The sequence below is a fragment of the Canis aureus genome, chromosome 13 (assembly GCF_053574225.1).
Source record: "Canis aureus isolate CA01 chromosome 13, VMU_Caureus_v.1.0, whole genome shotgun sequence".
In the NCBI taxonomy this organism is placed as follows: Eukaryota; Metazoa; Chordata; class Mammalia; order Carnivora; family Canidae; genus Canis; species Canis aureus.
The window spans coordinates 16,358,905-17,487,530 of record NC_135623.1 but is presented as its reverse complement, the minus strand read 5'-3'; the positions used below and the strand labels follow the sequence as shown (position 1 = coordinate 17,487,530).

Sequence of the window (1,128,626 nt, the reverse complement as noted above, 5' to 3'; positions counted from 1 at the left end):
TTCCATGAGCTAAAATCAAGTTTTAATATTGTCCAAAAATGACTCGTACCATTCCTTTATCTTATTAGCTTTTTGGCATATTAAGTAATAAGGTAATTTCTCATGGTACAGTATTTATGTAAGAATCATATTTCTCGCCATGCAGATCACTTACAGAAGTGTCTGTTAACAGGAGAGAATGATGCATAATCGGCACTTAAGATTAAAATAGACTTGAGAACATAAAAGTGTTCCTTCAATTAAAGGAGTAGCATTTCTTCAGTCTCCTCTTTTTTGTTTCTGCGGCAGGATGAAAACTGGCTTAAAATCACCCAACCCCAGGTTAATTACAGGAAGGTTTCCCTGTGCAAGTCCGGCTTAATCTGCTAGTGGTTCAAATGCAAAGTAGACTCACATGCCACTCCAGGATACCATGTAATTATCTTAAACAGTTTCCACCAAAGTCCTTGAGGTTTAAAAGATTATTTCTAGAAAGAGCACTAGCATTTATTACTGTTCTGCTATGCCAGGCACTATACGTTTAGCGTTTGGTCCTTCGGCAAAATCAGTTAAGAGTATCCTCCTTTTACATAGAGCAAAAAGAGACTCAGAGAGATTTGTTATCTTGTGCAAGCAGGTAGGTGGTAAAAATGGAATTCAAACCCAGATCCGCCTGACCCCAAAGCCCCTAGTTATACCACCCTGGCTATGAGCCAATTCTATCATAATTAGAACCAAAACCGTTACCAAATGGTCCTTACTTCAATTAAAGGTAGAGATGAGTCCTGTTATGTAAGGGACAAGGGAAATAACATTAATGCTTTGTACCTGGGGCTAATCCCCAAATCTTTAATGGAAAAACAGATCCAGTAACAGTGGTTTATACGCAAATTGGCAAGGAAAAACTAAAAATGAGAGTTTTTAAATACTGATGAGCAACAGCTTTTAAAAATGAAAATTTCGTTGACAAGTCTATTCAAACCACCAAAAGTCAATAAGGTAGAAAGGAACTGATGATAGAACCGTAAGGTAAGAAATGCTTACAAGCCAACTCAGCCACCCTCAGAGCTGGCCCTCCAAGTCTCCCTAAGAGATGAAGGTGTCCTGTGAACACTAGCACCACGATGAGAGCTCCTTTTCCTACCCGTATTGCCTCTGAATCCTTAGAACATTCCTAGGAGGCACATAGTATAATCCCTATTTTACATCTGAAAAAATAGGCTCAGAGATATTAAGTACCTTGCCCAAGATTTTACAGCATGTCGCAGACCTGGAATTTATACCCAGGTTGTCACTGCAATGTCTTTCCACTAAACCACACTGATGGCCTTTCAGTGTGATACCACCACTTGTCGCACAGCCACCTACCTGTGAGGTACGGCAGGCTGAGGGTGGAGACCCAGCCTAAGCCTTGTCTACACCTGAATCCCTACCCTGGACATCTGCCACATGCCAGGCGCTGAGTTAGGGAGCACAGCGATAAGCAAACATATTCAACACTTTTTTCTGCCACCTATTTTGTGCAGTGGATTGTGACAGGAAACAAACAGGCAAAGGGAAGGACATTTAGACTTTTGTTATAAAGACAAGATATATGAAACAATTAGGTAGCCATGCCAGGTAGTTTCTGTGCTGTAAAGAGAATTACAGGAAATTTTGAAAATTTGTGTGGAGTGAAACAGTATTTTGGTAGCCAGGAAGGAAAGAAGGTGTAGCCTGGTGGAAGGAGAATATGCTTGAGGGAAAGAAAGTTCTAGGTCTGGATCCCTGGGTTACTCATTTAATGTCTCTGAGATTTGTGATCAGATAAAGAAGGATTAGAGGTAAAATATGTCAAGTTCCTGGCACTTGATGAGGAATACATTTGACCCTTGAACAACACGAGGCCTGTGGCACTGACCACCACATAGTCAACAATCCACATATAATTCTTGACTCCCCCAAAACTTGAGTACTAACAGCCTGCTGTTGACCAGAAGCCTTACCAATAACACACAGTTAACACGTATTTTGTATGTTGTACGTGTTATATACTCTATCCTTATAGTAAAATAAGCTGGAGAAAAGACGATGTTATTAAGAAAATCATAAGGAAAAGAAAACATATTCACAGTGCTATAAAAAAATCCGTGTATAGATGGACGCTCACAGTTCAAACTTCTGCTGTCTATGGGTCAACGGGGGTAGGAATTCAACTGTAGCCAGAAAGATTCCCAGAGGAAAGGCGCTTGGGCCAGACCCTCTGGCAGGGGAAGTGGGTTTGGCGGGTGCCGATGGATGGATGGATGGATGGATGATGGATGGATGGATGGAAAGAGCACAGAAAGCCTCAGGAGGGGGGAAATAGTAGGATGAAGGGAGAGCGAGCACTGGGAAATCTCACTCGGCCTCATGGAATTAGAGCAATTCTCTTGAAATACGACAGCAACTCCAGCCACATGCCATCGGGGCTCTGACTGCCGCTTGGCAACACAGGCCCTGTGCACACCCCTCCCCCACCCCGGGTGCCTGGCCACCGCAGTGACCTTCTCACCTCACCTTCAAGGATGTCCCTTTCCCGGCGGCCGGCGAGGGTCCTTGAGAGAGAGGGACCATGCGGGCCCTGGGTGGTTGGCGTTTAGAGGCTACTGTCTCCGTGAATTCTCCTTTTCACAGACCACCCAGTGCAGGTGGCTGAGGCCGGGCTGCAGTCCTGTGCGGAGAGCTGCAAAGGAGGGCCTGGGGGAGCTGCCCCCAGCAGGGGCTCAGTGGGCCAGGTGGCCGGCGGAGACACCAGGGCAGAGGAAGAGGGCACCCCCAAGCCCTCCCCATCTTAGCTGTGGGCACAAGAAAGACTCATAAGTTCTGACTCAAGACAAGAAAGGGATCCAATTGGACCATTTGTAAAGGGCAGCCCTCCCCCGTTTGTCACCCAGTTGGCCTGTCTTGCCTGCTCAGCTAGCTGGGGAACACCCTTGGGAGCTCCTTCCATCCCCGCATTTGAATCTTTGGGAGAAAAAGGACTTTGGGGTCCCCGACCCCATCCCTGGTGACTAGCTCCTTATTCTATCCTACAAACATTAGGATTCCTCTCCTTAAAATGCCCTTCCCCTCCTCCCCCCCAACCCCAGGCCCTTTGTCACTCAAAACACACATGAACACTTGCACAGTCCACATGGCCAATCCTGCTTGTTCAGCTCATGATTCACAGCCTCCTGAGAACTTTCCCTGACCTCAGGCTGGGTTAGGGATTCCTGGACAATCCCATATCCCTCTCCTTTCCTGTCTCACAGCACACTTCACACACCACATTTGTACTGCTGCGTGCATGCCTCCCTGGGGATGGAGGAATCAGATGCAGTGCCTGCCTTGGAAGAGCTCAAACACAAGCAGAGCATTGAAGAACAAGAACAAAGCTAGAGGGTGTTTGGGGAGCACAGGGAAAAAAGACAGTCAAGTGTAACTTTGGCAGGGGAGGGTGAGATTGAGGTGTAATAAGAAAGGCATCCTAGAGATGTTTAGGAATCGGCTTTGCCTTGAAGGATCAATCAGACTTGGACAGCCGGCCACCGGGGCAAGGTCAGGAGCGTCACAACGGGAGCCATGAACGTGACCCAGGACCAGGATTCAGAATCCTCAGCCTTCCCCATGACTTACTGTGTGACACTGGACAAGTCAATACACCTCACTGGGCCTCAGTTTCCCAGAAGTTAAGGGAAGGTGTTGGACTAGATGGTTCCTGATGGTCTTGCTCCTGCTTTCTGCTAGACTTTCATTTTCCTTATGTTTTTCTTTGATTCAGCAAATATTTATTGACCACCTCCTCTATGGCATTAAGGATACAATGAGGGGACAAAAGAGATGTTTGTATACAGCGGGGGATGAATGCTGTTAAAGTCAAGTACAGGCTGCTCTGACAGTAACAGGGACACCTGCCTGTCTGAGGACAAGGAATGCCCTGCTTCTGTGGCATTTGAGTTGAGGTCCGAAGGATGAGGGGGCATGTTGCCTCCTAGGCAGAGGGGAAGAGCACGGAGGGCCAGAGGTGGAGAGGAGGCTCAGCAGCAAGGAGCCAGTGAAGGCGCTAGGGCCGGGCTGGGAGTGGTAGCAGGAACCCGATACCCCAGGGCCTCACTGCAGAAAGGACTTTGATCTGTACCTTAAGAGTAATGGGAAGGACCTGCATTCCAGCCAATGGATCAGCTTTTCTCAGCCTCAGTTTACTCATCTATAGACTAGCAATGATAAAGTTCCCAATTCATATGGTACTGAAAGAATCAAATGCATTAATGTGTTAAGTGATTAAAGCCCAACCTGGCAAATAGCAATACAAATGTTTGCTATCATCATCATCATCATCATCATCATCATCATCCCGTCATTATTCATCTGGCTAATTCTCACACATTCCTCAAAGTTCAGCATGGAAGCCACCTCCTCTGAAGCTCCTTCCCTAACTTCCTTTTTTTTTTTTTTAAGATTTTATTTATTTATTCATGAGACACACACAGAGAGAGAGAGAGAGAAAGAGAGAGAGAGATGCAGAGACACAGGCAGAGGGAGAAGCAGGCTCCATGCGGGGAGCCCGATGTGGGACTTGATCCCGGATCCCCAGGACCACGCCCTGGGCCTAAGGGAGGCACTAAACCGCTGAGCCCCCCCCCCCCCCCCCCCCCGGCTCCCTCCTTCCCTAACTTCCTAGATCGGATAATGCACCACTCCCCTGGGTGCCCAAAGTTTCTGTGCTCCCCTGCCTCAGCCTGCAGAGTCGTTTGCTGCTTACATCTCTGCCTTCACCCCTAAACTGTAAGCTCCTTGGGCAAGGGCTGTGACCTATTTGTCAGCACAAGATTGGGCACAAAAAGAACGTCAGTGAAGGTGCTCAACTGCGGTGGGCGGAATGAATAATGCCCCCCAAGATGTCCACGTACTGATCTTGGACCTTGGGGTATGTTACCTTATTACATGATAAACATGACTTTGCAAATATGCGCGGAAGTTAAGGATCCTAAAATGGAGAGATTATCCTGAATTACCTACGTGAGCCCAATACGATCACAAGGGCAGCCAGAGGATCAGTCAGTAGTAGGAGATGCAAAAGGTTGGGCCCAGGAGCCCAGGAAGGTGGTTGCAGGGGGTTTCTGCAAGCTGAAAGGGGTAAGGACCTCCAGAATCCTAAGAGAATAAATTGGTGTTGTTTTAAGCCACTCAGTTTGTAGTAATTTGCTACAGCAGCAGTAGGAAATTAATGTCCCAGCCAAGCGCAAAGCAGGGATTAGAGAAGGAATACTTGTGGGAGAGCCGATGCCCAACCCAGGCACTCCCCGCACCCCTTGCCCCAGTCAGAGCCAGGGTGCTGTCTGGGTGGCCCCTGGGCCCGCCCGCAACGTGGCTTCCAGAAGCACGATGCCACCGCCATGGGAATCCCACCCCTAGGATCTCATGACCTGGTGGGTGGACAAAGGGGGATCAGGGGACTGTTTTCCAGGTTCCAGAGGATCGAGGCTGGAGTATGAAGTATAGTAATGGAAGGAACACTGGCCAGGAGACCTGGCCTCAATTCCCAGCTCTGCCACCAATTTCTTGTGTGATTTTGAACGAATTACATATTCCAGACCTGCTCTTTCTCTGCTGTTCCACATCCCAATCCGTGCAGGGAAACCCAGCGGGCTTCTTAAAAACCCCACCCCTTTCCCCCAACCACCCAGTCACCAAACTGATTCTTACCTCTTGAATATTTCTCAAATCCATCCCCTTCCCCCCCTCCCCGCAGCCGCTCTCCTAGTGTGAGCTCCATCAGGGCTCAGAGACCGAGCTGGGCCCCTCCTGCGCCTGTGGGTTCTGGCACTAACCCCACAGGAGACCCCCTCCTCAGCCCCTGCACCCCTCCCGTCCCCTCAGTCAGAATGAGCTAAAATATCCATCTGACCAATCCCTTCGAAGCCTAAATCCCCAGAGGGGAGCCCCGTCACCCAGGGGACTCAGTCCGGATGCCCCAGCACAACTTCAAGGCCCTGTACCACAGAGGCTCTGCCTGCTAATGAGCCTCATCCCCTCCCCTTCCTGCCCGCAGGTCCGGGTCTACCTGCGCAAAACTGTCCTTATGAACTCTCTCCTTCCTTCCTAACAGAACCCTAATTTTATTAGGCAACAAAACGCCTAGCTTCGACACGTCCTCCAGGCTTCCTGGCAGTTGGAGGTGGTCACGTCTCACAGCTCCAGCCAAGGAGATGTAGCAAGTCCCTGGTGAGGCTCCCAGGGAAGCGCTTTAAAGGAGAGCAAGCTCAGCGGACATTGTTTTCCCCTTGCCATCATCCCCCTACACCTCTTCTTTCTTCCCCCTCGGAATGCTGATGTGATGTCTGGAGCTGCAGGGGCCATGTGGCAACTATGAAGGCAACAGCCAATAACCATAGATGGCAGATTAGAAACATATGGGGCACCTAGGTCCTTAGTGGCATCTCTAAACTGCTGCAGCAGCCCTGGATTATCTGCCCTGCACTTCTTATTACACAAGAAAAACTATTTGCCTTACTGCAGAGTTTCCCAACCAGTGAGCAAATTTGTTTTTTTTTTTTTTTTTTTTTTTTGGCTGGGTACAGTATACTTTATTGATGGTACATGACAAGGCAGGGCTCCCCAAGCACCTCCCCTTCCTCTGGGTCTAGGATGTAAGGTGGAGGTCAGGAGATTCTCAGTGTGTTGGGGGATTAAGTTGGGGCAGGGACTCCCCAGCAGCTGAGGGCCTCTCTCTTCCTCTTGTTCTTGCTGGGACTGGTGGTCCAGGAGGCTCTTACTCCTTGGAGGCCATGTGGACCATGAGGTCCACCACCCGGTTGCTGTAGCCGAATTCATCGTCATACCAGGAAATGAGCTTGACGAAGTGGTCATTGAGGGCAATGCCAGCTCCAGCGTCGAAGGTGGAAGAGTGGGTGTCACTGTTGAAGTCACAGGAGACAACCTGGTCCTCAGTGTAGCCCAGGATGCCCTTGAGGGGGCCTTCCAATGCCTGCTTCACTACCTTCTTGATGTCATCATATTTGGCAGCTTTCTCCAGGCGGCATGTCAGATCCACAACTGACACATTGGGAGTGGGGACACGGAAGGCCATGCCAGTGAGCTTCCCGTTCAGCTCAGGGATGACCTTGCCCACAGCCTTGGCGGTGCCAGTGGAAGCAGGGATGTTGTTCTGGGCAGCCCCTTGGCCATCGCCACAGCTTCCCAGAGGGGCCGTCCACGGTCTTCTGGGTGGCAGTGATGGCGTGGACGGTGGTCATGAGGCCCTCCACAATGCCAAAGTTGTCATGGATGACTTTGGCCAGAGGAGCCAAGCAGTTGGTGGTGCAGGAGGCATTGCTGACAATCTTGAGGGAGTTGTCATACTTCTCGTGGTTCACGCCCATCACAAACATGGGGGCATCAGCAGAAGGAGCAGAGATGATGACCCTCTTGGCCCCGCCCTTCAAGTGAGCCCCCAGCCTTCTCCATGGTAGTGAAGATCCCAGTGGACTCCACAACATACTCAGCACCAGCATCACCCCATTTGATGTTGGCAGGATCTCGCTCCTGGAAGATGGAGATGGACTTCCCGTTGATGACAAGTTTCCCGTTCTCAGCCTTGACTGTGCCGTGAATTTGCCGTGGGCCGAATCCTACTGGAACATGTACACCATGTAGTTGAGATCAATGAAGAGGTCATTGATGGCAACAAGATCCACTTTGCCAGAGTTAAAAGCAGCCCTGGTGACCAGGCGCCCAATACGGCCAAATCCGTTCACTCCGACCTGCACCATTGTGTCTCGGGGACGCAGCTGGCCCTGCACCAGAGGGGGCGGCTGTCTGCGAACGGGGAGGAGCAGAGAGCCAGCGCGAACTTTTATTGATGTACTCATTCTAGTTCCTCAACACTCTGGGCAGCCGAGTGAGGCCCTGGGCTGTTAGAGCGCCCAAGCTGTTTGCTCTGGCCCTAGACAGCCTGTCCCTCTACCCTATTGTGACATATATTTTTGTATGTTTGTCACTATGTGGGAAAGGATAGACGACTTTGCCTCACTGATTTAAGTTTGATTATGACCCTGTCTGACTGGTCATTGCCTGCGCCTCTCAACCTGACAACACTGATGAGACCATGTTGGTCTTCAGACCCACCCCAGATGTCCGATGCCTCTGCAAATGCCTGCTGTTGGGGCAGCCTGGGTGGCTCAGCAGTTGAGCACCTGCCTTTGGCCCAGGGTGTGATCCTGGAGACCCGGGATTGAGTCCCACATCGGGTTCCCTGCAGGGAGCCTGCTGCTCCCTCTGCCTGTGTCTCTGCCTCTCTGTGTGTGTCTCTCATGAATAAGTAGATAAAATCTTTTTTAAAAATGCCTGCTGTCCCCACTTCTAGGAGTTCCATCCCCACCTGTCTCCGTAGTGTCATTGCCATGCATCTCAGGGCTCCCCATCGGGGCACTGGCCTATTTTTAGCCCCTGATGCTCCTTGTGGCCCCAATTCCCACCACATCGCTGACTGGAATATCTCAGCGTCTTTGCTCACCTCCAGATCTGTAGGGCTCATTTCTCTCTCACTTGCTCACTCTCACTCTCACTCATCACTAGGATGCACCCTCCCTTTCTCTTATCCCCCTTAGCTAGGAAAGATTCAGGCCTGCCACAGAGTTGCTTAGACCCCTAGTGACTCTTTGGATTTGCCAGGGTGGGGGTAGGTCACAGTGGGCTAAGAAGGGCCCACCCGGCGCCTTTTGTCTCCAAGCCTGTTTGCTAGCCTGGTCCCCTGTGCCACCCCCCTCCTCACTTACAGTGATGTCTTCTCTTGCCACCCTGTGGTCCTTAGTGTAACCTGGCTGCCAGTGGCCCATCCCCATGATCTCGATGCCCATCAGATATGCTTACATATGTCTGAAGCTCAAATAGGAACCGTCCAAGTTCTCACCCATGGAGTCCATGTGGACCAGGGATGTAGCTAGGCCCTGGAAAGGCATGGGATGTATGTGGAATCCTGAGCCTCCTGCCACAGAATGAATGATTACAGTATCTAGGCCTCAGTTTCCCCTTTTGTGATCTCAGCTCCACCATGCTGACTCCAGAAGGAACCCCAGGGGAAGGCTGGAGGCCCCAGAATATACAGAACCAGTCTAGGAGCGAGAGGAGGGGGAGCAGTGTGGGGGAGAGGAAGTTTTCATCAGGTGCTGAGCTTTCACTGCCAAAAAATTTCCCACAAACAAACCCACCCCAGCAAAGGAAGCTACTGTCGGCTGGCACACTGCAGAAAAGAAGGCGGGCACGAGGCCTCATTAATCCAGCAACTGTGGGATCAGTTGCAGATACCCCCAGCCCACCCACTTCTCACCATCTGCTGCTGCTGCCGCCGAGCCGAAGGCGGGCGGCTCTGGTGGGAGTCCAGCCTGCAACCAGCAGAGGGCCTGGGCCTAGCCCCAGGCACATGTTCCCTCAGGGCCAGCTCGGAACGCCCCCCCCATGCACGAAGGTATGTCCTGACCCCCCAGAGACTTCTGTTTTGGAAGCAACTGAGGGAGAGGCCCCAGCGCCCTGACCGAGCACTATGCAAACACACGACTAAAGGACATTGACAGAGAACCCACCGTGTGCCAGGCGCATTCCTCACTCCCATCGTCCCCCAAACCACGCTGAGACTCGCTCCAAAACCAGTCCGACGGAGCCTGGATGATGTCAGTATGCACAGAGGCGAGCCCTCCAGTATCCCGCTTCTCCATTCCTCAGCCTTGGCTTCTCCTTCCACCTCGTTACTCCCTTCTGGTTGCACCTCGGGCCTTACCACCTTCTGTTTCAAGCTCCTCTCCCGCTCCCTCTGTCAACCCCCTGGGACCCTCAGGTCCCCTTTCCCTGTCTCCCCTCCCACTCCCCCATCCCACTGTCCTCACTTCCCTTCGACCCAGGGTCAACTCAACGGTCAAACATCTAGGTCCTTTGGTGCATTCTCGCTGTCCTCGCCAGCCCTCACCCACCGCACCGTCGAGCTCTCCGGCTACTCTCACCTGCTCCTTCACACCTGAACAGACCAGAGGAAGGCACCTGCTAACGCTGATCACGCTTCCTCTAAATTAGGGACCACCAGCCTCAGGGCCTGAAATTGCCTCAAGGAGCACTGTTTCCCTAGTTCGTTTTCTCTCCCTCTCTCCTAGATGGCACTTTCCTGCTCTCTCCTCCTTCTTCAAACTTCCAATAGCCCCACCTTCATCTTCATTCTCAAGCAAAGACTTTGCTTCCTATCCTACCTTTCTGCCACTCCTCAGTGTCTTCCTCATCTCTTTGACCTCTAAATGTTGAAGGCTGAGTTCTTAGGCCTTTTCTCTAACTACATTCACTCCCCAAGATCATTCATCCAGAGTTTTGGCTTTTAGTATATTAATATTCGGATGACTCCCAAATGTATTTCCAGCCGATCTCTGCCCAGAACTTGGGAGCCATATACACTATTGCCAAGTTGACATCTCCACCTAATTGTATAAAGGGCATCTCATACTTAACATAATTTAAAAAATAGCTTTTTACTCTCCCATCCACCCAACCTGCTCCCTTCCCCATTTTAGCAAATGGCAACCTGTTCTGCCAGTCATTCAAGCCCCAAGCCCTGCAGTGACACTAACTCCATTTGCTTTTCTTCCGTCCTTTAGAAAGTCTCCCCATCATACAGAGATTGGTATCTGTTTTGGTCACTATCACAACCTTAGCTCCTGAAAGAATGGCCTTTAGTAGGTGTTCAAAAAATTTTTGCTAAATAGATGAATAACTAAATTACTTTAATTGAGTGTCTTGGATACCAAAGTATTCATCCATATGTTCATTTAATAAAATAATTAGATTAGGTAAAGGCTGGGAAGAAAGATGTTGTGGGAGAAAATAACAGAGGGGTTCTATTTCCCGTAGAGGTCTTTTCCCTCAGAAAATGATTTTGAAATGGGACTTGAAGGAGTCATTATGGAAGAGCCAAGCAAAGGACATCAATGCAAAGGCCTGATGAGTTTAAGGGGATCTAGGAAATAACAGATGGCCAGAGGGGTGAGAGAAAGAACAGGGAAGAGACAGAGGTACCAGCAGACACTGGATTACTGAGCAGGGCTGGATCAGTAGGCTTTTGCAGACCCTAGTAAGGAATGTGGATTTTAATTCCAAGGTCACTGAGTTCACTTGTCAACTTCCTAAATAAAAAATGTAGAGTAATGTAGAGACCTGAGGATTTGGCTCCCTGTTCTATCAGGCTTACAGTATGTGACCCCTAGCAAGTATCTCTCCCTTTCTGAACTCCACATCTATAATCTAGGGATAACTATTTCTGACCTGCTTACCTTGTACCATTGTCTTCAGATTCAAGTGAGATTAGCCAGGGACCTTCAGAGGTGTCATTACCAGAGCTTAGGGGACATTTAAACCAGATTGTTAAAGACGTGGACTAAGCAAAATGGAAAGCTGGGAATGGTTTGCATTTAAAGACGTTAAGTATGGTTAAAGTCAGCAAGGGCTATTTAGCTATGGTATAAGTTAAAAGGTATTTCCTAGCAATGCCTGAGGCATTCCAGCCAAGTTCCTGGCATTTGAGAGACAAGTTGAGAAGTGACCTGCTGACAGAAAAGATCCTGGAGTCCCCGATTGAGTCTCACATCGGGCTCCCTGCATGGAGCCTGCTTCTCCCTCTGCCTGTGTCTCTGCCTCTCTCTGGGTCTCTCATGAATAAGTAAATAAAATCTTTAAAAAAAATTTTTTTAAATTAAAAAAAAAAAAAGAAAAGTAAGTACCTGGAGGTGAGAACTCCATCCTCTTGAGGCCTCCTCATCAGGGCTCCCTTTGCCTACCCCCACTCTCACCCTCCTCCCTCTGCTAGGCTTGCACGCCTCATCTCTGCTCAGGGAGAGTTCATATAAGCCAAACGCCACTGTAGCCACTGCTATCTGGAGGTCAGGACATCCCCAGAGGAATTACAAAAGGAGTAAGACATCTGAGTCAGGCTGACCACGTGCCTTGGTGACCTAAGAGCCAGGCTAGGGTTCCAAGCCAGCACCGGCCGGGCAGAGCGGTAGCTACAGGCAGCACATCTCCTCCTGCATTTTCAGACAGTTGCCTACAGCTGCTCAAGGGGAGCTGAAGCAGGTCAGGGAAGAGGAGAGACTTCCACTGCTAACGTGGCCAGGCCAGGCCCTGGCATGGGGTCCTCAGAGCTTGGAGCAGAGGTAATAAAAACAACTGCTTTTTCACGAGTACCAACCAGGAGCCTAAGGCTTTAATACATTTTCTATGATCCTCCTAACACCTCTTTGAAGTACATATATTTTCCCATTTACAGGTAAGGAATCAGAGGTGCAGAGGAGCCCTGTAAGCTTTCCAGCATCTACGGCTTGGCCATGGGGAAGGGGGTCTGTCTGGCTCCAAAGCTCATGAACTCTTTCCACAAAGTCTCACTACCTCTTCCATGGGCATCTAACTTGTCCCTCCTTTCATAGAACCAGAGGGAAGGGACATCTAAGGCACCTTGGCCCCTTACAGGTGGAAATTTAAGAATAGTTATCTTGTCAGATTGTTGGAAGAATTTCAGGGACTTAGAACTCAGGCAAGCACATAGCAAGAGCCTAGTACAGGTTGGTCCTAGTCATCGTTGTGTAATTTGAGCCAGTTTCCATTTGCTCCTTCGTCATTCCTAATAATTCCTAATGTGCTGCATGGCTGTTCTTCTCCTGGTCCTACTCCCCATACACGCAACAGCTCTCCCCTAAGGCAAGACACGGACACTTTGGAAAGAGCGGGGATTTGGGTCAGACCTAAGTTCATATCCCCACTGTATCACTTACTGATCTAACAATAGTTGGCTTCCTTTTCTAATAAAATGTAAACAAAAATATCAACCCCAATGGGTTGTCATGAGGGTTAAATGTGAAAATAAATGTAAACACACCTAATAAATAACAAATGTTGTTTTTGTTGTGATGATCTTAGGGCCTGTGTCAGATCATCCCTCCTAGATGAAAAGGTCCTCATGGCAATGACTTGGCTTCTTATGAATATAGACTCCCTCACCTCAGCATCTAGTAGATGCTTAAGAAATGTTTGTCGGGGGGCCTGGGTGACTCAGTCAGTTAAGCATCTGCCTTTAGCTCAGGTCCATCCCAGGGTCCTAGGATCAAGCCCCGCATCAGTCTCCCTGCTCTGCGGGATCCTGCTTCTCCCTCTCCCTCTGCAGCTCCCCCTACTTGTGCTCTCTCTCTCTCTTAAATAAATAAACAAAATTAAAAAAAAGAAAAAGAAAAATGTTTGTCAATGAATATAGAGTTTTGTTAATAATTTCTTGAAAGACCCTGATATACAAGGTGGGTAGCACAGACACACCAAACCAAACTTGACCCACCCTCCCTGAAACCAGCATCCAGTTATCATCATCCTTATACACATCAGTAATTAGGCACATTATAAAAATCCCTCAAAGTAACTTCCCTCCCAGCTGTCCCTCAGGCTGCAATGAGACAATAGAGATCTGACATCTTCATCACATAATTGTTAAAACAACCTTCTTGAGTTGCCATTTTTAAATATTTCCCTAACTTAGCTGGAGTTGGGTTGAATTACAGGAAGAATGTGGGCTTCAGTTAGGTTGAGTTGGATTTAGGGAAGGGGGAGCAGATAACTGGGTCTCTTTCACTTGCCAAAGGACTTTTGCTGGCCAGAAAACTCCCAAGTAAGACTGGGCCAGTCCAATAAGGCAAGTGACACAAAAGAAACTTGGAAAGAAAAAGAAGGTCATGGAGCAAGAGTTTGAGAAGTCCTCACTTCAACTAAAAAATCCTTCAATGTCTCTCCAGGGCCTCAGAACACAGGCCAAGATGCTTAGCCTGGCATTCAAGACTTCTAGGATCTGGCCACACCTCCAATCTCTGCCACCTTGTGCTCCACCCCCCAACTCCTGACCACCATGTGCCCATTGACTTCAAGGACATCAGGGCTCTTCCAGACTTTTTCTCTTGACCAGGGTCCAATTTTATTTCTTTTTCCTATACAGTGGCCTAAAGTGGTCTAGTCTATCTGTGAATAAATATTTATTGGGGGCTTATTATGCACCCAACATGGTTCTAGACGCAGAGGAAAAAGCAGGTAACAGAACAGGTAAAATTTCCTGGCCTCCAGGAAGAAACAGACAATACAAATGACCACATAAATAAACAATACAGTCTTTTATTTTTTTTTAAGATTTTATTTATTTATTCATGATAGACATAGAGAGAGAGAGAGAGAGAGAGAGAGACAGGCAGAAAGAGAAGCAGGCTCCATGCCAGGAGCCTGACGCGGGACTTGATCCCGGGACTCCAGGATCGCGCCCTGGGCCAAAGGCAGGTGCTAAACCACTGAGCCATCAGGGATCCCCTAATATAGTCTTTTAAATGCTGTGATAATTGCTTATCATATTAGTTCCTCTTCCCTTTTTGCTAGAACTGGTAAGTGAAGGTGCCAAAACAAAATTTGTGCTTGATTCAATGTGTAGTTTTTGAAACATCTTTGATATTCTAAAGACTCACAGAAGCACCCTGTACCCTCTCTAACCATTGCACTGAGATCCATTAACCAATATTTACAGTACATTATATTGTCCTTTGGATTAGATAGGGAGTTGCTAGAAGGCAAGAACAGAGGTTGATTCACACAACGGCATTGGAGACTATCTGCTGAATGAATGAGGGAAAGATTGTGCCAACCCTAAGCTGTCCATCCACTGACCCCCTAGTCATAAACCTTTGATTCTTTTCTATGAACGTTCTGCTACCCTTGCAGTGATCCTGTCCTGGTCTCTAAAGTGGTCTACTGGGGATAAAATCTCGTGAGCTGAGATCCCTGATGACATGATAGCATCCCAGAAGCAAGCATGGCATTTTCCAGCCCAACTCCATAAAAATAATGCTTGCAAACATCATCATCTAGTGAGCACCTTGTATTGCCAGGTGCCATGCTAGGCCTTTGACATAGAACATCTTTTTAATAAGTAAAAAGTTCTCCTTGGTAATCCTCCCAGTGCCAATAACCGTGAGAAATACATGGAAATTACTAGCTGCTATCAATATTACTGTGTCTAAAACTACCGTTTTCCCCTGCATTAGAACAATCTGAACATTGTTAGGCAAAGACATCTAAGCAATTTTAAAATTATTTGAGTCATGACAAAGAGACTCACAACTGAAATATTTACCTTTCAATTTCAGGTGAGGATGTTCCCAGAGATGGAAGATGTGACAAGTTCCCACATCGTGTGAGCATCAGAGAAAAGTTCCCCTGACAAGTCACATGCAGAGATGGGAACCTCTGATTAAGGAGAGGATTAATTTTATCTTCCAAGTATTTCTGCCAGGGAAATACTCTAAGATTTGTAGAATGGTGAGGCTTGAAGGGTCCTTTGAGGTCTCCCGCTCCACCTCTGTGCCTTATGAATGGGGAAACCGAAACACATCCTAATTGTTCAGACTGCTCCCTTACGTTCCCTTTTCCGATCCCTTCACCACGTGAGATTCATTGTATGAACAAATGAATACAAATGAGGAGGATGTTTGAATTTTGGTTCATCCTTTCATTTGCTCAACAAATACTGAGTATTCACTACTTGCCAGACACTGTCCTAGGCACTGGCAATATAGCAGTAGACAAAGCAGAGAAAAATCTCTACCCTCGTGGAGTTTACATTCTAGAGAAGGGAGGTGAATACTAAAAATACATACATAAATATGTGAATTACACAGGCTGCTAAATGGTCTTAAAAGCTAGAGAGAGGAATACTGCAACAAAGTGATAAGCCGGACCAGTAGGGGAGGAGGGTGGAGACTTAATCGGGATGGTCAGACAAGGCCTCACTTAGAAAGAGATAGAAGCAAAGAAGGGAGCCATGTGGATATTCCATGGTCAAAATCCAGATGGAAAGAATAGCAAATGTAGAGGGCTGGAGTGCCCGAAGAATCCTGAGGCCAACGTGCCTGGAGCACAGTGAGCAAAGTGTGAGATTTTGGACATGAGTCCAAAGACATAATAGGGGACTGGGGAGGCGTGCGCCATAGCTCAAAGGTCCTGTGCCAACCTGTGCTGGTTTCCTCTCATATTCATCCTTCCCCATACTGCTTGCTCCCTTGCCCTCTGGCTTCTGGTTGGGTTTGGCCAAAGGGAGGCACTAGTAGGAGATTAGTGAGGGAGGGAATACAAGCTAAGTATATCTTTCATTGTCTCTGTTTCAAGTGGTGTATCTAGCAGAGACCACAACTCCCCAGGGCTCCGGCTCCCTCCAGACAGGCCTACCAAGGTTTGGGCTCCAGTGGGACAGCTCCAGCCTTTGGGCTCTAGCAACATGGCCTCCTCCTTTTATTCCTCTATCCCTAGGGGAAGGAGCAGCTGCTGCAGTTGCTAATTTCAGAGTTGCCTCACCTTTTTGGTTGCTCTTTCAGCTCTTCTAACACCTTTGTAACTAACTCCCTGTATTAAATGTTCTCCACTAGATTACCTGGTGTGAGTTGTGTTTTGCCAGCTGCACCAATTGATACAGGCGCCATAAGCCTCTGTAAGACTTGAGCTTTTACTCTAAGTGAAATGACACCATTGGAGGGTTCAAGCAGAGGTTCATGAAGGGCCTTGAAAGCCTGGACAAGGCATCTGTGTTTCCATAAGTATTTCTTGAATTGAAGACCCTTGAACCAAAGTTACACAAAATATGTGATGGAACAGACCCTTGGTCCTTGCTTCTCTGCTCTCTACTCACAGCTCAATAAATGGCACGGAGGATCCAGAAATTTCAAAGACAAGGGAAATCATTTGCATACTCTTAAGCAGTTTTCCACAGGACTCCAACTCTTTGAAGACCTTTGGGGGTCAGGAGGGGAGATGACACTATGCAAAGGAAGACTTTTATCTGGTTGATTTCCCAGGAGCGCTGGCAGAGATGGAGAAGAAAAGCTAATCCTTAGGAAACCCTTGCAGTATCCTAGGCACCCTGCCAGGCAATTTCACATCTAATGGCTCATTTAATCCTACAAGGACACTACTCAGTGGATATTATTATCTTTATTTTGCAAACAGTTTCTGAGTTTCAGAGTGGTTAGGTAACTAGTCTAAGGTCACACATCCTCCTTCTCCACTGACAAGTGGATCAAGGATCAATCCAAACCCCCTGAGGTGGCCTTCAAGGCAATGGAATGAGAGTTCTTTGGACAAAATCACTGGACAAGAGACCAGGTCTTTGGCCTAAAATTCATTTGCCCCTCCGAATCTCAATTTCCTCATCTATAAACTAGGAATAGTATCAATGAAATCCATTTCAAAGGATGGCTTTGAGAGTTAAAATAAGCAGCTGTATGATAAGAACTATGCACATTTTAAGCTCTATATCAAAAGTTCTTAATTTGAGGTTCAGGCCTGAGCTTTGAGGCCCATGAACCCCTTGAAGGTGATACTGAAATGTGTATGTATAGGCATAGATCTGCTGATGCCGCAAAAAATGTGACTTTCCTTGCACCTCTTTTATAGGTAAGCATTCTCCTGTGTGGCTGGTGATTCCATTACTTATTTTTTTTAAATATTTTATTTATTTATTCATGAGAGAGAGAAGCAGAGACACAGGCAGAGGGAGAAGCAGGCTCCATGCAGGGAGCCCGATGTGGGACTCGATCCCAGATCTCCAGGATCACGCCCTGGGCTGAAGGCAGGCACTAAAGCACTGAACCGCCCATGGATCCCCCTGATTCCATTATTTAAAAGCTTTTCTATACTACATGGCTCCCAAATGTAAACCAACTGACTACTATGTTGACAATGTACTCCGAATAATTCTAGGATAATTTTGATTCCATGTGATTTTTTGCCTCACAGACTATCTTTAGAGTCCAACGCCTACATAAGAAGTGACTCCTCTGTATTGTGGAAGGAAGGTCTGTGACTCCCAGCAACAGATTCTCAGAGGAGAAGGTAACCCAAAGTTGGTTGGAAAGCACCATTCTAGACAAATTTTGCAAGTATTACAATGTTAATAATGATCATACTATGGTTTTTGTCTTTACATATACATTTATTGAGCACCTATTCCGGGTCAGATATAATTCAAGAATGAATTAGAGAAATCCATGCCCACAAGGCTCATAGTGCTGTGAGGATAACAAATCATATGTAGCTGGCAGGTCTCTTGGAGGAGATGGGATATGAGTTGGATCCTAAAGAAAGGTGGGAACCTTAACAGATGAAGATAGCAGGAGAGCCTGCCCAGTAGAAGGGATGTCTTGAGAAAAGACATGGAGTAAAGAAGGTGGCAGGCTGGCTTAGAGAACCAGGTGCAACTGGAGTACCAGCCGAGATGTGGACTATGCAGGAAGGAGGCAGAAGTACTTTTGGAGAGAGAAGTAGGGCCTGGCTACGAGACCTTCCATGTCAGCCAGGCCACAAACTCTCCTCTCTGTCCCAATATCCACAATTAATTCAGCCCTTTCTCTTCCCCAGCATCCATTCCAGGGCTGAATACCTGTGATGCTTTGGGAGAGGAAGACACTTAATTCAGGTAAGAGCAAGATCGACTTGGTGTCTAGTCCTGATTCATTGACTATCCAGCTGTGTGATCTTGGGCAAGACTCTTCCTCTCTCTGAACCTCAGCCTCTTCATGTATAAAATGAAAATAGTCATGCTCCTTCTGCCAATAGTACCCAATAGGGTGTTTGGCATTTACTGGGAGCTTACCTCATGTTAGTTGAATTGGGCTCTTGGAGGGCATCAAATGAGGTAGTAAATGGTCAAGATATTAGGAAGAAAGATCAAAGATAGCCTCAAAGTCTTGTGTAATTGTGGTCACTGACCTTGAGCAGCTCTCACTCCATCCAGAGGCAGCAGACTCAGCTGCTCCTGTCACACCAAGCTCCCTCTGCAGCAAAGGAGACAAGAGAGAAAGTCATCCGTCGCCTGGGCTGAGCCAGACGTTGGAAATCTCCCAATGCATGCTAATGCCATCGACCCTTGCTGAGATGTGCAAGGTTTTCAAATAGGCTTATTTGACTCTGATTCACCTCTGGAGAAAAGAAAGGTTACATTATTGATATGAAGAAATACCAGGAACAAAATCCTCCAAACAACAATTCTCCTCAGGCTTCAACTTGCACAACTTCTACTTAAGTTTAAGTGATAGGCCCTTCTTAGAGAAGCCATCATGCCAACATCTCCTCACTTGATTATCTAACAAATGCTCACTGTCAGCAGACCATGAGCCAGACTCTGGGAGCATCAGGAGAACACAGAGCAGATGCTATGTTAAAGAAGCTCCTGCATCCCCTGGGTGGCTCGGTGGTTGAGCATCTGCCTTTGGCTCATGTTGTGATCCCAGGGTCCTGGGATCGAGTCCCGCATCAGGCTCCCCCCTCTGTCTATATCTCTGCCTCTGTGTGTGTGTGTGTGTTTCTCATGAATAAGTAAATAAAATCTTTTTTTAAAAATGAAAAACAAAGAAACTCCTGATCCAGGGGCAAGAAAGGAGCAAAACCATAGATCCAGACAACTGCACACAGTAAGATGTGATAGACCATAGGGCAGAGGAGTCCAGACTGCTGTGGGAGCCAGAGAAGGGAGCACTCTGGTAGGCAAGGCCAGAGAGGTTTTGAAGACAGCAGGCCCTGTACAGACTAAGTCCAGCTGCAGCCCAGGTGCTCCTTTTCACAACACCTGCTCTCACCAACTACAACACCATGCTGATGACTTTCAGCTTTTCATCTGCACCAGGCCATCTCATGCATTCACATCCATGATGAGGTATGTAAAAATAAAGTTCGGGAACTAATAAATTAAGCCCTTTCCTGGAAGATGATTCAGATAAGGTCTCACAGGGCAATGCTAGAACGAGTAGGAATTCATTAGAGAACATGTCCAAGGACTCTGTGTGGCATGTGGGTAGAAAGGAAAGCATATGCAAGGGATGGTATGGAGTTTAATGTAACTAGAGCATAAGGTAAGTGTGGGGGAAGGTGGGATTTGAGGCTGGGCACAGGGACAAGGTGGCCAAGGGTCTTGGATGCCAGGCTAAGGAGTTAGGACTGCATCTTGTATGTGATGGGGAGCCCTTCATGGGTTGTAAGCAGAGTAATGGCTTGGTCAACCACCATGACTCTGGGGTCCTTGAAGTAAGTTCAGAGGAGGCCAGGCTTCTACAAACTGTGGAGAGAAAGCTGAAATCTAATCCATAGGCAAGAAAGTGCATTCCAGATCCCAGGAGAGCCTCAGCCAAAGAGCAATCCCTCTCCCTCCTAGCCCACAAGGGACCAAGGACTTCCCACGGTCACCCTGATGGCCTTTGAAATCTCTAGCATTTCTCCCCTACCTTCCTAAACCATCACCTTTCAGCAGACTCTGCACCAAGGACAGATTTGATGGTGAGCAAATGGCCCCCTAGAGAAAGAAAATGCTTGTTTCTTCAGCAGGAAAGGCTGTTGGGGTTTTTTGTTATCATTATTATTTTTTTTCTCTGAGCCAAACAAGTGACAGGACATAATAATATCATTTATTCTAACTTGCTCTTGCAAATCAGAACTTTTTAATATTTTCCTTTCAAATGAAAATGCCATTTATCATTATCAAATGAAGTGCTAATGAAAACAACATGTATAAGAAACACATTCTCAGAGCCGAGCATGATGGAGCACCTTGTCAGCAGTCCATAGTCGCGCCGTTAATTTGATTTCTGCCAAAAATCACTTAAGTGAGACTTGGAGATTTTTTTTTTCTCAATGCTCCAGGCCCTTCTACTGAGGCCTGTTTATTCCCCTCTCCTGAGTAGGCTCTGAAATCCCAAGCCAGTTTTAATCTGACTTTTAAGGGAACTCCCATTGATTGCATGAGGGATGTGTGTGCGTGTGAGGGAGCATGGGGGGCTATGCTCGCCTGTCTGCGTGTTACTGCACATTTCTTCCAGCCAAAACAGATGTGGCCGGTAGACTTTGGCCGTGTCCTTGTTTAGGTATGTGTGTGTGTGTGTACTGTGGTCTGGGTGTGCCTCGGTAGATGATTACGTGTTTGTGTCCTTAAGCCATGAGGACAGTAATTATGTCTATTTGTTCCCCACTGTAGGCCCAGCATCTGGCCTACTGCCTGGCACATGGTAGGCACTCAATAAATATTTGTTAAATGAATGTTAAGTGAATATGTCTGCATGTCTTCATGAGGCATGTGTTTTTGTCTGCATGGGTTCATATCTGTGTTTCTATTTACATGTGTGGGACCTTCGGGGTAGGAATTATCCTTGCATTTAGAGCTTTGTACAGTGCCTGGCACATGGGAGACATTCAGCAAATGTTTGTAGAATGAATGTGTCTATGGGTTTCCATACATTTTTTAAAAATTGAGGTGAAATTTGCATCACATAAAACTAACCATTTTGACTGTACTGTTCGCTGGCACTTAGTACATTCACAATGTTGTGCAGCTATCACCTCCATCTGGTTCCAAAATTGCCTCGTTGCCCCAAAAAGAAACCTCGTACCTGTTAAGAAGGCACCACACATTTCCCCTCCCTCCAGTCCCTGGCAACCACTTATCTGCTGTCTCTATGGATTTACCTATTTCGGATACTTCATATAAATGGAATCATACAATGTGTGACTTTTTGTGTCTGGCTCCTTTCACTTAGCCCCATATTTTCAAGGTTCTCCATATATGTCTTTATACTTATGTGTACCTAAGTCTTTGAGTGTGTATTTATGTGTGGGATAGTTGGCACCAGTGCTATGTCCCCAGGACCTAACCTAAGACCTCACAAAGAATAGCTGAGCAAGGAGGAAAACCTCTTTTGCTGTTTCTCCACCCTCATCCCTGCCTGACACCTCTGAGCCTTTGCATAAGCTGTTCCTCAGCCCAGATCACCTTTCCTCACCCCAGCCTTTGCTGTTTCTGGGCTAACTCTGAATGATTTCTTGGCAATCTTTCCAAGCATTATCTACTCCAGGCAGCCTTTCTCTATGCCAGTCTGGGTTACAAAACCCTCCTCTGGACTCCCACCCTCCTGTGCTTTCTCTTGTCACTGCCTTGCCCCACAATGTAGTCATTCATAATCAACTCATCTCTCTCCCAACTGTCATGGGTTCCTAAGGGTAGGGGCTGTATTGTCTTCATCTTTGCCGTGCCAGTGCTTAGCATGATGTTTAGCTTAGAGTGAGTATCCCATAAGTGTTGCTTAAAAAAATGAATGAATTTTAAATAAAAGACATTCCATGTAGAGAGAACAAACTGTGCAAAAGCCCTGAGGCATGAGAGAGTACATTCATTTTTTAAAACGACAGCAGTTTGGTATGATGTGAAGACTAATGTGTGTGGATGAGGTGGAAAGTGAGAGTTTAAACAGAAAGCAAGAAGTAGAAATGGGCCCATCACAAACCACCCTGAAGACAACAGGAAGCCCTGGAAGGGTGTAAGCAAGGGCACGGCATCATCCAATTTATGGGCTGGAATGATTCGTCTAGCTACTTGGTGCAGAATGGTTGGGCTTGACCAGGATGGAAAGGGTGGACCATTTAGGAGAGGACTGCAGAAGTCTAGGTAAGTGATGAGGGTGCCTTAGTCCAGGGTTGTGGCAGTGGAGTTGGAGCCAAAGACTTGAGCAGTGCTCAACAAAGCCAAGTCTGTGACCTGGGGCTAATCCACGAGCTATCACAGTCCGCAATGAGAGAAGTACAGCGGCGCCTTGCTCCGAGGCACACGAGCCTCCGTGAGAACTGAGAGTCACAGCGACGCCCCTGCCCGTCGCCCCCATGCCTAACCAGCCGGGGAGCACTGGGATCCCAAGAGCGGCGCGGAGGGGGCCGGGGAGCACCGACTCGGCAGCCAGACTGCCCAGGACTGAACCCTGGTTCCGCCACTTCCTACCGTGGGACCTACAGGACCTACAGTCCTTGACTGTGACGACATATGCCCTTCCGGGCCTGCTTCCCTGGTTATTGTGAGAACTAGATGACTCACACGTCAAATGTTGAGACTGGTGCTTGGCACATGGCGAGAGTTCCCTGTGTTCCCCGTTTCGGCCACTGTCATGTTGGTTGCTTCTACTTCCTAGGTACCTAGCTCCTGCACAAAGAGCCTCTCTCTCCACTCCTGGTAGCACTGCCCAGTCTAGGCCACAGACACAGCAACAACCTCCTCCCCAGTGGCTTCCCTGTCATGCTTTGGGCCACCCATGACTACACTCTGGCCACAGAATGCTATTTCTGAACCATGAATCTGGCCATGTCACTTCCGGCTTAAAACTCATCAGTGGCTGTCCATCGTCCCCAGGATGAGGCCCACGCTCACAGACATAACTCAGGAGGCCCTCCATGGGTCTTTCCGGCCCCCCACAGCCTCAGACTTCGCCACCAGGGCCTTCGCCCTCCCCATGCCAGCCGCATGAGCCTCCCTCCGCTCCCCAGGTGGCCTTTGCATATTCTGCTCCCTCTGCTTGGGCCAATGTACCCCACTCTTCTACTTTCTTTAAGGCTCAGCTCAGTAGTTGCTCTTCCGGAGATGCCAGCCCTGATTCCCCAGGCAGGATTAGGAGCACATGTTCTGGGTTCCCACAAGGCCTGTGCTTCATCGACATAGCACTGACCACACGGTATCGCCTTTACGTATCTGCCCCCCTGACTGTGAGCTCCTCCAGGGCAGACCCTAGGCCGTACCCATCTGTGTAGATGCTGGAAAAACCCATAAGAAATGGGATTGAATTGGAACCAGCCCAATATTGCATTTTAAGAGCCAGAAAGCAGAATAAAGTGGCTAGATCCAACTTCTCTAGGAGAGGCTCATGCGTGGGCAAGGGGAGCATGAGATGTTCTTTTCTCACACCGTCCTCTTCCTGCTGCCAACCCCCTCCTAGCCGTGTGAGTCTCGTGAGTTGACTCCATATGGGATGGGCTTGGCAGTGGCTGCCTGGCTGGGTGCCCACCACCCGTGGGCGCCCAGGAAACACTTGCTGAAGGGAGCTGAGCACCACCAAGTAGTCCAGCTCTGCGATTCCTGCTGTGGGGCCTCAGAGACAGGAGTAGGTGGTGAACAGAAGGTGAGCAACCTGAATCTACAATATCTCTGGACCTCGGTCCTCTCTATGAAATGAAGTCAATAATCCTTACCTAAATTGTTGTCATGGGGAGACCATGAGATCACAGATGTGGGGACGTAGCGAGTGCTTTTTACTCCTGTCTGACCCTTGTTAACTTTCGTGACATCACCAGGTGAAAAGAGTGAGGAAAAGCACAACTTCAGGTAGGATCCCACTTTGGTGCAGCATAGATAGGGAGGTTCTCTGCAAATGTATGATATCTTCTGAGGACCTGGCTTGTTTTTAAAAACTCTCATGGGAGGTGAACCTGGGCACTGATTTACAATGTTTGGGAAGCAGAGATAAGCAGTTCAAGAAACACAGGATTGTGTGTATATGAAAGGGAAGTAAACTGAGATACCCTACTGCCAACAAGAGCTGACGTCTATAAACTACTTATTACTGACAGAGACTGTAGTAAGAGCTATATGTGTATAATCATATTTATGCTTCATAATAGCCCTATGAGGAAGGTATAATTATTATTATTCCCACTTTACTGATGAGAAAACTAAGTCCAAGGAAGTTAAGAAATTTGTCCAAGGACCCATCAACTCAGAGCCAAGATATGAACCCAAAGCCGTCTGATTCCCAAACCCTTGCTCTTTCCATCCTGTGCTGGATGTTGTCATTGATCTTTGACTCTATAACTGTTGTTCTAAATTCTCCCGGGCATCCGTAGAGCTAGAAACCTGAGAACTACATTTCTCAGGCTACCATGCCTACTGGGTTCCAGTCTGGGTCTGCAACTGGAAAGCACACGTGGGCCTTAAGAAGGCCAGGAGAAATTGATGTCATTTGTGCTTTCCCAGTATGGACTCTTGGGTTGTAGGAACTGAAGCAGCATCAGTTCCAGGAATGCCAGAGGGGTGAGGCCGCCACTCTCCCTCTTTTACTTCTCTAGATGAAGAGCAGTGATGGCTTCCTCTCAGTACTGGTTTCTGGGGAGCACATCTTTTATTTCTTCTTTTGCTCTCCAGCCCATCCAATAGCTTTACAACAAAGTCTCTCTGCTTAAAATATCTAGAGGGGTTTGCTTCTCGGCCAGACACTGGCTGACACAGTATTGTTCTTTCTCCTGCTTCAATCAAAGGCAATAGCCAATTCTAGGATCAAAGGTGTCTGCCAAAGCAGGCTGAGGGCAAGGCTGAGGCCTCTGCTGGATACTGGAGATCTATCAGGGAAACTGAGGCAAGCTTCCATTGGGCCAACAACAACAAAGGACGATATGGGTTAGAGTGCTCCCAGCAAGTATCCAACATGCTAGGCTTGGGCTCAGGGCCTAATTCCAAAATCCACCCACACCTAAGGCTGAGCCCGAAAGCTATCCCACCGGCATCAAGAGGGCTCAGGACTTGAGTGATGTGAGAGAAGCTGGGGCTCGCCTCTCAGGCTAGGGGATGCAAAGCCAACCTTCTGCATGCCTCCCCTACCCCTAGAAACCCATCTACTTTGTGTTGACTATTGTCTTCTCGTGAGAGCTTAACTGCAAACAAACTGGAAATTTGACAAACCTGAGTCTCCATTCTTTACCAGCTAGTCCTGTTAGTCACTTAGCCACTCCACTCAGCCCACGGTCTCCTTGTTTATAAAAGGGGGGCTGTCATGTCCACTGCACAAGTGTGAGGACTGAGTAAGATAATGTATGTAACGTACATTGGGGCCCAACTCCCGGCCCATTGCAGAGGCTTAATAACTATGCATTCCCGCTTTCCCCGCTTCCTAATCATAAGCTCCCTTGTTTAGTTATTGAACATATCCTGTATGTGTGTCTCTCAAGCTCCATTATAAGGTCTGGAAAAGTAAAAACCATGTCATAATCTTTGCCTTAGTCAGAGCATCTAGTTCATTTAAAATAATAATTTGCTTTTAATAATAAATAAACCTTCATGTTCTCAAAAAATAAAAAAGAAGATGGGAAAATAGAAATGAGGCTTCTCTATTCGGCCTGAATATGGGGCATTGAACAAAACTGCAACTTTAGAAGCTGCTCAATTTATTTTAGTATAATTCAATCCTCTTTCCCCACTTTTTTGCTTCCTTCTTTCCCTTCCTTTTCCCCCACAAAATATTTATTTTCCAAGCCTGGAGATGAAGATAGAGGGTCTAGGCATTACCCGAAGAAGTCCAGATTCTAAGGTAGGAGACATGTTGTAAACAGGTGACACCCACGGGTCCCACGGCAAAGACCAGTGCCATGACAAAGGAAAGCACAGTGGTGTGTAGGCCTAAGAGGATGCTCCCTGTTCTGCGCTGGTCTTAACCGCAAAGTGGAAAGGATGATGTGCAGGTGCAGGAGTGGGAAGACACAGCAAAGGAGTCGGGCCAACTGCAGTGAGAGTCCTCTCAGCTCTGTGGCCCAGAGTAATTCATGCACCCTCTACAGAACTCAGTTTCCTCTTCCGTGAAGTGGAGTAATAACATCTGGGGGACAAAGTTGTCATGAGGTTGATGGTAATATAGAAAGGACTGGTCATGAAGTAGGCGTCAATAGGTATCGGGTCCCTCCCACCATTACTGTGACAGTGGCCTTTCCTGAAGGGAAAGGAGCTCAAAGTTAAGGGTGTGTCTTCCTCTTGAGGACACTTTGCTGGCTTCTGCATGTGGAATGTTTCCCCACGTTCCCACTGGGTCGCCCTTCTGAGCAGGGCTTACTGCTAATTACAAAACAAAAGACCATGAATAATGAAGAATCCAGTCCCTGCCCCCATTCCAACACACACACATCCCTGAGCTTAGAACCAGCCAGAACAGGCCAAGAGGCTCTCTGGATTTCAACAAGCCCTTCTCAGCTCGCATCTCCACAACACAACACGGGAGGAAACCAACCCTGACTTTCTTTCTCCCTCTTCAAACTAAACAAGTCCCCGAACTTGTCAAACATAGATGCAAAATTATGAAAAACAATCATAAGTGAAAATTCCAGTTATTAAAATGTATGGGGACTAATTATTGATCTGATGATATGCTGAATAAAAAGAGACAGACACGCTTGGATAAACGGAAATCTTTTAGTCATTAATATACATGTGTTTGTTTTTCCTTGTCTACACTGGAAGCTGCAGTAGGGCTGTATTGTCTAACAAATTAGAGGGGGTGACAATGTGTGATGTGTGATGTCTGCTCAGACTTATTAATTTCTGCCAAACTAAAACAAGGGCTGCCTCCCCACCGCGGGCCACAGGACTGGGTCATGCAGATATGAGTGCCATTAGGAAGACTCTACCCGGGGAAGCTGTATGCTGGCCTGAAGTTGTTTCGCACGGACGAGGTACTGCTGGCCTGTAACTGGGCCCTGGCAGCAATGGAGCACTCCAGGAGGGCTGCTCTTGGCTCTGCGCCCGGAAGGGTGGCCTCCCCACATGCCACTCCCTCGCCTTCCCCAGGGCCAGGCCTTGCGTCCTTCACGTGGCACCACTGCAACCCCATTCCAAAACGATCGCCACTCTTCTGAGCCTTGGTTGTCCCTTCTACAACCTGGGTTGTCTGGTGTCAGAGCCCCAGAATGACGGTGAAGAGCTGACAACCCAAAGTCAGGAGATGCTGCGTTCTAACTGGGAGGTCCCGAGCTGTGTAGCTTCTCTGAGCCTGTTTCATCAGGTAAATGGGAAAACAACACTCATGGGAACCCCTGTGACTATGAGGATCGAATAAGATACCACGTGACAAGCACTTAGTCGGAGCTGGGCTACAGAGCAGATCTTCAATAACTCGTTCACTATTGTTGTTATTATTGTCTTGCTCACAGTTAAATAAAATCACATGAAGCGTGCAGAAGCAATAAACACAATGTGTCCTCAAAATATTTTCTCAAATAAAAATATATATATATATTTTCAAATAAAAAGAAACTGGCTCTGAGGTCATTCCCTGCATTCGGGGCAGTCTCTCACGCTCTCTCTCTTCAGACTCCTGCAAGAAACTTGGGTTGGCGGCTTTAGCCTCAGGGTGTGTTTGGAACAGGCTTCAGTGTCTCTGCTCGTGTGTGCAGTGCTCAGCCCGCAATGCCACCCGGCACCCCCTGCCCACCTCCCAGTGTAGACCCCTCTGGGAGGCCTCCTGGAGCGGCCCCTACAGCCGCCTCTGGCACCCTGAGTTCCAGCTGCTATGCAGGTGTCCATCTCCCACACCTGAGTGTGGAGGCCTGGAGGGCAGCATCCGCGTCTTTCCCAGCTCTGGCCCCAGGGCTGAGCAGCAGGCCCAGTCCAAGAAGATGAACACAGAAGCTAATGTTTGCTCTGGGCCTGGCTCTGGGCTAACCGATTCACAGTCTCACTAAATCTCACAGTACCTAGTAAGGTAAGAAGCAGCACAGTTACAGAGGCTCAGGGACATCAAGTCCCTTGCCCAACGTCCTATCTCCAGGGGTGGGGGATCCTGACAGACTGGGGCCTGTCTTCTCCAGGGCTTTAGTCAGCTGGGTTGGGGAAAGGAGAGCAGGTGGTCGAACGGGGCGATGCTTGGGGAGGGCAGGGCAAGATCCGTTCACTTGCTGAGGACGGAATGCTGAGGGGGAGGGATGGAGGGAGGGGTGGGTAGTGGTGCTGTCATCAGAAACGTGGGCTGCAGCGTCGTCAGCACCGTGGACGGACGTGATTTCATGTAGGCAGCATACGAGGTACCAGGTCCCACTCAGGCCTCACAGCAACTTGTGAGAAGGCATTCTCGTCCAACCCTTCAGTGGAGGACAATGTGGCTAATGTGGCTAATGTCCACTAGCCTGCAAATAGCTTATTTGGGACAATTACATTGAAAATGACTCAAATCTTATAAAAGAAACATTTTTCATTTTTAAACCATGATATATGTGCCCCAGCTACTCAGTCCCTCCCCCCGACTGAAGCCGGGGTGTCTTGTGTCCCCACTTTTGCCTCAAAGTCACAAGCCCAGCACCCTGGGAACAACTGTCAGTCTAAAGTGTTCCCCTGGCACGTCTCCCCGCAAGTTTACCAACCAGAACTGGGAAGCACCCAGGAGGTGTCAAAGGGGGCGGGCAGCTCAGCGTCCCCTCACCCATGCACCCAAACTTCCGAAGTGCACAGTCCAGTGCTCTTGGCTCCCTGGCAGTCCCAGCCCACGGCCTGCAGTGTCAGGCTCCCCAGCCCTTGGAGCCCCGGCCCCTGGAGAGCTATCAGAATTGGGTAAATGCAGCTGTTCTTTTGAAGGAGTAAGTTGAGGGCACTTATCAAATCAACTTCCTAATGAATCTTTTCAGGTCTGGATGGAAGCTGTTCTGTTACTATGGAACTTGGCTTGATTTGGAAATTAATGTGGTAATTCACAGCCACTCCACCAGGCAAGAAGATGGAAAGGGAAGGAGAGAGAGCGAGGTGAGGGAGACCCGGGGCAGCAGCCTGGTGCATCCGGAGAGCTGGGCCGCACGTGCTGGGAGCGGGCACACAGCACACCACAGAGAAGCATTCCTCCCAGCAGGCCCGCAGTCAACATCCAGGCCCTCGCCTCTTTAGGGATGATTGGACGATGATAGATTCGATAGATAAATGATCGTGATGATGAGAGAGAGAGAGAGAGAGAGGCAGACTTGTATTGCTCCCAGGATTTGCTTCATATTCCAGGACGCACTTCCCAGGACCGCTACCTCTGCTATGTCCCTACATCACCAACACCATTATTTACTGTATATTTTTCTTAACATTTATTCACTTTTTATCTTAAATTTTATATCACTCTTATAGATGGTAAATAGAATATAAATATAATACATACCATATAAATAACTATAACGTATCTATAATACACAAATCAATGTAACATTACATAAATGTAAAATGAGTTACATTGAAAACAAAAGCTTAATTATTGCATTCTGGAGAGGCCCTTGCCTGCTGGAGGTTCCGAGTCTGACGTCTCACCCCATTTGGGAAGAAACAACTGTTCTAAAGACTTTCAAGACATAGTGGTGCAAAGTCAAGGTGTACACACCTCTTGGAATCCACTTTCTCGGTCTATCAACCAGTGCTATTTAATGCTATCAACTTGACAGTTTATCTAACAAACGTTTACACAGCGTATACTATGTGTCGGAGGCCTTTCTAAAAGTTCTTTTAAAAATTAACTCATGGGCAGCCTGGGTGGCTCAGTGGTTTAGCACCACCTTGATCCCAGAGCATGATCCTGGAGACCCAGGATCGAGTCCCGCGTCCGGCTCCCTGCATGGAGCCTGCTTCTCTCTCTGCCTGTGTCTCTCTCTGTCTCTCATAAATAAATAAATAAATAAAATCTTTTAAAAAATAAAAATGAACTCATTCTCCATTTAATTTGTATCATAACCTCATAACCTTGTGTGGTATAGCACTACTTCCATTTTAGAGAAGGGAAACTGAGGCACAGAGAGGTTCAGTAACTTGCTAAAGGTCACCTCAAACTCTTACTCTCACCTAAGGTCATGCGCGCGTTGGTGAGTCAGAGCATCCCAGAGCCTCCAGCCGCTGATTCTTCAGCCCGGGCCCAGGCAGCAGTGACACCTGTAGGTGCCCCCAGCAGGCCATGCCTCCAGGCCCCTCTGTGCCCTCCATCTGACTGCGAGTCTGATTCTACGGCTCGTGGATGCTCATCCAAAGAACTTCCAGAAGGAAAGGAGGGAGTGGGGTTTTTTGTTTGGGTTTTGCTGTTTTTGTTTTTTGTTTTTTTTAATAAAAAAAGTATAACCAAAGCTTCTGAACTGCTGCTTTTCTCTGCTAACTATTCTTAAAAAAAAAAAAAAAAAAAAAAAGATTGTATTTATTTATTTATTCGTGAGAGACACAGGCAGAGGGAGAAGCAGGCTCCATGTAGGGAGCCCGACGTAGGACTCGATCCCAGGTCTCCAGGATCAGGCCCTGGGCCGAAGGCAGGCACTAAACCGCTACACCACCCCACCCCCCACCCCGGGCTGCCCTCTGCTAACTATTCTTAAAAGAAATCTCTGAACAGTGCTCGGAGAACCAGATCAGGGCTACATTGGAGATCAGGTGGCTGAATCTGAGGGAGGCAGAAGGTTCCCTCGGCACAGGGAGCAGCGGTGGAGGCACCTGGAGCCTGTGGAGAGATGAGGGGCTGTCTGTGAGGGCTCCTGCGACCAACTGCCTCTATTAGTGCCGCCAGGTGCCCTCAAGGGGCCCACAGCAGCCGTTCCACCCCAGGGAGCCCATGCCCTGTTTGACCCGGGGTGTAAGACGGGCTGCGGCCCTCACCGCAGCCTGGAGTGGGTGACAGGAGCCCGGCATCACCATTATGATAATCACAGGGTAGCAGAGGCAATATTTTGGAAATGGTCAATGCATTATTTTCTTTGGCTTCTCCAAGTACACGAGCCTTGCCCAGTCTGACTAATGAGAAGTTGAGAATCTTCCAGAAGGAATTCCAAGAGAAAGATGAGGTAATATGTAGATACTGACACTTTAAAAAAATAGCCAAAATTGTATCCTGGCTGGCACCAAAAGCTATATTTTTCCCCACTAACTCAGTGGAGGACAGAGAGAAAGGAGGCTCAAAGGAAGGCTAGCTCATCAGTTGAAAAAATAATGCAATCTTGCCGCAGAGTCAGGTGAGAACACAGGTTAAATGTGAGCCCCTCCTAGGATACTGCACAGTGGCTGAGCGCTTCCTTTGGGTCGGCCCCTGCCCTTGCCAAGTGTTTTACACTCATGGCCTCGCGTAACCTTCTGAATAGTCCTGGAGTTGGTGCCATTATTACCCCCATTTTATGGATGAGGAAAGGGAGGAAGGATAAATAACTCGACCAAGCTAGACATCCAGGAGGTAGAGCAGAGGTCCGAAGCCTTGGTGCCTTTCTCTAGATGCAGCATTTGTCCCCAAGGAGCTGCCCCTCCCCTTAGCCACCCCGACTCCCCAGAATACACCAGAACACACGTAAGAGAATCTATCCCCAAGACCAACATACTTGGGCTCGTGTCAGTCTAGGACTCACCCCGGGACCCTCCAGGTAGGAATCTCTGTCCAGCTCCTCACAGACACCAGAGCACATAAAGACAGTCAAGGCCATTGAAAACGCAGAGGCCCCACACGGGGGGGAGGTAGACTTGGGGCGTCTGCCTCCCCTGGTAGCGCCTCAGACCTTAGACCAGGAGTCTGCTCCCACGGTCAGGTTCTGGATCTGCAAGTCCTATAAGTCACAAATCCCAATCCTCACCAGGGGCCAATGCCTGACTCGTGCACCCGGCCCCTCAGTGAGCCCCTCAGCGGTCAGAGGCTCCAAGCACCCACAGCCCCAACCTCCCAACTCCGGTCACATGACAATCACCACCTCCCTCTCCCCAGGGTGCAGCTCAAAGGTCAAGCAGGACCTGGCCTTCCCTCTGACTCCATGGCCATCAGGGAAGGCCCACCTTACCTTCCATCTCTCCCCTGCCCTGTGCCCTCCAGACAGCCTCAGCAGAGGGCCGAGGCCACGGCCACCCGCAGGCCCCATCCCTGGGGCACCCAGAGCGCTGCCCTCGCCTCAGCCTTGGGCCTGGAGGGCGGCTGTGCTACTGCTTCCTGCCTGGCCTTCAACGGGAAGTTAGCCTCTCTGTACCTCAGCGGCCACATCTGCTACACAGAGCCTCTGAGGCTTAGTACCTTCTCTCCCCTCTGCCTAGAAAATCCTTCCTCTCCTTGATCTCTCTAACTCCTAGGTCTTCTCTAGACTCCACTCATGTTATTAGACCACTTTGGGAGTCTTTCCCCACCTTCCATTTTTAAACTCCTATCCCAAGCTGGACTGCCTTCCTCCATAATGATAATAATTGTTTTATTAAGCACTTACCACATGCCAGGCACTGTTTAAAGCACCTTACGTGTGTTGATAAATTTAGTCCTCACAATAATTCCGCTAGGTGGATGCTATTATTGTCCTTATTTTACAGAGAAAGAAACTGAGAACTACAGTAAAATGAATTATTCTAGGTTCCTTGGCAAGTAAGTGTCAGAGCTGGAATTCAGACTCTTGCATGGTTCTCATGGGTGATGGAAGGTGTGACGAGGCCTGAGGAGGGCTGCCTTGACCATTTTCTGTTTTGACACATGATCGCATTTCAGGGAGGCCCATGCAAAGTTTTTAGCCAAATTGCATCTTTTTTTCCAAACAATTTTATTCCTCAGTGATGACTCCAGATCTATCCTCCTGGGCAAACTCCTGACATTGTAATTCTTCTATCTGTTGCCACTGTTTTAGTTGCCCACAACTCACTCCAGAACAAAAGTCACCGTGTGGGGGCATCAGGGCATGGTGGAGTTATGAGAAAACTCAGAGTCAACATCTGACACTCTGTGCGACTTTCAGCAAGTTTCTTCTGTGATCTGAGCTAGTGCCTCACCTGAAGAATAGAGGTACAATACCAATCTCAGAGATTTAGAGAGGCTCAAATAAAATAGTGGACATCAAAGCCCTGGGCAAGCAAGAGGTAACTCAGTCAACAGCTGCGCAGCAGTGCCAGGCACTGCTGCTGTCAAGGTGACATTTGCACTGGAGTTATTTCTCAGACCAGCACTTCCTGAAGGAGTCTGTCTCTAGTTATGAAACCATCACATTGCTTGTCATGTCAGGACCTCAGCATCCTCACTGACAGGGACCCACCTACTCACTGCAGTCCTCTCTTCTCTCCCCTCTGCCCCCATCTGGGTCAAAGGGTAGCCCCCACCAGTCCCTCCCCTTCTCTGGGCCTTCCTCCTCCTCTCTAAAATAAGGAGCTGGGGTCCCGTGGGTCTCCAGGCCCTGCCAGGTGGCCATCAATGATTGTATGGTTTGTAAGGCCTTCGCTGAGTGGAACTCTCTCTTGTTTGCTGAAGTCAGGGGTGGGCAGGAAGATGAGCCCACACACCCAAGAGGACATTCAGAGTTGACTACACATGTCTTCACTGAAACTGAAGCACTAAGTTTTAGTCCCTGGCCACATCAAACACCTCAAGTCCCCTTCACCTCCGCTAAGACCACACCTCCCTTTGGCTGGGAGTTCCCCTCCATCCCTGGTTTTCCTGGCCAGTCCTTACATCACCTTTAAAACTCAGAGTAGAAGCTCCCTCCTCCCTAACCCATCTATTTTTGCAGTCAATGCTCTAGAATATAATTTATTGATTTGAACATCTGTTCCCCCACCCTGTCCCTCAAGGGCAGGGACTGTATTCTGTATACTGGGTCCCCAGGCCTTACGTCAGCATGAGGCATGAGGCTCATAGCAGGTGCTCAGTTGCTATTGGATGGATTGAATTGGATGTGGTTTAAAGTTACCTGCTGAGGTCCCGGTATCCGGAAATGGCAGGGCTAGCACCGGCACCCAGATCTGGGGGTGCCAAGTCCAGCATGCCTCATCTCCCTGCAGTGACCAGGAATGGCATCAGAGGACACCTGCTGTGAGGTGACGGGTGTCCAGATAGCTGCTTTCACTGTCCTTCCACCAGGCAGGGGAGGACCTGCGGCACAGGTGGTCTCCGGGAGCCTGACTGCCTGAGAACGGTCCTCAGGACGCCCCAGGACGCTGTCCACACTGGCATAGCTGCCCACCTTGTTTCCTTCCCTTTTCCCCTCTCAGCCTCCACCTGCCCAACCCCTGGCTTTCTAGAGATGGAAGTCAAGCCACCCTGTCCCCCTTCTGCTCCCTTTCCCCAGACCTCTGTAAATATAGTGGGAACCTGGCTTTTTGAATGAGGTGGGAGGACACAAAGAGAGCCACCTCCCCCCGTGCCTGTCGAGTGCCCAGTTCATATTCCTCCTGCGACTGTATCTAAATTTGCAAACCGTCACCCCGCGCCCCACCATCATGTGTCATCTTTTATGCATGGCCACCTCTGCCGTGCTGCTCGGCCAGTTGCTACGCAACCGACAACGGCGCCGCAGGGGCCTGACATTAGTGAAAGCAAATTGACCAGAGGAGCCCTCATCCTGCATGCAAAGCAGCCAGGGCCTCCCCAAGCCACCCTCTTTCTATCCAGGGCCAGACCCTTGGACCACAGCCTCGGCGGCCTAAGCTGCAGACACTGGTGCTCCAACACCTCCAGAAAAGGCCAGACCCTGGCAAATGACAACAGCCACCTCCAAAGGGAAAGGAGGGGCCAGTGTGCCTTCAGGCTCTAAAATTCTGAACTCCTGGTGGGATGGACACTGGCTGCTGCAGGAAAGGAGAAGAAGATTCCTACTCATTGAGCACTTACTATATACTAGGCACAGTGAGAACAGTACAATGCAAAAAGCTCTAACTTCCTGGATTCCAGCCCAGCTCCACCATTTCTCAGCTGTGTGTTGTGCATGCAAATCACTTATTGGGACTGAGACCAAGCCACTGAAGGAAGCTGTCTTTAGACATCTTGGAAAGCAATAAAAGGCAAGATAATGGGCTGGAAGGAGAAGGCCAGGAGAGCAGCAGGGGTGAGAAGATGAGAGAAAGGAAGGAGGGCAGCAGCATGCCTTGCCCACCTAGTATTGAAGGCTTCTGAGCTTCCTGTTGGGAGGAACAGAGGAAATTAGAAGCTGGATGTTCTGGTCCCCCTTTCTGCTCAGCCCCTCCTGGCTCCCACCCCTTAGAACTGACCTCATGATTTGTCACTTGACTGTACATCATTTTGCACTGATGGTGATGGGGGTCGCAACAAGTTATGCTGGAGAGAGGAAGGGTGTTAGTGATTAGAACTGGCCTTAAATCCTCAAATCCTGGCTCTCATCTTTCCAGACTATGCAACTGCAGCAAGTTACTTCTGTCTTTTGAATTTCTATTTTTCAATCTGTAAAATAGGCATGATGATACCTATCACACAGGCTTAAATGACTGACATATGTTATGCTCCTAACAGAAAATCACTAAATGCCACTCTTCTCCCCCAAACTCTTCAGTGGCTCTGAATTGTCAGAGAAGCCTGCTTCTCTGGGACCACCTGGCCCCCACTCACCCCCTCCCAGCGTCACCTACCTGCACCTCTGCACATTTTCTCAAATGCTGATTTTTCCCAGAGGACCCAGAAAAAAATAAAATAAAGTATGAATTTTTAAAGTTTCAATAGACAAACCTACCTCATGAGATCATCTCCTAATCTACTGAAATTTCCTAGTGGAAGAAGGAGCAGGAAACCAAGGAGTAACCATCCCTTCTTCAGTGGTGGATCTGAGAACTTTCTTAAACTTCATGACGAGATATCTTGAAGCTCATTCATCTTTTGAGAAATGCTGTTCTGTGGCTCCTGAAGCCTCAGTGTACCTCGCACACTGAGGATGAATATGCCCTGAGGAAGGGCACAGGGACATCTAAGACAGCATAGCTCAGTGATTTACTGGACGCCAAGCATGGTTCGGGTGTCATAACAATGTCTTGGTCTTGACCAGTGTTTAACATCTCATAGCCATTAATTAACTAATTCACAACCTCTTGTTAATTAGAAAATATCTTTTCTTTTCATACCAATCAGTAAGGTAGATATTACCCCCACTTGCTTAGGGGGAAACTGAGTCTCAAAAAAATGACATGCACAAGATCAAGATCATACAGTTGTTTGATGATGGTAAACTGGAGCAGGTATGGTTTTACATGAAAATGGGCTAAGAGGCTCTAATGTATGGACTTTGTCTATATCATCATGAAGTTAACACTCAAGAGTGATTTGCCCATTTTAAAAACCCACAAGTTACTGGGGAAAGCCATTTATGTCTTCCTTATAAGGACAGAGACTTTACCACATCCAGAGAGAGGCAGTAGGGGGGGTATAGAGAGCACTAGCCCAGCTGCATGTCCCTGGGCAAATTACTCCATTCCTTTGTGCCCAAATTTCGTCTCTCTGAAATGGAAGGTAAGGTTACCTACCCCTCCCCAATGCTATTCCGAAGGGTAAAATGAAACAGATATCAAAGTGCTAAACTGTGAGGTCTTGGTACATGTTAGTATCCCCTCAGAAGGGATATTTCTCAGAACCAGGGGTCTACAACCTGTGTCTAATATATGCATTTTCTTTAATTATTCAATGTTGAGAGCTGTGTTGTCGTTGTTGTTTAAAAGGAGACATGTCAATTGTATTGCCTTTGTGTTGTATTGAAAAGCATTTCTTCATCATTTGGACTAATTTCCAAACAAATTAAAAACTGTTGTAGCAGTCAAGCTCTGACTGCTTCATCTATTAGATTCAGAAGACGGCAAATTTCTTAAAACACAGATATAAACAATTCTGGTAACATGATCTGATTTTATAATTAATTCTCTGCCCGGAAAGGCAAAAGTTCTCCTTCTTACTTTCTTTGCCCTCAAGTTCCTGACTGTTCTCCCACTTCTGGCAGACTCTTGACTAAGAAAAAGCAGATTCTGTTACCTGGGACTCTGCTGCATGCAAAAGCATAAATCTTTTCTCAAATGTCCTTTGATCATAGAAATGGCCAGGGTAGAAGAAGCTGAGTTCCTTTACGATCTGACCATATTGGTTCTTCCCACAGTGCAGCCATGGTGAACACATCTCCATCAGGGCAAAGCTGCTCTGGTTGGCAGCCCATAGAAGCCCCACCCTGTAACAGCCTGTGGGGCAGACTTGCCCTAGGGATACTCAAGATCTAATAGAGGTATGAGGCTGGAACAGGAGGGGCAAACATGTATGCAAGGAGTTATTTAAATAGCAAGAGGGTTGGCTGGCCTAAGCCCCTTGTAGACATACTAAAACGGGTCCAGGGTCTAGTCTCTGACCAAGATTAGCACTCAGTCTAGAGCCAAGTTTATGATTCAGTATATAACCAAGATCAGACCTTAAGCTGGGATCAAGGTCAGGGCTCAAGTTGTGATCAAGATCAAGGCCCAGACTATGACCAGGATTAGGGATCAGTCTGTGGCCAAGATTAGAGCTCAAATGAGACCTGAGTTCCAGGACTGGTCTCTGACCAGGGCCAGGCTGACTTATGGTCAGGATCATGGCTCAGTTTGTGACAAGTCAGTGGGATTCATAAATGATTAGAGCTGGTCTCTGCTCATGGATTTCATAGTCTGGTAAAGGAGATAAGTAAACTGAATTCCTCTACCAACTGTAAAGAGTTAGATGGAGGGTAACATGAAACAATCATAACAGAAGGAAAGGTTTGATTGTTCTACCTGGGAGCCAGGGAATACCTTCTAGAGAGGTGATGCTCGAACTGTGTCCAGAAGAATCTAATCAGCTTCATTTCAATGCACTTTTTAAAAATGCTGTTTTCAGCATGTGGCCTCATTTGCTTTGCAACTCTCCAATTTCCCTCCAACACTCTGTGTTGTATGTAATGTTTGTTTTGAGGGACACCCTTCCTCTTCCTCTGGCCAAAAAAGTCCTAAGGAACACAGTTTTTTTCAAATTCAGTACTTCCCATTATTTCCTGTACACCATTCAGGTGCTCTATCTGGCCCTGACATTAACTTCCACATACTTTTGTCTCTTTGGTTTGGTTTGATGCACTGTGCAGGAATCTATTTACTCCTTTGTACCATGAATCTTCATCTTGCATCATGAAAGTAAGAACCTTTTCCGTAGGTTTTGATCCAACAGCCCTCAGAGGAGCAGAATGGTGAAGACAGGGCAGCCCGGGTGGCTCCGCGGTTTAGCGCCGCCTACGGTCCAGGGTGTGATCCTGGAGACCCGGGATTGAGTCCCACATCGGGCTCCCTGCATGGAGCCTGCTTCTCCCTCTGCCTGTGTCTCTGCCCCGCCCCCTCTCTCGCTCATGAATAAATTTAAAAATAAATAAAATAAAAAATAAAAATAAAGAATGGTGAAGACAGTGAAATCTAGGAACCCAGGTGAGGTCTATAGCCTCAGGCAAATCACCCAATCACTCTGAGCTTCAGTTTCCTCATCTGTTAAATGAGGCTGAAGCATGCCTTGCCCATATTGAAGGACATTTTGGATGCCCAGTGAGAGAACAGATATAAAAGTGTTCTGGAGATGGTAAGGATTACAATAAATCTCTCATGAATGAATGAGACAGAAGTTCATTTCTGCTTCAGGGGGTTGGTTGATCTTCACTGGAATCCTAGAAAGTAGGATCCATGGTCCTCTGTATCTGTTCATAGCCCAGGTATGTGGGGAGGGGATAATGTGTGTTTCTGAGACATTGCTTTGGGGCATGAGAGCAGTTCGAATGTCCATTTGTATGTCAATGTATGTACCCATGTATGTGTCCTAGATTTGCTTCTTCAGAGCTGACTCTGTGGTGAGGATTTATGTACAAGTGATTAAGGAAATGTTTCCTGAAGAAATCAATAATGGAGTAGGAAAAGCAGGACAGCAAAGAAAGGAGATAAACAAGGGTGTGATCTCAAATAAAAGTCTTACAGAGAGTAGATTTTAGCCTGATCCTGCAGGGGAACTCTGGAGTGTAAGTTGTCCCAACTTAAGAGTGGAGCTGTGCTTTCATTCTCTTCCGTCCAATAAGTCTGAGTCTCCAAATGACCAAGAAACCCCTTCATGACCCCACCAAGCCTCATCACTCACATGGCCCCCTTACTTTACCCCAGCCAAGAATTTTCTGGGTATGGGGATCATAATGGGGTTCTGGGATGCCCTTACACTTCTAATAGCTCAATAGGGAAGACAGTGATATGACAGGAAAATTAAGGAGTTTGTGGGAATAGAGATAAATATGTAACTCTGTCAGAGTTCAATGAAGACTTCCCAGGGAGATGAATGTGAAGGATATTGATGGGGAAGTAAAGAGTGATCCTGATAGGATTTGCAGTATGGGTAGGAAGTGAGATGTGCATTTGGCAGAGATTTGGCAGAGAGTGGCCAGAAACTAAATATTTGTAGAATGAGTAAATGAATGAATGATAATACAGGTATTACACAGTCTGGGTTTTAGAACTCAAAAGCCTTGATTCCTATCTCCTCTGCTTACTCCTCCAACAAGTCATTTAACCACACTGAGCCATAGTTTTTTCATTTAGAAAATGGAGATAATAAGAATATCTGGGACAATGAATACAAAAAATACTTTGTCTGCTGGAAGCTTCAGCTCAAAAATTAATATTCATTCATTCATTCAAATAATATTTTGGGGTTCCTATGCTAGGCCATGTGCTAGAAATCAACCTACACAAATAGGAATTAGATGAGGACTCTACTTGTAGGTGAGGAGGAGACTATTCTGGGGAAGAAATTAGGAGACAGAGAAGACAAGTTTAGCTCATAATGAGATAAGGTGCTGTAATCAAAATTTGGGAGCTCAGAGATAGCTTGACTGTCATCTAATGATGAAGTTTTCCCCAAAAAAGTAAATTTGTATAATTGTGCCTTGAAGAATGAGTGGCGTTTTGCCAGATGAAGATGAAGTCAGGGTAGAGGTAACATATATGAAGACACAGGCATGAAAGAGAAGTGTGTTTAGGCCATCAGGACTGGTCTCCATGGCACAGTGTATACAGGATGGTGTCGAGATATGAAAGGGATGGGGTAAGTCCCTAGAGGTCAAGTAATACAGGAGGAATCGGAGTTCTTCTCTGGCATGAGAGTTGCAGTGGCATTAAGATGAGAATAGGTGAGCAAAGCCTGTTTGGGTCCCAGGAAGAATAATTGTGGGAACCCATACCTTAAGAAATGGAAAAGGACCTTCACAATCATTACCACCAACACACAACTACTCCACCACCACCGCCAAGCTCCAGCAATCTCTCCTTCAGACAGTTATCCATTATGGAAATACCTGCTCAATATGGTTCCTTTTGAAAATGGGCTCCTACATCATGAGAGTCATTACACACCATCTCCCAATGAGCTTTGTTTGGTTATTATAATTGTGTTTCTATTGGCAGGGTATAAGATGAAACACCTTCTAATTAGCCCTGAACATCCCCCTGAAGAGGTCTTTACCAGTTATCTATTGCTGTGTAACAAACCATCCAAAACTTAGCATCTTAACACAACAGTTTATTTAGTTCACAATCCTGTAGGTTGGCAATTTAGACTCTCCTCAGGTGGGCAATTCTCCTGCTGGTCTTGACTGGACTCATTCATTTGTCTGTGTATAGCTGCAGGTCAGGTAGGAAACTCTGTTCCTGGGGGCTAGCTGGCTGTCAGCTGAGGGTAATGGGGTCAACTGAGCCACGTCATCCAGCAGGCTAGCCTGGATTTGGTCATATTGGTAGTAGTCTCTGTTTTAACGATAGCAAGAGAGGAATCTATAAGGCCTCCTGAAACCTAGACTCAGAATTCATCCAATATTATTCTATTCTGTTGACCAAAACAAGACATAAGCCAGTCTGAAATGCACTCAACGGGAGAATTTACCAAGTATTATGGCCATTTTTGCAAACTGCCCTATGATTTATGAATTTTTTTCTATAATCCTGGCATATGCAAGGAAGAAAGAATGAGCATTCCAAAGAAAGTTTTTGTTCTTTTTATTAAATTATTCTCTATAACCATAACATATGCTGAAAGCATGGTTAACTCCCTGTTATCTATTCATCATTACATAATATTATTACAGGTCTCCCCCACTATCTGAAAGTAGACCTGCCCTTATGAAAACCTTTGTAAGCCAAAATGCCATAAAACAAAGAAGCAATTACCATTAATTTATATGGAAAAAAAATTTAGCATTCCCAGACCGCAAAAAATAACCTCTCTTAGGCTTTTCTGATATCTTAACACATCTTGTTAAAGGATGCAGAAAATAAATTGAGATAAAGCACAGATGCTCACACAGCTCAAAGTATGGTGGTGAGGTGCTGAGTGTAGTTTCCAAGAAGGAGCTTGGCATTGCCACTCTGACTGCTCGATGCATGCTGCCTGTATAATGGCTTGCTGCAGAACAAAAGCTAAAAATTATTTTCACTTTTTGCCTTTATTCATGAAAGCAAAGATCCTCTTTGGATTTTTTTGTTGTTGCTACCAAAAACAAGTACTAATATAAGTCTTTCATAAAAGCAAAGTGGCCTGATGCAAACTTTTGAAAAGCTAGGGGATACCTGTATTATTTGAGCACCTCCTATGTGCCAAAGACCACTCAAAAGACAGTGGAAAAGATACGCACAGCACTTGTTCCCATGGAGTTCACAGTCCATTATGGAAAACATCTTAAACAGGTAATTATAGTATTTTGATAAGTATTATGTCTAAAGTTTTATAGCTTTATTAATCTGGTCCTTTATGATTTTTGTCATTGGAATCTTGACTTTTAAAGCCTCCCATGACCACCAAATTAATAAATATTCACTTGCCCAAATGGGCTTTTGAAAGAAGGAAGTTGCACCCCTGCCTAGAGGCCCTCTTAACTTGGGTCTTCAGTGAGCAAACCTGGGCCCAGCCAGAAGGCTAAGACCAAAAGAGGGGAGCCCCTACTTCATTTCCAGACCCAGGTCCTGGCCCCTCCTGAAAGAGACTGGTGCTATGCTCCCTTCCCATTGAGTTGCCTCCCCAGGTGGACACCATTAGAGGGAGAGTAGAGGACCTATTTCAATCAGCCTAGACTTGATGTCAACCCAACTCCAGGCTGTTTCCTGTTACTGGAAGGCCTTTTGGGCCCCTCTCACAGGTGTTTTAATGCGCAACCTGATTGATAACTGGACCCCTCAAAAGCATTTTACTGGATTTCACTCAAGCATATTTATACATACTTGCATACTCAAAATAACTATAGATGATAGTTTTATGTATTTTTCCTTTTTTTCCATTTAACAATGTTTTAGGCTTTCCTTTAAATTCTAGTTAGTTAACATATAGTGTAATACTGGTTTCAGGAGGAGAATTAAGTGATTGATCATTTATATATAACACCCACTGCTCATCACAAGTGCCCTCCTTAATACCCATCACTCATATAGCCCATCTCCCTCCATCCACCCTCAGTTTGATCTATAAAGATCAACTATAAAGTTGAGTCTCTTATTATTTGCTTCCCTTTTTTTTTCCCTTTCCCCTATCTTCATCTGTTTTGTTTCTTAAATTCCATATGTGAGTGAAATAATATGGTATTTGTCTTTTTCTGACCAACTTATTTCACTTAGCATAATATACTCAAGCTCCATTGTAAATGACAAAATTTCATTCTTTTTGATGGCTAATATTCCATTATATATATTATATATAACATGTATTTTATATATATGTATATATATACAAACACACATACATACATAGATATAGGTATAAATTTTTTTTTAATTTATTTATGATAGTCACAGAGAGAGAGAGAGAGAGGCAGAGACACAGGCAGAGGGAGAAGCAGGCTCCATGCACCAGGAGCCTGACGTGGGATTCGATCCTGGGTCTCCAGGATCGCACCCTGGGCCAAAGGCAGGCGCCAAACCGCTGCGCCACCCAGGGATCCCAGATATAGGTATAGATCACATCTTCTTTATCCATTCATCCACCAGGGGATATTTGGACTCTTCCCATAACTTGGCTATTGTTGATAACGCTGCTATAAACATCAGGGAGCATGTGCCCCTTTGAATCCGTATCTTTGTATCCTTTAGGTAAATACCTAGTAATGCAATTGCTGGGTCATAGTGTCTTTCTATTTTTAACTTTCTGAGGAGCCTCCATACTGTTTTCCAGAGTGGTTGCACCAGTTTGCATTCCCACCAACAGTGAAAGAGGGTTCCCCTTTCTCCACAACCTCATGAACATCTGTTGTTTTCTGTGTTGTTCGTTTTAGTCATTCCTGTTGTTTTCTGTGTTGTTCATTTTAGTCATTCTGATAGATGTGCAGTGGTATTTCGTTGTGGTTTTGATGTGTATTTCCCTGATGATGAGTGATGTTGAGCATCTTTTCATGTGTCTGTTCATCATTTGATGTCTTCTTTGGGAAAATGTCTATTCATGTCTTCTACCCATTTCTTTACTGGATTATTTATTTTTTAGGTGTTAAATTTAATAAGTTCTTTGTAGATTTTGGATACTAACCCTTTATCAGATATGTCTTTTGCAAATTTCTTCTCCCATTCAGCAGGTTGCCTTTTAGTTTTGTTGATTGTTTCCTTTGCCGTGCAGAAGCTTTTTATCTTGATGAAGTCCCAATAGTTTATTTTTGCTTTTGTTTCCCTTGCTTCTGGAGACATGTTTATTTTTTTTAAGATTTTATTTACTTATTCATAGAGACACACACACAGAGAGAGAGAGAGAGAGAGAGAGAGGCAGAGACACAGGCAGAGGGAGAAGCAGGCTCCATGCAGGGAGCCTGATGTGGGACTCGATCCCGAGTCTCCAGGATCACACCCCAGGCTGCAGGCGGCACTAAACCGCTGCACCACCGGGGCTGCCCAGGCGACATGTTTAGTAAGAAGTTGCTACAGCTAATATCAAAGAGGTTGATGCCTATATTTTCCTCTAGGACTTTGATGATTTCTGGTGTCACATTTAGGTCTTTTATGCATTTTGAACTTATTTGTGTATATGGTAAGGAAGTGGTCCAGTTTCATTCTTCTGCTTGTTGCTGTCCAGTTTCCCCAACACCATCTGTTGAAGAGATTGTCTTTTTTTCATTGGATATTTTTTCCTGCTTTGTTGAAGACTAGTTGACCATATAGTTGTTTTTCCATTTAACAATGTATTATGCTTTTTAATAACTCTACTCTGAGGGATATAGAATGAATACACAAATATTTTCATGGAATTTCATAGCATTTCATGGAAGCTATAAGAAGGCCCTCTTCATTCATCTGTCTGTTCAATAAGTAGTGTCTCCAATGTGCTAGGCCCCTTTCTAGATGACCATTTCTGTATCCTAGGATATGAGACCATCTGGCCATCTCACACTGGACTTTTTTGTCTTTACAGATGAATTTCCTAGGGTTCATCCAGTCTATTGTTTGTCAGTCTTTTTTCCATTATTGCATACCTATAAAATCTTTCTGAACATTTTTTCTCTTAATCACTACCCAGACAAATTTTAATTCCAGTTATACTATGTATCTGCTTTTATACTCTGTGTATTTCTCTGTTTTATACATTAAAAAAAGATGGGCAGCCCGGGTGGCTCAGCGGTTGAGCGCCGCCTTCAACCAAGGGCCTGATCCTGGAGTCCCAGGATCAAGTCCCACATCAGGCTCCCTGCATGGAGCCTGCTTCTCCCTCTGCCTGTGTCTCTGCCTCTCTCTGTGTGTGTCTCTCATGAATAAATAAATAAATCTTTTTTAAAAAGAGTAACCTTTTTTCAACCTCCAAGAACTACTTTTCACTCTCTGTGGATAATATGATCCTCTTTGAGAAGACTTTTCATTTCATAGTTGAGGAGACTGGCACCAGTCAGGGGAAGAGATTGCCTCAAGATTACTTAGTTCAGACCCACGGAGTCCAAAACAGATCCCAGGGTCCCTGGTCCTTCATTCCACACTGTCTCAAACATACCCATGGAGGCAACTGTTACCCCTTAACTCACCATCACCCCTGTCTTTGCTTCCTCAACTCAGGGCTCCAGCCCAACTCAGGCCTCAACTTTCTAAAAGTGAAATTGTCTGCACCTAAGGATCTGGGTGCTTCCTAGACTCAGCCATGGACCAGTCCATTAGGAAGCTCAAAGGGTCAGCTGGGGCTTCCCTCACAGAGGCCAGCATAAAGGGATAAGCATTGCTCGGCTCAAGTCTTCACCATGGGCCCACCGATCACACCACAGCTTCCTTGGAGGTTCAGCCCATCACCTTTTCCGAATGCAAGACAAGCATAAAAATACTGCAGCAATGAACCAAAAAAAAAAAAAAATCAACTTGGAAATAATTAAACAGCGAGGCAGCCACCCATAATGATATTCTGCAGCACACTTTGGGGACAGTTTGCTGCAAAAGCACCAGAGCACTCCGGTTGTTTAATTAACATTGAAACGGCAGTTCCACAAGAACTAAAAACCCTGTTAATTTATGTGTCTCTTAATGATGCTCATTTAAATACTGTCAACTTTCCCTCGGTTTAATATTCATGATTTTGAGTCATTAAAACACCATGATCAGCTGGGGAGGGGGGGGTGTCTCTCTCATATACCCAGAAACACAAACTGTCTGAAGACAACAATTTCCAAATTCCTACCTTTTTACCCCTCTCCCCAAAGGTTCAGCCTCTTAGAGAAGCTACAAACGAGCTGGGGTGTGTTCAGAGCTGTGGACAGTACAGAGGGAAGGGAGTGTTTAGTGTAGTTTATGACCTACTGCCCATCTTCCCTCAGAACCAAAGGGTCCTCTCTCATTTTCAGCAGTCACACAGCTGGGAGCTCAGCTGGCAAATGCTAGTTCTTGATATGCACCAAGAGGCCAGGCTCCAAACCATAGAGTGTTGAAATGTTTCAATCAAAGCTGGGAGACACAAGTTACCCTGAAATGTATTTCCAAAAGAGAGAGACTTTTGGGTCAGAATAAGATGCTGATGAGGTAAGGAGGCATACATAAGGTTTAGAAGGGACTGTGGATGCCCTTGTAAGAAACACACAGAGGTCAACGCAGGGCCCCAGTCAGGAGCTACACACGCACAACATAAGCTATGGGTTAGCCCACAGAGAAACCCATGCCCAACATGCACAGATACAGAGACACATGCAAAGTCTATGAAAGCATGTGGAAATCAACAAGGAGATTCAAGTCAATCCAACTCAGGATTACCAAGCTCTGACAGTAGCCCATGTGCTATGTGGAGGTCTGAATTTTCCAAACTGGCCAAGTAGGGAAAACAGAGATAGACAAATGAATGGGCAGTGACCAAGAGTCATTCACCATGATAAGAAGAACCAGGATAGATGAAGATGGGAGGGTGCTGGAAGCACAGAGAAGGGGACACATGGGTGGAAAGTGGGTCTGGCACCAGAACCCCAGGCTAGTACTTAGTAGGTACTTCCTAAATTTTAGCCCCCATCTCTTTACAAGATCTCTCTCTCTGTGAAACTACTTCACAACACTGGATCCTGTTTTCAATGAACTAAAAAAGTATGGGGGTAAGTCAAATCTACCAGCATTATATATATATATATATATATATATATATATATATATATATATATATATCCTTAAGGATATATAGAAAGGACCACAGTAAGTATCATGAGAGCTGACTGGAGCAGGAGACCAAACACTGACTTCAAGGCTATCCAGAGCAGGGTTCCTTTTACTGTCCTCAGGACCCTGGGCAAAGTCAGTCAATAAATATGAGTCTAGTTCCTCATCTGCAAAACAGAGATAATAGTCCCCAATACCATTCTTATTGAAGATATCTGTTAATAGGTGTGTCTTCCCACTGGAATGTGAACTATCTGAGGGCAGGAGCAATGTCGGATTTATCTCTGTATTTTTAGAGTGTGGCACATAGTAGGACTATATATATGTTGAACTGAACTAAACTGTTAAATTTACCAGGATGTCATAATGAATAAATGAAATAAAGTATATAAAGAGAAATCAGTCATGCTCAATAAATTACCTGAGACCAAGGAGAGAATCAAGAAAGACCTCAAGAGTTTGAATTTAAAATGGATCTTGGGGCAGCCCCGGTGGCTCAGCAGTTTAGCGCCACCTTCAGCCCCGGGGTGTGATCCTGGAGACCCGGGATCGAGTCCCACGTCGGGCTCCCTGCATGGAGCCTGCTTCTCCCTCTGCCTGTGTCTCTGCCTCTCTCTCTCTCTGTCTCTGTCTCTCTCTGTCTCTCTCTCTCTGTGTCTCTCATGAAAAAATAAATAAAATAAAATAAAATAAAATAAAATAAAATAAAATAAAATGGATCTTGAAGGGTGGTATGAGGTGAGCCAAAAAGAAAAATGTCTTCAGCTTCAGGAGCAGAGTGCAGAGTCGGACCACAGAAGCCCAGCCCTGCCTGTCTCCTCTTCCCCACACCTAGTTCTCCCCACAGACATCCCTGCACATATCATGCTCTCTCACAACCCTCTTTCCATCCTCCTAATAATCTGTTCTCCTTCAATCAGCCAGCCTACTCCTACCTAGGCTTCAAGAACTGGTTCTGCAGTCACTTTTTCCAGGAAGCCTCCCGATTGCCAACCTTGTTCTGGTGTCTTCTCCTCCTCACCTCCCCTTTTCCCAGATAACATCTCTTCTCCTGTCAAGCCTCAGCTTCCATGTGACCTCCTCCAGGAGGCCTTTCCTGATCCCCCTCAGGCTGGGCGAGTCCTCCTCTGTCTTCCCTGGATGTTTCTCCTAGGAGCCTAGCTGGTTGTGGGTTGAGAGGGAAGGTACTCAGTGGTCAGAGGTAACACTATGGAGAGGGAGAGAGTCCTCTGGGGAGCCTGCTCCTTTTCAGCCCACCTCACTCCCAGGGACAGCTCTGAGAGGCCCTGCCCCAGCACTGTGTGGGCTTTGCCAGAGGAGCGAAGCCGCCAGAGCAGCAACGCCTTCCTCCTGACCTTCTGCCTCTGCAGGTTCCCGTGACTCACTGATGGAAAACATCCACCCCTTCTGGGCCTCTTCCTTATTTCATCACTTTAATAAATTAAGAACAGATTGAAAAGCAGGAAACATTGTCTCCCGGGCCCCAGCACCCACATTCCAACTCAATTACAGGATTTGTTTTTCGGGTCTGGCCAGAGGCAGCTGGGATGTGGCAGAAAAAGGGAGAGAAAGCGTTTGAACCAAGAGGCCAGAGAAGGTGATTCTGAGCCCAGCTCAGTCTCTGACGAGTGACCTCAGGCCTGTCCATTCACCTCTCTGAGGCTCCTCATCTGCATCTGGAAAGTGGGGATCACAATGACACATCCCTCATCCCTCCCAAGGTGGGAGCAGCACGGCAGATGAGACAGGGAGTGTAAAACTGCTTTGTAAATGGTGAAGTCCTAGACCTTCTGAGAAATAGATTCCTGCCAATTCTCTTGGTTAAAGCTAACATGGCACCAGGCCTCCTCCCTCCTAAAACCTCAGCTCTAGGAGTTTGAACTGAAACTCCTGAATTCCTTTAGGACAAGTCTCCATTCTCTCACTCCTGGGAATCAGCACCAGGAAGAGGGACTATGGATTTTTAAATCATATATAGTCAACTGTTGTTCTTGCTGTTTTCTATTGACGTCCAGAGTGCTGTGTTGGAAAAAAGGGGTGGGGGGTGGGGAGTGAGTCTCAATGGGAGCTGGGAGACAGCTTTGCTCCTGACTGCACTACTTGCTTGATTTCTTGCCAATTGCGTCACTTGCCAAACTGGTTTGCAGTTTCGGTTTCTCCACGTATAAAATGAGGGCAGAGGGGGGAATGAGTTAATAATCCTTGTCTTGATAACCTCAGAGGGTGGCGATTAAGATCAAATTAGACCTTTTACAAGCTGTAAAGCTCTATACAAATGTAAACTGCTGTTAAAAGGATATTAATAATTCAATTATTATAATAGTGACTAAGTGGTGATGAAGAAAAAGAATATTCTAGCTAGATGATAATGTCTCTTCCAGGAAAGAGAGTTGCATTGCTTTTCTTGATCACCTCTCCTGAGTTTCTTATAATCTATGGCAGTGGAAGTTCTTCTTTCTCTAACCCAATTATCTCACGCTTTAGGTTAAGCCATTCTCATTTTCTGCTCTCACTTGGAAAGGAAGTTTTCCTTTCCGAAAACTTCCACCCAGTTTAAGACCATTCATAAGACACTCGTCTTCCTTCTAATATGTCATCTGAGGAGACCACATTGGAGGAAAGTGGTAAATTCCGTTTGGGAAAGGTGGGTCAGAGGTGTATGTAGATCTTTCAACTGAGATGCACAAGAGGCTAGCTGTAAATAAAGTCTAGAGGTTCGACAGAGTGCTCTGTGCTGAAAATAGTGATTTAGGAGACCTCAAAATAAAAGTGGCAGCTGAATAGCTTCAATCTTATTAAACTACTCTCCATTTCCTGGCCATGCCATCCACTCTCATACCTCCCCATCTTGGCTCCTGCTCTCTGCCTAAAATGTCCTCTTCACTTTATCTGCCCGTGAGATCCTATCCTCACCTCCAGAGAAGCCCTAACATTGCTAGAGATTTCACTCACCCTTCAACAAAATGTTGCAAGGTAGCTTTTATGTTCCACGCACTGCACAAGCTGCTTTGCTAACTCCGTCCTCCATAGTTCTCGCAGCACCACCGTAAGGATCATCATCTTATATTACAGATGGAAAACTAACTAACCTGTCTAAAGCCATGCAGATGGTTCACGGTATAACTGTGATTCAAACCTACGTCCTCGGATAAAAATTCCAGGGAGATTATTGCTACAAGATTCCACCAGCTACTTCTGCAATAGAAGAAGATGTAAGGCAGGGATGCGTTAGCTTCCAATTCTAAGACTGAGACTCAGACTCAGATGGCAGTAGGGCCTGATTTTAGGACAGTCACTTTGTCTTGGGGTTGAACTGCTCAGGCAAATCAGCAGACCACCGCCAGGGCCCCCCTTTGCTTCAGGAGGGCTCTCCAGAGGTTGACACCCGCCCCCCGGAGCTCTCCGTGGTACTGACATGACTTGCATCCACCAGCCCTAAAAGCCTGACACATTCTCCCTATGGACACCACGGAGGTTTGTTAAGACTGGTACTCAGGTACTTCCCAAGCCCCCCATCTCCAACTTTTAACTTTGTTTTTCCCTATGCTAGATACTCCCCTCTCACATACCTGGTGAGTTCCTCATCATCCTTCAATACTTGGCTCCCATTGGCTTCCCAAAGTGAAGAAGCCACATTAGCTTTTCAGAAAGGATTCTTGGATACCTGCTATGTATCAGACACTGTGGTGATGACTTTCATAGGCAATATCTCTTATTACATACTAACATGCTATGTGGCTTACTTGCATTTTGTATTTACTATTTATTGTCTGTCTTCCACCAAAAGGCCCACAAGAGCAAGGATTATTGTCTGTCCACTGATTTATTCCTAGCAACTAAAGAAGTGCCTGGCACACAGTAAGTGGGCAATAAATAATTGTTGAATGGTTAAATGAATCACAGTTGTTCGTAATATAACATATTATATATATATATATATATATATATATATATATATATATAGCATTCAGAGAGCATTATGATTGTATTTTTATATAAGGGCTTTGGCAAAATGACTTCCTCTGGGCACTGAGAGAACTGAAATGTCAGAGTCAACCCGGACAGAGACCAGAGCTGGTTATGAGGGTTTGGGAAAATGATGTGCCATTGTTCACCTCACAACTAAATATCAAGAAGAATATATAGCCTTTGGTATTGAGACTCTCAGTTTTTAAAAAGGAGAACTGAGGCCAAGAGAAGGGAAGGGACCCCAACTTGCCAGTCACAAAATCTTTTAAGGAGTTTACTATGATGGGAATAGGATGCATTGCATGAGTTCTATTCCTATTCATGTGATCCAATATATCCTGGCATCAGAGCTCAACCTGAAATCATAGGTTCAGTGTCTTCACAGAGACATCTCAATCGAACAGGGCTCAAGTTTGTGTCTAGGATCAGAGTTCAGTCTGTGGCTCCAAATCAAGTAAACCATTAAATTAAATGATACACACAAAATACTTGTACCAATACTCGATCTCACTTGCTGAGATCTTTAATAATCAGTCCCTCTTCCCCCAGATTAAATGGAATTCTACACAATTTTAAATTATCACTTATTAACCCTCTTCTTTCCTGGGCTCCTTTCTCTTTTAAGTAGCCCCTCTGGAGGTGCCTGCATTAGGAAGGATCTGGAAAACTATGACAGGAATTTTGTTTTGTTTTGTTTTTTTAATAATAAATTTATTTTTTATTGGTGTTCAATTTGCCAACATACAGAATAACTCCCAGTGCTCATCCCGTCAAGTGCCTCCCTCAGTGCCCGTCACCCATTCACCCCCACTCCCCGCCCTCCTCTCCTTCCACCACCCCTAGTATGTTTCCCAGAGTTAGGAGTCTTTATGTTCTGTCTCCCTTTCTGATATTTCCCACACATTTCTTCTCCCTTCCCTTATATTCCCTTTCACTATTATTTATATTCCTCAAATGAATGAGAACATATAATGTTTGTCCTTCTCCAATTGACTTATTTCACTCAGCATAATACCCTCCAGTTCCATCCACGTTGAAGCAAATGGTGGGTATTTGTCATTTCTAATGGCTGAGTAATATTCCATTGTATACATAAACCACATCTTCTTTACCCATTCATTTTTTGATGGACACTGAGGCTCCTTCCAGTTTGGCTATTGTGGACATTGCTGCTAGAAACATCGGGGTGCAAGTGTATGACAGGAATTTTGGATTTTGTTTTAAAGATTATGAGGGGTAGAAGAGTCAGGGACAGATTCCAGGAATCTTGGCCTCTTCATTACTGTCCTCCATTCTGTCTACTAACCCTGCGATAGCCTGCCCTGCAAATCCCATACTACCAAGGCCTGGAGCTAGACCCACATTTTCTTTAAAAGGTCCTCCTTTCCTGCCTCTCCGAGAACTTCTACTTGTAGGCAAGATGGAGTAGTAGAGAAGGGACTTATCTTGATGTCTGAAACAGCCAAAAAGAAAAAAACAGACGAAAGATATGAAATAATGGTTGTTTTCAAGACAGTTTATGTCAGCAACAAAAGACAAAGACCCCTGAGAACAAGACACAAGCAAGATGGACCTGACAATTTCTCCAGCTTGCTGCATTGAGAAAGATGCTAGACTTCAGAAACAAAGACATTACATAGATACTATGATTATATTCCTTAGGTTCAAAAAGATTAAATAAAGTCATAGAAGATACCAAAAAAGGCTAAAATTTTAAACTTCTAAAGGTGAAAACTGAGATGAAAATACGTTGGGTTGGATTAAAGGCAGATTAGACTCTGCAAAAAAAATACACAGTGAACCTGAAAACTAGAATAGAAACTAGTTAAAATGAAACACAGGAAACAAAAAGGAATTTAAAAATTAAAAGATCATCAATGATCTATGGGACAACTTCATTCAGCCTGATATATGTGATAATTAAGAATAATTAGAGTCCATGAAGGAGGGGGGAGGACAGAAAAAATTATTTGAAGAAATAATGCCTGAAACTTTTTTCAAATTTGATGAAAACTGTAAACTCAATGAACCCCAAACACAAGAAAGATGAAGGAAACTACACCAAGACACACTATAACCAGATTTCTCAAAATTAGTAATAAAAGAAAATCTTAAAAGAAATCATAGAAAAAAAGTTATGCACAGAGGAACAAAGATAAAGTAAAAATAGATTTCTCATCAGAAACAATTTAAGCCAAAGACATAAAGATGGAGAAGCATCTTTAAAATATAGAAAGCAAACTGTCAACCCAGAAGTCTATACAGAGTCAAAAATGTCTTTCAAAGGAGAAAGCAAAAGAAATTTTTTTCAAACACAAAGAAGCTGAAAGAATTCATCACCAGCAAAACAGCCCTATAAGAAATGTTACAGGAAGGGTTTCAGTCAGAAGGAAAATGAAACCAGATAGGAATAGAAATCCTCACAATGGAATAAAAAATACCAGAAATGGCAACTGCATGGGTAAATGTACAAGATTTTTTAAATTATTGTTTAAAGATCTTTAAAAAACAATTGACTTCAGTGGGTACAGAGTTTCAGTTTTACAAGATGAAATGAGTTATGGAGAAGGATGGGGATGGTTGCACAGCATTATGAATGTGTTTAATACCACCGAGCTGTACACTTAAAAATGGTTAAGATGGCTAATTTTATGTTATGTATATTTTACCACAATAAAAAAACATTTAAAAAAATCATTGTTTAAACAAAAATAATAACAACGTATTGAGGAATTTATAAGTAAAATGCATGGCAAAGTTAGCATAAATGTCAGGAAAGGAGAAATGGAAGTATATACTTTTTTAAAAAAGTCTTATACTCTATTTGAAGTGCTTTAATCTCACTTGAAGGTAATGCAATATTAAAGATGCATACTGTAAATCCTAAGGCAACCACTAAAATTACCAAAGAGTTAATAAGCCAGCAAAAGAGTTAAGATGGAATCATGAAAAAATACTGTCCATCCAAAAGAGGAGGGGGTAAACCTACCCCACTCCACTGCAATAATTACGTAAAACGTAAGCGGCTCCCTGCCTCCCTGGGCCTGTTGAAATGACCATCTGAAGAGCACTCATCTCTCCGATCTGGATTCAATTCTCAAAGCCATCTCTGAAGAAGATAGATCACAGTTATTGTCTCCTACCACAGATTAGGAAACTGAGACCTCCTCTGGGAAAGTGACTTGCTCAGGTCAACAGCAAGTTAGCAAATGAATCACCAGCCTCCTCCAACCCAAGTTGAAGCTGCTTTTACCCAGCCCTAAAACAGACTCCTCCCTTCAGAAACTCATTTATTCCCATCTACCCCCACTCTTCTCTGTCTCTCTCTCTCCCTCAAAAGAAGAAATACAATTTGGCATGAATTAATGATGAGCCTGCCTGGCCAATTACCAGGGCTAAGTGCTCTCCTGCTGGGAGCGGCTCCCACAAAGCACTAAGTGATGTGGGCCTAGCTGAGCTCCCCCCACCCCACCCCCTGGCCCAGCTAGGCCTAGCGCCCTCCTGGGTCCAGGCTTAGAGGAAGCAGCTTTCCAATTAGCTCTTGCCAGACAGACTGGCTTCTCTACACAGCAAATTGGGTTACAGAGCTCTCCTCCAGCTGGCCTCCTTGTCTGGTCCCACTCGCCCCAGCAAAGAGGGAGCTAATCAACTGTGAAGCCAGGCCTGCAGTTTTGAGGCATCCATGGAGGGAGGTCCTGCAGACCTTAGCCCCATCCCACTAAGGTGGCATTACAGAGCTGAGTAGATGGGCCCTGTACCAGCCAGATTATGGCCTCAGAGCCCTAGAATCAAGGCTTCTGAGCTAAACTGAGAAAACCATGCTCAAAGAACCCCAGGTCCTGTACTTCCCCACACACACACTTATCGCCACCCCCAGTAATAACACAGCGAGTTAGGGCTGCCCCTTGTGCCATCACCGGGCTTTTCTATTTATTTCTTTTCTAACACTTCAGTGATAGCCGGATGTCATTTGAATTTGGAGTTAAACCTGAAGTGAGGGGAGCCTGGGACCTCATGGTGACCTGACGCGGATCCTGTGTTCCCTCTTTCTGGGCCAGCCACAGGGCTCTGACAAGGAGGGCCTGTCCTGCTCTGCTACTCCCTCTAGTGGCCATTGCCACAGCACAGGGCCAGCTCTCCCCCTCAGAGAGTGAAAAAACAGGGCCAGCACTCCACAGTTTCAGCAGTAATTTCAGAGAATTGTCACACTTGGTCCTCACAATGACTTTGTAAAGTATACTGAGCAAGGGTTGTGGTTCCCATTTTAGAGATCAGGAAACAAGTTTGGACTGTTGAGGAGAAAGCTCAGAGCCACTGGGAAGCAGGGTTGGTCCTGAAGTCCAGGTCTCTCTCCAACCCATGGCTGTACTGGGAGTGCTCTCAGCTCTCAGCTCCCTTTCCCTGACAGTGTATTTTATTTACCCTGTAAGCCTGAAGGTTGGGCATGCCCTTCTTATAGACTGTAACCCTAACCCTTATACCACATGCACACTGCAGTTAGACTCTGAGCAGCAGAGAAGGGTCCTAGTACCATGCACCCATCTAGCCATCCTAGCAGCCAGCCAGCCAACACGTGCTTGTAAGCACCTATCATGATCCAGGTATCCTTAGAGAGCCCACAGGCTTCTTGAGAAAATAAACGGATAATGCTTTGTGCAGGTGCCACAGAGCCTGGGATGTGCATAGGGCAGGCCCCTGGCCCAGAGGAGAGCTGACACCTGAACCAACCAGAAGAGCCTGTAGAGTTTACCAGGCAAAGATGGAGGGGTGGGCAGGTGGAGAATATTTCAAGCAGAAGAAACCGCAAGTCACAAGGCGTATTCATGAAACTTTTCAGTCTGGCTATAGCCTGGAGCCTATACAGAGAAGCATGGCATGGGGCTGAGATGCAGCAGGGTCGGAGCATGAGGCTCCCTGCATGCCCAGCTGCACAGGTCAAGGCTTTGTCCAAGTGAGCTCACTATGAGGCAGTGGCTGCAATCCCACAGCTAGATAGGTTTATAGCCAAATGTTCTTATACCCATCAGGGAGCAGAGCAGAGACAGGGCCTCTGGGGAGTGAGCAGCTGGTGATGCTGAAAAGAGTCTGCCAGGAGAATTCAGCTGCAAACACTTCCCATTCCCAAGAGGTCAAGAGGCCCTGTTGTTCCTCCCTAGTGGAAGCCCTGAGATCACACTGTCATCCATAATTCAGTCAACAAACACTCACTGGGCCTTCTGTCTGCGCCAGACTCTGAGTTAAGCTCCAGGGGCATAGAAATAAAAAGACATGGTTCCTGCCCTTGAGGGATGCACAGTCCTGGGGGAAAGGGAGCCAGAGGGGAAGAGACTGGGAAATTATCACAGTGCAGTGGGAGGCGGGCACAGAGGGGAAGAGCAAATCTTGTAGGGGAGCCAAAGGGGAGGGGGGATTTGAGCTAGGTTTTAGAGGGCGGGTAAGCCCTCGCCATGTGGGGACGGGCAGTGTAGGAAGCAGGAGTAGTGTGTGAAGCATAAAGTCATAAAGGGGCTTTGAGGAGCAAGGAGAAGCCGGAAGAAGCAGGCAATGGCTGTATGGTGAGCTGCCCGGTCAGACCACCAGCACCTGGTTTGGCCAGGCCGAAGGGCTGGGGCTCTCCCGGGTCAGGTTCGGGTGGCTGAGGCCAAGCGCTGGGGCAGAAGCATTAGCTCCGAGAGGCAGTGCCGAGGCACAATTGGCAGGGCCAGGAAACTGACTGACTATGGAAGAAAGATTCATTTGCATCTTGCTCTTTTATTTATTTTTTTAAAATCAGACTTTACATAGGGCTTGAACTCATGACCCCCGAGATCAAGACCTGAGCTGAGAGCAAGAGTCAGACACTCAACCGACTGAGCCACCCACATGCCCCGTATCTTACTCTTCTAAATTGCCAGGCTCTGCTAGGGGAGGCCCTGCTGCTGGGCATATGTGAGTGTTCAATAAGCTGAGGTAAGTGAGCCCCCCTGGTTCACACCCCCCCACACACCCACACCCACACCCAGTAAACACGAAATCAACACTCAGTAAGGATGTGCTATAGCTGACTCTCTACACGACTCAACGACTAGGGAAGTGAATGAGTAATGAGTGAACAAATGGTGAAGGAACTGGTGAGCCGCGGGCCCCCACAGGCAGCACCAACGTGGCCCACGCCTCTAGGCCTTGCCCGAGGTGCTGGCTAGGGGGGATGTGCTGCTCAGGGGGGCAGGGGTGGCGGGGGCAGTACATTTCAGGGGCGGCCTTGGAGCTTGGGGTCCAGCTGACCCTCTCTCACCTCCATCCTTTTGTCTGGTGTCAGGAGAGGGAGGAGCGACAGGTCAGCACCTGACTCTGGGAGCTTCCATCTGTACAATACAGGTTTGGGCTTGGCTGTCCAATCCTCACTGTGCAAACCTCAGTAAGTCAGAAGACAGCCCGTGGGAAATAGAAGAAAGTGACATCACTTATTTCTAGGATGCACATGCACCGTGCAAGGAACATTATATCCATTATCTCGTTAAATATAGCAATCCTGAAAAGAAGGGAGTTTTATTGCCATTTTACCAATTAGGAAACCGAGGCAGAGGGAGAGTGTGTAACTTTTCTTAAGCCATCAAATATCTAGGGTACATCAACTTATGGATAATTAAAGCATTAAATAGCATTATAGAAAATTGGAAAAACAGGAAAAACGCTTACGATTTTATCATCCTAACATAGCAGCTAGTATTTCACGTAGCTCTGTATATTTGGTACACGTTTGAGATTTTATTATTCATAAAGTTTTGTCTTACTCCTTTCCTTATTTAACACTGTAACATAAGAATTTTTCCAGGTTACTATGTCACCTTCAGAAGCACTATTTTTCTGCAGACTGTCAAATCAGGTGTAAACACCAGATTTTATTTAATTATTTCCCATGGTTAGGTATGTAAATTGCTTTGAATCATTTGATACTATAATCGATCTTTTCTTTTATTTAGAATGGTCTTCTCACAGCAGACTCCCAGAAACAGAGATACCAGGTCAGAGGGTGTGAGCACTTGGAAGGCTTCTGATACCTGCCGTAAATAACTTTCTCCTGGGGTCTCTCTACTTCCCTCCCCGTGTCTGGATGCCTTCCTTATCTCCCTCTCCCTCTCTCTCTCTCATCCGCTTTCCCAAACCCGACACCTCCCTGACCCTCAGTCCTTCCTGGGACCCTCCTCTGTTAACCTCATGAGCTGGAGATAAAATGATTTGGGCATCCTAGTAGAGGGCTTGAGGTTATACAGCATAGTGGTCATACAGCTCGCCTTTCACAGCAGACCACGTGGCTTTGAAGCCCGGATCTGCCGCTGAGCTGTGTGACCTTGGGCAAGTCACTTAACCTCTCTGTACTTCAGTGTCTTTATCTGCAAAGCAAGAGGGATGAAAATAACAGCGGCCCCTTTGGGTCGTAGATGAAGCTTTAAGGAGTGATTTTGTGCAGAAAGCACCGTGAAAGCTGTGGTTGGTATAAAGGTGATGTCTGATCTGGGAGGGGGCCCTAGCAGAAAAGGTTTCTGGGTTCCTTCCTCTGGGGTTGCCCCGGGGAAGGGCCGCTAGCCAGGTCCCGACAAAAGCGCTCTCTGTGGGAACACCTCCTGGAGCTCCAGGCAGTGGCCACCCCTGCCGCCCGCAGCTGCAAGTACAGGCCCGAGCCTCTCTGCCTCCCTCTGCCGCTCCGCCCTCTGGCTGCTGGGGCCCATCGGATCCCTTTCCATCAGGCTGCCTAACTGACCGGAAAATGCAAACGCATCCCTAACCGCGCGCAACTGCCCCCCTCCCAGCCCTCTCCCCCTTCCGGGAAGGGCCGCAGCGCCAGCCTGACGAGCAGCACTTAATTCTTTATTGAAAACCATTAACCGGAGTTCAGTTCTCTGAGCCCCAGTTTCAAATTACCCACAGGAAACGCCAGGCCCAGAGAGTGGCTTTCAAGGGCAGAGCCATCTCCTCTAAGAGACTGGCTCCAGGACCCTGACTGTGGGGACTTTTTTGAGAGAAAGTGACAACAACCACAACAACCACAACAGCAGCAACAGCCATCGCTTCAACTCCTAGACACACACCTGAGAGCTAATGAGGCACGCTGCCCCCCCCCCCACCCTGCCGTCTCCCTCCTTCTCCCCCTCTGCAGAGGAGCCCAGCACAGTCAGGCTGGCAGTACTATCACCCCAAGATGGATGAGAAAGCTGATGGCCTTGGGGTCACAGGCAGGCAGGGCTGAACCCCACCTGAGCCCCATGAGCCTCCTGTCAGGGCACTTCATGGGCCACCCACAGTGGGGCCTGGCCTGTAGCAGGCACAGCAGGGAGACAGGTGAAGAAGACTAGACTGAGCCCTTGACCCAACCAACTCCTGACTGTGAGGGAAGGCTTGCAAAAGAGCCTAGTCTAGGACCTCAGAGCTCTGCCCTGGCCTGCCACTAGTTGCCTGGCCCATTGTGTGGTTAATCAGTTTTCTGGGAAATATGGACACACATGAGGAACTGAAGAAAATATATCCTCAATCCTCTTTTTTTTTTAAGATTTTATTTATTTATTCATGAGAGACGCAGAGAGAGAGAGGCAGAGACACAGAGAAGTAGGCTCCATGCAGGGAGCCCGATGCAGGACTCGATCCTGGGACCCTGGGATCACACCCTGAGCCAAAGGCAGACGCCCAACCGCTGAGCCACCCAGGCATCCCTCCTCAATCCTCTTTATCAAGATTTCAAAACAATCTGAAAGAAACGTCATTCATTCATTCATTCATGCATTCATTCATTTTGAATTGCTTACAGTCACCTACATGTCAGGCACTGAGAAAAGTACTTTACAAATAGTACTCATTGACTCCTCCAAACTGCCTTTGGAGGTAGGTAACACTGTGCTCACTGACCAATGAGGAAAGTGGGCTCATGGAGTTCAGGTAACTCACCCATGATTAAGTATCAGTGATAAGATCTGAATCCAAGTCAGCCTAACTCTGTTTTTTTGCTCCTTTTTTATTACCATTACAGTCACAGTTCTACAAACAGTGCACCGTAATCCCATGAGAGCACAGAGAGACCAAAGACCTATGTGGGCCTCCAGGAAGGTTTTCTAGAAGTGGTGGCACCTGAGTTGAAGGATGAGCGAGACTTGGCCAAATGGAAAAGACAGGGGAGAAAGTTCCATGAAGGGGCAAGAGCACAGGCCAGGGCCAGTGACTACTGAAGGATGCAGCACATTGAGGCAGGTCAGGAATGGCTAAGCCATCGGAATAGAGCACAGATGGTAAAAGGGACAGAGATGGAAGTTGTCAAATGACTTGGCAGTTGAGGCAAACTGGGTAAGAATTTTTATCTAAGAACAAAGAGCTTTCTGCTTCTGCTTCTGGACCCCTTCTCCCAGTAGACTGAGAAGCAGCTCAACTAGAGGGCTGGGTGCTGGGTTAGGGTCAGAGCTTTGGCCTCGAAGGCCAGGAGCATGCTTCTCAGGGGCTGTGCAATTTACCACCTCTCCAAATCTCAGAAGGGGAACCTCTCTACAAAGTGGCCACTAATACCCACTTCCCAGCACTTCACATTCCTGTATCTGATAATAATTTGAAAATAATAAAAGAATTGGATTTTATTCTAACTTACTTGATTATACAAATGTGGATGCTGGGGCTCAGAGGAATTAATAACCTGCCTATGGACAGACATATCCAGAAAATGCTTGATCTGAAATTTGATTCATATCTTGTAGATTCCTCTGCCTACTGTCACTTCCACCCACAGGCCCTAGTTTAGCCCTCTGGCACCTGGTGCTAGAAGCCTGCTCCTCTGCCCACAATGCCCCTTTGGATGGATGAAGACAACAGCTGTGTCCCAAAATCTCTACTTCCCAGCCCAGAGCTCCCAGATCTGCACAATAGGATTTACCAACCCTCAACATGGTTGAGCTGTCCTTAAGAAAGACACAGGAAAGAACAAACAATAGGAGGAGCTCCCTAGTGCCCTGACCAGATGTGAAACATGCCCTGCCTCAGGACCAGCAGCCAGGATAGCAGCAAACTCCCCATGGAAAACAACAGTCACAGCCTATTTGCTTTCCCCAGTCCATAAACTACCACAGCCAAGCTGGACACCAGCTTTGAAACCCAGGAGACCTGTCTCCACCTAAAACTTGTCTCTTCTCTGCCCCAGATGATCCTTATTTGAGCGGGATCCATTTTCTTGGCCACCTTGCTGAATGCGGCATACACTCATTCCAGAAAATGCTGACCTCTGCTCCAGGCCGCCTTGTCGGCAGTTTCCCAGACATGGCTCGACTGTTTATTTATTTATTTTTGTGTTAGCAAAGAGGAGAAAATCACATCAGCCTAAAATGAATACTAATGAAATGCCTTCGTTAGCTTCCTTTGTGATAAGAATAAAAAATCGGATTTCCGCAGAATTGCAAGCCATATATTTCTTTCCCCCCAACCTTTTTTTTTTTTTTTTTTTTTTTTTGCCCTTTCCTCTGATAGGAAGATTATGGACAGCCAAGAAGGAGAGTAAAGTCATTTCATAAAAAATATCTGCATTTTTAAGGGCGCCTTTGTTGCAGAGGGACGTGGCAGTGCAATTTCTCCAAACCCACTTTTCTCAGCCTGTAAAGCAAATGTACCTATTTGTCCTCTGCTGCAACAATGCCAGCTGCATTCAATCAACTGAGAAGCTGCAAGCCATAAACCTTCTTCCCCAGCTAGGGGGGTGGGGTGGGGGGGAGGGAGCAAGCAAGAGAGGAGGCACGCCATAAAAATTCATCAGAATAATGTAGGGATGAGACGCGCTCCGATCGCCAGCAAGCAATCAACCAATCACTCATCCCGTGGCATTTACAGCACGTCTCATTCCCCTGTTCCTTAAGGACAATTGATTTTTCCTGATTCCATTAGCATAACGGCGTGGAAAATGTCTGCAGTGCAATATTTCTGGAAAGTTCCAACAAGTAGGCTGGGCACTGGAGTGTGACCATCTCCATAAAGCTTCCCCAGGCTCTGCGGCAGACACCATCATAGCCGCAGCAAAAGGCCCAGAGAGAATGGTGCAGCTTCCAAAACTTGGGGGCCAAGGGCACCTCAGGGGTATCAAAGCAGGTAATTGGCCCCAATATGAAACCCTTCAATTTCTCATTCATTCCTGGACACAGAAGCACTCTTTTCTGCAAGACAGTGTACAGTGGAATGGTAAGGAACAAGCAAAACCCACCCAGCCCAGGAGGGGCCACGTCACAGATCCTGGGTCCATTTGTGGCCTTCCAAAGCTCCTGGATTTAGGAGCTGAGAAAACAACACTTGATGTGATTACTTCTTTGTGTGTGAACAGGAGGCTGCAGGAGTGGGTACCCAGGAGCCATTATTCTGCTACTCTGTCTGCTGGGTCTCCACCAAAATAGCATGTGCAGGAGGAGGGAATGTGAGGAGTTAGGGGCTGTGCAGATCTGAATTCAAATCCTAGGTCTCCATTTTATTTGGTGTGTCACCATGGGGGCACAGTTAATTGGCATCTTTGATCCTCTTTCATAAAATTTCTCTTTATGAAGCCTGAGGACCTCATTACCTTACAAGTTATTGGGAGAATTAAAGGAGAATATGTAAAAAAGCACCTAGCATGGTGCTGATGCATAGTGACTATTCAGCAAATCAAATTCTCCTTCTTTTCTCTACCCCCAAATTTCAATTCCCCTCTGTGCACCAGCAACACAGTTCTCACGGAGTCAGCCTTAGCTGGTGAGGAGATAAACCTTTCAGTGCCAAAAGGAAACATGCAAAACCCAGAGTATTTCCATCTACTCTTGCAAGTGAGATGAAAACCTGGCTATGCCTTTTAGAAGAGCTTGGGGAGTCTCTTTCTTCTTACTCAGTCTCCTGAGTCAGCCCCTAGCCCTCTCTCTCACTCCTTCCTTTATTCTCACATTGCACCAGAGGGACCTTTCTGCTCTCTCCAAGATTCAGTTAATGCTGGGTCTCCTCCAGGAAGCCTTCTTTGACCCACAACTTCTGCACACATCTCACTCTATTGTGATTATCTGTGTCCATGTCTTCTCCATCCCAGATGGTAGGTTCCCTAAGGGCAGTTTTCCAGTTCTGCGTCTCTGTCACCTCTCACCGCACCTGATACTTAGTAGATGTTTTGGCTGATGTTTATTGAAAAACCAACTTAAAAGGCAGTGCTGATCTCTTTGGCTAAGACTCTTAAGCTTATTTCAGGGTTTGTAGGCTGTTTGGATGCTGGCCATGGTCCTGAATCCTTAAGTACCGAGGAGAGAAAAAAGAAGTAATAAAGAAACCTCGAGTGTGGTGAAAATAATACACATTCATTCAGATAACTTCTAAACAGACAGTGTTTGCAGAGCAGAAGGAGGGCAGGGATTCTAGGGAGTTAAGTTCCAGTTCTATCTATGCTGTGAATACTCAGCTCGAGGCACAAAACCTTTCTGGATCTCCATTTTTCTCATCTGTCCAATGGGAATTTGACCTTCCCGTATCAGGAGATTGTTCTAAGGACTACAAAGATGGTGTCTGTGAATTTATTTGTAATATTTCTTAAAACACCATCCATGAAGGACCTCTGAGCTTCCTTCCAGCTCATACAGTGCTCACTGACTGAGAGTTACCTACACTGACCATCTCCACTCCCTTACTTCCAATTTGCTCCTCAGCCCACTCCTGTGTGGCTTCCTGACCCATAACTCTGACAAAACATCTCTCAATAATGACTTCATGCTGCTAAACCCATTAACATCTCCCAGTTCTTACTATACCTGCTCTCCTAGGACCATGTGTCTTGCTTTCAAGCACTTATCTTACTATGTAATTATACATTCATTTGTTGACTTTTTTATTAATGTTCACTCCCCAACTAGACTGTAAACTCCATGAGGTTAGGAATTTCATCTATTTTTGTTCAACATGGCACTCCCAGATCCTGATATGATGTTTATGGGGAGCAGCCTCCCCCCCACCCATGAAATAGCAGGAGGGCAGGCAATGTGCCCAGAGCAGACCTGACCTTTCCAGCCCTGACTTAAACACCAACAGATGGCCTGGGATCTCTCTGTAAGTCCCTGAGTCAACCCCTCAATGCCAGAGTGTCTGCTTGACGCAGTCTGGGGCTCTGAGGAGGCCTCTACCCTCTTGAGAAGGATGGAGGGCATGATGATGATTGGCATGGTGCCCAGCAGCATGAGTACAGAGTCATCAAGAGGTAAGTATTATGGGATAAGATCTGGGGGACCATTGAGCCCAGATGCTTTGCTGTGTACAGAATGAAAACGAAGACCAGAGAATAAACGTGATCTAAGATCTCACATTGAGTCAAAGTACTCCACAGTCCAGAAAAAGCAAGGGGCAGAAAGTGTGATCTCTCAGATCCCCTGGGCCCTCTGTTCTAGGCCACCATGACCCCTGGGCTTTCCTCTATCAAAAGATATGGTAACATAAGTTGTCATTGTCTGTTCACATGTCTGCCTCCCCCCCCCAAGGGTAAAGATAGTGTCTGGTTAATCTTTGTATTTTCAGAACCTAGTTCAGTACATGATACATTTCTACTTATTATTCATTATCTTGAATAAACCAATGTTTCTTGAATAAACACGGAATGGTAAAAATATTGGAAGAGTGAGTATTGAGGTATAAGAAGGCTGACTTGGGAACCAGCTCAGATCCCCACACAGCCTCAGAGCCCCACCAGCTCAAGAGCACAGGAATAAGGGATGGTCAGTCTCAGGCCTGGATGGTCCCCAAATCCAGACTTGAGCTCCTTGGTGAAATCCCTGACATAGATCTGCAACTGAGTTCCTGCTGAATTTCTAGCCTGTTCATCCAAGAAAATCAGAGCCATCCCATAACCTCCTGAGAATGACAGAACTTCAGTTTATTATTCATCTTTAAAGGTAACACAAAGCACAAAATAATATCTGCACTTGAAAGCCAAGGAAATTGAAGTTCTTTCATCCATTCCATAAAGATACAGAAACAAAGGCTTTGCCATCAGAAGCCCCAGCTATGAATTCCAGCTTCTCCACTTATATCTGTATACCCCGAGTCTACAGTGTGGATTTGTGAGGACAGACAAGACATCAGCTTTGCCTTCATGGAGCTTATAATCTAGTAATAAGAAAAAGACATGTCTATAAAAATTGTAACGCCAGGTAGAATGTGATTAAAAGCTCCCAAAGAGATGATAGAGGAGGCTCACAGTCAACTGGGAAGAAAGTCTTATGGAGATAATAGCTTCTCATCTGAGTCTTGAAAGATGTGGGGGTTTTTAAGGGCAAGTAAAGAACATTTCTAGTAACAGAGGAAGCAGGAGAGGGCGGAGCATGTTCTTGGAATGGGAAGTAAGCATGTTTGACTGGGGGTTTAAGGAATATATGGAATATCAGTGGGAGCTGAAGCTGTAAAAGGAAGTTGGGCCAGAGTAAATAGAGACTTGAATGCCATTCAAGAAGTGAAAGAATTTATCCAAGTACACACAGAGTCAGTGTGGGATCTATGATTGAACTCCAGGACCCTTTGCCTTTACCACTTTGCCTTCATCTTCAACACAAGTAATGGCACAGCAGTTGACAGGGGCAGGGGACTGTCCTGAAAATGAAAAAATAAATAATCAGAATTAGCGTGACTGGCTGTAGGGCAGGGACTTAGAGTCTCTGACAAAGACAAGTGTGAATTATAGGATTAAAGCTAGGAAATACATTCTTCCCCACATCTCTACAAGTGGCATATTCTACTTATCAAAGCCAGGTTTAGAATAGCTAACTCCTATGAATGAATATAAGTCTTTGCCATGGGCACATCATGTTGGCACATTTAGTGCCAATTAAACATCCACATGGAAAATTTTTTCTTCAAAAATATGTACCTCTACTAAGACTTTTCAGGGCAAAGGTAAAGATGAATTTCAGGCCACTCACAAGTTCTAAATTATCACAAATTACGAGTTTGTTAGTAGAAAGAAGATGAAATTGGAGCCTGGTTGATTTGGGGGAAATTGCACAATTTTGGAATGTTCTGTCAGAATGTTCCAGCATGTCTCAGGCTTTAACAAACTGATTCATTACAATGGCACCATGGGCTCAGCCAGTTCCAGGTCAAACATTGCCTAGCAATGTGATCCTGAGACTTTTGCTCCACCTCCGGGGCCCATCCAATATTGTGAGGATAAAATAAATCAGACAATGAGATACAAAGGTCTCACTGGGGGAAACTAAAGTAGTTCCAGGGTTCACATGGTTGGGAGGGGAGCTCCAGCTCAGGAATTCAAAAGCCAAGTGGGAATGGGGGTGCAGTGTTGGTCCCAGGCTCTCAGCTACTTCCTGCTCCGTCCTCAAGCTATGACTGAGGATAAGGGTAGAGCCTGAATGTATCTAGCTTTGGAGGAATCTGAGTTAGGAGAAAAAGCTGAAAGTTTGCCAGAGTCTGATGCTCAACCTCTTAGGAAGGCACACACCTAATCATGGGAGAGCAGTACCAAACTCTTCTACATCCTTCAAAACCCTGCTTAGACTTCACTGGCTCTAAGATGCTTTCCATGTTCTGTTCCCTAGTTTGTATTAATCCTTTTCTCTGCCATTCTATTGTGACATCTTTCTTACTGCCAGTTTATATGTCTAACTCCTCCTGTTCCAGAGTGAGAGGTTCTGTGAAGGCACAGACCCACATCAGAGGCATCCTTCAGTCCCCAGGGCCTGGCAAAGAGGCCTGCTCAAGTATAAACTCAGGAGCTGCTCGCTGAACTGGATAACAGAGAGGCACATCCAAAAAGAACTGCAGTGACGTGAGAAGTGTAGGGGTGTATGTGTAGAAGAGGTGCTTCCTGGAAGAGGAACATGAGAGACAGAAAGCCTTGTTCGGGGGTTCAGGGAAATGAGGTCAGACTCTAACTTTGCCCTTTGAGGGGAGCAGAGGTCATTTCTAGGACTGAACTGCGTCTCTTACCTACACCAGAGAATGTTCAAAGAATGTCCAAAACCACCTTCATAGCCTCTAGGTTGAACCTTCCCTAATAGGGTCCATCAGCAATTAGTGTGTTTTTCTAAAGAAATTAAACTATTTAGAAGCAATCTTACGCTGATAAAATACCGTTGGAAACTTACATAAAAAATGACAGCACACCCTTTGCAGAGAGGTCCTCAAATATTGAATTGAGACTATTGTCTGGGCACAGTGTTCTTTATGGCCATCTGAGGGATCTAACCCTGTCCATATCCTGGCCAAAGTGAAAGTCAAATTGTAAGGTGGTAAGCCCTCTGCCCCAGCCATACTCCTCTCCTCACTCTTCACCAAACAGTTCATACCCCTGTGCCTTTGTAGAAGCTGTTCCCTCTGAAAGAAAATCTCTTCCCATTCCCCCAACTCGACATCATCTGCCTAACCAGCCCCAAATATAAGATTTGGTACACATTAGAAACTGTCTCAATTCAGGTTTCCCCAGAAGCAGATTCTAAAACAAGGATTCAAGTGCAAGTAGTATCTTTGGAAAATGGTTTCAGGAAACACTAGAAGGGATATTGGGAAGTGAGATAGGGAAAAGAAGGTACCAATAAAGGGTGTATTTTTTTTTTATTAGTTTCAGCGGTAGACTTTAGTGATTCATCAGTTGCATATAACACCCAGTGCTCATTACATCAAGTGCCTCCTTAATGCCCATCAACCAAATACCCCTTCCTCCTACCTGCCTCTCCTCCAGCAACCCTCCATTTTTTTTCCTAGAGCTCAATGTCTCTTATGATTTGCCTCCCTCTCAATTTTCATTTTATTCTATTTTTCCTTCCCTTCCCTGATGTTTATCTGTTTTGTTTCTTAAATTCCATATATGAGGAGATCCCTGGGTGGCTTAGCGGTTTGGTGCCTGCCTTTGGCCCAGGGTGCGATCCTGGAGTCCCTGGATCAAGTCCCACGTCGGGCTCCTGCGTGGAGCCTGCTTTTCCCTCTGCCTGTGTCTCTGCCTCTCTCTCTCCCTCTCTCTCTGTCTATCATAAATAAATAAAATCTTTTTTAAAAAATTCCACATATGAGTGAATGCATATGGTATTTGTCTTTCTCTGACTGATTTATTTCATTTAGCATAAACCCTCTAGTTTCACCCATGTCCTTGCAAATGGCAAGATTTCATTCTTTTGATGGCTAATATTCCATTGTATATAAATACACACCTTCTGGGATCCCTGGGTGGCGCAGCGGTTTGGCGCCTGCCTTTGGCCCAGGGCGCGATCCTGGAGATCTGGGATCAAATCCCACGTCAGGCTCCCCGTGCATGGAGCCTGCTTCTCCCTCTGCCTATGTCTCTGCCTCTCTGTGTGTGTGTGTGTGTGTGTGTGTGACTATCATAAATAAATTTAAAAAAATACACACCTTCTAATCTATTCATCTGTCGATAGACATCTAGATTCCCTCCATATTGTGGCTATTGTGGACACTGCTGCTATGAACATTGGGGTGCAGGTGCTCCTCCAAATCACTATGCTTATATCTTAAGGATGCATTTTTAAGCAAGTTATCTCCATGAGTAAGTAGAACATGATTGCAGGAGCCAATGTAGAACTTCTGTCTCAGAATATGCCACCTGAGGGGTGAGGGAGCTGGGGTATTTATCCACCAGCTGCCATTACTTACTGTCTGAGAGCTGCTCTGTATGTTAACACCCTCATTTTTCTGGCCTGCCCCTTGTGCTCAGAAATAGTAAGTGCTGGGGGCATGTGTGTGGCCCCTGACAGCATCCGCTTAGACACTTATCAATTTTGCTAAATGAATGATTGACAAACAGCTGAATAATGATAATAATACTAATGTTTATAATAATCAAATAATAATTGCTAATATTTTGCTATGTGTTAGGCACAGTCTAAGTACTTTATACACATTTTCTTCAACCAGCCAACAACCCTATAAGGTAAGCTATTAGTATGTACATTTTACAGATGAGAAAACAGAAGCACTAAGAGCTATAACTTACCCACAGTCGGGTAGCTAATAATTGACAGAACCAGGATTGAATCTTGACATTGTGGCATGTAGGTGCCCCATTCACTCTATCTGCACAATCCGGCTACAAAAAAACTCCAACTCAGAGCCTGGGCTAGGGCTCAGGTTAAAACCCAGCTCCTCCACCACCAGCTGTGCAGCCTTTAGCAAGTCACTTCACTCATTCAAGCCTCAGTTTGCTCATCTGAAACATGATGATCACAGTCCCTACCCTAAAGGATTGTGATGAGCATGATGGCAAGCCCAACACATAGTAGGGGCTCAAGGACAGGCAGTTTCACATTCTTTGTTATGAAGAAGTACACTATACATCTCCATTAGGGTAAAAAAATCTCAGTGTTCACTTTAGTTCCAAGCCCTGGAGGCCTTTAGCAGGGCTGACAACTTCTTCTGGAGGATGGTAAATATTTGTCTATTTCAGAGGCAGCATTTATCTTCTAAGGCGCTCGTGCCAGTCCCCGTGCAGACAAGCAACTTGTTTATTTATTACCCTAATAACAAATAGATTGTCAGGCCCGGAGGCTCCACATGTGCCAGTTAAGTGTGGGCCTGCTTCAAGCCCCAGCCGTCCACATCCTGGCCCATCCTGTGGGGCCTGTGGAACTGGGGTGGGGGGCCACCAGGGACCTGGCTCCTTCCATGCCCTACCTTTTGCTTTTTCACTTGTTCTTTCCAAAAACTTCCTTTATAGAGCCTACACTATGAAGCCTTGCCCTGGGCTGGTCCTGGGCTGCAGGGAAGAACTACACACAGCCGTTGTCTTCAAAGGGCTTACAGTCCAGAGAGAGGGAGAGATGATTATACGAATAATGATAGAGATACTAGTGGTAGCAGCAAATACTCTGTGCCAGGTGCTGTGCAAAGCACTTTATCAACGACTATTATTGGTAATGCTATTATTATCCCCATTTTACTGGTAAGGAAACTGAGGTCCTGAGAGGCTAAGGGATTTGCCCAAGATCACCTCTCTAAAAATCATTACAGTACAGAGCAGTGGTAGATACAAAAAAAAAACTACATAATAGTTATATGATAATAATACTTACACATTTTGGTGATAACCACATGGCCTCTCAGCTATTCCTCCCACATGCCATGCACATCCTGCCTCGGGGCCTTTATTTATATTGCTGTTTCTTCTTCCTAGAACTGTCTTCCCCCAGATATCCACCTCACTCATTTCCTTCAAATGTTTGTTCAAAAATAACCTTTTTAGTGAGGCCCTCCACATTTATAGTTGCAGCCCCCCACTTCGACTCTCCCTATTCCCTTCGCTTAATTAGTCTCCAGAACATTTACCACACTACCTGTCTTGCTACATATTTTACTTTTGTTTATGTCCACCTCTGTCCACTAGAATGTACCTCCACAGGCAGGGGTTTTCTGTCTTTTTCCCTGCTGCATTGATAGTATGCAGAAGAGGACTGGCAGGCAGGAGGTGATCAGTCTGTTGAATGACTGAATTACACCTTATAATTTGAAGATAGCACCTGTGCAGCCTGCCCCTGCACTGCTGGTCTCCCTCACGGTCCTGTCTCTGGCTCTCCTTCCTGGTGTCATTGGCACATTCTCCGTAGGCAGTTTTACCCCCTCCCATGGCTTCAGATTCTTCCTTCCTCTGAGGACTCTTGGATCTTTATTTCTAGACCAAAGCCCACTCCTGAGCTCACCTGTATAGGAGGCAATCTGGAGCACATCAATACCTGGGCCCACCTAAGTCAGAGTTCAAAGCAGATCTCACTACCTTCTACTCAAATGCACCTCTCCTCCTGGCACCATCCCCCAGTCACCCAAACTAGGATCCTGAGCATCAACCTCAACTCCCCCTTCCCTTCACTCCACAATCAAAGATACCAAGTCCTCAGAAGCATTTCTTGGCTACCCCTTTCTCTTTCACCACCTTAATTTAGGCCATTATCATACAAGGACTATGGCTTCAGCCTCCTTCCAGGTCCCACCGCAAGTCCCTCCCTAGGAAACCATGCTCTATGGTATGCTTAAAACACTAATATGCCCATGCAACTTCACTGTTCCATATTCTTCAGCGACTCTCCATTGCACGGTGATGAAGACCGAAGCGATAACCTGTATTTACCTTCTCAGCTTCATCACTGACCCTGCCTCTCCTCATTCTCCACACACATCATGCTGTTTCACACTTCCATGCCTGTGCTTGGGCAGCTCCTTCTACCTGAAATGTCTCTGCTCCTCTCCTCTGCATGAAAAACTCCTCCTCACCCTTCACAATCCAACTTAAATATCACCTTCATCATGCAGCCTCCTCTGAGGGAAAAGGAAGGAGCATTGTGAGGACGTGGATACAAGAAAGGATGAGGCCAGTTTAGGGAATAGTGACTCTTAGAGTTTCCGGGATCCTCTGTCAGACCCGGGTTCCTGGAGCTCCCGTAGGTTATGAGATTATACTGGCTTCAGGGGCAGGGGGGTTTGATTGCTCATGGCTAGGGTCTCACCACAACCCCCAACATACACTTGTACTAACTGGGATCCCAAGGAGTTTGTGTCAAAAGGTGCCTGAGATGTGGGGACTACCAACCACATGACACACTCCAGAAAAGACCTTCTAGATGCCTGAGGTATTACGCCAGGTTTTCACCACAGAGGTGAGGGCCCCAGCCCTGATATTTACAGATGGCTGGAGGCAGAGTGCTATGGTAGCTAACATACCTCTAGGCTCTAACAGAAACCTTTGAGCTAGGCTGCCTGGCTGCTCTGCTACATCTTACCTCCAAAACCTTGCACAAGTTACAAAAGTATTCTTTGCTTCAGTTTCCCCATCTATAAAATAGATGTTAATGTCTGCCCCCACCCCAAGGAAGGGTCACACTTTCCCATGTACTCAGACCCGGTCGTCTTGAAGGGAAGGCATTTGTTATTTCCGGAGAGCATGGCCTCCAAAGCCACTGCTCACAACTCTTCATGAAGTCAAGACCTGTGAGGTATCTGGGGTGTTTGTGTAGTGGAAAAGGATGAAGTGGGGCCCATTCCCTATGACAGGCTTTTCATGGTAAAATTAGAAATATAACAACTAGCTTGACAATCTGGAGCCTTCTGCTATGTCCAGTATTAACTATTCACTCACTGGACCGTTGGAGGTCTAAGGGTCCTGGGGAAAAGGCCAAGACAGCTATTGTCAAACAATATAAAAATATTTCAATATTTTGGCAATCAATCTGGGTTCTATTGGTGTAGTTCAGCCATTATACCTAGACACACCAATGAAGAAGACCCAATGCCTTGTCTTCCAGTTCAGTGGCCAGTGGGGAACTAAGGGATCAAGCAGAGAGGTCAACGTCAGTTACTACCCAATGAGACAAGAGCTGTAAAAGGACCACACACAAAGGATGATAGGAGTCCCATGAAGGAGGGCCTGGGCTGTTTAGGGAAGGGAAAGTATTCTGGTTAGTCTTTGGAGTTGGGGTCAGGCAGCTGAAGGGGAATCAGTACTGCAGCCAATGAGAGCAATCAGGGCAAAGGCATGGACCTGGGAATGTGTGGAGCATGTTGAAGGACTGGGGCCAGCAGGGAATGTGGGAAACAATGTGGAAGGAACAGGCAGGGCTTCAACCTCAAAGGGTAAGAATCATACCCCCAACCAACAAGCCTGATGTTTTATTCAGTGAGCAGAGGAAAGCCAAAAGTGTTTCTTAGGTGAGTGACATGACAAGAAAGACAATTCTGGTTTTAGTGTGGATACTGAGCTAAAGAGGCATGGAGGCCAAGTAGAGGCTGTGGCAGGCTCCAGGTCAGGGAGGATAAGGGCAGGTCAGGGAGGTGAGTGGCTGGTGGTATGAGAGCTGGAGGGTGAGTGGAAAGCACCGTCTCAGAAGAACATCAGCCACATTAGGCCAGAGTTGGCCAACAGGAATGGTTCAGCTTCTGGAATGAGGAAAACTTTAACCTCGAAGGCATTTGAGAGCAAGGGGAACATAATAAGTAAGAAGTTTCATCCTCATGTGTTTAGCCAACAAATGAGAAAATTATTGGTGGGTCCCCACAGTACAGCTCCCAGGCCATTGTTACTTATCGGAGTCACCCACCATAAGCCTTCAGGCCTTGAAAAGAAAGGGAGAAGTAGCTCCAACTCACTGCAGAAGGTTCAATCACTATCTTTCAACAAAGGACTCTACAGGTCAGAGTAATTCTTCGGAGCCCCTGGATGATCATTCAACCCATCAGAGAAGAGCAGCAAAGTGTGGAATCCAAAGGCTATTGTTTGAGGCTGAGCTGTGGAAAGATTTCTGGGTCAGGAGTCCTGCTGCTGACACTAATTAGCTGTGTGACCTTGGGAAAGTCAGTCACCTGCCTCTTAGCCTCAGTTTCCCCACTTTAGAGGAGGACTATTCTGCACTTCACCTGAGGATAGCACTTCTGCTCTCAACCCACCTTCAGCTCTGTGGTATCAAGCCAGCGACCCAACACCTCAGCTGGCACACAAGAGCAACCATTTATTAAGCACCTACTGGGTGCCAAACTCTGTAAAGGAACTACACACACACACACACACACACACACACAATGTGGACAGACTATCATATCACCACTTTAGAAATAAGAAAATAAGACTTAAGAGAGGTTCAATCTTGTTCAAGATCAAGGGCAGACTTGGGCTTTACACATGGATATTTCAAACGCTAACATCCACAAGTTTTCTGCAAGGTTATGCAGACTCCTGAGTATGAAAATTCAAATGGGACTCAGAAGGACTCGAGATTCCTGGTCACAGTCAGCAAACTGGAGGGACTTCCACCCCCTCAGTGCTTGCTCTCCCTCTCTAGAATATACACAAACCATCTGAAATGATACACTAACCTTCTGCCCTCTCATCCTTTAAAATGAGTCTTCTACTTCCCAGGGGAAATGAAAATACAATTATGACCCCATCTCACCGTTCTTAGAGTTCAGACTTTAGTCTCATTCAGACCTGTCACTTACTACTGTGTGGCCTCGGGCAGGTTGCTTAACCCCTCTGAGCCTGGGGCTCCTCACATGTAAAGTAAGAACAGTGACAATTACCTCCTCCTCATAGGTTTATAGCTAATACATATAGGGCATTAAGTCTGAGTCTTACCCACAATACGGTTCAATACTACTACCGTCCACAGCACAGATTCTGGAGCCAGACTGGCTGTATTCCAGTTCTGGTTCCACTATTGAGTGACTTTGGACAAGTTACTTAAACCTCTCTTTAGTTCAATTTTTTCATCTGTAAAATGGGACTCTGATAGGACCCACCTCATAAATGGCTGTGAATATTAAACAAGTTACTTTGTGAAAAATGCTTGGAAAACTTCAGACTCATCATCAACACTCAGTAAGTGTTGCCTGTTATTACAGATAACCGTCACCATCTACTGTAACAAAAGAAACCCCTTTACAAGATGCACTGAGTATATCCGGCACCCTGTAAGAAATCATTAGAACACGAGAACTTTGGTGAGTGGAGAAGGAAAAAAAGGGCCAGGTAATCAATTGAGATCATCAGGGTTTAAGGGCCAGGAATTCATGGCAAGGTGCTGGCTAAGATAGAATGAGCAACTTTCTCTCTCTCTCTCTCTCTCTCTCTCTCTCTCTCTTTCAATTGTTGTAAGAATAAAATAGGATGATGACATATGACAGAGATTGCCTAGCTCTTTACCGACCCCACGTCTCCTTCTTCATGAGCACACGGCTAGAATACACTTTTCAGTCTCCCACCCTTATGAGAAGCCATACTCCAGCAAATGGAATGTGAGTAGAAGTGACATGTGCCACTTTCTGACCTGGCGCATGAAAACCTCCATCCTCCATGTTCATTCCCCCTTCTACTGCCACACACTGAACCTGATAGACCCACAATATGTAAGGAGCCTGGATCTCTGACTCATCAGTTGGGGGAAAGCTCCCTATCCATCAGGAACACCCACCCTGGACTTTACCCAAGAATGAAATAACTCCTATAGCATCTAACCCCATATGCTTTCATGGATTTGTTTGTTATGGCAGCTAGTGATACTTTAACACATGCTAATGTTTGTAAAGAGCTTAATTCAGTACCTGGAACATGATGAGCACTCAGTTTATGGTAGCCAAGAATTCAGGAGACCAGAAAGCCCAACAATGTTTCAGAACATACAATATCAATGTTTACATTGATTCCAGAAAACAAGTCTTTTGTTCTCTTTTTGAAACCCACAAAAGCACAGAGAGGCACACCTATGGATCTCCGTAAAATGGAATAAATAATCCCCATCTGACAGAGTGACTCTGAAAAATAAAGGAAATAATTATAACTACTATTTTGTCAAGATACTGCGCATCAGGCATTTAACTGCACTATCTTCTTTCTCCCAAGTACACCAAATACCCCTATTTTACAGATGAAGAAACTGAGGCGAGGAGGTTAATAGCTTGCCCAAACCACACAGGTAGTCAAGAGGCAACCAAGCGAGGACTGACTCAGAGCCAGAATCCTTAACCACTGGCCTTCCTCAGGTGAAGGGACACCCTCCAGAGCCCATCTCAGGCTGACTGGCTCTACATAAGGAATTCAGCCAACAAGGGAGGACGTTAGGTCTGGGGTCACAAAGGCTGATAAATTGAGTCTTTCTTCAGGATTTGGGGTCTTACTGGCTCAGTCCATCTCTCCGGGTCAGCCCCATCCTCAGCTCCTGGGACATGGCCAGCTGCTGCCAGACCAGCATTGGTGCAGCACATAAAGCACTGAAAAGAAAATAGAAGAAAATAGCTCAGTAGCAAGGAGGAGGCAACTTATCACCCCATTCCTTTCCACCCGATGCCTGGACTCCCAGGAGGCAGCCGGAGGTTGGACCCTGGCTCTCCCCCAAGGTCACCTTCACAACAGTTCCACCAGGGCTCCGGCTGGCAGCTCCCGCCAACACCGGGCCGTGATGGATTACTGCTCGCTCTGGCTACTGTTCACTGCACAATCCAATCTAGGAGACACACATATTTCTCAATTCAGGGACTTCTTTTATTTTATGAAAAATCAGCCAGTTGCTCAGGCATGAGTGGCTGGGCTTGGCAAGTGCTGGATTTTGTGAGACTCCTCTAGTCTCGTTGCCTTCCTGAATTCTCGTCCCTCTACCCTAGTCTGCCTCTTACCCACTCTTGGCTCTATAAAGGGTAGAAGGAAGAGCACAGGTTTGGGAGTCAGTCCTGAGTTAAAGCCCCACTTCTGCCACATGTTCCCTGTGAACCTCCGCTTATTCATGCATAAAGTGATGGTGATACTACCAACACCCCAGAGTTATTATAGGGAATAAATGAGTCATGAGTGTGGAGTTCCTGGCACCATAAATAGCTCACCTGTACCTCCCACACACAGGAACTCATTTGGTTTCCTCTTCTCTATCTCCATTCTTCTTACTCACTTGCTCCTCATTCTCTCTGTCCTCTGCATTCCCTCCTTCCTTCCTCCTTCAGTCTTCTCTGCTTCACTTCACTATAGTTCATGTCAATCTTCAAACTTCCAGAGAATGTCCCAGACTGCTCTGTGTTAAAAGTCAGAGCAATTACTACTACAGGCCTCTCTGAACTACACTTGTTCTTGTCTACCTTTACCTGGACAACCATGCTCTACCCTGTGTTGTGATTAGGACATAATTCTTATGACTCAGGCAACAGTGATTCTGAGACTGACTTCTGGGAAGGCTGATTCCAACATACCCATAGGATCCTTTATCATTATTCTTTTAAATTCTAGTGAATCATTATTCCCAGCTCTTTACCTGCTCTTTATACTTAACCCTTCTGATTTGAATACAGTACCCCCATTAGCTCAAAGACAGAGGAAAGTATTCTCTTGTTGGAAATGACCAGGAGGGTTGGCTGGGTGGCTCAGCAGTTGAGCGTCTGCCTTCGCCTCAGAGTGTGATCCTGGAGTTCTGAGATCGGATCTCACCTCAGGCTCCCCATGAGGAGCCTGTTTCTCCCTCTGCCTGTGTCTCTGTCTCTCTCTTTGTGCCTCTCATGAATAAATAAATAAAATCTTTTTAAAAAGAGAGAGACAGGAGTGACCAGGAGATTATCTTTGTAGAACTGGGTAAAAGCAAAATAGCAGCCCGACCTATCCCATGAGTTCAAGTTCCTCACCACTTCATGGGTCATTTGAGTCATCTAGATGATGAACTTCTAAATGGGCAGAAAATCAAGAATATGGGCTATATTAAAATCAAAGCTGCATTAGTGCCATAAGAGAAGATAAAAATTTAGCAAAGTCTTATAAGACATCCCTTATAAGGGTCTCCTTTTGCCAATACCAGCTTAAGAGTTGGAAGAGATTGGTCTTTCAAGTTAAAAGAGACCAGAAACTCTGATCCAGACACCCACACTCTAGACACTGGCACCAGCAGCCAGAAGGGAGTCAGAGGCTTTGGGTGCCTGATTCACCTATCATGTCAACACCAGAACACAGCATCTTCCCAAATATCCTTGACTTCTCAAGTGGACTTTCCTCACTCTGACACCTGGCTATTCTTCAAGCACCATCAAATCCACTTTCCTTTCTTCATCCAAATGTCTCTGCCTTAATCAGAGCCCTAATCTCTCACCTGGGTCCTCACCAGCCTCCCTCCTGCTCCTTCAGACCACCCCCCCGCCTCCACCCCCATTCTCTCTGCACAGTGATGGTGATCTTTCCAAAATGCAAACCTGACCTCTATCCTTGAAACTCTCCAATAACTACCACTGTTCTCAGGCTCGTATTACTGCTTAGAAGAGCAAATATGTTCTATAAAGGGCCAGGTTATAAATATTTTAGGCTTTGCAGTTTGTATGTACTCCGCTACACTCAGCTGTGCCACTGTAGCAAAAGCAGCCATTGACAATAAGGTAAGCAAATGTGTGTGGCATGTTTCAATACAATTCCATTTATAAAAATAGGCAGTCATTGACATTTGAGTGGCACAGTTGGTTAAGCATCTGACTTTTGGTTTTGGCTCGGGTCGTGATCTCAGGGTTGTGAGATCAAGCCCCACATTGGACTTCATACTCAGTGCAGAGCCTATATTCTCTTGGGATTTCTCTTAGGATTCTCTCTCTCTCTCTCTCTCTCTCTCTGCCCCTCCTGCTTATGCTCTTTGTCTCTGTGACTGCTCATTATCTAAGGTAAATAAATAAATCTAAAAGAAAGAAAGAAGAAAGAAAGAAAGCCAGACTTGTCCAGCAAGACATTGTGTGCAAACCTCTGAGATTTACACCAAAGCCCTTGAGTGACTTGGCCACTGCCTCAGAGAAGTTAGCCTCTCACCAAGTAATGACGTTTGCTTTACAATGCAGCCATGCAATACGATTCACTTCCCTCAAGCAGGCTGTGTTTTCTTAAGCCCTCATGCCTCTACTTATGCTGTTCATTATGCTTATGACTTTACGTTACTAGTTCCTACTCATCTTAGAAGACTTGGCTCAGTCTTTGAAGAGAAATTGGTCATGTGCATCAAAATTTGAAACACGTGTTTCTGTCTGACTCCACAATTCAACTTCTAAGAATTTATCCCACAACCAACTCCCCAAAAGTGTTCAAAGACATACCGATAAATATGTTAATTGTGGTATATTGCTTAGAGTATTGAAATAGATCGGAAAACAAAACAAAAAATAACTAATTAATTAAAATAATTAATTTAAAAAATAAAATAAGTTGGAAATACCTAAGTGTTCATCAATAGGGGAATAACTAAATTATGTTATACACATATAATTAATAGTATGCTGGCATTGAAAATAATGGAGTAGATCCAGATGTTCTGATAGGAAATTATTTTCAAGATATATTAAGAAAGCAAAATGCTTGGATTATGTATGACATAATCCAATTTCTGTAAAAGAGGATATATATACACAAATGCTTGATAATGTGTAGAGCATCCGAAATGATACACAAGAAATGTAACAGTGCTACCTCTGGCGAATGGAACTGCAGTTGAAGGATTGAAGCCGGGCTGCCAGATATGGTTGTAAAACCTGTGCACTGTGCAAGCCCAGGTGGAGCCACATGCCTAAGCCACAATGGCATTGGTGTGCCCTGGAGTTGTGCAATACAGCAGCAGTTCTGATTTTGGAGAAGATAAACCATTTATTAGCTACTACTAATAATAACCTTTAATCCTATTTGAATTTTTATGACACCAAAGCCTGAAGCCTGAGAGTCAATCCTAGATTTGAAGACTATGCTGCCACTGTTTACTGCTCACTGAGGTATCAGTCTTTTGAGGAGAAAAAAAAAACTACTTTATTTACAGTACAATGTGAATGGTGACATCAAAGACAAGAGTATCAGATAGAGAGAGAACACAGATTAACCTGACTTGGAGCTGGATCTTGCCAGAGAAAAAAGCAAGGAAGGGTATTTAAGCCAAAAGGAACAGCAAGTACAAAAGCACTAATGGGCTAAAAAAACGTTGCACTTTCATGTGTTCAGAGTAATATATGTATATATGTATACATACAGATTGAACACAGTTCAACACAGTTCTTCAGACCTACTGTGCGCCAAAATCATGTTGGATAAGTCATGGTCTCTGAACAAGTGCAGTCAAGGCCAGCTCTCCAGAATTGGACACATCATGACCTTCTGTGATTCCAGTGCTCTTGAACAGGAAAATGAGAGCAAGTTCAGATTCCCTCAACATAAGGTAAAAATGTTGTTGGCATCCTGTAGGTGAGAGGCAAGAGATGACTTGCCTGATAGGCAAGTAGGGACAGTGAGAGAAGCTTCGTGAAAAAGCTGATACATAGTGTATGAAGGATGAAGAGGATTTTGACAGGCAGAGATGGAGCAGAGTAGGGCAGAAGAGGGCAACATTTTAAGCAAAAGAAAGGAAATAAGAGAGCTCAGGACATGCGCAGGTTGCTGGAGCATAGAGCCACATGAGAGAAAGTTATAGATGAAGTGAGTGGGATTGGTTGGCTAAATGGAGAGGGCTTTGAGCATGAGGCCAAGGATGCTGGCCTGTTTCCACACTGTTGGTAGAGTCTGGGTTTCCAGCTGACATTCTCAGAAGCCGAGGGTTATTATCCAGGACATTAAGTGGCTAATGGGCCCATCCCTGTGCCCTGTGCAGCCTGGAGCACAAATGTTTTCCAAATGCTGTTTTTATCTCTTGGCAACAGTGAGGCCAAGCCCTCTGAGCTAAAAGCCCTGTATTTGCTGTGGTCTATTCTCCTCTCTACTGCCCATGGCCTAAAGCCCTGAGAATTGTCTCTTCATCATCACCACCCCACACCAGCCCCAGTCCAGCCTAGCCCTTCCCCGGAAACAAAGCCAAGCCTACACCTGCTGTCTCTGACCTCATTTCTTCCCCACTAATTGACCAGGCACGGTAATAGCAGGCAGCAGGAGGACTAGTCCCTGATGGATGCAAAGCTCAGGAGAGAGCCTCAATTATTAATCCTGCACCAGCTGCTGGAGCCAACAGGCCTCCTGGGTGCCCAGAAGAGTAGCCTGGTCCCAGGTGGGGAGGGGGTCAGAGGTGGGGGTGGGGGTGGCTGAGTAATACTCAGCAGCTCCTAGGCCACATCTGGAGCCCTGAGGCAACGAAAACTGATGCCCGTCCTGACCTCCTGACCGAGTGGTAGATCTGCCGGCCAACCTGGTGATACCAAGAGACGAGCACTTCCCTCTGCTCGTCTGTGGCTGATGCCCTTCCTGATGCCTCCCCTTTCCAAACAGATCCTCAGGACAGAATCAGAGGGAAACAGCAGAGACTTTTTCCAACCGTCTTAACCAGGCCCAAGACTTGTGCCTCCCAAGTATCCTCTCCATGGCTCAAGTCTCCTTCCAATAGTTCAGAATATGTTCTTCCCAGGGCACTGGGGGTGGAGACACAAAAATAGCTCCTCTACCTTTGCCTGCCCCAGCGGTACCCAAACTCCATGGCTAACCTACCCAATCTCACCTCCTCCAGAAAGTCTTTCCTGACTACTTCTGCCCTCCCTTGCACAGTTCTCATCTGAATTCCTTTTATTTTGAGCCACCCTATGGAGTCCACATGATTATAAGCTGTTTCTCAGTGTTCTTTTATGGCCTTGAGCCAGTTGCTGTATCCCTATAAACTCTTCAAGAGCAGAGCTCTAGGTCCTCTCTTTGCTTGTGGGAAAGGGAAAAGGCATGAAATTGGGAGCCACAAAAACAGAGTTCAAGTCTGGTCTCTGCCGCTAACAAGCTGCATAACGTCAGGGAAGCTGCCCAACGCCTCTGAGCCTCAGGTTCTCAATCTGCAAAATGGAGAAAATAATAATTCCAGCCTCCTGGGTAAATTGTGATGGGCCACTGGGGCTGTGATTTCCACACTTCCTAACCAGGAGCTCCACCTATCCCACTGGGCCCACTCCCCCGACTCCCTCAAACTGTGTGTGCTCTCCAAAAAGCCTCTTTTTTATAATTAAAAATTATATAAAACAATGTGTATATTAATGATTTATTGTGCCTACCATGCTGCAAATGTCACTTTTAGTGGCGTGTTCTAACCAAGGTGGGTTCCACATTCAACAAAGGAATGCATAATAACAATACCTCTTAAAATGAAGGTCCCTGATAGAAAGGCCAGGAGCCAGACATGACCCTGAGATACCTTTTAGAACTCATTAGGCAACAAGAAAGTACTGAGGGGTGTGGGAGTCAATGCAGCCATCCAGAAGCAGCCCAGGTGCCACAGTCATCAGACATGGGTTCAAATCCTGCCTCTCATTTGAAAACTGTCATTTTTTCTCTGAACTTAGGCTTCCCCATCTGGGGGGTAATCCTACTTTGAAGGAGTAGTAAAAAGAAGCAAAATGATCTCTGTAAAATGCCTGGCACATAGTGAATACTCAATGGACAGTAGCTACAGGATTTGGTTTTTGGGGGGGTTTCTTTAGTCAGCTTTTTCAGGTACAATTTACACAGCATAAAATTCACCAATTTTTTATGTATAATTCAATGAGTTTTGACAAGTGTGTCTACTCATGTATCACAACCACAATCATGAACAGAACGTTTCATCACCCTTTCCATAGCACTTCGCTCAAGCCCCCTCTCAGTTGATACCCTCCTCCCACTCATGGCCCCTAGCAACCACTGATCTGATTTCTGTCCCTACAGTTTTTCTTTTCTAAAACTTCATATAAATAGCATAACAAATTATGCTGCCTTTTGTCTTCTTTCATTTAGCATAATACATTTGAGATTCATCCATGTCATCAAATATATCAATAGTTCATTCCTTTTTATTGATGAGTAGTTTTCCATTGTATGGGTATGCCACAATTTGATTATCTTTTCACCAGTTTGATGGACATTTGGGTCGTTTCTATATTTTGGCTATTAAGAATAAGGCTGCTATATTTTCTTACACTATATACAAAGATAAACTCAAAATGGATGAAAGACCTAAATGTGAGACAGGAATCCATCAAAATCCTAGAGGAGAACACAGGCAACAACCTCATCAACTTTGGCCATAGCAACTTCTTGCTAGACATGTTTACAAAGGCAAAGGAGACAAAAGCAAATATGAAATATTAGGACTTCATCAAGATAGAAAGCTTCTGCACAGCAAAGGAAACAATCAACAAAACTAAAAGGCAACCTCTGCAATGGGAGAAGATGTTTGCAAATAACATATCAGATAAAGGACTAGTATTCAAGATGTATAAAGAACTTATCAAACTCAACACTCAAATAATTCAGTCAAGAAATGGGCAGAAGATATAGACAGATATTTCTCCAAAGAGGACCTACACATGAAAAAAATGTTCCACATCACTTGCCATCAGGGAAATAGAAATCAAAACCACAATGGGATACCACCTCATACCTCTTGGAGTGGTTAAAATTAGAAAGACAGGAAACAACAAATGTTTGAGAGGATGCAGAGAAAGGGGACCCCTCTCACACTGTTGGTGGGAACGCAAGCTGGTACTGCCACTCTGGAAAACAGTATGGAGGTTCCTCAAAAGTTAAAAAAATAGAGCTTCACTATGACCTAGTAATTGCACTACTGATTATTTACCCTAAAGATACAAATGTGTTGATCCAAAGGGGCACCTGCACCCCAATGTTTATAGCAGCAACATCCACAATAGCCAAACTGCGGAAAGAGCCAAGATGTCCATCAAGAGATGAATGGATGAAGAAGATAGATAGATATAGATAGATAGATGATGATGATGATAGATAGATAGATAGATAGATAGATGATAGATAGATAGATAGATAGATATAGATAGATAGATAGATATAGATATAGATATAGATATAGATATAGATATAGATATAGATAATGGAATATTACTCAGCCATCAGAAAGGATGAATACTTACCATTTATATGACCTGGGTCATAAAACTGAACTGAAGGATATTATGTTGAGCAAAATAAGTCAGTCAGAGAAAGACATTATCATATGGTTTCACTCATATGTGGAATATAAGAAACTGTGCAGAGGATCATAGGGTAGGAAGGGAGAACTGAATGGGAATTCACCAGAGAGGGAGAAAAATCATGAGACTCTTAGGAGACAAACTGAGGGTTGCTAGAGGGGAGGTAGGTGGGGGAACGGGGTAACTGGGTGATGAGCATTAAGGAGGGCAAGTGATGTGTTGAGCACTGGGTGTTATACCCAACTGATGAATTACTGAACGCTATATCTGAAACTGATGATACACTCTATGTTGATAAATTGAATTTAAATCTAAAAAAAGAATAAAGCTGTTAAAAACATTGGCTATGAAAGCCGTAGTTATCATTTATTATGGAATCATAGAAAATCAGAGCTGGGCAGGACCTCAGAGATCACCAAGTCTAGCACCTTCATCCTGAACGTAAAGAAGATGAGGCTCAGTAAGAGTAAATTTCATAGTTTAGCTCCTTGTTACTCAAAATGTGGTCCATGAGTTGACAGCATCAGTGTTACCTAAGAGTTCATTTAGAAATGCAGAATCCCAGGCCCTAACCCAGACTTTCTGCGACAGAATCTGCATCTAAGTTTGAGAAGCACTGGTCTAACAGGCAAGAGATGAATATAGAATGAGTACTAAGGCATCTGATTCCTGGGCCAGAGCTGCATCCCCCAAGTCACAATGATTGGCAATGGGGGTGGTGGGCAATGAGGGTACAAGGTTTCAGATTCTGGAAAGTCCTTCTACTCTGGGATGGGTCTGGCTAAGGACAAAGCTACAGCTGCCTCTTGGGGCCATGGGGCCCTTTGGTGCCTGGGTCAGCTTGGGTTCCAGAGGTCCTGGGCTCCCTAATTAAAAAGTATAATCATTTATTTAGGTACCAAATCTGTTAGAATTAATGAAAGTGTGATCTAGGTTGAGGGAAACAGAAGAGAGCAAAAGAGTCTTGGGTGGGGATTTCAGAGCCCAGAAGTACTCAATAAACTCATCTCCTGCAAACACACCTTAGTAGTATGATTATGTCTTTTAAACAGATATGGGGGATCCCTAGGTGGCTCAGCGGTTTAGCACCTGCCTTCGGCCCAGGGTGTGATCCTGGAGTCCTGGGATCGAGTCCCACATCCAGCTCCCTGCGTGGAGCCTGCTTCTCCCTCTGCCTGTGTCTCTGCCTCTCTTTCTGTGTGTCCCTCATGAATAAATAAGTAAAATCTTTAAAAATAAATAAATAAATAACCAGATATGCATGAGCATAATGAGCACCCCTTCCCTTAAACAGCTAAAGGAAATAATAATAATAATAGTAATGAAATTACATAATAATATTTTACAATATTATTAAGTAATAACTATAAATTGTTTACAGTTTTAACAAATTATAAAACAGTCTTCTCATTCATTCATGGGTGATAATTTCATGTTGGTAAATTTAGAAGTAAAAATAATTTTACTAGTGATGAAATTTTCCTTTATTCTATGATTGGCTATTACAGGGTATTTCCCAGTTAGGAAAGAAGCACCAAATGTGGTTCAAGATGAACAATCAGCTAGCAAGTCTAGGGCCCTGTACTCTAAAGGAGATCTCATCATTGAGCTTCAGATGCTTTTTGAATGTCTATGATGTTCTGCTAACTGAAAGCAGTGGGTAGGCAGCCTCCAATGAATCCTTGCTCTCCAGAAGCTTATTGTCTAATATGGGGGGGGGGGAGAAGGGCAGGGGGAACAGGATAAAGCTAAGACATACATAAATAACCGTACAAGGCAATCTGCCCATGATGAGTGAGTGGTACCAAATGTCAGTATTTCTGTAGCTCAGATGAAGGCAGGATCTCTGTGGCTGTAACGGGTATGCAATACTTCCAGGATGAAGTAAGACTCAGCAAGACATTAAAAGAAAGAAAAGGGGGGATCCCTGGGTGGCGCAGCGGTTTGGCGCCTGCCTTTGGCCCAGGGCGCGATCCTGGAGACCCGGGATCGAGTCCCACGTCGGGCTCCCTGTGCATGGAGCCTGCTTCTCCCTCTGACTCTGTCTCTGCCTCTCTCTCTCTCTTTCTCTCTCTGTATGACTATCATAAATAAATTTAAAAAAAAATTAAAAAAAAAAAGAAAGAAAAGGGGGAGAATGCATCAGAAAAAGAGAACAGCTTGAACAGAAGAGCGGAGGTGGGAAAGAGACATACTGCAAACAGTCCTTGTATGGCTGGAGTACATAGTAGAGGAAGACAATGTTGAGAGATGAGCCCAGACATGAAATTGGGGCCAGCAATCAAGCCAGGCTAGGAAAGCAGGATTTAATCCAAAAACAACAGGAGTCAGTGAAGAGTTTTATAAAGGTGACTGAAAAAGTCAGATTTGTAACTTAACCTTGAGAAAATTAGAGACCCATAACATATTAAATCCAGGAAAAAAACACTTTGTTTACATAGTCACAATCACATGGTCATTTTAGAAGTACAGATTCCCAGGCCTCATTCCTGGCCTCAGTAATTAAAGTCTCTGAAGTGAGGCCAGGGAATCTGCTTTAGTTAAAAATAATGATTTTGGGCAGCCTGGGTGGCTCAGCAGTTTAGCGCTGCCTTCAGCCCAGGGCGTGATCCTGAAGACCCAGGATCGAGTCCCACGTCAGGCTCCCTGCGTGGAGCCTGCTTCTCCCTCTGCCTGTGTCTCTGCCTCTCAATCTGTCTCTGTGTCTCTTATGAATAAATAAATTAAATCTTTTTTTAAATGATGATTTTGGTTTTATTTAAGAACTTTGGCTTTAAGCCTCTCACTTTCTAGAAGAGGAAACTAAGGTTTAAATGGCAAATGAATTTCCCAAAGATCATACAACCACTAAGTGGCAGAGCCAAGACTGCCAGATTCCAAAGACCTTCCAGGACTCCTCCCTCATCAGATTGATTTGGGGTTTATTTTATTTTATTTTATTTTATTTTATTTATTTATTTTATTTTACAAACCCCTATGTAGCACTAGATGCTGTCTCTTTTAGACATATACAGTCGAACTATCCTACCATAGCCTCCCCAGGAGGAAACTTTCTTGTACTTTCTCTCACCTTTCTCCGCTGGCTGCCCTCCAACCTCCCCTCCTACCCAGACCACTCAACACAGATCAGCAAAGGCCAGTTTGGATTAGTCTTCAGAAGACCTTCTTGTTGCTATATAGAAAACTAATGCCTCGCAGCATCTTCTAGACCCTGGTGATGGGTAGATTAGGTGTAGAGAAAGGAGGAGTCAGTTTAATTGCATTTCACATTGTGGAGCACAGAGACCTCATTAAGGGTCAAAATTTGCAAAAATAATGATAACTTTTCCTGTGCAAAACTCCTTGGCCTGACCTGCCCTCCAGCCCGACAGTTGGAACTCACTCCCACAGCTAGGCTGGTAGCTATGAGCGGTTGGGGGCACACATGGAATCATACCTCCTAATAAGTCAAGATCCAAAATACAGAATCAAGATTTAAATAATAATATCCAACCCTTATACAGCATTTACTCTATGCTAGGGACTCTTTGAAATGCTTTATATTTTTAGCTATTATAACAACTCTTTGAGGTAATTACCAATTATTACTCCCACTTTATAGTTGAGGAAATAAAGACCCAAAGAAGTTGAATGACAGGCCCTGAGTCTTCAGGCTGGTAAGTGGTCAAGCTGGGAACCAAATACAGGCAGTCTGTCTCCAGAGCCCATGCTCCTAATCATAATCCTAAACCCACTGTGTGCCAAGCCCTGTGCTGGAAACTGAATATAAAGATGAGCCAGAACCAGCATTAGGAGAGCTCACAGTCTACTGGAGGGAGGTAATGACTAACAAAGACAGTAACAACATAGTTTGATAAGGGCTGAGACAGAGAGAAGCCCAGGAATCTAGAAGCCCAGAGAAGAGCTGCACGCCCCGCCCCCCAATCCAGCCTGGAGATGAGGGAAGCATCCTGAAAGAAGGGGTGCCTGAACTGCCTCTGGAAGATAATCATCTGGCAATAATTGCTCCCCAGGAGGCAGGCATTAGCGTTTCCTGTGCCTGGACCAGCTCTGGTCCTGATAATCCCTTCCCCTCCTAATTGGATCTGTATGCTTCACACCCAGATTCTGCCCCTGATGAGAGAAGACTCAGCCAAGCTCTGCTTCCTGGATTCTGTATATTCAACTCCCATTAAAGCCTCCAGTTTAACAATCTCCCAAACTTCCATGGCCACAGTGTGGAAGAGATTCTTTTCAGTAAATCTGCTAACAAAACACAATTCAATTATGTCCCCAAACCCCAAAATAGATTGATTTTCTTATTCTCTCTTCTTTAGCATCTTCATGGGGAAGGGAACACACATGGGGACCGGTATAATCCAGCCACTAGAGAGTTTTAGCAAAGGAGGGACATGAGCAGAGGAGACAATAACCCCTAAGGTCCTGCCTGCATAATGGGGAGAATAGTCCTCAAATGAGATTAGGAGCAAAGAAAAGCATGTCTTGGCTGAGACAGCCTGAGCAGCTGAAAGCTTCCCAAGGAGTGTTACAGCTGTTCCAGTCTCCCATCTGGAACTCCTTGAATAAAGAAAAAGGTACAAGTGGCTCTGTTTATTAGTTTTTGGGGGCAACTCATGTGGGTGAGACCTCCAACCCATTTTTGGGAAAGAGATTTTATCAAGCACCACCAGGGCTAACTAAGTACTGAATGAATGGGCAAAAAAAGCCAATACTACTCCCCAAGGCAAGAGGGAAGTCCAAAAGAATGATTTTGGCCTGTCTTCCAAACTGACTTGTATGAAGACAGAGCTCTGGGCACTCGAAAACTGGGGGCTGGCTGGAAAGGAAGAAGGGAGGGTGACTCTGAGGTTATACTGAGATTCAGCCTCTGAGCTCATCACTTTTTGAGTCTCGGTTTTCACATCTGTGAGATGCGGCTAATCATCTGTGATAGGCTTATCCCTGTAGGCCCATCTCACAGAGCTGTTGAGGGAATTAGATGGGATAATGGCTGCGAATGTGCTTTGTAAATGGTTTCAAGGTACAAATGTGAGTTTACAGTAACAATGTCAGTTTGCCTTCTACTCAATCACTGGTCCCCAACCAGGAATATAGTCACACTTTTTGTTTGTTTATGCCCATCATTTTATTATTATGGGTATCTTTCACTTTATACCATTTCTGTAAGGTAGATGGAACATAAGTATCATCTCATTCCATAGACAAGAAAGCAGGGTCCCAGAGAGGTGACTCAACTATCATCCAGGACTTGTTTTCTATACAGGAGGAATAATAACAACATATATATTGCTTTATTACTTTATAATTAACTAAGCATTTATGCTTAGATGTTTCTTCTGATCATCCCCATAACCCTGAAAAAGGGCAAAGTAGCCCCTTCCTATATTTTGTAATGGAACAACTGATGCTCTTTGGGGGTTTGGGGGTTTTTTTTAAAGATTTTATTTATTTATTCATGATAGATACACAAAGAGAGGCAGAGACACAGGCAGAGGGAGAAGCAGGCTCCTTACAAAGAGCCCAATGTGGGACTCACTCCCGGGACCAGGATCACATCCTGAGCTAAAGGCAGACACTCAACTGCTGAGCCACCCAGGCATCCTAACTAATGCTCTTTCAAGAGGGAGTAGCAAGCCAATGCCACATAGCCAGAGACAGAGCCAGAACTGGAACCTAGCCCTTCAAATTCCAGATTCAGTGCTTGCTTCTCTCTATTGTTCCATCTTAAGCCTCTCCAAAGCAGAAATTCCTTCTAGTCATTGTTTCAGAATGGGGTATTGCTTCTCAGCCTTTGGCTAAGATCAACTGTGATTTCAAAGTGGGGAAAGGGATTTTGACATATGGTACCTGACCTTGGTTGACCTTGACCGTTTCAGACATGGTCTTTTGAACTTTGAGTATGCTACTGTATATAATGAGTGCCCTCTCCTTTGCTATGGCATGAGCCCCCACCTAAATTCTATCTCTGTGACACTTGAATGCACCTACCCATTTCCATGTTCCTCTTTCTATTAGTTTGGAAAACTCAGGGCAGGGACCCTTGTCTTACATGCCCTGAGTCCCCAGTGACTACATATAAAAGCCTACCATAAATGGCTTTATAATACTGAACAAATCCCTCATTTCTGTTCATTTCAGATTCACTATCTATAAATTAAGGAGTGGGGGGTGATAACCTCCAAGTTTCTTCCAGTATTAAAATTGTTTGATTCCATTCTTCTGAATGGAATTAAAGTCATACTCACCCTCCAGCACCAGTTTGGCTAATCTCCCACAAGCCTTTGGGGCCCCTTCCTTTACTGAAGTAATCACCATCTGTGCCACTCACCTGTCCTTAGTCCATGCCACCTTGTCTATTACCTGTTCCTGAGTACCTATACCTTTTGCCACACATTAGAGGGTGTAGATTATTTCCCTGGTTGGATTGCAATTTGTGACAGGAGCCCAGTACTACTCTTCTGTTTTTGCCCCTTCTTATGCTAAGTGCAGCCCTTTGTTAACTACAATAATCTTACGAAGGTAAAAGTGTATTTGGCATTATGATATGATTGCTATTGAATGTATTTGACTATGGAGGAATATAAAGAACATGCATCCACCCATCTGTTCAAAATTTTTTCCAGATACTGGAGCACCTGGGTGGCTCAGTCAGTTAAGCGTCTGCCTTCAGCTCAGGTCATGATCCTAGGGTCCTGGGATCAAGCCCTGCATTGGTCTTCCTGCTCAGCATGGGGCCTGCCTCTCCTTCTCCCTCTGCCTGCCATTCCCCTTGCTTGTTCTCTCTCTCTCTCTCTCTCTGTCAGATAAATAAATAAATAAAATCTTTTTAAAAATTGTTTTCTAGACACTAAGATAGTTCCAGAGGAAAACAAAGTTTAACAAGACATGGCCTCTTCCCTCAAAGGCTTCTCTGATTACAAGACTATCCTAGTGAAAAGAGCACTGAATTTAGAGTCAGAACTTGGGCTTGAATCTGAGTTCTATTCTTGTGTGGCTTTGGGTCAAGTCATTTTAACACTTTGAAGACCAATTTCTTTTATTTATAATGAGGGAGCTGGATGAGGCCATACATCCCAGCTAGGCCAGTTTAGGATTCCATGAATATAAGAAAATTAATGGCATCTTTTAAAACTCGAGTGGATCTGTGGGGGCGGGGAGAATACTTAGTTAACTTCTGAGTGGCTGCTGTCAAGCATAGGAGTAGGAAAGTGCACCCTGCCTAGAGTGGAGACTCTGTCCTTAAATAGCGGATCTCCTAAGCACCACTGGGCCCTGGCCTGCCTGTGTCCTTTATTGAGGCCGGAGGGCAGAGGCTGTTTCAGCACCGCGGATAGCTCCACCGCGGCGCCCGCCTCCATGGCCTGGAGCCTAAACAGGCCTTTCCACCACCAACCAGATGTTCCTGCTTTCTCAGCCAGCTTAAGGCTAAAACAAACCTTTTCAACTAGGGTTTATCAGAGTTTCTAAATTACATACTGGGAAGAAATTTAATTGGTTTAATTAAGAAAGTTTATTTCATGGTAATTCAGTTTTGTTATGCTGCAAGACTTAATGTGTCCTCTGGTGGGAGCGTCTGTTATAAATATTCATTGCCTCACTCAAATACCCTCTCCTGGCCCTAATCTCCCTTCCTTACCCCATAGAGTTTGAAAATGTGTCTGAAGAATATTGAGGAAAGTGAGGCCTTCCTGAGCAAGGACACCAGGCCAAGCCAAGGTCAACTGAATTCAGTGAGAAAGGCACTGAAGATCAGAACCAAAAGAGATTTTAGAAATATAGTGTACCACTCCTCTGTTTTATATGTACAGAAACTGAGGTCTGGGGGAGAAAGGGCAGGTCACACGCTTAGCTATTGGCAGAGTTAAAACTAGGGACCAAATCTCCTGACCTCCAATCCACTGCTCTTATCACCCACATTCCAAATTCAGGCTATTTTTAAGCTAACTCTGGAGATCATCTGGTCAATTTTCTTACATACAGAGAAGGAACCTAAGGCCTAGACAGAGAGATGGCTTGCCCTAAGCCACATACTGGCCCATCTACCTCCTTCCCACAGCAGAATTCCCCAAACCCTGAGAATCATGCAATTTCTGTTGGATTCCCTCCAGTGAAAAGCAGCTCAGTGTTATATTTGTACAACTATGCTAGCTGTAGTAAGGGGGTAAAATTGATTGGACATCGCCCTTCGTTGAGGAAGTGTACAGTCCAGTTGGGCAAGGGAGATAAAATGAAAGTAAGAAGCAAAGTGGCAGTAATAAGCACCCCTTATGCACTGCTCAAACACAGTCCTCACAATTCCTCTAATGTGTCCAGTATTTCATGCTTTTGTGCCTTTGTACTTGGATATCCTTCACCAATGCAACCATCTTATCAACTCCCACTCATTCTTCATGACCTCAAAAGCCATCCCAACCCCTCTCCTGATACACACAACCATAACTGAGCCCCTCTGTCCACACCCCAATATACTCTACCATTTTATCTCATGGCATTTATCATACAAATCCTATCTCACAGCATTTACTTGTCTGTTTCCTCACCAGGGTAAGCTCCTTGGAATCACCAGTGATTGTCTGGCAAAAGAGCATTGTCTGGCAAAAACTAGAAGCTCACCAACATTTTTTCAATAACTGCTACCAATAGCCCTTTTCCTGCTGAGTATCAGGCTGCCCTAACAAACTCACAGTCTGAAGCCATAACTTTTCAGGGACTTTTAGTTATTAGAACAGTCTTATTTGAGCTCTTTAGAGCTTTTTTTCTAATCCTTATGTTTTTTCTTATTCCTTTTTTAAAGATTTTATTTATTTATTTATTCATGAGAGACAGAGAGAGAGAGAGAGAGAGAGAGAGGCAGAGACACAGGCAGAGGGAGAAGCAGGCTCCATGCAGGGAGCCTGACGTGGGACTCAATCCCGGGTCTCCAGGATCATGCCCTGGGCTGAAGGTGGCGCTAAACCACTGAGCCACCGGGGCTGCCCTTTTTTCTTATTCTTATATTTGATTCAAATCTCTTGTTACTCCACCTCTGTCATTCCCTGCCCTATACCCCACCATCCCTAACTCTGTTCAACCATCTACCTCTTGTTGTAGGGGGCAGAGTATGCTCTCACTCACCTCCTCCTCGTTCTACTGCTCTGGTGTTGGGGTGCAAGGAGGAAAGAAAGAGGTAGTGGACTCTTAGTGTGAAAGCTTATAGTGAGGTAGTCCTCTACTAATTGTGCCTTAGCTTTAGCCACTGACCTGGTTTATTACCTGTGCAATCCTTGTGGAATTGAGTAGTCTCCCCTAACCTCCACAGATGAGGGCCCTCCCTAAGAAGCTCTCCTATGCACTGGTCCCCCTGAGATTTGCTTCATCATTGGCTGACACCACCATCGCCCCTCATCATGGTCTCACAACTCAATCCCCTGATGCCTCTCACTAATGAGGTCCCTAATCTTATCTAATCTCTATGGGCCTCCACTCAGAGGACTGTAAGCACATTTGAGGACTGACTGATATAGGGGGCCTGTCCTTGCTTCTTTTGTCTGGCCAAACCACCACCCACCTCTCCTCTGCTCTTCTGCTGCTACACCAGAGCAGGCCAGGTGGTTAAATGGAGAAACAAAATGTCAGTCTATTCTTTCCTTGGGGCCTTGCCTTGGGGAGGGGAAATCCTTTGTCTCCTCCAGGGGAATGGGTGGGGGGAGGTAACAGCTTTTCCCTCTCTTCTGGTGGGGAGGGGGGTCAGAGTAGGACTTGTTTTATAAACCAGGAGTCTCAGCCAACAGTGGCCCTGACTCCCCACCAGTCTCCTTAAAATGTGGGAACTTGGTATCTTTTTTTTAAATCATGAACTTCAGTTGTCAATTCCTGGAAGAAAAAAAGGATCCATTCTGCACCTTAGTCTCTCCTGCACACAATTTCCTGGAATTGAGGCTAGCATAGAGAGATTCAGAAAAGAGTAGCTTCCAGGGGTCATCAGGGGAAACTTCCTGAAGGGAACAGTCTGAAGCTGAATCTTAAATACTAGACAGAATTAGAATTTCTGGGGGAAATAAAGGGTAGTTTGGGCATGCAGAAGAGGAAAAGGAATAGTTATAACATTTTACAGAACATGGTCCAGTGCTCTGCCCTCAATAAATAACATGGACCCTCAATAAATAACATGAATTAAACTGATCCATTCACAGCTAGAAGTTTCCTCTGGAAAAAAATTAAACTGCAGGAACTTTGCAGCCAGACAGACTGAATTCAGATCACCACACTCCCTTTCATTTGGCATCTTTAGTAAGTCATTGTTCTCTCTTAGTCTCTATTTCTTCATCTGGAAGAAAAGGGGGGATAACAAAACCATTTAGAGGATTGTTATGAGGATTAACAAGGTGCATGAAACCCTGGAGCTGAGAAAATGCCATGTGTCCTCCAAATAGGTTTAGTTTCCTCCTGCAAACATAGCTTGACTTCATTTTTGAGGAGCCATGAGACTGAATTCTGGCCGATGGAATGTGGATAAAAGTGAAGCTTACCACTTCTAACTTTGGCCCTAAATCCACCATGCATCTTCCATGCTTTTCTCACCCCTGTCAGTTAGGCTGAAAGGGAAAGACTCCAAGAAAATAAAGTTAGAAAAGAGCTGCTCTCAAGAGCCTCCTGGCCAACCTCTGACTATGGTGGGTAAGAATAAACCTGTGTTGCTTAATCCACTGAGCTTTTAAGGTTGTGTGTTCCAGCAGTATTTTTCTTTTAAGATTTTATTTATTATGAGAGACACACAGAGAAAGAGAAGCAGAGACACAGGTAGAGGGAGAAGCAGGCTCCATGCAAGGAGCCTGATGTAGGACTCAATCCTGGGACCCCAGGATCTCACCCTGAGCTAAAGGCAGATGCTTAACCGCTGAGCCACCCAGGCATCCCAGCAGCAAGTACTAATACCTCAACTAACACATACATAGAAAGTGCTTGGTAGACATTGGCCACTATTATTAATAATATTTTCATATCACTCTTCAGTTTACAAGCACTTTTTATTTCTCCATGCAATTTATCTTCATGATGCCCTCATGAATGGGGTACGGAGAATAAAGAGTACTGCTCCATTTTATAAGTGGGGAATCAGACCCAGTCCTGCTGGTGAATGGAAGTATCCACCAATCACACACAAGCAAAGAAGTCATGTGACCAAGACCAAAACAGTTATATTTGGCTCAAATCCCTCTTACCCTGCCTGATCCTGGACAATTGTTTTGCTGGCTCACGTAACCAGCATCAGCCCCCCAGGTATCTGTCCAGGCCAGAGGATGATAGTGATGTTAGGGTCACTCGAAGGATACAAAAAGCTAGTAATTCCCGACAAGCCTTGTACATAGGCAGACAGACCAGATGCCAGACACTGAAGTTGGATGTGGTGGTACCACCATTGGTTCAGAAGACCACATGCCACCATGGAAGGAACTAGGAGATGTGGATTCTAGTTCTGGCTCTGCCACCATCTTGCTGAGTGACTTTGGGTAAGTCATTGTGTATCTCAATACCACAGCTGTGAGTCAAAATCTATAAGGTAACATCAGGACTTAGGAGTTAGCCTTGCCTCAGAGGTCAGGAGACCCCATGAGTACAAGGTGGGCAGACCTTGGTAATCTCCTCAGAGGCCAGCTGAGAATGAGCCAACTCCATCTCTCACCTCCAGCCCATGCAGCTGCTCATGCTTCAAAACTCCAGTCAAAAGGCATCTGTCACCAAAACAAGTGGCCCAGCATTCCAGCGGGGAGCAAGAGCTGGGAACAAATGTTATTTTCTCTAAACAATTGTTTCCAACTGCAATTCTCTTTCCAGAGTGGCATTATTATTATTATTATTATTATTATTATTATTCACTGATTAGGTTGAGACACATAAATATTTCTGATGTACAGATAACAAATACCTCTATCTGAGGGAATCAACTGCCCTCAGACTGCGAACCCTGGTGAATCACTACGTGCCAGGGCTGGAGGGATCTTAGAAGCAGAAATTGTAATGTGAGATCCCATGAGGGGAGGCACTTGCAAAAAGCCACATATAGATCAGAGACAGGGCCAAGATGAGAATTCAGGTTATCTTGTCCCTGAGAGAAGTGTCTAACTATTTATTAATATGAATATTGTCATTACTATTGTTATTTAGAAGAGACCTAGGTTTGAATCCTGACTCTCCATTCACTAGCCATATGCCCCTTCTCCTCAATTTTCTCTGCAAAATGGGTCAATAATTGCCATTACCTGGGAAAGATCAAATGAAAAAAATAAATGCAAAGTTCCTGGCCTTTAGTAAGCAACTGGTCCTTCTTAATAAACATTTAAAAATAGGTGGGAAAATTCCCAGAAGAAAAAAAAAATGGCATTGTAGTTAAAAGCACAGATATGGAGCTGGATTGCGAGGGTTTGCACCTGGCTCTACTATTTATTAGCTGTGTGCCCTTCAGCAAGCTACTTAACTCTTGGGGCCTCAGTTTCCATTGTCTTCCAAATGGGTATCATGATGGCAGTGGTGATAGTATATATATCATAAGTTTAGAGACGCACACAGGAAGTACTGTGGAAGTGTTAGCAACTATTATTTCCAATTTTGCCTTACTCCTGTTTGGCTTTTGAAGATTTTTCACATCAACTTCCCATCATGACCCAGAAATGGGGAGCGGGCAAAAATTATTTTACCCACTTGACAGAGGAGATGAGACTCAGAGAGGCCTAGAGGCTTGCCCAGGCCACACAGTCAGGAGGTGGCAGCTGAGACTTGAACTCAAGGTTCAGCTATGAGTCCTGAGCCCTTCCCCACCCCCAGACAACAGCTGGCCCAAGCCACAGAGCAGAGTGAGGATGAGGCTCTACTTCTACCTCTCAGACCCCCACCTCAGTTCTGTGCCAGGCCCCCACCACGGCTGAGAGTAGGCCAAGGGAACGTATGAACTAAGGAGGTGAGTGAGAACAGATACCGCCACCCCACTGGCTTCTAAAATGAGCAGGGGAAGGAGAGGGCAGTAATTTTAACTGGATTGATTGTACCTATAGGGCTATTAACTTAATGTCTCCAACTTGGTTAGGAGCAAAGCCAAGCCCAGTGCCTGCAGCCTGCTGCCTCTGGGGCCAAGGAGATTAGAAAGAAGAGAGGGGTCACCTCAGAGGAGGCCAGGGTGGGCTGGGATGAGGATGAAACAAGACAGGAGGAACTCATGCTCAGGATTATGCACATGGCTCTCTAAACTGTGCACTCTGGCCACCTCATTGCTGAGAAAGGTCCACAGACTGAGGATCAGGACCCCTGTGTTCAAGTCCTGGCTTTGCTACTTGCCAGACAATTAGCTGGTTTTACCACTTCCCAGAACTGGGGGGTGTCCGTCCCTATGTGCAAGGGTTGAAGAAAGGTGCTGAATTCTCTCGGCAGATAGCAGCCTCTAGTGACCATCTGTTCTGCAAATAGGGAGACCTGCTTTCCACTCCCTCCCAAGGTCAAGGCAGGTTGAGCTCACCATCCTCCTGCATACCCACTCCCCTCCATAGCCCAGCCTCTTACACTTAGTGCAGCCCCCACACTCTTGCACAGGCTGCTCCTCCCTCCCTGCTTTCACCCTAATTCACTAAAACCCTCCCCTTCTCACCCCTGACTATTGCAGTCTTCTGCTTCTACTTCTCTAACCACCAAGCTCCTCCTTGTACCACCACAGAACACACATGGCCCAGTCTTGCCCCTAAATCATTTTCTGTTTGCTAGCCTTGGCTCTCAAGCAAGAAGAGTATTATAGACTGAATTATATTCCTCTAAAATTCGTATGTTGTAGTCCCAGCCCCCAGTGTGACTGTGTTTGGAGATATGACCTTTGAGGAGATAATGATATTAAATGAGGTCATAAGGATGGGGCCCTAACCTAATAGGACTGGTGTCCTTATAGAAGAAGGGATACCAGGAGTGTTCAAGCACATAGGAAAGGCCATGGGAGGACACAGCAAGAAGGTGGCCATCGGCAAACCAGGAAATGAGGCCTCACCAGAAACTAACCTCACTATCACCTTGATCTTAGTCTTGCAGCCTCCATAACTGTGAGAAAGTAAATAAATGCCTGTTGCTTTAGTCATCCAATCTATGTATTCTGTGGCAGCCCTTACAGACTAATATAGAGGGCATCTGTCACATTTTGTTTGTGACCTTGGATGGTCACTTCCTTTCTCCAAGGCTATTTCTGCAGCTGATAAAAGGAGTCAGCTCTGCTGAGAGAAATTCGGGACTGTCTTTACAGAGAAGATGATGGTCAAAATTGAGTAGATGCTGGCAGGATGGGTGAAATCCAGCAGAAAGAGGGTGCCCAGCAGTTCCACAGAGGCTTGAAACAGCCCATCCTGAATAGCCAGGTGAGGTTTGGTCTGAAAGAGTCATAAGTGATGAAGCTGAAGTGGGCAGGGCAGGACATAGGGGCTCTGCTTAGCCAATTAAAGGGCGGTATAGGAGGGCAGAAAGAAGCTACCAAAGAGTCCTGAGCAGGACAGTGGCATGATCCAGCATGATTTGCATTTTTTTAATTTTATTTATTCATGAGAGACACACACACAGAGAGGCAGAGACACAGGCAGAGGGAGAAGCAGGCTCCACGCAGGGAGCCTGATGTGGGACTCGATCCCGGGACTCCGGGATCACTCCCTGAGCCAAAGGCAGACGCTCAACTGCTGAGCCACCCAGGCGCCCCATGATTTGCATTTTAGAAGGATTGCTTGGCTGGTATATGGAATCTGGATTAGACATGTAGAAAAGAGGCTGATGTCAGCCTCCTGACATGGGTAATGTTCTACAACAGTACAACAGGAGGAAGGGCAGTGTGGGTGATCGCAGGAGAATGAATGGACTACATGTGATGCTTGTTGGGATGCAGGGCCGGGGAAGGATGCTGACCCATTCTCCATGTGGGCAGCTGCAGCACGAGCCTGACCTAAGGTGGAGAGGAGCCTGTGGAGGTGCTTCTGCACATTGTAGGAGGGGCTGTTGTCCACCCCAGCAACCAGCAAAATGTTAGGTATGTGACGTGAGTTTGGTAAATCCTAGCTCAATAAATAAGTGTAAAGAAACAAAATGGTAAAGTTATCCCCTTGGCTACACCCTTGGCAAAGAATGGCGATCCTGGTCATGAAACTGGAAATCCCCCTAATTACCTCTTTGACCTTCTGGACCAGCCACATCCTATCAGGACCAGAACCAGAACTCAGATCTCCCTAGTTAGGGAGGATGGGAATACTCAATACTTCATTTAATCCCTGCGATGAACATCCTAGGTGGAAAGAACAGCCCCATTTTAGAGACGAGGAAACTGGGGCTTGGAGGGATTCAGCAACTGGCCCAAAGCCAATGGGCCAGACTTCCTCACTCCATCCCACAGCTTCTTGTTTCCTTGAAGGCTCTGAACTCTTCACCTTTGATAGAGAACAAGAACAAATTCCTGGAAGTGATCTGCTGCACCTTTTGGCTGGAAAATATTTCTTTGAAAAAATATCCTGTCATCTTCTTCTTTTTTCTTCATATTTCAGAGTCTTGGGCCACAGCTTTTAACTTAATCTGCTGGAAAATATAGCCTGGCCATGTATCCTGTCACTCTGATCTGAGGCACAGCTCTCAACCACAAATGATTTCCACTTCTCATTAAGAAGATTCATTCATCACATCCTATCCAGGGCCTCGTTGTTCTTCCCTGAAACATATAATTAGAATAAAATTAGAAACCCAGAGTATCAGAACTTCCTCTGGCCTGTCCCCTTACTGTTAGATGGGAAAACTGAAGCCCAGAGAGGGGAAGGGACCAGCCCAGAGTCACACAACCATGAACCTCAGTCTCCCAGCTCGGCATTCAGTTTTCTTCCCTCAGCTCTTGTACACACTAAAGGAAGTCAGAAACCAGCAGGTTACTCCTGCGGATCAATTCACTGTCTCCTTTGAGATGGATTTCATGTGGTTTGATTCCTGAGGTTCTGAGCTGTCCACTGAACTCTCCTTCCACTCACTTGCTTCTGAAACCAAGATCTGTGTAGCAGAACCACATGCTCACACTATGGTGTAAAGAGCCCAAAGAACAAGAAAAGGTGAGCTGAAAGGGAGTTGGGGCAGTTGGGAAAAAAAAAAAAAAAAGACAGGAGCCAAAGATAACACACACACACACACACACACACACACACACACACAATTGCATCCACCTCTCGAAACATCTATTCTTGCCAGGCACTGTGCTAGACAAGATGCACTAATTTCCTCATTTAATCCCCAGGTCAACCCTACAGGGTGAAGACAACTAATGTTCCCATTTTTGGATGGGGGAGATGGGGTAACTGGCTGATGAACATTAAGAAGGGAGTTTGTAATGAGCAGCAGGTGTTATACGCAACTGATGAATCACTAAATTCTACTCCTGAAACTAATAATACACTATAGTTAACTAACTTGGATTTAAATTTTTAAAAATATATATTCCTGGGGCACCTGGGTGGCTCAGTTGGCTACACATCTGCCTTGGGCTCAGGTCATGATCCCAGAGTCCTGGGATCAAGCTCCATGTCCCGCTCCCTGCTCAGTGAGGAATCCTCTTCTCCCTCTCCCTCTCTCTCTCTCTGTCAAATAAAGAAAATATTTTAAAATACATACATATATGTATATGTACAATATACATATATATTCCTATTTTTAAAATGAGCAAATTGAGGCTCAGAGAGGCTAAAGTAACTTGTCCAAGGTCATGGTGCTGCCAGCAGCGGAAGGAATCACGGTCTATCTGATCCCAAGTACAGCACTCGGTGTGTTGCACCTAGCTCTCCTCGTGCACAGGCTTTGTGCCCAGGTTTTTCCCCTCTGTGGGCCTCAGTGGCCCTCTGTGTAAAATGAAACAAGCATGCCCCCACCGTTGCAGAGATCTATGGAAAAATACGACAAGAGGAACAACCAAAAGGCAGTGAGGGAGCACTGCGCCCCTCTGCTCACAAGGCCATCAACGGGAAACTCTGCTCATCAGAGTAGAGGCAGGAGTTTGCACATTTCATTACCATTCTCCACCCCACCTTCCACTTCAGTCTGACTCAGCCTTTCAGAGATTGCTCTTTGGCTCCTTGAAATGTTCCCCACCAAGGGCAGGGCTTCTGATGGGCTTCTCCTGCCCTACACTTGACCTCTGGACTCTTGAGGCCCTCGCTGCCAACCCAGCAGTGGGTTCACACCCTCCTTTTCTGCCAGGGGAGGCCAGGAAAGAGAAGGGAAGAGCCTGGAAAGCCTGGTCTCTCCCACATGCCCTGCAAAGGGGACCAAGTCACCACTATGTCAGGTACTATAAATTCAGTTATTCAAGTGTCTGCCCTGTGCTAGACCCTACGTAGGGACAGAGAAATACAAAGCCACAAAGGAAGTTAACCTAGTTGAGCCTCAGTTTCCTCTTCTGTAAAATGGAGATAAACCTCTTCATTTAATCCACACACAACCCTATGAAATAAATATAATTGTTTATCCTGTGGAAGTTCTGCCCAGATCATAAGAAATGCTCGGTAGACAGACCTATTATATTACAAAGAGTCCTGCCCTCAGAGAGCTCCCAGCTTGGTGAGGGAAGCAGGTTGTGCACCCAATAATATGTGCTTCCATTCATTGAACAACTCTCTTTTCCAGGAATTGCAGGTACAGTATTTCTCTCACAGAACCCTACCAATCCTAGCATCCCTTCATTTGATACCCAAGGAAACTGAGGCACCTAAAAAAGGCAATTTGCTTCAGGTCACCTAGCTAGGAATTTCACCCCAAGATTCCAAGTGTCTCTTCTTGGCTCACCCTGTTTCAAATCAGGCTTCGGGAAGCTCTGGAGCTGGGATCCCTGGGTGGCTCAGCAGCTGAGCATCTGCCTTTGGCCCAGGGTGTGATCCCGGGGTCCTGAGATCGAGTCCCGCATTCAGCTCCCTGCATGGAGCCTGCTTCTCCCTCTGCCTGTGTCTCTGCCTCTCTCTCTCTCTTTCTCTCTCTCTCTCTGTGTGTGTGTGTGTGTGTGTCATGAATAAATAAATAAAATCTTTTTTTTTTTTAAAGGAAGCTCTGGAGTTGAGTTCCAGGCCAGAGTCTGTATCATCCAGCAGTAGCCCTCTTGGAGGAAGGAGATTAACAGCTAGAAGAAACAAAGCCCAAAGGAACCCCCAGGTAGCCCACTCAGGACTGACCCAGAATGCCTGACAAGAGAGGCTCCAGGTACAAGGGCAGGGATGGGGGCAAAATGCCCACGGAACCTTGTGGAGCTTTGAGAAGGAACCATTGGGAAGGGCCAGTATTCCTCCCTGCATGACCTAAGGGAGGGACTGGCAAAAGGCAGAAGGAGGCTGGGGACATAGCCCAGGCAGCAGAGGATGAAGCCCCATCTGATGCCTGTGGAGATAGAGAGGAGAGGACAGCCCATCACCAGGCATCCACAGGACCCCATCTGCATCCTCAACCCCATGGGGAATACAAGAAAGATGCCTGAAGCCCAGCTCTCCTGGGGGCTTCACTTTCCTTCATGGAGAAAGCCTGACCATGGGAGAAAAGAATAATCTTCATAACAACTCCATAAGGCAGTAGTTTTCATCATTCATGATTGTAAGATGAGGAAACAAAGCCTCAGAGAGGAGAAGCAATTCACGCAGGTCAATCTGTCCCCACCCTGAGCCCTTCTAGCTCTTCCCCTCTGACTCATGTCCCTTGGCCCCTCCTTCTCCAGTTCCTCTCAAGTTTAGAGGAGAGGGACACGTGGGTCTCCACCACAGAGGCCTCAGGACTGGTTGCATGGCATACACTTCTAAAGCTTTTTATAGGGACGCCTGAGTGGCTCATTGGTTGAGAGTCTGCCTTTGGCTCAGGGCGTGATCCCAGAGTCCTGGGATCGAGTCCCACATCATGTTCCCCGTAGGGAGCCTGCTTCTCCCTCTGCCTCTCTCTATCTCTCGTGAATAAATAAATAAAATCTTTTACAAAAAAAAATTTAATGAAGCTTTCTATAAATACTGATCCCCAGGTCCTGTTATAAAGTTTCTGATTTGGGTGGTTTGGACAGGGCCCAGGAATCTGCATCTTTAAATAAATGCCACAACAATTTCTGATTTGCAGTGGTGGCTACAAATGACACTCTTGAGATGTTCTTGACCTCCTTGACCTCCATCCCAAGGCCCAGTGAGGAGTGTGGAAAAGTCACCCCCACAGCATGAGCTGAGAGAGCTTCATATCTGTCACATAAGGGTTTTCCCTGAAGTCGGCAAGAACTCAGATTTATTCATTCTCTGGGTCACTCACCCTAAGATACTGAGATTCTATGATTCTGGGATTTTGTCCTCAGATCTGGTGAAGCAAGAGATGGAGGTAGACCTTGCAGATTCCTGATAAGGAGCAAAGAGGAGGCAGGCAACAACAGTGATAGCTATCATATATTAAGTGCCAGGTCCGTTACACAGATTATTACATTTAACTCCAACTACGCTATGGGTATTATTTTCACTCCCATTTTATAGATGAGAAATTTGAAACCCAGAGTTATTATGTGGCTTGCTCAAAATTAGCTTAAAAAGGACAAAGCCAGGATTGAGTTCATGTTGTCTCCAATGTGAAAATCTGAAACCTCTCCTGCCACTGCCGCTGAAAAGCCATAATACCAGCACCATGTAATTCAGGAAATGCCAAAAAGTTCCTCAGCTCTAATCCTTCTCCCCCTTTGCCAGTTACAAGTATTTGGCGTTCCTTTCAATTAACATTATAATTCTTGGAGCCCAAGTCCACTTCTGTTCAAGTGCATATGTACCAGGGAGAGAGGTAAGTACTCCAAGCCAGTGGCTCTCTAAGTGTGGTCCCTGAACCATCATCACCTGGGACCTTTCTAAAAATGCATATTCTAGGGCACCTGGGTGGCTCTGTCAGTTAAGCATATGACTCTTGATCTCCACTCAGGTCTTGATCTCAGAGTCATGGGTTCAAGCCTTGCATTTGGGTTCCAAACTAAGCATGGAGACTACAACTTAAAAAAAAAAAAAAAAAAAAAAAGCACATTCTAAGGCCACACTGCAGACCTACAGTTATGGGTTGAATTGTGTTTCCCTCAATTTCATCTGTTGAAGTCCTAACTCCCAGTACTCAGAATGTGACTATATTTGAAGACAGGGTCTTTAAAGAGGTAATTAAGCTTAAGTGAGGTCACTGAAGTAGGCCCTAATCCAATACAACTAGTGTCTATAGAAGAAGAGATTAGGACACACACACACACACACACAGGATGAAGACCATGTGAAGACACAGAAGAAGACAGCCAAGGAGAGAGGCCTTTAGAAGAAACCTACCCAACCCTATGAACACCTTGATCTCAGATTTCTAGCCTCTAGAAGTGTAAGGAAATAAATCTCTGTCGTCTAAGCCACCCCAGTCGGTGGTACTTCATTATGGCAGCTCTAACTGCTAATACACCTACTAAATCAGAAATTCTAGGACCTAGCAGTTTGTGTTCTAACAAGCCCTCTAGGTGATTCTGAGTACACTAAAGTGTGAGAACCACTGCTCTAAGCCATAATCAGACATGTATACTTCTTTGTTGCTGGAATGTGTGAATATAAGCCTGATCTGGCTTCAGCTATGATTCTAGCCTGGTGGGGCCAGCCTGCCTGAGAGACTAAAGTCAAATGCAGTGGGAAGCAAAGGTGAAACATGGCGTGGAAGAGTGAGAGTGACAGCCAGCAGAGATGGGATGACATAGATGACAGTGTTCAAGTCCATAGAGGCCTCTATGGATCCTCTAGGATAACCCAGGCCAGTTCACTCTCCAGTTTTGACAATTAAAAGTTACCTTTGTCAGCTTCACGTCTGTAAATAGAGTGTACACCCCCAACAGGTTAGACACGGTTCATTTTCCTTACGTGCTCCAAAGCACTAGGCACCAGGATCAGGGAATACAGGTGTCTTCTAAGCAACTATTACTTGACAAACTCTCATGGAGTCACCACTCGTCCCCATCCTCACGGCCATAGCTGAGTGCTGGCCTCATAAACCCTCATCCAGATCACTGCAACAACCCCTAACTGGTCTACATCCAACCTCTCATCCTCCCACCCACCCCCCTCCGCCTGACTCTTCAAAAGAGCCTTGCTATGTCCCTCTGTTGCCTCTGCCTTATCCTCCTATGCAATCCCATTCACCCTTCAAATCCAGCTCCAGTCTCTCATCCTCCCCAGGTGACTTTCCTCACTCCCTGTGTCCCACCGCCCAGGCTCAGTGGACCTCTCCTCCCTCAGCACTGTGGGAGAGGTAACATTTGTTGAGTGCTCACTATGTGCCAGGCTCTCTGTAAGACTTTACAATCATTACCTCTTTGAATCCTCACAACCACGGATGATCATTTTCCCCATTTTAGAGATGAAACACAGAAGACTAGGTGACTTGCCCAAGATCACACTGCTACTAAGTAGCAAAGTTAGGATTTTAAACAATGAAGACTGGCTCTAGAGTCCTCACTCTTAATTGTGACACAATACTACCTCCACATACTCTCATTTCTGTTCTTTTACCAGGTAAGAATTTCTCCTGTGGCAAGCTTTTTAAGTATAAACTCAGTATGATGTGATGCTTTCATTAGAGAGCACAATTTACAGTGAACATACCACAGTGGAGAGGAAGAGTCTGTTACTGGGGAACTAGTAAGAGGCATGGTGGAGGCTGGAGATGGCAGTGTCTGATGTCTTTAGGATGCCTTAGCAAGGCTTGACCCTCTGTTCTCCAATAGTGGATGGTTAAGGTGAATGGAAGGTGAGAGAAGCCTACCCTAGTGACAGTGCTGGAGGGACAGCAAAAGAAAGAATATTCCTCTTGAGCCAAAGCATGGGGATGTGTAAGTCTGGATTTGCTCTGTGATGTTCAGGTTTTATAGTCATACACTTATAGCTGTAAAAGCACCTTTATCATTGACATTCCTGAAGGAAAAATCACTTTGTTATGGCGAGTCTGCAACTATCCAGCCCTTAACTTGCTTTGCCCCATTGACGCAATTGTCTCTATAATTCCATTCCTTATAACATAATATTTCTTAGGAATGCAACTTCTGCATCCTAATAGAACAAGGTACATGACTGGTGTCTGTTGGGATGTCTGTCCCCCCTGATTGAGCACCTTGAGGGTGAGACTGTGTCAGCTCTATTGCTGGACTTTAGAGCACAGACAACGTGCCCAATGGCTGTTTGCTGTGTGCTGCCTCTGCCAACACCCACCATCCCTCCTGAGAACACACCCTTTATTTCTCTTCTCTGTCATATCTTTTGGCAAATATAACATCATCAGCTGGTCTGACTACCCTGATCTGTCTCCTGCAAGCAGCTTGGCTCATTGCAAACCAGGATTGCCCATAGCCCATATTCACATGAAACCACAATACACACCATCACACGCTGCCATCATTACCATTACAAGGCTTTTAGCGGCCTAAGAGACCTGGGTTCAAACTCCAGCTCTACTACTCCCCAGCCCAGAGATCTTGGGCCAGTCATGCAGCTTCTCTTAGCCTCAGTTTCTTCATCAGAAAAATGGAGATAATAAAATGCTACATGCACACAGTTATCAGGAAGATTAAATGAGATAATGTATAAAGACTGGTATAGGACCTGACATATAAGCATTACACAGATGAAGGTTGTTGTTTACACTGTCTTTTCCTCACAAAAGTCCTGAGAAAGAAGCAGAGATGGTCCTGGTATTAATTTACAGAAGAGGAAACTGAGGAACAGGAAGCTTAAGTGGTGAACCCTGGGTCACACAGACCCTACCAGCTCCCTTCCTGCTTCCATACCCATTGGGTTCCAAAAGCCTACTCAAGGAAGCAAACAGTACCGTGAGGGAACGGCAAATGGCTTTTGTGGTGGTCTAGAATTAGGATGAGCCAGTTAAGTCTGCAGACTTTGGCTCTGGGAACTGAACCCACCCTTTGCTTCAATTTCCCTCAAAAAGCCTGAGACCACATTAGCCATGGGATAGTGACCTCCTGCTCCAGCCACTCACAGTCCTGCACCAAGAGGTGTGAGCACTGGGCCCTACCTTTTACTCCACAGATCAGCAGGTGTGCAACTTTGGGATAATCACATCCCCTCTCTGAGCCTCAATTCCCTCATTTTTCTCCCTCCAGGGATAATAACATTTGATCTATAAAGTCATTCAAGAACCCAACAAACTATTGCATATAAAGTACCTAACACAGAACACAAAACCTGGTCCACATGGTGTGGACAGAAGCTGTTTGATGATGATGGTCATGGTGATGCTGGTAGTGATGATATAAAATCTCTCTCCTCAGCAAAATGGGTACAAGGACTCAGTAAGATTTAAGGCCCACCTGAATAAACACTGGGCATGTATATCCTGGTAGGTCAGGTGATGCTATTGGAATTCAGGGTGAATACAGGTGCCACCGGATATGATTGTGCCCCAAGTCTGCCTTGCCTTCACCTCTCTCCTTCAAGTTGCTGAGTAAAGAAAGAACTAAGAAAAGGAATGGCTCAGTTAACGCTGATTTTTTAAATGCATCTTATGCCCCAAACCCAGAGCTGAGAACTGGGCTGGGCCATGGGGAAGGCTCCTTCATTTGCACAAGCTGGACACTGCTAGTCAGAACCTACACAGGCTGCCAGGGACGACCCTGAGACATTTTCAGGGGATCCATGAGGTCAAAATTCTTTTTGTAATATATTTAAAAGGTTTGATATTATTTTTTTTACTCTCGTGTCATGAGTATACAGTGGAGTTTGTCAGAGTGCATGATATAAGATATAAGAGACTGAACCCAGAAGTAGGTATGGGAACTCAGCTGTCTTCTTTTAAGCCAGACATTAGCGAGATTTACAAAAACTTAAACAATGTCATTCTTCTCATTTTATTTGTCCCAAAAAATACAGTTATATTTCATTTAAACTATATAATTTAAATTAACACATAATGAGTTTGTTATTGCATTTGAAATGAATTAATAAATAAAATGGTTACATTTTTGTTTTAATTTCTATAGTAAATATCTATACCTCTAGCTCACATAAATTAAAAGTCTTTGGGATCTTGAGACTAAACTGTTTGATAACCACTGCCTCAGACAGACTCTGTTGCATGTGCACCAGGGACCTGAACAAGAAAACCTGCAATAGCATTATCTTAGCAAAATATCTGCAATGGCAAAAACTGGAGGAACTCAAATGCTCACAAACAGGAAAATAATAAAATAAATTATGATATAGTCACCCAGTGGAATATTGTATATCATTGAAAATAAATGAATTATAGCTTTAAAAGACAAAGGAGGGGGATCCCTGGGTGGCTCAGTGGTTTTGCACCTGCCTTCGGCCTAGGGCATGGTCCTAGAGACCCGGGATCGAGTCCCACATCGGGCTCCCTGCATGGAGCCTGCTTCTTTCTCCCTCTGCCTGTGTCTCTGCCTCTGTCTCTCTCTGTGTCTGTCATGAATAAATAAATAAAACCTTTAAAAAAAATAAAAGACAAAGGATATTTCTAAGATTTATTTTTATTTACATTTAGTAAAATCAAAGCATGACAGAGAGAACCTACTTTATGATATCATTCTATAAAGCTCAAAAACAAACTAGAAACTAATAATGCATATTTAGGGAAATACACATATGTGATAAAACTTTTTTAAGCAAGAAAATTATAAATACATAATCCACCCCCTTAGATGGAGCGTGAAGGCTGAGATGAAGGAGGGACACACACAAAATGAACACAAATCTGAACTGTTCTTGCTCACAAAGTTTATGTTCCAATTTTTAGGTTGGATGGTGGCTGATGGGGAGCCATTTTATTAAGATGCTTCATAATTATACATATGGTACATTCTCTTTTACTATATATTGAATGTAATATTAAAAATAATGTAACATGTAGTACCAGACTGTAACACCTAGTACCATTTCCCATTAAAAAGAAAAGGAGGCAACAGGCAAGCTGCATTTTAAACTAGGAACCTATTGAAGCCCCTTCCACCCCAAGCTCTTGTGGAAATGGCTGTTTGCAGGTCTGAGACAGGAAATGTATGAAATGGAACATCTTGTCATCGGAGAAAGCAGGGCAGCTAGCAGAGACTACCGAGGTCACTGTCAAAAGGATTCAGGAGCTAAGGTGAAGAGGTTCCTGTTAACCAAAGATGGGATGGGACCGTTTGAGCACCAGCAAAGATAAAAACTGAAATGTACTGAAACACATCATACTTATTTAAATCCACGAGTTCATAATGACACATAATCATCTCATTGGTCACCTTTGGGTAACGCCAAGGAACCAACTCATCATTTTAAAAACTGAATATAAATGGAAAGACTCGGGATCCCTGGGTGGCACAGCGGTTTGGCGCCTGCCTTTGGCCCAGGGCGTGATCCTGGAGACCCGGGATCGAATCCCACGTCGGGCTCCCGGTGCATGGAGCCCGCTTCTCCCTCTGCCTGTGTCTCTGCCTCTCTCTCTCTCTCTCTCTCTCTCTCTCTCTGTGTGTGACTATCATAAATAAATAAAAATTTAAAAAAAAAAATAAAATAAAAAAATAAATGGAAAGACTCAAGCACTTATCCTGCATTTCCTGTACCTTGGCATATCCAAATAGTTAATGAGAGGATGGTATTCTTTATAGGGAGTCCAGCTAAAGAACAAATAGAAGGTGATAAAACTAGAACATCACTGTTTTACAAACTCTGAAGAAGCTGTTGATCTAGGTAATGATGCTGGATGGCTGCTAACAACCAAAAGAGACATTATGATTAGACTTTTGTGTGCAAATGAAGATAAAATTTCACCCACCACCTCTGAACTGTTCTTGCTCACAAAGAAAAGCTGATGAGGGCTCTCGATTTAACCACTGATATCCAGGAAATACAAGGTCAGATAAATATATTAAGTGACACCATGGGATGCAGCAGTCAGCAAAGTCCAGATGTGGGCAACAGGAGAAACAACCCAGTTTCTTCAACAAATGTATAGCTGAAGAAAAATAAGAGGAGAGGGTATTCTACAGATTAGAAGAGACTTAAAAGACACCAATAGCCAATTACAGGATATGGAACTTATTTGAATTCTGAGTCAAAGTGTAAAAGAAATTAAATTATGAATTAACCTAGGAAATTTGAACACTATGTATTTGGTGATATTAAGGAATTTTTTGTTATTTTATTAAGTATGTAATGACATTATAGTTATGTATTTTTTCCATTTTTTATTGTGGAAAAATACATATGACATAAAATTTACCATCTTAACCATTTTTAACACAGTAGTATTAAACACATTCATAATGTTGTGCAACCATCACCACTGCCCGTCTCCATAACTCCTTCCATCTTATAAGACTGAAATTCTCTACCCCTATTAAACAATTAACTCCCCATCCTCCCTCCTCCCCAGCCCCTGGCAACCACCATTCTACTTTCTGTCTCTATGATTTTGATTAAGTACCTCATATAAGTGGAACTATATAGTGTTTGTCTTTTTGGACTGGCTTATTTCTATACTTAGGTATTTTAATGCATCCTTAAATGTATACACATGATGACATGCTGCCTAGACTTTTCTTGAAAATAATCTGGGAGCACGGTAGGATGGAGAGAGTGGGCAGGAGTAAATGAAACAAGATAGGCCATGGGTTGACAACTGTTGAAGCTTGGTGATAGGTACATGGGAGTTCATTATTCTCTCAAATATCCTTCTACTTTTGTAAGAGTTTATCATAAAACTTCTTTCAAAGAGCAAAGGCAAAATAAAAATCTTTCCAAGCAACAAAGAAAGATAATAAAGAAGCAGGAAGAGGTTACAATCATTTGGGTGGAGGATGGTGATCCCATTAAGAGAGCATGAGAAACCATTGGGGTGGAATGATGATGAGTTGAGATTTGCACGTATTGACTTTGAGATGCCATACCCCCTCATTTAAACATCCATCACAAATCAGTGCATCTTGGAAAGAGCATATCGGGGTCATTTAAGAAAAACTTCAAAATGAAGCAAGCAAACCATTTCCAACACTACCATGGAGAGCTCCATCCTTTATGCTTCCTATGCAGGAAAGTCAGTGTTTCTCTCCTCCCTAGGTTTCCCGGCCATAAGTTAGTTCCGTATCTCGGACAGCTTCCCCAGTCCTGTGGTGACTGAAATGCGACTCAGTATTTGGTACCTTGGACACCATCAAAGAAGGGAGGAGACCTTGGCAGGGGGACCAGGAAGGCTTTTCAGAGTAAACAATTCACCTCACCTGACAGAGAGAAACTGAGGCTCAGAGAGAGCTGAAGTTGCCCACCAAACAGAGCTCCTTCATGTTACAGCCACCAGTAGAGCTCAGAGCTGAGAGTTCTCAGCTGAGAGGGACTGGGCCAAGGAGGCAAAAGATAAGTAGCATCTTAAGCTCTGAACCTACTGAAGCCTTGTTCACCCCAAGTCCTCTGGTCACCCTATGGAAAATCCGCAGCCCCTAGCAATACTGAACAATTCAAGTCTAGGAGAAGTGAGATCTATGGGACATCAACACTTGCAACTCTCTCCATCTCCCATCCCTAAACCTCAGCACCTACAAAATGGGGCCCCTCCTCCTGACCTCACACTGAGGAGCCCCCACCATCCATCCAGGCACCCAGGCAGAAACCAAAGGGACCTAACTGATGATATGTCCAATCCCCCACACCTCACAAGATCCATCAATTATTTACTGAGCACCTGCCATGTGCCAGGCACCCTTCTATTGTTGAGAACATGTCAATAAACAAAACAGATGAAATCCCTGCCCTTGTGGAGCTTACACTGTAGTAGAGGGAGACAGACAATAACCATAACAAGTAAGTTAATGATGTGGCATATTAGAAAGTAGAGGTAGTAGGGACTGGGGTGCTGGGTGGGAAGCAGTCCATCACTAAGACCATATCTGTATCCTCCCTGCCCTGGTCCAGGCCTTCTCTTCTCTCTCTTGGACCACCATAGCAGCCTCCACTCTGCCCTCCCTCCCTCACCTGGCCCCTAGTTATCCATCCTAGAGTCAAGCTCATCTTCCTCAGTCCCAGATCTGATCATTGCCACTCCCTTTGTAAAACCCTCTTATTACAAATCCCTCCAGGACCTGGACCTGTACAGTGCCTGCCTGCTCAGCTTCATTACCATGCACCACTCTGCCCTCCAACCACACGAGGGGACACGCCATCCCTGCCCCTCCTGCAGAAACATCAGCCCCCACTAGGTCCTAAGTTCTACAACAACCATCCTCAGACCGTTTTCCTTTTGCTAATGAATCCTACCCCAAGATGGCCTGGGAGCTCTGGGTTTCCAGAGGCCGCAGAAGATCAAAAACCACAGCCTCTGCCTTATGTTGGGCTTCTAGAAACAGACTCTAAAGTAAGGAGTCATTTCATGAAGAAGGCTTACTGGGGAGTGCTCTCTGGTGTCACACCTGTAACTGGGCAGAGGGACAAGATGACCCATAAAGAATTGCAACTAATCCCACAGAAGAGCTTTGAAGCTGGGATGACCCCTCGGAATTGTCCCAAATTAAGGAAAGCGGATTGAGCTTGCATATCCATCCCTCCATCAGCCAGTCATTAGCCAGAACAATCATCAAGATGAAGCATGCGCTGGAATAAAGCAGTTCTTGGGCAGCCCCGGTGGCGCAGTGGTTTAGCGCCACCTGCAGCCCCGGGCGTGATCCCGGAGACCCTGGATCGAGTCCCACGTTGGGGCCTGCTTCTCCCTCTGCCTGTGTCTCTGCCTCTCATTCTCTCTCTGTGTCTCTATGAATAAGTAAATAAAATCTTAAAAAAAAAAAAAAAGGAATAAAGCAGTTCTTGTAGCCAAGGACAATCTCCAGTGAGGCATCAGCAACCAACACTCCCAGCAGCAAGCGGGTGTCGACTCCAGGAAGGGGCTCTGGGCACAGTACCACAGTATCCACTACAACCCCTACCAGACCTGAGTTTGAGACTTGCTTCTGTCAATACTAGCTGAATGGCCTTTGTGGAGATAAAAGTAGGGTCTGCTGCTCCCTGAAGGTTGAGAGTCTTAAATAAGAGAATTCTCTGAAAAAAAAAAAAAGAGAGAGAGAGAGAATTCTCTGGATAAAAATGGCAGTTTGAACTCTAATGCTTATTTTTTCTCCTTCTCTATACCTCCTCCCCTAAAAATGACAGTGGAAAGGAGAAGATATAAACCCAGAGGATAGGAAGAAAGGAAAAGGAGTCATTAATGGATGAGAGAGTTCAACAGATTTCTTTAAGATTGAAAGGGGATAGAGGAGTGAGTAGTACTTATTTGGCAGAATGCTGGAACCCACAACATAACCTAAGCTCTCATGCTCCACCACCACCCAATGAGGATGTTCAGAACAGCCACACTCACCATTCTCCATACAAACTTTATGGGCTAGATACCCTTGTCTGGCAGGATGTTCCTGAAAATGCCCCTTTACATCTCCTCTAGTTAATCTGTCTGCCTTCCCAGAAACAATTGCTTATTCCCAAACCTGTTTATGCCAGTTATTCTTTCTTTTGTAATTATGTGATTCAATTTAATATTAATAAACCAATAAAATATGATTGTAAAAAGGGAGTTGTTTCTTGAAAACTAAGTTGAAATACTCAGGGAAGGCAGATTGTTATAAAAAATGTTCAGATGAGTTACAGACAAGCAATTGTAACAGATTGGGAGGAAATTATATAAATCTAGAAGGAATCTGTATTCAGATCATTCCATAAGTTCCTGATCTATAAAATAAGCTGAACCAGGAAATGATAGACAATGCTTTATGCACTGAGGTTTGTGCAAGAAAGACCTTATAGAATTCCAGTTAACAGACCCATACTCAAAGAAAGGGGAGGAGGCATCTGTAGGTTTTAAGTTAAAATAAAATGTTTACAATGTCTTTCATTTTTTAATGATTTCTCATTTGAAATAATTTTGTCAATGAAAAACTTGCACTAGTTTCTACTGACCTAGACAAGACCTGTAAAAGATGTATCAATGAGGTGGGAAGGCGCTGGGGGTGGTGGTGGTAAGAGATGAAATCTGTCCTCACTAATCTGCCCTGAAAATCTGCCTGGGGAACAGTTAGACTCGCAGCCCTCTTCCCTACTTTATAGAGAATGTGGCTATAGTGACCCCCTAGAACTTCACTACGTTCCAGGCTAAGAGTTTTATGTATATGAACTCAACAGGCCATAGGCTAATATTCTTATTAGGTCTAGTTCACGGTTGGAAACTGAGGCACAGAGAGATTAAGTGACTTGTCCGAGGTCATATAGCTACTCAGTGGCAGAGCTGGGATTCAAACCCAGATCGTCTAGCTCCAGAATCCATCCTCTTAACCATACCCATTCTCTTTCTTAACCACATCCATCCTGCTCTACTGCAGAAACAGAGCAGTGCCAGAGGAAAAACCTCACCTTGTTAATAATGATGACCAAAAGACCAGGCCCTGCCTAGCCCACCTGAAGAGAAACTGAGCCATCTGCCTTCACAGCACACCCAATGTCAGGCAACTTCCTGGACACTTATCCTTAACTATGGACGAAAGCCTAGGAACACTGAACATCAGAGAACCCTTGATTGGTGAAGAGGGACACAGAGCCAAAGTTAGACCAATAAACTAGCCAAACCAACAGAGAAACCGAAGGAGACGGAGATAAGTGAGCGCACAGGAGGGGGAAGACACTAAGTAATAAAGTCCGAGAGATAAATAAAGAGGCTGTATCTGTGTTGGGGTGGGGGGAGGAGAGAGGCAGAGAACAAGTAAGAACTCATGTAAATTTAAAAATAAAATATCTGAAATAAAAAATTCAATGGAAGAATCAAGACATAAATTCAAGGAAATAATCTAGAGAGTAGAACAGAAAGATAAGACCAAGGGAAAAAGAAAAGAGACCTGGAAGATCAATCCTAGAGGCTCGGGATCCACCTCCTTGGAGTTCCAGAGAGGACACAGAGAGAAGCAATTATTAAAGAAATTCTTTGTTTTGGGATCCCTGGGTGGTGCAGTGGTTAAGTGCCTGCCTTTGGCCCAGGGCGCGATCCTGGAGACCCGGGATCGAATCCCACGTCGGGCTTCCAGTGTGTGGAGCCTGCTTCTCCCTCTGCCTGTGCCTCTGACTCTCTCTCTCTCTCTGTGTGACTATCATAAATAGATAAAATAAATAAAAAAAAAAGAAAAGAAAGAAATTCTTTGTTTTAAATTTCGTGGCACTGAAGGACCCAAGTCTCCAGGTTGAAAAGACCCATCTGGGCCCTGGCACAATGAATGACAAAAGTCACCAATATGTCACATGGGTTTAGAAATTCCAGAATTCCAAGGACAAAAAGAAAATCCTAAAATACTGAAAGAGAACAGTTACATACAAAGAGAAATCACAAGGCATGAGACTTCTGAAGGGTAATAGGTGCAGAAGACAGTGGAGCAGAACACGGACACTCTAAAGGAGAATCCTTTCCAACCCAGAATTCTCTGCCTCGCTGAATCACTGACCAAGTACAAGGGTAGGATATAGATTAAGTCCACATACATGAAAATGTCCCACCTCTGGCCAATTTCTTAGGAAGCAACTGGAGTTTCCAAAGGCAGAGAGTAAGGAGACAGAGGACGAAGAAACAGGGAGTGGGAGAAAGCGCTGGAGAGGAGAGCTGCTGCGGACAGCTGGGCGCTGCGGTGGTCTAGAGGGTACACCCCTGGGAGAATGACGGGATTTTTGTGGGGGAAGAGAAGTGGAGGCAGTTCTGACAGAGCTTTTGGGGAAATAAAGAGCCACGTTTTCCGAAGAGGAATGCGGATGGCTGAGTTACCTAAAAATAGTGCTCCGGGCACCCCGGGCAGGAGGGCGGGGCTGCGACCCCGCTGATTCCTGGATTCCAGCGGGAGGGCGAAGGAAGTCTGAAGGTGGGAAGGTAGGAGAGAGCGGTATAAGCTCGTGAATTATGTAATTATGTAGGTAAACATCAGAAAATACAAATTAAAAAGCTAAACTCGCAGCTGCTACCCGGGTGCGGAGCTGGGAGGCGGCCTGAGCGAGCAGCGTCTGGCCATTTTTCAATAAAAGCCTTTGGATTTGCATCTGGCCCGAGCCCCAGATTGCGCGGAGCACTTTCACGTGTGAGGCTCCCCGGCTTCCTCGGGCCGCTCCCTCCAGGGGCGGGAACCAGCCGCCGGGGCCGCGACCCCTCAAGGTCACAGGAGGCCTGACCCCCCCGCGCGCCCGCTGAGCCGCCGCAGCGCGGTCCCCACCCACGGACCGAGCCCGGAGGCTCGCTCCCAGCCCCGCCGCCGCAGCCCGGCCCTCCCAGCGCGGCCACGCGGGCGGGGGGCGCTGCCGGACTCGGGCCGCCGGCCCCTGGGCGCCCGCCGCGTCCACACGGTCCTGGGGAGGACGCGCCGGAGGCAGAGCCGCGCGCGGTGCAGCAGCGCCCCCTGCCGGACGCCGGGTGCCCTGCGCCCTCAGCCCTGTGGCCTTGCGCCCCTGCGCCCTGCGCCCTGCTCCCTGGGCCCTGAGCCCTGCTCCCTGCGCTCCTGCGCCCTGCTCCCTGCGCCCTGAGCCCCGCTCCCTGCGCCCTGTGCCCTGCCCCCTACGCCCTGCTCCCTGCTCCCTGCTCCTTGCTCCCTGCTCCCTGCACCCCGCTCCTTGCTCCCTGCTCCCTGAGCCCTGCGCCCTGCTCCTTGCTCCCTGCTCCCTACGCCCTGCTCCCTGCACCCCTGCGCCCTGCTCCCTGCGGCCCTGCAGCTCTGCACCGCGCTGGACAAGGCTTGGGCCCCGGCCCACGCGGCAATCCGGGAGGCTGCGACCCGGGCTGGCGCCCTCGGGGGGCGGCCAGTGGCCCGGCAGCGCCGCAATCACGGAGGCATCATCCTAAAACCAGGGGACGCGCCGGCCGCCGGAGCCTCCTCCTTGGACGGACACTAGAACTAGAGGGGGCCGACGGTCGGCCCGAGGTCACACAGCACGTCTCGTACTCCCGGACCCGGACCCAGACGTCCTGCGGACCCTCCCGGGGGCCCGGACCTCCTGGTTTCCACAGCCCCTTGAACGGGCCTCTTGGCCTTCGGGAAAGAGCAGGGGACAAAGGGAGTTCAGTCCCGCCCTGGACGACCTTGGGAGGGGCCTCCGCCCTCTGCCGGGGCTTGGGTCAGGCCTCGGGTATGACCCCCCGGGTCCGCCCTGGGGCGTCTGACCCCCGGAGTCCTCCCCGCGCCCAGTCCCCGGGGCGGCCGCGCCTCTCAGCCGCTCACCCTGGGCCCAGGGCGGCCGCGGCTGACCCCTGCTGGCCCGGCCCAGGGGGGCCCCACGCCCCGACCGCGGCCCCCGTGGCCCCGACGCGACCCCGCGTGGCTGCGCCCGCCGGCCTGGTGAGCCCAGCCGCCCAGCGGGGAGCCTCAGGCGCGGGAGCCCGGGAGCCCACGGGGACTGGGGGAGCCCACGGGGACTGGGCGGCCTGACACCCTTCGCAGACGCAGGTTCCAGATGAGGAGAGGCCTAGGCTGTGCCTCCAGTTCCTCAGGAGGCGACCCGGGGGGGAGAGGGGGGGTTGTTAAGAGCCTTGAGTCCAGAGCCCCACTGCCCGGGTTTAAGTGGCTCCTGTGGCCCTCCTCAGCTGTGTGACCTTGCATAAGTCACCAAAACTCTGTCTCCATTTTTGCCTCCAGAATTGGGACAATACACCTTATGTATCTGAACCCGTTTAGCCACACAGCCACCTATTCTGAAGTAGGTACGGTTATCCCCGTTTAACAGTGAAGCACAGAAAGGCTAAGTAACTGAGCCAAGGTCACACAGAAAAGAGGCGGCGGAGCGAGGACAGAAATCCAGGTTGTCTAGCTCAGAGGTCACTGCACTCAACTGCCATACTACCCTGGGGTGATAGCAGCACCCGCCTTACAGTATCGTGGTGAGGATTTTATGAGCCGATATATGTAAAGCACTCAGAACGGTGCCTGGCACGTGGCAAGCCCACGTCATGGTTACCGTGATTGTTTGCTGAACACCTACTGTGTGCGAGCACAGTACTAGACACCTGGGCGACAGCAGGGCACAGGCTGACCCCACCACTGCCCTCATGAGGCTGCCAGCCTAGAGGAGACATGGGACAAGCCTGAGGATCATGCAAGGTACTGAGAGGATTCCAGGCCAGAGGGTGGCCCAGACCCAAACAGAGCCACTGACCCTGGGGCTGGCAGAGGAAAGTGCTAGAGGCAGGAGTCCAGGACACAGAGATCCCTCTCCTTTTTTAAAATTGTATTTATTTATTCATGAGAGACGCAGAGACATGGGCAGAGGGAGAAGCAGGCTCCTCGAAGGGGGAGCCCAATGAAGGACTCGATCCCAGGACCCGGGATCACGACCTAAGCCAGAGGCAGATGCTCAACCACTGAGCCACCTAGGGGCCCCAGACCCAGATCCCAGAGTAGGAAACAAACACGTCGAGCCAGGGCTGAGAAAAACGCTCAGATGGGCTGAGCCCGGGAGGTGAGGTATCAGCCGGGCACAGGTGAGATGGGGTAAGGGCTCCCCGATGGCAGCCCTGGCCTCCTACCTGCCTGGCGGTCCTCAAGTCCTCGCCTCCGAAGTCCAGGAATCACCTGCAGGTTGGTTTTGATTCACAGACAAGTCCTCTTGGTCCAGAGTCCCACTCCCACGGCGCAGAGGAAAGCTTTGCTCTGTGACAGCTGAAGGGAAGGGGGCTCCCTCGGGAGGCAGAGGACCGAACCCCTTTCAGAGGTTGCAGGGAGCTCGTCGAGGGCATCCCGGTGCAGGGAGGGCAGTGGGACAGGCCGGCTTTTCTGCTTCTGCCCACTGATGAAACTGCTCTTTCACAATGCCCGTGCTGGTGCCTCGTGGAGGCCTAAGTGGACCCGTGTCCCCTGCTGCCAACCTGTTTCATCAGAATGCTTTCCCACTGGCTGCAGATTGCAGCAGCTTGTAGGAGGGGACAGGGGTTAGGGGTGATGCTAGGGCTCAGGACCCTCTGAGAACTGGCAGGACTTCCAAGGGAGGAGAAAGGAGCAGCATTTGGTCTCTTACGTCAGCCCTTAGTAGGTACTTTACCTTTAGGGCTGATCTACCTTTAATCCTCATCGCAGCCTGGCCAGGTAAAGATGGTAGTTGTTATTCCCTGTTTCCTATGGGACAGAACCAAGACTCCTGAGGTGGCATCACTTACCCAAGGTCACAGGGCTGACCAAATGCAGAGGCGAGTTGAAGTCTAGTCAGGGTGACCCCAAAAGGGGAATCTTGCCCACCACATTCCTGCACTTTCTTAGAGAAACCCGGCTGGGAGGGGGGGGCTGTGAGGACAGCAGGTCATGGGGAGGGAAGAGACCAGGGAGGAGGGGTTTAGGCCTGGTGGCAAAGGCAGAGAAAGGCAGGTTAGCCTCAGTGTCTCCCCCAAGGTCTCCGTTTTCTCCCCCAGGCCACACAAAATCAGCTTGGCTGGGGCCTCCCTCCTCTGCAGGGTATTTTTAAAACCACCCACCTCTAAACTCCTCTGTTCCTGTGCTTTAAAGTTCCTCTGAAAAGTTAGAATAAATTTGTCTGTCTTTTCTCCCAGACAAATGCAGAGGAGGAAAACAAAAAGAACACGTATTTTATTAGCGCAAATTTCGGACAATGACACCTCCAATCGTCATTTTATGGCACGATGATATACAGTAATTAGGTGTCAGGAGTAATCCATGGCCACAAGAATAGAGGCATCTCTGCAAAGAAATAAAGAAAGAAAGAAAGAAAGAAAGAAAGAAAGAAAGAAAGAAAGAAAGAAAGAAAGAAAGAAAGAAAGAAAAGAAAAAAAAGGAAAGAAAAGAACCACTCTTTCCTCCCAGAAGGAAATCTGAGCAGCTGGGAGAGGGAGAGGCGGGAACCAGAGCCTGCAAAAAGCAGCTCACAGCTGCCCATGGGGCTTAGGGGGAGCCAGGCCAGAGCAGCTTGGGGTGCCCCTAAGGGAGTGACAAGAGGGTCACAAGGAAGACTGATTGGAATCTCTATTTAGCACTTTTCTTTGTCGGCCCCAGGTCAGTGGCTGCATTTGGTTCTGGGCCACCCTGTGGCCTGGGACCCTGATTCTCAGAGCACCCTACATATTTCTCAGGCTTGTTCAATGTCTCTCCCCCTGGCTCTGACACCCCTCTGCAGCTGAGTGACCTGGACAAAGATCTTTTCCTCTCTGGAAGGCACGTCGTGGATCCACCAGGGCTCGGAGTCCTCCTGGCAGGTTTCCTGGGGAGTGGAGCTGGAGTTCGGCCTGAGGACGTGGGTGCGGATGGGCACAGAAAAGCAGGAAAGACGTTCCTGACTGTGAAGCTGGCCCCCGCAAAGGTGTGGAAGGAGGAAACCTGCCTTAAAGACCCTCTTAGGGGAGGCATGTCTGGGTGTCTCAGTGGTTGAGACATCTACCTTTGGCTCAGGCCATGATCCCAGGGTCCTGGGATCGAATTCCACATTAGACTCCCTACGGAAAATCTGCTTCTACTTCTGCCTCTCTCTGTGTCTCTCATGAATAAATAAATAAAATCTTAAAAAAAAAAAAAAAAAAAGACTGTCTTAGGGGAGAATTGTTTTTAAGACTGCATCATTTGCAAGCATTACCAATCTTATCTTTAATTTCTAGGAGATAAAATGCTAGGCTTTTATTTTTATTTTCCTCTGGAAAACACTACCCAGAGGGTTCTTTGTGTCTGATGACCTGGGCTCAATTCGTCCCTACTACTTTCTCCAAGCAAGTGACCTCTTAGTGTCAAGTTTCCTCATCTACAGAAGCGGATAATTACATCTGAGGCTATTGTGAAGATTACATGGGGGCAGTCCAGGTGGCTCAGTGGTTTAGCGCCGCCTTCAGGCCAGGGTGTGATCCTGGAGACCCGGGATCGAGTCCCACATCAGGCTCCCAGCAGGGAGCCTGCTTCTCCCTCTGCCTGGGTCTCTCATGAATAAATAAAAATCTTTAAGAAGAAGAAGAGGAGGAAGAGGACGAAGAGGAAGAAGAAGATTACATGAGATAGGGACGCCTGGGTGGCTCAGTGGTTGAGCATCTGCCTTCGGCCCAGGGCATGATCCCAGGGTCCTGGGATGGAGTCTCCCATCAGGCTCCCTGCATGGAGCCAGCTTCTCCCTCTTCCTGTCTCTCTCTCTCTCCCTGCTTCTCATGAATGAATGAATAAGTCTTTAAAAAAAAAAATTACATGAGATAATATAACCAAGTCCTAATCCAGGGCCTGGAATGATCTTCCCTCAGATCTTAACAGGGCTGACTTCTCCTCATCACCCTTCAGATCTCAGATGCAACCCCCTCAGGATGGCCTTCCCTGACCACCCAACCCAGAGATGGTGTTCCAGTCCCTTCCAAGGTGAAGCCACAATCTGAAATCACCCTATTTATCACTTGCCTCTTGTCTCTCTTCCCCATGAGAATGTGATTCCTGAGGATCCTCTTCTATCTTGTCTGCAACTAGAGTGTCTCCTAACACATGAGAGGTACTCAATTAAATTCTTGTTGTTTAAATGAAAGAATATGGAACACAGTAGATCTTAATAAATCCTCACCCCCTTCACTTTGCTCTTGCCTCTCTCCTTTAGCCGGGACTCTAACGATACAAGGAGTGAAGCAGAGCAGTCCAGTCCAGAGGGGAAACCATTCAGATCCCAAGGCTTGACATCCCCTTGACAGTACAACCTCAGCCTGTACTTTCTTGGGTTAACCTGAGGCATCCAGACAGTGTCTTGCCTTAAGTTACAGTTATAAATGACAAAGCCAGAACTGGCCCCAGCAAGACCAGCCACGAGCTTAAGCTTTCTTTTTTTTTTTTTTTTTTTAAGATCTTATTTATTTATTCATGAGAGACAGAGAGAGAGACAGAGACACAGGCAGAGGGAGAAGCAGGCTCCATGCAGGGGCCTGATGTGAGACTCGATCCCGGGACTCCAGGATCACGCCCTGGGCCAAAGGCAGCGGCTAAACCGCTGAGCCACACAGGGATCCCCCAAGCTTAAGCTTTCAATACTGTATGCCTCTTTGAACTAATGTTTTTGAACCAAGAACAGTTCTAGGTAATTCACATATACTCTATTTTGTTCTTAGTCTTTTAAAAAAATTTTAAGCTTCATTGTGGTATGATTGAAAGATAAAATCGTAATATATTTAACGTGTACAATATACACATACATTGTGAAAGGATTCACTCCAAATTCACTTACCACATCCATACTTCCATGTTTCACTTTGGGGAGGGGTGTGAAAACACACAACGAGATATCACCTTACACCTGCCGGGATGGCTCTTATCAAAAAGATGAGAGCTAAATGCTAATGAAGATGTGGAAGAAAGGGAAAGCTTGTACACTGTTGGTAGGAAGGTAAACTAGCGCAGCCACTATGGAAAACAAGAAAACAAGATTCCTCAAGAAATTAATGATAGAACTTCCATATGACCCAGCAATTCTACTTCTGGGTATATATCCAGAGGATACAAAATCATTATCTCAAAGAGATATTCTGTTCCATTGATCTATGTTTCTGTTTTTAATGTCAATACTATACTGTTTTAATTATGATAGCTTTGTAATATAGTTTGAAATCAGGAAGTGATGCCTCTAGCTTTGTTGTTCTCAAGATAGCTTTGGCTATTCAGGGTATTTTTCTGTGGTTCCATATGAATTTTAGGATTGTTTATTTTCCGTTTCTGGCAAAAATGCCATTGGAATTTTGATAGACATTTCATTGAATCTGTAGATCACTTTGAGTAGTGTGGACATTTTAACAATATTAATTCTTCCTATCCCGGAACACCAAATATCTTTCCCTTTATCATGCCTTTAATTTCTTTCATCAATGTTTTATATGTTCAGTACATGGATTTTTCACTTCCTTGGTTTAATTTATTACTAAGAAAAAAAATAATTTATTACTAAGTATTTCATTCTTTTTGATGCTATTGTAAATGGGATTATTTTCTTAATTGTTCTTTCTGAAGGTTCATTGTCAGTGTGTAGAAACACAACTAATTTTTTAATATTAATTTTGTATCCTGAAACTTTACTGAATTTGTTAGTTTTAGTTTCAACAATTTTTCAGTGTAGTTTCTGTATATAATATCACATCATCTGCAAGCAGAGACAATTTTACTTCTTCCTTTCTGATTTGGATGACATTTATTTCTTTTTCTTAATTACTTGCTCTGACTAGGACTTCCAGTACTATGTTGGATAAAAGTGTTAAGAAAGTGCATCCTTGTTTTATTCCTGACCCTAGAGAAAAAGTGTTTAGCTTTTCAGCATTGAGTATGGTGTTATCTGTGGGCTTGCCAAATACGGCTTTTATTATGTTAAGGTAAATCCCAATTATACCTAATTTGTTGAGAGTTTTTATGAGATTATCATATGATTTTATCCTTCATTTGTTAATGTGACATATCACATTTATTGATTTGCAGGTGTCAAACCATCCTTGCATCCATGGAATAAATCCCACCTGATTATGGTGTGTGATCCTTTTTTTCTATTTTTAAGATTTTATTTATTACTTGAAAGAGAGAGCAGAGAGAGAGAGAAAGCACATGATGGGGGAGGGGCAGAGGGAGAGGGAGAAGCAGACTCCCCGCTGAGCAGGAAGTCTAATGTGGGGCTCAATCCCAAGACCCCAGGATCATGACCTGAGCTAAAGGCAGGCACTTAACCAACTGAGCCATGCAGGTGCCCCTGGTGTATGATCCTTTTAATACACTGTCAAATTCAGTTCACTAACATTTTGCTGGAGATTTTTGCATCTATGTTAATCAAAGATATTGGCCTGTAATTTTCTTTTCTTGTAGTGTCCTGTCTGGCTTTAGAATCTGCATAATTCTGGCCCCATAAAATGAGTTTGGAAATGTTCTCTCCTATTCTTTCTTTTGGAAAGTTTGAGTAGTATTGGTATATATTCTTCTTTGAATGTTTGGTAGAAATCCCCAGCGAAGCTATCTTGTCCTGAACTTCTCTTTTTGGGATATTTTTTTTTTTTTTTTTTTTTTTTTTTTTTTTTTTTTTTAGGCTATGAGTGTGCTTTTTTTTTTTTTTTTTTTTTATTGGTGTTCAATTTACTAACATACAGAATAACACCCAGTGCCCGTCACCCATTCACTCCCACCCCCCGCCCTCCTCCCCTTCTACCACCCCTAGTTCGTTTCCCAGAGTTAGCAGTCTTTATGTTCTGTCTCCCTTTCTGATATTTCCCACACATTTCTTCTCCCTTCCCTTATTTTCCCTTTCACTATTATTTATATTCCCCAAATGAATGAGAACATATAATGTTTGTCCTTCTCCGACTGACTTACTTCACTCAGCATAATACCCTCCAGTTCCATCCACGTTGAAGCAAATGGTGGGTATTTGTCATTTCTAATAGCTGAGTAATATTCCATTGTATACATAAACCACATCTTCTTTATCCATTCATCTTTCGTTGGACACCGAGGCTCCTTCCACAGTTTGGCTATCGTGGCCATTGCTGCTAGAAACATCGGGGTGCAGGTGTCCCAGCGTTTCATTGCATTTGTATCTTTGGGGTAAATCCCCAACAGTGCAATTGCTGGGTCGTAGGGCAGGTATATTTTTAACTGTTTGAGGAACCTCCACACAGTTTTCCAGAGTGGCTGCACCAGTTCACATTCCCACCAACAGTGTAAGAGGGTTCCCTTTTCTCCACATCCTCTCCAACATTTGTTGTTTCCTGCCTTGTTAATTTTTCCCATTCTCACTGGTGTGAGGTGGTATCGCATTGTGGTTTTGATTTGTATTTCCCTGATGGCAAGTGATGCAGAGCATTTTCTCATGTGCATGTTGGCCATGTCTATGTCTTCTTCTGTGAGATTTCTGTTCATGTCTTTTGCCCATTTCATGATTGGATTGTTTGTTTCTTTGGTGTTGAGTTTAAGAAGTTCTTTATAGATCTTGGAAACTAGCCCTTTATCTGATATGTCATTTGCAAATATCTTCTCCCATTCTGTAGGTTGTCTTTGAGTTTTGTTGACTGTATCCTTTGCTGTGCAAAAGCTTCTTATCTTGATGAAGTCCCAATAGTTCATTTTTGCTTTTGTTTCTTTTGCCTTCGTGGATGTATCTTGCAAGAAGTTACTATGGCCGAGTTCAAAAAGGGTGTTGCCTGTGTTCTTCTCTAGGATTTTGATGGAATCTTGTCTCACATTTAGATCTTTCATCCATTTTGAGTTTATCTTTGTGTATGGTGAAAGAGAGTGGTCTAGTTTCATTCTTCTGCATGTGGATGTCCAATTTTCCCAGCACCATTTATTGAAGAGACTGTCTTTCTTCCAATGGATAGTCTTTCCTCCTTTATCGAATATTAGTTGCCCATACAGTTCAGGGTCCACTTCTGGATTCTCTATTCTGTTCCACTGATCGATGTGTCTGTTTTTGTGCCAGTACCACACTGTCTTGATGACCACAGCTTTGTAGTACAACCTGAAATCTGGCATTGTGATGCCCCCAGCTATGGTTTTCTTTTTTAAAATTCCCCTGGCTATTCGGGGTCTTTTCTGATTCCACACAAATCTTAAAATAATTTGTTCTAACTCTCTGAAGAAAGTCCATGGTATTTTGATAGGGATTGCATTAAACGTGTATATTGCCCTGGGTAACATTGACATTTTCACAATATTAATTCTGCCAATCCATGAGCATGGAATATTTTTCCGTCTCTTTGTGTCTTCCTCAATTTCTTTCAGAAGTGTTCTATAGTTTTGAGGGTATAGATCCTTTACATCTTTGGTGAGGTTTATTCCTAGGTATCTTATGCTTTTGGGTGCAATTGTAAATGGGATTGACTCCTTAATTTCTCTTTCTTCAGTCTCATTGTTAGTGTATAGAAATGCCACTGACTTCTGGGCATTGATTTTGTATCCTGCCACGCTACCGAATTGCTGTATGAGTTCTAGCAATCTTGGGGTGGAGACTTTTGGGTTTTCTATGTAGAGTATCATGTCATCGGCGAAGAGGGAGAGTTTGACTTCTTCTTTGCCAATTTGAATGCCTTTAATGTCTTTTTGTTGTCTGATTGCTGAGGCTAGGACTTCCAGTACTATGTTGAATAGCAGTGGTGAGAGTGGACATCCCTGTCTTGTTCCTGATCTTAGGGGAAAGGCTCCCAGTGCTTCCCCATTGAGAATGATATTTGCTGTGGGCTTTTCATAGATGGCTTTTAAGATGTCGAGGAATGTTCCCTCTATCCCTACACTCTGAAGAGTTTTGATCAGGAATGGATGCTGTATTTTGTCAAATGCTTTCTCTGCATCCAATGAGAGGATCATATGGTTCTTGGTTTTTCTCTTGCTGATATGATGAATCACATTGATTGTTTTACGGGTGTTGAACCAGCCTTGTGTCCCAGGGATAAATCCTACTTGGTCATGGTGAATAATTTTCTTAATGTACTGTTGGATCCTATTGGCCAGTATCTTGTTGAGAATTTTTGCATCCATGTTCATCAGGGATATTGGTCTGTAATTCTCCTTTTTGGCGGGGTCTTTGTCTGGCTTTGGAATTAAGGTGATGCTGGCTTCATAGAACGAATTTGGAAGTACTCCATCTCTTTCTATCTTTCCAAACAGCTTTAGGAGAATAGGTATGATTTCTTCTTTAAACGTTTGATAAAATTCTCCTGGGAAGCCATCTGGCCCTGGACTCTTGTGTCTTGGGAGGTTTTTGATGACTGCTTCAATTTCCTCCCTGGTTATTGGCCTGTTCAGGTTTTCTATTTCTTCCTGTTCCAGTTTTGGTAGTTTGTGGCTTTCCAGGAATGCGTCCATTTCTTCTAGATTGCCTAATTTATTGGCGTATAGCTGTTCATAATATGTTTTTAAAATCGTTTGTATTTCCTTGGTGTTGGTAGTGATCTCTCCTTTCTCATTCATGATTTTATTAATTTGAGTCTTCTCTCTCTTCTTTTTAATAAGGCTGGCTAATGGTTTATCTATCTTATTAATTCTTTCAAAGAACCAACTCCTGGTTCTGTTGATCTGTTCCACAGTTCTTCTGGTCTCGATTTCGTTGAGTTCTGCTCGAATCTTTATTAGCTCCCTTCTTCTCTTGGGTGTAGGATCTATTTGCTGTTTTTTCTCTAGCTCCTTTATGTGTAAGGTTAGCTTTTGTATTTGAGTTCTTTCCAGTTTTTGAATGGATGCTTGTATTGCGATGTATTTCCCCCTTAGGACTGCTTTTGCTGCATCCCAAAGATTTTGAACGGTTGTATCTTCATTCTCATTAGTTTCCATGAATCTTTTTAATTCTTCCTTAATTTCCTGGTTGACCCTTTTATCTTTTAGCAGGATGGTCCTTAACCTCCATGTGTTTGAGGTCCTTCCAAACTTCTTGTTGTGATTTAGTTCTAATTTCAAGGCATTATGGTCCGAGAATATGCAGGGGACAATCCCAATCTTTTGGTATCGGTTCAGACCCGATTTGTGACCCAATATGTGGTCTATTCTGGAGAAAGTTCCATGTGCGCTTGAGAAGAATGTGTATTCAGTTGAGTTTGGATGTAAAGTTCTGTAGATATCTGTGAAATCCATCTGGTCCAGTGTATCATTTAAAGCTCTCGTTTCTTTGGAGATGTTTTGCTTAGAAGACCTATCGAGTATAGAAAGAGCTAGATTGAAGTCACCAAGTATAAGTGTATTATTATCTAAGTATTTCTTCACTTTGGTTAATAATTGATTTATATATTTGGCAGCTCCCACATTTGGAGCATATATATTGAGGATTGTTAAGTCCTCTTGTTGAATAGATCCTTTAAGTATGATATAGTGTCCCTCTTCATCTCTCACTACAGTCTTTGGGGTAAATTTTAGTTTATCTGATATAAGGATGGCTACCCCTGCTTTCTTTTGAGGACCATTCGAATGGTAAATGGTTCTCCAACCTTTTATTTTCAGGCTGTAGGTGTCCTTCTGTCTAAAATGAGTCTCTTGTAGACAGCAAATAGATGGGTCCTGCTTTTTTATCCAGTCTGAAACCCTGCGCCTTTTGATGGGGTCATTAAGCCCGTTCACATTCAGAGTTACTATTGAGAGATATGAGTTTAGTGTCATCATGATATCTATTCAGTCTTTGTTTTTGTGGACTGTTCCACTGAACTTCTTCTTAAAGGGGAATTTTAAGAGGCCCCCTTAAAATTTCTTGCAGAGCTGGTTTGGAGGTCACATATTCTTTTAGTTGCTGCCTGTCTTGGAAGCTCATTATCTCTCCTTCCATTTTGAATGAGAGCCTTGCTGGATAAAGTATTCTTGGTTGCATGTTCTTCTCCTTTAGGACCCTGAATATATCCTGCCAGCCCTTTCTGGCCTGCCAGGTCTCTGTGGAGAGGTCTGCTGTTACCCTAATACTCCTCCCCATAAAAGTCAGGGATTTCTTGTCTCTTGCTGCTTTAAGGATCTTCTCCTTATCTTTGGAATTTGCAAGCTTCACAATTAAATGTCGAGGTGTTGAACGGTTTTTATTGATTTTAGGGGGGGATCTCTCTATTTCCTGGATCTGAATGCCTGTTTCCCTTCCCAGATTAGGAAAGTTTTCAGCTAGAATTTGTTCAAATACATATTCTGGCCCTCTGTCCCTTTCGGCGCCCTCGGGAACCCCAATTAAACGTAGGTTTTTCTTCCTCAGGCTGTCGTTTATTTCCCTTAATCTATCTTCATGGTCTTTTAATTGTTTGTCTCTTTTTTCCTCAGTTTCCCTCTTTGCTGTCAACTTGTCTTCTAGGTCACTCACTCGTTCTTCCACCTCGTTAACCCTCGTCGTTAGGACTTCTAGTTTGGATTGCATCTCATTCAATTGGTTTTTAATTTCTGCCTGATTAGCTCTAAATTCTGCAGTCATGAAGTCTCTTGAGTCCTTTATACTTTTTTCTAGAGCCACCAGTAGCTGTATAATAGTGCTTCTGAATTGGCTTTCTGACATTGAATTGTAATCCAGATTTTGTAACTCTGTGGGAGAGAGGACTGTTTCTGATTCTTTCTTTTGAGGTGAGGTTTTCCTTCTAGTCATTTTGCTCAGTGCAGAGTGGCCAAAAGCAAGTTGTATTGGGAAAAAGAGAAAAAGAGAGGAGAGAAAGAAGGAAAGAAAAGAGAAAGAGAAAAAAAAAGGGAAGAAAAAGAAAAAAAACGAAAAAGAAAAAAAAAAAAAGAAGAAGAAAAAGAGAAAGAAAAAGAAAGGAGAAAAAAAGGGGGTGGGGGAAGGAAACAAATCAAAAAGCAAAACAAAACAAAAACAAAAACAAAAACAAAAACAAAAACAAAAACAAACAAACAAAAAAAGAACCACCGGGGAGTATCTTCTGATTCTGTGTTCTTTAAGTCCCTTGGCTTCTCCTGGAAGTTGTCAGTCTAGCTGGTGTTCTGGGGGAGGGGCCTGTTGTGCTGATTTTCAGGTGTTAGCAGTTGGGGGAGCTGCTGTGCCCCTGCCTGGTGCAGGGCTCAGTGGGGGTTGTTTACCCCGTGAGGCCGCAGGAGGAACAGCCCCAGTGGCGGGGCAGCTCTGGAAACCTGGATTCAGCTCCGGCAGGAACTCCGTCTGCAGGGCCTGGAGGCTCTGGGGCGGGGCCGCCGATCTGCTCAGCTGGGGCAGGAGCGTCCTCGCTGTCCTGGGCCCTCCCGGCCTCTGCCTGTCCCGGGGGAGGCGGGATCCTGGGCTGTGTCCCGGCGCCCTGTGCTCCGGAGCCTGCGCTGGTGGATTCGCGCTCCCGGGCCGCGCAACCCCCTCCGCGGAGCTGCCGCCCGAGCCCCTCCGAGCTGCTCCTGGAACCGCGCAGCCCCCTCCGCACGGAGCCTCTTCGTCTGCCCGAGCCCCTCCGAGCTGCTCCCGGGGCCGCGCAGCCCCCTCCGCGGAGCCGCCCCCGAGCCCCTTCAGCTGCTCCGGGTCCCGCCGGGTCCCGCCGTGCGCGCTGCAGCCCTTAGGGAGCTCGGCGCACTCTCCTAGGCGCGCAGTTGCTGTTACTGTCCCCGGGAGCCCGAGGGCCTCCTCGCCCTCCTGGTCCTGCTCCAACTCCCCGCGAGCCCCTTTCCGCCCGGGAAGGTCGGTGCAGCTCCTGCTCCTCCGGGACGGGGCTCTCCTGTCCTGGGGACACTCGCCCCGGCCTCAGCCCGGCTCCTCGCGGGGCCCCTCCCCCTTGGAGGCCTTTTGTTTCTTTATTTCTTTTTCCCCGTCTTCCTACCTTGATAGATGCGCGAACTCTTCTCACTGTAGCATTCCAGCTGGTCTCTCTTTGAATCTCAGGCCGAATTCATAGATTTTCAGGATAATTTGAAGGTTTTCTAGGTAGTTTGGTGGAGACAGGTGATTTGGAGACCCTACTCCTCCGCCATCTTGCTCCTCCCCCCGGATATTTTTGATTATTGATTCAATCTCCTACTAGTAATTGATCTGTTCAGATTTTCCATTTCTTCATAATTGAGTCTTGGTAGGTTGTGTGTTTCTAGGAATTTATCCATTTCTTCTAGATGATCTAATTTGTTGATGTATAATTGTTCATAATAGTTTTTTAGAATCCTTAGTATTTCTGTTATCAGTTGTAACTGATAATACAGTTGTAACTGTAATTTGCAATTCTCTAATAGGAGATTTAGCATCTTTTCATATGCTTATTTGTCATCTGTATATCTCCTTTGATGAGATGTCTGTTCATATCTTTTGCCCATTTTTTATCTCTGTTGTTCACTTGCTTATTGTCAAGTTTTAAGAGTCCTTTAAAAAAAAAAAAAAGAGTTCTTTGTATATTTTGGATAACAGTCCTTTATCAGATGTAACTTTTACAAATATTTTCTCCTCTATATGGCTTGTCTTCTCATTCTCTTAATGGTGTCATCACTGGCAGAAGTTTTTAATTTTAATGAAGTCTAGTTTATCAATTATTTATTTCACGGGTTGTTCCTTTGGAGTTTTATCTAAAAAATCATCACCATACCCAAGATCATCTATATTTTTTTCCTTTGTTTCCTTCTAAGAGTTTAATAGTTTTGTATTTTGCATCTGTTAACCACTTTGAGTTAATTTTTGTGAAATATTTAAGGTCTGTGTCTAGATCATTTTTTTGTATGTGGATGTCCAGTTGTTCCGGCACCATTTGTTAAAGAGATTATCTTTTCTCCACCGTACTGCCTTTGCTCTTCTGTGAAAAATCCATTGACCATATTTAAGTGGATTAATTTCTGGGCTCTCTATTCTGTTCAATTGATCTATTTGTCAATACCTCACTAGATTCTGTAGCTTTATAATAAGTCTTGAATTTGGTTAGTCTCCCCCAACTTAGTTCTTCCCTTCAATATTTTTCTGGATATTCTAGATCTTTGCCTATCCATAAAGAAGTTATGATCAGTTTGTTGACATCCACAAAATAACTTGTGTTTTGGGAAGATTGTGTTTAATCTATAGATCAAGTTAGGAAGAATTTAAATATTGAGTCTTCCTGTTCATAAACATGGAATATCTCTCCATTTATTTTGTTCTTCTTTGATTTCTCTCATCAAAGATTATAGTTATCCTCATTTAGATTTATATGTAAGTATTTCACTTGGGGTTGCTAATGTAAATGGTAATGTGTTTTTTATTTCAAACATCACTTGTTGGTTACTGGTATGTAGGAAAGTGATTGGCTTTTGTATATTAATCTTATAATCTACAACCTTACTATATAATTGCTTACTAGTTCCAGGAGCTTTACGTCGATTCTTTAGATTTTCTACACAGATGATCATGTCATCTGTTTTTATATCTCCTCTCTAAATATGTTACTTTTATTTCCTTTTCTTGTCTTATTGCATTAGTTAAGACTTCCACTGTGATGTTGAAAAGGAGTGGTAAGAAGGGACATCCTTGCTTTGTTCCTAATCTTAGCAGGAAAGCTTCTCGTTTCTCACATTAAGTATGATGTTAGCTGTAGGTTTTTGTAGAAGCTCTTTATTAAATCAAGGAAGTTTCCCTCTAGTCCTAGTTTGCTGAGAGCTTTTATTATGAATGTTAGATTTTGCCATATGCTTTTTCTGCAACTGTTGATATGATCATGTAATTTTTCTGATTTGATATGTTGATATTAGGGATTATATTAATTGATTTTTTGAGTGTTGAACCAGCCTTGCATACCTGGGACAAATCCCACCTAGTTGTAGTGTATACAAATCCCTCAACATATTAAAAACATTTTTATTACGAAAACTTTTTTAAATACACAAAAATAAGGAGTATAGTAAACCTGCGTACCTAACTCCCAGGGTCATCAGATACCAACCTCTGGCCAGTCTAGATTCATCTACATACCTACCTGTTCACCCTCTCTCCAACCCTTGTTGTTTTTTAAAATCAATTTCCATTCATTTAATCCCTAAGTATTTCAACATGTATCTAAAAAATAAGAATTCTTTCTCTATTTTAAACAAATACCCTTAACCAACCTTACAATTTTAGCAATTTATTAGTATCATTAAAAATGCAATCAGCAAACAAATATCTTTAAGTAAACTTTTTTACTGATGTATAAAATACATACAGAAAATGCACTAATTATAAGTGTACCACTTGATGAATTTTTCCAAAGCCCCTGCCTGTGTAACCAGTTCTGAGATCAAAATGCAGAACATGACAACACTCCAAAAGCCTCTGTGACCACAGAGTAATGGCCCTGTTCTTCAAACACTTAGGTTTTTCAGGGACACAGTCAAGCAAGAATAGAGCCAGTCCTATGGCTCTATGACCAGAGCACTCAGAACAATGATTTCAGATGGAAGCAACATAACCAATACCTCAATTACTTCTCCCATTGGTTAAGTACTCCTTGTGCTATTTAGTCCTCACCTTGACCTTGTGAGGTAGGGACAAGAGACAGTTCATTAATTCTGCCATTTTATCGAGAAGCTGACGTTTGGGGAAGTGGCATGATATGCCCAGAGTCACACGGGTAGTTAATACTCAGTAGAGAAAAACAAAGGAACTCATATGTGCCAGGTGCTTTGTACAGTTTCATCATGTAAATCTCACAGCAGCCCAGAGAGATTTGGTAAAATGCCCGGTAATTTCACAGCTAGTTAATGGAAGAAGCTGGGATCTGAATACAGGTCTCCCAGAGCCTAAAAGCCAGTGCCACCCCCGCTCCCTGGGGCCATGCCTTCTCTAGAGCCTGAGGCTGAGCCTCACCCACAGTCACTGAGCACACCCCAGTGACTGTGTCCCTTCAGTTCACTTCTACGCAGTCACTGAGCAGTGACAACTCTGCTCAGACCTGCACAAGCGGATTCCCAGTGTCCAGCACCAGGCCTTTACCCCGCGCTGAGATCTGTGGACCTGAAGAAATTCCCACTGAAGCCCCAGAGGCAGGCAGAAAGTCATGGAGAAGAGAGTGTCCAGTATACCATCCATCTGATGCCCTCCCTTCCCTCTTTATTTCTCCTCCTCCTCTCCCCTCTCTATTCCCCTCTCCCTCCCTCCACCATTCTGTCCTTCCCTCTCCTCCTCCCTCCCCTCCATCCCACAGCCACCCCAACCCACCACACCTATTGACAAATTTCCTGATCCTCAGTGTCTTCAACAAGCGAGTGGGAGAAGGGGAATGTAATTAGAAGTCGAGCCTTAGAAAAGAAAGACTAGGAGAAAGGTGGAAATTAAAGTGGCTCCCACACCAGGGAGTTGGTGCTGCCTCCCAGCTCAGTGTCAGCAGGGAGGCCACTCTGGACAATGTCATTCTCCCTATTGCTTATCACCAGCAACCTGTGACTGGCCCTACTAAAAATTAGCAGGGAGAAAACAGGAAGAAAATCAGGTGTGGGAGTGGGCCCGAGGTGTGTGAGTAATAGCACTTAATTTTAGCCACCTCCAATTTTGCATCTTGTCATCACATGCGATTTCTTCTTCCCTCCCCTCCTCCTCCCCAGCTGAACAATGACTTCCCCATTAGCAGCTCATTCTGGCCTTATCATATAATAGATCTGTGGTCTGCACACTCCTCTCACAGGAAACCCCGAATCAGGCAATGCTGTGAAATGGAGGAAAGGGAGATGCAGTGTGCTTCCCGCCTTTAGCTCTGTGACCCTCAGGAAGCTACTTAGAATCTGTGGGAATCAGTTTCCTCATCTCTAAAGTGGGGATAGATAGCAGCTACCTCATAAGCTTGATGGAGATTAAAGAAATTGATATGTTTAGAACACCCATAGTGCCAGGCACACACGAAGTGCTCAATAAACACTTGCTAATATGATGAGCAGCATCTGCCTCCTGGGATTGCAGAGCTGCTCTAAGGTTTCACTCGGGTCACAACTGCAACTCACCCTTCATGCTTCTGGGTCTTACAGGTGCTGCTTGCCCAACGCACTCTTCTCTTTCTCCTTTTGGAGATTCTTCTGCACCTTCAAAACCAGTTCAAATGTCACCTCCTCTGTGAAGACTTTCCGCCTCCTCGGATGATCCCTCCTTTGCTCTGTAGCCCTGGCATGTGGTGCAGAACCTTTGCACGAGGAAACTGAAGGGCTCTGTGAGCCCAGGACGTTTTTAGTATCTGCTCAGCCACTTCCAGGGGCAGGTCATCACTACATTCCCTGTGTGGAGCTTAAATATGAAGCCCCGGAGGACAGGCACTGGTTCGTGATTCATCAGCTAACATTCCAGCACAGATAGTTACTGAGGACTTATATGGGCTAAGGACTAAGGACTGAGCCTTTTTACATTTTAATCTATAGTGGAAGTATTTCTAGGCCAGGAAATAGTCTGTACCACAATATTCCAAACCTAGAAAAGACAGATGTCCGGTAGAAAACAGGACCCACATGCCAGGGCTACACAGAGCAAAGAGGGACAAAGGATCTTTGTTCTACTCAGCCCAGCTTCTAAGTCTGTGGACACAAAGAGAGAGAAGGAAAATACAGAAATACAGTACACCTAAGCCAGATTAAACCCAGCTGCCACCAGTGGGGATAAAAACCAGCATTTATAGAGCGCCCACTGGTTGTTGGAACTTTGCATTCCTTATTTCATGCCATCCCTTTAAGGCAGGGACCATTACTTGCTCCCCAATAAAAAATCTGATGCTCAGAGCAGTGAAATGACTTTGCCAGCCTCGCAGGCAAAAGTGCCAGATCTGAGACAGAAGCCCAGTTGTGTCTCAGGGAAGGACGTGGGCCTTTCTCTCTGCAGGGCTGCTCCAAACACGTGACTGGGGGCCATCCCCTAATCTCCCATCCCTTGGGTTGACTCAGCTGCTCACTGACTTTCCTGCCTTACTCTCAGGACACATTCCTGTCCCAAGCGTAGTCATGAGCTCACCATTACTCAGAGCTCAGCTGTCCACATACCTTCTGACTTTGCAACAGAAAAAAACAAAATGCATTCCATATATTCAAAGCCCTGTGTCGCTCACACCACCTCTAACACACAGGTGCTGGAGCAAATTCCCACAGACGTGGTCACGAGGGACCAGTGAGACGCTGCGTTCAGCCATAAGGTTGACAACATATAATGGAAGATGGATGCTAAATTTCATCGCTATGAAATTCAAGTTAAAAAGGTGACATCAATATATATTAGCCTTTTATCTCCGGCTCTGCTGCTAAAGAATCACCACCTCCTTCGGCCTCTTTCCATTTTTTGGAATTGCATCCAACCTGAAAAACCTCTCTGGAACCTCCACGCCGGCTCAGATCTCTAAGGCCTTCCGCCTGTTCTAAAAATAACGGCACGTAGAGCCCACCTCCGCCCAGCTCACAGCATCTGCCTGCCACCCACCTGAGCGGGAAGGATTTCATGCAGCTGCAAAGATGTTTGCTGTTTAGATGGCAACTCGGGTAGGATCCATTAGTACCTAAACATCTTTCAGTGGGAAGCCTCCTGCTCCAAAGATCGGCGGGACTGCATGGTGCCAGAACCTGCTTTTTTATTTTTTATTTACATACAGCAAATGTGCGGTGTACACGGCCTTGCAAACAAGCGCGAACCCCGGGACCCGCTAGTGCATGTGATGGCCCTGGCCTCGCGGTCCTGCCAGCTAGAAGGCCATCCCAGGGACCGGGGATGAGGAATCCCCAGGTCCCCAGCCTCTTCTCCCGGTCCCTGGGGAGGCTCAGGATTTCTGTTCAGGGGCATCCAGAGCTTTCCAGCTGCCAGCCCCAGCCGGGCCAACCAGGGGCTGCTCTTGAGTCCCCCGCCCCCACTCCTGCTGCCCTCACTCATGTGGGCCCTGGGCCAGACCGAGGAAGAGACCTGGGGACTGCAGTTCCCGTCCCAACTCTGCCAGTTGATGGCTGTGTGACCTTGGGGAGGCGACTTATCCTCCATGAACCTCTGCTTCTTTTGGGTATCCACTGGCCTCCAAATGCCCTAACTTTCATTTGTGGGTTTCTACGAAGCACCAATGCCATTGTCCTTAGGAGCTCAGGATGAGTGCTTGCTGGAGGGCTGGGTTGAAAGACTGTCTTAAGTCCCTGCTCAGAAGTGCTTCCCTCCTCTGCAGACAGATGGCTGAGTTCAGTTACTGCCCCTCCAGGACACCCTTCCCAGAGCCCTTGTCTTGTTCAAGTCCTTAATATTGGGGTCCTGAGGCTGAAGTTTTCTTTACTGGAGTCTCCCCCAGAATGTCAGGGCACCTCTGTGAAGACTGGAATCTTAGTGAGCCATCCTGACGCCGACGTCAGCGCCAACACCTACCCCGAGAGCTGCAGCCAACAGATGCGCCCAGGCCCTGGTCTGAGTGTGTTACGTGTAGCATCTCATTTAATCTTTAGTGTATCCGTGTGAATAGGCATCTGCGTTTTGCACATGAGAAAACTGAGGCCTAGAGGAAGGACCAGCTACCTCCCTCTGAGGGAATGAAGGCAGGCATCCTGGAGGAGGTGGTCTGGAAGCTCACACTTGCCAGATAGAGAAGTGATGAGCCTTCCATTTGCCTCTCTCTCCTGACCCCCCACTATCTCTGTAACCTAGTTTATGAGGTTGTTTTTAAAATTCAGATCCCAGGATGTGAACCAAACTCTGGCAGAAGCAAAGGCTCTTATCTATGTGCCCATTTATTTATCTTGTGAGTGCAAACTGAATATACAGTCTCTTGCAGTGAAATTTTTTTTTTAAGATTTTATTTATTTATTCATAGATACAGAGAGAGAGAGAGGCAGAGACACAGACAGAGGGAGAAGCAGGCATCATACAGAGAGCCTGACGTGGGACTCGATCCAGGGTCTCCAGGATCACGCCCTGGGCTGCAGGCGGCGCTAAACCGCTGCGCCACCAGGGCTGCCCTCTTGCAGTGAAATTTAAGCATAAATCACAGAAGTTTCCTTGACAAGGAACAGACTATATTCCTACTTCCACTGAAGCAAAATCTGCCCTCTCCTGAGGGGGTGCCCTGGACCATCAGGCCCCATTCTGCTGAGCTGGGGGCCGCATTGTGGACAGGGAGAAGCAGCCTGCCCCACCTGGCAGCCGCGTTGAGAGGGGAGAGAGGGGTGGCACAGGTGTGGACAAGAGGGGACAGAGAGCCCCCCTTCCTGCTGTCCGGGGAAGGACCTGGGCCCTCTGGCATGAGAGGCCTGGGCTGCACACAGGATGGAGTCCCCGGCCCCCAGTCAGAGCAATGCCATCAGCTCCAGCTAGGGGCCCCGAGCTTGTTGCGGGGGAGGGGGGTGCAGGGACTGAGCCACAGCGGCATGATCACGGCAGGCTGTCTTATACCCCCTCCTGCTAACAGCTGAGTTTGGGGCTCCCAATGGGGCAGTCCTGGGCCTGCATGTTGGGGACACTGTGACCCAGTTGCAGGGCTAGAGAAGGCTACGAGAAAGAACGGATGCAGATGGCAGATAATAAGGCAAGGATGGGAAGGATGTTCTATCAGGAAGGTTCCCACCTGCCTTCTCATCTGCCCCAAACTGCTAGCTGCCAAGTTAGATAAAACATGACGTCTCAGCGGTTTACGCAATAGAAGATCTGCTCCTGCTCACACTCCTGGCTGGACCACCTTTCCGGCGCTCATCAGGGCCTCGGCTCCTCCTGGAGGCTCAGCCCACGGTCGGCAGTAGGCCTCGGCATCCTGTCCTTTCAGTCAGGAAAGGGAGACGGAAGGAAGGACGTGGAGAGTTCCGTGGGAGCTTTCCTAGCGGGGCCTGCAGGGGCCTGCATCACTTCCACTCACCACCTGGGCCAGAGCTCACCGTGGCCTCACCCAACTGCAGGGGGGCTGCAAGGCCAGTCTGTGTGCCCAGGAGGGGCGGGATCAAGCCAGTGGTTGTCACCTCAGATCAGCTCACAGAATCGCAGACCTTAGAATCATAGCCCCATAGAATGTTAGGACCATGAATTCAGAGAGTCTTAAAAATGTGAAGTCATAGAACTTTCAGGCTCCACGACCATGGAATCTTGGAGAGCAGCTGGTGTGGAAAAGTCCATCTCCTCCATCCCCTCCTCTGTTACGTGGGGTGGGGCACATTTCCACGACTCCCTACCTCCTCCGCACCCACCACACTAACCATAGCAATCGCAGTGCTAGCAGTGGTTGCAGAAAGGGACGTGGTGCCTACTATGTGCCTGGCACTTTTCTAAGCACTTTGAATATTTCAATTCATTCACCCTTGAGGTAAAACTGTTATTCCCAATTAACAGATGAGAAAACCAAGGCAGACAGGTTAAGGAATAAACCTGCGGCCAGGCAGCTAGTAAGCATTCAATAAATATTTGTTGGCGTGGACGGGTTGAACCGGTGCAGATCACTGACCACGTCAGACTTCTCGTTGCATCTCTCGATTACAAAGGAGAAAGATGGTACGTTTGGGGGACATCACTGAAATAGAAAAGAGACTCACAGAAGATAGAGAACAACTCACTTTGTTGTTTGCTCCCCAAACTCCTGAAATGAACTCCCCATCACAATGGGGAGATTGGAGGCCTCATTAATTTCCGGGAAGGGGTTGGAAGCCAGTTTGAAGCAGGAGCTGTGGTAGGGCCTCTCTCCCGCTCACTGAGGAGGCCTTTCTGTTCCATCTAATTAACAATAAACCAGACGCCCCGACACAATCCGCTTCTACATCTGTAACACGCTGACAATCTAAAAATGCCAGCCTCCTCCTTGCGTGTCAGCTAAATGTCACTGGCGACATTTGATGCAATTCAGAGATGAAAGTAAATCCAATATTATCACTGACTAAATAACCACAGGTCCAATCGGGGGGCCCCAGGCCCCAGAGCAGGATGGGGAGAGGAAGCGGCAACCCGCAAAGCAGAGGAGACAGCTCCTTCCAAGATGAGCCACCCCCAGCTGCCCAGGGCCTGGAAGCTCCAGCTCGCTGGCCCTCTCTACTTGGGAGGAGCGGGACCTACAGCCCCCAACGCCAGCTGGTTAGGCCACGGGGACGTCGCTGAGCCACAGCTTCCCACCTGCTCGGGGAGCAGCGCAAAGCACCGCCCGTGGGAAAGGACGGGTGCCGGCCTGATGCTCAGCAGCTCACTCATCAGACCCCGCTTACTGAGCAGCTCCGTGTGGCAGGCAAAGCTCTAGACCCTGGGGACACAGCAACCTTTTAACCAGCCACCCTCTCACTGGACCGTAAGCCACGTGAAGGCCAGCGCCAGCCCTCTCGGCTCATCTTTGAATCTTTTTTTTTTTTTTTTTTAAGATTTTACTTATTCATGAGAGACACAGGCAGAGAGAAGCAGGCTCCATGCAGGGAGCCCGACGTGAGACTCGATCCCAGGACCCCGGGATCACACCCTGAGCTGAAGGCAGATGCTCAACCACTGAGCCACGCAGACGCCCTCTGGCTCACCTTTGACTCCCACCTAGGTGCTCAATCAATATGTGTGAAATGAATGCATGCATAAATGAAATGTCTCCTTGTTTGGCTCCCCGCTAGCTTGGGAGCTTCTTGGGGGGTGATGCCGTCTGCAGGGGCAGGTATGGATTACCCCCTGGGGCCCACTTCCCGGCAGAGCCATGCCAACCTTGATGCAAAGTGTACCAGTTCTCACCACGTGAAACCCTTCTTGGTGGCACCCAACACCAAAAACACCTTGACCAGGGCATCAAACTGAACGTCACCAATGACTGGTAGACCGACATCCAGTGCCCCCTGAGGTGTCCTTGAGAAGGACACAACATCGCTTACGCGGTGTTCCAGCCACTGGTGCAGCATCTGAATCTAATTTCAAAGGAACATCAGACAAACCCAAAATGAGAAACATTCTATTAAAAAAGGAGCACGGGGCAGGGGCAGACTGTCTTCAAAAATGTCATTGACACAAAAGACAAAGGAACGCTGAGACAGCAGTCCAAGTTACAGAAGACCAAAGGGATGTGACAATTAAATACAACGTGTGGCCATCTGCAGGAGAAGATGCTGTGAGGAACATTACTGGGTCAACTGACAAAATTGAAATACGGTCAGAATTGATGAAATTATTAGTGTTAGTTTCCCACCGCTGCTATAACAAATAATCACGGATCTCATGCCTCAAAGCAACACAAGTCTATTTAGGCTGTGCACCCCCCGGGGGGGCTGCGGGTTCTGCCCACGCAGTCAACAACCCATATGAGCATTTTATCAACAGTGAAGTTACTGGGATTGCTAACTGTCCGGCGCCTATGCAAGAAAACATCCTTACCCTTCAAGACTCCACGCGGAAGTATTCGTCTGCTTACTCATGACAGAGGAAGCCCCTTCACTTCTGCGACCTGAGGGTGGGGAGGGGCCCAGCGGTCACAGGCCGGCTCCCCTGGTGGCCAGGAGGCCCCCTGGAGGGCAGCAGCTCCAGACCGGCCGCCCTCTGTGCCCGACACCGGGAGCCACCGCGGGCCCTTCTCGCCCACCTGGGGGGGGGGGTCACCCACCCGGGGCCAGCGCCCGGAGGAACCGGGGAGTGGGCGCTGCGGCCTTGGCCCCGCGCTGCCCCCCCCAGGCCCGGCCCGCCGCTCGGCCGCGCTCACGCGGTCCCCCGGTGCCAGGACGGGGCACAGGCCGGGCCCAGCGGCGGAGGCAGGTGCGCGGGCAGCTCGGGGCGCAGCGGGCCGGGGCCGAGCGGCCGCAGCGGCAGGACGGGCCGCACAGGCTGCCCCGAAGCACTCGGCGGGGACAGGGGGCCGCGTGTACGCAACACCTCAGGGGTCGGAGCAGTCCCGGGGGATACGCCAATGTGGCCGGGACCGCAGGTGCTGCTCCAACGCAGGACGTGGTCCTTCTACAGAATTTGAGACTCTTCTGCAGACTTGAAGTAATTTCCAAATTAAGTATGTGTTGTGTGCCTCTGTGCGTGTGTGCATGTGTGTGTCCGCGTGTGCACGTATCTGCCTCTGTGGGTGTGTACGTGTGTGCCCACGTGTGTACGTGTGTGCCCGTGTGTGTACATGTGTGTGTGCCCGCATGTGTACGTATGTGCATGTGTGTACATGTGTGCCTTTGTGTGTGTGTCCCTCTGTGCGTGTGTACATGTGCGAGCCCTCGTGCGTACGTGTGTCCTCACGTCTGTACATATGTGCCTCTGTGTGTGTACGTGTGCCTTTGTGCATGTGTGTGTCCCTGTGTGTGTCCATGTGTGCGAGCCCGTGTGTACATGTGTGTGTGCCCGCATGTGTACGTATGTGCATGTGTGTACATGTGTGCCTTTGTGTGTGTGTCCCTCTGTGCGTGTGTACATGTGCGAGCCCTCGTGCGTACGTGTGTCCTCACGTCTGTACATATGTGCCTCTGTGTGTGTACGTGTGCCTTTGTGCATGTGTGTGTCCCTGTGTGTGTCCATGTGTGCGAGCCCGTGTGTACGTGTGTGTGTGCCCGCATGTGTACGTATGTGCATGTGTGTACATGTGTGCCTTTGTGTGTGTGTCCCTCTGTGCGTGTGTACATGTGCGAGCCCTCGTGCGTACGTGTGTCCTCACGTCTGTACATATGTGCCTCTGTGTGTGTACGTGTGCCTTTGTGCATGTGTGTGTCCCTGTGTGTGTCCATGTGTGCGAGCCCGTGTGTACATGTGTGTGTGCCCGCATGTGTACGTATGTGCATGTGTGTACATGTGTGCCTTTGTGTGTGTGTCCCTCTGTGCGTGTGTACATGTGCGAGCCCTCGTGCGTACGTGTGTCCTCACGTCTGTACATATGTGCCTCTGTGTGTGTACGTGTGCCTTTGTGCATGTGTGTGTCCCTGTGTGTGTCCATGTGTGCGAGCCCGTGTGTACGTGTGTGTGTGCCCGCATGTGTACGTATGTGCATGTGTGTACATGTGTGCCTTTGTGTGTGTGTCCCTCTGTGCGTGTGTACATGTGCGAGCCCTCGTGCGTACGTGTGTCCTCACGTCTGTACATATGTGCCTCTGTGTGTGTACGTGTGCCTTTGTGCATGTGTGTGTCCCTGTGTGTGTCCATGTGTGCGAGCCCGTGTGTACGTGTGTGTGCCCGCATGTGTACGTATGTGGTTGTATGTGTGTACGTGTGTGCCTCTGTGCGTATGTATGTGTGTCCCTCTGTGCGTGTGTCCATGTGTGTGAGCCCACGTGTGTCCGTGTGTGTCCGTGCGTGTGCCCCCGCATGTCCGTGTGCCCGCCCGTGCGTGTGCTCGCCTGTGTCCGTGTGCCCGCCCGCGTGTCCGTGCGTGTGCCCGCGCCCGCACCCCGTGCTCAGCGCCGCAGCCGCGGGGCCGCGCTGAGAGGCTTCCTGCGTGGGCTCCCCGCGGCCGGGACCCGGGAGGGAGGAAGCCCCGCGCCCCCCGCGCCCCCGGCGGCCCCCCTCCCCGCTCCGCCCGCCCCTTTCTCCGCATCGGATTCCTTGCCAGCTTGCGCCCGTTATTAAGCACCTGCTGTATGCGGGCCCAGCGTGCCTGGCGGCTCGGCGCTTGGGCGTCTGCCTCCACCAGGTCGTGAGCCCAGGGCCCTGGGAGGGAGCCCCGCACCCCTCCGGCGCCGGGGGCAGCCGCTGCTCCCTCTCCCCTGCCACTCCCCGCGCTCATACGCGCGCTCTTTCTGTCAAGTAAATACATAAAATCTTTCGAAAATAAAAAGTTGTGAATCAAGAGCTCAGAGAGGTTGTGACTCGGAGAGCCCGCTGGAGCTGGGCTTTACCTCCTGCCTGAAGCGGGCCCTTCCCGCCCGCGGCCCCGCCTCGCCCCCTAGGACTGGCTCGGGGGTCAGTGGGTGGCTAAGCACCCCGTGGTGCGGGGCTCTCTGCCAGGCGCGGGGAACGCAGCCAACCCCACCCCTCCTCCCAGAGCGTGTGACTTGGCCAGAGACAGAGCCAGGGCCGCGGGGCAGCAAGGGCCCGGGGGTCAGAGCCCGGGGTCTGAGCCTGGAACCCTGGCGGGGGTGCAAGCAGGGCAGGAATCCTCCCTCAGAGGGGGGGTCCCGGGTGACGGGTCTGTGGACGCTCTGCTTTTTAGCCGAGTCTCTGCTGCCCTCTAGTGGGAGCTGCGGAGATAACAGGAGGGAACAGAAGCGGGGCTCTGGGCGGAGGGGTGGGGTCCGCGTCAACTCTGAGCCTCTTCTCAGCCGTGGGGCCGGCCAGATGGCCCCCAGACTCCCAGATGGAGAGGTCTGGGTTTGAAGCTGCAGCAGGACAGGGGTCAGGCCGCTTCACCAAGAGAGACGCTCAACTTTTCTCGGGCCATACATTGAGCCCCCAAATTAACCCCAGATGGAGTCCCGCAAAGACTAAGTACTATGACAAAGGTCACAGACGAGTCCTGACCTTGAGAGACTAAACCCACACGAGGACCCCACCACTCTCCTCATCTGCTCCCCAGTTTTAAACACTGCCTTATCAGAAATTAAATTATATCCATTTACAATTAAATAAGCTGTATAGGTGATGTATAAGGTGATGCATACTGAAAATCTATTACTTCATAATTATGTTATGACATCCGGCTACTCTCCATGCTCTCGAGGTGACTTAAATCTACAGAATCTGTACAGCACAAATACTACATAATGGCATGCGACTGCACGTCACTCCCCAACTCCCCTACGTATTCGGGGATCTCACATTAGTAGCCTGAAATTAGCCATTAATTTAGTGAGAGGATTTATACCACAGAAATCGGCAACACTACAAATTCAGGCTTGAGTTACTGTTTTGTTAATTGTCTAGACCAGGAATCCACAAACCACAGCCAACATGCTGCTTTTGTATGGTGACCTGAGAATGATTTTACATTTCAAAACTGTTTTTAAAAGACTTAACACTGAAGAACATGCAACAGAGACCATATGAGGCTCACAAAGCCTAAAATACTTACTATCTGGCCCTTTACAAAATGAGTTTGCTAATCTCCGGCCTAGACTAAGAAAGTGAGGGGGAAATGTTAATAATGCAGCTTATAAACATGTCAGATCTGTAGCTGTTATGTCATAAATCACACAGAATATTGAGGAAATATTTTTCCAGCATCTGAAAATTATTATCCTATGCACAAAAAAGTCATTCACGGGCAGCCCCCGTGGCCCAGCGGTTTGGCGCCACCTTCGGCCCGGGATGTGATCCTGGAGACCCGGGATCGAGTTCCACATTGGTCTCTCTGCCTGGAGCCTGCTTCTCCCTCTGCCTGTATCTATGCCTGCCTCTCTCTCTCTCTCTCTCTGTCATGAATAAATAAATAAATAAATAAATAAATAAATCTTTTTTTAAAAAAAGTCATTCACATCATTGACAAGGAAGTGACATTTCATGCAAACTGGGGCAGCCACTCTGGAAAACAGTACGGAGGTGCCCCAAAGAGTTGAAAATAGAACTACCCTATGACCCAGCAATTGCACTATTAGGTACTTACCCAAAAGATACTGATTTGAAGGGGTACATGCATGCCAGTGTTTATAGCAGCATTATCAACAATAGCCAAATTATGGAAAGAGCCCAAATGTCCATCTACGGATAAATGGATGAAGAAAATGTAGTATATGTGTGTGTGTGTGTGTGTATATACATTTTCTTCATCCATTTATACACACACACACACACATATAATGGAATATTATTTGACCATAAAAAAGAATGAACTCTTGCAATTTGCAACAATGTGGATGGAGGTAGAAAGTATTACATTCAGCAAAGTAAGTCAGAGAAAGACAAATACCATATGATTTATTCATATGCGGAATTAAAGAAACAAAACAGATGAACATAGTGGGGGAGGGAGAGAGGCAAACCAAAAAAGAGATTCTTAACTATAGAGAATAAACGGGTTGTTGGAGGGGAGGTGGGCAGGGGGGATGGACTAAATGGGCGATTAAGGAAGACACTTGTTATGATGAGCACTGGGTGTCACATGTAAGTGATGAATCACTGAATTCTACTCCTGAAACCAATATTCCACTATATATTAACTAACTGGAATTTAAATAAAAACTTGAAATAAAAAAAAATGTAAGATTCCAAAATATGCAGTACTGAAGCTGATAGAGGTTTAAATTTAATGACTCTAACTTATATGAGGTTTGAGAAACAGCTTTACAGAAGAACATGTATCAGAGTTAATGGCAATTAATCTATATGGGGACAAAAAGCAGATTGGAACGCAACTCCTTGACAAATTGTGGCTAAATCAACAACTATCAGTTAATTACAGATATAAGAGCTTGGCAAAAATCAGTGCAGTATTCTGTGAGAATCAATTGACTAGATAGAATTTATAATAAAAAATATTGCATTTGTTATTACTGCAAATTGTGTTACTCATATCAGTAAAATGTGTAAATTTGTAATAAAAAATATTGCATTTGTTATTACTGCAAATTGTGTTACTCATATCAGTAAAATGTGTAAGGAACTTATGGATGCACACATGTGCACACATTTTTGGAGAGCTGGTTGTTAAAAATTTGCCAGCATACCACTGCCCGCAACCTTCAAATATTCAAAGTAACAGCTCTATCCCTCATTCTAAAAGTCTGGGGTTTGGGCGCCCGGTTGGCTCAGCGGTTGAGCATCTGCCTTCGGCTCAGGGCATGATCCCAGGGTCCTGGGATCGAGTCCCACATTGGGTTCCCCACAGGGAGCCTGCTTCTCCCTCTGCCCATGTCTCCACCTCTCTGTGTGTCTCTCATGAATAAATAAATAAAATATTTTTAAAATAAGGTACAGAAAAAGACTGGGGTTGCCAACCTCTACCAACACCCTCCCCTTCACCACCACTATGGGCCTTTTTCTGGGACCCTCACCTTTTAGAATTTGGAGGCTTGGTTTGTCTTATTTTTGCTCCTACACTTTCCATCTCTGTCTCTGCCCCACCTTTCAAAATATCTCTTCAGCTTTGCCTCATAACCTCTCAATCGATTTTTTTTTCATTTATGGACTCAGATATTTAACACCCAGCAGTTTTTTTCTTTCCTGATAATTCTTCTTATGGCATCTTGTTCTTTAGTGGGTTCAATAGCTTCTCTTGATTCTCTGAAAATGTTCGTGATAGCATGCTGGATTTTTAAAAATTTTTTACCTCCCTATCTGGTCTCCGTTTCTGCCACATGGCTTTTATCTGTTCATTTGTTTTATTTTATTTTGTTTTGTCTCTGTCTTTTCTACTAGATGCCCTCCTTGGCCGTCTGATGGTCCTTTCCTGTGTCCATGTGAGGCATTACTAAAAAGAAGACAAGCCTCCTTAATGAAATGGCTGATTCCCAAACTAGGGCAGAGGAAGTAATAGATGAGTCCAGAATATCTCTTTGTGACAGAAAGTGCTCAAAGAATGACATAATGATGGACACAAGAGCCAGCAGGAAGGGGCTCCCAGTGGATAAATCTAGACCTGAGCATAATATGCACACACAGCATAACATATTGAGCATAATATTTCAGAATATACATACATATAGTAACTGATTGAAATAAAATCCAGGAGACCACATTCATAAAGTTTATAAATAAACATAGGGCAAGAAGGAAAAGCTCTCCTTATACTAGAAAATAAACTAATAAACATAAAAAGGAACGATGGCGTCAGAAAATAACCGTCAAGGGCACGTGAGTGGCTCAGTCAGTTAAGTGTCCCTCTCTTGGTTTCAGCTTAGGTCTCGATCTCAGGGTCGTGAGATCCAGCTGGGTGTGGGGCTCCTTGCTGGGCGTGGAAGCTACTTAAGATTCTCTCTCTCTCTCCCTGTTCCTTCTCTTCCCCCTTCGAGAGCATGTGCTCTCTCTAAAGAAAAAAAGAATTAACCCCAGTTAACATTACGATAATTGATTCAGTCAAGAATAATCAATGATTTGAGAACTGGTGGATGATAGATACGAATTAATTACAAAGGAAAACACAGTAACTTGACACTTGAAGATGCTCAGCGACTCCTCGCTAAGCAGGTGATCAATGTTAACCTCACTGGCAATGGGATAAACAGAGGTCAGCGCCTCCGGACACGGGCACTAACAACATCATTGCGTGATCGTCCTGCTAACAGTGCCTAACGCAGGAGGGAACATCAGACATGCTGAGGGACATTTTGCAAAATACCTGTCCTCTACTCTTGAAAAAACGTCCACATCATGAAGGCAAAGAAAGACTGAGGAACTGCTTCAGATTAAAGAAGCCTAAAGAGACATGACAACTAAATGTGACACATGATCTGAGATTTTCTGCTCTAAAGGACATTATTGGCACAGTTGGCTAAATCTGAATAAGGTCTGTAGATATAATAGCCCTGAATCAATGTTGTTAAGTTCAATGTTAAAAAGAATGTCCTCAGTATTGAGAAACACACACTGAATTATTCAGGGGCAAAGGGGCATCATGTTCAGGAAAATAATAATAATAATAATAATAATGATGATGATGATGATGAAGAAGAAGAAGAAGAAGAAGAAGAAGAAGAAGAAGACGACAAATACGAAGACGAAGAAGAAGTCATCAATTTTAGGGGAATTTGGTGAAAAGTAGAACAAGAATTCTTGCAATTTTTTTCTAAGTCTGAATTAGGCCAAAAAACAAAAAAGAAAAAAAAAACAGCAACCAACAATTAAAAGAAAAAATTAAAAAGCTGATCGGGCGCTGAGGGCAGTAGGTGGGTTGTTGACCGTCGGCCTGGGGGAGGCCCTGCTGGGCCCTCCCGTTAGGCGGCGCCCCTCTTCCGAGCTCCGCCTGGGGTGTCTGCCGGGTTGCCAGGTGCCAGGAGCTGAGCGGGTGGGGAAAGGAGTGTCGTGCTGGGGACGCTGGACCCGGCCTTCCCGCCGTGGGCGCCGCGCCCCGGGCAGAGAGCCCCTCCAAAGAATAACCCTCTAGTCCTCTGCCTGGTGGGGAGGAAGCCGGGGAGTCTAGCCGCTCAGGGTTTTCAGCCCCACCTGCTCCTGGAAGGGCCTGGCCTTTCGGGGCTCCCGCGGCAAATCCGGCTGCGGGTGTAGACCCGCTGGGGTCAAGACGCCGCTTCCCGGTCTGTGCCCCGACGTCGGTGCTCTACTCCCAGCCTCCAAACGCTGCCGCCATCTCCTCTCCTGTTCTCTGTCCCTGTGGCTTTAAATATTTTGATAACACCTCCCGCTGTCACTTTAGTGGCGTTTTGGGGAAGAAACCTGTCTCTCACGGGAAGTCCTTTGTTGCCGGCTCTCGCCTCTCCGCAGCCACCACGGATTCCCGGCGCAATTGCACGATACGCTCAAGCACGCGAACGAGTTAAACGTCGCGCAGCCACGTCCACGGCGGGGGGGGGGGATGCTCGTGGATTCCCGAGGAGGGCCGGGGCGGGGAGGGGGGCACCGACACCGACACCGACACCGACACCGACACCGACACCGACGCGGGGGCGCAGACGCCGCTCGGCGGGCGCGTCCTTAAGCTTCGGGCCCCGCGGCGCGCGGATCAGAGCGGGAGGGCGCGGGGCGCGGGGCGCGGGGCGGGGCCCGGGTTGCGGGGCGCGGGGGCGCGGGGTGCGGGGCCGGGGCGCGGGGCCCGGGGCCCGGGGTGCGGGAGGCAGCGAGGCCGCGCCGCCCAGGTCGCCAGCCTGCAGGGGCGGCGGCGCGCGCGGGCCGAGGTCAGCGTAGACGCGGGCGGAGCCAAGTCCGCGGCTGGGAGCCCCCCCGCGCCCGCGCCCGCGCCCGCCGCGCCCCCGCGGAGCAGCGCCGACCTGGGGCCGCGCGGGGGCAGCAGAGGACAGGCGGAGAGAACGGCGAGGGCGAGGGCGCCGGGGGGAGGGGCGGGCGCAGATGGGCGGGGCCCGGCAGCCGGGAGCCCCCCCGGGGCGCGGGGAACCCGCGCGGAGCGAGCGGAGGCGGGGCGGGCGGCCCGGAGCCGCGCGGGGAGGGAGGCACAGGCGCGGGGCGCCCGCCCACACCCCCGAGATCGAGGGCACCCACTGCGGCCCGGGCGGTGAGGTGGGCAGCACGGGCACGGCTCGGGCCGGAGCGGGCAGGGCTGCGGCGTGGGGCGCCCTGTGCCCTGTGTGCCCACCAGCCTCCCGGGGGCGGTCACGGGGGGGCGGCCAAGCGCTTGGCGCAGCGGGGTGCGGAGACCCGGGGGCACGGGCTCGGGGGGCTGCGGGGCTGAGCGCGGGCCCGGGCGGCGAAGGCAGCGTCGCGATCCAGAATCCGTCCGGTCCCTTCCTCTCCCCGCCCTGCCACCTCGGCGGGGACGCAAAGTGCCTGCTCAGCCCCAGCTGCCCAAACCCGGTCCCCCGTTTCCCGCTGAGCGCAGCCCGAGGGCAGGCCCCGCGTCAGCACCGCGTTTGCTCTCAAGCAACTTCCCCCCCCGCCCCCTTCATCTGCAAAATGGGGTGACCGGCAATCCCAATCCGCTCTTCCCTGACAGGAGGGGCGGCGGGTGCGGTGAGGTGCCGGCGCAGGGCAGTCCCAGCAAGGACTCTGTTACTGTTTCTGAAAGAGGAATGATAATGTGCTCAGAATTATTTCAGAGTAAAAGAAAGGATGTGCGCCCCAGTGCCTCCAACACAGCAAATACCGGGGAAAGGAGACTTAAACCAGATCTCCGGTCAGGCTTTGTACAGTCGGACGCAGACACGCACCCGGGTACGGGTTGGTCTTTCAGCCAACACTAACTGGGGCACAAGGCCCCTCCCACCCGCAAGCGAGCATCTCAAGAGGCAGGTGGGTGTACACGGGTGGGATGATGAGGTCTTTGTAGGGAAGTGAGCTTTGGGGCCTCCTGGTCAGGCCCTGCCCAGCTGTGCCCACTAAGAGTGAACATGCCCCAGTTCGCACCACCCTCACCTCTTGCCTCACTTCCAGCAGGTGACCCCAGACCCTGCATCACAGTCAGCTGTGACCCCCACTTCCCCTTCACCAGGTGCCAGCATCCTCTACAGCATCCTTGCCCCCCCTTCTGTTCCTCCTGCCCAAAGCCACACCCCAGCTCCTCAGCCTCCTGGCCCCTTCCACCAGCATTTAGCCTTGCCCCCCACCCCTCACCTCCACCCCCCCCTCCCTGCACCAACAGGCTTTGCTTCCTCCGGTATTTCCAAATAAGATCACATTCTGAGGTTCTAGATGAACGTGAGTTTGGGGAGGATACTATGTAACACAGTATATTTAAAATCAGGAGAGCTCACACAGATATGTGCTTTACCACTTTTAAGAAAACCAGATGTAAAAAGAAAAAAAAAAAGAAAACCAGATGTGACCCCACATCACCCTGCACCCCAGGCCCCCACATGATGATGAGCAGCCAGGGCTGAGAAGCGGGGAACCCTGCCACAGGCCCTTCTGAAGGCGTCTGACAACCGCAGAGCAGGCCAGGACTACAGAGAGCCTGCACACTCATCTTCCTTAAAACCAGTGGTGACTTGCTGCCAGAGGAAGAAGCAAAGTGGCACGTGTATGCAACTTTTAGAGAGGCAACAGCTCCCAGCCCCAGCACGTCTCTCATTCACATCGCCTACCTGGTCCCGGGCAGGATTTTCATCTGGGGCCTGCCTATACAGTAATGACATGTTTATGCGACCATATGCTCTGGGTACAGCAGTCACTCTCCGTACCCCACTCACTGCCCTTTTTCCTACCATTCCTGCCCACCTTCCAACTGCCAGCACATGCGCTGCTTTACCTAAGGGCCTCCTCTGGCTACTAGAGCTTCGGGCCCTGCGGTCTCACCCTCACTCCCCTCACCCCCCCACACACACACACACGCACATGCTAGCCTTCAACCACTGACCAACAGAAGTTGGGGTATGAACACCCACATGTTCTCCACTGGAATTTCCAGAGTGTCTCTGTGCAATGACACTGCAGCTGCTCACTGTGGTAACAGGTTCAGTGTCACCCTTAGGTGGCCTCTCTCACTTCTCCTCCCTCCTGGGGATCACCTTTCTGGGATCACCTGTCAGATAAGGTATAAGGTATTTGCACAAGAGCACTTATCTCAGGACTTGCTTCTGGAGGAACCTAGGTTTGAGGACAGAGACATGGCCTGTTTGCCCTACTCATCTCTCCAGCCACAGCACAGAGCACAGTGAATGAGTACATCATAAAGAATGTTTATTATTCGTCCTTTATTCAGGAGTATGTCATCTTGCTCCACTCTAGGCCTGGCCTGGGTTAGGTGCTGGAATACAGTGATGAAAGGATCCACTGTGTCTCCTGCCATCCTGGAGCTTCCAGTCCAGGGAAGACTGACTTTTAAGGAAATAGACTTCTGCCCCTCCTAGAAGCTTGGCCCCGGGAATACTCAGGAATGTAAAAAGGTGGGGAAACAGCACAAGCTAGCAAAGAATGAGAACTAAAATGAGTGGGCTGATCTTTCATTCACCTGGCAAATACCCACTGACCATTTCTTCAGGCTCTCTTGGCAGAGGTGCAAACATGTCAACAGGCCAATGGAACACCAAGAAGTCAATGTTCCCACAGGAACACAAAGACTGTGGCAGCACCAAGAAGGGGCTAATTCAGCCTGGCAGGGCCAGGAGGACTCCCTGGAGGAGGTGTTGCTTGAGCTGAGTCTTGAGGTACAGGAAGGCATTTGCAAGATCTGGAAAGGAAAGAGCATTCTAGACAAAAGAAATTGCATGTAGAAAGGGAGAGAGGTATGAAGATGGGTCAGCTTGGGGAACCACAACGGACTGGGTGTGGGTGGGACAAAGGAGAGGGCTCAGAATGGAGGAGGAGCAGGCAGGGGCTAGAATATGAAGGAGTATCTGGGCTAGTTTGGGGCATTCACACCTCATTGACACTCAGTTTTCTCCTCAGTGGAATGAAAATGTTGAGGCTCTTGTAAAGATAAAATGTATTAATGTAGGAGCAGATCTGGCATTTATACAACATCTGGCATTTCATTGGCCCTCAGGGAACAGCAGCTACTTTATCCTGAGAATGAATGGTAGGAAGTCACTGCAGGATTTGAAACCATGCAATGGTACGGTTGGCTTAGAGCCTTGGGAGACGCCATGAAGAGGTTGCTGTGGTCAAAAGAGGTCACCTGGATGGTTTCCAGGCATGCCAATAGTTTCTTATGTCTCTCTGCCTGAGAACTTTCTCTGGTATTGGAAAGAATCACATCAAGGGCAGACCAGAAAGGCAGAAGAGTTAATGCCCTAGGAGCAACCCTCTCCCAAGAAGGGTTGGGAGTCAGTGGATAAAACCTTCCACTTCTAGCCCACTGTGGGGCACTTCCAAGGAATGTGCATTACTGCCTCTCAAAGGGTCCCAGCTGGGTTGAGCTTTAAGTGGTGCCAAAGGTAACCCACTCATTAGCATATCTTTTATTAGTTTTTCTCCATTTCCTATCTCATTTCTGCACTCTCTCATCTCCTAAGTTAACTGCTTACACCCAAATTCTTGTCTCAAGATCTACTCTTGGGGAAACCCAAACTAAGCAGGTGGTGACAGAAATGACCCCTGGAAAGCAGACCTCAGGAAGGAATTCTAGAATTAAATTACTAGCCAGCTAGATGGCAAAAAGAATCCCATTTCTTCTGGGAAGTGGGATGCTTTCATAGCAGCACAGTTAATGACTCTGGCCTATGATGAACTGGGCAGATATAGAAGTGGAAAAGGAACCAACAACCATGGAATAGGTCCAGCTCTTAAAAGCAAGGGAAACAACGATAATTATAAGGATTATAGAGTTGATTAGGTTGTGCTACCTTGAAGAAAGAGGATCTGTCAGGCTGTTAAGTCCACCATTGACCCAGGACACATTGTGAAAACTAGAAGGTCTTCATGGCACAATTTAAAGAGACATTCATCTCGTGCAGCAGGAGGGCAAACTGTGCTGAAAATCAGCCCAAGATTTGATTGTAACCGTGACTAAGTTACAAAAGAGACTGAATTCACAGCTCCAGTAAGTCCTGGGCTAAAGTCACAGTCCTAGTAGAACAGAAGTGGGACCCTGGGACGTGGGATTCAAACTTGAGAACATATCTTCCTGAGCCCCGTCGTTTGGCACAAATGCCTCCCCTTATCCTCATAGAGAGGAGTAGCCACCCATTGCCAGAAGACCATTCAAAGTCCTCCCCAAGGAAAATGTCTTTCAAAGCAATAGTTGCCCTCTTGCCTCCCCCACCCACTCCACCACCCAGGACATGTAGGCCAACATCTATGGTCTGATCTCAGTATGGTTTGATGGGGGATGTACTGTCCCCTACATGGGAAATAGCAGATTATTCATCACCAGAGGTACAGGAACTAACTACTACATGCCAGGAGGAACAAGATTATATATAGGAATGTATCCTGAGGGTGCTGGGCCAAGAATAGGGTGGGGAAAGAATATAAGGCTCAATAGGAAGTAGTTTATCAAAATAGGTGTTCCTTCACTCAATATTTCACATCCTTGAATGCAAGGACGTTCAAAGTCAGTCTTAACACATTGCTAGAGTGGTTCCTTGAAGCTTGGAGATGACAGTAGCCTACAGTAAATGAGATAGAAATACCGTAACTGCCTTGGCAGAGTAGTATGGAAGAGGTCAGAAAGTTCAGAGAAGTGGGCATGCTGGAATGGATTTAGGATGCAAGACCAGACAGCCACCAACTAAGTTCTATAAGAGGGCTAGAGAACACTCACTTCACCATGCACTAGGGAATTACAAGGAATGCATTATAAAAAAACAAAAAACAAAAAACCTCAGGGTTGACTTTCCTCTATAAGCCAAGTAATGGTAAAGATGCAGGTATGGAACTGGGCCCACTGGTGTCAATTGAAGAAGGAATACTGAACTATCAGAGGTCATGTAGTGGCACTTAAACATCAGAAGCAAGGCGGGTGAATGAACAACAAAACTGGAATGGTAATCAGAGATCCTGACCCACAGTGCCATGTGGTAATGGCTACTTCCAGATGACGGGCAGCCATCGAGAGTGTTGACTTATAAACCAAAAATGTATCAAGAGCATGGAAGCAGAAAACAGATAACCAGTTCCCACAATGGAAAATCATGATCCCTTGCCTAGTTTCTAGACTTGAGCCAATTCTCAGACCCAGAGTCCAGTAATTGAAGGAGAAGCCAGGTCCCCTTGAGGAAGCACCAAGAAACCCCACAACAAGTATATACAATATATATTATCATCTACTCCAAAAAAAACCTATAACCAGGGATCCCTGGGTGGCGCAGCAGTTTGGCGCCTGCCTTTGGCCCAGGGCGTGATCCTGGAGACCGGGGATCGAATCCCACGTCGGGCTCCCGGTGCATGGAGCCTGCTTCTCCTTCTGCCTCTCTCTCTCTCTCTCTCTCTCTCTGTGTGTGTGTGTGTGTGTGTGTGTGTGTGACTATCATAAATAAATAAAAATTTTTTAAAAAAACCTATAACCAGTTACCAGACTATTAACATACTGAAGAAAAGGGAACATCCAACTCTTGAGGGCTATTGAATCACACACCTGACCTTCTTACCAGAAATCTCAACATGCAATCAGGACTCCTTTGTCGGATTGAGGTTATATGAAGGTCAGATGATACAAGGAGTTTTGGCCCAAGGCCATCTTACATGGAATCCATCCTATGGGAAAAGGTATAGTGAGAGCTCCTGAAACTTCCCCCATGCAGGACAGGAGAAGGAATTAGAAGTAGTGCATGAGTAGGATGACAGAAATTAGTGCCAGCATCAATGAATTAAAGAATGCAGGGATGGTGATTTTTACAATGTTCCTCTCTAATTTACCACTATATTCCCTGCAAAAAAAAAAAAAAAAAAATCATGGTGGACAATAGTGGGCCACCAGAAACTTAACCAAGTGGCAGATCCAGCCACAGCAGTTATGCCACCTATGGTATCTCACTAGAATCAATCAACACTTGGTATAGAGCTATTGATGCAGCAAATGTATTCTTTTCAACAGCCATTGAAAAGGAAGATCAAAAGGAGTTCCGAGTTCTCATTTCACATTCACCTCAGGTGAACAGCAAAATACATTGATCATCTTGCCCCAGAGCTATGATTATCCTCCTTTCTGTCTCAGCATAATCTAAGGAACATTGGTCATTCTGACATTTCCACAGAACATCATTATACTAAAGACGGTAATCAGATCTCGGGAGCAGAAGTACTCTATCTACCTTGGAAAGAAACAAGTGTACCAGAGAGTAGGAGGTTAATCCTACAAAGATTAAGGGGCCTGCCATATCAGCAACAACTTTTAGTAGTCTGATGGCATAGGGCATTCTAGGACATTCCATCACCTCAAAGTGAAGGCTAAGTTATTGCACCTTTTATCTCCCATAACTAAGAAAAGGATATAGCCCCTTGCAGGTCCTTTGGATTTTTGATACATTTAGTTTTAGTGTTTTCATCCATTGATCGGGTGACTTAGAAGACCACATTTTAAGAGGGCTCTGCCGCTGGTTTGGTTGGTTGTAAAAACTGTGCAATAAACTCAATGGTGTTAGAGGTAGCCATGGTAGATAGGAGACCACCTGGAATCTCTGACAAGCCCTCAAATAAGAGTTTCAGCGTAGACTTCTAGAATTCTGGAGTAATGCTGTTCACATTTCTGCAGCAGAGAAGTATTTACCATTCAAAGACAAGCTCTTGGATTGCTACTGAACACCTGACCTAGAACATTAGATGACCTGCAACCAGAGATGCTTATCAAGAGCCAGCTATTATCAGATCCAAACAATTCTATCATACAATACTGTAAATGGTACATTTTGCATTGAGCTTGAGAAGGTCCAGAAGGCACAAATCAGGGGCCCAAAATCAATGTCTCCTATATCTGTTGCATTGTAGTGTTTCCATCAGTTTCACCTATGGCTTCTTTTTTTTTTTTTTTCACCTATGGCTTCTTAGGAGGTTTACAACAAGCAGCTGATACAAAGGAGAAAAGCCTGGGCCTGATTCGTAGACGTGTAGACTCAAAATGTTTGTACAAGTAGAAAATGGACTTCTTCATTGTAACCCAGGTGAGTCCAAGACATGGGAGTGAGAAGAAACCCACTTATTGGGGAGAGCTTCAAATAGTATATGTAGTCATCAATTTTGTGGGGTAGGGAGAGATAAGGCTATATATAGACTCCTGGGAAGTGGGAAAAGGTTTGTATGGATAGTCAGGGGCCTGGAGGAAAGAAAACTGGAAGATCTGAAACAAAGAGGCTTGAAGAAGAGGCATTTAGATCAACTTATGGGAGTGGTCATGAAGTGCGAAAGTATTTGTGTCACATGTAATATTCCTCAGAGATCCACTGAACAACCAGGTCAATAGAATAACTCATCTAATGGGTGTAGTCAAACTATCTTTGGCCATCCCAGGAATTACACAATAGGCCCATGAATTATCTTGTCAGAGTGGCAAAGAGGGATGCTGTGCATGGTTCAATGTCATGGGCTCTCTCTTACCATGGCTGCTCTACCTACGACCACTCTGGAATAACAATCTCGAATTTCTATAGGGTACTGTGTCCCACAAGTCAACATACATGGGCCCAGGAGCCAGAGCTTAAAGTAAGATTGGCTCCTTTGCCACCAATGCTATAACCCACTTGGGAATTCTGTACTTCAGCCTTCCCCATAAATTCAGTCTCATCATTAGGGATTCTGAGGTTCAGGGATGAAATGTTTTTATTAAAGGGTACCATAAGTGCTCCAGTTAACCCTAAAGCTATGATTGTATTTTGGTTCCTTTGTATCTTTCATTTTTGGACCTCCAGGCAAAAAAAAAAAAAAAAGGGATTTATACTAGCAGGAATAACTAACCCTGATTATCATAAGGAAACAGAAGTGTGGCTATATAATGGGGGCAGGAAGGAGTTTGTCTGGAATTTGGTGCCTCCATGACAGGTGATAACAAAACAAAACAAAACAGTTGGCAGTAGTGGCCTTACAAGAACAAGGTAACTAGGGTTGAAGGTATTATACTGTCAACCCTAATTTCAATTTAGGGTTGAAAGTCTGGGTCATCCCCCAGGGCAAGCAATCTAGACCAGCAGACGTTCTGAATGAGGCTGAGCAAATGGGAAATCCTGAATGGTTGGAAGATGATAAATTATAATTACAGCCTCAGAATCAACTATAGTAGTGAGCGCTGTAGTTTGTCCCACTAATCCTCCTGTTGTAAATCTTTTTTTTTTAAGAGAATCAGTGACAGAACAGAGTGCCCGTAATGTAGTGACAGATTGGATCCTAGCAGTGCAAAGGGAAACTGTAGCAAATTCTGTACATGCCTCACCTGCGTCCTTATGTTTTATTTCTTTTTTAAAAAAAAGATTTTATTCATTTATTTGAGAGAGAGTGAGACAGATCAGAGGGGGAGAGGCAAACTCGCTGCCTGCCGAACGGAGAACCTGACACCAGGCTCAATCCCAGGATCCTGGGATCATGACCTAAGCTGAAGGCGATGCCTAACCGACTAAGCCACCAGGCACCCTCCCCTTATGTTTAAAAACATCTCTTCTAAAAAGCATATGACCATATTTTTTTCAATCCCATCTGATAATTTCTACCTTTAACTGATATGTTTAGTCCATTACATCTTGGTGAATTCTGATATGCCTGAATTAATTTCTAACATCTTTTGGGGGGCTTCCTATATTTACTGCTTTGTTAATCCTTTTGTTTTCTCCTCTGTTACCTTCTAATAGATTATTTTTATGCCTTTTTCCTCTAATTGTTTTAAAATTATACTCTGTTTCTATTCTTAGAGCTATTATCAAAATTTTAATACAAATATTTGACCCAACAATGTCTAAAGTTAAAGAATATCTTTACCCTCCTTCATATAAAACAATGACAAATCTTTATCTCCAGTCACCCCCCTCTCCATATATGTTAACTTTTTAAAAAATTAATTAATTTATTTAAGAGAAGGAGAGCATGGCAGCAGGACAGAGGGAGGAGAGAGAAACCCAAGCAGACTCTGCGCTGAGCACAGAACCTATATCAACAGGACTCAGCCTCAACCCTGAGATCATGACCTGAGCCAAACCAAGAGTTTGATGCTTAAATGACTGCACCACCCAGGTGCCCCAATCTTGACCTTATTCTTGAATGCTGGTTTACCTCTGAATAAAATCTTAATAGATATTTATTTTCTCTAGGCACCTTCACATTATAATACCACGGTCCACCAACTTCTACTGTGGCTGTTGATAAGTCTAGAGTTATTCTAATTATTACCCTCTGCGGTTAATTTCTTTATTCTGTTAATTTTAAGATGTTATCTTTATTTTTAGGGTTCTTCAGTTTCACTTCAATGTTTATGCATACATTCAGTTTTGTTTATCCTTTTTGAGATTTTTTTTTTAAGATTTTATTTATTTATTCACGAGAGACAAAGATAGAGAGAGGCAGAGACACAGGCAGAGGGAGAAACAGGCTCCATGCAGGGGGCTGGATGCGGGACTCGATCCTGGGACTCCGGGATCGCGGCCCGAGCTAAAGGCAGACACTCAACCACTGAGCCACCCAGGCATCCCTCCTTTTTGAGATATTTAGGCTTCCTGCACCTGAAGACTTCTGTCTTTGATAAATTCTGGAAAATTCTTATTCAAAATTGCTTTACATATTGTCTCTTTCTTCATTCTATTTTCATCTTCTGGAACTTTTATTAGATGTTGAACTCTCTCTTTTATCCTCCATGTTTCTTAACCTGTTTTCCATTTCTGTGTCTATGTTTACATTCTGGGTAATTAACTCGGATCTACTAGCTCACTAATTCTCTCTTCAGCTGTGTCTAATGCGATATTTAGTCTGCTCACTGAGATTTTAATTTGATTACATTTTTCATTTCTCTAAGTTCTATTGAGTTCTTTCCCAAGACTGCTTCTTGTGATTTCATAGTATGTTGTTCTTTTCTTCATGGTGCTGAGCAGATGTGGAGATATTCCCTACCAGATGATATGCTCCATGAGGGCAGAGCCTTATCTGTGCTTCAATCAATTACAGTCAATATTAATTTTGATGCTCAAATTATTTCTTTTTGGGCCAGAGGAAGCCCATACTAAATTTTATGCTTTTTCACAGACTCCTTTACTTTTTTAATAGCGTAAATATTTTCTAGTTAAGAAAGTGTCCCAAGTGCATCTTCTACATTCCCAGCCTGTGACCTGGAATTGGCTACTTTTATAGAGACCTCTAATTCTCCAAAATACCAAGGTGAGGGAATGATATTTAGAGATAAATTTTGGGTGATAGGAATGCTCTTTGTTCTAGATTGTCATTGGTTCTAGGCCTTTTCATTGGACAGAATGAATACATTTGAATTCTTTAAAAACCTTAAGTTTATAGTGACATTTCCAATGTAAGTTAACATTATTGGAATTTTGGCTAACTTATTTGATTTCTTAATAACCTTATGGATACACAATTCACATACAATAAAAGAAACTCTTCTGGGGACACAAGTGTGAAATATCCAACACCCTAAAATATTCCCTCATGCTTCTTTACAGTTGATCTCTTTTCCTACAACTCTCAACAACTACTGATCTGCTTTTTGTCAATTCAGTTTTGCCTTTTCTAGAACTTTATGTAAGTGGAATCACATGACATATAGTTTTTCATGCTTTCCTTCTTAACATATTTTAGATACATCCATATTTTTGCATGTATTAATATTGCACCCATTTTTGTTGCTGAATTAGTGTTACAGCATATGGATATACCACATCTGTTTATCCTCTCACCAGTTGATGGGGATTTGGGTTGTTTTCAACTTTTAGCTGTTATGAATAAAGCTGTTATAAACCTTTCAGTACAAGTCTTTATGTGGACATTTGTTTTTATCTCTCTTGAATAAAAACCTAAGAGTGGGATTCAGGAAAATATGATACATGTGTGTTTGATTTTATTAGATACTGACAAACTATATCTAAGAAGTAGTTGAACTATTTTGCATTCCCACCACCAATGAAAGTTCTAATTACTCCACAAGCTTGTCAATACTTGATGTTATCACCCTTTTTTGCTTTAGTCAGTCTAGTGGTTAGATACTGGCATCTCACTGTAGTTTTCATTTGCATTTCCCCGATGATAGTGATATTGAGCGTTTGTGTACAGATCCTCTGATTTTATAATTTTCTCTTGCACCAAAAATCTTGATTATTAACCACTATTCACTTCAAATGATGTATTTCTTTCTATCTTTTCCATCATTGTTAGTTGCTTGATGAAAATTCAATAATTCATGGTAAGCAGAAAAGTAGGAAACAGAGGGTTTGGGAATCTAGCAGCCAAATGGAGACCTTGAACCATAAATTTCACGCTGAATGATCTTGAGCAAGTCCTTTAAACTCCCCAGGCCTCAGTCTCAGATTTTCAAAATGGAGATTGCCATCATTAACAAGCAGTAATTGTTATTATTATTATTATTATTATTATTAACTATGATTTATTAAGCAATTTCTATGTGCCAAGCTTTATGCTGTGTATTATTTATATAATAAGTAAGTGTGTTTGTATTATGAAAGCACTTAGAACAGTACCTAAAACATAAAAAAGTCTATATTAGTATTAGCAGTGTATTTTTTACATTTACTTTTATTGCAGTATGCATAAATTTTACCATTTTAACTATTTTAAGTGGTATTAAGTTCATTCATTTAAATGGCATTGAGTTCATTAAGTGGATATCAGGTTTAACGGTATTAAGTAAATTCACATTGCTGTGCAAACACCACCACTATTTGTCTCCAGAGTTTTTTCATCATCTCATACTGAAATTCGGGACCCATTAAACACTAACTCCCACAATCCCCATTCATCACTCCTCTCAGCTCTTGGTAACCACTGTTCTACTTTATGTCTCTGTGAATTCTGCTTTATGTTCTACTTTATGTCTCTAAGTACCTCATATAAGTGGAAAACAGACAATGTTTATCATTTCGTATCTGGCTCATTTCACTTGGTATAATGTTTCTAAGGTTCATCCATGTTGTAGCTTATATCAGAATTTCATTTCTGTTTAAGATTTCCCTGCTTATTTTCTTTCTGGTTGTTCTGTCTGTCATTTAAAGTGAAATATAGTTTCCAGCTATTACTGTATAATTGCTTCACTCTCAGATTCTATCAATTTTGCTACATATATTTTGAAGATCTGCTACTAGGTATATAAATAGATTTATCATCATCATCATTATCATCATCATTTAATCCTCACAGCACACTATGAGGTAAGACCATTATTATTCCCTTTATGCAGATGAGGAAAATAAGGCTTAAAGAAATTACATAGTCTGGGTCAACATATAGCCTAATAATATTTTGTAACAATGCATTTATCACCATTGGACATAGCAATTGTACCCACACCTAACTCTGAGTATTGGCAATTACTGGGAAATAATTAAGTATTTAGCTTGCCTTTCCTATTCAAACAGTATGGCAAATTGCATGAGGAAAGGTTTTTTTCTTACAAAGGAATTTCAACTAGAAAATGTTAATGTAATGATTAAACTAGAAAAAACACTTTTTTGCAACCCCTCATGGAATATTCATAATGATGAACAATGGATGCCAAGTGTCAAATAACATTTGACAAAAGCTTGGTGTGTAAAGCTGAAACAAACAACTGTAAAATTTGTATGGAACCAGAAAAGACACCAAATAGCCAAAGGAATCATGAAAAAGAAAACTGAAGCTGGAGGCATCACAATTCTGGACATCAAGCTGTATTACAAAGCTGTAATCATCAAGACAGTGTGGTACTGGCACAAAAACAGGCACATTCGATCAATGGAACAAAATACAGAACCCAGAAATGAACCCACCACTCTACAGTCAACTAATCTTCAACAAAGCAGGAAATAATATCCAATGGAAAAAAGAGTCTCTTCAACAAATGGTGCAGGGAAAATTGGACAGCCACAGGCAGAAGAATGAAGCTGGACCATTTTCTTACACTGTACACAAAAATAAGTTCAAAATGCATGAGAGACCTAAATGTGAGTCAGGAAACCATCAAAATCCTAGAGGAGAACACAGGAATACAAATACAACACCAGAATTATAAGAAAGTATAGCAACTTCTTGCTAGACACACTTCAAAGACAAGGGAAACATGTAAAAATGAACTATTGGGATGTCATCAGGATAAAAAGCATTTGCATAGCAAGAGAAACAGTCAACAAAACTAAGAGGCAACTCACCAAATGGTGATATTTGCAATTTTTTATCAGATAAAGGGCTAGTATCCAAAATCTATAAAGAATTTATAAACTCAGCACCCAAAAAAACAAATACAGTCAAGAAATGGGCAGAAGACATAAACAGATATTTCTCCAAAGAAGACATAAGTGGCCAACAGACACATGAAAAAGTGCTCAACATCACTGAGCATCAGGGAAATATAAATTAAAACTACAGTGAGATACCGCCTCACACCACTCAGGATGGCTAAAGTTAACAACTCAGGGAACAACAGATGTTGGCAAGGATGCTGAGAAAGGGGAATCCTCTTGCACTGTTGGTGGGAATGCAAACTGGAGCAGCCACTCTGCAAAACAGTATGGAATTTCCTCAAAAAGTTAAAAATAGAATGCCCTATGACCCAGCAAGTGCACTACTAGGTATTTATCCAAAGAATAAAAACATAGTGATTCAAAGGGGTACATGTACTCCAATGTTTATAGCAGCAATGTCCACAATTGGCAAAAATGGAAAGAGCCCAGATGTCCATTGACAGATGAATGGGTAAAGAAGATATATAATAATGGAGTATATATAATGGAATATTATGCAGCCATCAAAAGAATGAAATCTTGCCATTTGCAATGATATGGATAGAACTAGAAGGTATTATGCTAAACAAAGTAAGTCAGTCAGAGAAAGACAAATATCATATGATTTCACTCATATATGGATTTTAAGAAACAAAACAGATGAATATAGAGGAAGGGAAAGCAAAATAAAATAAAATGAAAACAGAGAGGCAGGCAAACCATAAGAGACTTCTTTTTTTTTTTTTTAATTTATTCACTCATAGAGGCACAGAGAGAGAGAGAGGCAGAGACACAGGCAGAGGGAGAAGCAGGCTCCATGCAGGGAGCCCGACGTGAGACTCGATCCTGGGTCTCCAGGATCATGCCCTGGGCTGCAGGTGGTGCTAAACCGCTGTGCCACGGGGGCTGCCCACCATAAGAGACTTCTAACTCTAGGAAACAAACTGAGGGTTGCTGGAGGGGAAGTGGGGGGGGGGATGGGATATCTGGGTGATGGGCATTAAGGTGGCACTTGATTTAATGACCACTGGATGTGATATGCAACCAATGAACCACTGGATTCTACCCCTGTAACTAGTGATACAGTATATGTCAACTAAACTGAATTTAAATTTTTTAAAAAGCTGAAAATCCTCAACTGTAAGAAAACAACCCAATTTCTCTAAATGGGCAAAATATTTGAATAAACGTTTCAGCAGAGCTGAATGGATGGAAAACAAATACATGAAAATGTCCTTAAGATCATTAGCCAATAGGTAAATGCAAATCAAAACCACAGTAAGAAGGGCACCTGTTTGCTCAGTCAGTAAAGCATGTGACTGTTGATCTTGGGGTTGTAAGTTCATGCCCCACGTTGGGTACGGAGATTATTTAAAAAGTAAAATCTTAAAAAAAAAAAAAAAAAACACCACAGCACTGCTATTAAAATGACTTTTAGGGACACTTGGGTGGTTTAGTGATTGAGCGTCTGCTTTCGGATCAGGGCGTGATCCTGGGGTCCTGAGATCAAGTCCTGCATTGGGCTCCCTGCAGAGAGCCCGCTTCTCCCTCTGCCTGTCTCTCTCTCTCTCTCTCTCTCTGTCTCTCATGAATATATAAATAAAATCTTTAAAAAAATAAAATAAAATAAAATGACTTTTAAAAAGAAAGAGCTAGACAAACAAGTGCACTAATATGGCAACTCTCATGTTGCTGGTGAGAATGTAAAATGGCATAGTTCCTCTGGAAAACAGGCGATATCTCCTAAAGTTAAACAATTACCATATGACTTGGCAATCATACTCCCATGTACTTTACCCTGGACAGATGAAAACTTGTGATCACACAAAAGCCTGTTCATGAATGTTCATAGCAGCTCCATCCATAATCACCACAACCAAAACCAACCCAAATGTCTTTCAACAGTGAGTGGATTAACAAAAACTGTGGTGCATCTGTGTAGTTGAGTATTATGCAGCAACAAATTGGAATGAACTATTGGCACTTGCAACAATTTGGATGAATCTCAAAGGCATCCTGAGTGAAAGAAGCCAGTTGCAAAAGGCTACATACTATCTGGTTTCATTTATGTAACATTCTGGAAAAGAAGAAACTACAGATAACAGGTCAGTGGTTGCCAGGGGTTAAGGGTTGATTGATTATAAAAGACCAACACAAGGAAGTTTTGTGGAGTGATAGAGATGATCTGAATCCTGATTGTGATAGCAATAAATAAATCTGTACCCGTGTTCCCACTTTTAGAAAAGTCGAGTGTACTGCATATAAACACAAAGAATGATAAAGTAACCATTTGTGATATATATGTATATCTAAACATATTTTATACATATATGTGCATATGGCATACACACATTCAGGTGCACACAAAATGTAAACTCAACAATCGCCGGGAGGATTGTTCAGAAATTTGCCCACTAACAAAAAGTTTTCGAGGTGAGTAGTATCTTATCTCTGAGATTGTTTAGAATTGCTGGGCTAAGGCCATCATCTAAAAAGCAGACCAGAGTATCTGGGTGGAGCAATCAATTAACCAACTCTTGGTTTCAGCTCAGTTTTTTTTTTTTTCCTTTTTTTTAAATTTAAATTCCATTAGCCAACATATAGTACATTATTAGTTTCAGCTCGATTCTTGACCTCAGGGACCTGAGATTGACTCCGGTGTCTGGCTCCGCACTCAGCGTGGAATCTGCTTAAGATTCTCTCTGCCCCTCCCCCATTCTAAAATAAAGAAGTCTTTTTTCTTTTTCTTTTTTTTTTTAAGATTTTATTTATTTATTTGAGAGAGAGAGCACAAGCAGGGGGAGAGTCAGAGGGGGAGGGAGAAGCAGACTCCCCGATGAGCAGGGAGCCTGAGGCAGGGCTCAATCCCAGGAATCATGACCTGAGCTGAAGGCAGATGCTTAACCCACCAAGCCACCCAGGTGCCCCTTAAATAAATCTTTTCTAAAAATAAATTTAAAAATAAAAAGCAGATCAACTTGTAGTCAGTATTATTACTGTTTATAATTCTCTACAAACAATGGATCCTCTCATTGTTTCTTCATAAAAGGATGGCCCCACCACCCTTTTCTTTTTAACATTAATACTGTATTAGATATGGTGTTTTGTAAGAACGTGTCTCTTATTTTATATTTTTGAAAGATTTTATTTATTTATTCATGAGAGACACACAGAGAGGCAGAGACACAGGCAGAGGAAGAAGCAGGCTCCCCTCAGGGAACCTGATACGGGACTTGATCCCAGAATCTGGATCACGACCTGAGCCAAAGGCATACACTCAACCACTGAGCCACTCAGGTGCCCCATCTCATATTTTAGAGATGCAAACTGAGGTATTTCACACTGGAGTTTCACAATGCCTATAATTTGCCTTTAATTCTTCAAAGAAAAAACTGGGTGACACAAATGTGGCAAAACATTAATTGTTAAAACTATATGATGGATACATAAAATTTATTATACTCTTCTCTCAACTTTCTTATATGCTTGAAAATTTTCAAAATAAATGGTTTTCAATTTTTAAAAAAACGTATCAGGGATGCCTGGGTGCCACAGGGGTTGAGCGTCTGCCTTTGGCTCAGTGCGTGATCCCAGAATCTGGGATCTCGTGAATAAATAAATAAAATCCTAAAAATAAATAAATAAATGAAAATTAAAAATGTATCAGAAAATCCCAGAAATATTGCATCTTTAGTGCATAAGCCAGTGAACCGTCAATCCAGTAAGACCTCACAGCCCTATCATGTACATCCTGAGATGAATTTGAATCAAAGAAAGCTTGAAGCATCTCAGTGTTCCTTGGAAAAGAAAATGGAAAAGCCTGTAACATTCTTTATAAAGCTTCTAACCTAAAATGCTAAAACAAAGACTATTCAGGGCTGAAATGGCCAAACATTCACCTACACCGAAAGCTTGGTTTTCCAGCAGGCAGGCTTTATTCTCTGCAGAAGCCTCTGCAGAGAGACATCAATTCCCTCTTTTCAAATCAATGTGACTTGGGTGTCAGTCTTGCAAATAGTAGTCTTGTCACATTCTTAACCTATGGGGCTAGGTCATAAAGGGCCTTCCAGCTTTTACTTTGTTCACTGGAACATCTGCTCTTGGAACTTTGAGTCAGCATGCAAGAGGTCTGACACTCTTAGGCCGCCATGAGGGAAGGACTACAGGTAGGTGCCCCAATCAGTGGTCCAGCAGAGCCCGGCCTTCCAGCCACCCATGCAAAGGCACCAGACATGTGACTGAAGCTGTCACCCTCCAGACAACACATCCACCAGCTGGATACCACCAGGAGATCACCATCAACACTGTATGGAACAAAAGACCAACGCAGCCATGCCATGCCCCAATTCCTGACCTCCCAGTGTCATAAGATAACAAGATGGTTATTGTTTAAGTCACTAAATTTTGGGGTCATTTGCATGTAGCAATATTAATAGTAACAATTTTAGTGGGGCCTGAAACTTTAAGAAAAAGAAGCCACTTGACCATGTGCACAAAGTGCAAGAACTTGAGAGGGACCTGTATAGGTAAGGAGCCTTTTATTTTTTTCTTAAGACTTTATTTTAGATTTACACAAAAATTAAGACGACACTACAAAGAGTTCCCATGTACCCCATACTCACTTTTGTCTATTATTAACATTTTCGAGTGCTGCATATGTTACAATTGACAAACCAATATAGATACATTCACATTAACTAAAGTCCATTTTTCATTCAGATCTCCATTCCAGTAGTTTTGAGGGAGTTTTTTTTTTCTGTTTTATTTTAATCACCGTGTGTTCATCATGACAAGTACACTCCTTAATCACTTATTTCACCCATCCCCTCCCCACCTCACCATCAGTTTGTTCTCTATAGTTAAGAGTCTGTTTCTTGGTTTGCTGCTCTTTCTCATTTGCAAATGTCTCCTCCGATTCCATACATTGCCTTTGTTGATTGTTTCCTTCACTGTGCAGAAGCATTTTTTTAAAATAAAGCCCAATAGTTTGGGCACATGGGTGGCTCAGTGGTTGAGCATCTGCCTTTGGCTCAGATAGTAATCCTGGAGTCCTGGGATTGAGTCTCCCTCTGCCTATGTCTCTGCCTTTCTCTTTGTGTCTCTCATGAGTAAAGAAATAAAATCTTTTTTAAGGGGGATCCCTGGGTGGCTCAGCAGTTTAGCACCTGCCTTTGGCCCAGGGCGTGATCCTGGAGTCCCGGGATCCGGTCTCGCGTTGGGCTTCTGGCATGGAGCCTGCTTCTCCCTCCTCCTGTGTCTCTGCCTCTCTTTCTCTCTATGTCTATCATAAATAAATAAATAAATAATAAATAAATAAATAAATAAATAAATAAATAAATAAATCTTTTTTTTTAAGTCCCAGTAGTCTATTTTTGCTTTTGCTACTCTTGCCTCAGGGAACTTATTTAGAAAAAAAGTTGCTACAGCTGATGCCAGACAGATTGCTGCCTGTGCTCTCTTCTAGGATTTTTATGGTTTCGGGTCTCATGTTTAGGTCTTTAATCCATTTTAAATTTATTTTATGTGTGTGGTCTAAGAAAGCAGTTCAGTTTTATTCTTTTTTACATTGCTGTCCGGTTTTCCCAACACCATTTGCTGAAGATACTGTCTTTTTACCATTGGGTATTCTTTCCTGCTTTGTCATAGATTAGTTGACCATACAATTGTGGAGTTACTTCTGGATTTTCTCTTCTTTTTGGATTGATTTATGCGTCTTATTTTTGTGCCAGAACCATACTGTTTTGATTACTACAGCTTTGTAATACAACTTGAAGTCTGAAATTATAACTCCTCCAGCTTTTCTTTCCTTTTCTTTTCAGGATTGCTTTGGCTATGCAGGGTCTAAAGACTAAAGAACCACTAAAATGGTTCCATACAAAATTTAGCATTGTGGGTAGACTGGGTGGCTCAGCAGTTTAGTGCTGCCTTCAGCCCAGGGCATGACCCTGGAGTCCCGGGATCAAGTCCCACATCTGGCTCCCTACATGGAGCCTGCTTCTCCCTCTGCCTGAGTCTCTGCCTCTCTCTCTCTCTCTTATGAATAAATAAATAAAATCTTAAAAATATATTTTAGGATTTTTTTTCCTTCTGTGAAAAATCCTGTTGATATTTTGATAGGGGTTGCATTAAATGTGTAGATTGCATTGGGTAGTATAGGCATTTTAACGTTTGTTCTTCCAACCCATGAGCATAGAATGTCTTTCCATTTCTTTGTGTCATCTTCAATTTCTTTCATCAGTGTTTTGTAATTATCAGAGTACAGATCTTTCAGCTGTTCAGTTAGGTTTATTCCTAGGCACCTTATAATTTTTAGTGCAATTGTAAATGGAATTATTTTTTTAAATTTCTCTTTCTGCTACTTCATTGTTTATGTATAGATATGCAACAGATTTCTGTAGATTGATTTTGTATCCTGTGATTTCTGGGGTATCAGTTCTAGCAGTTCATTGGTGGAGTCTTCCTGATTTTCTATATATAATATCATATCATCTACAAAGAGTGAGAGTTTTACTTCTTCCTTACTGAGCTGGATGCCCTTTATTTCTTTTTCTTGTCTGATTGCTGTGGCCAGGAATTCCAGTACTATGTTGAATAGAAGTGATGAGAGTGGACATCCTTGTTTTGTTTCTGACTTTAGGGGAAAGATTCTCAGTTTTTCCCCTCGAGGATGATGTTAGCGGTGGGTTTTTCATATGTGGCCTTTATTACATTGAGGTATGTTCCCTCTAAACCTACTTTTTAGAAAGATTGTATTTATTTATTTATTTATTTATTTATTTATTTATTTATTTGAGAGAGAGATTGCAGGGGACAGGTGGGGGGCAGAAATGGGAGGAGAGAGAGGCAGACTACCTGCTGAGAAGGGAACCCCACATGAGACTCAATCCCAGGACTTTGAGGTCATGACCAGAGCCAAAGGCAGATGCTTAATGGACTAAGCCACCTAGGTACCTCAAACCTCCGTTTGGGTCTTTATCATGAATGGATGTTGTACTTTGTCCAATGTTTTTTCTGCATCCATTGAAATTATCATATGGTTCTTATCCTTTCTTTTATTGATTTGGTGTATGATGCTGACTGATTTGCAAAGCCTGAACCACCCTTGCAGCCTAGGAATAAATCCCACTTGACTGTGATAAATCAGTTTTTAATGCATTGTTGGATTCAGTTGGCTAAAATTTTGTTGAGGATTTTTGCATTTATGTTCATCAGAGATGTTGGCTAGTAGCTCTCTTTTTTCATGGTGTCTTTAACTGGTTTTGGTATCAGAGTAATGCTGTCCTCCTAAAATGAATTTGGAAGTTTTCCCTCCTTTTCGATTTTTTAAAATAATTTAAGAATAGGTATTAACTCTTCTTTAGATATTTGGTGGAATTTGCCTGTGAAGCTGTCTTCTCCTGGACTTTTGTTTGTTGAGAGTTTTTTTATTACTGATTCAATTTCTTTGCTGGTAGTTGGTCTGTTCAAATTTTGTATTTCTTCCTGTTTCATTTTGTAGGTTATATTTTTAGGATATTCTCCATTTCTTCAAGGTCATCCAATTTGTTGGCATATAGTTTTTCATAACCTTCTCTGATAATGTATCTCTGGTGCTTGTTGTTATTTCTCCTCTCTCATTTGTAACTTTATTTATTTGGATCTTTCTCTTTTTTTCTTTAGGAATCTGGCTAAAGGTCTATCAATATTTTGATTTTTTTCAGAGAAACAGCTTCTGGATTCATTGATCTATTTGGGTTTTTTGTTTGTTTCTATATCATTTATTTGTTTTAATCTTTATTATTTCCTTACTTATACTGGTTTTAGGCTTTGTTTTTCTTTTTCTAGCTCCTTTAGGTGTAAGGTTAGATGGTTTATTTGAGACTTTTCTTGCTTCTTTAGGTAGGCCTGTGTTGCTGTAAACTTCCCTGTTAGAACCACTTTTGATGGGACACCTGGGTGGCTCAGTGGCTGAGTGTCTGGCTTCGGCTCAAGACGTGATTCTGGGATCCGGGATCAAGTCCCATATCCGGCTTCCTGCATCGAGCCTGCTTCTCCCTCTGCCTACGTCTCTGCCTCTGTCTGTCTGTCTGTCTGTCTCTCTCTCTCTGTCTCTCATGAATAAATAAAATAAAATCTTTAAAATAAAAGGTGGGGGGGGAGGGGCGCCCGGGTGGCTCAGCAGTTTAGCGCGGCTTTCAGCCCAGGGCCTGATCCTGGAGACCCGAGATCAAGTCCCATGTCAGGCTTCCTGCATGCAGCCTGCTTCTCCCTCTGCCTGTGTCTCTGCCTCTCTCTCTGTGTGTGCGTCTCTCTGTGTCTCTCATGAATAAATAAATAAAATATTTAAACAATTTTTAAAAATAAATAAAATAAAAAAGAACCACTTTTGCTGCATCCCAAAGGCTTTAAAAGTTGTGTTTCCATTTCCATTTGTTTCCATGTCTTTTTAATTTCTTCTTTTTTTTCTTGGTTGACCCAACTAGCATGCTATTTAACCTCCATGCATTTGGGGTCTTTCCAGATGTTTTCTTGTGGTTGACTTCTTTTTTTTTTTTTAATTGTTTATTTATTTATTTATTTATTTATTTATTTATTTATTTATTTATGATAGTCACAGAGAGAGAGAGAGGTGGAGACACAGGCAGAGGGAGAAGCAAGCTCCATGCACCGGGAGCCCGACGTGGGATTCAATCCCGGGTCTCCAGGATCGCGCCCTGGGCCAAAGGCAGGCGCCAAACCGCTGCGCCACCCAGGGATCCCCCTTGTGGTTGACTTCTTATTTCATAACACCAGAGTCAGGGGCAGCCCGGGTGGCTCAGTGGTTTAGCTCCGCCTTCAGCCCAGGGTCTGATCCTGGAGACCCAGGATCCAGTCCCATGTCAGGCTCCCTGTGTGGAGCCTGCTTCTCCCTCTGCCTATGTCTCTGCCTGTCGCTGTATCTTTCATGAATAAAAAAGTAAGATTTTTTTTAAAAGCAACATAGCACTGGAGTCAGAAAAGAGGCATGGGGATCCCTGGGTGGTGCAGCAGTTTAGCGCCTGCCTTTGGCCCAGGGTGCGATCCTGGAGACCTGGGATCAAATCCCACGTCGGGCTTCCTGCATGGTGCCTGCTTCTCCCTCTGCCTATGTCTCTGCCTCTCTCTCTCTCTCTGTGTGTGACTATCATGAATAAATAAATAAAATCTAAAAAAAAAATACTATTAAAAAAAAAAGAAAGAAAAGAGGCATGGCATGACTTTGATCTTTTTAAATTTGTGGAGGCCTATTTTATGTCCTAATATGTGATCTATATTGGAGAATGTTCCATGCACACTTGAAAAAAAAATGTGTATTCTGATGTATTTGGATGGGATGTTCTGAATGCATCTGTTAAATCTCTCTGGTCCAGTGTGTTATTCAAAGCCATTGTTTCCTTGTTGATATTCTATTTAGATGATCTGTCCATTGATATAAGTGGGGTGTTTAAGTCCCCTACTATTTTTTGTATTACTATTGATTAGCTCCTTTATGTTTGTTATTAACAGTTTTATATCTTTGGGGCTCCCGTGGTGGGTGCATAAATATTTATAATTGTTATATCTTTTTTTTTTTTTAATTTTTATTTATTTATGATAGTCACACACAGAGAGAGAGAGAGAGAGAGAGGCAGAGACATAGGCAGAGGGAGAAGCAGGCTCCATGCACCGGGAGCCCGACGTGGGATTCGATCCTGGGTCTCCAGGATCGCGCCCTGGGCCAAAGGCAGGCGCCAAACCGCTGAGCCACCCAGGGATCCCAATTGTTATATCTTTTTGTTGGATTGTCCTTTTTATTATTATATAGTGTCCTCATTTGTCTCTTGTTACAGTGTTTGTTTTAAAGGCAATTTTGTCTAAGAATTGCTACTCTAGCTTTCTTTTGACACCATTTGCATGATAAATGTTTCTCCATTCCTCTCACTTTCAGTGGCAGGTATTTGTAGGTCTAAATTAGTCTCTTGTAGGCAGCATATAGATGGGTCCTGTTATTTTATCCATTCTGTCATCCTATGTCTTTTGGAGTATTTAGTCCATTTACACACAAAGCAATTATTGGTAGATAGGTATTTACTGTCGTTTTATTATTTGTTTTGTGGTTGTTTCAGATGATTTTCCCTGATCCCTTCTTGTCTTTCTTTCATGGTTTGTTGGTTTTCTTTAGTGGTTTTGATTCGTGGTTACCATTAGGTTTATATATATAGAACACCATCTGCATATAGCAGTCTAGATTAAGTTGATGGACATTTAAGTTTAAACTATTCTTTATTCCTCTCCTCATGTTTTTGGTATATGATGTCATATTTTACATCTTTTATATTGTGAGTTCCTTGACTGATTTTTTTTTTACAGAAATATTCATTGTTACTGCTTTTTTGTTTCCTACCTTCATACTATCATTTTTGGTCTTTCTTTTCCACCCAAAGGGTCCCCTTTAATATTTCTTGCAGGATTGGTTTAGTGGTCATTGAGTCCTTTAGTTTTAGTTTGTCTGGGAAACTCTTTATCTCTCCTTCTATTCTGAATGATAACCTTGCTGGATAGAGTATCCTTAGCTGCAGGTTCTTCCCATTCACCATTCCTTTCTGGCTTAGAAAGTTTCTGCTGGAAAACCCACTGAGAGCCTTATGGGATTTCCTTTGTATGTAACTGTTTTCCTTTATCTTGGCGCTTTTAATATTTTTTCTTTATAACTATATTTTGGGTTTTTCTTTTTAGATTTTACTTATTTATTCATGAGAGATACACAGAGAGAGGCAGAAACATAGCCAGAGGGAGAATCAGGCTCCTTGCAGGGAGCCTGACATAGGACTTGATCTCAGGACCAGGATCACGCCCTGAGCTGAAGGCAGACGCTCAACTGCTGAGCCACCCAGGTGTCCCTATATTTTGGGTTTTAGTTACAATATGTCCTGGTGGTTCTCCGTGCCTCCTGGATCTAGATATCTGCTTCTTTCTACAGATTAGGGAATTTTTCAGCCATTATTTCATTTCTTCAAATAAATACTCTGGCCCTTTTTCTCTCTTCTTCGTCTTCTGGGACTCCTCAACACAAATCTTGTTATGTTTGATGGAGTCACTGAATTTCCTAAATCTATTCTCACTTTGTATAATTTTTTCTCTTTCATTCAGCTTGATTAGTTTCCATTGCTCTGTCTCCTAGGTCATTAATTCTTTCCTCTGCTTTTCTAGGCTGCTGTTCATTCCACTAAGCATGTTTCTCATTTCATTTATTCAGCCTTTTACCTCTGCTATGTTGTCCCTTATCTCTATGTTAATGGTCTCACTGATGTTCTCCACTCTTTTCTCAAGTCCAGTGAGTATCCTTATGATCACTGCTTTAAATTCTCCATCAGGCGGGTGCTTGGCTGGCTCAGACAATAGATCATGTGGCTCCTGAATTCAGGGTTGTAAGTTCAAGCCCCACATTGAGTGTAGAGATTATTTAAAATAAAATCTTTGGGGTGCCAGGGTGGCTCAGTCAGTTGAGCAGCCAACTCTCAGTTTTGGTTCAAGTCATGATCTTGGGGTCCTGGGATTTAGCCCCAAGTCAGGCTCTGTGCTCAGTGGGGAGTCTACTTCAGGATTCTCTCTCTCCCTCTGCCCACCCCAAACTCTCTCTTGCTCTCTCAAATAAATAAATAAATAAATAAATAAATAAATAAATAAATCTTTTTAAAAAAAATAAATAAAATAAAATATTAGGGCCTCTGGGTGGCTCATTCAGTTAAGTAGTCCAACTTGATCTCAGCTCAGGTCTTGATATCAGGGTCATGAGTTCAAGTCACATACTGAGTGTGGGGCCTACTTAAAATAAATAAATTCATTTTAAGAATAAAAAAAATTAAAATAGGGATCTCTGGGTGGCTCAGCAGTTTAGTGCTTGCCTTTGGCCCAGGGCATGATCCTGGAGTCGCGAGATCGAGTCCCACATCAAGGTCCCTTCCTGGAGCCTGCTTCTCCCTTTGCCTGTGTCTCTGCCTCTCTCTGTGTGTGTCTCTCATGAATAAATAAAATCTTGAAAAAATTTAAAATAAAATCTTAAAAACATAAAAATAAAAAAAATAAATTCTCCATTCAGATATGTTACTTAATTCTGTTTTGCTTAGATCTCCAGCTGTGGCCTTGTCCTATTCTTTCATTTGAGACAGATTCCTCTGTCTTCTCATTTTGTCTAAGTCTCTGTGCTTGCATTAGGAAAAGTCAGCTATGTCTCCTGTTCCTTTTTTCTTTTAAAACATTTTATTTATTTATTCATAGAGACACAGAGAGAGAGAGATGCAGAGACACAGGCAGAGGGAGAAGCAGGCTCCATGCAGGGAGCCTGATGTGGGACTCGATCCCAGATCTCCGGGATCACAGCCTGGACTGAAGGTGGCGCCAAACCCACTGAGTCACCAGGGCTGCCCTATGTCTCCTGTTCCTGAGGTTAACAGCCTTCTCAAGAAGAGGTCTTGTAGTGCCCTGTAGCATGTCCTCTGTTCCACAGGTTCTCCAATGTGTGCTGCATGCACTCTGCTGTTGTGTCCTGGCCACTTTTTTCTTCAGGCCAGGGGTCTGTTGCAGTTCTCTTTGACTGTTGTACACAGTGTTTGGTCCTTGGCCTGTGTGTGGCACATTATCACTAGGTGTGCTCTTGTCTGCTTGTGAAATACTACCTGTTGCCACTGCCACCAGAACCAAGGCCTCACAAAACTTCCAGGTCAGGAGATGTGGTGTTGGCAGGGTTTGGGCCAGTCTTCTGCTTCAGGGGGCCCTGCCGTACTGGGCCAAGGCAAGTAAAACTGGGAAAGGTGGTTCTTCTGAAGCATGGGGTGCAGGGCTTGGTGTAAGCAAGTTAGGTAGCGAGTGTTGGTGCTGCTTTGTTAATGCTGAGGGGCAGGGAAGGGAAATGGTGCCAGCTAGTTCCTTTGTTCCCAGAGGGGTCTTTTCATGACAGCTGCCTCTTGGGGCCATGCTCTGAGATGAGCAACTAACCTCTCCACTGTGTATTCCAGGCACTCTTGAAATCACTGTTTCCAAGCTGTATGTCCACAGGCTGTTTGTTCTGCCTTTTCTTCAAGAGCAAGAACGGCCTCCAGGCTCTCCTAGAGCCAAGCACACTGACCTTTAAAACTTGAGACTTTAAGCCCTGCTGGTTGCAAGAACTCATGAAATTCAGGCCCTCTTGCTTTCCAAGCCAACTGCTATGGGGATTTGTTTTCCCCCTGTACTCCTCTGTGTGCTAGTTTGGCTTTTGCCTTTCTCTGTGACCATGGCTCCCTCCCCGGGGCAGCAGCCACTCTCCCTGTGTCTCCCAAGCTGCATCTCTACACTTCCTACCTTCCTTGATGTGGCCTCTTGTATTTGTGGGAAGAGGTAAGCCTAGGGTCCTCCTACCCCACCACCATCTTACTCTCCAAGTGAAGAGTCTTGAACTTTAAGTTTCATTGTTGTCACTGGGCCTTGGGACAAGTGAGGATGGTCCTCAAAATAGAAGAAAAAGGTAAGGCTTTCCAAGCAGGACTTACATGGGCAAAGATGCAGGAAAGTGCATGGTCTGTTAGGTGACTCTGAGGAGCTCAGAGGGCATGGTGAGGTGGGGATGGACCAGCGGGGAAAGGGCAGAAAGCCACTGAAGCTAAAGCCTTAGGAAGTAGAGAGCAGAGGAAGTTTGAAAGGGACGTGCACGGTGGGGACCCCTGAGGTTTAAGCTTCATTGGTGACACAGTAAAGCCAGAGACAGGCTGCCCAGGGTCCTGCTTCAGGACAATGACCTTCACAGGGGGCAAAATGTTAAGAGAATGATTTTCAGAGACCAGGCTTCCTGGAATGAACTGGAAAGGTGAGATGTAGAACTTCAATAATCTGGGGTCTCAACAACCCCCTACTCCCAGGCCTGTGGCCTCCACTAAAGAAGTCCTTTGTCCAGTGTGAGGAAAGGGTTGGGCCACTTCATACCTCTCAAGGCCCTGCTGCCACCCACATGCTGATTCTTTCTACCCTTTGGTGTCCACACCTAGAAGCCCCATAAGTTTCTCAAATTCTGTATGTTGAACACTGACATTCTTTCCTCACCTTCCAATCTTGTCTTTGCTCCAGGGGCCCATAACTCTGTTACCCACAAAGGGTCAAGAAGCCCAGATACCTGGTGATTATCCACAAGCCCTCCTCTTGGTTTCCTCCCCCCAGGATTCACTGGATCAAGGGTCGAGGGTCTGGCTCCCAAGAGTTCTTGAAGTCAGCCCTTTCTGTCCCTGTCCCTGTTCCCACTGCTCATTTTTTGGTGCTACCATCTTCATGACTCCTCCTTAAATGGGTTTGGCATCCCCTTAATAATGTATCCTGTCCAAATGCAGGTCTCAGCAGCACTCTGTCCTGGCCCCCAGTCCTCTCACTCTGAAACCCAGGCCCCTTACCGCGGAGCGTGAGGTTCCCCTGGATCTGATCTCTGACTTCTGTCCAACATCACAACCTGTCCCCACCTCCTCCTTCTCCACCTGCTCTTCCGCCACCAACTTCTTGCCATAGATCACAATGCTGCCCTCACCGGTGTCCTCAGGACTCAGCTGCCACCTCCCCTCCTCTGGGAAGCATTTCCAGGACCCACTCTCTCCCATCTGCTGATCCTTCTGTGGCCTGTTGCTCAGGGCAGGGCACCCGCTATAACTTGAGAGATGTTAGAGGATTTATGAGGGGAATTTGCTCCAGTCACTCGAGCCCTCTGACCTGGTTACTCCTCTGTGACAGGGGACCATACCCACACCAGTGTCTGAGCATTACAGTGAATCAGGCACTGAGCTAAAAGCACTGTATGCATCTCTCCGTCAGTCCTCACAGCAGCTGAGGCGAGGTGCCCTAACTCCCCTGTCCCTGGGCGGCCTCCTGGCCTGTTTAGCTGCTTCCCTCCACCTGCCCATACACACGCACTGTGAAGTTTGCAGGCGGAGAGCCGGTGCCTGTGTCCCATCTCATGTCTCCCAGGCCCCTAGAAGTGGGTTTGGCACACACTAAGTACTTAGTAAACACTTGCTGACTGAAGTAATAATCTGTGAATGAATAAAGCACCAGAACAGAGCCGGGATCCCAGCTCTGGTTTCTTTTTCCCCCACTGAGCAGGAGCCTGTGCGGAATGTGCTGTGTACGGAGCCTGGTATACAGTAGGTACTCAGAAGTGTGTAGCTGCTGCTGTTGCTACGGAGGAGGAGGAGGAGGAGGAGGAGGAGGAGGAGGAGGAGGAGGAGGAGGAGGAGGAGGCAGAAAGGAAGTTTTAATGACTACAATAGTCCCAGCTCCCCACCGTCACCCAGGCCCAGGTCCTCCCAGTATCCAGGCCGGGGCAGCTCCCGGGACTTGGCGGAAGGTTGGAGAGAACGTGGGCCCTGGCGACGAGGAGGAAACCCCCACCCACCGAGGAGGGGCGCTGCCGCGCGGCCTCGCACGCCTGGAATCCCCGGGCTGCTCCGCCACGGAGGCGCCCACAGGCCAGACCCGCTCTCACCACGGCCGCCTAACAACTGGCCTGAGCGTCCTGGGTTCGGATTCTGACTCCTCCGAACCCGAATACCAACCCTGGGTCGTCGCTGTCGGTCTCAGCCTCAGTCTCCCTGACGGCGCAGTGGGCGCTGCGGTCGGGCCTGTGCGGTGCCCGGCTTCAGCAGGCGTCAGGGGTGGGGCCGGCAGCCCCGGGGTTCCAAGGCGGGTCTGGGCCGCGGGGGGCACAGGGCGGGGGCAGCGGGACTCCCCAGTCCTTGTGCGCTCAAGCCAAGCTGGGGCAGCAGCTTCCCCTCTGAGCCGCAGGGCGCACGGAGGGGGTGCTGCGGGGCCCCCACCCAGCCGGGGCAGGAGCAGGAAGTCCACCAGGACAGTGCAGAGGAAAGGGGGTCTGGGATCCCCGGAGGGTTGGACAAGTCCACAGACCACTCCGGACCTCAGTCTCCTCCCTTGTAAAATGGACCGAATGACGAGCGAGTCCCTGGATATTCCGGGTTTGCGCTGAGGGTGAAGTACTCCTCTTGAACTCTAGGAAGCTCGGGTGTCGGGTGGGGGCTGCGCCCTCAGGCCCACCCCTGGGGCCCGCGTCAGCACCTGCAGGAGACCTGGGGCTCCGGGGGACTGCGTGAGGGTCCCTCCTGCAACCAGGAGCCCAGCGTGGGCTCGGGTCCCCTCGGACGGGGACGGGCGGAGGCCAGGACGGCGCGGCTGGAAGCTGGGCGAGCGGGGCCGCGGGGGCGCGGCGGGCAGCGTGGGAAGGGCGAGAAAGCCCAGCTTCCAGAAGCTCCAGCGCTTCTCTAGCCTTCCTCTTTTTTTTCCTACAAACTCTTCCCTCTTCGTTCTCCACTCTCCCCTTTTCCTTTCTACCTTCTTTCCCTCTCGCGCCCCTTCTCTGTTGCCCCCCATTTTCTTCTCTCGCTGCTTCTCCCCCACCTCCGGCTCATCGTCACCCTCGCACTTTATAACCAAACAGCCAAACCCCTTTCCAATTAAAGTGGAATTAGGCAACTCAATCAAATTAGTTCCCTATTAAAGCCCTTCTTTATTAAACCGTTTTCTTGTCCTGCTATTAAGTTTCACCGCCTGGCGGAACCCGAGCCGCCCCGAAGTTTACTTTGGGAAGTCGCCGGCCGACGAGGGGAGGGAGCGCCGCGTCTCCTGGAGAGGGGGGCGGGGGGGGGGCCGGGGGAGGGTCGGCGGGAGCCTCGACGGCGCCCCGCGGGGGGGGGGGGGGACCGGCTGCAGATCACCTGCCTCGGGCGAGCGCGGCGCCCCTCCGCCCCAGGCCGCCAGCCCCCGTCGGGCCGCCTCGGGCCGCAGCTCGGGGCAGGGGAGCGCGGCGCGCCCCCGGGCTGCGTCCAAATCTGCGGCCCGCGGAGAAGGGGCCCGGGCGCTCGGGGTCGGGGCCGCCCGCGCCGCGGAGCCTGGGTCCTGGTCGCGCGGGGGCGGGGGCGGGGGGCGCGGGGCCCCGGCTCCGGACCCCAAGCGCGCCCGACGGGACAGCGACGCCGCTCCAAGCCGGCCGCCCGAGGAGCGGGACGGGATTCGGGGCTGTTGTCTTAGAAAATAACATTTATTTCTAGCTCCTGTCTATGCGAAGGGAAACACGAAGCAGCCGCTCCGCGCGGCCGGCCCTGGGCCCGGCGGCTGCGGCCTCCGGCTCTGCTCCACCGCCGGGCGCGCGGCCGCAGGCGAGAGCGCGGGGGCAGGATTGTCCCGAGTTCACAATATATTTAAACTATAAAACCTGATAAGTACAATGCGCGCATAGTCTACTGTTTTCCATTTTGTCCTTTTTTTTGCTTGTTTTTTCAATATTTTTCACGTTAATACCGAGATCACCTACAGATTACAATTAATAACTTAGAATTCCATTTTATAACATTATACACTGGCTTGTATATATATATGTATAGATTATATATAGATTTATACATATATAAAAAGTCACACTGCACCAAGGAAACCCATGCTTATTGGCATAAGCAACAAAGAGAGCGACAAATACCGCAACGAGGAAAGTGCACCTTAGAACTTGTTTCCTTTTTTTTCTTACATTTGATATCGATATATAATGTGTCCCAAAGACTCGACTCAGTGCCAAGAGATTTATACATCCTAAATTTATATTTGTTAGAGCGAATATTTTTTTAAAAAAAAATTTAATAAGGAGAGGGAGACAGAGGACAGACTGCGGAGCATCCTGCGCGGCGCGGCCCCTGCGGCCTCCCTGGCCGCCTCCCCGGGCTGCAGGCGCCTGGCGGGGCGGCGGGTGACCCCGGGCCGCGCCCCTCTGACTTCGCCCGCCGGCCCCCTTCCGCTCAGCCCTCCACCCACCTTCCGAAGCGAGACCCGAGACCGACAGCCGCCCTTGGGCAGAGGCCGCAGGGCGCCCGGGGGGGGGGGGCGCCTACTGCTTCTCGGGGGCGCCGTTGACCATCGGGCCGTACAGGCCGCCGCCGTAGCTGGGCTCCTTGTGCACCGCCGCGGCGGCCGAGCGGTCGCGCATGAGGTCGCTGAAGGCGTAGTCCACGGGCGGCCGGAAGCCGAGCGTGGGCACCAGGCCGGCGGTGGAGTAGGGCGCCATGAAGGCCAGGCCGCGGCTGTGCGCCGCCGCCGCCGAGTAGGCCAGGCGCAGGGGGCTGAGGCCGAGCGGCGCGCCCAGCGGGTAGGCGCCCGCGTCGGCGCCGAAGTGGCTGGCGTTGGGCTGCAGCGGCGAGAAGGCCGAGCGGCTGCTCAGCGAGCCCAGCGCCCCCGGCGCCACGGCCCCGGCCAGCAGAGGTCTGTGGTGCGGCGGGGCGGCGGGCGCGGCCTGCAGGGGCGCGGGCAGCCCGGGGCCCCCGGCGGCGGCGTCCACGCGGCCCGGCCACGCGTCGTCCGCTGCCACCGCGGCCTTGTCCGGGGGCGCGGCGGGGCCGAGGCCGGCCGCCACGCCCCCGCGGTGGTGGTTCAGCACCTGCTCGATGGCCTGCACCACGTCGCCGCCGCAGCCCTGCAGCACCAGCTCCAGGACGCCCCGCCGGTGGCCCGGGAAGACGCGCGTCAAGATGTCCAGCGGCGTCCGCTGCCGGGGACCCGGGCCCGCGGGCAGCCCGGGGGCGGGGGCCGCCTCGGCCTCCTCCTTGTCGGCCTCGGAGCCGGACTCGGAGCCCAGAGGGCTGGCGGAGCCCGGGCTGTCCTCCTCGCCACCGCCTGCCGGGCCTGCGCTGCCCGGGCAGCTCCCCGCTGCCTCCTTGGAGGCCCGGGCCAGGGGCGACCCCGAGAAGGACTCGCCGTCTCCGTTCTCCGAGCCTGAGCCCGGCCGCACCTCCGGGGAGGACGTCCCAGGGCCCGAGTCCGCGCCGTCGGGCGACAGGGGCTTCCCCGCTGGCGGCTGCGGGCTGCCGGGGCGGCCGGTCGGAAGCAGCGTCTTGGGGAACAGCTCAAACTTCTGTAACTTGGCTTCTAGGAGGGGAGACAAGGGGATGTGAGGAGCGATTGCGGTGGGGAGGTGACGGCGCCCCCAGCACATCAGCCCCGTGGACCCCAGTTCCCTCTCCGAGCCCGATGACCCTCATTCACTGGGCTCCAGCTCCTCCCCCCCTTTTTTTTCTCCAGCAACTCTCTGACCGGCTACACCGGGTCTCACTTCCGCTACCCCGCAGGGCACACTCTCTCCGTACCCAGAGCCCCAACCGCCTGTGCCCTGTAAATTCAATGTCCAGGTCCCCTCTTGCACATCTGTACCCCCAACACCCCCAGCCTTATTCCCCCTTCCTAGTGGCTGCCCTGACCTGGACAAGTGGCCCGGCCCAGAGTTCAAGCAGGAGACAATACAACTTCCACCTCAGCCACCTACTGCACAGAGGACCCCACTCTGCACCGGCATTCCCAAGAGCGAACCCCGCCCTCGGCGCCCTCGGGCCCTGGGCCGCGGAGCTGGTTAGGGAGGGCGCCTTCGGTATCTAAGCGCTCCCAAGCCTTTCTGCCGGCAGAAATAGAGCCCTTATTTCTAAGCCACCCTTTGCGAAATTAAAACCTAAGTTCTTCACTCCCAAGATGAGGGCTGAGAGGGCCCCCAATGGCCCCAGCCTTAATTTCCCCGCTCCCTAGAAAAACTCGGCAGTTTCTTGAAGGTGGCGCCAGGCAGGGAGTAGGGGGTTCGAAGAGTGGGGGGATGGAGGGACGCGAGAGAGCTCCTGGTCTTGAGAAACCCGGGACGAGCGGGGAAAGCTGGACCGAAGGAGCGGGCGCCGCAGGCGGTTGCCCGGGGAGCAGGAGCAACTTGGGAGAAGGAAGAGGTGCCCTGATCCCTAGAGAAAGGGGTGCGGGCCGGGGGCACTGGGAGAGGGCCGGCCTCTCAAGAGGGCTGGGAAGGAGCCCGGGAGGCGGCCGGCGGCAAGGAGCAGAACCGGGGGGAAGGTCTCCGCGCGGGGAGACAGCGCAGTGCGCAGGCGGGGCCCTCGCGGTTACATCGGGGCCCGCGGGGACAGGGGAGAGCGGGGCTAATTCTTCAGAAAGGGGAGAAAGAGTTTGTGTGTTTGCGCCCCGAACCGGGGCCTGGGTGCGCGGCGAGCTCTCCGCGGTGGGGCGCGCGGAAAGGGGCCTCGGGTCCGAGGACCAGGACGCGCCCCGGCCCCCCCGACCCCCGACCCCCCCCCCCCCCCGCCAGGCCGGGCCTCCGCTCACCTGAGCTCCCCGCGCCCGCCGCGCCGCCTCCGGTCCCCGCGGGCGCCGCGGCCCCGGGCCCCCCGCCGTCGGCGGCGCACACGGAGCCGAAGACCTCGTAGGCGGGCCGCGGCGGGATGATGCCGTTGGCGGCGGCGAGCGCCAGGCCCTCGGCCGTGCCGTAGAGCAGCTGCAGCTCGCGCGCCTCGTTCTCCTCCTGCGCCTGCTGCCTGCGCAGCGCCACCTGCGCCGCCATGACGCGCTGGCGCTCGGCGATGAGCGTGCACTTGGCGCACAGGCAGTCCTTCCAGCGGCAGTAGCGCTTGTGGCCCTTGAGCGCCGACACCACGCCGTGGTTGCGGCAGCGCGCGCACTTGGGCGTCCGCGGGTACTTCTCGGCCGCGCGCAGCAGCAGCGGCGGCGCCCGGAGCAGGCCGCCCGCCACGCTCACCGGGAGCGACGCGGCCGCCGCCGCCGCCGCCGCCACCGACGCCACCGACGCCACCGGCGGCCCCGGCGCTGTCGCCGCCGCCGAGCCTGCGCCCGGCACGCTCGGCAGCTCGGAGCGCAGCTCCATGGCGGGGCCTGGCGTGCACGGCGCTGGGAAGGAGCGGAGGCCTGCGGCGAGCGGCGCCCGGGGCCACGCGGCTCGGCCAGGGAGGCGGGCGCGGGCCAGTGGGCGCCGAGCGGCTGGAAGCAGGTTCCTCCGGATCCCCCACCCGGTTCCCACCAGAGCGCTTCTTCTTAGGTCTGATTTACGCGCTGAGTCTAAGATTTCGTTTGGATCAGCGGTTCCGCTAGAAAAAAAATAAATAAAGAGACATATAAAGTTTGAGAAGTCACTGGTTCAGGTGGATATAACGAGGGTTTGAAAAGGAAAATATTGTCCCCCAAAGTTTAGCTTAATTGGGGTGAGACGGGTGGAGAGAAATGCTTGTCTGATGGGACTCGCATTAGAAGGAAAATTTGACCCAACAGAGTGACACCAAGGGCAAAACAGGAAAAATTCGAGGCGAAGTGACGTTTTGTGGAAAGGCTAGGAGGAGAGACCTATCAAAGCGCGCAAGGCACAGAGTTCGGGGGCTGGGTCTGAAGTTTTTACTTTGGGGGGGGGGAGCAGGAGAGTCAGACAAATCAGGAACAGAAAGAACAGCTCTAGGAGACAGTGAAGGCCGATAGCAAAACAAACACCTCAGGAGCAAAGTCAGGCCGCGGGGCCCCAGGGACCCGTGGAAATGCGGGGGCTACACGCGTCACGGTGCGGGCCTCCGGGGAGTTGGACAGAAGAGGAATGTGCAGAGGAGGTCGAGCAGGCCTGGGGAGGGCAGGGAAAACTAGGCCGAAGCCGCGGGGTCGGGGCGAGCCTGCGGCCGGGGCAACCCAGAGAAAACAGCTGATGCGGATGTCTGGGTCTCGGGGTCCACGTGGGGGGGAGAGAAGTGCCTGGGAAAGAAAAAAACATAAACCCCGCAGGCAAAGGTGGGGGACGGGGTTGGAGTAAAGGCCGCGGCACGACTTCAGCCCTGGGGCGCCGGGGCGGTCGGAAGGAGGGCGCCTTGGGAAGAGGCAGGTATTACTAGGAGGGAGGCGGTCGGCTTTGGCTTCTCCTCCGGGTTTAGGGGCAGCCTCGGCAGACACGCCCTCCCCAACCTGGGGTCTCCGCGGACCCTACTTGCTGCGGAATCTGGCGTTCTGGTCGCGGGCTGGCCCAGGAGACCTCCACGAGGCCGGCGCGTCGCCCCCGCGCTGGCTGCGGAGCCCCACCTGCGCCGCGGCCCAGCAGGCCCAGCCCGAGCCGCGCCCGCCGCCCCGGGGCCTGTCCCCGCGCCCCGCGCCCCGCGCCCCGTCCCTGGCTCAGCTGCCTCTGCGCCCAGGCCCCCGGGGCCGCGAAGCCCCTCGGCCGCCCCCCGCGCTCCGCTACCTGCTGGCGCGGGTCCTCCTCGCCGGCGCTGCGCACGCCTCCCGCTGCCCCGGCTGCCCGGGTCCCTGCCGGCCACGTCACCCTCCTGCGGCCACCATGCCCGCACTTCCGACCCCTCGGGACGCCGCGCAGCCCGGCCCTCCGTCGGAAACCCGAGCCGGCCCGGCTGGGGACGGGTGGCTGCCGCCCGCGACCCGGCCTCGCCGCGCGGCGTCCCCTCGCGGAGCGCGCAGCACCCTGCGCACAGCCGCGCCCCGGCCGCCGGCGCTGCCCGACTCTCAGGGAGCCGCGCGCCCGCTCTATTGTTGCTCCTCAGGGCTCCATTAGACAGACGGGGACAACAATGTGGCGCCTGCCATTGGCCAGGGGACGCAGGCGGCGCTCTGATTGGCCGCGCCCGCGCCCGGGGAGCCCCGCGTTCTGCAGCGGCCGAAAGATTCGAAACTCCAAAAGCTGCGCCGAGCGCCGGGGCGGGGCGGGGGGGCGCCGGGAGGAGCGCGGCAAATAGCGAGCGAGCGGTTCCGAGCGCCGGCAGCGTGCGGCCTGCGCCCAATTGCGGCGGCCGGCGCGCGTGTCCCGGGCCGCGCGTGCCCCGCTCCTGGGCCGCGCTGGGCTGCGCCGCCCTCCGGGGCCGGGGCGCTGGCAGGCCGAGTGTCCCCAGGGGCCCTGGTGGCCGGGGGCGGGATAGGGGCAGGTGACAATTCAATTAGGGCGACGGGGGGGGGGGAAGGGGGAAGGGGGCTGGGGGGGGAAGGAGGGCAGATGGCATAAATGCCAAGAGGCCGGTTCCTTCCTCCTCCCGGCGGCTCGGGTGCGCTCCCACGTCCGGCGCGCCTGGGGCGGTGGGGGCCGTGCTCCCTCCCGGTTGCTTCCTCCTGCCTCCTTTCAAATACGGGCCCTTCACTTAAAAATGTCCGATAGGCTAGGGCACCAGGAAGGGTAAGTGTGTGCCTTGCGAGGATTCTTGCTCTTAAAGAGGGGCCGTGGGAGCGCGGAGGGGCGCTTCCCGGCGGCCCTGGCTCCCCGCGCCCGCATCTTCCCTCCCCGCCCCTAACCCCGTCCCTCGGCCCCTCTTGCTCCGTCCTCGCCTCCGCAGCACCTCGATTTCTCGTAGGCGGGGGGGGGGGGGGGGGGAGGATTCTTTCTGTCGGTGTTATTCCGAATTAACGAAAAGTTTAGTTCTCGTTTTTAAACGAAAGTAAAGCGTGGCCTCTCTGTCTCCCCAGATCCTCTTGAACGCAGGATGCGCGTCCGTCTGTCCGTCCTTCCGGGCCTGAGACGAGGTCGCCACGGACCCCCAGGACTAGTTGTAACTTTCGCCTTCCTCTCCCGCACTGACGTCACGGCCCCAGGAACAGTCCGACCTGCAGAGGAGGTAACAGGTTCTGCATTTCGTTGCCCTTTCGAAAGGCAACATCTGGAATTAACACTGCGGTCCTCGCGCAGGGCCACCTTGCCTTCTCCAGTTGTCACCCCCGTGCCTTTTCTGGCCTTTCCTCGCCCAGTGTGCCCTCGCTCCCATTTCTTATTCTCCACTCTTCTCTTTCCTTCAGAGTACAGAAAATTTGCTTAATTAGTGCGGAAAATGAGGTTTCCCGTCGCTCTCCGTCACTCCCGCCCCCGCGTTTCACTGATGCTTGGAGAACTTTCTCGGGGCCCCGGGCCCGGCCTGCGCCGCGGGGCGCGGAGGTACTGGGCGCGCAGACCCGGCCCAGGGCCCTCGGGGCGCAGCCCCCGCCCTCGCCAGCCCAGCCTCGACCCGGTGGAGGGGCCTGGCGAAAGCTCCCGGAAGGCTGCCCAGGCCCAAGGCTGCCCAGGCCCGCGCCGCCCCGCCGCCGTCTGACGGCCACGTCACCAGGCCCGCGCTCCTAGAAAACTGCGCTCGCTGGAGCCGGGCGGGAGCGTGGGAGAGGACAAGGGTCAGCCCCGCGGGCCGCGCGTGGGGTGACGTCGGGGAGGGGTGCGGGGCACTGTGCGCTGCGGGGCGGAGGCCGGACCCCACCTGCCGACGCCCTGAGGTCCTGGGGCGAGGGACCCTGTTGACGGGCGGCCGCGGGGGCGGGAGAGCTGGGCTGGATCCCGCGCCCGCTAGGCGCCCTCTCCCGGGGCAACACTGGACAGGCTCTTCCAGAAATCATTTTAACCCCCCAACGAATGAACGATCGGAACCTGCCTGGCCTTCGGAGGGCTGCGGCCCAGACACGCCTTTTCTCGCTTGCGGCCGGGCCGCTGTGGGGCCCCGCGACTTCGGGGTGAACCTGGGGGAGTCAAGGTCCAGCCACGGGGCCTTGAGAACCCCACGCTGTCCCGCGCGTGTTTGAGGAGCCCCCTGTCCTTGGGGCAGGACACGCCTGGAACCCAGCCTGGCCCGAGGGCGGGCGCCTCCCCCGGCGGCTCGGGGGTCCCCGCGCGCAGCTCGGCAAGTCCCCGGCCTCCAGCCGTCCTGGGGCCCCGGGGCTGGGGCTCGGGGGCGCTGTGGCCTGGGTGGGGGGACGCGGCGTGAGCAGCCGCGTGGAGGCCCCTGCCCCCAGACCTCCGCAGGCCGCCCTGGCTTGGTCCTGATGCGCACCCAGGTCCCCAAGGGGAGCAGACCAGGAGGGGGGTGTCTGCAGGGCGCCCAGTCTGCGTCCTACACACACGGTGCAGCGGCTTCACACCTGGACACACAACCCGCACGTTGAGCTCCGTCCTCTGGAGTCCGGGATCCAACTCCCGCCTACACGCGGCGCCCCAGGGGGTGTGCGCACCTCCGCCGCCGCCCCAGCGCGAGAGGCCCCGGCAGGAGGCTGGGCTCGCAGGGCCCCACCGCCAGCCCCTCCGGGGTCCTGCGCCCACGCGCGGGCCTCCGCTGCTCCCCGAGCCCGTCCGGGCCAGGGCCGCAGGCTGGACCCTGGGCAAACGCAGCCAGACTCCCGGGCCGAGCGCGGCGGAGCCCCCGACGGCGCCCCGACGCCCCGCCAGCTCGGCATCCTCCCGTGCGGGCGCCGGGCCCAGAGGGGCTCCCCGCAGCGGCGCCCACCTCCAGCTCGCCGAGGGCTGCCCCGCCCCGGCCGGGCAAGGGCGGGTGTGGGGAGCTGGAGCCCCAGGGCGAGGCTGGGGGCGGGGGGTGCCGGGGGGGGGGGATGCGGGGGGGGGGGCGCCGGGGCCCCGAGAGGCGCTGACTTTTGCGCTGTTTGCCGGCGGGCTCGGAGCGAGCAGACGCCATCTGCTTGCCGGCTGCGGCGCGGCCCGTTTAATTACCCTCCCGGCGGCCTAATAGAGATGATATTAAACTAAATCTTTCTGACATTAAAAGTAATTATCCCCAAACCGGCGGCTCCGGGTCGGAACCGCCCCTCCCCTCCGCAGCCCTCCCCGGCCGCCCCGGATTCCGTTAGTGGGGCTGAGCTCCTTCCCGGGCGGGGGAGGGGGGGGGAAGGAGTCTACGCAGGCCGCCCGTCCGCTGCTTCCCCGCGGCCGCGCGGACGGCCCACGTGTGCACGCACCGCCCACGGCAACGGGTGGCCCTCCGGGTCCTCCAGCCTCGTTCCCGGAGCTGCGCCGGCCGCGCCCCCGGGGCCCAGCCAGGGATCCGCGGGCCCCCGCCCCGCGAGCGAGTCCCGTTGCCACCGCACAGGTGCGAACGCGGCCCCGGGCCGGGAGGAGCCGCCCCCGCCAGCGGTCGGGCCGCGCGGGATCCGGGCCGCAGCCTCCGGCCGTCGGCTCCCCGCGCGGGAGGGGCCCGCAGCCCGGCCGGCGGGTGCGAGGGCGCGGGAGCCCCTGCCGCAGCCCCCGCCCCAGCCCCAGTCCCCGCCCCAGCCCCCGCCCGCCGCCGCTCTCGGGACCCAGCCCGGGGCCGCCAGGCTCCCCGCCCCGCGCGCAGCCCTGCGCCCTGCGCACCGACGTGCTCCGCGTTTGAGCGCCGTCTGTGTGCCCCTGTCCCGCTAAGCGCCTGCTGTGTGCCCTGCGGCGCGGGCCCGGGGAGCTGCGACCGCCACGTCTTAGAGGCGAGTCCTCCGAGCTTCAGCGAGGCCACCCAGCTAGCCCGGGGTCACAGGGCTGCTGAGCGTCGAGGAAGATGGGAACCCGGACTTGGGGTTCTCCTCTCCTCCTGTTCCATCGGGCAGGGTCAGTCCTAGGGGCTTTCGGTCGGTTCGATTCCATTCAATTGATCGATCATTCGCGGAAGCACCGAGAGGGGTCTTTCATTAATTTCATTCCTGTCGGGCACCTCGTAAGTGGCAGCGCCTGAGGCCCAGGAGAGCTCATTGACCAACTAGGGACCCAGTCACCCAGCCTGACCTCGCGGTGAGAAACAGGAGTGAGGTGCGAGGGAAGGGAGGGATCCCCGAGGTGAGACGCTAAGTTTCCCAAGAGGAAACATATTATTAGCGTGTTGTGATAAAACATTTTGGACAGTTTAGCAAAGTACATTTGGAATTTTTCTCTGAATATGTACCTTTACAAAAATATGCTTTCTGTTACTTGCTCTTTTATATACAAACCCGAAAAACATCTTTTTCATATTAATCAAGACATCTACATAACCTTTAAAAATCGCTTAATATTTCAGTGTATGGATGTACATTAATTTATTTAGCCAATTTCCTCTTGAGAGGTATTTTGTTTGTTTCCAATTTTTGCTACAATAAACATTACTACATTGAACATTCTTTGTGAATTTGTCTAATGATTTCCTTAGGATAAATTCTTAGAAGTAAGATTGGTCAGAGGCTTTTTTCTTTTCTTTTTTATTTTTAAGGCTTTTGATAGCTACTTGTCAAATAGCCCTCAGGAAAGGTTGAGTCAACGACCACACTCAACAGTAGTGCATCTTACTGTTCTTTTTATTCTTTGACAATTCAGGCAGGAAAAAAATCTTTTGTCATTGTAATTTGCATTTCCTTAGGTATTTCTTAATTTTTTCTTTCTGTGTTGTCACTTGTGTTTTAAAAAAATCTGTATATATTGTTTTTTTTCTCATAAAGCTTCTCCTTTCTTTAATTTGTAATAGCTGTTTATATATTAAAGACAGTAGCATCCTCTTATTTTTAACATATGATGCATTCTCCTTTTTTTTTTGTTTTACCCAGTTTTTATACGGAAATGTTAAAAAATTTTACATAACCAAATTTGTCATTTTTTTCTTTATAGATTCTATTTACAGTATTATACTTACCAAGAGTTTTTCAAATTCAACTTTTCTGAGCACATTCACCTATAGGTTATATTAGCCCCTTCTCATTATTTACATTGATATCTTAAGTTCATTTGAAATTAATTTTGGTGGAAAGTGTGAAGTGAGTTTGTAACTTAATTTTTCCCCAAAAGATTAGGCCGTCATCACAGCTCTACTTAATGATCCACCCTTTCCCCCCACTGACCATATGCTATAATATACTAAATTCTCAGTTGGCATTAGGTCATTTCATCACTTTCTCTTCTAAGGAGGGATTTACTTTTGCACCAGCCTTACTCAAAAATTATTGTAGTCCTGTAATGTTTGGAGGGCAAGCATCTTTCTGAATCTTGATTCTTCTTTTTCAAAATCCTCTTGGCTATTTTGGAAAGACAGTCTTCTGAAAAAAATATTTTAGAATTTTAAAAGCTGATTCCAAAGGGAAAGTAAAAATTTAAAAACCCGTTGGAAATTTTATTTAACTACTTTTAGAAATTAATTCGAAGGAGATTATATATCTTTACAATATGGGATATTTCCATCTAGGACGCAGTGTGACTTTCATTTATTCACAGACTTCTATGTCCCTTTGTAAATTTTGTCATTTTGTTCCTATAGTTGTTTCTTAAGCACATTCTCTGGTATTTTATGTGTCTATTATAAACAGAATCTTTTTGCCCATCTTTTCACAATGTCTAAGTGGTAAGGACAGGAGCACAAGAAAGTTACTGATCATAGTATATTTACTTATCTGGAGCCCAGTCTGCTTGCTGAGCCATTTTAGATGAAGTTTCCCGGAGCTGAGTTTGGAAGGACCTGGAATTGACCCGGCGGAGGAAGGAACAGAGGGGCGAGTCTGCGCATCCGGAACGGTGCAAGGGCCCAAACGGCTTGCGGGCCTCCTAGTTTGGGGGACCACGTGCCCCGCAGGGTGGTCTCTGCACTTTCCCTCCCGTGGTCTCCGTCTTCGCCAAAGGGCTTCGCAGAGAGGGATTCCGGGCTCCGCCCAGGCGCCGCGACCCGGAGCCTCCCAGCGCTGCGTGACCCTGGCCGAGTCGCCTGCCCCGGGATCGGATCGGAGCTCGGCAGCGGCCGGGGGGTGGGGGTGGGGGTGGGGGTGGGGGTGGGATACGACGAGGTGAAGGGGCGCGCGCCGGGCCCGCAGCCCGTAACCCCAGGCCCCCAGCGGAACGCAGACGGGCCTGGAGGGGGAGGCCTAGCCGCTCGGCCGCGCCCCCCGCCCACCTCCTGCCCGCCCGCCTCGGCCTGCCCTCCCCTCCCGGCGGGTCGGGGTCGGGGTCGGGGTCGGGGTCCGGGTCGGGGGCGGGGGGGGGGGGGTGCTGACTCGGAGGCGTCCTCTGCCACCCGCAGGGCGGGTGCGGCCCGCAGCCCCGGAGGCCCTCAGGGGCGGCCCCGGCGCCTCCCACTCAGCCTGTAGGAGCAGCGCTCGCCCCCCGCCCCCCCATTTCCTGGCCAAGCCGTGGCCCTCGCGCCCCTGCGTCTGCCCTGAGGCCACAGCCTCGCGTCTTCCCGCACAGCTCCCGCCGGAGGGAACGGGGACGCGGGAGGCAGTGACTCCGGGCCCAGGCAGCCCTGGCGGGCTCGGGGAGCCTCCTTTCTCCCTTCTGAGCGCGAACAGCTCCCCTGTGCCCCTCGGACTGTACTCTCACCGCCCGGCAAGGGTCTCCCACCATCGCTCCTGTCTCCCTAGCGCCCTTGTCCCCGGGCCTGGCCGCCACTCCGAAAACTGCCCCGGCAGGCGTCCCGCATTTGTCGCATTCCCTCCTATGTCAGATGGAAGGAAAAAGAATGCTCTCCTGGGGTCACTGTGAGGGTTCAGCAACACAACTCATGGGAAGTCCCTCTCAGTGTCTGACATGTAGTAAACACTCAGGTATCCTGGGTATTGCTACTTGTTAGCCAGGAGCTGAATGAGTGATTTCTCTTTGCCTTCACTCCAGAGGGGAGAACTATTCTTCCCAGTACCCTTTTGCCTCCTTGAGAAGAAGGACTGGGGAGCTGGGAGTGGATGACAGGAGGTGACTTCTGCTCTTGAACTGTAATCTGCAAAGTCCCTCCAGAATCAGAATTCTTTTTTTAAAAAAAATATTTTATTTATTTATTCATGAGAGACACACACAGAGAGAGGCAGAGACACAGGCAGAGGGAGAAGCAGGCTCCATGCAGGGAGCCTGACATGGGACTCGAACCCAGGACTCCAGGATCATGCCCTGGGTTGAAGGCAGGCGCTAAACCACTGAGCCACCCAGGGATCCCCTAGAATCAGAATTCTGATGGACTGTCGTGGTTCAGAGACCTCTGGCAGGCGTGGGGCCATCTCCTAGGTCTGGCGCCTTTCCTAGGTCGCCTGGCTCTCTCCCACCACCCTTTTCAGTGGCTCCGTTAATCAGAACATGTTTGTGATAAAGTGTAAAGTGATATTGTGCCAGTAAGAAAGGAGCATCACAGCCCAGAGCCCACCCCCAGGCTCTGGAGGCAGCAACCCCGCCTCTGCTCAGGGCCTCTGCTAGTTTTGGCCCACCATAGCCCTGCTGGTTCCTGTGGGACTCCCCGGAGGCAGGGGCTGGGTTCTTAGCCCCCATGGTACAGTACTTTCATGCCAGAGAATAGGGCCTTTCCCTTTGTGTCCAAGCCCTCCCGTACCATGTACAAAACGTAGAAGATGCACCATTTTTTATATCAGGCACCTGAGGCATGTAGGTGATGCTGCACATGCTACTTCATTGGTGCTTGGTGTGGCTGAAGGGAAGCCAGAAGGGAGCCTTGCTCAAGTCATTTCACTGCTCTGGGTCTCAGTTTCTCCATCTGTGGAATGAGGAGAGGTAGACCTGCTGCATCTGGAAATGCTCTGAGATGAGAAAAGGACCACGCATACCCAGGCAGGAAGATGATGATTCACATGAGGGATGTTCCATCTGGCTGGGGCCTTGGCAGTCTGCTCTGGGAACACAGCAAAGTTCCGGCCTCCAAACCTGATTTCCTTTATATGTGTTTTCACTAGACACCTCCCCTCCCCCCGCCGCCCCGCAACACAGGGAAGATTCAGCAAGACTCTCCTTGCTGCTAACTCTTCAGAAAAATACTATGCCTCTGTTTACCAATGTGTGTCCAAGGAAGGCAGACAACATTTCCAGGGCCCCGGAGACCTCAGCTCATTCATCCTATAGGATGCCTACATTTTCTAACTCTGATCCCAGATTGTCAGGCTTGGGCAGTGCCATTTATTACAGAATGGACTCTGGCTGCAGCCCCTTGGGGGGGGGGGTTCATCTCTCCCAGAAGTCTGTCCAACTGCCCGAACTGGCTCCTGGAAATTCTGGGCCAACGGTAGAGGCTGGGAATCCAGCCTAAGTGATGAGTAGGTGAGTCAAAACGGACCCTTTAATGCACATCTAATGAAGTGCATGATGGGAAGAAAAAAAAAAAGATTTGCTTTGGTGAGACAGGGTATGTTCTATAGTAGTTAGGAGACTTTGGGCAAATGATTTAAGCTCCCTAAGACTATGAAACAGGGATAGTATGTTCCATCTCAGAGGGCAGTTGTGTAGTTCACTCATTCATGGGACATTTCCTGTCTGTGCTCTGTGGGGGGGGGGGGGGGGCAGCAGACCTGTCAGCGTCCACAGAGGGAGCCCTCTGAGCCAGTCAGCACCGTGACAGGCTAAGTGCTCTGCTCTGCGAGGGGCCGCCACAGGGACTGGAGGAGGCTCCCAGCCTGGCCCGGGTCCCTGAGGCTTTCTGGGGAAGTAGCGGGTGGAGCCTGAACGCTGGGGTCCCAACACCTGCATTTGAATCCTGGCTCCTCAGTTTACTGCCTGCCGGACCTTGGGCAGGTTACCTAACCTTTGGTCCTCAGTCTGCTCACCAATAAAGTGGGGAGACTAAGAACTCCTGCTTCACACGCTGATCGGGGCTGAAGAGCTTCCTGCCTGGCCCTCCACCGACACACCCGCTCACTGTAGGGCCCACAGCTATTTGTCACCACTCGAGTGCAGGGCCAGGTCCCAGGGGAGGACAGGACATCGGCTCAGACGGACTCGGACCTTACCCTCCTGGACTTGCACCTCAGGCAAAATCTGAGCTGAGTCTCAAGTTGCCTCCCACCTAAGGAGAGTTCCAGAGGAGGGGGGGTGCGGAGGAACGGACTCAGGGGCTGCTGACATTTCCCGGGCAAGCAGGCAGGGAAAGTGCAGGGAGACGCAGGGGCCTCCTGGGGCAGTGGGAGGAGGCGAGGGGCGTTCAGGCCCCCCTGGGGGGGGGGGTTACCATTACCACGTTCTCTCCCCTGTGGCTTAGGCTGAGCCTCGGGCCCAGGTCAGGCGGAACCTCAGCTCCTCCCTACTAGCTGGGTGTCTCCGGACAGGGACATCCTCTGAGCCTCAGTCTCCCTCCCTGTGAACAAGGGCACTAGCGGCAGCGACCGAGAGCGGCGTGCAGGTGCCCGTGCAGGGCTCGCCGGGGCTCAGCACGGGTTCCCTTACCCTCCTCTCTCCCCGGCAGGTCCAGTCGGCTTTGTTCCGGCTCCGGTGCACCAAGGCGCAGTGGCCGTGGGCCGCGGGACGGCGCGACCAGGCCGGGCCCCGGAACGCGGAGGATTGCGCCCCCGCCTCTGCCGTCGGCTTCCCCAGCGAGCGGCGTGAGACGGCAGCGACCACCTGCACACACGCACCGTTCCTCGTTCAGGCGTGTGCTGACTGGGTACCAGTCATTCTGCTGGGCCTGAGGATGAGGAGGGACTTTGGGGGGGCCGCAGTCTCCGGGGGGGGGGCGGGGGAACACGTGAGCTGGGAGGCATGATTCACGGTGGTCCAGCGCGACCGAAGGGCGGCGAGGAAGGGTCCTACCCTAACCTGGAGGTAGGGAGGGTGTCGCGATGGTCAGGGAAACCGCTTAGGAGGACCTGAAGTGTCAAAGTGAAGGGCGGAGGGGTAGGGGTCTGGTGGCAACAGAGGGGAGAGTGTCCAAGGCCAGAGGGGATGCAAAGCTGATGCTTTCAGAAAACTGCAGGTGATTCAGGATGTGTGTTGAGGGCATGGCTGGAGGTAGGTGGGAAGGGGTGTAGGGGCCAGATGACGGGAGTCTTAAATGCAGGCTGAGTTTGGGTTTTATTTGGAGGGCAATGAAGGGTATGGAGGGTACGGAGGCATGGCTGTGGCTTGGTGAGGCAGGTGTTAGAGAGCTCTTTCTGGCAGCTGTGTGGAGACTGGTCCCGAAGAGAGGGACTGAAGAAAGGGAGATCAGTTAGGATGTGGTTTCATAATCCAGGTGAGAGACCACAAAGGTGGTCTTCCGAGGGAAAAAACGCGGGTGGGATAACGGATGAAGGAGGAAGGAATGGACTTTGGAGATGTCAAAGAGGTAGAAGCTATAGGATCCTTCTTAAATAATGCATGTGCTTAAAAACAAAAGGCATTGCCTAAAACCTGGAGAGGAGTTATTTTGGAGAGCTGAATTTTCTATGGAAATGGGGCTTTACCCATTTTTGTAACCATCAACATTTTAAAAATGTTATTATTGTGATTATTGGAAATGCCTTGGTAAAAGGTCATACTTTCATGGAAGGTGGCATTGCATTGACATAAACAGCGGGAGCTTTAGAGTCAAAGGCCTGGGCCCCAAACTCTGTTCTGTTCCTTATTAGCTGTGGTGCTTGGGCAAGTCACACTTCACCTCTTTGAGCCTGTTGCTTCCAAATGGGGTCAAGATCACCGATTGGACAGGGTTGTTGTGGGGTTACATGTGGTAAGGTATGTGATGCTCTGAGCACAGTCCTGGGTACACCCTGAGTGCTCAGCAAGTTAGCCTCCTCCCCTCTCCTTCCCATGATGGCCCGGACGTAGCCTCTGGACGCTGTAACAGTGACACTTGGTGCAAGGTTCTCGAACCATCCCTGCAGGGCCCCAGGGTAGGACTCCTGGACTGCTGGCATTTTCACATTTCCTGTGTCCTTCTCCATAAGTGGCCACTTGTCACTGTCATCACCCACACTTTCTTTTCCTTTTATAATCCCGGGTGAGTTTGTAGACCAGAGAATAGCTAACTGCTTTATACGTTAACTGATGTCTAAATGTTAGTTTATTTAATCTTCACAACCTTATCAACCAAGTACTATAATTATCTCCATTTTCTAGCCCAAGAGTGGAGGCACAAGAAGGCGAAGTGGCTTCCTGAGGGCACACTGCTGGTAAGCGCAGGACCCAGGGAACATGGCTCCAGAGGTTATGCTCTTAGCCACACATTATATCACCTCTCAAAACTGAGAACCACAACTAATAGTGTGCAAACTAGGAGTTAATAGAATGAAGACTGGAGAGGAAGTCTCTTTTATTGCTTTTCCTTTCAGGCCACACTTTCAAAATATAGCTGGGAGGAGCTGTAAGGCCAGGGGGTTGCTAGGGGTCATCTTCCAAAGCAGATCGAGATGAGGGAGAAGCACTAAATGCAGACGGAGGTTCAAGGCAAGAAAGCCCAACAGTTGTATCTCCCCCGCTCTGGGGTTTGCAGCTTTCCTTTAGATAAAAATGTGGCTTGATGAAAAGAAGAACGGGCAGATTCAACTTCCCAAATGGTCTGGTGGTGTTTGCATGAGGTACATGGTGGTTCTGAATTTTCTGGCATCGATACTGCCCACTGAGAATCTGATGAATACAGATTTTTCCTTCCAGAAAATTACATTTAATTTTTCATACACAGTTGTGGAGGATGCCAAGGTCCATTCTCGGACATGAAATTTAGAGATTCTTTATGGAAGAGCTGTGAACCTGGAAATCAGCACCTAGGGCTCGAGTCTGGACTCTTCTACTGACAATCTGTGTGACTTCAGGCAAGCACTGCCTTTGAGCTCCATGTACAAAAATGGAATGATCATCTCTGCCCTGCCTTCCTCACTGCAGTGGGCTGTGAGGATAAGTGTGGAAGGTGTAGAAACTGCAAAATGCTATCTGAATGTTATCAGGACACTGAGGTTCAGAGAGGTCACTTACCTTGAGGTCGCACAGCTATTAAGTGGCAGAACCAAGGTTCAAACTGGAAGACACGGAAGTCTCTAGTGTGTGTGTGTGTGTGTGTGTGTGTGTGTGTGTGTGAGAGAGAGAGAGAGAGAGAGAGATATCTCCCTCCAAGAATTTTTAAAAAGACCAAATGAAAAAAAAAAAAAAGACCAAATGAAGTAATGCAGGTGACAGGGTCACCAGACTCTGACGTGTGATGTTTATGTGATTACTCCTGAATTTAGGGTCCATGTCCCATCCACCTGTGGGATCTGCGACTGGGTGGATGAGGGGCTGGGAGGGATGGAGGAGGAGTGTTAATCAGTGATGCTGCTCATGGAGACAACTAAGTCAGTTCCTCTTCCCCATCCAAATGAATGACATCTGTGCCTTTGGGGAAATCTGTCAGAGCTCTGCAACATCTTTAAAACCTATCCCTTGGACCAGCGTACTCAGGTCAGTATGTGTAGCTTTGGGAGTAGCAATTTTAATGCAGCTGCAAACCTATTTTATGTGTCTAATGTCACCAAATAAAACTTATAAAAGCCTAAATCCCGTTCTCCTACATTAAAAAAGAAAGATTCCATAAGATATTCTCATCCAATTCAGACTTTGGATGCTTACAATTCAGAGATCAACACCTGTGTGTCCCAAAAAACTAGCGGTGCCAAAAAATGGCAACACTGCAAATCAGAAAGTGCCTTAAACCTTCAAGCTCATGCTCCAAACACAACTAATAATCTAAGAAACACAAAGGAATGAGCCGGAGCGGGGGTGAGGATGACAAGGAGCCCTGGAGCATCACGGCAAACAGCTGGGCCCAAGAACACGGGGCTTGGTTCTGAATGGCTCCCTGCGCCTGGTGGCTGGGATGGAAAGCCCGGGGAAGTGTGAGGGCAGGAGGAAAAACTGTCGAAGGACGAAGGACGAAGGACGTTGCTATTTCTATGGTCGCAGAAGTTACTTAATAACGTCTTCTCTTGTGATAGCAAGTTACTTAATGTTTTTCTTAGAACCTAACTTTATGCAAGTCGCTTTAACTTTGTGTTTGTAAGAAAAAGTCCCAAACTGCTTTGGCCTCCTGTTCTGGAGCTTGGGAGACCAGAATGACGTCACTGTACAGTGATAATTAGCAGAGGCCTTTCCCAGCAATGGGGGCTGATGGGCTGGTGTTACATGAGACTGACCTAGGAGAATCTCTCAAGACCTGGTTGAAAAAGGGTGTATAAATTTCATACACATTCAAGAAGCATTTAATAACTTTTACGAAATCGGGTGCAGAGTAAAGTCTGTATTACTGGAATACAGAAGTGAGGATGACAAGTCAGAACACTAGGATGAAGTCAAACCCAGATCGATGAAACAGGTTAACCAGGAAAGAAAATTCAGAGTCCTGTCTCTCCAACTGCCACCCACTCTTGCTGCTGTTCCCGAGTATGGCCTGGGTTCAGAGCTAGAGCATTTGCTCAGCAGCTACAGAACAAGGTCTACCTGAAAAAAGAAGAGCCGGTGCCCTCGTGCATCCACAGCATTGGAAATGACGGTCTTTGGGGCCATCGGTTAGGAAGGTAGGAGTGGAGCTGGGGAGGGAGTACTCAGGTTGAACTCCCCCCACAGTGGGTGTCTTATCCTTTCAGCCTCCCTGGGAGACCTCTGGAGCCAGAGAAGGCCTGCACTGAAGCAGATGTAGCACAATCTTTTAGGAACACATCTCGTAGGAGAGCGTGTTCGGGGATGTCCCTGGTTGGAGCATCAAAGAAGAGACACAGGAGTAATTTTCCTGGCCAAAATCCAATAGCCACTTCCAGAGAAAGGGAAACTGACCAGCCATATCTTAGGCTTCAGTTAGAGTCTACTGAAAAACCCTTGAATTGGGCCAGGGGAAGAAACCCAGAACTTAGAGTGTACACTGAACAAATACAAAATGTCAAAATCCAAAAACCACACCTGGGACAGAGACCACAGGTGACATAAAACCAGATATGGAGAGACATTCCAAGACTAAAAAGTCATTGGCTGTGAAGGCATAAACAGTGCTTTCAGGAACTAAACTTCAAACCCCAAATCCACAGAAAAACAAAAATCCCCAAATTATTTTATGTAGGTTCAAGCAACATATGTCTTCTGAGCTGAGCCCCCAGGTTTGCCCTCTTAAATATATGAAGTCAGAATTTTCAGCCATAGGATGAAATCTCTTTCATTCGAAATGGGAATCTAGTATCTAGTACTAAAGCGTTAAAAGAATAAAATAGTGGGGCAAGGTTTTAGACCGGGACTCAGAGTCCATGGGTGACTGATCAGATTTTGGTAATGGATGACAAGGTGCTTAAAATACCAAGTCACAAGGTCCAAACACATGATGGAGCAGGAGAGGATTGTGTGCAGTATATACAGTTGGACCAGCAACCTGGGAGCTGGTATCCATGAGATTTTAAGTGCCCAAATTCAAACCTAACAGCAGCTTCTTGCAGCTGGGCCAGATACCAAAGTCCTGGTACTGGCCTCTTCACACTATCTTAACATTCACAAAATGTGCTTCGACAGTTTTCCACGCTGCACTGGGACAGCAAATACCTCCTAGATGGACCCAGGAGACTCAAGGCAGCAGCAGTAAACCAGTATCTTGCATATATGTCAAATGCGGTCCTCAAAGCTTGTGAGCTTATGTCTTAGGTAAAGAAGTCAGAAAGTACCAACAAAAATGATATGCTTTTTTTCCTACAACAATGTTTAATCTCCATGCTGAGAAGTCCCATTTGACTTTTTCCCCCATGCCTTTTAAAATTAGGTGACAAAGTAGAAATCCAGTCATGAAAATAAAAAGGCAGAGGTGTATGAGCCCTGGCTCAATGAGACATATCAAATACATAGCATCCTGGTGTCACAGGGCAGAGAGAACTGTCCTAGACAGTGTGGGGGAACGATGGGCACTGCAGAGGTAAAAATTCTACTTCGTGATCACTCACACGTGAACAGTGCATTAGTCATTGAACAAGGGTGAGGTGAGGGGTACGGGAGGGTGGCACAGTTGTAATTCTCTATGAGGGCTGGGAACATATACTCGTGAATGGGAAATTTTAAGTAGCTATGTTTATTATTACTTTTTTCCAGCAATCTTGCAAGAGGCAGAAGTGTGACATTGAGTTGAGTGAGACGAGCGTGTAGGTGGGTTGGCTGAGGAGCCCTTCTCTTGATGCAGGCCTCTGGCTTGTCAAGGAATGGCTGGTTCCACTGCTGGGCCATGTTTACTCTTTTGCTTCAAGGAAAAGGGTTTCTTGAGGGAACAACTTTACCTCCAATAAAGATTTATTTGGGTCCAGCTGGGTTACCTGAAAGGAAAGAAAACATATTTAAAAGACTGGAACCAGCCCTCTTTTCTCCACATGGTGTTCAGGTCCTACCTGTGCACACTGACTCTCAGCCTGCTACGCAGTGGCATGAGCACTTCCAAATCTATTATCTGTCTGATATTCCGGTAAACCTGTGACACAGGTGGTGCTATTTCCATCTTCTAACCGAGGAACCCGGGGCTCAGGGAGGTCAGGTCTCATAGTTTAGTGGAAGAACTAGTATTTGACCATAGGCAGGCAGAGCTTGAGGACACCGGGCCTCTTCCTGGGCTGGTGGAAAGTCCATGCCTCCTGCATAGCACAGCTTGGCTGACAGAACAGGAGCTCCTTAGGAAAGGGTACTCACTGGCTGAACAACCGATTGGCATTCTTGGGGACCTCTGCTTGGTTAGCTCCTGAGAGCATGGAGAGACTTTTCTGCTCGGTAGGAAAAGAACTAAGTCTTGGGGGCTGATCTTCTGGCTACACTTTCCTGTGGTAAACTGGACAATGCCTACTGTACCATGTCCAAAGATGAATATCCTCTCCTGAGGAGAATCTCCCTAGGAAGGCATATCGTAATCTCCTCGTTGGCAGGGTGGGAGGATATTTTAGTTTTAAAAAAGGAGTCAATACCATAATAAGATTGTATAGCTTAGAAATAAAAACCCCTCATTATTTAATAATATGAGCTATAGAGAGTAAAGCTAGACAAAATCTTGGCTCAGATGGGATACGTTAGTCATACAGGAATCCTAATGTAGGTTTATGATCTCTTAGGCCAGGGGCAAGGATAGACAATTTAGGAATCGGAGAGTGAGAGAAAGAAACAGTTTTCCTATTTATCAGAAGGGAGTATGAATTTTAAGAAGTTGAGAAATACTAGTTTAGTGGAAGGGACAGTGGGCTCTGCAACCAGAAAAACCCCGGTTTAAATTACAGCTGTGTTGGCTATTAGCTTTGTGGCTTTGGAATTAATATCAACCATGTAGGACTGATGTGAGGATTAAATGAGAAAAAAATATACAATTAGCACAGTGTCTGGCACAGAGCAGGTGTTCAATGATGTCTACTGTGTATGTGAGTAACTAAGGATGGACAGACACACAGATAAGTGGACAAGTCTGCATGTTGTGTGATGAGAGGCTGAGTAGCCTGCCTTGTGAGATACAGGGGCTCTGGGCCTGTGGTCCACAGAGAATATAGCATCTGAGGTTTGCAATCTTGTCCTCTGCTCAACTCAAGCCACACTTAATGAGATGGCTCTGCTGTCTTCTAGTCAAGGGAGATGGGGGCCCTGGGAGGACTAGAGTCACAAGCAGGCTGGAGAGCTGGAGGAGGAACACTATCTTGACTGTATCCAGATGGAAACCTGGTATGCCCAGGAGGGTCATTAAGGAGACACATCAACCTCCAGAATCCCTCTCTGCTTGTAAGGAACCCAGAGCAAAGCAGCTCTACTGATATCTTTTGGGCTCTGGGCAGATGGGCAGGCAAGGCGGTGGGGAGGGCCCAGCCTGCTGTCTGTCTTCCAATGCACTGGGGGGGAAGCTGCTGGCAAATGTTTACCCACTTCCCCAATTAATGTACAATATTGTGCTGTCTCTTGTCAACAGAGCCTCTGCTTCAGACTCATTGGTATTTTCTGTCCAGCTGCTTCTGCTATTGTTCTTAATTAACATGCCAGAGCTCTTCCGGCATCTTCTACTTTGTTATTTGTGGTTTGTAAATATGATGTTTGTTGGGAGAAACCATCATCATAATAGTGCCAGAGCAGTGCATACCGGCAGAAAAATACACTATGAAGCACTATGAAGCTGGGAGGCTGGAGCCTCAGGCCCAAATTACACCTTGCCTAAGCTGTCCACACACAAGGTTAGAGATTCAGAAAACATACCCACTTTGTACATGAGAAAAGTGTGTCCAAGGAAAGTTAAGTGATTTTTTCTGTCACTTTGGGCTAGACAGTTGGGACTTGAAAAGGAGGAAACTAAAGTTTCTTGAATGCCTATGACATGCCAAGGATTTCACGTTATTTGATTCCCGTAACAATCATGCAAGGTAGGTAGAGGTGGCAAAATTGAGGCTCAAAGTTGTTGCCACTGGTTGAAGCCATGTGGTTAATAGGGTCTGTCTGTACAGTATAATGGTTAAAATGACTGAAGCAAACTTACATTCAAATCCCTGTTCTCACTATACTACCTCTAGACCTTGAAGAGGTTCTGTAACCAGAGAGCCTACACTTTCCCATCTCTAAGATGAGACTAATCAGTTTCTTCTTCGTAGGTCAGTGTGATGGTAAATGGAGAGCTGGTAAAGCTTCTGGCACAATACCCAAGCCAGTACATGTTCATTCAACGGTAGCCACTACTGGCTGCAATGTTGTCTTGGAGAGGGGTCCTGGTCTAACTTCACAGCTGGAGCTCTTTCCCAGAAGCCTCTTGGAGCTCAGGCCTGCAGGCTGCCCTGCTGCCCTGCTAGGGTAATGCCTCAGTTACTAGAGATTCCCTTGCATAGCTTCAGTGCGCTGAACCACTTCACAGCAACCATGACTGTTTGGGGGCTGTTCCTTCTGGTACCCCAGATCAGAAGTAATCTTTTTCTTCTTTGATGGTCATTTCAGACAGGAATTTCAAAGTGAACAAGGACAATCTCTGCTTCCACTCTTTTTTTGCCTGGCATGGAAAAAAAGACTGTGGGGATCCTAGGGGGATAGGTGGCCATGCTGTGGAACCATCCTGCAGTGCTCTGGGTCCCATGCAAGAGGGAACTGAGAAGTGGTGGTGGTGGTTGCTGCTATAGGGAAAGGGGTATCTGAAGGACTGCCACGTAGATCAGACTCATGTGCAGCGCCTGTGGGCAGGGCTGGGACTGGTGCAGTAAAATCCCAGGGAAGCAGAATTCAGCTGACCAGAAAGAACTTTTTAATAAAGGAGCAGCTGCTGGGTGTGCTGCTGGGCTACTTTCTTCTTCCTCCTGTTCTTTGTTTTCTTCTTGTTCCCAACCATCATCATAGCAGCAACTACTATTTACTGAGTACCTACCATGTGGCCGGAACCAGGCTAAGTACTTTCTCTATAGCACCTTAACTAGTCCTCAGAAAAGCCAAGTGGAGTAGGTATTATTACTGCCATGGTACAGCATTATCAGACCAACGTGCAGACAGAGTAAGATTTTGCACTCAAGTCTTCGACTCCAAAGCTCATGCTAACCAGAGTGCTTCTGGCTAACCTGTCAGCAGACTACCTTGTGACAGGGGAGGAGGAGGGAGAGTGGATACAGTGAGTGCATTCTCTGTTGTCCCTAGAAGCATTCATATAAGGGCATTTTTGAGACGATGATGAAGATAACGGTAATGCTAACCTGTATTTAGCATTTATTTTGTACCAGGCATATTCCAAGCATTTTATATTTACAAAATAATGTGATTCACATGATGTACCTGAGGTACAATTATTATTCCCATTTTACAGATAAGATAACTGATCCATGGAACACACCAAGTAAGGTGTGTTCACCCAAGGTCTCAAAGCTACTCAGGACAAAGCCAGAATGTGAATCTAGCTTTGCCATCCATATGCTGAACTGCTACTCTAGCGGCCAGGGGTGTGGCTCAGGGTAGGATCCACCCACAGAGAAAAGGTGGATGAGATGCCCCTGAGGGTCTTTCTAACCAAGCTTCCAAGAGATAAGATCTTCACTTTAAGAATGGCAAAAGATCAAGGGTCAGGAAAAAAAATCCTGAAATGTTTATAAAATACGAATACAAAAACCCAATCTGAGCTTGTACTCTGCCATTTACTCGGGACTTTACTGAATTATTGACTCTCTAAATCAACAGAGAAACCCACCCTTTGGGACTCCGTGGGAGAGAAGGCGTATTCTCAGATAAGAGGTATGGCCTGACTTTGCTTAGAAAAGGAAGGTCAATCACCTTGACATTTTATTCATTATACTTGGGAAACTTGGATGATATATCTTCTTATTAAATTAATATTTTGGAAATTTGGCTTTGTAAAACTTGTTTACATTAGAAAAAATGGTACAGGGATCCCTGGATGGCTCAGCAGTTAAGTGCCTGCCTTCGGCCCAGGGTGTGATTCTGGAGACCCGCGATCGAGTCCCGCATCGGGCTCCCTGCATGGAGCCTGCTTCTCCCTCTGCCTGTGTCTCTGCCTCTCTCTCTCTCTGTGTCTCTCATGAATAAATAAATAAAATCTTTAAAAAAAAAAAAAGGTACAAATAGAGCTATTCTTTCCGAGATCAATTTTCTCAGCAGTCTGAACTTTCATATACATCTTATTTCTATTACTTCCTTTGTAAAAAAAAGTCTAACATTGCTGCTAAGAAAAATGTGACTCAGCGTGACAGAGTCTCATCCTAGGCCATACCAAAGAGAGTCCCAGGATGCTAGGGGGAGAAAGTTCCTTGAATGCCAAAGTCCAATCCCTTCATTTCACAGGTTGCCTACCTAAGGCTCAGAGAAGTCAAGTGACTTGGCCCAGGTCACACAGTTAAAGAGAAAGATGTAGTCCTGTACCCTAGACTTTCTGACTTTCAAACAGACTCTCTGACTTCTGTTTTGGGATTCTTTCTAGCCATACCATTCTGCCTCTCACTTAAAAAAAATACCTGAACATAAATATAATACTACCATTGGACAGAGGACTACCTGAGAGCAGCAGCTGAGTGATACTAAAAATAATAGTAGCAGCAATACATGCATAGTGCTTTATAGTTTGCAACATATTTATACAAATATTAACTCACAGTCATATAGCATAGATATTATTATCAGTCCTTGTTATTTTACTTAATTTTGCTGAAGTAATGCTTTTATTTTGAAACTGAAGGGGCGCCTGGGTGACTCAGCAGTTGAGTGTCTGCCTTTGGCTCAGGGCGTGATCCAGTCCCACATCAGGATCCTTGTATGGAGTCTGCTTTCCCCTCTGCCTGTGTTGTCTCTGCCTCTCATGAATAAATGAATAAAATCTTAAAAAAAAAAGGAAACTGAATAAAGTTAAGTTTGGTAGTCCAATATTTTCACATTTAGGAAAAAATTCTAGGTTCAACAAATGGTACTGGAACAACTGAACACTGACATGCAAAAAAAAAAAAAAAAGGAGCTAGATGCAGACCTTACACGCTTCCCAAAAATTAACTCAAAATGGATTATAGACTTAAAAGGTATAACACAAAACTATAAAATTCCTAGAAGATAACATAGGACAAAACCTAGATGACCTTGAAATGGCTTTGATTTTTTAAGATACAACACCAAAGGCACAATCCACAAAAGAAATAATTGATAAAGCTGGACTTCATTAAAATTAAAAACTTCTGCAAAACACACTGTCAAGAGAACAAGAAGACAAGCCATAGACTGGGGAAAAATATTTGCAAAAGACATATCTGATGAAGAATGATTATCCAAAATATACAAAGAATTCTGAAAACTCAACAATAAGAAAAGGAACAATCCAATTAAAAAAAGGGTCAGAAACCTTAAAGATACCTTATCAAAGGAGATCTGCTGCAGACGGCAAATAAATATATGATAATATGCCCTACCACATCATGTGCTATCAGGGAAATCCAAATTAAGGTAGCAATGAGGTGCCACTACACGCCTATTAGTATGGCCATCATCTAGAACACTAACACCAAATGCTGGTAAGGATGTGGATCAACAGAACTATCATTCACTGGTGGTGGGAAGACAAAATGGCACAGTACTCTGGAAGACAGGTGGTATTTTACAAAACTAACCATATTCTTACTGTATAATCCAGTAATCAAGCTCCAAAGGAGCTGAAAACTTAGGTCCACACAAAAATCTGCACACACAAAAAAGGTTTTTAGCACCTTTATTCATAATTGCCCCAAACCTGGAAGCATCCAATATGTCCTACAGTAGGTAAACAGATAAATGAACTGTGGTGCATCCAGACCATGGAATATTATTCAACACTAAAAAAAATGAGCTATTAAAGCATGAAAATACATGGAAGAATCTTAAATGCTAAATGGAAGAAGCCAATCTGAAAAGATTACATATTGTGATTCCAACTATATGACATTCTGGAAAAGGCAAAACTATGGAGGCAGTAAAAAGATCACTAGTTCTAGGGGCTGGAGTGGGGAAAGGTGTAGAATTGGGAAGCAATAGACCACCAGTGGTTTCTCACATGTATTCTTGTTTTTAGAGTAAAATTTGCATTTCAGAAAATTCCAGCATCTCCAAGGAGAGAACAGCTCTGTTCTCTTATTTTCTGTAGTATTTGACTGTTCCCCTCTGGGCAGGCACCACCACCACTTTCTAGACTGTGCTGTGTGCTGGCAGCACTGTGAGCAGAGGGAGCCTTGCACAGCCCTCAGAGCAACCCTTTGCTACACTGGTGGAAAACTTAAAATCTTTTTGTAGCTCTGTGTAAACACTAGAATCTCATCTATACCCCTACTTCCTCCTTTTCCCTCCCACAGATGTGAAAGACAAGGAGGCCCCATCATCTACAACAGACAGACCACACAGCCTCTGCAAGCACTTACTCCCCTTTCAGCCCTCAGCAAGCTCTCCCTCCTCCATTTTCCTTTGTACTAATAGCTAAGGCTGTATATTATCTGATGCTGTCAGGATGCAAAGGGCCAGAATGTATAGGTTCTAGTTCTGGCTCTAATAGTGTCATTTTTCTTTTCTGAGCTTTAATTTTTCCATTTTTAAAAATGTGGGGGTTAATGTATCAATGGGGTCAATTGGGCCGCAACTGGGATTTGTAAATAGAACCACCTGGGTTCAATGATCCAGCTCTTGGCCACATCAGTAAAATGCTTAGAGCTCCAGCTTCCTTCTCTACTGGGTGAAAAGGTTGTTATGGGGATTAAAGTAGCCATGCCAGAGCCTCAACACGGCAGCTACCATGATTCAATGTCTTATTTATGTCTTAGTATGGTGTGGGCTCCCCAGTGACCTAGGGAGAGAGACTTGGGTTGAATTCCATAGCTAAAACCTCCTAACTCTCTGATGACCATGCATAAGTTACTTAATTTTCTGGTTCATTGTTTATTTATAATATTGAGACATTTTTGCCATCCAGAGTTGTGACGATTTAATAAGGTGAGGCTTATAACCATGAAGCACTTCATACTCCTGCTTCCACAGAGACTCTGGGATGCTCTCCCTGTCACACAGGGTGAGACGAAGACCTACCTATCTGATTGGTGAGTTTGGGTGAAGAATTAAGCTCAGCCCCTCCCTTTCCCTTTTCTGGAGCCAAACCTGCTTCTCCAGTTGTATACCAAAGTCTGCATAGGCAAATCTGTCTAATTTAGGGGCAAAGAATATCAGTAAGCCCCCTGGCTGCAGATCCCAAACCGCAATCTCTGATCAACTTTTCCAGTAACAAAAGTGATATTTGTATTCCCTCTGAGTCCTATGTCTCTCTTTCAGCTGGTCTTATGTCTTTCAATTAGTCCTGAACTAGTTAAAGTGAAGAGGTGTAATTTAAATGACACTTAAAACCCCAAATACCCCCATAGCACTAACCAAGTGCTTAATAATTATGATTTGATGTAACCTGATGTAAGGGTCACAACTTTTTTTTTTTTCTCAAAGTCTATTCAGCCGTGATGAGAAGATGAGAGTCACCCAGTCAGGGCATTAATCAGTCCTAAATACATTTCCCACCCATAAAGCCACAACAAAGCTTATTCATAAAGTCATGCTTCTTTAAACAAGTTATCTGAACACAGAATGAATGTGCTCACAAACTTCCTTCTGAAGGATGTGTACATAACAATGACTATTGTGTTACAGCTCTCAGACCACTTTCACATACATTATCTAAACCTCAGAGCTATTCTAAGAGATTGGAGTAATTTATCCTCACTTTAACAGATGAGAACATCAAACCTCAAACAAGGACATTACTTAGGGTCACACAGCTAGGAATTGGTAGAGCTTGCATTTGAACCCACATCTTCTCACTTCAAATCCTGAGCTTTCTATCCTAGGAGGCAGCACAAAGGCTGCTTATGTAAGTTCCCAAGTTACACTGAAGTTGAATATACATATCTGCTTTTGCATCTGTTCAAAATTAGTATTTACTTTGAGCATGGTGGAACAACTAATCTTTTTTTTTTTTTAAGATTTTATTTATTTGACAGAGAGAGAAAATACACAAGCAGGGGGAGCAGCAGGCAGAGGGGGAGGGAGAAGCAGGCTCCTCACTGAGGAAGGAGCCTGGAGTTGGGGCTCGATCCCAGGATCCTGGGATCATGACCCGAGCCAAAGGCAGACACTTAACTGACTGAGCCACCCAGGTGCCCCAGTTTGTTTGTTTTTAAAGATTTATTTATTTTGGAGAGAGAGAGAGAGAAAGAGAGAGAGAGAGAGAACACGCAGGAGGGGAGAGGCAGAGGGAGAGGGAGAGAGAGAATCTCAAGCTGACTCCCTGCTGAGTCTGCCGAATGGAGACACCTGTGTGGGGCTTGATCCCATGACACAGAGATCATGACCTGAACTGAAATCAAGAGGTGGATGCTTAAGCCACCTAGGTGCCCCACAACTAATCTTACTGGTATGCTAGGACTAATCCATTCTGTTAGTTACTGAATTTAAACAAATGCATTTTAATTACCACAAGTTTAAAAAATATTAATGTCATCACTACCAAAAAAGTTACCATTTTTTTTTTTTGGCATTTTATAAGTGCCACATGCTATACTAGTTCTACATATTATCTAATTAAATTGTCTTAACAATCCCATGAGAGAAGTACTCCTATTATTCCTATGTTATACATGAATTCTCTGAGGTCAAAAGCAGTTAAGGGATTTGTCCAGCATTACACAGGTGGAAAAGATAAGGCTAGAATTTGCACCCAGGTTTGTGAACTTCTAGCCTATATCTGATGCAACCCTCTTCATTGCCTCTTAACCTCTGATCCTACTTCTAAACAGAAAACAGTTCATGTTCCCTTGAACATTAAAAAAGCATGCACTCTGCAGCTGTACCATAGCTCATGTTCCTGTTGTGGTATGAGCTTTATTGTTTCCCACAGGAACTTTATTCCTGTCAACTTGGTCCTAATGGTTAATTGTCCATTTTCTTTTGTTGAGTTGAGAATCCCTAAAGAGGCCAGTTACACCCACAAAGTGTCAGAGGGAGAACTTAAGAACTGATCTGCTGGTCATATGCTGATCAGGGTATGAAGAGGCTTTGGTAACTATAAAGTCTTTTGCAAACATAAGGGGTTACACCTCCTCCTCCTCCTCCTCCTCCTCCTCCTCCTCCTCCTCCTCCTCAAGCACAGCAATGCCAGTTTTAGTTCCTAGCAACTTCTCCTCTACATTTGCTGTAGGTAGTAATGCAACCTCCAAAGAAACTTTCAATCTGGAAGGGTCTCTCTATGGGACTAGATAGCTGATTTCCATCCCAGTTTCCTGTGTAGTTTGTGGACCAATATGTCTCCTTGGATCACAGGAAAGAAATAGCACTGGGGCAAGAGTTTCTAGAAAACAGTGACAGATGCTCCTCTTTTCATTATTAAACTGTGGTAGAATAATTTGTGTGCTACAGAGTGAGGCTGGGTAGGCTGCTGTAGTGCGAAGAATAGGGTCCTAACTAGACATTTTCTTTCCTTGAGTTTCTTTTTTAGATGGGAAGAAGGGAGAATGAAAGAAAAGTTAAAGGAAGAACAAAGGGAGAGAAGACTAACGTGGCAAAGGGATAAAAATTGTATCTGGTAGGCTGCCCTATGTGTTCTTTGGTTTATCACGTTATAATAATGGTGACAGTTAACCAACTGTTTTTTGCAAGCTTACGAGGTGCTAACTCTAAGTGGTTCATAAGCACTACACAGCCCTGTGAGGGAGGTGCAATAACTCCACTTTGAAAATGAGACACCGGGGACGCCTGAGTGGCTCAGTGGTTGAGTGTCTGCCTTCGGCTCGGGACGTGATCCCAGTTCCCCGCGGGGAGCCCGCTTCTCCCTCTGCCTGTGACTCTGCCTTGCTCTCTGTCTCTCATGAATACATAAATAAAATCTTTAAAAAAATGAGACATCGAAGCTCAGAGAGACTGTATACCTTGCCTAAGACTGCAGGGGCAGGAAGGCACAGAACAAGGATCTAAACTAGGTCTGGCTCCGGAGTCTGTGTTCTTAACCACCTCCCCGGGGAGTATTAGCTGGACAGTCAGATACTACAGTATTTATTATAAGTCTCTTGCTTGGAAGGACCATCCCCTTCATGTAACTGAAGCACATAGCTCCCCATAACAGTGTATTACAGGTATTTGGGCAAATTTCTAGCTCCTCAATGATCTGAAACCCAGTGATTATTAGAACTGGAGGGGATTTTTAGAAGTTATCTCTGTAACAGATGGGGAGAGCAAAGTCCAGTGAGGGAAAAGAACTTACCCTAGATTACTTAGCATTCATGGCAGATGTAGGGCCAAATCTAGATTTTTCATTCCCTTTAGGGAATGATGTAGGGCCAAATCTAGATTTTTCATCCCCTTTCATTCAGCCTTTAGGCAGGCTGTTTAATGAGGACACCAACTCTATAAAGTGTTACTAATGTCAAAATGGCTTCAACCTCGGTATATTGTCAGGGAGGCCCTGAATACCAAACAAAAGATGTGACCTTCTCCTTGCCCTGGTATCCTTGATAGTGGCTTTGGTCACTATACTCTTAAACAACAATGTTGGGGGCAGGGGGGAAGGCCCAGAGAGAACAGAGGCTTCTATCGAGATGGGTGGTGTGGGGGTGGGAAGGAAGCCTCTTCTTGGATCACAGAAGATCCAAGTGTGCATGCAGAGTGAATGTAAAAAGCAGAAAGAGAGTAAAAGAATAGAGAGCATAACAAGAATGAGGAAAAGCATGTTTCCTTATTCTGGGATGACAGTTCCCAAGATTAGTCCCTCTTGGGCTCTAGAAGACATGATTTCAAGTAAATAAAAGGAAGTCCCACTTTACAGAATGGTTCACAAGCTCACTGTCCCTGAACGCTGAATAAATGGGGGGTAGGCAAATTAATGAATGAGGATTCCATAGTATGGCAAGAGAAATCTAGTGCAGATTAGCCCCACTGGTGTGCCAGGTTGTAGGTGTGCCAGGATGCTAGCATCCTCATCCCCTAGGGCAACGAGAGTCCTCAGGGCTGGGTTGCTTCTAACCCTGAGCAGCTTAGTGTGGTTACTGCAATGAGGCACACAGACATTTTCAACATTATTTGTAAAAGGCTGGAAGCACTGGTCTGGGGACATGCCTCACTTTCAGAGGCTGATATCATGGAAGGTAGCCAGGTATAAACAGTTCCTAGGATGCCTCTGATAAAAGACTGGTCCATAACGAATGCTACCACTATGTTTGGGGAGAAACCTGTTAACCGGCCAGGTTCAGAACTGTTACCTCATAAAAACCTGAAAAACCCTAATGACTGCCCAACAGTTTCACCACTAGGCCTTTAAGTGCCAATTAGGGAGGCAGTAAGAAAATGCCTTGGTGGGATCTGAATTCTAGTTCTGCATGTACGCTCTGGGGCAGTCATTTAACCTCCAGAAGACCCAAATTTCTCAACTGCAAGCTGGTGACAACATCATCCAATACCTAATAGCTTTTCCCTCTTTCCCTCTGGGTCTTTCACACTATCACCTGAGAGAGATGAACACAATGTCTGGTCCTGCCTCTCTCCTACTTAAAATTCTGACATGACTCCCTACCACAACAGCAGAGTCCCCCTTTTGCTTTGGCCTCATTCTCCCAATGTGCAAATGGATGGTGTTTCTGGCAAGGCTTCTAGCACATCCATAATGGAAGACATGGCTGGAAAGACAGTTTGGAGACGGATCATGAAGGGTTTAGTTTAAACTTTTCTCCCTGGCTTGAGGGATCTAGAGTGGCATGCTCGGCATGCTCTTCAGGCAGAGTAGCTGGGGGAAAGTAAGCATTTTGAATGCATTTTAGTACTCAAGCAGGGCCACATGAGTTGGTGTGTGCGCAATTCTGCACGCAAACGCCGCTCAAGAGCTGGAGCTTTGAACAGGAGTTAAAAGAGTTGAGTCCCTAACGACATACAAAAGACTTGCCGGTGTGATTTATTCTGATGTATTTACTTATCCAATTACCAAAACAGCAGGAGATCATTAAATTTTCTAGTTACCAGATGCAGCACGTTCAATATCTTAAATGTTACCAAGGCTCTCTCTGAGCTATTTTGATATTACATTTCATCTGCCCAAAAGCTTATGAAACTGGAAGGCAAGAATCATGAACAGAACAGGTGTTTTCTTTGAAGGTTGGTCCAGCAGGCACCTGTACAATACCAAACTTATACCAGTAGCTCCCAAACTCTCTCCTGGGCTTGAGGAAAAGTACCCTGATGCGAAGCACAAGCATTTAGGACAGAACACGCTAAGGAAGTGGTCCCTGAAGGTGGCTGGGGCTATGCACCTCACCTAGCCAGGCTTTCTTCATGCTAATTTCCTGTCAGTTCGGTCCTCGTGTCCACAGGAGCTCAAGGCTCAGGGCTCAGAGCAGAGGAGGGGAGAAAGGAACAAGCACCCTTTGAGAGACTGCAAACCTGGCTCCTCACTCTAGCACACGGCTCCTAACTACCTGTGGGATCTTGGGCAAGTCACTTTTCCTCCTCTGAGTCTCCTTCTGTTAAGTAAGGATGTTGAATCTGATGCACCACTTAGATACCTGCTAGGAGCATTTACGCAGCTTGTCTTCCACTGTGCTTTACACGAATGTCTCCAGGATAAGGCTGAGCAAGTTAAAGACAGGAACTGTGTGTTTTCCTGTTTTTGTAGTTTCTAGCAAAGAACCTGGTACATTCTATGCTCTCAATAAATGCTTGTTGAATAAATGATCAAACCAGAAATGGACATCATGCAACATTGAAAAATACAGAGCAAAAATTTATTAGCAACATTTGTAAAGTTAAGTGGCAAAACAGATGTTTATTTTCTTTTGAAAAACTACATCAAATAAGTGGTATCTGGGCCTGTATGTTTTAAAAGGGTGGTGGTATTGGCCCCAACATTCTTTCTTTAAATTCTATCCCCTCACAGACCTTATGCTTTAACCAGTTAGACCAGTTTGTTATTTCCAAATACGTCTGGTGCTTCTCCTCTCTGAACCTTTGCTTATGCTGTTTCCTCTACTGGACTGTCCTTCCTTCCTAGTTCCATCTACCCTTTAAGGCTCATCTCAAATGCCACTTCATCTACAAAACCAGGTGACAGAGTGACAGAGCCTAAATTAATCTCATTTTCCGGTTCCTTGTAAGAGAGTTAATTACAAGTGACATCTTCTCCCATCACTGGCGATGGATGTTCCTGGAACACAAGGGCCATATACGTTCATTGTGGGGCCTAGTCTACACATGCTCTGTGTGTGGCCAGTCCCCAGCTGCTTGCACAAATACCTCTGTTTCACCTCAGACTCCTCAGACGTGGTGGCTGCCAACATCTGTTTGCACACCTAAGGTCAGTCAGTGTTTGAATTGAAGTGTAGATACTGGCAATGTGGACCCAGTCCTTTGTTAAACCAGCACTACTGTACTTTGATCAGGCGAGGCTACCTGCTTCTGGAGGATCTAACTCAAAGGATCAGCTGCAGTCTCACACTGAGTTATCTGTCTGCTGTGCCTCCCAGGTTTGTCTATGAGTCTTTCTCTCCAGGCAGGTTGGATTCTGAGGGCATAAAATAAGGACTGGCTGTCTATCCTCAGGGCCTACTGTATTGCTGGAACCGGTGTGAACTCAGCAAATGTTTGTTGAAAGACTGACCTACTGCATGACGGAGTGGAGGCTCCCCACTCCTCCTGGAGCCCCAACCAGTCCAAAGAAAGGGAGTCAAGAGTTGTATTCCCAGGCCCGCCTGCCCTAGCCTCACTAGGACAGCAGGCAGAACTCGTCAGTGACACCATTAACAGGTCACCCTAGTAGGCCCCCTGGCTCTGGACCCCTCTGGCCCTTGCTTCAGTCAGTTGTGCTGCACAGACACAGAGACGGGCAATAAGTTTGCATCAGTTGCCCTTTCAGAAGGGACAGATATTTCCCTGTCTATTTAAACTGCTGTTGGAATTGGCTAATTAGAAGGATTTAAAAAATCTTAATAGTCTAAACAGAGAAAACTGGTTCTGAATTATTAAGCAACATTTCCAATGCATCTGAATAACCTTAAGTGACTTAGCTGCCACCTGATCCTAAGCTCTGGCTCAGATAAATAAATGTGAAATATTGTCAAAGCCCCAGCTTATAGGAGCCTCCAGCTACAGTAAATAAAAGCTTAAGTCCCCATAAACTGCCTGGGACAGAGACATTCTCACATAAAAGGAGAGAAGATGATCTTAAATAAAGCCATTAAGACCAGAAAGCCAGTGGTTTTTGTTCTAGTTTTCAGAATAGTGCTGTCAACGGGGCAGGTATTATCTACATGCAGGTCATTTAATCATAGAGTCACATAGTATCAGAATGGGAAGAAGATTCAGAAAGCACTTATTTTAACCTTTTTATATTTCAGATGAAGAAAATAAGACCCAGAGAAGTATGTCCCTTGCTTGAAATCATACAACAAATGGCTGGAAGAACTGAAATACTGCCTTGGACGCCTGGTTCCCAGCTTAGTTCCCTTCCCTGCCTATCACACTCTTCTAAGAATGTCCTGCTGGAGATGTCAAAATGAGAGGCTGGCAACTGGCTGTTAACACCTGAAAATTTTAACCAGATGAGTGACTTCTGGAGCTTAAATTCCAGAGACTCCATGGTTCCCCCCAAGACTCTGGAGTTCTCTTCCATGACGATGCAGCAGGAGGGGCAGGGAGAAACCTGGAGGTGGCGGGAGAGACCTGGGATGAGGGAGGGCAGGAACAGGTGAGGGTGAATGTCACTATATGGTGGCCTTCTATTGCCTCTGCTCAAGCCACAGAGCTACCGTGAGTTTCTGCCTGGTGAGATGGAAAATACAAAAGCGAAAACCAAATAAAAACAGTGGATGCATGAATGGACAGGAATACTTTATTTCTTTTCATTTATTTACTAAACAAATATTTCCTGAGTGTTTCCTAGTGTCGGAATCTGCGATAGGCATTGGGACACAACAGCGAACAAGGCACCACCTCCATCCTCAAGGAATGGAGAACCCGGGACAGGATGCAGGCAGGAAATGGGCCCACTGCAATTCTGACCAGGGGAGGGCTCGGACAGGGAACTGGTGCAGTGGCGGGGACACAAGGGTGGCAGGCACCTTGGTCCTAGGGGGTCAATCAGCTCTCCCTGTCTTCCTTGGGTCATTCGAATGTGCGCAACTGCTCCCTACAGTCGAATTAACCATTTTTCTGATTTCTACTTTTATACATAATAATTCACTATTGTTGCCCACTGTGTGCCAAGCACAATGCAAGGGAATACTCAGATAAACGAGACACAATCTCAAATAATTTGATGTGTATAGCTCTTTTTTTGTTTAAAAAAACATACACCTTATCTTCATGACTATGTAAATTTGGGCCCAGCATTTCTGCTTTGGTATCTTTTGGTTTTCCTAAGCCATGATCAAGTTCCTTTCCTTCTCTGTATCTTGAGTGCTTCATTCATAAAATAGGGTTTTTTTCTAGTTCTCACAGTCTAAGAGAGGCATGAGGAAAGCCTGTTCATACAAGGCTCTTACATTAGAGCCAACCAGAGGAAGGAAAGTAAAATAAATATGGAAGTGGCAAAGGAGTCCTCAGGTTTGGGATTCAGCTACAGGTATACAGGTATTAAACCTGAAGCCTTGATGTCCTGCTGCTAGGAAAAGAGTAGGGTGTGGTCAGGGTGCAGTAGGCTGGGGCTAGGCTGCGGCCAGGCCAGGCTAGGACCAGAGCTGGCACTGCAGTGAGACCGGCGGGCGGGGGTGGGATTTGGCATGTTGGTGCAGGTGCTAACACACTCTGGAACTCCAGCACTGGCTTTGAAAATTACAAGGAGTGTCTATAAAAGGTTAATCTGCACATATACACGTTTGCAGTTGTTTGTATTTACAATGGGGTTATTATACAGACTTTAAGTGAGTAAAGCATGTCTGCAGAAGCACCTGGAATATTGAGCACAGAACTAATGATTTTTTATTTATGGCCATATGAAATCAGATTGGATTGTATGTAAAGCCTTCAAAAGTTTATTTGATTTCTGATAACGCAATTCTGAATGGTATGGTGTTTTATAAACCCCTTATAAAATTAACTTCTGGAGCAAAGTAAATAATTTTTTAAATGCTTAAATACATCAACATACCTGTACATAATCAGTAATAGTCACTCCATTTTATGTTTGCATGGTATGGGGAAAGGACCTGAGTTATGGGAATTAAATATTGGTACTGATATTTATTGTGCAACCCTGAAAAATTTAAGCTAAGCTTCCACGTCTTTACCTGTAAAATGGGAATAATATCTATCTTTCAGAGAATATACTTGATTGTGCACATAATGGCATAAAAATAAATGGTTTTTATTCATTGTCCTCACTCCCTACCACTCCAACTCCTTTGTAATGAGTAGAAAGGGCAATAGCAGATTTTGTGAAGGCTCTTAATTCCATTCAGTTTCCATGAAATGGCTATAATTTAAAAACATATTTTAAAAACTCCTTTGTGTATTTCTTTAATCTGGTCAGGAACATAAATGATGGGTTTTCTTTTCTTTTCTTTTTTTTTTTTTGATGGGTTTTCTTATATAATAACATTGGTTCTCTCAGTACCTCTGTGGGTTAGCAAAAACCTTTCCTCTGCTTGCCATCAACTTCATCATAATAGCTTAGATACACTGAGCACTTACTACATGCTGGTGGTTTATAAGTATCAGTTCATTTCATTTTTACAACAGCCCAGTGAAGTAGGTACTATCATCCTTATAGGTGAGGAAACTGAGCTCTATAGAGGTTAGGAAATTTGCCCAAGATTGAAGAGTTAGGAAATGGCAGAGTTGAGATTCAGTGTGGGAGGCCAGAATCCAATCTTTTAAACACTACTCTCTACTGTCTATTGCTCATCTCCTTCAAATCCACTCCAGTCACTGTCAGGGGAATTTTCTGGTGTTGAGCCAGTCTCACCAGTTTAAATCTCAATCCTCTGTTAGCACCACCAAGACTTTCTCCTGGTACCTGAGACTCAACAAATCTGTCTCAAGTGAAATCTGCTTCCTTATCTGTCTTCCTTCATTTCTCTACATGGTAAGTACCATCTTTCTTATCATTCAGGCTGGGAACCTCTAAGTTTCCTCTGACAACTCCTTCTCTACCCCACCACAGACATAATTTGACAATCACCAAGTCCCACTGATTGTTCCTTTTTCCTGATTCTGCTGCCTTTTCTTCATCCCTACTGATGCCATCTTAGTTAAGATTTCCATAGCCTATTGTCTTGTCGACTGTAATAGTCCTATCTGGTCTCCTTTTTCCAGGGTCTCCCTACTCTAATCCTTCTTGATAAAAATAACCCACAAGTTTTAGACAATAAGGAAAAGGTAAAAATATGAAATCAAAAGACCACTGCTCTGAAACTTATTAGCTATGTCAATTTGTGTCAGCCACGTGGCAATTGCAATCCTAAATTCTCATCTTTATTACAAGGGTTAACACTTAACTAGTTCAAATTACCACTAGACTTGTTTTTATGAGGGCAAGAATTTTATCTAGCCTATTCACTACCATATCCCCAATATCTTATGCATAAGAGGTGCTCAAATATTTGCTAGATTAATACATAGAAGACTCTTCAGTTATTTTTTCATCTCCTATCTCAATCCTTCCATGCCCAACTTCATATCCTAAATTCCATCACAGAAAACTCTATCCTTATTCCCTGGTAACCACTAATTTATTTTTCATCCTTACAATTTTGTCAATTCAAGAATGTTGTATAAATGGAATCATACAGTATGTGCAATCTTTTGAGATTACCTTTTTCCACTCAGCATAATGCTTTTGAGATCTATCCAGATTTTTTCATCATGTATCAAGCGTTCACTCCTTCTCATTGCTATTCCGTTTTAAAAATACTTGTTCAAACCCTGTTTCTTCTGCAAAGCTTTACTGATCTCCCAGTAGAACTAAAGCCTCTACTATTCCTTGGGTTCCCATTATATCTGGCATAGACTATCATAACATTTTTAACCTTTGAATATCTTTGTTTATGTATTAGGGCTTTTGGTCCCATTTTGTATCTTTAGTGCCTAACAAGTACCTGGTAAAACTAAGTATGTATTAAATGTTTATCAACTAACTTAGAAGTTAGAGGTAAAAGTATATTTGAATATGGCAAAATGCTATGCAAGTGTTCCTAAAAGGCTACAGAGCCCATATTAAATTGGTCTTCATGATTCCATAGATTCTGATATTTGTAAATTCACCTACTCATTAACCTTCATTTCTAACTCTGAAATCCACACTTGCAGTACTTTCATGGTCATGTGAGAACACATTTAGAGTGGTGAAAAATTCAGTTGCCTGGTACCCATGTTCCCATCTGAGGTCGAATGAGGCAATACTCTACTTTATTGTTTCAGCTCTCATAGTGTAAACAAATGTCCTTCTTGTGGTAGATTTAGTGTCATGGTTTTTGCATTTTTGTGTGTGTGGTTTGTGTGTGTGTGTGTGTGTGTGATTTTGCTGTTTCAAATGCCCCCAAGCATACTACTAAAGTGCTGTCTGGTGTTCCCAAATTTAAGAAGGTTGTGATATGCCTTATGGGAGAAAATGTGTGTGCTAGATAAACTTCGTTCAGGCATAAGTTATAGTATTGCTGGCCATGAGTGCAATGTTAATGAAGCCTTATACACTAACTAAAATGTCTTTAAACAGAAACACACATAAAACAAAGTTATGTATTGATTGGTTGATGAAAACTTGTACCCAGAAACTCACAGGAACTTAACCAAGTATTTCCTTTAGAAGCAATATTGAGTATTTGCTAACTCAGTGTTTGTGGCAACTTTATACAATATAACTACTGTGAAAAATGAAAACTGTACTTCTCAGTTCTAAAACTATCAGTTCCCTATAGCCTAAAGAATGAAGTAAATTTTTTAACCTCAGGTACAGTGCTCACCTGTACAACTGACACAGACCTTTTTGTTCAAGCAAAATAGTGTATTCTTCTTCATGCTGTGCCTAAGTTGGCAGGATGTGTTGTCTCTTGTGCCTGCTAGGGTGATTTCTTGTTTTATCTCCCCTACCAGACTTGGCCTTCTAGACCAAGACCATGTCATCATCATTATCACACCCAACAAAGTGTGCCATCCCTACATCCTTTTCTCCAGCCTATATCAACTCACATCTTGGTGAGTCCTTACTCTAGGCCTGTGCAAGCCCATGCCAGAAATGGAGGTGCAAAGGCAAACAAGATGCAGTACAGCTATTGCCCTAAATGAGCTTACCCTAGAAGAGAACTCTGACATAAATGAGGTAAAAAATCTCCAGAGGAAATAAGCCTATCTCTCACCCTAGGAAAAATGCCATAGACTCATTCAGGAATGTTTCCGACTATGAAAGAAATCTGCTAGTTTAGTAAAACAGAAGTCAGATAATTAAACTCTAGATAATGCTAGTTGAACACAACTCTCAAACTATTGCTATTAGGCCTATAAGGCACAGTGTTTGATATCCTTACTTGAAAGCTAGTAGTTTCCAGTTAATATTGGACAAAGGTTCTTTGTCCTCTTGAAACCAAAACATGAAAGAAAAAATAAGGATAGAAAGAAGGTGGGTAGGGAGAGAAATAATCAACATTATTATCATACCAGTTACTATTATTATATTCATACACTGTGGTAAATGTTATATGTATTAAACATTTTACATTCATTCTTTTATTTAATGTTCACAATAGCCCTTTGAAGTAGGTATTGTTTTTTTTTTTTTTTTTTTTTTAATGTGAGAATCCATTGAAAGCCTTAAGGGATTTCTTTTCTTTTTTTTTTTTTTAAATTTTTATTTATTTATGGTAGTCACAGAGAGAGAGAGAGAGAGAGAGAGAGGCAGAAACATAGGCAGAGGGAGAAGCAGGCTCCATGCACCGGGAGCCCGACGTGGGATTCGATCCTGGTCTCCAGGATCGCGCCCTGGGCCAAAGGCAGGCGCCAAACCGCTGCGCCACCCAGGGATCCCCTGAAGTAGGTATTGTTATTCCCATTTTTACCAAGGGAATAAGTAATCTAAGATCACTCAATGAAAAGCTGATCCAGAATTCAAGGCCAGGTCCATTTGACTCTATAGCCGGTATGTGCTTTTATTTCAGGCTACAATGCCTCTGAAATGTGATTGAAAAGAAGACGTAGTATTAAATAAATCATCTTTACAGTGTTGATTTATATTTGCTTATAAAACAAGCAAGGAAAAATAAATACCAACAACTCCTCCTTTATTTAAGTAGCTAGTTTGAAGAAAGTATTTTCCCTCTGCAGTGAGGGCAAGTGGCTGAAGCCTGAAGGACAACTGCAGGACCACTGCAGATTTGGGAGCAAGTTTACATGGAGTATGTTGGCACTCTAGAACTAGGAGATGACCATCTCGAGGGACTGTGCTTTCCTCGGGTTCTCTTGAAGATCCCCTTTGAAAATACAGGATTAACTGGTGCTTGTTAGTACAGCTGACCCTTGAACAACATGGTTTGAATTCAGCAGGTCCACCTACATGCAGTTTTTTGGATAAATATAATTTATTACTGTCGATGCATCTTCTCCTTAATAAGATTTTCTTTTTTTCTAGCTTTCTTTATTGCAATAAAACAGCATATAATACATATAACATATGAAATATGTGTTAATTGACTGTTGATATTGTTGGTAAGGCTTCTAGTCAACAGTAGTCTATTAGTACATAAGTTTTCAGGGAGGTAAAAGTTATATGTGGATTTTTGACTGCACAGAGGGTTGGTGTCCCTAACCCCCATATTATTCAAGGATCAGCTGTATTCTTCTGAAGGTTACTTTTATCCTTCATTAAAGGACTAAGTACTGTTACAAGTTAAAGTAAAAGACAAAGTCAAATGCTCTAAGCTTCCCACTTTCAGAATTCCACCTACATATCCAGTAGTAAACCCCAGAAATGAATTTGAGATGTGAATACCTTAAAAATTAAAATTATAAGAAAATAATAAAATTATATGTGTGGAGAAGGGTTAATACAGCAGACCTGACAGCTATTCTTTTTTTTCTTCTTTTTTTTTCCCCTGACAGCTATTCTTTTGAAAGGTTGGTCCTTGGCTGGCATTTGGGAACCTGGGTTTAGAGAGGCTTCTCACCATTCCCAGAACTGGTAAGGGTGGCTCACTATGCCTAAATTGTTTGGGCAAACAATGTAATTTATGCTGAACACCTGCTTTCCTCCTGGGATTCTGGAATTTTGGGACATGCCACTGTACAGGGTACATACATGATCAGTTCCCAACTAAAACCCAAACCGCCAAACCCAAAGCGCCAAACCGCTGCGCCACCCAAGGATCCCCAGCCATTTCTTCAGCTTAGCTGTTGTCACCTCTGTTGTTGCAATAGCAAGGTATTGCTCCTTCCCTATCATCCCTTGCATTCCAGCAGGGATCTTCTCTAACAATTTTAGTATTAGCTCTGTAAATGCTAAAAGTATTGCTACAGGGATGCCTGGGTGGCTCAGCAGTTAAGCGTCTGCCTTTGGCTCAGGGAGTGATCCTGGAGTCCTGGGATTGAGTCCCACATCGGGCTCCCTGCATGGGGAGGGATCCCTCTCTGCCTGTGTCTCTGCCTCTCTCTCTCCCTCTCTCCCCCTCTCATGAATAAATAAATAAATAAATAAATTAATTAATTAAAAAAATAAAAGTATTGCTACATGTTTGAATAAATTTGCAATTAGAAAAGGGTGGGCAGGAATTTAAAAAAATTATAGTCTTGTGGCTATTGTATCTAGATATCTGGTAAAAACAGAAATAAAACATTATATGCTTCCAATTTCATCCCAACTAAAGAAAGCTGCAAATTGTGTTAGCAGAACATAATTTTTGTGACTTTGCCACTGGTGAGTGGGTTAAAATATAAACTCCAAGTACTGAAAAAGGAACAAGTCTCCAGAATTAACGATTTTTGCTTTTGAAGCCTCTAGAAAAAGGGAGATAACATGGTAAGGAGAGGCAATCTCCAGATAGGGACACACCTTGGGGGACGCCTGGGTGGCTCAGCGGTTGAGTGTCTGCCTTTGGCTCAGGGCATGATCCTGGGGTCCTGGGATTGAGTCCTGCATGGGGCTCCCTGCATGGAGCCTGCCTCTCCCTCTGCCTGTGCCTCTGCCTCTCTCTCTGTGTCTCTCTCATGAACAAATAAATACAATCTTAAAAAAAAAAAAAAAAAAGAGAGCCACACTTTGGGGTTTTTAAAAAAAATAGTTTTTAGTTTGCCAATGATCTTATAAAATCAGATCTCTGATCTTTAGAGACTGATGATCTTCCTGTGTGGTATGCATATTTTTTAGTATGTAAATTTGGACAATAACAAAAGGGCTTAGGAAAGTGCTGCATGTTACTTGAATTTAGAACACTGCTGCTGCCTGGTCCTTCAGCACCTTGGCTTTGCTGCTGCTGAAGAAAAGTTCCTGGCTTCATTTGGAATCCTAAATCCATAGATCGTAATTGTCTAGACCTGACTCTAAACAAAAACCTAACGCTACCTGTTGTAAGCTGTTTTAGCATCAGAAGGTGCTGTGCTGAACTGAAAGCAAGCATAAACTCAATGACCAGGACTTTGAGTCTGGAATTGTAGATTTAGGACACTCTCTGTGGGGCCTGAAATTCTGAAGACATCATGAGCATTATCTGTACTATCTGGGTCACATACAAATGCCTGTAGGAAAGGATTTGTTTTTTGATAGGATCATATAAAATCAAGCTCTGATTTGGCTTATATTTGGAATAGAGACCGACTATATTCCTAATTTGTGATTCCTGCCAAAAGCTGTAAATTGGGGGAGGGCACGCAAGGAGTGTGACTCCTCTGCCCATTCTTGACAGACTGTGGACTCTTAACTTCTACCTTTGGGGGAATGTCTCATTGCTGTTGACTTGTGTTCAACTTCCCAGTTTAGTTGCAGTTTGCAACAAAAGACTAATAAATAGCTTGACTCTACTTTTCTCACCTTTCTCCTGGTGTACACACCCTAGAAAGACAATCTGATAATTAAATGCTGCTATTCCCAAAAAGGGATTGATCATCCCTCGTGAATGTCAATGTTAAAAGGATAGTTTTAAAGGCAGGAAGGAACAATGTCAATGTTATTGACATTCATGAGGCAGATGAACTGGTATTATGGACAAGCAAATCTATTTGAGACTGTGAAACCAAGGGCTGAATTAAACTATCTGGAATGACAGAGAACTCATGGGTGGGAGGTACTGCACTGGGCCTAATGCATGTCCTGCTTGGGGTGCTCTAACACTTAATTATAAATTTTGTTTCTGGGGGTACCAGGTATCCCCCTGGGATTGTACTTCTTGTGTGTACCCTGATATCATGACACTGCCTGAGCCCTGTAAGATGTTCAGAGGTCAGCTTCAACTTAGCCAGAATTCTGCTATACCTGAGTTGATGACATGGGCCATGTGAAAACATGGTTAATACAGAAACTTAAGGAGGAAGCCACCTTGCTTTCTAAGATGGACTTTAATGGTTAAGGGGATTTGTTTTAGCTGGCGAAGTCCAGGATCCCTAAAAAGCATAAATGGGCTCCATACTGGAGGCTGCTTTTATTCTGCATGTAGGGTCCTATTGATTCTAATTTTTTTGTAAAGATGCCTTGGTCAAGAGTCAAGGGGATGACATATATAGAAAAGAGTTAACGTAAGCAAGTCTGACTGATATTCTTTGAAAGTCTTGTTTACAAGGTTGGTCTTGGGTTGGCATGTGGCAACACGGTTTTCAGGAGGGTTCCCAACATTCTCAGAACTAGTAAGTGTGATTCAATAAACCTAAACTGTGTAAACTACAGTTTGTGTTGAATGCCTACTTTCCTTCCGGGATTCTGGAATTTCGGTAACTAGACAGAGGGTATCTGCCTTTGTGATCAGGTTTCAATAAAAACCCTTGCTATGCAGTCCGTAGTAAGCTTCCTTGCTTGACTATACTTCACATGTGTTGTCTCAAATCAATGGGGAAATTAAGTTCATTCTGTGTGACTCTCCTGGGATAAGACTCTTGGAAGCTTTTGCCTGCTTTTCCCTGGACTTCTCCCCATGTGCCTTTCCTCTTTGCTGATTTGGTTGTATCCTTTTGCTGTAGTAAATCATAGCCATGAGTATGACTACATGTTAGTTTTGTGAGTCCTCCTAGGAAGTCATCAAACCTGGAGGCAGTCCTGGGATCCCCTCTGACACATTATATGAAAAAGTTTTCTGTTTAGGATAAAAGCATAGACTTTGGAAGTTCAATCATAATTATGTCCGTTACTTGGCATGTGACCTTGGAAATATTACTTATGGTCTCTTATCCCCAGTTGTTCTACTTGTAAAATGGGGCTATAGGGCTTGTACAAAGATTTTTTTTTTTTAAGATTTTACTTATTTATTCATGAGACACACACACAGAGAGAGAGAGATAGACAGAGAGAGAGAGAGAGAGAGAGAGACAGGCAGACGGAGAAGCAGGCTCTATGCAGGGAGCCTGATGTGGGACTCGATCCCGTGACTCCAGGATCACGCCCTGGACCGCAAGCAGACACTCTACCGCTGAGCCACCAGGCGTCTCCAAATAAAGATTAAATGAGAGAATGTTTCCCAAAGCATTTGGTAGAATATTAATAACTGTTAATTCCTGTCTGACCGAGAGCTGGAAAAGGCTGTTAAGAACTGTAGAGGTCACCAAATCAGCCCCCAAAATTTCAAAGAAAACTTTCACATTAGGAAGCCACCCACTTTTTGAAGGCTCAGACCCAATTCATCTTGAAACTAAGCAGGAAACTGTACGAACACATTTCACTGCGAACCTCTTTGGTGTTTAGTCGTATCTCCCTGCAATCTCAATAAGAGGATTCTGCTTTGTGGCAAGAGTAACATGGAGGAAGGGGGAGAGAACATGCTCCCTTAAAGGAAAATATGCTGAAAGTGAGATGGTGTGGTTTCATCCTACAGACAGGGCCTCGCCCAGAGGCATGTCCAACCGGTGAGCCATGTTATTTCTTCCAAGCACAAAGTCTACACATTTTAAAGCACCGTATGTCCTGAGCATCTACCGTGTGTTGTGTTCTTGCCCTCAAATCACCTTTTAACTCTACAACCACCTCAAACACAGCTATTATTATCTGCCTTATAAAGGTGAAGGAACAAGCTTAGAGAGGTTGTGTGCCTCGCCCAAGGTCCACCTGGACCTTGGCAGGACCTTACCTGGACCTTGGTAACTGGTTCTTTATATAACTGTGCTGTTTCCCTGTCATGACTGCCAATACTCAAAACACATTTTTCCTGCACTATGGGGACTAAATAGTGGATTTCCTTCTAAGGAAGAGTCTGTTATAACACAAGTGACAAAATGCAGGTCACCCTCATATTAGGAATGAAGAATGCGTATCAAAACTTATTTTTTAAAGGCTAGAAACAGGGCAAAAGCAGTGACTTGCTGGAAAGGGATAAAAGAAACTCAGCATTACCAAATCAAGCAGCATGGGCCTCTGCCATTTACCAAGTGTTTTCATTATCACTTTTATCTTATCATCACAATATATTAGTGAGGACACATGACATTATCCTCACTTGAAAGATGAAGTAACTGAAATTTAGCAAAGTGATATAATGTACTCAATGTAACTCAGCAAATAGATGGAGATGCCAGCATTATCTCTCTGACTCCAAGTACAGATGCACTAGGAGAAACTATGGAACTATTTATCAAAATAGCTCAGGTGTTAGCAGACCATGTATTAGCATCTCTCTAATCTTCCCCTGCTTGGCTGCATTTTTATCAATCTCATTTTAAGTACTGCAACAACCCTTGACTATTCTTCTGGCTTCAGTCTTTCTTCATGTTGATTCATCTTTCCAGGCTACCAGTACAATATAATGGAAAGAATCAGCACCTTCATACTCAATTTCTACTTCCTGGCTATGTGATCTTGGACAAAACACTTAACTAAGAAGCTTCAGTTCTTGTATCTGTAAAGTGGGAATAATATTTGCCTGATATAACAGCTTTTGGATGTGGGTTTGAAATCTGCTTCTTCATGCCTTTTGTTTGTTCAACTATAAACTAAAGACAATACCAATTTCACAAGTTGGTTGTAAGGATTCAATTAGATGACACTTGTAAAGGGCACAGCATAATTGCCTAATCCACAGTGGGAATTCAATAAATGGTAGATAGCCTAAGGGTTGTCAGTAAGGTGGGAGCTGGAAGGAGGGAAGGAAGACTGCTATGAGTTGGTCAGAAAAGGCCTCAATGAAAAGGCAACATTTGAACAGAGACTTGAAGGAAGTAAGGGCATGAGCAATGCAGATTCCTAGAGGAAGAAAGTGCAAGTGCAAGGTTCTGAAGTGAGAAAATGTTTTGTTGTCTTTTACAAATAGCAAGGATGCCAAGGTGACTGGAAAAGATTAAATAAGGTCAGAGAAATAGCAGGGAGTCACATCAGGGTGGCCTTTCCAAAGCTCAGAACTAGACGGGGAACCATCACAGGGTATTGAGAAAAGAAGTGATATGATTTGCCTTATATGCTTTTAAAAAGTCTCTCTGTTTTTTAGAAAAAGGGACTGAAGCGGTAGGGGGCTGCATGGGTGGAGGCAGAGTGGTCAGTTAAGATACCACTGTAATAATCTGGACAAGAGATTATAGTGGCTTGGCCTAGGGTTAGTGGTAACTGTATATATGACATTTAAGGCCATAAGACTGAATGAGATCCCCTAGATAATGAGGGTAGCAAGGGAAGAGATCAGAGGACTGACATTTATTGAGCACCTACAATGTGCCAGGCAATGTGAATTTATAAAATATGAAATAATGTATGGGTAATTATTCTTACTATGATGATAACTGTGATGACCATGACCATGTCATTACCTTGTTCAACAAATTTACATGAAATAAAGCCAAGCTCCTTTGCCTGGTAGTCTAGGTTTTATACAGTTTTTGTTCCTAGAACTTTACTATATAAATTCAATTTTTTGATTAATTTAGTCTGCACTCCCCTACCCAGCCATGCCTTGTGCATTCCAACATTAGCTTCTTTCCTCAAGCTGTCCTGGCTGCTGGAGAATGTTCTCCCCTTATCAGTTCAACAAAAATCCTATTCATCTCAAAGTTTTGTTTATCTGCTACCTTCTGTACAAAGCCTTTTCTCATTATCCAGGTCCGGGATCTTGGTCAACACTGATTTCTATTACCCTTTTTATTTGAATACTCTTAGAACCCACTACATGAACTGCAGTATGAAGATTATTTTTGTATGAAAAGCCAGGGTATTCTCAAAGGCAAAGACCATACCTTACTCCTTGGCACTTAGCACAGTGCCTAGAAAAATAAAAGTTTGTTGGTAAACAGTATGAAATACAATTAAGGGTACACTTTACCTATATCTGGCTGTGACTTTGTAATAGGAATTACAAAGACAACATGAAGAAATCAAAGATGAAATCTTTCTAAGGTTCATTTACACATTTACAGTATTTTTCTAGATGATAAACTACCTCACTCATTTATTCCTTCCTTGGAATAAATCAAGGGGCATGATGGCATAGGGATTAGGAACACAGACTCCAGAGTCACACACTTAAATCTGTATCTGGTTCTGATATTTACTTAACCATTCTCTCTCTCTCTCTCTTTTTTTTTTACTTAACCTCTTTTGTGCCTGAGTTTCCTATCTCAGTGAAGAAAGGATGAATACTTACCTTTAGAATAGTTTTTGTTTGCTTATTGTTTTAATTAAACTCAATTTAGTTAACATATAGTGTATTATTAGTTTCAGAGGTAGAATTTAGTGATTCACCAGTTGCACATAATACCCAGTGTTCATTACATCAAGTGCCACCTTAATGCCCATCACCCAGTTATCCCATCCCCCCACCCCCATCAAGTCTCAGTTGTTTCCTAGAATTCAGTGTTTCTTATGGTTTGCCTCCCTCTCTGCTTTCATCTCACATAACACACTGAGAAAAGTACCTAATACAGCAAACCCTCAATAAATACTGTTATTAAAAAAATTTTATTCTGAATATTTGGTTTTTGGATAGTCATCATGATCATCATCACCTTTCATACTTAGACAGTTATCTCACAGTTTACAAAACACTTTTCTATACATTGCCTTATTTGAGTCATGCTATGGTCCTGGGAGAGGCAGAATTTATTGCTAACTTACAGAGAAGAAAACTGAGATTTAAAGAGGGGGTGTGCCTTGTTCAAGATTGCACAGCTAATCTTTTGATTCCCAGTTCCTTCCTCTATATCACTGCTTTCCCTCTATTCCATCTCAATGGTTTCAACAATAGAGACACTTAAAAAAACTATGAGTTTTCAGACTGATGTAATGTGTAAGGCATTGTTAAGGTACAGGATGCTTCATTTCATTACTTAAAAACAAAGCTTAAAATTTAGAAAATACATTTCTTAAACAAAATGAATAACCTGAAGAAATAGAAGACACCCTTGCTAAAAATATTTCCCCCCTTTAATTAGACTAATATACCAGATTAGAGTTTCATATACAGACCTATTTAAGAAGCAGGTATATTATTCTTTTAAATCTTTTGTTACTTAGTTTCTTTTTTTTATTATTTTTATTATTTTTTTATTTTTTTTTTTACTTTTTTTTTTTTTTTTTTTTTTTTTACTTAGTTTCTTTTGTTGTAAATATTATGTAAACAGTTTACCAGATGACTTCAACCTATAAACTCAAATGTTGTGTGGTCAAAATATTTCAGAAACATCTTTCCTTAGGACATCATTTTTGAAAATAAAGCAGTTGAGAGGTTTGGGCTCTAGTCCTCTGTGGTCATCAATTGCATGTATGTTCTCAAGCAAGCCATGTCACCACCTCAGGCCCTCACTTTCTCCATATGTTGACTGACACTAATACTGCCTGCCTTGCTACCTCCCCAAGCTGACAAGGAAAAGACAGATAATTCTGTGACTGCATTTTGCACTTCAGTAAGATCTCTTGATTTCTTTCATTTTAGCAGTCTTTTGTAGCTTAATGGTGAGAAGCATGTGGTGGGGAAGTAATGGGAGAAAGGGAGAAGAACTGAGCAGGAAGTGGAGATGATGTGAGATTGTGTATGCTTTGGTAAGGAGTATGGACTGGCAGCCGTTAGAACGACTTTTAAGCAGGAAAGAGATAAGATATCATCAAATCTGTGTTTCAGAAAAATAACTCAAGAGTCAGTGGGGAGGATCGATGGGAGATACAGTAGACACGACTGGAGTCAGGGGGAAGAAGTCATAGGTTTAATCTGGACTATGAAGATTTGAGTAGTGGGGACTGGGGGTGGGGGTTAGTGGGGAAGGTGGGGAGAGGAGAGGAAAATAACAGATTTGAGAGAAGTTTAGAGGCAGACTGATATTGTGACCAACTGGATATTACTTGTGTTCCATTTCACAATCATTGTCCTTATTCTCTAAATCTTGATCATTTAGGGATACTGGAAAGCCTCAAATAATTAGATATGGTGATATTAAAATACCTGAAAGGAATGGAGCAAGCTCAGCAGTAGTAACTTTAACATGTATCTCACTGATTAGATGCTTCATCTTGCTTTATCTTGAAAACAAAGCTTTTAAGATATAGGTAGTTCAATGGCATTAAAGTTTTTCATTCTGATTCTTTTCTTTCTCTTTTTTAATCAGACAGTCTAATATAAATTGAAAATCAATCCCACTGTAATATTAGAGGCATTAACATATGAAAGTCATTGAAATACAGAATATTTTAAAAATTGGTGCTTGGAGCTGCAATTTATTGCATTTACTATGTAGTCTCTAATGTTGATTTTCTAGTTTTATTGTCCTATAGCTCTATTTTTAAAGTGGAGCTCTGTAATCTATTAGACTTTTAAAAGTAGTCAGTGCTCTTAAAAAGCAATGGCCAAAGAAAACCTGGGTTTTAGTGTTGGCTCTGCTATTGATCACTAAATTTTATCATGCTTTGATTTTTCCATCTGTAAAATGACAGCATTGGCCTTGATGTTTCTGAGATTCATTGGGCAAATACATCAATGATTCCAATGATACATTATTTTGTCTGGTTTAGAGTTCACTGCTGCTATGCTTTCTTTAGCAAGAAGCCTTTCTCACCTCTTTGGCTTCTCTCCACTTGAGATAATTATAGCAGATACTGTTTATTATGTGGTAGGGACATAGTAGCCTACATACACTCATTTCATTCTTACCACACACAACTCTTGGAGCTAGGTATTACTATTTTTCTTTCAAAGAGAGAAAGGTGAAGAAATAAACATTCAGCACAGCCAAGTAAGTTGTCCAATGTCATACAGCAGGTATAGAGTGGACCTCAGATATGGACCTCTCAAAGAGAGAAAGGTGAAGAAATAAACATTCAGCACAGCCAAGTAAGTTGTCCAATGTCATACAGCAAGTATGGAGTTAGACCTCAGATATAGGTCTAACTACAACCAATACTTTTATTTTAACTGTGCTATTGTTTCTACTCACCTAACATTTCTCTGTACAAGTCTCAGGTCATATTCATTTCCTTTATAATGCCTTCCTTACCACTGCAGGCTGAAATTACCTGTCCTTCCCACAGTGGGTTTGTTTGTTTGTTTGTTTATTTATTTATTTATTTATTTATTTATTTATTTATTTATTTTAATTTATGATAGTCACACTGAGAGAGAGAGAGAGAGAGAGAGAGAGAGGCAGTGACACAGGCAGAGGGAGAAGCAGGCTCCATAAACTGGGAGCCCGACGTGGGATTCGATCCCGGGTCTCCAGGATCATGCCCTGGGCCAAAGGCAGGCGCCAAACCGCTGCGCCACCCAGGGATCCCAGTGGGTATAATTTATAATGCTATTTGCTTTAGATATATTTTCACTAGAATGTGAACTCTTCAAGGTCAGTAACAATTTCTTTTATTTCTGTATCATTAGCGTCTGGAATGGAGGTTGGCAAAGTGGCTGCTCAGCAAATGTTTTGTCATATGGAAGAACCAATATATGAATGAAATGCAAATTAAACTACTTCTATTTCCTTATGGTGGCAAATAAGATATCTTTGTGTTATTGATAAAGTCAAACATCATCCAGCAGTAGTTTGTGGATACAGAGTATAAGTTCTATAAGGGCAGGAATTAAGTCATTTTCCTCAGCACTGTGTTCCCATTGCTGAGCTTAGTGTTTCATGTAATGAAGGTGGATGGGTGACAGAGGAAGGAATTTGCATACTCCACATTGTAAGGCTTTCCCACCAGTTAATTTAAACAAACATTTACTGAGGGCCTTTCACTCTGAAAAACCCTGTGAGAAGCCTGTTTATACATTTACTTTAAATCTTTTTTTTTTTAATTTTTATTTATTTATGATAGTCACAGAGAGAGAGAGAGAGGCAGAGACACAGGCAGAGGGAGAAGCAGGCTCCATGCACCGGGAGCCCAACGTGGGATTCGATCCCGGGTCTCCAGGATCGCGCCCTGGGCCAAAGGCAGGCGCCAAACCGCTGCGCCACCCAGGGATCCCATACATTTACTTTAAACATTAGAGAGGGCAACCCAGGTGGCTCAGCCTTCAGCCCAGGGTGTGATCCTGGAGACCCAGGATTGAGTTTCACGTCAGGCTCCCTGCATGGAACCTGCTTCTTCCTCTACCTGTGTCTCTGCCTCTCTCTCTCTCTCTCTCTGTGTGTGTCTCTCACGAATAAAACAAAAAGCAAAAAAACAAAAAAACACATTAGAGGGAGGAAGAAAAAAATGATAAGTATAGTTATGGGGGGGGGACTAGAAAGTAGGAGAAAAATACAAATACATTCATTACTTTGTTTTAGAATATAAAATTTCTGATAGTGTATTTGGGAATGCATGCATGTTTGTCGTTGGGGGCGTCAAATTTTTAGATCTGGAAGAAGAAATGTTCTCGGGGGAAGGATGAGGGCTGTGTAATCACATAGGTGACAAGGCACACAGGGCATTCACTAGTCCTGAAGCTAATCTGCCATTACCATCCTCCCTCCCTCCTGCTCTCCAGTCATGTTATGAACAGAAGACAACACTTTCCAGCTTCAGGTGGAGCTCCTCTGTGTGATGTTGACAGGAGTAGGCAAAAGAAGGAAAACAGAGGAGGCAGGAAAGGGTAAGAGTTGTGGGATAACAAGATGAGGAGGGAAGGCTGGAAAGAAAGGAGGAGAATAAAAAGGATAAAACAGGATTGGAAAGGAGAATGGTAGGAAGAAGAAGGGAAAAAGGAAGACCAGGGGATACTGACTACCTTACACTGAATGGCATTGGGCAAATGTCCAGTAGGTTCAAAGGGGAACTGGAAAGCTGGCAGAGGCCCCTTATTCTGACTCGTAGTCAGGGGGAGTATCAGTAGGGGTTAGGATCATTCCTCAACTTTAGGACTCAACTACCTCGCTACCAACTACCTCACAATACCCAAGTAAGCAAAGGGGTCACTGATGTTCACATGGCTCTAACACATCTAAAGCTCTGGTAGTGAATATTATTTTTCTTGGTAACTTTGATTAGCAAAATAGACAGCAAAACAGCAACAACAACAACAACAACAACAACAATCAAATAACTTGATATTCCTAGCACTTCGACAATCAGCTTTTCTGGGGAAGGCTTGTGTTGCTGCTATTTTGGTTGTCCTACAGTGCTCAGTTCAGCGGTATACCCACCAGACATTTAGTAAATAGTTGGACAGCTGGGAAATCTTAACATGAAGTATTGTTTTGATTGGGGAGTGGGGGTGCAGAAAAACGTTTACCAGGTCCTATGGTGAGAAATCAGTCTCTGCTTTGTAGAGAAAAGGCTGAAGACACAATAAGACTCCTGGAGTTAAGTCTTATGTTATTTGTTATTAAAGAGGCGAGGTATTAAGATGTGCTTTTTAACAGTCTTTAGTTTGGTTGTAATTTAAGATGACTTTTACAAATTAGATCCTAATCCTTGCAGACACAGATGGCTGTTACAGAATAGCCTTGCAAAAACACTAGTCGTTTGACTTGAAAGAGCATTCAGAAAAGGATGAAGGGCCATTAACTCTCACCCTACCCCTGGCTCTAGGAGGTCTAATGAGTCCTGGGTGGGCTTCCTGGGTTTAGATCTTGTCTGGAATCTGGGTGGGCCTAGGGTATCTATTCTCTTTTGGAATAACTTCTCTAGTTCACTCTGGAATCAGAGATTCAGAATCAGACTGGAGATCATTAATACTTGACAACAGTAACTAAATGCTAATGTGTGAGGTACCATGCTGGGAACTTCAGGGGAGGTAGACATGAACATGATATGGACAGCCTTTGCAAAAAATTATAGAACAGGATAAGTGCTATGAGAGAGGAATGTACAAACTGCAATGGGTTCATAGGTAAGGAGCCTGGGAGAGGGGAGGGCTTCTCAGAGGGGATGACATTTGCACCAGGCATTAAAAGATGAGGTCAAACAGGCCAGGAAGAGTGGGGAGGGTGGATACTCAAGAAGGAAGAGTATCCTTCTGGGGGTGCAGAAAAACGTTTACCAACGTTACCTTGAATATTGAACAATATTCAAGAGCACAGAGGCATGAGAGTCTCTTGAGTCTTCCATGGCTAGTGAGCAATCTCATACCTTCTGGTGATGGAAATAAGAGATGCTGAACTTAAGGTGGAAAGGTAGGTATGGACCAGATTGGGAAGAGTTTTTGAAAGTATTCTAAGGGGTCTATCCTTATCTTAGGGCTATAAGGAGCTATTAATGAATTTTTAAACAAGAATGGGAATGATCAGAATAGGGTTTTAGAAAAATCACTGTGCACATAATATCAAAGTTGACCAAGGACCATAAATGGACCTGTGATGGATATTGGGAAGCTCTGAATTCCTCCTAGATAAATAAGCCTCTGGTTAGACTTTTCCTCTGGGGAAATGGGCCAAACTTGATCTAAATTGGCCCTGGGCTAGGGTTTGAGGTAGAAATGGGATCAGGTGTTAAAGGGACATTGGGAGAAGAGACTGGTAACCAGATCGAATAGTGAATGATTGAGATCTAAATCAAGAGTACATTTTTGGGGCAGCCCGGGTGGCTCAGTGGTTTAGTGTTGCCTTCAGCCCAAGGCATGATCCTGGAGACCTGGGATCAAGTCCCACGTCAGGCTCCCTGCATGGAGCCTGCTTCTCCCTTTGCCTGTGTCTCTGCCTCTCTCTGTGTGTCTCTCATGAATAAATAAATAATTTTTTTTTTTTTAAAAGTACATTTTCTCTGAGACTAGGTGATTGACCTTCCGTTTAGGGCAAATCCACAGTTAACAAAATCTGTACTGAAAAGGCTGAGTCCTTAGTCAGTAAAACTCAAGGCAGCAGGTAGCAGGCCCAACAACCTTCTGCATTTCACTTCACAGTTCTCTTGCTTATTTATAACAGCAGCTTTGTACAGTCTACATTTCTACCTTGTGGGAAGACGTCATTAACACTGATCATAAAATCTAGCTAATTTTGAGATTGTTCCCCCACCTGATCCCCAGTAATCAGGTTTAAAAATTAATTTAAAAGAAAATAAAGTTTAGTTTTAAAAGCCAGTAAGGTCCTTAGACTATTTCTTCTAGTACTTTCATTTTCAAATGAAAGGCCCAGAAGAATACCTTAAAACCAAAGGTTGGGATCTTAGAAGTTCTCATCACAAGGGAAAAAAAACAACCTGTAACTATGTATGATGATGGATATTAGCTAGACTTATTGTGGTGATCATTTCACAATGTTCACAAATACTGAATCATTATGTTGTATACCTGAAAGTAATATAAAGTTATATGTTAATAACACTTAAATTTAACAAACAAAAAAACCAAGAGTCGGGAGAGACTAAGTAGTCCAAAGTTTTATAAGTTCTTTAAGAGAGATGTTCATCATAGAACATAAGTATGAGACTCAGGCCGACCTTGATCCCTTTGATAGTGGTTCTATCCTAAGTGTTTACATATTTAGAGTTTAACTTCAGTGTCAGAATTAAAGTAGTTTTTTTACCTGGCCATGCAGTACACAGAGCATGTACATACATGCATGTTCCCTAGTACATATTTGTGTGTGGTATATATGAACAAAGAAAAACTGCTTGGAGCAGTAAGTGGGGCTAGTGAGAGAGGAGCAATGTCCAGCACTTGTGGTTATTCTAGTTTCCTTGGCTTAGACATAAGTAGCAGGATCCTCATCCCACCTAGGGATTTTGTGGCTGAGGGGTAGAGCTAAACATATACCACTGGTTTCTGTCTCTACTCTGTAAATCTGACAGCCACTGTGAGGGACTAAGATGACTCTTAATCAAATTCTTGGTTTTGTGTTTTATTTTTTATTTATTTTAAAAAGATTTTATTTATTTATTCATGAGAGACACAGAGAGAGAGAGGCAGAGACATACGTAGAGAGAGAAGCAGGCTCCATGCAGGGAGTCCAACGTGGGACTTGATCCTGGGACTCCAGGATCATGTCCTGGGCCGAAGGCAGGTGCTCAACCACTGAGCCACCCAGGCATCCCTAGGTTTTGTGTTTTAGATTAAGTCTAAGTTACTAGACTTCATATTATTACATCAAAATGGAATCACAGAATATTAAGATTTACTGTAGATCTTAGAGGTAAGCTAGTTTAAGCTCCATCCCATTTAAAGTAGGAACACCAGGAATGAATCCTTCTCCATAAATATCCAGTATTGCTGAAAAGGGATCATTTAGCAATGCTTGGTTATCTCCAATGACAGTAAAACTACCACTTCATGACACAAGATATTCATTCCCTACTTAGAAAGTGCTTTCTTATATTGGGCCAAAACTGCCTCCTGTAACTTTCAAATCATTGGTCCCAATTCTGTCCTTGGAACATCGCAAAAGAATATCCCATTTTTTTTTCACGGCAGACCTTCAAGTAGCTGAAGATAACAGTCATGTCTCCCATGGCATTTCCATCTCTAGAGGAAATGTTCTTTGAATGATATATAATTCCCAGTTCCCTCATCTTCCTACTAGCCCTGCTCTAGACATGCTCTTTTTTTTCTTTAGGCTTCAGCATGGAGTCTACAGACTCTTTCAAGGTGAGATTATTTTAGTACACAGTTGAATAGGACCATTAAGTTATCCTCTTGTTGGGATTATCCTCAAAAAATTCAGCTAGCATTTTGTTAGCAGCCACAAGACAATAATGTATATTCAGCCTAATTCAATGATAACCTCTAATAATACATGGTCTATTTCAAATGTAATTAATTCTCTAAGTCTAATGTGGGAATCTCGCTATCTCTGAATATTTCTGTAAAATTTCTATAGGTTCATTTTTGTCTAATGTTTTAGTATTTTAAGGTTTTCTTGAATCTGATTTTCTCATAATCCATAAATCTGATAAGGTCTTCGTGTAAGTTCCAATAAGCATGGTGAGTAATAAAGGACTAAATACAGAACCTCTTGGTTTCCTTTAGGGAGAGGATAATCACTTAGTCAACACTTTCTGGATACTACCATTTAATCAGCAATGAAACTACCTAACTATAGATTTATATCTCTACTTTGTCCCAGGATACTATTAGAGACTATCAAATACCTTGCTGAAATACAGATAAGCATAGAATATAGGTCATCCTTTGTGACTTTACAGGATAGTAAGAACTATCAAATCACAAAATACTCTTGGTTTAGCATGACTTAGTGAACCTATATAATCACTGACCCTGATTGAACTGTTAAGTTGTTAAGCACACAATTTTCAGATCTACTCTAAGGTATATAGAGATGAGATTTTGGGAAAACCTAAATAGATGCTGGAATAGGGGAAACAGCTAGGAAGGAAGAAAGACTTAGTACTTAATTTCTTACATAGGCTCCTGGGCACATGTTTGTTGGCCTGGGAAGACATACCTTCTTCAAAGGCTGAGGAGAGAATGGTGTGCAGAACAAAGTACTCCTAGGGCTTGTAGCATGCTGTACCATGGGACTTTTCTTAGACTACTTTGTCTAGCCCTAATGATAGGATATTTCCCAATGGACACATTTCCTAAAACAGGCACGTGAACTTACGTCTCTCCTAGGAAAGGTACTGAGTAACTTGAACTCGTCCCATGGAAATCCTTTGGAAGCAACAAAATCAAAGACAATCTGGAGCTTATTGCTGGCCAGGAATCGCCGCTCAAGGAACTCGCCACTGGGGGTCCGGATCCGCAGTTTGCTCACGGGTTCAGCATTTTCTTCCTTTGGCTCTGGAGGCAGGGCCTGCTCTAAGGAGAGCCGGATGGCCTAAAGAGGGCAAAAACCAAGTGTCAAAGTGTGTGATAGGACTGTAGGGAACGGGACAGGGAGAGAATCGAATAAACTCATCAAAAAGTTACTATCCATTTATTATCCAAGCTTGATGCTTGACAATAGAAGCAAGTTTTCATTTTCTTAATATTGATCTAGTAAGCAATTAAAGTAAGTCCCACCTTGATGACATGTATTATTAAATTGACAAGTAATCACATAGAAAAGAAATATAATTAATTGTTTTCTATTGAAGGGTTCAGGTGTTTGTGATTGAGGGAACAGGTATCAAATACCCAATTGCTTCCTATATATATAGTCTTATATTCTCATTTTTTATATGGAGAAATTGAGACCCAGAAATGGAGACATAAGAAATATAATCTAAAAATCAGAAGGATAGGAAGTTAGACCAGTTACTTTTGCCTGTCTGTCCGTCTGTCCTTCCTTCTCTCTCTCTCTTTCTTAGATAGCATGAGTTTATTTATCTAATATTGGTGTTCTGGTCAGCAATGAGTTTCAGGTGAATATTTTAAAATATTAAGCTATTTTAGTAGCACTGTCATATATTAATAACCCAATGACTAGATGAACTTGTGTATATCAAAATTAAATTTCAGTTGTACTGGAATTCTCTACACTGTACTATAGTTATTTGTCTAATGTCTGACTTTCCCACTTGTTTGCAACCTCCGTAAGAGTGTGTAAACATGTCTTACTTCTTATTTCAAGAGTAGTGCATAGCACAGAATAGATGCTCAATATGTACTTGGTAAGAGAAGGAATAAACTAACAAGTTAACTGAAATAACATGCAAAAATGCTTTAGTATGGTGTTAAGCCCACAGGAGGTGCTAAATAAATGGTAAAATAATCTGACTTTCATGGGCTTTTCTCCTAGTAGCCAAGAACTGATCAATTCCTTTCTTTGAGGTCTGATTTCCTCCAGCATCAATTTTCAGATTAATTTTCTACATACATGTTTCCTTAAGGGCTAACCAAGAGTTGCTTCTAGGGACAAAACATCTCTGTGGATTAGTTATATACATTTTCTAAACTATTAAGTGGGATCATTTTATTATTTTTGAAAAGATTTATTTATTTTAGAGAGAGAAATGGAGTGCAGAAGCAGGAGGGGCAGAGGGTGAGGGAGAATCTTAAGTAGCCCTGAGGTCAGTGTGGAGGTGGGCACAGGGCTCAATCTCATGACCCTGAGATCACAACCTGAGCTGAAACTAAGAGTTGGATGCTTAACCAACTGAGCCACTCAGTAGGCATCCCTCATTTGACTATCCTAACACTGTGGTTCTTTAAAACTGTGTTTCTGATGGCCAACAGACACATGAAAAGATGCTTACCATTACTTACCCAGGGAAATACAAATCAAAACTACAATGAGATACCACTTCACATCTGTCAGAATGGCTAAAATCAACAACACAAGAAACAACAGGTGTTGGCGAGGACGTGGAAAAAAAGGAAACTTCCTGCACTGTTGGTCGGAATGTAAGCTGGTGCGGCCACTCCAAAAAACAGTATGGAGGAGGTTCCTCAAAAATAGAACTACCCTACAATCCAGCAATTGTACTGCTAGATATTTACCCAAAGAATACAAGAACACTAAACTAATTCAAAGGGATACACTCATCTCTACATTTTTTATAGCAGCATTATTTATAATAGCTAAGATACGGAAATAGCCCACGTATCCATCAATTGATAAACAGATAAAGAAGAGGTGGCATATATATACAATGGAATATTAGTCATAAGAAAGAATGAAATCTTGCCATTTGCAACGACATAGATGGAACTACAGGGTATAGTGCTAAGTGAAATAAGTCAGAGAAAGACAAATATCATGTGACCTCATCCATATGTGTTTAAGAAATAAATGAGCAAAGGGAAAAAAACAAGGGAGAATGAGAGACAAACCAAGAAACAGACGCTTAATTACAGAGAACAAACTGATGGTCACCAGAGGGGAGCTAGGCAGGGAGATGGGTGAAATAGGTGATGGGGATTAAGGAGTGCACTTGTGATGAGCACTAGGTGATGTATGGAACTGCTGAATCACTATATTGTACACCTGAAACTAATATAACACTGTATGTTAACTGGAATTAAAATGAAAACTTAAAAAAAAACCTATATCTTTGAGATTAAATTTTTTTCCTGATTATAGAAATAATATATATAATCATTGCAAAAATAAGTGATAAGCACAGCATTACAATTCATTTCCGGATGCACCATCAAGGGATAGCCCCTGCTATCATTTGAGTGTTTACACTCACTAATTTTTTAAATCGTTTTTAAGTGTACAATTTAGTGGCAATAAGTATATTCCACACAATGTTATGTTACTATCACCACCAATTATTTCTAAAACTTTGTCATCACCACACTCTCCATCAATTTCTCATGCATGTTTTTATATAAACATATATTTTAAACTTTTTTTTGCAAAATTTCCATCAGTGTTACATTGTACAAAGCTTTATCTTTTGTCAAGTCATGTATTTTGCCATTGTTTTCAAGTTTTTACTGAAATATAACATGCATATGAGATAGTGTGCATAGTACAGTGCATTGAGATAGTGTGCAATAATGCACAACTTGATAAGTTTCTCAAAAGTGAACATAAAAGTGGCACCCTGATCAAGCATCTCAGAAGCCCTTTTGTCTCCTTCCTAAAAATTATTTTCCTCAAAGTTAATCACTATCCTGACTTCTAGTACTGCAGTTTAAAAAAACTTCAATAATTAAACGTGATGAATGGCTAGTAAATAGGCCTTGGTATGACAGACAGAGGTTCAAATCTTGCTATTAGGCATATGACAGTCTTCACGAACTTCAGTTATCCCATATAAGAAAAAGGGGCAATAATACCTTCCTCACAAAGGTTTTCGTATAAAATGCAGTAAATGTTTATAAGTAAATGTACTTATCAAGTGCTGACACATGGCAGCATTCAGTTGTGCCTAGCATGGAACCTCAGGATGTAATACTGTGCTCAACAGATGACAGTTGTTGTTGGTGTTATCATTATCATTACTATAATCCCTCTGCACCTACTCTAAATCAGAACTTAATGTGATATTTCCTGGTTTCTTCTCCTGTTCTCCCTTTAATCCACCTGTCTGCTTGCTTTCTATTTTGACATTTCCCTGCACGGTATAACAACAGATGCTACATTATTGTCTGAACTGAACCAATTATACTACAGAAGAATAAACAACAGTAGCTCATTACCCCACTCATTGTGCAGACAATATCTGCTTCCTCAATGCACCCAGTCTCTAGGGCTTTTCCCCAGAATGAAAACAGACCTTAGATATCCCACACCAGTGGTCTCAATGTGGAAAACAATGAAGGAATATTAGGTAAGTTGGCAACCTTGGGATCTGAGGACTCAAGTTTTACTAGCAAAAAAGAACACATCAGTAGCTCAGTTTCAAATATACTGGCTAAAAACAAAGGCTTCATGTAAGTAAATATTGTTACAAAACGACATAAAGGACACCCATACTTGAATAGCAGTCATAGTAAACACCATTGTTAAGCTTCAATTTGGTTTGCTCAACAAATATAACTTTTTATTTGCATTATTTTAGGTTTGTAGCAAAACAAGGAAACCTAGTATAAGTTGGAAATATAAATTGATCTTGGACATTTTGTCTTACTAAAAAATATGAATACTCAGAGCATTCATGTCTGAGGGATGAGAAATGGGGACTTATTTGAAGTGAAATTTGGTAGTAAAGATAGACACCCAGAAAAGGCAGTTTCTACATAGTTATGATTTTTTAAACAGGAAAAATAATATATACGTATACCAGTCTCTTAAAAATAAAAATCAAGGACTGACTTAATTTACACATATACATATACAAATTTACACATATACATATACACATACATAAGTACATGCATGCACACAGTATCTTTTAGGGTTCTTTGGGTACCCACCAAATAACAGTTTATAGCTAGTTAAAGCAGAGTTTAAAATAGGCTAACAGTCATTAATTCCATGAATTCTTACGGAGCACCTCCTATGTGCCAGGCATTGTTCTAAATGATAAGAAAATATCAGTGAACAAAATAGATTAAAAGAATTCTGCTTATATGGAGCCTGTATTTTTTTTATTCATTCATTCATTCATTCATTTATTTATTTATTTATTTATTTATTTATTTATTTATTTATTTATTTATTTTTTGAGCCTGTATTTTAGAAGGGTGGAAGAAAGACAACAAATACACACATAGGAAAATGTATAGTTTGTCACAAAGTAACGAGTGCTATGGAGAGAATACAGGGAGGCTGGTAGAAAGGAAGGAGGGGTACAACTTTAAACTCTGTAAGCCTTGGGGCGCCTGGGCGGCTCAGTTTGGTTAAACCTCTGACTCTTGGTTTTGGCTCAGGTCATGATCTCATGCGTGGTGAGACAGAACCTGGCGATGAGCCCCACGATGAGCCCTGCATTGAGCCCAGCCCTGAGCGGTGAGTCTGCATGATATTCTTTTCTTCTGCGCCTCCCGCAGGGTACACATGCTCTCCCCACTCCTCTCTCTAAAATAAATAAATCTTAAAAAAAAAAACCCAAATAAACCAACTGTGTAAGCCTCAATGTGCAACAACTATGCCAGTGAGCAAAGACCTAAAAGAGAGGGAGTCACAAGGACATTCAGATCAGAGAGAAGTATCACAGACAGAAGTCACAGTAACTGCCAAGCCCTGGTACCTGAAGCAGAAGATCAGGGGAAGAGGGGGATGGAGTTGGTTAAAGAGGAATCAAAGGAGAGGGGTGAATAAATCATACATGGCTTTGAGTAGCCTCTGTAATGATTTTTCCCCCATTTTAGAATTGAGATATAATTTATATGCAGTAAAACCCATCCCTCTAAATGTATAGTTGTGAGTTTTGATGAATGCATATATTTACATAACCATCATCAATCACGATAAAGAACAGTTCTATCACCCCCCCCCGAAACACACACACACACACACACACACACACAAACACACACACACAAGCAATTCCCTCATTTCTAGCCCCTGGCAACTTCCAACCTGTTTTCCGTCCCTAGTTTTACCTTTTCTAGAATGTTATATAAATACAGTCATAAACATCATATAAGTGGCTTCCTTCATTTAGTATAATGTATTTGAAATTCATCTATGATGTTGATTATATGAGTAGTTTCTTATTTATTGCCAAGTGGTATTCCCATTGTATAGATATTATCAGTTTGATTACTCCTTCTCCAGCTGGGGGACACTTAAGTTGTTTCCAGTTTTTGGTAGTACAAATAAAGCTATTATAAATATTTATGCACAGATTTTTGTGTGAACATAAATTTTATTACTTTATTTCACCCGTGTAAATATCTAGGTGTCTGACTGCTGGGTCATATGGTACATGTATGTTTAACTTTAAAACAAAGTGCCAAATTATTTTCCAAAGTGGACTTGCTATCTTAATGACTATCATCATTAATATATGAGTTCCAGTTGTTCTTCACCTTTACCAGTAATTTTTTCTTTCAAAAAGCCATCTAATTGGTGTGTATCTATTGTGGTTTTAATTTGCATTTCCCTAATGACTAATAATGTTGAGCATCTTTTCATGTGCTTATTTGCCCTTGTGTATATCTTCTTTGATGAAGCGTCTGTTTAAATATTTTGTCCATCTAGAAACTTGGGTTATTTGTTTTTTTATTGAATGTTGATAGTTCATTATGTATTCTAGACAGTAGGTATGTGATTTTCTCTCAGTCTGTGCCTTGTCTTCAATTTCTTAACAGTGTCTTTGAACAGTAGAAGTTCTTAATTTTGATTTAGTCTAATTTAGATACTTGTTATTTTGCAGATTGTGCTTCTGGTGTTAGGTCTAAGAAATCTTAGCTTAACTTAAGATAATGAAGATTTTTTTCCCTAGTTTTCTTCTAGGTCTTTAATAGTTGTAGGTCTACGACCTGTTTGGAGTTAATTTTTGCATATGATGCAAGAAATGGACTGGGAAGGTTTTTTAGAAATTGTTCTGTGTTTTTGCATTTTTTTACATATGAACATTCAATAGTTGCAGCATTACTTGTTGAAAGATTATCCTTTTTCCATTGACTTGCCTTTACACCTTTGTCAAAAATCAACTGACCATATGTGTGAGTCTATTTCTGGACTATTCTGTCTCACTGAAATATGGGTCTGTTCTTTTGCCAATTCCCACACTGTCTTGAATATACTGTCTTGAACCCTGGTAGTCTTCCAATTTTGTTCTTTTTCAAAATTGTTTTGGCTTTTACAGTTCTATTGCCTATTCATATCAATTTTAGAATCACTTTTGTCAATTTCTTTTTAAAAATCCTGCAGAGGGGATCCCTGGGTGGCGCAGCGGTTTAGCGCCTGCCTTTGGGCCAGGGCGCGATCCTGGAGACCTGGGATCGAATCCCACATCGGGTTCCCGGTGCATGGAGCCTGCTTCTCCCTCTGCCTATGTCTCTGCCTCTCTCTCTCTCTCACTGTGTGCCTATCATAAATAAATAAAATAAAAAAAAAATTAAAAAAAAAGTAAAACTCTAAAAAAATAAAAATAAAAAAAATAAAAAAAATAAAAATCCTGCAGATGTTGATTAGAATCACTGTAAAGGTTTTGGCTTTTATTTTGAGATATGAAGCTATTGTGGGTTTTTGAAGTAACATGATGTGCCAATTGTTTTTTAAAAAGGATTTATTAAAAGACATACAGGAGGGATCCCTGGGTGGCGCAGCGGTTCGGCGCCTGCCTTTGGCCCGGGGCGCGATCCTGGAGACCCGGGATCGAATACCACGTCGGGCTCCCGGTGCATGGAGCCTGCTTCTCTCTCTGCCTATGTCTCTGCCTCTCTCTCTCTCTCTCTCTCTCTCTCTGTGTGACTATCATAAAAAGAAAAAAATTTAAAAGACATACAGGAAAGGCAAAAATGGAGGCACCAAGTCAAGCTGGGAGGCTACTAAAGTAATCCAGGTAACAGATAATGGTGGCTTGCAAAAGGATGGTAATGGTGGAGTTAGTGAGTAGCATCTGAATTGTGTAAGTATTTTGAAGGTAGAACCAATAGGATTTGCCCATAAAATATGGATATGAAAAAGAGAAGTCAAGGATGATTCCATGGTTTTTGGTTCAAATAACTAGAAAGTTTTCAACCTATTAAAATAGGGAAGACTGCAGGAGGAGCACCTTTGAGTGGGGAGGGTAAGATCAATTGTTCAATTTAAGACATGTTAAGTTTGCGCTATTAAACACCTACGGGGAGATGATGGGCTAGCAATGAAATATTCAAGTCTGGAGTTCAGGGAAAGGGAGGAGCTGGAGATGTAAGTTTGGGAGCCAAATGTACAGATAGTAATTTAGTCATGATACTCTGTGATCATCAAAGGAGCAGAATGGATCCTATATGAGAACAGTTGGTCAGACCCAATCTTGCAACCATTCTGTGTTCCTGGCAACCAATCATCCATCTAGAGAATATGGATTGCTTACAACAAACATAGCCTCACTGGTGGATAAAGTAAATCAAGGCAAATAGTCATAACCAAAATTCAGACATAGGCCTTTTGGGCTGCTTCTGGGATATAAAGAACAGTCTGTAGATTGGTATTGGATACCACGAAACTAGAATTTCTAGTCTATTTTAATAGTTCATGAAGACAACAGGAGAATACTCCAAAGTGAAACTATTTAAGAAATTGTGGATATATGGTCTCTATAGTTATAATAAGGTGTATTCCAGTATTGGCACCTACCATATTAAGTTGTAGAGATTCAAAAAAATAATGTCAAAGGACAGAGTTTAGCACAAATTAATTGCTTAATAGCTACTGATGATGATGATGGCAGGGATGATTACCTTTGTGGCTCATAGAGTGGTGTTATCATTGTGTGACAGGAAGTAAAAACACAAATTATAAGGAGAAGTTTTTTACTTTAATAATCTATTCATGTTCCCACCTTCATTCTTCCAGTTTGGGATAATAGAAAGTATACCAGTAGAAGATCTGGTTCTGCTTTTACCAGGCAAATGTTAGGTAAGAATTTTAAAATAGGCTTTTTAAATCCTGCTGTGATCTGATTTCTTCATCTGTAAGATGGTAATGATACTATATCAAGTGAGTTTTATAGGATGGTTGTGAAGATCAAATCAGAAAACTAAAGGGAAGTACCAAGGCTTGTAATTCCATGCTCTTCTCTTCTCTCATTTAATGGTCTTTTAAGATTATTTAACATTATCTATTTGAGGAGGCACCAAGATGTAAAAGAAAACAACTTTGGGCAGATAGGCAAACATGTAACCTTTTTCTTTTTTGTGGGAACCAGCAGCAAAAGGGAATAGCTTTGTGCCTATTCTATCCCATTTGTGAGTCTCCAAACCTTGGCCCTTTTAACCTTATCTAATTACTAGACGGGGTTCTACATTTGTCCGTTTACTATTCCCTGAAGAAGCCCTGTGCCTTTCTCCCTTTATTCATATTATCCAGCCATCCTACTATTCATGACTCCATCCAAACTGCTCTTCTACTTTACTGTTAATCATAAAATTCTTACCAATCTTCCAAAGCCTCTTCCCTCTGTGAAATCTTTCTCATTGCCTTCCTCGTCAGAAATCATCTTCATCCAAATATTGTCAACACTCTGTGCTACTTTAATGGTTTTTATAACACATAGGATCCTATCCTATAGTTATTTTGTATCCATCTACCCTCCTATATTAGACAGTGACCTTCCTGAGGGCAGGGGCTATGTCACATACAATATAGTATCTATAGTACATGATTCAGTGATTTGCACATTGAAGGAGATTAACAAAATATCTGCAAATATTGACTCATTAAAAGACCCAGGAGTCCATAATCTTAGCTGAAACCTCTACTTACCAAAAATTTGGTGGCAAAACAATATTCAGTAAAGATTTCTTTTCTTTTTTTCAGTAAAGATTTCTTAAAGAATATGTAGCTCATGTATTTTTTAAAAAGATTTTATTTGTTTATTCATGAGAGAGAGACAGACAGAGAGAAAGAGAGAAAGGCAAAGACACAGGCAGAGGGAGAAGCAGGCTGCATGCAGGGAGCCTGATGTGGGACTTGATCCTGGGTCTCCAGAATTAGGCCCTGGGCAGAAGGTGACGCTAAACCACTGAGCCACCGAGGCTGCCCTCATGTATTTCTCTAAGTTTCCATAAAATCTGTGCTTTAACCTGGACTACCAAAAAATATATTATTTGGGTCTTTCCAGAGATGCTTTTATTAAACTGTTCTTTGGCCTTATGACTTTGAATTATATAAAGCTATAAGAAGCTGTTATACATGACTCCCTTTTGCTATTATAGCTATAAGATATACTTGGGGCTAGTATTCACCATATTGTACAATTTCCTCTTGAAGGAGAAACACAAGAAAGAAACATTGCTTTAAGGTCTCAGCACTTGAAAAATCTCACCTTTAGAAAGAATGGCCTTTATCTGATGTTACAGATAAAGTGAAACATATAAACAGTCATTTTAGCCCAAGAGAAGTATAGAAGAAATTTTGTGGTCCATTTTGAGCAAATGTACAGAATCCTATTACATGCATTTGGTTGGGTGTGCTGGATTGTCTGTTGTCAAAATGCTAATCTTACTTTTGTCTTTATTTTCCTTTAACCTGATTATAATATCTTTTCTCTCCCTTTTAAGCCATTTGAACTGTACATCTTTATGTAAATTACTTGAAACTCATTTTGGAAAGAACAAGTAAATATATAAATTAGTAAAATACTGGAGTTTTTTGTCCTTCGTTTTTCCTTCAGAATAGTTTTAAAGCCTTTCTCCTTATCATGGTCAAGGACAAGATCAAAATGTTTTCCTAGATTTACTGATTTCACTACAACAGTCACCACACAGCAAAATCAGACCAACCATTAAGGAATTTCCCTGTAACCAAGGTGATTTGACTATTCAATACTTCATCTTTCCAAAGGATTTTGAAGTACTAGAGATAATTAAAATAATAAAACCATTCTTATTTCTTATTTCTCAATACAATTACATGGGTTAGGATTTCTGGTTAGAAGGAAAGACAGTATTATTGTGAAAAGTCAGGTGACCAAGCTTGTAGTCCAGATTATGTGTCCAACCAGTTTGGTGACCATAAGCAAACTGTATAATCTTCCTGAGTCTCAATTTCTTCAGAGGTTGCACAATACCAGCTTTCCCAAAACTGTCTGTTATACATGAGTATGCTGAAATATGTTAATTAGTGTTCCATGAAAAAAAAGGTCAAGTAAGTTTGGATAAGACTTAATTAAATTAAGATATACAGAAGATAGGTTCTTAATGGTAAGATTTATAAGAGCCTTTAATTGTGACTCTCTGGGGAAGTGTGGGTAGAATATGGAGCATTACCTGAACTTGGTTTTTTGGGAGCACAGCAATGGATAAGTGCAGTAATAACTAGTGGTAAATTCCCTACCTCTGTGCTCCACCCTCTCATGTTTACAGCTGGAACATATATATTGAGGTATGCTAAAGGATGTTTATGGGGTCTTCTATGAGAGGAAGAAATCATCAGAAGAAAATACACGTACTATCAAGCTCTAGATCCAAAACATGCAGCTATTTGTGTACACTTGACCTTTATTAAGTATACGGTTGAAGATAAACCACTGAGAGCATGTGCATTGTGAAAGAGCATGAAAGAATGAGAGTCCTAAATTTTTAAACCATATTTCTTGAAATAGCCTAAGAGCATAGTGACAAATTTGTCTCTTAACTTTTATGAAAATCTGCAAACATGATCCTATAGATATATAGAATGATATATGACCTTGTTCACAGAATGAATTTTTCATTCACTCATCTTGTTTTTCCATTTTTATGTGTGACTTCCCAATGAGTTTCAGTTTTCTCTCTCATAAAGAGAAGTCTCTAATCTTGTAGCTTGTTTTAATAGTCAGTGACTAAGCATATGCACAGAAGCTAGAAAAGTACTTGATACACAGAAGATACTCAATAAAAATATTCCCTACCTTCCATTATTGAGAGTCTTCAGTGTACAGAGACTAGGGTTTGTCAGGCATAGTATCTGGTTCAATAATAAGTTTGAACACGAATAAAGTTTGATTTCCAAACCATGAAATATTACACATCTTTTAAGACCTATCACTTTTTCTATAGTGTGGTCTGTTTCTAAAAGTTGTAAAAGATTTTACTTTGCCAATGAATTCTCTAAGTATTATGTTTTACTTCTATGTCATTTGGCAGTTTTTCCTTGGTTTGCTGTTACTTGTAGACATGTACCTTCCCTACAAGATGCAATCTCTTCTTGTAGGCAAAAACTATCTTATCTGTTTCTCTCTCAGTGCCTAGCATAGTTTTTGTTCAAAAAATATTTACTGAATAAGTCCAAGCTGACATCCTCTGACTGGGAATGATGACTAATGGAGTTTTCCTCAGCTAACGTGAGGGCCCTCAGGCCTTTCCATCAGTTGTTAGATGGTTTTCTCTTTCTATATGTGAAATTTGCTATTAGTCCCACGTCTAGAAAAAGTTCTAAAAGTCTTTTTTTGTGAAACCATCCTAGGAAGCTGTTTGACACCCCTTCTCTTTGTTCCCACTGCACTTTAGGCTAGTGATTTGTACTCCTGGTGGGGATGATCCACATCTGTACCCTATCCCCTAACAGATTTTGGGATATACTAAGTATTCAAAAAACTATTTGCAAGATGAGTGAATGAAAAATGCTCTCTATTGTTATGAACATGACATGAACTTGGGGGGAAAAATAAACCATGTTAAATGGATGTCCCATATTTAGGGGCCCAGTGCAAGATGTCACAGAAGTAACTCAGTTTCTTCCAGTAGGGTAAATGAAGACTGGGAAAGGGCAGAAAATACAATCTTTGTATTCTTGGGATGAGACACTATCCAGGGAGGATGGGAGCACTGGTCATGCAAGAAGAGAGAAAAGGAATTGAAAAGAATAGAAAAGCATGAATCTTCCTCAGAGCATGAAGCATTCTTTTAAGGAGAGGTCAGATCTTCCATTTTAAAATGAGTCTGGAAAAGGTGGAAAGAAGTAAGAAATACTAACAGCCTCAGTATCCAATGCCGTGGAAATAAACCTAGCTTTTGAATAACTTTACTTGAAATTACGCCCTACCTCACGTTCCTCTTCTTGTTCTTTGCGAATCTGCTCCAAACGAAACTGCTCTGCCATCTCTCGTTCATGAGCTTCCCTCTGCCAATGAAAGAGGAAGGGAGCCAGCACTCAATAAACAACGGTTTACTTAGAAAGGAGGAAAAAGAGAGCCCACCCCCAGCACTGTGGTACCAGAAGTGTTTCTCTCTGAAAATAGTGGAAATGGAAGCAACAATCAAGCACATCTCTCTAATCATGTCAAGTACCCATACTAATACCATGGTAGCTCTGCGTCGTGCGGCAGCCAAGATCCTTCAGAAGACCTTTTTCTGGTCTCTTTTGCTGAGTTAACTGTTCTACACCACATTGTGAGCCTTCTTTTGAGGACAGAAACTAGCTTATTCGTTACCTCCTCCTTCAATGCCCAACAGAGAAGCAGGTACTCAAGAAGTATTAAATAAGTCAGTGGTTCTCAGTGTTCTCGATCCTGAGTGCACAGAAGGAATCGCCTGAAAAACTTTTTTTTTTTTTAAGATTTCATTTAGAGAGAGCGAGAGAGAGAGCGAGAGAGAGCGCATGAGTGGGGAAGGGGCAGAGGGAGAGGAAGAAGCAGACTCCCCACGGAGCAGGGAGCCTGCTGCGGAGCTTGATTCCAGGATGACTTGAGCCCAAGACAGACACTTAACGAACTGAGCCACCCAGGCACACCACTTGAAGAACTTTTTAAAGTTCAAACTTTTTATTTTTATTTTTTAGATTTTATTTATTTATTTTTATTATTTATTTATTTATTATTATTTTATATTATTATATTATTATTTATTATTTATTCATGAGACACAGAGAGAGAGAGAGAGAGAGAGAGAGAGAGAGAGGCAGAGACACAGGCTCCATGCAGGGAGCCCGACACGGGACTCGATCCCAGGTCTCCAGGATCAGGCCCTGGACTGAAGGCGGCACTAAACTGCTGAGCCACCCGGGCTGTCCAAGTTCAAACTTTTATAAGTTTGCTAGGTTTTTACCACAGACTGATTAAAAAACAAGGAAAATAATTATTAGGTCTATTTTTGTTTTTATTTCTTGATTCTTAAAAAACTTGTTATCAAAATGAACAAGGGTAGAGGGGTACCTGGGTGGCTCAGATGGTTAAATATCTGACTTCAGCTTGAGTCATGATCTCTGGGTCCTGGGATTGAGCCCCACAAAAGATGTATTTTGTGCATTTCTATTTACATTAGCATTTGCCTAATTCATTACTCTGAATTCTTTCTCACACTCAATATCCAAGTTTGCACACAGTGGCCACTTAATAGTTCATTTGGCCATGACTGATCTCTACTTGATATATAATGTCTATTTTTTAAGTCGCTGAGGAGAGGTAATGGGGGGATTAGCAGATCTGTGTTTAAGTCTAACCCCAGCCAGTGGCAAGCTGTGTGTTCTTGGATAAGAAGTGAGAAGAAGTCCAGTTCTCCTCCCTCTTCCTCTCCCCATGCTCATGCTCTCTCTCTCTATCCTTCCATTTCAAATGAATAAATAAAATCTCTCTCTCTAAAAAAAAAATCGAAAATAAAAAAACAACAACAAAAAACCAAGGGTAAAATTATATTCTGTTAATTGAATCTAGCTTCCTCCATTGCAAACCAAACATTCTTAGGGATCAAACTGGTAAAAGGGCTGGCACTTAAATAATGAAAGACTATTTCGGGTTGTGTTTTTTATCTTAGAAGTCCTTTGACCAAACCTACCTTTGCTCTGTCAGCCTCGAGTGAAAGGCGATAGGCCTCATCTTGCTCTCTCTTCACATTTTCTCTGGCTTCACGTTCATCCTTAAAAGAAAAGATTCAAATATTTTACTATATTACTATATTTTACTATATTACTTTTTTTTAATGGAAGAAAACAATGATAATTCCCTTCTGTGAATTTATTAGAATTAAATAAGGCATTTCTAAAGTATATAGGTTAGAAATAAGCAAACAAGCCAAGAAGAACAGCACAGTAGATAGTGAAATAAGAATGTCTGAAGCCTAGCTCTACCTCATAAACTGTGACCTTGGGCAAGTTATTTCACCTTTTTGGATCTCAGTTTCTTTGACCGTAAAATAGAAATAGTATTTGTTTCAGAGAGTTGTTATAAGAATTAAATGCAATAATATAGAAACTGTTTTTCAAAACACCTGACAGTTTATATTCACAATGATGAGCTCCCTTCCCCTTTTCTCCTGATTTTTCTAAGATAAACTTGGAGACTGTCACCACTGGGGCTAAGACTGGGTGATGAGTAAAGGATAGCCTGTGGTCAGCATAAGAAGCTGAAAGAAAAATGCCCTGGTTAATTATAGTCTATATCACATCACTAATGCTTGGTTATTGAACTAAGTCTTCCCCGCAACACTCACACTCATGAAGTATGGAAGACTTAGCAGTTATCGAAGTTGATGATCTTTTAAAACATGTTTAGCTTCTGAGGTGATTATGTCATCCATCTACATTTAAACTATTACTGCATATGAAATTATTCATTCAACTACCAGAATTTCTCATTTGTTAAATTCTGAAGTATAGACATGTACTTAAATTTAATAAATAGTCGTATCTGTTGACATTAGAATATAGGTTCCCTTGGGCCTATATTCAGCTGAGTAAATCACATAAATTCATCAATATTTGACTGTTCTGGATCTCTAAAAAAGGAAATTTCATATGGTTTTACTTAACACTTTCTAATTTTTTGACTTTCTAATTCAGTATATATTTAGGTGCTCTCATTGATTCGTATTCAAGACTAGCTTTCTCTCTGAAGCCTCAATCTCCTTTTAGTTTCAGAGACTCAACTAATTCCAAAATCTTTAATATAAATAGCTACATTTATTAATTCTCAGTCTTTCAAATAAAAAATAAGGAAGAATTATAAGTTGCTGGCATAAAGCTAATTGCTATACTCTCTCTGGTGAAAGGACAGGCTAGGTGAATTCTATGGTGGAACACAGACAGTATCAGGAACAATATTTAACCTAACTGAGAGACCACTCAGGCTGCTAAGCATTCAAGGATAATTTGCATGTCTTATAATATTACACATGAATCAAAATGGGTTTTAAAAACTTCTATCTGGAGACTTCTACTAAGCCATTAGTATTTATATCTTAGAGAAACAGAAACATTTACCTTTAAATATATTTTCACTAATTCCAGCTAGGTATTTCCCACTTTGGTATATACATTAGGTTTTACTATGACCAGATACCATCAACCTGATAAGATGTATTTTGTGCATTTCTATTTACATTAGCATTTGCCTAATTCATTACTCTGAATTCTTTCTCACACTCAATATCCAAGTTTGCACACAGTGGCCACTTAATAGTTCATTTGGCCATGACTGATCTCTACTTGATATATAATGTCTATTTTTTAAGTCGCTGAGGAGAGGTAATGGGGGGATTAGCAGATCTGTGTTTAAGTCTAACCCCAGCCAGTGGCAAGCTGTGTGTTCTTGGATAAATAATGTCTCCCTTTTCAGTCACTTATTAAATTAAAGGATTGAGTTTCTAGGATTTTATGCCCCTGTGGACAAGTCTATCTTTCCAAATTCAGAAATCCCTAATACAATCAGTATAACCTACGGGAGTAATCTTATCTTTCTATAAATGGAGAAATACTTAGGATGTCTAATTTTATTTTATATTATTTTCTTGACCCCATTCCTCCAGATTAGTTTGGTTTCTCTTGTAACATTCTGTACTTTCCCTTTACAACATTTATCACAATTGCAATTAATTAATTATCATATAATTATTAACTTAATATGACATCCCCTCCATGACACTGTGAGCATCATAAAGACAGGGACCTTGTCTATATTACACACCTCTATATTCCAAATGTTTCACACATTGCCTAGTTTTGGGGAGGTGTTTAATAAGCATTTGTTGAATAAGTAGTCTTTCCAGGCATAAAATATTTGTTGTCTGCAGTAAAAATTAAGGAGGAAGAAGACAGCTCATCCACAAAGCAGCCCCATCTGAGTCAATGAAATCGACTGGCTGGGCAGAAATGACATGTTATGACACTATGTACACACAACAAAGGGACCTTCTAAAAGCTACCACAGCTGGAAGCCCTTTGAACACAAATATAGTTGATAATAAAAGCACTCTAAGTAAATAGGTCTGTTTTAAAACAGACTGTTGCAGATATGAAAGGCCATTAAGTACAGGGATCTCTGCCACAAAATGTGGCACCTGTTGTGAGAGGACTTCCTGAACCAGCTAACTTGCTTCCTCCCCTTTTATATTAGCATCACACTAGCACTAAGGATATCGAGGCATAGTTTACTATGGGAAGACACAGATAATCCTGTTTGGATCACCATCATTATTTTTTGTTGTCTACTAACTTAGCATGAAGAATTCAGTGTTCAAGTTTTGCATTATTTTCCTTTTGTTCCTTACATAATGTCACTTTCTACCTGGAATAGTTTCTGCTCCATCATCTCTATCATTAAAAATCCTATTAGCTTTTCATACACTTTTAGAAATATAAGAGACCAACATGTACAAAAGAGTTACTATATAGATGGAGAAACTGAAATCATATGAGGATAAAGGATTTATCCTTTATGATACAAGACTACCCAGAGCTTAGACTTGAAGCCAGGTCTCCTGATAGCTTCTTCTCCCTTTCCTGCTACAATGCAATACTCTTGCCCTTGTTCACAGCCCTCCCTGACTATCACAGACAGAAGGGCTGGCTCAGAAATGTGGCTCAGGATGCATTTTCCTAAACTTATGGTCAGAGCTGGAAAGTTATCTATGGGCTAACTCTTGGCAGTACAGTATAAGTGTAATTGGAGCCTGGGAATAGGATGCAAAGGGAGAGGGGGAGAAAGCTTATTTTAAGAAATGATGGCCAAAAGTGTTCTGAATTTGATAAAAACTAAAAAGCCACAGATCTAAGAATCGAAATGAACATTGGGTGAAAAACAAAACAAAACAACATGAAGAAAGGTACACCCAAGCACATCATAACTACATTGCATAAAATTAATACCAAAAAGAAAAATCTTAAAAGAAACCAGAGAAAAGACATCATATGTCTAGGGGAATAAATTAAGAATGAAAGCAGACTTCTCAGAAACAGTACAAGTGGAGCAACATTTTTAAAGCACCAAAAGAAACCAATGTGTCGACTAAGAATTCTATACTCAGTAAAAATATCCTTCAATTGAAGATCAAATAAAGACTTTTTCAGATACACAAAGGGCAAAGAATTAATCACCAACATGTGTACTATATTAAAAGGTAAAGGAAGTCCTTCACGTAGAAGGAAAATAATACCAACCAGATGGAAATCTGGATCTACACAAAGAAGTGGAAATAGGAGCTTTGCAGGTAAATTAAGAGACTTTTTTTTTCTTTTTTACTATTTAAATCTCTTTAAGAAACAATTGAGTGTATACCAATGCATTTTTTTTTAAAGAAACAGAAGACCCCATTCTAAAATTCATACAGAAACTCAAAGGACCCCAAATAGCCAAAACAATCTTGAAAAAGAACAAAATCGGAGGGCTCACATTTTTTGATTTCCAAACTTACTATAAAGTTATAGTAATCAAAATATCGTAGTACTTTATCCATTTTTACATACAGTGGAATATTACCCAGACACACAAAAGAATAAGATCTTCCCATCTGCAACAACATGGATGAACCAGATGGTATACTGCTAAATGAAGTAAGTTAGACAGAGAAAAGACAAATACCACATGACTTCCCTCATATGTGGAATCTAAAAAAACAAAACAAACTAATAAGAGACCAAAAAACCCAGACTTGAGTACAGAAAACAAACTGTTTGCTAATGGGGAGGGGTAGGTAGAGGAGATGGGTGAAATAGATAAAGGGGATTAAGAATAGACTTACTGTGATGAACACTGAGTAATATATAGAATTACTGAATCATTATATTTGTATACCTGAAACTGATATAACAATGTACGTTAATTATACTTCAAATAACAATAGTAATAATAATAAAAACCATTATAGTACTGGCAGAAGGATAGATATTTAGACCAATGGAATACAAGAGAGAGCCCAGAAATAAACTCTCACATACAAGACAAACTTATTTTTGACAAGGTTGTCAAGACCAAAGGAGAAAGGACAGTCTTTTCAATTGAATGGTGCTGGGAACACTACAAAAGAATGAAGTTGGGCCTTCACTTTCCACCATTTAAAAAACTCAACTCAAAATGGACCAAAGACCTAAATTTAAGAGTTGAAACTATAAAACTTTTATAAGAAAATATAGGTGAAAATCTTCATGACCTTGGATTAGGCAACGATTTCTTCAGTATGACAATGAAAGCATAGGCAATACAAAGAAATAGGTAAGTTAGGCATCATCAAAATTAAAAACTTTTGTGCATCAAAAGACACTACCAAAAGAGTGAAAAGGCTATTCACAGAATGGAAGAAAATATTTGCAAATCATTTATCTGATAAGAGTTTAATATCTATAGGGTAACTGGGTGATGGGCATTAAGGTGGGCACACTTAAAGTGTAAGATGGACACTGGGTATTATGCTATATGTTGGCAAATTGAATTTAAATAAAAACAACAAAAGCGTTTAATATCTGGAATTCCTACAAGTTAACAATAAAAATGAACAATCCAATTTAAAAAATGGGCAAAGGACTTGAAAAGACATTTCTCGAAAGAAGATTTATATAAATGCCAGTAAGTACATATTCATAGCAGCACTGTTCACACTAGCCACAAGTGAAACAACCCAAGTGTCTATCAACAGATGAATGGATACACAAAATGTGGTATAAATATACAATGGAGTATTATTCAGCCATAAAAGGAAGGAAGTTCTGACACATACTACCACATGGATAAACCTTAAAGATATCATCCTAAGTAAAAGAAGTCAGACAGAAAAGGACAACTATTGTATGTCTCCACTTACATGAGGTACTTAGAGTAGGTAGATTCATAGAAATAAAGTAAATCAGAAATTACCAGGGACTGAAGGGAGCAGAATGGATAGTTATTGCTTATTATACTGTCTAGATCTCTAATTCAATGGTGAATAGAAGTGATATGAGCAGACATTTCTGCCTTTTTTTCCAATTTTAGCAAAAAAACATTCAGTCTTTCACTAGTAAGAAAAATGTTAGCTTGTAGGTTTTTTTTTTAATAGGTGTTCTTTATCAGGTTTTACTCTATTCCTATTTTATCAAAAGTTTCCATTAGGAATGGATTAGCTTTTGCCTGATGCTTTTTCTACATCCACTGAGATTATCATATGTGAATCACATTAATTGATTTTCAAATATAAGGCCAGAAAAGGAAATAAAAGAGATCTAGAATGGAAAGGAAGACGTACAACTCTTTATCACAAATAAAATGATTAGAGATATGGAAAATTATACAGATTTTACCCAAAAACTATTAGAACTAATAAGTGATTTTGGTAAGGTTGTGGGATAAAAAATTAATATACAACAAGCAACTGCATTTCCATACACTAGCAAAAAACAATCACAACTTATAATTTTAAAGTTATCACTTTAATAGCATAAAATATGTGACTTACTTAGCGAGAAATTTGACAAAAAGATATACACTTCAAATTATAAAATATTGCTGAGAGAAATTAAACCTAAATATGCGGAGAAATAAATAATTTTCATAGATTAGAAAAGTCGATATTGTTATAGGTCAATTTTCTTCAAATGATGTACAGATTTAATGCAATTCTAATAAAAATACTGGCATCTTTTTTTTGGTAGAAATTGACACACTGATAAAATTCATATGGCAATGCACAGGACCTAGAATAAGCCAAAACAATTATGAAAAGAAGAGAGTTAGAGGACTTTCACTACTTGATTTCACAACTTATTATAAAGCTAAAGTAATTGTGTGTGGTATTCATATTAAGATAGACAAAAATAACCACTGGAACAGAACAGAGTCCAGATAGAGACCTATGCATATACGATCAACGGATTCTTGACAAAGATGTAAAGGCAATTCAATGTAAAGAATACTCTTTGCAATCAATAGTGGTATAACTACTGGATATCCATGTCCCCCTCCACTCCCACGCCCCCTCCCCAAGAGAACTTCAATCCATACTTTATACTCTATATAAAATTTAACTCAAATAGATCACAGACCTTAGTATAAAAATCTAATGCTAGGAGAGCCTGGGTGGCTCAGTTGGTTAAGCATCTGTCTTCAGCTCAGGTCATGATCCTGGGATCCTGGGATCCTGGGATCAAGCCCCACATGGGGCTCCCTGCTTTGTGGAGAGCCTGCTTACAGGAAAAAACAGTGACCTTGACTTCGGGAGAGATTTCTTACATATGACTCAAAAGAACGAGAGATTAAGAAAAAAATCTAAATTGGACTTCATCAAAATGAAAAACTTCTGCTTTCCTAAAGAGAGTTGAAAATGATAATGAAACAGCTTTAGTAGAATAGGTATGGTTTCTTCTTTAAACGTTTGATAGAATTCCCCAGGGAAGCCATCTTGCCCTGGACTTCTGTGTCTTGGGAGGTTTTTGATGACTGCTTCAATTTCCTCCCTGGTTATTGGCCTGTTCAGGTTTTCTATTTCTTCCTGTTCCAGTTTTGGTAGTTTGTGGCTTTCCAGGAATGCGTCCATTTCTTCTAGATTGCCTAATTTATTGGCATATAGCTGTTCATAATATGTTTTTATTTTTTTTTAATTTTTTAAAATTTTTATTTATTTATGATAGTCACCCACAGAGAGAGAGAGAGAGAGAGAGAGAGAAAGAGAGAGACATAGGCAGAGGGAGAAGCAGGCTCCATGCACTAGGATCGATGTGGGACTCGATCCCGGGTCTCCAGGATCGCACCCTGGGCCAAAGGCAGGCGCCAAACCGCTGCGCCACCCAGGGATCCCTATAATATGTTTTTAAAATCGTTTGTATTTCCTTGGTGTTGGTAGTGATCTCTCCTTTCTCATTCATGATTGTATTAATTTGAGTCTTCTCTCTCTTCTTTTTAATAAGGCTGGCTAATGGTTTATCTATCTTATTCTTTCAAAGAACCAACTCCTGGTTTTGTTGATCTGTTCCACGAATTCTTCTCGATTTCATTGAGTTCTGCTCGAATCTTTATTAACTCTCTTCTTCTGCTGGGTGTAGGATCTATTTGCTGTTTTTCTCTAGCTCCTTTAGGTGTAAGGTTAGCTTTTGTATATGAGTTCTTTCCCGTTTTTGGATGGATGCTTGTATTGCGATGTATTTCCCCCTCAGGACTGCTTTTGCTGCATCCCAAAGATTTTGAACAGTTCTATCTTCATTCTCATTAGTTTCCATGAATCTTTTTAATTCTTCCTTAATTTCCTGGCTGACCCTTTCATCTTTTAGCAAGATGGTCCTTAACCTCCACGTGTTTGAAGTCCTTCCAAACTTCTTGTTGTGATTTAGTTCCAATTTCAAGGCATTATGGTCTAAGAATATGCAGGGGACGATCCCAATCTTTTGATATCGGTTCAGACCTGATTTGTGACCCAGTATGTGGTCTATTCTGGAGAAAGTTCCATGTGCACTTGAGAAGAATGTGTATTCAGTTGAGTTTGGATGTAAAGTTCTGTAGATATCTGTGAAATCCATCTGGTCTGGTGTATCATTTAAAGCTCTCGTTTCTTTGGAGATGTTGTGTTTAGAAGACCTATCGAGTGTAGAAAGCGCTAGATAACGAAAATTAAGCCACAAACTGGGAGAAAAATCCTTGCAAGTTACTTATCAAATAAAGAACTGGTATCTAGAACATATAAAGAACTCAAAATACAAAAATAACAAAGAATCCAATTTACAAAGTAAGCAAAAATTTGCAGACACCACCATAAAGACATATGGACAGCAAGGAAGCACATGAAAAGCTCAATCTCATTAATCACTAGGAAAATACAAATTAAAACTACAATGAAGCACTACTATATACATATTAGAATGTCATAAATTTAAAAAGATTAACCATACCTAGGGTTAACAAGGATGTAGAGTACTGGAACTCTCATACACTCATCATGCGAGTATAAAATGGTGTAACCACTTTGGAAAACACTTCTGTTCCTTAAAAAATTAAGCATATATTACTGTATAATCTAGTCATTCTAGATCTAGGTGGTTACCCAAAACAAATGAGAGCATACATAAAAATTTGATTACAACTGTTCATAATAGCTTTATTTGTAATAGTTCCAAACTAGGAAATAATCCAAATGTCTGTCAACAGGTGAATGGATTTTAAAAAAATGTGAAAAAATATGTATACTGCTGAAAGCAGAAGTAAGTGCTTTCATTGAGCCATGCTTGTACAGAGCAGACAATTACTGGAACCTCTGTCATAATGTAATGATTTCTCTTCATAGGATTTCAGAGAGTGAGAGGCAGTTACCTGGTAAACACAAATAGCCATCATATTATTCAGTGGCTACTGGAGGAAAGACTTGTCCTATATATTAGTAGTCCATTTTAGGATCCAGGATAGCTAACAATAAATGAAGCATTTGGGTCTGTTGGAATATTGCTATTCAGTATGGGTGAATATTCAAGCATTCTGTGTGTGTGTGAGAGATGAGCTAATCAGAAAGAAAAGTATACTGTATTTGAGCTATTTTGCTGTTTAAAAACTTGTCTTAAGGCATTTATGCAAAATTTAAAAATCAATTGTTAAATTATTTTTAAAGGTAGCATTGTTAATATTGCTGGATGGTGGTTGCACAGCATTGTGAATACAATGAATGCCACACATTATAATAATGAACTATATGTTTTATGAATTCTACTTATATTAAAAAATTATTAGAACCAAAAAAAATTTCTGCATATCCGTATGGTGGAATATTACTAAGCAATTAAATGGAATGAATTATTGATACATGCAACAACATAGATGAATCTCAAATAATTAGGTGAAATGAAAGAAGCCACACTAAAGAGCATATACTGTATGATACAATTTTTAAATAAAACTTGCAAAGATGAAAACAAATCCATAGTAACAGAAAGATCAGTGGTTGCATGGGACTTGGAAGGTTGGCAGGGAGATACAGGAAGAAGGGATTACAAAGGCATATGAGGAAACTTTCGAGAGTGATAGATATGAATATGTTCACTATTTTGATTGTAGTATGTATTGCATGAGTATATATACATGTCAGAAACTTTCAAGTTGTATACTTTTTATAGTTTCAGTTTATTGTGTATCAATTATACTTCAATATAGTTTTCAAAAATAAATTATTAATAATACTAAAAAATTAATGGATGGATTAAACAGCAGTTTGGACACAGGTAAAGAGAGAATTAATGAATTGGAAGTGAGAAAAATCACCTTAATTGCAACACAGAGAGATACAGAGAAATAAAATATGATAGAGACATTAAGAGTCACAGAGGATATAATCAGTGTCTAATATGCATCTGCTAGGAATTCTAGAAGAGAGTAATATAGAGAAGGGAGCAGGGATCCCTGGGTGGCGCAGCGGTTTGGCGCCTGCCTTTGGCCCAGGGCGCGATCCTGGAGACCCGGGATCGAATCCCACATCGGGCTCCCGGTGCATGGAGCCTGCTTCTCCCTCTGCCTGTGTCTCTGCCTCTCTCTCTCTCTCTCTGTGACTATCATGAATAAATAAATAAAATCTTTAAAAAAAAAAAAAAAAGAAGGGAGCAATACTCAAAGAGATAATGTTTTTGAATTTTCTAGTATAATATTAAGTGGGTAAAGACCATTTCAAACGGTAACCTCTAGTTCTATAGAAACTACTAAACTAAATAAACATATCAATTGGTTGAAGTCACCATGGTCAAAGAATAGAGCTGTGAATGCCACCTCACCTGAAAAACATCAGTTCTGATTCTTGATTCTGCTAATCCAATGATAAGACTTTGAACGACTGGGTTGTAGTAACAGAAGTATCAGTTAAAACCTCACCAAAGTGTGATTCAATGACAAGCAGCACTGAAAACAATTGGAAGCCTGTCAGAAACGCAGAATCTTGGGCCCCATTCCAGATTGATGAAAACAGAACATAAGTTTTAATAAGATCTCCAGGTGGTTCCTATGCACAATTAATTTGAAAAGCACTGTTTAGAAAGACCGTATCTGTTTTCAGGGCATCTCAGAGAAAGCAAAGATCTCTTTGCTTAAAAGTAATATATCTAATAATGCTTAAGTGACCAGTAGTTGGGATATTTTTTTGCTTTCAGGAAAGCCATAAATGGTAGAAGTTCATACATATGGTACAGAAGAATGCTTAAATACTAGGATTTGGACTTAATCTATTAGAGCCAGGGAGTTTGGGAGAAAAGACCCATGCTCTTGAATAGAGATCCCACAATAGGTTCCCAAGAGGTCATGTAGACTGCTCACATGTCCATTGAGAGCATACACTCTGAGAGAGAGAAAAATGTATCTCCTTTTCCATTAGATGGAAGTCCAGCCCCATTACATGGTAAGTCCAGCTAAATGTTCTGGAGATTTTTTTGGTGTGTGTGTATATGTAACGGAAATGATGTAATGGTCTCTGATAAAATCTACTACACTTGGTTGCCACTTCTCTAGTTAGGATTCCTTCCTGAAAGTAGATAAGACAGGAAGAGAAAGCTTATTTTCAATCATAGGTGAACAAATTATGGTCTTAGAGCTAAAGCTGGCCTGTGGCCTGGTTTTGAAAACAAATGTCTTACTGCGGCACAGTCATGATCATTTGTTTATGTATTATGTATGACTCCTTTTGTGCTACAATAGCACAGTTGAGTAGTTGTGACAGAGAGTATATGGCCCCAAAAGCTAAAAATATTTATTACTTGACCCTTCACAGGAAAAATTTGCTGACCCTTTGAAATCATTACAAATGCTGATTTCAGCTTTTAAACTTTTAGGAAGTAGGGAATAAAACTCTGATGAGATTTAAAGTTCATGGGAATCTAAGGAAAGCTTCAGAAAAAGGAATGAACAGATAGAAAGAGCCATAACCTGGCTCTGACATTAGGGTTAAAGATTTAAAGTCAAAGGTTTTGCAGCTACATTTTTCAAATTTTTCATAGGCTAATTAAGAAGGTCTTGAAAGTGATTTCAAACTATGGATAAAAATAATTTGATTAAACATAAGAATGCAAGAGAATTATATACTTAGATTTCTAGAAAAAGTGGAGTGATACTTTCTAACTCCAGACACATTTGAACAAATCATCTGTCTTGGAGGCTTAGGTATAGAATTTTTTTTTTTTGTGAACCACTTGGCTTAGTTTCAGGAAATGACTGTTGAACATCTACCACAAGTAATACATTGGACCAGGTACTGTGGGAAAGAGAAAGATGTGATACCAGTCCTTATGTTAAAGAATGTTTTTAATTTGATCTGAAAGAAAGGCACAAAGGATTTTTGTTGTTATTTTAATGGACATTCTGTAGTTATCTACTGCTATTATCAAATCTCTATTGTTGAAAGCACAGTATCAGTAAAAAAATTATCTTTCTAGAATCAAAATCATATTACAACACTCTTCTAACTTCTAATGATTTCCCCACATCTTCAGGATAAAGTTTAAATTCTTAGCATAGCTGACCTCACATACTTTATCAGCTTCATTGCCTACATCTCCTTTCCACATATCCTATGCTCTAGCCATATAGAGCCCTGAACAGACCAGGCTTTTGCATGCCTCCCTGCCTTTATACATCCTTTATCCTTGGCCTAGAATACTCTTCTTTGGGCAAAATCACACTTGTCTTTCAGGCCCACCTTAAGTGTCCAGGTATTCACCTTGTACTCCCTCCACCCCCAGCACTGGGTAGAATGGCTTCACTTTTGTGTTCTATTCACATCATAGTTTTATGGTTATATACTTACATATTTGTCTCTCCCACTACCCTGTGAGCATTTAGAGGTCAAGGATACTGTTTTATTAATCTCTGATTTTTTTTGAGCATACATTAATCCCACCAAGTTGGCACTTGGTAGATAATACTAGTAGTTAACATTTAGTGAATGCTTACTAAATGCCAGGTACTTTTTTTTTTTTTTTTTTGCCAGGTACTTTTTAAATTAGTTTGTGTATTATTTGTTTTCATCCTCAAGTATATTCAGGGAAGGAACAAAGAAAGGAGGCAATTACACATGTAACAAGAAAGTAAGGGAACTAAGTTACCTGCTCTAGAAAGTATCATGGATCTCAGAAGTGTCAATAGCCTTTGCAAGCTAAATGCTCTTGTTTTACTTTTCTCTTGCTTCCATTACAGTTATTACCTCTATCTTGGGTTCTGAGACTTAAAAGATGGTTAGAAGCTTTGAAAGTAATGATAATAGGCAGGAATGGGAGGAAGAAAAATAGCTCTACTGAGGAAAATGGTCCTTGTGAAGGGTGCTAGATTATTCCAGGACTATCCTCTGTAACATAATCTGTATGAATGACAAGTTTCTTTTCAGGGCAATCTTCATGCTCATGATTGGGCACAGTGCCTGGCACAGAGCAATTATTCAACAAATACAGACTGACTGAGCTGGGAGAACAATTAACTGACTCCTTCAAGTCACTAAAACAAGCCAGGCAATTCTGTAGATTCGGCAATCTCAAAAAGGGAAAAAGTAAAATAATTCAAATATATAATAATTTAAAGACAGGTTTTCATAACCTGCCTCTAAAGCCAAATTGATATTTTATTTTCTAAGTACCTGGTTGGTATGACAACCAAGGAAGTAGAGAATTTAGTAATTAGATTATTTTTAAGGGGACTAATTCATTAGGCACCAGAAAGTAAGAATGCGCCTCAATTTCTTCTTCAATGTTTGGGAGGTGAAAGCCTTTTCTTTCTTCTTCTTCTTTTTCTTTCTTTTTTTTTTTTTTAAACTTCATCTTATGATCTAATTGGAATAGACCTGGAGTTCAGATATTTAAGATCTTATTTTTGAAAATTTCTTAGGCCATAGAATATTCTGAGAATCTTGCTTGCAAAATAAGATTTTAATCCGTATCTTCTATTTTTAAAGTTTCAGAGTTAGACATTTCTCCAAAGAATATATACAAATGGCCAGAAGCCCATGAAAAGATGCTCAATGTGATCAGTCAGTGAAATTCAAATCAAAACCACAATGCGATACCACCTCACATCCACTAGAATGTCTATTATTTAAAAGGGGGGGCAGGTAGGGAGGGAGGAATAATAATCCAAATGTCCACCAACAGATGAATGGATAAACAAAGCATGGTATATCTAGACAATGAAATATTATGCAGCCATTAAAATAAAAAATAAACCTGAAGTACTGACATATGGCACAGTGTGGAGGAACCGAAGTGAAAGAAACCAGACCAAAAAAAAATCTCACACTGTATGATTCTGTTGGTATGAAATATCTACAATAGACAAATCCATAGTGACAGAAAGTAGAATGGTTATTGCCAGTGGCTTCTGGAGGAGGGGGCAAAGGGTTTGTGGGAGCAACTGCTTAATGGGTAGAGGGTAATGAAAATGTTTCAGACCTAGATGGAGGTTGCACAACATTGGGAATGTACAAAATACCACTGAATTGTACACTTTAAAATGGTTAATTTTGGGGTGCCTGGCTGGCTCAGTCAGTAAAGCATGAGACTCTTGATATCAGGGTCTGGAGTTTGAGCCCCATGTTGGGTGTAGAGATCACTTAAATAAAACTTTAAAGAAAGTTAAATAGGGGCAGCTGGGTGGATCAGTCCCTTAAATGTCTGCCTTTGGCTGAGGTCATGATCCTGGGGTCCTGGAATGGAGCCCCACATCAGGATCCCTGCTCAGCAAGGAGCCTGCTTCTTCCTCTGCCCCTCCGCTGCTCATGCTTTCTTTCCCCCCACCTCTCTCTCAAATAAAAATAAAGTCTTTAGAAAACTTTAAAAAGTTGGATAAAATAGCTAATTCTATGTTATGTGAAAGTTGCCTAAAAAAACCCCTCAAGTATCAAAATTACAGAAGGAAGTGACATGACCCAAGAACTAAATAACAACAAAACTCTCTACAGTGGAAAAAGAGAGAGAATATTTTTATTTTTCTGCACCTGCAGTATAAATGATGAAAGCACTGCTTGAAAAGATGCATTAAATTGGCATTCAAAAGGAGTGCTGCCTGACAGCACTGGCTCCATGGTGTACTGCAGCCAAGACACTCATTTTCCAACCAAACAACTTGGATTATAGTCCTCATTCCATCATGATGGCAGAGTACTACAAGGAAAAGGTCATAGGCTTAAAGTACAGAATTGGTTTGAATTCTAGGTTTGCCACTTAAATTTCTGTGTCTGGCTAAGTTCCTTGATTTCTTTCAACACTCATCAATTATATATTTAAAATGGGAGAAATACCTCCTAGCTAGATTATGGAAAGGATGAAATGAAATGATGCATACATATCACCTAGTATAGTATCTGGGACTACAGTGAGCATTTGATGTTATCCTAGTAATCATCACGATCACCATCATAATCACCCTCATAATATCAATCCTGTTCCTTCTAATAACCAGATGTATAACCTTAGTCCAAACAGTTGAATTTCTCTGAGTTTCTTCTAAGAACTGCTTGGGGAGGACCTGGGGCAAATCATCACTCATTAATAGCATCATTTTTTGGGCAGCCCAGGTGGCTCAGCAGTTTAGCACTGCCTTCAGCCCAGGGCATGGTCCTGGAGATCGGGGATCAAGTCCCATGTCAGGCTCCCTGCATGAAGCCTGCTTTTCCCTCTGCTTGTGTCTCTGCCTCTCTCTCCTCTCTGTATATTCTCATGAATAAATAAATAAAATCTTAAAAAAATAGCATCATTTTTCTATGGGTCGACAATGGTAGAGGAGGGAAGGCAGAGAAAGGCTCATAAACAATTATATAAACATAAGCCTCAGGTCTCTGAAGCATTTTTCCATTGTTCCTGGTAACTGCTATACTTCATCCAAGTCACTGCCTATGTACTAGGGCTCTGATAAGTGTCCTAGTGCCAAAAATAAGAACGTGAGTGGTCCTAAGCATAAGTTACGCAACATATGTAATTTAGAAGAAAAGCTTACACTAAACTGTAAAAATACATTTCAGAGGTCTAACAAAATTCTAATTATTCTCATGACTACTTTGATTTTTCTGAAATGTCAGATATCAGAAAGATACCTCTCTCAAGATATATTTTTCCTGTTTATCATATCATATTTAACAATTATCATATTGTTAATGGAATCAGGAATGACTTAGAAGGCCCAATTCACTCCATGAGAAGAACGAATGCCTTAAAAAAAATAAAAATAAAAAATAAATAAAAGAATTTCTAGGTTGTAGGCCTAATTTATCACTGTGGTTTCCATTCTGTAAAACACCCTCATTTCCTTGTTACTCAAAGCTACCATTAACTAAGTATTTGCAAAGGAAAATGTAGTATTAATGAATATTCCCCACCTATATTTTTACCTAAGACTTCTAATCCTTTAAAGTCTTATATTCCAAAGTTTAAGAAGTACTTTCATATGTGATACTCACAATAATTAAGTTAGCCAGGAAGGGACTTTTATACTCATTTAGAGATGAGGGAACTAAGAAAGCTGAAGTGATTTTTCCCAGGGTCACACAGCTTATTAGAATATCGGCTTCCTGGCACCTCATCTATAGATTTCTGTGCCATTTCACTTCTCTTCAATCTATATGGTTAACGTGTTTCTCTCCTCTAAATTTTCTTCCTTCCAAATATTGTGAATATAGTCCTTCAGTTGGCATAGGAGACAGACATGGGATGATTTTCCGGGGAATAAACTGTTTACCTTTGCTGAATGACTTGAATAATAAGAAAAACAAATACAGGCTTAACTTATTTTATTACCAACAGACTCTCCATAGAGAAGAGCAAGATAGGAAGAAATAGATATGTACCTCCAGAGCCTTGTATTATCCTTTAGAGTTGGTCATCATCTACTCACATGTTTATTTCTCTCTTCAGACCTTATGCAAATTAAAGAGACTTTTCCTTGTTATTTCTGTATCCCTAGTCATAAACAGTGCCTGGTACTTTGTACAACCTTTAAAACTCAATGGTGAATGAGAATTTGGCTCTACAGACATCTGTATTGTAAGTTTATATTTGTTAGACTGACTTGCCTGTAAAATAATTAATGAACTGCTAATGCTCAAAAACAGTAAAATAAGGATTATGGCAAACTTGACACTCAACATTCTTTCAGATTACATTCTTGAAAGAATAGGTTTGGTACCTATTATAAAAGACTGAGTCTAAATGTTAGACTCACTGGTTATTTTTTAAACTTTAAGGATCGAAAGTTTTAAACAGAGAAATTTTAAGACAGTCCATTATAGGACTATGAAAACAGAGAGATGAATTCACAAGTAGCAAGTAACTTCCAATTCCTAACTGAGATGGTTTTGCTTTGCTAGAATGTAAGTCTCTGGAATTTCCGGTGGAGATGTTTAGAAAAGATTCTTTTTCATTTGGATAAAAGTGGTATGTGGGAGTGAGCTGAAAAGCTGGATTTAAGACTGGTTTGGTAATTTCTTTAGTGGCAGGATTTCAAAGGATGGACTGAGTCTCAGTGTCTGCTTTACAGGAAGTGGGCTAACTTGTGAGAGTTTATATGTTAAGGCTAAACCAATCCAGAGAGAATCTACATATCTGTTTGGTAATTTATAGAATGAAACCTACACATTTTTCAAGCATGATGCCTTAGTTTAGACTCCTGCCATCTCTTACTTACACCACAGCATTAGCCTCAACAGGTCTCCTAACCTCTAGTTCCTCCCCATAAAATTCATCATTCACGTATTCATTCATCCATTTATACATTTATAAAATACTTATGCACACCTACTATATGTTGGGCTTTGTGTTAGGGACTAGAAACAAGATGAGTAGGACGTAGTTTCCTTCTTTCATTAGATGTAGGAGATAGATATATAAACTTGGAAAGGAAGGCAATATAGATGAAGGCCTATTTTGAGTTAGTCATTTTATAATATGCTGTTTCTTTTACCCCTACAATGGGGTATAATTATTTCCATTCAACATACGGGGAAATTGAGACTCAAAATGGCTACATAATCTGCCAATGTGAGGGACTGAATCTGGTTTTATATTTAGGTCTATCTGCTTCTAAAGGCCATGTTCTTTTCCCTAAACCAATGGTTCTCAAATTTTAAGATATACAAAATCACTTGTTATATAGAGCAAACTTGTGAAAACACAGATTTTCTGGCCCAACTGCAGAGATTTTGATTAAGTTTAGCACAGAAGCTCAAAAATCTATTGTAACAAATATGTGCTCAATGGATCACACTTTGAAAAGTAAGTACTATACCTCAAAAAGAAAACAAAATAACATCAAGATAAGTAAAGATACCAACATAAAGATACCAACAAAGTGATGAGCAAATAGCATAGTCATCAGAATTAGTTTTTTAAATTCCAAATCTAGTCATGTCAACTTCCTGCTTAAAAAAATGATAAATACTCCACTGCCCACAGTTTAAAGTTAAAATTCTATAGCGGAGCATAGAAGTACCTTCAACATGTGGCCCTAATGCACATTTTCAGCTTCTTCTCTCCTCCCTTCCATCTTTTTTTTCTTTTTAAAGATTATTTATTTATTTATTTATTTATTTATTTATTTATTTATTTGAGTCAGAGACAGAGACAGAGAGAGAGAGAGGCAGAGACACAGGCAGAGGGAAAAGCAGGCTCCATGCAGGGAGCCCGACGTGGGACTCAATCCCGGGACCCCAGGATCATGCCCTGGGCTGAAGGGGGTGCTAAACCGCTGAGTCACCAGGGCTGCCCAAAGAGAGAGAGAGTGCCTGAGTGGCAGGGCAAGCACAGAGGAAGAAGGAGAGACAAACTTCTTGCTGAGGAAGGAGCCCACCATGGGGCTCGATCCCAAGACCCTGGGATCATGACCTGAGCCAAAGGCAGATGCTTAACCAACTGAGCCACTCAGGTATTCTTCCTCTCTTCCATCTTGACTTACTAAATTACTCTTCATTTTCCACATCCCAAGCCATTTTACAACCCCAAGTTGTATCATATGTCCACATTTTTAGTCCGAATGATTACTTCCTACTCATTATACCAACCTCGGTTTATGTTATTACAGAAAATATTTCATAAGTATTTATTAGATGCCAGGTAGTACTCTAAACACTTTACATGTATCAATGGATTTAATCCTATCAAGTAACTACTAATTAAGGAAATTGAGGTACAGAGATTTAAGAGATTTTTCTCAATGTTATACAACTGCTTTGTGGGAGAGCTGGGATTTGAATTTAGGCACCATAAACTCTTTTTCTTAAAAAAGATTATTTATTTATTTATTCATAGAGACACAGAGAGAGAGAGAGAGAGAGAGAGGTAGAGACAGAGGCAGAGGGAGAAGCAGGCACCATGCAGAGAGCCTGACGTGGGACTCCATCCAGGGTCTCCAGGATCACACCCTAGGCTGCAGGCGGCACTAAACTGCTGCACCACTGGGGCTGCCCGCACCATAAACTCTTAATGACTAATTTATAGTTGCCGCTCATGAGACAATGAGATATTCTCAGGCAAGGACTTTCTTTTAGTTACCTAGGGCCTAAAACGGTATCTCTCTTCAGATTCTTTTAATCTACTCTTGTCTCTTATTAACCCCGAATGAACTTTCTTCTGTTCCACTTGTATGTGAAATAAGTCTCCTTGTTTTGAACCTAATTATTGTTCTCTAATTGCTTTAGGTACTAAGGTTTCATTTTTAGAGGTGACAAGCTCTCTGAGGGCAGAAACTGTGTCTCCCAGTGTAGCTTGGTATATGGCAGGCACTGAAAGAATTTTTATTGTACTGAAATGCAGAGCAAGCATTTTGCCAGCTAACCCATGTTCAGTGATTAAAGAGAATGCACATGAATGGGGAATGGTTAGTTCCTCCAAAGTGGAATGAGGGAGTAAGGGGGCAGGTATCTGTTAGTTCTTTTGATAGAAGGCTGTCATCATGAAAGGGTTCTTAGTCATATAAAGGACTGGTCTCCATGGTTGGGTGGTTCTGACTTACAAAAAAGATATTCTGCAATTCAGTCTTCTAGTAAATAGTAATTAGATAGCTACAGCTGTACATTTAAATTGATATTTGGGTTAAAAAGCTATATAGAGGGATCCCTTGGTAGCGCAGCAGTTTAGCGCCTGCCTTTGGCCCAGGGCGCGATCCTGGAGACCTGGGATCGAATCCCACGTTGGGCTCCCAGTGCATGGAGCCTGCTTCTCTCTCTGCCTGTGTCTCTGCCTCTCTCTCTCTCTGTGTGTGACTATCATAAATAAATTAAAAAAAAATTAAAAAAAAAAAAAGCTATATAGAAGTTTTTACCTTCTTCCCAGGTAAGAGATGTTCATAAACACTTTGGATTGCTTGCAAAGCTGAATTTTTCTATTGCTCTGCATGAATAAACTAGTTCAGGACTACAAAGTGTATGTTCTTTGTCTCAGTTACACCTGGAATATACGTAGTGAACAGACTCCCTAGGTTGTATTCTTTGCACTTTACATACAGTTATTCTAGTTCATCTTTTCCTAGGGGTAAACCGTCTTTACAATGCTAAAGTGGGAAAATAAAATTATACATATGCATATTAAGAACTTTATGAGAAAGGATTTAAAGAATATTTTTTTCTAGCAAAGTACATAGGATAATGTTTAAATTTTATTTTAAAGATTTATTTATTTATTTGAGAAAGAGTGCACAAGCAGGAGGAGGGGGAGAGGGAGAAAAATCCCTAAGCTGATTCCCTGCTGGGCATGAAGCCTGATGTGGTGCTGGATCCCAGGACCCAAGATCATGACCTGAGCTGAAATCAAGAACTGGATGCCTAACTGACCAGCCACCCAGGCGCCCCAAAGGATAATTTATTTTAAAAGGAAAATATGTAAATTGGTGCAGCCAATGGAAAACAGTAGGGAGGGTTCTCAAATAATTTAAAAAATATAACTACCATATGATTCAGCAATTCCACTTTGGGGTATTTATCTGAAGAAAACAAAAATACTAACTCAAAAACACATATGTACCCTCATGTTCATTGCACATTATTGACAATAGCCAAGATATATAAACAACCTAAGTGTCCATTGACAGATGAATGGATAAAGAAAATGGAGTATAAATATACAAAGGAATACTACTCAGCCATAAAAAAGAATGAAATCTTGCCATTTGTGACAATACTGATGGACGCTGAGGGCATTATGCTAAGTGAAATAAGTCAGACAGAGACAAATACTGTATGATCTCACTTATACGTGGAATCTAAACAAACAAACAAAAAAACCAAGGTCATACATACTGGTGGTTGCCAGAGGTGGGGTTGGTTGAAATGGGTAAAGGTGGTCAAAGGGTACAAATTTCTAGTTATGAAAAAAATAAGTCATGGGGATATAATATACAGCATAGCAACTACAGTAACAATACTATATTGCATATGTTAAAGTTACTAGGAGAGTAAATCCTAAAAGTTGCCATCACAAAAAAAATTCTATAATTATGTATGGTGAAAGATGTTAACTAGACTTATTATGGTGATCATTTCACAGTATACACATACATTGGATCATTATGTTCTACAACTAAAAATAATATAATGTTGTATGTCAATTATATCTCAATTTAAAAAGAGGGAAATGTTATTTATTTTTAAAGATTTTATTTATTCCACAGAGAGAGAGAGTGTGTGCACAAGCAGGGGGAGAGGAAGAAGCAGGTTCACAGCTGAGCAGGAAGCCCCAATGTGGGTCTTGATCCAAGAACTCTGGGATTATGATCTGAGCTGAAGGCAGATGCTTAATCAACTGATCCACCCAGGTACCCCAAAGGAAAATGTTATTTAAAAATAAAAGGCTACAATTCCAAATCATTTGAAGATCTTTCCTCCCAACATCCCACACACCTACTGGATGTCCTATTAAAAGAGAAATATTTAGGGATCCCTGGGTGGCGCAGCGGTTTGGCACCTGCCTTTGGCCCAGGGCGCGATCCTGGAGACCCGGGATCGAATCCCACATCGGGCTCCCGGTGCATGGAGCCTGCTTCTCCCTCTGCCTATGTCTCTGCCTCTCTCTCTCTCTCTGTGACTATCATAAAATAAAAAAATAAAAATAAAAAAAATAAAAAAAATAAAAGAGAAATATTTAATTCAATTAAGAGAAAATAACATTAAAAAGAGAAAAAATAATAACAAAAGGCCTGATTTTATAAGTGATTTTGGGCAAATAACTTCTATAACTCTTAAATTTCCTTAACTGTAGAATGAAATTAAGATTAAATGTTTTGTAAAATTCCTTTCAGCTCAGCAATAGATAATGTTATTTATATACTTATTAAATACTAGGTACCAGTACCTGCCTTACATGTATTATCTTATTTAATTTTCCAAACATGCCTATCAGGTAGGTACTATTATCATCCTATTTTATACAAGTGATTATAAACTGACTCAATAGGTCAGAGGCTTAGGAACATACATTTTAAGCAAACTCTTCAGGTAATAGTGATGCTAGTAGCCACTGCCCCATAATTTGAGAATAGCTTGCCGACTCCAATGGCTGCAGTCTATATTGGTAAAGTTAGTACAATCCCAACTGCTGTGTATAAAGTAAGATTTTTTTCCCCCCAATTTGTATCTGGCTTGGTAAAGTCAATTAATGCTCTGGGCCAGTTTCCTTTTCTGTGAAATGGGTTTAATAATACCTACCTTGAAGAATTTATAGAAGGAATGCAAATGGCCTGGTCCTATACTTAAGAGTAGAGATTCAATAAATGTTAGCTTATTATCACAAGCATCCAAACATTAGTAATACAATAAAAAGAACAATGAACAAACTATAAACTTTTGCTGAAGCCCATTTTATAATTATTTCTATGGGCTGTTTATTTTCCTCACTTTTAATATTATTTTTGTAAGTAAATATACTACAAAATGGATTATTTTTGGTATATAGTTCTATAAGTTTTATTTTTATATATTTTAAAAGATTTTATTTATTTATTCATGAGAGACACACAGAGAGAGGCAGAGACATAGGCAGAGAGAAAGCAGGCTCCTTGTGGGGAGCCTGACTCGAGACTTGATCCCAGGACCCCTGGATCACGACCTGAGCCAAAGGCAGATGCTCAACCACTGAGCCACCAGGTGCCCCAAGTTCTGTAAGTTTTAACATATGTATAGATGCACGTAACCACCACCAAAATAGGATACAGAACAGTTCCATTATTGCCCCCAAAATCCCTGGAGCTATTCCTTTGTAGTCATAATCTCTTCTGAGTTCTAACTCCTAGCAATCCTGATTGGTTCTCCATTCCAATAGTTTTTGTCTTTTCAAAAATATCAAACAATGGAACTATGTAGTATGTAAGTTTAAAGGCTGACTTCTTTTATTAAGCAGAATGCCTTTGTAATACTTTCAAGTTGTTTACATACCAATAGTTTGTTCCTTTTTATTCCACAGTAATATTCCATTGTGTGGATGTAACACAGTATATTTATCCATTTACCCACTGAAGGTCAATGGAAGGATAATGAAGGACATTTGAATTGTTTCCAGCTTTGGCAATTATGAACAGAGCTTTTATGAACATTCATAACATTGGTGTGAACAACCGAAGTTCACTTTTCTAGAGTTAATACCTAGGGTTATTAACTCTAGTTGCTGGATTATGTGTTAAGTGCATGGTCAACTTTCTGAGGAAAGTTCAAACTTTTTTCTGAGTGGCTGAACCATTTTGTATTCCCAACAGCAAATGAATAAGAATTTACATTCTCTCTTCTAACTCAGTGGTAATAAGCATTCCTAGTCTAAGTCTCCAAAGTTGTACAAAGCTGTGATGAGTATTTTAGTATACAAGCAGTGACTGACTTCAATGAAGCAACATTGCATAGTTAAGAATTCCAAAAGCAAATCCCCTATTAAAATAGTTCTCTCTAGTCTGCTAAAATTTTCTCTAGGATGTTTTCCTGTATATGTCCAGACACTGAAACACATACATAAACTCCCATACACATATACCTCTGACAATAACAAAACTTTTTAAGTGCCGAGAATCATTTTTTCTTTGCCTCAACTAACTTTGGTATGCTTTATGGTAAAAAATGGTCTGCAAAGGTAAGTATTAATAGGAAATAGGGTATATATGGTTATGGTTGATTTGAAATATCTAATCTGAAATTCGAATCTTTCTGCCTAATTAACCAAGTAGTCCCACTTAATTATAAAATGTGTCTCCTTTGATGATGATGCAATCTTCCAAACTAACAATCTATTGGAAAAGTATCCTTTCTTCTAGAAGACACTTCTTCACAACTTTACCTGCTTACAATGATGCTAATTTTAAACTTATTCAGCTTAAAAGAATTTCCCCTGGTGCAGCCTTTCTAACTCTGATAGGCAGATTTAACAACCTATATATACCTCCATCATGGGAATCACATCATTATACTGGAATCCTTAATTTGCATGTCACTGAATATCTAAGCACTATGTCATCCGTGTAACCATTAGTGCTTAGCATAATGTGGACATATAGCAGGCCCTTAATAAAAACGTGTTGGTTTAGAGACCAAACAAATGAATTAATGGTGTTTTATCTGGTGAACATCTATGTATCATCCTTTAAGGCTTAAATGTTTCTTCCTCTAAGGCATCTTCTTTGTGTCACCTAGGTACCTTGTACTTATTGCCATTGCTATGTTTTCATACTATATTGCAATTCCCTGTTTGCTGCCATGACAGGTAATTAGATATCTGCCCAGTGGGAAAGAAAAATTCACAAGGAATACGCCTTTCTCTAAAGATAAGAGTTTAGGTAGTATCATATTTAAGACAGGAAGTCTCTTTTGAATCTTTTTAAAGGATTTGCCTTAGGAGAGTTTCAGTTAACATTTTCTTTGGATGTCTGTCAGGCTTATGACAATGGGAAGGTCTCAATGGCCACTTAAGAACACTTTAGAAAAAGTAGAAGGCTTTAATTTTTATTTGGAGAACACTAAGACAGATACTTCTAAAACAATGCTACACAAAAGAAAATACAATAACTAGATATATCCCCCCCACCAAACTAGCTAATATTGCATAACTAGAAAAACAAACATACTTTGTTAGACTCTACTTTTACCAAAAACAAAAAGTCGACAGGCTGGGCCAGCTGTTTAACAATGAGTGCCTTTACAGTAATAAATGTTGACAGCCCAAATCAAAAAAGAATGCATTACTGAGATATCATCAATTGTGTTCTGTCATTACAAGGCAGCTCCACCCAGTCTAAGCTTGTCAAAAAGTGTTACTGTAATCCATGAAGAAGTCTCTACCTCAGGCAAAGGAAAGAAAAAATGTGAAGGGCTGGCTCAGAACAGGTGTGTTGAATTGTAATGCCAATGTTGAGTCATAAATCTCTTTACATTAGTTTCATATATGACAAATTATTAACTTCTGTGAGGTGTCAAGCATGGCTGAACAAATCCATCAGCAAGCACTTTAAGAGCAACAAATGTAAATAAATAGGGTGTGGATATAACTTTTTAACAGTGAGCATTATTCCATGCACAAGAGTAGACAGTTATGACAAATTTTCTTCTTCTATTCAAGTGAATATGGTATTTGGGAATCTAGAAATGTCTGACCTACTCTTCAGGTCAGCCTACTCTGATTCTACCTAATGTTTGTAAGAGCATTGCTTCAATTTATCCTACAAATCTTTAATGTAAATGTAACTCAGCTTTACAAGGGATCATGATGTATGAAAAGCATGTAAGTATGTGTTCTGTTTTTTAAACAGTTGTGGGACTTTGGGCAAACTATGTATAACGACTATATGCCTCAGTTTTCTCTTCAATAAAATAGGAATAATAACTATTCCACAAGGCTATCATGAAAACTAAAAAGTGATTATTGGCAGGAAGTATCTAACATAGTGCTTGCTTGGCACTAGCAGATAGATACTCAACACATTCTAGCTTTCTTTTTCAAGGTACTTCAGCTGTCATCCTTGCTTCCCTAAGAGGTAATAGCTTGGAATTTAATATAGAGTAAAAAACTGCTCAGGATTAAAGCTCATGAAAGCAAAGGTGGAATCTTTTTCACTTTATGTCAGTTTCCACTAGTTTCCGGCAAGTACTGAGCCCAATAATGCAGAACTCATGTTACCACCCATGGCAAACTCTCACTTCTCAGCTCGAAAGTACTGAACAGTCACGTATGTCATTAGTATTTTGTTTTTTTTTTATTATGGTAAAATATACATAATATACAGTTTACTATTTAAGTGTACAATTTAGTGGCAATTTAGTGGCATTCAGTGTTGTGCAAACCGTTACTCTATTTCCATAACTTCACCTCAAACAGAAACTTTTATACCCATCGAGCAGTAACTCTCCAACCTGCCTCATACCTCGTCTCTGGTAAGTGCTAATCAACTTGCATTTCTTATAAATTGATCTATTCAAGATATGTAAGTAGATTGATAAAAATTTGACCTTTTGCATCTGGCATCTTTCATTTCAAGGTCTTCAAAGTTTGTCCATGTCGCAGCATGTATCAATACTTCAATCCTTATTGTAGACTGAACAATATTCTTTGTATGGCTATAACACATTTTTAATCTATTTATCTGCTGATGTGTCCATCAGCATATGTCCATAGCCAATTGGAATGTTTCCACCTTTGGGTTATTGTGAATAATGCTACAATGAACATTTGAGAACAAGTGTCTGAGTCTCTGTTTTTATTTCTTTTGAGTATTTATACCTGGAAGTAGATTGCTGGGTAATGTGGTAAATCTATGTTAAACTTTTTGAGGAATCTTCAAACTGTTTTCCACAGTGTCTGCACCACTTTACATTCTAATCAGCAATGTACAAGGGTTCTACTTTCTCCACATCCTTGTCAATTTGTGTTAATTTCCATTCTTTTTGGTAATAGCCATCCTAGTAGATTTGAAGTGGTATCTTCTTGTGATTTTGATCTGCATCTCCCTAATTACTAATGATGTTGAGCATCTTTTTTTTTTTTTTTTTTTTTGGTGCTTGTTCGCCATCTGAGTATTTTCAGAGAAATGTATACTCAAGCTTTTTGCCCGTTTTTGAATTGTGCTATTTGGCTTTTGTTGTTCAATTGTGGAAGTTCTTTATATATTTTGGATATTAAACCCTTTTCATATATGATTTGCAAGTATTTTCTTCCATTCTGTAGGTTTCTTTTCACTTTCTCAGTGTCATTTGAAGCACAAACGTTTTTAATATTTTTTCTCCCAGTTTTTATTTAAATTTGATCTAGTTAACATAAAATGAGTTTTAAGTATAGAATTTAGTAATTCATCACTTACATACAACTCTCAGTGCTCATAGCAACAAGTGCCCACTTTAATCCCCATCACCTATTTATTAACCCATCGCCCCACCCACTTCCCCTCCTATAAGCATCAGTTTATTCTCTATAGTTAAGAGTCTGTTTCTTGGTCTGCCCCTCTCTTTTTGTCCCTTTTGTTCATTTGTTTTGTTTCTTAAATTCCATTAGTGAAATCATATGGTATTTGTCTTTCTCTGACTTACTATGCTTAGCATAATACTCTCAAGCTCCTCAATCATCATTGCAAATGACAAGATTTCATTCTTTTTTAATGGCTGAGTAATACTCCATTGCATATATATGTGTGTGTATATATATATATATATATATATATATATATATATACACTCATCATAACATCACTTGTGTATGCCCATCACTTATTTAGCCCATCCTCCCACGACCTCTCTTCCAGAAATCCTCAGTTTTAAGAGTCTCTTTTTTAAAAACTTTATTTGAGAAAGAGAGAGAGCTAGAGTGCATGCACGTGAGAGTGCACATGAGTGTGGGGGAGGAGCAAAGGGAGAGGGAGAAGCAGACCTCCCACTGAGCAGGGAGCCCAACAGGGTGCTTGATCCCAGGATCCTAGAATCACAACCTAAGCTGAAGGCAGATGCTTAACCAATTGAGCCACCTAGTTGCTCCAGTTAAGAGTCTCTCATGGTTTGCCTCCCTCTGTTTTTATCTTTTTAAATTTTTTCTTCCCTTCCCCTATGTTCATCTGTTTTATTTCTTAAATTCTACATATAAGTGAAATTATATGGTATTTGTCTTTCTCTGCTTCACTTATTTCATTTAGCACAAAACAATGATCTTGCCATATCATTACAATGGCAAGATTTCATTCTTTTTGATGGCTGAGTAATATTCGTGTGTGTGTGTACGTACACCCTCCACATCTTTATCTGTTTATCAGTTGATGGACATTTGGACTCTCCATAATTTGGCTATTGTTGGTCATGAGAGAGGAGAAATAACACCACAAAAATATAAACAATCATAAGACAGTATTATGAAAATTTATATGGCAACAAATTGGACAACCTGGAAGATATGGATAAATTTCTAGAAACATATAAACTACCAAAACTGAAACAGGAAGAAATAGAAAACTTGAACAGACTGATAACCAGCAAAGAAATTAAATGAGTAACCAAAAATCTCCCAACAAAAGTCCAGGGCTAGATGGCTTCACAGGGGGAATTCTAGCAAACTTTTTTTATTTTTATTTTTATTTTTTTTAAGAGAGAGAATGTGTGCATGCAAGGGAGGGGCAGAGGGAGAGGGAGAGAGAATCTCAAGTAGGATCCACAATGAGCGTGGAGTCCAACCCAAGGCTTCATCTCATTACCTAGAGTTCCCTACCCAAGCTAAAATCAAGAGTTGGATGCTTAACCTAATGCACCACTACCAAACATTTAAAGAAAATTAGTATCTGTTCTTCTCAAACTATACTGAAAAACAGAAATGGAAGGAAAACTTCCAAACTCATTCTATGAGGCCAACATTATCCTGATACCACCAAATCCAAACAAAGACTCCATTAAAGAAAAGAACTATAGGCCAATATCTCCAATGAATATGGATGCAAAAATCCTCAATAAAATACTAGCAAATCTAATCCAATAATAAATTAAAAGAATCATTCACTGCAATCAAGTGGGATTTACTTCTGGGCTGCAAGGATGGTTCAATATTTGGAAATCAATCAATGTGATATGCCACATTAATAAAAGGATAAGAACCAGATGTTCCTCTCAATATATGCACAAAAAATATTTGACAAAGTACAGCATACATTCATACAAAAACCTTCAACAAAGTAGGGTTAGAGGGAACATAGATCAACCTAATTAAGGCCGTATATGAAAAACCCACAGCTAATATCATTCTCAATATGGGGAAAACTGAGAGCATTTCCTTTACAGTCAGGAACAAAACAGGGATGTCCACTCTCATCACTTCTATTTAACATAGTACTGGAAGTCCTTAGCCTCAGCAATTAGACAACAAAAAGAGAAAAAAGGCATCCAAATCAGCAAGGAAGAAGTGAAACTTTCACTATTTGCAGATGACATGATACTCTATATATATAACTCAAAAGATTTCACCAAAAAATGCTAGAACTGATACACAAATTCAGTAAAGTTGCAGGATACAAAATCAATGTACAGAAATCTGTTGCAATTCCAGTAGGGTTTTAATTTTTATGATGCCTAACTTCCCAACTTACTTGTTTTTTTCTTATGTTATCTGTGCTTTTGGTGTCATATTTAAGAAACCATTGTCAAATCCAAGGTCATGAAGTTTTTTCTCTGTGTTGTATTCTAAGAGTTTCATAGTTTTAGGTCTTAAATTTAGGTCTTTGATCCATTTTGAGTTAATGTTTGTATACAGTGCTACATATGGGTTCAACTTCACTCTTGTATCTGAGTATCCAGTTTTCCCAGCACCACTTCTTGACGAGACTATTCCTTCATCATGAATGGTCTTAGTGCCTTTGTTGAAAACCAACTGACTATACATATGAGAGTATATTTCTGGGCTCTCTTTTTTATTCCATTGGTCTTTATGTCTATCTTCATGCTAGTAACACAGTGCTTTGATACTATAGGTTGTTGGTAAGTTTTGAAATCATGAGGTGTGAATCTATTAACTTTGTTCTTCTTTTTCAAGATTGTTTTGGCTATTCAGGGTTCCTTGTAGTTCCATATGAATTTTAAAATAGGTTTTTCTTTTTCTGCAAAAAATGCCTTTGGGATTTTGATAAGGACTGCACTGCATCTATGGATAGCACTGGATAGTGTTGTCATCTAAACATTATTAAGTCTTCCAATCCCTTGAAGAGGGAAGTATTTCCATTTATTTGGGTCTTCTTAATCTCTTTCAGCAATATTTAGTAATTTTCAGCATACAAGACTTGGGCCTCCTTGGTTAAATGTATTTCTAAGTATTTTGTTATTCTTGATGCTATCATAAGTTAAATTATTTTCTAAATTTCCTTTTTAAATCCTCCTGGCTAGTGTATATAAATGCAACGGATTTTTACTTTTTATATCCTGTAACTTTGCAAAAATGTGTTCATCAGCTCTAACAGTTTATTTGTGTGGAATATTTAGGGTTTTCAACATGTAAGATCATATTATCTTTTTTTTAAGATTTTATTTATTTATTTATTTATTTATTTATTTATTTATTTATTTATGAGAGAGAGAGAGAGAGAGGCAAAGACACAGGCAGAAAGAAGCAGCCTCCATGCAGGGAGCCTGATGCAGGACTTATCCCCGGACTCCAGGATCACGCCCTGGGCGGAAGGTGGCACTAAACCACTGAGCCACCCAGGGATCCCCTGATCCAGTTCCTTTCCAGTTTGGATGCCTTTTATTTATCTTACTTAATTGTGTGTGTGTGTGTGTGTGTGTGTGTGTGTGTGTTTGTGATTGGTTTATTTCACTTAACATAATGTTTTCAAGATTTATCTGAGATTACAGTGTCTATCAGAACTTCATTCCTTTTTATGACTGAATAGCATTCCATTGTATGCATATGCCAGCTGGTTTGTGTGTGTGTGTTTACCCATTTGTTCCTTTATATACATTTGTGTTGTTTCCATCTCTTGGCTATTATGAGTAATGTTGCTTTAAATCATACATAGATTTTTTTCTTAAAGATTTCACTTAAATTCCAGGTAGTTAACTTACAGTGTAATATTAATTTCAGGTGTACATTACAGTGATTCAACAATTCCATACAATACCTGGTGCCTATCACAACAAGTGCACTCCTGAATTCCTATCACCTATTAAACCAATCCCCTGCCCATCTTCCCTGTGGTAATTATCAGTTTGTTCTCTGTAGTTAAGAGTTTGTGTCTTGGTTTGTCTCTCTCTCTCTCTCTCTCTTTTCCCTTTGCTCATTTGTTTCATTTCTTAAATTCCACATATGCATAAAATCACAAGGTATTTGTCTTTCTCTGACTGATTTATTTACTTAGCATAATACTCTCAAGTTCCATTCATGCTGTTGCAAATGGCAAGATTTCACTCTTTTTTATGGTTGAGTAATAATAAAATAGTAATAAAAATTAATAAAATAATTATAATTATGGTTGAATAATAAAAAGTATATATATATACACACATATATATACACACATACCACCTCTTTTATAAATCCATTCATCAATTGATAGCTTCCATTTCTTAGCTATTATAAAAAATTCTGTTGTATAAACATAGGTATGCATGTATCCCTTTGAATTACTGTTTTTGTATTCTTTGGGTAAATAGCCAACAGTGCAATTGCTGGGTCATAGGGTAATTCTAGTTTAAAACTTTTGAGGAACCTCCATACTGTTTTCCACAGTGGCTGTACCAGTTTGCATTCCTACCAACAGTGCAAGAGGGTTCCTTTTGTTCCACATCCTTGCCAACACCTGTTGTTTCTTTGTTGATTTAAGCGATTCTGACAGATGTGAGGTGATATCTCATTGTAGTCATGATTTGTATTTTCCTGATGATCAGTGATGATGAGCATCTTTTCATGTGTCTGTTAGCCATTTGTATGTCTTTGGAAAAATGTCTATTCATGTCTTCTGCCCACTTTTTAATTGGATTATTCATTTTTGGGGTGTTGAGTTTGGTAAGTTTTTAAATATATTTTGGATACACACCCTTTATTGGATATGTCATTTGCAAATATCTTCTCCCATTCCATAGGTTGCCTTTTAGTTTTGTTGATTGTTTCCTTTGCTCTGCAAAAGCTTTTTATTTTGATGAAATCCCAATAGTTTATTTCTGCTTTTGTTTCCCTTGCCTCAGGAGATACATCTAGAAACAAGTTGCTACACATGCACAGATTTTTGTATGGACCTATCTTTTCACTTCTCTTAGATATATGACTATCAGTGAAACTGCTGGATCATATGTTAACTATGTTTAATCATTTGAGGAACTGCTATACTGTTTCCTAAAGCAACTGCTCCATCTTATATTCCCGCCAGCAGTCTATGAGGGTTCAGATTTCTCCATATTTTCACTAACACTTGGTATCTTTTGATTCTGGCCACTGCAGTTTGTGTGAGGTAGTATCATCTCATTGTGGTTTTAATATGCATTTGCTTGGTCACTGATGATGCAGAATATAATTTCATGTGCTTATACGGCCATTTGTCTATCTCCCATAAAGAAATATCTTTTCAGATCCTTTGCCCAATTTTTAATGGGCTAATTTGTCTTTTTATTATTGAGTTGTAAGAATTCTTTATATATTCGAGATATGTAAGTCCTTTATCAAATATGATTTGCAAAGATTTTCTCCCAATCTGTGAGTTGTCCCTTCACTTTCTGGTGTCCTTTGATGTACCGTTAGTTTGTCATCAGTACTGATTCTACTTCATCTTTTTAAGTATAATTCAAAGTTTGCAAAATAATCATTAAAAACTTATCTTGTCATATATATTTCTCATTGATAAACAGAATGAACAGTGATGACTACTTCTACCTTGTATACATACAAACAGCAATATGCCAAGAACTGATTCTTAATTTGTACATCTTAGTGGTTTAATCTAACTGTAAAGCAGCATAACATGCACAACGTGGTCATTGCTCCTCCACAAACCATGCTATTGCCATTGCATGCTACTCAACAGTATAAGTTGAGAAAGTACTCAGGAAACTTTATGGCTGAAATTACAAGTTTCTTGGCAGCAGTGGTTTTGTTTTGTTTTGTTTTTCCTCCCCCTCAAGGAGTGCAATTTGTAAACAATTTCTCATCTGCAGTTTGGTCACTTCTCTGCCTTGCATGGTAAGATTTTTTTTTAGTGGTATTATTTTTCTCTTGATCTGAAAAAAACTATTGATTTAATAAAAAGATAGGTCATTGGTCTTTATTTAATAATGAAACAGAAGCTCTCAAGGCTTCATACTTTTATAAAAAATTTCAGAAACAGAGGCACTAGGGGTAAATGCATTGCTGCTTCTATACAATTAACTTTCATTTCTCGATCAAAAAAAATTTTTTTATGACAGCCAGTATGAAATCATTACAATCAGAGTCAGTTGCCCTGGCATCTTCTATTCTAGGACTGGAGTTCTCTAAATTATGTTTACATTAATGTTGAATTAGTGTAGCAGTGAATCACTGATTTATAATTTTTTAAATATTATTTTCATCATTACTTTTATGCTTCAATGAATCACATTTTAGCCATGATCAATTTGGGGGAATTAAGAAAATAATATAGCTAATTTAAGCAAGGAAAAATTAATATGGACTTAACAATAATATGTGAATGATATAAAAGTTCAGAAGCCAAAGTAAACTGCCCTAGTTAAATGAATTTGTCTAAATAAAACATCCAATGCAATGTTTGTTGTACATGAACAGTCTAATAAATTGTAACAGATATGATGAATGAAATGCGATTTGGAGGGACATCACAATTTATTTTACATTTCAAAATGTGAAATAAATGTTGACAAAATTTATTACATTGCTTGTTCATACCTAACTGCCTGGAATCCTTGGTAGATAGCTAAGTATTCTGGTAAACTAGGAATCACACGGAGAAATACCTATGGCTGGAATGTAGCAGGAGCCTAAAGAATGGCTATTATTATTATCTTCATTCTCACCTGTTTTACTTGCCTCATAGCTTGCATTGGAGAATACTAGAGCCCTTCTATGTGCTCTAGGTCAAGTTGCCTATATAGCATGTCTAGTTCATTCTGACTGGGTGCTCCCATGGCTTTATCTACTTGATTACTTCACAGATTATACTGGAACTGCTGTGCTGTAAGCCCAATGGCCCTATCTATCTTGCACACAGCTGTGGTATTGGTGTTTTACATAGTGTCTAGTCCATAGGAAAAGATCAATAAATATTTAAGAAATGAATATAGAAATCAAGATGAGAGAAATTATTATCTTCTGTGATTCGGGACTAACTATGGAGAAAAAACACTTGATAAAGAATCCTTTCTAAAATATTTATACACCCAACGCCGGAATACCTAAATATAGAAAACAAATATTAGCAGACCTAAGAGGGAGAAAGAGACAGCAATACAATAATAATAGGGGCTTTAATATCCCAATTTCATCAATGGATATATCATCCAGACAGAAAATCAATGAGGAAACATTTGAATAAAATGATGTATTGGACAGAGTGGACTTAACAAACATATACAGAACATTTCATTCCAAAGCAACAGAATACACATTTGTCTAGAGCACATAAGGAACACTGTCCAGGATAGTTAGGGCACCACAAAAATATCTTAATAAATTTAAGAAGACTGAAATCATATCAAGCATCTTTTCCAACCAAAATGGTATGAAACTAGAAATCAATTACAAGACGACAACTGGAATATTCACAAATATGTGGAACTTAACATGCTCTTGAATAACCAATGGGTTAAGGAAGAAGTAAAAAAAATACCTTGGGACAAATGAAAATGTAAATATAACATACAACACTTATGGGACACTGCCAATACAGTTGTAAGTGAGAAGCTTGTAAGGCTTACTAAATGCCTACATCAAGAAATAAAGATCTCAAATAAACGATCTAACTTTACATCTCAAGGAACTAGAAAAAGAAGAACAAAATCCAAAGTTAGCAGAAGGAAAGAAATGATAAAGATCAGAGCAGAAAGGATTGGAAACTAAAAGACAATAGAAAAGATCAGTGTGACTACATTTATCATGGTGAACACTGAATAATATACAGAATTACTGAATCAATGTTGTACACCTGAAACTAATACAACATTTTATGTCAATTATATTTCAATAAGAAGTAAAGTTTGAAAAGATTGAAAAGATCAATGAAACTAAGCTGATTTTTAAAAAAAGATAAACAAAATTGACAAGCCTTTATCTAGACTGACCAAGAAAAAAAAAAGACTTGAATAAAATCAGAAATGCAAGAGATGTTACAATTGAAAGCACAGAAATACAAAGGATCATAAAAGACTATTATGAACAATTATATGCCAGTACACAAATAGATCATTTAAGAAGAAATGGATAAAGCCCCTGAAACTTGATAACCAGAGGTTTCTGGATTACTAAAGAAAATATGGCATATGAAAATAACTGAATCTATTTACATGTTAGAAAGTATCTATTGTTTGGAACCAGGCTGTAAGCAAAAACAGATCATAAATGTTTTGATTCTAAACAAGCTACCATCACGTAGTGCCAATATTTGCCAATAAGCCTACATTGTAGCAAAGTACCTCTGTCCCTAAAACTGAGCCCAGTGCTATATATTTGATAGATCCTCAATAAACACTTAAAAAACCAAACTAATACCATTAATGAAAATGCCTGTGAATAAAGTGATAAGCAGTTTTGCCAAAACAAAAGGCTCATATAATACATACTTCCTGATTAGAAATAGAACAATTATTGATATAAAGATCCATTCTGGGCCATTAAAGAATGACTCAGAGTATGAATATGTTTGGGCTTGATTTTATTTATTAAAAACTTTCTTATAGGATGGGCATCTCTGGTGGCACTAATGATGTAATCATTTAAGTGATGAAAGTAACTGAACCAAAGTAAAGTTTATATAAATTCAGGCCTAGGAAGCCATCCTCCAAGTCTGTTCATGAATTTGATTTTCATTGCAAGCTTAAGATAAAGTATTACTTGAAATTTTTTTGAAGAGTAAAGGCAAATTCACAATTACAAGGGACAGTGTTTCTTGTCACATATTCAGCAGATACCAAATCTATTATGATCCATGCATAGGCCAAAACAAGTCTTTGAACCTATAAAAGCTTTTTTTAGGAACCTTACTTATGAACTAAATGTTAACTTTCATGAAGACACTCTAAAAACAAAGAGAAATCCTTACCTCTTGCCGTTAAATTTCAATAAAAATTTCAATTATATGGAGCCTTGGATTTTCCCTGTAACCCTCATATTAAATTTTGTGCTCAGTATTAAAGGAATTAAAGTCAATTTTCTTTACCAATGAATTATGAGGAACACAAATTAAGATGAAAGAATGAACTGGGAATATGCATGCAAATATTGTGCATTCATATTATTATACAGCATAATCTGTAAATCTAGTACTAATGAGACTCAAGATTTAAATGGCTGAAGAATGTGTTTAGTGACTTATTGTCAATCAATGCCTCTATTCCAGGATAAACATAATCTTGAATGGCAACACACCTATTATTACAAATTCCTAAGTAAGTACAGTACTTCATTATTTCAAAATGTCACTGTCAATTTATAGAGTAACAGATAAACATCTTTCCATCATATACCTGATTACCTTTTCTTTAGAGTAAATGAAACACTGACTATTAAGGAAAATCACAAACATCATTTTTCCAGCAATAAAAGAAACTTAGTGTGTATTTAAACTCTAAACTAGTTATAGCACTTCAAATTTTCATATTTGTTAATGTGGACACATCAGGTTTTATACCACTGCAATCAAGAACTTTTTTCAAGTAACATTTTTCATGTGAATTCTTCCAAGTATTAAATATTCAATCATCTACTATACATTTACTGAGTGCCTACTTTGTCCTAGGTACACTGATAGGAGATAAATGTTATAAATGTGAATGTGATACAACTCAGACTCTTAACAAACTCACAGAATAATAGAAGAAAGAGACAAGCAAATATGGTAAAACACAATAATTCTACTTTATATTTGTCTACATGTTTTCCATTTGCAATAGCTAATGGGTATTGTATTGAAAACACTCAATATAGCTGGAAACTTTTCATCATTGCTCAGCAAACTTTTCCTATTTGTCTATGAAAAACATTTTTCAACTAAAAATATTAGAAAGGACAATTTAAGAAATACCTGTGAATTGAGCATCTCAAATTAACAAATGCTAACATATGTTTCATATTTTATCTTTAGACTGTTCTTTAGACTGTTCTCCAAATCCAGAAGTTTTTTACCTGATAAAGCACTAATAATTACTTGAGATTATCATAGGTCCTACTGGCCATGTGATCTTGGGTAAATTAACTTAACTCTTTTGAGTCTCAGTTTTCTCACCTGAAAAGGGAAGATAATAGTACCAATCTGTGCTAGGCTATCTCCCATTTGCCCCCTCAGTATCCAAGCTCTATCTAGCTTTTTGCCTGGGTAAGTTCTCTTGCCTTGCAGCTTTTGGTTGGGTTACCTAGGTAGTATTGGCAGAAGATCAGAGTATGGAAGGAAAGTAAATCTATTCTCTGGTTTCCTCCCTAGCAGGTCACCAAGGGCTGACTATATCCCTCTATCAGATATAGTCTTCTCGATTTACCACCCTCCACGGCCTTTAGGCCTACAGGTGGTAATGGCTCTGTTTAGCCCTAAAGTCTGTACTACCCATTGCTGACTTCCATAAACCTTGCCCTTACCTTTACAAACAGTTCTCTTATTAAACTGTTCCAAATGACCCAGTTTGAAAGTGCCACGTGTTTTCTGCCAGAACTCTGTGTGACTCATATACAACCTCTTGGGGTTATTTTGATACTACAAGAGATAATATATGTAAAGTACTTAGCTTGACGCTTAGCACACTATAAATATTCAATAAGTGTTGACTACTATTGTCATGATCAATATTGCTGTTATTATTTTATTTGAGGTTCTACACTCATGCCATCTATACCAACTGAATATACTCAGGACACTGAGAAATTCAGAATTCTGGAGACCTTTTACTAATTCTCACAGCACTTCAAAAATGTAAAATGTGTCTATCACTAATCAACCTCAATATTTAAAAAGAGTAAGAGGATCTTGAAAGTGAGTGAAAAACCACATAGTGCACAGGATTTCCTGGACTGTCGTTTCTTTTGTAAATATGCTTCAGAATTCATTTCCTGCAAATTGACCTCCTGCCACTACTCCAAATCTAGCAAAGTATAAATGTCCATAAAGTTAAACAAATTGTTGGGTCTTGGGGTCATGAAAAGAATGGACTGAAAGGTAAACTCAATGGCATAAAAGTCCTTGGTTAATCTGGAAATGCATCTTCATTTTCTTTATTTATCAATCATTACATAGGCAAGCATCTCCATTTGACAAATAATTTCATCAAAATCCTATTAAAGGTCTACTTAACCTTTCATCTTACCTCATCCTTTATATCTTCCTGTTGTTGGGCGGTGAAGATCTCCATTGCAGCCATGAGTCTCATCATTAACTCATCCACTGTTGTGTTACCTAGCAACACATGGAGATCGCCAAACTTTACATTAGTAATGTTATTATAAAATGGAAAGTCATTCTAGAATTGATCAGCAAGGAATAACTATAGTCTAATAAAAATGACAGAGTACTATGCTAATACCCAGTTAAAATATTTTCATATTTTCCTTGAAAAGTTTCATATGTTCACTGTGAAAGAGTAAACCAGTATATAGGCAGTTGAAATTTCAAACACAGTATACTTGAAGGAACCATCTGTTAACGAGAAAGATTTTCAGCTCAAAAAGAAGAATGGCCAAGTATTGGAAATCAAAGTTCTTTTAAGTTATAGAAACATATCTACTTGAAAATACTAGCAACAGCTACCATTTTTTTATATGCCAGTAAGTAGGCTAACTGCTTTACATATATTATCTTATTAAACCTGTACAATAATTCTTTGAAGGTATCATGATCTTGAGTTTAAAGAGAGGGAAAAGGAGGCTTTAAGAACTGGAGTAGCGTGTGCAATCAAGATCAGGCTTTTGATTAAGTGGTGGGACCAGAATTTGAAACCAAATGAGTCTAACTCAAAAGCCTGTTCTCTTTTGCCACCTCAATATACTGTTTATTTAGAATTATTTCCTATAATTAAAAATTCCTTGATGAAGTGGACAGTAATTTATTTACTGAAAAAAACTGAGTTCTTTTTGTGCCCAATTGGTATTTTTCTCTTTCAGCTGCTTCCAAATGACTATGCTATAAACTTTATAAGAGAATATTCAGTGTTTAAAAAAGTTTTAATTTTAATTCCAGTTAGTTCCCATAATGTTATATTAGTTTTATGAAAGTATTAAAATGTCTGGTTTTCCTTAATGCTATCTTATTCCTTGTCTAAGGCCATAACAAACATTTATGCCATTTCCTGAGTGTATTTTCCTGTTACTTGCTTTGAATACATCTACAACAGAGAAACCCATAAAGATACATAAAGATATAGCGATTCTTCTTTCAAGATTATTGGCAAAAAGCCCGTCTTTCTCCAGGGCCTGAGAAGAGCTCTTCCTATCCCATTGATCAAATAGGACAACAAGTAGCAAGCATCTTTGTTGGTGTTATTCTGGAGTAGAGCTGGACTAACATGATCTTTCAATGGTCCTTTTCTCAATTTTCCTTATGACCACTGGCAGCATGGCAGGGAGCATCTGTGGTCCTTATCAAAAAAATTCAGTCACATCGGTACTACTGTCCCAATAAATGAGCTAGAGAACAAATATTATCTTGGTGTGATATCATGGTACTGAAAAAGCAGAACTGGTTTTGTAGTCATAGTTTTTAGTTCTGCTACCTACAAACCATATGATTTAGTACCTAAAAATTGCCTAGCATGTGACAAGGGCTTAATAAATATTCACTTAGTAAATGAATAAATAAGTGGATGAGTGACTGACTATAGCTCTCTAAGGATTGATTCTCTTATCGGTAAAATAAAAATAACACTACCTCTGTATATAGTACACATGATCGCTGGCAGTTATTATGAATAGATACAACAAATGGCAAAAAGTTTAGCAGTACCTTCAATATAGAGTTTGATAATGGGCAAATTGTTGAGTTTCTCTTTCTCATTTGCAAACTGTAGTGACTAAGACTCAAAGCATGGGATATGAATTCTTTATTCTTTATGGAGGATACTAGAAAGGTGGTTACATACTGGCCATTCATTTTCAGGCTTAAGCCAATGCTTATCAACTATGCTTCAGTGCTAACAGTCAGGACTCACTACCAAACTGGACAAGACAGAGGAAAGGTACCAGTTAACGCAGGTCCAGACAAGTTTTTTTCTCTAACCTATTGCAGTGGTTTTCAAACTTCTGTTTTCAGAACTTGTTTACACTCTTAACAACTACTGAGATCCTCAAATAAGTTTTGTGGGTTATTATTATCAACATTTACTGTGTTAAAGATTAAAGCTGAAATACTTAAAACGTATTTATCAATTCATTAAAAGTAACAATGATAAAACCATTACATGTTTATATAAATATCATATTTTTATGAAAAATGGCTTTATGCTCCAAATGAAAACATTTAGTGAGAAGAATGGTATAGTTTCAACATTTTTGCAATTTTTTTAAACGTCTGCTTAATAGAACATAACTGGATTCTTATATCTACTTCTATGTTAAACTAGTTACAATATGTTGTCTTATGACTTAGCTGAAATTTATCAAGCAAGCCTGCCCTTAAACAGACATATAATTGAAAAAGGGAGGAGTATTTTAATAAATAATATAGTACACATGATCGCATTTGATAAACTCAAATGGACAAGAGGAAGTTTCTTCAAGTATGTGAGGAATTTGAAACTATTGAACTTTCTGTACTTTGTTATATTAAGATACACTGACCTATCTCACTCTTTGAATGGATCTTTTACCTATGCAGGACTTTATAATATCATGCGCTGGTCATGTGGAAAATACTGGTTTATTGACTTATGCATTTATCTTCAATGCTGACATAACTAATTATACGATACAAAAAAAATCGTATATTTGTAACATTACAACTGATCTCATCAGAAAATTATTTAAGCTGTCAATCTTACAGTGGAAGATATAACATTTTGCTTAAATGCTCAAAAAATAATTTTTAAAATTGCACATTATGGAAGTAAAGAATATGACAGTAGTATAGTTTGGACATGACTTTGATTTGTGTGAAGGTGCCAGTAGTTTTACACAACATTGATTTTGTGCCATCAGTGCAAATGTCAACACAGTAAAAATAAATAAATAATAAATAAATAAAAATGCAAAAACAGAAGAGCCTTATTACCATTATGAAAATAATAATTTGACCTCATGGATCCAATGAAATGGTCTAGAGGACCTCCAGAATCTTGGACCACTTTGAAAACCACTTTATTATATTGCCTCTGATGGGGGAAAACAGGAATGAAGTATTATACATTTACCTTATGTATGCAATTCATTTCCCCAGCAGAGTATCTTTAGCATTGTTTATGAAACTCAATGCTCTAGGGATAGAGCAAACATAAAATACCAGAGGTTTTATTTTGAGTTTTAAAGACACTAGTATTTACACTCATTCCTCCATCATATTATCTACTATAGAACTTTTGACTTAAATAGGGGTAAAAATAAAGTATCTCAAACAGAAGCTTCAGCTCAGGGCACTTGAAACATCTTTTTCCCTGGGGCAAAGAAAGTTATACTGTTTTCAATTTAAGCTTGCTATTAATAAGGTAATATTTTAAAATAATCCTTGGGGTATATCAGTAGCAGTAAAAAAAAAATCATTCACCTTTTTTGTTTGTAAAGAATATTCAATGTGATTAAATTCATAGGCATCCTATAGCTTCGCACCTTAGCATTGCATCCTAGACACAGACTCACACAATTAAGGGGAAACAACTACCACTGCATGAACAATTAATTTGCAATATCTAGTCACTGGCTTTTCTAGATAACTAAAGATAAGCATTTCTTTCAACAAATCAACATTACAGCAAGAAATCAATATATGAATAAGAAATGTCATGTCTGATAACTGATTATGGCTTAATTACTAGTTTAGAGAATTTAGCAATTCTGAACTTTTAACATGATTATGCTCTGTCCCAAGGGCTGTTATTTTATTAAGAAATTTCTGTTACATTTTTATGCAGCATATTTCATTTTTCATAGATTCTATACTTTTTGAAGCTGTTCTTTAGGATATTCTATGTTTTAAAATACAAAGATGCTCACTCATATAGAGAATTACTGTCAACTTTGATGGTAAATATTATAAGGTTATCACATACACAAGAAGACACTTCTCCTCTTGTGACATGTACTTTACCTTGTATAACATTTAACACTTCGTTAGATGATCGCTTTCCCATAATAATCAGAAAAAGTGGAAACTGATCTGTTTTTTGAGTCCGGATGGTTTGTGCAACAACACTGCCAAAGTGTCTATTGCACATTGTCAGAAATCTAAAATGAGACAAAAGCCAAAGTAAATTTCATTTCAGAGTTTAATAAATTTACTAGTACCCCGACAAAAAACTCACTTTATTATTATGTTAATAATAATTAGATAGCCTGTCTAATATCAATATATAAAATCTTGCTAGGCTGAGTTTTCAACTACATCTTAAATGATATAGAAGCGACTATCATATAGAAAAGCAGGCAGCATGCCCTAACTGCCATCTGGGGCTGAAAGCATAGGTTCGTAGTCTTAAAACATTGCAAGGTATACTGACCTAATATATGAGAAAAACAAAAAAACTGAATTTTAAGGGGAAAGAGTTTCTTAAATGGACAAATGTTGTATGGTACAAAGTTAAATCGACTGACAGCATCCTAAACGGGATTTAGCAACATTTTCACAAGTCTTTAGAATCATGAATTGTACTTTAGAATTGTGTTTTCTCCAGTAGTAGCAGGTCTCCTGGTTTCATACTTAACATGGGATAAAAATAATAATTCTAAGCTTTTGACCAAAAAAAGCTCAGAGATATTAGCATACTGAAGTCTAGCATTAGTATTCTTAACACGATCTGGAATAAATGAAAAAACTGATAAAGCTTTTCTCTTCTATTAGAGGACTGTTTGAAATTAGCATTTCTTTCAAGAGAAAAGGGTAGCTTATGATATGTTTTCAGATCTGATGGTAAAAAGTAAATGTCATAATAATAATGAATTATGAAAGACCAAATGCAAATATAGAATGCTTTAATAAGATCCAATTTAATAAAGTCTGTAAAAATAATGGACTTTTAATAACACAGGTCACAAAAGGCAAAACAGTGGAAATTCTGGGGACTAGCCACTGGTACTGGCTTATTAATTCTTAATTATGTTCATGAAAGGCAACTTAAATCGTGTGTTTTCTTATGCCTTATGATAATATTTTAGGTAACAACTCCTCTGAAATGTATGTTCTAGCTGATGAGCAAAATCCTGTTGTCACATGCATTAGAAGGTAAATCTATTTGAAAAGACAAACGGCATTAAAATGTCATGTGCTCATATTCATTTGATATCCAAATTCAAAACAGAATCAAACCTCTTAATTTTTAAAGCCAATATATCTCTTGTCTATAGAAATTCATTCCAGAAATTTAGGCTGAATCCTCCACAAAACCCATGCTGTGACTACAGAAAGCAGACCATGTTAAGGGCCACTAGAACTGCCAGCAAGAGTGTCAAGACAAGTTAGCACCATCGCAATAAGTTCATCGGGAAGCAGTTTCATATTTACATTTAGAGCAGCAATAACCAGACCTCATGGCAATTTGAAATGACAAGACCCTAAGAAATCCATTGTTGGCCATGAAATATCATTGCTCCCATGAAAATTCATATCTTCACATTCCAGAACTATTATGCGATAAAAGGTGCTCAAGCAGCCTAAGTCTCAGGTACCAAATTTCACACCCGTATAAGCTTTAATTCATCAATAGGGATGCGTAGATCAGGACACTGGAAAGTTAGGATCTCATTTTTCTTTCTGCTTTTTAAAATATTTGAAGTCAGTCCTGACCTGATTTGATCACTGGCAACCTCTGAATGTAAACATATCAAAAAACAGTTGGAATGTCATTCCCTACAAAAAGGAGAAAATAAGTCCTTGTTGCTTTCACACCAATGGATTAAGTGGGTATCACACAGTAGATGTCTGTCATAGCAGTAGTCTCACAAGTGATATTAAATACTACCTAAACAGGATACCCCAAAAAAAGGAAGGGAGGAAAGAAGTCAGGAATAAGGAAAGAGAGAAAAGGAAGGAAAGAAAGAAAGAGGCAGGCAGGCTGGCTAGCTTTGTGGTTTAAAGAATTCAATTTCAAGATAATTTTGCCTGGAAATTGTGTACTTTCCAAATAGTCTTTTTATGAAAATGAGTTAGAAGGGAAAATTATTATGAAAATATAGGTATCTTATTGGGTTTGAATTAATATACAACAACATTTCAGAACTTCACAAAATATATTCAAGAGAGACACAGCCTTCAAAAGCACATTAGCTGTTCAATTAACTATAAAAAAACAACAAAGTGATCAGTTTTCTACCAGGTATTGGCAACTCATTCTGACGTTTTGGAAGTAGTTGAGAAATACACAGGGATCCCGCAGCCAGTTGATGCTTTCTAGTGGCCTTCACAAACGATTTGTTCTAATCAAAGAGAGACTTTGTTAAAATTTTAATTAATCTAATTAATCTAAGATCTGAATCATGTTTACTTTGAGATTTTCAAATTACAATCATTGAGAGCCTGTAGGGCTAGTGGACAGCCCCAAATTACAAAATTCCAAATTGTTAGTTCTTGCATTACAATTTATAAGAACTTTAAAACACAAATATTAGATCTTTCTCATGGCTGGGGGGGCTCTGCTTCTTCCTCTCAACATCATTCATAGCACAAAGTTACCATTCACAGCACACTGCAAAAATCCAGTTCAAAACACTAGCACAAAAACAGACCAGGGAAAAATAAATTGTTTCAAGAAAAAAAAATGTGGTTCTCATAATTGCAGAATTTTCTTCTTTTTTAAAGAGATAGAAGTGTGCCGGTGCATCTAATGGCAGCACCAAACTTGTCAGCCTAACTGCATATAGTGTTCATTAGAGTCAGGTGTCATGAAGGGATAAATGGTATCTGCAGCAACAGGATTCCTGCAATCTCAAAACCAAAGGGGGAAGCAATGGCAAGCATTTTTTCTTCTGTGGCAAGAAGAAATGGCTTTGTTTTTTAATTATAAAAGTTTAAATAAATGAAGCAACCTATTCATCATATATCTATTTGAGGAGAGGGAATAAGTTGACAAATAAATCCCCAAAACCAAAAGCTAAAGTGATAGATTTGAAAAGATGAAGAACAAATGCCCTTACTGACAGGGTAAAATGAAGTGGAGGAAGAGAGTTATGGAGGAAGGAGGAAAGGTTGAGAAAAAGAATGAAGAGAGAACAGTTAATCACAAATCAGGTACAATAAAGCAACTCATTTGTCCCTGGGGGCTTGGTGCTGGTGGCGGTGGGGTTAGTGAGTGAGAAGTCTCAAACTTCTGCCTTGCTCAAGAAGCAAAATATAATTAGTAGCACATATTCACCAATTATTGTTATTAGAAATCTAATATTAGAAAGATACAATTTTATCTTTTAATCTAAAGTTTGGAGAGAAAAAAAGCAGAACATCTAATGGCTAGCATATATTAATCATTAGTAAAATTTTTAGTCTCTGAAGTATAGATCTTTTCTATCTTGCTAATGGAAACCAGGATTACTAATAAATCAGATATGGGAAAAAGTAATCTCATTTTAATTCAAAACAGGATATAATTTAGTTTCTTTCAAGGTCATAATTAAACGAGTCACTGACTTTTACTAAATTGTACTCCAACATAAAATATATACTAAAAGAAATAGCAAATTAGAGAGAGAGTGGTAAACTCTGCAAACATTTACTGATTACCTATAGCATACCAGGTAATGTAAAAGGAGGCATATCTAATAGAAAGTGGAAGCCAAAAATTGCTAATGACTCTCTGTGAAGCTGCTGCTTCTTTTTTTGTTCTGTGAAGCTTCTTGAATTATTACACTTCAATATGACCTCCAAAGAAGTGTCACATGTAAAATGGGCGTAACACTTATCTTTAAAACCCTTATTCTCAGGGCACCTGGGTGGTTCAGCGGTTGAGAGTCTGCCTTCGGTTCAGGGCATGATCTTGTGGTCCCAGATCGAGTCCTGCATCAGGCTCCTTGCGAGGAGCCTGATTTTCCCTCTGCCTATATCTCCGCCAATCTCTGTCTCTCATGAATAAGTAAATAAAATCTTAAAAAAAATAAAAAAAAATAAAAAACCCAACCCATATTCTTGTAAGATACTAAAAGTACTCAGAATTATGCTCAAAATATGGTATTTCCTGAACAATGGTACCTATTTTATTATTAATTGCATAATGCCATTTAAGATTTTTTTTAAGATTTATTTATGATAGACATATATATAAGTTTTTAAATTTTTTTTTTATTTATTTATGATAGTTAGACACACACACAGAGAGAGAGAGAGAGAGAGAGAGAGAGAGGCAGAGGCAGAGGGAGAAGCAGGCTTCATGCACCGGGAGCCCGACGTGGGATTCAATCCCAGGTCTCCAGGATTGCGCCCTGGGCCAAAGGCAGGCGCTAAACCGCTGCGCCACCCAGGGATCCCGATAGACATATATATAGAGAGAGGCAGAAACACAGGAGGAGGGAGAAGCAGGCTCCATGCCTGGGAGCCTGACATGGGACTTGATCCTGGGACTCCAGGATCATGCTCTGGGCCAAAGGCGGGTGCTAAACCGCTGGGCCACCCAGGGATCCCCTGACATTTAAGATTTTTATCACAACTATTCTCAGGATTAAAATTATAGCTTATATCTATGGGCCAACACTGAAAGATATTTTACATAGTTAAGAATTGTTGACTAAAAAAAAAAGTCACTGGTTTTATTTCGCTTTAGAGAATGAAAGGGCAATTATTAATATCTGGAAAATAAGAAAATATGTGGTGCTGTAGCTGTGTGATACTACAAAACTTTAATTAGAAGTGGATATTAGAGACACAATACAGTTATATAGCTAAATGTAACCAGAATCTGATTTTCCAAACTTACTCATCTTTAATAGAAAAATGAAGTAAAAAAAAAAAGATATAGGGCAGCCCGAGTGACTCAGCGGTTTAGCGACGCCTTCAGCCCAGGGTGTGATCCATCTCTCTCTCATGAATAAATAAATAAAAATTAAAAAAAAAAAGATATAGAACTAAAATAATTTTTTTTTAATTAAGAAGGCTCTTCCCTTTAGAAGAAATCAAACTAGCAGTTTTTGCTATAGTAATAATCCTCGTTACTTATACATATTAATTTGTGTGTCTAGGGTTTTTTTTTTTAAAGATTTTATTTATTCATGAGAGAGAGAGAGAGAGAGAAAGAGATAGAGAGAGAGAGAGAGAGAGGAAGAGACACAGGCAAAGGGAGAAGCAGGCTCCATGCAGGGAGCCTGATGTGGGACTCGATCCTGGGTCTCCAGGATCAGGCCCTGGGCTGAAAGTGGCGCTAAACCCCTGAGCCACCCAGGCTGCCCCGTTTTTTGTTTTTTTTTTTTTTAATCTCAGTAGAAAAACCAGAACATAAGATAGAGAAAGGACCATTGAGATCATTTACTTATCTAGCCAAAACACAATTCTCCTTTCCTCCTCTTTTCCCTTTAATAGGAAAATTAAAGCCAAGGTTCTTTAATGTGTGAAGTGACACTTGTCAAGTTACTAGCACTGTCAAGCATACCAAAATCAGACCAACCAGAGCATTTTTGTCTCCTAATGCAACATAATTTCTGCCAGTCTGCAATGCCTAGCCTGTTGTTCAGCTCATTTCTGGATTCCCATTGGGAATGACCTTCAGCATCCCTGACACATGCCCTTTTGTCCTTTGAGGGTGGCTTTGATTTTTAGAAATAGTCTTATGTCTGATTCAAACTGAGTAAGGGAAACAAGGTATGTGGACTAAGCTAGGGGACATTGACTATAAAGGCAGTGATCTTCAAGCTTTAATGGCTTAGGAATCACCTAGGAAGTTAAAAAGAATTTTTTTAAACATTTATTCTTTTATCTATTTATTTTGAGAGAAAGTACGAGAGAGCAAGTGCACCAGCACATGAGCAGGAAAGGCAGAGGGAGAGAGAATTTGAAGCAGATTCTGCACTGAGTGCGGAGTCCAACATGGGGCTGGATCCCATTACCCTGAGATCATGACCAGAGAAGAAACCAAGAGTTGGTCGCTTACCCAACTGCACCACCCAGGCATCCCTAGGGAGTTTATTCTAAAAGGCAAGTTCCTCAGCCTCATCCCTCTGAGATTCTGATTCAGCAGATCTGGGGAAAAGCCCAGGAAACTGCCTGTTTTAATAAGTTGCCAACCCACACCAGGTGATTTTGGTGTGATTAATGGACCACACTGAGAAACACTGCTTTCAGGACACAGAACTGCTTTCCTTCTAAGGCTTTTTTTGTAATCTGTCTTGGAATGCAGTTCTTTTAGAAGCTGTCCCCAGGGACGGAAGCCTGGGTGGCTCAGCAGTTGAGTGTCTGCATTCGGCCCAAGGTGTGATCCTGGAGTCCTGGGATCAAGTCCTGCATCGGGCTTCCTGCATGGAACCTGCTTCTTCCTCTGCCTGCGTCTCTGCCTGTGTCTCTGCCTCTCTCTCTCTCTCTCTGTGTCTCTCATGAATAGATAAATAAACAATCTTAAAAAAAAAAAAATCTCTCTCCCACCTCCTCTCCACCAACCCTCAGTGTGTCCTCTAGTTAAGAGTCGGCTTTATGGTCCTCCCTCACTGCCCCCACCTTGTTCATCTGTTAAAGAATGTACACATACTCTTAACCTAGCACTCCTGCGTGTAGGAATTTAGTCTAGATATATTTTCATTTGAGTAATCATCCTGTGTACTGTTACCATAGAATTGCAATAGCAGGATCTTATTAAATAAATTATAGTATCTTATGGCACTTAAAGGAATAATATTAAGCCACAAAATAGAAAGAGTTCTTTAGGGATCCCTGGGTGGCGCAGCAGTTTGGCGCCTGCCTTTGGCCCAGGGTGCGATCCTGGAGACCCGGGATCAAATCCCACATCGGGCTCCCGGTGCATGGAGCCTGCTTCTCCCTCTGCCTAGGTCTCTGCCTCTCTCTCTGTGACTATCATAAAAAATAAAAAAAAGAAAGAGTTCTTTATGAACTGATACTGAATATCTTTAACAGATGTTAGTGGAAAAGCAGGGTGTTGAATAGTGTTTACCATTTGTGTAAAATGGGGGAAAATAAGAATATATTAGCTTGTTTATATATAAAATAATCTCTGGATGAAGAAATAAAAAACTTATAATAGTGCCTCTGAGGAGGTGGGGTAAATATGAGACTTTCTTTTCATACCTTTTTATGCCTTTTGAGTTTTGATTAATGTGGATATATTAGCCAATCATGAAATAAATATCGAATTTGAAAGACAGTAAGTCCCTTACAAAAATAAAGAAAATTTTCACGTAATATCCATAAACATTTTTTAAAATTAAAATTTAATTAATTAATATACACTGTATTATTAGTTTCAGAGGAAGAGTTCAGTGATTAATCGGTTGCATATAACAACCAGTGCTCATTACATTCAGTGCCTTCCTTAATGCCCTTCACCCAGATACCCCATCCCCCTGCCCCCTCTCCTCCAGCAACCCTCTGATTCCAATGATTAAGAGCCTCTTATGGTTGGTCTCTATTTCCGCCCCCCTTCCTCTATGCTTCTGTTTTGTTTCTTAAATTCCACATGAGTGGATTCATTTGATAACTGTCTTCCTCTGATTGACTTATTTCACTTAGCATAATGACCTCTAGTGTCATCACATCATTGCAAATGGCAAGATTTCAATTTTTTGATGGCTGAGTAATATTCCATTATGTGTATGTGTGTGTGTCTTCTTTATCCATTCATCTGCCAATGGGCATCTGGGCTCTTTCCATATTTGTCTACTGTGGACATTGCTGCTATAAACACTGGGGAGCAGGTGGCCTTATGGATCACTACATTTATATCTTTGGGGTATATACCTAGTAGTGCAATTGCTGGGTTGTAGGGTGCCTTTATTTTTAACTTTTTGAGGAACCTCCGCACTGTTTTCCAGAGTGGCTATACCTGTTTGCAACCCCACCAACATTGTAAGAGAGTTTCCCTTTCACTGCATCCTTGCCAATATTTGTTAACAGCTTCCTGACTTACTCATTTTAGCCATTTTAACTAGTGTGAGGTAGTATCTCATTGTGGTTTTGATTTCTATTTCCTGATGCCGAGTGATGCTGAACATTTTATGTGTCTGTTGGTCATTTGTATGTCTTTAGAGAAATGTCTGTTCATTATGTCTTCTGCCCATTTCTTGACTGGATTATTTGTTCTTTGAATGTTGAGTTTGATAAGTTCTTTATAAATCTTGGATACTAACCCTTATCTGATAAAACATTTGCAAATATCTTCTCCCATTCTGTAGATTGTCTTTTGATTTTGCTGTTTCCTTTGCTGTGCAAAAACTTTCTATGTTGCCGAAGTCCCAATAGCTCATTTTTGCCTTTGTTTCCCTTGCCTTTGGAGATGTATCAAGCCAGAAGTTGATGTGGCCAAGGTCAAAGCGGTTGCTGCCTATGTTCTCTTCTAAGATTTTGTTGCATTGCTGTCTCACATCTAGGTCTTTTATCCATTTTTAGTCTATTTTTGTGTATGGTGTATGAAAATGGTCTAGTTTCACTCTTCTGCATGTGGCTGTCCAATTTCCCAACACCATTTGTTAAAGAAACTGTCTTTTTCCCATTGGATATTCTTTCCCACTTTGTCAAAGATTAATTCCCCACAGAGCTGAGGGTCCATTTCTGGGTTCTCTATTTTTTTTTTTTTGAAGATTTCATTTATTTATTCACAACACACACACACACACACACACACACACACACACAGAGAGAGAAAGAGAGAGAGACTCTCTCCATGCAGGGAGCCCGATGTGGGACTTGATCTTGGGTCTCCAGGATTATGCCCTAGGCCGAAGGTGGCGCTAAACTACTGAACTACCCGGGCTGCCCCTGGGTTCTCTATTCTGTTCCACTGATCCATGTGCCTGTTTTTGTGTCAGTATTATACTGTCTTAATGATTCCAGCTCTGTAATATAGCTCGAAGTCTAGCATTATAATGCTACCAGTTTTGGTTTTCTTTTTCAATTTTCCTTTGGTTATTCGAAGTCTTCTCTGGTTCTATACAAATTTTTTTTTTTTTAAGATTTTATTCATTTATTATGAGAGCCACAGAGACATAGGCAGAGGGAGAAGTAGACTCCATCCTGGACCCAGGGATCATGTGCTAAATTGATGGAATATGCTCAACTGCTGAGCCACCCAGGCATCCCTGGTTCCATACAAATTTTAGGATTATTTGTTCCAGCTCTCTGAAAACTGTGGATGGTATTTTGATAGGGATTGCACTGAATGTATAGATTGCTCTGGGAAGCACAGACATTTTAACAATATTTGTTCTTCCAATCCATGAGCAAGGAATATTTTGCCATCTCTGTGTCTTCCTCAATTTCTTTCATTAGTGTTCTATAGCTTTCAGAATATAGATCCTTTACCTCTTTGGTTAGGTTTATTCCTAGGTATCATATGGATTTTGGTGCAATTGTAAATGGGATCGATTCCTTAATTTCTCTCTCTTCTGTCTCGTTAGTGTAGAGAAATGCAACTGACTTTTGTGCATTCATTTTATATCCCGCCACTTTGTTGAATTCCTTTATGAGTTCTAGCAATTTTGGTGTGGAGTCTTTTGGATTTTCCACATAGAGTATCACAATTCCATAAACTTTTCTTTTTTTAAGATTTTATTTATTTATTCATGAGAGAGAGAGAGAGAGAGAGAGAGAGAGAGAGGCAGAGACACAGGCAGTGGGAGAAGCAGGCTCCTCAAAGGGAGCCCGATGAGGAACTTGATCTCAGGACCCCAGGATCATGACACCTGAGCCAAAGGCAGATGCTCAATCACTGAGCACCCAGGCGTCCCCAAATCCATAAACTTTTAACACAATGTTAATCACATTTGTCTATTTCTTTATTAGTCTTTTGTTCAAATATATTTTTTCCTTTTTGTGGTAATCACTGCAGAAATGAATATAATCTTTTAGCCTTCCATGCAATAGTAATGAACTGGCATGTTACTTAGGTGTTTGAATAACATTCCATTCAGTAGATGTATATGTTACTATAATCATAACTATTCACCTATAGCTAGATTTTTCTTATTTATTTATTTTTAAAGATTTTATTTATGTATTCATGAGAGACATAGAAAGAGAGGCAGAGACACAGGCAGAGGGAGAAGCAGGCTCCCTGCAGGGAGTCCAGTGCAGAACTTGATTCCAGGACCCCGGGATCATGACCTGAGCCAAAGGCAGATGCTCAACCACTGAGCAACCCAGGTGCTCCTCCAGCTAAATTTTTCTTTGTAGTTTTTCATCATTATAAATAATACTGGGGTAACTAACCTGAAGTATTTCCTTAAGATAAAAAGTCTGTACAGTGGAATTACAAGGTAAAAAGGTAGAATCATTTAATGACTATTGATCTGTGTTATCAATATGTATCAATCATTTCCTAAAAGGATGGTATAATGTCTCTCCATGAAAATGCAAATACTGTATGAAGTTTAGAACACAGCCAAACTAAAGGCAAATTTAAGAAAACAGGTGAGAGTTTGGGAAGATTTAATCTAAAAATCATCTCTCACATGTCTGAGGCTTATTAGACTTCCCAGTAAGAGTAAACTGTTAACTTGTCTCAATTGATTAGTAGTCAGGGTTTAAAAATTTCAATTAACTTCTTAATTTATCTTCTTATTGTCACCTACAAATCACTCAAGTGAAAAGGCTTTGAGGCACTGACAATTTAATGACTGTAGGGTCATTATTTATACTAATTTTTTGTAAGGACAATAATCATAAATAGATAACTGGCTCTCTTTTTCTTATCACCCTAAGAACATATTCATTTATTTTAAGTAGCCCATATAAATCTTAGTTGGGAGGAGTAACAGAACATATCTAATCCAATCTCTTATCAAATGTAAAAATTCCTCCTCTAGCCATGTAAAGAGAATATTCATTTTCCAGGGGTTGCATAAGAGAACAAATGTATGCTAAATGATAGATAATATTTCTTCTGTGTTTTGCCTTTAACAATCAATCAATATTTAGGAGGGCCTACTAAATATAAGACAAGATAAGATATGGTTTCTGTCTTTAAGATACTAAGGATATTTTGGGTTTGGTAAATAAAGGCCCATAAATAGGAAACATAATCTGGTATTTAAGTGGGGTCTGGATTTAATGGTTTACATGAAGTGTTGGAGAGTTCAGAGAATGGAATGGCGGCCTAGAAGTCAGGGAGAATTTTGTGTTCCATGATGGTATTCCTGGACAGCTATTAGAAGGAGAGGAATCATCTCTTATTCACCTCCGCATTCCTAGCACCTAGTGACTAATTTATTTGTTACATGAATAAGCAATTCACCTTTATCTCTACTATAACAATGTTGACCATATGACTTTTCTTTTCCTCTTCCAACTACTTCTGAAATCAATTTAATTAAGATGCTGTGAATTATCATGATCTCTAAAGTCTCTTCCACTGTGCTTCTATCACCATAGGTCATTTGGACCCTCAAAATAAGCAGGTGTTGGTCCACAAGTTCATGACTTGAAGCTTCCCTCCTGAGCATACTGCAATTTTTACATAATTTCATCCTGTCACCACCCACTGACTGAAAATGTGACTTTAAAAGAGGTGTAAAATATTCAAACATTAACATATTAGGGGCACCTCGGTGGCTCTCAATTCATTAAGCACCAGACTCTTGGTTTTGGATCAGGTCATGATCTCATGGGTCGTGGGATCAAGTTCTGCACTGGACTCTGTGCTTGCGTGGAGTAGTCTGCTTAAGATTCTTTCTCTTCTGCTACCCCTTCCTCCATTCTCCCTCTCAAACAAATAAATAAAATCTTAAAAAATTAACATATTAAGAAAAATAGTAATTATTGCAAGCAGCATAATTCTGTAGGAAGAACAGACTTAGACATCAAATAAGCCCAATTTTGTCACTTACTAGTTGTTTCTTTGGATAACTTAATTATTCTGAGCCTTAGCTTTCTCATATATAAAATGAAGATAATGATACCTATTTTTAGAACTGGTCTGAAGATTACTTAATATTCTTTTTTTCCCCTTTTATATGCTTCAGAATCAAAATCAGTTTTTTCTTTAATCAACTCCCCTGGTCCCCAAAATTAAGGATATGGCAAAATGTTTTTCCTTTCTTTTCTTTTCTTTTTTTCTTTCTTTCTTTAAAGATTTACTTATTTATTTGTGATAGACATAGAGAGAGAGAGAGAGAGAGGCAGAGACACAGGAGGAGGGAGAAGCAGGCTCCATGCCTGGGAGCCGGACGTGGGACTCGATCCCGGGACTCCAGGATCGCGCCCTGGGCCAAAGGCTGGCGCCAAACCGCTGAACCACCCAGGGATCCCCTGGCAAAATGTTTCTTAAAAGAAACTGTAACAGCAGTACAGTACAGCAGTACAGACTCACATCACTAAACAAGGAGTTTGCTTAGCACCATGCTTGGCATTATATTATTTTGCTTTATAACTTCTACAGTATATTTCAGTATCCTTGTAACATAATATCATGCCTTATTCTAGGGTAGAGATTTGAAGATACATTTTTTTCATATTGTCATGTTCCCTGAATTTTTCCTCCACTGTCAATGTTCCGAAAGAAGCCAACCAACTCTGAAATAAATGATGCTCAAAATTATTTTATATAATAATAAAATCACAGAGTCTCCATTGACATTTATACATAATTTCTTTATGTATTTGATTTCTTAAAAAGCTTTTATTTAAATTCCAGTTAACGTATAGTGTAATATTAGTTTCAGGTGTACTATATAGTGATTCTATACTTCCATACAATATCTGATGCTCATCACAAAAGTGCACTCCTTAATCCCCATCACCTATTTAACCCATCTCCCCATCCACCTCCATCCTAAGGGATAAAAAAGATTGGGAGAGTATAAGCAGAAATCTCATAAACAGCAGGAAAATAAAAGATAAATGACCAACAGTCCAATATATTAGCATTTCAGTCACCCATTAAAGCTTCCAAATAGGATACAATTACAATCCAGTACTTGACAAAGACTCACTTGAGATAGCTGATGTCTGACAAAGAGAGTTGAATGGATAGGTTGGCTACATAGGATTTTCCTATGTAAGTTCTATACTGGCTATGAATAAGATCATCAAAAAGGAATATTTAAGGACCATATCACCTAAGTTCCCTAAAAAAATTACCATTACTGAAAAAAGATATTTAATACAAAGCCCTCTGCTTTTACAGAGGATTAATATAAGAAACATCTATTTAAATTTAAAATAATCTGTCATATGCAAAACAATAGAAAAGAATTATCTATTTTATTTCTTAAATGACTCAGATAATCATGCAAAAAACTCTCTCTTGAACTCAGTGCCAGGAAATCTTGAGATGAACTGTTAATTTTTTTTATTAGTTGATAAGAACTATAAATGGTAAACTGTAAGCTCTAGGGTATAGTATCTGACACATAGTAGAAACTCAATAAATATATATTGGATGGATAGATGAATAAATGAGGATATGCCTATCACATTTCCTTTTTCTCCTAAGCTGCCAGAATTATAGAGCTGAAATTGGTGTTTATGTACAAAACTTGAGTCAACCCAGGAGTTTATAAATGTTTAATGGATAGATATGTTACTGGACAAAGAAATGGACAGGTTGTAGAATAAATGGGACAGTAAAAAGCTAGAATGAATGATGATAAAATGACTATTATCTGAGGAATCTGCATCCCTAAAGATAAGTAAATACCATAAGTTTTAAAAAGTACAGATCAGTAAACTTGACCTCAGTCCTCTACAAAAGCTAGAAAAGTCACTTAGACAAATGGCTTATGAATACTTAGAATACTGTAGTGATGACTAGGAGTCAACATGGGTTATTAAGAACACAATAAGCCTAACTATGAGGTTACCAGGTTGAGAACTCATGAACACTCCTTAAGCTTCAACTATCTGAACTTGACTAAGAAGTGACGAAGTGTCTTAAAGTATCCTTCCTTCAGGGTAAGATTCAGAAATGCAGGCTAAGTTGGATAAATTCTCTGTCACTGAAAAACTGAACCTATAGACCACTACCAAACTGACAGTAGTCTCAAACAGCTTACCATTTGGCTTTGTCAACATTTTCATAAATATCTGAGATAAAGAAATCAAATATACATATATAGATAAAATGCACTAAGCACTTACTCTGTGCCAGACTTTTCAAAAATCAATTATCCCACTTATTTCTAACAACTCTAAGGGATGTTGTTTTTAATCTCCATGTTCCAATACAGAAACTGCAACTTAGAGGAGTTAAGCAACTTGCCCAATGTCACTATGGTGGCCTACTGGCATAGCTAAAATTCCAATCCTAGTTTGATAAATCCAAATTAATTCAAACTTAACCATTATGCTATTCTGCATTTTTATATTAACAAGTATATATATATATAACAAGTAGTTACTGAGAATTGCAGTAAGAAACAAAGCTAGGAAGATTGATGTATTTTTGCCTTTAGGAATCCTATGTTCTAGTGTAAGAATTAGCAAGCAAAATTTTAATAATCAAAAGTAATGACTTATTATGAAAAGTTCTAAGAGAGTTCTATGAAAGAGAATGATGGTGAAGAAGCTTTCTCTAAAGTTTTAATAGGACTTTTTGAAGAGTAGATATTTAACACTGAGACCAGAAGAAAGAAAATTAAGAGTCACTTCTATCAAATGACTTCTGTTTTCTCGGCTAGTGAGGATAGCTGAGAAAGGGAGAAGTGAGGGACATGAGATGTTTAATGAAAGAGTAGTAGTATGAAATAGCCATCTTATTTGGAGAAAGAAAAACTAGAGAATCACAGTAGGCTTGCTCAGTATTATTGTGTACTTGCTTGAAGTTGTGTTTACTTAGGAAAAATATTAGTGTGAGTGTTTCTAGCAGTGTTCAAATGCAAGGGCATAAGCATAGAGAAGGTGAATAGTTGGGTTCAAAAAACTGAGTGCAATGGAGGGAGACGGAATGACAGAATTTAAGATATTCCAAGGAAGTGATAATGATGGACTTTGAAATCTAAATAGGACAAAGAGAGAATATAAGCAAGTAAGATAGGGATAGGAAGTGTTGGTCAGGTGCTTGAAATAAAAATATCTGAGGTGAGGGATCCCTGGGTGGCGCAGCGGTTTGGCGCCTGCCTTTGGCCCAGGGCGCGATCCTGGAGACCTGGGATCAAATCCCACGTCGGGCTCCTGGTGCATGGAGCCTGCTTCTCCCTCTGCCTGTGTCTCTGCCTCTCTCTCTCTCTCTCTCTCCCTGTGTGACTATCATAAATAAATAAAAATTAAAAAAAAATAAAAAATATTTGAGGTGATAAAGTTTCTCTTGATGACCACATCTAAGTATAGTAAATAAGAAAAAAAATTTCTAGAGTTAGATATTTCTAGGTACAGAAAAGATTATCAAGAATGATAACAGTAGAAATGTTAGGAGTTACAACATCATTTATGAGTGATAACTCTTGGGAGAGTTAATAGAATCTGAACTTCAAAAGATACTATCAGTCAACTACATTAGTACAGAATGGTAGAGATCTAGTTTAGTAACAACCCAGCCCATTCTCAGCAGCCTCATCTCTGAAAAACTGGTAGCGGGTTTTAGTTGACTACCTCAGTTGAGTAGGAGTCAATAATACAATTACAGAATAGAATTGAGCATAGCATGAGATAAACCTGCTCTGGAGCAATATTCTTGATTTTGGGCACCTTTAGAATGGGCTGGGTCTAGATATCCTAGCATATAAGGAACAATGGAAATAAACATACTTTGTAAGGAAAGGCAAGAAAAATAGGGCAAACAAGAAAGCTGTGGTTAAACTGAGAATGGACCGTAATGCAGAAGTGAAGTTAGGTTTATTAATTCCCAAGCTAGGCTTATTGATTCAAAACTAGAACCAAGAGGGAGAAAGTTGCAGAAGCCCTGTAGAGGAAGAAGCACTGTAGCAAATACCTTTTCTAGCTTTTAGAGTAGCTCAAAAATATACTACCTTTTGAAGTGTTAATTTCTTTGTCCCTGGTAGTATTCAGGTAGCAACTGTAGTAACATCAGGTAAACACATTATGAGGACAAATGCCTGCATGGCTAAAAACTGGATGTTGAGAATACCTCTAACCTGCAACTCTAAGATTTAGTGAATCCCTTGTTTATTTGTTCCTTGAGTAAAAGGCCCATGTGTTATATTTCTCTTGTAACCCCACAAGGCTTTGCACACAGTTATTCAGTACATTTTTATTGTTAAATAATCCAGTCTGACAAGGTCATGGGATAAGAAGCATTATGAAGCAGAAAAGCATAGGTTGATCTGGGATTTACCTCTAGTATAACCATTTACATGACCTTGAGTAAATTACAGAACCTCGCTGAGCCAAAAATAGTTTCCACATATGTGGTATTGGACCTTTGCTATTTACCATGCAGAATTACTGTAGTTAAATGAGGTAATGTATATACAGTGAGGATTAAATGAGTTCGTATATAGAGTTGGGCATATCGTAGATACTTTAATGGTTGTAGTTATTATGTATTTTGATTTTAAATATTTCTTAATTTTTATTTTTTAAAGATTTTCTTTATCTATTTGACAGAGAGCGAGTACAAGCAGGGGGAGTGGCAGGCAGAGGGAGAGGGAGAGGGAGAAGCAGGCTCTGTGCTAAGCAGTAAGCAGGGAGCCCAACATGGGGCTCGATCCCAGGGTCCTGAGCCGAAGGCAGACGCCCAACTGGCTTGAGCCACCCAGCTGCCCTGTGTTTTAATTTTTAAAGAGCAGTAATGATAGGCTTGTTCTTAGCTACTGATACTCTCTCAGTAGAAGCTCCTGTCAAAAATGGCATGAGCTTGGAGAACAGTTCTAAGGGTAAGGAAGTTAACTTTATTGGTGAAAGAGGCAGAAAATGATTGTGGCTTCTTAGCTACACTACACTAATGCCACTCTGACTAAACTATTACAAACAGGTAAGGGCAGTATGCTATAATCTACTTACATACTTTACTAACATTTAGTTTAAAAACGAAATCTTGCTGACTTCTCATTTTTCTATTGAAAACAATTGTGTCCAAGTCATCAGAAAGAGAATTTTAGAGATCGAGATACAGCAATCAAAGCTTTTTATTTTTCATATAAACTTGCTTCATTCTTTCCTTAGTTGAGATGTATAAAAAAGAACATTAAAGAGGACTTTCTTGGCTGATCATGTGTTGAGGAAAAGATACACAGAAGGAGACTGTTTAGGATGATTCTTGAAATTCTTGCTGTGGCTACAGACTGAGCCAATAGAAGATAAATTAACAGAAGGCTTTTTACCAAAATCCCTAAGATTAATAATATAAAACTATTTTGTCACTTTATTACTATAATGCAATCAAGTTCAGAGACACAAAACATGTTTGAGGAAAGGATACCAAATATTTCCTAATAAATTACCCAAACACATAGGAAACAGGATTTCATCTGACTCCCCAGTTCCAGACTAATAGTTATTTCCTTTTTCAATTTTTTGGTGGCACATTTAGCCAATAGATCATTAAGAAAATTGGGCACCAAAACCTCTTTGGAGTATCTATGTAGACTGACAGGCAAATACTGGAAAAATGTCAGAGGAACTAGTTTCCAGAGCTGGTTTTATACAACTGAACTAACATGTTTCTTTTATAATTTTTCTGAGTGTATTACTATCAGTATTTATGGAAGATGAGAACTGTGCTACTGATTTAAGTGGAATAGATGAGATGACTAGTAAAAACTCTTCAGAAACAACCACAAATATAAAAATTATTAATACTAACAAAGCAGTTAAGAAAATAAATAAATCTCTTGAAATCTTTTCAATTTCAGGCAAGACGAAAGGCAAAAGCGATAATGAAGTATATTACTTAAATCTGGTATTTCATTTTGGAGATGTCTTATTTTTAGAATTTGTTTCATTAGACATCTCATGTTTTTTATTCTATATAAACACTATATGAACAGAGGTATTTTACTTCTGGCAGTCATATTTACTTGAATCTGTATACTCTAAAATACTAGGATAACCAACTACTGGGAGTGAATATTTGCACAGAACCGTATATGAGTTCAGTCACAGAACAGGAAAGAATTTGGCATCAGAGCACAAAGGCTTGGCATTAAGCTGAAACTTGGAGTTCTTGAAAAGGCAATGATTCATTTAATTCTGTGACTCTTACAATCAAGATACTTCAAATATTCAAAACACAAAGGATTTAGCAGAAAGGCCAAAGAGAACACCATGAGAGTAACAAGAAAGATTTAGTGCATGAGAAAAATAAGATTTTTAAAAAACTTACAATGTTGTTCTTTTGGACTGTCTTGCCAACAGTTATCACCTTTGTATTGTTCTTTTCTAAAATAGTTTTCACACAGACTGTGAAAACACATAGAAAACTGTATCTGAGTTAAATGCACATTTCCTTAATAGCAATAATTAGATTAATGTCATGGAAAAATATACAGCTTGATTCAGATATAATGTCACCAGGCTGTTATGATTGTAGTACAAGGTAGTACTGTGGGAAGTATCCAAATCGGTAAAAAAGATTTCCAAAGTAGTCACTTAAAAATACCCAAAAAGAAAATTTTTAAAAGGATAATCTATTTTAAAAAGAGTGAAGTATTATAAACTGTTTAGCCATCATCTATACACAAACTGGCTGGTTCTCAATCATGAGAGGCCATCACCTTTTATCTTCCTCTCTTTCCCTTCCTTTCAGTACTGTTAGAGAACTATTCACAAGTGCACCCTTGGACAATGCTGAGCAGTAATTATGACTTGCTGACAAAGAGATATGAACAATTACTGAGCCCATTTTGAAACCTTACACTAATAAAGTCATTAGATGCTGCCCTTGCCATGATCCTTCTAAAAGCTTCTGAAGTTACAAGAACACACGGCATTGTTTGCAGGGACAATTGCTGCTGGCAGAACGCAAACCTTGAGTTAAACCAGGCTGCAAATTGATCTTGACATTCTGTTAAGACCGCCACTAAAAATCAAAAGCAGAGGAGAAAAGGAGAAAATGAGTGGGTAGGATGTAATCATGGAACAGGAGGGGTTCCTCCTCACCTTCTCTCCTCCCTCTTCACAAAACAAACCAGGGAGAAAATGACAAACTCTCCTGGTGTTTTGGAACCTTTATTTTAAAGCATTAATTAAGCCCTTGACCTGGGATGTTTAGGATGGCAATACATTTCCTTTAAAAGTACTGGAAGGAAAACGTAGCACAAAGGGAATAAAGCAGATTGGGAAAAATTATATGGAAATCTGGCATGAAGGCTCTTATGAAGTCTTGGTTCCCTGACCACAACATGTCCATCTGTTTTCCCAGCTACTTCTGCAGAATCCCTATCTGCTCTGAGGGAAGCAGCTGGAAATTAACACTCCTTGTGTATCCCACCCAGACCCCACACCTGGGCTATATTTGCTGGATCAAATGGAGGTGTAGGGTTAGAGTAACATGGTCATCTAGGCTTCAGCCAGGCATGAAGCACTGAGTAGTTTGGAATTAAGGGTATGCCACTGTGAATATGGCTAATTACTGAGATGGAAAGTGCAGGTGAAGACAGCCTACTGATAATAAGAGCTTTAAGTCAATTAACTCTTGCCAAAGATTAAGTAATGTGGAAAACTATCACTTGAATATTAAGGCTAACAAGTACCTGTCAGCATAGCAGCAGCAGTTTACAGTGATCTGAAATACCGCACCCAGGGGCATTAAGTTCAAAAGCTAGTATTAACAGGCAATAGAATTCTGTGAACATTGGTACTAACTGCAGAGGAAAAATTTAATACAACACTGTATATGTTACATGTGCAACCTGTGTAATTGTCAGCAATTCCCAGGTAACTGCAGCTACTCAGAACACTACTTAGAAATAGTGGGCAGTGTCCAATTTAGTACTTTGTAGCATGCATGCTTTAATACTCTGTAGCATGTGCTAAGCATTGCACCTCAGAAACTTACATATAAACAGCTTACAGCTGGCTGATGACCTCAGTTGGCACTATCATAGTCAAATTCAATGTTTAAGTTTTTTAGAATTAAATCATCTAAGCCAGTACCTATACCAGCTGGAGATATTTGCCTTGTGGGTCCTCCTGGTCAGAACAAGAGATATCCATTAATCCACTTAGTATTGGTTAATATTGGTGGTTTACTGTGCCACATGTTATGTAGCTTTGCTTGATGAAGCAACTACAGCCAAAACTCACAGCTTCACACCAAGGGCACTCAAGTGCCGATGTTCCATGCAACCAAAGATGTGCAAATAACTCTAAAAGAGGGAAGCAAATTAATGCTTATTGTGCTAGTGCTTTATATAGTACTGTCTATATTTAATTCAAATGGTGCCCAAATGGAACTTGCCTGGCTCTTTGGCATAATTCATCATGTAGCCAGGCTAGCACGCTGGTCTAATGGACATGTTTCCTTTAATCAGCACCATCACCATAGCACAGGCAACAATATTCTAAAGTGCTCCAGGAACAACAGAAGACAGAGTACCTAGTCTGGACATTGTTCACTTTATAAGGAAAATGAAGGCTTTTGCTTGATCAATCCTATTAATGGGTATGGGGGAAGATCACACATTTACAGTACAGCAACATTTCCTTTTTTTTTTTAAAGATTTTTATTATTTATTCATGAGAGAGAGAGAGAGAGAGAGGCAGAGACACAGGCAGAGAGAGAAGCAGGCTCCATGAGGGAGCCTGATGTGGGACTCGATCCCAGGGCCCCAGGATCACGCCCTGAGCTGAAGGCAGGCGTTCAACCACTGAGCCACCCAGGGAACTCCTACAGCAGCATTTCCATGCACTTTCCACTACCCAAGCTCGTCACCCTCATTATTAGTAAGACTAGTAGAGATTATTTATTAATATAACACTGACTTTTTCAAAGGCACTGTGTAATACACTGAGATTACAGACATAGCTCCTTTAGGGAGCTGACAACCTAATAGGGAGACAGACAATAACCATACAGCATAATAAGTTCCATCAATACAAGTTAGTCTATGGACATTATGGGAGTGCAAAGAAAGGGCATTTTTCCCTCAGACTGAGAGGCAAGAGGATGATGGACAAAGGCAAAGCTTCCTAGAGGTGATACCTGTCCTGAATTTTAATAAATTATTCTTTTATAACATAAGCATTTATTCACTAGAAATATATTGTCCTTAAATATATTTTTACTGTATTACTTAAATCCATGATAGTTTTCAACACGTTTCTGGATCCAAAAGAGTATTTGATCTCTGCTCCATTGTCTGCTTGTAAGCATATGCCAATACTGGGATGAATCATTAACAAAACAACTTGAGATCTGTCCATCCCTACTGGTTGACCTGACTCCTCAATCTGGTTCAGACCAGATCCTTCTATTTTTTTTTCTCTCCTCCACAATTATGTAAACCATTGATCCTTCATTTCTAAGTATGAGGTTTAAAAACCAATATTCTTTTATAAAAATAGAAAATATCTGCAACTAGGAATGCTGTGAATATAAAAATCTCTCTCTAAAAAAAAAAAGCAAAACTTCTAATTTCATTTTTCCATGTGTCATTTCTTTCAAGTCCTTCCTTGGCCCACCCAGGTAGAGTAATTCCCTATGAATTTCATCTGTACTCCCAAAGCACCCTGCACGTACTTCATATTACATATTAGCTCTATGTCTGTCTTCCTACTAGACTATGAGTATTTTGAACATTAAGTACTGTATCTTTTTCATCTTCTCATCCTCAGTGCAAAGCAGCATTCCTGGTTCATATGAAATATTCAGTAAATGTTTACTCAATGAATAAACATGAAGGAAATATACATTTCTTAAGATACTCTTTTAGGCACTTTCAGAAGTGATTTGCAGGATCTCCTTGTTTACTATTATCTGTTTTTAGCTTTTTCATTTACAAGTATATCCTACTGTTTCTTTCAGAGTCATTGTTCAGATGAATATTTAGGAAATTATACCTTCTAGCACTTCTTAAGACTAACGAGGGCTTACTGCCTACTGCTTTAAGAAAGAATGGACCTGAATTCCAATCAGACATGGCGGCCAACAAGACTGTACAGAGTTTTACAGGAAAGAAACCTCCATTTGGATGTATAATACTGAGATTATAAACACATTCTTTGGTGGAATTGGATCCATACATTCATTTACCAAATGCTTATTTTCTTTCTTCTAGCAATTTGCAAATTTAAAGTGCTTTATTGAATGAGACAAATAACATGAATAAGCCTTTCCAGAAGACCACAATTTAGTGAGGGAGATGATAGGTACCTAATCATTACTGCTAAAATCTGATGTCTCAATTCATATTTGGAATGTTTCAAGAAATTATTCTATCCCATTTTATTTTTTTGTTCTAATACTTTTTAAAAATATTTTTAATTTAAATTCAATCTGCCAACATATAGTATAACACCCAGTGCTCATCACATCAAGTGCCCTCCTCAGTGCCCATCACTCAGTTACCCCATCCCCCCACACCCTCCCCTTCTGCAACCCTTTGTTTCCCAGAGTTAGGAGTCTCTTGTGGTTTGTCTTCCTCTCTAATTTTTCCCCACTCAGTTTCCCTCCTTTACCTCACCTCCCTTTCACTATTTCTCATATTCCACATATGAGTGAAACCATATGATGATTGTCTTTCTCCACATAATCTATTATATATAGGCTGGTCAACTTAAGTATTGAACTTAGAAAGTTATTAGAATCACTTCAGAGGTGGGAAATCCATATCAACATCACAGCAGTGTACAACAGTGACATTCTATAGACATCTGTCAGATCAGGAAATTTAACCTTATAACCACAACTGACCTTCACATTCTGATAACTTTACCAAAGCACTCACTTAAGTTCAGTATCCTTCACTTATCTTATGTTAGATTCACAGTAAACTGAAGAGGACTAATGTTTCTGTAGGTTTAACAGAGTGTTTCTGAAGCAAAAGCAAATTTGCTTGGCAAGTTCCTCCCCATCTTGGGTACCAATGTTCCCAGCTATCGTGTCAGGGGGTAGTCCCAGAAAACCACTAAGGAGTCACCCCGACTAACCAGCTTACAGGCTCAGGATTTTTAAGACTGGTTGATCAGTATGAACTAGAACAGCCAGATAATGGGACCAGGCAAGCCATCCACCAGGAATTTATTTCCAAACTTTTACATTTGCCATAAGAAAATCACAATTAAAAGGAAACCCACAGCAATAATCTTGTTGGTGATGCCTAGAAATCTCTTCTATATTTTCATATATTAATCTGTCATATTTAACTCTCTGGTAATATGCAAATGATGGCACAGCAACTTTTGAAATATAGCTCACTGACCAATAAATATTAGTGCAGCAATCTTCTACTGAATTGAGAGTGAAAGTTTGAGGTTTTGTTACTTAGTGTTAATAGCATCAAATGGATAATGCAGTAAATTTTTATGACAAACACCTTTGGATAAAATGTGCTGCTAAAAAAATCTAAGTAAGATCACAAAGAAACTCAATTAGACAATATATTTAGATGAATCTATGATGAGTGGCCAGAAAATTGTTGCTAAGCTAATCCTTTTTTGGACAATAAATCAGCCTAGTTTATTAAAATTTTCTTACAGTTTAATATGTCAAAAGGAAATCCACTTTTACTCTTTTTTAGGAATATCCCATTCCAATGAATTTTTATCTTGTGTATGTAAAATGTGTACTTTTCATTTGCTTTAACAATAATAATGAGCTGTACATGAAAACCATCTACATAATTCTGTTGCTTCATAGAAATAATTGTAACACCTTAACTTAAAATAGTTTTCAATTTGTAATGGGTAGAATTTGATTTTGAGGAAGGATTGCCAAGTATCTTAAATTCCAGAAATCGTAACATTCTCTTTCTCACCTTGGTGCTGTTTCTTGTTCCTATAAATATTTATTAAAGCAAATTCCTAGATGTTTCTATTTTCAGTCTTTAATTTCTTTTCATTTTCATGAATGTAATAATAATAATGAGAAGCCATATTTTTGTAAATGCAGATTAAAATAGCCTATCATACCTCATAGTCAGTCCTGCAATCCATTGAGGAATAGCTCTTAAAGCCTTAAACAAGGCCTTTATTTTGTGTTTTAAAAAAAGTGTCATAAGGAGTTAATAGGACACAGCTGTACTGGCTCTTTCTAATAAGCAGCTTCTGTCGCTTTGGTCACCACAGGTGTCTCTGTAACCTGCAAACTCTTATTACTAGTGTATCAAAGTTGTGCTACTTAACAGACTTCTTTAGTATAACATAACAAAGCAATTACATGGCTGTTGATTGCCAGTCATAAAAAAAAACCCTCAAACACTATTTTTCAAAAGAAACTACACTGCAATTTTTTGTCATTGTAAAATAAAAGGAACTAAGGAATTAAATGGAGGAAAGAACAAAATAACAGCAGGTAGCCTGCTGAACTTAGCCACTACAGATGGTTTAGAAATAGTGTTTCCTTCTCCATCAAGTTGTGGATAAAAGGAAAGGAGGAGATTCCTTACTGCCAGTGAATGGCAAAAGATTTAGCCAAGTCTCCAGTCTATGTATTTTGCCTCATGAAAGACCTTCGATGCTGCATTTTTATCTGTTTTTGGCACTGCTTTTCATCACCTTTAACTGAGTGTGAATAATAACCTGATTTAATTTAAACAAATACAGGTGCTAAAGGTTCTTTATTTATGTATAACAGGGAACATTTCCAAGGCAGAACGAAGTCATCCTGTGAAATTTCCTAACCATTTGCTTAAAGAAATGAAGTATTAGATGAAAAAATTGCTTCAACATTCTTTTGCTTCACAATAAAGGGAAGCATCATCTTTCTTTTCAGGTTTAGATTACATAAAACAAAGTCTAAATGATCAGCAAAAGTTCAGTGAGCTAAAAAATAATAATAAAAAAACAAATCAGATTATTTCTAATTGTTCCATGTTCATTTAAATAAATTAGCTAACTACAATAGGCTTGCCTTGAAATGAATTAATTTAATCTCCCTGTTCATAAACCAGCAGCCTGTGATTATTATTGTGTTAACACACCCAAAGTAACATCATTGGATGTTATGGCGACATGTGTAATTAAACATGATGAAATGTATTTCAGATGGGAAATTCAAATAGGCAAAATATGAAGAATTATTCATCAGTTATAGATATTATGATTAACAAATTAAGTAAATTTATCCTGACAGCGAGGAAAAGGATTGTTTTTCCTACCAAGAATATGGATGTGTGCAAAAGAATGGGTGCAATAAAGCGATTACATCAATTAGTATATGCTAGAGTTAAGCTATTACCAACTCCATGGACTAGTCCAGAGTGTCCTGCCTTCTTCACTGGAATTATTAAAAAATAAACTCACTACTAAGACTGTATGTTAGACTTGCCTTGCTTTTTCTGAAGATTATTAAAAATACAGATTTCCTCTAATAACTCAACAACATAGGAGAACATTAGAATATTCAGTACATAGAAATGTACCATACCAGTTTTACTGCAAAAAGATGAAAACAATGTACTTTGGTTTTGTTTTTGGGTTATTCTTAGATTTAGAAATCTTTTATAAATTAAGGTATATTTTCACACTGTAAATAACTGCACATGTTAGCTTCAACAAATAGCTTTTATATAATTACATGTAATGGTAGAGAATTTAATGCTGAGGATGAAAATGTTAATGATGATAAGAAACCAAATACAATGATAACTTTTTAAAAAAACTAGAAACCCAACTTACAACTTGTGAACAACAGTATTACCTTGCTCTGTTGGTGTCCTTTGTCAGATCCCAAGCCCAGGTTATAAAATTTTGACTCAGATAAGAGACAATAGATTCAGCACAAAGCATTTGTGAGCAGAACACGTTGGTTAATACACTTTCATCATGGTGGAGGTAGATAGCAAGAAGCTTTCTCTGAAAAGAGGAGAAAAGACTGATGAATTAAAATATCCAATAACATAAGATTTCTTGAATTTTGGAAAGGCATAATTGGTCAATATAAATAACAAAGACAAAATCACATGCTACTCCCTAAAAGAGTTCCTGACACTTGGGGAGTTCCTAAAGCATTTACTAAGATGAATAAATTTGGCTTCCTTATACTTCCTTATACTAAAGAGTCTAGGATAATTACATTGTTTTAGAGGCCACTGTCAAGATTCCTGTTAACATGTGCAAGCCTATCTCAAGCAGAATATGCCACAGAAATCCATTTTCTTTAAATAAAATGGATTTACAATTCTTCATATTAAAGCATACTTTAGAAAGGGAAAATTAATTTTGAACTATTCAACTTTGTACATAGAAAAAAATACTGATTAAGATTGGTTGCCAAAATCTCTCTTAATGTATTTTTCGTTTTTAATCTGAACACGGGAAGTCTCTTCTACTTGAAAGGAAAAGGTCTGAAATGAAGTTGTGTTTTACTTCCACAGGTAATTTCAAAGTCCTTAATGTGTTCTCATATTAAAGTCCTTGTGTAAGATCATGTAACAGCTAACTGCCAATGGAAGGATGGTAGAAAATAGTTCACTTCACATGAATTCTTTCTAGTCTATATTTCAGAAAATGTCCCTGTGGTTTCTCATACTGAGAATTATTCCTTCCCCTTTGCTTGATAAACTTCCTTTCAAGAAATGGCATTTACTCTCTTAAAATAGTGTCCTCTGTCATACTTGTATGGTCAATAAAATAATTGAAACTAAAAACTGAAATTGAGCAACACAATTTGCAACATGTCAGCTTTAACAACAATAATGACCACGATGATTAAAGAGAGTTTATATTGTTATTGACTAACTTCTTGGTGCTACCTTGTAGAAGAGCGGAGTTTAAGAACAGTCAGTTGCAGGAAATGGAAAGATAAAATTTTATGGTAAATACAATGTACACACCAAAATGTGAAATTCTGGCAAAGGAAAATTTTAAAGAAGCTTAGGGTCTTTCCCTTCATATTAAATAAGGATGTAATGATAATGAAAAATTCAGTGTGGGATACCAAAAAAAAAAGTAGGCCATTTACAGAAAAATATAAGGTTCATATTGATGAAAGAATATTGAAATTTGATGCTTAGAATTATACTGATAAATAACTCAAATTATAAAAATAATAAAAAGGTAATCATTTAAAATATTTTCTTCAAAGGTAAATTCTGTACTAGATGAGGGTAGCCAACGGTATATAGGTAGATTAGGATTCTAAAAGCATCTACTATGAATAGGAGGCAGTTAGTTACATACCCATTATCTACTTTAATTCCCAGAATAAGCCCATAAAGTAGTTTATGCTCTAACTTTATGAGCATACGAGGAAACTGAGGTTTAGAAAGCAGACTGACTTGTCCTAAATTCTACCACAACTAGTAAGTAAGCAGTACAGTTGGGATGGGAACCTGGATTGACTGACTCCAAGCTTCGTATTCCTTCCTTGATACTACAGCAGTAGTAGAAAATCAACCATCAAGGCTTGGAGCTCTCATAGAATGTGAAGATGCCAGACTGGCCACTGTTCATATAGGAGTGCTTCTAGGGCCTCAGAGACAACAAGCAATGGGAATAAGGACAGAATTCCTGAAGTAGAAGTAGAAGTAGCTTAATTACTCCAACAGTAGCTGTTTCCATGTTTCAATTAATTTAATCCTTCATTTGACAAGCATTTGTTGAAATGCGGTGTCAGGTCCAGTAGGAAGCAATAGTGATAAAATGTGAGCAAGACAGACTCAAGATCTCTTCATCCAATGTAGATGTCTGTAGGTAAGCCAGAAGCTGGCTTCTAGGAAGTTTGTAATCAGATACATAGTTGAAGAGATACTTATCTGGTAAATTCCTACTCATCCTTTAAGTCTCAAAGCAAATGCCTCTATGCAACCTTCCCTGACTCCCTTAGGCAGAGTTAAGAGCTTCCTTTTCTGTGCCTCTATCTCCTCCCAATTAGTATCATCATTGTTTACCAGTTTCCCCTCTAGACAAAGTCTCTCAAGGGTGAGACTGAGTCTCTTTCAGTCTTCTTTGCATCCCTAAAAGCCAGCATAGGTCTCAGCATGTTTGATGAAAGAAACATGAATGCTGATTATCCACCCCCTAGCAAAAAAGACACCAAATGGCAGCAGCATGCCAAACCACTTTCAGTAAAAGAATCTAGAAATCTGCAGCTTTGGGGAAAGGAACGTGAACCTGGCAGCACTAACAAATTCAGAGCTCCTCTTCTTAGGAGCTCTCGAGCTGAATAGACAGAGGGATGTCAACCTCTAATTCTGCTTGATCGTATCTCAGCAACTACATTTAATGAGACACTGGGAACAAGAGAGCTGTCCACTTTTAAATCAGCATATTTCTAACCAGACAATGGCAATGGCTAAATCTTTAAAATGCCCATTTCTCTCAAGAATGCTGCAATGGAACATTTAGACTTTGGGAAAGAGATTAGCGATTTACATTGCTATCTCACTGATTTAATTTAAATGCTCTTCCAAACCAAACACACATGTGCCGAAGAGGCTACTAAGAAACCCAACATGCAGAGTTCCCTCTAAGTGCAGCCGACAGTGTTGACTGAAACTAAACTTGGAAATCCAGGGCACTAATGCACAATATCAAGCAATAAAACAGCATCTCTTTGGCAATATTTAATTTAAAAAAGAAGAAAGAGGCAGGCGAAGATCAGGCACTGTCTGTTTTGGAGGATCAACCGTTCTGCATTTCAAAGCATTGGTCCCTGCAATATCCAGGTTACTGTGCTAGAATCTCGACTATTATATCGCAGTTGTGAGAGGGAGGGCAAAGATGTGTTTACTCAGTGATTAGGCCCTTAGAATAAGCCTCTAGCTCCTAGAGAGACAGCTCACTACTTATTCATTTGGGCCAATTCACAAAGCCTAGGAAGATTAAACATCCATGCTGAGAAGACAAGCGAATGCAGACGGTGAAAAAGAAATAAAAATTCTTTAAAAACTCTGAGATGACTTCATTATTTTTCCACAAGGAAACTTTAGGAAAGTGTTTAGTTAGAGAAAAACCCACATTGACCTCTCTCTAAACCCTTAATCTTTCCTTTGTGGTGGCATTGCTTTGTGGTAAGCGACTGGCTCGCCTCGCCCCTCTTTTCACTGGAAGCTGAGAGAAAAAAGGCTCTGGAGAAACAGTTTTCGTTCCAGGGACACAAACCCCTGACACTGTTTAAACATGAGATGCCAGGAAAACACACTTAAAAAAAATTCTCACTTTAAGCTCTAAACTGTGAGAAAGGGGATGATAAAGAGAGTAATCAGAAGAGAATCTTCAGGCTGGGGGGACTCCCATACTAGCTTTGAAAAGGGAAATGGAATAATCTTAAAATGATCTTTTCTCTCTAACCTATTAAGCTTTCAATAAAAAAATTTTCTTCTGCTTTTTTATGGTAGTAATAAGTAAAATATAAAACTCTTAATAATATGAAAATACTACTAAATTTGGGCTACATAAATTCTTTGATTAGATTATAGGAACAGCTAAATGAGCCTCAGACTCACATTCTGATTATTTTATTGAGCTCAATTAAACACAGGCCCAAATAGTGAGAATTGAGTTCAGCATATCAGAAAATAGTTTTTGTGAAGCAAAAGCATCTAGTATAGGGGAAAAGCAGGAAAAAATGTTTTGTTTTCCATTACTATAACCATTTTTCCCTTTGGCCCATTAATAATTTAGTTCAATAACATTTACAGAGCGCTGATTTGTTAGTCACTGAGAACATAAAGATCAATAAAACAAAGTTTCCTTGTCCTCAAAGAGTTGGGGTGGTGGTGTCGGTATATGGGGAAGCAAAAATTTAATTGCAGTACCACATGACAAGTGACAAGATTAGGACATTAAATTTTTTTTTTGTCTTTATATTTGGCAGAGAGGTTTTAAGTCTGGTAGACAAAGGCAAGCAGCCCAGCTACACTCTCCTCAGCCTCCCTCTTTGTGATCCAGGTTTTGGTAACATATTGTAGAGATAAAAAAGCTCTGTGATAAATCCAGTTTTGCATTACCAGCTGCGTGACCATGGGGCAAGATGGGTGTTTGTTTCAAGAACTGTAGATAAGCAGGTAATGTGCCTACTTTACAACACCTGGCCCATAGTAAGTGCTGAATGAAATGTAGTGGTTAGAGTGAAGATTCCAGAACTATCCATGCAAAATAAAGGTTTTGAAAGCAATTTCAAGAGAAATGATAGCCATGAAAATATATTAAAGATTATGAAGTTCTTTCATTTCTACTAGCAATAGTGTTTGGGATGCTAAACTTGTCCCTGCCTTCCGGGCCTCACTAATCTTCACATTCAAATCCAAGAGCTAAGGTACTAAGTTGATGCTTAGGAAATGCCATGCTGACACCAGCCAATGTGACTTGGCCTTGAGTTACAGTAGCTATTGTATTTAGACACTTAGCATTGCAGAATCATAGAACATCAGAGATGAAGAAATGAGCTAAGTCTCAAAATAAGCCAAGCAGAGCAGACACTCAGAAAATATTTGCTGATGGACTGAAAAGGAAGTTTTCTTGTTTCTTTTTGAGTACCAGAACATCCATAATCTGTGTTTTCAATAATTTATGGTTGATAGGATAATTTCTATAAATGGTGGTTCATAAATTTTTCAGTAAAATTTTGGTTTTTGGTGATTTTAAAATTTTTCAGTTTAAAATACATTAAAAACAAAATAATTTCCTTTATATAAATTGGGACCTGACTTTATTTCTGTTTTCTTCCTTTTTTTTATCATGATTATCATCACCATCATTACCAGAATCACATCACTATTTTTTGTTTTTGTTTTAAGTTTGGGAATGGTTTATGAATACAAAGACCCGATACACTGATACAACAATAAACACTCAGTTATCCTCTATCTAGATTTATCATTTACTAACATTTTGCCATATTTGTTCTATCATTCATCGTATGCTTCCTACCCTGAAACATTTAAAGTTGCACACCTCTTGACACCTCCACCTTAAATACTGCAGGGACTGTCTCCTAAGACACAAGAACATTTCCTTACACAACCATACTATTTTTATCATGCCTCAGACATTTAATATTATTACAATATCATCTGATATAAAGTCCAAATTCAAATATCCCCAACCACCTCAAAATGTCCCTTACAGTGTCTTATTTATTGTCTTAAAACCAGGCTCCAATTAGGATCATTCCAGTACACTGCTCACTTCTATAATCCTATTCCTATATATGAACGTTCATAGACCTAGCCCAGCATCCAACCATGACTCAACGTAAGTACAAGGTGAGAATAGAGGCAGGGCAGCATGAAGCCATGCCACCTGGTTCAAATTCCTGCTTTGCCATCTCCTAGCTATGTGACCTTGGAAAAACTACTTCATTTTTTTGTGCTTTGGAAGCCAGGTAGCTCTGGAGGTCAAAAGTTCAACGTTCTGTCTAGGTAGGAGTGGTAACTTCAGTGTTAGTATAGAGGTGGTCTAGGGTCTAAGCACACACACTGATTGGCTGCTTCTTTATGAAGGGAATATTTGAGCTAAATTTTAAAAGCAGGATATAGTAACTAACTTATCTTTGATTTGAGCTAAATTTTAAAATTAGATGACAGTGAAAAAAAGAAGAATGAAAAAGAGAAGAAGCAAAGAGAAAAGTTTGGTAATGCCCAGTAATGTCAGTAGCCTGATATGTTCAAAAAACTCCAAGCTAGTAAGTTTTAAAGAGTGAAGAATCAGTGTAGATTGATTTGTGGAAAGAACTGTTGACACTCTGGAGTTTTGGCTCCAAAGCTGAATTCAGGGACCGATAGGCAGCAACGAATTGGAGAAGTTCTAAAAGGAGACAGCCAGATATTGAAGGTGAGGTGATGCCAGGATGATGTCTTTTTCCTCTCACTTCCTGAAGGAAATGTTGGGATAGCACTCTGAAATCTTAAGGATGCAAATGTCGTTGAGCCTCATGTAAAAATAATTCTCATATGAAAGTCACAGGTTAAACAAACATAAAAAGCCTAAAGTAAAACCAAACTCTCTTCATAAAATAAGCTGACAAATGTTCATTGGGTACAGAGCTTTATCAGTTTTCATTGTTCAGACTGTAATACTCAGGTCATAAAATATTTTTGAGGAAAATAACATGTGACTAAAGTTTTTACAAATAAGGAAATTAGAAGTTCAAGTGATGGGCTACTACAGCTAACTGGAGAGAGGCAGGCAAGCTTTTGGGGAGGCTGGGAGAGGGATTATGGCAGAGGCAAGAAAGTAGGCAGTTTCAGGCCAGATCAAAGATCTCATCCCATTGGTTTTCCAAGTGAACACCTAGAAGCAGTACCAAGGACTAGAAAAGCAGCCTCATAAGAATGCAGGCAGGATTTTTTTGATCTTCTCTTCTGAGAGGAATAACACTACCCTGGTTAACCACTGGCCTGTTAAACAGGTAGAAGAACATGGTACGCACTTTGAAAGGCAATGGTACACAAACACTTCCTTGTCCTAATTTCAGACTGCTGAGGAAGAGAGAAAGGATCCATACATAGCCTATTGATCTCATCATTTCCATACTTCAGGGGGTGGGGGAACCACAGCAATAAAGAACTGGAGATAAATTAACAGTAATTTTTAATTTAAAATATATTGATAATAATCACAAGAATTCTAATGATTTTGAACATGTCCACCCACAAATTAAGCATATAGAATTGTAGTAGCTTTTAACTACTCATTTAATAGGAATGGTGGAAACTTAATCGTCACTAAATATTTCCCACATCTTCCTTAATGAGGAAATCTCTTACATATTTTTTTTAAGGTGGATTAATGGCTGATTGAAATAAAGAACACATTTCTCAGCCTCCATTTAAACAAATGTGGCTCTGTAACCAAGTTCTGGTTAATGTAAGCAGAAGTGCTGGTTCAATCCCCTGTAGTCATCCAGAATCATGACATAGCCTGAACTGTACCACACAGGAGAGCAAATGATAAAAGGAACCTGAATTTCTGACTCTGTAATACTACCATACCAGGCCTGGACAGACTACCTCTGAACTTCTTGAAGAGAATAGAGAAATTAACTTCTATTTCATTTAAGCTACTATTAATTTTTATTTTTGTGTTACAAGAACCAAACCCAATCTTAACTCTTACAATAGACTATTAGAAATCCTTAGTCAGGGATGCCTGGGTGGCTATGTGGTTGAGTGTCTGCCTTTGGCTCAGGGGGTGATCCTGGGGTCCTGGGACTGAGTCCTGCATCGGGCTTCCCGCAGGGAGCTTGCTTCTCCCTCTGCCTATGTCTCTGCCTCTCTATGTGTCTCTCATGAATAAATAAATAAAATCTTAAAAAAAAAAAAGAAATCCTTAGACATACATAAAAATGCTAGTGCATGGAACTGTACTATTAACCCAGAAGATCTAAAGAAAAGACATACAGTTATGGACTTGTTTGTGGCCCATAAGACACTCACAGCTTCCAATGGGCCCTGAATTACACTATAAAGGACTGTAAGTAACACTGGCCTAATGCAAATGACCTCACCGGCCATTCAGAAAGTTCCATCTTGTACATCTGGTTGGTGAGAAGAGAGGAGGGGACCCTGTTTTTGAAAGGCCAAGTAGGCATGAAGGCAAAAGAAGACACAGAGAAGGGAGAGTACGTGGTCCACTCCATTTAACCCATAGAGGATAGCCTACTGGGATTTGTAAAAGTGAAGTATACATCTATCTGAAATGCTCTGTGTGCCATGTTACATATATCTGAAACCCAGGATGGTTGAAGTCATAGCAGGTGGTTGGTCTATGTATTTTGCATTTTTTATAATCTATGTACACACATTATTTTTATAACACAAAAGGAGATATACACACTGTTACACATCTCACTTTTTTCACTTCACAGAGTATCTTGAACATCTTTCCACATTAACATATGTAAAGTGGCTTCATTCTTTTAAATTGTCAAATAGTATTCCACTGTGTGAATGATATTTAAAGTATTTCCAATTTGATATTATAAACCATGCTATAAGAAGTATCATTGTAATTATCTTATTTCTCATATGCTTAGGTACACATGCAAAACATTTTTGCTATTATGATATGTGAAAATAAAGTATTAGTGTAATTTTAATCTGTATTTCTTGTATTATGGAAGATACAAAGCATCTTTTCATATTTTCTGTGAAGTACCTGCTTGTACTGCTTACCTATAATGGGTTGCTGTCTTACTGATTTCTGGAGTTCTTCATAATTGTATTTGCTAGAAAAATTTAAGTTTCCAATATCTTTAATACAGATACCATGCACTACTTAACATCAGAAATACTTTTGTAAATATAATTCCTTAAAAGACTGTAAATGACAGTTTTTATATAGAAATATAAAATCAATAGTTTCTATTGAAATGCTCCATAAAAGAAAGTCCAGAACACATTAGCACAGGTCTACGTCAGAAGCAGAAGCAGAATTGTTCTCTTCAGTTTTGTTAGGCACTTCAAGGAGGGTGTGGGAGAATCAGGATACTAGAAAATACATAGGTATAAAAAGGTACACAAAAGCTAACAGGCTGTGAATTCAGGAGGCAAAAAGTTTGTGAACTACATTGTGCTATTACTATACTATGATTTTCTAGCCAGTGCCGGACATTCCAAAATTATAACATACATAAATGTATACAGTTGTTCAGTCTCACTGCCACGAATTTCTCCCCTCTAATCTATCCTATAAACTACTACCACATTGCTTATATCTATGGTACAGGTCTGACAGTGTCACTTTCTTCAAAAACTTTCCAAAGCTAACCACTGACTAGGAACAACAAAAATCTTTAGCTGGGGGATCCCTGGGTGGTGCAGCGGTTTGGCGCCTGCCTTTGGCCCAGGGCGCGATCCTGGAGACCCGGGATCGAATCCCACGTCGGGCTCCCGGTGCATGGAGCCTGCTTCTCCCTCTGCCTGTGTCTCTGCCTCTCTCTCTCTCTGTATGACTATCATAAATAAACAAAAATAAATGAAAAACAAAAAAAATCTTTAGCTGGACTTCAGGGATTTCCATAATGAAGGTAGACCCTGTCTACTTCTTTACTTTTCAGCCCTATCCTTTACTGCTCCATTACAAGTACCATACATACCAATTCAACAGCCTATTCTTCTCTAACATGTGTATCTGAATAACTTAGTTATTGTTAATGTAAGGGCTCATTTTCCAAGGTGGGTTAATTGCCAAGATATTTTTAGCTCCATTTCAGAGAAAGTAAAATGGAGGCTTACACAGCTCAGTCAGTCTCAGGCCTAGTTTCCAATCCAAATTTGCTTGATTTATTCAATGTCCACCTACTTATAAGCAATCTTAAGATGTCTCACATACATTTCAAAGATGTTTTACATATGTTAATTTCTTGTTAAACAATCTTGTGGGGTATTACAACACAAATTTTCAAATGCAGAAATTGATGATCAGAGGAGAAGAGTAATCTGGTTAACAGGACATAGCTAGTAAACGAAAAGCCGGAACTCAAATATAAGAATTTTGATTAGTACGCTTTGTACCATACCTCTTTATTTTTAACATTTAAGATTAGATATGAAACAGATTTCTTGAATTTAAAACTGAAATACTATAGAGATCTACCTTAGCTTTTAATCCTTTTAAAACAAGTAATATGAATAACAAATACATTCTAGGGCCAGGAAAGGTCCTTTGGGAGAAATGATACAAATATAGATAAAGCCCATAAATGGAAATCAGCCTTGCTTTTGATATTTTAATAAATTTCACCTATAATGCTTTTCAAATATGCTTAAATTGTTTTCAAAAAGATGGTAAGTAGTAGTACATGGATATTTTTTTAAATTTATTTATGATAGGCACACAGTGAGAGAGAGAGGCAGAGACACAGGCAGAGGGAGAAGCAGGCTCCATGCACCAGGAGCCCGACGTGGGATTTGATCCCGGGTCTCCGGATGGCACCCTGGGCCAAAGGCAGGCGCTAAACCGCTGTGCCACCCAGGGATCCCAAGTAGTAGTACATTGAGAAGAATGTTTTACAAAGCAGCATATCTTAAAAGTAATTTATTAAATTTTTAACTAATTAAAAATCATTTAACTATGGACACTAAAAATTTTTAGAATTTTAATCAGGAGGTTGTGATATAACTCAGGAGAATTAGAGGCAAATTCAAAATATGGTGCTAACAATATACTGTTTAGTGGGAACATCTCATTATAGAACAGCATATTTGATATGGTTTAATTTATATAAAACATGTCAACTTTTTTACTGATATACATATTTGGAGATTTTTAAAAAATCACATTTAAAAGTAAAATAACATTTAATAGTGATTATTTTCAGGCTTCAGATTATGTGGTAACTTGTTTTTTACTTTAAATGGACCTACATTATTTTCTTTTTTTTACAACAAATAATTTATTTGTAGAATGGACATACTTAACAAAGTATATTAGCATCATTGTTCTTATCTCCCACGTATGCAGGATGCTGTCATAGCTGTCATATAAAATTACTCTGGAGACAATGTCTGCCTTTAAGGAATTTAAATTGAAAAGAAAACAAAGACAAGATGAACAGATTGGGCATATTCTCTAAAGCACAAATAAGTTTGTCTCTTTTTTTTTGGATAATGGAGGGCTAGAACTCAATCACTATAGCTATGGCTTCAGATTTGTGTAGAACTTATTTTTCTTAAAAAATATAGATCAGTGATATTAGATTTCTTTTTAACATGATAAAGTAGAAACAACACTATTTTAAAATAACCTGATATTAAAAAGTAAATGTAAATAAAACTGATGGCAAATATTGTTAAAGCAAAGAACTTAGTGCTATATAAATGCTCATAGTGGTTCTCAAAATTCCTTTCTGGAACTGTTCTTAGAATTAGTTCATGAATTGCATGAATAAATCAGTTTTGTTATTTTACAAACATGTCTCAAATTAGTCTAAAACTGCTTCACAGCACATTAGCCATGATGCTGGGTGCATTTATGGATAGCATCCTAATTTAATCCTCAAAAAAACCATATTATTATCTCCCTTTTTTTTTTTTTTTTTTTTTTTTTTTTTGTCCTGAGATTAGAAATAGGCTGATTACTTGTTTGGGGCCACAGAGTTACTGAGTGAGAATTTAAGAATTAAGCACTGCTTTCCTTAACTTACATGTAATATTTGGAAACATCACTAAGTCTGAAATCAAGATTTAAGGAAATATAACAGGATTACTGATATCAAAGCCGAGTCTCCCAAGGGGATGCTAGGAAAGGAACAATCCTTCACATGGGAGATAAACCCTGGCACTGAGATTTTTATTGCTGTTGATTTTTAGTTACTACAAATGTCTAATCATTCTGTAAGTGTACTTTTTGTTTTGTACAGAATTCAAAGGTAGCAAGAATGAGAGGTGGGGAAGCTAGAAGGAGAAAAAGAGTCTGTTAAGAAACTCCTAGGGAATCATGGTGTGGCCGGTGCTAATGCTTTTGCAACCTTAATTACAGTGACTAACCATTGGCTCTCACTTATCTAAAGATGAAATACAAGCTTTATTCAATAAATATCTCTTAAATGACAGGTAATGCCAGAGAATGCCAGCCCCTTCCATGCCTTGGCCCCTGCTGATCTTCCCAGCCTCATGCCTTGCAATCCAACTCTCTATCTTGCATTTTTACTCTTGATCTTAATTTTTTGGTTGTAGTTCTCTCATTTTAATCTTGCCTTTGCTTTTGACCTTTTTTTTTTCTGTTTAGAATTCTGCTATTTGGCTAAGTGTGACTCATAAGATTCAGTTCAGATACACCTTCTCAAGAAATCTCCCTAAACTTTCTAAGGTAGATGAAGTACCTTTCTTCTTTGCTTCTACAGCATAGTATACTATATGAATCTGTTGCTTTATCTTTCCCCATTAGACTATGAGCATCTCAAGGGCAAGGAAGCTCTATTATTGCAGGTCCTTAGCAATTGTTGATAAATATTTACAGCCCTCAACTGAGTGAACATGAGAGGAGACATAAAACTGATGGACCAGTTGCCAGAAGTCAAAACTCTGTCACAATACACTTAAACACAAGACCTTAGAATACCTGTTTTATTGAAGTTGGAGCTCTGCTTTGGACAGTGTTTTAAATTCCTCATGAAAAAGGAAGAAAGAACTATGGGCACTCTCATCACCAAGTGCTCTCAAACAAAATCAGTTTGAAGCAGTTTTCATTAAGATGGATTGAATGTGGCATCGTGAGAAACACTTTATCAAATGTAGTGTTTTACTTAGTGATTAACTATATACCAGTTGATGAAGCTCCCCAAATCCTTTGTAATCCCACCACTCCAATAAACATTTAATGAGTATATAAGTTCAAAAAGCCTAGCAGAGGATTTAAACCTTCAATCTTGTTTTTATTTACTCTTGGAACTCAATTTCTCACTTCAAGTGAAGAATGCTGGTGCTTGAGGCTCATCTGTTGCCCTGGTAAAATTAATGTGCCTCCCACAGTTTAAATTAAACATGTGATATTTAAGATGAAAGAAATTTAGTCAGAATGCCACAGTATTGGTCACACTTGCTTTTCAAATATGTGAACAACAGCAAACTGTTTTCTTAAAAATGATTCACTCACAAGTTTTAAAAAATAATATTGAAAAAGATTTGCTTTAACTCTCTAATGTGAAATCTGAAAAGGAGAAATGAAACTTCTTTTCCATAACTGAATCCTGCAGTATAGTAGTTACTGTTGAAAACTGAAATATAGTGATACAATGTAAATCATACTTACTTGTGTTAGAGTTGGGCTCTTATTTGGACTCTAGTACTTACTACTGATGTGCTTTTGGTTAAGTTGTGTTGTGTTTCTGAGCTTCCCATCTATACAATGGGAATATTGGTATTATATGTCCCTAAGTTCAAATGAGATACATATAGGAAAAATGCTCTATAAACCATACAGCACCATACAGATCTGTAGTAGTAGTACTATTTCTATGCATACATAGTTCTAATTAAAAGGGCACACACAAATATATAAGGACATATATATATATATATATATAAATGGACATATATAAATATAAGTATGTAAAGAACATATATGTATGTATCTTGGCTGATGGTCATAATAAATGTAACTGCTTAGATTTAATTCTGAATAATTTATCCACCATCTGGATAAGTTTTACTTAAGTTTACAGTAATGTAAATAATGCATGAACTGTTGTTCTTTGACTTGTAAAGAGAAATGAAAAAAAAAGTCTTGGACAAGGGGAAAAAGATAAAAACAATTTAGGAGTCCAAAGAGGTCAATGGATTTCGGTACAAATCTAACATGAAGCAAAACATTTAATTACATGAACCAATGACTTTCATTTGTTAAAATACTCAGACCCTCATCAAAGGCAAACAACCGTTTCATTAGAAATATCTACAAGTTAAATAAGCAGGAATTTATTCTCCTCTGGGGATCATCAAATGCCAATTTATTATATAACACAGTAAAAGTTCTTTTGTCTATTATATACTGTATATTTACACAAGTTTCTTCATTTAAAGTTATAATATTTAAGGTATACATAATATATCTTACGGTAGCTTTTTAAATGGGATTTAAAAGATATCTATGGGGATCCCTGGGTGGCGCAGCAGTTTGGCGCCTGCCTTTGGCCCAGGGAGCGATCCTGGAGACCCGGGATCGAATCCCACGTCGGGCTCCCGGTGCATGGGGCCTGCTTCTCCCTCTGCCTGTGTCTCTGCCTCTCTCTCTCTCTGTGTGACTATCATAAATAAATAAAAATTAAAAAGAAAAAATAATAAAAAATAAAAGATATCTATTCCTATTTGGGAGCTATAGTTTAAGTCACAAAGTCCCTAACATTTTCCAATTACTTCAACTACTTTCAACTATATTTATGTCAAATAGAGGATTGTTTAAATATCGTAGCATGGTCATACAAGGAGAGATTCTATAACCATTAGAGTCCTGTTTTAATGAAGTAGCCAGTATTACTTACAAAGCAGTCTTACAAAAGAATTTTGACCTGAATATAATAAAGCTTTTAGACCTACTATCCACTTCTCAGGAAATACAGAGATAGAAGAAGAAGTTAAATAATACCACAAGGAAGCAATTATACAGATCCAGAATTTAGAACAGTATAAAATAGCCATCTAGATTATTTCTTCACAAAGCAAATGTTATGGGGGCGCGGGAAGGCAGGGAGGATGGGTGCTTGTTTAAAAGGGATTTAAGAAATCTAACCATCACATGGTGCCTGAGTGGATCAGTCGGTTAAGGGTCAGACTCTTGATTTTGGCTCAGGTCATGATCTCAGGGTTGTGAGACTGAGCCCCACAATGGGCTCTTCCCCCAAAGTCTTCTTGAGATTCTCTCTCTCCCTCTGCCCCTCCCTCCAACATGCTCTCTCACACACTCTTTCTCTCAAAATAAATAAATCCTAAAAAAAAAAAAAAAAAATCTAACAGCCAAATATAATTTGTGATCCTTGAGTAGACTGTGGTTTCAAAAAAATAGTTAAAAAGACATTTTGGAGACAGCTGGTATATGAATATGTCAATATGACAGCTGAATATGTACTGGATATTAGATGATATTAGAGAATTACTGTTAATTTTGTTACATGTGATGTTTTGTTACAAATAGATGTTTTTAGGTGTATGATATGTAATTTAACAAAAATATTGAATATAAAAAGATATTCTAGATATTTTCATGCAGTTTTAAGTTTTAATCATTTCAAAAATTTAACTGCTACAAACTTTAAAAAATCACGAGAAACTTTTTTTATATTTATTTTTATATATTTCAAATGATAGATTTTATATTTATTTTCTGTTCCTGTCAATGTGTGCCATTTTCAGTTAGAGAAGAACTAAAACAAAAATTTGTCATAAAAAACTAATTCATCAAAATCACAAACCTAAGTAAGGGTAAAAAATGTAAATAATCACATTTCAAATGCTACTCTTTTATAAATGTGTGGCAGTTAAACTTTTAAGTTAAGGCTTTTATCTCCATTAAAACTTTGGGATGCCTGCAAATAGAAGAAGCAAATATGGCAAAGTTATTAGTTATTTAATCTAGGGATATGGGATTTAGGTGTTTATTGTAATATTCTTTTTACTTTTCCTGTATTGAAAATTGTTTTACTACAAGGTTAAATATTATAAAATATAATTAAGCAAATGACCATGTGATATTAAAAGATGAAAATAAACTATCTTAACAGGTTTATAACATGACTCAGTAATATTAAATATACATAGAAACATTCATCAAATACATTTAAAAATATGGAAAGAATGAGTATGTATCATACTTTTAATTGTTAATCTGTGTTAGAATATTTTCTTTTTGCTTTTCAGTATTTTCCATAAACCTGCATTTTGGAAACTATAAACATATATTATTGTAAATACTTATTCAAAAATAACATCCATTTTATATAAATTTAATAATTAAAAAATAGATTAGCACAGCATTTGTAATGGGCAATTCCACTATTCTTGTGGTAAAAAACTATTTGTGTTTCTTATTTCACTTTATTAAACTGTTATTATTGCTCTAAGTTTGATCACTGATTATTGTCAATTTTTAAAATTTGCTTAAAATCAAATTTTCTTTATGCCAGAGTTTAAGATAAACTGGAAACTAGAAATTTCAGAGGCATCCTTGCATTTTATTCTCAAAATTCCTTGCCCTCTTCAATTCAAATAACTTTCCCTCTACTTACTTCATCTACACACTATTTCTTCCTTCCCACTCTTTTATCCTTTATTCATTAGAGTATTTAGTATGTATAGGGATGTAAGGTACACAGTCACTGCCAAAAAGAAAATCAAATCTCTTCAGAAGACTTGTATATAGAGAATAGAAAATGATAAGCAATATGTTATATGTAACAGTAAGACAAGCAGAGGGTATTATTAAAAGTACTAAGGGGTAGGCACAATAGTGAGGATAGTGGGAGAGTCAGGGATAGTTAAGTTTCAGAGGAAGAGTAGAAGGTAACCAGGTAAAGGGCAGAATGAAGGCATTCCTTATAGCAGAGAAGCATGAACAAAGAGTAAGATTATGGGGAAACACAAATGGAACATCATTGCTAGATTTATTAAGTGTAAAATAGGGAATGGGAAGAGCTAAAACTGTGCAGATAAGGTAGGAGCCAGATTATTAAGGTCTCTACTACTGGGTCAACATATAAACAAAGTGATTACTTAGAATCTTCTTGGTGAAAATGGACCTTCTGAATTCTTGCTATAAATGCCAATCTATTTGACTTCAAGATCACAATGCCCATTTCTATATTTTTGCTGTTGAAAGTGACTTTTGAGATAAAAATATTGCAGTTATTAAATATATCCTATTAGCTGGAATCATTTTGGGAAAAGACTGAAAGACAAATCCTTTACCAAGACCCTGTCAATCAGGTAACTGAAAAGAACATACTCATGTAGCCTAGTCCCTTCTAAGCATGTCTACTTTTTGTTCCCCTATAAAAAACTCCTGTTTCAGAGTCTGACAGGGCCATCTATAAGAGCCAGCAACACCCTATTGCTCCTCTGAAATGGGCATCTTGGTGAAGATTAGGCTGGTAGATGAACCACAAACAAAATCAAGTCTTCAATCTGAAAAAACGAGAAAACATTAAGCATTGCCTAAGGCCTGGTGGTAAACCTATGGGATGCACTTTTTAATCAGAAAAGATAAAACTGCACTTACATCTCTGGCTTTCACATAGAAGGCCTCTTGAAAAGCAGCTTCTAATGAGCCAATAAAAAATACAGGATGGCAGTCACCATATCTATAGGAAAAATTATGTCTATTAATTTAAATACATTTCAAATTGCCTCAAAGTTTCACAAGTCTAATTAGCATCTTTTAAGTAAATGTTGGGACTAATGTCTCTTAAGTATAAACCAAACATCAAACATTCTTTTAAAGGTTTGGGAATGAGCTTCATTAGTTCATAGAGTTCTTCTTGGCCTATATTGATAATGTTAGAATATTGTAATTTTAAGAACATCTAGCAAATGGACTTATTAATAAGTGCTACAAAACACCATGCCATTTATAAGTAGGAATTCCTGGTTATCTACTTTCCTAAGATTTTCCTTACAGTAAACTTAACTTTTCATTTTATTAGTTTATTTATTCTGGAAGTCTAACAGAGAGGGAAAAACTTATATCTTTTGCAAAGTTTCCAAATTATATTACATTGGAAACCAGAACTAAAGAGAAATATCATTTACAAAACAAAAATTTAGGGTTAAAAATTTAAATCTTCTTTACTTAAACACCTTATAAGAATCTCTAATGCATATAAAACATTTCAATTAGACTCTTAAGAATAACAGTTCAAAAACAAAAATTAAAAGAAAAAATTCACTTACATTTAAAATTTTAAAATTATTTTTATATTTAATATTTTAAAGGATATTTTACTTATCCTAGGATATACCAAAAATTAGCATCTTATAACCTAGTCCCTTTGGGAATATAGGGACTCATAAATTATATATTGATATATATTATTAATATATTAATTAGTATCCATTTATTTTATTTCTATAAAGATATAGAGATAAGATGAATACATCTCTGAAGTGGCATAAATGGCTTACTAGTTATCCACATTGAATAATATGTGTTAAACTACCAGGACTATATAAACTGATAAATGTATCCTTTGAATACTTTACAGAGAAATTAAAGACAATCTATAATTAAAATTGCCCCATAAAAATTACAGTAGCATTAAAAAACATCAGTTTTATGTAGTTAATGTCCTAACCCTACCTTGAAGAAAACTCTGCTGTAAATTGTAATAAGGCATCTCCTTCATTTTCTGCGTTTTCTGGCACTAAAAAACAAACAAAAGAAAAAACAAAAACAAAAAAAACAAAACAAATAGACACAAAAAACAAACCACATAACATCTAATCCCACATATAAGAAATATATTTAATCAATAAAGAGAAAATAAAATTAAATTTTAACTTCTGTGATATATTTGAGGAGACATTTTAACTTGACATACATTAGAAGATCACATAAAACCTTAAAAAGGAACCTTGAAAAAATTCCAAGCTCATAAATTTTGGAAAGCCAACTGACACAATCCGGCTAAGCATTTCAAATGTGTCAGTAATCAATTAGGATTCCAGTGTTTTCTTAAAATGACATCTTGTGATTAAATTATATAAGAAAGGATCTCAAATTCTTTTAACAATCTTATTTATAAGGAAGATGGTCAATTTTAAGTAAATATCACATCTGTTTGTGCCCAAGGGAATTCCCTGATTTCACTGAGTAAATGAGCCATTTAAGGATTTATTTTAATGGTAATTTTGCATATAGTATCACTTGTGATTATATATCATGTAAAGTTAAAAAGAAGGGGATGGCACATTTAGTTTACCCTTTTTTTCCTTCCAAAGGTGGGACCAGTGAATGGAAAAATGATATTATTCTTAAAACTGATATCTCCACTAAGATGTGGGGAAACAAGTACAGTCATAGAAGATATAGTTATTTGTTACCCACCTCAAGGTTTAAAGTAAAGAAACTCATAATAATTACATATGTGAAACATAAGTTACTCATTCCCTTGCATTTTTAATGAATTTTACATAAGCATTGGGAATTGTCGAGCTTAATAAAACCAAAACTAAAGAGGCTGTGGTTCTAATGAATAATGTGTCTACTTGTTATATTTTCTCTCTTCAAACCTGGAAAGTCAATAAGAGATTTTTAAGTTCATTGTTCTTCATAAGTTTCTGCAGTAGGAAGTAGAATTATAGTGCTAGACCCAAAGAGCTATTAATACTCACTCATTGGAGATTTTCTCAGGGCAGAAGATGCCATGCCGAATACATCTCCATCATCCACTCCAAATTCGGAAGCATCTTCAAAATCATCTCCATCGCTATCACTAACCATATGAACATCGGTGCTTTGCTATTTAAGAAAAGTCCTGATTAGTTTTATATTGACTTTAGGAAATCAAATTCCAAAATATAAGTTATGTAATCACAACGGGATATAAGTATTATAATAATTTTATTAAATAAGAATCCATTTGCTAGAGTAAATTTTTCATTTTAAGGCTATGTATGGGGATCGCTGGGTGCCTCAGCGGTTTAGCACCTGCCTTCGGCCCAGGGCATGATCCTGGAGACCCAGGATCGAGTTCCACATCAGGCTCCCTGCATGGAGCCTGCTTCTCCCTCTGCCTGTGTCTCTGCTTCTCTCTCTCTCTCTCTCTCTCTGTATCTCTCATGAATAAATAAATTTTAAAAAATCTTAAAAAAAAAAAAGAAATTAAGGCTTATGTATATTTCTAAACTTGCTGTGATAACCCTAAACCAGGTTGGAACCTGAAGGAAAATGAAGAATGCTTACAAACTCAATGAAGACAGCGATTTTTGTCTGTTTTATCCCCAGAAATAGTGTACAATTAAGTGCTCATAAATGTGGAGATGGTTATAATCAGAGAGGTCAAAGACAAAGCAAGCTATAAGAGTCTTTTAAAAAGCTCACAGTAATCTCTATTTCAAACTTGCCACATCCTTACTGCAAGCGTTCTCAAATTTTTCATTAGTGGAATATGGTACACTATTCTGAGTGTTATTGGAGATAATATGAAATATACTATATAAAAAGCTCTTTGTAAAGTGCAGGCTATTAAATATGAGATGTGCTTCTATTCAATAAATATTTGTTGAGAATTTACTACATGCTGGGCACTGATAAACATGTTCTGTTTAGGGATGCCTGGGTGGCTCAGTGGTTGAGCATCTGCCTTTGGCTCAGGGCGGTCCCGGGATCGAGTCCCATATTGGGCTCCTTGCATGGAGCCTGCTTCTCTTGTCTCTGCCTCTCTCTCTGCCTCTCTCTGTGTGTCTCTCATGAATAAATAAATAAAATCTTGAAAAACAATAACAAAACATATTCTGTTTATTTTGTTTTCAGCAACATCAGTTGAGATTTAAAGTATTACAATTAAAAACACCAACTTCAAAATATGAACTAAGCTGCTAATCTCTAGGTAAGAATGGAATTTCAAAAATACTGAGATCTAAAACATCCAAACTGTGAATACTGACAAATATTTATGTCTTGGATGAAAAGGGGGTCTCAGCAAGATATCTGGCTAAAAGCCTATCTGTACTATGTTCAATACATAAAGACTGTTTAATAAATGACATTTCTATCTTTTAAAATACAGCATTATGTACTTAAGCTACGAAAATGGGGAAACTATTTGATTCTGGCCTATGAAGAAGAGCCTACCTTAGAGATAAATATTTGCCAGAAAAGCATTAAGAGAAACTTAGAAAAAAAAAAAAAAAAAAAGAGAGAGAGAGAAACTTAGAATCAAAGACTCCTAAAACTTGGCTAAAGGGATGTTAGAGGTTGGCTAGTCATAAAATCATAGATTTTTAAACTAGAAGGGATTTTAAAGATCTTCTTATCAATGGTTTTCAAATTTCTTTTCACAGGGTTACCGCTTTCCCATGGCCCCACGGCAAAATATTATGTAAAATTACAATAGACATGTGCATAAAATAGACAAAAGTAAGGCCACTCTAGTTGATGCAGGGAGAGGGAGTCTAATGTTCCTGGGCTTGGCCTTTTCTTTCTCATATCTCTTTGATAGTTGGGTACTTCAGAAAGTCTCAGGACACTATGGAACAATTTTTAAATCTACTGATCTAGCAAGTCTTAACAGCTCCAAATGAAGAAGCCAAGATATTTACTCCATTTGACTCAGCTTAGCATTTCCTCTTTGGGCATAACCAAGCACTGATGTCCAGAATTGCAACATTTTCTCTCTTATCTGAAAGTCTTCCTATTGGTTTGAGTAGAGAAGATAACAAAAAAATACTTATTGGATGAGTGAAAATGAATGGTCCTTGCCCTAAGCAGTCTATCTGCTATTCTGACTATACCACTATATCTCACAGACACCTTGTTTCTACTTATGATGCTAATCTAAGTGTTTTGCTTTATAGGGCACAGTGCTCCTCCTAATTTCAGCAACTTAACAGCTTAAAAATTCAAAAGCCCCTTCTTATTTCAAAGTAGTAAGGGAGCCTCCTCTATAAAACAACACATTTATTAGGATCACTTCTGTGCTTGAATTCCCTCTGTGTTTCAGGCACGCGTATATCTGGAGCATGAAGTTCCCTGAACATTGAGGCTCAGTTTCTTGAACAGGTAAGGTGCAGGATCTAAGAGGTACACTATATGCTCTTGTAGGATACTTAGCCAGGTTCACAGGCTGGTGGAAAGAAACAAAAGTCCAGTATGATGAACCTTGTCACGTTTGCTATCAGCTAAGCTCTCATCTCAGCCTTCATTGGTCTTGCCTAACACTCACTTTTCCCTTCAAGAGGCATCAGGTTAAAAGAAGGGTTGGAAGACAGACATCTTTTTTTCTCACTCTTTTACCTTACTCCTCCACATTGAAACTCCTCCTAATCCAGTCTTCCATCAAATAATAGCCCCTTTCCATAACAAAATAATTTCATACTATACTAGGATAGTGATTTTAATCTGTGCCTATGTGACCAATTATTCATTTTGTCTTCATAAAGTGTAGAATTCCCAAGTCTCTTAAGATCCAGAAAGCAAAATCCTACACAGGGAGTTATCTAAAAAGCCTACACAGGGAGTTATCTAAAAAGCCAATTTTGTTGAAAAAAGTATATTTCAAATATGAATTATTGAAGTATCTGCAAGAATGAGCTACTTAATTATGTATAAGGAACTCCCAATCTCTTCACATTTTCTTATCAGCCATCTAACAGGTTAGGAAAGCTTTTTCTAAAAAATGAGATAAACAATCATTTTTTCATTAGTGTTTGCTGATGAGAATATATAATCTCTTGGTTCAGCCATGGCAGCCTTAAAACTCTTTGAATCCAGAGAATTTATTTATTCAGAATTTGAAAAACAGCTAAAAAAATTCATGATTCTATTTTGGCTGTTTATCGGTATTCATTTATTCCCATTATCATTTAACAAACATTTACAAACCCCTAGTAAATGCCACATTGCCTGGAAAGATATAGTCTATACTTTCTTAAGGTGCACTCTATAATATTTATATATATACACACATATATGATATATAAATAATATTATAATACCTAATGATAAGTGTCATGACAGGTAAGTTTCAAGGAGAGTATTTAATTTTAATGCACAGGAAATGGGAAAAATCAGAGGAAACTTCCTAGAGGAGGAAGAACCAAACTGTTTGAGACAAAATTTAGACTCCTTATATACTTGGCACTAAGGCAAGCTTGTAAGTGAAGCAGATGTTCCTTTCACCAATTATATCAAAGCACCAGGTTAAAAGCTAGGGATACAGAGATAAAACATGGTTCAGGCTTTCATGAAATTTCCACTCTAAAGGAAGACATAAAAATATCCTTATTTGAATAGTCAAAAGGAAAGGGTCACAAAAATCACAATGTATCATTTGCGAGTTTCAAAGAATAGCAGGTCCCTCAGTGATTAAAATGAGCAGTTTTTGGCTTGGGTTGACAGTGATCATTACTATGGATGAGAAAATAGGTTTCTGGGGGGAGATATGGTAAGTTCAATTTTGTGCAGAGTTAGTCTGCAATGGGCCTTCAAATGAAAATGTTCAGAAGTAACTCGATTACCATTTAGTTTGTCTCACCAAGTTTTAAAAACTGAAATACAGATTTTTGGCAATTATCCATGTTCAATTTCATTTTATTAGGTATAAGATCCTTTGCTCTGTTCACAGTCATATTCCTGGTACTTAGATCAGTACTAGGCATAGAGGGGCATGCAATCAGAATATAATGAATGAAAACTGAATGAATCTTTTCTGCCACTTAAATCAAAACCTAGGTATCATTCTTATCTCTTCCTTTTCTCTCCTCCCACAAATCCTATCAGTCACCAGGCCTACTGATTTTACCTCCAAAATACTTCTTGAACCCATATCCTTCTCTAGTTTTACAAATGATGTTCTAGTTGGACATCCCATTATCCTTTAATTGAGCTAGTACAATAGATTCATATTTGATTTCTCTGCCTCCAATCTGCTTCCCTTACACCTAGCCTCTACACAGCAGCCAAAACTGTCTTCTCTGAACTGCGTATTTGGGGAAAGAAAATCATTTCTCACTTACAAGCCTTCTATGGCTGCCCAGAATTCAAGTTCCCAACTTGACCTGTAAGACCTATTCACCTTCAATCTTATCTCTTATGTTTGTCTCCCACTTTATTTGCATAAACACCAACCTACAGTCATCTCTGTGTATACTGCATCAGATCATGTTGTTTCCTTTGAATGTTTCTTCATTTGGTTGACTATGCCTCATTCTTTATAATTTGATTTGGATAAAAATTCCTCTAGTCTTTCTTCCCCCTCCTCCTCCCTCAACTTGTTCCTCATCCTCTTCCTCCTCCCCTTCTTCTACTTTTTGTTTTTTTAATATTTACTCACCAATATTTATTTTGTGGCCAGTATATGCCAGGTACTACACTAGGTGTTAGGGCTACAGAGGTACATAAGGCAGATATAGCTTTTGCTTGCAAACATTCTTGAATGTTATGCCTCCAACCTCCACTTTTGTGCTCCCGTAGTATCTTGTACTTGCCTCGATTTTTTCACTATATAATATAAAATTACCAGGTATATTCATCTGACTAGCACACAGTGAACATTCAAAAGATGTTTCCTTAACCGAAGTTATTAACTAACTAACTAGTGTCTATTACATTTGAAGTTTTTTTTTTTTATTCTTGGGGTACTCCCCCCTCTTCCACTATCAACTGAGGAGTTGACAATTCTCCAGAGGCCTGGGTCCATGGGTCCTTACTCTGTCCCACCCAGGCAGCTGGAAAAAGAAGAGGAACGTATTTAGCTAGGTACTGAGATATGGAAAGATCATTAAAAGGGGGCTGGGGAGTAAGGGAAGGCTGGGAAAGTAAGAAAAAATGGCGAATTATAAAAAAAATGTAGTTGCAGGACCAGAAGGAAGATGTAAGAACCAAAATTCCCCTAGGTAGAGGACACATAACTATAAGCCATAAAATTCAAAGCTTAAATTTAATTACTGGTCTCAAAAGTCTTCTTCCTAACTTGAGGCTTAAGACAATCAATAGAAAAATGGTAATTGTCCTGAAACCTGAAATCATGTAGAAGGGTTAAAACTGGAAAAAAAAAAGCAGAACCACTGGGTGGAAGCTACAAGGACACATGTTCCAGTTTAATATATGAACGATATCAAGACCTATAGCTGTTCAACAATTGGAACTGGTTGCCTTGTTACAGGAAATCAAATATAGGAATATTTTGAGAGGATATTTGAGTGAGGTCTTTCAGCATACAGACTGTGGTCCTAATGACAGGTACCTAGAAGACATTAAATGTTTAAATGAATGAGGGATAAATAGTGGAAGTGGAATAGAAGAGTGGAAATAAAATTTTAAAAATCCCTTCCAGTTGGATAATTTTATGACAGCATAAAAGCCTGAGTCACCCTTGTCCATTTCTCACCAGTCCCCTGAAAAGGTGATTTTTACAGTCAGGGAAGGAAAAATAATGGTTTCATTCCAAAAGTCATATTTTAAGATGCTCCCAAGACTGTTGCTCTTTTAGTTTATCAAAGCCTCACTAACCCCACTCTACTTTGACTAACCTAAAGAATGTGCTGCCTCATAAACACTATTTATTATTGTATGACATTGACTTTTTTCCTCTTTTTTTTTTTTTTTTCCTGACAGGACCCCCAAATAACACATGTAATAGTGAGAGTGAGAGAAGGAAATAAAATGAAGTGAAACAGGTATATGTCATCTTTCAAAGGAAAGAGCTAAAAATTTTGGGTGGAGCAAGTTGGCCACCATTTAACATAGTGGATTTATCCGTAAGAGGGTTGAAGCATAACCTACTTTAGTATTAAAAACATACCAAGCACTAGAAAGAAATATTTCAATAAATTATTTCTGGTAATTTCTGCCAAGCAGTGACTCTCAGTATCATGTTTCCTTTCATGAGGATTAGTGAGATAAAATGCTAAATAAAATGGTGTGGGTTCCTTAAAGGAAATTAACATTTTTAGAGGCCCAAGAAAACACTTACAGTAATATTTGTAGCAGGAGAAAACCCTTCCTTCTATGTGGATTTCTAAGATATGTTAAAAACCAGAGTTGCAGATTATCATTTTCACAGGATGATCATGGACCAGAATGTGACTTATGTAGTCTCACTTTTCTTTCACCTATTTAAGTGATATAAATATATATTCAGAGGATGGCTAAGAGGTCCTGTAGCAGTTTCCATAATGAATGTCCCAAATACACATTTTAAACAAAAATTCGCAACCATATTTTGTATAGAACGTAAATGGAAAAAAATTTCTTGGATTAGCCCAACCTTTTGAATATCTGGATCATCCTTTAGCCTGAAAAACACTGAGATAAATAACGTTTTTCTGTGCTATTTAGTTATGACCTTTTTGACATGTGCTTTTTAAGCCACAGTGATGACTATTCTTAGCACATAGTAGGAGCTCAATAAATGTTTTTTAAACAGATAAATTATAATATCCAAGCTATCTTTCCCACTCCCTTATAATCAAAGGCATAGTTGGACACAAAGTGTTATTTGTAGCCATGGAAAAGATATTGCCTTTTAACATTGTTCAGACCACAAAGACACATACAGGTACATCCCATACACAAACATGTTCAATCTTATCTTCCCCCTCTTCTCTATTCCTATAGCACTCTATGTGCTATCACTGCTCTTATTACATTTTGCCATTATTATTAGTTTACTTGTCTATCATCTTTGACTTTGAGCACTTTGGTAAATACATTGTTATTCATCCTTGTTACTTAGTATCAAGCACAATACCTGGCTAATAGACTGGGCTCCAACTCAATGAGTTAAAGAACCTTCAGGATCGGTCTTAATAAATGTACTCAACTATAGAGTAGGCAACGAAGAAAATCCTTTTGTCAACCTGTCAATTCTAAGTAAAATTCATTTCTATCAATCCACCTGAATTCTGTCTGTTGAAACATGAAACTTAGAGACCAAGAAGGAGCACATTAGCAATAAACTCGCATGAAAAGTTTCTGCCTTCAAGAATTTACTGAGATTTTATTCACGCTACATTAACTTTATCTATTCATTGCTGTGGCAGATAAAAAAAGAATAGGAAATGGGCAGGTAGTAGAAGACAGGCCTTCTATTCACCAGAAAGCTTGGCAAACAGGCTTACCTCTTCGGACTGCTCCCGGGTCTGCAAAGGTGAAGATCTTCTGCCCACTGTAAGCCGATGGCAGGGATAAGACAGTCCTGATTCAGCAAGACACATCTGCAAAAAGAATCCACCATTTGCAAACAAAATGAGGCCAGGTCTCACAAAAGACCCTTTTGATATTTTCTAGATTTTTTTTTTTTTTAAGATTTTATTTATGTGAGTGAGAGAAAGAGAGATAGTATGAGCAGGGGCAGAGAGAAGCAGACTCCCTGCTGAGCAGGGAACCAGCCTGGTGCTGTGTTCCATCCCAGGACGCTAGGATCATGACTTGAACCAAAGACGCTTAACTGACTGATCCACCCAGCTGCCCCTTTATAAAATAAAACTTTTATTAAGTTTTAATTTATAGTTCTTTATTCTAGTTAGAAATATCTTAAACATGCCAAATAAAAATCCACATTTTCAAACCACAAGATGTTAATACATTCAACAAAAATTTATATTATCTTATTGCTGTGAATTTACAGAGTAATAATCCAGGTCCATTTTGATTAGATGATTGAAATAACCTTCCTAGGTTAAACTTTCTAGACATCACAAATCCCTTATAATAATGTAAACGAAATAACTTTTCTCTAAAAGATGAACTTGAAAACTTCACTCTTTCAGGACTTGCACTTCTTTATGGACTTCCTGATGGGGAATGATTTCTTTTTGTAGATAGAAATCTGGACTTTGACTGATTGTTGGCAGTGAAACAGACCTGGATCTTGACCCTGACCTTGATGGAGATCTTTATCCTTTTATAGAACCAGCCCTAGATCCTCTGTGTTAAGCTGATTTTGTTGGTCGAGGAGATCCTGATCTTGACCTTTCTCCCTGCTCCTGCTACATGAGTGTGAGTATCGCCTACCTCTGGATCTTAAATATGATCTAGACTGCAACCTGCTTCCCCTCTGCTGACTGTAATGATGACAATCATAAGCATGATGTCCTTTTTTGCCACACTTATCACTGGGACCAAATGAATGTTGGGCAAGTGGTCTATTTTCAAAATCAGATCTCCAAAGCATGCCTGTTGATAATTCAACTCTCATTCTGGAACCACAAATCACCTTCCCATCCAGATCTTGCACTGCATCTTCTGCATGTGTTGGATCTTCAAATTCCACAAAGGGAAATCCTGGAGGATTTTTCACAATCCACACAGTTCTTAAAGGACCGTAATAACTGAAAGCCCTTTTTAACTCTCTTCTGCTGACACCAGTTCCCAGATTACCAACATATACCTTGGTTTTCTCCTCCATACCACCTGTAAGGTGATATGATGTCTGGTTTGCTCACAGTGCCCAGGGAGTACGTAATACAAAGGCTGTAACACCAACTCAGTTGCCAATGTCCTGGCAGCCGTTTTTATTTTAATTCCAGCATAGTCAATATATACAGTGTTATATTAGTTTCAGGTGTACAATACGGTAATTCAACAATTCCACACATCACCCAGTGCTTATCATAATAAGTGCACTCCTTAATCCCCATCACCTATTTCACCCATCCCCCTAGTCCACCTCCCCTCTGATAACCATCAGTTTGTTCTCTATTGTTAAGAGTCTGTTTCTTGGTTTGTCTACTTTTTCTTCCTTTGCTCACTTGCTTCGAAAATTCCACATATGAGTGAAATCATATGGTATGTCTTTCAGTGACTGACTTATTTCATTTAGCATATATCCTCTAGCTCCATCCATATTGTAAAGCAAATGGCAAGATTTCATTTTTTAGGACTGAATAATAATTATATATATAATAGTTATATATATATATATTTCATCTATATATGAAATAGTTATAAACCTCTTCTTTACCCATTCATCAGTTGATGGACACTTGGGTTACTTCCATAATTTGGCTATTGTAAATAATGCTGCTGTAAACATTGGGATGCATGTATCCCTTCGAATTAGTATTTCTGTATTCTTTGGGCAAATACCCCATAGTGCAATTGCTGGATGGCAGTTTTAAGTTTTTGAGGGAATTTCATACTGTTTTCCAGACTAGCTGCAGCAGTTTGCATTCCCACCAAGAGTGCAAGAGTTCCCTTTCTCCACATCCTCACCAACACTTGTTTCTTGTGTTTTAGATTTTAGTCATTCTGACAGGTGTGAGATAATATATCATTGTGGTTTTCGTTTGCATTTCCCTGTGATGAGTGATGTTGAGCATCTTTTCAGGTGTCTCTTGGTGATCTGCATGTCTTCTTTGGAGAAATGTCTGTTCATGACTTCAGTCCATTTTTTAGTTGGATAATTTGTTTTGGGGTGTTGAGTTGTATTAAGTTCTTTAAATATTTTGAATACTAACCCTTTATTGGATATGTCATTTGCAAATATCTTATCCCCTTCAGTAGGCTGCTTTTTAATTTTGTTGATTATTTCCTTTGCTGTGGAGAAGCTTTTTATTTTGATGTAGTCCCAATAGTTTATTTTTAGTCAAGGTTATTTTTCATAAGACAAAAGACTAGTGCTCCAGGAAACTGTAAGAGGCCTAAAATAAAGCTAATCATGTATATCTCCACACCCTCACCTACCACCAGTGTGTCTGTTACTTTTCCAATTAGAATAATACTTCAGCTTACGAATTCCCAGGACAGTACTCTAATAAATCTTTTTTGGAGGGTACCCTAGAGTAGTGTTTGCTGAAGGCATTAAAAAGAAAAGTTTCTACAGATGGTAACAATGTCATTTATGATTTAATAATATTGATACATAATATCAGATTCTTACAGCTTATTAATCTATAATATATGTAAAACACCTAGCACAGTATCTGGCACACAAACATTGAGCTAATTCAGTTAATTTTTATTACCATTATGATATAAAATATTACCCAAAGAATCTGCCTAGTTTAGCCAACACAATTAAGGCCAAATATATTTACTCCTACAGAAGTTTTTAGTGGGTCATATATTAAATAACTAATTTGAGGTTTAAATTAAATTTGGGAAAATGTGAGCAAATATGAGTACATGTCACTTTTGTCTACCTAGAGGAATTAAAACAATATTAAATAGCCAAAAGAGGGTGTTTTTCTTTGGTGTTCATGAAATGACACATTTGTGTATTTAATGTAATGATGATATCAAGTTTCTTTTATTATTATTAGAAATAAAATAGGTTTTCCATTAGCACACTGAAAACATTCACTGGCAACTTGTGGGGAAGTGTGAATTAAACTGATTTATGAGGAAGCCCAAATTTCTGTAAATTCACAGATACTAACCAAGGACACAACAGTGGGTTGGTCATAACTACAATTCAAAAGTGTTATAATCAAGCTAATTACCTGAAGACAAATATAGGAATGAAAAATGCAAATGCCACAGATACACAGGTATCTTCAAATCATGTGATATGTGTGCTATCATATAGATTATAATGATAAAAATCATTTGCTTTTGATTATTTTTCCTTTAGTCTGGTTAGAGGTTTTTAATTTTTTTTTAAATTGGGGTAAAGTATGCATACCTTTGCTATTTTAATAATTTTATCTTATTTATGTTTTAAAGTAATCTCTATGTCCAGTGTAGGACTCAATCTCAGCACCCTGTAATCAAGAGTCCCATGCTCTACTGACTGAGCCAGCCAGGTGCAAAACTGTACCACGTCAGTCATATTTATTAACATTTGTCACAATTGGCTCAATTTATTTTATTTCAGTACAAACAAATACAATGGAATATTACTCAGCCATTAGAAACAACAAATACCCACCATTTGCTTCAATGTGGATGGAACTGGAGGGTATTATGCTGAGTGAAGTAAGTCAATCGGAGAAGGACAAACATTATATGTTCTCATTCATTTGGGGAATATAAATAATAGTGAAAGGGAATATAAGGGAAGGGAGAAGAAATGTGTGGGAAATATCAGAAAGGAAGACAGAACATAAAGACTCCTAACTCTGGGAAACGAACTGGGGGTGGTGGAAGGGGAGGAGGGCGGGGGGTGGGGGTGAATGGGTGACCGGCACTGAGGGGAGCACTTGATGGGATGAGCACTGGGTGTTATTCTGTATGTTGGTAAATTGAACACCAATAAAAAATAAATTTATTTAAAAAAAAACACCATAACATAAAAAAAAGCTAATTTAGATAAGAAGCACAGGCTAAATTTCAAGTCATGTTACTTTCACAATATTCTTCATTAAAAAAAGTCTTCCTCCCCCACCCTAAAATCCTCTGGTAATGAAACAGTAATGATGGTAAATGTCACTGATAGTAAGAAGCAGTTTAGTGTAATGGAAAGGGACTTGGATGAGGAGCCAAAGAAATCTCAATTCTCAAGTATTGCCCAGCCTTCTGAACTTGGGGAAGTCATTTCTCTATTCTAAGCCAGAATTCTCCATTTATTGAGGCGAGTAATCCCTGCCTTAACTACCTCAATGGACTTTTCAAAGGGTTAAATGTATTAAAAGTAAGTAAAAGCTGGCTTCGAAACTGTACTGAACAGGTACAAGACCTTTTGTCATTCCAATGATCATTATTTTTAGGACCTGGGAAGAAAAAATGGGCTTGCCTCCATAATAAGAGGAAACTGAGTCACTATATACCCAGTGTGGATTAAATAGTAGTCTATCCTAAAGGAACATATATACCAATCAGAGAGACAAAAGATGCACATAGGAACAGGCACAGAAAAAGGAATACAAGGGAGTAAAGATGGGGCTCTATCTCCACCAGGCAGTCTCTGTAGGGCTTTTCCCTTTTCCCTTGGAAGGGAAAAGTTACTCAGAGAGTGATTTCAATAATTTAGGGCTAACGTAAATGTTTGATGGGACTCATAACCTAAATTTACACAAAAGATGTGAAGTCAGAAGGCTGAGGTTCCAGGGTGGCTGAATCATTCAATTGTCCAATGACTATGGGCAAATTTCTGTATTTCAGTCTTATTTAGAGAGAGAATGGTGTAATAGAACCTGTACTCAATTCACAAAATAGGGTAATACAATCTGTTCTTTCTCACAGAGTTGGTATGAACAACCAGTGAGATTGAGATAATGTATATGAAACCAAATGGTTATATAATTGAAAAGGATCGATACTATCATTTGGGTATTTATTTTGCAAGGAAATGGAAAAAAAGATTAAGGTTGCAGGTCTGTTTGACTTTATAGTTGAAAAATGTTACCTTAAAAAATTTAGATTTGCATACATTATGTTAGTTAATTAACCTAAACATAATGGTAATCTCTCAATCACAAGATTGCTTTAACCTAATCTAATGAAGAACTGTGACTCATTTGCAAAATCTATTTCAAGGCTTTATTCAGTTTTTTCCTGGCCACATTAGACTGTAATTCTCTGACATTCCATCATTGCAGATGCAGAAATTCAAAACAGGCTCACAAATTCAAAATGAAGCCAAGCCAAAATTCCTTTATTAATTAATTCTATACCTTTAAATAAATATAGCATATCTGAGGGTATAATCTGAATGCTTAGGGATAGGGAAAGGTTGGGATACAAGAATTTTCATGTCTAAAAATCCCACTGGCTATTATATATATAATACATATGTTATATAACATATATAGGTTTAATTAAACTATTATATATGTAAATACATATATAAAATAGGGATTATATATATGAATGTATATATATGTAAAAATGGCTTATGTTGTTGAAAAGCATGAGAGTTATTTGTTTATTTATAAAGATTTTGGTTTTTTTAAGAGTAATTTAAGGTTTACAACAAAATTGAGACGAGAGTAGAGATTCCTCCTATACTCCCTGCCTCCAAACAGGCATAGTCTCTCCCATTACCAATATCACTCACCTGGATGGTGTTTTTGTTTTTTTTTTTTTTTTTTTACCAAGGATAAACCTACATTGACACATTGTAATTATTCAAAGTCTATAGTTTACATTAGGGTTCACTCTTGGTGTTGTATATTTTATGTGTTTGGAAAAAGTTATAATGGCATTTATCCATTATCCATTTACCCATAATACCATACAGAGTATTTTCACCACCCTAAAAATCCCCTGTGCTCTGACTATTCATTTCCACCTCCCCCCACTGCCCTTGGCAACCACTGATCTTTTTCCTGTCTCCATAGTTTTGCCTTTTCCAGAATGTCATTCCAAATTGGTCTCTTTCAATTAGTAATATGCATTTAAAGTTCATCCATGTCTTTTCATGCTTAAAATCTCATTTCCTCCTAGTATTGAATGATATGTCTGGATGTACCACAGTTTGTTTAGCCATTCATCTATTGAATGATTTCTTGGTTGCTTCCAGGTTATGGCAATCACAAATAAAGCTTCTAAAAAACATCCGTGTATAGGGTTTTGTGGGGAACTAAGTTTACAGTTCTTTGGGGTAAACAGCAAAAAGCACAATCACTAATTCATATGGTAAGAGTATGTTAAGCTTTCTAAAAATCACCAAAATGTATTCCAAAATGTCCATAACATTTTGTATCCTTACCAATAGTGAATGAGAGCTCCTATTGCTCCACATTCTCACCAGCATTTGGTGGTGTCAGTGGTCTGTATTTTAGTCATTTAATGGATGTTTTTCATTTGTTTGTTTGTTTTAAGTGTGTGGGGTGGGTGGGGGCAGAGGAAGAGAGACATAATCTTTTTCTTTTAAAATTTTATTTATTTATTTGAGAGAGACAGAGAGAGTACAAGCAAGGGGAGGAGCACAGGCAGAGGGAGAGAGATAATCAGACTTCCCACTGAGCAAGGAGCCCATGGAGGGCTTGATCCCAGGACCCTGAGATCATGACCTGAACTGAAATCAGATGCTTAACAGGTGCCCCAGGCCCCAGGAAAGAGAGAATCTTAAGCAGGCTCCATGTCCTGATGTTGGGCCTCGACCTCACAACCCTCAGATCATGACCTGAGCCAAAAACAAGAGTTGGATGCTCGAAGGACTGAGCCACCCAGGCACCTCTTAAACTACCCTTAATAGGTAGTTTTAAAATTTACATTTCCCTGATGACATATTATGTGGAGTATCTTTTCATATGTAATTTGCCATCTGTGTATCTTCTTTGGTAAGATGTCTGTTAAGGTTTGGCTCATTTTTTTAATTGGGTTGTTCATTTTCTTGTTGAGTATTAAGAGCTCCTTGTCTATTTTATTTTTTTAAGATTTTATTTATTTATTTATTTATTTATTTATTTATTTATTTATGAGAGAGAGAGAGAGAGAGAGAGAGAGAGAGAGGCAGAGACACAGGCAGAGGGAGAAGTAGGCTCCATGCAGGGAGCCTGACGTGGGACTCGATCCTGGGTCTCTAGGATTAGGCCCTGGGCTGAAGGCGGCGCTAAACCGCTGAGCCACCCGGGCTGCCCTCCTTGTCTATTTTAGATAAAAGTTCCTTCTCAGATGTATCTTTTACAGATATTTTCTACCAGCAAGGACTTCTAAAGTCTGAATGTCTTAAGTTCAAATTCACTTCTGTTAGTTATTTTTCTATTATTTACTTCAACCAATATTTCATATCTCAAACCTTGGTTTCTTATTCTATAAAATTGGAAATTACCTTTCCTAAAAGGCTTTCTATAAGATGGCTTAAACGAGAATAGATTTGCCAAATAGTCAGGACACCTGCACTCCAATGTTTATAGCAGCAATGTTCACAATAGCCAAACTGTGGAAGGAGCCTCGGTGTCCATCGAAAGATGAATGGATAAAGAAGATGTGGTCTATACATATAGTGGAATATTACTCAGCCATTAGAAACGACAAATACTCACAATTTGCTTCAACGTGGATGGACCTGGAGGGTATTATGCTGAGTGAAGTAAGTCAATCGGAGAAGGACAAACATTGTATGGTCTCATTCATTTGGGAAATATAAAAATTAGTCAACGGGATTATAGGGGAAAGGAGAGAAAATGAGTGGGAAATATCAGAGAGGGTGACAAAACATCAGAGACACCTAACTCTGGGAAATGAACAAGGGTTAGTGGAAGGCGAGGTGGATGAGGGGTTGGGGTGACTGGGTGATGGGCACTGAGGGGGGCACTTGATGGGACAAGCACTGGGTGTTATAATATATGTTGGCAAATTGAACTCCAATAAAAAAAACATACAAAGAAAAAAAAGATTTGCCAAATAGTATATATCCCATTACTTAGTGAATACTCTTAAGGTCTATTTTTTTTTTTTTTCTGTAAGAAAGTATTTAGTATTTTCTTAGAAACATATTAACGATGCCAATGATTCTCAAAATGTGGTTTATAGACACAGGGTTCTTGAAATCCTTTTAGGGGTTCCACAAGATCAAAATAATTTTTGTAATAATATTTAGATGGTATTTGATTTTTTTAACTGTTTTTGCTCTAATAGAAAAAAAAAAGAAAAAGCAATGATAGGCAAAACTGCTGGTACCTTAGCACAAATCAAGGCAGTGACACCAAACTGTGTGAAAGTCTCCACTGCTGTGTACTTACTGTAAAAATGCCAGTTTAACTTAAGAATGCTCCTGCTGAATCAGTAGAAAATTTTGCTTTCAAGTAGACTTGACCTCTTTGAATGGGAATGACAAATGGGAAGTATGCATAAAACTCCTGCTGCATGACAAAGTATGATGGTTGTATTGAGGAAGAAGCACTTGTGTAATTGTTTGACTTGTGTGCTGAACTTTTTTCATGGAATACTATTATTACTGAAATGATTGGCAAGCAAACTATGGTTATTTGGTTTAGGTATTTGACAGGATTCTTCCAAAATGAATTAAGCCTGTTACTTCAAGGAACAGGTCTGAGAGTATTGACTACCCATGACAAAATTTGAGTTTTTAAGTAAAAATTAAAATTTTGGAAAACTTATCAGCCGCCATTAATGGAACAGCTTCCTAATGCTTAAAGACGTTTTATTTTCTTTTTAAAGGTTTCATTTTTAAGTAATCTCTATATCCAACACAGAGCTTGAACCTACAATCCTGAGATCAATAGTCACATGCTCCACCTACTGAACAAGCCTGGCACCTTCTTAAAGACTTTTCTGATGAGATCAGTGGTGATATTAACGGGTTATTTATTTTTTTTTTTTTTAGTATCATATAATGGAATAGGTCAGTATTAGAAAATCTGCATAACTCAGAGGACCAAGATGCTCCAAATGAACAACGCATGCATGATGTTATAAAATTATGCACTGGTAAAGGATCTAGTTAAAGTGCAAGCTGGGACGCCTGGGTGGCTCAGCGGTTGAGCATCTGCCTTGGGCTCGGGTCATGATCCCAGGGTCCTGGGATCGAGTCCACATCTGGCTCCCTGTATGGCGCCTACTTCTCCCTCTGCCTGTGTCTCTGCCTCTCTCTCTCTGCATCTCTCATGAATAAATAAATAAAATCTTAAAAAAATAAATAAGCAAAGTGCAAGATGGATCAATGGATCTTACTGTAACAAAGAACAAAAAGAATATTGATATCGCTGCAGATTCCACATCAAAACTAACATTAGGAAACTATCACTTTGAGTTCTGGTTTAGAGTCAAAGAATAATATCCACAATGATCTGAAAAGACTATTAAAATACTCCTCCTGAAAAAAAAAAAAAAATACTCCTCCTGGGCAGCATGGGTGGCTCAGCGGTTTAGCACCGCCTTCGGCCTAGAGTGTGATACTGGAGACCCAGGATCCAGTCCCATGTCAGGCACACTGCATGGAGCCTACTTTTTCCTCTGCCTGTGTCTCTGCCACTCTTTCTCTGTCTCTATAATGAATAAAGAAATAAAATCTTAAAAAAAAAAAATTCCTCCCTGAGAGCAATCCACATGAATGACCTCTCAGATCCCTTCCAGCTCTTATGAACTACAATCTTAATGCATTACTAAGAAGATTCAGTTCAGTCACCTCCAGGATCCTTGCCCTGCATGTGATACGCTTAGTAAAACAACCTAAAAATTATATAACTATAGCTTTACTATTTATATCTTTTAAAAATCAGCTTGTAAAACACAATTCCCTTGTGTTTAAAAAATATTAATAAGAGAATTTTTTAAAACCATATTTCAAGCTTGTCAACATCTTGACAAGGCAGCAGCATAAGTAGTTCCATCTAGGTCTGAGAGTCTTGCAAGGAATCAGCATTGAATACAATCATCATAGTACAATGAAGATACACACATACATATCACTGAGTATTGTTTTATTGAGATATAACTGACTTACAAGAAACTATACATGTTTTGAAATATGTAATTTGATATACTTTGGAATATATAAAAAATACCCATGAAATCACTCATGGTTTTAAAAATATTTTAATAATAATTGCTATTATTGAGAGCTTAATGTATATTGGTATTATTGGCATTATTTGTGCTTTATATACATTATTCCATATTGTCACAATAACCCTCCTTGATAGGTATTATTATAACCCCCATTTTAAAGATAAGGATATTGAACCTTACACAGATTAAGAAGCATGCCCAAGGTCACACAGCTACTAAGTTGTGAGTCAAAATTCAAACTCAGAGAGTTTTATCTCAGGCATTTAGAAAGAATTTAGTCAAACACTATTAAGGCCCTACTATATGTTGTCTGAGGGACTGATCAACAAAAATTACTTTCTGTGGCATAGTCAAAACAGCTTCTCCTGGATACCATTAATTTGTCAGGTACCATATTTTAAGTACTTTATATAATATATGTCTACCATACATGACAATCCTGCAAATTAAAGATAAACATGTTTGCATAGATCACAAAACAGCGTTGGGGTAGGGGGTAGAATAATTTGTCTAAGATTAATCAACCTCTAAGTGGCAAACCAGATTTTATTCCAAAAGCCATGGAGTTTTAACTATATCACATTTCTGACCAACGGAAAGCTTTTTATGAATAAGAAGCCCTGAAGATGACTGCTGGATCACCCCTCTAAAATATTCAGATGCTCACTGTTCAGCTAGACAGATTAAGGTAGTTGGAAGCCAAACTGAATCATGAGGCTGAAGTTTCATTTAATGCCAACCAGAGTGCAAATCAAAAAAGCTTATTTATTCACAATTCAAGCTTTTTTGTTTTTTTTTTTAAATCACTTATGTGCTAGAAATGTCACAGAGCTTTAATTTGTGGCAGGTTGAAGCAAGCTTATTAAGAATGTTAGTTACCAAGTGCACATCCACTTGTCTGGACTAGCCCACTGCCACATTCTTGTAGCAGGGTTAAATAGCAGTTTAGTCACTTCATAAAAAAAAAAAAAAGCACACTGTTAAAAAGGAAGTGGCTAATAATAATCTGGAACCAATAGGATGGAATATTATAAGAGATGTAGAGGTCAAGATCAATTATCTACAAAACTCCTCTATAAACAGCTCAAAAACTGTTCTCTCCCTGGTCTTGCTATATTAGCATCCTCAACTGATTTGGCAAGTTGGTAAGATTTAATAAAATAAAACCTAACAGTAACAAATTCTGAGGCTTTCTGCTGTGTATAAAAACAAGAATGATATCATGCAAGCCAAGTTGAAAGAAACAAGGATGGCTGCTATAGATGGCTTCATTTTAGACTCATAAAGTATTAGAGTTGGAAGGGTCTTTGAATTCATCAATTGCTGATATCCCAACAAGGAGACTACAGGCCTTTTTTTTTTTTTTTTTTTTTAAAAGAAGGCACCATACCCAGTGTGGAACCCAATATGGGGCTTGAACTCACACGAGATCAAGAGTTGGATGTTTAACCAACTTAGCCACCCAAGCACCCCAGAGACCACAGATCTTTAAGTCTTAGCTGAGGTAAGTGCTACTGCCATGCTATTTCTATCAAGCATCCCTCGTTCCATTCAAAGCTACTAATGGGACTCTCCTGAGAGTTTATCACCAGCCTACTTCTATCACCAGAATCTTCTATCAGTAGCCCATCATCTCCAGTAGATTCTAAATGAAATTTAGTTTCTTCTCATAAGAAGACCGAGTTTAATACTACTATTTAAGGGGAGAAACTGAGATGTAGAGAGTTAAAGTTGTTTGCCCCAAGTCACACCATCAGGATGGCTAGTATCAAAAAGACAAAAAATAACAAGTGTTGGCAAGGAAGTGGAAAAAAGGGAATTCTTGTGCATTGTTGATGAGAAAGCAAATTAGTACAGCTACTATGGAAAACAGTTCCTAAAAAAGAAAAGAAAAGAAAAGAAAAAGAAATGGAAAGGAAAAAGAAAAGAAAAGAAAAAAAGAAAAGAAAAGAAAAGACTAAAAATAGAAATATCTTATGATCCAGTCACTCCACTTCTGGATATTTACTCAAAGAAAATGAAAACACTAATTTGCGAAGACATATGTACCCCAGTATTTACTGCAGCATTATTTACAATAGCTAAGATATGGAAGCAACCTAAGGGTTAATCAATAAGTGGATGGATCAAGGAGATATGGTAAATATACGTACAATGGAATATTACTCAGTCATAAAATAGAATGAAATCTTGCCATTTGTGACATAAATGGGCCTAGAGGGTATACACTAAATGAAATAAATCAGAGAAAGACAAATACCATATGCTTTCATTTATATGTGGAATCTAAAAAACAAAACAAAGGAACAAACAACAATAAAGAAAAACAACTCATAGAGAACAAACTAGTGGTTGCCAGAGGAGAGGGGAGCAGGGAGATGGCTAAAATAGATGAAGAGGATAGGAGGTACAAACCTTAAGTTATAAAATAAGTAAATCATGGGGATGAAAAGTACAGCATAGGAATATAGTCAATAATACTGTAATAATTTTGTATGGTGACAGACAGTAACTACACTTACGGTATTTTGAAATGTATATAATGGTACACCTGAAACTAATATAATATTAAATGTCTATCATACTTCAATTAAAAATTTAAAAAAAAGAAAAAATGGATTTCAAATAAATAATGATTTGAGACTCATCTTTGAGGGAATGATTGTCAAAATAAATAGCATTTCCTAATGCAGTGATACACAGAAATGTCCTAGTGAAGCAACGTATTTGTGGCATTCTTGGATATCCACACTTAACTGTAAGCTGCATATGCTACGCATCTTCTTGGGTCCTCAGTGAACAGTTGCAGAGGATAATTTTCAATTAAAAAAAACAACTGCATTATATTTTATTTATTTAGGTTCCATTTAACCAATAGTTAGTGTCATAAGTTACTTGTGAATATTCCTAAGATGTAAACTGTAGCTTTGACAAGTTGTAAATTCTACGTGACATGTTTAATCTAAACTGTCTTTTTGTATAAAGAATACATTTATTGAAAGTTTCAAAATATTTTTAAAGATTTTATTTATTTATTTATTCATGAGAGACACAGAGAGGCAGAGACATAGGCAGAGGGAGAAGTAGGCTCTTCACAGGGAGCCTGATGCTGGACTCAATCCCTGAACTGGGATCACGCCCTGAGCCGCAGACAGAGGCTCAACCACTGAGCCACCCAGGTGTTCCTCAAAATATTTTTAAAAATGTGTTGAAAACAAGGAGAATCACCTGATGCTACTTTGCTGTGTTATAATTGCCTATCTTCATATTTCCCTCCACTTATCCAGCATTCTGTCTAGCATTCTGTCAAGGAGAGGTTGCTCAACATTAATTTTTTTTTTTTTAAGTCTTCTACTGCATCCCAGTTCCTAAAACCAGAGTATACCATTAAGAGATGAAAATTTGGGATGCCTGGGTGGCTCAGCAGTTAGGCACCTGCCTTTGGCTCAGGTAGTGAACCTGGTATCTGGGATCGAGTTCCGCATCAGGTTTCCTGAGAGGGAACCTGCTTCTCCCTCTGCCTGTGTCTCTGCCTCTCTCTCTCTCTCAGTCTGTGTCTTTCATGAATGAATAAATAAATCTTAAAAAAAAAAAAGGGAGAGGGAGAAAGATGAAAATTCGTCCATTGCACAAAATTAATAAAATTTCTAAAAAGATGTACTTTTATAAAACTAAATAGACAGTAACATTCTTGCATTTTAGTATATGATTCTAGTAAGTATACTAGACGAGCTTCTGACGTACTTCAGAATACTATTACTTCTGAGCATTGTTATATAAGAATATAGCCCTGTTAGTCTAGCAGAACACTGCCTACTGGCACAATTTCTCCCATACCTATTTAGCAAGAATGATCAGGTTTACCTCTATAAAGATACTAGCTCAGGCAGGTAGACTAGTTACTATTTGAAAGACAGCTTTAAGCCAAAGAAGCTATTTCAATTGAATCAAGAGTTCTAATTGAAAGTCTGCTATTTTGCACAGGGGCAGATAATCCATGCTGTGAATTAAATGGCACTTGTTTCTCAGTACCGATCTCTACAGCTGTTATTTAATTGCTTATGAGCACCCTCTGGTGGAGGGCAGAAAAAAAGAACCTATTAAAAAAAAACCCCAGTGCTTCTAATCCACGGGATGGGTGAGGGGAAAGAAAGCAATTTGAAACGTGTAGATTTCTCTTGAACTTGTCCTTCTTCCCATACTTACTTTTAATTCAGAACTAGTTGCTGAGAAAGTTATATGAACCATATAGTTACCCAGAGTCTATAATAACTTAATTATTCAATAAACATTTATTAAGTTCCCAATATTGTGTCCCTTGGATACAGATAACCTAGCCTTGGATCCTGGCTTTGATATTTAATACATTTTCCAAGGAAGTTGCTTGACCTCATAAGACCCAACTTTCCTCATCCAAGTAATGGGAATAATATCTTAATTGACAGCATTAAAAAGGTGATAAGTGGATAAGTGCTAAGCATAGGGGGCTTAATTTTGCAACTAAAACAAAAAGCACATACCCTTCATCTTTGGCTTTTTGTCAGAAGGAAGGTTTATCTCATATATAGGTGTTTTCAGATGCAATGCCCAATTATTTGTCTTTAAGAATTTAAGCCTAGATGACAGTATTGGTATCAGATTAGTGTTTAATAGCACCTTATGTCAACTACATTTAACTTAATTGATATGTGTTCTGAAACATACTACACAGGACAGACTAATATAGTAGTTAAACTTCCACACCAAAGGTATCCATAGGATGTTGACCAACACTTAATAAAATATTTTCTCCCTAGGTGAACAAACTAAGTTTATTTATGGGTTTCTTATCTATTCTCAAGACCTTGTATGACATTCTTCTAAGTATCACTCAGTGAGGAGTATGTTTGTTTAGATATATTTCGACTCTGAGTGCACCTAAGAGCCCATCCCTGACATTCACTACCTGTTTACAACTGAGATTTTTATAAGGATATTTTACAAGGGGTGTCCAAAAGTGGAAACTTGCTACAGGTTTCCCATTTAATTCCTATGAGATTAACTTAACTGAGATTGAGGGAGAGGAAAACAGCCTGCAGGGAGAGGCAGGGAGTGGGGTGAAGAGGAGAAGAGGGAGAGGAAAGGGGTGTTCCTATCTGCTGCAGTGACTTTGGGAGCCTAGTTAAGCCTACTAAGGACTTTCAACTTAAATACATTTAACCAGCCTGTAAGCTTCTCTTCTTTTGTCATCACCATTAAAGCAAATCAAGTATTGTTCTTTTATGTCTTAAGGCTGCCTGATATCCTTTTATGACTTTCTCCCATCAATGCTGCCTATGATATGATTCCATGTGTACAAAAATATCGGAGGGCTAATACATTGAAAGAACACTGTACTTAGATAAAATGATGTGGATTAAAATTCTAACTCTGCCTCTGTTTATTGTGTGACCTTGATTAACTCTCTTCTTTTAGTTTTACCACTTGTTTAAAAAAAAAAAGACTAGGTGATTTCTAAGTTCTGTTATCTCAGTCTGAACAAATTTTTCAAGGCCACTGCCTACTCATCTTCCAGCTATTATCTCTACTTTTTTGTACTGTATACACATATGTTTGCTCAATGAACCAAAAATTATGCCTTGTACTTACCTACTCCTAGGCTTTTGTTCATGCTATTACTCCTGCCTGGGTCCCTTCCCCTACCCCATTCTTTTCTGTTTCATAGGTCTATTAGGATCATATGGGAAAAGTAAGTGAAAGCACTTTAAACCTCAGCTCAAACTCATCCTGAAAGCCCCTATAACCTCCCAATATCAAAATTTTCTCTGTTCTCTAAAATACCTGGTAACTTTTTTTTCTTTTTTTCTTTTTAAAATTTTTAAAGTAAGTTCTATATCTAGGGTGTTTATATCTAGACACCTAGGGTGTCTATATCTAGGGTGTCTGCTCAATCAGTTAAGCATCTGCCTTCAGCCCAGGTCATGATCCCAGGGTCCTGGAACTGAACCCCACATCAGGTTCCCTGCTCAGCGGGAAGCCTGCTTCTCCCTCTCCCTTAGCCTGCCACAGCCCCTGCTTGTGCTCTCTCTTTCTCACTCTCAAATAAAGAAAATCTTTAAAAAAATAAAGTAAGCTCTATGCCCAATGTGGAACTTGAACCCACAACCTTGAGATTAAGAGTCAGATGGTCCACTAACTGAGCCAGCCAGGTGCCCTAAAAAAACACTGGTATCTTTCAGTAGTCAATTTTACCTCATGAAACTTGGACAAATCTTCCAGAAATAAACATTGTTTAGTCAGCCAGTTCCTGAGGGGAGGACCAGAATCCCAGGTGAGAGCTGAGTAGAAGGAGGCAGTGGGAATTTTAAAAACAGGGAGGGATAGGTCAGGGTCTGGGATAATGTAGTAAAAGCTTGGCCCAGTAACTGGACCTGACTGAAAGAAGGGCCAAATATCTAGGAATCAAAACTCTGTTATCCTACAACTGTAGAAGGCAGTCCAGGCCTTAAGCCCTTTCTGTCACCGAGGAAGAGGCAGCTGTAGGGCAGCAATACTGTTTCAATGGGTACAATGGATTGGGGGATCTGCTGTTGTAGGAGGCTAAAGGGACAGAAAGTGTCCTAACGAATAAGGAAGGAAGGAATTCACCCCCCAAAATGCACTCCCATGTCTCCTGAATCATTTACACCTGTGACAAGGAAGTTTCTGGGGAAATCTCTGTCACGATAAGACAATTTCTTTGACTGTGATTATGAACTTGCACTTCAAAGTCACACTGCCAGTATTTGAAATCCTGGCTCTGATGACTAATAGCTGTATGACTTTAGATAACTCAATTTCCTCCTCTGTAAGATTTCTAAGTCACAGATTGTTGTGAGGATTAAAGTGTGTGTATCATATATACATATGGTAGGGATTTTGCCATATAACTCTTGGGAGTAGACGGAAAGTACTAAACTTGTCTTAAGTAGAGTATGAAATGCACTTCATTCACTCACTAGTAGTTATCGAACATCCATGGGGAAATCAGCTGAGTGCTAGGGATACAGCCAATGTATCCCTTTTGATGAAGTTCATAGCCATTGGTTTGTGACTAAAGTATACATGTTAGTTAGCTCTATTTTATCTTGCTTTATCTAATTTCTGTTATCCTCACTGAGAATGTACCTGACATAGTTTGCCAAGAACCATTCCACAGAAAAAAAAAATGAAGATTTTTTTACCGAAGATCATAAAGCTAATAAATATAGCACAGTCAGGACTAACATGTTGACTCCTACCTAACCTTTTAAATTTTTTTTTAATGACATCACCTCCATTTTAAAGGCGAAGCAACCTGGTTAGCTTGTTAAGCCTCTAATTTATTGGGTGTGGGAACATGGTGAAATTAAATTATGAAAAAAAATTTACAAGTCTCATTAGATCAACTGAAATCATAACTCTATTTCAAGGCATAGAAAGGCAATGAAAGAAATAGAGACCAGTATAGGTTGCAAAATCTCAACTATTTTTTGTATAGTTAGCTTCTATAGCCTGGACATTTGTAAAGAAAAATCATACTTTAATTCTTCTACACTTCTCAAGTCAGGCAACATAGTCATTATGTCATTTGAATTACTTTGTAAGTAAGTTAAAGTATACTTTAAAAATACTACTGTAAAAGAAAATGACAATGGCTGGTGCTTAGAGAGCAGACTGGAAAAAGGCTTATAAAATCTTTCTCTCAAGAAATATAGTACATTTATACTTCTCTTAGGAAGTATATGTAGCAGTGCTGATATGGTGACTTGCAGTTTCATATGGGTCAGTCTAATACTCTGAACACTTTTCAAAGTAACTGAAAACCAAACTTTCAAACATTAATTGTGAAAGTATTTTTTCCCAGAAGATAATGTAATTTTCTATACAATACTTGAGATTTCACACCATAATGGCTTACTAAAACAAGAAGCATGAAAAAGAAAAACTTCTGTTACTCAAACTACCTGAAAAGAATCCACATGTTAAAATAAAAACAAATTCTTGTCTTCCAACAATTTATATTTTGTGATAATTATTATTGTTGTTATTGTTTAATTAGGCTTATGAAAATATCTCTTGAAAGGTATTTAGCAGTTTATGTTAAATGGGTAAAAAAAAATCTATCTTGGGTGCAGTGTGTTCAGGTTATAAAAGCGCCAGTGCTTATTTTATCTCTCTACAAAGTGTTGCTGAGATAATTACTGCTGACAGCTTTATTCAAGGTTCATTTCACTTTTTCTGCTATTTTTCTCTGGTTAGAAGTTCAACAGAGCCCATGGGAAGCCACACCCCTCACACCTGTTAGGCTTCTTCATGTTACGGAGGGCCAGTATGGACATGTCACTTCAAATTAGCATTGTACCAGGGCGCTAACTGTGACAATTACTTATCACAGGTTTAACTAAAAAAAAAAAAAAAAAAAAAAAAAAAAAAAAAAAAAAGTTTCTAATTCAACCACAAAAACAGTGTCACAGAATGTAATTTAAACCTGTAAAAGCAGGTTGCATAAAGAACATTCAGAGAGCTGCAGAAAAGGTTCCCAGGGTCGAGCTTTGTGCTGTGAATTATGCAGGAATGCTCTGCAACTGAACATTTCCTTTAAAACAAAACCAAATAAAAAAAGTAAATAGGGAAGAGCCAGCAATTATACTTTAACAGTGGGCCTAAGTTTTCTTCATGGTTCTCTCTCAAGCTTGAAAATGTGATTCATTTTGTTGATTCTTTTGTGTCATGTAACTAATTCAATACTGAAATTTCCAGTTAAAATAAAGCAGCTACTTCCAGATTTACCAAAGAAAAAACACAGCTTTAAAACCAGGTATGAAAAAAAAAAATAAAAATAAAAAAATAAAAAATAAAACCAGGTATGAAGGAAGTATTCTCTCCAGTATGGTTTTTTTTTTCCCACTTATAAACCAGAAAATTATCATTAGAGAGAGTAGACATTCATGCAAAAAGGAAAAGGAAAAACCTCACACTCTTAAATGTGTTTTAAGCTAGTTATTATAAGCCTCTCTGTTTCAAGTGCAAAATAATCTCAGAATTATGCCACCTCTGAAAGACCTGGGATGGTTGGAGATGGTTAATATGGACTGCTGTGAGGCTAATTGTGGATCTTGAGTTAATTACTCTCTCCTGATAAGGGATTTTAAAAATAAATAAAATGGTCTTTTACTCCATTTTTATTTCAATTTGTATTCAAGGGAACACTGAATGATAATGACTAAACTCTGGATATTTCACTGTTTGCTGCCTTTATTTAGATGAAGATCCAGAAAGTCTAGGAAATAAACATGTCCATATCATAATCAATGTTAATATACACTAACTAAATAACAACGAATGGATCTGTATTGGTCACAACATATGAGATTTGATTAACAAATAAATGCCTAGTGTCCATTACCTGGTCAAAGTTAAAAGTAATTCGGCATTGTTTCACAAACACAAATATATACACCAACAACTTGGCTGAAAGATATAAGCCTGAGCTTGTAGAAACTATCTTAGAAACAGAATCTAGAAGTATTAAATACTCATGAAAAGCAAAGGACAAAATAATGACACTGAGGAGGAATTTTGAAGAAAGTAATTGCTTGTTTGCAGAAAACTACATTCATTGATGAATCCATTGTAATTTTGGCATAGCAATATAATTTCAGCATCTTAATAATTCCACAAAATTTTAAAACCATCATATATAAATAAAACCATCCATCCGCATTACAAATGCAAAATTTTTCCCAAGCCAAAATACAGAAGGGGTAACTTATGAAAAAATACTCTCAAGGTATTTTTCTTCATTTTCTTAACATTTGGAAAGTCATTTATTAACCAAAGCATAAATGAAATATTGATTATAAGAATCTAGGATCTTATCAAGACAATAAAGTCTTTTGCTTTATTCTATAATCATAATGTATTCACAGAGAATGAAGACAAAACCTTTGGTTAGAAGGTGCTTTTACCTCAAGCTGGCTGCTCATTTTAAGTTTGATAAAGAGGTTCTGTTAGTGGAAAAAACTCATCATTTTAGAAAGCTACAGTACTTTTTTAAAAAAAATTATGCATTTATTTGAGAGAAAGAAAGAGAGAGAGGGCGCAAGCAAGGGGCAGAGGGGGAAGCAGGCTCCCACTGAGCAGGGAGCCTGATGCAGGCTCAATCCCAGGACCCCAGGATCTGACCTGAGCTGAAGGTGGACATTAACCAATTGAGCTACCCAGGTGCCCCTACGGTGTTAATCAGTGGTGACTTCAGCTCATCATAATGACAGAATCTTCAAATATGCAGGGATATATCTCAAGCCTGCTTTGCATGCATAAAGAGTACTAACCAGCCATTTGGCTCATGTCTAGTCAATAGTGGGATGCCATTTACCCCACAACACTGGGAAACTCTTTGGACAGAAAACATAGGAGCTCTGGATATTCTTCCAGCAGCATCTAATTCCTTGGCAAAACACAGGCAGTTATGCTAACAGCTTTGGTCGCAAGCACGTGGACATAGTGCTGCTGTGCATCTTGTTGAGGCTTTTCCTCCTGGGAAAATTAGAGTCTGAATACAAAGTTAGGCACAGCACCATAAATGGGTGCTATCTAGAAACTAGAAAAAAAGAATTTCACCTTGCTGGTTAATCTATGCTTGGCCTATCCCAGTCACATGATTCTCCTCTGCTCAACTCCTACGCCCTTATTGTGAATGTTGAGAATTCTTGGTTTGTGTTTCAACTTTGCCTATGTCTCTGTTTAGGTATTTGACCCTAAGGCCCCTAAAGGAACAACCTGAATCTTAAGAGTCTCAGTTTTAACCTGCATAGTGCTTAGCAGGTTGCTCTGATAGAACTGCCATATAATAAATGTCTATTACTTTAATTTAAAGGATTACTTTGCTTACTTTTCTTGTCAGGGTAAAATATGAAAGATACTTATAATTTTCTAGAGAAACAGGTAATCTGCCTAGAAGGAAAAAGCGTGGAAGCCACTCCAAAGTGAGATAAGAAACACTAAAAAGTATTATCAGAGTGCTGATAGATCTCTGGGTCTGAGTGAAAAGCATTAAGGCCCAAAAGGATTCTGACATAGATAGCAGGTTAAATTTAATTTAGTAACCGATGACCTGAAACCACCAATCAAAATAAGCAAAATAAAGACCATTCAAATTCAACATCAACATAATTTGAATGAACTTAAACATTTTCATTTTTTTGATAAAGCATACTAGTTTCTTTCATATTTAATGTTCCTGTATAGTTATCTTTGCATTCTAATGTATTTCATCCCTATGGATTTCATGGGAATTAGAGTATTCAAATATCACCTTTTTTTGTTTTGTTTTTTAAAGATTTTATTTATTTATTTGAGACAGAGAGTGCTCTCTCTCTCTGTTGAGTGCATGTGGGTGCTCCAGAGAGCATGAACAGGGAGCAGGGGCAGAGGGGAGGAGGGGCAGAGGGAGAGGGAGAGGGAGAAGCAGACTTCCTGCTGAGCAGGGAGCCCAATGAAGGCCTCCATCCTGAGGACCTGAGGATCATGAAGCAGACACTTAACCATCTAAGCCACCCACACACCCCTCAAATGTCATTTCAACTCTACTTCGTAAAATATGATGGCTCCCAAATTTATGACAATGCATAAAATAGCTAATAAAAATGTTTTCAGATAGGTATAGAAACTATCTAGTAGTATATGCTATACATAAAAATACCCAGCTACCCCATGGCCCCACCTTATAAAGGGCACGTGATATAATGAACAGGTATTATATAAGACTGATGAATCACTGACCTCTACCTATGAAACCAGTAATACATTATATGTTAATTAATCTAATTTAAATAAAAGTTAAAAATGCCCCCCAAAACCCCAATATATTGTAAATTACAACTCACCTAGGAGTAATAATATATCAGCATTATTTTACTATCTTATTTTTTTAGGACTTAAACTGATAAATATAAGAAGCACTAAATTCTCTAAATCTCTCTAGATATGTGTGCATATGTTTGTTACTCGTTCACTAGGTTCTTGTATGTACACACACATACCCCAAGAATAATCTTTTGTATTAAAAATTGGGAAAATCCTCAAATCCAATACTTTTTCAAAAATATTTTTACTTATGACAAAATAATGTTTTATTCCTACGTCAAGCATGCTTTTGACGGCAAATTCATATCTGCAGCACTTACTTGTGTCAATGCCAAAAAAGTATGTGCTAAAGTGCTAACTCTTTAAAATAGGCAGTAGTCATTTTTGTGTGCTAATTACAAGCCTTATTTTCCAAATACTAATCAATCTATAACTTTGAGCTGAATAAACTTACTGAAAAGTACTACAGTAGAGAAAAATAAAAGAACCTTAATGTGAGTATAACAAAACTTTTTAGTGAACTAATTCATTTTTAGTGAAATTTTTTCCAGAAGTGAGGAATAAATCATTTTATACATTATTTTGATCAACATATAGTAACGTCAAAAACATTTCTTCAAAGCAAAATAAAATACCTGGAGATATCTCAGCAAAGTGGGAGCAAGAAATGATGAGAAGGAAAGCTTTATGTTTTGAAGAACACTAGTAAGGTTGCTGTTTGGGAGCTGCATATTATTTGAAATTTACATATTTTTTTTTAGTTGATTAATTTCATTTGCTAAAGACACATTAGAAGTGTACAGAATCAAAGAATTCTAGAATTAGGGGAAATCTTGGAGTTGGGGGTGGGAAAGATGATGTAGAGAAAGTAAGAGGATTCTAATATTTTTCAGGCACCTACTATGTACCAGGCACTTTAAATTCCTCCCCAACTTCCCATTAACACAGGGAGCTATAAGGTTGGTATTATTACCTCTGTTTCAGGAAACAGAAGTCCCGAGAGATTTATTACCCTTGGTGGGACTGAGATTTAATTCTAACTCAAGTTGTTCTAAGTCTAGAATATATATCTGTTCACCCATATGAAAGAAACTAATGTTTATTTAACCAGGCAATTAATATTCATTAACACATTCCATCCTAAAGTTGCTAATATTCCCATATGACTGAGGAAACAGAGACTTAGTAAAACTAATAAATCTGTCTAAAGCTACTTTAGGTTGGCCCCATGTATATTTTCTAATATAACTCATTTGTCTGTTAGAGAAACCAAAGTCCATATGAGTTACATGACTTGCCCAAGGTTGAACAGATGGCAAGTTCAGAGGAGAGATTATAAACTGGGCCTATTTGCTTCAATGTATCATACTTTTTTCCCTACACTTTGTCATTCAAGACACACACATTTCATCACCGCCTATTCTAAGAGCCTCCTAAATGATGTCCTATGAAATCTTCCCCAGCTAAAATGACACTCAAACTTATTTGACATAATAATGACATCACTCAAACGTTTCCAATTTCCTAACATTAAAACTTTTACTCAGTTATAGCCTGGGAGGAAAAAATACTATGCTATAACCAGTCTTGGGTGAAGTCTATTTAGGAAAGGAGGATACAAAATTACCCTCTTGTTTTGCCAACCCAGAAGGCATCCACTAAGGTGGGTTCCTAGGGGCTTAAGAATAAGTAGGCTGCCACTGGGACACCCAAAGATAGCTAGAGGCAAATGGCAGTGATCAACTCTAGCAGAGTGGGTGTCCTTGTGGATTCTGTGAGGAGAAGGGAATATGGCTCCTCTGGGGAACCTCTGATAGTACAGCTATCTATATCTGGAGGTAGGGGTAGTCACAGTTGGGACCAAATGAGAGGCAGCCTGGAGTTTCTTGTAGATTCTATCTTTATTTCTCAAGTCCTCTTCTATGACTTCATCATCTTAGACTTCGTAACTCCATATGGTATGCTACTCTACACTCTAGGCTCATTAATATCATCTTCAACATCATGACCCTGCTCCTCTTACCATCTCCTAACTACACTGAGTTTGTATTGAGATTCATTCCCTCAGAGCCTAAAATATCAGTTAGCTCAAGAGATATACCAAGCCCGAAACAACTCCTACCAAGTAAAAAGCACTTGAAGACTTTGCTAAATGATACTTTCACTTTCACCGGCATTTGAGGGACAACGTTCCATTTTGATTGTACTTTAGAAATTTTCAGGAATTTTGGCTCAGGTTGAAAAATTTCTCACAGATCAGAAGATAAATGGTATTGCAGTGGTATAGCTAAACAGAAAGGTCATATGGTTCCATAGGAGGCATTCTGGTAGTCAAGTCAGAAGAACTGGATTCTAGACTAGAACTCTACAACTTTATTACTTTCTAGTGTTCCTGGCCATCTATTTACCTCTCTGAATCTCAGTTTCTGCCTGAAGTGCCATGTAGTAAGCAGATATGCAATAAAAAAAAAAAAAAAGACTATCAAGCTGATCTTGATGACACAGTAAGAACTCTAACTAGCCAAAGTCAAATGCATTATAGCTCCTCCCTCTACACAGTGCAGCTGACCACAGTCCTAACAAGAATAATAGAAGGAATCCACTATACAACATGAATTTCACGTCTTTTCACTTTATTTATTTTTTTAAGTCTTTTCACTTTAAAGTCTAACCATTCCTCATTTCTTCTAGTCACTCTTCTCTAATCACTAATCACTCTATCACTAAATATCAAGTATGTGTCTACACATACTTGAGGGGTCCACAAACAAGTAGTAAAATGTACTTACACATAGGAAGTGTAAATAACTAATTACCAATGTGGTTAAGTCCCCTAAAAGAACAAGAGGAGGAAATGCCTTACTTTGCCTGAAGACTTCAAGGGAAAATGTCACAAAAGAGTGCCAGCTGAATCTTTAAAGGATAATTTGATTAAGGAGCAGGCCATGAGGCATGCAAGCACCTTAGAAGAAGAAAAGGAAGTAACATAAGCAATGGCAAAATGGCAAGAAAGGAGACAATACATCTAAGAAACAAGTAATTTAGTGCTGTTGGAGGGCAGATAAAAAAAAAACAAAATAGTGAGACATACAGGTAGAAGGGCATAAGTCCAATCATGAAGAGTCATATATGTCCCATTAAGGAGCATAGACATTATCCTATAGGCATTTGAAACCCCAGAGAGATTTGACACAAGGGAATAACATGATGCAAATGCATTTCACAGAAATAATTACACTGTAGAAGGGAAGTTGGACTGGGAGATATAAGAGAAGGAGACCTGAAACAGGGAAATGAGAAAATCATGAGAACCTAAATAAGAGAGGCAGAGACACAGGCAGAGGGAAAAGCAGGCTCCGTGCAGGAGCCCGACATGGGACTCGATCCCAGGTCTCCAGGATCAGGCCCTGGGCTGAAGGCGGCACTAAATCACTGAGGCACCCGGGCTGCCCCCCCCCCCTTTTTTAAGATGTTACTTATTTATTCATGGGGGGGGGGGACTTAGTTTAAAGTGGAAATATTCACTTAAGTAAAATATAAAATCACAACTGTGGTAAATACAATGAAAAACTGGCCTTGATGAAGAAATGACTGAGTTGGAAGAATGAGTAAGAATTATAAAGCACAGATCTTGGGGAGTATGACTGTTTCAGGTAGAGAGAACATTTGCAAAGGCCCAATGATGGTACATTAGAAGAACTCACAGATGATCAGTGTAGTTAAAAAACAAGGGACAGTATAACAAGACAACACTAAAGAAGTAAGCAGAAATCAGACTATGCAGGGTAGGTTATGCTAATGATTCTTGTCTTTATTTGGGATTTAAACAGAGAGACTACTTGAGCATATATGTTTGGTTGTTTGTTTTAAAGAATTATCCTGATGTAGTATGAAGCGCAGACTTGAAGAGAAGTGAGAGTGGATACGAGAGCCCAATCTGTAGGCTTTTGCAATAATCCAGATTCAAGAAGTTGGTATCTTGTATTTGGGTGGTGGTGGTAGGGATGGATAGAATTGAATGTATGTGAAAGATATATAATGCTAAAATTATGTATCTCTCATGGAATCAGGGAACTTTAGAAGGGGACCAGGTATGGCTGGGGAAAAATACAAATTTAGTTTTGGATATATAGAATTTAAGGTACTATGGTTAATTCTAAGAGATGATAAAAAGGCTTTTCTGGAACTGACGTGGGAGGACTGGCTAGAAATATAAATTTGTTAATCACCATTACATGGATGTTAATTTAAGCAAGCTATAGGCATGATGAAATGCCTAAAGAGAACATACAAAATGAGCACATGGAACTATGCCTTAACGATCTCAAATATTTAATGACTGGGTAGAGAGAAGGATGAACTTCCAAAAGAGACAGAAAAGAGCAGAGGCAGGGGAAAAACCAAGAGAGTATGGTATCTTGGGAGGCAAGAGAAGAGCATTTCAGAAAGGAGGAATTTTCAACAGGATCTAACACAGCTGAGAAGTAGTACTGAAAATAGCCCAGCAGTGGAAACTACTGAAATGCCTGTCCCATTAATAGTAAAACAGATGAATAATGTGGAACATCCACATAATGGAGTATTGTAAAGCAATAAAAATGAATCAAATATAGCTACATATAAGAATATGAATGAATTTCATAAACATAACATTAAAAGAAGGAAGAAAGGAAAGGAGAAATCAAAGAATGAATAAAGGAGACAAACAGTATATGCTATACGATTCCATTTATATATGTTAAAAACCAGACAAAACTAATTTAGGGTCTTATTTTTGGATGAAGGGGACCTGAGAGGGCCTTCTGGAATGCTGCAAATGTTCTCTTCCTTAATCTGGATGCTGAATACATGAAAGTATTTACTTTGCAAAAATGCATCAGACTGTACATTTATGATTTGCATAATTTCCCAAATGAATGTATTTCACTTAAAAGGTTTGATTTTTTTTGTCTTAACACTGTTAAGAAATCAAGTATAGCTACAATGAGGATTGAGAGGCTAAGTTGGTTTAGCAACATGGCAGTGAATGGTACCTAAAGAAAAGCTATTTCAGTGAAGAAATGGGTTGAAGGTGAGAGTGGTGTGAGGAGAGGAATCAGTGGAACAGAAAAAAAATGGAGATGGTAAATAAAGATAACTCTTTTTGAATTTTGGCTGCAAAGAGTTGGAGAAAAAGTAGTAGTTAAAGTTAGGCAGGATTTGTTTTTATATGTATATGTATATTTGTTTTTATGGTGTGTATAAGTGTGTTTCTTTGATGAGAGGTTTTTATATGTATATTTGTTTTTATGGTTTTTGTTTTTATGTTTCTTTGATGAGAGGTTTTTGTGCACAAATGTGGATAGAACATCCAGTACAATGAGATTAGTTAAAATATTGAAAGAGATCACTGATAATGTATAGTTTTGAGAAGACAAATGGGAATGGGGTACAGAGCACAGGTAAAGAAATGATCTTATACTCAGCCTACATTAGAAACAAGGTTTTCTGACTTCTAAATTCAGTGCTCTTTTTCTATACATAGTTACCTGATTTAAGTATGTGGAATTAGGCTACTGGCAATATTCTAATGTTCAGTATAAACGAGCTTCCAAGTTTTAATCCTGTCTCTGTGGACTTGGACAAGTTTTTAAATAACTAGCCATAGTATCTTCCATGTTTAAAATGGAAATGGCATTTAATATCATTTCTGGAGTTTTATGGATCAACTGGTAAACCCTCAGCTTTAGAGGTGAAAAGTCTAGAATGATATCCTCTCCTTGAATGTTAAAAGCTTGTTAGTAAATAAAGTTGTCAATGGTCTACAGATCAATGAATCTAAAATAAAGAAAAGGAGAACCGGTAAATGTGATACACACAGTGGTCATGCTTCACAGTAAATTATAGAAAGATCTAGTTTCCATTTTCTACCTCATATTCCATAAAAGTAGAATTACTGACACAAACATGGCATGCTCATCTATGAACTGTTCCACAGTGAACATTTATACCATGGTGAAGAACACAGGTGGCAGGCTTTCACACATGTCCTGTCATTCATCTACTTCTGCTATTACGAGAGGCATACAAAGTGGTAAGGCTATGAACTCTATTTTACTTGGGTTCAAATACCACTGCCACTTATTAATTACGATGTCATATGAATATGCCTCAGTTTGTTCACGTGTAAAATGGGACAAATAATAAATTCCACCTCCAATGGTAGTTAGAAAGATTGAGTTATATTATTATATACATTGCTAAGACTACTTTGTGCACTGTACTTTTATAGTACTATCTATTGCTATTATTATGCCCAGACAGATCTAAGATGAGCTTAAGGCAAAGGGACTAATCTAATTGGACAAAACAGATTCTTTAAGGAAAATATCTGAACGTTCATAATAGGTGAAGTTGGAGAACTGTGTAGGGAAGAAAAAATAAGAACTTCCTGGGGGGATGCCTACGTGGCTCAGTGATTGAGCATCTGCCTGCTGCTCAGGGCATGGTCCTGGAATCCCCGGACCGAATCCCACATCAGGCTTCCTGCAGGAGCCTGCTTCTCCTTCCTCTGCCTATGTCTCTGACTCTTTTTGTGTGTCTCTCATGAATAAATAAATAAATACAATATTAAAAAAAAAAGAACTTGAGATTCAGGGTTCATAAGGAAATCCCTTATGGTACAGTGTAAAGAGGTAGCCTTTTAGAGTCAAACCTAGGCCAGGATCTTTCTACCAGTTCTTCTCTGTGCATTGTTACACAAGTCACTAAATCACTCTGAGTTCAGTTCTTTCATGTATAAATAAGCAATAACATCTACCTTTCAGGACTGATTACTGGGAATATTAGGGATAAAACATAAAAAGTACCAGCAAGGTGCTTAAACAAAGTAAGATAAATGGATATTGTTCCTGTTATTACTGTTTTCGTTAACAACAAAAAAAATAATAATTATAGAGGTGAAAAGAAATGGCTGTATTTCATCTAGACTTTTTTTTTAATTTCTTAGCAGTCAAGCACAAATGTACTCCATTTTTAGCTATAACAATTTTTTTTATTATTATTAAGTAATCTCAATGCCCAAAATGGAGATTGAACTCACAACTCTGAGATTAAGAGTTGTATGCTCTACTGACTGAGCCAGCGAGGTATCCCAGTTGTAACATTTTTTATTAATAACTAAACTTCAATCTTTGAAAGTTATTTTAAATGTTCTTACTGCAAAATGGTAATTTTCATTAAATTATTTTTGAATTTATAATCATCTGAAAATCGATAAACATCACGATGAAACTTCTGCTTCTGAATTCAGGGAACAATAATCATGTTAATAAAAAGAAACAATTCCCTGAACATGATAACCATTTTTAAACATGGAATCATTACATTTTCTGAGAAACTGTTTATACCCTTCTTCCCTATCTTATAGTTCTTATTTTTCTGGTTTGTTTGTTTGTTTGTTTTTTGTTTTAGTAAAATTTAAGCTGACAGGGCAGCCCAGGTGGCTCAGTGGTTTAGCGCTACCTTCAGCCCAGGGCATGATCCTGGAGACCCAGGATCAAGTCCCACATTCGGCTTCCTGCATGGAGCCTGCTTCTCCCTCTGCCTATGTCTCTGTCTCTCATGAATAAATAAAAAAAAATTTTTTTTTTAATTTCAGCTGACATTTATCAGTTTTAAAACATTGTGAGGATGATATGATCCTAAAGACTTTCTTAGTGCATAACGAAATTTTGAGAGTGATTTCCCAGTGGAAATCACTAACCACAGCACAGAAAAGCATATCATATAATAATACAATTCTTATAAATCTCTCTTCCCTTTTATTTAATATATCAAAGCAGATGATTGATTAAGCTAACTGTAAAACAGTAAGAAATGCAATGAACACCATGTGGTAACACATTGTTAATAAAGGTCTACTAAATATCATTTGAAAATGTCATATTTATTTGTCACTAGTCTGAAGCTTACCCTTTTTTGTCTGAATTACAAATATTTGAATTTTATGACAGTCGAGTTTACATCTGCTCTAAATGAGATTGAAAGGTTAGAAACAAGTAACACAAATCAGATCTCCAGCTCTTCAATTGCACAATCCAATATTACCAATTAGATGTTTTAGGCCAAATTTTTCTTCTAAGTCCTCATCCATGTGCTATCCATATGCTTGTTCACCTAGCATGGTTCACTAGCAATTTACAAATCAGGGAATACATCTCTTCTTTTTCATCTCTTCAGATTCTCTAGTTACTTACTTCTATATTCAACTCATTCAGCTTGCTTCCTGTTTACTGGAAAATTACATTTTCATTTTAGGGGTAAGATGTAAATGCTTAATACCTTCTTTCAGATTTGCATGGTTTAATTCAGGTTAGTGTTCCTGCTTCTTGGTGTTTTTTGTTTCTTTGGTTTTGCCTCTTTTCAATAACATCAACTACAGAGACAGTGGCTTCAGCTCTCACAGCTTCTCATACTTATCCGTTGTTACTAGAGTTTTCCTTCTTCTAGAATTAAGACTATTAACTCTCTTAGCTTCCAGAGTCTATGGAAAAAACATGGCTTCTTAGGACATCTATGTTCTTACCAAGTAAGATTCTATTTTCTCCAGTGATTCCTTGATCTGCCCACCCCTTACCCATACCACCACTCTCTATCATCACAGTGTTGTCTTCTGAACTTGAAGCAATTTATATAAGCTGCTATTCATAACACATTCATTTTTAATTATTCCACTGCTGAGAATACTGAAAAGAAAGTAAAATAACCCTGACACTATCCAAATATAGCTCTTTGCTTCTAAAACAGCAAGATGTTGAGGCAATGGTTTCAGAATTATTATTTTTTTTTAATTTTTTTTTAAATTTATTTATGATAGTCACAGAGAGAGAGAGAGAGAGAGAGAGGCAGAGACATAGGCAGAGGGAGAAGCAGGCTCCATGTACCGGGAGCCCGACGTGGGACTCGATCCCGGGTCTCCAGGATCGCGCCCTGGGCCAAAGGCAGGTGCCAAATCGCTGTGCCACCCAGGGATCCCGAGGCAATGGTTTTAAAATGAGAAAATGATACACAGAAATGAAAGATAACTTCTAAACTTTGAGATGGAACAGCTAGCATGGTTCACCAACAACTTAGAAGTCACTTGCATTTATTTACTTAGCAAGGCCTAACTATATCATCACTAATAGTTTAAAATATCCAAATTAATTTGTTACATATAGTTGGAAAACACATATTGGTTCTTTAAAGTTTTATTTGTAGCATCAGTCCTGTATTTTCTAACCTGTCATAATTAATTCCATCCCCTTGCACTTTGAAATCTCCACAATAATAAGAACTTTATCAGGCTGGTGTTGGTATGAAGTGGCACAGCAAACTGAAATCCCACCGGGAGCAGTCCACAGACTTCCCTTCTAAGCAGCAGAAAGCTGTTATCATTTTCTGAATTACAGGAACTATAAAAGGACACTCTACTCAAGCTGCCGCTGAATGTCACCTGAAAAGCAATCACAAAAGGGCTCTGTCTTGGCTTATCTCTGAGCTCTGTCACTACGGCAACCAGCAGGGAATAAGTATCTGTGGGTCTATGAATTTCAGAATCCCATAAAAGCCAGGGCTAAAAAGGCATGTGCAGCCTCTCAGAGATTGACTGCATTAATACATTAGCAAATACTGTGAAACACTGGATAAATGTCAGCAATTATGGAAAAAGCGTCTAATAACGATATTCGTTGCCTGTCAAAACCCCGTGAGGTTTGATATGTAACTGCCACTCAAAGCTGTCTGTAATTTTATCTCTTTTATACATCTGAATCCACAGCATTCAAATTTGTACTTTGAAAGTAATAAACTGTAAAGCAGTTCATTCCGTGTTGATCACAACTGTCAACAAACATAAAATAAAAGAACAAAAAGATTTCATTGACTGTGGGAACAATCAGTACCAACAATCTCTTGTAGATATTTATAAAAAAAAAAAACCCTATTATACATGTAGAATATTAAACAATGTCATGATGTGGGCTAGCAACTGATACGACTATTGATTAAGTGACCTTGAACTCAAAAAGCTACTTATCATGCATAAATTTTCATTTTAATCCTTCTCTTTCTGTTTGAAAATTTAAAGGAATTTAGCCAATTGAACACAGTTGCAAACAGCCTTTTTCTTTGCACATTAAAAAATGCCATGGAATCTCTACTAGCTCTGAAACAGGTTACAATACTCTCTTCACTACCTTTCTCAAACAGAGAATTATAGGCAACTGATTGTTTAAAACCCAAGAGTCTAAAAGCACAACTTAACAAGCTGGGAATGCCATTCTCCAGATTCATATTTCTATTGCTCAAGAAAATGACTTATTAAGGAATCTCATCACATATGTTACAGCTGTTCAAATGCAATAGACAGCATGTTAACTTGCAAACACAAATGCCAGAGATTAAGTAGTGCACATATGTATTATAAACAACCTTCCGTTTCTCAGTTATAGAATAGGGTCAAGTACAAGGGTTCCAGTAAGATCTTTCTTAGTAACAGAGGAAAAGAGCTTGGTTTCTTGAAAAAGAGCAGGGAACCTCTGAAGAAAAGTAGTAATATGTATTAGAATACTAGGCTAGCAAGTTTTATTGCAGTTTAGAGCCAATCACTTGACTTTCCAGAATTACATTTAATATAAATACAAGAAACATTTACTGTTTACTTTGTACCAGGGGTTATGCTAGGCACTTGAGACACAAAGATGAATAAAATCTGCCTCCTGCCCTCACAGAGTTCATAGTCTTATAGAGAAAGGTTTTTGTAAACATAGAAGTTATTTACAACTACTCTAGAGCTAGTTAGAAGGAAAAAGTGGTTTGGAGTAACAGTAAGGAAAATCTACAGTAATACCAACTGTATTCTTCTGTACACTATTTCTATAAAAAATTATTTACTTATAATCTAGGGACTTGGCTCAAATGAGATCATGTATATGAGATATGCTTTGTAAACTAAAAATCTCTATGTAAGTATCTCTTAATATGTTTACCTAGTACTATACTAAGTAACTATGGGTAGCAAAATAGAGTATTGTTGCACATTCCCTGCCACATTAATCATATGGCTCCTATGCAAGAACACATATAAAACCAAAGTGCTACAGTGAATATCTAAAATTCAATTATACTCAGAGGCACATAAATGCGAATCTAATAAAAGAAAATAAAGACAAATTTTGTTTCTCTGTTTCTGCCTTTTATTGAATAATTGTTAACACTTCAAACCAGTATTACTTCAATTCTGGAAAAAATTTGACTGGATATTTAAAAATTGAAACTATTTTGGGAAACATGGAACATATAATAGCATGGTACAAGATTAAGTACATGGCATCAGGGAGGGAACAGATTTGGAGTTGAACACTGGTTCTGCATTTTGCCTTCTCATTTATCAGTTATAGTTTTAAATCAACATACTCATCATAATCCACTATTAAAAAATAAAACAGACACTCGAGTGGGGTCAGTGAGCTAAACGACTAACTCTTGATTTCAGGTCAGGTCACAATCCCAGGGTTGTGAGATCGAGCCCTGTGTCGAGCTCTGCATAGGGCATGAGCCTGCTTAACATTCTCTCTCTCTCTCTCTCCCCTCTTCCTTTGCCCCTCTCCCACCATTCCCTTCCCCTCTCAAAAAAAAAAAAAAAAATTACTTAGGAAAAAAACACTTATTGAGGCCCAGTCACCTGTAATAAAATGTACTCATTTTAAGTGTACAGTTCAAGGAGTTTTGACATATATACAAACTATTGTAACCACCACCACAATTGAAATACCAAAAATATCTATCACTTCCCAAAATTCCCTTGTATTATTATTTAGTTGTTAAGACTTCTTTATATAACCTGGATGCAGGGCCTTTGCCAAATATATGTTTTGCAAATATTTTATCCTAGTCTTTGACTGCTGTTCCTTTTATTCCTAAATTTTATCTACTGAAGAGCAAAAGCTGCAAACTGTGATGAGGTCAGCTAACCTTTTTCTTTTATGGTGAGGGATTCTAGTGTTCTAAGAAATTTTTGCCTACCCTCAGGCCTTAAAAGATTTTCTGTATTTTCTTCTACCAGTTTTACAGTTTAACTTTTGCATTTAGATCTATGATCCATTTCAAGGTAATTCTTGTGTATGGCAAAAAAAAAAATTTTTTTTCTTGTGTATGGTTGAAGCTGTCCTTACTGAAATCACCGTTTGTTTTAAAGAAGACCATCCTTTCTCCATTGCACTATTTTGGTATCTTTGTACAAAACTGATTGATGACACAGACACACCCACACCCACAGATAAAGACCTATTCCTGAATGCTTTATTTTATCCATTGATCTATATGACTATCTTTACACAAATACTACGTATCACATTGTCTTGAGTACCGCATTCTTTTGGAAATCAGGCAATGTAAGTTCTCCAACTTTGTTCTTTTTCAAAACTGCTTTAGGAATCCTAGGTCCTTCATATTTCTATATAAATTTTAGAATTGACTTGCCAATTTCTTCCCCAAAAAAGCTATTGAGATTCTGATTGGGAATGCATTAAATTCACAGATTAGTGTGGGGAGAAAAACCACCTTATTTAGGTCCAATCTACGACCATGAAATTCTCCACTTCTAGGACCTTATAGGCATAACTCATCTTATTGTGCTTCATTTTATTGCACTTAACAGATAATTCTGGGGTGTTTTTTGTTGCTGGTGGTGGTGGGTTTTTTTTTTTTTTTAATTTTTTTTAACAAATGAAGGTTTGTGGTAATTCTTCAGTGAGCAAGTCTACTGATGCCATTTTTCCAATAATAGTTTCTCACTTTTTGTCTCTGTTGCATTTTGGTAATTCTTGCAGTATTTCCAACTTTTCCATTATTATTATCATTGTTAGGGTTATATATGATCAGTGATCTTTGATGTTACAATTGTAATTGTTTTAGGGGACCATGAACCACACCCTAATAAGACAGTGAACTTAAATGTTATGTATATTCTGATTGCTCTACCAATCAGCCTTTCCCTATCTCTCTTGTTCTCCACAGGCTTCCCTATTCTGAGACACAATATTGAAATTACACCAATTAATAATCCTACAATGGGCCCTGAATGTTCAAGTGAAAGCAAGAGTTCCATGTTTCTCACTTTAAATTAAAAGCTACAAATGATTAAGCTTAGTAAGGAAGACATGTTGAAAGCCAAGATAGATTGAAAACTATGCCTCTTGCGCCAGTTAGCCAAGTTGTGAATGCAAAGGGACAATTCTTGAAGGAAACTAAAAATGTTACTCCAGTGAACACATGGTGAATGATAGGAAGTGAAACAGCCTTATTGCTGATATGGTGAAAGTTTGAGTGGTCCAGATGAAAGATCACACTAGCGACAACATTCCCTGAAGTCAAAACCTAACCCAGAGCAAGACCCTAACTCTCTTCAATTCTGTGAAGACTAAGAGAGGCGAAGAAGCTGCAGAAGAAAAATTTGAAGTCAGCATAAGTGAGTTTGTGAGGCTGAAGGAAAGAAGCCATCTCCATAAAATGAAATTGCAAGGTGAAGCAGCAAGTGCTGATGTAGAAACTGCAACAGATTATCTAGAAGCTCTAGCTAAAATAATTAATGAAGGAAGATGCACTAAACAAGATTTTCAATGTAAACTAAACAGCCTTTTATTGGAAGAAGATGCCATCTAAGTCTTTCATAGCTAGAGAGGAGAAGTCAATGCTTGGCTGTAAAGCTTGTGCAATGGACAGGCTGAGTCTTGCAAGAGGCTAATGCAGCTGGTGACTTTAAGTTGAAGTCCATGCTCCTTTACCCTTCTGAAAATCTTAGGGCCCTTAGGAATTACACTAAATCTTCTCTGTCTGTGCTCTTTAAATCAAACAAAGCCTACATGAGAGCACATCTGTTAACAACATGGTTTACTGAGTATTTATTTTAAGCCCACTGTTGAGACCTGCTGCTCAGAAAAAAAAAAGATTTCTTTCAAAATACTACTGGCTCATTGACAATGTTCCTGGCCACCTAAGAGCTCTGATGGAGATGTACAAGAGTAATGTCCTTTTCATGCCTGCTAACACAGCATCTATTCTGTAGCCCATGGGTCAAGAATTTCTTTTGACTTTCAAGTTTTATCATCTAAGAAATCCATTTTGTAAGGCTATTGCTGCCACAAATAGTGATTCATCTGAGAGATCTAGGCAAAACAGATTAAGTACGTTCTGGAAAGAATTAACCATTCTAGAAACCATTAAGAGCATTCCTGATTCATGAAGAAGTCAAAATATCAACATGAACAAGAGCTTGGAAAAAGTTGATTCCAAACCTCATGGAAGACTGAGGGGTTCAAGACTTCAGTGGAGGAAGGAGAAACTGCAGATGGGGTGGAAAGAGCAAGAGAACTAGAATTAGAATTGGAGTCTGAAATTGTGACTGAATGGCTACAATCTGATGATAAAACTTGAACAGATGAGGAGCTGCTTTTTATGGATGAACAAGAAAATGGTATCTTGAGAAGGAATCAACTGGTGAAGATGATATGAAGATTGTTAAAATGACAACAAAAGATTTAGAATACTACATAAACTTATCTAATAAAGCAACAGCATGATTTGAGAGGATTCACTCCAATTTTGAAAGAAGTTCTACTGTGGATAAAATGCTATCTAACAGTATGGCATGATATAAAGAGATCATCCATGAAAGAAAGACTCAATCAGTATACATCAAATTTTATTGTCTTATTTTAACCAATTGCCACAGCCACCTCAATCTTCTGCAACCACCAATCAGCTGTCATTGAAATCAAGGCAAGATCCTCCACCAGCAAAAAGATTATAACTTACTGAAAGCTCACATGATGGTTAGCATCTTTCAGTAATAAAGTATTTTTAAATTAAGGTATGTACATTGATTTTTAGACAAAATGCTATTGCACACATAACAGACTACCGTATGACATAAATAAACTTTCATGTGCAATAGGAAACAAAAAATTCATTTGACTCACTTTATTGCAATATTTGTTTTACTGCTGTGGTTTGGAACCAAACCTACAATATCTCCAAGATCTTACATATATTTAGTTAGATTTATCGGTAAATATTTCATGTTTTGGGGTGGAATCATGAATAGTATAATATTTCAAAAACTCTATTTATAAAATTTTATTTGGTGCTATATAGTAATTTTAGTGTTTTTTGTTTGTTTTGGTATATTAATATTATAGGCTCTCCTTGTTAACTTCACTTGAAACATTTAGTAGCTTTTTTTGTTGATTATATTGGACATACAAAAAAACAAACTACTAAACACTGTGTATAAGAATAAAGATAACATATAAATTACAAATTCCATATATTACAAAATATGCTATTTAATTTTGTTTTGGTTAGATATGATATACTTGATTGCAGTCCTCTAAAATTTATTAAGACTTGGTCAAGTTGGTTAAAAGTGTTGCTCAAATCTTCTATACCCTTATCTGTCATCTTCCTGTAATGGCTGAGAAAGGAATGTGAAATCTCTAGGTATAATTGTGAACCTGTCATTCTTTTGGTCTTGTCAGTTTTTATTTTATTCATTTTGAAACTATTGTTACGTGAATACATATTCAAGATTGTTATATCTTCTTGAACTGCCCTTTCAATCACTATGAAATTTCTCTTTTTAGTCCTGGTAATATTTTTTATGCTGTACTTTGATTTTTTTTTTTTTAAGATTTTATTTATTCATGAGAGACAGAGACAGAGACAGAGACAGAGACAGAGACAGAGACAGAAAGAGGCAGAACATAGGCAGAGGGAGAAGCAGGATCCATGAAGGGAGCCCAACGTGGGACTCAATCCTGGATCACGCCCTAAGCCGAAGGCGGTGCTAAAACTGCTGAGACACCAGGGCTGCCCTGTACTTTGATGTTAATCTAGTCATTATAGCTTATGTTAGTGTTTACAAATATTTTCCCATTTCATTTATGTCTAACTTATTACTGTCACATTTAAAGTATGTTTCTTATAGACAATATAGTTAGTTGAGTCTTGCTTTTTAACACTCAGTTTGATAATCTTTTGCCCTTTAATGTACAGACCATTTATATTTACTGTAATTATAATGTGGTTGGATTTAAATCTTTCATCTTGCTATTTGTTTTGTACATATCCCATTTTTTTCCTTTTTCCTAACTTATTCTGGAAAATGTTTTTAGAGTTCTTTTATCTCTCTTAATAGTTTATTAACTACATTTTTTGTTTTTTTATTAGTTGCTCTAAATATACAATATGCATCTTTAGTATAATAGACTATCTTCAATTTATTATATCACTTCATGTATAAGAAGTAACCCTACAACAGTACAATTCTATTCTGTCTTTCATGCTATTGTCATATATTTTATTTCTACATATATCCAAAAGTCAATTAACATTTTTTCTTTAAATAGTTATCTTTTAAAGAAATGAAAAACAGAAGGAAAAATGTCTTTTATATGAAACCACATTTTAGCATTCTGGTGTCATCTTCCTCTTGCCTAAAGAATTTCCCTCAATATTTTTTTATAGTGCAAGTTTGCTAGCACCAAATTCTCTCAGTTTTTATTTTTAAAAAAGTATTTTTCCTTCAGTTTTGAAAGATTATTTTCACCTGATATATAATTTAAGTTGTCATTTTTTTAAACTTTCAGTACTTTAAAAATGTCATCCCACTGCTTTTTGGTTTGCACTGTTTCTGATGAGAAATCTGAAGAGTCTATATTTGTTTTTTTATTCTTTCTGCCTTGAAATTTATTTCTCTTTATCACTTGTTTTCAGCAATTTGATAATGATATTCCTTAGTGTAGAAATCTTTGTGTTTCCTCTTAATGGAGTTCGTTGAGCTTTTTGGATCTAAAAATTTTATAGTTTCCATTAACTATGGAAAAACTTGAGAGATTATTTCCTGAAGTATTTTTTTGTCTTGACCTCCTTCCCCGATCTTTTCTCTCCCTTTAGGATTTCAATTGCATGTATGTTAGACTGCTTGATTTTGCCTTAGAGGTCACTGACACTTTGTTCATTCATTGTCTTTTTTTCTCTCTGTGCTTCAATTTAGATAGTTTCTATTGTTACATATTAAGTTCACTGGTCTTTCCTTTGGCAGTTTGTAATCTGCCATTAAGCCATCCAGTGAAACTGTCATTTCAGGTATTATATTATCTCTAGAATGATGTTATTCCATTTTATATATTCTTTATATATTCTCCCCTCCTCAGTAAGTTCATGTTTTTAAATCCTTGAGCATATTCATAATATTTATAATAGCTGAAGTCCCTATGTACTAATTTCATTATCTAAGTCACTTCTAGATCTATTTCTTTTGACTAATTTCTCTCCTGATTGTGGGTTAGGTTTCCCTGTTGTTTATATGTATAGTTAACTTTTGACTGGTTCTGGACTCTGTTTCTTAGTGGCAGTTATTTGTTAATCAACTTGTTCCTTTTGAAGGTTGTTTTTAAGTGTATAAAACTTCAGTCTTAGAGTAGTCTTTACCCTATGGCTTGTTTATTCACTCTATTAAGGAGTGACACTTCTGGTGGGTAATTCCTGAATGCCCCACGTATACAGTCACTGAGTTGTCTCTATGATGGCTGGTGGGAACTCAAACTATTCCCAGTTCTGTGTGAGCTCTGAGATTTGTTTGCCTTACAGTTCTCAGTTGTTCTTTTTCCTAGAAGTTGTTCTTTGTCCAGCCTCCTGGAATTTCACCCTATGCATGCACAGATTGGTATTCAGCTAAATACCAGAGGTATAACACTATGTAGATTCCTAGATGTTTTTCCTTTGCAAGTACTCTACCTTGCAAAAAGTCTAGCTGTCTTGACTTCCCTAAACACATTGTCTCTTCAAACTCAATAAAATATGCAGGTTCTGGTTAGTTTCTTCTTCCTATTCTGGGATCCAGATATTGCCTCCAGGCAGAATGTAGGTCCATAGGGCTCATTTGTTTCTTTCTTCAGAGTCCAGCACTACCTGTTGTCTAACATCTGAAAATAGTTATATCACATATTTTATCCAGTCTTTTAGTTGTTTATAGAAGGAAGAATATTTTCATAGCAGTTACCTTTCCATGGGCAGAAGCAGTAGTCTACAGGTTTGGGATTTTAATAGACTGAAATTAAGATTCATAGCATCAGATCATATAGTGCTTGTAAATTTCCTGTTGGGGGTTGTCTTGCTTCCATGTGTTTGCCCTAATATGTCCCTTGAATGTTTCATCTACCCTCCCGAATTTCTCACTCTCTCTGTTCAGGGTATAGACCATTTCACAACTTTTCATTCCTTTTAAAATTAAACTTTCTTCTGCTTTCAAAGCTTTTCTTTCTGGCTGTTTAGTCTTTGCCTGTGTTATTTGTAAAAGACTCTATATGTTAAAAAACAAAAAAAGACTCTATATGTTGACAAGGGGGCAATGAACGCTCTGAAGCTATGGAGACTCACCACCATTAGAAGCAACATTATCTATAGATTGCCTAAATTTGTCAGACCTAGGACAGGTCAACAAAGTAATTTAAATAGCATAAAAATGACCCTGAAGCTACCCAAAGAATGCTTCTGATTCTGCATGCGTATGTGATATAAAGAAGGTGCTTACTCAAGGGAAAAGGAGTTAATGTTTGTTGAATGCCTACTAAATACCAGACATTACACCAGGGGTTGGCAAACTTTTTCTGTAAAGGTCCAAACAGTAGATATTTTAGGCTCTGTGGCCATGTGGTTTTGTTGCAACCACATATCCCTGTGTAGGATGAGTAAAAGAAGCTATATACAAATGAGTGTGACTGTGTTCCAATAAATCATTATTTATAAAAATAGATGTTGAGTGGGATTTGGGCTGACAGTTATAATTGCCAAACCCTGCATTACACTATGTGCTTTACCTGCTAGGTAAAACCATATGAAATTGTTAATATTCAACCATTTTGTTCTTAAAAAGTGGCAATTTCATATGTTTCAACCTGTTATGTTAATACATTTAATCTTCACAATAGACTTTCAAGCATGTCAATATCATCCTCATTTTGCAGATGAGGAAACAAAAATTCGTATCTTAAGTAACTTACCCAAATAATAGCAATATGGGGATTCAATGAACTTGGGTTGCCTTGCTCTGACACACACACATGCACACACTGGTACAAATCAGCTTGGTGTCATCCTGGCCCCCCCTTCCCCAACTATGTTATTCTATTTGTCACTAAAGAAAATATTGAGTTTTGATAATTTAATTTTTATTAGAAAGAAAATAAACCCAATTCTCAGTTTATCAAGTTATTATAATCATATAAAGTCATTGTTTAGTTGTTGTCATAGATGTCAACTTAGTGGAGCTTTGAATAATTCAAATGAGTGACTGTATAAAACACTATGTTTAATCCTTATAGGTCATACAAAGATGAGGAAGACAGTTCTTACTCTCAATTTTTAGAATTTATAAAAGAGAGGAACACAAGAATATAAATTAAAATGCAATCATATATCCCTTTCTCTGGGAAGTCATTTTCTCACCACTTGTGTCAGCAAAACTGGTTGCTCCCTCTTCAATGATCCCTCTGTATTTACATAAACTTTAATTGTCATCACTTATACATTTGTCTCACACTGTTATTTTGCAATCCCTAAGGAATGAACCTGAAGAACAGGACTTTATTCTTGCAACTTTCAGTGCCAGCATGGTTACTGGCCTATAAAAGTTCTACAAATGTCAAGTGAATGAACAGATAGATGGATTTAAAAAACAGTAACAGCCAAAGGTTAACTATGTCAGATATTATCTAGTATTGACTACTTTAATCTTCTAAATAAACTTTGGAGTAACTGTATTTATAACTACTGACTCCATCTTCACAACACCTCTAGGAGTAATTATCTGTATTCTATAGTTACAGAGATTGACACCCAGAGATGTTAATTGTTTGTGGTTATTCAGAGCCAAGTGAGAGAAATGAAGGAAGGAAAGAACAAAATGAGGAAAAATTAAAATAACTTATAGAGAAAAACAGAGGGGCACCTGGGTGGCTCAGTCAGTTAAGTGTCCAACTCCTGGTTTCAGCTCAGGTCGTGATCTCATAGGTTATGGGATCGAGCCCTGTGTCAGGCTTTGTGCTAGGCAGGGAGTCTGCTTGGAGGTTCTCTCCCTCTATCATCCCTCTCTCCCATGCATGTATGCCCTCTCTCTCAAATAAATAAATAAATCTTTAAAAAATTAGACCAGAAATATAAACTAATTTCTAAGAAGGGTTGGAGAAGGTGGCATGGGAAGAGGCATAAGCAGTTTTTTAAAGAAAAGTCTCGGAGGAAGGAAATAATTGTTGTAGGTATTCCAGGTGGAGGGAACAGTATGATTAACAGGTACAGAGTAGGAAAGAACGTCATGTATATTTCAGTAGCAAAAAATGAGTAGTTAGCATAAGCTGAGATATATGTTATCATATTCAATCATTTATTCAAGAAATATTTATTGAGCATTTTTCTGTGCCTATATGGGAAAATAAACCTGGAAGAGAAATTTCAGAGCAAAGAATGAAGGGGTTTGAGTACCAGCGTAAAAATCTGCACATAAATCAACAAGTATTGGGCTGCCATTGAAGATAAGTAAGCAAGGCTGAATGTGATTCATTCTGTACTTCAGAAATGTTAATTCTGCAACAATGGATGGAATGACATAAAGAGGCTTATGAGTTTACTTAGTAGGTAACTACAGTGTAGTAAGTATGTAGTAACTGTGAGAGTCTATTCTGACAGCAGCTCCTATAAAGTGGAGGGGAGGGATCCAGTGGCAAGGGAGTGTTCATCATTTGACACCTGCCAAATCTAGTCCATCAGGGAGAAGTTACATAAGAAAATGGTTCCTATCAGAAGGATCAAAGTCAATAACATATCTACATTCACAAATTCTTTTAAAACTACAAAAAGGAAGGAGGAGTGTGTGTGGTTTTTACTTTATGTTATTAAAAATCATTGTGTAATGATTCTGCTTACAAATGATCTCATTTTCAACATGAAAGTATTTAATAAGCAGCTTTGTGATTCCTAACACATGCTTAAAGAACTGATTCTAAAATTTCTAATTTCTCAAGAGGCACCTGGGTGGCTCAGTTAGTTGAGTGTCAGACCCTGATTTTGGTCCAGGTTATGATCTCAAGGTCCTCAGACTGAGCCCTACATCAGGCTCTACACTCAATAGGGGGTCTGCTTGAAGATTCTCTCTCCTTCTGCTCCTCCCCCTGCTTGCTCTCTCTTTCTCTCCCTCAAGTAAATAAATCTTAAAAAAATAAAAATAAAATTCTTCATTTCTTAAATTCTGAGTTAGCAGTCCTTTAGCCAATGATGGAACCACAGAAGTCCACTAATAAACTCAAAAGAAAAAAAGGCACACAATAAAAAAGTATTAAACCTGAAGGATTAAATTATATTCACAGCCACTACTGTGCCACCTCTATCTCACCCAGCTCCATCTGAAGGAGAAGGGGGGTAAGTAAGTCTCCCATAAAGCAGAATGCCTGCAAATCCACCAGTGCTAAAGCACTGAGGAAGCAACTGGATATAAAAGCTGCTAGCAAGAATGTACTCTCTATTGGAGGGGCGAAGAAACCTAATTGTTACAGGCCTGGTACTGTGGTATTCAGTGAAATTAGAAGTTATCAGAAGTCTGCTGAACTTTCTGATTCGCAAACTTCCTTTCCAGTGGCTGGTGTAATAAATTACTCAGGACTTCAAAACGGATCTGTGCCTCTGGAGTGCAGGTATTGGTGGTTTGCAGGAAGCAAGTGAAGCCTATCTGGTGGGCCTTTCTGAAAACATCAATGGGTGTGCTATCCATGCCAAATGTGTAACAATTATGCCAAAAGCTAGTATGCTGCACATACGGAGAATGTGCTTAAGAATACACTATGATGGAAAACATTTCATTCTTTAATAAATAGAATTTCTCTTCTTCCTGTTATTGTTAATTGAGAATGTTACAAAGGTTTTTCCATCGGGTCAAAAGATACCTAAGCATATGACTGCAAGTGGAAAAATAGGGGACACAAATCAGGTATTGGCAGTTTTTCCATTTTCATTTGTGTGTGAATTTTTAATATAAATGCAGGGACATAAAGCATTAATGCAAGTCAAAATATTTCAGTAAACAAGTTTCAGCAGTTCAACTTTATAACAAGAATGATAAATAAACCTGTTAAATTTTTCTGCACAATGCAAACATTTGGATTTTTTTTAAACAAGTAAACTTCGTATTGATGGCTTAACTAAATGGTGTCTGTAGCATTTTTATCATACAGTAGATCCTTTCCATTCACTATACTTTTCTGAGTTGTCCTACATGCAAGTACATGTTTTTACTGTTGTCTTTCTGTGCCATTCCTATAAGTTTTCTATTAAAATACATTAAACTATTAAAAAATTAAAAACAAAAACAGAAGGACTTTTCTTCCTTTCTATAAGTATTATTAAAACTTGGAATTTTAAAACCTACATATATTCAAATTGTCTGCATTATAATAAATGAGGTGTCTAGGCATAATTCAGTGTTAAAATTATTTCTACTCTCTGGAAACCAAGAGCGTCCTTGTTAAAGTGTAAAATGAGATTTCGCCTACTTGCAACTCCTTGTTCTCACAGCTGAACTGTCACAGCATGAAAACATTCCCCTACTGGTGCAGCTTTAGATACCTATTTCCCTGGTGAAAGAGTGCAAAAGGAACTGAAAGAGTTATTGACAATTCATACAGTATCCCATACCCCATTAGAGTACAACTACAAGCAAAGAAAATATTTCAACTCTGAAGGGAGATGGGACAACAATGTTTTAAATGATTGTTGGCTTCACTGAGAAGCATTGAAAATGTCAAAAGAGTGTAGTCTATCAAGTTGGTAAGAGACTCAAGATTATTCAAGAATCTAATTATAAGAAGTCTATTTCTTTGTCCTGTTTGCTAAGTCAAAGGTTAATGAGAGTACGCTAAAGAAAACATCTCCTGTGTTATTGCAAAAAATTTCTCATGCAACATAAAAATGTAAATGAAGAAAGCATTTTAATCTAGTTCTCTCCATTAACTTTTTAAAAAATAGCTTTTGAGGTATAATTTACATTCCATAAAATTTACTCATTTTTAAGTGTTCAATGATTTTTATCAAATTCAGAGTTATGCAACCTCGTCACAATCTAATTTTAGAACACTTGCATCATCTCAAATCCATTAAATTCTTGATCTAAGATATTCCCATAAATTCATGGAAGCCACCAGTATCTAAAGTTACTATATATTCAAAGCCACACAAATATCTGCAATTGAGCAGGAAAAGTGCAAACTAACCTCACTTTTAATGACCTTTATAATCAATCCTCTACTCTGGCACTGGGAAGAAGATGTTCAGGTGCTTTCTCTGAAAGTTAAACCATTCTAAGTATTAAGTTATGGCACACTGTCTTGGAAAGAAATTAATTATATTTTTGTTGGTAACACATTTCAGGCTGTTTACACAGCTGACATTTCTCAGCTGTACCCAATTCATGCCCTAAGCTGTGAGGACGATCTTGTTTTGTAGCAGATGCCTCCACTTGAGTGATTTAAATAAGTAAAAAACACCAGTGCCTGCAACAATATAGATTACAAGCACCAGATTTATGAGTTTTTATAATCCTAATGAAAGAAAGGTTTCATGACATTTCTTTGGCTGGGATCTCCTTAGAAGACTACAGTTATAAGCCATTTTTGCCAAAACCTAAATACTGGAGCTAGTGGATCTGCTATGGCACCAGTTAAAGGCAGCCTGGCCCTAAACATCTTTGTTGTATCAAATCATGCAGCTCAAGGCAACATCCTGCCAATGTGGCAACATTTGCTCTGGGGAGGTGTGGGCAGGCATCACTTCACAGGTTCTGGGACAAGGTGCAAATATGAATAATGAGGCAAAAAGAATCAAGTCTCTTAATGGAGATTCCCGCTTGTGTTAGCTGTGACTTAGATACAGTACCAGGCAGTATTATAGTCTCGAATATGGTGAGTTTAAGCTGCTTTCCATATTCTCCTATAGGGAATGAAATTCCATTAGAACTCTGGTAAAAAATTAAATGTTCTAACAATCATTAAAACATGGGCCTCATAAAAGACTGTCAACTCAGTTTAATTTTTTAACACCTAAAACGTATAAGGCACAATGCTGCAAAAGAATTCAGCACTGAATTTTTCACTAAGTTTACTTATCACTCTTGGAACTTGCATCTGAAAAGCTTATTTCAATCTGGCATCTTCAAGTATGGGGTCTCAAAGCTTTTGAAACCCTATGAAGTCTCACATTTCTGGACTAAATCACCTTATGTTCTTAAAATTATTTTTGCTTTAAACCTTGTATTATAGGAAATTTCAAATATATACAAAAGTTGAGAAAACAGTATAATAAATTGAATTTACACATCATCCAGCTTTGACAATTATCAACACATGGCTAATATGGATTTGCCTATCTACTTACTGTACCAATTCCACATGTTATTTTTTTCCACAAGTTATTCTGAAGCAAATCTCAAATTCCATTTCATTTATATAACCCAGCCAATTCTTGTATGTGATACTTACGTGAGCTAGTATTATGTTAATATTAATTGTAATAGTGACTCATTTATTGAGTGTCTACTATGAGCCAGGTACAATATATACATGTTATGTGTATATATATATACATAAACACTAATCATCCACATAACAGTACTGCAAATTAGTGAGATAACTAAAGCTCAGAGATTTTAAATGACATGCTCAGATCTTATTTTCTTCTATTAATGTTATTATTTCTTGTAGCAGATTATTAGACAATGCTAAGAACATTTCTGGTTTCTCCACGTCTCCCCAGATAAACAGAAGGCTATCATTTATGAACATTATTCTTATTTTTGTAAAAATAAATGTAGCACATTTTCTGTCACATGTGTAAAGTTTTTTCCAACAGGGAAAAAAAAAAATCCAAACTAAAACCAACAACCACAGCCCTGCCAGTTAGCCATGGACAACCAGCCAATAATCCTAATGATTTACTATATCAACATTAAGATCAGTTGCTTAGAAATAAATGTGCCTATACATAAATAATTTTTTTCCTGAAAGGTTCACTTAAAAAAAAAATGTTCCTCTATCTTCTGATTATTTTTAAAGTTTTATAACCTATAATGCATTTTCCAAAAGCACAGTGTTTAAATCGTGGAGTAATTTAGACACAGATATCATCTACATAAATTGTTTAAAAATGTTTCTATCTTCCATAAAATGTATCACAGTTATGCTGAAAGAGAATGAGTAATTATTATCCAGATAGAAACATAGTATTTACTAGAAAATACAAAAAGGTAATTCACTTCTTAGCTATAATCGTATGTGGGTGTTTATTATTAAAAGGTGTTCACAAAGTCTCAATTTCTTTTTAGCCCTATTTATTACAAACAGTGGACTTAATGTCAACATTCTTGAAACATTCTCAATTTTTCCTTTTTTTTTTTTTTCTTTTAAAGGGTATCTAGTTAGAAAAAGATTATGGGTAAAAGTGGCCAAAATATAATTTCAGCTGGCCTCCTTATATGATAAAATTATTCTTTCTTGGAAAAGAATAATCACTGCAAACAGAGAAGAGATAGGAAAGGTTTCAAAATTTATAATAGGATAATCATTGTAAATAGATTTAACAATAGGTAAATATGACAGACTAAATCTTTTCTCTAGCTTTTAATGGTGATGAAAATTATGGGTATATTTAAGAAGAGCCATTAATATTTCTGTAAAAATTAACTTTTTAAAAAGGTATCAACTATGGGAAATGTAGTTTTAAAATTAAATCTAATGATTAGGTTGATTTTGAGACATTTATAATTTAGGGAAAAAAATTTTGTCCTTGGGATATTTCACTAGGAACGTCTAAATATATTCTTCCCATCAAGGAAAAAAATTAAGTGAAAGCAAGCAATATCAAACTCCTGATATTGATACTACATTATTACCAAAAGAATGTTGATATACTTGGTTTATGATATCTGCTTTGCAAGTGATTTCAAATTATCACAACTCCTTATTTTCACATTATTTGATTTATAAGGTTCTTTCAATGGAGCATTCAACACATTTGATTCTGCTTATTATCAGAGCCAATTAGACTGAAAGTGGCAAAAGAGAGAAGAGAATAAAAAACTGATAACTCAACTGTCACTTACCGAGTCATCTGTGGCAGAAGTTGGCCAGCCCTCCCATAATTGATGGCGAACGGGGATACTCGTAAGGTCATACACATTTCTCTTTACCTACACAAAGAAAAAGCACAATTAAAATAAGGTTTCCATATGACTTAGGATCATTGCCACTTACATGATGTATTTCCTTTTCCTTTTCTCTTCTGGATTTGAAACCAAAATTTGAAACTCGGAAAACAAAAGTCAGAAAAATTTTGTGAAAAATTCTAAACCAAATTTGAAAGCAGAGATCCTCAATGAAGGCTAGATGAAATGAAGGTTCAAGAAACATCTCCCTCTACCGATTGTTTTTATATTCCGGGATGACTTTAAGCTTCTTTTCAGTCAGAAATCTTTAGGTACACAGTTCATCTATGATAGACTATAATTATAAATGTTAATAATCTATTAAGTTTTTAAATGACTCAAGATGTGCAATAAACAAAAGATGTACCTCAAGTTTCTATGTGGGAGAGAGAGAAGATGGTAGTTTTTGTTTGTTTTGTTTCATTTTTTGGAGAGGGCAGGAGGAAAAGCCTGAAACTATATTATTTGCTGTAAGTTTCAAAGATATAAAAACTTAATAAAGCAGCACAAGATTATTTCTTTGATATTACTCTAAATTAAAAATTATTTCAACAGATTATTAGCTAAAAACCATCTGTTAACATACTATTTAGGCTCTTCCTGAAAATAGAGTAATGATACCTTTCAAAATACTGTTAAAGATGAAAAACTACTACTCTCAACCAGCAACATTATACCTTTCATTTTAAAAGGACAGGAGGCAAGTAATTTCTCCAAATAAAGTGTTGGAAGGTTAAACTCTATGTTACCCAGTAATTAAGAGGTGTCATATCTGTCTTCAGCTTTACTTATAAATAGGATACAGAAATTCTATTTCATTCTGAATGTACAAATTTTAAAAAATAATAAGTCCTATGAATTGAGAGATCACTCATCTTAAACTAACTCTTCCGGTTAGTTACAGGATTACCCTTGACTGTAACAAGTAAAGCTAATATTGAAATGTTGCACATAATCCGTTCTATGATGCCACTTCGATATGGAAAACAAGCAGTATTCATTCATGTTTTAAAAATGCAGAATCCTAAAGTATCATGTTGTCCAATTACAGCATCTTGTATCACATTACTGTTTATTAGACATAAACACATCTAAGTTATCCTTCCAGTGAAACAGAGATATATATTCACTGTGGAAAAGGAAAAGAAGAAAAGAAAAGAAAGAAAAGAAAAGAAAAGAAAAGAAAAGAAAAGAAAAGAAAAGAAAAGAAAAGAAAAGAAAAAAGAAAACAAAACAAAACATGGAACTCAATCTATTTTTTATCTCTAATGTACACCTGTGAAAAAAGACTAAGTAAGTGAGAACTGAGGAGCTTGGGGGCATGGCTTGATCCCCACTCAATTCAAACAAACAGCTTTTCTTCAGAGGGTCTTAGCAAGGGCCAGTCTACCATGCAGTATTTTGTTTATGGTCAGTTTTATTAAGTTTGGAAATTTTCATTAATTATTACCAACTCAACAATTTAACCAAATGCAGCGGGCAAACTTCTGACCACTTCCACTAGCCAAACTACTCTGTCATGCTAAACACTAGTGCTCTTAAGGAGAAAAGTGTTCCATAAACTCAAAGCATTATATTAATAAAAGAAAGGGAAAGGTCAGAAAAGGGAGTATGAGGAGACTTTAGGTCTCAACAAAAAAATTCCCTTCTTAAAGTTATTTTTGAATTATGTTGTCAAGATATACCCAAGCTTCATCGGCTATTTTTTGGGGTGAAAAAAGAAAGGCAAGACAAATATTTACATCTGTTAGAAAGGTGGCAAGCCTACCCCAGCCTTGAAGAGTATATACAAATACTATGGGTTGGGTATATAAACAAATAACTCTGGAGTGGGATTCTTTAAATTCCACCTTAATTCCAAAACACAACAATATGGTATTATGAAATAAACAGTATTTTTCTTCTTCCATTAACTCATCTGCAACTGCACTGAATTGAATAACATTCCTGTGCTATTCTAAGCCTGAAAAGCATGTTCTGGCTATAGTGTTATGTTGGTATAAAGCACAACGCCAGACTGATGTGCTGAACAAAAGTGATCAAAGTTAGAGTAATGTTAGCCATTGCACAAGTATTTGGCTTCATTGTTCTTCCCAGAATGACATCTGTTAAGCAACTTGTCATAGAATAAACTGGTTAATGGGGACAGAACTTGGCTGAGACAGTACAACGTAAAGCATATTAGGCAAAGCAATTGGCTAATGTTGGATTGTTCCAATGGAAAAACTAAATTGACAGTTTCTGAGATTAAGTGAAAAGAATCGTGTGTTAAACCACAATCACTAAACAATTTAGGTGAAAACAAACTAGTCTTTCAAAAATAATTCTACATTTTATCAATGCTGTAACCATAGGCATATTTTACCATCATATGAAAGACAGATAAGTGACACAATAGCAAAAGTACAAAATGAGTGATGGTTTTACTGATGGAGATATTCAAATTCCATTATCTTCATTGACAGTTTTACTTAATTAAAATTTTACGTCACAATCTTGCAGAGAAGGAAAAAATCCCAAATGTACACAAAAGTAAAAATGATTCTTTTAAAAAATTAGTATTGTAGGAAACCTGAATAACAAAATATAGCTGTGTATAAAATGATGCAGATGAATTTAAGGTCATCATGAATCAAATGAAGAATAAAGAGAGGGAAGAAGGAAGGAGAAACAGAAAGAAGACTGAGATGCTGGGAGGAGAAAGGTAGGATTAAAGGGAAGAAAGAAGGCGAAAGGGGCTGGGCAGGAAGAGAGAGAAACTGAGAGACTGATTTCAGAGATTTGACAGTACTTAAGAGACAGAAAGAACACACACACAGGCTAGTATGTTGTAGCTGGCATGCCCAGCTGCCATTATTGTGCTACTTCTGATGGAGTTTTATCTTCAGAGATTTGTGTTAAACTCCAGTTAAGGACAAGTGGCACTTCATAGGGTAACATTTCCTAAGGGCCTTTTTGTCTTACACATTTTCTTTGATCAGCATTGGTTCAATATCATGCTGAATCTTTCAACTCTGGTTATGCATTAAGCTCTAAATCTATGAGATTTCAGGCTGCTAAACTATGCAAATGTTTCAATTAGTTCTGAAGAAATTTAATAAATGCTTTGATTACCAGTGAACAATAAAGTTATGTTGCAAACTATACTGTATATGGATCAAGCATTCTAGATTAACAACAGACTTTTCAGTTTGTTTTGTAGATTTTCTAAAAGATTAGTTTCAATTCTTCCCATTGCTTCAGATGAGACCATTATTTGTGACTAAGACAAAAAATCATATTAATTTGAAATAGTATAGGATTAATATTACTAATTTATTTGCTTTTTATAATTAATAAACATCTGTTTATTACACTATAATTAACGTAAAAAGCTAAGCAATGCTCTCTACTTCAAACCTCATATTTCCTTATGTGGAATTTTCAGTGATAAACACAGCACTGGGGAAAAGACCATTTTATTATGACCTGTTCAGTATAAAATTATATAAATAAGATCTTCATCTCCAATAAAGGTTTCTTTTAAGTTCCATAAATTTTCAAATGATTTTATTTTTTAAGTTAAATTTTACCAGAATTTCTTGGAAAAAAATTCTTAGGAAGTTATGTTCAAAAGCTAAAAGCTAAATTTTGAGGTTCAGATTAGCCTCAAATGAGTTGTTTATAGCTATTCAAAATGAAATATATATATAAAAAAACTTAGTAGAAACTTGTTAGCCTTAATAAAATCATTCTTTGCATGCTAAATGATTATCAAACTACTGAAAAACATTTCAGGGAACTTTAAATGTCATTTCAGTATTATCCAAGTGAAAGCAGATTCTGACAGTAGAAAAGGCACAAGGTTTGAGGTATTATGGAATAATGAGAGGAGAAACTAGATTTGTAGGCCTAATTTTGCCCTGCTGTTTTGGTGGGCAAGTTGGTGGAATCTCTCTGAGGCTTAATTTATTCAGTATTAGAAGAGCATAAAACAAGATCACTTCTGATTTTCAAAATTCTAAAATTCTATGATACTATTGGAGTTAATCATAGAAACAGGAAAAGAAGAGCTAACTGTAACAAGCAAGTAATGTGGGCAAGTTTATAATCATTTAATGTTAGAACATGGAAGAAAAATAGTAGAGTTAATACATCAAAAAGGAAAATTGCAAATAATTTCAGATAAGAAATACAGATTTGTAATGAGCATTAGGTGAATTTTTTTCTTAGATGAGAAAAGTCTTAGCTTTTGCTTTTTATTACACTAAAAAGTCTAAATTTTTTTAAAAGGCTAAATAACAGTTTCCTCTCATGAGTTCTCATTTAAAAATAAAGCTGGTCATGTTGGTTTCTCAAATAACTATTCCATCAACCAAATGTTATCAGTGAGGCTATGGTTTTGCCAGAATACTATTAGCTAAGTGATACAGTTGTAAAGTTCTATTAATTTATGTCAACATCTTTAAAATTTTTGAAATCTGGCTCAGGGCTCTTCATATATCAAACATCTTAATATAGCAAAAAAAAAAAAAAAAAAAGAAACAAAATACTTAATTATCATGGGATTAGAATAGCTATCAGTTTATGAGCATTCTAATTCCTAAATTTTCTGAATTAAGAATACTATGGCAAATTACAACCCTTACTCAAAAGCATCCTGAAACAGACATCTATCTTATTCTCTTACCAATCTTAGAAGAAAAAGGCCTTTGGTCCTATTAGAACCTGAGCTTATCCAAATTTTAATTATATCAAACTCTGAACTCCAAGTACTTCACACTATCAAATGATGCTCTGGCTAGGAGTTTGCTAAATAATAACTGCACTGAACAAATAAGTTTTTGTGTGGGGGTGTTTAAATCAAAATAAGGCATACAGACTAGGCTTCCTTCCAGTTTCCTAGCAATCTTTGGTGTTCTGAAAGGCTTATAGTTAAGAAACCAATCATTCCTGATCCAGACTGGGTTTTGAACACATACTTCATATCTAAGGACTTTCCTTTTTCTTCTTCTTTTTTAAACATATTATATACTCACTGCACTTGCAGATGGATTTGTTTTACTAAGATGCAAGTTAAAACCCTTCTAAAAATCCTTCCTGAACAAAAACACTTGAAACCGGATGGTGCAAGGGGAATGAGAAGGTGGCATCAGTAATCAAATGTTAATTAGCAAGCTTTTTTCCCTCTTCCCTCAGGGCTGGCCTGTGTTGGAGAATTCAAATCAGAAATCAATGCTCCAAGTGTTTAACTATTACTTCTTCTCATTAACCATTTAAAAGACTCAGCAATTCTCTCCTCATAAAAACAGTAACTCAAGACATTTCTTTTTCTCAAATACCATCTTTCCAGAAAACAATGAAGATGTTGTTTGAAGAAAACTATAAAACTGAAGTTGCTTTCAATCAGGCTTTGAACTGACTGTATTCTGCTCTTTAAAACATCTTTTGGCTCTAACTGAATTCTTCATTCCAACAACTGTAACTAAGTTTTGTTCTGTATACCATCCTTAAAAAACTTATTCCACCTCTTACTTGTCAGTAAAGAAGTTTGACAATTGGCATTTTAAGAGATTACTGGGAATGATGACAATAAAGCTAATCAAATATGGAAATGCATTTGAGTGCATATACTTGGAAATGGACTTTAGCAATCCTGAAAACCTGCCAAGGATAAGATTTAATACTGTCATTAGAAACATGAACTAATGATCATAAATTTATTAAAATAAATTCGTATCTTTATCTAAAGGTTAAGCCTAGATTTTAAAAGAGAATTCCTACCGTGCTAGGAAAATGCCTATAGATGAGTAAGGCTGAGTATATTTCACAAATGGAAAGATGCTGAATTTGAAGAGCTTTCTGGAAAAAGATGTTTAGAGAAATTATGCAGTTGCAGAAGTTGAAACCATAAACAACAATAGAATAATTATTTTTCTACAACACGGTTCTCAGAGTGTGGTACCTGGAGTAAAGTATTAATATTTTCTGAAAACTAAAAATGAAAATTTGGAAGACCTGTCCCAGTCCTAGTGTGTTGGAAACTCTGGAGCCTAGCATTCTGTGTTTTAATGAGCTCTTTTGATAATTCTTACTATGCCAAAGTTTAAGAAGCACTGTTTTAGGATGTATGAATCATAGGCTTTTCCAGGTAAGTATGCCTCTCTAGTATATTCATTCTAAAGTTCTTTGAATTTGTGCCTAATGTAGACAATCATTTTTGAGAATAAACGTGATTAATAATGATTTGTTACTGAAATTCTAGACATGCTATAATTTTATTTGAATGACAAAGTGATCATTGTTAGTTTAAGAAATTAATGAGATACCCGACTACCTCTTTACTACAGACTTTATAGCACTGAAATAACTGAGACATTATCATTGAAAATCTGTGTTATTCTTCTGTTTTTCTGTCTTAAGCTTAAGTGCGATTGCTTTCCGGCTATACTATATATTTGGGCAATACAGTAAAACTCCAAATCCACAATAAATGATCTATTGGTCACAATAAAAAAACAAACTTGGAAGATATCTGTATCCATCAGCTGAATTGGAAAATATTCCTAAACATCAGAGAACCATGCTTGAAACAAATGAAAAGCTAAACAGTTTTTTGTTTTGTTTTGTTTTTTTGTCACTCTCTTAGGCAAGCTGGAACAAGACCCAAAGGAAAAATAGCAAGAGGTTAACCTCATTATCAGTCAGTCAAGACCTTGTCCTACAGGGCGATATCTCCTATCTATACTTTATGGAAACAGTAAGAGAGCAAAGTTTTTCCAACTATTTAATGGTCTAATAGATACAAATGTTTTTTAATATCTTCAATGAATATATCAGGTTCCTCAAAATATGCTCTTAAAGTTTCGCTTTTAAAATAAAGTAAATCAATTGATTTAAAATTACTTCCACAACAGAAAATACCAATTAAGTCGAGTCAATCTTAGAAATAACTGAAACAATCATAAGAACATTTTTAGGAGTTTTACTTTAACTTAACCATTTTATAAGGTTCAATTTTATGTATTACTTCAGAGGTTATGTAAATTGAGAAAAACCTGTACATCAGAAATGTTTTGATTTTTAAGTCTGAATTTTAGCAGACAATCTGATATGTCAGAAGCAGTTAATGTATAAGTTAATCTCAAGGATATAATATGTGTAAAACCAAATATTTAAATACAAGGATATTCATTGCACCTTATCTATCATCAGACATATACAAAATTGGCACAATTAATATTCAATAGTAGTATAATTAAATAAATAATTAAATAAACAAAATATCCTTCGTCCATTATGCTGATGTAGAACCAGAGTCAGCAAAGCACAGCCCAGAGGCCAAATTTAGTCTGTTATATTTGTAAATAAAGTTGTATTAGAACACCATCACTTCCATTTGTTTATATATGATCTGTGGCTACTTCTGAACTACCATGATGGCAGAGCTGAGTAGTTGTAACAGAGGTTGTATGGCCTGCAAAGCCTAAGATATTTATTATTCAGCCCTTTACAGCAAAAGTTTGCTGTTCTTGATGTAGAAGAATATTTACTAACATTAAAAGTTGGTACATATTAGGGACTCCTGGGTGCCTCAGTGCATGATCCCGGGTCCAGGGATCAAGTCCTGCACTGGGCTCCCTTAGAGGAGCCTGCTTCTCCCTCTGTCTACGTCTCAGCCTCTCTGTGTCTCTCGTGAATAAATAAAATCTTAAAAAGAAAAAGTACATATTAAAGAAAAACCAGGTTACAAAATTATGTACATTTCTTCTTGTTATTAAATTACATCTATATATACATATACTTATGTGTATATTATATTATATATTATGTATGTGTGCATACAGAAAAAAGATATATAGTAGAGATAAAATTTGTTCCCTCTGTATCATGGGGTTATGACACATTTTTATTTTCTTTTTATCTTTTCTACATTTTTATTCTGTAATAAGAATTTTGTTTTGTTTTTATTCAAAGTAAACACATGCCCTTTGAGTCAGACAGAACAACCTAGTTTTCATTTCAGCTGTGCTACTAATTATAAGTAACCCTGAACAAAGGAAAGGGGAAGGAAAGAGAAGCAAGTGAACATTTACTGAGTATCTTCTATAAATCAAGAACTAGGCTTTATGTTAACATATCATCCTCACAAACAACATTTACATATTATCTTCATTTTACAAATTGGAGCTCAAGGACAGTAAATAATTTACCTGAGGTGACGTGACTCCAGTTAATAAAAGGTGAGATAAGGATTTAATTTAGTTCTCTGAAATTCTAAGTCTTACTTACTCTGAATGAGACCAAGAGAACCTTTTCACACCTGTTGTACTGCACCAGGCAATGCAGAGCAAGTTACAAACAGTAGATTTTTAAGTGTGTACTTTTAAGTACTATAGATGAATGACAACACAAATTTTTAAGTGTGTACTTTTAAGTACTATAGAGGAATGACAACTGCCAGATCAAGTAGCAACTTGTTATTGTTTCAACAATTGAATGTGGCCTTCACAGTAAGAGGGCAGTTCCTGGTGTCACACACAGCTGGGGAAGAAATAGCAAGATAAAAAATTTTCAAGGAAAATAAATCAAAGCAAAAGGAGAACTGTTAAAACAGTAAATAAACTATAAAGTGAGAGGTAGCAAAGGCTCTTTCTCTTATAAACTTTTGCTCAAAGCCTTCTGAGTTTCCACCCTATGCTAATGTAAGAGTTCTGCCTAGAACAAAAGAATATGAAGACATTCACACTATGGGCCTGCTTCTTCTACTTTGCCAATATACAGTATATTATGCCCTACCTTATTCTACTTTTTCTTCTCTCAACAGTTGGGCACTCTTGCCAACCCCTCTTTTATGCTTTTGATTTGAACAAGTGAAAATATGGTCAAGAATTTGTTTTAGTTACAACCTCTACAGGTTTTAATGTAAAATTGTAGGGCAATGCCATTAATCTATCCTACCAATTTTTTTTTTATAGAATTGCATTTTCTTTTAAATTTTTATCCCTCTCTCTCTCTCTCTCTCTCTCACACACACACACACACACATACACACAGAAATTAAACTACTTGCCCAAATGTCATTCAGTTAGTCTAAATCAGAATGATAATGCAGATTTTTAAAGTTCTTAATTCATTTATTCTTTCCTTAAAAAAAAAATTTTTTTTTTAAAGAAAAGATCATTCCTTCTATAGCAAACTTCCTTCTATAGCAAACTTCAAATTTATAATGCTGCCAATCATACTGTTTTGGGCAAAGACCCATCTTTACATTTCGATAAAGACTGTGTATCTTTTATCCATTCTGGTAGCACCACACTGATGCTCAGACATGATGTTTATGTTTGCTTTGCTGCTTTCTGTTGCCCATCCAGGCCTTTGCCTTTCTCTGAGATGCTGAAAAAAGTGGTGGGAACCATCAGCAATGGAAGCTCGGTCTATAATCAGGTCTCTTATAATTTTATCTTTTCTTGTTAACAAAAAAATGCAAAAAACAAAGACAACAAAAGGACTTAGTGTTGGGGTCTGCCATGAATACTAAAGTGGCCTGGGGGTGTGGCTCATCAAGTGAAAATAAACCATTCAAGTCATCCACATCAAGGAGAAAGTTTGGGAACACTAGGCCAGTGTTTGCATTTGGGGCCCTGGAGTCAGGAGAGTTACATTTCCCTTCACTCTGCTTAACCAAGACACCAGAGACAACCTATTTAACCTCTCTCCTTCCCAAAATATTAAGTAATCTCCTCCAAAGAGAGTAGCCCTGAGTGATATTTAGAAGTGCGTCCAATTAGGTTTTCCTATTCTAACTTGCTACTTTCCAAGATCAGCTTTCAGTATTACTCTCTTCAAGAGATATATGGGAGGGCAGGGAGGATATCTTAAGGAAAGTAGCTGCCTTGACTAAGAGCAAAATTGTAATAAGAGGATGGACACCATAATCACATATCTTGTTAATTTTAGATGAATGAGATAGAGTTGGAAACTTGTTCCAAATGACAATTTAATTAAAACTTATCAAAATGAATTGACACTATAAACTAAAGTCTAATACTGGACACCAAACCCTAATAAGGACTGATGCTGCCAATGCTCAGAAGCTCTATACAACTGGGTTTTAATTAAGGCAGTTATAATCCCAACCCAAAGACTTCACTGTTAAGGCTGGCTCTGAAATGTAAATATAGCCATTTTATAAAGAAAATAACAGGAAAACCCTAGCATTCCACTTAATGTATTAAGACCAGAAAATGTTTTTTAAAAATCATGATTCATTAAATAAGCAGGCATTCTAAATAAACTGTCTGAAGTCTCCCGTTTTTTTTAAAAAATTACTCCTATTTATTCATTAACAAAGCTATTCCTTAGCTCATCCCTGCCATAACCTACTCTATTCAAAACCATATGGGAAAGGACATTAAAAAACCGCCACAAACCATGGACTTCTGGTATTAGTGCTACACACTGCATACCCCTATTCATTATTCTACCTCCCTTGTTTAATCTATCATTAAGATTCAGTGACCCTACACTAAATTTAAAGCAGATCCTTCCTTCCTCCCATGCCTAAATTCACATACTTTTCTAGTTGGGGATGCCCTCAAGTATTAACAACTCTACGGGGTTTCTCTAATCTCAGCTCTGAACTATGTCATGCTATAGAACCAAGAAATTGCTGTTTTACATCTCTAACTATGGAGGCTTCCATATAAAAGGACCATATAATTTACTTAATAAGATAAAGGGGGAAAAATCACCATTTAATAAGTATTTTTTTTCATTGTATATGGTAAAAGAGGTGCATGGAGACACTGTCATATGCTATGTTGTCTTACAAGTTAATAATACCTAGAGGCATTACTTCAACTGTATTCATCACAGACTCAAGAGTTGTAAATAATGGTGAAAAATGTCAGGTTGACTATCCTAATGAATGGAAAAACAAAGGAAAAAAAGAACAAATTGATTTAAATATATAGTTGATAAAACAACCATTTGGGGGGTAAGAGATTTCAAGAAACTAGCAAGGTAGTATCTCTAGAAAATACTAAACTTCATTTTCAGATTATAAACAAAAAATCCAACGTACAATGTGGCAAAATAAAGGGTAAGGAGTTGTGTGTATGATGCTCTACCAGTGCTAACAGAACTTTCTGTGATATAGAAATGTTCCGTATCTGTGCTGTCCAAAAGGGTGGCCACTAGTCCTATGCGACTACTGAGCATTTAAAACACAGCTAGCTAATGTAATTCATTAAGGAACATAATTTTAAACTTTATTTAATTTTAATCAATTTAAATTTAAATTGCCACATGTGGGTAGTACTTACCCTATTGAACAGTATATTAAGACTACTTAAGGAAGTAGAGAACACAGAACAACGTAAAAACATACCACTGATTAAATATATACTTCATCTCATTCTCATTTCCTTATAGTCCTTGTGACATAAAAACAGAAATAATGTGCTAAATTAACTTTTCACACAAATACTTTTGTCTTGTTAATGATGTTAAAGTAGCCTAGTAAGTATCAACAGGAACTATCTGCTTTACTATTCTGAAATTGAAGGAACAGTGATAGAATAAACATACATAATACCTTACTTGAAAAAAAGAAAGCAGTAATGGGCTATATTATAATCATTAAATATCCAAGGTAGTCAAATATTTAGATAAAAATGTAAATTTGATTAAATAGCTGCCACAATATTTAGGTCTATTATTCATTTATTCATTCACAAAATGGTTACCTGGGAACAATAACAATGATTTAGATATTACTACAACAAATCATGCTAACTGTACATCTGGCAGTTTTTCATTTAAGAGAGTGATGATTCAAAATTAATTACTTCTTTTGGGGCCAAGATTTCTTTTTTTTTTTTTTTCAATTTTATTTATTATTTTTATTTTATTTATGATAGTCACAGAAAGAGAGAGAGAGAGAGAGAGAGGCAGAGACACAGGCAGAGGGAGAAGCAGGCTCCATGCACCGGGAGCCCGATGTGGGATTCGATCCCGGGTCTCCAGGATCGCGCCCCGGGCCAAAGGCAGGCGCCAAACCACTGCGCCACCCAGGGATCCCTGGGGCCAAGATTTCTAAAGCATTCATAGAAGCAGAACTGGAAAGAGACAGATATAATAGATGCTCTAACCATTACCAGTCTCAAACTCAATTCCTTATTGATTCAATACATTCTTACTGAGCATCTACTACTTCAGTGATTGTAATACAGCAAAGAAAGTGCTGGTTGAACAAGATACAGACCTCTATACTCCCTTGAGGAACTGCATCTGTTTGGTAAGAAAATATGTGAGAATAACTATAATATACTTGTTATAGAATTCTTTTAAAGGTAAATAAAAGGACTGAATAAATGAATTTTAAAAACGCAATGGGACCAGAGAAGAGAGTTAAGAATGAAATATGAAACATTTCTCCTCCTATAAAAAAGCAGATCATCTTTTTATTAATGCTAAAAATTAGGGTGACATTAAAAAAATAATTTTAAAGAAAGCACATAATTTACTTCTAACAAAGTATTTGGAGAATTTCTCAATGTATTTTATAACAACAGATAAACCTATTCTAAGTTTAACAAATACATTCATTAAGTGCTAATAATTCATGAGCATTCATAAAGCTGTACAGCCAGTCAAAAAATATCTACTGAGTGTCAATAATGAGGAAGGTACTATTTTGTAGTAGCGACTAAGAGACAAAGTATCTGCCTTCACGGAGTTTAAATTCACTCTATAATATGTATATGGCAGGTGGGGGTGGGCAGTAAGGAAGGAGACGGAAAAGAAATAAGTAAATACATAAACATGATCATTTCATATTAAGTTTTATGAAGGATGATATTAGCCTCCTACAAGTCATTCTCTATTTTAGATTAATTGAATCTTGAATGAGAAGGAACATATCCCAGAAAGAGTATTCCAGGCATTGAAACATGAAATGCAAAGGTACTATCAGGTGCTTTAGATACACATATATACTCTTGAATTCTTACTCTTAAGTTCAATGCAGCTTTTATTCTTTTTTTTTTTTTTTTAACAGAAAAAGCAACTGAGGATTCGAACTCTTAATAAGTAGCAGAAACAGGATTCAGAAGGAAATGTATGGGGCTGAGGCACTTTCTCTTTTTCACTGCACCATGATACTTCTCCCAAAACTAGAACTAGAAAAGTCTATTCTTTATCATTAGCTTATTACTGCCCCCTTCTACATCCCTTGCCAAAGAAATGTTACCCACACAGTTCTCTTACTTGGCTAACTCTTCCTTCACAGGTTGGGTCATGCATTAATTCAACTAGACTAAATAATCATAAATCCCAAATTACTGTCAGGTACAAATTAATAAAGTTTATTATACTAAAAGCTAAATTCAAAGGGATATTTCAGAGATTCTGATCAAAGATACCCCGTCTTCAAACACAGTTGGGTGTTGTTTGTACATTTTTGCTCAAATGAATAGATATTGTCATGCATTCCAAAATAAATGGCAAGTGCATTTGATCATATTTTATTTTTTGTCATGTTTCACTGCATTATGCCAGTACTTAATAAATTTGAGGATATCTATTCTTGAAAATTGTGGCAGGTTGGCAATCACATCCAATGAAAGCCAGTTATTTCAGAACATCATTCTCTGATACCCCAACACTACCACACCTTCTAAATTGAAAAGGATGATGGGAACAGCTGTTGCTAAAGCACAGTTAGACAGACCTCTATCATCTTGTGTATTTAAAAGTAAATCTCGTAAACTTCCTATACCTGTATATGTTTATGGTTCTCTCATTCATCCATTTAACCAAGATTCTTGAGCACTTCTGAGGTTCTAGCCTCTGATAGTCACGACAGCAGCTTTTTCAAATCCAAATGTTCAGAGCAGCCAGATAGTTCACAAAATGTGTCAAATGTAATGGGCAAATGGCATTTACCTTTAGTTTTGAGGGAGCAATACTGGGGTCTTGAGGACTATGGCAAACTGGAGAGCATGCCTCATCCGATGAGGCAGCTGCTACTCCAGAACAGCTGATTGTTACAGAAAATCTGAGGTTCAATGTTGCCAGAATTGTCTCATTCTTTGAGAGAAGTCAGAAGCCAGGAATCCTGTTTTGTTTGTTTTTTAAATATTAAGTCTCCTAACTTTTAAATGGCAACCAGTTCAAATTTAAAACTCTCGGACCAAACAAAAAAGTCTTGCAGTTGGCCAGTTTGCAACCTCTGCAGGAGAGATACAAAGATAGATAAAGACACAATATTCTTGCCTTCAGGGAAGTGACTGCCCTGTGATATTTATCCCTAGAAACAAATATTCATGGTACAGTGTGATAATTATTATGATAAAGATATCAATAAAGTATTCAGAGCACAGAGAGAAGACATAAACAGCTACAGCTACCATTTATTGAGTGCCAGGGCACTTTGATCTACACATTTTGCATATGTTACGACAGTTCAAGCTCACATCAATCCTGTGGGTACAGAAAGGGCTTAATATGTGCTTGAGCTGGATTTGAACCCTGTTTTTTGCAACTTCAAAAACCTGCGGGTTTTTCCCTACCATATCACACTACACATTGCTCCAAATAAAAGTCTTAGTTTCTGAAGATCAGTCATATAAAATATCTGAAAAATAAAACTAATACTTTTGCACCCAATTCATTTCAGAAAATAGAAAAAATTTTAGATATTCTTTCCAATTTAATAATCATCCTGGCAAATACTTATACAGCACATATTCAAGATGTAAGCTTTAGACATCAACACTTGAGCTGTAGTACATCTTTGTATTGTGAAGTTTTATTAAAAATGCTGAGATCCCAGAGGGTTAAAGAACTGTATTTACTCAATATGCAATAAATTTATGGATCTGATTAATTTAGCAGACATTCAAATAGCACTTACTATGGCCGAGCACTATCCTAAGCACTTTTACAGATATTAACTATTTTCATAAATTTTCTTTTTTTAAAAAAAAACACTTTAGGGACACCTGGGTGACTCAGTTGGTTATGTGTCCAACTCTTGGTTTCAGTTCAGCCCATGATCTTGTGGTCAAAGAATCTGAAGAATCAGATTCTTTCTCCCTCTCCCTCTTCCATGCCACCCCCCCCCCACCACTCCCTGCCCTCTAAAAAGTAAATAAATAAAAATCTTTAAAAATGTATTGAGGTATGACTAAAATAAAAAAAGTTGTATATATTTAAACAACTTGATAAACTGGAGACAAGTACACACCCATGAAAACATCACAATCTAAGCCATAAACCTATCCCTTACCTCCAGAAGTTTTCTTCTAACCTATTTATTCTCATTATTACTATTATTATTTGGTGATAAGAACACTTAATGTCTATCTTTTCAGCAAAGTTTTAAGTATACAATTTAGTACTATTACTACAGCCACTATACTTTGCAATATATCTCTATGATTTACTCATCTAACTGAAACTCTGTACCCTTTCACAAATACTTTCTCATTTCCTCCTTCTCCCTAACATCTTGCAACACCATCCTACTTCCTGCTTCTATGAATTTGACTATTTTTTTAAGATTTTATAAAAAAAAAAAGATTTTATTTATTTATTCATGAGAGACACAGAGAGAGAGAGACAGAGACAGAGACAGAGACACAGGCAGAGGGAGAAGCAAGCTCCATGCAGGGAGCCTGATGTGGGACTTGATCCTGGGTCTCCAGGATCAGGCCCCGGGCTGAAGGCGGCCCTAAACCACCGAGCCACCCAGGATGCCCCAAATTTGACATTTTAGATTCCTCATATAAGTGGTATCATGTAGTATTTGTCCTTCTGTGCCTATTTCACTTAGCATAATGTCTTCTAACTTCATCCATGTTGTTGCAAATGGCAAGATTTCCTTTTTTTAAGGCTGAATAGTATTCTACTATGTATATAAATCATATTTTTGTTACCCATTCATCTGTAGATGAGGCATCTGAGACACAGAGAGGATATGTAACTTAATCAGGATCACATAATAATAAGTGCCTCTCTATATTCCATTCTGTGATACACATGAAAAAGCAATAAATTATACACTACAATATATACTTTGTTTATAGTAAAACTGTGAATCAAGTGTTTCAGCATGGTTATAGTTCAACCATTACTATATGCACATTAACTAATCACTTTGTAATTCAATAAATACCAAAGTCACTTGGTTTGGAAATGTAATACTATCAAGGTAAATCAATACATGCAGAAAAATGCCTAATTTCACTAGTAATTAAGAAAATGCAAATTGAAAAAATATCATTCACACCTTTCAAATGGGAAACAACTAAAAATACTAATATAATCCAGCACTGGTGTAATATACATGCTCACACAGCTAGCTGGTGGGTGAAGAAGGTAAAGCTTTTCTGAGCAGGTGAATTTGGCCATATCTATCAAAATAAAATGAATGTACTTTTCAACCTAGCCATTCCATCTCTGGTAGCTATCTAAGAGAAAACCATACAACTCACAAAAAGGGGCTGTCATGTTTTTATTTTTTTAAGGCTTCTGAGATCCTGAGACATTTACAATGGAAATATTATTTATATACTTTCTGAGTAATTAAGAAATAGTAACTACTACTATGATGACAAAACTGTTGTTACACTTTTCAATGTCAACTTGAGTATACATAATTATTTCATTTTATTTCATATTACTAAGTTTAGAAAAGTATGAATTGTGAAACATATCTAGGCCAGATATGTAAACTACAAAAGGAAAATATTTGTGTTTGGGGGATAATTTAAAACTAGCTGATATAGCCACTACACATTCAAAATTAACACTTGATGTCAGGGCTTTCCCCTGCTCCAGGCAGGTTTAAACCCACCTGTGCCACCCTTAAGATACCCCACAATCTAAAAACTGCATCAGTTAAAAAAAAAAATTAAAAAAAAAAAACAAAACTGCATCAGGAATTTCCCCAATCTCTCATAAGTACAAACAGCATTAGCCTCATAGGCAAGTGTATAGGGACTGAGTAACCAGGCAACAGTACACTATTGAAACCACAATGTCATTTTTTCTTTAACTCTAGGGTCAAGTAATGCCAAGCATATATCTGAGGGCAGGTTCATTAGTGTTTGACTACAGTACTTTAGGGAATCCTTTTTTCCTCTATCTTACACATTTCACAAAACACCATTTTTATGAGTAAAAACACAAGGAAGAAGGCAAGAACTGGACACTCTGATAAAGTAAAACTAGTTGCTTTTTAAAAAATATATTTTCCTATACCAGATTGTTTTATCTACCAAATATGATCATTAACACAAAGTACATTGTTTTGTAACTGCTAAATGTGGCAATCAAATTACTGAGGAAAAGGAAGCTAGGTCCTTTTTTTAAAAAGGTGGTCATTTTGAATTTCAACTTCACACATTTTGAATTTTGAATTCATTCATTTGAATTCATTCATTTTGAATTTCAACTTCATTTCTTCATTCAATTGTTAAATGTCATATAATTTATAGTATCCCTATTAGAGGCATTATTTCCACTTTACAGAGAAAGATGACACCTGAGAATTTGCCCAATTTATATACTTGCTCCTCTATGCAGATACTTAAACAATAAAAATGTAACATTTCCAAAACTAAACTATTATCATGCCCAGTCCTCCCTCTTTTAATAAATGGCACTACCATTCAGTCAGGTCAAAAATTTAGGCATCATCTTTCATTTTCCCCTTAATCTCACTATTCATTCCTTTTAATTCATAACCAAAACTTTTAGACTATCATTGTCTCTCACCCGGAGGAGTACAATAACTACCTCAAAAGTCTAGGTGCTTTCACTTTTGCCTTCTGCAATCCATTTGACACACAGTAGCAAAAACAGTATTTAAAAAAAAACTTAACTAGATCATGTAATTTTTCTACTTAAAACCTCTAAAAGCATCCCACTGCACTTAAGATGACTTGGTCCCCACTTCTCCAAATTAAGAACTAATAATCCTCTCATCCACCAAGTTATTTGTTTAAAGATGAATTATGTGACCCAAGCTGGGCCAGTTAAATCAGTATCAGGAATTCTACTATAACTATAAGAGAGGCAAATTTCATGAAAACTACTAAATTAGCAGCATAAACTCAGTAGCTTACTACATAAACTACTTTATGTAGTAGCCACCGTATCAGCACTTGGGAAGATATGGACTGAAAATAAAGATAGTTAAAAGAAGATGGAAGCAAAAGATAGCACTTTATACTGATTTGTGCTAGATATATCACTTGTGTTTATTCATTATTCAAGCATTAAAAACTTACTATATGTCAAGTACTATGCTGGGAAGACCCTGACAAGACTTGAAAGTAAAAGAAACTTTTTTCTAGGTATATCAGAAACAGAAAAACGGTATTTCCCTAAAACACAGTTACTTTCATGCTTCTGTGCTTTTTCTCTTGTCCACTTGGAAAATTCTTACCCATTTTTAAACGTCCACCTCAAATATTACCTCCTGAGAAGGCCTTTTTTTTAACATATAGGTAAAGCCAATCCAGTCCCTACAATCTTTAATAGACTTCTGTTACAGGACTTACTAAGTCATCTGTAATAAACATGGGTTTATCTCAGAAGTCCACATGCAAAAAAAAAAAAAGTCTACATGCAAATTATCCTTGTGCTGTAAGCTATTAGCATAGTGCTTATCAAATGGTAAGAGTGCTATGAATATCTGTTGGACGTAGAGGTCCATATTTCTTTTACATAGGGATAGCTTTATACAAATGATTCAAATGTAAGATATTACATTATTAGGTATCCAAAAAGTTATAAACAAAGAACTAAGAGGAAAAAGCCATTTTATCTTCATGGAAGATAAAAGAAAGCTTTACAGAGGTGACATCTTTGAGCATGGACTTTAAAAACTTCCTAGATATGGACATGGAATGTAAAAGCAGTCAGAGGAGAAGAGAGCATGAATAAGGAAAGGTGCAAGAAGTTGCAGAAGTGTGTGTCTAAGAATGCAGGGCAGTTCTGAGTGGTTGAAGATTCTGGTAATTACGAGGAACAAGGGTGAAGTTGGCTGTTTTTAGTTCATAGCAACACTCAGACATGAAAAGAATAATTTTTAAACATTTTTTTAAAAGAATAATTTTATTACTCTGTAGATATTTAGGATATGGAATTAAGTACCTAATGATGTTGAATTAGACTTTAACTTGCCTCAGAACACTGTATGATATAGTACAGACAAGTAAGTAAGACATACCTACTACTCTCCTCCCGAAGCTTACAACAAAAAAAGAGCAATGGACACAATGATAAACAATTTTTATTCAATCCAAACCTTAATACATCTTAAAATATTAAAAATCTGTATTCAGTGCTGAGTAAGTATTAAACATTGTGTTAAGAGCTCTAAATGTACTAAGAAAGTTAATTTTTTATAGCAAACCACTGAGATATGTCCTCTTTGCAGAGATGAAGAAAATGAGGCATGGAGAGGCTAAATAGCCTCGCAAGATCAGATTTAGTAAGTGGTAGATCTAGCATAAAGTGTCTCCTCACAAAGATAAAGAGAGTGAGTTTGAGTGAGATTTTCTTAAAGGCAGCAAAATTTTGTTGTAGTTTTTGAACTAGGTGCTTGGGTTACGCCAGGGAATAAAATAGGCATGGTTTTACTCCCATGAAGCATATATTCTAATGGGAAAGACAAGTAAGCAAAAACATAATTACAATTTGTGACCAGTCCTATGAAGGAAATAAACTGAGTTTAATGACGGAAACCAACAAAGTAGTGGAGACCTAGTTAGACTGGAAAATGGTGGCAGAGAAAGTCTTTCTAGGATGACACTGACGATGAGACCCAAACAATGGGAGCCATTCATACAAAAGATGTTCCAGATTGAAGAGTAAGTAAGAGGTAGGCAAGAGCCTTATGCACTTAAGTAAAGGAGGCAAAGTGTAATTCTCAGCAAATTCTATCTTATTTCTATCAGTTATATTTCAATTTAGTATTACCTAAAGCACACTTTAACCAATTAATAAAAGCACAACACTGTGCAGTTAAAATGTAAAGCACATAGTAGGTAAACTAAATTAAAATATTGGTAATTGTTATACATTTCCACATAGATTTGTATGTCACAGATATTCTAAATGCAAATACTAAAAAATAAAATAGTTTCTGTACAAGCATTTAAGTAGAGTCTTAATGACACATGTTGACAGTTAATACATTTAATAACAACATCATACAGACTGACAATATATACTATTTCTGGTAAATTACCTAAACATGAGTAAATCCTGGAGCCTAAAACTTACACCTTTGCTTTACAATAAGTAATATTTTGCCTTGAGATAAAATCTAGCTGAAAAGGAAAACCACTTTTACTATGATGTATCTAGTATACATAGTAGGTGCTCACTAAAAGAAATAATTTTTGTTTCATATTTAATTAATTACAGATACAAACTTAGGAGATCTTAAAAGATTAAAATAATGGTTTCCAAGTTGAAGAAATATTAAGCTCTGATAGTGTATATAATGAACTGATAACAGGAACAGCTAATTAATGTTTTGTAAAACTAGCATTCAAGTGTTACTGACAGTTTTATCACTAAATATTAATTATAATTTTTTAAAGTTTGTTTCTTTTTATCCTTCAGATAAAATTTGTATTATAGAAAGGATACCTTCAAACAAGTCATAATGCTCTATCATGTCATTAAGGAAACACTTTGAAAATCCATCACAGATTTTAAGTACTTTAGAACCAAAAGTACCCATGAAATCATCTAGGAAAAACAACTACTCAATGCAGTATTCTCCAAAACAAAAATCTCTCACACATATTTGGAATTTTGAGAGAATTTCTATCCCTCCACAAGATGCTCATATCAACTTAAAGTACTTCTGATTTTCCCATTCTTATATTTAGAACGCTTAAGCACAGAATTTATATGAACCAATTATATGCAGTCTACTGGAAGTTATTCTATATGGTAACTTGAAGAGTTCCTTCTATAAACTTTATGATCATGTAATATCGATCACTGATGCTGTATTCAGAATTCTAATTATTTTTATAAAATAAAAAGTTAGTTGTGTGCTTCATTTCTACCAAAATTTGTGATGACCTTAACTTGGGAAAATAAAAAGTAGTTAATTTTTTTCATGTTTTGATTTATTACAAATTTCAAATGCTTATTAATCTGGAAATGATCCGACAATATTCTGGAACACATACACACTTGACAACAAATACTAGCACACTATAAATTTTTAACCCAAACAGGAATCTCCCATTTTTTAGAATAGCTTCTATCTCTTAACTTTTCCATAGAATAAGCAAGGTTTTATTAAAATGTCACCCCTGTGACATTTTGAACCAAGTATCTTCAGTATCTGCAATGCACAATTTTCATACAGCAAAAAATTTCAACGTGCAACTGAGTAGCTGATACTGAAAGATGTACCTCTAGAGATAGAGTGCACTTGCACCTAATTAGAACTGTTTGAAATTTTTCGCACTTTCAATAAAATCAACAAATATGCATGTTGTGTAATGTCATTTTCTGTGTCTTGATTTTACCATCAAAATATTTAACCTATTGTGTAAAGTGAGAGCAGAACTTCAGAAATAAAAAAATGTGGGTGATTAGCCTACTTACCTCTTTGGGTACAAGAAGGAACCTGTTACCTATTCAATACATACTGGTACATCTCAGCCTTTTTTTTTAAGTAAGCTCTATGTCCAACATGGGGCCCAAACTCATGACCCCAAGATCAAGAGTTGCATGTTCTACTGCTGAGCCAGCCAGGTGCTCCCATCTCAGCCTTTTGAAAGGAATCTAAAGTACTGTATGTAACACCATAACTATGATGTATAGAATATAAAAACTGTTTATTTTCTTCAAAATTTAAAGGAAATTAAAAATGGTTTTGAGTTTAGATGGCAATAGATGGCACATGGAATGGCCAGAAAGCACATCATTTTTTAAAAAAACTTACATGATTATAGGGGATATTTTAGAAAAAATAAAATATTCAAATAATTTTTAACATTATTTTTAAATTTCATTTGATATGTCATTTTTTATAAAACTGACAGTAATATTATTAGAAAAAATATTTCAAGTTGTTTTAATACAGTAATTTTTAGTAATATTTGAAGTTCCAAGACATATTTTCGTTTGTAGGCATTTATATCATCTATGACTAGAGAGAATTAATCAGTTAGTTACCTCTTATAATGTGAAAGGAAATCTTTCAGCTAATTTGAGATAGTTCACACTACTGGCTTCCAACTTGGAAACTGAAAGGTGAGTCAGTCAGTTAAGCAATGGATGCCAAAAACTTAGTAGGCAGCAAAATCATAGCAGGAGTAGCTTAACAAGGTGATAATGGACAGAAATGCCATCCTTACTGTGCTATTGAAACATCTGTGTTTAATAGCCTTGATTTCCAATAGACACTTTTTTGGGTTCAAACTCTAAAGCAGAAAGAAAATTGCAGACCATGACAATGGGCCATTTCTGATCTTGGTCTCAAAAAATACACTAGATTCTGAAATTCAGTCTCTCCCAGCAGGAGTCAGACAGTAGAGGAATAAGGCAGCCGATATATTCAATCACTTATTTATTCATTAATTCTGCAAAGTGTATTCCTATCATAGGACAGGCATTGAGGCAGAAATGACTGAAGGAATTCACAATCTACTGTGGGTTAGAGAAACACAATGAGTAATGGCTGGTAAATTGGTTCTCCTAAAACAAAAAGCCATGATTTGGAGAGTTTGCCAATTTACATGGTGTAAATACTCCAATTGAGGCCAATTTCAAACTATCAACAATTTATCAGGTTCACAAAATTCCTGAGTATCTAGCAATCAGCTTTCTTGCACTGACAGTAGTTAGCTCCAGCACTATACAACTAATGACTTCAAACAAAATTTTGCAGTTAAATCCAATAAGTGCTATAACAGATGCATGTTAAGCACTATGGTTAGAACAGCTGAATAGAATTCAATTTCAACACATGCTTTTTCTCCTACATTCTTTTTCCCCTTTACTGTTTAAAGTATTCTGTTCAGTTCTGTAGAGAACATAAAGATCAGTAGGACATAGCCTCTCTCTCCTCAAAGAGCTGAACAATGAACTAGGACAAGTATATAAATGAGCAGATGAGGCACAGTATCACTAAGTGGCATATAAGGGCAAAATGAAGTAGTAAGGAAATGTTACATTTTTAACAGGACAAAGAACTGTAGAAGATTTCCTGAAGGATATGTCAGCTGAGTATGGCCTTTCTTCCTGAAATTTATAGGGAGAACAGTATAAAGAGAAGTGATCAAACAGAGGAAGAGTTAAACCTTTTAAAATATAGTGATACATGTTCAGAGACAAATAATATCACTTAGTAAAGTCAGAGGTAAAGAGTATTTTAGTTATTAAAGTTATATTCACCTTTACTGTCTCATTTTCATTTGCATAATTAAATAATACCTGTTAGGCAAGTAATATTACCACTGCTAATCTTCCAGATGAGGAAAGAGTCTATATAGTGAGACGAAGGAGGGTAAGGTAGGCTTACTTCTCTGAAGAGGCCATGTGAATGGATTACAGATTTAGGAAATGAAATAAATAAATCATACAATGGCGAAAAAAACAATGACTTTATTGGGGACTCTTATAATCTGCATTAGTACCTATATTTATTTATATATTTTTCAAACATTTTTATTTTTTTTAAGTAATCTCTATACCCAACACAGGGCTTGAACCCACAACTCCAAGATCAAGAGTCACATGCACTACTGACTGAGCCAACCAGGTGCCCCGTATCTCTATTTATATAGCAGGAAGAGTGACTACACTCATCAAGTCCTACAGTCACATCCTCATCAAGACCATTGTTGGATCCCTGGGTGGCGCAGCGGTTTAGCGCCTGCCTTTGGCCCAGGGCGCAATCCTGGAGACCCGGGATCGAATCCCATGTCAGGCTCCCGGTGCATGGAGCCTGCTTCTCCCTCTGCCTGTGTCTCTGCCTCTCTCTCTCACTGTGTGCCTATCATAAATAAAGAAAAAATTAAAAAAAAAGACCATTGTATCCCACAGCTTCAGGAGGTGCCATTTTCAACCTACACAGCCATATGCAACAGGACTGACACTAGCAGATGTTATAAGAATACCTAAACAAATTAAAAGCAGGGGCTTGATTAGGTATTTGTACACCCATGTTCACAGCATCATTATTCACAATAGCCAAAAAGTGTAAGCAACCTGAATGTCCCATCAACAGATGAATGGATAAATAAAATGTGGTATATACAATATTATTTAGCCTTAAAAAGTAAATTCCAAAAAATGTTATGACATGAGGGCATTATGCTAAGTGAAATAAGCCCATCACAAAAGGTCAAATACTAACCCATTTATGTGAGGTACCTAGAGTAGTCAAATTCATAGAGACAGAAAGTAAAATAGCAGCTGGGGTAGAGAGAAGATTGGGAGTTACCGTCTAAAGAGTATGGAGTCACACTGTGGGAAGATGAAAACATTTCATATTTTCATGAAAGATAATGTTATCATGTTATCTCATGTTATCATTAGAGATAATGTGTACAAAAACAAACTTGTATACATATAAATAAGAAGATTTAAATTGACTTTCTTAATTTATTAAACACTCGGAATACACATGAAGATCTATGTTTAAATCACATTATATTTCTCATTATGTAAAATTTTATGCTTATAATACATGTAAATAAACAATTATTAAAGATATTTAATATTTTAAATGCATTGTGTTGCATAACTGGTAGGTTATGTAAAAAACAAAACAAAGCAAAACAACAAATAAAACCGTGTACTCATTAGCAGCCATACCAGTGGTTCCCCTTTCTTCCACCATGTGTTCCTGGCAAACACTTACCTACTTCTTAATTTTTTAAAATAGACTTAACTTTTTTTAGCATAGCTTTAGATTCACAATAAATTTGAGCAGAAGGTACAGAGATTTCTCATATATTCCTTGCCCCCACAAATGCATGCCTTCTCTATTAGCAACATCCCCACCAAAGTAGTCTATTTATTACAATGGATTAACCTACATTGACTGACGCATGATCACCCAAAGTCTATAATTTATATTAAGATTCACTCTTGCTATTATAAATTCTGTGAGTCTGAATGACATGTATCTACCATTACAGTAGAGAGTAGTTTCACTACTAATCTATCTTTTGTCTCTATACATTTGCCTATTCTAGGCATTTCATATAAATGGAATCATTTAATGTGTGGCTTTCTGTGTATGGCTTCTTTCACTTAGCATAATTTTGAGATTCATCTATGTTGTAGCATATATCAGTACTGCATTCCTTTTTTATGACTGAATAATATTCCATTTATGGATATACCATATTTTGTTTATTCATACATCAGATATGTTGGTGGATGTTTGGACTGTTTTTATATTTTAACTAATAAGAATAATGCTTCAGTGAATACTCACATACACACTTTTGTGTGAACATGTTTTCAATTCTTTTGGTACATGCCTACAAGCAGAATTACTAGGTCATATGGTAACAACTTTTTTAGCTTTTGCAGGAACTGCCAAACTGTCTTCCAAAGCTACTGCATCATTTTGCATTCCCGCCAGCAATATCTGAGGGTTCTAATTTTTCAACATCTTATCAACATTTGTTATTGTCATCTTTTTTTATGCTAGCCATCCTAGTGATATGAAATGCTATCTCATTCTGGTTTTGGTTTGCAATTCCCTAATGACGAAAGACGTTGAGCAACTTTTCATGTGCATACTGTATCTTCTCTTGAGAAATATCCATTCAAATCCTTTACCCATTTTTAAATCAGGTTATTTGTTTTTTCATTGTTGCGTTTTAAGAATTTTTTATATATCCCATATACAAGTTTCTTACCAATAAGTGATATAGAAATATATTCCTCCATTCTGTATTTTCTTCACTTCACTGATGATATCCTTTGAGGCATAAAGGTTTTCTCATTTTTATGAAGTCCAATTTTGTTGCTTGTCTTTTTGATACCATATCTAAGGAAACCATCACCTAACCCAAGGTCACAAGGACTTATTCCTATGTTTTCTTCTACAAGTTTTATAGTTTTAGCTTTTATATTTAGGTCTTTGAACCAACGGATTAATTTTTACATATGATGTGAAAGAGTAGTACAATTTTCTTTTTCATGTAGATATCCAGTTGTCTCATCACCTTATGCTGAAAACACTATTCTTTCCATATTTAACTGTCATGGCAACCTCGCTGAAAATTAATTGACCTTGAGTGTAAAGGATTTATTTCTGGACTTCCAATTCGGTTCTACGGATCTACAGGTGTATCCTTATGGTGGTGGTACCTTTATAGTCTTGATATTCTCATAGAATTTTAATTCACTTACCACAGGTAAAACTAATGGCACTAATATCATTTACTTTTATGTAACTCAACATTTAAAAATCTTATGTATTAGAAAGGCTTGCTAGTTTATGCAATTCACCTTTAAAGTCTTCTTACATCATATGTATTCAAGGTTAAAGTCTACTTTAAGATAAAAATATAATTCTTTATTATTCGAAAAAAAATTTCAATTCTAAACATTCAAACACCCTGACAAGAGAGGCCTCTATTTCAACCTTGAACATCTTGAATAACACCTTAACTATTAAAGGGATATCTACATTCCAGAGTGACTGATACATACACATATATACACATATCTATACACTGTGACCACCTATTGACCAGTTTTGTCTCTCCCCCATCTCCACTTCACATACAAGGTTCAACTGAACATATGAAATTTCTAAATTCACATGTAACGATCAAATTTTAGAAGCAGGAAACACCCCTGAAACCATTTCCGATTTGTCATAAATGACCCAGATCCAGAGTAGTTAAATGAATTGCCCAAACTCATATAGCTAAGAAAGCAAAATATCAGATATTAGAATCCAGGTTTCCCAATTTCTTTTCAACTACTAGATGGTGACTCATGTAAATATTTGCTCATTCAACATTTATACAATGCTAGGTACTACATTTAGTGCTATAAATATGAAGATTAAATGACTGAGATCCTACCCTCAAGAAGCCTACCACAAGAAGGAAAATAAACACAAAACAAAAGGATAGACATGCTGCAATAGAAGTATACAGCAGGTTCAATGGGACGTAGGGATTTTACACATACTTTAAAGTACCAAGACATTTTACATTTTCACCAGCAAAAAGTTTGAGTCTCTGCAGTTATGCATCATAAAAAAGTCAAACAAATTCAAAAGAAATACCAAGCCACTCAGGGCCAGATGATCTTGCAGCATGTTAACAGTAGAAGATTAGAACTCAGATTCCCTACACCATAGTATAATGATCTTTCCACTATCACATGCTAACTAATTGTCACCTGAGAAATAGTTTCATTAAAATCTGTGATTGCAACTCATAGATTCAGAAAACAATTTTTAAAAACCAGTTATAACTTCACTTACAAAGAAAACACCAGGAAATAACTTGGCAGATATAACAACTTAAGGATGACATAAATCTATTTTAAAGTTGGAATTTGTGGTGCCTGGGTAGCTCAGTGGTTGAGCATCTGCCTTCTGCTCAAGTCGCAATCCTTGGGTGCTGGGATTGAGTCTCAGACCAGGCTCCCTGTGGGAAGCCTGCTTTTCCTTCTGCCTGTGTCCCTCATGAACAAATTTTGAAATCTTAAAAAATAATAATAAAGTTGGAATTTTATTTTGTACTTTTTGTGCAATCCATCTCATTTTTAACAAGTGAGAATTTATATAGCCAAATCAGAGAGATCCTCTCATAACCTCTTCAAAAAAGTATCTATTTATGTCAATGTTAATACTTGAAATGCTTGAAATATTCAGAAATACTTGAATAACTTCACTTTTGCAAATGCCTTCATGTACAAATAATCTCAATGAGTTATAGATTCTTTTTTAATTCAGGCATTCATTAAGCTTAATTGATTAATTAAGTGGTAGGTCCAGAAATAAAGAGATGAATCTGATACTTTTCCTGTTCTTAAGGTGCTCTTAGTCTAACAAGGGAAAAAAATAAGTAAACTGATAACTGCAAATGAGTGTGGCAAATGCTAAGTCAGATATGTATTCACAGGGAGAGGAGAAGTTCAGGAAAGAGAAAATAACCAAAAATTTAACTACCCAGATTGAATACCCACTTGCCCCAATATCTGACTTCCAATTACTTTTGGCAGGTCCAACAAATCAATTTGTCTCCTTCATAGGACGAAGACTGCCCATACGTGAGGTCATTCAAAAAGAATATATTAAAAACCATCATTGTCTCTAAAGCTAGTTCCTGGAAATCTAGAATAACTTCTGAGCAACGGAGGATATACATATCAATAACAAAGATGACTAATTTGAAGGCATGGATATTCATTTAAATTTATGACATGTAAGCATGTTAATATATCAATCACTTTTAGAGTCATGCTCTACATATTGCTCCATTCATTATATATAAACATTATGGTTACAGTATTTGAAATTACAATTACCAACAGAAATTAGGGCTTATAAGACATTTTATATATTTCTGAAATTTCAAATTCCAAGCAAAGTGATCCATGTGCATATCTGTTATCAGCAACAAAGATTTTTACCCAACAAAATAGCAGCTTTAAAAACACCTTAATTAAAAAATAAATAAATAAATAAAATAAAAAAATAAAAACACCTTAATTAAAATTCCCTTGTTTGCAACGTGAAGCATAAGAGAAATAACTCCCAATTCAACAGAAATGAACTGATGTTTAACTGATATTTTATTATAGTAATAATTATTATTAGGCATTACAAACATACCTCTTAGTGGGAAATACTTTTTTTTAGGCAAATGCAGGCATGTAAATAAATGTAAAGTGCTTTTGATAAAAGGATATGAAAAGCACTAGAAAAAAATGGCAACAGCATAATTTGAATTTAACAATATACAATCTATAACTTTAATGTTCCTGAAATGCAATTTTTATAAAGTTGTTAACAAGAATCAGAAATGCACTATCTCATTCATTACTGTTTTTATTTAATATTATTTTGATAATTTTTCTTTCATAATGATTATAGGATCTCTTCTATATTAACTGCACTATCATAAATGTGATAACAATATACTTGCAAAAGAATTATGACAAGTATTAAATCGATGAAACAGAAAAAAATCAAAAAATGGAAGGAGGATGAGAAAGTCAACTATAAGACAAGATTTCAATTTATCTGAAATAAAGCTGTAGTTTGGAATATAAATCTTTAACTTTCTTATTATGTTGTTAGGAGTTTCCAATGGTGCCATCTTGGACAGACATCCACTGGACTAATATTTAGAACAGGCTTATTTAGCTCTATCAGAGAAAAGAGAATTACATAAGTGGATAGAAATTAATGCTCTGGAAATGTGACATAAAAGGTCTAGCGGGTATGTAAAAATCCTAAAGCTGTGTATCTTTAAAATCTATAAAACAGAAGGTTCAGTCTCTTTTATAATATGGTTTCTCTCTTTCTAGCTACCTGCTTTTCCTTTTTTAACTACCTATGTGCAAAGCAAAGCAAACTTTATCAATATTATTAAATATTCTCCTCACGGACAACTTGAAAAAAAACTCAGAGTATATCAAATAAGAAGTCATGGTACTCTCTAACATGATCTCTAACATTGAAACAAAAACTACTGATGCAGGACAGAATCTTATTTAGAACATTTTCTTGTCCTCTCACTCCACTGGCTAATCCTGGGCTTTCTCTGGAATCTATCTTATGTTGCACTTCAAAAATACATACTTAAGATTTACACTTTCCCAAATGGAGGTTATTTAATCCTAAATATCAACCTCCCACACACACACACACACACAAATATAAGCCCCACTGTCCTTTGTACAGTCTTTGTTTTAAAGGGAGAAAATATTTTCTTGGATAACCACAGTCATTTCAGTAGCTTAACTAGAAGGTTCCTCTCTCATCTTCTAGAACTGGTCAAATCAAATTTATTTCTTCACTGTTTTGTTTTCTTTTTTTTAAGTCTCTACATCAACCCCAACAAACATCCGGCTTTTATTCTTATGCCTTCAATTACTTTCAATTTGTGGGCATTTGACTTTCCTGGCATAAAGTTTCTAGGAAATTATTCTATAATCAGTATGTAGAAAAGCTGTAGCCAAACAGAAAAATATTCCTTCCTTGACTTGATCTACCTGGATACCATACCTCTGGACAACCCAGGCTAAAACTGCTGGCATTTAAAAAAATTCTATTTTGTACTCCAAGTGCAAATCTAATTTGTTTTCCACTGTCACTCATAGGACTTTCCCAGCATTACTCTTTTCCAAAGTACCTTCTTCCTTCATTTCCTTCATCCCTTTCCATCAAGTGTTCATGTTCAGTATTATTTTTCCCCCTGCTCTCCCTCCACCCCCATGCATAAGCTGTAAAATAGATGTAAAGCTTGGTGTAAGTCCAAAAATTTTATGATCAAAATACATACTTAGCAAATTGTTTGGCTAAATCTTTCATGTATGATGAAAGATTATTACCACAATTCATTAGCAAATTATAGACTTTGAAATGTAGGCAGACAAATATTTGGCCCTGTATCAATCAATTTGGACCAGCTGGGTAGAAATTCACACAATCCCAGGAAACCCGGGAAGTGAGGTGCTCTTTCATTTTTCATTCACTTGAAACATTAAAGAAAAATTATCATTCTATAAAAATGTCCACTTCTCAAGATTTTAGCAGAGCCATTTTAGATTGAGTTTTATTTTCAGTCGATTAATACTTTAGTGACCAATAAACTGATCATTTTTCTTGCAATCAATTGCAGGAAGAACAGTGCCTGTGTATATTATAGACACCTTAATATTTGACCATTATACTCCCGTTTAAAAGCTTAATATTGAATAATGGTTCTGTTGCCCTAAATACACTAAATCAGCTTGGAGACTAATTTTGCAGTTATTCACAATAAATATCATTAACATTCCTTCTCTGAGCCTTTCTAGCCTAGTAAGGTGACCCTGTACAAAGATTCTGATTGATCCTATGTCTGCCTGTTTTGGTTAAGCTACAAGGCTGTATATGGGGACAGCTGCACTTTGGGAGCAACTTAAAACAAATTTCATCTTAGTGGCATCTAATCCAGTGCTTGGTACAAGACGCATGGAAAAGTCAGTGTCAAAATTAAACAATGCCGGCTTTGCAATGAACAGATGCTTTTGCCTTGCAGCTGTAAAAACCTTAAAACAATCCAGTACTCTACTGTCTGGTCACGCAATGATTACAAAGCAAGGAATACATTTTGTCATTTATAAAAAATGTTTGCTACAAGCTTTTAAAGTCTTTTCTTTTAAAAATATTTTTTTAAAAAAGGAATGTATTGAGAGTAATAATAAGGCAATATAACTCTAAACTGAGTTATAGGGTTTTTAAGTTTTATTTTTCCATACTAAGTATGTTTGAAAAAGAACTCCTTGACTAGGCAATATTAAGTTATACCCAAAACACATTAGACAAAAGAAAAATGATCATAAACAGATGTTGTAAGGGGTTATGACCAAATAATCTTTGATATATAAGGATAAACATGTAAATAATTTTCAACATGCAGGCCTTAATATACCTTGACTCAATCTAGGTTATGTTTATGAGCACTCTACATTCACTTACCCATCCTTTCATTTAGTTCTCTCTCTCTCTCTTTTTTCCCTCTCTTTGCTGGGGATGGTTCAGGAAAAGAATGAGGTTATTATTCTTATTTTATGGCTGGAGGATACTTAAATGTTAAAATATTTCTCAGCTTAAGTAACATCATACCTATCAAGTCTATAAAAAAAAATTGTAGCCTTTTCCAACCCTCCCCTACAGGACACATGGTCTCTGGCATTCAGGAATCTAGGGTTAATATTTTAATACTGAAATAAACTCTTCTGCATGAGGAGAAAGGCTCCAACTACTATGCCTATGAAACCAAAGAATCAGCCCTACCTAAGTAAGTGCACCATCATGGTCAATCCATGTCTGCTAACTGAAGTTCTAGACTTAAAGGTAGTTTTTTATGGTACCTACAAGAAAGAGAATCTACTAGTCTTACCTTCAGTTTAAACAGTCCACTGCAAAAAAAAAAAATTTTTTTTTCAGTAAGTTTTCCTAATCATTCATATTTTTTCTAGAAATCCTTTTCTCCCAAAGGATATCAATTCATTAATACCTCATTGCTTATAAATTTCATTATATGTTTTGTTGGTTGAAGGTTTGGGGATTCCCTTTATGTTCTTCCCCACCTCAAAATTTATATTTCAATGAATGAAGCCCAAAGTAATGACATTAATAGCAAATGAATCTAATTTTATTTTAAATATCACAGAAGGCATGTTATGCTACCCTCTTTATTAAAAGTCTTTGAAAAATAAAACTTAAAATGTTTTTGTAGTTGTTCTTACATTACTACATTTTATTTCCTAAGAATGTAATTAACATACGTTGATATATAAGTGCTTATTAGTGCTTCATGCCTTTTAAAGTATAAATTTCTAGACATTCATTTAAAGAGATGGGCCAAACTTAGAAACAGTCTTCTCTATGAATTGTTAACAATTATCTTTAAGTTATATCTTATTGGCATAATTTTATTATATTCTTTGCTAATAACTATAATAAAATGAACTTGAATTACAGTGTTAAGCACACCCTCAAACAAAAGTAGACTATTGCAACAAAATGTATCACAAGAATTAAACTTAAAAGTATAAAAACATACAAAATTACTGACATGCCCTAGGTGTGATCCTTTGTATCTTAACCCACATTGCTTAGAAGAATTCATTATTTTACAGTGTCCATATTCCAAATTACAATTGTACATAAACAGCTTGAAGGATAAGAATAACTATAAATTCACACAAATTCGGTTTGCTCTATTTTCTTGTTATGTCATTACAATTTTGGTTAACAATCAGAATTATGCTAACAAGAACTATGTGAAAATATTTTGTCTGGAAGTGTATTCTAATTTAAGGTTATTAATTATACAATTCCATTCACATTTAATCGACTTTAATATACTATATATTTTTATGGGACTGGGTAGAAATTTGCAAAAATGGTTGGCTCAAATAAATGGTTCTCTATTAAGTGCATTTTATCCTTTTGGGTTCACTCAGTAACAGCAATATATTTTTAAAGTATATATTTTACTCAAAAAATACATAAGTAAGTCACAAACCAAAAGCTAACAGATGTGTGACTTCTAATTAGTTATAATAATCTCTGCTTCAATGCCATTAGAATGAGCCTTTCTTTTCTTTTGAAAACTAAAAAAGCTTTCCTTTGAATTTTAAACTGTCAGGGTGCTTCAAAGTCAATGTACAAAATCTGCTTTGATTAAAATTTTAGACATCTACAGTGATAACTTTATGAAAGGAAAATATTAAATTATAATTATCCTAAACAGACACAGTCTTGTGAAACTAACCCTACATTCATGTTAAAACACAAAGAGTTGAATATAATGAATTTGATTCATCCTCGGACACAAAGCTTCACCACAGTAAACTCAGTCAACTGTTGCTCTTGCGCCTATATTCATGGTGCTTAAATAGCGCACTTTAAAACAAAAAAAACTCCAATTGGCTTTTCATATATCCACCCTCCCCAAAAATAACGCACTTGAAAAACTCAAATGATATGAAAGGCTTCAAGGCCTCTTTTCTCCCTTTCATAGCCCTTTTTTTTATTTCTGTTTGCAGTAATCTGCCTTTCTCTTTCTCTTTCTCATTGCTACAGAGCAAGCGAGGAGGCTCAGAGCTTTGAAAAGGGGGCTCAGTGTGTAATGGGTCCACTAGAATTAATTTACTTGCACCAAATCCATTGAGCACAGAGGGGTTTTTTTCCTCTTCTCTCTCTCTGTCTCTCTCTCTCTCTTCTCAAATCATTTGGAGTCGAACGCAGCCCCCAGCCTTTGTAATTCTAGTAAAGCACTTAAAGTGCACAGTAGGTGTTCATGAGGACCATCTGGTCAAAAGCAAAACAAGCTGCTGATTTTGCCTTTGAATAGAATGAAGCAAGTGTGAATTAGTCTCTTCAATTAGCACTATTACAACCTGTCAAGTGCATATTGTAAAACAGGATTATTACAGTATTGGTCACCAGTGCAATTATTTACTCTCTGCCTTTTCTTGCATATAAAAATGTCTTATGTTTATTAGTTTCTGATAACTGAACATAATTTCTCTTAGCTCAGACATTTCAAAACTACCAACACACAAATCACAGATTATGAAAGCTAAGATGATGTTAGGATACACATATCTTAAGTAACAAAGGACTAAAGCATTGCCCTTAATTCTTAATAAAATTTCATTGTTTCTATCCTCTTGAAAAGTAGGTGAAGAAATAGACCTAAAATGGGGGGAAAATTTTCCCATAGAGATTATTCTAAAATAGTTTTGGAGAGAGAAGAAGACTTGTCAGCTCCAATTGCATGGTAAATATTACTTAAACTTATTTCCTAAGGGGATGATTTATTAAGAATCACAGGTAACCTCAATATTTATTAGACAGTCATTAGGAATTTGATCACTTAAAGTGGTATGACTTCAACAGATTATAAAATGCAACTTGAAACCAATAATATACATGCATATTTAAAAGAAACTTGTAATCTCCTTTTCTAAAAGCTGAATAAAGGCTTCATGGCCCAATTGCTTAAGAAATTATATCTCATTCTTGCTAAGATGTCATTTGTGATTTCAAATTGTAAAAAATCAAACTATGATATATGCTAATTAAAATGGGTTCATTGTAATTGAGTTTATACATGCCATTTACCGTGAAGTAAATTTATAAACCACTTAAACTTTTAATTAAATAAGCACACAATTTAATTTACCCTCTTGCATACGCATATTCTCAGCTACTCTACTCTTCAATTCTGTGCCAGCACCCCCCCAAACTGGAAAACAAACAAACAAACAAACAAAAAACAACTATACTTAAAACATTTACAGAAAGGTCATGTTAGTTAAGTAGTTATAGTCAACCCAATACCAGAAAATTGCTTATTATTACAATCAGTAAAAAAACAAAAAACAAAACCCCAAAACTACATATTTAATACTGTTAATGGTCTCCAGCATCAGAGAATGGTTTGAAATATGCTAATCAAGTAAATTCAGAAAGTATCAAGTAGAAAAACAGGCACAAAAACCTAACAAAAGTTTCAAATTTGCAGAATCAAAACTAGCCTCATAATTTCACAATTATTTAGCCAAGATTATTTTTAAAGACTGGTCTGATTTATGTATTTAGTTCACTTCTTGTTGCTAATTCAAACTATTAGCTTCTCACTTGACAATCACTAGTAACAGTAGTGAAATATTTTACTATTCTATGCAAGATATATCTTTATAGGTCATCAATTTTTCCCTTTCATTCCCCTTAAGAACTAAATCAACATTAATAAGAACAGTGAGAATTCTAGAGTAAAGCGAAACTTGGAAGAGGATTTAAATAATTCCAATAGCTATTCATCATGCTTCTCGCCATAACAGATAAGTAATACTCCATGATTCCATACCAAGAATGCTTAGGTTTCTTATCATTGTTATTCTGGGTCATGTGTGTATTCCTTAAGTTTGTATGACACCTGCAAATAAAAGTGGGTATTTTGCCTAAAAGAAGCTTTTGCAATAGTAATATGGACAACAAAGAATTAGTTTCCAAGAAAAGTTGGCTTGATTTCAGGGATTCATATCCTTTTCCACACCTGGGTTTAGGATTTTACAGTAGGCAAATCAATCTTTTTTTCCCTTAATTTAACCAATCCCAAGTGCATTTGTAATCACAGATCTTAATAGTATTAGACAGTATTACTAGAATCTGTATGATTAACTGTTTAAAAATCTGAATTCTCAATGAAGAAAATTCAGTAAAATAAGGTAAACTCACTTAAATTTTCAAAGAAATTCACGGTTTTAAAGTGTGGCAAGTAACTACTTCAGGACCCAAAATGGTGGAAAGACAGATTGTCACAAATAATTGTCATATTACCTGATAATTTCACAAACTATTTGTTGAAATGGAAAATGAGAAAGGATTTTTATTCTCATGACTACTTGCAACTTTCCAGTCTGACCTTTTTTATACTATTACTGCCTTTTCTTCAAATAGAAAGATAATGTAAGTGGAATGATTTGTAAAGAGCTTAAAATACCCCTCAATATCTAACTAGCTTAAATTAAAATCCAGGGCACCCAAAGGACATAAGTCATGCATTGTGAGGCAAGAGACCACAGAGCCAGAATGAACAAACACTTGCACAAGTATCGGTTTATCACCACTAACTTGCATGAACATATGGTCAATGAAGAGTTTATTTGAAATTCAAACTGCATCTAAGTTCTATTTTCTAATTCAATATTTAAAAAAGTGTATTTTGTCTAGTTAAAAGCTGAAATCATCATGTCTTTTTCAACCCTATTTAATGGAAATTTCTCTTTGAGGGAAAAATATTACAAAAGCTTTTTTTATATACACAAGACTTTCAAAATTTAAAAATACCAAAAAATGGGCTGATTTTTCACCTATAACAAAATAGTAATTCCTACCCTGGAAAAAAATCAGGGGTTATTTTCTTCTTTTCCCTCATATATTGGTCAGAATTCATTCTTGGAACTATTAAACAATACTGAAAAGAGACTTCTAAAACTGATGACAGAAATTAATTTATAATTTAGGATATATGGAATCATTAAGCTTCCACATTAATAGCAAAAATTCTAACATTTATAAAATCATACTGCAAAATCATATCAACATTGTATTTTTATTGTGTTGCAAACTGACTTTCAATCATACAACAAAAAAGGCATATACTTGAGTGTCACTGTGGGTTGCATGGCTGTAGCATAAGAGCATCTATTCCTCCTGAGTCATTCCCTTGGTCTCCAAATATTCCAGAGGTTGAAGAAGAAAAATCTTAGGATTAGGCTTACAGAGTGTGATCCTAGGCCCAGAGATTATAATACATATTCTTTTTTCTAAATTGTACAGAATAAAAGGGTCTACAAGCACCTGTCTCACAAAAAGCACTGATACTAGAAATCGCATTTATTTTGTCCTGGCACCTAGCATTTCAAAATATTATTTTTAAATTAATTAATTTAAAAGGGGGTGGGGGGAGAAAAAGAAGAAACCAAACTCTTGTGAAGAAATATATAAGAATATCTATCTCTACAAAAATATTTCTGGGACATTTGAAAAAGGTTTACTGTTTACAAGTCCTTGAAGCTTAAAATATATTTGATAATCTAAATAGCAGGCCATGGAGAACAGTTTCAGCCAACTGTGGCGCACAATGGCACATTTACAGAATTTTAAATATTTCTTTTAATAATTGATGTAGTCATTTTGAATCATTCTGCATAGGATATCAGGTGTGAGCAGATTGCATTAACGCTGCTTAAACATTTCAACTTGTCAGTATGGCCAACTCGATTTCGGAAATATTTGCAGTATTTTCCCATCGAAACAGTAATAAAGGCAAAATAAATATATGCCACTACTTTATAATCACCGAACATTAATGAATATTTTATGTCTTTTTAAATCTCCCTGTTTAATTTAAAAGGGTGAAATTAAGTCTCCTCCCTGCAATATGCCAATTATCTGTAAATCAAACAATAACTTGGCCATTATGCTCCTTTTTGTTAATATAAGAGAAGCTAATTTGAAAACACCGAATGACATTTTGACTATCAGTTTAATAGTCCTTTCTGCCCTCTTGTGGGAGAAAGTTGAAACACACTCAAACTATAGAAATGTTCAAAAAAACTGTAGAAAAAAATAGAAATTTTGGTTATAAAATTTCAATCAGAAAGAAAAATAAAACAGTGTATATTTATCCATCATGCATTATATTAGTCTTCAATTCAAAAAAGTAAATCAACAACAGAATGAAATTTATTTTGTATTATTTTTGCTTTTCTTGATTAAAATGGAGTTGTTACAAAAATAAATTTCCTTAATTACATCCAGTATATAATTTAAATTTTACTACCATGAAGTTACCAGAATAAATATGCAATAGAGTCATAGTTAAGCATTATTTCTAATGTAAAAACAACAATGATTCTCCAAGGAATTAAAAATTTAGAGACTAGAACACCCATTATAGAGGTTAAAATGAAATGGCAATCAATATGTTTAAAATCCTGGGGAAAAAATAACTCAAACTTACGATTCAAACTTGGGGCCAAGAAAAATATTAAAGATTTTAATTACTAATCAACAAACTATTCAAGTGATAAAGAGAGAAAATAAACTTCAAACAATGAGCTACTTATGCCAAATTCAGAAGTTGAAATTCATTGACAAAACATCCAAAAAGGAAACCATTAATATTCTAACCACTACCAAAACAATTCATATATGTCTGAAAAATGACTGGGTGAAATCAACTCATTCTTTCAATATGATATTAATAATTATCTTAAGCGATGTAGTCCAGGAAAAAATTTCTGAAATAATTCAAGTTAAGCATAATTAATTATCTTTATAAAAATTAGACAAACAATTGTTTTCACAACTAATAAGAGGTAATGTGTCATAATCATCATTTCAGTGTTTCTAAACATAAGTACTGTCAAAGCCTTATACATTTTTCTGCCATGGAGATAAACTACTGGCTTTCAAGTGGGTGGGGCCACAGGCAAAAAGGTACCTTAACTCTCTTGGGGGCAGTTCATTTTTGAAACAGTGGCCCTGGTTGGCCACACTGAGGAAAATATTGACACTATAAATAGACTCTTCTCAGATATTCCAAGCTAAAGACTGACAGTCTCCAAAAGCACCTCACGAATATTGCCTAACATTGGGATTGAGCTACTTAAGAAAATCCTCCTGAAACTCCTTTTGGAAAAAAGACAGGGTACACAATATAAATAATATATTTGAGAGCAACCTTTCAAATAAAATATAAACATGTTCGAAAATGCATGCTGTCAACAATTTCCAAATTAATATTTTGAATCATTACTAAAAAAACCATAAAATATATTATATAACAATGAGTTATTTTTAAGCAAGTTTTCAAGTTGACTATTTTAAGAGTTATCAAGAGCTCCCATTTACAACATCTATCTTTCTAGGTCAAGTCATTTAATATATCTACAGTAATCATTGATGCTCCAGTTAATTAAAATTAAGAACCCAATAATGAAACATAAAGAGAGTTTCCAACTAGAACAGATAAGCCCTCTTTAACAGGGTCAACATTAGCTATAATGAGCTACCTTTATTCCTTAGCTGTGAGACATAACTCACCTCTTGAATAGTACTGCTTCCTGAGAAGTTCAGGTTGTACTCCCGCTGGACTTCTCGGTGGGTGATGATCAGCATGAAGTTTTGATTTAATGACTCCTGCAGGGCACTGAAAGGGTTGAAAGAAAAACAAGGAACTCTGAGATGAACATGTTCTAGCTTGCTTTACAGCTAGCTGCAAAAACCCCAGGAGTACCATAACCTCCACACAGGCATGTCCGGGCCCAATGTTATCATCTTTGCAGCTCCTAAAGGCAAGAGAACATGCTGAGAGCAACCAAGGGGAGCTAATCTGTTAACTCTTTCTCTACCAAGGTGTTTTTAAACTTCAATTCTAAACATTTTGCATACATAAGAATTTTCTAGAAGATATATGCTATTGTCTAAGTATTTCCTCCAAGAGAATCAAATTTTTCAATTATATAAAATTCCAAATATGTTACTAAGATGCATATTCAAAGGCTTTAGTTCAAATCCAAGTGAAATGGTTTTAGAAGAACAGAAATATAAAACTCATGAATGTTGTATTAGATTAGAAATATGGTTTTAGTAAAAATTCAGAAGATACTGACATCTACTGAACTTTAATTGCTATATCAAAATTACTTCAAAATGTCTGTGCTTTCACTTAGGAATCAGATATACATAGAATTTAGAAATTGGGGAATTAAGAGCAACATTAACCAAAAAATGTTAGAAAGGTATCAGAACCATGAAGAGTAAATGAAATTAAGCACATAAACTAAGAAACCTAAGTCATAGTTCTATTTGTTTATGACAATATTAATTTGTTTAAGCATTATCAACACTGAAAATAAAAATCTGCCTCTATTCTGTATGAATAATCTATACTGGCAGCCTTGAGTATAATTGTGCCATGCTTATGGAATTGGGAAAACAATTTCAGTATGGTATACAGTTCTAGCCTCCGTTACTCCTCCTTTGCTATTCTGTAACCATGTGATAAACATACATAAGATTAGGATTAGGCAGTTAATCTGTCTGTCCCGTTGTCTCCTATGGAGTTCCTAGATTAATTACAGACTAAAAATACCTAGGAAACAGCAATACATAGCATGAAATATTATTGATCAAAATCAAAGGAAATGATACCAAATTAAAAGAGTTTAAGTAGGATTCTTTGTCACTGTATCCTTAGCACTTAAGCATAATGCCTGTCACAGTGTAGATAAATATTTATTGAACAATGAATAAATTGTAAATTTCCAGAAAAAGTCTTATTCATCTTTGTATTTCACAAAGCAATACTGCTTTCTGGAAAACTACTAGGGGATTAAGATTTTGATTTTGATTCATGTAGTTATCACATTAAGTCAATGTCTGCATTATTCCATGTGCGAAAGAAACCAACCCAAATAAATGCATAGATTCTGTCCATTAAAAACTTCTCAGTCTAAGAAGGGTAGACAGATACATAAATAGCCAAAGTAAAATGTAATAGGTACAAAAAAAAAAAAAAAATAGGTAGGAACAGGTTGGGTGGGGCGGCGGGGGGGGGGGAGATAATGAAAACTGAGAAGGAAGCACTTAACTGTCTCAGTGAAAGAGGGAAATGGTTAGGGAAAGCTTCAGAGGAGAAGAAAGATATAAGTTGAAATATAAAGGATAAGTAGGACCTTTGTGTTTGTCATTTGTAAGGCATGAAATTTTTGCTTCATTTGGGAAAGAGAGAAGGGTCGCACTTTTTAGACAAGGAAATAATAAGTAGAACAACACAGGACATTCATTCACTCAGTTGACATGTATTTATTGAGCACCTATCTAGGTTCTAACTGCCAGGGATACAGTAGTGAACAAGAAAAACATGATCCCTGCTTTCATGTAATTTACATTCCACTAAAGGAGACAGAAAATAACCAAATAAATGTTTTTTAGAGAATACTAAGTGTTGTGAAGGAAATAAAACAGATTACAATTAAAAAGTAACAGAGGGGCAGGATGAAGGGAATTATTTTCAACATAATAGTTAGGGAAGGCATCTCTGAGGAAGTGCCATTTAAGTTGAGGCTGGTATGATAAGAAAGAGATAGCAGCAGTCTGAGCATGTAGGTCCTTACAGACCATAGTAAAGAACTTGATATTTATAGTAATTGCAAGGGGAAACCACTGGAGGTTTTACGCAGGGAAATAGTTAAGAACTGACTTACGTTTACATGTATACAATATTATTCTGGCTGCCTGGGCTATGGTGAATAAAATGTAAAGGCAGGGAGAGTTAGGAGACTTAGGAGGCTAGTCCCAGCAAGAAGTGGTGACTTGAACTACTAGGGGCAAAGAGGGTGAAGAGCTGTCAGGTTCAGATGTCTTTTAGAGGTAGAAGCCAGACAAATTACTAATGAAATGAGAGAAAACATATTCCCAAGTTTCTGGTCTAAGCAAATGGAAGGAGGGAATTACATTTAACAAGGAAAACTGGGGTAAGAACAGGTTGGGTGGGGAAACTAAGAGTGAAGTTTTGGATATATTAAGTTTAAGATGCCTATTAGACATCTAAAAAGAGATCTCACGTACAGTTGTACACAGGTGATGGTCAACGAAGCCAGCTTACAGCAGAATTCATAGCACAAAGACCGTATTTAGATTTTGTGGGTGAAAGAAATAACCTAGAGAAATACATTGCTTAGAGAAAAGGAGAGAGGCCGGGATGGAGTCCTACACATTCCAATCATTTGAAATCAAGCAGAAGAGTCAGAGCAAAGGAGAATGATAAATGGTCAGTGAGTTAAGAGAAAGATCAAGAAAGTCTAGTAACTAGACTGCAGTAATTGTTTCGATTAGGAGGGCATGAGCAATTATGTCAAGTGATGTTGAGACATCAAATGCACTAAGGTCAGAAAAATCACATTTTCAGGAAATTGTGAAAAGTTCATTATGACTGCATGAGAAGAGAGTAATGAGGCTCAAATAGTAGGTTGGGTCAATGTTCAATATCTGTATATTAAGTTAATTTAGGGTCAAAGCGGCAAGTAACAGAAAGCCTACTTGGAGTTTCAAGGCCTTTCACAGGTAGACCTACTTCCCAACTATTCTCTAAAATTTGACTTTTGCTCTAGAGCTTGGCTAACTTCTACTTCTCATGACAGAAACATCACATCATACTCAATTCAATTTCTGTTCATGTTGTTCTCATCTTCCACAGCTACCCCACCAATACTACACAGCTTTCAGGCCAACTCATGGTCTACCATTTTTATTTATTTTAGACTCTCTCTTCTCTGAATTTCTCTATCATATAATTCATTTAATACTTAGTTATAGTATATTCTGTACAGTTTGCTTTGTTTCATGTGTAGAAGTCCTTAATTCAAGACTATTAGCCTTTTGAGGATAAATATCTTATTACTCATCAGTATTTCCCTTGGCAACTAGCATATTAAAAAGTGATATAACTGAATCCTATAAACAGTTATAGAATAGTTTTGCAAAAAAAAAAAAAAGAATAGTTTTGCATGTTCTGAACTGCATATATATGGAACTACTAATTCTCATTTTTTGAGTCTGTGAAGTGCCACTTTATTCACAAAATGTGGATCAGAAAAGTTATGTAATTGCCCAAGGTCATGCAGCTACAAAAAGATGAAATCCAGTTTCTAAACTATCTTTAATTCCATGTTCTTTACACATCAGTATCCTACCTCCCAAAATGGCTAAGCTGCTTTGGAGATACAAAGATGAAGAGTTCACAATTAATTCTTTCTATAATTATTTGATTCTATTATTTGTAACAGTCAAGATAGACTATTCAGAATTTAAAAGACACCTGAGGACTGTGAAGAAAGACAGAACTTTGAAGTAATTTGAAGGATGAACAGTAATTTAACAAGTAGATATGCAGAATGATTTCAGGCACAGACCAATTTGAGCAGAGATGGAGACCAGAGAATATAGAGAAAAGTGTAGAAAGCAATGAGGAAGAAGTATAAGAAGATGTGAAGAAAGGTTTGTAAAAAAGAAAACTTAAAAAAAAAAAAAGAAAAGAAAACTTTAAAAAATTAAAGACCACCAGTATGGGAGCTTGAAAAGCAAGGCTCAGAATTCTGCAAGTCTTGATTATTATATAGATCTTCCTTTATCTTTACATGTGAATCTACATACATCATTAATACTTTTAGTGCTTGCCTTTACACAATTGCTTAGGTATGTTTCTGATTTTGACTGGCAGACTTGTGCAATAACTTTGCAAAAAGGTTTGCCAGGACCAGTATTAACTGTCAGACTACTTTGGAAGAACATCACTTTTGGGGCATCTGGGTGGCCCAGCTGGTTAAGCGTCCAACTCTTGATTTCAGCTCAGGTACATTACAGAATTTACTGTAAATTCTCAGTTTCCTCTTCAGGAAAAGGATAATAATCCTTCATAGAACTATGAATACTAAATTTTAGAAAGCCAAGTGGGAATTTGCATTGCATGTTAGTTTTAAGTGGTTTCTCATAGAACTTACTGGAAACAGAATACTTTTGAGGGGTACCCATGCTTTAAAATCTTACAATGATAATGAAACATTAATAAAAGGATCTATGGGTGTTTCTGTGGCAGTAATTTTTCATGTTTTAATTCCATTCCTCCACAAGAGTTCATAAAGAATAAAACTTTTTTGATGCATTGAACACAATTGTATGTAATGCCTAATACTATCCAGACTCACTCACAATGTTCTTTTTTATACAGGTCTTGCTTGGAATTGATATAGTGTAGTCATGCTCCTTGTGAGAATTGTTCATCTGGAAGAGTAAGCTGAGGGTACTACCTGTGACCTCAGACTCCAGCCTGACTCATTCACTTAGCAATTAACAATGATGACTAGCCCTTAATGAGTTCTACTACGTATCAGGCATTAAGAACTTCACGTCAACTTTATGAAGTTAGGATTATCATTCTTCATTTTATGGAAGAGAAAACTGATGTTACTCTACTTGCCTAATGACACATACAAAATACACAAAATAAGTAAAAGTGATCCAGGTCTAACTCAAGATTTGTCCTCCAAGTCCTGGGGAAGGGAACCCAGTAAAATCACAGTTCTGCCTTCACTGAATTTATTGAGAGATTGGCAGACAAACTTACAACTCATCTTTAATACTGTTTGCTAAGAACTCTAATAACCACTTCTCCTAAGATGCTAAGGAAATAAAGAAGAAGAATTCCTAAATTTAACCACAGTGGCTTCCCACAGAGGCTGGCATGTGAACTGAGCAAGTTTTGTTTCTTGGTTTTCTCAAAGGGTTTGGGGAGGTGGGGATTGAAATAGGGCTAAAAGCTGTAAAGAATTTACTGTGGTGATTGGCATAATTTGCAAAGGCTTTATTGCTAAAATATTATCTAGGCAACTGATTCTAGCTATAACTCAGCAGAATGAAGTGAGTCCTCACCTTAGCTGTTGCACCTAGGAGCAATTTTCTAAGTGTCTTCTAATGGTTGATTAGGATAGTTAGCCTCAGTTAATTCACCTTCAAGCAGCTTCTCTTTTACCTTCAAAATGCAAAGTCATTCATGCTACTTCAACTTTTGACCTTTAGAGTGGCTCTGAGGATGACTGCCAACCAAAGTGGGTAGGTGAGAAATAACATGAAACGATTTTTTTAATAGTATGTTTTCTCTTCAATTAGAGGTAGAAGGATAGGTATAGGCAAATGTACAACCTTCTGGAAAACAATTTGAATTTTCACCCAAAGCAAGAAATGGTTTCAATAGAACATCTATTCTCATTGTAAAGTTTTAAATTTTTTATTCATCATGATTTTCCTTTCGGTTAAAAATATTTGCATTTACCAACAAGAAGATGATTTCGTTTCTATAAACAGACAAAGGCTCTTAAAACTTACCATTACCCTACCTTCAAACTCAGAGTGAAATTAATGTTTAAACCATAATAAGAATCACATACACTGTTCCAAGCTTTAAGCTAGTGGCTATTTGGCAAGCCCGGGTGGCTCAGCGGTTTAGCGCCGCCCTCAGCCCAGGGCGTGATCCTGGAGACCCAGGATCAAGTCCCACGTCGGGCTCCCTGCATGGAGCCTGCTTCTCCCTCTGCCTGTGTCTCTGCGTCTCTCTCAATCTGTCTCTCTCATGAATAAATAAATAAAATCTTTAAAAAAAAAAAAAAGCTAGTGACTATTTGCAAAAAAAATACAATACAGTATAATACAATGAACATTAACATTTTTAAGCAATTAGTAGACATAGTGCATGATATTTTCATATATACCATCTCATAATTCCCCTAGCCAGCTTCTTCATTTTAAAATTGGTAGGCAGAAGGGGAGTCTCGGTTGCAGGGGGCGGAGGGGGGTGCGGGGCAAATGCCTGGGTGGTTTAGTCAGTTGAACTTCTGAGTCTTGATTTCGGGTCAGGTCATGGTCTTGGGGTTGCAGGATCAAGCCCCGCATCAGGCTCCACACTCAGCACAGAATCTGCTTGGGATTCTCTCTCTCTCTGTCCTTCCCCTCACTCACATTCTCTCCCTCTAAATAAATAAATAAGATACTTAAAATTGGTGGGGAGGATACAAGAGCAGGAACTATAGCAAGGAAGCAGGCAGGCAGGCAAGCTGGCTGGCCACTCAAAATTCTCAGTATTATAACGAAGCATTAATATTGAAGTCACCAATGCAATTCTAGAAACAGTTCCAGTAGAACATCTTTTCTCTGCTTTCTTTTTTGTCCACAAGTCTTACACTTCTAGTGACCTTTCATTAGCAGAATGTCCACCTCTGCCTGGGAAGATTCTATTCCAATTTAACTATGAACATTTATCAGATAGAGAAGCCATCTATAAAATACCTGTGTTCTAATAAGTGCCAATTTCATTTTAATTCACTGGGTTGGTTTAACATATTTTTATATTACTCTCCAGTTTTTTTTATAAGGGGAAAATAACATATAGCAAATTTTAACACATAGGCCCCAGTAAATAAATTTGAAGCCACATTTTATCTTAAGATTTATTTATTTATTCATGAGAGACACACAGAGAGACAGGCAGAGACATAGGCAGAGAGAGAAGCAGGCTTCCTGAGGGGTGCCTGATGTGAGAATCAATCCCAAGATCCTGGGATCATGACGTGAGCCAGAGGCAGACATTCAACCACTGAGCCACCCAGGCGCCCTGAAGCTACATGCGAACATAAAAAGCCATAAATTACTAGACTTTGTGATCAGGTATTGATAAAAGTAACATTTTGAAATAATGAAGTATAACAGTCTAACTCAGTCTTGAGTTTATTTCACATTGAGAGAATACTTTAGTGATCCACTTATGCAGAAAGCACATGGCTATTTAATATGTATGATGCAGTGACTTTTCAAGGTTAACTTAAAGCTGCATTATGGTAATGAAACAATCTTTTGAGCATCATGTAGCTATATACCTATTGTTAATTCCTGATTAAAATGAGGAATGGCTTTCTTCCTGCCAAATAGCAGGCCCATTTCATAGGGTAGCACAAAAGTAGGCAAAGTATCTTGCATCAAGAATAATAGTAATTTTTTTTTTTTTTTTGGAGAATAATAGTAATTTAAGGATTTCCTTTCCAGCAATTCCTTGAATCAAGAATCCTCTCTTAAATTCTTAGGCTACCAAAAGATTTGGCCAGGCTACACTATAGCCTAACTATTAAAATAGTTACCAGTTCTAAGGGAAACACTGTTTATACTTTATAGTATAAATTCATCAAGATTAAACAACGAAACTAGGAAGCACAACAAATTCAGACTGAGGTTTCAGGAATCTTATGCCCTGAATGTCTGTGTCCCACCCTTCCTCCCCCACACCCCACTTCCACTAAATTCACAAACCAAAAGCCCTATCCCCACTGTGATGGTATTTGCAGGTAGGGCCTTTAGAAAGTAAGTTTAGAAAAATCATGAGGGTGGGGCCCGTAATGTAATTAGTGTCCTTAAAGCAAGAGAGATAAGAGCTTTTTCTCTCTCTGCCAAGTGAGGACACAGCAAGAAGGCAACCACCTGTAAGCTCTCTCCAGGAACCAAATCTGCCAGTACCTTGATCTTGAACTTCCCAGCTTCAGAACTGTGAGAAATAAGTATCTGGTTTAAGCCACCCAGTCTATGGTATTTTGTTATAGCAGCCTAAGCTGACTAATATAAGGGCTTTTTAGAGTTTCCGCATTCATAGTAGCATGTAAACAGCTGCTATCAATTGAACACAAGCTTCTACATGGATATGAACCATATATATAATATTTTATATTTTAATATTTATATATTTTGATATATTAATTTTAACATTTATATGATATATAAGTGGATGATATATCCAAATTTTAATATTTATATTAAATCATATTAATATTTATATATAATATATAATGGATATGATATATCCAAATTTTGTATATATATATGTATTATACATATATATCTCCAAATTAAAATCTCACTCATTAAAATCCATGGTAGAAAACAACATGCTTTTGTCAAAACTCATATAACTGGGAGAAACAAGAAATATGCATTTTTGGTTGGGGTATGGGCAAAATGGGTTAAAGGGAGTAAGAGACACAGGCATCCAGTTATGTAATGAAAAACAGAAATAAAAAGAACAGTGTAAGGAACATAGTCATCGATATTGTAATAGCATTGTATGGTGACAGATTGCAGCTACACTTCAGGGGAGCACAACATAATGTATAAACTTATGGAATCACTATACTGCACACCCTGAAACTAATGTAACATCCTGTATCAACTACACTCAAATAAAATTTTTTTTAATTGTAAATAAATTTGTAAAAAACAACTGTGCACTTATTGTATGTAAATTATCTCTATAAAAAATATAAACCATAAAAATATACTTGAACAATCTGATAATTACCATTCTTAAAATTAAATGGGTCCCAATTTTTTTTAAAGATTTTTAAAATTTATTTGAGATAGGGAGAGACAACATGAGTGGGAGGGGGCGGGGGGGGGGGAGTGCAGAAGGAAAAGCAGGCTCCCTGCTGAGCAGGGAATCCAACAAGGTGCTCAATCCCAGAACAGCAGGATCATGACCCAAGGGGATGGCAGATGCTTAACCAACTGAGCCACCCAGCCATCCCTGGGTCCCATATTCTTAATTTCAAAAATACAACATGTTTTTTTAATCAATGTAAATGGAAACCATGGATTTGTTGCCACTGCTAGTTAATAATACTGTATGTCCAGTGACACATGGTTTGTTGACAGTGAAATCAAACTTCTCAAATCAATGTTGTGTATGTACTTACATACACACCACTACAGGTATCAAAAATATCTCCTGTTTCATTCCTGCTATGTATGCTATTTCTTTTCTTGTAATAGATATTTAAAACAAAAATATCATTGTAAAATAATAGGCTTAAGGGGTTCATTTCCAGTAGATTTTATTTCTTAAAATATGATCTGAATTTGAAACAAAAACAGTAATTTCTTTCAAATTACTGTGAGTTTTTATTAGAAAAATGTAAATAATAATCTTGGAATATGCTATTGCATTTCCACTAATATTTTATATCTTTCCAAAAGGTCTCTTTTTTGTTTCTGGGAATATTTTATAACCTACAATGATCTTTTTATCCTTTCAGATATATCAAGATTTTAAATTAAAAAGCATCACACATGGCAATTTAAATTTCCATTCTAAACTTAAAGAGTCATATGAGCTCTTGTCAACAAAAGACCAAATTTACTATAATTATGGATTATTTACACTAAAACAAAATAAGAAATCAATATGTAAATGTAATGTTTGTTGTAGCTAATGCAGGCAGCAATGACAGATTAGGTTCAAATAGCAATCAGTTTGGAAATCTGGCACATATGTAAATGAGTTAGGGACTTGATGTTTACATTTGACTGTATTTCATTCAGGATTTTTAAATTATCTCAGGAACACCATAAAAATAAAATGTTAATCTTTCAACTATAAATACAACTTGAGCCCTCATCGTAACTGAAGCTAGGATTTGCTCCTGTCCAGCTAAACTAACATGATACTAATAACTCTGAGCTACAGATTACATCATTCTTAATTAACACTCTGCTACAGTTGTTAACATCCTCCAAGACACATCATGTTATCATCACCACAAGTTTTGTAACAATCTTAAAACCACGTTTAACGAAGGCTGGCCTCTTACTCTGCAGCTACTTTTAATTGCTTTTTTTGCTGGCAATTAAATATGTCTAGATAAACAAACATTTGGTTTCACATAATTTTAATAACATTTTTCATGATAATTTCAAGTTCAGGTGTCTTTATGTCTATAATTACTGTTTATCAATATAGTGATATACTGGATACAGCAAACTGTATTAACCAAAGTATATAAGATTAATCAAAATGTGGTAATTAGTGGTGATAGTGATATATTGTGATCTATCAAGTAGTTTATAGCAAAACTGTCAAAACATAATTCTAGCCATGTAGACAAAATGGAAAAAAGCAAAAAAAATTACGTTTACAGATGTATTGATTTTTGTTTCATGAATTAGTGACCAAGACTCTGACTCTTCATTAAATCAACTATAGAGAATACCTGCAATTCCTTTTCAAAGTGTGATGTTAACAAGCTAATCTCAGTAGTCACCAACCTATCAATAGTCAGTAAACTGTATAAATGGGTTTGGTACATCAATCCAATTAGATGTGTTGGGAACTCCATCAATGCTTTAATTGGAGACAAGTTTCTTCTTTCATTCAGGATGCATAACTTCAGGGAAATATCCTCTTCTTAAAATGAGCCACTTTTCAGTAACCCCTTATTAAGAAACATTTACAAACCTATATTTCCTAATTTTACTTTTATAAACTCTAATAATGATACTTGCTAGAATTAAATTCAACTTGAACAGAGTCACAATAATGTGCCAGAAACATTGCTTACATTCATTTATTCTCGAAAAATGATGAGTTAAAGAATGATATATCAAGCAGCACCTGGATGGCTCAGTAACTGAGCATCTGCCTTTGGCTTAGGTTGTGATCCCAGGGTCCTGGGATGGAATCCCGCATTGGGCTCCCCATAGGGAGCCTGCTTCTCCCTCTGCATATATCTCTGCCTCTCTCTCTGTCTCTCATGAATTTAAAAAAAAAAAAAAAGATATATCAAATAGATATCAATTATAATGATTACAATACTAGTAAAATATTTTTACAGGTAACTATCCTTTGTAAAAACAACAACAAAAAAGTTATTTTGTAAAACATTTTGGAAGAAAAAATTAATTGATTCATTCAGAACATTTACTTACATACATGAAGTTTTCAGAAAACTGTCACATATAGGCCATTTAAAGTCTCTCTCTCTCTCTCTACTACACTGCTAAAATCTCATGAATGCTTATCAATAAAAAGCCACCATGATGAAGACATACTCAGGGGCACCCAGCTGGCTCAGTCACTTAAACATCTGCCTTCAGCTCAGGTCATGACCCATAGTCCTGGGATCAAGCCCCACTCATCTGGCTCCCCCTCAGAAGGCAGACTGCTCAGAAGACAGTTTCTCCCTCGCTGGTGCTCTCTAAAGTGCTCTCTTAAATGAAGAAATAAAATCTATAGATAGATAGATAGATAGATAGATAGATAGATAGATAGATAGAAAACACACTCCTAGAACACCATTTCAAATGACATCTCTCAGCAAATTATTTAAAAGTTAAATTCTATTGTGTTTCTTTTTCCTAGTTGAAAATAAAAATACTTAGCCAAAAAACTCCCCCATTGAAAGCTGTTTGTCTCTTCCTAAAAGAGCTGCATCACTTTGTCTTATCCATTTAAAGGATTTTTTGAATGTCTACTTTACGTGTGAATTAGGTTGAAATGAGACTCTATGTTGAGGATCATACTCACTCTAACCTTTCGAACAGTGTTCAGAAGCACTACAAAGAATGTTTTGGAGTTAAGAATTCTATGACAGCCAAGTCCTGGCTCATCCATTAACTAGCCCTGTGACCTGCCCAATGCTCACATGTGCTCTTTTTTTTTTTTTTTTTTTAATTTATTATTTATGATAGTCACAGAGAGAGAGAGAGAGAGAGAGGCAGAGACACAGGCAGAGGGAGAAGCAGGCTCCATGCATCGGGAGCCCGACGTGGGATTTGATCCCGGGTCTCCAGGATCGCGCCCTTGGCCAAAGACAGGCGCCAAACCGCTGCGCCACCCAGGGATCCCCTCACATGTGCTCTTATTTAATCACATTACTTCTCTCCAAAGCCCTAGTAGGCCAAAATTATCAACCTGAACATTCTGGGTAAAGAAGCCAAGGCCTAGACTATTTAAGTTCTCCTTTCTGTACCTTAGTTCTTCCAATCATAAAATGGGACTGGATTAGATGATTGCTTTAGCTCCTTCCAAAGAGGATATTCTTGAGCTTTCCTCTCATTCTAAGTCAGAGCTCTTGTAGATGTGACTCTTCTTGTACTAAGGAAATATACCAAAAACAGAAATAGTAGGATACATCCCAAGAGTGAGAAACATTACAAGAAGTAAAATTGTGCAGAGATTGTTAGGTGTTGGGGAAATAGAAGTAGGATGAGAGTTATTTGGAGGCATTCTCGGAATGTCCTTCAAATAATTGAATCCCACAAATTATCTTTCTTAGTTTGGGTAATGGAGGTAGATGAGTGTCTAGGAAGGTCTCAGTACTGGGTGGGAAAGACTGGAATGAGAAAGAAAAAAGGGGGATCCCTGGGTGGCTCAGTGGTTTGACGCCTGCCTTTGGCCCAGAGTGCGATCCTGGAGTCCTGGGATCGAGTGCCGCGTCGGGCTCCTGGCATGGAGCCTGCTTCTTCCTCTGCCTGTGTCTCTGCCTCTCTCTGTCTGTCTCTCTATCATAAATAAATAAATCTTTTTAAAAAAGAGAGAGAAAGAAAAAGGTATATGATGTTTACATGAGTATCAATACACCTCTTAACTAGAACCAAGGCTAGGAGCACAGGTGGATACTTATTACCACAACTGCTGGATGGTTACAAGGAGCTAGAGACAGAAGAGGAATACTTCAATCCTTCCCTTATCATACCATGCCTAATGGGTATGGTGAAGCACATATCAAATGTGGCGTTAGAGACGTCAAGGATCCTGAGAAGAATGTTTCATCTGCTTTTCTTCAAACTTCTGCCTATGCACATAAGGAGTATACTACTTCTGCCCACGCCACTTCTTCACACAAAGGATGTCTTAGTAAGAAAATTTACAGCATTTCCCCCTAATCTAAACTTGTTTCTCCCAGAGAAAAGACAAGAGACTACTGCAATTATTCACAAGGTCACACTGTACTAGGTTACGCTTCACAGAAGGCAGAGACTAAAAACCAGCAGCTTCTCTTTCACTTTTTACAGCCTAGTGCACTGAATTCCCTCCCACTTCTTATCCTCTGTGGTAGATACATCTGAACAAAGCTTGTCATTCATTCCTACTGTGACTGGGTTGGTGATGCAAGGCCTACTGTACCAGGCCATCAGGTTCTGAAGACCCAGTCATAACTTTTTCTATAGGCTACCTGAGTATGTGGGTCCTAAGATTTAGATTTGCAGTGAAAGGTAAAAGACTCTACCCAGGATTCAAGTCTAAACCACATGTTCTATTGGATGCTTGTCTGGCCATTAAAGCAGTTTTGTTTTCTAATTTAAATACTAATTTTTATGAGTATAGTCCACTGATTAGAACCCTAGAGGAAAGGAAGAATGAGTGGCACCACAGACGCCTAAGAATCTAGAAGAATCTCTATTTTCTTGTAGTATCTGAAGCCCAAGCAGAGGAGCGACCTGCCTATCTATGGTCTTATGGTGATTCTGTGACACAGCTGGGGCTACAACTCAGACATCTTGACTCATTACTCCTTAGTTCCTTCCACAGCACCCAATGGAAAATATAATACCCTACTCCTGACCATCACCTGCTTTCCCACCAATGGTTTTTCCAAGGATAAAAAAAAAAAAAAAAGTGAGCCATATATATTAACACCAGTAGTATATTCAACTCACAAGAGTCCAAATTAGCACCCTGGACTTACCCTTGCTTATACAATAGCAATTAATTCAAAGATATAGTTAACAGCAACTTCATGACTCAGACACAAGAAGACCATATGCTTGAATGCATGACCAGAGCTCAAAAACACCTTCACAGAAGTCATTAAAATATTAACAGGAGCCATCCTCCCAGTATAAAAGGTCAAAGTTCAATAGCAAGACTCAATTACTAACTGTAAAAGGGACAACTATATAAAGGATACCTTGTTCTGTCACCTTTCCATAAAATGAAGAAAATTCATATAACTAAACTGGCAGACATTTTCATCACTTATTAGAACAAGATCAAAGCAAGCTGAAAAGACGACCTTATTACCAAGACATTCTCTAAGACCTTTTCTAGCAAGTGATCACTAGTAAGACCAAATTCAAAAATATACAACCTTCTCCAATTATATTTATTAATGACCTGAAAGCTTCACCACTATTTCCCTTACCTACAATACTTTTTCTTCTGCTCTTCACTTGAATGGCTTCTCAACCATTCACATTTCAGCTTAAACAGCACATCTTCAGAAAGGCTCTTCCTGAGCTTACAACCTACAGTCACCACTCAATTCTTATCATGTCACTCTATTTCAGTTTTCTAGAAAGCATTTATTACCACCTTATATTTTTTCTTATTTTTTAAATAATTTGTTGCCTGTCGCCCCACCTCTACATATACTATATTGTAAACCCCATGAAAGCAGGTACTGTGTCACCTTGTTCCTCACTGTATCCCTAGTACAATCCCTAGAACAATAACTTAATTGTATCCCTAGTACAATCCCTAGAACAATAACTTAACACACTGTAAGACAGTACTCAATTGACATCTAGTAAATAAGTGAATAACTGATATCCTGCAGGAATAACATGATGGGTGGACTCTCAATTTATCTGAAAAATATTTTATGATAAATTTAACAGTTAGTAAAACAACCAACAACCAATGGAGAGACTATGGATGCATGGAGCAAAAATCACATTCCTCAATTAGTCATGAAACTTTTCATATTCTTTACAACAAGGACTTGTTGTTAAGGGCCTTTTATGGGACTCCTGGTGGTCTCAGTGGTTGAGCGTCTGCCTTCGGTTCAGGGCGTGATCCTGGAGTCCTGGGATTGAGTCCCATATTGGGCTCCTTGCATGGAGCCTGTTTCTCCTGTCTCTGCCTCTCTCTCTCTCTGCCTCTCTCTGTGTTTCTCATGTTTAAATAAATAAAAATCTTAAAAATAAAAAAAGGCCTTGTACATACATGTTACTTCATGAGCTGAGGGGGATACTCATTAATAATGTTCTTGCTAGGGATGCCTGAGTGGCTCAGCAGTCGAGCGTCTGCCTTTGGCTAAGGGCGTGATCCTGGTCCTGGGATCGAGTCCCACACTGAGCTCCCTGCACGGAGCCTGCTTCTCCCTTTGCCTGTATCTCTGCCTCTCTCTGTGTATCTCTTATGAATAAATAAAATCTTAAAAAAAAAAAAAAAAAAAGAATGTTCTTGCTTTTCACAGCTCAAGATCTGGCTGAAGAAGATAGCCAACCAGAAATAATACTAAGGAAACTAGTCTCAGAGAGGAAAAATGTTGTCTGACACCAAACTGTAGGGCAAATACAGAATGACTAGCCTATGTGTTCTATTAAGCCAGAGTTCCTTCCATTATTCCATATTTTGATGAGAAAAACCATGAGGAACATCGGACAAAAATAAGGCTAACCTCATGCCAAGAAGTGAAGATTGTCTAGTTCATTACATTTATGAGACATTTTTAAGATCTGTTCCCCAAATATGTAATCTCTGTTCTGCATGATGCTTCATATCCCACCACTAAAACTTGACTCCTTAGCTATGGTCTTTAAGAGGCAAGTATCTTTAGGAATGTGTCATTTTACAATATTTATTCTACAAATATTTCTAAGTACCTAGTATGTTTTAAGCACTCTTTTAGCTGCCAAGGATACAGCAATGAACAACAACAACAAAAAAGTCCCTGATTTCTTGTAACTTTACACTGTGATGAGGAAGACGGACAAGAAATATAATATGAATATACTGAATGTATATGAATGTAATGTATTGCAATGATAAAGAAAGATAAAGGAAGAAAGTAAGACAGAGGGATATTTTAGACAGGAGGATCAAGAAAAGCCTCTCTGAGGATATGATATTTGAGTAGAGGACTACTCCAGTAGAAATGACCGAGTTGATTACTGGTGGAAGATGATTCCAGGCAGGGGAATAGGCGAATGCTCTGAAGTAGAATCACACTTAGAATTTTTAAAGAAAAGTTAAGTAGGCCAGTGTAGCTGGCAAGCTATGCGCCAGAAGGAGAGTAATAAGAGATGAAACGAAGAGGAAGGTCAGAATAAGATGATGCAAATTCTTTAGAGGTCAGAGTAAGGAACCTGGATTCTATTCTAAGTATGATGAAAAGCTACTTGAGGGGTTTGAGTAGGGTAGAAACACAATCAAGTCATGTTTTGCCAAAAAGAGCTATTGGTTCATTTAAATCTTAGTAACAGGGCAGCCCAGGCGACTCAGCGGTTTAGCGCTGCCTTCAGCCCAGGGTGTGATCCTGGACACAGGGGATTGAGTCCCACATCGGGCTCCCTGCATGGAGCCTGCTTCTCCCTCTGCCCGTGTCTCTGCCTCTCTCTGTGTCTCTCATGAATAAATAAATAAAATCTTAAAATCAATCAATCAATCAATCTTAGTAACACCATTTGAATTTGGAGATGCCATTTGAAGGTGGTGGATTAGAGACAGGGAAAAAAAGAGATCATTACATGGTAAAACTGAGAGGGGGCAAAGAAAAGTTTGCTTATTTTTATTATCTCTGGTTACAAGTTGAGATAATTTTTTCTTATACTACCTTTTTCTGGTTTTGGTATCAAGATTCTATGAGCACTATAACATAAGATAGACAGCAATCCCTCTGGGAAGAATGTATTTAAGATTGGACTATCCTATTTCATGAAGATTTAGTAAGACTTCATCATGGAAATTCTCTAGGGTAAGAGAGGAGGAAGGAATGATATTACTCAGCCATTAGAAACGACAAATACCCACCATTTGCTTTGACGTGGATGGAACTGGAGGGTATTATGCTGAGTGAAATAAATCAATCAGAGAAGGACAAACATTATATGGTCTCATTTATTTGGGGAATATAAAAAATAGTGAAAGGGAATAAAGGGAAAAGGAGAAAAAAAGAGTAGGAAATATCAGAAAGGGAGACAGAACATGAGAGACTCCTAACTCTGGGAAACAAACTAGGGGTGGTAGAAGAGGAGGTGGGAGGGGGGTGGGGGTGACTGGGTGATGGGCACTGAGGGGGGCTTTTGGTGGGATGAGCACTGGGTGTTATTCTATATGTTGGCAAATTGAACACCAATAAAAAAAAATTTATTTAAAAAAAGGAATGGTATATCAAATTTCTGACTGTTAATTCAGTTTCTTTAATGGTTATCATTTTTTCAGGTTATACTAATTTTAGTACTTTTTATATGGAACTCTCCATTTCATCTAAATTTCAGATTTTTATTGGCATAAAGATATATATTTTATTATTATATATATTTTTGTTTTCAAACAATGTATTAGTTTCCCTTTTGTGTAATATTAATTTAATAGTTATTTTATTAATTAAGAAATCTCTTCTGAATCTACAGCTAAGTCCCCTTATACATACTTGATATTTTTCTTATTTTTTCCTGGTTTGACTTTCCAAGCAAAGAGTTATTGCTGTTGATTACCTCTATCAATAATTTCTGCGATTTTATCTTTCTTTCCTTCTATTTCCTTCTGACTTACTCTGCTACTTCTCTAATTCCTTAAGTTGAATAACAATTCAATTGTTTTCTATCTTTTCTGTCTTCCAATTAGTGGACTTAGATTACACATTTCCTTCTAAATACCACTTTTTCAAAGTTTTAGTATCTAGCACTCTCGTTTACATTCACTTCTAAATATATCTAGTAGTTGCTATTATGATTTCGTTTTGACCCATAATTTTTATTTATTTATTTATTTTTAAAGATTTTTTTTTTTTTAATTTATGATAGTCACACAGAGAGAGAGAGAGAGAGAGAGAGGCAGAGACACAGGCAGACGGAGAAGCAGGCTCCACGCAGGGAGCCCGATGTGGGATTCGATCCCGGGTCTCCAGGATCGCGCCCTGGGCCAAAGGCAGGCGCTAAACCGCTGCGCCACCCAGGGATCCCCTGACCCATAATTTTTAAATAAATTATTTGTAGTATCCAAATATATGGAGAATCTCAAAGATATCTTTTACTTACTTCACCTCTAATTTTAATGCATAATGGTCAGAGAATAAGGTCAGTACAATAGTGATTCTTTGATACTGGCTTTGAGTTCTAGTACATAGCCAATTTTCATCAGTATTCCATTTGTGTTTAACTCAAGCTATTCAAATCTTCCATAGCCTGCAAAGATATATTTCTTAATTCATTAGTTTCTGAAAGATGTTTGTATATGATTGTGGTTGATCTCGTTCTCCTTATAATTCTGTCAATTTTGCTGGTTTGTGCATACAAGTTCACAACTGTCCTATCTTCCTGATAAACTGGCCCTCATTGCTATTTGCCTTAAATTCAATTTTATGTGATAGTAATATTGCTACACATTCTTTTAACTAATATTTGGGTAGAATATCATTTTCTGACCCTTTATTTTCCCTTTTCTATGCCATTTCTTCAAAAGATGATTCTCTAGTAAACAACATACAGTGGACAATTCTTAAAATCCTATTTGAGAGCTTTTATCTTTAATAGCAGAGTTTAATATTTACTGAGATTTTAATATACTTGATTTTTTTTCTGCTATCATATTTTCTGTTCTATACTCTCCTTGTTTTCCAGAGCTTCTTTTTTCATACTATTGCTTGCTAATGTATTAACTAAGTTTTCCCATTCTCTTTTTTCTTCTAGAAGTATTCAGGTTATTTTTCTTTACCATTATTCCTTTTAGTTAAAATATTTAGTCTGTATTAGAAAAAACATAAATCTAAAAAAAGAAAAAGAAAAAACATAAATCTTAGTATAAAGTTAATCAGAATCTCTAGCATTCTTCAAGTAAGAACCTAAATGAACTCCCAATAACTACTCTTTCTCGGTCACACTACCCTGAACTTAGTTTCCTAATCTGCAAAATGTGGTTAATAATATTTATGGTTTACTGTGAGAATATAATAATATATATGAAGGACTTGGCAAAACGCTTGTCTTCATAAATGGTAATCATTTTGTCACTGTCATTGACCAGACACTTTAACTTCATATTTCTTTAACATTCTTATTCTTGTAACTATTACCTATCTTCTATTTCAGTATTATATGTAATTTTTACTTTGTTGCCAACTTTTACTGTAATAGCTCTAAAATTAGGAACCCAGAAATTTTGTCCATTTCCTTCAATCTTCTATCTTTCCTACTGTCCCTAAATCTGCTAGCTAACTTCATTTCAAATATTTAATTCCTGGACTCTACTCTGTCTCTCTCTGCTATGGACTGAACTGCGTTTTCCCCTTTCCCAACCAGAATTCTTATGTTGAAGCCCTAATACTCAATATAACTATTTGGAGACAGTCTTTAAGAAGTAAGGAGGGGGCAGCCCCGGTGGCGTAGCGGTTTAGTGCCGCCTACAGCCCGGGGTGTGATCCTGCAGACTCGGGATCGAGTCCGACATCGGGCTTCCTGCAGGGAGCCTGCTTCTCCCTCTGCCTGTGTCTCTGCCTCTCTCTTCGCTCTCTCTGAATGAATAAATAAATAAATCTTAAAAAAAAAAAAAAAAGAAGTAAGGAGGGATGCCTGGATGGCTCAGCGGTTGAGTGTCTGCCTTCAGCTCAGGTCCTGATCCCCAGATACGGGATCGAGTCCTGCATCAGGCTCCTCACGGGGAGCCTGCTGCTCCCTCTGCCCGTGTCTCTGCCTCTCTCTGTGTGTCTATCATGAATAAATAAATAAAATCTTTTAAAAAGAAGAAGAAGAAGGAGGAGGAGGAGGAGGAGGAGGAGGAGGAGGAGGAGGAGGAGGAGGAGGAGAAGAAAGATTAAATGAGATCATAAGGGTGGGGTCCTAATCCGACAGAAATGGTGTCTTTATAAGAAGAGGAAGAAAGACCAGAACTCACTTGCTCAATCCCACACACCTGCTATCTTCTTTCTCTCTATCTCAGCCATGTGAAGACACTGCAAGAAGGCAGTTGTCTGCAAGCCAGGAAAAAAGCCTTTCCAAAAACCAAACCTTGCTGGAAACTTAATCTTGAAACTTCCAGCCTCAAGAATTGTGAGAAATAAATGTCTGTGATTTAAGCCACCCAGTCTATGGTATTTTGTTACAGTAGCTCAAGCTAAGCCACTACTGTACCCTTTTTGGCCAATAGCTCTTTTTTGGTTTTACTTTTTCAAATTTTCCCTATCAGCTGTCTCTTTCTCCTAATATTTTTAATTCTCCAGTCTCTTGTCCCTACTCATTCCTCAACTTCTTCCCTTCACAGTCAACTTTTCTGAAATAACAGTAACTCCAATTCCTCATTTCTCCCATATCCCTTAACATCTACTATAATCTGGTTCTCATGCTTATCTACCAAAAATAATCTCAACAAAGTCATCAATTAATATGCCAAACTCAATGACCTTTCAAGTAATTATCATTCTGGTGGAATACACTGACTATTTTGCACCACTGTATACTTGAGACCAAAAATATAGGCCCTAGTACAGATTTCTAAGGATTTTCTCACTTCTAGACATACGACTTTGAATTACATATGGACATACACACCAGTGAAAAGCTCCACTGGCAACTAGGTCATGTGGGTTGATAAACAGATATTTGTGTCATCTATACATATTTGTTTATGATAGACAGAGAGAGAGAGAGAGAGAGAGAGACAGAGACACAGGCAGAGGGAGAAGCAGGCTCCATGCCGGGAGCCCGACACGGGACTCCGATCCTGGGACTCCAGGATCCCGCCCTGGGCGAAAGGCAGGTGCCAAACCGCTGAGCCACCCAGGGATCCCCATCTATACATATTTGGAAAATGAAGTACTAAGAGTAGATATAAGGGAGAAGTTACAGTAGGAGAGACTGCTGAGAACAGGACTCTGAGGAACACCAACTTTTACAGCATATGAAAAAAGTAGCTTACTGAATGAATCAACCTAAGTGGTACAGAGAACACTAAAAGTGATATCTACACAAAATTTCTATAAAGAGACAAATTAAGATAAAGCCTAATACTTTTAATGAATAGGTTATAAGCTACTTGAGGACAGAGCTTATTTGTATTCAGTATGTAATCAATAAATCTTTGATAGACTAAATCTTATAATATGAAACACGTATAATTAACATGTTTTCTCTCTTTGCTAATTTTACTATGACTTATAGTTTAAAGTTTTGCCATTGAGGTACTGTTTCACCTATTAATTAGTGAAATGTGATTTATTAAAAGGTGTTTTTAAGTGATTTTCAACTGTCCTAAAGGTTGATTAAAAAGACTGTTCTTATATTCTCAGAAAGCTTGATACTCCATTTTCTGAAAAACACACTGTAAAATAATTCTAAATGTAATTATAGACATGCATATCATAGTTTTCTGCTCTTAGTGTTTTCTTTTTTCAGAAATTGTAAATATAAAAAAAGACTCAATTATCAGGCACCCCCTAGTGGCAGTAAAATAAAGAAAAAAAATTTTTAAAGGACAGGGTTTAAAATGTAGTGTTCTCTAGATATACAATTCTCCCCAAACTTTGAGGATAAAATGGTTTGTCAGTAAACAATTTAAAAGCATGCTATTTTATATCTACATTTTACTAAATGATTAAATATACACAGAAAAAAAGTAAATCATACACTAAAATTTCATGAATATTCCTGAGAATTACAGTAAGTAAAATAATGTATATAAATGGCCTTCTTCAAAGAGTATATAACAATTACAAGATTGAAAAAAATCTTTCTGGGATCCCTGGGTGGTGCAGTGGTTTGGCGCCTGTCTTTGGCCCAGGGCGCGATCCTGGAGACCCGGGATCGAATCCCACGTCGGGCTCCCAGTGCATGGAGCCTGCTTCTCCCTCTGCCTGTGTCTCTGCCTCTCTCTCTCTCTCTCTGTGACTATCATAAATAAATAAAAATTTTAAAAAAATCTTTCTAAATAACTGCCTCCAAAAGAGGAGGCATCTTTAGAGTAAAGTCTTGTAAATTTCTGTTGTGAATCCAAAAGCTATACTAGATGGAGAGTCACATGCAGACTTTAGAGTCAGAAGTATTTACTATTGGCCTTGAATGATCCAAAACTCTTTTAGACACCTCAATTTCCTCATTTATAAAACAGACACATCAAAATCAACCTTCATCCTTGCAGGGTTATTCTAAGAATCAAATAACAGTTGAATAAAAAGGATTACTAATGGTATTTATTAGCATAAACAAATCATTTTAATTATTGTGCTTTGTAATTTATACCACTCCTGCTACTGAATTTTTACAACCACTTTGACACTAAAAACAATGCTTCCCATTTTATAATAAATGAAACACCTAGGGTCCCTGTTAAACCAAGGGAGTAATCCAGGATTTTTCTCATTATACTTATACCTTGGCATCCTTTGTCTGGAGAGATATATTATAATCATAATACTTTACTGACTTGGTTATAATAAATTTTGTTTAGGAGTGACACTATAATACCAGTGTTGTCTAGTTCATTTAGAAAAGATAGATACTTAATAATGAAAAAAACCTAATGTTTGCCAATGCACTGGAATTGCAATGGCAGAATCCAGCAGCAGGACCTCATCGTAGTTCTGCACTGCAGCTAACAAGCAGGTTATTATCCAACTCCCCTCCATTTTCCAGGATACGTTGACTCATCTCAGAGAAAAATAAGCAATAAAACCAATTAAACATCAAACCAACCCCACCTAAATAAAATATATCATTTCTTCAAAATCCCTAAATTTGAGATGAAGAAAGGGATGGGATATGTGTATGTATGTGTGTGTGTATACATATATGTGTACACACATACGTATATATATTTCAGTAGGACATTGTTTTTAGATTCTACTATATGGTTAAGATGTTGAAAATTTATTTTCATTTGTTGAAACAAAAACTTAAAAAGCACAAGTTAAAAATAATTATAACCATTAGCATTTAAGGTTCTGCATGGATTTTGTCTCCCATGAAATCAAAATTCAGATATACATCACCCAAAAAAAAAGGGAAAATGATCCCTAGTTTTATAGAAAAATATATTAAATTGATACACTAAAAGAAAAACAACTTGGATTTTAGTTAGTTTTTAATAAAATGTGCATTAACATGATTTTTCATTAAGGGGAATTTCTACATGTCCCTTCTTCCCTTTTATGTCTTCTGTTTGGCTTTAAATTTTTGGTCTTACTGTTCCAACAAAGAGAACATAATCAATTTAACTTGGTAAAAATCCATTAAGCCAGGCTGGAAAATGGTGGCAAAGTAGAAGGACCCTAGGCTTGCCTTATCCCAGAAACACAACTAGATAATCATCAAATCATCCTAAATACCCCAGAAATTCATCTGAAAACAACTGGCAGAACAAACTGCTTTGGTACAAGCCAAATTTAATTTTTTTGCTACTATTTACCTGTAATGTCATGATCTATAATAAGAAATACACATTTGGTCTTCCCCACACAAGAGCTCCCTAAAACCCTTGGAATATTCTAAATGATAAGAGTGATTTAGGTGACAGGAGCAAGGAGCTTTTTATCTGTGACAAGCCCCTTTTAGCCACACCTGAGTTTGTTAATGAGTTCATGACTTTGAGAAAAAAACCCTCAGGATAGGGGAGGGAGGGACTGGTTGCCAGGGAAAGCAAGCAAGAGATTAGAGGGTTGGAGCTTTCAGTTACCTGCATTCTCCCTGCCTCCACATTTGTAGGGAGGGCAGAGGGGCGGGAGGTTGAGTTAATCATTAGTAGCCAATAATTTAGTTAATTGTGCCTATGTAATAAAGCCTCTATAAAAAACCCTAGCTGAAAGGTTTTGAAGAGCTTCCAAGTTGGTGAACAAGAATGCATCTATGTGCTGGGAGGGTGGCACACCCCCAAACTTTATAGGGACAGAAGTTCTGTGCTCAAGACACTTTCAGATCTTGTCCTATAGATCTGTTCATCTGGCTGCTCATTTATATTCCTTACAATATGTTTTGTAATACAATGGTTAATAGTAAGTAGAGTACTTTCCTGAGTTCTGTGAGCTCTTCTAGCAAATCATCAAACCCAAGAAGGGGTTTGTGGGAACATCCAATGTATATAGCCAGTTGTTCAGAAGCACAGGAGACAATCTACACTTGAAATGGTGTCTGATGTGGGAGCAGTCTTATGGAACTAAGCCCTGAATTTATGGGATTATATGCTATCTTCAGGTAGACAGTATCAGAATTTATTTAAATTGTAGAACATCAAGCTGGTATTGAAGAATTGCCTGATGTTGGGAAAAAGAACCCAACACATTTGGTAGTCAGAAGTGTTCTGTGAGCAGTGTAGTAGAGAAAAAAAAACAACAAAACAACAAACAGGATTTTTTCCCCCTTCTACTACATAATGATAAAGATACTTGATATGTGGTAGGAAAAGTTTGACAATTTCCCAAGTTAAGGCACACAGATCTCTCTACTACACAAAATCATCAAGTAGTATTAAAAGAGGTAAATGTGTATAAAAGCTATGAAATTCTAAAAACAACTTAAACATAGTTCTGGAATAATATTGTACTCAAAAAAATTATTACTCTATCACCAGCATCATTTACTTTAGATTAATTTGCCTCACCCAGCAATGTCATATATAATTTAATGTTAAAATCATTTAATCATTCTATAAATGTCCTGAGGTTCACTGTGAATGAAAAAAAGAACGAGATACTTTATTCCAAAAAGAGATAAAATCTTAATAAAAATGTATCAGTGCCTTTCAAGCTTTAACCTGCAGTGCCTAATGAATTTTCCTCAAACGTATGCCTTCTTTAGCCATGGGAGAAGCTTGAGTTCCATTTACTCAATCTCTTCCTTCCAACATTAATTAGTCTTTCCCCTTCAAACAAAACAGTACCATTTTTGACTATTTTTTCCATAATGGAGTTTTGCTAAAGATTTTCTTTGTAAAAAAAATTCCACCACTGAAATCAAACTATCCAAACCAAATAATCTGAAATTTTATATAGTTAATAGTTGTTGGTAAATTAAAGCTTCAAGATTTTTATTTGATCTCATTTTGGTATTTACATACAGCTTAAAGCAACTTAACAATCAAGCTTTTCATTTCAGATTCCCAGGAAAAAGTAAACACCTTACCCAGCATGACTAGATGATGAAGGTGGTGGCAAGTCTGGTGTAAGGACATAAAGACTGTTGTTTTTTGGCAAATGTAGCGATTTTAAGACCGTCTGAAAAAGAAAAATTAAAAACAAAAAAATGACTGCTGATTGTACATTATTCATTTTTTCCCTAAAGTTCTTAAGTTTTTTCAATATTGTAGTTCACTTTTTGAAAACTTTGACAATTTCCTAAGCAGAATATTGTAGAACTAATGAAAGCAAGTAACTTATTTCTCCTATATATATATCATAAATAAGCATAAATATGAACATTAAAAATAAAACATATTCTTTAGCTCATGATGAGAGATAAATAGATAACACAGTTAAGAATCACTAATTTCTTCATTGAAGAAGTATATCCTTGAAACTAATATGCACTTTGTGCCAGGATCATTAGAGCAAAAAATAGCAATGTAGGTTTTTTTTTTTTTTTTTTTTTTTGCAATGTAGGTTTTCAGAGATCATAAGACCTAGAAAAGATCATAGTGAGTACCTCAACCCAATGACTTTATACATGAGGAGATGAAGCCTGAAAAGGAAAGTAACTTGGATGAGGTCTCTAGTAAGTATTACCTAGGTCACTCAACTTTTACTCCAAAGAAAACTCTTATTCCAGAGAATTTTTTTTTTGTTAAAATGATTCATCCAGGGTGAATAAACTACCCTTGGGGTATATCAAAACTACATCTTGAAAACCATACAAAAATTCAGTAAATTTTGTGGCTGTAAAATTCCTGCATACCTTTCAAACTTCTAACTCGATGGTAAATACTAACATAGTTCAAACCTTTTTTTTAAGCTGGGGTAGAGCCCAACAATGGGGCCCAAACTCATGACCCTGAGATCAAGACCTGAGCTAAGATCAAGAACTAAACAATATCTGACTGTACCACCCAGGCGCCCCTCAAACTTTTTTTGACAGAAAAATGCATTAAGAAACACATTTTACATCTTTATATCATAATCCAGGACATACATATTTATTCAATAGATATTTACTGACCCACCTACTCTGTGCCAGGACTACTCCACACACTGTGGATATAGTGGTGAACAGAATAGTTTAAATCTCCTAATCTTATATAGAGCTTTATTTTAGTAGGATTAATAAAGTTATCTAAATAGCTGAATATTAAAAAGTGATGATTTTTTGGACTAAAGATAGATCAGGGAAGGAGGGGTGATAAATATGGAGGTGGGAAGTTATGTCATTTTAAACTTGGTGATCAGGCGAGAGCTCACTTGAAGAATGTGACATTTGAGTAAAGACTTAAAGGGTGATGAAACAAATCATGAGACTATACAGATAAAGAATATTTCAGGCAAAGGAAATACAACCAGCACAAAATGTGCTTAAAGAACAACAAGAAGTCCATTGTCACTGAAGTCAAATGAGCACTGGCAGAGATAGGTCAGAGAGAGAACATTCATGGTAGGGACAAGAAATGTGTTGAGCTACAAGCTCTGACTTTTACTCTGAATGAAATGAGAAATTATTAGAGTAACATGATTAGATTCACATTTAAAAAGAATCACTTTGTCAGCTATGTTGAAAACAGATGGAAAGGGACTGGCAGAGGAGGGCAGAAGCACAGAGAAGGCTAATGGAATATACTAAGATAAGGGTGATAATGGCTTATGTCTGTGTGATGCAAAATAAAAGTGATGCAGTAAAAGTGATGCAAATAGCTGGATTCTAGATATATTTTGAAGACAATGCCAAAAGAATTTCTTGACACACTGGATATAGGTTATGAGAGAAAGGAGTTGGTAATGGTCCTAAAGATTTTAGACTGAACAACTGGAAGGATTAAGTTACTATCAATTAAAATGGGAAAGACAGGATAAGGACTTCCATTTCAGGCAGGTAATACACATTTTGAAATGTGTATTAGGCATTTAAGTGGAGAAAATAAGCAGCTGGATATATCAATCTGGAATTCAGGGAACAAGTCCAGGGTGGAGATATAAAGATATAAAATTGTGCATATAGGTACACTTAAAAGTCATTACGCTGGATAAGATCACCACTGAATTTAGTAATGTGGTCACTTCACTGGTGACTTTGACAAGAACACTAGCAGTTCTCTGTTTAGACAGGACTCAGGAGACATGGGGAGAAATGGATTAGAGATAAGAAATATAAACAACTCTTTAGGGAAAGTTTTGTTATGAAGAGGACTAGAGGAATGGAGTGACTGCTGGAAGGGGAAGCAGGATCAAGAGAAAAATGGAAGAAATAACATCATATTTGTTGTTACACTCTAGAGGTAATAATCTATTAAAGGAAAATATTGATGATACAGGAAACACAGGGAAGAATTAAGAGTAAAGTTCTTGAGTAGGCCAGAGGAGATAAAGAATATAATCCAAAGCAAACATGGAGGGTTGGTCTTTGAAAAGAGACTGGATAGGCCATTTAGAGTAACAAAAGAAGAGTATGTATATAAAATGCAGTTAAATAAACAGAGACCAAGGTGGGAGCTTATAGAAATTTTCCTGTATTGCCTTTATTTTGTTAGTGAAACAAAACAGGAAGTCAAGTTATCAGCTGAGAGTGACAATGAGGGAGAGGTGCTTTAAAGGTTTGAAGAGACGATAAGTGTAACATAACCATTTAGGAGTGTGGATAAACCAGGTAAATACAGTGATTGCCTAGCAACATTAAAGGACTCTCTAAAGATCATAATTATGAATTTAAAGATACACCAACACCATAATTTTATATTTCTACAGCCATATTTAGCTGTAAGGCACAGAACAGGTGGAGTTGGATTTATCAAAAAAAAGGATTTTTTTTTTGTCATTCAGGATCCATAAAGCAAGAGTTGAGACTATGCACAAGAAAGTGAGTATAATGATTAACTGTGGGATTTAATCCACTGTAAGGAATAGAGGACATGAAGGAGGTAGTGGCATGAACAGATGGCAGAAACAATGGATTGGGAAGATTGGAGGCCTAGATATGTGGAGGCCGAGAAAAATCAAGGCCATTCCACCTCAAGTTTAGCATTAGCACAAGTACAGCCATCTTAGGTCCCTGTGAATAAGAGCTGAACTTTATAGGAAAAACTGCAGAATGTCCTCAATGTCCTTGCAGGGAATCCCACATCAGAAAGACAACAGAATCCACACCCGTGATAGAAAGTCCCATATTAGAATGAGAACAGAGCTCAATGCCCTTGAAAGCCCCATATCAAAATGTAAACAGAACTTGAGAAATTCCTCCATCCCTTCTGAAAATCCCCTAGACCAGCCTATAAAAAACCCAGCTGTAACCCACTTCAGGGTCCAAGTTCCTGCTCCGCTGTGTCACTTCACTTCGGGGTCCAAGTCCCTGCTCCGCTGTGTCCGGTATACTTGGACCCAAGCTCGAGCTTGCAAATAAACCCTTGTGCGCTTGCATTGGTGTCGGCTCCTTGGTGGTTTCTCGGATTCGCAATCTTGGGCACAACAGATAGTGTTGAAGGATTGGTGAAGTCAAGATGCCAAAGAAAATGAGCTAGAAAGATAAGAAATGGTAAACAAGAAACGGAAGCCTGAAATTAAGATTTGAGAATTATAATTAAATGATAGAACCATGGGAAGATATAGCTGATACAGAGTGAAGAAAAAGATTTCTGTAGGAAAGAAATTCAAGAAACTAAGCCAAGGTATTAGAAGTACCACTTACAAAGATTTTAAACTAAGAATTAAGACCGCAATTATAGACCAGGACTTAAAAATCATCAGGAAATGAGGGAAGATGACCTCAATAAGTAGGTGATGACCTTTTGACATGAAATTCAAAGCTACAGATCTTTAGAGAGGAAGAAGGACTGATAAAGGTCTGGAAGTGGAAGAGATGTACAATAAGGATACATATTTTAACAGATAGTCCAGTGGTATGATAGCTGCTAAAGAAAAGCAATTAACACAGAGAAGCCTATAGAGAAACAACGTCCTCCAGAAGACAGGTTTTAATCAAAGGAAGATGGTGAAGCGAGCATGCAGGGAAAAGGCTGACAACAGAAGGAATTTGGCTAGTGATAAAATTAGTTCCACAGAAGTAGCGAACAGATTTCAGGTATTGTAGATGAAAAAGGATAGAGACAGAGATGGCCTGTGCAGAAACTATGGAAATTCGAGTGAGGGTGATATGAGAAACTTCAACTCCTTGCAGTGACTGGTATAAACAGTGGGCAAAGATGTAATCAAATCAGTCCTGGTTTAATCAAATAATAATGTCAAGGCTGATAGTGTTGGAATGCAAGGTGTAGTAAATATCTAGGAATCTCTGTTAACCCCGCAGATGGAAGTAGAGACAGGGGCTGATCTCACCCAAGCACAGAGTATGAGGAACTCATTCTTGATCCCCCCACAAGAAGGTCCATCTTACTAGGTACACAGTCTTACTTCAAGGACATTGGGACTTAGTATGACCCATATTAGCTATATGTTAAATAAAATACTTAACCTTATTACTTGCAATATACTCTGACATCTTCTATTTCTTCTTTTTTCTTAATGCTGGCTACAACCCACTCAGTTCACTACACAACCTATTAATGGTTTGTAATTCATGATCTACAAAAATACTGTAGTGGGCTTTACTCATAACTTCACCTTTAAGTTCCGAATCTTTTTTTTTTTAAGTCCCGAATCTTTATGTCAATGTGTATAAGCCTTTTTGAAACTGATCTGTGTTACCTCTACAGAGTTACAAGTTAACATGCAAACAAAACACACACACATATATATACATAGAAAAATTATTTTTACCTTTCTATTTTTCATTATTTTACTTGGTGGATTACTGATAAATGTTTACTCTTACCACTTGGCCAAATCACTACTGTTCTTTTGCCATGCCACCACCCAAAGATTTTCCACTAAATCTCCCCCAAATCACATACAGTGTGACTTTCTTTAAGTCATTCATTCATTCATTCTACAAACATTTACTCCAATTCATGGAGATTGCTGGGATGGGAACCTAATTTTACACAGAAGCCTGTTAGAAAAAGTAATGTTTAAACTGAAATTTGAAGGATGAAATAGAGCCATCCATGTGAAGAACTGGAGGTAAATCGTTCCAAGCAGTTGAAGGTACAGGTAGACTTGGGTCTATTAGAAAAATTAAAAAGGGGTTTCTATGGTTGCATCATGGAGAGTGAGGGTAAGAAAGGCTGAAGATGAGGTTGTAGAGGTGAACAGTGGGTAAATAATAAAATGCTTTTTGAATGATGGTGAGTAGCTTGAATTTTATTCAAAGTGCAACAAAACACAGGAGAGTGATATAATTCAATTTATGTGCTTTTTTAAAAGACCATTCTGGCTGCTTGTGGAGAATGTAAGGATGAACCCAAGAAAGGAAGCTGGAAAACAATGATGAAGCTGTTACACTGGTATGGACAAAAGATGCTAATGGCCTTGATTAGGCAGCACAATAAAAATACTGAAAAGTGGCTATAGTTGAGATATATTTGGAGATAGAAGCTATAGGACTTACCAAAGGATTAGGTGTTGTTTGAAATGGGAAAAGACGGGATGCCCGTATTTTTGGATTCAGCAGTGGCTATACAGTGCTACTGTTTATTGGGAAGAAACTGGTAGAGAAATGGCATGGGAAGGAAAACCAAGAGGTCCATTTTAAACATGCTAACTTAAAGATGTCATAAGGCATACAAGTACAAAAGTGAATTACCAATTTGGATACATGAAGTATACAGAGTATACAGAGTATACACAGAAGTATAACCTGGAAATACAAATTTTGGAGCAATCAGAAAATTAATGGCATTGGAATAGCAGAAATCACCTTAGGAAAAGAGTACACAGAAATAAGTGACTGAAAATATTGTTGGTAACAAAAGACTATGTTTAAATATTAGAACAGATAGCTTTAAGAACATTTTCAAAATAATTGCCCTTTTTTTCACAAACTATTGAAAATGCCATGTACGACTGATTCATATCCACTGGTTTCTCAATAAATGAACAAATAAATGATATATTTCTGCCAAGGTTGTTGATTACTCAGGTAGCATTTCTTTTTATTTTTTAATCTATGTTTCAATTACAACAGCCATGTAGCCCCATGGGTCAGCAAACTATGCCTATGGGACAAATCTAGCCCATTGCCTATTTTTATATGGCCTTATGAATTAAGGATGACTTTTACATCTTTAAATGGTGGGGAAAAAAATCAAAAGAAGAGTATTTCACAATACGTGAAATTCTATAAAATTCAAATTTCTGTGTCTATCAATAAAGATGTATTGGAACACAGTCATGGCTCACTCTTTCACATATGGCCTATGGGTCCTTTCACGCTACCACAGCAGAACTGAGTAACTACAATGGAGACTATATTTTGCACACCTAAAATATTTACAACCTGGTTCTATATAGAAAAAGTCTTCTGACCTCTAAAATAGTACATCACTAACTTGTAGCTTAATTTATAAATCTCTTGCAAACATGAAATTCATTTAAATATCTTATTGAAATACTCCAAACATCTCCACAAACCAAATGAACTCACATATAAATATTTATAAGCACAATATCTACCAGAAGTAATTGACAAAGAACTGAACCAAAAGTTGAAGATTCTAAATTTATGCCTAGATATTTAAATATCAAGTTAATAACCATATAAAGATTGTGTAAGTATCTGATAACTATTTGCATTTCAAACACATAAAACTTTAGAGTTCTTTCATTTCTTTCCATCCTTCCCCTCTCTCTCTGTCAAGACAAAGAAAGAGCATGTGAAATATTTAATACCTGAGGCTGCTACTGGGTCCTCGAGAATAGCAGCTACTGCTTTATAATTGCAACACTTTATGAAAATTCTGAAGTACAATTCATTCTGTGCCCTTGCCACTACCAGTAAACAAAGATTCTACCATTAAATTTTCCAAGTTAAAAAGAATGTCTTATTATTATCTTTTTTCCATAATCAATATCTGCCATACATACACATTGTGGATGACTTCTTTCAGGCCAGTAAGTAATTGTTCAGTAAATTACTATTCTAGGGCACTTACTGACATCCTATGAGGTTTGATAAAAAAAGTAAAAGTTCTCAAAAGAGTGCCAAACTAACTCCTATATAACAGAAATAGGAAAAACATGGCATATAGTGTTTTCATTTATATACCTAGCTAATTCAAAACTATTGCTGGTTTACCACGAAAATGTTTTAACTTGAAGAACAGTTTGTTGATTCTTTAAACTAAGTTACTATTACCAAAATCCACTTGTCATATGCAACAAAACTAATAAAAACCAATTTTTATATATTGTTTATTCAACTGCATGACCTAATTTTCTTTTATTTCTAGGCAATTAAGAAACTCACACTGTCTTCCACATCTCCGGTCTTCCAGCCTTTCAACAGCATTTTAGACACAGGAATCTGAAGTTCATTTTCTAGAATCTGTTTAATCTCTCCTGTATAAATACGAAAAGACAATGTTACTAATAAAATAACACAATCAACATTTGTCCATATCCATGGCTACTAATATTAGGCATATGGTACACAGTCAATGACATATGTCTGATGAATAAATAAGAAAATTTTCCATAGTCCAAACTTCAAATCTTGAACTAAATGTTGCCCCTTTGAAGGACTCCAGTTTTAAGATTAATTATGAAAAAGACTCTACAATTAATTAACTAGTTAATTGCATAGCTTTTTAAAAGAAACAGATACCAGGGAATGGGGGTTTGAATATAAACAAATATTTTAAATCAATCAACTGACGATACGACTATATGCTCAGCATATGGTAGGAATAGCAGGTAAAGTATAAAACTTGAACTGGTATAGTATAAGCAAAGCAGATTGTGGAATGAAAATTTGGGTTGAAGTCTTATTTTAAAGAAATTAAATATCTATTCTTAGTTTTTGTATCATAAAGTGGATAATAATATTGCCTTTCTTAACTATTTCCAGGGTCTAAGGATAAAAGGAAATAATATCCGTGAAAGCAGCTGAAAAAATAAAGCCAACGTATATAATCTAGAAGACAATCTAAATTTTGTTAAAAAGACAAGCAACCGAATTTCAGAAAAGAAAAAAAAACTGTGTTGGATAAATAAAGCTTTAAGAAAAGAGATAAGACTTAAACCCAGCCAAACCAAAAGTTATTCTATTCAGTGAAGACAAAAGACTTAAAGGTAAAAGGCAAAAATGAACATGATGCTAACGAAAAACAGTGAGGAATCAAAATCTTCCCAGTACTCCACAAATTATTTTTCATAAATCAAGTCTACTTACAAATCAATCAGCTGGGCGCCTGGGCAGCTCATTGGTTAAGTGTCTGCCTTTGGCTCAGGTCATGATCCCAAGGTCTTGGGATAGAGCCCTGCATCGGGCTCCCTGTTCAGTGGGGAGTCTGCTCCTCCCTCTCCTGCTTCCCCTACTTGTCCTCTCTCTCTGTCAAATAAAATCTTTTTAAAAATATATAAGTAAATTAATTAATTAATTTCTGGAACTACAGTATATTAGATCAGATGAATCAGAATGTATAAGTATTGCATATATCTACTTTTATTAGGTTGTTGCTAGTCTATATTCTTTTTTAAGATTTTGTTTATTTTTAGAGAGAGCATGTGCAGAAAGAAGGGGAGAGGGAGATGGAGAGAATCTCAAGCAGACTCATGCCAAGCGCGACATGGGGCCCAATCTCACAACCCTGAGATCATGACCTGAGTCGAAATTAAGAGTTGGACACTTAACCAACAGAGCCACTGAGGCGCCCCTTGTCTACAATTTTAGATTAACATATAATTCAACCCCATTTTACAATAAGTGGTTGAATACTGATAAAACTGATTATATTATATACTAAAAGAGGAAAAATAACCCCACATTGACAAAGGAAAAGAAGGGGGGAAAAACTTATGCTACCCAAGTACTATGGAAACACAGTTGCCAAAGTAGGTACCGCCACAAACACTTCACTGCCTTAGTGACACAGTCTTACCTCCCCAAAGAAAATTCTTATCTGAGCACTTCTGAGAGTGATTAATAGATTTTACAAGCACAAATTTGTATCAACCTTGACCTTCAAAAATGTCATTGCTGACAAAGTAATGTTCTGTTTGTGGAAATGGTAGAATAATAAGCCATATTTTTATATCAAATACATACAAATATTGCCTTTTCGTTTATGGCTAAGGTTGGTATTTCTGGAACTGTACTTGTCTAGAACTAAGCTTATGCTCTTGAGAGTCTGCCCAGTGTTTTCCTCTTAGAATCTGATCTTCACTTGACACCTTCTACTTAGATTCTTGGAGACACTCTTAGCATTCATAACCTAAAAGAAGTTTCTTAAAGAAATACAAAAAGAGATTTTAAGTTGAAGTTGCAGTTACTCTTTGCAGCAAGCTTCGGTAACATATAAAACAGTCTAATTCTACAGGTAGAGAGGAATAGAAAACAAAACCAGAATCTTGATAGCAACCTGAGTTCCTCATATTTTAAAAATTTATTTTCTGTTGGTTTCAATTTCTTCTTCTGTAAAGTGGGGATAGTATTAGTGCCAACACTTCATTGAGTTGCTACATTGAATCACATAAGGCATGGTAAATATTCTATATTAATATGTGTCTAATACACAAGGGACTCAAAAATGTTGGTTATTTTGATTTGTGTTAACTAAGGTAATACACACATAAATGTCTAGCACAGAATGTAACCAGTATAGATTCTAAAAACAGTAGTTATTGTTTCAGGAATATCCAAAATAATCTAGGTCAGTGAAGTACTAGAATGCAGCAAGTTTTAGAGCCAGTATTTGTATATGGGTCTGCATGACACCAAAAATCTTAGCCCAAGATAACACAAGCATGCTAGTATGTTACTTGGGAAAATGTGAAGATATGCAGATGTCATCAAGAACAGTCCACTGAATGTGCAAACCATTTATCTGATAAGGAGTTAATATCCAAAATATATAAAGAACTCACAACACAATAGCAAAACACACACACACACACACAATCCAATTAAAAATGGGCAGGGGTGCCTGGGTGGTTCAGTTGTTTTAAGCGTCTGGCTCTTGATTTCACCTGAGGTTATGATCTCAGGGTCCTGGGACTGAGCCCCATGTTGGGCTCTGAACTCAGCAGGAATCTGTTTAAGGATTCTTTCCTTCTTTCTCTGTCCCTTCCCTTATTCTCTCTCATTCTCTAAAATAAATAAGTAAATCTTTAAAAAAAAGGTGGGGGGGCAAAGGACTTGAATAGATATTTTTCCAAAGAAGATATACAAATGGCCAACAGATAAATGAAAAGGTACTCGGCATCACTATTAGGGAAATACAAGTCAAAACCACAATGAGATATCACCTTGTGCCTATTAGAATGGCTACTACTAATATGTTGAGAGATAACAAATGCTGGCAAAGATGTGAAGAAAAGGGAACCCTTGTGCACTGCTGGTAGAATTGTAAGTTAGTACAACCACTAGGGAAAACAGAATGGAGGGTCCTCAAAAAATTAAAAACAGAACTACCATATGATCCAGCAATATATCCAAGGAAACAAAAACACTATGTCAAAGAGATATCTGTGCTCTCATGTTCATAGCAGCATTATTTACAACAGCCGAAATATGGAAGTAACTTAAATGTCCATTGATGGCTGAATGAATGAAAAAGTTGTAATATATGTATACACTTCAATTTTATTCGGACATAAAAAAAGGAAATCTTGCCATTTTTTTGACAACATGAACAAACCTTGAGGGTATTATGCTAAGTGAAAAAAGTCAGAAAAGTATTTATACTTGTATAAATAAATATAATACAATAATATATATTATATAATTTATATAAACATTATATTTTATCTCACTTTTATGTAGATCTAAAAAAAAAAGCACACAGAAAAAGAGCTCAGACTTTTTAGTAAACACAAGTGGGGAGTTGGGAATTGGATGAAGGTGCTCAAAACTTCCAGTTATAATATAAATAAGTACTGGGGGGACGCCTGAGTGGCTCAGCAGTAGGGCATCTGTCTTCGGCTGAGAGGGTGATCCTGGGGTCCCAGGATGGAGTCCCATATCAGGCTCCAAGTGAAGCCTGCCTCTCCCTCTGCCTATGTCTCTGCCTCTCTATCTCTCTGTGTCTCTCATGAATAAATAAATAAAATAAATAAGTACTGGGGATAAAATATATAACATGATAACAATTAACAATACTATATGGTATATTTTAGAGTTGTTAAGAGTAAATCCTAAGAGTTCCCATCACAAAGAGAAAACTTTTTTTTTTTGTATTTATATTGGATGATGCATGGTAACTAAACTTATTGTGGTCATCACTTTACAATATATGCAAGTCAAGTCATTACACTGTGCACTTTAAAAGTATACAGTGTTGCATATCAATTACATCTCAATAAAACTGCAAAAAGATTCCACTGACTCCAATAGGATATTTTTTTTAAAACCCAACTTAGATAATTTACATATAATAAAATTCACTCTAAGTTTTGACAAATATATACACCACTGTAACACTACCACAATTAAGATAAAAAACATTTCTTATATCACGAAAGGTACTCATACCCCTTCAAAACAAAAACCTTCTCCCATCTAACCACTGATCTTTCTTCTCATTCTAAAGATTAGTTCTGTCTGTTATCTTTTATGTCTGGGTTCATTTGCTCTGCATAATGTTTTTGACATTCATCTACACTGTTATCTATCTATACCAATAACCAGTACTTTCTCATTGTTTAGTAGTATTTCATTATATTGTAAAGTAGGCAGCTTCTGAAATGCCTTCCAATGCTCCCCACCCTCGTGGTATTCATGTCCTTTGTAATTCCCGCCCCCATGAGTGTAAGTTATATCAAGTTACTTCTAATGAGAATATAACAATGGTGATGGGATGTGACTTTGGAGATAGGTTACAAGACCATGGTTTCCATCTTGCTAGCACACTCTCTCTTGACCTTTACTTGTTCTCTGATGATACCAACTGCCTTGTAAACTGGTATATGGAGATGCAAATAGTAAGGAACAGAGGGCAGCCTCCACCCAAGAGTGAGTGAAGAGCTGAATCTCTTGGCTGAACAGCTCACATGGAAATGAATCTTGTCAGCAACCACATCAGTGATCTCAAAAGTGTATACTTCCGTAGTTGAGCCTTGAGATGACATATTGATTGCAGCTGGTAAGAGAACGGCTAAGCCATGCCTGGATTCCTTATCTACATAAACTGTGAGATAACAAATGTTTTCTTAAATCACTAAATTTTGAGTCATTTGTTACACAAGAACAAATAAAATACATATGGATATTGCACAATTCATTTATACATTTACCAGCTGATGAACATCTGCGGTGTTTCTATGTTTTCCCTACAGCAAATAAATCTACTATGAACACTGTGTAAACTCTTTCATAAATATGTGTTGATTTCTCTTGAATAAATATCTAAGAATGGAACTGCTAGACTGTATGATTAACTTTGCTTTACAAACTGCCAAATTGTTTTTCCAAGTGATTATACCATCATGCATTCCACCAAAATTCCAGAGGTTACATATCACTATTAACAAAAAGAATTTTCTTTTTAATTTTCACCATTCCAGTGGGTGTAGTTTCTCACTGTGTATTCCCTGATGATTAATAATAAGTAATAACACTGAGAATCTTTTTGTGCGCTTAAAGGCTATTTGCATATCTTCTACAAAGCATTGAATAGATGTGTTACAAGTGGACCTTGCATTGTTCTTGATCTCAAGAGGGAAGAATTTAGTCTTTAATTATAAAGTATTATATTAGTTGTATGTTCCTCAGCAAAGTGCTTTATGAGGTTGACAAAGTTTCCCTCTATTCTTACTAGTTATGAATTTAGGATTTTTTTTACACAAGAATGGGTATTAAGTGCTTTTTTGCTCCACCTACTGAAATATCAGATGAATTTTCTCATTTATTGTTCTAATACGGTGAATTACAAGAACAAATTATAGGCTGTTAAACATGCTTTGCATTCCTGGATAAACTTGCTTGACCATGAGGTATATTATATACACATGTATTTTATTATATTTTACTAAATTCAACTTGCATTTTTTTTTTTTTTTTTAAGATTTGAGAGTGAGCAAGAGAGCACATGAGCGAGAGTAGGGGGCAGAGGGACAGAGACACATAGATTCCACAGAGCAGAGAGCCCAACTCGGGGCTTGATCTCATGAACCTGAGATCGTGACCTGAGCAGAAATCAAGAGTCAGATCTTAATTTGACTGAGTGACCCAGGCACCCCAACCTGCAAATATTTTGTAAAGGATTTCTGCCTCTAATTGTTAGAAATACTGGTCTGTAGTTTTCTTTTCCTGTAATGTCTTTGTCTGGTTTTAGTATTAGAGTAATGCTGGTTTCATGAAATGAATAAGGAAATACTTTATCTTGTCTCTATGAATGATTGCTAGTCTTTCTTCCTTAAATATTAGACAGGCTTTACCAATGAAGCCATTTAATAATATTGGGTTTGGTTTCTGGGAAGGTTTTTGGGCAAGTTTTTGATTGTCAATTCAATTTATATATTTGATGCATACCTATACAGATTTTTAATTTTTCTTCTGTCAGCTATAATTTGTACCTTTAACATAATTTTCATAGCTTCTTAAAGTTTGATATATCTTTTAAATTTACTGACATAAATTTGTTCCTGATGTTGCCTTATAGCCCATTTAATGTCTATAGGTTCCTTTCATTTCCAATATGAATAACTCGTGCTTTCTTTCTTTTGTTCTTATTAATAGTAGCAAATGAATTATCAACTTTATTCATCTTCTCAAAAAAAGCTGTTTTATTTTGTTCATTTTCTCTACTATATATCCATTTTCTGCTTTATTGATTTCTGTTTGCATCTATACACATGTATAATTTGCTTCCTTCTATAGCTACTTTGGAATTATATTTGTGCTTTTAAAAAATTAACAGCCTTATCATTGACATGAAATAAGCTGCACACATTTAAAATCTACAATCTCATAAGTTTTGACAAATATATCCAAAAAGTGAAATTCATCCTAATCAAGGTTGTAAATTCACCCCCTTCAGGTTTTTTTTTTTTTTTTTTAACGCTCCCTGGTAATTCCTCTACACTATCCTTACTTCATCCTCAGAGAACTGCTTTGATTTCTTTAACTATGACTTAGTTAGAATTATCTATGATTTTATATAAATGGAATTGCAGAATACATCTGTTCAATTTGGCTTCTTTCACTCAAACTAATCTGAGATTCTCCCACATTGTTATATGTAACAACAGTCCAGTTCTTTTATTACTAAGTAGTATTACATTGTATAAATATGCAAAAATGTGTTTATCCATCCAATGGTTTATGGGCATTTGGGGTTTTTTACGGTTTGGTGTTTTTACAAATAAATTGCCATGAACACGTTTTGATAGATATGCTTTCATTTCTCTTGAGTAAATACCTAGAAGATGACTGGACACTGTATAATAACTTTGTGGGAAACTGCCAAACTCTTTTCTAAAGTGGTTTCTATTGTGAAATCTTCAAATTTACTAATCTTTTCTTTTTCACTGTCTAAACTGTTAATCCCATCTGGTAAATTTTTCATCTCACACATCATGGTCTTCTTCTCTGGACACTCAATTTGGGTCATTTTAACATTTAACATTTTTTTCAATGACTCATAATTTTAAAACTTTCCTCTTTTTTATTTTTATAATTACAATATACATTTGTTTAAAGTAACACATTTGCAGCTCAAATTGCTCTAAATTGCATGTTTCATGTTTACCCAACTTCTTAAAAATATTTGTAGGACAGCTGCAACCACAGATTTCAAATCCATGATTATTTCTTTTCCCATTCTTCTCCTTACCAAATAACTTCCTTCAGATATGGTTCAAGAAATAATTTGTCCTCTTCATATTTTGTCCTCTGCTCTGTAGGCAATATCTGCTGCCTCAAAGTCAGGGCCAGTGCTCTCTTAATGCGAAACATCCTGTTATAAAGGTTCTCAAGAAGCCTTCTTATGGCCTCTTTCACATCATCATTCTCATATACCATCTTGCATTAAACCCCAATTTATTGAACTCTGCCACCAAGGCAACCACAGGCCTGTTCACATTTTTTACCCTTTTCCTCTCTTTTAAATGTAAGTATGAGAGTTATAAAAACTATTTTAATGTCCTTACTTGCTAATTCCTTGTTTTTTTTTTTTTTTTTGAAGATTTTATTTATTCATGAGAGACACAGAGAGAAGCAGTACATAGAGGGAGAAGCAGGCTCCTTGTGGGGAGCCTGATGTGGGACTCGATCCCTAGACCTGGGACCATGCCCTGAGTCAAAGGCAGATGCTCAACCACTGAGCCACCCAGGCATCCCTTTACTTGCTAATTCCAAAATTTATGTCAATTTTAATTGTTTTTTGATTTCTCTCTTCATTATGGGCTAAGTTTTTCTGCATCTTTGAATGCCTGGCAATTTTTATCAGATGCCAGACACTACAAATTTTACACTGATGAGTACTAAATGTTTTTTTATTCCTATAAATATACTTTGGTTTTGTTCTAAGATGCAGGTAAGTTACTTGGAAAGTTCATTGTGCTTGGGTCTTGCTATTAAGATGTCAGTGAGTATCATCCAAGTAGCAATGAATCTAAAGCTAATTATTCCCCATTACCAAGGCAAAAAAGCCTTGCATACTCTATCCAAGCTTCATGAATTATGAGGTTTTCCTATCTAGTTTGTAAGCACAGATACTGTTCCTAATAGTATTCTTTCTAAGCATTTTTGGTGGTTTATTTAACTATTTTAGGAGTAACAGTAAATCTTATAAATATAAGTGGAAGGAGGGGAGGGGATACTTTTCCCATTTCTTTTTTTTTTTTTAAACATTCAAGTTTATTTTTTTTTTATAAATTTTTATTTATTTATGATAGTCACACAGAGAGAGGGAGAGAGAGGCAGAGACACAGGCAGAGGGAGAAGCAGGCTCCATGCACCGGGAGCCCGACGTGGGATTCGATCCTGAGTCTCCAGGATTGTGCCCTGGGCCAAAGGCAGGCGCCAAACCGCTGCGCCACCCAGGGATCCCTACTTTTCCCATTTCTTAGTGGAAGTGTTGATCATTGCTTTTAAAACTTTCTTCTTTTATAATTAAGAATTTGAACCATAAATGTCCCTCTCAATACCACTCTGTCAGCATCAAATGTTGGTATGCCATGTTTCCATTTTAATTTAGTTCAAAATATTTTGATTTCTTTTGTGATTCCTTCTTTGACCTATGGTTTATTTATAAATATGTTGTTTAATTTCCAAATATATCAGGATTTTCCAGACTCTTGATTTGTTAATTCCACTATTGTCAGAGAACATACCACACATGATTTTTTAACCGGCTGAGTATATTTTTTGCCTTAATGAATGCACCAACCGCCCATGAAAAGAATATGTATTTTGCTGGGATTATGAGTAGTCTACATACTTCAAATAGGTCAAATTGGTTGTTGATATATTGTTCATATTTGCTATTGTTCTGAACATTTACTATGAGAAAGGAGTGCTATAATCTCCATTTACCACTGTGGATTTTTCCATTTCTCGTTTCAGTTCTATTAGATTTTGTTTCATATACTTTCAAACTGTTATTAGACCTATACACATTTATGATACTATGTGTTTTTGATGACTGTGATGAGTTGCCATCTTCATCACAAAATGTCTCCATTTGGACTTAATGATATTGTCTAGTCTACCTCATTTAATATTGTAATACAATAACATGTTACTAACATTTCATACCCTGGTTAGTATTTTCCTATATATATTTTAATATTATACTTTATATTTAAACTGAGTTTCTTGTGCATATATATTTGGTTTTCCTTTTTTATCCAGTCTCACAATCTCTACCTCCTAATAAGAATGTGAGATAGGGGTGCTGGGGTGGCTCAGTTGGTTGAGCATTCAACTCTTGGCTTCTGCTCAGGTCATGACCTCTGGGTCGAGAGACTGAGCTGTGTTGGGCTCCTATCTTGGTACAGAGTCTGCTTGGGAGTCTTTCCCTCTTCCTTTCCCGAAGATTCTGCCTCTCCCCAGATGTGCATGCACATGTGCATACTCTCTCTAAAATAAGTGAATAAAATCTAAAAAAAAAAAAAAAAAAAGAGATATTTATATTAATTATAGCTATGGTCCTATTATTTTCTATTCATCCTCTTATTTTTCATGGTCGCTTTCTACCTTCATTTGAATTTATTATTTTTAGGTTTTCCATTTCATTTTAGCCCTTGACTTAATAACTATAATCTGCATTTCAATGTTTTCAGTGATTGCTCTTGGGTTTACAATTTGAATTTTTATTTATTTTTTAAGTACACTCCACGCCCAGTGGGGAGCCCAACACAGGGTTTGAACTCATGACTCTGAGATCAAGAGTCAGACGCTTAACCGAGTCACCCAAGTGCCCCAATATGCATTTTTAACTTCACACAGTCTGCTTTCAAATAATATAGGACTTGTCTTACAAAAGTATACTCATATTCTCCTTTCCTATTCTTTGTGGTATTGTTTTCATACATTTACTTCTATCTAAATCATAAACCCAATATACTGCAATTACTTTCACTTTTCAAATGTCAATCTTTTTTAAAAATTGAAAATAAAAAAAAGTTTCATATGTACCCAAATATTTACAATGTCTGGTGTTCTTCATTTATTTGTGTTCATCTAATTTTCCACCTGTTGTTTTTTTTTCAACCTAAGGAACTTCCTCTAACATTTCTTGTAACTTTTGAGGGAAAAATTATTTAAGTCTTCATTTCTGAAAGATACTTTTGTTGGATATAGCATTAATATTTTATTTCTTTAGCACTTAAAACTATCACTGATTATCTCCGGGCTTGCACCACTGATAAGAAGTCTACAGTCATTATTTTTAAGTGTTTTCCTATGTGCAATGTGTCTGTTTTCTCACCTCTACTTTAAAATTTTTTGTACTACTCATTTTTAGCAATTTTATTATGATATGCCTTGATATGGTTTCCTTTGAGTTACTCGTGATGGAGTCACAAGTTGCTTATATTTGTGAGTATATATTTTTCATGAAATTTGGGTATTTTTCTGTTATTTCTTTTAAATTTCCCCCTTTCTAACTAGTCCCTCTAGTTTAGGAACTTTAACCACACATACATTAGACTACTCTCTATGTACCCCAAGAGTCACTCACACAACATTCCACACCCACCCCTACTCCTACACACAACAAAAACACAAATAGAAAATATTTTTTTGCTGTGTGTACTTCACTTTGCAATTTTTTATTGCTATGTCTTCAAGTTCATTGATCTTTTCTTCACCAGTATCTAACCTCTCAACTCCTTTTGGGTAAATTTTCTTTTTTGCAGATGTTATATTTTAATTCTGGGATCTCCATTTGGACAATTTTCAGTATTTTTCATTTCTTTCCTCATTGCATTCTAGATTTCCTTTAAACTCTTAAGAATAGTTATAAAATTGCTTTTAAATCTTCATCTCCTAATTCTATCATTTTTGCCATTGATGTACTTTTATTTTCAAATTTTTCTTCAGGTTATGGGTTACATTTGGCTACTTCTCATGTCTACTAGTTTTTGACTAAATATCATTCATTATGAAAATTACATCAATGAGTGTCTATATTTAGTGGTTTGCCTTTGAAGAGTGTAGAAGTTTATTCTGACAGGCCTTCAATTTTTACACATATCAGATTGATCCTTTTTAGACTCCTTTACAACACTTTTTAGGGTAGATCTAAAGCAGCAATTCTCAAAAGTATAGTTCACAGACTCCAGGGATTTCTTGAGACTGATTGTACAGAAATAATGCTAAGTAAAACTGCTGGTACTCTACCACAAATCAAAGTAGTGATGCTAAGGAGCACCTGGGTGACTTAGTTGGTTAAGTGTCTGACACTGGATTTTGCCTCAGGTCATGATTTCAGGGTCATGAGTTCAAGCCCCATGTCAGGCTCCTCACGCAGTGCAGAGTCTGCTTGAGATTTTCTTTCTCCCTCTCCCTCTGCTCCTTCCTTCACTTGCATGATCTCTAAATAAATAAAATCTTTAAAAAAAAAAAAGAAAAGTAGGGACACCCAGTGGCACAGTCAGTTAAACATCCAACTCTTGGTTTTGGTTCAGATTGTGATCTTAGGGTCATGAGATTGAGCCCTATGTTGGGCTCCATGTTCCACCCACTGTCTGCTTAACAACTCTCTTCCTCTGCCCTTGCTCCCTGCTCTTGCTCTCTCTCAAAATAAATAAATAATAAAAAATTAAAAGTAGTGATGCTAAGCTGAACTAGTAGACATTGTAGTCACTGTATTGTATCCTTAACCACAAAATACTTGCATTTAAAAAAAGCCATGAAATAACAAAAAATATTTTTTATTAAATCTTGGTGCTTTTAATATTATGTATGATGAAATTGGAAGTACTCATAAGGCATTTCTGCTACATACTAAAGTAAATGGTTTTTCTGAGGAAAAGGACATGTTTACAGTGTGAACCAAACTTTTTTCACAGAACACCATTTTTACTTAAGCAAATGACATCATGCCATGTTATTCAGACTTGACATTTTCTTAAAAAGGAAAAAAGTAAGCCCATCAATTCAAGGAAAACAAATGACAATTTTCTGTCAATGACAAAATTTGAGCGTTCAAACTAAATTGCAAATTTTTAAAAAATTTGTATGTATCATTATGAGCTCTACAACTTCCCCATACTTAAAATACTTTTCTGTGAGATCAGTGATATTAACAAATGTGATTTACTGATATAATGCCATCTACTAATACTTGGTTGGTCTAAGTGAACCAATATTTTCCAAATGACTATTTCATAGATTTTAGAAAATCATAGATTTTAGAAAATCATACAATCATACATAAAACTGAATATTCCAGTGAATTTTAATACAACAATACCAAAATTCTGCTGATGTGGTTTCAGATTTTACATTGCCACTAACCTTTAAGAAATTATCACTCCCCAGGTTTTGGTTGTAGTAGCAAATAAGAATATCAAGTAAAGCAATAAGAATATTATCTGAAAAGGCTATTATGATACTTCTCTTTTCTCTAATTATACATCGGTGACACCATTTTCTTCACATACTCCAATAGAAATATTGCAACAGAATGAATAAAGTAGCAGATCTAAGAATCAAGCTGTCTTCTATAATAAGTAGACATTGAAAATTTTCAAAAAATGTAAAACAATGCTCCCTTTTTGGGAAAATTAATTATTTTTCATGAAGAATTATATTTATATCAACATGTAATGACTTCTCTTTTGTTATTTACTAATTATTCAATATTTTTTAAATTTCTCAGTTTTAATTACTAACACAGAAAATATTCCTCTGGAGCCTCTACTAACTGTCCTATATGTTTAACAGTGTCTCCTCTGGCTAGAAGGAAATTAATAGTCTCCTAACCTTACCCGTGAGCTCAAGGAATTGTTCAACTTAGTGCAGATTACTATTCAGCTGAAGATTTGAGGGGAGCACAATCCAGACTCCTGGAGTTTTACTCCTGCAGCTCTCTTCTCTCTAATATTCTGCCCAGAAGACTCCAGTCATCTCAGCATCATGGATCTCTGAGCTTTTTTTTTTTTCCCCCATCTCAACAAGACTGTTAGGTACTGCTTGAGTTCCCTTTCTGTAAACAATGGTCTAGAAATTTCCTTTACGCAGAAATCAGAGGAAACTATTGAGCTGACCTATTTATTTCCCATTATGCAGGGATCATAGCCCTATTACATTGCCTGTTGTCCAATACCTAAAGATAGTTGTTTCATATATTTTGTCCAGTGTTATGGGTACTTTCAGTGGGCACCACACCAGTTATTCCTCCAGGGGCAGAAATAGAAATTCTTATAATTTTTATTTCTCAAAGTTACTGCCAACAAAAATCCCAATGTTTTCGTAGGTTTGAAAAAAGTTTCATAAAAACTAACCAGAGGTGTAACTCATGAAAGCATATTCAGCTATTATTAGGCATATTAATTCTGCTTTACAAATTAGTGCTTACCTTTACATTGGAAATTATGATTTGTATTCATGTGGTTTTATATTAACATGAACCATAAATTATTTCATCTAATAATTTGTTCTATACATCAATAAGGATTTTACAAATACTGCTACAAGTACAATTATCTTTACTTTTTTTAAAGATTTATTTATTCATGAAAGAGAGGGAGAGACATAGACAGAGGGAGAAGCAGGCTCCTTGCAGGGAGCCAGATGTGGGGACTCGATCCCAGGACTCTGGGATCACACCCTGAGCCGAAGGCAGCCGCTCAACCGCTGAGCCACCCAAAGCATCCCATTTTCTTTTTTAAAAAGATTGATTTATTTGAGAGAGTGACACATACACACAACATGAGAGTGGGGGGAAGGTCAGTAGAAGGAGGAGAGATTCTCAAGCAGGCTCCCTGCTGAGCACAGAGCCTAATGCAGAGCTCAATCCCAGGACCCTAAGAATAAGATCATGACCTGAACCAAAATCAAGAGTCAAACACTCAACTGACTGAGCCACCTAGGCACTGCATTTTGTTTTTTTTTTGTTTTAACAGCAACATTTCTCTAGTTTTCCAGTTTCTGTGAAAACAAAGCTAAAAAAAAAAAAAAAAAAAAAGGAAAGAAAAAAAAGACTACCTCAAACATTAGTCAGCAATCAGTCTAAACAGATTTTGGCCTGGTCAACAGAGAAATAATTGGCAAGAGGTCATTTAGTCTGCTGCACTATAATAAACTATAAATAGATTTATAAACACTTTATTTGCCATTTAAATACCTAATAAACAGATATTTTATATAGTTGTTTTTATCTTCCTTCAGATTCCAAAGTTTTAACAAATATACTGTCTACAGAATTTACTTTCTTTCAAGGTCATTTGGAAGGAATATGTAGTTTTAAACCTTATAATTTGTAAAGGCAACTAAATATGGGAGGAAGAAAAAGTGGATTCTATCAATACAAAACAAATTAAAACATGGTTGTTAATACATTCCGATTATTTCCTCTTACATAGGAAAATGTGTAGTGAAAATTGGATACTGGGACTGTATTAACAATATCCAAGTAGAATACAGCATATTTTTGCAATGCTATGATCACTAGGATAAAAAGCATTATCCCAGTTTGATCACTAAGTAACTATTATTAAAGTAAATTATAGGCCTTCTCTGGGCCTCAAATTCCACATTAATTTTTTAAAAAGCTATGAATACATTTCATATTAATGACACTTGTAATGCTACCTGTTGCCATTTATTAAAGTTGAAAAATGACAACACAAGGTGGCGCCAAAAAGTTAAAACTGCCCCCAAAGGAAAAATGATTAGCCTGTTTCAGTAGACACAATAAGGAAATCAAACCCATCACCCAAAAGAAACAAAAATATCTGATAATGTCAGATAAACAAAAATGTCTGATAATAAATCACATTTTTCCCAAGCACAATCCTCAAAACTTAATATCTTTCCCCTTTATTTCCGTGGTATTTTTGTAAGTCAGAAATCTTTTAGTAATTCCAATCACTTCATTATTTCAAACATTTTAAGCTATTATGCCTACAAATATTCACTCGAACTATGAAAGCTATTATTTTGAGGAAAATCAGATTAAGATTCTGTATCAGAAGAAGAAGCACATTAGACTTTTAAGACTAGAAAGAACCCATCTCAGAGGCTGTTTAAAACTGCTCTGATGGGCAGACCGGGTGGCTCAGTGGTTTAGTGCCACCTTTGGCCCAGGTCATGATCCTGGAGACCCATGATCAAGTCCCACGTCAGGCTCCCTGCATGGAGCTTGCTTCTCGCCCTGCCTGTGTCTCTGCTTCTCTCTCTCTCTCATAAATAAATAAAATCTTAAAAAAATAAATAAATAAATAAAACTGCTTTGAAATATGACTTCCCCAAGAACAAGTAGGACTTTAATGGCAAAGACTACAAGGCAATGCTCCATTGCTTCTCCCTCTATACCACATTCTGTCCTCACAGATTCAAAGATGCAGTTCCTGCATAACTTGCTGCTCAAACATATAAATCTGAACAAAAATATCATTAATATAACAAATATAATTATCAAAATAATAATAGACATATGGATATTTAGGGGTTCTGAGACAAAAGGATCTAGAAAATGCTGCTCATCTTTACGAGGTTACTTATACTGTGTCACTGCGTCCTACAAGAACTTGAAATTACACCTAATAATGCATATAAACACTCTATCAGACTACTTTAAAAGCTAATGTTGTGTCTGTGAGATTAAAAGGCATAAGTCCTTATTTTCCCGCAAACATCAATGTTCCCTGAATGTTGAAAGAAACCTAAAGGTTATAATTAATAAGAAAGAGATGTATTTAAAATAAGTTTCTGGGACACCTGGGGAGCTCAGTGGTTGAGTGTCTGCCTTTGGCTCAGGGTGTGACCCCAGGGTCCTGAGATCAAGTCCCATGTCAGGCTCCCTGCAGGGAGCCTGCTTCTCCTTCTGCCTATGTCTCTGCCTCTCTCTGTGTGTCTCTCATTAATAAATAAATAAAATCTTTTAAAAAAATAAAATAAGTTTTTAGGGAGCAAAATTTCTAGTCATCTATGAAGCATACTGGTCAATAAGGATTATCAAGTAATTTTCATGTGACTATTTGCTATTTACCTCTCTGCTTCTTGTACTATAGAGCCTTTGCCTGAATAAAGACACTCTGTGTTTGCCATTCATACAAGAAAATTGTTTTAGGTTTAGTGGAAAACAGACTGGACTGAACATCAAAAGACATTCACCGTCTATTGTGGGGTCTACTAACTACTATGGGACCACAGCAGAGCAGCCTCCTGAGTTTTAAGTTTTCGTATCTGTAAAATAAAAAGCAGCTAAACTAAATGGCCTCTAAGGGCTTCCAGATCTAAAACCTCATATCCATGTTGTTTCTATTAAGTGTAAGGCATTAAGTTTAGCACTCTGAAGAATCCAAAAGCTGAATAAATCATAATGGAAAGGGATCCCTAATTACAAGCATAAAAGGAAAAGCTACAAAGAAGTTCAATAACATCAAAATAAAAAACTTCCTTCTCTCCAAAAGCACAATAAAATAAAAATGTAAATTGGGAAAAGATCTACAAAACAGATAATGAAATGATAATCTCATTTATTGTCTTATAAATAAAAATTTTTAAGTCCATAGAAACATATAAACTCACATATAAAAGAGCCAATAAACCTGGTGAATTATTAACTCATTAGTAGTGAAAGAATGGTGAATTGAAATCAAAAGATATCATTTATTTCCAAACTAGCAAAGCTCTTTTTTTTCTTTTCACCACTATCCATGTCCAGAACATACCCATCACCCCAAACTGTAACTCTGTGCCCATTAAACAATAACTCCCCATTCCAACCCCACCCCACCCCACCACCGGTAACCACTATTCTACTTGTTAGAATTTGACTATTATCAGTACTTCCTGTAAGTGGAATAATACATATTTGTCCTTTCGTGTTTGGCTTACTTCATTTAGCATGTCTTCAATTGTCATCCATGTTGTAGAATACTGCAAAATTTCATTCATTTTTAAGGCTGAATATCTTATTGCATGTATATATCACATTTTGTCTATCCATTTATCAACCAATGGTCCCTTGGGATGCTTTTGCTTTTTATTTATTTTTTTTTTAATATTTGAGAGGGAGTGTGAGAGAGAGCAAGCACATTGCGTGAGGGGAAGGGGCAGAGGGAGAGAATCTCAGATTCCCCACAGAGCAGAGCCCAACAAAGGGCTTGATCACACGATCATGACCTGAGCAAAGTCAAGAGTCAGATGCCTAACTGACTAAACCACCCAAGCATCCTAGGATGTTTCTACTTCTTGTGTTCTTCTGTAAATGTCCCTGGTTTTATTTCTTTTGGGTATATACTCAGAAGTGGGATTAATATATTATATTGTAAATCCATGTTTAATTTTTCAAGGAGTCGCCATACCGTTTCCTCGGTGGCTTCATCATTTTATACTCCTACCAGCAATGAACAAGGGTTCCAAATTCTCCATGTCCTTACCAACTCTTGTTTTTCCCTACTGTTTTGATAATAATAATCCTGATAGGTGTGAAGTGGTATCTCATTTTGATTTTGATTTGCATTTCCCTAATGATTCACGATGTTCAACCTATTTTCATGTGCTTGCTGGTCATCTGTACATCTTCTTGGGAGAAATCTCTACAAGTCCTTTGCCTATTTCTTTCTGTTTTCATTTTTATTTATTCCTAACTTAATTTTTTATTAAATTTTTTATTTAAATTCAATTTAATTAACATATACTACATTATTAGTTTCAGGGGTAGAATCCAGTGGTTCATCAGTTGCATACAACACCCAATGCTCATTACTTCAAGTGCTCTCCTTAATGCCCATTACCCAATTGTTCCATCCCCCCATCTACCTTCCCTCCAGCAACCCTCTGTTTGTTTCCCAGAGTTAAGAGTCTTATGGTTGGTCTCCCTCTCTGTTTTCATGTTATTTTATTTTGCCTTCGCTTTCCTTATGTTCATCTGCTTTGTCTTAAGTTTCACATATGAGTGAATGCATAATGGTATTTGTCTTTCTCTGACTTATTTCATTTAGCATAATATCCTCTAGTTCCATCCATATCGTTGCAAATGGTGAGATTTCATTCTTTTTGATGGCTGAGTAATATTCCATTATATATACACATTATATATATACAATTGTATATACATTGTGTATACACACACACACACACACACACACCTTCTTTATCCATTCATCTATCAGTGGACATCTGGGCTCTTTCCATATTTTGGCTATTGTGGAAACTACTGCTATAAACACTGGGTTGCATGTGCCCCTTTGAATCTCTGTATTTGTAACCTTTAGACAAATACCTAATAATGTAATCACTAGGTCATAGAATAGCTCTATTTAAAACTTTTTGAGAAACCTTCATACTGTTTTCCAGAGGGCTGCACCAGTTTGAATTCCCATCAACAGTGTAAGAAGGTTCCCTTTCTCCACATCCTCACTAACATCTATTGTTTCCTAAGTTGTTCATTTTGGCTATTCGGACAGGTGTGAAGTGGTATCTCACTGTGGTTTTGATTTTTATTTCCCTGATGCCAAGTGATGCTGAGCATTGGCCAGCTGGCCATTTCAATGTCTTCTTTCGAGAAATGCCTATTTACGTCTTCTGCCCATTTCTTGACTGGATCTGTTTTTCTTGGGTGTTGAGTCTGAAAAATTCTTTATAGATTTTGGATACTAGCCTTTTACCTGATAAGACATTTGCACATATCTTCTCCCATTCCATAGGTTGCCTTTTAGTTTTGTTGACTGTTTCCTTTGCCATGCAAAAGCTTTTTATCTTGATAAGGCCCCAATAGTTCATTTTTTATTTTGTTTCTCTTGCCTTTGGAGATGTGTCTAGAAAAAAGAAAAGCTGCTGCAGCCAATGTCAAAGAGATTTGCTACCAGCATTCTTCTCTAGGATTTTGATGGTTTTCTCACATTTCGGTCTTTCATCCATTTTGAGTTTATTCTTGCATATGAAGTAATAAAGTGGCCCAGTTTCATTCTTTTACATGTTACTGTCCAGTTTCCCCAACACCATTTGTTGATGAGACTTTTTTCCATTTGACATTCTTTCCTCTGTTGAAGATTAGTTGACCATAGAGTTAATAAGGGTCCATTTCTGGGTTCTCTATCTGTTCCACAGACCCGTGTGTCTATTTTTGTGCCAGTCCCATACTATCTTGATGATCACAGCTTTGTAATACACCTTTAAGTCTGAAATTGTGATGCCTCCAGTTCTGGTTTTCTTTTCCAACATTCCTTTGGCTAATTGAGGTCTTTTTCTTTTTCGGACTCCATACAAATTTAAGGATTGTTTGTTCCAGCTCTATAAAAAATGTCTATGGTGTTTTGATAAAGATTGCACTGAATGTGTAGTTTGCTTTGAGTAGCATAGACATTTTAACAAAAAATATTTGTTTTTCCAATCCATGAGTATGAACTGTTTTTCCATTTCTGTCTTCCTTGATTTATTGTATAAGTGTTCTACAGTTTTCAGAGCATAGATCCTTTTACCTCTCTGGTTAGGTTTATTCCTAGGTATCTTATGGCTTTTGGCACAATTGTAAATCAGATCAATTCCTTGATTTCTCTTTCTTCTGCCTCATTGTTAGTGTACAGAAATACAACTGACTTCTGTACACTGATTTTGTATCTTGCCACTTTGTTGAATTCCTGTATCAATTCTAGCAATTTTGGGGTGGAGTCTTTGCCTATTTTTTTAAATTATTTTTTATTGAGATATAATTGACCTATAACATCGTGTAAGTTTAAGGTGTACATGTATGATTTGACACATCTGTATACTGCAATTTGATTATCATTGTAACAACTCTATCAGGTCACAATTACTTCTTTTTTTGTGGTGGGAACAATTTTAATTGGATTGTTTGTGGATTTTATTGTTGGTGAGCTGTAGTTCTTTATATATTCCAGATACTAATCCCTTATCAGATATATGATTTGGAAGTATTTTCTACCATTTTGTAGGTTGCCCTTTCATTCTGTAGATATGATCCTTGATTCACACAAGTTTTTAATTTTCATGAAGTCCAGTTCACTTACTCCTTTTGTTTCTGTGTTTTTGGTATCACATATAAGAAATTATTGCCAAACCCAAAGTCATGAAGCTTTTTGTTACAAGAGTTTTAGAGTTTGAGCTCTTTTTGTTTAGGCCTTTGAGTTTTGTTTCAATATCACACACTGTTGTCAAGAGTATAAACCATAAGACTTCTCTAATGAATAATTTGGTGGAATATGCCTAAAACATGGAAATGGTTGTGCCCTCTCAGGTAGACTTGCACCTCTAGACATCTATATTAAGAAAAATAATCACAGAGGTTCAACAAAATTCACTGAAACATATTATAGTGAAAGATCAGGAATGGGAGGGAACTCAAACAGCAGGAAAAAAGTGATCCAACCAATATATCATTGTTCAGGCTTTAAAAATTGTACTTCAGGAGTATTTTAAAGTATGGAAAATGATCATGATATAATGCTACAAGTAAAAAAAAGTTGATTATGAAGCATCAATTTTATAAAATATAAATTTATACAATAGACATAGAATGAAACTGGAAATAAATGCAACAAAATGTTAACTGCAGTTAAACAGAATTATTGACTATTACTTTTCATATTTTTGTGTTTCATAAATATTTTACTGTAACACTGGAAATGAAGTTTTTATAAACAGAGAGAAACAATTTCTATCTCAGGACTCAATAAACAAAGGGTGAACTAAGCAACTAATATCTATTGAAAGGCTTTCTCTTAAGTGCCAGATTTTAATCGTGTATATTGAGTGGCATAGGGAACTTGTTACAGATTTTAAGAAAATCTAGTAAAGAACTGAATGGGAAACAAAGAAGATAAAATCTATTAGCAGAGGATATTAAAAGAGAAGACAAGAAATAGTGAATAAAAGCATAAACAGTCTATGTTGATAATGGAAAACATGGTAAGTACATGTTACTTTTTTTTTCACTGACGACAATTTATTATAATCTGTTGGCAGCACACAGACAGATAATAAAACCAGAACTATGTTTCCATAGAAGTGGATGATGATATGTAGCCATTCTATGGGAACTGTGTGCATTTAATCATCATCAGGTTTTAGATTTTTTATTTTCTTCTTGTGCCGCTTAATTTCTTTCTGCAGACGCTCAATCTCCTTTATATGATGACTGATCACATCTTCATGGTGTTTCTTCAAGGCTGCCAGTTGTTCTCTAGTGCGTGCTCGGAAGTATCGTTCCTCTTCAGCTTGCTCTTTCTTTCCAAAGGCCCCACCTGCCTCCCGGATCGAGCCTGTGGAGCCCGGGTCCTCTGACCATTCGGAGCCGAAGCCTCGGGTTTGCAGGGCCCTAACACCCCCACATGCCCAGCCACACCCGCTGTGCACCCCAAGTACATAAATTTTTTTTAAGTTATAGGGAATAAAGTTTATTTTGGCAGATAGTGTTAAACAAAATTAAAGTTGCATACATTAGTAACATAACTCAACATCCTTAATTTGGTATAAGTGTGACATTTTCCTGTTTTCCTGTGTTCTGCTAAATCACCATAACCTAAACTGCTTTATAAAACTGATACGCTGAAATTTAGCTATACTGTTTTCGCTTACGCTCTGATTCCAAACAAAACTTTTCATAAGCTTCTTCTATCTCTGGGTCCATCTCATCATCAATATCATCCAAGTATGGACCACCAGCCCCTGATAAATCTGTCCCATTTTCTTCATAATCTGGAAAAAAGTCTTCTCTTTCAAGTAACTCTTGATATTTCTCTTGGTAATCTGGATCAGCCGCGGTGAAAGGAACACCATCAGAGGTATAAAATGTTGGTTCATTCATAAAATAGTTAGGATCATTTTCCGGTGTTGCTTCTCTGTATGTTGAAGTTGCATGGACTCTACCCCAGTTACTTGACCGGAGTTCTACAAGCTTCAAGAGCATCTGTTTCACATCTCTGCTGCAATTTGCATCTACGACAACATTTTCAATTCTCTGAATAATTTCTTCCATATCATTCTTTCCTTTCTCCTTCCAGGCATCTTCCAAAACTGACCCTGTCAACTTCAGTAATTTTACCGCACAAATTAAGTTGTCATCCATAGGATTAGAAAAGAGGGCATTCAGCAACTCCTGAAGACCAACCTGAAGAATATCTGCTCTTGTAACCTGTCCATTTGTTCCCTTGATCTCCAGGTTAAGGTAATGTTCTCCCAGGAAGAGGACAAACGCGTGGAATAGTTTCCGAGTCACTTCGTCCCCTTTTGCAGCTTGATCTTTAACTTCATATTCAGTTAGACATCTTTGAAGCAGCAACTGGTGAAAGTTGCCACTCTGTGGGCTAATTGTCAGATGATGGGACAGGTAATTACAGAGGCGAGCTCCCATGTAAGAGAAATTTGGGATAGATGTGGCCTGTTGATAGATGAGTTCTACAAGTTCTTGCAAAGCATCATCTGTTGTAACCCAGCCATTCAGGGTCTCTGCAAACTGTTCAATTTAATATTTTTTTTATGATTTACAAAGCTTTTTTAATTGTATTATTTGAGATCATATACATGACAACCCAGAAAAAGGAAGATGCTTTTTCCATTCTGCCAAAAAGAAGCTAGGGTCCAGGAATGTTAGATGTTCAAAGAAATACACTTAAAATTTAAAAGGATTCAAATCGAGGCTAACAGACTTGGAAGTCTCTCTTTTTATCTGTGCTATACTTTCTTTTAATTTAGGTAGAGACCCAGCAGGGCCCTAATCACAGTACAACAATCAGTAGTACACTTCTTCCTTTTAAGAGTAAAAGGAAGTCATCTAGGCTTCTACCATTGACCACCCACGTGAGGGGTACATGAGTCCACTGGGGTTTTCTCTGGGGCTGGAGGCACAGAAACAGTGGGCATGGTATTAGGGAGTGGCCCCAGGTAAATACTGACACTGTGGATGAGATTCTATCAAAATGTCTTCAAAAGTGTTCCTACTATTTTGCTTTCCTAACGGCAATATATGAAAGTTCCTTCCATCCTTGCCAGGCCTTGGTATTTAGTCTTTTAAATTTAGCCATTCTAACAAGTGTTTAGTTGTATCTCATTATGATTTTAGTTTGCGTTTCCCTAAAAACTAATGGTATTAAACACCTTTTCACATGATGCTTTCTACCTATAGTTTCTTAAAGTTTCTGTTAGAATCTCTTGCCCATTTTTTATTGAGTATTCTTTCTTAAGATTGAGTTTTGAGAATTCTTTAGATATTCTGGATACAAGTCCCTTATAAAGGGTGTGTTTTGCAAATACTTTCTCCAAGCCTTCTGCTTATCTTTACATTGTCTTAAGAATGAATGTCTTCCAGGGTGCCTGGGTGGTTCAGTCAGTTAAGAGTCCAACTCTCAGTTTCAGCTCAGGCCATGATCTCAGGATGGTGAGATTGCACTGTGTGTGCATCAGGTTCCGAAATCAGCACAGTCTGCTTGAGATTCTCTGCCTCTCCCTCAGTCCCTCCCCCTGCTTGCATGCTCTCTTTTCTCTCAAATAATAAAATCTTTTTTTAAAAAAATATGAAGGTTTTTCAAAGAGCAGTATATATAAATTTTGATGAAGTTCAGTATTTCAATTTTTCTTTTATAGTTTGTACTTTTTGTGTCCTATTTGGGGAAGAAACAAACCATCTTTGCCTATAACCCAAGGTCACAAATATTTTCTTTCACAAATTCCACAGTTTCATCTCTTACACTTAGGTTTGTGAATTATTTGGTGTTTATTTTTTTTTTAATTTTTATTTATTTATGATAGTCACACAGAGAGAGAGAGAGAGAGAGGCAGAGAAACAGGCAGAGGGAGAAGCAGGCTCCATGCACTGGGAGCCCAATGTGGGATTCGATCCCGGGTCTCCAGGATCATGCCCTGGGCCAAAGGCCAGCGCTAAACCGCTGCGCCACCCAGGGATCCCTATTTGGTGTTTATTTTGGTATGTGGTGGAAGGGTTAAGCTGCTACCACTATTGCTGCTACTTTTGTTTGTTTTGTACTTTTGTTTTTTGTATTTTTTCATTTGGATGTCCAATTATGCATTTGGAAGTCCATTTGTTGAAAAGACTATCCCCACAGAGTTGAATTAACTGGGCAAGTTGTAAAAAGCTGACCAGGTAAATGTAGGGTCTATTTCTCGATTCCCTACACTGTCTCAATGACCTACCTGTCTATCTTTCTTTGCAAAAAAAATAAAGATATTGCCATGGCTACTGTCTTAAAATCAGTCTTAATGTGGTATGGAGACATCCAAGTTTCTTCTTTCTCAAATTGTTTTAACTATTCTATACCATTTGCATTTTAAGTATTAGAATCAACCCATCAATATATTTTATTTTTAAAAAATTGGAATTTTTATTAGTATTATACTGATTTTATAGAGTAATGTGAGAAAAAGAGACATTTTAACAATATTGAGACTTACAATTCATTAATATAATACTCTGCTTAGTTTTTAAATTTGTCTTGTTTGCATATTTATTGCTAAATTTATCTCTAAGTCTTTTAAATGACACTGTAAAAAAGTATTTTTTTAATTTTAGTTTCCAACTGTTCATTGCAGTGTAAAGAAATATCATTGATTTTTGTATATTGACTTTGTATCTTATAAGTCTGCTAAATTCAATTATTCCTAGTAGCTTTTTTGTAGATTCTTGGGGCCTTTCTACATTGATTATTCTGTCATTTTTGAATGACAATGTTGCTTTGAATAACAATGTTAACAGAAGTGGTAGGAGTGAACATTCTTGCTTGTTCTCAATCTTAGGGTGAAAAGATTCAATCTTTTTACCATTAGTATTCTAGGTGTAGAATTTTTATAAATTTTTTTTATCAGGTTGAAGAATCTACTTTTATTTCCAATTTTGGAATTTTGGACACTGAATTTTGTTAAATGTTTTCTATATCTGTTGAAATAATCATCTGGTTTTTATTTTTTAACCTGTTGATAAGGTACATGAAATTTTTTTCAATCACAGGAGTGACATGATTATATTTATTTTTTTGTGAGATAGAGTAATACCAATCACCATCTCACTGTGAGACTCTGAAACATCATGAAAAAGTAGTTCCAAAAACTAATATAAGGTTACACTAAAGGAAATGACATGCCTCTGGGGTGCCTGGGTAACTCAGTCAGTTAAACATCTGACTATGGCTCGGGTCATGATCTCAAGGTTCTGGGATCAAGCCCCATGTTGGGCTTCACACTCAGCAGGGAATCTGCCTCTCCCCCTGCTCCTCCTCTCCTCTGCTTATGTTCTCTCTCTCTCTCTCTCTCTCTCTCTCTCTCTCTAAGTAAATAAATAAAATCTTTTTAAAAAGTGACATGCTTCAATCAAGGAAGAAGATAGATCAACTATGGTCTCTCAACCCAAGGTGGGCACTCATGTAAGTGTCACACTGTATGTGCAGCAATGACCTTCTAAAATGAATCACAGTTCTAAAATAGAAAAGTTATCTGAAAGTGATGTCTCAGCAAATATGACTAAGAATAACTAGCATCTATAGTATGCATTTTTCAGTTTTATTAAGATATAATTATTAGTTCAAGGTGTACAACATAATGATTTGATCTACATGTATATTACAAAATAAGCAGCACAACATAAAGTCTAGTTAATATCACTTACCTCAGTTATAATATTTTTTCTTGTGATGAAAACTTTTAAAAGCTACTCTCTTGCAAATATAAATACAACATTGTTAACTATAGTCACCATAATTTATACACTGCATTCCCATACAGTATGTATTTTAATTTCAATACAACTCTATGCAATGGTTGAATGAACTAAAGATGTTTAGCCTGAAGAAATGAGAGAAAAAACAGTACTGTCTTTTAATAGCTGAAGAATTGTCGAGAAAATACATTTAACTTGTAAAATCTGTCTCTGAAATAAGAGTGAGGTCAAAGGAATGGAGCTTACAGGTGGCAACTCAAAATAAGGAAAAACATACAACTGATACTTCTTTTTTTGTATGTGGTCGGTGTATAAAATTTTTTATTTATAAAATTTCATAGTTGCTGGACAATTGAAGTAACGTCTTAAAATTAATAAGTTCCATTGCTAAAAGTATTTAAGCATGCGCTAGAAGACCCTAAGACAAATACATGGAAAATAATGCTTAATTTGTGGCCACTTGTACTAGACAGTTTTTACAGATCCCTCCACAATCATTAATCTCCATGAATCAGTAAGTTGCTTATTTTCTTTTGTCAGTTCTCACAACTATAAAGTGGGGATATAGTTTTTGGCTATCTCAAGGTAATGTGAAAATAGTAGGTCAAAGAGTATAAAAGGGCAGAGGCAGGAACTAAGATAGGATCACGGGAAGGAAGCATAGCATGAACCGGTCACTAGTGGAAAAGAAGAGGTTCCACTGAAGTGAATTGTTCAACTAGCTGGACTGTAACCCCAACTTCCTGCTCAAGACTGCAATATACCTCATTATTCCACCAGATACCCCATTATCATTCCTGCTTCCATGCTTTCCTTGCCTAGAATAAACTCACCAACTATGTTCACATACCATATTTTGGTTCATATTTCATAAGTTGGTCCCTTTGAAATCTTTTCTGATTACCCTCATAATCCTATTTATTCCCTTCCCATACTCTCAAGACACCAGTTAAAGCTGAATCTTTCTTTTCAATATTCCTATACCACTACCTACTTCATAACAGAAATAATTATTTAATTGGAAAGATCATGAGTTCTAGATTCAGTTTAAAACTGAATTTGTAATTTAGGAATTCTCCGAGCTTCAGTTTATTTGTCTTTGGAACAGGGATAATAATGACTGCCTCACGGTATTATTTTAAGTGTTGTATAAGAACCTAGTACTGTGAGAAGAGTGGCTGATGTACAATAAGTAATATGGTTATATGTATGTGTGTGTGTCTGTATTTAAAAATGAACAAATGAGTGAGTGAACGAATAGATAAAAGCCCTTATTTTCCACATCTACATTTCCCTCTTTAAAGTTTAAGACAGGGGATCCCTGGCTGGCCCAGCGGTTTGGCGCCTGCCTTTGGCCCAGGGCACGATCCTGGAGACCCGGGATCGAATCCCACGTCGGACTCCCGGTGCAAGGAGCCTGCTTCTCCCTCTGCCTATGTCTCTGCTTATGTCTCTGCCTCTCTCTCTCTCTCTCTCTCTCAGTGTGACTATCATAAAATTAAATAAATAAATAAATAAATAAATAAATAAATAAATAAATAAAGTTTAAGACAATGGAGTATTCTGGGATGAGGATTCCCTTATTTTATGCATAATCTGAAAACTTAGCATAATATTAAACCCAAAGTAATCAACAAACATCCATAATAAAATTATTCTGATTACACAAAAGTCTTTTGGGATTTATGTCTTAATTTTCAGCAGTAATTGCTAAATATGAGACTTTAAGAAAGTAAAGTGTTATTTACTGTTAGAGCCATCACTATGTGTTTTATTCCTTTAAAAAGGAAAAAAAGTCATCTGAGAGACTTTCGAAGGAAGATAATAGGGAATTATCAAAGGAAGAGAAGACTGAAAGATAAATGGCACAAAATAGTATGTTAGAAAACATAAATATATGCTTCTGATCTTTTGACTTGAAGATAAGACAACAGAAAAATGACATGAATGATAAAAGTAGTTGAGGGGGAAAACTATTTTTATTTTTTTAAAGACTATTTATTTACTCATAGAGGACACAGAGAAAGAAAGAGAGGCACAGACACAGGCAGAGGAAGAAGCAGGCTCCATGCAGAGAGCCTGACATGGGACTCGATCCAGGGTCTCCAGGATCATGCCTTAGGCTGCAGGCGGCGCTAAACCGCTGCACCACTGGGTCTACCCGGGAAAACTATTTTTAAATAAAACTTAAAGACTTTATAAAATGGCAACCTTACACTCTATACCAAACTGCTAACAGCAGAGACTTAAGAATGAGAAAAAAGAAAAATACTCCTCTATTTAAAAAAAATTTTTTTTTTACTGAAAATATATTACCTAGAAATGTGAAACTAAGTTAAAGATACATTTCTAATGCATAAATATAAGTAAACTATGCACAATAAGGCCCAATTTGAGATGCTGCTTACTTAGATATTGAAATGATCTTACAGATAATTTGGGGAGTGCACAATTGTTGTCACGGAGACCATAAACATCAATTTGCGGATGGAAATTATTTAATTTTTTAATTATCCTCTTGTCTTTTCATGCTCACAACATATAAGGCAAACAAGATTGCTATTCTTTCTCTTTTCACATGCATTAATAACAAACAAAAAACCCTCACTTATATGGTGTTTATTGTTCATAAAGGGTGTCTGAGCGCAGAGAAGTAAAGGCATGTGCCAGAAATTACACAATCTGAGTTTTAGAGTCAAGACTGGAAAGAAGTTCATAGATTCCAGGAAAAAAAAAACTGATTTGAAATAATTTAAACTACTTTTTAGGCTCAAAATGGACTTGCTAAATGCTTTAACTCTTTCCATACTCAATCTGATTCATTTAAACTAAAATGCCATCCAATATAATAAAAGCAGCTTTAAGAAAGTAGATTAAAAATGGAAAAGAAAATGAAGCAAAGGTTAAACTAATGACAGACCTATTTTCCTCTTTTCCATTTCAGAAATGAAAATAAGGCTATGTTTTGCTGACAGTACTGATTCAACAAAGTTTATTGAACAAATATCTGTATGTTAGGTTAAATCCAGTGCTAGATCTTATAGGCATAGAAAGACACAATAATTCCTACCTTCAAGATCATACTACTTCACACTAGATAGTATTTTATAGAAGAATCAAGGTCTTAAAATAATTATTTAAATTTATTTAAGAAAACCTAGAAGGATTTTATAATAAAATAAAACTGTAGAAATAAACAAATAAATAACATACTAAAAATATTAACAGACCAATACAATTACCACTAGGTGTCACTATGATATAAAGTTGGTGGCTGCCTTTATACATTGTTGAGTCTTCCTGATAATAACATGAAAAACTATCTTATTTAGCATCTTTTTGCATTTTAATATTTATAAATACACAGAAAAATTAGTATTTATCCAACTCCGTAACTTGGTCTATATATAAAAAATATTTAACAATTATATTGCAGGTCACATAAACTTTACTGAGTGTATTTTTTAATTTTCCTATGATAAATATTTTAATATACATACAAACATATAGATACGCTCATTTATTGATCCATTTATTTTCTCAACAGATACTGCTCTGTGCTAAGCACTGTGCTTGGAGAATTTATAGAAGAATAAGACCTAGTCTGTGAGTTTGAGAAGTTAACATTCACAAAGAAATTCCGAAACACAAAGAAAGAATAAGATGTTTTAAAATAAATGAATGAATCAACTTAGGCCCATGGAGGTTAGGAAAAGTGGAAAGGATAGATATTTACATGGAACATTAAAAGATGATTATGAGTTTTCTAGAAAAACTAAAATAAGGAAGGGCAAATCAAATAGAATATAAGAAATAAGGAATCACTGAAAGATGTAAAAGATTTATATTCTAGATACAGCACTATAGGACAACTATGTAGAATACAGACTAGAGGAATATAGAAACAAAGAATAGAAATTCAAGGAATTATCTTAATAATTCATTAAAGAAATTAGCTCCTGAACTATAACTGAGGTCATAAAAATGAAGGATTCAGTGATATTGTTATAAAACTAATAGAACTTAATCAATCAAATGCAGTGAAAGAAGAAAAAAATCTTCCATCAAGTCCCAAATATTCCTACACACAACTTCTACAGTGATGCATATTAACAAATTTAACAGTGAATACAGAGAAGATGCATGACATGATTCTCTGGCATGCAATTCATCATAACAGAATAACTATAATCTAGAACAAATAAAAAACTAGAATTAGAAGAAAGAAGAGAAGCTGTGTATCTGTATCCAAAAACAGTATCTGTATATAATTTCTTTTGAATCACATTTTATTTACAATATGTTTGCAACTATTTTAATTGTTACTTGTTTTCAATCAGAATGATAACTTGACTTTCTACTCTGCCATTCTTGGGCACAAGTCTGCTTTTACAATGAATTATAAAGCCAACATATTAACAAATATGATATCTGGAAATTCTATCACATGTTTTTACAACAAAGCTTTAAAGCAGTTTCCTAGACTACCCTCCAAACTCAGATAAAATTAAAGTGTAACATTAACGTATATAAAGAAGCATTTCTGATCACCATTTCTGAAATAAGCAGAGATTTCACTCCAACTGCATGAGCCAATGAAAAGGGTGGTTCAAGTAATCCAATTACTTCCACCATATACCAAATATTCCATCAACAAAAAGAATCAGGTCACTTTGAAATGAGACCTAGTTAATTACTCAGCCACATGCTACATAATATCAATTTAAACTTACTTATTATAATACTTCTTTCCAGTTTTTTTTAAAACAGATACAAATCTGGGATAATTTTAAGTAAAAGAAAAAGTGTGATATGACACTGAATTCTTTCCTCTATAATAAATATATTCATCACTAAACTAGGAAAGTAAAAGCCAGTAAAATGCTATATAAAGGGTTCCCTACTAATACACCAAGGTGCCTTAGCAATATTATTGAAAATCTATATGAACAATAAGCAGAGTCAATTCTAATTACTATTGTAAAGATAAATAAAACTATTATTCAAATATCAGTAGAGAGTTTTGGTAATTTTAGGATTATATATACATTTTAAATATCAACAAAGAGAAAATTATATATATATTAAAAAAAAGAACCAAGCATATTTTGGAGCTAAAGAATATAATAACTGAAAAGTCATTAAAAGAGCTCAACAACAGACTTAACCAGAAGAAAGACTATGTGAACTTGAAGACAAGTCATTTGTAATTATCCAATCAGAAAAGAGAAAAAAGAAAAAAAATGCAAGAGAAAGAGTGAAAAAAGACAGAAGATAAATGACCAATATGTGCATTATGGGAGTTGCAGAAAATAAGACCAGACAAAGGGGCAGAAGGTTTATCTGAAGAAATATGGCTGAACACTTCCTAAATCTGGGGTAGGAAACAGAGATGCAGATTCATGAGGCATAAAGGATCCAAAAAATAATAAATCCTAAAAAGTCCATATCCAAAAAAAAACCATTAAATTCAAATTGTCAAATTAAAAGACAAAAAGGAATTTGAAAGCAACAAGAGCAAAGCTCATCACATAAAGGAAGCCCCCAGTATCAGCAGATTTCTTTTTTTTTAATTTTCTTTTTTTAATTTTTATTTATTTATGATAATCAGAGAGAGAGAGAGAGGCAGAGACACAGGCAGAGGGAGAAGCAGGCTCCATGCACCAGGAGCCTGACGTGGGATTCGATCCCGGGTCTCCAGGATTGTGCCCTGGGCCAAAGGCAGGCGCCAAACCACTGAGCCACCCAGGGATCCCCATATCAGCAGATTTCTAACTGAAACTCTGCAGCAGAGGGGGTAGGATGACACATAAAAGTGCTGAAAAAAAAAAAAACTGCCAAAATGAATACTATGTTCAGCAAAACTGTTCTTCATATATTAAGGAGAAATAAAGACTTTCCCCATTTAAACAAAAACCAAGAAAGCCCAACCCTGGACCTGCCTTATAAGAAATGCTAAAGAGAGTACTCCAGTCATAACAAGAGGATACTAAATAGCAACACAGGAGTATAAAGCTGTTAATGGTAAACATATAGACAATTATAAACACCCAAACAAGTATAAAATACTGTAACAACAGTGATTAAACACTTAATCTGATATAGAGGTTATAAGACAAAAGCATATAAAATAAGTATAATTATAAAATATCAATAGTACATAATACAAAAAGATGTAATTTGTGACATCAATAACAAAGGGAGGGGATGAAGACTAGTTTTATATATGACTGAAATTATCAGGTTAAAACAGATTATTAAAACTATAAGATGCTTTATGTAAGCCCCATGGTAACCACAAAGAAAACAGCTAGAGAAGATTAGAACATACAAAGAAAACTTCTATCTTTATAGAAGATAAACAAAAGAAAATGAGAACAAGAATAAAGCATGACACTAAAAAAAAAAAAAAAAAACAACAAAGAGAAAGAGGAAACAAAAGCTACAAAGACAAAGGAAATAATCAACAAAATGGCAATAGTAAGTCCTTTCCTATCAGTAATTATTTTAAATGTAAATGGATAAAACTCCCCTAACAAGAGACACACTAGCTGGATTTATTTTATTTTTTTAAGATTTATTTATTTATTTATTTATTTATTTATTTATTTATTTATTTATTTATGATAGACATAGAGAGAGAGAGAGGCAGAGACACAGGCAGAGGGAGAAGCAGGCTTCATGCTGGAAGCCCGACATGGGACTCGATCCCGGGACTCCAGGTCCAGGATCGCACCCTGGGCCAAAGGCAGGCTCTAAACCACTGAGCCACCCAGGGATCCCCGCTGAATGGATTTAAAAAGAAAATTTCAACTATATGGTATCTACAAGAGATTCACTTGAGATTCATGTACACATATGATGAAAGTGAAAGGACAGAAAAAAAATATTATATGCAAATAGTAACCGAAAGAAAGCATGGTGGCCGTAACTACATTGACTAAATAGACCATAAATCAAAACTGTCACAAGAGACATAGGACATTATTTAATGATAAACGAGTCAATTTACCAGGAAGATACAACCAACAATTATACACATATGCACCCAAATCAAAGCACCCAATATATGAAGCAAACAATGTCAGAGCTGAGGGGAGAAATGCACAACAACACAACAGTAGTTGTGTTTCAATAATGGGTGAAACTTACAGAAAATCAATAAGCAAACACAGGGCTTGAACAATATCATAGACCAAATGGATCTAACAGACATACACAAAACATTACACTGAAGAGCAGCAAAATACACATATTTCTCAAGCACACATGGAACATTCTCCAGGGTAGACACCACGTTAGACTATAAATGAGTCTTAATAAATTTAAGAAGAAAGAAGCAGAAGGAAAACCACTATTGATTTTTAGTTTCATTATACTGTGGTAGGAAAACATTCTTGATATCATTTCAGTCTTAAGTCTGTCAAGACTTGTTTGTGACCTAGCACACCTGGGTGGCTCAATTGGTTAAGAATCCCGCTCTTGATTTCCGCTCAGGGCATGATCTCAGGGTCATGAAATCAAGCCTTGCATTCAGCTCCATGCTCAGCAGGGAGTCTGCTCGAGATTCTCTCCCCCTCCCACTCCCTCCATGCATGCTCTTTCTCAAATAAATAAATAAATCTTTAAAAAAAAAAGATATGTCATCTATCTTGGAAAAATCACAGATATGTGGCGATTAAACAACTTATGCCTGAACAACCAAAAGATCAAAGAAAAAAATCAAGAGAAAAATTTAAAAATATCTGGAGACAAATGCAGACAAAAACACAACATACCAAAATTTCAGAGATGTAAGAAAAATAGCAAAGTTTATAGCAGTAAGTGTATACATTTAAAAAAGAGAGAATAATATGAAAGATCTAATAAACAACTTCACATCTCAAGTTAACTAAAAAAGAGGAACAAGCTAAGCCCAGAGGGAGGAAATAATAAAAGATTAGAGCAGAAATGAAAAGAGAATAGAAAAACAACTTTTCAAAAAATCAGCAAAACTGATTGATATTAGAAAAGATAAAGAAAAGTGATAAACTTTTAGCCTAAACTAAAAAAAAAAAGAAGACTCAAGTAAAATCAGAAAGGAAAAAGGAGGCCTTACAACTATGTCACAGAAATCAATATGAATAGACTACTATAAACAATTATATGCCAACAAATGGTATAACCTAGTAGAAATGGGTAAATTCATAGAAATATATAATCTACAAAGACTGAATCCAAAGAAACAGAAAATCTAAACAAATCTGTAACTAGTAAAGAGATTGAATCAGTAATCAAAAGCCTCCCAACAAAGAAAAATTCAGCACCAGATAGTTTCAAGAGTTCTATCAGGGATCCCTGAGTGGGGCAGCAGTTTGGCGCCTGCCTTTGGCCCAGGGCGCGATCCTGGAGACCCAGGATCGAATCTCACGTCGGGCTCCCGGTTCATGGAGCCTGCTTCTCCCTCTGCCTATGTCTCTGCCTCTCTCTCTCTCTCTCTCTCTCTCTCTCTGTGTGTGTGACTATCATAAATAATAAATAAAAGAAAAAAAATTTAAATAAAAAAGAGTTCTATCAAACATCTAAAGAAAAATTAATGTCACTCTTTCTTAAACTCACCTCAAAAATTAGAGTAGAGAATACTTCCAAATTCATTTTGTGAAGTTAACAGTACCCTGATGTCAAAGTCAGACAATGGCACTACACGAACAAGAACAAAAACTATAAGCCAATATCCCTGATGAACATGGATTCAAAAATCCTCAATATTAGAAAACCAAATTTAATAGCACATTAGAAGAATCATATACCATAACCAAATGAAATGTATGCATGTGAAGCAAAAAGAGCTTAACACGTGGAAATCAATGTGATACACCATATTAACAAAATGAAGGGAAAAATATTACATGATCATCTCAATAGAAGCAGAAAAAGCATCTGACAAAATTCAAACCATTTCCTGATAAAAATATGCAAACTGCAAACAGAAGAAAATTACTACAACATAATAAAGGCCATATATGAAACGTCCATAGCTAATATCACACCCAATGGTGAAAACTAGAATCTTTTCCTCTAAAGATCATGAACAATGCAAGAATACCCACTGTTGCCACTTGTATTCAACAGAGTATATGAAATCCTAGCCAGAGCAATTTATGCAATAAAAAGAAATAAAAGACATCCAAATCAGAAAGCAAGAAATAAAATTATCTATGCTTCCAGATGATATTACATGTAGAAAACCCTAATGATTGCATTTAAAAAAACAAAAACTCTGCTAGAACTAATAAGCAAATTTAGGAAAGTTACAAGATATAAAATTAACATACAATAACTAGTTATATTTCTCTTTACTAACAATAAATAATCTAACAAGGAAATTAATAAAACAATCTCATCTACAATACTATCAAAACGAATAAAAATACACAAGAATAAACTTAACCAAGGAAGCAAAAGATCTGTACAATGAAAACAACAAAACGATGCTAAAAGAAAGTAAAGAAGAAACAAATAAATGAAAAGACATCACATGTTCTTGGATTGAAAGATTTAATATTGGTAAAATATCCATGCCATCCAAAGCAACCTACAGATTCAATGTCATCCCTATCAAAATCCCAATGGCATCTTCGCGGACATTTTTGCAGAAAAATGTGTTAAAATTCATATGGAATCACTAAAGACCCTATTATAGCCAAAATAATCTGAGAAAGAAAACTGTAGTTGGGGGCCTCATATCCCGAATTTAAAACATGTTACAAAGTAATAAGATAGTAGGTACTGGCATAAAGAAAAATATATAGACAGAATAACAAGCCCAGAAATTAATCCATGCATATAGGTCAAATGACTTGACAAGAGTGCCAAATCTACACAATGGGGGAAGATAGTCTTTTTAACAAATGGTGCACAGAAAACACCATGGATATCTAATGCAAAAGAGTGAAATTGGACCTTTAGCTTATTCCATATTCAGAAATTAACTCAAAATGGGTTAAAGATTTAAATATAAGATCTGAAACTATAAAACTCATTAAAGAAAATATAAAGCAAAAGCTTCGTAACATTAGTCTTGGCAATGACTTCATGGATATGAGACCAGAGGCAAAGACAACAAAAGTAAAAATAGATAAGTGGGACTAGATTTTTGTGCAGCAAAGGAAACAACCAACAAGATTGTAAAGAAAATAACTGCAAAGTATGTATCTTAAAAGGAACTGGTATTCAAAATATATAAAGAAATCCTACAATTCAAAAGCAAAAAAGTAAATATTCTGACTTAAAGATAGGCAAAGACCTTGAATAAGCATTTCACTAAAGAAGATATACAAAAACCAACAGGTATATGAGAAGATAATCAACATCACTAATTATCATGCAAATCCAAACCAAAACCATAATGAGATATCACCTCATACCTGTTAAGAAGGCCATTATAAATCAAAAACAAAACAGAAAATAGTAAGTGTTGACAGGATGTGGAGAAATTAGAACCTTATGCATTTTATATTGGTAGGAATGTATATCCATTGGATATTCACTATATCCAAGAGGTGAAAAAAACCTAAATATCCACAGAGGGGTGAATGAATAAAGAAAATGTAGTATATGCATAAAATGGATTATTACTCATTAGAAGAGGAAAATCCTATAATAGGGATCCCTGGGTGGCTCAGCGGTTTAGCGCTTGCCTTTGGCCCAGGGCGCGATCCTGGAGTCCCAAGATCTATTCCCACAGCGGGCTCCCAGCATGGAGCCTGCTTCTCCCTCCTTCTGTGTCTCTGCCTCTCTCTCTCTCTGTGTGTCTATCTCTATCATAAATAAATAAATAAATCTTAAAAAAAAAAAAAAAGGAAAAGAAAAAAGAAAATCCTATAATATTCTACACAGGGATGAAACTTGAGGATATCATACTAAGTGAAATAAGCCAAACACAGAAGGACAAACACTGTATGATTCCACCTATATGATATATTTAAAGTAGTCCAACTCATCTCAGATGAGTAGAATGTAGAATGATGATTGCCAGGGGCTGGCAAAAGGGGAAAATGGGGAGTTGTCATCCAATGGATACAAAGTTTCAATTATACAAGATGAAAATCTTCTAGAGATCTGCTGTCCAACAATGTACATATAGTTAACAAAACTATATTGTACATTTAAAAATTTGTTAAAAGGATAGGTATCATATTATGTACTTTTTTACCACAATTTTTTTTTAAAAAGGAGTTAATAGGAGAATATATGGGAGGCATGGAACTGAGCATGGGAAAAAATGGACTAAAGAAATTTGGGCAAAGGAAGGTACATTATAAATGCCTTGAGTGGGCTCATAACCTATTCAAGGAACTGAAACAAGTCCAAAACAACTTAGGCATGGTGAACAAGGGCAAAAGTGGTAACAGATGAAAACCAGAAATGTAGCAGGGACCTGATCAAGCAGGGCTTACAGGCCATGGTAAAAGATTTTCATTTTATCCTAAACCAATGGAAAGTTTCTAAATGCCTTTTAAGTAAGGGAATAACAATCTGATTCGTGTTTGAGAATGATCAATCTTTTAACAGTTTTGCTTTTCTCTACAGCATACTTCTTCTCTTTCTTTTCTCACAATCCTGAGATCAAGACCTGAGCTGAGATCAAGAGTTGGATGCTTCTTAACCTACTGAGCTACCCAAGTGCTCCTGTAGTGTACCTCAATTAATAAATTAAATAAAATTAGGAAAGAATCTTCCTAATAAAACAAAGGCAAAATTTTCAGAAATATCTGGAATTTAGATTTATAAGTCAAATAATCTGAATCAAATTTCATTCAACACAGTTTCTCTATAGAAATCTGGTAAAATCTGTCCAATAATGGCAGGCATACACTTTTTTTTCAAAGTTTCCTTTGAAAGGACAATATTGAAAAACTTATACAACTAGGTAGGAGAAGAAGTAATGAAAACATGTCTTATTTCTGATCTCTCATTAACCACAGTATGAAAAATTAATGAATTTCAGCTATAAAGTCCAATAAGCAATATACTTAAAAGTTTGATTTGCATCTGCCCTAAAACAGCATCTTATACCATTCAAGTGGAACAAAAGAATTATTCTTAAACTTGCCTCAGTAACAACACAGTATTTTAAAATGCAGTATAATTATCTGTATGGAAAATATCAGTTTCAATTGTCTTTTCTCCCTTCTTATTGGCATTCAACTCAAAAGAAAAGAATATAAAGAAATGTTTACCTAATAAATTCTCTATTTATGAAGGCTTTATACTAGGAAAAACCTTACCAACAGTACAGCTGTCTTCAAGTACCACATCAACATTTCTGTCCCTGTACTCAACCCTGAAGTCCAGCATCCGAGGTTGCCTTTCTACAATTTGCCTAGATGGCATTACAGGTCGAAATGCTGAAGAGGAAGAAGGAGCAGGAGCTGAAGCTGGGTGACTTGGATCAAATGCAGGTCCTGGTATAGTTTCACCTCCATAGTCACTGAAATATTGACATAAAAAGAAAGATTATCATCAACCAAATCCTTATAGATTACCACTAAGGACCCATTCCATACTTGGCTTGTGTTGGTCTTCCAATCAAATTTACCTACCTGTGCATCAAAGCCTAACTAAAGTTTTACTTCCTCCATAAAATCTTTCCTAGTGACTGAAAGCTACATTACTCTCCCTCCCAACCTTGCCTTCCTATGTCTATTGACAGTATCATACATATCATCTATCATTTAATCAGGTTTTTGCTTTATGATGTTAGTAAAACATTAATTTCTGTTAATTAAGAACAGTGTCTTCTACATTCACTAATGAAAGTGAATTCATTCACTAATGAATGCTCACTGAAGCATTATCTGATTAACTCTACTTTCCACAAAACTCAGAAATTTACCATCCTTAAACCTCTATTCTTTTTTTCTTTTTATAAAACAGAGGCAACATCTATCCAAAACCATCTTCTAATTAGCTTTACATTATGGATTATGAATTTCCTTTCCAGTACCTTCAATATCTCCTGAATTATTCTTCTGAATACAACAGCCTCCTAACTAATCTCTCTGAACGTACCCTTGCTCCTGTGCATGTCATTCCATACCACTACAAAAATGAAATTATAGAAATATCTTCATATCATTTTCTTCAATATTCCCCTCTTCTTCATACAGAACTACATGTAAGTCTCTATATGATCCAAAGCCTACCTACCTTCCTATCCTTAGCTTGTGCTAGGCTATCTCCTCCAATCTCTCTATGCTTCCAGGCACAACAAGCTTTCATTTCTTCCATCTCACCTTGATCCTTCCCATTTCATAGCGGAACACAGACTATTCCTTCTAAGACTATTCTTTCTCATCTCATCCCAATATTCCAACTTTCTTCTAGCTAATTATATTCACACTTCATATCTCAGATTGAATGTTTTTCAACTCAGTGCATGTTTTACTACCTCAGACTGGTTCTAATTCCTCATCACTACCAATTATAATTGGTATTAATCATTTGATATTTAAGACTCCAGGAGAATATAAGTTCTACAAGGTCAAAGTTCACATTTGTGGTTTTCTTTTTTAAAGATTTTATTTATTTATTCATGAGAGAAAGAGGCAGAAACAGAGGCAGAGGGAGAAGCAGGCTCTATGCAGGGAGACTCATTTGGGACTCAATCCCGGGACTGTGGAATCACGACCCAAGCCAAAGGCAGATGCTCAACCACTGAGCCACCCAGGCGTCCCCACGTTTATGTTTTTAATGGCTGTATACTCTGCCTGGAGCTCAAGATTTTATAGAGAAAGCACTTAAATATTTAACAAGCTAAAGAGTAAAGGAATAATTATTAAAGAACTTGGGTTTTCTCTCAATTTATCATATATAGTCACTCCTCCCCCCCGCCCCCTCACTAGGAGGAATAAGGAAGAAGAGAACCAAAGGAATGCTTCCATTGAAACATTATTATTGTATATATGTTCCACCACCACCAAAACTACTAGCTGAGTTTTAAAATACCCCTAAATCTGTGGGAAAAGAACAGATTAGGAACCCGAACAGGAACAATAAAAAGAATGACCAAAAACACACAAATAAGCACTATTCATACAATGAACCAAGAAAAAATATTTACCTTTACTTCACACTACTGCTCTGATTAGTGCTTACCAAATTTATATTAAAAAGTTGATTTAGTGAGTTGTGATCATCTTTTAAAGAAGAGGATATGATAGGACAGGATAGGATAAGATACAAATGATCAGTACATGGTACTTAATAGTTAAGATCAAGTATTGTTTCCTAAAACTTTTGATTCTGATACATTCTTGCATATGTGTTTGGATTCCATGTATTTCTAATTGTAGGTCATAGCCAAAAAAGTATGAAAATAACGAGTTCAGACACTCTAATAATCACTGATCCAAAGACAAAAAAACCTACACTTTCTCCTAGCTGTTAGATTCAAGAAAAGTTATCTTAAAAGTAAGACATGGAAAAGAAAACGTCCAAGCAGGAAACATCACTGTTGGAATCCAAAGTGAGCTCCTAAGTATCTATGAACAGAATATGCGCAATGATATTTCAGATCTCTAAATTTTGTCACTTCTCAGAAGCTCGGAAATATAGCTAAAGTTAATAGGCTGGTCCCTGACTTAATGTTTTCTTAACCCCGAATTCATCCTTCTGTGGTCTATTCTATGATGCAGATTCTGCAAAATTCTATTTGTCCTTTGGCATATGTTTCCCCAATAGATTCTGCAAATAGGATACTAGATAGAGATAGATTGTTAGGAGGAGAGAAGGAAAGCTTTCCTTCTTCCTATTCACATATATTTCTATTAGTATCATACAGCAGCTTTCAGTCTCCTGCTTTTTTCAGCGTTCATATAACCAGCTTCCTGACAATCCCTCAGACACAGACAGCAGCTAGACTGTATGCCTTCTAAAGTGGCCTGATCCTCATTCAGGTCCAAGGGGCTGCTTGGAGCTCTGAAGTTCTATTAATCCCTTTGATCTGGACCTAAGAGTGGTAACTTCCTGAAGCAGTTATACAGAGGTTACTTCAGTTTTACTTTTTTTGCTCCACACCTGTGTAACCAATCCTACATTAAACTTGAAATACCCAATTTTTGGGAGGTGGGTGGGGGGGTGGGTAATGGAGGTATCCCAGAAAGAGGATTCAGGAATTAGTTTGATTATGTCCTTGACCTTCAATACACTGATGAGCTACTTGCTAATGGAAAATGGGATACCAGTGATCATGCACTAGCATAATGATTAAATCATCACTTATAATTCATTATGAACACATACCTATTAAAACAAGTGCCTAAGGGGACAAATGGCTATTTGACTTGGCCCTTATGGTAGTCATAATGACAGTAAAGACTATGAGCTGGCTGCTTTTGACTCTAATGGAACGCTTAACAGAAGAAAATGACACACTTAGGGTTATCAACTTTCAGTTTAAGCCATGATAAGAAAGCTTCTGAAGTAGCACTTTCTGATTTCCTGTCTCCCAGGTATGATCCTACTGAGAATCACATGCAAATTTAACTTTTCAGCTTGCAGCATTACAGTGAAAGTTGAGTATATATACTTTCTAAGTATCTTTTGTGAAAATTACAGCACTGTTTTAGGAGGAGTGGTATTCTACAACGTGGAATGGGGATATCCAAGTGGACTCAGATGAAGGCAACAATCTTGAACCCATGGAGTTCCTGTGAACCTTCTTTGTAAGCAGAAACAACTCCTTATTCCATGACTAAAGTTATCCTCCTCTTGCTCGAAAACTGATAATGCTCTTACTAAGATCATTGCCTTGAAAAGGAATGCCTATTGTCAAAACCTACCCAAACCATTTCTTATTGCCTCTAAAATCAGATCTAGGCATTCTCCAAGAGAGTAAATACAATGTCTTAACTCAGAGAAGGTTATTTCCAAAAATAATTATTTTGATAAAGAGATAAATTTATCTTTTGATAAAAATATTTTGATAAATTATACCAGCAAAATCCTAGGGAATATGTAAGAAAATGAATTTGAAGTGAATTTGACCAAAAGAGTTTTGATACAGCCAAATATATAACATGTTTGCTTAAGCAGCTGTAAGTACCTCTAATAGTTTGCTTATCGACTGAATGAAACTTAAGTTCCAAAGGAGTCTACATTTAATGAGGATGAAATACCCAAACTTTCCTGGCAAAGTATAGAGGAAATCCAGATGCTTAGAAAAATAAGAATGCTCAAGTGGATTTACCATATACAATCCAAACATACATATACTCTCCTACTACATCATCCATGAGGTCACAAAGGACATTGCACTAAAGTATTACAAAATACATTAGTAAGAGGAGTTTGCATTCTTAAAAAAACTGTAGCAGTTGTCTTCCATGGGTTGGGAATAACATGAGGAGATGACACCACTGAATAAATCTCCTTAATGAGCATGGTATCCCAAAGTGCTGAGGTCAAATGGCAGAATTTAGTAAGAAAAAGATGGAAGCAATTACATTAATGGACAGCACAGACAAAAAGTGACAATCAGAAGATTTCAACCTACAGAGATCTTTAGAAATGGGCCATAATTATTATTTTTTCCCAAGGGTGGGGGAAAGTAAGCAGTGAGGGAGAGGGGCAGAGAAAGAGGGAGAAAGAGAATCATAAGCAGGCTCCATGCCCAGCCCCACTGGGGGCTCAATTTCACAATCCTGAGATCACAACCTGAGCTGAAATCAAGAGTCAAATGCTGGAACGCCTGGGTGGCTCAGTAGTTGAGCATCTGCCTTTGGCTCAGGTCGTGATCCCAGGGGTCCAGAATCGGGTCCTACCTCCAGCTCCCCACAGGGAGCCTGCTTCTCTCTTTGCCTATGTCTCTCCCTCTCTCTCTGTATCTCTTACGAATAAATAAGTAAAATCTTAAAAAGAGAGAGAGAGAGAGTCAAATGAGCCACCCAGGAGCCCCAGAACATAATTATTTCTAAGAAACCAACTTAAAAGTCAGTTGATAAAAATATTACTTGATCTAAAAACATTAGACCCCTAGACCTGATAGCCTAAAACCTAATGTCTGTAACCACAATGGAGAGTCATAGTCACTCTCAGTTTCCAAACATTAACTGTTTCACGGACATAGAGCTCCTGATCCCCACAAAGACAATACAACAGAGCCACACATGTAGCACTTTCTGAAGTAGTAGTAGCCCCCATGTATATTGGAAACTTTCTTCTAAGACTTGCCCTAGGAGGCTGCAGTCATTAACTAGGGTGTCTGTATACTGATAAAAGGAAAATATCTAAATTTTTAGGAGATTACTAGATGCTAACTCTAATTCCTGGGGATATAAAAGTAGAAGACTGTGGTGGTAAAATGAAGTTTGGGCCCAAATCCATTCATACTATGTTCAAACAATCTGTCAACCTACCCTACAATTTATTTTCTAGATTCTAAATGTATAATTCAAAGAGACATACTTCAGTAACTGGCAGACAACATACTGGCTTCCTGATCCATATAGTTAGGATTGCTATGCAGGAAAGGTTAGTAACAGGAAGACACTGATCTCACATATACTTTTTTTCTCTATGTTAATTTGCAGTCACCAAGACAACCATTTTAATTTTACCCAGCAGGGCAAACAATTCACTGTCTTTTTCAGAAGATTATGTCAACTCTCCCACTCTTTAGCATTAACAATCTAGCCTAGAGAAGTCTTGATCAACTAGACATTCCACAAAACAACATTACATTGATAACAATGTGAACTGATCCTGAAAAGCAAAAGTAGCAAGTACTTGGACACATGTATGACAGAGATTAGAAGATACATGCCACAAAAATGCAGGGACCCGCTACCTTGGTAAGTACTCAGAAGTAAGTCAGGGTAAAAGGCCAGTTGCTATTATCTTGCACTTTCTGTCAATAATAAGAGATAACTGGGCAGCCGGGTGGCTTAGTGGTTTAGCGCCCCCCCTTTGGCCCAGGGTATGGTTCTGGAGACCCAGGATCGAGTCGCATGTTGGGCTCCTTGCATGAAGCCTGCTTCTCCCTCTGCCTGTGTCTCTGCCTCTCTCTGTGCCTCTCATGAATAAACAAATAAAAATTTTAAAAAAATAATAAGAAATAACTAAGTTAAATGAGGAAGAAAAGATGTGGACTGGGAAAGGAAAATATGGTTGTGTATACCTGTTCACACCAACCAAAAACAAACTGCTGAAGCATTACAGCCCCTAAACAAAGATATTTCAGAAAGACAGTAGTGAAAGAAAAGTCTCCTAATAGGGAGAACTTGGGATCGTACCACAAGTTACCTTTTCATTTAGAGAAATTGCCTGAGGTACAAATCTATATTGAACCATGGACAGGTTGGTCAGCTGATCAAGACTTGGAAAGAATAAAAGAAAAATTAGGTGGACAAGAAAGTCTGGGTAAAAGATTAGAAAATGGGACTTTCAGAATGGACACAAAATGTGAATATATGCTTCTGAAAGGAATGCTGCCTACAGGCTATCCACTGGAGAAAAAAAAAAAAAGGCTCTCAATGTGAATAACATGATATTGTTCTGTTGATGTCAGTCAGCTTTTCTCCCTTACTCCCTTAGGACTATCAATGCATTAATGTATAATGTGGCCATGCCAATAGGAGTGGAAATTAGACAAAGGCACAACATCAGTTTCTCCTCAAGTCTGAATCTGGCTAGGGAAACTACTGAGCATCTAAACTGCAAACAACAGTCTAAACTGAGCCCCCAATATGACATCATTCCTTGGGGGTCTGGTAATAGATCATTTCTATCACAGAAAAAGAAGCAATTTGTTCTCCCTTAAAATGACACTTTTCTGGGGGATCCCTGGGTGGCTCAGTAGTTTAGCGCCTGCCTTTGGCCCAGGGCGCGATCCTGGAGTCCTGGGATCGAGTCCTGCGTCGGGCTCCCGGCATGGAGCCTGCCTCTCCCTCTGCCTGTGCCTCTGCCTCTCTCTCTCTCTCTATCATAAATAAATAAAATCTTTAAAAAAAATGACACTTTTCTGAATATGAAATGGACTTCCCTGACAGCAATGCTTCTGCCAGCACCACCATTCATGTATTAATCTAAGGCTTTCCTACACAACACTGGTTCTAACCAAGAAACTCATTTCACAGCAAAAGAAGTGTAGTGCTGGTAATATTCATATACACTGTCACCCAGAAGCACCTAGCTTGTTAGAACAGTAGAATGTCCTGCTAAAGACAGCTGGGAGACAACACTCAAAACTTGGCCCTCCACCTTAAAGGATGTTGTATATGCTTTGTATCAGTAACCAAAACACTGTGATATTTCTCATATTGCCAGAAAACATAGGTATGAGAACTAAGTGATAATAGTGGTTTCTCTTACTATGCCGAATAACTTAACAGAATTTTTGCTTCCTGCTACTTTGGGCTTTGGTGATTCAGAGATCACAGTTCCCAGGAATGTAATGTTTCCACAATACTTTCACAGAATTAGAACCTGAGAATGCCACTTGGCCATTTTGTACTCTTCATATTACTGAATCAACTAATGAAATAAGGGGATACAAAGTGAGGTGGGAGGTCCTGATTACCAAGAAAAAACTGGGTTGCTGCTATACAATGGACTATTTCTGGGGTATAGAAAACTATAGCCAAATAACAAAAGCAAGTCAACTGAGGATCCTGACTGTTAGGATGAATATTTGAGATGTCCCACCAAGTAAAGAAACTTGACTGAGTTGCTGGCAAAGGGAATATAAAGAGTGAAAGAAGAAACTGGCAAATACTAACCATGGCCTTATGACCAATAACAGTAACAAAAATGTAGCAGCACACGAGTGTGTGCACAGACACACACAAAATTTTCTTCTTACAGTTTTACATACTAATGTTATTTTATCAACATCAGTGACCTAGCAGTGACATTACTATAACAATAACATCCACTTTGTTTTAGCATCAGCCACTGATGTTAGCTTCTGGCTTCTTTCAATTATTTCAAAAAAGCCTCTGCATCCTGTAGAGGTACCAGTATCAGCTGAGCAGGGGCCATGTTGCCAGAGTCCTTCCTTTGGGCTTCAAAATCCTGCTAATTTCAATCTCTCCCAATCACTTTCCCTTTTTCCCCTAATACCAGGAGTGACTTCTTGCCCTTTACTGGTTAGCAGGGGGCTCTCCCAGACAGATCTGTCCTAGAGCAGGCTTCCTGGAGTACCCTGAACTTAGTCCACACAGTCCCGGCTGTGCCCACCCTACTCAGGGATGCTGCAACTGTAAATCTGCTCTTGCCTTATGCTCCTTTCCTCAGTCACAGCAGGACCACCCCACCCACAGGTGGGTCTGGTGATCCAGCTGTTTCCTGAAGTCATTATATCTGAATTGTTTCTGTATTCCCTTTTTGCTTCTTTCAACCTGCTCCACATCTTGGAACTGATTCCCTATATGAAATTCCCTGTGTTTGAAACACCTTCGTGCACTTTTTTTCTTCTTTACCAAACTCTAACTCAAGGAGACAGTTTAACATTTCTAATCATAGCAGGCTATTTGGTGTGTTGTCAGCCAGAGAGAATTTTTTAGTTTTCACTCGAGAATTTTCTTATTGGCTATAATTACTCTATTTCAAGATAAATAATAAATAATAAATTTACATTAGAGTTTTTCACTAGCAATCCAAAGAGAGAGAGAGAGAGAGAGAGAGAGAGAGAGAGAAAGAAAGACTATAGTTAATGATCCTATAAATTTTGACTAATGTTCAATAGTATCCATTAAGTACAAAGATATCCAAAACTTCTGACTCCAAAAAAAGTATTTTTAAAAAAAAAAAAAAAAAAAAAAAAAAAAAAAGTATTTTTAAGACTATGTCTATGAAGACACATTCTATAATTTGATCTATTCACTATTGTTTTCTAGTTAATAATTAAATAGACACTGATTGGTAAAGGAAGCTCTATGGAGAAATCTGTTTTAGATCTAAACCTCAACTAAAGGAGTGTTTTTATCCTCACTCAACTTTCCTCTACAAACCACACATGTCCTTGGAAGGCAACGGACAAAGCACACTAAACAAGAACTCTGTACATGTTTATTTCAGTTTTTAAAAATCCATCCCCAGGAAAAATTTCTAGGTACAAAAACAACAAAACAAAAACACACATGTGTCTTAAAGATAAACTTGTCTTTAGAAAAAAATCAGGGCAGCCCCAGTGGCGCAGCGGTTTAGCGCCGCCTGCAGCCCAAGGTGTGATCCTGGAGCTCTGGATCAAGTCCCACGTTGGGCTCTCTGTATGATGCCTGCTTCTCCTCTCTCTCTCTCTCTCTCTCTCTCTCTCTCTCTGAATAAATAAATAAAATCTTAAAAAAAAAAAATCAGATTCTTGGGGATCCCTGGGTGGCTCAGCAGTTTAGCGTCTGCCTTCGGCCTACATCATGATCCCTGTGAGGAGCCTGCTTCTCCCTCTGCCTGTGTCTCTGCCTCACTCTCTTTCTCTCTCTCTGTTTCTCATGAATAAATATATAAAATCTTAAAAAAAAAAAAAAAGAATCAGATTCTTAAATGAGCATCAGAGAAGACAATAAATAGAAACTAATTGGCCAAAATGGATATTTTCTATATTAGAAACCTTAGCACTTACATATTTTGAAAACATAATGGTCAATAAGTGAAAAAATGTCTAGTCTTCTCTAGGTTTTCTCAATGAATTAAACAATGGACAAAGAAACATACACTGTATCATCTGGGTCAAAAAAATAAATATGGGCAGCCCGGGTGGCTCAGCAGTTTAGCACCGCCTTCAGCCCAGGGCCTGATCCTGGAGACCCAGGATTGAGCCCCATGTCAGGAGCCCCATGTCAGGCTCCCTGCGTGGAGCCTGCTTCTCCCTCTGCCTGTCTCTGCCTCTCTCTCTCTCTCTCTCTCTCTCATTAATAAATACATAAAATCTTTTAAAAATTAAATAGAGGGATCCCTGGGTGGCGCAGCGGTTTGGCGCCTGCCTTTGGCCCAGGACGCGATCCTGGAGACCCGGGATCGAGTCCCACATCGGGCTTCTGGTGCATAGAGCCTGCTTCTCCCTCTGCCTGTGTCTTTGCCTCCCTCTCTCTCTGTGTGACTATCATAAATAAAAATTAAAAAAAAATAAAAATTAAAATTAAAAAAAATTAAATAAATAAATAAATAAATAAATAAATAAATAAATAAATAAATAAATAGGAGTTGACAGATACTACCCACTTAGTCAATGAGGAAAATTATACTACTGATTCATAAAATTCTTAGGAAACATAGCATGTCCTGCCTATTAACACAGGTAATTCATTAGCACTTTCTTCTAACAATAACTATTTCCAAAAATAATGTTTAAATGGCTCTGGACAATAAGATGGACAATAAAATATTACACCAAGATGTAAATAAATATGCACATACTTGATGTTTTATGACTGAATGGCTTACACTTATGACAGCATAAGCAATACAGTTTATGAATGTGTTGTATTAGCAGCATATTGTCTAATAAAATAAGCCTTGGACCAAGGTTGAGGCAGAAGACTCGCTTATATTCCTGACTCCATCAACACATGCTGTACCATCTGGGCCAAGTCACTTCATCCCTTATTCTCTAAACCTGTAAAGTGAGGGATAATAATATCTGGCTTTACTTACCTTTACTAAATAAGTAACTAAAAACAAAACTATGGGAGAAAGATCTTATACACACGTATTAAATTCCAACTTTTTTATCCAAGGGAAAAAATCTTTTTAAAAAGGTGGGACATGGCTAGTTTGCAGACCTTGAATAGGGCAGAGCGGTATCAGAGAAAAAGCATGGCTTTTAAAAGAAGACAATCCAGACTTTATCATCTACTACACTTGTGACTGTGGGCAAATCTATGTTAACTCTCTAACTTTCGGTTTCCTCACTATGAAATATGAAACTCTTAAGGGTTACACTAAGTATTAAGTGATGAAAATATGTCAGTTACTTAGCACAGTGCCTTAAGCATTTAAAATTGTTAGCTTTTTTGCTTTGGACTTCATGGGCACATTAAAAATCATATTCCCACTTTTGAATTCACACAAAAAACTGATTTCAAGAAAAGCTATAAAGCACAGGGATTGGGCTCTTCTCCCTCCAAAAATAATTCATATTTAAAAAACTTGTTGGTAGCTCTTTCCCTATCGAAGTATGAACTGACAAATTAAGAGTCAGTTGCATTCACAGACTATATTACAAAAGTCAAATTAAAAAACAAAAATCTTTTAACTACCTACGCATGCCATTCCTACTATTAAGTCTTCCACTTTCAGTAGAAGCAAATGAGCAAAGAGCCCTCTTTCATTTTCCCCTAGTTAAGAGGAATTTTCAGTTATGTCAAATCCACAGTGATTTCAAAGCTAAAGAACAAAGTCAGGAAAGGAGAGAGTTGAAGACTATTACTAGATACAACTGATTTTCTTCTGTGCACATATGATTCATTCCTTTCATTAATAAACAAGCAAATAAAACAAAAACTCACTCTGACAAAAGGTAAACCCCAAATATTATAGTATTAGAAATCAGTTTAGTGCTGAATCTCTACTTAGAAAATATATTAATCGAAATGTATCACTAGTGACAGGAGAGATGCAATGTTTCCAGGGATAAGGGAATTTCTACAGTTCACCAATAGCAAAATATTAATTTTAAGATATATCCACTATGTGCTCAGAAACCCAGCAGCTGAATCCACAAGGATTTAACAAGCAAAAATTTTGGCACAAAAGTGAAATAACATTTACTCAAGAATAAAACTGGAACCATATTTAGAAGTCTAAAACTTCCTAAACCAAGAAAAAAATGATCATGAAGGAAGTTCTGGTAATCACCTGGTTTGCTTTCTAGACAAGGGTTTCAGTAAAACTGAATGCTTCGGACCCGCCCCCCCACCCCCCAAAAAAAAAAAGGTACAGACTCTGGAAATCAGCCACATTTACTCTGGATGAAACTCTGATAGTGTTTTAAAAATGGTGGGGAACAGGTCTATTAATTACTAAGGGTAGTATAAGTACCAAAGAGAATTTGCTTCATTTCTAAATATACACAGTTTCCTATAAAGTACAGTCCATTTTGCAGTTCATGGTGAATTTTTTTATGGTTTTGCAACAGCACTTTTCTTCCTCTCCAAAACAACCTCAGTCCTAGTCTACTGTTTCTGTTTGCCTCATCTGCACTTAGCAGATCATGCTTCAGTGACTTAGAAATCCTAGCCACTAAAATTCAAGCCAAAGTTTGAATTGGGGGGGTGGGGGTGGGGATCAAGTAATTAAACTATACTTGGAAGGGAGAATGGTTTTACCTCCTATGACTTTATAGTGTCCTCTTTTAATCCAAACCAGTCTCCAATTTTAAGGAAAGAAAGGTGAGGAAAAGTTATTTCTAATTTAAGGAATTATTTTGTAACTTGTAGTTCTCTTGGCATCATCTGCCAATTTTACCTTCCGGCAATGACACAAAACCATGAAGCCCATTCCACATGTTAACAATGGATTCTTCAGGCGAAATGGCTCAGTGCTCTGGGAGGTTTCATCAATTAAGTACTTATTCAAATTCTTGCAAATTATCATGTACTTAATTTAAAAACCAAAAGTGAAGAAAAAAAGAATGTAGTAAGGTTGGAGAGAACTCCTGGATAGGTAGATGATAACCATGCTCTACAGCTACTGAGATTCAGTACCTCCCATTTTATGAATTAGAAGATGCCCTTGACCAATAAAAAAAATTTTTTTAAAAAGATGTCCTTGAAAAACAGTATCACTCATTCTGAAATAACATTATATAGTTAAAAGTTGGAAACTTTAGGAAATTGATATAACAAAAATGTCTAAAAGAACAATAACTATATTAATGAGCTTCTATACCAAAGATCAAATACCCTGTCAAAAAATTAAACAAAAAAATTAACAATTATTTATTTTTGCTTGGCTAAATTCTCATCCTTACCATTAAGCACCTTATAACTAACATACCTTTGTAGAATGCCATTTTCCTGGGGTATTACACCATTGATAGCTGCCTGCAAACAAAAAAAACAGGGAAAGCCATTTAAAAAAAAAAACAGAAAAATGCTCAGTGATGGGTGAGGTGGAGAACACTGTACAGGGAAATAAGTGTACTTTGAAAAATCAAATTTAAATGAAATACTGTTTCCTTAATAATACAAAATATTCTCTAAAATGTTTCTCTATTTGGTATAATAAAACTGTATTTTAGAAAACTAAAACCAAACCAAACAAACAAAAAACATGCATTTGGTATATAATATCTCCAAATCTTGAGTCATAAAAAGCTTAATTCCACAGTCCTCATTCAAGCAAAACACCCACAAAAACCAATGCTTAAGAATGTCAGAACAAGTAAAATCAGTACCTTAAAGTAATATTTTTAACATTATTTCCTTCTTCAGATTGAGAGGAGTGAGACATAAAATCACAAATGAAAAATTCCAATAAGAATGTAAAAATTAGCTCAGGAATTAAATTCATTCTTTCATGTTATAATTATTATTCTTAGTAAAAATAACATTTAGAAGGAAAAAACGTAGAGGCAAAAACTGTTTGAGAACACAGTACCATGATTGTACCAGGTTATAAAAGGAGGCAGGAACATCACTGGGGAAGTTTCCTTATATAAAACATTTCTGAAGTTGGTCTCTAAGCTAACCAGTCACCAGTTACTTAGAACATAGCACAGAAATGACATGATACCAACATTTTTGCAGGCTACTAAGCAAGCAGGTTGCAACATCCTAGATTATGGGCAGTTTACTGCAGGGTAACAAAGATTCTCTGAAGGAAAAAACTTTGCCTTTCCAACTTTGCCTCTGCATCATAACAACTTCTTCCCTCCCCTTGTCCATCCAAGTCCACATCAAAATGAAAACAGAAAAGAAAAAAACAGTAACATTTCAAAGCTTTATCAGCTGTCTAGAAATCAATTCCCAAAAAAAGAGTATTTTGTGAGACATTAACTTAAATATTTGCCAAAAGAGGGTCAAGTTTACATGTTATTCTGTTGAATGGAAATAAAGTAGAGTGTAAGATTTTGAGAGTTGTAATGCTTCACTGGTAAAAAACAAAGAAATCCACAGATTAATATAGACAGTGAATTCCATAGAACCCTGACAACTCTGGAGGTTCATAAATCCTTTGAGTCAAACAAATGCTAAAATGGGTCTTCAAAGCCACAAATTCAATGGAAGCATCCCTGCTTATTGCCAGGTCAATTATCCTTTTTCTTTTGACGGCATTGGTTCCACATACAAATATCTCCTTTGCTAAAAAAAAAAAAAAAAAAGAGAGAGAGAGAAAGAGAGGAAAAAGAAAGAAAGAAGAAAGAAAGAAAGAAAGAAAGAAATAAAGAAAGAAAGAAAGAAAGACAGAAAGAAAGACAGAAAGAAAGAGAAGGAAGGAAGGAAGGAAGGAAGGAAGGAAGGAAGGAAGGAAGGAAGGAAGGAAGGAAGGAAAGAAAGAGAAAGAAAGAAAGAAAGAAAGAAAGAAAGAAAGAAAGAAAGAAAGAAAGAAAGAAAGAAAGAAAGAAAATAGTAAAAGAATTTTCAATGGTGTTGGAAAAGAAACAAAATACCACAGTTTGGAAAGATTTTGTTCAAATTTTCACTCGGGAATGCCAAGGTAGAATAGAAAGAATACTAAGGATTTACAAAGTCCAAAATTTGAATCTAGACTCTCCCACTTATTATTTATGACCTTAATATGTTCTATACTCACTGAACCTCTTTGAACCTCAGATTCCGCATCTGTAATAATGAGCTAATACTATATCCTTAGCCAAAATGGGCTTGTCTTTTTGTTCCTCAAAAGCATCAAGTTCTATTTCTTAGGTCTTCTGAAGATACTTTGTTTATTTGAAATGCCCTTTCCTCATTTCTTGTCTGGCTAAATTTTAATCATAGATACACTTTTTCAAAGAATTCTTCTTGCATCAACCCCCATCTACGTAGGCTCACTCTCACATAGAACCTTGTGCTTTTCCCTCAAGGTAATTGATAATTACTTATTTGGTTTTATGTCTGCCCCTCTCCATAGGATGTAGGCTATGTGACAGACCAGACAATAACAATTTTGTTCATTACTTTATCCCTGTTGCGTAGCACAGCACAGACACTAAATGGCAATTGATAACTTGTTAAGCTAATGATGCTAGAGGAGTACAAAAAACAAAAACAGGGGTGTCTGAGTGGCTCAGTTGGTTAAGTAACCAACTCTTTTTTTTTTTTTTAAGATTTATTTATTTATTCATGAGAGATACAGAGAGAGAGGCAGACACACAGGCAGAGGGAGAAGCAGGCTCCTCACAGGGAGCCTGGGGTGGGACTCAATCCTGGATCCTGGGATTATGACCTGAACTGAAGGCAGACACAAAACTGCTGAGCCACCCGGCATCCCAAGCAACCAATTCTTGACTTCCACTAAGGTAATGATCTACGGGTCCAGGAATCGATCCCCAGGTTGGGCTCTGTGCTCAGATGGGAGTCTGCTTAAGGATTCTCTCTCCCCCTCTCCCTCTGCTCCTCCCTGCCAAAGTAAAAAATAAACAAATCTTTTAAAAAACAAATACAAAAACAAAAGCCGCTTAGTCAAGACCTGACCAAGGCTCGGAAAACTTTCTAGATGCAATAATGTTTCAACTAAGACTGAAGGATAAGCACACGTGCCTAGGTGGCTCAGTCAGATGAGCACTGGACTCCTGGTTTTTGCTCACGTCATAAGATAGAGCCCCCATGAAGGACTCCCATGGTCAGCAGAGTCTGCTTGAAAATTCTCTCCCTATGCCGCTCCCCCAACTTGTGCACATGTGCACACATTTTCTCTCTCTCTCAAATAAATAAATCTTAAAAAACAAAAAGACTGAAGGTTAAGTGAAAAGTAGCAAGATGGGATAGGAGGCAATACTATGCAAAAGGAACAGTGCAACACTTCTACTTTCATTTTCTTAGTCTTTAGATCATTTTAAATAATGTATTTGTTTTGGGTAGAAAGTCCCTGACCTCAACCTATTTTGTACATAAAAATATAAAATGTAATCCAGAATGAAGGTACAATAAAAGTATAATTTGCTAAAGGAATATAGAATAGGAAGACAGATTTTTGTGAGGATTAAGGGAAGTTTCAGAAAAGAGATGGAATTTGATCTGGACACTGAACAATGAGTGGATATAGAAGCAAAGGAAAATTTCAGATGAGTTCAATTTTGAACAAGTTAACATCAAAGTGACAGTAGGATATCATTTGTTTACCTAACAAATATATATTGGGGAATGGAGATATACTAATGGATGTAACATGGCTTGCCTTCTAGCAGGAACAAAAATATATTCAACAACTAATTTTACTATACACAGCTCAGGTTATATCCAATTGGAGACAAAAAGTAATTTAAAAATGTAGAGCTAGGTTAAGTAAAGCAATATATGTTTAAAGGCAAATAAAAGCGGCCCTAAAAATATTTTAATTTCCTACCCCTATAAGCTGTCTTTGGTGAAGAGAAGTGAGACAGAGATTAGAGTCTTGGGGAATTCATACATATAATAAACAGGAGAGAAAGCTAAAGACTAAAAGAAAAATAGAAGGGTTAGATATGAGAGAAAAGACCAGGAGTATGTCACAGAAGGGGCAAATAAGGTACTATAAGGAAGGATTAGACAAAACTGAAAAATGTGAAAATAGTCTCATATTATGAGGCCTGAGAAAAGATTATTAGACATATTTTTAAAGTTTTTATAAGGGAACCCTGGGTGGCACAGCGGTTTAGCGCCTGCCTTTGGCCCAGGGCGCGATCCTGGAGACCCGGGATCGAATCCCACGTCGGGCTCCCGGTGCATGGAGCCTGCTTCTCCCTCTCCTTCTGCCTATGTCTCTGCCTCTCTCTCTCTCTCTCTCTGTATGACTATCATAAATAAATTAAAAAATTAAAAAAAAAAAGTTTTTATAAAAATTAAATTATAAAAAGCTAAGAAATACATGGGAAATAAAGCAGGTATAACTAACTCTTGAAACAGTGTGAAAGTATAAAAATAGGAATATCAGTATAATGCTCATTATTCTCAGTATAATACACATTAGTTAAAACAGACCATCATTTTCCAGACTTCACTGACTACATCACAGCATTACGATTAGTTTTGGTTTTTTTTTAAGGTTTTTTACTTATTTATTTGAGACAGAGAGTGAGCAAAACAGAGAGCACAAGTTGGGGGGGGGGTGTGAAGGACTCCCTGCTGAGCAGAAAGCCCAATGTGGGGCTCAATCTCAGGATTCTTGGATCATTACCTGAGCTTAAGTCAGACGCTTAGCAGACTGAACCAGCTAGGTGCCCCATGTCACTAGCTTTATTCTTATTAGCAGCCTCCACACCTGGCCAATTTCTAAATGACTGACTGTAGACCAGTAAAACTAAATACTTAATACATTTAATTTATAAGAATTTATAAACAAATAGAAAAAGAAAATATTTAGAATTTTGTGAAAATAGAAATGATAAATACATTTTCATTATACACACACACACACACTCAAAAAAATCATATATATTATGAGTTGTTAAAGTTTAGGCAACTCTACTTATTCCACATGTTTGGAAAGCCTGTAAACTAGGATCATAATAATTTTTGTAAAACTGGCTTTTTTTGAGAGAGAGAGGGTAGAGGAGCAGAGAGAGGGGGAGAGAGGGAATCCAAAGCAGGCTCCACTCCCAGTGCACAGCCTGACACAGGGCTCGATCTCACAACCCTGAAAGCATGCATGGCCTGAGCCAAAATCAAGAGTTAAAAGACACTTAAAAAAAATAAAATAAAATAAATAAAATAAAATAAAAGACACTTAACTGAGCCATCCAAGTGCCCTTGTAATTAATATTGGTTTCATTGTGCCCATTATCCATTTTTTTCATCTCCTGAAAATACTTAAAATATAGAAAAATACTTTCAAAATTAGTATACTTTTGTTCAAGTTGAAATTATTACTCTATGGTATGTCGGAGTCAAATTATTTTCAAAATACACTTTGGACCCACAAAGTATAGTATTTTAGCATTAACGACCTGATCTTGCCATCAAGAGAATTCTTCCAACAAACCCAGACTTCCTTTCCTTCAATCATACTGATCCTTTATATAGAATATCCTCTTTTCACCAGTTCAAATTCATTCATTCTTTTATTCATTGAGCATAGTGTTTTAGGACCAGAGGGGATATAAAAATGGTAAGACATATTCCTCCCAGTTATAGAAACAACTAATTATAATGTGAAATACAATATGGGATCATGAAGGAAGGAATGCCTATTGTTGCCTAATGGAGCTGAAGACCCAGATGTGAATCATTTTCTTCAAGAAAATTTAACTGATTCATACTACCTTTTTCTCAATATTTTTTTAAAGTTTTTACTTAAATTCCAGTTAGTTAACATACAGTGTAATATTAGCTTCAGGTATACAATTTAGTGATTCAACACTTACATACAACATCCAGTGCTCATTGCAAGTGTACTCCCTAATCCCTATCACCTATTTAAGACATCCCCCCATCCATCTCCCCTCTAGTAACAATCAGTTTCTTCTCTACACTTAAGAGTCTGCCTCTGGGATTACTTTAAAAGTCTCAATGATTTTCCATTGTGTTGTACTTACACAGCACTCATGCATCTCATTCATTTGAATATTTCATTCATTCATTCATTCATTCATTCATTCATTCCAACATTAACTCATCCAACAAATATTTAGTTACTCACCTGAAACTATTCTGGGTACTGAGGAAACAACAAAAGTAGTAGATTTAAGTGTCCACACTAAATTCACAAAATCATCCTCCTCTTGTGTTTTCGCTCTGAGTAGGGTCAATAAGAAGTTGTGTAATTCTGTAGCATCAGCTAGGTGTCCTATAATTTAACTCAATTCTGACACTATCTACCTAGAGATAGCATCAGATCCCACAAATTAAGGGCTCAATCCCACAAGCCTACTCCCCCTTCAGATGCTAATCAGAATTTCAGGCTACTATCTGTGCTTCTGACCTACTGGCTATAAATCAGGGGTCCCCATAACACTCTCTTCAATTTAATTAATTTGCTAGAGTGGCTCAAAGAACTCAGGAAAAAAATTTACTTATTAGATTACTGGTTTATTATAAAAGGATGTAACTCAGGAATAGCAAGATGAAAGAGCTGCCTAGAGAATAGTATGTGAGAAGGCATGCTGAGCTTCTATGCTCTCTCTGGGCACACTTCTCCTCCCCACATCTTCATGTATTCTCTGGAAACTTCCCAACCTGTACTACTGGGATTTTTATGGAGGCTTCATTACATAGGCATGATCAATCACTAATTCAATCTCTAGTCCTTCTCTCCTTCCTGGAGGATGGGGAGTAGGAATGATCCTTCCAAGCTTCTAATCATGGCTTGGTCTTTCTGGTAGTCACCCCATCCTGAAGCTATCCAGGAGCCCAAAGTCTCCTCAATAGAACAAAAGACATTCCTATCACCCAGTAAATTCCAAGGGATTTAGGAGTTCTATGTCAGGACCAGAGTCAAAAACCAAATATTATAACAAAAGATACCACTAGATTCTTATCACTTAAGAAATTATAAGGGTTCTAGAAGCTCCTGTGCCTGGAACTGGGGGACAGAGACCAATATATCTTGTTTCTATTATTTCACAGACATCATTAGTATTATGTTAATCAAATGAGCTATAAGAAAATGGTCCATTTTGGGATGAAACTTTCTCAGCTACACAAGTGACATACCGAAGAAAGAAAAGCAGCAGATTTAAGTGTCCGCAGTAGAGTTGTAAAGAAAGATTATGAGATTATGGTGGGAAGCCAATGAGGCCTCAAAAAGATGCTTAACACCATTTTCTCCTCTTTCTTTCTAGGCAGAAAGAAAAATCTTTTTTTTTTTTCTCATAAATAAATGACTTTCTGTAAGTATCTGTAGCAGACTGTTTCCAATAATCTACTATATTTAAATTCTTCTATACATTCTTTCAAATTCCTACTTTCCAAATATGTTAATCATTATAACCCTTTTCTAAGCCTTCTTCAAGTACTCTACTGTATGACTCAAAAGGTGATGACTCTTCCTTCAATTACTATAAACTTCAATAGAGGAATATATAAGGTACTATATGAAGGCAAAAGAGTGGAAGTAATTTGTCAGGGAAAAAAAGCTGGAAGGAGTGAGATTTGAACCAAGTGTTAAAGCAGGGCACTTCTAGGGGAAAAAGCTGAGTAAGAGCACTCAGGGAGAAAAAAAAGGGGGGGTATTTTTGGTAAGTCTGTTCAGGAAGTAGAAAGCAGTTTTGTGTGGCTTCAGCAAACGTTTGGGTCAGGAAGTAGTGAGGAGCTAGTTGGAAAGGTAAGCAAGAGTTAGATTATGAAAAGCAGTATAAATACAGGCATTTAAAGTTTTACTTAACCTGAAGATAATGGGCAGGCAACTGCTGCAACTGAAATTTGCCCTTCAGGAACACCATTTTGGTCAGCACTGTGAAATACGAATTGAAAAGAGAAAATTGTTGAGAATGATGCCCAGGCTTCTGGCTTGGGTGACTGAATAGACTGTTCCTGCTCCAGTCCTCCCAATCATCACAACTGGCAAGCAATTCCAAAGATTCCATAGCTCAAGTCAAAATTATATAGTCGTCAATCCTTTCCCTCACATTCCATGCCTGACCTATGAGAAATTCCTTATTCTCCTCCAAAATGTAAAATCTGACCAATCTTTTCTATTACTACCTTAGTTTAAACCATCATCTTTCCTCTGGGTTGGTATTTCAATAGTCTCCAAACTGGTCTCCTTGCTTCTATGTTTGCCCCACTTGCTAACTGCCTGTTCACACAGAAGCCAGCATGATGCTTACAAATGTCAAGTCAAACAAAACCCTTTCCCTTTTCCCATATCAAGAGAACAAAGGTCAAAAATTTCATTCTGACCTTATGAGACTACATTAGCTGGCTCTAGCTCCTTCTCTGACATCATCATCATCATCTGCTATTCCTGAGGTTCATTCATTTACTCTAGTTGCTCTAATTTCCTTAAAATTTCTTGAACAAGGTGAACTATGTTCCTACATTAAACCCCTTATACTTATTTCTTCCCTCTGTCTGCAATGCTCTTTTTTTAGATATCCACATATCTCACTCCTTCACTTCAGTAAGGTTTCTACCCAAAGGTCATCTCAGAGAGATGTTCCCTAGCCATTCTATCTAAAAGAGAACCCCTCTAGCTATGACATTGTATCTAACAAATTATTCATGTATCTTCTTATTTGTTATATGTCTTCCCTCGCCAGAATGTGAGATCCAAATGACTATTTTGTTCACTGATATGTCCTCAACACCAACAACACTGCCTGGTCCCTAGGTAGTATGAGTTAACATACAGAATACATGAATAAATAAATGGAGCATGAGCAAAAGGACAGGCTGGTGAGGACAGTAGGATCTGAAGCCTTCAATTTTAGGTATGTTGATTCTAAAGTATACATGGGACATTCATATAGAGATGTCCAATAGACTGTAAAGAATCTAAAATGTGTGAGTTCAAGATACTAACTTTAGAGTCATGAGTCATCTACTTTAAAAGTATTTGGAGGGTAGCCCCGGTGGCACAGCGGTTTAGCGCTGCCTGCAGCCTAGGGCGTGATCCTGGAGACCCTGGATCGAGTCCCACATCAGGCTCCTTGCATGGAGCCTGCTTCTCCCTCTGCCTGTGTCTCTGCCTCTCTCTCTCTCTCTCTCTCTCTCTCTATGAATTAAAAAAAAAAAAAAGTATTTGGAAAGGGGCACCTGGGTGGCTCAATTAAGTGTCTGACTCTTGATTTTGGTTCAGGTCATGATCTCAGGGTCATGAAATCGAGTCCCATATCAGGCTCTGCACTGGGAGTGGAGCCAGCTTAAGATTCTCTCTGAAATTCTCCCTTTATTCCTCTCCACCCCCGAATGCTCTTTCTAAAGAAAGAAAGAGGGATCCCTGGGTGGCGCAGTGGTTTGGCGCCTGCCTTTGGCCCAGGGCGCGATCCTGGAGACCCGGGATCGAATCCCACGTCGGGCTCCCGGTGCATGGAGCCTGCTTCTCCCTCTGCCTGTGTCTCAGCCTCTCTCTCTCTGTGTGTTTGACTATCATAAATAAATAAAAATTAAAAAAAAAAATAATAAAGAAAGAAAAAAAAAGAGAGAGAGAGAGAAGAAAGAAAGAAAGAAAGAAAGAAAGAAAGATGAAAGAAGAAAAGAAAAGAAAGAAAAGAAAAGAAAAGAAAAGAAAAGAAAAGAAAAGAAAAGAAAAGAAAGAATTAATTTGGAAAAAAACAAAACTCCCAATTGACCCAGCAGTCTCACTTCTGGGTATGTATCCAAAATAATTGAAAGCAGGTTCTCAAAGAGATGTTTGTATATTGATATTCATAGCGGCATGATTCACAATAGCCAAGCGGTGGAAGTAACCCAGATGCCCATCAATAGCAATGGATAAAGAAAATGTAGTATAAAAAAAAAAAAAAAAAAAAAAAAAGAAAATGTAGTATATACATACAATGAAATAGCATTCAGCTTCAAAAAAGGAAGTATCATCGCAGGCTATAACATGAATAAATCTTGAGGACATTACGGTAAGTGAAATAAGCCCCCAAAAATGTCAAACTTAAATAATGACAAATACTGTATGATTCTACTCATATGAAGTACCTAGGATAGTGAAATTTGTAGAAACAAAAAGTAGAATGGAAGTTATTACCAGGAGCTAGAAGGAGGGAAAAAAGGTAAAGTTGTAGATTAGTAGGTATAGAGTTTCAGTTTGGCAAGACGAAAACATTCTGGAGATCTATTTCACAACAATGTTAATGTATTTACACTATTGAATTGTATACTTAAAAATGATTAAGATAATATATTTTGTATTTAAACCATATTTTATATTTATTTATTTTTTTTATATTTTATATTTAAAATCATATTTTTAAAGCCTTTGCAAAAGTCTCAGGAACAGATTAAGTTTACCTGAAATGAAGGATAGTGTGAACAAAGAAAAAAGCCTCGTGATGGAACCTTTAGAATTTCAACATTTAAGGAGTATTTAGGAAAAATGAAATCAGAGAAAAATACAACAGAACTATCAGAGAAGTAGGAGAAGATATATATAGACATCTGAGCCTCATACAAATCTCAGTTACAGTTACATATACACATTAACCAAATTTTTAATACTGAGGTTGGCCCTTAGGGAATTCAACAACTATGAGGATCTACAGTCATCAATAGAAAATGGATAAAAAGGAGATGGTATACAAACATTAATTTTTACATATTATTTTTATATATTTTCTAAGCAAAAAAAAACTACAATAACAATTCATGTTCAATTCTCTCTAATCTATAACCTACCACAATTTAACGGGGTCAACTATGGGATTTTTTTTTAATTCAGAATTTTAATTATGTACATAAATAGCAACATGAGAACCAGGAGCTCTAATGCTGGACATTATCTCTAGGTGAAAGGATTTCCGATTAGTCCACTGGTAGTATGGCATCACCCAAGATAACAAAGAAGCCTGGTATAGTTTTTCCTGAAGAAGAAAGCCAATTTACTACATTCAGTACTGACTTCTCTGCCATTTTTCTGTAGAAAATGCATGGAGTTTCCAATGTTTACCTATAACTGATTAAAATGGGCAGAGCATGGAGCATTCTACTTATTTCCAGGTGAATTCTTCACATTTCCTGGCTTTTGAAAGTTCTCCTTCTACAAATCTTCTACGACTATGTATCCTCGTAAACCCCAGTCATATAATTTCCCCCCACTGACCTGGACAAATACGATGGCTTGTTGCGGATAATTAAGAGAGGCAGCTAGTCCCATGAACCCAGGTGGATACACCAGCTTCTTTATTTTTGACCCTCTAGCCAAAAGAAGTCCAACAATGCCAGCGAAACCAGTAACACCAAGTCTTGGAAAAAAGCCAGGAGGTGCATTTTGGAGATACTCATAGCTGTCTAACCCCCATTGAACTAAGCTCTGCATCTCGGGCTTTGTTTGTGAGTACATTTCCTGACACCAACTTGTATATGGCTCGCAGTAATGTCGGAGATGTGAAATGCTTTCTTCAAGCTGGGTCCTTGCTCCTCCACATATTTAGATTGACCCTCAGGAACCGAGTAGAGTGAAAGCTCATTAACCTTCACAGAAGTTTTGAGGTGAGTCCCTTTTAGGTGATGCATAGACTTTAAAGGTGAGCAGACTGGCTGGCCCCACAGACCTCTGAATTACCTTGAACATGTTGCTGACAGAGGTGGCTCTGGCTAACTATGGGATGTTCTATGCCTTGTAGTCTGGCAGATCTGTGTTCAAATCCTAGTTCTATCAAGAGTTTATGACCTGTGTGACTTTGGCCATGTTAATTTGACTACTCTAAGATTTAGTATCCCCATCTACAAAATGTAGTAATACCAACTTAACTCACAAGGTTATTTTAAGGATTAAATGAGATAATACAACAAAGTACTCTACAAATGTTAGCCACCATAATTATTCATCATATGAATATTTCATCATATATTGTTTTTGTTTTAGTCTATTTTGTTATGTACTATATATCACTGGTACATAAACACAAGCTTCATGCTGGGCTAGAAAGACAGATATATTGAAGTCCTGCTCCCAGTAATTCAAATTCAGGTGATCTAGAATGGGGTCCAGGTTTTTTCTTCCCCCCTCACAAGCTCAAGTGATTCTTAAGCACAGCCAGGTTTGGGAACAACTATAAATATTTTAGAGACCTATATAAAATATTTTATTCTGATATTACATATACAATCTATTAATTCCTTCTAAACCATTCATTATTTCATAAGTCACTTAAAGGCATAAATAGCTATAGGCACAGAAGTTATCTAAAAGCATAGATCCTTCAGAAACTCATGTTATTAAATATACCCAAAGTAAGGATGAAGGCTCTTAAGCCAGAAAGCCATTGTTTCCTAGCTCTATCATTTACTAGTTATGCATCATTTAATAGTTATGCAGGGGATCCCTGGGTGGCTCAGCAGTTTGGTGCCTGCCTATGGCCGAGGGCGCGATCTTGGAGTCCCGGGATCAAGTCCCGCGTTGCGCTCCTGGCATGGAGTCTGATTCTCCCTCTGCCTGTATCTCTGCCTCTCTCTCTATCATAAATAAATAAATCTTTTTAAAAAAATAGTTATGCAATCTCGAGAAAGTTCTCTCTGTCTCAGTTTTCTCATCAGTAAAATCGGAGTGATAACCCTCCTTTGTTCATTGGGAGTCTATGAAACTTATTAACACAAACTAAGTACTTAAATGGTATATGATAAATAATAAAATACTCAATGAAGCTGAACTGCTTTTATTCTAACATTTGTCATACCAAGAGTTTTACACTTTTTTTAAAATTCCAGTATAATTAATGTACAGTGTTATATTAGTTTCAGGTGTACAATACGGGTGATTCAACATTCTATATATTACTCAGTGCACATCACAGTAAATATACTCTTAATCCCCCAACCCACCTTCCCTCTGACAAATTACCAGTTTATTCTCTATATTTAATAGTCTGCTTTTTTCTTTTTGTTGTTGTTGTTGTTTCTTAAATTCTACAATAAGTAAAATCATATGGTATTTGTCTTTCTCTGACTTCACTTAGCATCATGTCCTCTAGGTACATCCATGTTTGTCATACCAAGATTTATTCTTGTTTAAAATCACAAATAATTTTTAATCACAAAATTTTGAAAGGAATGGACACTTAAAAAATAGAAATTTTTCCACTCATAATATTTACCTATTGCAGACAACTTATTTCTGGAGATGTCTGCTCTTTTCACTATTTAAATAATGGTCTACAGTATCATCAAAATATTCTATCATTTACAGATAAGATGTCGAAACATCTTAGAAGTAGAAAAGTGAATAGTTTAACAGCCCTATAATCCTAAACTTAAATTTTTAACCTGTTTTTTCTAAATCAATCTATTACTGTTTATTTTTGTAATAGAAAAGAATTATAATTGGCAACCCTAAAAGAGCTCCTAACAGCTAAATATTTAGTTTTAATAAGTAAAACAATTTAAGAAATGTAACTATTCCACAATCTGTTTTTTAGTCAAATGCAAAAAATGTTCACCAAGTCCTTCCAAGTAGGTATCACTATCAAAATAGCTCAACATGCAGTATCAGGACTCATACAGACCAAATCAAAGACAAATACAAGGCAGACCCTAAGATTAATAATGGTACCTGAGAGATTTACCCTCGTCAAACAAATATCTATGGATAAAAAACCAAATAGCAAACTGGGAAAACCATATAGCTAAGATCGAAAGTAACTGGCAATTAAGATCTCATTTACTAAAAGCAAAAATGAGGAAAGGTGGTTTCTGTGACAGTCACTTACTTCCCTTCTCCAAATTCTCTATCCATCCTAAGGAAACATGGTGGTACTTAGACTTTGGTTAGTGTCACATAAAGACCTACTACAGGGATTCCTGCCTTTGGCCCAGGGCGCGATCCTGGAGACCCGGGATCGAATCCCGCGTCGGGCTCCCGGTGCATGGAGCCTGCTTCTCCCTCTGCCTGTGTCTCTGCCTCTCTCTCTCTCACTGTGTGCCTATCATGAATAAATAAAAATTAAAAAAAAAAAAAAGAATGGGATCCCTGGGTGGCGCAGCAGTTTGGCGCCTGCCTGTAAGAATACATTAAGCAGGAGAGGGCTACGTTCTTGGTCATTTCTCATGCATGCAAGGAGCAGCGTGATGTTCACTGGTTCGAGAAGATCAGCAACATCATTAAGCAGTTCAAGCTGAGCTGCAGTAAATTAGCCGCTTCTTTCCAGAGCATGGAAGTTCGAAATTCTAAGTTCGCGGCCTTCATCGACATCTTCACCTCAAACACGTACGTAATGGTGGTTATGTCAAACCTATTGGTGGTTATGTCAAACCGTCGATCCCTTCCGCAGCTACTCTGATCAACATTCACAATGCCAGGAAACACTTTGAGAAGCTAGAGGGAGTGGATGGCCCCAAGCACAGCCTCCTGATGCGTTGAATATTGCCAAATGCTCTTTCTGAAGATGCTCAATTGCCTTCCCCACCCCCACGTTTTTGTTTTTTTTTAATATTCATAATGTCGTGTACTTAAAAGTGGGCTTTGAAATGTGTGCTGCTTACTACCTTCCACCTTTCTTCCCTACTCCCCGCCCCCCCGACTTTAAACCTATTTACTCAGTTATCCAGTAGAGCTTCGGGATAGCCTTTCTGAAAAGTTGGTATGGTGCAACACTAAAGTAGGTGGTGTGTGTGTGTGTGTGTGTGTGTGTGTGTGTGTGTGTGTTCTGATGACCTGGTTATAATAGATACACACATTAAAGCCTTTACAGTCTCTTCCTGTATTCCTTACAAGATTGCAAAGATGGAATGTTACTATTTTATCAGCAAGGTATTAAAATGCATTTATAAATCCTTCTTGGCTTCAATCATGAATAAACATTTGCTGCTAGCAATTAAAAAAAACAAAAAAACCTGGGTGGCTCAGTAGGTTAAGCATCTGCCTTCAGCTCAGGTTGTGAATCTGGGGTCCTAGGATGGGGCCCCGTATCAGGCTCCCTGCTGAGCTTCTCCCTCTCCCTGCTGCTCCCCCTGCTTGTGCTCTCTGTCACATAAACAAAATCTTTAAAACTTTTTTTAAAAAAGAATACATGAAAATGGCTGAATACAGAAAGTGTCTCTATCTCAATAAATGACAACACCATTCTTCCAGTTGATCCAGTCAAAAACCTTGGTGTTATCCTTGACTCCCTCTTTGCCATTTATTCACCAATTCTGATAGCTGAAATGTTAAAACACATTCAGAATTTGATCACATTGCACTGTTGCCATTCTAAGCCTCCATCTTCTCTCTCCCCTACTATTTCAATAGCCTCCTATTTCCTTGTTTTGCCCCTGCTTATCTTTCATGTATTCTCATTAGAGTGGCCATAATGAAGCTATTAAAATGTAAGTCAGGCCATGTCAATCTTCTACTCAAAATCTTCCACTTTTTACTCAGATAAAAAGACAACATCCTTAGTATGTCTTATTTCTGCCTCTCTCCTGTATTATCTAACTTCACCTCCTCTTCCTTTGGTGAGCCACTCCTGTCTTCTTAATGTTCCAGAAAAATGGAAGCCTGATTTCCCACTTCAAGGTATTTGTGGTACTATTCCCCCTGCTAGAAATGGCCTTGTCCCCAGATACATGGTGCATTTGCTAACTTCCTCCTCTAGATCTTCATTCAATTGTTACCCGCCCACCTTTTTCTAGAGAACTATAGAACCTCACCCAACATACTTTTATCTTCCTTGCCTATTTTTTCCCTTAGAAATGATCACCTTCTGACACACACTATTACTTATTTATATCATTTATTGTCTGTCTCCTCCTATGAAAATATAAGCACCATGAAGACTGAGATTCTTACTTGTTTGGTTCACTGCTATATTCCTACCACTGAGAAGAAAGCTTTGCATATAATAAATGCTCAATAAATATCTTCTGGTGAATTTATTAATGAGTGTTAAGTGAATTAATCTTCATTAAATGTCTTTCTGGACTTAGAAGAATGAAGAGGGAAAAAGCATCTGTTATGTGCAAGAAATTACGTAAAATAATTACACATCATTACATGTTTCATTTAATCCTTACTCCATGAAGCAATCATAATGAAGAAATGACATTCTGTGAGATTAAGTGGTTTATCCAAGATCATACAGAGTAACATTCAAACTCAGGCCTCTCTGATTCCTAGAATTCCCAATCTTTTCACCACAAAGCAATTTAGGGGACTTTTTCCTTGACAATAACATAGAGAAAAGAGTACACCTTGTGTTTCAGATGAACACAGTATAAATTTCTGTACTATACTAACAATACTAATATTTACTAACAATGCTAATATCCTTGGATCACTACCTCTATTTTGGAAACTGAGAATACATCTTTGATCTGTGTCTGTATGGGTGAAGGGAAGGTGTTGGCTGGGGTGAGCAGTTGTGGGTGAGGGGAGGAGTTTGACTACTACCATCAATATGATCATTCCTAGAAATGAACTACATTAAATTCCTGAGGCTATTCCAGACTAGAGCTATCCAACAGAACTTTCAGCAATGATGGAAATATTTTATATCTGCATTGGATAATACACTAACCACTAGTCTCATATGGCTACTGATCACTTGAAGTACAGCCAGTGTGACCTAGGAACTGAATTACAATTTAATGATTAGCATAATTATTAAATTAATCATTTAATTTAAATTCAAATACCCATATAAGGGTAGTAACATCTATACTGGATGTATCTATATACACTGTTCTAGACTCTCCATTCCACTTCAGCCATCTCCTTTACGTCACTCACTAGCTCACTTGTAATACTTTGATCCACTTCAGATGATGACACTGCATATAGGGCAAAGTTCTTTTCCCAAAACTGTCCCAAAGGAAAAAGGAAATTATTCTATAGTTGAGTCCTTACAACTATTTTATTTTTGAAGAAAAAAAAGCTGTTCACAAGACATAGGATCTAAAACAACTTCAGGCTATACTAGTTTTGGATACTGAAAACATTCCCTGATGAAATCAGTTTAAAAAGATGGCAAAGAAGTTCAGCACAGATCTCCTAAATTTTATTTTAGTGGTGAGGGATGGGGGGAGAGGAGGAGATAATAATTTCACAATTAGAACTTTAGATGCCATTATAAACAAGCCTATTAAAGATTAGGTTTGAAAGGGTTTCACTGTAGAGCTCAAGAATAGCAAATGAGTTCTTGTGACTTGAGATTAAAATTCCCAGGAAAAGTGCCACATCCAGGTTTTTAAAATGCTCTACAAACCACTTAAAAATTTAATATCAGGGCAGCCCAGGTGGCTCAGCAGTTTAGCGCCTGCCTTCGGCCCAAGGCGTAATCCTAGAGTCCCAGGATAGAGTCCCACATCAGGCTTCCTGCATGGAGCCTGATCCTCCCTCTGCCAGTGTCTCTGCCTCCCCCACCCCCCTCTCTCTCAAGAATAAATAAATAAATAAAACCTTAAAAAAAATTAAAGATCATGTACTCTGAAAAACTGACTTACTTTGGTAATGAGGAAAACACCCATGTTTTAAAATGCATGTGAAGGGTCTGAATAATGTTTCATGAAGCAAGTATAAAAAAAGGATACTCTAAGGCAATATTTTATATTATATAATTTAAAATCTGTACATATAATTTAAGAAGCTAAGCTTAATAGCTATTTCTTCTACAAGCTTAAAAAAAAGTTTATGTATCCAGGCTGTTCAAAAATATTTTCATTATCTTGTCATTGAGAACCATCTTACATTTAGACATGTACAATAAATTCTTATTTTTATTTTAAAAGCAGCTAGATTCCAGCCAGTAGTCACAAGGTCCAATTCAAGTCTCTCTTCATCCCCCAAGCATTCTCAATCATTTTCACTCTCTTAATTTTTATTGCCTAAACCTACTTAAAAACACTTAGTTTATACATATTATATTTTATCTTATAGTATTTATGCTTTTTTCCCTCATCTATGTGGTTTTTTTTTTAATCCTCAGAGTCTAAGCTCACACAGGCAAGAGCCATGAATTACTTCTTTGCCATTCACCATAGCACTTAGAGCTGAGTGATTTCTAGGAGACAGAGGAAAGGTATGGATCTAGTGCTTCAAAAATCTAAGGAATGACAAAACAAAATTGCCCTCAATCTACTATACAATAGATTTGCAGGACAATAACCTCAAGGTCAATAAATTTGAGCAACTCGTACAAGATCAGCACTACTAAAATGCAGGTTCTTTCCAATTCTGAATTGTTGATCCTTTACTGATTACCATGAGTGAGTGATGGTAAGTAATATATAAGTAAGTCCTCATGTTACTCGAAAAGTACATCTCCCCGAGGATGGGAGGAAGTGACACGAACTGAGGGACATGTCTCTTGGCGTCTCACTCTCAGGGTGACTGACTTTACTGACTGACTTTACTGACTGATTACTTTCCAATTCTGAATTGTTGATCCTTTACTGACTGATTACCATCTGGTATGCACAATGTTAAAAAATTATAACACCTTCCCCACACTACTACCCTCACCCCCTCCTCCACTCTTCTTACTGCCGCCACCAGATGGTATGAAAGGCAGAAGAAAGGAAGATGGAGAAGGAAAGATAGTAATAGTTACTGGCAGTGAAGAACATATGTGTGTCCAGGGCACACAATTTCATGGTAAATTCATTAGTGTCCACTTTGGAAATGTCTTGGGTACTAATAAATAGATAACATAGATTAATATTAAATAGATTAATATTTCTACTCAGAAAAGAATCATAATTAACAGAAGATAAGGGATCACAAATAATTAAGGTCTATCCATAAGCAGTATGAATCATTTCATTTATTATCCTGCCACACCAATAAAGGGAAAAGGTTCCAGGCTGCTGAGAACCAAAAATTGAGTAAATCCAAATCTTTTCTTCAGTGCTTAACATCAGGGGACAGGAACAAAATATATAGAGAACATAGTATAGCAATTAATAATTCCAATTCTAGAGCCACAGACTTAAGTTCAGATAAGAGGTCTATCATTGACAAAATGTGTCATTTTAGACAAGTTAATATACAAAATGGAAGGTGATAATAATACTTATTTTTAGAATGGTTTTGAGAATTAATAAGAAAAATGGCTACCAACTACTTAGGATAAGACCTAACGTATGGAAAGTAGCCAATATGCTTATTTTTTATTTGAAGTAGGAGAGGCTGAGGTTTTCCGTTTGGTTTTGATGCTCTGGGCAAAGCAATTTCAGGTAATAAGAGTGTTAGACTGGACGTCAGGAGACTTGAATTTATGCCCTGGCTTTCTCAATAACTTTTCTTTGACCTTGGCCAATTTCCTCATCTCCTTGGGCCTTTATGTTACCAAATCTGTAAATATAAAGGGGCTGGGTTAAATAATCTTGTATTATTCAGCATTCTCCAGAGAAACAGAACTAACATGGTATGTGTGGTATGTATATGTTTACAGAGGAAAAGAAGAAAGGAATTGATTTTAAGGAATTGGCTAATCCAATTAGGGAGGCTGGTTAAGTCCAAAATCTACAGGGTGGGTCAGACGGCTGAAAACCTAGGGATGAACCAATGTTACAGTTCATGTATGAAAGCCATATACAAAAGAATTCCCCCTTGCTCAGGAAGAGTCAATCTTTTGTTCTAGTAGGCCTTCAACTATTTGGACAAGGCCCACCCACATTATAAAGGGCAGCTTGCTTTACTCAAAGTTTACCTGTATCAGGAAAGAGGTCAAGGTGTTGGATATAAAAGAATGAACAAAAAGAGTCATAGCCACTGAAACTATAAAACTCCTAGGGAAAAAGATAGAGTAAAAGCTTTGTGAGACTGGATCTGGCAATGATTTCCCAGCTATCAGACCAAAAATATCAGCAAAAAAGTCCAAAAGGGGGGACAGAGGGGAAGGATACATGAAACTAAAATTTCTGTGCATCAAAGGACACAATCAACATAGTGAAAAGACAACCTATAAAATGGGAGATAGTACTTGCAAATCATACCCCTGATCCTACAACTTGGTAACAAAAGATCAAATAATTCAATTTAAAATTGGCAAAGGACTTAAACATACATTCCTCCAAAGATGATCTACTAATGGCCAATGAGCAAATGAAAAGACTCTCAACATCACTCACTACCCATCACAGAAATGCCCATCAAAATTGCAATGAGAAAGAAAAAAAAAAAAACTGCAATGAGATACTTCACACCCATTAGGATGGCTACTACAAAAATTAATTAATTAATTAATTAATTAATTGAATTTTAAAAAGTGTTGGCAAGGATTTGGAAATATTGGAGCCCTTATGCCCTGCTGATGGGACTATAAGATAGTGTAACCACTGTGAAAAACACTAAGGACAGTCCTCAAAAATTAAAAATAGAACATATGATTCAATGATTCCAATTCTGGATATACATCCAAAAGAATTGAAAGTTAGGCCTCAAAAAGATACTTGCACACGTTTCTCAGCAGCACCTTTTGCCACAAACAAGAGGTGGAGGCAACTCAATCACCACTGATAAATGAATGGATAAGGAAAATGTATTACATACATACAATGGATTATTATTCAGCCTCAGAAAGGAAAGAAATACTGTCACAGTCTGCAACATGGATAAACCTGGAGAACATTATGCTAAATAAAATAAACAAGTCACAAAGAAATACTGTATGAATCCACTTATCTGAGGTATCTAAAATAGTCAAATTCATAGCAACAGAAAGTAGAATGGTGGTTATCAGGCAGGGTCAGGATGGGTGGAGTGGTGGAGGGGGAGATAATTGTTAATCAGTATAAAGTTTCAGTTTTACAAGATGAGAAAGTTCTGGAGATGTGTTTCATAACAACGTGAATACTTGTAACACTGTTGAACTATATACTTAAAAATGGTTAAGATGATACATTTTGTTATGTGTGTTTTATCACAATAAAACAAAATGCATTTAAAAAAAGATTTCTGAGGCTCCTGGGTGACTCCGTGTTTGAGCATCTGCCTTTGACTGAGGTCGTGATCCTGGGGTCCTGGGATTGAGTCCTACATCAGGTTCCCCGTGGGGAACTTGCTTCTCCCTCTGCCTATGTCTCTGCCTCTCTCTGTGTCTCTCATGTATAAATAAATAAAATCTTTTTAAAAAAATGATTTCTGCCAAGAAAGGATGAAAGAAAGGGAAAGAGGATTAAAATAAATATTCTGAGAGCAGTTTCCTTCCTGAAATGTCAATAATGTATAAATTTTAAACACTTACATTAGCAGATTCTTATATTGGTTAATTGATAGTATTTTTTAATACCGGGTTCTTGTCAAAAGCAGGTAAAAAACAATTAGTAATGAATACATGATAGACCACTTAACTATAAAGGCTAACTGCTCCTTACTTTGAATAGGTCTCCAATAATCCTTCTGTGATTTCTAATATTCCTCAGCACTCTTAAAATTTCTCTCATACCAGACACCTGGGTGGCTCAGTTGGTTAAGTGTCTGGCTTCAGCTTATGTCATGATCTCAATGTTAGGTTCCCTGCTCAGAGGGGAGTCTCCTTCTCCCTAGTCCTCTGCCCCTCTCCCCATGCTCTTGCTCTCACTCTCTCAAATAAATAAATGAATAAATATATGAAATGTTACAGGTAATAAATAAGCAATAAACATATAAATAAATATGTCATCAGTTTCCAACAAGGAAAAGTAACCAATACCAGAATCAATAGAGGGACTTCAATAAGGAAAATTACTTTAAGAATATTGGAAGAACTAAAGTAGTTGAAAACATTATGCTAAGTGAAAGAAGGCTGACACAAAAGGTTAAATAGTGTATAATTCCTTTTATATAATATATCCACAACAGGAAAATCCAGAGAGACAGAAAGCAGATTAAAGGTTACCAGGGTGTGGAAGGAGTGGGGAAAGTGAATGGGGAAGAATTACTTCATGAGTCTGGGTGTTCTCACTGGGTAATGAAAAAGTTTTGAAACCAGAGTAAGCTGGCAAATACACCACACTGGGAATATACTAAAGACCAATGAATTGTGCACTTTTACATGGTTAATAACATGTTAATTCTACTTCAATTTTTTTTTAAAAAGTCTATGTGAGGCAACCTAGCAATAAGCAACAAAAGGAAGTCCCTACTACCCCAACAAGAGTTGAGAGACCAAAGAAGAAAATAATTTAATACAGTCTATAAGCCAAGGCTACCCAGTAAGAATGGAGACCATGGAGAGAGGCTGCCCAGGGAGAGATGGAACTCTGGAAGGAGCCAGAAACAACAAGAAATTGAATCACTAACCGAAGACTCCAAAGAAATAGGAAGAGAAGAGTAGAAATAGCCTAGTATCTCACTCTCCAATCTCTTCACACTGCCTGTCATAAGATGATGGCTGAAAGTCAGATGGCAAGAGAGCTTTGGGGGAACTAAAAAGCATATACGGGTAGCTTATATGGGTGTATATATATACCCATATATATATATGGGTATATATATGTAGCTTATATGGGTCAGCCTCTTAACTCAGAACAGAGCAAGAGACAGCTGGGAAATTGGCAAATGATGAGTACAACCATAAACTAAACTAAGCAATACAGAATAAAAAAAACACAGTGCTATGACAGAAATATCTGTGATCAAGAAAAACCCTCTGAAGAGGTTAAATATTTGTTTATTCATGAGAGACACAGAAAGAGAGGCAGAGACATAGGTAGAGGGAAAAGCAGGCTTCCCATGCATCTCAGTCAGTTAACACATCTGCCTTCTGCTCAGGTCATGATCTCAGGGTCCTGGGATTGGGCCACAAGCCAGGCTCCCTACTCAGCAAGGAATCTGCTTCTCCCTCTTCCTCTCCTGTTCCCCCTGCTTGTGCTCTCACTCTCTCTTTCTGTCAAATAAATAAATAAACAAATAATAAAATAAAATAAAATAAAATAAAATACAGGAAAGGGAAAAATAGATGTTTCAAACAAACTAACCTGGAAGAGTTTGCCCCCATGAGATCTGCACAAGTTCAAACTCTATATACTATAGTAGAAGGAAAATAATCCCAAATTGAAAACAGAAATGAAAAAAGGAAGAAAATGGGAGGAAATGTAGGTAAATCTAAATGAAAACTGACTGCATAAAACAATGGTAACAGTAATTTATGATGTTTAAAATTTTTCTACAAAACTAAAGTACCTAATAATAAACAGTATATAAGATGAGAGGAATATAAATGGAAAATAAATAGTTCTTAAGATCCTTACAATGTATTAATATTAGAATTTGAGGAGTCAAATATCCATTGTCTAATTTCCAAAGAAATTACCAGAAGATTTTTAAAGACTATATAATTACCAAATGGGAAGAGGAAAGGGATATGAAGGAGTAACAAATATAACCAATGTAACAGAAGGAGGAAAACAGAACATTTAACAAGTGGAATGACCACAAGGCACATCACATTATTTATTTTGCCCTACGTATATGAGTAATTACATTAAATCTGGATGTTGAAAATGATAAACTTGAAAACCAAAGATTAAATGGGTTGAAGATGACTCATCAACCAGCTGTATGTTATTATTAAGAGATACATTAAAATATAAGGACACAGAAAGGTTAACTATAAAGGGTAAAAAGAGATATACCAAGAAAACACTAGCCAAAAGAAAGCTGGTATACCTATATTAATATTAAACAAAACAGAATATAAAGCCAAAAATTACTAGAGAATAATATAATAAGGGAAAAGGTTCAATCTGCTAGGAAGTTATAATAATTCTATATTTGCATATATCTAATAATATAGCCTAGAATGAACAAATAACATTATCCATAAAAATTAACAAATACACAATCTTTACTGGAGGTTTTAATATATCATGTTCAGTAATTGATAGAACAAGCAAACAAAAATAAGTTAAGATTTAGAAGATCTGAACAACGTAAAATATTTGATCCAATAGACATATAAATACTATACCCAAGAATTACAAAGTGAACATACTTCTAAAAACACAGAAAATAAATAAATTGGACCACAAATTAGGTCATTTTTTTAAAGATTTTATTTATTTATTCATGAGAGACACAGAGAGAGAGAGAGAGAAAGAAAGAGAGAGAGAGAGAGAGAGAGAGAGGCAGAGACACAGGCAGAGGAGGAAGCAGGCTCCATGCAGGGAGCCTGATGTGGGACTCCATCCCAGGTCTCCATGATCAGGCCCTGGGCTGAAGGCGGCGCTAAACCGCTGAGTCACCCGGGCTTGCCCACAAATTAGGTCATTAAGCAATGTATTAGTTATCCACTTTATAATAAATTAGTACAAAATAAGCAGTTTAAAATAATAAATGCTGATCATCTCATAGTTTCTATTGATCAGCAACTTAGGCATAGCTTAGCTGGGATCTCTGCTTCATGGTCTCTCACAGACTGCAACTGATGTGTCTACCAGAGTTGGGATCTCATCCAAAGGTTCAACTACAGAAGAATTTCCCCATTTACAGGCTCATTTATTTGGTTTTAGGCATGAATCCATTACTTTTGGGCTGTTGGAGTTCTTTGCCACTATTCCTCACCAACACAGTAACTTGCTTCATCAGAGCTAGCAAGGGAGAGAGTTTCTAGCAAGAAGTTAAATCCTATGTAACTTAATCAAAGAAATGATATCTCATCACTACTTTGTTGTACAGACAGTCCCCAAGTTAAGATGCTTTGCTTATAATTTTTTGATTTTATGATGGTGCAGAAGCAATACACATTCAGTAGCAATCGTATTTCAAGCTTTGAATTTTGATCTTTTCCTGAGCTAGTGATATACAGTACAGTACTATCTTGTGAGGCCAGCAGCAGCAATCCACAGCTCCCATTCAGCTATACAATCGCAAGGTTGTGATTACACTTACAACCATTCTGTACACACACAACCATTGTTTTTCATTCACTTTCAGCACAGTATTCAATAAATTACATGAGATATTCAACATTTTACTATAAAATATACTTTGTGTTAGGTGATTTTGCCCAAATGAAGGTTAATCTAAGTTTCTGAGAGTGTTAAGGTAGGCTAGGCTAAGCTATGCTGTTGGGCAGATTAGGTGTATTGAGTGCATTTTCAATTTATGGCATTTTCATCTTACAATATTTGATTGGCACATAAGTCAAGGAAGATCTGTATCATAGTGGTTAAAATTAAGTCACAGATCCCACTCACAAGTGAGGGAAGAGTATTAAACAAGTGCATGAATATGCAGAGCTAGGAATTACCGGAAGCCATCTTAGAATTAGCCTGTCACAGAAAGTATCAATAAGTTGCAAAGGACTGAAATCATACAAAGTGTACTCTCCCAAACTAATATAATACTGTATGTTACCTATGCTGAATTAATTATTCATACTGCTATAATTATAGCACAAAATATTAACATTTAAAAATCATGTTTGAGGGGCAGCCTGGGTGGCTCAGCGGTTTAGCACCGCCTTCTGCCCAGGGTGTGATCCTGGAGACTCAGGATCGAGTCCCACATAGGGCTCCCTGCATGGAGCCTGCTTCTCCCTCTGCCTGTGTCTCTGCCTTTCTCTTTCTCTCTCTCTCTCTCTCTCTGTCTCTCATGAATAAAGAAATAAAATCTTTAAAAAAATGTTTGGAATTTTATACATACACTTATATCCATTAGAATTCTAAATACATCCATGTGAATTGTAAATGAATATTTGTGAATTTGTTTGTTTCCAATCCTGATTAAACTCTCCATGTGTCATGTAATAATGTATTTCTAAAAAATTCTTGACTGATAACTGAAATAACTGAATCTCCTACACATCTGTTCTACTGTCTGTTTCTCTCGGTTTTCAGTAAAATTTTTACTTAGGGCATGCCTTATTATTTTTTACTGAGTAGATCAATGGGAACGAAACACTGAGAAATCTATTTGAGGTTCAACTGATTTTTCCTTCTGGAGGACATCTAGGCAAAAAGATAAATCATCTTATTGTAGTCAGAGATTGAGATGATTCAAAATTGGGCCTCATTTCTTCTGAGTGCTGATCTGCTTAGAGTTTTCCCTTACTCTTTAGGTGTATCCCTACAAGGTACCAAAATGAAACTGGGGTGTTTACCAGAGCTCTTTGAAAGGACCTGACCTGTACTCTCTCTCTCATTCCTCTCATCCCCAACACTGTGAAATTATGTCAATAAGAACTGAATAATAAAACTGAAGTAAAGAACTTTGTAGATGGGTTTAATGTCAGATTAGACTTAATTGAAGAGATAATTAGTGAATATGAGATAAATCATAAGAAAATTATCCAAGTGAAGCATGGAGAGACAAAAGAATGGAATAATGACTAAAAGACACATGGGAAATAGTAAAAGATATGATACATATGTAATTAGATTCCAGACTCAGAAGATAGAGCAAGAAAGACAGAACTTTTATAAAAGGGACAGTACTAATATTTCCTAAAATTGACGGACATCAAAAGCCATATTAAATAAACCCTAAGAACTCCAGACAAGATAAAAAGAAAGCCATACTTAGCACATATTAGCTAAATCGCTGAAAAACATAAGAAATAGTGAAAGGGACCATAAGGGAAGGGGGGAAACTGAGAGGTGAAAAATTAGACAGGAAGAGAGAAACCATGAGAGACTTCTAACTCTAGGAAACAGAGTTGCAGAAGGGGAGGTGTGGGGGGACAGGGTTACTGGGTGATGGGGATTAAAAGAGGGCACACAATGAGATGAGCACTGGGTGTTATACTTTATGCTGGTAAATTGAATTTAAATGAAATTTTTAAAAATCGCTGAAAACCAAAGAAAGAGAAAATCCTAAAAGCAGCCAAAGAGGAAAAGGTTTACCATCTGAGAGCAAAAATAAACTCAACAGCTGCTTTCTTCACAGAAACAGTGGAAGCCAAAAGAAAATGTTTTCAAACTAATAAAAAAAAAAAAATAAACTTTCTTAACCTATAATTCTATTTCCAGGAAAAAATATATATACATATATACTCTTTGTAGAGTATATATGTATATACTCTGCCTTTGGCCCAGGGCGAGATCCTGGAGACCCGGGATCGAGTCCCACATCGGGCTCCCGGTGCATGGAGCCTGCTTCTCCCTCTGCCTGTGTCTCTGCCTCTCTCTCTCTCTCTCTCTCTCTGTGACTATCATAAATAAATAAAAAAATTTTTTTAAAAAAAATTTTTTTAAATAAAATAAAAATGAATTTAGAAAAAAATAAAGTGAGATAAAGACATTTTGAAAACATATTTAAAAAGAGAATTTTTTGTTAATATACTCACACAATAAAACAAAAACTAAAAGATGTTTTTCAAGAAGAGAAATAGCATGAGACGAAAGGAAGAAAATGCACAGAGGAATAAAAAAGCAACAGAAAAGGTATATAGAAAGTAAATCTAAATGCATACTGACATTATAAAACAATAACAATGTCTTATAGGACATAAAATACATACAGAATTAAAACATTTAACAAAATATATAAAACTTAAAAAACAATAAATAGATGTTAAGTGTTGTTCTAATGTCCTTGTTTTGTCTGACAAGTAGTATAACTTTTCACTTATATTAGGTTTTAAAAAATAAGGGGCACATATTTAACCTCTAGCATAAATCATGTTAAGAATAAGGAATATATAATAAACAAATATTGTATATCCTTGGCAGGACACAAGGTTATGGTATAAAAGTTACTCACTTCCCTATACACCAGCAATGAACAATTCTAATTTGAAATTAAAATCCGTATCATCTACATGAGCACCCCAAAAATTATATATTTAGGTCTATATATAACAAAATTCCAGGGTCAGACACTTTAATAATGAATTATACCAAACATTTAAGGCTGAAAACATCAATCTCACATAAACTCCTCCAGAAAAAGAGAGAGCTACATTTCTGAACTTGACCTATGAGTGATGTTGCCAGATAAAATACAGGATGCCAAATTAAATGTGAATTTCAGAAAAGCAATAAATATTTTTAGTATAAATATACATGAGATTTTTATTTACTAAACCCAGCAACCCTGTATGAAACCAGAGAAGCTTCATATCAAAATATGTTAACATTACAAGAAAAGAAAATCATATGCCAGTTTCTCTTACAAACACAGAGGCAAAATTCCTAAATTAAATAAAACATCAGTAAAGTACATCCATAATTAAATGAAAAATAATATATAACACTCAAATTATCAACCAGTGTAATTCACAACATTTACAGAATAAAGGAAGAAATTTTCTATGGCCATTTTCATCTATGCAGGGCAAGTACTTAATAAACCTCAATATCAATTACAATTTCTAAAAGATAATTAGAAAAAAAAGAGTAGAGAGAAATTTCCTTAACTTCATAAAGGGCTGCTACATGAAAACCTACAAGTAACATCACTTTTAGTTTAAACAGTGAAATCTCTGTCTGTAAGATTGGGACTAATTCAAGAACGCTCTCTAGGACCACTTCTTTCAACACTATACCAGCAGTCTGAAGCAGCAAATATGCCAGAAAAAGAAATTCAATGTATTGAAAAAAACTAATGAAAACTTAAAAACACACCATTTATAACACTATCACAAAAGTTTAAGTATCTAGAGACTATCTAATGAAAAAGTATGAGACTATGACAAAAAGAAACAGAAAAGCATACTAAGAGACACTGAAGGTGATAAAAATGAATTGATACTCTGTGTTTGTGGATTTAAAGATTTTACACTGTAAAGACATGATACTTCTCTTTCAGATTCATCTTATCAAATTCATTCTCAAATTCAATATAATCTCAATTACAATTCTGGCAGATTATTTGGTATGAATTGATAACCTGATGATAAATACATATATGAATATGCAAAAATCAAGAACAGCTAAGACAATCTTGGAAAGGACAAAGCTTAAAAATAAACGCCCCCACCAGATTATAAAGACTTTTTAAAAATTTACAGTCTATAAAAAAGGGTAATACTTAAGCAAGGAAAAACAAATAAAGCAATGGAACTGTTAATAGTTGAGAAACAAACTCACACATATAGGAAAACTTCGTTTATGATAAACATAGCACTACAGAGAAGTAAGGAAAGAACAGTCTTTTCAGTAAATTGTAGCAGGTTAAGTGGATATCCATGACAAAAACAAAAAAAAACTTAAACCTATCTCATACAACCACAACAATCAACTCCAGATAAATTACAACTCTAAATATAAAAGACGAAGGCAGTTAAGCTTCTCAAGAAAATGTCTAGAAAACCATCCTCATGAGTTTGGACTAGGCAGAGATTTCTTTAAAACATGAGACACAAAAAGCAAATTCAATAAAGGAAAAGATTAATAAATGGAGCTACATTAAAATTAGTCTTTCCTCCTCGTTAAAGACTCCTTAAGGGAGAAAAAGGCAAGCCTCAGAATGGAAGAAGATACAACAGATACAGCAGAGTTCCTACCCAAAAAACATAGAACTCCTTGCAAATCAACAGGAAAAAGACACATACTCCAATAGAGAACGAAGAGATTTTTTTTAAGATTGTTTATTTATTAATGAGAGACACACAGAGAGAGGCAGACATAGGCAGAGGGAGAAGCAGGCTCCATGCAGGGAGCCTGACGCAGGACTCAATCCTGGGACCCCAGGATCACACCCTGAGCCAAAAGGAGATACTCAACCACTGAGTCACCCACTTAGTCTTGCCCCAAAGACTAAGAAATTTAAATGGGTACTCAGAAGGGAGCACACTCGAATGACCCCTAGTAATCAAGGGAAGTAGAAATTAAAACCACAATGAAATGCCTTTACATGTCCAAGAAAAGGATAAAAATAAAAAGGTGACAATACCGAATACTGGCAAGGATAGAGAGCAACTGGAACTCTCACACTCTGCCCACAGTAACATAAGTCATGTAACCACTTCTGCAAAAGAGGTAGTGTGATAGTCATAATGTGGAAGGGAGAAGAAAAGGAGGTGCACTACTGCAAGAAGCTGTAGTCTAATATGAAGGTGAAAAGCAGAACTTAACCAGTCAGGAAAGGTCTGTTGTTTGGTAGTACAGAATACACACACAAAAAAAGGGTACTATCCTTTAACTACTTATTCACTGAAGCCTCACAATTTGGCTTTCACACTGTAACCTACTACGAAATACCAAAATTGTGTGCTATAAGCCATAAATTGACCCTCAAATAAGCGACCTCTCATTACAGCCTAACCTCAACAGTGCTGACACCATTTGCTGTGTTCCCCAACACATTCCACAAGAGGAAAACAGGCAGGTGTGCCAGGGTAAGTAGGAAACTGAGACTGCTGCTCAGAATTAAAGGCAGTAAAAGGCAACACCCCTTCCCAAAAGTCCATTCCTCTTTCAGAGCATTTTGTACTACTGAGTGGAAACATCAGGAAACCAAGAACCTACCCACACACCCTTCTCTTTTTTCCTATTCCACTTGTTCTAAATCTGGGCAGCTATATTGCATTCTGTAACTGAGCTGTCAATTATTGACAAACCAAGGGCCAGCGTTTCAGTTGTTTAAACCTCATGAGCCAAACTACTCTTGCAAGTGAGTAAAACTCAAAAATGTATCATTTTAAATACAAAAGCATTATTAGTAGCTTGAAAAGAATTACAAGGTTACAAAAGTAATAAAAGTTTGGTCGTTACATTCTGGCATGCATGCACTATCAAAATCTTGGTGCCTTACTATTACGTCCCTTGGTTAGTCAGGTAGGCTGAAAGGAGGTATCTGCATCCACATCATAGAAATTTAAGTTAAACACAGTCTGTTGGGATCCCTGGGTGGGTTAGCGGTTGAGCATCTGCCTTCAGCCCAGGGCATAATCCTGGAGACTCGGGAAGGAGTCCAGCATTGGGCTCCCTGCATGGAGCCTGCTTCTCTTTCTGCCTGTGTCTCTGCCTCCCTCTCTCTCTCTGTGTGTCTCCCATGAATACATAAATAAAATCTTTAAAAAAAATAAAATAAACACAGTCTGTTTAACCTTCTCTTTGGGATCCCAAAGGTGTCATTTAAGACAGAGACTTTTTTTTAAGGTTGTCCTTACAAATTTTCTGCAACAATCATTATATCAATTCAGACTGACCACTAAATAGATCAATTCCAATTTACCAGTTCAGCAACAAGTACATCTTTTATAAAACATTTCCAAGTTTTACCAACTTAAAATTTAAAATCTGAACAAAATTTGTTACTGGTTTATCACATGGATAACCTGTTCTGTAGTGTAGCTTCCTCGTTGGGTTCAAAGTCTCATTTAATAATTCTAACGGCTGCTCATCTCATTTAAAATAAAAATATCTAAACTTTTACTAAAGAAAATATGAAGGAATGGAAAGCTATTCCTGAATGAAAAGACTATTAGAATTATGCCAATTTCTCCCAAGTTACCGTACAAGAGTAAGGAAATTACAATAGTAATACCAATATGCTTTGTGACCTAAACAAAATAGTTCTAAAATCCATCTGGGAGGAAAAAACAGTTGAAAAAAGGTAAAACATTTCTATAAGAGAAGTGTAATAAAAAAACCACCATTTGCCTATCCTATGCAATAAGTATGTATTTACAAAGTTACCTTAAGGAAGGCCACTTGAAGCAAGTTCAAGTACAGATTTCAAAAACCAAAGAAACCCTAATATACAGAAAAATTCAACATATGCTAAAGGTGACATTTTAAGTCAAAGAAAACACAAGAATTGTAAACAAAAAATGTTCCTGTTAAATGAAATTAACAACTGTTTAACTGAGAAAAGGTTAGGTTGCTATTTCACAGTAACAGAGCCTATGTGGATTAAAGAGTTAAATGTGAAGAAGGAGGAGGAGGAGGAGGAGGAAGAGGAGGAGGAGGAGGAGGAGGAGGAGGAGGAGGAGGAGGAGGAGGAGGAGGAGGAGGAGGAGAAGAAGAAGAAGAAGAAGAAGAAGAAGAAGAAGAAGAAGAAGAAGAAGAAGAAGAAGAAGAAACACAGCAGTGCTAGGAGAAATACATGTGTATTTTAATCTGATCTTGTAGTTAAAAAAAGCCCTATATAAGCATACTAACCAAAAAAAATTAAAAAGAAGCGGACAGATTTGGTCACATGAAAATAAAAATTGTGACATACAAGAATGCCATAAATTTAAATGACAAATGACAAAACAGGGGGAAAAAATTAGGTGCACATACATGATTGTTTAAAAAATTCCATGTCGGGCAGCCCGGGTGGCTCAGCGGTTTGGAGCCGCCTTGGCCCGGGGTGTGATCCTGGAGACCCGGGATCAAGTCCCACGTCGGGCTCCCTGCATGGAGCCTGCTTCTCCCTCTGCCTCTGCCTGTGTCTGTGCCTCTCTCTGTGTGTGTCTCTCATGAATAAATAAATTTTTTAAAAAATTAAAAAAAAATTCCATGTCATTACAGGCTGAATTACAGAAATAATTTAAATTTTTTTTAATAACTGAAAAAATGGACATTGGAAACAAACCACAGGAAATAAATATAAATGACCAATTCAACATTTGGGGCAACAAAAATCTCAACCAAAGGAAAAAAAAAAATTAAACAAGATAACATGCTTACTTATCAAACTGCCAAACACTGACATGCATACATGCACATACACAGAATATCGAATGTTGCTAAGAATTCATGAAAAGACTTTCTTACATTTGCAAACAGAGGAAGCCTTTCTGGAGGTTAATTTGATAGACTATCAAAATCATTAGAAAGGGTCAAGGCGAGAGATCCCTTTAAACCAAAAGATCCATTTTCAAGTATGTGGTTTAAGGAAATAATAATAAGAGATTTTTTTACATGATTTTCTACAAATTATTCTCTGTGGAGTTTTTATTATAAAAAATTAGAACAAACCAAATGAAAAACAATGGGAGGCTGGTTAAATACAATAGTCCGTAATAGGATATGGTGAGGCCATTCAAACTCATGCTTTGGAAAAATATTTTATGACATTTAAAAAGAAATATTAAAAATAACTTATAAAAGAATAATTTAGGGGAGAGACTTTTAAAGCCAAATTATTAATTTGGTATTTATTTACAACTAGATGAACTTTTATACTTGTATAACTTGAATTAAAATGAATTCATGACTTTTATGATTGTAAAAAATGGGATAAATTTGAAATATACAATTACATGTGAAATATATTCTCAATTTAAAAACGCAAAACTAGCAACTATCTTCCTCTGTCATTTTTATTTATAAATTTGGGGGGATATTTAAAGGAAGTTTTAAAACATTTTACGTCTGGATAGGATAGGCTATGCTACAATAACAAATAATACCCCAATTTTGGTGTTTAACAAATCAGAAAGTTCATTTCTCACTCATGTAAAACCTGTTGAACATATTCAGGATAGCTATTTTCCATGTGGTGGCTCGGTGAGTCAGGCCACTCCAATATTGTTACTCTACCATATGGACACAGCATTCATCATTGGCTACCAATCAGGAGGAAGGAAGAGAGGAGGGGAAAAAGAGAAAGAAGGGGGAAGGATATCTCCATCTAACCTCAAAAGAGCTAGAAAAATCAACCTGTTAGCCCAGGAAAGAGTAAAGGATTTGGAAATTTATTATAGTATTGTCTTTGCCACAGTGTTCACAGGATCACTACAATCCCAAGATCAGGATGTCAATGTTGTGAAAAAACAGAAGCATATCATTCATTCTCATTCCTCCAAATCCATTCTATGATCCAGTGGCACTTTAGAACTTGGAGTTTCCTAAGCCACTTTCTTTCAATCCATAGTACTTTACACTTAATATTATTGTATCAGTATCTTCCTTGCCTTCCTTCAAGATTCAAATGTCAATTCTTTTGTTAAGTCTTTCCTGACTCTTTTCTTTATCCCTCCTGGGTCCCTCCACAGCAAATACAGGATAAATACGTAGGTGCTTTCAGCATCGAATATAAGCCTCTATTACCCTACTTGTCATACTGTATCATAGATACTGAGGTCTATAACTGCCTTCCAACTACTCTGGAAGCTCTTAAAAGTAAATAATCTGATCCATCTTCCTTTAAACCTATCCCTGGTATAATCTGGGGTTTCCTAAATGTTTGTTGAGCAAAATAATGAATATGATCAGAAGAACACAAAGCCTCCAGGAATAAGAATTATCTCAAATTGTCAGCACTCTCCAGTAGTGTGTTGAATGGAAAGCCAACAAAATTTATGTCAACCTATATAACTTCAAAATGTGACCTTATCTGCCTCTCTCTCGCTCTCTCTGAATGAATAAATAAATAAATCTTAAAAAAAAAATGTGACCTTATTTGGAAATAGGGTCTTCGTAGATATAAGGTAAGGACTGAGATAGTACTGGAAAAATATGAGTCCTAATAAATTTAATAAGTGTATCCTAATCAAAGACAAAAAGTATACACAGAGAAGAAGGCCATGTGAAACTGGAGGTAGATACTGAAGTTACACTGCACAAACCAAAGACCACAAGGAGAAGCTGAAATAGGCAAGAAAGAAAGGATTCTCCCTTAGATTCTTCAAAGAGAGTATGGCCCTGCCAAAAACTTGATTTTGGATTTCTGGCCTCTAATACTGTAAGAGAATAAATTTATCTTGTTTTAAGACAGCAAGTTTGTGGTAAATCGTTACAACAGCCCTAGGAAACTAATATATTTTGTTATTAGAAATATCAATGTGCAGGGAAATATCAGTATGGCAGGGAAAATACAAAGGTAAAATGGGGAAACACATTTCCTCTCAACATATTTGTAAATCCAGTGGAAGCATTATGTGAAGCTTTTAGAGAGGTAGCGACATTAGCAACAGCTGCCTCCACGGTTGTCCCTATTGCCTCCTACTAGAAGGAAATACAGTTGTGGTGACAGGAACAAAAGTGATCATCCATGACACTTCTCAGACTTAGTAACAATTTTGTTACCAAAGTTTTCTGGATTTCTTGACTATCTAGGGTAATATGCACCAGTAGCATCCTTACCATATAGGAGAGATATTTTCTAAAAATCCCAGCTGAACAAGTTTGAAAGCTCAACAAATGTTAAATTTAAGTGTGCAACTGCAGTAATACTAACAAGGAGGTCTCCACACCACTTGCCCCAGTGAGGAAAATCTCAAAACCAAAATTTGACAGCCTATAAACTTGATGAGCATGTTTTGATAGCTGAGGTTTTTTGTCTTTGTTTTTTTTTCAAACTAAGGTTTTCCAAGCTTTCTTTTCTCTCTTTATGCTTCTTCTGAGTGATAACCTTTTTTTTCTGTTTTTAGGGAGTGGTTTCTTCAAATGGAAAAATTTTCTATGTAAAACTGGAAATAGCTATGTCTCTGGTCATGAAGTTCCTATCTTTCATTCTCTTTTGAAACTAAGGTAGGAATTAGAGAGAAATTTAAACCATTTACTCCCCTAGTTTCATTTCTCTCAAAATAGAAGTCAGTACAGGCTTTGAATCTTGGAATCCATTTGAGGGAAAGGACGAGGCAGAAGACAATCCATTCTGGCCTCACCATTTCAAATTGTAAAGTTTCTCTCATAATTATTTCTCCTTTCCCAAATACTGATCCTATATGAAATGCTCATCAAGCCACATTATTCTAACTGGTTTCTCTGCATCTATCCTATACCCTTGCAATCTACAGTCTGTCAAAATGAAACTCTTATAACACTGCTGTCGATGTGTTACATCTCTGCTCAAAAACCTCCCAAATGAAATCATAAAATCAGAGTCACTGGGAAAGATGGGTAAGTGTCAGAAAACATTTAATTCAATCTGCCATTAACTGCATAACTGAGGCCTAGAAAGTTACACTGACTTGCCTAAGAGAGTATACCAAATAAGAGGCAGAGCCAAAACTAGAAATCAGGTTCTCCTATTACCATTCCAATACTGGGAATGAATTTTAAAAATGTCAAGTCACAACAACTCTGAAAACCTGACAGATGCCAGCTTCCCTAACAACAAGTATTTTCTTAGTGTTAAGATTAGATGAAGGTCCATTAACATTTACTGAACACCTAATATGTGTAAGCTCTGACCCTCAAGGGGTTCATAATAGTAAAAGGAATGAAAACAATTAAAATGTAGTTTTAGAGCAGAAACGTGCACAAGGCAAAGAAAAAGCCCTAATTCAGCCAATAAAGGTGCCGTGAAGACTTCCAGCAGGAACTTATACCTTCAAATCTTGAATTAGTAAGTGTAACACATAATGTGGCAAAGAATGAAAGAGCAGAGTAGCTCCCGGTGCATGGAGCCTGCTTCTCCCTCTGCCTATGTCTCTGCCTCTCTCTCTCTCTCTGTGACTATCATAAATAAAAATAAATAAATAAATAAAAATAAAGAACTCGGGATCCCTGGGTGGTGCAGCGGTTTAGCGCCTGCCTTTGGCCCAGGGTGCGATCCTGGAGACTCAGGATCAAATCCCATGTCGGGCTCCCGGTGCATGGAGCCTGCTTCTCCCTCTGCCTATGTCTCTGCCTCTCTCTCTTTGACTATCATAAATAAAAATAAATAAATAAATAAAATAAAGAGCAGAGTAATAAATATGAGGGCATGAGCCATGACAGACAAAAACAGCTACAATTCTGTTTTTCAGTATGACTGGAAAGTAGGGTAGATGTGAGGAGTCATGTAAGGACGAGGAAAGAGAAGTAGGTAGTGTCTAGATTATATGAAGTGCTTTGTATCCATCCTGTCAATGAAAAGAAGCCGTATGACTAGATTTGCTTATTTAGAAAGTTCATTCTGTCAACAGCATGGAGGTTCTAAAGGAAACAAAGTGGACAGCAGAAAGATGGATTAAGTAGGCTCTTATAGTAACCCAAACTGAGACCTAATGGGAGTTTCGTAAAGAACAAGAGAAAGATTTAAGAGAAATCTGCCTCAGAACATTGGAGACAATGCACACTTTAGAAACCAGAAAACCTAAAGTTCATTCCTTATAAGCTCTGTAACTTAGGTCAAATCACCTAACTTCTTTGAGCTTATTTCCCAATGTCTACTATAAAACTGCAACTGTAACAATGGAGCCACATCTAATCACAGTGGTTGCTGAAAGAATTTAATAAGAGTCATGAATATTAGCAAACATACATGATACTGGATAAGTTCATGAGAAGTATTAGTTCTCTTTCCCTGTTTCTTCTCCCTCTTGAGTCAATTAGATAAAAGGACAGGAATTGAAGGATTTTTAAAAAAAGGAATTGTAGGATGGTACCCAGATGCCTCATTAGTCTATCTGGTTAGATCAAGGCATCATTAACCACGAATATAAAAAGAAAGGGAGAATACGTTTGTGGCACATTGTAGTTAAGATACCCGTCGAACATCCAGGTGGATGTGTAATGAATGATTAGAGAGAGAGAGGCTTCAGAAAGAAGTCTGGGCATAAGGGTAAATGGCTTGGTCCTTGGGTACCTTTCTTGAAACCTCAAGTTGTTCATCTCTAAAATGAAGAAAACACCTCATCTGTTTTACGAAATGGGAATAGAATGTATATTAATCTACTATATAAGTTCTTTAAATTATAAAACATTCTAAAATAATGGAACAGCATTATTAAAGTGTAGAAACCCAATTAATAAATAATTACTGAGCATATAACATATCTAAAAATCTCTTGCAAAAGATATGATTAGAGATAAAAATCAAACAAAATAAAGTAAGTTGCACCATCCTAATGGTAAAGTTTACTCTGTGTGGAGATTTTGTCCCTATTATCTATGTTTTGACATTTTTCAAGCTGGAGAAAAGCTGAAAGAGTAACACAATGAGGGGCACCTTGGTGGTTCACTAGTTGTGCATCTGCCTTTGGTTCTGGTCATGATCCCAGGATCCCGGGATCAAGTCCCACGTTGGGCTCCCTGCGGGGAGCCTGCTTCTCCCTCTGCCTGTGTCTCTGCTTCTCTCTCTGTCTCTCATGAATAAATAAATAAAATCTTAAAAAACAAATAACACAATGAACACCAATACGCCTTCACATAGACTCAGTGATTGTTACCTCTTGCCAAATTTACTTTCATTCTTTCTGGTTGTATGCGCTCACCTTTTCTTTTTGCAACATTTGAAAGTAAAGTGTAGACATTATAAAACTCTACCCCAACACTTAATCTGATAAACAAGGACATTTTCCTACATAACCACAATACCATTATGACACTGAAAAATTTTAATATTGACATTATATTGCATGTAGGATATAGTGTGTATCTGAATTTTCCAAATGTACCAACTGTCCCTTTATAAATGTGTATTGGTTTTGTTGTTCTTGCTGTTTCTGTTTTGGATCGAGATCCAGTTAAGGGTCATGCACTGCATTTAGCTCTCTTGTTGCTTGGTGTCCTTTAATCTAGAACTGTTTCCCCAACTTTTTTCCTTCTGTGTGTGTGTGTGTGTGTGCACTACATGTCATTAACAATTTTGAACCAGGTATTTCATACAATAATCCACCATTTGTATTTGTCTGATTATTTCCTCATGATTAGATTCATTTAAACATTTCAGCAAGAATACTACATAAGTGATGCTCTTCTTTATGAAATTATAATATATACATTGATTTTAATATGGAATCTATGTGTTCTAAAAGGCTAGTCAAATCTTTCATTATATAAGTTCAAAGACAACAAATGAAGCATAATTCTATTATCTGACACCCAACAATTTGTTCCAAATATATATCCAATCCGTAAACTCAATTCAGCCATCAGCTTTATGAAATTTGTAGAAAATAGTTGGGGAAAGGGAAATTCCTTTATATTATGTGCCCTTTAAAACTATAAAGTACCTCCCACCACCACCCCCTCAAAAAAAAGAATCAATCATAAAGGCATGCTCAACTCTGCAAACATTTTCCCCTCACTGCAAATATTCTCTGGTGTATTACAACAGGATGATTTTACAAACTGAACCACTGGGCTAAAGCATGCAAATACCATCAGATGGTAAATGTTCCTTTTTTGTTTGTTTGTTTGTTTGTTTGTTTGTTGTTTCCCAAAAAAAAGGTGAAAAATCTATAACTAATATTCAACAACTGTTATCTCTCAAAGCTCTCAACTGTTAAGAAAGTTTTATCCTGAAAAGTCTATGTAACTACAGTTACAGTATAAATGTATACATTGGCATGTATAGGGTTGTAAATAGGAATAAAAATATTTTGGACTCCTTCTGGAAAATAAATGTCACAATCAACTGCTACTATAAATGCTACTGGTTGTGCAAATACAAACATTTTGAAAAACAATCTCTCAGAATGATATATACAAAGGATTTCACTCTATTTTGAAAATTCTTTAAATGTGGTAAATATAAATAATACATGATTATTACTATTAAATACTAACAATTATTTTTAAAGCTATAACAATAAAACTAAATCAAAATCAAATTTATAACAGACAAATCTTTCAGATAGTAAAGTTGGAAGCTGAAGTTTTCAATACTCATTACCAAGGTATAAACAACTGAAATGTTTATTTTTAAAAGACTAAGGGGAATATATTCCAACAACTTAGCTGTACTATCAGCTACTCCTAAAGGCCTCAGTTATTCCTTTTTTGATGTGTTCACAGCACAAAGAAATCTCTACAGCAAACAACTGAAAAGTTTGGCTTGTTATGCTTCATTTTTATAAAAAGGAATATACATCTATTAGCCTGCCCCTTGCTCAATGACGACACATTTTTTTGTTGTTGTTGACACTACACAAGAAAAACAAGGGTGTTCATTGCTATAGTAACTAAATTTCTACTATTATCTTTATACACGAAAACAAAAATCAGGTTGCTACATATTCATGAAAAGTGTCTGCTTACATTAGTTTATATTGGTGACATCAACACCAAGCAAATGGCCACTACAGGATAGCCAATCATATATTACAGGTTCACATACTCCCAAACACTCAAAATACAAAAAACTTTCTGGTATGCGGGAAGTCTGGTATTTGCAGACTTAAGCATGTATTTAAGCATGAGCCTTTTTTCTTTTTTTTTTTTTTTTTTAATTTTTATTTATTTATGATAGTCACACACACAGAGAGAGAGAGAGAGAGAGAGAGGCAGAGACACAGGCAGAGGGAGAAGCAGGCTCCATGCACCGGGAGCCCGATGTGGGATTTGATCCCGGGTCTCCAGGATCGCGCCCTGGGCCAAAGGCAGGCGCTAAACCGCTGCGCCACCCAGGGATCCCTTTTTTTTTCATATTTATATAAATTACTGTAGTTTTATTCAACCAGAATTTCATAAAGCCTTCAACACTACTGGCATAACAACATGAAAAGATGTCAGCAAATATGTATAGGCAACGGAGAAATGGCCTAAGTATTGTTGATCAGATTTTGATAATCCCACAGCACCTTATCCTCTCACAAAAACAGAGAGTGGGGTGTCCTAAGGATGCTCATTACCTGTCAGGTCCTTCTAACAACTATTTCCAGATGGCTGTTTATCCCTCAATACCAGTAGATAATTTGGCAAAATTAGTAATTATTTTTTGTTTTGTTTTGTTTTTGTTTGTTTTTTGTTTTTTTTTTTTAGTAATTTTTAAAAGAGGAGGAAAAAATCTGAACATGTTCTGCTGAAAATGAGTACATTATAAATCAGATTCTATTGACAGCCATCCCTAGATATAGAAAAAAGGGGAAAAAAATTTAATAAAGACTTACCAACTTTAACCAACTTAAAGTCACAAAAGCCTGGATCCTGATTCCCTATACTTCAACACTATGAACACATCCATTCCTCAGAGATATAATTGAACATTTCTATAAATTTAACTGATATTCAAGAAGGGTGATAAGGTCATTTAATGAGGAAGGAATAATCCTTTAAAAATGGTTTTGGAAAAAAAATGGTTTTGGAACAACCAGATATCCATTTGACACAAGGTCATGAACAATAAAAGTTTATAAATTGAACACCAAAATTAAAATCCTGTATTTTTCAAAAGACACCATTAAGAAAATGAAATGGTGAGCCATATACTAGAAAAATTATCTATAATAAATATATTTGACAAAGGACTAGAAAATTTATATATACAAAGAATATATGAAGAACTCCTAATTCAGTGGAATAAGAAAACAACCAATCCACATATGATGCACAAAAGACCTGAATAGATACATCACTGAAGAATATAAATAAGTGGCCTATAAATATATAAAGAAGGTTAGAAGAAATCTTTCTGTGATAATGGAAATGTTCTACATCCTGATGGAGTAGTTATATAGGTGCATAGAACTATCAAAACTCAGGGCACCTGGGTGGCTCAGTTAGTGAAGTATCTGCCTTCGGCTCCAGTCATGATTCCAGGGTCCTGGGATTAAGGCCCACATCAGGCCTTCTGGAGCCTGCTTCTCCCATTGTCCCCCGTTTGCATACTCACTATCTTAAATAAAATAAATAAAATCTTTTTTTAAAAAAATTCATGTAATTATATTTATTTTTTAAAGATTTAATTATTTATTTTAGAGAGAGAAAGAGAGCACATGTGGGAGGGGCAGTAGGAGAGGGAGAGAATCTCAAGCAGATAGGCTAAACTCAGCCATGTTTTTCATTTGTTTCTTTGTCTTTGAGGTAAAAAGATAAGAACCCTAGGTCTTCAAAAACAAAAAAAAGAGAAAAAGATATGAAGTTAACTGAAAAACAACATTTTGAATTAGTCAATCAGGTAAGAAACACAAATACTTGGGAGAGAATGAAAAGTCAAACAGTAAAAGATTTCTTTAAAGAAGTTATTAAGTTCAAAAGAAAAATCCAGCTATGAAGCATAAAATTTTAAGGAGATCAATCAAAAGTGGTAGCTTGGATAAATTAATGATTCCAAAACCCCACTTTGACCATTAGTCTGTTTCCATTCTTCCATCAAACCTTCATACCAGTTGCTAAGCAATAACTGGCTAAGTGCTGGACTATTATACTTCCTGACTGACTAACTAGGAATGCTGGATCATTACAATTCCAGACTAAGTAAGAGATTTGGACTCTTACATTTCCTGACTGACTAGGAATGCAAGGGCCTCATTATACTTTCTAACTTACTTGGAATTCTGAACTTCATTTGATTTACTGACCAAAAGATCCTGTTATACTTTAAGTATAGCAAGTCTTATCACCCTAAATAGGAGTACTGGGTCCAGATACATCAACTGCACTGAACTTCATTATACTCATTCAGAGTACTTACCTCTTTCACACTGACCAGAACCAATACTTCTATTCTAATGTAAAACTCTAGATTTTGAGCTCCTATATCAATGCAGTGCAAAGGGTGAATGACAGACACAAAAAGAACTGAAGGTCTGGGTAATGATTTCTTCAGAACAGTAAGGAACTTTTCCATTGTTTCTTCCTTGTCATGTATTACATGGCTTATCATTTGAGATCGATTGTAAGAGAACACTACTTGCAACCCAAACTAATATAATTTTATATCATTCTTAAGCATGTATTTAAATGTTTCATGTGCTAATGAGAAAATCATTTTTGGATTATGAGTTATCAAATTGAAATGTTACTGATATACCCAAAATATTCATCCACAGGGTCTTAAAAAAAATTAAGTCCCTATTTCTTATTCTGACTTTTAGCATTCTCTCTCTTTTGCTCACTGCATTCTGGCCACATCAGACTTCTACCTCTTCCTCAAACACATGTTGGCCCTCACCTCAAGGCCTTGGCATTTGTTCTTTCCTCTGTCTCTACAGTGCTTTTTCCTCAGATCTCTACATGGTTCACTTTTCATTCGAATAAATAAATTAAGGAGTACACTCATTCTGGAATTATGTATTAGCTTTATAGAACACTATGGCAAGTGGCAGGAAGAGAGATGTTACCAACGCCAGTTATATCTGTCCAAAACCAAAATCTAAATTTGCTACTTAAACATATTAGTGATCACAGCTGATTTTAAGACACGTTGAAATAAATCTGGTTACAATGAGACAAAAATGTCTACTATAGGTTTTCAGAAGCAATTCTATCACTTTTTCCTGCTAAATCTGGACACAATCCTATAAACCTTAAGATACTTCTTGAGGCAGACATTATCAATTGCCTTTGCACACAGTCAAAAAAAAATGAACAGAGTTGGCTTACATCTTAAAACTGTTTGCCATCTCTAGTATAGCAGAATATGAATCTAGAGTCAGAAGACCTGGACTTCAAGTTTTAGCCTTGCAGCAGTGTCAATATAATAATTGTACCAAAAATAAATAAATCAGGAAAGTGGATACACAAAATCCAAAAGACAGCGTAAAGGTAACAGGATCCATGAATTAACAGATCCTAGTGTGCTTGAAGGGTTTTCCAAGTCAAGTCATTAAAGAGTATGAGATGGGGATAGGAAGGGATACTTGAAATTAAGATTAGGAAAGAGGTGGCAGTGACCGGTAATGAAAAAGCTAAAGTCAAAACTATAACAGAATGCCTGAGGCAGTATAAATGTCTGACAGGCTGGGAGGAAAGAAGGATTTGAAATGCTAAGAGATGGCATTCCAAACGAAGAATTTAATAAGACAAAAGTTACAGATACATAAAATTTGGTGGAACTTCCAGGTAAGTAAAGTCAACAGTGGCTGTCTAACCATCAGCCATCCAATATTTCCATCTGTGTCATTATCAATTTATTGACTCTCAAGTCCAAATATACACTCTAACTATGTCCTGTGATTAAACAAAAGAAGAATTCTTTGATATTGCTTTTAAAGTGAGCACACCACCTTGTCAGTAAAGGATACTGGAAGGACACTGCCGAGGAAAAGGCTCTCTCCTGCAGTTTCTAGCTGTAGCACTGGTATTGGCAACATGGGAAGTAAGGACACCCAATGGAGCTCTACCCCAGTTATGAGCCCAGAACACGGTCCGTCTACAAGCATGTACTCTTGGCTTAGTGAAAATCTTTCCACAGCCTTCTCAACTGGAAAACTGTCCAAAGGTTTTCTGTCCACTAATCAGCACCCTGACTTCTTCTGCAAGTCCCTGTGCATAGCTGCCTGTGGCCAAAGGGTTCACACTACGCTGCTCCTTATGCAAGTCCTCCAATCTCCACACTCAGCCTACCTGTGACCAGAGTTCCTAACTCCCTGCAAGCCCACAGCATACCCACACTACTGATTGCTGATATGCTTCCCCATCTTCCACCAGAGGGTGCCAATTACTTACCCAGGTCAGGTCTGGCCTAACAGTGAACTCTACTATTCAATGGCCTGAATTACTTCTCCAAAAAGGTCTTAATCCATTGTAAGTTTGTCCTCTCTTAGGTACTCTCACTTAGCCCCAGAGTACAGTATAGAGTTTTCTCATATCTTATACTTACTCCTTTATCATAGTTAATAATTCATTATATTAAATTTCACTTGTTTAACCTACTGTGTGGTTTTCTATATTCTAATTAAAGCCAGACTATTACACCATCCAAAACAATACCAAACAACAAAGGGGTCATAAAGGTAAACAAAAATCACTCCTTCATCATGACTTGCAGAAAGAGAATATTGAAACTTCAAAATAACTGTGAATAAAAAGAGGAAAACTATCAATTCCCAGTGTGTGGTCTCTCATGTTCCTGGTCCCATCCTTACCCCACAAGACAGGCCCCCAAAATTGAGGGAAATACAACAGAAGAGGAAAGCTAGAGAAGTAGATTACAACTGCTCTAAAACTACTGCCTGAAAATATAAGTTCTATCTGTCTGAAAACATAAAAAAGGTATAAACAGATCAGAGCAAAGATTACAAGGAAGGGACTTATAAAGGCACAATTTAAAAGGATAGGGGCAGTCTAAGAAACACATAGCTACTGCAGAGAGGGGGGAAAAAGGAAAAAGAAAGTAAAAGGATCCCTTTGATAGTTAAGTGGTAAGGGAAAAAGAAGCAAAATGGGAAAATATAATGTCCTACAAGACAAAAGAGAACCATAAAATCAAAGCACTCATTACACCGCTCTTCAACTCCCCCCAAGCCCCAAAACAAACCAACCAAAGACCTGGCTAAAGTACCTGAGCTTTGCTAAATTGACAGAAGAGGGCGCCATTAAGTAAAAATATTGTAATTCATACTATCACCTCAAAAATCAACATACACACACAAAGCAACAAATATATGAGCTACTCAAAAAAAAAAAAATCAGGAAATGACACTTCATACTTCTCTACTGAGAAAAATTTTTCTTCCAAAAAACAACCATGAAGCAGAGAAAAGTTGTAAATGAATGCTCCAAACAATATATTGAAATATACTTAAATAAGCATTTGAGGAACAATCACCTTGAATCAGAAAATTTTAAAACTATGAGCAATAACCAAAAAGGCAGGGTGAAAGGAAAGAAAGCTGATGGCACTCAGGAAAAGGAAAAAAGATATTCTCAGCGATGAAGAATAAAGTCACAAGGTACCCACGGGAAAATATATGCCAACAAAATTTCATGAGGGGCACTGAAGAAAGGCAGGAAAACAACCATGAGAACAAATATAACATAATAAAAAAAGAAAAAAGATGAGAAAGAAAGTAGAAGTAAGTGGAAGAAAGACAAAGCAATAACACTCATATTGTCAAACGCCTAACACAGGAAAACAATGCAACAGAACTAAAACATAAACTATAATATAAGAGGGGTGCCTGGGTGACTCAGTTGGTTGAGCGTCCAACTCTTGATCTCAGCTTGGGTCTTGATCTCAGTGTCATGAATTTGAGCGCTACCCTGGGATCCATGCTAGGTGTGGAGCTTACTTTAAAACATATTAAAAATATGGGACACCTGGGTGGCTCAGCGGTTGAGCATCTGCCTTTGGCTCAGGGCGTGATCCCAGTCCCAGGATCAAGTCCCACATCAGGCTCCCTGCATAGAGCCTGCTTCCTCCTCTCTGCCTATGTCTCTGCCTCTCACGAAATAATAAATAAAATCTTTTTTAAAAAATTTTTAATTTAAAAATAAAAATAAATCTTTAAAAACCCTATGTAAGCTTTGTAAAAATACAGAAAGACATCAATCTATGTATTGAATAAGCTCACTGGCGGCCTGGAGGAAATTAATCCAGAATGACCAACTCTGAGACATAATTTACTAAAACTACTAAATTTCAAATATAAAGATAAAATCCTCACAGCCTCCAGGCAAAGATCAATAACTTAAAAAAGCAAAAGACTAAGACTGGTATCAGTTTCCAAACCAATATACAAAGCAAGACAATGAAGTAGTAGGTTTTTAAAAACACAAAGAACATAGGAACCAAAGATTTTATATGCAGCCAACATTCAAATATATGGATAACATAAAAAAATTTTCAACATGGGGACACCTGGGTGACTCAAAGATTGAGCGTCTGCCTTTGGCCCAGGGTGTGATCCTGGTGTCCCAGGTTCAAGTCCCACACTGGGCTCCCTGCATGGAACCTGCTTCTCCCTCTGTCTGTGTCTCTGCCTCTCTCTCTGTAACTCTCATGAATAAATAAATAAAATCTTTAAAAAAAATTTTTTTTCAACATGTAAGAACTTAGGGAATTCTGCAGTAATCAGCCTTCCTTGAGAAATCTACTAGAGAAAGATTTTCATCCAACTGATGACTAAGAAAACTTTAATGAAAGACCAACTACAGGTATTTTAAGAATATATAAATATACATCACTAAAACAGAAGTGAGATGCAAGGCCAAAGTCTAATGGACAAATTTAAATGTTCTGAAAAAGTATAAAGCAATTTTTAAATGAAAGAAGGAAAACAGAATAAGCATAGTAATTATAATATAGGCAAAAGGTAGGCTTAAATAATACTTAAAAACTGATAAAGCACATAGTAAACAGCTAAAAGGAAAACATGAGACTTAGAGCATTAAAAAGTTCAAGTGTAAAAGTAACTATAAGAACAAACATGTATGCCTTCTTAAATACTAATAATTTAAGGAAAATAACTATAAAAGGAAAGAAAATATATCTCATAGAATGCATAGCAAATACAACAAAGCATGATTACAAAATATTATGACAGCACTAAGACCAAACACAGCAGTCGTATTAGTGAGTATGAATGGACATAACTGTTTAAAAAGATTTCATTTTGACTCATGAAACAAAACTATATGCTAGGGCAGCCCCGGTGGCTCAGTGGTTTAGCGCCACCTTCATTCAGCCTAGGGCCTGGTCCTGGAGACCCAGGATCGAGTCCCACGTCGGGCTCCCTGCATGGAACCTGCTTCTCCCTCTGCCTGTGTCTCTGCCTCTCTCTCTCTCTCTGTGTCTATCATGAATAAATAAAATAAAATTAAAAAAAAAAAACTATATGCTATATACAAGAGATTCATTCAAGACTAACAAAATTACTAATACAAAATTTTTTTAAATCAAGCGAATGGACACAAAAAAAGAGTAGAAGTAGACATCTGATGTTAAATGTAACAAAAGTCATTTTTATTTACAAAGGTCACTTTTTAATGCCTTTTAATGCCACAATTCACAATGAAGATATTATTCTTACGAATACGCATGTGTGGGGTACCTGGGTGGCTCAGTTAGGTTAAGTATCTGACTTTAGTTCAGGTCATGATCTCAAGGTCCTGGGTTTGAGCACTTGAGTCAGGCTCCACGCTCAGCAGGGAGTCTGCTTCTCCCTTGCCTTCTGCCCCTCCCCCCACTCATGCATGCATGCACCCTCTCTCAAATAAATAAATCTTTTTTAAAAAACTGAATATGCATGTGTGAAATAACACAGCAATCAGCTTCATGAGGAAAAACTATAGGTATTTAAAAAGACACAGAGATACACTAATAGGAGACTAGTTAAATACAACACTCTAAATACAAGACAAATCAAGGGGACAAGAAAGGAGATAGAAGATCTTATGGATTATATGTTAAATTCTACATAGTGATAATAAAGAATGCACCTTCTCTCAAGAGCCAATGACACAAACATAAAAATCAATCATATGTTAGGTTACAAAGAAACAATTTTCAGGAAGTAGAAATGTTATAAACAATACTCTCTGAATCTAATACAATGGAATTAGAAGTAACTAACAAGAAAACAGAAAGGACCTTACATCTGAACAATTTAAAACCAACTACTAAACATTTATTGGACAAAGAAAAGATAAAATGAGAAAGACAAGAGCATGCAGAGAAAGACAAAATGTGAGCACTGATTTGCTAGGGTAAGAGTTATACTAGGATGATTAACAAATTGGTAAAGACAGAGAGTGTTAAGGCAAATATAGGAGATCTGCAAGTTCTTACAGGCTTTTGTTTTATGAATACCACCAAGTGTTCATAGTAAAAAAAAATTGGCAGAGTCTTGAGAAAGTCTCTGCTAAGGTACAGAACAAAGGGAGAAGAGTAAGCAGATACTGTGGAAGGGGCACAAAACTCTGTCAGGACGCTTCCATCTCTCTCACAACACAAAAGTCCTAGTCTGAGAGGAGAAGGGCAATAAATATCCTCACCTTAGGGAACTGGTGGTGGATATCCATAGTAACCTGAAAAATAAAAAGAAGGAAAATCCTCTACCCCATGAAGGGGGGCAGGAAAACACACTGGGCTGGGAATTATACCTGGAGAGAGACAGGAGCCCGGAGAAGACCACAAACCCAAGACCCAGGGGATTCAATGCCCACAGAAGACTTATGTATCATCAAAACAGAGAATGCTCTCCAGTCCCCATGACCATTCTAGCTGGCCGAGTAACAAGTAACTTGCAAGAGACATTCTCTCTAAAGCACACCTCAAAGGAAAAACCAAAAGCTGAGAGAACAGTGAAAACCTAAAAAAAAAAAAAAAAAAAAAGTAAAAACTCTCCAGCAAACCAGTCAATATCCTAAACACAGGTATCACAAGAAGAATCTGAAGGCTTTGGGTGTACTGAGCAAAACAAAAGGAGAAATACATCTCAAACCCAATCCAATTCAAAGTTAGATCAACTCAAATACCTCCACAATAGTCTTAGCATAAAGAAAGGCATGCCTATTTCTAGATCTGAGTTTCTACTATCCTATATAAAATGTCCAACTTTCAGCAAAAAACTGTAAAGTATACCAAAAGGCCAGAAAAAGCACACTGGCAACTACAAGCAGTCATCAGACTGCTGTCATCAAATGACAGGGAATATTAAATGACTACTGAATATGTTAAATAGTTAAGTATGTTTAAATGACAGTTAATACGTTTAAGGCTCTAATGGAAAAAACAGATAACATGTAAAACCAGAAGAGTAACTTCAGCAGAGTTGAAACTATGCTAAATGAAAAAAACTGGGGATGAAGAATATCTTCATCAGGCTTATCAGTAGATTGACAAAGTCAAGGAATCAGTGAACTTGCAGATACATATGTAAGAAATTACTAAAACTGAAAGACAGAAAAAAGGGGGGATATAAAAGAGAATCGAAGAGCTACATGACAAAATCAAACTACAGTTACCCTTGGATACAGGAAATAATACAGGAAAGTTAAGAGTCCCAACCTCCCCCCACAGTAAAAAATCCATACAACTTTTGACTCACAAAAACTTATCCATTAATAGCGTACTGGAAGACTTACTAATAACATAAAATCAATTAATACATATTTTGTATGTTCTATGTAGTATATACTATATTCTTACAATAAAGTGAACTAGAGAAAAGAAAATGTTACTAAGAAAGTCATAAGGAAGAGAAAATACATTTACAGTACTGTACTATATTTTAAAAATCCATGAATAAGCAGACCCACACAGTTCAAGCTTGTATTAAGATTCTACTGTATTAAAAAAAAAAAAGACTCTACTGTATTTAATACATACATAGCCAAAAATATAGAAGAGGAAAAAAAAGAATAATAATTTTCAGAACCAACAAACAAGAGCTCAGTTCCATAACATTGTGAATACACTAAATACCACTGAACTGTACATGTTAATATGGTTAATTCTACGTAATATTAATTTAATCTCAAGAAAAAAAAGAAAAAAGAATCTTTAAAATTAGATCCAAGAATGCCAAGCAGAACTACACAAGCTACACACACACACCCTTAGGCAGATCATATTCAAACTGCTGAAAGCAAATACAAAGAGAAAATCTTGAAGGCAGCCAGAGGGGAGGAAAAAGTCATTACAAACAGAAGAACAAATATAAGAAAACAAATGACTTCTCTCCAGAAACCATGCAAACTAGAAAATAACTGAGCGACACAGAATTTTAAACTGCTGAAGGGGAAAAAAACTTGTCAACTCAGAACTCCATACCTACTGAAAGCATCTTTCAAAGATGAAGGAATAAAAACTTTCTCAGAAAAACAAAATACTGTAAGAACTAATTGCCATCAACCTAATCTACAAGAAATATTAAGTAGTTTAGGCAGGAGGAATATGATACCAGACAAAAACTTAAATCTACACAAAGAAAGGAAACCAAATGTAAGTAAAATAAAGTTATTTTCTCCTTACACCTAAAGCAAAAACTGTCACGTTTTGTGTTTATAGCATATATAAAACTAAAGTAATATGACAATAATTATACAAAATTGGGACAGAAGAATTAAAAATACAATGCTGTAGGGCCATCACACCACACATTAAGCAGTATGTCATTATTTAAATGTAGGTTCTGATTGTTTAAAGATTACTTTGTAAAACCTAGGACAACTACTAAAAATAATTTTTGTAAGAAGTATAATGACAGATCAATAGAAGAGAAAATTAGCAGGCAAAATAGTAAGACATATTGACAATAATAAGACATATTGATATTATGCACCTGTCATAATCACATCTGTGATATTCTTTCCAAGAATGCATATGTTCAATGTATTATGAGAAAACATCAGAGAAATCCAAACTCAGAAATGTGCTACAAAATACCTGATTAGTACTCTCCAAAAGTATAATGGTCATGAAACAAAGAACAACTGAGGAATCATCACAGATTGGAGAAGGCCACAGAGACACAAAAATTAAATGCATTATGGATCTTAGATTGGATCTTGAATCAAAAAAAGTGTATGAGTAAAATATCTAGTGATATTCAAATAAGTTCGCTAGTTAATAATATTGTACCAATAGTATAGTAGTACTATTATAATGTTATTGTCCTAAAATTACCAATAGTACTGTACCAGTTAGTTGTACCAATTGTTATCAACTGCACTGTGATTATGTAAGATATCAACATTAACAGAAGTAACAGAAGTTTGATAAAGGGTATCAAGAATCCTAAACTATTCTTCAACTCTTCTATAATGCCTCAACATGTTTAAATAACCCCATGTTCTAAACATGCTGTTATCATTTTATGTTTTAAAAATATTTATCCTCTAGGCATTAAATCAATTGCTAAATAAATAAATAAATAAATAAATAAATAAATAAATCCCAAAATTCAAGCCTAGACTTTATCAGAGTGTTATCAGACTTGCCATATCCCTAAAGTATAGACCTCTGGCTATAGAGACTACTGGCCTCTAGAATTATACATCAATTTTGACATTCAGAAAAAGATAATAAACTTACTGGTTTAAAAAAATGCCAACATGTTAGCAATAATCTGACAATACATTAGAACTACTCAATTATCTTCAAAGATATCTTCTATACAGCTGCTAGCCATAGATTTATTAAAGGCATAGCATAATGCATTTTTCTAGCTATGAGTCACCATGTACACTCATCCATAAAGTCCTTCCTTATATACTCTAGCTGAAAATCATCTTAATTCTTTCAACAATGTTACATATTCTCTTTAAATGTGTGCATGTGTATGCCCACATGTTGGAGTTGGAGCAAACACTAGGTATTAAAAGAGTAGTAGCAGATACAAAAGCTTCAGAGACAAGCATCCCCACTGAGAGAAGAAAGGATTAGAGTTCAGATGAGCCTTAAACGAAGGATAAAATCTGAATGCTCAACAAGGAAAAGGAAAGCTTGGCAAGAAGAATACTTACAATATGTTTGAGCTTCTAGGCTAATTTGGCAGCATGAAGTCATACACACTCTACAATTATGGAAGTTCTTTTATCATGAATAGGCAGGGTTAAACAGTAAGCTTTCAAACATTAAGCTATGAAAGATGGCCCAAATTCTGTAACAGGTATTCAAAGAACAACTCCACTGATCAGTTTCCTATAACTAAACTGGATATAGATAAAACGTAGTTTATCTTAGAGCACCTTGGTATCTGAAAAGTATAGACTGTATTTTCAAGATGTAGAACAGGTATATATTAGAGAGAAATCCATGCATAAGAAAGATAGAAGTATTTGATGATTACATCAAAATATAAAAAATTACTAAAACATCTAATTAAACAAAATACAAACCAAATGGCTATACACAAAAATATATTAGTAAAAGAAAATGAAGTTGCTGAGAGTAGGTCTTAAGCATTCTTACTGCAAAAAAAAAAAATTGTTTTAATTAAAAAAGTTAATAAAAGAAGAAAATGACAACCTGGGGAGAGATAAGTAGAAATATAAAGTTTTATGGGAACATTTTAACTACCTCTTAAATATAGAAGTGTTTATATAAGAACTAAAATTTTGAAGAAATTATGCTATCATTAGGTAGCAAAATTTTTTAAACTGTCAGTATAAAGAATTATGAAAACAGGAATTTTAACTGCCGTATTACTTTTTCTTTTCTAAGCACACACTGATTTATGTCCACTGACCCTTGAAACCAGCAAGAGAAACTGCAAGTCATCACATTTACAGGTGTGCTAACCACCGACTTTGCTGCAATGATGATTTTGTTTAAACCAATTCCAGTAACAGAAATAAATTAGCTAAGTTTCATATAGCAAGGCAACCTGGGGAGAATAAACCCATTTTCAAAATCAAGCTAATCTGTAGGTTACCAAGCTTTATAAAACATCAAGATCAAAGTGTAAACAATTGAACTGAATAATTTTTAAAACAAAACCATCTAAATTTTTATTTTCTTTTAAATATTCTAGCTTAGAGTAGCATAGGCTACCTCTTTCAGAATTAGCATAAAGCTTTTAGCTTAGTTTCACAACAGTGAACTGACTCTTCATGATTTCAATTAAATAGTTTAACTGTGTGTTCTGAAACAAAGGTTATTAGACAAGTATACTAGAAATCAAAAAATAATAAATATTAGCCACAGTTCCAAATTTCATTTAACAGTGGGCACATTATCAATTAACCATCAAATCAGCATACCACCTTTTTACTAGGTCTTAAAAGCCTCTAAATTTATACCTACCATAAGTTTTATAAAAAAGATATTTGGTTCCTACATGGAACTCTAGAACAAAATCATATTTAAAGGAGAAGTAACACAACATGGAGCAAAATCCAATGAAAAAATAAGCAGAAAATCAAGTTGCAGTCAGGGGTAAAAATGTGGACCTCTAACAGTTTTGTTTCAGTAATGTGAACCACTACAAGGTTAGTAAACTGAGAATTTCATGTTTGTAAAAATATGTTTTCCTCTGAAAGGTAGAAAACAATTCTTTCATATCTACTTAATCACACCTTAAATACCAGTAATCTTTTTTATTTTATTTATTTATTTATTTGAGTAAGAGCGAGCAACTGCACGCAAATGAGCAGACAGAGGGCCAGAGGGAGAGGGAGAAGCACACCCCCTCACCCCCTACTGAGCAGGGAGCATGATGCAGAGCTCTATGCCAGGACCCTGAAATCATGACCTGGGAGGAAGGCAGATGCTTAACTGACTGAACCACCCAGGAGCCCCTAAATAGCAGCAGTCTTTCACTGCTTTTAAGTTCTCTCTTAAGATGCAGAACTGATGAAAAACTTCAAATAGATTGGGTCCTGTGAGGAGCTTTCTTTATGATAGCTCAACCAGATTAGTGCAACCAGAAATAAACAGAAGGGGAAAAAAATAGAAGCAATTTATTTGTGAAACATATTACTTAGAAAGCTACAACAGGGATCCCTGGGTGGCGCAGCGGTTTGGCGCCTGCCTTTGGCCCAGGGCGCGAACCTGGAGACCCGGGATCGAATCCCACGTCGGGCTCCCGGTGCATGGAGCCTGCTTCTCCCTCTGCCTGTGTCTCTGCCTCTCTCTCTCTCTCTCTCTCTCTCTCTCTGTGACTTTCATAAATAAATAAATAAAAATAAAAAAAAAAAAAGAAAGCTACAACAGGAGAAAACCATCTAAATGTTGTTAGTGAGATAAGGAAATCAATCATAGTCCTTGAGTATCTTCATTATGACAAATAAGGAAGAGTAACAGCAGTAAGAGTCAGAAGTCTTAACAGCAAGGACTTTTCAAATATGCAAATAATGGAAATTGAAAACAGACTTAAAAATTTAAATGTAGGGGATCCCTGGGTGGCTCAGTGGTTTGGCGCCTGCCTTTGGCCCGGGCGTGATCCTGGAGTCCTGGGATCGAGTCCCGCATTGGGCTCCCTGTGTGGAGCCTGCTTCTCCCTCTGCCTGTATCTCTGCCTCTCTCTCTATGTCTATCATGAATGGATAAATAAAAAAATTTTTTTTTTAATTTAAATGTAGGGATCCCTGGGTGGCGCAGCGGTTTGGCGCCTGCCTTTGGCCCAGGGCGCGATCCTGGAGACCTGGGATCGAATCCCACGTCGGGCTCCCGGTGCATGGAGCCTGCTTCTCCCTCTGCCTATGTCTCTGCCTCTCTCTCTCTCTGTCTAACTATCACAAATAAAAAAAAAAAATTTTTTTTAATGTACTACTAATAAAAGCAATCAAATAAGCGTTTACTAAACAAGTATCAGGTGCCAAGACAAAAATTAATAAGAATCCCTTTCTTCTAGAATTTTAAAATCTACCTGAAAATAATGCATCGGGCAGCCCCAGTGGCGCAGCCTGCAGCCCAGGGCGTGATCCTGGAGACCATAGATCGAGTCCCATGTCTGGCTCTCTGCTTGGAGCCTGCTTCTCCCTCTGCCTGTGTCTCTGCCTCTCTCTCTCTCTCTGCATTTCTATGAATAAATAAATAAAATCTTTAAAAAAAAAAAAAAAAGAAAAAGAAAATAATGCATCAACATATTTTAAAGTACCACTAGGTAACCACAGCAAAAGCTCTTTCATGGGGTGCCTGGTGACTCAGTTAAGTGTCCCAATCTTGGTTTTGAGTCAGATCATGATCTCCCCATTGTGGGATCAAGTCCCACTTCGGGCTCTATATTCAGTGCAGAGTCTGCCTCGGATTCCTTCTCCCTCTCCTCATTCTTGCTGTCTCTCTCTCTCTCCCCCTCCCTTCCTCCCTCTCTCTCTTTCTCTCTAATAAGTAAATAAATAACATCTTTTAAAAAGACAATATGAAATTAGTTGTGAGTGGTAGAAAGAAAATTACAGGAGTAAAGAGAAGATAAACAGACTGGATATGAACCATGACTTTAAAGGTATGAAACATTTTTATGGATTGACAGACAAGGTTTCAGAATCACAGCTTTATTCCTTATCAAATAGATGCACAAGCATGGGCACTTGACTTAACTTTATAGGGCCTCAGTTTCTCATATAAAATAAAACCAATACTTACCTACCCACCTTTCGGAACTGCTTTGAAGATTAAATGAAATAATAATGTAGGTAAACCACTTGACATGATACCTAGCACAAAGTATACCCTCAATAAAAGGACAGAGAGCAAATGTGGGATGGTAGTCAAATTACAAACCAAAAAATGGAAAACTTCTGTAGAACAATGGCCTTATAGTCCCTTAGAAGAAAAACAAAGAGGGCTATAGCAAAAGAGAAATTGATAAAATGAGACATTCCTTCACAATAACTTCGCTTTTGTCATAGCAAGGATTTGTGCAAATATAAGCCAGTGTCTAATGGCCATTGATGAAGGGCAGCACTCAATGCTTGGCTGCTTTCTGATGACAACAGAGACTCATTATATCACTGGCTAAACTAGTTCATTCATAAAACTGCAGGTGTTCATAACACTGTATAAAATAGAAAAGCAGTGCACACTCAAGGAACTCTATAGCCAGATCCTGAGTAGGGTAGTAGAAGAAATTTTTCTAAGGACTTTTAGAATAATCACTAAGATACATTTCTTCAAAAGTGAAAACTGATAGAATGGAAATATCTCAAAGCACCTCAATGAGTCTTAAAATGGGACAAATTATGTGCATGGTAATTTTCCTGGTGTTTGACTCTTCAGTGCTTATCAATGTATTATAAGCTTCTATAAATACAAATATATTACTGAGGACTAGTAATTCAGTAATGATCCAAAAATAGGCTGATTTGTTTCATTTTTGCCTTAGGTTGAAACATGAGGTTAAAGATAAATACAAGCACACTGAATAGAGTCTTTCTTTAGCAAAACAGCTTATGTCAGCACAAGCAGAAAACTAGAGCAGAACTAGAGTGCAAAGTTCAAAACTTATTTCCTAAGAGCACAGAGTACTTAAAATGTAGTATTGACTAGGTTAACGTTTACTTTTACTTTCTTTTCATTTAGCACTGGGTTATCAAGTATATGCCAAATACCTTTCCCTAGATCTCCCAGAGCTTACTGGAAATTTTATTTTATTGAAGGAATTTCATGTATACAGACCTGTGAAGCAACTGGCATACATCTTTGTCCTGCCATTATCTACATCATAAAGTTGCTAAAAAAATTAAACAAAATGGTATGGGTACACATATTTCAAACACAAAATTCTACTAAAATGTTTGCTATATATTCTATTCATAGTTGACTGATTTTTATAGAATCTTAATAGGGATTAGGACATAAATCAATTCTTCATAAGTATTTCATGTATTAAGAGATCTTAATTCATTGGCAATAACCCTTCCTTATATATTCATCTTTCTGTATATAAACTGAAAATACTCATCTGCAAGGAAGGAATCAACTATAATGACATTAATTCTCTCCAAAATACAAGTGTAGGACAAGGTGAAAACCCAAAGACTGAGGTGGATGGAGGCAGGCAGAGTACAACTAGTCTTCATTTCAAGTAAAACCATAGCAGGAGATACCTCCCAATAGAATTAAAGTTCATGTTCTTTTGTTTTCAGAATTTTAGCAAATATAGCCCAACCTACAGTTACCCCAAAATAAACAGTCAACTGGGGAGTATTTAAAACAGGGTTTGGAAGCACTAGTTTGCGAATAGCTATATAATGAAAATAATATGCAGGATAAGGGTAAGTGACTTAATGACTAAAATTCCTGGGACTCCACTATATTTTATTATAGAATACTTTTTACTTGTGTCTAAATCTATAAAATAGCTAAAATACTTGCAATCATTATTTTTCAGGAAGTTATTTCCATTTATGAGTATAACATATATGTTTAAGAGACCAAATAGGTCTTAACAAATTTTCAGTACACTTCTCAAAGTCAGATACCATATACTATTAATTTTTTTAAGCTCACACTGTATCTAGCATAAATTTGGTTACGCTGTAAGCCCTCAATACTGACATAATGAGTTTTTTTTGTTCTTGGGTTTTCTTAAAACCATCACAATCACAACCAGATCACGGTACTTATCTCACATTCCTCTATACTTCTCTAGAACAATGGGCACTTTAAAAACATAGGAGGAGGGCAGCCCAGGTGGTTCAGCGGTTTAGCGTCGCCTTCAGCCCAGGGTGTGATCCTGGAAACCCAGGATCAAGTCCTACGTCAGGCTCCCGGCTTCTCTCTCTGCCTGTGTCTCTGCCTCTCTTTCTGTCTCTCGTGAATAAATAAATACAATATTAAAAAAAAAAAAAAAGGAGGAAAAGTCAAACTGATACATACAGAAAATTTTAAATATAGACATGTCCAAGATCTAAAACTCAAATTATGCAAACTATTCATAAGGTCCGTAAAATAAAGAACAGTGAAAAATCATAATTTAGAAAAAATATAATGCACAAGCAAATATATAAAACACCATTTTAAAAGTTCCATGAACCTAATGAAAAGTTTGAATAATGAGTTATTCAAAATGCTCGTTTCATTTTTTAAAAGCAACAGGATAAAATATTGCATAAAAATAGGACAATGAGAAAATGTATAGAGCAAGACAGCTACACAGCACAGTGTAGCTACACAGCACAGCAAATTTTTGCTGTGAATACAATTTGCAGAGAAAAGCCAACTAGGATATTTATTTCAATTTTTTTTTTAATTTTTATTTATTTATTATAGTCACAGAGAGAGAGAGAGAGAGAGAGAGAGGGAGGCAGAGACATAGGCAGAAGCAGGCTCCATGCACTGGGAGCCCGACGTGGGATTCGATCCCGGGTCTCCAGGATCACACCCTGGGCCAAAGGCAGGCGCTAAACCGCTGCGCCACCCAGGGATCCCTCAATTTTTTTTTTTTTTAATGATAGTCACACACAGAGAGAGAGAGAGAAAGGCAGAGACACAGGCAGAGGGAGAAGCAGGCTCCATGCACTGGGAGCCCGACGTGGGATCCGATCCCGGGTCTCCAGGATCGCGCCCTGGGCCAAAGGCAGGCGCCAAACTGCTGCGCCACCCAGGGATCCCTAGGATATTTATTTCAAAGAAACTTCTGGAATTCATTTAACCCTATCTGGAAAAACTGTCCTTTGCAATACTCTAGATAGAGTAGACTGAGAAAATGGGCAGAACCAACTGATATTTTACCCTTCAAAGCTAATGAACATGTACCAACAGAAAGGACCTTAGGAAAGAATTTACATTACTCCCAAATGGTAATTCTCAGATGAAAGACTATAGTCCATCATTCCAAGCCCACAACCTCACTTAACAATTTTATCTCATATTCCTCTCATCAATATCATGCAAGAGTGGCTTGACGGATTTTTAATCTAAAGCAACAATTTGCATAAGCCTCCCGAAAAGACACCCTAAAACTACACAAACTAAAGTAATGCATTTGCTATTGAAAAAAAAAAACAAAAAACAAAAACATACCTTCAAGACAAGAAACCTGAGGACATTATTCTGAATAAGTTCCTGACACTTGTCACCTCCATATAGAAATCATGTGCATATCATCTATACAATACTTTAATGAAAATATAGCACAATGGATTAGGAAGATGGTGGCACAGTAAGAAGACCCTAGGCCCATCTTGTCCCACAAATACAACTAAGTAACTATGAAATCACCCAAAATACACCAGAAATCGATCCGAAGATTAGGAGAACAAACTCTACAACTAAAGGAAGAAAAGAGGCTACACTAAAGAAAATACAAAGTGCAGAGATGTAGGTCGGAAGACAAACAGATCTTGGCTGCTGCAGTGCAAAGAAGGGCAAAAGATCAGACTAGCACACAGGAGAGCATAAGGGAAAATGAAAAAGCCATTGTAATTGGCTTGGAAAGCGACAAAGCCCAAATTTCGGGAATTCTTACAACCAGCAGGGCTTAAAGCCTGGAGTTTTTAAGGTGTTGACCTTTGCTTTGATCTGGGAGAGCTCAAAGGACACCATGGGCTGCTCTTGAATATAAAGCAGGACAAACAGCCCATGGACATACAGTGTGGAAACAGCGTTCTGAAGAGCACTTGAGGCACATGATAAACCAATAATCTGCTCATCTCAAAGGGGGCAGCATTCACACAGAGACTCCCCAGCCCTGAAACAAAGGAACAGGCTTGTGTCATTTCCTTTCCCCATCCCCTCAGCATGAACACGGGCCACCTGCAGGAACCAGCACAATGCTGACACTCACTACCTAACTTACTTAAACCAAGCCCTGCTTCACATATTCCAGAAGAACCACCATTCCCTATCACACTTGCCTCAGTCCCCAGGGGGCTGGCCCCTCCCCAAGAAAACCCACCCAAACTGCTGCCAACAGGAGTTTTACAAGGCCTTGGTTCCAGTGTTGGCAATGACAGGTCTCCTTTCACAAGCAGACCAGAGTACACCTAGTTAAAACATGCCATATTCAGGCCACAGGCCAAACACTGCCCATACCAGGCAAAGAGAGCCTCTGGAGACAACTGACCTGAAGGATAAAATGGTCAGGACAAAAGGGCAGAGCACACACAGCACCCATGTAGACAATCCCAGAGGCACTAGGCCCTGGGCAACAAGACAGACTACATTGTAGGGCACTAGAGGCCTTCTCCATAAAGCCATTACCCTCAAGGACAGGAGATATTGATGACTTTCCTAAAACATAGAAACAGGCACAGAAACTTAGACAAATGAAAAGGCAGAGGAACTTGTCCTAAATGAAAGAACAGGACAAGGCCACAGCTGGAGATCTAAGAGAAACAGACATAAGTACATGAGTAATGGAGAATTTAAAGCTATGATCATAAGGATGCTCACTGGACTTGAGAAAAAAGTGGCAATTGAAGTCAGTGAGACAATTAACACAAAGATAAAGAATACCATAGCAGAGATAAAGGGTTCAATAAATGAAATGAGAAACACAATTGATGGAATGAACAAGAAGCCAGAAGAAGCAGAAGAATGAATTAATGACCTAGAAGACAGAGTAATGGAAAGTAATTAAGCTGAACAAAAGAGTTAAATTTCAGGTCAAGGTATATCCTAAAGTTTAGCCTTGTTCAGAATTTACTGCATATAAGGGAAGATTATTTCATTCAGAAGAGACTGGTTATTGAAGCAGTGCTGCTAACATCCATTCCCTTTCATACCACCATTTTCATCCCATTTGTTCCCCTTCTCCAATTCTTTGGAAACTTGTGATTGAGGGGATCTTGTTAGTTATTTGTTTTGATTCTCTTCTTGTATGCAGTGGGCACTGGAGTAGAGATTTCTGAAAAAACAGTTTATTTTACCCCACCTTGCCTTTTGTGTTTGATTATAAAAATGATTATAAAAAACAAGAATATACTTAGGGAATCCAAAAACTCCATCAAATGTAATAATGTTCAATTTAAAAAGTCCAGAAGAAAAGAGAAAAGAAGGAGGCAGAGAATCTATTTGAAGAAAAAAACAGCTGAAAACTTTCCCAATCTGGAGAAGGAAACAGATATCCAGATCCAGGAGGCACAGAGAATCCTCACCAAAATCAACAAAAGCAGACCCACAAGACATATTGTAATTAAATTGGCAAAATATACTGATAAAGAAAATAGTAAATGCAACAAAAGAAAACTGTTACATACAATGGAAACTCCATAAATTGTCAGTGGATTTTTCAGAAGATTTCCATATCAGAAAGGAGCAGCATGACATAGTTAAAATGCTGAAGGGAAAAACCTGCAACCAATAATACTCTATAGAGCAAGGCTATCAATCACAATAGAAAGAGATAAAGGGGCAGCCTAGGTGGCTCAGCGGTTTAGCGCTGCCTTCAGCCTAGGGTGTGATCCTGGAGACCTGGGATCCAGTCCCATGCCTGGCTCCCTGCATGGAGTCTGCTTTCTCCCTCTGCCTGTGTCTCTGCCTCTCTCTGCGTGTCTCTCATGAATAAATAAATATGATCTTTAAAAAAAAAAAAGAAAGAAAAAAGAAAGAGAGAGAGAGAAAGAGGTCTCCCAAATGAAAACTAATGGAGTTCATGACCACTAAACTGCCCTGCAAGAAATAATAAAGGGAACCCTGAGTGGAAAGACAAAAACTGACAGCATGAGGGTAGTAAACACAAAAGCTGTAATAATGAATATTTCTGTAAAAAGCCAGTCAAGGAATTCATAAAAGGATGTAATATCTGATACCACATATCTGAAAATGGGGAAGAAAGGAGTAAAGAATGGGTTCAAACTTAAACGACCTTCAACTTAATACAGACTGCTATCTATCTGCACAGGTTGTTATATACAAACCTAATGGTAACCACAAATAAAAAACTATCAGTCTGCAAAGAATAAAGAGAAAGAAATCTGTATGTATCAGAAAACCAGCAAACCATAAAATAAAGACAAGCAAGGATCAGAGAAAATCTTCAGACAACCAAAATACAAGTAATAAAAAGGCAATAATGTCTATCAATAATTACTTTGAATAAATGGACTAAACACTCCAATCAAAAGACACAGGATGACAGAATGGATAAAACAAAGAAGACCCATCTATAGAATGCCTACAAGAGATTCATTTCTGATCAAAAGATCAGACTTAAAGTGAGAAGATGGAGAAACATGCAAATGGCCATCAAAAGAAAGCCAGAGTAGCAATATTTGTATCAAACAAAACAGACTTTAAAAAAAAGACTGTGACAAGAGACAAAGAATACTATATAATAATAAAGAAAACAATCCAACAAGAAGATATTTTTTATGCATCCAACATGGGAGTACCCACATACACAAAACAGTTAATAACAAACATAAAGGAACTAATCAGTAGTAATATAATAACAATAGGGGACTTTAAACCCCAATTACATCAATGGACATATCATCTAAACAAAATACCAACAAAGAAACAGCAGCTCTTAAGGACACACTGAACCTGAGAGACTTAACAGTTACATTCAGAATATTCCCTCCTAAAACAACAGAATACATATTCTTCCAAGTGAACATTCTTCAGACTAGATCACATATTAGGCCACAAAACAAGCCCCAACAAACTTTAAAAGGTTGAAGTCATACCATGCATCTTTTCTGATCACAACACTATGAAACTAGAAGTCAACAAGAAAAAATCTGGAAAGACCACAAGTACAGGGAGGTTAAATAACATGCTACTAAACAAGATGAAATTAAAAAGTACACGGAAACATATGAAAATAAAACACAATGACTCAAAACCTTTGGGATGAAGCAAAGGTGCTTCTAAGAGGAAAGTTGACAGCAATACAGGCCTACCTCAAGAAGCAAGAAAAAAACTCAAATAACCAACCTAACCCTACACCAAAAGAACCTAGGAAAAGAGCAACAAAGAAAACCTAAAACGAGAAGATATAAACAAATAATAAAGATTAAAGCAGAAATAGATGAAGTAGAAACTAAAAAAACAATAAAACAGATCAATGACCAGGAGCTGTTTCTTCGAAAAAAATTAATACAATGGATAAACCTCTACCCAGACATATTAAGAAAAAAGGAAAAAGGATCCAAATAAATAAAATCACAAATGAGAGATAATAACAACAAACACCACAGGAATACAAACAATTATAAGAGAATATTATCAAATACTACATATCAAGAAATTGGACAACCAAGAAGAAATGGATAAATTCTTAAACATATAACCTACCAAAACGGAAATAAGAAGAAATAAAAATTTAAACAGACCAATTACCAGCAATGAAATTGATTCAGTAATCATAAAACTCCCAACAACAAAATTCCAGGACCAGATGGCTTCACAGGTGAATTCTACCAAACATTTCCTTATTTATTTATTTATTGCTAAATAAACATAAATATTTATTTTTAGAATTATTTTATTTAAATTTTAGTTAGCATATAATGCAATATTGGTTTCAGGAGAATTCAGTGATTCATCACTTACACACAACACCCAGTACTCATCACAAGTGCCCTCTTAGATACCCATCATGCATCTAATCCATCCCCTTACCCATCTTCCTCCAACAGCCCTCAGTTTGTTCTCTATTGTTAAGAGTTCCTATGGTTTTTCTCTCTCTCCTTTTTTTTCTTTCCTCTTCCCATATGTTCATCTGTTTTCTTTCTTAAATTCCACGTGAGTGAGATCATATGGTATTTTACCTTTCTCTGACTGACTTACTTCACTTAGCATAATACATTCTAGCTCCATCCACATCATTGCAAACAGCAAGATTTCAATTTTGATGACAGAGTAATATTCCATTGTTTATATACATAAACATATCATATTTTACTTATCCATTCATCAGTCAGTAGACATTGGGCTCTCTCCATAGTTTGGCTATTGTTGATAATGTTACAATAAAGATTAGGGTGCATGTACCCCTTCATATATAGGTATTTGGGTAAATACCTAGTAATGTAATGGCTGAATCATAGGGTAGCTCTATTTTTAACTTTTGAGGAACCTCCACACTGTTTTCCAGAATGGCTGCACCAGTTCGAATTCCCATCAACAGTGCAAGAGGGTTGCCCTTTCTCCGCACCCTCACCAACACCTGTTGTTTCTTGTGTTGTTCATTTTAGTCATTCTGACAAATATGAGGTGGTGTCTCATCGTGGTTTTGATTTGTATTTCCCTGACAATGAGTGGTGTTAGGAATCTTTTCATGGGTGTACTAGCCATCTGGATGCCTTCTTTGGCAAAGAATATAATTTGTTTTTAATTAATTGATTGATTGATTGAGTGATTGAGAGAGGGAGGGGAGAGAGAGAGAGAAAGCATAAGCAGGGAAAGCAGCAACCAGAGGGAGAGGGAGTAGCAGGTTCCCCTCAGAGCAGAGAGACCAATGCAAAGCTCAATCTCAGGATTCTAGGATCATGACCTGAGCTGAACGCAGACACTTAACCGACTGAGCCACCCAGGTGCCCAAGTTTGAAAGTTCTTTACAAATTTCAGATACTAACCCTTTATCACATATGTCATTTGCAAATATCTTCTCCCAGTCCATAGGTTGCCTTTTAGTTTTGGTGACTGTTCCTTCACTGTGCGGAAGCTTTTTATATTGCTGCAGTCCCAACAGTTTATTTTTGCCCCTCTGAAGAACAGTATAGAAGTTCCTTAAAAAGTTAAAATCAGGGCAGCCCAGGTAGCTCAGTGGTTTAGCGCCACCTTCGGCACAGGGCATGATCCTGGAGACCCGGGATTGAGTCCTATGTCAGGCTCCCTGCATGGAGCCTGCTTCTCCCTCTGCCTGTGTCTCTGCCTCTCTCTCTGTGTCCCTCATGAATAAATAAATAAAATCTTAAAAAAAAAAAAAAGTTAAAAGAGAACTACTCTATCATCCAGCAGTGGTACTACTATTTACCCAGAGATACAAAACCCTAATTCAAAGGGATACAAACACCCCCAATGTTTATAGCAGCATTATTGACAATAGCCAAATCATGGAGGCACCCCAACTGTCCATGATTGAGGAATGGAGAGAGAGCAGTAGTATTTACATACAATGGAATATTATTCGGCCATAAAAAAAAGAATGAAATCTTGCCATTTACAACTACATGAATGGAGCTAGAGAGTAAATGCTAAGTGAAATAAGTCAGTCAGAAAAAGACAAATACCATATGATTTAACTCATGTGTAATTTAAGAAACAAAACAAAGGACCAATGGGGGGAAAAAGGAGAGACACACAACGCAAACCAAGAAACAAACTCTTACTGATAAAGAAAAAACTAAAGGTCACTCAGTGGGGAGGTAGGCAGAGGGGATGGATGAAATAGGTGATAGGGATTAAGGAGTGCACTTATCATGATGATCAGCAGATGATTAACATAAAAATTTTAAATATATATATATATTTTTTTTTAAAGATTACAGCAAGGTAAAAACATGGATTTGGAGTTAGGCCATAAAAACAGAAATTTTGACAAGTGGCCAAACATGCCCTATATGAAAAATAAAATAAGGAAGCTCTGGTTTAGTGAAATAGGCCATTTCAAAAACGTATATATTTGATAAGATTTAAATTAGTACAAACATCCTGGAAGGCAATTTACCTATAAATACCCAAAACCTAAATAATATATACATACACACACACACACACACACACACACAATTTGATACAGAAATACACTTATGAACTGAATTTATTCAGTATCTTCTAGGAAAATAATAGGTTAAGTATACAAGGATGAAGGTCTAAGAATATTCCTACAGCAATGTGGATAACAGCAAAATACTGCAAAAATCCTACATGTCTAACAGCATAGCACTGATTGGTAAAATTATTATGCTACAACCACTTCCTGGAATACCATGCAAACATTATGAACATTATAAAGAATGACTAGTCAATTTAATTTGACATTCATGATAGGTTGTTAATTAAAAACTGCAGGTGACAAAATGGTAGAACTACCTCATCTGTATGAAAAAAAATTTTTTTAACTTTAATCACACAATAGACTAGAAAAATGTTCATTACTTGTACAGGCAAAAAATAAAGCTGTTTTATATTTCGAGTAAAAAAGTTAATAGCAGTAAATCTATACAAAACACATAGACAATGGAGAGTTGATTATATAAGTCCATGCACATTTTTTTTTTTGCTATCCACGTATCTAATCTCAGTTCTATTAGCACACATTTCAAGTTTTGACCTTTGAAAATTAACACTTCTTCAAATTGTAATTTAGATTTTTTTAGCATTTCAAAGGCACTGAGGGACACCTGTGTCATCCCAACCCAATCAGTATTCTTCCTATACTGTTAAACAATTTATGTTTAGTTTGCCTTGCAATTTTAAGTAAATTACAATTCTGTGTGTTGGGCTGTGCAAGGACTTGATTTTGAGTTACTGCCTCCCCCCACGGAAAAAACTAAATCACTTCTATAATAAACTCTCTGAAGTAGATATTTTTAAATGTTTTAAAAAATATACAACAGAATGTCACTTCTTTAATGGCCTTAGAGAGGAGTGACATAAGTGAGAGCTCCAGAAGGTAAGGGGAAAACATGAAATAGAATTGTTCTGACATAAGTGAGAGCCTCAGGAAGTGATAGGATTATTCTGACATTTAGACAAGTCTGCATTTTCTCTCCTACCAAGCATCTCCAGCAAAATATTATATGGGAAGAGGATCCTTAATACACAGTAACATGAGAGAACAATTTTAAGAATTATTTAAATTATCTAAAAATTCATAATAATTTAGTAATTTAATAGTGAACTAAATACAAACTTCATGTTAAAGACATTTAGATTTTATTCACTCAGATTACAGTTACAAATCGGCTATGGTATGCTGAATCATCTATAAAGGAATATTAAAGACACTGAGGAGGGATCCCTGGGTGGCGCAGCGGTTTGGCGCCTGCCTTTGGCCCAGGGCGCGATCCTGGAGACCCGGGATCGAATCCCACATCAGGCTCCCAGTGCATGGAGCCTGCTTCTCCCTCTGCCTGTGTCTCTGCCTCTCTCTCTCTCTCTCTCTCTGTGACTATCATAAATAAATTAAAAAAAAATAAAAATAAATAAAAATAAAAATAAAAAAAAATAAAGACACTGAGGAATTAATGAAATTTGATTATTGGTCCAAAAAAAGAAAAAAATTCTTCAAATAACTCAGAGAAAAACAAATATTATATGATCTCATTTATATGTGGAATCCAAAAGAAAATAGAATTCAGAGAAACAGATTAGATTGGTGGTTGCTAGGGATGGGGGAGAGTGAGTAAAGGCGGTTAAAGAATACAAACTTCCAGGTTAAAAAAAAAAAAAAAAACTTCCAGGTATAAAATGAGTACATTCTGGTGATCTAAAGTATAGCAAGTTAACAATACTACATTGTATACTTGAAAACTGCCAACAAAAGAGTAAATCTTAAAAGTTCTTATCACACACAAAAAAGTAACTATGTGAGATGATGGATGTGTTAGCTCACCTTACTATGGTGATCATTTCACAATATATATCAGATTATTATATTATACACCTTAAATTTACACAATGTTATACATATCTCAAAAATGCTGGGAAAAAGAAAAAAGACTAAAAATACTCACCACTAAGTCCCAATTATTTTGCTCAAGCAATGTAATAGCTTCATCAATGTTTTCAATGCCAGTACATGCCTGAAAGCAAAGTAAGAATTTTAGATACAAGTTTGGGAAGGTTAATCTTAAAAAGGTAAATAGCATAATATGTCATTTAAGTTTTAAAAAGGTATATGAATAAAGCCACTAAATGCCTAACACTTCTGAACATTTTACAAATATGGTTTGAAAACTGCTAATTACAAAATAAATATACATTGCACTGAAATAAAAGACAATAAATCAAAGCAATAAAAGAAAGTATGTTTAAATGTTGAGCTTTGGAGCCCAGAATGATCTCAAGATCTCTAATTGCCCAGAACAACTTTTATTAAAAAGTTTCTGATGGAGGGACCGCTTGGTGGCTCAGAGGTGGAGCATCTGCCTTTAGTTCAGAATGTGATCCCAGAGTCCTAGGATCAAGTCCCTCATCGGGCTCCCCACAGGGAGCCTGCCTCTTCCACTGCCTGGATCTCTGCCTCTCTGTGTCTCTCTCATGAATAAAAAAATAAAATCTAAAAAAAAAAAAAAAAAGGTTTCTAATGAGGTTCCACGCTGGGAATGGAGCCTACTTAAAAAAAAAACTTTCCCACAGACAACCATATAAAAAGAACTTCAATCCACGCCTTTCACATTATACAAAGTTTAACTCAAAATAAATAACAGATTTAAAGTAAAATCTAAAACTGTATAAGACTTGTAGATCTGTGCTAATATGGTAATCAATAGACATACATGGCTAGTGAGCCCTTGAAATCTGTCTCAACTGACTTAAGATGAGCTGTGTTAAATACACGAGGGTAGAACTTAGTATAAAAATTAAAGGTAAATACTTATTATTAATTCTTTGTGGCTTCTAGCTGGCTCAGTCAGTAGAGTATGCAATTCTCGATCTCAGGGTCATAAATTTAAGCCCCATACTAGGATAGAGATTACTGAAAATAAAACCTTTAAATATAATAATAATAATTTTCCTATTTAATGTATATTGAGATGACCAATTTGAAAATATTGGCTTAATTAAGCATTTTTATTTTTAACATGGATACTAGAAACTTTTTAATTACATTTATGATTTTCATCTATTTTTAGTACTGAAAACACAGAAAGAAATCTTTCTGAGCTTTAGATACAACAACAAAAACAAAACCCAAAAGATTAATAAAATCAACTTCCTTAAAATTAAGAACTACTGCTCTTTGAAAAAAGGCAAGCTACAGACTGGGAGAAAATATCTGCAAAAACATCTAACAAAGGACTGATAACCACAATATAAGAATAATTCTCAAAACTAATTAAAATAAATAATAGCGAAAGATTTCAACAGAAACTTCCCCAAAGAAGATACACAAATATATATATGAAAAAATACTCAACAGCATTAGTCAACAGGAAAATGTAAAACACAGAGAGAAACGCCACTTCCATACATTACAGTGCTAAACTCCAAAAACTAACAATATCAAGTGATAGTAAAGATGCAGAAAAACAGGATCCCTGGGTGGCTCAGTGGTTTAGTGTCTGCCTTCAGCCCAGGGCGTGATCCTGGAAAGACCCAGGATCAAGTCCCACATCAGGCTCCCTGCATGGAGCCTGCTTCTCCCTCTGCCTGTGTCTCTGCCTCTCTCTCTCTCTGTCTCTCATGAATAAATAAAGTCTTTAAAAAAACTTTATTATTAACCCCAAATTACATATATTTATCTGCTTTTATTTCTCTAGTATCACAATCAAACATTAAGTCAAAGCAATGTTTTCTCATGCATAAATAAATAAAATCTTAAAAAAAAAAGATGCAGAAAACCAGAACTCTCATAGATTGACATATGTGTGACATATACATGTATCTCAAAATTAAATGGTCACTTTGTAAAACAGATTAGCAATTTCTTAGAAAGTTATGACAGTAATCCAACTTCCTAGGTATTTACCTATTCAAAAGAAATTAAAACTTACATTCACATGAAATTATAAATGAATGTCTACAACAGCTTTATTCATAATCATTGAAAACAGAAGACACCCCAAATGTGCTTCAGCTATACATTCATACAACAGATATAAACTTCTCGGCAACAAAAATGAACAAATTACTGATAAAAAAAAATGTGGAGGGGATCCCTGGGTGGCGCAGCAGTTTGGCGCCTGCCTTTGGCCCAGGGCGCGATCCTGGAGACCCGGGATCGAGTCCCACGTCAGGCTCCCGGTGCATGGAGCCTGCTTCTCCCTCTGCCTGTGTCTCTGCCTCTCTCTCTCTCTCTCTCTCTGTATGACTATCATAAATAAAATAAAATAAAATAAAATAAAATAAAATAAAATAAAATAAAATAAAATAAAATAAAATAAAATAAAAATGTGGAGAAATCCTCAAATGCATTATGCTAAGTGAAAGCCAGGCTCAAAAGGACACATACTGTATAATTCCATTTACATGATATTTTAGAAAAGACAAAATTCTAAGAACACATATGAATTATCACCAGAGAGGCTTGGGATAAGAATAAGAGTTGACTACAACTAAGAGGAAAATTGGAGGAATTAAAGGAACAAAATTTGATTCCTGGACACCATAAAAATTCAACAAAGCAAACAAGTAAAACAATAAAAAATGCAATATCCTCATTTTAAGCCAAATGAAAAAAAACAAGGATAATCCAAAGACTCCAAAATACTAATAAAAGCAACTAAGAGCAGTTAAGATAGAGCAGAAGTTGTACAGGAGGAAGAGGAGAGAAAAACTATAGGGGGTACACAGCAAAACATCAGAAAGCACCAACAAAATACACTTCCTCAATGACATCACTCTTTTTCCCCCCTCAGAAAAACATGTAGGAGAGGTAGTTCTGAGAGCCTATCCCCTCCACAGAGACACCAAAAACTGTCAGAATCAAATTTGTCAGAACTCTGGAAATTAGTCAAAGGTTTACATCAATCAAATAAATGCTGAAACATGAAAACGATGACTTCAGAACAGTGGAAAAGCTTCACAGATTTTTATTTCCCTTTCCCACTCTCAGCTGTGTGGCAGTCTTGAATATACTAGTCCACATTCCAACAGTTAAACGAACCCTGGTCCCTGGTTTAGAGGGAGCAGAGCAGACTGTTCTCATAGAATTCGTATTTGTCTGCTGTAACCTGTGCAGGGCTACCTGAAGGACTAATTCAATGCTCTCTCCTTTGTTTTATCAACTTCAAAATCTCCTACAGAAAAATAGCTAAGCAGAGGGCATTCTTCAGAAAAATTCAGTGCCACCTGGAACAAAATATTCCAGTTAAGGCAAACAGGCATGCCAAAAACCTGAAAGAAAAAATGGCAAGAGAGTTTCTTTGGGAAATTAGAACATTAAAAAACACTGGGAATTTAGAAAGCCATGCATGTCTAAGGCAAGAAATCTACTCAGAGAAGATCTGAGAAAACTACTGGCTCATCTCTAGGCTCAGCACAAACAGGAAGAAAAGACAGACTAGTGAACAGCCTAAGTGTTAGAGTGCTCCAACATAGGGCCAGTCTGCAAAGAAAGGATTTTCTTTCTTCTCTTCTTTTCTCTTTTCTTTCTATTTTCTTTTTTACTTCAGATATTCAAGGAAATCTCTCTCATACTACTGGTAGACCATAGCTAAAGAACAAAAGATTTCAGAGACTATTATGTACCAAGTCTGTGTCCCACCCCCCAATCCCCTCCACACACACCAAAATTCCTATGTGGAACCCCTAATCCCCATTGTGATGGTACTGAGGAGGGTGGGGTGCCTTTGGGAGATAATCAGGTTTAAATGAGATCATGAAGGTGGGGCTCTCATAATGGGAGAAGAGACACCAATGGGTGTTTTTTTTTCTCTTTCTCTCTGTGTCCCTCTCTTGCTCCCTGCCACGTGAGAACCAAGGGAGAAAGTGGCCATCTGTAAGTAAGGAGGAGAGTTCTCAGCAGAAACCAATCAAGATGGCAGCATGATCTCAGACTTTCAGCCTTCAGAATTATGAGAAAATAAATCTGTTCTATGTTGTCATGGTAGCCCAAGCAGATTTAGTGACAACGCATCACCAAAAAAATTGCAAAAAGTTTAGAAAAGTTGGTAAACAAGTAACAACCCACAGAAAGCAACAAAGACAAATCATAAGAAGAATCTGATTTCCAGAGTTATCACATTATAATATTTTAAATTTTATTTTAAATTTTTGAAAATTAAAATATTTTTCTTTTCAAAAAGAATATTGTGATATATACTAAGAATTAAGAAAGTATAACCCATTCAGAGGAGAAACTGACAGAAAATGTGAGGAAGAACAGACATCAGACTTACTACACAAGACTTTCAATTTCAATCATCATCTTAAATATTCTCAAAGAGTTCAAAGATTCCACAAAGAGCTAATGGAAACCAAAAAGACGATGTCAACAAATAGAGACTATCAATAAAGAGATACAAATTACTTGAAAAGGAACCAAAGGGAAAAAATCTGGGGCTGAAAAGTACATTAAGTGAAATGAAAATTAACTACAGGGTTTCAATAGCAACTCTGAGGAGGCAGAAGAAAGATAAGAGAACTTGAAGGTAGGTCAAATGCAATTATCCAGTCTGGGGAGCACAAAGGAAAAAAAATTTTTTTTTCACAAAGAAAAATTAATGAAGAAAATGAACAGAGCCAAAGATATGTGAGACCCCACCAAATGTACCAACATATACATAACAGGGAGTTCCAGAAGGAGAAGAAATAAAGGGGCAGAAAGAATATTTGAAGAAATAATGGCTAAAAACTAAATTTGGTAAAAGACAAGAAGCTACATATTCAAAACATTCAACAGATTCCCAAAAGGATAAATGCAAAGGCATCCATACCAAAACACATTACAATCAAGCTACCAAAAGCCAAAAAAGGGGCACCTGGGTGGCTCAGTAGGTTAAGCATCTGCCTTTGGCTCAGGTCATGATCCCAGAGTACTGGGATCTAGACCCACATCTGGCTCCCTGCTTAGCAGGAAGCCTGCTTTTCCCTCTCCCTCTGCCCCCTCCCCACTCTTGCTCGAGTGCTCTCTCTCTCTCTCTCAACTTTCTCAAAAATAAGTAAAATCTTAAAAAAAGGCTAGAAGCAATACCAAACATAAACACGGTTCCATTTTGTTCTCTTGAATTCAGCTTTTCTTCCCAGCTACTTGTCCTACCAACTACAATGACTTAAGCTCACCACCATACAAAGAAGCAGCAGCCACAAACTTCACCAACATCCCTTTCTGATTCCTGGTTACTGACTCTTCTCTCATCTTCCAACTGCCTCAGTCTGGACCTTTACATCCCAACCCTCCCCCCCAGCTTTTTCTTCAGCTGTGTAAAGGATAATCCCTGCAATAAATCATTCATTTCATGCTCAGCTTCCCCAATCTAATTCTAAATGACACAGCGAAACAAAAGTGAAAACAAATAACAAAGGAGTTTTACAGGTCCAACTGTACATGCTGTTTATGCCCCTTCCTGGATACTGAACTCATTTCCCACCTGCTATAAGTACTGGCTGCCAAAAGCTCAAACCTGCACTCTTCTCTGAAGGATTCCCTTTGATTGACAGGAGCTATTGAGCCCAGAAATGCCTGAGAGGTTACCTGACCGACACTTGCCAGGAGTGGTCCCTGGCCAATTTTTAATTGCTGATACAGAGGCTTCCGCACAGCAAAGGAAATAAATCAATAAAACTAAAAGGCAACCTACTGAATGAGAGAAGATATTTTCTACCATAACTTGGTGCTGAATTTTGTCAAAATATCTTCCTCTATTTATTGATATTTGTTTCTCCTCAAACCAATGAATATGGTGAATTCCACTGAGTGACTTTAAAATGATACATCAACCTTACATGTTTCAGATAAATCCATTCAGTCATAATATATTATCTTCTTTCTAGGTCTCTGGATTCAACAGCTAAAATTTTATGTATTTTCATGTCTATGTTCATGAGGATTTTGGTCCATAATTTTCTTTTCCTGTGTCTTTGTCTGAGTTGGGTACAAGGGCATTGTCTTAACCTATTTTCTGAAATAATCTAATAGAACTGGACTTTTTTCTCCTAAACTGACAAAATCCACCAGTGATCTGGGCCTAGAGTTTTCTCAAGGAAAGTTTTTAATAATCAATTTTTAATTGTTATAAATACCAATGTATTTAATATTGATAATACACTCTTCCCAATTGTTGAATGTACTAGCAAAAGCTATTTATAATTCTCTCCTAATGTGCTTTCAGGTCTGGAGGATCCATATTAACGCCCCCACCTTCATTCCTAATTAACTGTGAAAGAGTTATCTTAGGAATAGGAAGAATTATTGTATCATTGGTAATTTGTGAGCTTGTGTGGAGAGGGGGGATTACTGGTCAGCCTATTTAGAATTCTATTAAATATAGAGAATATAGATGGTTACCTGAAGAAAGTGAGATGGGATGAGATGAGCAAAATGGGTAAGGGGAGTGGGAGATACAAGCTTCCAGTTATAGAATGGATAAGTCATGGGACAAAAAGTACAGCATAAGGAATAGAGTCAATGATATAACGGTGTCGTATGGTGACAGTAGCTAATTTGTGGTAAGCATAGCATAATGTATAGAGAAGAAGCACTATAGTGCCCACCTGAAACTAACACTGTGCATCAACTATACTCAAAAAAATTTTTAAGAAAATTCATTAAAGTGGGATCCCTGGGTGGCGCAGCGGTTTGGCGTCTGTCTTTGGCCCAGGGCGCGATCCTGGAGACCCGGGATCGAATCCCACGTCGGGCTCCCGGTGCATGGAGCCTGCTTCTCCCTCTGCCTATGTCTCTGCCCCTCTCTCTCTCTCTCTCTGTGACTATCATAAATAAATAAAAATTAAAAAAAAAAAAAAGAAAAGAAAAGAAAATTCATTAAAGTATATACTTAATGATTTGTGCCCTTTTCAGTATGCAGACTTAAGTAAAAAGGTAATAAAAAAACTCAAGCCTGGGCAGCCTGGGTGGCTCAGCGGTTTAGTGCCACCTTCAGCCCAGGGTGTGATCCTGGAGACCTGGGATCAAGTCCCACGTTGAGCTCTCTGCATGGAGCCTGCTTCTCCCTCTGGCTCTGTCTGTGTGTCTCTCATGAATAAATAAATAAAATCTTTAAAAAAAAAAATTCAAGCCATTTACATAAAATAATTGTGATAAAAATTCTGGTGACTAAAAAATACAAGTGGATGACAAAAAAAACTGTATTTGCTTCCTTATTTTTCTTGTTTTTTATTTCACTCATTTCTGCATTTATCTTTATTTGCCTCTTTCCACTTATTTTACATTTAAGTTGCTTAAGGCAGAAGTTTAGATCAATGGTTTTAAATCCTTTCTCTAAAATAAGCATATACCTCCACATTTACCTTTAATCACTGCTCTTCCTATGTCTCACAAATTTTGATATATGTGCTTTCATTATCATTCCATTCAAAATACTTTCTAGATTTCCTCATAATTTCTTCTTTGGCCTATGCATTATATATGAAATAATGTTATTTAATTTCCAAATATTTAGAGGTTTCCCACACATCTTTTTGTTAATGATTTCTAATTTAATACATTATGGTCAATGAACACATTCTCCCATTATACTTTTAAGTTTGAAGGATCTTTAGATTCTTCATTCTCGATGAAGAATAAAAGAATTAACTCATGAAGATGAAGAACTATCCCATCAATAATCATTTTTTTAAGATTTTATTTTTAAGTAATCCCTACATCCAACATGAGACTTGAACCTACAATCACGAGATCAAGAGTTGCATGTTCTACAAACCTAGCCAGCAGACGTCCCATCATCAGTCATTTCTGTATCATATCAATCCTTTATAATTTATCAAGACTTCTTTGCCCAGTCAATGGTTCATATTGGTAAATGTTTCATTTGCATTAAAATAAAATCTGTATTCTTCCACTGTTGTGGAGTACTTTATAAATTTATAACAAATTAAGATTATTATAATTCAATTAAACCTATTAAATCTACTTATTGAAAATTTTCTTCAAATCTTTTGTATCTTAAATGATCCTATTTATTCTATTAGTCACTAAGCACTAATTCTAGCACTAATTCTAATTCTATTAAGCACTAAGACTGTAGAAATCTCCAGCTATAATTTTGTTGTTTTTTTTTAAAGATTTATTTATTTATTTATTCATGAGAGACACAGAGAGAGAAAGAGAGAGAGGCAGAAACATAGGCAGGGGGAGAAGCAGGCTCCGTGCAAGGAGCCAGACGTGGGACTCGATCCTGGGTCTCCAGCATCAGGCCCTGGGCTTAAGGCGGCGCTAAACCGCTGAGCCACCGGGGCTGCCCTCCAGCTATAATTTTGAATTTGTCTATTTCTGCCTTCAGTTCTGCTCATTTTTCCTTGATATATTGAATATATACAAATGTGGGGTACTATCTTCTAAAAGAATTGACCCTCGTACCATTATGTTTCTTTTCCTTTGGTAATATACCTTATTCTAATGTCTATCTTGTCTGATATTCAAACAGCCACTTAACCTTTCCAATAACTTAATAATATAGTTTTTTGCATACTTTTAACATAATTGTTGCTTTATTTATACAGGGCATTTCTCCTAGATAGCCTAGTCAGGTCTTTTTTATCCAGTCTACAATCTCTGACCTTTTTTTTTTTTTTTTAAGTTTTTATTTATTTATTCATGAGAGACAGAAAAAGGCAGAGACACTGGCAGAAGGAGAAGGAGGCTCCCTGCAGGGAGCCCAATGCAGAACTCGATCCCAGGACCCCAGGATCATGACTTGGGCTGAAGGCAGATGCTCAACCACTGAGCCACCCAGGTGCCACAATCTCTTGCCTTTAAATGGTGTATTTAAAACATTTACATTTAATCAAATATAACTGGGCTTAAGTCTACTATGTTCCTATTTGTTTTCAAAGTATTCTGGTCTGGTAGCCTTTAGTGGTTATTTTGTTTTGTTTTGTGTAATTTTTCCTTTAAATTCAATTTAGTAAAAAAAAAAAAAAATAAATAAATTCAATTTAGTTAACATAGAGTATATTATTAGTTTCAGGGATAGAATTTAGTGATTCATCAGTTGCATACAACACCCAGCATTCATTACTCCAACTACCCTCCTCATTAATACCCATCACCCAATTACCCCACCTCATTCTTTTTGATAACTGAGTAATATTCTTCTGTGTGTGTGTGTGTGTGTGTTCATTTATCCTCTTCATCCATTCATCTGTCAAAGGACATCTGGGCTCTCCATATTTTGGCTATTCTGGAAACTGCTGCTACAAGCACTGGGGTGCATGTGCTCCTTCGAGTCACTATGTTTGTATCCTTTATATAAACACCTAGTAGTGCAATTGCTGGATCATAGGGTAGTTCTATTTTTAACTTTTTGAGGAATCTCCATACTGCTTTCCAGAATGGCTACACCATTTGCATTCCTACCAACAGTGTAAGAGGGTTCCCCTTTCTCTTCATTCTCACCAACATCGATTGTTTCCTGAGTTGTTCATTTTGGCCACTCTGACAGGCGTGAGGCAGTATCTCACTATGGTTTTGATTTGTATTTCCCTGATGCTGAGTGATGTTGAAACTATTTTCAGGTGTCTGCTGGACATTTAAATGTTTTCTTTGGAGAAATGTTTGTTCATGTCTTCTGCCCATTTCTTGACTGGGTTTTTTGGTTTTTGGGTATTGAATTTGTACTCTGAAAACTACAGAACACTTGTGAAAGAAATTGAGGAAGACACAAAGAAATGGAAAAACCTTCCATGCCCATGGATTGGAAGAATAAATATTTTTGTTAAAATGTCTATGCTGGGCAGCCTGGGTGGCTCAGCGGTTTAGCACCACCTTCAGCCCAGGGCCTGATCCTGGAGACCCCGGATCGAGTCCCACGTCCAGCTCCCTGCATGGAGCCTGCTTCTCCCTCTGCCTATGTTTCTGCCTCTCTCTCTTTCTCTCTCTGTGTCTCTCATGAATAAATAAATAAAATCTTAAAAAAAAAAAAAGTCTATGCTACCCAAAGCAATCTACATATTCAATGCAATCCCTATCAAAATACAACCAGTATTTTCCATAGAGCTGTAACAAACAATCCTAAAATCTGTGTGGAACCACAAAGACCCAAATAGTCAAAGTAATGCTGGGGGGAAAAAAAAAAAAAACAAAGCTGGAGGCATCACAAGTCCAGACATCAAGCTGCCTTACAAAGCTATAATCATCAAGATAGCATAGTAGTGGCACAAAAATAGACATACAGATCAATGAAACAGAACCGAGAAACAAGAAATGGACCCTCAACTCTATGATCAACTAATCTCCAACAAAGCAGGAAAGAATGTCCAATGGAAAAAAGTCTCTTCAACAAATGGTGTTGGAAAATTGGACAACAATATGCAGAAGAATGAAATCAGGCCATTTTCTTAAACATACACAAAAATAAACTCATAATGGATATAAGACTCAAATGTGAAACAGGAATCCATCAAAGTCCTAGAGGAGAACACAAGCAGCAACTCCTTTAACCTCAGCTGCAGCAACTTCTTGCTAGACATGTCTCCAAAGGCAAAGGAAACAAAAGCAAAAATGAACTATTAGGACTTAATCAGGATAAAAAAGCTTTTGCACAGCAAAGGAAACAGTCAACGAAACTAATAGGCAACCTACACAATGGGAGACGGTATTTCAAATGACTTATCAGATAAAGGGCTATCTCCAAAAATCTATAAAGAACCTAGCAGTTATTTTTGATTTTGCTATTCTGGCATAGTGTTTGATTGTTCAGGGGTATTTTTATAAATCTGGGACATCCTCCACTTTTATTTACTTGGATGTTATTTCTCCCACATAATCTATTCTCCCTTTTCATAGCTCCTACTTGTCATTTAGCTGCATCTCATTCTAGCCTTCTGTCATCTTTTAAATGCTCTCTCTATAGTTTATTGTAATGATTTGCTCTAACCTACTTCCGATTTCTTTTTCTTAACTATGTAGCTTTCAAATTTACTCATCTATTCGGGTTTTTTTTTTTTCTTTCAGGACTTTCAGATTCTTTTATTTAATTCTTTTATTTATTTTTTAAGTAGGCTCTATGCCCAATGTGGAACTTGAACTCATGACCCTGAGATCAAGAGTTGCATGCTCTACTGACTATGCCAGCCAGGTGCCCCCAGATTCTTTTTAAAATCCATTCTATAACTATCACTATACTCTGTTTCTGCCTTATGAATTCTATTTATTCCCTGTTGCTTTACATATTTTAAACATCTATTTTAAAGTCTCTTTGAAATTGTTATCAATTCTCAAGTCATTGGTTCTTCAGTTTTGGCATCTGCTGACAGTGATTATGGCTTCTCTGTGGCATATAATTTCTGACATTAAGTTAATCTTCAGCAGGATTTATTTTCATGCTATGGGTTTGGTGGTGTCCTTATAAAGTGTTTCTTGCATTTACCTTGGCTGAAACTTTACAACTTTAGGCATTTCATTAGTTCTGGACCAGTTTTTTTTTTTTGTTTTTTTTTTAAGATTGTTTATTTATTTATTTATTTATTTATTTATTCACAAGAAACCGAGAAAGAGAGAGGCAGAGACACAGGCAGAGGGAGAAGCAGGCTCCATGCAGGGAGCCCAATGTGCGACTCGATCCCAGGGCTCTAGGATCACACCCTGAGCCGAAGGCAGATGCCCAACCGCTGAGCCACCCAGGCGTCCCAGTTCTGGACCAGTTCTTACTTGTCTTATTTCTTATTCTTATTTTTAATTTAAATTCAGAGTCTGAAGGGGATCTCTGGGTTGCTCAGCGGTTTGGCGCCTGCCTTCGGCCCAGGGCATGATCCTGGAGTCCTGGGATCAAGTCCCACATCAGGCTCTGTGCATGGAGCCTGCTTCTCCCTCTGCCTGTGTCTCTGCCCCTCTCTCTCTCTCTCGCTCTCTCTCTATCTCTATCTCTCACGAATAAATATTTTTTAAAAAAATTCAGAGTCTTAAACTTTTTATACAATCCTGTAGTTCCAGTTTTTTGAGGATGATGCCTCTTCTACCTATGTTCCTAAGTCAATACCCCCTTTCTTTACCATATCCCTAATAATCCATGGGTAGAATTTTACCAGGTATTATTTGAGACAGACACCAGGGTTTTACCTCTCATTGCTTACACTGGCCTAAGGTCTTATCCTTCAACTCCAGGCATGAGATCAGTGTCCAACAATACTGTATCTATATGAAGTATAAAAGACCATTTGACTTCAGCAACTGGTCATTGCAATGGCAGTGATTTCTGTTTGAGTCCTAGCATCTAAGAATTTTCCTTTCTTGTTTTCTAGCTTGAACGTATATAATCACATATATGATTCACTATTTTTCTTTCCTTTTTATAACAAAATTTCTTGAATATAAAAAGAAAAACATCCCAGACCTTGGTATACTCCTCCACCCACGTTTAACAATTTTATTATTTGCCATATATATTTCAAATCCATTTTTTAAGTGAGAAGAACTTACAGATGATTTAAGTCCCTAATCCTTCTCTATTTTATATCCTTTGCTTCTTCCTTCCCCAACAGTCTGAGAATTACAGCAGCATGTTCTATATTTTTATATTATATATATTAATTCAGATACAAAAGAATACCGTTCTGTGTTTTTAAAGTCTTAAATAAATCTCACCCATATGAATCTATCTTTTAGTACATTTTATAAAAATCAACAGCATATTTTCTGCTGGTAGTCAGCATGTTATCCAGGTGCCAGCCTGAGATTTTGAATATGTAAACTTAATGGGTTGTAAGATATTTACACCTTCAATTTTTCCTAGTTTAACAGGCTTTTCTTACAAATTTTCCTAGTTTAACAGGCTTCAATTTTTCCTAGTTTAACAGGCTTTTCTTACAAATTTTCATTTAGTTTTATGACTACCAGAGTTCAATGAGATTATATCCCCTACTACTCAGCATGGTGCCTAGCACATAGATGTTAAATAAATTAATAAATTAATGAAGAGAAAAAAATGGACTACCTTATGGCCACACCTTTTTGGTTTCACACTATCTTTTCAATGCATGTACTATATTGTCATATCTATACCAGTGCATTAGGTCTGCTTTGACACAACGGGGTCTATTTCAGATGATACATGTATAAAATGAGTATATATTTTCATTTCAAATTTTGAAATTTTAGGGATGCCTGGGTGGTTCAGCAGTTGGGCGCCTGCCTTCAGCTCATGTCGTGATCCTAGGATCCAGGATCAAGTCCTACATCGAGCTCCCTGTGAGGCACCTGCTTCTCCTTTTACCTATGCCTCTGCCTCTCTCTCTCAGTCTGTGTCTCCCATGAATAAATGGATAAATCTTAAAAAAATAAATCTGAAATTTTAGTTTTTTGATTTTTAAAATTCTAAGTTTACAAATGCACTTGGCTCACCTTACTGCCTTACAATTGCTTTCTTCTCTCACCAGTAAGTGACTGGGTGAGAGGAAAATCTTCAATTTTTATACAGCACTAAACTTTTGAAAAATTTAAGTCACTTTAAAAAAAGGCAAGTGGTATGGAGAGAATTTAAACGTTATTATTGTGTATTTCTATTTAATCTCAAGGGTTAATTTTTCTTTTAAAGAAATAATGTCAAAGGTCAAAAGTTTCCTTAGCAACCAGCTAGAGAGACAAATTCCTAACACAACATATTGAAATAGACTTTGTTTAGGTATAAAACTACTTTCTGGTGCACCTGAGTGGCTCAGTGGTTGAGTATCTATCTGCCTTTGGCTCAGGTCATGATCCTAGGGTCCTGGGATTGAGTCCCGCATCAGGTTCCCTAGAGGGAGCCTGCTTTTCCCTCTGCCTATGTCTCTGCCTGCCTGTGTCTCTCATGAATAAATAAATAAAATCTTTAAAAAAAAACACACACACACACACAAGACTTTCTCCCTATATTATTTTTCTCTCATCTTATGTATTTTATATTAAAGTTATATAATTTTATGCTTATCTTACTCATACCATACAAGTACTTTGAGAAGATCCTCAAGGACGTGATGGCCTATGTGACTATCTCAGGCTGGCACATGGACAACATGCTGACTACCAGCAGCAAAACACACAAGTTCAAAGACTAGCAGACCACCAGGAAAAAAGGGAATGTGGCAAGTATGATACTGCTAGATGTGCTGGACTCTATTACCTCTCCCCACGCCCCCTTGGAGTCATCAAGACCACAGAGAAAAAGGCAGTTAATGCTAAAAGTCACCATCTTGACCAGAAAAAAAATGAGAGTGTGACAGCTATTTTAAGCCCTCCAAGACTTGGAGCCTATAAGTACTGTTTACAAAGCAATGAATGTCCACTCTCAAGCACAAGACCATCACTACAAGTTTCAGAAGCATACTCTAGCAATGTGGTAAAGAATGCTGACCTGGGGCACCTGGGTGGCTTGGTCATTTGGATGCCTGCCTTTGGCTCAGGTTGTGATCCCAGGGTTCTGGGATCAAGCCCCATGTCGGGCTCTCCACTCAGTGGGGAGCCTGCTGCTCCCTCTGCTTGTGTACACGTTCTCTCTCTCTCTCTCTTTCTCTCTCTCTCTCTCTCTGTCAAATAAATAAATAAATAAATAAATAAATAAATAAATAAATAAATAAAATAATAAATAAAATCTGAAAAAAAAAAGAATGCTAACTATAGGTATGGCAGGATGGAAAAATATGGCCTAGAACCCATGGATATTACCATGAATGACAAAAGATGTGATTAAATTAAAGGTCTTGAGAGAGGTTTATCCTGGATTATCTGAATGAGCCCTATATGTGATTCTTAAAAGACAGGGGCAGAGGGAGTTTTGAGGTAAACACAATCACAAAAGAAAAAATGATGAGAATACTAAGGCAGAGATTAGAGTTATATGTCTACAAACCAAGAAATGCTGACAGAGAATGGTCCTGGTGACATCATAATTTGAACTTCAGGTATCCAGAATTATGAGGGGAAAAAAATTCTGTTAAGCTACTGAATTTACGGCAATTTGTTACAGTAGCAATAGGAATCTAATACAGTAGTCATATAGTTTAGACAAATATTGAGCAAGACTGACCTAGCCTATATAAAGTCACACAAAATTAGAATTCCTAACCCAAAACTTTAGTTTACAAGGAAATGTCATTTAAATATGGTAGAGATTCGATAGAGAAATTCAAAATGTAAAACTTAGACTCCCTAAATTTTCCATCAATGTTGTAAATACCAGAGAGGTTAAAAAAAAAAAAAATCAATCCAATAAGCACTATTTGCCAATAATGCCAAATAGGAGGAAAATAAACAATTCTGTACATTTATTAGAAGTGACTAAAAAACAAACATTTAACAAGATGTCAAAGTGAACATGTATGGCTTTCCCTGAAAATAACCAGAATTTCCTCAAAGACACATAAATATATATGGACACATACATATATTTCCATCTATTTAGTTCATAATCTCCCACTCAACCAAATCTTTTAACAATAGCACCTATCCCTGGTTAGCATTAACCACAGCTTTAAACAAAAAAAAAGAAAAAAGAAAAAATGATAAAAATAATTGGGGATCCCTGGGTGGCTCAGTGGTTTAGCGCCTGCCTTTGTCCTGGGATCAAGTCCAGCATCGCGCTCCCTGCATCCCTGCATGGAGTCTGCTTCTCCCTCTGCCTCTGTCTCTGCCTCTCTCTCTCTCTTTCTCTCTCTCTGTGTCTCATGAACACATAAATAAAATTTTTAATAATAAAAAAAAGATAAAAATAAGACACCTTTAGAGAAAGGCAGTATATGAGTTGTCATGTATATGAGAAATCCCCCAGATTCACAGTTAATCCTAGGTAAAGACCAAAAAAATAAAATCAATCCCTCCTTGTAGCAAAAGAAAATGCCTTGAGCAGACTGAAGACATGAAGTTCGCCATGGCCTCTAAGTGAGCTCTTACAAATCATACTGGCTTCTACAAATAGTTAAGATCATAGGTAGAAATTTTGAGCTATTCCTATAATCACTTATTTCTTGAAAGCAAAGGCCTTTCTTTTCAAACCCAGACAAAGATTTCATTAGCATCTAGTTCTCTGTATTAAACCCCTTCCTGCTTAAAATGTCTAGAGGTCTATTCATTATCTTTTTTTTTTAAGATTTTATTTATTTATTCATGAGAGACACAGAGAGAGAGAAAGAGAGAAAGGCAGAAAGGCAGAGACACACAGGCAGAGGGAGAAGCAGGCTCCATGCAGGGAGCCTGACGTGGGACTTAATCCTAGGTCTCCAGGATCAGGCCCTGGGCTGACCCCTAAATCACTGAGCCACCCGGGCTGCCCCTGATTTTTACCATATTCTGTTTGAGACAACAAAATGGTCTTCCTTTTCAAAGGACATTAAGTATGTATGAAAAGCTGTATGAAAAGCAAAAGAACCTAAGTATACTAAGTAGTATGCTGTCTTTTAGATTATAATTCTGGTAAAACCATTCCCTCAAGTCCCCCTTTAATTATCACCACCACTACTTCATTTCCTTTCAAAAACAAACTTTTTGTTTTGTAGGCTTTTCTAAAGAAATGAGAATGTCCCAACCACTGTTGTGAAAAACCTCAATGTCCAGCAGGGCAAATATACCTGTAAACAAAACAAAACAAAAAAACTAACAGGATTTACAATATAGCAATCACACCACTAGGTATTTACCCAACAATTACAAAAATACTAATTCAAAGGGATACGTGAACCCTGATGTTTATAGCAGCATGATCAATGATAGCCAAATTATGGAAACAGCCCAAGTGTCTACTGACTGATAAATGAATAAAGATATGGTATACATATACAATGGAATATTACTCTGCCATCAAAAAGAATGAAATCTTGCCATTTGCAATAGAGCTACAGAGTATTGTGCTAAGCAAAATAACTCAATCAGAGAAAAACAAATACCATATGATTTCACCCATATGGGGAATTTAAGTAACAAATGAGCAAAGGGGGAAAAAAGAAAGAGACTAGTAAACGAAGAAACAGTCTCAACTATAGAGAACAAACTGATGGTTACCAGAAGGGAGGTGATTGGGGGATGCGTTAAATAGATGATGGAGATAAAAAAGTGCACTTATTGTGATGAGCACCAGATGTTGTATGGAAGTGTTGAATCACTATATTGTATACCTGAAATTAATATTACACTGTATGTTAACTGAAATTTCAATAAAAACTTCAGAAAAAACCTGTAACAATATGCAAAATGTGTAAAAGAACTTTTAAAAGAGAGTAAATGACTCAGAGAATTAAGGAACTACTTTCCAGAGAAAGTACTCCTTGAATAGGCTTTTGAAAGATAAAATGGGAGTTTTCCACGCAGAAAAAAGGAAGAGAATATTTTGTACAAAGAAAGCATCATCGCCAAAGACATGGATGCATGAAATTATGATATGTTTTGGAGGAAGTGGGTCAAAATCAAGAACTCTCTGCACCACATCTTAGTTTCTAACTCTATTCTCCAATAAAATGAATCAGGGTTCCTTGGGATAATGTCTGACTCTAGGATTGGGGCAGGCAATATAGATTAGCCTGGAACACCCTGCAATGCCAGAAAGCATGTAAGGGTTCAAATACCAAACACACATAATGATAGGGATATGTAAGAGGGATGCAGCAGCTCAATGAAAGACACATTCAAAACTGAATTCAAATTCAGTCAAAACTGAAACATTTGAGCAACAAAATAAATTGTTACTGGAGTATAACCCCAAATATAAAATAAATATCCATGATGACTGATACACATACAAACACACTAAGAAGAGGCAAACCTCCCATGTAGAATTCCAATTAATTTATGTAGATACTCAGCCTTCACAAAGATGGAGCATAATTCCTTACTCCCTAAGTGTGGAATAGGCATAATGACTTCCTTCCAAGAGTACAGTATATAAATGGGAGGGAGGGAAGAACTTTCCAGTAGAAAAACTTAACAAACTTTATTCCAGCCAAGTGGTCAAGGTCAGTATCAACAATGCTAAGTCATACAATGTGAAGAAAATGGTAATCTGTCTCTGTGGTTTTCCTCCCCAAAACCCATTACCCCAGTCTAATCATGAGAAAAACATCAGTCAAATCCCAAGTGAAGAGGAAAAGTACTCTTGAAAACTATCAAAATCATAAAAAACAGGAGATGCTTGAGAAACTATCACAGTAAGAGGAACCTAAGAAACTACATGTAATGCAGTATCCTTTACAAAATCTTTGAACAGAAGAATGTCAAGTAAAAATACTACATATTATATAATATCTAGGTACTAAATGTTCCACTAGCTACATTTATATTGACTTTATATTGACATGTAACAGTTTGACTTTAAAAGCACTTCCTAGTCTGGAAGAAATGCTTCCTGGTTCCAATTAGCTGTTTTTCCCCCTTCAGTATATTGATGACTGAAAAAAAAATGGCTGTGTTCTTTGAGACAAAATTATCTTTAAAAAATCAAGCTGAAAGTTGTTTTGATGAGTTAAATATGTTGTAAATTAATAATGAAAGTTATTTGCTTCCCCTAAGTATTACTCAGGGAACTAAATTATCACTCAAAAGCCCAAGAAACCAATAAAGGCTAAGATTCTAGTCAAATTATTCATAGCCTTTTGAGTCAGACATAGAAGTGTCTGCTACAGGTAGTTTCTTCTCTTTCACCCTAAGACCTAGAGATAAAAAGTTAACTATCAGAACTCAGCAACACACACTCAACTGATATAATTTCCAAACTAGGGAAATAAGACCAAGGGAGAACACTCAAAATTAATCTGGTACTACCAGCATAAAACTCTTACCCATTCAGAACAAACAAGGTTATTTATTGTAAGCCAAGCAATTTACATTATCTCATTAAATCTTCTCAACAAACCTAGAAAGAAAAAGTGGATACCATTATGTCCATCTTAACAATAAGAAGCAAGTTTTAAGGAAGTTAAGACAGCACATTTCATGTTCTGTGTTCTTTACCACAGTTTTTTAAATTACAAGGGGAAATAGTGGCATTGGTATACAAGTCAGATCTGAGAGAGATTTCTATTCACAGCTTACACAAATTGAACCCAATACTATTGCAGCAACCATAAGACTTTCAGGATGCACTATACATAGGTTAGAAACCTGGGTCCAGATTTTATTTTTGATATGGGGTCATATCAAAATATCAAATATCATTTTCATATGGGGTCATAACTGAAGCCACTGCCAAGGATGACATTACCCAAGTAGGGGGCTGAGAATGGAACTTTATTAGTTTCCTGTTACTCCCATAACAAATTATCACAAATCTTAGTAGCTTAAGGTAAAACAAATTTATCTTACAATACTGGAAGCCAGATGTCCTAAAACAGGTGTCAACAGGGCTGCTTTATTTCTGGAGGCTTTGAGAAAACATGTTTACTTGCATCTGCAAGCTACAGGCTTCTGAAGGCTGTCCTCAACCTCTGGCACCTGGTCTTGCTTTACAGACTCTTTTACCTCTCTGCTTTTGTTGTCAAGTCACCTTCTCTCTAAATTTGACCCTCTTGCCAAACCCTTATAAGGACCATTGTGATTATATTGGGCTCAATATATTATATTGGCCAATTATATTATATTGTTCTGATAATGCAGCATAATTTCTCCATCTAAATATCCTTACTTAATCATCTTCAAAGTAGCTTTTGTCATGTACGGAAAATACTGATAAACTCTTGAGATTAAGATATGAACATTACTGGGGGGCTGCTATTCTTCCTATAACAATAACCCTAGGAACATCCAAGATGAAAGACATTTTAAAGGCTTCCTTGTTTATTTTAATAGAACTACCATTCTCCCACTCATTCAGATACAAACTTGAATCATCTTTGAATCACTCCTTACTAACTTCTACTCCCTTTCCTATTCAGTCACCTAATTTTGATCACTCTTTTAGTGATTTTTTTTTGAAATTTGTATCTATTTCCTTCCATGTCACTATACTTGTTTAGATTCTCAATACCAAATATCTGAAATATTATGATAGTGTTATAGTACTGTGTGTTTTGTATTTTCCTCCTTTGGTCCATTTTACCTACTGATATCGGATAAATCTTTGTGAAATCCTGCTTTAGCTATTTCACCTCTTCTATTTAAAAATCTTCCACGGTATTCAAAGCCCTCTAAAGTCTAGCCTCTGCAAACCTATTCCACTTGACTACAGTTAACTTTGTCTCTCAACATATGACATACATTATGAACCCTATAATTCCTATTTTGATTTTCCTATCTGTATTCTTGTCTATCCCTTCCTTCTTTTACCTTATCTTTAAGACTGAGCTATTATTTGTCCATCATTATGTAGCTCTCTTCCTAACTTCTACAGTATTTAGAATATACATAACACTTGACAATTAGTATATGTAACATTATAAACTGTATTTCTATGTATACAGCATGGTGGTTTCAGATGTTGTCTTCTTGATTTTCCCAACCAGATCTCTCACCCTTTAAATTGCCAACTGAGATTATCTTGTTAGAATATTACTAAGCTACTCAATAGGTAGAGATCTTGATTTACCCCCAAGGGGTAATCCAGCTAAATGGAGAAAGAAGCAGAAAAAAGATGGCAGATCTGAAAAAGAGTATGAGGGGGTCTGTGTCCACATTCTTTGAGAGGCAAGGAAACATGGTTTTCATGTGTGTTGTATGACCATCTCTGTGGATAGTTGGAGCTTCAGCCACCATACTAGAAACCCCTTCCTAGAGGATTGCCCAACTGAACAGGAGTACCCTAGCTTCAAGACACTTCAGGATGGAATGCTGGTAATGGGACCTGGGCTATAAAAAGACCTGCATAATATATAAAGTTACTGAGGACCTATCCTACTTTCTGAGGAAAATCTCAAGAGATGAAACTACAATCATAGCTACTACTCAGAGAAGAAAGCAGGGTACATCTTTGGGCCTATCACACCAAAGAGAGGAAGCACCCAGTGAGTTAATTTGGTTTGACAAGATGATAGAAGTAAAGGGATATACAAGTATAATCATATTTGGCTATTCTTTTTCATATATTGTTTTTCTGTTATCACTATTATTGTTAGAGGTGCTGGTAATTATACTGAACCAACGATTATCAAAAGAAACTTAGTATTTTTCAGTGACACAGAAATGAGGCTATCATATTTGCCCCATGGTATGTTGTGGAAAGAATCTGACAAGGTGAGGAGACTCTAAAGTTAGTTTTTATTTACCTAGTGATTTAGAATTAGGAGATAATGGTGCCTGCCACTTGTGAATGGAGCTCTTTTTGGTTTTCCCCTACTCCTCTGATGAGTCTGTCAGAAGGCAAAAAAATTACTACACATTTGTAACCAAGTAATTTAATTTATCCTGGAAAATGTTCCAGATCCACTTGAGAAGAATGTACATTTTGTTGCTCTTAGATGGAATGTTCTGTACTTGTTAGGTCCATCCAGTCTAATGTGTTGTTTAAGGCCAATGTTTATTTATTTTGTCTAGTTTACCCACTGATGGCACAGAGTATTGAAGTCCTCTACTATTATTGCATTGCTATTTTTCCCTTTAGGTCTGTTAATATTTGCTTTATATATTTAGGTGTTCCTATGCTGGGTGCCTAACTATCTACAAATATTATAATCTCTTGCTGGATTGATGGCTTTATCATTATTTAATGACCTTCTTCGTGTCCTCTTAAAGTCTTTGTCTTAGAATCTACTTTAGCTAAGTACAGCAACCCCAGGTTTTTTGTTTGTTTCCATTTGCATGGAATATCTTTTTCTATCTCTTCACTTTCAGTCTCTGTGTGTCCCTAAAGCTGAATTGAGTCTCTTGTAGGAGCATATAATTGGGTCTTGTTTTTGCTCCACTCAGCAACTCTGTTTTTCAAGTGGAGAATTTAGTCCATTTACATTTAAAGTAATTATTAGTATAGACATTGCCATTTTGTTAATTGTCTTCTGGCTATTTTGTAATTCTTTTGTTCCTTTCTTCTTCTCTTGCTCTTTTCCTTTCTGATTTATCTTCTCTAATGGTATACTTAGATACCTTTCTACTTTTTGTGTATCTACTATAAGTTTTTGCTTTCTGGTTACCATGAGGCTTACATAAAACATATTTGTGACAGTCTATTTTAAATTGATAACAACTTAAGTTTGAATACATTCTAGGGTTCTACATTTTTACTCTTTCCCCTACTACATTTTGGTTTTAATGTCACAATTTATCTCTTTACCGTGTGTTTTCCATTTAAAAAAAAAAACTATTATAGCTAGTTTTTACTACTTTTGTCTTTTTAATCTCCATGCTAGATTTATAAATGATTAAACCACTAGTACATGAGATTATCCTGAATGTAACCATATATTTACCTTTACTGGTGAGATTTATACTTTCATATGTTTTCCTGTTACTAATTAACTATCATTTAAGCTTAAAGAAGTTCCTTTAATGTTTGTTGTAAGGCCAATCTATTAATGATGAAATCCTTCAGCTTCTGTTGTCTGAGAAACTCTTTATCTCTTCTTCAAGATATCTCTTCTGAAGAACAGTTGTCCCACTCAGAGTATTACTAGTTGGCAGTTTTTCTTTCACCATTTTGAATATATCATGCCACTCCCTCTGACCTGCAAAGTATCTGCTGAAAAATCTGCTTACAGTCCTATTGGAGGTGGAGGGGGAGGGGCCCTTATATATAACAAGTTCTTTTTCTTTTTACTTTTAAGATTCTCTCCTTATTTTTAATTTTGGCAATTTGATTATTATGCATCTTGGTGTGGGTCTCTTTGGATTATTTTATTTAAACCTTTACGGGATTAATAGATCTGGATGTCTGTTACTTTCCCCAAGTCTGGGAAGTTTTTAGCCACCGTATATTTTTTTTTTTTTTTTCAGATTGATTGATTGATTGATTGGAGACAGAATGAGCAGAGAGGAGGAGCAAAGGGAGAGAGAGAAACAGACTCCCCACTGAGCAGGGAGCCCAATGTGGAGCTCAATCCCAGAACCCAGAGATCACCACCTAAACTGAAAGCAGACATTTAACTGACTAAGCCACCCAGGTGCCCCTATTTTGAACTCTTTATCAGGTAAATCACTTACCTCTGTTTCATTAAGATCTGTTCTAGGGTTATACCATTTTCCTTCATTTGGAATATACTCCTCTGTTCATTTTCCTTGCCTCTCTGGGTTTGTTCCTGTGCATTAGATGAAACAGCTATCCTTTCCAGTCTTGACATAGTGGTCTCACATAGGAGATAAATTTTATCTTTCAACCCTACTCTAGCTCTTAGTTGTCTCTCAAACCTTTATGATTCTCCAAGCACAATTCCTTGTTTTTAGTGGCTCCCCGTAGTTGAAGGTGTGCCAAGAACTGTCAGTATCCTAAAGGGGCAGGATCTCAGCAGCCAGATGTAGACTTATTAGAAGCCAGATACTCAGGCAGCAGCTATTAAAGTGAAAAAATATAACTCTTTCAGGAAAAGACTGGGGGATGGGTATACCTGTCTGCACTGGGGTGATAGCGAGTTAAGAATTGTTTCTTGGCTACCATGCTACTGAACCCATGAACACAAGCCCTGCTGGCCACCAGAGCTAGACTATCATCATATGTCTCCCTGGACACAGCAACAAAAGCTGGGCTGCCAAATGTATGCACAAGTTCCTTTCATGGATCCACTAGCAATATGGTACAAAGAGTAAGTATGAAGATGGCACACACCAACCTCCCCATTCTCTGGAGAGTAACACAGCTGGCTCCTTGATGCATGACAAAATAAAACCCTGGCCCTCAGGCTGCAGAATTATGATAAGCAAATAGATCTCTTTCACAGAAAGTCTAGGCACTTCTGTCTGCTACCTCGATACTGTGCCCTGGAGGATAGCTGGTTAAAAATTTTGTTACAGTGCTGTGTGACTCACGAATGCAAGCCACACTGGCCACCAGAGCCAGGCAATCAAGGGGCATCCTCTGGTCAACTGCTGCAAAAATGTGCCAGATATACATGTGAGCTCCTTTCTGAGATAGTGAAGACCTGGTGCAAGGCAGAGGAAGAGGAGGAAGATTGTGCCTCCCAGCGTCTTTGGTATCTGGAGACCATTGCAGTTGGCCCCTAGATAGGTCCTCAATTAGGTCTTTTTTTTTTTTAAGATTTTATTTATTTATTCATGATAGTCACAGAGAGAGAGAAAGAGAGAGAGAGAGACAGAGAGAGAGAGAGGCAGAGACACAGGCAGAGGGAGAAGCAGGCTCCATGCTGGGAGCCCAACGTGGGATTCGATCCCGGGTCTCCAGGATCGCGCCCTGGGCCAAAGGCAGGCGCCAAACCGCTGCGCCACCCAGGGACCCCTCAATTAGGTCTTAAATTAGAAGACTGCTCCCCAAACTGAAGCTTTTAAGATAAGGAAACAGGGCTCTTTCATGGAAAAAATAGATATGTTTTAGTCTTCTACCTGTGAGCTTGGCCCCAGGACGTTAGCCACAGTGAGTCAACAAAAGCCCTTCAAGAACTGTCTCTGAGTTCACTACAGCCTTTCGGTGGTATGAACACAAGCCTTATTTTCTTTCAAAGCAGGATGTTTTGGGAGCACACCCCTCAGGTGGAAGTCTTAGAAGTTAGGGCACCAGATGTGGGATCCAAGCCCTTTTCTTGTCAGGAAGAAGCTGGGAGTTGTTCTTTCCCTTCCAGGTATGTTGCTAACCAGGGGTTGATTTTTATGGTAAGATTGTGTCTCAGGCTCTCCTAATCTTTTTGAAGTATTTTATTTCATTTACCCAATGAGTAAGAGTCACTCAGCTTGTATCTGGATTTCTTTCAAAGGGAATGTTTCCATATGTAGCTATAGACTTGCGTGTGTCCATGAGAATACGTGAGCTGAGCCTCCTTTGTCACCATCTCAAACTGGCAAACTACATACCAATTCTAACCTTCAGAGGAAAAGATCCCTTCTACAGTTTTGTCTGACATATTGAGGCATATACACACACACACATATACACATATACACATGTATATGGAGAATGGTTCTCAGGGAGCAAGACTCCTTTAATACTTAAAATATTTCTCCATGGACTAATTCTAAAATATTTTTTCTTTCTCCCTACCACACTGCCTCTTAGGAAGAACACTTATAAATCAACAAACTTTCAAACAAAATAAAATAAAACAAAAACAAAAAAACTTTAATTGGTAAATTTCATACATTGTTGGGGGAATTTTTAAATGGTAAACCACTCTGAATAACCATTAGGCACTTTCTTAAATAGTTAATATATTACCTTATGACCCAGCAACTCCACCTCTATTTATTCAAGAGAAATAAAAATCTTCATAAAATGAAATATCCACAAAAAGATTTAACATAAGAATGTTAATATCAGCTTTACATCATAGTCCAAAAAGTAACCAACCCAAATGCCCATCAACAAATGAATAAATGAATTGTGATATATTTATACAAAAGAATATTACTCAGTAGTATAAAAGAATGCATTTCTGATTCATGCATCAACATGGATAAATCTCAAAAAACATTGTGTTCAGTATGAATAAAAAATAAGGAAAACACATATGTTATATAATTCCATATACATGATATTCTAAAGCAACAGAAATAAGAATAGCAATTGCTTCTAGAAGTTGGAGAAATGACAGGAAAGAACATGAGGAAACCTTTTAGGGTGAGAGGAATGTTCTATATCTTAATTGGAGTTATGATTTCATGAATATAGTTTTGTTACAATTTATAAAACTGTACTCCTAAGATCTGTGCATTTTGTTTTATTAAAATATACCTCAATAACCAGAAATAGCACAAAAAAAAAAACCACTAATGAGTGTTATTGTACTTCATGCCTTCACTTATTTATTCAACAAATGTTTATTGAGCATCAACTGTGTTCTAGGTTCAGGAGATACAGTGAATAAAAATATAGAAAAGGGTGCTTTCATTACACATGCATTGTAAAGGTAAAGAAGGTAAGTAGTTTAAATACACATATATTTAACATAATGATAAATTAAGGATTAAAACAGGGAAGGAGGATATGAAACATTGGGAAGGGATTGATATTTCTGATAGATTGGCCAGATAAAACCAACATTAAGAAGATAACTTTGAAGGATGCCTGGGTGACTCAGCTGGCTGGGTGTTCCTTCAGCTCAGGTCAGGATCCCAGAGTCCTACAATCAAGCCCCCATGTCAGTTTCCCCACTCAGCAGGAAGCCTGCTTGTCCCCCTCCGTCTGCCCCTCCCCATCTCTGCTCTTACTCTTTCTCTCTCAAGTAAATATAAGAAGAAGAAAGAAGAAGGAGGAGGAGGAAGTGGAGAAGGAGGAAACAACCTTGGGGCTTGTATGGCTTGGTTCTAGCATATTAGTGAATGTGACATTATGACAATTCTGAGCCTAGGCCTTCAAAGGTACCATGAGTTTCTGCTTGCCCTCTTATATCTGTGTAATCACATCAGATGTGAACCCAGATAATCACTGGGTTATCATTAAGAGGATCATAGAGTGAATATGCATGGAACATATCTGAGCTCCAATCTACACAGGAGATAGTCCAATAAGACCTCTAAAGTGAAGCAAAGCCACCCACAAAAACAGTCTAGATCAGTCAACTCACAACTAATGCCTGAATGAAAGTAAGTAATTGTTCTTTTAAGTAACTGAATTTAGGGCGGTTTGCCGTCCAACAATAGCAACAGTTTGGAATGAAATACAATTTAGGATTTACATTTAAAAAAATACTCTAGCAGGGCACCTGGCTGGCTCAGTCAGAAGAGCTTACAACTCTTGATCTCAGGGTTGTGAATTCAAGCCCCATGCTGAGTATAGAGATTATTTAAATAAGTAAATAAACTTTAGGGGTGCCTGGGTGGCTCAGTCAGTTGAGTGTCTGCCTTCAGCTTGGGTGGTAGTCCCGGGGTACTGGGATGGAGCCCCATGTCAGACTCCCTGCTCAGCAGAGATCCTGCTTCCCCTCTCCCTCTGATGCTCCTCCTGCATGTTCTTTCTCTCTCTCTCTCTCTCTCTCTGTCAAATAAATAAATAAATATTTTTAAGTAAATAAAATTAAAAAATAAAAAATACTCTAGCAGTACTATACAATTGTAAAAAGGAATGAGCAATTTTTCTATATATGACAATTAAGAAACTTCCAGAATACTTTAAGTGAAAAAAAAATAAGCTGTAGAAAAATTTGTGTACTGTACTATCATTTATTTAAGACTATAAGAATATAAAAATACTTTTACTTTTTTCGATGCAAAAATAAACGTTAAGAAAAAAGGAAAAGGCAAAAGGGAAAGAAAATAAGCTAGAATTCTTTGACTATACTTTGATGCATAGATTTCACTTTGTAATCATATAAATACATTATTTTTTTAAGATTTTATATATTTATTCATGAGAGACACAGAGAAAAGGCAGAGATATAGTCAGAGGAAGAGAAGTAGGCTCCTCACAGGGAGCCCGATGTGGGACTTGATCCCAGAACTCCGAGATCACACCCTGAGCAGAAGGCAGATGCTCGACCACTGAGCCACCCAGGCATCCCAAATACGTTATTTAACAACAGCAAAAGATGGTTTAAAGGATTCTCAAAGATAGAGTAACAATGACTAGTAATAGTGACACTGGGCCTGGAGCCTGCTTAATATTCTTTCTCCCTCTCCCTCGGCTCTTTCCCTCCCACCAGAAACAAAAACAAAAACAAAAACAAAAAAATCCTCACATTTAATTAAGCCCTTAGTATTGCTTAGTTGAGAGTTTCCTATCAATCTCACTAAAGCCAACTTTTCAAATCTCCTAGTGGATTTCATTTTAGAGTCTACTATTCCAAATACACAGACGGTCTGACTTATGTTACAAATGGTTCTAATAATAGTCAGTTTATATTTCACTTTTCCCTATTTGAGCAAAGATGAATAGCCAGTTTCCAAACACCTACTAATATTCCCACCAACAAACTAAAAAATTGCATCATAATTAGTATCCTAGAAGCCTTCAGAGTGCTACTTCCTAATCACTTTCCTTTTTCCATTAACTATTATCCTGAATTTTACTTTTTTAATTGTCTTGTTTTTCTTAAGAAAAATCTCTTCCCAGGAATGGGTAAAACAACCATGAAACTTATATATGACTAATAATATTTTGGAAATACAAGACGTATTATTCACTTATTCAATATATTTAATTAAGTACCAATTCTATTGGTACTCAAGCTGTATGTATACGGTCAGAGAAACAGAATAGGAAGTGATGGAGGGAGGAAGGAAGTAGTAGAAAAGAAGAGAGGAAGTAGAAAGAAGAGATAAAGACAGAGCAGTCATGCTAGGAAACTAAAAATAATTCACTTTTATTAAAACAAATTTGTGTGAAAGAAAAAAATTTTAATTAAGAATTGTTATGGAAAATGAAACAGAAGAGTAATAGATGAGTCGTCTCCACATTATAAGAAAATTCAGATATACTCAAGGAATACTCAAAACCAGAGCACTTAGAAGACTGTAACACAACACAGAGCACACTATTACTGTCAGTATTGCAATGGTAAGGACAATATGATTTCAAGAAGGTCACCAGCTTCAGAAAGAGGAGGGAAGGATTGGAGCAACAACATGACAAGTCTTTATCACAGTCCAGGAGGCAGCATATTAGACTAAAGTGTTACCCCCCCTGTATCAGGTTTACCTGGAATGCTTATTAACAATACTGGTTTTTAGACTCGGCCTCACACTACTGAATCAGACTTTCTGAAAGTAGGGCTCTAGTTTACTACCCATCCCAGGTGATTCTTACACTTCTCAAAGCTTGAGAACCACCAGCACAATGAAAAGAAAGCCTTGCCCATCTCCTAATCCCCAGCTGGATATTTTCTGGTAAACCACTTCAACTCAATGCAAAAGTTTTCCCGTTATTAAAAAGGACTACTCGTGTACCTAGCTGGCTCAGTCATAAAGCATGCAACTCTTGATCTCCAGGTCATGAGTTCAAGCCCACGTTGGTGCAGAGGCTTACTTACATACACACACACATACATACCATCTAAGAATGAAAATGAGAGCTAATGAATTATGCTATTTTTTATTTTTACCAAGCATTGTTGTTCTATTATTTTTAACATCACTAGTCTGATCATAACAACCTATATAAATGCTTTTATTGACAATGTATGTATACTAAGACAAATAAAGCACATCTCTACCATTTCCCAAAATAAGCTGCTATATGATTCTGTACTAATGAAATCTACTCACAGGTTGCTCCATGCAAATAAATGCCAAACAGTCCCACAGTGCAAATGCACACACATTTTGTCAAACAGCACATTGATATTAGGAAATACTATCACTCATTGACCCAGTTTCAGTTGTTTTTTTTTTTTTCAGTTTCAGTTTTTAAATAACTTTTCTTTGAAAATTTTTCTTAAAACTTAAAATTTCTTTTAAAAAAATCTCAAGGGCAGCCCCGGTGGCTCAGCGGCTTAGCACTGCCTTCGGCGGCCCAGGGCATGATCCTGGAGACCCGGATAGAGTCCCACATCAGGCTCCCTGCAGGAAGCCTGCTTCTCCCTCTGCCAGTCTCTCTCTCTCTGTGTGTGTGTGTGTCATGAATAAATAAATAAATAAATCTTAAAAAGAAAACTCTAAAAAAATAATAAAATAAAAAATAAAAAAAACTCAAGGGTCACCTGGGTGGCTCAGCGGTTGAGCATCTGCCTTCAGCGCAGGGCGTGATCCTGGAGTCTTGGGATCAAATCCTGCATCAGGCTCCCTGCATGGAGCCTGCTTCTCCCTCTGCCTGTGTCTCTGCCTCTCTCTGTGTCTCTCATGAATAAATAAATAGCGTATTTTTTTAAATCTCAAAATGTAGAAGCCACACCAAAATTGAATTGTATCAATTCAATATCTATCTTTTGTACAAATATCTTCATATAAGGTGTGCATGCATTCAATTCACAAAAATGAACCAGGCACTGTTAGTAAGTTGGGGAACTCAGGTCTTGAAAAGTCTTTATTATTCTGACGTTGCTTTTTCTAAGGCACCTCTAAAAACGCTTATTAATATGCTTCTACCATCTATTAGATCACTTATCACATGGTATTACAGTTGCTGGTTTATGTGCCTCTATCCCCCACTAGACTGTAAATGCCAAAAATGCACAGATCACAGATCATTATGGTCAGTGCATAGCAAATCGCGTGGCACATAGTAAATCAGTCAATTAATAGTTATTGAAAGGATAAATGGATGGATGAATTTCATACAAATGCATTTCTTTTTTTTTTTTTTTTAAGATTTTATTTATTTATTCATGAGAGACACACACACAGAGAGAGAGAGAGAGAGGCAGAGACACAGGCAGAGGAAGAAGCAGGCTCCATGCAGGGAGCCCGACATGGGACTTGATCCCAGGTCTCCAGAATCACACCCTGGCCTGAAGGCGGGCACTAAACTTCTAAGCCACCCAGGGATTCCCCACAAATGCATTTCTTATGCATTCACTGCTCAAATATTTTACACACATTAATTCATAACCCTCTCAACATCTTCACAAGAGAAAGTACTACTGAGGCTAAAAGAGATCATATAGCATAACCAAGTTGCTCATCTACTCATTAGCAGAACCAGAATCTAGAGCCAGAACACCAAAGTGGCTCAATGTTTCCACTACAACCCTGCAAATATCATCAAGATGTTAACACAAAAAAGGAAGAGCATCTGTACCACAGTCTTAGGAAGTCTTGGATTGTTCCCCAGTTTCATCAAGAAGAATAAACTGTCAGCAGCCAAAGTATCAATCAAACTAATCACATTAATATAACTTAAGTTTCTAACAGAAACGCACACCCAATATAGGGAAAGAAGAATCAGTAAGAATCTGTCCATTACTGACCAAAAGCAGTATTATAAAGATAGCTTAAAGATACTAAAATATAGTACTCATAAAACTAATTGCATGAATATCTCATCACTAGAAATAAAGCAAGAGTAATTCCTTTAGACTTACCTCTAAAACAATCCTCTAAAAAGCAATCCAGGTATTTTGTTCTGCTCTGCTTCCTTACTTACCAATCCATATTCTAATAACCAAACTGGTTTCTCAGGTATCCTAATACCAGGAAGAGGATGTGTGAATAATGATTACAAGTACTAAAAAAAAAAAAAAAAAAAAAAAAAAAACAAGTACTGTGGTCAGGGATCCCTGGGTGGCGCAGCGGTTTGGCGCCTGCCTTTGGCCCAGGGCGCGATCCTGGAGACCCGGGATCAAATCCCACATCAGGCTCCCGGTGCATGGAGCCTGCTTCTCCCTCTGCCTATGTCTCTGCCTCTCTCTCTCTGTCTCTCTGTGACTATCATAAATAAATAAAAATTAAAAAAAAAAAAAAAACAACAAGTACTGTGGTCAATATAAAAGTATCTAACCTATTGTAAATTAATATTCTAGTTAACAAATCTGCCTCCTGTGAAGCTGTTACTTCTTGAATCAATTTCCCAGAACATTATCACTGATGGGTAACAGATAAAGATCAAATAATATTCAAGTCTGCAGAACGAAGAACCAACCACGGATCAGGATAAAATGACCAATCTTATTATTTGAGTCACATGTCACAAAAATATCAAAACCTAGCATTTACAACTATGATTCAGTCTTAGCAGAATTTTAAAGTTAGATCTTTTTCTCCATTCACTTTCAAATACACCAGAGAATTTTGCTTATGATACCAAAGGTCTGTAAGTATACAAAATATATAGGCCAGTAAAAAGCATTTTTTATATAAGCAAAATTTCCCCCTAAATAAGCAAATGATAATAAGCAGAGTGAATTACTGCTATTCTCTAATCGTCTACTATCAATTTTTCACACTTAGCCCACTGGCAAACTGCTTTTCCAAAACTACTAAAACTAGGGCTTCAAAACAAAGTCTGAGAGATTTACTTGGGATTTAACCACATTCCATTCTGGTAAATGAGAGAAAAAGCCAAAAGGTAACTTGGATTTTAAGCTTTAAGCTTAAAGTCCCTCATATATGAAGTCCTTTAAAAACACATTTCTTCCTTTTCTGTTCTCTTATGATTCTTTTTTGCATTTAATTCTACTCTGCCTTATACTATTATATGCCTCATTGTGTTATTTATGAATACTTGGGGGGCCCTCAAACATAATGCCAATTTTCTGCCAAGTAACACTTACCAAATTCTAGGCTTCTACAGGTTAGAAAGCTAAAAGTATTAGTAAAAACTAAAAGAGCATAATTTTTGGCAGTCTTACGAGACAAAAATTACACTTCAGGATCAGCATGGGATGAGGCCTCAGAAAACACAACAGGCTCTAAGATAAAATAAAAAGGCAAGACACAAACTAAAAGAAAATATTTATAGTACATATATCGGATGACCCTCAATAGCATTCCCTTGAGAGAAAGAAATCAGATTTAAGACTGCATGGTATATGATTTCATTTACATGAGGTCCAAGAACAAGCAAGCTAATCCACAGTGATAGAAATCAGACCTCTGGTTTCCCGGGAAGCAAGGAGATTGATTAGAAGACACCTTAAAGGGGACACTTGGGGTGCTCAGTCAGTTAAGAGTTTGACTCTTGATTTCAGCTCAGGGTCATGATCTCAGGATTATGAGATAGAGCCCTAAATCAGACTACACGCTTAGTGGAAGTCTGCTTGAGATTCTCTCTCTCCCTCTCCCACTTGCCCTGATCATTCTCTCCCTCCCTCTCTCAAAATAAATAAACAAATCTTTAAAAAAGAACAAAGAGGAGGAGGAAGAGATGATGATGACACCTTGAGGGAACCTTTCTGAGCAATAAAAATGTACTTTGGGGTAATGGAATACTACTCAGCAATATATATATATATATGTATATAATTTTGTTAGTATATATATATTGTTTTTATCATATATATATGAAACACAAAAGAATCACGTTGAGGGAAAGAAGAAAAAAAAAAACCTACATGTTGTAGGACTTCATTTATAGAAGTCCAATAAGAGGCAAAACTAACTTACAATGACATAAATCAGAAATTCCCTATGAGGCATGGGGATTGACTGGAGGAGACATGAAATCTTTCTGGAACAATGGGAATACTGTGTATCTTTGGTAGGGCGATGGTTAAGGGATATACACAGCTATAAAAACATCAAACTGCTTAAGTGTGTGCCACTGAATATGAATTTAAGATAAACATTTTTAAGTTAGAAACATCAAAATAAATGGACTTTTACTTACCAAAAAAACAGAGTAATAAAATTATTAAGGGGGGGAGAGAGTTGATTTCTCTAATGATTTTCATACTTTGCCAAAATGTCCTTACATACCCAACAGTTTAATACTGCATCTAACTCCTTAAAAAATACATATATAGGGAACCCTGGGTGGCGCAGCAGTTTGGCGCCTGCCTTTGGCCCAGGGCGCGATCCTGGAGACCCGGGATCGAATCCCACGTCGGGCTCCCGGTGCATGGAGCCTGCTTCTCCCTCTGCCTGTGTCTCTGCCTCTCTCTCTCTCTCTGTCTCTCTGTTACTATCATAAATAAAAAAAAAAAAAATACATATATAGTAAAAAGGCAAAATAAAGAAATACTCAAATAAACAAAAGCTGAGAAAACTTCTCACCAACAGATCTTTCTTGCATACAAGAAAAAGTTTTTCATGCTGAAGGAAGTGATATCAGATGGAAACTTTAATGTACACAGTGTCAGAAATGCAAATATGTGTGTAAATACAAGACACTTCTTGTTTCTCAGATTCTTTAAAAGATAATTAACTCTTTAAAGCAAAACTAATAGCAATGAGTTGTGGGTTTAGGTTTTTTTTTTTTTTTCCTAAGATTTTATTAATTTCATTCATGAGAGATAGAGAGAAAGGCAGACATAGGCAGAGGGAGAAGCAGAGTCCCTGCAGGGAGCCAATGTGGAACTCGATCCTGGGACCCCAAAATCACGACCTGAGCCAGAGGCAGACACTCAACCAGTGAGCCACCCAGGCATCCCAAAAGCAATGAATTGTGGTGTTTATAACATGGAGAAGTAAAATACATAACAAGAATAAAACAAAGACTGGGATGGAATAAATAGAAGTATACCCTTATACAGTTCTTACACTATTATACATGAAGTGGTACAATTCAAGATAGGGGCAGCCCGGGTGGCTCAGCGGTTTAGTGCTGCTTTCAACCCAGGGCCTGATCCTGGAGACCTGGGATCGAGTCCCATGTTGGGCTCCCTGCATGGGGCCTGCTTCTCCCTCTGTCTGTGTCTCTGCCTCTGTCTCATGAATAAATAAATAAAATCTTTAAAAAATAATAAAATAAAAAATAATTCAAGACAGACTATGGTAAAGTAAGCCATTTTATATTATAATCCCTAGAACAAGAGAAAAAACAAAGAGCTATAGGAGGTATGGCCAAGATGATCTCAGATTTATCTAGGCTGAAACTATATTTCTGAAAATTTCTTCCGAGTGGTAACCATAATTTTAAAAATCTGTGCAAGATTTAGAGGGCAAATGAGAAGCAGCAGGTATTACTGTCCTCAAAAAGTCTAGATATGGCACAAGGTGCTACTGTAGCTCATACAAATTGTCACTGATCTGTTGACTCACTTCACTGACATGGAGGAGGAGATAGGTCCCAAATTTCTTCAGATCTGGACTAATCTTCCTCACAAATACAGATGCAGAAATATATATGTATATATGTGTATATCATACATATTTTATAAAAAGAATAACACATCATGATAAATGACCAAGTAGGATTTCTTCCCATAATGCAGGTGATTTAACATGAGGAAATCAGTACAACTTACCATAATAAAAAAATAATGGAAACAATCTATATGGCTTAGTTGTTAAAGCATGTGACTTAATCATGAATTCAAGCCCCACATTGTTTGCAGAAATGACTATTAAAAAAGTATATGACAATATTAACACTCATTCATGATAAAAAAATTTTTAGCAAATTAGGAATAAAAGAAAATTCCTCAACTTGATGAAAGAAATCTATAAAAAACCTACACTAACACTATACTTAACAGTGAAAGACCAAATAATTTCTTTCTAAAGGTTGGGAACAAGGCAAGAATGTTTGCTGTCACTATTTCAACACCCTATGGGAGATCCTATCCAATGTGATAAAGCAAGAAAAAAAGCTGTTAAATTCTGGGAAAGCAGTAAAGATCTTTTATCAAAGATAAACGACTGTATATAGAACATCCTCTGCATTCTTTAAAAAGAAAACCCTCCTGGGACACCCAGGTGGCTCAGTCAGTTAAACGTCTGCCTTCAGCTCAGGTCGTGATCCCATCCAGAGTCCTCTGTCCCTCTGCCTACTGCTCTCCCTGCTTGTGCTCTTTCTAATAAAATCTTTAAAAAGAAAAAAGAAAACAAAACCTCCCACAGTGATAATAAGGTCACAATATACAAAATAAATATAACAACAGTCTACCACATTCTCAAAAAATTAAATATAAAATTTGCCATTTGATCCAGCAATTTCACTTTTGGGTATATACCCAAAAGAACTAAAAGCAGGAACTCGAATAGATATTTGTACATTCTTTCTTCTTTTTTTTTTTTTTTAAGATTTTATTTATTCATGAGGGACCCACAGAGAGAGAGAGAGAGAGAGAAAGAGAGAGAGAGAGAGGCAGAGACACAGGCAGAGGGAGAAGCAGGCTCCATGCAGGGAGCCTGATGTGGACTGAATCCCAGGTCTCCAGGATCAGGCCCTGGGCTGAAGGCGGGGCTAAACCGCTGAGCCACCCAGGCTGCCCAATATTTATACATTCATATTCACAGCTGCACTATTTGCAAGAGCCAAAGGTAAAAATAACTCAAATGTCCACTGAAAAATATGATTGGATAAACAAAATGTGGTATATGCAAACAACAGATTATTCAGTCTCAAGAAGCTAGGAAATTCTGAAACTACAAACTATGCTATAAATCTTGGGGCACCTGGGTGGCTCAGTGCTTTAGTGTCTGCCTTTGGCTCAGGGCGTGATCCTGGGGTCCGGGAATCGAGTCCCACATCAGGCTCCCTGCATAGAGCCTGCTTCTCCCTCTGCCTGTGCCTCTGCCTCTCTGTGTTTCAAATAAATAAATAAATAAATAAATAAATAAATAAATAAATAAATAAATAAATAAATAAATATCTTTTTTGAAAAAGCAAACACTGATAAACCTTGAGGTCATTAGCCTAAGTAATATAAGCCTAGACACAAAAAGACAAATATTATATGATTGATTTCTATGAGATACCTTGAAGAGTCAAATCCACTGAGATAGAAAGTAGAATGGTGTGGTGGTTGCCAAGGACTAGAAGGAAAGGGCTATGAAGAGCTATTGTTTAATTGGTAGAGTTTTAATTCAAGAAAATCAAAAAATTTGGGGCACCTGGGTGGCTTAGCCAGTTAAGTGTCTGCCTTAGGCTTAGGTCATGATCCAAGGGTCCTGGAACCAAGCTGGACTCCCTGCTGAGCAAGGAATCTGCTTCTCTCTCTCCCTCTGCCCCTCCCCCTACAATCATGTGTGTTCTCTCTCACTCTCTCAAATAAATAAAATCTTTTTTAAAAATGAAAAAATTCTAGAGATAATGGTGGTAATGGCACACAATGTGAATGTACTTGATGCCACTGAATTCTACACTTATAAAAGGTTAAAAAAAATTGGTTATATTTAAACACATTTTTTTAAAAGCCTCCTCTAAAAAAATAAAATAAAATAAAATTTTAAAAAGCCTCCTCTAAATAAATAAATGAATGAATGAATGAATGAATGCCTCCTCTAGGGGCAGCCCAGGTGATTCAGTGGTTTAGTGCCTGCCTTTGGCCTGTGGTGTGATCCTGGAGACCCGGGATCAGGTCCTGCTTCAGGCTCCCTGAATGGAGCCTGCCTCTGTCTCTCATGAATAAATAAATAAATAATATCTTTAAAAAAATAAAAATTAAAAAAAATAAAAGCCTACTGTATGGTTTCTGCATCTAATATTTAAAAACAGGCAGAACTAGGGACGCCTGGGTGGCTCGGTGGTTGAGTGTCTGTCTTCACCTCAGGGCGTGATCCCAGGATCCGGGATGAGACCCACATCAGGCTCCCTACGGGGAGCCTGCTTCTCCCTCTGCCTTTGTCTGCCTTTCTTTCTGTGTCTCTCATGAATAAATAAATATATATTTTTTAAAAAGGCAAAACTAATATACATGTTAGATTCAAAGTACTGAGGTTATTCTAGAGCATCAGAGGATGACTAGAAGAAGGCTTCTGACATTGTACTTCTACTGTTTTTTACCGTTTTCTTAACCTAAGTGTTGGTTTCATGGGTGTATTCATTTTATGTAAGTTCCATGAATCTTTTATGATATGTGTTCCTTGCTATATGAGTGTTATACCACAACATTTTGTTTTTTGTTTTCTTCAATTAAGGATAGATAAGTTGTGATTTTGCTGAGGATCTGGATCATGCTCACAGCTAGACTGGTTTCAGGAGTAAGTCGCCTGGAGTAAGTCTAGTAAGTGAGCCCTGCTGAGAGTCCAATATCCACATTACAGTGTACATTTATTGCATGCTATTTTTCTTTGGTACATACAATTCTCTTGAAATGGTGAAAATAATGTTTCTTTTTTTTTTTCTTCTGTGGTTTCATCTTTTTTTTTTTAATTTATTTTTTATTGGTGTTCAATTTACTAACATACAGAATAACCCCCAGTGCCCGGCACCCATTCACTCCCACCCCCCGCCCTCCTCCCCTTCTACCACCCCTAGTTCGTTTCCCAGAGTTAGCAGTCTTTACGTTCTGTCTCCCTTTCTGATATTTCCCACACATTTCTTCTCCCTTCCCTTATATTCCCTTTCACTATTATTTATATTCCCCAAATGAATGAGAACATATAATGTTTGTCCTTCTCCGACTGACTTACTTCACTCAGCATAATACCCTCCAGTTCCATCCACGTTGAAGCAAATGGTGGGTATCTGTCATTTCTAATAGCTGAGTAATATTCCATTGTATACATAAACCACATCTTCTTTATCCATTCATCTTTCGTTGGACACCGAGGCTCCTTCCACAGTTTGGCGATCATGGCCATTGCTGCTATAAACATCGGGGTGCAGGTGTCCCGGCGTTTCATTGCATTTGTATCTTTGGGGTAAATCCCCAACAGTGCAATTGCTGGGTCGTAGGGCAGGTATATTTTTAACTGTTTGAGGAACCTCCACACAGTTTTCCAGAGTGGCTGCACCAGTTCACATTCCCACCAACAGTGTAAGAGGGTTCCCTTTTCTCCGCATCCCCTCCAACATTTGTTGTTTCCTGCCTTGTTAATTTGCCCCATTCTCACCGGTGTGAGGTGGTATCTCATTGTGGTTTTGATTTGTATTTCCCTGATGGCAAGTGATGCAGAGCATTTTCTCATATGCATGTTGGCCATGTCTATGTCTTCCTCTGTGAGATTTCTGTTCATGTCTTTTGCCCATTTCATGATTGGATTGTTTGTTTCTTTGGTGTTGAGTTTAATAAGTTCTTTATAGATCTTGGAAACTAGCCCTTTATCTGATATGTCATTTGCAAATATCTTCTCCCATTCTGTAGGTTGTCTTTGAGTTTTGTTGACTGTATCCTTTGCTGTGCAAAAGCTTCTTATCTTGATGAAGTCCCAATAGTTCATTTTTGCTTTTGTTTCTTTTGCCTTCGTGGATGTATCTTGCAAGAAGTTACTATGGCCGAGTTCAAAAAGGGTGTTGCCTGTGTTCTTCTCTAGGATTTTGATGGAATCTTGTCTCACGTTTAGATCTTTCATCCATTTTGAGTTTATCTTTGTGTATGGTGAAAGAGAGCGGTCTAGTTTCATTCTTCTGCATGTGGATGTCCAATTTTCCCAGCACCATTTATTGAAGAGACTGTCTTTCTTCCAATGGATAGTCTTTCCTCCTTTATCGAATATTAGTTGCCCATAAAGTTCAGGGTCCACTTCTGGATTCTCTATTCTGTTCCACTGATCTATGTGTCTGTTTTTGTGCCAGTACCACACTGTCTTGATGACCACAGCTTTGTAGTACAACCTGAAATCTGGCATTGTGATACCCCCAGATATGGTTTTCTTTTTTAAAATTCCCCTGGCTATTCGGGGTCTTTTCTGATTCCACACAAATCTTAAAATAATTTGTTCTAACTCTCTGAAGAAACTCCATGGTATTTTGATAGGGATTGCATTAAACGTGTATATTGCCCTGGGTAACATTGACATTTTCACAATATTAATTCTGCCAATCCATGAGCATGGAATATTTTTCCATCTCTTTGTGTCTTCCTCAATTTCTTTCAAAAGTGTTCTATAGTTTTGAGGGTATAGATCCTTTACATCTTTGGTTAGGTTTATTCCTAGGTATCTTATGCTTTTGGGTGCAATTGTAAATGGGATTGACTCCTTAATTTCTCTTTCTTCAGTCTTATTGTTAGTGTATAGAAATGCTACTGACTTCTGGGCATTGATTTTGTATCCTGCCATGCTACCGAATTGCTGTATGAGTTCTAGCAATCTTGGGGTGGAGACTATTGGGTTTTCTATGTAGAGTATCATGTCATCAGCGAAGAGGGAGAGTTTGACTTCTTCTTTGCCAATTTGAATGCCTTTAATGTCTTTTTGTTGTCTGATTGCTGAGGCTAGGACTTCCAGTACTATGTTGAACAGCAGTGGTGAGAGTGGACATCCCTGTCTTGTTCCGGATCTTAGGGGAAAGGCTCCCAGTGCTTCCCCATTGAGAATGATATTTGCTATGGGCTTTTCATAGATGGCTTTTAAGATGTCGAGGAATGTTCCCTCTATCCCTACACTCTGAAGAGTTTTGATCAGGAATGGATGCTGTATTTTGTCAAATGCTTTCTCTGCATCCAATGAGAGGATCATATGGTTCTTGGTTTTTCTCTTGCTGATATGATGAATCACATTGATTGTTTTACGGGTGTTGAACCAGCCTTGTGTCCCAGGGATAAATCCTACTTGGTCATGGTGAATAATTTTCTTAATGTACTGTTGGATCCTACTGGCCAGTATCTTGTTGAGAATTTTTGCATCCATGTTCATCAGGGATATTGGTCTGTAATTCTCCTTTTTGGTGCGGTCTTTGTCTGGTTTTGGAATTAAGGTGATGCTGGCCTCATAGAACGAATTTGGAAGTACTCCATCTCTTTCTATCTTTCCAAACAGCTTTAGGAGAATAGGTATGGTTTCTTCTTTAAACGTTTGATAAAATTCCCCTGGGAAGCCATCTGGCCCTGGACTCTTGTGTCTTGGGAGGTTTTTGATGACTGCTTCAATTTCCTCCCTGGTTATTGGCCTGTTCAGGTTTTCTATTTCTTCCTGTTCCAGTTTTAGTAGTTTGTGGCTTTCCAGGAATGCGTCCATTTCTTCTAGATTGCCTAATTTATTGGCGTATAGCTGTTCATAATATGTTTTTAAAATCGTTTGTATTTCCTTGGTGTTGGTAGTGATCTCTCCTTTCTCATTCATGATTTTATTAATTTGAGTCTTCTCTCTCTTCTTTTTAATAAGGCTGGCTAATGGTTTTTCTATCTTATTAATTCTTTCAAAGAACCAACTCCTGGTTCTGTTGATCTGTTCCACAGTTCTTCTGGTCTCAATTTCGTTGAGTTCTGCTCGAATCTTTATTAACTCCCTTCTTCTCTTGGGTGTAGGATCTATTTGCTGTTTTTTCTCTAGCTCCTTTATGTGTAAGGTTAGCTTTTGTATTTGAGTTCTTTCCAGTTTTTGAATGGATGCTTGTATTGCGATGTATTTCCCCCTTAGGACTGCTTTTGCTGCATCCCAAAGATTTTGAACGGTTGTATCTTCATTCTCATTAGTTTCCATGAATCTTTTTAATTCTCCCTTAATTTCCTGGTTGACCCTTTTATCTTTTAGCAGGATGGTCCTTAACCTCCACGTGTTTGAGGTCCTTCCAAACTTCTTGTTGTGATTTAGTTCTAATCTCAAGGCATTATGGTCTGAGAATATGCAGGGGACAATCGCAATCTTTTGGTATCGGTTCAGACCCGATTTGTGACCCAATATGTGGTCTATTCTGGAGAAAGTTCCATGTGCGCTTGAGAAGAATGTGTATTCAGTTGAGTTTGGATGTAAAGTTCTGTAGATATCTGTGAAATCCATCTGGTCCAGTGTATCATTTAAAGCTCTCGTTACTTTGGAGATGTTGTGCTTAGAAGACCTATCGAGTATAGAAAGAGCTAGATTGAAGTCACCAAGTATAAGTGTATTATTATCTAAGTATTTCTTCACTTTGGTTAATAATTGATTTATATATTTGGCAGCTCCCACATTCGGGGCATATATATTGAGGATTGTTAAGTCCTCTTGTTGAATAGATCCTTTAAGTATGATATAGTGTCCCTCTTCATCTCTCACTACAGTCTTTGGGGTAAATTTTAGTTTATCTGATATAAGGATGGCTACCCCTGCTTTCTTTTGAGGACCATTCGAATGGTAAATGGTTCTCCAACCTTTTATTTTCAGGCTGTAGGTGTCCTTCTGTCTAAAATGAGTCTCTTGTAGACAGCAAATAGATGGGTCCTGCTTTTTTATCCAGTCTGAAACCCTGCGCCTTTTTAGGGGTCATTAAGCCCGTTCACATTCAGAGTTACTATTGAGAGATATGAGTTTAGTGTCATCATGATATCTATTCAGTCCTTGTTTTTGTGGACTGTTCCACTGAACTTCTTCTTAAAGGGGAATTTTAAGAGCCCCCCTTAAAATTTCTTGCAGAGCTGGTTTGGAGGTCACATATTCTTTTAGTTGCTGCCTGTCTTGGAAGCTCTTTATCTCTCCTTCCATTTTGAATGAGAGCCTTGCTGGATAAAGTATCCTTGGTTGCATGTTCTTCTCATTTAGGACCCTGAATATATCCTGCCAGCCCTTTCTGGCCTGCCAGGTCTCTGTGGAGAGGTCTGCTGTTACCCTAATACTCCTCCCCATAAAAGTCAGGGATTTCTTGTCTCTTGCTGCTTTAAGGATCTTCTCTTTATCTTTGGAATTTGCAAGCTTCACTATTAAATGTCGAGGTGTTGAACGGTTTTTATTGATTTTAGGGGGGGATCTCTCTATTTCCTGGATCTGAATGCCTGTTTCCCTTCCCAGATTAGGAAAGTTTTCAGCTAGAATTTGTTCAAATACATATTCTGGCCCTCTGTCCCTTTCGGCGCCCTCGGGAACACCAATTAAACGTAGGTTTTTCTTTCTCAGGCTGTCGTTTATTTCCCTTAATCTATCTTCATGGTCTTTTAATTGTTTGTCTCTTTTTTCCTCAGTTTCCCTCTTTGCTATCAACTTGTCTTCTATGTCACTCACTCATTCTTCCACCTCGTTAACCCTCGTCGTTAGGACTTCTAGTTTGGATTGCATCTCATTCAATTGATTTTTAATTTCTGCCTGATTAGCTCTAAATTCTGCAGTCATGAAGTCTCTTGAGTCCTTTATACTTTTTTTCTAGAGCCACCAGTAGCTGTATAATAGTGCTTCTGAATTGGCTTTCTGACATTGAATTGTAATCCAGATTTTGTAACTCTGTGGGAGAGAGGACTGTTTCTGATTCTTTCTTTTGAGGTGAGGTTTTCCTTCTAGTCATTTTGCTCAGTGCAGAGTGGCCAAAAGCAAGTTGTATTGGAGAGAAAGAAGGAAAGAAAAGAGAAAGAGAAAAAAAACAGGAAGAAAAAAAACGAAAAAAAAAAAAGAAGAAAAAGAGAAAGAAAAAGAAAGGAGAAAAAAAGGGGGTGGGGGAAGGAAACAAATCAAAAAGCAAAACAAAACAAAACAAAAAAAAAAAGAACCACGGGGGAGTATCTTCTGATTCTGTGTACTTTAAGTCCCTTGGCTTCTCCTGGAAGTTGTCAGTCTAGCTGGTGTTCTCGGGGAGGGGCCTGTTGTGCTGACTTTCAGGTGTTAGCAGTTGGGGGAGCTGCTGTGCCCCTGCCTGGTGCAGGGCTCAGTGGGGGTTGTTTACCCCGTGAGGCCGCAGGAGGAACAGCCCCAGTGGCGGGGCCAGCTCTGGAAACCTGGATTCAGCTCCGGCAGGAACTCCGTCTGCAGGGCCTGGAGGCTCTGGGGCGGGGCCGCTGATCTGCTCAGCTCGGGGCAGGAGCGTCCTTGCTGTCCTGGGCCCTCCCGGCCTCTGCCTGTCCTGGGGGGAGGCCGGATCCTGGGCTGTGTCCCGGCGCCCTGTGCTCCGGAGCTTGCGCTGGTGGATTCGCGCTCCCGGGCCGCGCAACCCCCTCCGCGGAGCTGCCGCCCGAGCCCCTCCGAGCTGCTCCTGGAACCGCGCAGCCCCCTCTGCACGGAGCCTCTTCCTCTGCCCGAGCCCCTCCGAGCTGCTCCCGGGGCCGCGCAGCCCCCTCCGCGGAGCCGCCGCCCGAGCCCCTCCGAGCTGCTCCGGGTCCCGCCGTGCGCGCTGCAGCCCTTAGGGAGCTCGGCGCACTCTCCTGGCACGCAGTTGCTCTGTTACTGTCTCAGGGAACCCGAGGGCATCCTCGCCCTCCTGGGTCCTGCTCCAACTCCCTGCGAGCCCCTTTCCGCCCGGGAAGGTTGGTGCAGCTCCTGCTTCTCCGGGACGGGGCTCTCCTGTCCTGGGGACACTCGCCCCGGCCTCAGCCCGGCTCCTCCGGGGCCCCTCCCCCTTGGAGGCCTTTGTTTCTTTATTTCTTTTTCCCCGTCTTCCTACCTTGATAGATGCGCGAACTCTTCTCAGTGTAGCATTCCAGCTGGTCTCTCTTTAAATCTCAGGCCGAATTGATAGATTTTCAGGATAATTTGAAGGTTTTCTAGGTAATTTGGTGGAGACAGGTGATTTGGAGACCCTACTCTTCCGCCATCTTGCTCCTCCCCCCGAAATGGTGAAAAGAATGTTTCTATACCAAAAGTCTCAAAAGGAAAGTCAACCTCTATTAGTGACAGAAGTAAACAGAAAATGAAGAGGTCTAACAAACTAATCTGAAAGTCTCTAAGTATATAGGGAAAAGAATGTCAAGGATCTATAGAGACCTGTTAAAAAGATATTTCTACATGTCAAAGCTATCCCTAGGCCACTTGCTTATAGTCTCAGTTGCATTAACTACTTAGAATAAAAATATTATTCATTAAAAAAAAAAACTGGTCAGGTGTTCTGAATTTAAAAGCTATGAAGGCAAAAAAAAAAAAAAAAAAGAAAAGAAAATCAGTCTTTTATTTTTACTTTGACCAAAACAAGGAATGTTTAACACCATTAGGAAATAATACTCTCAATAATATTCTCATATATATCTAAAACTATCTAATGTAGCACTATAATTAAAATACAAAGTGGGACGCCTCCGTGGCTCAGCAGTTGAGCATCCGTCTTTGGCTCAGGGCATGATCCTGGGGTCCTGGGATCGAGTCCCACATCAGGCTCCCCGCATAGAGCCTGCTTCTCCCTCTGCCTGTGTCTCTGCCTCTCTCTGTGTGTCTCTCATGAAATAAATAAATAAAATCTTAAAAAAATAAAATAAAATACAAAAATTATTCATATATCTTATATGCAGGAAAGCAGAAAGAGTATGCTTAAAACATGCTATTAAGTTCTGACTTGAATTAACAGTATATAAACTTTATCCTGGACATATTTCTTGAGCATGAATTCTACATGTCTTATGAGTGTATGTGAAATAAAAAAATTAATGAGTTGGTAAATGTATATGGGATTAATATCTCTCCAAAAAGAGAAAAAATGGGGTAAATTTTACATACTATATTACATTTTTTTAACAACAAAACTAGAGAACAGATTTCATTATAAGAGCTTACATTCTATTTTATAACCACAAGAGGGAGCAAACACTTAACACATCTTTATGGGAGTTTCATTACATACTAATTTTTACACAAGACTTTTAGAGGACAATAATCAGAAAAAAAAAAAAAACTACCAAAAAGCATTTAATTGAGTGATTGCCATGTTGCTAAGCAGTGTCTGGAAATACTGTGGGTAAAATATATAGCTCCTGCTCCCAGGCATCACAGTACTTCACACAACAAAGTACATCTACAATTTTGTAAAACTCTTTAATAAACATGAACAAATCATACTTGGCTTTTTTTATAGCATTACTGTAAACTGTAATTTCTAAGTATTCAATCTGAATACTTACAGACCAGAAACCACAAATATGATGGAAAAGACTAACCAAATATCAGTTGTTTATATTATATAACTCTAAGAGGCAAATAACATGCATTATGCAATTTATTATACAAAGAATTCATGGTAGGCTCTACAATGCCAATTATCCTCTTCTGAACGGACTCCAATAATATAAGCTACTTCACCATTTTTCATTTACCTCAATCAAAATGTAAGTAAATCAACACTGAGGGGAATTTGAGACTGTAATTAACACGGTATTTCAGGAGAGAGGCATCTTTAAAACGTACTGATGGGGGCATCTGGCTGGCTCAGTGGGTAGAGCAAATGACTGTTGATCTCAGAACTGTAGGCTCAAAGCCCCATGTCAGGTGTTGAGATTACTTAAAAATAAAATCTTTAAAAAGATAAAATCTGATGAATAAAATCATAATACCAACACTGAAAATTCTCAATCACAGCCAATTAATATCATTTGAATACAGCTACTTTTATATGATTTAAAGAAGAATGGATTTCAAGAGGGCATAATGAACAGATAGGTAACCTCAGGAGAGCTCTTCTGATTAATAATTCTCTACAGAAGTATATCTTTATAAAGAAGCAAAGCACAGGGTACAGTCCTTCACAGGAAGGTATATTGGCAGGAAACAATGTGCAGTTAAAAAAAAAAAATCAAGTCTGAATTAAAGCTAAACTGGCTTCACATTTGAGCTTTGCCAACTATTAATCCTGTGACTTTAGGAAAAATAATAATCATCTTGCAAAGCTCTTAAAAGGATTGATAATTATGCAGGTAAATGCCTAAAATAAGAGCTCATATATTAACTGCAATTTAAAGATGAGAACACAAAAGAAAGCCACATGATTTACCCCGGATTAGAAAGTAGAAAACTAGCGAGCCAGAACTTTTTTATTTCTAGGAATACTCCTTATCTTAAAGTCTACTAATTAATTAATATTAATTAATCACACCAACTTTGTTATGATTAGTATCTATATGGTATAGCTTTTCTCATTCTTACATTTCCAACCTAACTGGGCCTTTATATTTCAAATGCCCCTCTTATAAACAATATAGATCAGTTTTTTCTTTTTTAGCCAATCTGACAGTCTCTACTTTTTTTGTTTGTTTGTTTTGGTTTGGGTTTTTTTGCCTTTCTTTAAACAATTCTAATTACAGATGGGAGTCAAGAGGGTGAGAGAAGCAGGTAAAGAGAGTACAGACTGGCTCCTAGAAAGTGATAGCTGAGTCCAAGTCACGCTCTTGGAAGTATAAGTGGGTGAGGTGGGGGTGAGTTCAGGGACCCTTGCTGATGACAGTCTCTACCTTTTGCTCACTGTTTAGTCTATTTACATTTAATTATTCATAGGACTGAGATTGTCTGCCATTTTTTGTTTGTAATCTGTCCCAATTGTTTTTGTTCTGTTATTCTTCATTATCTACATTTTTTAAGCAACTTATCTCCTCTATCAGCTTCTTAACTACAGTTATTCTATTCATTAGTGAGTGTTCTACAAATTATAATATGCATCCTTAATTTATCAGCATACCTTGAGTTAATATTATTACACCCCACATAATGTAAGAACCTTATAAGAAAGTCCATTTATTTTCTTTCAGCTGTTGTCACAGAGTTTACTTCTACATCAGATATAAAGCTCCATAGTGTATTATTTTTTTTACTAGTCAACTGTTCTTTTAGAAATTATGAAAACGGGCACCTGGATGGCAGTCAGTTGAGTGTCCAACTCTTGGTCTCAGCTCAGGTCATAATCTTGGGGTTGTGAGATCAACACCCACCATCCACACTCTGTGGAGTCTGCTTAAAATTCTCTCTCCCTTTCCCTCTGCCCCTCCTGCCTGTGCTCATTCTCTCTCCCTCTCTCTCTCTCTCTCTAGGATAAATAAATCCTGAAAAAAAATTATGAAGAGAAGCATAATTGTTTGTATTTACCCACATATATACCATTTTCAGTGCTTTTCTTCTTCCATAAATCCACATTTCCATCTGGTATCACCTCTCTTCAGCCTAAAGAACTTGCATTAGCATTTCTGAAAGTGTGCAGGTCTGCTGGCAACAAACACTTTGTGTTTTATTTTCTGAAAATGTTTTTCACTTTCACTTTTGAAAGATAATTTTGCTACATATAAAATTCTGGTTTAATTTTTTTCTTTCAGCACTTAAAGATATCATTCCAGTGTCCCCTGTATTTATCCCATTGTTTCTGATGAGAAGTTGATTACCATACTTGTCATTGTTCTCTTCAGACTCTTAAGACTTTTCCTTTTATGTTGGTTTACAGCAATGTTACTGCTGTGTGCCTATGTATGTGTTTCTTAGTATTACTCCTATTTGGTGTCCACAGAGCTTCTTGAATCTGTAAAGTTATGTCTCATACCAACTACCTGCAAAAGTACTGAAAAATCTTGCCAATAATGCCCACACAACCAAGAGGAAAAAACTCTCTGGGGACTTTTTTTTTTTTAAGATTTTATTTATTCATTCGTGACAAACACAGAGGGGAGAGAGAGAAAGGCAGAAATACAGACAGAGGAAGAAGCAGGCTCCATGCAGGGAGCCCGACATGGAACTCGATCCCGGGTCTCCAGGATCATGCCCTGGGCTGAAGGCGGCACTAAACCACTGAGCCATCCAGGCTGCCCAACATTTAATAGAAGGAATGCTAAGAGCACTTCAAAAGAGGGGATAAAAACAGAAAAATTAAAACAATTACCACTATTATTTTGTCATCAATTCATACCAAATCTTAAATCTTAAGGAGATGTCCAATAAATCCTTAGAAGGGAAAGTGTGATTTTTACAATAAATAATGCCAAAAAAATTTTAATAATTTGACTTAGAGATCAGGAATATAATATATATCCCCTAAATCTGGATTTCAATAGAGCAACTGACAAAACTTTTTCTCATTTATTCTTAAAGACAATCCACAGAAATAAAGAATTAGTAGCATCAATAAAGATGCTACTAATCATATAGTATCTTTGCAGCATAAATGCTTTCATCTAATTTTAATTTGCTTCAATTCAATAAAAAATAGTAACCTGATATTTGGCAGGCACTTCATTAGATACTAATAATGAATGTGACACAATTCCAAATCTCAGGACACTCAAAAAGCATTAACAGACTGATGCTTATTTACATACGCAAATGACACAAAGCTAAACTGCTAGTATTCTCATGACAAAATCAGGATTCAAAAACTCAATCATTGGGGATCCCTGGGTGGCTCAGCGGTTTAGAGCCTGCCTCTCTCTGGCCCAGGGCATGATCCTGGGGTCCAGGGATCGAGTCCCACACTGGGCTCCCTGCATGGAGCCTGCTTCTTCTCCCTCTGCCTGTGTCTCTGCCTCTCTCTCTGTCTCTCATGAATAAATAAAATATTTAATAAAAAAAAAAAAAAAGGGATCCCTGGGTGGCGCAGCAGTTTGGCGCCTGCCTTTGGCCCAGGGCGCGATCCTGGAGTCCCGGGATCGAATCCCGCGTCGGGCTCCCGGTGCATGGAGCCTGCTTCTCCCTCTGCCTGTGTCTCTGCCTCTCTCTCTCTCTGTGTGACTATCATAAGTAAATAAAAATTTAAAAAAATTAAAAATAAAATAAAATAAAATATGCTTTCTTTAAAAAAAAAAAAAAAAAAAACTCAATCATTGGGACCCCTGGGTGGCTCAGTGGCTCAGTGGTTGAGCATCACGCCTTTGGCTCAGGGCGTGATCCCAGAGTCCCAGAATCAAGTCCCATATCGGGCTCCCTCAATGGAACCTGCTTTTCCCTCTGCCTGTGTCTCTCTCTGTGTGTCTCTCATGAATAAATTAATAAAATCTTTAAAAAAAAAAAAGTTAAGAAAGACAAATATAAAGTTCTCCACTTAGTTTGAGAAATGCAAATGATTAAATTTAGAATGAGGACATATGTCTTACCTATTTGTATAGCATTTCAAGTTACTACCCATTAAGAAGATGTCAAAACTGTAAGGTGACTGTATTAATAATAATATAATGTAGAAAAATTAAGGGAGAGGCCATTCTGCTCTACTCCAAGCTTCTTTTGGAATAGTGTGTTCACTATCAAGCTCCTCCTCTGAAGTGTGCCATTAATAAGTAAAAACATCCATGACAGAGCAAGCAAGTGATAAAGAGTAATAGAAAGAACTGGAAAATTAGGGCTCAGATAGTAAGAGTTAATGGTAACACAGTTGCCTTCCTGTTGACAGGAAAAAAAATTCTTCACAGGTCTACAGTAAATAAGCTATGAAGAGGTTAACTTTTATTAGCTATTTTAACTGCCTTATGAGGTAGCAATCTCCCAATTACCTAGTATAATGTCTGGCACAGAGCAGGTATTCAATAAATTTTTGTCAAGTAAATATATGAATCAAGACAGTGTCAGGTAATTCGTATTTCTCTGTATTCCTAAATCCTCATACCACAATACATGAAGTCATTCAAGTATGTGTTAGACAAACAAATATCTGGTATACCCTCAGTAACATAGTTACAGATTTAAAGCACTAAGAATTAAAGATGCTGTTCATGTATCAAGCACTATACCAACACCACCAAAACTCATGATATTCCCATCTTCTTTTATCTTAACTTAATTGGACTACAACAGCAATCAGAACAGAGGTATTTCTGAGGAAATGCCTTATTGGACAAGCCCAGAGCATCTCTATCCAGGATTACTAAAGCAAGGGCAGAAAACCAACCAAGATTCAGGACACTACAATTTCATACTTGCCCCAGAGGTAACACACACAGCAGCTGCAACTGTGATGTGTCATGGCCAGGAGGGAATTCCTTGCAGCTATCTTCATTAAGGTTTCCTAAAAACTCAGGAGGAATGCATGTGGAACTGAGTCCCAGAATCAACTATGCATGTCACCATTGCCTTTCCATCAAAGGATGACTCTGTATCCATGTTAAATCAACATACCTTCAAAATCCATCCCCTGGAAATGGCAAGGTTCTGCTACAATCACACACATACACACACATATACACATACATAGAGCACAGATTTTAAAAAAGAATAGCAAAGATTTTAAAATAGTAAAGAAATAGAAATCCTCTAGTAGATATGCCAGGAAACCATGACGACATGGTTTCAATCTTTTTATCTTAGCAAATTAAATTAAAATGCTGGATTATAGGTAGGATTTATGGTCTAACAAAACCTTTAATCCTAACAACAAAAACGTACTTCGTTTGGCATAATCCACATTGTAATTTTACATATTCTCCATGTACATGTAGTAACATACAGTACTCCTCTGTGCTTTTTTTTTTTTAAGTAGGTTCCACACCCAATGTGGAGCCCAAAGAGGGGCTTGAACTCACTACTCTGAGATAAAGACCTGAGCTGATACCAAAAGTCAGATGTTTAACCAAATGAGCCACCCAGGCACCCCAAGTATTTCTCAGTTCTTAAAGCCATATTTAGGGGCACCTGGGTGGCTCAGTCAGTTAAGCTTCTGACTTCAGCTCAGATCCTGGAATTGAGCTCCACATCAGGCTCCCTGCTGAGTGTAGAGTCTGATTGTATCTCTCCATCTCCCTTTGCCCCTACCCCAGCTCATGCTCACTGGCTCACTCTCCCACTTGTGCTCACTCACACTCTCCCAAATTTTTAAAAATAATAAATAAAATCTAAACATACACAAAAAATGACACATCATCAAATTGGCCTTTTGCTTGAAACATCTTTTGTACTTTCTTAGGTTTCTTATTTTGTCAAAATATTGGTTAAGAAAAGAAAAAAAATGGGACGCCTGGGTGGCTCAGAGGTTGAGTGTCTGCCTTCGCCTCAGGGTGTGATCCCGGGGTCTGGGATGGAGTCCCACATCAGGCTCCTTGTGGGGAGGCTGCTTCTCCCTCTGTCTGTATCTCTGCCTCTCTCGCTCTCTCTGTCTCTCAATGAAGAGATAAACAAATCTTTAAAGAAAAAAAAAGAAAGAAAGAAAAAACTGCTGGCACCTCTTTGCCAAAGTAACACTTGCCTTCAGTTAATCAAATTTAACACATAAAGTTAATTTCTGTTAAGTTTATACCTTTTAACTTGGTTAGAAAATTGATTAGTTTTAGGAAACCTTTATTCCAGACAACTGCAAAGACTTTTTACAAATAAAATTTAACTACTTTAAATTTTCCAGAAACAACAAATATGGACAAAAAATTACCAACCATTTTGACAAGAGATTATGACTACATAACATTACTATGATTGCTATGTTATCACTTCCTTGTAATAATCTCATCACCATTCCTCTAATCCTGTAGATCATTAGAACATGAAAATAGTATACCAAAGGTTACAGTTCCCCCAAAGTCATTTTTATTTTGACAGAACATCTTTTGTGGAAAATTTCAAGTATATACAAGATAGTAGATTTATTTTAAAAAAAAAAAAAGATTTTATTTATTTATTCACAAGACACAGAGAGGAAGAGACATAGGCAGAAGGAGAAGCAGCCTCCATGCAGGGAGCCCATGTGGGATTCGATCCTGGATCCCAGGATCACACCCTGAGCGAAAGGCAGACACTCAACCTCTGAGCCACTCAGGCATCCCAAGATAGTAGATTTAATAGTTAAATGAACAGCCTCTTCAACAACTACCAAGTCACAGCCAATAATGTTTCACTCCCCATCAACCCCATCCCCAAAACACCTCCCAGACTGTTCCAAAGTAAATTTCAGGTATCACTTATATTTCAGTGTATATCTCTAAAGGATAAGCATTCCTTTTTTTTAAAACATAACCATTAATCATAATCATAATCACACTTAACAAACGTAATTGTTTAATTCCCATCAAATAGCCAGTTTCCACAAAATATTTACACTACATTATTGCAAAGTAATCACTAAACAATGCTTTCCTCTTCTTTTTTTTTTTAAGATTTTATTTATTTATTCATGATAGAGAGAGAGAGAGGCAGAGGGAGAAGCAGGCTCCATACCGGGAGCCCAACGTGGGACTTGATCCCAGGACTCCAGGATTGTGCCCTGGGCCAAAGGCAGGCGCCAAACTGCTGAGCCACCCAGAGATCCCTGCTTTCCTCTTCTAAAATACGACACAGTTCAAAACAAAGTTCTTGATAACCAGATTTTAAAATAAGAGGAAGTGGGCAGCCCGGGTGGCTCAGCAGTATAGCGCCTGCCTTCGGCCCAGGGCCTAATCCTGGAGACCCAGGATCGAGTCCCATGTCAGGCTCCCTGCATGGAGCCTGCTTCTCCCTCTGCCTGTGTCTCTGCCTCTCTCTCTCCCTGTCTGTGAGACTGTCATGAATAAATAAATAAAATCTTTTAAAAAATAAAAAATAAAGTAAGAAGAGGTGCCTGGGTGGCTCAGTCACTTAAACATCCAACTCTTGATCATTGAGCTCGTGATCTCAATGCTATGCAATCAAGCCCTGTGTCAAGTTCTGTGCTAGGCATGGAGCCTGCTTAAGATTCCCTCTCCCTCTGCCCCTTCCTAAAAAAAAGAAATAAAATAATAAATAAAACAAAGTTCTTGTGTTTCAACCTGGAACCAGCTTGTCTTAGCTGAAATCAATCCTATTTTTTTAACATTTATTTATTTGAGAGAGAGAGAGAATACAAGCAGGAGAGGGAGAGAGAGAATCCCAAGCAGATTCCCTGCTGAGGAAGGAACCCACCTCAGGGCTCAATCTCAGGACCCTGTGATCATGATCTGAGCCAAAGTCAAAAGCTTAACTGACTAAGCCATCTAAGCACCCAATTCTATTATTTTTGTCACATCATTACTTTTGTTTCAAGTCCCACTACTAGACCTTAGGAATAAATCCAAAATTGACAGTACTCCCAGAAAAATGAGACAAAAATACTTGGCATAAATATTACATATACCAACACAATACAGATACTGATAAATGTAAAAGCTTAAAAAAGAAGAAAGAAAGAAAGAAAGAAAGAAAGAAAGAAAGAAAGAAAGAGAAAAGAAAAGAAAAGAAAAGAAAAGAAAAGAAAAGAAAAGAAAAGAAAAGAAGAAAGAAAAGCAGTGGCAGGATAATCTTTTGCTAAAATAATCCTAATAGCAAACCTACTAGTACCTAAGTAATCCTAATAGCAACCCCTGACACATACAACTTCAAAACAGAAGTCCATTCATCCCAGTTTTTCATCTTTTGATCCCTCTATTAGTCTCAGTAAATCTAGGGACACCAGAGAAACGTTTTTTTTCTGTCTTTTTGTGTTTTCACAAAGATACAACAGGATGAAGGAATCAAAAAATAACTGGATGCAGTTTTTTTTAAAAGGCAACCTTAAAAAGTACAGTACTTACTAATTTTTTTCCACTATTATAGTCATAATGATAGAAGAAAGGAAATATGTTCCCCAATGGGAAGAGGGGAGTAGATGACCCAAAGGAAACAAGTCACATCCTTACAATATCTTTGAAATTTCATTTTCTCTTTAAAATTCATGTAAACTCTATATTTACTTCATAGTATTTCTTTTTAGGTTATTCTAGTAAGTTGGTGCTACAAGATGTTGATATTTATTCTTAACTTCGAGCACTTCCTAGCATACCCATTTGAGAAATATACATACATAAGATCACAGACTTGACCTTGGAGTAGAGCAGACTTGAGTTCCAAACCCAGCCTTGTTATGACTACCTATCTCTAGATAATTACTTAACCTCCTTACACGTTTCCACTTATTCATCTTTAAAATGAGAATATTAATAATGACTATCACAAATTAAATGGCATATACCAATTAGATTGAACAATGCAGATAAAACATTGACCATATAGGCCAAAGTATTGCTGAGTAACATTAGTAGTAATTATAATTACCATCTCCAAAACCATTCTGTATAATAAAGGACTGCCTAGTCTCCAGGGTGGTAAGAGCTGTGAAGGATCTAATATTTTACTTACTTAGAAGTTAATGATTTAGCATGTTACAATTTCATGGCTGCTAGAGGAAGACACAAGACTCCTAGGTCAAGAATAAACTACTTGGGATCCCTGGGTGGCTCAGCGGTTTAGCACCTGCTTCGGCCCAGGGCATGATCTTGGGAATCCCAGGATCGAGTCCTGCATCGGGCTCCCTGCATGGAGCCTGCTTCTCCCTCTGCCTGTGCCTCTGCCTCTCTGTGTGTCTCTCATAAGTAGATAAATAAAATCTTAAAATTAATAATAATAATAATAATAATAATAATAATAATGTACTTTATTACTCACAACAATAGCAGTAGCCAGAGTATCAGCAGTTTCTTACATGGGTTCGCAAATCTGATTAGCCACAAGGTGATACATAGTGAGCCAGGTGACATCTGCTCATGCACTACAGGACTGCACTACAGGAGAAGAATCCTGAGAGCATACCCACCCTTTGCTCTGGAGGGAAAAAATATCTTTATCTCCCAGATTGTGAACAAACTTGCCCTTTGATCTGGAAGGAGACATTATCTAGGCTGGTCACAATACAACACCCTTGAAAAGATAGACTGTAACAATTGCTGTCTCTATTCATAAAATGTGATGATATTAGACAAAGAGAATTGTCTCTCACTTCTAAACCATCTTGGCTGCTGACAAAGTTTCTCATGAGTATAGATTCCAATGGCCACTCTGATTAATCTGACTGACAAGTGACTGGGACTAAACCCATTCAATTTGCTTCATACAGCATTTAATTAAAACAGTTATCAACAGGCAGCAGGATGAAGCCAACCTTCAGATCTGATTCAACCATGCTCCTCAGAGTTCCACCCCTGAATAAGCTGAAGAAAATCCCATGAAACATTAGGGTCTACCTCTGAAAGTCTGGTGTCTTTGTCCCTAAAGTTCTCTTTTTTTTTTTTTTTTTTAATTTATTCATGAGAGAGACAGAGAGGCAGAGACATAGGCAGAGGCAGAAGCAGGCTCCCTCTGGAGCCTGATGTGGAACTCGATCCCAGGACCCCAGGATGACCCCTAAGGCAAAGACAGATGCTCAACCACTGGGGCCACCCAGGTGTCCCTGTCCCTAAAGTTCTGTATTAACCTTTCCACTTGGCCCAAGGCATTAATCCAGAACAACAGGATATATTAACAATTATACAGACTCTGCTTCGGCCTATAAGGGCAATTTTATCATCCATAACAATGCTGGTCAGTGAGTTGAGACTAATCTGAATGCTTCCTAGGACCAAGGTGTGTAACTGATCATATCAGCAAAAAGAATCAGGAACAAATTCTGAACCATCTATTCTAACTCAATAACTTCCCTCATAAAGTTAACTGCCTACAGGATGCACATAAATAACAAATCAGTTAAGACTCTGGGAAGCCTCCCTAAAAAATTAAGGATAGTCTCACTTTGGAGAGATCTCCACAGTCCACCGAAGGCTCTAAGATCTACTAGTAGTGCTTTGTTAAATATTCAAGAGGTACAAGAGTCCATATTTTTCGGAAGACCTACATCAACCTGGGAGACAATCTATATCCCAACATGGCCTCCCAGACAGGTGACAGGCCTGGAGTTCCCAAATTCAGTTTGAATAATTAAGTATAGTCTTTGTTTTTGAAAGAACTGAATGAAGGCAGTCAGTCCAAACTATCCTAATTGTGCAGGCCACCAGTAATCCACCCCACAGAATCCCTGAGCAAAGGCTATGGAAGACATGTGGGTAGATGTGAGCAGGTAATGACAGGTGTTTTGCATGGAAGGTATGGGGCAACCCCTGCAGTTTCCAATAGATTTCTCAGTAAAATTAAAGGGAATGATAACCAAATGGTGATCAGAGCTGAGCACTCTAATGGGAGGATGGCAGACCCCAGCAACTACATGCCTGCAATTTTGCAAGAGCTGCATCAGGATGTTTTCCTGGAAACTAAGGAAAGCTTCAAGTGTGGTTCTGAATGTCTCTCCCTTCCCCAAAGCTTCTTCTGAGGTCTAAGGTGTTCCTTCCTAGGTGTCAAGATCGTTGGCTTTCCCTCCACTACCACAAAATTATGTTCCATTCCAGTAGCTATAATTGCAGCTTTTTTCCAATCTTCTCCTACTCATTCATACTTAGGCCTTTCCCCTAGAAATGTCAGTGTGAAATAAGCAAGGGAATTTTTATTAAACCTACAGAAACCCATTAATGGTCCCCATTGGCCCACATGGGCCACTGTAGGGGAACTCAGCAAACAGGGTACTCAACCAGTGGTCATTATCCTTATAATCTAGACCATGTCAAACCAACATGAGAATCCAGGTGGCTAAACGAGAATTAAGTCTGAATCTCAAGGCTACCTCTTGGCATACTGCCACATAAAAGGTGTACCAACAGGCTGGCTCTGTACTGTAGGTAGAAGAAAAAAAAGCTTCATGCCCAGAAATAGTCAGGGTAGAATCTAAATTTGAAGGGATGCCTGGGGTGACACAGTCAGTTAAGTGTTCAGCTCTTGGTTTCAGTTCAGGGCATGATCCCAGGGTCCTGAGATTGAACCTCGTGTTGGGCTCTGCTCTCCACACGGAATATGCTTAGAATTCTCTCTCCCTCTGACCCTCCACCCCTCCTCTCTCTCCCTCTCTTCCTCCTTCTTGCTCTCAAATAAACAAAAAAAAAAAAAAAAAAATCTTATATTAAAAAAAATCTGAATTCGTTTTATATATATATATACATATACATATATACGTATATATACGTGTGTGTGTGTATGTGTGTATATATATAAATATCCTCCCAACCCTTCCATCCCGATTATTGGGTCATGAAGTAAGTGACCAAGATGAGATGATCCCTTTCTGGTCATAGCTGCATTCAGTGGCCTGACTTACTAAGGAAAAAGATGCTTCCATGTTCAACATTTATCCACATACCTGATGTCTGTGGATGCTAGGGAGCATGAAAGATCCCTCAAGCATCTTGATTATCAAGCTCACTGCTGAGTGGCTTTAAAATAAAAAGTTCACCATTGTCAGACTGCAAATGGTCCAGAAAACCCAAAAGCATAACAAAGATTAGTTTCACAGGCCAAAATGTTGTGGCCAGTCAGCTAATTGAACTACAACAGCAACACCATACCCAGAAAAAAAGTATCAACAGCAGTGAGGCAGCACTGATACTTATGAATGGAAGGCCAAAGTTCCAATGTATTAAATTTGCTAAAAGCAAATGTGGATTCTCTCATTATGTGACAGGTCAATTTTTGGCAGAACTCACAAGTAGAGCAATGTTACCCTCTGCATCAGAAATAAATAGTCTTTAAGTCTACACCCATTTTATGATAGCTGATGTGTTATCACATCTAATATGATGGATGGATCCAGACAACAATGATGGCTCTGGGCAGTACAGACTCAATCAGAAGCTTGATTCCAGTGGGCTTCATTAGAGAACAGTCCCTTATTGTGGGCATCTACATGAGTGATCCAGACAGTTTGATCAGCAGCTATAATTTGTTTCCATAGTTCACAGCTTCAAAGAGAGCTGCCTTTAATCTGCCAGTCTATAGTTTCCAAGTGGCAGACCGAATAGCTAGGCCATGGGCAACAAGCCAAGGGGCACTAGAAACACAAGTTTTATGAAGGAGAATACTAGCCAGAGCTATAAGAACAGCCTTGAGTTCTATGCACTGAGAAAGCAATCACCCACTATCAGTCTGCATAGCTGGCACAGAGGCTGAACAGCCCCGGAAGACAACCAGACAAATCAGTTTCGGCTTGGCTAAATCACTGGTGAACCATGCCCAGGTTTAGGAAAAACTATGGATTGAGGACCCCACTGAATCAGTAGCTTTGCTTTAGACAGTGAAATGTGGAATAAAGGTTTCTCCAAAGGAAGGACTGAGCCCTAAGACATCATTAACCTCCATCCTCTCATCTCTCAAACCACAGAAAGTCCTTTGTTTTGTGCACTCAGGGGTTGCAAATTTGCCTCCTTTTGCACTCAAGTGTAGGTGTACATAGGTCTGTAAATGTAGTCTAAAAGAGGCAGAACTTCCTGCCCAGCCGGGACAAATCTTAGTACTAGTTGTTACATTGAGGGGGGAGTCTGACTCTGAATCTGATAGATTGGTGAAAAAAAATTCTGTCTACCAGAGAGGATATTTGAGGGTTGTTAACAGCAAAAACTAGAATATTCAGGCAACTGTGTTTGAACCTCCTTCCTGATACTCAGTCTGTAATCACCTCCCTAATTCTTCCTCATTAAAAGGCAATAAAGTAGAAAGTCACTTAACAATTTGGTCGAGGTGTTCAGTATCAATTCCATGGAGGCCCCTCTAATTCTGTTAACCAGTCCATGAGCCCTCACCCTTTCTCTCCCAAAAAGCCATGTGTCTACCAACATACTATCTTTGTTGCCAAAACTATTAAAGCAGTGAAAGATCTGATATTTTTTACCCTACTTGCAAGCTAACAAATTAGCCTGCCAGTTTCATGGATGCTGGCATAAGACCTAGACTCCTGGGTTGGAGAAAATGAACTTTATGACTCTTGACAATATTCATTGTCAGAATATTAGCATTTTCTTATGTAGTTCCCCAGTCCCATTTCCTACAGTGCAACACAAAGCAGGCCACGTGATACCTACCATGCAATGGATTGCATTAAAAGAGAAACCCAGAGCCTAGAGAACCCAAATCTTTCAAACTGCAAAGAGTATGCATGCCTACCCTTTGCTCTAGAGGGAGACACTACCTCTATCTTCCAAGGCAGCTCACTATACAAACATGCTTGAAAAGAGAGCAGAAAACAAGAGCAGTCAGTGTCTCTGATCACAAGACACACAGAAATCATGGAGAACTGTATCAACAGATCCCAATACGGTCACTGTAGAATTTAGCTGTTAAGAGCCTAGCATAGTACCTGGCACATACAAAACAATCAAAAGCTAGATGCTAATTTTATTACCCACCCACCCCCCATTAAACCTAAAATAAGAACGTTCAATTGTATCTCCACCTCACTTTCACTGCATGTCAAAGGACGCAGCTAAAATTATATTTTAAAAAAACAAACAGGGGATCCCTGGGCAGCTCAGCAGTTTAACGCCTGCCTTTAGCCCAGGGCATGATCACGGAGTCCCGGGATCGAGTCCTACATTGGGCTCCTGCATGGAGCCTGCTTCTCCCTCTGCCTGTGTCTCTGCTTCTGTGTGTGTGTGTGTGTGTGTGTGTGTGTGTGTGTGTGTGTCTCATGAATAAATAAATAAAATCTTTAAAAATAAAAATAATAAAAATTAAAAAAAAAAAAGAAAAACAATTTCAGGGTGCCTGAGTGGCTCAGTTGGTTAAGTGTCTGCTTTCAGCTCAGGTCAGAATCCCAAGGTCCTGGGATTGAGCCCTATGTTGGGCTCTTAGCTCAGTGGGAGCCTGCTTCTCCTCTCTCTGCTGCTCCCTCTGCTTGTGCTTGCTTTCTGTCTCCATCAAATAAATAAAATCTTTCAAAAAAATAAACAAGTTCAACCACTACTTTTCCCTTGGAAGAAAGAAGGTGGATAGCCAAGAGGGCACAAGAGACAAAGCTTTCCTCTCACTAACGTTATACCTCATTAAAGAGTCCAAGAAATTGGGCAGCCCGGGAGGTTCAGCAGTTTAGTGCCGCCTTCAGCCCAGGGCCTGGTCCTGGAGACCTGGGATCGAGTCCCACATCGGGCTCCCTGCATGGAGCCTGCTTCTCCCTCTGCCTGTGTCTCTGTGTGTGTGTGTGTGTGTGTGTGTGTGTGTGTCTCATGAATAAATAAATAAGATCTTTAAAAAAAAGAAAAAAAGTCCAAGACATCAAGGTAAAATGGAGAGGAAAAAACAGGTGGCTAGAACCTAACTCCACCCGCCATTAAGGTACACATAACCTGCAACATTTCTCTTTTCTTACCACAACTTGACATCCCATCCTTTCTACTTCACTTATTCTTCTATAACCACAAATAAGAATAAAGATAGGTACAACAATACTGTTAATGTTCCCAAGCTGCTTCTTAAAATTTTCTCAAACTCACATTAAGGCCAATGACTAATGATTTAATATGGTAAACAATTTTTATTTGAAATTTCTGCCTTAAAAAAGTTTGAAAGTGAAACCAAAATCAAGAGAAGTGTTGATGCAGAGCAATTCAGTAACAACATTCAAATTTCCCTAAGTTATTGACCTCAAGCCCTATATGTTGCCACATCACCTTACTGAGCCCTCTATAAAAGCTCAACAAGAAGGGAGGTGTTATGTACTTCTCTACAAATGGGTCATTTTAAAGTAATAATCTTCAATTCAACAGAACAGCCCAATTTTTATTCTCTCACTAACAGATTTTATTATTCAAAATCATGTCAACAGTAGATGCTTAAAAATACACCTGATCCTTGAAAACCACACATTTTAAGTGTGTGTATCCATATACCAAATTTTTTTCAATACAGTACTGTATATGTATTTTCTATTTTCTTAATAAAATCTTCTCTAGCTTGCTTTATTGTAAAAAAAAACAAACAAAAACAAAATATAACATATAAAATATGTGTTAATTGACTATGTTACCAGTAAGGCTTCCAGTCAACAACAGGCCATTACTGATTAAATGTGAGGGAAGTCCAAATCATGTGTAGACTTTCAAACGTACAGATTGGTGCCCCAAATCCTTGTATTATTCAAGGGTCAACTGTACATGTAAACCTACAATTCTACTCTTTGTAGCTATTATTTTTACCATAACAGCTAATATTCATAATATTCCTCCAAAAATATATTCAATGAGCACCTTTAAAAAAAAAGAGATTTTATTTATTCATGAGAGATTCAGAGAAAGGCAGACACAAAGCAGGCTCCTCACAGGGCGCCCAATGAGGGACTCAATCCTGGGACTCTTCACACCCTGAGCCAAAGGCAGACGCTCAACCATTGAGCTACCCAGGTGTCCCCACTGAGCACCTCTTATAGATATTGCAGGAAAGGATGGTTAAGACCCAGGCAGTTGTTCACTCAAGGAGCTGACATTAGGGGAAAGAAACATGTAAAGTGATTACTAACAAACTGGCATATGACTCAAAAGAAGAGGAGTGCCTGGATGGTGTAGTCGGTTGAGCATCTGATTCTTGGTTTTGGCTCAGGTCGTGATCTTAGGGTCCTGGGATGGAGCCCTGCACCAGGCTCTGTGCTCACCATGGAGTCCACTTGAGATTCTCTTTCCCTCTCCCTCTGCCCCTCCCACTCATGGGTGCTCTCTCTCTAGAAATAAATTAATAAATAATTTTTAAAATGTAAAAAAGACTCAAAGAAGAGAAACATACACAAGAAACATAAGACAAAATGATTAACCCTAAAAACTGGGCACATGGAACTGATCTTATAAGCAAAAGGCAACTAATAGGTTTTAAAAGATAAATGGAAGTTTTCTAAAGGGCACAAAAAATAAGGGTATAAAGACACAGAGCCTGGGATCACCTGGCTGGCTCAGGTGGGATAGCATGCAACTCTTGATCTCGGGGTTATGAGTTTGAGCCCCACATTGGGCATAGGGCATATAATAAAATAATGGGCAGCCCCGGTGGCTTAGAGATTTAGTGCCACCTTCAGCCCAGGGCGTGATCCTGGAGACCTGGGATCGAGTCCCATGTCGGGCTCTCTGCATGGAGCCTTCTTCTCCCTCTGCCTGTCTCTCTCCTCTCTCTCTCTCTGTGTGTCTCTAATAAATAAATTTTTTTAAAGTCTAAAAAAAGATAAGAAAAGAAAAGAAAAGAAAAGAAAAGAAAAGAAAAGAAAAGAAAAGAAAAGAAAAGAAAATAAGCAACGTTCCTAAGTTATAAAAATGAAACAGATCACAAAATTTTTTAAAAATCATAGAAATGGATTAAACTTCTAAAGTCATCTAGATCAGTTGTTCCCATGTGTAGATCTTGGATCAGCAGCAACATAATCCTGGAGTCCCAGAGCAATGCAAAGTTTCAGACACCACCTATAGAATCCATTCAATCAGAAACTTGGGGTGAAAAAAAAAAAAGAAACTTGGGGTGTGGTCCAGCAATCTATGGTTTAACAAGCCTTCCAGGTTATTAACAGATTAAAGTTTGAGGGTCAGCTTACGTGGTTAAGTGTCTGCCTTCGGCTCAGGTCATGATCCCGGGGTCCTGGGATCAAGCCCTGCATCGGGCTCCCTGCTCAGTGGCGAACCCGACTCCCCCTTTCCCACTCTCGCTGCTTATGCTCTCTCTCTCTCTCTCTCTCTCTCTCTCTGTCTAATAAATAAAATCTTTCAAAAACAAACAAATTAAAGCTTGAGAACCAGTAACTCAGATCAGGGTTTTTCAGCACTATTGGACATTTTACGATGGATAATTCTTCATTGTGAAGGGATGTCTTGTGCAGAATGTTTAGCAGCATTCCTGGTATCTACCCACTAAATGCCAGCAGCACTCTCCCAGTTGTGACAGCCAAAAATGTCTCTAGACATTGCCTAATGTCCCCTGGGGAACAGATACTACCTACAGTTGAACACCACTAATCTAGACCAAGAATCAGCAAGCTTTCCTGTAAGGGGCAGGGTAAATATTTTAGGCTTTGCAGGCCATGCAATCAACTAACTACTCAACTTTGCTATTGAAGGCAAAAGTGGCCAGAGACAACATGTAAATAAGTATGCATGACTGTCTTCTAATAAGACTTCACAGGATCCCTGGGTGGCGCAGCGGTTTGGCGCCTGCCTTTGGCCCAGGGCGCGATCCTGGAGACCCGGGATCAAATCCCACGTCGGGCTCCCAGTGCATGGAGCCTGCTTCTCCCTCTGCCTATGTCTCTGCCTCTCTCTCTCTCTCTCTCTGTGTGACTATCATAAATAAATAAAAATTAAAAAAAAAAAAAGACTTCACTGACAAAACCAGGTGGTAATTTGGCCCTCAGGATATAGTTTGCTAATTCCTGATCCAGACGTATTACCTAAATTATAACTGAATGTCCTCAACCCCCTACTGCTGCCATGTGATTGTCCAGATTCTATATGAATACCTGATCTAGTCCAGCCCTGTTTTCAGGTATATATGACTCTAGACAAATCTCCATTTCAGACTAAATAAATCAAACCCAGAAAGGATAAAAGACTTGCTCCGAGAACCAGAACCAAACCAAAACAAAAAAAAAGCAAAAAACTAGAGTTCTAGTCTGCCTAAGGGAAATATTTTAACAACTGCCTCCTATGGAGGTGTACAACCATGTAACATTACTTGTGAAGCACTCAAATGCTCTAGCACTTTGTAATTACTGAAACCTGGAAAGAAAAGTATTTGTTTGGGGGGGGGGGGGGGGGTCTGAAATAACTTTATGGTAAAGGCCCAGACAGGAAGTATTTTAGGCCTGTGCAACATAAAGTCTCTGTCTCAACTACTCATCTCTGTCAGTGTAGCAAAAAAGCAGCCACAGACAATAGATAAATTAAAATGAATAGCTATCACTATATTCCCATAAACCCTCATGTATAAAAACAGGTAGCCAGCTTACAGACTATAGTTTCCTGACCCCTTATCTACAGAGTCTATAAACCTAGTCTGGCAAACAACAGGCATCAACCCAACCACGCTCTTCATTCCCTGGCTTCTGACCATCTGTAAACTTAGAAGCACAGCACTAGACTGGAATGAATGCTAGTCTAGAAACAAAGTGCCAGGCCCACTCTCCCTTCTGGCATGTCTGCTATATGCCAGGTACTGTTAATTCATTTTGTATATAAATTTTATCATTTGGGGAAATTTCTGAATGGTGAGTCTTGTTTTCCTCTAGAAATACAAGCCATCTGACACATTAAGCTAGAAAATAAACACTCATATATGTACCTAGATATAATCTTTGTTTCAAACCAACCTAGGAACTTGGACAAGTCACTTCCTTTTTCTGGTCTCAACTTCCACAAAAGGAAAACTGAGAAGCTGGAAACAGATGATCTCTGAAGTCCCCTGCAGAACAAGTATACATTAAAATTATCAAAAATGAGAATAACTAGGGCTCAGTTGGTTAAGCGTCTGGTCATGATCCCAGGGACCTGCCTCTCTCTGCCACTTCCTCTGTCACTCCCCCTACTTGTGCTCTCTCACTCTGACATACATACATACATACATACATATTTTAATAAAATGAAAATAACTAAAGTTTATTGAACTGTATCTCAGACAACTGTTCTATGTTTTTTTAAGATTTTATTTGTTCATGAGAGAGACAGAGAGAGAGAGAGAGAGAGAGGCAGAGACACGGGCAGAGGGAGAAGCAGGCCCCATGCAAGGAGCCCGACGTGGGACTTTATCCCGGGTCTCCAGGATCACACCCTGGGCCGAAGGCAGCACTAAACCACTGAGCCACCCAGGCTGCCCTCAGACAACTGTTCTAATCACTTTATACGCACTAACTCATTTTTCATATCAGGAAACTGAGGCAGAGGTATGAAATGAGTAGTCAAAGATCACAAGATGTGTGAGTGGCAATGCTGTGGTTTAAATCCAAGCAATCTGACCTAAAAGTCCACGCTCTCAATCACTCCATACTAAACTTTATTCTACATACCAAAACCTTATTTTCCCAATGACTAACAATCCAAACAGGTACACAAAATGCCTCATCCCTCTAATGAAAGTGGAGAAAGGAAAGAAAGGACAAAGACAAGACTATTTTCTGCCACAGTACTCAATCTCTGACTTAAGGTAACCTCCCAGGAAATAAATACGATGTTCCATGGATATTTAGTTTGGTCCCTAAGCCACGACAAACCAAAAAGGATACCTAGCCATGTGGATCAATATCATTTCTACTTGTACAGTCTGGCATCTTTTGTAGAAGATACCTCTTCATGTCAAACTAAAAAAGAAAAAGATTCACAACTTCAATTAGAAGGAAGAAATGTGGGTAGCCCAGGTGGCTCAATGGTTTGGCACCGCCTTTGGCCCAGGGCGTGATCCTGGAGACCAAGGATTGAGTCCCACGTCAGGCTCCCTGCGTGGAACCTGCTTCTCCCTCTGCCTCTGTGTCTCTTAAGAGTAAATAAATAAAATCTTAAAAAAAAAAAAAAAGAAGGAAGAAATGTTATGAAGGAGCAGAAACTACTTTCAAGTGACTTACTGGTAGTGTCATGGAAGAGTCCATGCTTCCAAGAGAAGGTGATAGGCAAAAGAAAACTTAAAAGTCCCATACTGATAATCCAATATATGAAAATGCATAAAGCAATTTAGGCAGTAAAGGTATTATTAGCTTGAAAGACCAGAAGAAGAAAACAAAGGCACAACTGTGTCATCCAGGAAACATAACTGAAAGTAACATCAAAATCAAAGCCAAATTAGAGAAGGAGACTCACTCTGTGACCACAAGAACTAGGTTGAGAAAAAATATTATTTTAGGAAGGGAGATAAGGTTTTGTTGCTTAAAATGTGTGTGTGTGTGTGTGTGTATACATCTATATATATATATTACTACCAGTGAAAATTGTACCTTTTTTCCCTTGATTTGAGTAAAGCTATTATATTTCTATATTACACAATAACTGCAATAACAGAGAAATGTAAATAGAAAAAGATATGACACCAACATGTGAGCTAACCTAAACAGCTATAGCACCCTTTTTTGTTCCCAAAGAAAAAATGTATTATAAAAATGTATCAGGGCAGCCCAGGTGGCTCAGCAGTTTAGCACCACCTTCAGCCGAGGGCGTGATCCCGGAGACCTGGGATCAAGTCCCACGTCAGGCTCCCTGCATGGAGCCTGCTTCTCCCTCTGCCTGTGTCTCTGCCTCTCTCTCTCTCTCTCTCTCTCTGTCTCATGAATGAATGAATAAAATCTTTAAAATTTAAAAAAAAAGTATCTTAAAGGAAAAAGAAATTAGCATTAATTGATTACAAGGTTAAGGGGGAAAAAAAGGTTAAGGGGAATATTCACTTTCTGTTCATATGTATCCAAAATTGGGATCCCTGGGTGGCACAGCGGTTTGGTGCCTGCCTTTGGCCCAGGGCGTGATCCTGGAGACCTGGGATCAAATCCCACGTCGGGTTCCCGGTGCATGGAGCCTGCTTCTCCCTCTGCCTGTGTCTCTGCCTCTCTCTCTCTCTGTGTGACTATCATAAATAAAAAAATTAAAAAAAATTAAAAAATAAAAACAAAACAACTACTATAACTGAAATCATTTGATAGCAGCTACAACTCCATTTGGATAGCTATTTTCACATCTTAAGCAAACCAAATATACCTTAAAAGTTTGTTTCATCAAATGACTTTTGCTCTACACCTCAACCTTAAAAAAAAAAAAAAAAAGCAAAAAATTCTACAATTACAAAAAGGACAAGATTTAGAACGCTCACCTGAATGCATCTCTTTGTTATAAAAAAGACATTAAGGACGAAAAAAAACAAAAGAAAGAAAGAAAGAAACTGTCCTGATTCATCAATGCCTGCCTGTTTTTTAAACTCAGGAAATTCCTTTACACCCCCTCCTGGCTCTGACCAGCCAGAACTGTAGGTGTACTACTCTATTCATTCCTTTACCAGTAACATACGATGCTAACACTATTTACATTTAAAACTGATTTTTTTTTAAGATTTTATTTATCTACTCATGAGAGACACAGAGAGAGAGAGAGAGGCAGAGGGAGAAGTGGGCTCCATGTAGAGAGTCCAATGTGGGGCTTGATCCCAGCACTCCAGCATCACGTCCTGAGCCGAAGGCAGGCACTAAACTGCTAAGCCACCCAGGCGTCCCTAAAACTGATTTTTGTTAGACTATTCCAAATTATAAACTCACGTGCCCAGAGGTGAATTTACAAATAATTCATTAAACATGATGCTGTCAAGGGCACCTGGGTGGCTCAGCGGTTGAGCGTCTGCCTTCAGTTCAGGGCATGATCCTGTGGTGGCGGGATGGAGTCCTCCATCCGGCTTCCTGCCTGCTTCTCCCTCTGCTTCTGTCTCTACCTCTCTCTCTCTCTCTCTCTCTCTCTAATAAAGAAGTAAATAAATAAACCGTTAATTTTTTTTTTTTAAATAAACATGATGCTGTCATTCTCTTCATTCAAACTTTTGGTGGTGAGCCACTATGGGTAACAGTATGGCTGGAATTTCCACAAAGAATACCATATGATTGGGACGCCTGGGTGGCTCAGCAGTTGGATGTCTACCTTTGACTCAGGGCATGATCCCAGGGTCCGGGATCGAGTCCCACATCGGGTTCCCTGTGAGGAGCCTGTTTCTCCCTCTGCCTATGTCTCTGCCTCCCTCTGTGTGTCTCTCATGAATAAATAAATAAAATCTTAAAAAGAAAAAAAAAACCCTATATGACCCAGTAAATCAAATTCTGGATATATACCTAGAAGAATTAAAAGCAGGGATTCAAATAATTGTACATCTATGTTCATAACAGCATTAATGACTCATAATATTCAAAACACGGAAAAAATTGTCCATTGACAGATGAATGGGTACACAAAATGTGGTTCAGCAGTCCCCCATTATCTGGAAGTTATGTCCCAAGACCACCAACAGACGCATGAAACCAAGGACAGTACCAAACCCTATGTACACTACGCTTTTTCCTATGCATATGTATCTATAATAAAGTTTAATTTATAAATCCATTACTGTGAGATTAACAGTAACTATGATAAAATAGAGTAATTTTAACAATACTATATACTGCAATAAGAGTTATATAAACGTGGTCTCTCAAAACTTTTATTGTACTCACCCTTCTTTGGTGATGTGAGATGATAAAATGCCTACATGTTGAGATAAAGTGAGATGAATGACCCAGGCATTGTGATGAAGTATTAGGCTACTACTGACCTTCTGATTATACATCAGGAAGATAGATCATCTACCTCTAGACCAGAGTTGACCAAGGGTAACCGAAACCATGGAAAGCAAAATCATACATATTGGGGGCTACTGTATACATATACTGTATATCAGCCTTTTAAAATGAAACGGAATTCTAACACATACTACAACATGGATAAATGTTGGGAGACATCATGCTAAATAAAACAAACCAGTCACAAAAGGATAAATACTGCCCGATTACCCTTAAATGAGGTACCTAGAATATTCACATTCATAGAAAACAGGATGGTGGTTGCCAGGTGTTGGAGAGCAGGGGAAAATGGGAAGTTATTGTTTAATGGTTAAAGTTTCAGTTTTGCAAGATAAAAAGTGTTCTGGAGATAGAGAGTGGTGATGATTGCACAACAATGTGGATATACTTGATGCCACTGAACTGGACACTTAAAAATGGCAAAAAAAAAAAAAAAAAAAAAAGTTAAGATGGCAAATTTTATGCTATGAGTATCTCACCACAATTTTTTTAAAAATTTAATTGGGGGTGCGGGTGGCTCGGTCAGTTTAAGTATCTGCCTTCAGCTCAAGTTGTGATCCTGGGATCCTGGGATCCAGCCCCACCTCAGGCTCCCTGCTCAGCAGGGGTGTCTGCTTCTCCCTCTCCATCTGCCTGCTTGTGTGCTCGCTCTCTCTCTCAACTCATTCTCCCTCAAATAAATAAAATCTTTTTAAAAATTTTTCATTAAAAGCTGTTCTTATTTGAGGAAGAAATCTTTAAGAGGACAATTTGGTTTTTTTTGTCTGTTTAAAGATTTTATATATTTATTCATGAGAGACACAGAGAGAGAAGAAGAGACACAGACAGAGGGAGAAGCAAGCTCCCCGTGTGGAGCCTGATGCAGGACTCGATCCTAGGACCCCAGGATCATGACCTGAGCCAAAGACACAATGCTCAACCACTGAGCCACCAGGTGCCCTAAGAGGACAATCTATAATACATTTGCTTTGTAATGAGTTCACTGATGTATAAAATCCCAAACCTGTCTTATTAAGTCATGGATTCCATCCATTACTTATTCAGTTATAAGAAACCAGGTAATTTTTTTTTAAGATTTTATTTATTTACTCATGAAAGACATAGAGAGAGAGCAGAGGCATAGGCAGAGGGAGAAGCAGGCTCCATGCCGGGAGCCCAACTTGGGACTCAATATCAGACCTCCAGGATCACTCCCGGGGCTGAAGGTAGCACTAAACCACTGAGCCACAGGGGCTGTCCTTTAAATTACAATTGTTAACTACTCCTTCACTGATCAGTTTCAACAGAAGTCCTTTCTTCATTGAGTTGAAATACAAAAATCTTTCTCAAAAGTTTTTCTGGGGCTCCTGGATCACTCAGTTGGTTAAGTATGGGGCTCTTGATTCCTGCTCAGGTCATGGTAACAGGGTGGTGAGATCAAACCCCAGCTCCAGCTCAGCTCCGTGTTCAGTGAGGAATCTGCTTCTCTCTCTCTCCCCCTGCCTCTCCCCTCTCCACATGCATTTGCACTCACACTCTCTCTCTTAAATAAATCTTAAAAAAAAAAAAAGTTTGTCCGTATTTAGGGACTGTATTTATAAGAACCTATTATCTAGCAATAATCAAAATCTGAAACTTATTTTTAAAATCTGATATTTAAAAATAATGTCCCTTTCTCAATAAAGGAACGAAAGGGGGACAAGCCAACAAGCAGACACTGAACTATAGAGAATGGACTGATGACTGTCAGGGGGAGGTAGGTGAGAGGATGGGTTAAATGGGTGATGCGGATTTAGGAGTACACTTGTGATGAGCACCAGGTATTGCATGAAGTGTTGAATCACTACATTATATACCTGAAACTAATATGATACTGTATGTTAACTAATTGGAATTTAAATAACTTTTTAAAAAATCATATCCCTTTCGACAAAGGCGGCACTGAATTCTCGAAATTATTATTAATTTCACAGTCATGTGTTCACTTTTGGAGAGAAACTGATTTGCACAGTTACAGATGAAAGCAAGTATCATCCAAGTATCCACATTATAAAACTTGAACTGTAGGGATCCCTGGGTGGCTCAGCAGTTTAGCGCCTACTTTTGGCCCAGGACCCAATCCTGGAGTCCCGGGATCGAGTCCCATGTCGGGCTCCAGGCATGGAGCCTGCTTCTCCCTCCTCCTGTGTCTCTGCCTCTCTCTCTCTCTCTCTTTCTCTCTCTATCATAAATAAATAAATAAATAAATAAATAAATAAATAAATAAATCTTAAAAAAAACTTGAACTGCAATCTTTAAAATTATCTAGTTTCTGATAACTGGATAAATACTAATTCTTAAAAAATTAATCCTACAAAAAGTTTACATAATCTTAAAAGTAGGAAGAATAATTGATTCTAAAAGTAAGTCCACTAAGCAAACTGATCTGGAATCATCATTTGAGAGGAACACAAGGTTCCTAAAAACACAAAAGGCTAATGCACTTAATATGTGCATAGTTTAGGGACGCCTGGGTGGCTCAGCGGCTGAGCGTCTACCTTTGGCCCAGGGCGTGATCCTGGAGTCACGGGATCAAGTCCCACATCAGGCTCTCTACATGGAGCCTGCTTCTCCCTCTGCCTATGTCTCTGACTCTCTGATTCTCTCATGAATAAATAAATAAAATATTTTATATATATACATATATATATGTGCATAGTTTGTAAATAACTTTCTATTAGTGTTCTTACCTATTTGACAATATGAAATAAACTTTCACCATTTGGCAAACATTGAGAATGCCATAGCTTTTCCTTGTTTTGTAAACAACTGTTCACATCAGTGCCATTGGTGTGAACAGAAAAACAGAATGTATTAATGTGATCAAAATAATATCCCAAATGCTTGTCAGAAAATCTTACTTTGTCTCTGAGTACAAGAATCCTAAATTTCCTGTCCTTGGCTAATACAGAAGTTCACAGTAAGCATATTATCACAAATAATAAGAAAACAAGTAGCTACAACTTGTTACAGGACATTAAAAAAACTGGTGAAATCAAAATAAAGTTATAATTACCTTAAAACTTTTAGTGAGATAAACTACACTTATTGTTGTCTAAAGCCCTTTCTATAAAGCAATTTTGTAACAGGATAAAATACTCCTAGAGGGATCCCTGGGTGGCGCAGCAGTTTGGCGCCTGCCTTTGGCCCAGGGAGTGATCCTGGAGACCCGGGATCGAATCCCACATCGGGCTCCCGGTGCATGGAGCCTGCTTCTCCCTCTGCCTATGTCTCTGCCTCTCTCTCTCTCTGTATGACTATCATAAATAAAAAAATAAAAAATAAATAAAAAATAAAATACTCCTAGAAAGAGTGCTTTTTTCATACGACCACATTCCATATTAGCTAAAAGACTGGAGACTGAAAAAAAGGAAAAAGGGAATAAAAGACTTAAGCAAAATAAAATCTCAGAGCAATCTTAGAAAACGCCAAAATCTTGTGGTCAACTTTTATCTTCAGAACACCTCTGTCTGAGTTTGGAAGTTATGGTATAATCAAACGCAGATATAACCATATTCCCAACACATCAGATATCACTCCTGAGTAAAATAAAGAGCAAACTCCAAAAATGACCACCATAATAGTAAGTCACAAAATAAGGAAAATAAGAGAAAGAAGAAGAGCAGACCAACAAAATCTCAATAAGAAAAACTATCCCGTACTATGCTAGTGTTAGACCATGTGCAGTGATGACCGTGTTAGAGAAAAGTCTGCCTATACATAACAGCAGCTTCTAAGTTAACGCCAAAATGAATGGTTAAAAATATCTCACTACATTTTCCTCATCAAACATCAGAAGGCAAAGATGGAGTTCATGGGATATTAGTTCTAACTTCAAGTCTTTCATGACGGGGTCCACCTCCATCTTCAACGAGCCTTCTTAAGATGCTCATATATTAGTGTAACTACATTTGGGCTAAAAAAAAAGAATAACCTTGGCTTATCCTTTAAATTATTCCTGCGGTTGGGACACCAACCAAGCAATTCACATCTGTAGGGAAAGGGAATCCGCAAATATGTAATTTATTAAGCTATGAATTCACCGCAAGGATACTTTGGTACATACAGCGTATTGGCCTCCTCTTTACCTTCATATCCTCCAAAGATTCCAATAGGCAAAGTCTATAATGTTTACTCCTCCTTGAAAAAGCCCCAACCTCCACCACCGCCTCCCCCTGGTTCCTTTTTACTCACCTCTTAATACAATACGCCACACCCACAACACACTCTCCGCACAGCGCTCTCCTCAGGGAGCAACCCAAAACTCCGACCCCCAGAACCCCACACTTACAAGCCTCACACTTAACACCCCCAAATTCCACCTCTTCTTCACATAATACAGGGAACACTACACAGCCCACACACATACAGCAAACCGAGTATCCTAACGCCCCCTCGTCCTGCAAATCCGTTCATGACACACTGTACACACACCCCACCCAGCAGATGAGCCGCACGCTCCCGATGGCTACACACACACACACACACACACACACACGCCACGTACCGAATAAAAACGCCCAAACCACACACCACCGCCACGCTCTGACAACCCCTGAGGAGAGACTACCCTTCTGGCACCGGGAGCCCACGAGGCTGGAGGTGGGAGAGGAACAGGCCGTGTACTTCACCTGAAAATCCGCCAGGATCATCTCCCGGTCCATGTTGGACGCCATGGCGGCCGCCGAGTTCCGCGGCTCCGGGAGCGAAGCGCGGACCTGGGAGGGAAACGGCGCCTCCTGCGGCCGTCGCCGCCGCCGCCGCCGCCGCCGGGCGCCGAGGGGCTGGCGGGCGAGCCGGCGGGAGGGCCGGCGGGCCGGCGGGCGGGGCAGCGCGGGAGGCTAGGCGCTCATGCACTCGGTAACCTTCAGGCGCCCGGGCCGCCCGCCTGCGCCCCGCGGAGCCCGCGCCGCAGCCGCCCTGTCAGGGAGCTTGGTCGGGATGGGGGTCCGGTCTTCCCGTCGCCGGCCAGGATGAGGGCAGGTTACGACAGCGCGCACCCGGCTCCCCTCAGCTGCGGCGAGACTGGCGGGGGCGGGGAAACCAGGCGAACGAGCAGGCGGGCGAACCCCTCGGCCGCCTCCGCCTCCTCCGCTTCCTCCCTGGCCGCCGCCTCCGCCCCTGGTTGGCCGGCGCCGAGGCTGTCGCACATTTTGCCTGTCATCGAGGTCGCAAAGCGCCGCTTTGCGGCTGCCACGTGACTGCCTTCCTGTCAAGCGCCGGGCGCGCGACTGCCAGGCGGGATCCGCGCGCCGCTGGCGGGGACGCCGACCAACAACTGCGGGAGCTTCAAGTCCCGCAACAGGTTATTCCGGTTTGGAATTAAGCAAAAGCCGCCTCGCGGCCGGGGTGGGGATCGGCCTCTGAGCCTTCCGCGGTTACGTACACATCGAGCCCCACTAACGACCCGTTTTACAGACAGCGTTTCATAAATGAACATTTTCTCCAAAATACAACTTCGTAGACAGGCTTTTAGACTCAACCCCACGACCCAAACCTGCTTACACACTGTCACGCCCCGGCCCAAGCCCCCTGACGCGCGCGCCCCCAGACTCGGTAACTCAGAGGTAACCAGCCTCCCAAGATTGGACGTGGGGGGGCGTGGAAGCTGCGAAAAGTGAGACTGTCGACCCCAAGAAGATGAGCACTTTTTTTTGTTAGTTATAAGAAATAAAGACTTTTCTATTCCTGCAGCATAACAATCATTTTTTAGACCTAAGGCAGCATCTTGCAAATGGGGAAAACTTGAATCCAGCTTTGAATATAACCAATTGAAAATACTTCAGTAAGCGAGGAAATTATATTAAGATGCCAATTACTAAAAGTTTCAATTTATGGTCAGAGGTTGACAGGCTTTGAGACAAGAATAGTCAAAGACAAAAAATAAAAATAAAAAAAATAGACTGTGTAATGCAGCATGACAGTTTGTAACAGTCATCCTCACTGGAGGAAAAGTGGCAGTGGATATATTTAACTTTGGGGAAGACACCACCTCTGGACTGTAACAGAGTTTTGATGTGCTCTGGGAGGTGCATTAACCCCTGGAAGTGTGAAGTAAGATTGGTGATTTTGTGCTGTAAAGTAGATGCTAGTAAATCGCCATATACAATAAGGCCTAGATCATTGTGTTCCCTGAAGACAAGAGCGCTATGATGTTCTAAAGATCCAGGTTCATCCTGTGTTTTCTTAAATGAAAATAGACTGGCCTACAACTCTCACTCAATAATCTGTATTTAGACCAGAATTAGCTAGATAAGGAATAGAACCATCTATAATCACATGAATCGAAATGTCTATTTTAATTGCCATCTCATGGGAAGTGATTCCAAAATAGAGCACAAATGTAAATCACGAGGTAAAACACGTTTTACCAGCAATTTAAGGTGTGGTGATTCAGTTTCCCCGTTGGTATATGTCATTCTCAGCACAAGTTGGGTCAATGATAGTCTCTAGTTACATGGCCAGGATTAATGCAGTCCTGAAAAGTTGAGGGTCTTCTCTGTGATTATGTGTGTGTGCCACAGAACCAGTTCAAATGGAGTACTGGTCCCTTTCTCCCTCCCTCCTCACCATCTGGAAATGAAGACAATGTGATAATGTAGAAAGATGGAAAGAATACACATTCAGGTACACAGGTCCCAGTTCTGCTTTTCCAACTAATTAGCTGGGGGAACTTGCATGGGTCAGGTAGTATCTCTGATTTCATCTTCTGACATTGCTGTTCCAGGTGATGAGAAAATAATTATGAAAATGCTTGGAAAATAAAATATTTTTACAAAATGAGCATAGAAATTTCATAGCATTGCAAGGCTTCAGTTCTAATTCTGTCCGTGAGTCTCATTTTCTTTATCTTCAAGATGGGGCTTATAAAACTCATCTCATAGAGTAATGTGAACATCATGATTAAAATACTTGTGAAAACTCTTCAGAAATCTTAAAGCTCTCCAAAAATATTAGTTGCTACTACTCTGTGTACCAATTCCTAAAGGCTTTTCTCAAGGCCACTGCTTTCATAAAACAAACAAAGGATTCTTCTCCCTTCTAATCACTGCTTTTACTGTCTTTACAACACAGTTTAATGTTCCGGGGAATTCTGTAAGGTTTTTTTCCCTAATAGTTTCATCTAGTCATGTTTTAATCTCTTCCCAAGGGCTAAAAACTCCTTGAGATTATAAGCCATTTCATTCAGTGTGTTTTTATATTCACTATGGTTCATATATAGCAAAGTATTAGGTATATAATAACAACCAATACTTTTGAATTTATTAATTTTTGGATATCTAGTAGATACAGGTATTTTACTCATCTTATTTCATTCTTACAACTATTGTAGAGAATAAAAAACTGCTCTGAGAAGTTAAGAATTTGCCCAAAGTCATGCTACAAAGTGGACAGGCCTAGTATTTAAGGCTAGGTCAAAACTAGGGCTCTTTCCACTTACCCTGTTGCATTTCTGCAATTCACCCTCCATGTTGCAAAGTTTGTACATTTACTGAAGAGACTGATTCTTCTCCATGACCTAACTATCCATGGTTGGGTACCCAACATCCAGAGTGATTGTCCACTGCGGAGAACAAAATGAAAGAAAAATAAATATTGAATTAAAAAAGTTCAGTTTTCATTTCCCCAGAATGAAAGGTCCGAAGAGTCTTACAAACAACTTCAGTATTACAAACTGAGAGAATAAAAATGTATAGATTCTCTGTACATAGGCATGAGCAAAGGAAAATAATTTAAATAAATTCTCATAGTTAACATACTGCATTAACTCACAGAGCAGCCTAATTCAAAGATAGGTTTTTTTCCTAGAATCTCCATGTTCTTTGACCTTACCATTACTGTTTGGAAAAGAACTTTTTCATCTTTCTTTCAAATATATGTGATAAAGTTATTTTGCTGAATTTTCATTTGACTAATTTTAGATTTATATTTATTTACCTTTTATCCAGTTTCCTCTAATGTTACCATCTTACATAACAATGGTACAGCTATCAAAACTAAAATTAACATTGGTTTTATACTATTAATCAAATTCTAGAGACTCTATTTGCATTTTTAAATTTTATTAATTTTAGAGAGAGGGGGGAGGGGGGAACCAGGCAAAGGGAGAAGAGAACCTCTCCGCGGCAGACTCCACATTGAGCATGGAGACCAACAACGGCACGATTCCAGAACCCTGAGGTCATGACCTGAGCCAAACCCAAGAGTCAGATGTTTAACGGACTGCACCATCCAGGCACCCTGACTCTACTTACATTTTTACATCAATGTCTTTTTTCTGTTTCAGGGTCCAATCCAGAATACCTCATTATATATAGTCATCATGTTTGCTTAGCCTCTTCTAATCTGTGACAGTTCCTTGATCTTCACTTTTGAAGAGTAGTGGTCAGGAACTTTATAGAACATCCCTCAATTTGGGTTGGTCTAAAATTTTGTCAGAATTATCCTGTTTATGGATTTGGGAGGAATCATACCACAGAAGTGATGTGCCCTCATCACATATTACCAGGGCACATGATATCAACATAACTTATGGTAGTATCAACCTTAATCCTTTGGTTAAGTTAATCAAGCTTTTTATTTATTTTTTATTTTTAAAAACTTTTTAACAATATTACTCACTTCTAATATAATTCATGACAAGAGTAATGCTACTACACTTGAATAATCAAAAATATATTTCATGTAATGATTTAATTTCTTTAGGACTCTGATCATGGACTCTTAACTAATGGGAAAGGCATAAGATTTGGGGCCCCAAGATCTGAGTCCAAATCCTAAATCCAATACTTATTGGCTTTAAGTCACAATCTCTACAAGCCTCAATTACTTCACCTAAAAAATGGGGATAATTACCACATTTAGCTCAGAGTTGTTGTGAGATTAAATAATGTGTGCTTCATGTGTTAAAACCATGAAACAATATACAAGTATCAATTGTTTCTATTATGTTTAAGCTTTTGAGTTGCTTACTGAGCATTTATTTACTTACTTTACAAAATGACTTACATAAAAAAGCCTACTGAAACTCAGAAATAAAATGCCAAAGTCACAATTATGAAATGATAGAAAGGTCCTTGAGGGTAGTAGTCTGTTTTCTACCTCTGTTGGATCTATAAATACAACAAAAAGGAAGACTTTTATACTAGCAAGGAAATTATAAATACCACATATACATTTCCATAAGTTAATCATTCAGAAACTGCATAAGTGAGTCAATGAAGAAAAGCACAAAATAACCTGATAAATTACATTTCTATAAGCACTTTAAAATGAGTATGAACTGCTGGGGAGAAATTTTCTATGGCCATATTTAATATGAAGCCTCTTTTCTGATGTTTGAAAGACAGGTCATTATTATACTAAAAGAGAAACCACTACTTTCAATATAATAGATGCCTAACTGTGGATCTTTCTTATACCATATTAGAATGTAAAATTAGGGGATCCCTGGGTGGCGCAGCGGTTTGGCGCCTGCCTTTGGCCCAGGGTGTGATCCTGGAGACCCGGGATCGAATCCCACATCAGGCTCACGGTGCATGGAGCCTGCTTCTCCCTCTGCCTGTGTCTCTGCCTCTCTCTCTCTCTCTCTCTCTCTCTGTGACTATCATAAATAAATAAAAATTTTAAAAAAATATTAAAAAAGAATGTAAAATTAGTAAAGGCAGAGATACTCACCTTTGAATATACTTCAGTGAACTATCAATAAATATTAGATTTTCATTGGAAGTACTGTATAGTGATTGCTTATGCTCTCTGAACTAAGACTGGAACCTCTGTGCTGCCAGTTGTGCTTTATACAACAAGCAGATTAAGCATATGCTTTAGGTGGTTTAGGGCACCAGCGAAGCCAGAATAAAAAACCAAAAAGACTTCCTAAAATTTTTTAAATTTAATATTTCAGCAAAAGCACTGAAGTAGTCATCACGGAGAAAAATCAGAAATTTTTTGGACTTCTTTACTTACTCTTATTTTTTGTCTTTGTTTTTATTTACATATTAGGTGAGGTGATGGGACATCAAACTCTTTTCAGTGTTTAGGACCTCCAAAAATCTTAATCCAGCTCTATGTGCGTCTTAAAGTACCACAAAATTTAATCACTCAGTTATTCAGCAAAAGAGTACTTCACAAAAATTATAACACATGTGTATTCATACATAATGAGTATAATTTAAGATTCTTCCTCATTACAATATCTTCTCTCAGCAAACACACACACACACACACACACACACACACACACAAAATAAATGCCACAAAGCAACTCTATATAAATTTGAAATGTCTAAATACATGTAAGAAATAAGAGGAGTTAATTTCTGGTGTTGTAGCTCATACTTGATTCACAATTCAAGTTTAGTTACCTAAGAAAAGAGCTCTAGTTATTTTTTTCCTCAACAATTCTGTTAAAGAAAACACTGGCAGATTCCTCCCAGTTTCAACTCTCCCTCTACCTGTTAGCCAATCTGTTGCTAGTTGACTATCCAGATGTTTCTGGTGTATTGTTGCTAATACTCCCATTATACTTTAAGGGGCTGGTTACAGACGTCGCTGCAGGATATGCTTACTAGAGGCCCGCTCTAATTAAACCACTTGTCATTTTTTGCTTGGTTTCATTTTGACCACTGGGTGCATCATGTAACCGTGCTGGATATTGTTAAGAGCCAAAAATATAGAAACCTTTAACTAATCTTACATAGCTAAAAGAGGAGGTTAAGAGTGCAGACAACTGGTGTCTCCAAGGACTGACAGAAACGGTAGGGGAAGAGACTCTACTCCTTTACATTCAGACGCCTTCCCCTCCCCTCAAAAAACCAGCCCCCATCTGAGTAGAAAAAGAGAGAACTTTGGCAAGAAAGAAATGGCCTTGTTAGAAAAGCTTCCCAAGAGTCATTGTAAATTTAGCTTTAGAGTTCATTGCTTTTCTTCCTTTCCCTGAAGAAATTGAATAGTTGAGTTTCTCGCCCTTGGAACATTAAGACTTCAGAGTTCGTCATGATTTCTTCCCTATACTATGCCTTCAGTGTCCGTAAAAAGTGTATTAAAGCCCTTTGCTTTTTCTGAGCACGGTCCCCGCTGTCAGCCCGGGCGTCCTCCGCCCCCGCAGCCGCCTCGGCCCACCGCGGCCCCGGGCGTTCATCTGGCAGGTGCGAGGCCGAGGCCCGGGAGTCAAGGCAGGGCGCGCCCCAGAGGCGGCGGCAGCCGTAGGCCCGGCCGCCCGGACTCCGAGAGCCTGGCGGGGGAGCGCGGAGGCGAGCCGGCCGGCCCGCCAGGCCCGGGGAAAACTTGGTTCGCGCCAGCTCGCTCCCCGCCTCCCAGCAGCCCGCCGAGCCTCGGAGGCCCTGCGGCTCCCCGCAGCCCGCGTCCTAAACCAGCTCCCTCTCCCCGCCCGCCCCCGCCGGGCTCCGGGAGTCCGAGGTCTGGAGTCGCAGACTGCATCCCGCCAGCCCGCCTCAGGGAGGCCAAGCCCGGCTCGGCCGGGCAGAACGCCGCTCCAGCGGGGCAGGCGGGGCGGGGGGAGCGGGGCGGGGAGCGGGGCGGGGGGAGCGGGGAGCGGGGAGCGGGAGCCGGGAGCGGGGCGGGGAGCGCGAGGGCGGGAGGAAGGGCACGGGCGGGCGGCGGGGAGCGGGGCAGCGGGAGGAAGGGCGCGGGCGCGGGCGCGGGCGGGGCGGGGGCGGGGCCAGCGAGCCGCGAGCGCGAGCGCCTCCCGGGCAGGGGGCGGGGCGTGGGCGGCGCCCGGCCTTCCCGCTCCCGCGGCGCTGCAACTCGGCCGAGCCTCCTTAAAACTCTGCCGTTAAAATGGGGGCGGGTTTTTCAACTCAAAAAGCGCTCAATTTTTTTCTTTTCAAAAAAAGCTGATGAGGTCGGAAAAAAGAGAGAAGAAACCGGCACCGTCTCCGCAGCGGCAACAGAAGCAGCAATTGTTTGAGCGAAAAAAGAAGCCAAGGCGGGTGGGAAGGAAAAGAGCTGAAAAGAGGACAACGCGCAAGTTGTCTGCAGGGGTGAAGAGAGCGGGGCCCGGCGATCTGGGGGACCAGCTACAAAAGAAACTGTCAGCGGGAGCGCTGCGGCTGCGGAGGGAGCGGCGGTGCCCGGCTCGGCCGCGGGCACAGTTCGCTGGCGGCCGCGCCCCGTCGGCGGCACGGGCCGGGGGCACGGGCCGGGGGCACAGGCCGTGGGCTGCCGGAGGGCGGCGGGGAGGCGGCGGGGCCGGAGCCGCGGGGCTGTCGCCGACGGGCGGGCAGGACCCGCTGCTCTCGGGCGTTGCGGCGGCCCCCGGTCCCCGGACCTTGGCCTGCGCTTCCCCGGCCGCTCCCGACCTCCGGAGGCCCCCCGAAACCCGCGGAAGGAAGGAAGAGCCGGCGGCGGCGGTTCGAGGAGAGGCTGCGGTGGGAAGTCTGGACCGGCTCGGTCGTAGGCGGGAAGCCAGCGGCGCGCCGCCCCAGCAGCCCGGGCCGCGTAGACGGGGCCCGCACGGCCGCCCCGCGCCCCCTTCCTCGCGCCGCCGGGGGTCCCGGGACCCGCGGGGGCCGGCATGAGCGACCTGCCCGGGGCCCGCCGCGCGCCCGGCCGTCCTCGGAGGCGCGCTCGCAGCCCGGCGCCCGCGGCCCGGGAGGCTCGGCGAGGCTGCGGCGGCGCGGCAGGCGGGCCGCGGAGCCCTCCCGCGCGGCGTTAGCCGGCGGGGCCGCCCGGAGCGAGTCGGGGCTCCCCCGAGCAGCCGAGGCCACACAGGAGCGTTGGGACCTAGAGCTTGAGGGCCACGAACTGCCAGCGGCGTCTGCCTCCGCGCCGGCCTCCCCGCCGCGGGCGCCCTCCCCGCCGCGGGCGCAGCACGACCCTTCGGCACACGCATGGAGACCGGGCCCTGCGAGGACCTGCCCCCGCGGTTCTGGCTCGCGCGGCTCCAGCCACCGCCGTGAGCACGGGTGGGTTAATGCCTCCTCTCCCCCGAACCCCTCCTGCCGCGGCGCTCTACGCCCTGGTCTAGCCGCCGAGGTCCCCGCACGCAGGACTCGCGGAGACCTGTATGTAGATACGTGACAGCTCTGCCAGCATTTTACGTCCAGAGCAATTTGCCGGCAATGTATAGACGTCTGTGTGTCTTTCTGTTGAGTCACCAGAATTCTTCACAGGGGTTAAGCTAAAGAGCGAGGAGCGGAGCCCCTCTCCAATGGCTCAGTTTTGCTGAATAATCACGTGTGAACCGAGGGGCGGGCTTTTGGCAGGCAGATCTTACTAGTATTTACTACCAAGCTCTACTCCAGATTAACCATCCCAGTCCTTCTGTCAGTCTCCGATGCCATCATGCAGCCTGGTTAGGAGCAAAAGGAAAGGGGAAAAAGAAAAACAACTAATTCATCTTTTCCCGATCGTCAGGACCCTAAAGAATGGCCGAGCCTTGGGGGAACGAGTTGGCGTCTGCAGCTGCCAGGGGGGACCTAGAGCAACTTACTAGTTTGTTGCAAAATAATGTAAACGTCAATGCACAAAATGGATTTGGAAGGACTGCGCTGCAGGTTGGTATCCAGAGAGGTGGGGAAAACAGGTCAACAATGTTGCCTACGTGACCCGGGTTTCTGGAATAACGGCTTTTAAGCTTTCAGGGGTACAGAATTTCACTGTTTTTTAAGCCTACTTGGTTGCCATATTTTATATCTTTAAGTGGATCCAAGTCCCCAAAAATGACGTACTTTGAACAAACTCGTCGAATTCAATGACATCCTCGATATCAGATGGGTTCCAGGTTTGGTCTTAATTTTTGGAATGTTTTTGTGACGGTGGGGATTTAAAAGTAGTCGAAGCAGCGCCGAGGTGTGTGTGTGTGTGTGTCTGTGTGTGTGTGTGTGTCTGTGTGTGTGTGTGTGTGTTTTAAGACAGCTCTGTAAACACATTATTATAGTTATTATTTGAAGTAAATACTCTGCTATTAGTGGTTTCCGTGCTTTGCTCCAATAATTGGCTTTAACGTTAATTTTCTTGACTCCTGGCGAGGGTGTTTTTCCTTCAAATGCTTCAAGTTTTGACAAACGACCTTTCCTCGTTTGGAATAGGTGGCCTGGGCACAGGGACAGGATGTACATTTCACAGTTAATGCAATACCATCCACCCGTTCGGGATTGAGGAGGAATAAAAAGTTGAATTTTCTAATCAGAGCTCAGTTTGTAGTATTTTTGTCTCTGAGGTCATGCGGTGGTATGTTCTAATTTTCAGTAATTAGATTTACAAGCAAGAAATGAAACATGTCCAGCTGCCAAGTATTGTACCTGATAATTTTTTTTCCTCCTCTGAATGTTAATTATCATGTAACTTAGTTGAAAGGCTTAGAAACAGAAAAATGGCAAAGTAGTCTCAAATAGTTGCTTTATCAAAGTTCTAATAGTGTTCTTATAAACCGTTCTTATTCGGAAATGCAACACTTGAAGCTGTTTTTGAAAATTCATTGGGGAGAAGGTTTTAGAATGCTTTGTTTTACTTACAAGAATTAGACTTAAAAGTAGCAGGAGATACGCTATTAACAGACGAAGTTCAGTCTGTACATTTTTAAATCAGAACATACCGGCCTTGCAAAAATTTCAGTATTAAGGAAATTTATGCATAAATACTAAATTATTTAATCTTGTTATTTCACGTAGATTCTATGGGATAAGGAATTTTTTTCTTTGTCCACCTAGTAGTTTTTAATAGCTTTGATGATGATAACAATGCTACAAATTTGATATATTGAAAAGTTTCCTATTGAAAATCCAAAGATTATATAAATTTGACTAAGAATGAGCAATTTAACCCATGTTCAGAATAAGATCTTACAGGACTTTTGATGAACAGGAAGACTGACAAAAAGTTTTGATATTTTTAATACAACTTTGCAATCTTGTTTATATTAAGCACACTTATCAATATACTAATACCCATTTATTGTGGCTTAACCCTAATTTATATAATGAAACATACACAAACAGGAGTCTCAAGGTTTATTTTCAGTATGTATAATCCTGACTCTGAAGTTGTGTCATAACTCAAGAAAGAACTTTCTTTCAAAACAATTTCCAGTATTACTATTATTTTCTGTGAAAGGCGAATTTTCTTCTATAATTATGTTCATTTAACCTGGTTGCAAAAGCTTTTCCCCCCTTCCTAGTGTAAGCTTTTCAATCAGGATAATGTGAAAGGCCTTAATCGCGCATTTGCTCTACAAAGATCCAAGGTGTCTGTCCCTTATTTTTCCCCGGTCTAGATCTTTAAATGTGACTAAATCTTTAGAGATAGTTGTGGCAAAAATTAGATTGTGTTCGTTTTTAACTAATAAATATATTTTATTGAAATTCTCAAAAAATAAATTATGTATCATTTTTACCATTGCTCCAAAGGCAAGGCTAGGTCAGCAGGGTTTTATCAACAGGGAAGCTTAATACCTTGGCCATCTATATAGTTTGCATTCATAAAATATTATTCATTCTAAATATATTTTATTACTTAATTTGTGATTATTTTTTAAATAAACAATTTAAAGTGACAGATCAACTTTGTAGGAATTTTTCAGTGGATTATATTTGATTTCACAAACATTTGAGTGTCTACTATGTACTCTGTTTATTATAAATTTAGGTGATTATGAATATACCTAAATATAATTGAAACCAGTTAAAATGCTGAACTATTTTCTGGGATGTTAATGAGACTACATTTTTTTTCACAACTAAATTATATGTATTATATAATCGCATGCTGCTCTACAAGACATTTTATAATTATGAGAGCCTAACAGAGACCCTATTAGGATGAAATATGTTCAAACAACAGTAGATAAGTCTTTCTCGTGTGAATTATTTGTATGTTGATAGCAAATTTTAATACCACATTCTGACTTTTAAAATGTTGGCAGTTTACAAATAGCTATTTGTAAATGCCTGATAATAACTGCAAAAGGAAATAAGATGGCATCACCAGTTGAGTATTAAATGCACTCAATCCACAAGACAAAGTTGTGAGTCTCATAATTCACATTAAATATCTTCTTTTCTCTTTGTTTGCGTACTTAAAAATCAGGAAGCTAGTTAGAACTTCAAGAAACAGTGAGTAATATAGTTGGAAAACTGTTTCATTCTTTTCAAGAATGGTTGCAATGCAATCATCTCCTGTCTAATACATGACAGGACTTAGCTTTAGATAACTTAGCTTTAGATAAATCAGTAGCATAAGCAACGTAGAACACCACTGATTATTGAACACCTTAACAATCAGTAATATTTTAAAATTCGGGTGAAGAATTCTAAGCACAGAACACACCTGGTAGCCAATATGAAATAACTTGCAAAGAAAAAATATTTTTAAAAACACTTGGAAGTTTGAGCTATAAATATTTGGAGAGAACTTGTGAAAATTAATAATTTAAGAAAATACCAGGTCTAGTATTTTAATAGATCATTTTTATATTAGGTGATGGAGTCTGATGTGTGGAAACAGTTCTTTGGGGATAAAAAGAAACTCACTCTCCTTATTTCTTTTTCAGTAGCTATTTAGAAAATAAATTTTATCTACATTTGATATTTCAGAATTAATAACCCAGGTTTTATGTTTTATGGGCATAAGCAATCAAACAAGAGACTTTCAAATTCCAATTCTTTTATTTTAATAATTTCATGAAATTACACAACTCCTCATGGGAGATAGGGAACTGAGTTGCTGGAGAGTTTTCTACAAGCTGTACTAGCTTATCCTCCTTTGGGCCTATTTTTAAGATAGTCCATCATAGAAGCTCAATTTTTAGAGGTTGTCTTCTACTTTCACCTACTGGTACTTTCTTTCCTGCAATTGAGCCCTTCAAACCCTACCAGGTGGGTCTTCCCCAAGCACTGCTTCTTCAAATATAGAATTATATAAATAGTAGAGAAGGATATTTTAAAATATTCTTGTAGGAGCACTTGAAGGATTCTCCCATTTTCTCTTCTTTCCTAGGTTATGAAACTTGGAAATCCAGAGATTGCCAGGAGACTACTACTTAGAGGTGCTAATCCCGATTTGAAAGACCGAACTGGTTTCGCTGTCATTCACGATGCAGCCAGAGCAGGTTTCCTGGACACTTTACAGACTTTGCTGGAGTTCCAAGCTGATGTTAACATCGAGGATAATGAAGGGAACCTGCCCTTGCACTTGGCTGCCAAAGAAGGCCACCTCCCTGTGGTGGAGTTCCTCGTGAAGCACACGGCCAGCAAAGTGGGGCATCGGAATCATAAGGGGGACACCGCCTGCGACTTGGCCAGGCTCTACCGGAGGAACGAGGTCGTTAGCCTGATGGAGGGAAACCAGGCAGAGGGAGCTTCGAATTTGCAATGAATGTGGGGAGGGCTCTCCCACACTGCCTTCTATTTTGTCATTAATTGGTTGGCTGTCCTATTTTACTATCACTTGTTAAAAATCCAGTTTTGTCATACTTTAAGCAGCTAGTTAAATCTTCTCATACTGCAAAGTGGAAATCTTACTACAGGTTTATGAATATATTTAAGCAACATCTTTTCCACCTGCAAAATCTTGAGTTCTAACATGTAATTGCAAATAGCTTTGGCTTTCTCCTGAATATGTTATCTCGCCTTGACTTTTTCCTTGCTTCTCCCTTTGCCAGTCTCAAAACCCAACTTAGAGACTTTGTTTTAAAAATGATTTGTCCTGATGTTTCTTTTGCCTAATTAAAACACTTTTTTTAAAAACAGGACAGTGTTTTTCTGTGATTTCCACTCTATTACCCCCACATAGGTTGCCACTTGCTAAGAAGTGTACAAACAGATGACAATGTTTAAGTCTCGACGTTAGAGAAAGTAGACGAAGTGAAAAACTAAACATATTCTATTGATGATTCATTCTTTCCTCATGCCTCCCTCCAAAGATTTTACTTGGTGCCCTGTAATTCTGCATTACAACAAAATAAGGACATTTTTTGAAGAACTAAAATGATTTAAATGTGAATTTTTCCTAATGCTCAGTCTTCCCCTTTTCTCAAAGTTAAGTTAAATAGTTGAAAAACAGGCTTCAGAAGTAGGGATCTGAAAACAAATATATGTTAGCTCTAAAGGTCACTTTTAAAAGAAAATGCCACCTTAAAAGTGCTTCCCACTAATTGTTCTTTTTTTAATCACAAAGTGAAACAATTGGTTAAATAATACATTTCCCAAATTATACCATAAATATACTATCACATTTTTTTCTCTCTGCATGTCAGAAACATAAAATTACAAAATGTTTAGTCTTGAGATATAATGTAAATACAGATTTTTAGGGGATACAAAGTACAGCAAGAAAAAAATGTGTAAATTACATATAAGGGTCATAACTAATTATGACCCTTACATGTAAGGGTCTTAACTGCAGTATAACAAATATAGAAACTTTTACAATAAGTAAATAGGCCACTCCTATACATGGTACTTGATTTCCAGGAAACTTTTTAGTAAAGGCTTATAAAATCTTTTTAAGAATACATTTAGCTAAAAATAAAAACAATTTGAAATAGAAATATCAAATTTCCAAGAGAATTGTCCAGCATCTGCTATTTAACTTTACAGATCTTCACCAAAACAGTTCAATGCAGTTACCATTTATAAATTTATACTTTATTCATCATCTCCGACATGAAACAAAGATGTTTTATGTGAAAGCTCCCTCCTGCTTTATAAGCTCCCTGCCCTGGCTCCAAAAAGAACAAAATACTTCAAGGTTTATTGACGGATATGGTTCTGATGCCTGCCCTAACAAGGATTGAAATGGTCACAGGCAAGTGGTTTCCAATAATTTGTTTTCCATAAGAATATAAAAGAATATAGGAAAAAAGTTTTATTTTTTTTTCAGCACTAAAGTTCACCTCCTTAAGTGCAATAAGAATTCAACTTCCACCACCTCTAACCACAAATTACTGAATAAATTTTTGACAGCTTCATAAAATTAAATTTAAAATATTTCATTTTTAAAATTTAGAAAGAAGTAGAAATTGGGATATTTTTAAGGAAAAAGTGTTGTGTTTTGGATCTTAAAACCAGAATCAGTACACAAAATACACTCCTTTGGAAAGCTGAATGCTTTCTAAACACAAGCCTTTTACTGAAAAATAAAAAGAACCCTTCTGCGAGTTGCAACTGTAAAGATGGACGTTTCTGAATTTAAAGTGGAGTTTAATGAACTCTTCAGTATCCAAGTTTCAGCATTAAAATTACTTTTTAGAAATTTCAAATATAAAGGCATAGGGTGTCTATAAAGCTAGAGAGGAGTACTTTGTTCTTAAGTGGTTGGGAGTACAGTAAGGGGAGTCGGGAGCTCTCTCTTCATTTGCCTAAAATTTGCTAAGCATTAAAATATCGGCACGTTTCTCTGGTTCTTTGCAGGAAATAGCTTTACTAATCTAAGTATTTTAGAAATGAGTTATGTGGTCCCCTCTAGGAAATATGAAAAACCATTATTCAATCTCTCAAAAACCTCGACAATATTCAGCAAGACTTTGCATATGCCGAAATGTATAGGGTGGAAGAAAAGGTGCTGCTGAGCTTAATGGAATCTAATTGGCAGGGAGCAGAGGTTGCGGAGGGTCTGAACTTAATTCAGATGCAGAGCGGAGCGGCAGCGCCCACTGACCCAGCGCTCAGAACCCCAGGAGACTACGCTGTAGGAAGGATGTGGGATGCTGAAGTAGGGATGCGCTCTCAAATGCAGTTCTCCACTGGGTCCGCATACACCTCTGGCAACTCGGGCTCAGCCTTTGCCCAGTAAATCGCATTCAAGCTTATACCTGGGGGAGGCGGGGGACACTAGCCGCACCTCAGGCCCCTTTCTGGTCCTTGAGCCTTTGAGCAAGCCCCATTTTACCATATTTCGGTAGTGAGTCAATAGTTTTCTGCTAAACATTACACAATCCCAATGAGGTGATGAGCTCCCCCACACACACACACCACACTGGGTGACTAATCAATAGATAAAATAATTCTAGCCCAGGAAAGCAATTCAATTGGTAATATTATAAATGTTCCTAATCATGTTGATCAAACGAACGTTGTGGAATCCGTAGCCTGAGACTGGTTTCGAAATCTCAGTTCCCAAAAAAGGTGCTTTCGGCTTTTGTCGGGGGTAGAAGTAGGAGTCCAGACGCGCTGCAAGGTCACGGTGCTGGAGCGAGGGGGGTTCGTGCCCGCAACCCTCCTGACCTGCCCTCAGCGCCCATCATCCTAAGGCTCTGGGGGCGGGGGGGGGGGGGGGGGGAGTCCCGGCCCTGCCATCTCCAGACTGTTGTGATTTTACAGGGCAATTCCAAAAAAAAAAAAAAAAAGATCCACGGAGAGACCTACTGGGAGAGGCTGGAGAAATCTCTCAGCCTGAGACCCGGGGCGAACCTCTACCCATTGCCAAGCTAACCCGCGCCGTCCATGCAGGGGCTGCGAGGACATCCCTTCTCCCTTCGAAGTTCTCGGGCTCCAACGGCAGCTCGGGCCGCGCAGCCAGGAAGCCCGAGCCTGGCGCTCGCTCCGGGCGCGCGGAGGAGCCCGGCGTGGGGGTGGGGGAGCCTCAGGACCGTTAGCTCGCGTCGCGGGTGTGTGTTTTTTTCTTTTCCCTCCCTCGCTAAGGTTTCTTTTCTTTTCTCTTCCTGTCCAAATATTTCAAATTTCCGCGCCTTAAATAACAGTCTCCTTTTATTTAGCTCGTTCCCTCGGCAGGTCCGGCCACCCGCTGCTCTCTGCCCCCCCCCTCGGGCCCGGGGCAGCTCGCGCGCGGCGGAGCAGACGGCAGCCCCCGGCCCGGCTGCACGGCCCCGGGTGCACGGCCCCCGCTGCGCGGCCCCAGCCCGGCGCCCTGTCGCCGCGACCTCGCCTGACCCGGCGCCCCGGGCACCCGGAGCCAAGGGAGGCCGCCCCCAGCCCGGGCGCCCGTGTGCCTCCGCAGCTCGGCCTCCCTCCCCGCGCTCGGGCGCCTCCTCTGCCTCGGGGCTCGCCCCCGCGGCCGCCCGGGAGCGTCGGGAGGGCCGCGGCCCCGGGAGCCGCAAGGAGGCCGGCGGCCGGAGCCCGCCCCAGCCCCCACCCCGCGGGTAACCTTGGAGCCGCCCTGGGGTGAGTGCGAGCGCGGCCGCGCCGGGCGGCGGGCGGGAGGCGGGGGGCGGGGGGCAGGGAGCGGGCCTCTGTGCTGCGGGGCCGCGGGCTGCGGGGGCGGCCGGGGTTCTTCGGGCCCGGCCTCGGGCACCGTCCCCGCGGAGGCGGCGGTCCTCGCGCCGGAGGGTCCCCGCGACCTGCGCCGAGCCCGGGGCCGGCGGGCGACGGCGGAGCGGGTGCCGCGGGGCGGGGAGCGGATCGCTGGCGGCGGAGGTGAGCTGGCGGGGACCCGCGCGCCGCCGCCCCCCGCCCCCGCCCCCGCCCCCGCCCCCGCCCGCGCCGGAGCCCGCGTCCAGCCGGTGCCAGCGCGCCCTGCGCCCCGCGGCCCCGCGCCCGGCGGAGGAGCGGGAGGACCAGCGCACCTCGGGCTGCCCGGGCCCAGCCGCCGCGGGCATTGCCGCCGGTGCTGCCCTCCCCGCCTGGACTCCGGGTCGCCCGGGGCTCAGGACGCACGCTCTTTCGGAAAGACCCTCCGCTCGCGGGGCCGGGCGCAGGCCCGCCGGCGCTTTGGGTGGGGCCGCGCGTGCAAACCACCTCCGAGGGGGCTTCTTGTTTTGTTTTCACCCGGAATAGATCCGGAGAGCCAGTGGGGATCTGCAGCGGTGTCTCCAAGAATAAAAACTCTCCAGATCTGGATGTTGACTTGGTAAATTAAGGTTCCAGCGAGATGTGCCATCTGCTGCAGAAGCAGTGTGCAAGCTTCAGGTGTTAGGATGTGAGCTTGGGATTTTTCGGTACTGTCTTCTAATTCCCCAAGACATTAAATAACAGCAGGGTAACACACCCGACAAGTGAGCAAAGGTTATCCTTGCCACCACAGCACCTGCAAAAGCACAAGTGGAACTCGCAGAGTTTGCTTCCTGAGTTCTAAAATGGCTTCTGAACGGTCCAGAGGTACCAGCACATACAAGGAGGGGGACAGGAGTCAGGGAAAGAGTTTGCACTTTTTTTTTTTTTTTTTAAACCACACTGACATTATTACACTTCAGTTAATCCACCTCCCCTCTCCTTCTCCAAGCCCCCATCCTCATTGGTCAAGGAAGAATTTTAGTGTAGGCCTGTTGTATGATTCTATGTACTGCCTTTTTCTCTTCTCTCACCACCCTCCCCCCAAAAACCCAGTCGGCCAGAAATATCAGCTCTTTTGCGAGGAAGTAAAAAAACTACCAATCCTTGTCCAAACTACCCCTCATTTCTTTTGTATATTAAGAAGAAATCCTACATATAACCAATACTGTGCAAGAAGAAATGGTTTTCCTGGACCTCAAACGCTTTTAATTGGCATAATTAAAGTGATATTAATTATATTTTAACATGAAAATAATGGGACAGTTTCTGGAATTGATAGGTGAAAAGCTAAAAAGTACCACGGACATGTTTGGAGACATAGCTTCTGCTCCTCTTTATATTTAATCAGTACACTAGTTACTTAGGAAAAAAAAATAGATCCTTTATCTTGACCATATAAAGCAATATCATGCTGACTAATTTTATTTTAGTTATATGCCTTAGTTTTTCAGATTAGTTATATATAGTGAAAGTTCACTATAAAGCAAAACTGACATCTTGTAATGTTAAACTTTTAATTTGGAAATGCAACAAATTATCACAACCATATTAAAACACAGTCTACTCCCTTGTTTCTTCTAAATGTGCAATGTGCACAACTTGTTGGTAAAGAAGTCTGCCCTGAGTTTAAAATGTTAAAGTGAAAAATAACTCACTGGTCTTTAATAATAATTATTCTATAATTTGGCTATTCTGTGTACAGCTAATGTAACAGTAGCTCCTTGTCTTACATCCTGGAACTGTTGTAAAAGCCATTTGGGCCCAAATAGTACTTGTTCCATAGTTTTCTCCTTCAGATATTCCTACTAAAAAGGGACTGTCCTCAATGATGCAGCAGTGTTCTGATGTACATTGTGCTAATCCAAAAACTTTAGACCAAACCTATACAGGCCATTTTAAAAGGAACATGCACTTCTTCTTATGTTAAAGCCTAAAAAAGATATGATTGAATCTTAACAGTTGAAAGTCTTGGGATAGCTAATTTGCAAATCAGTTATTAAGGTGTAGGGATGATTCAAGATGAAATCGTAAAATTTCATGTACTAGGAGAATAGGTGGGATCAAATTATTGAAGGGAGCAACATTTGATGATGATTAATAGTACAGTATTTCCTATCTCAGTACTCAAATAAGTAATAGTATGTATTCTGGTATGATTTTTAACTGTCAAGATAATAATATATAAGAATTATCATTAGATACAGAAGTAATTGTTCCAGAGTCTCTTTTCCATGGCTAAGTAAAATATAATTAGAACATAGGAGCACCTTTAAAAAAAAAAAAAAAAAACCTTCACTACATAATCACCTATATTTTTGGCTGGCCACCTCTTTTTTCTTTTTTCTTTTTTTCTTTTTTTTTTTAAATTTGATTTTGTGCTTTTTTGCCTCCACATTTTAGGTGATGAACAAAAATAGCATGTAGAAAGAGGTTTCCATTTCTCCCTATTCCTGTTTTCTCAGCCATCTATTTCCCTATTCACAAACGTTACTTCAACTTTAACAATCATATTGTGATGCTAAAAAGTAATTGTTATTCCAATTAATTTAAATTTATCACAGGCCTATAAGTGAAAAAGCACTCAATCTGTATTTTATTTAAAGTTAAATGGAAAAGTGTGGACATTAGGTTGTAGCAAGTGTGTATTTATGTTTTGAATACAAATTTGCTGGAATCTTAAAACCTATCTAATATTTTGACATATGCTAAGACTTTTAGTGCAGGATCAAGATCTAGAAAGTCTTAAATTTCTGGTCTTCAAAAAATAATATATTTTAATTTGCCATATTAAGATAAGACCAATTGTTTTAACTGATAGAAAGTTAAAATGTTGATACTTATAGAAAAATATAAAGAGAGGACTATGATATCAAATCTAATGTGGCTTTTTAAAGTAAATTATTTGTACTGGTAAATTGTATATGTTAATTATAGTGATCATTATTTTACAGTTAAATGTTGCACTGGGCACATGGACCAGAGTTTTCTATGTTTATCTAAAAGGATATAGTTGTTATCATGCAGGTATTCAAAATAATACTTTGTAGTCCTGTCCTAAATGGGTATTTTTATGTACATGCGTGCATGTTTAGATATTCTTTACTAAAGTTCACTACTGAGCAAATAGATATTTTGAACAAATACTGTCAATTCATTTCATGTTACCATTTTAAGATGTAAAATCATGATCTATAGAAATGTAAGCTGATAATTTTTTAGATATAGGTGAAATAATTTTCATTAATGGTCCAGGGAAAGATATAAATTAAAATCAGAGAACTGAAAATACTGAGGCAGGTCCTAGTTCTACCTAGGTTATTTTTTCAAATTCTTGTCATGAGGCAAATATATATGAAAGTGACTTAACATCCACAATTAATATAACCAATTTGAAATAATAGAAATGGAATTGTGATAGGGACAAGAGGAAGAAAGAACATTTAAAATGTTTTAGATAGCTATGACTGTAGGTTAATTTAATTTCAGTTACATGATGGGCAACTTGCTAACTAATCCAAAAGCAAGGACGAAACAAGATCACTGAAAAGATAGCTGCCCAAAAATTCAAAACCAGGGCAAACAAGATCAAAAATTATTTTCATTATACCACTGTGGGAAATATAAACAAGTTAATCTTGATATGGATAATTTAACAATTTCCAGTGTAGTTTTCTACCAATTCACTTGCTTAATGCTTTTAAAACCCATGGTTAGGAAATAACCACTTACTGTTTATGGTCAAAATTTTAAATGACATATGTATGTCTTACTTAAATACAACAGATACGTATTCTGTCCCAAAAGAGCAAGTTCAGCACCTTTCTGAAAGGGAGAGTGGATACCATTGGACATCTGGACTAGAGAAGCCTGAGTAGGGCCACATGGGCAAAAGCACTGAATTTAATGCTGGCTAATTTGCTCAGGAGTGATCAAAATGGCTCTGAGACTGGTATACATTGTCTATAATTGTTTAAATACACAATGTACTTACCGAAAGCAAGGAACTTTATTCAAAGGCACTTAGAGGAAGATATATATTTTTTTGGCATCCAGAAGGACATCGCCGATGTCACAGGGAAAATATTGATGTAGCAACATAAAAGAGAAGTAACTGTACATAATAACATCAGCTGAAGATAAATGACTGTTTTCGATTTCTTAAAAAAGGCTTGTTTTAAATATTTAAAACGCACAGTTCTTCAAATATATGGCTAGTATCTATAAAATACACAACACAAACTTATTAATATTCTAATTTTTAAAATTTCCACAAAGTACTCCAAAGTACCTTTTAGTTCATCAGATCGTATTGAAATATCACGCACCATACCCTAAGATCAGCAAGTAAATATTGTGGTTTATCAATGTAAAAGAATCTTAAAGATCAGTACTATCTAAGGAAAATATCCTTTTTGAGTTATTAGGATGAAGATATGGGAATTTTTAGTAGCACATTTTGTATTCTACAAAAAAAAAAGACATTGTATTTAGGATCAGTGTGAAATTAATTTGACATTTCTAAAGCAAAGTAATATTTTATATCATTGTTTTAAGTTTAAATATGTAGAATTTAACCAATAGAACTGTGGATGGCCATTGTGAGATTTCTTTATTCAGCAACACAATAGACTGAAGAGAAATTAGATCAAGACATAAAATTCAGACATAAAATTCAAATGATAGAACAACAGTGATATTAAACCAACCAAGAGAAAAATTGTCTCACCCCAAAATCTTGTTTATTTGGGGAAAAGAATGTAAGAAAGACTATTTAAATCCCTTTTCATTAGATTAAAAGATTGCTGCCTTCTTATTCAATATTATAGGGAATAAAATCCTAAATATTTATAAAAGATATGAACATCCTAAGATACAAGTGGCTCCCTCCTTAGAAAGTATGATAGTAATTGATCTGGGATGGTTCTCTGAAGATTTTCAATGTAGTTATGAATATGTTAGCATATAAAAAGTACTGAATTGATTTTTGTCATCCTTTAGTAGTCCATTAAGGTGTATATATACAAAGAAAATAGAGGATACTTTAATAAATTTCTTTTTGGAACTTCTTAATTTATACATATACTAATTAAGTTTACATTTCAGTAAAAGGAGAGAGAAAAGGAACAAAATCAAGGAAGTTAATAAACCAATATTTGTTATTTTGTATCTGTATTACCTAATTTAATATTCATAACCTTTCTCATGGATTGAGCTTTATTCTTGAATTTTACAAATCAGTTACTCAGATATGGACTGAGTAACTCCCCCATAATCACAGGCTAGTAATTTATAGCATACAGATACAAACCCATGTCTTCTTTAACTTCATTATGGCCAGATGGAAAGATCTTTGAGGAGAATTACCACATATCAGTCAATTCAACAACCACATATTAAGTACTCATCACTATAGTCACTTACTAGATTTACAACCTTGGGACAAATTATATCAGAGGTTTCCCACATCTGTAAAATGGGGGTAATAATACTTAATTTGTCATGTTATTATAAATAATAAATGAAATGTGTGTAAATCTCCTGGTACTTAGTAAGCCTTTAATAAATGGCAATTATCATTAGTGGAGAATACAAAGTAACAGGAAATCCATTCTTGACCTTAAGGAACTTAAAAAATATTTGGGTAAAGTTTACACATGGCATACACATAACAACTAGAAAGCATGCAAAGTCTAAGTAAGCGCACACACAAAAAGCAGTTTTATTATGGAAATTCTTATTAGAAGAATTATGATATGGATTTAAATATCCTATAGCGGAAAACTTCCCTTATTGAGAAGAAAAAGGAAAAGCTACCTCAAAAACATTGGCTGTTTTTCCAGCATGAACTCTTTGAGGGTGTCTATATCAGCAAATACACCAGGTGAACAATAGAAAGTAACTGCAAGGACATAAAATACATTATTAAAAGCATAAGTAAGTAGGTATTTTGAAAGGTGTCTTCATTTATTTTGAAATAAGTGACTATGATATTCTGATTCAAATGAGAATAAAAAAAATACATAGGGGGATCCCTGGGTGGCGCAGCGGTTTGGCGCCTGCCTTTGGACCAGGGCGCGATCCTGGAGACCCGGGATCGAATCCCACGTCGGGCTCCCGGCGTGGAGCCTGCTTCTCCCTCTGCCTGTGTCTCTGCCTCTCTCTCTCTCTGTGTGACTATCATAAATAAATAAAAAATTAAAAAAAAAATACATAGGAGTTTCCTAAGCATTACATAACGGGATCCATAATAAGTAGTCAGTGTAGGCTAGTGAGTGAATGGTTTTAGAGCCAAATAAACTTTAGTTCCAACTCTGGAACACACTATATATCTCACCTTGGAACAGCCACTTAACCTTTTTTTTTTTTTTCACTTAACCTTTCTGATCCTTATTCTCACATTTGTAAAATGGATATAATTATATTTATGTTACAGCGTTGTAACAAAAGAATAATATTTATTAAGAAGTCATTTTGTGGTCTAATACAGGAAACTTGTTTTGACATAAACCAACATGTTTCCTGAGACTTATATTTAGTTAGATTAATCAGAAAGAAAAGAAAATCCCTCTTAGGTGACCATAACCTTGAGTAACACAGATATTGTGGATTAAGAATAAAAACTTTGAGGGGCACCTGGGTAGCTCGGTGGTTAAGTGTCTGCCTTTGGCTCAGGTCATGATCCCAGGGTCCTGGGATGCTTCTCCCTCTGCCTGTGTCTCTGCCTCTCTCTGTGTGTCTTTCATGAATAAATAAATAAAATCTTTAAAAAAAAAGAATAAAAACTTTGAATTAAGACTTAAAGTCATTGCTACAAGCAACTATATATACATCTGTACATGTGACCATTATGCAGGTATATTCCTTTTAATAACCACTTGTTAAATACCTATTATATATGAGGTATTTTTCTATATGCTGAGTATACAGAAGTGAGTGACTAGGAACTTATTGAAACAAAACACCATATACAGAGTATAATAAGATATTAGATATAATGAAGGCACAAAGAAAAAATAAATTGGACTTGGCAAGTAATAAATACCTGAGAGAAACCAAACTCCATCTTCAGAAAGTTACTCTAGAAGAGTCAATCAGACTTTCATTTACAATAAAATGAAGACTAGATTTTCTTAAAAAAAAATCCCCAAACAAAACAAATAATTGGATAAAATATTTTTTAAACATATTTTGAGGGATGCCTGGGTGGCTTAGCGGTTGAGCATCTGCCTTTAGCTCAGGGCCTAATCCCGGGATCCGGGATTGAGTCCTGCATCGGGCTCCCTGCATGGAGCCTGCTTCTCCCTCTGCCTATGTCTCTGCCTCTCTGTCTCTCATGAATAAACAAATAAATATTTTTTAAAAAACCAAACATTTTGGCATGCAGAGTGTAATGGAAGAAAGTAAGGGTAATCTACAGAGACAAAAAGTGGGGGAAAGTGAGTCCTGATAACAACTGCTCTGGGGGCATCCACTGACCTCTAATGTGTTAGTTTCTTGAGGACACCATAACAGGTATCACAAACTGGGTGGCTAAAACAAGAGAAATGTATTGTCTCACAGTTCTTTTTTTTTTTTTTTTTTAAGATTTTATTTATTTATTTGAAAGAAAGAGAGTTCAAGCAGGGGAAGGGTAGAGGGAGAGGGAGAAGCAGAGCCCGATATGGGGCTCGATCCCAGGACCCTGAGATCATGACCTGAGCGAAGTCACTCAGCCAACTGAGTCACCCAGGTGCCCCTTGTGTAACAACAGTTCTAAAGGGTAGAAGTCTGAAATCATGTTGGTTCCTTCTGAGAGCTGAGGAAGAATATATTCCATTTGGTTCTCCTGGCTTCTGGTAACCCCAGACATTCCATGGCTTGTGGATGGTGTTCTTCCTGGGTCCTGGCATTGTCTTCCCTCCATGTGTGTCCAATTTCCCTGTATTTATAAGAACACCTGTCATAATGAATTAAGGCCCACCCTAATAACCTCATCATACCTTGATCATCTGCTAAAACCATTTCCAAGTAAGACAATACTCACAAGTACTGGAGGTTAGGACTTCAGTGTCTTTTGGGGTAGATACAATTCAGCCCATACCATCTGACAACCTCAAGTTTTTGTTTTACCATTTTTTTTTAAAGACTTCATTTATTTATTTGACAGAGAGAGAGAGAGCACAAGCAGGGGGAGTGGCAGGCAGAAGAAGAGGGAGAAGCAGGCCCCTGCTGAGCAGGGAGTCAGACACAGGGCTCCATCCCAGAACCCCAGGATCATGACCTGAGCCAAAGGTAGACACTCAACCAAGTGAGCCACCCAGATGCTCCTTAAGTTTTGGTTTTAAAGAGAGGCTAAAAGACAGTGGTTAAGACAATGATGAAGTAGGAAGACTGACAGAGAACCCCTTTTTAAAGCTGCACACCGCAAACTGTAACATGCTTAAGGAAAAGTTAAACTGTCTGTACAAACATTTTGCCCATCTGTATTGGTTTTTTTGTTTATTTTCCTTCCTTTCTTTTTTAAGATTTTATTCATTTATTCACAAGAGACACACAGAGAGAGGCAGAGATATAGGCAGAGGGAGAAGCAGGCTCCCTGCAGGGAGTCCGACGTGAGCCAAAGGCAGATGCTCAACCACTGAGCCACCCAGGTGCCCTTGCTTGTTTATTTTCTTATTGAGTTTTGAAAGTCCTTTGTATATTCTGGATACAAGACTTTTATCAAGTATGTGTTAAATATTGCCTCTAAAGTCTGTGGCTTGTCTTATCATTTAGTCTTCTCTTTTGAAGAGAAGTTTTTAATTTAATGAAGTACAATTTATCAATTTTTAAAATTTCCTCTTCATGCTTTGTGTGATCCAAGAAATCTTTGCCTAAGCCAGGGTAAAAAAAAGTTTTTTTCCTAGAAGCTTCATGATTTACATTTACAGGTATGTGATCCATTTCATTTTTTTTTAATTTTTATTTATTTATGATAGTCACAGAGAGAGAGAGAGAGAGGCAGAGACATAGGCAGAGGGAGAAGCAGGCTCCATGCACCGGGAGCCCCAGGTGGGATTCGATCCCGGGTCTCCAAGATCGCGCCCTGGGCCAAAGGCAGGCGCCAAACCGCTGCGCCACCCAGGGATCCCTGTGATCCATTTCAAATAAATTTTTATATATGGTGTGAGGTAAGGGTTGAAGGTTTTTTTTTCCTTTTGTATGTATATTCAGTCATTCTAGGATTATTTCTTAAAAACACCATTGGATTATCTTGATGTCTTTGTGGAAAAATCCATTGGCCATATATATGTAAGTCTAATTATGACTCATGTTCTGTATCATTGATTTATATGTCTTTCATTATACAAATGTAACATTGCCTTGATTACCATAGCTTTATAAGTCTTGAAATCAAACCGATTGTATTTGTTCAAATTTAATTTTGATATTCCAGATCCTTTGATTTCTGTATATTTTTAAATTTTAGAATTAGTAAATCAAATATTAAAAAACGATTGGAATTATGTTGAGTCTATAAATCAATTTGGGGGAGAACGCACATGTCAATAATTTGAGTCTTCTAACCATGAATATCTCTCTACTTATTCAGGTTTAAAGTTTCTTTAATTACTATTTTTCCATTTTCTATATGGATCTTGCATAAAATTTGTCAGACTTGCTCCTAAACATTTCACATTTTTAAGCTTTTTTATTTCAATTTACAATTGTTCATTGCTAGCATACAGAAATATAGTGACTTTTTAAATTCCAGTAGAATTAACATACAGTGTTATATTAGTTTCAGGTGTGCAATATAGTGATTCAACAATTCCATACATCACCCAGTGCTCATCATGACAAGTGTACTCCTTAATTCCCATCACCTATGTCACCCAAACCCCACCCACCTTCCCTGTGGTGGGGGTGTTTGTTCTCTATAGTTAAGAGTCTTGTTTCTTGGTTCATTTCTCTCCTTCTTTTTTCCCTTTGCTCATTTGTTTTGTTTCTTTTTTTTATTTTTAAAAAGATTTTATTTATTTATTCACGAGAGACAGAGAGGCAGAGACACAGGCAGAGGGAGAAGCAGGCTCCATGCAGGGAGCCTGACATGGGACTCGATCCTGGATCTCCAGGATCAGGCCCTGGGCTGAAGGTGGCGCTAAACCACTGAGCCACCCGGGCTGCCCATTTGTTTTGTTTCTTAAATTCTACATATGAGTGAAATCCTATGGTATTTGTCTTTCTCTGACTTACTTATTTCACTTAGCATTATACTCTCTAATTTCATTCTTGTTGTTGGAAATGGCAAGATTTTTTTCTTGCAAGATTTCATTTTTTATGGCTGAATAATATTCCATTGTCTATTATATCACATCTTCTTTATCCATTCGTCTATTGATGGATCCTTGGGCTGCTTCTATAATTTGACTACTGTAAATAATACTGCTGTAAATATAAGGATGCATATAACCCTTTGAATTAGTGCTTTTGTATTCTTTGGGTAAATACCCGTAGTGCAATTCCTGGATCATAGGGAGAAAAACAGTAACTTTTTTTATACTGATCTTATATCCTCCAACCTTGCTAAAATTCCTAATTATTCTAGGTTTTGAGTTTGTTTTGTTTTGGGGGAGATTTTCATGGATAGCCAAATTGTCTATAAGCAAGAAGTTTTATTTTTTTCCTTTCCAGTTTGTATGCTTTTTTTTTTTTTTTTCTTGCCTTACTGTCCTGGCTATCACCTCCAATACAATGTTTAATAGAAGTGATTAGAGTAGACATCTTTGCCTTATTTCTGATCTGAGAAAGAAAGCACTTAATCTTTCACCATGATATTAGCTCTAGATTTTTCCTTTTTTTTAATTTAAATTCAGTTAGCTAACACATAGTGCATCATTACTTTCAGATGTAGTGTTCAATAATTTATCAGTTTAAATTATAATTTAAATGGATGAGGAATTTAATAATTTTTTCTGCTTTTTATTGAGATGATTATTTGTAGTTTTTTAGCCTGTTAAGAGAGTGAGTTATATTGATTTTCTTTTTTGATTTTCAAATATTGACTTACCCTTGCATTTCTAGGAGAAACCCCACTTGCTTTTGATGTATCACACTTATTGCTGGATTTGATATGCTAATATTTTGTTAAAGATTTTAATGAGTATATTCATGAGTAATATTGATTTATAGCTGGGATCCCTGGGTGGCTCAGCGGTTTAGCACCTGCCTTCAGCCCAGGGCGTGATTCTGGGGTACTGTGGTTGAGTCCCACCCCCATTGGGCTCCCTGCATGAAGCCTGCTTCTCCCTCTGCCTGTGTCTCTGCCCCTCTCTCTCTCTGTGTCTCTCATGAATAAATAAATAAAGAATCTTTAAAAAATATTGATTTATAGCTTTCTTTCCTATTAATGTCTTGCTATAGATGGAATATTTGTGTCCTCTCAAAATTCCTATGTTGAAATGTAATGCTCAATGTGATGCTATGAGGAGATGTGGGAACTACTTAAGTCATGAAAGTGGAACCTTCATGAATGGGCTTAGTGCTCTTACAAAAATGAGACTCCACAGAGATCCCCAGTCCCTTCCACCAATGAACCAGAAAGCAGGCCTCCATCAGACATTCATTCTACTAGAGCTTGGATCTTGGATTTCTCAGCCTCCAGAACTATGAGAAATAAATTTCCATCGTCTATCAGTCACCCAGACTATAGTATTTTGTTATAGCAGCCCAGAAGGACTAAGATAACATCTTTTTCTGGTTTTGGTACCACAGTAATGCTGACCTCATGAGTTGGGAAGTGCTCTCTCTTCTGTTTTCAAAAAGAGTTTATACAGAATTAGTATTGTAACTTTCTTAGATGTTTGGTTGAATTAACCAGTGAAGCCCTCTGGAACTGGAGTCTTCTTCATGGCAAAGTTTTTATCTATAAATTCAAATTTTAAAATAGATATGGGCTATTCAGGCAATCTTTGGCAATGTGTATCTTTCTTTCTTTCTTTCTTTTTTTTTAGTGTGTATCTTTCAAGGAATTTGTCCATCTTGTTTTTGTTTTCAATTTTTTTGAAAATAAATTTGTCATAATATTGCCTTATTTTTTTAAATATATGTAGTATATTAAATTATGTCCCCTCTTACATTCTTAATATTGCCAGTTAATATCTTCTCTCTTTTATTTATTTATTTTGATCAATTGAATATATTAATTTGTCAAACTTTTCAAAGAACTATCTTTTGACTTCACTGATTTTCTTTATTGTTTCTCTGTTATCAATTTCACTGATATCTGTTCTTGCCTTTATTATTTCCTTCTAGCTGCTTACTTTCAGTTTAATTGCTCCTTTATTTTAAAGTGAAATCTTAGAGTACTAATGATTCAAGACACTTCTTATTTTCTAGAAAAAGACAGTTTCTCAAATTTCTCTGGATCCCACAAATTCCAATATGTTATGTTTTCATTTTCAGTCAATTAAAAATATTTCTAACTTCCCTTATGACTTCCTTTTTGATCCATGGGCTATTTCCACTATCTATGGTTACAAAATATACTTTGTATTATTTCAGTGGAGATCAAATACATAGGTCATATCAATAAATGTAAATGGGCTTGTTTTGGGGCACCTGGCTGGCTTAATTGGTAGAGCATTGATTCTTGATCTTGGGGTTGTGAATTCGAGCCCCATGTTCGATGTAAAGATTACTTAAGTAATTTTTTTAAACCCAATAAATAAATAAATAAATAAATGGACTTGTTTCACCTATTTTTTGGTAAATATTTTATTTATTTATTCATGAGAGACAGAGAGAGAGGCAGAGACATAGGCAGAGGGAGAAGCTGGCTCCCTCTGGAAAGCCTGACATGGGACTCGATCCTGAAACTCCAGGATCATGACCTGAACCAAAGGCAGAGGCTCAACTGCTGAGCCACCCAGGCATCCCTTTGTTTCACCTATTAAAAGAAAAAGATACTCACATTTTGAGACAAAACAAAAGTCAACCTATGCTTTACTTAAGAGACATACCTAAAATTAAGTGAAACAGAGAGGATTGGACTCCTGGGTGGCTCAGCGGTTGAGCGTCTGCCTTTGGCTCAGGGCGTGATCCCGGGGTCCGGGATGGAGTCCCGAGTCTGGCTTCTTGCAGGGAGCCTGCTACTCCCTTGGCCTGTGTCTCTGCCTGTGTCTCTCATGAATAAGTAAGTAAAATCTTAAAACAAACAAACAAACAAACAAATACAGAGACTAAAAAAAACCAGGATAGGCAAAGATATACCTGATAAATACAAACAAGCTCACTTAAAAAAAAAAGTACAAAAAAAAAAAGTACAAGGAGAAATAGAAACACACTAATTGTATAAATCTATAATACGTGATTCTAAATCTAACACGTCAATTTTAACAAACGATGTAAAAGAGTTCTAAACAGTATAACAAATATGGTAGCTTTAATGCATATATCAAACTTTACCCTCTAATAATAGGAAATATACCTAATTCTTTAGTGCACATGAAGCATTTATGAAATTAGTTACATAGTAAAAAAAAAAATCTCAACAAAAACCATGAAGTAAGTATATTACAAACAGGGACACCTGGATGGTCGAGCATCTGCCTTCAGCCCAGCGTGTGATCTTGGGGTCCCAGGATGGAGTCCCACATCAGACTTCCTGCATGGAGCCTGCTTCTCCCTCTGCCTATGTCTCTGCTTCTCTCTCTCTGTCTCTCATGAATAAATAAATAAAATCTTTAAAAAATGTTTAAGAAAGACACATTACAAACAACATTCTTATTACAATCTAAGAAAACTTGAAATCAAGAGTAAAAATTTTTATTTATTTTAACATATTCTTTACGCCCAATATGGGGCTTGAACTCACAGCCCTAAGATCACGACTTGCAAGAGTCACATACTGTACTGACTGAACCAGCCAGGTTCCCATTTTACATTTTATTTTATTTTGTGAGTAAAAACTTTCTTTTCCCTCTGCCACTTTCTCGCTCTCTTTGTCAAATAAAAAAAAAATTTTTTTTCTTAAAGATTTTATTTATTTACTCATGAGAGACACACAGAGAGAGAGAGAGAGAGACAGAGACAGAGACACAGGCAGAGGGAGAAGCAAGCTCCATGCAGGGATCCTGACATGGGACTCGATCCCGGGTCCCCAGCATCACACCACAGGCTGAAGGTGGCACTAAACCTCTGAGCCACCCAGGCTGCCCCAAATAAATGAATTCTTAAGAAAATAGATAAGCAAAAAATCTTAGTGGCTTAAAGCAAGATTTATTGTTTAATATGATTCTATGGGTTAGCCAGACAGTTCTCATCTGGGCCAGGACAGATGATGCTGGATACTTTAGGATGACCTTTAACAATTTCAAAAAAATGTTCAATTTCACTCAAAATTAGATAAATGCAAAGTAAAAATATAATTCTCACTGATAAGCTGGGTAAAAAAATAAAATTTGGTAAAAAAAAATGTAGTGTACTCTGTTGATTAGGCTATGAGGAAGCAGGCACTCCATTCATTGCTGACAGGAATAAAATAATGCTACAACCTCTATGAAGTGAATTTGGCAACACATAAGAAAACTATATATACATTTATGTTCTAACCCTATAATTTTAATTCTAGGCATTTAACCTGAAAATACACTTCCAAGATAGGAGAAAGACATGCACAAATATTTCATTATGTGTAAGTATTTCTTTGTAAACATTATTTGTAATAGCATTACTATACATTAGCTAATTGAATTTTTTTTAGCTAATTGAATTTAAATTTAAAAATAAACATTATTTTTCAGAGCATTATAAATAGTGTTTATGATAGCATTACAAATAAGCATTTGTAAAAAAAAAACAAATAAGCATTTGTAATAACGAAATATTGTAAATATCCTAAATATCCAGCGACAAGGACTGATAAGAATAAACAGTGACACATTTACACAATTGAAAACTATACAGCCATTTGAAAAGGTAGGAAGAGGGCAGCCTCGGTGGCCCAGCGGTTTAGTGCCTGCCTTTGGCCGAGGGCGTGATTCTCGAGTCCTGGGATCAAGTCCCGCATTGGGCTCCCTGCATGGACCCTGCTTCTGTCTCTGCCTCTCTCTCTCTCTCTCTCTCTCTCTCTCTCCCTGTCCTTCTAATGAATAAATAAATTTAAAAAAAAAGAATGGATAAACAAAATATGATATATTCATACAATGGTATATATTTAGTTATAAAAAATAATGAAGGGCCGCCCTGGTGCAGCGGTTTAGCGCCGCCTGCAGCCCAGGGCGTGATCCTGGAGACCCTGAATCGAGTCCCACGTCAGGCTCTCTGTATGATGCCTGCTTCTCCCTCTGCCTGTGTCTCTGCCTCTCTCTCTCTCTGTCTCTATGAATAAATAAATAAAATCTTAAAAAAAGAAAGTACTAATTAATGGTACCACATGGTTGAAAATTATGCTAAAGATTGACACAAAAGACTATGTATTGTATGATTCCATTTAAATAAAATATCCAGGATAGGCTGCAGAGACAGAAAATAGATTAAGTGTTGTAAGGGGCTACTGGAGGGAGGAAATAGGGAGCCATTGCTAATGGGGACAAAGTTCCTTTTAGGGGTGATAAAAATGTTCTTGAACTAGAAAGTGGTAATCACCGCACAATTTTGTAAAGATACTAAAAAAAATGTCAATTATATACTTTATTGAAAGAGTAAATTCTTTTTTTTTTTTTAAGATTTTATTTATTTATTCATGAGAGGGGATCCCTGGGTGGTTCAACGGTTTAGCACCTGCCTTCGGCCCAGGGCACGTCCTGGAGTCCCGGGATCGAGTCCCACGTCGGGCTCCCTGCATGGAGCCTGCTTCTTCCGTCTGCCTGTTTCTCTGCCTCCCTCTTTCTGTGTCTCTCATGAATAAATTTTTTAAAAATTTAGAAAGAGGGAGGCAGAGACAGAGGCAGAGGGAAAAATAGGCTTCCCCGCAGGGAGCCCAATGTGGGACTCGATCCTGGAACCCAGGGATCATGTCCTGAGCCAAAGGCAGATGTTCAACTGCTGAGCCACCCAGGCGTCCCTGAAAGAGTAAATTCTGTGGTATATGAATTAACTAATCAGTTTTTTTTTTTAAAGAGGAAGAGAGAAGCAAAAACAACAAAAGAACCCAAGCATGGGTCTACTGCCCTTTACTCAATACAAAGATGATGATCTCTAAAAGTAGGACTTATTCTTTAGATATTTTATGTAACTGGTTTTTTGGAGTGCTCGAAAGAGGTTTCCTTATTTATTTCCTTCCACAAGAATGAGGAAATGTGTTTATTTTGGTCACTTCACTATCTTCAGTTCCTAGCATGGTGCCTAGCACATGGTTGACACCCAGTAAATAAGTGTTGAATGAAAAAGAAAAGTAGAATGAATGATAATAGAGTTAAGAAATCCTATCTGGTAATTACCAGTGCAATACTTAGAAATTATTGTATGAAAGTTTGATGGGTAACAGGATATTTACAAGATCCCAAGGGATTACCCCTAAGATTACTTCATCATGAAGGGGAAAAGTATTATTACAATGGAGAGGTCTTTGGACACCACTTTAATCATGTGATCAAATTTAGCATGACCATAAGGGAATTACTTGACATTAGGTAATTCCTGATGTGATACAGAGGGAGCGCAATACTACATAGGAAATTCCTTGCCAAGAATGTTTAATCTGAATCTAATTTTGAAGAGGCAATCAGACAATGACTATGAGATCTTCTATGAGACAATTGGCTAGACTGTTTAAAAATATCAAATATTGTCAAAGAAAAAAAGCAAAGTGATATCTCATTGTGGTTTTAATTTCCATTTCCCTATTGATTGTGATGTTGAACATTTTTTCATGTGTTTTTGGGCCATCTGTATGCCTTCTTTAGAAAAATGTCTATTCAGGTTGTCTGCCCATTTCTTTTTTTAAAATTTTTTTTAAAAGATTTTATTTATTTATTCATGAGAGAGACACACAGAGAGAGGCAGAGGGAGAAGCAGGCTCCTGTAGGGAGTCCGATGTGGAACTCGATCCTGGGACTCCAGGATCACTCCCTAGGCCGAAGGCAGATGCTCAACTGCTGAGCCACCCAGGCGTCCCTGTCTGCCCATTTCTAATCGGATTATTTGTTCTCTTGTGTTGAGCTGTATAAGTTCTTTATATACTTTGGATGTTAATCCCTTATCAGATATATCATTTGCAAATATCTCCTCCCATTCAGTAGATTGCTTTTTTGTTTTGTAGGTAGTTTCCTTCACTATGCAGAAGCTTTTTATTTTGATGTAGTCCCAATAGTTTTATTTTAATGTCTGGAAAAATGTTTCTATGGCCTACATCAAATAAATTACTGCTTATGTTTTCTTCTAGGAATTTTATTGTTTCAGGTTTCATGTTTAGGTCTTTAATTCATTTTAAATTTATTTTTGTGTAAGAAAGTGGTCCAGTTTCGTTCTTTTGCATGTAGTTGTCCTGTTTTCCCAATACCGTTTATTGAAGAGATGATATTTTTCCCATTGTGTATCTTTGCTTCCTTTGTCATAAATTAAATGACCATAAAAGCATGAGTTTATTTTTGGATTCTATTCTGTTCTGTTAACCTATGTGTCTGTTTTTTTTTTTTAATGTCTTATTTATTTATTCATAAGTGACAGAGAGAGAGAGAGAGAGAGAGAGAGGCAGAGACACAGGTCCAGGGAGAAGCAGGCTCCCTGCAGGGAGCCCAATGTGGGTGGGACTCCACCACAGTGCCCCAGAATCACGCCCTGGGCAGAAGGCAGCGCTAAACCGCTGAGCCACTCGGGCTGCCCTGTTTTTGTTTCAGTACCATACTGTTTTGATTACTACAGCTTTTGAAATCCTCGTGTTCTGTTGGTGGGAATACAAGTTGATGCAGACACTAAAGAAAACAGTACAAATTTCTTCCAAAAATTAAAAATTGAATTACCATATGATCCAGTAATTCCAATACTGAGTATTTACCCATAAAAACACAAAACATTAATCTGAAAATATATATACACCCCTATGTTTATTGAAGCATTATTTACAATAGCCAAGATATGGAAGCAACCCAAGTGTCCATTGATAGATGTGGTATTAAAAACTATGAAATTTTACTCAGCCATAAAAAAGAATGAAATCTTTCCATTTACAACAACATGAATGGAACTAGAGGGCATAGTGCTAAGTGAAATAAGGCAGACAGAGAAACACAAACCATATAATTTCACTCCTATATGGAAATTAAGAAACAAATGAACAAAGGAAAAAAGAGAGAAACAAAAAAACCCAAACTCAAATATAGACAACAAACAGGTGATTGCCAGAGGGGAGATGGGTGGGAGGATAGGTGAAATAGGTGAAGTGGATTAATGTACACTTATGATGAGCAATGAGTAATTTATAGACTTTTTGAAACAGTATAGTGTACATCTGAAATGAATATAGCACTGTTAGTCAATTATACTAGAATTTTAAAAATCACTAAAAAATTTTAAAAGACAAATGACCCAATTAAAAGTGGACCTAACAATTTGAATAGATACTTCTCTAAAGGAAATATACTAGTAGTATAAAAAAATGATCACTATCATTAGCAAATCAAGCCCAGAAAGAGATACCACTCTTATATCCAATAGAATGGCTGTAATCGAAAATAATAGGCACATCTGGATGACTCAGATAGTTAAGCATCTGACTCTTGATTTTGGCTTGCATTCTGATCTCAGAGCACAGGGCTCTGCACTCAGCAGTCTGCTTGAGATTTCTTTTTCTCCCTCTTCCTCTGCTCCCCCTGCTCTCTCTCTCCTCTCTCTCTCTCAAATAAATAAATGAGTAAACTATTACAAAAAATAAGACTACAATAAGTGTTGACAAGAATGTGGAGAAATGGAAATCCTCATTCACTAGCAGTAAGAATGTTAAATAGTACAGCCACTCCAGAATACAGTGTGGCAATTCCTCAAATTGTTAAATGAGGAATTAACTGTATAGCCCAGAATCCTACTTAGAGTGTATATCAAAGAAAAATAAAAATATATTCCATAAAACTTGGATACAAATGTTCATAGAAGCATTATTCATAATAGCCAAAAAAGTGGATACAACTCAAATGTCCATTAACTGATAAATGAATATACAAAACGTGTATATTTATAAAATAAGCAGATATTTTAAAATTTGATGAAGCCCATTTTTATCAGTCTTTTCTATTATTGTTTTCTGGTTCTGTCTGCAAAAACTTTGCCTAAATCATGACCATGAAGATATTCTCTTATTTTTTCTTCTAATAGTTTTAGCTTTTTATACTTAGATCTGTTATCCAACCTATCTGTTGTTGGTAGATGGGTGTTTCAGTCTCCAATTTTAGTTGTGGATTTGTTTATTTATCCTTTCAATTCTACCAGTTTGTACTTTACATGTTTTGCAGACCTGTTGTTTGGTGCATATATTTTTAGGATTGCTATGCGTTCTTGCTGGGTTGACCATTTATATAATGTATTTCTCTGTTTTCTGGTTATTTGCTTTGTTCTGAAGTATATATATATATATATATATATATTTTAAAGATTTATCTATTTATTTATGATAGACATAGAAAGAAAGGCAGAGGGAGAGGCAGGCTCCACGCTGGGAGCCCGATGCAGGACCCGATCCTGGGGCTCCAGGACCATGCCCTGGGCCAAAGGCAGGCGCCAAACCGCCGAGCCACCAGGGATCCCCTGTTCTGAAGTATATTTTATCTGATATTAACATAGCCATTACTACTTACTTTTAAAATTTAACAGGTTTACTTATAATTGTTAAAAAGTTGAACTGCTGAAATTTGTTCACTGAAACACTTTGATTTGTATGAATGCTTTATGTTCCCTTATTTATTTATTTATTTATTTATTTATTTATTTATTGTTCCCACATTTATATTAAAAATTCACACACAAACGAAAATGGAAAAACTGCTACTACCTAATTTCTGTCTTCTATTTTTCCACTTACAGTCATATACTTTAGGTGCCTTTTGACTCTATGGGAAAAAATATCTAACATTCAGAGCTACCAATAACAGGAAAAATAGAATTTTTTTATATTTTAGTTTTTTAGAGAGAGAAGGCATGGGAGCACAGAGTGGGGGTGTGGGTAAGGGACAGGAATAGAGAGAGAGAGAGAGGGAATTTTTTAAAAATTTTATTTATTTATTCATGAGAGACACACACACACAGAGGCAGAGACATAGGCAGAGGGAGAAGCAGGCTTGCCACAGGTAACCTGATGTGGGACTCGATCCCAGATTCTGGATCCCAGGATCACACCCTGAGCTGAAGGAAGACACTTAACCGCTGAACCACCCAGGTGTCCCGAAAGAGGGAGAATCTTAAGCAGGCTCCAAGCCCATTGGAGGCCCACACAAGGCTCAATCTTATGACCCCGAGATCATGACCCGAGCCAAAATCAAGAGTCAGAGCTTAAACCACTGAGCCACCCAGGCGCCCAGAGAATTTTTCTTTTTTTAAAGAATGAAATGTTTTTCATCATAGTGGAAATGTTATGTACCTATGCAGAATGCTAGCTGGATGTCTTTTGGTATAATTGTTACATGTTTGGCATGGATAGCACTCATGTTGATGTCTTCAAAAAGGCCCACAAGATGGGTCTCACTTGCCTCCTGCAAAGCACCAAAAGCTGCAGTCTGGAAGCACAGATTTGTTTTGAAGTCCTGAGCAAGTTCTCCCACCAGCCACCGGAAAGGAAGTTTTCCAATCAGAAGTTCAGAGGACTTCAGATAACATCAACTTCCCGGAGTGCCACAGTACCAGGCCTTTACTACTGTGAAGTAGGTTTCTTCACCCCTCCAGTAGAGGGCACCCTTTTGCCACAGCTTTTGTAACCAGTTTCTTCCTCTGAGCTGTAGCACTGGTGGATTTGCAAGCATTCTGCTTTGTAGGAGCCATGGAATAGAGACCTCCTTATCTCTCTTCTCCTTTGGCTAGAGCTCGGTGAGATACAGGTGTCACTGGTTATTATATTTTTCAACTCTAAACTTTCCATTTGCTCCATCTTTACATTTCCAATTTCTTTACCAAGAATTTTTATTTTTTCATGTTTCAAGCATATTTTTACATTTGTTTCTTGAAGTATTTTTTTAAAAATATTTTTTATTTATTCATGAGAGACAGAAAGAGACAGAGGGAGCACAAGCAGGGGGAGAAGGAGAGGTAGAGGGAGAGGGAGAAGCAGACTCCCCACTGAGCTGGGAGCCCAACGTGGGGCTCCATCCCAGGACCTGGAAATCATGACCTGAGCCAAAGACAGATGCTTAACCATCTGAGCCACCCAGGCCCCCCTGTTTCTTGAAGTATTTTTTTTAAAGATTTTATTTATTTATTCATGAGAGACACACACAGAGAGGCAAAGACACAGGCAGAGGGAGAAGCAGGCTCCATGTAGGGAGCCCGATGTGGGACTTGATCCTGGGTCTCCAGGATCATGCCCTGAGCCAACGGCAGAGGCTCAACTGCTGAACCACCCAGGTGTCCCCTTGAAGTATTTTTATGATGGCGATAGACCCAAAATCTCCGTCATCTTAGAGTGGCAAGTATTGATTATCTTTTTGTTTGTTTGTAATTTACTTTGAGATTTTCCTAGTTCCAGGTAGGATGTGTGGTTTTTGATTGAAACTTTGACATTTTGGGGTTATGTGTTTTGAGACTCTGGATTGTATTTATTTATTAAAAAATTTTTAAAAAGTACGATAAACCAGCAGTAATTCTTTTTTTAAGTAGTAATTCTTTATCATCAAACATCCAAACAGTTTTTTAAATGTTCTTAATTGCCTCATTTTTTGACTATTTTAATCAGAATCTTAATAATGTCCACACTCTGCATTTCATCAATAAATCCCAAGTCTTTTTTATTCTATAAGTTCTCTCCTCCTTTAAAATTTTTCTTTTTTAAAAAAGATTATTTATTTATTCATGAGAGACACACAGAGAGAGAAAGAGATAGGCAGAGATACAGGCTTCTCCCACAGGCAGAGGGATAAGCAGGCTCCCCGCAAGGAGCCCAATGTGGGACTCGATCCGGTACTCCGGGACCATGCCCTGGGCTGAAGGCAGACGCCCAACCTCTGAGCCACCCAGGCGTCCCCTTTAAAAGTTTTCTTACAAAATTTTTGTTGTTCTATTGTTATTGCAGAAACTGGGTGATTTATACTGTCTGGATTTTGCCAATTGCTTCACCATTGAATTCAACTTACCATGCTTCTCTGTTCCCTTTAGGTGTTGGGTTGAGCCATGGATATTATTTAAATCTGTTTTAGCCAGCTTTCTCTGACATTTCTATTGCTAGGGAAGGGAAGTGCAACATGGGGTAGGAGTCAGGGTACAAGTCCAAATTTCCAATTTGGACTCTGTTTATATGTAGGGTGGGGGCTATTCATTACTGCTGGGCAAGGATGGGGTTCTGGTTCCCCACTAGTGCTCCGACTGATACCACTCTGCACGGGAAAGATAGGAGTGCTTCATTTCTGTTCCCAATGTGACCTCCATTGACACTATGGGGGGAGAACAAAGTAGCTTATTATTGTTGGACATTGGTGAACATCCTGGCTCTCTACTAGACCTCCTCTGACACCACTCCCCATTATCCTTTTTCAAAAAGTAATATATTTAATTGTAAGTTTATGTAATTTAATTTTTAAAAATGACTATTTCTAACAATTGGCTCATAAAGTTCTTGAAAATTTAACAATCAACTCTCATGAGCCAGCAGAAGCTGGCTCTAACACAACTCAGTAAAAATGCACATAACCTTTGATCCAGCAACTCTACTGCTAGGAATCTACCCTAAGGAATTCTAAGTTTATCTTCAATTCATCTGAGCAACTGTTTGCTGGGCATGTCTTATACCCACGTGTGTCTAATAGGCATTTCAAATTTATTATGTCCAGAACTAAACCCTCAATTTTTATTCCATAAATTTGTTTCTTCTCCTGTGTTTCCCATCTTAGTTTATAACTGTCATCATCCAAATGCTCAGGTTCATTAGTCCTGACTCTTCTTTTTCTCTTAATCATCTGAACTATTAGCAAATCCTGCTGACTGCTTCACCAATATATATTATAATCTGATGACTTCCTTCTTTGTCATTGAGCCTCGCTGGTTCTAAGTAACCAATATCTGAAGTCATCACTGTGGTTTTGTCTGGCCAAACCTGAGTTTGCCCATCTCTGGGAGTATAGAGTCAATCCCACCTAAGCACTTTCATAAATGGATTCTGGCAAAAAAGACAATTTTGACTTTAATGTTGCAACACGGTCATTTAACTGCTTATGTTCTCTGTGACAAACATCACATAATTCTATACATATATAGAAGATTAAGTAGGAAAAAACAGAAGAAAGAAATCCAGAATTTAGTGATTATAATGCTCTACATTTTCATGTGTAGCATGTTTTTATTTTAAAAATTTTTTTTAATAAATTAATTTTTTATTGGTGTTCAATTTACCAACATACAGAATAACACCCAGTGCTCATCCCGTCAAGTGTCCCCCTCAGTGCCCGTCACCCACTCACCTCCACCCCCTGCCCTCCTCCCCTTCCACCACCCCCAGTTCGTTTCCCAGAGTTAGGAGTCTTTATGTTCTGTCTCCCTTTCTGATATTTCCCACACATTTCTTCTCCCTTCCCTTATATTCCCTTTCACTATTATTTATATTCCCCAAATGAATGAGAACATACACTGTTTGTCCTTCTCCGATGGACTTACTTCACTCAGCATAATACCCTCCAGTTCCATCCACGTTGAAGCAAATGGTGGGTATTTGTCGTTTCTAATGGCTGAGGAATATTCCATTGTATACATAAACCACATCTTCTTTATCCATTCATCTTTCGATGGACACCAAGGCTCCTTCCACAGTTTGGCTATTGTGGACATTGTAGCATGTTTTTAAATGTTAAATTAATTCACATGATCTAAACAAGCCCTTTTTTCAATGGATATTTTAAATTATCTAGAGCTAGTTTGTTCTTTTGAAAAGGTCATTGATACTTTATCTTTGTTTGCATAGAATGGAACAAAGTGATTATATATGAAAATTCGTGGCAAATTCCTCTATATGGAAAACATACTTTTTTTTCCTAAGATGCTCTTTATTTCACTGCTCATACACTTAAAAGTAAACATGAAAGAAGACCTGTTTTATGCCTTTGTGCCAGTATCCTTTTAAATGTCTGTTCTGTTTATTGCTGATTTCTCTGGTTTCTTCACTAGACCCACAAGAGAATAGTTTTCTTCATTTGAAATATAGAATTGCCAAATAGAACACAGTTCTAAATTTGAAATGTTCTGACTTTTATAAAAGTTACCTTGACTTTTTAACTGCAGTAATTACTTTATATGCAATATTTCAGAAAATTATGGCTCATATGATTACTGCTGTTCAAGAAAGTTATATCTGTTAGATGCAATTTTTTTGTTGTTTGGGAAGAATCTAATAAAGGAATTATGTTTACCTTTGTAAACTCTGCATGCACAGAGTTTAAGGAAACCAACAATGGATGCTGTAGTATCCCATCTCTTATAACAGTACGAGAGCTAGTAAAAGTGGATATTTCTTACCAGTATTCTCAACTGTTGGCTTTGCCAACAGACAAGCCAGGGCAACAGGACACACAGAATCATGAATGTGGTAATATATTAAAGTTGGAGACATCGGTAAGAATGCATGTTTAATTACTATAGGTACAGATGGTTAAGTATAGGAATATTGATAGATATGTGTACACACATGGGTTAGTATATGCACACATACTTCTTTGTTCTGTCCGCTGAGAGAGATTAGAAGAAATGACACCCCAAAAATAATGAACACACTTAAGGCTTAAATCTTGGCATCTAATACCATTATCCATGAAAAGGAAACAGGGCTCCTTGGAAAATAGCTGATTCTATGACTAGGGCAGACAATATACAAGATGAACCTGGATCATCTTGTGGTGTCAGAAAGTACAGAATTATTTAACACACACACATATACATACACACTGGTGGGATATGTCAAAGGGGCCTAGGAGCCAACTGAGAAAACTCTTAAATTGCCAACAATTGAATAATTTGAGCAACAAAATAAAAGTAGCATCAAACTATGACCCAAAGTATAACCCAAAGTATAAAATAAATATCCCTAAGTTCATAATGATACAAATACATGACTAAATCAATTAATGGGGAAAATTAGGCAAATTTCCCATGCAGAAGAATTCTCAATACATTATATAGATATTCAAACCTAAACAAAGGGGAACATAAGTTCCTACTCCTTAAATGTAGGTTGCACATAGTGACTTTCTTCCTAAAAATACAATATGGAAAGTTGGGGGGTAGGAATATCTTCATAGTAGAAAAGCCTAACACACGCTACAGTCAGAGGAGATCAAGGTCAATATGCACAGTTCTATGTCATGTTGGTGGTGTGTAACTTTGATATCTTAATGCAACCAAGATATCCATCAGTAGGGGAATGGATAAACTGTGGTACAGCCAGACAAGAGAATATTATTCAATGATAAAACAAAGTGAGCTATCAAGCCATGAAAAGACATGAAGGAACCTTAAATGCATGTAACTAAGTGAAAGAAGCCAATCTGAAAAAGCTGCATATTGTATGATTCCAACTATATGATGTTATGGAAAAGGCAAAAAATAATCAGTGGTTGCCAGAGTTTGAGTGTTTGGAGGGATGAATAGGAAGAACACAGAAAATGTTTAGGGCAGTGAAAATACTCCGTAGGAAAAAAAAAAAAAAGAAAAGAAAATACTCCGTAGGCCACTATAATGACGGATACATGTCATATGTTTACCCAAATCCATAGAATGTGCAACACCAAGAGTTAACCCTAAGGCAAACTATGGATTTGGGGGTGATTATGATGTGTCGATTTAGGCTCACCAATTGTAACAAGCATACCGCTCTGGTCAGGTATGTTGATAATGGGATAATGAGACGACACATGTGGGGGGCAGGGAGTGTAGGGAAATCTCTGTACTTTCTTCTCAATTTTGCTGTGAAACTAAAATTAACATAAATAATAACAAATAACAAAACATTATTAACATGTACATAAACTTACAATTAGCACATCTTTATTGTCTTAAAAAATAATTTATCATTTATTTTTTGTCATTGAAACATTATATTCTACTGGGAAGTCAATTTAGAATCAGCATCCAACACCTCAAACGCAGCTACATGTTTATTTTTATTTTTTATTTATTTTAAAAAATATTTTATTTATTTATTCATGAGAGACACAGAGACAGAGAGAGGCAGAGACACAGACAGAGGGAGAAGCAGGCTCCATGCAGGAAGCCCAATAGGGTACTCGATCCCAGGACTCCGGGATCACACCCTGAGCTGAAGGCAGACCCTCAACTGCTGAGCCACCCAGGCGTCCCTACATGTTTATTTTATTTTATTTTATTTTATTTTATTTTATTTTAAAGATTTTATTTATTTATTCATGAGACACACACACACACACACACACACACACACACACAGAGGGAGGCAGAGACACAGGCAGAAGGAGAAGCAGGCTCCATGCAGGGAGCCTGATGCAGGACCTGATCCCGGGTCTCCAGGATCACAACCCAAGCAGAAGGGAGGCGCTAAACCGCTGAGCCACCCAGGGATCCCCTACATGTTTGTTTTAAAGTAAATTCATAATGGTTCACAATTGCTTGAGTTCACTACTGATGCTATTCTTGTCTTCAACCCCTGTGTTACTACATATTTCTGCACTTAAACAGCAAATTTGATACAAAAATGATAACAGAAACGAAGAAACAAACTTCAGTTCCTTTATTTTTGTCACTTATTATGTCACTCATATCTAACAATATGAGTTCTTAATTGTGTTTAAAACTTTAAAATGCAGAGACATTTGAAAGCTGATAAAAGCAATACTGAAGAAACAAAGACATGTATGTAATTTCTAAAATTTATTGCGAAATAGGATTTTTGTGATTCTCTGCCAAGTCTATCCTTTCTGCTTGCAACTTTTACTATTTGTAGATATGTTGCTTCATTTAAAGAAACTTTTCAAAATTAAAGAGTTTTTCAATCAACAGTAAGTAAAGATAGATTGACAAATCTGGCTATATTCTCTATTGAATATGAGTACACAAAGGCCAATTTTGATGAAGTAATTGACAAAAATGCAGAAGGTATGGTGCAAAAGCAAAATGGCCTTCATTACTGCAACAGACAACTTGTTAAGTATAAGTTTCTTTCCCCTTTAAAAAATAATTATAAAGTATTGGGGGACTTGAGTGGCTCAGTCAGTTAAGCCTTTGACTCTTGACTTTGGCTCAGTCATGATCTCAGGGTCAAGAGATTGAGCTTCACATTGGGCTCCATGTTGGGTGTGGAGCCTGCTTGAGATTTTCTTTGCCTTCTCCATCTGCCCCTCCCCCCAAGCTCATGCTCTCTCTCTAAAATAAATAATTAATGAAAAATTATTAATTTTTATTTTATTTTTAAATATGGCCTTAAAATTTTTTTTTTCTAATTTACTCATTCATGAGAGACGTGGAGAGACAAAGAGGCAGAGACACACAGAGAGGGAGAAGCAGGCTCCATGCAGGGAGCCCCATATGGGACTCGATCCTGGGAATCCAGGATCACACCCCGGGCCGAAGGTGAAGCTAAACCGCTGAGCCACCCGGGCTGCCCAATTTTTATTTTATTTTTTAAAAGATTTTATTTATTCACGAGAGATACAGAGAGAGAGGCAGAGACATAGGCAGAGGGAGGAGAAGCAGGTTCCGTGCAGGGATCCCCATGTGGGACTCAATCCCAGGACTCTGGGATCATGCCCTAAGCTGAAGGCAGACGCTCAACCACTGAGCCACCCAGGTGTCCCTATTTTTTATTTTCCTGTACTGTAATTTTAAATTATTTTAAATTATTTTTGCTATTTAAAAATATTTACTGAGATACAATTGACATATTTTGTAAGCTTTAGGTGTACAATCTATTGGTTTTATTTTTTATTATTTTTTAAAAATTTTATTTAAATTACAGTTAGTTAACATACAGTGTAATATTAATTTCAGGTGAACGATATAGTGATTCAGTTCTTCCATACAATACCTGGTGCTCATCATAACAAGTACCCTCCTTAATCCCCATCACCTATTTGACCCATTCCTACAACCACCTGCCCTCTGGTGAACATCAGTTTGCTCTATAGTTAAGAATCTGTTTCTGGGGATCCCTGGGTGGCTCAGTGGTTTAGCGCCTGCCTTTGGCCCAGGGCGCGATCCTGGAGTCCCGGAATCGAGTCCCGCGTCGGGCTCCCTGCATGGAGCTGCTTCTCCCTCCTCCTGTGTCTCTGCCTCTCTCTCTCTATGTCTATCATGAATAAATAAGTTAAAAAATGATTTTTTTGTCTCTCCCTTTTTTCCCCTTTGCTTGTTTGTTTTGTTTCTTAAAGTCCACATATGAGTGAAATCATATGGTATTTGTCTTTCTTTGACTGACTTAATTTTGCTTAGCTTAATACTCTCTAGCTCCATCCACATTGTTGCAAATGGCAAGATTTCATTCTTTTTATGGCTGAGAAATATTCTATTGTATATATGTATACCACATCTTTTTTTTTTTTTAACCATGTCTTCTTTTTTAAAAAAAGAAAAAAGGTTTTATTTATTTATTCATGAAAGAGGCAGAGACATAGGCAGAGGGAGAAAGAGGCTCCCTTTGGGGAGCCTGATGCAGGAGTCAATCCCCGGGCTCCGGGATCATGACCTGAGCTAAAGGCAGATGCTCAACCACTAAGCCACCCAGGTGCCCCTCTACCATTTCTTCTTTATCCATTCATCTATTGATGGACACTTGGGCTGTTTCCATAATTTGGTTATTGTAAATAATGCTGCCATAAACATTGGAGTATCCCTTTGAAGTAGTATTTTTGTATTTTTTAGGTAAACCTAGTAATGCAATTGTTGCATTGTGGGGGTAGTTCTATTTTCAACTTTTTGAAAAACCTCCATACTGTTTTCCAGAGTGGCTGCACCAGTTTGCATTCCTACCAACAGTGCAAGAGGATTCCCCTTTCTCAGCATCCTTGCCAGAACCTATAGTTTCTTGTGTTGTTGGTTTTATCCATTCTGACAGGTGTGAGATGATATCTCACTGTAGTTTTGGTTTGTATTTTTCTGATGATCAGTGATGTTGAACATCTTTTCATGTGTCTGTTAACCATCTGTATGTCTTCTTTGGAAAAATGTCTACTCATGTCTTCTGCCCACTTTTAAATTGGATTATTCATCTTTTGGGTGTTGAGTTTGATAAAATCTTTACAGATTTTGGATACTAACCCTTTATCAGATATGTCATTTGCAAATTTCTTCTCCCATTCCATGGGTTGCCTTTAGTTTTGTTGACCATTTCCTTTGCTGTGCAGAAGCATTTTGATGAAATCCAAGTTGTTTTTTTTTTTTTGCTTTTGTTTCCCTTGCCTCAGGAGACATATATAGGGATCCCTGGGTGGCGCAGCGGTTTGGCGCCTGCCTTTGGCCCAGGGCGCAATCCTGGAGACCCGGGATCGAATCCCACGTCGGGCTCCCGGTGCATGGAGCCTGCTTCTCCCTCTGCCTGTGTCTCTGCCTCTCTCTCTCTCTCACTGTGTGCCTATCATAAATAAATAAAAATTAAAAAAAAAAAGGAGACATATATAGAAAGAAGTTGCTACGCCGATGTCAAAGAGGTTACTGCCTTGTGTCTCAGTATTTTGATGGTTTCCTGTCTCACATTTAAGTCTTTCATCCATTTTGAATTTATCTTTTGTATGGTGTAAGAAAGTGGCCCAGTTTCATTCTTTTTCATGTAGTTGTCCAGTTTTCCCAAGACCATTTATTGAAGAGACTTTTTTCCATCAGATATTTTTTCTACTTTGTCAAAAATTAATTGATCATAGAATGGTACATTCATTTCTGGGTTTTCTATTTTGTTTCATTGAGATATGGGTCTACTTTTGTGCCAGTACCATACTGTTTTGATCACTACAGCTTTGTAATAAAACATGAAGTCCAGAATTGCGATGCCTCCAGCTTTGCTTTTCTTTCTCAAAATTGCTTTGAGAAAATTGCTTTTATTTCAGAGTCTTTTGTGCTTCCAATAAATTTTAGGATTGTTTGTTCTAGCTTGGTGAAAAGTGCTTATGGTATTTTGATAGCCATTGCATTAAATACGTACATTGCTTAGGAGAGTAGAGACATTTTAACAGTACTTGTCCTTCCAGTCCATGAGCATGGAATATCTTTCCATTTCTTTGTGTCATCTTCAATTTCTTTCATCAATGTTTTATAATTTTCAGAGTAAAGGTCTTTCACCTCTTTGGTTAGGTTTATTCCTAAGTATCTTATTGGTTTTGGTGAAATTGTAAATTGGATTGATTTTTTGATTTCTCTTTCTGTTGCTTCATTATCGCTGTATAGAAATGTAACATTGATTTTGTATACTGTAACTTTTCTGAATTCATGTATGTTATAGCACTTTTTGGTGGAGTCTTTTGGGTTTTCTATATATAATATCATGTTATGTTTCTATATATATTATCATGTCATTTGCAAATAGTGAAAGTTTGACTTCTTCCTTACTGATTTGGATTCCCTTTGTTTCTTTTTGTTGTCTGATGCTGTAGCTAGGATTTCCAGTACCAGTATGTTAAATATGGTTTCTTATGTCTCTTATGGTTTGTCTCTCTCCTTCATTTCGTCTTGTTTTATTTTTTCCTCTCTTTCCCTATGATCCTTTGTTTTATTTCTTAAATTCCACATATGATTGAGATCATATGATAACCATGAGAGACTCTCAACTATAGGAAACAAACAGGGTTGCTAGAGGGGAAGTGGGTGGGGGGATGGAGTAATTGGATGATGGGCATTAAGACAGGCATGTGATGGGATGAGCACTAGGTGTAACTGATGTAACTGATGTAACTGAACTCTACATTTGAAACTAATGATATACCATATGTAGGTTAATTTAATTTGAATAAAAAAATAAATGTGTCCTGGATAGACAAAGAATTTTAAAAAGTGGGCAGAGGATCTGAGTAGACATTTTTACAAAGAAGACATATAGATAACCAACAGATACATGAAAATATGTTCAACATCACTAATCATCAAGGAATTGCAAATCAAAACCACAATGAGATATCATTCACAGCTGTTGGAATGGCTATTATCAAAAAGACAAAAAATAACAAGTGCTGGTGAAGATGTGGAAAGAAGGGAACCCTTGTGTACTGTTGGTGGGAATGCAAAATTGGTGCAGTCACTATATAAAACAATATAGAGATTCTTCAAAAAAATTAAAAATAGAATTACCATATGATCCAGCAATTCTACTTCTGGGTATTTATCCAAAGGAAACAAAACACTAACTTGAAAAGACTTATGCATCCCCCTGTTCACTGCAGAATTATTTACAATAGCCTTGTTATGGAAACAACCCCAGTGTCCATTGATGGATGAATGGATACAGAAAATGTGGTATATATACACAATGGAATATTACTTAGCCATAAAAGGAAAATTTCCCATTTACAATGCTATGGATAGACCTTGAGGGTATTATAACTGAAATAACTCAGAGAAAGACAAATACCATAAAATCTCACTTATATGTGGAATCTAAACAAATTAAAACAACAACAACAACAACAAAAAAAAAACCAAGCTCATAGATACAGAGAACAGATTGGTGGTTCCCAGAAGTGGGGGGTGGGTGAGATATGTGTAAATGGTCAAAGTGTACAAACTTTTCAGTTATAAAATAAATCAGTCCTGGGGATGTGATGTGAGAGATGTGATGTACAGCATGGTGACTATAGTTAACAATACTGTATTGTATATTTGAAAGTTGCTAAGAAGTAGATCTTAAAAGTTCTTATCACAAGAAAAGAATTATAACCATGTAGTGACGGATGCTAATTACATTTATTGTGGTAATCATTTCACAATAGATACAAATATCAAAAAAAATTATGTTGTACACATGAAGCTAATATAATGCTATATGTGAATTATATTTCAGTAATAAAATATTTTCACTGTCCATATTTATTTTCTGGCCATTATGATTATTCATTTCATTTTCTGATTTTTACTAAAAATAATTTTGTCAACTAGAGGAGGAATGTGCTAATAAAACTATCCAAAAATAAATAAATAAAATCATCCAATTCTTGTGTCAAACACACTAAGTCATCACTGCCAATAATAATAACAATTTATTATTTTAAGAATGAGGTTAAGGGGCACCTGGGTGGCTCAGTAGGATAAATGTCTGCTTTCAGCTCATGTCATGATCCCAGGGTCCTTGGATCAAGCCCCATGCTGGGCTCCCTGCTCAGTAGGAAGCCTGCTCTCCCTCTCTTCCCCTCTTGCTATCTCTGTCTCTCTCAAATAAATAAATAAAATCTTTTTTAAAATGAGGTTAAGAATGTTCTCCTTTCCTTTTTTTTTTTAATTTTTATTTATTTATGATAGTCACACAGAGAGAGAGAGAGAGAGAGGCAGAGACATAGGCAGAAGGAGAAGCAGGCTCCATGCACCGGGAGCCTGACGTGGGATTCGATCCCGGGTCTCCAGGATCGCGCCCTGGGCCAAAGGCAGGCGCCAAACCGCTGCGCCACCCAGGGATCCCTGTTCTCCTTTCCTGAACACTCCAATCTCTATATATGACACTTTAGGTTTTTTTTTTTTTTTTAGATTTTATTTATTTATTCATGAAAGACACACAGAGAGAGGTAGAGTCATAGGCAGAGGGAGAAGCAGGCTTCTCGCAGGGAGCCCGATGTGGGAGTCGATCCTATGACTCCGGGATCACACCCTGAGCCAAAGGCGGACGCTCAACCACTGAGCCACCCAGGTTCCCCGGCACTTTAGTTTTTATATTTTACTGAATCATTCATCAATTTGTGTATCTTACAAAATTACTAATTGTCTTATCTCTCCAAATAGACTAAATTCCATGAGGGCAGTTCATTTAATAGGAAATCAATCAATAAATATAAGTAAAAAATACTCTCATGGCATCCTGACTAGACTAAAAAATGAATTTGATTTTGAGGTGGAAAAAGGTTAGCACTGAAGTGTAATTATTCCAAATTTAGATGTTCATGTTCTGAGGCAACATCATTCTTAATCACGAAAAAAAAATAGTTATAACCATGACATTCTCCTCCTTTGTAGCAATGTCTTTGGTATTACCCATATCACATATCCAAAGCCCATCTTTGATTTTCTTTTTTTTTTTTTAAGATTTTATTTATTTATTCATGAGAGACACAGAGAGAGAGAGAAAGAGAGAGAGAGAGAGAGACACAGGCAGAGGGAGAAACAGGCCCCATGCAGTCTGATGTAGGACTCGATCCCAGGTCTCCAGGATCAGGCCCTGGGCTGAGGGCGGTGCTAAACCGCTGAGCCACCCGGGCTGCCCCCATCTTTGATTTTAGCCATATCTATTAGGTCATCCCAATTCACTTCATATTGTCCTTGTCCTATTCAAAAAGTCTATCTTCTTTCCTAGAGTCTTCAGACATTATGAGAGCCTACTTAGCCCATTGGGCAAGCACAGCTCAGATAAGTGGGGGATTTAACTTCTTCTGAGGCAACTTGCAATTGATAGGATGTGAGATTCATGGATAAATGCTCCAGCCTCTTTAAAGTGGATTACAAAAAATTCAACATGTCCTTATATTTGATTTCCTCTTTCCCTATTTCACTTTACTTACTGCCTCCCTGCTGGTTCCTGGGATGACCTCCTAAATAAACTACCTGACTCCTAAATAAACTGTCTGCATCCAAGACCATGTCTATGACTCTGCTTTCAGAGAAACACAAATTGAAAATATACTCAACCACTATATTTCAATAACATTAGGGATTTTGTAGTTCTGTGAAAAGGGCAAGCTCTTTCTTGCCTCAAGGTTTTTGTATATGCTATTCCTTCCACTTTTTTGTGCATTTTCCCACCTCATCAGTCAGGTATCAACTTAAAAATCACTTCGTAAGGAAACCTTTCCTGACTCTATAAAGTAGCTTAGATGGCTCCTTGTTTAATGCTCTTATTAACTAGTACTTTTCTTTCATGGGTCTTATTATAACTGTAGTTGAATATTTATTTGGGTAATTTTATTTATTTATTTTATTTATTTATTTTTTTTAAATCAATTTTGATTCTTTTTTTTAATTTTTTATTTATTATTTATGATAGTCACAGAGAGAGAGAGAGAGAGAGAGAGAGAGGCAGAGACATAGGCAGAGGGAGAAGCAGGCTCCATGCACCGGGAGCCCGATGTGGGATTCGATCCCGGGTTTCCAGGATCGCGCCCTGGGCCAAAGGCAGGCGCTAAACCGCTGCGCCACCCAGGGATCCCTGGGTAATTTTATTTTAAAAAAAAATTTAAAAGATTTTATTTATTTATTCATGAGAGACACACACGCACAGAGAGAGGAAGAGACACAGGCAGAGGGAGAAGCAGGCTCCATGCAGGGGACCTGATATGGGACTCGATCCCGGGAATCCAGGATCACACCCTGGGCCAAAGGCAGGTGCCAAACCACTGAGCCACCCAGGGATCCCAATTTGGATAATTTTATGTCTAAAGTTGGATTTCTGAGTTAGGCTGTAAGTTCCATGAGATCAGGGATGATGTCTATTCACAGTAGTATTCTCAGCATCTAGTAAAAATCTGGAACCCTTTGAGTAGTCAACAAATATGTACCCAGTACCTATCATTGGTTGAGCACTTTTCTAGACTCTAGGGATACAGTAAAGAACAAACCAGACAAGAATTCTAACCTCATTCTATGAGGGAGAACCAAGATGAAAACCAAAATATACAAATAAAATCTGTGGTATGCTAGAGGGTGGTAAATGCTATGCGAAAAAAAAATCAAAGGAAAAAGAAAGTATTGTGGGAATTGCGATTTTAAATAGGGTGATTGTGGAGGGAATCAATAGGTAAAATTTGAGAAAACATCTAAAAGTTATGAGCCATATTGCTATCTGGGTTAAGAGTGTTCAGACAGAGGGAAAAAAAATGAAAAGGCCCTTGGGCAAGGGCATGCCTGTCGTGGGCATATTCAGAGAACAGCAATGAAGCCAATACTGTAGAATTAGTAGAGTGAGTGAGGGGAAAATAGAGATTACATCAGAAGTACTGGGGGATAGTGAGGCAGATAATGTATAATCTTGGAGACCACTGTCAAAATTTTACCCTGAGTGAGATGAGGAGAAACATTTAAAGCTTTGAGGAGGGAAATAATATGATCTGATTTCTATTTTAACACTAAGATGTGTGGAAGGGAAGAGTTGTAATCATTGACTATAGAATTTAAATTAGGTAATTAGGTAAGAAAAGTGTGAGGTCATAAGTGGGATGAAGGATAATTAAAAGGTCACAGGAACAGTCTTGGGGCTTTGAGACTTATTGGAGTTATGATCTTAGAGAGAGTAAGTGGAAAGACAAATGATGGTTGGACAGTATGATGCTTGGAGTTGAGATTATAGGAAGGTTATAATTACAGGTAAGACAAGGTCCAGAGTGTTACAATGGTAGTGATTGGTAGATGTAGGTTGGAAAAAGAGTCAAGTAATGAAATACACATAGTCTAAAGGAAATTACAGTCTCAGGTAAGAGGGATGACCTATTGATCTGTGCTTTTTATAGAGGTTGGTATAAACAGGGACAAATGACCATCACAAGGTTATTTCTGATGGCCCCAAGGAAGATGTTTGTGGCAAAGTAGCGAATATTGCAAGAGAGAAGAAATCTTGTTAAAAGCTGAGAGTTTTGTGCCACACCTCAAATTCTGGCAGAGGTATTAAAATATTCAGAGGGTCCCTGAATAACAAAATTTAACAATTATTGAATGTCAATAATTCAGAATAACTGAATAAATGTAAGAAAATTTTGGGGTCAACTCACTGAAGTCTGGCTTCAATCCCTACCACTGTTATGAAGAATGCCAGTGAGCCTGCTTGGGTTTTCTTGAGAGGGACTCCATACAGGACTGCTTGAGAGTGAGGTGACCTCAATAGATAGGTGAACTGTCAGAAACTAAGGTTGAGGGGAGTTGTAACAATAAGCTAGGAGAGTCATTAGGTATTGTAGAGAGATTCCGAATTGAAAAGAAGGGTCTACAATTGAAAAAGCCCACAAAAGTACTCTATGAAAGAGAGAGCTACTAATTGTGCAACTGGCCTAAAGAAGACCCTAAAGGCAGATTATAAGTAAGTCAGTTAAGGGAGATTTTTCTGCCTCTTCCCTCTTCTCCCTCTCCCTTGTTTCAATCCAGATATACCCTAGTGAATAGGAAGGGGGGAGTGAAAGAGCAAGGTAGTAAAGTAGAACAGAAGTCAATTACATTACTCTCCTCAACTCGGGGTTTATATCTATCACAAGTCAAGCTGGATAAAGAAGTTTAAACTGTATGCAAGTTTGAAGTAGGAGAGTTTGGACTGGACGTTTTTAGTTTCAAACAAAAAACTCCTTTATTTGACTGGAAGTTACTAAAAATAATCTGAAAAGCTATGAAACATCTTGAGATATCATCCAAGGGTGGGAAAGAAAAAGTTGAGAGTAGTGTTGAAAGAATCTGGGGGAACAAACAACGTTATTTTCTGGTAGCACTATACCAGGTCCAGGTTGTTAGTAAAGAGGCTACAATTACAAAGTAGAATATGATAAGTGACATAGGAAAAGAAGAAAAGTTCTTTGAGAATTGGGTGAAAAAAAAAGAACCCAGGAAGTAAAATGGAAGGAGCAGCAATTAAGCATGACTTGAAAATAATGTTGGATACTTCAGAGTAGATAGAATTTAAAGCTGAGAAGGAAAGACTACTAACTAACAAGTCACATTAGCCTGGGTTCCCTAGAAAACAAATCCTGAGGCAAAGCTGAAGTATTAAAGTAAGACTGAGGAAAATAGGGTGCCTTGGTGGCTCAGTCAGGTAAGCATCTGACTCGATTTCAGCTCAGGTCATGATCTCAGGGTTGGGGGATCAGGCTGGGAATCAGGCTCTTTGCCCAGCAGGGAGTCTGCTTGAGATTCTCTCTCTTCCTCTGCCCCTCCCCCTTCTCTCTCTCTCTCTCTCTCTCTCTCAAATAAATAAATCTTAAAAAGGAGAGAGAGAGAGAGAGAGAGAGAGAGAGAGAGACTGAGGGAAAAAGGCAGTGAAGTAGGGAGAAGTTGGTAGCAAATACTATGTATTGCATTGCTAAACTGGCTATTACTTCTCAAAGTTAGACAGCCAGCAGCAATTTACCCAAACAGGATATCTGCAGACAAGTTATACAGAAACACTTGACCCAGACATACCAGACCAGAGAAGAATGAAAAAAGAATCTACTGGTTGACCCCTCCTGTGTCCTGTCCCCATTGTCAAAGTTTTCCCCTGACAGAGTTAACTACCCTATATTTTCTAGTCATTTGGCCTCTCCTATACTTTTTGGATAAACAAGATCTCATACTCTATGGCATGATCCCTTAGTTGAGTCTGGAATTTGTGGGTGGAGTCTGAGACTTAAAGATTCAGTTGTGAAACAATTTGGATCAATTGCAATCTTTTTAATTGACCAAAGAGGCAGTAGCTAGGGCTGACCAAGTAGCTGAGGGCCAGGAAAACTGGTAGAAAAACTGAGGCAATGCTGGAAAGTATCAAATATACTCCCAAATCTGTAACTATAACCTACATATTCCCACTTGGATTGTCTACAGGTATTTTAATCTCAATATGTCTAAAATATGTTCAAACCTTTTTTATTATGATATATTATATACCCAAAGAAAACTGGGGGAAAAAGCCATGGAAAGAGAGAATATATTTGCAATACATAAAACTTACACAGGACCCATTCTAGAAGAATATACTAAAAAGCTCCTTTAAATCATTAAAAAGTAGGGGTGCATGGGTGGCTCAGTTGATTAAACAATTGGCTCTTGGTTTCAGTTTAGGTTGTGATCTCAGGGTCATGAAATCTAGTCCTATGTTGGTCTCCACACTTAGCACAGAGTCTGCTTTGGGACTCTCTCTCCTTCTCCCTCTGCTCTGTCCCCCTGTTCTCTCTCTAAAATAAATAAATAAATAAATAAATAAATAAATAAATAAATAAATAAATAAATAAATCTTTTTAAAAAGTAGAAAACTCAGTAGAAAAAAATCTTTTGCAACATACATTTCACAAAAGGGAAAATCCAATGCCCCTAAATAACATGAAAACAGCTCAATTTAATTAGTAATCTGGAAAATTCTCTTTAAATCATGATAATTCCACCTGTGGGTAGGATACGGTGGGAAGGAAAAATAAATGTTCTTTTGTAACAAAGAAATGGATAAATTCCAAAAATGTTTTTAAATACATCAATGTTCATTTAGATGAATTAGACTTTTATTTATTTTTTTAAAGATTTAAAAAAAATAAAGATTTTTATTTATTTATTCATGAGAGACATAGAGAGAAAGGCAGAGACACAGGCAGAGGGAGAAGCAGGCTCCATGCAGGGAGCCCAATGTAGGACTCGATCCTGGAATTCCAGGATCATGCCCAGGACCGAAGGTGGTGCTAAACCACTGAGCCACCCAGACTGCCCTGAATTAAACTTTTAATGGGAAGAGCCCTCTCCAGGTAACTTGATAACAACCAACAGTTTTCTTTCCTCATTATATTTATTAATTCTAGGCACTGAGGAGTTGGGCTTGGCCAAACAGAGGGATTCCCTTGGGAGAAAAAGGAAACAGAAAAGCATCTGACAGCCATTGGCTGGTATAATGGATAGGAATTTAGAGGTACACCGAATAGAAAGAGAGAAAGAGAGAGAGAGAGAAGTAAACCATAAGGAACTCTTAATGATAGAGAACCCTTAATGATAAGGGTTGATGGAGGAAGGTGGGTGGGGGATTGGCTGAATGGGTAATGGGTATTAAGGATGGCACTTCTTATGATGAGAACTAGATGCTATATATAAGTGATGAATTGCTAAATTCTATTCCTGAAATCAATATTACCCTATATGTCAAAACCTAGAATTTAAATAAAAATTTGAAAAAAATAGAAGTACACCATATATGGAGCCAGTTTATCATAAGGGTCATTTTCTAACTGAGTGGAGCAGGAAGCAAGAGAACCTGGGCCAGGGAGGAAGTGAAATTGCATAGGGCAGGAGACAGAGTCTTGCTGAATTAAATGGGCCTGCAATAAACACACATCAGGCCTCCCTCCCTCCCAATAAATTTGCTAGGTTTCATATCTGCATGAGAAGAGAAGCAAAACATTAAGTTTAAAACAAGGAAATTTCAGAGCTGAGGAGATAGAGACTCACCAGTCTTTCGTAAAAGCCTGAAATGGGCACACTGAAGGATGGGGCTGGGCTGAAAAGGTAGAGTGAAATCTCTGTGGTTTCCTGTTGTTCAGACCTCTGAATGAATGTCCATTAGTGTGTTAGGCTTCTCCCACAGTAGGTCAGTATTGCAGACTTACCAAAATTCCAATTAAAAGCTTAGAAGGGGGCAGCCCCGGTGGCGCAGCAGTTTGGCGCCGCCTGCAGCCCGGAGCGTGATCCTAGAGACCCAGGATCGAGATCCACATCGGGCTCCCTGCATGGAGCCTGCTTCTCCCTCCTCCTGTGTCTCTGCCTCTCTCTCTCTCTCTCTCTCTTTTTGTCTAAATAAATAAATAAATAAATAAATAAATAAATAAATAAAATCTTTAAAAAAAGAAGCTTAGAAGGGCCACTTCTAGAGAACGGGGACAAATCAGAGGTGGACTGAGTTTCACTAAACGTATAATTCAGCTTTTGCCTAGTTCACTTTCCAGATTATACTGAGGTGATCTTACCTTATTTCGTTTATTTAGCAGAGAAAAGAGTGAACTATCCCTGGAGGAAAATAACATCACCAGTACTCCCTATAATTACGTTATACACAATGTCTGCATATAATTAAAAATTATAATACACATAAAGAGAAAAAATGACACCAATAAAAAGAAAAAGAAAAAAACAGAGCCAGAACCCAGATGATACATATATTGGAAATAGCAGACAAGGACTTTAAAAATCACTATTAACAAATATGTTTTTAAAACTTAAAGAACAGATTTTTATTTCATTTTATTTTAGAAGATTTTATTTTTAGTAATCTCCACATCCATTGTGGGGCTCGAATTTGCAAGCCAAAGATCAAGAATTACACACTCTGAGGGGTGCCTTGGTGGCTCAGTGGTGGAGGTCTGCCTTTGGCTGGGATTGTGATCCCGGCATCCTGGATCGAGTCCCATGTCGGGCTTCCCACAGGGAGCCTGCTGCTCCCTCTCCCTATGTCTCTGCCTCTGTTTCTCTTTGTCTCTTATAAATAAATAAAATCTTTAAAAAAATTTTTTTTAAAGAATCACAAACTCTTAGATCAATGGGGCAGAGTAGAAAACCAGAAATGAACCCACCACTCTCCAGTCAACTAATCTTCAACAAAGCAGGAAAGAATATTCAATGGAAAAAAAGATAATCCCTTCAGCAAATTACATAGGGAAAACTGAACGGCCATATGCAAAAAAGGAAACTGGACCACTTTCTTAACCCCATACACAAAAATAAATTAAAAGTGGATGAAAGACCTAAATGTGAGACAGGAAACCATCAGAATTACTAGAGAAGAACACAGGAAGTAACCTCTCTGACCTTGGCTGTAGCAACTTCTTACTAGTTATGTTTCTTGAGGCAAGGGAAACAAAAGCAAAAATAAATTATTGGGACTTCATCAAAATAAAAAGCTTCTGCCCACTGAAGGAAACAACAAAATTAAAAGTCACCCATGGAATGAGAGAAGATATCTGCAAAATGACATTTAATAAAGGGTTAGTATTCACTTTTTAGAAGATTTTATTTATTCATGAGAGACACAGAGAGGCAGAGACATAGGCAGAGGGAGAAGCAGGCTCCCTGAGGAAAGCCCGATGTGGGACTCGATACCAGGACTCCAGGATCATGCCCTGGGCTGAAGGCAGGTGCTCAACCACTAAGCCACCTAGGCATCCCAAGGGTTAGTATTCAAAATAAAAATAATGAACTTATCAAACTCAACAGCCAAAAAACAAACAATCCAGTCAAAAAATGGGCAGATGACACGAATAGACATTTTTCCAAAGAAGACAAACAAATGGTTAACAGACACATGAAAAGATGCTCAGCATCATTGATCATCAGAAAAATACAAATCAGGGATCCCTGGGAGGCGCAGCGGTTTGGCGCCTGCCTTTGGCCCAGGGCGCGATCCTGGAGATCCGGGATCGAATCCCACGTCGGGCTCCCGGTGCATGGACCCTGCTTCTCCCTCTGCCTGTGTCTCTGCCTCTCTCTCTCTCACTGTGTGCCTATCATGAATAAATAAAAATAAAAATACAAATAAATAAAAAAAATACAAATCAAACCTACAGTGAGATATCATCTCACACCAGTCAGAATGGCTAAAATTAACAACACACACACAAAAACCCAACAGGCTTCCTCAGCAAGAATGCTGAGAAAGAGGAGCCCTCTTACACTGTTGGTGGGAATGCAAACTGGTGTAGCCACTCTGGAAAACAGTTACCAAAAACTGGATCGTTTCTTGAGAACTGGAGGTTTCTCAAAAAGTTAAAAATAGAACTACCCCACATCCAACAATTGCATTACTAGGTTTACCCCCATAATACAAAAATACTGATACAAAGGGATACATGCACCCCAATATTTATAGCGGCATTATCAACAATAACCAAAAAAGAGTCCAAATGCCCATCGACTGATGAATGGATAAAGAAGATGTAATATATATATATATATATATATATATATATATATATATATATATAATTAAAAAAGAATAAAATCTGGCTATTTGCAATGTCATGGATGGAGCTAAAGAGTATTATGTCAAGCAAAATAAGTCAGTCAGAGAAAGACATATACCATATGATTTCACTCATATGCAGAATTAAGAAATGAAACAAATGAACATAAGGGAGAAAAAAAGAGGCAAACCAGAAAACAGACTCAACTATAGAGAACAAACTGAAGGTTACTGGAAGAGAGGTGAACAAGGAGATGGGTTAAATGGGTGATGGGTATTAAGGAGGGCACTTGTTATGATGAGCACTGGGTGTTGTATGTAAGTGATGAGTCACTAAATTTTACACCTGAAACTAATATTACACTGTAATACTACACTGTATGTTAACTAACTGGAATTTAAATAAAAACTTTGGGGAAAAAGAGTGGAATACTCTAATAACTGAACCAGCCAGGTGCCCCAAGAAGAGATTTTTTATTTTATTTTATTTTTTATTTTAGAGAAAGAGCATGAGCAGGAGGAGCAAAGGGAGAGGGAGAGAGAATCTCAAGCAGACTCCACGCTGAGTGTGGAGCCTGACTTGGGGCTAGATCCCAGGACCCTGAGATTGAGCTAAGCTGAAACCACGAGTTGAAGACTTAACCAACTGCACCACCCAGGCACCCCTAGAAGAGATTTTTAAAAAGTGTTTGAAAAGGTGGAAAACTTCAAGAGCGAGTTGAAATGTATAGAAAGGAATCAAATAGACACTCCAAAACTGAAAATACAACACTGAAATAATGAATTCATTAAGTGGGTTTAAAAGCAGATTAAAAAGACCACTGAACTTAAAAACAGGTCCAATGAAAAATACCCAAACTGAAGCATAAAAAGAAAAAAGATGAGAAAAACAGAACATAAAAAATGTTAATGAAATATTCTACATTCTTTTTTTTCATACTGTCTTCCAAATCTAGTGAGTTTTACTTTTGCAGTGCATCTTAATTTGAACTAGCTACAACACGGCACCTGGCTAGCTCAGTTGGTGGAGCATCCAACTTTTGATCTCAGGGTCATGAGTTCAAGCCCCACACTGGGCAGAAACCTACTTTAAAAAAAAAAAAAAGAACTAGGTGCATCAAATACTTAATAGCCACATGCAGCCTAGTAGCTACCAAATTGGACAAAACTCTAGACATGTCAATATTTTTCTTTACTTATTATAATCATTACCACATAAGTCAGTAAATTCAAAGTAAATCAAGGGGACGCTTGGGTGGCTCAGGGATTGAGCATCTGCCTTGGGCTCAGGCATGACCCTGGGGTCCCGGGATCGAGTCTCACATCGGGCTCCCTGCATGGAGCCTGCTTCTTCCTCGGTCTGTGTCTCTGCTTCTCTCTCGGTGTCTTTCATGAATAAATAAATAAAATCTAAAAAAAAAAAAAAAAAAGTAAATCAGGACTTCTATCACAATAGAAGAATCTTACAATAATCTAGCTCCACTTATTCCCCATCCTCCCTTTGTGACATTGTTGTCATATGTTTTATTTCTATATATGTAATAAACCCTACAAGATTGCATTATTGTTACTTTTTAAAAATCTGTATTCTTTTGTACCAACTCACATATTTACCCCTATGGTATTATTTATTCTTTTCTGCAGTTCTGTACCTCTTCTGGGATCACTTTCCTCTAACTTGAAAATCTTTTAGAATTTATTATTGGGTGGGGCTATTGGCAACAAAGTCATTTAGTTTTCTGTCTGTCTTTCTGTTACCTCATTTTGAAGAATATTTTTTTCTGGGTATAGAATTCTAGTTTGGGAGGGTGTTTGTTTGTTTAGCAATTTAATGATATCATTACATGATCTTTTTGGCTTTAGCTGAATGTCAGTTGGAAATCTTGTTGTTACTCTTTTAAAGAATACTTTCTTTTTTCTCTGTATGCTTTGAAGGATCTTGGTTCTTTTTCTTTTATTTTCAGCAATTTTTCTGAATTGTATCCGGTCATGGTTATCTTTGCATTCATCCACAACTTCTTGAATCTGTGTAATACTATCTTATAATCAATTTTGTAAAGTCCTTGATTATCATTTCTCAAATATTGCTTCAGCCCCATTCTCTTTTTCTTTTCCATTCCAGACTCCAGTTATATATTTATATATTTATATGTCTATATATTTATTTATATATTTATTATATATATGTTGATTACATGTTTAAATGATAATATCTTAAATATATTTGGTTAGATAAAAACATTGTTTAAAGTAATTTCACCTCTCTCTTTTTGCTTTGTAAATGTGGCTACTAGAAAACTTAAAATTACATATATAACTTATGTTATATTTTGGTTAGACAGCACTATTTTAGAGCAGTGATTCTCAAACAGGATTAATTTGGCTATCCTGGGGAACATTTAAAAATGTCTTGGAAATTTGGGGATGTCACAACCTTGGGTGGAAATTTGGGGATGTCACAACCTTGACTAGGTACAGGTCTTAGATGCTGGTAAACACCTAGAATGCACAGGACAGTCTCCACAACAAAGAATTATCTGCTCCAAAATGTCAGTAGTGCTGAGGCTGAGAAAACCCTTTCTTTCTTTCTTTCTTTCTTTCTTTCTTTCTTTCTTTCTTTCTTTCTTTCTTTCTTTCTCTCTTTCTTGGAAACCCTGCTTTAAAGTGATCTTTAATATAATAATACCTAGTGTGTAACTAAAAATTCACTATTCTAAAAGAAGAAGATGAGGACTATGGGAAAAGGTTAATAAGGAAACATAGATGAAACAAATAGCAAGATGACATATTTAAATCTAAATATATCAGTACTTAAATGTACATGGACATTGATTAAAAGAAAAGTATTGTAAGAATGACTGAAAACAAGACCTGGGGATGCCTGGGTGGCTCAGCGGTTTAGCACCTGCCCTCAGCCCAGGGCACGATCCTGGAGTCCCAGGATCGAGTCCCACATCAGTCCCTGCATGAGGCCTGCTTCTTCCTCTGCCAGTGTCTCTGCCTCTCTCATGAATAAATAAATAAAATCTTTAAAAAAACCTCAACAAGATCTGATTATATACTGTTTACAGGAAACATGCTATAAAGACAAGAACAGGTAAAGGTAAAAAATGAACCTTAATCAAAAGAAAACTTACAGCTATGTTAACATGGGAAAAAGTGAAGCCAAGGCAAGAAGTATTGTTAGATATAAAAGGGGACATTTGATAATGATTAAAGTTATTAATTCAAAAGGAACACACAGCAATCCTAAGTTTATATGCACCTAATAACATAGCTTCAAAATATATAAAGCAAAAAAAAAAAAAAAAGAAAGAAAGAAATAGAAAAACAAAAAGAAAAACAAAGAAGAAAGAAAAAGAAAAAAATCCAAATGGTCTTATACCTATTAAAGAAATGGTATTCAAAACTGAAACCCTTTCCACACAAAAGAACTCTAGGCACATATGGCTTCACTGGTAAATCATTCCTAACATTTTAGGAAGGAAATAATAACGGTATTAACAGCCTCTTTCAGACTATAGTGAAAGAGTGAACACTTTACAATTTGTTTCATGTAGCCAGCATAACTCTAATTATAAATAAAGACATTGTAAGAAAATAAAATTATAGGCCAATATCTCCCATGAACCTAGATGCTAAAATTCTTAAAAAAAAAAAAAAGTATTAAGAAATCAAACCTTGTGATCTGTAAAAAGAACATATCATGACCAAGTTAGATTTATTCCAGGAAGCAAACATGCTTTAACATTTGAAAAAGCAACTAACTAATTTATTTTACCACATAAAAGAATAAGAAGGAAAAAAATAAAATCATCTCAATAGCAGCAGCAAAAGCATTTAATAAAGTTCAAAATGAATTCATGATAAAGGGACGCCTGGGTGGTTCAGCGATTGAGCATCTGCCTTCGGCTCAGGGAGTGATCCTAGGCTCTGGGATGGAGCTATATTGGGCTCCCCGTGGGGAGCCTACTTCTCCTTCTACCTATGTCTCTGCCTCTCTCTCTCTCTCTCTCTCTGTCTGTCTCTCATGAATAAGTAAATGAATCTTTTAAAAAAAAGAATTCATGATAAAAACTAAGAAAAAATAACTTTAAAATCTGATAAAAGTTATTTACATAAAACCTACACTTAGGTTACATCTCCTTTAAATCTGATAAGATGTTCACTATCATCTATTCAGTATTATACTAGAGGTCTTAGGCAGTGTGATAAGAAGAATTTTGCAATATGTGAAGATTGGAAAGAAAGTAAAAGTTGTATTTACAGATAATATGATTATATATATCAAACCCAAGAAAATATACAAAAAAAATAGGTGATTTTGGCAAGGTAGCTAGATGCAAGGTTATTAGATAATAATTAATTGTATTTCTATATTCAAGCTAATTCTAAAATTTATATGGAAATGCAAAGTATTTAGGTTAGTCAACATAATCCTGAATAAGAATAAGATTTGAAGATTTACTGCAAAGGTACATTGGTTAATATACTGTGGTAGTGGCAAAAGAATAGACATTTGTGTCCTTCCCCCTCCCTTCCCAAATTCATAGGTTAAAATTCTAACCTCCAATATGGTAACATTAGGAGGTAGGGCCTTTGGAATATAATTAGGTCTTGAATGGAGCCATCATAAATGGGATTAGTGCCCCTATAAGAAGAGACAGGAGAGTTTGCTCTCTATTTCTCTGCTCTCCACTATGTAAGGATACAAAAAAAGACCCATCTAGAAACCAGGAAGCAGGCTCTCACCAGACACTAGCTCTGTGGGCATCTTGATCTTGGACTTCCCAGCCTCCAGAACTGTAGGAAAAAAAATGTTTGTTGTTTACACCAACCAGTCTATGGTAATTTGTTATAGCAGTTTGATGTGCAACAGTAGACATACAGACCAATGCTGTTACAGAATAGAGTTCAGAAATAGATTCATATGTATATAGTCATTTGATTTACAATGAAGTAAGTTAAGTAACTGTAACTGCAATTAAGTGGCAAAAGGATTTTTTTTTAAGTAGTGCTAGGTAAAGTGGATACCTGTTTTAGAAACAATGAAACTTAACCCCTATTCATACCATCTATAAGAATTAGTTGAGATGAATTGTGAATCTAAATGTGAAGGCTAAAACAATTAAGTTTAGAGGGGCAAACATAGGAGACTATCTTTATGATCTTGTGGTAGGCAAGGATTTAAATAGGTCACAAACACTAACTCTAAAATAAAAATTAATAAATTAAATTTAATTAAGAACTTCAGTTCATCAAAAATACTAGTAAGACAGTACAAAGGAAGGCTATAGTCCAGAGAAGATGTTTATAGCACATACAACTAACGAAGAACTTGTACCTTGAGTTTACAAAGATCTCCTACAAATAAGATGAAGGGAAAAATTAATTAAAAAATAACGAAGGAATTCAACAAGTATTTCTGAAAGAAGGTATCCAAATGACCAATAAAAATCAACATCATTATCATCAGGGAAATGTACTTTAAAACTACAGTGAGGGGCACGTGTCTGGCTCAGTCAGTAGAGCATGCAATTCTTGATCTCATGTTGGAATTTAAAGATTTTAAAAATAAAATCTTAAGGGGCTTCTGGGTGGCTCAATAGGTCAAGTGTCTGCCTTCAGCTCAGATCATGATCCTGGAGTCCCAGGATGGAGCCTGTATCAGACTCCCTGCATCAGTCTCAGTGAGGATTCTGCTTCTCCCTCTCCCTCTGCCTGCTGCTTCCCCTGCTTGGACTCAATCCCCCACCCCCCTCTCTCTGTCAAATGAATAAAGAAAATCTTTTTAAAAATAAAAATAAAAAATTACAAATAGAGTTTCCATACGATCCAGTAATTTCCTACTAGGTATCTATCTAAAGAAAACAATAACAGTAATTAAAAAAAAATGAACCCCTATGTTTATTGCAGCATTATTTACAATAGCCAAGATATGGAAGCAACCCAAGTATCCACTGATAAATTGAATAGACAAAGATGTGGCAATAATGGAATATTATTCAACCATAAGAAAGAATGGGATCTTGCCATTTGCAACATGGATGGACCTAGAGGGTACAATGCTAAGTGAAATAAGTCAGTCAGAGAAAGATAAATACCGTATGACCTCACTCATATGTGAAAATTGATAAATAAAACATGATCAAAATAAAAAGAGACAGACTAAAATATAGGGAATAAATTGGTGGTTGCTAGAGAAGAGGTGGCTGGGAGGATATGTGAAATAGATAATAAAGGGGATTTAGAGTATACTAATCATGAGGAGCATTGAGTAATATATAGAAGTGTTGAATCAGGGGCTTCTGAGTGGCTCAGTTGTTTAAGTGTCTGCTTTTGGCTCAGGTCATGATTTCAAGGTGTGGGATCAAGCCCTGCATCAGGCTCTCCACTCAGCAGAGAGTCTGTTTCTCTCCCCTACTCTCCCTCTGTGTGCTGTCTCTCTCTCACACAAATATGTAAATAAAATGTTTTTTTAAAGAGAAATGTTGAATTATTATATTATACATCCAAAACTAATATAACACTGTTAATTGACTCGAATAAAAAATAATAAAACTGAGGAATAAAAACTTCATAGTTATATACTTAATATATTTTGCTACATGGATATTAAGCTTAAGGAAAAATGGTGGCATGGCTATCACTAAACATCAGACTATATCATATTCAGAATGAATTTTCAAGTTATAGGATTTCATTGGAGACACTTCTTTTTTTCTTTCTTTTTTTTTTTGATTTATTTTTTATTGGTGTTCAATTTGCTAACATACAGAATAACCCCCAGTGCCCGTCACCCATTCACTCCCACCCCCCGCCCTCCTCCCCTTCTACCACCCCTAGTTCGTTTCCCAGAGTTAGCAGTCTTTACGTTCTGTCTCCCTTTCTGATATTTCCCACACATTTCTTCTCCCTTCCCTTATATTCCCTTTCACTATTATTTATATTCCCCAAATGAATGAGAACATATAATGTTTGTCCTTCTCCGACTGACTTACTTCACTCAGCATAATACCCTCCAGTTCCATCCACGTTGAAGCAAATGGTGGGTATTTGTCATTTCTAATAGCTGAGTAATATTCCATTGTATACATAAACCACATCTTCTTTATCCATTCATCTTTCGTTGGACACCGAGGCTCCTTCCACAGTTTGGCTATCATGGCCATTGCTGCTATAAACATCGGGGTGCAGGTGTCCCGGCGTTTCATTGCATTTGTATCTTTGGGGTAAATCCCCAACAGTGCAATTGCTGGGTCGTAGGGCAGGTATATTTTTAACTGTTTGAGGAACCTCCACACAGTTTTCCAGAGTGGCTGCACCAGTTCACATTCCCACCAACAGTGTAAGAGGGTTCCCTTTTCTCCGCATCCCCTCCAACATTTGTTGTTTCCTGCCTTGTTAATTTGCCCCATTCTCACCGGTGTGAGGTGGTATCTCATTGTGGTTTTGATTTGTATTTCCCTGATGGCAAGTGATGCAGAGCATTTTCTCATATGCATGTTGGCCATGTCTATGTCTTCCTCTGTGAGATTTCTGTTCATGTCTTTTGCCCATTTCATGATTGGATTGTTTGTTTCTTTGGTGTTGAGTTTAATAAGTTCTTTATAGATCTTGGAAACTAGCCCTTTATCTGATATGTCATTTGCAAATATCTTCTCCCATTCTGTAGGTTGTCTTTGAGTTTTGTTGACTGTATCCTTTGCTGTGCAAAAGCTTCTTATCTTGATGAAGTCCCAATAGTTCATTTTTGCTTTTGTTTCTTTTGCCTTCGTGGATGTATCTTGCAAGAAGTTACTATGGCCGAGTTCAAAAAGGGTGTTGCCTGTGTTCTTCTCTAGGATTTTGATGGAATCTTGTCTCACATTTAGATCTTTCATCCATTTTGAGTTTATCTTTGTGTATGGTGAAAGAGAGTGGTCTAGTTTCATTCTTCTGCATGTGGATGTCCAATTTTCCCAGCACCATTTATTGAAGAGACTGTCTTTCTTCCAATGGAGAGTCTTTCCTCCTTTATCGAATATTAGTTGACCATAAAGTTCAGGGTCCACTTCTGGATTCTCTATTCTGTTCCATTGATCTATGTGTCTGTTTTTGTGCCAGTACCACACTGTCTTGATGACCACAGCTTTGTAGTACAACCTGAAATCTGGCATTGTGATGCCCCCAGATACGGTTTTCTTTTTTAAAATTCCCCTGGCTATTCGGGGTCTTTTCTGATTCCACACAAATCTTAAAATAATTTGTTCTAACTCTCTGAAGAAAGTCCATGGTATTTTGATAGGGATTGCATTAAACGTGTATATTGCCCTGGGTAACATTGACATTTTCACAATATTAATTCTGCCAATCCATGAGCATGGAATATTTTTCCATCTCTTTGTGTCTTCCTCAATTTCTTTCAGAAGTGTTCTATAGTTTTGAGGGTATAGATCCTTTACATCTTTGGTTAGGTTTATTCCTAGGTATCTTATGCTTTTGGGTGCAATTGTAAATGGGATTGACTCCTTAATTTCTCTTTCTTCAGTCTCATTGTTAGTGTATAGAAATGCCACTGATTTCTGGGCATTGATTTTGTATCCTGCCACGCTACCGAATTGCTGTATGAGTTCTAGCAATCTTGGGGTGGAGACTTTTGGGTTTTCTATGTAGAGTATCATGTCATCGGCGAAGAGGGAGAGTTTGACTTCTTCTTTGCCAATTTGAATGCCTTTAATGTCTTTTTGTTGTCTGATTGCTGAGGCTAGGACTTCCAGTACTATGTTGAACAGCAGTGGTGAGAGTGGACATCCCTGTCTTGTTCCTGATCTTAGGGGAAAGGCTCCCAGTGTTTCCCCATTGAGAATGATATTTGCTGTGGGCTTTTCATAGATGGCTTTTAAGATGTCGAGGAATGTTCCCTCTATCCCTACACTCTGAAGAGTTTTGATCAGGAATGGATGCTGTATTTTGTCAAATGCTTTCTCTGCATCCAATGAGAGGATCATATGGTTCTTGGTTTTTCTCTTGCTGATATGATGAATCACATTGATTGTTTTACGGGTGTTGAACCAGCCTTGTGTCCCAGGGATAAATCCTACTTGGTCATGGTGAATAATTTTCTTAATGTACTGTTGGATCCTATTGGTCAGTATCTTGTTGAGAATTTTTGCATCCATGTTCATCAGGGATATTGGTCTGTAATTCTCCTTTTTGGTGGGGTCTTTGTCTGGTTTTGGAATTAAGGTGATGCTGGCCTCATAGAATGAATTTGGAAGTACTCCATCTCTTTCTATCTTTCCAAACAGCTTTAGGAGAATAGGTATGGTTTCTTCTTTAAACGTTTGATAAAATTCCCCTGGGAAGCCATCAGGCCCTGGACTCTTGTGTCTTGGGAGGTTTTTGATGACTGCTTCAAAACAGGCCAACGCCTGTTCAGGTTTTCTATTTCTTCCTGTTCCAGTTTTGGTAGTTTGTGGCTTTCCAGGAATGCGTCCATTTCTTCTAGATTGCCTAATTTATTGGCGTATAGCTGTTGATAATATGTTTTTAAAATCGTTTGTATTTCCTTGGTGTTGGTAGTGATCTCTCCTTTCTCATTCATGATTTTATTAATTTGAGTCTTCTCTCTCTTCTTTTTAATAAGGCTGGCTAATGGTTTATCTATCTTATTAATTCTTTCAAAGAACCAACTCCTGGTTCTGTTGATCTGTTCCACAGTTCTTCTGGTCTCGATTTCGTTGAGTTCTGCTCGAATCTTTATTAACTCCCTTCTTCTCTTGGGTGTAGGATCTATTTGCTGTTTTTTCTCTAGCTCCTTTATGTGTAAGGTTAGCTTTTGTATTTGAGTTCTTTCCAGTTTTTGAATGGATGCTTGTATTGTGATGTATTTCCCCCTTAGGACTGCTTTTGCTGCATCCCAAAGATTTTGAATGGTTGTATCTTCATTCTCATTAGTTTTCATGAATCTTTTTAATTCTTCCTTAATTTCCTGGTTGACCCTTTTATCTTTTAGCAGGATGGTCCTTAACCTCCACGTGTTTGAGGTCCTTCCAAACTTCTTGTTGTGATTTAGTTCTAATTTCAAGGCATTATGGTCTGAGAATATGCAGGGGACAATCCCAATCTTTTGGTATCGGTTCAGACCCGATTTGTGACCCAATATGTGGTCTATTCTGGAGAAAGTTCCATGTGCACTTGAGAAGAATGTGTATTCAGTTGAGTTTGGATGTAAAGTTCTGTAGATATCTGTGAAATCCATCTGGTCCAGTGTATCATTTAAAGTTCTCGTTTCTTTGGGGATGTTGTGCTTAGAAGACCTATCGAGTATAGAAAGAGCTAGATTGAAGTCACCAAGTATAAGTGTATTATTATCTAAGTATTTCTTCACTTTGGTTAATAATTGATTTATATATTTGGCAGCTCCCACATTCGGGGCATATATATTGAGGATTGTTAAGTCCTCTTGTTGAATAGATCCTTTAAGTATGATATAGTGTCCCTCTTCATCTCTCACTACAGTCTTTGGGGTAAATTTTAGTTTATCTGATATAAGGATGGCTACCCCTGCTTTCTTTTGAGGACCATTCGAATGGTAAATGGTTCTCCAACCTTTTATTTTCAGGCTGTAGGTATCCTTCTGTCTAAAATGAGTCTCTTGTAGACAGCAAATAGATGGGTCCTGCTTTTTTATCCAGTCTGAAACCCTGTGCCTTTTGATGAGGTCATTAAGCCCGTTCACATTCAGAGTTACTATTGAGAGATATGAGTTTAGTGTCATCATGATATCTATTCAGTCCTTGTTTTTGTGGACTGTTCCACTGAACTTCTTCTTAAAGGGGAATTTTAAGAGCCCCCCTTAAAATTTCTTGCAGAGCTGGTTTGGAGGTCACATATTCTTTTAGTTGCTGCCTGTCCTGAAAGCTCTTTATCTCTCCTTCCATTTTGAATGAGAGCCTTGCTGGATAAAGTATTCTTGGTTGCATGTTCTTCTCATTTAGGACCCTGAATATATCCTGCCAGCCCTTTCTGGCCTGCCAGGTCTCTGTGGAGAGGTCTGCTGTTACCCTAATACTCCTCCCCATAAAAGTCAGGGATTTCTTGTCTCTTGCTGCTTTAAGGATCTTCTCTTTATCTTTGGAATTTGCAAGCTTCACTATTAAATGTCGAGGTGTTGAACGGTTTTTATTGATTTTAGGGGGGGATCTCTCTATTTCCTGGATCTGAATGCCTGTTTCCCTTCCCAGATTAGGAAAGTTTTCAGCTAGAATTTGTTCAAATACATATTCTGGCCCTCTGTCCCTTTCGGCGCCCTCGGGAACACCAATTAAACGTAGGTTTTTCTTTCTCAGGCTGTCGTTTATTTCCCTTAATCTATCTTCATGGTCTTTTAATTGTTTGTCTCTTTTTTCCTCAGTTTCCCTCTTTGCTATCAACTTGTCTTCTATGTCACTCACTCATTCTTCCACCTCGTTAACCCTCGTCGTTAGGACTTCTAGTTTGGATTGCATCTCATTCAATTGATTTTTAATTTCTGCCTGATTAGCTCTAAATTCTGCAGTCATGAAGTCTCTTGAGTCCTTTATACTTTTTTCTAGAGCCACCAGTAGCTGTATAATAGTGCTTCTGAATTGGCTTTCTGACATTGAATTGTAATCCAGATTTTGCAACTCTGTGGGAGAGAGGACTGTTTCTGATTCTTTCTTTTGAGGTGAGGTTTTCCTTCTAGTAATTTTGCTCAGTTCAGCGTGGCCAAAAGCAAGTTGTATTGGGAAAAGGAGAAAAAGAGAGGAGAGAAAGAAGGAAAGAAAAGAGAAAGAGAAAAAAAAGGGAAGAAAAATAAAGAAAAAAAAAGAAGAAAAAGAGAAAGAAAAAGAAAGGAGAAAAAAAAGGGGGTGGGGGAAGGAAACAAATCAAAAAGCAAAACAAAACAAAACAAAACAAAAAAACAAAAAAAAAAAGAACCACCGGGGAGTATCTTCTGATTCTGTGTACTTTAAGTCCCTTGGCTTCTCCTGGAAGTTGTCAGTCTAGCTGGTGTTCTCGGGGAGGGGCCTGTTGTGCTGACTTTCAGGTGTTAGCAGTTGGGGGAGCTGCTGTGCCCCTGCCTGGTGCAGGGCTCAGTGGGGGTTGTTTACCCCGTGAGGCCGCAGGAGGAACAGCCCCAGTGGCGGGGCAGCTCTGGAAACCTGGATTCAGCTCCGGCAGGAACTCCGTCTGCAGGGCCTGGAGGCTCCGGGGCGGGGCCGCTGATCTGCTCAGCTCGGGGCAGGAGCGTCCTTGCTGTCCTGGGCCCTCCCGGCCTCTGCCTGTCCTGGGGGGAGGCCGGATCCTGGGCTGTGTCCCGGCGCCCTGTGCTCCGGAGCCTGCGCTGGTGGATTCGCGCTCCCGGGGCCGTGCAACCCCCTCCGCGGAGCCGCCCCCGAGCCCCCCCGAGCTGCTCCCGCCCCGCAGCCCCCTCCGCGGAGCCGCCGCCCGAGCCCCCCGAGCTGCTCCGGGTCCCGCTGTGCGCGCTGCAGCCCTTAGGGAGCTCGGCGCACTCTCCTGGGCGCGGAGTTGCTGTTACTGTCCCAGGGAACCCGAGGGCATCCCCGCCCTCCTGGGTCCTGCTCCAACTCCCTGCGAGCCCCTTTCCGCCCGGGAAGGTCGGTGCAGCTCCTGCTTCTCCGGGACGAGGCTCTCCTGTCCTGGGGACCCTCGCCCCGGCCTCAGCCCGGCTCCTCCGGGGCCCCTCCCCCTTGGAGGCCTTTGTTCCTTTATTTCTTTTTCCCCGTCTTCCTACCTTGATAGATGCGCGAACTCTTCTCACTGTAGCATTCCAGCTGGTCTCTCTTTAAATCTCAGGCCGAATTCATAGATTTTCAGGATAATTTGAAGGTTTTCTAGGTAATTTGGTGGAGACAGGTGATTTGGAGACCCTACTCTTCCGCCATCTTGCTCCTCGGGCTCTTTTTTTCTTTTTAAAGATTTTATTTATTTATTAGAGACAGAGAGAGAAAGAGGCAGAGACACAGGCAGAGGGAGAAGCAGACTCCATGCAGGGAGCCGGACATGGGACTCGATCCCAGGACCCCAGGATCACGCCCTGGGCTGAAGGCAGGTGCTAAACTGCTAAGCCACCGGGGCTGTCCTGGAGATACTTCTTGACCTGGACTTTGCCTTTCCAGAAATATTTATTCATTGTACCAACAGGCTCCTATTTATTTGTTATAGCTAAATATTTAGTGTTTTCTATAATATGCCACACACTTTTGAAACTTTGCAAATGCTGTTTTCTGCCTAGAATATCCTTTTCATCTCTTTATCCTACTCCAAATTTTCCTGAGTAATTTATACACAATTTTAAGTCTTGATTCAATTAGTATCTCGTCTGAAGAACCTCCGCAAGACATCTCAGATACAGTTAGGATACCTCTTTGCTATGGTTTTGTTGTTGTTGTTTTAGATTTTTAAAATTTATTTATTCATGAGAGATACAGAGAGAGAGAGAGAGAGGCAGAGACACAGGCAGAGGGAGAAGCAGGCTCCATGCAGGGAGCCTGACGTGGGACTCGATCCTGGATCTCCAGGATCACTCCCTGGGCTGCAGGCGGCGCTAAACTACTGCGCCACCGGGGCTGCCCCTCTTTACTATGTTTTTGCACACCCAATCATAGCATTTTCAAACTGCATTATAAGTTTTTGTTACTTGTGTGACTGTTTCACTAAATTGTGAATTCCTTAAGAACAACCATCTTATATTTGGTGTCTTTAAAAAATACTATTAAGGGATCCCTGGGTGGCGCAGCGGTTTGGCACCTGCCTTTGGCCCAGGGCGCGATCCTGGCAATCCAGGATCGAATCCCACGTCGGGCTCCCGGTGCATGGAGCCTGCTTCTCCCTCTGCCTGTGTCTCTGCCTCTCTCTCTCTCACTGTGTGCCTATCATAAATAAAAAAAAAAAAATACTATTAATACATAACATAGTCTGACATAAATTAGGCACAATAAAAGTTTTTGTAAGTAACTGAACAAGAGAACAATTAGGGGAAAACCTGATAGATTACTGTATTGAGTTTCTTCTATATGTTTAATGTAGTGTCTGTGGCTTTTCTATTATGGAGAAACTCAAAAGACAGAACTCCGTAATTCCTGACTTGAGTACTACAAGGATGGCATTAAATTTACTTCCTTCAGGGAGGTACTTAAATATATAAAATTGTTTGTATTCCCAGAAACAATTTTAGCAGTCAAATGACTTGAATAGAGGATAAATGATTTTGCCCAAGGAAGGTCCAACAATTAGTAGATCTATAATCTTTCCTTAAGAATAACCAGGAGAGATAAAACTGACCAAATCAGGCTAACATAGTTTATTCATATGATCATTCATCATGAATAGAATGTCATTAAACATTAGAAGGTACAGAAATGATGGTTTTCATAGCATTTAAAAATTCATTTATCATTTTAAATTTTTAAAAAGTAATCATCTTCATTTCATCATTAACAAAACAGTGCTTTCTGAAGATATTACATACAGAGTATACAGGATTAATTATCTTGTACTGGGACAACTGGGTGGCTCAGCAGTTGAGTGTCTACCTTCAGCTCAAGGTATGATCCCAGGGTCTTGGGATTGAGTCCCATATCAGGCTCCCCACAGGAAGTCTGCTTCTCCTTCTGCCTATGTCTCTGCCTCTCTCTGTCTCTTATGAATAAATAATGAAAATCTTTTAAAAAAATTATCTTGCACCAAAATAATGGGTATTTGATTGACAATCTGTGCAGGTGTATCTTAAATTCAACCTAGTTGTATTACTCTAGGATAATGCACTTTTTAGATCAACAAAAGATGTTTGCAGTATCACACCAAAGCTTATTGAAACCATGTGTTTGGTCCCTATATTCTTTTTTAAAGTAGCTTTTAAATTATAAAACATTAACTTAGCAAATATACAGTCAAATGTGTTTTCAAGACATGATTATTGCCTTCATTTCATTATATTTTTTAAAATTGGAATTTTAAGCTAACACCTCTCAAAAATCAATGTAACAGATCACGTTAAAATGTATAGCAGCTGCTTAGTTTGTTGTAACGTATATTTGAGATTCCCTCATCCATACATTCTTTTTTTTTCATACATTCTTATTGTTTTTTTAAAGTTTTTATTTTAATTCCAGTTAGCTAACATACAGTGTTATATTAGTTTCAGATGTACAGTAAAGTAATTCAACACTTCCATACATCACTCTGTGCTCTCATAAGTGCACTCCTTACTTAATCCCCATCATCTATTTAACCCATCCTTTCACTACCCTATTGGTTTTGATAATGATCTGAGGTAAATCTTTTTTTAACCAGATAATCCAAAGAACAAATCTGGATATGGTACAATTTAGTCTAAATACCTTATGATGTTTTTTTTTTAAAGATTTATTTATTTATTTATTCATGAGAGAGAGACAGAGAGAGAGGAGGAGACACAGGCAGAGGGAGAAGCAGGCTCCATGCACCGGGAGCCCGACGCGGGACTCGATCCCGGGTCTCCAGGATCGCACCCTGGGCCAAAGGCAGGTGCCAAACCGCTGAGCCACCCAGGGATCCCCTTATGATGTTTTAATAGCAGGAAATCCTGTTACAAATTTGTTAATAACATCTACTTCTACTAAGATTTTATTTTTTTTTTAAATTTTTTTTTTTTTTATTTAAGATTTTAATAGTAATTTTGCTTTTGTAAACTTACAGTCAAAATATTATTTGGGAATGTGTATGCAAAACCAAATTTGGAAGTAAGTGAACTACAGTAAATTTTTAACAGGAACACAACTTGAGAATTTGGAAAATTATCATTTTAACAACATAAAATAAGCATTTCTCATAAGAAGCCACCTGTAACACATTAAGTATAAATCATAGTTTCTCAAGTGCTGTTTGGGGACCTTTATGTTGCAATTCCAGAAACATAAATTGATTAAGCAAGGGTATTGTTGCATTTGGGATGAGCAAAACAGTGATGAAAGATAGGTCTTAAAATATTTGGGGGAGAAACACTTTGGAATTTACACTCGATATAGAGTAAATGTGGGGGAAAATAATAAAGTAAGAATTTAATGTATAAATATCTACATAGCAAAGGATCATTAATTTACTGATCTTACTAGATTATTTTATAATTGTGCCATGAACAGATTCCCTTTTATTAAAAAATATAACCAAACAGGGGCGCCTGGGTGGCTCATTTGGTTAAGCATCTGCATTTGGCTCAGGTCATGATCCTGGGGTTGGGCTCCCTGCTCATTCTCCCTCTCTGTCTGCTCTTCCCCTTTTGCTTATGCTCTGTCTCTCATTTTCTCTCTCTCAAATAAATAAATAAAACCTTTAAAAAATATGTAACAAAACAGCACCGAAGTTGTAAATTAGAAGAAAAATTATATATTTTAACATTGAAATGCAACAAAATACAGAGTTCAGTCCTAATCCTAGAGCCTCTTAAAACCTTTACTAAAAATCCTCATTATTTTTTAATATTTATAATGCTTACAAAGTATCAGCTACCATTATAAGCATTTTATAAGTATGAAATTATTAAATCCTTATAATAAACTCATTTTACAAATGAAGAAAAAAATTGCTTTTGCTTGGGTAAAACCTACAACATATTGAAGTTAAGTAACTTGCCCCAGTTCACCAAGATAGTAAGTGGCAGAACCAGCCTTTTTTTTTTTTTTTTTTAAGATTTTACTTATTTATTCATGAGAGATGAGACCCAGAGAAAGAGGCAGAGACACAAGCAGAGGGAGAAGCAGGCTCCATGCAGGGAGCCTGATGTGGGACTCGATCCCAGGACTCCAGGATCACACCTGGAGCCACCCAGGGGTCCCCAGAACCAGACTTGAACACAGACAATCGCTCCAAAGACTATGATTTTATTCACTCTATGCTATGCTGCTACCCCAATGCCTAATATTTAGTCTTCAGAAGATTAACTAGTATCAGATGTAGAACTAAACTAAAATGGAGTCATTTATGTCAATGACAAAATGGGAAGGGTCAATGCAGGTGCATAAAGAAAACAATCTAACCTTATAGGAATTTATAGCTCTTCTTGCAAATCAGCAGAGGACACCAGCCAATCCCCCAAACTCCAAGTCTGTTTTCATCATCTCTGGACTTCCTTGTTCCTGTGGCTCAGCTATCCTGATCCAAATAAGAAAACTACTAGGCAGCCAATCAGCTGAAAAAGCCAAATAACTTCTGCATTCATCTCATAAAAATCTCTTGTTTTGTAAGCAACTTCGAATTCATCACTTCTGCATTCTTGAGTTCCTGGTTTGCAAGTCAAAAGCCTTGCAATGAACTCATCTTTATGCTTTGTTTTATTCAGTATGTGGAGTTTGGCTTTTGACACAGGGAATAATAATGCATTTTGAAATTTTTTAATTCAACAGAATATCAAAGAATATAAAAGCTAAGGGCATTTTATTCTACTAAAACTCCCCATAGATAGTTGAATTCCCCATAAATAGTTGAATAGCAGGAATTTCTAACCTGTCTTCTAAAGTCACATGAAATTAACCTCATTTTTTTCACACTTACTCTTCAAATATGTGAAGGAAACTGACTGTGTTCTAAAATGTGTTCCTCATTCGTACTTTTTCTCCTCTGAATCTGCCCCAATCTGTCTTGTATCTTTTAAAGTGCACCATTCCTAAACTGAATTCCACATTCAGGGAGGTTTTTTGTTGTTGTTGTTAACTAAAACAGAGTAGCAACATTACTATTCATTCTAAATACTATTAATGTAGATGACTATTGATATTTTATTTTATATTTTATTTTATTTTATTTTGTTAGTAGGCTCCATGCCTAGCAAGGAGCTCAATGTGGGGCTTGGACTCAGAACCCTGAGATAAAGACTTGAGCTGAGATCAAGAGCCAACCGCTTAACTGACTGAGCCACCTCAGCACCCCATATTTTTATTTATTTATTTACATAATCTCTATATCCAATGTAGGGTTGAACTTATGCCCCAGAGAACAAGAGTTGCATGCTCTACTAACTGAGCCAGCCAGGAGCTGACTTTTTAGATAGCAAAAACTTACAGACTTGCATCAAATTTATCATAAAATAAAGCCTCTAAGATTTTTTTCACATATATTCTGCAGCTTGCAACCGATTTACTTATGCAGTTGATTTTTGAACATAAATTTAAATTTAGCCTTATGAAATTGAATCTTACAGAAGATCAGTCTATCATTCCAGTCTATTGAGATCTTTTAAAATCCCAGTTATCTTTTTTTTTTTTTTAAGATTTTATTTATTTATGCACTAGAGACCGGCAGGGACACAGGCAGAGGGAGAAGCAGGCTCCACGCAGGGAGCCCGACGTGGGACTCGACGTGGGACTCGATTCCGGGTCTCCAGGGTCACGCCCTGGGCTGAAGGCGGCGCTAAACCGCTGAGCCACCCGGGCTGCCCAAAATCCCAGTTATCTTAACAAATTAGCTATCACTTCTTGTTCTTCTCCACCGAAGTTGATTGGGACACTATCAACTTATACATGATATTTATTTATACATGATAGTCATTTAAATACCAAACATGAAAGAAACAAAGCTCTACTACTAACTTAAAAAATTATTTATTAAATGAACTGTTTACTTTATAACAGTTTGAGATGTATGTAAATATTACAAAGATAGTACAGAGACATATACCCCATATCCAGTTTTTCTATTATTAACATCTTACATTGTTAGTATGGTATATTGTCAAAATTAATGAAACAATATTTATATATTACTATTAAGTAAAGTCCATAGTTTATTCAGATTTACCCTGTTTTTCCCTAATAGTCCTTTACTGTTCCAGGATCTCATCTGGGATACCACATTTTATTTATTTATTTAAATTCAATTAGCTAACACACAGTACATCATTAGTTTCAGATGTAGTTTTCAATAATTTACCAGTTGCTTATAACACCTCTTGTCTCTTTAGACTACTCTTGGCTGTGATGGTTTTTCAGACTTTATTTTTTATGACCTTGACAGTTTTGAAGAATCCTTTTTTTTTTTTTTTTTTCAAAATACAAGGATACAAGAATAAATTTTTGTGAAATTGACCTGGTGTTTTTCTCATGAGTAGAATGAAGTTACAGGTTTTGGGGAGGAAGACCACAGAGGTAAAATACCATTCTCCTCAAATCTTATCAATATGACTGCTTTCGATACTATCAATATGACTTATCATTGTTGATACTAGTCTTAGTCACCTGTCTTGAGATTGTTTGCCAGCATTCTCCACTATAAAATCACATTCTCCCTTTTAAAAAAAAATATTTTTCCATGATTTACCCTTTGAGAGAAAGTCAAAGAGTGTGCAGCTCACACTTGTGAAGCAGGGATTTCTGCTTCATCTCTTTAAAAGTAGATAATTTATGTAAGTTATTTGGAATCCTGCATGCGATACTTGTCTATTCTTTCTCATGTATTCATTTATTTAATCATTTAATTATATCAATATGGGCTTGGGGATATTTATTTTAGACTTTGAGTTATAATTTGATACTATTTCATTTATTTTTTTTTGTTCAAATTGTTCCAGCTTTGGCTGTTGGGAGTCCTTTCAGATGGCTATGTCAGCCCTTCAACATACTCTCATCACTTGGGTGGGTGTTTGAGCACTTTCTTATTTTCTGGCACTACTTTTTTTTGTTTGTTTTTAAGAAGTCTCTGTACCCAATATAGAGCTCGAATTCATGATCCTGACATCAAGGGTTGCATACTCCACTGAATGACCCACCCAGTTGCCCCTCTGGCACTAGTTTCTTACTTTCTGGCTCATATTGTGTACTTGTTGCCCCAGTTATAGAGTTATCCATCTCTCTAAGGCTTATCAGTAGCTTTTTTTAAAAAAATATTTTATTTATTTATTCATGAGAGACAGAGAGGAAGGGAGAGAGAGAGTGAGGCAGAGACACAGGCAGAGAGAGAAGCAGGCTCCATGCAGGGAGCCTGACATGGGACTCCATCCCGGGTCTCCAGGATCAGGCCCTGGGCTGAGGGTGGGGCTAAACTGCTAAGCCACCCGGGCTGCCCTTATCATTAACTTTTAATGACCAAATACTTCTTCAAGTTTAAAACGGACCTATAATTCTTACTCACTGAGTATTGTTTTTAATATAAATACACATTTTATTGCTGAATTATCAAGTCAACATGGCTATGTTATCCACTCACTGTTGTCACAAGCAATTAGGTCTAGAGAGTGTGTGAGCTGAAGTCCAGACACAACATATAATGGTTTCCTTATTCTAATAAAGGTCTATTAATACTTTCTAATGACATTATCCAAAGAAGAGAAGAGTTGATATGACTTATAAAACACAGGCTATATGCATGTATGACTGAAAAGGACTTATAGAACGAAGTATCACAACCTGAAAATAAGTCTAATTATGAAGCTGTTAAAAAAGCAAATAAAATCCTAGCATCCAGAAAAGAAGAGCAATATGCAGCAATTTGTAATTATCCCTCTTTATACCAGGTAGATACTTATTAGACTGATTTTGAGTCAATAATAAGTTACATAACCTCAGAAAGACAAAGCTTTTTAGAGAAAGCTTACAGAATACTCATGAAAAGGATGAAAGGGTAGGAAAATGGAAAAATTAATAGTTAAGATTAAGGAAAATTATATTACTCTAGAGAAAAGACAGATACAGTGTTATTTAACAGTGCTCCTAAAGATTATGACACGTCTTTCAGTGCCTAGAAGAGATTTAGATATTACTGAAATAATTTAAAAAATCACCTGATACTGTATATTTATGTGGATAGCTGAGGATACCCTTTTGAGACTCCAACCCATAAATCTCTCAGAGATCAAATTTAGGATGCAATTAATTTAATCACTTGGAAGCTGAGTCCAAAAATAAAACAAATCTAAAACCAACTTATTGTTGGCATAATGTGCCCTTCTAATAATAGCTGAAGGCCTAAAACACTTGCACATAGATAATTTTAGTCAGTTGTTTAATTTTCAGTTTCAGTATATGCTACATAGATATCTCGTATCTTGGAAAGTTTTAGTGCAAGAATATGTAGGTTTGTGGTAGTCATAGCCAATGCAAAAGACAAAATTATAAAATCGAAAATACTAAGAAAGAGGCAAAAGTATTATTATTTTGCAGATAAAACGATTGAATATGTAGATAATCTAAGAGAATCAACTGAAGACTTTTAGAAATGTGAAAATCTTTAGTAAGTAGTTGGTTGCATAATATGCAAAAGTTGAAAGTTTTACTATATAAGATAAAAACATTATGATGACAACTACCATGAAAAAAATCTAAAGGATGTCTAGTTAAGAACTTGATAAGAAATATTCAAGACATATTGAAAAGCATAAACAAGATGGACATAAGGAAATAAATAGAAAAAATATAAGCATAGAAAAATGCTACTTCTCCCCTTATTAATGGATATACTTAATACATTCATCCCCTTATTAATTGATATACTTAATACATTCACAATCAAGATAAAAAATTTTTGGAACATAATGCCTTCAGAAATTCTTCTGAAAACATTAATATTGAGAGGTCTGTTTCCAGCAAATTGTTGGATTACACACTCTGAAGGGCTTTCCTACTACTGTATAATGACATCCTGGATAAAATACAACAAGTATATATTTTTTAAAGCTTTGCTGGCCATTCAATAAAGTAAAGGAAATTTCCAAGAGCCAAAATAAAGACAGTGATGTGAAAACAGAATTGTGAGGGGTTAGTAAATTCTGAAGTGGAGGTTTCACTGGAGTTAGATGCCAATACAAACACTTATATTGCGAGGCAGAATGTAGATCCTGCCTTGAAGTAAAAAAGCAGAATTCAAGATTCAGATAATTAACAGGAAGATAATAAAAAACACCTCATGAACAGGGCTGAAATTGTTCCATATTTATATCACTCCTGCTTATTATTAGGAGCAAGCATAAATCCTCTTTGAAGGAAAGTAATCCCATTTAGACCTTCATGATTCTATATATTGAATTTAATAAATTATGTGAACTCCCCACAATACCAAACACACAAGGAAACAAGTTACCACGAGTAAAAGTCAGCAAAATGATAACAAATTTAGACCTCCAAAAATTTCATATATTAGAAGATCAGATAAAGAATACAAAAACTAAAATATAGAATGGTATTTTTAAATTATCAATAAACAAGAAATAAAATGATTAGGCAAACTTGAAAGTAAATAAAACTTTTAGAAATGAAAAGTAGAATAAGAGAAGTTTTAGGGGCAACTGGGTGGCTCAGTTGGTTAAGCATTTGCCTTTGGCTCAGGTCATGATCCTGCAGTCCTGGGATGGAGCGTATTGGGCTCTTTGCTCAGTGGGGAACTTGTTTCTCCCTCTCCCTCTGCTGCTCCCCTTGCTCTTCTCTCTCTCTCTCTCTCTCTAATAAATATGTAAAATCTTTAAGAAAAAAAGAAGTTTTAAAAAAATCTGTTTCTGAGTGAACAGATTAGCTACAGAAAAATATGGATAAGAGATGTAAAATAGAAAGGAAGATGGATATAAGGCAATTTCCAATAATAAAGCACAAAAAGGTTAAAATAGAAAATAGGAAGAAGAATTTAAGAGCTAACATACCTCTAAGACAATTTCAAGAAAGAATATGGGAGATGGAGTATTCCAAGAGATTATAGCTTAGAATTTTCCAGAAATGATAAAATATACAGATATATTTTAATATAAAAATATAAAATTATAAAATATGCAGATAATAAATGTACAGATATATCAACAATAGTATTTACCATACAGGATAAGCAAAAACAAAGTAAAACCAAAAAACCCACTCCTAGATATATTGCTGACACATTTGAAAAACAACATAGATGAAAAAGATGAAAAAGATATATTCTAACAATAGCCAAAAAAAAAAAAAAAAAAGGACAGGTAAAAAGAAGACATCTTAGAAACAATCATGGAAGCATAAAAAAATGGAGTATCTTCAAAGTGCTTAGAAAAAAATAACCACCAAAAAAAAAATAAAAAAAAAAAAGAAAAAAATAACCACCTAAAATTGTACAGCAAAATTATATTTCAATAATGATTTTTTAAGTGCTTTTAGAGTAACAAAATAGATGTGAAATTATTACCAAGAAACCTAAATTAAAAAAATCTTCTAAAGGATTAATTTTAGGAATAAAGAAAATGTTCCCAGCAGGTAGTCCACAATACATAAAGAAAAAGTGAATACATAAACATGTAGAGAAATCTAAACAAAAATGGCCTATTAACAATAATAACAAAAAAATACTTTGTGGTGTTAAAAATACAGAATTAAGAGGAAAGGACTTCTAGCTTGGGCAGAATGAAAATTTTGACAAATCCATTCACCTCAAAACAACTATAAACCTGGAAAAAATTGTTTAATTTTTTTTTCACGTTCTGGAAATAGACCAGAGGGAAGCAACGAATTGAAAAGTGTTGTGAAGAACCACTGAATAGTATCAGTACGTGGAGTTCTTGCCTAGGGCTGCTTGCATCCGCAGAATAACAGGGAAATATGATCCATATTCAAGAAAAGTGCGATCAACAGAAACTGAGTCTAGGTGGGTCATGATATTGGAGTTAGCATAAAATGACTTCAAAGCAGTTATTATAAATAAGTTCAAAGAATTAAAGGAAACCATGTTTAAAGGTTAAAGAAAACTATGATGAGAATGAATGAACAAATATGGCATATCAATATAAATAGAAATTATTAAAAGAAGCAAATTTTAGGGTTTATAGGCTTTATTTTACAAATGTGAAATGATTAGAATGAAAAATTCACTAGATGTGATCAACTGCAATTTAAGTGCTGTTTTTTTTTTTTTTTTTTTAAGGAATCAGTGGGGACGCCTGCGTGGCTCAGTGGTTTAGCGCCTGCCTTCATGCCCAGGGCGTGATCCTGGAGTCCTGGGTTCCAGTCCCACATCGGGCTCCCTGCATGGAGCCTGCTTCTTATTCTGCCTGTGTCTCTGCCTCTCTCTCTCTCTCTCTCTCTCTGTGTCTCTCATTAATAAATAAAATCTTTAAAAAAATAAAAGAATCAGTGAACTTGAAGCTAGATCAATAGAACTAATTTAAGAACACAAAGTAAAATTACTAAAGTTTTTTTTTTTTTTTTTTTTTTTTTTAGGAACAGGGAAGAGAGGGCAGAAAAGTATTTGAAGAATAATGGCTGAAACCTTTGCAAATATGATTAAACAAAGAAAACATTAACTGAGATATCAAGAAGCTCAAAAATACAGTTACTAGGAGAAAATCTTGAAAGTAGCAAGAGAAAAAAGATTATCAAGTGTAGAGAAACAACAACAATATGATTAACAGCTGACTTCTCAACAACAATGACCAGACAATAGGCAGTGGGATGATATATTCAAGGTGCTGGGAGAAAAAAATGTTATCACCGAAGAATTATATAATGAAAATTCAGGAAAAAAAAGGTATTTCCAGATTAAACAAGACTGAAAGAATTCAGTCAGGAAGTCCTTCAGGCTGAAAGGAAATGATATGAGACACTAACTTAAATCCACAGGAAGAAATGAAGTGTGCCAGAAATGGTAAATATATGGGTAAATATAAAAACCTGTATAAATATCTATAGTTCTTTTTTCATTTCTTAATTTAAGAGACAAGATTGTATGGAAGCAACAATCATAACATTATATTGTTGAATTTATAACATATACAGATAATGTATGACAATAGTAGTACCAAGGATGTAGCTATAATTTACTGGAATTGATCAGTATTGACCTTAAGTAGATAATCATGAATTAATATGCATATTGTAATTCCTAGAGCAAATATAAAAATAAGTACAAAATATTCAGTTAAAAAGATAACCAGAGGAATTAAAATGATATGCTAAATGTAGTTGTTTAAAACAAGAATGCAGTATAGAAAAAATATTACATTAGACATTTGGAAAACACATAGCAAAATAGCAGATGTAAATCTAACCATATCATAATTAATTAAATGTGAATGGATTAAAAACTACAATTAAAAGAGAGAGTTTAAGGCAGTATAACAGGCAAGATTTAACTATATGCCATATACAAGAAATACACGTTAGATTTAAAGACACAAATAGATTTAAAGTAAAATTATCATTCAAAGAGTAACCATAAAAAAGTCAGAATGACTATGTTAATATCAGATAAAATATATTTTAAAGTGAAAAGACACATTTCATAACGTTTTTTTTTTAAGATTTTATTTATTCATGAGAGACACACAGAGAGATGCAGACACATAGGCAGAGGGAGAAGCAGGCTCCCTGGGATCATGACCTGAGCCAAAGGCAGACGCTCAACCACTGAGCCATCCATGTAACCCACATTTCATAATGTTAAAAAGCTTGATACATCAGGAACACGTAACAAGTAAAAATTTACACACATTTAACAACAGAGGCACAAAAAACATGAAGCACAATCTGACAGAATTAAAGAGAAAAATTGATAGTTCCACAGTTTGGGGTACAGATGTCAATACACCTTTCTCAATAATTGACAAAATAACCAGGCAAAAATTTAACAAGGAAAGAGAAAACTTGACTATTTACCAACTTGCCCTAAGGTATTTTTTGGACTAGTCCACCAAACAACAGCAGAATACACCTTATTTTAAAGAATATATAAACTATTTCCAGAATTGATCACATGCAAGGTTATATAGTCACATGAAAAAAGTCTCAGTAAATTCAAAAGGACAGACGTCATTAATCTATGGATTTAAATTAGAAATCAACAATAGAAAGAAATTTGAGAAATCTTCAAATGTTTGCAAATTAAACAACATAACTTTAAATAAAAATCAAAAGAGAAATTAGAATACATTTTGAAAAGAATGAAAATTAAAACACAACATACCAAAACTTGTGAGACAAAATGAGTGTAGATTAAAAATATAGCTTTAAATGCATATATTAGAAAAGAGGAAAGGTTTTTAGCATATGTCTAAGCAATAACTATAACAAAACAAAAACCAACCAAAAAAAAAAAAAAGCAAATCAAAAGCAAGCAAAACAAGGAAAGTAATAAATCAATGAGAGGAAATCAATGAAATAGAAAATAGAAAACAGGGGATCCCGGGGTGGCTCAGCGGTTTCGCGCCTGCCTTTGGCCCAGGGCGCGATCCTGGAGTCCCGGGATTGAGTCCCGTGTCGGGCTACTGGCATGGAGCCTGCTTCTCCCTCTGCTTGTGTCTCTGTCTCTCTCTCTCTATGTCAATCATAAATAAATAAAAATAAATCTTAAAAAAAAAAAAGAAAATAGAAAACAATTTCGAAAATCAATGAAACCAGAAGTTAATTCTTTAAGAAAATCAACAAAATTGCTAAACATCCATTTAAATCGACAAAGAAAAACAGAAAAGACTCAAATTACCAAAATCAGGAATGGAAAAAGGGATATAGTTACTATTGTCAATCCTATTGGAAAAAAGCAATTAAAGGGATTATTTTCGACAACTTTGCACCAATTAGGCACTTTAGATGACATTGACGAATTTCTAGAAAAACAAAAATTGCCAAAGTTGACTTAAAGTACTAGAAAATCTGAATATACATATAACAAGGAAATTAATTAAACTAGTAATAACAATTTACACACACAAACACACACAACCACTTGTGCTCTGAGGCTCAGGTAGCTTAACAGGTAAATTCTTTTTTTTTTTAAGATTTTATTTATTTATTCATGAAAGACACACAGAGAGAGGCAGACACACAGGCAGAGGGAGAAACAGGCTCCTTATGGGGAGCCTGACGAGGAACTCGATCCCCAGACCCCGGGATCACAACCTGAGCCAAAGGCAGATGCTCAACCACTGAGCCACCCAGGTGTTCCACTTCATAGGTAAATTCTATCAAACATTTAAAGAATAAAATAATGCCAATCCAAATAAACTATTTCAGAACATCTGAACCAATGTTCAGATGATGCACTTTTTCCAGCTCAACTTATAAGGCCAGTAGTACCCTGTACCAAAGCTAGATGAAGATATCACAAGAAAATAAAATTACAGCCCAGTATCCCTCATGAATTCAGGTATAAAATCTTTAACAAAGTATTAGCAAGTAGAATACAGCCATATATAGAAAGTATTACACACCATGGGCATGTGAGATTTATCCTAGTAGTTAGTTTAACATATGAAAATTCATTAATATGGTGCATCATATTAATAGAATTAAATAAACATGATAATTATAGTCAATACAAAAAACATTTGACAAAATTCAACACTTACTAATGATAAAATCTTTTAACAAACTAAGAGTAAGAGAACTTCCTCAATCTGATGAAGGGCAGCTAACAAAGCTTTGGACATCTAGAATGGATAAAGAAGATGTGGTGCACACACACACACACACACACACACACACAGGAATATTATTCAGCCATAAAAAAGAATTAAATGACATGGATGGAGTTTTGAAATGACATGGATGGAGATAGTATAATGCTAAGCAAATAAGTTAGAGAAAGACAAATACCATATAATTTCACTCACATGTGGAATTTAAGAATCAACACAAACAAGCAAAGGAAAACAAAAGAGAGAGAGAGACAAATAAAGAAATAGACTCTTAATCATAGAGAACAACTTGATAGTTACCAGAGGGGAGGTGGGTAGGAGGATGGGTTAAATAGGGGATGGAGATTAATGAGGGCAACTTTTGATGAGCACTGACTGATGTATGAAATTGTTGAATTACTACATTGTACACCTGAAACTAATACAACACTGTATGTTAACTATACTGGAATTGAAATAGAATTAAATCTTCAAAAATTTTATTTATTTACTTATTTATTTATTTAGTTAGTTATTTGAGAGAAAGAGAGAGAGAACAAGCAGGGGGAATGGCTGAGGGAGAGCGAGAAGCAGGCTCCCCACCAAGCAGGGAGCCCAATGTGGGGCTCGATCCTAGGACCCTGGGATCGTGACCTGAGCTGAAGGCAGATGTTTAATTGACAGAGCCACCCAGGCATCCTAAAAAATGTTTTTTAAAAAGCCTTACATATTTAAAATCATATTTTAATGGTACAAGACCAAATATTTTCTCCTAATATCAAGATCAAGTCAAAGAAGTCCTCTCTCACCACTTTCTATTGAACATTTTACACTAAATTCTGGCCAATGCAATGTGACAAGATAAAGTTAAAGGTATACAGATTTACAATGTATTTCTTTATTCCTATTTAATGTTTGTACTGATTACATGTATTCAGATATAATTTTATGTCTGTTGAATTTAATAAGAAATTTGACTTGATTTTTCTATGTCTTTAAAAACTATTGCATTTTTAAAAAAGATTTTATTTGTTTATTCATGAGAGAGAGAGAAAGAGGCAGAGACACAGGCAGAGGGAGAAGCAGGCTCCATGCAGGGAGCCCGACATGGGACTCGATCCCAGGTCTCCAGGATCACACCCTGTGCCTAAGGCAGCACTAAACTGCTGAGCCACCTGGGCTGCCCCTATTGCATTTTTAAAGTAATGCATTTTAATTTTATTTTCCCAAAGTATTATTATGTGATAGATGGGTTTTAAAAAACAGAACCTGAACTTTCCCCACTGGAAATTTGAGAAGTGCTGCCCTAGACTAGTTTGCTATCCAGGGTCTCTAACTATATAGAGAGTCTGGCAATACTTATGTAGATTCCAAAGCTTCTGTTCAGCAGGCTGACCAGTGCTATAAAATAAACTCTATATAATCAACCACCCATTACTTATTAAACGCATTAATGAATCCAAAAGAAGAAAATTAGAAAAGGGAATTATTCATCCAAGACCACATAAAAGGAAAAACAAAACCACAAATATTATCAATACCCATCTAAGCAATGTCTAAGGGTAAGGGTAGGTAGCCACATTATTTATTTCCATTATATTTGCAAAGCCATGCCTACAAGACATTGATACTGTTGCCAAAGAAACTGGAATATTCTTATTCTTTTAATAGTATTAATATTTCTATGGACTCATAACTGTGGAATTAACCATTACATTCAGTCTCTGGATTAGTGACTTCATACAGGATGGTGAACTAGCAGTAGTTGTTGGCTGTCTCAGTTAATTCTGTTACTGTCCCTGAGCTCCAAGCTCACCCTTCTATACTCTGCTTTGTGAGGCTATTTCTTGGACGCTGCAAACTCTGGGTAGCTAATATATTTCAGGACAATTCTCACCAACCAACACAAAGACTGAGAAAATTTCCAGGAGGTTGAAAGTGGCTCTGCCAAAAGGTGGCAGTTGAGAAGGACTACAAGCCTTGGGCAGAAAGAAGAAACTTGCTGTTCCTGTTTGTTCTTTTTGGGCCTGTGTGGGCTTCCTACTTATTTGCAGTTCCTTTAAGTGGCATCCCAGTAATTATTTACCCATGGCAATACTTTCTTCCTATCACATCAACTAAATCCAGGATGCAGTTATTCCAACACTTGTAGAACCAGCTTCATTGTTCCCTATTCCCTCTAAAGGTACTAGCTTCAACTGGGTACCCCCTTCAAAGAAGGTAGTCCCAGGCCTAGGTTGGCAAGATCTCTGTTCAAACTTAATGCCATTAGTAATAGTCAAGCAGCACGCCTACTGAGATGTCTGAGTTTCATCTCTGTCTCCCCTTCTTTAAGTTTCCAAATTTTAGTAATTCCAATCTCTTCACCTCTTCTCAGCCACAGGAGTTTTAGCTGCCTTCTGCAGTTGCTACTTCTGGGATACCCTACAGTTCTCTGTTTACCCTTTCAGTTACATGGGTAAAAATAATTATATCAAATTTGTTGTATACACATGACTAGTATGGTTGCTGTTCCTTGACAGACTCTGATCCACTGGCTCCCTTCAGTGAATGCTTTCTGGAGAAGCCACAGGAAGGAGGAATTGATAGATCTCAGATCCATTCTTATCAACTAATTCAAGAACTGTGAGAAAATTTTAGGAAGACTGAATATTTCTAGGACAAACTGTAGAGAAAGAGTGTCCTAGGCCCATAGAAGGCTAGGGACCACAGACGGACAGATTTCTTTTTTTTTTTATTTATTCATGATAGTCACAGAGAGAGAGAGAGGCAGAGACACAGGCAGAGGGAGAAGCAGGCTCCATGCACCGGGAGCCCGACGTGGGACTCGATTCTGGGTCTCCAGGATCGCGCCCTGGGCCAAAGGCAGGCGGTAAACCGCTGCGCCACCCAGGGTTCCCGACGGACAGATTTCTAATTGCACTCTTTTCTCTTTACTATATTGCATTATATAAGTCTGACAACAAAAACAAAACAAGTGTGATCTAAATTGGGAAGATTGTTTTTTTACTGGCTGGTGACTCCTATTACTTTATTACACTGAAAACACAAATAAAGTAGAACACCCAGGCAGAACTGATCAAGAAAAAAAAGAGATCAATAAAATGTGGTGGTGGGGAGAGTGTGGGGGAAGGGAGGAGGGAGAGGGAGTTAGAAAAAAAAGGAGAGAAGAAATACAGAATTAGAATCAGAAAACAATCATAGATATATCCAATATATTTTTTTAAGATTTTATTTACTTACTCATGAGAAACACGGAGAGAGAGGTAGAGATACAGGCAGAGGAAGAAGCAGGCTCCCTGTAAGGAGCCTGATGCGGGACTGGATCCCTGGACCTCAGGATCACGCCCTGAGCCAAAGGCAGACGCTCAACCACTGAGCCACCCAAGAGTCCCTATATCCAAGATTTTACACTAATAAAAGAAATTATGAAAAACTATATGCCAAAATATTTGAAAACTTAGATAAATAGACAAATTCCTGGAAAGGGTTTTCAAATGGAAGAAAAAAAAACAGCACAACATTCAGTAGAAAACTTTCAGAAAGAGATAACATACAGAAGATAAAATGGGAGTCCATTCCCTCTTCCCTATTTTTCTTTTCTAAGTGCTAGTGTCAAGTAGTAGAGTTCTATTAAGTTTTCAAAGAACATAGAAAAGAAGTAGCACTAATTCTTTTTTTTTTTAATTTTTATTTATTTATGATAGTCACACAGAGAGAGAGAGAGAGAGAGGCAGAGACATAGGCAGAGGGAGAAGCAGGCTCCATGCACCAGGAGCCCGACGTGGGATTCAATCCCGGGTCTCCAGGATCGCGCCCTGGGCCAAAGGCAGGTGCCAAACCGCTGCGCCACCCAGGGATCCCTAATTCTTTTTTTTTTTTTTTAAAGATCTTACTTATTTAATCTGAAAGACACACACACGCACACACACACACACAGAGTGTACACAGAGGCAGAGGCAGAGGCACAGGGAGAAGCAGATTCCATGCGGGGAGCCCGAGGTGGGACTTGATCCTGGGTCCCCAGGATCACAGTCTGGGCAGAAGGCGGCGCTAAACTGCTGAGCCACCAGGGCTGCCCAGTAGCACTAATTATGATATAATAATAATAATTATGAGATAATAACCTTGACAGAACATCCAAATATAGTACAAGAAAATTGTAAGCCAATTCCACTTATGAAAATACATGTAAAAATCCTAAACAGTAGCTAATTGAATGCCACAGTATATTTAAAAAATGCAACATGATCAAATTTAATTTAGCTTACTAACATGAGGAAACATTATTGAAGTTAGATATTTTGGATAGTTTTCTCAATCACTATTTCTCTCACCAATTATTTGAAGGCTAGAAGTCTTAAAAAACAAAACCCAAACATCTTCTAGATCCCTTTGCAGCTAGGGTTCTGAATATAAATCAGGTTCTACCAGTAGAATACACCACACCAGTGAGATTTAGAAGGTGAAAGTGAGATAGATATCTATTTAGCTGTAGTTCTGGTCTGTTGATGCTAGAAAGCAAGTTTTGTAAACATGCAGCATTCTGCAAAAGCATTCCAGTATCCAAAAGTAAGGATAAGTGTCCACATTCTTTGTTTATTCCAATCAGATTTGCAAAGCCATGCCTACAAGACAGATTGATACAAGGAACTGTTGCCAAAGAAACTGAAATATTCCCAGTTACCTGTGAGTAAAGAGGCAATAGTCATGGCAATGCTTCTTCATCTGAATTCATACTTTGTAATATCCTGTCTGTTGTATTAGATACTCATATGCTGCCTTGTGTGTAAGAGACTGTTGTAACAGCAACTTCTTTTTTTTAAGTTTTTATTTAAATTAGCTAATTAATATACAGGGTAATATTAGTTTCAAGTGCACAATATTAGTGATTCAGCACTTCCATAAAACACCCAGTGTTCATCACAAGTGCACTCATTAATCCCCATCACCTATTTAGTCCCCCCCCACCTGCCCTCTGGTAACCATCAGTTTGTTCTCTATATTAAGAGTCTGTTTCTTGTTTTGCCCCTCTCTCTTTCTTTCTCCTTTGTTCTTTTTTTAATTTAAAATACATTAGCCAACATATAGTACATCATTAGTTTCAGATGTAGTGTTCAATAATTCATCAGTTGTGTAAAACACCCTTTGCACTTAGATGCAGTGGCCTCGGTGATAGTTGTCCCCTAGTGTATCACTTCAGAATTATTCTGGTAGTAATTCCAGGATACTTATTCAAGAAGCTTCTCCTACTACTCTCCAAAGATTTTGTGGATGGAAAGTAAATAACTGCACACTGACAAGTTAACTTATTTGTATGCTGTGGCAAAACATTTGGTAAAACTATTGTCTGATAAATTGGAAGTAAAATTATGTACTGACTGGGGTTAGAAAATAAAAACATGTAGTATACATTGGCTATTATTCGCTGCTTGTAAAAAGATGTTACAAGAAAGAAATATGCTCAGAGAAGAATTATCCAAATTTCAAGGAGAGATAAAAGATAATTCATCTGCTAAGGGAGACTCTTCTGCCTGTGGATTACAATCTAAGTTGACTCATACCTACCAGGGTTGGAAAAATTCAGCTGCTCATATTCCTCCAAACAAGAGAGTATATAGCTCCAGATTCTTCTCAAGATTCTTCCATTAAGACTTTTCTTCCAGGATGAATAAATTACAAAATAAACCAGCTGCAAAGATTGGGTTAAGAGTGATGCCTTCCAATTCAAGATTGTTATTAATTTAAGTGGACTCAAGATAGCTGCCATTTATCTGTACAAGATCAGACAAAAAATGTAAATAAGTTAGTCTCAAAAAAAACAACAACCTGGACTATGATTCTTTTTTTGAATTTTAAGATTTTAGCTTTGAACTTTATTTTATTTTTTTATAATTATTTTTATTGAGTTTGATTAGCCAACATGTAGCATAACACCCAGTGCTCATCCCATCAAGTGCCTCCTTCAGTGCCCATCACCCAGTCACCCCAACCTCCCACCCACCTCCCTTTCTACTACATGTTGGTTTGTTTCCCAGAGTTAGGTGTCTCTCATGTTCTGTCATCCCCACCGATATTTCCCTCTCATTTTCTCTCCTTTCCCCTTTATTCCCTTTCACTATTTCTTATATTCCCCAAATGAATGAGACCATATGTTTGTCCTCCGATTGACTTACTTCACTCAGCATAATACCCTCCAGTTCCATCCACATTGAAGCAAATGGTGGGTATTTGTCGTTTCTAATGGCTGAGTAATATTCCATTGTATACATAAACCACATCTTCTTTATCCATTCATCTTTTGATGGACACCGAGGCTCCTTCCAGTTTGGCTATTGTGGACATTGCTACTATGAACATTGGGGTGCAGGTGTTCTGCCATTTCACTGCATCTGTGTCTTTTGGGTAAATCCCTGCAGTGCAATTGCTGTGTTGTAGGGCAGTTCTATTTTTAACTCTGAGGAACCTCCACACAGCTTTCCAGAGTGGCTGTACCAGTTCACATTCTCACCAACAGTGCAAGAGGGTTCCCCTTTCTCCACATCCTCTCCAACATTTGATGTTTCCCGACTTGTTGATTCTCACCATTCTCACTGGTGTGAGGTGGTATCTCACTGTGGTTTTGATTTGTATTTCCCTGATGGCAAGTGGTGTGGAGCATTTTCTCATGTGCTTGTTGGCCATGTCTATGTCTTCCTCTGTGAAATTTCTGTTCATGTATTTTGCCCATTTCATGATTGGATTGTTTGTTTCTTGGGTGTTGAGTTTAATAAGTTCTTTATAGATCTTGGATACTAGCCCTTTATCTGATAGGTCATTTGCAAATATCTTTCCCTTTCTGTAGGTTGTCTTTTAGTTTTGTGGACTGTTTCTTTGGCTGTGTAGAAGTTTTTTATCTTGATGAAGTCCCAATAGTTCATTTTTGCTTTTGTTTCCCTTGCCTTCATAGATGTATCTTGCAAAAAGTTGCTGTGGCCAAGTTCGAAAAGGGTGTTGCCTGTGTTGTCCTCGAGGATTTTGATGGATTCTTGTCTCACATTTAGATTTTTCATCCATTTCGAGTTTATCTTTGTGTCTGGTTTAAGAGAGTGGTCTAGTTTCAGCCACATGCAGAAGAATGAAACTAGACCATTCTCTTACACCAGACACAAAGATAAACTCGAAATGGACTATGATTCTTAACACCTATAATTGTCTGGAAGTATATCAGAAACCTTCTAAATATTTTAGGAAATTGTGTTGCCAAAGAAACCATAACCTGGCTTGAAGAAGCCTGTGGTTGTGTCTAGGTATAAATATCTTTGAGCTTATCATACTTGGGGTGTGTTGAGCTTTTCTGATGTATAATGTTTTTCATCAAATGCAGGAAGTTTTTTATCATAATTTCTTCAAGTATTTTCTTCTGCTCCTTTTTCTTTCTCCTCTCTTTCTGGTACTGTCATTATGCATTATGCATTATATATATACATCACTATGCATATATGAGGCTGCATGTTTGAGATTATCCAGTCTGAGGACAGAAAGAAAAAAGAATGAACAAAAATGAACAGGGTCTCAGAAACCTGTGAAACACCATCAAACATATTGACATATATATAATGAGAGTCCCAGAAGAAAAAGTGAGAAAGATCAGAAAGACTATTTGAAGAAATAGTGGCCAAAATCTCCCCAAATTTGATTACAAAATCAATCTACACATGCAAGAAGCATAGCAGGCTCCAAGTCAAATAAATTCAAAGATATCTGCATCTAGACACTCCAAATGAAACTATTGAAATCCAAAGAGAAAATCTTGAAAGCAGCAAGGGAAATGCAACTCATCAGGCAAAAGACCCCCAAAAAAAGATTCACAGCAGATTTCCAATCAGAAATCTGGGAGGCAAGAAGTTGTGAGTTGACATCTTCAGAGTGGTGGGAAAAAAGACTGTCAAGTATTCTATATCAAGCAAAATCACCCTTCAAAATTGAAGGAGAGGGATCCCTGGGTGGCGCAGCGGTTTGGCGCCTGCCTTTGGCCCAGGGCGCGATCCGGAGACGCGGGATCGAATCCCACGTCGGGCTCCCGGTGCATGGAGCCTGCTTCTCCCTCTGCCTGTGTCTCTGCCTCTCTCTCTCTCTCTCTCTGTGAGACTATCATAAATAAATAAAAATTTAAAAAAAATGTTCAAAATTGAAGGAGAACATAAGGATAACAAAAGCTAAGAAAATGCTTCATTTGCACACCTGTACTACAAGAAATTAAATACCAAAGGGAGCTTTCAGGCTAAAAACTACACTGCAGTATCATTTCTCACCTGTTAGATTTGCCAAACTTCACAAGCTTTTCAACACTATTTTGGTGAGGTTTCAAGAAATAAGCACTCTCATACATTTCTGATGGGAATTAAAAATAGTCCATTCCCTGTTGAGGTGAATGTGGTATTATCTAATACTATATATATAGTATATATAGTATATAGTATAGTATATATAGTAATACATATACTAATATATATAGTTATATATAGTTATATATAGTTATATATAGTTATATATATATATATATATATATATATATATATATATATATATATCCTTTGACCAGCAATCTCATGTTTAAAAATTTACCCTGGAAACGAACTAGGGGTGATAGAAGGGGAGGTGGGCGGGGGGTGGGGGTGACTGGGTGACAGGCACTGAGGTGGGCACTTGACGGGATGAGCACTGGGTGTTATTCTATATGTTGGCAAATTGAACACCAATAAAAAAAATTTATATATAAAAAAATTTAACCTAGGATCCCTGGGTGGCTCAGCGGTTTAGCGCCTGCCTTTGGCCCAGGGCGTGATCCTGGACACCCAGGATCGAGTCCCGCGTCGGGCTCCCCGCATGGAGCCTGCTTCTCCCTCTGCCTGTGTCTCTGCCTCTCTCTCTCTCTCTCTCTGTGTGTGTCTATCATGAATAAATAAATAAAATCTTAAAAAAATTTACCCTGAAGACACATCTCTAGGAATATGAAAATACATATGCACAAGGTTATTCATTATCCCATTATTTGTAATTATTTGTAAACAGAATACAGAAAAAAAAAACAGAAATGCTCATACATAAGAAATTGGATGAATAAATTACAGGACATCCACACAATAGAGCATGCAGTTGTAAAAGATAATGAGGAAGATCTGTATAAACTGAAATGAAGAGATTTCTAGGATATAATGTAAAGTGAATAAAGCAAATTTAAAATAAATATGCTATCTTTTATGTAAGAGATAAAGGGAAACAAGAAACATAAACATATAAACATAGTATATATATATATATATATATATACACACTTTAAAAAGTAGCATAGGAAAGAAACACAAACCAATAACTAATGGAAATTACAACGTAGCAAATATAATGAGACAAATTGACATAATCATTATGATTTGGCCAAAATACATAACCTGAATTTAATCCTAAGGAAGCATAAGAAAAACAAAAATCAGAGGATATTCTGCAAAACAACTGTCCTACACTCTTCAAAAGCGTCAGTATCATTAAAACTTTAAAAAGTCCATTCTAAGGGGACCTGGGGGTCTCAGTCAGTTAGGCGTCTGACTCTATAAGTACATATATATATGTACTTATATATACTTATAGTAGCCAAAAAAAAAAAAAAAAAAAAGACAGAAAATAGAATGGTAGTTTCCAGGTACTGGGAGGAGGAGAGAATGGGGAGTTGTGTGTGTGTGGGGGGGGGTTTGTTTTGTTTTAAATTTTTTTATGAAGTAATTTCTGTGCCCAACATGGTGTTCAAACTCACAACCCCAAGATCAAGAGTTGCATGCTCTACTGGCTGAGCCAGCTAGGTGCTCCAGGAGTTATTGTTTAATGGAAATAGAGTTTCAGTCTTACAAGATGAAAACTACAAGATGGAGAGTTATCCATCTCCACAGCTCCATCTTCATAGCATGTGATGGTTCCACAATATTATAACTGTATTTAATACCACTGAAGTGTACACTTAAAATGGTTAATATGGGTAAATTTTATGATAAGTGAGTTTTACCACAACACAAAATTGAAACATATGTATGTGTGTTTGTGCGTCTAGAGAGAAAGGAGTGATAATGAAAAACTAGCAAAATATTAAAATTAGTGAATTTGAGTGATTGGTATACAAAATGTACTATTTTTTCTTTTTTAAAGATTTGTTTATTTATTTGAGAGAGAGAAAGAGAGCAGAGGGAGCGGCAGAGGGAGAGAGAATCCCAAGCAGACTCCCAGCTGAGGTGAGTCCCATGTGGGACCCCAAGATCATGACCTGAGCCAAAACCAAGAGTCAGGCACTCAACTCACTGAACCACCCAGGAACATCATAAAATATGCTATTTTTGCTGTTTTTTAGGTTTGAAATAACTTCAAAATAAATTTTTAAAAAAGATATCGATTACCCATACCATCAGATGGTTTTTATTATAAAGGTCTGCATTAAGTGAATGTATGATGTGATGATGAGTTTGAGAAATCACTATTGAAAGATGAGAGATGGTAATTTTGAAGAGTTGCAAAGCTCAGAATAAGTCCAAAAGAAAATAATTTCTGAACAATAACATTACCAAAATAGAACTTATGAAACGTAGTTCTTAATATAGATCATGTTGGAAATAGGCTACTAGATTAGAATATGTTAGAGTATGTAATTTTAAATAAGTAGTACAGGTTTTTTAAATAAGTAATTTTAAAATGAGGTAAAAATATATTAGACTTATTGCAAAGGGGAAAAATTGGCCAAATCTTGTGATGGGTAAGTTATGTCAAATAAAGAACTGAGAAATCAAAGATTTCAAGTTTTCCAGTATAGCTAACAATAATAGTTACACATCATAAGAGAAAAATGTAAAGAGATAAGAGTTTAGTGATAAATTTTTAAAATAATGACTTTTATTTTTATTTTTTTAAAGAGGGATAAACATTTTTAAATTGTTGAAATATATTGGTAAATTGAGTAATCTACATTGTAGTACTAAGTGGCTACACATGGTCATCCTCAAATTAAGAACTTTCCAAATACCCCACTAACCATCAATCACAAGTCCTTGAAAATACTATAGGATTAACTTGATGAGATGCTATGATCACACAAAGGAGAATAGGAGAATCAATGACTGCAAAGGATTCATGGTGACATCAGCCTTCGACTAAAAAGAAAATAGAAAATCAATCAAAACATGCATAAGGCATGCAAATTTTGGTGGCTTATTTTTCAACATTGCAATGTCATACATTGTTCCTAACAGAAGAAATCCTCTGACACTTACACAAAGCTGAAAACCAAAACATAAAAAACAGTCAAGAGAGAACCGTTAAGAATCAATTTAACCGTTTTACAGCTAAAAATTAATGTGACATAAAAATAGTGAAAGATAACCCACAAATATATTACGTTAGGGATTCATTTATAGTGCCTTCTTATCTGAAGTTATAAATAGAATAAGGATTTTTTATATAAAAACTATCAAAAAAGTATCAGTGAAAAGACATGATCTTCATGAGCTGTACTGAATGGCCAGGGAACAAGTCCTGCGAGACACAGCAGGCTAGCTCCAGATACCAGCAGTTTGTCAGCTTGTCTTTCACAGAAGGACCCCAGAAAGTTCCATATACCCGTGTATTGTTGACCTGATTCCTTTCTAGTACAACATTCAACATGTACCCATGGTTTCAATTACAGACTTAAGAATTTGGGTGGAGAGGGGAGGCGGAGCAGGCGACTATTTAGAATTTCCTTGGAAATTTCTGTACACATTATGATGTCCTGTGGAATGCAATTCCTTCCAAATCTCAATGAGCAAGCTCTTGATTATTGAGTCATGATATTTTCTTCTAATTTTTGTGTACAGTCTTTGTTTGATTAGATATCATATTGATAGCTTCAGATGGCAGACCTACTTATATCCCTCCATAGTTTCTCCTCTTGTCATCTTCCATTATCGATTCTTCTGTAGCATCTTTAGCTGCTCCTGCAGGGCCTAGGCTGGTCCCTGCGCTGGTGGCGGTAGAGTTACTGCAGCCCATCGCGCCGCTGGCCGGGTGAGCGGCGCTCAGGAGCTGGCGGCCTAAAATAATGACTTTTAGATGTTTTTAGGAAAACCAATCAGAGACAGGTTCACCTTTCATCTTTTCCATAGCAAGTTTTTCATTTCACTTTTACCCATTTCTAGCTTCCTTCTTAGCTGCTTTCTAAAATTTTAATACATTCTTGCTGCATACCTTTGGTTGTTTTTGGAAATCCTCCCCACCCACTCATCAAATTTTCCTCTAAAATTTTCCTTCAGAACAATTCTTTAAAATTATTATATTAGCTATTTCATCAAATGTAAGCAATTACTATATTACTATAGCTATGGTGAGCTCAAATTGCAATAGTCTTAAATATTATTCACATTTATATATAGTTAACTATAGATAATAGTTAATTATTATTAACTATACCCATTTCCATCTACTGTGCAAAAGTCCTGATTTTTTAATTAACTGTTTTCTGTAATTTTGGTAAGTTTTTCCTTGTTAAAGACTGTAATAGTTCTTTCAGGATTCTTTAATGAAATACCATAGACTGACTGGGTTAAGCAACAGATATTTATTCTCTCACAATTCCAAAGGCTGGAAGTCCAAAATCAGAATGTTAGTATAACCAGTTTCTGGTGAGAAACCTTCCAGGAGTGCAGACAACCACCTTCTGGCTGTGTCCTCACATGGTGGAGAGAGAAAGAGCAACTCTGATATTTTTTCTTTAAAGGCCATTATTCCCATCATGAAGATCTGATCTCATGATCTTATCTAAACTTAATTCTCCTCCAAATGCCCCATCTCCAAATACCTTCACATTGGGGATAATCCTTTAACATATGAATTGGAGGGGTGCATCATACAGTCCATAGCAAAAACCTGGCCTTTATATAAGTTTAATTTATATTAGTTTATGCCATTTGGATGTTATTCTTAATCCTGGCAGTAAAGATGGAGCAAGAGATCATTTAAAACACATCCATTAATCTGTAAAGTATAAAAGATCCAATTTATGTCTCTATTACCAACTTTGAATATCATTTCATTATTTAACATTCTCTTTGAAAATATGTTTACAAAAAATAAAAATCTTGACAATAAAATGTAGTAATTTGAACATCTGAAATGCAAAATTAGTATTATTATAATAAATAAATGAAAATTGGTGATGATTTTGTGGTATACAATAGAATGTCACTTTTCTCTGTTCTCATTCTCAAATTCCCACATTAACATGTTAACCATGGCACCATCTTGTGGATATTTTATCAAATAGCTGAGCTGTGCAAACACGTATATGGAAACAATGAAAGCACATGTATTAAAAAAAAAAAGAAAAATTTAAAACAAAGTAAGTTAATAAAATAAAATGTTGGCAAGTAATTTTCTTCAATCTTTTTCAAAGGGCTTTAACTAAGGACGCCTGAGTTGCTCAACAGTTGAGGGTCTGTCTGCCTTTGTCTCAGGGTGTGATCCTGGAGTCCTGGGATGGAGTCCCGCATCGGGCTCCCTGCATGGAACCTGCCTATGTCTCTGCCTCTCTCTCTCTCTGTGTCTTTCATGAATAAATAAATAAAATCTTTACAAAACAAAAACAAAAACAACCCTCCCCCCCCCCCAAAAAAAAACCCACAAAAAAAACCAAAGGGCTTTAATTATATAAGTAAACTCTTGAACCAGCTCCAGCTTGGTTACTTTTTCTTTTTAAGGCATTTTCTGTACTAACTGCTTATATTAAGTTTCAAACTGGCCAACTGGTTCTGAATACACTAAATAGATTGTATTTAGTGTGTATAACGTATGCACATGTTTGTTTACACATATAAATATAGGGGTACCTGGCTGGTTCTGTCAGAGGAGCATGCAACTCTTTATCTCAGGGTCATGAGTTCAAGCTGCATGTTGGGTGTAGAGATTTCTTAAATGAATAAATTTTTAAAAATACATATAAATGTGTGTGTATACTACTGTAATTTTATATTGATCTAACTTCAGGCTCTATTAAAAGATGGGAATTGACAGATTAGGTTAAAAAAATAAAATAATAAAATAAAAAAGAAATTAAAGTTAGGGGGATCCCTGGGTGGCTCAGCGATTAAGTGCCTGCCTTTGGCCTAGGGCCTGATCCTGGAGTCCCGGGATCAAGTCCCACCTCAGGCTCCCTGCATGGAGCTTGCTTGTGTCTCTGCCTGCCTTTCTGTCTCTCTCTCTCTCTCTCTCTGTGTCTCATGAATAAAAATAAATAAATAAATAAATAAATAAATAATCTTTAGAAATTAAAGTTAGTTACCTATTGGCTATGAACAACTTACTTTGAATCTAATTTTTCTGAGGTAGAATGAAACATACTGGCAATTGTCAAATATTAAAGGAGATATAATAAAACACACCAAGTTCTGATAACATCAAAACTATATATTATTTTTTTAAGATTTTTATTTTTTTATTTATTCATGAGAGACACAGAGAGAGAGAGAGAGAGAGAGAGAGAGAGAGAGAGGCAGAGACACAGGCAGAGGGAGAAGCAGGCTCCATGCAGGGAGCCCGACGTGGGACTTAATCCCGGGTCTCCAAGATCAGGCCCTGGGCTGAAGGCGGCGCTAAACCGCTGAGCCACGCGGGCTGCCCTATATTATTTTAATATGAAGGATTTAAATGTCTATTTTTAAAAAGATTTTATTTATTTATTCATGAGAGGCACACAGAGAGAGGCAGAGACACAGGCAGAGGGAGAAGCAGGCTCCATGCAGGGAGCTCAATGTGGGACTTGATCCCGGGACCAGGATCACGCCCTGAGCCAAAGGCACACGCTCAACCACTGAGCGATCCAGGCATCCCTGATTTATTTATTTTTAAAAGATTTTATTTATTTATCAAAGACAAAGAGAGAGATACAGAGACACAGGCAGAGGGAGAAACAGGTTCCATGCAGGGAGCCCGACGTGGGACTCGATTCTGGGTCTCCAGAATCATATCCCAGGCTGCAGGCGACGCTAAACCGCTGGGCCACCGGGGCTGCCTAGATGTCCTTGATTTAAATGTCTATTGACTGTGATAGGAAAATATACTAAATATATTTTAATTAGAAAGGTATTGATCACACTTTTTTTTTTTTTTTTTTTTTTTTTTTTTACTTTTTTAAATTTATTGATAGTCACACACAGAGAGAGAGAGGCAGAGACACAGGCAGAGGGAGAAGCAGGCTCCATGCACCGGGAGCCCGACGTGGGATTCGATCCTGGATCTCCAGGATCGAGCCCTGGGCCAAAGGCAGGCGCTAAACCGCTGCGCCACCCAGGGATCCCGATCACACTGTTTTGATAACTTCGTCAGAGAGTATGTGGAAAAATCACTGGTGAAATTGATGAGATTTTTCAAAAAAAATTACTGAAAGTGTTTTTCTGTAACACTTTCATTGTAGTTTCAGAATTTAGAGTTTACAACCACATTTAAAACCTTTCATTACTGGGGTGTACGGATGGCTCAGTTAAGCATCTGACTCTTGATTTTGGCTCAGGTCAGGATCTCAGGGTCAAGAGTTGGAGCTCCAAGTGGGGCTTCATGCTGGGCATGGAGCCTGCTTAGATTCCCTCTCTGTATCTCTCCCTCTGCCCTTACCCCCTACCTCATGCACATGCTCTATCTCTCTCTCTCTAAAAAAAACTTAACAAAACTTCTCATTACCATATTTACACAAAAGAGAAAGGAAAGAGGAATAACATCTCTTGTAAACCCTACTATATGCCAAGCATTTAGATACATTACCAATAAAAAGTATACTAATCCTTTGAGTTGGTATAATTATTTCTACTTTTCAGGTAAGGAAAACTGAGACTCTGTAGGGTCATAGAGTAGTAAGAAGTCATAATTTTAGCTTAAGTCTTCAAAGTCTAAATTCTTGTCAAAACACAATCCTGCTTCCAAGAAATTTAGATAGATATCAGAGATTTTAGTCCAGAGATTAAAATAGAATCTTAAAATATATTTACTCAAAGTCCTATATTTATGCCAAATTAACATTGTTTAATTTTTCACATACAAAATTTAAAATATATTAAACTTAACATTATTGCATTTTGAGACAAAACTCTCCCAATAAGACCATACTTTGAAAGTATAGAAATGCTAGGTATATTATTATAAAATTCTAGATAGCTGTAAATAAGAATAAAATATAAAGAGAGAGCAAATTTTCTTTCTTTCTTTCTTTCTTTCTTTCTTTCTTTCTTTCTTTCTTTCTTTTTTTAGGGGAAGGAGGGGCAGAAGGAGAGAGAGAATCTTAAGCAGACTCCACACCCAGCATGAAGGCCCAGGTGGGGCTTGATCTCATGACCCTGAGATCACAACCTGAGCTGAAATCAAGTTGAACACTCAACCAACTAAGTCACCCAGGTACCCCCAAGACCAAATTTTCTTTTCCTTTCTTTTAATTAATTAACATATAATATATTATTGGTTTCAGAGGTAGAGGTCAGTGATTTAACAGTCTTATATAACACCCAATGCTCATTGCATCACCCAGTTACCCTCTCCCCTCTAGTGACTCTTAGTTTGTTTCCTATGATTAAGAGTTTCTTATGGTTTGTCTCCCTCTCTGATTTCATCTTGTTTCATTTTTTCCTCTCTTCCCCTATGATCCTCTGTTTTGTTTCTTAAATTCCACATATGAGTGAGATCATATGATAATTGTCTTTCTCTAATTGACTTATTTTGCTTAGCATAATACCCTCTAGTTCCATTCACGGCATTGCAAATGGCAAGATTTCTTTCTTTCTTTCTTTCTTTCTTTCTTTCTTTCTTTCTTTCTTTCTTTCTTTCTCTCTCTCTCTCTCTCTCTCTCTTTCTTTCTTTCTTTCAAGGCTGATATATATTAATATGTGATTATATATTATATTATATATTAATATATATTATACATATTATTATATATTATTATCACATATTTTTTATCCATTCATCTACCGATGGACATCTGGGCTCTTTCTATAGTTTGGCTATTGTGGACATTGCTGCTATAAACATTGGGGTGCAGGTGCCCCTTCAGATCACTGCATTTGTATCTTCGTGATACATACCTAGTAGTGCAATTGCTGGGTCATAGGGGAGCTCTATTTTCAACTTTTTGAGAAAACTCCATACTGTTTTCCAGAGTGGCTGCCCCAACTTGCATTCCCACCAACAGTGTAAGAGGGTTTCCCTTTCTCCATATCCTTGCCAACATCTGTCGTTTCTTGACTTGTTAATCTTAGCCATTCTGACTGGTGTGACGTGTTGTCTCACTGTGATTTTGATTTGTATTTTCCTGAAGCCGAGTGCTGCTGAGCATCTTTTTCATGTGTCTGTTGGCTATTTGTATGTCTTTGGAGAAATTTCTGTTCATGTCTTCTGCCCATTTCTTGATTGGATTATTTGTTCTTTGGGTGGTAAGTCTGATAAGTTATCAGATATGTCACTTGCAAATATATTCTCCCTTTTTTTGGCTGCCTTTTGGCTTTGTTGTCTGTTTCCTTCACTGTGTAAAAGAAAAGCTTTTTATCTTGATGAAGTCCCAATAATTCATTTTTGCCCTTGTTTCCCTTGCCTTTGGAGACATGTCTAGTAAGAAGTTGCTGCAGCCGAGGTCAAAAAGGTTGCTGCCTGTGTTCTCTAGGATTTTGATGGATTCCTGTCTCACATTTAGGTCTTTCATTTATTTTGAGTCTATTTTTGTGTATGGTGTGAGGAAACGGTCCAAATTAATTCTTCTGCATGTGGCTGTCCAGTTGTCCCAACACCATTTGTTGAAGAGACTTTTTTCCATTGGATACTTTTCCCCACTTTGTCAAAGATTAGTTGACCATAAAGTTGAAGCTCCATTTCTGGTCTCTATTCTGTTCCATTGATCTAGTGTCTGTTTTTTTTTTTGTTTGTTTTTGTTTTTTGTTTTTTGGTTTTTTTTTTTTTTTGTTTGTTTTTGAGGACCATACTCTCTTGATGATTATAGCTTTGTAATAGAGTTTGAAATCTAGAATTGTAATGTCACCAGTTTTGGTTTTCTTTTTTTTTTTCTTTTTTTTTTTTTTGGTTTTCTTTTTCAACATTCTTTTGGCTAATCAGTCTTTTCTGGTTCCATACAAATAGCTCTCTGAAATAAATTGATGGTATTTTTTTTTTAAGATTTTACCTATTTATTTGAGAGAGACAGATAGAGATAGTGATAGTGATAGAGAGCACAAGCAGGGAGGAGAGGGAGAAGCAGGCACCCTGTCCAACACGGGGCTTAATCCTGGGCAGGACCCCGGGCAGACGCTTAACTGACTGAGCCACCAAGGTGCCCCAGTTGATGGTATTTTAATGGAGATTGCTTTGCACGTATAGATTGCTCTGGGAAGCATAGACATTTTAACAATATTTGTTCTTTCAATCCATGAGCATGGAACATTTTTCCATTTCTTTGTGTCTTCCTCAATTTCTTTTATGAGTGTTCTATAGTTTTCTGATTACTGATCCTTTGCCTCTTTGGTTAGGTATATACTTAGGTATTTTATGGTTTTGGGTGCAATTATAAGTGGGATTGACTCCCTAATTTTTCTTTTTTTCTCACTGTTAGTGTATAGAAATGCAACTGATTTCTGTGCATTGATTTTATATCCTGCCGCTTTGCTGAATTTCTGTAGCAATTTTGAGATGGAGTCTTTTGGATTTTCCAGATAGAATATCATGTCATCTGCGAAAAGTGAGAGTTTGACTTCTTCTTTGCCAATTCAGATGTCTTTTATTTCTTTTTGTTGTCTGATTTCCGAGGCTAGGACGTCTAGTATTATGTTGACTAACAGTGGTGATAGTGGACATCCCTGCCATGTTCCTGACCTTAGGGGAAAAGTTCTCAGTTTTTTTCCCATTGAAATGATATTTACTGTGGGCTTTTCATAGATGGGTTTTATGATATTGAGGAATGTTCCCTCTATTCCTATACTGTGGAGAGTTTTAATCAAGAAAGAATACTATACTTTGTCAAATGCTTTTTTTGCATCTATTGAGAGGATCACATGGTTCTTGTCCTTTCTTTTATTAATGTGGTGTATCACGTTGATTGATTCATGGATGTTGAATCACCTCTGCAGCCCAGGAATAAATCCCACTTGGTTGTGGTGAATAATCCTCTTAATGTACTGTTGGACCCTATTTTGGTGAGAATTTTTGCATCCATGTTTATCAGGGATATTGGTCTGTAATTCTCCTTTTTTAGTGAGGTCTTTGTCTGGTTTTGGGATCAAGGTAATGCTGGCCAAAACTGAAACAGAAAGAAATAGAAAACCTGAACAGACTCATAACCAGCAAGGAAATGAAGCAGTAATCAATCATGCAGGGAATGATCCCAATCTTTTGAAGACCAAATTTTCTCAATGGTAATTCTTTTTTTTTTTTTTTTTAAGATTTTATTTACTTATTCATGAGAGACAGAGAGGCAGAGTGAGAAGCAGGCTCCATGCAGGGAGCCCGACGTGGGACTCGATCCTGGGTCTCCAGGATCAGGCCCTGAGGCCGAAGACAGCGCTAAACCGCTGAGCCACCCGGGCTGCCCTCAATGGTAATTCTTAAGCATCAATATCCCTTAAATCATTGTTTTCTTTTTTTTTTTAAGTACTATAGCTTAAAATTATTTATGTCTTTTAAAAATTAAAAAGAATATCATGCTAAGAACACTTAAGATCTACCTGCTTAACAAATTTTTAAGTATACAATACAGTATTGTTAGCTATAGGCACAGTGTTGCTCAATAGATTTCTAAAATTTGTTCATCTGAGTAACTGAAACTTGATACCCATTAAAAAAGCAATTCCCTATTCTCCCTCTTTTCAGTACATGGAAACCACTATTGTACTCTATTTGTATGAGTTTGACTATTTTAGATACTCTATAAGTGGAATTATGTAGGATTTATCTTTTTAAAAAGATTTTATTTATTTATTTGAGAGAGAGAGAGAGAGAGCGCGGGGCGTGGTGGTTGGCTCAGAGGAAGAGGGAAAGAAAACCCCAAGAAGACTCCATGATGAGCACAGAGGCAGATGCAGGGCTTGATCTCACAATCCAGAGATCATGACTTCAGCCCAAATCAAGAGTCTGAGGCTCAACCAACTGAGTCACCCGGGTGCCCCAGTATTTGTATTTCCATGATTGACTTATTTCACATAGCATATTATCTTTTAGGTTCATCCATGCTGTTGCATATGGGTAGATTCTCTTCTTTTTTAAGGCTGAATAGTATTTCCTCATATGTATATATTATATTTTCTTTATCCATTTATCCGTTTATGAACATTGAGTTTTTTTCCCCACACCTTGGCTATTATAGTGTTGTAATAAACACTTGAGTGCTAGTATCTCTTCAAGATCCAGATTTCAATTCTTTTGGATATATACTCAGAAGTGAAATTGCTGGGTTAAATAATAATTGTATCATTTTTTTAATGAATCTGCATACTATTTTCCATAATGGCTGCACCATTTTATATTATCCCCAATTTGTCCATATCTGAGCCAACACTTGTAACCTTTTGTGTTTTTATTACAGCCATCGATGTTTTTTTAATTTATTCAGTCATGAGAGACAGAGAGAGAGAGGCAGAGACACATGCCGAGGGAGAAGCAGGCTCCGTGCAGGGAGCCCGACGTGGGACTCGATCCCGGGTCTCCAGGATCACGCGCTGGGCGGAAGGCCGCGCCAAACCGCTGAGCCACCGGGTCGCCCCGTGAGGTATTATCTCATTAAGGTTTTGGTTTGTATTTCCCTGATTAGTGACAGTGAGCATTTTTTTCATACCTAGCGGCCATTTGTATGTTTTCTTTGAAGAAACATCTATCACAGTCCTTTGCCCGTTTTTTTTTTTTTTTTTATCTTTTAAAATTTCTGTGATGCTTTTTATTTTTTAATTTTTTTAATTGGAATTCAGTTTGCCAACATATAGTGTAACACCCAGTGGTCATCCTTCAAGTGCCCCCTCAGTGCCCATCACCCAGTCACCCCATCCCCCCGCCCACCTCCCCTTCCACTACCCCTTGTTCGTTTCCCAGAGTTAGGAGTCTCTCATGTTCTGTCTCCCTCACTGATTTTTCCCACTCATTTTCTCTCCTTTCCCCTATAATCTCTTTCACTGTTTCTTATATTCCCCATATGAGTGAAACTGTATAATGTTTGTCCTTCTCCGATTGACTTATTTCACTCAGCATAATACCCTCCAGTTCCATCCACGTTGAAGCAAATGGTAGGTATTCGTCGTTTCTAATGGCTGAGTAACATTCCATTGTATACATAGACCACATCTTCTTTATCCATTCATCCTTCCATGGGCACCGAGGCTCCTTCCACAGTTTGGCTATTGTGGACACGGCTGCTATGAACATTGGGGTGCAGGTGTCCTGCTGTTTCACAGCATCTGTATCTTTGGGGTAAATTCCCAGCAGTGCAATTGCTGGGTCGTAGGGCAGATCTATTTTTAGCTGTTTAAGGAACCTCCACACAGTTTTCCTGAGTGGCTGTACCAGTTCACATTCCCACCAACAGTGCAAGAGGGTTCCCCTTTCTCCACATCCTCTCCAACATTTGCTGTTTCCTGTCTTGTTAATTTTCACCATTCTCACTGGTGTGAGGTGGGATCTCATTGTGATTTTGATTTGTATTTCCCTGATGTCTTTGCCCATTTTTAAAAAATATTTTATTTATTTTATTTATATAGTCATGAGAGACACACAGAGAGAGGCAGAGACATAGGCAGAGGGAGAAGCTGGCTCCCTCCAGAGAGCCAGATGCAGGACTCAATCCCAGAAACCCAGGATCATGCCCTGAGTCAAAAGCAGATGCTCAACCCTTGAGCCACCCAGGTGTCCCTAATTCCAGTATATTTAAACATAGCATTTTGTGTTTCAATGTTTTTAAAAAAGATTTTAAACCTTTTTAAAAATATTTTATTTATTTATTTAAGAGTGAGCAAGAGAGATAGCATGAGTGAGAGGCAGAAGAAGAAGCAAACTCCTCACTGAGTAGGGAGCCTGATGCCAGGCTCAATCTCAGGACTCTGGGTCATGACCTGAGCCAAAGGCATACACTTAACTGCCTGAGCCACCCAGGCACCCCAAGAATCCTTTTAAAAAAGATATATTTATTTATTAGAGAGAGGGAGAGCATGAACAGGGAGAGGGGCAGAGGGAGAGAATCTCAAGCAGACTCCCTGCTAAGTGCAGGGCCTGATGTGGGGCTCAATCCCAAAGACCCCAAGATCATGACCTGAGCTGAAATCAAGAGTTAGAAGCCCAAATGACTGAAGCACTGAGGTGCTCTGGGAGAGAGAGAGAATCTTCAGCAGGTTTCAGGCCCAGTGGGAGCCTGACTCAAGGTTCGATCTCACAGTCCTGAGATTATTACCTGAGCCAAAAACAAGAGTTGGATGCTTAACCAACTGAGCCACCCAGGTACCCTTTTGTGGAGATTTTTTTTAATTAAAAAATCATTTCTTTAATAGATATATGGATATTGACATTATATTTTTCTTCCTGAGTGAGTTTTGTTAGTTCCTTTCAAGGAATTTGTCAATTTGATTGTTATCAAATTTATTGTCACAAAGCTATTCATTATAGTCTCCTTTAACGTCTATAGTACCTGTAGTGATGTTCTCTTTTCATCCCTAATGTTGACAATTTACATCTTCTTTCTATTATTGATCAATCCTACTAGAGGTTTATATATTTTATTGATTCTTTCAAAGTACCTGCTTTTGTTTTCATTGACTTTCCCCAATTTTTCTGTTTTCAATTTTATCAGTTTTCTTTTATTTCCTTCTTCTACATGCTTTGGGTTTTATTTGCTTTTTCTAAGTTGGAATAAGTTAGTATGTACTTGAGACATTTCTTATTTTCCAATAGAAGGTTTTAGTCCTACAAATTTCCCTCTAACCACTGCTTTAGCTACATCCCACAAATCCTATTATGTGTATTTTCTTTCCTTTCTTTTTCTTCTCAAGTTGCTTTAAAAAAGTTTTAAAAAATATAATTCATACATGGTATATTTCACCTATTTTAAAGTGCATAATTCAGTAGTTTTTAGAGTATTTGTTAAGTGGGTAATTATCACAACACTCTAAGTTTCGAATATTTCATCACCCTTAAAACAAACCTTATACCTATTAGCAGTCATTCCCATTTCCCCACACGACCCTAAACAACCACTGATCTATTATTGCCTATCTCAAAGAATTTTCCTATTTCACATCAACTTAATCATATAATATGTGCCTTTTCATGTCTGGCTTTTTTTTTTTAAATTATTTATTTATGAGAAACACACAGAGAGAGACAGAGACATAGACAGAGGGAGAAGTAGGTTCCCCATGAGGAGCTTGATGTGGGACTTGATCCCAGGCCTGCTAGATCATGACCTGAGCCAAAGGCAGATGCTCAACCACTGAGCCACCCAGGTGCCCCATGTCTGACTTCTTTTATTTAACATAGTATTTTTAAGATTCATCCATGTTGCAGGATGCCCGGGTGGCTCAGTGGTTACGTGTCTGCCTTTGACTCAGGGTGTGATTCCAGAGTTCCAGGACCAAGTCCCACATTGAGCTCCCTGCATGGAAACTGCTTCTCCCTCTGCCTGTGTCTCTGCATCTCTCATTAGTAAATAAAATCTTAAAAAAAATAAGATTCATCCATGTTGCAGTAGGTATCACCTACTTTATTCCTTTTCATAGTCAAATAATGCTCCATTGTTTGGATATACTGTATTTTATTTACTCATACACCACTCCACATTGGTTTATACAGGTCTTCTTAACTTTTTAATGCCTGTGTAGTACTCCATGATGTATATTTACCACAGTTTATTCCAATCGGCCCCCTGCAAATGGATGGGCAGTAAGTTTTCAAATTAGGAAGTGTGAGTACTTGAGCTCTGTTCTTTTTCAAGATTGTTTTGGCTATTCTGGATTCCCTACATTTACATATGAATTTTAGTATTATCAATTTCTGTAAAAAGGACAGGTTGTATTTTTTTTTAAGATTTATTTACTTATTTATGATAGACATAGAGAGATAGAGGCAGAGACATAGGAGGAGGGAGAAGCAGCCTCCACACCGGGAGCCCGACACGGGACTCAATCCCGGGACTCCAGGATCGAGCACTGGGCCAAAGACAGGCGCTAAACTGCTGAGCCACCCAGGGACCCCCGGACAGGTTGTATTTTGACACAGATTGCTGGGATTACTTTGGAAAGCACAGACATCTAAAAATATTAAATCTTCCAATCCAAACATATGAGATGTCTTTCCATTTATTTAAGTCTTTAAATTTTTTTCATATGTTTTATTTTTTTTAAAGATTTTATTTATTTATTCACGATAGACAGAGAGAGAGAGGGAGAGAGAGCGGCAGAGATTTAGGCAGAGGGAGAAGCAGACTCCATGCCAGGAGCCTGACGCGGGACTCAATCCCGGGACTCCAGGATCGCTCCCTGGGCCAAAGGCAGGCGCCAAAACGCTGAGCCACCCAGGCATCCCATGTTTTATCATTTTTAGTGATATGCACTAAAGTGATAGTGATATGCAAGAAGTGTCTTCTGCACTTCTTTTGTAAAATTTATTTCTGGGGCACCTGGGTGGCTCAGTCAGTTGTGTCTGACTTCAGCTCAGGTCATGATATCAGGGTCCTAGGATTTTTTAAAAAGATTTTATTTATTTATTCATGAGAGATAGAGATAGAGATAGAGATAGAGATAGAGAGAGAGAGAGAGAGAGAGAGGCAGAGACACAGGCAGAAGAAGTAGGCTCCATGCAAGGACCCCAATGTAGGACTCCTTCCCAGGACTCTGGGATCACTCCCTGAGCCGAAGGCAGACACTCAATCACTGAGCCACCCAGGCATTCCAAGATTTAGGATTTTCTATCATATCATACTCAAATAGAGATGGTTTTACTTTTCCTTTGCAATCTGGGTATCTTTTATTTCATTTTTCTGAATAATTGCACTGAGTAGGATCTCCAGTACAAGAATGAATAGAAAATGGCAAAAGTGGACATCCTTGTCCTATCTTAGGGGGCAAACCTACAATATGATTCTAGCTGCGGATTTTTCATAGATGTCTTTTGTCAGGTTGAAGAAATTCTCTTTTATTTTTCACTTATTATTTTTTAATGACAGGGTATTAGAATTTGTCGAATGCTTTTCTGCATCTAGGAATGATTTTTGAGTTTTCCCCATTATTCTATTAATATAGTATAATAAATGTATTCTTCTGTTTTTATTTTTAAATTCAATTAATTAATATATAGTGTATCATTAGTTTCAGAGGTAGAGTTCAGGGATTCATCAGTTGCATATAACACCCAGGGCTCATTCCATCAAATGCCCTCCATAGGGACACCTGGGTGGCTCAGTGGTTGACCATCTGCCTTCAGCTCAGGTCCTAATCCTGGGGTCCTGGGATTGAGTCCCACATCAGGCTCCCTGCAGGGAGTCTGCTTCTCCCTTTGCCTGTGTCTCTGCCTCTCTCTCTCATGAATAAATAAATAAAATCTTTTTTAAAAAAGTGCCCTCCTTAGTGCTCATCATCCAGTTGCCCGCCCCCCCCCAGCACCCCTCAGTTTGTTTCCTATAGTTAAGAGTCTCTTATGGCTTGTCTCCCTCTCTGATTTCATCTTATTTTATTTCTTCCTCTTTTCTCTATGATCCACATACGAGTGAATTCAAATAACGGTGAATTCCACATATGAGTGAAATCAAATAACTGTCTTTCTCTGATTGATTTATTTTGTTTAGCATTATACCTTCTAGTTCCATCCAGATCATTGCAAATGGCAAGATTTCATTCTTTTTGATGGCTGAATAATATTTCATTGCATATATATCATATTTTTATCCACTCATCTGTTGTTGGACATCTAGGCTCTTTCCATAGTTTTGCTCTTCTAGACATCACTGCTTTATAAACATTGGGGTGCAGGTGCCCCTTTGGATCACTATGTTTATATCCTTTGGGTAAATACTCAGTAGTGCAATTGCTTGGTCACAGGGTAGTTCTATTTTTAACTTTTTGAGGAACCTCCATACTGTTTTCCAGGGTGGCTGCACCAACTTGCATTCCCACCAGCAGTGCAAGAGGATTTCCCTTCTTCTGCATCCTCACCAACATCTGCTGTTTCTTGACCCATTCATTTTAGCCATTCTGACTAAAATGTATGAGGTGGTATGAGGTGGTATCTCATTGTGGTTCTGATTTGTATTTCCCTGATGCTAAGTAATCTGGAGCATTTTGTCATGTATCTGTTGGTCATTTGTATGTCTTCTTTGGAGAAATGTCTGTTCATGTCTTCTGCCCATTTCTTGACTGGGTTTTTTTGTTGTTGTTGTTGCTGTTTTGTTTTGTTTTTACTGTTTTTTTTTGTTTGTTTGTTTTGGGAGGTATTAAGTTTGATAGGTTCTTTACAGATTTTGGATACTAATCCTTTATCATATATGTCATTTGCAAATACCTTCTCCAATTCCATAGGTTGCCTTTTAGCTTTGTTGAAAATTTCCTTCACTATGCAGAAACTTTTTATCTTGATGAAGTCCCAGTAGTTCATTTTTGCTTTTGTTTCTCTTACTTTTGAAGACATGTCTAGCAAGAAGTCGCTCAAAAAGGTTGCTGTCTGTGTCTATGCTTTCTAGGATTTTGATGGATTCCTGTTTCCCATTTAGGTCTCATCCATTTTGAGTTTATTTCAGTGTATAGTGTAATAAAGTGGTTCAGTTTCATTCTCCTGCTTGTGGCTTCCCATTTTCTCAACACCATTTGTTGAAAATACTGTCTTTTCCATTGGATATTCTTTATTGATTTGTTGAAGATTAGTAGGCTGTTAAATATTACAGGAATACCTCACACATGAGGAGCTGCTTCTCTCTTGCTCCTTATAAGATTCTGTGCTTTGGCTTTCTACAGTTGGCTATGTTGTCTTTAGGTATGGGTCTTTTTTAGTTTATCCTCTTTGGAGTCTCTTGAGCTTCTCTATTGTGCAAGCAAATGTTTTTCATCAAATTTGGGACGTTTTCAGCCATTGTTTCTTCCAGTATATTTCCTATTTCCTTCCCGTCTTCTCCCCTTTCCTCTCCTTCTACAAGTACCATCATGGATATGCTGGTATACTTGATAGTGTTCCCAAGTCTCAGGATCTATTTTTGTTCATCTTAGTTTTCTTTCTGTTCCTCTGTCTAGATAATTCTTCTGCCATCTCAAATCTGCTATTGAACTTTTCTAGTAAGTTTTTCATTTCAGTCGTTTTCAACTCTTGAATTTATATTTGGTTCATTTAAATCATTTCTATCTCTTTATGGATGTTCCTTATTTGGTGAAGCATCATTCTCTTACCTTCCTTTAGGTCTTTAGAAATAGTTTCCTTTAGTTCTTTAAACATATTTAATAATAGCTAATTTAATGTTTTTGTTAGTAAGTCTAGTGTCCAATCTTTCTCAGGAGTAGTTTTTATTAGCTCCTTTCTTCCAGTATGAGTCATACTTTATTTCTTTGAATCTCAAAATTTCTGTCAAAAATAGACACTTTAAATAATATGTGACAGCTATGGAAATCAGATTCTTACCCTCTCCAGGGTTTATTATTATCGATAGCTGTTTATTTATTATTGTTGTTTATTGTTGCTATTTACTTAGTGACTTTCCTTAACTCATTCTGTAAATTATATATTCTTTTTCATGTGTGGTCCCTGAAGGCTCTGCTCAATTACCTCAGTGGTTAGCTAACAATTACAAAGATTTTCTTAGGTGCTTGGAATCAGCAAATCTCCTAGTCTTTGCCAAACTGCCCATTGGGGCACTTTCAACTCTCAGGAAGGCAGTTTACAACTCTGCTTTAGCTGTCACTTCCTGTTTATATAGACTCAAGGTCAGTCATAAGTGAGAGCTTAAAGCTTTATTAGGTCTATCCTGCACATACATACAGCTCTGCTATACATGCTCACAGCCCTATGCATTTGCATTGCCTAATAAATTTCTGGGACTATGTCAGAGTTTTTTAAGACTCTGTGTGGATATCTTATTTCCTAGATTTTTTTAAAGGTTTTTGGTCAGCTTCTTGTTTACCCTATCACTGCCACCCTAGGCAGTCTTAATGTTCAACAGTTGCCAATGACTGTTTATGACAAACACTCCAAGGTGAGCTCTGAATCAGGTGAAATAAAGCAAGCCCTCTGTGTGAAATTTTCCAGAGAATAGTCAGGTAGGTCAAATAAGGACAATTCTCTGATAATAGAGATTTGAGCAAGCTCCTCCTCATGGATGCAAGGCTTCTGATTTTCACCATGACTGTGAAACTGTTGGTTTTCAAGGATATCACTCAACTGGAGACAGGAAAATGGAAATAAGACAAGTAAACATATTTCAAGGCTTACAGTGCTTACAAAGTCACTTAAGTTATTTTTCTTAAACAAATGGTCCATGGATTGCTGCAAACATGAGGCTAATTTCCAGAGTTCTAGAAAAAGTTGATTTTGACAATTTTGTCCACTTGTTGTCTTTGCTTTTAAAGAGGGGAGGATTTTTGGAGTTGTTACTTCATTGCTTCCACTAATGTTACCCATATTTTCATTGTCAGTCAATTTAGAATATTTTTAATTTCCCCTTAAACATTCTGCTTGAATATGGGTTATTTGGTAGTTTTTTCCAGATTTCTTTGTGTTCTTTATTCTTAGTTTAATTCCATTGTGTTCAGAAATATACTTTGTATTATTTAAATTATTTTATATTTCTTGAGTTTGCTTTATGACCTGGAACACTGTCTATCTTGGCAAATGTACCATGTTCAAGTTCTTTTAAGTCTTTGATGGTGGCACTTATTTACATCATGCCAGGGAAGCTCTGGTATCTCAGCCTTATTAAATATAGTTTCACTCATATGGGGAATATAAAAAATAGTCAAAGGGATTTTAGGGGAAAGGAAAGAAAATGAGTGGGAAAAATTAGGGTGACAAAACATGAGAGACCCCTAACTCTGGGTAACGAACAAAGGGTAGGGGAAGGGGAGGTGGGCAGGGGGATGGGGTGACTGAGTAACAGGCACTGAGGGGAGCACTTGACGGGATGAGCACTGGGTGTTATACTATATGTTGGCAGATTGAACTTCAATAAAAAATAAAAATATATAAGCTATTGTTGAGTCCAAGTTCCATAAACAAATCAAGTAAGCTGTTAAGCTGCCATGAGTTAATGCATTAAATCCAGTGTAATATTCCACTTTCCTTGGTCCAATTCCTTCAGAGTTACTCCCACATTTCCCAGATTTCTGCTGATATATATTGGCAAAGCCTTTCAATCATTTCAGTGGTGTGTAAGCTATTTCTTCCTGGGTAATAGTGTTACTTGATTCTATGGAGCATGCTGAAAATTGACCCTTAATTGGGGTCTAATGGTAATAAGAGATGGCTATGGTTGGTCTTAAAAAGAATGAGCATCCCCTTTTAAGGCATCTGTGCCATAGGAGGGCATCACAAAGTTTTCTAGAAAAGGAAGGCTAGTCTACTCAGAAACAAAAGGGCAACTACTTTCATAGCAAGTGAAGCCCAGAGTGACAGTCACATCTGGGTTCAACCAAAAGTTCCCATTCCAAGTTTCAAGATCCTATTCTTTCCAATTGCTATGGTCTAAATGTTTGTGTTCCCCCAGACCCCAATCTACATATTGGAATCCTAACACCCAATGTGATGGTGTCAAGAGGTGAAGCCTCCAAAAGTGATTAGGTCCTGAGAATAGAGCCTTCATAAATGCAATTAGCACTTTTATGAAATAAATCAGCAGAATGTCTTACCCCCTCCCACCATGTGAAGATATGAGAAGGCTGTGATGCATTCAATGGCCCTCACCCAACCATGCTGGCACTCTGATCTTAGACTTCTAGCCTCCAGAACTGTGGGAAATAAATTTCTGTTGTTTATAAGCTACCCACTCTGTGACACTTTGTTGTAGCAGCCTGAATAGACCAAGACACCAGTCAATTTTCTAAGTTTTCCTCAGAAACTTGGTAGAACTATTAATTCTACTGACACTGTAATTCAGCAATATATGTAATTAGATTTTACATATTCTTTCTAGGAATATCAGCCCTGTGGCCATAAGATATCAGATTATTTTTATGACTGTCAAGGCAGCTCTCTGGTTCTTAGATCATAACTTCAGCTGAGAGATAAAAGATTTGAACTTGTCATTTTCTTTCTGTAAATGTTCAAGACAGTCAGTCGGATACATTTCATACTAGTTCTTTTAGTCATTATCATAACATTCAACTACAGCAGTCACTTGGGCTCATAAGTGAGTTGTTCCAGTTGTTATCTATTAACAATCATCTTCAGGTAGTAGCATGATTACTTGTGGTGATATTGCTTAACATGAACTACTAGCATCCCACTTCCTATTGGCAAGGATCTCAGCACTGCATTCAAGCCCAAGGGCATGACTAAACAAATCCCCAAATTCAATCTTTTCTGGTCTATCTCTTGGGACCATTCCCAGTACCAAATTTGGATTAGTTGGGGTCCACTTAGCAGAAAGAAACTACACAGTAATCTAAACAGGGAAAGAATTATGAATTGTTATCAAAAAGAAAAGAGAACTCTAAAGAAGAGTAGAATAGGAGATATAGGGAGTAGCACTATCTGTAGGACTGAGCAGAGCATTCAAAGAAATACAAATCTGAAAAAGCTCTCTACCCACCATTGGACATGGTGTAGCTGTGGCCCACTGAGGTACCAGGGGAAGTCATCTAGAAAGGTGCTCCACTGATAGAACTCACCGGGGCTGCCACACACTGTGCAGAAAGTTGCCTCCTAAGGGTCCAAAGCAGGCCATTAATGGTAAGATACCACATGCTGATGCTCACTAAATGCTGTTGGCTGCCACATATTGAAGAAGCCATTTACTACAGAACCTGCTGAGAAAAGCATACTAAAACCAGGAAGAGAAATCAGTTTTTTTCTTCAGTGTCTCTCCAGCAACCTGTCCTGACAAAGATTAACATTGTATCATCAGGCAAAACAGAGATGTTTACAGGTTCAAGTTCTATTTTACAAAGCAGGCACTGAAATGTGGACATGAAGCTGAAAGGTACTCAAAACATCTCTGAACAAACTACTTATTAATCTCAATGGTGAGAAAACTGATCCCTTAATCAAATGACAGAGGTTAACTTCACCAATGATGTAAGAAATCAGCATGGATGCTACTTGATGGGATGTAATTTAAAAATCCAAGAATGATTTTTTTTATGTTCCTGCCAAAGATGCATAACTGAATCTAATTATGAAGAAACATCAGAAAAAAACCAATAGACATTCTACAAAATAGCTCTCCTGCCTTGTTCAAAACTGTCAAGATCCTGAAAGTCAAAAAGGACTTAAGAAATTCTTCTATATTGAAGGACAATAAAAGAAATCTGACCACGAGAATCTTTTTGCTATAAAAAACATTTTGGGAACAGTTAGTGAAGCTTTAGTGGGATTTCTAGAGGTTCTTTGTACTGTGCTTACAGTCTTTCTGTAAGTTAATATTATTTCAAAGCAACATAAGAGTAAGTCAAATAAATAAGACAGTCCTATCTGTTAATACTGTTACATGTCTCACCAAAGCAAATACAAATTCCTTAGAATGCCTTCAAAGAATTCACACGGATAGAGTTCAAAAACATATAAGCTCATAGTAAAAAAAAAAAATCATAAAACACTTGAGGAAATGACATATCATATATGAAAGCCAGCATAAAATCAGATAGTAGAATCAGATCCACAGACTTCAGGATCATCATAAACATAACATAAAATGTTCATGTTTACTATATTTTTTAAAAAGAAGGAATTGAAAATATAAAGAGCAAGAGATTATTTTTTAAAACAACAAACAATATGGAAAACAACGGAATTTCTAAAAAATGGAAAATGTTATACTCAAAATGAAGATTATGAAGATGAATTTGAAGGGATTATTTTACACTTAGCACAGGAAAAAATGATAGTGATTAAGACACATGGAGGATAGATTAAGAAGGAGGCCTAATTAGTTTTCAGAAGGTGAGGACAGAGTGAACGAAGCAGCAATACTTTAAAAGATAATGTCTTAGAATTATTCAGAAATTAGAAAGGATACCAATCTATAAGTTCAGGAACCCCAAAAAATACCAAGTATGATAAACAGAAAATCTATACTTAAATATTAAATAGTGAAATCAGAATATAAGACCAAGAAAATCCTAAAAACTAGCCAGAGAGAAAAAACCATAAGCCTGTGAAAAGAATGCTATTAGACTGATAGCTGACTTATTAATACTAGCAATAAAAGTTGAATGAGAATAGAGAAAGTAAGTTTCAACCTAAAATTCCCATTTTGTTGAAAATATTTAAGAACAAATTCAAACTAAAGATACTTTTAAATGTTAAAGAACTGAGAGAATTTGTTACAAACAGATCCTTAGTAAAAAACATTTTAAAAGAGAAACTTCAAGTAGAAAGAAAGTAAACAGAAGGTCTGTGAAATGTGAGGTGAATAAGCAAGATGGGATAAATAACTCTAAATCTAAAAAGAATAATTTTTATTCAAGAAGGTAATTCTAACCAAACTGATTTTTTTCTTTCTGAGTTTTTATTTAAATTCCAGTTAACAGACAATGTAATATTGGTTTCAGGTGTACAATTTAGTGAGTCATCACTTATATATGACACTCTGTGCCCATCACAACTGCCCTTCTTAATCCCTATCACCTCCTTAACCCATACTCCCACCCACCTCCTCTCCAGTAATCCTGTTTATTCTCTATAGTTAAGAGTCTGTTTCTTGGTTTTGCTCTCCCCGCCCCATGTTCATTTGTTTCTTAAATTCCACATATGAGTGAAATCATATGGTATTTGTCTTTATCTGACTTATTTTGCTTAGCATAATCTAACTCCATCTATGTTGTTGCAAATGGCAAGATTTCATTCTTTTTGATGGCTGAGTAATATTCTAGTGTGTGTGTGTGTGTGTGTGTGTGTGTGTGTGTGTGTGTGTGTACGCCTCACATATTATTTACCCATTCATCTGTTGGACATTTGGGCTGTTTCCATAATTTGGCTATTGTTGATAATGTTGCTATAAACATTGAGGTGAATGTGTTCCTTTGAATCAGTATTTTTGTATGCTTTGGGTAAATACCTAGTAGTGCAATTGCTGGATCATAGGGAAGTTCTGGTTTTAACTTTTTGAGGAATCTCCAAACTGTTTTTCAGAGTGGCTACACTGGTGTTTGCATTCTTACCAAGAGTTCAAGAGGGTTCTCTTTTCTCAGCATGCTTGCCAACACCTGTTGTTTCCTGTGTTGTTAATTTTAGCCATTCTGACTGGTGTGAGGTGGTATCTCATTGTGGTTTTGATTTGCATTTTCCTGATAATGAGTAATGTTGAGTTCACGTGTCTATTGGCCATCTACATGTCTTCGTTGGAGAAATGTTTACTCATGTCTTCTGTCCAACTTTTTAAAGATTTATTTTTATTTATTTATGATAGACATAGAGAGAGAGAGAGAGAGAGAGAGAGAGAGGCAGAGACACAGGCAGAGGGAGAAGCAGGCTCCCTGCCGGGAGCCTGACACGGGACCCGATCCCGGGACTCCAGGATCACGCCCTGGGCCAAAGGCAGGCGCGAAACCGCTGAGCCACCCAGGGATCCCCTTCTGTCCATTTTTTAACGGGATTATTTGTTTTTGGGGTGTTGAATTTGATAAGTTCTTTATATATTTTGATACTAACCCTTTATCAAAATATGTCATTTGCAAATATCTTCTCCCATTCTGTGGGTTGCCTTTTAGTTTTACTGTTTCCTTTACTGTGCAGAAGCTTTTTATATGGATGTAATCCCATTAGTTTATTTTTGCTTTCATTTCCCTTGCCCCTGAGACATGTCTAGTAAGAAATTGTTGCTATGGCCAATGTCAAAGAGGTTATTGCTATGTTCTCCTCTAGGACTTTTATGATTTCCTATTTCACATTTAGGTATCTCATCCATTTTGAATTTATTTTTGTATATATAGGGTAAGAGAGTGGTCCATTTTCAGTTTTTTGCATGCTACTGTCCAGTTACATTACAAAGCTATAGTTGTCAAGACAGTATGATACCAGGATAAAAACAGACACATAGATCAATGAAACAGAATAGAAAAACCCAGAAATGAACTTTCAAGTATGGGCAATTAATCTTCAACACAGCAGGAAAGAATACCCAGTGGAAAAGACAGTCTCTTCAACAGATGGTGTTGGGAAACATTGATTTTTAAAAATAATAACATCATCAGGGTTAAAAAAAAGCAGAAGTACAGGCTAAAATAACATGTAAGTCAGGAAAATCTGATCTAAATTATTCTACTGATTCACTTATTCCGAGGATGGTTGTTTTTATTTTGTCTTTATGCCTATATTTCAGTATTGTGGAATAAAATCAAATGTCTGCCACTCAAATATTTAGATTAAATAATGCAAACAGAAAAAATAATTAAAGTATTCTAGAATCTTGGTGTTGTTTGAGAAAAGGATAAACATTCAATAATTTTCATCTTTGATACAGTAAATGGAAATATAAAAAGTAACCACTAATATATTAGAAATAGAATATATACTTCCTGAAATAGTAGTGGGTAAAAAATTAAAATGACAAGAATTCAGAAGTTGCAAAAAAAAAACAAAAAATAAAAACGAGATAACAAAATAAGGTAAGACAAATCCAAGTATATTAATAATTGTAGTACATAAAAATATATAAAATCTCAGTTAAAAGACAAAGACTGATACAGTGGATGAAAAAAGATCTAGCAATACCTGGTTTACTAGAGACATACCTAAAACCAAAGAATACAGTAAGGTTACAAACTAAATAGTTGGACAAAAATATACCAGGAAACTATTAACCACAAGAAAGTTAGTATCATTATATTAATTCAGAAATAGGTTTCAGTGGAAAAAATATTAACAACACAGAGAATAATAACATAATTTAAGAAGTTTAATAATTCTAAATAATTTTAATATGTACCTAAAAATTGTCATACATATATATATCATTTCTCACCATTACTACATATATATGTATATATCCTATATATATATATATACATGACATAGGATATATATATATATACATGACACATATATATATACATACACTACATATATATATATACACACACACATACATGACAAAAACTGACAGAATTACAAGGAAAAATAAGCAATTCTACCAAGCATAGTGGAAGACTTTTATTATTATAAAATAAAATACAGATAAAGAGTAATACATGGATGTGTATATATATATATATGGTGAATACCCTTGAAACTAGGTGAGAAAAACATACAATTCAGTATGTCCCTCCTGTTATTTCCTGCAAGTTGATAGCTACATCCAGTGGTTTCAATAGACTCAGTGTTAATGGTTTTAACAGCCATTGCTGCCTAATGCTTACAACCATTAACTCACTAAGACTTCCAAAATGCTAATATTCTAATGCTAACATTTCTTTTTTATTAGGTAAAATACTTCCTTAAGGTGACACTTCTCTTTGTCTATTATTTGGGTACCAAATGATACAGTTTCATGTAGGAAATGTAGGATAAATTCTTGATCTTTCCCTCTATCAGCTTTAAAGTACTGAATTTGTTTCCTATCATTTTCTGAATGTGATCAATTTTTTTATTACTATGAACTCATGGATTCTATGAATTTCAATCTATTGTAATTATGATCCTTACTGAAGCTCAATTTGTCCATATCTGGCCAGTGGGAACCTCTTCAAGTTTAGTCATGTGTCCTTTTGATTTGATACTTGTAATCTTTGATAGCTTCCTTGCTATCTAGTATGACAAGGTGTTCTAGGCTCATCTTGCATATTTCCTGAACTAAACCATTTTTCTAAGAAGCTCTGGTTTCTTTAAGTGGCAAATGTTAGTTTTAGGCTACAGTCTGGGAATGTGGGTGCTAGGGTTGCTCATTATTATTGGGTTGGTCATTTCTCTATTCCTTCTTAGTGGACAAAACTATACATACATATATATGCATGTGTACATATACATACACACATCTATATGATACCTCACATGTTCATATTAACACTTCCAATTCAAATGTTTTTTATTTACAATGCTTTTATGACCTCTCTATCTTCTGTATAATTTCTCTATTTCCCCTCTTCCATACTGAGAATCTTGGATCTCAGAATATGGGTATGATGGTAATAAGAGATGGTAATAAGAGACTTTAATATACTCTGTCAATAACTGATATATAGATTTTTAAATGCAGTTATATAGACTATATGAGTATAATTCACAAGCTTAATTTAATGAGAATACTTAAGACATTGCATTTCCAACTGAATAATTCATGTTTCAATTAGGGTCTCAACAGTAAACACATGGCACACTTGAAAAAGGACAATTCATTAAGAGTTTATTTATAAAGGAATATTTTTAATATGTAGGTACAGGGAAGCCACAAAGGATAGTCATTAACCTAGAGTTTCATAGTAGCTGTTGAATTAGTTTGGGTTTGTTTGTTTGTTTGTTTTGTTTTGTTTTGTTTTTAGAATTACGTATCTTTAAAGGAATAGTAGTTGTTAGGCAAGAGACACAGCCATGTAACCTTGCAAGAAGTAATCCACTTGCAAAAGAATAATTACCTGACCTCAGCCTTATCCCTCCCTCCAATTTCCTGCTGGGGATCTTTCACCTAGATTACTTACTGCAATACTTCATAATTTGTTCATGCTTCTTCCCTTGTTTTCCTTCAGTACATTCTCAGCACAGTAGCTAAAATGTTCCTGTTAAAACACAATAGATGGGGCAGCCCGGAGGGCTCAGCGGTTTAGTGTCACCTTCAGCCCAGGGCCTGATCCTGGAGACCGGGGATCGAGTCCCACATCGGGCTCCCTGCGTGGAGCCTGTTTCTCCCTCTGCCTGTGTCTCTGCCTCTCTCTCTCTCTCTCTGTCTCTCATGAATAAATACATAAAATCTTAAAAAAAAAACTACAATAGATGATTTGGGGGAGATGGCAGAGTAGGAAGCACCATGAATCTGTCTCCCTACTTAGACAACAGCTGCACTGTCAGAATCTGCCTGATATAACTAATTTTGAAACTCTGGAGTCTGTTGAAGGCTTGCAACTTCCAGGATAAGGCCTGGACAGGTAAATTGTGGTTAATTTTAGCCAATTTCAGCTCTTAGCACAGTAGCAGCTACCTTCCCCTCAGCCCCCAGACACATGGCAGCCAGCTGTACATGTGTTCCTAAAGCATCTTGCACACAGCTTGTGGGAGCTAGGATGTGTACCTGTCCTCCAAATATTGGTGATTTGTGCTCTGATGACTGATTGCTGCAACTGGTCACAAAAGTACAGAAAAAGAGGCTGGCAGTCATTGTTGTACATCTCCAAGAGTTGTAAGCCCCTCCCCCTCTAGCTGAAGTGACTTTCAGGACGTTTAAAGGGTTTGTGCCCTTTTTTTTTTCTACCCTTCATTTTTTGCTTTTCTCCTTTCAGTAGCCAGACATTAAAGACTAGTATATTCAAAAACAACTGAATATATGGAGAAAACCACAAAGTGACTGTGCATTCCCAGAAAAGAGTTAAGAAAACATTAAATTTATTTGTTAGGCTGATCCTTGAGACAGAAATAGCACAGAAAAAAAACAATTAAAAAAGCAGGAAGAAAAGGGACCTGTGGGACACTAATACTCATTGTGGAAGTCCCAGAAGGATAAGAGAAAGAGAAAGGGGCAGAGAGAATATTTGAATAGAAAATGGCTGAAAAGTTCCCAATTTGAGGAAAGACATGAATATTGACATTCAAGAAGCTCAACAAACTCCAAAATAAGATGAACTCAGAGAAACCCATGACACATTATAATCCAACTTGCAAAAGCCAAAGAGTAAACCTTGAAAGCAGCCAGAGATAAGCATATTAACACACACAAGGGATTGCCAATAAGATTATTAGCAAATTCTCATTAGGAACTTTGGAAACCAGCAGGCAATGGGCCAATATATTCAAAGTGCTAAAAGGAAAAAGTGTCAACCAATAATCCTATATCTGACAAAACTGTTCTTCAAAAGTGAGGGAGAAATCAAGACATTCTCAGATAAACACAAGCTGAGAGATTTCATAACCACTAGACCTGCCTTGCAAAAAATACTCAAAGAAATCCTACAAGGTAAAATGAAAGGACACTAGATGGTAACTTGAAGCTATATGGAGAAATAAAGATCTCAATAAAGGTAAACACACAGGTAATTACAAAACCTATTATTATTGTAACAATGATATATAACTTTTTGTTTTCTATGTAATTTAAGAGACTAATGTTTAAAGATTAAAATATTCATGTAACTTGGGTTTGTATCTCTAATCTTGTTTTCTATATAATTTAGAATATTAACACATTTAAAAAATTATTAGTTTATGTTTTGGGGCACACAGTGTATAAAGATGAAATTTTGTGACACATCAACCAAAAGGAGTGGAGTTGGAAATGTAAAGGAGCAGAGTTTTTGTATGTGATTAAGCTAGGCTGCTACAAATTCATTTAGAATGTTATAACTTTAGAATGTTAAATGTAATACCCATAGTAACCACAAATAGCTATTGATTATACACAAAATAAATTAAGAATTTTAATACTTCATTACAAAAAATCAACAACCTAATAAGACAGGAATGCAGGAAATGAGAGCCAAAAACCTATAGGGGCATGCAGAAAACAACACAATGATAGAAGCAAATCCCTTTTTATCAGTAATTACTTTAAATGTAAATGGATTAAATTTCCAGTCAAAAGACAGAGAATGGCAGAATGGATTACAAATGCATGACTTCTTTATAAGAGACTCACTTAGGATCCAAAGACACAAACAGGTTGAAAGTGAAAGTATGGAAAAAGATATTCCATGAAAATACTAACCAAAAGAGCAGAAAGAGTTATACTAATATCAGACCAAAAAGACTTTAAATCAAAAATGTTTATGAGACAAAGAACATTATTTATTAATAAAAGTTTCCATTCAGAAAGAAATATAACCATTATAAACATTTATGCACCTAATGATAGACCATCAAATTATATGAAGTAAAAACAGATAGAACTGAAGGGAGAAATATACATGTGCACAATAATAGCTGGAGACTTCAATACCTCTAACAATAATCTGGTTGATAGAGCAGCCAGATAAAAGATAGTAAGGAAATAGAACACATAACCAATGCAATAAACCAACTACATCTAATAGACATATACAGAATACTCCATACATCAATAACAGCATACCCATTCTTCTTCAGTGCACATGGAACATTTTCCAGCATAGACCATATATTAGGCTACATATTAAGTATCAATAGATTTTAAAAGATAGATATCCCACAAAGTACCTTCTCTGACCAATAGCATAAAAAATCAATAACATAAAGAAAACTAAAAATGCACAAAATTGTGGAAATTAAACAACACACTTTTAAACAACCAATAGATCAATGAGAAATCACAGGGAAATTAGAAAATACTTAGAAATGAATGATTATGAAAATATAATATACAGAAACTTATGAGACCCAGAAAAAGCAACGATAAGCAGGAAATTTATAACTATGAATACCTACTTTAAAAGCAAGAAAGAGCCGAAATCAACAACCTAATATTAAAACTTAAGAAACTAGAATAAGAACTAACTAAACCCAAAGCTAGCAGAAGGAAGGAAATATTAAGATGAGAACAGAGAGAAACAAAATAGAGGGTAGAAAAACAATAGAAAAATCAATGAAACCAAAAGCTGGTTCTTCAAAAAAGATGAAAAAAATGGACAAACCTTTAGGTAGACAGACTAAGAAAAAAGAGAGAAAACTCAAATTACTAAAATCTGAAATGATAGTGAGGGCATTAATGCTGATTTTCTATAGAAATGAAAAGGATTATAACAGAGTACAATGCATAATCGCCAAAAATTTATTTATTTATTTATTTATTTATTTATTTATTTATTTATTTATTTTTAACAATTGTTTATGGTTTATTTTTTTAATTTTTTAATTTATTTTATTTTTTTATAATAAATTTATTTTTTATTGGTGTTCAATTTACCAACATACAGAATAACACCCAGTGCTCATCCCGTCAAGTGCCCCCCTCAGTGCCTGTCACCCATTCACCCCCACCTCCCGCCCTCCTCCCCTTCCACCACCCCTAGTTCGTTTCCCAGAGTTAGGAGTCTTTATGTTCTGTCTCCCTTTCTGATACTTCCCACACATTTCTTCTCCCTTCCCTTATATTCCCTTTCCCTATTATTTATATTCCCCAAATGAATGAGAACATACACTGTTTGTCCTTCTCCAATTGACTTACTTCACTCAGCATAATACCCTCCAGTTCCATCCACATTGAAGCAAATGGTGGGTATTTGTCATTTCTAATGGCTGAGTAATATTCCATTGTATACATAGACCACATCTTCTTTATCCATTCATCTTTTGATGGACACCGAGGCTCCTTCCACAGTTTGGCTATTGTGGCCATTGCTGCTAGAAACATCTGGGTGCAGGTGTCCCAGCATTTCATTGCATCTGAATCTTTGGGGTAAATCCCCATCAGTGCAATTGCTGGGTCATAGGGCAGGTCTATTTTTAACTCTTTGAGGAACCTCCACACAGTTTTCCAGAGTGGCTGCACCAGTTCACATTCCCACCAACAGTGTAAGAGGGTTCCCTTTTCTCCACATCCTCTCCAACATTGGTGGTTTCCTGCCTTGTTAATTTTCCCCATTCTCACTAGTGTGAGGTGGTATCTCATTGTGGTTTTGATTTGTATTTCCCTGATGTAATTGCCAAAAATTTAGATAGCCTAGATGAAATGAAATCAGGGTCTCAAAGAGATAACTGTACACCCTTGTTCATGGCAGCATTAGTCAAAAGAGCCAAGTTATAGAAACAGTCTAAATGCCAATCAACAGATGAATAAAGAAAATGTGGTATATACATAAAATGGAGTATTATTCAGCCTTAATAAAGGAAGGAAATTCTACAATATGTTGCAACATGGATGAACCTTGGAGACATTATGCTAAGTGAAATAAGCCAGTCACAAAAAGAAAAATATTGTATGATTCTACTTACCAGAGGTACTTGAATCTATCATGAAGATAGAAGAATAATGGTGGTTGCCAGGGGCTAGGTGGACGGGAGAAAGACAAGTCAGTGTTTAAGTCAGTGTTCAATTTTACAAGATGAAAAAGAGTTATGGAGATGGATGGTGGTAATAGCTGCATAACAGGGTAAATATACTTAACACTACTGAACTTTACACTTTAAAATGGTTAAGATGATACGTTTTATATCATGCATGTTTTACCACAACTTTTAAAAAATGGCAGATCAGGTTATTTGTCAGTTCAATATCCTTCAATTTTTATCTCATTCAGAATTAAAGTCAAAGTCTATTAAAACCCACAAGGCCTTTCATGATCTGAACCCCCTCTTACCATCTTACCATCTACCTCCCGCATATTCTGTTCCTACCACATAGACCTCAGCACCTCTGGATCCATCTATTGGAATGCAAGCTCCACAGATATCAACTTGTCTCTTCTTTCCTATTTCCTTCAAGTCCTCCTTGGCCATCTGACCTAAAATTGCAATAATCACTACCACATACTTCCTATGCCCAAGCTCCGCTTTACTTTTCTGTTTAGCATTTGTCATCTAAATGTGCAACACACTTTGTTGACATTTATTTATCTTGTTTACTGCCTTAATCTCCAACCAGAATGTAACTCCTTGAAGACAAGGACTTGTGTCTGATTAATCATATGTCTCACACATATAAGAGATCAACAAATATCTGTTGGATTAACGAATGAAAAAATATGGTTCAAAAAGTAATAAAGTTAACCTACATTTTATGTACATTAAAAAAATGATTAATGTATTTTCACCAGTCTGTATAATGTTTTCCTGAACTATTCACAGTTACTAAATGCTAGCTTTGGCTTGCTTAATGATAACTTAGAACTCTGCCTATTTCACTAGATGCTCTCTTCTTTTCCTCCACTCTATAGATGGGGCTAAATGAACTTGGAGACAAAGGCCAAAAATAGGTAGAAGTACACAGGCATAGGCCTTGGAATCAGATAAACCTGGATTTACATCCCAGACACTCCACCTGATAATGTAGGGTTTTCAAACCTCTATGTGCTTTCATTGTCACCAAGACAGTATGAAATAGGGAAAAGTATATTGGCTTAAGAATCTGAGAGTCTTGGATTCCAATGCAGTTGCATCTTTGGGCAGCTATTTAATATATAACTGAATTTCCTCATCTATAAAGCGAAGATAATATCTCTTTCATAGGGTTCTTGTAAAAATATACCATAAAGCACCTGACACAGAAGGTAACCAGTAAATGTTCATTTCTGTTGCTAATATAGGGTAGTCATTAATTTTCAAAGATAATTTTGTTCATTAGTGAGAGGCATGTACCCTGGAGGGTTTTTTTTTTAAATGATTGCTACCCTCCAAACGAGTCTAGGATGGATGTGTTTCAATATTGCTAATAATCCACTTAGAAATTAAAGCCAGAGGTATATTCCTCTTAGCAAGATTTTACCCACAAATACCATTTTGAAAGGCATGGAAGGCAGAAAGTGAGCACTGCCAGCTTACAACATTCCTCTTGCATCCACTTTCTGTTTTCTATTACAGGTGGAATCTCATTTTAATGAATACCATTTCAAACATCTGTTTCTACATACTGAGGCTATTTTTGTGTTCTAGCAGATGGGCCACAGGAACTGTGCTCTGTTGACTTGGCTAAAACAAATTCTTAAAAAATGAAAATTCTTTCTTTACAAGAGCTGTTTATGCAGAAGTATTTTCATAAGAGGCAATTATCATTTGTAAGTGATATACCCTGGCCAAAGCTACTTCCAAGAAAATAGACCTGGGTTGTGGGTGTGTGGAAGGCAAAGTGGGCTGGAAAGCAAGAGAAAATTAAGGAAAAATGGAGCAAAAACCTCAAGTTAGCTCTGTTGGAAAGTACAAACCTTAAGCCAGAACTCCACTTGTAAACAGCCTCTCTTTTCCAGGGCTTACTACACATGCTGCTCCTCCACCAAGACTTTCCTCGTCCCTCCAGATGTGTCACTCACTTCTCGGCCTCCTGTACCGGTCCTCAACCTGTTGTAGTAGCATTTACCAGGGGTTTCTCTTACGCTATACAAAATAATTATTTTGCGTGTCTCTTCCTTCTAGGAGCTCGGATCTCTAGGACAAAGGTTGATTCGACTTGCTATGACCAATTCCTAGGACAGCTTAATTTAGAAGAGATGTTGAATAAATTCTCATTGAATTTAGTATATATATTAAGTATTGATATGCTCCAATCGAGTATTTTTTACTTATATTGGATGCTTCTTGAGAGCAAAAAATGTTTCCACAGGATCTGACACCCAAATGCTCAGTGCTGTGTTGGTTGGAAAAATTACTGATATCAATATATCAAACTCGGTAAAAACCACAATCAGACTTTTAACGTTTTTCTCAGCTCTTTGGTGCCCAAATAAATCTGCTACATGACACTGAATTAACGCCGAGGGCAAGTGACGCAAACACAGCGTGCGCCCTGGGGAGGCGGCCAGGCTTGGTGCGCGGCGGGAGAGGCAGACAGTGAGGACCAGAGAAGTGGCCTGCAAGGGGCCCCCGGGAGCGTCGGGGGGGGGGGGGTCGGTCCTCCTCCCTCTGATTACACCACCCGGGGCTCAGGGACAACGTGAGCCGGCCATTCGGAGAGAGGCTCCAACTCCCGAAGCCGCCGCGCCTCGTCTGCCGTCCCCGGGGTGTCGCTTCACGTGGCCCAGCTTCCCGCCCGTGAGGCTCTCACTTCCGGCGGCGAGGCCCCAACTTCCGGGGAAGGCACCGCCCAGTCCCGGAAACGCTGGGCGGGCGCCGCAGGTCCCGGCTGCGGGCGGACCAGGGCGGAGGCCGTTGGCCTTGCTTGTGCGGCGCCGACTTGCTCCGGGCCGTCCAAGAGCGTCTTCCTCCGTTCATGCTGCCTCAGAAGCTTCAGAACCTCGGAGGACGTGCCCTGCTCCTCCTGCTTCCGCGGATGGGCTCAGCGGAGTCTCCCACTGCCCGTCCGAGCGGTGGCTCCTCCTTTGGCCCTCGGTGTCTCTGCTCCGTTTCCGGCACCCGCTGGGCTTTGGGACTCCGTAGTCGAGGACCGTTTCCGGCCCAGAGCCCTGGACGCTCTGGACTTCAGCTAACTCTTGGGGATTGCAATGAGGAGCCTCTTGCCCTGCGTGTAAGGGAAAGGCCAAAATCTTTGTAACAGGGTGATGAGAGTGCGAAAATCTAAAAATGTTGCCCGATTCTGGCCCTTCCGGAACAGCCTTTGGGATAAGATAATCCTGTTTACTCTTCCTTACATCTGAACACTTTCCTCAAAGAGACCAGCTTCCAACCGCGCAAATTAAGGTAAACTCCGGGAACCTCCCCTCGCATAGGACTTACTTCTGCAGGGGCTTTATGGTAACAAGGTGAAGCGCTGTCCATGTACCCCTCAGTGTCTCGCTAACTCACTCCGAGATTAAGGTGTACTGAATCCTATGAACAAAGAAGGCATAGAACATGACAAAAGTAACCATTTCTACCTGAATATATTTTCCATTATTATAATCCATCAAATATGTTTTAACTAATGCAATTCATTTTATCCACTGTCAAGAATATATATTCAAAGTTTCTTTTTTTTTCTTTTTAAACTTTTTTTTAAAATTTTTATTTATTTATGATAGAGAGAGAGAGAGAGAGGCAGAGGGAGAAGCAGGCTCCATGCACCGGGAGCCCAGTGTGGGATTCGATCCGGGGTCTCCAGGATCTTGCCCTGGGCCAAAGGCAGGCGCCAAACCGCTGCGCCACCCAGGGACCCCTCAAAGTTTCTATTTCTACTCTTGAACCTCTGTATTCCCACTCAGTTTATGCTACCTGTGAATTTAATTGTGAGCCTCCTTAATGCCTAGTGAATAGGAAAAAGAAAATTCAAAACAAGTTAGAAGTTGGTATAAATATAATAGACTCACTGTTTATTAGTTATATGACTTTAACCAACTTCTTTATCTTAAATTGGGTTTCCCCACAACTAAGACTCTGAGGCGAGGATAGGGATACAAAGAAATTTGGGAAGCCTAGTGAGGAAGTGAGACAATGAATGAAAGAAAGCCAATGAAGTGTGTTAATGAGCAGGTTACTACTGAGAGCAGTTGGAATTCAATCCACTGGTGATCCCCTAAGAGGCTGTATAGGGGGATACCCGGGTGGCTCAGCAGTCTAGCGCCGCCTTCCGCCCAGGCCGTGACGCCGGGGTCCCGGGATCGAGTCCCGGGTTGGGCTCCCTGTGTGGAGCCTGCTTCTGTCTCTGCCTCTCTCTCTCATGAATAAATAAATAAAATCTTTTTTTTTTAATTTAAAAAAAAAAGAGGCTGTATAGAATAAAACTCAGAACTGGTTCACTGAGGGACAAGAAAACTGGGATATTTACCTCCCTTCTCACTTAAAGGTTATTCTTCGGAGTATTAACTGGCTGGTACTTCCCTCAAGTAGCATGCTCCTGTTGGTAGAGAAAACCTTCAGGCAGAAAGATGGTTGAGATAGGAAACTCTTGGTATGACACTGTGAATTGCCACTGAAGCTGCAGGTATCCTCCATGGTGGGCAAGGCAGATATGGGCAGGCCACTGATGGTGCCTCATATATTCATTAAGCCTTAATTTGTTTCTCTGCAAATGAGATAATAATTAAAGATTATGGCTAGAGTGATACTAAGTTCCTAGCCCATAAAAGAACTTTAAAAAATCTTTGTATATGTTAATATAATAATGTGTAATAATAGTTCAGCACCCTTTTTTATATTTATTTTTTTTGTTGTAGTTGACACACTATGTTACCTTAGTTTCAGGTGTTCAACTTAGTGATTCTACAACTATACATTATGCTATGTTCGCAAGTGTAGCTACCATCTGTCACCATACAACGCTATTACAATATCATTGACTGTGTTCCCTGTTGCTGTGCCTTTCATCCCTGTGACTTATTCATTCCATGACTGGAAACCTGTACCTCTCACTCCACTTCATCCATTTTACTGGTCCCACACTGCCTCGTACTTTCCCAACCACCAGTTTGTTCTCTTTTTAGAATTTTTAGCATACATTGACATTTACTTGTGGTGCCACTCTGTTTGTGGGGTACAGTTCTGTGTCCTCTAGTCTACGTATATTCACACTTATTTGGATGCTTAGTTGTCATGTTACCTAGAAGTCCTTTAGGTAACTCTTTGATTCTTTAATACCCTGTTTCTTCCCCTGAATTATTTATGTCTCTCCACTAGGCCATAATGAGAACAAAGACAGTGTAATTTTTCCTTCAACAAAAATGTGTGAAGCAGTGTGACAAATGAGGGATCTTAAATATTAAAAAGAAGGCCTCACTTTCAGGATTTTACAGTTCAAGTTAAATAATGAAAATATATTATGATATTCTGATAAAGGTAAACCCAAAGTTTTATAGAAGCAAATAGAAGGAATTAATTCCAGAATTTAGTCTGGAAGGATACAATGACTGTTAATAGTAGTTATCTGGGGAGAGGAAAGTGTATGTGTGCGTATGTGTGATATTTGGAGGAGAGAGGTCAAGATAAGGAATAGTTGACTTCTATATTTTGCTGTGTTGTGTGAATCCTTTAAAAGAATATGTACTTATCACTTGCTTATGCAATTAAAGAAAAAAAAAAGTTCACATAATGAAGGAGTTGAAGGGGTACCAGAGAGAGGAAACAGCAAAGGCACGGAGACTTTAGGTCCAGAGAATGCATTATATTCGGGGAGGTAACAAGACACATTGTATAGGTGTCTCATAATAAGCCTAAAGAGAAGGGTCATGAAATCAAATTAGTTAGATCTGGTCCAACCCAATTTTGTAGGCTCTTATAGTAGGAAACAAGAAAAGCCTGAGACCATTACCCAGCAAAAGTGAAAGAGGAAGAAATGGAGGATACCAGATATAAGAGGTAACTTAATGCATAGATATGGAAGGTAAATGAGCACCTGTCTCAACTGAGTTCTGCAAGAGAACTAAACCCGGGTTTTGTTTATTATAAACAAGGGTTTATATGTAATATAAACCTTGAGGCATCTATTATATGTAATAGATTAATTTCCTATGCATCTGGAATAGTATTAATTATGTATGTTCCAATTATGATCCTTGGAAAATTGAGAAATAATTATTTTTTGTGTTCAAATAAAGGTCCTAGATTGAGAAAGGCCTAGATGATTGTATGGAAGATAGTTGTTTATTATTGGCTAAAATATGTCCAATCTGTGTAGAAGCAAATTTGAATTTAGTTTTCAGTATATTGAATTTGAGGTATTTATGGCACATTTAGGAGAAGAGATGGGATAGCTAGTTGAGTTATGGTGCTTATGGTGAAGATCTAGACTGGAAATAAAATTTAATGAGTCATCAGCATATAGGTGTTGTAATTAAAGTCATAGGTTCAGGTGGATCACCCAATTAGTATAAAGGAAAAAAAACCTAAAGATTTAAAATAGAGTCTAAGGGAACTATGACATTTGGGAGATGGGCATTAGAAGATGAACCTGCTAAGACTCTAAAGCAAGAAATAGAAACCTGGAGAAACTTATGGCATAGAAGGCAATGAAAAAAAGAATTATAAGAATGAAGGAGGGATCAACTGTGTCATTATTATAGAAAAGTGTCCATTGGCCATAATAATATGAAGATCAATGTGGACCTTAGTAAGACCAGCTTTGGAAGAATGTATGGGCATAAGTAATATTAGAATGAGCTGAAAGTGAATAGGAGGTGAGAAAGCAGAGATAGAGTGAACAGCATTTCCAAGAGGCCTGGCCATGAGGAATAATAAAGGGTTTATTTGTCTTAAAGAAGGAAGAGGCTTTGAATGTTTATATGTGAATAAAAAAGATTAATAGGGAGAAAGGAGGAAGAAATAGTTCTGAAGGAAGAGAGAAGTGATGATTAATGGTTTCTGAGCTCAGGTGGAAAATTAAACTATAGATAGAAGGGAGATTCTTCAACCAAAACTGGAAAGAAATACTTATGCAGATTAAATTACAAGTAGTGTGGAGTAAATTAAAGGAGTCTTGGCCTAATGGCTCCAGATTCCTCTATGAAATAGGAAATCAGGGATCCCTGGGTGGCGCAGCGGTTTGGCGCCTGCCTTGGGCCCAGGGCGTGATCCTGGAGACCCAGGATCGAATCCCACGTTGGGCTCCCGGTGCATGGAGCCTGCTTCTCCCTCTGCCTATGTCTCTGCCTCTCTCTCTCTGTGTGTGACTATCATAAATAAATAAAAATTTTAAAAAAAGGAAATCAGGTCATCTGCTGAGCTAGTGGGAGAAAGAGATTAAATGAGAGTTTGAATAAAAAGATGAAATCTTGAAATAGTTAATGAAGGGAATGAGAGGAACAGAAAGAACTAAGAGTTATTGAAGGTCTAATAAATGGTAGCCTATATGGTGAAAGCTGTATATACATTACTGCGTTTAATTCTAACAGTTGTCGTTTTATATGTATCCAAAAAAGGATAAATATCTGCTCATTTTTCACAGCTAGTAAGTAACAGAGCCCAAATTTGAACCCAGAGTTTTTCTGGCCTCAGATCCTATGACTGATATACCTCTAGGGTTTAACAAAACCCAAGAGAGTATAATTAAATTTGTGGACTACAAGATTTTGTGCTGGATAGGGAAAAAAAACAGGGCTGGAAGTAAAGCTAGAGAGTAATAATAAATTAGGAGGAAGTGAGAGGGTCAAGGGCTTAGGAATATCAAGGTGTGCATTATCTGTTTAACCCTCACAATCCTTAATAAAGTAGATACTACCACTATTTGCATTTGCCAGATGAGGTGGTTTTGACTTACTTTCTTAAACTAAACTGATGGGATCAGATTTTCATCAGACACCTTTTATGGTTAATTTTATGATTAATTTTCTTACTAAAAATTTTATGATTTTTTTAAATGGTTAATTTTCTTAATACATTTTCACCCTCCACCATTTCCTCCATTCCCCTATACTCCCTCTGGGAACTATCAGTTTATTCTCTATAGTTAAGAGTCTGTTTCTTGGTTGGTCTCTTTTTTCCCTTTACTCATTTGTTTGTTTATTAAATATTACATATGAGTGAGATCATACGGTATTTGTCATTCTCTGATTGACTTTTGCTTTGCATTATACTCTCTAGCTCTATCTATGTTGTTGCAAATGGCAAGATTTCATTCTTTTTTATGACTGAATGGTATTCTGTTATTTATTTATTATTTATTTATTTATTTATTTATTTATTATTCATTCAATGATCGATAGACACTTGGGCTGCTTCCATAGTTTGGCTACTGTAAATAATACTGTAAATAATTTACTACTATTTTGTAATATAACTTGAATCTGGAATTGTGACACCTCCATTTTTTATTACATTCTTTTTTAAAATTTTTTTATAAATTTATTTTTTATTGGTGTTCAATTTGACAACATATAGAATAACACCCAGTGCTCATTCCATCAAGTGCCCCCCTCAGTGCCCCCCGCCCACCTCCCCTTCCACCACCCCTAGTTCGTTTCCCAGAGTTAGGAGTCTCTCATGTTCTGTCTCCCTTTCTGATATTTCCCACTCATTTTTTCTCCTTTCCCCTTTATTCCCTGTCACTATTTTTTATATTCCCCAAATGAATGAGACCATAAAATGTTTGTCCTCCTATTGACTTACTTCACTCAGCATAATACCCTCCAGTTCCATCCACGTTGAAGCAAATGGTGGGTATTTGTCGTTTCTAATGGCTGAGTAATATTCCATTGTATACTCTTATTACATTCTTTAGCATGTAACAAGAGATGCATTTTTTTCCAATGGCATTTCTAATTCTAAAATTTTATGAAATAATTTTAATTGTAATAATTAATGATTTTTTAAAAGATTTTATTTATTTATTCATGAGAGACAGAGAAAGAGAGGCAGAGACACAGGCAGAGGGAGAAGCAGGCTCCACGCGGGGAGGGACTCGATCCCGGGACTCCAGGATCACACCCTGAGCCCAAGGCAGGTGCTAAACAGCTGAGCCACCCAGGGTTGAGGACCCCACTCCCCTGCCATCTGGCCCCACCCCTAGCACAATAACCTTTAGGTCCATCCATGTTGTCTCAGGTGGCATAATCTCATCCCCTTTATGGCTGTGTAACATTCCATTGTGTGCATGTACACCACATTTTACTTATCCATTCATTTACTCACGGGTACTTAGATTGCTTCCATGTAAATCATGCTGAAATAAACCTAGGGGTACACACATATTCTGGAATTAGTGTTTTCATTTTCTCTGGGTAAACAGCCAATAGTGGAAGTATGGGAATGTATGGTCATTCTATTTGTAATTTTTTGAGGATCCACCATTCTGTTTTCTACGGTGGTTTTACCAATTTACTTTCCCACCAGCGGTTCACCAGCGTTCCTTTCTCTCCATATCTTTGCCAACATTTGTTGTTTCTTTTTAATGTTAGTGATTATAACAGGTATGAGGTGATGTCTCATTGTGGCTTTGATACACATTTCCCTGATGATGATTGATATTGAGCATGTTTTCATGTTTCTGTTGGTATACCACATCTTGTTCATTCACGCAGCTATCGATGAACATTTGACTGCTTCCATAGTTTGTCTACTGAAACTACTGCTGCAATAAACATGGGGATGCATCTTTCTGTCTTAATTAGTGTTTTTGTGTTTTGGGAGTAAATAATAACCAGTAGTACAACACTGGATCAAAGGGTAGTTCTATTTTTAACTTTTTGAGGAAACTGCATACAGTTTTCCACAGTGGCTGCACCAGTTTGCATTACTATCAACAGTACAAGAGGGTTCCTTTTTCTCCACATCCTTGCCAATATTTATTTCTTGTGTTTTATGTTTAGCCATACTGACAAGTGTGAGGTGATATCTCATTGTGGTTTTGATTTGCATTTCCCTGAGGATCAGTAGTGTGGAGCATCTTTTCATGTGTCTGATGGCCATCTGGATGTCTTCTTTGGAGAAATGTCTGTTCTTGTCTTCTACACATTTTTAATTGGATTATTTGGTTTTAGGGTATTGAGTTGTTATAGTTCTTTATATATTTTAGACACTAACCCTTTATCAGATATATCATTTGCAAGTGATCTTTTCCCATTCCCTAGGTTGCCTTTTAGTTTTGTTGATTGTTTCCTTCACTGTGCAGAAACTTTTTATTTTGATATAATCACAATAGTTTGTTTTTTCTTTTATTTCCCTTGCCTCAAGAGACATATCTAGAAAAATATTGCTTAGATCCAATGTCAGAGAGCCTGTGCTCTCTTCTAGAATTTTTATGGTTTCAGGTCTCACATATAGGTCTTTAATCCATTTTGAATCTATTTTTGTATCTGTCAAAGGAAGTGATCCAGCTTCATTCTTTTGCATGTGGCTGTCCAGTTTTTCCAGCACCATTTGTTGTGAAATTGTCCCTTTTGTTTGTTGTATATTCATTCCTTCTTTGTTAAAGATTAATTGATCATATAATTGTGAGTTTATTTCTGGGTTTTCTACTCTGGGTTTTCTAGTCTCTTTCTATTGACCAGTGTGTCTGTTTTTATGCTAGTACCATACTGTTCAAATCACTACGGCTTTATAATATAATTGTGATGCCTCTAGTCTTGCTTTTTTTTCTCGAAATTGCTTTTGTTATTTGAGGTCTTCTGTGACTCCATACAAATTTTAGGATAGTTTGTTCTGGGTCTGTGAAAAATGTTGTTGGTATTTTGATAGGGATTGCATTAAATGTGTTCACAGGGATGCACCGTGATATTTATAGCAGCTATCTACAACAGCCAAATTATGGAAACAGCTCAAGTGTCCATTGACTGATTAATGGATAAAGAAAAACTAGTATGTATGTGTATATATATGTATATATGTATGTATGTATACACATGCACATATAATGAAATATTATTCAGCCATAAAAAAGAATGAACTCTTGTCATTTGTAATGACATAAATGGAGCTAGAGAGCATTATAATAAGTGAAATAGGTCAAATAAAGATAAAAACCAAATGATTTCACAAATGTGTGGAATTTAAGAGACAAAACAACCAAGGGAAGGGAAAGAGAGAGAGACAAACTAAGAAATAGACTGTTAACTATAAAGAACAAAGTGATGGTTACCGGAATGGAGGTGGGTAGGAGGGAGGGTTAAATAGATGATGGGGATTAAGGAGTGCACTTGTTGTAAGGAGCACCGGTTATTATATGGAAGTGTTGAAACACTATGTTGTACACCTGAAACTAATATTAAACTGTATGTTAACTAACTGAAATACAAATAAAAACTTAACAAAGAAATGATCCTGTTTTTTTGTCCTTTCTCTTATTTTTTTAATAAATTTATTTTTTATTGGTGTTCAGTTTACCAACATACAGAATAACACCCAGTGCTCATCCCGTCAAGTGCCCCCCTCAGTGCCCGTCACCCATTCACCCCCACCCCTCGCCCTCCTCCCCTTCCACCACCCCTAGTTCGTTTCCCAGAGTTAGGAGTCTTTATGTTCTGTCTCCCTTTCTGATATTTCCCACACATTTCTTCTCCCTTCCCTTCTATTCCCTTTCCCTATTATTTATATTCCCCAAATGAATGAGAACATATAATGTTTGTCCTTCTCCAATTGACTTACTTCACTCAGCATAATACCCTCCAGTTCCATCCACATTGAAGCAAATGGTGGGTATTTGTTGTTTCTAATATTCCATTGTATACATAAACCACATCTTCTTTATCCATTCATCTTTTGATGGACACCGAGGCTCCTTCCACAGTTTGGCTATTGTGGACATGTTCTTTCTCTTATTGATGTGGCATATTACATTGATTGTTTTATCAATATTGTACCACCATTGCATTGCCAGAGTAAATTCCACTTGATTATTATAAATGATTTTTTAAATGTATTGTTGGATTCTGTTTACTAATATTTTGTTGAGATTTTTGCATCTGTGTTCACTGCTCTTTATTTTGTGGTGTCTTTATCTGGTTTTGGTATCAGGTAATGCTGGCCTCATAGAATTTGGAAGTTTTCCTTCCTTTTTACTTGTTGGAAGAGTTTGAAAAGAATAGGTATTAGCTCTCTTTAAATGTTTGGCAACATTCACCTGTGAAGCTGTCCAATCCTGGTCCTTTATTTTTTGGGAATATTTTGATTATGGATTCAATTTCATTGTTGGTAATAGATCTATTTACATTTTCTATTTCATCCTGCTTAGTTTTGATAGGTTGTATGCTTCTAAGAATTTATCCATTTTGTCTGAGTTGTTCAGTTTCTTGGCATATAGGTTTTCATAATATTCTATTATAATTGTATTTCTGTGATGTTGGTTATTATTTCTCCTTTTGTTAGTGATTTTATTTGGGTTCTCTCATGCTTTCTCTCTCTCTCTCTCTCTCTCTCCCTCTCTTTTTTGATAAGCCTGGCTAAAGGTTTATCAATTTTGTTGATCTTTTCAAAGAACCAATTCCTGGTTTTATTGATCTGTTCTATTGATTTTTTAGTTTCTATATCACTAATTTTGCCTAATATTATTATATCTTTCTTTTTCCTGGGTTTGAGTTTTGTTTGTTTGTTTGTTTGTTTGTTTGTTTTTTAGATCCTTTAGACATAAGGTTAGGTTGTTTATTTGAAAATTTTCTTTCCTGTTGAGGTAGGCCTGTATTGCTATTAACTTCCCCCTTAGAACTGCTTTTGCTGCATCCCAAAGATTTTGGATTGCTGTGTTTTCATTTTAACTTGTTTCCATGTAATTTTTTATTTCTTTTTTTATTTTGTGGTTGACACATTCATTGTTTAGTAGCATGTTATTTAACCTCCATGTGTTTGTGGTCTTCCTAGATTTCTCCATGGTTTTCCTAGTTTCATAGCATTGTGGTAAAAAAAAAAAATACATGGTATGACTTTGATTTTTTTCAGTTTTGAGACTTATTTAGTCGCCTAATATGTGATCTCATCTGGGGAATGTTCCATGTGTACTTGAAAATAATGTGTATTCTGCTTTAGGATGGAATGTTCTGAATATATCTGTTAACTCCATCTGGTCCAGTGTGTCATTCAAAGTCACTGTCTCCTTGTTTATTTTGTTTGAATAATTTGTCTATCAATGTAAGTGGGGTGTTAAAGTTCCCTACTATTATTGTATTACTGTTGATTCTTTATGTTTGCTATTAACTATTTTATGTATTTGGGTACTCCCATATTGGATATGTAAATATTTACAATTGTTATATCTTCTTAATTGATTGTTCTGTTTATTATTATATACTGTTCTTTGTCTGTTATAGTTTTTGTTTTAAAGTCTATTTTGTCCAGTATAAGTCTTGCTACTCTTTCTTTTGACTCCTTTGTATGATGAATGTTTCTTCATCTCTGCACTTTCAATCTTCAGGTGTCTTTCGGTCTCAAATGAGTCTCTTGTAGGCAGCATTTGGGGGGGGGATATCTTGTTTCTTTAATCTACTCTTTTACCCCGTGTCTTTTGATTGGAACAGTTAGTCCATTTGCATTCAAAGTAATTATTGATAGATATGTATTTATTGCCATTTTTTAATTATTTTATGGTTTCTCTAGATTTCCTAGATCCTTTATTCTCCTCTCTTCCATGGTTTGCTGACTTTCTTTAGTGATGTACTTGGATTCCTTTCTCTTTATCTTTTGCATATCTATTACTAGTTCTTTACCATCTGGATTGTTTTCTGTTTTCTACTCCATTGGTTTTCACTTTAGTTTTTAATACTCTTTCTTCTGTTTACTTTGGGCTTAATCTGCTTTACTTTAGTTTTTAAGGTTTTTCACATGTTTTCCCCCTAATATTGCAGTTTTTTTGGTGTAAGTTTTCCTCTAAATTGTGCTTTAGAGGTATCCCACAAATCCTGATAGGTTGTGTTTTCATTTTATTTGCGTTGAGTGCTCTATAAATATTAATTAGATCCATGAGGACTTATGGCTCCAAAGTTCCCTGGGGATAATTTCCATCCCAGTCAAGCCTAAAGGGAGAAAGAACATGGAGAAGGGTTCTCAAGAGGTTTTTATGACATCACTTCCATTCAAATTCCATTGGTTAGAACTCTGTCATATGGCTTCACCTAATGGTATGGGAAGCTGGGACATGTAGTCTAGCTTTTGCCTGGGAAGAAGAGGAAAATGTATTTGGACAAACAACCAGCAATCTCTTTCTATTTTCTGGAAGAGCTTGTATAAGATAAGAAATACTTGCATCATGGGTATACAGTAGAAATTGTAAAGTTATTGGGGCCTGCTGTTTTCTTTGGGGGAAATTTTGTAACTGCTGATTCAGTTTAATGGATACATGTTCATTTAGGTTTTCTGTTACTTCTTGAGTCACTTTTTGTAAGTCACTTTTTAGGTACATATAACTTTGTGTAAGTTTTAAAATGTATTAGAAAATTTTTCAAAGTATGTTCTTATTTTAATCTCTGATGTAATTGTAATTATGTTCTCTTTCTTCATTTTAAATATTGTTTACTATACCTTTTTTTACTTGGTTATTAATCTAACTAGAGATTTGTCAATCTTATTAGTCTTTACCAAAAATCTTAGTTTTATCCCATTAACTTCTGTTCATTATTTTCATTATATTACTTGGGCTTATTTTGCTGGTCTTTTTCAACTTATAATTTGGATAATAAGCTCGTTATCTTTCAGCTTCCTTTTCTAATATATGTGATTAGAGCCATACATTTTCCTTGAATCTAGCTCCAGCTCTGTTGCTACAAGTATTTGTACATATATCATTATTATTACCTCTATGTATTTTCAACTTCCACTGATTTCTTCATTAATGCATGAGTTATTTATAATGTGAGTTTAAATTGCCACAAGTATGGGAGCTTTTCTCAGGGTATATATTGTTATTAATTTCAAAATTAATTGTATTATTCTTAGAGAATGTGGTATGTGTAATAATGATTCTACAAAACTTGTTGAATCTTGCTTTATGGCCTGGTATATGCATGTTAAGTTTGAGATGTATTCCTGTTTTTTTTGTTGTTGTTATTAAATCCTTCCAATATTATCTCATTTATTTCTAATCCTAATTGTGTAAGATAGATAGTATGACTCCCATTTTTCAAATAAGAACATTAAAGTCCCATTAGCACAGTAACTTTTCCATATTCACAGGACACGTCTAGTTATTCTTTTAACCACTTAGAACAAATACCAAATAAAAATGAGTGGGAAGAATTAGGATGACAAAACATGAGACTCTCCTAACTCTGGGAAATGAACAAGGGATAGTGGAAGGGGAGGTGGGCGGGGGGGTGAGGTGACTGGGTCATGGGCACTGAGGAGAGCACTTGATGGGATGAGCACTGGGTGTTATACTATATGTTGGCAAATTGAACTTTAATAAAAAATAATATATATATATATATATAAAACAAAAACAAAAAATGTATGGTCAACTTTTTATACTGGTTGCATATGAGCCTTATTTATATCAAATTATAGATTTTTACGCCTTCAAGGCAAGGATTCATTCTTATTTAAATAGCTCTTTATCCCTCACTTGGTGTCTGAAACAGTATTCTACACATATTTGGTGCTCAAAAGATTTTTTCTTGATGGGGTACCTGGATGGCACAGTCAGTTGTGACCAACTTGGTATTCACTTACATCATGATCTCAGGATCATGAGATTATGCCCCACATGGGGCTTCACAAGCACAGAGTCTGCTTGAGACTATTTTTCCTCCTTCTCCCTCCCCCTCTGTTCTTCCCCAACTTGCTCACCTCTCTCAAATAAATAAATAAATAAATAAAATATTTAAAAAGAAAGATTTTTGTTGAATTGGAGTAAACTTGAGACTGAAATCTGTCAAAACTTAAAAAGTATAATAAACAGGTAATTTGCGAATACTCAAAGAATAAAACAGAACTTGTAGTGCTGGAATAATTGCAAAAAATAATCTGAAAACACTCCTGGTATAAGTACCTAGTAATTAAAAAAAAAGTACCTAGTAATTCTGGGAAAAAATATAGATATAGGTGTTTATAGGTAACATTAATATCTATCTATATCCTCTAAATACCTCTATGTATCTGCCTGCATACCTGTCTAGATTTAGATATGTTAAAGGATATATATATATATGTAAATATATGCAGTTATAGCTATATAAACATATATCCTTTATATTAATATGAAGAATATATTAGATATAGAGACCTGTTAAAGGATAGATGAACTAACAAAGAGAGACCTACAAAGTCAATAAAGGTATAGATATATAAATGGAAGAAAAACTAAGTGAATATAGTTTACTGATGCCAAGGCAAAAGAGTGGCCAATAGTGACCTTTTAATTTTTATGTTAATGAAGTTATTAATGACCTTGGAAATAGACATGAAGAAGTTGAAATTCTCATTTTAAAAGTTTAGGCTGCAAATGGTAAAAACAAAACAAAAGATCAACTGACCTATAAGCTGGAGGGTGCCACCGTTATTTATTTTAAGATTGAAGAATCATAACCTGATTTAAGACTTAATGTTCTTGCCTAGCTTCTCTTACTCATTCTGTAAGATTCAGCTCAGATATTATCTCTAGGACTCTACCTGCAGTTGATCAAACTGCCTCTGTTATCTTAGCACTGTCAAAGGTCATTATTATAGCACTTGGAATATTTTAATGAATATATCCAATTAAATGTCTTGTTTACTACAGATTATAAACTCCATGATCATGTGTTTCATCTTTCAATCACCAGTTTTTTGTATATTTTTTATTGGAGTTCTATTTGCCAACATATAGCATAACATCCAATGCTCATCCCGTCAAGTGCCCCCCACAGTGACCCAGTCACCCTGTCACCCAACACCCCACCCACCTCCCCTTCCACTACCCCTTGTTCGTTTCCCAGAATTAGGAGTCTCTCATGTTTTGTCACCCTCACTGATATTTCCCACTCATTTTCTCTCCTTTCCCCTTTATTCCCTTTCACTATTTTTTATATTCCCCAAATGAATGAGACCATATAATGTTTGTCCTTCTCCAATTGACTTACTTCACTCAGCATAATACCCTCCAGTTCTATCCAAGTCGAAGCAAATGGTGGGTATTTGTCGTTTCTAATGGCTGAGTAATATTCCATTGTGTATATAGACCACATCTTCTTTATCCATTCATCTGTTGATGGGCACCGAGGATCCTTCCACAGTTTGGCTATTGTGGACATTGCTGCTATAAAATTGGGGAGCAGGTGTCCTACCATTTCACTGCATCTGTATCTTTGGGGTAAATCCCCAGTAGTGCAATTGCTGGGTCATAGGATAGTTCTATTTTTAACTCCATGCAGTTTTCCAGAATGGCTGGACCAGTTCACATTCCCACCAACAATCAATCACCAATTCTTGACAAAGATTTGGCAATAGAAAGTTCTCAGGCAGTGTTTAACTAAATTATGGAGCTTTTTAAAATTTACCCTTTCTATAGATGTACTTGTGTCCACATTTTGTACTTATTTCTTCCATTAAAACACCTATATATATAAAAAAACACCTATATACTTTTTAATTGCATTTATTCCTTTTTACATGTATGACGTTCCTATATACATACTTATACTATTACATGCTTATAAACAACATACTTATTTTATTAATTTTTGTAATACTAGCATTTAGCACAGTGCCTGTCATTCATTTATTGAATATTCAATCACTTCTCAAGTAAGCAGTCATTATTCTAAACTCTAAGAATACCATAATGAAAAAGACTTATCTTCTGGTAGAGGAAGACAGAATAGACAACCAGTAAAGAAAATTATTTACAGTAGTAATTATTAAAGACAAAGAAACAGGTGATATGATAGAGTACCTGCTGAAAGTGAAGAATCATTATTTATTTATTTATTTAGAGAGAGGGCACACATGAGCAGGGGGAGAGGGAGAGAGAGAGAAAGAATCCTCAAGCAGACTCCCCACTGAGCAGGCTCAATCTCAGGACTCTGAGATCTTGACCAGAGCTGAAATCAAGAGCCTACTGCCCAGCCAACTGAGTCACCCCAATGGACTCATTACTTTAGACAAAACACTTAAAAGCAGAATCAAGAAAGTAAAAATACTATTTTTGCATATAATGTTTTTTAAAAATATGTATATTGACTAAAACTTTAAGGAGGGGATCTTAATGATTACAAAGTCCAGTCTTTTCATTTTACAGAGAACATGTGACTTGTTAAAGGTATTAACAAATATATAATTTGTCTTTCTTTTGGTAAATTGGTTTGGAAACTTTTAGATTCTTTATACCTCATCGGGACTTCCCTGAGATGTAAATGACCTATTTGAACCAGGGACTATGATGCTGTCCTAATCACACCCATTTTCTTCCCTAATGGAGATTTGAAAAGAAAAGAAAAAAGATAAAGAGGAGGGCAGAGATCTTTAGTAAGAGAAAGTTAAGTGGGCTATAGTCATAGGGATAACAATAAAGAAAGTTCTAGAAAGAGACTTCTAGCATCTAAGTAAAGTATCATTATATAGGAAACTTCAAAAAAATTTTTTTTGGTTTTTCTAAGACACTCATGGTAGAAAATACTCACACACACACACACACACACACACACACACAATGGTTTAGAGTAGAGAATTGTAACTATAAGCCCTTACCCTAGGGATAACCACTGTTGATTATTTTCCTTATACAAATATTTCTCTCCCTTCCTTCCTTCCTCCTTTCTTCACAAAAGTGAATTTGTATTATTTATATATATATTTAAAATTTTTTGGAAAACAGAATAGTGAAAAAAAGGAAAAGGACAAAGGATAACAAACACTAAATACATATTTTTTGGTCATATAAGCTTCAGATATTTAATATTTTAAAGAAATAAAACATTACAGATAAAGTCTAAGTTTATGTTCCATCCAGAGTCTCATTCCCCTCATCCCTTCTCCAGACACAACAAATATCATGAATTTAATGTATTTTAATACTTGTATTAATGTTTTTTAAAAATAGTATTATTTTGTGTTTTCTTTTAATGTGCATACATGGACAGTACATAATTGGAATAATTGAATACAGATTTATGGGAATTGCTTTTTGCACTGAACATTACATTTTCAGTTCTCTTCATGCTGATATATATATAGTTTATTCATAAATCATATTCATTATTCATAACCTTGATGAATTTTCACTGAACACATTTATGTGACCAACACTCTGCTCAAGAAACAGAACATTATCAGCATTCCTAAATTCCCCAGATAACTGTGTTTGAATTTTATTTTGGCCTTCTTTTGCCCACCATTATTTATGAAATTTATCTATTTTGTTGTGCATAATTGTATATAATTGTAGTCTATTCTTTCCCATTTATAGGATATTTTGTTTTCTTAATTCAGTTTTTAAAATTTATCCATTCAAAAATTGATGGGTATTAGTGCAGTTTCCAATTTGTGGCTCTTTCAAATAATGATACTATAAACACTCTAATACATATTTTTCTGAATGTATATATGTGTGTGTGTGTGTGTGTGTGTGTTTCATTTTGGTATATGTCTAAAAATTGTTGGGTCATGCATATGTTCAGGTTTAATAATAGAGCCAAACAATTTTCCAAAGTATTGTACAAAACCATATTCACACCAACAGTGAATGAGAATTCAGGTTGGTTTTTCTGCCTCCTTGGCAACACTTGACATTTTCTGTCCTTTTCATTTTAGGCTCATATAGAGTAGTTGTTATTATCTCATTATGGTTTAATTGGTAATTCCCTGATTGTTAATGAAATTTTCATATGTTTATTGGCCATTTAGATATTCTTCTTTATGATATCCTTAAATACTTAACTGACTTTTTTCTAACAAATCTAAAGATATTAGGGTCTCTATTCTCCACCCAATCTAGATAACGCAGGACCTTAGCAATATTTAGATTACTATCTTTCCCTCACTTAGCGGTTGTGTGCCTTCAAGCAAGTTCCTTAACCTTATTTTGCCTCATCTGTTTCTGCATCTGTAAAATGAGGAAATTTTAAGTACTTAACTCCCAAGTTGTTGTGAGAATTAAATGAGTTTAAATATATAATACATTGAACAGTGCCTGGCATGTAGTATTTACAACATGAATTTAGTTATTGTTGTTGGCAAAAGGATAGACAATATATATCAAGGGGACAGAATAGAGATTCCAGAAATAGATGGACACAAATATAGCTACTTGATTTTTGACAAGGGTGCAAAGGCAACTCAGTGTAGAAAGGATAATCTTTTCAACATATGGTATTGGAACCACTGGGTATACATATCCACAGGGAAAAAAAAGGACCTATGCCTTATACCTTATGTAAAAAAATAATTCTAAATGAATCATAAATTAAATGTAAAACATGAAACTATAAATCATTTATAGGAAAACATAGGAGAAAACTTCTGGCTTGGGTTAGGCAAAGAGTTCTTCTCAGATAGGACCATAGCATAATCTCTATAAGCAAAAAGTTAATAAATTAGACATCACCAAAATTTGAAAGTTTTGCTCTATGAAAGACACTCTTAAGATAATTGAAAAGACAAGCCATAGATGTGATGAGAATATTTCCAAATCACGTATCTGACCGAGGACTTGAAGTCTAAAAGATCAGCAAAGATTTAAACAAATATTCACTAAAGAAGATATATGGGTGGCAAATAAGCACATGCAAAGATGCTCAAAATCATTATTCATTAAGGAAATACAAATTAAAACCACAGTGAGATAACATTGTACATGTTAGAATGGCTGAAATAAAACTAACAGTAACCAAGTGGTGGCAGTGATACAGAGCAAGTGGCACTGTCATATAATGCTGGTGGGAAAGCAAGATGGTACAGACACTTTGGAAAGCAATTTGGCAGGTTCTTACACATTTAAATATGCATTTGCTATATGACCCTACTGAAATAAAAATTTATGTTCAAACAAACACCTTTATGCAAATGTATAGCAGCTTTAATCTAACAGCCCCAAACTGGAAACAACCAAATGGTACATCTGTAAAATGGAATGTTACTCAGCAATAAAAAGAAACAAATTATTGGGCAGCCCCGGTGGCGCAGCGGTTTAGTGCTGCCTGCAGCCCGGCGTGTGATCCTGGAGACACGGGATCAAGTCCCATGTCAGGCTTCCTGCATGGAGCCTGCTTCTCCCTCTGCCTGTGTCTCTGCCTCTCTCCCTCTCTCTCTCTGAATAAATAAATTTAAAAATCTTAAAAAAAAAATTATTGATACATGCTACAATGTGGGTGAATGTCAGATGCATTACACTGAGTGAAAAAAGCCAGATTCAAAAGGCCATATGCTGTATGATTCCATTCCTGGAAGAGGCAAAAGTATAAGGATGGAGAATAGGGATGGAAAATAAACAATGGTTGCCAGTAATTAGAACTTGACCACTAAGAGGCAATTTTGAGGGAATTTTGGGAGGCGATGGAAGTGTCACATAACTTGGTTATGGTGCTGTGACAAATATTTTTTGTATTTGTCAAAACTTAACAGAATTGCACACAAATACACACACATGAATTTTACTATATAAATTTTTTTAAAATTAAAGTAAAATCCTTCTTAGATTATTTCTCTGAATATTGCTTCTCTGCTACTATTTTTTCTTTTGGAATCTCTGTTACTTTTACATTATATACTCTTAATTTTCTCTAAGTCTCACAATTTCCTTATATTTTTCATTTCTTTATGTAATTGTTGTGCCCAAGATCGCGAATTGGAGAAACCGCCAAGGAGCCGACACCGATGCAATCACACGAGGGTTTATTTACAAGCTCGAGCCTGGGTCCAAGTATAGCCGACACAGCGGAGCAGGGACTTGGACCCTGAGACTAAGAGGCTTAGCAACTTTATAGGGGCCAGTGGCCAATGGGATACGCAGAAAGTTTCACAGTCATGCTGGTCCTCTGAGCCGGATTTCCGGTTAGGGTATGTCCTGGTCTTTGACTAGGGTGGGGCAGTGCCCTAAGTAATGAGCAGGTCAGCACAAGGCGGGTAGAGCCCGAAATAGAGCCAGTACTGCTCTGCTTGTCCAGGGGTAGGGGATTTTGTTCAGTTTCCTGGGTCCCACAGTAATTAGATGAGTTTCTCAGTGTTATCTTTCATCTCATTAATTGTGTTCGATGAATTTATCTTAAAATTTTTGAATTTTTAATTTTCCAAGATTCTGTCTTAGTCTCCTATTAGTGGTTCTGGAACCCCTTCCCTCAGAGCTTTTGTTAATGTAGTAGAGTCATTCACAGCACCAGAGGATGATTCGGTCAAGGTCTTGTCTCGGTGATATTCTCTGCTTCTAGCTAATTCTCGCTTCCAGATCTCAGTGCTTCATATGCCTGTGGTTTTAGCCTCTACTTATTTATCTGTTGCTTTTATTTTATTTTATTTTATTGTCCATAGAAATCTTTCTCTTTTTTCGCCCAAAGTTTTATTTAAGTAATTGTTGCACCCTATGTGAGGGCTCAGATTTATGACCCTGAGATCAAGAGTCACATGCTCTTCCAACTGAGCTGGCCAGGTGCCCCTAGAAATTTTTATCTTATATTTGAGTAGAACTATGTCTTTTTAAACTTTTAAGAATACATATTTTATGTATCTTGCTTGCTTGATGTATTTGAGAGAGAGAGCAAAAGAGAGCACACAAGCCCAGGGCGGGGCAAAAGGGAGAGGAAAGGCAGACTCCTTGCTAGGCAGGGAGCTCCTTGTGGGGCTTGATCCCAGGACCCTGGGATCATGACCTGAGCCAAAGGCAGATGCTTAACTGACTAAGCCACCCAGGTGCCCTACTTATCTTGCTTTTATCAATGAACACTATCTGATATTTCATTATACAACGATGCCAGTGATTCTCAACTGGGGGCATTTTGCCCCTCAAAATACATTTGCCTGGAGACATCTTTGGTACAATGCACAAGACAGTTCCTACAACAAATTATCTGATCCAGAAGATCAATGATATTGAAGTTGAGAAACTCTGCACTAAATAATTAAAGAATATGATATTTTTCATATGTGACATCATCATTACCTATTTAGTTGCCTTTCTAATGTGCACTTAGAGGGTTTTTTTTTTTTTTGTATTATAAGTATCACTTTGATTAATAGCCTTCTATACCTTTTTGTATAATTCCCAAATGTAGACATTTTCTGAACCCAAAGAAAACTAAGATTTGAGAGGCACCATCTTGGAAGCTGGAAATTACTTAGGAAACAACAAAAGTATGGGAACAACAAAGTTTTTATCGTTATATTTTTAGTGGAACTTATAATATGTTCATATATAAAAATCTCCCATTAGTTTTATTTTTTAACATTTTATTTAAATTCATTAGTTAACATATAGTGTAATATTAGTTTCAAGTGTACAATTTAGGATTCAGCATTTCTATGCAACACCTGGTGCTCATCACAAGCCCCCTCTTTAATCCCTATTATCTATTTAACCCATCCCCCCCCCACCTCCCCTGTGGTAATCATTTTAAACCCTTTTTTTCCAGGTAATATGCAATTGACCCTTAAACAACATGGGTTTGAACTGTGCAGGTCCACTTATATGTGGATGATTTTCAATATAGTACAGGACTATTAATGTATTTTCTCCTTCCTATGATTTTCTTAATAACATTTTCTTTTCTCTAGCTTATTTATTGTAAGACTGCAAAATATGTGTTACTCGACTATTTATGTTATTGGTAAGGCTTCCAGTCAACAGTAGGCTACTGTTTATATATGTATATATGTAAGTAGTTAAGTTTGGAGGGAGTCAAAAGTTCTATGTGGATATATAGCTGCACAGGTTGGCACCCCTAATCCTCATGTTGTTTAAGGGTCAGCTGTACTCCTAAATTGTTTCAAGGCCCTTCATGTTCTATACAGCTTTCTTTGAAAGCTTCCTACAGCCTGCTTAATGGTTAGGTATCACATTTCAGAATCTTATGGAGTACTTGACCAATTTGACTATAACTACCTCTTGCATCCTTTATTTTTTTTAAAGATTTTAATTCTTTTCAATACATACAAGTATTAATGATGATTGGTAGTAGGGAAAAGATAATAGAAAAAAAAGAGGACTGGCTTTAATCTGCTGCCTAATCTTAGTTCAAGTGCTTCTCTTACCTAGACCTCAATTTTATTATCTGTAAAATGAAGAAGTTATACCATATAGTTCCTATAGGCTTTTCTAATTATAAACCTGTGATGTGATATGCTGTTATTTTATACTACTTCTATTTAGCTTTTGGCCATGATTATCTATTGTTCCTGGGATAAAATAGAGATAAAACAAAGATGTCTAAAATATTTTAAAGTTCCTTATATTCTTTATTACCTTCCATCTGCCTTCTTATAGTGATTGACAATACAAATTTTAAAATGAAAAGTGTCTTCTGTTGAAGGACTGTGAAGAATGATACTGGAAAAATAAGAATTTAGAGGTAGACTGGGAAAGGAGAAAGCTAGATAAGAAAAAAAGAGGTCACAGCTGTACAAAAATAAACAAAAGCTAGGTATCAAATCTAGGCAGGGTCAGATCCCTAATCTCCATGAGGCCCTGTGTAATTCTCAAATTCAGAGTCTTAAAATTTGTTAGAATTGCACAGGACCCTAGAATTCGGGTCTCCCAACTTTCTAGTCTTAACACTACGCTATGTAATATCATTTAAATTATTATGTCACTTAATTTTACCTTGAGAGTGAAGATACATGCATGAAATAATCTTTTATAATTTATTTGTATAGGTTTTTTTAACCACTTAACTTATTTTCTGGCTGCTGGTGCTGTTACTTTGGGAATTGGTTTCTTTGCTTTGGCATCAGCTTTGTGGTTTCTGATTTGCAAACGAAGGTAAGGTTTGTTAGAATGTTTAACTTTTCTTTCCTTTTTAAAATTCAAATGAAAGCCTTTTTCACTTGGTATTAAATAACTATAACAGCATTGTTTCTATAATTTGAGGTTTGGTTATAGACCCTTTGATTGAGGAGGAAAAGCTTTACATGTTTAAAATAGCCTGGAAAGATAACTCCTACTAGTATAATAGTCTACTTGAGTAGTGTAATAGCAATATTCATGCATTACAATTTTAAGGATTAATGAGATATATTTTATTCTCTGGAAGACATGAATTCAAATTATAAGGCTAGAAATTTTTAAATTTTTTTATTTTTAATTTAGAGGTTAAAAACATTACAGAGATAGACTCTCTTTCTTTAGGAGATACTCAAGAGAAGAGCTGACAAAATGCTCTGGTATAGTCTAAATATAGTCTTTTGCCAGGGACAGAAAACCCTAAATTTGGTGGTTTTGATTATTTAGTTCAGTATTGTTTTGTTTGGTGTTTAAAAATGTAAATTGTAACATGTTCTTGCACACACTCCTCCAGTATTCCCTTATCTCAGCAAATGAATACATAATATCTGTTCACTTGCACAAGTCCGAAAACTGGAAGTTATTCACTTATTCATTCTTTTTAACAAATATTTATTGGTGCCTGCCATTGTTCTAGGTACCAAGGATACAACTGTGAACAAGTCAGACAGGGTTTCTGTTCATAGACTGGCAGTGCCACTGGGAGGAGACAGATAATGAAAAATAAAGTGGTCGAAGAATGTCTCTTCAAGCGGGCAGTATTTAATCCAAGATCAGAGTTAAAAGAAGGAGCAAAACATGTGAAGACTTTGTCAAAGAGCTCTCTAAGCTGAAGGGGATAGCAAAGATCCCCACATGGGAATGTTCGTGGTATTGTTCAGTAAAAAGAAAGAAAGCTAGTGTATATAGAGTGTAGTGAGTGAGGGAAATAATGAAGAGATTGAAGATGTAGATAGGGCCAGATCACATAGGATGTTGTAGGCTAGAATGTAGACTTTGGATTTCATTATTTATGCCATTATAAAGTTTAAAGTAGGGTAATCATTATCCTAATATTATGATAATTATATTAATTATCAATTAATATTGAGTACTTACTACTACATACTAGGCACTATTCTAAGTGCTTTATATATGATCTCATTTAGACTTCATAACCACCCCATGAGGTAGCAGTAATATTATCTCCCTTTTAAGGATACTATATCATCACCCATTGGGGATTTGCATTTTTATAACACTTTAAAATTTGATATATAATTAATATGCAGTAAAGTACATAGATTTTAAATGTACGATGATGAATTTCAGCAAATATATTCCCATGTAATCACAACCCCAGTCAAGGTATACAATTTTCCATCACCCTGGAAAGTTTCCTCATGCTCCTTTCCAGGCATCACTCCCTACCTCCCACTCAGAGGCAATCTTTATTCTGATTTTTATTACGATAGATTAATTTTGCATAGTCTTGAATTTCATGTAAATGGAACCATATGGACTTTTTTATGTCTGCTTTTTTGACTTAACATAATATTTTTAGATTCATTCATGTCATTGTATTTATCTCTATTTCATTCTTTTTATTGATTTTTATTCATTGTATAAATATACCTCAGTTTATTCTTTTAAAGGACAGTTGGGTCATTTTCAGTTTTTAGTTATTAGGAGTAAGGCTGCTATGAATGTTCTTATATAAATCTTTTTGTACATGTGCTTTCACTTCTCTTGGGTAAATACCTAAGAGTAGAATTGCTGATCATATGGTTAACTTTGTAGCAAATTGCTAAACAGTTTTCCAACATGGGTACTCCCAACGTACTCCCACCAGCAATCTATGAGAGTTCTAATTCATATTTTTTAAAAGATTTTCCCCACTTCTCTGTGAAGCCTGAATTTTAGTTGAGCAAGAGTGAAAGCAGGGAATGTTAGGAGGCTGTTACATAGTCCAGGTCAGAGATGATAGTGTCTTGGACTAATATGGAAGTAAAAGAGATGAAAAGAAGAGATTGGATTTAGGGTGTGTTTTGCAGGTAAAGTTAGCAGGGCTTGTTGATGGATTGGATTCGGTAAGGAAAGATAAGTGAAATGGCAGAATTAATACTAACACCTCCATTTCTACCATGAGCAGCTGAGTAGTTGATCTTGCCATTTGCTGAGATGAGAAGATGATTAGAGAGGGGAGCATGTGGAGGAAATAGTGATAAACTAGGAGTTGCATTTTAGATGTAAGCTTGAAAGTCTGTTGAAATCCATTAGAAATGTCAAATACTCAGATGTACATGTAGGAACTTCAGGAGAGAATTCAAGCCTGAAGATTTCGGATATCAATGTATAGAGGGTATCTACGGCCATAGAACTAGGTGAGACTAATGAGGGAGTTAGAACCTAAGACTATGTCCTTCCAACATGAAAAATCTAGCAAATGAATAGGAAGAATCAATGCTGAGAAGAAAAAGCAGAAAGGTACACTGTCAAGGGTGGCAAGATTAGAAAATGTTTCCGGGGGTAATGGGAAGATGGTGGAGTAGGAGGACCCTAAGCTCACCCTGTCCCATGTTTACAACTGGATATCACTCACATCCAAGTCAATAAACCAGAGAGTTACCCGAAGACTAGCAGAACAAACTCCACAATTAAACGTAAAGAAGCTGCATGGCAAGAGGTTAGAAAGAGCAGAAACTGTGGTCAGGAGCTGCCCATAGGAGGGAGAGAGCTGCAGTCTTAAGAGAGGGTAAAACACCAGGAATCCCACACGGAGAAAACAAATCTCCATAACCTCTGGTCCTGAAAACCAAAGCAGCTGAATTCTGTGAGTTGTATAACCAGCAGGAAGTGGAGCCTAGAGTTTTGAAAGAGGGCTAGTGGGAGCCCTTAAAGAGTCCTTACCCTTAAAGAGCCCAAGGAAAGGCAACATAGAAGTGACAGTTTGCAGAACTGAGGGAGATCTGTTTATACTGATTTCAGAGAGTGTTGGAAGATTTCTCTGGAAACAAAGGAGCTGGCAGGTGCCATTTTCCTCTCCTGGCCCCCAGCATAAACGCGAAATCACCTGCAGGAGGTGTACTGTGGCTTGCCCACGAGTTCTCCTGAGGACTCAACAACTCCAAGCCTGCTGGACTTAGCCCTGGGCTCAGTGCAATTTTTGTTGACACTGTCAATGCTGTACCTACCCAGTGCTTCTACATGCTGTGCCCTCACAGCCACCACACTTTGGGAGGTCCAGCCTAGGACTAGTGGGTCAATGCAAATTTTACTAACACTTCATGTGTCCAGCCCAGACACCAAGTGCCCCTGATGGCCACCACCACCCTCATATGCTGTACCCTGGCCGCCACTTGGCTTTGGGAGATCTGGTATAGGACTAGGAGTTCAGTGCAAATTTTGCTAACACCACTGCCCCACCCCCAAGCCCTTCTTCTGTCACACCCCCTCAGAGCTGGCCTACCTGGATCTCACTAACATAGAAAGCAAACATAGCCCACAACAGGCAAAGAGTCAGTGCAGATGTCTGGACTGAAATGAAAAGTGACTCAGACACCATAGCAGGATGCAAGCAACACACATAGGAGACTCCTCTGAAGAGCCAGGTTCTAGTGAATAGGGGACACTGCACTGCAGAGCACTACAGGACCTCTTCTTTGTAAAGCCACTACTTTCAAGAACAGAACATACAGCTGACTTTCATAACACACAGAAATGGGCATAGAGAGGTAGACAAATGAGACAGAGTCCCAAATGAAAGAACAAGACAAAATCACAGCAGGATATCTAAGAGAAAAAGAAATAAGTAAGATGCCTGATACAGAATTTAAAGTAATGATCATAAAGATACTCACTGGACTTCAGAAAAGGGTGGAGGACATCAGTAAGAATCTTGACAAAAACATAAAAAAAATTACATATCAGAGATGAACTCAATAAATGAAACTAAAAATATAATGGATGTAATAAATAGTACACTACAGGAAGCAGAGGAATGTATCGGTGACCTGGAGGATAGAATAATGGAAAACAATCAAGCTGAACAGGTAAGAGACAAATACTACATAATGAGAATAGACTTCTTTCTTTTTTATTTTTATTTATCCGTGAGAGACGCAGAGAAATGCAGAGAGAGAGGCAGAGGCACTAGCAGAAGGAGAAGCAGGCTCCCCGCAAGAAGCGTGGGACTCAATCCCGGGTCTCCAGGATCATGACCTGGGCTGAAGGCAGAGCTAAACAGCTGAGCCACCTGGGATGCCCCAAGAATAGACTTATAGAACTCAGTGGGTCCTTCAAGCATAATAACATGTTAGAGGGATACCAGAAAGAGAAGAGAGAGAAAGGGAGGCAGAAAATGTCTTTTCAGAAATAATAGCTAAAAACTTCCCAAATCTGGGGAGAGACACAGAGATCCAAATACAGGAGGCACAGAGACTCCCCAAAACTTCAATCAAGAAGGTCCACACCAAAACACTAAGTAATTAAAATGACAAAAAAAATGATAAAGAATTTTAAAGATATCAAGAGAAAAGAAGACAGTTACATATACAGGAAACCTTATAAAGATATCAGCTGATTTTTCAGCAGAAATTTTGCAGGCCATAAGAGAATAGTGTGATGTATTCAAAGTGCAGAAAGGGAAAATTCTGCAGCCAAGAACACTTTACCCAGCAAGGCTATCATTCAGAATAGAAGGAGAGATAAAGAGTTTCCCAGACAAAAGTTAAAAGAATTCATGGCCACTAAACCAACTACAAGGAAGGTTAAGGATTTAACGGACTCTGCGATGGAAAACAAAAGCCATAAGTAAGAATAAGAAAAATAAGAATCACAAAATAAAAGAGTATAAAAATGATTCCAAATATCTAAATTGTAGAGAGGAGAGAAGTAAAGAATGACTTTAAAAATAAGTGACCATCAGCTTAATATGGACTACTATATGTAAAAGATGTTACATATTAACCGAATGGTAACCACAAATCAAAAAACAGTAATAGATATGCAAAAAATACAGAGTAAGGAACCCAAGTATATCACTGAAAATCCCCCAGCCAGCCATGAAGGAGAGAAAGAAAAGAATCAGAGAAAAACTATAAAAACAACCATTAAAGTAACAAAACGACAATAAATATGTATCTACCTATCAATAGCTACTTTGAATGTAAATGGACTAAACACTCTAGTCAAAAAACATAGGGTGCAAGAGTGGATAAAAAACACAAGACCCAACTATAGGCTTCTTACACAAGACTCATTACAGACTTAAAGACACCTGCAGATTGAAAGTAAGGAGATGGAGAAATATTAATCGTACAAATGGTTGTCAAAAGAAAGCCAGAATAGCAATACTTTTATTGGACAAAATAGATATTAAAATAAAGTCTCTAAAAAGAAACAAAGGACACTATATAATAATAAACAGAACAACCCAACAAGATATAATGATTGCAAATATTATTTACACATCCAATAGTGGAGCACCCAAATACATAAAACAGTTAATAACAAGCATAAAGGAAATATTCAATAGTAATACAATAATAGTAGGGGACTTTAACACTCCCCTTACATCAATGGACAGATATTCCAATCAGAAAATCAGCAAGGAAACAATGACTTTGAATAACACACTGGACCAGATGGATTTAATGGATATATTCAAAATGTTCCATCCTAAAGCAGCAGAATACACATTCTTTTCAAGTACACATGGAACACTCTCCAGAAGAGATCACATATTAAGGCACAAAATAAACCTCAAGAAATTAAAAAAAGATCAAAGTCCTACCATGCATATTTTCTCACCACAATGTTATGAAATTAGAAATCAACCACAAGAAAAAATCTGGAAAGACCACAAATACATGGAGGCTAAATAACATGCTACTAAACAATGGGTGGGTCAACCGTGAAATAAATGAAATTAAAAAGTACATGGAAACAAACAAAAATGAAAATACAATAGTCCAAAATCTTTGGGATCCAGCAAAAGAATTATTTTTAAATTTATTTTTATTTTTTAGAGCTAGAGAGAGAAAATGAGAGCAGGGGAAGAGGGAGAGGGAAAATTTTTTTTTGTATATTTTTATATTGGAGTTCAATTTGCCAACATATAGCATAACACCCAGAGCTCATCCTATCAAGTGCCCCTCTCAGTGCCTGCCACCCAGTCACCCCATCCCCTTGCCCACCTCCCTTTCCACCACCCCTTGTTCGTTTCCCAGAGTTAGGAGTCTCTTATGTTCTGTCACCCTCACTGATATTTCCCACTCATTTTCTCTCCTTTTCCCTTTATTCCCTTTCACTATTTTTTATATTCCCCAAATGAATGAGACCATATAACGTTTGTCCTTCTCTGATTGACTTCACTCAGCGTAATACCCACCAGTTCTATCCACATTGAAGCAAATGGTGGGTATTCATCGTTTCTAATGGTTGAGTAATATTCCATTGTGTATATAGACCATATCTTCTTTACCCATTCATCTTTTGATGGACACTGAGGTTCCTTCCACAGTTTGGCTATTGTGGACATTGCTGCTATAAACATTGAGGTGCAGGTGTCCTGCCTATTCACTGCATCTGTATCTTTGGGGTAAATCCCCAGTAGTGCAATTGCTGGGTCATAGGGCAGTTCTATTTTTAAGAGACAGAAAATCTTAAGTAGGCTCCACACCTAGCACAGAGTCTGATGTGGACTCAATCTTATGACCCTGAGATCATGACCTGAGCCAAAGCCCAAAGTTGGATACCTAACAGACTGGGCCACCCAGGCAACCTCCCCACCCCCCACCAACAAAAGCAATTCTAAGAGGGAAATTTATAGCAGTATAGGCCTACCTCATGAGTAGAAAAATCTTAAATCAAACCCTAGACCGAAAGAAGCTAGAGAAAGAACAACAAACAAAACCTAAAAGGTTTTACAGAATAAAGGAAATAATAAAGATTAGACCAGAAACAAATTATATAGAAACTTAAAAAAAATAGAACAGCAGATCAATGAAGCCAATGAAGCCAATGAAGCCAGGAGCTGATTCTTTGAAAAGATCAACAAATTTGATAAACCTCTAGCCAGACTCATCTGAGAGAGAGAGAGAGCGTGAAAGGACTCCAATGAACAAAATCACCAATGAAAGGAGAAATAACAACTAACATCCTAGAAATACAAATAATTTTAAGAGAATATTATGAAAAACTGTATGCCAAAAATTAGACAACCTAAAAGAAATGGATAAATTCAGAGAAATATAATCTATGAAAACAGAAATAGGAAGAAACAGAAAATTTGAACAGACCTATTACCAGCAAGACGATTGAATCAGTCATCAAAAAACTCCCAAAAAACAGCAGTCCAGGGCCAGATCGTTCACAGGTGAATGCTACCAAACGAAGAAGAGTTAATACCTATTCTACTAAAGCCATTCTAAAACATAGAAGAAGAAAAACTTCTAAATTTATTCTGTGAGGCCAGAATTATCCTGATATCAAAACCACATCAGAGATGAACATTGATGCAAAAATCTCAAAAAAATACTAGCAAACAGAATCCAACAATACATTAAAAAAATCATTCACCACAACCAAGTGGGATTTATTCCTGGGATGCAAGTGTGGTTCAATATTCACAAAATAATCAATGTGATACATCCCATCAATAAAAGAAAGAATAAACAGAAAAATCTCAACAAAATACTAGCAAACAGAATCCAACAATACATTAAAAAAATCACTCACCACAACCAAGTGGGATTTATTCCTGGGATGCAAGTGTGGTTCAATATTCACAAAATAATCAATGTGATACATCCCATCAATAAAAGAAAGAATAAACAATAAAAGAAAGAATAAAAAGAAAGAATAAACATCAATAAAAGAAAGAATAAACAGTTGACACAGTACAACATTCATTCATGATAAAAACCCTAAAAAAATAGGTTTAGAGGGCACATACCTCAGTCTAATATAATAAAGGCTATACATGAACAGCCCACAGCTATTATGATCCTCAGTGGAAACACAGAGCTTTCCCCTAAGGTCAGAAACAATACAAGAATGTCCACTCTTACTACTTTTATTCAACATAGTACCAGAAGTCCTAGCCAAAGCAATCAGACAACAAAAATAAATAAAAGACATCTAAATTGGAAAGAAGTAAAACTCACTCTTATTTGCAGTTGATATGATACTATATATAGAAAATCCTAAAGACTCCACCAAAAAACTACCAGAACTGATAAATGAATTTAATAAAATCACAGGATACAAAATCAATATGCAGAAATCTGTTGAATTTTTATACACTAATAATGAAACAGCAGAAAGAGAAATTAATAAAAGAGTCCCATTTACAATCTCACCAAAAATAATAAGATACCTAGGAATAAACAAAGAGGTGAAAGACTTCTACTCTGGAAACTATAAAATATTGATGAAAGAAATTAAAGATACAAATGAAAAACATTCCATGTTCATTGCTTAGAAGAACAATTACTGTTGAAATGTCCATACAACCCAAAGTAATCAGAGTTAATGCAATTCCTATCAAAACACCAACAATATCTTTCACAGAACTAGAACAAAAAATCATAAAATTTATATGGGACCACAAAAGACCCTGAGTAACCAAAGCAATTTTGAAAAAGAGAAAGCTGGAGGTATCACAATTCCAGATTTCAAGTTATATCACAAAGCTATAGTAATCAAAACAGTATGGTACTGGCACAGAAATAGACACATAGATTAATGCAACAGAATAGAAAACACAGAAACCCATAATTTGGTTGTCAGTTAATCTTCGACAAACCAGGAAAAAAATATCCAATGAGAAAAAGAAAGTCTCTTCAACAAATGGTATTGGGAAAACTGGACAGCCACGTGCTAAAAAATGAAACTGCACCACTTGAAGAGAGCAAAGGCAGTAATTTCTGACATTGGATCTAGCAACATTTTTCTAGGTATGTGTCTCCTGTAGCAAGCGAAATAAAAGAAAAAAATAAGCTATTGGGACTACATCAGAATAAAAAGCGTCTGCACAACAAAGGAAATAGTCCAATTAAAAAATGGGCAGAAGACATGGATATTTCCCCAAAGAAGACATCCAGATGGCCAACAGACACATGAAAGGATGCTCAACACCACTGATCATGAGGAAAATGCAAATCAAAACCACAATGAGAGATCACCTCACACCTGTCATAATGGCTAAAATCAAAAGCACAAGAAGCAACAAGTGTTGTTGAGATGTGGAGAGAAGGGATCCCTCTTCCACTGTTGGTGGGAATGCAATGTAGAGCAGCCAGTGTGAAGACAGTATGGTGGTTCCTCAAGAAATTAAAAATAGGGTCACCTGGGTGGCTCAGTAGTTGAGCATCTGCCTTTGACTCAGGGCATGATTCCAGGGTCTGGGATCGAGTTTTGCATCAGGCTCCTTGCAGGTAGTCTGCTTCTCCTTCTGCCTATATCTCTGCCTCTCTCTCTGCATCTCTCATGAATAAATAAAATATTTAATTTAAAGAAAGAATTTAAAAATAGAGCTATCCTATGATCTAGTAATCGCACTACTGGGTATTTACTCAAAAATAATCCAAAAACATGAATTTAGAGGGATACATGCACCCCATGTTCATTGCATTATGTACAGTAGCCAAACTATGGAAGCAGCCCAAGTTTTGATTGACATATGGATAAAGAGGATGTGGTATAATAGACAATGGAATATTATTCAGCCATAAAAAATAAAATCTTGCCATTTGCAGTGACATAGATGGAGCTAGAGAGTATAATGTTAAGCAAGATAAGTCAGAGAAAGACAAATACCATATGATTTCACTCATATGTGGAATTTAAGTAAAAAACAATGAGCAAAGCAAAAAAAAAAAAAAAGAGAGAGAGAGAGAGAGAGAGAAACCAAGAAGCAGATATAGTGAACAAACTGATGATTATCAGCAGGGAGGTGAGGGGGAGATGGGTGAAAAGGTGATGGGGATTTTTTTAAAGATTTATTTATTCTTGAGAGACATGGAGAGAGAGGCAGAGACACAGGCAGAGGGAGAAGCAGACTCCCCAGAGGGAGCCCAATGCAGAACTCATGCCCTGAGCCAAAGACAGATGCTCAACCACTAAGCCACTCAGGCATCCCAGTGATGGGGATTAAGGAGTGCACTTGTCATGATAAGTACTGGGTGATGTATGGAATTGTTGAATCACTATATTTGCACCTGAAACTAAGATAACACTGTGTGTTTACTGGAATTTAAAGTTAAAAAAAAAAAGAAAGAAAAAAATAGAAAATGTTTCAAGAAGGAGGAGAAGATGATGTTGATAGTGCTTAAATTGAGAAAGATGAGGATAGATAATTTTTGAATTTGGCAAATGGAAGTTATTGCTGATCTCTGACAGTTTTGGTGGAATGATGGGCTCAAAAGTTCACATTTGAATAAAAGGATGTAAGATAATTGAATCAAGTATAGACCTCTCTTTAAAGAAGATGGGTTGTTTTGTTTTTTTGGTGAAGGCGACTTGATAAATGGAGAAGTAGCTGGAGGAGAAGGGTTGTTTTTCTCTAAAGATTGAAGATATGCTAGATACCTTCCTCTCTCTTTCACACTTCCCCCAAATTTGAACCATCACAAAGTTCTTTTTATTTTACCTCATAAATCACTCAAATCTGTCCTTTTCTTTCAGTTACCAGTGCCCCCATCTCATTTATCATTATTCCTCATATAGATTACTGCAGTATAACTGACCCTCTACCTTCACTATTGTCCTCATTATATCTCTTCACATTTCTAATCAAGTCACCCAACCATTTCATCCCATCCTCATTATATTATAAAGGACTTCCCATTGCTTTTAGGATAAAGACAAATGATACGACTTTTAAGGCCTTACATGGTCTGCCCATTTCATCTCCCACTTTCTCTTGCTTTCACTGCTTCTGCTTCACTATCCTAATCTGGCCCCTAGGTCTTTATACTGATATTTTTTCTGACTGGAATATTCTTTCTTCTGCACCTCCCTTCCTTCACAACACTCTACCTAATAGCTTATTATTACTTCAGATGCTCAATTCAAGCATCTTTTTCCTCAGAAAAGCCTTCCCTAACCTCTCTAACCAGATTTATTCTCTTTGCTACATATTCCCACAGTACACCAGGCACCCTTCCTTGACAACGTTTTCCAAAATCATAATTTTTCATTTTCTTGTCAGTGTTTTATTAATATCTGTCTTCCTTAATAGTGTTTAACCTCCACGAGAGCGTCTGCCTTTGGCTTACATTGTGATCCTGGGGTCCTAGGATCAAGTCCCACATCAGGCTTCCTGCATGGAGCCTACTTCTCCCTCTGCCTATGTCTCTGCCTCTGTGTGTGTGTGTGTGTGTGTCTCATGAATAAATAAATAAAATATTTTTTAAAAATTTGTATTCTATGAATAAAATAGGTGTAATGAATCAGTAACATATGAAAAGAGAATATATATTTTGGTTTGTGTTATAAAAATAAGAATATAGTAATATTTTTTATTTTGAACCTTTGTGTATAACTATTGGAAATAATAGTTTAAGTGGTTTATAATGGAACTCATGTTTAATAATATTCTCTACCATATATTTTTCAGAGAAATATTTCAAAATTCCAAATTTAAAGTAACTGATGAGAGATGCAGGCAAAGATCATCAAAGGCAAATATTAAAGCTCATTCTCAATGTGTCTTTATTTCTCGAAATTTTCACACTGGAGGATTCCAATTACAGGTAGTGTATAATATTTTATAGAAATCTTTTCAAATAATTTATATGATACTATGTCATTAACATTGTTGTCTTTAAATTTGAAGGACAGAGTATCCACTGTTATTTTTAAATTTGAGAGATAGTAACATGGAGCTAAATTTAAATTACCTAAGCTAGTTAGTTTTTATATTATAGGAAACTGAAAAGCTAATTGAAAATGTCTGCTTTTATAATTGCTTCTGTATATCTCTAGCCTGAGAACCTATACTCCTTTTATTGAGATTGCTATAGGAATTAAGATAAATGGTGTAAGAAAAGCAAAGCAAAATTACCAGGCCTATTTTAGGAAAGTGATTTGGAAGTAAGAGGATACTCAGATAACCAAATAATTTAACAAAACCAACTAATTGAAATTAAGTACAATTTAACAAGGATTTATTAAGACTTCGTTGCATTCTAAACTCTGGGAACCCCCTATTAAGGATGATAAGATATGCTAGAATAATAAAAGTGGGAAAGCCAGACACATAGTTAACTTCCTGTTATGTGGTGTCAAAACAGTGTTACATGGACAAAGTAAAATAAGGGAGATACCAACAGAAATTTAAAACTGTGATATAACTAAACAAAACTAATATTAGTGGTTTATGGTATCATTATTATTATGATAGCATTAGTAAATAGCAACAAATTGATAGGATATCAAAGTTTCATAGTACATATTGAATATTGAACTCAAGTTGAACTCAGCGTTCACTTGCTTAACAAATATTTTTCAAGTGTCTTAAATATGACTAGTTTTGGCACTAAGGCTACATAAACAAAAAAGATATGAGTTCAGACCTAGATGAGCCCAAAGTTAGTAGAGAAGAAAAACATAAACTAAAAATTACAACATAATGTGGTAAGAGCCACAAAATTGAAGAAATACAGACAAGGAAGCATAAATTCAGGAAAGCTTCACAGAGAAATTTTTAGCTGGATTTTGAGAAACCAATAGAAGTTTGCCAGGAGGAAAGAGAGTGAAGGACATCCATTCTGTGTTCAAAGGCTTGCAGCTATGAAAGTAACATGTTCAGTAAAAATGTTACAATGTTTGGGGCCTAGAGTTCACAGAGGGAAGTGGTGGGGGATGATCCTGGAGATAAGGTTATGAGAAAACTCATTTATAGCCTGGGGTTTGGGATTTTACTCCATAGGCTTTACAGATCCACTGGAGGCATTATGGGATTATGGTCAAGAGCATAGACTGTAAAGCCAGTTAATGCAGGTTAGAATTCTGGCTCTACCACTACTAGCTGTGTAATCTTAGGCAAATCACTTAACTTCAGTGTGTCTGTTTCCTCATCTGTAAATGAGGATGATTTCATCTCTAAAGAATCGTTATGGGAAGTAAATTAATTAGTATGTAAAAAAAACACTCAGAATTATGCTCACATAGTGAGCACATTACAAATTTACCATTATGACTACTGAAGGGTTTTAAGCAGGTGGATTTAATGATCAAATCAATTCTAAAGATTAATAGCTCTGACTTTGAAATAAAAGATTGTTTGAAATTGAGATTTCATTCAGAGAAAAATGTTTCTATGCATGCATTTAATATTAATTGAATTTACTGAGTATCCATCACATGCTAGGCATTTTGCTAGGTACTTCAGTATAATGATGTCTTCATACCTAATGATAGATACAGACAAACAGACAATTACAAAAATGTCATGAGTGCTATGATGGAAGAAGTGCACATATAGTAGTACTGTTTATTTATTTTTCATTCAACAAATACCTAATAAAGGCATATATGCTAGGTACTGTTCTAGGCAAATGGAAATTTGGTAGTGAACAGGAAAGATAAGAGTCCCTGTTCCCATGAAATTTATAGTCTAATGGGAGAGATAAATAATATACAATTAAAATATTATTCAGGACTCTTGTTAGTCACTGATAGGAACCTAATTCAGAAAAAAAGAACAAAACGTAGTATGAAAATATGGTAGGAAAAGAATAAGGTAGTGCTGACTTCATCCACAATCAATTTAAGTACCAAAGGATTCTTTTTCATATCGTCCCTCTTTTTCTCATCTCAGTTTCTGCCTGTGTATCAGCCTCTTCGTCACCTCCTAGAAGTAGTCAGGATAATGAAAATTGTAACAAAAGATATGGCTTAATATATAGAATTAAAGCTTAATTTCCAAAAAAGCATTTATTGTGAAATACAGTATACAAACAAAAGAATACCCACAAACAACTTAAAGACTAATAAATGTAATTATTTATACCCACCACCCAAAATAAGAAATAGAATATTACCATTACCTTTGAGGTGTCCTGAGTCTTCATTTATCTCTTAGAGTCAATATCCCCACCCTTCGACCCATTATCCTATAATTGCAGTTAATCATTTCTTTGCTTTTCTTTATGGCTTTACCACAAATACTGTAGATCCTTGAACAATGTATTATTAAGTTTTACATATTTTTAGACTACATGTCTAGTATACTCTTACTTTTTTGTACTGTTCCTGAGATTCATGTAGGTTATGTACTGTTTCTGAGATTCATGTAAACATATATATACTCATAGTTTATTATAGACTTTTTTTACAGTATTCTATTTTATGAGCAAATCAATTTTTACATTTCGCAAATAAGCCTAAAATTAAAAGACCTCAAATAGCCAAAGGAAAGAACAAAACTGGAGGTATCACAATCCCAGATATCAAGATATGCTACAAAGCTGTAGTAATCAAAATAATATGGTACTGGCACAAAACCAGACACATAGATCAATGGAACAGAATAGAAAACCCAGAAATGGACACACAACTAATATGGTCAACTAATCTTTGACAAAGCAGGAAAGAATATCCAATGCGAAAAAAAGACAGTCTCTTCATCAAATGGTGTTGGGAAAATTGGACAGCAAAAGAATGAAACCGGACCACTTTCTTATACCACACATACAAATACATTCCAAATGGATGAAAGATGTAAATGTGAGACAGAAAACCATCAAAATCCTAGAGGAGAACACAGGCAGCGACCTCTCTGACATCGGCTCTAGCAACTTCTTACTTAGACATGGAGGCAAGGGAAACAAAAGCAAAAATGAACTATTGGGACTTCATCAAGATTAAAAGCTTCAGTGTCATGTCTAAAACCTTTCTCTAAGGTGGTAAAGATTTATGCCTATATTTTCTTCTAAAAGTTTTAATAGTTATATTTAAGTGTTTGATCTATTTTGAGTTAGTTTTTGTATATGGTGTGAGGTATGGGCCCAACTTCATTCATTTGCACGTACATATCTGGTTGTCCCAACACCATTTGTTGAAAAGACTATTCTTTCCCCAATGATTGTCTTGGAACACTTGTCGAAAATCAATTGACTATAAATGTGAACGTTTATTTTTGAAATATCAGTTCTATTTCATTGATCTATATATCTGTCCTTATATCAGTACTACATCTTAATCATTGCAGCTTTGAAGTAAGTTTTAATTTCAGGAAGTTCTCCAACTTTGTCCTTTCTCAATATTATTTTGCTGTAAGTTTTATATTTTATATTTCTTTGATCGACTTTTAGTTAATTTTTAAAATAAAGTGTGAGGTTTAAGTCAAAATTCATTTTTTTGGCTACTGATGTCTAATTGTTCCAGCACTATTTATTGGAAAGGCTATCCTTTTTACACTGAATTGATTTTGCAGCTTTTGTCAAAAATCTGTTAGGCAAATATGTGTAGGTCTATTTCTGGATTCTCTGTCTGTACTGTTGACCTCTGTCTATTTCTACCAGTACCATACTCAATCTACATGGTAACTCATAAAATTGAGCAGGATGGTTCCTCTAATTTCATTCTTCTTTTTCAATATTTGGGTTTTCTTTCTTTCTTTCTTTTTTTTTTTTTTGGTTTTCTTGTTTGTTTTTTGTTTGTTTTTTGTTGTTTTTTTTTTGCCTATTCATATACATTTTAAGATAAATTAATCTCTAGCTACAAAAAATCTTGTTGAGATTGTGATGGAAATTATATTTAGTTTATAGATCAGTTTGGAGCAAATTGCAATCTTTATTAAAATTGATATTTATGTTGACCTGTGTTCTGTGACCTTTATAAATAAATTTACTTATTACTTTTAGCAGCTTTTTTTTTTTTGTGGACTCCATAGGATTTTCTTCAACACAATCATATCATCTATGAAAAACATCAATTTTACTTATTGTCCAAACTTTATGCTTTTATTTTATTTTCTCATCTTGTTATACTGGATAAGACCTCCAATATAATGATGAATTAGAAGTGTTGAGAACAGTTAGCCTTTTTGAATCCCTGATGTCAGAGAGAAAACATTCAACTCTTCATCAGTGAGTAGAAGGTTAGCTATGGAATTTTTGTAGATGCATATTATCAGGTCAAGGAAATTCCCTTCTATTCTTAGTCTAATGAGAGATTTTTTTGTTTTGTTTTTTAAGTCATGAAGTTTGCTGAATTTTGCCAAATGGTTTTTCCACATCTTTTGACATTGTTTACATGGATTTTCTCTTTTGTTAATGTGAATTACAATGTATTTCAAATGTTAAACCAAGCTTGTATTCCTGGAATAAACCCCATTGGATTTGATTTACTGATATATTTTAAATCACTATTACATCTATGATCATGAGGGACATTATTCTACAATTTTATCTTGTAATAGCTTTGTTAGATTTTTAAAAAGATTTTATTTATTTGTTTGAGAGAGAGAGAGAAAGAAAGAAAGAACATGAAAGAAAGAACAGGGGGAGTGGCAGAGGGAGAAGCAGACTCCCCACTGAGCAGGGAGACTGATGCTGGGCTCAATCCCAGGACCCGGGGATCATGACTTGAGCTGAAGGCAGATGCTTAACTGACTGAGCCCCTCTTTGTTAGATTTTAAAATCACAGTTATTCTGGTCACAAAACAACTGTGAAATGTCTTCTGTTTTTAATAGTATCCACTTATTATCCTTCTGATGTCTGTAGAATCTTTAATAATGGCACTCGTTTTATTCCTCATTATATCTCTCTTTTCCTAAATCAGTCTTGCTAGGAATATGCAATTTTATTATTCTTAGAGTTTTCCTCTTTTATAATATAAACATTTAATGTTTAAATTTTCCTCTAAGTACTGCTTTTGCTGCATCCCACCAATTTTTATCTTTTGTTTTCATCATTATTCAGTTCAAAATATTTTAAAATTTCCTTTTGTTGTTTTTCTGATATTGACATTTTTGAAGAATACAGTCAGTTATTTTATAAATCATAGACTCATTTTGACTTTCCTTGTGATCAGATTCATTTTATCACTTCTGAAGACATACAATGTTCATCTGCTTCCTCTAATGATTTTAGTTGATCACACAATCAGGATGTTATCTGTTCTTCACCCATTGTATTATTCCTATTTTTACCCTAACAATTAAATAATCTGTGTGATGACACTTTGTAACCATGTAAATATCTTTTCTTCATCAAACTCTACTTACCAGCTTAATAGCTGGTAAATAAATAAAACCATTCTACTACTTCCATCTATATTTGTCATTTGGCTTTCTACTATAAGAAAAAAGCTCTCTTTATTTTATTTTTTAATTTGTGTAGACTTATGGGTTTGTATGCTATTCAGCAGATGATAATCCATTGTTATACTTATTTTGATGTTCAAATTTTTCCAAATTTAACCAATGGGAACTCCTTTCAAGGTTGTTTCTCTTTTTTATATGTCTCTGTCATTTTTCGAGCTCTTACTTCTGAAACTATAGCATTATTTTTAATAGTTGGAAGAATATTTATTGTATTAGTATCTATGAATCAATACATTTAAGTATTTCTTTGCATTAAGAATTTTAAAATGAAGATTTTAAAAAAGCTTAGCAATGTTGTAAAAGACTTTCTGGCAACTGAATATTTACACAAATCCAAAATTATTAACTTGGAATAATACATTTCTAGAAGTAGATTTGTTATATTTCCCTCAAGAAAAATTCTTCCTAATAATGGGCAGCAATATGTAAGAATGTTCATTTTGCTATTCCCTTAAGTTTGGGTGGAATTTCAATCATCTAGGGCCTTATTCTGTGGTCCTCAGACCAGTGAGATTGTCATTACCTGGTCACATCTATTAGAGATGCACAATCTCAGACCCCACTTGAGACCTGCATTTGAACAAACTCCCCAGGTAAGACATAGGCACATTAAAGTCTGAGGGGCAGCATTCTAATATAATTTATATAGGAGTCACAAATTGAATTGATCCAGGTAAGGTAAGTCAGGAGCCTATACTGGCATTTATATTTATAAAAGATTAAAGTGACAAATAAGAAAGTTGATTCTGAAAAAAAGTGTTTATATGTTATTCTATATACATATGTGTGTGTGTGTGTATACACGTGACATATATACACACACATGCCCTCACACACACACCCTATATATATGTATATCCGAAACAAACCATTTTGGGGGACAAGACAAATCAGATCAGCATGGAGTATTAACTCTGTTCCCCCAAAACACAAGAAGATAATGTCATTATCTCTCCCCCCACACACACTCCATCCCAAACACCCTATGCAGTAGCCCACTGTTTATCTAGTGGTCTACGGAAAGACTGAATCAGAACTGCTTGTATGTTACAATGCATACCCCAAAACCCCTGCCAGATAATCTGTTAAATAGTAGAGTCTGATATTATGTCCAAGTATCAGCATTTTAATAAGCACACCAGGTGATTCTGATGCCCTGGAGTTTGAGAACTACTACACCATGACAGTTCCTAGAACACATCTGGAATGTATTGTTTGAGCAACTGTTTTATTTGCTTCAAAAGAATAGTTGCATTTTAGTAAAAGTCTTCAGCCTGAATTCACTTTTTTGTTGTTGGTGGTTAATGGAATGAGTAAGTCTAGGAATTCTAATTACTTTTTTAGCCCTTTCTAGTTCTAACAAATGACTCTGAGTTAGTTGGGAGGGAGAGAAATAATCCTGATGAACTCTATTTCACCCTTCCATTCCCTATCCTGAGACTGCCTTCTTGAACCAATTCACATTCTTTCCAGATGATACCTAAACACTTTTTTTTTTCTGTAAATATATTTTGGTGAAATAAACTCATATCATGGAAAAAAAACATTCCATCAAAAATGTATTATGATGTTAAAATAAATTATTCTTATATAAATATGTTAAATATATTAAAGAAATTACCTAGAAACCAGTTTTTAAATACAAATAACTTTTTTTATGTAGGAGGAACAAAGAAAAAAGGAAACAGCACGTATAAAAGGTAATTTTTCTCAACAATTTATTAGAAGAAATCATAATCAACTTAGAGCAATTTGTATCTTAAAGAATGAAGAGGCCTACCTAAATGTTATCTAAATATTCTTTTAATATCATGGAAATTGAAGGGAAGCATTAATGTGTTAGTATGTGGGTGGGCATTTATTTCTTAAAAAACAAAAACTTGGGGCACCTGGGTAGCTCAGTGGTTGAGCATCTGCCTTTGGTGTAGGTCGTGATCCTGGGATTGAGTCCCGCATTGGGCTCCCCACTGGGGGGAGCCTGCCTCTCCCTCTGCCTATGTCTCTGCTTCACTCTCTGTATTTCTCATGAATAAATAAATAAAATCTTAAAAACAACAACAACAAAAAGTTGCAATGTCACATCTTAAATTAAAATGTGAAACAAATTTTTGTTCCTTATTTATACACAAAAGTATCATAGTCAGGGGCACCTAGGTGGTTCAGTTGGTTAAGTGTCCAATTCTTAATTTCAGCTCAGGTCATATCTCAGGGTTGTGAGACTGAGCCTGGCATAGGGCTCCACACTGGGCATGTAGCCTCTTTAAGATTCTCTCTCTCTCTCTCTCTTTCCTTCCACCTCTCCCCTCCTTCTCTCTCTCTCCTCCTCTTAAAAAGAAAAAAAAAGTATCATCGTCAATGCCATATAATAATCCTGGAGGGTCAAAAGACATAAGGATTTTATAATCCTCCAGATGTTGCATATTATGTCTTAGTACCTCAAAACATTACCCTCCTACATAATATTTCTGTTATACATTAATATCAAAGGCCAATATATATAACATATTATAAAAGATACTTAGGATACTATATAGTGTGATATTTTCTAAAACTTAACATTTTTAAATACCAACTGTGCAGCATAATTAATGTAATAGGAGAAGCATGAGTCTTAGAGTACTAGAAGTCTAGATGAAGTCTATTGTGTATCTGATTTGTGATGAGTCATCAGTCTCTAAATCTCGATCTTCTCCTTTGTGAATAATAACTACCTTGAAAAGTTATTGAGAAGGTAAATGAGATATGGCAATATATCAAACTGCTTTGCATATTTTAAGGCACTCTAACAATGTTAGTTGTTACTTTAAGTGGTGTAAAGCCAACCCATAGGTCCTTCCTACTATTGACCAAACAATCTGTAATCTGCCTTCTTACAGAGGCATGTGTTTTTAAATTTATTTTTAAAAATAAGGCAATACTTATCTATAAATATTTAAGAAACTATGTTTTCTGATATTAAGGGACATTCCAGAACTGAGCTTTCTAGCCTGCTTAGAATCTTCTCCTATTAAAACAGGTTGATTTTAGACTAGCCTTTTCTACTCTTGATTATTATGAAATTATTAATCCCCAATTGCATATTTAACATTGTACAGATGATGATAGCAACTCAGAATTTTCACTATTGCATCCTCCTAACCATTTTAACCCTAAAACGAGTCTGAATTTTAAAAAGAAACATTGTCCTTATAAGTAAGATTTGGCTCATGAATATGTAATATTAATAGCAAATCTATTTTTCTTTTACAGCGATTAAAGATCACACTAAAGATGAATTCTGCTTTGCAACAAAAAAGGTCATTTGTGACCCCTCAGAGACTAGCTCGGCAACACATCCCAGCAGTGTTACCTTAAGTTTATCAACACTACCATCTGATTCTTATTACAGCCAAAGTATAGAAGCAGCTGATGACTGGTTTTCTGATGATACTCTAGCAAAAAAGAGCTCTACAATGCCTTTTCTCAGGGAACCTCTAATGGAAAAAGTATTTTCATACCTGTCAACAATTTCATTAGAAGACTGTACTGAAAATGAACTGAATATGACACTTTATGATGATCAGAAAGATGACAGCATTAAGGAAATATTTTCACGAAGACATACAGAGGTTGAAATACAAAACCTTCAACACAATATTGAATGACTTTTTTCTTTTGAAACTTTGTTACACTGAAATCATGGAAAGTTAAAACTAAATTACCAGCTTCTGAGTTTCTTAACATGCTCATACTATTACTTTTCTTGTCCTTTACCGTTGAGTGGTCCTACTTCCCTCACCAATTCTTATTTCTAGAAACAAAATTATAGGAAGAATAGAGTGACATCATGAACATTAAGCTTAACTCCTTGTATCTCATCAAAGGACATAATATATAACATGAATGTACTTCAACATACAAGAGAAATACTTTAAGAAATCTTCAGCACAAATAGATTTTGGAATAAAACATTCATAGCATTTCCTTATACTTTTAACATTTTCAATTTTATTTCAATCTGGGTGGGCCGAGCAGAACACTTCCATCAGCATTTCTGATTTTTAAGTACATAAATCTCCTACCATTCAAATTTATTTTGTCATGATTTTGGTGAACAATATAATTTTGCTCTTTAAGGGGAGCCTGGAACACTGAAAAATCCAGAAAATAATTTTCTTTGCCCTTTCCTATATGTGCTTCTTAGAATGGTTTCCCAATCCTTATTCCACTATGATGGACATGTGGGCAGCTATGTTCTTAAGCAGTTGATTCAAGCTAGATGAATCAGAGTTCCTCCCTAATCTGAGAGATCCCCCCTTCTTTTTTTTACATATTTTTATCATTTTATTAGGAATAATTCCAAATGAGTTACGAAGGAAATTTACTGAGTTTGATGAGTTTTCTAAAAACTCTTAATGAAGATAATCTGAGAGCCCCTTGGTTGGATGTCTATGTTTGGCCCTAAAGGATTTCTGATACACACCATGAAATTAGTCTTTTTCCCCCCTTTCTCCTAAATACTCCCCATGTAATTAGTCTCTTTTGGGGGAAAATGATTAATTATAATAACTTTTTTTTTAATTATAATGACTTTTGTGCTTAAGTCACTCATACCAACACCTGGACATATCTTCCCAATAGATAAATCATACCTATTACAATAAATGAAAAGAAACTTGTCTCGATTAAGAAAGAAGTATTGCCCAGGCCTATCATTTCTGTTCCATGGGAAATATTAAAAAGGATTAGAACACCTCTCTCTTCTGAAGCACCTCATCATTTCTGCTAGTTATCAGTTGTGAGAACATCTCTCTAATATCCACCTCCTATGTCTAAATAAGCTATTTCAGCTCAGCGTCTGTAAGGAACAGAATATACGTAAATTGTTCTCTGTCTCTTGGTGTCCTACCATCTTATGTCTTACTACCTATCCTAGAAAAGTCCTCTCTAATTTTGGTAAAATGCTAAAACATTCCTGGGAATTTGGGGTTGGAGATAAGAGATTCTGGCTTTGATCTGACTAGTCTTTGGGATAGAGGAAACAAACTGGGGAGCTATGGGGTGCCATGTCCCACCTTGCAGTTTGTGAAGGAAACGTAATAAATCTGCAGTAAGAGAGCAGTAAATCACTTGGAAAGTAAAAAACGGAGATGAGAGAATGTGATTCTTGGCTTTCTAATAGTCCTCCATTTCCTTCTTCCAGTCCTTTATGAAGACTGCCCTTGGCTTGGTATGGCACCCTTGTATCCTAATAATAAATTCCCCTGTTTGCTTAAGCTAGCAAGATTTGACATTTTTTAGTGTCCTGTTTTTAACTCTTATTCTGGGCTTTGGTAAGGTACCCTTGTAATTTTGTAATAAATTATCCTTTTTTGCATAAAGTAGAGTTTTGTTTGTTATTACAACCAAAGCATCCTAACCCAGTTCTTGTCATTACAAATGAGAAAGAGATCTGTGCATATAAATTAATAGTTATATTATGATAGAATAGATGGAATTAACTTCTCAAACTTAATACATTTACTTGTTTATTAAAATGTTATTCTATATCATAGGTATATACATTGTTCTCTTTGAAAAGACTAATGAGGGATCCCTGGGTGGCTCAATGGTTGAGCACCTGCCTTCAGCTCAGGTCGTGATCCTGGGGTCCTGGGATTGAATACCACATCAAGCTCCCCAGGGGGAGCCTGCTTCTCCCTCTGCCTGTGTCTCTGCCTCTCTCTCTGTGTTTCTCATGAAAAGACTGATGAATAGTACATATGAAATTACACCAGTCTTCCAGCAGCCCGGGTGGCTCAGCGGTTTAGCGCCACCTTCAGCTCAGGGCGTGATCCTGGAGACCAAGGATTGAGTTCCCTGTCAGGCTCCCTGCATGGAGCCTACTTCTCCCTCTGCCTGTGTCTCTGCCTCTCTCTCTCTGTCTCTCATGAATAAGATTTTTAAAAAATTATTTAAAAAAGAAATTACACCAGTCTAAAACAATCTTATTTTCCAGAACGGTGAAAGATATGAGATTTTACCATTCATGCCCTCTGACAAGTTAGCCTTCAATAGTTTCATGTCTCTTGAGTCAGTGACAAATGACAGTTTATAGCAGTAGCAAGGAGGCTTTTGAAAGAGACCGACACCCATGGAATAGATCATCTTGTCCACTTAATAACATTTCTTCTGATATTGCTCTTTGGGGAGCATTTGCATGAGACTCATTTATATTCATATTCTGTGTCCATTCAGAGAAACTTACCTACATATATCTTTCCTAGACTTCTTGTCACTGATTTTCCAATTGTATTCCTTACAAGTCTCCAACCATTCAGCCAAACCATTACCCACTGCCAGTGAATCAGGAAAAATCTACACCTCTAAACATTTTCCTTCCAGGCTATACAACTAGTTGACTGCTCAAAGTTATGCCTACTGAGACTTTCACCACTGCCTATCAAGGCCATGCATGAGCAGGGCTCTAGACTCCAGCTGTGAACTTTGAGATGATGCTGGAATACCATGTAGAACTATCGGAAAAGCAGGATCAAGTATATTCTTTCTCAGTCAACCAGTGATAAATAACTATACTTGATGCCATTAGATATGTGTTGAGAGAGAGAAGACCATGTGGCAGTAGTAGGAGCCACAGGTATCTTAACTATTTTCTCATATAGTTTCTTTGTGCCTTAAGAATCTGCTCAAATTCAATTTTATACATCCTAAGGCCATTTGTAATTGAGTGTAGATCTGTATGCCTAACTTTGTGGCTTAGCAAATCAGACAACACCAGTTCATGGTGAACAGTTGAACTCAAAACTAAGTTGGTGGCCACGGTCGCATGTTAAGTCCCTACTAGTCTAATAGTAAGCCAGAGGATGTTTCCAAAAGAATAATTATTGGCAGGTGATAACAGTTTTGTTTAGAATCCTATAGACTCTCCTTAACCTAGAGTTGCCTACTAGCGTCTCCAGAGAGTATATCTATTTGCTCCAAACACTTCACATAGCACGGATCTCCTGGGCCAGATGGCCCAAGTGGTAGGACAACTAACTTAGCAGCCTGGATCTGTTGCAGAGCTTTCTACCAGGCCTTACTCAGAACTGGAACTTCTTTCAGGTTACCCAGTAAGTGGGTCCAAGTAGCACATCCAAATGAAGTATATGTTACCTCCCTTATCCAAAGGAGCCCAATACGCATTGTGCCTCTTTTTTAGTGGTTAAAAGTATCAGATGCAACAACTAGTCCTTCACCTTGGGATATCCAGACATGCTCCAGACCACTGGATGCTTAGTAATTTTATTGAGGCAACAGGCCCATGAGTTTCATGGAATTTATTTCCACCCTCTGGCATGCATATATCTTACCAAATTATCTAGCGTAGTTACTAATGCTTGCTCACCATGTCCAGTCAGCATGATGTCACAGATGTCCTGTGGTGTCCATTTGTGTGGGATGAAGATTAAAGCCCATTTATACTAGATATTATGACAGAGAGTTAGATAATGTAGCCCGGCAGTAGAACAGTGAAGGTAGTGCTGACCCTTAGAGATGAAATAAAACTACATCTTGTGGTCCATGCTAACAGGAATAAAGAAAAAAAGTATTTGCCAGAGGAATAGGTGGATAGCAGATACACTAAAAAGTATTGATTTGCTCCATCAATGAAACAACATCAGAAACAGTAGCTATAATTAGAAGGACTACCTGATTAAGTAATTTAAAACAATCCATTTCATTTTCTAAGATTTATCTGTCTTCTGCACCAGACAAATAGACAACTTGAGAAGAGATATAACAAGAATCATGACTCCTGAATCCTTCAAGTGGCATTAACCTCTAATCTCTCTATGTGTATTGCTTTTGGTTTATTATTTTGGGAAGGAGAAACAGTTCTAGTGGGTCCCACTTGATTTTTGCTACCATAATCACCTTCATCCCATGGATTAGGGAACCAATGTGGAGATTTTGCCACTTGCTAAGTATGCCTATTCCAAGTATGCTTTCTAGGACTGGAGTTGATAAGCATGGGTTGGGCTTGGAATCCACTGGGCTCACTAAGATGGACCAAACTAAAACTACATTGATGACTTCACCTCCATAGGCTCCTATTTTGACCAGTGGATCACTGTGACATTTAAAGTCTCCAGGAATTAGTGTCAGTTCACAACCAGTATCTGGTAATCTACTTTTTATCTGGTTATTTCCCTTAGCCCAATGCACTCTCACACTGGCAAATGGATACAAATATTTGGAGAAAAGCCTGAAAGGAAGATTTACAGTGTAATAAAATTTGCAGTGTAATTTTCAGCAGAGCAGCTGGGCCCTTCCTCAAAGGCCATCTTTTATCTAAAAGATTCACTAGCTCAAATCTGGGAAGTAGTTGAGAAACCATATACTTCATACAGCGATGATTCAAGTTAATACAACTATCAGACTTAGAGCTTTTCCTCTTATTTAAATCAAGTAAGCTTTTATAGGTTAAATCTGTCTCCACTGTGATAGAGAATAACTGAAGTGCCTGCTTAGCTCTTTCAGCTCTCCAGCTGTTGTTTTGCCCCTAGATACCTTGGATTTCCACATATACACAAAACAGTTCAAGAATGAACCATGGCAGAGGAACTGAAGAGAAATTTTTCCAAAGAAGACATACAAATAGCTAACAGGTACATAAAAAGGTGCTCAAAATCACTAATCATCAAGGAAATGCAAATCAAAGCCACAAGATGTCACAGATGTCACCTCACACCTGTTAGAATGGCTAAAATAAAAAACACAAGAAATAACAAGTGTTGGCAAGGACATGGACAAAAGGGAATCCTTGGTGGGAATGTAAATTATTACAGCCATCCTGGAAAATAGTATGGATGTTCCTCAAAAGATTAAAAGAACTGGGATGCCTGGGTGAGTCAGCAGGTAAGCATCTGCCTTCGGCTCAGGGCATGATCCTGGAGTACGGGATTGAGTCCCACATCGGGCTCCCTGCATGGAGCCTGCTTCTCTGCCTCTCTCTCTCTGTGTCTCTCATGAACAAATAAATAAAATATTTTTTAAAAAGGTTAAAAGAGCTACCATATTTTCTAGCAGTTCTACTTCTGGACATATTCTGAGAGAAACAAAATCAATATCTTGAAGAGATTTCTGTACCTCCATGTTCCTTGCAGCATATTTTACAATAGCCGAAATTTGGAAACAACCTATTCATCAATGAATGAATGGATAAACACATACACACACACACACACACACACACACACACACACTGGAATGTTGAAGGCATTACGCTAAGTGAGATAAGCCAAAGACAAATACTATGTGGTATCACTTATAGTGAAATCTTTTTTTAAAAATTGCTTTTACAGAAACAGAGAGTAGAATGACCATTGCCAGGAGCTAGAAATTGGGGGAAATGGGGAGATATTAGTCAATGGGTACATATTTTCAAGCATAAGATGAGTAAGTCCTGAGGATCTGATGTACAAGGTATTGACTAGAGTTAACAATACTGTATTGTATACTTGGAATTTGCTAAGAGAGTAGATCTTAAGCTTTTGTCACACACTCAAAAAAAGTAACTATGTAAGGTGATGGAAGTGTTGATTGACTTAATTGTAAAGTTTTACAATGTGTGCATATATCATCATGTTGTATACGTTAAACATATACAGTTTTATTTTTCAGTTTTACTGCCACAAAGTTGGAAATAAACTAGACAAAACAAAAGCATCTCTCAAAGCTACTTCATTAAGTTTTATGGCTTCAAGAAACAGTCAAATGCTCTTAAAGATCATGATGGGGGTGCCTGGGTGGCTCAGTGGTTGAGCGTCCGCCTTCGACTCAGGTCGTGATCCTCGGGTTCTGGGATCGAGTCCCACGTCAGGCTCCATGCAGGGAGCCTGCTTCTCCCTCTGCCATTGTCTTTGCCTCTCTCTCTGTGTGTCTCTCATGAATGAATAAATAAAATCTTAAAAAAAAAAAAGATCATGATAATATCTTCATCAGCAGCCTAGAGATTTAAAAAAAAAAAAAAAAAAAAAAAACCCAAAACTGGAAAGCAATAAAACTTGTGTTCTTTGGGGGAAAATATCTGCTTTGCATGTGTTTGTATGTTAAAATCCACAGAAGTACCATGAAAAACCTAAAAAGGCATATGTGAACTCCCAGGATAAACAAATATTGATATTTTCTAAAAAAAATTTTTTTAAGGTGTGTTAGGTTACATACGGATCAGCCTTTAGTATATGTAGGCCTAATATAGTATTAGGTTCTCTTCTGAGAACTCTGATTCCTTGTGTATTATGATGTCTTCTCACTCTGGCTTTGCACACAAAATATTCCCAGCCCTGGGTGAGCTCTGGGAATTATATGGCCTACTGCTTTCTAACATTCTTTCCCAGCCTCAGGTGGTTTCCTCATTTGCATGCACAGATCAATACTCAACCAAAGATTCCGGGATCTGCAAACCTCCAAAGCTTGTTCTTTGTGCATTTCCTCCTCCCTGGCATCCTGCCTTACTAATAGTAGCTCCTGCCACCTCCTGAAACTACACTATCTGTCTCCTCACCTCAACAAGATCACCAGGATGCAAGGGTGGTTCAATATTCACAAATCAATCAACATAATACATCATATCAACAAAAGGATAACAACCATAAGATCATTTCAACATATGCATAAAAAGCATTTGACAAAGTACAAAATTGTTTCATGATAAAACCCCTCGGGATCCCTGGGTGGTGCAGCGGTTTGGCGCCTGCCTTTGGCCCAGGGCGCAATCGTGGAGACCCGGGATCGAATCCCACGTCCGGCTCCCGGTGCATGGAGCCTGCTTCTCCCTCTGCCTGTGTCTCTGCCTCTCTCTCTCTCTCTCTCTCTCTCTCTGTGTGTGACTATCATAAATAAAAAAATTTTTAAAAACCCTCAACAAAGCAGAAGGAACATACCTCAATGTAATAAAGGCCATATATGAAAACCCCACAGCTAACATCATCCTCAGTGGTAAAAACAAACAAAAAAGTGAGAGATTTTCCTCTCAGATCAGGAACAAAACAAAGATGTCCACCCTTACCACATTTATTCAACATAGTACTGGAAATCCTAGCCAAATAAATCAGACAACAAAAAGAAATGTGTCCAAATTGCTAAGGAAGAAGTAAAACTCTCATTATTTGCAAATGACATGATACTATATATTTTATTTATTTATTTATTTATTTATTTATTTATTTATTTAATACTATATATTCTTAAAACCCTAAAGACTCTATTTTAAAAAACACTACTAAAACCAATTAATGAATTCAGTACGGTCACAGAGTACAAAATCAAATATACAGAAATCTGTTGCATTTCCATACACTAATAATGAAGTTACAGAAAGAGTAATTAAGAAAACAATCCCATTTACAATTGCACCAAAAATAGTAAGATACCTGAAAATCAATTTAACCAGGAGATGAAAGACCTGTACTCTAAAAACTATAAAACATTGATGAAAGAAATTGAAGATGACACAAACAAATGGAAAGAGTCCATGCTCATGGATGGAAAGAAGAAATATTGTTAAAATGTCTCTACTACCCAAAGCAATGTACAAATTTAATGCAATCCCTATCAAAATACCAACAGCATTTTTCACAGAACTAGAACAAAATAATCCTAAAATTTGTATGAAACCACAGAAGACCCCAAATAGCCAATGCAAGCTTGGAAAAGAAAAACAAACTGGAAATATAACAATCCCAGATATTAAGATATACTACAAATCTGTGGTAATCAAAACAGTATATTATTGGCACAAAAATAGACACATAGATCAATAAAACAGAATAGAGAGCCCAGAAATAAACCCATGATTATAGTGCCAATTAATCTTCAACAAAGTAGGAAAGAATATGCAATGGGAAAAAGGCAGTTCTTCAGAAACCGGTGTTGGGAAAACTGGACAGCCATACGCAAAAGAATGAAACTGGACCACTTTCTTACACCATTCACCAGATCAAACTCAATATGGATTAAAGACTTAAATGTGAAGCCTGAAATAATAAAAATCCAGAAGACAGGCAGTAATCTCTCTGACATTGGCTGTAGCAATGTCAGATATGTCTCCTGAGGCAAGTTAAATAAAAGCAAAAATAAACTATTGAGACTACATCAAAGTAAAAAGCTTCTGCACAGCAAAATAAACAACCAATAAAACTAAAGTAACCTGCTGAATGGGAGAAGATATTTGCAAATGAGATAGCTGATAAACGGTTAGTGACAAGGATATATAATCCAATTAAATAACAATACAATTAAAAATGGGCAGAAGACATGAACAGACATTTCTCCAAAGAAGACATCCAGATGTCTTCTGGAAAATATGCTTCACACCACTGATCGTCAGGGAAATGCAAATCAAAACCACAATGAGATACCACCTCACACCTGTCAGAATGGCTGAACCCAAAAGCACAAGAAGCACCAAGAGTTGGTGAAGATGTGGAGAAAAAGGAACCCTCTTGCACTGTTGATGGGAATGCAAACTGGTTCAGTGAGTTTGGAAGACAGTATGGAGGTTTCTCAAGAAATTATAAATAGAGCTAGCCTATGATCCAGTAATTGCTCTACTGGGTATTTACCCAAAGAATACGAAAACACTAATTTGAAGGGAATTATGCATCCCTCTGTTTATTGCAGCATTATTTCCATTAGCCAAACTATGGAAACAGCCCAAGTGCCCATCAGTAGATGAATGGATAAAAAAGAAGTGATACATATACATATATATACACACATACAATGGAATATTATTCAGTCATAAAAATAATGAAATCTTGCCATTTACAACATGAATGGATCTAGAGAGCATAATGCTAAGTGAAATAAGCCATTCAGAGAAAGACAAATACCATATGATTTCACTCCTATGTAGAATGTAAGAAACAAAACAGCAAACAAAGGAGGGGAGAAAAGAGATAAACTAAAAAACACACTGGTAACTATAGAGAACAAACAGATGGTTACCACTGGGGAGGTGAGGGTGGGTGGAGGAAATAGGTGAAGGGAATTAAAAATACACTAATCTTGATGAGCACTGAGTAATATATGGAACTGTCAAATCACTGTATTGTACATCTGAAACTAATATATTACTGTACATTAATTATACTGGAATTAAAAAAAAAATCACCAAATCGAATTTCCCTTCCCAACTCTATAGTATGGAAACTTCTTCCAAAAAGTGAGGAAATCAACTTATTTCTCAAATCTATCTTCTTTCCAATAAAACCAGAGTGATATTTCATAAATGCAAATCTAATATTATCTCATCTCACTTAAAACCCCTCAACTGCTTCCATCTGACATTAAGCCCATTCTTAAATTCTAGATCTAGTCGTCTTAAGCATTTCTAGAATTCATCAGGCTGTTTCATTTACCTATGTCTATTTTATCCTGCACTCTTTTATCTTTAAAAGACAGTTCTTCATGGTCAAAAGGTTCAAACTTCTAATTATAAGAATAAGTTCTGAGGATGTAATGTACAGCATGGTGATTGTAGTTAATCATGCTGCATTATATATTTGGAAGTTGCTAAGAGAGTAGATTTTAAATATCATCACAAAAAAGATGGTAATATGGGACGTGGTTGAGGTATTAGCTAACACTATGGTGGTAATCATTTTGCAATATATATGTTTTTCAAATCAACATGTTGTATACCTTAAACTTACACAGTGTCAATTATATCTCAACAAACTGGAAAAAAATACGGTTCTCTACGTCCTCTATAAAGTCTTCCATAACCACTTTCAGCATTCAGGCACAGTGAATTCCCTCTTCCTCTGTACTTGACAGTTTGTCTAGTACTGAATTCAACTGATGTTATTGTTAACTCTATGGCTACGTGTTCATCACACTACATTAAGATTATTCATATATCTGTCCCCTTCACCACTAGATTATGAGCTCCTTACAAATAGGGCTTGTCTCTTCTTAATGTCTTTATCCCCAGGACTTACCACAATGCATAGCACATAGTAGATGTATAATAACCATTTGAGAATTCAGAAATATTCCTAGTAGCTCATCCTTCAAAATATCCCTCGGATTTATTCTCTTATACCTTATCTGTAGCTACACTTAGTCTTCATATTATCTTGCTTACATTGTCACAAGTGTCACAATTTTCTCCCTGCTTTTTTTCTCTTGACCTTGAACAATTCATTCTCTATACAATGTCCAGTAAAATTTTGAAATATAAATCAGATTACTGTAATCCCCTTTTCAAAAACTGTCGATGTCCTTCTGCTGTGCTAAAATACATTCCAAACTCCTTACTATACCGTATACAGCTTTGTGTGAGGCAACTGCTTCTTGCCTCATTGACTTGGTTTGAAACAGTACGTTCTAGCCAACCTGGCCATTCCATTTCTCCAACACACCACACTTATTTCTGCTGTAGGCCTTTGTACTTGTTCTCTCTACTTGTAATGATCTGATTCTAGAATTTATATGTCTGGCTCTTAAATATTATTCTGATTTCATCTCAAATAGCACTTCCATAGAAGAGACTTAGCTGACTTTCATGCAGAGTAGAACTGCAGAAGAAAAGAAAAACCCCTGTGATGTGATATTGGGTTGCAATTAGAGGTATTAGTATGTATGTATATGCATGGTGTGTTTGTGTGTGTATCTATTTATTTACACTGATACCTCTAAAACTATTATTAGCATTAGTATTTTTATATTATATGTCCTCATGTTACATTTACTAATACATATACCTCATCTCAGGTATCAACGCAGTTAATGCCCAGCCTTGGTTTCTAAAAACTGATCCACATCTCATTATTCTTAAGATAAAGATCAAAGTTCTTTCGGTGATTTGCAAGGCTCTTGGTGATATTACCACTCCCATTCCAGCCCCATTCCTACTTCCACTGCTGTGTCACTTGGCTCCTTTTAGCCCCTCAACTGAGCCTCATCCCTCATGACCTTGATCTTTCTGTGTGTTATCCCCCTCTATCTGGAATGGGACACACCCATTTTGCTCATCCTTCAGATCTCCTTTCAAATGCCACAGGGTGTTGCTCCTTCTCAGTTGGGCACATCTCCTTGTTACTATCACAGCGGTTTACACTTGACCTTGATAACACTCACCAGCTGCATAAAAATGCCTTAAGTTGTACCTTCATTGCATTCTCAATGCCACATGATAGGGAGTCAATAAATATTGGCTGAATCAATGAAATAATGTAGGAGAATATAAGACTCTGTGAGCTCAGCATAGTAGCAAAATTATCAGATACCACCCAAGCAAATATCCCCCTTTCACTTCTGGGAAACTGAGGCCTAGCAAGGAGCAGGAATTTTCCAACTGTTACACAGGGCAAACCTGAGGATTCTGACTCCTGGTCACTTGCATGGTTCCCAGTGTGATGTTCCTAACTTTGCTTCAATGTCCACCTGTCCAAGTCTGATTCATCCTTCAGGATACAACTGATTCTTAAACATCTCAAGGATGCCTTTCTCATTACACTTCAATCCCATCCCAACCCATGTTAGAATTGACTACTCTTTTTTCTTTGTTCACCAAACAGCCTCTAGCTTTGATCTTGTCCTTCAGTGCTATGCTATAGTTGAGCTCTTCAAGTAAGACTATGTCTGACTCTATCCCCAGGGAGGCTTGCATGCAGCAGTACAAATGCAGTATGTGAAGTGTGCTGCAATACCAGAAGAGAGGAATGTGGGATTGTTGAGTAATCCCTAACTCAGCCTGGAGGTCAGAGAAGGTTCCCAAAAGGCAGTGAATCATGACCTGAACAAGTAGGATTGTATTCACAGATGGTGCATCTGTGTTTGTGTATGCTTTGAGTGACACAGGAGCTGATAGGAGATGGGTTGTTTTTGTTTTACGTACCGTAGATTTCTGGATATATAATTCATATAGAATATAAATCACCCATTTAAGTATGTAACTCAACTCTCCAACCATAACCACAAACTATTTTAGAATATTTTCGTAACTCTAAAAGAAATCCCATTCCTATTAGTAGTCACTTGCATTTCTCCTCCTACCATCACTAGACCCAGGCAAAAATAAATAAATAAAAATAAAAAAATATGTGTATACGAATGTATTTTAAGATTTTATTTATTTATTTGAGACAGAGTAAGAACATGACAGAGGGAGAGCACAAGAGGGGTAGGAGCAGAGGGAGAGGGAGAAGGAGAAGCAGACTCCTTGCTGAGCAGGGATCCCAATGCAGGGCACCATCCCAGGACCCTGGGCTCATGACCTGGGCTGAAGGCAGACATTTAACCAACTGAGTCACCCGGCGCCCCATTGTCTCTCTACATTGGCTTATTCTGGACATTTTATGTTAATGTAATCAAACAATATGTGATCTTCTGTGATTAGCTTTTTCCACTTAGATTAACGTTTACAAGGTTCATCCATGTTAGAGTGTATAACAGTCCTTCATTCCTTTTTATTGCTGAATAGTATCCTATTGTGTACATATACCACATTTTTGTTTATTCAGTCATCAGTTTATAGACATTTGGGTTGAGATAAAAAATTTTTTTAAGTAATCTCTATACCCAACATAGGACTCAAGAGTCCCAATAGTCGAAATGAACAAGGGGTGGTGGAAGGGGAGGTGGGCAGGGAGTGGGGTGACTGGGTGACGGGCACTGAGGGGGGCACTTGATGGGATTAGCACTGGATGTTATTCTATAGGTTGGCAAATTGAACATCAATAAAAAATAAGTTTATATATATAAAAAAAAGAGTCCCAAGAGTCCCAAGCTTTACCAACAGAGCCAACCAGGCGCCCATAGACAAATTTTTAATGCAAATTGTTAGTAGGTTGATGTGAGTACAAGCTAGCAAACTAAGTAATTAGTTCCCTTGTATGTAACTGTCTTCTTTTCTCTTTTTGCTTTTAAAATTCCCTATCACTACTTTCTGCCATTTTAATTACTATATGTCTTGATGTGGAACTCCTTGGGTAGATTTTGCTGGGGGCTCTCTGCTCTCTGTGCTCTCTGTATTTGTTTCCTTCCCCAGATTAGAGAAATTTTCAGCCATTATGCCCTCCTGCTGGGATTCCTATAATACAAATGTAATTATGCTTGATAGATTCACTGAGTTCCCTAGGTCCGTTCTCATTTTGCGTAATTATTTTCTCTCACATGCTCAGCTTGATTACTTTCTATTACTCTATCCTCCAGGTCACTAATTCATTTCTCTACTTATTCTAGCTTGCTATTTATTCTATGTATTTTTAATTTCATTTATTTTGTTCTTCATCTCTGATGGGTTCTTTTTTATGTTTTCTATCTCTTTTTTAAGGATCTCATTGATGTGCTGTGCTCTTTTGTCGAGTCTGGTGAATATCTTTTCTTATTTTAATTTTTTAAAATGTGAGCCTTGAACTCAAGTCCAGTGAGTATCTTTATGTTGAGTCCTGGCCACTTTTTCCTTCAGTCCAGTCATCCTTCTCCAGTCCAGCCTTTTGTGGCTGGTAGGGGGAGTGTTTGATCCACAGCCAGAGTGGAATGTGCCATTTTTAACAAGGTACACTCAGAGAGAGAGAGAGAGAGAGAGGCAGAGACACAGGCAGAGGGAGAAGCAGGCTCCTCACAGGGAGCCCGATCTGGGACTCGATCCCAGGACTCCAGGATCATGCCCCAGGCCAAAGGCAGGCACTAAACCGCTGAGCAACCCAGGGATTGCCCAGGCATATTACTTTTTGTTTTGTTTTGCTTTTTTGTTTTTAAGATTGTATTTATTTATTCATGAGACAGAGAGAGAGGCGGAGAGACAGGCAGAGGGAGAAGCAGGCTCCCTGAAGGGAGCCCTATATGGGACTCTCCCAGGACCCCAGGATCACGACCTGAGCCAAAGGCAGATGTTCAACGACTGAGCCACCCAGGTGTCCCCCACACCAGCAATTTTAATGCACAATATGCAGTGAATGAAAAAGACTTACTAAAACCAGTAATACATATACAAGCACTAGTGGTTTTTAATCTCCCCACAGATAACATTATTCCTCTAAGCTGATGAAATACTAAAACTCAGCAATATTGATGTGTGTATACACACATATGTATGTGTATGTAAACTATTTTATTTCTTTTTTTGTATTTTTTTTTATTGGAGTTCGATTTTAGGCATATAACATATCCATTTCATGTAAGTCTCTTGCTGTGGTTTGGTCTTCTTCTTTCATTTGGGACATATTCGTCTGTCTCCTCATTTTGTCTAACATTCTGTGTTTCTCTTTGTTAGAAAAGTCAGGTATCTCTTGCTATTGAAAGTAATGGGCTTATAAAGAAAAGGTCCTTTGGTGTCCTACAGTGCAGTATCCTCTGTTCACCAGGACCTGGTTCTTCAGAATGTCCCCTCTGTGTGTTGCATGTGCCCTACTGTTGAGTCCTGGCCACTTTTTCCTTCAGTCCAGTCATCCTCCTCCAGTCCAGCCTTCTGTGGCTGGTACGGGGGAGTGTTTGATCCACAGCCAGAGTAGTGTACCATTTTAACAAGGTACACTCAGGTCTACTTTTGAAATGAGACTTTCTGAAGCTCTTGGGAGCAGGGCTGTATGGATAGGGCACACAATTTTAACAAAATAGGTCTCAGTCATCCACAAGGCCCACTGACCTGGGAACTGCAGTCTTGGCAAGGTTTGCTCCAATCTTCTGAGGGAGGGGTGCAGCTGCAGGACCTGGATTGAAGCAAATATGACTGAAAAGGGTATATCTGCCATAGCTTGGGGTGGGGGGACATGCTGGGGAGAGGAGGAGTTTGTTGTCAGAAATTCAGATAGTGAATGTTGGCACTTTGCTGGTCCTTGCAGTGGCTATGTGTTTACACTGGGGATTGGGAGAGGGAAATGGTGCCTGTTCCTGGGGAAGTCCCTCAGGGAACCCTGCCCCTCAGGCTGAGCTTTTAAGTGTGTAAATAATTCTACCTCCCATGTGCCCCAGGTGGTTTTCAAACTGCTACTTCTATGTTGTATCTCTGAGGGCTGTTTAATCATGCTATCTCTTTAAGGGCAGGGACTCATCTTTCTATATCCTTCTGGGCTCTCCTGGAGGTTAGCCCTCTGATTTTTAAAATTCCAGGCTTTAAAGTCTCCCTGGTCGTAAGCACTCATGAGATTTGACCCTTCTAATTTTCTTTTTCTTAAAGATTTATTTATTCATCCGAGAGAGAGAGAGAGTAAGGGGAGAGACAGAGGGAACAAATCTCAAGCCGACTCCATGCTGAGTGCAGAGCCCAATGTAGGACTCAACCTCACAACCCATGAGAATATGACCTAAGTCGAAACCAAGAGTTGGACATTTAATCTACTGAGCCACCCAGGTGCCCCCACCCTTCTAATTTTGAAAGCCAAAAGTTTTAGGGAGTTGTCTTCCCCTCTTCTCAGTGTGATAACTTGTTTCTCTTCCTTCTCCACATTACAGCTTCCTCCTGCCTTGGGTCCATTTGGCTCTCTGTCCAGTTCACTACCTACTGCGTCTGCCCTTCCTATCCTCTTCAATGTGCCCTCTTCACTATCTTTAGTTGTGGAGGTGGTTCTGGCAGTTCAGGTCAGTTTCTGGGCTGTTTACACTGATGTGTTACCTAGTTGTATCCATGGAATGAGGTGAGTTTAGGGTCTTCTTATTCAGCCATCTTGGTCCCCCTCCTCTCTGATTTGGCATTTTAAAGGGTATTTTGAATACTTTCAACTTTTGGCTCAAGTCTACCTTTAAATACAATTATTTCCTCTCCCCATCCACCATTAAGATAGAATTCAATGGTATCTTTACCTCCTCCCTTCTAAGAGTTTTTATTTAATTTGTTAATTTTTTGTGTGTGAAACATTTTTTTTTCTCCTAAGGCATTATTTTCTAAACAGAACTCACAGTATTCATTTATTAATGTAATAGTAGTATTTGTTTAAAGTGCTTACCAATTGGAACTGGAAATGTGTATTATTTTTTAGATACTCATTGTGTTCACTTTTGGCATGACTCTGGTGGTATGTAGACGCTATCTTCATTCAGGTAAATATGAATAATAATGAACAAATGAATGTTAAAATAATAGTTATTTTAATTAATACCTATCAGATAATACATATTAAAATGCTTCCAGGTAAAAGACTATGAGACATGATTGCTATACTCAAGAGACATAGAAATAATATTTAAAATGAATGTGCACAAGCTAATAAAACTTTTGCAAAAGAAACTACTATTTTGCTGCTGTTGTCATTAAGAGGAAAAAAAAATACATTTTATATTTCCCAGGATTATCCTTATACAAACACAGTATATAAAGACTTGAAGGGAATGGGAAGGAAAGGAAAATATTTGTTGAGTTAGGGTTTACTGATTGTTTTTATTTAATAACATTTTAGAGTTTAATTAGAAGTAAACATTATTAAACTCTATTTATAAGTCAAGTCAAAAATCAATCTTTATTTTGCCATATCAAAGAGAGGAAAACTTCAAGACTTTTAAGAATATTGAAAATAACAGAAAACAAAATCCTAGAGTGCGTAGGTGGCTCAGTCAGTTAAGCATCTACCTTCAGCTCAGATCATGATCCCAGAGTCTTGGGATTGAGTCTCACATCAGGCTCCCTGGAGCCTGCTTCTCCATCCCCAACTGCTCACGCTCTCTCTCTTGCACTCTCTCTCTCAAATAAATTAATTAAATCTTTATTTAAAAAAACAAAAATCTTAAAAATATTCTTAAAAAAACATTTCAAACTGTTATTTTAATCAAAGAAACTGTTGATCTTCCTTAGGAGTGGGAAGGAAGCAAAGGATTTGAATAAAAGCACTCTGATTAGTCCAAAAAGGATTTAGATATTTAAAAATTCTATATGTTTTTATGACCTTTTGATTTATTTAGTCTTATGTTTCTTGGCATCATTGAAACTTCCATAGCTGGTCTTCATAAGAGGCATGTGTCTACATTAATAGAAGAAAGGAACATGTGTTAGAGAGCTGTCTCATTAATTTTCTATTTTTATTTTTTTATAAATTTTTTTTAAGAATTTATTTATTTATTCATGAAAGACACAGAGAGAGAGAGGCAGAGACACAGGCAGAGGGAGAAGCAGGCTCCCTGCGGGGAGCCTGATGTGGGACTTGATCCCGGGACTCTGGGATCGCCCCCTGGGCCGAAAGTGGGTGCTAAACCACTGAGCCACCCTGGCTGCCCAATTTTCTATTTTTTAAAAAATATTTATTTATTTATTTTTAGAGAGAGAGCATGAGAGCATGGGAGTGGCAGAGGGAGAGGGAGAGAGAGAGAAGCCAAAGCAGACTCCCCACTGAGCACAGAGTCTGACTTGGGGCCTGATCCCACAACCCCAAGATTATGATGCAAGCCAAAACCAAGAGTTAGACACTTAATCAACTGAGTCATTCAAGCACCCCTTAATTTTCTATTTTGAATACTTTTTAAGAATGCTATTAATCCTTTTTTTCTTTATTCAACAACTTTTGAGAGAAATTTTGCAATTTCTCAGGTTAAAATAGTGTCTTGGAACTAGGGAAGTTTAAATTGTGTAACAATGGGATCCCTGGGTGGCGCAGTGGTTTAGCGCCTGCCTTTGGCCCAGGGTGCGATCCTGGAGACCCGGGATCGAATCTCACATCGGGCTCCTGGTGCATGGAGCCTGCTTCTCCCTCTGCCTGTGTCTCTGCCTCTCTCTCTCTCTCTCTCTCTCTCTATCATAAATAAATAAATAAATAATTTTTAAAAAATAAATAAAAAAATAAATTGTGTAACAATGTCAGGTTTTCAGAATCTTATGCAAAAACCTGCTGCTGAGACCCAAGGAAGAAAGGGACAAGAGTGACAAACTCAAACACAGAGGAGAATCAGCTACTGTTGAATCTCCTAAGATCTTTATTGACCCAGAAACTTGGTCACTGTCCTTAGTCACAAAAACTGACGGAGATGCCCTTTTCATTTTGGCATTCCTTTGCCTCAGGTGGGAACTTCCAGGACTACCCCTGTTGTGCATTTAAGGAAGTAAGGAGGGAAAGAGTTTGGCAGGGGTTGGGAGATGGAGACATGGATTATACTGTTCTAGTTTCTCCTGGTATGATGCTGCAGTGAGGACCTACCTGGAAAGGGAGATGAAAATCCCCTTGCTCAAATAAGGAGGAATGTAGATATAGTAAATGTGTTTCTATGTGACTGCCAAGCCCTTTGCCTTTTCTTTGAAATCACTTTCTTCCAGCTTCAACCCTTACTGTAGGAATACATGACTGTACTAGGTGGCCCCACCCTCAGCAGCTTTTGACTACAGCAGAATGGCTCAGAGTTCACACCTGGTCCAAGTTGAGTCAATGCTTTTCCTCTTAGAAATTTCAAATTGGTATTCAAAGGTGATGGGATTCAACTGGGGACACCAGGGGGTTGTCTGAATGCACTCCAGAATGGGAGGGTTGCTGGGCATTTTCAGGATGTTTGTATGACGGTGAGGGCTGATCATGACCATTTAAAGCCAGGCATTCTGAGTTTGAATTCTATCTCTGTCTGTTACTCAATGTGTAACATCAGGTACATTAATCTCCCCAAGGTTACATTTCTAAATAAGAAGATTCAGTTAAGAGTACTTACCTTGCAGCACTGATATGAAGGTTAAATGAGATAAATGGTGTAAAATCAATATGGCTGGTTGTGGGCAATGTTTTTGTAATGAAATTGAATAAAATAGAAAATAGCAGGTTACGATTTGACACATAGGTAGGACACATGGTAAGGGTCAGTATTATTTTATGAAATTTTTCTTTCAGATATGTATGTATATAAGCATGTGTGTGAACTGGATCACACTGTGGAAGGTATTTCTTACTATAGGTTGTGGTAATCTTTTTCAATTTAAAACTAGTGTTGCTCAATATGTGATCTAGAGACACCTAATTCAGAATTAACTGAATGTCTGTTAAAAATATAGATTCTTGAATTCCACTTCCCAGAATCAGAATTTCTGAGGGCAGAGTCCCAGAATCTACGTTTCAGCTACTTTCCCAGGTATGTTTTATACATACTAAAATTTGAGTACCAGAGCTTTAAATCTATAGAAAGTATTCAAATGCTAGAGATTATTATATAATTAAGCTCATTCCTTCATTCAAACACTATTTATAAAACCTAACTGTGCTGGGAACTCTATGAGGGGCCTCAAGGAGAAGGCAGTTAATCTCTTTTAAGTAATGTTGCATCTGTCAACATAGGGTTCTAGTATTTTGGTTGTTTAGATATATATTGTTGCATTTGACTTCTTGTTTACAAAAGACAACTAACTCTAAGGCAGGAACTTCAACCACTACACCTCAGAAAGGTGATGAGACATTTCCTCTATTTCCCCAGCGTGTATTTGGGGAAGCACTACCAAAGCCACAGTATGGTTGAAAAAATTGTAATCGAGGGGGTCCCTGGGTGGCTCAGTGGTTTGGTGCCTGCCTTTGGCCCAGAGCGGGATCCTGAAGTCCCGGGATTGAGTCAGGAGCCTGATTCTCCTTCTGCCTGTGTCTCTGCCTCTCTCTCTATCATGAATAAATAAATAAATCTTTTTAAAAAATTGTAATCGATAGTCAAACGTGGATTAGAATTCACATACACTAAAACCTGCTACCCAAAATGTTGTCAATGGACCAGAGGCACTGGCATCACCTGAAAGTTTGTTAGAAATGCAGAATCAGGGGTGCTTGGGTGGCTCAGTTGATTGAGTTCCTTTCTCTGGCTCAGGTTATGGTCCTGGGTTCCTGGGATCAAGCCTCGCATCAGGCTCCCTGATCTTCAGAAGAGACATACTTTTCCCTCTGCCTTCTGTGTGGCTTGTGTTCATGCACTCTCTCTGCCTCTGTCAAATAAATAAATCTTTTAAAAAAAGGAAATGCGGGGATCCCTGGGTGGCGCAGTGGTTTGGCACCTGCCTTCGGCCCAGGGCACGATCCTGGGGACCCGGGATTGAATCCCACGTCGGGCTCCCAGTGCATGGAGCCTGCTTCTCCCTCTGCCTATGTCTCTGCCTCTCTCTCTCTCTCTCTCTCTCTGTGACTATCATAAATAAATAAATAAAAATAAAAGGAAATGCAGAATCACAGGCCCAACCCAGACTTACATTAATAATTGGGAAGCATAGTTAAAGGAAACATGTAATCAGTTAGCTAACTTTTGTTAGTAACTTCATGCAAAGGGAACAATTTCCTAAATAATTATTTAAGGGACACCCACTGCCACATCAGCACAAACATTGGTATTTTGTAGGTATTGTTAACTGACTATAAAATCATATAATCATTGTAGAAATTTTTAAAAATTCAGGAAGCGGGGAATTTATCAACAAAAGACATATTCATAATTCCATTCTCTTTTCTTAAATAAAACATAAAATATACATATTTTACAAAGTTAGAATTATACCATATATACAAGATTTATATTTTATTCTTCATTTGATAGCTACATCTGTGGAGAACATAGCATAACATATAAAGTTGTCAAACAACTCATTCAGCTGTTCACCTGAAACTAATGGAACATTATGTTTAATTGACTACAGGTCAATTAAAATAAAATCTTTTGAGGCACCTGGGTGGCACATTCAGCTTGATTCTGGGTTTCAGCTCAGGTCGAGATCTCAAGAGTCCTGAGATCAAACCTTGTGGTGGGCTCTGTGCTCAGCTTAGAATCTGCTTGAGATTCTCTCTCTCTCCCTCCCTCTGTTCTCACTCTCTCTCCAAAATAAATAAATATTTTTAAGAATCATTTTAATTTAAAAAATGAGGATGTTAATATAGTTAGAATTCCCTTGCTATAGACAAAATGATGAAGGTAGGCTGGACATAAATATGACATCCAATTTTTTTTAAAGACTTTATTTATTCATGATAGACATAGGGAGAGAGAGAGAGGCAGGGGCACAGGCAGAGGGAGAAGCAGGCTCCATGCAGGGAGCCCGACATGGGACTTGATACCGGGACTCCAGGATCGTGCCCTGGGCCAAAGGTAGGCGCTAAACCGCTGTGCCACCCAGGGATCCCCCATGACATCCAATTCTAAAATACCTCTTCTTTTTTTTTTAAGATTTATTTATTTATTTGTGATAGACATAGAGAAAGAGAGAGAGAGAGAGAGAGAGGCAGAGACACAGGAGGAGGGAGAAGCAGGCTCCACGCCGGGAGCCCGATGCAGGACTCGATCCGGGGACCCCAGGATTGCGCCCTGGGCCAAAGGCAGGCGCCAAACCACTGAGCCACCCAGGGATCCCCTAAAATACTTCTTTAAAAGGGCCTTACATATTATTTTGTTTAAAATTATTAGTTATAATCGGAGAAATTTAAACCCATGAAGCAAAAGTGAGTCACCAAAGATAATTTGCCTAGGAAAACAAATTTATTGAGTTTTTTTTGGGGGGGTGGGGCCAAGGCCAGATGGCGGAGGAGTGGGGTGACAACCCACCCACCCCACCAACTTACCCGGATTACTTTTTTTTTTTTTTTTCCGGATTACTTTCAAACCATCCCAAAAACCTACGAATCTGACCCGAGATTTTTTTTTTAATTTTTATTTATTTATGATAGTCACACACACACAGAGAGAGAGGCAGAGACACAGGCAGAGGGAGAAGCAGGCTCCATGTACCAGGAGCCCGATGTGGGATTCAATCCCGGGTCTCCAGGATCGCGCCCTGGGCCAAAGGCAGGCGCCAAACCGCTGCACCACCCAGGGATCCCCTGACCCGAGATTTAAAGAGAGAACAGCTAGACGCTCCAGAGGGAAGGGTGTTGGCTTCTAACAAGGTAGGAAGGCAGAAAAAAATACAACAATATAACGGGATCCCTGGGTGGCGCAGCGGTTTGGCGCCTGCCTTTGGCCCAGGGCGCGATCCTGGAGACCCGGGATCGAATCCCACATCGGGCTCCCGGTGCATGGAGCCTGCTTCTCCCTCTGCCTGTGTCTCTGCCTCTCTGTGACTATCATGAATGAATAAATAAATAAAATCTTTAAAAAAAATATATATATATATATATAACGGAACGGAATCGAGTGGGGGAGGGGCCGCTCGGAGCCGGGCTGAGGGGGCGGAGCCCCGGGACAGGAGGCCCCGCCCCCGAGAAGCGGGAACTTTCAAAACCCGCACCGGATTCCCCACCCCTCCCCGCCCCCCGGGAAGGGCGCTCAGCAGGGAACCCGGCAGCACCGGGGGCGGGGGGGGGGGGGGGGACGGGGACGGGCGGGGCGGGGAGGGCCCAGGACAGCGAGGACGCTCCTGCCCCCGGGCACCCCCAGCTGTGCAGGTCAGCGCCCCCGCCGCGAGCACCCAGGGCAGTGCGGACTGGGAGCTACGGTGGTTACTGGGGGAGCTGACTCACGGCCGGAGACCTGCCCCGGCCAGTGGTGGTGTTCCTCCTGGTGTCACCCTGTGCCTGGGAGAGGGGGCCACCAGGGAACAGGGGCCTCAGGGGGTCAACAGCCCCCACTGAGACCCGCACCCGGCGGTGGCGGGGGGGGGGGGGCGGAAGCTCCCCCAGGTGCACACGCCTGAGAATCAGCACAGCAGCCCCCCCCCCTCCACACACACACACCAGCTGGAAGGACAGGGGAAGAGCAAGCACTTGACCAAGCAGCACTGGAAAGCTCCAGGGGAAGTCGAGGGATTTACAGTATATTGAACCAGAGGGTCCACTCCTGTATTTTTTTCCCTTTTTCCAGTACAACTCGTTTTTATATCAGACTGTAAATTTCCAATTTTTTTTCTCTTTTCTATACCTTAACTATATCTTACCACCTCTTCATTTTTAATATTCTTCCTTTTTGACTTTCATGTTTCTACAATTACAGGTCCTAGATATATTTTCCACTTCTAGATTCCCTTCAGCATACTCAACTTAATTTGGGGAGATATACAAGATCTGTTTTTCTTGTTTTGTGTTGTTTTCTCTGCCTCATTTTGTTTTACAATGGTGGAAGTTTAATACATGACCAGCATGCACCCAGAACCAAATGATATACTGTGCTGGTTCATTCTGTGAGACTCCTCATTCCCATTCTTCCCCCCTTCTTCTATCTCATTATGTTTTGGTGGTCAATGTTGGGGCCCTCTACAAGTATTCTCGTTTTTGTTTTTTTTTTTTTTAATTTCTGGTTTACATAAATTTCAGACTGAGCATCATCTAACACACAGAACTTAATATACTCAAAAACAAGAGGATCAGCCTCTAGGACCCCTCAGGAGGACTACATTTTCCCTCCACTACAACTTCATCACTACCACCATCTCCCAGTCCCCCCCTTTTTTTTTCTTTCATTTTTTTCTATCTTCTTTGGGATTCTTGACTTTTATTTTTTACTACTTTGTTTTAAAACTTGTTTTTCAGTTTTCAGCTCCTTTTGTTTTATTTCGTTCTGATCTTTGTTTTCAATTTCTGGTCGCTAACCTCATCAGAATCATCTAGGGTGAAATTGAAATTTTTAGGTCATGGTTGATATTCTTAACTCAACCCACTCATACAGCCACTCTGCACTGAGAAAAATGACTAGAAAGAACTCACCACAAAAGAAAGAATCAGAAACAGTACTCTCTGCCACAGAGTTACAGAATTTGGATTACAATTCCATGTCAGAAAGCCAATTCAGAAGCACAGTTATAAAGCTACTGGTGGCTCTGGAAAAAAAAAAAAAAGCATTAAGGAATCAAGAGACTTCATGACTGCAGAATTTAGATCTAATCAGGCAGAAATTAAAAATCAATTAAATGAGATGCAATCCAAACCGTAGGTCCTAACAATGAGGGTTAATGAGGTAGAAGAAAGAGTGAGTGACATAGAAGACAAGTTGATGGCAAGGAAGGAAGCTGAGGAAAAAAGAGAAAAACAATTAAAAGACCATGAGGAAATTTTAAGGGAAATAAATGACCGCCTCAGAAGGAAAAATCTATGTTTAATTGGGGTTCCAGAGAGCATTGACAGGGATAGAGGGCCAGAAAGCATATTTGAACAAATCGTAGCTGAGAACTTCCCTAATTTGGGGAGGGAAATAGGCATTCAGATCAAGAGATAGAGAGATCCCCTCCTAAAATCAATAAAAACTGTTCAACACCTCAACATTTAATAGTGAAACTTTCAAATTCCAAAGATAAAGAGAAGATCCTTAAAGCAGCAAGAGACAAGAGATCCCTAACTTATATGGGGAGAAATATTAGATTAACAGCAGATCTATCCACAAAGACCTGGCAGGCCAGAAAGGGGTAGCAGGATATATTCAGGGTCCTAAAGGAGAAGAACATACAGCCAAGAATACTCTATCCAGCAAGGCTCTCATTCAGAATAGAAGGAGAGATAAAGAGCTTCCAAGATAGGCAGAAACTGAAAGAGTATGTGATCACCAAACCAGCTCTGCAAGAAATATTAAGGGGACCCTGTAAAAGAAAGAGGAAGCCCAAAGAAATAATCTACAAAAACAGGGTCTGAGTAGGTATTATGATGACACTACATTCGTATCTTTCAATAGTAATTCTGAACATGAATGGGTTAAATGATCCCATCAAAAGATGCAGGGCTTCAGACTGGATAAAAAAGTGAGACCCATCTATTTGCTGTCTACAAGAGACTCATTTGAGACCTAAGGACACCTACAGCCTGAAAATGAAAGGTTGAAGAACCATTTACCATTCAAATGGCCCTCAAAAGAAAGCTGGGGTAGCAATCCACATATCAGATAAATTAAAGTTTATGCCAAAGACTGTAGTAAGAGATGAAGAGGGTCACTATATCATACTTAAAGGGTCTATCCAACAAGAGGACCTAACAATCATGAATATTTATGCCCCTAATGTGGGACCTGCCAAGTATATCAATCAATTAATAACCAAAGTAAAGACATACTTAGATAGTAATACACTAATAGTAGGAGACGTCAACACCGCACTTTCTGCAAATGATAGATGTTCTAAGCACAACATCTCCAAAGAAACAAGAGCTTTAAATGATACACTGGAACCGATGGATTTTACAGATATATTCAGAACTTTGCATCCAATTGCAACTAAAAACACATTCTTCTCAAGTGCACATGGAACTTTCTCCAGAATGGACCACCTACTGGGTCACAAATCAGATCTCAACTGATACCAAAAGATTGAGATTGTCAGTTTATAGCAGTAATGTCCACAATAGCCAAACTGTGGAAGGAGTCTTGGTGTCCATCAAAAGATGAATGGATAAAGAAAATGTGATCTATGTATACAATAGAATATTACTCAGCCATTAGAGATGACAAATACCCATCATTTGCTTTGATGTGGATGGAACTGGAGGGTATTATGCTGAGTGAAATAAGTCAATTGGAGAAGGACAAACATTATATGGTCTCATTTTTGAAATATAAAAATAAATGAAAGGAAAGGAGAGAAAATGAGTGCAAATACCAGTGAGGATGACAAAACATGACAGACACCTAACTCTGGGAAGCGAAGAAGGGGTAGTGGAAAGGGAGGTGGGCGGGAAGTTGGGGTGACTGGGTGATTGGCACTGAGGGGGGCACTTGGTGGGAATGAGCAGTGGGTGTTATGCTACATGTTGGCAAATTGAACTCCAATTAAAAAAATTTTTAAAAAAAGATTGGGATTGTCCCCTGCATATTTTCAGACCATAATGCTTTGAAACTTGAATTCAATCATAAGAAGAAATTTTGAAGAAATTCAAACATGTGGAGGTTAAAGAGCATCCTGCTAAAAGATGAATGGGTCAACCAGGAAATTAGAGAAGAATTAGATTCATGAAAACTAATGAAAATGAAGATACAACCATTCAAAATCTTTGGGATACAGCAAAAGCAGTCCTAAGAGGGAAATATATTGCAATACAAGCATCCCTCAAAATATCGGAAAAAAAAACTCAAATACACAAGCTAATCTCACACCTAAAGAAACTGGAGAAAGAACAGCAAATAAAACCTACACCAAGAAGAATAAGAGAGTTAATAAAGATCCGAGCAGAACTCAATGAAATAGAGACCAGAAGAACTGTAGAACAGGTCAACAAAACCAGGAGTTGGTTCTTTGAAGAATTAATAAGATAGATAAACCATTAGCCAGCCTTATTAAAAAGAAAAAAGACTCAAATTAATAAAATCACGAATGCAAATGGAGAGATCACACAAATGCCAAGGAAATACAAGTGATTTTAAAAACCTATTATGAGCAGCTATATGCCAATAAATTAGGCAATCTAGAAGAAATGGACGCAGTTCTGGAAAACCACAAAGTACCAAAACTGGAACAGGAAGAAGTAGAAAACCTGAACAGGCCAATAACCAGGGAGGAAATTGAAGCAGTCATCAAAAACCTACCAAGACACAAAGTCCAGGGCCAGATGGCTACCCAGGGGAATTCTATCAAACGTTTAAACAAGAAACAATACCTATTCTACTAAAGCTGTTCCAAAAGATAGAAAGGGACGGGATACTTCCAAACTCCTTTTATGAGGCCAGCATCACCTTAATTCCAAAACCAGACAAAGACCCCACCAAAAAGGAGAATAATGGACCAATATCCCTGATGAACACTGATGCAAAAATTCTCAAAAGATATTAGCCAATAGGATCCAATAGTACATTAAGGAGATGATTCACCATGACCAAGTGGGATTTATCCCTGGGATGCAAGGCTGCTTCAACACTCATAAAACAATCAATGTGATAGATCATATCAACAAGAGAAAAAACAAGAACCATATGATCCACTCAATAGATGCAGAGAAAGCATTTGACAAAATACAGCATCCATTCCTGATCAAAACTCTTGAGAGTGTAGGGATAGAGGGAACATTCCTCAGCATCTTAAAAAGCCATGTACGAAAAGCCCACAGCAAATATCATTCTCAATGGGGAAACACTGGGAGCCTTTCCCCTAAGATCAGGAACACGACAGGAATGTCCACTGTCACCACTGCTATTCAGCATAGTACTAGAAGTCCTAGCCTCAGCAATCAGGCAACAAAAAGAAATAAAAGGCATTCAAATGGGCAAAGAAGTCAAACTCTCCCTCTTTGCAGATGACATGATATCGTACATAGAAAACCCAAAGGACTCCACTCCAATATTGCTAGAACTCATACAGCAATTCGGCAGTGTGGCAGTATACAAAATCAATCCCATTTACAACTGCACCCAAAAGCATAAGATACCTAGGAATAAACCTAACCAAAGAGGTAAAGGATCTATACCCTAAAAACTACAGAACACTTTTGAAAGAAATTGAGGAAGACACAAAGAAATGGAAAAATATTCCATGCTCATGGATTGGAAGAATTAATATTGTGAAAATGTCAATGCTACCCAGGCAAATTACACATTTAATGGAATCCGTATCAAAGTACCATGGACTTTCTTCAGAGAGTTGGAACAAATTCTTAAGATTTGTGTGGAATCAAAAAAGACCCCAAATAGCCAGGGGAATATTGAGAAAATAAAACCAGAGCCGGGGCCATCACAATGTCAGATTTCAAGTTGTACTACAAAGCTGTGATCATCAAGCCAGTGTGGTACGGGCACAAACAGAGACACATAGATCAACGGAACAGAATAGCGAATCCAGAAATGGGCCCTCAACTCCATGGTCAACTAATATTCGACAAAGCAGCAAAGACTATCCACTGGATAAGGACAGTCTGTTCAATAAATGGAGCTGGGAACATTGGACAGCCACATGCAGAAAAATGAAACTAAACCATTCTCTTACACCAGACACAAAGATAAACTCAAAATGGATGAAAGATCTAAATGTGAGACAAGAATCCATCAAAATCCTAGAGGAGAACACAGGCAACACCCTTTTCAAACTTGGCCACAGCAACTTCTTGCAAGATACATCTACAAAGGCAAGGGAAACAAAAGCAAAAATGAACTATTGGGACTTCATCAAGATAAAAAGTTTCTGCACAGCAAAGGATACAGTCAACAAAACTAAAAGACAACCTACAGAATGGGAGAAGATATTTGCAAATGACGTATCAGATAAAGGGCTAGTATCCAAGATCTATAAAGAACTTATTAAACTCAACAGCAAAGAAACAAACAATCCAAGCACGAAATGGGCAAAAGTCATGAACAGAAATGTCACCAAAGAAGACATAGGCATGGCCAACAACATGAGAAAATGCTCCGTGTCACTTGGCATCAGGGAAATACAATCAAAACCACAGTGAGATACCACCTCACACCAGTGAGAATGGGGAAAATTAACAAGACAGGAAACAACAAATGTTGGAGAGGATGTGGAGAAAGGGGACCCCTCTTGTACTGTTGGTGGGAATGTGAACTGGTGCAGCCACTCTGGAAAACTGTGTGGAGGTTCCTCAAAGAGTTAAAAATAGATCTGCCCTACCACTCAGGAATTGCACTGCTGGGGATTTACCCCAAAGATACAGATGCAGTGAAAGACCGAGACACCTGCACCCCAATGTTTATAGCAGCAATGTCCACAATAGCCAAACTGTGGAAGGAGCCTCGGTGTCCATCGAAAGATGAATGGATAGAGAAGCTGTGGTCTATATATACAGTGGAATATTACTCAGTCACTAGAAACGATGAATACCCACCATTTGCTTCGACGTGGATGGAACTGGAGGGTATTATGCTGAGTGAAGTAAGTCAATCGGAGAAGGACAAACATATGGTTTCATTCATTCAGGGAATATAAGAAATAGTGAAAGAGACTACAGGGGAAAGGAGAGAAAATGAGTGGGAAATATCAGTGAGGGTGACAAAACATGAGAGACTCCTAACCTGGGAAATGAACAAGGGGTAGTGGAAGGGGAGGTGGTCAGGGGGATGAGGTGACTGGGTGATGGGCACTGAGGGGGGCACTTGATGGGATGAGCGCTGGGTGTTATATGTTGGTAAATCAAACTCTAATTAAAAAATATACAAAAAAAGGAAAACAAATTTATTGACTGAACTATTATGTATCAAGATCTTTGGGAGGGTGGCCAACTAACTGGTTTGCCTGGAACTGTGGGGTTTTAAGAGGCATGGAACTTTTAGTGCTAACACTGTAATGGTCCCAGGCAAACCTGGATGTTTGGTCACCTAAGTGCTATACATTAGAGACATAACAGTTTATGGGATCTGGCCTCTGCTCAAGTTGGAGACACCTTTTTGAACATATCACTACAATATGGTATGTTAAGCACCAGAAGAGCATCCAGACTGAATGAAGCAAAACTCTGAAGCCTCTAGTATAAGAAAGGAGTCAACCAGATAAGAGTACTAGGAATGAGGCAGTTTGGAAAGCATTCTAGTCTGAAGAATCACTACAATAAAAGATACAGTAGTGAAAAATAACACTAACAATTTACTGACAATTTACTGTGCCAGGCACTATGCTATTGATTATGTCCTTCAATACAACCCCATAAGGTTGGATTTGTCATATGAGTGATGAAGGGTTTCAAGCAGGAGACTGTGTACTTTAAAGATAAAGGATCCCCCTGGTAGTATGTAAAGTGATTTAAAAATAGGTCCACTACATGTATGCTATTTTGAAATACCTTTAACTTTACATCATCTCTCAAATTCAGTCTTGTAAGAGGGATTCCAGTTTCCCAGTACAGTTTAAAATCAAATATGTCCAATACCTTAGCTCTTCTATTCCACTTCTTCTATTCCTTTATCTTTTATTGGCTTTCTACCATGTACAAAATTCAGTAAGAAAAAAAAAATTCAGTAAGGAAATTTTATTAGGTTTTGTAACATGGGCTCCCTCTGTTGACTGTGTAGCAATAAAACAGCAACCCTTTGACATCCAGAAGAAACAAATGCTTTGGATCTTTACAGTAATTCTTTTTTGTTTTTAGGAAAACCAGAGGTCTTTGCTCCTAAATTAAAATAATTTATAAAAGTGCATATGTGACCCAGCTTTTGAGTACTTTAAGTTTTAACCAAAGAAATATTTTTATACTTGTAGACATCATTTTCATTGCTATGTTCCATTTCTTCATCAAAGAGCCATTTACATTCATTAAGCTGGACAGCTGTTTGAATTTCATAATACAATTATCCAGACTTTCCTTTCCTATCATGCCCACAGTCATACAAATGAACTTTATTATTATAAAGTTCCCTTTGGTCTAGTGAGAGAGACCTCTGAGGCAATACGTCTCAGTTGAAGCACAGATCACAAGTATAATTACAATAGTACAACATGCCAGAAAGCAGAAGGATATATTAAATATGAATGAGAAAGGGACCCTGGGTGACTCAGTTGGTTGATTCTGACTCCTGATTTCAGCTCAAGTCATGATCTTAGTGTAGTTAGATTGGGCCCCTCGTGGGCACCGTGCTCTCTCTCCCTCTGTCCAACCCCCCACTCTAAATAAATAAACAAATAAGCAAACAAATAAATAAATAAATACATTTTAAAATAGTGAATATGATAGAATTCAAGCAGATATTTTGGAAAGGATACTGTTTGACCTGAAAAGGACCTAAGCTCCATGACGGCAGGATTTTTCCTGGTTTGTTCACTGCTGTATCCTAAGCTCCTACAACTGTGACTGGCTTAATAGATAGCTACTGAATACATCAGTTGATTTTGAAGTCAGTAAGGATTTTATTGAAAGAAAAAGACAGGGGAAAAGATTATTTTTTGAAAAGGCTTATACTCAAAACCATGGAAATTGTTACCTTTTGCTTAACCTGTCTAAACCCTTCCCCTGGCTCTCCATTATCTCTAAATACTGTCCCCATCCACTTCCCCCATTTTATCTATGTATCCCATCTCAAGCCATTAGAGTAGACAGGTGTCTGGTGTGGAACCAGACATTCTGCATGTCATCTATGTGTTTAAGAAATTAAAGATACAAAATATTATGTTATGTATGAATTGCTCATATACCGGCTAATATAAAATATAATGTAGGTTACTAATGAACATACTGATCTCTATATATGTGTTTCAAATTGGGACCATTCAGTTTAAAGTAATAGAAAATCCAATTCAAATGGGCTTAACTAATGAAAGGATTTATTGGTAATTACAACTGAAATCAAGTAATTGGGCAGGCTTCAGTGCAGTTCAATCAGGCCTTCTCCTCAAATGTTCTTCAGTTGTTTCATTCCCAACTTCCTATGTATGTAGCTTGTGAAGTCCTTGGACTGGGATCCCCCCATGGACACAAGTCCCGCAGCTAGCAGAAAGATTATATGCTTTTTGTATTTACATGCAGGGAGAGAGAGCATGGTTTCTCAAAACCAGTGAGTAAAAGTCCCAAACTTGACTATACTATTCCTGAAGTATCTTCTGTAGCCAGAGGACTGCCAGATTTGATTGATTTGTACCTCATTTACCAGAACAAATTGCCATGTCAAGGGGCATAAGGCTATTCTACTTGGTTACTGCCAGTCAGAGGCTACCTCTAGAGCTGGGGTTGGAGTCAATCACACCAGGAGAGAGGAATAGCTCTCAAAGGAAAATATATATATACATATAGTTAGGAAGGGAGAGAGAAGGTAAATGCTAGATAGACAACTAACGAACCCCTAATAAATATGACTTTTTCAATTGGCAAATATATTTCAAATGTTAGTATTTTTGTTGAGGTCACCAGAATTCCTGCTAGCTGTAAAATTATGAAGTTTTGAGTTTCTTTTACCATTGGCTCATCACCTATTCAGCTCTCTTTCCCTGGGAACCCCCTTTTGCCTTCCAAATTCTTATTGACCTTTAGGGACTACTCTTACCTGGGAAGGCTTCCTTGACTCTCAATCTGGTTAAGCACCTGCACAGGGATCTCACAGCCCCCTGGTTTTCCCCCAGGGCAGCATGTGACGTACTTAGATGTGTTTATCTGTTTCCATGTTGGCTTTCCCACAGGCAAGGGGCTCCTGAAGGACAGGTGATCAGATGCTTTGGCTGGAATAACGAAACCTAATGCAAACTGACTTACACAATAACTTACTATTTCTCAAAATAGAAGTATTGCTCTATGAGTAGGGCAATCTCCAGGATTGGTTGATACAATGGCTCAACAGTGTCATCAACAGCCCATGTTCTTTCCATCTCTCTGACATCTTCAGTGTTGACTTTATCCTTAGGCTGCTAACAAAGTGGCTACAAAAGTGTCAGGCATCACATAATCCAGAGAAAGAAGAGGAACTATCCTATTCTTTGGAATAAGAAAACAGTTTCCATAAGCTTCCCTGAAGGCTTTCCCTCATCTACTTGGTCATCTCTAAACTGGTCAGTGGTAAGAGGAATAAATAGTATTACCACAAAGAGTTTTAGGATAATCAAAGTAGAGTAGAAATTGATAATTGTTTATGCTAGTTACTTCAATAAGGTTTCTGACATTCTTTGGCTCTGTGCATCTGTCTTTGTGACTCCATTTCCCACCGTGCCCTGAAATTCAATACCATAGTCATACCCTGGGCCCTATCCTTACCCTGACCTCCTATATTTCCATCTCACTGTCTTTAGTACTTCAACACCAACAATCCTTCAGTCCCACAGGGATATATATTCCACTGATGATGCTACCACCTTTTTACTGTCTCTTGCCCCCTTCATGTCCTTACTTCCCTTCCTACTCAGCTTAAATGCCATGGTAAATCATTATAAGCACTCCCTTGCTCATATTCGACTCCTTTGCCACCCTTCATTTCATGATACTCTTTTTAAAATTTTTTTATTTTTTAATTTTTATTTAAGTAATCTCTACACCCTATGTGGGGCTCAAACCCATGACCCAAGATCAAGAGTCGCAGGCTCCTCTGACTCAGCCAGGCACCCATATAAGATTTTTTGGTAAGAATGCAACCCTGTTCATGTCCAACTCTGAGTTTATTCTGTGCACCAAGACCCCTGAGTATGACTGGAAGAAAAAATACACACAACAATGTTTATTAGTCTTACTCTACTCTTTTTTTTTTTTTTTAAGATTTTATTTATTTATTCATGAGAGACACACAGAGAGAGGCAGAGACATAGGCAGAGGGAGCAGCAGGCTCCCTGCAGGATCATGCCCTGAGCACAAGGCAGATGCTCAACCACTCAGCCACCCAGATGTCCCAGTCTTCCTCTACTCTTAATGGATCTTTACCGCTGAATAGTAAAGCTGCTCAGCAATCACAATACATCTCATTAGTCCAAGTTGTCTTTCATTCTTCTAGATGATTTCCTGTTAGATCTCCCATCTTCTAAAACCTCCAGTACCTCCTTTCAGTGCTTGCTTTTGGCTGCTTACTCTGCTTCTCATTTTACTGAGAAAACAAAGGCAACTAGAAGAGGACCTCGTTAGGTTCCTACCAGCCCACCTAGCTGCCTAGTTGCATTTGTGCCCATACCCTCTGTTTTCTCTGTTAACGTAGTCACAATCCATGAAACTAGCAGACCAATCCCTCTTTTTGGACAGTAGATCCCATCCCTTTTCACTAACTCAGGATATTGCCCCAGAAATTCTCCCATTCTCTATCCTGCATCACCAATATTTTTCATTTCTACTAAATCAGTGGTTCTCAATCACAGGTGGTTTTTGCCTGCTCCCCTCCCTCTACCTTCCAGGGAACATTCAGTGATATTTAGACACCCTTATAGTTACCACAACTTGGAAGGTTGGGCAGGGAGCCCTGTCATCTAGTGGATAAAATGTCAGGGATGTTTCTAAACATCTTATACTGTGAAGGACAGCACAAAACATTCTGCCAAAAATATCAATGGTGCCCAAATTGAGAAATCCTGAACTAGATCATCCTACCAGCACACACACAAATGCTAGTATTGCTCCCTTAAAAACTACTCTCTCCTGACTTCATATTCCCTTCCAACTTCACCCCTATTTCCTGCTCCCCTTTACTGCAAATGGTTCCAGAAACACTTCCTTCATTTGGTTCCTAGAAACTACATTCTTCTGATTTCATTTCTAATTTTAATAATTCATTCTAGTCTCCTTTTCTAGTGTCTCATGTTCTAACTTCTAAATGTTGGAGTGCCCAGATCTCAGTCCTTGGACTTTTTTCTTCTATATACTCACTTCCTTAGTTGCATCATGTGGCTTCAAATACCTATATGTTGATGAATCCCAAATTTTTATCTCTAGCCTGGACCTCTCCCCTAAACTCCAGATTCATATATCCAATTACCTATTCATCATCTCTACCTGAATATTTAATATGTATATAAAGCTTGGCATGTCTGAACTGAGCTCTAGATCTTTCACTGAAAGCCTGCTTCTTAGTCTTATTCATCAAAGTAAGGTAAAATTCCATTCTTCCATTTCCTTAGGGTAAAACCTTGGCGTCATCCTTGACTCCACTCTTTCACACTCCAATATGATCCATTATCAAACTTACCAAGTGTACCTTTAAAACAGTATATCCAGAATCAGACCACTTACTACCTCTGCTGCTCTCTTCGTGATCCTAGCCTTCATCGTCTCTCCCTTGGATTACTGCAATAACCTCCTAGTTGGTCTCCCTACTTCCACTCTTCCACCTTATCATCAACACTGCAACCAGAATGAAAATTTGAAATCATAGATTATATCACTTCTTCGTTAGAAACCCTCCAATGGCTACCCATCTTTCTCAGAATAAAAGTCAAAATTCTTATAATCCTTACTCTGCCCCAGTTACACTGGCCTCTTTGCTGTTCCTGGATCATATCAAACAACACTCTAGCCTCACAGCCTTTGTACTTGCTCTACTCTTTACCTAGAATGCTCTCGTTTTTGTGAAAATGCAAGGTCTTTGCTCAAAATCATCTTCCTAGAGGGGACTTTCCTGACTTCTCCATCTCACTGATACTTCCTGTCTCCCTTCCCTGCTTTATTTTTCTTCCTGGTTCTTATCCATCTAAAATATATTTTTTACATATTTATTTGTCTGTCTCCCCTTACAAGAATGTAAGCTCCAAAACATAAGACATGTCTGTTTTGTTTACTGTCATATCTGTCAATATGTCATATTGCCTAAAACAATGTCTCACACATAGTAGGTTCCCCATACCTATTTGTAGAAAGAATGAAGCATCCACATTGAGCAGGGATAGACTGTGTCTGACTCTTACCTGAATCCCAGATGCCCAATAGAGGGACAGAATAGGAACTAGTAAAATAAGTGAATTTTCATTGTTGCTTGAATAGCTGTGACTGTCATGTATCCCAGTGCTTTCTTGATTCAAGTGATAACAGTTTCTGTTCTCTCTTCATCCTCAAATTTTCCTGTGAGGAGACAATCAATGATCTCCCTGGGCACTCTTCTTAAGTTACTTAGTACCTCGGATCTCTCTGTTCCCTTTTTCCTTTTCTTGGAACTTTTACCTTGAGACTCTATACCCCAGCCAAGCCCTAGGTATATATAACACCATCATTTCTGTGGGCTCCATTTCTGTAACATCTGCAAGTTTCCACCTAATTGTACTTGCCTGGCATCTTTATCAGACTGATTTCTCCTTCAGGGCAAAGATGATATTCAACTTTTCTGTGTGCCTAGTGCTTGGTAGGGGGTCCAGAACATTGTAGGCACTTTACAAATGGCACTTGGACCAAACCCCTATCTATTTTCTGTCATTTTATAGTCCTTATTCTCTCCATACTTCGATGTAGCCACCATAGTACCTTAATAAATTTATTAGTAGACATGTCTCTGTGGTGTTGTGATGAAGAGGATAGGCTTTGGAATTCAGAGTCTTGGCTCCATATCTTACAGGTTATATAACTTTGGGCAAGACAATCTCTCTAGCTCCTCTTTCACTATTGGTAAAATGAAATAATAATGCTACAGAAATTGTGGTGAAGATTAAATTCAATAGTGTACACTAAGCCCTACTACTCTGGTTCATAATAGCTCAATGAATGATAACACTAATATTTTCTAGTCAACCACAACAATAAGAATAATACCACTATGAATATCTTGATAATCAGGGACTATATTTCAAGCAATCTAGAGGATATGGACCTTGTGATGGAGGAAAATGATGAGAGATGGGGCTGGGGATGCAGTTGGAGCCACATTGGGAAGGGTTAAGGAGGTTAGCCTTTATTCTACAGAAAGTGAAGAATAATGAAAGAGTCATATAACATCTAAAATAAAGAGCAAGCTACTGATGATGATATTTATGAGTACCAAATGAGGAGGGCCAAGAGAGCTACATGGGACCGTGCTAACAACTCATTGAACTTTGTGGTGACTGACATCAGAAATACATTCAGGCTATAGTTACATGATGTCAGATTTTCAGATGAAAACAGAAAACTTTACTCAAACATCTGATTGTTTAGTCTACCCAACATCAAAAACCTGGCTGTTCTGAGACTTTCAGATGTTTGGCTGAATGGCTTAGTTTTTCTCTTCATCTAAGGGGTCTGGTAGACACAATCACTATGATTTTTGTCAGCTTCAGGCTTGTGGGTTTTTTATTTTTAATTATAAAACAGCTTTATGACAACATAAAAGGAATTTAAAAAATTTTTCCCTAATTCTACCTCTCTAAAACAACTGGTTTTATTTTTGCATATTCTCTGTAAAATCTCTATAAAATATAAAGTTTACATTGCTTACCAACAATGAACATACGTTTGTGTCCTTTTCTTTGCACTCAGTGTTATAACATTTAAATTTTAACAAAAGTTGTATTTTAAAATAATTACTATATAATATTATCAACTGTGTGTTAGATGTGTAAGACACATACTAAATTTTAATATCCTAAGATTGTTGGAAATTTTTGTTGCCTCTAATTTTCATTAAAATGAATAACATTTTGTTTATTGATTATTTCCCTCTAAATAATTCATAGGATAGCCAGTTACAGGTCAAAGTGTTTTTTGTTCCAATATAGATTTCTATATTCTAAATGAATTATATGAATTCATATTGATAATAATGAATGAATTCCCTGTTTCAGCACAATCTTATCAACATTGATGTTATGATTTCAGTGTTTTTATTTTGGTCAGTTGAACAGTTCTAGTATAATAATATATAATAATATATAGTATGTTACATATATGTAATATATATGTTTTATACATATTATATGTATATATTATACTCCAGATATATGCTTATCTTCCCTCTTCTCCAAAAACATCAATGAAATGAGAACAAATGATTATTTTAACACTATCAACTCATGAGAAAAGAGAATGCAGGAGAAGTCAGTAGACACATTTTTAGAAGATAGAAAAGTTGGTAGAGTTGAGAAAGCTGAAGTATATGCTGAGGGGAGATTCTAGTTGAAAGCTATAGAAACTAATAAGGATAATAATAATATATTATTCTATATCTTAGTAGCCATCAGGCATTGTACTAAGCATTTTACATTTATAAACTCATTTAAGGGATCCCTGGGTGGCGCAGCGGTTTGGCGCCTGCCTTTGGCCCAGGGCACGATCCTGGAGACCCAGGATCGAATCCCACGTCGGGCTCCCGGTGCATGGAGCCTGCTTCTCCCTCTGCCTGTGTCTCTGCCTCTCTCTCTCTCACTGTGTGCCTATCATAAATAAATTTAAAAAAAAATTTAAAAAAAATAAAAAATAAACTCATTTAATCTTCACAACATCCTTTGAGGAAGGTACTATTATTTTCACCATTTTACAAATGAGGAAATTGAAGAATGAGGTCAAATAATTTGGGCAAGGTCAAAAAGCCAAGTTTCAAGCCCAGGCTATCTGGGTTAAAAGTCCATTCCCTTAATGACTATGCTTTACTGCCATTTGAGAAAGGCTCAGTAATTTGAAGCACAGGGTATTGTGGAAGACAAGAATGAGGTGTAGATATTAGTTGAATGTCTGTGTAGAAAGAACTTAGACTTGCAACCAACTCATCCAACCATAGTGTATCTCCCTATCCTGGCAGGTGACCAGAGATTTGATCTATGGAAAAATTGCATGGGTAAAGCCAAAGAGAAATTAGGCACTTAGCAGGGGGAGAGAAATGCCAACAGAAGACATTAAGTGAATGCACACTCACTTAATGGTAAGACTTTGGGCCTCTTGTCCTCTCAACTTAGAATACTTGGTCGCCAGGCAGCCATACCTGCCTCTGCTACTCAAGGGAAGAATCTGGAGAAACTGACCAGCTTCAGAAGAAAGAACTCCAAATACCGATATTTTGAGGTTCCCATCGAAATACTCAGGTAACCTCCCTATTACCCTATAGTGAAGCCACCAGTTGACAATCCCCATCTACTCACACAGAGCTTCCAATTAATTTTTTTAGTACCTCACTACTAAATATGAAGTGCTACAAAATTTTACCAAATATTTGAAGAAAGCCTTCAAAATGGGAGAAGCCAAAAGAAATCAAGAAATGGAACTCAAAGAAAACAAACTAGGGAGCAGAAGAAAAAATTTTAAACGATCACTATATTTAGAGAGCAAGAATAAATATTATACTCATGAAACAAGAATAGGATGCTTTCTTAAGAAAAAAAGGAATAAAAATAGAAAAAAGAACTCATGAAAATTAAAAACATGAAAGCAGAAAACTTTAAGAATCAATAGAAGAGTTGATCTTCTCATTCCCCCAAAACAGAACAGAAAGACAAGCAACTCAATAATAAAAGAGATAAGAAAACTGGAAGATAAATTCAGGAGATCCAAAAATCTAAACAATGTAAGTTTCAAAAAGAAAAAGTAGGGGCACCTGGGTGGCTCAGTGGTTGAGTGTCTCCCTTAGGCTCAGGTTGTAATCCCGGGGTCCTAGGATTGGGTCTGCCTATGTCTCTGCTTCCTTCTGCCTATATGTCTGCTTCTCTCTGTGTGCGTCTCATGAATAAATAAATAAAAATAAAATAAAAAAGGAAAAAATAAAGAGACAAAGAAAAAGAAATTATTAAAGAAAGAATACAAGAAAAAATTTCCAGAACTTGAAGAATACATGTTTTTAGTTTGAAAGCTATATTAAAGGCTGAGCACAATAAATTAAAAAAAAAAAGTATCAAGGTACATCCTTAAGAAATTTCAGGATACTGGAAGATAAAGTATGCTTAAGCTTCCAGGGCAAAATGATAGTATCCTACAAAGTATATAGAGAGAACCCAAAGGACATTAAATGTCTCAACAACAAAAAATAGAAACCAGAATAGAAAGTAGTAATGCCGTAGAAGTTCTGTGTCAAAATAATTTCCACACTAGAATTCTATATGCTGAGAATTGCCCATCAAGCAGGAAGGTAAAATTAAGGCATACTGAGACTTTCAAAGTTTCCTCTTTTTCAGGAAACTATTAATAGGATATGTGCCACCAAAATGAGGGATAGAAAGAGAAAGAAACATGGAATTGGTTTAAAAAAAAAAAAGTGCATCTACCACAAGAGAGTGGCAAAGAAAATTCTCTGTTGACAGTGAAGGAGAATGCTAGGATGGCAACTGTTTAGTATGTTTGAAGATTGGAACAGGAGAATAGAGGGCTCCAGGATGTGTATCTTCAGGAAAATAAATGGAACAGATAAATTATCTGATATATTTGATAGTGTAGAAAATAGTGACCTAGAGAACAAAGCACAGGAAAAGATAAAATGATTAATATTTCCAGTAAGAAAAGTGTACAAGAAAGGAAACGTAATTATAGTACAGTGCTTAGCTTGGCAGTAAACAATACTTAAAATAATTCAAAGAGTGAATTTTTATTTAGTCAAAAATTATATTTTATCTACATTAGAGAAAGGAAATAAGGGCAGCCCGGGTAGCTCAGCGGTTTAGCGCCGCCTTCAGCCCAGAGCGTGATCCTGGAGACCCGGGATCAAGTCCCCGGGATCAAGTCGTGCATCTGGCTCCCTGCATGAGCCTGCTTCTCCCTCTGCCTGTGTCTCTGCTGCTCTCTCTCTCTCTCTCTCTCTCAATCTTTGTCTCTCATAAATAAATAAATAAATAAATCTTTAAAAAAAAAGAGAGAGAGAGAGGAAATAAGGGCCTAGAGTGATGAAAGGGGGCTGACTCCTCACTTTTCACAATAGGAATTCAAAAGATAATGTCTAAAGTTGATAAATCAAAAAGAATCAGTATAAGCATATTATCTTTTAGTGGAAGTAAATACCAGAATAAATAGCTAAAAGAGTTTGGGGAAGAGGCTTGAGGTTAAGGATGGGAGGAGATGGAGATCACAGTTTTTCACCATAAGTCTGATAGTATTTTTTGGCTTTATAAATAATGTGAATGCATTATTTTGATTATTTTTTAAGTTTTAAAATAATTTTTTTGATGATATTTCATTTGCATTTGGATTTAACTGAAGATTTTTATCATGTGTTTATGTGCTGACTGCCAGTTACTTAACAAGCATTTATGTGTTAGGTGTTTTGCTTGACCCTGGAGATAAATAAAAGAGCAAAATTAAATCTGTACCTTTAAGAAGTTCATAATACAGGTGAGAGAGAAAGATAAATCACATAGTTATTAAACAGATGACAGGTGCTATAAGAGAGAAATACGGAGGGTAGTAGAGGAGCAAAGAGACATACATATCTGGCTTTGCCGTGGGAGGGGTGGGTCTGAGTCCATCATAGAGGAGAATAATTGAAGGGAGGGCTTTCTAGGCAAGTGGGATTGATGTGAAAAGAGTTGGAGGTGTCAGCAAGTTTCCTTTGTCATGTTTGTTAAGGCAGGACGTGCAGAATGCAGGATTTGCCTCAGCCTTTGTTCAATTTTATTTAGGTCGGGTCAACTTTTGTGGCCTTCTGTGGACATTTTAAAATCCAGGAATATGCCTGTTAAAATGCAGCTGGGGTTCTGTCTTTGAGGCAGAAATAATGCCAATAACTAGATGGAAAGGCCAAAGTGTTCAAACTCTTCTTAGATCTGTGTCCTTTAATGGCCTCAGTGTGTTTGATTCATCTGCCCTGTGTGGGGGACCATTGAAATGTAGGTTATGAAAATAAGCTTTTTATCCAAGCCTCTCCAAGCAAAACACAGGACACATTTAATCAGCTTTCAAAATTATGCCCAGTAGGAACTAGCTATTAGCTATGAAAACAAGCACTAGCCTACCTATTGCTAATTTCCCTTTCCCCCATCCCCACTACCACCATCCTAGCTCAGGCCTCATGTCAGACATTATAACTGAGTCCTGACTACTTTTCTCGATGCCTCCAGTCTCTTCTATTCAATCCATTTCCCCTTGCAACCAGATTGCTCTTTCTAAAATACAAACCTAACTGTGGTACTCCTTTGATTTAAAAAAAATTTTTAAAAGGGACACCTGTTGTGGCTCAGTGATTGAGTGCCTTTGGCTCAGGGTGTGATCCCCAGGGTCCAGGATTGAGTCCCACATCAGGCTCCCTGCATGGAGCCTGCTTCTCCCTCTGCCTATGTCTCTGCCCCTCTGTGTCTCTCATGAATAAACAAATAAAATCTTTTTTAAAAATTTTAATAAAAATTTTTTAAAAGAGAGAGAGAAAGAAAAGAAAAGCAACTGCAATGCCTCCCCATGGCCTAGAGGATTAAGTCCTTTGTCTAGCATTCCAGGTCTTCTATTACATGACCCCAAACTATATTTCTAGCACCTTCACCTAACCATTCTTTCATTCTCCCTCTACTTCCTACTACACACACACACATAGGCATCTTTCTTTAAATTTCAGCTTCTCTGAAATGTTATTCTTAGAATGCAAGGAACTTTCCTGCCAACAAATATTTGCATCAAGCATTTGCATTTGTTTTCCTCCCTTAAATCCCCTTTGGCCTGAAAATCTCCTTATCTCAAGACCCAGTTTAAAGGCAGCCTGGGTGGCTCAGCGGGTTAGCGCCACCTTCAGCCCAGGGCACAATCTTGGAGACCCAGGATCCTCCAGAATCGAGTCCCACACAGGGCTCCCTGCATGGAGCCTGCTTCTCCCTCTGCCTGTGTCTGTGCCTCTCTCTGTGTGTCTCTCATGAATAAATAAATAAAATCTTAAAAAAAAAAAAAAAAAAAGAACAATGTCAGGAGAATAGTTAGAGCTCAATGAATATTAGGTCTGCTTTAAAATAGCAATAAATGATAGATAAATGGCACCTGGGTGGTTCATTTGGTTAAGTGATCAATTTTTTTTTTTTTATTATTTATGATAGTCACAGAGAGAGAGAGAGAGAGAGAGAGGCAGAGACACAGGCAGAGGGAGAAGCAGGCTCCATGCACCGGGAGCCCGACGTGAGATTCGATCCCGGGTCTTCAGGATCGCGCCGTGGGCCAAAGGCAGGCGCTAAACCACTGCGCCACCCAGGGATCCCAAGTGATCAACTTTTGATTTCTGTTCAGGTCATGATCTCAACCAGCAGGAGTGGGGCTCTGTGGTCAGCATGGAATCTGCTTGAGATTCTTTCCCTCCCCTGCCCTCACTGTTTCTTTCTCTCAAAACAAACAAACAAACAAGATGTCCTCTTTTCTGAGAGGCTTTACTCATTTCTCCAAGGAAAATTGATATTTCTTCTATTTCTCTAGGAAAATATGAATTGCTTATGATATTTACTTTCACATCTCTCCTAATTTATACAATTTCATAGAAAATGTTCAAAGTGATTTTTTAAAAAATAGAGTTATATTCTATTCTCTTCTGAAGTTTTTGAAAATGTAGTTTCAGAGCTATTAGCTATTCCAATCCTGGATCAGCCACCCACTAATTATGTGATCTTGGACAGGTAACAAAACCTCAGTTTCTATATCTATGAAAAGAGGAATAATATCTTTTATCTTACTGAGGATTCTGTGTTAATTTTCCTTTCAAGGTCTCCTAGGGTCTGCAGATAAAGCCTAAAACACCTGGCCAGGCACATAAAGCTCTTTACCACCTGGCCCTGTGTATCTTTCCAGCTTCATCTCCCCTACTGTCTCTTGTACTTGCTACATCAACAATTCTGAATTTCTTGCAATTTCCTACACTGTTCAGATTTTGAGTTTTTGCACATGCTGTTCATTCTGTCTAGAGTGTCCTTCTTTCACTTCTACTTACTCAGTTCTTTTTTCATCCTTCAAAACTCATTAAAATACTTATTGAGTACCTAATTATATATAGTCTATATTCCTCTGATCATTCAACAATGTCTAAATGCCATCTGGAATAGTACAAACACCTTTAGCTACATCAGAACTGAAAATCAGAACCATTAAAAAAAAAAAAAAAAAAAAAAAAAACAGAACCATTAAGTCTTTGAGTTCACCTAACCTAGCCCAACATGGCCCAAACTGAAGAAATAGTTCTAGAGAGCAAAGATTGACCCAAAGTCATGGAGATCTCAGTTATCAACTATTGTGTAACAAACTATCCCAAAGTTTGGTGGCTTAGATCAACAACTGTTTTATTATTTCTCACAATTTGTGAGTCAGGAATCCAGTCAGGACTAGGTTAGTTGGTTCTTTTGCTCCACATGGAGTCAGTTGAAGTCACTCAAAGGTATTCATTTGGCTTTACAAGCCTTGCCAAGAATGGCTAGAAAGCTGGCTTCATGTGGGCCCTTCTCACCCTAAAGAGAGTCTCTGTGATCTCTCCAGCAGGGTACATTTTGGCTCAGGGCTCAAAGAGACAATGTTCCCTAGAGACAGGAAGTGGAAGTTATCAATCTCCTAAAACTTGGGCTAGGAAACTAGCACAGTGTCATTTCTACAGTATTCTCTTGCTTAGAACAATCTAGAGCCCACCCAGACTCTGGAGGAAGAGACATACCACTTGACAATTGTAAGATGATCAAAGAATTTACCATCTTTAATCTTTCACCATCTGCCCTCTGACTACAAATTACATTGTTCCCACATGCAAAATATATTCATCTCCTCCAAGTCCCCCAACTCCCAAAAAAAAAAAAAAAAAAACCCAGCCTGTTATAGCATCAGACTCTGGACTAAAGTCTGTGAGTTTATTATCTAAATAAATTCCAGGTGTGGATGAAGTTCCCCAGGTGTAGTTCCTAAACTGTAGCTTCTTGAGCATTGTTCCTTTCAAACTGAAGATCTCTGAACTAAAGAGATAAAGTTATCTTCCCCTTACACACCCAACTACAATGGCGACAGGCATAAAATAAGTGAATGTACACTCCAGTTCAAAAGAGGGTGGTGGTGGTAGTGGGTGGGGGAATGGAAGCACATAGCAGTCACTGGTGCAAAGAAATTCTGAAATCTAGCCAGGCACATGTTGCCAGTTCCTTCACTAAAGCCTGGTTCTGCTCCCTGGGAATGAGAGTGTCTGTGACTTTTGGTCTTGCCCTCTGAGTCATCCCTCTTTTTTTCCATAATAAATAGCCCATTTTTGTAGTTGAGTAGTCTTCTCAGCCTGCTCTCTGCCCACAGCAGATCGAAAGTCCGAAGACCTCTTCATTTTGTGTTGTCTCTGTCAGTTTCAGGCCGAGCTAATGTAATCCTTTTAAAATTCAGGGAGTTTCCTGTGTATCAAATTATAATCTACTCCATTATCTAGAAAACACACCCACAAATCTCCTTTAGAGAGCCTTTCTTGACCTTGGGTGCTCTGTGAAGCTGCTGTGGAATGATACCCTCAAGACTCAGAAAACCTATTGTTTAACATTGAGGATCAATGAGGCACAGCATTAAGATTCTTAATTAATTCTTAATTCTTTCTTGCCCCTATGAATAATTTCAAAAGGATCTATGAGATCCAGCCTTAAATCTTTCTGAGGTCTTAACAAAAGATTTTACAGTTGCACTCTTGATTTGTTTTTACCCCGTGACCTTATTTTGCTGACAACACCTTAGATTTGACCTGTAACAAGAGGCCATCTATTCCTTTGAGATCCTTGTGCTGGAAATTGGCTAGAAATACTACCCTGGGCACTTCTTTAGTTTACCTCTCTCTTCTCATATGTTATCATAGATAGCTAGAAAAAAAGCTAGTTGATCCTTTGTACATTCTGCCTGACAAATGCCCAGTCAGATCCCTCACATTCATCAGCTATCTATTTTCCATGTTACCATAAATGACCATTTGCCAAGCCTTCTTCCAGCTTCTGGTCAGTTTCTAGACTGTTCTGCAAGTCTTTACCAACAGTCTTTTCCAGGCCATTCCAAATTTCATTAACAGACTTCAAGGCCCTTCAAGTCTCCACCTAGTCTCAAAGTCAATATCAAATGTCTTAGGTTTTGTGTTATAAAAGTACTCCATTTCCAGGTGTCAGCTTCTGTTCTGATTATCAGTTGTTGCACTTAGTAGCTTTTTTTTAAATAAAAAGTCATTGTGTATCTTAGTGTTGTGGATCATAAGCTTGGATGACTGATTGATTGATTGATTGATTGATTCTTCTCCACATGGAGTTAAATGGAGTCAGTGTATGGTATTCAGGTGGCAGTTTAGCTAGTCTGGAGGCTCCCAGATAGCTTCATTCACATGACTGAGACATTGGCAGGGACAACTGGAAGGCTGGATTCAGCTAAGCCCATTTCCCTCACACAGAAGCTGGGGTCATTCAGGCCCTTCTCTGTGCATTTTAGTCTCAAAGCCTGTCCATGAGGTGCCTCCAGAAGGATGTCAAACATCTCACCTAACATCCAAGGGCTCCAAGGGGCAATATACTAAAGGATAGGAAATGAACATTTCCAGTTTTTTAAGTCCCACGCTTGGAAACTGGCAGTGTCATTTCTGGGATATTTTAATTGTTAAAGCAGTACCAGAGACTGCTCAGATTCAGGAGGAAAGGACATAGACTCCATCTCTTTATAGGAGGAGCTTCAAAATATCTGTGGCCATATTTAATCTGCCACATAAAGAAAGTTAACAGTAAAGCCAAGAGTTGAAACCAGATCTTCTGCCTCAGATGTATGCATGAGTAATTATAGCATTCATTCTATTCATGATTCAACAGACATTTCTGGAATAGCCCTGTCTGCTAGGCATCATGTTAGATGCTAAGACTGGATATAAACATAAAAACATATTCTGGGATAGCCCGTAGTCTAATAAAGTCAGTAGACAGGTTCACAGATCATGCTACATGCTAATATAGAAGTATGCCAAATGCTGGGGGAACACAAAAGAGCGAGGAAATATCTGCACTGGGGAAGAGGGTGTCTCAGGCGGGCTTCCTAAAGAAATGACCTTAGAGCTGAGTTTTAAAAGCTGAAGAGAATTTGCTGAGGAGACAATGAAAGAGTTTCTAGGCATAGGTCAAGGGGAGGCAGGGTGAGAAAGCATGGTATGTTTGGGAAACACTGAGTTCACAAGGTGAAATACAAACCACTCAAATCATTTAATGTCTTTTCCTAAGGCAGTGAGAGAGATATAAGGAGAAAGAGATTGGAGACTTCAACTTAATATTTTTCCAAATGATGAGTCTTAGAGTTGTGATTCCAAAGCTTTTCTTTGTTTCAATATACAAGCCTCCCACCTCCATTTCTTCATTAAATCATGGCAGTAGGTTTAGAAGAAAGTAGGTCAGTTAGTGTTCTATATTTACATCCAGCATTTAAGCTTATTTTAGCATGTGTACAAGTCTGGGTAACAGCCTATATGTGATGAATACTAATCACATGTCTTTTCATGTGGTTATTTGAAAACTATACTTTGAGCCTGACCTTACTACTTGCTTAGAGTAGAATTGATGTGGTACAACTAAGAGGTTATTTGGTCTGGCATCAGACTCCAGCACACTAAGTCAGTGGCCCATTCCACTACCTATCGTTTATGATACCTTTGTGAAAATTAGAAAAAAGTATATCTTCTGGGCAGATACAGTCCTACATCAGGTTTCAGTGGCTCAGAACGTAGAGTAAGGTCTGAATTTTAGTTGCCACTTGTTTCCTGGCCTAAGCTCTATTGTGACATGTACAAGATGTGAAACTCTATATTCCAGCCTTGCTTATTATTGGTGTTCCTTTGTTAAATTCAGAACAGAGACTGTGGACACATAGAGAAGCTAGTTCCTATTTCTTTCTCCCCACATCCCTTGATTCTAATGTATCATGTGACTTTACTATTCAAACACTAAGCAATCATCCTCCTTCTCTGTGCATATTTTCCTCTCTGAAATCTCTAAGGACTGTTCCTTCCCAGCCTGGAATATATAGCTCCATTTGTCAGGAATAAGTTTGGCAAGTATAATACTTATCCATACTTTCACCTGCCTCAGAAAAAGAATTTTTAAAGTTTTTTTTTTTTTCCTAGCACAAACCATTTTGAAACACAATGCCAGGAATAAAGGGAAAGGGAGAAAATATTGCCTACAACCTTGTCTCCTATCAGAATATCGTTTCCATTTCTCCACATTACCTTGGTGACCATTGTCTCCAAGTTCCTAAATTCCAAACTCTGTCAACATGCATGTCATATTTCATTGTTTTAATGAGAGAAAACATTTAATTTTCAATATTTTTTACTAACTGGTATTTCCAAAGAATTTTTCATGTTTCATTTATGTATATATTCAACAAATATTTACATAGTTCCTATAATTTGCCAGGCTCTATTTTAGATGCTGAGGACTCATTAATGAAAATGACAAAGCCTTTACCCTATGAACTTAATTCTATTGAGAGAGATATACAATGAACAATACATACATAGTAAAATATCAAGTGCTATAAAGAAAAAGTAAGGCAAGGCACTAGAGAATAATGTAGAGAATGACAATTTTAGAGAATATCTCTTGAAGTGAGTATATGATTATTTAATCATTTTCCTATGATTATATATATATATATATCTATATATATCTCCTGGTTTTTAATGTAAAGATATTGTAATCACCATAATTTATTTTTTACAGGGCAAACAGTTACCAAGAGAAGATTCTGGAAAGATGGCAGAGTAGGAAGAGCCAAGATTCTGTCTCCTCACTAAGAGACAACTGCATAGCAGAATCTGTCTCATATAACTATGTATTTGGAACTCTACAGTCTATTGATGCCTAGCTTACAACTTCCAGGGAAAGACCTAGAAGATAAATTGTGGCAAATTTCCATCAATTTCAACTCAGCACAGTAGCAGCTATCCATCCCTGTGCACAACTTCTTGGGGCAGCTTGAGCATAGCTTGTGCAAGCCTGGGTGAACAAAAAAGACCCTGTGCTCCAAGTACTGGGGATCTGTGCTCTGATTGCTGTTTACTGCTTCTGATCACAGAGGCACAGACAAAAAGGTAGGCAGCCATTGTGGTTGCACCTTCCAATTGTTGCAAGCCCCTCCAACTAGTGACTTCCAGGCAATTTAAAGGGCTGGTTCTCCTTTTTTGCTTCCCTTCTCTTCAATTCAATTTTCTTCCCCACACCTCTCCACCAGACAGAATTGAAGGGAAAAATAGACAATTCTACAACATAGTTGAAGACTTCAATACCCTACTCATGATAATGGATAGGACAACCATTCCAGAAGATGACAAGGAAGGAAATAACAGACAAGAGATAAATAAGAAAATAAAGGACTTAACACAATAAACCAACTCCATCTAACAAACATACACAGAACACTCTACCCAACAACAACAATTCTTCTTAAATCCATATGGGACATTTTGTAGGGTAGACCAAATATTAGGCCATAAGATAAGTCTTAATAAATTTAAAAAGATAAATATTATGCAAAGTATATTCTATGGGGTGAAATTAGAAATAAAAATATATAAATATATATAATATATATAAGTATATAAAATATAAATTATATTTTATTTAAAAATATATAAATATATAAATAAAAATAAACCATATACTAAATAATATAATATAATAACATCACAAAGGAAATTAGAAAATACTTAGAGATGAATGATAACACAATATACCAAAACTTATAGGACTCAGCAATAGCAGTGTTAAGGGGGAAATTTATAGCTATAAACACATTAAAAAACAAGAAAGATCTCAAATCAATAATCTAACTTTACAATTTAAGGAAATAGAAAAAGAAGAACAAACAAACCCAAAGATAACAGAAAGAAGGAAATAACACAGACCACAGATAAATTAGAGAATACAAAAACAATAGAATACAATCAATAAAACCAGAAGTTGCAATGAAACCAGAAGATCAACAAAATTGATAAAATTCTCACTAGATGACTAAGAAAAAAGAAGACTCAAATTATTAAAATCAAAAATGAAAGTGGCAACATAACTATTGATTCTACAAAAATAACAAGAATTATGAGAGTACTATTAGCAAGCATATTTCAACAAATTGAATAACCTAGATGAAATGAACAAATTACTAGGGGAAAAAAATCTGAATAGATCTATAACTAGTAAGGAGATTGAATTCACAACCAAAAACTCTCCCAACAAAGAAGGCCCTGGCCTGATGACTTCACTGGTGAATTCTACCAAACATTAAAGAACTAATGCCAATCCTTCGCAAACTTTTGCAAAAAATTGAAGAGGCAATAACAATTCCTAACTCATTCTGTAAGACCAGCATTATTACCCTGATACCAAAATCAGAAAAAGACACTACAAGAAAATTATAGGTCAATTTGTCTTATGAACATTGAATCCTCTACAAAATACCAGCAAATCATATTCAGCAGCATATAAAAGGATTGTACACCAAGATTAAGTGCAATTTATTCTTAGAATATAAGGATTTTTCAATATGCAAAAGCAATCAATGTAATATATCACAATAACAGAATGAAGGGGGAAAAAAACACATAATCATCTCAACTGATAAAGAAAAAGCATTTGACAAAATTCAACAAACACTCATGATAAAAGCATTCTGAAAACTAGGAATAGTAGGAAATGACCTCAACATAATAAAAGTCATATGTGGAAAACCCACAACAAATATCATATTCAATAGTAAAAGACTGAAATCTTTTCCTCTGAAGTCAGGAAAAGGTAAGGATGCCCACTTTCACCACTTCTATTCAAAATAGTGCCGGAAGTTCTAGCCAGAGCAATTAGGCAAGAAAAAGAAAGACATCCAAATTAAATAGAATGAAGTAAAATTATTTCTATTTGCAGATGATATAATCTTATATTTCAAAAACCCTAAAGATTCCACACAAAAAAGCCCCTATTAGAACTAATTAATAAATTCAGCAAGGTAGCAGGAAACAAAGTCAACACAAAAATCAGTTGCATTTTTATATACAGTTCATCCTTGAACAACATGGGTTTGAACCGAGTGTGTCCATTTATGTATGGATCTTTTACAGTACAATATTTTCAATATTTATTTTCTCTTCCTTATGATTTTTTAAATAATACTTTGTTTTCTCTAGCTTACTTGATTGTAAAAATACAGTATACAATACATATAGCATACAAAATATGTGTTAATTGACTATTTTATTGGGAAGGCTTCTGATCAGTAGCTACTATTAGTAGTTAAATTTGGAAAGGAGTCAAAGTTATATATGCATTTTCAACTGCACAGGGTCAGCAGCCCTAACACCTGTGCTATTCAGAGGTCAACTGCATTAATGATAAAGAAGTTGAAAAAGAAATTGCAAAACCAATTTTTTTTTACAACAGCATAAAAAGAATAAAATACATAGGAATTAACCAGGGAGATGAAAAACTAGTACATGAACCTTTTAAAACATTGCTGAAAAAATTTAAAAAGACATAAACAAATGGAAATATATCATATTTATGGAATGGAAGATTTAGTATTGTTAAAATATCCATATTACCCAAAGCAAACTACAGAGTCAATGCAAACCCTATCAAAATCCCAACTACAGTTTTTTATAGAAATATGAAAAGAAATTTTAAAATTCATATGGAATCACAAGGGACCCCAAATAGCTAAAACAATCTCACAAAAGAGGAACTGGGGATCTCACATTTCCTGGTTTCAATGCTTACTATAAATCTATAAAAATTAAAACAGTGTGGTATTGGCATAAAGACAGACATATAGACGAATGGAATAGAATAGATATCCCAGAAATAAAGCCCTACATAATATGATCAAATGATTTTGACACCATTCAATGGGAATGGACAGTCTTTTCAAGAAATGGTGCTGGGAAAAATGGATATACAAAAGCAAAATAATGTATTTGGACCTTTAGCTGACACCATATTTTTTAAAACTAACTCAAAATGGATCAAAGACCTAAATTAATAAACCTCTTGAAAGAAAACAGGATACAACTTCACAACATTGGGCTCAGCAATGGTATCTTAGCTATGACACTAAGTACAGACAATAAAAGAAAAAATGGACAAGTAGGATTTCATGAAAACTAAAATATTTTTACATCAGAAGACACTATCAACAACATAAAAGGAAAACTATAGAATGGGAAAAATATTTGCAAATCATATAGCTGATAAGGGATTAATAATCAGAATATATGGAGAACTTCCAAAACTCAACAACAAAAACAAAACAATCTAATATTGAAAAATAGGCAAAGGACTTGGATAGACATTTCTCCAAAGAAAATATAGGAATGGCCAATAAGCACATGAAATGTTCAGCATCACTGATCATTAGGGAAATGCAAATCAAAGCTACAATGAGATATCACAACACTTTTTAGGATGGCTACTATCAGGAAAACAGAAAATAAGTGCTGGCAATGATGAGGAGAAACTGGAACCCTTATGTACAGCAATAACTGGAGAGTTATTGTTTAATAGGTATAGAGTTTTGACTTTACAAGATAAAAGATTTAAGAGGGTGGATTGTGGTGATGGCTGTAAAACAATGTGACTGTGTTGAATACCACTGAAGTGTACACTTAAAAATGGTTAAAATGGTAGATTTCATGTTACATGAATTTTAACATAATTCTGAAAAGAACACAGGAGTTAATGGAAATGGATTGTGTTGGTGATTGCACAGTATCATGAATGTATTTAATAACCACTGAACCGTATACTTAAAAATGGTTAGGATAGTAAATTTTATGTATATTTTACCACAATAAAAAAATTGGAAAAAATATTACAAAGAACCTAGATATGTTCTATCTGCAGTTTCCCAATGTGTCATGACATTTCTGTCTACTGTGCCTTCTTCTAAGCATTCCTTTCTGAGGAATTCCTTTCTTGAGTCCTTGTCTTCAGTCCTCCCCTGCTGCTCCTAGCCATGCTACAAAGCTCAAGTGTCAAGAAGACTTTTTAACCTTCCTTGGCCAAGGTTTCCATAAAATGTAACGTGCATATAAATCTGAGGATCATGGTAAAATGTACATTCTCATATACTCAGTCTTAGGTAGGGGCTGAGACTTTGCATTTCTAATAAGCTCCTAGGTGAATTAGGTAGTGGTGATCCATGGACAAAATTTGAGTAGGAAGGCTTTAGACTAGTAATTCTCAAGCTTCTTGTCTTAGGAGCCTTGCATGCTCTTAAAAATTATTAAAGACTCCAATGAGCTTTCATTTATATAAATTATATCTATCAATATATATCAAGTTAGAAAATAAGCACACCTGGGTGGCTCAGGCAGTTGAGTGTCTGCCTTCAGCTCAGGTCATGAGGTCCAGGATCTGGGATTGAGCCCCATGTAAGTCTCCCAGCTCAGCGGGGAGCCTGTTTCTTCCTTTCCCACTCCCCCTACTTGTGCTCTCTCTGTCTCTCTCTCTCAAATGAATAAATAAAAAATATTTAGAAAAAACAAAAAAGAAAAGAAAACTCAGGGGCACCTGAGTGGCTCAGTGGGTAAGGTGTCTGCCTTCAGTTCAGGTTATGATACTGGGTTCCTGGAATTAGGCCCTGTGTCAGACTCCCTTCTCAACAAGAAGTCTGCTTCTTCCTTTTTTGCTCCCCTTGCTTGTGTTCTCTGTGTGTGTGTGTGTGTCTCTTTCTGTTAATTAAATAAATAAAATCTTTTAAAAAACTGAGAAATATTTTTAAAAATTTCATTTAAAAATAATAATATTGGGGCACCTGAGTGGCTCAGTTGGTTAAGTGTCTGCCTTCAGGTCAGATCATGATCCCAGGTTACTGGGATCAAGCCCACATCGGGCTCCCTGCTGAGCAGGGAGTCTATTTCTCCCTCTCTTACTTCCCCTGCTTGTGCTCTCTCTCTCTCTCCCTGTCAATTAAATAAATAAAATCTTTTTTAAAAATGATAACAATAACAGTATTAAGCCCTTATATGCTAGCATAAATAATATATTTTATGTTTGCCATATCTCCTTAATATCTGGTTCCACTCTATAATAAATGAACAAATCTAGCAGGCTTAAAATCTGTAAGGTTATAAGCTGAACTCAATGGCACCATCAATCAACTGGATATAATGGATATCTATAGACTACTTTATCCAACAACACTAGATTATACACTCTTCTCAAGCTCACAGGAAACATTTACCAAGACAGACCACATTCTGGGCTATAAAACATGTCTTGCCAAATTTAAAACATTAGAAATCATACAATGTCTGCTCTAGGCCACAAGAGAAGTAAACTAGAAATCGATAACAGAAAGATAGCTAGAAAATCCCAAAATACTTAGTGATTAAACAACACACTTCTAACACATGGGTCAAAGAAGACATTTCTAAAGAAATTAAACAATATTTTGTACTAAATGAAAAAGAAAAGAAAACTTAACAAAATTTGTTTGGATACAGCAAAAGCAGTGCTTAGAGGGAAATTTATAGCATTGAATGCCTATATTAGAAAAGAAGAAAGATCTAAAAATCAACCATCTAAACCTCCATTTTAGGAAACTAGAAAAAGAAAGAGCAAATTAAATTCAAAGTAAGCAGAAAAGGAATAATAAAAATTAGAGCAGAAATCAATGAAATTAAAAACAGGAAATCAATAGAGAAAATCAATTAAACCAAAAGCTGGTTCTTTGAAAAGATCAATAAAATCAACAAGCCTCTAGCCAGGCGAAGTTAAAAAAGGAGAAGACACAAATTCCTAACATCAGAAATGAAAGAAAGGACATCACTGCAGATCCCTTTGAACAATTCTATGCCCATGAATTTGATAGTGTAGGTGAAATCAACCAGTTTCTTGACTCCATTTGCCACACAATTCACACCAGAAGAAATAGACAATATGAAAAACCTCATTAAAGAAATTGAATCAAAAAACAATAATGTTCCAAAACAGAAAGCACCAGGACCAGGTAGGCATACTACCAAATTGGTGAAATCTACCAAACATTTAAGGAAGAAATTATGCCAAGTCTCTACAATTTCCTTCAGAACATAGCAGAGGGAATACTTCCTAACCTGATTGTCCATTTTTATGGAGAGGCAAAAGACTCAGAGTAAACAACAGATAATTGAAGAAAAAAAAGTTGGAGGACTGATGCTACCCTACTTCAAGACTTACTACAAGGCTATGGTAATCAAGACAGTATGGTTTTGGCAGAAGAATGGACAAATAGATCAATAGTACACAATAGAGAGCCCAGATAGTCCCACACAAATATAGTCAACTGATTTTCAACAAAGGTAAATAATACAATGGAGAAAAGATAGTCTTTTCAACAAATGTACTAGACTAGAATGGCTACACAGCCACGTGCAAAAAAATGAATCTAGACACAGACCTTATACCCTTCACAAAAGTTAACTCAAAATGGATCACATCTAAATGTAAAATGCAAATATATAAAACCCCTAAAAGATAGCGCAGAAGAAAACCTACATGGTTTAGGTTTTGCAATGACTTTAGATACAATGCATGGTACAATACATGAAAGAAAATAGATAAGTTGAATTCATTAAATTAAAAAATTTCTGCTGTATGAAAGACAGTGTCAAGCAGATGAAAAGATAAGCCACAGACTTGAAGGAAATGTTGCAAAAGACATATCTGATAAAGGACTGTTCTCTAAGATGTATAAGGAACTCTAAAAACTCAACAACAATATAAACAACCCTCTTTAAAAAAACAAAAAAAAATCTCACCAATTAAGACATACAGATGGCAAATAAGCATAGGAAAGGAAAATTTCAGATAAATGGAAATTAAAAAGAATGAGTTACCACTATACACCTGTTAGTATGGCCAAAACCCAGAATACTGATAACACCAAATTCTGGTGAGGATATGGAGAAACAGGAGCTCTCATTCATTGCTGGAGGAGATGCAAAACAGTACAGCCACTTTGGAAGACAACTTGGTAGTTTCTTTACAAAATTAAACATATTCTTAACATACAATCCAGCAGTTGCGCTCTTTGATATTTGCCAAAATTAGTTGAAAACTTATGTCTACAAAACAAAAAAACTTGCAAACACACTTTTGTGGGAATGTACAATGGTATATTTGCTGTGAAAAACACTATGGCAATTCCTCAAAAAATTAAACATAGAATTACCATGTGATCCAGCAGTTCCACTTCCAGGTATATGACTAAAGAATTGAAATCAGAGTCTCAAAGAAATATTTGTATGCCCATGTTCAGAGCAGCACAATTCATAATAGCTAGAACTTGGACGACACTTGTGCCCATCAATGGATGAATGGACAAGTAAAATGTGGTATACACACACACAATGGAATATTATTTGGCTTAAGGAGGGAGGAAATTCTGCAATATGTTACAATATGGATGCACCTTAAAGCCAGTTGCAGAAGGACAAATACTGTGAGATACTTAGTCAAAAATCACAGAGAAGGGATCCCTGGGTGGCTCAGCAGTTTGGCGCTTGCCTTTGGCCCAGGGCGTGATCCTGGAGTCCTGGGATGGAGTCCCATGTCAGGCTCCAGGCATGGAGCCTGCTTCTTCCTCTGCCCCCCTCACCATGTCTATCATGAATAAATAAAAAAAAAAAAATCACAGAGACAGAAAGAAAATGGTGGTTGCCAGTGGCTGGAGAGAGAGAAGAATGGGCATTATTGTTTATTAATGGATAGTTTGGGTTTTACAAAATGAATAAAAATCTGGAGACGGATGATGGTGATGGTTGCACAATATTATGAATGTTTTTAATTCCACTGAAATGTGAAAATGTTTAAGGTGAGGGACTTGTGGATGGCTCAGTCAGTTAGGCATCTGACTCTTGATCTCAGCTTAGGTCTTGATCTCATGGTCGTGGGTTCAAGCCCTATGTTGGGCCCCATGTTGGGCTCCATGCTGGGCATGGAGCCTACTTTAAAAAATGGTTAAAGTGGCAAATATTATGTTAAGTGTATTTTACCACAGTAAAAAAAATTGGGGGAAAAAACCTCTGTGTGTGGATGTTTATAGCAGTTTTATTCATAATTGCCAAAATTTGGAAGCAATTAAAATGTCCTTCAGTGTAAACTGTGGGACATTCAGAGAATGGAATATTATTTAGTGCTAAAAAGAAATGAATTATCAAGTCGTGGACAAACATGAAAGAACCTTAACTGCATATTACTAAGTAAGAGAAGACAATCTGAAAAGGCTCTACCCTGAATGGTTTCAACTACATGACATTTTAAAGAAGGTAAAACTATGGAGACAGTAAAGAATCAGTATCAGTGGTTGCCAGTGGCAAGAGAGGGATGCATAGGTGGAGCACAGATTTTTAGGTCAGTGAAACTATTCTGTATGATGCCAAAATGGTGGATACACTCCATTATAAATTTGTCCAATGGGCAGCCTGGGTGGCTCAGCGGTTTGAGCACTTGCCTTTGGCCCAGGGCGTGACCCTGGAGTCCTGGGATTGAGTCCCACATTAGGTTCCCTGCATGGAGCCTGCTTCTCTCTGCACCTGTGTCTCTGCCTCTCTCTCTCTCTTTCTCTCTCTCTCTATCATGAATAAATAAATATTTTTAAAAAATAAATAAATTTGTCCAAGCCCATAGAATGTACAACAGCAAAAGTGAACCCTAACATAAGCAAGGATTTTGTAGGTTAGTAATGGGTCATTATAGGCTCATCAATTGTAACAAATGTACCACTCTGGTGCAGGATGTTGTTAATGGGGGAGGCTATGCATGCATAGGCGTGGGCTTTATATAGTAAATCTTTGTACCTTCTGCTCAATATTGATGTGAACCTAAAACTTGTCTAAAAAATAAAATATATTTTTAAAAAAATCTAGTCCAATAGAAGATATCAGACTATCATATCTCCTTCTGCATTAGATCTCCTGCTGCTAGAGAAAACCAGAGCCAGACAGAAGAAGTAGTGAAGGCAAATTTTATTCAGGAGCTGTTGCAATAGGGAAAGGGAGAGCTCACTGTAGAACTGGACTCTATTCTGAATACAAAAAGGACAAGCATGGATTTATGGGCAAGGAACAGGGTGGGATAAATGGATAGAAAATTGCTAAGAAGAAACATCAGGGCTAAGGAGAATTCCGGCTAAACCTCCTTGATAGGATTTTTGCTGAAGGCAGGCTAAGGTGGTCAGATGCAAGACAGGGGTTAAAGTGACTCAGATAGATTCTTGCTAAAACTGGAATATGGGGGCCAATGACAGAACCCAAGTTTAGGGCCTTGAGGAATTTAGAGGAACTTGACTAGAGTTAGGAGTTCTTGTCACTGCAATAGTCCTGGTTACTACTTTCTATTTTAAATTATATTTTGTCATTAGGTCACACTCTGGTCTATAGGGCACTACCCAAGGGCTGCTTTCTAAAGCTGGGCTAGGAAGAAGGATCCTCAAATGGCTACTTCCTTACATGTAGACAACAAAGGCATTCAAGATGTCTTCCCTCATTCCCTTGTTTTTAAACACGGAGAAATACCAGGATGAAAAATGTTGTAGTCCTTTCTCACACCTAACAAAGGTGACTGGTATATGATTCAAATCCTGGCTTTAGCCCTAAATAGCTATGTGAATCCATATTTCCATTCTTGCAAAACAGAAATACCAATGTACACCTTTCTGGGCTCTTATATGTCTGGCTCAGGCTAATAAATGTCAGTTATGACTACATATCTAAAATTGTGTTAAACAATTCAAATTAATATATAGTTGTATATAATAATAATAGATCCCATTTATTTTCTACTGTTACATATTTTTCAACTAAGTGAAACCAAGGATAACTACATGAGGAAAAAAATTTTTTTAAGATTTTACTTATTTATTCATGAGAGAAGACAGAGAGAGGCAAAGACAGAGGCAAAGGGAGAAGCAGGCTCCATGCAGGGAGCCTGATGTGGGACTCGATCCCAGGACTCCAGGATTACACCCTGGGCCAAAGGCAGGCGCTAAACTGCTGTGCCACCCAGGGATCCCTGAGGAAAGTGGTTTTTAAAGAGGGTCCTAAATGATGGCTACAATTCAACAGAAGAGAACAGCATGGCAAAAGATCAGAGGTGGAAGAGCATAGTGAAAATTGAGGGCATAGCAAGCAGCGTTAAGATGGCTGGAATGTAGGATGCGGGGTTGGAGTTGGAGTCATATGGGACATAAAGGTGGGACCCAAATGGTGCAAGGCCTTAATGCCATGCTACATCTCTGAACCACAAGTCTATGAATGCTCTCTGGTCACATTTTTCATGGCTGTAGTGTGGAGAATAGATTGATAGTACAGAAGCAAAGGCTTCATTGAGAAGCTATTGCAAGAGTTCAGAGGAGACAGGGAAAATGGAAATGGGGGGGAAAGAGGCAAATGCCTGAAATTTTTTTCCCAGAGAATCCAATGATTTTACTTTTCAAGCTAGAGTATTAAGTAATGATTCTTGGGAATGTATGAAAGATTCCAATACAAACATGGGATTAGGGAATCCCATATTTAGGTGGAGCTATCAATGGGAAGGAAGGTAAGTCTTGAGGAAGACAGGATGCAGCAAAACGGTTCTATTTAATATGGGATATGAGGACATTTAAGTAAGTGATTTTGTAGAATAGGGACTCCAAAGCTAGAGTACTCATGCCCATACTAGTTTAGAATCCTACCTCCAAGAATCATTTCTGATCCTCACCCACATGGTCTAAACAGTCTCCTTAGGGCTCTGCAAAAACCTTTGGTGGTGGAGGGGAGTAGGGACTCACTGTTTACTGGTCTCCCCAGCTGGACTCTGGGCTCCATCCGGGACAAAGCAGATCCGGTAAAAGAGCTTCCCTAGTGCCTAGCATGGGGTCTTGCGAGGGAAGAAAAAGAATCAGTGACTGGTGAATAAAAGAAAGAGAGTCAAGACCCGCTTCTTGTCCTCTGGGAGCATTCTCATCTTTCTTATTTCCTTCCTTTGCACATATTGCTTCTCGGGCTCTTTCTTTGTTCACTCAACCAAGAGGGCCTACTGTCCCTTAGGCAGCACCCAGGCCGTGCACAGAGGAGGGACAGATGATTCGGCTCGATCAGGCTGTGATGGGCAGAAGCTCAGGGACGAAGGGCATGGAGAAGGCCACCAGTCCAGACTGGAGGGTTAGAGGAAACGAAGTTGAATTTAGGAAGGACAACTGGGAATAACGGTTAGCCTGATGGGGGGTAGGAGGTCTGGCGTGAAGGCGAAGCGCGCGTAGGTCCGAGAAGCAGTTCGGGTGAAGGCCTCAGCCGGAGGGAACAGTCTTCTAAGATAACCCGAGGTACTTTAGACAGCCCGCAGTTAGATATCTGAGGAGACAATGCTGCTAATGAGATTGGGGAAGTAGATCTGTAAACCGTTTAAGGATACTCCTAACGGTTTGGGTAAGCCAGTGAAGGTCTTAAATGGGGGGTCAATTTATGTTTTAAAAAGATCGCGCAGCTGTGTGAACGGTGGCCCGGCTCACGGGCGAGCTTGGACTTTATTCTGAAGGGAGAACGGGGAAGAAGCCTCCCTAACACTTCAACCCGGGAGCGACCCGTTGGGAGGAGGGTTTGCGAGCACATCACCCGGCCGGCGGCGGGCAGGAGGCTGCCTGAGGCGCGCCCGAGGGAGCAGGGACCCGCGGGAGGGAGCCCGCAGGGCGGCTTCCGAGGCCCGGCCCCGCCGCCAGGGCCCCGGGAACAGCCGCCGGGCGGGAGGGGGCGCGGCCGCGGCCGGAGACGCCCAGGGCTCGGGCGCCGGGGGCGGGCCCGGGGCACGCACGGCGCGTGACGCACGGCCGCGGCCCGCCTCGTTCTGGCCGCCGCCGCCGCTCTGAGGCGGAGTAGGATGAGGCCCGCGGCCGCGGCTCCGGCGTCGGCGGGGGCAGCAGCAGCTGAGGCAGCAGCTGGGGCAGCCGCGGCAGCCGCGCCCCCCGCCCCTGACCCGCGTTAGGCCCGGCAGCTCGGTGGCCGCCGCCGCCCCGCGGGGGGGCGGGGTGGGGAAGGGCTCCGTCTCCCCGCCCCCCCCCCCAGTGCCGCCTCGCAGGAGGCGCCCGCCGCGACCCCAGCGGAGCCCAGCCTTGAGCCCCCGGGCCGGGGCCTGGCATGAGCAGCCCTCCGGCGGCGCCGGGGCGCGGGGGAGCCGCCGCCTGAGCCCGGCCTGCCGCCGACCCCGCCTCGCTGGCCCGGCGCGTGCGAACGGCCCGCCGCTGCTTCTGCCTCCTCCGGATCACACCTCGTAGCCTCGGAAGATGGGGAACTGCCTCAAGTCCCCCACCTCGGATGACATCTCCCTGCTTCACGAGTCCCAGTCCGACCGCGCTAGTTTCGGCGAGGGGACGGAACCGGACCAGGAGCCGCCGCCGCCATATCAGGTAGGGGAGGCTGTGTGTTGGGGAGGAGCGGGGCGAGGCGGCCCGAGCGCGGGGTGGGGGGGCGTCGGGGCCGGAGGGGAGCGGGGGAGCCGAGGGGGGCCGAGGGGCCGGGGGGGCGCCGAGGGGCTGTCACCGCCCCGGCCTCGCCGGGCCCGGCCTGGGGGGCGGCGGCCCTAGGGCGGGGACTGAAGGTGATCGCCGCCCCTCCCGGGGTAAGGGGGACCCTTCACCTCCCATCAGGAACGGCGTGGGGACGGCCCTCTCTGTCCTTGAGTTCTGGGATCCGAGTGGTGACAGTATCCTCCTCGCTTGTGGAATTTGGGGATGACCTCGTTCCGCCTTTATGTCTAAAGCGTGGAGTCTGGTATGAGATGTGGGGGACGTTTCCTCATCGCGCCGCCGCCTGGACTGTGGGTTCTGGGTAGGTCGTTGCCCCCCACCTCCTCGTCATGTGTGGCCATCCGCTCCCCCACCCCTCCCTGTACCCTGTGCGTTAATTGGATCTGGTAGGTGCTCATTTCTCCTACATGAGAAAAGATCAAGTGGTGATTTTAGTGCTGGCGACATCAGGAGTTACTTGTTTATACATATGTGTGTGTGTATGTATTAATTTTGATCCCTCCTCCTCTCGCTCCACCCTATGACACACCTTTTAAACGCGCTGATTCAATAAAACTTGAGTATCTTGAACTTTGGAAACCTTTAAACCTGACTTGAATATCTTCTGTTACTCGTGGTTCTCACTTCGTATCAAAGACTTGCTCCTAAACAGTTTCATCGCTTTTTGTACAGCAATCCGTCCTATATATGTTTACAGTTAATAAAAAAGCTAAGATCTCTTGAACTCCAAATAGATAATGTAGATCTTATTTAGAATATATAAAAACCTTTTCTCTACTTTTCAATTTTGAATGATATTGGTTAGCTTTTTTTCCAGAGGGGTTTAAATAGTTAAATGCCTTAATTTTTTAGCTGAAGGGGGTTTAGTTTTCTAACCGGGAAGTCTCCTTTGTTGTTTCATGTGGTGACATCATTATCTAGTGTTATTCTTCTCTCATTCCTGTGTAAACCAGTGTCTCATCACACCAGAAAAACCTGATCACATATCCTGGTTTTGTGAATAAAACCCTCAGGGTCCTTTCATATATATATGCCAATAAAGTCCAGTCTTAATCGTGGCATACAGAAGCCTCCATGGTTTATCTTTCACATTCTGTATTTCAGGCCTGCCAAATACATCAGTTCACATCTCTGCCTTTGCTCCAGTTGCTCCCTCTGCTAGGATCCCTTCCCCCAAGGTCAGCAAGGTGAACATCTAATCCTCTTTAAAGACTCAGCTCTCCTGTCACCACTCTCCCAGGTCTCTACCTTCCCCTCCCTCCCTCTGTGAATCCATCCCTCAGTTGTTTGTGTAGCACCCTCCACCCCCCCACCCCCATTCCATAAGCAGCACAAACAACACTTGGGGTGTTAATATCTTAGTTTTGTTAGATGTAGGTTTCATCCTTATGGCATTTCCTTCTGCCTCCAGTGTAAGCTGCTGGCAGGTAGGGACCCTTATGTCACCTGCTATGCTGTTACATCCCCAGCATCTGGCTCATAGTAAATATTCAGTAACTTGTGGGATAAGTGAAGACTAAGCTCTTAAGAACAAGGACTGTATCCTCAATGTTTCATGAAATTACTGGCACTTAAAAAAAAAAGAAATTACTGGCACTTAAGCATTTAAATGTTGAATGAATTAATGAATTTGAATTCAGTACCTTGTGTGGTAAGTTTACACACCTGTTTCTTCCAGAGAGTGTCACAGGGAAGTCTTTTCATCTTTTTGAATCTTTGAAGCAAGTAAATTGTTTATATTTCACTTTTCATTTCCCTCAAATACTATAGGACAATGTGCTTATTTTAGCTTCCTGAGCAAATTTTTGTAGAGGTATGATTTTTATTTCAAAATCTCCTTCCATACTCCCTAATCCCTTTCCAGGCAAATTAAATATCCTGAGTTCATGGCCCTTTTTCTCTTACCCACACGGTAATACAGTGTTAAGGATAACTTAATTTTTAGGAATTGTATTTGGTTTTTCCAGGAGAACTAGGTGATAGATTTTTTTTTAAATCATGAAGGAACATGTTATTTGTGACAGCAGGAGTTTTTGTGGTTGCCCTTTTTTGAAGTGAGTGACCCAGATACTGATGCAAATTTCGTATCAATTGAAATAAAACTTTAATGGGAGCATAAAGAAACTTTTGTAGAAAAAGCTTTGTCCCCTCCCAAAGGAAATAAGATTTTTAGGAATGGTTAATTTAAATGATCTGAGAAACGCCAGTCCAAACACCAGTCCAAGAAATGATTTATATTTTCAGTGGACAGAAGTAACATTTTTTCTTCAAAAATAGTATATAATTAAAAGAGCTACAAGAATAGCATATTTCTTGAAAGAATAGTCTCAGCTGCAATAGGATCTTTAAAAATCTTTAAAGCTGATTATAGAGGAACACAGTATTTTTCTGTAGTGGGTGGTTAAAAGATGTCCTTTTTGTGTTGCACGGTGTAGGCTAATGCTAAGAGCTCTACTTAGTAAATTTCTAGGTTATTTCCTATTAGCAGGACCTGACAGATGTATTTAATTTATGTTTAAAAAGTAAACTCTATGCCATTATAGTGAAAGTTTATAGGAAGTACCTGTTTATTTCCTGTGTTTAGTTAGTATTCTAACTGGTCTCACTGTATTCACCCTTGCCTTCCCTACAGTCTGTTCTTAACCCAGCAGTCAGTTATTCTGGTAAAACAAATCATGTCTCAAAAAAATAACAACTACAAATCATGTCTCTTGGTGCAACCTTATGTGGATCTCCATTTCATTCACAGTAAAAGGCAAATCCCTCTGTGTCCATAAGCCCTACGTTATCTGTATATCCCCAACACATATCTCTCTTGATGCTGACTTCTTACTAGTTTTCCCCCTGCTGACATCCCTTTAGCTTCTTTGGCCTACTTGTTCCTAGGATACTCCAGGACCTTTTCCCTCATTGTTTTTATGCCTGGAGTGCTCTTCTCCAGGTATTTTCATTGCTGATTCCCTCACCTCCTTCAGGTCTTTACTCAAAGGACACCTTCATAAACACTTTCTGAACACCCCATTTAAAATTACAACCTGCTTCAACACCCTGGAATTCATTCTCTCATTCTGTTTTTTTCCCCGTAACTTTTATCACTTTCTAACACACTGTCTTTATTTTGTTTATTGCTTATCTGTCTTCTCCCACTAAGGCTAAATAAACTCCTTGAGGAAAGGAGGTTTTTTTTAATGGTTGAACAGTGCCTGGCACATATTAGATAATCAATTATTGGTTGAATGAATGGATTTCTTTTAAATGAATTAATATTTTGAGGCCAGTGCTATTTAATATCTTGTAAGAACTGCACATTCCAAGTGCCTTTTTTCCTCTTTGTGGGTCCTTTTTAAGGAATCAATCCTACAAGTCAAATTTTAGCAATCAGGAATTGGTTTAAAATATAAAATAATTTAGGGTATTTAAAATATATACAGTATATATTCTGTAATGTTTATTTTATGGGAAAATAAATCTTTGTCCATAAAGAAATGGGAGGGAAGAGGTTAGAGCTTTTCTTGAATTATAAGGTAAAAACAAAGAAATTGGCATACCCTCTACTCTGTCCTTCCTGAATATTTCAAAAGAATGCAAAGGAAATCTGCCCATCAAGGTCAGTCTTAGGTTGTGAGAGGGTAGGTAAATCATGAAAGGCTGGAGGATGAAGGTGGTCCATAAGAGGAAAGGCCAGCTGGTAGCCCAGTGTTGAAAGGAATATTTGAACAGGTTGAAGTACCTGCATGAAGTACTGTTACTCTAAAACACCAGGCACCCTCATTTGTCGTATGCTAATTCAAGAGTAGCACTTTGTTAAAAAGAAGTTAATATTCACTGAACAACAAAAGCCACTTTACAGTATTTCTGTCTGAATACTGTGATATCTATATAAATACAAAGATTGGTATCAGTTTTGCAGCAGTTACACAGTTTGAGATTGATCTCTTCTGTCCTCTACTTTGAGATTAATTCATTTGGAATTTTTAAATCAGAAGAAAGTAAGTTAATAGAGCAGTAAGTACAAGCGTACCTCTGGTTTTGGGGTCAGATGGATCTGAGTTCAAATCCTAATTGTCACTTACTTGTAAAATATGAAGAGAGTTTATCAGATTATGTTGTGTTTTGAGGAACTTTTCACGAATGACAACATTTTGGATATTTCAAGTGGTGACTGAATAAAGCTTCAAGATACTTTTATAAAAAAGACTTGGTTTCCTATAAGAACTCAGTATTCATCCTCCTTTAAAAATCTAAAAATACTTATTTTTGACTATTTAAGGCTGTAATATATTACCTTGTTTTTCTGATAATGTGAAATTAAATTCAGGTATTTGAAAATTTTTTATGTATTACATTTTCTCTACCTTTTTGGAAATTCAATCTGTATTTCACATATCTTAATTTTATTAAATTTAACTTTAAAAAGTTTCCTTTGTGTGAAATTTTATTTTATTTTATCCCTGCCTCTTCAAGTTGTCTTTTAAGGTGCAGATCAAATCCAAAGTCTTAAAGCATCCCTTGACCATTTTTGTTTGTAATATTTATCTAGAAATCATATATTGCTTGATTAGTTAATTAGCTCTTAGTACTTTAATAATGGTTATTTTTCCAGATTACAGTTTCTTTAAAAATTAAAATGATGTGGGGGCCCTTCAGTAGCACAGTCGCTTGAGCGTCCAGCTCTTCCTACTCAGGTCATGATCTCAGGATCATGGGATGGAGCCCCACAATGGACTATGTACTTGGTGAGGAATCTGCTTCTTTCTCTTCCTCTCCCTTTGCCACCTGCCTCCCCTCCCCGCTCGTGCACATGCACTCTTTCTCTCTCATAAATAAATCTTTCTAAAAAAATGAATGATATGTTAAGATTTTTAAAATCTCTCAGTGGAGTGGAATGGCTTCCTACACATTGTAGTGCCTTAGAACTCTGCGTTCTCCCTCTTATACTGTAACCACCATGATTGAAGTCCTCGCTACCTCTCATGGTAACCTAATTGATGTATCCTCTTCCCCATTCATTTCATTCTTCAATGCTAGATAAATCTCCAGATCATATACCTTGCCTCTTAATCCTTAATGATTCTTAATGACTTATTACTGAAGATCTCGGTGTTAGCAACCAGATTCATGATCTAGCTCCTTATTGTTTTCCAGCTTTTTGTAGTCTCATATACAATTTATACTCTAATCAGACTGAACAGTTTGCTATAATTCTATATATGCCTTCTGCTTTCCAGCCGCTACCTGTGTTCTGTTTCCATTGCCCAGAATTCTCTTCCCTTAGTTGTTCCCAGTATGTTATAGCTTTCAAGGTCCAGCTCATATGCCATGAGTCCTTTACTGATCTCCCTAATGTAAATAACAGCTTTATCTGAACTCCTTTAGCACTTTGTTTACCATTCTTAGGACAGACACTTTACCCTTTTTTGATTTTCAATTATTCATACAATGCCATATCTCCTGCTGGCCTCCTACTCTAGCACTCTTTGCATTGTTAGAACTACGCTTTTCACATAGCAGGCACTCAAATACTTGAATAAATGTGGAAATCAGTTAATTGCATTTTTCTGTAAGAGTATGAAATTTTATGGTTTTACTTCTATCTAAATTATTCTCAGAATCCTGTGCTTTGGCGTTTATAACATAAAGGATTCTATTTTTCTTTCCCACATTAACTGTTTTATCTGACTTCATTTTTGTTCTATCACTTGTAATTTATAAAGTGTGTGAGCTGTTTCATTTGAGTTTGGTTTGTGTTCTGTGTAGTTCAACTTGGTTTGATCTTTTTTTTTGAAGATACTTGCTTATTTGTCACCATTGTTGCAGGCGTTTTATTTATGCCTAAAACCCATTCTAGATGTCCTTTAATTAAGGCTGATTCTTTACCATTAAGAATGTATGTACCTTTAAGAGTAGGGCAGTCTGTGTGTCAGTGTTTAATTCTAGAGCTAATTATAGAGTAACTTGAGAAGATAGGGGTAATGAGTTACTCAGTGCATAAGATCTGAGAAGTTGACTTCCTTAAAATATTTTTTAGATGATACTTTCTAGAAATGTCTATATTATAAAATTTCAATCTATTAAAAGTTTAATATAAAATTATAATATAATAATGATTCTTTTATAAAGATCTTAATTTTATGTCTTCTAAACAGAAAAACTGTCACAGAATGACCAGTATAGGTTCTCTCTGACTTTTCTTCAATTTGTGCCACTTTTTCTCTTTTGTCTTCTGTCTTTACTGTGTCTTAGCCAAGTTAAATTCTATAAGGAGGATAATTGTAAATACAATTAAAATTAGATGTTATATTTGTCATCTTGTGTGGAGCCATTTCTGAATATAATTATCTTCCATGTATAACCTTCCCTAAAGCAAAGAGTTAGGGATGATGTATTTCTGTCCTGTATTCAAATAAGTCATTAAAAAACAGGCTGTAAGAAATAATTTAGAAGTTGATTCTGTACCAGTAACTTAAAAACATTTTTTTTAAATTTTATCTATTCATGAGAGATAGAGACAGAGAGAGAAGCAGAGGAAGAAGCAGGCTCCACGTAGGGAGCCTGACTGAGACTGATATGGGACTCAATCCTGGGTCTCCAGGATCACGCCCTGGATTGAAGGCGGCACTAAACCGCTGAGCCACCCAGGCTGCCCCTTTACCAGTAACTTTTAATGCTGAATATAATGTTTATGATAGTGTGCTCAGAGTTCAGGATTTTTGCAGTTTTGATATAGATGAAATGGTGGTGCTAAAGACTTGGAGTGCAAGTGGAAGTGAAAGATACGAGGAAAAGCTGGCTAATTGACAGCCAAAGTGTGCTTTTAATGGCAAGAGATTGCTACATGCAATCAAAAAGTAAAGTAGTAAGGGAGAACTAAATATGTTCTGCTCCTGGATGACCTGTCTGACCTTGTGACTTGGATACTCAGTTTGGCTTATGGGATGTGGCTTTTGAAGTCTTAGAGTTCCTTATTTTCACTGATCAAAAATACTTTTGAGTTCAACTTAATATGAATACACATATACCTATCTTTTAATTAAATAGCCAACCTGGAGCATGCTCCCAGAGGCCAGTTGAGTAATTATCTTGTTACTTAATCTAGAGAGCTTGCAGTAAAGTAACTAAGGGATAGAGTGTGGGAATGAAGAAAGCAATCCTCCAGATATATTTAATTTATTAAAATTTTTCTGAATTCTTATGAAAATGGCTCTAAGAAGAGTGAGACTTTTATTACTGACGCAACTAGTTCAAATTGCATGTAATTTTGTATAAGTTTAATTCTTATTTGTGGGGAAAAAGCAGTTTATCATAAACTGAGTAAGACTTTAAGGATAGAGACCAGGACACCCCATTACCAGTTTCTTCTCTCAGTCAGCAAATTTATCTTAGGCACCAAGGGGAAAGGAAAATGAACCCTTTACCCCTAAGGAGCTACCATTTTAGTTAAGGAGTTGAGATTCATGTATATACATAGAGTATTCAGTATGAAAGTATATAATAAAAAAAAAGTATATAAACAAGTATTAAATTGCTGTAGACTTTGAGGTTGGGATCAATTTGTGACAGGACACAGAATCACAAATTTACTTTTTTAGCTTCTGAAGACTTTAAGTGAAGTCTTACATGAATGTGTAAGAAATGGAATAAAAGCAAAAGAGCTGCCATGATTAAACTATGGGTGGGAGAACTTGGAGCCAGTAGGTGATGAACATGAATTTAGAGAGATGTATGATCTGATACATTAAAATGTGTGTTTGTGTGTGTAAATAAACCTTTGAAGGTACAATGAAGAGTGTATCTTTAATAGTATAACTAACAGTATTATAACTAACAGTATTAACTATATATCCCAGTGAACTTTTTTACATATTATAATCACCATCAAGATATGGCTTGTTTCCAGGGATCCCTGGGTGGCGCAGCAGTTTAGTGCCTGCCTTTGGCCCAGGGCACGATCCTGGAGACCCGGGATCGAATCCCACGTCGGGCTCCCTGCATGGAGCCTGCTTCTCCCTCTGCCTGTGTCTCTGCCTCTCTCTCTCTCTCTCTCTCTCTCTCTCTCTGTGACTATCATGAATAAATAAACAAAATCTTAAAAAAAAAAAAAAAGATATGGCTTGTTTCCAACACCCAAAAGTCTCCCTCATATATCCTCCAACCGTCAATACCCCTTCCCCAAAGATAACCACTATTCTGACCTCTTATCAGTATATATTTGTTTTGCCTAGTTTTGAACTTAAATAGAATAGTTCAGTATTGTGAAATTCATGTTTTATGTAGTTATATTGATTTCACTGCTGTACAGTATTGTATAAATAGACATTTTTACATTTATTTTTCAATCTATTCTACTGTTGATATATATTTGGGTTCTGAGCTTTTGGCTGTATTAATCTTTTGTGACCATTCTTTTTATGTACGTAATGTACATGCTTATTTGGGGTACATAGTTTGTCCCACAACATTTTGTTACATAAATTTTTGAAAAGAAAGTTGACAGAAAATCCATATTCCTATGACTTAGATTCTGTACATTTTGTATTTAACACATCTTAATCAGTCCATCTTATTTGTGATGCATTTCAAGATCAAACAGTTTTTTCAGTGATTCCATCAACTTACACTTCTATCAGCTTTGTATGAGAGTTCTGTTTGTTCTGCGTCCATACTAACACCAGGTATTATCCATCTATTTTATTTTAGGTATTTCAATAAGTGTGTAGAAGCCTTTAGTTGGTTTTAACTTGCATTTCCCGAATGAGAAATGCATACCAATATGCATAGTACTATGTGGTCTTTTGGAACTGACCTCTTAACATCACTTAACATCAAGTTTTTAGGATTCATCTATGTTGTAGCGTGTATTAGGACTTCATTCCTTTTTATTGTGAAATATTCCATTGTATGAATCTACCACATTTTATTTAGCTATTGTTCAGTTAACGAACATCTGGGTTTCTATTTTTTGGCTGTTAGAATGCTGCTATAAACATTTGTATATAGGTTTTTATATGGATGTGTTTTCATTTCTCTGTTAATACACCTACCAGTGGAATTGGCATGTTGTATAATTCCACATGTAATCTTTTGAGGAACTACCAGACCATTTCCAAAGCACTTTTACACTCCCACCGAACAGTACACAGTAGTTCCAATTTCTGCACATTGTTACCAGAACTTGTCTTTTTTATTATAGCTGTGTTGTTGGCTGTAAAGTGGTATCTCATTGTGGTTTTGATTGCATTTCCCTAAAGGCTAATAATGTTGAGCATCTTTTCATGTGCTTGATGGCCATTTGTGTATCTTTTGACAAGTATCTATTCAGATCCTTTGCCTATTTTTTATTGGGCTGTCTTTATTATTGAGTTGCATGAGTTCTTTATATATTCTAGTCCCTTGTAAGGTGAATGATTTGCAAAACTTTTCTCCCATTTTGTGGATTGGTTTTTTCACTTTTTCAGTGGTATTTGAAGCACAAAAGTTACTAATTTTATGAAGTCCAATTTTTTCTTTTGTCATTTGAGTTTTGATGTTGTGTCTAAAAGTTTTTCCTGACCCACAAAGATTTACTCTTAGCTTTATTTATGGTTCTCACATTTTATTTATTTTTAAAAAGATTTTATTTATTCATGAGAAGTAGAGAGGCAGAGACACAGGCAGAGGGAGAAGCAAGCTCCCTTTGGGGAGCCTGATGCAGGACTAGATCCCAGAACCCTGGGGTCATGCCCCTAGCCAAAGACAGACACTCAACCACTGAGCCATTCAGGTGCTCCTGGTTCTCATATTTTAGATATAGATCCATTTTGAGTTAATTTTTATGTAAGGAAGGCCTGAATTTATTCTTTTGCGAGTGGCTATCCTGTTACAGGACTATTTGTTAATAAAAGTATTCTTCCCCGTGGCCTATGTATACAATGGAATATTACTCAGCCATTAGAAATGACAAATTAAAAAAAAAAAAAAAAAGAAAAGAAAAATACCCACCATTTGCTTCACGTAGAGGGACCTGGAGGGTATTATGCTGAGTGAAATAAGTCAATTGGGAAAGGACAAACATTATATGGTCTCATTCATTTGAATATAAAAATTAGTGAAAGGGAATAAAGAGAAAGAGAAAATGAGTGAAAATATCAATGAGGGTGACAAAACATGAGAGACACCTAACTCTGGGAAACGAACAAGGGGTAGTGGAAGGGGAAGTGGGCGGGGGGTTGGGGTGACTGGGTGATGGACAATGAGGGGGGCACTTGGCGGGATGAGCACTGGGTGTTATGCTATATGTTGGCAAATTGAACTCCAATAAAATTTTTTTAAAAAAACTATTCTTCCCCCATTGTCTTGGCATTCTTGCCCAAAATCAATCATAAATGTAAGGGTTTATTTCTGGACTCTTCAGTTTTGTTCCATTAATTTTTATATCTATTCTTAATGCACCAACACTGAAATAAGTTTCGAAATCAGAAGTGTAAATTCTTAGCTCAACAGTGTTTTAGCTATTCTTAGTCCCTTTTAATTCCATATGAATTTTAGGGTCAGCTGTTCACTTCTGTATATAAGCCACCTGGGATTTTGTGACCACTTGAGCTTTTTTTTTTCTTTTTTTTAATGAACCCACATCAAAACATCATCATCCTGAAGTCCGTAGTTTATATTAGGGTACACTGTGAATGAAGATATGAGATAGATCCACCATTATATCATCCATCATTCGGAATAGTTTCCCTGAACTAAAAATCCTCTGCTTTTTACCTATTCATCCCTCCCTCCTAACCCAGGCAACTACTGATCCTTTTATTTTTATTTTTTTTTTCTACTGATCCTTTTAATGTCACCAGAGCTTTGTCTTTTCCAGAATGTCATATAGTTGGAATCAGATCACATGGGACCTTTACAGATTTTCTTTCAATTAGTAATATACAATTAAGGTTCCTCCATGTCTACCCATGGTGTGAAATGAAAGCTCATTTCTTTTTGGCACTGAATAGTATTCTATTGTCTTATTGTACCACAGTTTATCCTTTCACCTACTAAAGGACCTCTTGGTTGCTTCCAGATTTGGGCACTTACGAATAAAGCTGCCCTGAACATCCACATGTAGGTATTTGGGTGGACATACGGTTTCAAGTCATTTAGGTAAATGCCATGGAACACAATTGCTGGATCGTATGTGGTAAGTGTATGTTTAGTTTTGTAGGAACTGTCAAATTGTCTTGTACTGACACTGCCACATTATATTCCCACTAGCAATAAGATTTCCTGTTGCTCCACATTTGATAATTGTCAGTGTTTTGGATTTTCCCATTCTAATAGGTATATAGTGGTGTTTTTGTTATGTGTTTAAAAAAAAAAGATTTTATTTTTTATTTTTTTGTTTTTAAAGATTTTAGTTATTCATGAGAGACAGAGAGGCAGAGACAGAGGCAGAGGGAGAAGCAGGCTCCATGTGGGAAGCCAGATGCAGTACTCGATCCCAGAACCCTGGGATCATGACCTGAGCCAAAGACAGATGACGCTCAACCACTGAGCCACCCAGGTGCTCCTGTTTTGTTTGTGTTAATTTGCAGTGCTTCTCAGTGTCATCCCCCTCACCCTTAGGTGGGACAGGATGGCAAGAGGGAGCTGAGATTGGATATTTCCCTTCCTCCATGTGGTAGTAGGCTGGAGGCAGCTGGGTTTGAGTATTTTCGTTTGTTCAGATAGTTTAGGCTCTGATAAAACCTGTGCAGGTTGTCTGAGGTTTCTCCTGAGTGCAGGCCTTGTTAAGAAGAATAGAATGCTCTGGTGTATATCAAAATGGTCCTTTTCCCTCCTTCCCCATTAGAAGTGTGAGGGGATTTTTCTCTTGATATTTACTGTGAGGACCTGGTAGAGCTGTTGACATGGAGGTGGAGGCACCAGCAGAGTTTCGCTCAGCCTTGTCCACACTGACCCTTCAGCAGTCTGTCAGTTACAGTTCAGGTTTTCCTGCCCCAGCCCTGGTTCTGCTCATGGGTTTCAGCTCTGGTAAGTTTTGATTTTCTGTATCCACTTGTCTGTCTCTCCCAGTTTTCAGGTCAGCAGTTTGCCCTGTGGCCTCACCGCTCTGGCAGAAGCGTTGTCGATTTTTAAGTTTGTTCAACTTTTTTTTTGTTAGAGTGGAGTGACAGTTTGTAAGCTCCTTACATGCCAGACCAGAAACTAGAAATTCTTAATTTTCATAATTCTATGAAAGTATTTATATCTTCTAGATGAAGAAACAGCCTTATTAGCAGCAGAGCCAGGCAGCTGTGAGATTCGAGTTTTTAGGCAGAGGCAATTGTACAGCAAAGGAATAGTGGAAGATTGAAAATGTAATATTTTACATTTGTCATATTTTACAAAATGTAACATTTTGGCTCAAAGACAGTCATAGGAACATGGGAGTCCATTTCTAGTGGAGTTAATCTGTTGGGAGAATGGGGTATTGGAATGAAGTGGCTTTAACAGTGATAATTGAAGTGATGAGACTCCTTTATAATGAACTGGGTCTTCTAAAAATATTTCATAAATCATATAAAGGTAGGTTTCATATAGCACAGCAGTGTTCTGCTAAATTGACAGAAATACTCCTGTGCTTAACATCTATTTTGTCATTTAAGGATAAGCAGCCCTGCCACCTCAGTGCAATATTAAAGGTAGCAAAGTGTGTTCTGGTGTTTACATGTCTTTTCTATCAATTGGTGATTCTTCTTCCTGTCTAACTTTTGGTAACCAAATCATTATAAGAAATATTTATCATTAATTGATTTTAAGCCACTAGCTTCTATCTATTAACTAAGCCTATTTTGTTTAGCATTATGTCCATTAGTCATTTGTATCCTGGTTTTTATTGTGGTATTTTTAAAATAGGGAAGTAATAGAAGTAGATTTATAATAGCAAAGTAGGCTCTGAAGCTATAAGAACTGGTAAGTAGTCCATTCAGGATAATGGAGGAGCAAGGAGGTCCAGAAAACAGGTCTCTAAAAAAAAAAAAAAAGTAAAAAAGGAGATGGGGTAGTAAAATCACACAAGGGAATATAATGGATCCAATTGTAGAAAGTATAATTGCAGTTGGATTTCAATGATATTTACCAGTTTAGACAGAGACTTATTTTGGATAAGTTTGGAGTAGAAAACCTTCTAAAATATATTACACATTTTTAGCATTTTTGCCAACATTTTTTGTTCCATTATACTTACCAAAGGTAGTAACAGTGTCTTACCAAGACTAATTCTCAACCCAGTCCTTTTTCAGACTTCACAACCTTCCCCTTTCATTGTCACTACTTCCCCATAAATCACTGAAATACTGACTTCTTAGCAGACTTTCAGCTCATTTTATTGATTCAAAATTATTAGATTAGTTTATTATACCCTGGAAATAATAGAAAGGTACCTCCAAAGTCTTGAATTATGTAGGACTATTTGTTATTGGGTGAAGCTATTCTAATTTTAATTCTTGTACCTGCTTATATCATTTTCTTTTCCCACTGTCAGATTGTTCTTCATCTGCTGTTAATACATCTGACCTTGCTGTGCCTCTCACTCTGCATTTTGGAAAACCAGATAATCAGGCTTGTCATATTTCCTGCCAATACAACCCAAATGCAGTACCTGTGACTAAAGCAACATTTTTGTGAATAAAGTATTTTGGGATTTGGATACATGGCACCTTTTTAAAAAAAAAATTATTTTTAAAGTTTCCTTGGCTCAGATTTGCTTAAGTAAATAAAGTCAATTTTACCATGTATTATGAGAGAAAAACTGAAAAGGAAGAAATCCTTACTATTGAGGTAAGCTTATCAGTGTTTCATTTTTCACATATGCCTCTCTCTTCTCCCCAAAGGTCCTTCATTATCTGGAATTTTCTCTCCCTAGATTTTATTTCTCAATGTTTAGTTTCTAAACTAAATTTTCTTCTAATCTACACTAAACTACATCTAAGCTCAGTGTAATCTTTAAACTGAATACTTACCATTAGGTCCACAGATCCCTATAAGGCCATGGATAGAACTGCATTTTAAGATAACTGATGTCCTTGGTAATTTTATATGTTCATTCAAAAACATTATCTGAGAAGTGGTCCATAAGTTTTACCAGATGGCCAAAGGTTTCTGTGCCACAAAGACAGTTAAGAATCCCTAAGAGGCAGTCTCTAGTTGCAGATCATGAGCTCTATCACTGTTGCCAGAAGCCACAAAGCCTTTGGGGTTTGAGCCACAGAGTTCTGATAGGTGTGTGGTACAGGAGTTCGGTTAAATTTTGTTGTTGCAACACTATTAGGTAAATTGTCACATCTCATTTATGAAATAAGGCCATTTTAAAATGGCTGAAATTCTGAAATCTATTAAATTAACTTGAAGTATAATTTCTTAAGTCATAGATGAAAAAATTTTATATCACAAGGAAAATGGCAGTATCATAATTTCAAAAAAAATTGCCAAGACTATAGGCTTTCAAACATTTCTTGGCACCTCACAAAAAGTACATTTTTACACCACACTTATGTTCATAAAAACAGAGACAAGTTTCATAAAACAGTGTTGACCCTTGCATATATTCTGTATGTTTTATTTTGTAAAAAGTCTTTGGCCATTTAGAAAACATTCCAAGATGTAGAGCCAAAAAGATAAGATTGTGAGATACATTAAAATATTTTGTATGTCCCACATCTCAAGATCTCTTAGGGATTCAAGCTTGCCTGTCTGTAGAGCAGCATTTTAGAGAAATGGGTACATGTTTGCACCCAGGGACTCGACATTAAGCTGCTTGGCGCTGGGTCCTTTACATTTATTCTCTTAAGGATTTTGGACCTTATCCTAGAGAAGTGGAAAGCTAGCTACTAAAGGATTTTAAATGGGGATATGAGTGGGGTGATTATGTAAATTAGAATTGACATTTGAAAGATCTGAGAACAAATTGGAAGGGGATAGTAGTCAAGGGAAGACTAGTAGTTAGGAAGCCCCTGTATTACCTGATTTGTTGGCGATAGAGATGAAGAGATGGCGATAGAGATGAAGAGTTAGAAGCGAATCCTGTTATTAAAAAAAAAAAAACAATTTAGTAATGGATTATAAGAAAAGAATGTATCTCTAAGATATTAGGATATAGAAAGAGCAAGAATAGGATATATTGGGAGAAGACTGGTTGTGAAGTGGTACAGGAATAGGGCAATGATGGGATATGGAATTGAAGGTGGATGAATTTGTTTTAATGAGAAGGACCTGATCATGTTTATAAGCTGAGAAGGATCTAGTAAAGGTTGAATAGGGAAAGCAGCAAAGTTTTCTGAGAAGGTGGAGGCAGATAGAATCCATATAAAGATCAAAAAATTGGCCTAGGGACGCCTGGGTGGCTCAGCGGTTAAGCGTCTGCCTTCAGCTCAGGGTGTGATCTTGGAGTCTGGGGATCAAGTCCCGCATCGGGCTCCTTGCATGGAACCTGCTTCTCCCTCTGCCTCTCTCTCTCTCTGTGTCTCTCATGAATAAATAAGTAAAATCTTAAAAATTAAAAAAAAGAAAGAAAAATTGGCCTATATGAAAGAAAACAATTTTTTTTTAATTTTTTTTTAAATTTATTTATGATAGTCACAGAGAGAGAGAGAGAGAGGCAGAGACATAGGCAGAGGGAGAAGCAGGCTCCATGCACCGGCAGCCCGACATGGGATTCGATCCCGGGTCTCCAGGATCGCGCCCTGGGCCAAAGGCAGGCGCCAAACCGCTGCGCCACCCAGGGATCCCGAAAACAATTTTTTTAATTAAAATTTGTAATTATAATCTGTTTTAATAATTAAGTGATCCATTCATGTAGTCTCTATTAGAGTACAGATGAAACGTCTTATTTCTGTTTTGTAGCCATTCAACTCAATATCCCATAGGCAACTAATGTTTACATTTTTGTGGATCCAGAAGATTTTATACACAAGCAAGCAAATACAGATAGTCCTTCATGACCCCTTTATACAAAAAGGCCACTACACACAATTCTGTACCTTTTTTCATCTGTCAATAGATGAAAAGCTTTATTCTTCCCTGGGGCTGAATATTATTTAACCAGTTCCCTATTTGATGGGCATTTAGGTGGTTATTGTACTTTTGCTAGCACCTCTATTTAGCAAGATGGAAGACTAACTGGAGATAGGTACACAGGCGGGCAGGGGTGTAAGTTGACTCTGCAACATCTAAGGGACCTGAATGATTTGAGTGAAGAATGAGGTCGTTTTGGGGACCAGCAGTTAGAAATGGAATATTTAGGGTAAAGGAACTGTGTGGAGATTTTTATTCGGTTAAATGAGCAAGAATTCATTTAGGGAAATCTGATCCAGTCATGGAGGTGAGGAGTTACTGGACCAGAGTTGGAGACAACCACCAGGAAAATTTTTGAAACTACATGTTTTGTCAGTTGAAAGTCACTTTCAGAAGTTACCTTTTAATTTTTATTTAAAAATTTTATTTATTCATGAGAGACACAGAGAGAGCCAGAGATATACAAAGAGGGAGAAGCAGGCTCTGGAGCCTGCGAGATCATGCCCTGAGTGCAAGGCAGATGCTCAACCACTGAGCCACCCAGGTGTTCCTACAAGTTACCTTCTAATAGAGAATTAAGACTACTTTTGGTAGCCTCAAATTGGGAACTCTCCATTCAAAGTTAAATGGATCTAGCCCATCTTGAGGGCAAGAACTGTTTTGGGTTTAGAAACTATAAGACATAGGGGCACTTGGGTGGCTCAGTGGTTGAGCGTCTGCCTTTAGTGGAGGTCATGATCCTGGGGTCAAGTCCCCCATTGGACTTCCACACGGAGCCTGCTTCTCTCTCTGCCTATGTCTCTTATGAGTAAATAAAATCTTAAAAAATAAGACATTACTGCCTAATTTGCAAAGAATTTCAGTTTTCTACGGTTTTTGAGTTCTAGACTTGTAATTTTTTTTAAGATTTTTTTTTTTTTTTTTTTTTTTTTTTTTGAGACACACACACACACAGAGAGAGAGAGGCAGAGACACAGGCAGAGGGAGAAGCAGGCCCCACGCAGGGAGCCCGACATGGGACTCGATCCCAGGTCTCCAGGATCATGGTCTGGGCCAAAGGCGGCGGCGCCAAACCGCTAAGCCCCCGGGGCTGCCCTAGACTTGTAATTTTAATCTAAAATAGAAACATTGATTAAGCCTAAGTTATTTGCAGAGTGACTGAAGCACCTTCAAAGCAGTTAGAATTTTTTAAACAACTTCAGGGTATCTGTGATGTCACTCACTGGTGGATACCAAGTATAAGATAAAAATATGAAACAGTACAAAATCATAGGCATGGTGCTAGAGAAAGAATTGAAGTGGGAGAGATAACTTGGTTAGAGTTGAGAGGGCTTCCTCAGTGTTCAGTTCTCAAATCAAGACTTCCTTACCCCTCTATTTGATTTTTTCCCTTCTCTTCCTTCAAATAGTTTTTCTATGGCAACCATCCTTAAGTCTGTTTCTTGACCCTTTAATAAGTCTTGAGAAACTGTAAACCACAAATCCTCTGTAGAAAGGTGCACAGAATTTGCATATTAGGGAATGTATTTACTTCCTTAAGCCCTGGATCTCAGATGAACAACCTCTGGTCTGTTACATCAAACTTCTAGCTTCTTTCATTGTCTCTTCAATATATCCTGTCTACTGTCAAAATATAGCCTTTATGTTATACCTCTTGCTTGATTCTCAGTGCCTGCAATTTAATATAAAGACTAAATATTTAAGAACATTGGATGTCCTCTACTTTGGGGATTTGAATGGATGCGGCAAGGTCACAGCTCTTTTATAACACTGAACCAGATTTTCCTGACTTATGGTACACAGCATGTTCTATCATTGGATTTCATTACATAATTCTAAACCAAGAGTGGTTTGTGTACTTTAAAAATATTTTTGAACTTTGTTAACAATCCCTTTTCTTTTGTAGTTTTATATTTTAAGTGTAAAAACCAAAGTTAATTTGCACTGATTTGTATACCTTTGTATCCCAGGATGCATCGTTGAAACCAAGTATTGTTTAGGTAATAACTAATACCTTACATGCAAGGAATGCTCAAATATATATATTGGACTGATTCACTATTTATATCTTAAAAATGGAGTTAATACATGCTACAATGCAGATGAACATTGACTACATTATACTAAGTGAAGGAAGCCAGAGGTAAAAAAAGGTCACATATTCTATGATTTCATTTGTATGAAATAGAGTAGGCAAGTTCATAGTAGCAGATGGTGGCCAGAGGCTGGGGAGAAGGGAGGATGGGTGGTACTACTTAATGGGTACAAAGTTTTATTTGGGAGTGATTATTTTGTATTTTGATAGTAGGTAGTATTTTGGTAGTAGGTAGAGGTAGTGGATGCACAACAGTGTGAATGTACTAACAGTCACTGAATTTTTTTTTTTAATTGGTTAATTTAAGGTTACGTGAATTCATCTCAATTTTTAAAAAGTGGAATTAGACTCTGTATACAAGTCATATTCTTAGCAGAATTAAATATACATTGTGAGTTGTCTGTATTTTGCTTTCATTTTCTTTTCTGCTTAAAAATTGGATTTTTAAAAACTTTAAAAATGTATTTAAATAATCCCTACACCCTAATGCAGGGCTCAAACTCATGACTCTGAGATCAAGAATTGCATGTTCCCCTGACTGAACCAGCTGGGTGCCCCTATAAATTAGATTTTTTAACAATAAATTTTAGCTATTAGTGATACCAACTTTATATAAAGTTTTTATAACTGCAGGTTAAATATTACATAGAAATAAAAACTCATTTTCAGTACTCTAATGCAACCACAGTTAACATTTCAATGTATATTAGTTTTTTTTCAAATGCAGATACTTTTAAATGTACACTTAATGGCACTCTATTTTTGCATCCTTTTACTTTTTTCTTAATATCACTCTATAAGCATTTTCTCATGTTGACACAGTCTTTAGAACTCTGGTATTTATTTATTTATTTATTTATTTATTTATTTATTTAGTGTATTTTTATATTGGAGTTCGATTTGCCAACATATAGCATAACACCCAGTGCTCATCCCGTCAAGTGCCCCCGTCAGTGTCCATCACCCAGTCCCCCCTTTCTACTAACCCTTGTTCGTTTCCCAGAGTTAGGTGTCTCTCGTGTGGTTTTTAAAAGCTATTAAATATTAAGTCTATATTGACCTGTACATTTGGATTCTTTATGAGGTGATTTTCTTGATTCCTGATGATAAAGATGGAGATGGTGGGATGTGTTTCTCATGTAGAAATTATGGAAAATTAATGTGCTGTCAGTTTCAGTTAGAAAATAACTTGTAAATAGCTGGTCATCTCTGTTTATATCGCTGAATAACCTTAGAACGACTTCACATTTGGGTTCTAAGAATAATCTAGTAATCTCTAGTAATCCTAACTTCATATTTCTATTGAGGTCAGGCTAGGAATTTTTTTTTGAGGTACATTACCAAGAAGACTTAAGCACCCTGTATTCCATTTTCCGCTAATCTGTTTCTCTTGCTAGTTAAAGCAATTTCCTGATGGCTTGGTTATGGAATTGAACTTGAAGAATCTAAAGATGAAACCTGCTTTTCCACTGTCAGACTTGTAGGTGCTGACACTTGATATTTCATAGTCTCAACATTGAGATCCAGAGCATTCTCTGTAACTGTCTAAAGCAAATAGTTTTAAGACAGCTATGATTGTTCTTGTTTCCTGTGTTAGGATATATTACATGAAACACATATGAACAATTAGAAGGCAAGTATTAGGGATATGATATTGAATAATGCATTAGAAAGTAGAAACCACCTATGTAGAAACTGCAGCAACTGATACAACTAGAGGATGTAGAAAATATGCTTGGTCGGACTAATTTTAGGCATCCTTAAGACACCCTGGTTCCTTCAGATAAACAGTCTTTTAAGATTCTTATTCCTTTCACCCTTGCCCCAGAATACTTCACTAGGCTTCTAGGAAAAATCTCACATTAAAATGTAGGTCTTTTCAAGTTTCAGCAAATGGTGTTGGGACGCCTACATGTCCACATAAAATGTAGTTGACCCCTTTCTCACACCATATACAAATATAAACTTTCTCAGACCATATACAAATATTAATATTGTTCATGTACCTAAACATAAGAGCTAAATCTGCACAACTTTTAGAAAACAAAGGAGTATGTCTTCATGACGTTGGCTTAAGTAAAGCCTTCTTACGTGTGGTGTGACCCAAAGACACATAAGATGAATATCATCAGAATTTAAAACTTGTGATTCAGAGGATACCATCAGGAAAGTGAAAAGATGGCCCATAGAATGCAAGAAAATATTTGCAAATCATTTATCTGATAAGGGACTGATGTCCAAGATACATAAAGAGCTCCTATAACTCAAACAACCCAATTTCAAAAAGGGTAAAGGATCTGAATTGACATTTCTTCTAAGAAGATAATGGCTGGTCAGCACATGAAAAGATGCTTAACATCATTTGCTATCAAGAAAGTAAAAACCACTAGGGTGGCTATAATAACAACAACGAAAAAACGAAAACAAGATTTAGTAATGATGTGGAGAAATTGGAACTCATACAGTACTGGTGGGAATGTAAAATGGTAGAAGTACTTTGTTTTTTGTTGTTGTTTTTAAGTTTTTAAATCGGAATTCCAGTATAAGTGCTTTGGAAAAAAATTTGGCAGTTCCTCAAAAGATTGAATGTAGATAGTTGTCATGTGGCCCAGCAATTCTCCTAGGTGTATACCCAAGAGACATGAAAACATAACCACACAGAAACTTGTACACAAATGTTCATAGCAGTATATTCGTAGTAGCTAAAAAGTGGGAATAACCCAGATGCTAATAAATGGCCAAATTATATAATTGGTTGAGAGTACATTCGGCAAAATACTGCTCAGTAATAAAAAGGAATGAGGTTCTGATATATGGTACAACATGGGTAAATGTTAAAAACATGCTAAGTTTTAGGCCTCCAAAGACCATGTTAGTAGGATTCCATTTATATGAAATGCCCAGAGTAGGTAAATCTTTAGAGACAGAAAGCAGATTAGTGGTTGCTTAGGGCTGGGGAATTTAGGGGAAAATGATGAATGACTGCTAATAGGTATGCGATTTCATTTGGGGATGATGAAAATGTTCTGAAATTGTGAATTTCACATAACTGAACATACTAAAACCATTTAATTATATGCTTTATATGAGTTCGTTATGTGAATTATAGCTCAGTAAGTGTTATATTAAATGTAGGCCTTTTATCTTGCAGTGGTACTGTATTTCCTCAATGCTGAGACACCTGGCTGGCTTAATTAGAGGAGCATGTGGCTCTTTATCTTGGGGTCATAAGCCCCACGTTGGGTGTAGATTACTTAAATTAAAAAACATTTAAAACTTTTCAATGCTTTTTGAAATCAGAATGTGTATTCTAGTTGATGTATACATTTAATTCTAAGCCTTAAAAACTTAGAATCCAAGAAATATTACCTCTTAAAGAATTCTGCAGCATTCTTACAACTGAAGTTTAGTAGTCTTTGGAGGAAATTCATTTTTATTGATACTAGCCCTGGTCCTTTAAAAAAGAAGGATAAGGGTATCTGTTAGAGAACTTAGTGCAGTAAATGCAATAGCAGACTTCCTGAGCTACAAAGCCAACTTTGGCTGCTACAGACTTACTCTTTTTTGGAATTAATAGATTTTAAAGTTCTCATCTTTTAACTCCTTAAAGGCTATGCATATTCTATCTTTGTTTCGCAAAGAATTCTTGGGCATATTACTCTTAGCTTTCAAATAGGAGTCTTGTATTTGCACCTGCCATTTAAGAAAGAATGACAGTTACTGAAATGTTTATTCTTATTCATTGAACTGATAAAATTCAAAGGTAGAATGCTTGAATGAGAAATTCTAGTATTTTTTGGTTGTAGCAAAGAAATGGTTCCAACAATAACTTAGGCGCTAAGTCAGGGCAATAGCTCTTGGCCCACAACCTCACTGGATATCTGCCCCACTGGTACAAAATTGTCAATAACTGGGTGTCATTTCCCCTCTAGAAACCAGTTTGCTTGATGAGAAGAAGAAGGTAGCCCTAATCTAGGAAAGAAAATGGTGGTGATTTTACAAGACTCTTATTAGACAATTAGAGGAAAGATGCTGCATTTTAATGATATATAAAATCAAATGGGTTAGAAGCAGAAAGCTTGTCAGGGAACATCCCCTCTCCCATTTCTTTTATCCAGGGATTTCAGGGGTTTTAATTTATAGGCTCTATTAATGTCTGCTTCACTCAGCATTTCTAATCTGGGTTTAATCCATGTCTTCCTATAACTGCAGTTTTTACATGCTTCTTATTTGTTCCTCAGTGACCTTTCAAGTCAGTTGATTGAGTTTTCCAATTCTAACCGAAGAAAGAACTGGATTGGTTCACCCTCTTTTTACCAGTCAGGCAGTGTCTTTAAATGTTGGCTAGCCTATGGGGCCTTTCGAATATATGCCTGTTCCAGAAGTTGCCAGGTCATGGGCAATTGAGAGTGTGGAGCTCTGGTTGAGGTGGCTGTCTTCCTCACTTGTTTACTATCTTGGGATCCCCCTACTATAGGGGTTTTAGGTTTCAGAAGGACAGAGACCTTACCTGGTTACTACCATAATCTCCTTTACCTGAAACAGCATCTGAAAAGTGGTTGGGTGTTAAGAAATACTGACTTGATGCCTGGGCTCAAAATGTGACCTTGGTTTCATTTGTCTTGAGCTTTAAATGAATTATCTAATGATGTAATAATGCTTACCAACCCTCCCCCAATTAGGATATGGTAAATAACCCTGGATAATAAGTGCTCAGTGAATATTTATGTAGTGAATGAAGTCATACTTTTCATTTTAAAAAAAATTAGCAAACATGGGGCGCCAGAGTGTCCAATTCTTGATTTTGGCTCAGGTCATGATCTCAGGTCCTGAGATCAAGCCTCTCATGGGGCTCCATGCTCAGCAGGGAGTCTGCTTCTCCCTCTCCCTTTCCCTCTCAAATCTTTTTTTAAAAAAAATACAAATCCTTAAAAAAGTAAACAAGCAAACAGATGCCATACTACCTCCATGGAAGCAATGTTTTTTTCCCATGCAGACTACTCTAGTTTGTATACTTTCTCAACAAATATGACATCATTTGTCAGTATCAAAGTGGGATGCTGTCTCTTTTCTCCTCTATATGTATAGTTATCTTTTATGGTTCAGGAATTACATTAATGCTAATCTTTGAGGATTTTGTTTATTTGGCTGGTTGGTTGTTTGGTTTGGGGTTTTTTGGGTCATGATTCACTGAACATCAGAGAATGTGCATTGAGACTGTCCATTCCAAATCCTCCATTTTATGGCCTTAAACTTCAGTCTGGCAAATTCAGGGAAAACATTCCCAGTAGGAGACTGCAGCTGGGGAGGGGGTGGTGCCAGCAGCAGCTTGTGAGGCTGTAAGGAGAAAATCAGAAGAGCTGACTCTTACTTCCTACTGGAGGAAAGGATACAGCTTTTGGTGACAAGCTGCATTCTTTAGCAGTGACTTTATTTTTCCTTTACCACAAACCAGACTTGTACTATTTCCAGCCTCAGCACATTATTTAGGCACTTACCCACTGCATTGTTTTAGTTTCTGAAAATTATATCATATTCTCTAAATTGGGTCCAAATTTTAATGCACTGCCTTTCAAACAAATAGGTTTACACTTTGGCAGGTTTCTGTCTTTCTTGGTTTGTATTCTAAGATTAGGGCCCTTTATATTTTTCACAGCATTCATCGTTTTATAGATGCTTCATTATATATTAACAAACAACTGGAATGCTTCAGAGTTTTCTCATCAGAAGGTCAGACCTTGCTTTTTTATGTGACTGACCCTGTATTTTCTCCTTGCTCTGCCTCAGCTTATTTTGTAATCCTTTGTTCCTTTTCTGTTCTACTCCCTTCTGTGATGCTGAATTTTTCCTAACACTTTATTTTTCTTTATTGCAAATGTTTTTTGGCTTCTCATTTTGTTTTTGTTTCATGAAGATTTAGAGAATTAAAGCATTAAGAAAGCATATAATGTTTAAGTTTATTTGAAATATACTATGAATTCCTCCTTTCTCAAAATTTAAACTCACAGGGCACGTACATGTGTCTCCTATCAACATTGAGGAAATGGTAATTAAGATTATAAGACATTAAAGTAGATGATGGAGATAAAGGAAAGGAGGGGAAGTCAGAGGAATCAGGAAGGCCCAGATATTGAGTCCTTGTGTTGGTAGGTACTTTATTTACATTTTCTTAGTTATTCCTTACAGTACTCTTTAAGATAGGTATTCTATTGATTTTTCTGAGGAGAAAATTTAGGCCTACAGGTACTGACTAACTTGCCTAGGGTTGCATACCTGATAAGTGCCAAAGCTGAGATCACATGAGATGTCTATGTTCTTTTCCACTGTACTTCTCTGTCATTAACCTATAGTAGGCATATAAATTCTGAGTTTCAGAATGATTGTGGAAGTAGAGATAATTAGTTTGGTTTTGAACGTATTGAAGTTCCTGAGATAGACAACAAACAGGTATTGTCATTTAGAGAAGGAAGGTTGGTTATAATTTACATTGAGTTTTCTTTTTTACTGTGTAACCCAATCATTGGCAGTTTTTTCATAGCAAGTTTACAAAATCCTGGTATGAATATATGACATGGATTCGTGGATTACAGGAGCATGAGTGCTTTATCATTCAGCTATCCAGTGATGTTTATCCAATCACTGCAATGTATCAAATACTGAATAAATAGTATACACTGCTGAGCAAAATAGACATAGGTCCCTCCTTATCCAGCTTATAGTCTAGTAATGAGGAAATATAATAGTTATGCAGATAATCACACCTTTTTAGGGGAAGCACAGAATACCTCATGAATTGTATCATAGTCAGAGGTGAGGGAAGCCAATTGAACCACCCTTGAAGGTGCCAGTATTTATATTACTTAGTTTAGTGATTTAGATTTTCATAAACTGATTCATAGTATTTTTGTAGTAAGTGTCCTTGTGCACTGGAAATGATTAATTTGCAAACATTTTCAATAGGTATTCAAAATCATATTTAAGTTTCACATTTGGGATTGAAAGTAGGTACTATTGTTATTCTTAATATACTTAGCAAAAAAACCTGTATAATTCCAATATTATGGCATGTACACTAAATTTATCAAGTATTTAACATAAATTTGCCTGGGTTCCAGGAAATGTAAAGAAAAATGGAAAACAAAATCCCCAGAGTAAATTAATGGGTGACAGTTTTTAGCTATTAGTACATACGGTTTTTAATAGACCTTTTATTCATCTGCTGTTTCAATGAGAAACAAAAAATTCTTAATGTGTCTCTTACAGTCTGGTGGGGAAGACAAATTATAACTAAATGTAAAATTACAACTATGACATGCTATGAAGAAAAGTTACCTGGTGTATAAAAGCCTGTAATAAAGGAGAATGGTTAGTTAGGAGAGGTTTCTCAGATACTAGAAAGATGTTGCATTGAGTGCTAAAGGAAGAAAAGGCATTATTTAGCAGAGTGGTGATGGAGGAAAGTGTTTTGTAGATAGTATAGCAGGCACTGTGACTTCCTATAGGAGTGGAGCTAGAAAGCCCGGAGTTGTTAGATAAGGAAGGAGGGCAGGTAACCAGATAGTGCTGGGCTTTGGAAGTCTTATTAAGGACTTTGGCCTCCATCCTAACCAATGGAAAGCTATTGAATGAAACGGTTTTAGGTATGTGTGAGGAGGACATAGAATGGAATCTGTTTTGAGAGGAATGTCCTAGAGAACAAATTGAGATTTTGCTAGCTAATATTGTTCACCAGGGATGAAATGGGAGCTTACACTAGATATTGGCAATGAATACAGAAAGAAATAAACAGATTCTGTATTTCAGAGGCAAATTAACTTGCTAGAACTTGGTGGAAGAGTAGGGGGGATGGGGAGGCGCCAAGGATGTCTGTCTTACTGAACTGGAAAGATGGTTCTGTCATTCATAAGGAAGCCAAAAAGAGGACCAGAGTTTGGAGAGGAGTTCATTTTTGGACATGTTGAGTTTGAGGCACTTTGAGGACATCTGAGTTGGAACTGTCAAGTAAAACCTGGAATTTAAAAGGGAGATTTAGACTGGAATATAAATTTGTGAATCATTTATATCTAATTTTTGTTGTCAGTATGGACATAGTTATGAAGGTGAAGAGTATAGGACAGGAGAAGAGGCCAGGATAAAACCAGTCACGTTAGTGATTCCAAATGCAGTCACATTCTGAGATATTGGGCATTAGGACTTCAACATATGAATTTTAGGGGACACAGTTCAGCCCAAAACATCTTTATCTCAAAAGTATTTTTCTGTATGCTAAGGAATATTCAAAATAATAGTTCCTGTATGCTAAGTAATATTCAAAATAAAAGTTCCTTACAGGGGTCCTTTAAAATTTAAGAAAAGCAATAAAACACAAGTACTGTGTAACCACCATTGTCAAAACACACCTTTTTCACAAAGGAGAATTTTTTTTCTACAAAGAATTTCTAATGTGCATGGCCAAATAAACTGAAAACAAAAGGAGTCAATGTGAGAACTATCCATCACTATGGACATTATCTAGATTATTCTTTGATTTCATAGGAGTACTCATAGCATTTAGCATATAGTTGTAATCATAGCTCTAATTTATTATGGCAAAAGAATACAAATCAAAATCATCCAAGGAAAAAGGTGCATTAGTCCATAGGAAATAGGCACAGCCTTCCAATAATCCTCTAGTGGAGTCACACAGGATACACTTAATTTCCCCAGCATTGAATTGTGCCAGTAGTTGTGAAGGGTTGTCTACTAGGGGAGCCCAAAATACTGAGTAGACACCCACTGCCTAGTACATACCAAAATTCCAGATTCCCAGGAGGGAAGCAGGTGTTTGGCATAAACCATATTGTTTACACAATGTTTAGGTGCAATGATCCATCAATTAGGGAGTGGTGAGAACTGTCCCAGAATCCAAATCTTTTAAAAATTGCTGTTCTTTATATCCATGTCTTGTCTTCTATTCAGTGTCTTCTAGCTGACATTAGAAGATTCCATTTTGCCACCTAGAAAAATACCATTGGATCTCTAGTCTGTAAACAGTAACTCATAAAAGCCATTTTAACAGGTATGATGGAAATTAAAGTTAGGTGTATGTGTTACAAAGGGTGAGGCCATAACCATCTTTAAAATACCAGCAGTTCTTAGTCATTTCCTTCCTTTTGTGGCTTTCTGAAAAGTTGTAGTAAATTGAAATTAGAGTGTTGAATCATTTTAAATATCTCAGTGGTGCTTTGAGAGTTCCTCTGGTTTAACAAAAAATACCAAAGAAAATACATCCATAATATGTATAATTAAAAGATAGTGTTATTTTAATATCTATTGTTTCTTCATAAAGTAGAGCTTGTTTTCTGTTTCTTCTGTATACATATGAACCAGAAGACCAAGGAAATGTAGCCTCTTAAAGTACATGGTTAGAGATTATTTCTAAACAATTTAAAACAATTCTTTGTAGTATGTTCAGGGATTTTGGAGACCCTTATTACTCACAATCTTTTACCAATGTGACTTCATTTGTGTTCTCTTGTGCCAGACTAGTCAACTGGACTGGGACTGAGAATCAGGATAGCTTAGCCTGGAAGTGGTAATCCAAGGGTTGAAAAATTAAGAGCTGGCAGGGGTCATAACAGAGGTCAAAGAATTTGTATTCAGGGACAAGCCAGAGAGCCAGGACTAAAGCCAGGGATAATAGCTGTTAGCTTAAGTCTGCAAACCAGAGTCATTGGTGGTGGTGGGAAAACAAATGGTTAGAATGACTTAGAAATGTTGACATTTATAAAGCTAAAAGCTATTTGTTATCTTATGATTGGATCATCACCCTCTAAAGTGCTGTTACCTTTATTCAAAGATATTGAGACTATTAAATATATTAACAGTCCCCATAGTAACAGATTTTAGTCTTACAATTTTTCAGACAAAATCCATATTCTTGTATAGCAGTGTTTTAAAAACTGTTCCATTGATTTTTCTAAATTAGCAAAACATGCCCCAGGTAGATGATGGAATGAGGATACTCACCCCTGTAGGTCACATTCCACCTCAGCCTCATTCCACTAGAGCAATTAAATAAATTACAATTAAATATTGTAATTATAAATAAGATTACTCAGAACAAGATCTATTGCTCAAAAAAACCCCATTGGATTAGTAGGCCATGCTACCTTTTTAGACTAGTTTAAGAAAGTGACATCAGAGAACAGAAATCCCAAAGTGAGCATATAGAGAAACAGTCCTCTAGTAGCAGCAGAATTTGAACTCTCAACCTTATAGTAAGAACTACCTGAAGTAGCCCTCAGGAGTTTCAGTCAAAGAATAGATGGGCAGCTATGATTAGACTTTGGAGTTTAACTACTAGTAGTAATAGAATCTATTTTACAGGGTCAGTTTAAAGATGGATTTGATATTCTTTGAAATTCTTAAATTCTAGTAGTCACTGAAATTATAAAAGCTTTATTACAGATGAAAAACCCTTAAAGGAACCACATGAGATATATGCCTTGTTTTGTGGCTCTCTTAAAATGTCATTTCAGTGTACTATTCTTCAAAGTAATGTAAGCGGACACAAGCCAAATTAACCCACGGAGTTTTCCTTGCTCTCTGGCAACGAGTAATGCTGCAGTAGAAATTACTGACTTAAAAGGGGAGACCAGAATTCTGATTGTAATATTGTCAGTAATTATGTGACTATAGGCAAGTTTAGGCATATAAGATGAGAGTTGACCTTAGATGAATTCTAAGATTGCTATTTGAAACCTTTTACTTATCTCTGCATAGTCCAATCCATTTCTTCTTTTTCAGAGCTAAATTTTGTTTCAATATCAGCTTTGAGGTGTAACTGACATGTTAAGATTATAAATCCAATCCATTTCTTAAATATTGGAATGTTGTTCCATAGTCATATAATAGTAGAGCTGCACTAGCAATAGCTAACATTTATTTGAGCTTTTTTGAAAGTTTTGTTTGAGAGAGAGAATGATGAGGGCAGGAGTGGGGAGGAGCAAATGGAGAGGGGCAAGCAGACTCCCATCACCCTGAAATCATGACCTGAGCTGAAATCAAGAGTCATTTAACTGACAAGCCACCCAGACATCCCTAAATGATGCTTTTTTATGTGTATCTTGTATTACACCAGGGACAACACTTAGACTTCTCAAGTTATTCTTACATCATGAAGAAACTCAGGCTCAGAGGTTAAAAAAATGTGTTCGGGTTTTTTTTTAATTATTTAAAGTAGGCTCAACATGGGGCTCAAATTCATGACCCTAAGATCAAGAACCACGTGCTCTATCAACTCAGCTAAGTGCCATGTTTACAGGACCTTATAGCTAGTAAGTTGCAGAGTTTTATTTTTAACCATGAAACTTTTCTATATTGAATGTTTGCCTACTAGGTTAAACACTTGGAAGTTTTTTTTTTTTTTTAAACTTGGAAGTATTTAAACCAAAGACGCACCGGTCGTATTTGATCATTATTAACCAAAGGGTTGTAAAACTTTTATATGCAGTATAAAACCTGCCTTTAAATTCAGTTATTAGTTTCAGAGATAGAGTTCAGTGATTTATCAGTCTTATATAATAACCAATGCTCATTACATTACATACCTTCCTTAATGTCCATCACCCAGATACCTCATCCCTACACCTCCTCCCCTCCAGTGACCCTGTTTGTTTCCTATGATTCTCTTATGGCTTGTTTCCTGCTTTGTTTTGTTTTGTTTTTAATTTAAAGATTTATTTATTCATGAGAGACAGAGAGAGGCAGAGATAGAAGAAGCAGGCCCCATGCAAGGGCTCAATGTGGGACTCAATCCCAGGACTCCAGGATCATGCCCTGAGCCAAAGGCAGATGCTCAACCACTGAGCCACCCAGGCGTCCCACCCTCTTTGTTTATATCTTATTATATTTTCCCCTCCCTTCCTTTATCTTCATTTTTTGTTTCTTAAATTCCATATATGAGTGAGATCATATGAAAATTCTTTGTCTTATTTCACTTAGCATAATACCCTCTAGTTCCATCCACGTCATTGCAAATGCCAAGATTTTTTTTGATGGCTAAGTAGTATTCCTGTGTGTGTGTAATGAATATTTAAAGTCTTATGTTGATCTGCCTTATTATTTTTTTTAAAAGATTTTATTTATTCATGAGACACACACAGAGAGGCAGAGACAGGCAGAGGGAAAAGCAGGCAGTTCTCATGGCAAACCTGATGTAGGATTTGATCCCAGGAACCTGGAATGGCGACCTGAGCTAAAGGCAGATGCTCAACCACTGACCCACCCAGGCGTTCCTATTGATCTCCCTTTAAAGTCTAACTATTGCCAAAGGAGTATTTACAAATAAGGCTATAGTTTAAGGGGACATAGTGGTATGTGGAAAACTCTTTTCTTCCTTGAATATTCAGTATTTAAGACTAACTTATATGTATCTGAGACTTTCCCGTAAAATTTCTCTTCAGAAAGGATATTTATACTTGAGCCCTTAAGTTTCTCATTATGGGTGCTCTTGATTATTTTATTTTTGACCACAAAAGCCATTAGTTCAAAGCAGCCTCAATTGATGTTTTGGATGATTATGGAAGTCATTTCACAGAATTTTTTTTTTTTTTAGCTTAACACAGATTTAGCAGTTATTCCTGGAGGCATAATCTCACAATTGCGAATATTGGCTGTCCTCAAACAAGTGCTTACGTTGCAGAGATGAGGAGTGATCCTACAGGATGAGTGGAAATACCATTTTCTAAAGTAATGTGTGAATTGGTAGTTGTGAAGTTCTTTATTCAGTAGAGATGTTCTCTGGAACATCATTTTAAGTGGCTCAAAAATTGTGGTTCTAGCCACAATGAAATCATTAGGTTACAGATGCATGATCTTCCTCATAGTTCATTGAGGTCTTTTCTCAAATGTCTCATCAGACGTTTGCTGTGAGCATCCTATCTAAAGTAGCATCCTGGGGCTCCTGGGTGGCTCAGTTGGTTGAGCATCTGACTCTTGGTTTTGTCTTAGGTTGTGATCGCATGGTTGTTGGATTGAGTCCTGTGTCAGGTTCAGTGGACAGTCTGCTTGAGATTCTCTCCCTCCATCCCTCCTCCTACTCATGGGACTTGCATGCACACTTGCTCTCTCTTTCTCTAAAATAAATCCTAAAGTAGCATCCTCCATTACCTGGCACATAAGATATTCAGTATCTGTTAAAAGAATGTATAAATAATATGAATAGAATTATTTCATGAATGTGAATAGATAAAACAATGTTTAAATTAATTTTGTATGTACTAATATATTGCAAGTAAATTATAAGTAGATATTTGGCTATTTTACTTACATCTTCTAAACTTAGGTTTTCCATTTGGGAAGAAGGGTAGCCTCGTTTGGCTCAGTTGTCATATCCAAATACTTATTCAAAAGCTTAAGAAATTTCGTGAAAATTTATTGCAATAATAATCCAGCCTTTCTAAGTAAATAATAATTTTAAGGTTGCTGTCTATATGGAAAGAATTTACAAATAAGATCTGTAATGACCAGTTTTAATGTAAATAATGGTATACTGAGACTACAAAACTCCATTGAATACAGAATATAGCCTAGAATATTGAAGTCTATTAATTATATATATTGTGTATTGTTCCTGTTGTACAAATAAATATATTTATTTGCACATCAAGAATGATATTAGTTATGTAGCCTTCATGTGGAAATACTTCACAATATTCCAACACAAAATGCGAGTTTTTCAGTAAAGATTTTATCTTTGAAAAGTTAGTCCAAATATGCTAAAGTTAAGGCAGAGTAAAACAATCTCCTACCTCTCCAAGGTCCCCTCCTACCCACTAAGCCAAAAAATAAGAAACAAGAAAAACATTACCCCCAAAAAACAGATGTTTAAAAAATAATCATTTTCTCTGTGTTTTAAAATTTAGGAACAAGTTCCAGTTCCAGTCTATCATCCAACACCAAGCCAGACTCGCCTAGCAACTCAGCTGACTGAAGAGGAACAAATTAGGATAGCTCAAAGAATAGGCCTTATACAACATCTGCCTAAAGGAGTTTATGACCCTGGAAGGGATGGATCAGAAAAAAAGATCCGGGAGTAAGTTTTAATTTATACATGTTTCAAAGGTCCATCTCCAGAATTTTGCTTTTGAAAAATACTCTCCTGGATTTTAGAAGTTAGATATTTAAGATAATCATTTCAAGCAAGAGAATGTTGAGTTACAGTAATTAAGAATTTTCGGTAAAAAGATAGCTAAGAAATGGTATGAATTCTGACCATATTATATGTTGTCTGTGTCCACTTGGATGACAGTTGATGTCAGTTAAAATGATTCATGTGTGATTGTGCTGGTGGCCTTGTCAGTTAGGAAAGCAATTTGGCAATATGTCAAGGACCTTCTCAGATCTATACTGTTTGAGACCGTCAGCTCTAGAGATCTGTCCTAAAGTGTGTACCTCAGTCCAACTCCTAGTGCTTTATATACAAAGATATTCACCATGGTTTTACTTAAGAGTAGAAGTATAGTTAATCGTGGCATAGGAAAACTTTGGTAGATTATGCAGTATTAAAATTGTTAAGGAGTTTTAGTGACAATGAGGAAAATCTTAAATCCTTTTTTAATTTGAGGAATAATTTTATTAAGCCTGATGAGTTGAGTATCAAATTTTACTTCTGGGAAGTTTTTGTCCTCAGATCTCATTACTGTCTAAGAATCCCTAATGAGTACTTCTTATAGGTTGAGAATGATCTTGCCAACAAAGACATACTCTACTATACTATGTTGATGCTTAGTTGTTTTGACTCATAGCACGATTTAGTGCTAGTACTTAAGAACCTGTCTTGAATACGGACTTCTGAAATCCTACAGCACTGGGTTCCTTCTTAAACCTGTAGGAAAAAATGCCGTGAATCTGAAACTAGGGTTAATGAAGAGATCTTTAGCTACAGCAGCTCAGTTAAGTAGGCTAAAATTAGTGATGGTTTTTTACATAGTTATTAAAATGAAAACTGTCTTACTCCTGGGTGTACATTAAAAACTGAGTTCATGTAAACAGAGTTGATCTGATGGCTTCCTACCTGAAGCATCACATTCTTTGGGTGTCTTGTATAATATGTAGCTATTTTACAAGTGCAGTTCTAGGAATGGACCTGATCCCCACGTGGTCCATTTCTCTTTGCTCTGTTGATAGCTCTCAAACTCCCATGAATTTCCAGCGGATCAAAATGAGAGATTGCTGATGGATTAATGCTTATTAGGAAAAATCAGTTTGCATGCTTTGGTAGGATGACAAGCAAGCCATTTTCATCTGTTCGGATTAACAGTCTTTGTAATGGGATTTTAAAGAGTATTCTAGATACATCACTTCTCTAAAAAATGCTTTCTGATTTCTCTCTCCCTCACCCCCAACAGGTGTGTTATCTGTATGATGGACTTTGTTTATGGGGACCCAATTCGATTTCTGCCGTGCATGCACATCTATCACCTGGACTGTATAGATGACTGGTTGATGAGATCCTTCACGTGCCCCTCTTGCATGGAGCCAGTTGATGCAGCACTGCTTTCGTCCTACGAGACTAATTGAGCCAGGGTCTCTGGTCTGACTTCAAGTGAACCATCATTTTTTGGTGGTTTTGATCTTTTGTCACTGAGCCCAAAGAGTCAGGGATTAGGAATTAAGATCATGCACAAAAGTTTCCTAAAAATTCCTGAATGGCTGCAGATGTTGGGGAAAAAAATATGTGATATTTTAGAAACTTAGGGGGAAAAGTAGGATGGTATTTTTATGTAAAGCCTTGACCCAGTGTTTAAAAATATAATTGTATTTAGATCTTGTTATGCTCCAGTACATAGGAATTGTGTAAAGTGTTACAGCAGCTGTATATGTTTAAATTGTGTGTGTTGAAGATTAGGAAAAAGATAGTGGTTGTTTTTCCTAAATGAAATAACTCTCTTTTTCCCCCCCACCCAAATTCTTTTCTGAAGTTGCTGGCATTTGGGTCAAGGTTTTATTAAAAGCTACATTTTATAACACTGGCACAAAAAAAGTAGTTTTAAGCTTGTTTGCACAGTTCTTTTTTTCCATTGGAAATGGAATTCATTGCCTTAGGTCTTTTTAAATAGTGTATTATTATCGTTGGGGCTGGCTCTATGCTTGAAAACCAGTTTATTTATAACCTGTTATAAGTGCTATATCTGTTTGCAGTTAGGAAATGCAGAATTCAAAGTGATCTCCTAGCTTGTAAGCAAACTGAGATGCACTATCCCTTTTCTATAAACACTGAGTTAATGTCAAGAAACCAACTCTAGTAAAGTGGGGTTTACTGTTACCCTTTCCTGTGTGTTTTATCTAATTACTTTGGTTGTTAATATGGTAATAATTAAAAGTCAAGGTAAATTTTAAATATTAAGATTTCTGATTTATGGAGCTTGAATTATGCCACCATGCTTATGTAAAATGAAAGTGGCACCATGGTGAAACTGAGAAAAGTTGCTCAGTTCTAACAGTTTTGATTTATTCTTTCTTGCGACCTCCTTCCCTTATTGTCTTGAACCATAGCAAAAGGATACTGCATCTCTTATTATTGTAGTGCTGAGGTTATTGAAGTTCTATAAAACACATCTCAGTCTGTTTCTTTGAAAGGAAAAGTCCTGCTGGCTGACAAGTCTAAGCAGGGAGAATTAAGATAAACGTATTCATGTTTTGCACACAAATGCAGAATTTGTATAACCATATGACTTCATAGTTGTGATCTCAAAGAGGGAATTTCTCCTTTATCTTTCTTGCAGTTAATGTAAGAACACTCTGAATCTCTAAGCTTCTGAAGTGTTAGAGGTGTTAGAGGTATAGATGGTTTAGTAAAGATGTAGTTTGTAATGTTTTATCCATTTAGCATGTGTTTATTTTTCCTTATGTACTCAGAGGTGACTTATTTGTTCAGCTCAGTGATATTATACAGCTAAGTATATCATTCATTAGCAAAAGGAGAAGCAATCTCAATCTAACATCAGAAATGTTTATTTAATATTGAGTTGAATATTTGACTCTAACACTTTTCTACATACAAAACACAAGTATCTTGAGGGTTCTTCAAAATTGCATTGTAGAGGAATTCAGTATGTCATAAATACTTAAAGATTTGACACTAGACTGTAGTATCCATATGTTGGTTAATTTTCTTATGAGCCCCATGATGGAAAGACTTAAAGATGAATTTGAGAAAAACTGAAAATTAGATTATCAGGTTCTGTTAAATTGTTACATGTATCTTGCTTAAGTTTTTGTTCATTAATTTATATCCACTCAATTACATAAAGCAAATTTGGAGGAAACACCTGAAGTTGTGCAATATTTTCATAGATATTACTTTTTTTATCCTTGTGTTTTCTACTTATACATGTCTGACTTTCCTTTTTTCTAGATTGTTAAAATTGGTAAGTGAACTTTTAAAAACTAATGTTGCTGTTAGTCTTTATTGCAAGGCTTCTTTCACAGAAGTTTGGCAGTAATAGTGAAGGAACTAGAATTGAGCTGAAAAAAAATTTTTAAGGTACTTTGTATTCTTTAATTTTGATTTCCATACACCATGTTAAGAACTATCAATTTTGGCTTTTACTAAGTTAAATAAAGTTATAATACAGTTGTAAAGGGCTACAGTTAGAGTTGTTTACTTAAGAATATTCCCCAAATTATCTAATCCTTTCTTTTAAATGGTGTATAATTTTAATCTCTAAGTTTATAAACTTGGGAAGTATTTTTTATGTGGCATTTAATACCATCTAATCATAAATTTAGAAGCTTGATAGCTTCAGATTTTCTGAAGCCAAATAATAGGTGCAACATTTCGATTTAGGAAAGATGCATTCAAGGTTGGCTATAGGATTTGAAATGTCTGAAAAGCCTGACCAGGAAAAAGTAAAAGAAATCTTAAGTGTAAACCTAGAAGTTAGTTGAAATACTTCGGTTCACAAAAACCTTTTCAATTCTGAGTGTTCTTTATAGAGAATGTCTTAAACCAGGAAAAGATTTCCTCCTGTTGGTGTCCCCTACATAAGCCCGTATGATTTTACAGAGTACAGTGAGCATTGGGCTAACCTTCTTTGCACACAAAGCCTGGTCATAAGGAAGCACATATTTTACAAAGGAATAATAGTCAAAAGCAGACCTGCCTAGATTTCTGAGACTGAAATGGTAAGCAGTGAAGAAGGTAAGTTTCTTTGGCATGATTCAGAAATGTAAGCAGTTTGGTGGTTACCTCCGCTCAAAGGCATCGCCTAGCATTGTCTCAGAGCCAGCCGATTGCACGGCAGCCACTATAGTAGCCTCAGCTAATTTCATAAGCCTTTAATTTTGAAATTAGTGAACATGAGAACAGTGGGATTGGGTAGTATCTCAAGTACTTTTAAATTTACTCACTGACTGTAAAGATCATGTGGTCTTTTCCTGGATGGATGAAAGAGAAGCTAGTTTATAATCCATCCTGTACCCTCTCCGCAGCTCCCCTGCTCTAATGCTACACTGCGCTATGCGTTCAGTGTAGCTCCATCATGGGAAGTATGGGCAGAAGAGCCGTCAGCATCCTGAGCTGGCTTTTCCTGACTGTGTTTTTTATTAATCCTTTGAGAACTTAGCTGAATTCCTTCTAATTTCTTCCCTCCTAGTCTCCATTCCTAAATATTTGGCCATTGAGGTCTCGTTTGCATCAATTTCATGCCTCTTCTATTCATGAAGGCTGTGCTGTGTTCCTGCTCTCTTCAGGAATGATCTAATTATAGGCTAGCCTACCTGTTAAGATGGGATCTGCCCATTCATCTCTTTATTTTTTTTTATTTATTTATGATAGACATAGAGAGAGAGAGGCAGAGACACAGGCAGAGGGAGAAGCAGTCTCCATGCTGGGAGCCCAAAGCGGGACTCCATCCCGGGACTCCAGGATCGCGCCCTGGGCCAAAGGCAGGCACGAAACCGCTGAGCCACCCAGGGATCCCCCATTCATCTCTTTAAATACATTGTTTTCCTTAAAGATATACACAAAACATCTTTAGGTGCTCATTAATAAATGCTTGTTATTGAATATAATTACTGATTGACCTATTATTAGATGAGGTTTTCCTGAGAGCCATTACAAGTGGTCTCTGAAAGAATTTTTTTCTCAGTTTTGTGGATGAAAACATGTATTTGCCTATGGCTAGGCAGTGATTTAATACAATCCAGATTTATGGCTTTCGTGTGTGGTAATCAAATGAAACATAAGGATTTAATAGAGTAACGGTAAACGTTTGATTGTATAATATAAACATCTTAAAAATAGTACTTTTTCTAAGTGGTTTGAAAGATATACGAAGTTAATTCTATGTATTTAGGGAAAGTTAAAGCCAACTTAAGTTGGCTATTAATTAGCTCTGCACATAAAGTATTTTTACTAGAGAGAAATACCTTTTTTTCTTCTAAGCTCCTAAGAGCTAAATTACAACACATTAAGGTTTATATTAAAATGACACATTAATAAATGGATGAGGCACATGTATTTTGGCAATGTTAATTTTTAAATATAGTTTGTAATTTGTTTTCTGAGAGCCTGTGGATCTAAAAACATCCCACACAAAAAAGATTAGCCCAGTTAATTCTACCCAGTTTATAAATTTATAATTTTATAAATTACATAGTGGTAGTTTAAAAAATAACAGCATGACTGGGTGCTCCTTGATTCAGAGGTTGATTGTCCAGGTATGAGTATTGCTTTTCTATTTTGGCTATTTCCTTGCTCTTTAGCTTGGAAACAGAATCCATGAGTCCCTTTACAACCCATTTCCTAATCCATAAAATTTTGTTAGGGGCTTCAGCAAAACTGTACAAAAGGGATTTGGATTTATCTATGTTTTAATTGTCCACATTGTTCTTGTCCGTGTTAGCACTCTGTGCAATAGTCTTTGGTCAGAGCAACAGCTGGATCCACCTGTTTAATGTTGTTGATCAACTAAAACCATTTACTGTTTTCATAAAGTTTTTAAGACAACTTCAGGAGAGAGAACTTTCTTTTACATTTTTTTTCTTGAGAAAAACTACTTTCCACTGGAAGACGGTCTTCTTTAAATGCCTCCACAGAAAGTTTTTTTCTCTGCATATGAATGAAGCAGCATTATCAAGGTATAGACTCGAAGCATCTAAAACTGATCCTGATCAAAGGAGGAGCAGCATCAGTGCTTGTAGACTCCGGATTTCTTGGCCCTGAGAAAAGTTGAAACAAGGTAGCTGAGGGTTTACCTCCAGAGTCTGGTCCTAGTGGTGAACCCTGTGAGATTCGGTTGCTTTGCAAAAGTAATGAGCCCAGCTTCCTGGGGAAGGCCTCCTAATGGTTCCCCTCGCCATTTAGGATCCAAAGGCAAGTCTTGGACAACGTGTGAATCGGGAAGCCAGGATCATGCGTCAGGGTCAGGATCGGACACCGAGATTGGCCTCCAGCACGGTCCATTCAGGAGGTGTGGAAATAGGTCACATCTGCCAGTTCCAGAGCCATGCCACAGGATTTCTGCTGTGTGAGCTATTAGCCAGCACCTTTCCCATCCGCAGTAGTGGCTCAGAGGTCAGTATAAGTCAGATTCAACTTTAAGTTGATAATTTTACCAGCAGTTCAGCAAAGTGTGGCTTTAGAATTCAGGTGCCCAGCTTTAAATCTCTGCTGCATGATAGCTGTGTGATCTTAGGCAAGTTCTTTACCCTTTGTCTCCATTTCTCATGTGTATTAGTCCCTACTTCATAGAGTGGTTACGAGAATGACATGTAAAGTGCTTACACTAGCAACAGGTAAATAGCGAGCACTTAATATTAGCCATTATTTTTCAAAACACCCAGAGCATATGGAATCTGGTGTTCTGAACAATTTGCTAATGATATGAGGAAAAATAAAACCCAATCCAGTCATTAGTGAGGTGTTACCTGTGATGTGTCTGATTAAACTCGAATATCAGCTTGTAGAAGTCCATAGCAACCTTTCATAACTGTCCTCCCAAGGGAACGGCTGTTGTATTTTGTCACTTAACAGTTGGCTTTATAGAGTAAAAGCAATTCATACATTGCTCATTTGGAAATGGATTTTTCAAGCTGCCAAATGGGTTTCCTTGTTTGTGGACCTAACCTGTTCAGCAGTGATGAACTTTGTACTAGATTTCAAGAGCTGTGCTAACCTAAGCAAAAAAGCATTTTCCAACCTTGGAAAAGCTACATCTGAGGTATGTGTGTATGAGAAGTTCCCATTTTTGCTTGGTTTTCAGAATCCAAGCACCTCTCATTTATTAGTGAATTAGTATGATGGTGCTAACATAAGGAAACAGTTGTTAGGCTTTCAATTTGAAGCAAAGAAAAAGACTGTCTTGTCCTCAGCATCTTAGAATAAACAAACTTGGGAGTAACTCCAGAGAAAAGTCTGATTTTTTTTTTTTCTTCATGATTCTAACACTCAGCTGGCAGAGGCTTTCTGAAAACCTCCTGGTGCCATTCAGTTGCTGGAACTCCTCCACCTGGGTCTCAGCCAAGTCTTGTGTTGGCATTGGCCTTTTAGGGTCCCGGCTTTGCTGTCAGGTTATGACTTTCTGCCACGAATGACGAAAGCTGTCTTGGAAGCACTCCCATTCCGACTTGAGATAAGGAATTGGGAATCCTGCCAACACACGGGAGAGCTGATAGGGGCCAGCACAGTGCTGGAAGCCGTCCTGCCAGTCCGAGGCCCGTGCCCATGAGAGGCGGAGGTAGACTTTCCATGGCCAGGGCCTGTGTAGATCGTGTTACGTAGTCACTGCTTCCGAACAGCGGAGCTCCTCCGTGTATCAGGATTTAGCCTTTCCCCAAATGAAGATGTTGGCTCTCCCGTGCTGGGCTACTGTCGGGCCCACGAGAAAGCCTGCTGTTTCTCGCAGAGTCGCTTAGGGATACCAGGCTTTGGCAGCAGGTAGGGAGGTACATAGCCTTACCTCATTTTGGATGTGAAAATCCAGAAACATGGGACCAGAGTCACACTCAGAACCATTGACAGCAGGAAAGAGCCTTAATCTAGTGCAAATTACTAATCTTTTGAGAGTCCATGACTTTTCCAAGGTCACTCTGAAAATTAGTAACAAAATGGGGACTCGAATTCAGGTCTCCTTACTTCGAGGCCAGAATTCTCCACCTGGAAGCTAGCTGCCTCTCCCGGGTACATGTGCTAGAAAGCTCTGCACTATTAGAGACATAACAACTAGAAGTGGCTCAAAGGAGATAGAAGCAGCCCAGGACAGAATATTCACTTTCAAAGTTTCTGAACAAAGATAATGGTGGTAGACACCTGACATTTTCACCCAACTTCATAAACATGTTTTTAATAGATGTCTTCAGCCGCAGGTGGCATAAAGGAGCCCAAACCCACTAACTTCTCTTACCAGCCAGACTGTGGCCACAGCAGCAGACAGAGGTCAGGTGACCTCGGCTCATTAATGAAGCCCAGCAGGAAATCGGTAATAACATTGACAAGGAAACCATCCTGGCATACATTTTTTTTAAGTGCCTAAAATGAATGTTTAAGTTTTTTGTTAACTGCAATTTTACAAACTGTGCTTGGTATCCTGTGACCAGCGTGCTGTTATCTATCTGCAGCGGTAGGTACTAGCGTTCCTGTATGTGAAGGAACCATGAAAGGCCACCCTCCTCCAGTAGCCTGGTTCTAGTCACTGCTGTCACCCTCCCTGCCTGACAACCTAGGCTCAGGCTGCCCTGGAGAGCAAGCTTGCAAAGGACTTGCTCTTGGTGGCGAGCATTCTGTGTCTAGATCTAACAAAATGAGAAATTTTTTTTTCATAGCATTTCTGCTCTGACAGTACTAAGTGCAAAACGATCTTGAATGAGGGTTTTGTTTTCCTAATGAGAGTTTGCTTTACTTAAAACCTATGACTTCATTCGGTATTAGTCACAGAAGGCTGCTTGCCTGTGTTAATAGATTAACCTCCCCAGCCCATGGCAGATGTTCATAGGTGTTGGCTAAAAGTCCAGCGATTCCAGAAGATTAGGAAGTTGTCTGTGGTTCTTCCCTTACAGAAATTGCATTCATCTCTGAGGAGACACATTTCACAGATGAGTATTTTTACTGTGTACATGATTTTCTTCCTCCAGGGAAATGGTGAAGTTGAAGTATGCCGTCCTTAGCTGGGCATATGGTCACTGAACTGGAGCTCTCACTGTAACAGCCCTGGAGCTTGCAAATTCAGATGCTTTGAGAGCCCAGAAGGAGAATATGGGAGTTTAAAGCAGCCTCTACTCAGCTCTGATTGTTGCCTTGTTCTATAGGGATGTTGCCAGGTTGGATTTTCTTTTTAAATAAGAGGCCAGAAACCAGATTTGTTGCGATCTCCCCATCTTTAAATGTCAGTAACTTATTTTAAAACATTTAAGGCATCATGTTGTCTAAATAAAACATACCTGGGCCATATGGCTTCTGATCCAGACTCTGCCTTGCCCAAGAATTCAAGCAACACATACTCTACTGAAATAGATGTTGCGTGATCTCTTAAGTGTGTGAGTTTTATTACTTAAATATCTTTTCTCTTAACTGAAAAATCTAAAACATACACAACAGGCCAAGAATATAACCATTCTAAGAAAAATGCTGTCAGGAAATAAATGTACCTCATAGTAAAGCACAGAGGATTTTTGTTTTGTGACTTATTCCCAGCTGGTTCCCGTGGGCACAGTGAGGATGCAGACTGGTGTTGAGACCCTCCCCCACGACGTCTTGGCTTTGGTTCAGAAAGAGCCACAAAGCTCCCGTTCCGTCAGGCCTCAGCAACTCTCAGTCCTTATTAATGAAGATTGATTTTTTTTTTCATGTAGATAGACTCACAGGTCTTTTTAGTGAAATAATACTCATCTGATTTTTTTTTTAATTAGAAAGTTACTAAGGGAGTGAAAATGAAGTGTAAGAAGTAAGGTGTAGGTGCCTGTGCAACCTCTTGCCCAGCACTCAGAAGCCTTGATGGGGTCTTTGGCCTTGGAAGCTGAGACACTGCTGAATTTTGAAAAAGCATCATCTGTAGATTTACCTTCAGATCAGTATGGGTTGAAACAAAGATTTACAGTTTTTCTTTTAAGCCAACTGTGATCCCATTAATATATTTCTAAGGAAAATGTAAACTGTTCATACATTCTCTTAAACATCACAGTGAAAAACAAGTACCCGTATGTGTGACAGGGCAGGCCGAGGGCCCCACCCACTCTCCTTGAAGGCCCTTGGCCGCACTGGTGAGAATGCCGGCTTCCCTTCCGAGTGGATACCTATGTCGCGCTGTCCCGCTGGAGCACCGGTGGGCCCCAAAGGCAGGGCGGGGGGTGGGGGGATCTTTTTGAAATGTTTCCAGGAGCTCTGTCCGTGTCTCTGTCTTCCAGCCTGGGAGGGAGTGCTGTATAAAACTACAAAGACACTGAGCCCGTGGATCTGGTGCCATTCTCTAGGGAAGACTTGGCTTGGAGTACGGCTGCCTGGATTCTAAAATGTGTCCTTGACTCCATGGAGTAATTCTTGTAGTTTTGCCTGGAAAAAAGCAAAGAATCAGACCTGTAAGGCTGCCCTGGGAAGTGTTCTTCCTTCAGTCTGAGCTGCAGGAGGCTACCAGGCCAAGGAGGCTCTCTGTCCGAAGAGGTGGGCCCTGCCCAGTGTGGACTCACAGATCCCACACAGTGCCCTCACCCTGGTAGGTACCCTTGAACTACTCCACGCCTGCTGAGTCCCCAGGCCTGACAGAATTATTTTAAGAGAGAAATCCATGGGGCCAGAAGGTGGCAGACCTGGGTCTTCTACTAGCTCTGCAGTTGGGCCTGTGGTGCGACCCTGGGTAATTCATTCCCTATTTCTGGGATCCCGATCCTTGCGGGGTTCCCAGGGACCAGGCCTGGCCTCTGGACTCCCATAATGCCCTTACCAGCACCCTCCCTGCTGCCTCTGCTCCTGTCTCCTGAGCTTGGGGGGAACAAAGGAGAGACCAGTGCTACCCATGCCTTACTTGGCAGTTTCCAAGAGTTTGACAGCCTCTTCGTTTCTGCCTTGCTCCATAAACAGTAGGGCCAGCTCCAGCAGGGCGTTTGGGATCAAGTAGTGGTCATATTTAATCTTCTTTTCACTGTAGGACAGAGAAGAATATGGCTTACAGGCCCTGCTCTTGGATATCCTTCGGGTTCGTCCTGAGCCCTCTCCACGTGGAAAGATCTGATCCGGGCCCTCACGCACGTCTCCCTGACAATGAAGCCTAGTTGGGGGAGACTCTTAGCCGTAGAAAGGTTTATGATCGCCAGCAGGGCTTTCCAGTCCTCTGCACCTAGGGCCCCAACAACTTCTGGCTTGTGCCTGTCCTTTGCCCATGCCCACCTTTGTCCCCGACCCCCTTGGTCCAGGGGAAATGGTTTACGAAATTAGGAAGTCTCCTGTCTCCAGGCTGGCTCTTCTGACCCATCCTCCAAGCTGCCCCAGAGGTCACCTTTTAAAACCCAAATCTGCCCTGTGAAGTATTCTTCTCGGATCTTCTGTCTACAGGATAAAGTTCGGCCATATAAGCAAAACATCCATCCCTTCTCCGTCTAGTCCCCTTTACTTCCTCTGTAACCCTGTCCCTCTGTAACTCCACCCAGGCAGGGAAGGACTTAATCACTGTTACCCCGACCTTCCGTGTTTTCCTTGTGCCCAGGTACCTACTCAAAACTCCTGCTTTCCTTTCTCTGCCTAATAAACTTCCCAGTTGAGATGGCCTCCCTGGGAAGCCTTATCTCGCAGTATGTTTAGGTCCCTCCTCAGGGCACTGCTTGCCTCAAGCACAGTCTTGATCATACCAGATGGAGTTCCTAAAGCTTCTGCCTATAATGCTTGTGCTCCTCAAGGGCGGAGTTGAGTTACAAACTCTAGGGGGCACCATTCCCCTGAAAGTTCAGTGTTGGACTCCTGTGGTTGGCCGGGCTGGTGGCCCCAGGGAATGGGATCCGATGATCTTGCCCAGTAAGGACCCTGGCGTAGAACAGACACTAGTACAAGTGCAGTGAGGGGGGTGGGCTAGGGTCAAGCACTGGAGCGCTCGTGAGGGAGGAGAACCCAGCCAGTTCTATCCAGGAGACCCGGGCCCAGCAGTAGGCCGGCCACCCGGGCTGGGAGCAGCCACCTAGGCACTTACTTGGAAGAGATGCTCCTGAAATTCTCCTCAGCTTCCTGGACACGGCCCAGGTATTTCAGGCAGAGGCCTTTCAGCAACTTCACCAAGCACTCATCATCCACTGAGTACTCATTCTCTGAGAATAGGGGAGTGAGGGAAGAAGGCAGGCTCGTTTATTTCTGCGACAGTTACTCGCAGAGCCCCTACTCTGCTGGGCCCTGGGGACAGAGTGGTAACTGACCCATAGTCACTGTCCTCAGGAAGTTCATAACTGGGAAGGAAAAACAGATACTGACACAGTGACAATGTAGTGAGATCAGGATTGACGTGGGAGCCCAGGGGCTGTGGGCTGTGGGAGCCCAGAAGAGGCCTTAACCCTACCTGGGGGACAAGGGACAATGAGGAGAAATGCCACTGAAACTCAGTCTAGAAAGGCAAAGGACCATTAACCAGGGTAGAGAAGGACATTTTTGGTAGAGGGAACCTGTAACTGTAAAGACCTGTGATGTGACTCAGCCTGGCAGGTTCAAGGGCCCGGGGGTGGTCACCTGGGCCCTTCTCCAGCATCTCTTCAGCCTTGGTGATAATCCCAAGGATCCTGTCCGTGAGTTCCGGCTGCTTCCCGATCACAGCGTAGCCGTTCCAAATGTACATCATTTCCTGAGGGCAAGGGAGGAAGTCAGTCCAAAGGTTTCCTCCCCAGTAGGGTCTCAGTTTCCCCAGTTGTAAAATGTGTAGCTCAGATCAGAGGATCACTAAAGGCCCTTCTGGCTCTTAAGACTGTGTCACCTTGTCTCTCTTCCCCCAAGGCACTGGGCTTGAAGGGCCATCATGAAAATTGCAACACACATCCTGATACCTTTCTTGGCTTTGGCTGCCAGGAATATCAGAATACTAAGTTAGATGTTTATTTATAATTCCATTAGCATTTCCTAAACTATGGAACCAGGTCATAGATGTGAAAGTGATTTGTATACAAAAAGTTCTAAAAAGATGTTACAGCTTTGGTTCTTGTTATGTTCTAGGGAGGAAACTTAAGTTTAGAACCAGTATTCCTCCAATGGTATATATGGTCCCAAGGTAGCAAATGTTCCTGCAAAAAAATAGGTGTCTGTGGCTCAAAAGGTTAGGGGAAAAAATCATTTTCAGCTTATTCTTGGAGACTTACTATACATATTATCATATAAGGCTCCAAAAGATCCACAGTATATCAACTTTGTTTAGGCTGGTCTGTCCCAAATATATTTAATCACAGACTGTTTTAGGCATAAAAAGCATTTTGCAGATTATAGTTTGGGAAATTCTCTCCTGAATTTTTGGTATAGTCACTTGTTGCCCTTTCATCCCCCATATGATAATAGTTTTATTGTACGTTTTATTTTTTTTTATTGTACATTTTAAAGTTTCAAAATTGGTTCAGAAATACATAAATTCTATATTAATCAAATTTTTTTATTTATAAATATTTAACATTTTATCAGCTAAGTCTCATACTGCTGTATGAAACAGGCAAGGTATATATTACCCCTGATTTTACATTAAGAGAAGGGGAACCCTATCGAAGGTCATAGTTGGTGAACAGTGGGGCCAGGACCAGAAAAAAACAGTGCCTTTCTACTTTTTTGGCTACCTTAGTATTTGAATAACAGACTTAACAAGCTAGAAACTTCTCTGATTCCTGCTAAAATCATGAGTGGAATTAGCATCATTCAGAATCTGGGCTCTAAAACCATTCTAGGTTTAAAATCTAACAAGTCACTAGCTGTGTGATCCAGAGGAGTTATTTCATCTACTTATATCTTACCTATTTCTTAGATATTTTATCTTCCTGCTTATCTCTTATGCCTTCTTACCCCATCTGTAAAATCGGGATACACCAACATCTACACAGGGTGGTTGTGAGGATCAAATGAAGCAATGGGTATAAAGAACACAGCCCGTGCCCAATAACACTGTTAGCTATTATAGACTTGAACAGAACACGGTCCTGGGCCTTAGGAGAACGTGGTCCAGTGAGGGGGACAGTGTAAACCATTAAAATATGGCAGGACTAAAACAGATGTGTGGGAACATAAACAGCTGAGTGATGCCTTTGCCCGGGCACTTTCACCTCGAAGCATCTGAAGCCTGCCTCCCTGTCTCCCCACCGCCACCGGACCAGTACTTTAATCAGGCAGGGCCTGGCTCAGACTCATTTGTGTGCTTCTGTCACAGTGCTAGGTAAACTGTGAAACCCTTTCCAGAGCCCTGAGGCATGAAGGTCTTTCTCCCCGCAACCACTTCCCCCTGGCCCTCGCAGTATCTCTGGCTTTCAGTAACCCCCACAATCCCAAACAAGCGCAGGGACAGTCTAGACCCTCCTACCCACCAGAGCAGGAATTGGCAAAGAGACTGGTTTGGGAGAGAGGTAGCGTCTGGATTTCCGGATGGCAAACTTCTCTGTGGGTAGAGATTTCCCAGCAATCTTGAGCTTCAGGGCAGGCACTGCTCTGTGAAAGAGATGAGGGGAAGAAAAACCTAGGGAGGCCGGCTCTCCAGCTTGGCTCCTCTCGGGGCCTCAGTTTCCCCAGTTTATATGAGGCACTGTGTTGGACTACAGCATAGCCTGGAGCTCTGGCCTTCCACCGCAGGCCCTGCCTCCAGACGTGACCACTTCTAAGGCTGGGTAAGAGGCCTCCTCCACACCCACTGGCAGAGGTGAGAATGTCAGCAAACGTCGCAGGCCTGCTTTGCTAGTTGTCTTGCTTCCAAGACAAGCCTCATTTCCAGAAGGCTCAGCAGAAGTCTGACCCCAGTTTCATATGGGAGATTAACACCCAGAGGAAGGAAAGGAGCTGCCTAAGACCACACGGCTCAAACCTTTAACTTGCCACGTGAGTTGTGGCCGTCTCAGCTGTTTCCACGGGCAGAGTAAAATGCATGCAGCTAGGCAAGCTCCCACATCTGGAGCCTCACTCACCCAGCTCCATCCCACCCTGAGATCTGCACACACTGGGTGTGGCTGGGACCCTCAGGCCTGAGCCTTCCAGGCCCAGGAAACAGCTGGGTCTGGTTGTGAGGTTCCTTGCCAAACATCTCCCTTGCTTATTCACTGGAACCTCTCTGGACGCCAGTTTTCTCATCTCTGAATTGGATCTGATGATATGAAGGGGGGCAGGATTTGTCACCCCAAAATATGCCTCTTTGGCATAAGGATTATTTTAAGCTGATTAAGAAACAGCAGATATAGAAAAAGCTCTGAAAACCTAATAGAAGCTGAGCTTTCCTAAGACAATTATAAGAGACCTCCCATTTATCAGGGTGTCTCCTCTGTGTCTGGAAGAAGATGAGAAGCCCCAGAAACTCTTTTCAAAGGAAAAGGCAGAGACTTAAATCCGCAGAAGCACCTTACCCTCCTTTACCTGCTTTGCCTGAAAACCTCCCGTAACAGGCTCCCCCACCCCAAACATTTTTTATCTTTAGGGATGGTATTTAAGGTGATGGCCTGGGCCATTTCAGTTGCTCAGTTTTCCTGAGTCTCTCCCATGTATACAGGAAGTATACATGTTACTAAACTCTGGTTTATTTTTCTCCTGTTAATCTTTTATTAGGGGTTGGGGAGTGTCTCAGCCAGTCTCTAGCCAAGAAACTAAAAATGTAAAGGGAAAATTATCCTTCCTCCCCCCAGAGACTTAGCCTCCAGGCTTTCTGGAAGAACTGAGATGAAGTAGAGGCGCTTGGTAAATGAGACACACTAGGATGTGACAGCACTAGTGGGAAGCGCAGGGTTCCCAGCTGGGCACAGCCCTCCTGACCAGAAGGCCCAAGGCTCCCCGTGAGCCTGCTGAGGCTGAGCCCTGCCCAGACCCTTCGCCAGAAGGCAAACGGCAGTACAGATAAGAATGAAAACAGCGGTGCCATTTCGTGGCTCCAGGCCCTACACCAGGCTCTTGCAGGTTCTATTTGATTCACAAAACAACCCTGCAAGGCATAGGTGGTTATTCCCATTTCATAGCTGCTGAAATTGCTCACAGAGACACAACTAAGAAATGGCAGAGGCTAGATGTGATCTTGTGGGACTCCATTTGGTTCCCTACAGTGCTTCTCCCGGCTGGTGGGAACTCAGCAGGAGGGACCTCTCTGCACCTCAGTGTCCACATCTATCCCACTGACCAGAAGAAAGGCTCAGTGGGAAGGATGCTGACAAACCACTTTCATGGGGCGGAGGAGCTCTGAACAGCCTGAACGGGCTGGAACAAGCAGCAGGAGGTGGGGTGATGCTAGGGCATGTGGCTGTGGGGCCATCCTGGGGGAGAGTCCCGCAGCTCAGAGCCCGGGGAGTTAAGAAGCCCACCACCTCCCTCCCCGCCCAAAGCTCAGGGTGGCCGTGGGTGGCTGTGGGCAGACGTGGCTGCGGCCTAGGACCCACCTGAACAACTCCACTTCATCATCCCCGAACGGCTTGTAATCCTCCTTTCCAAACATGCTGAGGTAGGCGGCCTTCATGTAGATGTAGGTGGCCTGTGCACGGCAGAGCAACAGCACAATGACAACATGTAAGCCGCCCACCCTCCGGACCTCTCGAGGCCAGCCCCACAGCCGAGCCCCAGGGCAGAGACTGAAGCAGCGGGGCTCCCCGAGGACTTGAGCTGGGAGCCTGCCCACGAGGGGCTCGGGTCGAGGCTCCCCACCTACAGGGCGTGCTCAGCCAGGGGGCGCGGGAGGACCGGGCAGTAAGGGCTTCTGGGACGCACCCCCTTCAGACTAGACCCAATGGGAAGATTCAGAGAGCTGAGGAAGAACTTTCCAGACAAGAAACAGGCTGAGCAAAGCCGGAGGCACCAACGTGGGTCTAAGAAGGTGACAAGCGGGCAGCATAAAGTACGGACGGCCTGAGAGAGCAGAGGCCAGAAGAGCGGCAGGGCCCTGGGGTGACCCCCGGGGGCCCTGAGACGGTGACCAGAGCCAAACCCAAGCGTCGGATGCAAGCTGGGGAGCTGCCCAGGGGCCACCCTGATCTCATGTCAGCTCATGTCAGCTCGTGTCTGGAATCCTCGCAGCCTTCACGTTTAGCAACCCAGAGGCCCTGGAGGCGCCGTAGGCCCCGCCTGTCTCCGCGCCACCTGGGCGTCCTGTCGCCCATCACTGCTCCGGGCTGCACTGGCCTCTCAGCTGTTCCCCAAATCCGTGGGATGCGCGGCTTCTGTCCCCCCCAACTGCGGCCTCAGCGTCCTGGGCCTGGAAGGCTCTGCGCTGAGGCAGTGCCCGGTGGCCAAGTGCTACAGGGGCGGATTGAAGGAGGCCCCAGGAGTTGGGGGATACCCCCCACTTCACAGGAAGCACTTCTGAAGAGGTGATGGGGGGGTGACCACCTCCAAGTCACAGTGAGTGGAGCCAGAATGTAGTCACAGGCAGACCTCCTGACACCTGCGAGGCCTGGCCCTGCCCCAGCAGCTGTGAGCTACCCTGTCCTCCCTTCCCAGCTGCCGCTCCAGCTCCCAACCAGGTCCCCTGAGGCCGTGGGCCCCGCTGGGGGTGGGAGGTGAAGAGGGATGAACTCCGGCGCGGGGCTGCCTCTGAGGGAGCATCTTCCACAGCAGGGTGGTCTCAGGGCAAGAGGAGCCTCCTCAGTGAGGCTTATGGGACGAGGGACAAGCAAAGGCCTCTGCCTCTGAGTCACAAGGAAGGGTCTTCAGATCCAGGGTCTGTCACCGACAGCTGCGTGGCCCAGGAAAGCTACATACCCTCTCTTGGCCTCCCTCTTCGGGCGTGGAGGGGAGGCAAGTGCTGGGCCCACAGTAGCCTGCCCCAACCCAAAGAACTCCCCTGCAGCTTGGGCCCCAGGAAGGGTACTGAAAAGGTGGGGGAGGGGCGAGAAATTGGGACTCAGAGACACCCAGACACTCGCTGTGCACACCGGCCAATACCGCCCTGGACACCCCTGCCAATCTCTCCAATCCTGAGTAGTCTTGGTTCAAATTCTGGGCTATCTCACCACGAAAATGGCCGTTACTCCTCTCACCACTCACCACGAGGTGGGAAGTTTTCACGTACTTTGGGCATCTGCTTTGCTCCACTTTGCCTTCATGGCTTCTCTTTAATGGCTCCCCCACCAACCAACACTTTTTCTGGGAACATCACCTCATTTTTTCCCGGAGAACCACCTCTCTCCTACGCTTGATCCCTGAGGAGTTTTCCTGCCCCTGGTTCCAAGCACTGACATGGGATCTATGCCAGACCAGGCAGCCTCGACTGTGTGACTGTGGCTGAAGCCAAAAGGAAGATGTGAGTCCATGGCCATGTCTGTCACAAGGAGAAAACCTGCCTGCACTGCACAGAGCAGAACACGCCATGATGACACCATTTGAAATTCCTGGATCCAGCCTATCTGAAATCGGTGGGGCCTAGAATTTTTCAGTTCTGTGAACCTTTTGTGTTTTCAACCTGCATAGTCCAGTACCGTGGCCACTACCCCTGTGTGACTTTTTAAATTTAAATCTGAACTAATTAGAATTAAAATTGAAAGTACTGTTTCCAGTTGGACTGGCGCACCGCAGGGCTCCTCACACCCCTGTAGCTGGTGGCCGCCTTCACCAGAACAATGCTCTATGGTCGGCGCTCACCTGGGCACCTGGGCATGTTTCTGTTCCCTGGGATGAAAAACCCTGACTAATACCCTGTAGTTTTAAACTTTGCCCGCTCCTCACGGTCTGTGGTTCCCACCAACCCCAAGTCCTATTAGAACTTAGGGTTTCCTTTCAATTTCAGCTTGAGTCACCTGCTCTCAGTTGGGGGTGTGGCCCTGGGTCTGGGGCTCATGGCCAGGTGGCCCAGCACTAGGTGTCAGCCCACCTTGGACCAGGAGTTCTCCTTGCTGAGCAGGTCCGCGTAGAAGTAGGCCATCTTCCACTGGCCCTTGTAGGTGAAGCACCACATCAGCTCCCAGTAGCACATGTGGTGGAACTGCTTCCAGTGCTGCTGGGCCTCGCAGCACTCCTCGAACCGCCGGATGGCCTGCGGGCACCTGCCAGTCAGCCCCCAGCGCCACCCCCACCCCGCGAGGCACGGAGGGAGGGGGGCAAGGGGACGGGGTCCTGGCTCCGCTCCTGTCCCACCCGCCGCATGCCACTCCTAGACCCTGCACCCAGCCCCTGCCCCTCGGTGGGATGCTAGTCTTTGAGCACAAAATGAAAGGGCGGGAGAGGCTGGCGTCAGAGCGACCGGCGTCTGCCTCAGCGCCACCTCCAGAGCCCCAGGAGCTCCCGGGCATCTGTCCTGCCGCCGCGGCCCCGGAACCCCAGCCCACAGGCCCCCCGGGGACGCCGCCGCGCTCTGAACCTCCGGTGGCCCCCGAGCCCAGCAAGGCGCCAACCTCACCGGCGGGCCCCGCCGCTGCGCCCACGGTGCCCGTCCCTGGGCGTCCGCAGCTCGCACTCCCGCGGGGCCTCCACCTGCCTGCCGGCGCGCCCGCCGCAAGCGCCACCTCCTCCCTCCTCCCAGCACACGGTCTCCTTCAGAACGGCTCCCACCTCCCCGAATGTGCCCGCCGGCCCGTCCACTCGGTGGTCCGGGAGGCCCCGGGGCCCCGCACCACTCACTGTGTCAACATTGCCTTTAATGGCTTCAATCCGCCCTGCGAAGAACAGGAAGATGGCGCCCTGCGGAGACACGCGGGCAGGCGGCGGGGCTAAGGCGGGTCTGCGCGCTGGGCAGGGGGCGGGGCTCCAGGGGGCGGGGCTAGGGGCGGGGCTGCGCGCTGGGCAGGGGGCGGAGCGGAGCTCCAGGGGCGGGGCTCGGGCGGGGCTCGGGCGGGGCTCGGGCGGGGCTCGGGCGGGGCTCACCTTAGGGTACCGCTTCAGGTAGGGCTGCAAGAGCTTCTCCGCTTCTTCCACGTTCACGTGGCCGGTGCCTGAGGGAGGCGAGGCCACGACACACGTCCCACCACTGGCTCCCGTCACCACCCTGGCCGGGGCTCCTCATTTCCTCTCCGTGAAACGGGAGGATGATTCTTCTACGCCCGGGGCCGGGGGGGGTGGGGGGGGGGGTTAGGTGGGAGGGTGCGGACGAGGCCCGCCGGGGTGGGGGCTCAATAACCAAGGCCCACACCTGCCGGGGTGGGGCCCAGACCCCCGGGGCCGCCTGCAGGGTCCTCGCTCCCCTACAGGGCGGGCGCGGCCGCCCCCACGTCACCCATGAGGAAACTGAGGCAGGCGGCCGGCACCCGGTGAGGCCGGGCCGAGGAGGGGCAGGCGTGCGGGTGGCCGGGTGGCCGCTCCCCTGGGCCTCCTACCGAGCACGAAGGTGAGGAAAGTGTGGTAGCAGAGCAGCAGCAGGACGCAGAGCACGGCGCGGAAGCTGTGCCCCGACGCGCCCTCCTCCAGCTGCAGCAGCCCGTAGTCCTGGGGGGAGAGGCGCACAGGCTGAGGGGGCGCAGGGGACCCTGCCGCGCGCCCCCATGATGGGGGACGGGGGGATGGAGGCCCGGGGTAGTCCTGGGTCTGGGGGGCAGAAGCAGATAACCCTAACCAGACTTACCTGGGAAGGCTTCCTGGAGGAGAAGGATCCAGAGCCTGGCTCTGGAGAGGCCCCATGCTCCCTGTATCCCTGCCCACGCTCCCTGCCCCAGTCTGTCCTCTGGGGCATTGTCCTTCCTTTTAATGGACAAATCTGACCTACGTCACCCCTGCCTCGAACCCTCCACAGCTTCCTTCGCTTTCAGGACAAAGATGAAGCCAGCGGATTCGCCCACTCGGGCCTTGCCACCGCGGCTCGGCGCCAGGCAGGCCACCCTGTCCCTGTCATCCTCCTGAAATCCTTCTCAGGACTCAAGGGCCTTCTCAAGAAAAAACTAAGAAGGGCCTTCAGAGCCTCTAGCTGGTGTTTCCCTGGACCTGGACCAAGACTGTGCGGGACGGGGGTGGGGGGAGGGGGGGGGCTTTCATGCTCGGCCCTCGGCTGCCTGGGACCCAGGGGAGGCCCCGGTCCTGCACTGGAGCCCCTTCACCACCACGGCCTAGCCACCTCTGCCCACGGGAAAACGGCCTTGCAGGCCGCCCTGCCTGCTTTCTCGAGCTGACGGCTAGGATTATGTTTTTTTTTTTTTTTTTTTTTAATTTTTTTTTTTTATTTATTTATGATAGTCACAGAGAGAGAGAGGCAGAGACACAGGCAGAGGGAGAAGCAGGCTCCACGCACCGGGAGCCCGACGTGGGATTCGATCCCGGGTCTCCAGGATCGCGCCCTGGGCCAAAGGCAGGCGCCAAACCTCTGCGCCACCCAGGGATCCCTAGGATTATGTTCTTATCCTGCCAATTAACATGGGTGTTCTAGGTGTTTTCTTTAGATAAACTTAAGTAAAAAATAGGCACCGTTTTGGGGAAAAGTAATACATAAATAATAACATAGAGGTCTGCAGACATAGCAAAAATCAGGAAAAGGCCAGAGGAAGTTTAAGCTTGAGAAACACTGATCAGTCTAAAAAAGTTAGTAAGGCCCTTGTTTCACCCAAAAAAGGTCCAGAGGAGGAGATGAGGCTGGACTGACCCAGGACTCCTGACCCCCAGGCCACTGTTCCCTCCAGCACAGGGGCTGCCTCCCCTGGGGAGCTCTCCCTGACTTGCTACCTAGTACTCAGGGTCCTGCCTTTGGCAAAGCCTCTGGATGCTTGAGTCCTCTGGCTTCTGCCCTCAAGGCCTGATGCTTCTCTTAGGCAACTCAAGAAAATGGTCCCCAGGGAAAGAACCTGCCCAAGGTCTCCTAAAGGGAGGAGGACCAGGTTCCTGACACGTGTGAGGCTCAGAGAACAGGACTCCAGGCTGCTGCTCGAAGCGACCCTTCACAGCCACCCTTACCCTAAGGGCCTCTTCACCCTATGTGGGGGGCTGGGCAGGGATCGATGGCCCGTTTGATTGGAGAGAAGACTGAGTCAGGGAGGCCTGGGCCTTGAGCAGAGCCGCACACTGACACAGGCTCGGCAGCCCCCCATCCCTGAGCCAGTCAGGAGTCCCAGAAGGCAGGTGGTTACCTTGTTCCCTGAAAACCCCACGAACTCCAGCAGCCGCAGAATCCTGGTAGGAAGCATGGACAGCGTCTGCAGGAACAGAGGCAGCAGGGCACATGGAGGGGTGAGAACTGTCCCTTCCACTCCCCAAACCCCCAGAGTCCCAGGGTAATGCTGGGGGGCAGGACCTATCTCCAGAAAGCCCACAAGGAGGCCTGAGGTTTCCCACAGAGCCAACTTCCCCCAACAGAGAAGCATCTCAGTGTGACGACCAGGAGCAAACTGTATCTAAATCCTAATCTCACTTGTCTGCTGGGTCACGCTGGGCAAGCTACATAGCCTCTCTTTGCCTCAGTTTCCTCATCTGGGAGTAATACTAGCCCCTACCTCCTAGGGGTACTGTGAGGATAGATCAAATCAATACATGTACAGCACATAATAGGTCTGCACACAACAGCTATTGTTGTCACACTGGACCCTTGCTCTGTCATCACACTTGATCCTTAGAACAGTCCTGCAAAGAAAGATTACTGCCCCCTTTGACAGATGAAAAAAGTCGGGCAGAGATAAGTGACAGGACACGTCACTTATTATGAGAGGGGGAGCCAGTTCTGAAACCCAGACAGCCAGGCTCTGACGCTAAAGCACCTGATGACACTTCTGCACTCTGTACCTCTCAGCATTCGGGCCCAGGTCACTGTTCCCATTTTACATACAAGGAAACTGGAACCCAGAATGGGGCATGGACGTGGTTCCAAAGCTCTCAGACAGGCTTTGCCCAGAGAGAAGACTCGGATAGGGCTCTGGGCACCCAGGGCCAGGAGCCTAAATTGTTGATGAGCCACTCCTCCTCCCAGGAATAGGCCTCAGAGCCTCCCCACCTAGCTCACACTCTTCCTTCTGCCTTGAATGCCCTTCCCTGCCTACAGATCCTCCAAGATCCAGCTCAAACATTTCCCACTCCATGAAACCTTCCCCACCTCCCCCAGGAAGGGGTCCTGGCTTTCCATTTCTGTGGGCTGCCCACTGCTTCCAGGCCCTTCCCTCTCCCTGCCACTGGTCACTATTTAACCAACCACCAGTTCTCCAGGGTAGAGAAGGCCCTGATTTATCGTGTTTGTCTTTTTCTGGTCCTATAAATAACACCCCCATGGTACATTTCAAGCTCTCAACTTGACTTGGGAAGAAATGCACAGAGGGACTGTGAAGCCAGTACCCCCCTGCCCTGCAGCCCAGCTCTGAGCATCCTAGGCTGGCAGCCTGTCTGCTTTACTGCTGGGTCCCCGGGCAGCGTAGGGCCCAGCACCACAGGCCAGCAGAGCTCGCACGTTGAGGGATGCCCACTCACCAGGTTGAAGGCTCCCACACCGAGCTTCACGCCTCCTTCGAAGTGTCTGTGGTTCTCTCCCTTGCAGTACTGTGAGGACTGGACAAGATTGTCCAGCTCCCTGTGCAGAGAGGTAGAGTCTTGTTGCAGCCCCAGAGCAGGGGGGCTGGGTCTCATTCCAGCTGGGGCTGAGCTTGCCCCCCACGCCTAGCTGGTCTCAGAACCCCCTAGACTGATAACAGTTCTGGCAATCCAGAGAGCGGATACCCGAGGACTTCTTAGTCCCATCCACATAACAACCTACTCCTGAATGTCAGCCTTATGAGCCCCAGCACACCTGCCCTGCCCAATGTCTAGGCATTTGCACATGCTCTGCATTCTCTCTAGAACAGTTTCTTTGGCACTACTGACATTTTAGGCTGGATAAATTCTTCATTCAGGTGGAAGTGGGGGGCTGTCTGCATACTGTGGGATGCTTAGGAGCATCTCTGGCCTCCACCCACTAGATGCCAGGAGCAACCTCTCCCAAGGTTGTCACTACCCAATATCTCCCAATATTGCCAAATGTCCCAATGAAAAGCCACTGGGCAAACTCCAACACCCTGTCTTTCAAGAAGTCTACCTGGGGCCTCTTGGTTGAAATCCAACCCTCAAAAAAAAAAAAAAAGAAAGAAAAAAGAAATCCAACTCTCTTTTTTCCTGGTCATCAGTTGCACAGAATCTGTATTCCAGCCCACCTGGGGCAGAACAGAGGCTTTAAAGATGTGCCTGCCTCCTTCCTGGGGCCATGGGCATCTTGAGGGCTTTCAGTCAGCAAATGCAGACAGGCCTCTCTGTGCCAGGCCTGGAAAGGAGCTTGGGCTCCCACGCTGCTGCCCTCACAGCTCTCCCACTCTAGGGGACAGACCCCCATCAAGTCACTGGGAGGGTAAGAGAGGCCTCAAAGGAGAAGACTCCTGGGGCCTGACCTAGTCTGGGGTTCAGGGAAGATCTCCCTGAGAAGCTGACATTTGAGCTGAGACTCTAGGGATGAGGAGGGTTGGCCTGGCATAGAGAGTGTTCCTGGCAGAGGCACAGCATGTCCCAAAGCAGCATTGAGCTTGGCCTTTTTGAAGAACTGGAAGCAAGACCCAACTGGCTGAAGCAGAGCGGGGTGGAAGATACTGTGAGGAGGGCAGGAGGAGCTCCCAGAATGACTCAGCAATGACCTGGGACTAAGAGCAAGAGGAGCAGTGGGAACTGGTAGGGGGTGACCTGACAAGGTTTGTGCTCCGGCAGCTGGAGGGGGCTGGAGGGGACTGCAGGGGACAGCACGAGGCCAGCACAGACCCACAGGTAATGTGGTGTCCACGGGCCGCGTGCTGGTTCTGCCCCAGCAGTGCCCTGACTCGAACTCGCAATATCTCTGGAGGGAAACAGGCACATCAGATGCGGAAAATAAGATGATACATAGTATCAAGTCAATTCAAGTCAACTTTTAACAGAAAATGAGTTTTAATGCCAAACTTGAAGGAAGACACTGGCTTTCAAAGCTTTTGTGATTATTGGAATTGCAGATAAGGACTCTGGTGCCATGTTAAGCAGAAGTGTTCAGACTGAGTCTTATTTCCTTCATCCAAAAACAAGGCCTTTGGCTGGCCCAGTGCTGAGATGGCGGGGAAATGGCGTGGCCCTCGGAGGGTGTAAGCATGTGTGGATGCCATCCCTGTGCACTGGCCCTTCCCCCAGGGAGCATGTTGTGGGGGATGTGGCATTGGATTGGGCCTTACCAGATGCGTGGGGGTCTGCCGCTGTGCCTGCCTCCTAGCCCCCACCACACCAAGCTGACTATGCAGAATGTGCCTTCTTTTCCCCTGTTTGGGGCCCGGCATAGACTCTAGGGAACCAAATGAACAGATAAACCCAGAAAATCAGGGGAGTAATATCCTGGAAAACTGAGGACCTGAAGGTACAGAATCTGCCTGAGGCCGCATGGCATTCTCGGCTTCCAGCCTCCAGTAAGGCTCTCAACCCTCCACAAAGTAGCCTGGCGGGGGGGGGGGGGGGGGGGGGGGGGGGGGGGGGGGGGCGGGGGGGGGCAGGGGGGCGGGCGGGGCACAGGATGCTAGGTGCTGCGACCCCAGGCCCCCGGAGCCAGGCCCACTCACTTGTAGGTCTGGTAGCTGTTTCGAACTTTGATGCCACCCTTGATGAAGCTCACCATGTTCTCGTCCTGCGGGAGGGAGAGATGCTAAGAGACAGGCCTGGGTGGGGAGCCACAGGCTGGAGAGGGATCATACAAGGCTCCCGGCCTGGCCTGCCCCACCTTGGGCCCAGCTCTAGAAGGAGTCCTGGGTGGGGATGGAGTCAGGGGTTAGACAAACCAGGCCTCCCTAACCCTTGGGACTCGAGATAAGGGTTTCCGTGCCAAATGAGACTTCCAAAATGCCCAGGGCCTCGATCCCAGCTTCACAGGTACCTATGCTAAGTCCTTGTAGAAGGGCCTGGAGGAGGTGCTCCCCTAGGTGAAGTAACTTGCGAAAGCAAGAGGGATGCTCCTGTTTGGAACTTTTGTGTTTTTTTACAACAAGCAGCTATTTATCACATTTGTAATTTAAAGCACCAATTTCGGGCACCTGGGTGGCTCTGTCGATATCTGCCTTCAGCTCAAGTCCTGATCCCAGAGTCCTGGGATGGAGCGCCACAGCAGGCTCCCTGCTCAGTGGGCATGGAACTACATAGCCCACCTAGGGTTCCATTCCTGGGGCTCTACCCAAGAGAAACGGATGAACACGGGGTGCGGAATCCCCCTCAAGAATGTTCACAGCAAAAAAAAAAAAATGTTCACAGCACCAGTGTCTATAGCAGCCAACCAGAAACAACCCAAATGCCCTTCTGCAGGAGGATGGATGAATGAACTGCTATATTCATGGAAGGGAATATTATACAACCACATAAGGTTGGGTAAAGAAAGCAAGCCCCACACAGCTCGAGGCTTAAGAAGCTTGAAGCCAACTGACACATAACAATATGCTGCTCAGACGGGACGAGGAAGCTGAGAAAACTATTTTTTAAAAAATAGGGTGATGAGACAACTGGGTGGCTCAGCAGTTGAGTGTCTGCCTTTAGCTCAAGGCATGATCCCGGATTCCCAAGTTCAAGTCCCACATCAGGCTCCCTGCATGCAGCCTGCTTCTCTGTCTGACTGTGTCTCTGCCTCTCTCTGTCTCTCATGAATAAATAAATAAAATCTTAAAAAAAAAAAAAAAAAGGGTGAGGGATGATAGAACTGTAGGCAGTGGGTTCCCCACGAAGGGAGGCAGGGGACAGGGTGGGGAGGAGCCCGGAGGGCCAGGAGACTTGCTAGCAATGCTCTGTTCTCTGGTTAGGTGGGGGTACTTGTGGGCGCTGTTCACTATGCGTGCTAGACACGCAGATACATAAAAGGCCACTCACAGTGCAGTTATTAAGAGTGATCCTAATGAGAATTGGGACTAATCCAATTCTAATTACCCGAGGTACAAAAAGATAAGAACGACAGCTAACAAAAATAAATAGTACCCCAATAATAACATTCAATATGCATATTTACATGATGACTGTATATTATAAGCCAGGCTTGCAGGTGAAACCACGAGGTGATGGTTCCTGGAATTACCACTGTGTGGTGAGGAGCACAGATTCCAAATTGACCTGCGTTCAAATCCCAGCTCTGCCAGCCGCTGATCAGATGACCCTGTGAAAGTGGCTTCTCCTCTCTAATCCTCCCCTTTGCAGGCCTGTGAGGTGAAGCTTTAATAATCTATGTAAATTTATGTAAAACACAAACATGCAAAGTGTGTGAGGTACGTAAAACCACTTAGCCAAATGTACACACAAGGCCTGGGAGGTCGCAGACGCGCATTTGATCCATTCAAACTTGCTTGTTGAATGAATCAAGCGTAGAGCAGGCTTCGTGCTAATGCCTGTCACCCCGCATGCCCTTGGGAGGAAAACGGCGGTCATGCGGGGATGCGCATCCTACTAGCAGACCGGGCATGCGTGGCACACGTGCCCAGCGTGGAGGGGGTAAAGCCCGTCACTGCTGCCACTGAGCTGGGCCAGGGCGGGGAGCGCTGGGGCCACTGAGCCTCAGTCCTCCCTGAACCACAGGGAGCCCTCTGGCTTGGAGATGGGGCCTGATGCGCAATCCCAGCTGCGTCCTGGGAGAGGGGTCCTACCTGCAGGAAGGTCAGAGCTGCTCTCTGCAGCAGGCACTCTGCATAGCACACCTCAGCGTGGATTTCCTCTGCAAGGAGAAAACCAGAGCCTCCTGGGACGCTTGGGCAGGCAGCATGGACCAAATCCTCCCCACCCCACTTCCCAGACGGCAAAGGGAGTCAGAATCAGTGGGGTTGAGGGGCCATCAGAGGCCGCACCTTCCGTGAACTGGTCCATAGTGGGGCGGTGCACCAGGTTGCTGAAGGAATCTGTTACAGAGGACTTCTTCCGGTGCCTGAAGAGGAAAGAGGGGGCCTCCAGTCATTGGGTGAGTGTGAGCCAGGAGCCCGGGGTGTGGGTGGGGGAGCGGGTGGGGGTGAGGGTGGGGGGGCGGGTCAGGGTGCAGGTGGGGGTGGGGGTGTGAGAGTGGGTTAGGGTGCAGTGGGGGAGCAGGTTGGGGTGTGGGTGGGGGAGCAGGTCGGGGTGGGGGTGCAGGAGCAAGTGGGGGAGTGGGTCGGGGTATGGGTGGGAATGGGGGTGGGGCAGCGGGTGGGGATGCGAGTGGGGGTGCAGGCTCAGGCGCATCTCCCACCCTTCCCATGGGGCTCCACACGCACGGACCTGGCAAGCACCCCGGGTCAGGGTGGAGCCCCGCCCCACCTTCCCCTGCCCCAGCCAGTGTCCCCTGAGGACCCGCTGCAGCAACGCCTCCTCCAGGAAACCTGTCCTGCTCCTCCGGCAAGACCCCCGCCACCCCCGCAGCCCCGGGGGGCTGGCCTAAGCCCTGGGCCCACCTGCACCCGAACCCCGAGGGCGCACCCACTCATCGCCTCATCTGTGCAGGCGTGCGAGCAGCTTATGTGAGCGGACACCAGTCGGGGGCTGGGCCGCGACCCAGGCTTCCTGCAGCCCCGCGCAGGCCCTGCCCTTACACCCACTTCATATACGAAGAGCGGAGAGTGCAGGGAGACACTTGCCCGAGATCAGAGCATCGTGTGACAGGGCCAGCGCCCGCCGCCACAGAATTAGGCCTGGTCCCTGGAAGTGGCTGAGAGCCTGGCTCAGACAGGGCCCCCGGGGCAGAGCTGACAGGGACAGGTCCTCGCAGCCATCTTTAACATCTTTAACTGGTATTTCAGGCACTGGGATAGGCCGAGGTCACAAGAGGAGGGGCCTTACCCCCTTCACCCCTGCCCAGCGGCCCTGACCTCTGACACAGCGTCTGCGCCTCCTTCATCATGTTGCCAGCCAGCAGGATGTCCTGAGGGTCAAAAGTCATCATGGCCTGCATCTCCAGGATGGTGGCATACGTCAGTGAGTGGTACATGCTCTCCTTGGTTCTGCCGGAGAGAAGGGACGTGAGAGCACCCCCAGTGCCACAGAGGCAGCACCCCGTAACCTCTCGAGGGGACGGGAAAGGGTCCCCCTCCCAAGCTCTGACCCTTCCACTGCTGCTCCAAAGGCCTCGGACCCTAGCTCTGCTCCTTCCTGCTGAGTGGCACCAAGTGACTTTCCAACTCTGGGCCTCACTCTCTCATCCACTCTGCAGGGATGGCAGCAAGGCTGTCATGAGGCCCCTAGAAGGGCCTTAGCAGGATGTCGGCCTGAGGGGTGCCGCTAGCCCCCTGGGACCGCCTCCTGCCCCACCTCCCGGGGAAGAGCCCAAATCCATCTGTCCTCAAGCTCCCCTTCCCCACCCTGTCCCCGGCCTTGCCCCACCTCCTTCGGTGGCCTCACTGGCCGCACCCCCCCTCCCCCCCTCTCCCCATCCCACCCTCTGCCTAGGCTACAGTCCTGTATGCCCCCCTCCTATATGCTCCCAGGGGGTTTCACACCCCCTGGGGGAGTGCCTGGGCCCAAGGCTCCACACAGCACAGGTCCCACCCACCTCTCCAGCCCCGCCTGCTTGTCACTTCTGCTTCTGCCCTGACACCTGATCCAGGTCAAGACGGTACCTCTTGTCACACTGAGACACATGCTCTCAAGAAACTCCCATACTTTCCCTCCCCTTGGCCTTTGCCCATGCTGTTCCCCCAACTTGAAATGCCCTTGCCCTGCTCCCACAGCCCCAACATATCTTGTCAAGGCCCCGAGCTGCCTCCAAGACACATGTCCTGCTGAAATTGATACCAGCAGAGGCCCCGCGCCCTCCTCGCACTGAGCCACAGGCCCAAGGACCGAGGCCATGTGGGCGCCGCCGTCCTCAGCACCAGCGCCGGAGGCCTGGAGCCAGCCTCACTCAGGAAGCCTCTTGCTCCTGCCATCCTGCTGCTCCCCCATCCAGGCCTCTCAACCGAAAAGTATATGGGTATGTGGTTGGGTGGGGGGAGGTGGGGGGCAGGGGGTGGTGTTCAGTCTAACAAATGGAAAGAGAAGCAGGCAAGGAGGGACAAGAAACATGCAGGTCGTCCTCTGCACTTGGGCAAGTCACGACGTGCCTGGGCCTTGACTTATACTTCTGCAAAGTGGGGACAATAATGCTGACCTGCCCAGGCCCCTGAGGGACTGGCTGGGGATCACTCTTGCTGGTCACACAGTAGGTGCAACAGCAATTTTCACTCCCGCAGGACGGCAGGACACCCCCTCGTTAATTATTTACAAAACTTCTCAGGGCAGGGCTTATGCTGAGCTTCAGGGGAAAGAGATAACTAAGGTTTACAAACTGTCCTATTGTCAAATCATGTGACTTTACCCATTTCCATGCCTTTCTCATTCATAAAACTCTCTGTAAAATTAAAGACCTTTTGTAAATTGTTTTTTAATTTCTGGGTGACCCTCCTCCCTGGTGCTATTATCCTGCGGAGTCAAAGGTTTTAAAGGAAACCAAAGGCTGGTCCACCCTTCATCAGTCCTGGCAGCTGTCAGGACACCTCCTGGGTCTTCATCAAAACTTTGCCTTGTGGAAAGGAGGCCACAGCCTGAAGTGGGGACAGAACTCAGGCGTCAGAGTCCATGAAACAGGCTGAAACCGTGGTTGCCAGTGACCAGCTGTGCGATCCTGGTGAAGGTGAAACCTCTCTGAGCCTCAAGTCCTTCCTCTGTAAAATGGATACAATAATCCTCCTCACCCAGGACTCTGAGTGGCTTAAATAGCACAGCCCGGCCAGGGCCACATGGCTGGTGCTCAATAAATGCAAGTCCTTCTGTGTCTGCCAGGGTCAAGGGTCACTGCCCTGAATACACTCTCTCCCTCAGGAGAGGTTCCCTGGCAGTATCCAGACCCCCCCCCCCACAGTCCCCGCACCAGTTAATCACCTCCCGTTCCAGGGTTCCAGGTCTCTCCAGTTCTCAAGCCCCTGCCCCTCTTTTCCTCACACCAGGGAGGCTGGAGGCTCAGCCTCACTCCCCCAGGCTGGTGCTAGGCCCAGGAGGGACAGCCCTGCCTGGGCAGCTGGCAGGCAAAGAGGGATTTCTAGTTTGAGGCCCAATGCCCCAACATGCACCTGCAGCTGGGAATCCTGACTTCTCCCCAGCCCACCACTGGAAGCCCCTCAACCACGTTCTGGACTGAGACGTGTGGTAAAGCCTGCATCGGAGCTAGCGCCAGTCTGGTTCCAGACCACGGCAATAAAGTGCATATTGCGATGTAGCAAGTCAAGTGAATTTCTGGTCTCCCTATGCACACAGAAGTGAAGTCTAATTAAGTCTGCAATAGCATTATGTCCAGAGTGTACAACAGCATTATGTCTAAAAAACTACATACCTTAATTAAAAGATACTTTACTGCTACAAAATGCTAACCGTCACCTGACATTTCAGGGAGCTGATCTTTTTGCTGGTGAAGGATCCTGCCTTGATGTCCGTGGCTGCTGACTGATGGGGTGGCAGTCACAGGAGGATGGGTTAGCTGGGGCAATTTCTTAATGTAAGACAACAACCAAGTTTTCTCCACTGATGGCCTCCTGCTTTCATAAACAATTTCTCTGTAGCATGTGATGCTGCTTGACAGCATCTTACCCAAAGAACTTCTTTCAGAATCGGAGTCAATCTTCTCAAATGCTGCTTCTGCTTTATCAAATAAGTTTATGTAATATGCCAAATCCTTTGTTGTAATTTCAACAATCTTCACAACATCTTCACCAGGAGTAGGTTCCATCTCAAGAAACCACCTTCTTTGGGACGCCTGGGTGGCTTGGTTGGTTAAGCGTCTGCCGTGGGCTCAGGTCCTGATCCCATGCTGGGCTCCCTGCTCAGTGGAGTTTTCTTCTCCCTCTCCCTCTCCCTGTGTCCCGCTCCCTGCTCATGCTCTCTCTCTCTCTCAAATAAATAAAATCTTAAAAAAAAAAAAAAAGAAAAAAGAAAAGGAACCACCTTTCTTGCTCATCCATAGATGGAACTTCTCATCCACTCAAGTTTTATCCTGAGATGGCAGCCGTGCAGTCACATCTCCAGGCTCTACTTCTGATTCTCTTGCTCCTTCCACCCCATCTGCAGTTATTTCCTCCCCTGAAGTCTTGTTTTTTGTTTTTTGTTTTTTTAAGATTTATTTATTTATTCATTCAGAGAGAGTGAGAGAGAGGCAGAGACACAGGCAGAGGGAGAAGCAGGCTCCATGCAGGAAGCCCAATGTGGGACTCGATCCCGGGTCTCCAGGATCACACCCCGGGCTGCAGGCGGCACTAAACCGCTGTGCCACCAGGGCTACCCATCCCCTGAAGTCTTGAACCACTCAAAGTCATCCATGAGGGTTGGAATCAATTTCTTCCAAACTTCGGCTGATGTTGATACTGTGACCTCTTCCCATGAATCACAAAGTTCTTACTAGCGTCTAGCATGGTGAGTACCTTCTAGAATTTCAATTTACTTTGCCCAGATCCATCAGAGAAATCACTCTCGATGGCAGCTATAGCTTTATGGAACAGACTTCTTAAGTGACAAGACTTGAAAGTCAAAGTGACTCTTTGAACCCATAGGACACAGAATGGATATTGTGTTGTTAGCAGACATGAAAACAACATTCATCTCACTGCAACTCCATCAGAGCTCTTGGGTGACCAGATGCACTGTCAATGAGCGGGAGTATTTTGAAAGGAATCTTTTTTTCTGAGCAGTGGGTCTTAACACTGGGCTTAAAATATTCAGTAAACCATGTTGTAACAGGCATGCTTTGTTGTTCAACTTAGCACAGGGAGAAGAGATTTAGCGTAATTCTTAAGAGCCCTAGGATTCTCCGAGTGGTAAAGGAGCACGGGCTTCACCCTGAAGTCCCCAGCTGCATTAGCTCCTGACGAGAGAGCCAGCCTGTCCTTGTAAGCTTTAAGCCAGGCACCGATCCCCCCTCTAGCTGTGAAGTCCTAGATGGCATCTTCTTCTACTATAAGGCCATTTCATCAACGCTGAAAATCTGTTGTTTAGGGCAGCCACCTTCATTAACGATCTGAGCCAGAGTTTCTGGTTAACCTGCTGCAGTTTCTACCAGCACTTGCTGCTTCACCTTCTATGTTATGGAGATGGCTTCTTTCCTTCAACCTCAGGAACCCACCTCTGATAGCTTCCAGCTTTTCTGCTGCAGCTCCTGACCTCTCTCAGCCTCACAGAATTGGAGAGAGCTAGGGCGTTGCTCTGGATTGGGTTTTAGCGTAAGGCAAGGTTGTGGCTGATTTGATCTTCTATCCAGCCCACTCACGCTTTCTCTGTATCAGTAATAAGGCTGTTTTACTTTCTAATCATTTGTGTGTTCACTGGGGTAGCACTCTTAATTTCCTTCAGGAACTTTGCCTTTGCCTTCACAAGTTGGCTGTTTGGTGCAAGAGGCCTACCTTCCAGCCTATCTTGGGTTTTGATTTAAAAGCCTTCCTTGCAGGCAGCCCCGGTGTGGCGCAGTGGTTTAGCACCACCTACAGCCCAGGGCATGATCCTGGAGTCCCATGTCGGGCTCCCTGAATGGAGCCTGTTTCTCCCTCTTCCTTTGTCTCTGCCTCTCTCTCTCTCTCCTCTCTGTGTATTCTCATGAATAAATAAATAAAATCTTAAAAAAAAAAAAAAGCCTTCCTCACTAAGGTTGGTCATTTCTAGCTTTTGATTTAAAGAGAGAGACGTGCAACTCTTCCTCTCACTTGAACACTCAGGGGCCACAGCAGGGTATTAATTGGCCTAATTTTAATATTGTTGTCTCTCAGGGAATAGGCCCAAGGAGACGGAGAGAGAGGGTGGAACAGCTGGTCAATGGACCAGTCAGAATGCACACATTTACTGATTAAGTTCGTTGCCTTACATGGTGGCAGCCAGAAACAATTACAATAGTAACATCAAAGATCACTGATCACAGATCACCGTAACAAAAATAATACTAATGGGAAAGTTTGAGATATTGCAAGGATTACCAAAATGTGAAACAAAGTGAGTAAAGGTTGGAAAAATGGTGCCAAGAGACTTGCGTGATGCAGGGTTGACATAAACCTTTGATTTATAACAAATGCAGTATCTGTGAAGTGCAATGTGGTAAGCCCGTAGACAGGTAGAACAACTCTCCAAACCTCAGACACCTCAAGGTTAACTTACAACCCACAAGTTCTTGTTTGCTTATACAATCTTGACCCCTGAGAGTAAGAGTCCCCTCACCTCTGAGGCAAACTCAGCTCTGGGACAGGATGCCCACTGGCATCCTACCTTCTAGGCCCAGACCAGCTGTCAAGTTGGGGAGGGCACTGGAAGAGCCATCAGAGGGCAGGGTGTTGGGACTTGGGACTCCTTGGCCATGTGGAGGTCACCTGAGCCTAGTGGCCTCCAGCCCTTCCCTCCTTTACCAGCAGCATAGTAAAATAAAGTAGAAGTTACTCAAAGAAGTGACAAAGACAGAAAACAAATGCTCAGGCTGGGGGGATGAGGGGTGGAATTTGATGAGCCCGTTATTCCCTGAGGGCAAAGTATGGAGAACAATGAAATGAGACACTGCATGCACAAGGAGGAATGTGAATGAAACTGGACCTCAACATCTTTTGTAGCTTCGATGGCTATAAATGAGGAGAGGCAGCTATTTTTTAGCAAGAATTATTTCCCCTAGACCAGTGGTTCTTAATAAAGATGGAGAGAGATTTTTCCTGTCCCCCTTCCCCCCAGCATCTGGCAATAACTTGAAAGAATTTTTGGTTGTCAAAATGGGGATGTGGGTGGGGAGTGTGCTAACACCATCTACTGTTTGGAGAGAACTCTCTTAAACTGAAAGACAAAGGAAGGATTCTTTTCTGGAATGGGACAGGGGCTAAGATAAGGAAGGAGCAGCTTCACTGCCTTAAGCATGAAGTTAAAAGGTAGTCTCATGGGAAGACTGGTGTCTTGGTACTGCCTCCTTTGGGGCAAGCATTTCCTCTCTGCCGCCCCCGACCCCCACCCCCAGTTGTGGGACTCCTGGTAGAGTGCCCTCTTGAGGTCAGGGAGGGTGAGGCAGCCCCTCAATACAAGGGGACAAGGAGGCTGTGAAGAGAGGGTGTGCAAGAGTGCAGAGAGGTGGCAGGGAGGGGTCTGCTTAGTTATAGGTAATGACCAGAAGGGAAGTGGAGCTGAGGAGTCTTCTAAAAATACTTGGAGGGGAACCCAGATGTTCAGGGATGGAACAGGGTGAAGCATGGCCTACCTCACTCCTGCTGCAGAGCTGCCCCGGCCCCACCTCAAACCCAGACCCCCTAAGAGGCTGAGGATGAGGTTTCAGGCCTGCTGCAGAGGGATCATCATAAGACTCATGCTGGAATCCACACCATCCCCCAGAGGCTGGGCCACTGACCCCAGACAGGAGAAATTGAACAGGTCAGGCTTGGAAACTTGGGGAAAGCAGTTCCCCTGACTCAGCATTTGCTTTCCCGGGGAACCTGAAGGAACCAGATGAGGCAGAGGACAACCACAACCTAGAACTAAAAAGAAGGGGTTAGGCAAGTAGGCACCAGACATGATTAGCCTCTTGGCCCCTCACCCCTATCCCAATCCCAGAATTCAGGCAGCCAGAGGTTCTGTGACCGTGGTGAGGAACAGAGGAATATTCCTTGGAGAAGCTGACATCTGGAGACAGGTCATCCAAAAGCCAATCCCACCAATTACAAGGCCAAGCATCCAGGTGCCTCCCTTCTGCTCATTCTGTCCCTAAGCAGGTTCTTCTGTGCCACCTTTCTTGCCCACCTCCCCCCACATCCAGAAACCAAACCCATCAACTACAAGGCCGAGAACTTGCTCTTAAATATAACCAGACAACCAGGGGCCATCAGGTACTGGAGGAAAGCCCCCACCAGAAGATCCCCCCATTACACAGAAGAAGGGAACCTGGAGAAAGCCAAGAGTAATGCAGGAGAAAAAATGTTTAAGAGACAACATCCTGTGATAATAACAAATATTTACTAGCATGCTTACTGTATGCCAGGCCCTATCCTAAGGACTCCCATATTTCAAAAGTAGACATAAAGAACAGGGTACATCCATAAGCCAAAAATAAGATGTTTTAGGGATAAGAAGAACATTCAGAGAACAAGGAGCATGAGGAAATTAATCATATGATCACAGAGGAAAAGAAAATAGAAGGATCTCTTCTAACTCAATAGAAGGATTTCATGATAAGGTTGAAGAAATTTCCCCCAAATAAGAGAAAACAAAAAGAGAAAGAAATACAAAATTGGAGGTAAGTCAGGAGGCTTAGAAGAGGACTGATCCAGGAGGTCCAGTGTTTGACTTAAAGAAAACCTGGGAAAGGGAGACAGAACATGGAAGGGTCATGCAAGAGAATATCCTAGAACCAAAAGGCACTCTCCAAATAAAAGACCTATATTTCAGCACATCATTGTGAAATTTCAGATTTGTGAGAACAAAAGAAAGGATTTTAAACATTTCTAGAGAAGAAAAAATGATCACATGCAATGTTAGAAGAAAGTAGGGTTCCCACGGCTACAGTAGATGCTAGAAAACAGGGATGCAATGCCTTTGAAATTCTGAGGGGGGAAAATTACATTTATGCAACTCCTTCCTTGGAAGTTTCTGGAGGACATGCTTTGGTAAAATAAGAGAGGATGCCAGAAAAAACCCAGGTCAAGGAAAAAAGAGAGAAGGAAAGGGAGTTCCAGGAGACAGAAGGGAGGTGGCCGGTAGACACATTCGTCTTCCAGAGGAAAGGTTTCCAGGAAAAAGGTTATAAACACTTCAGGATAAATGTATAGCACATTAGGCAAAAGAAGACAATTATTAATTTCAGAAAGGGAATGTAGTCTACAATGTGTGACTTGTCTTTGCAATGAGCATCAGTTATCTAATTATAACAACGTAAATGTTACTGATTTAGCCAGATACTGTGATACAATCGTGAGAGGAAGATGAAGGAAGGGAAGTAGGGCAGGGAGATAAGAAAGCTAAATTCTTGTCTACCAGTAGATGTTTAAAAGTAAAAGGTGGGGATCTCTGGGTGGCTCAGCGGTTTAGCGCCTGCTTTTGGCCCAGGGCATGATCCTGGAGACCCGGGATCGAGTCCCACTTCGGGCCCCCTGCACGGAGCTGCTTCTCCCTCTGCCTGTGTCTCTGCCTCTCTCTCTCCCTCTCTCTGTGTCTCTCATGAATAAATAAATAAAATCTTTAAAAAATAAATAAATAAAAGTAAAAGGTTAAAAAAAATAAAAAGAATTTTGTGGTGTATGAATTCTATTTCATATTGCCTTTAAAAAACTGAAAAAAAATGATAAAGGAAGAGCGGTATAAGAATATTATTTAGAAATAAGGCAGTAAACACTGGAAGCAATGGCTAAATGACTAACCAACACTACTACCCTAAAGGGCTTGAGTAAAGGCAATTCAAATCTTTAGTCTTTTGGGGGAAAATGAGGAAAAGCAGCTGTGTTAGAGCTGAAGGGGGAGAAACCCCAACGGATTCAGTGGGAACAAGAAATCAAAGTAGAAAAGGCCACAAGAGCCTAAAAGGAAGGAAGTCACAGTGACCTCGGGGAGGGCCTGGCTTCCCAGGACTATAGAGTGGGGAGCCTGGGCCCCTGCTTTTATGGGACTCTCAGGGGTCACGGCGACCCAGGAGGCTGAGGACAGTCAGTTACATGGGGTTCCTCTTACACAAGACCTCTGGTTCTCCATGACCAGACACCCCCATCCCGACACTAAACGTGGGCTCCGGAGTGTGTGTATGTGTGCAGTGAACACACACACGCCCTGGGCCCCACCTCAACCTGGGCTTAAGCCTCACCTGGGCTTGAGGTAGCTGAGTGCTTCCGAGAACTGGTTGGTGAGGAAGAGGTCCAGGGCGATCATGCACTGGTCCAGGGCCTCATGGAGGCTGCTCACAGAAGTCCTGCTGGGAGAGACGCACAGTGACCAGGAGACCTCACGCCCCGCTCAGGGCTGGGACAGAGCCCCACAGGGCCCAGGCGGCCTCCCTGTGGGCCATGGGGGCTTGTCATGAGCTTGTCCAGGCTGTACTGGGACACAAAGACAATTTGGTCCCCCTCTCAATGTTCCTAAAGGTGGGAGGAGAGTAGAATGGGGGTGTCATCTGAGATCTGGGGGAGAGGGTTGGGGGGGAGCAGAGGATGGAGGGCGAGGAAGTCTCAGGAACAAACTGATCTTACCTCTCACAAGGATAAAGGGAGTCTTTATGGCCTTTCTGACCCATCGGGCTTCTCTGCCCCCCCAGGGGGGCACAGCCCACCCACTAAATCCCACTTCAGTCCTTTTCCTCCTCCTGCTTCTCCAGGACTTCTCCTGCCCTCCTCGGGCCTGCACTCTAGAACCCCAGAAACCCTGTCACAATGGACTGTAGCGTGCAGCAGAGCCATAAGGGCTGTCCAGGGCCCTTCCTCAACAGTCCCCTTCCCAACAGCACTTCCAGTGCACCTGACCCTTATGCCTTAGCACCCTCACGTTCACACACACACACATACTCACACACACAATTTTTTATTTTTATTTTTGCTTATTTTGTGCTTATTGCCTGTCCCCCTCCACTAAACAGGAGCTTCCTGAGGGCAGGAATCCCTGTTTTGTTCCTTGCTGTATCCCCATCATCTAGGATCTGGTACAAAGTGGGCTTTTGATAAGCATCTGTTAGTGAATGGATAAAAAAAAAAATGACTGAAGGAGGAGTCTCAGGTTGGGAGAACAAATCCCTGACCTTTATAGGTCTCAGCTTCCCCATCTGAAAAACTAATCTTTTAAGTTAGGAGACCTCAAAAGTCCTATCTTGAGGATGGTCTCGAGGATGTCTCTTCTCAAGGAGTCTCTTTTGAGTGAGAGAAGGTTCCAAAAGGGGCCTTGACGACCTCACTGGAAGGAGTCCCTTTCCCCCAAACAGTTAAGAGAGAGTCCCTCTCCACCAGGTCAAGGTCTGCACATCCCTTCAGGCCCAGCTCTAATGTGTCATCCATGACGCAGCAGCGCATCTTCCCGGCAGATTGAAATGAGTGTCTTGTTCAAAACCGCACTCTTGTTCCTTCTCCCCCAGTCTTTGCCATCTTAATGAATGACACCCCTCTGCTCAGTTTGTCAGGCCAGAAGTCTGGCAGTCAGCCATGCTCCCTGCCTCTCCGGGCCTCCCCGGCCAGGCCTCACCGAGCCCGAGCGGCTGGGCCTCCTGGGCACCTCTCAACCCTGGCTCTTCTGTGCCCAGCAAGCCCAAGGGCTGGCCGCCATCACCCTCACCCCGGGTCAATGGAAGATGCCCCTCCTGCCCTTGCCCCTCCTACCCCTCCTGTCTCTCTCTCTCTCTCTCTCTCTCTCTCTCTGTTGGACTATTTTGCTCAGTATTTCAAGTCTCTTCCCTCTCTTTGTTGCCATCTCTTTCACCCTGTTAGATTCTGAGTAATTTTTTCGGGTCTTCCATTCCACAAATTCTCTGGAGGCATGTCTGATCTGCCTCTCTTCCCGTCTACTGAGTTTTTAATTTTAAGGATCATATTTTGCATTTTCAGAAATTCCACTTGCTTCCTTTTGAAATCGTCTTGGTTGTTTGGGGCAGCATTTTGTTCCCTGCTTATTTGTTTCAAGTCCATCTTTGATTTTCTTTACATGTTTTTAAGATACTTCTATTCTAGATCCCATAATTCTAGCATCTAAGACTCTCAGAGAAACAAATCCTGTTGTTTCTTAATTTGGGGATCTACTGCTCACAATGACTTCTTTCCTTGTGTGTTTTGTAATTTTACCATGAGCTCCTTTTCGGCTGATCCCAAAGGCATCTTAGGAGAAGGATCTGTTTCTCCAGAGAGGATTTTCCTTTACTTTGGCCAGATTCCCTGGGGCACTACCATTCCATGATACTTAAGTTACTCTTTTAGGTTAGTATTTCCAGGACCACAAAGGGAGTATGTCTTCAAACCCAAAATTTGTGTGACAGCAGATTCATATTTATAATTTTCTCTACCAGACCTGTCATCCCCCTTTGTGGGAGGGTGGCTATTTCTTTCTGGTCAATGACCCTATTCACTCAGGAGGAAGCCCCTTGAAGGTCCTAGATTCACATGGTGGTGGCAGGGGAGCTAGGTTTCAACTCCTCACACTGCCACTGGGTAGGCCCAAGTCCTTACTTCTCATGCCTTGAGTGGTCATTAAAACTCAAGGTTCTAGATTTCTGGAATTTGTCAATACCTTCACATTGCTGTGGCTTCATGTCACTTACCAGCCTGATTTCAGCTTCCTTTTTATTCTTGGCTTGAGAGGATTTCTGTTCAGGAATGTATTTTAAAGGATGTCTAGAGTAACCCATCAGCCTCTAAGTGGTTTTTATAAGGGAGAATGCTGGAAGCTTTATTCCCTCTAACCCATCCTTCTCATAACAGCCAAAGTTTTCTGTTTAAAACCCAAATTTGAGGGGGATCCCTGGGTGGCTCGGCGGTTTAGCGTCGCCTTCAGCCTAGGGCATGATCCTGGAGTCCCAGGATCAAGTCCCGCATCAGGCTCCCTGCATGGAGCCTGCTTCTCCCTCTGCCTGTGTCTCTGCCCCCTCTCTCTCTCTCTCTGTCTCTTGTGAATAAATAAATAAAATCTTAAAAAAAAAAAAAAAAACAAATTTGACCATGTCACTTCTGAACTTGAAGTCCTCCACTGGCTTCCCATGACTCTAGGATAAAGACTGAGTTTCTTTCCTGAAAAGGCCCCACCAGACGCAGCCCCCGCCCCTTTCTTCCTGAGACGGGCACAGAAGCCTCCTCGGTGCGCACGGCTCAGCCCAGTGCCTGGTGTTCAGTCCACTCGTGTTGGATGAATCGGGGAAGAGGCAGCGAGCACCTGCCACTCTGGGTGTTCAACTGGTCCTCTCTCCTTGAGCGCTCACGAAGCCTGTGAGGTAGGATTGCTACCCCGACTCTAGACGAGCCACAGAGGACAGGTGACGAGGCCAGGCGTGGGTTCTAACCAAGTGTCTGCCTGAGCCAGTGCCCACCCATCAGCCCCAGGAAGTCAAGCCCACGGTCCTGGCTTATGACCACCTCTGAACAGCTCCGGAGCCGAGAACCTGCCTCCCACTCCTGCATACACCTCACCACCACCACCACCACCTCCCATCAAGAAAGAGTTTCCGTCTGCTTCCTCTACATGGAGAGCTACACAGACAGACGGACATACAGCACAGAGGTGCATTCCCTCCCTGGCAGCTCCAGCACCTCCTCTGCTTCACTGTAGTGAGGGGGCCCTGATGTGACCTCACCAGACTGGGAGCTGCTTTGGGGCAGCTACAAATGCCCATGAGTCTCTGGTTCTGGCCCAGACCTGGCCCTGCCCTTGAAGAGTTCACGGTCTACAGAAGTGACAGCCAAAGTTATCAAGGCAGCGATCATGGGGCTCACTGAAGGCTGTAAGGAGGCCCAGAAGTGGACACGGGCACTCGAGGAAGCTTTCTGGAAAAGATGGCACTGAACCAAGGACAAGATGGAGAAAGAAGCCCAAGAAGGGGAAAAAGCTGAGCAAAGAGCTAGAGTCATGATACCATCGTGACAAGGAGGCTCTGGAAGGCCTGCGAAAGGGAGGGGGGGTGGTGTGTCCCGGCTGACTGGGGAGCTCAGGAAGGCTCAGGACGGTGGCTCCATTTGACTTAATGAAGGCATCAATAAGCACCCCTTCACCACCGCCGCCCCGAGGTATACTTCAAGTTCTCCACTGATGCCTGCCTTATTTCCCTCAGTCCTCCCACCAACCCAGAGGCAGGCCTGCTTATCTGCACCTGCCAGATGAGGAGATAAAGACGGTGAAGACAGGAGCCTCATCTTCTCCACCCAGGAAGCTGGGGAGAAGACAGAAATGCTTTCTAAAAAGGCAACCTCCCCAGACCTTTCTCTTCCCTCAGCTGACTGAGGTCCCCACATCTCTGCAGGCTGTCCCATGTCTTCAAGGCCTTTTTGCTCCAAGCCACATTCCCCAGCTCCTGAGGGGCCGATGGCGGCTTTCCCCTGTACCTTGGAGAACGCAAGGCACAGGGGTGCTGCTGCTGGATGGAGCATGGGGCATGCAGCAGGGCCGGTGCCTGAGGCTTTGGCATCCTGGTGGGGGAGGGTTGAGGCCGGAGTGAGAAGGGAGCTGGAGGTGGGGAGGGGGTGTCAGGCGGCCTGGCATTACACCACTCCCCCTTCCCCTGCCCCTTCCCGGCTTAAGTCTGCCCGGAAGCTGCCACCCTGACACCTGAAGCACAGAGCTGGATGGAGCAGGGGACCTCTCCCTCCCTACTGGGGCAAGAGGCAGTGCAAAGAAGTCACTCAGGGAGCCGACTGCAGCCAGAGTTGGCTTTTCTTCCCTGCTTCACCATTCAGGACTTAGTCAGGGGCATGGGGGGGAGCCGTCCATGGGGCCCTATCGCAAAGTGAAGTCTCTAAACTGCACATGTGACTGTGACTCTCCTCCCAGAGAACCCGTTCGCTGTGAATAAAGTCAGTACAATGTGACAGGGCCTCGAGCAGCATGGCCTTCAAGAGTTTTGAAAGCATGTAACCCTGGTCTCAGACTTCAGCTCAGCAATTACTTGTTTGAGAAACTTGGGAGGGTTCTTTAAACTCTATGAGCTTTAGGGTCCTCATCAATAAAATGAGAATGGCAGTCCCTACCTCCGGGGGTTGTTGAGAAGAATGACTGGACCATGTAGAGCCCAGGAAGAAGTACTGGGGAAAGGTCAGCCATTGCTACTTATTTTTCTACCAGTCTGTGTTTCCATCATGTCTGGAGCAACACTGCTTTCATAGAAAAACTAAATAACTTTAAAACATTGAACATACATATCCCATGACCCACCAATTCCACTCCCATGGGGCAACTGGGAAGAAAACTCACATATGCACAAAAGATGACCTTATGAGAATAGTTACTGTTTGAACAGCAAGCCTCTAGGAATCACCTCAATGTCCATCAAGAAGGCCAGAAGACACTGGTGGCTTAGCAGTTGTGCCACCTTCAGCCCCGGGTGTGATCCTAGAGACCCGGGATGGAATCCCATGTCAGGCTCCCTGCATGGAGCTTGCTTCTCTCTCTCTCTCTCTCTCTCTCTCTCTCTCTCTCTATCTCTGTGTCTCTAATAAATAAAAAATCTTAAAAAAAAAAAAAGAAGGCCAGTAAATAAATAAACGGGGGACCCTACATCAGGGGCACATCCTACATCAGGGAACGTGGGGACCAGAGCTGTAAGGATCAAGAAGGCTACATCTCAGAAACCTGAAGCTCGGTGAGAAAAAGCAAACTGCGAAATGATTCATGCTGTACGACTCCGTTTATATAAAAATTTTAAAGTGAGAACAAGCTACATTTTTTTAGACTTTTACACACTCCGCAAAAGAATAAAACCGAGAATGACAAAAAGCAATAATATTGTAATAGTGTTGCCAGATGACATATGGCAGCTACACTGGGAGCACAGCTTAACATAGAGAAGTTGAACCACTATGCTGTACACTTGAACCTAAGGTAACTGTTGTGTGTCAACTAGACTCAAATAAAAACATTTTTAAATTAAAATGCAAATGGCAAGATCACAATTCAGGATGGCGATTATCTCTGGAGAGGGATGAGGGGAGGGTCTGCAGAGGCTCCAAAAGTCTCTTTAATTTATTTTTTAACATAAAGAAGAATATGAAATAAGTGGACACAAGATTAACATTTGAAAAAGCTGGGCATGGAGTTCATTTTATTATTTGCTATATTTTCCTGAAGGCTTAAAATATTTCATATTTTTTAAAATGGTGGAGATTTAAAGTCTGGTTTGTTTACCACGGACCCTCATATCCTGGGCTGGGCCCAGAGCAGGCCTTGGGAATGTTCACTGAGTGACTGAATGAGTGTCTATGGTGAAGGTGGAACTGCTTTGACTCTCCTCTGTTCAGACCCCACCAGGATGGCACTGACCAGGGACAGGGACAGATGGACCTGTGTGGCATCAAAGAAGAGGGGGGCCTGAAAGGCATGTGGTGGGAGGAGGGATGGTCCTAGGAGGAAGGTCCAGCAGTGCTAGAAGACTGAGCTCACTGCCCCGGAGGCCCACAGAGGAGCCAGAGGGGCCTGGAGTTGTAGAGAAGACTCAGGCGAGGACATGAGCGTGCAAGGAAGAGGGATGCATGTGGCTTCTAGCCTGGGAATTAGGATTCTTTGCTAGGTGCCCTGTTCCTGCCTGCCTTCTCTCCTGGAAGCTTCTTTCCTGGGCCCAATGGGGTGGTGCTTAGTCAGGGCTGGGCAGAAAGGACCTAAGCAGGCTCCGGATTTACAGACTTCAGCTCAGAGCAGGAAGGGAGCAGCCAGGCCTGGCCTCCCTGTGTTTTCCAAAGGAGGGACCAGAAGTCTAGGGAGGATAAAGGGTATGGCCAAAACCACACAACAAACAGGGCAAAACTCACCAGGCGACCCTCCCTCGGGCCAGAGGGTCCCTCAGTGACCCAATTCTAAGCCTTCACCCAGGATGCCCGCCCAGTGGAGGCCTCCATCCAGGCTGGCACCCTGGCAGTCCCGGCTCACGTGCCCGCCCTGAGGCCCTTGGCAAACATTGTCCCTGGTGGTGAGGCCCCAGGTAGGGCGGACACCTGCAGCTCACCTGAGCCGGGAAAGGGCTGGCACTGCTACAGGGCAGCATAGGGATTCTCCAGGGCTGGGGGGGGAGGGGGGGGGCAGGAGGGCCATATGGGCGAGACAACACCCACCTTTACCACCACTTCCTGCTGCGCCCACTGGGACAGCTGATCCTATCTCAGCCTCTTAACTCCTTCAGACCCCGGAAGAGGAGGCGGCAGGGCCCCGGGGTTGGGGGGTGGCTCTGGGGTCAGGGAGCGGGTCCTCACCCCGGCCCGGGTAAGGAAAGGAAAGGCAAGTCACCACGGAGGAGCCGTGCCTCCGTTTCCCCGCCTGTGACAGCGGAATCACCGGGCCCACCCACAGGTGCACACGCCACGCGGGGAGGGCGGCGGCTCTGACGTGGCCGCTACTACAGCTCCGTGAGAAAGTTGGGACCCGGGGGGGGGGGGGAGTGACCGCCCCAGGCCCCGGCGCCCCCGCCGCCGCGGCGGCCCGGAGGGGAGGGGGAGGGGGGAGGGGGCCGGAGCCGCAGTGCGGCCGGAGGCGCCGGGGAGGCCGGGCCCGAACCCCCACCCCCCTCCCCGGGGCCGCACCCCGCACCTCCCCTCCCCAGCCCCGGGCCCGCACCCCCTCCCCGGGCCCCACACCCCGCACCTCCTCCCCCCCCGGGCCGCGCACCCCGCACCTCCCCTCCCCGGCCCCGCACCCCCACCCCCCTCCCTGGCCCCGCACCCCGCTCCTCGGGCCCCCGCATCCCGCGCACTTACCCCGCGGGCAGGGGGTCCTCGGCGCCGGGCGAGCTCATCGCGGGGGGAGGGGGAAGCGCGCCCCTGCCGCTCGTCAGCCGCGGCCCAGGTGCTGCCGGAACCCCGAGCCGGGCGCTGGGCGGGGGAGGGGAGGGAGGGAGGCAGGGAGGGAGGGAGGGCAGGGGAGGGGCGCACCGGGCGGGGAGGCCGGGGGTGGGGGGGGCTCCGGGCGGGGGAGAGGAGGGGAGGGCAGGGGAGGGGCACGCCGGGCGGGGAGGGCGGGGGTGCGGGGGGGGGGCTCCGGGAGGGGGAGGGGAGGGCAGGGGAGGGGCGCGCCAGGCGGGGAGGCGGGGGCGGGGGGTGCGGGGTGGAGCGCAGGGGAGAGGAGGGCAGGGGCGCGCAGGGCGGGGGTGGGCGGGGCCGCGGAGGGCGGGGCGCCCGGGCGGGGGGGGGCGGGCCTCGGCTCTCCCCGCCGCGCGCCGCGGGCCGCAGCCGCTCTGCCCTCCAAGCCCCCTGCGCGGCGAGGAGGTTCCTAGAGCTGGGTCCGCGGTGGCCCCGCCGACCGGGCCCCGACGCCCCGCCCCTTCTCAGCGCTCCCCGCGGCCCCGGGCCACGCTCGCCCCCCCGCCCCCGAGCTGCCATTTCACAGACAGGGCAGGTGAGGCGCGGATGGACGCGGCCCGCCCGAGTGCCCTCCCCTCACAGGGGGCGAGGCGTGGCCGTGCCCCCCCGACCCCGTGTGTCCCCCGTGCCCCGCCCGCGTCCCCCCGGCGCAGGGAGCCGCCCCGCCCTGGGCCCCGAGGCGCCGTCCGGCCGGCAGAGCCCACCTGGCCTCCGGGAAGGCGCCGTCGGGCGGCGCAGAGGGAAGCGGCCGCCACCTCCAGGCCCGCTGCCGCGGACCGTGACTCATCAAGCACGTGGCCGCCCTCGGGAGCGTCCCCGCCGCCGGCGGGGCGGAGGGCGGCCGTGGGGAGGAGCGCGGCGGGCGGGCGAGGCGGCGCGGGGCCCTCCGGGGTCCTCCGGGGCCCCCCACGGTCGGGCCCCCGCGGTCGGGCCCCCACGTCAGCGCCCAAGGCCGCCGGGGGCCACACGCAGGCCGCGGAGAGCCGCGGAGGGCTTCCCGGAGAAGGCGGCGCCGACCTGAGCGGCGGTGGGAGTGGGTCCCGATGGGAGAGCAGCAGGGCCGAGGTCAGCTGGCCTCGGGGAGCCCCGAATGAGGCTGGGCGCCTCTCAAGTCCCCGGGCACTCCCACATACTCGCCCTCCACCTGGGACACACCTTCCTCCCTTGTCACTTACCATTCACCCATTTAGTCAGGGTTCTATCCAGAAGCTTACAATCGGAAGCCTTCTTTTTCCAAAAAAGAATACAAATCTACCAATATAAAAGTGCCAGAGTGCCGCAGGCCCCGCGGGCCCCGGGGCAGCGCGGCTACAGGTAGACCCTTACTGGATTTGGCCTGTATTCAGAGCCTGACCTATGCCAACTACTCACCCTGCAGGGTTCCCTTCAGATGCCACCTCTTCCAGAAAGCCCTCCCTCCCTGGCTGGGTCAGGGGCTTCCTGGACACACACGGACCCCCGACCTACCCTCGTCACCCTGGGCCGACGCCATCCACGTGTGACGGTGGTGGAGTGAGTGTGTACGCGATTGCCTCTGCCCACAGGCTGGGAACTCTCGGGGTCGGGCCTGGTCAGACATCTCTGTGTCTGATTGATCGCCAGACTCCCACACTTGGCCTAGCACTTACCCTTTCCCTCCGAGGTCATGATTATAATGATGACTGATATCCGCTGAAGGCTTATTACAGACAACACATGGCAAGTGTAGGCCATGGACTATCTCATTTAATGCTCGCTTTTAACTACCTCTCCGAGCCTCAGTTTCCTCATCGGTAAAATGGAAATCCTGCCGGCCTCAAAGGATTAAGAATTCCTGTGACTGAAATGCCCAGCATAGCAGCTAGCACGTGGCACGGCGCTGTGCAGTGCCCCGGCGGTGCTGCTGGTGACGTAGGTGCTATTATTCTCCCCTTTTATACTGAAAACTGAAGCTCAGCAAGGTAAGCGGCCCAGCTGCCCCTGGAGCCAGAACTGTCCCCACACAGCAGTGGCAATGATGCTGGCACCACTCACCTGATGAGTCAGAGCAGCAGAGTGGTCCACCTTTCAGGAGGGCGCCACCCAGGCAGCTCCCAGCCCCCAGGAGCTCTGGCCCCAGCCTGACACCAGGGAGCCTGGGAGTCACCATTATTTCTGCCTCCTGACCCAGGTGACTCAGCTCAAGTCACCGGCGCGTTTCCACTGCAAGCTGATAGCCAGGCTGTGGGGACCAGGAGACCATCCTGCGTCCGGGGTTCCCTCCTCCTCTGCTGGAGGAGCTTCCTGGTGCCTCGTGCCTGGAAGTGGCCAGGCCTGCTTCCTCTCATCCTCTCCCCAACCTGCAAGCACAAATCGCTGGGCTCACCACACCCGATGGCCCTGAGAACCTCCCTGGGCTACTTTGACTTGTACCGTCTCTCAGCTTAGCAAGGCCCTCAAGAAATATCTGGTTAGTGAAACCTCTTCAGGGTGGTCCTAAAAGCTCCACAGTGGCTTTATCTCCCATCCAACAGCTTAGAAAACTGAGGCTTGGACCAAGTGTGACTTGGACTCAGGTCTTGACTTCTTATCCTATGGGAAAAGTGTCTGGAAAAGGGGGGTGGGTCACAGAAATGGGGGCATGAGCATGTGAAAAGTGATGTCATTGTTGTAGAAAGAGCTTAGGTTGTGGAGCGTGCTCTGCCTTTACCTCGCTGACCCTGTCTTCCCATCTGTAAACCTGGGGTAACAGTGCCGGCCTCCCAGGGATGCTGTAAGGCTGACTGAGCATTACCCGGGGTGCCCCTTCCCCCTGCACCCCTTCCGACCCCCTGGGTCTTTCCCTGGCAGGAGGCCCCTCCCCCACCCACTAGCTCTCTCTACCAGCCCAGAACTAGGCAGCTGGCCCCAGAGACCCCCACCCCCCCACCAACCCAGCTGGGCTGCAGACTGTACAGTGAATTTTCTTAAAGTGGGTGAGCCCCACCCAGCAGATTGCAGGCTTGGGCAGGTTAATAATTCACAATCAACAGGCCCATCAACAAAGGGCCCTTGAACAGGCCTGTGACAGTCACAGTTCTGAAATATTCCAATGGCAGGGGCTCTTAGGGAAGACCTAGGCCTACTTGTTGGGCCAGCTTCCTCCCTCCCCCCGAACTCTGACCCCCACTAGCTGTGGAACCTTGGGCAAGTTACTGCCTCACTCTGGCCCTTAGTTCCTCCTCCCCATAAAAAGGGGGAGAGAACCTGGTCCAGGAGCTCAAGGCCCTTCCTTACTCCAAAGTGCTTGGTTCTGGGATCTGAGCTCTTCTACCAAAGCCTGGTCTCCCAGAGCTGCTGAGAGTGGATCTAAGGAGGGAGCCCAAGTCAAGCACAAGAGACCAAGAACACTCCTGATTGAATGAAAGAGGCAGAGCTCTAGTGAGGTGTTTCAGGCATTGAGAGGCGTCCTGTTGGGGGTTAGAACTCGGGCTGCAGGGTCAGGAAGACCCGGCTGGGCTCGTGGCCCCTCCACATCCTGACTGTGCAGCCCCAAGCGAATCCCCCGATGAGCTGGAGGCAGGGCAGGCAGTGGTTCGGAGAGCAGGTCAGTGCCCAGCGCTGACACCCTGGATCGGTGACTTCAGCCCTGAGAGGGGATGACGATGGCACCAACATCACCGGGCTGTTGCAGGGATTAGATGAGGTAACGGGGGTAACGCACGTGGCACAGGGCCCCACCATTGGCCTTTGAGCTTTGGTTCCCTCGCCTGTAAAGCTGGGATAACAGGACAGCTGTGGACTTTGAGTAGATGGACCATGCAAGGCTGTCCAGGGAAGAGGGACGCCTCCTGAGAGGTGTGCGCAGACCTGGCTGGGGCCACAAGGACACCCCCAGTCACCTGCCACATACCCTACAGTGGGGTGCTGCCTTCCAGGCTGCCACGGAGAGGGGAAAGCAGCACCAGCTTTCACAAGGGCAACTGGAATTTTGGATTGAAAACCTGAGAAAGGGATCCCTGGGTGGCGCAGCGGTTTGGCGCCTGCCTTTGGCCCAGGGCGCGATCCTGGAGACCCGGGATCGAATCCCACGTCGGGCTCCCAGTGCATGGAGCCTGCTTCTCCCTCTGCCTGTGTCTCTGCCTCTCTCTCTGCCTCTCTCTCTCTCTGTGTGACTATCATAAGTAAATTAAAAAAAATTAAAAAAAAAAAAAAAAAGAAAACCTGAGAAAGGGGCAGCCTGGGTGGCTCAGAGGTTTAGCGCCGCCTTCAGCCCAGGGCCTGGTCCTAGAGACCCGGGATCGAGTCCCATGTCGGGGCTCCCTGCATGGGGCCTGCTTCTCCCTCTGCCTGTGTCTCTGCACCCCTTTCTCTCTCTCTGTCTCTCATGAATGAATAAATAAAATCTTAAAAAAAAAAAAAAAGAAAACCCGAGAAAGGTGACCCAGTGACACCAAGGCAACAGATGTGTCTTAAGAAATAGTCTTTATGTCTCAAGAAACAGACATAAAGATTTCTGGTACAAAGATGTTCATCAGTGTTTTCTATGATAAGGATACAGCTGGTAACAACCCTAAATACCCACCAATAAAGATTTCAGTGAATTACAGTAAATTTGTAGGGTAAAATATTCTGCAGATATTTAAATTATGTTTATAGAGAATTTCTTTGCCTTGCCCAAATTACTACATTGTTTCCCGGGTAGTTTCTCTGCCCCAGCCCCTGGCCTCTTATTGTCTTCTCACACACACAGAACCAGACCCGTTTGATCTGATCATATCACTTGTCTGTTCAAAACCCCACACTGGCTCCCCATATTGTTCAGTGCAAAAGCTTCAGTCTTCACATGGCCTCAAAGCCCCGAATGACCTGTACCCCTGTCTGTCTCTCTGACATCATCTCTCTTCACTCTTTCTCATATTCAGTCACTCTGGCCTCCTTGCTTTTTTTCCAAAAATGCCAGGCACGCTCTCACCTCAGGCCCTTTGCATTTGCTATTCCTTCTACCTGGAATGCTCCTCCTGCAGATATTCACATGATTACTCTTCCAGCAAAGAGCTTCAGATCTCAGCTCAAATGTCACCTTCCCCACGAGGCCTTCCTGACCATTCTATTTAAAATGGAACCTTTCCCCTCATGCTTCCTATTCCTTTATGCTGCATTATTTTTTCCGTAGCATTTGTTATCTTACCTCCTGAATATTTTTTTATTTATTTTCTGTCTCTACCTATTAAATTCTACACTCCACACAGAGGAGGGATTCTTTTTCCAGTTTTGTTCTCTAATATACTTGCAGTGCCCAGAACAGTGCCTGGCACCCAGTTGGCACCCACTCATTAACTGTTGCATAAATGAGTTTTCTGGAAGGTGGGAAAATATTTAAAAAGAACCCCCCCCCCCCCCCGTGTGTATGTATTTGAGAAAGCACAAGGAGGCTCCGTTTCCTCATCTGTTAGAATCAGAGACAATAAGACAATACGGGGTCAGAGTCGAGGTGGATGGAAGGTGATGATGCACAGCCAAGGGCAGAGGTCGCTGTTATCAGATCACTGGGGCAGCAGGGTGGCCAGGGGTGGGAGGTAGAGGCCGGGGCCTCGTTCAGAGGGTCCAGAGAGAGGCTGGGCATGGAGGGAGCAGTGGCAGGCCAAGGAGAAGTGAGTCACTTTGGGTGCTGAGCAGTGCACGGAGACTGTGGGGAGATCAGCCCTGTCCGACCAGCAGTCCTGTGCTCAGGGACGGTGCCGGGTGTGCCGTTCAGCCACACAGGTGTAAAGGAACCACCTACCCACCCATTTCCCTGGAAAGACAGCAGAGTTGCCTTCAATCTGAGACTCAGATGCTCTGTATGGGGGAGGGTACTTGCCAGGGCAAGCTCTTAGAGGGAGGGAGTAAGAGGGACCCCCTGAGGCTGTGGGAGGGAAGAGTGGGGACAAACCTTATCCCATGGCAGGGGGACGCCACAAGGTATGGAGCATCTGGTCAGGGTTACCTGGATAGGGCACCGATGTCCCCCTCACTGTCCTAATATAATTGTCTTCCTGGGGTGCATGGGGGCAATTCCAGCCACTTAGTAGGGTAGGGGAAGGATTTTACCTAAATACAATAGACTTCTGAACTGCCATTTTCATCTGAACCAGGAAGAAAGGAAGTTGTGGGAAGACATACTCTGGGCCCTCCCAGCTGCGGAAGTTCTGAAGCTAGGCTCCTTCCAGGGGGGCTGACAGGCTCAGCAAGGGGCCACAGAATCCTGTAAATCTGTTGCTCATTCCCTGCTTCCTAAGGTGTTTTAAAAGATCCAGCAATTGCATCAGTGGGTATTTACCCCACAGATACAGACATAGTGAAACGCCAGGACATCTGCACCCCAATGTTTATAGCAACCATGTCCACAGTAGCCAAGCTGTGGAAGGAGCCTCGGTGTCCCCCGGCAGATGACCAGATAGAGAAGATGTGGTCTATGTATACAGTGGAATATCACTCGGCCTTTAGAGAGGACGAACACCCACCATCTGCTCCGACGTGGATGGAATTGGAGGGTATTATGCGGAGTGAAGTAAGTCAATAGGAAAAGGACAATCATCATATGGTTTCACTCATATGGGGAATATAAGAAATAGTGAAACAGACTATGAGGGAAAGGAGGGGAACTGAGAGGGAAAAAATACAGAGGGAGTCAGAACAAGAAAGACTCCTAACTCTGGGAAACGAACAAAGGGTTGTGGAAGGGGAGGTGGGCAGGGGGTTGGGGTGACTGGGTGACAGGGACTGAGGGGGGGGCACTTGATAGGATGAGCACTGGGTATTACACTATATATTGGCAAACTGAATTTAAATTAAATTTTTAAAAAGTTACAGACTGGTTTGGGTCAAGCTGGAGAGGAATTAGAAGAGCCTGTGCCACCCTTGGGATGGGGGATGGGGTGATAAAGTGAAGAGCTTCAGGGACCACTGCCCCATAAGCAACCCCCTCCTCCCAGGCCAGTGTGGTGCTGGTGCTCTGGCTGAGAATGGCTGGCAAAGTCATAACTGCAGGAGGGGGCCTCATGGGACTAGTTCCCGGCTCCCAGGTGTCAAGAGCAATGGAAGACCCTCAGAGGGATGGGCTGGAGTGCTCCAAGTAAATCATATTTTGGGTACTTCGTGAAGCTGTGATTTTAAGTCCTGCTCATTGGCCATATTTACCTTATGACATCACACCGACCCCACAACTTCTTTGTAGGGGTCCCCCTTCTCCTTCTCTCCTGTCCAGCCCCATTGGCTGAATGGTAGGTGTCTCTTATTTGGCTCCGCCTCTCAGGGCACAGTGACTGAAGGAAAGGTCAACTAGAATATTTCCGTGAGCTTTTTCAAGCTAGACTGGTGGAGAAGCCCCTTCCTCTTCTGGCCTGGAGGACTAATGACAATAATCAGTGACACTCCTTGGTTACACCATGTGTTAGGCACTGTCCTCAGTGCTTTGCATAAACGGAGTCACATAATCCTCACCTCAACCCTGGGAGGCAAGTCCTAACGTCACCCTCATTTTACAGGTGAGGAAAACGAGGTATAGAGAAGTTAAATAACCCGTCCGCAGTCACACGGCCAGAAAGTCCCAGAGTCTGGGGCCAGCATCCGCCTGGGGCCCCAGGGCCCTGCTCCAGGTGGAAGCTGCTGGCCGCGGAGCCCCCCGGAGGGGGAGCAGGGCCGCAGGCAGGCATCAGGCCGGGAGCCCCCCCGCAGGGGGAAGCTGAGTGGAGAAGCAGACCTTCCCAGGGGAAGGCCGAGCGCCTGAGGTCAGGGGTTTGGGGGTAAGTGAGGACCTGGCGGCCAGGGAGCTGCCCCTGCAGCCTGCATAACCGATTCCAGCTGACCTCACGGCAGGGCTATCCCGGGCCTCCGGGCCTCCCACCGGCACCTCTCAGACCCCGCGGCTGCTCTGGGGACGCAGGGAGGGCAGACGCCTGGGACCTGAGCTTCAAGATCTCAGGACCCTGTCTCATGACTCCCCAGTGCCTTCATTCATGGAATCTGAGAATCTTCAAGGCGAACTCAGCACTGGCCTCGGGTCCAGATCCCCTCCCAAGGAAGGGACCCCAGAGCCACCCCAGGATTCCAGTCCCCAAATGTGAGACTGTCGACCTGGAGGCCCTGAGGGCTCCTGGGGCTCGGGGCAGGGATTCTGCTGGGCGGCCCGGGCCCCGGCTCCGGGCTGGGCCCTCCACTCTGAGAGGCCCCCCCGCCGCAGCCCTGCGCCCCGTCCTGTGCCCAAAGCCACCCGGCAGCGGCCTCTGCCGCTGGTGCGCCTCCCCAGGAGCCGTGAGTGGCCGGCGGCAGGAAGGGCTGTCCCGCGGCAAGAGGTGCCATCAGCCCCCTCTCCGGCACTGGCTGCGCGTGCTGCCGCCTGGAACCCCAGCTCCCACCTCGGCGCCCGCACCTTTGAGGCCCCGCTGCTCAAGGGGGTCACCTTGGTTACCTGCGACCGCGCCAGGAGGAAGTGAACTCCGGCTCCCTGAGGCCCAGCGGGGTCGCCCGTCCTCATCCAAACCGAAGCCCCCCAGCCGCGCCTCGGCGAAGCCTTTCCTTCCTGGGGCAGCAGGTCATGGCCGCAGACCGTCTCCCGACGCCCCTGTGGGCTGCGACCTGCTGGCCCTGCCGGCCGCCGGCCCAGGCGCCTCAGGGACCCCTCAAGTCACATTTGGACGTGAGCTCCGTCCCTCCGGGAGAGATCGACCTTACGGCCCAGCACGTGGCTCTACCGCGAGCTTCCCGCGGCGCCGCCGCTTTGCCCCCCAGTGTCCGGCCACCGCGCAGGTCCCCAAGCGCCCCAGCGCGGTGCTGCCCACCAGTGCTTGCCGGGGCCCAACGAGCACCACGAGGCCGAGCAAAGGTGCCGAAAGCGCCCCGGGTCTGGCTCAAGGATGGGGTCAGAAAGGCCCTGTAAGGGAGGTCGCCTAAGGTCGCCCCTTAAGGACGGGACTGTCGGAGCAGAGGACGGCGCCCAGGCCGGGCAGCCCGAGCAGCCTGGCCCGTGGTGCGAGCCCTGCAAGCCCTCGACCGTGGGGTGAGGGCCGAGGCTGGTTGCAGCGACTCTCCCCAAGAACCCTGAACTTTAATCTCCAGGCGACAGAGAGCCGTGGAAGTTTTAAAACAGAAAAATGACACTGTCTGGCTTGTGCTTTAGAAAAGATCATCTATGGGTACGTGGAAAGGAGCGGACTGGAGGCGCCGGGAGAGTGGGGGGCTGCTGCGGGCGTCCGCGGGGGAACCAACAGCTTTGGGAGAAAATCGCCAGGACTTGGAGATGAGGGAGGGAGGAGAGAGGGTGACTCCCAGCTCTGGGCTAGAGCAACACGGTGGATGACTGCCGCTCACCGATATGGGAACACAAGAGGAGGAACGGGTTTGGGGCGAAGATGCGAACTGTGATTGGGGCTTGCAGAGGTCGAGGAGCTCAGAGCAGAGTCGTGGGAGCGGGGAGGGCGCTCGGGCTGCTCTTCTCCAGGGACGGACGGCAGGGAACCGTCTGGAGAGGAAGGGAGTGGGGGCGTCTGGGCTCAGAGAGGTAAGGACGGTCACCCGTGCCTCCGGGGAGGCCTCTGGAGATACCGACCCTGGGGAGGCGGGGCCTGGGGCGTGCAAGCAACGCACAGGAGCCTCGACGTCCCCCGCGGACTGATTTCGGAGGAGCTCGGGCCACACGGCTCAACCCGGACCCCGCCGCCGCCCCAGAGGTGCGCCACCCATGGAGGGCGGGTGCGGAGCGGCTGCGACTGGGGTGGGGGTGGGGGTGGGGGTGGGGGTGGGGGTCCGCGTCCCCAGGCCCAGCCCCGCCCCGGGCGGCGACACGGGAGCAGCGGGCACGGGGCGCAGGAACGGTACCCCGCGCTGCTCTCCCGCCGGGTGCCTGCGGTCGCTCTTCCCGGAGGCCAACCTCTCCCAGGCGGTCAGGAACGCCACGGACGCGGCCCGGGCTCCGACGGGGTCGCGGGCGGCCCCTCGCGGCGGCCCCTGCACCCGCGGGCTGGCGGGACCGGCGGCTCCTCCCCGCCGCGGCCGGGCGCCTCCCTGCCTGCCGGGGACGCCGGTGTCCCCGGAGCGGACCTGGGGTGCCCAGAGCCGTCAAAACCCTCCAGTAGTCCCCAGGAGCAGCTGAGGCCCAGGACGTCCAGGGATGGGCCCCAAGAGCTCACGGGGAGCGGGGGCAGCCCCAAGATCTCCCCCAGGCCCCTGCAGCCCCTCCTAAAGCCGGTCCTGCGCACCGAGCAGGGCTGGCGGTGTCCCCCCCCGCCCCCGCCCCCGTGTCCTCGGCCGGAGTTCAGAACCTGCCCGCGCCCGGAGTGGGGCCCGGGCCGCAGGAAGCAGCGCTGGGGGCAGAGGCTGCTGACAGGCAAGGCCCCCGAGGCAGGAGGCTCCGTAGGAGGCCCAGCCCAGGTCCGGGGGATGGAGGGATTCAGGGGTCCCTGGAGGCTTTGATCAGTAGGGGGAGGGATGGAGAGCGGGGGATCTCCGTCCCCTTTGGGGCTGGCTCTGTGCCTTCCCCTTTGGGGCTGACTCTGTATGCAAGGCACTTGTGCAACACAAACCCGGAGTCTACGAAATGGTGACCGATTCTGACATTCTCGAACGTGCCAAGCCCTAAGCCAGGTGTTTGACCCAGATTCTCCTCACATTCCATCTTATGGAGTATTGGGTGAACCTGGGGCCCTGGGGCGGGGAGGCTGACGTCCCCACACCCAGGCTGCCGCCCTGGACTGCTCTGCAGGCGGGCTGGGCGCGGAGGGCAGGGGCTTCAAGGGCTTTCTGGGCAGCTTCTCTACAAGCTCCTTGGCAGGCAGCAGAGAAGATAGCACCTTTCCCCCTTTCTCTGCGGACTCACGTCATGGGCTGGGCAGATCAACAAGGGCCAGAGAATGCTGCTGGTCTGACCACAACGCTGGAGCTTCCAGATCTGGAAATTCCAGTTACCTGCACCTAGGGACCCAAATCCCTCAGCCTCAGAGCCCTGTCCAGCTTGGCAGCACTGGGCACTGCCCAAGCCAACTTCTTCCTGGGATCACGGGCATGACACCACAGGGCCTCAGAAGCCTGGCCTCCTCCAGCCCAGAGCCCAGGCAAGTCCCACCTGGATGTGAAGTCCCATGCAGCCTCTGAACCCACAGCCAACACTACTTCCTCCAAGAATCCCTCTGGTATCTCCCCAGTGGGGGAATCTTTCCTTTTCAGAGATTACATTTGTATCTCTTTCACAGCATTTAGCACTGCACACTTTTTAATCCTTAGTTATCACTGACCAGCCTCACTTCAGATTTCTACCTGTGAATGTGTCGCATCCGTCTTCCATGGAGTCCGGCGCCCCTGCTATCCCAGTAGGTACTCAGGGCAGAGTAAATGAAGAAGGAACTACTATTTATCCTCTTCACGTTTTCCTCCATCATCTTCTTCATCTTGATCGTCACCCCATCGTTTGTCTAGAACTATGTTAGGCATTATTTTAAACTTTTCAGGTGTACCAGCTCATTTCATCCTCAGAACAATCCAATCCGGGCAGCCCCAGTGGCTCAGCAGTTTGGCCCCACCTTCAGCCCTGGGTGTGATCCTGGAGACCCAAGAACAAGTCCCACATCAGGCTCCCTGCATGGAGTCTGCTTCTCTCTCTACCTCTCTCTCTCTCTCTCTCTCTCTCTCTGTGTGTCTCTCATGAATAAATAAATAAAATCTTAAAATGAAAAAAAAAAGAACAATCCAATCTTATCCGGTATTTCCTTTTACAATTCCAATTTTTATAGTTGAGAAAATGAGGCAGAGGACTAAGTAATTTACACAAGGTCACAAAGGCCAGAAGCAGACTGAGCAACCTACCACAAGCAGTCACCCTCAAGTCTGTATCATAGCTCTAGCCCAGCGTGCCTGCTAGACAAGCTCTTAGAATGCACACGGTATCTCCGAATCACTTTCCCGAAGCTTATCTTTTTTTTGAATCAACCCCAAGGTAGAGCGGGTGTTATTCTTCCCCTTGCTCTCCAGCCAGGCTGCCCAGTTAGAATCTGGGCTTCACCACTTGACAGATGCATGTGACCTCAGACAAGTTACTTAACCTCTCTCTGCTTCAGAGTTCTCATCTGAAATGGGAGTTACATAAAATGGGGAAAAGAAAAACCCCTAGCACAAGGGTTGTTGGGAGGACTAAATGAGTGAATTCAAAACACATGTGATAGTTTTATTCAGAATCCGTGAGGAAGGAAGGCTTATCAATAAACTTTTTCTTTAAATTCAGTTAGCCAACATATGGTACATCACTGGTTTCAGATTAAATTTTTAAGGTGATTGAAGTTTATTCTCTTTAACCATGGTTACACACTTTCCCAAAATGTATTACTACCTTTTCTGTCTTCTAAACACAGACACAACAGCCCTTACTTAGCGATTACCCGCCATGTCACGGTGGATACGAATGAAGACTTCGTATCCACCATCTTTAATCCTCACAACCACCATGTGAAGGAACTGTTCTCTGAGAGGTTAAGAGATGCACTCATAGTCATACGGCAGGTAGGAAGGCCAGAATTTAGATGCATGTTCATAAGACTCTGAAATCTGGGTTCTTTTTACAAGGCCAGGAACCTTCTCAGGAAACTGAGATGAATCAGGGTTTTGAGAACAGCAGTTCCTGCTAAGGGCCCAGGTTTACCACATGTGATCTCCACTGTTACTTAGGCCCAAAGGGCTGCCTTTAAGGCCAGGTATACAAAAGGCAGGCTGCTGGTGGAAGAGCAGGTCTCAGAGCCAGGGCGCCTGGCCTAGAACCTGGCTTGGTCTCTACGGGGGTCGGGGGTGGGATTGGGGATGTCTTTGATAAGTCATTTCCATTTTTCTATAAACTCAAGTTTTCTAACTGTTAAAAGTGTTGTGAGGATTAAATAGGATGATGTATATGAAGAGCCTTAGTGCCAGGCTCAGAGATGCTCCTTAGTGTCCGCTACTTTTCCTCACCTCCTCTTTTCCTTTCCACAAAATAACTCAGTCCTCTCAAGCTGGGACTCCGGAGGAAACAGGAGAGGCTGAAACTAAGCTTGGGCAGGTCTTAGGCAGCTGAATATATTCTATATATACTTATTGGGGTGGGGAAGAAAAATAGGTGGGGTGTTTCTGCAAAGACACAGCTTCTCCTCCATAAGGCAATCTTCTATGTTATTAACTTGGATACATAACATTAAGAGCCACCTACATCTCTTATTTGAAAAGGGATATTGGAAAAAAAGTGGCTTTTAAACATTTTATCCTGTGACCCAGTACATGCTCAAAAACAAATTCTATTTCACCATTTTTTACAATGCTGAAAAACTTACAAATGAAGTTTAAGATTAGCTTCAAAATAACATGAGAGGGAAGTTGGCAGGAATATAGATAAAATTAGACCGGATATTAATTGGCAATTACTGAAGGTGATAATTGGGCCATGGGAGTTCTTTCTACTACTGTTTACATTTTTTCCTTGCCAGTTGATTCACTAAACTGATTTCCCAACCCAACTAATGTATTACTGTTTGAAAAACATCAAGTTAGAGAGTATAAAATTAAGCACATTTCAAAAGCATTCCATTACTTCATAATCTAATTGGAGGTACCTTTATTTCCTTCAAGTAGCGTTTTCTCAAGATTTCTTTAAGCGGGTAAAAACAGTTTACACCCTCAAGCCATTACCGAATAAATACCAATCAGAAATTAAGGTTATGAAGGAAAAGCCTTTTAAGGGTTTAAGGTTTTAACCTGAGTGTGGTGGGAATCAATGTCCTGTTATACTGTCGGAATGGTAGGGGCTAGTTTTGATTCTAGATGAATCTGACTGCAACATGGAGAATGGTTTGGAAGCAGAGGGAAAAACAGAGACTGGTGGCAAGGAGATTAGGAAGCTTTGGCAAAGTTTACAAGAGAGATGATGAAGACATGAACCGGGGCAGTGGCACTAGGGATGGAGAGGATAGATTCGAGAGATATTTAAAAGGCAGAATTGTTCGGGCATGTTGATGGTTTGGAGAAGGATGGGTCAGCGAGAAGGCTGGGCATATATACACTCAATAAATAGTATGATCAATGAAAAGGATGGAATCAAAGCCTGGGGGCTGAGATGCTTCACTAAGAACTCAAATTGGGGAAAGTCAGCCTCAGGAGGAGTTAAACTAGAGAGTCCACAAAGGATGAAAGCAAAGATATACAAAGTCACCCTAAAGAGATGCTGGCTCTAGCTACCCAACCAGCCAAACCAGACTGTAACTTGGTTAAATACATCAATCTAAAGACCATGTTCATCAGAGGGCCAGGCAGCCCTGGCTGCAGAGAGAGAGGAGCTTAAGAGGCAGGAGGCATCCAGACACCACCGGCAAGGGAGGAGTCCAGTTCAACCAACTGTGGGTGTTCTAGGCCCTGTGGCCAATGTTGCTGGAAGTTGACGTTCTGGTCCTTACATCAGTCCCTATAATGGAAGCTCTCAGTTTTACTGATGAAAAGTCAGGTTTCTAAACTTGAAGGGCAGACCTGGGGCCAGGCTGAATTCACTAAGCAATAAATACTCACAGAGGCCTCCTGGGAGGCTGTCTGCTGGCCTCTCCCAGTCAACAGAGCCCTGCCATCAAACGGTGTGGACTTGTGAGAGCTATGCTTTTTCAAAATTTTGAGTGACAATCTATGTTTCTATTAATGCTAGAAGTAGAATACTGTGTCCTGGGGGCACCTCCTCTGGGAAGCCTTCCCCAATCTGGGCTAGAACTATTCTCTCCTTCCTCTGGGTGTCCAGCATTCCTACCATAACCCTCAGCACGCAGTATTGTGGCATTAGCTGAGGGGAGGTGTTTATCCCTCCTACTGTATCACCACCGATGGCAAGGCCCTCATAAAGTCTTCTCTGTCCTTAGCCACGCACAGTGCCTAGAACACAATACATCTGAGCAAATGGGAAATGGAATGACAGTGATTTCCTCACATTTCCAACACTCAGACATATAGGGATTTCTGCCAGTAAGAGGTATACTATAGATCTATGCCTCAAAAGTATCCTAAGTTTTTTCAATATAAGAATTATTGAACATGGATTCTGGAGTCAGAAGGCTTGAATCCTTGGGTTTGAATCCTCCCCTGGATACTCTGTAGTTCTGGATCATGGGCAAGTTATTTAACCTTTTTATACCTCATCTTTAAACTGGAAATAACAGCACCTAACTTAAAGAATTATCGGTTTCACATGGTGCTGGCACACAGTGTTACTAGCTTCCAATTATTATTTTTAAATAACTCTATAAGAAAGATTGGAAGTGCTTTACATTATGAAACAGAATCCACAGGTCAAGCATACAATGACAAGTTGCACGCATGGCAAACTAAATGAGTAGATTTAATAACATTTGCAGAACAGAGACTTGAAAGTTAGCCTCTACTCCAGTGGTTCTTCTGAGTTTAGTTCCAAGCCGGCAGCTTTAGTATCATCTGGGAACTTGTTAGAAATTCAAATTCTTGGGTCCCACTCTAGACCTACTGAAATCAGAAACTCTGGGATGGGGTCCAATCTGTAATTTAACAAGCTCTCCAGGTGATCCTGGTACTTGAAGTTTGCGAGCCACACCTTTCCACCGAGCCACACCTTTCCACCGAACATCAACCTCTAATTGTCCTAAATCAGTCCCGTCTCTCAGACCTCAGCCACAGCCACATTTTTAGCTCCTTACCATCTCACCTGAATGAATCCAACAGCCTTCACCAGCTCTTCCTGCCTGGTTTCCCCTAAAGCAATCCTCTAAATCACTACCATTAAGAACTTTCTTACATACAAACACAAATACTTCACTCTTTTGCCCACAGACCTAAACTCTAGTCACAGAAAATTACTTCCATACTTGCTGCTTGCTAGTACACTGTCCTGTGTCCTAACCCTTTATACATAGTCATGTCCTCTGCCCAGAATGCCGTCCCTTCATCTGTGCAGCAAACTCTTCAACTCTTTGCCTACCTTCTTATTTGCCAGAGCTTTGCCAGCACTGATAAATTATTTTTCATTTTTGTGACCTTTGTGATTTTCAGTTTTGTATTTATTTTTAATTTTTTAATAACTTATTTTAATTATTATTTTAATAATAAACTTATTTTTTATTGGTGTTCAATTTGCCAACATACAGAATAACACCCAGTGCTCATCCGTCAAGTGCCCCCCTCAGTGCCCGTCACCCATTCACCCCCCGCCCTCCTCCCCTTCTACCACCCCTAGTTCATTTCCCAGAGTTAGGAGTCATTATGTTCTGTCTCCCTTTCTGATATTTCCTACCCATTTCTTCTCCCTTCCCTTCTATTCCCTTTCACTATTATTTATATTCCCCAAATGAATGAGACCATATAATGTTTGTCCTTCTCCGACTGACTTATTTCACTCAGCATAATACCCTCCAGTTCCATCCACGTTGAAGCAAATGGTGGGTATTTGTCATTTCTAATGGCTGAGTAATATTCCATTGTATACATAAACCACATCTTCTTTTTTTTTATTTTTTTTATTTTTTAAAGATTTTATTTATTTATTCATGAGAGGTGCACAGAGAGAGGCAGAGTCACAAAGGGAGAAGCAGGCTCCTCACAGGGAGCCCGATGTGGGACTCGATCCCAGGACCTCCGGATCATGCCCCGAGTCGAAGGCAGACACTCAACCGCTGAGCCACCCAGGTGTCCCTTCAAATTTCTATTTAATGAAAGCAACATTGGCCATCTCCCCTATGTACTTACTTATCACTTATGGTAATACTAATAATTAACAATAGTTGAATGCTTTCATGTGTCACAAACTATTCTAAAATCCTTGTAAAGATTACATTGGAGAATGAATTAGAAAATGTTTTATAAGATGCCATGTGCTATGTAGAAGTCTGTTTCATTAATCAAAAGCAGAGATTACATGGGTTATTCTATTTATGGTATTTCTCCTCTGGCTTCTCATCTTTAACAGAAATAGCAGGTAGTGGTTAAAACTGGAGTCAGCTTCCTGAATTCAAAGTGGCCAGCTCCGCCCCTTACTAGCTACAGAACTACAGCTTAGTTAGGGCACCTCTTCTGTAAAATGGAGACAATGATGATTATTATTATATATATACTTTAGAGTTACTGCTGTTGTGAGGATTAAATGTACTAATGTATGTAAAGCAAAAGGATCCTGCCTGGAGCTTGACATTATTTGTTATTATTTATCATATCTTATTCCTAACATTTCCCAGGAGCAAATTTTTTTCACACGAGATGAGACAAAGCATGGTAAACTGGAAAGAGTATCATGTTTTAGAATCAGAGAGACCAGAGTTCAATTCCTGGCAAATCTACTTATTAGCCATATGATCTGAAGAACATTAATTTTTTTGAGCTTTAGTTTACCCATTTCAAAATAAAGGCTAATAATAGTATTACTCAGGGTTGTTGTAAAGATTAAACAAGAAAACACACATAAAGTGCTTCGTTTAGTGCCTCACCCATGTATTCAATAACGAGTAGCTTTTTTTCTTTTTTTTTGAGACCTCATTAGTTTATTATAAAAGAGAAATGGAAATTATTTCCATTTCCAGGTGAAAGATTTCAGAATTTCAGTGAAATGGGCAGCTTTCTTCACATGAAAATCAGTTCAATACATACATACAATTTAGTCTACATACTTTCCGAGAATGTCATCATCACTAAAGAGATAATCCTTGTCATGCAGAATTGCTCTGGTGCCTCCATATTCTGGGAGAAGAACTTTATCTCCAACTTTCATACTAACTAGTTGAATCTCTCCACTTTTCCTTTAGAGCCTGATCCAACAGCTACTACTGTTACTTGCAATACTTTTCCTTGAGATTTTTCTGGAAGCATGATACCTCCTTGTGGTTACAGTTTTGGCTGCACTCCTTTCAACTAGAACTTGGTCAAAGAAGGAAAGAAGCTTTCTAAATGGCCTGTCCTGCCATACTCTGCTCTCGCGCTGCCACAAGGAAACCAATAGCTATTTTCACTATTAATAATAACACAGCTGACTTTATTTAATTAAAATAGGTAATATTAAAAAGCTGCCAAAATCAAATCCTTCGAATGATCCTGTTATGATATTCATTAGATGACGACAATAAGGCTTAGGGAAGTTAAGTAAGTTTCTCAAAGTCCTCTTTCTCAAAAATGGTAGACTAGGGATTCTATCCCAGGACTAAAGCATTTTTTATACTGTGGTGCCCTCCTAGGGTCCATGTCACAAATCCTCACTCAACAAATATGTACAAACCATTTATGTTTCAGGCACTGTGGTCACTATGCACATACATTTTCTATTTTTCTTTTACAGAAATGGGACATGAGAACTAAAAATAACAGTTAACATTTATTATTTATTCTACACCAGGCACTGTCTCAAGCACTTTACACATATTAATCTGTGCTGACTGTAGAGGTACCCCTCCTTGGACACAGCACGCACATAACAGAGAACTGCAAAACTCCATTTAAAATAGGATGTATAGATAGTATGCTTTATTATTTAAAGTTTATTGTTCTTATAATTACAGGCTACAGTTAAGAAGTCTAAAACAGAGAAAATTCTATAAAGAGAGCCCAACTAAACTTGAACGAGTCTGTAGAAGATGGTTAAAACTTTGTAAGTACTGCCACTGAGCTCTCGGGAATACTTGTCTGTCCTTTTAAATAAAGCACAGGCTCTGCAGCCAGTCAATGACGTAAAATGTAATCACAGATGACTCTGAAACATTCATCCTACATAAGTGAGCATGGAGAGAGAGTGAGAGAGAGAGCGAGAGAGTGAGAGAGATTTATATAATATATACATACTTTAATATTATATTGGTCCACTGAGTATACATATTTTAACAAAAGATAAGAATCTGTGTAATCCAGTTAAACATACATAAGATTAGGGTACACTTATTACATTGTTTATAAGTTACAGATATTTAATATTTTCCAGAGTGGTTTTTTTAATTAAAAAAAATATTTTAAAAGCATTTCAAACATCTATTCATTTTCCCAGTGCAAAAGAAGTTATTCAAGTCAACTTACCTTTATCCTGAAGTGTAAGGGGAAGGAAACAAAACCCGACACCACTACTACCTATCACAGCTCCCAACACTACCTTCTCGATCAACTTCAGCAGTATATCCTTAGGCCACTGGATTAGTTTATCAAAATTAAAGCCTTATGATTATGATTCAGCCCTTGCTTCACATGTATGACTTTTATGCTGAAATGTTTCAATTTATAAAAATAGAAAAAAGTTAGTTATGCAGGAACGTGGTGGTGTGAGTTTGCTTTAAACTGCAGCAGTCCAATCGTGTGTGGAGAGAAAAAAAAGCACCATTTCAAGATGAAATGAATTCGATATTTTGGAATTTATTCATAGGCTAGGCAGTAAGTTACTTTGATTAACACAGATCAATACCATCTTGACTTGGTGACCACAGAGACTTTTAATTAGTTTGTAGGTGCATTTTTCTTTATCTTGGTATTCAATAATACATTATCTAAGTCAGTAACTGATCTTAAAAGAAAACTAAGGTTATTCCACAACTTATAGCCTATATCACAGTCTACTTCAAATTCAGCTTGTCTGCTAGGTCAGTTTTACAGAAGACAGGCTTTTAATACATGAAGAGCTTTGACAATCTGATAGGTCTCTTCTCTTCCAAATTAAAAAAACCAAGATTTTTTTTATTAGCCTGCCAATTTTATAGGTAAAAATCAGGAAGGGGATAAACTGTTTTATATCATAAAGATGGACAAAAATCAATAATATGATGTAATACATGTCACTTTGCTTATTTGTATTCGGTGAAAGTTTTTACATTTCAAGTAAGTGAGCCTTCATTAAAGAAAACAAAAAAATTTATACAGAAGTTTAGAGTACCTTCCAGTTCTCACTTGCTAAAGTTTCTTCTGCAAAGTACAAAAATAAACCTACCATGAACTAAAGGGGATAGACAGTGCCATAGCAATAGTAGAACGGCTGCCATGTTAAGACTTTTGCTTACCTTATACTGATGGATATATGTTAGGTGATATATTTTTTCCACTGTCTAGCACTTAAACTTATGGAGAGGTATCTGTTCATCTAAAATTCTTCAAATCCAGAGAAATTTTTTTAAAAAATATATTTCACATATGAGGCTTTAACATTTTTATTTAGGAAAAGATTGAGTCTGAAGCTATCATGGTTCAACCTTAATGCATCCCTTTTTCAATAGTGGAGTCAGTTTATGCAAAGTATTTTTCCTTGTCTATAAAAAACAAATTGAACAGTATCTTAATTATAAGGAAATATAAACATACATTTTAAACTAGCCAATTTGCAGTATCATAAAAGAAATAGGACGTTCTTTCCCTTCCCCTCCCCCAACCATTCAAATCAGAGAAGAATACTGGCAAACTTTAAGAAACCCACTGGCTATCATCAGAGTAACTACAGAACAAGGGGTAGCACAGGGATGAAACTATTTCTCTATATTCCAGAAGGCAGAAGCTTGGGTACTCTAGCTTTACAAGTAAAAGTAGCACAGGCAGGCAAAAGCTCACAGTAAATGCACATCAGAACAGGAGCCTGGGTGAAGTTGTCTGACTGGGTTACTGCTTTTACGGGTGGAGGGGTGGGGGAAGACAAATCTGAAATGGAGTAAGAAACAAAAACAAAAAAAACAAAAACAAACTTTTGTCACATTTATAGGAATCTCAAACCTTTTATATTCCCATGCTCATAGGTAGTTTTGATACACACTGTAAAGAGCTTCAGTATTCAGGAAGAAGAATATTGTATGGTTGACAAAGGACAGGAAAATTCTTCATGCTTCTGAGATCTCAGATTTGCTGAGTGCAATAGCCAGTTCTAAATCTTCCTGCTCTTGCTGATTTAGTCGGGCAAGCCTCTGCTCTTCCTCTCTCTCACTTTCCCTCTTGGCCCATTCAATCATATCTTCTTCAGAGGGATACTGCCATTTAAAAGATGGATGAACAAAGAAGTAAGTTAAAGAGTAAAACAAATAAAAAAGCAAGTAAGTAGAACTGTTGTTACAAAGGACAGTCACTACTTGTTTCACTAAAGAATGCTGGGAATAGTCTTGTTACCTGTTAAATTTTTTCCCCCTGAAAACACATTTAGTTTTACCAGTTATTAAATGGAGTTTAATTTTTTAAATTATTGTAGTCTACTGATAGAAAGTCTATACATAAATATTGAACCACTTTTTAAAAGTAGAAATGCTTAAGGTGAACTAGGATATTTACAAACAGGAGTGCTAGCCTTTTATTCTAATGCAAAATGTTACTTCAACTTCAGGAAGCATCCTCACATGATCAATCATTTCAACTTAATTCCACTGGTGATTTCCTATCTTATCCTTGCTCTCAGGTACAGAAAAACTAAGGAGCAAAGAATGTGCTGATTTTGTTATACATAAAACCATATGCTTAACATTAACAAAACCTTACATCTTAACATTAGGTCAGGGAAATATTTTTATCTCCCTAAAACAGCAACATTGGCAGATACTAAATTAATAAATTTTACTTGGTTTGAAGCCCTGTCATATGGAGGAATACCATAACAGGATGAAAGGAAAGAAACTGTCAGGCTTTTGAAAATAGTAGTTTTCCCCCCAGTAATTAGAGGGACTTTAAAACTTACAACACTTAACAAAACTTTCATAATGAAAAAAGGGAGGCAGGCATTTTTATTATGAGTTGCTTTATATTACACTATGTTGAAACTTTTACGTATGAAATAAACAAAATGCTTCTGCTTTGTTCAAGACTTACTCCAACAAGATTTTGACTTGCTGAAATTGTATTTAACATATTAAGTACCAGAGACAGACCGTTACTTTATATTAAATATAGAGGATTATAATCTCCTAGAGAGAGCAATTCTGGATTCTTTGCTTGAAACAACTCAAACTCTACCAAAAGCTAAGTCAGTAGAATTCTGACATTCCATTTTCCAGTATTCAAAATATTATTCCTATTCTACTCTGCACATTCAGAAGCTGCCAATGGAACTTACAGTATGGACTCAAAAGTTGGAAAAATAAACAAACAAACAAATAAATAAAGCAAGCCAGCCTCATTTTTATCTGAACGATGGACTATATATATCACTGCTTTAAGTCTCTCTAGAGCGACACCTCCATAGTTGGTTGCCCCATTTCTGTGATCTTTTGGCCCTATCTATGTGTTATCCCAGCACCTTTCCATTGTTTCTACTGGTGTGCCTCTGGAAGAATGCAGAGTAAATACGGAAGGTTAATGAATTAGAACTGTCCAAATAAAGACTGTTTAGCTCTTGACAACTGTATTTATTTCATAAAATCGACATTTATATCTTAAAAACACTACTATATAAAAACCAGAGTTTCGCTTTTCAAAGAATCCCTGGCTTTATCCTCTCATATAATAATAGTTGCTGGCAGGTCTCTAGAAATCGTCAAAACTTTATACACAAACACACATACACAGTTACAAATACACAAGCTCATTATTGCCATTATTTATCCAGTGGGCAGACAGCAAATGATTCTCTAATGGTCCATTATCCATAACAATTTGCAAAACAGTAACTGTCAAGATTTTATTTATATTGTTTACTAAGACTAAAGGGAGGGTTTGCAAAACAAGTGGTATACATCAACAAAGACTAAGACTACTAAAACCCTTTGTGCAATGGAACAATGTTAGAATCCTCAAAACAGAATCAAACAGAAATTTTGGTTGGGGGAGGAATATAGATCATTTTTAGTATGTTGGTAAATTTAGTTAAAATGATGCAAATTTGGCAGACTCCAAAGTAATCACTGAAAACTCTTTAAACTGTAAATGGAAAGATTTTTCCCCCAAACAGCCCATTCACAGTACTTACAGCACTGAAGTTAGCAAAATTGCTTGGGTCAGCCTCTTTATTGGTAGTGGTAGTAGTAGTAGTAGTAGAAGTGAATGAATCGCAAAACATATCAGGATCTTTTTCTTTGGGGCTATCATTGTCTGGGAAAGGCTGAAATGGATCATTCAGTTTAAAAGGATCAGAAGAATCCAATTTGTTGATGGGTCTTTTCCCTGGATCAAAATCATTACAATTAACAAGCAAATATGGCAAACAAACACACAAGACCATGAACACGCAGAGAATTAAAGAACTGGGAGTGGGGGAATGGAGGTAAGGGCCTAAAAGTACGTTCTTAAAGTATGGTCTTAAATGACTACACAAATGGTCTGTCCTCAAATTTTTCACATAATCTCTCAAATACATTGCAGCTCTATGTAGCTAAATGAAAAAATAGCAAAAGGGAATGGAACAGGCCAGGAATCATATTTATACCCAGAGTGTAAACCTTGTCTTCCCCAAAGCAGCATGTTCTCAAAGAGAGAGAGAGAGGAAAGGATGAAACAGGATGAGGATGACAGAAAGACAGAAATGGCCTCTGCTGTTGTAATCTCAGCCTGATAACAACTAACTACTAGAGGCAATAGGAACAAATGACCTTTGAAAAATGACCATATTCTTCTGATTTTTTTCAGAAAAATCTCTGGGTTACTGCTTTTACGGGATCTACATGTGACACCTGGGAACACAATGAAAACTTATCTTGGAAAACCTCACTTACTTTTTTGCCATCTACAATATTTCAAATTGAAGAATAGAGAATGTTTTGAAGCTCGGGGCCTAAATCTTTGTGGTTGTGGATAAACTAATCTTTGACCAAACAACAGTACTGTTGCTGAACTCATTTTGAAACAAGTTCTCCAATTTTAAAGTCTTAAACTTACTTGAAGGAAAATTATAATTACGGGTGTTAAAATATTTTCAAATATGTACTTCTCCTAAAATGTGTTAAACTGGTAATAGCAATCATAACAGAGTCTTTCCATGAGTATAACATCTTACAAAAGATGTTCATATCTCATATCTTACTAGATCCTTCCAACATTCCTGGGAAGGTAGGCAAATTAGTTACTGCCACCATCTAACAGCTCAGACAGCTGAGGCTCAGGCATACGAAATTACACACTGAAGATCACAGAGCTAGTCTGAGGACATCCAGAATTAGCACCCAGATCTTTAAGCTCCCAGTCCACTGCTCTCTCCAACAAACCATCCTTTTTGCCTTGATACTTCGATAGTGATACATGCTTACTTTGCTGAAGATCCTTAGATCTATTTAATACAGTAGTATACTATTTTACTTAGGATTTAAAAAATAACTTTGCTATTGCCATCCTACAGGTATAAAACTTAAATGAGCAAATTGACTCACTTTTTTCTTGTTTTTTAAAAAAAAATTAATTCCAGTACAGTTAACATACAGTGTTATATTAGTTCCTGAGGTGCAATATAGTGATTCAACAATTCTGTACATTACTTATCATAAGTGTACTCTTAATACTCTTCACCTATTTCATCCATCTCCCCACCCACGTCCCTTCTGGTAACCACCATTCTGTTTTCTATGGTCAGTTTGTCTATTTTTTTCCCCTTTATCCATTTGTTTTGTTTCTTAAATTCCACATGAGTGAAATCATATGGTATTCACCTTTCTCTGACTTATTTCACTTAGCATTATACTCTCTAGATCTATCCATGTTATTGTAAATGGCAAGATCTCACTCTTTTTATTTATATTCCACGGTGTGTGTATATATACATACATATATGTATATATATATACAACTGTGTGTGTGTGTATATATATGTATATACACCCACCGTTTATCTTTCTTTGTTCTTCTATTGATGGACACTTACTACGGTTGCTTCCATAATTTGGCTATTATAAATTTTTATTTTATTTTATTTTATTTTATTTTATTTTATTTTATTTTATTTATTTATGATAGTCACACACACACACACACACACACACACAGAGAGAGAGAGAGAGAGGCAGAGACACAGACAGAGGGAGAAGCAGGCTCCCTGCACTGGGAGCCCGACGTGGGATTCGATCCTGGGTCTCCAGGATCGCGCCCTGGGCCAAAGGCAGGCGCTAAACCGCTGCGCCACCCAGGGATCCCTGGCTATTATAAATAATGCTGCCATAAACATTGGGTGTGTGTATCCCTTAGTATTTTTGTATTCTTTGGGTAAATATCCAATAGTGAAATTGCTGGATCCTAGAACAGTTCTATTTTTAACTTTCTGAGGAAACTCCATTCTGTTTTCCAGACTGGCCACACCAGTTTGCATTCCCACAAGTGCACGAGGGTTCCTTTTTCCCCACAAACTCACCAATACTTGTTATTTCTTGAGTTTTTAGTTTTAACTATTCTGAGAGTTGTGAGGTGATATCTCATTGTAGTTTGGGATTTGCCGTTCCCTGATATGTAACGTTGACCATCTTTTCATGTGTCTGTTGGCCATCTGTATGCTTTTTCTGAAAAATGTCTGTTCACGTCTTCTGCCCACATTTTAGTTGGATTGCTTGTTGACTCATTTGTTTTTTAATATATTTGACAACCTTAGCCTCTAGCAATATAAGATATAAGCTACTTTTCCTTAAAAGATAGAAATCACTTAATTTGTTTACCTGATTTTTCAACACATAATTGAATATTAAAAACTGTACACTTTCTCAAAAAAAAAAAAAAAAAAAAAAACTGTACACTTTAAGTCAAAAAAGACAAAAATAATCAGCCCAAGAAATACCATATGCAGGTTATTGTGAAAGGCAAGCATAAAAATCTGTAACTACTGTGGCTTAAAAGGAATTACCAAGGAATCGTTACCAAGGAATGATACATGATTATTAAAATAAGCATGTACCAGATGTGTCTTCTCATATAACAGCCTAAGAAGCACTACACCTACTTAGGGGATTGCCTTGTTAGCCATTTCTCATCAACTTTATTATCTTTGTTAAAAACAAAACAGTAAAAACATTAAGATTTGTTCCTGGACCAAAAAAAAAATTACTTTTATAAAATAAAGAAGTCTCTTATTGAGTGAAGTAAAATATTATTTTCCTTAAAGAAAAACAATACATTCCTTTAAACCACTATGTTGCTGAATTCTGGATATCAAAAAGGCCATACATTTTCACATAAAAGGATTTAAGGAAGACTTCACATTGAGCAGTAAAAGAAGGAGACTTCAAATTAATCTCTTCTTACAGAAATTAATTTAATTAAAGCACCAAAGTGAAGGAAACTGGTGCAAATGGTAATCAGTGAGTTTCCAAAAAGCAAGCCATTTCACTGATACTGTCCTCTTTCCATTTACTGCCTCTCTAAAATGATTTAAAAAGAAATGAGCTCTTGCCAGAAAAGTAGTTCACATTACAGATGCTGGCTTTCTAGGTACATGTCTGTAATTCTGTACTGAGGTCAGAATAGATGACAATAGCAGGCTTCTGCCATGTTTTCTGACTTGTTTTGTTTAAAGCCCATCATCTACGTCAATAAGGCCCACACCAGTATTTTTCAGGAAGAAAAAAGCATCTCCTAATACACCAAAAAGTTGATATATTAGGAAATATACCAACTCTCATACCAGGTGGTGGTGGACAGGGTCTTGTTGGAGTTCCAATCTTTGGTGGCAGTGCTGGGGGTACATCTTCACCTTTGACCGATACTTCCTCAAGCACATTTTTTTTAATGGCCACATTGTTGACAGAGCTCAATGTGGCTGAATTAAAGGGATCTTCGTTATTGACCTTTGTTTGAAAAGAAATGTTTATACATGGTTATATAAATTATACCAACCAAAATATATATGGTCATGTAACATTTAGAAGAATGATCTTCAGTATTATGCAGCTTTATTTCAATTCTGACAACAATGACATGTTAACCTCTGCATTCAGGGCCAAAAGGGAGAAATTTTTTAAAAAACTGTTCTACATGAATAGTGATTATAACATCACTATTGATGTTTGATATGATCATACCAAACAAAGCTAAAACATACCAAAACAAGCCAACTCTGGATTAAAAGTTTTTCAAACCTCAGGCAATACAAAACCACCTGAGGCCTATTTTAAAGGGATGATATATTTTTCCTCAGACGAGTATCTGATCCAAATGATAATGGAAAAAATACTGATTCCACACTTCCCAATGCACTTAAATAGAGGAAAGACCTAATAATGGCAAAGAAAGTGGCATCTTGAAAAACATTAAAGACAACGTGAAAGTCAATTTTTAAAAGCAAATTGATCCCATGGAACATCAAGTCTTAATGTGGATCTGAAGGCCCTGCCTTTCTAATAATGAAAGATTCACTTTTGTATAATGAATCAGACATTAATGATTTTAGATCTCTTTAGGCCAACAATTTCTACAGTACTACTTATATTGTGGACTGGACGTAATTCTGTATTGTGGGGAGCTAGACACTGTGTTGTAGGATGTTTAATAGCACCCCTGGTCTCTATCTACTAGATAAGAATAGACCCCTTCCCAGTTGTGACAACCAAAAATGTCTCTAGACAATGCCAAATAATTGAGGATGAGGGGGAGCGAGGGGAATAACATACAGCTGAGAACTGATGATGTAGACAATTTCACATATACTAATTTTACTATTTTGGCCTGAATCAATTCTAGAGCGATACTGGAAAATAGACAGTGGACATACAGAGCTGGACTATGTGTATTAATTATCCTAATACTAACCCTAACAGCTTCAAAACATAAAATGAAGTAACCAATGCAGAGAAGGTGGCATGAGTGCCCAAATTTTACAACTATTGACCCAGACAGTCAATAGGGGAAAAATTAGTTCAACTGGAAGAAATACAAAGGCAGAAGACTCTAAAAATGAAGTTGTTGAGCTAACCTGTCAGCAGAAAATTGTAATTACCTGTACCATAGACATAAGTCTTTATGTATAGAAATATGTCTACTTTAATTACAACTTAACTATCATTTCTATCTGAAATCAACATTTACGGTAATTTATTGAAATCAAGTTGCAATGTCTGTGAGGAGGTCACATAATTGGAAGAAAGGATTGCTCCAGTGGTGGAAATACATTTTTTACTTTCCCACTAATCATTGCAGATTACCTTTGACAATGTGCTGAAATCAGCAAATCCATCCTCAAATGATTCACTTCCAAAAACAGAAGCAAAGGGATCTGTGGCTAAAATGAATAAAGAAAATCAATGCAACAGAACAGAAATATATCAAAATTTCATGTCCTTTTTTGGTTATTAACATTCAGACCGATGAAAAGTATCAAACCCTAAATATCAGTTCCTGAATTTATGAGTTAATCCACGAAGACAGTGAACAAATTGATACCTCTCCTGCAACACACATAATACATTCTTTTGTATATATCAACTGATGAATTATTTCACATCAAAAACAAGAAAATTAACTCTAGATTTAAGGCTTTGGAATAAATGTCAAATAATATAGTTACCATGCACTTAAAGTATTTCTAATAAAGCCATCAAAAAGTCAGAAAAGCTAGATTCCATTAATTCCACATTAACATACTTATCCTCCAGGGTGCATTTTATTATTTTTTTATTATTATTATTTTTTCAGGGTGCATTTTAAATGTGAATTCATCCATGAGCCTGGGATAATCTCTAATTGCCACAGCAAGAAGTGATTTCTTCTGTGAGGCAGTGACTGCATTCTAGTTTGTACTATGGTTATCTGTGATTGATATATCACCATTATGATAGATCACCATTATGAAATTGTAAAGTCCTTAAAACAGTGAAGAAGGCTTATCTGATGAAGAATAAATGGTCAAAAACATTTCTTGAATATCAGATCTAAGAAAATACAGTTCCTACCCCCAAAACCTCACAGTCTAATGAGAGACATGTAAAAAACAACAAAACAATCTTAAATGAGCTATTAGAGAGGTATGAAAACCCTGTAGTAGGAGTCATTAACTGGGAGAATCAGGAAAAGTATCAAAGAAGCTATTACATTTGGCCTTTGAAATAAGGAATAGATCAAGGTGAGAAAGATAAAGACATTCCAGGCAGAGGGAAGAGTAATTGCAAAAGCAATTATTTATTTAACCTACTCCCAGACATGAGAAGTTATCTGATCCATCACAGAACAAATGGATTAACATTTTTGGCTGGAACGAACGGATCTACTTTGAGATAGGTTTCACCTATTCAGACATAAAGGCTACCAATAAAGCCAAAGAATATTTATAGGAATTGTTACTTGATTTAGGAAAACAGAAACAAAGGAAGAAAGAGAAAGAGAACTGCAAGAGACAGGGTAAGACAGGGCAGACACACTGAAAAATTTTCCTCATTCTCCCTCAAATCTTCATCTTTACATTAAATCGGTTTTATCTTTTTATTTTTATTTTTAAAAATATTTTATTTATTTATTCACGAGAGACACACAGAAAGGAAGCAGAGACACAGGCAGAGGAAGAAGGAGGCTCCACGCAGGGAGCCCAATGTGGGACTCAATCCCCGGACTCCAGGATCAGGCCCTGGGCCAAAGGCAGGCTAAACTGCTGAGCCACCCAGGGATCCCCTCAAATCGGTTTTAAAACAAGTGTGCCCATATAGCCATTTAAATGTGTAAAGTAGGTCTTTACTTCTAAAAATCAGTATACCACGGGCATAAGCTGAAGAGAGGCAAGAAGGTATATATTACTTTTGCTTGCTTTGTTACCAAGACAGTCATGAGTTGGAGGAAGTAAAGAGGGTGGGAAGAAGGATAAAGAAAATTAGTCCTTTAGAGATACACCTGAAGAGAACAACTCTGAGCCTGAAGAGGATGCTGAAAGTACAGAGTTACAGGAAATTCTATAGCTTTAGCCATAAAAGATGCTTTTATATAACTATATATCTAAGTCCCACAGCCTGGGGCCCAGTCTAGTCATGAGTGTTGTTTTTCAGGCTTTCTTTTCTTTCTCCTTCTCTGTTATTCTTGATGCCACAGCAGTTGAGGCACAACCAGGGTGCAGATGCTCTCCTGATTAGTAGAAAGGTGATGAGGGAAAAGGAGTTGGCTCTTTTCACTAGAGGGAACTAAAAAATCTGCTTCATGGTGTTTCTCTGCCACAGCTTTTATAAGAAGTCATAACACATATGTCAACAGTGTGGAGTTAGGTCAAGTTTCACTAAAATATTATGAAGTGTACACTGTGAAAGACATTAATAAAATACACATTTGTATATAAAAAATATGCTGCTTGTGGTTTTACTAGAGTTTTTCTATACTTTATTCATTAGAATAAACAACCTATTCGGCATTGGTCCAAACACTGGTGAATGTGTCCTGGATGAATGACAAAGCACTTTTGTCCAAATTGGAGAATTAAGACTTTGGCAACAATTTCCTCAGATATTGATCATGACTGATATGAAGTAGAGTTCTGTCCAGAAACTGGAAAGACTCACTGAGTATGAACTTATCCAGACCATGTGCTGAGGAGTCCCAGAAATATCTAGAGAGGAATAAGCAGGTGGCTTTCTTCCTCTTGATCACATGGGAGCTATAGACCATCAGAATGAGGCTTTAAATACAAATGTGATGTCACGGACACCTTCTTCTTCCCAAGAATAAAGGTAATTAACACTTTGGAAAATTACATAAAAGTGTAATTTTTAAAATCACCTATAATTTCATTATCAGAAATAACCCTTATCAATTATTTTAGCATGCTTCTTTTAACAGCTTTTTTCCTGGTATTTTTTTTCCCTTTAAAGCTACATTTTACACATATCACTTTTTATTCCTACCTTGATTTAATTCATTGCATTCATGAGTACTTTATATATTTGTTTCTTGCCTATCTTTCCCATTTAAGCCCTATAAAGACAAGAACTTTGCTTTGTGCTATACTGTATCTTAAAGGCCTAGAAAAAGGTCTGGTAATAGAAGATGCTCATATTCATTGAAAATGGTGCGAGAAAAGGGGGAAAGAAATTGTCTACTTATTAAGGATCTTCCAAACAGGTATCATAATATTTCTTAGCATAACCAGCTGACCAACAAGGATTAAAGGAAGCCAGTTTTAAGGCTCACAAATAATAACCAACAACAGGTATCTACCAGAGAATCCTGGGAAAAAGAAGAAAATGTTTTTCTCCATGACCCACTCACAAGCCATCAGATAAAGTTCAAACTCACAGAAAACCTTTAAGAGATACTCATGAATAATCTGAGGTATTGGTCATTAATAAAGAATCCATTTTCTCAAGCTAGTCTCCAAATCATTCACTCACTCACTCACTCACTCACCCACTCATCCATCAAATTTACTAATTATCAAGGCTAGGTACTAGAGATTTAAAGGAGAATAAGACACAACACTTACCTTCAAGGAACTCACGATTCAACTGAGTAATATATATATGTATGTATATTTATAAAATATATATACATATATACATATATATAATATATACATATATACACATATATAATATATACTTATATATAACATATACATATGTATATATATATGTATACAACTGCTACACAGCAATAAATGTTAAAGTTCAAAGACAGTAAAGGAGAAGCAACAGCTAGTTTATGAGAAAGAGGCCAAGAAGACTTTCCAAAAAAGGTTTTACTTTCTTTTACTTATGGACAGAAAGGAGGTGGAGAAAAAAGAGACATATACACACTACACCCAAATATACAAATACACACCCGCTCATGCACACACATTTTTCCGTGCAAAAAATAAGTGGCCTTGAAGAGACAGTCATTGTCTGTGGTTTGTGGAAACAGAGAAAATTAGAGACGAAACATGAAAGAAAGCAGACGCTAAGAATAATAAAACATATGAACATCCATGTGCTTAGCCTGAGTCATTGCCTGTAAAAAATGAAGACCTACTTGGCATTTTACTACCTTTAGAGTCAAAGATGCTCTGGGGAGACCACAAATTCCATTCTATATCCTCAGGATGCTATAAGGTTTTAATTAAGAGTTGGAAAGATTCTGCACTTCCTCAGTTAGTGGTAAAATATTCCACGCAAAAAATCTTCTGGCACAAGAACTAATCTCATCTATAATGAAGTGGAAAAAACTTTTAAAAGACAAAATAAAATATATGTAGAAACTGAGTAACCTGCATTTGCTTTCTTTAGTATTCTTTTAGTCTACGATGTGTCTACGCACAAGGAGTAAATGCTAGAAAGACCCTACTATGAGTCAAAATATTAGAAATAGCTGAAGTCCATCTCTATCATAATCACTAAATTTTAGTAATAGAAGTGATTTATCATTTAATTTTTAAGAACAAAAACTTAACCTTAGGTTTTTAGTTTATTTTTGAAAGGTTATCTTTTTTCTGTTCTGTGAGATTAATCTTTTTTTTTTTTTTTTTTTTTTTTTTTTTTTTTTCCTGGCTAACCACTGTATTTCTTGATGAAAAAGAACAGGAATATAGGGGTATGAGTAAAGAGGGCAGAAGTCCTGTTTGTGACCTTAGGAATATAATACCATCTCTCTAAATCTCAGTGATTTCCAGAGGTTGGGATTTTATTTTTATTAAACTAAATAAATACATTAAAAAAACAACATATGTACATAAATCAGTGGGAGGAGGGGAAGGAGACAGATTTACTTAGGTTAAAAAAAAACTTAAAAAAAAAGAGTACATTGTTCATTTCACAAACAAAAGGATTTAAAAACTAAAAATAAGAGAAAATAATCTTAGACTGAAAGAATCCTTTCCAGGAAAAGAGAGCTGGCAACAATTCTCATTCTCATTCTCTCTCTCCCATCCCTATTTGACTTGGAACTATCAAAGAGTATATTATAAGTGACATTAACCAGGATTTAAAACCATTAAACTAAAAAGTAGTAGTGGTAATAGTAATAGCAGCTACCATTTACTGCAATAGGTAACACAATAAATACTTTAACATAGATTATGTCATTTCATCTACCCAACAAACCCATGAAGTATAATTATTAACCTCATTTTATTGTTTAGGAAATGGAGCCTAAGAAAACCTAAGGAATTAGCAATTTTACCTGAGTAAATTCAGGCAGTTGGCCTCAAGCACCCATGTCCTAATAATGACAACCTCCTCTAGGCTGTTTATGTTCCAACCAATTCAAAATCTTATGATAATGTAGTAGTTGGAAACAAATCATTTATTCATTTCTTCAGCATTCAACTAATGAGACTCTGCTATGTCCCAGAAGCTTTGTGGTGGGAAAGTAGGGCTACAACTTAGGATGACTCCCAAATCTATGCTTGGGCAACTGCGTAGATGGTAATATCATTAACAGAGATGGGATATCCAGAAGATGTTTAGTATTGTTTAAACTTCCTAAGGTGGCAACTTTACTTTCAGATATACACCTGTGACACATGAAGTAAAAGACCATTAAATATATATAAATATAATATAGATACTATATTAAACATTATATTAACTAATATAAATAATATATACATAACAAAATTATACCCACACATATGTGTGGAACACAGGGCTCGCGACTTTGATTTGTGGTTAGTAACATGATCAGATGTTAAGAAAGACAATTCTGACAGTCATGTAGATGATGGATTGGCAGGTAAAGAAATGAAGGCAATTTAACATCACAGTTCAGGTAAAACAAAATGAGGGTCCAAACGAGGCTGAGCAAAAGGAGAAACAATCAGGGTCTGCTTGGGGGTAAAACAACAGGACTTGGCAATGTATTGGAGATGAGGAATGAGAAGTCTAAGATAACTAAGAGTATCATTACTATAGAAAGTAGAAATACTATTACATTACTAATTGTATACTAATACTAATCGGAAAAGATGATTATTTCAATTTTAAGTATTGTTGCACTTGGCACCTAAGGGGAAATATCCAGCAGGTAACTTGAAGGTAATGGAGGCTCAGGAGAGAGTTCCACACTGGAAGACTAAATCTAGGAGCCATTAGGAAACAGGACAGAACTGGACATGACCACCGTAAGAAGTGTGTACTGTGAGAACAGCAGAAGCACCAGGCTCAAACATAACTAAAAAGATAACCTCTACTCTTCAGTTTTTTCTCCAGGACACTGAGATTATTCTCTTGCCCTCATTTTGAATAAAGGAGTCATCTGTCCCAGATACCTTGTGAGAGCAAGCTGTCCCGAGGGAACAGAGATCAGGGCAACAGGAAAATCTTTTAGTTGTATTAGATCAGAAGTTCTTAAGGTGTGGCCCATGGAGCCCAGAGGTCCCCAAGACCTCTTTAGGGAGATCTGTACGGTTAAAACTATTTTCAGAATATGAAGATGTTATTTATATTTGTGTTGATATTTGCAACAACGTAGATAAATCTGCTGGTGTCTTAATGGGTATCAAGGCAGTAGCATCAAACTGGTTGGTAACCATTAAATCTCTCACCATCACAAACTTGGGGGGGGGGGAAGGGCAGTTGTGCTTAAAAATATCTGTCCTTGATGAATAATAAAAATTATTAAGTTTTAATAAATCATGATCCTTAGGTACATATATTCTTTTTTTAAGATTTATTTATTTATTTGAGAGAGAATGAGAATCTCAAGCAGACTGTGCTGAGTGCAGAGCCCCACTCAGGGCTCAGTCTCACGACTCTGAGGATGAAGACCTGAGCCAAAACCAAGAGTTGGATGCTTTACTAATTGAGCCACCCAGGTGCCTTTTGGTATACAGCTTTTTAAAATTCTGAGTAAAGGGGGTCCCAGGGTGGCTCAGTGGTTTAGTGCCTGCCTTCAGCTCTGGAGTGATCCTGGAGTCCCGGGATTGAGTCCCACATCAGGCTCCCTGTGGAGCCTGCTTCTCCCTCTGCCTGTCTCTGTGTCTCTCATGAATAAATAAAATCTTAAAAAATAATAAATAAATAAAATTCTGAGTAACAAGATCAGAAATACACACAAGGCACCTCTGCTGAGTACAAAGTATGATGGTTATCTGGAGGAAAAGCACTTGTATGATGGTGTGAGAAACAAGTTGAACTAGCTGATTTTTTCATGGAATGCCCTTTTCAAAACTTGAAAGAAATAACAGATAAACAGATTTGTGTATTTGGTGGCATTTCTTCCAAAATAAATAGTGAGGATATCACTTTAAGGAAAACAACTGACAGCATTTGTTGCAGATGATAAAAATTCAAGCTTTCAAGTGAAAATGAGAATCTTAGAAAGCTCTATCTGCCCCATAATCTTAACATTATACCAATACTTAAAGACTCTGATAAGATGAATGGTAATATTAATAAGTATAATTTAAAAAATATTTACAATGAAATGTGTCAGCATTTGGAAGATATGTATAACTTAGTGAACCAATATTTCCCAAGTGATCAATGCAAGTTACAAAATCATATATAGGTAAAAAATTCAAAGTGTAAGAAAAGAGCGCAGCCCCGGTGGCTCAGTGGTTTAGCGCCGCCTTCAGCCCAGGGCATGATCCTAGAGATCCGGAATCGAGTCCCTCATCAGGCTCCCTGCATGGAGCCTGCTTCTCCCTCTGCCTGTGTCTCTGCCTCTCTCTCTCTCTGTCTCTGTGTTCATGAATAAATAAAATCTTTAAAAAACAAAAAAAAAGTATAAGAAAGACCAATGGATTTTAATGTAACAGAGCATGAAAAGGATATTGATATGGTTTCATGTACCACATTGCAACTAACATTAAAGAAACTAAAATATGTTGAAATCTGGTATAGTATCCAAGAAGAATATCCATAATTACCTAAAAAGGTTATTGAAATATCCCTCCTTTTTCCAACTACATATCTGCGTGCAAGCAGATCTTTTTCATCTCACATACTTCAAGCAAAACAATATAGTGCAGCAGATAGAATGCAGAAGTAGATATGAGAATCCAGCTGTCTTCTGTTAAGGCAGACATTTAAAGGGCTTTGCAAAAATGTATGAACAATGATACTTTTGTCACAATTTTCTTTTGGTTTGGAGCTATTTTTCTTAAAGATATATGTTATTTATATTAATATGTAATGGGTTTATTATTATTGCTTTTAAATGACTTAGAATTTTTTTAATCTCTCAGTTTCAATTTCTAATATAGTAGATACTGATAGATATAACCCATATAAACAAAAGCTCTTTGAGAGTCTTCATTAACTTTTAAAAATGTAAAGGGGTCCTCAGACCAAAAAGCTGCTATACATAATGATTTCTAAAGGTTACTGCTTATGATTATTTCAAATAACCTATTTTTGAAATACTTTTTTTTGTTGTTGTTGAAACAAGGGCATGGAAAGGTTGAAGTCTGGAATTATCTCCATCTACTCCCAAGAATCTTTCATGGATTTTCTACAAGTTTCTTACTAAAATGCTTTAATTTTTTTTAACATTTTTCATCTGATTATATTCCCTGTGTTCCCAGCACCCTTTTATAACGTTTGGGTTCCCAAGGATTTCTTTTCTTTTTTTTTTCATTTACATAGTAGATAAGTAAGTAAAGAGGCAGGATAACACAGAGGAAAATCAATGGGCATGGATTGAGAAGCAAACTGATATGTGGCTGGGGCTTAGCTTTTCCTTCCATATATTAGGAAATCAGGCTTGATAATAGTTTTCAAATCTTAAATGAAATTCCAAAATATGAAACAAATAAATGGGGTTTTAAAAATTAACTCTAAAATAATTTTAAGATTTATTTATTAGAGAGACTAGGGGGGAAGGGGCAGAGGGAAAGGAGAGAGAGAGAGAGAGAGAATCCTCAAGCAGATTCCTTCTGCTGAACTCGGGAGCCCAACACACAGAGCTCAATTCCTGGACCCTGATATCATGACCTGAACTGAAACCAAGAGCTAGCTGCCCAAATGACTGAGCCACCTAAGCTCAACTCTAAAATCATTTTAAGTTCAAATCTATAATTTTACTTATCACAATGACAGTGAAAACCAAGAAACAATTTTGATTAACACAAATGTTTAAAGTCAGGAGTTGAACTTATTTCTATAGTTGGTTTTAGTTGCTCTATTTGAAAAACAATTCACCCCCCCAAAAAAAAATAGAAAGAAAGAAAGAAAGAAAGAAAGAAAGAAAGAAAGAAAGAAAGAAAAACAAACAATTCACCCAAGAAGTAGTTATATAAATTTTTAAATAAGAGTCTTGCAATCTCAAAGTAATTTAAAATAATTTTTATCCAGAGGTTTGCACAAAAACCACTTAACCTGATAGTACTTTAAAGCACAAATGCACTATGTTAATATGGTTTGTAACATTTATGAATGCATATATTTAATTAACTTGCAGTTCTTAAAAATTAAAGCACTTAAAAATATGAAACAATAATTTGCCAAATCTCTGATGACCTCTTTGGAGGCTAGTTTTGTGAAAAATTCTATGAAAACTCTGGCCCATAGCATGTCTAAGATTCCTACCAGCTGTAACAAAGGCAGCAATGTTAAGTTTGACAGGAAAAAAATCTGTGGCATTACCTCACTACCATTTTAATATTGTCAGGATTGGATATGAAGATAAGGCAGAGGCACCATAATAAAGTGGCTAATAAAATGAGCTCTGAAGTAAGACATGGACTGGACACTGAGCATGGCAACAACTACTGCAGCCTTGGGCAAATTGCTTGATCTAAGCCTCATTTTCCTCATCCTTAAAATGAGAATAGTACCTGTCCCTATAACCACTGCAAAGATTAAATGAGGAAAATGCAAAAAAACAAAGTTTAGATGACCTTATGTGTATGGAAAAAAGAAGAAAAGAAAAGAAAAGAAAAGAAAAGAAAAGTTAAGTTCAGATCTCTGGTATTTTGGAGTCTGTGGAAGGTCTATGCAACTGAGTCCAACACAACTAATATGTAGCCCACTCAACTCAAAAGAATTTTGGCGGGGGAGGGGTGCCTGGGTGGCTCAGTTGGTTGAGTGACTGACTCTTGGTTTCAGCTCAGGTCATGATCTCAAGGTCATGAGATCCAGCCCTATATGGGGCTCTGCACTCAGCAGGGAGTCCATTTGAAGAGTCTCTTCCTCTGCTCCTCCCCCCAACCTGTGCTTGTGCAAGCACGCTTTCTAATAAATAAATAAATCTTTAAAAAAAAAGTTTTTGGTTCTAAGATTCTCATTCAAATCAACACATAAGCTAGATGGAAGACCAGAAAGATATAAGTTCTCATTTGTATGTAAGGATGGTTTTTTTTTTTTTTTAATTTTTTAAAATTTTTTTTTAAACTTTTTTTTTTTTTTTAATTTTTATTTATTTATTCATGATAGTCACAGAGAGAGAGAGAGAGGCAGAGACATAGGCAGCGGGAGAAGCAGGATCCATGCACCGGGAGCCCGACGTGGGACTCGATCCCGGGTCTCCAGGATCGCGCCCTGGGCCAAAGGCAGGCGCCAAACCGCTGCGCCACCCAGGGATCCCCTGTAAGGATGGTTTAACTACAAAAATCATCAATATAATACATCCCATTAAGAATAAAGAAAAAAGGGATCCCTGGGTGGCGCAGCGGTTTGGCGCCTGCCTTTGGCCCAGGGCGCGATCCTGGAGACCCGGGATCGAGTCCCACGTCGGGCTCCCGGTGCATGGAGCCTGCTTCTCCCTCTGCCTGTGTCTCTGCTTCTCTCTCTCTCTCTCTCTCTGTCTGTCTCTCATGAATAAATAAATAAAATCTTAAAAAAAAAAAAAAAGAATAAAGAAAAAACCCCATATGATCCTCTTAATTGATGCAGAAAAAACATGGGACAAAACTCAACATCCTTTCATGATAAAAAACACTTGGCAAACTAGAAAAAAGAAGAAAACTACTTCAACATAGTAAAGGCCATATATGAAAAGCCAACAGTGAACATCATATTTAATGGTGAGAGATTGAAATTTTTTTTCTATCAGTAACAAGACAAGGACGCCCACTTTTACCACTTCAATTCATCAGAGAAGTCCTAGCCAGAGCAACTAGGCAAGGAAAAAAAAAAGGCATCTAAATTGGAAAGAAAGAAGTAAAATTATCTCTGTTGCATACAACATGATCTCATTGTAGAAAACTATAAAATTCCACAAAAAAGCCTGTTTAGAATAAAATGAATTCAGTAAAGTAACAGGATACAAAAAATCAATGCACAAAAATCCATAGTATTTCTATATACTAATAATGAACAATCTGAAAAGGAAATTAAGAAAACAAATTCACTTACAATACCATGAAAAAAGAATAAAATACTCAGGAATTAACCAAGGAAGGCATGTATGCTGACAACTACAAAACATTCTGAAAGAAATTAAAAAGATACAATTAAATGGGAAGATACCCCACTTATGGATTGGAAAATGTTAAGATGTTAATACTAACCAAAGCAATCTACAGATTCAAAGCAATCCCTATCAAAATCCCAATGGCTTATTTTTTTTTTTTTTTTTTGCAGAAATAGAAAATTCATCCTAAAATTCATATGTAATCTCAAGGGAACCCCAACAGCCAAAACAATCTTGAAAAAGAGTAACAAGGTTATAGGTATCAAAGTTACTGATTTCAAAATCTATTGTAAAGTTACAGTAACCAAACAGTGTGGTACTGGCATTAAGACAGATATTTACACCAGTGGAATAGAAGAGAGAGTCCAGAAATAAACCCTTGCGTATATAGTCAAATGATTTTCTACAAGGATGCCAAGATCACTCAGTGGGGAAAAGTCAAGTCCTTTCAACAAATGGTGCTGGGAAAACTGAAAATCCACTCTAAAAGATGAAGTTGGATTCTTACTTTACAACAAATACAAATATTAACTCAAAATGCATCACAGACCTAAATGTAAGACCTAAAGCTATAAAATTCTTAGAAGAAGGAAACAGGGAACTTTTATGACATTGGATTTACTTATATTTTTTTGGAATGACTCTAAAAAGCACAGGCAAAAAAAAGAAAAAGTAGATAAGATGGACTCACTGAAATTAAAGTTTTGTGTATCAATGAACAGTATCAACAGAATGAAAAGGCAACAATGGAAGAAAATATTTGCAAATCATTTCATAAGGGGTTAATATTCAGAGCAAAAAAGAAAAAAGAAAAAAAAAGAAAAAGTAGATAAGATGGACTCACTGAAATTAAAGTTTTGTGTATCAATGAACAATATCAACAGAATGAAAAGGCAACAATGGAAGAAAATATTTGCAAATCATTTCATAAGGGGTTAATATTCAGAGCAAATAAAGAAACCCTACAACTCAACAACAAAAAAGTAAACAACTGATTGAAAAATGGGCAAAGTATTAAATATTTCTCCAAAGAAGATACATGGCCAGTAAGCATATGAAAAGATGCTCATATGAAACATCACTTAGTCATTAGGGAAATGCAAATCAAATCAGTAAGATGCCACTTCACACCTGTTAAAGTGACTATTATCAAAAAACCAGAAAGTAGTAAGTGCTGGCGATGATATAGAGAAATTAGAACCCTTGTCCAGGGGATCCCTGGGTGGCTCAGCGGTTTGGAGCCTGCCTTCAGCCCAGGGCATGATTCTGGAGTCCCAGGATCGAGTCCCACGTTGGGCTCCCTGCATGGAGCCTGCTTCTCCCTCTGCCTGTGTCTTTGCCTCTCTCTGTGTGTCTCTCATGAATAAATAAATACAATCTTAAAAAAAAAAAAAAAAGAACCCTTGTCCACTACTGGTGGGAATGTAAAATGGGATGGCTGCTCTGGAAAACAGTATGGTGGTTTCTCAAAAAATTAAAAATAGAATTGTCATATGATTCAACAATTCCACTTCTGGGTATAGATCCCAAAAGAACTGAAACCAGGGACGTGAACAGGTATCTGTACACTAATATACATTATTCACAAAAGCCAAAAATGTGGAAACAACCTGAACATTTACTGATGGAGAAATAAACAAAATGTGGTATATACATACAACAATAGAGTAATATTCAGTCTTAAAAAGGAAGGATATTCTGATACATGCTACAATATGGATGAATCTTGAGGACATAATTCCATGTAAAATAAGCCAGTCACAAAATAAAAAATACTATACGATTCCACTTATGAGGCATGCAGAGAATTCAGATTCATAAACACAAAAAGTAAATGGTGGTTGCCAGGGACTAGTGGGAGGTGGTAATGAAGAGTTCTTATTTAATAGATACAGAGTTTCCATTTCAAAAGAAAAAGTTCTGAAGATGAAGGTTGTGATGGTTGCACAACAGTGTGATGGTACTTAATACCAATGAATTATATACTTAAAAATGATTAAAATGGTAAATGTTATGTACACCTCAGCACAAAAAGAACCCATTATCAGGAAAACGTTGTTAAACAATCCCTTGCCCCCCATTCCCATCCTATATGATCTGTGAGAAGAGTAACTGATTTATCCATTCAGTAACATTATGGCCCAGGCACAGTTTAAGGTTCTCCGGATACACCAGTGAATACAAAGATCCAAATTCCTTGGAGCTTAAAATCTAGTGGCAGGAGGAGGAGAAAGATGAGAAAGAAAAAAAAAAGGTAATTTATATAGCTTGTGGAAAAGTAGTAAGCCATAATGAAAGATTAGAGAATAGTAAGGGAGGAGTGCTGGGCTAGGCGGTGGTACTTATAAATGTTAAACAGGATGGCCACAATGTGCCCACTGACAAGGTGACATATGGCAAAAATTTATTAAAGGTAATGTAGATCATCATGTGGATATATAGGCAAAAATCATCCCAGGAATAAGGAACAGCTAAAGGCAAAGGGCCTAAGAAATTGGCCTGTTGTTTGAGCAACACCAAGAAGGCCAGCATTGCTGGAGCAGAGTGAGTAAAGGGAATAATGATAAAGAATATTGTTAGGAAAGTATAGGCCATTGTAAATCTTTTGCTGGATATAATCTGAAGGAAGAGCCAGTAGGATTCCTTGGCAGATTAGGGATAAAGAGATGAAGAACCAAGGATAACTCTTAAGGTTTTAGGTCTTGGCAACATTAAAGATGAAATTACCATGAGTTGAGATGGGGTAAGCTACAAGAGAAGCAGGTTGGGAGTGGAAGACTAGATGTTCTTTGTTAGCTCTATCAGATATTCAAGTAGAGATATTAGTAGGTAGTTAGAAATAGGAGTTTAGAGTTCAGGAAAAAAAGATGTGGCTAGTGATCTAAATCAACAAATATACAGTATGTGAAGCCATGAAATCAGGTAAGATCCCCAAAGGAACACACAGAGATAAGAAAAGAGGTCCATGGGATCCTTGGGTGGCGCAGCGGTTTAGCGCCTGCCTTTGGCCCAGGGCGCGATCCTGGAGACCCGGGATCGAATCCCACATCGGGCTCCCAGTGCATGGAGCCTGCTTCTCCCTCTGCCTATGTCTCTGCCTCTCTCTCTCTGTGGGACTATAATAAATAAATAAATAAATAAATAAATAAATAAATAAATAAATAAATAAGAAAAGAGGTCCAGAGTCTAAGACCTAGAGTAGTACAACATAAAAAATTTGGGGGAGAAAGAAAAAATAAGCAAAAGAGACAGAAGGAACGACCAAAGAGGTCAGTGGAAAACCAGAGACCTCATCTGAATGTGGGTTCACTTATTACTCTTTTTTAACCTTGTGAAATGGTTTCATTTCTCCATGTTTTGATTTTCCTTGTCTGTCCAATAAACATAATACCAATTACCTCATATAGTTGCTGTGAGATTTAAGGGAGACCAAGCATGGGAAAATGGTTAGCACATGTAATGCTGTAACTGCAACAGTGCAATAAATGGTATCTATTATTATGATGATGATTAACAACAATGAATGTTGGTTCCCTTCCAGACTATTATAATCATTTATTCTAACACTTTTAGAAAATTAGTAAGGAAGTGGAACTGAAAGAGAAGACCAAGACCAATTAATATTTAATCTATGACATTAGCTTTAACCTTATGATTTCTCTATCTATAAATAAGCTTCACCAAAATATCTGTTTTTCTTGGAAAGCCCAATGTCCATGGGCTGATGAATGGATAAAGAAGATATGGTATATATGTACAATGGAATGTTACTCAGCTATCAAAAATAATGAAATCCTGCCATTTGCAATGATATGGACAAAGCTAGAGTGTATTATGCTAAGTGAAACAAATCGGTCAGAGAAAGAAAAACACCATATAATTTCACTCATATGTGGATGTTTTTTTTTAAGATTTTATTTATTTATGCATGAGAGACAGAGACAGAGAGAGAGAGAGAGAGGCAGAGACACAGGTAGAAGGAGAAGCAGGCTCCACGCAAGGAGCCCGATGTGGGACTTGATCCTGGGACTCCAGGATCATGCCCTGGGCCGAAGGCAGGCGCAAACCTGCTGAGCCACTCAGGGATCCCCTGATATGTGGAACTTAAGAAAGAAAACTGATGAACCTATGAGAAGGAGGCAAAGAAAAAAAGGAGAGAAAGAAACAAACCATAAGGGACTCCTGAGTTGATGAAGGGAGGGGGTGGGGGATGGGCTAGAAGAGTGATGGGTATTAAGGAGAGCACTTGTGATGAGTACTGGGTGTTGTTTGTAAGTGATGAATCACTGAATTCTACTCTAAAACTAATACTGCACTGTATGTAACTAACAGAATTTAAAAATGTATATATCCATTTTTCCTTGAACATGCCCTGCCTCCATTCCTTGCTCATATTGCTCTTTTCGCTTTATATACTCTTTCTATCTACTTACTAAAATCCTAGCCCACTCTTTCAAAGTACACCACAAAGGCTACCTTCTGCTTTGAAGCCATTCATAACTTACCCTACATGGAGATGATCTCCCTTTCTTTTCCTTTAAATTTTTGCCACTTTAATGAACTTCCATGGCACTTACTATTGCAGTCAAGACTTAATTACAGTTGACCCTTGAACAACAATGGGTTTGAAGTATGTGGATTCACTTATATGCAGATTTTTCTCAATAAATGCAGTACAGTACTGTCAATGTATTTTCCTTATGATTTTCTCAATAATGTTTTCTTTTCTCTAGCTTTATTGTAAGAATACATTGTAAGAATACATATACAAAATATGTGCTAATAGACTGTTTATGCTATTGGTAAGGCTGCCAGTCAACAGAATGCTATGAGTAAAGGTTTTGCAGAGTAAAAGGTTTATGCAGACTTACAACTGCAGGTGAGGAGAGGATCAGCATCCCTAACCCTCATATTGTTCAAGAGTCACCTATATAAATATATTAACTTTTCATTTTACCTTCTTAGGTTATCCTTTTTTTTTTTTTTTTAAGATTTTGTTTATTTATTCATGAGAGAGACACAGAGAGAGAGGCAGAGACACAGGCAGAGAGAGAAGCAGGCTCCATGCAGGGAGCTGATGTGGGACCTGATCCCGGGACTCCAGGATCATGCCCTGGGCTGAAGGCAGGTGCCAAACCGCTGAGCCACCCAGGGATCCCCTAGGTTATCCTTTCTAATCATACAATATCCCTAGCAATATATTAATTCATCAGTTTGATAATGAGAGTCTAAAGAAAGCACATGTATTTTTAAAATATATTAATTTAACACTATTAACTACGATATGCCTTTTAGAAACCTTATTGCTGTTATTCTAAGTTTTGGCTTATATCAATACCCAGCACCTACATTACATCTTGTTTTCTACATATCTGCTTTTTTTTTTTTTTTTTTTAAAGATTTTATTTATTTATTCATGATAGTCACACAGAGAGAGAGAGGCAGAGACACAGGCAGAGGGAGAAGCAGGCTCCATGCACCGGGAGCCCGACGTGGGATTCGATCCCGGGTCTCCAGGATCGCGCCCTGGGCCAAAGGCAGGCGCCAAACCGCTGCGCCACCCAGGGATCCCTACATATCTGCTTTTTATATTCAATTCCTTTTTGTTACTCATGCTGGAAGTTAAAATTTTTTTTTTTAAGATTTTATTTATTTATTCATGAGAGACACAGAAAAAGAGGCAGAGACATAGGCAGAGGGAGAAGCAGGCTCCCTACGGGAAGCCCAATGTGGGACTCAGTCCCAGGACCCTGGAATCACACCCTGAGCCAAAGGCAGACACTCAACCACTGAGCCACCCAGGTGAACTGAAAGTTAAATTTCAACCTGAAAATAATGTACACTGCTAAATCTCATCTTGTCTTAATTTGTACAATACCAGAAATTGTGAATGCATTTCTACTAATCTTTCTTTATGCTCATAATCCTCAACTTATCACATCAGCAAATTTGTGTACTGAATAACTCACCTTATTTTTATCTGGAAAAATAAGGAATCCTATTCAGCATGATACTTGAGGTATTTACATGTTTGAGTCCACTTTCCTTTAATTCCCTGCTCTCCTACACAATAGTTGATCTGTTTTATTTTTAAATGAACAGTGACAAAGTTACAGAAGCTTTTAGACTGCCAGACTTAGGTTTGAATCTTGGCTTCACCTGGTTCAACTCTAGTAAAATGTATAATCTTGATCAAGTTACTTAAAGTTCTGGTCTTCACTTTCCTGATCTTTAAAATGGAAATATCACTTAAAAGGATAAATGGAAAATTAGATGCCATAAATACAGCATGAAGATTGGATAGTAACATTTCCCTTTTCTCTGTATTATTAAAAGATTTTACCCACTATTTGTAAAGCTATGATCATTACATACTGGAAGCAATTAATTTTTAAGTTTAGGCCAAGATCCAAATGAGTCATTGCTGACTTTGAAATTGCCAAACACTGTCTTTTATTGGTTTTACTGGCTAGAGTACATATTTTAGTAAGATTTTTTTTTAATTAAGTATAGCTGACATACAATGTTATATATTAGTTTCAGGTGTACAACATAATGTTTGGCAAGTTTACACGTTATGCTATGCTCACTGTGAGCATAGCTACCTTCTGTTACTGTATAACACTATTTTATAATACTGCTGGCTATATTTTCTATGCTGTACATTTTATTCCCATGATTTATTTATTCCATAACTGGAAGCTTGTCTCCCACTTCCCTCTAGTAATAACATAAATAAATAATAAATGAGATAAATGAATAAGAAGAGTAGAAAGTGATATGCTCACACTTGTCATCATTACTACTGGTAGATTACGACCGGCTATAACCATGCAATAGTTTTAAAGCCTTACATAAGTAAGTAGGACAGATATATTTGGAGACCCCCCCCCCCCAAAAAAAAAAAGCCTAAAGAAAATGGTACTATTTACTGTTCAAAGAAATTGATCAATTATTTCCTTACCTGAATCACTTGCTGCAACAACAACTGTTCCACCAGGAGCAAAAGGATCATTGTGCTTCAATGTTTCTACCTAAACAAATAACACAAAATCATGACTAAGAGAGGCAATGTTTCCTAGCTGAAACCTCATGGTCACACCAAAAAAAAAAAAAAAAAAAAAAAATTCTTTACAAGCTCTTAATTAAGAAATACACGCCACTAAAAATATTAGTATATGTTGTCGAAGCCAGAACAAGAAGCCATTAAAAATAAATAGATAGATAGATAGATAGATAGAAAGAAAGAAAGAAAGAAAGAAAGAAAGAAAGAAAGAAAGAAAGAAAGAAAGAAAGAAATACAAAGTATTAGGAATGTTTCCCCTTACTGATTTGCAATTTCTTAAACTGAAATGACGCAAAATTTTCTAAGCTTTTATTGAATAATATAATATCCATTCAAAATGGTATATGAAACGTGCGGTTTAACAAGTAACTATCAAATGAACACCTGTGTAAAAACTGCAAACACCTGAGAAGTCTTCATGTGTCCCTCTCCCAAGCACAATCTTATCCCTCCTCTGTAGAGATAATTATTACCCTGACTTTGGTGGCATTCATCTCTTTTCTTCATTATGTTGCTAATAGTACAAATATACACTATTTTAACTTTTTATACTGAAGTCATTTTAGATGTCTAAAACAGTTGTAAAGAAAATACAGAGAGTTCCCATATGTCTTTCACCCAGATTCCTCTGATGTTAGTACTTCATATAATCATGGTACATCTATTAAAACTAAGGATTTAACACTGGTACAAAACTATAAACTATAGACTTTATTTGGATTTCACCAGCTTTTCCATTAAGGTCCTTCTCCTATTCCAGGATGACATGTTGCATTTAGGATGTATACTATTCTAACTCTTAAATATTCTAGTACTTAATATCAGAAAATGCTAGATTTATTTTGTAATTGTTATCTAAAAATAATTCTAGCATTCTGCCCAGCAGAGGAATACATACATGTGCTCCCAAGGTAGGGCAGGGAGAGGAAGGAATGAAGGGAGGGGGTAAAGGAGGGAGACCAGAGAGAGGGAGCTCTGCTAGAAAGATCTTGCTACTTTGAATAACTAGCCATGTAAGAATCTGGACCAGGTCGCAAGGGTGAGTGGCTACAGAGTGAGGACTTTACCAGAAGTCAGGGATTCCTGCTTTAGAACTGCTTTCCTAACTTATTTTGGTTTTTAATCATAGTCAAACAAATGACATATTTAGGAAGAAAAGTGAACCTTCTCTTTCTGGCATTAAGGCCCTGTTAAGAGGCCAATGAAAGCCTTAGCAGACAGGTGAAAGGGACATTAGAAGGGTTTAGGAACATTTATTTCCGCTGACTCATAGCTATCAATGTCATCTGTATTACAGGCTCTATTTCTAATCATTAAGAAACTGGTTATTACAATTGACTGTCAAAGGATATCGCAGAGCTCAAATGATACATTTCCAAATAAAACAAATGTATTTGAAAAGGGAAAAGTATTGCTAACCAGGACTTGCAGTACATTCTCCCTTTATAAAAGAGAATCCATTTAAACTACTAGCAGAAAGAAGTAATTAACGCTAATGAAATTTTTAGAACTGAAGATGATAGTACTTATTTTAACTGATGCCAATGATATTATTATAAAACTAGCATACTAGCTTATATTCTAATTATATCTGCTGAATGAATAAAGAGCAATCAAAGAAAAACATTAATGTGGTCTGTAATGCCAGGTAACTTTGCATGGTTCCTAATCCTACAGTCAAAATACCAGTGTGAGAGATAGTCACTGACATAAGTTACCAATTATTTTGCTTTCTTTCTTGAATTTCACAGGGAAAAAAAATCTAACAGGCCTGATTTTTAACAAAAGCTTATAGATTTTATTAGCCATCACAGAAGGAAATAGAAAAAGTAGGCCTACATGAGTGTCAGGTTTAATTTCTATTCCTTCCTCATATACCACCTAAGAGGCACCTAAGAGGCCATTGAGACAGCAAGGGGGACAGGATGGACTGCGTAGCCTATGAAGGAACAAGAGGCCATTAAAACTCTCTTTATGCTATGTTCAGTTTGATAATTAGGCAATTTAGTACACAGAAGTAATTTTCACAACTACGATTCAGATGGTATTTTTTAGAAATAATGTACCAACATCCTCCTACAAGGTCACCAAATTTATCACTGAAATTTCCTTCTACATCAGCCATCTACCCCTCACTTTGACTGTATGACTTAGTACCTACACAATGCCACCAGACACTAGCTAGGAGAGTAAGAAATGGCAGTTATTTTGTTTTGCTTTGGTTTTTTAAATTATGTCCCTCTGAGAGCAGAGATTAGCCTTGAGGGAATAGAAAAGACTTCTGGGGAGATTCAGATCTAGAAACATAATCAGAGGCCTGTTTGAAAAGAAGAAAAATTACAAAACACAAGGGCTCCGTAGTCGGGAAGAATTAAGTTTAAATCTTAGACTACAGGGGTGAAGACCTTAGATTTTGGTCAGATAAACCAAGGTTTGGACTCAGTTCTACCACTTACTATCACTTAACCTCTTTAAGCCTCATTTACTTTATCTTAAAAAAGAGGATAGAAACATGAGCTCATAGGAATAGTGTGAAGATTAAATGGGCAACACATGAACAGAACTTAGCCCCATAACTTAGGTATAGGAAGAGGTGAGATAAACATAGCTATTAATATATTGCCAACTTGGTTTTCTGTTCTGTTTTTAATTTTGAAAACAAGAGCAGTCAGCAAGGGCAATCCTGCTTTCACAAACTGGTGAGGAAAGAGAAAAAGTAAATACAACAAATGGTGGAAATTTTTCAAAAGGCAAGAGGAACAGGAGAAACTCGTTTTATTTTTTAAATTAGGAAGAGCTACTTTGGGTGTTTTGTTTTTTTGTTTTGTTTTTTTTTGGTTTCTTGCTCTTTAATGATAATAGCGAAGCATCAGAGACTAGAATAAAGTAAAAGGAAAAGAAATAATTCAGGTTACAGCCAATTTTAGAAGAATTTGGCAAATCGGTCCATACTGCAAACTAAGTATTGTAGAAAAATAGTATCCAGTAGCCTGTGGAAACCACAAATATTTAGTTACAAAGGCACTTCCTCACTTTTACACCAATGGAAAATACTAGTTGTTGGCCAAATAGTTCTTTAATTGCTTTCTTTCTTTTTTTTTTTTAGTTTCTTACTGCACTCAGTAAAGAATATCAAAATCTACTAACTTTAATAGAATCAATTACTCTTTTAAGAGAATATTCTTTTTTTTTTTTCCCTATCCATGATAGTCACACACACACACACACAGAGAGGCAGAGACACAGGCAGAGGGAGAAGCAGGCTCCATGCACCGGGAGCCCGACGTGGGACTCGATCCCGGGTCTCCAGGACCGCGCCCTGGGCCAAAGGCAGGCGCCAAACCACTGCGCCACCCAGGGATCCCTTAAGAGAATATTCTTAATCTAAGATAATTGGAAGACAAAATTTTTGCTTCAAATGCCTGTCAACCAACTGTTCTTTTTTGGGTCTGTTTTACTTATAGATGTGAAACATCCTGCTTAAAAGAATAAACCTTCAAATAAAAAATAAAAACAAAAAAATTCCAAAACCATTCATAATTACTGAAATTGGGTAATGGATACATGGAGGTTTCTTAAAATATTTCATTATATTACTCTATTTTGAGTATGTTTGAATACCCATAATATAAAGATTTTTTTTATAGCCTCCAGATGTAAGCACTTAGCTGTATGACCTTGGTTACTTCCCAGTCCCAGTGTCCTTATTGTTAAAATAGGGCTACCAACATCTACCTTGCAAGGTTGTAAAGATTACAAAAGCCTAACAGTGGGAATTTGTATTTCTTTACAAGACTTACATGTATGTGTTACAAAATATGTATAAAATGTGTCTATAAAATAATATAAATGATTTAATCTTCTAAAACATTAATATTGTTTTTAGGTTAATTTTCATTATTTCAATAATGCATACTACATGTTTCTGAAAAGCTTTAAGACTGGTTTTTGGATTTCCAATAATTTATTTTAAATATCCCAAATGGAATAATATTTGATCTTTATTAAGGATGGACTTGATTTTCAGATAAAATTAGTTATTCCAGCCAATTATAGGGGGTGATAACACTGTGAAATGCCAGTCTGAACCAAAAACTAGATGAATTGGATGAGATTGAAATTTTAATAGCCCATCAGAATTAATCTAAAAGAGGATCCTTTCATCACTGTATATTCCAAGAAACTCACTTAGGACGCTTGTTATTTAACAGTTTTTATCCCTCCCACTTACCGATGTATTACTGCTATTGCTGGCTGCACTGAAAGGGTCAGTACTTGAAGTGGCAAAGGGATCAGTAGAAGACTGCTTGAAGAAACAGTCAGATGCAAATGGATCTGAACCTTTGAAAGGATCACCTCCAAATGGATCTAAGAAAATATAGCACATATATGAAAGACTAAAAACTACTACACCAAATTTACTATCACCTGAAAGTATAATTGTCTTAATTAAAAGACATCTTGAACTTCTGCAGGATCTAAATGAGGTGCTTTGCATTACGATTATTGATCATAAAAAATATACAGCTGCACCTAAAATAACTTTAATTAATATTCTTTTTCCTACTTGTTCATCATTCACCCAGAACACATCAATAATTCCAATATTTATTAAACAAGCATTACCTGTATGCTAGGTTTAAATAATTCCTCTAGCTGATGATTCTAATTCTAGGGAAGGAGGAATCACAAATTCCTTTGTGATTTTATTAAAAATAGTCTTTCACCTAACTAAGTTATTTGGAACAGGTCTGGGAAGCATAACAAATGGACGCAAGATTTGCTTTATTCTAGTGTAAAATCCCAGGAAAAGAATGTCTTATAAAGCCTGACATTTAGTAATTCTTTAAGAGGTTCCCTTTTCCCCCATTCATACATTGCATTCTTAGAAAACAAAATGCTCTGAACACTGTAGTAGCATAGATCGTTATACTCATCTAGTCTTCGGCTAACAAGGAGAAATCAGTCTAAGGATTATTAAAAGTATCAAAATATAAACACTAATGTCATTTTTTAAAAAGTAAAGCTAATAGTTCACTAAGCAAATTCACAAGAATCTATCACTTTGTCTCTGAAAATGCCAGGCACATACAACATTTTAATGGGGCCTTTATATCAGTTTTAAAAACTGAATAAAAAGGAAGTCCACTTCCTTTAACTATCTAACTTTGATCTCTCATTTCTAAATACAATATAGGTTTATAATTGAGCAGAATCAAATTACAGCTAAGTTGGATTTCAATGATATACTTACCAATTTTTCCAAAAGGATCATCTTTGAAAGGATCACCTGTGATAAGTAGAAATCACAGTAACAATATTTACTGTTGTGAGACTGTTATTTAAAGGTAACTTTAAACAAGAGCAGTTTCTTTCTTTTTTTTTTTTAATTTAATTTTATTTTATTCATTTATGATAGGCACACAGTGAGAGAGAGAGAGAGGCAGAGACACAGGCAGAGGGAGAAGCAGGCTCCATGCACTGGGAGCCCGACGTGGGACTCGATCCCGGGTCTCCAGGATCGCGCCCTGGGCCAAAGGCAGGCGCCAAACCGCTGCGCCACCCAGGGACCCCACAAGAGCAGTTTCTTAAAGCAAAATCTGTTTCATTAACTCTACCTCAAAGTAGATAAAACACTAAATGCCATGCACCTTTAGGAAACATTTAAAATAATAAAGAGTTAAGGCATAACACCAAGATACCTCACAAATGAAGCAAATTTTAATCGGAGCCAACTATACTTATCCTTTGATCACAAGATGAGGTTACAGATAGAAGGGAACAGACAGGCACAACAGCAATAACTCTATTAAAAAAATACTCTTCGCAAGAATACTGAATGGGAATTACCATCACCACTATAGAAACAAAGACACTGAGCTCTTTACTACAGTATAAAATAATTCTAGAACTAAAGAGTCCAGAAATAAATCCTTACATTTACAGTCATTGATTTTTGACAAGAATGCCAAGATAATTAATTCCACAGGGAAAACATAATCTTTTCAAGAATAAAGAATAAAGCTAGGGATCCCTGGGTGGCGCAGCGGTTTGGCGCCTGCCTTTGGCCCAGGGCGCGATCCTGGAGACCTGGGATCAAATCCCACGTCGGGCTCCCGGTACATGGAGCCTGCTTCTCCCTCTGCCTATGTCTCTGCCTCTCTCTCTCTCTCTGTGTGTGACTATCATAAATAAAATTTAAAAAATTAAAAAAAAAATAAAGCTAGACTCCCATCTCATACTGTATTCTAAAATTAACTAAAAATGGATCAAAGATCTAAATATAATAGCTAAAATATAAAACTCTTAGAAGAAAATCTAAGAGTAAATCTTCATGATTTTTGGCTCTTAGACACGACATCAAAAACACAAGTGACTAAATACAGATAAATTGGACTTCATCAAAATTAAGACAACGCAAAATACATGAAAACATTTGCAAATCAAATATTTGATAAGGGACTTATATTCAGAATATGTGAAGAACTCTTACAAGTTGACAGTAAAAAGACTAGCAATAAAAATGGGCAAATTATTTGAATAAATATTTCTCCAAAGAAGGAATACAAATGACCAATCAGCACATGGAAAGACGGTCCACAGAAGATATTTGCAAATGATATATCCAATAAGGGGTTAGTATCCAAAATATATAAAGAACTTGTAGAACTCAACACCCAAAAACCAAATAATCCAATTAAAAAGTGGGCAGGATCTCCTGGGTGGCTCAGTCGGTTAAGCATTTGACTTTGGCTCAGGTCATGATCTCAGGGTCCTGAGATCAAGGTCCACATCAGACTCCATGCTCAACTGGGGAGTCTGCTTGTCCCTCTGACCCTGCTCATACTCTCTCTCAAATAAATAAAATCTTAAAAAAAAAAAAAGTGGGCAAATGACACGAATAGACATCTTTCCAAAGACGATGTACAGATGTTCAACATCACTCATCATCAGGGAAATGCATACCAAAACTACAATGAGATACCACCTCACACCTGTCAGAATGGCTAAACTCAACAGCAGAAGAAACAACAGGTATTGACGAGGATGTGGAGAAAGGGGAACCCTCTTGCACTGTGGGTGGGAATGCAAACTGGTGTGGCCAGTCTGGAAACCAGTATGGAGGTTCTTCAAAAAATTAAAAATAAAACTACCCTAGGACCCAGCAATTGCATCAATGGTATTTACCCAAAGAATACAAAAATACTAATTTAAAGGGATACATGCACTCCAATGTTTACAGCAGCATTACCTACAATAGCCAAATTAATGGAAACAGACCAAATGTTCATCAACTGATGAATGGATACCAAAGACATGGGGTGTGTGTGTGCGCGCACACACACACATGTGCATGTAGTGGAATGTTACTCAGCCAACAAAAAAGAATGAAATCTTCTCATTTGCAACAACAAATGAGCTAGAGTATTATGCTAAGAAAATAAGTCAGAGAAAGAAATACTATATGACTTCACTCATAAGTGCAATTTAAGAAACAAACAAACAAAAAAAGACCATGGGGGGAAAAAAGGCAAGCCAAGAAACATAGTCTTAACTATAGAGAATACACTAATGATAACAAGAGAGGAGTTCTCCTGGGTGGGGGAGAAAACATGGGTTAAATGTGTGATGGGGATTAAGGAGGGCATTTGTTGTGCTGAGCACCAGGTGTTGTATGTAAGTGATGATTCACTAAATTCTACACCTGAAACTAATATTATATTGTATGTTAACTAACGGGAATTTATTTTTTTAAAGATTTTATATTTTTTTAAATTAAATTTTTGTTCTAGACTTTATTTTTAAAGATTTTATTTTTTCATGAGAGACACACAGAGAGAGACAGACAGACAGAGACACAGGCAGAGGGAGAAGCAGGCTCCATGTAGGGTGCCCGGTGTGGGACTTGATCCCAGGTCCCTGATCACACCCTGGGCTGAAGGTGGCGCTAAACCGCTGAGCCACCTGGGCTGCCCAAGATTTTATTTATTTATTCATGAGAGACACACACACAGAGAAAGAGAGAGGGAGAGACACAGGCAGAGGGAGAAGCAGGCTCCATGTAGGGAGCCTAATGTGGGACTTGATCCTGGGACTCCAGGATCACTCCCTGGGCCGAAGACAGGCGTTAAACTGCTGAGCCACCAGGGATCCCCAACTAACTGGAAGTTAAATAAAACCTTGGAGGAAAAAAAAAAATAAAACTGTTGTAAAATGACCTATCAATTTCAATAAACTGACTTGGAAATAAATAAAATGCAAAAAGAGCTTTGACTCCAGTGGTATTTAACATAGTTTACATGGACACCAGGTATTTCAATTTATTAAACTTTTATTTCTTCAATAACAATATAGGCACCATAAGGGCAGGGATCAGGCTTCTAACTGCTATTGATTCCACCGTTTAAAAGCATGATGTGGGGATCCCTGGGTGGCTCAGCGGTTTAGCGCCAGCCTTCGACCCAGGACATGATCCTGGAGTCCCAGGAACGAGTCCCGTGTCGGGAACCCTGCATGGAGCCTGCTTCTCCCTCTGCCTGTGTCTCTGCCTCTCTCTCTGTTTCTCATGAATAAATAAATAAAATCTTTAAAAAATAAATAAAAGCATGATGTTGGCACATTAGTAAAAAATCGCTGGTTGACCTAAGAGTACTTAATCTCCTCTCCTGGTCCATAATATCTCTTTCTTTTGGTCCTTATTCTGAACAAGAAACATGCTCTTAATCAGGGGCTCCTCAGACATAATCAGTGGCTTAGTCCTAGAAGTGAGTTAGTTGCTTGAAGAGGACAAATACCAGCAAATATAACATATCACATCTCTACATCCTCCACTTTTGTTGTAACAAGTAGGATCTCAAAACTGAAGCCCTCATTCTTATATCGTTACATTAAAAAGACTTTTTTGGTAAATCCATAATATAAGAGTACTTACTGCCAACAAAAGGATCAGACTGGAAAAAATCCAAGTTTGTGTCTGCAACTGGATCTGTCAGTGAACTGGATTCTGCATTAAATGGATCGCCCTAAAAATAATTTTAAATTAAAAAGTATTCTTTTAGGAACCAGTTTTAAGATTTTGAAATAAAATGCTTTGAAAAATATCAATGGATGGTAATACAACAAATATTTCTGTAGTCATAAAGCTCACTTAATACATTTTTCTTTCCTTAGTTTAAAACAGTGTGTAGCCCATCTAGGGAAACCAGTAATGAGAACATATACATACACACACAAATATATATATATGTATATATATATAAAATTATTTTTACCTCTTTTGAATGTCTGTCAGTATTAAATTCAGGACAAACTTTCTCATTAACAGCTGTAGTCGCCACTTCATTATCATCAGGCACACCAGAAGGCAGTATTTCAGGACTACTTCTTACCTACAAAATATTAATGCTACATGGACTAAACTATGTATTTTCTACTCAGCAGAGGAAACTGACAAAGGATAACCAAAAATTACTAAAAAACAAAAGACAAGCAGAATGTATTCATTAAATGAGTTCTCTTAAAAATCTTTCTTTGGAAAATGGTATCATCAAGCATCAAAGTCACTCAGGCCACAAAATTTAACCACTTAACCACTTCCCTTTGGTCATCTCCCACCTAGCCTCCAAGTCTTGCTGTTTTACCTCCCACCTCCTCCTCAAATCCATTCCTCTCCATCTTCACTGTCACTATCATCCATTTATAGTATCATCATTCTGATCCAGCTTAACCTTCCAACTGCCTTCTTGCCTCCAACATGTGCCCTTTCAAATGACCCTTTTTAGAGTAGCTAAAGGAATAGATCTAAAATACGAATCTGAAAAAAAAAAAAATAAAATAAAAAAATACTAATCTGATCAGGACTGTTTGGTTAAAGGTCCTTCAATGGCTTCCCACGGCTTTCTGGATTTAGATCAGTAGGAAACAGGGCTTAAGAAGTGACAGGGAAGGGCAGCCCGGGGGGCTCAGTGGTTTAGTGCCGCCTTTGGCCCAGGGCGTGATCCTGGAGACCCGGGATCGAGTCTCACATTGAGCTCCCTGCAAGGAGCCTGCTTCTCCCTCTGCCTGTGTCTCTGCCTTTCTCTCTGTCTCTGTCTCTCATGAATAAATGAATAAAATCTTAAAAAAAAAAAAAGAGTTTTAAGAAGTGACAGGGAAAATCTCCATATCACCCTATGTCTTTGAAGGATAACCTTTTGATTGCAATGCCTAAATAAAAACCAAGTCTGTTAATTTTATGTCTTTAATGTATTTCAAACTTGTATTCTTGTCATCATCCCTCCCATTACTGCTTAAGTTTAGGCTAAAACCATCTCACATAGACCATTCCAACAGTCTCTTAACATATCTCTGCATGTTCAGTCCCACTCTCAAATCCATTTTCTACATTTTTCTAAAAGGTAAGTGCAATTATGTCACGTCTTGCTTAAATTCTTCAATGGTTACTCAGTGCAGTAAGATAAATCCTCCAATGCTTCAAGATGAACCCTCTTGCCCTTTTTGACCTAAAAGTGGTCACTTTTATCCAGGTGCAATGCACATCATAATCACCCATGGAATTTTTTTGTAAAAATATATGTACCTGGCACCATCCCAGAAACTCTAGTTCAGCAAGTTTGCAGTGGGGTACAGACATCTATATTTTAAGTAAGAGATAATGCAGGGAGCCACTATAAGAGAGCCTCATCTCCTATCAATACTCTCCCCACCATCACAAGATATCCTTTGAGAATTTCTTCTGACTCTGTGCAGCATGTTTCTCTCATCTCATACCTATGTAAATACTGTTTTCTCTGCCAGGAATACACCATCTTCTTCTTTGCTTAACACTTCTTACTGTGAAGCTCACCTATAAAGCTTTCTCTATAAAATCTTGAGCCTCCTCCAAGCTGTCCTACCTGAATATCTCATGCTTCCATGATCAGAGCCCTTTAACATAGTATAGTGTTACAACTGCTAAACTGTATGCTGCTTAAAGGCAGAGTTACAGTCTTTTGTCTCTGCAGCTCTCATATATAAGAGCAGCACTGCTGCACACAGCTGGTACTTTCTAAATAACTGGAAGATAAGTGTCCTCAACATTATGAAATAGTTATTCTCAGTGTTGGGTGAGAATACTTTAAAAAAATGTTTTAAAAAGTTACTATCTATAGAGCTACTGTTTTGAAAACATGCTTTATATAATAGATTAGTCAAAATTAACTTTTACATTAGTTCAAAGTACTGGAACTGTTGGATCAGTACCTACTCTCTGCCTCTGAAAACAAAACAAAACGCAACTGTCCTCAGATGAGGCATGATTCTATATTTATATTAAGTATGACATCAACAAAAACTTTGATCTGTATCAGTTTTTTTTTTCTGAAGTTGATTATGAAGATTATAGAACTACTAGACTCACTGGAGACTCCTGGTGTATGGGCTCTGACTCCAAGTTGCCTTGGCCTTCAGCATGCTCATTAAGGTTAGCTGTTTCACTGCTGCTGGTGCTGAGGCTGCAATAATCTGTAGCACCATTTACAAGAATGCTGTGTGGGCTACTGCACCAATTTAATTGATTATTATGGCTTTCCAGCTCTTTCATTTCCATCAGTTTCATTTGCATCTGTCAACACAAAGTAGAAATACAAAACAGAATTTATTACTAGAAAGACACAAAAAATTTAAATAGCTACATCCCTAGGTTTGGTCAATGATAAATTTGCTTCCATTAGGGAAAATACTCTGGGAATGCAGCATGATTTAGAGAGATTTCAGTAATCCATCTCCATGAGTTCTCTTGAAATTCCAGTATATATGGATTCACTTTTGTACATCTTTTGAAAGCTTCAAGAATTTTGATTCAATTATCCATATTTTGGTGTCCTTTTGGTATAACTAGAAAAAGGGTCAGCATATTGGGAAAAAGACAGCAAAGTAACAGAACAAGGGAAGATTTTGTGATGAAGTTTTGGGGGGCAAAAAGGAAGCTGAGGGAGAGCACACAACATTTTGGAGCTATCTATACTCCTACTGGGAAGGAGAAGAGTGAAGACTAAGGCAAAATGAGCTACTGTCCTATGCTCTGGTATTATTTATTAATGGGCTAGAGTCCTAGGAAGTGGTAAATCTAAGCTATTCCAAATATATTAAATAAAGGACAAAGTAGTTTGGATTTCAGTATCCAAGTGACTTTATATTCCTGGAACAACGGTAGGACAGAGAGGCAGAATTCAATAAACTGTAATATATATTAAAAGAAAAATGCTGGGGCCAGAGGCTGGGGAAAGATGATGCTTATTCATACTAACATCTATAATAAAAAAAATAAATTAGTAAATATCTCAAAGAAATTGAAGAGAGGGAAAAATCAAAATATGCTTTTAGTGAAAGGCGTAATGAATGAAATTTTACTGAATAGTTCCCATTTTTCATAAAATACATTTTTTTATATTACATGCTGTATTTTTTGTTTTTAGCAAATATAAATATTTCCTACTGACATTTCATGAATCAAGACTCAGTGCCTCTGGGGATCCCTGGGTGGCGCAGCGGTTTAGCGCCTGCCTTTGGCCCAGGACGTGATCCTGGAGACCCAGGATCAAATCCCACATCGGGCTCCCAATGCATGGAGCCTGCTTCTCCCTCTGCCTAAGTCTCTACCTCTCTCTCTCTCTCTCTGTGACTATCATAAATAAATAAAAATTAAAAAAAAAAAAAGACTCAGTGCCTCTAATCTTATTTTCTGCATGAGGTTTTTAGGTTGCTCATTTTGGAATCTGTTATTTACCACAGATCTTTCCAGGGTCATAACCTGGGAAAAGAACACTATATTGGACTGGGAAAACAGACGTCAATTGAGCTCTGTCACCTTTCAGTTAAGTGACCTTAGTCGAAGTAACTTCTTCAAGCCTTCATTTCTTAATCCTAAAGTAAGAACTATCTCCACAGATGATTAAATGAAGCAAAGATATATTTGAAAGAATTCTGTAAAATGTAAATGTCTGTGCGTAAATAATGGACAATGTGCATAAAAGTGCCTAGCACACTAGCATTTTCTCACCATAATACGAATTAAGTTTCCCTGTTTTTTTTCCACTAATTCACTCCATTTTTAAAAAGTTAAAAACATTGAGCTCTTTGAGAGTAGGGACCATAACTTTTGCTATCACCTTTGTATCTCCAACATCTAGCACAATGATGTAAGTGTACTGTAAGCGTGTAATTTAGGTTCAAACCGTGGATATCAGTAAGCATATGTGTCTATCAAATTGCATTGTATTTAGAATTTAAACTAATAATCCAAAATGTTACACATTTGTAACACACAGCATATGCCTTGTATATTCCCAGTGCTATTGAGTTGTGGTTTATAAACTTTTTTTTTTTTACTTTAATCTATAGAAAGAAGTAGATTTTACTTCCTAACCCAGTAAATATATGTATTTATTTGAACAGGTCTCTCTGTGTATATATACATACATAAACATATATATGTAATGCAGACACATTCATCCATATGTATAATTTACATGCACACATGCACATACAACTGTGAAAAAGTTTCATGAATCCTTAAATAATCCTTATAATTTTATAATATAATCCTTATAATCTTTATGTATCTTTATTCCATGTAATGCGTGCTTATATTTCCTATTCTGTCTTATTGCATTCTATTTTATTTTTTGTATATAAAGTATGTCTTTATTTTTTCTAAATAAAAACAACCTATATAGGTATACGTAGGAATGCGCAGGCACACAGACAGGTACACCCTGTGCAGACAGAACAGGTCCCATGCTCCAAACACTGTTCTACTCCAGGAGCTGGAATTAGCAGATGTCTCTTTTTCTTTATTTCTTTATTTTTTTTTATGGAAGAAAATTAGATTATCTTTATTTCTTGTATCGGTTTTACAAATAATATTCTTTGATTCTACTCAAAAGTGTTGATATTAATGGAAAAAAACATGAGCAAAACAAGACTTTTCACTTTCTATTTTAAAAATGTAATAGTGTAGTACTCCATCATTAACAATAGTTAATTTAATTTTTTATACATTAAAAACTTGGAATGTGTATTAGGAAACAAATGTGCACGTATAAAATGGGTTTATGTTACATGGAGAAAATAATTTTATGTTTTATGGATCAGGCAGTTTTTCTCACTGAGTTGGGCACAATCACTAACTCTACAGGTCAGGGAGGTTTTTTCTGTGGGGGCCAGAGGCAGAGCTCTCCTCTAGTCCATTTGCTTCAGGGCTGCCCAATATCTCCTCTCTATTTTATTTTATTTTATTTTTTATTTTTATTTTTTTTTAATTTTTTATTTATTTATGATAGTCACACACAGAGAGAGAGAGAGAGGCAGAGGGAGAAGCAGGCTCCATGCACTGGGAGCCCGACGTGGGATTCGATACCGGGTCTCCAGGATCACGCCCTGGGCCAAAGGCAGGCGCCAAACCGCTGCGCCACCCAGGGATCCCATCCTCTCTATTTTATAGTCATGTTCCTTCTGACTTTTTCTTGTCCCTGACTGAAACTACTGAAGCTCACAAAATGGATTCAACACCTGATTTCAGGCTGCATTTGAAGAGCAATAAGACTATGTCTACAAGATGATGACCAGTATGTCAAGTTGGGTTAGCTCAAGGAATCCCAAATAAAGAATACTTTGGTGATCAGGAGCACCAAAGACTCAAAAGTTCTGAACACTCCAGAACACTCCTGTCTTAACTTCATTTTTTAAAAATGCTTTTATCATGACCATTAAATCAATTTCAATATCCACTATACCTTTTCAGTCTACAATTTAAAACCTTAACACTAATAACCATCATATAGATGAAACACTGTATGGAAATACTTGCCTATCAAAGAGTACTATTTAAGACAATTTATTCCTTTAAGTTACTTTTGAGATAATAATATCTTGAACAAAACTAGGCTTTCCTGTGTCTGGCTCTCTCACGTACCTGTCACTTAGCCTGTCTTCTTCCTTGGTCTCTGCATAAACTTAGAGGATACAGAAAAATAAAAAAAATCATACAACTAACACAAGCTCTTTGCAAACTGTGCAAGAGAAATGCAATAAACTATCAGAATGCCAGTAATACTTGGATAAAAACAGCAAATATTGTGTAAGTAAGATACATAGAATTAAAGCCAAAGGTTCTTTGCTTTTTCCTACCATAAATACAAAGAAGTAAAAATGAAAATTTAGCAAGTCAGAAATTTTTCCTCAGTTCTCCCTTTTAACAGAAAAGCTACAGTTTAGCTTTAAAGAGCAATTAAAGTCTCAGGATAATTTTATATTTGCATAATTGTATATTTATAAAGTACTGGATTTTCATTTTTTATAGGCCCATGGGAAACTGCTGCCCTCTGTGGGAAAGACACACAAGTCACTAAGTCAAATATAAGAAATTGGTATGTTTATTTTAATTTTTTTTATTTTTTATTTATTTTTCAAAAATACTCTACACCCAACGTAGGGAATGAACTTACAATTATGACCCGAAGATCAAGAGTCACAATGCCCTACCAAATGAGCCAGCCAGGTGCTCCCTGGTATGTTTGTTCTTAAGGTATGAAGATCAGTTTGCAAGGATATAATTCCTTCCATAAGTACCTAATATCATCTGGCACACTTGGTAGTATAGTTTGCTGAAATTATTTTCCTTGTTCAGAAACAGTGTCTTCTTTTCTCAGTGATAATTTTTTTTTCTCAGTGATAATTTGTAATATCCAGAGTCCTTTCTACTTTTCTCATTTATGTTCCTTCCTTTGAAATAACTTCTCTTTCAAAAAACTCAAAGAAAAGAAAATGAAAAAACAAGCCAGAGACTGGGAGAAATTACTTGCAAATCAAATATTCTGGTAAAGAACTTATATCCAGAATTTTTAACTAGTAATAATTGTGCCTCAGGTAAACCTCATTGGCTATGACACTGCCACTGCGCAAAGCTATCCAGAATTTTTTAAACTCTTCTTATTTATTTATTTATTTATTTATTTATTTATTCATTCATTCATTCATTCATTCATTCATGAGAGACAGAGAGAGAGAGAGAGAGGCAGAGACACAGGCAGAGGGAGAAGCAGGCTCCATGCAGGGAGCCCGACGTGGTACTCGACCCCAGGTCTCCAAGATCAAGCCCTAAGCCAAAGGCAGGTGCCAAACCACTGAGCCACCCAGGAATCCCCTAAACTCTTGTAATTTAATAATAATTAGACAATCTAATTTTTACTTAAAGATTTTTTTTATTTATTCATGAAAGACAGAGAGAGAGAGAGGCAGAGGCATAGCAGAGGGAAAGTAGGCTCCCTGTGGGAAACCCAATGTGGGACTCGATCCCGAACCCTGGGATCATGCCTTGAGTCAAAGGATATAAAGGATATCCAAAAGGATATACAAATGGCTAATAAGCACATGAAAAGATACTCAACATCACTAGTCATTAAAAAAATATAAATTAGAGGGATGCTCGGGTGGCTCAGTGGTTGAGCGTCTGCCTTCGACTCAGGGCCTGATACCAGGTTAATCGGATCGAGTCCCACATCGGGTTCCCCACAGGGAGCCTGCTTCTCCCCCTGCCTATGTCTCTGCCATTCTTTCTGTGTCTCTCACGAATAAATAAATAAAATCTTAAAAAAAAAAGAAAAATATAAATTAGAAACTATGAGATACCACTTCATACCTACTAGGATGACTAAAATCAGTTAAGTAGACAGTAAAAGTCTCAGTAAGGGGATCCCTGGGTGGCGCAGCGGTTTAGCGCCTGCCTTTGGCCCAGGGTGCGATCCTGGAGACCCGGGATCGAATCCCACGTCGGGCTCCCGGTGCATGGAGCCTGCTTCTCCCTCTGCCTGTGTCTCTGCCTCTCTCTCTCTCTCTCTCTCTCCGTGACTATCATAAATAAATAAAAATTAAAAAAAAAAAAAGTCTCAGTAAGACTGGAGAAACTGGAACCCTCATATATTATTACTGGGAATGTGAATGGTAGTGACTTTGGAAAACTTTGGCAATTTAAAGTTAAAAAAAATTTAAACATAATTTCACAATATAACCAACTATTCCATACCTAAGAGAAATGAAAACATATCCACACAAATAATTGTTTGCAAATGTTCATAGCAGCATTATTCGTAACAGCCAACAAGTAGAAAGAATCAAATGCCCATTAATCAGTGAATGGATAAACAAAATACTTTATACAATGAAATAATAATGTTGAAACATGCTACAACACAAATGAGCCTCAAAAACACTATGCTTGTGAAGGAAACCACATGAAAAAAGATAATGTATATAATGTTTGATTTCATCTACTTGAAATGCTCAGAAAAGGCAAACCTTTAGAATCAGAAAGCAGTAGTACTTACCTAGGGGTAGAAGCAGGGACTCACTACAAATGGGTGCAAGGGATCTTTTTAGGAGTGATAGAAATGTTCTAAAATTGGATTGTGATGTTTGAACAATTCTAAATTTATTGAAAATCACTGAACTGTATTATTAAAAACCTGTAGGGCAGCCCCAGTGGCGCAGCGGTTTAGCGCCGCCTGCAGCCCAGGGTGTGATACTGGAGACCCGGGATCCAGTCCCACATCAGCTCCTTGCATGGAGCCTGCTTCTCCCTCTGCCTGTGTCTCTGCCTCTCTCTCTCTCTCTGTGTGTGTCTCTCATGAATAAATAAAATCTTAAAAAAAAATAAAATAAAATAAAACCTGTAAATTTCATGGTATGTAAATTATACCTCAAAAAAAAAAAACTCAAAGAAGAAAATAATTTTAAAGAATATTCATTCAGCTGATAGCATTCCCACTAGAATAGCCTTCTTTCAGGTTACCTGTTCATTGAGTATAAATAAGACCTAGACCTGGGCAGCCCGGGTGGCTCAGCGATTTAGCACTGCCTTCAGCCCAGGCCCTGATCCTGGAGACCCGATCGAGTCCCACGTGGGGCTTCCTGCGTGGAACCTGCTTCTGCCTCTGTCTGTGTCTCTGCCTCGTTCTCTCTCTCTTTCTCTCTCTCATGAATAAATAAATAAAAATCTTTAAAAAAATATATAAAAAAGACCTAGACTAAAAAGCTCAGTATGATGGGGGAGACAGACACATAAACAAATATGCAGGGAAAAATGTTACTATTTCTGTAAAAGGAGAGACCAATAGAGGCAGGGTTCAGAAAATGCTATAAAGAAATAAGTTAAGCTATGTCTTGCAAGATAAGTGAGTAGGTATTTACCTGTCAGACAAGAGAGGGGAAGGAGGCCTATCAATGGATAGGACTTCATTATACATAATAATTAACTGAGGACACTGGACTACATGTTAGAAAATCTGGATTCTAGGTTCTGGCTCTTTTTTTTTTTTAGATTTTTTTTTTATTATTATTTATTCATAGAGACAGAGAAAGAGAGGCAGAGACACAGGCAGAGGGAGAAGCAGGCATCATACAGAGAGCCTGATGTGGGACTTGATCCAGGGTCTCCAGGATCACGCCCTGGCCTGCAGGCGGCGCTGGGGCTGCCCGGTTCCGGCTCTTTTAAAGGCAATGTAACCACAGGCAAGTTACTTAATCTTTCTTGGCTTCAGTTTGTTCAAATTCAAAATGAAAAGAATGAGCTATATGATCTCTCTTCTCATAACTAACCATCTTACTATCATTCTATAAAATATTATTCTTCATTTAGGGAAGCCTAGAAATAACAAAGCAGGAGATCTATACTCTGGACCCACACAACACGACATGTTTATCTATATAAAAAAACAATTTCCTAATTAAAATAATAAAGGTCTCCAAATAAACAAAACTGGTTTTAAGATTAGAATCACAAAAGGGAAGGTGCGAGGTTATTATTTATAAAAATAAGCAACATTTGGAGCATTTATGTACCAAACACTATGCTAAACTGTCTCACAGTGTTTAATCCTTTACATTTCATTTAATCCTTACAGCAGACCTAAAAAGTAGAGGGATTGTTAATTCTTCAATTTTAAAGATGAGGCATTTGATACTAAGATGATTCAGGCAGTAAATGGAAGAGCTAGCACTTAAGCCTAAACCATACATCTACAAAACCTGCACCCTTAGCCATGACTCTTATGATAATAATGAGATATACAAGATGTATGACAATTTTAACTTAGAACAGGCAACAAGAAACTTACTTGTATAAAATGAATGAAAAATGAATAACAGATGAGGCAGAAGGAAAAGGAACACAAGTTGAGAAAGTATTATTTGCTAAAAGGACATGGTGAGGCAGGCCCCATTTGAGCATATTTCTCATTGCCACAAAGACTTACTGAACTTATTTCCTGTTGTGAATCTTGCAGGTGCTGCTGAAGAGGCCCCAGCTGAGCCTTGCCTGACTCCACACTCTCCTCCAATTCTGCTGTTTCTTGCTGTAGGCGACTCAGCTCTTCCCTAGCTTTGGCCAGCTCTTCCTCATAAGTAGAGATCTGTGATTCTTGACTAGTTAATTCAGCTTTCAGGGATGAGATCTGTAACATGGGAGTGAATGAAAAGAAAGTGGGATTAAAAAAAAAGAGTTGTCATTAAAATGTTCCATAATGCAAACACATTTATTTATTCAGTTTACTCTTTTGGTGTTTTTTGAAGTATATACTTTTGATAGAAAAGGGCAATTAGGAAATGAATAGAGGGGACTTGAAGGCATAGGTACCACACTTTCAGCTAAAATTTGAAAAAGTACTGCACTAAGTGCCCTCTTTCCCCTAAAGAGGGCCTGCAATTTCCAGATGAACAGTGCTCCAACTCCTTCATGTGCCACAAGTATTGACTAGATTGCCACCTAACAACCACAGCAGCAATACAACAAGCAAAGAATGTTTCCATCTTATGCTAGGAAAAGCAACTAAGGTACAGATACAGGCTGCATGGAATGGCCAGACTTTACCAGCTGGGCCTCCTCAGCACATTTCTTTCTAACTTCCTTCAGTTGCTCCTCCAGCTGGGACTTCTGTTCATCCAGTCCATCAAGGAGTTCCTGTACTTGCTGTTTCTGGGCCTGTAGTTTTTGCAGATTAGTATTCTCCCTTTGAACTTCATCTTGCAGATCCTGAAATAGAAGAAAATCAACATATTTATTATTTTTGGAGAGAGGGGATGTTTAAGGATGTTTAAAAGCCTATATTAAGGGAAAATAAAGTCTTGTCTTTCTAAATATATTGGTGTTGGTAGATTGGAGGAATCCTAGCTTTAAATACTGTCTTTACTTCAGGATTTCTTCCCTAGACTCCAAATTTTAAAATCCAATTTGCTTACTCAAATCTGTCCTTGGATGTCTAATGAGCTTCTCAAACATGTCAAAAACAGAATTCCTGGCATCCCCCCCCCCGCCAAATCTGCTTTATCCTCAATCTTCCCTCTCTCAGTTTCCCTGGCCAAAAAATCCGGCATCTTCTTTGACCGACTCTTCTCTTTCTTTCACATCTCATCTTCAATCCGTCAGCAAATCTTATTGCTTCTTCCTTCAAAATACATTCAAAATCTGACCACTTTTCCCCAACCTTGGGGTCCAAGTCACTGTTCTCTCTCTCCTGGATTGCTGCCTTCTAACTGGTTTCCCTGCTCCTACAGAGGCTACCTACATTTTATTTTCAGCACAGCAGCCACTGTTAAAAACATGTGTCAGATGAGTCACTCAAAACTCTGCACTGACTCCCCATCTCCCTTACTGTAAAAACTGAAGTCCACAGAGGGGCCCTGCACCTCCCAACTTCACTTCCTACTGTGCTCTCCCTTGCTCAGCCACTCTGGCCTCACTGCTGCTCCTCAAACATGCCAGACAGGCTCCTTTCTCAGGATCTTCCTTCTTCCTAGAAAGTTCTTCCCCAAGGTAACCATACAGCTTAATGTCTCATTTCTTTCAAGTCTTTGCTCAGCTATAGAACCTTCTCAGTGAGGCCTTCCTCATCAGCACCAGCATCACCAGTACCATTACCACCACTTCCCTCCCCTAAGTCTCCTTCATATATAGCAGTAATTTTATTCATTGTCTAGAACAGCTTGAGATAAACCTACCATATGACTGACCCATTTAATGTATACAATTCATTGGCTTTTAGTATCTTTATAGAGTTATGCAATCATCACAATTTTTTTAGATTTTCAATCACCCCAAAAAGAAACCCCTACCCACTAATAAGTCACTATTTCCCTCCCAATCACCCCAGCCCGAGGCAACTATCAATCTACTTTCTATCTCAATAAGCTCTGTCTGTTTTGTATAGTTAATATAAGTGAAATCATATAACATCTGTTTTTTTTTGTAATTGGCTTGTGACTTAACATGTTTTCAAGGCTCATCTGTACTGGTATAAAATAATTATTTTAAACAGCTTCATTGAGATTTGATTTATATACCATAAAATTTGCCCACTGTAAGTATACAACTAAGTTTTAGTAAATATACAATTTGCCAACCATCATAACTCAGTTTCACAACACTTCCATCTTCTTTATTTTATTTTAAAGATTTATTTTTATTTATTTACGATAGACATACAGAGAGAGGCAGAGACATAGGGAGAGGGAGAAGCAGGCTCCATGCCGGGAGCCCGACATGGGACTCGATCCCGGGACTCCAGGATTGCGCCCTGGGCCAAAGGCAGGCACGAAACAGCTGAGCCACCCAGGGATCCCCAACATTTCCATCTTCTAAAAGTTCCCTCAAACTCCTTTGCAGTCAATTCTCATTCCCATTTCAAGCCCCAGACAACTGATGATCTGTCACTATAGTTTTTGCCTTTTGTAGAAATTTCATATAAATGGAATCATATAATATGTAATCTATTGCATCTGGCTTCTTACACCCAGTATAGTACTTTTGACATTTGCCTGAGTTGTTGCATATATAGGTATTTATTCCTTTTTCTTGCTGAATATTATTTCATTGTATGGATATACATTTGATGAACTTTTAGATTGCTCCCAGTTTTTGGCTATTATGAATAATAGAGTATACAATTTATTTATTTTGTTCATAGTCTATGTCCTTTGACTACCATGTAAGCTCCATGAGTCTGGAGATATTTGTGAATTTTGTTCACTGCTATATTCCCAGTTCCCAGTATACATAGAAGTACTCCATAAATATTTAATGAATGATGAATTATATCATTAAGATGTCAATTCATTCCTAATTAATTTATATATTCCAATGAAAACCCTAACAAGGTTTTGCAAAGAGCCTGACAAGGTGGTTCTAAAACACATTTGAAATAAAAAAGAAAAAGAAACAGCATAATAAAATGTAAAAGGACTTAACCTACTAGGTATTATGAATTATTGGAAAACTAAAATAATTAAGACAGTTTGGTGTTGATCTAAGGATAGACAAACACATCAAAAGAACAGAAAAGAAAATTTAGACATAGATCTGGCATACATAGAAATAATGATGTGAAAACATGACATTAAAATTGACTGGAAGGAAAAAAAGACTAAATGTTCAGTAAGTACACTGGACATATCCAAAAGGTAAAAAATAAAATGAAGTCTCTAAATCACACCAAATGGAAAAATAAATTCCAGGTATACTAAATGTGAAAGGCCAAGACCTTAAAATATATGGAAGATAAAAAATTTTTAAATGTATGGAAGAAAATATAGATCTCAGCATAGAAAAGAATTTCCTAAAGATAAATCATTTTGAAAATGCTATGTGTTTATTTATTTATGTGTCATACTTTATGCTTAATGATAAAGCCTACAGAAACTAAAAAATTACAATGGAAAATCTCTGTACCCTCTGCTTAATTTTGCTATAAACCTAAAACTGCTCTTTAAAAAAATCTATTTAAAAAATATATAAAGGACACCTTGGGAGATAGATGAAAGCAGCCACTGCCATTATCATTACCACCACGAAACAGAGCAGCCATGATGGCCTAATTTATAGGTCCTCTAACATTTGGGGTTCTTCACATGGCCACAGAAAATCATTTGAGTGACTATTTTCCCAATTCTTTGCAGAATGGTACAATACTAGAACCATTGTAGATACACAGGAGAGAGATTAATTCACTGTATATAAAGGTTTCCAAAGGGAATTAGGACTTAATTCTCTCTAGGAACCACAAATTAGGAAGAAGGGATTGATAACTCTAAGGTACGTCTCAGCAGAAGGTGGGCAGATATCTCAAAAAGGGTGAAAGAAAACTCTGAACACAAATTTCTAAAATAATGATATCTTTTTAGTAACATACCATTCAAAGATCTCATCAATCATTCATCAGAATAAGAATCTAAGAACAAAACAAAAACTTGGAAGGTCTCTGAATTACTGCATGATTTATACAAAACAAGGACTTCTACAATAGCCCTTACAATGTGCTAGGTATTGTTCCACACTCTTTACACACATTAACTCATTTATAATTCTATATGACAAATCTATGAAGTAGGTACTATTGTTATTCACATTTTACAGATAAGAAAATTGAAGACACAGATGGGCAAGTACTTGTCCAAAGTTACAGTTAGCAGGTGATGGATTCAAACTAGGTTCTGATTCCAGTCTGAGTCCTTAATCACTAAGCTATGCACAGTGTCTATAGACTAAATGTCTCACAAATATGCTATTTTTTTCAAATATATGTAGATGCTTCTGTGATTAAATAAGACACTGAATAATGCCTTTAATAACTTTCACTTACATTTTCTCAACCATCTGATTAATTTAAAAGTGCAATTACTACCATGCTGCTTTCTTTATAAATTCCTTTAAAAGGGCCCACACAACGGATGATCGTGAAAGACTCTTCTTGCGTGGACATTCCATGTGATTATAGATTCATAAAGGTAAGCTCCACTAGTACTTTATCATTAATTTGCCAGCATGCCTAATTTTTTTTAATCCCTAAATTTTCAACCTTGCCTATACTATTAACTGATCCATACTCAAAGATCTAGTTTTAGATATGCACCTGGGATTGGCTCTTAATAAATACATATCAGTTTTCATTGTCCCATTTCTTGATTAACACTTTGTTTTTTCTGTCTTTGTTTCTTCCGATCCTAAATGTCCAACTTTCTTTAAAAACCAAAACCAAAACAACTCATTGTAAAGGAGGGTTCTTTAGTTATTCTGCAAAAATATATAATGGCTCCTTCTTATCTGTAGGATAAAGTAAAACTGCCTACAAGATACATCAGAACCTTCAATTCTGGCCCCATGTTATCCTTCCTCTTCTATTACCCTCTTTTCCTTATATTTACTTGTGCCCCTGCCTCAATAAACCATCTTTCTCCAAGAGACAATATATACTTCAATGTCCTTGTGCCTTTCCAAAGCCATTTCCTCTGCCTTAAATGTCCTTCCACACCATTGTTACCTGGAAACACTATTCATTCTTCAAAGCCCAGCCAAATTTAATCTCTTCTGACTTACCTTGAGCTTCTTTTACCTGTGCTCTTATAGCAGTTCATACCAACCTCTATTATCACACTTACTACACTGGATTATAGTTACCTCTAAACAATAAACTGCTGAAGGACAGAGCCAATGTCTCATCTTTCTTTGAGGTTCCACAATCTAGTACAATGCCCAACACATTCCAGAGGATTAATTAAACAATGATGTGTAACTATCACAAAGTTTCTATACCTGTGAAAAACAACTGGAATATGTTCCTGAGGTTGACAGAAAGAAAGGATTTTATGTTCTTTTACCATTTTGTGAAAAGCTTCACTCTGCACTTGAACTATAAATATTAATAGTAGCCTCAAACTAATCTATGATAAGTGAATGCTTTTTGTTAAATTAAAATAATACCTAAATTTCCACACTGGTTCAATATTTTTATAGTCTATAGACCAAGACTGAGCTGACATTTAAAATTTCCATTATATGGAAATAATCTTTACTGCTTTAGGACATTACTGTGGCATATACCTTTCTTGTGTTTTTAAGCTTATATATTTGTGTTTTTTACATAATAATATTATCACTATTCTTACTCTTCAGGGAAGTGAGTAACAGCTTCACTGTAACACAGTAACTGGGAAAACTACAGTGGTTTGAAATTTTCTTATAGGTAAACTGTAAAATATTTTTTTAAATGTCACCTACCGCTCAAGTAATTTTGTTGGTTTGGGAATATAATCCATCATAAATACCTTATTTTGGTTATAAAGTTATTATATAGTTTATGTATTTTGATATGCTGTGGAAATATTTTTTCTTTCCCTTTAATTAAAATGTTCAGAGATGGGGGGGATCCCTGAGTGGCGCAGCGGTTTAGCGCCTGCCTTTGGCCCAGGGCACGATCCTGGAGACCCGGGATCGAATCCCACGTCGGGCTCCCGGTGCATGGAGCCTGTTTCTCCCTCTGCCTGTGTCTCTGCCTTTCTCTCTCTCACTGTGTGCCTATCATTTTTTTTTTTTTTTTTTTTTTACTGTGTGCCTATCATAAATAAATAAAAATTTAAAAAAAATAAAAAAATAAAAAAAATAAAATGTTCAGAGATGGGAAAAGGAAAAAATATCTGTTACCTATTCTCATCCTCATATACTCTAGTCTGATTTCCCACTATCTCCCAAACTTCCCCCCACCAAAAAAATCTTGGACTTCATCTCTAGTCTTGACAAACAGACGTAATTTGGATGTCTCTACTTTTACTGTAAATCTAATTAAAAATAAATTTACCTTAAAAAGGTCACATGACATATGAAAATGTCCAGGGACACCTAGGTGGTCAGTCAGTTAAGCAGGTGACTCTTGATTTGGGTTCAGGTTGTGATCTCAGGGTCATGAGATTGAGCCTCGCGTTGGGCTCTGCACTCAATGTGGAGGCTGCTTGAGACAGAACTCCCTCTCACTCTGCCTATCCCCTCTCCCTTCTCTAAATAAATAAAATCTTAAAAAAAGAAAATGTCTAGGACATAATGCTAATTTTTTAAAGCTGAATATGAAACATGTATAGTCACAGATTAATATAAAGCCATTTATGTACACTAAAAAATATATAGCAAAATGTTAACGATGGCTTTCTCTAGAATGTTAAATCATAGGGTTTTTCTTTTATACTTTTCTATATTTTACAAGATTACTATGGACCTAAATTACTTTTATAATCTCAAAATGTCAAGTTTGCAGTTTTTTAAGTATCACATACCTCTGGAGGTTTCATACCAATATAAAAATATTCAGATGTGATGGAATTTTTATGTAAGAACTACCAATAGTAGGAATAATGGTGGTTTCCTTTAATAACTGAACCATTTTTCAAAACTAGTATTTTTAGTGAGCCACTTTAAGTACACCCTTAGAAGATAAGTTTGGGCAAAAGGAAAGAGAATAAACAAGCCAATATAATATTTACTCATTCTTGACCTTTCTTTTCCACAGAGCAAACAAATTCACTCAAATTTACCAGCCTCACTTGTTAACTGCAGTAAAACTCCACATAGTAACACAAAAGTATAGGCCTCAAGGGAAAGATTACTGAGAAAATACCTCACATTAATGATATATTCTAAGCTGGTTAGATGTCCATATTAAAACTAATTATAATTAATGTTTCTTCACATCTATTTCTTTTTTTTGTAAGATTTTATTAATGTATATAATTGAGACAGAGCAAAGGGAGAGGGACAAGCAGGCTCCATGCCCAATGCAGAGCCCAACAGAAGGCTTGATCTCACGACCCTGAGATCACGACCTGAGCCAAAATCAAGAGTCAGATGCTTAACAGACTGAGCCACTCAGGGACCCCATCTTCATGTCTATTTCTTTTTTTTTAAAGATTTTATTTACTTACTCATGAGAGACACTGAAAGAGAGGTAGAGACATAGGCAGAGTTGGAGAAACAGGCTCCCCATTGGGAGCCTGATGCAGGACTTGATCCCAGGACACCCGGATCACAACCTGAGCCAAAGGCAGATGCTCAACCACTGAGCTCACCCAGGTGTCCCTTCATGTTTATATCTAAATATGATAAAAGATCATCTCTTTAAAAATCCCAACACTAATCCATACATAAAAGGGTCTACTTTTTGAGTAAGCAAACTTAAAGTTATTAAATTGCACATAATAGAAATGAACCGATGCAAAATTCAAGAATCAAATTTCGCCACAAAATTATCTGTAAGGCTACCACCACTGCAGTGCAATTTCCCCATCAACATAGATATTCAGATATACTTGGTTATTTTATTTTTGGTATAGATTTGCTTATCCTGAGACTAACTGAAGTCAACAGATGCACATCTCCCTCTGCCCACCTCCCCAAACCCCCTGCCCTGCCCTTGACCAGGGCAATAAGCAGTCTCTCCTAGCAAACAGTATCTTCCACTAAACTAGGATAATTGTCTCAACCTTAAAGTAGTGTTTGGGAAAATCCTCTTCTGATTCAGTGCAAAACTGCAGCACTATCAAATGCCATCCCATCAAGTGACTAAAGGACATTTGCAGAAGCCTTCCTAGTTATGCTCTACTTTCCACGGTCATGCTCTATTTGCCTATCTGTGCCATCAACAGAACAAAGAAGGATAGCAGCAATTAGAGACTGACAAGAGTGGAGTGAACAAAACTACAGTAACATAGTGCCAAGGTCTATTTTAGAAAAATACCAAAGCAACCACATCCAAGGTTCCTCATCAGGGAATGAAGGGATCCTTGAGCTAGTATCTTGGCTTTATTTAAAAAGAACTTTCAAGGAAAATGTCCTATTTTCTAGAAATCACACAAGTTAATGAAAATGATAAACTCATCCCCATCCTTCCACACTTCATAAAGTGCTACAGATATAGTGAAAATAGAATTTAAAAAACACATAAAAATTCTTAGCTATATTAAGAGTAAAAATTTATTTTAGCAATCCAAGTCAGTTGTACAACTGAAGAAATAATGTAAGTATTAAATCTAAGAACTAACAACATGAATACATTTGCATCTGTTTCATATAAAATAGAGAAAAAATTAACAAAAAAACCCACTAACTTATGAACAAATACTTACTTAAAAGCCCCAAAGCATATATACAGACATGTACTTATACTAGTGTATCTATACCTTAAGAATTATGAAGAAGAAGAACATGGGGAATTTTAAGTATTTTGGTAATCTTATAAAAATACTATTTAATTGATTTTTAAAATTCTGCAGACTAATCCCAAACTAGAAATAATCAGGTACATTCATTATGTTGGCCTAAATCTCAAAATGGAAGTTACAAGAGTATCTTAATATAAAAAAAAGTATCAACTGTAGAGCAAGATGTTTAGGTCAAAGAACAGAAAGGAAGTCTATTAAACTAGGTGGGTGTTAGAAAACCTCGCCAACAGCTTGCCTTTATTTCCCAATCATATGCTTCCCAGCATGTTCTAAGAGCATTATCGCTACGAAAAGAATGTTGAGCTCATGTATCTAATTTTACTTCTACCCAAAATAAGTCCTCTCTCTTCATCTAAGGAAAAAAAAAAAAAAAACAACCTAAGTGATTAAAATGAAAAAAACAAAAAGGACAATTACTATGAATTACTGAACCTTTACTGATGAAGTATAAATAAGTGGAAGCTTCTTTTGCATCAGAGTAGCATGAACAAGTAAGAACTTTATGGAAAATTTTGACTCTATGATACCTATCATGCTCCCAATCCTTTCTGTGTAGGGTTTCTGGGTATGTCTTGTTCTATTTTTAATGTCATGCATAAAACTAAAGTTTATTCATTTCTGTTATCAACAGCTTCCTTAAATTTATCTCCAACTAATAATATATTATGAAAAATAGTGAAAGAAATGTTCTAAGGTACAGTTTCTTAGCTTAAGGAGTTTACAATAGATGCTGGAAGATACTGGAATCATGCACACTACACCAGCACAAGAAGGTCCAGCACATACTGGACATACCATCCAAGTAAATACACTCCTCTGGGAATTCCAACAAAGGAAAGACTGATAAGAGTCAGAGAAGGCAAAGTTTTATTCAGAGAAATGGTGGGATTTGAGCTGGGCTTTAAGGCTTGGGCAGAATTCACATAGGCAGGGAGGTAGGGAGCATTCTGGATCACAAGGCCAAAAGATATAAGGGGTAGGAATAAGAGACTGTATATGGCACACAGCTCAGAGGCAAACAATAAAAAAACAAGTAGTACAAGAGGAGGATTTGGATCTTATCTTTGTTTCTCCCTCCAATATACCCATGAGATATGACATCCTCCCATCACTAACTGCGGCAGTGGGCAGCAGTAAAGATTTTCACATCTGAGAGTTATGATACTAAAATTGGTTTAGGAAGAAAGGCATAAAGAGGATGAGCAAGAAGAGCCTTATGATCTGATTTCAAAATTTCAAATGTTAGGTAATAAGGGTGGCGATAATAACAAAGGAAACACTGAGAGAAATAGGAAAGTCCAAAATTGAAGCCAATTTTTTTCAACAAAATGAGACTCATTTTAGACACATTGACTTTGAAATGACAAACACCAAAATGTAGTCTAACTGGAGATGTGAGACTAGAGAGCAGTGCACTTGATAAATATTTGGGAGTCACCAGCATATGGGTAACAGGGGTATGGCAAAGGAAGGAAACAAGGTGGAGGCATGTATCAGTCAATCCAGGGGAAAGGTAACAAAAGCAAAGGATCAGACAGGCAGAAGAATATATGAAAGAACACAATTCAAGAAAGCAGTGACCAGGACGCCTGGGTGGCTCAGTGGTTGAGCGTCTGCCTTTGGCTCAGGGCATGATCCCCAGGTCCTGGGATTGAGTCCCACATCAGACTCCTGCACAGAGCCTGCTTCTCCCTCTGCCTATGTCTCTGCCTCTCTCTGTGTGTCTTTCATGAATAAACAAAATCTTAAAAAGAAAAAAAAAAAGCAGGAACTAATGTAGGAAAGACCAATGGATCTGGCCTGAACAAAATTATTGGTTCTGGGAAGAAAAATTAAAGTGAAGTGGTATGGGTAAACAGCACACTAAAGACAATTACTTGAAAGGATATGATGAGGAAAAAATGGCCACATAAAGCAAAAAAGCAAAAAAAAAAAAAAAAAAACAAAAAAAAAACAAGCTGGTAGCTAACATGGTAGCAATAACCGAAAACAAAACAAAACAAAACAAACACAAAAAAGGTATTTTCAAATTGGTGAGTCCTGTGTGCAGACAGCCCTCAGTGAAGACAGAAGTCAGAGAAGGAAGAGCTTGACAATGAAGGGAGGATAGGTAATAAAGAGATGACAGTAGGTATAGAATTCTACTACTAATCAGAACATTTACTGAACTTTAACCTGGTACTCTGTGAGGCACTGAAACTGCATTATCTCATTTTATTCCTACAGCAACTCTAAGTATTTGGTATTTTTATTATCCCATGTTACAGAATAGAAAACTAATGTGTAGAGTGGTTGCTTACTTAGCATTACAAACCTAGGAAGAGTCAGAACCAGAAACTGAATTCTGTTTTTTTTTTTTTTAAGATTTTATTTATTCCTTTATTTATGAGAGAGAGAAAGAGAGAGAGAGAGAGAGAGAGAGAGGCAGAGACACAACCAGAGGGAGAAGCAGGCTCCTTGTAGGGAGCCCGACATAGGACTCAATCCCGGGTCTCCAGGATCATGCCCTAGGCCAAAGGCAGTGCTAAACCGCTGAACCACCTGGGCTGCCCCAGAAACTGAATTCAAGTTTGTCTGATACCAAGCTGTTTCTACAAATTTCTATGCAACACTGAAGAAAGCACACAGGAGAATAAATTCCTAATTTGTTAACTACTCAGAAGAAAAACTTTCTTAAAAATTGTACATAGGCAGTTTAAGGTAGTAAGAATGTGGGGTCTGCCTTCTCCACTTAACTACCAAAAGCCCAAACCATATACCTTTGAGACAGAATGGCCTTTTACAGCTTTTTCTCCTTGGATCAGTTGGGGCCTAATTTCTCCACAGAAGCTGAACTAGCAGGGACGCCCTGGTGGCTCAGCGGTTGAGCGTCTGCCTTTGGCTCAGGGCGTGATCCCGGGATCCGGGATCAAGTCCCACATGGGGCTCCTTGCAGGAAGCCTGCTTCTCCATCTGCCTGTGTCTCTGCCTCTCTCCCTGTGTCTCTCATGAATAAGTAAGTAAAATCTTAAAAAAAAAAAAAAAAAAAGTTGAACTAGCAGTGTACCTCATACACGTTAACATTTCAAGGAAAAAAAAAAACCTGAAGTTAATTGCTGGTTTGGTTTTCAAGGAAAAAAAAATCTTGAACTATAAACTTTCAAGATGCTAGTTCATAGGAATATAAATAGGAAACAAAAATTTAGAAATTAATTATGTAGATTTTTAAATTCATCTGTATTAGGAAGACTACAGAGACACAAAACAAAAAAGAACGTCTTTTAGCACTTTGGTTACCTCTAAAATTTGGGTTCTGTGCTCCAGAACAAATAATGAATTTACTAATACAAAGCTTTTATTCAATGTTCTTTTGCCAAGGAACTTATGTTCAAACATTACAACTTGGTCTGTACTAAGTATGCTCCAAGATGCCTTTTATTTATAGTACCTGATGCAGAAAAATTAAATAGACTCCCTCTGCTAATTATATATTTTGAATTTAGCAAAGCTTAGGATTTAAGCTGGATTTAAGGATATACCTTACCATCACCACCAAGTGAAAAAGGACAGAAAAATCATGAAGGAATTTTGACTGATAACAAAACTTCTAAAATTATAAGAAATCAAATATTCAAGGACAGCCCATTTAGCCTGAAAGGAACAATATAAATTTCAGGGTTGTTCCAAACCAGCCTTTTAAATTCACATTCTTAAAAGATACAGAATGGAAAAACCAACAGGTAGATGTACACAAATAACAAAATACTGTCCATCGTAAAAACCTTCATACTTCAAAACACTATCTGGCTAAATTTAGAAGCTGTCCAGTATTCTATTAGTAACTGTATCTATCACTTCAGATTGAAGAAACTTCTATAGATTATTTTATCTTCCATTCTAATGCTATTTTCAGCAATCACTGCTTAAAGTCTGAGTCTCTTTTGCATTTCCTAAGAAGCTCAAAAACCGCAGAAAAATAATGTAATTGAAGTAACTACCCCCCATCTCACTATCACAAAGGGGAATATATTTATCAGCAATGATTTCTTGACTTTTCCATCACCATTAGGAAAATTCCAATATATATAATAAATGTAGTGATCTAATAAAAAAAAAACCAACTTGTAACAAGAAGTCTCTTTGGCTTCTTTCTCAATTTCCTAGTAAATCATTCTACCCAGGCACAGTCCACCTCATAGACAATCTCTAGTGTATGTCCTACATTAAAAAAAAACAATGGATCTACCAATTTAGACCTTTCATTCATTTAAAAGTATCAGCACAAGCAGGGAAATCCAGCATACAAGTAATATGTTTTAAAAGGCCCATTTATGAGCTTTTATTGGCAACTGATAGCAGTGTTTCTATATCCAATCTCCTGTATATGCTGGTATAACATTCAGGAAACAGTGCCCCAATAACATGGTCACATGCATTGTATACTGCTCTAAATGCAACACTGCCCAATTTTCTATATTTTTGTTTGAAATGCCCATTTTTGTATCATTTCTCAATCAGAAACTGAGGCTTTATTACCTTTTCTATTTGTAAAATGAAGGTACTTATTAATGCAGCACCTAATGAAAATGAATTAAATCTCTTTAATGCTAAAGTTTAAGATATCCTGGCTACTAAGCAACTTACAAAATGCTATTTTAAATAGTTTCATATCATTTCCTATCCTATCAATATTAGGAGAAACAGCTGTTTAAAAATACTAGGTATCCTAGCTAACAAAATTTCACATTCATAAAAAGCAATTTGTTTTTGATGAAGATGGTGGTGGTGATGATGATCTCATTCATTTAATTTTATTTTTGTAATAATATTTACGTATTAGTCATTCAAACTTACCTTTAATGATATAATATGTAGGTAAATATTATCTTAAAAATACTTTCAAAACTAGAAATTTATGCTAAAAAATACTGCTTTCTCATTGCAGTATAATCTTTGCAGGCCAAAATTCAGAGAAAAACTATCATTTTGGAAAAAGCAAATATTTATATGACATAAATAACAGGTATTCCCTTGACCTACTCATCAATACCACAACCATCAAATAGTAAAAAAACCTCATACATTTAAAATGAATCCTTCTAAATCAGAAACAGAATACTGAATTTTACAGTTCATTTACCTGAACCTCGCTTGTCCTCTGTTTAATAGTATCTTCTTTCTCCTTAAGGTCCTGTTCCACATTATTCTTTTCCCTAGAAGACCAGCAAACAATGCAAGAATATTTGAGAACATCAGCTACAGCTGGTATGGTTATCCATCCTCCTAATCCTGAATCGCTTTTTAAATACATAGTGAAACATTCAATTTTTAAGTGAAGGGCAGATTTTTCCACCCTCTTTTAATTATTTATGGAATAGAAATCAATATAAGCTCTGTTTGTAAAAAAAAAAAAAAATTGCTTTCTCACTAAAATGTGGTGAAAAGAGAATAGATTAAAAAAGGAAGAGGAGAAAAATAATCAATGAAACACTCAGGTTTCACTGATGTCACTGTTGCTATGGAAATGATGTCCAATGAAAACTGCTGGTGAAAAAAAGGAGGGGTTGCATCAGCTCTGTAAGTTTAACCCTTAAGTACCACTGTCAAATCAGATGAAAATGGCTAATAGAAATAGTCAACAATATTAAGGAAAAGGACATTTACTGAAGTGTTAATTTCCCCTTAAGTCACTGGTGTGTACCAATTTTAGAATGAAACAACATAGAGGAAATGGGTAAGACTGTCAATATAACAGTCCATTTGCTCTATCAAATACTGCTCTGCTCAAAAAAGCTATTTTAGGACCACTTATCAATTCCAGTTGATTAAATACATAAAACAATGTATATAACTAAATTAAAAAAAGGAATCACATTAGCATTTATCTCTTTCTATACTCTTCAGATCAAACATACTGGGATCCACTTGTATTCTGAGATACCATTATCTAAATTCTTATATGCTTCCATCAGAGCTAGATTCCTAATGAATGAGACCTAAACAACCTTAGACTCAGAATTATGATACAAAGCTATTTCTTTTGATGTAATAAATTTAACTGCTCATACACACACACTGACTTGCTCCCTTCATTTTTTCCTTTCTTTTCTACAAAATGAGAGAAAAATCCATAGAATTCTACAGCAATACATTTTTGGGTGAGGGTAAAGGTAAAAGTGGGCAACATGAAAAAGGGAGGATGGCATCCAAGTAGTCTTCCAGACTAGCACTGCAGAGTTTCTCCTTAGAGCTTCAAGACTATTATTTCAGTTTCGTTCCAGATAACACCCAAACATAAGCTCAGGCTCCATTAAGCTGTAGTATAAAGGAAAGTGGGGAAATTATACCAGAGGAGATACTGAGGGGACAACTTAATGCTACATTTATATTTCTCCCCTATTTGAGGTGATATTTTAAATGCAGACAAAAATCAACTGTTTTGTTGGATATTCAGGCACAGTGTTAAGATTTGTCAGAGAGGAAAAAAAGCACAAGAATAAAAGCTATTTGTATACTGTTAAAACACTTGAGATGGCCAAGGAGCTCACTACCCATTTGTCAGGTGGGTCGCACCATGGGTCATGATGTCATGGAGATCTTAAACAGTCCCTTACCATGTGAATCATTGTTGCAGCCCATTCCCCCCCAATACCTCAATCCACTTATTATGCAAAGGTCATTCCCCATTCCAACCTTTATAAAATGAGGTAAAATCAAAAAATAGAAATCACAGGAAGAAAAATCTAAATATACCACACAAATTCTGCAAGCTCAATCCTCTTTTCCTTTCTTCCTTATGTGAGCAGAAGAGTGTTTTCATTCCTGGTGCAGCATGTCAGAACTAGCCCCCTCCCCCAATCCCAAACTCTCAGAGGTATTCCACACAGGGTCAGTATCAATTCTGCCCCTTGTTTCTGACAGTAGCTAATAACAAAAATAGAAAACAACACATAGTATCACAGATCAGCACTGAACGCACTAAGGGGCATGTTTGTATTCAGTTCTTTCTGCTTGTCTGTTAACTGCTGTTACTGACAGTGCCTGCTCAAAGATCAAGTGTGCAGGCAGGAAAACAGGGCTGAAAGAAAGCAGTGAGCTGACAATGCAGCCAAGACAGAATAAGAGAGGGGGAAAAAAAAAAAAGGAAGTTCACTTGGTGAAAAAGGAAAACAGATTACAAAGGACTGTCAACTCTAGCCAGCAAATAGGGTCTATGTTTGTGTAAAATGGAGGAAGCACAGAAGGTACAGATTCCTCTTCATCATTTTGGGTGTGGGAGTGAGGGTAGCAGTAGTGATATCTCCAAACATATCCTAAAGACCATTTCCAAGTAAAAAGAAAATGAAATCCTCAGGCATTAATTCTCATAGTACTGAGATCAATTAAATTTCACTTTCTATCCACTTTTATCTAGTAAAATTCCGGCCTCATAATAATTCCTTTATAATCAAAACCAAGTAGTATAAGATATATTACTAAAGAGAAATGTAAAAAAAATCATCAGTTATATTACCTTCTATTAAAACCATCACAATTGAAAACCTGTCCCTGTCCTATAAATTAGACTAAAAAATCAAATTATTTTCTCATTAACTTAGATTATAATTTTAGGGATGCCAAGTTGTTATGTTGTGATATTCCGCATTCTTTTTTTCTTTTTTTTTTTCTTTTTAAATTTAAATACAATTAGCCAGGGGCACCTGGGTGGCTCAGTTGGCTGGCTAAGTGTCTGCCTTTGGCTCAGGTCATGATCCCAGGGTCCTGAGATGGAGCCTGCATTGGGCTCCCTGCTGGGCAGGGAGTCTGCTTCTGCCTCTCCTCTCCACTTGTGCTGTCACCATCTCTGCCTCTCTCTCTCTCTCTCAAATAAATAAATAAAATCTTAAAAAAAAATACAATAAGCCAATATGTAACACATCATTAGTTTCAGATGTAGAGTCCAGAGACACTTAACCTCTATAGCTAGTCTTCTCATTTCGGGCAAGTAAGAATAATTAAATACATTTACACGCACTAATGCTTAGGTGCAAGAAAATGGGACTTGGGTCATAGAGCTTACATTCTCCTTTCTTTCAAATAACAAATTTTTCTACAGATTACGGTTGAATAACTATTACAAAGCATTCTGTTTAACATTAATTCAAAAACTTAATTCCTCGTGTGACAAGATTCTGTGTCACAATAAAAAATATTTATATGCAGTTTCTTAAGGAGCCCATCAATATATATGGATATGACATATTTAAGATAAATTTCAAAAATAAGTGTGTAAGTAAGCATTTTGCCCAAAGCACTACTCATTTTGGATGACAGAAAAAACTACTGCCTTCAGCTTAGTAACTTCCAAAAGGGAAAAGTAATGATCTTACACCTTCTATCTTAGACTATCTCTGCAACCCTATTCACTCCCAAGATGCTAGCACATCCTAAAGAATCTACAAATACCAAAGCCATAAAGAAAGGCCAGGGATAGAGCTCCTTGGTTTCCAAAAGCTGCTGGTTTTTGGTGGAACCTAGTATGTGAACCAGCAAGAAAAGCAAACCCCAACCTACGCTTTCAGAAACCTAACGTAGATAACTGCATAAACTTACTATAACTAGTCAAAGCTATTCACAAGGACAGTCAGCCCCAGGGACTCTGAGTCCACACAGTTTGCCTTCATTTCCCCAGGCTGTTCATGGCAAAAGGGGAGTGAGCCATCTGTCTTAATTTTGATACAATACCAACATTGTCAGAGAAACAGGATTAAGTCACCTTCAAAGCCCTTCCCAGAAACAGAGTTTTAAGGTTTTTTTCTGAATATAAATATTCTATTTTCCAACCAGAGAGCAATAAAAAGAGAAACTAGTGAGAAACTAAAAACCCATCTTAAGATTTGCGAGGTAAAATGTACAAGATGTCATGTAATTAGGAAAAAAGCAGGCTTTGAGCCTATGCTGTGCTTGCTTTTTACTGATAAAATTAACATTACTGGGATCCCTGGGTGGCGCAGCGGTTTAGTGCCTGCCTTTGGCCCAGGGCGCGATCCTGGAGACCCGGGATCGAATCCCACGTCGGGCTCCCGGTGCATGGAGCCTGCTTCTCCCTCTGCCTGTGTCTCTGCCTCTCTCTCTCTCTCTCTGTGACTATCATAAATAAATAAAAAATTTAAAAAAAATTAACATTACTTAGAATTTTAAATAAAACTGATGGAGTAATTTTTAAAATTTGTTAAAGGGAATTATGGGTTGCATTAAAATTTAGAAAACATTGGCCCAATGTATAGAATATATAATGTAATTACCAAAATTCCTGCACCAAAATCTTGCCTAATATTCAAATAACTACTCTCTACCTTTAAAAACTCATTATATGGTCTTCAAAGCATAAGATTTGGTGTAAAACAGCCCAGAATTCAAATACTGGCTCCATCACAGAGCATCTTACTTAAATCACTGTAGTAGCAACTATTTGTTCTGCTGACCCTCCCTTCTCCTAGGACGCAGAAATCCTTCTTTTAGGAGACTGCTCCTTTCTTTCTCCCTTACCTATTACCTTTTTGCCTGAATAGTTCAAGTAGAAGATGCCATCTTTTCACAGATTCAACCTCTCTGAGCAATGATTGGCCAGAGACTGGCTCCTGACCAAAGCTTAACCAGTCACATTATACCAACTCACCATCAATTAATTCAAGAACAGACCCATGACCAAAGCCAAGGCAGTCAGGATCTTTATCTAGGATGCCTTTATTCAGAACTAATAGAAACTATTACTACCACTATCATATCTACTACAACTATCATTACAACAACTAGTACTACCTACTACTATTAATAATTATAATTATGGAAACTAGCATTTATTAAACTTACTACATAATAAGTGCTTACTACATAATTGGTGCTATACATTCTTAGGAAGAATTGTTCCTGTGAAATAGTGAAGATGGGCAAATGCGAGTCCTGGTGCTGAGGACATTTGCTGTCTTTGCCTAATAAATAGTAAAATTTTCACATAAAAAGCTGAAGTGAAAGGCAGGCAAATAGAGAATCCTGGTAAGCCTTATGCTCTGGCTCCTTTCACCCTTTGTGATGGTTAACTATGCATTAACTTGGCTAGGCCATGGTACTCACAGATTTGGTTAAACACTAGTAAGGATGTTGCTGTGGAGATATTTTTTTAAAAGATTTATTTATTGGGATGCCTGGGTGGCTCAGCGGTTGAGCATCTGTCTTTGGCTCAGGGCATGATCCCGGGTTTCCAGAATTGAGTCCCATATCAGGGTTCCCACATGGAGCCTGCTTCTCCCTCTGCCTGTGTCTCTGCCTCTCTCTCTCTGTCTTTCATGAATAAATAAAATCTTTAATAAATAAATGAATAAATAAATAAGAGACTTATTTATTTACAACTGGGGGAGGGGCAGAGGGAGAGAATCTTCAAGCAGACTCCCCACTGAGCGCGGAGCCTGACAGGGGGCTTGATCCACCAACCTCTGAGATCATGACCTGAACCAAAACGAAGAGCTCAACCAACTGAGCCACCCCAGCTCCCTACTGCAGAGGTATTTTTTAGATGAAATTATATTTAAATCAGTAGACTTTGAGTAAATTACCCAACATAGTATGAATGGGCTTCACCAAGTCAGTTTAAGGCCTTAAGAGAAAAAAACGGAGGTTCCCCCAAGGAAGAGAGAATTCTACCTCCAAACTATTGTTGGACTTTAACCTCAACATCAACTCTTCCTGGAGACTTCAACCTACTGGCCTTTCCTATACAGTTCAGACTTGCCAGTTCCCACAACTCTGTGAGTTAATTCCTTAAAATAAACTGAATATAGTATAGTATCTACATATCATATATGTGGGGTTTGCAGAGAGGAGTGACAAAGAAAATACACAACAAAACTCAATAATATATCCCTATGCAACTTTAATACCTACCTTGTGATTCAACAAATACTGAATCTTACTATGTACTTGTCACTGTGCTACACTTTAGGGCTACAGAAAACAATGGGACAAGTACCTGCCATTAAGAAACTCAGAATTCAGTGTATATGAAGGGTTTGGCAGTAAACCATAAGAAGATAATCACAATGCAGTATACTGGGTGCTAGAACGGTAAGCACAAGATGCTGTGGGAATACAGAAAATGGGCACCTGATTCTCCCTGGAAAGGGTCAGAAAAGACTTGCTTGGTATTAGTGAAGGAAGGATCATTAACTGCAAAATAAGCTGTGCAGATGGTAACTGGTATGTTTATCAACAGAAATTATCCCAGCCTGGGCATGCTTTGTGAAGGAGGTCAGACTTCAGCTAAGCCTTGAAGTAAACAATGAATATTGGTTAGAAAAATGGCATTTCAAAAGGAGGGAGAGCTTATGCAAGAAAGCATAAGCTTTCTTTGACAAAAGATGTCAGCAAAATGGCAGACTTCTAGGTAGTCTAAGAAGAAACTTCACAAATTTGATAAAATGTATCAATCTACAATCCAAGAAGCTCAACAAATTCCGAGCAGGAAAACCCACACTGAGATACATTATAATGAAACTGTTAAAAGACAGAATCTTAAAAGCAGTAGTAAAGACATACAAGATTTCTCAGCAGAAACCTTGAAGGACAGAAGGCAGATGGGCACTGAGGCGGGCATTTGACGGGATGAGCACTGGGTGTTATTCTGTATGTTGGCAAATTGAACACCAATAAAAAATAAATTTATTATTAAAAATAAATAAATAAATAAATAAATAAATAAACAAACAAACAAACAAATAAAAGAAGCCATCCCCCAAAAGCCTAAATATTCTCTAATTCAATGTATCCAATGTACAGAAACAGGAAAAAACTGATCTATAATATTAGAAGTTGTGCTTTGGGGGAGGTTATAATTGGAAGGGGGCAAGAAGAATCTTGTTTCTTGATTAGGTTCTGATTACATGGCATGCTTGGTTTGTGAAGATTTCTCAAACTATGCACTCATGATTTTTTAACTTTTCTATGTTGTATTTCAGTAAAATTGTCTTCTCCCCCCCCCCAAAAAAAGAAGGCAATGGGATAATATATATATAGTGCTGAAAAAAAAACAAAACAAAAAAAACTAAAGTGCTAAAAACACGAGCTGACAAAACTATCCTTCCAAAATGAGAAGTTAATAAAGACATACCGCCTTTTAATACAAAGGGAGTCCCTAAAGGTTTCTGAGCTGTGCTTTTTTGAACTCTGAACGGCATCATTTAGCAACACACTTCTTTTCTAACTTCTGCTCTGTAGAAGAAGAGAGGAAGTAGAGGCTCTTATTGCTCAGAAAGCTGATAACAATTGCTAGAAAGGCAATGTAACATCTGTCCTGACTTGGAATTCAAACCAGTCTGAAAGTTAGACAGCCTTTCACTCTAAGAATCAGTGATTTGATCAAAATTTGAGCTACAGTTTGAGAGTAAAGACATTGATTTGTACCTTTAAGTAATTTAATTTCTCTAGAAGTTGCCTTCTATAATAGAATCTTATTATTTCAATCTTTCAACAGTTATCGAATATCTACTAAATGCCAAACAAGATTGAAGTTGGGCTCCTACCTATAGTTTGCTGAGGAAACACAGCCATTAATCATAAAACAGACAAACGTTGTAACAGTTCAAGTACATATGGTACTGTGGGAATTACTAAAGTTTTTAATTCTGAGAGGCTGACTGTTGTAATGAGTTTTAGTTTTTAAAAATAAGTCCAGGAATATATTTATGGTCATAAATTACTGAAAGGAAACCCTAGCTGGAGTCAGGAAAAACACCAACTTTGGGGCGTTGCTCACATGACCACTGCCCCGTCAGCAGCAGAATCCAAAACTTGATAATTCATTTTTAAAAGGACAAATAGGGCAGCCTTGGGTGGCTCAGCGGTTTAGTGCTGCCTTCAGCCCAGGGCATGATCCTGGAGACCAGGGATCAAGTCCCACTTCGGGCTCCCTGCATGGAGCCTGCTTCTCCCTCTGCCCCTCTCTGTCTCTCTCTCTCTCGCATAAATAAATAAAAATCTTTAAACAAATAAATAAATAAAAATTAAAGGAGAAATAAAAGCTTATTTTTGCAAAACTCCCAAAATTAATTTATTCCACTCATCTGACACGACAAAAGATGAAAAAAGGTAAAGAAATGTAAAACAAGGCCTTAGTTTTCCTAACTATAAAACAGTGACAATAAAGATAAGGAGGACTGATTTATATTGCATCTGGAAAGACATCAGCACAATGCTGACACAGTGCTCGTAAATGTCAGTTGTTATTATTATTACTGTTATACTATTTACTAGTACAAAAGTACAATATTTACTAGCTTTTTGGTTTTTTAAAATATTTTATTTAAATTCAATTTGCCAACATATAGTACAACACCTAGTTGTATTCATCCCATCATGTGCCCTCCTTAATGCCCGTCACCCAGTAACCCTACCCGCCCACCCACCTCCCCTTCTTCAACCCTCTGTTTCCCAGGAGTCCCTCATGGTTTATCTTCCTCTCTAATTTTTCCCCACTCAGTCTCCCTCCTTTCCTTTATAGTCCCTTTCACTATTTCTTATATTCCACATATGAGTGAGACCATATGACAATTGTCTTTCTTCAATTGACTTATTTCGCTCAGCATTAATAATACTCTCCAGTTCCATCGACATAAAAGTAAATGGTAGGTATTCATACTTTCTGATGGCTGAGTAATTTTAACTGGTTTTTTGAAAGTTGCAATCAAGCATCCAGAATGATGGCATTTAGGACCTAACTATGTGGGTAGAGACTGACTCCTAAATCCTTCAGGAGCTGAAATTTCTTGGTAGATATTTTTGTTTCCCAAAGACAGATTTTAACACATCTTAAAAATTATTGCTCTCTTAAAAAGAGCCCCTAAATAAGCTATCAGTGCCACAAAATAATGAAAGCAAATGTAATTTTTACAGAATATAACTGATTGAGACCACAGCTATCCAACAGAAATGCAAGTCACATATGTAATTTTAAATGATCTAAATGCCATATATTAAAAAGTAAAAACAAAGAAGCGAAATTTATTATAATGTTTTATTTAACCCAGTATAGCCAAAACATTTACATTCTTTTTTGAAATCCAGTATATTTTATACTAACATCACATCTTAATTTGGATTTGCCATATTTCAAGTGCTCAATAGCCAGATGTAGCTAGTGGCTACTGTATTAGCACAGGTTCAAACTTTCGCAGGGAGGGTATCAAATAAGGGAAGTCTCCCTAAATAAAGATTTTAAATGCTGAGCCACGCATTCTGTGTGAAAATTTAGATAAACTCCTTATTACCAAACAAAAGCACACAACAACCTAGAACTTCAGTTATTCAATCAGTAACACCACTGTTGAGGTAGTCATGATTGAGGTCTAATAGTATCATGGATCTTTACATGGCTAGAAACAGGTCAGACTGGATCATATAAGCAAAAGAACTCCAGATTCTATAGTATAAGCTATGCTCTCTTCAGAGCTAATGGTTTCTAATGGTTGTGAACTGACCTAACCAAAACATAAATTTTAAAAAAATTCAAATTGTATGTTAATGCCGCTTTAAATACATTTTTAAAAAATCAGTTCTTAAATATGTTGAGCTAGAGATCTATATATTTAGAAACACAAATGCTGGCTGCCTGTGTACATAGTTCCAGTAGCTCTTTAGCCAGGGAAAGAAAGCTACTCCAACCAATGTTTGCTGAGCATCTATTTAGTAAATGCTGTGCTCTGAATGCTGAGCTCGGTATTGGGGATGATGATGATGATGACGACGACGACTATAAACACATACTGAGAATTTATCATGTTCCAAGAAAGATATTAAACATTTTACATGGTATTAGTCATATTTCCATCTCACAGATGAAGAAACTGAGGCACAGAGTGTTAAGTTACTTGGCTAAGTCATGTCAGGAGCCAAACTAAGCACTCTGTGAGAAAGCCATGCTCTGAAATAATATACTATATTGCCTCATCAGAAATAAGAGACAGTCTGTGCTATCCTACATAGCTCAGAATTTATCAGAGGAAGAAATATAATTCAGAACTGTAAGCATTCTGAGAGAAGGAAACGAATGCTCTCTGAGCTGAGGTAGATACCAAAGGAAAGCTTCTTAGAAAAGAAGATTTGTCTATTCTTCATCTGAAAAATCAGGATAAAACTTCTTACCCTTCAGTGATGTTGCAAGAATTCAATAAGAGAAATTATATAAAGCAGACATAGCACAATATCTAATAATTATTATTGTAATTATCTATCCTGTTTACTGGCCCAAGACCAGGATAACAAACTGGCCTGACAGGATGTAGCTTTTACTTCCTGATGTTCTTGCTAAAAGGACAGAGAGAGGAAGGAAGTAGAAGCTGATAGAAGACAAATAAATATTAACTCCTGCCTCAGCACAATTTACCACCACTATGCTATCTTAGTGACTGAAGCAAGTTTTGACTTTTCACTGTCAAGAATTTCTCTACTTGAGACACTTTACTTTCAGAGCAAGAATGGATCCATGGATAGTTTTTAAGTGTCTGGGAACCCCTGAAATAAATGCAAAATGTGTACATGGACACATATGTTCTTTTTGAGGGGGAGGGATAGAGTCTAAAAGCCTTCATCAGATTCTCAGAGGAAATCCCTGACACAAAAAACAAGTTGTCAAAATATGAAAAATCAGCCCACTATCCTTAATGTCCCTGTGAGGATTAAAAACCCTCTCGTCTATAAAATCCTCTCGTACAGTCTTCAAAATAAGCTATTCTTCAAAAGATCTTTGTCTTTTCATCCTTTAATACACAGCTTCTAGTCTGTCATAAACTTGGCAGGAATTAAGTCTGGGAAATATTCTAATATTTATAACATACTTTGATTCATTCATTCAACCAACTAACCTATACTGAGATTCTGTGGTGTCAGGCACTCTATGCGTTATCTTCTAGACCTATCCAAGTGAATAAAGCATAGCCCCTGCCTTAAAGGAGTTCAAATTAAAATAAAGACCAGAATAAAATATGGTGAATACTATTACAAAGGAATAAAGTTACTAGGAGTAGAAAGAAAAAAGCAATTAGCAAATCAAGATTTCAGTAAAAGTTTGACAAAGCAGACAATATTTAAGCTGGGTCTTAAAGCACAAGTAAAAGCTTACAAAGTAAAAGGTATGCTCAGGCAAAGGGGAACAATAGGATGACAAGCACAGAAGAATAAAAATGTGTGGCACGCTGTCCAGAGAGGTGCACCCACCACATGGCTTGAGAAGAGGGATAAAACCAAAACAAGAGCACTATTCTCAATACTGAGAGTACAAAAGCAAACATGGCATCTGCTCTCAAGGAGCTTGACAGTGCTCTAGAAGAAAAGGATTCTACTTTATTGTGGGAGGTGGCTAAGACAAAAGAATGCTCAGGATGCCAAAGGAAAACCATGAAAGAAGAGCCTTTATATCATCTCAGAAAAGTGAGCTGGATCCAGTTGGGGATAGGAAGTCACTAAGGAATCTGAGTTGTATTTTATACATCAGTTGGAGGTGCAAAGGAAAGGAGAGACTCAAAGTGCAGAGTCAATTAGGAGGTTACAACAGTAATCCAGAGAAGAGATAAAGGGTTAGTAAAACTAAGAAAGAAATAATAATAGTACACAGGACAGATTTCAACAATACTGAAAATTATTTTCTCATCTATTAAATAAGTTAGGCATTAGCTTATAGAGCAGTGAGTATGCAAATAGTCCTTATGCTTAAGAAGTACATAGGCTAGTGAGAGACCAAATAAAAGATGATTATAATAAAGGATAGTAAATGTTACTACTGTAAATATTAAAACTATATAAAATTTGATACGTATGAAAGTTAGGAGGTAAACAAATCAGAGAAGGCTCCCCCTTCCAAAGGAAGTGATGCCTAAGGTGAGGTTTGAAAGATCAGGAGGAGGTGATCAGGCAAAGGAGATGGAAAGGTAGGAATGATTTCAAGAAACATTTCAAAGATAGAATACAGATAAAAGAAAAATCTCAGATTTCTAGCCTGAGTGACTAGATGAATGGTCACATCACTAAGAAATGCAAATAAATGAGACAAGGATAGCGGTAAGAAGACTGGGAAGTCATGTCTACTGGACATTCTCTAGAAGACAAATGAAGAATATAGGTCTTGGGCTGAGGTAAGAAATCCAGATATTTAAAAAGATTATGATATAACTATGTTTTAAGTTAATGATCTTTTTATTGGACAGAAAAACTAGCATTTACAACTTGGAATGGACATAAAGTGTAATTTCTTAAACAACAATGTTGATGGTTGTAAAGTCCACAGCCACAGCCTAACCTGCTGGCTCCCATGTCATGGCTCAGAAGGTTTTAAAAATACAGAGTCCAAAGATGCTCCCTTGGTAAAGGTTTCTTTTTAAAAATGTGTGTGAATGGTGAGAGCCTGACACCCATTTCACTCAAGTACCATGTGGATAATGCTAAACCAATACATACAGCATGCCACCAGGATGTGTGTCATCAGCATGGGTCAAGGCATATCCAAGTACAAGAGGGGCTATAGCCATCTAGATAGTTTATCCTTCACCCATTCTTTTTGCACAGCATCCTGAGGTAAACCAATGTTAAGTGTTTGTTTTAAGTAAACCAGTTATGACAATTTATACTAACAAACTGAACTAGAAGCTACTTGAATAGGTTTTAAATTTGTTTTTTCATTTTTTGTTTTTAATATAAATGTTCAAATGTGCTCAATTGTCAAGTTGTATGTATGAAAAACTGGCCAGCCCAAACAGTATATTAATCATTAGGAAATGGAACTGCAAGAAGTCTTGATCATTAAGGTAGTAAAAGTACTTATATTATTAAACTTATATTATAAAAGTGATGCATAGCTTGATCTTTAAGGGACAAGACCACAAGGCAATGCATGCAGATTTTGTGTGTATGCATAGAACGCACTTCTGACATTCAGTTTTGCTAAATAAAAACAGAATGAGTAAATAAAGGGGTTTTTTTTTTGCTCTTTTTGTTTTGTTTTGTTTCTTGGGTAAGGGGTAAATAAAAGATTCAGTCTTATTCCTCTGGGGAAGGGGGAAGGAGTTTAAAGTAGGTCATTCTGCAGTATTACCGGTACAAATTCTTCATAGTTGACTTGTCCATCTCTACCAATATCCGCTTGTCTGATCATTTCAACTACTATTTCATCTGTTAGTTTCTCTAAGTTTGTCATAACATGACATAGTTCTGCCACACTGATTAACCACTGTCATCCTTGTCAAAGACTCATTGTAATGCCTCACCAATTTTTTCTTCATTGTATCTTTCATTTTTGTAGCCATCATAGTCCAAAATTCTGGGAAGTCAACAGTGCCATTACCATCATATCCTGAAATCTGGCTTCTGTTGGGTTCTGACCCAGTGACCTCATGACAGTCCCAAATTCCTTTGTTGTGATAGTGCCATCTCCAGCTGGAGAAAGCTTCCCTAAACTCAGCAATCTGTTCATGGGTCAGCTGACCAGACATGGGGCAAACGAAGGCAGACAGAGCAGAGGGAGTGAGGGTGGCTGCACCAGTGCAGGGGCTGGAACAGCAGATGGAAGTACCTCTTCTGCTGCTGCTGCTGCAGCAGCAGCAGTTTGATGCATGCTCAGTGATGTGTCACTGCCATCCTGACTATAAAGAACAGCACTGCACCCTCAAAGCTCCCAGCACCACTTACAACTATTGCTTTTCCTTCTTTAATTTAAAAATATCATGCAAATTTAACCTGAATGACATAATTAAATTTCTATATAGAAAATGTTGAAGGATTATTAAAAATTTAAGGAATGACAAAAACACATCCTGCTTCAAGCTCTCAATCTCTTAAATATTTTCAATTAGAAAACTTCATGAACCACAGATAGAAACATCTCATTTTCTGACTCATAACAAAGAATATTCTTTACCCAACTAATTTTGAGGTTATAGATTATTCTAAGATTATAAATATTATTCTAAGAAACAGATTCTTTTCTTCATTATGCTTTTCTGTATTTTCCAAATGTTTACAAGTATGCACTATAACCATCATTATGGAAAAATAAATTTGTAAAGCACTATATTCATTATAATTCCATATTATGTATTATTTATTTGCAGGTTTAGTCCCTGGACTGAAATTAAATATTTTCATCTAAAAAGCAACAAATAAGAAGCAATTTTCTCAGACAGCAATTTAGTAAAAACCATAAGCAAATTCTGTTTAAATTATTTTTCCTGTTTTATAGTTATATTCATTGTATCCTGATATATTAAAAAATAATCTAAAGGCTGAAGAGTAATACTATGGCACAGAAAAATATTGCTATTCACAATAACAAAAACCAAGATTTATAATGTAGTATCTTGAAGAGTGGGTGATATAGTGACCTAACACAACCAGTTACAAAAGTTATTTTAACAACCATAATTTTACCATGGGTTGATGAGTATCATTATGACATTACTGGAGCTGACAGATGATAGAAGTTTGTCTACACTGTAGACTTCACCTAAAATAAAAGCCTAGGGAAAATATTTTTACAAATGCCAAATCATGTATATGTGTTTTACACATTTATACAGTGTGACTACAACCTAAAACCTAACAAGGTTTTAGAGCTCTATGATTTTCTTAATAAGACATATAGTCACAAAATGTTAGATATGTTTTTATGTTTCAGTTGTGATTCACTATAGAAGACTATCACTAGTATAACTTAATATTATGGTTATTAGAAGTTAGTGAAAGCTCAGTTTACCAAATGTAATTAATATTAGAAATGTCTGCACTGGCAAGAATACCCTACGTATGATGCTCTACTTTCTAATAAAGCTCACTACAAAAACATTTCATATGTTAATTACTGATAAAGTCAAGAGAGTCCTAGCATATTGGGGCCCTAGCATATTGCGGCATATCTACAAGAGGCACAGAAGACAAGTATTTTCAAATCTAGCTATTATTCAATTTTTGTTACACATAAGGCAAGCAAAAATGTTAGTGGGCTATTTATAGACCCTAAGAAAATGAAAAGTCCACACATCATTATAGACTCAATAAATGTTTACTTCTTTTATTCTGAACCAAAGTAAAAAATGTTTAAGTCTTAATGAGAGGCAGACATATAATAGAAAGAACGCAGAACTACGACTTAACACAACTTGACTTGGGGTGCCACCCAGCACTGTTGCTGATTTGATGTGTGACTTTGAATTTTTTTCATGAGTAAGGAAAAAAATTGGACTATAAAATTCCCAAGGGTTTTGTTTCTGTTTTTGTTTTTCACTTTCTGGGATTCGAAGAGTAGAGGCTTTATATAAATAGGCAAAGGGCAATTTTTGAGCAGGAAATAAGAATATGACAGAACTTAGATAACCTCAAAACTAAATAAAACAAAAAACAACAGAAAACACAAAAAACCTACACAATGACATTTAAAAAGGGGCTCAGACTTATGTTTCTAGAATGTCAAGTCATACTGTTTAAAGAGACAGATGATACCAAGGCTAATCACTGAAAATACTGTGGATTTGAAGCTGTGTGGCCTTCAGCAGACATTGACTTCCCCAGAATTCATTTCTCCTTCTGGCATAATTTTCATGTCAGGATACCCATTCCTCTATGTGGTCCTGGTAGCCAACTACCCTCTCACCACTCCCATGACTGAGTTCATGGCAAATTAATAAATTATACATACCTGGCTCCTGTTTCAGAGACAGGCATGGCCCTAAGCAAGTATGATCACATGGAATCTTAGGGATTTTGCAGAAAAGAGGTACTGCATTAGATTTGAATTTACAAATACACGAGGCTACGTGTGCTACTGCTCTTTTGGCAATATAATGGGAAATTCCACATGAGAATGGAACAACCCAGTGGAAGTGCATACAAGAAATTGAGCAAGAAAACAAATTATATCATTTAAGCCCCATTATGAAGCTATTCCTTAAAACACCCCTACCTCTAAGAGGCCTTAGTTTCACAAGTCAATAAATTCACTCCCACTTAAATTAGCCAGGGTTGAATTGTTTCTTGCAAGTAAAAAATCATAACAACTAAGTTTCTCCATACAATTTTAAAGTAGCCCATGAATGAGGAAAGATCATTCCCTATTTCTTGCCATATGGTCCAGATAAATCATTTAACTATTCTCTTATGTCTCAATACTAACACTAAAATATCAGCCATTATCTGCTTCAAAATGCTATGAATGTTAAAAACAAAACCAAAAAAAAAAGGTTTGTGTAAATACAAAGTGATTATATTATGTAAATCCAAAACCTTGCAGATGGAAAAATGGTCCCATTTTTACAAAAGTAATTTCAGGAGGTCATTTTTACAGTATTACCATAAAGTTTCCAGGGAACAAGGGAATTAAAGAAATATCAATAGTACCTGCTGTATTTAGATTCAAATCCAATTGTATTTAAGTCTGTTCTACATAGTACCTATGTATGAGAGAGAAGATTCAACTCTAAATCAAGTAGTCTGGAGATCAGATATTAGTTCTACTGCTATCAAGTTTGTATGACTGGGCAAAATAACCTCTCTCTGCACCTGAACTCCTTACCTGTAAACTAGAAACAATAAAATCTACTCAAGTTGTAAGGTTTCTGTAAGAAGCAAATAAGATAACAATTATGAAAGCTCTCAGAATTGGTATATGCATTTAACATTCCTTCCACAAAATGTATTATATAATGTTTTTCTAATATGCTATTCAAATATCCAAAGCTGGAGGAAAACTATAATCCATTCATTCTAAGATACACATTTTTTTTGCTCCCTAAAAGTTAGATAGTATTTATAGCTGATGCCACTGTTTATTTGGCAGTGATTTTTTTTCTTTGTTTAGTGGTACATAAGAAAATAGTGCATCCTGCAACTAAAGGTTGCCTTAGATTTGATGAAATAGGGTACACTGGAATAAAAAACGAAATAGGGTCACAGATTACCAATTCAAGGGTATTTAAAGAAAGTAGCATTTACCAAGATACATGTTAGAAACAGAAATGTGTGTGTGTATATGTATATAGTCAGCTGTAATTTTACTTTACATACCTCTGTAGGTCAACTATTTCATTGTTAAGGGTATCTAGCTCCTTAATAGCAGAGAAATCTGCAACAGGACTTGATCCTATGATGTTCTAAAAACAAAAAGTTCACAATTATAACATTATTACTATAAAATTATATATGGTGAAGCATTGAAAATGTTCAAAAGCACGACATGAATATAGACTACTACATATTTTACAGTATTACTAATATTTTTAATTTGTTTAAGAAAATCATATCTAGTGTAATCTTATAGATACACACACACACAGTTATAAACTGAGACATTTTCGCTTAAGTTCTCTAAAAGCTGTTGCTCTATAATAGGTATCACCACTTCAGATCCCAAAGTCTTTGTCACTTGATCCTAGCACCTGTTTAAAACCTTGAAGTAAAGCAGATATCAGATTTATAAACTAATTCCTCCATTAGAGAATACATTTCTTGGGGAGATGGATGGTGACTTATTTGTACTTGTGTCATCCCAGCACAAAGTAAGTAAACAAATTTTCGCTGAATCTCAGAATCATAATGGTAAGTTGATTTTATTCAATTTAACATTTACTTCTGTTAAACAATTTTAGTGCCTACCCTATTTAAAGTAAAACCAACTGCTCAACATGTTACATAGTAAATATTAATATCAGCAAATATGAAACTGTCTTCATATGACATCCTTTACATATAGTTTTCTTTCAATAATGAAAGTGTCAAAATTGGGTCTCCAAAAGGTACCTGTAATTAGAAAATCTAGCTGGGTTTATCCTGGGCTCTGCCATTTTACTAGCTGCATGATCTTCACTGTAAAGTAGGGAAATAATCTCTGCCCTGTCCACTTTAAAAATTAAATGAAATAAATAAGGTAAGTCACTCTAAAACTTCATAACATTTTATAAATGTAAAGCATTATTACAATTAATTTCCTCAACAGAATATCCTCTTAAGATAGATGACCTCCCAATGAATTGCTTCCACCCTGGCTCACAATGGTTTGTGAACCATTTCTGGTACTTAATACATCTGGGTGAAGTCAGGGTAAGAAGATAACTGCTCCTTCAGACACCTGACCTACACCCAATGCTACCATGAGATTGACAAATAACAGAATAACCACCATTAGGAAATACTAAAATTGAGGCCTCAACATGTAAAACTAAGACATACTGAGGACTTTATTAGCAGATCATAAAAGTTATGATATATATTTTTATATCATAAAAATTATTAATACTTATGTTGCTATGAACTTAATTCATGTTACCAACTTGGACAACAGAAGAGGATACCTATAAGTTCACAATATCCCATCTCCTCACATGTATATGATGATTTATAATTTACTACACTTTCAAATCCATCAATCAAGTCTCAAAACTAATCTGAAAACTGGGTTGTAGGTATGCCAGATAATATTATGAACCCCATTTTAGAACTAAGGAACCAGGAATAATTGACTTGCTTAAAATTGAACCCAGGCAATAGGAAATATTGATTAGGAGACCTCTGATTAAATTCAAATGTATTTCACATTATGCCTCTTGGCACTTGCATATTAAGATATTTAGGTAAATGAACCATCACCCTAAAGCCAACTTGAGAAACAGGTACGTCAATAAAGTTTGGCAAATAATTCTCTCCATATTTCTTCAGACACACTGCATTATTAGTCCTCAGATGTTCTGTTTTGGCTATGCATACCCAAATTCAACTATTAGGATTTAATTAATGCTAGTCTTAATTTTATATTAACTACAAATTTTTATCAAATACACCTCTTACTGTTTTACTGTGTTTCACTAATACACAGACCCTTATCATCCTAAATTATATCAGAAATTTTAAAGTGGATTTCTGAATGTGACAGGTATTCTTAGGATTTCAAGTCTGTCTAAACTTGATTTATGAACTAAGCCTGGCCGAATAGTTTGACAGTTGAACAAAATGAAAAATTAGCACTTGGTCTCACTTTTATCACCAAGAGTAACTTATATCACCTAACTGCTACTGAGAAATTTGCTATGAAAGGTGCAAGTATACCAAGAAACTCATGACTTTCACACCTCTTCTGTCACTCTAACTCAAAAAAAGTGACTCAGAGTTGACAGTCTTCCACTATTAAAAATATCAAATAAGAAGAGTGAGGCAAGTAAGTTTAACCTCAAACAAGTTAGAAGGTGATACCACAGATGATTCTAAAAGGAAGATTAGTGTACTACAGTTGGTATAGCTTGTGTCACTCCTCAAATTGCTAATTTGGAAATTAAACTCTCATTCTAAAGTTATAAAATGGCATGCAACCAAAAAACATGGAAAAAGTTCAGCTAACAGTATATAAAGTATAAGAAAGGCATATGGAGAAAAATATAGCATGTCCCTTTTTTCAAAATATTTCCTCTCGCCCTGCTTTTGTGCATTACACAGAAATTCCACTTTGGTAATTTTAAGTGGATCAAAGAGCCTAAGGAAAGCAAGCTAAAATGCACACAAAGACCAAGTGACAGACGTAACAAAATCATGTTGTTTAGGTATTTTCTCTGCATCAACTTTGCCACTTAACAAGCCTCTAATTTCAAAATTATAAGCCAAAAACTAATGCAAAAAAAAGGCATAAAGTAAAGCTCTAACCTTGAGAGAGCAGAGTTAAGAAACTGACAGTACAAGAAAGGTGAAAGCAGAGTGCTGCAGAATGGAAAAAACAGTCTAAACTAGAAAAAACACAGAAAGGAAAGCAATATTCAAAAAAAAGATTAGTAAAAGCTGCAAAAAAAATGCAGTTCTAAAAAAATAGATTATAAAAAGAGATTATTTGAAAAATAAACCAAATGCAAATTTTTAATATTTAAGGTTAAAAATGTTGGTTAATAGATAAGACAATAATGATTTAAAAATCCCATTTTAATGTATAATATTGATATCTGACATAAATAGCCAGAAGTGTCTATGCTCTGGTGAACGGACTTCAGACAAATCTATTAAAAACATCCGTACGGCAGATGTAAATAAGAGTGTCTACTAATGTTTTAGAGACTTTGCATAACAAACAATTTGCTTCTGTTGTATCTATAGTTTGTACTGGTGGAAGACTTAGTATAACATAAAGGTGGCAAGGGGAAAAAAAAAAAGTCTGTAAAGGTGAAAACAAAAAAGGATGGAACAGCTGAGACAGAGATACAGCAGAGAGCACACATACAAATTTCTAACTTTTATCTTTCTGGGTGGCATCACTTTTAGCTTTCACTACAACTTAGGGGACCCAAGTCCTATGTCACAAGAAATCTCAAAAAATGAGATTTCTTCACAAAATGCCCCCCCCCCAAACTCACTAAACCGATAACCAAATATTTATGTTATTAAAAAATAAGGACAAAAACTCTTATAAGCAACTTCTATCCTGGTGGTTGTAAATTTCCATTTAGTTGACTTGGAAAAAAATTAATTTTCACTTTTATTAGGTTAAAATGGGATTTTTTTAAACTTATGTGACAAAATTAATACAGAACCAAAATATTCTGACATTTTTTTAAAGATGTTATTTATTTATTCATGAGACACAGAAAGAGAGAGAGAGGCAGAGACACAGGCAGAGGGAGAAGCAGGCTCCACGCAGGGAGCCTGATGTGGTACTCGATCCCAGGTCTCCAGGATCAGGCCCTGGGCTGAAGGCAGTGCTAAACTGCTGAGCCACCCAGGATGCCCCTCTACTGACATTTTAAAGACAACTCTCCTTACACCACACATTTCACAACTTCTATTATAACTAACTCTGAAGAATCACCACAGCAATTATTTTATAGGTCATAAGATATTAAAAGAAACAAGGTATGCATTTTTAAAGGAAAATAGCCACTAGACAATGTAAGTCCTTTTGAAGCTTTATTAAGACCAAGATGTTGTAAATATACTATGCTAGGAAGGATGTGTAGAGGCGGGGAGAAAAATCAAGGCACAGCATGGCTACAACAATGTAGTTTTGAAAATTCCCACTGCTGGCCAGAAACCAAAAGTAGCTAAAACCTGCTTCTAGCTGTTCAGATATGAAATTTGGCCACATGCTCAGGAAAAGAAGGTCATTTATGTGGCAAAACCATACAGATTTCTTCTCAAAATGATGTTTTTGTTTATATATAAAATTGACACCAAGCAATCATAATCTCCTAGATTTTATTTTCAAATTTGTATTGTTAAAAAAAAAACAAATTTGTATTAAGAGTGAATCATCAAATGCAATACAATAATTTAATTCCTATAGATTTCATTTAAATTTTATACCTCATTCACAAAAATTCACAAGTCCAAATGGGGGGGAAGACCATATTTTTCCAATTTTTAGACTGGAAAATATGGTTGCCATATGTGTAATGAATGCTGGGGTAAACGAGCTGCAGCCCAAGGATGTCATACAAGGCATCTGAACATATTTATAGACACAAACTAAACCACAAACAGTATACTGCTCTGCTCCTAGCCAGATACATTTTCTCCACTGCTTCAAACAAATCAAGTCTGTCATCTAACACAGCACTTGTTTTTTTCTGTTAACACATTTGGGTTTTCCTTACCTTTTGTAAATTGGCCCTGTCTGATGGTGGAACCATCTCAGGAGTAAGAATGTGAGGAGGATCAATGCCCTTTATTAACTTTTGATTGATTAAGTGAAAAGCCAAGGCAAACTGATCTTTTGAAAGCTTCCCACAGTCTTTTGTGTCACATAATGTCCTGTACAAATAAACAAAAAGAACAGAATATAAGTGCTATAACTACCATTCTAAAAATCCAGGGAAAAAGTAATAGGACTAGGTAGCTTTTTAAAAATAATCAGTTGAATTAAAAAAGAAACTCAAACTTCTGTGTGTGTGGCCTGCCTAAAACTTAAAGTCAAATGTTAGAAAAGAGAGATTAGCTAAAATGGTTTTTTAAAAAGATAAAGAGAATATTCACCTTAGTGCTAAGCAGAGGTCTCAGATCTATCTGGGTTTGCTTTGTATTTTCTTACCGATTTCTAGAAACACTACAGAGCAAGAGTTGTGGTGGGCCAGAGAATCTTAACGTTCTCAACACTAAAAGATGTTAAAAATGAAACCTAAGTTTCAACAAATTTGGTTCATTAGTGGCATTAGAATGATTCTAAAACAAGCAAAAATTTCCACACTGGCTTGCTTCCTGCAACTCTTGGGAGTAGGCGGATATAAGGATCACCAAGTCAAAGCAGAAACAACAGCTGCAAATGGAGATCACATGTGAAGAGAAGGCAGCAAATCTGGAAAGCTTTACAAAATCACTTGAAGAGAAACAGAGAATATTTTATCCTATTTTCTTTTCCTTTCTTTCTCTCTCTCTCTCTCTCACCCTCTTCTTCTCTCTCTTTTTAGAGGTCAACTTTCTGAAGTCCTGATCTATTACATTCACTGAAAGCTAATGTGGCCTGATGAACAGACTATCAGTAAGGTGTCAAAGAAACCCTGAATTCCAACTTCTCTACTTATTTCTTCTTGTGACCTTGAACAAATTTTTTTTCATCTCTTCAAGCTTTAGTTTCTTCAATGATAAAGTGGAGATAACACATATTCTGCAAGGTTACAGTGAGAATTAAAGGTAAAGTACATAAAAAGTCTGGGCATAATGTCAAGCCCATGATGGCTGCCATTTATTGAGCACACTGCCTGGCCTAGGCACTTGAAAGTGGCAGCTATTATTAGTTATATATATTTAAACTTTCCCCCTCTTGAGTTCTTGTTCCTCTTAAGGCAGACCTACTGTCCTCATTTGTTCTTTTCTAAGTTTCTCTTTGCAGCTGTGTGGTTCCACATCTGACGTTTGCTGCCCCCTGAAAACCTCAACATAACCTCTGGTATAGTCAGGTGAACTGGCAACAGGCACACTATAAATTTTCGTATGCACAGTCTCATTTAACATGACATGCACTAAAGACACTCAAGGTTGTCTTTTTTAAGGATCAAGTGTGTAATTTCTCTGAAAAGGTATAAAAGTATACATATGCCCTACAGAATTATATGAGCACACCTTGAAGATACTATTTTGTATGTTGTTTAAATTTCAGATTTTTGCATTCTCCCTTAAAACTAAGTTTAATTGATATAAACTGCTGCATTTTAACATTTTAATAATCACTGACACTGTCAATCTTATAAAACAGGTAATCCATTCTCAAGCTTTTGTCCACTATTCAGAAGAAATCCTCATATTTAAATTTTCTCTACAAAGAATTATGAAACAAAATTGTCCAACAAATGCTTAAAAATAAGAATGCACAAAACGCAACTTACACAAAGCTGTATTTCTTTTCTAAATCAATTTAAATAAAATCTTACCAAATATGGGCCAGTAAGGTAGAAGGTAAACCTGTCTTCAGGAAGATTTCACGGACTTCCAATCCAGACACAAATCCATCCATATCTTTATCAGTTTTCAAGAAGATCTCATCATATTTAGCCTTTTCTGCAGGGGATACAACCCACTACAGGGGGGCAAAAAAAAAAAAAAAAATATATATATATAGTATTTCCATCAGAATGAATAAGACTTTGAAGTGTCATTCCTTCAACCCAAGATAGTATTTGTCAAAATTCTTAGCAATTCCACCCCATTAGATGTAGCAATAGTGTACCATTCCATCACACCCTAATCAAAATGCTGTGGTGAAGAAAAAATTACAGAAAAATATAGAGCAGTTGGGACTATATTTATAGATGCCCATTTCACTTTTTTCCTTTTAGGTAATGAGTAAATTCAAGCATAGTTAACTCTTGATTTTTGAATGACCACATTAATAGAGGTAACTGGGAAAGTTGATACAAACAAAATATTTAGATAATTCTCAATCCCCATTTTTATAGTTTCATTCAGCTTTCTTAGCTGTAGCTGAACTGGCTGATTTGCATATCCTGTCATTATTCTCCTTTACTCAGCCTGACAAGCAGCAGGCTGGAGGGGGAAAAAAGGCCCTAGATAACCACAAATTGGATAATTTGATCCCAAAGAATCAAGAGTTAACTGGGGATTAAAAAAACAGTAACATCTATTAACTATGCCTGGGCAAGCATGCCAAATTAGCATGGATTATCTTCTGTCTCCGACTCTAATTCTAGGTAGATCAAGGCAAAGCCAATAAAAAATCCAGATGATCTAAGTAAGGCAAAATGCAAGAGGGTTATATGTCATCTCTGGGACATCGTATTATGCAGGTTCAACCAGAGGGTGCTATAAATCTTTGATCCCTTTGATTGCTCTTTCTGTCTTCATCAAGCAATCAACTATTAAATGCCATGCACTTAAAAAAAAAGTCCTTTAACACTGATAGATCTATACCTGTCTTAACGGTGCTTTGGTAGGTAAAATGCCTACAGGTGGTAAGGAGTGGTAAGGTTCCTTGGCTGATGCTGAAGAGGGGATCAACCGCACAGAGCCTGATATACTGACCGTTTTTCTCTTAGAAGGTGGCACCAAGGCAGGAGGCAAGGACATTGGCACAGGTTCTTTCTCCAACGCACAGTATACCAAAAACATGGCCTTCAAGAGAGATGAACCAGGGTCACATATATTAAAATCATTTAACAACATCTACCCACTGAATTGATCATTGTTCAACAACAAAGCAGCTTTGAGCTGTCTGAAATTCTTTTTTTTTTTTTTTTAAGAAATTAGGCTGGAAATGAAAGAAAGAGGAAAAGAGAGAGACGAAAGGAAGAAAGGAGAAAAGGAAATAAATCAAAGCTAAGCAACTTTTAGGAAGATACCCAAAGTAGCAAAAACTCAGATACACACTATTCAACTAAAGTTCTTGCAATGTCAAAAGCAAACAATCTGGGGAAAAGATATTTGCAAAGAAAGAGCTAATCTTCCTAAAAAGAATCCTTAGAAATTAACATAAGAAAAAAAAAGCCAAAATTCAATAGGAAAATAGGTAAATAGTAAGAACAGATATTTTACTGAAAAGTAAATACTACAGATGGCCTATCCTTCAACATACAAAAATATGCTCACTTTCACAAGAAAATTTCAAATTAAAAGTATATTAAAGTCCCATTTTCCACTAACTGGTAAAAATCCAAATTTCATAACGTACATTGTTAACTAGACTAGGGATCCTCAGACACTCTTTAGTGGAAGCTCAAACTGGTACCAAGCCTAAGAAGGGCAAATTGGTAACAACTACCAAATTTATTTACTTCTCCCTTTGGTTCATCAATCCCCCATCTGGGAATCTATCCTCAGAATTACCTGCCCATAAAAAAACACTGTATTGAAAACGACTGTTAATCACAGAATTATTTGTAGCAGCACCCAAGTACTCAACAACCAAAGACTGGTTTAAAAAAATTATGGTACAAAAAAAAAAAAAAATTATGGTACAGCTATACAATAAAATACTATGAAACCAAAACCAAAACCAACAAACAAAAAATAGTTGGAAACATTCTCTCTCTTAACTATAGCACTTTCACAAATATACACAATTATCAAAACGCATCAAATTATATACTTAAATTGATTGCAACTCACTGTATGTAAAGTAGTCCTCACTCTAGCTGACTTGGGGAAAAAAAAAGAAAAAGAAATGTACAGCTTTCTATGTGAAAAGGTATCCCAGTGTTAATATGTATAGTGTGTTATCTTTTGCAGTAAGGAAGTAATAATGATTCCTATGTGCTTATATTTGCTTTTTTAAACTCTAGAAGAATGAACAAGAAACTAAGAAAAGTGGTTGGTTACACAGTAAGTATAAATGGAGCACTGAGGGCAAGGATGGAACTGAGATTTTTTTTTCCACTGAATATTTTTTTTTGTTAAGATTTTATTTATTTATTTGACAGAAAGAGAGAGCACAAGCAGGGTGAGTGGCAGGCAGAGGGAGAGGGAGAAGTATGCTTCCCGTTAAGCAGGAACCCCTCAGTGGGGCTCGATCCCAGGACCTCTGAGATCATCACCTGAGCTGAAGGCAGCCGTTAACCAACTGAGCCACTCAACTGCCCCTCCACTGAATATCTTCATCTATTGTACTGACTTTTGAACCATGCAAATATACTACCTATTAAACATTATTTTTAATTATTAAATACATAAAGCATTTGCACAAAGTACATTACATATACAATGCAGGATATTCCCTTCATTTTAAAGAATTCAAGATACCTTCAAGACTTTGAAAAGATAGTTTCCATGACAATCTTCAAGAATTTAAAACTGCTCAAAGCAACTTGGTACCTCCAAAAAGATTCCAACAGCAACTGAGAGGAAGCTTAAGTACTTCTTATTTTTCTTTCCCTGAAAATGACATTCTCCCCCTAAAAATGTTTGCTTCCAATTCTAAGTTTATTTACAGGGCTTTCGAATCAGTGTTTATTCAGTACCTAATACAACAACACTGACCCATAATTTCTGTGATTACAAATATCATTTTATGTACGAAGAAACTGAAGCTCAAAGATGCTAAGTATCTTGCCTGTTATCTTTTTAAGAAGTGATAGTATAGGGTTCAAAGACCTGGCTATAAGCTCTTATTTTTCTCTAGGAGTACACATATAATTTTACAAGACCATGTTCTCCTCTACGTGGAATAAAACTAACCTTTTACTCAATGGGACCCAAATTGTAGCAGGTATCAGAATTACCTGGACAATATTATAAAGTGCAGATTTCTAGGCTCCACTCCCAGAATTCTTGAATCATTAAGTCTGGGTTGGGCCTTATAGTTTATATTTCTAAGAAGTCTCCAAAGATGCTGATGCTCTTTGTCCTGGACCATATTTAACCATTTGGCCCAAACCAAGAATTCTCCTCTCCCCATTTACTAGTCAACTTGAAGAACTTAATTTAGTTTTAGAAACACATAAACTTTATTATCTTCAAAAGCCTGAAACTCCAGAGTGAAAAATATCTGGATAGCATATAATTTCAACCAAATTCATGATATAGGCAATATTATGAAGTTGGCACTGAGCTAAAAGAAGTGACTAACATGCACATTAAAGGTCAGCATTCCTCTCACTGCAGATGGGAGTCATTTCCTGGAAAAGAAGACACCAGAAGCAAAAGAGCTATGTCAGCTATCTGCTGCCAACAGACAACACATTTTTTGAAAGTTAAAAAAAAAAAAATTTTTTTTAAAGTATCATTATTTCATGTTGCCTTGAAAATAGTTTCCCTGACAAAACTGAAGCCAAAAATTTTTCTACCAAATAAAACAGAAAAAAGTGAACAGTATACTGTTGGGTTGTAATTTTTTTTTAAATTATATTGTACTTTATCCTAATCAAAGCCTGCCACTGAAACAAATACAGCAATTAAATGAAATGAAGCACCATAGTTGAAAGAAAGAAAAAAAAAAAAAAAAGTAAAGTCTGGCAAAAACAAGCCTAAGCTTTCTCCGTGATAGCAGGGAAAGAGGGGATTTAGTTTACTATTGCAGTCAATTACCAGTAGCTGCTCACTTTTATTCTCTTTGCTTTTAGGGAGTATTTCTCAGTTTAGTGGCCATCAGAATCTCGGGGAGGCCTTTTTTACCCTACCCCAGAGATTCTGATTTAGTTGGTCTGGGCTTATACCTAGGAATCTGCATTTCTAATACGTTCTCTGGTAATATTGATGTTGCTGATAGAAGACAAATACTTTGAGAACCAGTATTTTAGGAGTTTCCTTAAGAGTTTTATTTGCTCATTCATCTACTTAATCACTTGAACTGCCAGTTTTAATTTCTTAAAATAGCATTCTGGGATTAAAAAAATATCAGGCATTTCTTATATATTCCAAGTAATACAATGAAATTTGATGACATTTTCTTCATCAATTTAATTCAACAAAATATGTACTGAGAAATTTCTAGCCACCAGGCACTGTGCTAGGCACTAGAAATACAAAACTAAAAAGACCTTACCACCTCAAAAGAAGCAGCAAACATGTAACAAGTTAATTTCAGTACAATGTGAACATGTTAACACAAATATAGTTAATAAACCTCAAAGTGCCAAAAACTCTTCACATGAGGATCCAACAAATGCTACTGACAAAAATTTAGACCATTTACTTAACAGAAAAATCTAAAGGCCTAATAAGAATGTAAAAACCAGTACAAATGATTACTTTGTATTCTGTCAAAGTAAAAATGGCATGAGTCTGCCTCTCCAAAGAAAAGAATGGAAAAGAGGAAAATAGTAACTTTATAGTGAAGAAATCTGGCAAATGCCAGCTTTACCAAGTGATGAAGATTAACATCACCAGTAATGGCATATAGACATCATTTATCCCCTGATAAATGTGATGAGAAAGGCATTTCACATCTGTGGTATTCTTTCCAGAAACCTATATCCCCACTCTATCCATGAGAAAAACACCAGACAAACCTAGATTGGCAGACATTCTACAGAATACCTGGCTAGTGCTCCTTGATAATGCCAAAGTCATAGTGAAGCAAGACAGAAAAACTATTACATACTAAGGAGACATCAGGGAAATGCAAATCAAAACCCACAATGATATATCACCTTACACCCGTCAGAATAGCCAGAATCAGAAAGACAAGAAATAACAAGGGTAAGCAAGGATGTGGAGAAAAAGGAATCCTTCTGCACTATCGGTGGGAATGTAAATTGGTACAATCACTATAGAAAACAGTATGGAAGTTTCTCAAAAACTTAACAATGGAAATACCATATGATCCAGTAATTTCACTATTGGGTATTTACCCAAAGAAAACAAAAACTCTAATTCAAAAAAATGTATGCACCTCCATGTTTACTACAGCATTATTTGCAATAGCAAAGATATGGAAACATCCCAAGTGTCCACTGATAAATGAAGCAATAAAGAGAGATGTGGTGTACACACATACAGAGGAACATTGCTCAGCCATAAAAAAAGAATACAATCTTGCCATTTGCAACAAAATGGATGGGCCTAGAGAATATAATGCTAAGTGAAGTCAGACAGACAAACAGAGAAGACAAATACCATGATTTCATTCACATGTAGAATCTAAGAAATAAACAAGCAAAGAAAGACACAAACAAACAAGTTAACAGACTCTTAAATACAGAGAACAAACTGGTGGTTGCCAGAAAGGAGGTGGCAGGAATGCGTGAAATAGATAAAGATTAAAAAGTACAAACTTCCAGTTATAAAATAAGAGATGAAAAGCATGGCATAGGGAATATAGGCAATAAGATTGTAATGACATTGTTTGGTAACAGTAACTACACTTATCGTGGTTATTGTGGTTACTGAGGAATGTACAGAATTGTTGAATCATTATGTTGTATACCGGAAAGTAATACAACACTGTTAATCATATTATCTCAATTATAAAAAAGTTACTTGCCCCATTCATTAAGAAAAAAGATGGAAAAATATTTATCAGGCAAAGTCCATCAAAAGAATGCTAGTGAGATCACTGATAATGGCAAAACCACAAGGAAAATCCTAGAATTAAAAGAACTAAATTAACTGAGAAAAGTCTAGAATTTTAGTTAACAAAAAATATTCTAAAATTTTCTGTGGTTAGGAGGTGAAAAAGGAAGTGAAAATAATTTAAAGGACTTGTTTTACTGGAGTAAAGGTTAACTTACTTTCAGCTGCTGGAGAAAGAAGTATGATTAAGTACAGGGATAAGTGTTATTAACCATTAATGGAACAGATATTAAAACAGAATTTACACTTAAATAAGAGGGGAAAACTCAATGAATCACTACTTGATAACTAGCAACAATAGGAACAGGAAAAAGAGAAAATAATGTAAAATACATAAGGTAGAGGGAATAAAATCAGTATCTGCACCATCATCTTAAAAGACAAAAACTGTCAAATTAGGGAAAAACTGAAACACAGGAATAAGCTGTATCCAAGAGATAAATTTTAAACATAAATATCAGGTAGGGACACCTGGGTGGCTCAATGATTGTCTGCCTTTGGCTCAGGGTGTGATCCGAGTCCTGGGATTGAGTCCCACATCGGGCTCCCCACAGGAGCCTGCTTCTCCCTCTGTCTATGTCTCTGCCTCTCTCTCTCTCTCTGTGCTTCTCATGAATAAATAAATAAATACTAAAAAAGAAAAGAAAAGAAAAGAAATATCAGATGATCCAGACTTTAAAAAAGAACAGAGGCAGTATATATATCATATGAGGGGTGCCTGGGTGGCTCAGTTGGTTAAACATCCGACTCTTGATTTTGATTCAGGTCATGATCTTAGGGTCGTGGGATTGAGCCCCGTCAGGTTCCACGCTCAGCAGGGAGTCTGCTTGAGATTCTCTCTCCTTTCCCTCCCTCTTTACCCCTCCCCCCTTGCTCACATGTACATGTGTGCTCACTCTATCAAGCAAATAATCTTTAAAAAATACATCACATGGGGCAGCCCCAGTGGCTCAGTGGTATAGCGCCTGCCTTTGGCCCAGGGCCTGATCCTGGAGACCCGGGATCGAGTCCCACGTCCAGCTCCCTGCATGGAGCCTGCTTCTCCTCTACCGGTGTTTCTGCCTCTCTGTGTGTGTGTGTGTCTGTCATGAATAAATAAATAAAATCTTAAAAAAAAAAATACATCACATGAGCCGAAATCTAAAATTAAAGTCACTAAGCATGATAAAGTTGGAAAGAATTTCTGAGGAATGCTCATAGAAAGAAATCAAATGTGCAAAGTGGTTAAAATTATTAAATCTAGGAGAAGACATATAGATGTTCATTTTTTTTTAAGTTGTAACTTCCCATAAATGTGTCGTTCATTCTTAAACTATTCTTTCAATAAAGGTTTACTTTTATTAAAAAAAAAAAAGAGTAGGTTACCTAGCAAAAGGCTTCAGAGCACATAAGATAAATTGTGTTTAATCACTTACCTTAGCACACACTACTGTTAATCAAATGAGGATAATACTATTCTCCACCTACTTTAACTATACTTATACAAATCCTTCCTTGAAATTTTTAATTTTTGTCTTCACAGTCTTTCAAAGTACATCATCAGCCAAACCTCTTCAATATAACCACTTTCTTTCCCCCAAAACACTGAATCAACCGTTAATAGTTAGTTGAGATAACTTCTGTCACCATTTGTGAGGGGGTACCCCCTGCCATTTCCCAACTATCACCCAAATTAAAATTAAAAATGCTAGGGACCTAAGACCATCAACTCAAGTCACTTTAAGTTTCCATTTCTGGAAAAAAAAAAAAAAAAAGGTTTCCATTTCTGTATTTTTTTTTCAAATGTAATAATACTTATTCTTCCTATTTTAGTTGATTCCTAGAATATAAACAATAAAGTTTATGAAAGGACAAAAAAAGAAAAATAAGGCTAAATGGAAACTGAAATATAATCAATAAAATTGATATAATGAATTTATATAGGTCTAATATCTTCTGAGCAGAAAAGCTGATACATCCAGGGAACATATAAGAGGTCATGAACTTGGCAACAAAGAAAATCTTATGAAATTTTTTAAGTAAAGATTTTAAAGATCACATTCTCTAACCATAATCAAATCAAGCTAAAAGTATATACAAAGGTAACTAAAAACCAAACTTAACTACTTTGAAATTAGGAAACATATTCCTAAACAGATGATTTAAAAAAGCTAAAAATTATCTAAAAAGTAGTAAAAAGAATACTTTGTATCAGTATCTATGGAATCCAGCTAAACTTGTACTCAAGAGAAAATATGTACTTTAAGTTTTTTCAATATTAAAGATGATAAAAAAAATAAAGGGATTTAGTACTCATTTTCAAGAAAATATTTTTTAAAAGGTAAACCAAAAGAAACTAGGAAGAAGGCATTAAGATAAAAGCTGAAAAAATGAAAAAGTCAAAACATAATAGAAAGGATAATTATATCCAAAAGATGGCTCTTTTTAAAGATTTATAAACTAGATAAAATTCAATTAAACAAAAGATGAGAGGGAGCAAAAAAATAAGATTTGGAATGAAAGAGTAGCACAACCACAGCCCAGAAGAGATTAAAAGAATAAGGCAAATCTCCCACAACAAATTTGGAAAGTCAAGCAGACAATTTCTCAGCAAAATAAAGACAGAAAATCTGAACAGATTAATTTCCAAGTAAGAGATTCAAAGGGGGATTAGAGATTTACTATTCATAAGCTCACAGCAGAGTTGTATCTAACTTTTAAGGAAGAGATGAAGAATACAACTCTATTTGGAATTAACTTCCAATTTCCAAAGATGACATATCTTCAGATAAGATGTCAAAACTTTCTCACTCTATAAAGTAAAACTACAATGTTATCCATGTTTTCCTTTAATAAAATAAATGTGAAAATCTGGGGATATATCTGAAGTAAAATTATTCCATAGCAGAAAGAAGCTACTTTTATTACTTAAAAGAGATGTATGGTAAAGATCGATACCACTCAGCATCTTTACAATACATTATCCAAAGTATATAATCCTATGTACATTAAAGTCAAATAAAATGAAGACAGTAAGACCATACATTTTCTACTATCTGTTTCTTTAAAAATATTTATTGACTACCTGTATACTCTAGACAAAAATACTCATACCAACAACCTTAGGAAAATACAGTTTTCCTCTGAGGAGAAACTAAACAAGGAAATTTTTGCTTGAGAAAACCATTAAGATGTTTAAGATTTTAAGAGCATTAGGTTACTTACAACTGCAAACTCATCTCTGTCAAGCATTCCATCATGGTCAATGTCACTCAACTCCCAAACCTTAAAAAGAAAGGAATCGACAAAGATTAAAGCTCTTTCACTTCATATGCTACCTGTAAACACCAAATACAATAAATGCAAGGAAATCTTTCATCTAAACATTAAAATATAAAATAAATAAATAAACATTAAAATATCTACTTCTTGGAGAAATTTCACTTATGCTGAACATTTTATTACATCACTCATATGCTATATTAACATTAACATTATTGTAAAAAGAAGGAATAATTCTTAATACAAGTGTTTTTTAATAAAAGTTTCTTACAAAATTTTAAAGAAAATATTTTGTTTCTATCCAGTAAGAAAACTATGTATACAGCACTTTAAACAGCTACAATGCTTTTTCACAAACATCATCTGTTAACTCATGCAACAACTCCATGTGGTACTATCAACCCACTTTTAGACCTGAGGTGATATGACTTAAGATCATGCAACCATTATTAAGTCACAGAATCAGTTCTCAACATGAAGATTTCCAACTAAGTCCATTATTGTTTTCCATACACTACAGAATCTCTGATCAACTAAAATATATGTCCAGTGAATACTGTGTTATTATTAACCAGCTAATGTCCAGGGCTTACAAAGAAAAAATAAATCTAAAAGGCCCTAGTAGATTTGGTTTAAATACAGAGTAGATTCCATACCTTTGGATCAGCTATAAAACTATGTTAAATCCTTGAAAAGAAGATATTTAAGTCTTTCAACAAAATTTTACTGGGAGTAAAATTTACTTTAGTAAGAGACTGGAGTGGAGATAAGCAAGTGTTTGGTCACTAAATGTCTTCAAGGAATTTGGACTTTATCTTAAATGCAATGAGAAGCTACTAAGAGGGTTAAGTTTAAGTCAAAATAACAGGATTATATTTATAGTTTAGAAATCTCACACTGACCACACAGTAGAGAAATGATTAACGAGAAATAGTACTGAAAAATGGCTTTTAAATTAACATTTACTGAGCTAACCTATACAACACTGATCCAGTAGTACTCCTACAGGTGGTATGGTAGTAAGTCATTATCACCATCAGCATCGTGGCATCTAGCATTAAAGAATATGTACCAAGCACTGTGCTACATACATAATCACATTTAATCCTTACAACCCTATAAATGGAATCATGCTCATCTTAAAGATTAAAAAAAATGATACATGGTTTTCTGATGATTAACTCAAGGTCACACGTCTAAGAAATGGTGCAGCCAGATTTAACCCTCTGTATTCTGGCCAAGCAAGGGATTAAAGATTTCCAACTAAGTCCATTATTGTTTTCCATATAATACAGACTCTCTGGAGGTTTAATGAGAGTAGATGAGGTTTGAAATCCAAAGAGGCATAGAGATAAATCACTATGGAAAATAGCCCAAGAGTAGGGAAAGCCCTGCTGAAGTTGGTGATCATAAAATTATGATGATACCAATATCTTATTAGATTCTCAGTAGTCCACATGCAACCACAGAGAAGGCACATAATTAGCTTCGTGCAAAGTCAGATTTTCAACAGGTCAGAAGAAAGGTTAGAAAATATGGTAACGGGAGCTAAAGATACCACATGAAACTGTGGACCAAGTTGGATGAGGAAAAAATAAATAAATTTGAAAAATGGAGAAAGTAAAGGACTCTGAGACTTAAAAGTCTTGTGAAGTCAAAGAATTAGTCTTACAAGTATTTATGAAAGAGATCTATAAAGATGGTAAGTTCTATTTAGAGAGTTAATGATTTCAGAGATGAAACTATTCCTTATAGCAGGGCCCCATCATACAGCCATGAAGTAGGCAATAGATATAAAATACTGACGGTCTCCAGAAATTAAATCAAGGAACTGGGAAGTCAGAACATACAGTTCAAATAAAAAGGACCTGCTCAAAGGGCTTACATATATAACTAATTTCAAGTACTCATATTTTAGAGGGAATATCAAATAAAATTAATTGGCAATAATTTTACATATTAAAGCAGATCACAAAAAAATTCTATAACATCAAAATAAAATCTGTGTAATCTTTGACAATGAGCTGTAAGTGCCCCTGATAAAGACAAAAATAAGATACATAAAAATTACATTTAGAATTTAATAATATCTTACTCTTCCAAGGATATCCACAGGTAACTTAGAGTTGAGCAATACTGGTTTCACTTTATCACCAGATAGAAATCCATTCACTGGGCTTAAACTATCAAAAATTGCATCATATTTGGCCTTATCTTCAGACTATAATATTAAAAAGATCACAAGTTAATCAGTGGTGAAAAGCATTTAAACTGCAGTTATAAAAATCAAATCCTCAAAGAATAGGCAATATATATATTTTTTAAGATATATTTATTTGTTTATTTATTTATTTATTTATGATACACACACACACACACACACACACACACAGAGAGAGAGAGAGAGAGAGAGAGAGAGACACAGGCAGAGGGAGAAGCAGGCTCCATGCTGGGAGCCCAATGTAAGACTCGATCCCGGGACTCCAGGATCGCGCCCCGGGCCAAAAGCAGGCACCAAACCGCTGAACCACCCAGGGATCCCCTAGGCAATATATTCTTTTTTTTTTTTAATTTTTATTTATTTATGATAGTCACACACACACACACACACACACACACACAGAGGCAGAGACATAGGCAGAGCAGAGGGAGAAGCAGGCTCCATGCACCGGGAGCCCGATGTGGGATTCGATCCCGGGTCTCCAGGATAGCGCCCTGGGCCAAAGGCAGGTGCTAAACCGCTGCGCCACCCAGGGATCCCTAGGCAATATATTCTTAAAAATTATTTTTAAAACATTTTTTGCTTTCATCAAAATATATTATAAATAACAATCTAAAAGTTACTCAAGAGTCCAGTATCCCTTCCATTCCTTTTGTAGCTGCAATACTATGTTTGCTTTTCTACTATTAGCTTAATCAAGTAATAGGAAGGGCTCTGAGAGGAGCATCTAGTCCAACCTTCTCACTGAAATCCATAGCAAGGAAATAACTTGTGAGAACACACAAGCTAGTTAGTGACATTCTACGACCTTCTCAACATGGTATTAAGTCATATTTCAAACTCAGATTTAAAAAAAAAAATAACCACCATAGGACTAAACACCTAGTTTCTCCCATTTTTTCCAAAGCAAGATTTTCTTTTCTTATCGATAATAGGACATCCCTAAAATCCTGGAAAGTTATCTGTATAACATAAAAAACTACTGTTCATGGAGCACATGGGTGGCTCAGTTGGTGGAGAGTCAGACTCTTGATTTGGGTTCAGGTCACGATCTCAGAGTTGTGAGATGGAGCCCATGTCGAGCCCTGAGTTGAGCTCTGCACTCAGCAGGCAATCTGCTTGAGATTCTCTCCCTCTGACTCTCCCCATACTTGTGTGTGTGTGTGTGTGTGCGCGCGCACGCGCGCGTGTGTGTACACCCTCTTTCTCTCTAAAATAAATAAATAAATCTTTAAAAAAATTAGCAGTCATGATTTTCCCAGTCAAAGCCAGATTCCTATACTTTTTTAAATTAGTTAATAACACACAGGCATATATGGACATAGAAACCAAGTGACTTTCGAACAAAACTATACATATTTATTAAAAGCCATTTGATCTGCTATATCCTAGTCCTAATATTATTTAGATACTATGATTTTTAAAATCTGATAAATTTTTAAAAGCTGATAAGATTTTATTTATTTTTTAGCTTTTATTTATTTATTTGAGAGAGAGTGAGAGAGAGAACAAGTGTAGTGAGGAGCAGAGGGAGAAGCAGGCTCACCACTAAGCAAGGAGCCTGATGGGCTTGATCCCAGGAATCCAGGATCATGACCTGAGCCAAAGGCAGACACTCAATCGAGCCACCCAGGTACCTGATAACATTTTTTATTTATTTTTAAATATTTATTTTTATTTATTTATGATAGACAGAGAGAGAGGCAGAGACACAGGCAGAGGGAGAAGCAGGCTCCATGCCGGGAGCCTGACACGGGACTCGATCCCGGGACTCCAGGATCGCTCCCCGGCTAAAGGCAGGTGTGAAAACCGCTGAGCCACCCAGGGATCCCCCCGATAACATTTTTTAAATTGGAGACATAACTAGCATGATGTCTCCAATAGATATAATGCAAAATATCCACTTCAGAAAAAGATTTCATACAAAATTGTTTGTTTTAGAGCCATAAAGAGAATTATCTGGTTAACCAGAATTTTCAAACAGGAAATAATACCAGTAGGGTAAACTACCTATTCATAAAATATTTTCATTAATATAGGAATATGACATCACCATTTTTAGTTTATACTATAAAATAAATGCATTTAAGCCATACTAACTGTTCAAAATGATTGATAGAATAGTAAGATCTCTCAAAAGATTTCTAGTACCAGTATTTCCCCTACAGTAAAAAAATGAAAATCCCATGCAGGTTACAATAGATTTTGGTAGTAGTGGGAGAGGATTAAATGGCTAGGAAGCAAAGCAATGTGTAAGGAAAAAGTAGTTACAAAGTTTACTTACTTTTACAGCCCATGGGAGCTCAGCTATAGAAGTTCCACTGATGAGCAAAGGACTACTGGTATCATGCTAAAAAAACAAAAAATAAATAAATAAAAAAATAGAGCACATGAAGAGCTGAAAACCTCACATCAATAAACAACAAGAAAAAGGTCTTTGGATTTAAATACATTCATACAAAATACGGAACTCAATGCACACAAGACACTATTTTACATTGACTCTATTAGACTTTCATCTAAATACAAATGAAACAAAAACTGAGTTATGAGTTAGCTGCATAAATGATATTAGAGCACTAACTGAAACATTTAGTGTTATAGAAGAAATCTTATTACAACTGATATCAAGATAAAGATATCTGAATGTAACAGAAATATTTGTGGCCCTGTTAACTGACGACTTTTTCCTAACACTATTTAAGGAAAGTAAACTGGGGCAAGAACCCAACTTAAGATTTCTTAAGTTACAAGAACATGAACCTATTAACAGCACACCCAAGTTGTTATATTTATCTCCTTTTAGAGACAGATGGATATAGTAGAAACATTTTTATAATAATATAGTTAGAAAACAAATCCCTAAATTAACCCTCTGATTCCCTACCTAAACTTACACATGCAGAAATTCTCAAAACTGAAGTTAAATTCATAATACTCAGAGCAAATACTTTTAAAGTTTTAAATTTAAAAACAAGAGCCACAGTGCCTGGGTGGCTCATTCAGTTACGCATCTACCTTCAGCTTTGGTCACGATCTCAGGGTCCTGGGAATGAGAGCCCCAAGTGAGGTTCCCTTGCTTAGCAAGGAGTCTGCTTCTCCCTCTCTCTCTAACTCTCTCCCTCGTTTGTGCACACACTCTCTCTCATATAAATAAATAAAATCTAAAACAAACAAAAAATAAGAGCCATGAAACTTCTAGAAAAGGGGGTAGGGTAGGGAGGACCAGCCCTATTAGACATACAAACAAATTACCAAATATGATAATTAAAACAATGTTAGGTGAGCATATGAATAAACAGATCAATGGGTAAAAACAAAAAAATCCAGAAAGGAACTAAAAATACATGGCTGAGGTGGCATTCCAAATCAGTAAGGAAAAGACTGGTTATTTTATAAAGTGGCCATCCTGGGAAAATCATCAATTTGAACCCATACTCATACTTAGTATCAAGACTAACATAAATGTGAAAAAAATAAACTATTAAAAAATTAAATCCTAGTAACTCATTAAAAAAATCACTTCTTTATGAAAAAAATCACTACGATTTCAAGACAAATGACAAACTAGGAAAATATATGTGTGTGTGTATGTAGTATATATACATAACCTCTAGAATTCAATTTTTAAAATGATCAATAACCTAAGAAAGATGGGAAAAGCTTTAAACAGACATTTCACATAAAGGTAATGAAAATGACTTATAAGCATGAGAAAAACTACTCAAACTCACTCTGTAAAACCAAATGGACAAATTAAAACTACACTCAACATTCCATTTGTCACCTCTCAAATTAACAACAGAATGTTAGCAAAAGAGCACGTGACCAACTGATGGTGGGTTTGTGAACGAGTACAACCACTACGGAACACAAATTGATATTACATATGAAAACTCCACAAATGCACAAACTTCTGAAAGAGCAATTCCACTTCTGAGAATATGCACATATAAATATATTTTTGTACATGTAAAATGACATATATCCAAGGTTATTATTCATTGCAGCATTTTTTAATAATAAAAGATTAAAAACAAGCTAAAAGCCTATCAATAGGAAGGTAAATAAATTATGGTAGAGAGGAAGTATGGAGGGGATAGGTTAAATGGGTGACAGGAATTAAGGAGTGCACTCGCTGTGATGAGCACTGGGTGTTGTAGGCAAGTAACAAATCACTCTATTGTACACCTGAAACTAATATAACACTGTATGTTAATTAACTGGAGTTTAAATAAAAAATTTAAAAACTTTTATGTAAATAGAAGCAAGGAAATACTATACAGCTATTAAAAAGAATAAATACGCTTTTATGTAAAGATCTCTAAAACATATTATTTAAAAAGGTATAGAATTGTGTTTATTAATTGTACACTACAATCAATGTAAAATGAGGAAGTGGGTATTTATATTTCTTTAAATACACATATAATGCGACGCCTGGGTGGCTGAGCGGTTAGGTGTCTGCCTTTGGCTAATCCCAGAGTCCTAGGATTGAGTCCCACATTAGGCTTCCTGCAGAGAGTCTGCTTCCCTCTGCCTGTTTCTCTGCCTCTCTCTCTCTGTGTCTCATGAATAAATAAAATCTTTAAAAAATAAATTAAAAAATAAGTAAATACACATATAGTAACTCTGGAAGAATATACAAGAAACTAATAACAACAGTAGCCATTAAGAAAGAAAATCAGGTAGCTGAGTGATAGGGGTTAGGGAAATTATTTTTTAATATAGCAATTTTAATTTTTAAATCATGTTGTATCATTTTAAAAATTAAGTACAATTTAAACTTAAGATCATTTCTTACAAATCTTGGTGGAGGAACAGCCAGGTTCAAGCTACTCAGAGAAACCTCTAATCCATTCTGGGCACATGCCACAAGTCGCAAAGCAACAAAGAATTCCTGAGAAAGAGAAGCATGAAGTTAAGTACATTAATTATCTATCTACCTATCTATCCATCCAACCACACTTACAATCTGAAAATATAAAACAATTCATAATTACTCCAAGATCTTAATGTAGCAACAAATATAATAGCACATTTGCCTGAAAACACTTGCTGTAAAATTCAGAAGATATCTATGTACAAAGATGTTCCTAACATTATAAATAGCAAAAGGTGTTAATATAAATGGGAAAATATTTAAATAAACTGTGATAATACAGGTAGTAGAAATTATACAAGATTAATACATTCTTCAAAGAACATTTGATGAACATTTAACATTTGATGTTAAAAATGATTTTTATCATTTAAGTGAGGAAAAGAGTCTGGAAAAAACCCCAGAAGAAAATAACAACTGAATGTTATCAAAAGTCATCTCTGGATTTAAGATGATAAATTTTGAAACTGGACCAATCATTCAAGTGATTCAACCACTGCTATTCCAGGAAAGCTACAGAGAATATAGAGCTACTGTGCAGCATCTAAAACAATTACATAACTGCTTCACTTCAAAATACTTGTAAATCTCTCCCAAAGGTCCTTGGATTTTTGGCCTTTTAAGTCTCAGTGCAAAATTTAATAAATAAATGCAGAGATGCTGAAGCAACTGGTTTTTGGTCTGGGAATAAACACAACAAAAGCCTTTACTCCAGTTTTAATCACTTTCAACTTAGTATCGTTGCTGATGCAATCAACCCTTCACCACTTTTCTCAAACCTCCTATTCTCACCAATACCATTCTTACCCAATTCTTACCTATTCTTAGAACCTTGCAGGTTGTCTGCTTTATGTAACACCTTGCCTTCACTCACAAATTTCTTAAAAAGGTGATATTTCAAGATCTCCCCTTCTCTTTTCATTCATTCCATAGCTTTTATGCAATCCCACTTGAACTTCCACCATTAGCTAGAGAAACCACTGCCTATGTCACAACTTCTTAGCTACCAAATACAATAGCCTCAACAAAACAAAACACAAAAAACTTCACCTCGTTCTGCTTGTTCTTTTGGCAGTCTGGACAGTATGATAACTCCCAGAAACTCTCCTCCACCAACATAGCTTCATAAAACTCTCCTACTTTTCCTCTGACCTTTCAAATCTCAGAGTCAATGCCTCCCCCAACCTTTAAATACTGGTATTTTGGGGGCACCTGGGTGGCTCAGTCGATTAAGCACCTGCCTCTGGCATCAGGTCATGATCCCAGAGTCCTGGGTTAGAGCCTTACATCAGGCTCCCTCCTCGGTGGGGAATCTGCTTCTCCCTCTCTCTCTGCCCCTCCTCCCTCATATGCATGCATGTGTACTCTCTCTAATAAATAAGATCTTTAAAAAATAAATAAAAATAAATGCTGGTATTCTAAGTCCTCCAAAATCAACCTTTTTTACTTTCTCATGTTATAAGAGATTCAATTACTCTTAGGTAATCAGGTCCCCTCCCATAGTATGGACAGGCTCTGAAGTGAAATAGTCTTGCATTAAATTCTAGTTCTGCCACTTAAAGTTGTGAGGCCATGGACAAGTTAAATAAAATTTTTCTAATACCTTTGCCATGTATTATGAGGTACAAAATAAAAACCATACTATAAGAACGAAAACACCTACTGTCATTTTTGGCACATAGAAACTCAATAAATATTGGTTTTTTCCCTTTGTTTCATGTTAATTCAAAAATCTACTTCTCTCATGCAAACATCAAAGTTTAAACTGCAGATCCACAAATCCAGCCACTTGGATATATATAACAAAGACAACTCAACTCAACATCCGAAGTTCAGTAATATCAGAGTGAAGAAAACACTATAAACTGTAAATATAAACTATATAAACTCCTGAAGACAGGGACCATATCTGTCTTGTTCACGCCTGCATTTCCAAAGCCTGACTCAAAACAGGTATTCAACAAATATTTGCTGACTGAGCGCACAGTACTCTGGCTGCCCATATGAAGCTAGTTTTCCTATGTCTCCAACGTACCAATTAGCCCTTCTGCCCAGAGGCTCTATTGGGGACTATAATCTAGCCCTAGAATCTTAATTAAGAGACTTGATATTCGTACTCTCTCATCTAAATTTCCCACCCCTTTTTGGAGTTTGATGCTGCTTCAGCTGTTCCCATATAGGGGAACTAATTTTGAGTAGCAGTGCTCAGCCAATGTATCAGCATGCAGCAAGCTTTAATTCAGTGCTGTGGAATCTACCCATTTCCAGTCCTGAAATCTATCCCTAACAAGCTAAATTTCAAAGTATACTGATGGTGTCCAATATTCATAATCACTTTCATATATTTCTTCTAGGGTTTACTCATGGCCTGTAAACCATTTTTTGGTTTATATGCCAAAAGTAAGACCTAGACAGAATACTCACAAGTAAGTATATTGTACAAGGTACCAAAGGTAGCGATATTAGGAGGTAGGGCCTTTGAGACATGCTTAAGGCATCAGAATGGGGGCCTCATGGGATTAATGCTTTAAAAAAGAGGGTCCAGAAAGATCCCTAGCCCCTTCTGCCATGGAAGGATACAACAAGAGGTCTGTGACAAAGAAGATAGTCCTCACCCAAACATGCTGGCAGCCTGGTCTTGTGTTTCAAGCCTCCAGAACTGTGAGCAATACATTTCTGCTATTTATAAGCCATCCAGTCTATATTATCATGTTAGAGAAGCCCCAACAGGCTACGACATTCCAGGAGAACAATGTTACCAAATTAACACTAACATTTGGGAATCAGTTACTTTAATGTCTATGGAATTGGAAATATTTTCCAATATACTGTATAACACTTTCCCTTGGAAAACCTAATATTGGCAAAAAACCAATTCCTAGTTTAAAACTAGAAAAAATCCTTGTTATTTTTTATTCTGAAGCACTCAAAAACTTTTTCATATGAATCTCGGAATCTTACTTGTTTGTTCAGGATTCCTTTGCCATTTGTGTCAGCTAAATCCCAAATCTGAAATTCAGAAAAAAAAAGTCAATCTGTTTTTTTTTTTTTTTTTTAATTTTTATTTATTTATGATAGTCACACACAGAGAGAGCGAGAGAGGCAGAGACACAGGCAGAGGGAGAAGCAGGCTCCATACACCGGGAGCCCGACGTGGGATTCGATCCCGGGTCTCCAGGATCGCGCCCTGAGCCAAAGGCAGGCGCCAAACCGCTGCGCCACCCAGGGATCCCTCAATCTGTTTTTTAAACAAAAATCATCTTAAAGATAACTTAAATCCCTGCAATTTACAACTTCATTCTCTTTGGTCATCAGATTTAAGAATCACAGAATTAAAAGTGGGAAGAAACCTTGAAGGTCATTTAGTGCAACCCTACACAAAGATACTATGGCCCAGTGAGATACTTAACTCAAGAACATTCAAGGCATCAAGAAAAGAACTGAAATGCAGGTTCTTTTTTTTTTTTTTTAATTTATTTTTTATTGGTGTTCAATTTACTAACATACAGAATAACCCCCAGTGCCCGTCACCCATTCACTCCCACCCCCCGCCCTCCTCCCCTTCTACCACCCCTAGTTCGTTTCCCAGAGTTAGCAGTCTTTACGTTCTGTCTCCCTTTCTGATATTTCCCACACATTTCTTCCCCCTTTCCTTATATTCCCTTTCACTATTATTTATATTCCCCAAATGAATGAGAACATATAATGTTTGTCCTTCTCCGACTGGCTTACTTCACTCAGCATAATACCCTCCAGTTCCATCCACGTTGAAGCAAATGGTGGGTATTTGTCATTTCTAATAGCTGAGTAATATTCCATTGTATACATAAACCACATCTTCTTTATCCATTCATCTTCTAACTTCCAAGTCCAATGCCCTTTTCATTAACCCAGGTTCTAACTCCAAATTCAATGCTCTTTCTACTAGAACATACTACCTTGATTTTAGGTCCATATTAAGATGATATTCTTCCTTACAGGCAAGCTGAAATAGTTCATGTTTATTTGTGAATAATTAATATCAGTATCATGTATAAGGATTCACCAGGAGATCTAGCAGGAGAGGGACTTTCCACTTCTTTGTGCTCTTTTCTAAGCCTCTCATCCCCAACTCTATTCACCACAAATTAAACACAGTTAGAGACAGTTATAGTACAGGAAACAAAGATAGAGCCAACTCTCTGAGTGGGTGGCAAGGTTCCCAGTCTGCACTGTTTCTCCCTCAATACCCAAATGTACTATTCCTTCCTCATTTCATCCTACTAAAAAGTAATTGGTTTTCTAAAAATCCGAAAAACCCCTTACTTTTCAAAAGAGTAAATCACTGCACCACAAATTCCCTCCATTGCATTCCTATAACTGCTTCAATGATTCAGTTCTAAGTTTTTTGATGGTATCTTTCTAAATTTGCATCCAATTTATTTATACTAAATATTCATTATAGTCTAATTAAAATGAATAAATATTACCTTTCCAAGTATCAAGTCTGGAAGCCCTGATCTTTTCAGGAAAACAGCAGCATCAGAAGCCAACACCCTTCCAGTATTGCCTGTATCAACCTGAAAAGATTTAAACCATAAGTTGCTGACAACCATAGAGACAAAGTTATCATTTTACCTGCCTTCCTCCCTGTGACTTGGAAACTGACTTTTTTAAAGGGGACAGGAATCCTTTGACTAACAAAGGCCAAGAAAGGGCAGCATTTCCTGGAGAGAACTTCTGACAAATGGGAGTACCTGTAGATCTGGGTTTTTTTTTCAAACATTTTTAAATCATTAACTTCTGCTTTTATATTTATTCTTAGAAACTGTAACACCTAAAAAAAAAAAAAAAAAAAAAAAAAGGTCAAAGGAGTATTAGCTCTAAAACCAGCAGTGATTCCATAATAAACTTAAGGAAATATTTTTTAAATTCTTAAGTTCCTAAAGAGCATTAACAGATATGCATCAAAAAAAACCAAAAAAACAGATACACATCATTTTAATTGATAGGAACTTTCCGTTAAAACAGAATGTCACAGGGGCAGCCCCAGTGGCTCAGCGGCTTAGCGCCGCCTACAGCTCAGGGAGTGATCCTGGAGACCCGGGATCGAGTCCCACGTCGGGCTCCCTGCATGGAGCCTGCTTCTCCCTCTGCCTGTGTCTCTGCCTCTCTCTCTCTTCTGTGTGTATTCTCATGAATAAATAAATAAAATCTTTAAAAATAAAAATAAAAATAAAACAGAATGTCACAAAGAGCAGAAAAACAGCTCAAAAAAAAAAAAAAGATTTTCACTTCTGTAAAGATTTCCTGAAGTAAAATTCTGTTTATAAAAATGAAAAGTAAATTTTTAAAAAGTCATGGAAAAGTAACACGAAACAAGGATATTTTTGAGCTAGCTGTTTTTCCAGTTTAGTTAAAAGATTAAGATTGTTGTAAACATATACAAAGCATTCCAGACAGGCCAATCCCAGCAAAGACGCAAAAGAGAAATCCTTTCTTTCAAGTGCTTGAATGTGGAATAAATCACTCAGAAAAAAAAAAAGAGAGAGAGAGAGAGAGAGAGAGAGAGAGAGAGAAAAGAAAAGAAAAGAAAAAAAATTGCCAAAAAAAAATTGCCCAATTCAAATTTTGGGTAACAAAGAAGTACAGAAATATTAACAAACCTGCCTCTAAAAATCTCCAGGACTCCTACTTTGCCTGCTCCCTGACTGCAGGGAGAAGGGAATATCTATTCCTAGCAGGGGAAACACTGATCAAACTTTTATGAAATATTTATGTATCATATTCCAATTTGACTATCTTCCTTTCTTTTGGTTACTATAATAAATTAAACACAGCCATTTAGTTTCTGTCACATACAAGAGTTCCTGTTGTACTGTGACACTTGCCCTGCCATAAGCTATAGGCTAGAACTTTGTTTTCATCAAAGATAAACAGTCTCAGAGCCTCACGGAAAGAACTATCCCATATAATCTGAATTATTAACACTTCAAAATACAGACTTTTTAATAAAGACTTCTGAGCTGACATCACTTTAGACAAGTCTCAGTCTATACTACTGGACTAAGTCAGAAGATCCAGAACTGTGCAGTCCAGAATTAGATACATTTCATGAAAGCAGACTCCTGACCCAAGCAAGGGAAGAAGAATTAATTACACATGACTTAATGAACTGCTGGGGAATATTTAATTATGGTTATTAACTTGGAATACTGTTGGTATTATTGTTAATATTCTGTTTTCTAATGGATATGTGGAAAAGCCCTTTCTATTTTCTCCTTATATTGATTTAGTAGGCTCTGCTTTTATAAACTGAAATAGTTTTCAATGGTATCTGATTTTCACTGACCTCAGAACTCAAAAACAAATCTTTCAATGGAATGTTCTTATTTTTATGGCAATATATAGTTATTAACACGTTAAATAATTTTTTCTTTTTATCAGGATATAGTTGAGTGGCTTATGTGAGAATAATGATCTTTTATTCAAAAAGAACAAGCCACTATTAAGGAAAAAGGACTGACTTAAGCAGAGACAATGTCTAGAAAGCCCTCCCAGTTTTCTGCAACCCAGTTTATAAGGTCCCAGTCTCAGAGACAGTAAAGCAAGGTCACTTAGCAGGCTAGGAACCTCAACAGACAGGGAAATCTCAAAATGAGATAAATTCATTCAAATTCATATGTACTGCAGATGAAATATGGGGGAAAGAATTTCTAAGATTTGGGCCCTAGTCTCAAGATAGAGGAAAAACAGCAAAGGCTTTAAAAAGTACAATCCAAGATTCTTTAGGAATAGAAGTTAAATTATAGAAAACATAGCAATGCAATGATTCCTACCCATACCAATAAATGAATTTTGTCTCATGGAGAATATAAATCTCTACAACTCATATTCTCATTTTTACATCTTACTGGTTCTCCCAGTAATTAATTGAGGTAAATAAAATCCTTGACACACATGCATTTCCTACTTGTATTTCTATGAGAATCATAGTTTTAACTTTGCGAAAATTAAACTTTAATAAGTATTTTTATAAGATTTTATTTATTTGAGAGAGAATGAGCATGCACATAAGAGAAAGAGCAAGAGTGGAAAGGGACACAGGGTGGGAGAGAGGAGGGGGTAAGGGGAATCCAACAACCCTGAGATGGTGACCTGAGCTTAAATCAAGAGTTGGTTGCTTAACCAACTGAGCCATCAAGGTGCCCCTAAACTTTAATAAGTCTTAAAAACAACAGAAAAGTCATTTCTATTTGGCTATAATTAATTTCTATATTTATATCTGCATGAATATATTTAATATTATATGGATTTTATAACCTAAATCTAATAGTACACATTATATGGATAGATAGACATTTAAGACAATTAAGTGTTTGGGCTTAATTATCTCTTTTCTTCATTTTTCTGATAGCTTGTCAAAAGTATTAAGCACTCAAAACAAAAGGTTAAAGCACAGGAAATTGAAAACAAGACACATCAAATGTGTTCGGCTGGCTGGTAACCTGCAAATATACAATCAAGAGTTGAAAAAACATTTTTAAATTCAATTTTATATTCAAAGAAACAAAAATCTTACCTGTCTGTAGTATTTTTCATATACAGGATTCCCACTTGATAACTAAAATAAACAAACAATTAGAAATTAAATACTAATCAATCATCTGTATATTTGCATTCATTCAACAGAAATTTGTGAAACAAAGATGAGTAAGAGTAAAATATCCTTATTTCAAAAAGTTTGGCTTAGTTTCTTTTAAGGAGGAAGGGAAAGTGGATAAAGGCAGCCATATGAATTATTAAGAATCAAGTAGAAAAAAATAGAACAAGAATTTATTTTTATTTTCTAGAACAAGAATTTTAAAATTACTTTTGTCATCAAAACTTTTTTTTCCGGGATCCCTGGGTGGCGCAGCGGTTTGGCGCCTACCTTTGGCCCAGGGCGCGATCCTGGAGACCCGGGATCGAATCCCACATCAGGCTCCCGGTGCATGGAGCCTGCTTCTCCCTCTGCCTGTGTCTCTGCCTCTCTCTCTCTCTCTGTGACTATCAAAAATAAATAAAAATTAAAAAAAAAACTTTTTTTCCTCATGCAAAATTTTACCAAGAAACCCAATATATAGACAGTTGAAAGTCCAAAAGCCTTCAGCATTCATCTTCTACCTAAGTGTCCAAGGTCCCTATGAATACAACTCAAAACCATTTTGATAAAATAATCAAGTGAATATACAAGCTGATATACAAAAAGATATTTATATCATCTTATCTGAAATGCTTGTAGGCAAGGAGTTCATACCACAGTTTAAAGGGTTCCCTGGACAGCTAATGAACAGATTTACTATCTCATCTGAAAGGCAGCATAGGAATATTAATGTCTGAAGGCTCAAGTTCACCTGTACATGAATGTGTAAGAGTGTTCTAGAACCAGGAAGGAAATCCAAGAAGACTTCAAGGAAGTGACATCAGTGCAGGCATTTGAAGTATGGATGAGAAGGGGAGAGGCGGAGTCTACATAGAGGTAAGAGCATGCACAAAGGCCTGCAATCAACAGAAAGCTCAGTTAATGTTTGAAAAGAGTAAGTTCTGGGGATCCCTGGGTGGCGCAGCGGTTTAGCGCCTGCCTTTGGCCCAGGGTGCGATCCTGGAGACCCGGGATCGAATCCCACATCGGGCTCCCGGTGCATGGAGCCTGCTTCTCCCTCTGCCTATGTCTCTGCCTCTCTCTCTCTCTCTCTCTGTGTGTGACCATCATAAATAAATAAAAATCAAAAAAAAAAAAAAAGAAAAAGAAAAGAGTAAATTCTGAATGGTATCAGGAATTGGAAAGAAGATTGTGAAGTTTTGTAAAAGGCAACTTAAGGGATTCACATGCCACAGTAAAAGTAAAGAAATTGAGAATAGACAAAGAGGACAGATTCATAAGTTATTAACATAGTATTAGGTCTCGGTGATTATTTGTGAAGAGGGAAAATAGGACGGAAAGTAGAAGCTACTCAGGAAATAATTTTAATGGACCCAATAGAGGACCTGAACACTGGCAATGGCAGAAAAGAAGGGTATGGTCTGAACAAATGTTTGTAAAATGGATTTGACAGCACTTATTAAGTAGATGAGAGGGGCAAGAGAGGCTTAGTTAGAAATACAAACAAGAAAAAAATCTTCAAGCATCAAGGTTGGGCCTATAGCCTTAATGGGTATAAAACTAGATTAGGAAATCAACATTTAGGACACCTGGGTGGCTCAGTCAGTTAAGCACGGGCTTCATCCAATCAGATGAAGATCTTAAGAGAAAAGACTGAAGTCCCCTGAGGAAGAAGAAATCTTGCCTCCAGAAAGCCTTTAGATTCAGGAGCAATATCAGCTCACCCCTGGGTCCCCAGTCTGCTGGCCTGCAGATTTAGGACTTGCCAGCATCCACAATCACATAAGCCAATTCCTTAAAATCAGTGTATGTGAATGTGTGTGTATGTCTATCCTGTTGGTCCTGTTTCTCTGGAAAACCCAGTTTTTTTCTGTTTTTTTGTTTTTTTTGTTTTTTTGTTTTTTTTTTGCGAACCTAAGGGAAATTTTATTTACTCTTCTTAAAGTAGTCTAGTTTAAAAACCAGAGGTTATGTGAGAGGAAAGAACACAAAATCTTCCCCAGACAGATATACAGAAGGGGGGCAGTAGGGCTTCAGGTCAGATCTTCTCCATCTTGGAAATGAGGTCATCACAGATTTGGATTAATTCTTCATTTTCCTTAGTCTTCTGCTCTACTGTCTTCTCCAGTGACTGGATGCGCATCTGCTCCTTCCTCAGGCTGGCCTGGAAGGCCAAGGCCTCCGCTTGGGCCTTGCCGCGCACCTGAGCGATCTCCTCACTGGCCAGCTTGAGCTTCTCTTCTGCGTGGGCCTTCAGGGCCTGGTACCACTGGCCCTCCTTCTCAATCCTCACTATGTAATCCTCAACACACTTCTTCAGAGATTCTTCATTCGTGTGATACCCCTGGATCACTTCCTTCTGTTTCTCAAACCGCTTGAAGAGGTCAGAGAAAGACTTTTCCATGGAGCTCAGGTATGCAGCCAACTGGTCTTTTTCCTTTAGAATCTTCTGGATTATGTTAATACCTAATCTCAGAGAGGTTATTTATCCAAGCTGTTAAATGGCAAATACTGTTTTTAATTTATTTTTTATTGGTGTTCAATTTGCCACATATAGAATAACACCCAGTGCTCATCCCATCAAGTGCGCCCCTCAGTGCCCGTCACCCAGTCACCCCCACCCCCCACCTACCTCCCTTTCTACACCCCTTGTTCATTTCCCAGAGTTAGGAGTCTCTCATGTTCTGTCTCCCTTTCTGATATTTCCCACTCATTTTTTCTCCTTTCCCCTTTATTCCCTTTCACTATTTTTTATATTCCCCTAATGAATGAGACCATATAATGTTTGTCCTTCTCCGATTGACTTATTTCACTCAGCATAACACCCTCCAGTTCCATCCATGTCGAAGCAAATGGTGGGTATTTGTCGTTTCTAATGGCTGAGTAATATTCCATTGTACACATATATAAATGGCAAATATTGTGATAATTAATATAAAGACTTAATTTTGTTATAGTATGTTTTAATAATTTTATTTCTGAAAACTGTCTTTGTCTGGAACTACTATACTTACCTATCAATGTAATGAAATCATTTTGATGCCAAAAAATGTATCTCAAAAAACTTTCAGAATTTTAAATATTTATAAGTATCCCTTTCATTCTCAAAAATGTCCAAATTTGGTAAAAAATTACATATCCATCCTACTTATAGATAAGGGTGAAAATACTTTGCTAGAGGAAGCAAATAAAATACATTCCATCTATAATGAAGAGTTAAATTATAAAGATAATTCAATTTTTAGTTGAATTTTTAGTGCTGAGGGGGGAGGAATGGGAATCTCATACACAAAAAGAAATTCTGAGCTCCAAATTGTACTTTACTAATCCTCACATTACAGACTCATTGGTTACTACATAAACACATTTGAGAAGGCATTAGCACACTAAAGTGTTCTAAAGTACACCCTGTACTGATTAGTATACTAATACGATACAGCTAAGTGAGAATGGAAAAAGCCATCCAAATTGCCAATTCACTCATCAAGCAAAAAGACCAAAGAGTGTTTTTGGTGTGTCTCGGTAAAAACTTTTTTCCTGAAATATGATCATTTTAAATCAAAAAGAAATCACAGATACACAACACACATAATGAATGCAGAAATAAAAAAATTTAGCATATAGCTAAAATGGTATAAATTATTTTTACATTCTTTGTTGTACTACTCTGCATTCTTTTTTATAAGCATTTTCTATTTTTATAATTAAAATAAAATAATAAAGCTATTTTCAAATTGAGGGAAAATACAAAAATCCCCCAAATATGAAATCCATATTCAAAACTGCATATGAATTTTTAGTATCTAAATTAATTTCTAAAGGAAAACTTTTAAAGTTGTCCAAATAAAAATTTGACCTTTTAAAATTCTAACATTATTTAAAAACAATTATTTATTTATTAGCTATATAATAAATTCATCAGTTGCCACAAAGTAAAATATTCATAAATATAAGAATTCCTTCTAAAGAGTCAGTAGCTATTTATTACTACTCTGAAAAAATGTTAAGTGCTTGTAAATAATAGATGTTAGAAAGCAAATACAGTTTTGTAAAAAAATACTCAAGTTTTGGTATCAGATAGGCCTAGATCCAAAGTCCAATTCCACTACTTCTTAGATGAACCTGAACCACTTATTTCACTTCTTTAAAATCCTGTCTCCTTGGGGAGCCTGGGTAGCTTAGTTAGTTAAGTGTCTTTGGCTCAGGTCATGATCTTAGGGTCCTGGAATCGAGCCTCACACTGGGCTCCCCACTCAGCAGATTGTCTGCTTGTCCCTCTGTCCCTCCTCTTGCTCATGCTCTCTCTCTCAAATAAACACAAAATAAAATTAGAAGCCTGTCTCCTTATCTGTAAAGTGCTAGTAATATCTATTTTTCATAAGTCTCATATGGATTAAATTAATTAAAGAGATGGCTGCTTGTTTCCTAATATCCTTTCTTCTTTCTTTAGAACAGTACCCCTAAGCCTTATGTGGACACATGGACACCTAGCTAAAGCTACATTTCCCAGCCTCTCTTACAATCCCAGTTCTCCTCAATGGAATGAGAAAAAAAAAATAATGTGTCCAATCCCAGGTCTATGCACCTACAGGGAAGTCTGGAGAATGTTTTCTACCTCCTAGCCCTTCTTCCAGCTTGTCAAATACAGGTATGTTGGCAGAATATAGACCAGTTGTCCAGACTAAGATGGAAAACATGGTTGAGAATAAAAGAACAACAGGAGAAAAAGGGCCTAGGTCCCAGACACTATCCTAAAGATGCTATATCTGTCCTATACACTTACCCTACCTGAACAGTTGCTTAAGGGAGATAAACTCTCTCTGTTTAAACCAGTGTGATGGGCAGCCCCGGTGGCACAGCGGTTTAGCGCCGCCTGCAGCCCAGGGCGTGATCTGGAGACCCTGGATCCAGTCCCACGTCAGGCTCTCTGCATGGAGCCTGCTTCTCCCTCTGCCTGTGTGTCTGCCTCTCTCTCTCTCTGCATCTCTATGAATAAATAAATAAAATCTTTAAAATAAAATAAATAAAATAAAATAAAATAAAATAAAATAAAATAAAATAAAATAAAATAAAATAAAATAAAATAAAATAAACCAGTGTGATTTTGGCTTGAACCAATATTCTAACTAGTGCAACAAAGAAAAAGAAAGGAATTGTGGGGCACCTGGGTGGCTCAGTGGTTGAGTGTCTGCCTTTGGCTCAGGTCGTGATCCCAGGGTTCTGGGATTGAGGCCCACATCAGGCTCCCCACAGTGAGCCTGCTTCTTCCTCTGCCTCTCTGTGTCTCTCATGAATAAACAAATAAAATAAAAAAAAAAAAGGAGCTGCTATTTTTATTAAGAAAAAAACCATTTAAAGTATCATAAACTTCAGTAAGAAAAAAGTTACTACAGAAGTATTGCATACTACACCATCCTAAGGTAGGTTGCATTATAATTCTCATCTATTCTCCTCTTTTCAAAGTATCATTAACACCTCTGCCTGTTGCCATGTGACTTGTAGTGCGTCTCTGCAGCAAGTACAACCCTACTGTTGTTGGCCTGGCCATGAGACTTACTTTGGCCAGTGAAATAGAAACTTCCATCTGCAAGTAGAAGCTTTAAGAGCTATGTTTCCACTAACTCTTGCTCTTTTCTCTCTACCAAGAGAACAGTATGTCACAAATAGGGGGTGCTCTTGCAATCTGGATCCTAAAATGAAAAAGAATCATGGAGTAGAACTGTAGTTGATTACTAGGGAACCTATAATGTGAACAATAATTAAACCTCTGTTATTGTAAGCCAATGTTCTGCATTATTTCTTATTGCAACATAATCCAGCAAAACATACAGGTAATCTGACACCAAAGAATACCAGGTAGTAAAAAAAAGAAGAGAAAGAGGAGGAGGTGGTGGTGGAAGAAGAAGAGATGGTGGTCCTGGTTATTAGGGAAATTCATAGGTTAATAAATAAATGTCAAGAATTGCCTCATATGGAATTTTTAGTTTCATTTTTGGGGGTCTCATCATAGGAGACTATGATTCTATAGTGCACAAAATGAACTGAAACTTTAGTGTTATTAGGCTTATTGTAAATAGTTATAGAAGGATGTGGGGGGAAAAAAAGGTAAAAATAGAGAAATAACCTCTAAAACATAACGTTTATCTTTTTTCCGTTAATCACAGGGCCACACAATGAAGAGTAACCAGTGAGTAACATGATAAAAAAAAAAAAAACAGTGTATAAATTAATAAAATGAAGGGAGTAGGTATGATATAAAGAAGTAAGATGAAAAATCTTTGTGATGGAACAGTTATCTTAATTGTTGCTAGTTACATGAATCCACACATGATAAAACCTCATATGCATAAAACTACATACAAATACACACACACGTGTCTATAAAACCAATGACATTTGAATAAGTCCTATGAACTGTGCCAGTGTCAATTTTCTGGTTTTGCTATTGTACTAGAATTATATGAGGTACTACAATTAGGGACAACTGGATAAAGGGTATATGCAACCTCTCTATAGTACTTTTTGCAAATTGCCATGTAAACGTGTTATTGAAGACCACTATGAAATAAAGAGGCAGCAATCCAGACAGGAAGAACACTGTGTATAAAGGCAAACAGATACAGAAGTCTAGGTAATGAAAAGAAGATAATGGGAAAGATTTTATTTTTCTAAATAAACCACCCAAAATTTGTTTTGTTTTGGTCAATCTAAAAATTTAAGAAAACAAGTAACAATTCAGTACTAGTAGACATAGAAAAATAAGTGTTATAAAAAAAATAAATGTTACAATGCACACAATTTTCCAGGTAATTTGCCATACAAGTACTTTTTACATATTAACACACAAAAATTCAGCTTACTAAGAATACAGCCTTCTAATGCTCCATTTTCAAGAGAACTGAGGAACCAGAAGTGGAACTAGCCCTGACATCCTTTCAACTACTCAATCACAACCACAACCACCAATTCCTTTAATGATGGAACAGCAGGTACAAAGGCCAAAGTAATGAATACAATCAGAAAAGCCTATGCATTTATATACATAATTTACTCAATGTGAATGGCTTGCAAAGGAGACTAAATCCTTCTGACACTCTTGTGATGTCTAAAACAGACTTGTATATTTCACAATACAAAGGAAAAAGGATAAAAATGAACAGTAAGCAGAAGAATGAGAAAATAAAAAGGGGCAATTCAAACTGACAAAAGGAAACAGCAATCTGAACATGTCTGAAGCATCAAAAGAACGTCAATAATAATGAAACTCAGGAAGGAAAACAACCCTGAAGCTGAGTAGAGGATGGAGAAAAGCAAGTGCTGTGAGTAGTCCTCACCTTTAAAGCTGATGAGAAGCTTAAGGTAACACAAGCAGGCATCTGGGCAGTTCACTTAGAGAATGCAGTTCACTTAGAGAATGCACAGATTTTGAAAGCTTTCTTAATACGATTCTTGAAGTATTTCTAGGTCTCTGCCTACTATGTTACCAATTTAAAATGGTTTGTTATGGGACAAACATGAGATGTTAGCATATTTGCAGAATGGAGCACTGTAACTTTAAGTATAAGCTGTTTGAGGGGCAAGAGTCCTGTATGGTTTTTGGAACCCTAGGTACCTAAACCTACTGCTCTGTCCCTAGAAGACACCTAGTCATTATTAAATTATTAAATGAGTTGTGACTCCTAGAACTCTAGGAGTATTGTTAAGAAAGCTTTCAAAATCTAGATCTAAGAATAGATTTGCTTTGGAGATTATCAGAAATGAAAGGTAAAGGTATTTCAAGTAAACAAAAGGATTTCAAAAGATGCCATAGCCGTATACTACCGAAAAACAGTGGATGTAAACAAAACATACCAACAACTCAGACCAATAACAAACCAGCTTTTGTTAAATCCAGCCCAACCTGATCAAAAATCTAAGTGGCAGAGTGACAATGAATATAAAGAGTAGCTCTGGTCTCTCCTCAGAAGACAGGAAGCCCTACACATACCAGTCTAGACAGCCCAAAATAAAGAGAAATCACTGGGACAAGCATTATCTTTAAGCATGAATAATATATGAATTATAACAATTCAAGTAAGGAAGAAATGAAACAAAATAACTATCTCCTGTATTTATATGTATAGCACTTTACCTTTTACAAAGGACATTCACAACCGCCTATTTGTACATTAACCCAGGTGATCATATCCATTTCCATTGTTCAATACCACACCTAACGCTGATGATTACCAAACTGCTACCTTTACTTCAGACCCTTTCTCTAACTCCAAACTTTTATATTAACCTTCTACATCTCCACTTGGATATCTCCCAAACATCTGACAGAAAAATAAAAAAATTTTTCTCTAAAACCCACTCTGACATCAGTTCTAAAGAGCAAATTCTGTCCCAACTCACAGACTTTGCAAGTGTCATTCTCTCTTCCTGAAAATCATAGTTGGTATTTTCATTTTCTTTAGGTCTTAGTTTAAATGTTACCTACCCATTCTAAGATTTTTTTTGGATCATTTATGATGTAGGTCCTCTTCTCTTTTATATTCTACCTCAGTCTTGCTTGTTTCTGTTTCCTTCAGAAAGCCCTTACTATGACTTGTTTTAATTTTGCCTGTGTGTGTGTGTGTGTGTGTGTGTGTGTGTTTTACGGCCCTCACATTAAGGTGAGCTCCATTAGAGCAGAAGCCCATATCTATCTTGTTCACCATCATATCCCCAATACCTATCACCGTATCTACATATGAAAACCCTCAATAAATATTAGTTGAATGAATGATTATTAATGAAATTCCTTCTTACAGTAAATTCTCAAATACTGTTGGAAGTATAAATTCATTTATTCAACATTTATTGACAACCTACTACTTGCCAAAGACTGAGGTAGGCACAGTGATACATAGTCCCTACTTATAAGGAGTTTACTGTCTAGTACAGAAAGAAAAAAGTAAGCAAGTCATTTTTTTCCTCAACCTCTACTGAGAATGTTCCCTCCACTTACCAACATGAAATAACACCTGGTCCTGTCCTGAAGAGAAAACCAGACACATCTTTTCTCAAAATATTACCTTCAACCTCCCACTCTCAATGGAACTCAATCTCTTACCTCCCTGACAGCACTCTCAGATGGTCCAGTTTTAACATCCAGCCTATCTCAGGGTCCAGAAATGGGATTAAAATCCCCTTTGATTACCCCCACAGCTTGTCCACATTATGTTACTCAACTTTTTGTTTTAAAAACAAAACAATGGGGGCAGCCCTGGTGGCCCTTCGGTTTAGCACCGCCTTCAGCCCAGGGTGGGATTCTGGAAACCCGGGATCAAGTCCCATATCGGGCTCCCTGCATGGAGTGGAGCCTGCTTTTCCCTCTGCCTGTGTCTCTGCCTCTCTCTATGTCTCTCAAGCATAAATAAATAAAATCTTTAAAATAAATAAATAAATAGTTATAAAATAAAACTTAAAAAAAAAAATGGGTGATGGGCATTATGGAGGGCACTTGTTGGGATGAATACTAGGTGTTATATCCAAGTGATGAATCACTAAATTCTATAGGGGCACCTAGGTGGCTCAGTCAGTTAAATATCCAACTCATGATCTCAGCTCAGGTCTTGACCTCAGAGTTATGAGTTCAAACTCCATGTCAGGCTCCACGCTGGGTGCAGAGCCTACTTAAAAAGTAAATAAATAAAGCTTTACTCTTTTTTTTTTTTTTTTAAGCTTTACTCTTTTGAGGCTCTTACCTTTCAACAAAATTACTCTCTTCTTTTCCTTAACACTGGAGTCTTCTGAGAAGGGTGGCAGGATGCGGTAACTGGGTGATGGGTACTTAGAAGGGCACATGATGAGAAGAGTACTGGGTGTTTACCATATGTTGGCAAATTGAATTTAAATAAAATATTAAAAAAAAAAAAACAAAAAACACTGGTGTCTTCTAACCTGATCTCTCTACCTCATCTAAGGCTTTGGCAACTCACTGTCTTCCTCTCTACTCTGAATCTCATTACCAATGGATGACTATATCATAGATTAAACAACCCATCCAACAACCTGGCTTCTTACCTCCTAGACCTCTTAACTCCAGTATTCACTGCAAAACATGGAGCTATACATATGCTATGGCCCACTCACTATCTTACTCCCATGGTCACATCCTTCCTAGCCCTTCTACCTTGACCAGCACTCGCTCTTCATCCTAAATCATACTTTGAGCATCTTGCTCTCCAAATAGGACTTCTTTCAAGGTATAGTCCTTTGCCTCTAGAAGACCTCTTATCCATGGACCCTTTCATTTTGACTTTGAACCACCAGACCCTCTCTTACTATACTTCCCTCCTCATTCAGTTTAGATACAATGATGCACGATTTCGATAATATTCTTGCCAGAAAGGGGGGGGGGGGGAATATTCTTGCCAGTAACCTAAAATCTTACTCCTCTTTGTCATTTGGTCACACAAATACAGCAAAATCCCAAACCTGGATGAATCTAACTACCCTCTTTTCTTCGAGGCTGCAGCTGAGAAAGTCACTGAACAGGATTGGTATTACTATAAATTCATGATCACCACACTGGTTTGCTAGAGGTGCCATAAAAATACACCACAAACTAAGCAGCTTAGAACAATAGAAATTTACTAACAATCTGGAAGCCAGAAGTCCAAAATCAAGGGCCCTCTGAAGGGCCAAGCTCCCTCTGAAGGCACTAGGGAAGGATCTGTTCCAGGCCTCTCTCCTACTTCTGGTAGTTTCTTGGCTTGTGGCAACATAACTCCAATCTTCACATAGCATTCTCCTTACATGTCTGTGTCCAAATTTCTGCTTTTGATGAAGACATCACTGTACTGGATTAGTGGCCCACCCTACTCCAGTATGAGTAACTCAACTAACTATCTCAACTAACTATCTCTAGTGACTCTCTCCAAGTCATATTTTAGGAACTCAACATATGAATTTGAGTGGGAGAGAGGCACAAATCGACCCATAACAACCAGTAACTTCAATTCTTTCTGGTAAACCAACTCTTCAACCCATTCTCCCTAGCAACTGTTTCAGGGAAAAATAGGAACTTTAGTCGGTCCAATCAGACAAAATCACAGTTCTTTTGTGGGAGCTACCAGAAAAGAGGTTCTCTTGTCCATGTACTAGTAGTTATAAAGTGTATAAAATCCTCTTAGTGGTACACCAAAAAGCTTGCGTAAGACTGGAGCCAAGATATGAAGGAAAAACAGAGGAGTGATATCATTGAGACCTTAACACATGTGAAGCCAGCTCTACTCCCAGACCTATCAAGTACGTAAACTAACATTCCCTTTCCACTTAAGAACTGGCATTCCCTATCACTTGCATAAAACGGTTCTGATATAAGAACAAAAGAACTGGCTAAAAGAGTGAATTTTACATATTTCTTGACTGGTATTCAGAACAATACGGATCAAACAATAAAGCAACAGAAAATCTTTGCTATCCCAATTCTTTTATGCTATAGATCTAACATTTAAAAAATATCCACACAGGGGTGCCTGGGTGGCTTAGTTGGTTGAGTATCGGCTTCAGCTCAGTTCATGATTCCGGAATCCGGGGATCAAGCCCCCACATCAGGCTCCCTGCTTGGTGGGGAGTCTGCTCCTACCTCAACCTCTGCTTTCCCCTGCTTGTTTTCTAGCTCTCTCTCATAAATAAAATATTAAAAAATAAAATAAAATAAAAAATATCCACACAACCTTACTTTGTCTCAAGTATAATTTGAAACACATATCATTTCTTAAATAAACTTAAAGTAAACCAAGAAAATAAACATGTTTGGATGTTTATTGTTTGTTCATTTCTAAAATAGCAAAGAATTTTATAAAAAGAATTTTCATTATTATGACTTACAAAATGGGAGAGAGGGGTAAACCCTCACAGTCTGCCACTGACACCAGTTGGAGAGAATGATTAATAGCCCAGAACTAATAGATTAGTAAAAGTTGGCCTGTAGTAAATGAAGGCAAACAAATATGCTGAAATTTAATACAGACATATGGAGAGTAGCTCTTCAGTAGCTTTGCACAAGTAAAACAAAAAAAAAATTTCACAATTAATGGGGTACCAGAGGCCCAAGAGAATCAGCAATGAAATGTTGTTGCTTTCTAAAAAGGAAGGTAAGGAGCAAAAATCTTTCATAGTTAATGGGATACCAGAGACCCAAAAGAATCAACAATGAAATGCTGCTTTTTAAAAAGGCAAGTCATAAATAAATAAATAAATAAATAAATAAATAAATAAGCAAGCAAGCAAGCAAGCAAGTAAGTTAAGGGGCACCTGGCTGGCTGGCTGGCTTAGTAGGAAGAGCATGCCACTCTTGATCTCAGGGCCATTAGTTTGAGCCCGACGCTGGGTGTTAAGCCTACTTAAATAATCAATACATAAATACAAAATTAAAAGATAAGTTAAATTATAAAGTCAGAATTTAAATACCCCACATTTAAAAATCATACATACACAGTGTATTATGGCTTCATAATATAACATACATTAAATCCTTATTGAGTATTTCCTATACATTACAAATGAGGAAAATGAGACATTAATAAACTGAGTGACTCAGAGTCATATACCTATTTAAGTGTTGGAACCAGCATTCAAATCCAAGAAGTCTGATTGTAAGACTTTTTGTTCTTAATCATTTGTTTGCTTCAATCATCAGTGTTGTTATTTTCTCCATTATCTTACTAGCTTTTAACATCTATGTTGTTAGTTTCATCATTCTTACCAGCATCCTTCATATGCGGTGTATCATTTGAGCTTCCATAACACTCAGAGAAGTATTACCATGTTCCAATTCTAAGGCACCTTTAGTCATAAGGGCCACCTATTAACACAACTTAATATGAAAATAATTTTTTAAATCTTTTTTATTTTTTAAAGATTTTATCTATTTCTTCATGAGAGACACAGAGAGAGAAGCAGAGACACAGGCAGAGGGAGAAGCAAGCTCCATGCAGGGAGCCCAATGCGAGACTTGATCCCGGAACTCCAGGATCACGACCTGAGCCAAAGACAGCCGCTCAACCACTTGAGCCACCCAGGTGTCCCTAAAATCTTTTTTATTGGGCAGCCTGGGTGGCTCAGCAGTTTAGCGCCACTTTCAGCCCAGGGCATGATCCTGGTTCCCAGGATCGAGTCCCATGTCAGGCTCCCTGCATGGAGCCTGCTTCTCCCTCTGCCTGTGTCTCTGCCTCTCTCTCTCTCTGTCTCTCATGAATAAATAAAGTCTTTAAAAAAAACTTTATTATTAACCCCAAATTACATATATTTATCTGCTTTTATTTCTCTAGTATCACAATCAAACATTAAGTCAAAGCAATGTTTTCTACTTTTCATTGTACAAGTCTTCTTTCTGCCCCCCTGGTTAAATTTATTTCAAAGTATTTTACTCTTTTGATGCTACTACAAATGATATTCTTTTTTTTTTCTTAAAGATTTATTTATCTGAGAGAGAGAGAGAGCATTCATGTGCACATGTGAGAAGCAGAGGGAAAGGGAAAGAATCTCAGGCATTCTCCCCACAGAGCTGAGAGCCAGACTCTGGGTTCAACCTCAGGGTCCATGAGATCAGGACCTGAGCTGAAACCGAGAATCAGCCTCTCAAATGACGGAGAAGCACTCCCAAAACTGCTTTCTTTTTTTTTTTTTTTTTTTTTTTTAAAGATTTTATTTATTTATTCATGATAGTTACACAGAGAGAGACAGAGAGGCAGAGACACAGGCAGAGGGAGAAGCAGGCTCCATGCACCGGGAGCCCGACGTGGGATTCGATCCTGGGTCTCCAGGATCGTGCCCTGGGCCAAAGGTAGGCGCCAAACTGCTGCGCCACCCAGGGATCCCCCAAAACTGCTTTCTTAATTTCCTTTGCAAATTGTTCATTGCTAGTAAAAATTGCAAACTTTTTTTTGTGTTGATTCTGTATCCTGCAACTTTGCCAAATTTGTTTATTAGCTCTACCATTGGTTTTATGGAATCATTAGGATTTTCTACATTTAAAGTCATGTCAAACTGTATGAAGCCTCCTCATAAAGTTAAAAAACAGAACTACTATATGATCCATTAATCCCACTTCTCAGTGTTTATCCAAAAGAACTGAAATCAGGTTCTCAAAGAGAAATGCACCCCTATGTTCACAGCAGCATGATTCACAATAGCCAAGAACTAGAGAGATACACTTAACTGTGTATCAACAAATGGATAAAGAAAATGTGGTACACATATGATTTCACTCATATGTGGAATTTAAAGAACAAAACAAACCAGCAAAGAAAAAAGACACAGAGACACAGAGACAAAACAAGAAACAGACTCTTAACTACAGAAAACAAACGGGTGGTTACCAGAGGAGAGGTGGGTGGGGGGGTGGGTAAAATAGGTGAAAGGGATTAAGAGTGAGAAAGTACAGAATTGTTAAATCACTATATTGTACACCTGAAAGTAATATAACACTGTATGTTAACAAAACTGAAATTAAAATTTCAAAACTTAGGGCTCCCTGGGTGGCGCAGCGGTTTGGCGCCTGCCTTTGGCCCAGGGCGTGATCCTGGAGACCCGGGATCGAATCCCACATCGGGCTCCCGGTGCATGGAGCCTGCTTCTCCCTCTGCCTGTGTCTCTGAGCCTCTCTCTCTCTCTCTGTGACTATCATAAATAAATAAAAATTTTAAAAAAAATTTTTTAAATTATAAAAAAAATTTTCAAAACTTAATTTAAAAATAAAGAAAATGTGGTACACATAGAATATTGTTCAGCCATAAAAAAGAAGGAAATCCTGTGCATACTACAACATGAATGAAACTTGAAGACATTCTAAGGGAAATTAAGTCAGTTACAGAAGGACAATACTGCATGATTCCACTTATAATAGGTATCTAAAATAATGAAACTCATAGAGGCAAAAAGAAGCAAAGTTGTTGTCACAGACTGGAGGAAGAGGAAAATGGGGAGTTGCTATACAATGGGAAGAGTTTCAGTAATACAACATGAAAAGGTTCCAGAGATCTGCTGCACACCATTGTGGTTACAGTTAACAATACTGTACTGTTCATTTAAAATTTTATTAAGGGGGTATATCTCATGCTATGTATTACTTATCAGAATAAATTTTTAAAATATCAGGTCATCAACAGAGACAAGTTTATTTTCCTTTCCAAATTGGATACCTTTATTTCTTTATTTCCTTTTTTTTTTTTTTTTTGCCTAATTTTTCTACCTAGAATTTCCAATACTATGTTGAATAGAGATGGTAAAAGCAGACATGTTCATCTTGCTCCCCATCTTAAAAAAAAGCTTTTAGACTTTCAACACTTGGTATGATGCTAGCTGTGGGTTTTTATATATGGCTTTTATCACATTGAGGAAGTTCCCTTCTATTGCTCATTTATTGAGTATTTTCATCATGAAAGGGTGTTGAATTCTGTCAAATGCTTTTTTCTGCATTGAGATGATCATGTGGGGTTTTTTCCCCTTTGTTCTATTAATGTGGTACATTACATTGATTGATTTTCATATGATAAACATCCTTGCATTTCACTGTCTTTTCCTGGGAATAAAATCTGCAAGCCAGGAAATAAAAAGCATCCTTTTTCAGCCAAATGACTGAAACTTTGGAAAAATACTGTCAACTTACCTATACTATAATGTGAAAAGATCTGTTGCCTTTCAATCCTTAGTTTAGTAAAATACTAGCAGAGTGTTATAGTCAGCCACACACATTTCACCAATTTGTCATTTGGCCTACTTAGCACACCCCTCTCTTAAAATGCAAGCATTGCTCGGGGGCTGTCTGCTGATCACTCATGCAGCCTCTACAGAGAATTACCTATACCAGAAACCGTAACTGCTTAACCTCAATCAGGAAAGTACTAGGAATAAGAATTTCTACTGGAATTGCAGGCAGGGATAATTTTGGCACATGAGTATAGAGATAATATCCATCCAGTCTCAATTTCAAGTGTTTTATATAATTACTAGACCATTCATTTCAATTTCTAGTTGAGGAAATACAGTAACTGGCTGGAGCACTTACACGAACAGTTGAGTGGAGAAGATATTGCTTTACGGAAAGCAGCTAGGAAGGCTGAAGATAGCTAAAATGACCTATTATGCTTAAAACTCCCAGTTCAGGATCCATTGAAATATTATACAAATATGCCTTACACTATGTAGTCTGTGTGATTCAGTAGAAGACAATGCATTAACATACTAATATCAGTCATTTCCTATTTACACAACTGCTGATCTATTAATGTGTCATTGTACTAGGCACTCCCGATAGAGAGATGAACAAATAGGACAACTTCTTTGCTCTCCTGTCATTTAGCCTTAAGAGAAAAAAAAAGAGAAAGCAAAATTATAACACAATGGCTAAATACAAAAATGTATTTAATGTGCTAAGCTGACTGCCAGACAAATAGAAAGTATTCAAATAAACTGTATTACTAATGTTATTACCAGGCAGAAACAAAGTACACAGAGAGGGCAGCCCTGGTGGCCCAGCGGTTAGGCCCAGTGGTTTAGCGTTGCCTTCAGCCCGGGGTGTGATCCTGGAGACCCGGGAACAAGTCCCACATCGGGCTCCCTGCATGGAGCCTGCTTCTCCCTCTGCCTGTGTCTCTGTCTCTGTCTCTCTCTGTGTGTGTGTGTGTGTCTGTCATGAATAAATAAAATCTTTAAAAAAACAAAAACAAAGTACAGAGAGAAACATACTGAAGAAATACAAAGTCCAAAATTCATTCATTTAGACATCTATTGTACATCCATATGCCTAGATACTGGGAACACTAAGAAACCATAGTCCCGGACGTTGGAAACTTAAGTCTAGAGGGGAAAAACAGACAACAATCCATTGTGATAAGTGCAACATGAGGGAGTAAACACAGTTGCTATGGAATCAGAGATAACTAAGGGAAGCAGAAGAGGAAAAGTCATGTCTGAATTATTTTTTAACAAATAGAAAAAGCTGAGGAAGTCATTTACAAGTGACACCTAAATTAAATCTTAAAGGAACTAGTCAAGCAACTGTGAAGAGCACTCCTACCTCTATAAAGTAGGCACTCATTCATATCTTACACATAAAGAACCTGAAACACAAGGGGATTAAATGACTTGCCCAAATTCACATAGCTGATATAAATGGCAACACTACAATTCCAAGCCATGCAGTACAATGCCAGAGCTCACTCTTTTAACTACTTGCCCAAAAGCATAGAAAACTGACAACCTCCCTGGGTTGTTTCTACATATGTATAAAAAAAAAGAAAGAAAGAAAAAGAAAAATACCTAGCATAAACAGTGTTTGTGAATACTACATGCTTCATAGACTTAAAACCCTATGTTACTCATTAGTAGCATTAGTTTTTTCAAAATATGAACTACACTTATCACGCAAAAGGTTAATAAGTAAATCCCCCACCCTCAAGTTTCTGATTCTGATTCAAAGTAGGACTAGATAAGGTCTAAGACTTCCCATTTCTAAGTTCTCAGGTGATATTGATATACAAGTTCTCTCTTAAGAAACCCTGAGCTAGGGCAGCCCTGGTGGCTCAGCGGTTTAGTGCCTGCCTTTGGCCCAGGGCCTGATCCTGGAGACCGGGGATCAAGTCCCACGTTGGGCTCCCTGCATGGAGCCTGCTTCTCCCTCTGCCTGTGTCTCTGCCTCTCTCTTTCTGTGTGTGTCTCTCATGCATAAATAAATAAAATCTTTAAAAAAAAAGAAAAAGAAACCCTGAGCTACATTATCAAAGTGTGACCTAAACCCCTCTCAGGAGGACGCCTGGGTGGCTCAGTGGTTGAGCACCTGCCTTTGGCTCAGGGCATGGTCCCAGAATCCCAGGATCGAGTCCCACATCAAGCTCCCTGCACAGAGCCTGCTTCTCCCTCTGCTTTTCTCTCTTGTGTCTCTCATGAAGAAATGGATAAAATCTTTTTAAAAAATAAAATAAACCCCTCTCAAGACACACCTGGGTGGCTCAGTTGGTTAAATGTCTGCCTTCATTTCAGGTCATGATCTCAGGGTCTTGGGATTGAGCCCCACATCGGGTTCCTTGCTCAGCAGGGAGTCTGCTTCTCCCTCTCTCTCTCAAATAAATACAATCTTTAAAAATAAATAAATAAATAAACCCCTTTCAAACAACACTAGGTTTCCTGAACAATCAATTGCTAAACTAGGCACCTTCAAGGTACTATTTATAAATGTGCCTGCTTTCCCCCAAAGATCAGGGACAAAAGAAGAATGTCCAGTCTCAATACTTCTATTCAACATTGTAGTGGAGGTCTTAACCAGGGAAATTTTTTTTTAAAAGATTTATTTATTCATTCATTCAGAGAGAGTGAAGAGAGAGGCAGAGACACAGGCAGAGGGAGAAGCAGGCTCCATGCAGGAAGCCCGACGTGGGACTCGATCCCGGGTCTCCAGGATCACACCCCAGGCTGCAGGCGGCGCTAAACCGCTGCGCCACAGGGGCTGCCCTTAACCAGGGAAATTAAACAAGAACAATATATAAAAAGCATGCATATTGGAAAGGAAGAGATAAAACTCTCTCTGTCACAGATGACATGATCATAGATGACATGATCTTATACAGTGCATAAAAATTCCTAAGGAATCCACTAAAAAAACTATTAGAATAAATGAGTTCAGTAAGGTTGTAGGATACAAGGTCAATACACAAAAATTAACTGAACTTTACACTTGCAACAAATATATAAATGAAATTAAGAAACCCATTCCATTCAAATAACTAAAGAATAAAATACTTAAGAATAAATTTAACAAATAAGTAAAAAACTTATACTCTAAAAACTACAAGACACCATTGAACAAAATTAAAGATCTATTTAATGGGGAAAAAAATCACGTTAATGAATTGGAAGACCTAACATTAAGATAACTATATTCTCGAAACTAATTTATAGACCCTATGAGAATTCCAAATGACTTCTTTGTAGAAAATGACAAGTCAGTTTTAAAATTCATATGGGATTACAAAGAACCCAGAGTAGCCAAGTATAATCCTGAAAAGAAAAAGCTAGAGGACTAACACTTCCCAATTTCATAACTTACTACAAGCAGACATAAGATAGTGTTTTACTAAACAAGGATAAATGTAAAGAGCAACACAAGAAAAAAAATTTTTTTTAAGATTTTATTTATTTATTCATGAGACACAGAGAGAGAGAGGCAGAGACACAGGCAGAGGGAGAAGCAGGCTCCATGCAGGGAGCCCCATGTGGAACTTGATCCCAGGATCATACCCTGGGCCGAAGGCAGATGCTCAACCACTGAGCCACCCAGGCGTCCCGCAACACAAGAAAATTAAGAATCCAGAAATAACCTCATGCATCTGGGGTCAAATGATTTTTTTGTTGTTGTTGTTAATTTTAGAGAGAGAGATTAGGTGCATGTGGGCGCGCAGGGCTGGGGGCCAGGCAGGGAGGGGAGGTGGAGGGGCAGAGGGAGAGGGAGAGAGAATCTTAAGCTGGCTTCATACCCAGGTGAAGCCCAACACTGGGCTGAGGCTAAATCACAGGACCCTGAGATCATGACCTGAGCCAAAATCAAGAGTTGGGATGCTTAACCAACTGAGCCACCCAGGTGCTCCTGGTCAAATGATTTTTGACAAGATCATTCAGTGTGGAAACAACAGTCTTTTTGACAAACAGTGCTGTGACAACTGGAGAATCAAACTGGAACATTACCTCACACCATGTGAAAACTAACTCAAAACGAATCAAAGACTTAAATGTAAAAGCTTAAATAATAAAACTCTTTGAACATAGGGATAAATCTTCATGACCCAATATTTGCCCAAAAAAACCCTCTTAGATAAAACACCAAAAGCACGAGTAAAAAAAGAAAAAAACTGGACTTCACCAAAATGTGAAAGTTTTACGTATCAAAGGACACTATCAAGAGAGTGGAAACACGGGATCCCTGGGTGGCGCAGCGGTTTGGCGCCTGCCTTTGGCCCAGGGCGCGATCCTGGAGACCCGGGATCTAATCCCACGTCAGGCTCCCGGTGCATGGAGCCTGCTTCTCCCTCTGCCTATGTCTCTGCCTCTCTCTCTCTCTCTCTCTCTCTATGACTATCATAAATAAAAAAAAAAAAAAAAGAGAGTGGAAACACAACCCACAGAATGGGAGAAAATATTTGCAAGTCACAAATCTCACAAGTGACTTGTAACTAGATACATAACAAATTTTTATAACTCAATAATAAAAAGACAACCCAACTGGAAAATGGGCAAAGGACATGAATGAATACTACTCCAAAGAAGATATACAAATGGCTAATAAGTACATGAAAAGATGCTAGAAAACATTTGTGATTAGGGAAATACAAATCAAAACCAAGAGATGCTACTTCACAGCCACCAGGATTCTGGCCACAGCTGGAATTGAACAGTTAACAATTACCAGAGAGGATGCGGCAAAGTCCTTATCCTCATACACAGCCAGTGGGAATGTAAAATGGTGTAGCTGCTTTGGAAAAGTCTGGCAATTTCTCAAACAATTAAACCTGAAATTACTATATGACCTGATAAATATTCACAGAAATAAAAACATACATCCACACAAAATCTTGTACATGAATGTTCAAAGCAGATTATTTACAACAGCCAAAAGGAGAAAACAACTCAAACGTCCTTCAACAGACAAAAAGATAAAGAAAATGTGGTATAGGGGGATCCCTGGGTGGCTCAGAGGTTTGGCACCTCCCTTCGGCTCGGGGTGTGATCCTGGAGTCCCGGGATCGAGTCCCACATCGGGCTCCCTGTGTGGAACCCGCCTCTCCCTCTGCCTCTCTCTCTCATGAATGAATAAATAAAATCTTTAAAAAAAAAAAAAAGAAAATGTGGTATAAACATTATATGAAATATTGTTCTGCCATAAAAATGAATGAAGTAGGGCAGCCCCGGTGGCACAGCAGTTTAGCACCGCCTGCAGCCCGGGGTGTGATCCTAGAGACCTGGGATCCACTCTCACGTCGGGCTCCCTGCACGGAACTTGCTTCTCCCTCTGCCTGTGACTCTGCCTCTCTCTCGGTCTGAATAAATAAATAAAATCTTAAAAAAAAAAAAAAATTGAAAATGAATGAAGTAGGGGTGCCTAAGTGGCTCAGTTGGTTAAGTGTCTGCCTTTGGCTCAGGTCATAACCCCAGAGTCCTGGGATTGAGCTTCACGTTGGGCTCCCTGCTCAATGGGGAGTCTGCTTCTCCCTCTCCCTGTCCCACTCCCCTTCCCCATTGCTCATTTTCTCTTTCAAATAAATAAAATCTTTAAAAAAAATTAATGAAGTACTGGTATTTGCTACAACTTGGATAAACCTCAGAAATACTATGTTAAGTGAAAAACTAGTTAGAAGAGTCCACATGGTACATGATTCCATTCATACAAAATCCAGACTAGGAAAATCTAATTGAGATGGAAAACAGATTAGTGGTTGTTTAGGACTGGGGAAAGAATGGAAGAGAAGAGGATGATACCTAAAGCATACGAGGTTTCTTTCTGAGGTGATTAAACGCTCCAAAACTGACTGTGGTGATGGTTGCACACATCTATAAATAGATTAAAAATCAATGAATTGTACATTTTTTTAAATGGGTAAATTGTATGATATACAGACTATATGTCACTAAGTTTAAAAGAGTAAATTTAAAATTTTTTTTAAAAATTATGTAGGAATCTCAAAGCTTTTTAACAACAATTCTTAAATATTTTATAAATTCAGTACCTCTAGTGCTTTTTAATAGTGCTTGATAGTTCATAATTCTAAATGCAAATATACATCAAAAATACCATTAATTTTCACATATGAAATATTTTTAAACTAGCACTAGAAATAAATTCAGTAAATTTACAATTTCAAAGTATGCTTTTCCTTCTACCTAGCCTCATGATGAAAAACTATAACTGTTACCTAAACAATAATCAATTTTTTTTAAGATTTTATTTATTTATTAGAGAGAGAGAGGCAGAGACACAGGCAGAGGGAGAAGCAAGCTCCATGCAGGGAGGGGGATCTCTGGGTGGCTCAGCAGTTTAGCACCTGCCTTCGGCCTAGGGTGTGATCCTGGAGTCCCGGGATTGAGTCCCACATCAAGCTCCCTGCATGGGGCCTGCTTCTCCCTCTGCCTGTGTCTCTGCTTCTCTCTCTCTCTCTCTCTGTATCTCTCGTGAATAAATAAATAAAATCTTTAAAACACAAACAAACAAACTCCATGCAGGGAGCCCGACGTGGGACTCGATCCTGGGTCTCCAGGATCACGCCCTGGGCTGAAGGCGGCACTAAACCACTAAGCCACCGGGTCTGCCCAATAATCAATTTTTAAATATTTTTAATATTCATTAAACATATAAATAATGCCGATCATACACTTATTTTTAAAAATGAGTGTTTTAGGAAGTTTTCCTTATAAGAAGTGTATCTGTGGCGCACATGTAAGGTTATAGGAAAATAATTCTTGTCCACCTTTATCTATGAATACTGATACTGGTAAAATTTCTGCACTAAAATAAGGAAGAGGGCAGCCTGGGTGGCTCAGCAGTTTAGTGCCGCCTTCAGTCCAGAGCCTGATCCTGGAGTCCCAGGATCGGGTCCTGCATCGGGCTCCCTGCGTGGAGCCTGCTTCTCCCTCTGCCTGCTTCTCCCTCTGCCTGTGTGTGTGTGTCTCTCTCTGTGTCTCTCATGAATAAATAAATAAAATCTTTTAAAAAATAAATAAATAAAATAAGGAAGAAATTTGTCACATAAAGCTGTGAGGGTATATAAAAGAAAAAAAAAACTGTCAAGCACAGAGACAAACCTGAACATCTCAAGTCTGGCTCAAAGTATAGTCAATACAGTCAAGTTTTTGAACTGTTTGTTCTAAAGTGCAAGATGATCCAGAATCCACCCCTAGGTCTTACAAGGCCCTGCATGAAAGTGTGCTAGAATAAAAAACATAAAACATGGAACAGAATGTAGAGAACAAGACTAAGAATGAAAGCATCCTAGCCTGCAAAGAAGGATGAAAACTATATGCAAACTGAAACCATCTGATCTTCCTCAAGCTACAACTTTTAATGCTAACTTCCCATGCTAAGCAAACTTTACAAACTATAAAGGTGGTTTGAAGCCAAATTAAATATATTCAATTTAATTCCTTCATAATAGTATTTTTAAGATTATTGTTCCTATCTGAGTAAAATACTGCTGTTATCTGCTTTGCCATTCAAGATCTTATAAACATAAATTAAGTAAAAATCACTCAAGTTTAACTTCAAAACTCAAAGGTATATATAGAAAAATAATTCAATTATGTAGTAAGTACCATCTATAACTCTGCAAAAAAGGATTTAGCAAATGGCACATCAAAGGTTATTAACAACAGCATTAATTATAATTGATACATAAATTGCCTATACATAGGGCTTAAGTAAACAATAAAACATCAGATTAATGAATATATTCTAAATACATTAAAAAGATGCTATGGAAATAACATAGAAAAACACTTATAATGTTAAGTTAAAGAAAACAATATAAAATTATATATACATATGTATATACTGTATGTGGTGTGTGGAGAGAGAGCAAGGTTACAACCACATTTTAAGAAACGTGTAAAGAAAAGAAGTAAGGGATGCCTGGGTGGCTCAGTGGTGAGCATCTGCCTTCAGCTCAGGGCGTGAAGTCCAGTGTTCTTCCCACTATATAAAATTTCTCTCAGTATCCCTGGGATAGAAAATTTGATACTTGGGGCTCAGTGTTGAGCATCTACCTTTGTTTGGCTCAAGTTGTGATCCCGGGGTCCTAGGATAGAGTCCCGCATCAGGCTCCCCAGAGTAAGCCGGCTTTTCCCTTTGCCTATGTCTCTGCCTCTTCCTCTCTCTCTGTGTCTCCCATAAATAAATAAACTCAAAAAAAAAAAAAAATAAGAAAACTTGACACTCATAATTTTTTACATACTATTTTAGAGTAGGTCACAGATTCTTTGAAGCCTATCCCCGAAACTCCTCCCTAATGTCTCTGGGTTAAAAATTCTTGTTTTCTTATAGAGGGAAAAAAGCAGAGAATAAATCATTTAAAAATGGATGTTATTTCCCCCAATGTGGACCCTATACACCAAAATACAATTTGACTTGAGTCAAATGTTCCTATAGTTTTATGCTACCCTTTTAAGTACAACTTAAATGTCATCTATGCTATCAATCAACTCAAAAACTAAACTACTACAAAAAGTTCCATCAGAATCACAGGATACTTCACACCACCCCAGGGCCTTACTTCAGTCACCCTTTTTCAAGGTACCTCTCATCCCAGAAAGTCACTGTTACCTCCCTAAAAGACTAAAAGGAATTTCAGTGCATACATGAGTCTAAGCCTTGCTCTCCTCTTATGTCTAAGGCCTAACACAGCGATGACACACAGAAGGCATTCAGTAAATGGTTTCTTTTTTCTTTTTTTAAGATTTTATTTATTTATTCATGAGAGACACAGAGAGAGAGAGAGACAGAGACATAGGCAGAGGGGAAAGCAGGCTCCATACAGGAAGCCTAATGTGGGACTCGATCTCGGATCTCCAGGATCACACCTCAGGCTGCAGGCGGCGCTAAACCGCTGCGCCACCGGGGCTGCCCAGTAAATGGTTTCTGAAATAAGAGATCAACCAGCAATAACAGAAGCATCTTTGGTGCACAGAAGTTTCCAATTTTTCATATATGCCTACTGATATACATGTGCTATACCAAAAGAATACAAGATAAAATGAAGATATCAATAATCCTTGGTATCAATGATCTATGAAAATTCTAAGTACATTTCATAAAAATTAACAGCCCTATAAATAACCAAATCCAGTGATTGTAAACATTTGGCTAGTGCTGGCAGTTGTTCTTGTTATTTTTATTATTAGCTGCTACCATTTAAATTGATCTTGGGGCAGCCTGGGTGGCCCAGCGGTTTGCACCGCCTTCCACCCAAGGCCTGATCCTGGAGATCCGGGCTCGAGTCCCACGTCGGGCTCCCTGCATGGAGTATGCTTCTCCCTCTGCCTGTGTCTCTGCCTCTATGTCTCTCATGAATAAATAAAATCTTTTAATAAATAAATAGACGATTGATTGATCGATTGATCGATCAATAGATCTTAGACATTTATATCCACTATTTCACATAATCTTCACAACAAATCCTGCAAGTTAAGTTTATCCCCTATTTTATAAGCTTAAAAAAAAAAAAAAGAAAAACAGAGGCTAAGAAACTTGTTACACAATCAAATAAAGGATTTAAGACATTCTCACTGCAAAGCCCAAGATCTCCCATTATTTCACCCCAGCTCTCAGCAATGTTCATTTCTGGAGTGGTGTCAGATATCTTTAAGCCTAGTAGTTCTATGTTTTATTCAATAAAATAGTTTGTCTCTTAGGGAGTATTTTCTGATATGTGGTATCATGGTTAGCAATAAAATACTGAACAAACTCCAAGACGTCCAAGAGAATATTAGCTTGAAAATAAATATTGTACACAAACCAAGCAAGCTTAGGTTTACATTAGTAATAAACTTCTAGGTTGCAAAATGTAATACTACCTTCTATCAAGTCTATAAAAACTCTCCACTATCTGGTATTATAATCACTTTCTAGAGATGTGGTGTAGGCAATGGTAAGTTTTTACATAAAAAGATGTTGCAGCCTAGAACATATGTTCAGTTAAGCAAGCATTAGTACCATAATTAGATCTGTCAGAGCTATTATTCTGCCCTCAAAAATACAAACACATTCATTCAATTGAATGAATCTATCTGTACCATAATAATAATTATTATGAATTGTTTACACTACCTGGCCCACAATTCTGGCTTTATTACCTAGCAGCAGCTTGACTTTGAACAAATTACTTCATCTCTGAGCTTAAATTTCTTTTTGAGAAACAAATAGGGATGATCAAGTTATAAGGACTACTGAAAACTTCCTCAGGTTGTAAAGATTATTAAAAACAGTGTCTGACACTAAGTGCTCAATAAGTATTAATTATTGTTATCCCAATATTGACCTCTTCTCTCCCTCACATACACACATACATGTACCTCACTCTGAATAATTTGTTCCTTTTACATAACAATGAAGGAACATAATATCATGTGAATGTTCATTTTCATACTTGTCTGATTTATTGTCAATGACTGTTTACAGGAAACAGTATAGCGAATGTGTCTAAGAACAGATGTGCCTAGGTTCAAATCTCAAAAATCTGCCACTTACAACACAACCCTAAGTAAGTAATACAGAAGCTTAATTGCTACTTTATTAAAACTATGAAGATTAAGTGAAATGACATATGTAAATTACCTAAAAGTATCTACTGCTTATTGGAGTTTAAGAAACATCACTCCTCTTCTTTCACAATAGTGGTGTGTTTTCCTTCCCATATCTTTATATTAAAACTTAGCCCACTAAGAGAAACCATATACAGAATCAAATTCACAATTTCCAGTTTCTTACCATTTAAGTTTTTAAAGTTCAAAATCCATGCACAATTAGCCATTCATGGCTCATGGCAGGTTTAGGAATAAAAATATGAAGATAAGCTATCCTCCCATGCCTATCCCAGGAAAGCATCTACCTCAGTATCTCCTATATTCCTTCCTGGGTCACTAATTTCAAAGAGTATGTATATAAACCAATGATGCTCAACTGGGGGCAATTTTGTGCTCCAAGAAACATCTGGCAATATCTAGAGATATTTCTGATTATCCCAAATGAGAAAGTGTTACTAGCATATCATGGATAAGGGACCTGTAAAACATCCCGCAGGCACTGGACAGCTGCCCTACACCAAAGAATTACCTGGCCCAAAATGTCAACAGTGCCAAGGCTGAAAAACCATGATCTAAAAAATCCCAAGTATATAGAAGCTTTCTTCCAAAAAAGTATGGTCTTGCCCCATTGTTCTTGGCCAAATTTTTATTTTTATTGAGATAAAACAAGATATAAGCAGTCTGATTATTTCAGATGAGAGACTCTTGATACCATTTAATTCCCATTACAAAATACCCAAACTAAAGGGGCCTTGAGGAAATGAGGCTTACTTTTTTTTGTACATCTATACCATATAAAAAACAAGTTTTTAAAAGAGCTCCAACCTTTAATTTTTAATTGCACTGTCAAATCGTCAAAGCATTATTTATATCACAAAGTTAAGTTCCTTATATCTCACCTCTACCTTTTATACAAAATATCAAAAAGTTCACATTTATGTGACAGGAAAGTACAGTGCATAAGGCCAACTTTTAGCATCATTTTCTGTATCAAGTTGGCAATGAACAAAAGTTTGCAAATATACTGTACTGATGAAGCTATGGAGAAGGAAAAACACACTCAAATTGTTGCTAGTACAACCTTTCCAAATGCAAATTAGCAATATGTATCTAAAAATCCTTTGGCCCAAAAATTATACCTACCAAAAACTAAAGTACACACGCACACCTTTGCACAAAGGTGTGTAAAAGAATATTCACTGCAGCACTCTTAGTAGTAATAGCAAACAATTGGAAGCAACAGAAATGTCCATCATGAGGTGGCTAATTAAATAAATTACAGTATACTCTTATAAAGAAAGATCCTAAAGTTTTGAAAATAATGAGGGAGATCTGTATGTGCTAGTAGAGAATAATGTCTCAGATTAAGCTAAAAAAATAATAATAAGCCATAAAACAATATGCAGCTTACTCAAAAGAAAAATTATGCATATTTACATATAAATCACAGATTATTGCTGGAAATACACACAACAAAGTGGCAAGAATGACCATCTCTAGGAAGGAGACTCAGGGCCTAGAGAAGGAGATTTTCACTGATATTGTTTGAATTTTTTGTTTGTTTGAATTTTTTTTAACATGGGTTTACGCTTTTATTTACTGACTGTAAAACTTAAGTCGCAAATTCTGAGACTTAGTATTCTCTAATTTGAAATAAGAGTAATACCCTCGCTGGTTAGTTATTATGAAAATCAAATGAGAGCATAAAATGTTTCATAAATTATACAGCAGGGATCCCTGGGTGGCGCAGCGGTTTGGCGCCTGCCTTTGGCCCAGGGCACGATCCTGGAGACCCGGGATCGAATCCCACATCAGGCTCCCAGTGCATGGAGCCTGCTTCTCTCTCTGCCTATGTCTCTGCCTAACTCTCTCTCTCTCTCTCTCTGTGACTATGATAAATAAATAAATAAAAATTAAAATAAATAAATAAATAAATAAATAATACAGCAGCACAAAAACTTATAAATTAGTCCTCTGACAATTTTCCAAACCAATTATAACAATAGTTATTATCATTCTTCTGACCAATTTCTCCAAGTGTAAAAATGGGAATTTTTAAGATGAAATGTGAGTGTAAATGCAATCGTAGAACACAGATTTTCACTTTATATATAGTCATTAATTTCAATTTAACAGTAAATATTCAAAAAGAGTTCATATAGAAATGCTAAATCAGCAGATTCCAAAATAAATATGTGCTCACTATCAAAAAGAAAGTAAATAAAGGGGATCCCTGGGTGGCTCAGCAGTTAAGCGCCTGCCTTTGGCCCAGGGCATGATCCTGGAGTCCCGGAATCCAGTCCCACATCGGGCTCCCGGCATGAAGCCTGCCTCTCCCTCCTCCTGTGTCTCTGCCTCTCTCTCTATGTCTATCATAAATAAATAAATCTTTAAAAAAAAAAAAAGAAGGTAAATAAAAACTATAACCATGCTATTACAAAAATCTTGATGCTTTTTTTTTCCTGCCAATCTTTTTTCTATGCATGCTCATAGATGCATGGTTAGATCATTCTTCTAAATAAAATGTCTCGGGATCCCTGGGTGGTACAGCGGTCTGGCACCTGCCTTTGGCCCAAGGCGCCATCCTGGAGACCCGGGATCGAATCCCACATCGGGCTTCTGGTCCATGGAGCCTGCTTCTCCCTCTGCCTATGTCTCTGCCTCTCTCTGTCTCTCTGTGTGACTATCATAAATAAATAAAAAATAAAAAAATAAAATGTCTCCACTTTGCTGTAATACAGCATTCAAATTACAATATTCTTCATATTATTATAAGCTCCCAATAAACATAATTTTTAATGAAGGCATAATATTTTATCTTGTTGATGAGAGTTTAACCACTTTAACATGAAATTCCAGCGTAGGAGTTTGCCTAATGAACTCTGCCTGGATTAACTTTTCATGTAGTTCTACAATTTCATTTCTCCAAGTAACCAGATTTTTCTCTTTCTCTCTTTCTCTCTTTTATTCTCTCTCTCACTCATTCTGTTTTCCTCTTCTGGTTTCCATAGTTCCAGTATCATTAAGTGCAAAACTCACAAAGTAAAGAATTGTGTAAGTATGTTTAATTCCTTGAAGAGCAAGTAAAACACCTTAGACCGAGTCCTTAAGTCAGACTATTAGTAAGAGAGGAGATAAAAACTATGGTTCATTACTAAATAAAGATGCTCAATCTTTTCCAACTTTTTAGTCCGTTACCATTCTATCCCCAAATACAGTGAAAACAAAGGAATACACTCTTAGGTTACTCCTGGGAGACTCTGTATTGGACAAACCCAACTGTTCCTAATTAATTTTAACTATGACAACTCCTCCCAAATGCTGAACATTCCAAGCCATTTTTGAAAACAGTTGGATATCACTCAAAGAAGGATGGATTTCCTGAGTATACTGGACTGTAATTGCAGGCACAAAAGAAAAATATTATGGTGTCCTTCTCATAGTAGAACTTAATAGTCATGTTAAATACACACACACTGCTTCTGAGAACATGTAATTTTTATACTGTATCCTGATATTTATTGCCATATTGCTAAACCAGACCACTAAGATGACACATTTATTAACACACATCATGTATTCTTTGATACAACTGAAAATAAACACCACAAACTACAAAATTATGAGGGATTCTTTTTCTCCAATTTCCGAAGTTTCTGTAATACAGTTATATCACTCTTGCAATTAAAAAAGCATTAAAAGGAAAAGTATTCTTGGGGCTCCTGGGTGGCTCAATCAGTCAAGCATCTGCCTTCAGCTCAGGTCAGGATCTCAAGGTCCTTGGATGGGCTGCGTTCCCTGCTCAGCAGGGAGTCTGCTTCTCCCTCTCCCTCTCCTCCCTGCTTGTGCTCTCTCTCATCTCAAATGAGTAAATAAAATCTTTGGGGGAAAAACAGGAAAAGTATTATTCTTATAGCACATAGTGCTTTAGACCATATACTAAGATTTTTTTCACTTAAGTCCCCTTCTAAGGCTTTTTTTTAATTAAAAAAGAATCCTTGCTAAATTACACAAGAAAACTGCAACATAAAGCTGAACTGCTGCTGGAAAATCATTTAAATATTCCTATCACGTCATATTTCAATAAAATAAAACTTTTATCATCATCGAGGACACCACTTCTATACTCACAATAGCATAAAAGACCCTGGAGATTCAGAGGCAAAAGACAGGGCTTCCATCCTCAAAAAGTTTACCATCTAATTAGGACAATAGAGCATTTACTGAAAAAGAGCATCAAAAATACAAGGGAGCACTGGATATGCCAAGTGTCTAGTACAGAGAATAGAGTGAAATAAACAGCTTTTGAAATCCTACAGTCCTTGGTTCAAATCTCAGATCTACTACTTATTAGCTCATAAATTACTTCCCTCATTTGTAAAATGGAGTGTTAAGTTAAATGAAGTAAAATTCCCTGCATACTGTAACACCCTAATATATACAGTAAACGCTCTTTACATATAGTAAGAAAGGCTGAGAGTAGTAGTAGTAGTAAGGATACAGACTTGAAGAAGAAATGGGCCACTGGGAAAGCTTAAAGAGAGAAAGTATTAATATCTTTTTTTTTTTAATTTTTTATTTATTTATGATAGTCACCCAGAGAGAGAGAGAGGCAGAGGGAGAAGCAGGCTCCATTCAGCGAGCCCGACGTGGGATTCGACCCCGGGTCTCCAGGATCGCGCCCTGGGCCAAAGGCAGGTGCCAAACCGCTGTGCCACCCAGGGATCCCTAATATCTTTTTTGTAATCACCACAAGCAAAAATCACAAGATCTTTCTCATTTAAGTTTTACTTCATATTGATTAAAAGAAAATCGAATGTCTAGCGAAGACAATTGAAATTACAAAACACTAATGCTAGGGTTACCTGGGCAGCTAAGTTGGTAAAGCATCCAACTGTTGATCTCAGCTCAGGTCTCTATATCAGGGTCAGATCGTTAAAGCCCAGTGTTAGGCTCCACATTGGGTGTGGAGCCTACTTGAAATTTTAAAAAGTGAAAAAAAAAAAGAAAGAAAGAAAACACTAAGGCTACACAACACTAAAGTACCCCGGTAAAGTCCCACTAGAGCTACAAATCATAAAATATGGTCTATAAAAAAGAAATCTCAATTAGAAAGGGCCTTAGATCAGCTCATTCAAACTCCCCTACAGGAATATAAGTTCTATGTTTTGCCTCCAAGAATTTTTATTTGTTTCTTAACATATCCTTAGTATCTAACACATATTTCCTAGCACACAATGAATGCTCAACAAATATTTGTTGAATGAATATTAAAACTAAGAAAATTGAGGCCTTGGAGATCTAACTCAATTCCATAGAGTTAGCTCTTGGCAGATCTGGGACTGGAACTAAGTTCCATTACTCTAGTATTCTATCCTCTGAAGAAGCTAGAATATGATAATTTAAATAAATTATTTTGGTGGCTGGGGAGCTGGTGGGTTGGTTGTCAGTCAAGGAAAGAGGAAGGAAGGAGTAAATTAAAATGTTTTTCACATTTTCCCCCCAAACTGTCAGTTTTACTGAACTGATAAAGGCAAAAAAAAAACTATAAACAAGACAATCCTAGCATCGTGCCTAGCACATAATAGGTACTTAACAAATATTTGTTGAATGAAAGAACCTACTCCAAAACTTCATCATTATCCCATGACCAGAGGTAGAAACTCACTTCAGCATCTGTTTAATCTTTTAACTGTCACAGAGCCCTTTAAATTTTTCAGTCATTCAAAAGACAGTGTTTAATCACTTTCTTCCAGATGGGCACTGAGGAAGACAGATGAATTAAAATGTGTCCCTGCCCTGGAGGATTTCTCACTTGAGTATGCCTAAGTGTGTGTGTTTGGGGGTCGGGGGTGGAGTGTGACACAAATAGATCAATAATGAATGTGAAACCAAGTTGCATTGTTACCTTAGTTTATTTGTTTCCAGCAGTTAAAAAAAATCAAAAAAAAAAAAAACACAAGTTTAAAAAGTTTTAAAATGACGAGGCGGCACGTTAGGGTATAGAAAGGTTTAGAAAGGTTCTTTTTCCTGTCCCTTTATATAGAACTTATTGCCTCTAATGTCTTAAAAATATTCTAAATTGGCTTAATTTGAATTATCAATATAAATGAACCATCAATGTACGTTCTCTATGTGAGACACTGAAGGAGAATACTCGTGATTCAGTACTTACTGTGTACATACATGTTCATATTTAAACACACAACCACAACAACCTATTTCAATTATGTAACTATCTATAAAACTGACAAGAGCCTAAAGAAAATGTCCAGAGATGAAGGATGATAAACAGAAATCAGAAACATTAGCCCGGGAGAGAGAATAAAGTACGCAAACAACTCAGAAACAAATCTACAGAAGACTTCAAGAGGGGGAAGCTCCTGCCCGACCCGGCCAGCGCGGCCAGAAAGCAAGGGCCTGCCAACAGCCATGAGACTCCTAAAAAGGGCGACCCAAGAGTCACTGCCGCCACCGCGCACACCTGAATCTCAGGAGGGCCCTTCCAAAGAGGTCCGCCACCAGCCCTCAACCCCACATTCCAAGGATTCTTCCCTGTTACCTGCTTGTCAAAAGAGGGTGAGCGACATCAAGAGAACAGGGAAACCACCAGACGTCACTTAGGAAACAGAATTCCTGCAAACTGAAGTGAGTTACTGGACCTGAGGCACGAGTCTGCGGGTGGCGGCGGGTTCCCCGGAGAGCGGGTGTCGCTCGGGCTCTCGAGTTCACGGCGCCGGGGCAAACACCCCAGAGCCTTCTGCTGCGGCGCGACGACGGCACCGGCCCACGAGAAGCGCGACGGATGTAGGCCAAGGGGACTACAAGGCGGCAGGAGGCAGCGGGCAGCGCGCGGGCTGTGGCAGGCGCTCCGGGCAGGGCGGACCCGCCGAGAAGTGGAAGGCCGGGAGGACAAGCGCCGGCCACCTCGGCGGGAGAGCACCGGGGGAAGACCGCGGCCCGCCCTCTCTACGGGGACGGAGGAACGAGGCTCCCAGAGCGAAGCACCGGGCCTAGGCTCTGAGGAACGGGGGAGGCGAGGAAGGGGCCGACCATGGCCCCGCAGGAGGTCATCTCCGGCCGTCCAGCGCCGAGGCCGAGGCGGGCGGAGCCGTCACACCTGTTGATGAGGCGGCGGCTACGCGACGGCCCTCCCCGGCCCGAGGGGGCGGAAGACGACGGAAGCGGAGGTCCAGCCCAGGAGAGCGGGTCGAGGCTTGGCCGAACCCGGAGGGGGCCCAGGCTGGTGCCGAGGGGAGCGCGGGGCTCGACGGAAGCGGCAGACTGCGGCCCCCGTCGGGGGTGGGGGGGGAACGGCCCTGGGCTCCGCGTCGGGAAGGCGACTTTTAACTCGGGAAGCGCCGCGGAGCCCGGGGGCCGCCGCGCGGGGCGAGGCGGCCGGCGCCAGCGCCACGGGAGCCCACCTGGAGCGCTCCTGGCCTGGAAGGAGGAAACTTCTCGGCGGCCGAGGCGGAGCCGCGCGGGGCCACTGCCCACCCGGCACGGGCACGGGCGCCGCGGGCCGCGCGGGGAGCGGGGGCGGGGTCGTGGCGGGGCGGCGGGGCGGCGCGGCTGCGGGCTCGGACGGCCCCGCAGTACACGCACACTCAGCCTCGCGCCGCCGCTCGCCCCCGCCCGCCCCGGCGGCCGCCCCGCCCGCACCAGAGAAACTACCCGGCCGCCCGCCCGCAGCGCGGTGGGGGAGGGGCCGCCTGGGACAGCGGCCGAGCCGGGCGGGCGGTGTTACCTGTGTCAGGGAGAGCTGGGCCGCCGCAGCCATGGTGCTTCCATCATGCACGGGAGGGGAAGGAAGGACGGGCGGACTGGGGCTCGGGGCGGGAGGAGGCGGAGGGAGCGGGCAGAGGCGAGGCCCGGGCGGCCGGGCGGGCGGGCGTCTCCCCTGTAACTTCGACAACTTCCCTCCTCCCGCCCGCCCCGCCCCGCCCCGCCCCTCCCGGCCCCGCCCCACCCCGCCCGCCCGGCGCCAGCGCGGCGGCGCCCAAGTCCTGGCGCCGGATTTCGCGCTGCCGGACAGGAGCCTCCCCCCGGGGCCGCCCAAGAAAACCCGGCGCGGACAGAGAAGTAAGGCGGACGGGCTGCGTAGGCGGAAGAGACCGCAGACAGATTGCCCGGAAAGTTTAGGCAGATCGCCTACGTACTCTAAGCTGCTGCTTCTGAAAAATGGGGGAAATGCTACGCAAAGTCCAGGTTGCGTGTGAAAACGAAATGAGATCGTGATAGAAGTAGCAGTACTTCGTATATGCTAGACTCTGTGCTACACACTATTTTCCAGTTGTATGAGTGGGAGGAACTGAGACACAAATAAGTTATATAAATGAGGAAATAGAAACATAAACAGCTATTTTACCTAAAGTCATACAGCTGATTAGAAAGCCAGGTTAGAATCCAGATCTGCCTCCAAAACCTTTCATTTAACCATGTACGTGATATTGAAAAAGAAGACTTCTAGGTTCTTCCCTCCAGGAGCCAAAATCCAAGTGGGAGGGGCGATAAATAATGTCTTTGCCTGCTTGCTGCTTGCCACACTTACATGGTTTAATAAGAGAGCGCTGGGATCTGCTCAGGCACCTGCAG

The 1,128,626-nt window shown here is 39.2% G+C and overlaps 8 protein-coding genes, 4 long non-coding RNA genes and 8 pseudogenes across 36 annotated transcripts; 6 read left to right on the top strand and 14 right to left on the bottom strand.

Moving 5' to 3' along the window:
* Positions 1–6,537: 6,537 nt before the first annotated feature.
* On the bottom strand, positions 6,538–7,924 carry LOC144281554 (glyceraldehyde-3-phosphate dehydrogenase pseudogene; annotated as a pseudogene).
* Positions 7,925–97,821: 89,897 nt separating this feature from the next.
* LOC144281553 (uncharacterized) lies at positions 97,822–109,587 on the bottom strand. Its single transcript, XR_013350018.1, has 3 exons — positions 109,076–109,587; positions 106,614–106,759; positions 97,822–98,957 (listed from the first exon to the last, which is right to left on the bottom strand). It is a non-coding gene; the product is annotated as an uncharacterized LOC144281553 (long non-coding RNA).
* A 69,920-nt stretch (positions 109,588–179,507) lies between these two features.
* On the bottom strand, positions 179,508–184,093 carry DMRTA2 (DMRT like family A2). Its single transcript, XM_077844993.1, has 4 exons — positions 183,796–184,093; positions 183,064–183,317; positions 181,896–182,671; positions 179,508–180,671 (listed from the first exon to the last, which is right to left on the bottom strand). The coding sequence occupies exons 3-4, from the start codon at positions 182,449–182,451 to the stop codon at positions 179,638–179,640; spliced, it is 1,590 nt and encodes a 529-aa protein (XP_077701119.1). The 5' UTR covers positions 182,452–182,671; positions 183,064–183,317; positions 183,796–184,093; the 3' UTR covers positions 179,508–179,637.
* Positions 184,094–184,342: 249 nt separating this feature from the next.
* LOC144281976 (uncharacterized) lies at positions 184,343–196,138 on the top strand. Its single transcript, XM_077844992.1, has 5 exons — positions 184,343–184,489; positions 185,022–185,170; positions 193,475–193,672; positions 195,106–195,158; positions 195,668–196,138. The coding sequence occupies exons 2-5, from the start codon at positions 185,039–185,041 to the stop codon at positions 195,777–195,779; spliced, it is 495 nt and encodes a 164-aa protein (XP_077701118.1). The 5' UTR covers positions 184,343–184,489; positions 185,022–185,038; the 3' UTR covers positions 195,780–196,138.
* A 2,900-nt stretch (positions 196,139–199,038) lies between these two features.
* FAF1 (Fas associated factor 1) lies at positions 199,039–658,696 on the bottom strand. Of its 3 annotated transcripts, none has more exons than XM_077844988.1 (19): positions 658,652–658,696; positions 583,177–583,245; positions 516,098–516,144; positions 503,392–503,594; positions 465,127–465,218; positions 457,753–457,844; positions 432,376–432,481; positions 392,913–392,999; positions 344,587–344,682; positions 337,138–337,264; positions 336,104–336,167; positions 335,027–335,108; positions 318,072–318,226; positions 292,337–292,473; positions 288,414–288,502; positions 250,611–250,691; positions 248,884–248,961; positions 236,485–236,700; positions 199,039–199,292 (listed from the first exon to the last, which is right to left on the bottom strand). In XM_077844988.1, the coding sequence occupies exons 1-19, from the start codon at positions 658,679–658,681 to the stop codon at positions 199,209–199,211; spliced, it is 1,935 nt and encodes a 644-aa protein (XP_077701114.1). In that variant the 5' UTR covers positions 658,682–658,696; the 3' UTR covers positions 199,039–199,208. The 3 variants fall into 3 exon arrangements, with proteins under 3 accessions (XP_077701114.1, XP_077701116.1, XP_077701117.1); XM_077844990.1 differs by lacking the exon at positions 658,652–658,696 and adding an exon at positions 655,842–656,000; XM_077844991.1 differs by lacking the exons at positions 516,098–516,144; positions 658,652–658,696 and having other exon boundaries at positions 583,177–583,196.
* On the bottom strand, positions 345,071–346,622 carry LOC144282687 (uncharacterized; annotated as a pseudogene).
* On the bottom strand, positions 486,382–486,917 carry LOC144282686 (ATPase inhibitor, mitochondrial pseudogene; annotated as a pseudogene).
* LOC144281974 (polyadenylate-binding protein-interacting protein 1 pseudogene) lies at positions 486,828–487,939 on the bottom strand (annotated as a pseudogene).
* LOC144281552 (MICOS complex subunit MIC26 pseudogene) lies at positions 526,578–527,862 on the bottom strand (annotated as a pseudogene).
* Positions 658,697–663,999: 5,303 nt separating the features above from the next.
* On the top strand, positions 664,000–668,917 carry CDKN2C (cyclin dependent kinase inhibitor 2C). The gene is made up of 3 exons (XM_077844987.1): positions 664,000–664,136; positions 664,588–664,727; positions 668,167–668,917. The coding sequence occupies exons 2-3, from the start codon at positions 664,599–664,601 to the stop codon at positions 668,542–668,544; spliced, it is 507 nt and encodes a 168-aa protein (XP_077701113.1). The 5' UTR covers positions 664,000–664,136; positions 664,588–664,598; the 3' UTR covers positions 668,545–668,917.
* A 2,590-nt stretch (positions 668,918–671,507) lies between these two features.
* On the top strand, positions 671,508–738,328 carry LOC144281973 (uncharacterized). Its single transcript, XR_013350353.1, has 4 exons — positions 671,508–672,290; positions 686,989–687,051; positions 733,853–733,916; positions 738,154–738,328. It is a non-coding gene; the product is annotated as an uncharacterized LOC144281973 (long non-coding RNA).
* A 14,477-nt stretch (positions 738,329–752,805) lies between these two features.
* Positions 752,806–753,705, bottom strand: LOC144281551 (overexpressed in colon carcinoma 1 protein homolog; annotated as a pseudogene).
* A 4,207-nt stretch (positions 753,706–757,912) lies between these two features.
* LOC144281972 (uncharacterized) lies at positions 757,913–766,199 on the top strand. The gene is made up of 3 exons (XR_013350352.1): positions 757,913–758,050; positions 761,074–761,228; positions 762,213–766,199. It is a non-coding gene; the product is annotated as an uncharacterized LOC144281972 (long non-coding RNA).
* A 29,812-nt stretch (positions 766,200–796,011) lies between these two features.
* Positions 796,012–829,022, top strand: C13H1orf185 (chromosome 13 C1orf185 homolog). 4 transcript variants are annotated; one of them, XR_013350351.1, is made up of 6 exons: positions 796,012–796,959; positions 807,611–807,716; positions 819,340–819,475; positions 822,315–822,628; positions 826,719–826,755; positions 828,305–828,402. XR_013350351.1 is itself a non-coding variant. In XM_077844984.1 (5 exons), exons 1-5 carry the CDS (start codon positions 796,872–796,874, stop codon positions 828,697–828,699), a joined length of 762 nt encoding a protein of 253 aa, XP_077701110.1. In that variant the 5' UTR covers positions 796,139–796,871; the 3' UTR covers positions 828,700–829,022. The 4 variants fall into 4 exon arrangements, 3 of the variants coding, with proteins under 3 accessions (XP_077701112.1, XP_077701110.1, XP_077701111.1); XM_077844984.1 differs by lacking the exon at positions 822,315–822,628 and having other exon boundaries at positions 796,139–796,959; positions 828,305–829,022; XM_077844985.1 differs by lacking the exon at positions 822,315–822,628 and having other exon boundaries at positions 796,158–797,091; positions 828,305–829,022.
* Positions 829,023–889,153: 60,131 nt separating this feature from the next.
* RNF11 (ring finger protein 11) lies at positions 889,154–924,948 on the top strand. Of its 2 annotated transcripts, none has more exons than XM_077844982.1 (3): positions 889,154–889,404; positions 921,544–921,713; positions 923,029–924,948. In XM_077844982.1, exons 1-3 carry the CDS (start codon positions 889,282–889,284, stop codon positions 923,198–923,200), a joined length of 465 nt encoding a protein of 154 aa, XP_077701108.1. In that variant the 5' UTR covers positions 889,154–889,281; the 3' UTR covers positions 923,201–924,948. The 2 variants fall into 2 exon arrangements, with proteins under 2 accessions (XP_077701108.1, XP_077701109.1); XM_077844983.1 differs by lacking the exon at positions 889,154–889,404 and adding an exon at positions 903,061–903,309.
* On the bottom strand, positions 901,798–917,630 carry LOC144281968 (uncharacterized). 2 transcript variants are annotated; one of them, XR_013350349.1, is made up of 6 exons: positions 916,427–917,630; positions 915,512–915,644; positions 913,910–913,980; positions 911,006–911,090; positions 904,491–904,551; positions 901,798–902,496 (listed from the first exon to the last, which is right to left on the bottom strand). It is a non-coding gene; the product is annotated as an uncharacterized LOC144281968 (long non-coding RNA). The 2 variants fall into 2 exon arrangements; XR_013350348.1 differs by having other exon boundaries at positions 913,910–915,644.
* Positions 924,949–931,734: 6,786 nt separating the features above from the next.
* On the bottom strand, positions 931,735–967,873 carry TTC39A (tetratricopeptide repeat domain 39A). Of its 12 annotated transcripts, none has more exons than XM_077844972.1 (18): positions 967,774–967,873; positions 959,416–959,520; positions 950,465–950,596; positions 949,475–949,551; positions 949,277–949,344; positions 947,225–947,289; positions 945,099–945,198; positions 943,775–943,840; positions 942,041–942,149; positions 941,592–941,659; positions 941,349–941,408; positions 940,603–940,764; positions 938,180–938,271; positions 936,140–936,260; positions 934,272–934,431; positions 933,793–933,907; positions 932,638–932,754; positions 931,735–932,168 (listed from the first exon to the last, which is right to left on the bottom strand). In XM_077844972.1, the coding sequence occupies exons 1-18, from the start codon at positions 967,854–967,856 to the stop codon at positions 932,048–932,050; spliced, it is 1,821 nt and encodes a 606-aa protein (XP_077701098.1). In that variant the 5' UTR covers positions 967,857–967,873; the 3' UTR covers positions 931,735–932,047. The 12 variants fall into 12 exon arrangements, 11 of the variants coding, with proteins under 11 accessions (XP_077701098.1, XP_077701103.1, XP_077701102.1 ...); XM_077844977.1 differs by lacking the exon at positions 967,774–967,873 and adding an exon at positions 966,968–967,093; XM_077844976.1 differs by lacking the exon at positions 967,774–967,873 and adding an exon at positions 966,968–967,051 and having other exon boundaries at positions 959,416–959,523.
* A 17,612-nt stretch (positions 967,874–985,485) lies between these two features.
* On the bottom strand, positions 985,486–1,127,963 carry EPS15 (epidermal growth factor receptor pathway substrate 15). 7 transcript variants are annotated; one of them, XM_077844964.1, is made up of 25 exons: positions 1,127,779–1,127,963; positions 1,093,656–1,093,697; positions 1,090,564–1,090,653; positions 1,089,056–1,089,103; positions 1,086,017–1,086,112; positions 1,083,497–1,083,562; positions 1,081,087–1,081,212; positions 1,078,935–1,078,994; positions 1,070,637–1,070,837; positions 1,069,640–1,069,785; positions 1,067,870–1,068,026; positions 1,063,314–1,063,399; positions 1,046,383–1,046,455; positions 1,033,099–1,033,260; positions 1,032,485–1,032,682; positions 1,024,594–1,024,797; positions 1,022,468–1,022,584; positions 1,022,128–1,022,218; positions 1,018,450–1,018,485; positions 1,017,427–1,017,563; positions 1,013,094–1,013,163; positions 995,032–995,108; positions 993,516–993,678; positions 989,892–990,085; positions 985,486–987,969 (listed from the first exon to the last, which is right to left on the bottom strand). In XM_077844964.1, the coding sequence occupies exons 1-25, from the start codon at positions 1,127,809–1,127,811 to the stop codon at positions 987,823–987,825; spliced, it is 2,820 nt and encodes a 939-aa protein (XP_077701090.1). In that variant the 5' UTR covers positions 1,127,812–1,127,963; the 3' UTR covers positions 985,486–987,822. The 7 variants fall into 7 exon arrangements, with proteins under 7 accessions (XP_077701090.1, XP_077701089.1, XP_077701092.1 ...); XM_077844963.1 differs by lacking the exon at positions 1,127,779–1,127,963 and adding an exon at positions 1,094,007–1,094,084; XM_077844966.1 differs by lacking the exon at positions 1,127,779–1,127,963 and adding an exon at positions 1,094,007–1,094,084 and having other exon boundaries at positions 1,070,748–1,070,837.
* LOC144282760 (U4 spliceosomal RNA) lies at positions 1,029,026–1,029,141 on the bottom strand (annotated as a pseudogene).
* On the bottom strand, positions 1,058,002–1,060,081 carry LOC144281550 (uncharacterized; annotated as a pseudogene).
* Positions 1,127,964–1,128,626: the final 663 nt, after the last annotated feature.

Coding starts and splice junctions, on each gene's coding strand:
- RNF11 (XM_077844982.1), top strand. CDS start 889,282: ATGGGGAACTGCCTCAAGTCCCCCACCTCGGATGACATCTCCCTGCTT. Junction 889,405..921,543: donor AGCCGCCGCCGCCATATCAG/GTAGGGGAGGCT, acceptor TTTAAAATTTAG/GAACAAGTTCCAGTTCCAGT. Junction 921,714..923,028: donor TCAGAAAAAAAGATCCGGGA/GTAAGTTTTAAT, acceptor CACCCCCAACAG/GTGTGTTATCTGTATGATGG.
- CDKN2C (XM_077844987.1), top strand. CDS start 664,599: ATGGCCGAGCCTTGGGGGAACGAGTTGGCGTCTGCAGCTGCCAGGGGG. Junction 664,728..668,166: donor TTGGAAGGACTGCGCTGCAG/GTTGGTATCCAG, acceptor CTTCTTTCCTAG/GTTATGAAACTTGGAAATCC.
- TTC39A (XM_077844972.1), bottom strand. CDS start 967,856: ATGAGTCACGGTCCGCGGCAGCGGGCCTGGAGGTGGCGGCCGCTTCCC. Junction 959,521..967,773: donor GGCGCCTTCCCGGAGGCCAG/GTGGGCTCTGCC, acceptor CTCTCCCAGCAG/GACTTCTGTGAGCAGCCTCC. Junction 934,432..936,139: donor CTTTGCCAATTCCTGCTCTG/GTGGGTAGGAGG, acceptor CCTTGCCCTCAG/GAAATGATGTACATTTGGAA.
- EPS15 (XM_077844963.1), bottom strand. CDS start 1,094,069: ATGCACCGGGAGCCTGATGTGGGATTCGATCCCGGGTCTCCAGGATCG. Junction 1,032,683..1,033,098: donor GTGCTGAGGAGGCCCAGCTG/GTAAAGTCTGGC, acceptor CCCATGTTACAG/ATCTCATCCCTGAAAGCTGA. Junction 1,022,585..1,024,593: donor CCATACACCAGGAGTCTCCA/GTGAGTCTAGTA, acceptor AATATTTTGTAG/GTAAGAAGTAGTCCTGAAAT.
- C13H1orf185 (XM_077844984.1), top strand. CDS start 796,872: ATGGAGAAGGGTTCTCAAGAGGTTTTTATGACATCACTTCCATTCAAA. Junction 796,960..807,610: donor TCATATGGCTTCACCTAATG/GTATGGGAAGCT, acceptor TTATTTGTATAG/GTTTTTTTAACCACTTAACT. Junction 807,717..819,339: donor TTTCTGATTTGCAAACGAAG/GTAAGGTTTGTT, acceptor TATATTTTTCAG/AGAAATATTTCAAAATTCCA.
- LOC144281976 (XM_077844992.1), top strand. CDS start 185,039: ATGCGCGTCCGTCTGTCCGTCCTTCCGGGCCTGAGACGAGGTCGCCAC. Junction 185,171..193,474: donor CAGTCCGACCTGCAGAGGAG/GTAACAGGTTCT, acceptor TCTCCCCGGCAG/GTCCAGTCGGCTTTGTTCCG. Junction 195,159..195,667: donor TTCCTGAGGGCACACTGCTG/GTAAGCGCAGGA, acceptor TTTCATACACAG/TTGTGGAGGATGCCAAGGTC.
- DMRTA2 (XM_077844993.1), bottom strand. CDS start 182,451: ATGGAGCTGCGCTCCGAGCTGCCGAGCGTGCCGGGCGCAGGCTCGGCG. Junction 180,672..181,895: donor GGCGGGCGCGGGGAGCTCAG/GTGAGCGGAGGC, acceptor CTCCCCTCCTAG/AAGCCAAGTTACAGAAGTTT.
- FAF1 (XM_077844990.1), bottom strand. CDS start 655,886: ATGGCGTCCAACATGGACCGGGAGATGATCCTGGCGGATTTTCAG. Junction 393,000..432,375: donor GAAGCAGTACTATTCAAGAG/GTGAGTTATGTC, acceptor TTCTTTGTGTAG/GTAAAGAGAAATGTGTATGA. Junction 336,168..337,137: donor CCTGAGAAAATCTCCAATGA/GTGAGTATTAAT, acceptor TTTGTTTTTTAG/TGCCAGAAAACGCAGAAAAT.